We start from the raw sequence: 1,125,021 nt of genomic DNA, 5'->3' as shown, positions 1-1,125,021 counted from the left end.
CACACACTGGACCCCATCTTCTCCACTTGCCTACCACCAAACAACCGAGCTCCACTGGACCGACCACCGCTGCATCCATTTCACCTTCAAGAAACCAACCACCCACCACCGCACCCAACTGCTGCCCTGCCGCTGCTGGAGCAAAGTCACCGAAGACCAGCTGACCACCACCCTCACCCAGAACCCACCCACTGAACCAGACGCCGCCGCCCGCAACCTCAGACAGTGGATCAACGACTGCGCCAACACCCTCGCACTGCTCAATAAACCCTCCAACAGTCACACCAGCAGGAAAGCCACCTGGTTCACTGACAAGCTCCAGACCTCCAAACGCGCATGCCGGAACCTGGAGAAGAAATGGCTCCACGAACGCACACCGGACAGCCATGCAGCCATGCAGCCCACAAGGACGCCACCCGCAGACATCACCACCTCATCAGATTAGCCAAGAGATCTTCCTTCAAAGACCGCCTGGAGAACAACACACACGACAGCAAAGAGCTCTTCATATTCATGAAGGATCTCTCCAACCCCAGCGCCAACACCAATGACATCCCGCCCTCACAAGAACTGTGCGACTCACTGGCCACCTTCTTCCACCGCAAGATCGCTGACATCCACGACAGCTTCAACACCACGACCGCCCCGACTACGCAAGAATCCACCCCCCCTGCGAACACTACCCACACCATCCGCCTGACCTCCTGAGCCAACGTCAACGACAACGAGACACGCAAGGTCATGAACTCCATCCACTCAGGATCTCCGTTAGACCCATGCCCACACCACGTATTCAACAAAGCAGACGCAGCCATCGCACCCCAACTACGAAAGGTCATCAACACCTCCTTCGAAACAGTGAGATTCCTGGAAAGCTGGAAGCATGCCGAAATCAGCACCCTCCTCAAGAGTCCCAAGGCGGACCCCAAGGACCTCAAGAACTTCCGGCCCATCTCCCTACTCCCGTTCCTGGCGAAGGTCATCAAAAAATAGTCAACATGCAACTGGCCCGCCACCGCGAAGACAACAACATCTTAGACCCCTCCCAGTCCGGATTCAGATGAAACCACAGCACCGAGACAGCCCTCATCGCCGCCACAGATGACATCAGGTGCCAACTAGACAACGGCGAAACATCAGCCCTCATCCTCCTGGACCTGTCAGCCACCATCGACACGGCCTGCCACTGCACTCTAAAGCCACGCCTCCAAGATGCCGGGATCCAAGAGAAGGCCCTCGTCTGGACCACGTCTTCCTCTCCAGCAGAACCCAGAGCGTCCACCTCCTACCCTTCTGATCCGAAGCCACCGACATCATCTGCGGCGTCCCCCAGGGCTCATCCCCCAGCCAGACGCTGTTTAACGTCTACATGGCCCCCCTCGCACAAATGGCCCGCCAACACAACCTCAACATCATCTCCTACGCCAACGACACCCAGCTCATCCTCTCCCTCACCAAGGACCCCCACACCGCCAAAACCAACCTCCACGAGGGAATGAAGGCCGTTGCCGACTGGATGAGGAGCAGCTGAACTCAGACAAGACGGAGGTCCTCATCCTCGGACTCACCCCCTCAGCCTGGAACGACTCCTGGTGGCCGACCACGCTGGGAACAGCACCGACACCCACTGACCACGCACGCAACCTAGGATTCTTTCTCGACTCCTCCCTCTCCATGTCGAAGCAGGTCAGCGCCGTCTCCTCCTCCTGCTACAACACCCTCCGCATGAGCCTTCTGGGAAAACGCAGGGGACTCTGTGCTAATGAGCACTATGTGCGAGTATACTACCTCACCCAACCGTCCCCTCCGTGGCTCCGTGGATACTGTATCCACAGAGCACTGCTGACCCTACCACTCACACACTAGACATAGTGGTTACATCAACTGCTCCCACGTATCCGTTGGTTAGTCGCACGTCACGCTCCGTAGAGGGGTGCGAAGACCCCTATGATGAAGCATGACACCAAGGGCCCTTTTGGTGTGTGAGGGGTATTTAAAGAACACAATGTGCTTCCTACCACTGTAGGAAACACATCACCAGCAAAGACCACACATCTTGTTACACCTTGAATTCTTGTGGGTGGGTTCTACTTGTTTATGAATTATAGTCAGGGGAGAGTGAATCCATTCCCAGTGTCCCTCAGACACCTCTTCTCTCCACTTCCTTCTTTGATATTTACGATACTCCATATAACCAAGGATTTAGCTTTAGTAGCCAGTGGAGAAGGGATGGAGTATCTGCTTGCCAAGGTTGTGATTGTATTCAATGGCAAGGCAGCCATGATTGATCTTGGGATAAGGGGAAAGCAATGTGCTTGATATCCCTTGGGCAATAATATGATTGCCCCTGGCTTGGTGCAAGCACCAAAAGCCTTTATGACTTGGACAGCATCAGCTGTGTTGACCAGAGCACAGGCAGCATACCACTCTGAGAGTGGGGCAAAGATCATTCCTGATTTGCAGGAAGAAGGACAAGTTCGTTTTCAGGAATGGGCAGACTCTAGGATGGCAAGTGCCATGGAGGTCATTGCTTCTGCTCCAGAGGGAGGGATGGATGAGTCTCCTGAAGCAGACCACTTTGTAGAGTCTGGGTTGCTTCCAGAGGTGCAAGGTTTGCTAGCTGCTGGAAGGCCTACTCCAGAATACTTCTGTAAAGCACAAGAGGCTACGCTTCTAGGACTTTGGAAGGAAGCCTAGGAACAGGAACAGGTCCGCAAAGGAGTGGTTGCAAAACACTATGTTTCCTGGGAGAATAACCTATTTTATAGCGAGACAGTAAATCCTGAGCCTGGAATTACCAAGAGGCTAGTGATTGCATTAGTGAACAGGACCTTCCTGTTGCCCTTAGCAGGACACTTAAGGATTTGAAAAACCCAGGATAGGTTGGACTCTCTGTTCTATTGCCAAGGGATGTGTGAGACACAGAGAGGTTCTGTTGAACCTGCCCCACTTTCCAGATTAGTGGTAAGAAAGGAGGGAGGACTAAGGTACAGTTAGTGACTCTGCGAGTTGTAGGTGTTACATTTGAACTGGTGGGAATAGACATAATTGGTACATTTTTCCAACTCCTCCTTAATAGTACTCCTTAGATACAAGGGGCCAGAATGAAGGATACAAAATACCTAAATTGAGCCAGCATTCTATCTCCAGGATGCAGAAAAGCTGCTCAAGATACTGACCAGGATCTTGTGGCACCCTTCCACCCTGCCTGTTGTTCCAGTCACCCACTTTAGTTCCCAAATGGCTGTGAGGTGCAGCCTGTGGTAAACACTTTGGCATCTGACGTCTTCCAAAGGCAGCGTGGTGGTAGAGCCGGGACACAACTCTGGTTATAATCCTACAGCACTCAAACTGCTACACGCCACACCTTTCACTACTAACTATGTGTGTGTGTGTGACAAACAAGCTGTAGGCAAGGATATCATTATACTCTGGGGACTCAGAGTCGGAACTGCAGGCTGACTGAGCTTGGTGAAAGGGAGATCTCTGCCTGTGGTGACAGCTGAGAGTAAGTGGTGTAACGGGCCTACTGTGCCTGGCCCGCTGTGTGGTGCATCCTCTGTCCCCCTATAGAGACTCTTCATTTACCCTTGTACTCCTCTTTTTTCCCTTTTTTGACGTCATGTGGTGAAAGATAATGGCTCTTTTGGCTTAAGGAAAAGCTTTGCTCTCACATTGCTCTTGAGGCCCCTAGCTGCTCATGCCCCCCATACTGGTGCTTATGATTTATGGAGGGCTGGTTTGCATTTGGCAGGCAAGTGATCAATAGTGGGGATGTGCGCAACACTAACACCAGCCTTTAAGCTGCTTGGACTTGTGACTCCATTGCCTAGCATTTTGCTGTACCAAAGGAGGAGGGAGAGCTGCGAGGAGTCACTGACAGACCTGCAAGTAGCCCTCAGAAGGTTTACAAACATTTTCTTACCCTGTTGTCACATTTCCTCTGGATTCTCTACCAACTCAGAAGCAAGCACTGGCAAACTCAATAGATCTCTCCTTTGCGAGATGTTTTATTGTTTTTTCTTTGTAGTGTTTGTTGATAGTAAGTGTAGATTTGTTGAACCTAGCCTGTTTTGCAGGGTTATCCCCAACGTTTTTGCCTTCTTCCTCCTATTTTTCAGACCTTTTAATTGGCTCTAGGACTCTGGACACTTTACCACTGCTAATCAGTGATACAGTGCATGTACTCTCTCCTTTAAACATGATTGGTTTACATCTGTTTGGCACACCCAATTTACTTGTCAGTCCATTGTATAGTGGTATCCCATATACCAAGGACCTGTAAATTAAATGCTACTAGTGGGCTTGCAGCGCTGCTTGCACAACCCACAGATGTAGCCTTTCAAACCTGTCTCAGGGCTGCCACAGCAGGACTTGCGTGCACAGTTTACTGCCACATTGCATTTTCTAACTACTGCGCTGCCATGGAGAACTGGAAGGAGGAACCCCTTGACCCCCACTCAGGACCCAGGACTCTGTCCAGTTGACTCTAGGATCAGTGGGTCTCCTCAAGAGCCAGTGACGCTGGTCCCCTTACTCCCCCTAGTTCTAGACTTTTCTGTGCCCACCAACAAAGCCACAAAAGAGTACTGATGCAGGGAACCAGACGGACCAGCTTTTTGATAACTGCACCGCATTGGAAGTGAGGAGGGTTGTTGCATCTGCTCCTGGTGGATAGAGCTCACCACCAGAACTGAAATGAGCACAGGATTGTCCAAATTGGCCCAACAGGCCCAAGTTATGTCATTCTAACGTTTGGCAACCTTTGACCTAATTTCCTCCCTCAGAGCATGGGGCTTCCCTGCCATTTGACAATTTCCCCCGGGTGGACTGTAGACATGGGACGGCGCAAGAAAGCTGCATTTATAACGTTGGGGGAGAGGACATGTGTGGGGCCCCCGTGTTCCCATCTCAACACCATCCCCTGGGCGGACTTATGAAAAAAGGGGGCCGGGACCCCATCCCGGACCTCCAGCACTGCAAGGATGCGGGGAATTTACCTCAGAAAACAGAAAGGGCCCATTACCCAATCCCTCAGCCCCAGGATGCCAACAGGAGGCTGCCCCAACCGTACAGGTCTACCTGCAGGCAGACACAAATAAAGACTGCAGGTTCACATGGCAGCATGCGGTTGTACTGCCCACGTGGGGAGCTGGCAGAGGAAGCTGTGGGTGGACTCCCCATGCTCCCCTTCAACACAGGCAAGCTTGAAGTGCCCAAGTTGGATCAAGCACCCCCACCAAAAATAAGAAACCTGGCTCAGGGCCATATTCCAAGGAGAAAATCACAAATAAATCACTGTGACTCTTCCCGCCTCTGCAGGAGAGCCGATACTATAAATATTCACTTCACTAAGCAAACTTGCCCCATAATGCTTTGTGGGGCCCTTTGTTTGAGTTACCTTTATGCCCATATCTCAGCCTGTGGTGGCCCTAGGATGATGTGACCACCACCAAAAGATACTGCACAACGTGCGCTTGCTTTCAGGTCATCTTCGGTGCCCTCACCCTACGTTGGGGGTCTCAAAACCATCACCTTTCCCAGTGTTTAATGCATTTTCAAGGTCTCCCATGGTTGCAGCTTTTGCTCTACAGCTGGGAATTGATCATTCTTTATGGCCCTTGTGTATAATAATAGTTTAAAAGATCTAAAAGGCTTAAAAATGAAATGCTCTGGTTATGTGGTTAATTGCATGGTTACATTGCAATGCATTAATTTACTGTGATGCCCTCTAAGGGTTGTTCAGGTCATTACAGTTCAATGTATATGAAATGATGCACAAAAATCTACTTGATTTGTTTGGGTGACTTCTTTTAGGGGATCACCAGTGATTACACAATGTCATCTATGGTAAGTCTCTCCTTGATCAGATAAAAGACATCGAAGTGTTCACCAAGTTAGATTTGCGAGGGGCGTACCATCTTGTGCGAATCAAGGAGGGAGATGAGTGGAAAACTGCCTTTTTGTACCAAGTATGGGTTGTATGAATATATAGTGATGCCCTTTGGGCTGTGTAATGCCCCTTCAGCTTTTCAGTTTTTCATCAATGAGGTCCTAAAGGACATCCTGGATCTTTTGTCATTGCTTATATTGATGACCTCTTGATTTATTCTCCAACCATGCAAAAACACGAAATTCATGTTAGAAGAGTCCTAGAACGTTTGCGAGACAACCATTTGTACTGTAAGCTAGAGAAATGCCATTTCCATACTCATCAAGTAAGCTTCCTGGGATTCATAGTTTCATCACAGGGACTCAGTATGGATCCTCCTAAGGTATAAGCCATCAACCGGTGGCAAGCACCACAAACTATAAGAGATTCAATGTTTCCTTGGCTTCGCCAATTTCTACAGACAGTTCATTAGTAATTTTTCTGACTTAGCGTCCCCGATAACTAGGCTTTTGAAAAAAGGAATTAAATTTCAATGGACTCACGAGGCAGATGTAGCCTTTCACAAATGAAAAGAAGCTTTCATACAAGCACCCATACTAAGGAATCCAGATCCTTCACGTCCTTTTGTGGTTGAGGCTGACGCTTCCCAAGTGGCAGTTGGGGGGGGGGGGGGGTTCTCTCTCAGACAGATTCTAGCACAGGGTGTCTTTATCCAGTGGCTTATTATTCACGAAAGTTGACTCCAGATGAAATTAATAACTCTATAGGAGACAAGGGATTATTGGCCATAAAAAGAGTCTTTTAGGAATGGAGGCAGTATTTATTGGGGGCCAATCACAGGATAACAGTCTTAACAGATCACCGTAATTTACAATTCTTGAAATCCGCAAGGGCTCTATCCATGCGACAACTACGTTGGACTCAGTTTTTTAGTGATTATGATTTCATTACACAGTTCCAAGCAGGGAAAAAGAACGGGAAAGCAGATGCTTTATCCCGCTTAGGATACAAACCCATAGAACCACAAGGTGAGCCTCCCTCTATAATAGCTAGAGAACGAATAATTGGTGTTCTGTATTCGGAAGAGGACTTCTTAAAGACGATTAAGGAGGCACAAACATCTGCAGCTATGGAAGAAACAATAGGTACACAAGAAGCCTCTAAAAATCAAGACCTGTTCTATGTTCAAGGGGGTTTAGTACTCTTCACTCGAGATCTGAGGTTACAGGCCTTAGAGTGGTGTCACACTTATCCTCTTGCTGAACATCCAGCGTACAAGAAAACACTAGATTTACTACAGAGATACTTTTGGTGGCCTACTATGGGGAACAACACAAAACACTATATGCAGACATGCCATGTGTGTGCACAGGGGAAAGCCTCACGCCAGAGTCCTGCAGGGTTGGTACAGCCTTTACCTACACCACCAATCCTTGGCATACAACATCCTTAAATTTTATAGTAGACCTACCAAAGACTGCGAAAGGGAACAGTACCCTCCTTGTTGTAGTAGACAAGATGGCTCATTTCATCCCATTGAAGGCTCTCCCCACATCTCGAGAATTAGCCTCTGTATTTGTTCAGCAAGTGGTACACTTACACGGCCTCCCATCCGTACTGGTGTCAGACAGGGGGGCTCAGTTCATCTCTAGGTTCTGGAAGGGGATGGGAGCCTTATTGCAGATAGACGTACGACTGTCCTCGAGTCACCACCCTCAGACAGACGGCCAAACTGAGAGAGTGAACCAATGTTTTGAACAGTATATCAGGTGCCAGGTCTTACACTCTCTTGCAGAGTGGGATGAGATGGTATGGATTGCTGAGTTTACATATAACAACAGTTACCACTCTTCCACGGCTTATTCCCCTTTCTATTGCACTTACAGTTTTCACCCACAAACTATGTTGTCTACGCTTTCCTCCTCTTGCTCTACTCCTGCAGCTGCAGACTTTGTAAAAGAATTACAAAAGGTACATAAGAGAGCACAGGTGAACTTGGAAAGGGTCAAGGCTAGCTATAAGAGAGGGGCGGATATTCACAGACGCACAGAGCCTGGGTACAAACAGGAAGACAAGGTCTGGTTATCCTCTAAGAACCTGACATTGAGAGGGTCTTGCAAATTTAAACCTCGGTACATAGGCCCATATAAGATATGTAAAGTAGTGAAACCTATCACTATGAAGTTGGACCTTCCGGCATCACTGAAGATTCATCCGGTATTTCATGTTTCTCTTCTGAAACCAGTAGAACCGGGTATGCGTCTCCCTAACGTCCCAGCCCCTATAATGGTGGATAATGAACCAGAATATGAGGTTGAGGCAATCATTGACTCACGTAGAGTAAGATGCAAACTCCAGTATCTGGTACACTGGAAAGAGTACGGTGTTGCGGAATGTACTTGGAAGCCAGCCAGTCAGATACACACCCCTCGGTTATGAGTTTATTTCACAGACGACATCCTGAAAAACCCAAACCAGTAGGGGGGTCCGTGGGCCAGGTGTACTGTCACGATTACCGGGACCGGGATCGGTGAACTACAAAGATGGCCCCCAATCGGGGGCAGGCATGTGCAGGGACAAGTCAGGCAAGTTAAAGTCCAGCCTCCCTCAAGCAATAACGCTTCACGTTCTTGCATGGGGAATCGAGTTAGATCCGTCTTACCTGTCTTCTTCCGAGTCACCGCGCTACTCGTGTGGAGTTCGGCGTTGGCACGGCGCTTCTTCTGTCTGGGTCATCTCTCCTTCTTTTAGGGGATCACCAGTGATTACACAATGTCATCTATGGTAAGTTCCATCTGCAAGTATATATTTGTAAATTACTACATAGAATTGAGTATTGTATGTGTAATAAATGTACTTCTCTTTTCCCTAAAGAAAGAGTACTGACTGGATGTCACGATTGCCGGGACCGGGATCAACGAACTACAAAGATGGCTGCCACCCGGGGGCACGCATGCGCGGGGACAGGTCAGGCAAGTTAAAGTCCAGCCTCCCTCAAGCAATAAAGCTTTGCGTTCTTGCGTCTGGAATCGAGTTAGTTCCGTCTTACCTGTCTTCTTCCGGGTCACCGCGCTACTCGTGTGGAGTTTGATGTTGGCGCGGTGCTTCTTCTGTTTGGGTCATCTCTCCTTGGCATTTCTCGGGCTCCATTCCTGTTTACTGCAAAATATAGAGAGAAAGAGGAAAGACAAAGCAAAGCTGCATTATTGATGTCACGGTAACAGCGCTTTTGCGCTGACAAATTACTTAGCTCTTGTGTGTTCCTACCACTTACCTGATCCTGTGCTCTTGGCGCTGTGGGGATCTGTCCCTTCTTTGTAGAATCTATCAAAGGGGAAAAGAAAAAGATAGTTATTCACCTGAATACAAGGTTTATTTTTGTTATTTATTGAGCTGTTGAAGACGGTGACATTGGAGATTGTTTTCACGAGCTAGACCTGGTTTATGGGTAGGCACCTGCATTTATCATTACTTATTGATTTAACTCCTTTCTCAATTAGCCATTCACTTAAAATTTCCTCATTACTTTTCCAGCACCAGACACAAGCTCTATATTTTTCCATACTCCAACTACTCATTATATGGAAGAAGGGATATCATAAGGTAGGGAGTAGCAATATAACGGGAATAACAGAATACATGGTGAATCATTCCACAAGCTAACTTGTTCACTGTGATTCTCTCCTGCCCACAGCTTTTTACTTTATCCTGTCCTGTTGCCATTTGGGTTGCGACGTGGGATTTCTTCCCTTTTTTTCTTGTTTTGTTTCCCTTCTTCCCCGGGTTACCATACCATTGTCACTTTGACTGTGTCGGGTGCAATAGGTGATTTGGAGAAGTTGTGGATTTAAAAAAAATGTTTTTAAAGCTTTATTTATATAGTTCCAAACATTTCAAACAATTGCATTATAATCGGGAGCATGAATTCACCTTAATATCCATATCTGTCTGTGGCACAGTTTCCACTAGTTCTCTCATACACAACTCAACATCATGTCTGACAGAGTCCATTTTATTCCGTTCTAGGGGCTACCCACGCAGGCTTCCCCAGGCATCGTAATCCCTCACTAGTGCGACCCATTTTATGTAGTACCAGAGGTCTCATCCCCCTCCTGCACCGGCCCCCCCTCCCCTCTCCCCTCCGGACACCCTTCCCCCTCTCGTACCTCAGCGGTACCGCCCTGTGGGTATGCAAGTAGGTAGCTTTTCAGTGGCCCCCAAATGTCCCTGGGTTTAGAGGTGCCCGGCAACAGTTCAGCATATGTGCCAAGTTGTTCCTGACAATATGTTAGATCGTTCATCCAGACCTTAAATTTGGGCGCCCTCCCCTGCCCCATCGGCACGCCACTCGCCTCTTTGCCAGCAGAAGCGCTAATGCCACATACTTGCGATACGCGGCCTTTAATGGTTTAACATAGTCTAGTACGGCCAGCAGGGGCGTGGGTTCGACTTGCTCGTTTATCATCAGAGCTAAGGCCTCAAAAACCCTCCTCCAGTAAGCATAAACACTCGGGCACTCCCAGGCTAAGTGCAAGAAATCTGCATTTGGTGCTCTACATCTCTCACAGTTGTCCGTTGCCCTTAATTTGCACCTACACATCCTGGCCGGCGTGTAATAGAGCCTATGCAAAAATTTATAGTGCACAATACGGAGTCGGCTGCTGGCCGAGACTTGTTCTGTCTGTGACGAGCAGTACTCCCACTGTTCGTCTGTCAGCGCAGACCCCAATTCCGCATCCCATCCCAGCCGAGCCGGGTCGGGTGATGTCTGTCTCTGTGTGCGGATGGTATTATATATTGACGATACCAGACGTTTCGCTGTCGCACCTTTAAGAATCAATTGTAGTGGCGCAAGCTCAGGGGGTTCAGCCGGGAAGTCAGGAGTAATAGAGTGGATTCCCTGCCGAAGGCGGAGATATAAAAACACATCCAGAGGAGTACTCAGTGAATCCAGAAGTATATGCTCCAATGATCGAAATTGACCATTGTGATAAAGGTCTCCCCATGTTTTTATGTGCACGCGTTCCGCAAATCTGCGAAACACTGTTTCCTGCAGTAGGGGCATTTTGGGGTGGTAGACAAGTGGCAATAGTGAGGAGTAGAGCATGGGAGCATCCAGTAAGACACCGACGCGCTGCCATGCTGTCACAGTGCATGCAACTGTTGTCGCCGGCCGCTCCCTCGGGATGGGATGAGCCAACCAGTGCTACGCCGCAACCTGTGGCATATATCGCGGCTGGCGCACCCAGAAATATGCGTAGTGTGCCTTCACACTAAGGTAATATAATTCAAAGTCTGGTATACCAAAGCCTCCCTGCGCGTACGGCCTAACAAGGACGTCCCACCGTAGTCGTGAGTGTTTTCCCCCCCACACCAAGCGTATCAATTCTGACTTCAGCGTTTTAAAGAAGTAGTTTCCGGGATAAAATGGTATATTTAAGAAGAGATACAATAGCTGGGGTAAGATCACCATTTTAATCAGGGACGCACGCCCCGCCAGCGAGAGCGGGAGGGAAAGCCAGCAGGTCACATATTCCATAATACGCGTCAAGGCCGTTCCGTAGTTGAGGCGCATTAGCGCATCCCTATCTCTTGTGACCGTAATACCCAAATACCGCTCTTCATCCTCGCACCACTCCAGAGGGTAGTCCAACGGGAAGCGGGTCACGGCGGCCGTTAACGGGAAGACACAAGATTTACTCCAATTTATTTGGATTCCCGAGAGCCTCCCAAACACTATAAACTCACGTAGGATCGGGTTCAGATTGACCTGCGGCTCCCGAACATACACGGTGATGTCATCCGCGTACATGGATATTAAAATTTGCCTCATGTTGCATCGTAACGCCTTATCTTTGTGATGTTGACGCAGTTTAGCCGCTAAAGGCTCAACCGCCAGTGCGAAGAGTAAAGGGGATAGGGGGCAGCCCTGTCGGGTACCCCTCGTAACCGGAAAAGCGCGGGACACACGACCATTGACCAGCACCTTAGCCACAGGCAAGCGATACAGTAACTCGATCCATGAGAGGAAAAGAGGAGGAAAGCCCATGCGCAACATCACCCCAAACATATAGTCCCACTCAAGCAAATCAAAAGCTTTCGTGGCATCCAGGAATACTGCCGCCAGGGGCAATTCAGGAGCAACGTTATTCAACACTGAAAAAAGGGTGCGCAGGTTATGGGAGGTGGCTCGGCCGGGCACAAACCCGGACTGATCAGGCAGCACCAGAGCCTCCAGCAATAAGCTAAGCCGGTTGGCTATTAATTTAGCTAATATTTTAACGTCGCAGTTAAGAAGCGACAATGGACGGTATGAGTCGCACAGATGTGGCGCTTTCCCAGGCTTCAGCAATGAAATGATCAGGGCCTCCCGCATAGAAGGCGGGAGGTGCCCGACCTCCAGGGCATCTTCATAAACTTCACGTAATATGGGGGCCATCTGATCTATGTACATTTTATAGAATTCAACCGGTATGCCATCGGTGCCAGTGGCCTTCCCGGATTGTAGCTGCATTATGGCCTCCCGTACTTCATCCAGTTGAAATGGGGTGCAGAGGAACTCTTGCTGCCGGTCGCTCAGCCACCCAAGCGTCACATCGGCCAAATAACTATCTAAATCTAGTTCACCAACCCTCTGCGTGGTATACAGTTGGTCATAGTGTGTGGCAAAGACATTGAGGATACTTGTCGTGTCCCTGTACACTTCCTCCCCTGGGCCTGCGAGTTCCAGCACTAAGGAGGAGTATCGTGGTTTCCTAACCACGTCTGCCAATGCCTTGCCTGGGCGCTCTCCTTCCCCATACCACCCAGCTGCCCAGTATTTACCCCTAAAGCGCGTCTCACGCCGCGCTGCCTCCATGTATTCGGTGAGCCCCTCTCTGAACTTAAGCCGAGTAGGACCATCCGGAGGCTCGGCTAATTTAATCTCCAAGTCTTTCAATTCGCTATCCAGCCTCCTCAGTGTACCCACAATATCTTTTAACACACCCGCTCCCCTAGATATACAATACCCCCAAGCGTGACCTTGAAGGCTTCCCAAACGGTCTCAACGTGCTCAACTGACCCCTTATTCCGAGCAAAGAAGTCATCCACTTCCTCCCCCCAGCCCGGCCTGGAAAACCGGATCCAGCAAAATAGAAGCACGCAGCCTCCAGCTGGTGCGCGGGGGCCCATAATCTGCCGACGCCAGGGTAAGCTTAACTGGGGCGTGATCTGAATAAGTGTGGGCCAAGTGCTGCGCCTGCACTGTGGCTGGCCCCAGGCCGCGGGACACGAAGATATAATCCAATCGTGCCCAAGATGCCGCCTGTGCCATAAAATGCGTACCCTCCTATTTGTGTGGGTGTGGGTGCCGCCAAACATCCAATAACTGATAAGTATCGAGTATGTCCCGCAGGACCGCTCGGGCCCGAGTGTAATGATGCGAAGCAGGGTGGGACCTATCACGCTCCGGGTCACTTACCACGTTGAAATCTCCTCCCCAAACGATATGATTTGAGCCTACATCAAAAATCCTAGCCCACAATTCAGAGTAAAAATCTGGGGCATCCACATTAGGTCCATAACAGCAAGCCAGGGTGACCGAGTCGGAGCCTAGGCGACCCCACACTATACAATACCTCCCCTGCTCATCCCAGGAAGCACCCGCTAACTGAAAAGGTGTGCGTTTTGTTTATAAGTATAGCGGTGCCCCGAGCATAAGAGGAGTAAGAGGAGAAAATTCGGTACTCCGCCCATCTACTGGCAAAGGTATTGGGGCTCCGGGGACCAAAATGCGTCTCCTGTAACATAGCGATATGTACCTGATGTCGGTCAAGGTAGGCTAGTATTTGTCACTTTTTGCGTGCATCTCCCGGCCCCCTAACATTCCAACTAATAATGTTCAGTTTGTCTAATAGCCCGTCAGACATAGGTAGACATGTTCAACAATAATCATCAAGGCTTGTGCCTGTCGTGCATGGATCAGCAAATGAAAAGACATACAGTGCCATAATACAACCTGTGCCATGCTCTTCGTTCCGCCACCCATCATCATGCTCCACATATATGAACGCAATCTGTCCCATACTGAAAAAAACCAGCAATTCTGATAAGTACCCCCAGGAACTCCCTCCCCCTCCCACTGAAGCAGCCCCAATTTGCCAGAAGTAGATACCCACCCTCCACCCCCTCCCAAATAAAATACACAACAACAAAAAAAACAATCAACAACCCCAGAGAAGATACGCAATATAGCAGTGACCATCACACACGGCTTAGACCATGGAGAGTGCCACCGCAGGGGTATACCCATGGGGGATCGCCTAGGCGGCCACCCTATCGTTCCCCGCTCCGCCGGTCCACCGTGTATGGTGAGGCCCAAACTCCAGCGAAGCAGAGAGTGCCCAGTCGTTCAAATAGCATACTTAGAGTAAACTGGCAGGTAGACAGTAATCAAGCTAAGCAACAATTATCTAACCAACCTGACATATCTATTGACACCCTGCCCTCCAATGAGTCCAACTTGTGTATGTCCTGAAAACAGAAAACATGGCAATTGGTAAGAAAAAAAAAGGACAGTACTATAGTTACTGTGTGTCGGCATCCACCCCCAACGGTGAAGAGGGCCGCGATGCAGCTGCATCATCCACACTGCGGCCTGTCCGCTTCAAGTGCTTAAGATAGTCCTCCGCCTGCTGCGGTGTGGTAAAGAACCGCTGCCGGCCCTGATAAGTCACCCGAAGGCGCGCATGATACAGCAGCGCATAGTCGATCCGAGCCAGCCGCAGTTTAGTCTTGACCGCCGTGAACTTACGACGTTCCTCCTGAACCAGTGGAGTGAAATCCGGGTAGATCGTGAAATTGTTGCCGTCATAAGACAGTTGCTTTTTCCTCCTCGCCATCCGTAGAGCAACATCGCGGTCCCGATAGTTTTAGAGTCGTGCTATGATGGGGCGAAGCGTGCTCCCGGGAGGCGGATGCGGCCCCAATGCGCGATGCTCTCGCTCAACTATGAATTGACTGGAGAAAGCATCCTCCCCGATAGATGCCAACAACATCTTCTCTACGTAGTCCTCCATCCTTCCCGTATTGGTGGATTCTGGAATACCTACAACGCAGATATTGTTGCGCCGACTGCGCGCTTCCAAATCCTCATTCTTCGCAGCCACCATTTTAAGCATTTTTTCCATGCGAGTGACCTGCGTGGTGACACGTGCAGTGGCGTCCTCAGTTTCCGAGATGCGTCTCTCAGTCTCTTTAATACGATCTTCGTGGCCGTCTAACTTGTGTGCGATAGCATCAATATGCGAGGACATCCCGTCCACCTTGTTCGCTATAGTAGCGAACCCCTGCCGGACCTTCTGTAGTATACTCTGCACATCGGCAGTCAGCACAGGCACCTCACCCTGAGCCCCCTCTGCACCGTCCATCCCTAAATTATCCTGTGGGGCGCGGAGATTCTTCTTTGGTGTCGCGAAGGTCCGCTTAGGCTGCCGGGCATCCGACTTCCCCATGTCGCCGTCACGCCGGGGCGCTCACGCCCGGACTGCCCCTCCCTTTGTTGGAGCCCCACCAGGGAGCCAGGTCGCGGTTCGCGAACAGCACAGCTCGAGTCACTCAAATGGAGGGCCAATACGAAACCCTCACAGCCCACAGCGATCCAGCTCCAATCCCTCAAAGCCACTGAGGTCAACAAGTGCAGTGGCGTCGTGGGGGGGGGGTCAGCAGTGTCCCAGGAGCAAGAGACTCTCCACGGCTCCAACGACCCAGGGCACCCTCTCTTCACAGTGTAGGGAACCCGCAGGCAGGCACCACCTCCAGGGTCCACCCAAACGAGCAGAGCGGGGCGCCCCCAGATCTGCCACCAAGCCCCTCAGCCTCCGCAGCACTAATCAGAGCCAAATAGCAGTCCAGGCACCCCAGTCGTCCCCCGGGGCTACCACAGTCGCTCTGCACCAACACACGTCTCACCGTGCCACCCGGAGACCCCGCAGCCGTCGTCCCCGCCGCTACTGCGCCCCCAGGGCAGCGCCGCTCCACATATGCATCGCCGCCTTCACCTTCAGCAGTAAGGAGTAAATCGTCAACCGGGGAGCAGGCCTGGACCAACCCCCAGGGAAGCACACATCCAACTTCGGGGAGCGCCCACGTCCGCTGTGCACTCCGGAGTGCCCCCCCAGGTCCCAGAAGACTCGCGGCAATCACTGACCCAGCCGAGGCAGGCAGGCCGTCACTCCGATCCCCTCCGCTACCGCCGTACCTTTTCTGTAGCCGCCGCGATCCCACGACGAGGAATCCGTCAGGGAGCGACCAAGCAAGCACGTCTCCAGAGGGCAGGGACCGGGGGCCTCCGCTGCAATCCCACCTCACGCCGCACACTCTCGGGCCCAGGCACCTTGTGTGCAGCACCGGTCTTGCATGCTCCCGCAGGCCAAGGGAGGGCACCACACCGCTGCGGCCACCAGTCCGGTCCAAGCTTCACGTCGGCGCAGTTCGTGCAGCGCTGTCCCAATCAGGCTGTAACTTTCACCATTGCCGCCTCAGTTAACACGCTCCTCGTAGCCACCTCATTCAACCGTGTGCAACGTCTCCAAGTAGGATTAATAATCGGATAAATGTACTGGGCGGCAGGAGCCTCACAGCAGTGCGGCCATTCTGCTCCTGCGCCACCTAGCGCCCCCGAAGTTGTGGATCTTTCTTCATATCCATGACGTTCATGCGGAAACACAGGTGAGATTCTTACACTGAACAAACATTTATTGAGTGTTATTACTCTGTGCCAGTGATTGGTGATTACTAGCCCACAGCACCTCCCTTGAGTAGGCCTTTGACTGCTCTGCCTCTCTACCCTGTGAGAGAAAAGCACTACAATGGGATGTTTGATTCCCACTGAGGACAATTGCTGGCCACACAACTAATAACCCAATTTCCAACAAGATTGTATGTGTTTTTGAAATTAAAATATCCTTTATTGTTTTGCTGATTAATTGATGCATGTTGGATGTTATCTGTTTAGAAATAAAATGTGTATTTTAAGCGCTGTTGTAATCAGATGAACTTTAGTATTTAAAAAGTAGTATGCTATATATATTTTCGTATTGTGTCAAGAGGGGTTGGTGGTGCTGAATACCGTTGCTTATTAAGAGTAGTTTCCGTGGGGTGGTGTAGATTTATTTAGTGTTGAGTCGGGTAGTGGTGTAGATTGTAGGTGGGTGCATTTGGTTTGAGTGAGTCTCATTGGCCTGGGGTAGTTTCTAGTGATGTGCAGATTCATTTTAGAAGCAAGGGTTTTGTGAGTTGTTATGAGTGGTGTGGATTGGAGTGGTGTGTGGTAGTTGGTACAGGTGTGTGGTATATTGGTTTAGAGTTGATTGTAGTGGAGTGGTCTATTAGTGGAGTTGGGCGGAATATGGATTTTTGTAATGGAGTGATATAAGCTTATTATTGTGAATTTGATGGGTTTTTGTAGTTGCTAAGTAATGTGTGTAATATGTAGTTTGTTGGTAACTTGTTCATGCAATGAAAATAGATTATTTCTTTAACGAGCCACACAATAATGTTTTATTCTTTTTATTTTTATGGCCTATAAATATTTTAATATAAAATGTAGTTTGTAAAATCTTTTTAAAGCTAGAATACATTGAATTCACAAGAATTTATTTTTGACTTTGCTTGTTTTTATTTATTTTGTGCAATTTATTTCACAATATCTTTAATGCATTCTTTACAAATCCATTACAAAAAATTATTTTACATGCAATTGGTAGATGTGGCATTAATGAAACTGATAAGTCTATCCCTTTTGGAATAGTAAGGAACCAATCAGAAATCAATCAATTAATAGCTTATTACTTAGGTCCATTGATTGAAAGTTGTCATTGTTTCCCCTTGTGTTTTTATGCTTATTTCTTGGAATGTATTTTCTATATATCTATGGATAAAATGTGGGTACATATTATTTTTATATAAATACATAAGCATTGATTTAATGTGTTTTGGATTGATTCTGAACTTACTTGAAGTAGGCTGTGTTTTGTTGCCTTCAAAATATTTTCTTCATTGAATTATTGTACTGTCACATGTATTATTTTAATATATTTTCCAACTTGTGTAGGACACTGGCTTGCTTTTCTCCATAATGTAATTTTTACATAGTCTGTGGAGACTTTTATCTTTGTGGATTTTAGTTGTGTTTCCTGTCCTGCAAATAAGTAGTTTTTCATGAGTTTTTGTAGTAGTTTTTATCATTATATTATAAGTTGCAAGTGCTGAAGAAAAAAAAGTAGTAGATATTTTGTAGATTAAGAGAAAGTGGTGAAAATAGATGAGATGTGTTTGTATTTTTAAAAGTTACAATGTTTTTAAACATGTGTTATGGATGTTGTGGAGTGGTGTGGTCGTTATTTTGGAAGTATAAAATATAGTATGGTGTTTTGGGTTGAGATGGTGTATATTGGGTTATATTATAGTGGGTCTAAGTGTGCTATCTTTCACTAGGTTTGTGTTGTTTGGGATAGATTGTGATTGTTTTAGTTAGTAAATATTTGCGTGTGGTTGATTGTAGCTTATGTAAGAGCTTTTGGTAATGTGCTATATTTATGCTGTATATTTTGGTGGCTGCTATTTTATATCGTTAAATGTTATTTGTGTGAAATATGGTGGTGTAGATTTGAGTGTGGTAATTTGGGGTTGAGGTGAATTTGATGCCTTTTAGTAGGGTGGGGTGGATTCGAATGGCATAGTGTGGAGTGGGGTATAAAGGTTTAGAGTCAAGTGGGGTTTATTAGGGTAGCTTGGAGTCTGGTTGATTGGTTTAGAGTGGTGTAGGGTAGAGTGTGGTAGATTTTAGTGGGGAATATTAATGTAGACTGGACTGTTGGAGATTAGGATAGATTGTAGTGTGAGGTAGATTGAGTGGATTTGGGTGGGGGTAGTGTTGCAGTGTGGTTTGTTAGTAGGGGTAAGTAGGTTCCTACCACTAGTAATAAGCCACAATCACAATGTAAGGCCCATCCAAGGTCTAAATACATTATTCCCTTACTCAACCCTTGGTAGCTGATTGCGAGCAGGCAGGCTTAACTTAGCAGACAGGTGTGTAAAGCATTGTAAAACACCAATACAGTAAATAAGTAAGACATCTGCACACAATAAAAATTCAAAACATTTCGTAAAAATATTTCCTATTCCGGCATCACTGAAGATTCATCCGGTATTTCATGTTTCTCTTCTGAAACCAGTAGAACCAGGTATGCGTCTCCCTAACGTCCCAGCCCCTATAATGGTGGATAATGAACCAGAATATGAGGTTGAGGCAATCATTGACTCACATAGAGTAAGATGCAAACTCCAGTATCTGGTACACTGGAAAGAGTACGGTGTTGCGGAATGTACTTGGGAGCCAGCCAGTCAGATACACGCCCCTCGGTTATTGAGTTTATTTCACAGACGACATCCTGAAAAACCCAAAACAGTAGGGGGGTCCGTGGGCCAGGTGTACTGTCACGATTACCGGGACCGGGATCGGTGAACTACAAAGATGGCCCCCAATCGGGGGCAGGTATGCGCAGGGACAGGGCAGGCAAGTTAAAGTCCAGCCTCCCTCAAGCAATAACGCTTCACGTTCTTGCATGGGGAATCGAGTTAGTTCCGTCTTACCTGTCTTCTTCCGAGTCACCGCGCTACTCGTGTGGAGTTCAGCGTTGGCACGGCGCTTCTTCTGTCTGGGTCATCTCTCCTTCTTTTAGGGGATCACCAGTGATTACACAATGTCATCTATGGTAAGTTCCATCTGCAAGTATATATTTGTAAATTACTACATAGAATTGAGTATTGTATGTGTAATAAATGTACTTCTCCTTTCCCTAAAGAAAGAGTACTGACTGGATGTCACGATTGCCGGGACCGGGATCAACGAACTACAAAGATGGCTGCCACCCGGGGGCACGAATGCGCGGGGACAGGTCAGGCAAGTTAAAGTCCAGCCTCCCTCAAGCAATAAAGCTTTGCGTTCTTGCGTCGGGAATCGAGTTAGTTCCGTCTTACCTGTCTTCTTCCGGGTCACCGCGCTACTCGTGTGGAGTTTGATGTTGGCGCGGTGCTTCTTCTGTTTGGGTCATCTCTCCTTGGCATTTCTCGGGCTCCATTCCTGTTTACTGCAAAATATAGAGAGAAAGAGGAAAGACAAAGCAAAGCTGCATTATTGATGTCACGGTAACAGCGCTTTTGCGCTGACAAATTACTTAGCTCTTGTGTGTTCCTACCACTTACCTGATACTGTGCGCTTGGCGCTGTGGGGATCTGTCCCTTCTTTGTAGAATCTATCAAAGGGGAAAAGAAAATCTGCATTTATCATTACTTATTGATTTAACTCCTTTCTCAATTAGCCATTCACTTAACATTTCCTCATTACTTTTCCAGGACCAGACACAAGCTCTATATTTTTCCATACTCCAACTACTCATTATATGGAAGAAGGGATATCATAAGGTAGGGAGTAGCAATATAACGGGAATAACAGAATACATGGTGAATCATTCCACAAGCTAACTTGTTCACTGTGATTCTCTCCTGCCCACAGCTTTTTACTTTATCCTGTCTTGTTGCCATTTGGGTTGCGATGTGGGATTTCTTCCCTTTTTTTCTTGTTTTGTTTTCCTTCTTCCCCGGGTTACCATACCATTGTCACTTTGTGGATTTTTTTTTTTTTTAAAGCTTTATTTATATAGTTCCAAACATTTCAAACAATTGCATTATAATTAACCCTAGGCGTAGTTCGCGAAGTAGCACTTCGCGAAGCTACGCAAAGTGCAGTTCGCACTACGCGAGCTTCGCGTAGCACTTCGCGAACTGCGTAGTACCTTGTTCGCACTGTGCCAGATGTCGTTTTCAATGATTGCACAGTGCGGACAAGCAACCGGCACTGTGCAATCACTGAAAATGGCATCTTGCACAGTGCGAGCTGTAGTTTTCTGCTGCTCGAGTAGATTTTTACTCGAGCTGCAGCTTTCTCAACGCGAACTGGTAGTTTCTCAACGCGAGCGGTCGCGAGCATACGCGACCACTCGCAATGAGAAACCTGACCTCCTCGCATTGGGAATCTCGCCGGGAGGTTTATTTTCCATGCTCGCGATCGCCAACTTGATGTTGCTGATCGCGAACAAGGAAAAAGTCTCGCCGGGATGTCATTTTGCTTGCTCGCGGTCGCCAACTTGACGTTGAGGACCGCGAGCAAGCAAAAAATGACCGCAGCACTACGCAACACTACGCGTGTTCGCACTGTGCTACGTGCAATTCGCGTAGTGCGAAGTAGCACGAACTTCGCAAACTACACGAGCGTAGCGTAGTGCTTTGCCCAGGCTTAATTATAATCGGGAGCATGAATTCGCCTTAATATCCATATCTGTCCGTGGCACAGTTTCCACTAGTCCTCTCATACACAACTCAACATCATGTATGACAGAGTTTATTTAATTCCGTTCTAGGGGGCTACCCACGCAGGCTTCCCCAGGCATCGTAATCCCTCACTAGTGTGACCCATTTTATGTAGTACCAGAGGTCTCATCCCCCTCCTGCACTGGCCCCCCATCCCCTCTCATCCCCCTCCTGCACTGGCCCCCCCTCCCCTCTCCCCTCCGGACACCCTTCCCCCTCTCGTACCTCAGCGGTACCGCCCTGTGGGTATGCAAGTAGGTAGCTTTTCAGTGGCCCCCAAATGTCCCGGGGTTTAGAGGTGCCCGGCAACAGTTCCGCATATGTGCCAAGTTGTTCCTGGCAATATGTTAGATCGTTCATCCAAACCTTAAATTTGGGCGCCCTCCCCCTGCCCCATCGGCACGCCACTCGCCACTTTGCCAGCAGAAGCGCTAATGCCACATACTTGCGATACGCGGCCTTTAATCATTTAACATAGCCTAGTACGGCCAGCAGGGGCGTGGGTTCGACTTGCTCATTTATCATCAGAGCTAAGGCCTCAAAAACCCTCCTCCAGTAAGCATAAACACTCGGGCACTCCCAGGCTAAGTGCAAGAAATCTGCATTTGGTGCTCTACATCTCTCACAGTTGTCCGTTGCCCTTAATTTGTACCTACACATCCTGGCCGGCGTGTAATAGAGCCTATGCGAAAAGTTATAGTGCACAATACGGAGTCGGCTGCTGGCCGAGACTTGTTCTGTCTGTGACGAGCAGTACTCCCACTGTTCGTCTGTCAGCGCAGACCCCAATTCCGCACCCCATCCCAGCCGAGCCGGGGCGGGTGATGTCTGTCTCTGTGTGCGGATGGTATTATATATTGACGATACCAGACGTTTCGCTGTTGCACTTTTAAGACTCAATTGTAGTGGCGCAAGCTCAGGGGGTTCAGCCGGGAAGTCAGGAGTAATAGAGTGGATTCCCTGCCGAAGGCGGAGATATAAAAACACATCCAGAGGAGTACTCGGTGAATCCAGAAGTATATGCTCCAATGATCGAAATTGACCATTGTGATAAAGGTCTCCCCATGTTTTTATGTGCACGCGTTCCGCAAATCTGCGAAACACTGTTTCCTGCAGTAGGGGCATTTTGGGGTGGTAGACAAGTGGCAATAGTAAGGAGTAGAGCATGGGAGCATCCAGTAAGATACCGACGTGCTGCCATGCTGTCACAGTGCATGCAACTGTTGTCGCCAGCCGCTCCCTCGGTATGGGATGAGCCAACCAGTGCTACGCCGCAACCTGTGGCATATATCGCGGCTGGCGCACCCAGAAATATGCGTAGTGTGCCTTCGCACTAAGGTAATATAATTCAAAGTCGGGTATACCAAAGCCTCCCTGCGCGTACGGCCTAACAAGGACGTCCCACCGTAGTCGTGAGTGTTTTCCCCCCCACACCAAGCGTATCAATTCAGACTTCAGCATTTTAAAGAAGTAGTGTCGGGGATAAAATGGTATATTTAAGAAGAGATACAATAGCTGGGGTAAGATCACCATTTTAATCAGGGACACACGCCCCGCCAGCGAGAGCGGGAGGGAAAGCCAGCGGGTCACGTATTCCATAATACGCGTCAAGGCCGTTCCGTAGTTGAGGCGCATTAGCGCATCCCTATCTCTTGTGACCGTAATACCCAAATACCGCACTTCATCCTCGCACCACTCCAGAGGATAGTCCAACGGGAAGCGGGTCACGGCGGCCGTTAACGGAAAGACACAAGATTTACTCCAATTTATTTGGATTCCCGAGAGCCTCCCAAACACTATAAACTCGCGTAGGATCGGGTTCAGATTGACCTGCGGCTCCCGAACATACAAGGTGATGTCATCCGCGTACATGGATATTAAAATTTGCCTCAAGTTGCATCGTAACGCCTTATCTTTGTGATGTTGATGCAGTTTAGCCGCTAAAGGCTCAACCGCCAGTGCGGATAGGGGGCAGCCCTGTCGGGTACCCCTCGTAACCGGAAAAGCGCAGGACACACGACCATTGACCAGCACCTTAGCCACAGGCAAGCGATACAGTAACTCGATCCATGAGAGGAAAAGAGGAGGAAAGCCCATGCGCAACATCACCCCAAACATATAGTCCCACTCAAGCGAATCAAAAGCTTTCGTGGCATCCAGGAATACTGCCGCCAGGGGCAATTCAGGAGCAACATTATTCAACACTGAAAAAAGGGTGCGCAGGTTATGGGAGGTGGCTCGGCCGGGCACAAACCCGGACTGATCAGGCGGCACCAGAGCCTCCAGCAATAAGCTAAGCCGGTTGGCTATTAATTTAGCTAATATTTTAACGTCGCAGTTAAGAAGCGACAATGGACGGTATGAGTCGCACAGATGTGGCGCTTTCCCAGGCTTCAGCAATGAAATGATCAGGGCCTCCCGCATAGAAGGTGGGAGGTGCCCGACCTCCAGGGCATCTTCATAAACTTCGCGTAATATGGGGGCCATCTGATCTATGTACATTTTATAGAATTCAACCGGTATGCCATCGGTGCCAGTGGCCTTCCCGGATTGTAGCTGCATTATGGCCTCCCGTACCTCATCCAGTTGAAATGGGGTGCAGAGGAACTCTCGCTGCCGGTCGCTCAGCCACCCAAGTGTCACATCAGCCAAAAAACTATCTAAATCTAGTTCACCAACCCTCTGCGTGGTATACAGTTGGTCATAGTGTGTGGCAAAGGCATTGAGGATACTTGTCGTGTCCCTGTACACTTCCTCCCCTGGGCCTGCGAGTTCCAGCACTAAGGAGGAGTATTGTGGTTTCCTAACCACGTCTGCCAATGCCTTGCCCGGGCGCTCTCCTTCCCCATACCGCCTAGCTGCCCAGTATTTACCCCTAAAGTGCGTCTCACGCCGCACCGCCTCCATGTATTCGGTGAGCCCCTCTCTGAACTTAAGCCGAGTAGGACCATCCGGAGGCTCGTCTAATTTCATCTCCAAGTCTTTCAATTCGCTATCCAGCCTCCTCAGTGTACCCAAAATATATTTTAACACACCCGCTCCCCTAGATATACAATACCCCCAAGCGTGACCTTGAAGGCTTCCCAAACGGTCTCAACGTGCTCAACTGACCCCTTATTCCGAGCAAAGAAGTCATCCACTTCCTCCCCCCAGCCCGGCCTGGAAAACCGGATCCAGCAAAATAGAAGCACGCAGCCTCCAGCTGGTGCGCGGGGGCCCATAATCCGCCGACGCCAGGGTAAGCTTAACTGGTGCGTGATCTGAATAAGTGTGGGCCAAGTGCTGCGCCTGCACTGTGGCTGGCCCCAGGCCGCGGGACACGAAGATATAATCCAATCGTGCCCAAGATGCCGCCTGTGCCGTAAAATGCGTACCCTCCGATTTGTGTGGGTGTAGGTGCCGCCAAACATCCAATAACTGATAAGTATCGAGTATGTCCCGCAGGACCGCTCGGGCCCGAGTCTAATGATGCGAAGCAGGGTGGGACCTATCACGCTCCGGGTCACTTACCACGTTGAAATCTCCTCCCCAAACGATATGATTTGAGCCTACATCAAAAATCCTAGCCCACAATTCAGAGTAAAAATCTGGGGCATCCACATTAGGTCCATAACTGCAAGCCAGGGTGACAGAGTCGGAGCCTAGGCGACCCCACACTATACAATACCTCCCCTGCTCGTCACAGGAAGCACCCGCTAACTGAAAAGGTGTGCGTTTTTTTATAAGAATAGCAGTGCCCCAAGCATAAGAGGAGTAAGAGGAGAAAATTCGGTACTCCGCCCATCTACTGGCAAAGGTATTGGGGCTCCGGGGACCAAAATGCGTCTCCTGTAACATAGCGATATGTACCTGATGTCGGTCAAGGTAGGCTAGTATTTGTCGCTTTTTGCGTGCATCTCCCGGCCCCCTAACATTCCAACTAATAATGTTCAGTTTGTCTATTGTCCCGTCAGACATAGGTAGACATGTTCAACAATAATCATCAAGGCTTGTGCCTGTCGTGCATAGATCAGCAAATGAAAAGACATACAGTGCCATAGTACAACCTGTGCCATGCTCTTCGTTCCGCCACCCATTATCATGCGCCACATATATGAACGCAATCTGTCCCATACTGAAAAAAACCAGCAATTCTGATAAGTACCCCCAGGAACTCCCTCCCCCTCCCACTGAAGCAGCCCCAACTTACCAGAAGTAGATACCCACCCTCCACCCCCTCCCAAATAATATACACAACAACAACAAAAAACAATCAACAACCCCAGAAAAGATACGCAATATAGCAGTGACCATCACACACGGCTTAGACCATGCAGAGTGCCACCGCAGGGGTATACCCATGGGGGATCGCCTAGGCGGCCACCCTATCGCTCCCCGCTCCGCCGGTCCACCGTGTATGGTGAGGCCCAAACTCCAGCGAAGCAGAGAGTGCCCAGTCGTTCAAATAGCATACTTAGAGTAAACTGGCAGGTTGACAGTAATCAAGCTAAGCAACAATTATCTAACCAACCTGACATATCTATTGACACCCTGCCCTCCAATGAGTCCAACTCGTGTATATCCTGAAAACAGAAAACATGGCAATTGGTAAGAAAAAAAAAGGACAGTACTATAGTTACTGTGTGCCGGCATCCGCCCCCAACGGTGAAGAGGGCCGCGATGCAGCTGCATCGTCCACACTGCGGCCTGTCCGCTTCAAGTGCTTAAGATAGTCCTCCGCCTGCTGCGGTGTGGTAAAGACCCTCTGCTGGCCCTGATAAGTCACCCGAAGGCGCGCAGGATACAGCAGCGCATAGTCTATCTGAGCCAGCCACAGTTTAGTCTTGACCGCCGTGAACTTACGACGTTCCTCCTGAACCAGTGGAGTGAAATCCGGGTAGATCGTGAAATTGTTTCCGTCATAAGACAGTTGCTTTTTGCTCCTCGCCATCCGTAGAGCAACATCGCGGTCCCGATCGTTTTAGAGTCGTGCTATGATGGGGCGAAGCGTGCTCCCGGGAGGCGGACGCGGCCCCAATGCGCGATGCGCTCGCTCAACTATGAATTGACTGGAGAAAGCATCCTCCCCGATAGATGCCAACAACATCTTCTCTACGTAGTCCTCCATCCTCCCCGTATTGGTGGATTCTGGAATACCTACAACGCGGATATTGTTGCGCCGACTGCGAGCTTCCAAATCCTCATTCTTCGCAGCCACCATTTTAAGCAATTTTTCCATGCGAGTGACCTGCGTGGTGACACGTGCAGTGGCATCCTCAGTTTCCGAGATGCGTCTCTCAGTCTCTTTAATACGATCTTCGTGGCCGTCTAACTTGTGTGCGATAGCATCAATACGCGAGGACATCCCGTCTACCTTGTTCGCTATAGTAGCGAACCCCTGCCGGACCGCCTTTTCCGGTCTGTGAAGAACGACAATGGCACCAGCACTTTGAAAATTACGAGAATGTATTTTTGAGCATCGGAAGTGCCTTAACTGAGAAAGCTTACGGAAGATAAGAAGAAGTATATCTCTCATATTCTCTGTGGAACTATGTACTTTAACCATCTAGATGGTATCAAGATAGCCTCCTAGAAAGCGTGGCTTTTATCTACTGCATAGTATTTAAAGAAAAATAACAAAGGAAGAAGAACCAAACATCTAACAGATTAAAAGATACCAATATCTGTACAAACAAACCGATGATAGGCAACAGAACCTAAACCAATGAGCATTTGCTATCATGCTGCAAGTTGAAAAACGGATCAGCCCCTTTTGAACCAGAGAGTATTCTACGCTGCACAATACATAGAGAACCCCTCCTTATCGCCGCACAGACTATAAAGAAATTCTTAAAAATATATTGGTCCTGAAGAAGGAGACGTGAAATTCGCATATAGTCTCCGAAACGTGCGTAGACCGACCAGCGACCACATATCTGGGAGACCCATAGTAGATCTATGTGTTAATGCTTTGACCAAAATCCTTTGTGTTTCTCTCAAGAATCTTACCATTTCCTGAATTATAACTCAAATAGGATCTCACACCAGATGTGGTTTTTTATTTTACAAAAAGAAACCTTTTTGTGGTATGATTGATAGTATGCAAGGGTAGAGTGACAGGTGAGAATGACAGTGTGATGGTATGTTTTTCCTGGGGTTTCTCTCTTAATGTTTTTCTAATTGTCTTTCCAAATCCAATTATTTGAATCAAAAAATATTTTTGTCTTTATGTGCTTTTCTTATTTTTATAAATTGTTGTCACCCAATTTAATTGGAAAAATATTTGTATGGAAATATCTATTTTGTATATAAATTATGTGTTAAATGAAATTATATAAATGATTTGTCATAAAAATAAAAACTAATAAATAGAATCAAGAGTCAGTTGTCCTGGAAATGTATTGTGGCTCTGGGGATTACCAAATGTATGAATAACTTTCATTGACAATTAAAATAGGTTAGACAAGAGGTTGTTCTTTTTCACATGTGCTCTTTCCCCTCCTCTTGAACCTAAAAGAAACTAGGGGAACCCTTCTTTCCACATACGGACCTCCTGTAGTATACTCTGCACATCGGCAGTCAGCACAGGCGCCTCACCCTGAGCCCCCTCCGCACCGTCCATCCCTAAATTATCCTGTGGGGCGCGTAGATTCTTCTTGGGTGTCGCGAAGGTCAGCTTAGGCTGCCGGGCATCCGACTTCCCCATGTCGCCGTCACGCCGGGGCGCTCACGCCGGGACTGCCCCTCCCTTTGTTGGAGCCCCACCAGGGAGGCAGGTCGCGGTTCGCGAACAGCACAGCTCGAGTCACTCAAATGGAGGGCCAATACGAAACCCTCACAGCCCACAGTGATCCAGCTCTGATCCCTCAAGGCCACTGAGGTCAACAAGTGCAGTGGCGTCGTGGGGGGGGCAGCAGTGCCCCAGGAGCAAGAGACTCTCCGCGGCTCCAACGACCCAGGACACCCTCTCTTCACAGTGTAGGGAACCCGCAGGCAGGCACCACCTCCAGGGTCCACCCAAACGAGCGGAGCGGGGCGCCCCCAGATCTGCCACCAAGCCCCTCAGCCTCCGCAGCACTAATCAGAGCCAAATAGCAGTCCAGGCAGCCCAGTCGTCCCCCGGGGCTACCACAGTCGCTCTGCACCACCACACGTCTCACCGTGCCACCCGGAGACCCCGCAGCCGTCGTCCCCGCCGCTACTGCGCCCCCAGGGCAGCGCCGCTCCACATATGCATCGCCGCCTTCACCTTCGGCAGTAAGGAGTAAATCGTCAACCGGGGAGCAGGGCAGGACCAACCCCCCGGGGAGCACACATCCAACTTCGGGGAGCGCCCGCGTCCGCTGTGCACTCCCGAGTGCCCCCCCAGGTCCCAGAAGACTCGTGGCAATCACTGACCCAGCCGAGGCAGGCAGGCCGTCACTAAGATCCCCTCCGCTACCGCCGTACCTTTTCTGTAGCCGCCGCGATCCCACAACGAGGAATCTGTCAGGGAGCGACCCAGCAAGCATGTCTCCAGAGGGCAGGGACCGGGGGCCTCAGCTGCAATCCCGCCTCGCGCCGCACACTCTCAGGCCCAGGCACCTTGCACGCAGCACCGGTCTTGCATGCTCCCGCAGGCCAAGGGAGGGCACCACACCGCTGCGGCCACCAGTCCGGTCCAAGCTTCACGTCGGTGCAGTTCGTGCAGCGCTGTCCCAATCAGGCTGTAACTTTCACCATTGCCGCCTCAGTTAAAACGCTCCTCGTAGCCACCTCATTCAACCGTGTGCAACATCCCCAAGTAGGATTAATAATCGGATAAATGTACTGGGCGGCAGGAGCCTCACAGCAGAGCGGCCATTCTGCTCCTGCGCCACCTAGCGCCCCCGAAGTTGTGGATCTTTCTTCATATCCATGATGTTCCTGCGGAAAAACAGGTGAGATTCTTACACTGAACAAACATTTATTGAGTGTTATTACTCTGTGCCAGTGATTGGTGATTACTAGCTCACAGCACCTCCCTTGAGTAGGCCTTTGACTGCTCTGCCTCTCTACCCTGTGAGAGAAAAGCACTACAATGGGATGTTTGATTCCCACTGAGGACAATTGCTGGCCACACAACTAATAACCCAATTTCCAACAAGATTGTATGTGTTTTTGATATTAAAATATCCTTTATTGTTTTGCTGATTAATTGATGCATGTTGGATGTTATCTGTTTAGAAATAAAATGTGTATTTTAAGCGCTGTTGTAATCAGATTAACTTTAGTATTTAAAAAGAGTATGCTATATTGTGATGATGTCAGGGGGGACCACGGACCAAACCCTAGTTGGTCACCCCTTTCTTCTCTCTCCCCACAGCCTCACGGGGACTTGACTCCCACCCAGTATTGGAAAAGCGAGGCAGAGACACAAAAAGGCGACTGTTACTTTAATTGGGCGGAGTTCGACTATCCCGGACCCGGCCCCCTTCGTGACGTCGGCTATCCGGAACCAGAAGTATCGGGAAAGGAGAACAAGGTGTTGTGTTTTACACCCGGAGGAGAGAAGTGTGGAGTGCAGCGAGTCGAACAGGAGAGCGGAGGAAGCGGAGGAGAACAGGAGAGCGGAGGAAGCGGAGGAGAACAGGTGAGCAGAGGAAGCGGAGGAGAACAGGAGAGCGGAGGAGGCGGAGGAGAGCAGGCGAGCGGAGGAAGTGGAGGAAGAGACGAGAACATCGCGGACGTCCCGAGGGCAGTGCCAGGAGGCCAACGTACCGGCGAATCCCCATGCCACACTTCAAGGGAAGTGTGGCTTCAACAGGTACAGGGCCGCATCAGAGCGTGGGTGGGAGGAAAGGGTTTTAAACCTCCTTGATACACCCGGTCGACCTCCCATACGTCGACACCGGCAGTTGGTACTGGTCTCCCTACCCTTGAGCACTTTTTTCGTTCTTTCACTGTCTGGGTCGTATAAGGAGAGCACTGCGTGGTCCCCCACTCCCTTCCCTAGAAAACAAGCGTATCATCCCTGAACCTGATCCTCCCCTATATCTTCTCTTTTCTTCCCTGGGCAAACCACCACCCCGGAGAGGCCTTCAGGGAATCAACAACCTGGAGAAGACTCGGTCCACCAGGGAGAGAAGAAGCCGCGCCAGCCCGGAGCCACGCGTTTCAGACCTCCCCCTGCCTTACTACAGGAGTGCCCGACTACCCAAATGCTCTGTAAAATCAATAAAAACCTTCATAAGCACCTCTCTAGTCCCTGTGCCTCACTGCGACCCGCTACAAGTGGTGGAGAATGCGGGCAGCGAGGTAACCATCTGTACCCCGAAGATGGAAGAGATCCTACATCATCTGGTGAAAGGACAGGAACAGCTAGGCTGAGTGGTCGAACAGCAACTCAACGCCGCCAAGGCCGACCGCGAAACCTTCACCCACACAGTATCGGCACAGTTAGAGGGTCTACAGAAGCTTGTGACCGATACAACTGGAACTCCGGTGCCCCGGGAGCCACGGCCGTCCCCCACTCCCTCGGGGATATCCCTGCAGAAGTATGTGCCGGGAGAAGACCCGGGCGCTTTCTTATTAAACTTTGAGAGAGCCGCCCTAGCCTGTGGCTGGCCCCCGGACAAATGGCCCTTCTTCCTGGCCCCCCTCTTGACTGGCGAGGCCCAGGCCGCGTACCAAGTTGCAAATGCCTCTGGCGATACTCCGTACACCGTGATTAAAACTATTATATTGGACCATTTGGGGTTGGACTCGGAAGCCTATAGAGTACGGTTCCTTAAAGAAAGAGGGGCTAGCGGCGAAAATCCCCAAACCCTTTTCTTTAGATTAAAGGCCGCGGCGGACAAGTGGCTCACTCCTGCAAGCAGTACCAAAGAAGAAATCATGGACAAAATATATTTGGAGCAATATTTGGACGCTCTCCCCTATGGGACGCAACGATGGTTGCGTCAACATTCCCATCTGACCACCGCCCAAGCGGTCGACATGGCTGTAACCTTCTCCCGAGCACAACCCAGACCTTACGCAGGGGAAGCAGAGAAAGCAACGAAACCCATCAGTAGACCGGATCGGAAACCACGAGCCCCTTCGGAGATGGCATTGCCTCGTCCCACCCCCAAAATGGACGTTCCTTCCTTTAGGGGCCCGCAATGTTTTGAATGTGGGGCCTGGGGGCATATTGCTCGGTTATGCCCCCAGAAAAAGGGACCCAAAGAACCCATGGAGATGGGATACCTGCCGAAGACAGTTCTCTACTCGGCAGAACTGGGCGGAGCCTATCATGTAAGGGTAACAGTGAATGGGAGACCCGCCAAAGCCCTGTTAGACTCAGGGTGTAAGCAATCGGTGATACGAGGGGTCTTTGTATGCGCTGCGCAGGTGTTTCCCCAAAAGTGGGTGCATATTAAATGCGTTCATGGGGACGTGAAAGCATACCCCCTATCACAGGTACCCCTAGAAATAGAGGAGGGAAAGATCCAGGAGGTCCGGGTGGGGGTACTCGAAACGTTGCCAGAAGAGATCATCATAGGCACCGATAATCCACATTTTCATAGCCTCTTTACGGCGTCTCTGGAGGGGCCCCCTTTCCCCCCCCATAAGCCGTTCCTACCCTACTCTCCCCTGATCCATGGGTTACCGACAGGAGCTTCAGGTTAGCGCAAACTAGCGACCCCTCGTTGTTCAACGCATGGGAACGAGCACATGCGGAGCAAGACAGCTCCTCCCCGAGTTATCCCCGCTTCATGATACAAGATGGACTCCTTTACAGACAGGGAAAAGCGGAAGACCCCTTACAGCTATTGGTCCCCACTTCATTCAGGGAACAGATATTGTTTTATGCACATACACACTTATTAGCCAGCCACATGGGGAGTGAGAAAACCACCCACAACATCCTGAGGTATTTTTATTGGCCGGGGGTGTATCAGGAGATAAAAAAACACTGCCTCTCCTGTGAAGTGTGCCAACGGAAGAACACCCATTGTCCCCCTGCCGTACCACTACAACCCCTCCCCATCATCGGGACCCCTTTTGAGCGAGTCGGGATGGATCTCATCGGTCCCCTCCCAAAAAGTCGGAAAGGTAACCTTTACGCACTTGTGGTAGTGGACTATGCCACGCGATTTCCCGAAGCCTTTCCCCTCAAAAACCCAACCTCAAGGGCAATAGCCGAGAAAGTCATCGAACTGTTTACGAGAGTGGGATTCCTGAAGGAGGTCTTAACTGACCAAGGGACTCCCTTCATGTCCCGCTTAATGCAGGAGGTATGCAAGATACTAAACGTGCAACAAATAAAAACCTCGGTGTATCACCCTCAAACCGATGGGCTCGTGGAGCGCTATAATGGGACCCTAAAAACCACCATCAAGAAAATGCTGTCAGTAAGTGGACGGGACTGGGATCAACTGCTACCGCTGGCCTTGTACGTGATACGCGGACAAACACAAAGTAGCCTCGGCTGTTCTGCATTCGAGATGCTCTACGGACGCCAGCCCCGTTCTCTCTTAGAGATGACGAAGGAAGCCTGGGAGGGGGAAAGAAATGAGGAGAGAACAGTATTGGATTACAGCCTGTCTCTCAAAAACACCCTAGGAAAATTGAGAGACCTCGCCCACACCAATCTCGAGAAAAACCAAACCAAACAAAAAGCATACTATGATAAAGGAAAGAAATGGAGGAGGCTGGAGGTTGGTGACTGGGCTTTGGTAATGCTGCCCTCGCCTACGAAACGATTTCAGTCGGAATGGACGGGGCCCTATAAAGTCCTAGACACTATAGGGAAGACCAGTTACCTATTACAGATGTCCTCGAGGAAACAACAAACCTATCACATCAACCTTCTAAAAAAAATGGCTTGGGTCCCCACCGAAGGAAGTCTCTTTGGTCTTACCGAGTGGGACCTCCACCGCCTCCACCTTGGACCAACTGGTCATCAACGACGACCTAAAAGCCCACGAAAACGAGATGTTACGGGGCGTGCTGACCCCGTTCGCCCCTATCTTTTCTGACAGACCCGGACTGACCTCGCTTGCCGAACATCGTATAGAGACACGGCCTGGAACCACAGTGAAAGTACGCCCCTATAGAATACCCGCCGCCAAGAGACCTATCGTACAAAAAGAAGTGGAAGAAATGCTACGGTTGGGGGTTATCCGACCATCCCGAAGTGACTGGTCTTCCCCAATAGTCATGGTGCCCAAACCAGACGGCAGCACCCGTTTTTGTATGGACTTTCGCTCGCTCAACGCGGTAACCACGTTTGATGCATATCCGATACCCAGAGTGGATGAACTCATTGAAAAACTAGGGGAAGCCAAATACATTAGCACGTTGGACCTGACCAAGGGGTATTGGCAGGTCCCGCCACGAGAAGAAGATAACAAAAAGACTGCCTTCGCCACCCCGGATGGGCTCTATGAGTTCAACATCTTGCCTTTCGGATTACATGGAGCCCCAGCGACCTTCCAGAGCCTCATGAACGAGGTCCTGAAACATCATCAGAACTACAGTTCGGCTTACCTGGATGACATCATTATATTCAGCCCCTCCTGGGAGACGCACCTACAACACCTAGAAATCATCTGTGGAACCCTCCAGGCAGCCGGATTGCAAATCAATTCTAAGAAGTCCCGCATTGGCTTTCACAAAGTAAAGTACCTAGGATACGTCCTGGGACATGGGTTCATAGAGCCCCAAATAGAAAAAGTCCGAGCCATCTTGGAAACACCATTTCCAACCTCAAAAAAGGAGATGAGAGCCTTTCTGTGGCTCATCGGCTATTACCCCAGGTTTATTCCATCTTTTTCGGCGCTCGCAGCTCCCCTCACCAATACCTTGAAACAGGACTTTCGCCCTCACCTTTTCCATACCCCTAGCATGTGGGAAGCATTCACCGCCTTAAAACGGGTCATTACCACCGCCCCCGTATTGTCATCCCCCGACTTCGCTAAGCCATTTATAGTGCACACAGATGCCTCCGATTATGGGGTGGGAGCGGTACTCTCTCAGGTAGGGTCTGATGGGATGGAACACCCCATCCTGTACATTAGCCGTAAGTTGTTTCCCAGGGAGGGAAGGTACCCAACCATAGAGAAAGAATGTCTCGCAGTGAAATGGGCAATCGACAAGCTCAGGTATTATCTGGAGGGCCACCCATTCACGTTATATACCGATCACGCTCCGCTACAGTGGATGAGCAGAAACGCGTCTTTGAACCCCCGGGTAATGAGATGGTTCCTGTCCCTGCAACCCTTCTCATTTACGGTCCGACACCGAAAAGGGGCCAAAAACGCTAGTGCGGATTTCCTCTCCCGCTTTCCTCTCCCCGATCGGGAGATTCCTGGGGAGGACATATGTGACGATGTCAGGGGGGACCACGGACCAAACCCTAGTTGGTCACCCCTTTCTTCTCTCTCCCCACAGCCTCACGGGGACCTGACTCCCACCCAGTATTGGAAAAGCGAGGCAGAGACACAAAAAGGCGACTGTTACTTTAATTGGGCGGAGTTCGACTATCCCGGACCCGGCCCCCTTCGTGACGTCGGCTATCCGGAACCAGAAGTATCGGGAAAGGAGAACAAGGTGTTGTGTTTTACACCCGGAGGAGAGAAGTGTGGAGTGCAGCGAGTCGAACAGGAGAGCGGAGGAAGCGGAGGAGAACAGGAGAGCGGAGGAAGCGGAGGAGAACAGGAGAGCGGAGGAAGCGATGGAGAACAGGCGAGCAGAGGAAGCGGAGGAGAACAGGAGAGCGGAGGAGAGCAGGCGAGCGGAGGAAGTGGAGGAAGAGACGAGAACATCGCGGACGTCCCGAGGGCAGTGCCAGGAGGCCAACGTACCGGCGAATCCCCGTGTCACACTTCAAGGGAAGTGTGGCTTCAACAGGTACGGGGCCGCATCAGAGTGTGGGTGGGAGGAAAGGGTTTTAAACCTCCTTGATACACCCGGTCGACCTCCCATACATCGACACCGGCAGTTGGTACTGGTCTCCCTACCCTTGAGCACTTTTTTCGTTCTTTCACTGTCTGGGTCGTATAAGGAGAGCACTGCGTGGTCCCTCACTCCCTTCCCTAGAAAACGAGCGTATCATCCCTGAACCTGATCCTCCCCCATATCTTCTCTTTTCTTCCCTGGGCAAACCACCACCCCGGAGAGGCCTTCAGGGAATCGACAACCTGGAGAAGACTCGGTCCACCAGGGAGAGAAGAAGCAGCGCCAGCCCGGAGCCACACGTTTCAGACCTCCCCTTGCCTTACTACAGGAGTGCCCGACTACCCAAACGCTCTGTAAAATCAATAAAAACCTTCATAAGCACCTCTCTAGTCCCTGTGCCTCACTGCGACCCGCTACATATATATATTTTCGTGTTGTGTCAAGAGGGGTTGGTGGTGCTGAATACTGTTGCTTATTAAGAGTAGTTTCCGTGGGGTGGTGTAGATTTATTTAGTGTTGAGTCGGGTAGTGGTGTAGATTGTAGGTGGGTGTATTTGGTTTGAGTGAGTCTCATTGGCCTGGGGTAGTTTCTAGTGATGTGCAGATTCATTTTAGAAGCAAGGGTTTTGTGAGTTGTTATGAGTGGTGTGGATTGGAGTGGTGTGTGGTAGTTGGTACAGGTGTGTGGTATATTGGTTTGGGGTTGATTGTAGTGGAGTGGTCTATTAGTGGAGTTGGGCGGAATGTGGATTTTTGTAATGGAGTGATATAAGCTTATTATTGTGAATTTGATGGGTTTTTGTAGTTGCTAAGTAATGTGTGTAATATGTAGTTTGTTGGTAACTTGTTCATGCAATGAAAATAATTATTTCTTTTTACGAGCCACACAATAATGTTTTATTCTTTTTATTTTTATGGCCTATAAACATTTTAATATAAAATGTAGTTTGTAAAATCTTTTTAAAGCTAGAAGACATTGAATTCACAAGAATTTATTTTTGACTTTGCTTGTTTTTATTTATTTTGTGCAATTTATTTCACAATTTCTTTAATGCATCCTTTACAAATCCATTACAAAAAATTATTTTACATGCAATTGGTAGATGTGGCATTAATGAACCTGATAAGTCTATCCCTTTTGGAATAGTAAGGAACCAATCAGAAATCAATCAATTAATAGCTGATTACTGAGGTCCATTGATTGAAAGTTGTCATTGTTTCCACTTGTGTTTTTATGCTTATTTCTTGGAATGTATTTTCTATATGCCATATATTGGATCCTCATTGTTTTTGGTGGTGCTTCTGTTGTCTATGGATAAAATGTGGGTACATATTATTTTTATATAAATACATAAGCATTGATTTCATGTGTTTTGGATTGATTCTGAACTTACTTGAATTAGGCTGTGTTTTGTTGCCTTCAAAATATTTTCTTCATTGAATTATTGTACTGTCACATGTATTATTTTAATATATTTTCCAACTTGTGTAGGACACTGGCTTGCTTTTCTCCATAATGTAATTTTTACATAGTCTCGGGAGACTTTTATCTTTGTGGATTTTAGTTGTGTTTCCTGTCCTGCAAATAAGTAGTTTTTCATGAGTTTTTGTAGTACTTTTTATTATTATATTATAAGTTGCAAGTGCTGTAGAAAAAAAAGTAGTAGATATTTTGTAGATTAAGAGAAAGTGGTGAAAATAGATGAGATGTGTTTGTATTTTTAAAAGTTACAATGTTTTTAAACATGTGTTATGGATGTTGTGAAGTGGTGTGGTCGTTATTTTGGAAGTATAAAATATAGTATGGTGTTTTGGGTTGTGATGGTGTATATTGGGTTATATTATAGTGGGTCTAAGTGTGCTATCTTTCACTAGGTTTGTGTTGTTTGGGATAGATTGTGATTGTTTTAGTTAGTAAATATTTGAGTGTGCTTGATTGTAGCTTATGTAAGAGCTTTTGGTAATGTGCTATATTTATGCTGTATATTTTGGTGGCTGCTATTTTATATCGTTAAATGTTATTTGTGTGAAATATGGTGGTGTAGATTTGAGTGTGGTAATTTGGGGTTGAGGTGAATTTGATGCCTTTTAGTGGGGTGGGGTGGATTTGAATGGGATAGTGTGGAGTGGGGTATAAAGGTTTAGAGTCAAGTGGGGTTTATTAGGGTAGCTTGGAGTCGGGTTGATTGGTTTAGAGTGGTGTAGGGTAGAGTGTGGTTGATTTTAGTGGGGAATATTAATGTAGACTGGACTGTTGGAGATTGTGATAGATTGTAGTGTGAGGTAGATTGAGTGGATTTGGGTGGGGGTAGTGTTGCAGTGTGGTTTGTTAGTAGGGGTAAGTAGGTTCCTACCACTAGTAATAAGCCACAATCACAATGTAAGGCCCATCCAAGGTCTAAATACATTATTCCCTTACTCAACCCTTGGTAGCTGATTGCGAGCAGGCAGGCTTAACTTAGCAGACAGGTGTGTAAAGCATTGTAAAACACCAATACAGTAAATAAGTAAGACATCTGCACACAATAAAAATTCAAAACATTTCGTAAAAATATTTCCTATTCTTATGATTTAAATGACACTATTATGAAGAAAATCCAATGTAAGGAACTCAAGACATGAATTTTGAAAGAATAAACACTTTCTAGTGCCTAAAAGTGCCACTTTGGGGCATCTGGTCGCACTTGATTGGAACAAATTCAAAGTTTCAGGTTGACTGTGATGGAGAACGGGCCGAACTCACTTAATGGTAGGGCCCGGTCAATTTTCTTTTCTTCTGACGTAGTCACTTATTTAGAGCTTTTTCTGTTGTCGTCAAGCGAGTCACCTCGTCAGGCTGGCTTTGGGTTCAACTATGGCGGCTTGGCTCAGCGCAATGCCTCTGTCAACTTCTGGAAGTCTCATTGATGACAAAAAGCTCCGGAGACTCAGCGGGCAAACCTGAATCTCAGGGTGGGGTGAGGTTCAACGTTGCCGGCTTGATTCTTGTCGACAGGTCAGTCACCTCATGAAGCTTTTCGACTGAAATTCTCCACACTTCTGAATCTTCTTCCAGAATGCACTTTTAGGATTTCGAAGTGTCTACAACACCAATCCAAGGTTCCAGAAGCTCTGAGTTGCTTCTTGAGATGTTGGGACTATGTCTCCCACAATGCACTCTACTGAATCCTTTATAGTCCAGCTTAAGGTAGTCAGCTGGGTTCTTGTTGCCGGAGATGATGCAAGTGGAGCTCTTTTAACTTGTTGCTTTCAGAGAGCCCACTCCTTCTCTTTCCAAAGCAAGGCAAAGTACATAGGGCTGTGGTTCCCAATGTGTGCAGCAGGCGAAGTCATTTAGAGTGCAATCCTCTTAGTGCAGGCCAGGGTACCAGCATGGCAGACCTTCTTCTTGTAGGTTCAAACAGGGATCTGAGTTGCTGGGCAGCTGTCCCATAAGTATCCAGTGTTCCTCTGCAGCAAGCAGGGTGCACCCCTGATAAATGGGGTACAGAGTGGCACCCAGAAGCATGACAACTTTCTCCACAAGTGTGGCTTATTCTTATACCAAACAAGTGAGAGAGAAAAGGGAATAATCATAGAAATTGAGGGAAATACTCCTAGTCCCCTTGAGATACTTTAGAAAAACAAAAGGAGTACATCCAGGAGACTGGTCAGAGTCTCCAAAATACTGGGAAAAGCGCGCAAGGTACGAAAAATGTTATTTTCTTTAAAAGACCCCTCACTCACCAACCTGGTTGGTGACATGCTTCATCATCGGGGCCCCACCCGGATAGCCGAGTGCCATCCGGGTGTGCTTCGACACCTGATTACAGTGGAGCTGGTAGTTTTTTTGGTGCAAGTGAGTGAATTGTGGATTAAAAATGGGCCAGATATACTCACTAAAAAGTTTTATTCTGGAAAAACAAGGTGAACCTGCGTCGGAGGATTCTAACGAAACCGGACTACGTACAAAATCCACCTCCACCCCTCCACCACATATGATCCCAGTGGAGATCGCCACTTTTGAACAGGCTGTTTTCAATGACATCGAAAGCTTAGACCCTAAACAACCATTCCAAAATATGAGCACAGAAGAAATCTCTGCTTTGGAAAATCTGAGAACCTGTGACACAATTGTGATAAAACAAGCGGATAAAGGTGGGGGCATAGTGGTCCAGGACAAAGTTTCCTACCATGCCGAATGTCAGAGATTGCTTTCTGATAAGAAGAACTATCGATCCTTACAAACTGACCCTACTAATGATCTGAAACAAGAAATAAAATCACTAGTAGAAAACGCGGAAACTATGGGTCATATATCCAAACAGTAAGCTGCCTTTCTTAGCAACAGTGAGGGTAAGATCCCATACTTTTACATTCGACCCAAAATGCACAAGAATAAGATCCCTCCACCCGGTAGACCGATTGTGTCTGGCATAGGCTCCCTACTGGAACCATTGTCATGTTTTTGCGATTTCATTTTCAAAACTCTGGTACAAAATACCTCTACCTATCTACAGGATACAAAAAGTCTGCTGAAATTACTTGAAGACATCACAGTGGATGAAAACACCATCTTAGTGTCCTTCGACATTGAAAGCCTCTATACAAACATCCCACAGGATGACACCCTGGGAGTATTAAAGACAGCATTAGATGAAACCTACTGGACATTTAGTACACCAAAAGGTTTTATCTTGGATTGCGCAAGACTGGCTTTGAAGATAAATTATTTTGAATACGAGGGGACACTCTTTCTCCAAACAGGAGGCACTTCGATGGGGAGCACCTTCGCTCCTAGTGTGGCAGGGCTCTATGTCTTTGACTTCGAGAAACGATTCATACTGGATGCACTGAATCCGTATATTTCCAACATTGCTTTCTGGAGAAGATACATCGACAATGTCCTTGTCATTTGGCAGGGACCTCCTGAGACTCTAACCGAATTCTGCACATGGATTAGCACCTGTGACCAAAATTTGTGATTTACTCACACGATGGACCCCACCACCATAATATTCCTGGATTTGGTGATCACCAAAGAGAATGGCCGCCTGGAGACTAAAACTCATCATAAACCCAGTGCGAGAAACAATCTTCTTAGATTTGAGAGTTTTCATCCTAGACCCCTGAGGGAGAATCTCCCTTATGGTCAATAACTTAGACTGCGCCGTAACTGCAGCAAAATCACAGACTATCGTGACCAAGCAAGGGTTCTGACTAATAAACTTTCTAACAGAGGCTATCCGGAAAAAATACTCAATAAATGCCAAAAGAGAGCACGAAATCAATCCAGAGAAGCCCTCCTAGAAGATAGAACACAGAGGGATGATGAAATACCATTAACGTGTGTAACCACCTAGAACACAGCGTCCAATCTAATGACAAAATCTATCAATAAACATTGGTCTATCATCAATACAGGTAACCTACACTGGGAGAAACCCCTATTCTCCTTCAAAAAAGCAAGAAGTTTGAAAGATGCCTTGGTGAACACATGTCCAAACGCCAGCCCACAGATAGGGACACCAACTGTAACCAACGCTTGGGGCCTACCGAACATAGTAGGGCATTATCAATGTGCAACTGCAGTGTGTGCCACTTGGCCGTAAACACTAAAACGTTGTCATTGGAACCAGGCAAAACGTGGAGCCAGCGGACCAATACGAATTGCAATAGTACCAATGTGGTCTATCTGATAAAATGCCCTTGCAATTTGAAATACATAGGGATGACCTGCAGAAAGGTGAAGCAAAGAATCTGTTAACACCGCAGTACAATAAGGTGCAAAAGGATGACAACCAAATTAACTGAACATTTCCTTGAATATAACCATACAACCAACGATATAAAATGGACTCTTATTGAACAGATGAAAACAGGCACAAAGATTCAAGAACGTCTTTTTGAAAAGGAACAAAGATGGATTTACAGATTATCCACCCATAAAGATGGCCTGAACGATAATATCTCGTGGCATTCAGTTCTTTCTAAATAACTCTATCATGTATTTATCCATCATGAGACATTGTACTTTTTCAGAAAAATTGAGACTTTATTGCTAATTGGACCTCCACTCATTGGGCAGAACTATCTGAAGGGATATGAGGCGCGACTCCATGTCTGGTATTCAATCTTAAAACAGTAGTGCCAACTGGTTTATCATATAGTAACCACCTTTGTTTTCCACTATTTAACTAAGTGTTACATACTATGATGCCCAATCATAACTGTTTGATCTGGCTCTATGTGAACCACTGTATGGATGACCACAGCGCTCGATTTAGAGTGACTTGCACACTCCTGAGTATAGGCACATTATCACTTAGTTAAGAGTAGATTGTGCCCCATTGTGCGCTTTTTCCCTCTTGCGCTTTTCACGTCCTTCAATCACTACAATCAGCCCATTCCGTGAATAATCTAGTACTTACGTTTCACTGTCTTGGAATTGCGTGATTCGGCTAAACGCATGAGCGTCACTTCATTTCATTTCTTTAGGTAAGCCTTTACCTTCCGTCTTTGCTGCCTTTCTGTATAATAAAGCACAATTGATTTTCGATGACGCATCACGATGCCTACCACGCAGTCCAGTCCACGTACGTTTGTCACATGACACACGTGACCACGCCCCCTCCGCCCGTTTCCAGGAAATGCTTTGCATTTAACTTGCCGAGACGCTTGGACTCGGCTACCCTCGGGGAGCAGGTACGGGTCGCTTAGGGTAGGCGTACAAGCCGGTGTTCAGCTCCACGATGTAAGTACAGCGCTTTGTGGCTGCATGGATCTAATCGAGTATTTTCTACAATGCGCCCCTGTGGTTGTTTCACCGCCTTTGTCACTTGCCCATCTCCTTCAGATCGTGTCCCAGAGCAATTACCACGACCCCGACTCCCATGAGGCACGCTATTACGCGTCTTTTAGTAAGCACTTTCTACTCCTTCCATGTGTTTATTCGTACCACTTTCTTACGCTGAGACAATTAGCATGCATGCCAAACAACGCACGCCCTCACGATTATGTTTGAGAGCAGGAACACCCACTTTGAATGATTGATGAGAGTTGGATTAACTTATTGCATTTGCATTTCAATGGCATGTAAACGCCCATTGTACCTTACGATCAGTAACTGAATCGGTAACTGGATCACCCATGTACTTTTACCGCTGCAATTTAGGGGTAATCCTTTTGATGTGTATGTTCTCGACGCATACTACCGGGAGCTCAAGGAGCGTTTTCTACATCTAAACACTGTATTACACACGTAGCATTGTGTTTGCATGTAATTTTGTGTTTATCTTTTACAGATTTCTCCTGTCTTCAATTGGGATGACAGGACACCTGACCATGAGTAGATGGTTAGGTCTCAGTGATCAAGGGTAGGGTACACCTTAGCGTGTGTACACCGCTCGGGTCACATCATTCGGACCTGACGAAAACCTAGTAATATTATCACATAGGTTGAAACATGTAGACCTTTTTCTGCACTTATCAGCACTATACTTCACTTTTAGATACCACTGGTCAATCTAACCAACAAAGGTATCTTAGCAACGTTTTTAACATCGGCCAGTTGCTCCAGAATAAAACGTTTTAGTGAGTATATCCGGCCCATTTTTAATCCACAATTCACTCACTTGCACCAAAAAAACTACCAGCTCCACTGTAATCAGGTGTCGAAGCACACCCGGATGGCACTCGGCTATCCGGGTGGGACCCCGAAGATGAAGCATGTCACCAACCAGGTTGGTGAGTGAGGGGTCTTTTAAAGAAAAGAACATTTTTCGTACCTTGCGCGCTTTTCCCAGTATTTTGGAGACTCTGACCAGTCTCCTGGCTTATTCTTATCACATAAAGCACTATTCCTTTAAAATCCAAAATGGGAAAACTTTCTCCTGGATGTTCGGACCTGGCTAAGCCAACCTACTGGCGTGGCTGTTTCCCTAACACTCCTTTTTCAGCCCCTCTGCTAATTCAATTACTGGGGCTCCTGTCTGGCTGATCAGTTTGGCTACCCAGCCCTCTTCCTGCCCTTTTCTCAGCAGCTTGCTTATCTCCTCCCACCAGTTCTTCTTTGTCTCTATGGAGGCACTTCACACCTCTTCAGAGCAGTTTGGCTCAGCCTGCGAAAGGCTAGCGAATCATGAGAGTCTGCTTGAAGGCTGGATCTTAAGCAAACAAACAATTGATGGACAGAATGCTGAACAATGCAAACATTCACCCCCAGTCAAAAAGATCTGAATTTAATCTATTGTTATTTTGCTCAACATGCCACCCTGGTTTGGATTCAACCATATGCAAATCAGTCTGGACCCCGTTCCCCATGGAAACAATCTAGCCCGAAATGCCAAGCCAGGTCCTCCCTGGACCGGAAACAAGCATCCTGGAACCAGTTTCAGGGCATCACTTCTCATCAGCCAGGCTAGCTTGAATCCAATGGTACAGTGAGCAGGGGACCCACGTCTGGGCATACCCTTCCCACTTAGGGTGACAAAAGCAAAAGGAACAGTTGATGGATGGAATGCTGACAAGTGTAAACGTTCACCCCTAGTCACAAAGATCTGGGTTTAATCCATTGTTCTTTTGCTAACCACGCCATCCCAGTTTGGACCCAGCAATATGCAAATCAGTCTTGACCCTGTTCCTCATGGGAACATTCTAGCCCGAACTGCCAAGCCAGGTCCTTCCTGGACTGGAAACAAGCATCCTGGGACCAGTTTCAGGGCATCACTGCTCATCAGCCAGGTTAGCTTGAATCCAGTTGCTCAGTAAGCATAGGACCCATGTCTGGGCATACCCTTCCCACTTAGGGCGACAAAACAAAAAGGAAGAAGTGATGGACGGAATGCTAAAGAATGCAAACATTTACCCCACTCACAAAGATCTGGGATTAATTCATTGTTGTTTTGCTCTTTGTGCCACCCCAGTTTGGACCCAGCCATATGCAAATCAGACTTGACCCTGTTCCTCAAAGGAACAGTCCAGACCTAACTGCCAAGCCAGGTCTTCTCTGGACAGAAAACAAGCATCCTGGGACCGTTTTCAGGGAATCACCCCTCATAAGCCAGGCTAGCTTTAATCCAGTGGTGCAGTGAGCACAGGACTCATATCTGGTCATACCCTTCCCATTTACGGTAACAAAAGCAAAAGGATCAATTGATGGACGGAATGCTGAACAATGCAAACATTCACCCCCAATCACAAAGAACTGGGTTTAATCCATTGTTCATTTGTTCACCACGCCACCGCATTTTGGGCCCAGCCATATGTAAATCAGCAAAAAGGCTGGAAGTTAAACCTATCCATGCTCTTATTAAGGTTTACCAAGCAAAGTATGTATCCATCACCAGTTATGGAAGTGATATCTGGGGCTACAAGAATATCACAGATCTGCAAATAGCGGCAAGTAAATTCCTAAGACAGCTGTTAGGGGTCCCACAGTCAGTATCCTCATACATTGTGCATAAAGAACTAGGAATCGAGGTACATTTCTGACTTATTAGCCCTTGCTCCTTTGTTGAGATGGGTGAAGATTAGGACTTTCCCGGATTTAGATTTTAACCCAGTAGATGATAAAGGACTGTATGTCTCTGGATAGGGCCATTCATATTCCTTGACTCAAATATATTAAGGATGTAGCTGTCAAACTGGGATGTCCAGAGTGATTTGAAAATCCGTGATTTGAGGGAAAAGGACGTTCCTCCTAATTATGGGGACAGAGAGAGAGGTGAATGAATTAATCAAACCTTCTACGAGGGCCCACACACTTTTAAAAACTTCTCCTTCACTAGAGCACTAGTTAGACATGGTTACAATACCTCACCATCGCTTTCTGCTGATACGATTTAGATTAAACCTCTTACATTGACTATTGGAAGGGGTGGCATAAGTTGGACGAGCTGGGCCCCTATTCTTGTGATAATTATACACTTTATCATGTTCTTGGTTCATTATTATGCTCCGCGACACCACGATATAGTACGTTTGTTAGGAACACTTTTATGATGTAACACCAACTTTGGTGTATTTACAAGTGCTCTCAAGTCCTCGAGTATGTTTCAATGTCGCAGGCATCTGAGGAGGAGCCCTTACATTTAAGAAGAGGCATACTCAGTGAAATATTATGCTGCTGTTTTCTGTGTGTGATATGTAGCTGTATCAAAACGGAGTTTTTAGATGTTTGTATCTGTAGATTTATTTGTGTGAATATTTATCATGAAATCTTTTGAATGTGTATTTTTAAGAATGTATGTGTGCTCTTATAGTTTTAATTAACCAAATAAAGTATGTTTGATATGAAATGAAATGTGTAATATTGATTTTATATTTTGTATTTTTTAAATTTAATATTACAGGAAAAAGGATTAGTTTGAATTGGAATGGTTGAATTTGCATTTGTATGTTTTTATACCTTCCTGAAGTTTGTGTAGATTGGAGTGGGAATTATGAATGTCACCCGATTGTTGTCCAACACCTTCCCTAAAGTGGTTTATATTGGAGTAGGAATAGTAAATTTCACCCTTTTAGGTCCAGCACCTTCCTGAAGTTGGTTTAGGTTGGAGTGGGAATGGGAACTATCCCCCCTTTAGTATCCAACACCTTCTCTGAATGATTTAGATTTGAGTAGGAATAGTACATGTCACTATTTTATTGTTCAACACCTTCCCTAAATTGGTTTAGATTGGAGTGAGAATAAATAATGGCATCCCATTAGTCAGTGACAGCTGCTGTAACAGCAAAGTGGTGGAGCAACACGAACGCTGGGAGATGGGGGGGGGGCAGTGTGGGGAGGAAGGGGAAATAATAAAATTAAAACACTTATCCACCACTGCGGCCGCCACCTCTGACCAGACCTCTGAAATACGGTGAAGTGATTTGAAAGACCCTTTTTTTCAAGTCTGCATCTCATGGCTATTGAACATGAAGTAGCAGATCTATAAAAATGATCCATTATTTGGGTCATTCTTTGTGTCCACAGCTTAATCGTGGGATGATGCTACTTTTACCACACATTTTTACTTTGAATATTGTTACCAGAATACCTTTATTTGTGATGAATGTTACATCAGGAGTCTTTGCTTCCCAAGTTCTTACAAAGGGAGTTCCTACATCTCTTGCAGGTAAACAGGAGTTTTTCAGTAAGGAGTAAAGTTTAGGCAGTACTAAGGGGTTTTAATGGTTCAGGCATAGGTTTTGCTTATGGGTAGTAATGGGTTTTAGGGATCAGGGATGGGTAGTTTGTGAAGGAATGAGAATTGGTTTTACGTTTCAGGGATGGGTAGTATTTAGGTATAGTAAGGGGGTTAGGTTTCAGGAAAGCTAGTGCTTAGGGATTTAAGGGGTTTTTACAGTTAAAGGGAGGGTGGTGTTTAGGGGTAGTTTGCATTTTTTAGGGTTAGGGAAGGATAGTATTTAGGGTAGTAAGGTTTTGTTTGGATTCAATGATGGAAGAATTGTATAGGGCTCTTTATTTTCTTTATGGGTATTTATAAAGCATACTGAACACTGTAATTAAGTCTCACGTTTCAAAAGTTGTTTTGCCGCCAGGTCTTGTCCAAACCACCGCCGTGAGGGGAACAGCTCTTACCTGGTATCTTTTGCCGTGAAGGGAGCGGCCACCATTGCCATCCATATGCCGTGAGGGGAACGGCTGGAACTACATCCCCCTGCAGCCTCGCGCAACCCTGACGCTGCACTCGCGCCCGGTGGCGCCATAAGAGTCACGCCCACCTCCCGCAGCGCAGGACGTTTCAAAAGTTATTTTGCCACCCGGTCTTGTCCAAACCACCGCCGTGAGGGGAACGGCTATTACCTGGTATCTTTTGCCATGAGGGGAGCGGCCCCCATTGCCATCAACGCGGCGTGAGGGGAACGGCTGGAACTACATCCTCCAATAGCCTCGCACCACCCTGACGCTGCACTCGTGCCCAGAGCCACCATAAAAGTCACGCCCAGCTCCCGCAGTGCGGGACGTTTCAAAAGTTGTTCTGCCGCCAGGTCTTGTCCAAACCACCACCGTGAGGGGAACTGCTCTTACCTGGTATCTTTTGCAATGGGGGGAGCTGCCACCATTGCCATCAACTCGCCGTGAGGGGAATGGCTGGAACTACATCCCCCAGCATCCTCGCACCACCCTGACGCTGCACTCGCCCCGGAGGCACCATAAAAGTCACGCCCACCTGCCGCAGCGCAGGACATGCGCGGGCGTGCCCGGGCCAGGGGCGTGCACGTCCTTGCCCGTCATAGTCAGGAAGAGGCAGGGCAGGGCCACCCCGCTAACCCCCAGGTCCAAGGATTGTATCCGGCATCAGGAGCCAATTGAAAGGTACTGTGAGCCCCACTCTTGATTGTCCAACCATCCGTAGCTGCACTTTAACTTTGATTTAACCAACCTGCACACCTTGTGGTCGAGTTGTTTGGGAATATTTAAAAAAAACATTTGTTATTTAGCTTGGGCTGGACGTGCTATCCAGCTTCTTGCATTTTGGGAACCGAGGCTGTTTGTGCTGTGGGCTATTTCTTTGACTCTTTGCCAGCGGGACTTACCGGTGCACGGACAACAGCCCTTGCGAGACACTGGTGGGACTCGGTGTCCCAGGGTGCACAGCACTGCATCACACCAATCTCCATCAGCTGCCGTGGGGTGAGGCATGACCATCACGCTATAAAGCGCTGCCTCTAACCCCCGTGGGCAGGTCTGTCTGTGCCCGTAAGAGGCCGGGCAGGGCTAACTTCCTAAGAACTTGGTCACATGTTTTTTTTTTTTAGGGAACAGTATTGTATTGCCTGGCTAATATAATAGTGTGTATATATACGGTTAATATGAGTAAGCGTAAGCCTAGCATAGGTAAGGGTGTGGTAGGGACCTTAGATGCTTTCCTATTGAGGGCAGAATCAGCCCTCATTAACAAGATTAAGCTTACTGAGTGAATGCTATCCCTTGAGCCCCTACCTTTGCAGAGTAGACTTTCCTTAACTCCTGCAGTCCCTGAATCTTTTGTGGTGATAAACCTTGAGGTATTCATATCTAGGATTAGTCAGTCTCCACATGTTGGTTTGGATCCAGTGACAGATATTGTCTCCTTTTCATCTACTGACCTAGAATCTATCCCTGTTAGACCTAAAGTTATGACCAGAGGGCAGAAAGCTAAACTTCGGACGGATCGTATTAATGAACCCCTCCCTAAAAAAAGGAAGAGTCGAGGAATATTAAATCAAAGTAAACCTGCCCAGAGAATAATTGGGAAGAAAGTACTACCCGCTATTACTGCAAGTGAACCTAACGAGGGCTCCCCTAACCCCATGGTTCACATGGCATCAGGGCAGCTCGCCGATAGCACACAGGAGGGGAACTTCTGGGGCAGGCTTGAAACCATGATGTCAACCTTACTGGAACTTATCCTGCAAAAAATAAGTATTGTAGAAGCTAGATTATTAAAGATGGAGGAGCTGGTTAGCTGCAACCCCCCGGCTATATTGGCAGCTAGCTTGAAGTCTAGCGCAGAGCCATCAAATATCATGGGGACAGGTACGGGGGTGGGCTTATCTGACAGCTCTACTGCAAACAGACAGGCATCAGACAAGACTAGTTCCAATAACATTGCGCTTAGCAGTGTAGACATCCCAGTCTGTACTGGTCAGTCCCCCCAAAAAGCTGGTTCTTCTGTGCCTCCAAGGGTTGGGAGGTTGGAGAAAAGGGAGATACAGCCAATGAGTCTCCCAGTAATAGACCTGCCACCAGAATCTACTTCTTATGTAGTGGTCTTGGGGAGTGTTCCTTCTCTCCCCGAGGGGCTAGTGAGGACTTGGGGTAGCTGAAAAATAAATTAGCTCATTGGTTTGCACATAACTCCGTTTTGGGTGCCCGTGTGGCTAAAAACATTCTTATGGCCCGGAGGGTGAGCTGGATTGGGAGTTCGCGTAAAATGGGCACGGGTGACTGTGTCATTGTAAACTTTGATAACCCCCATACTGCGGGCAGGGTCTTATCTAGGGACACTTGTCATGCTCCTTTTAACTCTGGATCTGTCATCAGGGCCTTTCCATTGGGTTTCTTTTATAAACTTTTTTCTTCTAGGGAAGTGTATCAAAATGTCCCTATTGCTGGTCCTGGAGGTGGGTGGACAAATAGACCAGCACTAAGGCAACAGCCTATTCCCATGGTTTATTCATCATTTGCAACAGATGGTCAGTTTGGCGCCTGCCCTTCGCTGGAATTAAATAACAGATTTTCTGCTTTAACAAGGTTGGAGGAGTGTGATTGACTAAGGATCCCTACGCTCCCTGAGCTTGCTGCACATACCGAGCTCCCAATAGAGGTAGCTGAGAGGAGCTTCGGTGAAATATCCAATACTTTTATATCTTGGAACATTGCAGGGTTAGCAAATAAGCTCCGAGGCCCATAATGGGTGCAATTTGTGAAGCAATTCCCTGTAATTAGTTTCCAAGAAACATGGTCGGTGGATTGTGATCTATTTTTGGAAGGTTACAAGGCTTTCTTTGTCCCAGCTACTCCTTCGGCGAGTGGAAGACCCAAGGGAGGTCTAGTTGTATATATATTTTTGGCGGTCGATTGTCAGTTTCAGGTTGTGCTGACTACAAACCCAGGAATACTGGCACTGATAGCCAAAAAGGGAGACACTAGATGGGGACCTATTAATTTTTACAACTCTGTGACCTGCCTATATGGTGCCTGTAACATCACCGCCCTGGGCACATTTATTTGACAGTCTTTCGGGTCTATTCCACATAACTTTAGTTTTTGGTGATTTTAACATCCATCCATGTGGAAATCCAATGTTATCCTGTATATCTGAGTTGGCCTGTCACTGTATGAAGGGGTTTTATTTTGAACATCATGCCCAGGGGGAATCGCTGAATAATTTGTTAAATGAATTGGATATGATAGCCTTGATGTCCTTAACTGCCCCGCATACTATATTTCCTGTGCCAGCTTTTAAAGGGAGTGGTAGGGGGTCTTTCATAGATTTTATTTTAATTTCTTCTTCCCTACAAACCTTATTTTATGGTTTTAACATTGTTGAGAGCGAATATAGTGACCATAACCCACTTTGTGTGTATATGCAGGGCCCATTATCAGCACAAATTGGTGAGGTAACAAGCAGGGGGTATTCCGCCAGACCTGTTTAAGTCCGACCCTTCGTTCTGGGCTCCGGTACTGGAGGCTGTGTTTAACGCAGCTGCAAAGAACGGTCGTCCTCAGTCTTGGGCCTCTTCCACTATAGTTCCTGACTTTCTTTAAGAAGGGTGACAGGAATAGCACTCACTGTTACAGGCCAATCTCCCTCCTTGACTCAGTGGTTAAGGTTATAGGAAGTATTCTCTTGCAGAGACTCTCCACTTGGGCGGAGGAGCATAAGATCCTGTTGGACGTCCAGTTTGGATTTCAGTCGGGACGTTCAACCGTTGCTCAGTGTCTCAATTTATCCATGTTATTGAGCAAATATACGGTTGCCCGCCCGGCACTGTCTACCTTGCCTTCATGGACTTGTCCTCTGCATTTGACTGTGTCAAGAGGGTTAAATTGTGGCAGTCCATGAGGGCAATGGGGGTGGATAACAATATTGTTAATTTTTTTGAGGATTTTCACAAGTCAACCAAGGCTAATGTCAGGTTTTCACAGGACCTTCGGGTCACTAGGCACCTGGAGAGAAAGAGGGGAGTACGGTAAGGTTGCATCTTGGCCCCATTCTTGTTTAATTTAATCTCTATATTAACGATCTGGATATTGCATTAAGAGCCACCGGGGTAGACTACCCATGTGTAGGGTGGTGTGGCATGCCCGTCTTGCTTTATGCGGACAATGCGGTCCTTATATCTAGGACTGCACTAGGTTTGCAATCTCTATTAAAGGCATTTTCAAAATTTATGACGGATAGGGATTTGGCAATAAATAATTCTAAATCTTATATAATGCAAGTGGGGCAACAACCCAAAAAAGCTTTCAGTTTAGTGTTGGCCCTGCTAAAATCCCCCGCACTAATGTTTTTTCTTACTTAGGGGTTCTCTTTGATGATCATTTATAATGGGGCCCATTAATATTGAGGAAAAGGGGTATCTGGCCCGGGTGACTGCGGCAATTTTTAATTTTGCCTCAAAAATAGTGAAGAATCCAATTGGAGCCATGTTGAAAGTTTATCAAGCCAAAAGCATGGCTATAGCTAACTATGGAGTTGAAATTTGAGGACACGTTGCTGCGGATTCCCTCCAGGTGGCTCAGAATGACTTTTTGAAGCGCCTGTTGTGTGTTCCGGGTGGAATATCTAACCTAGCGGCCCATGAGGAATTGGGGGTCCCCTATCTAAGTGATGTCCTGGCTCTGGGCCCCCTTGTGTTTTGGTTGAAGTGCTGGCTGAACAAGGAGTTAACCCGTAACCATTTAATTTTAAGAGAGTGTATGTCCCTCGATAATGCATCCCGAATTCCTTTGCTTAATTACATTAAAAGTAGCATTGAAGGGGTAGGGCGCATTGATTTATTTTTTAAGCCCGAATCCATTGTTAAGAAGGATGTGGAATTAATTAGGGTAGCCTTCTTAACCTCAAGGAAATTGGAGCGGGAGGAGCAGGAGATGTTGAAACCAAGTGTTAGCACGTTTTTAATGTTCAAAACAACTCCGACAACGGAACCTTACCTAATGGGGTTTTTTATCGATACATGAGAGGTTTTTATTAAATAGGTTTCGGATGAACCTTTTTTACTTCCTGTTAGCTAGGCCTAATGGATGCTGTGGAGGTCAAGTGCTAGCTCCCTGTGGCTGCGACAGTCTCCACAGGATCTGCTGCATTTTATGTTTTTATGGAAGTTTTATGAAACCCCTCGAAGGTATTGCCTGGTTCCCATTTTAAAAAGAATGAATTTTAATCATGCCCGTCTTGCCCTTATGTATCTCCAACTGTTGAAAGAGGATTGTATTATTTTCATAGTGGGGTTTTTAAAATCTACTGTGAAATCCAGGGCCTGTATGGATGTTTAGATAATGGATAATCTATGTAGGATCTATTAGTTTTGAAGGCTTAGCTTGCGCCATAAAGTAAATATATTAGGAAGATATGTTCTCCTGGCACATTGCACTTTATGGTTACTGTTTAATTTGGGAGGCTGGGTATTGGGTTCTATTTATAAATTGCGTATGGGGTTTTACTTTTTAAATCATGTTTGATTGTATTACGGTTTTAGGTATATATAATTTTTGTATGTTTTATGGTTCTTCGACGTGAAACCGAATAAAGTTTATTTGTTTGATTGATTGATTGAGTCTCTTGAAGCTATCATTGCTTTTCTAAGTGGAAATTGGAAGACATCTCATTAGTTACTGTGTAGAGAGCCATGTTTTAAGGCTTCCTTTAGTTTTTTAGTTGTGTCTGAAGTCAGATTTACGGCGTGGTGGGAGGGGGCTGATTCCAAAGTGCAGCACATTGTGTTCCAAAGGCTAAGCCACCCCAGAATGTACATTTAAAACATGGGACAACAATATTTTTTAATTACTAGTTGGGATGATTGTAAACTGGATGGAAATGACGCTCACTAAATGCAGTCAGTATTTAGTAGCTCAAATTCTCACTGTAGGTGCCCAGGGAGGAGGTAATCATCCAACACCTCACCATTCAGATCAGCAGATCCAAGCAGACTTTAAATCAAAACCTGGCACACATTTGTAATAATTATAACATGTCAATAACGTAAGTTTCCAGGCAAATACATAAAGAAAAATGAATGATTTTCTTGTTGTGACTCCAGCCAACACGTGTTTCGTCGTTCGGGACAAGACACCCACGACTTCCTCAGGGCTTTAGGTCAATGAAACTGTCTTATGTGCCTTCTGACTGGTTATAATTCCGTCCCAGCCTGAATATGGCTGGGCAAGTTGCATGTATTCCACGGAAAACGGTTATTCTTGCATATATCGACGATGCACAATGTGGAGTAAATCTCGTGCAGGTAAGCGGCTGTGTATTCAATCAACCCGCGACGCGCTGTATTGCGCAGCGTCGGAATCTAAGTTCAATCCACCGGCACCTCAGTTTGGCCGCAATGTTCATTAAATACGCAGCCCCTTACCTGCACGAGATTTACTCCACATCATGCATCATCGATAAATGCTAGAATAACCGTTTTCTGTGGAATACATGCAACTTGCCCAGCCATATTCAGGCTGGGACCGAATTATAACCAGTCAGAAGGCATATAAAACCGTTTCATTGACCTAAAGCCCTGAGGAAGTTGCGGGTGTCTTGTCCCGAACGACGAAACACGTGTTGGCTGGAGTCACAACAAGAAAGTCATTAAATTATTCATTTTTCTTTAAGTATTTGCCTGGAAACTTACGTTATTGACATGTTATAATTATTACAGATGTGTGCCAGGGCTTGATTTAAAACAATATTTTATATATCACTGGATGAGATTTCTTATTGGTAAGCAATTATTGAATTTGCTTTTCAAAAATTTGGAGGTGATTCATGAAAACCCTTGAACATCATACAGTCATATTTGAAGAGGATACTCTTCTTCATGGGATGCCAATACAATTGTCACAAGTACCCGGACACCGAGTCATATTTCTTTTGGTTCAAGATGGCTTTCACCTTTGTATTTTGGATTTCTTTTGCAATCAGTTCACTTCTTTATAGGGAAGACCCAGGTGAGCAAGGTTTCTAGAATCCAGACAAGTTTTCACAAATGCATTTGCTATCATGTTTTTGTGGTTCATGCATGGCAAACCAAGTATTCAACGTAGACTGTTGATCAGCAATGAGCAAATAAAGTTGCAAATTTGTCCGCAAGGTCCAGATAGATGTCTATGTGGATGCCAAGGTTGTGTACCACAATAATGTGCGAGTAGCAAATTTGCAACTGATAGGGCCTAAGACAAAAACAACAATTGATGGACAGAATGTGGAACAATGTCATACATTCACCCCAGTACAGAGATCTGGGCCTAAATACATCGTTTTTTTGCTCACCATGCCTTTCCAGTTTGAACCCAGCCATATGCAAATCAGTCTTGACCCTGTGCCTCATGGGATCAGTCCAGCCCGAACTGCCAAGCCAGGTCCTCCCTGGACTGGAACCAAGCATCCTAGGACCGGTTTCGGGGTTTCCACCCTCTTCAGCCACGATAGCTTGATTCCAGTGGCATGGAGAGCACGGGACTCACGTCTGAGCATACCCGTCCCACTTGGGGTGACAAAGGCAAAAACAACAACTGATGAACAGAATGCAGAACAATATCATACATTCACCCCAGTACAGAGATCTGGGCCTAAATCCATCGTTTTTTTGCTCACCATGCCTTTCCAGTTTGAACCCAGCCATATGCAAATCAGTCTTGACCCTGTGCCTCATGGGAACAGTCCAGCCCAAACTGCCAAGCCAGGTCCTCCCTGGACTGGAACCAAGCATCCTAGGACCGGTTTCGGGGTTTCACCCCTCTTCAGCCAGGATAGCTTGATTACAGTGGCATGGAGAGCACGGGACTCACGTCTGAGCATACCCGTCCCACTTGGGATGACAAAGGCAAAAACAACCCAGATCAGTTGACTGGGGGTGAGTGCTTGCAATGTTCAACACTCCGTCCATCATTTCCTTTGGTTTTTGCTTTGTTCGCCATAAGTTGGCAGGGTATGCTCAGACGTGAGTCCCTTGCTCACTTTGCCACTGGATTCAAGCAAGCCTGGCTGAAGACGGCTGAAATGCCAGAAGCCGGTCCTAGGAAGCTTGTTTCCGGTCCAGGGAAGACATGGCTTGGCAGTTCGGGCTGGACTGTTCCCATGAGGCACAGGGTCAGACTGATTTGCATATGGCCATGTCTGAACTGGGGTGGCAGAGTGGGCTAAAGAACGGTGATGGATTGAACCCAGATCAGTTGACTGGGGGTGAGTGCTTGCAATGTTCAACACTCCGTCCATCATTTCCTTTGGTTTTTGCTTTGTACGTCATAAGTTGGCAGGGTATGCTCAGACGTGAGTCCCTTGCTCACTTTGCCACTGGATTCAAGCACGCCTGGCTGAAGACGGCCAAAATGCCAGAAACCGGTCCTAGGAAGCTTGTTTACGGTCCAGGGAAGACATGGCTTGGCAGTTCGGGCTGGACTGTTCCCATGAGGCACAGGGTCAGACTGATTTGCATATGGCCATGTCTGAACTGGGGTGGCAGAGTGGGCTAAAGAACGGTGATGGATTGAACCCAGATCAGTTGACTGGGGGTGAGTGCTTGCAATGTTCAACACTCTGTCCATCATTTCCTTTGGTTTTTGCTTTGTTTGCCATAAGTTGGCAGGGTATGCTCAGATGTGAGTCCCTTGCTCACTTTGCCACTGGATTCAAGCAAGCCTGGCTGAAGACTGCCGAAATGCCAGAAACCGGTCCTAGGAAGCTTGTTTCCGGTCCAGGGAAGACATGGCTTGGCAGTTCAGGCTGGACTGTTCCCATGAGGCACAGGGTCAGACTGATTTGCATATGGCCATGTCTGAACTGGGGTGGCAGAGTGGGCTAAAGAACGGTGATGGATTGAACCCAGATCAGTTGACTGGGGGTGAGTGCTTGCAATGTTCAACACTCCGTCCATCATTTCCTTTGGTTTTTGATAGGGCCTAAGAGTCATGTGTCTACAGTTGATATTGAAATGATACGTGTTTTTACGGTAGCCTTTAAAAAATGATGGTTCATCCAAGAATCAAGGGTTATTATTGTGGTAGAGATGCTGACTTTGGGATTCCAGAGGTTGTCTTCAGATTGATGGAAATGTGTGTGTCATCTGCATTAAAGTAAATTGTCCTGTTTAATTGCTTATGTAGGGTTGAAAAAGGTCTGATATTAAGCTGAAAAAGGAGGGGAGAGAGGACTTTCCCTTGTGGGAGAATTCACAAAAGGGGAGTGACTGCAGACTGAATGTGTCCGAGGAGAATTTGTTGCAATCTATTAGATATGAAAGACTCTAGCCAGTGAAAAGGTTTACTTTCAATTTTCAGTTGTTACAGGTGGTCAAGGAGGATGGGATGGTCTATGGTGTCAAAGGCGGCAAAATTCCTTTGTTAGTCCTGCTGTTTCCCCCAAACCTCCAGTCTACAGATGAATGGTGATCCTGAGAGTACACAAGATCGTAGAGGTTCACGGGGGGGGGGGGGAGAAGTCTGTGGAAGCATATTCCTCCAGTGGGGAAGGACACTCTTCTGACCCTAGAGGTAGAGGACCAAACCAGGCACACTCCCATGAAAGCCATATTTTTTTCTAAGTTCGGGCTGACCCCTAAAAAGGGTCTTCCGTCAGAGGTTCAGGGACAGCCACAAGCTCTCCAATCAGTCTTGGGTGGATTTCCTGGACTATTCTAACAAGGCACTGAAAGGCTGGGTGAGGGGCAGCAAATTAGTGATTTTTTTTTTTGTCAAACCATTTTTATTGCAGGACCAAATATATACCGTATCACACTCAGGACAATTGTCATCAATGCAGGTTTCCCGTCCCCCGCAACCATTTATCCGTGCAGTATACACAGCCGTTCTGCCCACATCCCGGAGGCCGGGCGGCACCACTTAACCATATGTTACATCGTTACAGCACGTACAAGTACGGTCGTCTAGTGGGGAGATCCGCTGCCCGCTTTTAATGTTAGCCCCCCTCTCCCCCAAATTCCCGTGAATCTCACAGTCTACTTCCATTAAGTTTGATCCTGTAATCCCTCCCTCTGCCTCCCCCCCCCAGCGCCCCCCCATAGCACCTAGCCAGGAAGAGTTAGTATGTGTGGTGGTTAGCAGGAAAGATCCATGAAGCACTAAGCATGTGTGACTGGCAGGGGAGCCGGTATCTCGACTACATCGGCTGCATCATCAGAGTCCCTGTATTCCTCCCCTCTGGTTAGGCTGTCTCGCAGGCACTGCACTAACATTTCCCATTCCATTGCCGCTGCCTGAGCCCGCTCATCCGGTTTGCGGTGAGCCAGCTGGTACTTAAGTGTGCTCTCGCTAGCCGCCCATTTTACGAATTCGTTCAGCCATCTCCGGTGTGTTGGACCTGCCTTCGACTTCCACCCCTTAGTCAACTCCCTCTTCGCCAGTATTAGGCCCATGTCTACAAATTTGCTGGATATTTTATTCTTGGGCATGTGCGGGAACCAGTGGAGTATACTAATGGCCACGTCGTACTGTAAGTCCCTGTCTGCTACTTCATTCAACGTGCTGCCAATCTCCCCCCAGTACTCCTGCAGGTGTGGGCAAGCCCTCAACATGTGGATCAGGTCTGCGCCTATCTTGTTACATCTAGGGCAAGCAGCCTCCTCAGCCCCAAAGTATTTCCTTATTTTGTCTGGGGTAAGGTATGCTCTGTGGAGCACATAGAAATGAATCAATTGAAATTGCGCATTTCTCGTGCTTTTTCTGGCTCTACGCACTAGTTGCGTCCACGTGGTGTCCGGGATTTCCACCTGCAGGTCCAGTTCCCACTTGTTTTTTAACGCAGCCAGGGGCTGAAGGGTTTCATTTAGCATACGTGAGTAGAGACACATCACTGCCTTGAAGGTGCCAGCTGACATCATGACATATTGGCACGCCAGCGTCGTCGCGGGCTCAACTAATCCCTCCCCCCAATGTGCCTGAATGGCTCTCACTACCGCCGTGTGCAATAGGTAATCCCCTCTTGTGAGGTCGTAGCGATCTTGCAAAGTCTGGAACGGGGACAGCACGCCGTCATCGTACAGGTTCCCCACCATCTGCAGTCCCGCCTCCTCCCACAGCTGCAGCCTCGAAAAATCACCCCCATGAGGGAGCGCTGTCACCATGCCCAGTGGGATTTCGGGCGCATATGGATGTCTGACTCCTGCTCGTCTCTGCGAACTGTTCCAGCACAGGCGGAACGCACGCTCCTCCTGGGTCAGATCCCCGAGTGCCAATCTCTGTTGGAGGGTGATGTAAGCCAACACATGACGGGGAGTGCCAATGTCTCTCTCCCGCTCCGGACCGAGGTATACCCTCGCTACCTCCTGCGTGAAGGACTGCAGTTGTGCTGCTAGGTAATAGAGCTCGAAATTCGGGACCGCCAGGCCCCCTTCGTCTTTTGGACGGGTCAGCGTCGGTAACGCTATTCTGCGTCTGCCTGAGCCCCACAGGAAGGATATTATCAGCGACTTGAGTTGCTTAAAAATCGTTCCAGGCACCCAAACTGGGAGTGTCCTTAAGTAATATAACAATCGGGGCAAGGCGATCATCTTTAGAAGAGATATGCGGCCCGTTACTGACAGTGGCAGGGTGGCCCAGAAAGACATACTGCCTCGTAAGGCACGGATGCAACGTCCTATGTTGCCCTCGAACAAGCTCGCGGCGTCATGGTACACATGCACCCCCAGGTAGTCCAGACAACTAGGCTCCCATCTAATCAATTGGCAGGTGGGGGGCTGCTCCTCCTCCCACCGTAGGGGGAACAGACAGGTCTTAGTCCAATTAACCCTGAGGCCCGAGACCCTGCCGAAGCGCTCCAGGAGTCTCTCCAGAAAGAGGAGGAGGTCGTCCGCATACAGCGAGATAAAGTGGCGGTGCCCTCTGAAAACCAGACCGCCATAGTGGTTGCCCATTCTAGCCATGGCTGCCAGAGGCTCCACCGCCAATGCAAATAGCAGGGGGGATAACGCGCATCCCTGCCTGGTGCCGCGGCACACCTCATACTGCTGTGACACCAGCGTGCCCACTTTCACTCGTGCACTCGCCGAGGAATACAGCACTTTTGTCCAGTGTATGTAGTTGTCACCCAGGCCGAATCGCCGCATCACTTTGTACAGATAGTCCCATTCCAGGCTGTCGAAATCCTTTTCAATGTCAACCGACAATACTAGGGGCACCCGCGCCTCGGGCGGGGTGTCATTCACTAGCCTGAGTAACCGCCGAATGTTGTGAGTGGTGTTACGGGTGGGTATAAACCCAGATTGATCCTTGTGGATCAGTTCTTGCATGTGGTGTAACAACCTGGTCGCCAGTATTGTGCTTAGAATCTTGTAATCTGTCGTTAGCATGGACAGAGGTCAGTAGGACGCCGGGTCAGTGCTTTCTCTACCTGGCTTCAGTAGGGGGATCATTATGGCCTCACGCATAGAACGCGGGAGCCGTCCCCTTTTCCTGGCTTCATTATAGACAATTTGGAGCCTGGGAGCCAGTTGCTCCAGGTATCGCCCATAAAACTCTATGGGCAGGCCATCCAAGCCCGGGGTTTTATTGCGAGCCATCTGTTTCACAGCTCCTTTAATTTCCGCTAATTCTATTTGGCCGCCTAGGGCGTCTGCGTGCTCCGGTTCCAGCCGTGGTAGTTGCAGCTCATCTAGGAATGCCTCTATTTCCTCCCCCTGTGCCAGTAACGCGCTTTTGTACAATTGCACATAGTAGGACCTAAAGCCGTTCAGAATGTCCGGTTGCGCGGTGCCTATGTGGCCCTCCCCTCCTCGTAAGGCTTAAATATGGTGACTGTTTCTAGTAGGGTTTGCTAACCAGGCCAACAGTGTCCCAGCCTTATCCCCCTCGGTACGCGATTTAGTCAGGTACGTTCTGTAGTCAAAGCTGCGAAGACGCTCCACCTCCACCGCTACTGCCTCCCGCACCTCGCAGACCCTGTCCTGAAGCTCGGGACGGTTGGGGCGCGCCAACTCGGCCTCTCTCAGCGATCGTTCGGCTCTGTCTAAGTCGTCCAGCAGGGTCCTCCGTATCCCCGCATATTTCCCTATGCAGTGGCCCCTCACTACAATATTAAAGGCATCCCATTCCGCAGCCCGAGAGGTCGCAGTGCCGTCATTCTCTGCGAAGTAGTGCCCAATCCTCTCGCTTAGCGCCTCCCGGAATGGTGGATCATCTAATGTGTCCGGCCTCAGTCGCCACGTCGGGAACCGTGACAGTTCATTCATCCAACCTAGCGTTAGTAGCAGGGGATTATGGTCAGAGATAGTACGCGCCAGATATTCCGTCTGGGCCGCCGCTGGAAGGACTAGCGGGGAGCACAGAAAGGTGTCCAGTCGGACATGGAGGTCGTGGAGGCTGGAGTAGAACGAGTAATCTCGTTCCGCTGGATGCTGGGCGTGCCAAGCGTCAGTCAATGCCCATTTGTCCTGCCAGTCCGATCTGGTTTTTGCTAGCCGGTGTACCGGGGACGCGGGCAACGGTGGATGTGATCTATCTAGTGTTACGTCTGCTATAGAATTAAAGTCTCCCCCTAATAGTACCGGGCCCGCGAGGTAGCCAGCCAACACACCAGAGAGCCGTGCAAGGTAGGTCGCCTGGTCTACATTAGGTGCATAAATGCTTCCTAGAGCTATATGCCTGCCCCTGAGCTTGCCCTCCACCGCTACGTACCGTCCCTCCGGGTCCACTATGTGTCTGGTCACCTGAAAAGGAGTGCCCACCCGTATCCAAATCAACACCCCTCTAGCAAAGGTGGAGTACGTGGTGTAAAATAGGTGGCCCCTCCATCTACGCTGCAGTGCTATGCCCTCCTTCTTTGTGAGGTGAGTCTCCTGCAGAAACGCGATCTGCACTCCTCTGCGGACCAGATAAGCATGCACCTTGTGTCGTCTTGCCATGGTGTGGAGCCCCCTCACATTCCAAGTCACACATTTTATCGACCCTGCATTAGCCATTTTCCCACATTGATCGGTACCTTGTGCAGATGATCCGTCCCCATGCGCATATGGTGACACTGTGCCCTCCCCCCCTTAACGCATCCCCCACCTCCCCACCCCTAACCTCGCCTTGAGCCCCCCCAACTACTCCAGGCCCCTCCCCCCCCAGAATAGGACCGAACTTCGCAAGAGCTGCTCCCATCCAAACTGAGCTCTCGCAACCGCGCTCTCGCAACCCTGCTATTCCGCAGTCTGCACTACGGAGGCCTTATGGGCCCTATGGGGCATTAACTAGTCGCTAAATCCCAGCCATCGTCCCATCCCCCCCGCCCCACAATACTCATGTAACTCACAAAAGTTCAGTCTTACTGTATCCTGCTCAGGTGTCTGTAGTGGCGAGCCCCGGCCGCCGTTGCACATCAGGAGTCCCTTGCTCAACGCTCAGCCCTCGACTATTTCCTCCGACGTCTGTGGCGTGATCACTGGGCCTTTCGTGCTGCCAAAGTCTGAGTGCCCCGTTTCCGAGTCCGTACCTTGGTCCTCCGAGCCAGAGGCCCGCCCCGACTGGGCCAGTGCCGCGCCCGATAAGTCTAACCCCGCTTGTAACGCAGCTTGTAACGCAGCTCTTCTGCCGTCCTCCGTCTGGGATTCAGTCGGCCTCCTGGTCCCCTGCTTGCGCCGTCGGAGCCTCTGTGATTTCCTCACCGGTTGCTGCCGTTGCTGGTCTGCGTCCCCTCTGGCTCTGGCCCCATCCGTGCCAGCTTTGTAAGTGTCCCACCAGGCCCATGCCTCCGCTGCCGTGAGGAAGAACATAGTTTTTTCACCCACCACCACTCTGAGTCTGGCTGGGAAAAGGAGCGAGTACTGTAGGCCCTCAGAGCGAAGTTCCTTTTTAATGGATAGGAAGGAGGCGCGCAGCTTCTGGGTCTCAAACGTGTAGTCCGGGAATAGCGTGACCTTGCTATTATTGTACTACATCGCTGGGCGGGCGGGCCCTGGAAAAGTCAACAGATCTACTTTCGGCGGCTAACACTACTGGCGCGCGCTCTCCACTGGATTTTTGGCAGCCTAGGGCAGCTCCGCTCTCTGCAGCATAAAGCTTTTGTTGCGCTTCTGAAACTAAACTGCACCTACTTCACGAAGGCTCGCCGTGAGGGGAACGGCTTTTGAGGGGAGAGTCGCTTTGTCCACCTGTAGCGAACTGGGACACCGCCGTGAGGTAAACGGCTTGGAGACCACAAGCCCCAGCATCCTCAGCTCCGGGCGCCTGCCGCTGACGTCATCAGGCAGCGCCCGGGCTGCTCATAAACCATCCAGGCTTCACGCAGCGCGGGACGCGCTTCTGAAACTAAACTGCACCTACTTCACGAAGGCTCGCCGTGAGGGGAACGGCTTTTGAGGGGAGAGTCGCTTTGTCCACCTGTAGCGAACTGGGACACCGCCGTGAGGTAAACGGCTTGGAGACCACAAGCCCCAGCATCCTCAGCTCCGGGCGCCTGCCGCTGACGTCATCAGGCAGCGCCCGGGCTGCTCATAAACCCTCCAGGCTTCACGCAGCGCGGGACGCGCTTCTGAAACTAAACTGCACCTACTTCACGAAGGCTCGCCGTGAGGGGAACGGCTTTTGAGGGGAGAGTCGCTTTGTCCACCTGTAGCGAACTGGGACACCGCCGTGAGGTAAACGGCTTGGAGACCACAAGCCCCAGCATCCTCAGCTCCGGGCCACATCTCTAACGCTGCTGCTGTGGCACTATACCCAAGGTAGAAGGGTGCACTTACATTGATTGGACTTGAAAGTGTTTGTTGCATTTCCTTGTTTTGCTTTATAGTCGAATATTTTATACTGCTAGTATCCTGCTCCGGTGGAGTAAAATATTATCTTCTAACTGACTTCATCTAGGCTATCGACTATATTGGCTCTAGTATTGTGTGTATAGTGTAAAATGGCAACCAAAGGGAAACGTACCGGTGGGTGTGGGTCTGTGACGGGTACTCTTGACCATTTTATTACTAGAGCTGTATCAGTTCTAGAGCACGAACTAACTATAACCGAGCGACGCCTGTCCGCAGAGCTAGCGCAAGCCAGACGCTCATCCTTGGGAATTTTGGCACTGGCCAAATCTCCTTCGAAGCTAGTGGGTCAGGATGGGGGTGATTTAGTATTACGGGAGAATCTTGGGGTTAGTACTTCTATATCGCAGTCCTGTAGTGTTGTGTGTGATGTTCCTGGTGACTCAGGTGACATAGCTATAACAACACGCAGCCCCCCCGTTTCTACTAAATCTGCTTTAACCTACCCGCAGACAAGGGCTAGTAAAACAATTGTAAATCCTCCCAACCCTAAGAGGAAACGAGTAGGGGCGTCCCAGGGAGGGAGAAAGGCCAAACACCCTAATGTTATGGAAAAATCTCCAATGGGGGCGACTCAGGACGAAGATCTTCTATCTCCTAGTGGGAATGTTACTAGGCATATAGACCAGCCCCAATCGAGTAATATGATTCCCCAGATAGAGAAAATGGTCCGTTCTCTGATACTACCTCTGCTGGAAAGGGTTAAGCTGGTTAGTGAGAAGGTTGATCGATTAGAACAAACTGTCTTAGACAATTTTTGTTCACTTAAAAATGTTATCAAACTAGCTACCAAGGAAAGGGATAATCTTCTAGGGGTGTCTTCTACCCTCCCTATTCTCCCGCTGGTATCTCCTGATAATGAAGTAATGTCCGGGGTTACACCTGAGGCTGCTCTCCCCAAGGCACAGGTTACTGACAATCCTATTAAACAATGTGTTGGCCATGTGGGAGATAACCCTTCGAGTGTGTCCAGTATCAATGCTGGAAAAAAGTCTGTGAACAAGGGAAGGACTTTGGAATCTGGGGCTAAAAACAGTACATTGTCTAGGGCTCACATTCATTTGCCCCCTGCCTGTACTCCTTATGTAGCTGTACTGACAGGAGTCCCGGAATTAAATGGAGGTGTTCTAGAATCGTATCAGCAATTAAAAAATAAAGTCACGTTCTGGCTAAATAGGAACAGACCGCTTCCAAATTATTTGGATGGAAAGATCCTCTTTGCTAGAAGGGTTAGTTGGGTAGGCCCAAGACCCAAAGACGTTCCTGGGGACTCCATTATTGTCAACTTTGGAGATAGTCGTACAGTGCATTATATTTGTGACTCTCGACTGGCATGCGACCAGTCAAAAATTGGGGTACATGACTTAGGGTATTTTTACAATTCTAATCCCAATATTCCTGTAGGATTTAGCCCAGCTCTGAAAAATTGGGAAGCAAATGACCTGTGCTCCTCAGTAGCCTTTGCCTGACCGGTATCTGGGCCGCAGTTACTTATTACATCCCTTAATCCAAGTATCCCAGCCGGAGGGCCTAAGCTTAATGAATCTGTATGTTACCCCCCTGTTAACGGGGCGGCTGAGATAGTAGATGTAGTTGTAATAACCCCTGAACTGTCTACGGAAACACAACGTGGACGTGAGCAGTCGTGTGCGGACCCTGCACACGTCCTAGGCCAAGGAAGGGAGGGGGGATCAATGGTTTCTTGGAATATTGCAGGCTTAAAGTCAAAAATGGACTCCCCGGAATGGTTAGCTTATATAGGCAACTTTGATGTCTGCCTCTTCCAGGAAACCTGGTCCTGTGAGCCCCAGTTCTTACAGGGATTTCTGAATTTTTATGTCCCCGCAACCCAGGGTCTAAGGGGGCGCCCAAAGGGAGGCCTGGTAATCTGGGTTCGACAGGATGTATTTCCTGAGGCTTGTGCAATATCTACTGGGTCTGAGGATATCCAACTAGTCAGGGTGTCACTTGGGATCCTGGGTGACCTGGATATCTACAACTTGTATCTGAGAGACCCCAATAGGACGGGCTCCCAGGTTTTGGCTCACTTAGTTTCCCTTATAGACCAGCACTCAGGTGGGAGGCGAATACTTGTTGCTGGGGATCTGAATATTACCTTCGAACCACTCTTAGACCCTGACTTTGGGTGGGGCGATGAAGCTGTGGAAGACCAATTGTGGGGGGTACCTGTGCTTGATCTCAGTCCAATTAAAAGGTGGACTGAGACTATTGTCCAGGCTAATGCTCTCTGCTATGAGTATGGTCTGAGGGCCTTGAATGGGAGGACGCCAGGTGATAAACAAGGGGCGAAGACATTTGACAATGGTCGGCATTCTAGCAGGATTGATTATGTTTTATGCAGCTTGAAATTATGGCAATCAGTTCTAGACATGGTTGTTGAGGCTAGAGTTGAGAGTGACCATAACCCCATCTGTGTAACTCACCGATGGTGGTCTAGTAATCGCCTAATAGTCGGTGAGATGGTTCCGTGCCTCTCTGAGGTAATTTTAACGAATAATATGCGTAGACTCAAGTGGGGGGAGCTCGAGCATAACATCCTGGCTATTGCCGATATAGATAAGAAATTAGCTGATTCTATTGTTGAGCTTGAGGGTATGCTAATCCATGTCCCCGGCAATATTGAAGTCACTGAATGCCATGACAAGTTGTTTGCTGAAATAGATTCCTATTTTACGAAGCCTTTGAGGAACAAGAATAAGGCTCCAACTAAGAAAAATAGATGGTATGACGGTGCTTGCAGAGAATCTAGGGCCAACCTGGTGAAAGCTCTGTCTAATGGAGGAAAGGATTGTGTCCGCTTCGCCAGACTAGCATATAAAAAAGCTGTAAGAATGGCCAAAAAGAACTGGGACGAGCAACGTTGGCTTGATTTAAAAAGTGCTTGTCGTACCAGAGATTCCCGGTTATTTTGGAACATTCTTAAGTGGGACAGAGGTGGGCGGCCTGATAGTCCTTCTAATTATGTCTCACAGGTAGAGTGGGTCCAATATTTCAAACCTCAATATGCTTGCAATATCTCGTTTAATTTTGCATGGGTGCCAAATTATGCTTTTTTCTCTCAGGGTCCCGTTTGCATCCAAGATGCTAAAAGGGCCCTATGCTCAGTCACCAGTGGACGTGCCCCTGGCCAGGACAGGGTTCCTTCGGATGTTTTTCTCCATAACAAAGATAACTGGAGCAAGTATATAACCCTATTGGCTAATGCTGTGGCTGCAGGCGCGCCAGTCCCAAAATCATGGAGGGGGGCAGTCATCATACCTGTATTTAAGAAGGGTGATAGGACGCTCCCGGGAAACTATAGGCCAATTAGCCTTATCGATTCCATCCAGAAGGTGGTAGGGAGGATGGTCTTGAATCAAATACAAGAATGGATCGATGATAACAACATTCTGTCACCCTTCCAAGCAGGTTTTCGGAAACTAACCAGCACGGTGGACCAAGTCTTTTACTTTGTCCAGCTCCTTTGGAAGGTGGTGACATTGGGGAAGGGCAGTCTTTACGTAGCTTTTGTTGACTTAAGAGCTGCCTTCGATCTTGTTCCCCGCCACCGGTTGTGGGCAGTCCTTGAGAGGCTAGGTCTCCCCAAAGAAACTTTGACAATGGTGATGCGTTTGCATGAGTCCAACTATGCTAGGATTCAGTGGGGTGGGGCGGGTGAGGACACATCTGAGTTCCCGGTTGAGCGTGGTGTGCGACAAGGTTGTACTATGGCACCCACGCTCTTCTCTCTTTATATCAATGGGATAGTTGATCTCATGCTCTCTGTTAATACCGACGCACCAAGGTTGGCTGGTGTTTCCATCCCCATATTATTGTTTGCAGATGATACGCTTATCGTATCCAGAACATCTAATGGTCTGCAAAAAGCCCTCCGCCTGTTTGATGAGTTTTGCCTTGACCATGGTCTGGAGGTTAATGTGGCAAAAACGAAATTTATGGCCTTTAACCCTCATAGCAGCTTCCAAGGGAAAAGAGTGTTCATGAATGGGCAACCTTTAGAATTGGTAACCAATTTTACGTATCTTGGATTGCAAATTTCAAGTAGTATTAACTGGCGCCGGCATCTTGAAATGGCCTCCCTGCGATTTAAACAGTTAACTGGTGCCCTGAGCAGGGAATTTAGCAGGTCATTCACAAAACCAATAAGCCCGGTATTGCAAGTTTATGAAGCGAAGGCCCTAAACTCTGTCCTTTATGGGGCGGAGCTCTGGGGTTTTGATCAGCTAGCGACTTTGACAAGTGTGGAGCATAAATTCCTTCGTAGTATAACTGGTCTTCCTCAGAGCACCCCTCTGATCCCACTTAGGTATGATCTGGGCAGGAGGTCCATTAAGGATATCGCAAGGCTCCGCCCGGTCTTATACTGGCGGAGGCTTTGGACTACTCCTGAACTTTCCCATTATGCCAATGGCCTCATGGACATTATAAAAACTGATGTCTTTCATAAAATCGAGTGGCTGAAGAACTTACATGCGTCTTTAAAAGACATGGGTATGGAAGGGATGTGGACTGACCCAGCGACTGCCCAGTTTCCATCAAAAAGTTCTCTCAAAATAGCATACTGGGAAAGAATTGATTCCCAGGTATTGAGTAGAGCTACAGGGATGTCCGGGATTTTTCTGGAGTTCAAAGACTCCCCCAGCCTTGAACAATATTGGGATTTGGTGACTAATGTGGGCGACAGGAAACTCTACTTTCAGTTTAGAGCTGGCTCCTTGCCTCTTAGATTTTTGACTGGAAGGTGGGCCAGGAACTCGGAATTGCAGTGCCCTGCATGCGGGGCTGCAATTGAAACAGCTCCCCACTTTCTGTTTGCCTGCCCGGCATTTACCATTCCAAGGCGCGTTTGGCTTTCCCCAATGTGTAAATCTCTCGGCACAAGGAGCTGCGCTGTAGCATTACGCATTTTGCGCACTAGCTCTTTAACAATAGTTTCTGTCGCATTGGCAAAATATTTGGGCTGGGCATGGGCATTGCGGAGAAAAACAATTAAGCGTACCCTTGATGGCCTTTAATGAACTTTGTGTTTGGGTTTTCCCTTTCATCACCTGTGCCAGGGACAATTTTAAAGTGTTTTTATTACTACATGTCAGTCCATCGAAGTGTTTAATGTTTTTTTAAAGGTATTTTAATGTATTTATTGAAATGTATGTTTTTATGTACTATGTTTGTGTCTTTTATGATTGTTTCTTAAATCGAATAAAGACTGATGAATTGCTATTATCCACCTGGAAGGGGCCCGTTTCTCTGGCCCTCTACAATAACCAGTCCCTACCTTTGTAGTGGAGGAGTTTGATGACCACAGGGCGAGGCGGTTGGCCTGGTCTAGGGGGTCTGGCAGGCACCCGGTGCGCTCGTTCCAGTGTGAAGAAGGGCGAGAGGCCTTCCGGGGCTACCGCAGTTCTCAGCCAGTCGTCCAAGTAGCCCACCATATCGGAGCCCTCTTTATTTTCCGGAAGGCCTACTAGGCGTACGTTATTGCGCCTACTATGGTTTTCAGTGTCCTCAGCCCTCCTTTCCAATACTTGTATGCGGTCTAGCGCCTCCGTCAGCCGACCCTCCACAGACTTTTGCGCTGGTACGAGGTCTTTCAGAGCGTTCTCTGTGGCCTTGACCCTATCCGTTAGCTTGCTATGGTCAGCCCGTAGGAGCCCCAGACCCGTTGCTACCTGCGCTATGTCTTGGTGCAGAGCGTCCTTCGTGGCCGCAGTGGTCTCCAGGATGCGATCTTGCATCTGTCGTAGCTCGGTCGGGTTCTGCATCGCCTCGTCAGGCGCCTCTGAGGTGGGGCCTCCGTCCCCTTTCCCCCCCTCTTGGCTTCCCCATTCTGAGGCGCTATGCTTGAACCCGGCGCTCCCAGGGTCCAGTGGTGGGCGGTACGCCCCTCCCGCTGTTAAGGTGAACCGCGTTGTATGCGCTTCCCAGTGGGGCCGGCCAGCCAGTGTCCGCATGACCACGTTTCCTCACCCTCCCTGCAACTCAGATCTCGGGGCCGCCACCCCGTCAGGTCCGCCACTCACTTGTCACTGCTCCGCAGTCAGCCACGGTGCCCCACTCCGAGCTGCACCCATCGATGGGGGCCAGTGCTGTCTTGAATCCCCGCTGCGGGCACCGAAGCAGCAGGCCCAGCACGAGGGCTGGAGGACGTCCTAACGGCGTGGTCACTGCACGTGGCGTGGAGGGCTGGCGTTTGTGGGACCCCCATAAGGAGTTCGGGGTTCAGCCTTTCCAATACAATGCCTCGGCTGGGAGGGCCGGTCCTCCGTCTGCGCACCCTCCTGCGCTATATCAGTGTCCAGCTCCCAGGTGACAGAGGCCACTTCACCAAACGCTCCGCCGGGCAGCAAGGGGGGAAGCCGGGGGCCCCCCGCAGGGCAATCCGCCGGGGAGCACAGATCCGTGGCGGGCACAGCCTGCCCCAAAGGCGATGCCAGCGCGGTCCTCCCAGGGGACACCGAGATTCAACGGCCGCTCAGGTCCCAAATGTCGGGGCGTCAGGTGCTCCCTGCCCGACGCTGGGCCACGGGCAGCAGGTCCGCCCCACCCCCACTCCACCGGGCAGGGCCAGGGGCGACAGGGGCCGCCCGCGCCGACGGCGGCAGGAGAGTTTTTGAGTCCTTGGCAGTCCCCGGGGGCGCCCGGCTGCCCCCGTCTCCACAGCCTGGGCGCCGGGCAATGTAGCGTCCCCCTCGGGGGAAAGGAAGAAAATGGCCGCTTCTCAGGCCCCTCCCGACTGGCTCAGAGCCTCCGCCGAGAACGCCTCAATTCAGCCGGGTGCCGAAATCCTGTATTCCGGGCTCCTGAGCCCGGGCGGGGAATAGGTGGGCCATGCTCCGGCTCCCAGAGCCAGCGGAGCCCCGCAGCCAGGGGCCACTGGTTCGTGCTGCGGCAGGGGAGGAGGGGAGGAGCCGCGGCCCAGATGGCCCGAGCGCCGGTCCAGTCCCGCTGTCGATAGACGTCTGGAACCCGTACACCAGCGGAGCCCCAACACTCCGGTTCGGAGTTACACTTCGCCCACAACACCACAAGGCGCCTGGTCGGACGGGAGGTCGCAGGCCTCATCACTTCAGCCCCAGGGCGGCCGCCATTTTGATCGCCAGGTCACCCGCTCTTCGGCGTCAATTTACTCCCACACCGGTGCGATCGCCGGGGCAAAACCCAGACCGGAGCAGAGCCCAAGGTGTCTCCTGGGATCCCCCGGATTTTTCACGGGGTTCCCAGGTGTTTGAAGGAGGTTTTATGCAGATAATCGGGCGGGGGATCAAGAGCCTCCCTAGGCTGCGACCATCCTCGCCGGCTGCTAGCCACGACCCCCAGCAAATTAGTGATTACAATGGACTGTACAACTTGATTCTCAAGGAATACATCCTCAATACTTGCTTTACAGAGCTACACCAGCATCTAGTGGACAGCAAACTGACAGGCCCCAGGAAGTTTGCTGAGGTGGCGGACCTCTAGTTTAGTACCAGAGTGACCAAAAAGTCATCTGGGGGGATTCCCAAAACCGCGGTCAGGGGTCACATCAGAAGAAAGAGGGGGGAGGAAAACTTAAAAGTAAGGAGCTCTCAAAATGCCCCCAAAATATTTCCCAAGGGAACAGTGGTAGCCAGTTCTAGTCCAAACCCAAGAAGAAAGATTCTTCGAGAAACAAACAGGGAGCTTTGTCTTCCAATTCACAGAGAGCCACAAGTATGAGAATTCCAAGGGCGACTCCAAATGTACCAAGAGGGCACAGCCCCCTCGGTGAGCAGACACCTAGGTTGCCGAGCGTAGCGCTAGGGGAGTAGGTGGTCCCAGTAGTTTTGGGGAGCAGTCAGAGATGACCCTAGTGCCCCTAGGGGGGTAAAGAGATGGTTCCAAAAGCCCATTTGCCTGCAATACTTGTAAGTACAGGCAGTGGGCTATCATTAATGGGCAATGGCTGGAGGCTCTGAGAGACACAGGAGCCAGCATGACTCCTATAAGGTGTCAGCTGGTGTTCTCAGAGCAGGTCCTCCCTAACATATTCCACCAAGTCATAGTCGCAGACAACTGTGAAAAGAAATGTTGATGGACAGAATGCAGAACAATGTCATACATTCACCCCAGTACAGAGATCTGGGCCTAAATCCATCGTTTTTTTGCTCACCATGCCATTCTAGTTTGGACCCAGCCATATGCAAATCAGTCTTGACCCTGTGCCCTATGGGAACAGTCCAGCCCAAACTGCCAGGCCAGGTCCTCCCTGGACTGGAAGCAAGCATCCTAGGACCGGTTTCGGGGTTTCACCCCTCTTCAGCCAGGATAGCTTGATTCCAGTGGCATGGAGAGCACGGGACTCACGTCAGAGCATACCCGTCCCACTCGGGGTGACAAATGCAAAAAGAACTGTTGATGGACAGAATGCAGAACAATGTCATACATTCACCCCAGTACAGAGATCTGGGCCTAAATCCATTGTTTTTTTGCTCACCATGCCATTCCAGTTTGGACCCATCCATATGCAAATCAGTCTTGACCCTGTGCCCTATGGGAACAGTCCAGCCCAAATTGCCAGACCAGGTCCTCCCTGGACTGGAAACAAGCATCCTAGGACCATGAGTCATCTACCAGGCATAGGTTCTCTAAATGTGGCTGTGAGCGCTACTATGCCTGTAGACTGTCTGTTAAGCAACGGTCTGGCTCATACTATCTGGAGTAAGGTGGAGCTTAGGTCACACTTGGAGATTTTACGTTTGCCTGAGTGGGTCCGTATGCCCACAGGTTCATGGCTGAATGGGAAGGGAGTCAAGGGAGCCTGAAACAATGGCCCTGACAGCTGCAAAGAAGAGTAGGAGCGAGGAGCCCAGGAAGCAAGCCTACCAGAACAGTGGAGGCTCGCACAGGCAAGGGCAGTGGGCGAGTCGGGGTGGAGGTTGGTGGAAGTTGACAGACGACGGGGTATGTAATATTAAATAAATAAAACCACTTACCTTGCGCTCACAGCAGTGCTGATTCCATTGCAGAAATGGGGCAACAGAGCTCTGAGCGTGTGAAACATAATTAATGCTAAAAACGAAAGTTTGGGTGAAAGGGTGCTAACGAGTAAAGTTACATTTCTAATATTCCAACTTTATGGCTGCTCAACTCAATCTTTAGTGACCCAGACTCTGTAGATCATAAATGAAAGCTAAGGTGTGAAGGGAAGAACACACAGAGAAACAGTGGGTGGGAGGGGAAAAGCAGTAACACTCGTCACCTGCTTGTGTTTACAAGATTTTCAGAGTATGACGCAGGCAATCTAAAAAATAGTGCGCAAAACAAACTGAAATGGAGAGAAGCAAAACAATCCCTGTAACAGAGCCAGTCGCTATGGGAGAGAATGACAGACCATAAGGTGGTACAAATGGACATGATTTGCCAATCAAAAGTAAGGAATTTAGAAAGGCACCCGGAACAACCAATGACAAGCGATGGGCCGACATGAAGCTTATGCACTGAATACACCATGCCTCACCATGCATCAACCTAAAAAGGGGATTGCGAGATTCAAGAAGGAGTACATACAGTATGTTGGGTCTTGGTTTTGTGCACAACTCAGTTACACTTAAGCAATCATGGTCAAAGTCGCCCTCTTCATCTCCCCCTGTGGTTGGTAACAAAGAAGCAGGGTTTAGGATGTTACATGTTCTGATAGAAACATTCTCTACAGCCAAAATGATGCCTTCATAGCGGCTTAAGTGGCCGTTTGTCAAATGCTGGCTGAGTGTGTCTGCAAGTCATTAGGATTTCAATTGAATGGGAGCTCATTACAATTAGTGGGTAGCTCATCACTATCCCTTCTCTTTGCTGAATGCTATGGCTTACGACTGCAATTGGTCTGATACAACTAGATAATGCTGTAGCTACTGGCGAAGAGTCACTGAAAAATATCAAACCAGATGCTGAGTTCCCCCAAACACCTGTGTTAACACGGATAAAGCACACCCACCTCTCTCATGGCAAAAGAGAAGACATTCTTTCGTATAGTCTGGCATTCCAAGAGTGTGTGAACTGCAAGGTACATTTATGAGCTCTTTGAAGGTTTCCGTGCTCTCATCATCCTTTGGTACCAGGGCACTGACATCAGTGAGTGTCAGCCTCAGTAAAGGCTTTGCCACAATGAAACGTTTGTGATCCATTGTCGGCAATAGCCAACCATCCCCGTTCTTACTTCTTTCTGTGTGGTCAATAACTTCATCTTATGGACTGTTTTAATGTGTTCATGGGACACTCGTCTAAATCCCTCCTTTAGCTGATGTCCCAGGTGCATGACTTCCTTTTGACAATACTGTTGTTTTTCGGTAGAAACCTTCTGCTTATTCTCAGCCAGATGGTTGAGCAGAGCAAAAGTGTCTTGTCGAGACTCTTCCTTGGTCATCAATGCAATCAGAAGATCATTTAATTACTGGCTCACGGTCAAGCAAAATAGCAACTGCAGACACTCTAGATTCTCTTGAAGTATCTGATTGAAATAGGAGGGATCTCTGGAGCACCCTTGAGAGGTGTGACACCACACAAGAGCCTTCTCTTGGAACCTAAATGCAAAGAAATACGAGCTCTCTTCGTGAAGGGGAACCAAGAAGAACACTTGACTAAGGTCAATGGCCATGAATCAATGAAACTTCTGGGGGAATTTGGATCAAAATTACGGCAGGATTCAGTACCACAGGATGGCATGGAATGACAATTTGATTAATATTTTGTAGATCTTGGATTAGCCTCCATTTTTTAGTTTGTTTTCTGCAAAGCCATAATTGGAGAATTACATTGACTCTCTAAGACTTCCTTCAAAATCCACTGCTCTATCGTGCTCTGAATGACAGGGTTGACTTCTGCAATTGGCTCTGGGGTCATTTTGTAAGGATGCATTTGAGGAAAAACTGAGTTTGGGCCAGAGGGTTATCTTTAGGAGTTTTGCACCTTTAATCAATCTCATTTCTCACCTTGTAAAGTCAAAAACATCTTTTCTGACTGTCTCTTTTAAGTCAATAGGTAGATCCTCCTTGGTAATGGATAAATATAACCTGAGGACAGGTTCTGGTGTTTGCAATTTAAACTCTCTATTATCTGCTTTGGTCTCAATTACAACTCCATCCTGCATACAGTAAATGACACAGTTGAGTTTGCAAAGGAGATCCCTTCCCAGCACGTTTACAGGGCTTGAGTCGCACACTACAAACTGGTGTTGTTCTTTGATGTCTCCTATTTTCATTGGAACAGGGATTTGATCTGATTAGTACGCTGTTGATTTGTAACACCTACAACCTGGACTTCCTTTTCCGAGAGGGGTAGGTCCAGGTCCTAGACTGTTTTAACAGTCCAGTGAGTGGCTGTGTGTCTATCAAGAAAGATACTGGATGACTGCTGACCTTTTCATCTACAGTCAGTAAACTCTGGTCCACTTCTAGGACTGCATCAGGCACACACTCCTCTTCACCCCTCAGGCATAGTCACTGGGGCTGGTCAAAGTCTGTGGAACTCTCCAACATCATTGGAACTGGGCAATTCTGAGACACAAAGGGTTTTGGGGAACTCTGTTACTCTGTAGAAAATAATTTCCTCTCCGCAACTGCATTGGGCCAGGGGAACTCTTTGACATGCCAGGTTTCAGAATCTTTGAAGCTGGCATAAGGGGTCTTTGGTATCTTTCCCAGTACCACAAAATTCATAGCGTGTACATCAATCACAGGTCGATAAGGATTGTAGCGACATTCCAGCTTCCAATGCTCATCTTTGTTACAAATGTGACAAGTTATAACCTTCCTAAGGGAACTTATGATAGTTCTTCGTTTGTTACCTCAACCTCTTTCTATTCCTCCATACGCCATGGAAACCCCCTGAATCTATATTCCAATTCTGGTGTCAATTTCAGGTTTTTGATGGCGTACCTTGAGTCCCTTCATACCTCTGTTCTGCACTAATTGGGTCTGTGCGATCATGAACCTTTCCTAAAGTCCTTTTCGCTTGGCTTCTAACAAGTCACTGCAATGTTTTGCACACTGCAGGATCTCGGCAAGGGATTTACTCTACCAGCAAATAACACCTTTGATGAGCTGGTTGCAGATTTTGGGTCATCGCCCTTGCATGAAAGAGGCGAGGAACCCTCCCATGTTATCTCCCAGTGGTTTATTTAGTCCACTATGCTCCATGTACACCTGCATCAACCTCAAAAGGTATGCATGCACAGACTTTTTAGGTTCTTGGCATGTTCAGAAAATCTTGGGCCAGGTTATTTCCTTGTGGGGAACCTTAATTTTTAAGTGTTTTATAACTTACTCATATTTAGTCTTTACAAAGGGTGAAGGTGCATTCATTCTGGCTACCCAAGGGAGCTCCTGTGTCTGCCACCACATGGCTTGCTTGCATTCCTCATACAAGTCAATTCAAAGCTGCCAATTGATCAACACATCTAAGTACTCCCACAAGGCTTTTGAAATGGTCACAGGTTGGTCCATCTATGTGTACAATTTATCAAGATTTTCCTTTAACTTAGGAACAGAATTCGTAAAATGGAAGTGATCTATCTGGGACCATGGGACATGTACAGAAGCTCCTACCTGTACTTCCCTCAGAGGGTATACCCTTACTGCTTCTACTGCAGCTCCCCCCACCTCCCCTGGCAGATTTCCTTCTTTTGTTTAACTTTAACCCTTTCTTTCTGGGACTACAGTTCTCTCAATTTCTCGGTCTCGCTCCAGCCCCTGATGTTATAGATCAACTCCCTCACATGTGTTTTCAACCCTTGCAACGTCAATAACTTCAACTCCTTCTCACCCATCTTCATCCTTATGTGCTTCTGCAGTTTCTTTCTTGTTTCAAATTAACTCCTCATACATCCATTCTCGCATTCGCCTATTGTGCTATCCTCGCAGCTGCCTTACTCATAATGAGCAATTTGATCTTGTTTTAATGTCCCAAGAAATCAATCCCTAAGTTTCCAATAACAAATTTCTTCAAGCTCAGCCTTTAGCTTAGCAACATTGAATCTCTGGGAATATGTCTTGTACTAGAAGGGTTAACTGGTAGGTTTTCTTTCAGACATTTTTCTTTCCAGTCACCTAAGGTTTTTCACTTTAGCATGCACACTCAATAGTGGCGGCAAGAACAGATATCTGCTTTTGGTTTATTGGTTTATTGTTCTAACTTACAAAAGAATTTCTCTTTGTTCCAGCTGGTGGGTATAAATATTTGAAAATACATGAGCAGAAGTCAATAACTCTGAAACAGTATGCCCCTGAAGAAGGGTTACACCCGAAATGCATTGGGTTTTTGTTATCATTTGTCACAAGTCTAATGTAGAGGTTTAACATATGATTTGTGCATTGCCTATGTTTATGTTTCGTTTGTATTAGAATCTTTGTAACAACTTTGAAGAGGGTTATTAAATTCATGAAAATAAGAAATTAATAAAATGAGTATGTCATTCATTATTTGAAAGATACAGTTTCATTGTCTATACTGTCCTATCATTGGAAGAAGCCCTAGGGGCTTTACAATAGTGCGCTGTTTGACAGGCACGGAGGTTTCCGCACCTTGCATTATATTGTAATACCTGAATACTGCCAGGACTTCCTAAACTACCACAGTGAGCGAGGAGTTACTGTAAGAAATTTTGGAGCTCGAAGTGACAATCAATTGAGATGTCACCTTCACTGATTCCAAAGAGCAGTTGACACGAATCCAAAGTGACCTTGCTTACTACAAGAATTACATGGTCAACCAGAAGATTAAAGTGTTAAAACGCAATTAAGACCGGTTCTCCCATGAGTGGGCATTTCCCTGCGTGGAAGATAATTATTTTCAACCGGGTAACAAAAAAGTACAACAATCAAATTACCAGAGAGGTGGACGTCAACAGGCCAGGAGAATCCCCCAGAACTGGACCTTTGACAAAACTAGCAGTGAAGAGGAAGAGGCAGGGGTACAGCCATTAAACCAGAGCAGAGTAAGGTTCGACCCCAAGAAAAGGTCAAACGAAGACCTGGGAGCCCTGCTTGAGGTCTTTATTAGCGCAGAACCAGTGTTACACGACAAGCCTCTTGTGTCCTTGCGGGGATTCAGGGAAAGAAGCGAATAGCAACCTGTACTTTTTAGAAGCTCCCTTAGTGCAAGCTATAACAACCTGTACTTTTTAGACGCTCCCTTAGTGCAAGTGGTGGAGGGAGTGTCCACTGAGTTTCTCCCTTAAATAGCTCTCCTCAGCAGCAAACCGGTGCTGGGCTTTCAGATTCGTAGAGTCCTCAGTCCACGCCCCTCCTCGCTGTGTTCCTGTTGTCCTAGGGAGCCCCTTTGCTGTTCTCCTGCAACCTTTCCTTTGTCCAGGCCCCTTTGCTGTTCTCCTGCAACCTTTCCTTTGTCCATGCCCCTCTCAGAACCTGATATGTGTATCTAATCCCTGATTCTCCCCGTCTCCAATTGGATGCAGTCGTGTGTGTTGTACTGAGCAACGCGACCGCGGTGAACTTGCAACATTGTTGCATTCCTCATTCCTTTACGCTCGGTTAGAGCGGTTGCATTCCCAGAGCCTTAGGCGTCAGCAGAGTCAGTCGGATACATTGTTTCCTGTATTCGAGCTCACCGCGCCTTGTAATCTGCTGAAGGGGATTGTATTTATTTTTACACGCGCTTGGTGCGCGTTTAGGAAATTCCTTTGAGGATCCTCAAGTAATTTCTTGGCACTTGTTTGGTGCTTGTACATAGGCCTGTTGGTCACATTTTGTTTCTTTCGATATTGACTCACAGGGTTTCTGAAGCCTAAAGAAATCCTCCTCTTCTTTGCATTTATACTCTTTTGTAGAGTCTTAGTTGAGCCTCCAAGTCTGAATTTACCCCGTGTGGTATTCCTCCTTTTTACATTCCAACAGTGGCCCGATCTCCTGTTCATTGCCTGGCGGATTTTCCTCCCCTGCCTTGCTGCTTCCTCCAAGTCCCAGCTGAGTCGCTGTTTGCAGCTTAACAAGATGTCCAGCGGGTAAGAGGGAAACTGGGTAGAGTTTAGTTCACCTTAACTTAGACAGTTTGATAGTTTTACAACCCTATGAGAGAGCAGAGAGTAATTACTCTTATTGTCTTTATTGTCTTTGCTGCAGGTTGTTTCTGCTGTGCTTATTAGGAAACGCCCGCTGGGGGATTCAAGTGAGCTCTTCCAAACCTTGTCCCCACATCTCTCAGGGTCAGTCTGCTGCTAGAGTGTAAACAGGTTCACGCTTCCGTGGACTGGCCTCAAGAGTGTGGGGGGTATTCTCGTCGTTCCTGTGGATTGGGACTACGACTTCACGCAGGTGGGTCTACTAGGCGACAACCAGAGAGGCAACAGGGGGGAGGACAGAGAGGAAGAGGCAGGGCATGCCAAAATCAAGAACAGACATGACAAGCTTACTCACCACGGATAACCTGGAGTCGGGGCAGAACTCCCCTGTGAATAGTAGTAAATTTGTCTGACCACCTACTTACATCCAGCGAGATACGAGTGCTGAATAAAGGTTTTGGGTGTGTATTTACTGACTACGAGTGTTTTTTAATATTGTAATACCTTCAATTACATTTTATTTATCCCTCAGTGCTAACTGTATTTTATTCATACCTTCACTCCTTCACTCCTCTGAGCCTTGCTCCGGTCCACCGCGACTTCGCAGTTTGTGTGGAGGGTGGGCTCTTTCCTCCTTTGCAGCGCTCACACCAATTGAGGCTCACTTCCAGTTGGGCTCCAGGAGGGCGGGACTAGCTTGCGACCTCCTCTATTTCAGATGAGGAGATCGCGACCGCGCAGTGGACACACGCAGTGGGCGTGCCTAAGGCAAGCCCGTCTGCGCCCGTCCTCGCCTGGACATCGCCAGACGCCAGGCATGCTGCCAGTTTCATCAAAATCAGGCTCACCTATGCCCCGGCCAGTCTCTTGGACATTTGAAAAGCTGTCCGCCCTTGCAACAATTCTCCAGGCCTCCTCCCAGAGTGACCATTCTGCTGCTTGCATTGTGGTTTCAATTCCTGGGCACCGATCCCCCCCATTGCCTTCTCCTACCTCACGCTCCAACAACGTTATTAATCTACTTAGCCTAAATTGTTGCTCATTAGTTAAACATCATTCTGACATCTATGACTTGCTATCCGAGGAATCCCCTGACGCCCTCTTTTTAACTGAGACCTGGCTATCCGCTGACTCAGAGTTAGTGCTAGAACTGGCCCTTCCCCAGGGCTTCAATATCGTGACCCTTAACAGAGAGTCTAGAGGGGGTGGCATTGCCCTGATTTTCAGATCTTGTTACACTGGCTCTTTTGTCAAAGAGACTCTAGCTGGCTGTGAGTGCGCTTGCTTCAGGCTCTTTCTGAGCGCCTGCTATACCATGTCTGGGTTACTTATATATCCTCCGCCCTGACCCTCTAAAGAGTTTAGGTCATCACTGGTGGAAAATGTCAATATCTTGGTCACAAGGACAGCTAATTCTAGTGTCATTGGGGATTTAAACCCGCACCTAGAAAATCCCTAGAATGTGGAACTGTGCAATTTACCTGGCGGATTTGGGTGCCTCAAAAAACAAACAGATAATCCGGGGTCTGATCTACCAGTTGCCTGCTAGAGGAGAAAGATAGCTAAACACCTCTGTCATCAAGAGTAAACCACAAGAAAATATGAACGATTATAGAGTTAAGAGACCCTTGCAAATGGTTGGATTCCCAGCACTTACCAATGTCATCATTATCATCATTTGGGTATCCATCCTGCCTTCCACTAGCCCTCTTATTCGGGTGCCTGTCAGCTGACGCAATTGGTTCAGGGACCCACTCACTCTGCAGGTCATCTGCTGGACCCTGTGTTCTCAAATCTTCCTTTGTTATCAGTCTTCACTCCCATTCCAGTCTGTTGGTCAGATCATTATTTGATCTCTATGTTTCTCTCTGGGGTCCTCCCCCCGCAGAAGCAATGTCAGAAGGTCATTTTTAAACGTCCGTGGCATAAACTTGATTTCGCCCAATTTCCCGACTTTCTCTCTAGAAATGCCTTCAGCATGCTAGACGATCCTGATGCTGCTGACAAAGATTTCTCAGATTGCATTTGCAGACCACTTGATGCACTCATTCCGGCGAAGTGGTCAGCTAGCTGTAACTCCAAATCCAACCCATGGTATAACGACGCTCTTGCCACTCTTTGTAAAACCTGCAAAAGGTTGGAACAGGTATGGAGACGGGATTATGACCCTTCACAGAAGAAATGTTATCAAACAGCAATGAAAAGCTATCACAGGGCCATTCACACAGCGTGTGCAGCCTATTTCACTGGGAAAATCAGGAGTAGTGGAAATCCTTCCAAAACAATTTTTCCCATACTGAAGAGTTTGAAACAACCTGGGGTCCCAGCAGTGCCTCCGATATCATCTAACAAGCATTATGAGGCCCTTGCCACCTTTTTTGAAAAGGTGGAAAACATTTACTCATCCTTTCCTCGCATTGTCACGAGTCCTGACCCTGCTTCGGGTCCACTCCCAGTTCACACTCTGGCTGCTCTCCCGCTGGTCTCCTTGGAGGAGCTTCGGTTGGTTTGAACCAAGATTAAATCCTGATCCCCCTTCGACCTCCTCAAACCTGACCAGTTTATAAGATCCTTACCTGTGCTCTTGTCACCCCTGAGCCAGGTGATCAACAAATCTCTATCCAGTGCAGCTGTTCCCTACACTTGGAAGCAAGCAAGGGTGGTTCTTCTGCTTAAGAAACCTATCGTGGATGCTACCAAACTGGAAAGCTATCGCCCGATCTCCCGTGGATCGCTAAGATCACTGAGACTCACGTTAACTCCATCCTTACCTGATTTCTGGAAGTGAACAACCGTCTGGACATTTCTCAGAATGGCTTCCACTCGGGCCACAGCACGGAGTCGGCTCTTCTGGCTGTCATCGAGCATCTCAGGCTCAGACTAGATGAGGGACGTACGTCTGCTTGATTCTTCTAGACCTCAGTGCCCCATTCAACACGGTCTCTCATCGGATCCTCTTACGTAGGCTGAAGGAGGCAGGTGTTACGAGCTTGGCCTTGGACTGGTTTGCTTCTGTTCTTTCTAATAGGGCCTTACAGGTCGTGGCTCCACCGTTTGCCTCCGTGTTTCATGCCAACAAACACGGGGACCCACAGGGCTCCGCGTTGAGCCCCACGCTTTTTAATCTCATCATGCAACCTTTGGCGGTCCTTGCGAGGAGCAGAGGGCTCAGCATTGTATCATATGCTGATGATACTCAGCTGGTGGTTGCTCTCTCGAACGACATTAGGGGAACATCATCCAAGTTTCAGGAGGATTTTGTGGCTGCCACCTAGTGGATGACTGATAATTGTCTCCAACTGAACTCCAGCAAGTCATAGGTCCTGCTGGTGGGGAACCATCAAGAGCTCTGGGGGGGATCGGTGGTGGCCAGACATTTTGGGTTGCGCACCTACCCCAAAGCAGGTGGCGAAAGATCTTGGGTTTCTGGGTCAATTCGAACCTCAGCTTTCAGATTCAAACCAAGAAAGTTGCAGGGACCTGCTTTGGCATACTTTGGGGGCTTAAACCGCTGCTTGGGTTTTTGATCCACCCGTTAGGCAAATGATCATTCAGGCCTTCATTTTATCAAGACTGGACTATGCCAATGCACTGTACATGGGGTAAATAAGCCCGAAACCGTATGAGGAGGGCGCTATCGGGTGGACTCTCTTTCTGTTTACTGGCTGCCAAGCTTTGTAATGCTCTGCCATTTCCCATTCGTTCCATGGAGAACTACTTGGCTTTCCGCAGGGCTGTTAAAACCCATCTTTTTCCCACAGCCTAGTGTCATCTTCTGATCAACAGCCTCTATGTTCTGTTTCAGCGCTGGGACGCCTCTTTGCTGATGCAGCTGTGCGCTATACAAAACATGCTAACATAACCTAACATAACATACCCACACCCCGACATGACACCTTTAAGTTCAGGATGGAGTTCCAGGAAGTAATGAGAAAAATCCAACTTAAACAATTCTTTGTGGATAAAAGCCATGAAGGAGCCTCCGTGTTTTCTACTGATTTACATCGTCCCTCTCAGTTCTGTCCACCTAGTACGGCAGTGGGACAGCGTGTGCTCCAAGATGTCACCAAACTAGAGCAATCTAGCAACCCACACACACATAGTGGTAGACTTGGCATCTTTTGGCGTGTTTCCCCTGAGTTTTTGCTTTCTGCCCTCTTGGTTTTGACTCTGTTTTTGCTGGTGTAAAATTTCTGCACGCTTTTCGCACTGCTGATCAGTGGTAAAGTGCTGGTGCTCCTGTGGTAAATTGTGTTATGACTAGATGTTTGATTTACTTGTCAGTCCCCAGTACAGGCCACTGTGGGTGCGGGGGCTTGTGAGTCAACCGCTACTCGTGGGCCTGCAGCACGGATTGTACCACCCACGTACATAGTCCGAAAAAGGTATAAGTGAATGAAGATTGGTATGCCTGAACTCAGCGTCTAAAGACACAGCCTTTAGCGAGGGTGCCCTTTTCATTCTGAGTTCATAAAAGCCACTTTTAGAAAGTGGGTATTATTTTGCTCAGTCATCCCGTGTGCCTCTGCTGGAATGTGGATTGCCTGTCTGGGTTTTGGACGACAGATGGTTAGGAAGCAGGGTAGCTCCCGATAATCTAGGTAGGTCAGGAAAGGGCTAAATCAACCTGGGCTGCGATGGGGGAAGAGGGAGCAGATTTCCTTGCACCTCAAAGGGCCTGGTCTGCCTCTGACAAAGCTGTCTCCATCTCCTGCCAGGAATTCACACCAGAGAAGGCCGAACTGGTACTGGCCGCGCACAGACACCCTCTGCCTGGAAGATCAAAGGATTTTTGTGTACAAATACCGGGGCCCAGACCACTGAACTTTAGAACTCATCTGGATCAAGAAGACTGCCAAGAAGCAGAGCCGGAGAAGCTGCAAGAAGGAACAACTGCTTTGCTGCATGCTTTGCTGGGCCGACCTGCAATGGCTGCTTCTGTCTTGGACAGTGAAAGGCCTGGACTGGACTTTCTGCAACCGCATTGGTGAGACACTCCAAGGGCTCAAAGTAGAGCTTGCCCCCTGTTCACGGAGTCTCAGGAACATCAAAGACTCCAGGTTCTTCGACCCGCAGCACTGGGGACTGTGTGTTTTGTACTGCAACCCAAAGAACACCACCTCGACGATGCCTACGCCAACCCTGCCGACCCCGTGTCCTGAAGGCACCACAGAGGGCACCGCTGCAACGCCACATCGGGACCCTGGTCTCACAGACGATGACGCTGTTACCATCACCGAGCCGCTGCTCGCACCGCGACCTGTGGGCACCGCACTCTGCACCACCTTGCTACATGACGACGCCGTGGCCTTCCTGAAGCCACTACTTCCCGCCAAGATCGACGCCACTGCTTGCACCATGGTTCGGGGGCACCGCTCATAAGTTACATGACGCACTACCCTCATTCCCATCGATGCCGGTGCCATCGACTCCCGCTCGTCAGCCGATGACAGCTCTTCAGCAACGACGACGACGCTGCTTGCACCGTGACCTGCTAGCACCGCGCTGCACACCGCCTCCATCTCGCACCGCGACCCTGGTCTCACCGACGACGCCATCAGACGCCGCCACCAAGCTGCTGCTCGCACTGCGACCTGGGGGCACCGCTGCCCTTCTTACCGCAGCACCCGATGCCTGTTGGCGCCAGCGCTCCTGATCGCATCAGAAAAGAGCTTGACCTGCAACACTTCAAGGGCCCCATCGCCCTGCATCTCTGAAAGGTACTGTTTGCGGGTCTTCCTCACACTGTAGCTGGCTGCCAACCCCGCGGCCAGCTAGAGCTGTTTTTGGATTTGTGTGCCCACGACGCCGTGGAAGCCCGGACAGAGCTATCCACACAAGGGACTCTTTTCAATCAACGCATTTTTGAATAGTGAACTTCTAAGTATAGTATTGTGGATTTTTATCGTTTTTGGTCTTGTTTTAATTATAGAAAAATATTAGATATTTTTCTAAACTGGTATGGTGTCCTTTTGTAGTGCGTACACTGTATTACTGTTGGTTATGTGCAAATGCTTCACACACTGCCTCTAAGATAAGCCTGGCTGCCCGTGCCAAGTTACCAAAGGGGTGAGCAGGGGTTATTTTGGACGTGTAACTCCCTTATCCTGACTAGAGTGGCGATTTTTGCCTGGCTTTGGTCCACGCCCCAGCCTACTAAAAATCTAATTTCTAACACTGGTTGTCAGCGGTGAGGATAGGACTTACGTTTGCACTTGACTTGCAGTGATTGGTGTGCACTACTACCATATCGCAGACCATTACGTAACACATACTAACCCGTTTTCTTTTTGGCCGATTTTTGTGATCTTGCCAGGTGAACTTTCTGCTTCATCATGCCGGAATCAATAGCATCATCCGTTGCATCCATGGACGTTGCCTTTGAGGAGGATAGGTTGAAGCTCTACACTGTTCAGGAATTGAGATCCGTTTGCAAAAACCTAAAAGTCCAAATCAGAGGCTTCACTAGAAAAGACGAGCTACAAAAGGCGCTGAGGGCCTGGGTAGCAGCCAGAGATGCAAGTGGCCAATCTGGTGACCTTAGTGGAGAGGAGAGGGAGCCCAGTCTTAGGATGGATGTGCTTTTGGGAGGGGGAGAACCCTTCCGACCAGGCAGCAGTGGCCTATCCCCAGAGGAGCTGGAGGACAGGCGGGAAGCAAGGAGAGCAGCCACAGAGCTAGAAAAGATTAGATTGGCCATGGAGGAGAAGAGAATGCTATTGGAAAATGAACAAGGTCTAACAGAGCTGGAGAGTAGGCCCGGCTCTGATGGTGGCAGCAACTCGTCAAGGCAGACAGACCGAATCGTACACATCCCTAGGAATGTGGGCAGAGAGTTCAAGAAGGGGGATGACATATAGAGGTGGTATCAAGGTTATGAGGCCACTGAATGGGGTCCCTGAGGAGAATTGGGGAGCAGGATTGTGGTCTCTGTTTCCAGAGGAAGCCAGGGATACTTTGACAGCTTTGGGCCTAACTTAACCTATGCTGATATGAAGGAAGCCCTTCTCACTAGGTATGGTCTCACTCCTGAAAAGTACAGGAATCAGTTTAGGTCCTGGAAGAAATCTGATGCCAACACATGGCTGGAATATGTGGATGGGTTTTGTCGGTCGTTGGATGGCTGGGTGAAGGGCAGTAATGCGACAGATTTTCGGGGGCTCTACAATTTGATTGCGTGGGAGCACCTGTCTAGTCTATGTTTTGCAGATCTGTGCCAGCACCTGGTCGATAGTAAGCTGACTGACCCCAGGAAGCTTGCTATGGAGGCAGACCGCTGGGTGAGTACCAGGGTCCACAAGAAAGCGTTTGGGGGAGAACCAGTCAAAGGTGGGCTGGGTTCTCAGCAGAAAAGTGGGGGGGACAAGAGTAAAACACAGGAGTTCTCGAGAGGCCCCCAAAATAATGCCCAAGGTAAAGGTTCCCATCCCCCCGGAGATAAGAAGCAAGTGGTCTTCACAGGAAAGCCTGCCGAGACCGGCCCCTGCAAGTGTTTTGCCTGTGACCAGGTGGGGCACATGAAGGGAGACCCCAGGTGCCCAAAGGGGACACGGCCACCCACCGGTGGACCGTCCAAAGTGTTGGCTAGCGTAGCACTTGGGGAGGATGAGGAGTCCCAACAGTAGGGTGGGGACCCCGCAGAAGACATGAAGGAGAAGACATGGTATCTCAACAAATTCAGCAACTGCAACACTACCAATGTGATCTATAGACTGACCTGTAAATGTGGGCTACATTACATTGGTCTAACCACACAAAAGATTAAAATATGGATCCAGGAACATCTCAGCACTATAAAAGCCAGAACACTAACCACACAATTGGTTCGTCATTTTCACGAACAGCAGCATAATTTCGGAGCATTAAAATAGAGAGTGAGTAGTAGGGGATGCATGCAGCATAGAAGGGATGCTAGCAAGAAATGAGGCCCGTTAGATTTTCTCTGAGAAGGCTGACCAATCAGGTCTCGATGATTGTATTGAGTGAAACACAATCAGTAAATGAGCCATTGATGAGGTTGGGTTAGTTACACTCTCCACATTGAGGTCTGTGAGTTGCACTGCCCTAATTATGGATATCAGTGATGGTGGTTATGATAATGTTAATACATTTGCTTTATGATCTTGCTTAAAAGTCTGGGCTGTGATAATGAGATCCGATCTCTCTTGATGGCGTTTTAATCACCTGATCACGTACTCCTATTAATAGATTTCACGAAAAGGTTATTGCGGGAGATCGGTTGTCTAGGGTATTGCATGGAGCTTATGCGTCATGGCCTCGTATTATGAGGATATAGATGGTATAATGCTCATCAAGAGGGGTCTTCCATCACAATTGTTATGTGATGGGTTCCATGTATTAGTGGCCCTATGGCATTTTGCCCTTATCTACGATTTATAAATGTGAATATGCATAATAAAACTGCCCAGCATACAAGAAATTGCATGCAAATAGGCCCGTCTGTGAAGGAACCTATATCCATTATGTTGCAGTTGCAATCCTACAACTGATAACGAATCACTTCTTACCAAAATTCGTGAATTCAGCGATAAATATTGAGGCATAAATGGTGAAAATATTTGAATAAATGTTAACGGAATGCTAGGGTACAATTGTGCATTTCCGGAAAGTTTTGGGGTATGCACCCTGCAATGTTATACATAGAAAAACATTAACAAACCATTCCAAGATGGCGCGCACGTCAGGTTTCGACGTGCCATCATCACATGTAAGGTCATGTGGGGAGGCACGGTCAGGCATTGTACTTGAAGCAGAGCACACAGAGAAATCAGATGAGTCTGTGATGAGACACAGCAGTATACACGTCTGAAACTCGGTATGGGTATGGGAGGCAGTATGTCGGGCAGTGAGAGAGCCTCAAGGGTTGATCCTGAGAGTGCGAGGCACATTGTTGAAGGTTGGAGGATGGGTTCAGCACCCGTTTAGCCTGAAAAGGATGGTCAACGGGGACATGGGCTCCCGTTTGAAAACAAAGGCTCGACAAAGTGCTATATGTACATTGATTTATGAGTTAGAACATTCTGTTGGCCTATGGGTAGGAACTTGATCACTGTGTTCCTGCTTATAAAGAATCTAATTTAATGGCAGCTTTTATTACCATAACCAGAGAAAGGGTAAAAACATATGTGCATATATTTGCAGGTATACGGACGGCAATGAACTGTGCCGCAGGGATCCTATGAGTCAAGGATTCCCTCTCAAAATGGAGGGGAGCCGGTATGAAGTTTGATGGCCTCCACCTGGTAAATATATTATGAATTATGTATCACATATATTACCGTCATGATGTTTGTCAATGGACGTGATGCTGGGTGTCCTGAATGGTTGGTATTTTTAAATATGTTCTTTATTCTTTGTTTACCAGTCACCCAGGATTAATAATTTGAGATCCAGTGAGGTGAAGTCTGGCCCGAGCCCTGAAGAAATTGCCATAAAGAAGAATGGCAATGAAACATGTTGGCCCATCTTAAAGTCGTCTGAAACATGCAGTCTGGTTTTAAATTTGAGTAGGTTCACACCATGGAATAAAATAGAAACGTGTGAATCTTAACTCTATTTTAATTGGAGAAAAGTGGTTACTCTTTCTCACAGTACAGGGTCCTTTTTCTTTAACACAAGATGTTTTTGTGCATACTTTATTCTACTCATTTTTTCACCTCTCATATTTTACACGGGACACTTTTTCTTTCTCTTCACGGATAAGAAAGTTACCGATGATGAGAAACTTGGGCAAACTGGTGAGTATCTATCAGCAGCTCCCATGGTGATGCTTACGTGAGGTACTTTCTTTCCTTCACGCGTTTTTTTCTTCTCAAACATCTTTCAAGGGATAGGGGATGGATGTAGCCATGTAGAATGGTCATTTTATGTTTGGAAAAGATAACCTTTTTGTATGTGGGACATTTTGGACCGGACATGACTGGAAATTACTAAAGCTAGTGGTTGGGGGGAGACATTAGAAGAATGCCCTTCGGGTTCCTAAGAAATCCTATATGTCCTCAACTGTCAGTTTTTTTGTTGGATTGAACCTTTGAGTGGAGGGCAACCTGACTGGTTTATTCCCTCTGATGCTCCTTGTTGTGGACGAGTACCCTAATACTGACAGGACTTTCTAAACTACCACAGTTCTCCATTTGTCTGCTTCTTCTGAATAGAAATCTCTACAACATCAAGAGAACTACATACTCTCACACAACTGCAGACTCTCGATCTGCCTGAGTCATCGTACTCAGTGCGCTCACACCTGTGCACCAATGTCAGAGTAGGCCTGTCTTCAGCCCAGATTGATACGCGGTCGGCTCAAGACTGTTTTTCTACTTCTCTGATGATCAGTCAGGTCCCGCTGTATTTCTCAAATGCAGAAGACTTCTCTTGATTTTCCCATGCCAGCCGACTCCTGCTGCCTTTCCTGAATGCACATGGGTTGTAAACCTATTTAGGGTGCATATAGTACACAGCAGGCCGTTCTCTGAATGGTAAACTGTCAAAGAGCAGAGTGCGTTTGTGTGTAAGGCAGCATTTTAGAGAGCAGAGTGCGCTTGTATTACCAACACATTTTTCAGCACCCATGAAATTGTTCAATCATTTGCTGTCCTTACAGCTCTATGCCTTGGGCTTGGGGCTAATTTATTCTTTTGGGAGGAATCCTTATGTGAAGGTACAGAAAGAAAATGGGCAAGTGAGGTACACATGTAGAGACATAGCATGATTAGAATCTTGATTGATATCAAGTGTGATGTTTTTGATGTGAGCAGTTATCAGTTTCAGTCAGCACTGCGCAACAATATAGCAACCCAGAAAACTAACCAACTACTATTGATACAACATTAAGGTGATAATGAGCATCATGTTGCTAGACTTAAAAAAGAACAATATTAGTGTAACATAGAGGATAAAAAGGCATTATGAAGCTGATTCACAAACATGTTAAGATGTATAATGCTTGTGTTGTACTAACCATTTGATTTATAGATCTCCTTCCCCGCTGTTCCTCTCCCATACCCTTCCCCTCATCAGGCCACTCCAATACTCAGCGCTAAAACAACATTCTGAGTTGGAGGTGCCTGGAGGTGGGCCTTGTGGATCTCAAAGAAGAGACCACTTTGACAGAATAGCAAGCCTTTGAATTATACTTCCTCCCAGTTTGCACAAGGTTTTTACAATGGCCACCTTGGATGATCTTATGAAGGTCATAACCCAAATGCAGAGGGCCTTAATTGAATCCAAGAACGCCACAGCAGCACTCGTGGATAAAGTGGCCCAGTTACAACATAAGGTGGGTGGCATTCCTAGTCAAAGGGACATCAGTCCGCCTCAACACTCTGGCCTGTCCATGCCTACTAATATTGTAGTAAACATACCCACACAAATACCCTTAGCAGCACCAGAGAGTTGTTTTGAGACCCCACTCACGTACAAATCTTCCTTACTAAGGAAAATTTACGGTTTACATGTAGGCCGGGCACCTTTCTTGACCCAAAATCCAGGATAGCATTTCTAATCTCATATTTGTCTGGTGATGTAGCTACCTGGGCAGTGCCTTTGGTCCGTTATGATAGCACACTATTGTACGATTGGCAATAGTTTGTGGCAGAATTTGACAGACGCTCTTTTACTCTTTTACTCTTTTACTCTGTCAGCTGACAGAGAATTGTTAATTAAAGTAAGGAAACACAGACCTGTCACATTTTAACCACCTAGTGGCAGAAACTTCTTGGCCTAAAGAAAAGAGGTTGGCTTGGTTTTATTAAGGGTTAAAGGATGATTTAATGAATGTTCTAGCACAAATAGATCCACAACCCACCTCTTTTCTCTGAACTGTTTAATTTAACTCTGGGGTTAGACCAAAGACTCTCCAAAAGGAAGGGGAATAGAAAGTGATTTGAGAGGTCAATTTGGCATCCAGAAACACTCAGAACCCAGACACAAACCTCTGACACAAACACCAAACCCATAGAAATTGAAACAATTAATCAACCCTTATCGAAGGATGAGAAAGAAACACGGTACCGGAAAGGACATTGTCTATGTTGTGGTCCCTGAGACTGTGTAGGAAGTAGAGGGCAGTGTACTGCCTGGAGGTCTACTAGCTATGCAAACAATAGAAATCCAAATGTCTTGTAAGGATCTGGCAAAGAGAAAACATGTAGAATACATTCAATTTGATTTCATTCAAGCTCCACTATATGGATTCACAAAAACTCAAGTTTCTTTCACCACATTGTCTGACTCACTAAGTGCATCTAGACTCTGGAGTCTCAGGGGGGAACCCTCAGTTGCAGGATGCAGCAGTGGAAAAAGACATTGAATTACCCTCTCAATACAGTCAATTCGCTGATTTGTTCAGCAAAAAGGAAGCCGAAACTCCACCACCACGCAGACCCTATGACTGCCAAATTGACTTGTTGTCTGGAACCAGCATAATCAGTTGTCAGAATTATGCACTGTCAATCAAAAAGAACCAAGCGCTTTGTTCATATATTGACCAACACATAGCCGGTGGCTTGATCGACCTTCTCGATCCCCGGGCTGCGTCCCCTCTCTACTTCATTCTAAAGGCCAAACAGGAGCTGAGCATCTGTATAGATTATAGAGCACTGAACAAGATCACTGTTAAGAACAGGTACTCCTTGCCCCTCATCCCGGTTTTGTTAGACCATGTGAAGTCAGCGGTAACCTACACAAAGCTCGAATTGCAAGGGGCCTTTCATTTAGTCGGCATGAGAGAGGGGGAGAAGTGGAAAATGGCCTTTAACCCCTTCAGTGCCACGCCATTTCCCCCTCCTGTGCCGGGCGTTGCACTAGTGGGTGGGGTTCATGATGAGATAGTCTCGTCATGGGCACAGCGCAACCGTGCTCCATGACGAGACTATCTCGTCATGGGCACTGAAGAGGTTAAGACACACTGTGGCCTCTTCTAAGATCTAATGGTGTCATTTGGGGTTTGCAACGCCGCAGCAGCATTTCAGTTCCTTTTCAACGTTGTTCTGCAAAACTACATGGACTTGTTCGTCATTGTTAATATCGATGACATCCTAATCTACTCAGACATCATAAATCTCCATGAGGAGCATATGTGTGAGGTGCATATCCTCTGAGAAGGACTGGTAAATTGGAGCTCCATAACGAATAACGAGCATGTGCCCAAGGACGGGGACAGTTTTACGTGCTCCTGTCACACCCAAGATAGCTATTCAACAAGGTTGCTGGGAGATGTAGTTCCAAGGGGGCTACTTCGGCCTGTAACAAACAAGAAGAATCAAATGGGCATCAAAATGACAGGGCCACACTATATACACAGCACAAAATGCACAAAGATCACAAAACCCTCAGAGCGTGCTATAATAGCAGCCTCATGGGATTTTCCAAAACGAGCACCCAAATTAGAGATTTGGCACCCTGCCTACCCCTCTGCCTAGGTTGTGTGAGGCAGGCCCTGAACCATGCACCACCCTGAGTCTGGCAACCAAGGAATGAACTGCCACTAAGCTTGATTAAAGCACTTGTATGATAGCAGTGTTATGTCCCTAGCTTGGTGTGATGGATAGCGCCTCACAGCACATCTCACCTTAGCAAACAAGTTCAATAACTCAGTAATTTTACTCGAGGTACCCCTGTCCACCATTATTCTGTACACATGACAACTCCCACATTTGTCAGGTTTAAAAATCCAAGAATATTATCAAGAATGCAATGACTGTCATTCCCACAAATCCAGGAGCAAAGGCCACATAATAATTATTTTCAAGATCCATCCACTGCATTTCACTGCAATATAGCTGTTACAATTCCCAATATACGCTGCATTGCAGCTCACTTCTCATTCGCCCATCGCATGCGCATAGGTCCCTATTGATACTCATATCGTTTCTCTCCAGCCACTTCGTTTTCCGGAACCAGCATCAGGTTGGGACTGGGCCAATTTGAATCTTGGATGAAAACTGGCTGGACCATGACGGTACAGTAACCAGTTCTATTAGATTGTTTTGTGCTGACCGGATACAATTGGAACCATCCTTTGCTACTGGATCTGTCAGCATGCAAACCAGGTCCTCATTACACTGCCAAGAGCACGCCAATTGCTCAGACCAAGAGCAGTGTAGTTCCTCTATGGGCTTTGGTGCTTCCTGACTGGATTCATCTCTATTTTTGGCCGGCTCAAAACTTTCAAGGGAATTGCAACAGTCTCAACAAGAATGACAGACATGGGTCATGATTTAAAGTAATTTATGTAAAGAATTGTTAAGAATGTTTCAAGAAATATATCATAAGCATAGTAAGCAATAAAGGTTATGGATCATAAGTACAAAAAAATCAGTAAAGTTCAATGCAAACTCTAGCATAGATTTGCCTCACAAAAGTGGTAGTTACAGAGGAAATGTACGTCCTGTATAGGACTTTAGCCAAAGGATTTTATACATTACTAAGCAAGTACAAGGTTCTCCGATTATATACCAATGAGGAATAAGCAAAAAGAAACAATTATACTACAGAATATATGTGAGAATTCTTTAATAATACTATTGCATTGAATTAAGTTGCTCTCACAGTTTATTCAAGCAATATATTCACTTGATTATATACACAATAGCTTAAAACAGTTGGGATGTTGTGGTAGCTAGTGTTAACTTCTTTATACATACCATTCTATGTATTCCTAATTCCATGTTATTAGTCAAGTTTCTTTCCCGCAGGTATTCCTCACCTTATTGTTGTTATTCTTTGTATTCATTGGTTGAGCTATGATTCAGTTGGGTACCAGTCTATCATGTATGTGGATGCTCCAGTAAAGAATGGATTTGAACACTTATGTTTAAGTGTTTCTCTACTTCATTTTGGCGACGATTGGTGAAGATCCCGGAAGGAGCATCCACACCTGTTTGCTACTGAAGTCCTGTCATCTTTTCGACGAACTGTACGTAGGAACAAGAAGTTGTTCCAGACTCTACTTTTAGGGAAGAGGTGCCAATTCATATATCTTTGGTGTTCACTATCGGCACAATTGCAGTTGCCTCTCTGCAATTTTGGATAATATAAAGGCAAGTGGCACTGCACGAGAGGGACGCTCGAGACTGTTATGTCAATTGGATTAAATTAAGGCAAGTGGCACAACGCAAGTTAAATGCTCAAGATTGCTTTTTTCAATCTCTAATCGGCTCACACAGGATTTACAACCAGTTTTTGTGCTGCTGTTCATTTGCTTACTTGGTTTAACTTTGGTTTCTGCAACACTTTTGAATTTGGATTTATGCCAAGGCAGTTCCTTTGAGCGAGAACTTTCTTTAGAATTCTGCTCTTGTTTTCTTGCTTTCCAGCTGTGCTCTGCTGTGAGCTTGTTGCTTTTGTCTCACAGTATTACGTATCATGCACATTCAATTGCATGTGCACAGGAACCTGAGCAGTCGATTGTCATCTTCAGTACGTGCGAACGACTACATGCAGTGGTGGCCATATTTTGGGAAATGTCTTGTGTTTTTACAGGCCTATTACGTCCTTTGTTTTTAACGCTCCTCGTATTGTACGAGTGGAGACTGTTTTCTTCACATTATACCAGCAATATTGTCCCCACATTTCTTGCCATTCAGTCAGGTTTGAGATTATATATATATATATATTTCTGTAATTTCTTTTACGCATTTTTAGCATTTTGCTGTATAATCAGTCTTCCATGGTCAATGATAATTGTGGAAATCCTCCACCTGTATTTTTCAAGCGTTCCAATCAGCCCAGCATAAAATGGGACAAATGGCTCAGACATTTTAATAATAACCTTTTGGCAATTGAATGTGGAATATTTCCACACCAAAGAAAAAAGCTTTACTATTAAATTTAATGGGCACTGATGCTGAAGATGGTTTCGAACACTTACCTGCAATGCCACCACCACATTGAGTTGAAGTGGGTGACTATGACTGTTATTCAGAAGCACTGGACAGATTAAGAAAAAGATTCAGTTAGGGACCACATATAGTTTTCTATATACGGCACCAATTACATGAGGAGTCTGTGGGTGCTTATGTTTTCTCTCTGAGGGTTCTTGCTGCAAACTGCGCGTTTGGCGTTGAAGTAGACACCCATATTAGAGATCAATGGATCATCCGATGCTCCAACAAAAGATTCAGGAACTGCATTACATCAACGCAATTCTACATTACAAGAGGCAATAGACATTGCTAAAAGTGTTGAACGTTCTAATAATTCTTTTAAAACCATTAATGTTGACAGTACTAAAGTTGGGGTAGTGGTGTTATCTATTAAAGATAATAGTAAATTGGGGTCTTCCAAAACAAAATCTTCAAAATCATTTACACCTTTTAGTAATGCTAGCACTACATTTTCTTGCAATCATTGCAGTTCAAAAATACATTCAGCTCAGGATAAGCAAATGCCCAGCCAAGTGTAAAGATTGTTTTAAATGTGGCAAAATTGGGCATTTTGGAAATTTCGATTTCAGCAAGGTTAAAAGAGTTTTGATGGTCCATGAATTTGGTATTGAGGAGGAGTGTGAGCAAGATGTTTTGTTGTGTATTAGAGAAGGTGTGACTGTGGGAAACCTGATCTGAAGAATGATATTTGTATGAACTCATCACAAGTGAGTGAGTCAGTTTCTAATAACTATGATGCTCAAGAAGCGCATTTGATTTCTGGTGTCTCTCATGGTGAAGTGGATGTGGAACCTTACGTACCTCCCATGTGTGAGATTATTATTGATTGCAGATCAGTACAAGTTACGGCAGATTCTGGTTCTCCATATGCAATTATTTCAGATTCTTTTTTCTACAAGAATTGGCAAGATAAAAGACTTGAAGCCACTGATGCTAGAGTGTTTGGAAGCAAAGGAATTATTTTGAAAGGATACTTTGTGTCCAAAATTATCTTCAAACATAAAACTATTTTTGGGAAGGTGTATATTGCTGTAGATGGTTTACAAGTGTTGGGATGGAGACATCAAAGGAAGTTTAATCTCACTCTTCATCCTAATGTGAAAATACAGGTGTGTTTTGCTGAACACTAAAGGGTTGTGCAAAGTGTGACGGCTAAAGATAAAAAATTAGAGAGTATTCTTGGAGAACATAAGAGTCTTTTCTGCAAAGAACTTAGTATGGTTAAAGGTTTTTCGCACCATATTCAATTAAAAAAGGATGCTGTACCTGTAAAACATAAATTGAGGCATGTTCCATTATCAGTTCGAGCGCATTAGTCTCAAATGTTTAAATAAATGTGCAGAGAAGGAATAATTGAACCAGTTAATTCATCAGAGTCGGATTCTCTGATTGTTTTAGTAAAAAAAAATTGAGAACTTAGGCTCTGTTTGGATTTGAGGCCTGTAAACATTCCAACATACTAAGTAGAGTGTTAGCCATTTTGTAAGAAAGTGACATGACTATTCGTCTTGATAAATGCAAATTCCTCACTCATAAAGTAGAGGACCTAGGTCCCATGATTTCCAAGTGTGGGATTTTCTGAAGAAAGATTTGTTAAATTCTATTTGGAATATACAAATTCCCAAAAGTATGTACCAACTCAAATCTTTTTTTAGGTTTGTGCGAGTACTACGCAATATTTGTACAAAGTTTTCTGATGTTGTCCTTCCATTAAGCTCTTTACTCAAACAAGGAATCAAGTTTGAGAGGTTAGAGGAACATTCCTTAATATTCAATGGTCAAAAGGAAGCGCTCATCAATTCTAAACGATTGTTTTCTTTTTCCCATGATGCTACCAATGTGGTTCCTGTGGATATCAGTGCTACTGGTCTTGGAGCGGTTCTGAGTCAAATTAAGGATGTCTTGAACGCACCATCACATTTGCTTCCAGACCACTTACTACAGTTTAGTCTAGGTATTCCACCATTGAGCATGAGGCATTGGGATGTACATGGCCAGTTGAACATTTCAAAATGTACTTATGGCGGAAACATTTTCATCTAAAAACTGACTATAACCCACTCATTTCTTTACTTTTGAAACATGACATGGGTAAAGCTTCCTCCAGGTTGGTTAGAATGTTATACAAATTCTATGAATATAATTTCACTGTGACATACATACCCAGAACACAGAATTTTCTGGCTGATTTTTTATCTAGTTTATCAGGAGATGTTTTGTCATCCCCTAGTTTACCAACACAAGAAGAATGTGTTATAGTATCTTTAGAAGATGCAGTACTTTCGGTGGGGGAAGCTCTACCTAAAGAAGAATAGTTGTTAGCCATGTCAAGGAATGGCACGTTTGAAACACTCAAGAACTATATTTTAGAAGGTTGGCCTATAAAAAACATTTGTCAAAAGAATTTCAAGTTTTATGGAAGGTTAAAGATGACTGATTGGTTGAATGTGATGTGATTTTAAAAGGAAGGCGTTTTGTTCCATCTCGAAACATCTGCAACAAGCTTGTTTCAATTGCTCATTTAGGTCATATGGGTCAATCTAGTACCATTAAAAAGGTCAGAGAGTTTTTTTGGTGGCCATACATGCACAATGGCATTGTTAGGTTTGTGGAAAATTGACCTTTATGCATTAAGTCTGACAAAGTTTTCAAGACTCAACAAGTTGATCATGTTCAAACCACTTTACCAAATAAACCTTGGACTAAATTGGCTATGGATATTTTAGGCCCTTTTGAAGGAATTGAATTTGGAAAAACTTATATTTTAGTTCTTATTGATTATTTTTCAAAATGGGTGGAGCTAAAGTGGATTTCTCAACCTAATACTGTAGCTGTTATTGATTTTTTGCAGGAGGATTTCAGAAAAGGGGGTTTTCCAGATTTTATTGTATCTGACAATGGTACTCAATTTACTTCTTCTGCCATGCGTGACTATTTTAAGTGTGTAGGAATTTGTCATCTTAAGACAGCTTTATATTCTCCAAACGTAAATGGTTTGGAGGAGAAATCTAACAGGACACTGGTAGAAGTTATCCACATCGAACACGGCCCTCTTCATGAATGCCATACAAGCGTCCCGTGAGGCCCTTGAAAACAAAATCGGGGAGGTGGGGACGGAGGTGACGCTCCTGCGGCAGGACTTCAGCAATTTAGCTGAACGCATCACGAATACAGAGACCAGGATCGGGGAGGCGGAGGACACTGTGCAGGCCCTGAAGAAAGACCTAGTGGATCTCAAAGCCTCTCATAAGCAACTCCTATGGAAGGTGGACGATGCCGAAAACAGGGCAAGACGTAACAACCTCCGTTTTGTAGGCTTTAGGGAAGGACTTGAGAAATCAAATATGGCGGAGTTTCTCCACTCATGGCTGTTACGCACATTCCCGACAGATAAATTCTCCACTTGCTTTGTAATTGAGAGGACACATAGAGCACTGATGGCGAGACCGCCGGTTGGGGCGCGACCGAGACCAGTCATTGCTCGCTTTCGGAACTTTTTGGACCGAGACATGATACTACAAGAAGCTCGGTAACTTGGGGTCATCCGACACGAGAACGCGCACATTATGTTTTTCCCGGATTACAGCCAGGAGGTACAAAAGCAACCGCGTTCCTTTGACTCAGTTAAAGCCAAGCTGAGAGCACTTCAAATACAATATATGCTGTTATTCCCTGCAAAGCTGAAAGTGATCTACAAGGAAAAGTCCTATTTTTTTCATTCCCCAAAGAGGCCTGGCAGTGGCTGGAGGAACGCCCACCTGTAGGCAGGTGGGCGACAGGGGACCGAGGGCCACCGGAGCGGGATCACCCTGGGGGAGACTCCCGAGGATCACCGAGGCTGCAGCGAGTGAGGCGACGGCGAGGCAGCCGGGACTTGGCGGCCGCCCCGTACGGGGCCTCTGGAACTTGGAGAAGGAGACGGAACAGTACAACCTCCCTCGACTCGGTCCGGCTGATGGGCTTGCGCTTTCGCTGCCTGACAGAGAAGGCACGTTCGGAGGGGGAAGATGAACCTGGTGATACCGCCTCGGAAGGGGAGGGCCTGGAAGGACGATCGATGCATCCCCTGGTGGCCGCCATAAAAGACATGGAGCAGGGACAAACGCAAGACACAGAGACCTTGAGGGGGGAACCGCAGGATTCCAACTCGTGATGAAGGGACACAAGGGGTCAGCCAGTCGTGGACACTGTAGCTGAGAACACGCAAGTTGTTGTCCGCCCCCCTCCCTTGCTTTTTCCCCCTTTTTATTACGGTTTATTTTAACAGTATTTGGACTGCTTTATATTGTGCTATTGTTTCTTCAGTTTTATGTTGTGGTTTATGCTTTGGTACAAAATTCCTGCAGAGGAGTGAAGCGGGCAAGTTCGTAGCGAGGTTAATAGAGGGTGGGCGACAGACCTCCTTTACCTGAACAGCTGTATCTCTGTTGTTAGGATGGCGATGGGTCTGGATGGGGGAGGGGGGTGGGGTGGGGGGTATTCTTGGGGTGCGCTAGTTGGGGGGTTGGGGAAGGGCGGAAGGGTTCAGAGGGTGGTTGGTTGGGGGCGGTTTGAGGTTCTGGTTCTTGTTTCTAAGCATGTCGCAGATGGAAAGGTCCACGACACCTACAGGCCCTACACAGGGGACCTGCCGGGACATGTCCTGACCCAGTTTGATGTCTTCTGGAAGGATGGGTGAACCCGGGAAAGGGGAACAAGATGATAGATCGATCAAAACCCTCACCTGGAATGTAAATGGACTGGGTACAAAGATAAAGAGGGAACTGGTCATGGCCTTAGTTAAACGGAGGGCCCCTGATATAGTACTGCTGCAGGAAACACATCTACAGGGGACACGATGCGGATTCTTGGCTAGAGGGACGTGCAAGGTACTGGCACATGCAGGGTACATGTCAGGCTCCAGCGGGGTGGCCATTCTAGTGAGGAAATCCCCCCCTTTCATAGTTACAGATACCTGGCTCGGACCCACAAGGTACATATGTCGGAGTGACTGGGACATGGAGATGCCAGAAGATGACGGTGGTGTCAGTGTATGCGCCCCCTAGGCTACAGGCAAGAACCCTTGCACGGGTGACTGATATCATTCTGAACACACTGGACTCACAGCACGTGGTGGGTGGAGATTTTAACGACGTGATGCACCCTACATTGGACAGGTCCGGGGAACAACTGGCCCCCTCGGTGCACTCCCCTCTAGCACGATTTACTGATACGGTAGGGCTGACGGACACCTGGAGATGGCTTCATCCAGAGACTAGGGTGTACTCTTATTTCTCAGGGGTGCACAAGGTGTACTCCAGATTGGATTATGTCTTCCTACCCCGCCATGTGCTGGATGTGATGAGCCGAGCAGAATTCCTAGCACGTGGCATCTCAGACCACTCGCCGCTGTTGGCGACGCTGGGACTGAGACTAGGGGCGAAGGCTGGGAGGTGGAGACTGGCTGCATAGGATCTACAGAATAAGGACCTCTTACGGGGATTCAGGGCGGACGTGAAAGTCTATCTGGCAGACAATTTGGGCTCCGTGGAGTCGGGAGTGACGATCTGGGAGGCAATGAAGGCGGTCCTCCGCGATAAAATACAAAATAGGATAGCTGAGGACAGGAGAAGGCAACAGGGGGGCATTAGGGACCTTGAAACGCGTATTCTGGAACTGGAACAGCAACATGTCATGGGCGATGGGTACCCGCGCCCCGACGGGTGCTAGACGCCCAGAAGCAGTATAAGGACATGACGAGTAACGAGGCCAGGGTGCAGGCACTGGCAACTCTGCATAGATTATACGATGTGGGGGATAAATCAGGGAAACTGTTGGCATGGCTGAGTCACAGAGAACAGGAGGTGAGGTGGGTTGATCAGGTGATGGGTGCAGACGGCCGGCCTAGTAGAACCGACGCTCAGATAGCGCAGACATTTGCAGATTATTATGAGGAATTTTATGGGGCTAGAGACCTAGGCACGACGGCCGAGATCAGTCAGTATTTAGAGAAGGTTGAGACCCCCCAGTCTAGATGTGGAGGAGCGAGAAAGCCTGGAGGCAGAGATTACTGCAGCAGAGGTACGGGAAGCGATTGCTAAGCTGCGCCCGGGGAAATCTCCTGGCCCTAACTGGTTCCCAGCGGAATTCTTTAAAAGAACGGCGGACCTCCTCACCATGCATATATTGGCGCTATTCAACGGGGTGCTGGAGGAAGGGATGCTCCTGCCAGATCTCCGCATGGCCACAATAGTACCTATCTATAAGCAGGGCAAACCGCCGGAGGTGTGGTCATCATACCGCCCTACATCGTTATTGGATGTAGAGGAGAAACTCTTAGCGACGATCCTGGCCCTCCGACTTCGAAAGGTGGTTTCAGGCCTGATTCATTTAGATCAAACAGCTTTTTTGCCAGATAGGGCGACTAGACACAACCTGCGGAGGACACACAACTGGTTGATGGAGGTATGTGTACGTGAGGAGCCCCATGTGTTTCTCTCCCTAGACGCTGAAAAAGCGTTTGATGCGTTGCATTGGCCCTTCTTAGATAGCGTGCTGATAAAGTTTGGATTTGGTCCGAAGTTTAGGAAGTGGATTACGCTTCTTTACGCGGACCCACGATCGACGGTTAAAGTTAATGTTATCCTTTCGGAGGACTTCCCCATAAGAAGAGGGACCTGTCAGGGATGTCCCCTGTCTCCGCTACTATTCGCCCTCACCATAGAAGTGCTGGCATGTGAAATACGGCAGGATAGTCAGATAGCTGGTTTTAAAATTCACCAAGGTGAGGGGTATGAAGAGAAGATCTCGCTGTACGCGGATGACATCCTGCTATATGTTACATCTCCAGAGGTCTCGATACCGCGCCTATTTTCTCTGCTGGACCACTATGGGTCACGCTCAGGCTATACTATAAATTGGCATAATTCGGTCTTGTACAATCCCGGGGAGGGAGACCTGGGGCTGGCTATACCCGAGGCATTACAGGTGACAACTGAAGGGTTTGTATATTTAGGAATTTACATAACAAGTAGTAGTTCTGTCTCATATACGAAAAACATCCAACGGGTTCTACTGAACTTTAAGGAGGATGCGTGCAGATGGAAGACCCTCCCACTCACAATGCTAGGGCGGGCGGCGATGTATAAAATGATCACTCTATCGCGGTTCCTCTATGCACTACAAAATTTGTATTCCCCCCTCCCGCGTCAGGTTTTTCAAGAAAAATGAGGCCCTTAGAGAGTTGCTTTGGTTGGGGAAACAGCCTAGGATAGCGCTGGAGACCCTACAGAGAAACCAGTATAATGGAGGGATTTCACTCCCCATCGTGGAGGCATACTACTGGGCGGAACATCTCGCACCAATAAATGATTGGTTACATGCCCCGGCGGATCACCCCACGTATAGATTGGAAAGGGTGAAATTAGACCGTCGTACATGCCTGCACTATATATATATGGAGGGAAGGGGAAGGCAGCACTATTATCGACAATAAGGGTGACCGTAGAGCTCTAGGACAGGGCGACAAGACGAATCGGATGGCGACACAAACCGTCGAGACAAACCCCAATCTGGAAATGTGCATGGTTGTGGGAATTAGATAAGCTGAAAGGCTTCCGGCGGTGGGACGATATTGGCATTTCCGTGTTGGGTGACCTCCAGCGCCGGGGAGCCTTGAAGTCCTTCCAGGAATTAAGGGCAGAGTACGGTCTGCACTTCTCTCAGTTTCTAAAGTATGCGCAAATACGCCATGCTTGGCATGCAGAAGAGGCGCTGTCGAACCCCTTGCCGGAATATGCTCCGCTGGAGGGCCGCCTACTACAGGACCAGGTTCAGGCCAAGCTAGTTTCCTTGACTTATAAAACCCTACTTATCAACATGCCGGAAGGACTGGTGAAACTGAAGAGTGTGTGGGAATCGAATCTAGGGGAGATGGACATGCTTGATTGGGAAACTGCCCTGATGCACCCTAGGGAAGTGACAATAAAATCTCGACTCCGACTCATCCAATTCAAGATCCTCCACAGAGTCTACTATGATCGACTCCGCCTACACCGGATGGGGCGGGCCACCGACCCTAGCTGTTTGCAGTATGGACATGCCGAGGGCAACTTTTACCGCACAATTTGGGTGTGTGGGGTCCTCCAAAGTTACTGGGCCAGGATAATGAGAGAACTCGGGGAAATACTTGAAATGTCCCTACACCTGGAGCCCAAATTAGTTTTACTGGGGACAACGAACAATATAGATCTGACTCAACCCCATTTCATCTTCCTGATATTAGCATTAGTGGTGGCCAAGAGGGATGTGGCATGGGAATGGAGAGCCCCGAACCCCCCGAAGCTTGACAAATGGAGGAGGGGAATGGACATATATATGGCGGCTGAAAGAGTTACTTACAAAGCGAGGGGCTGCCCGAATTTTTTTTCCAGAGTGTGGGGGAAATGGCGACGTTATTATGGCCTGGATGGGGGGCTCTGAGGGGGTAGAGAGGGTTATTCTGGCAGCCTTATTGTATATGGGAGGGACTTGGATGCAGCTAATTTCCTACATGCATGGTGGGTTCTTCTATATCAATGCATTGATATGTTTTGCACTATGCTGGGGGAGGTGGGCAGCGGGTGGTGGTAGGGTAGAAGGTGGTGGACGATTCGATGTGACATGCTTATTGTGTTTTATGTTGGAAATGCAAATAAAAAAGAATAAGAAACTAACATTAAATGAATAAAACTACCAGTACATGTTCAAAAAGGTTGTTGCAAATTTTCTGATATGAGGAAAATTGTCAAGTTGGGAAAAACTTCAGCTTTATTGGACAATGGTACATAGTGGTGTATTTCTAGATTAGCGAAAATCAATTCTCCTTTGCAAATATATGTCGATGTAACTGATGAACCTGACTTTGGAGGTGAGTCAGTTACAAGTAAGGTTTCAGATGACATTTTAGAAAAAACTACTAGTGAAATGCCTGACATTTTAAAGAAAAGGAAGAGAAAGAACCAGGGCCGGGTAGGCGAAGCCGGACCCGATAGAGGCCCGGGTAAAACACCATCCGGAGGCCCTCCCCTGCCCCCATTTGCATGCCTGCTAGGCCGGCGGGGGCCAGGATTGAGCCCCTCAGGCATGACAAGCCCCCCCCATCAGGGGGCAAGCTAGTTTGGGCGAGGGGGATATAAAAGGGGGCCAACAGCCCGAGTAAACACATGTATCCCCCTCGCAATAGGAAGGGGAAGAATCCCACCCACCCACACCTAAGAGACAGGCGTCGCTGCCGCAAGGGTAGAGCGGCAGCGGAACAAACTCAACAAAATTAGTCAAAAGAAAAAACTTACTAGAAGGTAGATGGAAGGCTCTCACAGTGTCCTTGGGATGCCTCATGGCAGGGGCACAGAGGGAGCCAAGGGGCGGCATGCCGCCATAAAAAGAGTAGAGGTGATGCTCCCGCAGGATCCTAGGGATGCCTCACGGGAGAGGTACAGAGGGAGAAGATGGCAAGGACTCGGCCTCAAGAAAAGTAGAGTAGATGCTCAAGTAAGGTTCTTGGGATGCCACACCGCAGGGACCACTGGGAGAAGGGCGGGCACGCAAAAGGGTTACAGGGCGAGCGGGACGGCACTTGCCGCCCGGGCAAGTCCAGATGGACACCCTCCAAATCGGTAGCAAGCTGACGTCTAGACCCGTGAATCGGAAGCCTAGAATAGGGGCCCCTCCCCTCCCAGGTGATTGAGGAGGCTGGGTCCGTAATGCAAGAAAAAGTATAAGGAGCAATAGAAGTAAAGAAATAACATGGACAATAAATAAATGTGTATATGACCATGAACAATCGAAATGTATAAAGTTATGTTTTGATGAATAAACTGCGACCTTTTCAGGCACCAAAGAAAGTTGTCAGTGGTGACTTAAGGTAAAAGCGCGCAGTTGGTGGAAACGGGCAAGGGGATCGGGGCAGTACGACTCGCCGCCTGGAGGGAGTTATACCAAGTTCACTTTTAAAAGCATAAAGGATCAAACAACGTTTACAACAGCCAGCAGTCCGCAGTGCTCCACCGCCACTGACCACATTACTGACTCTAGTGTCAACCATCTATTCAAGTGTACACTTTCCAGATAGAACCCACACCATTCTACAGAATATACTAACACTAGTGCATAGAATAATGTAGAGATACAAATATTAAATAAGGATGACACAAATAAACCATGCCCATATTGAAAATATGAAATAAGCAGGCATCTGTTTTTAATTGTGTATAAGATAACTCACTCTTTATACATACAATCCTATAGTGCTATTCAGATCGAACTCAGTAGAGTTTAAGGTCACGGTTGGCAATTTGAACAGTCTGCACTAGACAGTTTTGATTTTTCTGGAGAGAGTGAATATAGTGCATGTGTTTGTTAACTTATCTGAATGCGAATACCTTGTGTTGGAATTAAGGACTCTTAGACGCAGTCACTATCCGATCACCTCAAGCCAATGAAGAGAAACACTTGATAGTTTCACTATAGAGCAAGTTCAGACCGTATTTGTAAGGAGTATAAGTTCTTTCAAGGACGTCATATGTTCTGAACTAGACAAGTCACAAAGCTTGAAGACCAACACGGGTGCTGACGTCATAGAATCAACCATTCTGACAAGAGAAGTGGAAGCTGCGCACGGGCACCTTAATCCAAGCTTCACGATGGTCACACGGTGACTGCTCAGCATCCTTCCCCACTTCTCCCTTCTTAAACCACACGTACTAAACAATGGCTTGTCCGGTACCATCTGTTAAGCGCATGGGTGCAGGCCCTAAAGGGTTCAAACCAGATGACCCTAAGAAATTTAAAGCAACAATAAAAACGTCAGGTAAGAGGTTGGATATTTTTACTTTCCCGTGAGTCAGATGAGTATTGTTCTCCAAATACGGAGCCGCTATTTTTAGTGTTTCCACCACAATTGCACATTTCCATTGTCAAAAACACAGTGCAGAATTTGGCAAACGGGAGGGTGAGAGGTAGGTGAGGTACGGACAACTGAAACAATCTGTAATTGAATCAAGAAAATGTGTTCCATGCTGTATCCTTTGACCGGATAATAACCTAAAAAAACACATCTATTAAGGACCAAATATCAGCATCCGTTACATCGAGGTCTTTGGGCAAACACTCATATAACTTTTAGTATTCCTGTTTTTAGATAAGTGTTTATTATAAATGTAATGGCTTTATCAATTTAATGTCGAATTCTTGCGCTGTTGAGCTTAAAACAAGGCCAAATGTGGGGAGGCCACAGAGGGTAACACATCTCTTAAGTTTGAAATGTTTTTGTGGATGTATAGTTTGCATTTCAGTTTCTGATTTCAAAGAATCTTTCTTGTCTCATAAAGAAAATGTATGAGGATTTTTTTACAGGCGGTTGATGTAACATTGCACTGAGCTGGTTTCTGTTGTATATTGTATGTGTGAAAATGTGACACATAACTGTGGCAAAGTAGACCAGATATTCTTAGCTTTTCTTCTTAAAAGTATTTTCTTAAGCGTATATAAACGGTATAGATCTAGTCCTGGGTGAAACCGAGCATGGGTGACAATTATGCTACACAGGTGTTTATTTTAAGTGCACAAGAGAATAAGTGCACATGGGAAGTGACGGCTGCAGGCAATGATGCAAGTTTAAAAGTTGGCGCTCAGTAGCCGTCATGCTTAGGGGATTTATAATTTAATTAAGTCAGTGTGTCCTGTTTTGTTGACTGTTACGCCGAGTGGGAGGTTCGGAGATTTATAGGTCTTATAGCTGGCCAGAGCTTGGCTCTGAGGGTGTAGGCACAGCCCATGTAGGCACATTGTGGGAATTTTCAGAGCTCCACACAAAATGCTACTTTGCATCTGCAACTATCCCAATACACTAAACATTCACTGGCAGGTCCACTAGGTCTGGCTTTTAACTAAATGAATTTTCTTCATCATTGATTGGCCAGATTGTGAATGAGTAAATGTGGGAAGGCTTAAACATATGGGTGAATAAGTGGATGGATGATTGCATAGATTACTAATTTGAGAGTGAATGGGTGAGTGATTGAGGGAACTAACGTATCATTGAGAAAGTAGTTGCATGGATGCATGGGTGAATGAGTGAGCACTAGATATGTGCAGACAACACTGTAGGCAGAGACCTTGCAGAATTGATATTGTTATTAAGATGGTAAGAATTACTAATATCATGTCAGAGGAAGCATTGCATACAAGCTGGGCACCATTGTGCCTATAATATATATAGCATTACTACTACAATGCCAGTGAGTCAAGACATTTTGCAAGTAAATCTAGGATCCCCACCATTGCAGCAGGTCCAACATTATGCCAGAAGTGGGAACCATCTTTTTTGGATATCCAGAGTATGTACATAATTGAACTAGATTTGCAGGGAGCGCACTAATCCATGAGTAGAGGTTGTTGCTTGATTCAAACAGGAGTTCAGTAATCTCATTTGTTACAACAGTTATAGATCTGGGTTTTATCAAATGGGATTACTAAATAAATACAATGATGGCATTGTATTATTTATAAAATTAGATTACTGGAAAAAGGGCTCTGTATATAGAAATATATGTTCGCAGGAAACTTTCCATTACACTTCTAAAAGCCATGTTCTCTTTAGCAGGACCATTTTATAAAGGACAGCAGCTAACAACGTGTTACTCACTTGTGTATTTGAAACCTGGGCTTATTTTTCTCACTTGGACCGACCACTCCATTGTTCACTTCAACAACACTAGCTCACTGACCCCTGCTCCCCATTTGGCTAACAGCACCCCCCACCGCAGCTGAAGGAAAGTATCAAATGACATATGAAGTAACACCCTCAACACCACCTACCCCATCTCCTCCAACAACCTAGACTGAATGTCAGAAACTTTAACAACTGGATCACCAACTGCTCCGACAGCATCACTGCCATCGGCAACAACACCCACAGAAGGCCCACCAAACAGGCTAGCTGGCACACTGAAGACTGTAGTGAAGGATGATCATTGAATCCAGGTAGTTGATAAAGTATATTTATTTTAAGTAGATGTTACAGGAAAAGAGTACATTCATTAAGTAAAAGTAAAGGCAATAAAAACCCCACCAGGAGCAGGATGGTACCAGCTCAGCCCTAACTCTCAACTGAAATCCTAGAGCACTGCAGCATTCTATTACATCATCATGATGTCAACATTCTACAGGGCTAGGCAGGAGACTGTGGGGAAGGAAGTGTGAAGTGCAGTCACTACACATCTTCCCCTTATACAATAACAACAAAAATATAAGGCTTAAACAATGCAGTAAGAAGAAGACAAAGTAGAGAAGAATAAGAAAAACACTAAAAGAAAGAACAGCAAGAAAATCACATCAAGAATGAGAATAGGAGAAAGCAATAAAAGCATAAGTTGGAACAGGTATACAACACATGAACAAAAAACTAGAAAACATGAAAGAAACACTGCTAGGGTGCGCTGAGAAGGACAAGAACTAAGCCAGGAAGTAAGAAGAAAGATAAGCAAGGATGCAAGAAGGAAGGTAGGTCATCTTCTCCTTCAATGACAATATAGGAAACAAAGAGAGGAAAACACAACGAAGAATGCACAGAAGGACGTAAGGTAACACGTATAGAAAAACGTTCAAGATACAGCGAGGCACACCAGTTGGCCATACTGGAATGGATGCATGAATCAAAGAACGCTGAGCGATGAAAAGAAAACAGAACAAATAAAAGCAAGAAAATTACTCCAACAGGAGAACATGAGAGATCTCCAACACATGAATGAGAAGAAAGGTGAGGAAAAGAAAAACTACATCCAACAGGAGTAACAATAATGAATGAATTAAAGGAAAATCTTACTTGCCAGGAAAATGTCAGAATGAAAACTTTGCGCAAAATAGAACAGAACCTGGCATAACTTAAGAAGAACATTCAACAACAGGGGTTCCGTGCACCGAACCGCTGTGAGAAAACTCATGAGTATGACTTAAGAATGAATATGAAAATGCAGGAGTTGACATCCTAGAACAAGAAATTTTTCATAGAACTATGTGAAATAAAACATATTCTAAATTAAAACCTGTGATGAAATACACAGTGCAAGAACTTAAGTGAAAGTGCGAAAAAATTCTGCAAATGTATAAGCATTCAAACAAGCATATTAAATTAAATGCTTCATCAAAATTCGAAGAAAGTGTGATCAGCTGATCAAATCGGTGTGGAAAGTCATATCAGAACATAACAACAGCATACATAGAATATTCTCAAAAGAATACGTGCAGAAACATAACAATAGATAAATACATATTGCAGAAGCAAACTCCGGTGAGCGAAGTAAAAACAAAGAAATAAAATAAGAAAAGTAGTCACCGTTGTCATCGAGTAGAAATGTTGAAAGAAATAAAGTACTCATGCAATTTCGTGCCATTTTAATGAGGAAGGTCACATTCACTAAGTAGAATGAAAACGAAGAGTTGTTAAGGTGCTCCATTCATTATATTTTAACAATATTGATTGTCCAGACGCGATAGTGCTGCAAAACCACTAGGTGTCACCCTTGAATTAAATCTGCCCTTGAAGAAACAGTCCCGGTCAAATAAACTTCCACACACATGTGATAGATTCAGTAATCGGCAATAAGGCTGAAGATTGCACAGAAATGCCGGTCGCAAAGTTGAAAACTCTTCAGCAGTGAAAGCCATGGCGGAATGAAAATGTAGAAGACCTCAATAAGGTGCAAATCGCAACTTAGAAAACACATCATGTTGGCAGAATGAGGAATTAGAAACACTTGAGGTGAATGACGATGTTGGTAAAAACTTTATTGCGCTTGACTGTAAAAACACGTGGTTGGCAAGATACATAATGTGCGGGGAACTGCATACAGAGTAAATAGTATAGGCCAAACATAAAATGGCGGCACGTTTTAGACGTAGTTGCAGGGTGGCTCACGGTGCGCTTGTGCACGAAAACGTCCCCAAGGAAGCAGAAAAGCACAGGAACGTCACAAAAGGACTTGAGGAGCTGTGCATCAATCAGGTAAGGGTGCGCGCTCTATGGGGTGCTCGCGCCTGCAATTTTAAAAGGAGAACGGTGGTTGAACTGACAAAGTGAAGGTTGCTATTAAAATCGGTAAAAACATGAAGAACAATTACCGAAAAGCCTAATGCCACCGAAATCATAAAATTAAGAGTAGAAAAATGCACCAATATCCTTTTCCTCAGTAAAGTTGAAAAAGTTAACGCATTGAAAGCAGAAACAGCACGAAATGAAAGTCAGAAAAACGTTGCACCCATTGAAAATAAAATTAATTCAGTTTACAGTGCCCCTCGCTTACAAATTAATTCAGATTACAGTGCTACTCCATCTGCCAGATGACTAGACTAAACCTCACACTGCTCATTCCTCTATATGCAGAAAAGTAATTTCTCCAGTCTACCACAGGGTCGATAGCAAAGAACTTATTAGTGCACTGAGGAACTTGATGTATAGAATCACAGCTGAGAGGAACACAGAAATTGTAAACTCGCTACTGAAAGTGGAGAACTCCAAATACACGAGCAGGCAGGCAGCAACATCTTTTAAAACAGCAGGAGAGGCCAGCTTAAAGTCAGGAAATTGCAACAAAGACTGGAATCAAAAAGGTATCAATTACAGCAGGGACTGGCAATTTGAAGAAGAGGGCGACCGGTGGATTGGTCACTGGTGGGGCTAGCCAGTATGCTTGAGAAGGAATACAAAGTTCATAACCTTGAAGTTGCTTGGAATTTGAAAATCCTTGTAGGTTTCTTAGTTGCTGAAGGAAGGTTACTTAAAAAGTGAAAGTCCATAGAATTTGAATCCACGCAGGGTTTGAAGACGAAATCGTCGCCAAAATAAGTGTAGTGAAGGATGATCATTGAATCCAGGTAGTTGATAAAGTATATTTATTTTAAGTAGATGTTACAGGAAAAGAGTACATTCATTAAGTAAAAGTAAAGGAAATAAAAACCCCACCATGAGCAGGATGGTACCAGCTCAGCCCTAACTCTCAACTGAAATCCTAGAGCACTGCAGCATTCTATTACATCATCATGATGTCAACATTCTACAGGGCTAGGCAGGAGACTGTGGGGAAGGAAGTGTGAAGTGCAGTCACTACAAAGACCTCAGAACTAATTAAACAAAACAAAGGAGATGGCACAGAGCAAGGATACTACTGACAAGACCACCTTGAAAACAACCCTCAACTTCTACCACAGTCAGTTGAGTGGATCAAAGAAAAAGGCCTTAGCCTCACACTTCGAATCAAGCTCCAATAACAGCAAGGAATTCTTCAACATTGTTAAAAAATTCTCTTTTTACCCTCACAGGAATTCTGTGACAACCTTGCAAACTACTTCATGACAAGATCGCCAACATCTACTGAAATGTTATACCTCAGCCCAAGGCCACCAACCCCTTCAAGCAACACAACAGCCCTGCTATTACCACAGACATCCGACTAACTGAATGAAGCCAGGTTGCCCTACAGGACACCGTCTCCATCATGAAATCAGTCCACTCAGGGGCCCCAACCGACCCTATGCCCTCACTGCATCTTCAATCTAGGTAAAGCCAGAATCAGCTATGTACACACCACCTTTTTCAACATCTAAATTGCCACGAGCATCTTTCAAAGGACTGGAAACTTGTTAAATTCAACGCCCTACTAAAGAAACCATTGGCAAACCCCAGCTAACTCAACTACTGTTCAGTCTCCCTTCTCCTGCTCCAGGCCAAAGTATTAGGAAAAGCTATCAACAATCAACACTCATTACATCTGGAACGGAACCGCCTATTCGATTCCTCTTAATCCGAATTCCACAGCAACCACAACATGAGACAGGCCTTGTTACATCTACTGATAAAATCAAAGCCCTACTCGACAGGATAGACTGCAGCTCTGATCCTCCTAGACCTCCCAGCGGCCTTTGATATGGTCTACCACCACACACTCATCACAAGGCTGCACAACATAGGCATCCAAGGAGCCGCTCTCAGGTGAAGCACATTTTTCCTCACCAGAAGAACATAAAAAGTCTGCCTTCCACCTTTGCCTCCGAACCCAAGGAAACCATCTGTAGAGTGCCCCAAGAATCCTCGCTCCGACCCACCCTCTTCAACACTTATATGACACCTCTTGCCAGCATCACCAAAACCCATGAACTCAACATCACATCCAATGCGGGCAATGCACAACTCATCCTCTCCCTCTCCAAAGACACAACCAACACCATGACCAACTTCTACAACTGTATGACAGAGATCATCAACTGGATGAAGGACAACTGCCTGAAGCTGAACATGTATTAAGTAGAACAAATGGTTCTGTTGGGGATTCTCAATTGCTTAGAAAACTCAATGAGTAGAGACTTATTTATAACAAAATATATCAATAAATGAAGAGAACACACACCAGATTTAGAATTGTCAATGATGTATTCAAAATTAAACATCAAAGAATGTTTAGGGCTGTCACGCTTTACAAATTCAATTGTAGTGAAGAATAGGTTACTGTGGTGAAAATAGTGACATATAGTGATTGGATATATTGACAGTACACTATGTACAAGACAAATAGACATGTGACACTACGCTTGGAGAGAAAAGGGGATTTGGCATTGTCCATATCATTTATTCACATATGCTGCAGGATCCATTGATAAGTAGAAACTGTGATCATGAGCACTGTGCGGACATATGCAGAAAGTCGATGTTTCAACCCTGTATGTGGAGCAATTGTAAAAGCATCAAGGCGGGTCTTCCTCAGGACTGGAAAAGGGGGGTGTTGTTTGACAGCCTAGGGATTTAATTAAAGAGCTTGATCAGGTGTGTGTTACAAAAGCAGAATAGTGGTGTAACTATTTAGCTGTCAGGATGGAAGCTTACTAAAGGGCAGATGCTTCAGTGGATGAAATCTGCCGGTTTGTGTGGATTTTTCTTATTTAGTATAGAGCCCGGTCTCCACCAGTCGGTTGGAGCCTAAAGGAAAATGACATGCGCTTAATTCAGTAGCTGCACTGATGTATTATCACACTAAGAACAATGTCTGTAGGAATGTGACATACCTCAAATAATTCTTTACTTGAAAATCCACCATTTGGTTAGAATCAGGTGGATATAGCCATTCAAGTTATTTACTAAAAGAAAAATAATGATTCAATCAATTACTAGTCCAGCTCAGCATGCTGGCGCGCTGTCTATATGTTCTGTACTGACATCTCAGTGCTGCTTATTCAATTCAACAACGTGGGCCACGGTATAAGTCGTCCAAGCGCAGGAAGTGAATTGCACGCGTGGTGTAGCTCACCAGCAAGGCATGAAAAGCTAAATGTGTACATAAGCTGTAAAAACCCGGAGCGCGGGATGTGTATCCTTCGTGAAATAAATTACGAGTGGTGCAGCTCATGAGAATGGCAGATTCCATTCAATTATAAATGTGCATAAGACCCCTGTCTTAAAAAACTTTCGTATGTGATTGCTTAAAGCGTCTTATTTAAAAAGAAAGAAATACAGGTTGTGATGCGCTGTATTAACAATTTTTTTTTCCGTAACATGCAGATATGGTGCAGTCACTCAGTAGATCTTATCCTGAAAAGCGCTCAAAAAACCATAATGCATCCATTCAAAAACTATTGTTTCAAAATGTTTATCAATTCAAAAGCTAACAGCCCCTTGATGGCGTGTGGGCGCGCTGTCTGAGTATTCGGCAGAGTCTCACCGTGATAAGGCAAACAACTTGTCAGTCCTGTAACTGCTTCTTTCAAGGAGTGGGGACTGGATGAGATAGGAGCTTTATTGGTATGCTGTAACGTGAGCGTTACGTGCATGCTCAAACGTTTTGCTTATGGGAGTATGCTAAGCGTCATTGATGAAGTATGACGTGTGAGTGCTCACCGGCTGCTAAGTGAAGTGGTGCGGGAAACCCGATAGTTTCGGTTCTCGTTATACGTATGAGGGCGCCTATTAAAGCATTCTAGTGTATAGGGGATGACATTCAATAGAATGTAGGAAAGGAGAGTCAACCATATTTACATTATCATTTCCACATTTTCATTTTTAGGTACATAGGAAATCTTTTGACATCATTAGTAAACAATTGCACATTTACATTTTTAGGTACTCAGGAACCCGTTTAACATCACAAGTGAACATTTCAGCAGATGCAAATAGGTGATAAAAAATAACAATGAAATGTGAAATTGTATGGTCATCAGAGATTATGGCATGAAGGGAGCCTATATATATAAAGGTTACAGTTTAGGGCATTCCTTACTCATTGCATACATAAACAGTGATTGCTATGCAGTGGAGCAGAGTATATAAATGAAGATGAAGCATGTTAGGAGAAATACATGTTAATTAAAGCAGAGCCTGGAGTGTTGGGAGTTCTAAAGTCTGACCATTTGTCTGCATGTCTCCTCAAGCTTGTTTAGCCCTGTGTTCACTGAATCTAAAGTATGGATCCATCTGCATTCTTTATAGTTTAGCAGTGTGAGTATGCTGCCTCCTCCAGGGTGCAAAGTGGTTTTCTCTAGTACCCACCATGTTAGGTCATTAGAAGTGTGGTTGTGTGTGGTAAAATGCTCAACAAGGGGTGCTCACTGGACCTTGCAGCATATTCTACTGCGATGTTGTAAAATTCTTGTGTTGACCTTTTGAGTGGTTTGGCCCACATAAATTCTGTCACGCGGACATTTTATGGCATAGATGACTTTGTGACTATTGCTGTTGCTATATTGTCTCAAGTCATATGTTTTACCCATGTGTTGAAAAGAGGAGCCAATTATTGCATAGTCACAGGCTTTGCAGTTACTGCATTGGAAATGACCAATTAATGGTGGTAAATTTAGTTGTTGCCTGATGTCCAATGGTTTCTCAGTTTCCAGATAGGAGCTGACCACAAAGTCCTTGATATTTTTCGATCTTATGAAGACAAATAGGGATTTCTCCTGGATATCAATCTCAGTACTTATCATAGTCCAATATTTCAGTAATACTTTCTTGATCTCATGACTGCGTGTATTAAACGTGGTTATGCAAACCAACTTCTCCCTGTCTTCCACTGGTGGTTGTATCTCAAGGAAAGTCTCTCTGGGGCGGTTCCAGGCTCTTTTTCTAGAGCGATTTAATAGGCCTTTCGGATATCCACGGTCTCTCAGTTTTGTGATAAGGATGTTTGTCTCTTTGTAGAAATCACTCCTTTTGGAGCAATTCCGTCACAGTCTTACAAAGTGTCCATATGGCAAATTATCTCTGAGACTTCTTGGATGGTGCGAGTCGTATTTCAAGGTGGTGTTGCGCTCCGTAGGTTTCCTGTATAGAGTTGTGAAAATTCTTCCGTCCTCCTTTTGGAGTGTGATATCCAAGAAGCTGATGGCTTCATTGTTGTAGGACATGGTGAATTGTATGTCAGGTGTGCGCGCATTGAGCCATGTTTTGAATTCTGTTAGGCTGTGTTCAGTCCCTGTCCACACCATCAGGACATCGTTAAATGTAACGCTTACAGTCGGATATGTTGTCCAGAAAGGGATTGGTAGGATTGTACAGGTATGTGTCCTCATAGTCATCCATGTGTAGGTTCGCTAGACTGGTGGCGGACCCTGCCCCCATCGCCACGCCTTTACATTGGTAGTAGTAGGTTTCTTGAAATACAAAGTAGTTCCGTGTCATGGCTATTTTAAGTAACTCGACGAGGAACTCTGTTGGGATCCAGACAGGTGTGGGTCGTTTCTCCAGTGTCCTTCGTATTACATCAATGGCATGGCATGCTCTTGAGGGATGCTCGTGTAAAGTGAACACACATCCAGTGTTGCTAAAAATTGTGTTTGTTTATCAAAGGGTTGATTTTCCAAAAGTTGTATAGTGTGCATCGTATCTCTTAGGAAAGAACGTGTCTGTATCACAAATGGTTGTAGAAAACTGTCTAGGAATTGATTCAGAGGTTCCAAGATTGAGCCGCATCCTGATACAATCAGGAGGCCAGGTGGTTTTTGTAGGTCTTCATGGATTTTTGGTAAAGTATAGATGGTGGGTATTCTTGGATCAGTGTTGTTCAAAAAGTTGTATTCATGCTCCGACAGGAAGCCATCTTTGAGACCCTGATGTGTGAGTGTTCGGATAAGCTGAGTGATCTCCTTTGTTGGATTTTTTCTTATCTTTTGGTAGGTTTCCGTACAGTTCAACTGCCTGTTGATTTCTGCGATGTAGTCCTGAGTATTTTGAACGACTACTGCTCCGCCTTTATCGTCTGTTTTCACCACGATTGATGTGTTTTTGTTCAGCGAGTAGAGGGCTTGCTTCTCGTCCTTCATGATATTGTACTTGAAGAATTTTCTGGTATTAAGGAGATTCATCACCTCTTCCATCACAATTTTCTCATAGGTAATGATCTTTTCACTCATCAAGTAAGTTGCTGGAAGAAACGTTGAAGCTGGTCTAAATTCAGTGGCGGCTGAGTGTTTCCTCCAATGTTCATTCTTCTTGATGTGGTATTTTAAATGGATTTTCCGAAAAAACTGTTAAAGTTCCAGTATAATGTTGAAGCTATTGGGTGGAGACGTTGGAATAAATGATAAACCTTTTGATAACACCTCATGCTCACTTTGTGTGAATGTGTAGTTTGAAATATTGATGATGGGATCCTTAGATATTAAGGCCATCTGTGTGTTGTGGACTACCCTTGTGTCCTGTTCCGTATCTCTGAGTGAGTTGTTGATTCTTCTTCTGGGGCAGTGCTTCCATTTATGTCAGGTGGTTCTGTCACAAGTTTGTCCACCAGTGTAATGGATACCAACTCCGGGGAAATATCTCCAATTTCCTTGCGCTGTATTACCACTTGTAGATCTGTCTCCTTGTGCTGATCTCTCCATGATTGTCGTTTCTTTGGAACCTCACTCTCGTGTTGCCACGTGGTCTGCTCTGGCTGCGATTCCATCTCGCTGGTCTGTCCCAGTTTGTATCTCTGTTCATCCATATCTGCACCCCTAAAAAAGGAACAGCACTTTGAGGATCTTGGAAGCATTGTCCTTGTTGGTATGATTTGTTGGTGCTTGTTGTTGGTCTCTCAGTATCGCTATCTGAACCGTTTCCGAATGAGGAATTCGATAGGTTAAGAAACCTCCGGTATCCTTGCCGACCTCGACTGGGGTAAAAGCCTTGTGAACCCTGTTCGTAGTAGTCGTAGCTCAAGTATGGGTAAGTTGTTTTCTTATCATATGCTCTTATATCCTTGCTGAGCTTATCAAGCTTTTTGTTAAGAGTGATAGTGTTGAATTCTGCCAATGTTTTTTCAGCTTCTTCCAGAGCCTCCTTCGCGCTGCTGAAAGTTCTGTCATCCAAGATTTTTTTTTTTAGATCCGCAATTTCCTGTAACAGTTGTTTTGCGTATTCAAGGGCGGTCTCTACTCCCAGCACCATCCAATGCCGGGAGCAGTTATTAGCAACAAATTAAAAACCTTCTCAGAACTTCGGGATTTCTATGAAGATTGCAGGCTCATGCCTCACTTGCAGGCCTTTGGGGATGATGTTGGTTTGTAAATACTTAATTAGAAGATGAACATGCAAGCGGGTGCGAACCAACTTTTTCTCAAATCTCCCTAATTTAAAGAGTTTCTCATTTAACGTGGTGTCAATTGCAGCAGCCCCTAATCCCAGGGGATTCAGCTCACTTTGTTCTTGGATTAGTCTGGCTATATATTCCTCACTATATGAGCGTGTGTCCCTGTCTGACATAGTCCAGCAAGTTGACAGGGTGCAATAACTTGTGTATAAGCGCGAACCCTCGCAGGTAGCTACCTGCACTGGTACAGTAATACAAATAATGGGGTAAGCTGAACATGTACAAGACATAGGTGCTGAATTTCGGAAACAAAAACTCCCAATGAGACGCCTCCTGGTTGTCCTCAGAACTCAGACTTACTACTACCCCCGCTGTCCATGCTAGGAACCTAGGAGGCAAAATGGCTACCCCAAAGCTCAAGACGCACAGTCCCCCAGGCCCTCATCTCTAGCCAGCTGGATTATGGCAACGCTATCTTCACAGGGATCGCAGCTCACCTCCTCTGACGACTATAGGCCATACAGAATGCCACAGTGAGACTCATTCTGGATCTCCCTAGATGAACCCACTTCACCCCTTACCTCAGGGAATGCCAGCTCAAGCTCCTGACCCATGTATACAAGGCCCTACGCAACTGCTGACTCACCTACTTGACCAATTTACTGCACTTACATCAGCACATCAGACACCTCTGCTCCATGTCCCTTTCTCTAACCCTTATCCGAGCATTTGACGCAACAGATGTGGAGGTTGCTCCTTCTCCTGGCTATCAGCGAAGACATGGAACAAGCTACCCTTTCATCTATGGACCTCCCTCCTCTTCCAGAGTTCCGAATGTCCCTGATGACCTAACTATTCAGCTAATCAACTGGACCCTTCCAGTGCCTGGATACACTCACGGGTGACAAGAAGCTCTCTACAAATATACCGATTGACTGATTGTCTGAGAGGGCTGGCACCCACATCAATAAAACATTATACTGGATGGCCACTCACTTCTCTTTCCAAAAAAGGGCCATTCTGGTCTACTTCTAGGACTGCACCAGGCATGCAATTCTCCTACCCTCAGACACTGTCATTGTGCCAACCTTGGTCCCGTAGGAACTCTGAGAACACCTAAAAATGTGGGAAATATTCGTAAATCACTGAAGGTCTTTATTAAAATCTGAAACGGTGTTGGAAACCCTCTATATTATTCTATATTGGTTCTTGCATAACAGAAGCTAAAGGCATAATCCCATTAAACTGTTTGGGATTCTGCATGTTCTGCACACATGCTGGCAGGGCTGTGGCAGTTGACTGCATCATGCCATTTTGTGCCACCTGATTTATATTCTGCTGCATCTGAGAATTGGTTTGCTACTCATTTTGAAACCAATTTGTGATAAATCTGCAATCTCAAGTGCAGTGACCTGTTGTTCCACAGATGTGGCACAGGTCATTTCTCATATGTGCATTATTTACGTTCTGATTAGGCATGTTATTATCAAAACATCTATCTCTGCCACGAGGACCACCATTTCCACCTTGCAAAAATTGCACACCATTGCCTTGTGAATTACCATCTTGCATGCCAACACCGGCCTCATATCCAGAACCAGACACAAACTCAGATCCAGAATCAGGTCCAAAACAAGATCCAGTACCAGATGTCCGGAAATCAACTTGACCACGACCACCCTGCGGGAAAAACTGAGCTTGAGCCATCTTCAATTTATTCTTATTCTTCGTTGTATTCTTCTTATCCTGGTGGCCATTGCTACAATAGTTCGCATACGCCAGGATCTTATCTGAAGATTCGGCCTGCCAACGCATAACCCTTTGCTGAATATTTGAACCTATTTCCGGACGCAAGCCCAACACAAAAGCTCAACTCAACTCACCATGCAAAACAATTCACTTCAAAAAGCCCTATTTATAATCATGTAATGCACCTCCTGACAACCTCAATTGCAGTATCAGCTAGGTGATTCCAGGAAATTCTAACTTAGAAATATTTTAGGTTGCATATTTCATTAAAATTTGGATTTAAATTTGCCCGAGTTTGCCTATCATCCTCCGCTACCAAAGTCTATAGGCGCTTTGTACTAGTACATTTTCAAAGGGCCAATTTGATGGATTGGGCCATGTGATGAGTAAGTCCCAAAGGCTGAGGGCCCCAGACATATAGAATAATCTATACAACACAAGATTCAAAGTCTAAATCCTGAAGGTTTTTCAAAATTGCAAACAGAAATCAAAAGAGCAATTAGTTACTGAATTTATATTTGGAAATTTGCACTCATCCAATCACCCAGCCACTACCTAAGCAGTCATCCAATCACTCAGGTACTGCACTTGAATTCATCTAAACTCCCAGCCACTACTCAGGCACTCATCCAATTACCCAGGCGCTACCCATGGACTCATGCGTTCACTTAGTCACTACTAATGCAGTTATGAAATCACCTAGTCACTACACTTGTACTCTTTCATTCATCCAGGCACTCCACTTGCAGTTATCTATTTATCTGGGCACTACACTTGCAGTCATCCATTCACTCAGGCAGTACCCATAAAGTTATGCATTCACCCAAGCAGTACCTATGCAGTCATGCAATCACCAGGGCACCACACTTGCACTTATCCATTCGCCCAGGCACTACCTATATACACATGCAATCACCCAGTCACTACCTTTGAACTCTTGCATTCACTCAGGCACTACCCATGCCCTCATTCAATCACACAGGCAGTACTCATTCACTTATTTGTTCACTCAGGCACTACTTTTGCACTCATCCATTCACCCAGGCACTATCCTTGCACATACCCATTCACTCAGGCACTACTCATGCACTTATCCAATAACCCAGCCACTACCCATACAGTCATTCATTCACTGATGCACTACTCATGCATTGATCCATTCACTCAGGCACTACCCATGCACTTATCCAATGACCCAGGCACTAGTCATACACAAATTAATTTACTCAGGCACTACCCATACACTCATCCATTCACTCAGGCACTACTGATGCACTCATTGATTTACCCATTCAGTACCCATACAGTCATCCATTCACTCAGGCACTACTCATGCAGTGATCCATTCACTCAGGCACTACCCATGCACTCATCCAAATACCCAGACACAACCCATGCACTCATGCAATCACATAGGCACTACCCATGCACTCATGCCATTAACCAGGTACTACACATCCAATCAACCAGGTGCTACTCTTGCACTCATCCAGTCACCCAGGCACTACCCATGAACTCATACAATCAACCAGGCACTACCCATGCATTAATCCAATCACCCAAGCAGAACCCATACACTCATCCATTCACTCAGGAACTACCCATGCAGTCATGCAATCACTCAGGCCCTACTCTTGCACTTATCCATTCACTGAGTCGCTACCCTTGCACTCATCCGATCACCCAGGCACTACCCATGCACTCATCCAATCAACCAGGGACTATCCATGCACTCACCCAATTGCCCAGGCACTCTCCATGTATTCACCTAATCAACCAGGCACTATCCATGTACTCAATTAATCACCAGGACACTACCCATGCACTCATCCAATTACCCAGGCATTACCTTACACTCATCCAATCTTTCAGGCTTTACCTTTCCACTCTTTCATTCACCCAACAACTACTTTTGCACTCCTCCATTATCTCAGGGGCTACCCATGCACTCATCCATTCACCCAGACACTGCCCATGCACACACCAAATCAGCCAGGCACTACCCTTGCACACATCTAATCAGCCAGGCACTACCCATGCACTCATCCATTCACTCAGTCACTACGCATGCTCTCATCCATTTACTCATGCACTACCCTTGCACTCGTCCAAAGTCCCAGGCACTACACATACACCCATGCAATCACACAGGCACTACCCATGCACTCATCCAATCACCCAGGCACTACCCTTGCACTCATCCACTCAATGAGGTGGTACCATGCACTTATCCAATCGCCCAGGTGCTACACCTGCACTCATCCAGTCACCCAGACAGCACCCATGAGCTCATCCATTCACTCAGGCACTATCCATGCACTCATCCATTCACCTAGGCACTACCCTTCCACACATCCAATCACCCAGGCACTACCCATGCACTCATCCATTCACTCAGTCACAGCGCATGCACTCATCCATTTACACATTCACTACCCTTGCACTCATCCAAAGACCTAGGTACTACTCATGCACCCATGCAATCACCCAGGCACTACCCATGCACAACCCATGCACTCATCTAATCACCCAGGTACTACCCTTGCACTCATCAACTTAATGAGGTGGTACCCATGCACTCATCCAATCACCCAGGTGCTACTCTTGCGCTCATCCAGTCACCCAGACAGCAACCATGCACTCATCCATTCACTCAGGCACTATCCATGCACTCATCCATTCACCTAGGCACTACTCATGCACACACCCAATCACCAAGGCACTACCCGTGCACGCATCCATTCACTCAGGTATGTCACATGCGCTCATCCATTCACTCAGGCACTATCCACACACTCATCCATTCACCCAGACACCCCCCTTGCACTCATCCAATCACCCAGGCACTATCCATGCAGTCACCCAATCACCCACGCACTAACCATGCACTCATTCAATCACACATGCACTACCTTTGCACTCATCTATTCAATGAGGCGCAGCCTATGCACTCATCCAATCATCAAGGATCTACTCTTGCACTCATCCAGTCACACAGGTGCTACCTATGCAGTAATCCAATCATCCAAGCAGTACCCATACACTCATCCATTCACTCAGGCACTACCCATGTAGTCATGCACTCAACCAGGCACTACCCATGCACTCATCCATTCAATGAGGTGCTGTCCATGCACTCATCCAATCACCCAGGTGCTACTCTTGCACTCACCCAGTCTCCCAGGCACTGCCCATGCACTGCCCATGCACTCATCCAATCACCCAGGCACTATCCATGCACTCATCCATTCACCTAGGCACTACTCATGCACACACCCAATCACCAAGGCACTACCCGTGCATGCATCCATTGACTCAGGTATGTCACATGCGATCATCCATTCACTCAGCCACTATCCACACACTCATCCATTCACCCAGACACCCCCGTTGCACTCATCCAATCACCCAGGCACTATCCATGCAGTCACCCAATCACCCACGCACTAACCATGCACTCATTCAATCACACATGCTCTACCTTTGCACTCATCCATTCAATGAGGCGCAGCCTATGTACTCATCCAATCATCAAGGATCTACGCTTGCACTCATCCAGTCACACAGGTGCTACCCATGCAGTAATCCAATCATCCAAGCAGTACCCATACACTCATCCATTCACTCAGGCACTACCCATGTAGTCATGCAATCAACCAGGCACTACCCATGCACTCATCCATTCAATGAGGTGCTGCCCATGCACTCATCCAATCACCCAGGTGCTACTCTTGCACTCATCCAGTCTCCCAGGCACTGCCCATGCACTCATCCAATCACCCAGGCACTATCCATGCACTAATCCATCCAATCAGGCACTACCCATGAACTAATCCAATCACCCAGGCACTACCTGTGTGCTCATCCATTCAGTGTGGTGGTACCCATGCACTCATTCAGTCACCCAGGTGCTACTCTTGCACTCATCTAGTCACCCAGGCAGTATCCATGCACTCATCCAATCACTAAGGCACTATCCATGCACTCACCCAAACACAGAGGCACTACCCTTGCACTCATCTATTCACTGAGGCACTACCCATGCACACATCTATTCACCCAGGCACTAACCATACACACATCCATTCACTCAGGCACTACCCATGCACACATCCATTCACTCAGGCACTACCCATACACACATCCATTCACTCAGGCACTACCCTTGCACTCATCCATTCATTCTTTAATACGCCACTCATTCAGTCATTCACTATTGCAAGCATTATAGACATACTTATAGACTCATTCATTCTTCAGTTTTTTTTAAATACATGTTTTTTTTGGGGTGGCGGAGGTATTGGTGTTTTATTGGTGATTTTTACACACAGTTTTTGTTCATTTGTCAAGGAAAATAATTACAACTGGCAGTGTAAAAACGTCAAGAAGCTCTCAAAAACATGAGAATACTGCAAGGACCCTAAGACAAAGACAACATTTGTGAGTCTTGCAAGTGTTGCGGAAAGCTGTTATGCTCTGCTTACCAGCACTGACCACAATTCCACAGTCCATACAATAAGTGGCCATCCAGCTGCATTCAGGTGCAATATCTTGAGACTGTTGTTGAATTTGATGCACTTGCTAAAGATGTAGATGGATGTCAGGCCTTTTGTTGTCTATTCCCAGCTTTTAATTGTTTTTTGTGGAAAGTTTTCAGATGGTAGACCATTGAATCATTGAATACAAGAGTATTTTTTATTTGTACCTCTCAACAAAATCTTCTCACAAATTGTGCATTGCACAATTTTTGCCCCAGTTTTGGATTCTCCAGAAGGAATTGTGAAGAACTCCCATGCGATGCTGTTTTTTTCTGTGGAGGCCCCTCATCTTCAGAGACTTCAGAATGGTGTTCCTGGACTTTCTGGTTTTCCTGTTGTTGGTTCCCCCTTGTTGTTTTTCTGTTGTTTGAGTTGCCATTTCTTTAATAAAGTTGTTAAAATTTTACCAGAAAATTCCAGACACCCTCTGTCAGTGAAGTACTCTCAGAGAATGAACCAGAAAGGTGTATGGGTGTGTTCTTCTCAATGTTATTGTTGAAAAGTGTATCATCCAATCATATTTTCTTGTTTCCCAGTCACATGATCTTTGCGACAACCAGAAACTAAACAGAATAATTTTTTGTTTAAAAATACGTAGTCAAACATAAATGTTAATCAACTGATATTAAACCCCAAATGAGCATCATACAATGTAGTATGTATAAATATGTGTTATACACTTTATCAAAAACACATGTTCACCGCGGTTACTGATGTCATCGCAACTTCCGGTATTGCGGCGATCACACAAAGCACCAAATAAAAGGCTTTTAATTGAAAGAATTATTCTAAAAGTTAAGTTTAAAGAGTATATCAATAAACAACTTGCGTCAAATATTCATTAAAATATGTTTAAGTATATGTCCCGAGGTTTGAAAAAAAAACGGGCACTTCACGACTACTGACTATGCCGCGGACTACAGAGTCAATGTGAATTTATAAAACATCACATTGATGAAGTTTTTTCACAAAACCATTACACAAACTCAAATATAAATTCTACATTACTAAACAACTAGTGTATGCTATTAAGTAAAGTCTGTCTATATATATGTTTAAGACTTTCTCAAAAACATGCGGGTATGGCAACATCGTCGCAAATACAAAAAAATGTAAAGACAAAAAAACGTATTAATCCACTGAAGAAAATACAAGCTTATAAAAATACACCTTATAGATCCATTTTACATTGAAAATACATTTAAAAACCTTAGAAATTCAGTAAAAAAATTCATAGGTTGCATGGACGTTATAGCTGGCAAACAGAATTTGCAAAACTTAGAAATTCAGTGAAGAAAACAAAGGTTACAGGGACGTTATAATTAGGATTTAGTATTTAAAAAACCTTAGAAATTCACAGAAAAAACAAAGGTTACAGGGGCATTATAGTTTGTAAATATAATTTAAAAAACCTTTGAAATTCAGTGAAAAAACAAAGGTTACAGGGACGTTATAGTTAGGCTGGCATTTCACTTGTACAAAACCAGAGAAATTCAGCAGTTAGAGTTAGCTGACCTAACTATAACTTGTGCCCCCACAATGCACTGTTTATGACATCACATATTACATCACTCATGACATGGTCACTGACATTACTCATGATATCATTAATGACATCTCAAATGACATCACTGGTGACATAACTGATGGCATCACCATAGACTCTCTGATGCACCCACTCACACCCCATATAACCTTTTACATCACACTACTATTCTCAAAAACATTTACACACCCATACCATACTTACACACCCACTCTCTGATTCATAGGTCTACAAACTTAACACATGCACTCAGTCACCCATACTGCCACTCATACACCAACTCACTTACTAATACAGACACTGATATATCCACTCATACACCCATACAGCCACTCACACACTTTCTTTCACTCATAGAGCTACTCACACACCTACTCATCACCTAGAGAGTCACTCACACAGCCATTTCCTCACCTTTACAGTTATACACACTCACACACTTATTCATACAGATACTAACACATACTCACTCACCTATAAAGTCACTGACGCACACACACACACACTAATAATAATATTATTAATAATAATAATAACAATAATAATTAAAAACTTTATTTGGTTGTTTTTCTAAACCATCAAAATATACAAAAAAGATCCATCATTTCCTAATCTTGAGTATGTTACAAGAGAATAAAGTTCATAAATTGACATTATAAATAACATGAATTTAAAAAGAGGATAAGAACAATAAATCAATCAACTTCCAGTTAAAAGCTTGCACCATATAAAAAAATATAAAAATACAATCTAATATACAGGACAAAATTCATTAATTCCTGTGGCCATAACTTCCCAAGTCACGTTTAGTTCCATTATTACAACAATCCATTATTGCCGAAATTACAAACCTCTGGCGCTTAATCCAGAAGAAGAAACAAAAATGGCTTGCAGCAAAAACTATTGGGCCAGATGTGCATGTTTTCTAAATTCTGTAAGCAACCCGATATTGTCTGGCTCCAAAGTTTACGCAGATTGGTCGTATCCACCTCCTACAGTCTGTTGATATTTATTACAAAAAAAAGTATGTATTCTTCAGATTCTTGTACTCAGCCACATGCAGGGCATGGTTCTGATGTTAAACCAACAGCCTGTTTGTTAGGGATCTTTAGAAGTAGACTGCCCAGCTGGAATCTAACATATAAACTTTTGTCAAGTGGGGGAGAAATCAGATCCAAGTAGGGTTCCAATCTGGGGCAAGGGTTAACACTTAAAAATTGTGTTGTTAGATGGCCATTGGTTGCTCTCACTGCATAGCGCTCTGCCACAAATGCCCAATATTTTGCTTTTACTCTGGGTAGATCTGCTTTGCTTGCTTACTCTGGGTGGTTCCACAAGTTCATCATATCCAACGATTTGCAGCAATTTGCAATATGTTTGATCTACAGTAGTTTTTTGCACCACTAATCTTCAAGATCTCCCGCAGTGAGATACAGTAATCAGTTAGCTGAATTGTTGTCCACATACGCAGCCAATACATTAAAGGTTTAAGGGAAGCCATATCCCATATTATTTTCATCCCTAGATCAAAAAATAGTGGAATCATTGGGTTAATAGTAGGTACTGAAACAAGTGATCTGACAAAAATGTTTTCGCATATCTTCAGTTTGTTTGTGATAATATAACCCCATATCTCGGCTCCGTACAAAGTACCACTTTGGGATTTAGCATGTTAAACCTCTAGTGCTGGGGTCAATGATCGAGTTTGTGACAGTCTTTGGTACCTTAATATCGACTTTGACCTATGGCATAAGGTAAAATAGCTTTTGTCTAATTGATGTTCCCGACCAAACGAATCATTTAATCTTATCCCAAGAAAATAGTCAAAACTTTTCACCCTCTCTAGTGGTTCGGATGCAATCCTGACCAATTGTGTTTTCCCCTTTGCTTTCCCAGCAAACCATAACTTTTGTTTTTGCATCATTAAGTTACAGGCTTCTACACCTACAGAATTCTAAAACATTTTTGACTGAATTTTGTAAACCCATTGGAGTGGTAGAAATGAGTAAAGAATCATCTACAAAGAGCAGAATAGGAACTTTCTTGTCATTCATAATGGGACAATCATTCCTGCAATCCATAAGTCTACTGGCCACATCATTAAAAAACAGGTAGAATAGTGTGGGGACAAGTACGCACCCCTGGCGCACCCCCAGCTGTATAGGTATCCTATCTGATAGTTCGCCATTTTTACCCCATCGAACCAGAACGTAATTATCTTCATGCAATCTTGATATCATGCTTACCAGATCAATTGGGGCACCTAATTCAAGCGTAATTCTCCATAGCAATTCATTGGGCACCACATCGAACGCGGCCCTCAGATCAACAAATGCTACGTATAGTTTTTGTTTCTTTAGCAGCACATATTTCCACATGAGTAAGGTAAATCTGAAGGCCTGGTCGCATGTGTTTATCTTAGATCGAAAACCCGCTTGGTCGGGAGAAAACATTGCGCTGTCATCTATATAACTTTGGAGTTTGTCTAGGACTTGTCTCGCAAAAATCTTTTGCAAATTGTCAATCAGGCTGATTGGTCTGTAATTGGAGGGTATGGAAGCATCTCCCTTTTTTATATATTATGATTATCTCGGCTCCCCTCCAAGTTGTTGGAATATCTCTGCCAGCTGATATGTAATTTGACAAGAGATTTATATACAGGGCCCATATCATAGGTTCAGGTTTATGTAAATCACCTGGTATCTGATCAGGTCCAGGAGCCTTTCCTGCTTTAAGCCTTTTGATTGCTGGTATTGTATTATCAAGACTAAAAACCAATGCAGTACTAGTCAGATTCTTTAGAGAGGGGGTTTCGGGAGCATCAATGTTAGCACTTATGGTCACTATGCAGCTAATATCCTCATCCCTGGCATATAGTGTAGAACAGTGACCAACCCATGCCGCCAGCTGGATGTGATAGCTAAGGGTCGTAGCAGTTTCTGAACTTCCTTCTGCAATGATATGCCAAAACAAACTATTGTCATTACGTCTACATGCTACTAATACATTTTGCCACTTTTTATCAGCAAAATCACGCTTAGCATTGGCAAGTGTGGCCATGTATCTGCTACGTGCCAAGGCTATCCCAGGCTGACTACGCTCAAGGACGGCTAACTTTAGGGTCCTCTTTAATAATTTACACTCTTAGTTGAACCATTTGTTAATCGGTATACCATTATGCTTCTTGCCAGTCACATGTTTGGAAAAGACCACTTGCAAGGCCTCGTAAAATTCCCTGTGGATTGATAGTAATGATGTTGCCCCTAAAAAGTGTGCACTCTCCAAAGCAGACAAAAAGTGTACAAATAACTCATAAATCCTAGTGTACAAATCCCTGTCAGCAAAAACTTACTTTAGGCCAGGTTACTCCTCTACGATTATTAGCTACAAGAGGCTCTTGTCCCATTAAGGTACAGCTGGGTGATTTCCTGTCCAGAGCGGCACCCTCCATATTTAAAAGTAAGGGGTTATGGTTACTGTCAAACCTCTGGACAATCATCATGCCCTTACCTAGTGTCCAATTACCAAAGCTCAAGAAAAAATGTAGTCAATGACACCCTGGTGCTAGTGCCCAGTTTAAAGTAACCCCGGGCGTAGCACTACGCTTCGCCCACATAGTGTACGTAGCGCTGCCTGCTTCGCACTTTCCGAAGTAGGCGAAGCAGGGCAGCGCTACGCACACGCCGAGGGCGAAGCGTAGCTGCTTGCCACCCGGCACCCACCTCCCGCCTGCCCTCCTTTTAATAATATAAGCATTGAAAAATAAATTAAAGTAAGTCGACTTACCCGTAAGCGCGGCGTCTCCGGGGCTCACTCTTTCTGTTTCTAATTTCTTCTGGCAAATGCGCATGCGCGGACACCCGCGCATGTGCATTTCTCGCGAGAAATGCGCATGCGCGGGCGTTCGCGCATGCGCATTTGCCAGAAGAAATTAGAAACAGAAAGAGGGAGCCCCGGAGACGTCGCGCTTACGGGTAAGTCGACTTACTTTAATTTATTTTTCATTGCTTATATTATTTAAAAGAAGGGCGGGCGGGAGTTGGGTGGCACGTAGTGGGGCTACGCGAAGCGCGTAGTGTGCGTAGATTTGGGCACACTACGTGCTGCTTCACGTAGCCCCACTACGCCCACTACGCCCACCCTTAGTTTAAAGGTAGTTTGCCTATTTGCATCAGATGTGGTCCTCCCATTGCATGCCCTCAAGCTCCTTCCTATAACTAGTGATGAAATCTGGAGTGATACAGCCATTGACCAGTGATTACCAGTAGTCCGTACCAGATTTGGTATACCCCAAGCCTCAGCCTCTTTCTCTACTAGAGTATTTAATAGAATGGGTATGCTCAAAAGAGGCAATAAAATACCTGGCTGCTATAACATTAGAGTTACTTTGGTAAACTCCAACTTGCTCATCTAACAGCGATAGAACCGGAGACTCAAAACCATGGGGTGCAGACCTGGCATAGACATTAAGCATGTTCAGATTTAAGCCTGTAGGAAAAGAGAGCTGGATCCCCAATGTGTCAAGTGAGTTTGTTAATAGCTGTTTATACTTACACACTAAGATGTTCCTCACAAAACTTACCTGGCCCCCTCTGGCTCTGCAAGATTTTTAGGCGCAATAGCTTCCACTCTATACGCTGTGTAACCATTTATATGTCCCCTGTCCACAGCCCATGTCTCCTCGAAAATGCAGATGTCACCACTACCTATAAAAGCGTGCCAGTCTGGGTCTAAAAGTTTTAAATGGATCCCTGGCAGGTTCCAAGAGGTTAAAGACAATCCATTTTTACCCCATTGTTTGGTGTGATCGAACGTCTAAGGATTTCTGCCTCATGGGATGACATATTGTCAGTATAGGAATAGCCTTTTCGAACTACTGGTTCAGGGATTGCCATTTTGAGTGCGGCCTTGGGTGCATCAAAATCGCAGTTGAGCAGTGCATCAATGTTAGTTATAATTTGTCGAGTGGAAGAAAATGGCTCAGCAATGTGATTATTTCCCGGAGGCCTATTAGTGATACCATTGTTAATAGCTATGAAATTTTATGGTAGGTACAAAGAAACACCCATTTTTCTCTTTTGGGGATATGCCATGCGATTTGGGTAAATGTAATCCCTTAGGCCTCTATCATGAGCTGGGTCAAAATGGTTTGGCCCAGCCCCCCTACACATGTCGTGCTGCGATTTACACAATGTGGAGCAGGGGTGGAAATGAGGGGATTAGTGTGGTTCCTAAGTCAATCTACCTCTAGCATTGGTGATAGAGGCTCTTTCCTGTGCCTAGAATCAAGCAATCCATTAGTTCCTGGCCTACAATAGTTGAACCGTATACATGAGTTATTTATGGGATTTGTCCTAATGTCTAGGGCCACCAAATCATCCACCAGCCTTGCATCTTTTAGAATTAGTTCGATCATATCATACATTGCATTCTTAAGAGAGCTCCTGTGGGCACTGAGTATGTCTTAGCGAATAAACGAGGTGCAGCCTCTAACATACCCAATGAATGGCTTTGTTTATAAGATAATCTTCAGGTTCAAACTTAATATGGGGCTACAGCTGTGGTACCTTTATCATTGCAACTTTGTTTTTTAATGTATTAGACCCACCACCAAAACAAGAGGCGGGCCTTAAATTCCACCCTCTATCAATTGTATCACGCTGGGGGTTAGTGATTCCTGAGGGATTCAATGGCTGTATCTGATAACAATTAGTCCGATTACTTTTGCTCTATCGTGGTTGGTTCTAGGATTATGCCGAGAATAAGTCTGATGTCTGAAAGGCCCAGAGCCCCTACATACTATCGCATGCGGGCAGGAAGCATCAGATGAGGGTGTAGGCTGTTGTACTTTTGGCTGTGGGTTAGTCTGGATAGTAGGCATATCAGTATCTCTGACACATTTAAGCTTAGTTATTTTAAGAACTAATCTAGAAATAACTGTGTTAGAAGGTGGTTCTGACCATCTGAGCCGCCCGGATGTTTCGCTTTTTGAACACCTATTTGTTGAGTTTTTATTGTGGGTTTTTACTGTGGGAGAGCCTCATAAGTTGGGATTCACCCACAGTGAACTCATAATGAAAGGGACTGCATGTGTATTTTACCCGTGTCCCCCTGGTGCAAGTAGACCACTGTGCTGCAGCCAAAGTAAGGGGCACCGGGCTGGTTACATGCAAACATGTGTGTACATGCGTGTGCACAAGTGTAAGGGCTGCGCAGGGGAGATTCCTGGCGTGCGCAGCCCAGGAGCAGCTACAAATTGAATGGTGTGGCAGGACTTTTGCAGAACTGGGTGGTGATATGGAATAGGCTTTCTACAATGGGAAGAAACAATTGAGGGAAAGTCAGTGTGCTTTACTGTTTTATTCCATTATTCTCCTATGAGGAGGGGGAGCACATGGGCTAGTTTTGCTTTTCTAGAGCCTACAAACTCCAGACACGCACCAAAGTCCACTGTAACTTATGTGAGAAGATGTATTCTGCAGAGTTCAAATTCATATTTGTACTGCTTTTGGGTCATACAGAAATGTCATATTTCTCTGAGTCAGCTCATAACCAGGTCCTGGTTGGGGCTGACCCTGCCAGGCTGAATTAATGACCTTCCTCCCCAAGCTGTAGCAGCAGAGGCCCAGCCCTGCACAGCAAGCATGCCAAGGGCGAAGGCCTCCACTCCAAGAAGAGAAGATGGATGGAGCTACAGGTTCATTCATCAGCAGCTGTCACCTGGTGGCAGGCACAAAGCTGCTCTGGAGAGAAGGCAGCGATGGGGGAAGGGGCTCTCAGAGACCAGGTGGCATGAGACCCCTGGACGACGCCATTTTGAACAAACCCAGAGGCCTGGGCAGGAAGGAGGGAGCGGGGGCAGAGAAGTGATGTGTCGCTGTGTTATAGGGCAAACAGAGACTTCCTGCCAGCCCCCTTCCCAATTCTATAAAAGAGTTCTCACAGGAAGAGGAGCTCTCACTGGGGTGTGGTCTGCTGAGGATGACTGGTGCTGGAGCCTGGCACCATGGGCAGCTGGAATGAAGAACCTCCAGACTGGCCCAGGGCCCTGACTTGCACCACAATGGGAGACCAGGACCAGTGAGCAGAAGCCTGGGCCTCTGCGCAAGGAGAAGAGAGGCCCAGGAGAAGAGCAAGGTGAGAGGCTGGCGCAGGGAGCTAGGGAAAGCAGCTCCCTGCTGCATTCACTCTCCTGGAGATCAAGAGGGCAAAGGAAAGTACTCCCAGTGGCTGGAGAGCGCACCAGGGGAAAGAAGAGGCCAAGATCATGAAGATCGGTCCCCTGGGGGCTGAGATATGCCCCCCAGAAGGTAGGCGACCTTTGACCTCAGGGAAGACCGTTGACAAAGCGCCGGAGAGGAGGTGCGAGGGGCCCGGGTGGGACCGGGCCCCAAAAACAGCAGGAACAGCCGGGGGTGGGCTCCTTGAGCTGTATCACTCACTTGGGGGTCCGGGTGGGACCGGACCCTCCAACAAAGGAAAGACGTGGCCGAAGGCTCACAGTGCGGCTCTCCCTGTGCAGCGGGGGAGCCGCTGCTAGGATATTCACGGAGTCAAGGAGGGAAAACAGCTTTCTTCGGCTCGCGGTGGCCCCAGGAGGAGGAGGTTACCGCCAAATGTGTGACAGGGTGCAGGGGGAGCTGCAGGAGCAATGCAGGCTCCCACAGCACGACGGAAGAAAGTCCCTCCCTAAGTCTCATGGGGACTTAAAAGAAACAACCCCTCAAGGGCTCAGCCAGCAATTACTTTTCCCCTGGGCTGTACTTTCGTTCTATAGCTGGGGGGTGCCTTAAGGATTGCCTCAATGTGTGAAAGGGTGTGCTGGAGATGTCTGGAGAAGGGCATCCCCTGGAGGTGAAGAGGTGCAACTGCATGAGAAGGGCATTTGCCAAGGTTATTTCTTTTAGAGGGACTGTAAGTCACACGTGTAATGTGAAGTACCTGTGTAAGGTGGAGTCATAAGCCAAGTGGGGTTATGTTGCCAGACATTCCTGCTAGGTTGTCTGGCTGTAAATGCTTAATCCTGTGATTTTACCTGTGATGCCTTTTAGAGGCTGTGATTGCAATGCATTACAACTGTTATCAGCTATGAAAAATACCTCATTTAAAGAGATGCCCAAAAATGTATTCTTGCTACTGCGTTAGGGGAGGAACAACCCAGACTGTTAGCTACTAAGATATAGAGGTGCATAATGTATGGCCAGTATACAATGCTCAGTCCGGGTAATGTGTCCCCAGGGCAGGTGAACCTATTTGTAATGCTTGTTAAGATGATGGGGTGGGTCGCCAGTGGGATGGTGCCAGTTGGCAAGACCCTCGCTCTAGGTTGGGTCAACCCACTGCATTAGGGGGCAAGATGATATGCATACATGGGAGTGGTGGTACTAGACCCCACCCCCGCCCGGTGAAAGGGGTGGAGATGTTATGCAATGGCACAAAGTATTTCCAACAGCTTATGTATATTTGCAAATTGGTGCATAGTATTAAGTAGTGGGTGCATTTAATAAATGTACTCTTACTTTTATAAACCAAAGTACTGACTAGACAATCAACTATTGAGTGTTATTTCTGTGCACCTGTAATGACGATTACTAGCCTACACCACCTCCCTTGAGTAAGCCTTAGACTGCTCTGCAACGCTACCCTCTGAGAGTCAAGCACTACAATAGGGTGTTTGGTTCCCAGTGAAGGACAAATGTGACATGTTATTTGTGCAGGCCTCACAGATACTGCCTCGTTTTCCAACAAACAGTCTTCAATTCTCCCACTTCAGTTTTTAGTTAATTGATTAAGGAAATATAATCTACACTTCATTGAGTAATAGACTCTAGTGGAGTAGCATCTGAAGCAGAGTTAACGGGGAAAACAAGGGTGGTGGGTTTATCTGCCCAATCAGATAACTGTAAAAATCGATTGCTACAGGAAATAATAGCAACTGAAGTAGACGAGCAAGATGGAACAGGTGCAATCTGGCTGAGAAGCTCACTCTGTGTAGTAGGGGCTGTCGGGGGTTGTCTCACTACCTTTCTGAACATGCTGGGTATTTGGGGTTGTAAAATAATAATACATGAGGGAGAGGAATCCAGAAAGGGTGAGGTATCCTGCATCACAGATGCATCAAAGTGTAATAAATCTGCACATTCAACAAGAAGATTGTATATCCAGTCAATTACACAATACCTGCTGGCAGATTTGGCTATTCTTTTTGACTTTTTTGTTTTTAAAGCACCGTTAGACTACCTCAATTGCCTTCCTTTTTCCCATAATTTTAATATGAGAACATATTAATAGAATAAAACACTAATACCCAAGTTTTTTAATACCTTATTACTTAAGAAGAGGGGCTTTGTTAGCCAAAAGCAAAATTAAAAGCAATGGTGTCCCCTGATAAAAACCAATCAATTTAGGCTTAAAGTAAAGCAACTAGCAGCAAATAAGGTCAAAGTCAGACTCATACGTCGTGCCTCAAGTGTTAGATGTTAGGGAAATGGCCCTGCCCAGCCTCTGATGTGCGTTGACGGGTCTTCCCTTGGCCCGGGCTTTGCCCGGGTGCATCCCATGCCGCGGGGACGCAGTGATACAAATAAGCACCACCAGGTGCAAAAGTGAGGGTGCAGGGGTCCGGGGAGTCTGGGAGCTGAAGTCCTCACTCGGTCCGGTCTTCATATGTCAGTGTGGTGGCTTACGGTGGGCTGCATGAGGCCGCAGGGCTGCAGTGATGCAAATAAGCACATCCGGGCGTGAAAGTGCCGGTGCAGGGGACAGGGGAGTCTGGGAGTTGAAGTCCTACCCCAGCCTGGTCTCTGTATGGCAGTGCCATGGCTTGCGGTGGGCACACACTCACCCATACAACCACTAGCACAATCCCTCACTCACACATACAGTCAGTCATATACTCCAACAATCACCTATACTGCCTTTGACATATGCAGTTGCTCCCCCATATACCACTGACACATTTATTCACTCATTGACACACCCATACACACACTCAGTTACCTGTACAGCCCTTCACTTATACACTTATGAACCCATACAGCCACTGACCCTCACTTACCTTACTCATCCATGCAGGCAGTCATATACCCTCTCACCCAGCCACACTGATATTCATACATCCATACAGGTACTCAGACACCCAATTATTCACCCATACAGCCACTCACGTACGCACTCACCAACCTACAAAGCCACTTAGACACAATCTGACAGACTGATATAGACATTCTCTAAACCTAGTCACTCACCCATACATTTACCAAGACAAATAATCACTTGGTTATACAGTCACTCACCTACCCACTGAATCACCAATGCAGGCACTCATATAGTCACTTATTTATCAATACACCTTATTATATATCTTGTTATATATATTTAACACTCATAAACATTTTTAAAACACTCACAGTCCCTGGATGATGTCATCAGTGATGTCATCAGTGATGTCACTGTCCATGTCATGAGTGATGTAATATGTGAGATCAAAAGCTGTGCATTGTGGGGTGCGAGAAACTGCTGAATTTCTCTGGTTTTGTATGAGTGAAATGTCAGCCTAACTATAACATCCCTGTAACTTTTGATTTTTTTCACTGAATTTCGAAGGTTTTTTAAATTCTATTTCCTAAGTATAGTGCCCCTGTAACCTTTGGTTTTTCAGTGAATATCTCTATATATATCAACAAACACTTGTGGCTGCAGGCAGTATCAGCCTTGAACATATTTGTAACATTACGAGAACATCTCTGGCATGGCTTCGTACGAAGCACGAGATAGATACATATGTTATAAGCTTCACAATTAAATGAATCCCATGTCCATTATTTTATGAAAAGAAAGATGCTGTAGAGAGAAACACATGCACACAGGAACCTTTCCATTGCACTTTTAAAAGCTGCTTTTTCTTCAGCTGTCAATGTAAAACAAGAAAGGTCTAGTAGATTTATTCTTGTGGCCTAATTATGCTAACTTCAACACACACAAATAAACATTAAACTCTTAATAAATGAAACTGCTGTTAAACTGTAAAACTGTAAAACCAATTTAGCCACTGTATGTTGTCTTTGAATAGCTCCTCCCTCAAGAGAAGGTTTCAAGTAAGTATTGAGGTTGAGGTTGGGCAGGAAGAGGAACCCGGGGATCTCACTGTCAGTGATTTAAATTAATTTAGCAACTACTTGAATGGTTAGTGTCTTGATGTGTTATTGCAACCTGAATCCAGACAGTGGTGAATTAAGCCTTTTACTCTTCTTGGACTTCCTATATACTTGCTTGGTGACAGCCTTATGATGATTACCCCCTCAATCTGTCAACCTCAAAATGATAGAGGGTGCAGTGTGGCCGGGATACAAACCTGTGACCTTCAGATTACTGCACTTGTCAGTGGGCAGCATTTTAATTTTAAATGTTTTTATAGAGCAGGCCACCTGGGAACAGGCGCCAATGATAACTTTGGTGAATAGAAATTAAGGGTGAGAGTGTAGAGATAGAAGTGAGAAGAATAAATCAGACATATTCAGGTAAGTAAATTCTAAAAGCACGAGAGTTCAGGTATTTTCTGGCTTTTCTGAAGGCCTCCTCATCAGAATATAGTTCAATTTCCTTGGGAACGGAGATAATGATATAGGTGATAGACAAGAGAATGCTTGTTTAGATGTTTTGATACTTCTAACTTTAGTAATTTCTAGAATTAAATTATTTCTGATGTTTCTTCAACTGCCACTGAGTTGGAGTTTGTCACTCAGGTAGAATGGTAGTCCAATATGAATTGCTGAGAGTTATTTATACTATTTTAACCTCTTCTGTGCCCATGATGTGATGGTCTCATCATGGAGCACAGTCGCGCTGTGCCCATGACGAGACTATCTCGTCATGACACCCACCCACTAGGGAAACGCCAGGCACAGGAGGGGGAAAAGGCCTGGCACCCAAAGGGTTAAAAAGTGTTCTTGCTTCCAGGGGGGAGCCAGTAGGTATATCTTTAAGGATGGGAGTGATATCGACAGCAGATATTTTAGCTGTAGTAAACAGACATGCTATAACATAAAGACAGTATTTTAAGGTTAACACAGAAGAATTGGGAAGGCCTGCCAGTGTTGCTTTTCCACATCAGGATGGATTAGGACAAAGACTTTTGCTGCTGATCTGAAGTACGGGAGAGGGATGTATGGTTCCCATTTTCTGAGGCGAATTTAAATCTGCACTGATGTTCTAAATGAACTCTGCCGACAGTATAGACTGTTATTTTCCTAGCATCAAGTTTACACTATATGTTATTTTAATGCATTAAATACATTTGCATTTGGCATTGCAGAGGTATAAAGACTCCTGAATGGTTGTTATGGGGATAATGCTTAATGTCCCTCCGAGGCTCCCTCCCTGGAATGTGTCATTTACACTGTATTTCACTCTTCATTAATCAGTATTTATACCAATGCCTGAAATGTGTTGGAGGTTGTTTTACAAAGCTTCATTCTTTTTCTTTTAACCTCTTTTCAAAGTGTCGTATTGTAACTATTTGTGATGCATTGTAATTGATAAGATTTTGATTAATCATACAATACACTATTTAGTCATTAATTCATACCTGGGTTATAGCAGTTTCTGTGCTATATTAAACAAACTGAAATAAACTTATAAGGTTGAGATTGGAAACCTCCAAAATGAATTGTGTATCAACCACTTTCCTGATTATTCTGCCTAGGAATAGGAGCTTAAAATCTATTGTTCTGAAGGTTGTTAGGGCCAAGGCGGGGGCTCTGTCCAGTTTTAAAAATGACCGTACATGCCCTTTTCCAGTGTTGTGTTAACAATTTTAACCATGAGAGAGGAAATGCTGTGTACACAACCTTTTAGTAATTAGGAAGGGATATAATATTTTCAGTAACAGGAAGGGATGCTAGATGAAAATATTTTGAAGATGTCTTTAGATGAAGTTTTATAAAAGATGACCTTTCAGTGGGTACTCTTGATTATATATTATAGATTGGTGATCATTTAGAGCTTTCTGATGGTTCTGTGTAGTTCCATTGAAACAAAATTGTCAATCTCTGTGTAATTGCAAGTAGTTCCATTTAAAAATAATTGCCTATTTCCTTGACTAAGAAAGGGAGTTGCGACTTTTTATGTAAGAGTTCTGCTTTTTGGCAAAGATTTATGGTTTCTAAAAGGGTCCTAGGGCAGTTGGCAGCATCTTGTATCTTGTTTTGAAGTAATTTGTGTTGGTAGTGTTAACAAGAGGTTTGTAATTTCTTTCTTTGTTTTTATAAAGCCGTGGAGCGATTCTGTTATTTTTGTTTCTCTCCAAAAGCATTTCCGAATTTCAACTGATTATCTTACTTACGTACCATTCTCTAGAGTATGGGGTTCATAAGGCGTGCCTCTGATTAATTTTTATCTTATTGGAGACAGTTTGTCAATGACTCAATGAACAGATTAGTGCTTCATTCATTAGTGTTCAGAATAATATTAGCACATTGACTCTGAGTTTTTCTGAAAGTTGCTAAACGGAAATGTCTTAAATTGCCTTTTCTAGATTAAATGGCTTTTACTTGACCAATTTTCTGACCTTCTTTCGCTTCGAGATGAGGAAGTGATAGCAAAATGGTCTGACCAATCTTTTTCAAAAAGGTTGTAGGAGAATATGAAGTATAGAAGGAAAACTATACAGTCAAGAGTACTACATTTCTTATGTATGGTTAGTCAACTGCATTGTGTAAGTTACTGTCATGTAAACATTTCTCTTAGTGTATTTTGAGTATGTTAGGAGGGATCATAAAATCTCATGGGTAGAAGATGTTGGACCAATAGGTTTCTGTTAACTTAAGTGCTCTTTCAAAATTTTCAGACAATGAATTGATGTGGCCAGGGGATCGGTAGTGAATAAGAATTTTTTTTTGTTCTAGTTCAGTTTTTCTGCAGGTGAGAGATCTTAGAAAGAAGATAATGTGATGAAGTTGATCTTGAAAATTACTATGATGCTTCCACTGTTTTTGTTAAGCCTGTCCTTGTGATGGATGGAATAGCAATTTGGGCCTACATTGGCAAGTGGCATCTGTGAAGTGGATGTAGACCAGATCTCTTTGATGAAGTGCAGATCTAGATCGAGAGTTGTGAAGACTTCAGAGATTTCATAACTTTTGTCTGTCCTGATCTCACATTAAGGACACCACACCCAATGTTAGCACTAGACGAGTGGTTCATTACATTCCTGATTTGTGTTGATTTGCATTAGATTTTTACTGTGAATACCTTATAGTGGTTTCTTTTGTTGTATTATTGTGCTTCTTTGTGTGTTTAACAATCACAATGATGGATTCACATCTTTGCTCATCCACATGTAAGTGAGAATACAGTGTATCTGTGCACCCAGAAATAGGTGAGGATAGGTTTCAAGTAATTAATTACAGAGTGAGAGGATGAGAAGTAAAGTGTACTGAAGTGATGTGAAAAATATACACGTTCAGAATGTGGTGGACCTGTTCTCTGAGTTCTGAAATGGTGTAGCACTATATTAAGTGAGCAAAGAAAATACAATTTCAACAGGGATTAAGAGAGTAGTGCATAAGGAGCTTTTAAGACTGTCCAGCTATCCGCAGAACCTTCTGAGTCCATCAGACAAGGGTGCACTCTGATGAGACCTCAGTAAGAACCAAAAGGAATGGAATGGTGGTCAGTTACATATATAGCAGCAATTGGAAGAGAGAAAGGATAGGAAAAAGAAGGATCCATCCCAAATGGCCTCTGAAGTTAATCACTCATGATGTGCGGGGCTGTAATGTCTGTACTTAAGGTGAATCCTTTGTAGTGAGCCTTTCATGCATACTGTATTTGCAATGAGGTAAATGTATGAGTGGGACCAAAAATAGTCCACAGTAGTGAGACTTAGAATGGTGGGGTAGAACAGGGAATAAATGGGTTGAGTAAGCAATTGGGTGGGGCTGTAGAAAAGATTTACTGTTGAGTTTTCACTGCAGTGTTCTAGTAGAAAGAATACCTTGTCATTCCTGTATATAGTGGCCAGTAATATGGCAGTGGTTAAAGCTAGTTTGTGGCAGTGATTTTGAAGCAGCACTGGCAATGCATGAGTGAATGGAACAGGTAAGGATAGCATGGCAAAATGAGTTCTGAACATACACTGTAGAATGACAGCATGGTAAATTGACACTCTATATCATCTTGTTGGCTGAGGACATCAAGTACCACACATGTCTGCAAATAATATGATATTTTTATACCTATACATGGTGATTTCAAGGTGTTTGATTCTCTCATGGATCAATCGAACCCAACTCTTCTCTCATTTTCATACCTTCTCCTTTAAAGGAAACATTTCTGACTTCACCCAGTTGACGTACATTCCAAAATACCATCCAGCTGTCTCTCCCTGTTTCATTAGTTCCCATATAGTTATTGCTGGGTGGCTGATGTACCTTTTCATGCCATTCTCATACACTTTAATGACTTAATTTGTTGAATATGAACTAAATCCCTGAGCCTCAGTATTGCTCTTGCTTGAGAGTAGCTAATGTTGCAAAAGCAATTCGAATAATGCATACTAGAAGTAGGTTTGAGAATACTAACGATGTTCTATATCCATGCTATACTATCCTTCATAATGTCTCAAAGAGGAATTTCAGGATCATAGACTGCAGCTTGGATTGATCTTTGAAAACATTTTGGCAGGATGAAATTGTTAAATTCCCTTATAAACCACCCAATAGATCTTATGCTTGATTCAATCAGTGACCAGCTGCCAGTGAAGTGAGACCAGGGCTTTGTTGTGAATACCCGTGAATACATTTCATAATATGCTGCAGTTTGGCAAGCAATGCATTAGGCAGATGTGGATATAGAGCACTGGAAAGATATAGAATAATTTTCTATTAATTAATATTACATTGTAAGAGGATAATGAATCGGAGAATCTGAAGGCAAGATGGTGGCCACGAGGAGGCCAATAAGCTGAACGCTCCCAAAAACTCGCCCCCCTGAAGCCTGTATCTTGAAGCTGTGGCTAATTTCAACGGCTAAAAAGCTACGGGACTTACCAGCGGCTTTAGGAGGTTATGTCCCTTTTGTCTGCGATCGTGTGGAGTGGAACGCGACGATCCGCGGGTCTCTGTTGGCGGCTCTCTTCGCTACGGTGTGCGGACCGAGAAAGCACTGGTGTTGGGGGCGGAGCAAGGAAGCCTAAGGAGTTTGTGAGTTCAGGCATAATGCCCCCGAAGGCGGCCCGAGGAACAACACGCACTCCTGTTGTCACAACGTATCTGGGGAAGACCTCCCAGCCTTTTACAAGCATAAAGAATGGCAATGTAAGGGAGAAAGAAAATCCACAAGAAAAACGGGCAGACAATGGAGAAGGTGGTAGGCACAATATCCATGCCCTGTTTGTAGCGAGTAAGAGTAAAAAACAGCTTAATGGGGATATCAGCAAGGAGGGAGTAGAGGAGATGCGTAAAGACATGAGCACGATGCCAAATGTGCTGCTTGAGATGGATAGTAGCGATGCCCCTAATAATCAGCAAGCAGGCCTTTTTGTGAGCGATTTAACAAATGCCGGGTACTCCATACACATTAGATACTGTGCCCGGTGAAAGTCTGGTGAAGTCATCTGCTAGCGATATCCCTTTGCGAGGATTAGAAGGAATGGCTTTATTGAAGGCTGGGAATGAAAAAATGGTAGACGGCGACAGCAACCAGACCATAGATACAGCAACTGCACGGCTAGGTGGGGCAGATGGGGCAGATGGGGGCAGTACCCTGCGAAATCAAGCTAAAGAAATTGACTCTGCTGACTTTTTCTCCCTTTCCGATCCATCAGACTCGTCAGGCAATGAGGATGATTTGGAGTTTAAAATGGGACCCAGTAGCTATCCAAGCAGTATTAGAACTGTCCCTCGGACAGTCCAAAAAAATATAGGTCAACTAGATAAACTTAATGTGGATGAAGGAGATAAGGGGGACGGAGGGGACGGAGGGGGCAGTGCCTCCTTTTTGGCCTCTTTCTCACCTCGAACAGGAGGAAATGTGGATGATACATTGGAGGAACGGGCCGGGGCGTATATACCGGAACCTGAAGAGATGTCACTGAAGGTGATATATGAGACTATCATGGCCCACAGGGAGGAAACCCACCTGGAGAGTCAAAGGACTCAAGGGGCGTATCGCAAACTCCAAAATTCAATAAGGCGGATGGCAAAAACTTGCTCTGAGTTTGCAGAACGAGTCACAGAAGCTGAAACTCGGATCTCTAAAATCGAAGATGAACTAGTAGCTCAAAGAACTATGATGGAATCAACACAGACATCAAAGGATGACATATCATGGAAACTTACAGATTTGGAAAATCGCCTAAGGCGGAACAATCTAAGAATTTTGGGGGTGGCAGAAGGGGTTGAAGGTCAAGACATAAGAACATTTGTGGTAGATATGTTTTCAGAAGCTTTTCCGGAGTTGGCAAACTGGGATTGGAATCAAGAAATCCAAAGAGTGCACAGATTTCCATTTGCTCAGCGAGCGAGACCGGGTCAGGATCTGAGCAGACCCAGAGCCATATTGATATCTGTCAATAATTATCTTGCTCAGCAGGCTGTGTATGAGCGGGCACGTCCGGATAGAAAAAGAAAAGGGAAAGGATCTGAGTTTTTTGTGAGGCCGGACTTCTGCCACCAGACAGTTGAGAAATGTTGGCAGCTGAGGCAGTTAATTACTCCGTTTCAAAGCAAGGGAGCTCAAGCTTTCTTACTGAACCCAGCCACATTAAAGGTTATTTATAAGGAACAGACACGGTTTTTTATATCGGAAGTGAAAGCAAATGAACATCTGCAGTCCATTGTCTAGGGTCAGCAGGACAGTGATAGGTGATATTTAAAACTTCTCCCCCTTTTTTTCTTAAAAGGGGGAAGAGAAAGGGAAAAGAGAAGTAAGAAGGGGAATAAAGAGAAGGAAAGAAAAAAAGAAGAAAAGGGGAAGGGGAAAAAGGGGAAAGGTAAGAAAAGAAGAAAAAAAAGGAAAAAAAGGAATAAAGGAAGGAAAGTGGAGGAAGGGAAAAGGAAAAAAAAGGGGGGGAAGAAAGGAAGAGAAGAGGAAGAAGGGAGGAAAGTGGGAGAAAAGGAAAAGGGGGGAGAAGGGGGAAAAAGGAAAGAAAAAAAAAAGGGAGAAAGGGGAGGGGAAAAAAAAAGAGGATATATTGTTATATATGGATAATCTCTAATACTAAGATCTTTCTTTTTTGGTATTATTTGATTGTGTTTGACGTTTTTAGATCTGTATGTGATCTTGGGATATATGTTAGCAAGGTATATATAAACAGGTATATAAGGAGGTAATAGATCTAAAAGGTATAGGGTTCATGGGGTTATCTTTTTTTTTCCCCCGCAGACTCACAGTATGAAAATAATATTAGATAAGTAATTGCTGGTTGGTTAGATTTATGTGGGGGGTGGGCTTGGGAGAATTCAGCTGTCCATCAACGGGACCAGGGGTCCTAAAGCCTTGTTAAAGGGAGGGTGGGGGGGGCTGTAACCATCTTTTGGTTACTTGGGGGAGGGGAGGGCTTGGGAATGGGTAGTGGGTAAAACAGGAGATGCAACTCACAGTATTTTGAGGATGAGGATGAGGAGGAGTATTTGGATAAGGCGATTAAGAGATAAGGAGACAAGGTTATTAAAAGGAGAGGCATGGAAATTTTGTTTTGATGGGGATAAAAAGAAGCAGGGCAATCTACGGATATGTTCTTTAAATGTTCGTGGGTTGAATAACAATCTGAAACGGCAAAAAGTGGCAGCGGAAATACGAATGATGTAGCCGGATTTAGTTTGTATCCAAGAGACTCATATCTCATGGGATAGGCGGAAGGTTTTGGGAGAATTGGGGTTTGATGTACTTGCCTGTACACGACAGTCCGCCACGGCTCGAGGTGTAGCCATTTTAGCAAAAATGGAATTACAATGTACTGGTAGAACAAAGGTCGATAATCAAGGTCGCTGGGTAACCATGGAATGTAAGAGGGGGGGTCTAACTTTTACTGTTTGTTCAGTGTATGGGTCTAATTTGGACTAAGCTTTAGTATTAGAAGGACTTAACGTAGAGTTATGGCCTACCCCTCTGATACTATGTGGGGATTTTAATATTCATCTAAATCGCCATAATCTTCAGAAGGGTTGGGAAAGCTATACTGGCAGGAAACCAAAAGTTTTTAAGGCGCTACAACATCTGGTGGAGGATCATGGTTTGAAAGATGTATGGTCGGCATTACAGATAACAGATCCAGGCTTTACTTTCTTTTCTCATCCTCATAATAAAGCAGTTAGATTAGACTATTTTTTTATACCACTTATTAATGGGGGCAAGCATACAAGTTTACCCGACAGTTACTTCAGATCATGGTCCATTAGTGATAGACATTGCAATCTTCTGAAATGGTAATACCTCTCTCTTTTTTCGTTTGATCGTAAACTTATAAAAGATATTAATTATATAAGGCATATGAAAGAGTGGATTCGGCCATTTCTGGAAATTAATCACAATTCGACTTCACAACCATTTGTTTGGGATGCCCTAAAAGCAGGGTTTAGGGGCGAGACGTTGAGTTATGGGCTCCACAAGCAGAGACAACTTAGAGCTGAGGTACAAGATCTCTATGGGAATCTTAGGTTGGCAGAGATAGATCTGATACGAAAGATTGCAGCGGGGGGGATATTGTCCAGCCACAAGCAGAAGTCGCCCGATGTAAAGCAAGAATTAACCTTCACTGGAGTAGAGAAATAGCCTTAAAATATAATCAGTTTAAGGGAGAGAGATACGAATTCGGTGAAACCACTGGGCGGTGCTTGGCACAAAGGTTAAGGTCTAAAGAGGTGGCGCAGAGAATCTTAAGGATGAGGAACGTACAAGGCAATATAGTGGAAACCCCACAGGAAATACTTGAAACTTTTCATTTGTTTTACGAAGAGTTATATACAGAGGATAATCAAGGGGGTGAGACTATTGATGCATTCTTTAAAGATATAGATTGCGCCAAGCTTGGACAAACAGAGGTACAGAGTTTAGAGGAATCTATTACGATGGAAGAATTAGAAATGGCAATAAATAATCTTAATAATGGTAAAGCTGCGGGCCCAGACAAGTTACCCCTGGAAGTATATAAAGTACTTTTCCAGGAACTAAAAGTTGAATTATTGACCACCCTGCAACAGGCACAGATGGGGGCAGCTCCCGCGTCATGGGAGGAAGCAAATATCATTGTTTTCATAAAGAAAGATAAACCACCAGAGCTCCCAGGGTCATATCGTCCAATTTCTTTATTAAATGCTGACGGGAAGATATATACAAAAAATTTAGCTACCCGCCTGGCTAATGTTATCACCCCATTAGTATCGCTGAGACAGCATGGGTTTATACCTAGGAGGGGGACGGTAAACCACATTAATAGGGTAGTAGCTTTGTTAGACAAGGCTAAGGTACAGAACACCGCCTTAGGGTTAATTTTACTAGATGCTGAGAAAGCTTTCGACTGTGACTCGTGGAGCTTTCTCTGGGGGATTATGCAATATATGGGGTTTGGCCCTGGTTTTGTCCGGGCAATTCAAACTGTATATAAGAGCCCTAAAGCTCGAGTCTGCATTAGTGGGGTAGAATCGGCACCAGTGTATATAACAAGAGGCACGAGGCAGGGATGTCCGTGTTCTCCACTATTATTCGCTCTATATATGAACCCATTCTTAACTATGTTAGAACTTAATCCCAGAATTAATCTGGTTGAATGTGGTTCGGAACAACTCAGAGTATTAGCATACGCGGACGATGTGGCGGTGGTAACATCAGACCCGGCCTCGGCAATCTCAGAGATTGATTTATTGGCACATAAATTTGGAAAGATCTCTGGATACAAGCTTAATACATCGAAAACACAAATATTATGTACTAACCAGACCAGCTTTCAAGACCCAGAGTGATAGATGAAATTAGTTATTTTGGGATTAAAATCAGGGTGTGCCTGGACGAATTGGTAAAAGTCAATTGGAATACTATCTTATTGAATGTTAAGAAACAATTAGATAAAATGGAATGTTTATATCTTACAATGGTGGGAAGATGCAATGTTTTAAAGATGGTAATCTTACCTAAAGTTATATATTATTTTAGGTCTGTCCCATTGGAGCTATCTAAGGTGCAGTTACAGCGACTACAGTCTTGTTGTATGAGATTTCTATGGGCCCAAGGGAAACCGCGACGGGGATGCATTATATGTCTTTAACAAAAGAAAAGGATGGATGGGGGGTACCCGATTTCACAATGTATTATTATACATGTATTTTGCAAAATATTAGGAGAATGCTAACTGGCGAAGAATTAGCAACCCTGCAGAACACCCTTCCATATATCAGATGGTATTAGGGCAAGAAGTAAGAAATTGTTTGTTTAAAAAATTAGATTATAACTATTTTAAGAGGACGCGCTTTAAGGTAGCAATTGCTGCTTATAAGGTTTGAAGAGCAGTGCGGAAAAAGCTACAAATAGAGCGGATCAGTTTCTATACTCCAATAAATTCACCCATGTTACTCCCTACCGTCTTTATTGATAGAGCAGCTCAGATATGGCAGGATAAGGGAATTATATCTATAGGTAAATTACATAAAGATGGAGAGCTACTCTCCTTCAAGTTGTTGGCTGATGAATTTGAACTGCGTCGTACTGAATTTTTTAAATTTTTACAGATGAGGGACTTTCTGCAGAAAAAACAAAGGAAAATTGACCCATGTCTGTTGGTTGAGGCCATTAGACAAGGCAAACGCATAGGGGTAATCTATAGATGTCTGTTGGATATACAGAGAGATGATTTGGAAGCTCAAAACATAAAATGGAGGAATAGATTGGGAGAGCAGGAAATATGTATAGAACACTCATTTGCTATGGCAGGGAGAATTTTAATATCAGCCAATTTAAGAACACAACACCTTAAAACTATTTTTGACTTATATCATACTCCTGCTAAGATTCTGAAATGGGGGGGAAACAACGATGGGAAATGTTTTAGATGTGGGACGGATGGGGCTGATATTATCCACATTTTTTTTACATGTAGGAAACTGACCCAACTTCTGGACTATATGGAAGGTTTTTTATCAGTAATTACGGGAGTTAAAATTAAAATCTCATCATCTGTTATGTTAATGGGTATGGGGGGGAAGTAAGGGAAGGACAATCGGCTTTTGATTTTAGATACCTAATCTTCATAGCAGTGGCGGTAGCCCGGCTTTGTATAGCTTCCTTGTGGCTACAAAAAGAAGCCCCAACTTTTGAAATGTGGAGAGCCAAATACTTGGCTATCTTTAATTTGGAGTATAGTTTATATGTGTTGAAGGGGGTACAAAAGCAGAAACTTGGTTTGTCAATTTGGGGTCCAATAATTGAATACATGAAGGAATAATATGAATTTAATGTTGTTCTTCCCTTCCTGTGGGGGCCTCTTTTCTATTTTTTTTTTTTTTCTTTAATCCCCATGAACATGTGAGGAACCTTGTTATAATGAATTGTAAGTTATCTCTGTAGGAATACCTGGAGTTTTATTCTCTTACCTCATCGAAATGTATATTATATGTTTGTATATGAAATGTGAGATTGCATCAATAAAGAAATTCCCCCTAAAAAAAGTAAGAGGATAATGAATCGGTCTATTATTTGTTTTAAAATGTGCAGCTGGAAAAGAATCTTGAATCATATTTTTTATCCGAGGTACTCATCACATTAGAGTCAATAATCATTCAATAAACCTTTATTCAATTTTCAGAGAAAATTATAAAAGTACAGAATAAGAAGATATTCATTATATACAAGGAAGATTGAATTGATAAAACATACTTCAGTCCATAATTTTTTAAAACAGTCACGTTTTAAAAACAATTCTTAAAAAAATAGAAAATAACAAAGCATTCCTCACATAAATAAATAAATCAAGTAGATCATAAAACCACAGATAAAAAAGGGGGGATAAATAAACACATTTTGGGAGTATCCAAATGCTGGAAGTATACATAAGCGGGTCTGATCTGGTTAAAACCACATGCAAACAATATAGGACATACCAAAAGGAGGTACAGCTCCATGCCTAGGACAGATTTGGCCATGACATAACCACGAAACGACTGTTTAGTTAAACTGGAATTCTCCCTTTTCTGTAATGACTCTCTGGACAAAGGCCTGTTTAACCCAGATTAGGTCCTTAGTTGTGAGACCCACAGGATCATAAAAGAGGTTTGGGCGTCCCAACCCTGTGAAAGTTTTCTTTACGTACAAGTTCCATGGGATATAATCCATTTTGTCTAGTGACAAACAGTCCTGTAGGATTTGTCTATTTAAATGCAATAATTCTTTTGACCAGACAGAACACCACAAAAGAAGTAGCGTATGTAAATTAAATCAGAAATGAAGGTCATCCCCATTTTCTCATGGAACAGATTGTTTCCAAGTGTCAGGCAGGGGACCCCTGATGGCTGCATTGATCTGACGGGTGATAACTGGGGCCCACACTTCCGACAGAGTTTTCAAAATGTTTCCCATGGACCCATTGGCCCCTGGAGCCTTACCCAGAGGGAGTGTAACAATGGCATTTCTTCTCACCTCCTTCCACTCAACCGTAAACCCATTAATTGGGGTGATAGAGGTAGAAGAGGGCATGGCTTCCACCAGGTCAATTTATTCACCACTCGGACTACAGACGATTGCATACCAATGTGGATCAACCAAACGTTATGGGACTATATGGATGTCAAATAAGTGGTGTGAACACTTCTATCTTACTTTCAAGATGGCAGATGGGTAGGACCTTCTCTACAGAGATTCACGTGCAAGTGTTGTGTTGGCCCCATTATTTACCTGTAAAGTTCATGTAGTGCTGACCAGGATGAGGGACTGTAATTCTTGGCTAGGTTGAGGCTTTCTTGTTCTGTGCATCACAAGGCTTGTGAGCCCATGAGTGAAGCAAGAGTGGGCTTGACACTCCAGCCCAATCATGCAGCAGGCATTGAAGGAGCGACAACTTAGGCACAAACATCACTGCATCAGCAGGGCGGGCAGCTTCAGTAGGACTTTGTGTGCCCAGTTTTTCAAGTGTCTGTAGCTCATCTAGTTTGGTTTTTATCTTTGCACTCTGGTACTTGCAGTTCTATTTTTCTAATTAGAAATGAAAGAATATAGATACCAGAATGCACAATATAAAACTTTTTAAATAGACAATGAAAAATCTGAGCATTTTGTGCTGATGTGAGCACTACAGGTTGTTTGTCAGTTCCCATGCCACACAGGTATTTGCCTGATGCTAGTTAGTGCATCAGGTGTTCACCATCATGAAAGCAGCATTTTAATTCCGAAGTACAAGGAAGAAATTAGAAAAGCCCCTTAATCCCAACATAATGTACCATAAGAAATAACAGGTATGGTAGTCAAGGGCTGGTGAATATGTAAGTTCTGGTTAATACAATTCTTCTCTTTTAGTCCACAGGATGATCCACAGCCGCGGAGCTGTAGGCCTGTTATAAATAAAATACAAAACATTAGAAAGCCTTAAGTCTAGCTAGCATTTAATGCAAAATAGCAAGTAGCAACCCAAATGATCAATAAGACAATTGGCCTTTCAAATTACTATGGCTCTCTCTAGAAAACGATTGAGCTAAGAGCCAAGAATTATAAAACGACATAGCATATATACAATTTCTCTCAATGAAAGTCAATGTATTATGACCAAGTGACAAAAATTGTTCTCAGCAAAATTGTATTTAATATGCAGGTGAAAGGATCTTTCCCTCATGGAAGCGCAAGACGTCCTATCATTCATATCATTCATATGCAGTGAACTACTCCAATCTTCTCACAAAATCCTGCTTCCCTTGCCAGATTGGAAAACAAGCTTACACTAATTGTACAATGTACAAAATGGAGCATTTAGGCTTCTGGACTGCTAAGGCCATGCAACGTTTGTGATTAATACGGATGTATGACGTTACAACGCACACTTTTACAACGCATGCACTTACAACGCATTTTTTACAACGCATAATCCATTACAACGCATGACATTACAACGCATGACACTACAACGCATTTTTAAAAAATACCTTTACAACGCATTTCCATTACAACGCATACTACCTTTACAACGCATACCATTACAACGCATAATATTAAATTACATTTAAGGTAAGTATTAGATAGTATAGGGGTAAAAGTTACTTTTCTAACTCCAGGGGGTGCAACAGTAGGGTAAGTGTTGGATAGTATAGGGGTAAAAATTACTATTCTAACTCCAGGGGGTGCAACAGTGGGGTAAGTGTTGGATAGTATAGGGGTAAAAATTACTATTCTAACTCCAGGGGGTGCAACAGTAGGGTAAGTGTTGGATAGTATAGGGGTAAAAATTACTATTCTAACTCCAGGGGGTGCAACAGTAGGGTAAGTGTTGGATAGTATAGGGGTAAAAATTACTATTCTAACTCCAGGGGGTGCAACAGTAGGGTAAGTGTTGGATAGTATAGGGGTAAAAATTACTATTCTAACTCCAGGGGGTGCATCAGTAGGGTAAGTGTTGGATAGTATAGGGGTAAAAATTACTATTCTAACTCCAGGGGGTGCAACAGTAGGGTAAGTGTTGGATAGTGTAGTGTAATATTATGCGTTGTAATGGTATGCGTTGTAATGGTAGTATGCGTTGTAATGGAATGCGTTGTAAAGGTAGTTTTTAAAAATGCGTTATAGTGTCATGCGTTGTAATGTCATGCGTTGTAATGGATTATGCGTTGTAAAAAATGCGTTGTAAAGGTAGTGCGTTGTAAAAGTTGCGTTGTAAAGGTTGTTCTCCGATTAATACAGTGCTACATATATAGTTATTAGCATTTTCCCCATGGGTGTACACAAACATGATAAACACATTTAAAGTATTTTTTCACAAGGCACTCTGCTGAACTACTATCACACTTCATTGTTGTTTGTCTGACAAGGATACCACAACAGACAGTTGGAGTTGGATGTCCTACGCCCTGCACTGGGACTGCAGGTTGTTAGAAATTTGACCAGTTATTGACCACCGCTGGTCGTCAAGCAAGATGGCTCCACTTGCAGCACTTTACTTTACACATCTTTGTTATCAGGTGCGTTAGTGCAACTGGTTCAATTGATATGAAACATAACTTCAACTTCCAGAATACACTTTAATGATAACCCAGTGATTTGAAGGTAGTGTCCCTATTAGATCACCCTGGCTCCACTGGTTGTGATCATTACAGATAAGGTTGGGGCATAAAGATAATGGGTTTGATATGCAGTTGAGTGTCAAATATACTATGGATCCTTTATTGTTCCAAGGCCTTGTGGGCGTGTCTTACACTGACTGCATCTGTGGTGCACAACATTCACAGAGTTATTTGCATAGTACCAAATGGCCCTTGTCATCTAGAACAGCTACATCTCGCCTTGACTTTATAGCCAACAGGACACTGCCTGCTAAACAATTCACAGACCTATATTTGGGGACTCATAGCAGTTATTGCACAGCATAAAATGAAAACTATTTTGACAGAATTTACTTTCTCATAGTGCTTTAAAATGCTGAACCTTTGAGGAAACCCTAACTGAGGGTTCCTCGGATTCTTTGGTAAACTATATTTTAGATCTTACTGGCTCAATGTGTGTACAAATGCCTCATTTGGTACTCATTTTCTGCACTTGATTTGTGGAGATTCCCCACACCACACTAGTGAGTTGTTTTTAAGATCTATTCAGTTTTGATCAAGTTGCTCAAAGTTCTGCCATTTGTCACAACTTTTTTAATAAAGGTTTCTTCGTCGAGAAACACAATCTCACAATAAAAATTATGACACCAATTCAGTTTTAATCAATGGTACTTGCCCAGTATGTCCAAAAGTGCACTATTTGTCAAACAATTTCTGAATACTGTCCGTGGAAAAAACTATAAGGTTCCCTGTGAAGTCACTCTCAAAGGCAACCCAGCTAAAAGGGGATGGGCATGGTAGAACACAGTCTACCCCCAAACCTGCCATTTTTTGGAGAGTGGGACATCTGCCCCTCATTATCCTGAGGAGTATTGGTGTTGTCTTCTTGTGCCCCACCTCCTTGTCTTCTTGTATTTGTTAACACTGTCACAAGTCCTTGTAATGGAGCGTGAGTGTTTTTTTAGACCTCTACCTGACTGAAAACGCCTCCATATATAAGGTGGCACAGCAGGAGGTTATCTTTGGATGTCGTAATTGAACACAATTAAATCTTTCATGGCTTAACTAGGTGCAAATGCAGGAAAGATCTGCATTACAAGTTGGTAACTCTTAAATAATATACACCAGTAGCATTTAATTTGCTGTTTGAAACCAGCATAACATTGTTATTTCAAAGTTCCACACAACTGTTTAAAAATGTTCACACTTTCAGCCATTTCTAAGCTCAATTACACTTTTGATTATATGATCTATAAAAAGTAAAATAGACTTCAAAAAATGTCTTTTCAAATTTACGTGAAACTGCATTAGTTTGTTCTTTTTTAAAACGGTATATGCAGTATTATGCCCACTTCAGATCACAAACCTAATGCACTGAGTCACAAAACGTTGCCTATAGCTTCATGTTTTACCCATAGTACCAACTTACATGTAGACTATGTGCTTATCCATTTTTCAAACTATGCAAATGACTAAATGTGTACAAATGTTTGTATTATGTATACTCAATTATTCAGATTTTTTTTAAAAATGTAAATGTGCCTGCAGTGATATGCATCTCTGCATGAACATACTTTGTTTTTCCAGGTTCACAAACATTTCAAGTAATATACCTGCAAAGCTGGTCCAAGCTCAGGTTTTCAGGCACACAAATGGGGAGGGTGGGCGGAACTCATGGGGCTAATTTATCAAGAACTGCGCAAACAGAGGCTTGATATTATGCCCTAGAGAACTCCAATAGAAGCCCAGGTTTTAGTGTCAAGAACATCAAACATGGGCTTCTATTGGAATTCTCTAGGGCATATTATCAAGATAATGTTTGCACCGTTCTTGCTAATATGGCCCGTGGAGTTTTGACTCTGCTGAATTTTATGTCAAGACAGGAGGCTAGCATTATGCATAAACTTTTATTTCCCACTTCTGAGCAGCACCTTTAAAAGCTCATGGAATCTTTTAAAAACATCACAATCAAAAAGAACTTTCAAAACCATAAGTAACATGAGGCCACCATCTTCCTCCTCTTTTGTTTGCTGCTTCTGAGCAGATAAGTATTGTTATATTAGCTTTTTGATAATATATATTGAAATAGAATATTAGTATGTTCTTTTAGCTCCGTTTGATGAGGTTTTTGTTGGGAATACCCAATTTATGGGTAAACATTATACTGTATGTTTGTTAAATGTGTAATGAATTTGTAGGGAAATGTTGGTATAGGATCTAAATTAGATGGGAGTTGAGGTTTAAACGATATATTTTTTGGCAAAAGAAAAGCTTTAAAAAATATTTTACTTTGTGAGCGCGAGCGCATACGCATCCGATCAAGATCGTTTTGTAATAAAATGAATATGTTTGTTTTTAGTTGCTCAGGGATTAGTTGCTTTATATAATTGTTTCTCTAAGCACGTTTGTGAGTGAAAGCGCGAGCTCTCGCAAATGTATTTTTAAAACATAGAAAATCTTTGTTACGATGAGCTTGCGCGTACTAAGTAAATTATTATTTAAAAAAGATAGCTCGCGCTTACGTGTCTTCGTTAACGGTAACGCGAGTAGGCTCGAGCCAAGAGTTGTGGCTCGTATATCTGCAGAGTGACGTTTTGGTTGAGAAAGCGTGAATGCTCATTGGCTAACGGAAAGGTTTATTGTTAAAGGGAGTTGATCTTGTTTTTGACGCGAGCAGTTGTTTCTATGGGAATTAGCTCTGTGAGGCTGGTTTCCATGGAAACGTTTCTGTTTCGGCTTTGCAACCGAGGAGACAGTTGAGGAAGTGTTTTTGTCATTAGAGTGAGGACAAGATTTAAGAGGGAAATAGAGTTAGAAATATATTTAAAGAGAAATGGAAAAAACAAATGAAGAAACAGGAGAAGATGATAATGGAGATAATAAATAAAGAGATGAAAGAGTCTATTCAGGAGTCAGTAAAACCGGCGTTAGGTAAGAGGAAATTAAATGAAGAAGAAGAATACTTGTCTATTTCAGAAGAGGAAAATAAAAGGGGTCCAGGAGGAAAATGTTTAAAGAAAAAGAAACATTTAGATAATAAGAAGGATCAGAATGGAGTCTTAAGCGGCTCAAAAAAGATGGGTATCCGAAGCGGTATACAGGAGGGCCAGTTATTCACTGGAAGGAGAGGAAACGCATCGGGAGATGCTTTGAGTGAAGATAAATTTGATGAATACATTTTAGACCTGGAATATAAAGATGGTCTAGGAGAAGAAAATGAGGAAAAAGTTAAAGAGAAAGTAAAAGATACAGTGGTTGATCCCTTTGGTGAAGTGATGTTTAACCCGAGAGATATAAGACACCCTAGAGGGAAATATTGGTGGCCACTTGAACATGTGGCGGATTATATTAAGGCTAGGTTGTGCAAACCACTAGAGTTAGATGAGAGGAATGTAATGAGAGCAGAGTGCTCGAGACCTAATATAGAGGAAAAAATTACAATTACCCCTAATATTGATCCAGAATTAATAACATATCTTTTCAAGTTGGGAAAAGATCCCCGGAAGGGGTTAGACCGTTCTTTGAAGCAGTGTCGGGATAAGATTCTTGACATTCTAGGGCCTTTGGCAAAGATTTTCGATGCAGTGGAGGAAGCTTATTTGAAGAATTTAGATATGGATCTTTCATTAATGTGTGGATGGTGCCAGAGGGCAATATGCTTTTTAGGCAATGCGAATGCAGGCATTTTGGCAGAAAGAAGGAAAACAATCCTTATGAGGATAAATCCAAGATTAGGAAATCTGGCATTTAAAGAGTCTAGTGAAGAAGCAAGAGGACTTTGTTTGAAGATGGAATGGTGAAGTCGCTATCTAAATGTATTAATACTTTCACTAGTCTCGATAGAGCACAATTCAACATGCATAGAGTCTTCAGCAACAACAGTGGTTTATATGGTCGGGCCGGTAGAAGGGGGCAAGCTACCGGCCGAGGAAATAATAGAGCCCATTACCAAAACCAAGGAGGACATTTTGGAAGTGGACAGAGTAATTACAACTTATTTCCTCCAAGAGGAAGAAGCAGAACAAGTGGTTATATTGGAAGAGGACAAAGCCAGTCACGGAATCATAACCAGGGTGAGTACGAAGACTATCGCAAAAAATGTTGAAGGAAGATTAAAGTATTTCAAGGAGAAATGGAAGGAGGTAACAAAAGATGCTTGGTTTCTAGAAACTGTAGAAGGGTTTTGGGTAGAGCTAATAACAGTTCCTTTTCAGGAAAAAGAACCTATGGAATGAAAGTTTCAGGAGGAATTAATGATGAAAGTGGAAGACGAGGTACGTATGATGTTATAAAAGGATGTAATTATTCAAGTGGGGGAGCAAAGGAAAGGATATGTAAGTACTCTTTTTCTAGTGGAGAAAAAAGGGAAAGGTTGGAGACCTGTTATAAATGTAAGAAGTTTAAATCATTATGTGGTCTATCGTCATTTCAAAATGGAGGGAATTCATCTCTTGAGAGATTTTCTGCAGGAAGGAGACTGGTTGGTGAAGTTAGATCTGAAGGATGCTTACTTCACTATTCCAATTTCAGAAGAGAGTCAGAAATGTTTGCAGTTCAGGTGGAAGGGTCAGTCGTATCAGTTCAAGAGCCTTCCATTTGGACTTTCATCAGCCCCTTGGTGTTTCACCAAGTTGATGAGGTCAGTAGTGGTTTTTTTTAAAGAAAGAGGAATAAGAATGATAATTTATCTAGACGATATTTTGATAATGAATCAGGATTATGTTGTTGTAAAAGAACAATTAATGTTTGTAATGAGTATTTTGGAAGTTTTTTTTTTTTTTTATAAACTTAGAAACGTCTGTTTTAGATCCAGTAAAGAAGGTGGGGTTTCTAGGATTTTTGGTAGACACAGTTGCGTGTCAGTTGTGTCTTCCAGTGAAGAAGGTGAAGAAAATAAAACAGTTTCTTTGAGGAATCTGGCATGGGTAATTGGTCTGTTAAGTTCGTCAATTCAGGCAATTTTTCCAGGACCTCTACATTACAGGGCGTTACAGCATATGAAGAAAGCAGGGCTGTCAAGAGGTTTATGGTATGGAGACATGGTAGATGTTACTATGGAGGCAAGAGAAGAATTGATTTGGTGGAGAGGAAACATGGAAGCATGGAATGGAAGGGAAAATGTTGGCGTTTGCCCAGAACTTGTTTTGGAGACGGATGCGAGCAACTTAGGTTGGGACGCAGTTGGTCTTGGAAAAGAGACTGGTGGAGTCTGGTCTCTTTGAGAGAAGGAAAGTCATATCAATTGTTTAGAAATGAGAGCAGGATTGTTTGCCTTGAAGAGTTTTAAAGAAGGTTTGGTTGGAAGATCGGTTCCTCTAAGGATGGACAATGTGTCTGCTGGGGCTTATATAAACAAATTGGGTGGAACTCGGTCAAGAGGTTTGGCGGAATTAGCAAAGGAAATTTGGGAATTTTGTTTGGAACACAAAATTGGATTGAAAGCAGAATACCTTCCAGGTGCAAGGAATGTTATGGTATATTGGAATTCATGAAATAGGATAGATTACAGCGATTGGAAGCTGAGAGTAGAGGTTTTTGTTCAAGTGATGGAGGACATGGGTCCACTAGTGGTGGACTGTTTGCGTGGAGATTGACAAATCAACTGAAAAGGTAGGTGAGTTGGAGACCGGATCCAGGTGCAATTGCAGTGGATGCGTTTCAGCAAGATTGGAGAGGGTGGAAAGGTTATGCTTTTCCACCATTCTCAATGATTCAGAGTTCAGGTTCAGGTAAGGAAGCAGAGATGTCAACTAGTTTTAGTAACTCCATTTTGGAAAAGTCAAGCTTGGTTCCCTCCAGTGATCAAGCTTGCATTGGGCTTTCAGAGGTTTTCTGAAGAATGTGGAAGGGGAGGAACATCCTCTAGTGGAGTCGGGTTCACTCAACCTTCTAGTTTGGAAGATATCAGGGGTTCAAGAGCATTCACAGATCTTTCAGGAAAGGCTGGGGAGTTGTTGTTTGAATCCTGGGCTCCAGGTACAAGAAGGAGGTATAGAGGATCGTGGAAAGTGTGGATTCGTTGGTGCATGGAAAGAGGTTTGGATCCCTTGGAGGCAAATGACGTTCAGGTATCTAATTTTTTGGCTGGTCTTTTTGAAAAGGGTATGTCTTATAGGACTGTGAATTGTTATAGATCAGTGTTTTCAGCTGGACATTCTTTGAGTCATGGTCTGACTATTGGTAAGAGTCCTTTAGTTTGTAGGGTCATGAAAGGTATTCGGGTGAAAAGGGCATCTGAATCAAAGTATACGTCTTTATGGGATGTGGATTTGGTGCTTGAGTTATTTTTGGCCTGGCCTGGTAATAAGTATTTAGATTCTAGGCAGTTATCTTGGAAGTTAGCTACTTTGTTATGTCTGATTTCTTTTAGAAGGGTGTCAGATGTTAAGGCTTTGGAAATTTCACATAGATTTTTTCAACCAAATGGTGTAGTATTTGACATTTATAAAAGGACAAAGACTATGTCAAGTTCAGTGTTCTATCCTGTGTTTGATGAATGTCCAGGTTTGTGTGTGGTTAGATCTTTAAAATAGTATGAAAACAGAATGTTAGAGAGATGGGGAGATGGAATAGATCAGGTGTTGATTTCTTATGTGAAGCCGTATAGGGAGGTTTCAAATGCAACAATTGCTAGATGGGTCAAATGTTCCATGAAGGAAGCTGGTATAGATGTGTCTAAGTTTACTGCACATTCTGTATGTGGAGCAATGGCAAGTAAGGTAAGCATGTTAGGTGGAAGATTAGAACATATTATGAAGGCAGCTGATTGGTCTTCTGTATCTACGTTCAGAAGGTTCTATTTTAAATCAGTTGAACATGTTTCTAAATGTGTTTTAGAAAGCTTTGAACATGCATAATGCTAGCCCCCTGTCTTGACATAAAATTGCGATTCTAATAGGTTTACTGATTATAGAATCGGGATTTTATTAAAGACAAGGAGGCTAGCATTATCTCTCCCACCCTTCCCTTGGGTGTGTAATGATTTGTTTAAAAAAAATTGGAAATGTTATGTAATTTGTTTAAAGAATTTAAGTGTGATTAGAAGAATGTTTTATTCATTATATGTTTCTTATTGTAGAGAATACATTTTGGATAATACTCGTTTTGGATTGAAAAGAAGAGTTGTTTTGAAGAAGATTTGGAAGAGGCAAACGAAAAGAGGAGGAAGATGGTGGCCTCATGTTACTTATGGTTTTGAAAGTTTGTTTTGATTGTGAAGTTTTTAAAAGATTCCATGAGCTTTTAAAGGTGCTGCTCAGAAGTGGGAAATAAAAGTGTATGCATAATGCTAGCCTCCTTGTCTTTAATAAAATCCTGATTCTATAATCAGTAAGCCTATTAGAATCCCAATTTCACAGAGTTACATAAAAACTCAGCAAGATTCTCTGGAGTGCCCCCAATGACGCTAAATTGCAGAGTGAAGCGCGTCTTTGGAATGAGCAGAGCTGAAAAATCAGTACGAACTGCACCATGCTGTGTGCAAGGGCGAGTAGCCATTTGAGTTGATTTTGTTGCAGCTAGAGTGGGTTTTAGCCACCAGGAAGTCTCTCTTTAGGCCTCATGGTCTGAAAGCCTTTGAAAATGTCTAGGAGCTGTCTTTTTCAGTGTTTTCTGTCTGCTGATGGAGTGCTCAGGGCCTGCTCTTTTGCTCCAGGTCAAATACCTATCCTCGGTTGAGTACTTTGTTTCTTCTCAGTTCAGGGTCACCTCCAGCAGCACCCCTCAGCCCTTAAAGCAAAATACCCTAACTGCCTGCACTCTTCAGATCCTATGGCCTCCTTTGGCCACTTGCAGAGTACTCTTGTGTTTGTAGAAGTCAGAGGGCCACCTTCAGATGATTGTTACCCACCTACAGGTCCAGTCCATAGGAGTTCCCAGTGAACCCTTCCTTTCAAGGATCCCCCAGTAGTCCATTCCTCTACTCTCCCACAAGAGTCATGGGACCATCACCACTGACCATGAGGAGGTAGATACACAGAGTTCCACACAGCTCAAGTCTATAGTGTCCTAGAAACCCAGATAGTAGTCTGGTTTTCAGAGTCCTGTGAAATCCATCTTCTCCTCTCTCTTGCTCTACCAAGTGCAGAGGTTGTTAAATCAGAGTGAAACTTCCAGCAGGTAGGCACATCTTCCCAATCCCAGGGTGATAAATCCTCCTGCACCACAATTGTGGAAATTCCAACATGGTGACTTGAAGTGGTCTATTGAAAAGATTCTCTGGCAGCCAGAAACATGGCCCTAACTGCCACAGCTGTCTGGTCCCTTCTCTGTGAAATAAACAAGGGAAGTTTCTCTTGTGATTGACTCCAGAAGGCTGTCTCTTTCACTTTGTTCTCCCAAGGCTAAGCATTCCCAGCCAGTGTGAAGAGCACATGCAGATTTTGCCTTTACCCCACCTTCAAAGAAGAGGCCTCTCCACTGGTCAAGGGCACTCTAGGGTGGAGAATGCACAATCCTCCTGCTGGCAAACAGAGTCATTAACTTGGCCCAGCAGTGCGATCCAATGCCAGAATCGAACTGGGGAGCTAGCTTAGAAAAGTATGAAAAGAATGAAGTGCAAGAAGGAGTGAAGATATGACAAAATTAGCCTTGAAACTGCACTTGATTCTTGCTTAACATAACAAGCACTACAGCTGCACACTATGAATGCCCCTTCACATTGTAGGGCCTGCACAGGTCATCATCAATTTATCAAGGGTCCCTATTGTAACAGGCTACCTGTACACAGATACTGGGATGAGTGTGACAGTAGTCCTTAGCCAAATGTGTGGACATGCGTATGCACATCTGTTCACATACAGACAGCCCAGAACCTCCTAACTCAGATGCACAACAAGAGTTCTTGTTCTAAAAGGCAGGTGTCTCAGTGGTTCCAAGCCTATTTTGCTACACTAACATTCTACTGGGAGAAATTTCTACATTCACCTGTAAGACACCAGAAAACTTGTAAACTTTATCACCAGCAGAGACTCAATAATAGCCACAATGTAGCTGCGTACCACCACCTCTATATAGCTTTTGTAAAACTAAGTTTATATTTTAGTCATAGTAATAACCAAAAACATATTGTATCAAAAGTAAACCATTTAAAATCTAAATATATCATGAAATAGAGTTCAGCAGGAAGGCATGGCCCTAAAATCATTGGAGAATATATTTTTTATAGTATACTAAAATGGCATATTACACTTAGTTATAAAGTGCACTGACGTGTCGATTAAGGTTCTATAAAATAGCATAAAATTAGAAAAACTAGTATAGAACATTATTAATCCATTATCCATTCCCTCCTTCTTTAGTACAGAAACTTCTAATTCATTATACTGGGAGCTGACAGTCATGTACCAAATCTAAACAGAGACATCTTGTAAGTCACAGGCAACCTATCCATATACTAAAAGATCATTATTCTGGATGTAGCAGAAAATGAACTTGTAATAAACGCCAAAGAGACAGAGAGGAAATGAGTGTGTAATGAAGAAAGGAAAGAGGGTGAGACAGAAGATTGAGAGAGGAAATGGAATTGTAAGCAAGACAGAAAGAAAAGAAAGACCAGGAAGTGTGGTATGTGGAACAAAAGAGAGTATCTTTCCATTCGGAATTCAGATATGCTGAAAATATGACTTCTGCATCACAGGAGGTGGCGAGCTCTAGATATGTCGGGGTTTGAATGTCGGGGAAGAGGCAGAGGCCTTCATCTACCATGCAGTCTGCAGGCCATCTGCCAGTTTCTAAATGAAGAATACGGAAAATGAGTGGAACGCTTCGAGTAATCTCAGCTACTGGCAATTACAGGCCCCAAAGCCAGTCCAGTGCTTTTTTTTGCCCATCAATGCCACCTCAGGTAGGAAGCAGTTGTACATAGATCAGTCTAGCTGCTGCTCAAATAGAAACAGCCCAACCCAAACTGCCAGACCAGGTTCTCCCAAAAAAGCAACATAAGCAACTCCAGCATCTGAGAATAATTCAAGTATTCTTGCTATTATCTCGTCATTTTTGCAGTTAATGCCCATAGTTCAACGGGTATGCACAGATGTGGGTGCCGTGCTCACTATGCCATAGAACTCAATCTCATCATCATCATACAATCTTTATTCAATTGTAAATACAATCATAAAAGCACATATAACCATAAATACATTTATATATTGGCATAAAAAAGTATTTAAATTTTAAATACAGTAATATACAGATGAAAAATGCAGCTTTAAGACCCTAACCCCATTAATCAGGCATAAAACACCATGATCTTACAGCAGCATACAAAAAACCTGAAACCGCAGCAAGAACATATGCATTAGGAAGTAGCTGTAAATACATGAGTGTAAGACAGGCTTGGGCAAAATCCATAACTTTCAGAATTGGTAAAAGAAAACGCTTCCTAGGAATACTAAAATATTTACACAGCAAGACAAAATAAAGGTTATCCTTTGTAGACACATTATCGCAGCCACAGGGCCCAAATGGGCCTGGACTGACCCAACCAGTCGTAGATGCCAACAGGTGATGTAACAAGTTAAACCTAAAAAGAGACACCACAAACCTATCTCTATCATTGGATAACTGGGAGAGATAAGATTCTATGCCCTACACCGACTTTAATAATAAATGTTCTCAGACCATAGGTTTTTCCAATTCTCGCTGTTCATGTTGCATGGAGGCACGTGGAAAAAATAGATTCATCATCCATATTTTCTCCACGGGCACCAGCAAATGATGATTATAAAGCATGTCTGCCCTCCCTAGGCTAGTGTAAGTAGCTTTTACATACGCTAGTCAGGGAATTTCATGCATGTGGTCAAGAGATAAACAATCCAACAAAATCGACCTGGTAAGCAGTAAATTTTCGCCAGTCCATATCTAAACCCAACAAAGCAGTGGCCTAAGAGCTATAAGATTACGAATGTATCTGTGACCCAGCTCCTCGTGCACAGAGAACACCGGGGTGCTTTGCGGTACCCACAAGATCCACCTCAAAAATGTGCTTTCCGCTATTTGAATCCGGTCCACCTGCCTGTGGCCCCGAATTTCACTTCCATATAACAACTTGGAGATGCACTTGGACTGATAATGTTTAATTAAGGTAGACAGTGGCCACAAGCCAGCCTTTGGGCAAAGTCAGCTACCACACACGTGGTCTTTGTCAAATTACAGATCTTGCCCTCCACCAGAGGGTTCCAGCTCAACTTGGCATTGTAGGAAGGTGGAATATGACTATATGGTTGCCCCCACTTTTTGCCTGGTGTTTTGCTGGTTTATGACTTAGTTGGACTGGGATCCTGCTATTCAGGGTCCCAGTCTATCTGCTTTCTCTGTAAAATGGTTTCCATGTGCATTAGGTACATGTCCAATTGGATTCAGGAGTGCCTTATAAGCCCCTAGTATATGGTATACTATGTACCTAGGGCATAGGTTCCTCAGAGGCCTACCAGGGGCTGAAGCATGCATTATGCCATCCCTGGGAAGCACGCCAAAAAGGCACCACAGGTCTGCTACTGCAGCCTGGGTAAGGGTGTGCTTGCACCCCTTACTGTGGTATAGGCTACCTATATCACTACCAATGCACACACATATAAAACCTATAAGTAACTCCTATGGCAGGCCTTAACAATTCTGAAGGCAGAGTGCTTGGTTTTAATGTGAGAGGGTGCCCCTGCATGAGCAGAGCCCCTCTGCAGCATTCGGAGTATCTCCTCAGATGCTGTTTGTGGTGCAGCCTGACCATATACTCTTAAGTGCATTATAACCTCACGGTAAATGCTAACTTTGGGATGGCTGCACGGAAACATGTCGTGTTTGGTTTCAAACGCTTTGGAATACTACCCCCCCACCAGTTCTGGTGGCGGGGGTAGCATTCCACCCTTCTAGAGGGAGAGACATGTTCACACTGGTATAACCCGGTAGGACTTTCTTGAGCTCTGGCATCACAAAATGGATGCCTCTGCCACAGACACGGGTCTGGCCTCATGCTGCTGACCGAAACTCTGGGAGGGGAGGCCTGGACAATAGGTTTCCTGTCCCAGGGAGGTGTAACCACCTCCCCAGACAGGCAGATGTGTATTGGGGATGGGCGGGAGCACTCTCTGGTGCTTTGAAGTCCTGCACTGGGGGCACATTTGGTGTCCCTGTGCATAGTCCAGTTCAAACCGGCTGCAGGGGCTACCTGCCCCTGCTCTGGCGTGAAACTGGACAAAGGAAATGGGTATAAGTATGGGAACCCAGCCCTTGCGACTTTAGATTACCCTGGACGAAACTCTGCAATATATATCCTGGACCTTCGACATTCTACTTTGACTAGAAGACTGAAGAAATCTCCCTTGGGGTCAAGGAGTGACTCCCCTGCTTGGCAGGCACCAAAGAAGCAACTGACTGGTCTGCATCGCTAAAGCTCCCGCCGGACGCCGAAGTCTTTGCATCACCAGAGGTAGATTTCCAGACTTCCCTGAGGCTACCCTGAGTCCACAGTGAAGTTGAGGCCCGTGGCTATTGTGGGTGACGTGGAACAATGACCCCTGGACACCGTGAACTTTTGCAGCAACACTATCTTCTGGGACTTCCTCGAAGTTGTGCTTTGGGCTCCGAGTAGCCCCAGCCTTGAGCACCTCCTGCACCAAAGATTGCTGGCCTTCACTCCACGAGTGACCCATGGGCCAGTTTCAAGTGCGACCACTTGAGGCTCCTTCGCAATCGCTAGCCTGTTGGCTAGTAGGTATCCACGAAGGCAACTCCTCTTCTAATTTGGCTTTTCTGGTTGCTCCAAACGTGCCCCCACTTACCCTTGCTGGGTGAGTCCCTCGGACCTTGCTGGTCTGCACCACAGTCCTTTCTCTGATTTTCAGTGACTTGCCGTTGCAAAGGCTTGTTGGGTCCAATCTGGTCGACGACACCGCAGCACTCGACAAACTTTGTGGGACAGCTCGAATCCAGCTCCTGGTTGTCATCTGCACCTCCTGGACCTCGTGGCTGAAGAGTCAAGACACCCATCAACTCACCTAAAGCACCCGACATCTGTGGGCATTGGTCCATCCTGCCCACGGTCACTGGCTAGTGACCCAGACTCTGTCCCCTCTGCTTTCAGGTTCCTTCCATCCTAGATCCAGGCTTGGATCTCTTCGGACACTTCTCCTCTTCACAGCAGCAGCAGTTCTTCGCCAGCTTCCATTGCAATTGACGATGACACCTATGCACCCGGATTCCCTGAGTGAGGTCCCTAATCTTTAAAATTCCAACTGCGACATTGCCCATAGAAGCTAACGGGAACCCGCGGTTGTGTTCACACTGCATACAGTCCCCATGGGTCCCCTGTGTCACTACCTTGGGTGGTACCTTGGGGTCCCAGCGATTCTACAGGCTCCAGGTTTTGTGTCTATTTCAGTCGTGGTTCTTATACCACTTTTTTGGTATATGGTTTGGTACGCCCCTAGGGCCCAAACGTGTATTTGTGGTATTACCGTTGATTGCTAACTTGTAAATTAAGTACTTCAAACTCCAGTCTCATAAAGAGACTACAGGGGTGTGTTTTATCCTACATAAATATATTTTGAATATATACCTGGTGTGGTTGTCCTTTCATTTGATATTTCAAGAGATTATAGACTGGTAAAACAAGCTGCTTTACATTCCTTCAAGACTTAGCCTGAAGGCTGCTCTCCATAGCTACCACTAGGATAGCTTTCAATAAAGGTTGTCTTTAACCTCTCACCATAAGGGGTTGTTTGGACTGATACATGGTGCCCACTAGAACTAGTGGACAGCATATATCAGGCCACCTTCTCACAGGCATCAAATAATACCCCAGGTAAGGAAAAGCTCGGACCTTAGCTAGAATATGATTCTCAATCTATAGCTCACTGATGAGACGTAAGTAGGTCAAAACCGGCCTGCTTGTAATTCCCTCTGGATGATACCTGGCCTCGCAGGTTGGGCTGAACTGTTAGTATTGGAGCAGGACCAAGACTAATTTGCCTGGAATGCCACAGTGGGTGAATAAATATGGTGTGGAATGCAGTCCGAGCGATTGCCACTGGCTAAGATTAATTCTAATTGAAACACACCTTCAATCACCTTGTTTTGTGTTTTCTTTTGCACTTTCTAAATGAAGCCATAATATGAGTACAATGTAACATCTTCCTAACTATCGCAGGGCTTTACATCGAGGACACTGTTATAATTGACTGCAAAACCCTCTAGGGAAATATCACTTGTGCTCTGAGTTTAATTTTTACGGACCTGTGTTGTGCAGTAAATGAAAAGCCCGATGACAACAGAGTTGACGCCCTTTCACTTTTCCGTGACAGTTGTAATAAGACCGTTTGACTAATAATGTTGTTAACTATGTCTTACGTGTAAATAAAGAATACTTGGCTATGGGAAACTGCCATACTATATGCCCCACACTCGGATCTTAGCCATTTCAGAGTTTTTCAACATGTCTTGCCATTTTACTGTGACTTCTTTTATTGATAGACAATTATACTGTTGCATTTTTCTGAACCTTTGAGAAAATTATACCTTTATTTTGGCACATGGTATTAGTTTTGCACTTCATATAGGTTTTGCGTCACCAATATTTTCTTCTGAAAAAATGTTTGATTGATCTCACGACTGACTCGACCGACTTGATGGTCAATGAAATGACTTTCATGCCTTTCATATTTCCCAGACCGGTAAATGGTCATTGTAGTGCCAATGTCGAAAATAATTTGTGTATGTGCGGTCCCATCATCAGACTAGTGGTTGGTCCCCCAAGTCTCAGGCCTTCTAAGGCATGAAACGCAGGTTTCAGCAGTGGCCTGCTTTAAATCCCTGGTCTGTCCCCTGTCATACATCACACCTTCAACTAATCCTGGCTTTCTAAATACTTATTTATATATGTGTGTTGTTTCAAAAGCCTCATGCAGTCAGTAGCCGCCTCTCATCACTAACATACATGGGAAAAACAGAATAGCTGTAACGAGGAAAGAAATGTCACAATATTGTTCCTTATACACAAAAAGGCATGTTTGCATGCATAGATCTCCTCATCTCATTTGTGTATCGATCTCTACACGTAGATGTCAATCTTGTGGATGGAATTCACTTTTACCACCCCCCAGGTTTGAACGACTCTTTCACCGATCACCTCTTGGAAATCATCACAACTAAGATTTCCTCAAATGCTAAAGAGATTTTCTTTGGTGATTTCAACCTGCACTGGAACGATCCTAAGGATCCCCACGTCAACACCATCAAAGACCTCCTAACCGATCAAGCCCTGACTCAAGCCTGCTCTCTGCCAACTCACTCAAAAGGGGCCACACTGGACTGGATCATCTCTAAGGAATCTTCAGTCAAGCTTATCTCCATAGACCCATGTGACCGGTCTGACCACCATGCCATTGCCTTCCTTTTACCCGGGACCCACAAGACAAAGGCACCGCAACCGGTGATTCCCAAACGCTGGGTCAGAGACACCAAGAACCTGGACCACATGAAACTTGAGGCTCGCTGCAAATCTGACCTCCCCCCTTGCATATAATTACGGTCAGCGACCTCAATGATCATTACTCAGCGACTATATCGAACATTCTGGATGACCTTGCCCCACTAAAACTAAAAAGAGCACAAATCAAAGACAGAAACCCCTGGTTCACTGGATCCCTCAACATGGAGAGGAGATCCCTCTGGCAATCTGAAAGAATTTGGAGACAGCACCCCTCTGCTGCGCATCTAAAACTTATCCACCAGGCGAGAAACTCCTACAACAAGAACATCCTCAATTCAAAAAAAGTATACTTCAGATCGGAACTGGGGAATGCCAAGAATAGACCTCGCAAGCTCTTTGAACTGGTCAAACACCAATCAAATAAACTGGCTAAAACTCCAAAAGAGTCTCCTAAGTCTCTAATATCATCTGAGGAATTCTCCTCTTTCTTCGCTGACAGAATCACAGCCTTAGGAAATGAACTCAGTATCGCTACATATTATCAACCCCTTCCTGACCTGCCCCACCTTTCCGCGCTACCCCCACTGGCCTCACCTAAAAACCAAGCACGTTGGACCGACTTCAAATACTATGATGAAGACTCCGTCTCTAAAATCCTCTCTACCTTAAACCCGAATAACCACTTTAATGACCCGCTACCACCCAACTGCCTCGTTGCTGCCTCCCAATCCATTGTTCCTCGCTGGATTGCAATAATCAACGCCTCTCTCCAGCAGGGATCGATTCCGGACTCTCTGAAAGCCACCCAAGTCCTCCCTATTTTAAAAAACCATTGCTGGATCCAGCCTCCCCTGACAACTTCAGACCTATCTCCAATATCCCTCTGTTAGCCAAAGTGTTAGAGAAGTGTGTACAACAGCAACTAAGTCAACACATCAACAACTTCCACCTACTTGATGACTTCCAATCTGGATTCAGACTGGGACACAGCACTGAAACTACTATGCTCCACATCGTGGACGATGCCCTCCAAGCCCTAGACCAAGGCAAAACCTGCCTTCTAATCCCCCTAGATCTATCCTCGGCCTTCGACACGGTCAACCATGAAAAACTACTTGAACGCCTCAAACTCGGGATGGGTTTGGATGGCTCTGTTTTAGAATGGTTTAGGTCCTTCCTCCACAACCAGTTACAGAGATTCCTAATTAACGGCAACCTATCAGCTCCCACCCCGGTCACGGTTGGAGTACCTCAAGGTTCAACCCTGTCCCCCACCCTCTTTAAACTTTACTTAGAGCCGCTTACCGAAGTTCTTCGCACCGCTAACATCTCCTACCATATGTTCGTGGATGACACCCAAATATGCATTAAAATTTCATCGCTCGAGGAGAACCTTGCCCTGGATGAGGCCCTGAAACTGACCGTCCAATGGCTCACCTCTAACCAACTCAAACTCAACGCAAAGAAAACTGAATTTCTCCTAATCTCCCTTACAAAAGCCAACCCGGAGATTCAGATGTGGATCAAGGCCATCACAGCCTTAAACTGCCCGCTGACCATCGTGGACTCGGCCAAATCTCTGGGTATAATCCTCGACTGCAACCTGAACATGCGGGACCACATCAACTCGATGGCTAAATCAGCCAGGTTCCACCTAAGCTACCTAAGGAAGCTGAAACACTTCATCGATGCTCCCGACCTAAAAATGGCAGTCCAAGCACCAGTCATCTCTAGGCTGGAATATGGCTGTTCCACCCTCTCGGGATTACCCAAGATCTCCCTGGCACCTTTAAAAGCCTACCTCAACGCGGCCGCCAGACTACTTACTGGCTCTAGGAAATTCGACCACATCTCTCCACATCAGAAAGCTTTGAACTGGCTCCCTCTCGAGGCCAGAAAACAGCTGAATCTGGCATGCATTACACGCAAGGCTCTATACGCAAACTCCCCTGCTTATCTGGCACTGAAACTAGTGGTATCTGGAGGAAGCAGGAACTCCCGGTCCGCCAGAGACCTCTTGCTCCAACCTGCCCGTTTTCGGGGAAAAAAAACCTACAATCGGGCTTTCTCCGGGGCTGCACCAAGAATTTGGAACTCTTTCGAACCCGCCATCAGAAAATCCCTTCTCTGGCACGCTTCAAAAAGGAGACCAAAACTTTCCTCATGGGTAAATTCCTGGTCTAATATCTGCCTTCAACCTCCACAGTGTTCCTGACTAATCTAAGACTATCGCCTTTTCCTCAGATCATCTATTCACTCCACTAAGAAACTGTGGGGTTTTATACGGATTCTAACTGTAATTGTAGCCATTCACTTGTGTCCCTCTATTCCCCTATGGGTCCAGCACCCCTGCCCCTCTCCAATCGTTTTGTATACTTCTATACTTCTAAGCCTTTTGTTTGTTCACTTCTGGAAACCTTGTAAAGTGCTCTGATACCCTCACGGGTCAAGTTCGTGCTCTATAAAACACTAAAATAAATAAATACATTTCCATGTGAAGATATACATGTAGAAGTCTTGCAATTCTTCACTCACTCTAATGACTGGTGGCAACTCCTACTACTGCTGAATTTTACAGAAAGCTACTATTAGTAACTTTCTACCTGTTTGTGGAGATCTTTACTGCTTAAGCAGAGATAAGCCGTACTGAAAGGAGTAAGGACTTTTTCAGAACATAAATTTTAAATTAAAAAAAGATTATTTATTTTTTAATTGAAAATAGTAAAACTATTTTCCCAAAGTCTTGTTTACTTCGGACTACCACGGTAATGACAAACAACACATCTGTACTAAAACTTAACTTATTGTTTTTTAACATATTTATGTTTTATTTAATTATTTAGTGGTTAAATTAAATGTTAATTGTCATGCCCCATCCTTTATACTGCAATTTCATTTGAAAGTGTCAAAATCTTGGATGAGAGCACAGTATTATTTTATTGTTTTACAGTATATTTTATTAAATGTTATTAAGAATATTCAAAACTGTTTTATTAAAAAAAATAATACACTTAAAGAATTAAAATAATGTTTAACTTAAAATGTTATTTATTGCAATTTAAATTGCTATTTAATGTAATTTATTCTATTTTTTCGTATGTGTTATTTTCATTGGCTGTCTATATTGATTTATATGGGAGCGTTTCGTAGTACCATTGTGTGGTGCTTGATTTTTGTCAAGGCTTGTCTAGAGGATCTCTGAGCCTGTTTTGTCAGTAGGCCTACTGTAGTAGATCAAAATGTGTAGTTTGTGATGTGGAATTGTCTTACTTTATGTGAGTGTGTGTTTTGTATTAGCTTGTCCCTCCCTAAAGCCTCCTTCAAATTATCTTCTCCCTCGATTTAGCAGTAAGTATTCCTCATTTTCCCAAAACTCCCCTTCTCCCTTCCACACTTATTACTAAATCCTAGACCTATATGTGAAATCTCGACCAATGAGGCATAGATCTGCTTATAGAAAAGATAAGAGGGGTGTCAAATGAGAACTCCGGCTAGAGGTTTGTGAATTGCATTTTGAAGTGCATAAAGTACTACTCGAAGATAGTTTTGTGATTAGGCTCTGTGTTTTTAGTTGATGTTGATACTCTGCCAGTGAATGGATGGAATAGTTTTGAATGGGCCGAGTAGTCAAGATATGCAAGCATTAGCTATGGTGCTGTAGATCAGTGGGACAAGCCTTAGGCATTTGACCAGACTTAGTTGAGAGCACCAAGCTTTCAGGGACTTATAGTCTTGTTTTTTTCTTCATAGTAATTTTTTCAAACCTTCATGTATTTAGAATGAAGTTTGGCTAAAAAGGGCAGTTTGACTGAAGGTGTCACACACAAGTCGGTTACTTTCCATTAACAATCTTACGAAGTTGTGAATTTCTCTACTAATGGTAAAACTTATATTTTACTCTCATTACTACTGGTGGTTCTTACCTCAAACTAATTTAATTGTTGTTTGTGGCTATTAGAACATAGGGCCTGATTTAGAGTTTGCCAGAAATCCTGCCATTTGTCAGGGTAGCGGAGGTCATTACCTCCGCCATGCTGGCGGGACCACTGCAAGCCATCTACAGAGAAGGTGGCACCCAGTGGCCCCTAAGAAGGCACAGAGAATCTGCTACGACGCCATCATGTTTTATGTGGACATTCATCAGCAAACTTTTTTTACTTTAAAAGACAAGCTCCCAAAGTGGGAGTTTGTTTTTTAAAGTACGAACGATACGTACGATACTCAGAGAGTTTTCTGCCAGGTCTCGGGGGCATTTTATTTTTTGTTATGAACCGGACCTCCAGGCTTTCCCTGGTGACCTCCAGCCGATAAAACGTGCATCAGACCATCTGCTCTAAATATGGCGGAATGGTCTGATGTACTTACAACATCAGCCCCATCTTCTTCAGGCCAACTGTGTAGGATTTCCATTTGTAGAGCAAGAGAGGGCAAAGCAGAAGAAAACGTGATGGTAGATAAGACTGTAAATAGGGCGGGAGGGGCGACCGTCAGTTTGGTGGACAGGGAACTCTGAAAGGTGTGTAGCAGAGGACCCTGTCCGCCAAACTCCAAATCAGGCCCACAGTAACAGTATTTTCTACAATGTAATATATTTTGAGCTCATGGCAATTAGTGGAAACTTACCAGTAGTAGTCCTATAAGCTAACATCTATGCACAGCCAATTGGTGTACAGATATACGTCTGCTGCAAAATTAAACTTATATACTTGAATATCATTATGTTACCACTGGGGCTAATATTGTCTTTTCTCTGCTGCCAAATGCCAACAATGTTTGTTCACCTCTATGATTTGTACTGTATAGTTAATGGGTCAACAAGAATAGAGAGCTCTTGTTTGTCAACCAATCCAAAAATACTGAGACTACTGTTACCCTTCAACTTTAGAATTTCCTTATTTTCTCTTGCAGCCTTCAGCATCTAGACTTGCTATATATAGACTAATCCAGAAGATAATATTTTTATGCTTGTTTGCAGCTTATCCATGGGATCGATCAAATTTGAAGTCTATGGCCATTGACCTGAAGAAATTTGAGAAATTGGATGCTTATGCTGCAAAGGTAATGGGCTTGTGATGGGTAGAATTTGGTAATGCAGGAATCATAAGTGTGGCTTAAGTTCATGCACTCATAGCTATTTCTGCTCTTGTTTCTCCTCTGTGTATTGTGCCAGGCACTTACATTGCTGTACAGATATGTTTTAAGGTTTGGGGATTAGGAGTAGTTAAAGGATTTTAGCTATGAAAACTATGTGGCTGAAAGTAATAGAAAGCTAGTTTCATCAGAGTTAGTCATTTAGGGCCAAATAGTAGGTGCCTGGTTTTAGACAAAATAATTATCGCATCCAATAAAATCAGATATTGAGATGTTTTGAATTTATTGGATGTAATATTTTTCACCTGTTAAGAACATGTTCCTGTGCAGTGGTGCATGCCATGCGGTATTTGTTGAATAGCCTACCAAAATCTGTATGCCCAATGTTGTGTTTTTCTTCCTTTGAAATCTAGTTGATCTGATTTGCTAAAATGTAATGAAAATGCATATTTTTATTGCACCCAATGTGCAACGGGTGCAATAAAAACTGAAAAAAATGTATATTTCTATTATGTGAGGTGACAGGAGTTAATGGAAATTATCAGGGCACTCATAACAAGGACCTTAATGTGAATGAATTAGGAATGATTTAATATATAATTCATTAGCTAATTAAAACCATAAACAGCAAGCACAATATGTAAAAGGAAAACAAATATAGCATAGTTAATCAAGTCTTAAAAAAACTTTTTAAAAACCTCCATACTTGAGCCAATAATCCTTAAAACTATGGTAGCATGATTCAGTAAGGTTAAAATCCTATAACATTACCCCCAAAATAGTTAGTCCGGAGGACAGTTCTCCAATGATCCCAATGCATAGTAACAAAAGGTGTTAGGATTGAGAATAGCAAAACTAAATAAAACAGTCCTCTAGCAGCTTGACCCCCATGAATAAGAACATGTGTAAGGTATCTTTTTTTTTTGGGGGGGGGGGGGCAATAATTCAGCCGAAAAGCAATCTTCCAGCAGTCTGGCACCTAGGAATAAAAGATAAATAATTACCAAACGGGGTCAGGGTAGAGGCTTGCAAGACTCAAATTAAGAGCAGTCCACTAGCAGCTTTGTTCAAGAGGGGTCAGGATAGAGGACAGCATGACTCACATAAAGAGCAATCCTCTTGCAGCCTGACCCTTAAGGATAGAAAGCACAAGAGAGACATATACAATTTCATAGCCAATAGCCTCATAGATCACTCTATGGCCCCCATACTGGCGGTCTGCGTGGCGACAGCTGCAAGCTCTTTATTGAAAATGTCTCCGTATCCCCCAGGGCCAGGAGTTCTTTGCGCTGCAATGTTCTCCAATGGATCAGTATACCAGGACAAATGCAGACTACATGCAAGATGGTTTCCTCTGTAGACTTGGACAGTTGACATAATGTATTCACTGTATTGCCTTCTTCAGACACTTTGAGATAATAATAATCCACATTTGTAAAGCGCGAACAATCACCCGTAAGGGTCTCTAGGTGCTGGGGGCCGTCAGGAAGATTAAGCAAGCTATTGCCCAGAGTCACATGGTGCTGGGCTATGCTGCCGCCGGCGCCGGGGATCGATCCCCAGATTCCGGAGTCAGTCGCCCTGGCCGCTGTGCCACATCTCTTCACCGTGCTCCAACATACCTGTATAAGACTACAGCACCAACTACCCGTTTGCCCGCTTTGCCAGAGCCTTTTTGTCTTCCACTCAGCTTATTCTCTAGATATATGTTTGTTCGTTGAATTTTTAAACCACAGCTTGGCACATTGGAAGAGGCCAGAACTCCCCTAGGCCCAAGTTCTCAATTGATTCATCCACGTATCTCTTGTAGCATGCCTTTCCTTTCTGCTTGTGTATTTCCACCCATACGTAGTAATCAATGGTGTCATTTCTAGCTGTTGAAATCTTGTGACAGAATTTTAAAAAGGCCCCCATACTGGCCACAGTTTGTTTAGCGTAGGCAACCTTAAGCCTTATTTGTGCTGGTGAGGCAGATCTGGGCAAATGAAATACACATTTGTACATCCTTGTCAAGAGGGGCTCCAGAAGCATCAACTCAGAAACTGCAGATAGGATTTTTTTCTTTACCCCAGCTAAAATTGGCTCAAGGCAGTGCAATGCAGTCTTTTAGAGAGGGGTATGAATGCAAAGATTAGGGCTAAGGATTTCCTCCTTATTCTTTCCTTTTGTAGGACAAAGGACTCCCGTGCAATAGGGGTACAAACCCAAGTACTTGTAGGTGAATACTTGTTCTACAGGGCAACCGTTGAGTAACCACTTGCCCTGTTTCATGATGTGTCCCAGAGAAAAATCACCTTCATCTTATTAAGCTTTATTTCTAGGGCATTACAGACCGTGTACTCTGTAAGATTGCTAATCAGTCTTTGCAGGCTCACTTATACCTTGCCAAAATGTAGAACCCCCTTTGGCCAATTTAGTAATTCAGCTCTCATACACACAAGCCCAGGATCTACCAATATCACCAAAACACAAATAAAAATGAAAAATGTATGAATGTATACACAGTGCCAATCAATTTTCTCTATACAATTTAATATATGTTCAATAAAATCACAATACATAAAAATTCATTTTTAAAATAAACATATCCAACATTGGATTTGTTTTAAAAAAGAGCATACACAAATCTTTTTCTGTGTGCAAATTAAAAAAAAACACAGAAGGAAGACAAATATCACATCATTATTAAAAAAAAAAACATAGCGGGAGAATACATTAGACAATTCATCATTTCATTAGAAGGGCACCACTCTGTAACAAATCATTTGTTGAGACGGAATGTTTTTTGGTTTTCTTCTCGTATTCTAACAAATGTTCCAAAGATCTAGTATGTCAAATTATCAAGCATCGACACATTTCGGTGGGCTTTAGGGTTTCACAACCACCTTCTTCAGGAAAAAACGATATCTCCCAGCCACAAATTTGTATCTAAACAGTACACAAACACAAAATTAACCATAATACCCATTTCTAAGGGCACCCACTATTAACAATATTTATATTCTGGTGATATTAGAGAAGTCATATGTCAATACATCTCTTACTTCCATCCATCCACACATTAAAGTCAATTGTTATATCAAACAGTAAGAATCACCCTTTGTAGTTGGTATAAAAATACCTTAATTCCTCAAGAGAAGAGACTCCTAGGTAGACATGCCCTTCATTGAGCTCCACCATGACCTACAAACAAGGCCATATATTTTATTTAAATAAATTATGAATAGCCCATAATACGATATAGTCCAATCTGCCCCTAGATAGCAATGAGTCATAATGGTGATAACATTGGTTACTAGAGTTATTATCACAGGCAACGTCTGTCCGAAAAATATTAAAAGAAGGAAACACCTCCTATAAAAAGAGAGGGGTCAGAATTCCCATTAGATATCCATCTGATCTCCTAGTGTAATACATATAGAACTGGTATTCAACAAGAATTACCTGCGTATAAAATATTTGAAAGGTTCTGCATATGTGAACTGAAAAAGGGGAAACACTCCTCCACTTGTCTTGGGTGTGTATGGATACACCACCCAAGGATCAATGGGTCATTGTTGCCTGAAATGTAAGAGCAAGAAAATGTAGCATCAAATACAATAAATACAAGCACTAAATACAAATATCCTGTCCTACCTACTTTGCTAGAGAATCCTCATCTAATACAAATAGAATGCCAATGATGTACACATGTACCTATTTTGATTAGAACACGTATCCAGTTGATACTCATTGTGTATTGTCTTCTATATTGATATGTAAACAGACATGAGCTACCGCTATTGCTTTAATATCTAAAAATGATACTCTTATAGGCATCGGGATGGTAATGCACACCAAACTCCGCTTTGGTTAACTATGATTAACCTAGGAGATTAGAAGACATTTATTTTTGTGTGTTTGTTCATAAGATGAAATCGGCAAAAGTCCTTCACTATTGTATTTTAATTTCTCTTACATATATGCTGTAATGATAAGACAATGCAAGCTCCATATATGTGGGCCCTCCCAGCTACATAAATGCTCAGCGCTATCCTACGTCCAACGAATGTCGGATCTTACCTCAGTATTTGCAGCCTAATGATTGGGAAGAAAACCTCCTTGCATAGTGAAAAGCGCCTGGTTTCCGCATCTGCGCATAATAAATACTGTTTCTCAATACCATGTGACTACCGGCTACCAAAACAGAAGTGAAAACCATAGTCGCCATCTTGAATTAGTATAAATAATCTAGGTGTGGTGAATGTTTCTAAATACTCGACCCACCAGACGTAATTAGAATGTACTAGACCGCCCGAATAACGTAACTTTAGTATTGTTATAATAAAAATAATTTTTGAAAATATTATTCATATTCACCTCTTGGTCCCGAGCTATTGCCTATTAATTTATTAGACCTCTTGTGAGAGGGGGAAAGCATTCTATCTATGTGTCAAGGAACGCTCGAATTCACACCTTCATAATATCCAGCGTTGTTACCATGTAGAACCCAACTAACGGGACTCCAATTCCCCAAAAATTGGTAGACGCCATATTGAAATGGTATCATTAATCTAAGTCCAATCGGAACGCTTTCAATATAGTTTAAAGAGATCATTTGGATAGCACAGATTGAGTGGCTGCATGCATTCTGTAATGAAAATATCTCAACAGAATGAAGAATCAAAATGTGAACCAGCGGTCAAAAACCGTCTGGTTACTTGTATTCTGTGGCAGCCATTTACAAACAATATAGATCTCAATAACTAATATTGCCTTACTACTTAATAGAAGGCATACAGACAGTAGTATACAACCTATAGGTGTGAATATTTCTCTATCTTCAATAAACACAGACCAACCTGTGTTTCCCCTTTTTCGATTCACATATGCAGAACCTTTCAAATATTTTATATGCAGGTAATTATTGTTGAATACCAGTTCTATATGTACTACACTAGGAGACTAGATGGCTAACTAATGGGAATTCTGGCCCCCTCTCTTTTTATAGGAGGTGTTTCTTTCTTTTAATATTCTTCGGACAGAAGTTACCTGTGATAACAACTCAGGCAACAAATGTTATCACCATTATGACTCCTTACTATCTATGGGCAGATTGGACTATATCATATTATGGGCTATTCATAATTTATTTAAATAAAATATATGGCCTTGTTTGTAGGTCGTGGTGGAGCCCAATGAAGGGCATGTCTACATAGGAGTCTCTTCTCTTGAGGAATTAAGGTATTTTTATACATACCAACTACAAAGGGTAATTCTTACTCTTTGATATAACAATTGACTTTAATGTGTGGATGGATGGAAGTAAGAGTTGTATTGATGTAGGACTTCTCTAATATCACCAGAATATAAATATTTTTAATAGTGGGTGCCCTTAGAAATGGGTATTATGGTTAATTTTGTGTTGGTGTGTTGTTTAGATGCAAACTTGTGGCCGGGAGATATCGTTTTTTCCTGAAGAAGGTGGTTGTGAAACGCTAAAACCAACCGAAACGAGTGCGTGATAATTTGACACCCTAATTTTTCAGTAGTTGCTCTGTAAAGGATACCCATGCTGTTACTGGATCTGGATTTTTCCGGTAGGCAACTTCCAGGGCTTCTAGAGATGTTTTGACTATGTCTTGGATGTTATCTGGGCCCCATCTTAAACATTTCAGATTTTCTGTATTTGCCAACACCAACAGGTTCATTGCGTGCACTAGCCTGCCTGGTTCTGCCCTTAACCATATGTTTTGGGGCTGGTGTTCACTTGTGCTATGATTACTTATCTTAAAGCCCACAACATAGGTATACATGCTAGCACCCACCATTGTATAATCTAAATATGAAACCGTGTTGGCTGAGACCCTCATCCAGGCCACTGGAATGTCGCAATGGAGTCTTCAATTCACTGTTATTATCACGCATGTTGACAAATTCTTACCAGCCTCTGACTTAGCTTGTCTGTCCACACCTTGTCAGGGAGTCTTTGCTTTGGAACGGTTCAGCAAGAGGGCCCTCTCACATCGTCCGCGCCCACTTCTGATGGCTCGGAAGAGGTTAAAGCGTAAATCACCAGTATATAATATATGTTAGATGCTGTATTTGAACTTTTTAGCTCTTTTAATTAGTCTGACAACTTTTCCACAGTGGCTTCCCTGCCTCTTGGGTTGATGTAGATACTTATGATTATCAAAGGGGAGTTTACCTGCCAGGACCAGCCTTCCAGATGCAGGGTCAGTAGCTATGGTTTTTGCAGGTCCATTATTGTTACTTTCAGTGAGGACTCCGAGCTAATATATACTGATTGACCATCCCTGGCCCTACTGAATTTACTTGTTTTCTGGTAGGGCGTCCTGAATTCCCGGAAGCCAATGAAAGGGATGCTAGTCAGGGCTCATGTCTTTTGTAGGGCTATTATGTAATCCAATTTCCAGTATTGTGTCAGCTTCACATCCTCTAGCTTTGTTATGAGTCCCCTCACATTCCAAGAACATACTTATAGTTTATCATGCTCTGCCGTCATACTCGTGGGGTGCTCTGCTGGGCATCATTCTGAGTGTTGCGCCTTTGACAGGGCCAAAGGAAGCCAACTCCAGTTTGCCGGTTTTGTCCTAATTATCCTGCTTTACGCCAGTCCTTTATTCCTCCCTAGCTGGATCGGTATTAATTTTAATTGTTAGGCCCTGCTGTCCACATAAAGGAGCCCTGTCTAGTATGTCTCTAAGGATTGAGTTGGTCGGTCTCTTCTCCTTTAGCTGCTCATTTGACAGTACATTAGGGTAGGGTTGTTCCTACAATAATGTAATCTTGATGCCCCTGCTTCTCAGCTGCTTTGTGCTCGCTAGGATCTTTGTGTCCAGTCCTGGTGCATTGAACGTGACTAAAGTAGGCATCACTACTTGGTTTCCATGCAGTGGGAGTAATTTTATTGAACAAATATCAGTAGAATTCACATGGGACAGGCCTGGCAGCTCTTTGATCAGCCTTAATATGGTTAAGCAATTTAAAATGTCATTGTTTCCTGTTGGAGGTATTCAAGGACCCACAGGAGGCTTTGTTTGAGCTTGATCGAGGCCTGGATGAAATACCATTCCTAATAAATTATTTTATGCCCAATGGTCTTAATAAGTCACTCTGCCTTCTAAAAGGAACTCCTACATGAATGGTATAGGACTGCCCCATGGAATCCTAGCATTGACTTCTACCTTTCACCCAGATCATTGATGTTTACCATTAAGTGTAGGAGAGCCCAATTCATGCCACACTTCCAAGCTAACCATTATGGCGATGAGCTGAATTAAGTCTATCATGAGCACGCTGAACTAGATCTTTCCTAGCAAGTAACAAACAGGAGTCCATAAGCAATCTCTTAAGAATTTACTTTTCTAGTCCAGAAGAGGAAAACTTCTTTTAACAGTCAGACAAACAGTAGCATCTGGTTCTCCGGCCCCTAATTTTCTAAGGAACTAGTCCATCATATTGTGGAAATACCAGTGCTTAATTTGTGCCGGTGCTTTCCGGTGCTCAGCACCGGCACTTATTTTACCGGGCCGGGTCTATGCGATTTTTCTGAGTCCTGGCCCGGTAATTATCAAACATAAATTGCTGCTCTCCTTAAGTAGCTGCCTGGTATGTCCTCGGAAGTCCCACCCTGGTCCAGGCATATCGAAGGAGCGTCGGCATCACGTTAGTGATGTCCCGTCGCTCCTCATTTTCACAACACATTGATTTATTTCCGGCCATTGGAGAGTGGCTGAGGGCGGCAAGCCAGGCTGGAAGTGTGCAGGACTGCCAAGAAAAGTTTTACTTTATTACCAAGTCCAGCAGAAGTGAATATGTATGTGCGCCCACTATCAATACAGGTATCATTTTCATTTCTAGGTTTTACTTGCTTCAAAAAATGACAAGCGCCACTCCAAAAATAAATATCCGGCATTAAGCATGTTCTTTTACTCTCCTGTCTCCCGTGCTGACTAAGGGCCTGCGCTTCAGATTTATGGCCTTGTAAAATCCGGATGATGGTTGCCAGAGGCTGCTTTGCTTGAGTTTCGTTTTAGTTTGGATTTGCTAGCATTTAGCAGGATTCCATGAAAAGGAAATCCTTCATAGATTTAATTTGCCTTCCTGAAACAAAAAAAAACCGCGAAGCATGCAATTGTATCAGCACTGACCTAGAGCTGTCCGTAATGGTGCATTTGAAGTGCTAATGGCTCACCACTAACTATGGTGTGCACTTGCTGCTCTGCACTCATCAGTACAAGTCAGTTTTTGTTGGTCGGTGCCTAAAATGTGTTTTTGGGTGGCTTACAAACTTTGAAAGCTTATTTCTATGCCTTTAGGCTATGTTTATTCAAACAAAGATGATTGAATGCACACCATTCTATACCTTTATTTTACGTTGCTTGCTCTGCCCCTGTAACACGCATGTATGATATAAAAAAAAACTGGAATGTTTGTATAGTGTAATTATAGCTGCCTCGTTGATCGTTTGCACCCAGGAAAGTTTGAGCAGAATAAACAACATGATGTTGCATGTAAGGTGATTTGGTAATATCACTTACACAAGTGGTAGTTCACTTTAGAGTTACGGACTAACAGACTGTCATTGCAGATCATCATTGCCTGTATAAAAATGCTTTTTCATCAACAAATGATCAGTGCTATGTAGAACATGTAAATTGAAAAAAATGTTATGTTGTATAACAAAATATTTGGAAATTGTACCTATTGGAAAGTTGTTGGAAGGGTGGGCCATAGGATTTGATGGGGCTGGCATTTTACACTTGAATGAGTAGTTAGAAGCCAGGGGTTAATTAGTAGGTGTAGGTAGGTTCACAGAGGGGTAGGTTGTAGTGATTTATGGGACTTGCATTTTTCTTGAGAGCATGTGGACCTGAACGGGCAGGAAGAAGCATTTGGTTAATCAGCAGGGTAATAGTAGGGTGTGGTCATGCTGAGTGAGCTACAAAGGGGAGGATCACATGATAGATGCAAATTGAACACTTTCACGCAGAAGATGTGGAAAGCGGTTGACGTTAATGCACTGTGGAATGGAGAATGCAGGTACACAAGAAAGCTTAGTTCATTTTGGTTGTGGCTATGTCTGTTATTACTATAGAGTCAGTTTTTAATCAGTTGATCGTGAACACAATGGATATGATCTCACTGCCCAAGTACTCAGTCAGTGTGCATGCGAACATGGAAGTAGAAGATAGAAGGACGGCACTCTTTTGGAGGGTTTCTAAATATGTTTTTACGGGCACATTTTGGATGAGTATAAACACGTTCTTGAGGGGACAATGAAAGGGTGTCTTGGACAGCACAGCTGTGCATTGATGAGACAGGCCAAGAATGATACAGCCTTGTCACCCCTCAACTATACATATTTAATTATTACATATTTAATAAAGCTGTGGTGTACTCTTATCTTGCTCTTCCCCAGTATCTTCCTCCCCTTTACACCTTACCCCTTCCCTTCTCTCCATTCTTCTTTCACTTTCTGCCCTGAGTACACGTTTCCTCTTAATCACCACCTCCCCTCATTAACTGCTTTTCATTTTTCACCTTCTCATCTTTCTCTTCCACTTTTTCGCACATTCCCCGCTGTCTGCTCTTCTTCCCTTTTTCCTCTTTCCTTTTTTCATTCTCATCATGTTCCACTCCAGTCTTGCACTCCCTATCTCTGCTTTCCTGACTTCTCTTCACATTCTTTGTCTACCTTATCTATCTTTGCCTTCAGACCTCTCCTCCTTCCTCTTTCTCCCTTTTATGTTTTTCCTTCTTGCTCATTTCTTTACATCCACTCCAGGAATCTGTGTTTGTTCTCAGGGACATAAATTTAAACCTTGGTGCGGCAACTCAGTCTTTCATATATCTGAGGTCAATCAAATGTTTGCCAGTGAGCTGCATAACAAAATTTTAAATTCAGTGTTAAGGCCCCTTTTGAATATGTGCTTTGCAAACATACATGGTATGTTAAGGACACAAATGTATTTCAATATTTTGTTTTTGAATTTCTATGCAATATTACACTGTCATTATTCTCTCTCCTTGACCCAGTACCTTTCATACTCATTCCCCTGACCTCCTTTCTTTCCTTCGTCTCATCTTTTTCTTTTCCCTTTTTTCTTCCTCAGCACCTCCAGCCATTACCCCTATATCCTCTTGCTTCCTTACACCCTCATTCCGTTCTTGCTTCCTTACACCCTCTTCCATTCTTACATCCTTACACCCACATTCATTCCCCATACTTCCTCCCTGGATGCATTTAATCCTTCTTCCTCCATTCTTCCTTACACTTTTTCCTGCTCCTTCCTTCACCTCTTCTTTAATTTCTTCCTTTCTCAACCATTCCTTATGCTTACCTTGCGCCTTTCCTTTCTTCTTTCTTTTCATCCATCACACATAATTCACTTCCTTTCTCCCTCTATTCCTTCATTTCCTCCTTTCACATTCTTTTCTTATTCCCTCCTTCTTTCATCCATTGCTCATATATATCATCACTCCAGTACACCCCTTCCTGCCTGCATTTGTTGCTGCCTTCTTTAATGTATTCCTTCCTTCACCCTTCCTTTTTTTAAAACAGCACATTCTCTTTAATTTGAAAAGGTACATCTAAGTCCTCTCATGACCGTTCCTGAAGCTGCATTTTGAGATTTACACAGATTCTCTAATTTGAGTTCACTTTTAAGTTGTTGTCATAGACTTCCCATATGTTACATTATGTTAAGTTATATTTGAGTTGTAGAAAAACTAATCACCCAAGAGGGTATCCGGGCACTTGGGCAGGTGTGAGGTCCCCGAGGTGCTTATGTGAAGAGCCAGGTCTTCAGCTTCTTGCGGAACTCAAGATGTGAGGAGGTGGCTATGGTGTGTTGAGGCTTGTGGATGTGGGTGGAACCAATAAAGGAAGTGGGTGGAGCCTCTGATGGAAGTGGGTGGAGCCGGAAAAGTGGGTGTGGCCTCCTAAAAAATAGTTGAGCACCTACACTTAATATTTTACAAATTAAGCACTGCAGTCATCAAAATAGACCCACTCCAGCATCTTCCCACAAATGAAATCTGGGAAGACCACCTTTGCTTTTTCACAGAGAAAAGGTGCAAAGTTTCAGAACCGTATTATCCGCAAAGATATATAATTTCCAGTGAACTGCAAAAGAAATTTCCCTTTTAGAGATCTGAACTCTTGTATTGCTTTATTTGAGCCTTTAACAGAATCCCAGTTAATGAATATCATTGCAGACTATATTCTGCCTGGTTCAGCAAAGGATAGCTGCTCATTCAGGCTTACAAAACTACTCAGTAGATTTTAAGGATGATCTTATTACCATGTTTAATAGTTGTTTGAGCCAGGGCAATGGTAACATTGGCCATGTCATTGGCAAAAAGTGACCCTTTCCCAAAAAATCCCTATTTGAGCTGTGAAGATTTGAGCAATTTTCAACCAATTTCCCTCTTGCTGTTCCTATAAATGCTCCAAGAAATACTGGAGTGAGTACGTTTCAAAATATTGTGGAGGGCATTTAGTTCCTGGATTCTTTTTATCAGGCTTCCTGGTTTGGTATCAATTAGTTAGTGATGCTCTCTCTGTTACATGACATATGCAGGCCAGTGGTTGACAATGGTGTTGGAGTGCTGATCTTAATAGACTTATGGGCTGCTTTCAACATCATCAACCAGAACTTTTTGACCAAGAGTATTGTAGGGTTCACTGGCATGGTCAAATCCTTCGAAGCTGGAAGGAAACTTACAGTTATGAATCCACCCCTTTTTGAAGGAGTCATAGTACTGAGGTGGTATGTCCCACAAAGGTTGATTATGTGCCCATTCTTGTTCCATCTTTATTTATGGCTACACTACTTCATCAGGCAGCCCTGATTGTATTTGTATGCAGATTACAGTTAGCTCATATTTGGTTTATCCCAAAGTTCTTGTTCTAGGATCAAGATCTGAGCCTCTGGCCAATTGCTTGGCCGTCATCCGAAGACAGGGTAGATGCCCTCTAATTTTCAAAAATTAGGGGCATGTTTACAAGCCCCTATTGCCAGAGAAATGTCACATTTTTGTGACCTTTCTGTGGCGATAGGGGCTTCACCTTATTTGTAAGGTGGCGTTAAGCCACTTAACGTGGCTTAACGCTTCCTTGTAAATAAGGCACCCTTTCATGCTATACTTAGCGGGAAAGGGGTGAGCAAAGGGCATTGCGGTGGGCGTGCTGCCGCAACACCCACTGATTTTGACCTGCCCCCAGTTTACAAGGGTCTCGTAAATAGGAGGGAGAGCCAAAATTAAGACCAGGGAAAACCTGGTCTTAACATGAAGAAGCGAGGAGAAATGCTTTATTTCTCCTAATTTTTACTGTTTCTATGTGGGCTGCATTGTGCGGCATAAATAGAAACAGAAAAACGCCATGAATTATTGTTTATTTGCCTGAAGGTGTCCCTTCCTGCACATAAACAGTCATTGAAAAAATGATGATTTGCAACTTCTATCTGTGCTGCACAATGCAGCACACATAAAAGTTACAAATCGCCATTTGCGATTGTTTATGCGCCGGAAGGAACACCTACCTGCACATAAACAGTAATTCCCTCAATGCAGTTAGTACTTGGCATCCTAATTTAGCACCAGTGCTAGGGGAAATGCAGGGATGTGCTGTATCTTTGAAAATACAACGCATCCCTGCTTTTTCAGAATGCCGGAGCGTGCCATTAGCATATTGTGCTTAACGCCATGCTCCGCCATTCCCTTGTATATATGCACCTTAATCCTAAAAAAGGAGGTTTTGACTACCTCCTCATATGCCTCTTACTAGAGCAATATTGAAATGTGCTTCCCATCTGCCACATTTCAGGAGGTTTGCAACTTGGGAGTTTTCATGAATTTATTCTTGATATTAGACACGTAATGGCCAATGCGGATGATATCGGCTTTGTTTAATTGTGGATCCTTAAACGGATCCATCCATTTATTGAAATGCATTTCCCTGCATTCTTATATACTACTAATAAATGACTTATTCAGTCTAGGTGAGACTTTGTAAATTCGATCTACTTAGCATGCCCAAACAAAATGTTCCACTGTCTTCACATAATACAGAACACAGCTACCCAACTGATCACAGGTTTAGCTAGACATGATCACTAGTGCTGAGTAAAAATATATGTGAAATTCGCTGCTGGCAAAATCAACTTTCGAGTTGGCCTGCAGAAAATAGTCAGGTGATACCACCAGAATTCATGCCCTAAGTAGATTCCAGACTACCTCCTGCCGTTCCCGCAGTCACACCCACTGACATGCTTGAGAGCGTAATATTCTGAGCATTCACCCAGACTAATTTGAATTACTCACTGCTGCTGACAACATAGGCTTCTTTCACATACATGATATCGGATATTTGCAGCTCCATTAATAAAGCCCTGCATGTCATAAGATAACCGACTGTTAGCAGCAGTAGGAGAAATAATGGTAATCAAAGTTTTCAGTTGTGCTAGGTGGATGTGAATCCAGTTACAAGACAAATTTGCACCAAGGTTCACATTTAGCTAACATGAATGAAAAATATAAATGCCCAGCCCTATGGATCATTTCTCATTAGTGTTAAGATGTCTTAATTGGTTACCTATTCGGAATACAGTCTCCTTTAAAGCAATACCCATTCTGTATAAGACTGTGTACAAGAAGACTCCACAACTTTTAGCCTCTATGTTTTGTCTTGAAAATCCTAAATTCTTTGGCAATCGGTTCTGACTTGTAGTTCCTTCCTAAAGCTGGGTCATTGGTCCTAATGACATCAGTCTTTTTCCATTGCACATCCAAACTATAGAACTCTGCCTTACTATTTGGGTACAGAACATAATCCAGTAAATGTTTTGAAGTTAATTGAAGCTGGGCTTTTTCCACAAACTCCAAGAACTCCTGATTCTTGAGTGTTTGGAGAACTTCTTCTTTGACAGTTGGAATCTTCCAGCAGAGGAACATATGGTGGCTCTTCCTCTTCCTAGAGCACCAGACATTTTCTGAATAAGACTATCTAATTGTGTTTACTTGTGACTAACTGTAATAGTGTGTACCTTCATCCCCAGCCACCACATTTATATATTTGTCATAATCCAGTAAATATTTAGAAAATAACTGATGCTGGGCTTTTTCCTCAAGAAACCTCTTTTTTGGGGGTTTCTAACCCTTTGATACTATTTCAACAGCTAGTTAGTTTTGTTGTTTTTAAAATTTGTGCTATTTTCAGTGCCGAAAATCTCTGAAAACGTCCTCTATAAATTAAACCTAACATTAAAGACGATTTCCTATTGATGAGAACACTGAGTTGGAGGTTTCAGGAATACAACATGGGGGGTGTATATGTCTCTAGAAGGGAAATTCTGATCCCCCCGTAAGTGCAGCTGCACAAGTTTGGCTATGTCCACCAGAAAAAGAGGGGTTTTCATGGTATTACTCAATCCCTTCAGATAGAGTCCACCAGGTAGCTTTTTATTTCTTATCCTTATGTTTTTTAAACACATTAATACAAGAGCACGGCTGGTGAGCAGAATCGGCCTCTGTTTTTTATGTCCATCATCTAAATGGGACATTTGTACCCAGGAGACCAATCTAAGTCAAAATTACACTTTTGTTGCTGTTCCAAAGGAGTGTCTAGTTTTGGGTGCAAGTTTATGGTCAATGAAACCACTCCCAAGAAAGCGTCTTTTCACAGTCATGGTATACATCTTCAAATTAACTTCATCTCAGCATGTTCCATTCTAAGGTAAAGACATTATTACCTTCATATGCCATTTGGTAATAATTCACATTTATTGATATTGATATATGGGAATAGATGTAATAAAGGATTTTGCTATTACAAAGCCTACTATTGGCAAAGGCTCAGGATGTGTGATCTCAAAACTGTTTCTTTCGCTATGCAATAAACCAATTTTGTGAATTGGAAAAGCCTTACTAAATCAGAAAAAAATCTATACAAGATCAAACCTAGCCAAAAGCCTGAGAGCACAGGGCGAAGTGAAAGGTTTCGAATGGTAGAGAAATCTGAAGCGCCTCATTGTAAAGTTGCTGCTTTGTCCTCCTTTAAATGGGGAATGCATAGCACAAGTTTGGTGCACAATACTTCTGCTGGTTTTTGGTAGATGGCCCTCATCCACCAAACTGTAAATGCCCCCAAAAAGTATATTAGGTTGAGTTGAGTCCATAGTTGTAATGGTCGGGATTCATAAATTGGTTGTTCCAATGGTGACTCCCTGCTATAGAGCAGGGAAGGTTCAGAATATTGGAGTTTCACACTGCCGAGAACCTTTGCTCCTGAGACCTGACACATCACCAGAGATGCTAAGCAGGTTTGCCAAGAGAAGCAGGGTTTTTCAGAACTGCCTTATATGTTATTTATTTATTTCATTTATAGAGCGCGCTGTCACCTGGCAGGCATCCTGGCGCTAGCAACTCAGAGTAGAATATAGCGAGGAACAGAAATAAGTGCCCCAATGCTAGATCTTAGGAAACAGCCATGTTTTTAATCACCTTCTAAAAAGAAGAAGGTCACTAACTTGTCTGAGCTCCAATGGGAGAGAATTCCAGAGTTTAGCAGCTGCAACTCCAAAGAATCTGCTGCCTGATCTGATCTTCCTAAATCTAGGTGAGACCATATATTATCAATTTCAACCAAGCTTCCACAGATATTCAATGTTTGTCCCAGAGGATCGAGCAGTTGTGAAAATCTTGGATGTGATGAGTTTGGTCATGGGCTGAAAGAAAGGATTGAGAGATACCTGCCAATGTTGCTTAACCAAAGTCTAGGATAAGTATTGCAGAGGTTGCTGTTTTTAATTCAGCTGTGCTGGAGACAGAAGTTGTTTTATTTTTTTAACTTAAGTTAGAGTGGTATATTGATCAGCCCCTTGCTCATGACTGGATGACTTTATTGTCCATATCTGGGGCCATATCGTGAAGAGCTGTGCTTGTTCAGGGCAGAGTTAAGCACCTATTTTGTGTGTGTGAGGTGTCTAAGGTTTAAACATGTAAATAGGAATATCTCTGAGTAAAGTCATTGTTTTCATGTTTGCTAATATTTGGTTTTGGTTACCTTGGAACTTCTGTAGAAGAAATAACATGCTGGTTGTAGAGCTCTAGGAGCAATGCCCTGCAGATAATACCTTAATCATCTTCATTATAGCAAGTGTTAGTGGCTGGAGACCATTGTTTGCATCTTGGGAAGAGAGATGGAACAACGGTAGTCACTTGGGTTTAACTTAGATATCAGCATCTGATACCATTAATCCAAAAGAACAAGATATTTGCAGTGTTGTGGAGTGGTGTATAGAGCATTGTTAATTCTGTCTTTCTCATTAGATTATGGAAAGCTCACTAATTTGACTAGCAGGTGGAATAATTCAAGTATCATAGTGGGTCAGCTTTGCCCTCTTAACTACTTTGTAGTTTTACCTCAAGTGTAATTTCCAGCAGTGATTATTAAACAAGACCATAGTCTGTTTCCCAAGAGATACCAGAGCCATATACATTTCCATCATTATGTGTTTGTGAGTTCTATTCAGACTCATTTCTTTGCTCTCTTCAGTGGACCTTGGGATACTTAGCCATGGATTCTGGTGATGTTGTGGCATAAACCCTCAAGGAGCCCTTCTATATCTGCTTTCCATAGAGGCAGGGATTATACTGACCTAAAGCATTTCTGGGGTACGTTGCATAGATACTTCTTTTGATGGTGAGCAATGGCTTATAGTCGTGGTGGCAATGCGTGCCATCATCCACATATATAGCAGCAAATGGAAATATCTTTGTGAAACTAATCTAGCGAGCAGAACCATTACAAGAATACATACATTATATAAGCAGAGCAAAAAGGTTCACAAGGTTAAGGCAATTTTCACTTGCACCCACATTTCTGAATGGAGTATCTCTCACGAGCGGCTGTGCAGATAAGAGCAGTGGGGTAGGGTGAGGGGGAACTTGACAAGCGATGACGAGGAAGAATTAAATAAATGATACATTTTTCCTCATTGTCATCTGTTGAGTAACCTCCCCCCCCCCCCCCATCGTTCTTACCTGCAGGGGCCGCTCCTAGTATCACTTTCACTCCCGGCTACTATGGGTATTTAACTAAAAAACTGTATTGTGACATGTTCAAATTTCCCAATAATTGTCAAAAGAGTCCTTACTCTTTTGTTGTATTAGGTTTTGTAACTAACCGTGGCAAACCTGATAACCTATATCACTTTCAAATATAACACGTTTCGTTAATGCTTTCCTCTCTTTTTTGGCTTTTTTCATTTTCTTATCAAACCAAAGATTTGTATCAACCAGGTATTCCACATTAAAGTTCCCAAATGTGTTTTTTGAGAGGCCTGATGGACGCTAAGGATAAAATACATTGACATTTTTGAAAGCCAAAGGTAGTTGTCCTCTCTTCGACAAGATAAATTGTGTTTGATCATCACCTTCTAATGCCTGTTGTAATGTTTAGTCTAATAATTGCATTCTTTATGCAGTCTATAATTATTTCTTGTAAATTTTCTTACGTGCTTGTTACTCTTCATCAGCTGGTTGATCGGTTCAGCTTCTGGCACTGGTGATTCTTGCGCCTGGCTCAACACTGTCATCAATTCCTTCAGTACAAGAAATTACAAACTGAAAGTTGCTTATTCAACCCAATGTAAATAAGAAATGCATTTGTTGTTATGGGAGCTAGCTATCAAAAGCTCATTGGGATCCAAAGTTAGGTTACCACTTACAGAAACATTTTCATTCCCCTAGTTCTGGATACCTTGGATTCCAAGTGAAGGAAGGTTAGGAATATGTTCTCCTTCTGCAAAAGTCTATTCAAAGACACTGTTGTAATAGGTAAACAAATTAGTAATCTTCAAATTCTTTACCTTTTCATAAATTTGATGTTTTTGTATAAATGTTTCCAGATCTATAGTTTTGGAGATGTCATTTGGCATAGTGTTTTGATTTTATCGGCTTCAATACTGTAGATTCCTAGACCAGGAGCTTGATTTAGAGTTTTGTGGTAATGAATAGTCATCAGATTTGTAGAGGAAATGCTTAACCTGCCGAACAATCTATTAGCGTGTTTCCCTCCAACATCTTATACCTAAGGAGGAAAAAACTGAACAAGTAGATTTTCCTCTGGATTTATTATACCTTTGAGTGATCTGAAATACTCTAATACTACCCACCCCTAAATCAGCCCCTAATTTGAGTTATGAATGTTACATTCAATTCATTTCTCAGACAAACAAGTTAAGCCTTCTCTAGCCTTATCAGACTCATTTTCCTAATATTTTCCATGTAGTACATCCTGTACAACTCTGTTGTAGTTGGTACAGTGATCACTGTAAAAAGCTAATGTCAATATTCTGCCCCAAAACATCCAACTGCCTGTTCGTACAAGTGCAAATAGAGTACATTATTTTCAATCCGTAGTCAGTCAGTCAGAAAACTTTATTTCGGCTGTTAGCCATAAAAGTGCATAAAAAGACATGTTATAATATCAACAGTTATTAAAATTAGTAAAACATAAATCTAATAAAGCACATTCATCATTACATAGGATAAGAACGGTTAATAAGATAAGAATAATAACACCAAAGTTACCTTAGTGGGGTAACAATTTTCTTCTAATTAGCCACATTGAGAAGAGGAATTTGGCAATCACAGTAACATATATGGGAGAAGTATCATACTTTAGCAACCTATGGAGTTCTAGACAGTGTCTTGCCCCTATTTTCTTAGCTAGTTGGATTATCCATATTCTGCGAGGTGTTATATATGCCGAGCAAAAGAAGATAACATGTGCCTCAGTTTCTTCAGAAGCACCACAGCCAGGGCAGGGTTGCCAAACTGAGCCAGGCCACTTATTTGTTCTCGAAAAGAGCGGGAGGGAGCCATGCCTGAATTGTAGAAAGAGTTTCTTGGCCATAACTGGATGTATCAAATCTATTACAGGCTCAAATTTGTAATTAATTTTGACCTCAAGAAAAACAGAGGTCAAATTTGCTGTAGTAGCAGATTGAATGAGGTGGGTCAGGTTTCGTTCCTCCAGGGTTTTTGCCAAAGATCTCTTTGATAAAGAAAGGCATGCATGCTCAGGGGAAAGCCAAAGGTCTTCTCTCCCTATCTCCCTTAGAGATTTCTTTATATAAGCTAGCCAAGGGATGGCACCTGCCATTGGAATCAACAGAATAGACTTCAATTCCTCCTGGAAGTTTATCAATTCAGGAGTACTCCATAGGCGGCGCCAATACATTACTGGTCTAGAGGAGACCATATCCGTAATCGATTGGATGCCTAAGTCCATCCTAAGTGGCTGCATAGGAGTACTCATTGGGAGTGCAAATAAATTTCTAAAAAAATTGTTTTCTGACTTAACTAAGATCTGGGAGGGGGTGTGGCCCCATAATTCTGCACCATAAGCAGCAACACCCCTGGCCTGGGTTTTATAGATCTCAACAAGCGGGCTGATCAATTTTAGGTGACTATTTTTGAGCATCTTAGAGATGCCCCCGGTTAATTGAATGAGTTTTAAATTTACTTTAGAGATCTGGGGGCCCCAAGCCATTTTATTATTGAGGGTCAATCCCAGATAGTCAAACGTATTGACCCGTTCTAGCGGCTGACCATCCAGTTTAGGGGTAGGATGATTGGTGGTATCTGCATGGAACACCATATATTTAGTCTTGCTTACATTAATGACTAAATTCCTTTTCCTGCAAAAGGATGCAAAACCATCCAGGACTCTTCCCATCCCCATGGGAGTCCTGGAGAGAAGCAAAGTGTCATCTGCAAACATTAGTGCAGGAATTTTCCTACCTGCCAACTTAGGGGCATCTATATCTCTTAGGGCCAAAATATCCTCTACAAGCCCGTTTAAAAATAGGGCAAAAAGGGTTGGGGCTAGGACGCACCCCTGCCTTACTCCCTTTTCAACCCCAAATGGGTGCGTGAGTTCTCCCTTTAATCCAAACCTGACCCTAGCAAAGGTGTCTTTATGGAGTCGCTCTAATAGGTCGCATAAATAAAGAGGTACTCCCATCTCCTTTAACAGCTCCCAAAGCTGGTTTCGATCCACCATATCGAAGGCAGACTTTAAGTCAACGAATGTGAGATAAAGACTGCCCCCTTCTAGAATAATAGTTTTCCAGTGGATCATTTGCAACCTAAACACTTGGTCCACAGTTGACATCTTGGCTCTAAAGCCCACTTGTAGGGGAGTCAAAATGTTAGAATCCTCCATTCAAGTCTGGAGTCTCCCTAAGAGGATGCGAGCGAAAATCTTCTGGGCTACATCGATTAGGCTAATAGGCCTATAATTAGCCGGATCGAGTGGGGAGCCCTTTTTATGAATTGGTATTATCTCGGCTCCCGCCCATGTAGATGGTAACGGCATTCCGCCTAGGATTGCATTAAAAAGGCCATAGAGATATGGGACCCAGATATCAGGTTCGCTTTTGAAGAGGTCTCCTGGGATCTTATCTAAGCCGGGGGCTTTATTAGGGAGTACTTTACTAAGAGACACTCTAACCTCGCTGAGAGTGCACATCTGAGCCGGCCCGAGAATGGTGGGAAGACGGGCATGGGAGCAAGGGGGGGTTTTATTCACTACTGGTGCGTTAGAGGCATACAGATCTTTAAAATAACTGCACCAGATTTCTTCCCCGAGGTTAGGTTGGAGTGCTTGGTTAGGGGCTGATGATCCTGTCTTAACTAGATTCCAGAAGGATCTTAGGTCCCTATTCTTGAGTGCAAATGAGATCTCCTCCCATCTAGTAGTTTCCCATTCTTTTTTTGCTTCATGGGAGATTTTCTTAAAGGAAGCCCTTGCTTCCTTAATTTCTAACATATTGCCATTCTTGAGGGTTGTCAGGAGCAATTACTTTGCTTCCCTACATGGTTTATTAGACCAAGTAGACTTCCCCCTCGCGGGTGCTAACCTATTCCTAATAGCTCGGCTAAAATGGGTCCCAAGGATGGCGCAAAGTTCTGTATGAGTAGTTCCAAATAGCTCAGAATTTGCGTTGCCCTCTAGTATGGTAGATTCTCCCATTGTTTTCTCTAGGAGAGGATAAATCTCGGAGTACATTGCACTAAGATCCTTTTCGGATTGAGCAATCTTCTCCCATCTAATTCTCCGTGCTCCACCAGTAATAGTCAGAGGTACTACAGTAGGTGAATCATTGGCGGTAGTAAGAGAGGTAATAAAGCCCTCCATAGTTACAGCTATGGGGTTGTGGTCGCTTTCATGGCGTTTAATAACTTCAAAATTCAGGATCCTTGGCCACAATCCCATACTAATCATAATATAATCAATGATGGAGGATTGCCCATTTCTTTCGAAAGTTGAGTTACCTGGGCTATCAAGGGGGAACCTGCCATTGCATGCTCTCACCGAGAAGGTGAGTGTGATTTGTGTGAGTTGTAGGACCAATGGCGTCCAGGCCTTTGTGGGGTAGGTATTGGGTGGTGGTATATCCCATACTTGATCCTCCTCCTGGGATACAGGCGTGGATAGCCCGTTCAGTGGTTCGTGGTGGCAATTGAAGTCTCCACTGATTATAAGATGCTCAAGATTAGTAATTGTACTCAGAAAGGCCTCTAGGCTAGCCAGAGTGGGAGACAATTGGCCATAATTCACTTGACGGGAGTATATATTTATCAGGTTCAGCACCTGGCTATCCTGAGAGGACATGGCTAGGCACATAATATCCAGGGAGCCGGTACATATTTTTTTTTAAATCATATCCCAGATGAGTTCGAACCCAGATAAGCATCCCTCCCGACGGTCTGCCCTTTTTTGACCTTACCGCGGGTTCCCAAAAGGTAGCAAACCCTACACGGTGGTAAGGCCTCAATGCCCAAGTCTCCTGTAGTAGGCAGATATCATAGCCATCAATGAATTCGCCCCAGTCGGGAAGATCTAACAGGCGTGTCAGACCTGCCACATTCCAGGATAAAATTTTAACCCCACAGCCTGATTGGTAGTGAGGTTACCAGAGTGAATCATACAGGAGGTTGGAGTAATACCCAAGGGGATAGCTAAACTGTCCCTAATAATATCTCTTGGTCCCAAATCTGTGGGAGGAAGGGGGTAGGGCGTATTGATAAGATGGGTGGGGGAGCAGGGCACAGCTGGCTTAGGAGATATTAAATCCATTGGCCTCCCCGTTACTCGGTTATTTGGCCCTTTTACAAAGTGACCATCCTTGTACAGGGTCGGGGTCAAGTTGGAAGAAATGCCCCGGCCAACGACCTTTCCCAGAATGGGCCTAAGTTCCCCTAATCTTTGATAATCTAAAGTTAGCAAAGGGGGTCTTAGGGATTTTCCCCCCAAACTTAGGTCAAGACCAACATCCCGGGATTTCCTATTATCATAACCCAGTGGTGCCAAGAAATATGAGGAAATGACCAAACTCGGGGTTAACTCCATCGATAGTGGCACGGAAGGCCATTGGTCAAAGTTAGGCTTCAGTCAATCTATACAGTCCAAAGGACTAAACCTATTATAACAGGGTATATTGAACTGTATTGGATATGTGTCAGCCTCTTGATTTCCAATTTGGCCAAAGCCCAGTCTCTCTCTACCCAGTTGCGCATTAGCTATGTCCCTCTTATGGGTAAGTGATCCTAGGGGATAAAAGTGTGAAAGGGGAGAGGTATAAATTCCATTAGCAAAGTTAGCCCATCTTCCCTCAAACACATATTTTGGCACCCTTGGGTCTCTAAAGGTTACAACTATACAGTCTCCCCTTATAGTCTTCGGGCCCCGACCCACCCAGGAAACTCTTCGAACCATCAGAATTTCCCCATTCAAGTTGGATGGCAAGGGTCTATGTGTATTCATCCAATGTATTGCCTTAAACTTCAGTGATAGATAAGGTTCGGCTCTATCCTTCGGGAGTTCGGGTACACCTGTTAGGACAACAACATATGGAGTACAATCTGGCGGAAGATCGAGTCTCGGGAGAATCTTAATATTGGGGAGAGTGTTAGGTCTAAGATTAATCAGAGGAGGGGAGGGAGGCTGGGTTAAAGGATCTACAAGGCTGCCAGCTATGGTGGAAGCAATAGTCTGGTGTGAAAGAGCAGGAGGGAAAGGTCTGCCATTTTCGGTAGGAGCTAATTCCCCTATATTCTCAACTAGATTACAGCGAGAGGTGTTAGATGTTATCCCTTTGCTAGGAATGTTAGAGGGCAATGTAGTTGAATAGTGGCTAGATGTTTTCGCGGCAGGATATACTGCAAGTGCAGTGTTAGGTTGTGTCTTTTCAACTAGTGATGCTAATTTCGCTTCTAGGGCAGAAAGGCGCCTGACTAGAGGAGACAACCTTCCATCAATTACATCAGCCATTTTGTCCCAAAAGTCACTGGGAAGCGACACCCCCAAAGCTTCCTCACTTGTAGTTGTAGGGATAGTAAGTGTTTCGGGGTCCTGGGTCGATATATTTTGTGAATCTATGCTTAGCATAGGGGTATTGTGAGCAGGATTGGGAGGTAGTATTTTTTGGGTTTTTTTGGAGGGATGTGTCATTATAGCGCCCTCTCGTTTCTTACCCTTTGTAGCTGGGGGATTTATCACAATATTTTTCCTTCTCACAGATCTGTCGACCATGGACCTTGTTTTGGGACAGTTAACAGTAGGTGCGGGGGCATGATTATCACCCTGAGTAAGCCCAGAAAGAAACAAATTAGCTAAGGTAGAACCAACGGGGGGGGGTGAGTCCCTTATCAGTGCCTCATCTATATGACCACTTGTTGGGGGGGGCTCGGAGTTATCGGGAGAGGGAGCAAGCGCAATAGCTCCCAGTGAGGATCTTTTCCCTAGCAATGGATCGAGGGATAATCTACGTTCTGTGGCAGCGATCTCATAAGCCAGAACGTTACTCGCACGAGTTATAAAGTTATCCAATGTCCCCATAACATTGCACCCCTTAGTGCCCGTCCACAACAATCCAGTGGCCATTGTATTTGCCTTACAAAGATTATCAGCCAGGGGGGGGGCCAGCCCAGCCTCGTACAGTCTCGAACGGCCTCAAACGGCCCGCTCTTTGCCCGGTCTTCGCCCCGGGAAGCGACCCGTGCGCGTCCCGGTAGCGTGTGTGGGCGGATATGTACATAGCAACAGTTATGACAATGAGGAGGCGGGGCCGAGAAGAGCTACCAGGTGTGCTAGATGATTTCCGCCGACAGCACCCTGGTCCTCGCAGTCCCGGCGATCAAACCCCCACAGCGTCCAGCGCCACAACAACAGCAACCTTCCCACAGGACTGGCTCGGGCAAAGTAGAACTCCTGCTCCGGTAAGTGTTGAGTCGACGCCCACGAGCGGCGCCCGCGAAGCGGGGGCCGCGAGGCGTGTTGTAGTAGAGGGAGGCGGGGCCGAGAAGAGCCACCAGGTGTGCTAGATGATTTCCGCCGACAGCACCCTGGTCCTCGCAGTCCCGGCGATCAAACCCCCACAGCGTCCAGCGCCACAACAACAGCAACCTTCCCACAGGACTGGCTCGGGCAAAGTAGAACTCCTGCTCCGGTAAGTGTTGAGTCGACGCCCACGAGCGGCTCCCGCGAAGCGGGGGCCGCGAGGCGTGTTGTAGTAGAGTGAGGCGGGGCCGAGAAGAGCCACCAGGTGTGCTAGATGATTTCCGCCGACAGCACCCTGGTCCTCGCAGTCCCGGCGATCAAACCCCCACAGCGTCCAGCGCCACAAAACAACAGCAACCTTCCCACAGGACTGGCTCGGGCAAAGTAGAACTCCTGCTCCGGTAAGTGTTGAGTCGACGCCCACGAGCGGCTCCCGCGAAGCGGGGGCCGCGAGGCGTGTTGTAGTAGAGGGAGGCGGGGCCGAGAAGAGCCACCAGGTGTGCTAGATGATTTCCGCAGACAGCACCCTGGTCCTCGCAGTCCCGGCGATCAAACCCCCACAGCGTCCAGCGCCACAACAACAGCAACCTTCCCACAGGACTGGCTCGGGCAAAGTAGAACTCCTGCTCCGGTAAGTGTTGAGTCGACGCCCACGAGCGGCACCCCACGAGTAGTCACTTCATATGAAAATTCCCATCATAGGTGTTTTTTGGGGCGCACAAGTCTAAAATAATTGTAATATTTCGTAAAAGAGCACTGCAGAAGTACTTCTATACGTATTCCAAAATGCCTCTGTGAAAAGGCCCCCCAAGTGCATAAAGTTAAAAGAAATTTGAGAATCAGGACCAAGATACATCACATCGCAAAATTGCTATAAATACACCTAACAGAATGCAGCTGCCAGCAAAAGGTCATATCTCTGCATCAACTTTTTTAGGAAAAATTAAAAAACACCGCAATCTATTTAATTCAATTCAATTCTTAAAACCTTATTTGACGGCCAACGCAGGTGTGAAAGTACAAGCATACAATAAAATAACATTTTAAACCAAACAATCAGTACATATTCAATTCATCATAAATTCACATAACAAATAAAAATATTGAAGTGCATAAAAATATGGAAAATTGCGTGCGATGGACGTGTGAAACCAACACCACCTGTCACCGAAATGAAGACTCGCTATGTCAATTAAAATGCAATGCCCTTATTCCTCGACAGTGTTGTGTATTAAAACTGACTGTTATTGATCAGAAAAAACATATTCAGCCAGAATAATAAAAATCTTATTAAACATTTCTGGAAGGAGCATGATTAGTCAGAATGCATAGTGCCCAATGAGTAAACCGCAGCACGCAAAAATGAACTGACAATGAGCCTGCATTGTCTCTGATGTCTGACCTTCAATAAGAGGACCAGGTATTGCTTGGTAAATCTTATATAATAACCACAAAATAAAATAAAATGTAGTATAGATTGGCCAGAAGGATCATTACAATGGCACGGTTGAGAATCAATATTGTGCTGATAACCTAAAGGGAAGGACAGCACGTATTTACCAGTGTAACTCCTAAATTGGAATAATAATGCTCGATCCCATCTTCCTCAACCATTACACAGATAACTGGTAAGGGGTTTTCTGGACATAATCGCAAATAGCTTGCAATCGCAGGTTTAAGGGATTCTGTATCCAGCCTGTGCTAATAAGAGGACATGGACTTGCTTTTTTCCCGGTAAGGTGTGGAGTGCGGTATTAGAAAAGGCATGGTTTAAGCTGAATTCTTCAAATGCGTTCTTCACATAAGCCAGCCAGGGTATGGACAAACCTTTATTGCATGCTAGGCAGTTGCTAATGATATCCCTTGTGAGGGCAGTTTCCTCCATTTTCAACACATACAATCAAAGCAAGGGCGGGTACAAAATCTGTCAGTCAAATATCCTAAGCCCAGTTTGTTATGGCAGATGAAGTGCGAAGTTGGAGGAAGGCACACAATATCTGTCTACAAAAGTGTTTTTCCTCTATTTGGATAGCTGCACACTCAACTATGCTCTAGATTTCCACTCCATACGAAGCTACTGGGACACACTGAGAAGTATATATCTTAATCAATGGACCCAGAGGCCTGCCTCCCAGTGCCGAAGGGAGACTGAGTAGTGATCCAACGGCCCATGATAGCTTCTCCGTCTGCTGTGCTATATTTGGTGCCCAGGAACCTACTGCACTAAAGGTGACCCCTATGTATGAAAAAGTGTGAGTGTTGAAAAGGCGATTAGAATCCACTGAAATGCTTCAGAGACATGAGCACTTTGGACTGCATGCCATTATAAACGTGTTAGTAAAATTTTTTGAAATATTTAGACTACCTACCTATAAAGCAAAAAAGCAAACTAGGAGGCGTAGCGGTAGCACCGTGCAAGCAATTAGCACTGCATCATCCGCATATAACAATACTGGCAAAGGACTGCCTTTTATCATGGGCACATCATGGGTGCAAGCAGCCAATTCAGGTGTATGATTATTAATATACAGAATAAATACCAGGGGTGCAGGAACGCACCCCTGACGAACCCCCGCTTGACATCTATTTCATTGGACATTTCCCCTTTGTGGCCAAATCTGACCCTGGCTTTCATGGTAGCATGCAAAATAGCTAGCAAATGAACCAATGTTATATCCAGGCCCATACCCAGTAGGAGTTGCCAGAGCTTTGACCGATTGATGCAGTCAAAAGCCTTGGACAAGTCCAGGAAGGCAAGATAAATTGGAGTTTGTTTTTCCACTCTATATTTTCCCAGGATTAGCTTTAACTTTAAGCACTGTTCTATGGTGCCCAACCAGCTCCTAAAGCCACATCGAAAAGGGCTTCAGATTTTGTTAACTTTTGCCCATTCCAGCACGCTGTTATAAATAACCCTACCCAGGATCTTCGCAGGTATATCAATTAGCGAAACTGGCCGGTAACATCCTGGCAAAGACCAATCCTTCTTCTTGAATATTAGAACAATAGTTGAAGAAGCCCACGAGATTGGTATGTTACGATGGGTCAGACTGTTGAAAAGATTTCCCAGCATTGGGGCCCAGAGATCAGAATTGCATTTAATAAAATTGATTGGGACCCCCATCTGGACTGGAGGACTTGCCACTTGCGCTCTGCTGTATAGAATCGGTGACTTTCCTGTAAGGTTACCTGCAAAGCCAAGCCTGGGACCTTCTGGGTTAATGGGTCTGCGCCTGCTCCAGCATAAATCTTGGAAATGTGCACCATCCAGGTCGCATCATCACTGTGGCAGCTGGTTTGGGACACATTTCGATTGATAGACCTCATGCTTGCCACCTCACCCCAGAAAAACCTACTATTGTTAGTACTAGCTGTGTCGGCTAATGTATCCCACTGCTTGGTAATTACGTCCCTCCAACACCTAGCTGTTACTGATTTATAGCACTTCCGGAGGGTTGCTACTGCTATAGAGACCCTTGGGGTCGTATTATGGGGCTTACGCAATGATCAGTTCGCTGCTGAGCATTCATGATCAAACGCAGCTCAGCACGAACTGCTTTGCATGTCTTAAGGAGGAACTGCTTAATCCTATGACAAAAGGCCTCTAAAGAGGCAACAATCCCCCAGCTCTCTACATCATCAGCCAAGCAATTCAAAACATGCTCCATATTCCTAGCCACAACTCCTGCAAGTTCTAAGGATGGGTCTGAGAGCCTCCAGACCAACATAAGACCATCTGTAGGTGCCTTCACATTACAAACCCTAGTATTGACTCAAAATGTCTCACTAAATAGTGGGGTCAAAGCTGCTAGGGGGTTGTGATAGCTGAATTTAGAATTAATGATGGTATCGGAAGGCAGCCCTGATGAACCCCCCTTGATATCTATTTCATTTGACATTTCCCCTTTGTGGCCAAATCTGACCATGGCTTTCATGTTAGCATGCAAAATAGCTAGCAAATGAACCAGTGTTATATCCAGGCCCATACCTAGTAGGAGTTGCCAGAACTTTGACCGATTGATGTAGTCAAAAGCCTTGGACAAGTCCATGAAGGCAAGATAAAGTGGAGTTTGTTTTGCCACTCTATATTTCCCAGGATTAGCTTCAAGTTTAAGCACTGGTCTATGGTGCCCACCCAGCTCCTAAAGCCATATTGATAAGGGCTTCAGATTTTATAAATTTTTGCCCATTCCAGCACGCTGTTATATATAACCCTGCATAGGATCTTTGCAGGTATATCAGTTAGCGAAACTGACCGGTAACATCCTGGCAAAGACCAATCCTCCTTCTTGAATATTGGAACAATAGTTGAAGAAGCCCACGAGATTGGTATGTTACGATGGGTCAGACTGTTGAAAAGATTTCCCAGCATTGGGGCTCAGAGATCAGAATTGCATTTAATAAAATTGATTGGGACCCCCATCTGGACTGGAGGACTTGCCACTTGCGCTCTGCTGTATAGAATCGGTGACTTTCCTGTAAGGTTACCTGCAAAGCCAAGCCTGGGACATTCTGGGTTAATGGGTCTGCGCCTGCCCCAGCATAAATCTTGGAAATGTGCACCATCCAGTTTGCACCATCAATGTGGCAGCTGGTTTGGGACACATTTGGATTGATAGACCTCATGCTTGCCACCTCACCCCAGAAAAACCTACTATTGTTAGTACTAGCTGTGTCGGCTAATGTATCCCACTGCTTGGTAATTACGTCCCTCCAACACCTAGCTGTTACTGATTTATAGCACTTACAGAGGGTTTCCACTGCTATAGAGTCCCTTGGGGTCATATTATGGGGCTTACGCAATGATCAGTTTGCTGATGAGCATTCATGATCAAACGCAGCTCAGCACGTACTGCTTTGCACGTCTTGAGGAGGAACTGCTTAATCCCATGACAAAAGACCTCTAAAGAGGCAACAATCCCCCCACTCTCTACATCACCAGCCACGCAATTCAAAACATGCTCCATGTTCCTAGCCACAACTCCTCCAAGTGCTAAGGATGGGTCTGAGAGCCTCCAGACCAACATAAGACCATCCGTAGATGCCTTCACATTACAAACCCTAGTATCGACTCAAAATGTCTCACTAAATAGTGGGGTCAAAACAGCTGCTAGGGGGTTGTGATCGCTGAATTTAGAATTAATGATGGTACCGTGACTCAGTAAATCCATACAATTACATATATAAAGATATCTTCAATGACGGATGCACTGGACCCACCCCAAAACGTGGATAACCTCAGGTCACCCATGCAAGCCACACGCAGTAAATTATACAAATCAGCTGCTAACAAGAAAGCCCCCAACTCCTTCCCTCTCTGATCTGGCCCTCCACCAACTCGTGTCCCCTCTGCTTGGCCCAGGTTTCACAATTTTGCATTAAAATCTCCTGCCAGACACAAATGTAGTTGGTGGCCCTTACTGTAAGCGGACTCCACAATGGAGCTAATAAACTCAAATACAACAGTGAATCTCGGGTTAGGGGAGCTTACAAAATCATTATAAAAAATTATAAAATGTATAGTCACGGCCCCTTGAAGACAACTGCTTGAAAATCAGAGCTAGGGGAATTTCCAACCACTGCATGGCCACCCAGCGACAACCTAATTCACACGCTCAAATCTCTGGACAGGCAACCAGAATGGGATGGAGTGGCCAGTACGCTGAAACATAGGAACCCATCAAAGGCAATAGCATTGAGCTCCCATGTGTCCTCAAATAACAGAATGTCAAAGTTTTTCACAAATGCTTGCATGGTCGCGAGATTTATCTTGGTGCAGATGCCAGGGAGGTTCCAACTTTTTATGCTCCAGGAAGGACCATTTGTAGCGGAGACTGGAAAGCTTGCTATCATGCATGTGTGCCCACAGTGAGACATCCGGGTGGGTGAATCAGCAATCACACTATTTAAATTAGACAGGGCTGGTTCAGCCACCCATTCAGCTGAAAGACAAATCCTCACTCAAGACCTGGGCACACACAGTCAGTCAATTTTGTTGAGGCCTGAGAGGGGTGCATTCCTGTTGTTGGCTAACGTTCTCTGACTTGGCTGAGGTTCATGATTGATGGGAGATGCACGCTGTGAGTGGTTAAAAGGTTTGTAAAAATAACCCAGGGGTAAGGCAGAAATTCTAGTGGGGACTGATGGCCTCTCCTCACGGTACCTCAATATCCTTCTCACTATGGATGGGTGCAGAAAATTCACTACCAAACAGTCTCCCTGAATGGTCCAACCGACTCTGTCAGAATCTCATTCCTCTCTGCTGGTGTAAAAGTTTAATGAACGGCAAGCCAGTATGTAACTTTATTAAGAGCCTGTTCCCCAGACTTGGTGGACTTTAAAGGAGGGACACCTCCCAGTACCAGCACCTACTCACACACCTCAGGCGGGAGATTCATTGTCACAGTGCTTGGGATAGTGTCTATGCCAATATTTGCTTCAAGCACCTTATCTGTCCACCCCTATGCACCTACTGTTGTTAATAAAGAAGGGACCTGATTGCCCATGCCAGGGACCACTCCACCCTGTGCTGCCACAGCAATCCCCATGCCATCACCATTGTTCCTTCCTCCCTCTGTTGGTGTTCGGACTGCCCTCTGATTTTTCAAAGCACTATTCTTTTGAAAGAGATTTTACTTAGTGTCACCTATATTAAATAACAACTCTGCATCAATAGAGGATTTAGCAACCTTTTCTGAATAATAATACTAACGTGTTTTATGTAGAGCTTCCTCCTCTTCTCAGCTCTGTAAATTTCAAGTTTTACTATCAACCAACTTTATTAGAATGACCCTTTTTAAAAATACTTCAGCATGACCAGCACAAAAACCAGGTTACCTACACAGATCCTACACAACCTTTTTGCTTTGAAATAACTTGACACATTTGAAATGACATACTTCGTATATTAGATCCGCTAGCTGCTTTATTCTGAATTTAAGCAGATCCAATCTATTATCCCAATGGTAAAGAAGGAAGGAAAAGGGAAAATAAGTCCTGCTTAAATACAAACCCTACTATTGTAAGTTATCAAGGTAGTTAGTAGAACTGAGTACCCACAGTATCTCCCCTTCTTTTCATAATATACGCAAGTTACTGTTTACTCTAGCCATATATTTACACATTCTGTTCTAATAGGTACATTGTCATTATGCACATCACGATTTTTCACCGGCTCTAATATTCTGCCCTTCTATTTAATGACTTTAGGACTCAATTTGTTTTCTTTTGCTTCCAATTCTCACTCTTCCCCTCCCAAGCTCTCTATATGTACATATATATGCACATACACCATTGCATTTGAGAAGGTCCAGACCCTGAGACTGAAGGCATCAGAGATATTCTTGTGCTAAAGCTCAGTGTCTTTTATTAATTAAGGCTTTGTTTTGTGTTACACATTGCTTCCCTTCGGTCTTATCAGAACCTGATTGAAATTCCCCTGCAAACTTGCTTGGAACTTATGTATGACTTTTCTTCATCCAGTGATATCTATTGGTCTTTATTTTCGAGTAGAGTTAAGGCTTAATTTTCTTTAGTAAGTCTTGTTTCACTCTTCTTCAGAATTTATTGAAGGTACCTGTGTGATAAAATTGATTCTGGAACTCTCTGACCTCACCTGGGTGGTCTTTCAATCGTTCTGCTAACAAAATGTGATGAGGACCTGTCAAGACGCATACCTTTTGATGCTATGATGGAGTGATGCCGACTTATACTGGCCCGTGGAGCCAAATATATTCTTACTGTGAATCTTGATCAGAGTCACTTTCTTCATTCAATAGATGTTTAATTAAGAGATTTGGGATATACATCTATGACTAATGATTTTTATAATTGGAGGCCCCCAAAACAATTAAATATTTTCAAGTTTACTTATACAAATATTATTTAACCATATAGTGTTAAACACTTGGTGGTCCAACACTGTAACAAGCAATCTTTTCCCCAAGTTTATGCTTTATTTATTTAGCTTTTAATATGTGCAGCTGGTCATTTGCCCCATCCTATTTTTCTTCCTTCTTTGCTTGTCTCCATTTACCTCACTCTCCCTGAAGAAACACTGTTGAAGAAGCATGGGCTGTATATAATTCAATTTTTGAATACACAAAGGGCCTGACTATGGCTTTGGCGGTGCAGGATCAGGGTGGCATACCACTTCCCCACCCCTGCACCACCAAGGTCAACTGCTGCCAACCCACCAGATTAGGAGTTTTCTCCTGCTGGACTGTTTAGTCCATGCCATGCAGGAACTGGGCGTGCATGCACACAGGGGACATAATCAATCAATCAATCAATCAAAACATTTATAGAGCGTGCTACTCACCCGTGAGGGTCTCAAGGTGCTGAAGGGAGGGGGGATGCTACTACTGCTCGAATAGCCAGGTCTTGAGGTGTTTCCTGAAGGTGAGATGGTCCTGGGTCAGTCGTAGGTGTGCGGGGAGGGAGTTCCATGTTTGGGCTGACAGGTAAGAAAACGATCTTCCTCCGGTGGTGGTTCTGCGGATCCGTGGGACGGAGGCGAGGGCGAGGCTGGCGGAGCGGAGCTGGCGGGTGGGGGTGTAGAACGAGAGGCGGCTGTTGAGGTAATCAGGCCCATGTCGTGGAGTGCCTTGTGTGCGTGGGTAGGGAGCCTGAACGTGATCCTCTTGCTGACGGGGAGCCAGTGCAGGTTTCTCAGGTGGGCGGATATGTGGCTGTGGCGAGGGATGTCGAGGATGAGTCATGCGGAGGCGTTCTGTATGTGTTGGAGTCGTTTCTGAAGTTTGGCAGTGGTTCCTGCGTATAGGGCGTTTCCGTAGTCCAGTCGGCTGGTGACGAGGGCCTGGCTGACGGTCTTTCTGGTTTCGGTGGGGATCCACCTGAAGATTTTACGGAGCATGCGCAGGGTGTTGAAGCAGGAGGACGAGACGGCGTTGACTTGCTTGGTCATCATGAGGGAGGAGTCCAGGATGAAACCCAGGTTGAGTGCGTGGTCCGAGGGTGTCAGCGCGGAGCCCAGCACTGTGGGTCACCAGGAGTCGTCCCAGGCGGATGGGGAGTGTCCAAGGATGAGGACCTCCGTCTTGTCTGAGTTAAGTTTCAGGCGACTGAGCTTAATCCATTCTGCGACGTCTTTCATTCCTTGCTGGAGGTTGGTTTTGGCAGTGGCTGGGTCTTTGGTGAGGGAGAGTATCAGCATTTTACCCCTTGCGTGCACCCCCATGCAAGGGGTAAAATGGAAACCTGTATGGCTCCCTTTGTTTCATGACTGCCAGCAGTTTCATGAGGGAAGAAACTTCATGACACAGCTGGCGGTCCTGAAACTCGTAATATGCATGGCAGTGCCAAAACGGCACCGCAAGCCATATGCAAATCAGGCTTGACCCTGTGCCTAATGGGAACAGTCCAGCCCGAGCTGCCAAGCCAGGTCCTCCCTGGACTGGAAACAAGCAGTTCGGGCTGGACTGTTCCCATGAGGCACAGGGTCAAGACTGATTTGCATATGCCAGGTCTAAACTGGGGTGGCATGGTGAGCAAAAGAATGATGGATTTAACCCATATCTCTTGACTGGGGGTGAATGTTTTGATTTGTTCTGCATTCCGTCCATCAATTGTGTGTCTTTTGCTTTCTCGCCCTAAGTGCACCAGGTATGCTCAGACGTGAGTCCTGGGCTCACTGTGCCACTGGAATCAAGCTATCCTGGCTGAAGAGGGGTGAAACCCCGAAACCGGTCCTAGGATGCTTGTTACCGGTCCAGGGAGGACCTGGCTTGGCAGTTCGGGCTGGACTGTTCCCATGAGGCACAGGGTCAAGACTGATTTGCATATGGCCATGTCTAAACTGGGGTGGCATGGTGAGCAAAAGAATGATGGATTTAACCCAGATCTCTTGACTGGGGGTAAATGTTTTGATTTGTTCTGCATTCCGTCCATCAATTGTGTGTCTTTTGCTTTCTCGCCCTGTGCGCCAGGTATGCTCACACGTGAGTGCTGGGCTCACTGTGCCACTGGAATCAAGCTATCCTGGCTGAAGAGGGGTGAAACCCCAAAACCGTTCCTAGGATGCTTGTTTCCGGTCCAGGGAGGACCTAGCTTGGCAGTTCGGACTGGACTGTTCCCATGAGGCACAGGGTCAAGACTGATTTGCATATGGCCAGGTCTAAACTGGGGTGGCATGGTGAGCAAAATAATGATGAATTTAACCCAGATCTCTTGACTGGGGTTGAATGTTTTGATTTGTTCTGCATTCCGTCCATCAATTGTGTGTCTTTTGCTTTCTCGCCCTAAGTGTGCCAGGTATGCTCAGACGTGAGTCCTGGGCTCACTGTGCCACTGGAATCAAGCTATCCTGGCTGAAGAGGGGTGAAACCCCGAAACTGGTCCTAGGATGCTTGTTTCCGGTCCAGGGAGGACCTGGCTTGGCAATTTGGGCTGGACTGTTCGCATGAGGCACAGGGTCAAGACTGATTTGCATATGGCCAGGTCTAAACTGCGGTGGCATGGTGAGCAAAAGAATGATGGATTTAACACAGATCTCTTGACTGGGGGTGAATGTTTTGATTTGTTCTGCATTCCGTCCAGCAATTGTGTGTCTTTTGCCTTATTGAGAGTAAGCATTATTATGCAGTATTTCAAGATTTTTGGTTGCCATTGTAGACCCAGCCACTGGAGTATGTTCTCTTCACAGAGGGCCAGTGCTCCAAGTTAAAGCAGATGTAGTTTGAGCCAGGTTTATTTTTAAGCCTATGACTTTCCTGAAATTATCTAATAATTTAAGCAAATATAGGACAACCCTTTCAGGGTCGCCCAGAAAGACTACGGTATCATCAGCATCCAACAAGCCTATATGTTTGAAATATCCAGTTTCAATGACCTTATCCATTAAAATATTTCTCATAATGAGTCTCAGATGCTCCACTTTCAGGGCAAGCAAGAGTGGCAATAAAGGCCCCCTGTCTTGTTCTTTCGCCTAGGCCTCAACTCTTGGAGATCACAACTTTCTCTATGGTCTCTTGCCTTTAGGCAAAAACATAACAGTTTAATCCAGTTCATGACGTATGGGCCAGAGTTACATTTCTCTAGCACTAGGAATATATAATCCCAGTTCGCTGTATCAAAAGCTTTTTCTGTATCAAATGATGGCATTACATAGTCGGCCTTCTTATTGTCTACAGAGTATTTAACATATGCCATTTAGCAAAGGTTTGCAACCATATTCCTACATGGAATATAGCCCATTTGGCCATAATGTACAATCAGAGAAGCAGCCCTTGCCAGTCATGTCACTATTACTTTAGTAATCATTTTAGCATAAGTGTTTATCATAGAGAAAGACCTAAATTGTTTCAAATCTCCATGATCCTTTTCCATCTTCTGTATGCCCTCTCACATTGGGGCCACCACCTACATATCAGCAATAATGCTTTTATGTTCTTCCCTCTGTGGAAGAGCCCTCAGTTGCTCTCTGAACTCGGGCGACACTGTCTATAATTTTGCCCTTTTTAGGAATTTCACATTTCAAGTCAGGCCCAGAGTCTGCACCTGCAACATAGTTCATTAAGGTATCTATAAAAAACCCATTAATTGCTTCTTGTGTGATCTGAGGCTGTTCCCTTTCATCTACCATGTGTAAATATGTTCTCCCTTTGGGTTTCTCTCCTTAATAACCATTTTCCTAATTTGTCTTCTTCCCTGTGGAGTCTTTGTCAACATAAAGTGTATAATTATTTGTCTAATTGTGTGTAGAGATCCCCCACGTCAATTTTCAAATCGAATACTGCATCAATGCTGTATCTTTGAGGTATCATTCTCTAATGAAGCAATCCTAACTTCTGTGACTGTTATTTCTTTTCACTTACTCCATATACTTTACTTATCACTGTACCTCTTACTACAAATTCTAATGCCTCCCATTAAATCATTCTAGAAGAATCGAGCCCAGTTCATATCTAAGTATTTTATGAGTATTCTATATGTGCATCTCTAATCATTGTCCGCAATACCTCACCTTGAAGAGCCAAATTTTTAAGGCGCCAAGTTGGGATGTGTAGGTGGCACCTAGATTCAACATAAATCAATATGAGTGGAGAGTAGTCTGATAGTATCATACCCATTTAATCTATTCCAACACAAGACTCAAATAGTTCACGGTTGTGAAAAAGGTGGTTAAATCTGCTGTAAGATCGATGTGGGATGAATAAAGTCAGTATACCACGACACAGGGGTTCTTTCACGCTATACATTGATCAGATTTAACTGTTCTCTTGTGTCTATTAGATGTGTGGTAGTTCTGTAAATCAAACCCGTCATAAGGTGGTGCCTGTCTTTCACAACTGGTATTATATAGTTAGAGTCACTAGTTCAGCTCTTTGGTGTACCTATCCTTGGAGTAACAAGGTCCAGCAGCTTGGGTAAAAACAACATATCAATTGTCTTTGAAGTGTATAAATTCATAAAGCAGATTTTTGATCTACATACATACAAGTATATTCCTTCTGGCTCTTGCTGTACCAGCATAAATGCAAAAGGAACCATGCTGTCAATCCAGATAGCCCTCACGCTAACAAATTTCAAATAGGTTGAAGAATACAATTGCCCTCTTCACTTCTTAGCCATTTGTTCAGGCTGTTTTAATGAGGTGTTTTTCTTAAGAGAAAGCAATTTTAACATTTTCCATTCTTAAAATCAATAGGGCATTATGGCATTTAAAGTAATTATGGTGGCCACAGGGCCATATTTAATAAACCTGCATAGTGTGTATCTGAATTCGCCCTACAACACCAGTTGGAACAACACTGCATTTGGTACCCCAGTTCAAATCAATATTTTCTCTTATTTAGTCCACTCCCCTCACTTCGATTCAAACATCAAAATTCGGCAATACACACTCACCAACTGCAACCAACCCCTCTCCCAAGGGTACAGATCAGCACATCTAAGAAAAGACAGTCAAAAAACATACCACATCCACCCACGGTTGAACTTGATGGGATCCAGGTAGGTATATTGTACACTGCCATCCTGTCCTCCCCAAACTCACACATGGCCAATCAAAAATACTGGTAAGTAACAACAAATGAATGAAAAAATAACCTCCAAAAAGCACCTGAGCTTTGACCCTCTGACTTCCTGTCCCAGGTGGAGCAGGCATCCAATGGTCCAGTGCAGCACTGAGCAATCAGAATAGCCTCAAAAGAAAAGAGGCCTGGGTGGGGCCAAGGAGACTGTCTAACACATCAGCTACCTTGCAGTATCTAATTATTACACATTGCATAAACTCACACATTTCAAGCTCAGTAGACCCATCCCTTGAGAAATTTGCCCAAATGTAGTCCTTCATCTGAGCTCACCAAATGTCTGCAAAGTGTGGGGGGACAGTCAACCCTCCCGGATTCGCAGTATACATTGTTCCATTAGAGATGAGAGCATAGACATTGATGTCATCATCTGTCAGATTTGTCTTGCCAGTCTTTGTTCATTACTGCATCTGTAAGTCTTCCAGCCAATCGCAAAATGTCTCTGGAGAGCTGAAGGAGTGGAACTTGCCGTCTTTACCCATAATTTTTCATGAAAGAGCAACATGGATTTCAGGTTCTCTTTTTGCAATCTACATTTCACTGCGCTGTTGAACTTTTTTGTTGAACATTCTCTGCATAGTCAGGATAGATATGCATTGGCAAGCATATTGGCCCTAGAGCCAGCTCTGGTTCTTTGGAGGATCGCATTCCTGTTACAATAGTTCAGTAACATAGCTATTATAGCCTAAGGGGGTTGTTCTGACTTTGGAGGTGACGCTAATGATTTATGAACCCAAAGCAAAGAGAACAGCTTTGCAATTCCATTGAGCTTTAGAGTGTCCAAAATCCATTCTTCTAGAAACTGTTCCAATGATTTGCCCTCAAGTCTGCCTTGAAATAGCAGAAAGCTCAAGTTGTTCCTCCAGGATCCCCTCTCCGCATCGTCCATTTTTTCTTTTGAGTATTCCTACTGTTTCATTGGAGATAAATGATTATATTGTTTGTAACAGTCTTACGAGCTTCTTCTGTCACTTTAGTTCTATCCATGACTTCTCAAAGGTCAACTCTGAAAAGCATCATTTTGATTGAAACTGTGTAAGTTTTGCTTTCAATAGCAACTCTCAATAGCCTCTAATATTTCGCCCAGTGAGGTCAATTTTCCCAGGATCTCTGTCACTACTTCAATTCAATGGGAGGATGCAGCTCCTCTGGGACCTACAGGGCCTGCAGCAGTCATATACTGGGCACATTTATTAGCTTGTGTCAACTTGTTAACTTTGTCTTTAACCATGTTGGTGATCAAGCAGTTCCAAAAGTCCCTCCTCTGCTGCCCCTCCTCTACCTCAAATCAAAGCAGCACCACTCCACAGCATTATCTCCAGTAACCGCAACTGAAACACCACCCTTACCCTCCTGAAGGGCCAAAGGTCTCTTCTCTGGTTCAGCCACTAATCCCATGCAGAATCAGTTTTCAACTAGGGTGAATATAGAGACATAATTATGGATTTACTTCAGTTCCTCAGGGAAGGCACCACCACTCACCAATAGTAACGATTCTGCCCACCATGTTTGTCCACTGGAGACTCCTGACCTTGAGCAATCTGACTGTGGGGCACACTCAGATCTCTTCCAAGAGCACTTCAGCTCTGCACTCAGTAACTTATGGCCTTCAAGCCCCCAGTGCTGTGCAGCACCGGCCTCCATGGTTGTATTTCATCCTCTCAGCTGTCCATAGCAGCTGCCACATATTACCCGCGTACTCCCCTGTGCAGCTGAGGGCATCCGCAAGTGAGAATTTCAGCCCTGTCCCTTTTTCTTATTACCATAGCGGTAACTGCAGTAGCAAGCCAAAATGTTTATAGCAACCTTGGCCCAACCACTTCACTCCTGTCGCACCTGGAAACACAAGGTGTGCAGAGATGATTTTAAGGGGAGCAGCGCTTATTTACTGGGTGATTATGAGGTAGAAGTTGCAACCCTGAAGTGTCCTGATGAATTAAATTTAAGTGTTCATTTTGACCTTTTGAGATGCTAGTGAATTAAATGTTGTTATTCATTAATGAGAGCATCCTGACTCCTAACACACACACATTGACAAATTGACTCTATCTATAAATTTCATCTTTCACCTGAAAGAAAATAAAACATCTCACCCTGACCAACCAAGCATTAACAGAACCCACACATTAATAATTTCCCACCTGGATCATGGTAATGCCATTCTTGCTTGTGATTCACTCTCTTTCCTTGCCCCATCAAGGTAGTCCTCAATACCATAGCTGGATTGATCTTCTCAAAAAGGACATTTTATCACACTCCAGTGTTAAAGGAACTGCACTGACTAACATTCCATGCTAGTATACATTTCAAAATTAGTAGTGTCACTCACAAGGCTAGCAATCATACCGCCATACCTTATTGTACTTCTCTTCATGTCAGATGGAGAAAGGTCTCAGGGGCAAAATTTACTCATGCAAAGACCGACTTTGAACACAGACTTAGCACAAAAACAATAATTCTCTGGAGCTGCTTCCCGGCTTTTTAACTCACTTTCTTCCTCACTCAGAAGTCAACCCGATCTGCTAACTGTCAGGAATTTTTCTAAAATCCCACCTGTTCTGGCTTCATGTTATACTTTTTTGCCTAGTACTTACTCTTTTCCTACTTTTAACTAGTTATTCCTACTTCTTTATGCTTGTATTTTATAGTTATTCATCACACTTTGTACCTTTTTAAGTACGGCTGTGCTATCAAAAATTGTAAATAAAAAAATAAAAAAGCATGAACACGGAAGTTACTGCCTTAAACTAGCAGTGGAGCTTCCCAAAAACAGCATTACCCAGACTGTCTATCCCTTCCTTTAAGTTTGTCACTGAGATTTTAATTCGAGTTGGGTCCCAAAGTTCATTCTGTTAAGATACCATGAAAAGATGATCCAGAAGGGGCCCATCTTAGCACTTCCTCTATTGCTTTGCTGGTGCTCTACACCGGAAAGCATGGGCGTAGCTTCAAGGGCATGTTTGGGGTGTGACATCCACATATAAATGCATTCTTGGTTTGGTAGTTGGGTCTTTTTTACCTTAAATAGGGTCTGCAGTGTATGTGTCATTGTGACAGGACCTGTTTGCAGTGTCCCCCCACTTTATACCCCCATTTTGACTACTGAGTGCTGGTCTTCTGACTCTGTTTGTGCACTGGGCTTTGCTAACCAAACCTAGAACCTGTGCTCTGATTAAAAGTACATGGTAATTAGGTATAATTACAATTGGTACTGCTACATCGCTGTAGGTCCCAGTATATAATAAGGCAAGGGGGATTCAAACTACGCAGAAGTCCCTAGTATATAATAGGGCAGGGAGGTTTAGAGGCCCAGTAGATTTACTGTACTGGAGTGTGCACTGCTTGTTGCCTGCTGTCATTTTAACAGCAGCCCTGCTTTACAGACTGACTTTAATATTACATTGTGTGTAAATTCGACTTTGGAATTACAGGTACTTCCAAAGTAGTATTCTACCTTATTTTTACATATAAGGCACCCGTAAGGTCTCCAATAGGTGTCCTAGGCATATGATGCCATGTAAGTATAAGCAGGGACATTATAAATGATGTTTTCTAAGCCCTGGTGCAATTTAAATTTCCCTATTGTAGATAATTAGCTCCATAGGCTCACATTGGAATATTTTATTTAAGTATAACTGTAGGAAAGTAAGATCTGCTTCTTATGGTTATCCCCACTTTTTGCTTGATGTGATGCTGTTTTGACTAATCTGACCGGGATCCTGCTAATCAGGACCCCAGTCTATCTGCTTTCTCCCTAAACTGTTGTGTTCAGTACCTAGGTATACCCCAGATTGGATACTGGGATACCCTTGTCAGTCCCTGGTATATGATACACCTGTACCCAGAGGGCCTCCATGAGCTGAAGCATGTATTATGCCACCCAGGGGAGGCCATTTAAAATGGAACTACAGGCCTTCCATTGCAGCCTGTGTAAGTTGGTGCTTTCACCTCTTACTAAAGATATAGATTTACTATATCTAAGGGTAACTGCACTTGAAACCTATAAGTCACCCCTATAGCAGGCCTTTACAATCCTGAGGGCAGGGTTCTTGGTTCTAAGTGAGAGGGTTCCCCTGCATGAGCAGGACACCCCTGCAGCCTACGGAGTCCATTCTCCAGGGTTGTCAGTGAAGCAGCCATATACTATATAGAGGGGCACCACGTAATTTTGCGATCTCGAAACTGGCTGTAATGATTCCTATCATGTTTGGTATCAAACATGTTGGAATCATACCCCCACACCATAAACAGTGAGGGAGGTATGATTCCAAGTACTGGAAGAGCCCTCCGTTAGGCTCTCAGTTTTCCCAGTACCGGCCTTCTTGACTCGGACAGCACACAATGGTTGCGGCCAACCAGAGACTCATTTCTGCCCTCCTGCTGCTTAGCCAAACTTGAGCAGAGGAAGGTGGAACAATAGGCATTATGTCACAGGGAGGTGTGACCTCCTCCCAGACAGGGTTTAGTGTATTGGGACTGGGTTGGTGCGCTTGCCAGCAGCTGAAAGTCTGCATGAGGAGCACATTTGATGTCCCTGTGCATAGTCTAGTTCAAACCTGTCCTGGGAGCTTTTGGCTCCCGCTCTGGCACAAAACTGGACAAAGGACATGGGAGTAAAACTCCCCCCTGTCCAGACCCTCCCCTGGGTGGGTCCCCTGAATCGTCCCAACCCTTTCATTAGGGTACTTAAGGGCTTACCTGAGTGTAGGTCCTTAGATTCAGAACAGATACCAATGCACTTTTACCATCTGGGCACTCTGGCCTTCGTTTAGGCCTGACTTCGTCTCCCTTTCAATCTGCTGCCTCGTCTGTGCCTGGGTCTGTAGAGCATCCAAGACACCTGAAGATAATCTCCCTTGGAGTGAAGGAGTCACTCCCCTGCATTCTTTTAGATTTAAGTGCCGCTTTTGACAATATTTCCCATGATATTCTTCTATGCAGACTACACGATATTGGGGTCAGGGGTCGGCCTTGGCTTGGTTCCGGTCCTTCCTGGAAGGTAGAACTTTTCAAGTGGTGGTGCCACCTTACCATTCACAGATGCATGCTATCAAACATGGGGTCCCACAGGGCTCTATATTGAGCCCTGCGCTTTTTAACATCTATGTCCAACCCTTAGCTTTGTTGGCAAGAAGTAGAGGGTTGTCATTGGTTTCTTATGCCGATGACAGCCAGTTGGTTATCGTCTTCTCAAAAAAGTGTCAAGATAATCTTTTTAAATTTAGCTATTTCTGACTGTATGACAGCAAATTGCTTACAGCTTAATGCTGCCAAGTCAGAAATTCTCGTGATGGGGACAGACAGTGCTCTCTGGTCTGAATAGTGGTGGCCTGACAAACTAAAACCTGCACCTTTGCCAAAAAAGGCAGTAAAGAACTTAGGCTTTTGGATAGACAGTGAGCTTTCATTCAACACACAATCCAAGGCCTTAGCGGGATCTTGCTTTGGTCTCCCAAGGGGGTTGAAACCTTTACTTGGCTACTTTGCACCTAAGGTCCGCCAAAATATTCTTCAGGCTACAATCTTAGTGAGATTGGACTATGGTAACTCCCTCTACTTAGGCGCCAATAAATCGTGTATCTCTCGCCTCCAAAGAATCCAGAATGCTGTAGCTCGCGCCCTGCTAGCACTTCCTAAATCTTGTTCAGTTTCGAATTTTCTGCCTAAGCTCCATTGGTTGCCGGTAGCTAAAAGAATTACATTTAAGTCTTTTTGTGTAGCCCACAAAATTTTGACACAACAAGGCCCGCCGATTTTAGTGGATCTGCTAGTTCAATATGAACCAAATCATCCTCTGCCCTCTGCCAACTCCGGTTCGGTGTGTACCCCCCGATTTCAAAGAGCCAGAGTAGGTGGTCGCTCTTTCAAGGTGCAGGCGGCCCACCTTTGGAATTCCCTCCCGATCTCAATTAGAGGACTTCAGAACCATTTGATATTTCGAAAGGCTATAAAGACCTGTTTTTTACCAGCGTAGTGTGTTTCCAGTTGCTGGAGTCGTCCATTGGCACTTGTGCTTAGGTAGCGCTGGGACACTACGTCACTGGAGCAGCTATGCGCTGTACAAATTTCGGAAAATAAATAAATAAAATTCACAGGCACCGCAGAACTGCTGACCAGTCTGGTGATCCCGAGCTCCTAAGGACTCAGAAGGGTTTAACAACACAGGAGGTAAGTTTCTACTTCCCTCGAGGCCCGAGAGATCCTCTCATCCAGTTTGAGGCAAGTGCAAATGCTTTTTGGCAATTCTGCAGCAAGTGCATTGGGCTCCAAGTAGCCCCAACCTCTGGTAACTTCTCCTGCACAGATCTTCAACCACATCGCAGCATGTGCTCATTTGCCTGTTGTTATGTAAAGCTGCACAAGGTCTTCCTGCGACTCCAGTATCTTCAACTTGTGGGTCCTGTGGAGGGTCAACTACGTCTTCTTTGGGCTCCCTGATTGCTCTGGGCTTGCCCTGACTACCCTGCTTGTGATGAGTCTCCTGGACCTTGTTGGTCCTCTTCCTGCAACTTCTTCACTTCCTGCTTGGGCTGCTTTTACCAAGGCTTGTTGGTGCTCCCGCCAGACACCGACCCCTCAGCACTCGACATCCTTCGCGGGACAGCTTGTATCCGGCTCCTGGCCATCCTCAGCATTGCCTGGTCCCCACAGCTGCATAGTCAAGGTCTTTGACATCTATCTTGAAGCACCCGGCATCGGTGGGCATACGTCTACCGCGCCCCTGGTCACTCCCAAGTGGCCAAAACTCAGTCCCCTCTGCTTTCAGGTGCTCTTCATCCAGAATTCATGTTTGGATTCCCACAGACACTTTCTACTCTTCCAGCAGCTGCACTTTCCTTAAGTCTTCCATTGGGTTCGACAGCGGTTTATGACACCACTTCATCCCTATGCACCTGGCTTACCTGGTGTAGGTAATGTAGGGTATCCACGGGTGGCGTGGCTCTCCAACCTTCTGTCTTCCATGGGGGTTTCTTCAGGGTCCACTGGGAAGGGTCCTTAATCTTTAAAAATCCAACCGCGACTTACACAAGGGGTTGTATGGAGCCCGCGGTCGTGTTCTCGCACTGCAAGCATCCTCCGTGGGGTCCCTGTCTACTTACCTTGGGTGGTTCCTTGGGTACCCAGCAATTCTAACGCCTCTCGACATTGTCCTAACTCAAGTGGTGGTTCTTATAATACTTTCTTAGTATGTAGTTTGGATCCTCCCCCGGGGTCCACTGTGTATTAGTGCTATTTACTGTGATTTCTTTGCTATAATATTGTGTGCTTTGTGTATATTCCGTGTGGAACATACTGTAACATACTAGAGAGTATTATATAATGAAAACATATTTTGTTAAATACCTTGTGTGGTTCTCTTTCATTTAATTTATACTATAAGATTGCATTCTGGTAACAAAAGCGGCTTTACACTCCTTCAAGACTAAGCCTGAAGGCTGCTCTCCACAGCTACCACTTAGAGACCGGTCCTAGGATGCTTGATTCAGGTCCAGAGAAGACATGGCTTGGCAGTTCGGGCTGGACTGTTCCCCTGAGGCACAGGGTCAAGACTGATTTGCATATGGCCATGTCTGAACTGGGGTGGCGTGGTGAGCAAAATAACGATGGATTAAACCCAGATCTGTGACTGTAGGCGAATGTTTTGCCAATGTGCAACATTCCGTCCATCATCTTGTGTGTTTTGCTGTTCGCCCTATGTGGGAAGGGTATGCCCAGACGTGGGTCCCGTGCTCACTATGCCACTGGAGTCAAGCTATCCTGGCTGAAGAGGGGTGAAACCCCGAAACCGGTCCTAGGATGCTTGATTCCGGTCCAGGGAAGACATGCCTTGGCAGTTCGGGCTGGACTGTTCCCATGAGGCACAGGGTCAAGACTGGTTTTCATATGGCCATGTCTGAACTGGGGTGGCGTGGTGAGCAAAATAACGATGGATTAATCCCAGATCTGTGACTGGGGGTGAATGTTTTGCCAATGTGCAACATTCCGTCCATCATCTTGTGTGTTTTGCTGCACTCTCCTGATTGGCTACCCTCTGCCAGGCTCGGCCAAACTGTCTTAATGAGGTGTGAAGTGGCCTGCTAGAGACAAAGGATTTCCTGTGGGTAGAGACCTACAGCTGCAGAAGCAAATGGCAGGATGAAGGGGCGGTGGACAAACTGGTCTTCAAAGTTAGAATGACATTTTACGACAGCACAGGCTCACCCCCACATCCTGCAACCCCAGCCACACAGAGAAGTCCCTGTACTTAGACCAGGGAGAGGGTTGGAAGGGGAGTGTTAGGAAATCCTAGCCACGCCGGTAATTTGGCTTAGCTTGATCTAATCTCCAAGGAAATATCTTTCCTAATTTTCGATTTTGGAAGAATAGTGCTTTCTGGGGAAATAATATGCCACACTTTGGAGAAAGTGGTCATACACCTGGGTGGGACCCTGCATCCCAGTGGTCAGGGGTGCCCCGTTAGATGCCCAAGAAAACTGTATAAATATGGAAGAGTTGCCAATAAACCCAGGTCTACTGCCTGAAACTACAAGGAGACGAAGGACTGCCCTGCACTCTCCTGATTGGCTACCCTCTGCCAGGCTTCAGAGTGCATCCCAAATGTCTGCACTCTGAAGGACTGAACCTGCTGCACATTCTGGGACTAAAGCCCTAAGGATTTTGTCCTGCTCCAAGAAAGATTAAGAAGTGGACTCCCTGCAAGCTACAGGTTTACTGAGCCCATCTGCATTATCTTCACCAAGAATTTCTCATCCCAGAGTGTGTCCAGTGGACTATTAAGAATTCTGCCAGGTGCATTGTGGTAACTGTAGTCCCAACATCCCAGGGACAATCTCAGATATTCTATACCTGTGGATTGGTGTTGTGGACACTTTGAACCCTCAAGGAGACCTTCTGGAAGTAGATACAGAAGTTTGGTGAAGTTTGGGAACTTTTTGGTGAAAAGCTCCACATGGTGATAGACTTGTTGTCGAGAGTCAAGCCGGCAACCTTCAACCTGGCCTGGATTTCAGGTTTATCCCACAGAAAGATCAAGCTCCAGACTTCCAGGATTTCACGAGGGCCTCGCAGAAAATCAAGTTGACAACATTGACGTGAATCCAGCCTAAAGAGGAACCTCACTCCAGGTTGAGAGAAAAAGCTACAGAAAATGACTGAGTGCAAAGGTAAAACTCTGATTGAGGCCTCCCGCTTAGTGTATTGAACCAAGGCTCCATCGCAGTCAGCCACAAACTTAGATTTTGTCCCCGTCAAGTGTGACCAGATGGCCCAATTTGGTGCTATTGGTTTTTATGCACCAGAAAGTGTTTATTCTTTAAAAATTCATATCTCTAGTTCCCTGCATTGGATTTTTGTCATTTTGGTGTCTTTTTATTACATACAAAAATCTTTTTTCATGAATTGGTGTTGGATTTTAATTATGTGTTGTGAATTACTTATTCAATGCATTGGCGTTTTTAAATGCTTTACACACCTTTCTCCTAAACTAAGCCTGCCTACTTATTGCCAGCTACCAAGGGTTGAGCAAGGGATGAATTTATTGAAACCCTAACAGAACCTTTTATTGTGTTTGTGGCCTAATTACTAGTGGTAAGTCACTACTTATCACTACTAATAGACCACTTTCCAACAGTCGTTTTTTTCTTGTCAGTCTGATTCCTCTAATTTTTCACGTTGTCAATTTTGTGGATCAGGAACTTAAATATATTTAGGCCCAGATTTACAACGATTTTGCATCTGGATTGCATCACTATTTATATGCGGCTCCAATGCAAAATACTTTTTGATATTTACAAAGCCATTGATTTGCAGGGTTTTGTAAGAAAAAGTAACACAACGCAGCCTTCCATTAATTTGTGTCAGGTAGACGTCCTATGAGTGGTGAATAGGCATTCCTATGAATTTAGCCATGAATTTTGATGCAAACCCATATTTACAAAGAGTTGTAAAGATGGGTTTTCTGGAAATTGTTGCGCCTGTTTGAGGCTGGCATTCTACTTGTTATTTCCTCTGTGCATGTGTGCTGCATTCTACAGCACAAATAGAAAGAGATAGAAAGCCTCCAAAGATTGTTTTTGTGCAGGAAGGTACCCTTTCATACATAAACGTAATTTGATTATAACAAAGACACCCTTGCACTATGTCAAAAGGGTGCCTGTGTTGGCACTAGGCAGTCCAAAGTGCTTCAGACCATGAAAAGGGCAGAACTGCACTATTTCTTGGCAGCTATGGCGCAATGCTGCTCTCTTCAGGTCACGCAAGGTGTCAAAGCAGCTTTTCTTGATGCGTCGCTTTGCACCACTTCTTTGCAAATATGTCCAGTATTACCGGTGTACCAAAAAAGTAGTATATCTTCACCCACAGTCGTACTCCAGTTCAGTGATGCAATATTTATGCACACAGTATCGATATACAAAAATATTTGAATTATGGTATTATTAACAAAGCTAACACCTTCCTATACTTCAACAATAAAACGACTAATGTCAAGAACACACATTTTACTGTTAAAAATATCCTTTCTACGAATATCAAAAATATTGGAGCCAAAAATAAACATATAAATAGTAAAAAAAATTACCTTACACAATATTGACTACAATAATTTCACCAAAATAATGACATTATCATTAATAAACATAAAATAATTCACTTTCACATTAAACAAAAATTCAAATTGACATTAAACAACATATAAGCATGTTCTAATGATTAAAAAAATTATTTATTTGGGGGTAAGTATCGGCAGTAAACTTAGTTGGAAGCCTCAGATTCGATTATTGACCCTCAGGCATGCCCAATTGTCAGGTGCCCTGCTGAAGGAGCAGCGTCTTTCTTACACTAAACCTGTTGCTCCAGCCCTAAAAATATATAATTCTAAAATTAGCGCTTCGGTCTTGTATGGGGCTGAACTGTGGGGCTTCGACAATCTAGCCCCTTTAGTAACAGCCCAAAATAATTTTTTTAGAGCACTGACCGGCCTTCCCCAGTCAACTCCTCTATTGCCCTTATTTTTAGATTTTGGCTGTTATTCTAATGAAGATATGGCACAATTTAGACCGGTGGCGTACTGGAGAAGGCTCTGGGTTACCCCAGAGTTGTCCCGGTACATGCAAGCACTCCTGGAAGTCAGGGAGGCTGATAGCATGCATAAAATTCCATGGTTGAGACGGGTAAAAATCACTCTTTGTGGGATGGGAATGAGTAGATTGTGGGTAAATCCCGCTGAAAACCCCTTTCCTGCAAATAATGAATATAAGGCAGCATATTGGAATATGATTAAAATGAAGCGTTTCTCTGCCTTAATAAGACCATCATTATCCAGGGACTATTTTGAACACAAGCATGAAGTGGAGTATGAGAATTACTGGGACCTTATCACCTCCATTAAAGATAGGAAACTTTACCACCAAATTAGGGTGGGATCACTCCCCACTAATTTATTTGTCAGTAAATGGCACGCCCTGAACCACAGCAAATGTCTATTTTGTCCAACACAGAATGAATCGTTGGCACACATCTTATTTGCCTGTCCAGCCTATAAAACTCTAAGGCACAGATAGTTAAAACCTATCTGTTTAAACCTGGGGACTAGGTTAAGCAGCGAAGCACTAAGGATCCTAAAAATAGCTACTAATGAATCTATTGTGATTGCCGTTGCCAAGTTTTTAAGCTGGATGTGGGTTATACGTGGGTTATACGTGCAAAGGAGAGGAGGCATTGATAATTGTCTCCTTGTACGTTGTCGGGGCGAATAATATTATGTATTGTGCTGCATTGACTATAATGTAATTGTGATCATCATACTTACGATGGTGGGAGTCTTCTTAGAGATTTTTAGCAATTTTAATTATTTATCATATATTTATGTATCTCTTCATTGTGGATCTGTTATCTTTTTGTATACCATCCTTTTAATACACAAACTTGCTCATATCGATGTCTATGAAATTCATCATTATGTTTTAATGTCAAATAACTTGTTTATATTGGTGGTTATGACATTTTTATGGAACTGTCTTTTATGATTTTAATCGAAATAAAGACTTAATGAATGAATAATTAAAAAAATACATTACATCACCAAACTAATTATAAGTCACAGCAAATAAATATAAAACTCAACAATTATCAATAAGAGTTACAAATATTAAAATAAAATTCAAAAGTATTGAACTAAATCTTAAACTTTATAAATAAAACATAAATAAGCATTCAATGTAGAAAGACATAACTGGGGAAAACAATTCAAACCAAAACAGAACTAACTAATAAAATCAAACTATAATCAAAGTTAACCAATAAAGTCACACAAACAATTAAACCAACAGCATAAAAAGGCACATAAATGTTATCAACGTAATATTCCAAAAACGACAAAAGCTAAAAGTAGAACAAACTCTGCAGAAGTATACATATATATCAACAACTACCTTGTAAAGTAATTAAAACGTATCTTTAAACCACAATTTAATTTTAATTAAATGAAAATTGTAAAATAACAAATATTTAACAAAACACTACTCCTTCTACCTGATTACATATACTTACTTAAAGAATTTACAATAACATCAAGAAAGTGATAAACTACTGGAAAAGCAACACCGGTCACAAACCAGAAAGTAGTAAGTAAACATAAATTATTATAAAACAGAAACTCATCCTAAAACTGAAAAAAAACTAACAACCTCAACCTCTCCAAACTACCAACAAATAAACATTTAAAACAAAATTGATCCACTTTTTTTTCCACTAACAGAAAAGATAGCAAATGACCCACATTAAAAAAAAACAATGGAAAAGCTGCAAAGAGAGTGTAACACTCACGAAGACAACATATATATAAGTATAAATAGGAAAACTAGTTGCAAAATTTTACATGTAAATACAAAAAGTATAAACTTTTAAACATGTTAATTCTTTATACAATTACACTATTTTTATATATAATGACAGAAAGAGCAAGATATATCACATCACAGAAAGGAAAGCAATCATTAAGTCACATAGACTACACCTTAAACCAAGAAAGTAAATCGATGGAAGCTGTGAATTGGAAATTCACTAGGAACCTCATTACGTTGTCGGTCAGAGTTGCCTCCGACTGACATGGAAAGGCTGTCGGAAACCGACATCAGAATCCCGACGGTGGAAACGCTGCCTTTGAGGGACTATCAGCCCATTCCAACTGGCCAGCGTTCTCCTTGAGCCTGTTGGAACCGAGTCAGTTTCCCCAGCCAGTTTACACTCCCACCGCCGATACTGGAATTTGGCGGTCGGAGTCGTAGTGGGCTCGCTCGCCAGATTACGAGTGAAATCCATGGTGGGTGGGCGGTGTTGCGGTGGTGGTCTGTTAGGCTCTTAGGAGAGCTTTAACAGCAGACCACCTCCGTGACACCACCTTTAGCACATTCCTGCATGGTATGGCATGCACCATGTCATGCATACCATAATGTGCAGTAACGGGGGTGTAGTTCCAGGGGGGCACAACATGTACCCCTGCATACATTCTCAGACCCATAAATGGCAGGGGGCACTGTTCGGGCCCCCTTACTTTCATGTCTGCCACCCTTTTCATGGTTGGTTTACTGCCATGAAACGGGAGGCAGAAATGAAAGTCAGAATATGCTCGGCAGTGCCACAAGGGCATAGCTCACATATTCCTGGCCCTTTCCACTGCACCATCGCTGCTGGATTCAGGATCCCGGCGGTCACAGCGGTCATGTGGCAGTCCAGCTGCCACACTCATAATACTGCGGGCAGACCCACAGTGATGGCAGAGGTCGGACCACCACCATGAGTGTTGCATTCAGAATAAGCCCCTAAAAGTAACCTGTGCTCACCCTGTGGTAACTTGCCACAGAGCAGTCAGGCTAAACTAAAGAGACAATGTATAAAGTATTTGTGCCCACACACACATCAACACAGTGAAAATACTCCAAACTTACTCAACCTTAAATGTGTATTTTTAAAAATTGTATCTTTTATGACTCTCTTTGGTGAGCCGAATAAAGAAATTTTTGATTGATTGATTGATTTGATTTTGATTGATTGATTGATACTCCAAACTTACTCAACACCAGTGTAGAAATATATTCATCTGAGTAAAACAAGACCAAAATAATAAAAATCCAACATACACAAGTCAAGTTCTGAATTTTGTAAGATTAAATCAAAATGCAGTGCTTAGAAATCAATAGCTCCAACTGGGCCTATCTGATCACGCAAGACCGGGGTAAATCTAAAAGTTCAGTGTCGATGCATTGGTTTCTTAAGTTGCTGCAACAGACACTCACTTCCCGGGGCCCAGGACTGGATTTGGCATCACTTGGCAGACTTTAGAAACAGGAGGCAAGCCCAACAAGCCCTTGGAGAACCTTTAGAGATGCAGGATGTAGAGAGTCAAGTCCAGTCCTCTCACTCCTATATACATAGTGGTGACACTACTTCCAGGGGGCGCTCATGATACCGTGTCAAGGCTGCAGGATTGCATGAATGTAGTGGGGGTTTGGATGGCCAAAAACTGCTTGAAATTTAACTCAGGCAAAACGGAGGTGGTGCTGTTTGGTAACAACCCTACTTTCTGGACTCCTAAGTGCTGGCCGGAGGACATGGGCCCTCTACCCATGCCAATCAAGAAGGTGAAGAGCCTGGGAGTTCTGATTGACGATAAACGAAATTTCAGAGACCAGGTAAATCAGGTTGCATCTGCCACTTCGTTTATCCTCAAATCCTGCAAAATAATAATGCCTCTCTTCCCGATTGACGCACAACAAACTGTAGTGACAGCACTTATAATGTCCAGATTAGATTACTGCAATAGCCTATACCTATCCATCCATAAGGGGTCGATGAATAAACTAAAGATGTTGCAGAATGCTGTGGCCAGACTCATAACCGCCACACCAAAGTATGAGTCAATATCAGCCAAAATAAAAAAGCTTCACTGGTTAACAGTCAGAAAAAGAACTCAATTTAAGTCCCTTTGCTTGGTATTCAAAGCACTCCATGGAATCGGCCCAGAATTCCTCAACCACCATTTCCACTCGTATTTACCAGAGCAAACACTGAGGTCTTCCGACGCAAAACTCGTAAACGTCCGGCAGGTAAAAAAAGTCAATTGGGGCGGTAGAAGTTTTACCGTCAATGCGGCTAAATCTTGGAATGCTCTTCCTCTAGATCTTAGAAATATGACCAATATTCTACCATTTAGGAAAGCACTAAAAACATGGCTTTGTGCAAACTGATCCGGTGTATTATCTTCTCCCTCTTTCTTCACATAGCGCCAGGACACCTTCGGGAATCAGTTTGCGATCTATAAGCACTCATAACATTAACATTAACTCCTAGGCCAGACGCAGCAGGCAGCAAGCCAACACAGCAAAGCAAGCAACAAAATGGCAATCCCTTATTTCAGCACAACAGCTCTTCTTCCTGGTAGAATATCCTAAGTTCCAGAAGTGTTCTGAGTATGGGATGTCAGAGTTCTATTACTTATACCCATTATAGCCTTTGAAGTAGCGAGACTTCAAAGAAAGGTCTTTTATAGTGCACAAGACCCTGTCCTTCCTTGCCCTGGCTCCAGACACACTATGGGGGGGGAGGAATATCAACTCTCTGTGTTTGGAAAAGCACAGCCCTACTCAGGTGAAAGTGTCAGTTCCTCCCTCTCACTCTAGCCCAGGAAGACCCATCAGTCTGGTGATGGGCCATCAGGATATGCAGGGCACACCTCAGCTCCCTTTTTGTGTGAATGTCCATAGCGAATGCATAAAACCCAGTGGTCATCCAACCCAGACATATATTCTAGAGACAGGCATAGGCACAGAATGGTTACAGTAAGAAAATGCCAACTTTTTAAAAGTGGCATTTTCAGACTTGCAATTTAAAAACCAACTTCACTAAAAGAGGTGTTTTTAATTTGTGAGTCCAGAGACACCAAATATATTCTTCCTATCTTTCCCAATTGGAAGTTACACTAGTAAAGTGTTACAGGGCAGCTAGATTGCTAACCTATGTGCGAGACAGGCCTTGCTGTAGTGCAAAATACATTTAGCAGTTTTTACTACCAGGAAATTTAAAACTCCAAAGTACATGTCCTACCTTTCAAATACACTGCACCTGCCCATGGGGCTACCTAGGGCCTACCTTAGGGTAACTTACATGTAATAAAAGGGTAGGTTTGGGCCTGGCAAGGGGGTGAAGTTGCAGGTCAAAATGGCAGTTTAAAACTGCCTACACAGGCTCTGCAGTGGCGGGCCTGAGACATGTTTTAAAGGGCTATTCATGTGGGTGGCACAATCAGTGCTGCGGACCCACTAGTAGCACTTAATTTACAGGCCCTGGGCACATATAGTGCACTGCACTAGGACCTAATCACTATCAGTAAATCAAATATGCCAATTATGCCAATGATTGAGAAACCAAATCCTATTACATTTTAGACACAAAGTACATGAACTTTAGCACTGGTCAATAGTGAAATAGTGCGCAGAGTCCTAAAGCTAGCATAAACAAAGTCAAAAACAGAGGAGGAAGCAGACAATAAGTTTGGAGTTAGCCCACAGAAAGGGCTATTCCCAACACCTATACCCGCCTTAAAACTCTTATTTGCTCAAACTAAAAATGCAACCAGTGATACACCTCCTGCCTCTGAAAGATACCGAAATACCAGAACACTTAAAAAGCACACATAATGTGGAACCCTTCCTCTAACATGACAACCTAAACAATGATAAACAAATCCTAATAGTTTCTACAGAAGATATCTTACTAAAACTAAGCTATGATCAAACCTGGATGATGGATGGTACCTTCAAAATGTGCCCCAAACCATTTACTCAGATATACACCATACATGGTGAATATCACAACTCAAATATCCCTTTTATACATGCTTTACTAGCAAATAAACAAAGTAGCACTAACAACCACCTCATTAACCACATTAAACATCAAACAAATCCCAATCACGGGCTTAATATTCATCATCCCATTTTCCCACTCTGGGTCGATTGAGGGGGAACATGGTGGCAGTTAGGTAGTTCTAGTCGCGAGCTCTCCTAGGCGGGTAGCAACTGCCAGGTTTTTTCACATACCTGTGTCTTCCAAGTATGACGAACGCAGGCTGAGGTATTTGCGGTAATCGAGTGTGGAGGTCGGCGTGAGTATCCGGTGAGATGGGCGAGCGAGTTGGAGGTCATCCACGCGGGGACAAGCAGCTCCAGCGCGGCAGGTCTGAAAGTGAAAGTAGTCAGGAATGCGAACACTGGGAGGAGTGTGGGCAGAGGCTGCAGTGCAGCTCAGTTGGAGCCGACACGCTAAAGCAAGAATCGGCTTTCTGGGGTGCGGGTCCAGTTTGTGCCCGGTCGTGGTGGAGATTGGCCAGGAAAGACTGGGAAAACTCCAGAACAGCAGACTTTGTGAAGGCCGGCGGTCAGGAGATGACACAGAGAGAACCCTGATGACCCCGGTAAGGAGGAGGGAATGGGCTTTACCAAATGACAGTTGTTTTACCAGCAACAGTGTTTCTAGACAAAATCCAATCGCCCCAGCCAGATTTGAGAAAACAGAGAGGACGGGTCACAGTGAGGGTCATGTGAACAGATATATTATTTAAAAGTACAGGGGGATGGGGGAAGGGAGACTCGGCTTTGAGCACATTTATTTCCCCAAAGACCTCAGTGGTGTCACCATTATCATCTCAACAAACAGAACAGGGTAGCACTGCCCCCCAGACTGCACGTATTCATTGTGACATTAAAGCTAAAAAAAACACCTGTGGAGAAAGCGGGCAGAAGTCAAGTAACAAGCACTGGAGAAAAAAGATAGAAAGTATAAGAATAACGCCCTCGCTCCTATCTTACTTTAAAGTCCAGGCACAAACGACTTTACTTAACACTGAGAAAATGCCACATAGACAAGCTAACAAAAGTCAGGGAGAAATTTGCAACCTTAGAAGTTAACCAACAAAAAATTCAGAAGACTCGCGAGGCCATGAAGGAGAAAATAAACAGCTTGGTAGAAAGAGTTGGGGCTATCGAAGCTTCTTTGGAAGATCTCTCTAAAAAGGTAGATATCAATCAAGAAGAAATAAAGAAATTTAATAACAGTGAGAAGGGCCTTAGAGACAAATTAGAATCACTTGAAAACAACGCGAGAAGGAGTAATATCCGAATTCTAAATGTTCCTGAGGGCCTTGAAGGGGGGAATATAAAAGCTTTTGTGATCTATCTTCTGAAGGAATTTAATATGGATATTGATCAGCGCAACTTAGAAGAAGACATTCAGAGAGTCCATTGGGATCCTTTTGTGAGCTGCCCAGGGAGAAAAAAACGCAAGAAGGATTCTTGTGAATTTCAAATCATTCTCCTTGAAGGAAAGAATCCTCTCTGGGGCCCTAAAGGCAGGTTCATACAATAAAAGAATGGTCCTTTTGCATCAGGTCTGACATTTCACGTGCCACTTAGAATAAGCAGTGGGAACTGGGCAAATTTATTCAGGAGTTGAGAGAACTGGGCGCTCGGCAAATATTAAGATTTTCAGCTTCCCTAAGGGTCATGAGAAACAATAAGATGCATAATTTCAGGGACCCAGAGAAGTGAAGGACTTCATAGATCAGATTAAGGCACAATCAGTATAATTTTTTTTCAAAGCGGGTTGCCATGCTGTAGGAGAGCTCTTATGAGGTAATCAACAGTATACCTCTAGTTAGTAGGAAGGGTTCCCCGGGGAGTGTTGGGGGGGTCACATTTAAAAATGCAAGTTCACAAAAAAACAGAAAAATGGGCACATATAGGGTGAGGAAGCATGTGGGAGAAAATAATAAATATGTCCTCTTTTGTCTATTTTAGGAGAAAATTCCCTATGTAAAATTTTTCTTTTTAGGGAGTGGCTAAACTATTTAGGTCTTTCTCGGTTTCCCTATTTTTCTTTTTCTAGTCTTTTTATATACTATGGTTGGCCCGGATAAGCCGAGGCTTCTAAGGATATTATCCTGGAATGTTAATGGTCTCAGGGTACCCTCAAGAAGGAGAAAGATCTCGGAGTACCTTAAGCTTAGTGAATCCGATATTATTTTTATCCAGAATCTCATCTCCTCAAGGGAGAATGGCGGGAGATCTTAAAAAGTCAACAGTGAATCGAGCATTGTGTATGCACTTTCCAGACCGGCACAGTAAAAGGCGTTGCACTTCTTTTTAAAAAGTCTTTTCAAGCTTTATTAGGGGAGTGTGTAGTTGATCCCTTAGGTAGATGGGCAATTGGCAAAGCCAAATCTAAGGTGTCTGGTTAGCATTTGTCGGATATTACGGCCCCAATTTAGACAACCCTATGCCTCTACGTACCTTATTTCTACACCTACTGGACATAAACAAACCAAACATTTTGGGCGGTGACTTTAATGTTCTTTTGGATCCAGCGCAAGGGACAACATCTAAGAGGGCAGCTGCTGCCACTCCCAAAATGAGAGGGGTTTTGAAACAACTAATATGTGATACAGGTCACATTGATATTTTTTTTTTTTTTTTTTGTGTTGAAATTTTTTATTGGATTTATAATAAGAATACATCGAAGCATGAACATCAATAAATAAGAAGATGATAAATCCATAGTGAAATATACAGTGCAAAGAAGTATTGGTGAATAAATATGAAATAAATATGCATTTACATAAATAAATAATAGCTGGAACAACAATTAGATTAAAACATATATCGATAATACATCAGAGTATGACCATTAATAAATAAGAAGATGATAAATCCATAGTGAAATATACAGTGCAAAGAAGTACTGATGAATAAATATGATATAAATATGCATTTACATAAATAAATAAAGGCTGGAACAATAATTAAATTAGAACCTAGGTTAATATATAATAAAGAGTAGCCTATAGAGAAGAGAAAAAGGAAAAAACCTAGAAGATGAGTACACAAAATATGAATGAATGATGCAAGGAAAGAGTAATTGGATAGAAACAAAAGGACGCTCTAAAGGATGGAAGAGGCAAAGAAATAGAGAGAGATAAAAAGCAAAAGAGGGTAAAAGCTGATTAATGTGCTTGGGCAAGAGTGGAAGCAGGAGGGTCTTCAGCGTTTGATTTCAGAAATGGAGACCAAGTTTGAAGAAAAAGATCAGCTTGGTCCTGAAGATTATAAATTGTGCGTTCATGTGAGGCTGTCTGCATCATCGCTACCAACCAATCTTCCTGAGAGGGAGGTAAAGATGATTTCCAATGACGCAGTATACATATTTTAGCTGTAGCAAGTGAGGTATGAAAAAGGCGGAGTTGTGGTTTCGAGAGTTTTGGGGATTGACTTAAATCATGCAAGAGAATGTTAACTGGTGTAAGTGGTAATTTTAGAGGCATAGTGGACCTCAAGGAAACACCAATGTAAGTCCAATAGGCTTGTATACTAGGACATTCACAAATGATATGGGTGATATCACAACCAGGATTGGAACATCTCCAGCAATTAGTATGAGAGAGAAGGCCGGCTTTGTGTAATTTGACTGGAGACCAGTGCCAATTATGCAGTATTTTAAAGAGACAGAATTTGAGCCTTGATTCTCGGGTTCCTTTATGTAAATTTTCTAGGATAAGATCCCATTTGGTGTCTGAAAAGGAAACTGAGAGACGAGATTGCCATTTACATTGAAGATCATGCGAAAGAGATTTGGAGAAAAGATGAGACAACATTTTTTTGTATAAACCAGAAGTAACACCTTTAAATTTCCCCCAAGCATTTAAATATGATAATATAGGGGAATCTTGCAATAACCAAGGTGATGACCCCAGATGGGTCTTCAAACATTGCTGAAGCTGAAGGTATTTAGAAGAATAATGTTGGGGAAGGTCAAATTCCGCACTAAGCTGAGAGAACGATTTAAAGTCACCATCCTGAAGAAGTTGATCCGGACAAAGGATGCCTGCAGCCTGCCATTCAGGCCAGGATAACATACGACCATTGATACGGATACCCAAATTATTCCATAGGGGAGCCTTGATATGGATTCTTGGATTTGAACCTAATAACCTATGACTTTTCTGCCAGGATTTATGCATGGCAGACAGCATTGGATTTTTCGGATCAGAGCGACTAGTACCACTACCATACAAAAGAGTAAGATTCGTTTCTGAGGATAGAAGATGGCGTTCTATTTGAACCCATTGTGGTAAATCTTTGATACCGGGTAGAAAATATGAAAGTTGGGAAAGGTGCAAAGCTAGGGAATAGTGTTCAATAGATGGAAGGCCAAGTCCCCCGCATAACTGATGAGCTTTTAGCTTTGTTATAGCAAGACGAGGTTTAGCGGTGCCCCAAATAAAAGATTTAATCTGGGCATCTATTGATCGAAGCAAAGATAAGGGAATCTGTAGGGGAAGCATACCTAAAATGTAAATAAATCTCGGAAGGGTGACCATTTTAATAGCCTGGGTTCTACCCCAGAGAGAAAGACCCAAAGCCTTCCACTTATCAAAATCCCGTTGCATTTGGGAGATTAGAGGAGTTAAATTATCTGCAACCATGTCTTGTAACCCTTTATTAACTAGAACACCCAAGTATTTAAGGCGTGAAGACTGCCAGTGAAAAGGAAATCCATAAATAGCTGCTTTTGTAGTTCCATTAGAAATGGGTAATGCCTCGCTCTTGTCCCAATTAATCTTATAACCTGAAAAAGAGGAGAAATCATTTATAATTTGGAGAAGAGAAGGAAGCGACCGAGGAAGACGAGTAAGAGTGAGTAAAATGTCATCAGCATATAGGTATATTTTGGAATGTCCGATTGGGAGAGGGACACCTGAGACCTCCTCAGATTGGCGAATAGTAGCAGCCAAAGGCTCCATAGCCAGAAGAAAGAGAAGGGGGGATAATGGACAACCTTGGCGTGTCCCTCTCTTAATCATAAAAGTGTCAGATAAAAACCCACCACAATTCACCTGGGCAGAGGGGTTATTGTACAATAAGCGTACCTTATTTTGGAAAGCCATAAGTTTTAAGGAGAGGGTTGAGGGAGTAAGTTTACCTTCCATAATAAAAAACACAGACATAGTTCCAGGATCGATTATTTTTAGGTAGACTTAGCTGTTAGTAATAATACCAGGAAAGTTAGCCATATCCCCGAGCACCTATCGGACCATTCAGCGGTTTGCCACAAGATCCTTTTTAAGGATAATGTTGCATCACGCCGTTGGACTCTAAACCATAACTTGCTCTTAGATTCTTCTGTAGTGGAAGATCTAAAAAAAGCAACAACTGAGTTTTTTACCTTTAGTCTTGATTCAGCCCCTTTGAATAAGGTATGGGATGCATACAAAGCCTACCTTTGAGGTATTTTATCCAGTTTAGGCTCAGCCCAAAACAAAAAGGTCAGGGAGGAGATCAAAACCTTTGAAGCTTCCATTAAGACTATGCAGGTTGCTTTAGCGCATACCCCCAACCCTATAATAAAAAAGCAAATAGAAAGTGATCTGACAAAGGCAAAATCTAATTTAGCTGACTATTTGGAGGCTAGGGTACGGCGAAAATGGGAAGCCTGTAGATCGTCAAAATATGAATATGGGGAAGGGTGTGGGAAACTTTTGTCATGGAAGACAAAAGCAAATCAAGCCAGAATCCACATTAAAGATCTAAAATGTCAAGTCACATGCAATATAATCTCTGAGGATGGCGAGATTGAAGATGCATTTGTCCAGTTCTTCCAAGACTTGTATACAGAGGATACTGCCATTAATAAGGAACAGCTTGGGGCAGTCTTCCAGGATTATGATCTTCCATCGCTTAAGGGGGCTCTAAAAAATAAACTCAATGGCCCCATAACTATTGAGGAAATCCATACTGTAATAAGTAGTTTAAAAAACGGGAGGGCTGCAGGCTCAGACGCCCTCCCAAACGAAATTTACATTCTATTAAAAGAAGAACTAGCCCCAATTTTGCTTAAACATTTTAATTCAGCCTTTACCTTAAATCAAGAACTTCCATCTTCCTGGGATCTCACCACCATTACAATTATCCTTAAACCCAACAGAAATCCGAGGGTATGCGAGTCGTACAGACCCATCTCGCTTCTTAATAGCGATTATAAGATCTATACTCAGATTCTCACTAGGCGTTTAGATCAGATCGTAGGGTCTTTGATTCATACCAATCATAAAGGTTTCATAAAAGGGAGGCAGTTATAAGATCTGATGCATCATTTACTTGGCGCTATTGACCTGGCTGCAGAGTTTGGTATTCCCCTGATGGTTATGACATGCGATGCTGCAAAAGCCTTTGATAGGGTTAGCTAGCCCTTTCTTTATGAGGTAATTCAAAGATTTAATTTAGGAGAAACCTTTGTATCGGCTATCAAAGCTCTCTACCAAAATCCCTTAGCTAGAGTGTTGGTCAATGGAATCTGTCTGAACCATTAAAGATCGGTAGGGGAACCAGATAAGGATGCCTCTTCTCTCCCCTTCTTTTTACCTCTACATTGAACCGTTGGCCCTAAAATTATGAACATGTAGGGAAATTTCTCTTTCATGTGTAATGGCTGGGAGCAAAAGATTGGGCTCTATGCTGACGGTTTGATGATTTTTACAGGTCATCTACAGTCATCTTGGTCAGCAATTTGGGAAACGTTAGAGAGCTTTGGTAAATTATCTGGTTACGCAGTAAACTAACAGAAGACTGAAATTATGCAATGGAATACCAACTACACCTGTAACTTAACCAGACAAAGCATAAGGTATTTAGGAATTCAAGTTGTACAAGATTTGGAGAGAATAGCAAAAGTGAACTTTGATATGGTAACATCTAAAGTAAGGAACCAACTCCAGGTTTAGACTTTAAGAAAGAGTGGATTAAGAAGGAAGAAGGGGATTTCTCCAGCTTTATATGGGGAAATAAAAAGCCCAGAATTGCCTGGAAAAAACTCAGGGAAAAAAAGAAAAATGGAGGTATAGCTAGCTCAGACCTTCTCTTCTATCAAAGGACTTTTCAATTAAAAAATGTCAGGCAATTGTTAAGGGATACTCCTGATTTATCATCACTTTTCCGGACTCTTACATTCGGTCCACCAGATATGTCCAGTTTTTTCCTTTTTAAATTTGGGGATCCCAAATACTTCAAGAAAGTGAGACTCAAGATTCTTCAAGGGGCATGCAAGACCTGGTACCAAATAAGAACTCAGTTACAGATACCTTATTTCAGTCATCATGCACCCATTTGGAATTCCCCCGGCAGCCCAGCGTGCTCGCAAGACTCTCTTGCTATTCCACTAAAGGAAAGCGGAATGTTTAGCTGGGGTCAACTTTTAGAAGGCACAGAATTAATGTCTTGGCAAAGTATGCAGGAGATTTCTGAGAGCTCGGTTTCAAAATTCAAATACTATCAACTTTTGAGTTGGGCTAAAATGCCAAAAAAGGTGGAATGGCTAATCTGTTCTGGGAATCAAAGATTTACTTATGTCCCCCTCTGCAGAGAGAGGTATCAGAATGGTATTGGATGCTGCTACAGGCCACGGAAGATACACAAACCTTGTTGTCAGCGACCTGGAGGAGGGAACTGCCGGCGTACGACCTTGATTCATTATGGCAAGTTTCTTTATCTTTCCTCTGGTCCTTTGTCAAATCTGCACCATTAAGGAAAAATCACCTTTTTACCTTTCATAAAGCTTATTGGACACCCATGAGATTGGCTACAATGGGGGCACAAGCTGTGAAGAGCTGCCCAAAGTGCGGTGAGCCCAACTCAGACGAAGCACACATTCTGGTAGTGTCCCTCCATCCAAACTTTCTGGCAGAAGGTGGGTATGAAGATCTCGGGAATTTTGGGTCAAGAAATCAAGGTGAGCCTGGCACTGGTTATTTTTGGGGTAGTACCGGCGGAAGAGGGTAACAGGTTCTTTTCTAAAATATATAAGGCAATCACTTTTATTTTAGTTCTTTTGGCACGTAGAGAATTGTGTATTAAATGGATGACACCAAACGCCTCTTTGGAAGGAGAATGGGAAAGCTCAGTACAAAGAATAGCAAACCTAGACCGAATTACACTGAACACTAAGACAACAACATTTTGGAGTCTTTGGGATGATTGGTATAAAACAACATACTCTTGATTTGGGATAAATCCTCCTTTCTTTGCTTCCTTTTTTCTCTTTCTCACTTTTCAGGCAAAAATTGTTTGTCCCTTTTTTTTTTAACTACTGGTCCAAAGATTATCAATTGGAATTACAGGTTTTTGAGTTAAAGGGGTCTGCTATATTACGAGTAGTACCTGGACCGGTGGTCCAAACTATAAGTACCTGTATATTCGGAGTAAGAATCTGGTGATATGGTGACCGAAACCCGGGATGTTATCCATCCCCTCCTTTGTGCAGTGACCAGGATCGTTCCACGTCTAAGTCTAGGCCACTAGAACTCTTGTTTATCTCCACTCATAAATTGATAAATGAGGACTTAAAAAAAATAAAAAAATTCCCACAAAATTTAATCAGTCTTTGAACAAACCATGATTCAAATCATTTTAAAAGTTTACCCACACACAGCCAAACAAGGATGTTACTGCTATTTCAATTAAAGCATATGGAGACATCTCCAACAATCTGCACTAAATGTAGAATACATCAAAAACAGTCAAGTTGCCTTTGAAATAAAAATCATGATAACATTAGCTTATGTCCCTGTCACAGAGGTAGTTAACCACTACAATTTACTAATAGAAAGTCCTTTGTACCAACAAAATGAGCACAAACTAAATCCCCTAATGGATTATTTGGAGGACACTTGGATGGGCAGACTATATTGCTACAGACATATACGCTAACCCAAATTCCAAGTACCATGGTGGAATGGCTATGACATTACCTTGGCACAGGCAGTTAAAACAAACAACACAGTGAAAGGATGGCACAATGCCTTCCAATCCACACTAGGCATAACCCAACCTACACTCTATAGATTTTTAGAAGCCTTGCAAAAAGAGCGAAGCAACAAACAACTGCCAATGGAGCCATCTATCACCCACACTGTACCTAAACTTAAACAAACCAAAAGAATGTACGACATACTACACTTTAAAGTGAGCCTTTTCATAATCACCAAAGGAGTAGATTACTTAGAAATAATAGCCAAAAGCATATTATAAAATAAATTCTAACCGACAAAACTCCCCAAAAAGAATAGTATAAACTTAACCAGCATTACAAATTATTTTTTATATAAATAGTAAACATAATACTTTATTACATCAGTCAAAACATTCAACAAAACTCAGATTTTAAATAATACTGATAAAATAATATGTATATTATTTATATAAAAAAATATAAGCCTCACCAACAAGAAACCTCAGACAACAAATGCGATTCATTAAAAAAAATTGCAACATATAAAATATATAATACCAAATAATAATAACATAAAATTTACAAAAATTATCAAATATAACATTTCCCACTCAAAACAAATGCATTAAATATTACTGTTCTGTAGCTGCAGATCACCCTCCGTATCCAGGTAATCAAAAAGTATAATCCATCAAAACCGGAAGAATAATTTGCAAAAGGTCACCAAAAAAAGCTAAAATAAAACCATTACAATAGAGATCCTTGGAAGCAATCCAAAACCAGGAAACATAAGAAACTCAAAAAGTTGTTTACAAAACTAAATGTTCCTGGAAACCTGAGCAAAAGGAAATCAAATTAAAAAGTATTGATTTATTAGATACCTAAACAGATTTCCTTTTAAAAAAACAAGCATTTTCAATGCAATAGGTCTTGCATTTGCGAACGTTTAAGCTATTGGCATTGAAAATGACAATGCCTTTTATTTATGTGTTTTTAAAAGGAACACACGTATAAAAGGCATAGTTGTTTTTAATGCCGAGAGCTCAAACTCTCGCAAATCTGAGACCACTATAATGTCCCTTTGTTTAGACGCCGCTCGCATATTCAGGATACCGTGAGCAGCATCTAAACAATAAATATATATTAATATTTAAAACAAAGTGGGCAGGTGCTTCAATGTTATGGGTGGAATAGGGGAAGAGCATTAAGGAAAATAGTGCTCACCAAGTTATAAAGCAGATCATGTAACAACCGGAGTATAAGGGCCAGTCCTCATGGGAGGTTACAAGTGAAGACAAGGCGGTACTAAGGAGGGACTAACAAGCCTATGTACGAATCAGAATCCAAGATTTACAAAGGGCAATGACATAAGCTAATGACAAATATGGGTGGAGAGTGGGCGGGGCTTCAAGAGCATACTCCAATACAGCATCCCTTGCAGAGCTTGAAGCGCATGTGTGCTGCCCTTAGGTTTGACCTAAAAATGTTTTGTTCATATCATCAAATGGGGAAAGTTTTTGGGAAGCATTCAGTGTTTGAAAAAATATTACAACCTTATTTATTTGCAATTGGAAGCTAAGCTCCCAGCCAGGCACAAGTGCGAAATCAAAGGCTATTATTAAACATGTTTGAGACAAATGCATCGTAGCATGACATGCTTTGAAAAAGAGTCTTTGTCTGTAAATAGAAGCTCTGAATCCAAAAGTTATATTCAATAGCTATGCCAACTCCGAACTCGCGATCACAGTTTCTGTCGTCAAGATTGAAATTGCATAGGAAGCTAGAGTTTGCACAGAAAAATTGAAAAAAGAAAAAGAGTGTTTGAATCACGAATTACGAGTTACCTAGTTCAGTGCTTCTCACACCCTTTAGAACCACCACCCAATTTTTAAAAAGACAAACATTTCCAACTCACCTAGCTTTAATGGACATGAGGTAAGGTGATTTTTTTATGTAATTATTTTTGTATACATTTTTTTACATTTATTGTTGAATATCAATATCAACAAGCATTTGCAGTAAGTAATTGGTCTCGCCTTTGGGACCTTATATGTATTTAGCTATGCATCACATTAGCCTGGGTGCTGAAACATCTACTGTTCTTTAACATGGAGGGAAAGTAAGCACCAAGCTGCGTGATACGCTAGGTATGGGAATACATGGAGAGAAATATTGCCTTTCAGCAGGAAAATGTATAGTCCAAAGCACTTTTTTCAATAGAAAATCAGGGCCTTCAGTGATATTATCACTGAAAATACAAGATTTGAAAAAATATTATTGTCTACGGGTGCTCGTGGAAGATAATTTCTATAGACTGGAATCTAGAGAATGCTAAAGTGATTCCAGTATTTTATTGACCCCCTGCTGGTCATTTTCTATCAAGAAAATTAAATAGAGGCAGTTGCCAGAAATTTTTTAAAAAGGAAGTCCATCAGCAGAAAGCAATTCTAGTATTTTACTGACCTCTACTGGTCGCTTTCTATCAAGACAGTTAAATAGAGGCAGTTGAACAGAAAAACAGTCCCTAAGCAGAAGCAGACAAGTCATAGGGCTGATCTCCAGAGCCCACAAAGTACATACACATGTAAGTATATACTAAAGTATATATAAGAGGTCTCGAATGCTCGACCTAAAAATCTGAATACTTATACGTACTTGGACTTTGGTGACCCACTAGTGGGTCATGACCCAAAGTTTGGGAACACTGGCCTAGTGAGTGTTTGTGTTCTTTGTGTTTCAACAGGCCACCCTGAGCCCTCAAAGAGTAAATTTAAAAGACAGACTGGATACTGTGTGCAAAAACAAACCCAATAACACAGGCTTATTCTCCGGTTTAGAGCATAAAACTTGTTCTGGCATGCGGTGGAATAACTCCCAACTCCTTCTCCTGAGAAGAGGTGCCATCATTTCTGTTCATCTTGGGGTATTTCTGAGTGTATAATCTCTGCCGTGACTGGTAGGCTGTTTACCGTAATTCATAATCCCCCGCCTGTGAAATTCAATATTCTGCAGCACACTTTCTGCACAGTGACAAGGGATCAAACCAAATAAAGCAGGAATAAAAAAGACAAAGACCACGATTGCTGCAAAACGTAATTAAATGCACCTACTTCCCTGTATGCTTGCCTTTCGCGTAGTAATGCGCCTGAATTTCTAAGAATGTACTGATCCGCATCAGTTCTGCCCTGGTACTGATTTTCATATTCTTGCTGCCTGAGATGACTAGGACTTTGAGATCTGTGAGATCTGTGAAGTGGGCTACAGCCAGTGCTCAATACTGCATTGTTGATAACTTTGAAGGTCATGGAAGAGAACAAGAAGTCGTGGCATAATGACAGCGTCCGTGTCCTCCCTTCTCACACTTAGATTCAGAAACATATGCCCTTATCCTAATACATAAACTATATACTATATCTCCATAGCTTCACTACGTGCCCTCCCTGGTGAGTATATACGGACACAGACCAAGAGAGGCCCAGAAGGGACGTAAATGTCACTGTAGTTACACCAACGGTGACTTCATGCGGGCACAGCAACCCAACAAAATGTTTCCTTTACACACACGTGTAAAGCTTTGCTTTCCAGAGCCAACAAGTCCCTTGGCACTGAACTCATCAAGTCTCTGAGGTCACGCCATATACGCCCTCCCTTTCATCAAAGCTTCCAGCACCCTCCCGCAGCCAGAGGGGATCACACATTTCTCCCACACTGCTTCCAACAAACAATGCCAACATTTCTGTCACGTCCACCTCCGGAAGCTTTAAAAAGTAAAAGTGATCAAGACACAGCACAAAAATATTTTGTCAATGTCTTCTTAGATCCGTATCACCCGCAAACATAGTAACAACCTGTAGGGATTCGAATTTGATATATTTGATTAAAAAGGTAAACAAAAATATTAACAAAAAGAATACTATGTGAGAAAAAAAGCAACATAAAAAACACAAACAGGAAATTGATTATTATTATAGGTTGTCCATCTTTCAATAGTTTACTACTCTAACGGGTAATTGAGTTCTGCTAGCAAAACAAAAATTCACATGTTTTCAGAAGTAAGTGCATGAACTTTTACAGGAGTGTCCGTGACATATACTAGAACATGAATTGAATGAGAGGCAATATAATAGCACAGATGAGTCAAATACAACACAGAACAGATCACATAGAGATGTTTTATATCTTCCGTCTTTTATTGTTCTTGTTGTACTTCGTAAAAAACAGCCAGCCAACGCGTTTCGCCCAAACATGGGCTTCTTCAGGGCAAAAATATTATGAGTGTAGGATATTCCTTTTGATGAAATAATCAGCAAGCAAAAAAACATCAGATCCGTCAAGCTAACGTGTAATTTACTATTCACCAGTCTTGGTACGGGATGCGGCGTACGGGGACGGCTCCGGACACTCTACCTTGGATGTGGCTAATACCACCATTCAATCAGACCTCACATAGACAGAGATCGTTTACTCTTGGGTCTTTGAGTCTTATTGTCGTTACACGTTAGCTTGACGGATCTGATGTTCTTTTGCTTGCTGATTATTTCATCAAAAGGAATATCCTACACTCATAATAATTTTGCCCTGAAGAAGCCCATGTTTGGGCGAAACGCGTTGGCTGGCTGTTTTTTACAAAGTACAACAAGAACAATAAAAGACGGAAGATATAAAACATCTCTATGTGATCTGTTCTGTGTTGTATTTGACTCATCTGTGCTATTATATTGCCTCTCATTCAATTCATTTCCAAGTATTTATTTACGTTCTACAGGCAGCAGAACGTTTGAGGTGGGCAATATCACATACTGCTAGTGACTGACTCTGGTGGTGCAGTCTCCTGTGACCCGGCTGCTTTCTCTTTCTATGTACATATATACTAGAACATCTTTCGCTAGACAGCGCTGCTCGCCGAGACTGCTTAAAAAACACAAACATTTTCAATGCAATAGGTCTCACTTTTGTGAGTGTTTGAGCGATTGGCATTCTAAATGACAGTGCCTTTTATAAATGTGTTTTAAACCCAACACATATAAAACGCATTGTTATTTTTAATGGCAATAGCTCAAACACTCGCAAATGCGAGAGCACTTTAATGTTGGCCGCACCCATTTCTTTAGACACTGCTCACCGTATTCAGGTTACAGTGAGCAGTGTCCAAAGAAAAGGGCGTGACCAACATTAAAGTGAAAAGGCAAATAGGGGCACTTTCACACAAAACAAAAATATAATAATAAATGCGCGGCTGCTGAACTGAAAGCGGCCCGCGCTATTAATTAATAAAATGTATAAGCACGGCCGCTAATTTGAAAGCGACCGCCTGTAAAATAAATAATTAACTAAGCGCGGCCACTAAACTGAAAGTGGACCGCGCCCTAAGTGAAATAATTGAATAAGTGCGGCCGCCATAGTTAAAGGGGACCGCATAATAATTTAAAGAAATACAGTAGTAGGCATGCTGTGATGTCGTGGGTGCAATAGGGGATAGTGCTCACCAACTTATAAAGCAGAGCATGTAACAACACCAGTAAAAGGTCCAGTCCTTATGGGAAGTAACAAATGGAGACAAGTCGGTACTAAGGAGGGACTAATAAGCCTCATAATAAATAGGAAGCCAGCGCTTACGAAAGACAATGGCACAAGCCAGTTACAAATATGTGTTGAGAGTGGGCGAGGCTTCTAGTGCATACCCTAATACAGCATGCCTCGCAGAGAGAGCAGCGCATGTGCGCTACCACTAGGCTCAACCTAACAAAAAGGTAAATCCAAATGTCCATAGGACATATTTGTAAAATCATCAAAGGTAAACAGAATACTCACCCTCAAAAAAGATACAACCAAAAATCACATATACATCGCACCGAATCATCAAAAAGCAACTAACATAACACAGTTTAACTGAACACATCAACACATCAACACAGAACACATCAATATATTACAAAAACACTGTATGAAAATCTAGATCAGCACACTAATGAAAACCACTCCTACAACTATGGGGCTCATACGATGCCAGTCGGACAGGCATCCAACCAACATCGCAGTGGGACTGGAACCACCATATAGTAGTCTGCGGTTCCAGCCCCTGTATTAGAATGCGACCGCCAGCACAGCGCTCGGAAATATGCCTTTTTCAATTGCAGATTGTGCTATGGCCCAGAAAAGGCCCATTGGACAAGCTGGAATTGAAAAGGGCATATTTTTAAACATCCATGCACCATGTGCCAGATACCACGTGGTGCCTGTCACACGGTGCATGGATGTTTGGGGAGGCACCACATGGGTCCCCAGGCCCTATAGCGTAGGCCCAGGGGAGACAGGGGCCATGCAGTCGGACAGCCAGGTACAGGCCGAGAGAAAAAGACATCGTAATCCCTGCAGATGTGCTTGGGCAGGCACCGTCCCTATTGTATGGATTACGGTCCCACCGCCGTCCCGAGCCCATCGGAAAAGCAGCGGTTGGTCCCTCCGCCCAATGTCTCTAACCTGCCGGATAATGATCTGGCGGTCGAACCACTTCTGTTTATGTCAGTCGGCCTGCCACCACGGAACACCAACATCGGAAAAAGGCCCTAAATGTACTAAAAGCCCACAACTAACACTATACCCCCCTACATCCCCACCCTCAAAGCCACCCCAAAAAACCTTTATAAAGGACTTATCTGTTCAGATAAACAGCGGCACCTTTCTGCTACCTGGAATAAGCATGTTAAAAAATTATTAGGGGGACGATTACGATGTGGCTCGTAAGCGTCCGATTGACGGTTAGAGCCTTCCGAGCCGCATCATAATGGGCCGTCCGGATTCCTTTCCGACTGCCTCATTATGATGTAGGCGGTCGGAAAGTAAACCTGCCGGTCATTCCAGCTGGCTACCAACGGGCTCGGAGACCCTGTCCGCCAGTTGGAATCCGGCAAGTAATCTCAAGGACAGGTCTTTCTGGCTTTAAGATTACGATGGCGGTTTACATGCCAGTCTGTTTGACATGGAAACCATGTCAGAAAGCATCTTTGGGGGGCCCCTTGGGAGCAAGGCCCGGTTGGAGGCCTATGGTGCCCCCCTGTGGATCCCTGCACCTTGTGACAGGCTCCTTGAGGGGCCTACCACAGGGTGCAGGGATAAACAGCACCTCCCATTTTACTATGGGAGCATGCATTACGGACGGTTTACAGCGGGAATGCATGCTCCCATAGTAAACTGTAGGAATGCGACAGAATAGTGTTCGGTCGCATCCTAATGAGGCGGTCGGGACCGCCGTCCGGGTGTTGGTCGGTCCCATGACCGATGCGGTGTCGGGCAGAGGTGATTCCGCCCGAAGTCATCATGAGGGCCTTAATGTTAAAAAACAGTTAAACAATAAAAAAAATAACTGAAATGTACAACAGACAATACTTTTCAAATATGATTTATATTGTTTAGTTAATAATAAAAGTGCATTACAATTTGTTGTATTTATCAATATATAAATGATTTTAACAACTAAAAATAAATCAATCAATCAATCAATCATCTTTATTCGGATATAATATATATCCATAAAAGTACAACATCACTGCTAATATACATGTGGCATACAATCTTCTCTCAAATATAAAATAGTTAAAAATAAGATCAGTCGATGCAAATTGTAAGTGCAAATTAACAAATAAATTAACCAATAATTACGTACAGAAACTAACAGCATTACTGTGCAAAAACGCAAGATGTAAACATTAAACACTGTGCAAAATAGACAATTTGTAAACATCCAACTATGTGGAAAACAGGCTTGTCACATGTATTTCAATCTATAAAATAGCATAAGCCCAATATATAGCTATGATAATAAAGTGCAAATGAGCGATAGGTTGCCTTTTTTAGACCATACAAGTGCCGCCAGCATTGCTGTACAAGAATCGCAGAAATGTAAACATTGATCATAGTGCAAATAGACAATTTATGACATCCGACTTTGTACAAAATAGACACATCATAAATGGACGTAATCAGATAAAAGCATTGCAAATTAATAACGTGTTTCAAGAGGCGTTCATAGAGGCTCGTGATCTAACCGCTGCTCGTAAAAAAGAGCTTACATGGTGGATCATGTCCTCGCAACCCAGTTGCAATATTTCTTGATATGCCGAGATATGGTCGGTCATCTCGTTTGCCTTAAAGTACGGGATTAGGTATTGTTTTGTGTACCTTACATAAAATTTGCAAGAGAACAACAAGTGTGGCATTGTTTGTTTGCAACCATCGCCACATGGGCAGAATGTCTCCTCCAAATTTTTGTTAAAACCAATCGGAAAGCAGAGTAAGTATTTTACGCTATTGTCCCTAAGGCGGAAAAGCAAGCTCCTATTCCATCTCCCAATATTTTTCCTTAGATACTCCTGTGGCTTATAATAGTCATTACCTGATGTCCTCAGGATAGGAATATATCTAATGATTGATGGCTTACGAAGCTCGGTCTTTTCTCTGTCTTCACGATATAGATCATATAATGCACCCCTCGCTGCTTTTAAATTTATGTTTTCGGCAGCGGAGGAAAGAAAGAAAGTGTGTTCTAAATGAATGCTAGCTAAGCTTTTATGTACAGCGCTAAGCCAAGGTATATATTTACCCCTGTCGCATTTAAGGCAATCTGTAATGATTCCTTGGGTTAGAGTTGCAGCAGGGTTTCGCCATAACTTTAACCAAAATAAGGCAGGACGAGATTTGATAAAATCCTCCACATAGTGTAGGTTCAGTTCTTTATGGCATATAAAGGAGGGTGATGAAATTTGTGCCCCAAGTACCCTTCTGCAGAATCTGTTTTCCTCCGTTTGTATACCACTGCAGTCTACGTGCCCCCACACTTCGGCACCATAGGTTGCAGTGGGCAGACACTGGGTTCTATAGATCTGCAGTAATGGAATCACCACCTCTGCCCTCCTGGGCTGTCGCAGGCTAATTATAGAGTTAATTGCCATACCAAGTTTATTTCTGCCTCGGGCTACATGCGATCGCCATGAGCCCGTGTCAGAAAAGACTAGGCCCAGGTAGGGAAAAGTGCTAGTGCTTTTTAAAAGGTCGCCTCCAGTCCTTATGTTCTTTATGCAGTGCTTTTTAGGTCCACATGACATTATAAAAGATTTATTAAAATTGGTACAAAGTCCCAACTCTGCCATAAAAGAAACAAAGCCTGAAATTAAAATGCGTAGTGTTTTAGGTGTGCGGCCCATAAGGACCGCGTCGTCTGCATATAAAAGTGCGGGGTAGAGTTGACCGTTAATTTTCGGTACATCACTAGTCAATTCAATCAGGGAGTTATTCAGTTCATTAATATAAAGAATAAAAAGCAGGGGGGCCAGAACACACCCTTGTCTGACCCCCCTGCCAATTAAAATATCCCTGGAGACCTCTCCTTCATTATTGATCCTCACCCACGCTTTTAGGTCTCTGAGCAAATATGCCAAAAAGTGCACAAGTGCATCGTCCAACCCATAATTTAAAAGGATCTCCCATAAACGTGAGCGGTTAACAAAGTCGAAGGCCGAGGTTAAATCCATAAAACCCAAATATAAAGGTACTTTTTTAGCTACAGTATATTTCCCCAATATTAGGTTCAGATTTAGGCACTGTTCAACAGTTCCGACATGGCTCCTAAAACCCAATTGACAACAGTTTAAGATTTCTTCTGCCCAATTCCTGATTTTATTAAAAACAACCCTGCCCAAAATCTTCAAGGTATTGTTAATCAAAGATATTGGGCGATAACAACTAGGGTTAGATCTGTCCCCTTTCTTAAAAATGGGCACTATTATACTCGTGGACCAGGTTTTTGGAATTAGAGTATTAGCCAGGTTATTAAAAACATTACATAAAAGAGGGGACCAAAAGTCAGGTTTGGATTTGATAAGATCAATTGACAAGCCATCTGGGCCTGGAGCTTTGTTCCCTACGCTTTCGTGTATTGCATCTTCAACTTCAGATAATACTATAATCATGTTGGAGGGTGGGGGGAAACTATCGATGCTTGCTGTTTTAGCTGAGTATATTTTTGAAAAGTGCTCCTCCCATGTATTACTTGGTATGTTACAGTTTAGGGGAGTGATGTTCGATCCCATAGATAGCATCGCTTTCACCTCTCTCCAAAACCCCGTTACATCTTTGAGGGCAGCGGCGCAGGCAAGGGAGTCCCACCGTTCCTTTAACACCACCTCTGTGCGTAATTTAATTGCTTTCTTGTAGCGCTCTCTCAAGGATTTAACCTATACCATGTCCCTTGGTTCGGCATTTAGTGCATCACGTAGTGCCCTGTTAGCCCTGGAGCAAGTGCCGTCAAACCATCTGGGGTTCTTGCCCTGGGTCGTAACAGGTTTGGAGATTTCACGTTTAATTCCGGCACATAACCTGGTAAAGGCCTGGATTATATCAGTTCCAGGGCATGTGCTAGACAGGCACGTCTCTATAAGTGATCGATAGGATTTTATGGTACGAGCCAGTAAAACTTTATTATCTATACCTTTCCAAATCACTTTCAACTTGGCAGTGGATGGTATTAAATCTTTTGCCCCTATTTCTTTTCGTTTCCTAAATTTATTAAAAAATCTAATAGTGGTTAAAATTGGGTTATGGTCGCTGTAACTAGTACCTAAAACTTCGGCCTTTACTAAAAAATTCTCAAGGGAGGATGAAATGAAAATATAATCAATGGGGGATGAGCAGCCACGACCTCTATAGGTGGGCAGGAGACGGTTGTCCGGATCATGTTCAGCTTTTGCCATTACATTGACCAGATCGTGAGTAGATAGGTAATTGGACAGTTCTTCACCTCTTCTACAGGAGATCTTCCAGGCACATCTGATAGTGGGTATATCTGTACTATTATACAGGTGGGCATTAAAATCCCCCCCCAGACAAATACCGTCTGATCTACCATGTTTATCCTCATCTGCCAAATTATCAATGAATTCAAATAGCTTGGTAAAATTTTTATTAGGCAGTGATGTGAAATCATTATTATAAAAATGTATTAGGCATACCGTGATTCCCTGCGTGTAAATCAGGGCCTGGAAATTGTCATCATTGGTCTCTATAGGTTTTATGATATTGCCTTCAGTAATCTTTATCCAAATAGATAGGCCCGCACTTGGTCTGCCAAAGTCAGGAGTGGGAACAATTTTATTATAGCAGGCGAATCCCTCAAGTAATAAACCACTAGAACACCAGGTTTCTTGGAACATCAGGATGTCGAATCGACTAACCATATTAACCCATTCTTTTATGGTCGTTTTGGCTTTTAAGCCTGCAATATTCCAGCTAAGTATATTCAGGTTTTGTTCGAGGAGTCTTGATACAATGATCACAGGGGAAGTGGCCAATGATGATTCTACCTGACATAGTTCTTGGGAGTTTTCAATAGAGCTACATTCAACTATGTCTAAATGATCCTGCAAAGGACTCGATTGCTCTATTTCGACACTGACGGGTCTATATGTTGGTCAATCCTGGTTCTCTAGATCTGATAAGGCGCTAAACCTGTTGAGTGTCTGTGGTATCTGGGTGGCAGTGTTATATCCTCTCAATTGAGGTCTGTAAAAAAAAACCAATGGTACTAGGGTGATGTTTGTGGAACAGGTGAACGGATCAAATGGGGCATTCAGCAGCCGTTTCGCCAGTGAGGGAAACCTTAGGGTCACAACTATGCAATCTCCCATGATGTTTTTACTGGAGGGTCCCACCCAGGCCACCCTACGCACCATTAGGATATCATTAGCAATCTCCCACCCTGCCCCCTTATGCTTGCGCAACCAATCGATACATTTATTTTTGAGCTGGTCCCAAGACTCAATTTGGTCGTGTCTAAGGGAGGGTACACCGGCTAATATTATTACGTAAGGACAAGCTTATGGGGGCAACTGGAGGATAGCTTCCGCGCATTTATTAGCCTGTGAGATGGTGACGGGCCTACTAGTTGACTCAGAGGCTATTTTCACAAAGCCTGACATAGGTGCTGTGGTTGGTGCTACAGGGGGTGGTACCAAATCGCCAAGGGGGCTATTCACAGTATGCACTTTTTGTAGTGACGGTATACTAGCCACAATGCTAGGTGGGGGATTAGTTGATGATAAGTTTAAATTTGCCCCCGATGCATTTTTTACATACACTGGTTAAACCAGACAGTGCACTACTGCTGTTGCCCTTCCTGCAATTCCTTTATTAATAGCTTCCAGATCTTTTAATAGCCTGTCACCCCTCATTTGTTCTATAGTTATAGTCCCTTTTCTCTTTGTTTCCTCTTTTTTCACCAGGCTCTCCAGTCTGTCAAATCGTTTAAAAATGGCATTAAACTGTTTATCCATTAAACTCTTCAGTCGATTAAAGGTGAAGTCCACTATAGTATCGATTAGGTTTCCAATCGGCCTTCTTTGTATGTCATCACTCGGTGCAGTCTCAGTTTGGGTGTAGGCAGAAGTACAAGCAGCTTCCGCTATAGTAAGATCTAAGGTGCTGATTGTTGGTTGCACGGTGCAGCTAACAGACGCCCTACTGGATTCTGCTGCACCTCGTGACCACATACTCATCGGCGTCGGTTGGGATTTTTTGCAAGAGGGCTGTTTCCTCTTACATCTAAATGGTTTCCCGGGGCCCCTCTTCCTTTTCTCCCCCACAGTCTTTGCCAATGTAGCCGCTGGATTAATGTTATTTGCAGCATTAGGACTTTGCTGGGAGTCAAGGATGGCTATCACAGCATCGGTGGTTACGGGAGCCTCGGGTATATTTTCAGAGTATGGTAACTTGTTGATTATTACTGTTGGTGATAATATGAGAGGGGCCACAAACCCATTTTCCCATGGGCCCTCAGACGATGGTTGATGTGGAGGTATATGGAACATAGAGAGTCTCCTCTCGGTATTTTCAATCTCTTTGTTCACCCTATTAACAGCGTTCTCAAACATGTTCTCAAAAGAGGATGTAATCATATTGAGACTTCTAGGTGCCGAGGCAATAGTGGCGGTGGTAGTGGTGTGTGTCCACTTACCGTTACTCACTGATTAGGGGGGGCCCAGCCCAGCCTCGTCCTGCCCCAGACGGCCACAGACGGCCCGCCCTTTGCCCGGGCGTCGCGGGGACTGTCCGCAAATTTATGCGCCTCCGGGCGCGGTGATGACGGTGGCGGGCTTCTGCCGCTGAGGAGCCTGGGGGCTGTAGTCCCCCCTTCGCACTGCGGCCGCGATGGAGTGTGGCTGCTGCGGCGGCAGGAGAGAGGTGTATGTGCCCAGGTGCTGCTCTGGTACGAGGTGCAAGGTGAGGCAGGATATTGCAGGATACCACCAAAGACCAAAGACGCCCGCTCTGCTGGGACTGTCCGCAAATTTATGCGCCTCCGGGCATGGTGATGGCGGTGGCGGGCTTCCGCCGCTGAGGAGCCTGGGGGCTGTAGTCCCCCCTTCGCACTGCGGCCGCAATGGAGTGTGGCTGCTGCGGCGGCAGGAGGGAGGTGTATGTGCCCAGGTGCTGCTCTGGTACAAGGTGCAAGGTGAGGCAGGATATTGCAGGATACCACCAAAGACCAAAGACGCCCGCTCTGCCGGGACTATCTGCAAATTTATGCGCCTCCGGGCGCGGTGATGACGGTGGCGGGCTTCCGCCGCTGAGGAGCCTGGGGGCTGTAGTCCCCCCTTCGCACTGCGGCCGCGATGGAGTGTGGCTGCTGCGGCGGCAGGAGGGAGGTGTATGTGCCCAGGTGCTGCTCTGGTACAAGGTGCAAGGTGAGGCAGGATATTGCAGGATACCACCAAAGACCAAAGACGCCCGCTCTGCCGGGACTGTCCACAAATTTATGCGCCTCCGGGCGCGGTGATGACGGTGGCGGGCTTCCGCCGCTGAGGAGCCTGGGGGCTGTAGTCCCCCCTTCGCACTGCAGCCGGGATGGAGTGTGGCTGCTGCGGCGGTAGGAGGGAGGTGTATGTGCCCAGGTGCTGCTCTGGTACAAGGTGCAAGGTGAGGCAGGATATTGCAGGATACCACCAAAGACCAAAGACGAAATAAATATGTTAAAAGATGTAAAAATATTTATTGGGTAAAACTTGAAAAAAGAAAACGTTTATTACATAACTTTATTCTATGAAACTATGGAACTAATAATGTTATTTATAACAAATATACAACTAACTACTAACTACTATGTCAAATACCTTTCTTAATATCAGCAACACTAATTAGATTACATAAATTACTTCTATTATATAGAAATTTTAACAAACAAATGTAACACTAAAATGGTTAAATTAGGTATTCCCGCTCCAACGTAACCAATTTTTAAGGTTTCGGACACTACAGGGGTGACATTTACTATTCCCACTCCAATATAAACCATTTTGGGGGAAATGTTGGACACTAAAGTGGTGACATTTACTATACCATTTACTATACCAACTCCAATCTAAACCATTTTGGAGAAGGTATTTGACATCTAAAGGGGTGACATTTTCTAGTCCCACTCCAAACTAAATCAACTTGGAGAAGGTGTTGGACACTAAAGAGTTTATATATACACTCCATAGTCACACTTCCATATTTTTTCTGTAGAAAATAAAAAATATAATGAAGAAACAATAACCCAAACTAACAATCCATATATTTAAAATGAATCATTAACATAAAGAATTTTGTTAATAATTATTTAAAATGTTTCTATTTTTATTATTATTTATTAGTATGCCCAAATTTTGAAACACAACATAAAAAAACATAATCCACAGTTACAAATCTTTGAATATATGAAAAAACGTATACATATTGTTATAATTATATAATACATATAAAAGATATTACAGTAAAATGAATACATATTTGAATGTATAAATATTTGAATGTGTACGCCTAACAACAAATCTTATTCCAATAATATAAATAATGCAATTGTCATTAATATGTTTTTCATTCAAATGTAAATAAATAATCCTAATACATATGGATATACAAATAAATCTCATATGTAATGTATAAATTTAAAAAAGAATTTTAGAAACAACTTATTAACAATAACAGTATAATTTCCTTCATTAAAAATAAATAAAAATTAAAAGGCCCCAAAAAATACAATAACATTACATTTATTAAAATAAAAAGAGGTAATAAAAGTAAACATAGACATTTTTGAATTATACAATTTAAATTTAACACATTTTAATAGTTTCAGAAATGTCTATAATTAACATATGTATTTCAAATGCCATTTTTTATATTAATTGCATTTATGAATACTTTATCATCAATTAATATATGTCCTTTATAAAAATGAATACTTGCGAAATAATTTTCTTCATTTTATAATATAAATTTGCATAGCAAAAAAATAAACATCACAATTAAATTAAAATATTAACTTTTTAGAAATCTCCCCACCATTGGCCCCCCCAAAAAACAACATCTGGTTACTAAAAACAAATTTCATATACATTAATTTTATACATTTTACAACTGAAAATAGAAATGTCAAAAGTTCCAAAATCAATAAATTCTTACTAAACACAAAAAAAAAACTAAATACAAAATCATACACACTACACTAAAATATATATAAAATAAAACCCAAAATGATATTGTATACAAAGATATCTTCTAAAGCAATATTTTCAACAATAATAATAAAAACAACACTTAAAACGATATTCTTAACTTCCATAGTCCTCTCTACTATATTTTTGATATTCTGATATTCTTGACTCGATATTTGGTATTACAATATTTTTATTCAATATTTTGTCCAAGCACCCATACTCCTTGAATGGATGCAAATGTACTACTTTTAAAAAATCATAAACATGGGCAATAGTAAGTTTGGAAAGCTACCCTAGTCTCAGGTTTCCAAACATACTACTAGCAATCAAACACCCAAATGGTGATGGGACAATTGCTTGCAAATAGTCTAAACACTGCCAAACGCTTGCAGTAGCATTCCAAACCATTGTTTTTCACCCACTGTGCCACGCTATCCAGAGGGACTGGTTTGGGATTTAGCACAGGGAATACAGGCAGACAGGGTGCTGGAGGACTTTACTGCCTTTACTCCACCGCCAAATTTAGAGCTGTCTGCCACCCCTTTGGAGATCTTTGTACATTGGCAGGAACTGATGCTGTAGCACTTCCTGTCAGTGTAGGAAAGGTTTAATGGACAGCTCAGTCAAAGTTTTTTACTTTTCAAAAACAAACTCCCAAAGTGGGAGTTGGTTTTTGAAAAATAATGAACTCCACACCAGTTTTCTTCCATGTTTACTGGTCCTCCCCACCAGAATATACGTGGCTCTGACAACCAGTTAAAAAAAGCCACCTATCTCCACTGTAAATAGGGTCGAAGGTCGAATGGCTTACTTCCAATGACATCTACTCTGTCTGGCTGTTAAAGGATGTTTTACATTGATGGAGTAAATTTTACTCTGCCAGTGTAAACATGTGGTCTGCCGAGCTCAAAATCGGGCAGGCAGACCTTGAGATTGGCCAGGGTACTCTGTTGCAACAAAGTACCTGCCCACCAAACAATAAATGAGCCCCAGGGGCCCACCAAATTCAAATCAGTACTGACCCTCCTCCTCATGAAAACAGTCCATCCAAACCTTGGTCACCTCACTCATTTAACATGTGGCCCACTGCATACAATTTTGGACAAAGCTCCCAACAGATGACCACAGATTCAGCACCTCAATCCCTGTCGCATTAAATTTGTTGTCCTGTGCATCTACTTCCAGGACTTGCTGGCGTTCAGCACCACTGGAATCCAGAAGGGGCAAGATATTTTTGAGTGAAGGTGCACCAGAAATGTAGTCAGGATAACATGTTTAGTCCATTATCCTTCTTTATTTAAACTTGAATTAAAATCGCCCATCAGCCAATGCGTTTCATTCCTTTTGCATAAGGAACTTCATCAGGGCTTAAAATATAATGTAGAGTATTCACAAAGATCCTTATTGGTCGTGGTAGTGTAGCTGGGGTATTCACATCAGAGTATGGGTAAATCAAGTCAAGTCCCAGCTTGAAATCCAGGTAGTCCAGTATCCCTGGTTACGGCATGTTTGCCAGCAGCAACCTCTGATGGCCGATTTTAATTCAAGTTTAAATATAGAAGGCTGATGGACTAAACTTGTTATCCCGACTACATTTCTGGTGCGCCTTCTACTCAAAAGTATGTGGCCCACTAGTATTTTAGTCGCAAAATTTAAGATTCAGCCCACCCCTCCAGATCTCAGAAACAAAGCTATTCCCCTGCCAGAAAGACATAGCTCACAATATCTATCCCCTAGACAAATATTGCTTAGAATAATTGTTTCAAACACTGTTAATCCACATTATCAGAAATGTAAATTTCAACAAATGCTTGCTTTTGAGAGTCATTTCAAATTAAGCTTTCTTAAGTTTGATTCCAAAATATCTCATGAGACAGTGTTGCTATAGGATAACGAAAGCTGTGCTTCATTTATGTATGCTGCTTTGCCCTTAAATAAATAGTATATTCATCCATTTAATTCCCACCATCACCCCCATTAACTTTGCTCTGCTCACGTTATAAGCCATGTTTTACTTTTATAAAGCAAGTTGAAATCTGTAGATCATTAAGACGACATCTTTTCATAAAAATTGCCAGTATATAATAACTATGCTGGTTGATTTCTCAGACATTGTCGTATGGCCATATATATGTCATCAATCTAATTGAAAGCATGTGTAACAGGTTGAATTACTTGGCAAATAACATCCTGAAATATCTCAGCAGCTGAAGATACTCCAAAACTCAGTCTTTTGTATCTGAACAAACCAACATGAGTTGTAAAACTAGTAATGTCCCTACAGTTCTCTTCCAGCTCGAGTTGATGGTTTCCTTTGCGCAGGTTAAGACAGGAGAAGACTTTGCTTCGTTCAGCTGCATGATCATGTCCACTATGTGAAGACCAGGATGTCTTTCTCTGTTCATCAATTTGTTGGTCTGGCACATATCAACACAAATGTGCACCACCACTGTTCTTTTGTGGCACCTCCAATATTGGCGAAACCCACAGAGTATGACCGGTGGAGCATTCGATGATGTCTAGCTTCAACAGTGATTCTAGATCTTTCTTAACGGCTTCTTGTTAGTGGAAAGTGACTCTGGCGTGCTGTTGGGCATCAGGGTGAATGTCCTCATTAATATGAAGTTGCACTGTCATTGTCTTGAGTCTTCCTAGGCCATGAAACAATGACGAGTACTGACTCACAATTTCAGACTGAGCATGGAAGTTATAGTTGAGAGATATCAGTCCCATGTCAGCAGCAGTGTCAAAGCTAAGTTGGTATTCACTAAATGAAGTTCCCTGAAGGACATGAATTGGCATATGCACTGATGTTGTTTTATGTCTCATGGTTGCTGGAAATGCCCCTTGGCTATGTAACAGTTTAGAAGCAGCTCACATGTAAACCTTTGTGTTTGAAGGAGTAAGGAGTGGCACAGGAGATTGGCTGTTGAACTTTTCTACTGGTGTGATGTTAATCGTCGCACCACAGTCTATAACAAAGGTTTTGGGGCAACCATTCACATATAATGTATTTTGGGACAGTGTCCAATGAAGTTTGTCGCTCTCTTCAGTGATTCTTCTTTGACTTTTGAATTTCTTTGCAAGCAGCTAATCCTATATGTGCATGTCGTTCTTTAGTGGATATCATCAACGCCCATCCGTCTTTTTCACTAGTGAATGACAATGACGTGGAAGAGCCTTTATATGAGGAACTTGATGACAATCGAATTTGCTTGGTTTCTACTTCTCGTAACTGATGTTGCTTTCTGGCCTTTCGGGTGTGGCGAGAATGCTTCTGGAACTTTCTGATGCCAGTTTTCTCTTCTTGCTGTGATGCATTTGTTTTCTCTTTTGCTTTGCAGACCATTATGAAGTGGCTTTCTTTCCAACAGCCTTTGCATGTCTATCCTATGACTGGACATTTACCTTCATTAGAAAATGAAAACCCACATCTGAAGCATAACTTTTCCTTCTTCTGAGACGTCCACTTGTCTGCATCTGTTTTTTGTGTTTATGCTTGCTTTTCGAGATCAACAATGATTCGTTGTACGCTGTTCCTGCTTTCATATCAGCAGCTTGTCAATCTGCTCATTCTTCTGCCCTTGCAGCTATTAGCATTATTTCCAAGCTGAGTGTGGTTCAACATGCACCTTCTAAAAGAGTCTGAAAGACAACCATTGATGACTCTGAGGGACATGGCTTCTTCGTCATTAAGTCACAGAACTTACAGTGTTTGATAAGTGTGTCAAGTCTTTCAACAAATTCATCCATCGTTTCATCAGCTTTTTGTCATGCTTGATTGAAAACGTACCTTTCATAGTCAACATTCGGCATTGAATTTACCTTGGCTTCCAACACTTCTTTTACCTTTCTGTACAACGTTGCATTAGTTGCATTAGTTGGTGAGACTTTCTTTAGCACTTCTTTCACTCCATCACCGGCAAGGTTTTTCAAATACATAATGATCTTCTTTTCATCTTCTTTTTCTAGGGCATCTATGAAATCATCAAACCTTTCAATACACGCAGTCCACCTGGCACCAATGTTTTGTTTTTTCAGTGTGTCAAACAGAGGTGGTGGCTTCAGGAATTTGGCCACAGGGTATTTGGCACTCTTTTCTGCTGCCATTGAGAGTGTATGCAGTTCAGGCAGCGTTAGTTGAATAGGAAGCCCATTGTAACTGCTGCAAGCATTGGCCTCGCACCTAAGCCTGGGTCATCACGTCCTATTCGAGGTCATGTGGTGTTTAAATCGCCGGTGCCGGTAGGTGAGTTTCTGCCTTTTTACCTGATTCTGAGAATATTTTCAATTTCTTGGAATATATATACAATCCTATTGATTCCAATAAGTCTTTAAACATCAATATTTACAACAAAAAGTTGAACATAAACCATAAAACAGACACAGAGTCACTGGGTGAACCAGGACACCACATTGCCTCATCGGCTTATCTCCTCAAAAGCTTTCCCTGGCAACAATTGTCCCTTAGCCAGCCAGTCCCACTAGCCGTATCTCCGCCAACTACTCCCTTTCAGAACTAAAAATTAAAATCAACCTCTTCCCTTTATTCTTGCCTCTCCAGGCTCCCCTGAGGACCACTCTTAAAACATCCGAAAAGCAAAAGGCGTGTAGGGGAAGCATATCAGGCTACCTCAGGGGTCACGGATCTTCGTGGAACCGGATGATGGTAAAACATAAACCTTTGAACAGAACTGAGCAACAGAGCTATGAGTTCATGTTTGGAGATGTAGACGTTGAGCGTTTCTTATGAGGACAATGAAGAGGAACAATCTGTCAGTCTCACAATGAAAGCAGGGACATTCTCTTGGCTCCATATCTGCCAACAAAACATTAACCATGAGTGAATTTCCTCACTTTTTTCCATGAAAAGGCAGGGTAGTGGGGCTTACAATATGCTCAATGGTATTTTCACTCTCTTCCGAGCATGCAGTAATGGCCCAGTGCATATCTCTTTGTTGAGAAATAATGAATCCTTAAAGTTCACAATGAACTATATTCATATTATGCAGTAGAGTAGGGAACCTCCCACTTTTGCAGCTTAAGGAGGGGCTGTGCCAGGTTGATGAACTTGGCCCCACTAAAACATGAACTAGCTATTTATGGGCCTCTTCAGTCTGCAGAGAAAATGCTCATTAATAACACTTTGACAGAGGGCTGTGGGCCATGGCTGAAACATCATATTTGGACGAGTTGCACTCCTTGTTTTCGACAAATTTCTCCAATTTTATAGACTTTTACTTTTAACCGTTGCGTGCTCAGTGGGGTCGCGCCCAGCCCAAACAGCACGTGTGAAACCAAACAACAACATTTTTGGGACAACCTTCTGTCCCTAGCCACTGGCACAGCCAAAACTGCATTTGCAATAAATTATTCTTCTCGTATTCCTCTTATACAATATTCAAAACGTTCTTTTGTTCCATAGATAATCCATGTATTCCCTTTGGAATAATTTAGATCTTCATGCAAGAAAAGGCCATTTTCCATATTTCCAATGCTCATGCCGGGCCATCCGAACCTGGAATGAAGCTATATTTCTTTCATGCAAGACGGAACATCGAAGTTCACGCAGCAAGTTTATTTTTGGTGTCAGAAAAACATGAATATCACAGTACCTAAACATTGGATAAATCACATGTTCTAGAGACTGCCTGAGGTTTTTAATGCTTAGAGTTGCATTAAACATGCTTAATAATTTAGCATCTGTTTATGTTTAAATGCATCATGGGAATTGTAGTGTTCTCAGGGAAACCCGGGAGTTCTTTAAGTGACACAGGTGCTAATCGTGTGGAGACGAGGGGGAGGGCTTCTTGTGAGGAGGGGCCAAAGTGTGTTTAAAGATTCGAGGGTGGAAGGGAAAGGAGAAATCATACTTGAGATGGAGTAAGGAGGACGTTTGCTTCCTAGCAGGTAGGATCAGATGAGATATGCTGCTCAAAACAAAGAAATGCTGTTTTAGAAAAGGAAAGGATGTTTACATCGAAAGCTGGGTGCAAGGGGAAGCATAATGAGGGAAGGAGTAGAGAGATTCAGGAGGGGGAAGTTTAGATGATAGGAAAAAGAAAGTGAAGGAGCAAATGAGGAGCACAAGAAGTCGGGGTTAAAGCATGGCAATCTGCTATTGAACGACAGGCAGCTACTTATGTTAACTACTAAAGAGCGGGGTTTTAGCAAGGCAAAGTATGCATTTTAGTCGAATTAATTATTCAGACTAAGAAAAGAGCGCAACTTTAAGCATGAGATATTGTTGTATTTGTCAGTTTATATTTCGTTATGGCATATTTAAATGTGTGTAATTGTTACTTTCAGTTTTCCCTGACGAAGGGCCCTTGGGGCCCGAAATGCATTGGATTTTAATAAACTGCTATGGATGAATTTGCCTTAAGTCGTGTTCTTGAAGTGAGGTTCGGATGGCCCGGCATGAGCATCAGAAATATGGAAAATGGCCTTTTCTTGCATGAAGATCTAAATTATTCCAAAGGGAATACATGGATTATCTATGGAACAAAGTAACGTTTTGAATATTGGATAAGAGGAATACGAGAAGAACAATTTATTGCAAATGCAGTTTTGGCTGTGCCAGTGGCTAGGGGCAGAAGGTTGTCCCAAAAATGTTGTTGTTTGGTTTCACACGTGCTGTTTGGGCTGGGCGCGACGCCACTGAGCACGCAACGGTTAAAAGTAAAAGTCTATAAAATTGGAGAAATTTGTCGAAAACAAGGAGTGCAACTCATCCAAATATGATGTTTATACAAGAAATGCCCTTTCAAGTTAGCACCCATCAAGAGAAACATATAAAAGGATGAGTTTGGAATGAAGCTATATTTCTTTCATGCAAGACGGAACATCGAAGTTCACGCAGCAAGTTTATTTTTGGTGTCAGAAAAACGTGAATATCACAGCAACTAAACATTGGATAAATCACATGTTCTAGAGACTGCCTGAGGTTTTTAATGCTTAGAGTTGCATTAAACATGCTTAATACTTTAGCATCTGTTTATGTTTAAATGCATCATGGGAATTGTAGTGTTCTCAGGGAAACCCAGGAGTTCTTTAAGTGACACAGGTGCTAATCGTGTGGAGACGAGGGGGAGGGCTTCTTGTGAGGAGGGGCCAAAGTGTGTTTAAAGATTCGAGGGTGGAAGGGAAAGGAGAAATCATACTTGAGATGGAGTGAGCAGGACGTTTGCTTCCTAGCAGGTAGGATCAGATGAGATATGCTGCTCAAAACAAAGAAATGCTGTTTTAGAAAAGGAAAGGATGTTGACATCGAAAGCTGGGTGCAAGGGGAAGCATATTGAGGGAAGGAGTAGAGAGATTCAGGAGGGGGAAGTTTAGATGATAGGAAAAAGAAAGTGAAGGAGCAAATGAGGAGCACAAGAAGTCGGGGTTAAAGCATGGCAATCTGCTATTGAACGACAGGCAGCTACTTATGTTAACTACTAAAGAGCGGGGTTTTAGCAAGGCAAAGTATGCATTTTAGTCGAATTAATTATTCAGCCTAAGAAAAGAGCGCAACTTTAAGCATGAGATATTGTTGTATTTCTTAGTTTATATTTCGTGATGGCACATTTAAACGCGTGTAATTGTTACTTTCAGTTTTTCCTGATGAAGGGCCCTTGGGGCCCGAAATGCATTGGATTTTAATAAACTGCTATGGATGAATTTGCCTTAAATCGCGTTCTTGAAGTGAGGTTCAGATGGACCGGCATGAGCATTAGAAATATGGAAAATGGCCTTTTCTTGCATGAAGATCTAAATTATTCCACAGGGAATACATGGATTATCTATGGAACAAAATAACGTTTTGAATATTGGATAAGAGGAATACGAGAAGAACAATTTATTGCAAATGCAGTTTTGGCTGTGCCAGTGGCTAGGGGCAGAAGGTTGTCCCAAAAATGTTGTTCCATGGCTGAAACACACATTTTATGAAATTGAAAAAGAAAATTGATGAGCTTGGGCAAAATATCAAAAGTGAGCACAATAGAGAAAAGCAAGAAAGAAAAAATAAGCAAGAGGAATATAGCTGGATATGTAGAAAGAGTAAAGAACAGGAGAAGATGGGAAGGGTGATAGGAAAGAAGAAAGAAAAGGTTTATGGTAGGATGGATGAGTGAAAGGAAGGAATGTTGAAAGAAAGAGTTCATGTAAGTATGGAATGGTGAAATTAATAGATAAAAATGTGAAAGAATGAAGCAGAGGATGAAGGGATCAATAAGTGAAAGAGTTTATAGAAGAAAACATAGACAAATAGACAGTTGGGCGAAAGCATGAAGGAAGGAAGATTGATTGGATGTATGGACAGAAAAAGAACGGATGTAGGGATGGAAAAATGGATGGATGGAAAGGTGAAGTCATGGAGAGGAGGCCATACGAATGAAAATGAAAGTATGAATGTAAATATAGGTAGAAGGAGGATGAAAGGCTGAGGGCTGATTTTCTAAGGAAGATTAGAATTACTCATTTCACATGCTTGCGTAAGTAGAGGTATTGTTGAAGTGGGGGGTATTTTAATTTTCTGGCTACTTCCTTGATTTTATGTTTCCACTGCACTATGCAGATGTATTTTTTAACCAAACTGAGCATATTTACTAAAACATCCCTGTGAAACAGGGGGTCTGAAACTTAGTCTGGTGTACCTAGAACATAGACTAGTTCCCTGTGGCCCTTTAAAGCCTTGAGTGGGAGCCAATGGTGTATTTGTGGATTCATAGGGTGTATGTAGATAACAAGAAATCAGAATCTCTATGTATGGAAGGCAGGGTATGATTTATGCTGATAATGACTGAACCTTGTAGTAGGGGTATGGCACCTCTAGAATATCTGTTTTAGGGAATGGGGTCTAACCACCCACCCATCAATCCAGGGACTTGCTTTGTTCTTGGCTCACAATAATCAATACACTAGTGTCAATTTTGTGGTGCCACACTGTACTGGTTAGCTCATTAATATTTTTCACCAGTTGTTATCAATGTGATGACTCATCTTTGGTACTTGGCAGTGTGTAGCAAGGCACAAGGATCTAAGGACCTGATTTGGGCTTTGGCATGTAGATTAAGTTGCCATAGAAGTTGTCATTGTCATTTTGCAGTTTTCAGTGCCTCTTTCCTCCAGGTTTGATCTGACAGTGATGGATAGTGAAAACCTTGCGATTTTTCTGCCCATTCAAATTAGGCCAGGTAGGCAAATGGCAAAACCTATGATAGTCCTTACTCTGTTGGATTGTCGAGGTGTATGTCGGTGAAAGAAATGGAGTAGTTTCCACCATCGACATACTGAAGGTCCACCTGACTATATTCCTATAATAATCTTTTCTGTTCTCTGCTCATGTAAGCTGTAATAGCCTATTTTGCTGCACTTAGGACTACAGGCATCTACTTGCCTTTAGGTGATCGCTGTGGTATATCTGTTTATTAGAAAGGCAAAGGATGACGTAAACTGGAAGTCTGGCAATCTGAGTTTCGGGTATTGTGTCTGTGTCGTTTAGCACTGATTTCTAGTATCTTGTTAGTTTTAGTAATGCCAGACCAAGTGTAGCAGAGTACAGGGATTGCCACTCTTCCTCGAGCACTGTTCAGATTTATGGGAGGTTCCATGTTTTGGCTTTTTCTGGATAGATTCCAACATTGTTTGTTTGTCGGGGACTACCAGTCCCAGGAAGCATGCAGCAATCAGCAAGGGGTTGGGATAAGAAGCACTGTGATGCCTGGAGAGCTATGTAGCTCGTTGTGAGCACCAAAGACACGAGACGCCATTGTTTGTTTGTCAGGGACTGCCAGTCCCAGGAAGCCAACAGCAATCATCAAGGGGGTGGAAAGAGAAGCCCTGTGATGCCTGGAGCCACTATATAGTGCATTGTGAGCCCCCCATCTTGTGCCCATCATTGCCAAGAAGAGCCAGAGCATGGCCACACCCCTAGTTCGACTATCGGCCACCTATTTTGTTGCTCTCATTTTCTTGTCTTCCTCCAGGTATGCCTGGCCCTATTGTGTTGTTTGGATACTTCCCTCAGCCTACTAACTAAGATTATCAACAACCAGAGGGTGGGCAGCGAGGCTTTGAGGGGTGACCTACCCTTGTTGCGTGACCTTTATCCCACACCAGCTTAAATCATGAGTACCTGACCATAAGGAGCCTAAAACATCAATGGGCAAAAGGAAGGCTCTGGATAATGCTGCTGGTCCAGGGCCAGGTGGGAAATTAGCCAAGTGACACGCCACTGATAATTGTACCCTAGATGTTATCGACAATCTAATAGAGGAAGTAGAGGACATTTTAAACAAAGGGAAGAAACAGTCTGAGGCTAGAGGTTGGAAGTGAAACAAAAAGGGTACGTAGTTCCTATGTGGGCCAAAAATGCATAGAAGGTGCATGGGAGAGCTGGCTAAAGTCATAACTATTGACTGTCCTACTGTCATGTGTGAGGTTCTAAGCTAAAATTCGCTCACTTCTTCAAGGGGATTAAAAAGAAGGGTAACTCTAGCAAGGAAAGCCACAGCCCTGACTTTATTACGGACACTGAAATTCCCGCTACCATTATAAAAGATTTTTGCTTAACAACTCCCCCGCCGCTACCTCTAAATTTTCACTCTTACAGCTCAAATTTTAATGGCAAATCCATCAACAAGTATTTCATATCCACTTGACAACCTAGCAAAGGAAACTCATGGTCCAAATACCCCAAAGGAGTGGAGGCCCTAGATGAAGCAGGTACAATGATTATACTCCTAAGGAGCAAACTCGATGCAATGAAGCTGACAGTACAATCCCTAAATTTAAGGGTATTGCAGCTTTTACCATCTAATGTACACTTATCCAATAATCTGATGACACATCTGGCTGAGTGTACAGAAGTTCAACCCCATTGTCAGCCATGTTCAACCAAAGGTGACGATGCAGCACTAGGGGTTAAATCACTCCCAGGAGCTTCAATCCATCACTCTTTAAGGCCCTCGAGTAATCCAATTACATGGACAGAAATGACCAGAGATAAACTTGTGGAGTGCCAACATGGCAATGACTATCATGCAATCGAAGAATGCAAATCTTTCGAGACTCCAGAGTAATAATATATACATCACCTTTCTTCCCTCCTTCCAACTAATCTATATATCAGATTGCAGGCAGAAAATTGGCACTCTCCCATTTGATAAGATCTGATCTCCCAGCCTGCATGTTACTTCCTACAAGCAGGAACCTTATGATGCCATTAACATCAAAGCAGGCTGGAATTGGATTCAACACCTATAGGACAAAGGTTCTCAGATTATCGCCTGGGCAAAGGGAATCAATCGATTCATTAGTCAACCAGGCGACTCATTGGATTCACCACAAGTGCAAATTTGTCTCTTTAATCCACTAAGAAATAAACTTTGCTCAACGTCTGTCTAACAATTAGAGTTCCTATGATAACATCAAACTGTCCCTGAAAAGTCAGACCATTGTGGACGGCCTACTGGCACTGGAAGCTCGAACACTTCCCCCCACGATTCCAATATTCAATTTAAACCTGTCCAGACCTTGATATCATCTGCAGATCTAACTCCTCTGGCTCCAAACCACCTTTGAACCTCATAATACTGGCCCTGCCAAGCTTAAAGAAGGAGATCGAAAGCCTTGTGTCACAAATTTCCATAGAGACCGCCAATGCAGATGGCCTTTTGCTATCTCCGCTCGAGGCAATTGATTGACTGCACTGTCCCGCCTTGGTCACTACAGACACTACTGCACTGTCATTGATAGCCCTCATGGAACAAGTATCTGAGTACAAAACTGTAAGTCCACAGGTCCCTTACAGTTTATTCTCAAGGACCCCTGAGAAGAACTTATAGAGCATACCCTCTTGGAACATTGCTGGGCTAAAATCCAAACTTTTCGATTCACAATGGGGACCTTTTAGAAATGCATATGACATCTGTGTTTTCCTGGAATCTTGGTGTATTGAACAATTCTATTGTTCTGGATATTTGAATTACTTTTGTCCTGCTATTGCCCAGGGGAGAGGCCGCCCAGCAGGGAGTTTAGTCATTTGGGTAAAATCCATACTCAATTGTAGAATTAAGAGGCTTCCTGAGACATCACCCAATTTACTTTGTCTTTCTTTTACTGAAGATGACTACTGCATCTACCTTTGAAATGTTTACAATAGGCCCATTGTCAGGTTCTTACCGGATAGGATTCTGCAGGAGCGCCACCGAGTCCCCACGCTGCTGTTGAGAGGTGTAGAAGCTAATTCCCAACCGTCCCTTCTCACACCGTGTGGCTATCAAACCCTAGAACACACGGGTAAGGAGGGAAAGAGGGGAGACAAAACAAGGAAAGGAGGGTAGCATCCAGAGAACTGCCTTCTTTGTCGTCACTGTGGTTTTTAGAGAGCGGAAGTCTGAAAAAGGCACAAAGAACATATAATAATGAGAAGTGAGGTGAATGTCCCTAAAAGCCCCCTCCCACCTGTCCTGACTACCAATAGGAGGCTCGCCTACCTAGTGGACTGGTTGTGAAGGGGATCCTAAGAAGTTTACTGGAACTGCCCCTGGTGTTATGTAAGACACATCTTTGATTAGGATCTATGAAACCATAAAAGGAACAGGATAAGGATGAAATGCTCGTAATATGGGAACTAACACCCCCTCCCTCAATGCTCCCCCGGCACAGTACCTTGAGTTGTGAAGAAAGGAGCCTTGAATGTAGTCCCAACTGCCAACTGTAGTGAATATGGCCAGCTCTCCAAGTAGGGAACGCAGGAAAGCGGGTCTCTGGAGGATGGGGCAGATAAGGAACGAAACGGGAGAGGAAGCGTGGAAGGACAGGGGTGCAGGAGCAGTTAAACCCGGCCGGCCCACGAGACAAGGTCCGGTAAGGTGGGCGGAGTACACTACTGCCTGCTGAAGTATGCTCGACAGAGCAAAGGAACAAGGCGCCAAACGGCGCGAGACAAAAAGGAGCCCCCGAGCCGGAGGAACCAGGCTCGGGTGTCAGAGCTCTGACAAAGAGGGTTGCTGTAAAAATAGAGCAACTGTGGAATCCTCGGAAGAGGATGGGCGAAGGACACGGGAACAAAGCAACTACCGAGGTAGTCCAGGAAACTCAGAACGCTGGAGAACAAGTATCGCAACAGCCTGAGGAGCCCCACTGGAACGCGAAGCTCCGAGTAAACCGGAAGTCAGGCTTTTCAACTCGCCTGACCATGTTGCGCCTGCGCACTCAGGAGCGGCCATCTTGGACAGGGAACGGAGTCATCCGGGGGCTGGAATCGGCAGGCGTGACACCCATAGGCACCAATAAGGGATCACTGATCCTTGCGTCCTTAAAACACTCCTTATGTGCCTAACCTTCACATTCATTCCTGATATCAGGTGATTTCAATGTGACTTATGAACCCATTGATAACTCTGTAGTTGACCTAACCAAGGAGGAAGGTGCTAAATGGCATATTCCCAAACTTGATAATCCTCAAATTAAGAGATGCTCGGATTTAGCAAAAAAAACCTCTTGTGTATGACACTAAGGATGGACACTTTTGTCAAACGTAAAGATCCCTTTGGACTCTTTTTAAAGCATACAGCGATACCTTACTGACATCCGCTCACGGGCCTCTCACCAGCACCAAGCAGAAACCAAAAACATAATGTAAAAACTATCATATTTATTTTATTTGTTAGGATCCTTATAATTTCTACAGATATAAAAAAATATTTAAAAAACAAGTATTTCATCAATACACATATATTAAAATATTTCATTCACAAACCAAAGGGAGAATTTTATCATGCTATAAAATAATCAACAACCCGATGAATTTAGGAAGCACTCCAAGTACATAAAAATTAATGCTAATAGCCCTGGTTCGATGTTAAAAAGCGTTCCTTTTCTCCTATTCAGACCAGGTGTTGCTTGGGTGACACTGAGGATAGGCCTTAGAGCCTGCAATAGTAGATCACAGTTCGATCAGATCAGATCCGAGCTTGTACTGTTAAGTGATTAAACCAATCTAGCAGAATAGACAACATACTCTGACCCCTATAGACATGGCTGCATATAGGGGATATGGTAGTTATTGAGAGGAGGGACAGCGACCATAACGCTCTTAAACTAGAGCTGGAAATCTAGACTCTTGGGCAACAGTTCCCTCTCAAACATCAAAAAAACACTAAAATGGTAGTAAGTAGCAGGCCACCCAAACCTTATGAAGAACGAATACTTGAAGGTAGCTGGCACACTGAAAATAATTAATTACATAGCCCCCCTTTGCAAAGCTTGCAACTCCATCCTGACGTCCCATGAGGAAGTGTTTGCAAGTATGAGAGACCTGTTCTCAAGGGAACGTAAAATCACAAACAAAAACATTTTTTTTTATGCATCCATGGTACAAACTGCAGTGTAGATCAGCCTAACCCACCTTGTTGAAGTCTATTAAATTGAAAGAGCAGTAGCCCCTTGGCATGAAGCAAGAATAAGGAAATGGTGTCCCATGCCAAAACTAGTTGGGAGAATGAGTTGTGGTCTGATTTTGTTCACGCTACCAAATCAGCAGACTCCAAGACTTTTTGGGGCATTGCTGCACACGGCAGTCAACATGTAGCTTCACCAGTGACCTTCCATGTCCAACCCCATATGTGGATCGACAACTTTGAGGAGCTGTATTCAGGTGGCAGAGAGAGAGGTAACAGGCCTGTAAGTCAGGGCTTAAAGAATCACCCTAAGCAATTAGAACCTCTTGTGATCTCCATCTCAGACATCTACAAGGCCTTAAAGTCCATTGTTCCCAAGAAGGCTCCAGGCCCAGATTGTATCCCAACTGACATGTATACATCTGAGCCTGCCATCTGGGCCCCCTACCTTAATGCTCTATCGAGGGCAATTGTGAACGGAGGCCCCATACCAAAATCATGGCAGAGTGCCAAGATCGTCCCAATATTTAAGACGGGCCAGCGGGACGATCCTGGAAACTATAGACCTATAAGTCTATTAGATGGGTTACATAAGACATTTTGCCAGCAACTCCTAGGGAAATAAACAGACTGGGCCTTGACGAACCACATCTTCTCAGACCTTCAGGCTGGCTTCAGGCCAAAAACTAGCCCACTAGATCAAATATTGAGATTCAGCATAGTATGTTGGAAAACAGTGGTGCTTGGGAATGGTCACCTTAAGTTATCTTTCGTTTATTTAAAATCAGCATTTGACCTGGTTCCCCACTGTCAACTATGGGAGGTCCTAGACAGTATGGGGGTCCCGGAGCACATTCTAGACTTTCTTACTAGATTACATATGAATAATCACACACATGTCAGGTACGGAAACAGGATAGAGCAGACTGATTCTTTTAAAATTGAGAAAGGAGTCTGCCGAGGCTGCATTTTATCCCCAACCCTGTTTGCTTTGCTTCTTAAAAACTTGGTGCCTGATTTAGATCTCGGCGGACGGGTTACTCTGTCACAAAGGTGACGGATATCAAGTCCACCAAAATATAAATCCCATTATATTCTATAAGATTTATATTTCAGCGGACTGGGTATCCGTCATTGTTGTGACAGAGTAACCCATCCGCCGAGATCTAAACCAGGCCCTTAGTTACGTTTGTCGATTTCCCAAAAAGCGATACTATGAAAATAGGTGTGACTAAAATCCCTATTTTACTATTTGCAGATGATACCCTTCTCATATACAAAACCCCTGCAGTCCTACAGGCTATAATAAACCAATTTTTAATGTTTTGTGCAGATAGAGGACTTGAGCTTAATAGAAGTAAAACTGAATTTTTGGTGCTAAACCCATATAGGGCAGTAGGGCCAAGAATCCACTTCTTGATCATTTCCAAGGCTTTGTATTTTTAGGGGTGAATTGGACCCATAACTTTAGCTGGGGGACCCAGATTAGCAGGAGTGCACTAAAACTGCAACAGGAGACAGGAGCGGTCCTTAAGATGGCGAAGATAATTAAATCCAAAAATGTATTCCCAGCCATAGAAATCTATAAGGTCTAAGCAAAAAGCTCTCCCTTATTATGGTGCCGAACTCTGGGGTCATGTTGGCGTTAATAAGCTTACACTTGTGGATTCCATAGGCATTTAACTAACTTTCCACAAAGTATGCCATGCCTCCCTCTGCTTCAAGACATGGGATTATACCCCTAGTTTTTACTGTGCAGGGGAGACCATTGCTGGTCCACTGAGGAACTAGAGCCTTCCTTAAGGAAATCCTAAGCACTAGGGGCCGTCTGAGTATCCCATGGTTGGCTACATAAAGAAAATATTTTACACACATGGCCTCCACTCACTCGGGGAAGGCGATGAAATTCCTAAGCAACTGATCAAGGACAGGTGCAGGGAATATTTATGGGGTGGAGAGCTTGAGAATTGTAAGCAGGTTGTTTGGCCGACCAATTCTTAGATTACGGAATCATCCCTGTGCTCTGGCGCCCGGTGTGACAATCTTTTTTTCGCGACTCACCCCATGACCTCCTCCTCGGATTCCCTCACTGCCACCCTGCAAAAGCCCCACTCATCTCTCCATAGTCCCTCTCTCACATATATTTCATTTGTTTTGAAGCCCTGGTAAAGGCTGGCTTCACGAATTTACTCAGCTATGCACATAAAATACAGATCTCTTCTTTGCAGCATGCATAGTAACCCTGCACTACTTTATGGCGAGTCAAAAGTGCCACTAGATAAAGTTCCGATCTCTCTCTCTTTAGCAGGAACATTAATCGCAAGAGTTATCTTGACATTTTTATTTCTGCCTGAAAGTTGAAAACACAAGGAACTCTTTAGCAGGTGCTTATAAATCGCATTTGCTAAACACAGTGCCGTGCCCAGTGCAGCGGAAGATCCTTCTCCCACATCGCCGCCAAGACCTGGAACACCCTCCCACTGAGCCTACGACAGACCCAAGACCTGCTGACCTTCAGGAGGCTACTCAAGACCTGGCTGTTTAACCAGTAGCGGCCCCCCGCCCCCACCTCCCAGCGCCTTGAGACCCTCGTGGGTATGTAGTGCGCTCTGCAAATGATTGATTGATTGATTGATTGATTGATGGAGTCGCACTGCCCTAAAGTCGACCCTGATCCCAGCTTACGAGGCTTCCCTTGAAAGTGTTCAAGGCTATCTGCCGAGATAGTTGTTTCTAAAATGTTGCTACGGGTCCCGCCTTTTATGTACAGTAAGCAGATTGGTCCCTGAACCTGTGACCCATTTTCTGCTATTCTGCAGTGCATATAAGGCCCTCGCAAGAAGTGGAATATACCTGAGTGCCAACAGCTAGGAGTCAGGCAATACGAAGTAGCTCTAAGAATTCAGAAGGCTGACACAAGTGATGTGGTAGTAACTAGCATGGCAAAAAACTTGCATGCTGCTTGGCTTATACTTTAATGATATCTTGAGAGACTCCCTGATAACTCTGCCAGCAGGACTTGCTAGAAAGACAGTATCATACTTGGAAATCGTTCTACGTATTCATCCCCATTAGCCTACACACATATGTGCAGTGATACTTATGCATTATACAAGAATGCTTCCTTTATTATTATTTTTGTTATGCAATACTTGTTCTTTTCTTTCACTATACTATGATGCACTTTAACGTGTCCTTTGGGAGTTGATTCACAAGGATTTTATTATAGGATATCTTAGTTTATTCTGGGATTGCGTCCTACTACTTTTTAGATTGGAGTACTGTGTCTGCTAATTTGCACAGAAAGACATAGAACTAAGTATTGTCCTCACAACATATTTTATGATCCTTTTTGTCTTTTATTAATTGAATGTTGTTAGTGTTTTAAATTGTGTTTTTAACTTTTGCCTGTTTTATGGATCACAAATCCCAAATAAATGGATTTTGGTGATGAGTCAACATGTAGCAACTGTTAATTAGGTTTCTCTGCCTTGTGCACCTGAGTTTTATCGGACTCGGATCTAGACCCCTCTGCCATGTATCTTAACTGTATGGCATGGTAGTAAGAGAGAACATTTGGAATGCTCAACCCTCATTCATGTGGACTAAAATATAATAGCTTCCTTTTTGCCCTGGATTTCTCCACTGCACAAATGAAGTACTCAATGATGCTTTGTAGTTTTTTTAATGTATTTTAGGGGAGGGTTCTAATTTGAGGGATTGAATTATGATTAAGATTTTATGTAGTAATGTCATTTTAACTGCATCTATTTTCCTTGGCCTTGGCAAGCCAAGGTCCCCAAGACCAGTTTCTTACATTAATTAGTGTAGTAATCAGTGGCCTCTGTAGTTGACGTGATTTGGACCTCCGGTTATGTGATGGTGTGGGATGCCCAAAGTATGGGAAGCTTCTTTATTTGCAGAGCTAGGAAGAATGATGTATTCCAGATTTGAAATATTTGCAAATTTAGGATGACCCATGAATTTTCTCAAATTCTTTCAAAAATTAGAGCTGGATGCAAATGTATCGATTCACTGAGGAAGATTAAGACTCCATCTCTGTACATGTGTAGATAATGAGTACCTCCTCCGATTTTGCCATGATGCCCTGTACCTTATTGGATTGCTAGAGGTCCTGAGGAAGCCTCATTGACCCCTTATTTAATACGTTATTAATAAAACAGCTAAATATCAATTTTCAAAAGGTAGGGCCAAATCCAAAAGCAACCTATATTTGTTCTATTTATAACCAGTGTACCCTATTAACCTCTTTATCTGCCACTATTTCTAACAAGTGTGCATTTTTCTTTTATTGGTCGGACTTTATCCAAGATCTTTTGAATTGAGTAAAGGTTTATGTATCATATACTTACCTATATGACATTTGAGCCTGCTCTCTTCATTCATTGGTCTGTGATTGTGCCATTCACATTATTCTTCCACCCACCACATCATAAGGAGCACATTTATCTTCAGTTTCAAGAAAGAATGTTGATATGTGGTTAGGTCTTTCTTTTTTTAAGTGGTTGCACCTCCTGTGTGCATTCTGTCAAGTTGATTTTTGTTTATTTTGACAGTTGGATGGATGTGATGGAATAGCCGTACCACATATCTTTCAGTATCATCTGTTTTGGTGTTGAAGGGTACTCCCCGAATTCTAGAGTGGTTCTTTAAGTCTTCTATATGCTGTTGCAGGCTTGTGTTTTGGCCTTTGATTGTTTGTGGTTCTTGTCTTTTGGCCTCCATTTCCACTTCATGCATGTCTCCAATAACTTCCAGTGTGGCAACCCAATTTCCTAGTTCTGACAGATCCTGTTTGTCCACATGAAGATCTTTCACTTTGTCCTTTATAGCTGACACATCTTCTCATGAACTACTAATAAAATCATCTAAAATGCCCCATTGAAAGGGGCCTCTACCTCTGGGAATGCTATGGGCTGATCATTTGACATGCTTGCCGGAGAATGATCTGAATGGAGAGGTTATCCACATTGGCTGCCATTGATTTGGAAGGCTTGCTGTTTAGGGTAGTGTCCTTTTTATGTTTCCCTTTTGCCACTTGGAGCTATTTTATATGTGCTCAGTACCCCTGCTTTCAGAGTTATTTGGAAATGTGGCAAAGCAGCTATTGGGTTGTATGGTTGGGTGAGTTGTGGTGCTGTGATCATGCATTTTTAGTGGAATTCTGTGTGCTGCACATGTGACCTTTACGTATTTCTCGTGCTACATGTGGCATTGTGCTACATTGATAGACCAGAGAAGAAATGAGCTTTATATTCATTAGATCCGGGTGGGAAGTCCAATGTTTTGTTTCATATTTTGTGCAGGGTATGTGGGAGCCTCTTTCTGTCCTCAGGTTAAATTAACGATCCCATGTGGCCCCCTGAACATTTGATATATGGCTCTATAGTAGGTTTCTGTGTACTGTGTCCTACTCTTGTCCCAGAACAGCCAATTCTTTCTGTTTCTTCCTTCCTTTTTAGCTCTGTTCCGGGAGGGAGGTTCCTTTAATAACTGTCTTTAAATAAGCAATAGGAGTGCCCAGCATAATCTGTTGGATGGGCTGATGGGGATCACTACAATGTGCTGTGGCCTTGTGATTCCCAGAGTTGGGCATTTCTGCAGAGCGTCTGCAACCCCTTGCTCAGCACCTACGCAAGCAGCCTGCCTTCCTACCACTCTCAGTGGACCGGTTTACCTTTCCCCTTGGCTGTCACCCAGGATTCAGGACATGGGCTCCATTGAAGAATGGTAAATGCCTGAATCTAGCCCTAAGCCATCCTACTGCATATGACTAGGCCTAAACGGTTTCTCCTCTGCACAGTCACGGTGGTTGGGTGTATAGTGCATGCCTCAGTGACACCACAGACGACGTTTCCCAATAGAAGTCTCTCTACTGATGCTATATAACTTTATGGTTGCCTTCACCTCCTCAAAAGGCATTTGTTTTCAGTTGCTCATGTTTCTTCTGCCATCTTGTTGTATAACGAACTCGCTCAATTTTGAGCAGATTAGAGTATGACTTCATTGCCTCACCAGTTACATCCCCAGCTCTTTCCTATTGGTTGTCTGTTCTGGTCTGATATTGATCTGAATGAGTGGCAATTTAATCATGAGAAGGCTCTGAATATTGGTGAACCCGCCGAAGGAGAATGAGACACGTCCTACTCCTCTGCAATCTTGGCTCCACCTCTGGCTGGTCCACCGTAGAACTGTAATGATAAGACAATCAATTTCATGAAATATGTTTTTTGTAACTGAGATGTTAAACAAAACTTACTGCTATGTATTGTTAAATTATTGTTTAAAGCACTGATGGGGATTTTGGAATAAGGTCAATGAACATGGCTAAGTATCTGACTTGGACACAGGCTGACCCGTTATTGAGATATTTGTAGAACTAGAGATAGTAATCCTGGTTTCTGATGGTGTCAGAGATTTAGTGTAGAGGACAAATAAAATGTTCTTGGACACCAAGCTTTTTTAAAGGACAGGATGATGAGGGCAGTGATCTGGGGTAATGTAGAGATTTTCAGATGAGAAAATCAGGACCATTCTATTAGAACCTACACATAGTGGTTCAGGCGCCTGTCATGAAGATGGTTTCCATGGCCATTGAAAGCCAGTGCAGGGTTAATAACATTGGTAGTACTTTTTGTGGTAAAGTTGGACAATGCCTGCAATACATTAAGCAAAACTGTGTTTTAAGACAAATGTATAATTTTGACTGTGGGCTCAGCATGCAGTTTACAAGTGACCCTGTTGGAAAATGGTCCTTTCTGCAGGGTCACCCCCAAATATTTTGCCTTCGTTCTCCACTTTTTCTGATCTTGTATTTGTTAGCCATGGGACTATGAGCACTTTACCCCTGCTAACCGGTGCTAAAGTGCATGGGCTCTCTCCTGTAAACATGGTAATATTGGCGCATAACCAATTGGCATATTTAATTTACTTATAAGCCCCTAGTAAAGTGCACTACATGTGCCAATGGTCGAAAAATTACCTGTGGGCCTGCAGCACTGTTTTTCCCTCCCACTTAAGCAGTATTCTAACCATGTCTCAGGCCTGCCATAGCAGAACCTCTGTGTGCAGTTTACACGGCCATTACAACCTAGCAAACTGAACCTTTTTGCAGTCCCAAACCTTCCTTTTTAATCCATATAAGTCACCCCAACGTAGATCCTGGACAGCCCAGAGGGCATGGTGCAATGTATTTAATAAGCAGGACATGTACTTTTAAGTTGTACATGTCCTGGTGGTGAAAAACTCAAATTAGTTTTTTATTACTGCAAGTGTTATATTTCCCATAGGATAACATTGGGATTACCTTATTACAGTCTATAGGTGTAAGCACCAAATGGGAAGATATAGCTGATCCAAGTTTGGTGTCTCTGGAATCACAATTTAAAATCACAACTGATGCTGAAGTCGAATTTTAACTAACAATTCTGAAAATGCCACTTCTAGAAAGTTAGCATTTTCCTACTTTAGCCATTTGGTGCCTGCTGCCTGTCTCTGATTACATGTATGGGGTGGGTGACAGCTGGGCTTTGTGTATTCCACCTAGACAGCCACACATAATGGGAGATTAGCTGTGATTTGATAGGCCATCCTGGCTGGGTGAGAGTGAGGAGCTGGACCCAGCCTCACTTACACCTGAATAGGCTGTGTCCTGTTCCCACACAAAGGGCTGCATACCGCCCTGTAGTGAGTCTGGAGCCAGGGCCGGAAGGCCAGGACCCTCGCAAACTTCAAAGGCCTGTCTTTGAAGTCTCTTCCACTCCAAGGCACAACTGGGTATAAGTACTGGACCTCAGACACCAACACTTCAGTACACCTCCGGACCTGTGGATACTCGGCCAGGCAGAAGGATTGCTGTTGTGCTGATAGGACTGTCACTCTGCTGGACTGCCACTCTGAAGGTGGTGCTGCCTTGCTGTGCTGACCTGCTGCTCTTGTGCCTGGGAAAGGAAGACCTAGACCTGGAACCCATCCTGAACCCAGGACCCCAGAGGAACTCAAAGAGCTAGTCTGCTTGCCTCCTGATCTGAGCCCCAGGGATAAAACAAGCTCCCCACAAATAAAGGACCTGCCTTCAACAAGCTCCTGACCCCCAAGAGGCACCTCTCAGGTCTCCATGGAAGGGGTCTTTTTTTTCTTTAGTCAAGCTTTTGGGTTCTTCGCTAACAGGCCCGTTCGCACCGGAAAGACCCCTCTGTGAGAGAATCAGTGCGAGCCACGACAAGTTCATCTCTTCACAAAGCAAGTATCCTCTGCGGGTGTGCATCATCACTACGAGGCCACAGCCCATCCACCTGCAATGCCAGCCATGCTCTTAGCACCCTGCGAACCATCACCAGCAACACTCTCTTTGCTCCCGGCAAACTTCTATCCTTCAAGTTGATCTCTTGACACAAAACTTCAGAAGGTAAAACTTCAGCTGGACTAACCTGGGACTGTATCCTACTAGTGTGCCATCGCTGTTGGCCTGAATGTTTGGATTTGACCCAGTCCAGCGTGACCAGAAAACCCGATTGGTGCTTTATGCTTCTAAGCGCTATTTTACAGTTTATTCTTTAAAAATTCATAAGGCTGGGTCTACTTATTGGATTGTTGTCAATTGGTCTTATTTTATTTCTGAAATTATATTCTATTTTTCTAACACGGTGTGGAGTATTTCTATGTGGCGTTTTCTCTGTTTTACTGTTTGAAGTGTTGCACAAATACTTTACACATTGCCTCTAAAGTTAAGCCTCACTTCTCTGGGTGAGCACAGGTTAATGTGGGGTGTGCTTGTGCCTTACCCTGACTAGGATTGTGGTTACTGCTTGACCAGAGCTTATACCCTAGGAACCCAATTTCTAATACACCCCTATTGACCCTCTCTTTCCTCCCTGTACCCTTTCAGATGTAGGATACAGCAGGAGTATCTGATTCCATCATGCTGTTTTTTTTGGACATTAGTTATATTATTGTCATAGGTAGGTTCTTACATTATACTTATGTTACAGTATAATACCTCATAACTGTATATTATTCCTCTTATGAAATATATCAATAAGATAGTTCCAACAAAACAGCGAATAGTTAGTTTAATTTGTATTTGCTACTATTCTGATGAAATTGAGTTTGATGATTTATTGGGAAAAGTCATCTAAAGAGTCTATATATGGGCAGGGCCATTAGAAATATGGAATACTGTGGCCTTTTCCTCAATTATGTATTTGCTTGATTTGCCATGGAATCCATCATCTGCTGTATAATTTGCCTTTTTTTAACAACATAATTTACATTTGCTTCTTGCTCAAAATTATCAAAAGTTACTAAAATGCATCAACACCCGTTGAAGGCCTTTGCCACAGTTTGACTGGTCTCCTTTCAGTTGTTTATTGCTGTGCTTGAATGTTAAACTGGTACTAATGAGATGAAACCTTTGCCCAGATAGTTTTATCTTGTATAACAATGACAGCATACTGAAGTAATACTCAGCAGCGGATCCTCCGCTAAGTTTAGGAGCGCCGCTCCACTGTGGGAAAAGGAAAAAAAAGAAAAATACAATGATAATAACGCAATGTTATTATCATTTTATTTTTCTACTGAGGAAGGTTTACGGTGCGGGGCTGGGCTGTCGTCACAGCCAGCAGGGGAGGAGGGGTTGGGGCACTTATGTACGCATGACGGTTTGGCCGGCCGTCTTGGGCCGGCCAAACAGTCATGCGCACTTTGCATGTTCTCCACCGGCTGTATTGTACAACCTAGATGGAGAACATGCGCAGGCTCATAGTCCTTGTCTGGGCACAGAACACATCACTCAGACCAATCGTGACGCTGCTGTCATGGTGACAGCAGCATCGTAATTGACTTAGGGGAGCCTGTGTGTGCTTCATGCTTCCGGCAGGAACAGAAGAGGATGGAGACGAGGCAGCGGCCGGCAGCCAGGTAGGTCACTTTATTGATATTCTACCCTCCCGCCCCATTTTATTGATTTTCTACCCCCGCCCACTCCCTTGAAACTTTTCGCTAGCAGCCGCTACTTGTAATGCTATCACAAAAGGTGTCTCTTTGCCCCACATCATTTTCCTTTACTTGCTGTATAATTTAAGCAACTCTGCCACATAACACATAACTAGGTCTACCTAAGCCACCTAATTCAAGTGGTCATGCAAATGTGAGTGTTGAATTAAAACATTCTTTCAACTGCTAAGGAACATAACATTTCCTTCATTCATGAACTTGACAAAGCAAGACCTTCTCATCCTTAACTAAAGAAAATGGTACAGAGCGTACTGAGAGAGAGTGGCTGTGCTTCCAAAGATAGGCATAGATTGAGGTAACGTGACCTCCACAGACCCACGTTCTCCCATTTTTTCCTTTCCATTTTGTAGAAAGTGAGCGCCGCATAAGAGAGGGCCTTTAATGGGCAGGTCTTGTCTTGCATACATAAACAACTGAATTTGTTCTTTACAAATTAAGATCGTACGGCCCATGAAATTAACAGTTAACATTTGTATTGCCCTCCCACAGGTCGATGTCAAGGACACCGTGGAGGCCCTGGTAGAAGTTCTGCTGCAAGAAGCTGACAGCGAGCTAGAAAAAGTTCGTGCCATCTGGAAATGGATCTGCCATCACATAGGTAGGGAGCGGGGCCTCAGCTCCTGCATCACTGAAACATTCTCTATTGGTTAAATCTTAAATGTCTAGCTGATAGGCCTTTAAATGCACCCCACCCATCCAGGCTCCACGCCCTTATCTTGTTACTCCAATACGTGAAACGTTTAACCTTTTTTTTTAAATTCATTCTTTCGAGAGAAGAATTGGAGACTTATTTACAAGCCCCTTGCGCCACCGTTGCGTCACTTTTTAGGTCTCACCTGAGCCAGCGCATGCGCTGCTCTGACGAGACATTTAGTAGCTGCTTTTAAAAGTGCTACCTTGCAGGCCACCAGCTTACTATTACGCGCACAAGCGTACACGACGTGAATAGCTGCCATCAGTCTATCGACGGGCGCGTGACTCCCCTCCCCTACCCCCTCCCTTCTCCCACTCCCTCCTCGTCAGCTTCATGCTAATCGCGCCACCTGCGCTTTACTTTTAACATTAATAGTGAAGCGTGGGTGCCGCGATTATAGCAAAAGTAAAGAAATAGAAAAAACCTTCTATTTCTTTACTTTTGCTATAATCGCGGCACCCACGCTTTACTTTTAACATTAAAAGTGAAGCACTCTTGTTTTATTTGATACTTTCTCCTTGAATTTGGTAATCCATTTAACTTGGCACACTAGTCAACTGCCTAGTTAGCTAAATGGGCTATACGGCATTTGACATAGTACACACATGGCTCTACCAAATGCAGAAGTGATATGTGTGCAATTACGCTAGGTTTGATCCACGTGACTCATGCAATTTCCACAGAGAAATAGGGCAATACACTTTTGTACAATACCCTCTTTTTGTGAAAGGAAACCCCCTCTAGAAGCTTGAAAGTAGTTAAGGGGGAAAAGATCATGTCAGCACAATACTGCTGGTCACATACAACGTAGTCTTCTGTTTCACAGATATTTCAACAGAGGAAATGGGTGTATTAGAACTTGCCTAATTTACAGGTTTTTCTGAGTCAGCGACAGTGGTTTCTTTGACTGACTCTGAAGGAACAAGCTTTAACCAGCCCTTTATACCAGCTTCAGTAATACAGATTTCAAAGCCAACAAGCATTTGCAATGCAATAGGTCTCGCAGTTACAAGAGTTTCAGCTATTGGCATTGTAAATAACAATTCCTTTTATTTATATTTTCAAAACAAAAACAAAAATAAAAGGCAGTATTATTTGCAATGTCAGTAGCTTAAACTCGCGTAAATGCAGGACCTATTGCATTGCAAATGCTTGTTAATGTATTTGTCTGCTAGAACACCATCTTGTGACAACTTTATAGCACATCCTTGTACAACAGTTGCTATTAAGTGAAGTGCATTGGCGCAGTGGACATTAAGTACAGCTGACCAATCCCTCGTGGCACAGCACTCAGGATTCAGTCTTTGAGAGGATTGCTCGAAATTAAATGTCATACATACTTTGATCACGTCACTAATTGCCCAGTTACGTTTCCAGTGTTTGCTTTGCCTATTGATGGACTCCATTTGTATAGAGTCCTGTCATCCCAAGGGCTCTCACTAAGGTATCGATCAGTTGCCATTTACGTTGTGCGACCCTGTTACATCTTTCATCACACATTCATTTAATATTCCAGTAATGTTTCATTGAAGCACGCAAACTGGGAGTCTGCTTTAGCAACTGTAAGTGCGCTGTATGTTTTTTTTCATTAATAGTGGAATGTAATCGGAGCCGCTGTGGTTCCTGGAGGGACGAGATGGCTGCCGTGATCGCCGCGGACAGCGGAGCACCCGGCGAAAGAGAGACTAGGTGGCCCTTCAGAGGTGAGCGGCCGGTGTTCGGGCGGAGTGTTGGAGGGAGAGTTTAGATCTTCCCTTCCCTGCCTGGCAATTTACCTGCAGTGCGGCTCCTCGCTGTAAGCTGCCCTGAGCCAATACTAGACAATAGACGGGCGGCCGCGGGGCAGAGCTGCTGATTCTGCTGGGCGGTGCTCTATTATTCTCGACGGCCATATCGGGCCGCGGTGTGACTGAGGCCAAGCCCGAGCTGCATCAGACGCTTGGGGCTGGATCTGCTCCATGTGTGGCCAACTGCGGCTTGCTCTAGATAGGGCCTACACCTAGAAGTGGTCACAGACTGGTGCAGGCATACATATATTTACACAAAATTAAAAAAAAAAACAAGAAGTCAGTTTTAAAGAAGCGCGCGAAATCGGGTTAATTAATTCAAACAAGCAGGAAGGGGGTGGCAAATGGTGTGCACTTTCCCGACCGCTTTGATGTCCACAGTGGCCGCGCGGCTCACTGAGGACATCAGAGCGGCCGGGAAAGTGATCAGGCAGTGTTTTTCAGGCTGCTAAATGGTGCGCGCGCCCGGCACACATGCACTGTATTTGGAGGCCTGAAAAGCACTAGTTTGCACTTCCAGATCCCCCTTTTACAAAAGCTCTCGCGAGAGCAGCGCTAAAGCGCTGGCTCAGGCGAGACCTAAAAAGGCCTAACCTTGTGACTGTTTACATAGCTAGACTTCAGCGGAGAAAGTAAGTGTCAACAGGTTCCCCTTCCAGCAAACTCAAACCTCACGAGATTTCTTTTCTGATCTACTGAGTAAGTGGAAAGGGGGGCAATGTTGTCTTTTCAATTAAATAACCAATGAAAGTAAGGGATCTATGAAAGGCTAAAGTTTTTGAAAAAATGCAATCGAGACATTTTCCCCATAAAATCCACCTGTATGGAATGCCAGCACTTCTCACTAGTTTGTTTAATGGTGGGCACATTTTCTGCAATACATGCAGGAAGTCTGTCAGAAAATCCATGAAGGCTCATTTCACACAAATGCGACGAGAAATTAGCAGCTTTTCGCAGTCTCGCTACAGACACCATAGCAGTCTGTCGCTGGCAGCGTCTTACAGGGTTGCTTTGGATGGACTGCTTGCTCATGATTAGATAACTTTAATGGCCAATGGAAGCATCTGTGCGGGTGCATTTGGGCAGGCCAAACAAATTTTGAGTAAATTGGTTTCCCATATTTGGTTCGACTTGAAACCTGCTTTCCACTAGTTAGACAAGCATTGGCATAGCCAATAGGTCTCGCTCTTGGGACATTATAAGTATTTAGTTATGCAGCACAATATCCTTTGTGCAACAACAGCAACTGTTGCATGGCTAAGCACTTATAAGGTCCCAAAGGCGAGACCTATTGGCTATACCAATGCTTGTTATCACATAAAATGACTCACCGGTGGCGGCAGGGGCTTGTAAATAAGCCCCTTAATTTGCACGAAACAATTGGATCAGAGAGAGCCCTCTCAAAACGGCGCAGAGGTGAGGCGTTTCTTTCTATAAAAGTTAAACCAGGTATTTGAAAAGCAACCTACTACATGTGGTGTTTCTGGGCCCTTTTCAAAACGAATAATGTGCATATAAGTAGATATAGTTTGCTTTTCACGTAGTTATGCAAAGCTATTTTCCATTTGCGTGCCTCTATTAGCTTTTCATGAGTACGCCTTGCAGCCCTAGTCCATTTTTATGTGGATTTTCCACCATGGAAAATTTGTCTTTTTTTTCAGGCAGAGTAAGGTGAAACAATAAATTTGCAATTTATAGGTTTTTCCATTTTCTCTATGGGCAAAGTAACGTTTTCTCCATATAAACCTCTTCCACTGCTCTGCCATGAAAATTCTGGTGATGCTGACCCTTCCCCTTACCATGTTGCTAGCACATATAAGCTAACTTTTTTTGTAGACGTTTACAAGAGTTGCTGGTGGAAAATTATGTGAAGAACTTTTGTGATTCCATAAGATTTAGCGTGGCCAATATAATTTGCCAATCATTTTGCCTTATTTCCCTTCCCTATTCCTGCAACTTAACTCAAAGTGTAAATTCGTCTACATTATTGTTTTATTCTGACGAGAAACAGGCAGTATTTTTGCCTCCTCTGACCTTAGTTTACTGTACTCTGTCCAGTGGTAACCCCGTGGTCTACCTCTGATTCCAGTTATTTTTAATACATATGTTATGCCACTGACTCATTTCAGTAGCTCCTAGGACTTCACATTCCACACATATATTGTCAGTAGCAAAACGGTGTTGAGCCTACAAGGGTCTTCTAACAACAGGCAAACACTGCACGGCAGATGGCCAGAAGTGCTCTAAAAAAAAAAAGTAGCAATTAACAGGAGTACAGCCTGTTAACCCAGGTACGCCGGGCGTCGTATGCAACAAAGAACAATGTCTCAACTGGAGAATATTAGGAGAGGACAATTTAAAGGCAGTGAAATCAATCACATGTGGGGAGGGGAACAAAAGAGGGGAGACAGCGTGAACGGCGAGATAGGATAAGATTTAAAGTGGTCAAAAAACAATGCAAGTTTATATACAAAATGTCTGTACAAAATTATTCAGGTAATTGAATTGACCACAAGAGTGCCTGAATTCTAGGCTGTGTAGTCGACGGCGTTTCAACCTGGATGATTTCAGGTCATCATCAGGACAATAGGTCATTAAATTGAAGGTAGTGTTCTATGGAGAAGGGGGGGAGAGAAAGAGGGGTCAGAATCAGAGTGGTCCCGGGGGACAAGGACAACTAGAGTGAATAATTGATGAAAGGAGTAAAATGACCTAGTAGAAAGCAGTTGGTAGGGCGTCATGTGTGGTACTAGATCTTTAAATTGTAGAAGGCACTGTGTTAATCTGTGGGCGGAGAGGAATATCAGAGGAAATAGTACAAGAAATGTGGGAATGGGCAGTGGGTAAAAGAAGTGGTAGAATAATTACCCGGTACAAAGTCTGATGGAACGCGTTGGCGGAGGGCCAATAGCGTTTTAACGAATTGGGGGCGTTTGTCCAAAAAGGCCTGGGAGCTGGGCACGTGGGGAGGAGGAAGGGAGTAGTTGATTTTGCAAGACACGAGCAGTGACGATTAGTAAAGAGCAGCCCCTACGGGGGAAAGGACAATCAAAGCTGACGAGGGCAAAGGGTGGTGGGAACTTACTGCAAAAACACGTACCAGGAGAGGAGAATAAATTCCGGCAGCATGAGAGGAGCAAAACCATTGCATTTCATCGGACTTTGACAATTTATAAAATTAAGAGCCGTCTAAATTTTAATAACTGACTAACTGTGCCTATACATCATTTAGGAAATTATGTAGTTGACTCAAGAATGATTTTTTTAAATCGCTTTTATGGCTGTGTCAGTCATTTTAGCTGTAATTTATTTTCAGTCATGAATTAATTGTGATAGTTTAATTTGCATTGTGTTGACTTTACTGATTACCCACATCAAATACAAAAAATGTGTATACTGGGGAATTGTTAAATTTGAAGTGCTATTGACTAGGGTTTGTAATAGGTACTTTTAATATTTATTTCCCAGTAGATTTTTTGGTCAGAAAAATATTTTAATTTATAGACTTTTATGATCTATGCTTTTTAACTAGATCGAATAAAGTAGTTTTGATGATGATGAATATAACCAAATTGTTAGTTTTGTGTCGGCCAAATATTCTGTGGAATTCCTTTTTCTGGTCCCCTAACATAGATGGCTTCTCACGACCCACCAATACCTTTCAAAACCAGGGATCCCTGGTTGGTCAGGAATTCCCCATAGTCCTGCGTGAATGAAGGGCTGTGGTTTGCTTTGATTCTGTATATCTAATCTAATCAGGAAGTTACCTACCCTTATATTCATACCATGAGAAATACTAGTGGTAACTTCCATAACACACAATTGGTGACCTCACCCCCCACCTTCCCCTCCCACCCTCCAAAGATCTTAACCACAACCTTCAGGTGTATTTTTTTTAGGTTTTGTTTGGGAGTTGTGCAAACAATATTAGAATGAGCAATGTCAAGTCAAGTCAAAAATGTATTTATTGCACAGTTAGAATGAGCAATGACTCTTTCAATCTGTAACATAAATATTGTCAAGTGTAAACTCCACCATAGAAGCTCGCTGTTGCTCTTTTGGAGTTGAGAACTGCAGTATTTGTCAGAAAGAATGTATATGATTGTTATTTGTTCCATGGCGCTGTACCCTGCCCGCTGCGGCGTCTTGCTGCTGGTTCTGGGGTGGAACGATCTCCCACAGATACCTTCTACTGTGGTGGCAGGCCCCTGAGAGAGGAGGAGTGACACTCTACAAAAGCGCACTGCAAGTCCCAGAACGTGGGTTCCACGGCACAGTTTCCTGCCCGCTGCTGTATCTTGCTGCCGGTTCTGGGGTGGGGCTCATCCTGCAAATACCTTCTTCTCTGGACGTGGGCCCCTGGGCGAGGAGGAGTGATGTGCTACAAAAGTGCACTGTAAGTCCCCCAATGCAGGTTCCACAGTGCTGTTCCCTGCCCACTGCTAGGTCTTGCTGCCGATTCTGGGGTGAAACTGTCCCCCAGGTACCTTCTCCTGTGGAGGCGGGCCCCTGGGTGAGGAGTAGTGACGCACTACAAAAGCGCACTGCACGTCCCGTAAGACAGGACACACCTGAGCGCTTGCGCAGACCAACATGGGCCCCTCATCACTGTAAGGGACTGGGCTGGGCCACCTGCCGTGGTCCCATTGATTAACATATTTACAAGTACCATCTGGGACCAACTTTCTACCCTAAGGTTCTGTGGTGACAGATAACTTTTATCCTTGCTGCCTTATTTTTCTCTTGCTGTTGATCCGGCTTGTTTCACAGTTCCTCTACTTGTGTAATGGGGAAGAGGAAAGCAGCCCCTCGTGTATTACACCTGCTCATACATCTATAGACAGCTTCCTAATGAGGGCTGTGGATGGGATTTCAAAGGAGATTGATCTGGCCAAACATAAGCTCTCTGTGGAAGCCCGCCCCTCCATAAAGCAGAGTAGAAGGCGCAGTAAAAGGCAAAATAAGTTTATTTAAGACACAGAGCTACAGAGACTCCATCCAGTAGCCAGCTGAGGCTAACTGACACAACAACCAATTCCAACCCACTATCCTGGCAACCATCCCCACATACCAGAACATGGAGGTTGAGAACAACATGGAGGTTAAGGACATCACCCTCTCTCTGACCTCGGAGGGTTTGTGTAGCTCTCTCCCAGCTTTGGCCACCTTACCAGCTGAAGACCCTGATACTAAGCAAGCATGTGGAAGTCTTGAGGCCTGCGTTCATGCAGTCTCTCCATCCAGGTCCTGATGCCTCTGGGGAGGCAGAAAAGGTTGACACTGATAGGGGATGATTCTGACATACCTTCGCCCCCCCCCCTTTGCTCGTGCGGCCAAAATATATAAATGCCTGGGTAATCCTAGGCAGACCCACTCAAAAACAAAAAGCAGTCTGCCCCGATTATTAGTGTCCCAAACTTTGGTGTGTCTCATTGGGACCCTTGGGATTGTGCTTGCGGCGGAAGGTGACTTACTAGATATTGTTATGCTCATTAATTGAATGTCTCTCTGCTGTTGAGGCCCTGTTATCATTTGTAAGCAACACACCAAAGGAGCAGTCCAGCGCAGCCAAGGTTGAACAACTACACTCTGCCTCAATGGGCCATGCAAAAAAGACCAGTGCTCATGGGCAAGGTCATGATGAAGTTGTTACTGGGGCTGGACTCGTTCCACCTTTCAAGTTTCCCTCCCCTCCTCCTGACCCAACTTTAGCCATGAAAGGACCAGAAGCAAGGGATGGGGGCTCATTGACGAAAGTTGGACTGAAGCCTTGTCAGTCTATTCTTCCTGTGACTAACCAACTCCTGCCTCCTGCCCTATGTGGCTATCCTCGCTAACGTTCCTAGTCTTGTGATTGGGGTGCATGAGGACACTTTGGACATTAAAAATAAGACAATACATTAGATTTCCAAACGTGTTGGTTCTCCTCGTAACCTCTATGAGGAAATCATTTTGTGAGGAGGGTGGGGGGAGGTCGGGATTGGGACACTGCACCGCTGCTTCCAGGGGGACTGCATTATTAGTAGTAGTTATGGATATTTTCTTTCAGGCAAGTCTAGGTTTGTCGTACACCGGTCCAATAAAGATTCTTCCTTTGGTGTTTTACAACAGACACGCAGTGCCTTCACTCACAGTGGGGGGTGGTAAGCAATCTATCATTTTGTATCACCAGGGCTGTGTTCTTTGAGGGAATAAGTATGCCGCCCTATGCAAGCCAGAGGATATTTGATTTGTAAAACGCAATAGGCCTGCTTGTGTTTCCTGTAAGGCTACCATTGGGGGGGGGGGGTATGGATGCAGCCAGAGTAACGCATTATCCACCTTCTTTTAAACCAATTAACACCCCCCCCCCAAAGTGCCCCTGGCCTGCCCACCTACTTCTCATCTGGCTGTAGTTGACACGTTTTGCCAGCTGTTTTAAGTATCGAGTGTAACTGGGCCTTACCTCCTAGTCTAAATGCCTTGAACCTCAGTTTGAGTGAGCACGTGCTGTCTTCATGTGCCCTTGTAAGGAATGATGGTCTACCACTTAAATTCCTTAGTTGGAATATTACGGGTGTTCACTCTAAACTATGTAATGGTGAATGGGTTAACTTAATTAAGGGGGTTGACATTGTTTTCCTTCAGGAGACATGGTTACGTGAAGATATTGCCCTCAGTTTTTACACACTCTTTTACTGTCCCACAGCCTGGACAGTGCTATTCAGCCCATGCCTCGGCTATTACACCCACCTATATTTGGAGAGGGGGAGGCTTAGTAATAGATTATATGTTCCTCACTCTAAGTTTGCACCACCTGTTAGCTGTGGGGAGGGTGATTCCTACATTATACAGCCACCATAACCCCTTATCTTTCTCCATGGCAACAAGGTAACTAGTACAAAAGGTGGTAATCAGCCCCTGGCAATTAAAGATGAAGGACTGCGCTTAGTCTGGCGCTTTACTGACATGAGTAAAGTGATGACCCATCTGGTCAGGGAATGTACTGCTCTAATGTCAGGCCGCTCATCACAGGCTTTGGAGCCCTCTATTACCTTTACCAATTTTAGTGCCCTTACTACCCACATTCAAAGTTTTTTGTGTAAGCCTGTTTGCACCACTATGAGGAAGGAGAAGTCTTGGTTTAATAGGGCAAGTGGAGCTGCAAGGGATAAGTTGTATCTTGCACTGGACAGTAATCCAAGGAATCAGGGGTTCATTAGCGTCTGTAGGAAAGAATACAAGTAAGCCTTAAAAATAAGAAAGGCTGAGCTGGGGGTTGAAAAGTGGGAAAACCTAGTGCTTGCTTGTCAAGCTATGGATACCCAAGCATTTTGGAAATCAGCTGGGGATGCTTTCACCCTGAGGGGTTCCTCTGACATTGTAACTACCCACATCAGTCCCTACTTCTCTCTCCCTCAGAACATCACTGCGGTGTATCTCAAGGCTCATCTCTCAGCCCAACCCTCTTCAACGTATAAATGACACCCCTGGCCAACATTGTCAGGAGCCACGGACTCAAAATCACCTCCTATGCTAACAACACCCAACTCATCCTCACCCTGACAAACGAACATCAAAGACAGGTTCCAAAGATGCATGAAGGATGTGGCCATGTGCATGAACAACAATTGTTTAAAACTCAACACACACAAGACAGACGTTCTTATCCTAGGGAAAGGTAAGGAGATCCTATGGAATAACGAACGGTGGCCATTTCAGCATGGCCCTACCTCCAAACTCACCGTACACGCCAGCAACCTCCGCATCATCTCAACAGCCAACTATCCATGAAGAAGCGGGTCAGCTCCATCTCCTCCACATGCTTACTCACCATCCAAATGCTCAGGAAGGTCTACAGATGGCTCCCACCCAACACCAAGCAAACTGTCATGCAAGCTCTTCTCACTAGGAGACTCGATTAGGAATCACTGCCCAACTCTTGAGAAAACTCCAGACCATCCAGAACACAGCAGCCAGACTCATCCTCGACCTCCCCAAACAGACTCACATTACTCCCCACCTCAGGAAACTCCATTGGCCACCAGTTGCTAAAAGATGCCAGTTCAAGCTGCTCACCCATGCTTACAAGGCACTACACAATGAAAGACTAGCGTACCACAACAAATGAGTAAATTTCCACCAACCCACCAGAGAACTCCATTCCAGATCCCTCTCCCTGGCAGCTACCCAGTGTTTCCGCCCGGTGAACAGCAGAGGCTGCTCCTTCTCCCACTTGGCTGCTAAGACCTGAAACACCCATGCCTGCACCTCAGAGCAGCACAGTTCAGGAAGGACCTCAAGACCTGGATCTTCAACCAACAGGAACAGGCAGCGTAATCACGTAGCAGGACCCTACAGCGTCTCAAGACCCTCACAGTTGAAGCAGCTACACTATACAAATACTGATTGATTGATGAGTGATTGAATGATAGATTTATGTATTGAGCACTTTAGCAATACTTATTTATCTAACATCAGCAATGATGTTGATGGGCTGATCGATGTCATTGGCCAATTCCTTAACTGAGGAAGAGGTCCTTACCACCATCCAAAATAGCCCTGATAAAAAAGACCCTGGACCAGATGGGGTACCTGTGGACCTATTTAAGGTAAATCCAGGTTTTGGGCCCCTTTACTTGCTAATGTTTTTAACTCTGTGTGTAAGACTGGTATAACTGAGTCCTGGTGGAATCGGTCATTGTTCCATTTTCTTAGAAGGGTACCATCCATAACTCTGCATGCAATCGACCCATCTCCCTCCTCGACTTAGTCATGAAAATAATTAGGCACATTGTTCTAGATCACCTTTTGTACTGGATTTCATGTAATAACTTAATTTCCCCAGTATAGTTTGGTTTTCAGAAAAGGTTTAGGAACCATAGAGCAATACTTAAATCTACAGTTATTAGTAGCAAATTACAAAGTGGCCAAGAGTTCTTCCCTTCAGTTTGGCAATTATGGATTTATCCAGCTCCTTTGATTGTGTTAACTGATCAAAATTGTTGGGTATTTGAACATCCATGAGCTTGGAGGAAGACCTTGTTGCCTTTTTTGATGACATCTCCATTATGTCCTGCAATCTACTGTCAGATATGGCAATAATATTGCGTGCACTTCGACATTCCCTGTCAATCATCAGCTTTGAGCTGTTTGTTTATTGGTCATTTTTAAACTGTTGTTAGAGCCTGTGTGGCTTGAGTGGTTGTTTAATTTCTGCTTGTGTAGTTTTAACCTAGAATTTTTTTTTTTCTGGTTCTTTTGTTTTACTTGTCTACTTCTTGGAACCTCCTTGTTGTTCTAACCCACTCGCCCATGCCCTCCCCCTTCCCTGCCTGCCCATCCCACCTCCTAGGGCTACTTAATGGAGGCCACTGGGTGGCCAAGCGCTAGCGGACTGAAGGCATGCCAAAGAGCAGCCTGTCTATGCCTGTCCGCACTAGGACTGCGCCCAGCACCAGGAACCCTGGCCCTTCAGCCCACACCGACACTCCTCAGATGAAATCCAAAACCTCAAGCCCAAGACTCGAGATAACAACTTTGGCAGCACCTCGCCACACTTCATGGAAGAAACTTTCACCTGCCTCCACTGCCGCTTCTCCTGCGACATAACACCCACAACCCCCTGAAGGAAGTGACTCAATTAGGGCCACCCCGGTCACTTTCGACTTCCTGGAGCCTTCCACTAATGAAGAGTCGATGACGCAGTACAGAATACAAGCAAACTAGTTTATTCATATAATACGCTGTAGTGGAGTCCAATCGGACCAGCCTCCTATGATGGCTGATGAGGGACTGCCTCTAGTAAGCATAAAGTTACATTATGTATATTGCAGAGCCCACAAAGACCCGCCTACTATGGAAAAACACTGGTAGCTGTTGTAATACAATGGGGGTACAGAGCAGAAGTTTAAATTCCTCAGCCTGGTATGAGCTATCTACTGCTCAAGGTCGTCTAGCTTATCCTCTCCACTAGACAGGTGGGAGAAGACCTCTATGTAACAGAAAAGGCATGTGCTAATGAGCAAGTTTCAACATTAGAGAAACTAAACTTACCAAGGACTATTTCTCGTAAATGAGCAAGTAACAGTTTTGATTATAATACAAAATGACATCCTTGAGAACTAAAATAGTGGCACAGTTGTCAATCTAACAAATGCAACATCTGCATTTACTAATTGCGTATACATACAGTATGCACATAGAATGATTTAGCTATATAATGCTAACACAATGCTAAAAAAATAAAAAATAATAATGTTGAGTAAAATACGAGTCATATATGGCAATTTATGTTTCAATTCTAACAGACCATCCTTATAGCATTATATGCTAAATACGGACACCTTTATTCTTGCTATCAGGTAAGGGTCATTACAATTCTAATAGTGAAGAGAGAAATATAGCCATTCAAACAATAATATGTCAGGTACGAATATGTATGTATGCATAACCATCGTAAAGATGAAAATGACACTAATCATTAGCAGTGCAAGTAACATCAGGAGTAGGATGTGCGAGAGAAGTAGTTGAACCAAAAACCCCTTCATCCAACTGAATGAGGGTATCAAGCTTTTTTTGGAGCATTATAGTGGCATTTGTATAATGAACCAAAATCCTTATGGGAGTGAGATAAGTAGCACAGTATGAGCAGCATAAGGGAAGACACTGAATCAAGACACAGCAACAAATTAAAAGGACAATGAAATATATCACTTTTTCTAGAATCCAACCCCAACCACCAAATAAGGACCAGCTCCAATTACCACTCTCCATCCCTCTAACATTTTCCAAAATATCTAGAATATTCTTTTCCATATTCATGATACCGACCAAACGCTGCTCTCCTATTATTGCACATGCAACACCATTCTTAGCTAGAATAAAGTCAACCGCATATCTCGTTTGTTTGGAGTATATGCGCATACTTTCCAGTTGTGTGTCCCCTAAAGCTGCCACAGTAGATTTAAATAAAATTTGCAACTTACACCCAAAATACTCTCTAGCTCTTTTACCCCTGGCCATGGCAGTGGCACCGAATGTAATGATAGAGGAAAGGAAATATCCAAAAGTAATGCCATTACTTTAATTATTAACTTCCAAATCGGTAACGCCCTCACAAAATTCCTTGGTCAGTGTTCTTTTTACCCATCTTATATATGGTTTGCTATACCTGCAAGGTACCCCAAGAGGCAAAACCATTCCCAAGCCCACGTCATCTGTATCATTGTACATACTAGAATACGTACCGTTTGATAAAAAATAAAAACCTGGTTGTGCATAGAGCGGACCTTGATAATCTAACGGAGCATATCTAGTATTTCTTCGTAAAAGCATTTCATTTTTGTACACTACTTCTGCAGAACAATTTAGATACAAGTAAGCATCAGTACTATTTATTACAGGGCAACATGCAGGATAAATACCTGCCTCTTGAGTGACAGTCAAATAATGGTAGTGCCAACCTGTCAGGGTGATATTTCTTTTACCAAGGTACAAATCACCACAATACATTTCGGGCATGCACCCTGGGTACTCTGTCCCCCTCGGCTTTCTATAATATAAGCAAGGTCCAGGATATCCCAGGCCGAATTCACCTTTTGCCTCTACGAAATGGGGAGGGTGAACAAATGTATGATTCGCCAATGATAAGGGATAAGCAGTCCATAAACTTGTAACAGAATCAGTGGGATATCAAGCTGTATTATCTCCAAAGAATTTCCGGTGTGTGTCTAAGAAAACACTGATATGCATCGTTGTTTTACTATGATCTGAGGAAACTGTCTGATATAAAACACTGCTTAGTAGCATGTGGAGCAGAAGGTGAATGTCACAAGTAGGTGTAAAAATTCGATCATGGTTCCTCAAGGTGATGTTGTATAAAAAGAGAAAGTAATCTCTGACATGATTCCGGGAGTATGTCCCAATCAATGCAAGTGGTCAGCGTAAATGTGAAAGTTCTGTAGCACGGAGAGTACTCCGATGGGTATCTAATATCGAGTGCACTCTTTTTTTTTTGCGTGCACTCGATGTCAGATACCCACTTACCCAGTTACTCCTACTTGTGACATTCACCTTCTGCTCCACATGCTACTAAGCAGAATATATACTGTTGATGCCCTGAGGAAGTCTTTTGGGTTATCTGCCCTCTGACGAAACACGTGTTGGCTGCAAACATCTTTGAGCAATTTGCTACTACGATCTATTACCTAATATCTACGACAACGGAGTTAATAAAGAAGATAATCCACATATTTACGGATGGAACTTTTTCTGTTATATACTGTTAAATTTCAGATTGATCACTGTTACTTTCGCTTGCTTGGGAATAATCTATTATCTGTGTACCTTATCTCCGGTTACTTTTGTAACAGAGGTTTTTGGGATTCAAAGTGGCTGTCTCCCGTTTGTTCCCTTGAGCATCCTGTTGATTTATTTCTTTTACTCTAATCAATATTGATTATGTGCAATACATAACCTAGCCATGGTCTGAAGTTTTTTTTTATATAAAACACATGACGAGGCAACTCCAGAACACTCCAACGCACAGAACAGCCCCCCTCCCACCAGGAAAAACAGCAATATGACTACAGTCCAAAACATTTTTTTCCTGAGCAACCATTCAAAACTGATTTGCCCTGGTCGCAGGCAACAAAAAACTGTTCATCTTCTACACGGGGACGACCAAAAAGATACATTTTCGCTATAGAATTACAAATGAAAACACCAGAGAAAGAGAAGTCATATAATGGAACCAACGGTGGAAAGGACACAAAAAGAAAAAGATAGAAAAACTGTGAGAGGATCAGGGTCGGTTACAAGCCTCCCTGGCAGGCTTCTATTGTTCAATCCTCAGTGGTGCTATTGAGCACTTTCACGGTGGAGCCACACTGTTGCAGCCCATCAGCAAATGATCACTGTTCTCAGGATAGGGCGCTCTCCCTCCCTGGAAGATACCCTCAACTTATCCTGTCCTGCGTCTTAGACAGTGCACCAATCTTCTGATTCCTAATCTAGTGGAAAAAACAGAAACAAGGGACATTTTCACTAATCTTATCCACTAAGTCCTCTCTGCTACACTCACTTCTCTTTTGGTGCACCATCCCTCCGTCGAGGACCCAAATCATACCTTTCTACTGTAGGTACTGTCTCATCACGAAGAAGGATCTGAAATTTGGGGGGGTGGTGGAGACCGAGACTTAGGCTCCTGCAGATCAGATGAAGAAGAAGCCTGTGCAGCCCTAATTTCTGGGGGAACTGCCGCTGTCAAAACTTCCTCGCTCTCTTCCTCCATCTGCGCCCAAGTCAGCTGGGCATCAGAAAAGGGAACAAAACATGGAACCTTCTAAGTTTCGTGGTCCCTTATCCCCTCTTGCACCCAATGATCATAGGGGAGGGGAAGCGGCACTCGCCGGCAGTGGGACATGTGGATACAATGCTTCCTGACATCCACTCTCACTGCCATCCTTGTCATGATGAGGACCAGATAGGACCCTTTCCACCTAGGCTCCAAGCTTTCTTGTCTCTGGAAGTTTTTTACAAGAATATAGTCACCAGGCTGTATGGTATGCCCGGGCCCCTCTGGTGCTGGAGGCAAAGCCTAATTGATCTGTTGGTGAATAGAACGCAGACTTTTAGTGAGATCATGTAAATAATCAGCTAACAGAGGATAATCAATTTCAGAAAACTTTTTTGGTCTAGGGACACCCCACACATTTGCGGGATGGCCAAAGACCACTGCATATGGCGATAATCCAATTCTATAATGGGCTGTCATTCTGGTGGACAATAGAGAAAGGGGTAATGCTTTTGGCCATTGTAACCCAGTACTTTCCTTAATCTTAGCCAATTTGAGCTTGAGAGTATCATTGTACTTCTCAACTCAACCCGCTGACTGAGGATGATTTGCTGCATGGAATTTTTGCTTGATGTGCAGACCATCGCACACCAATTGAATTACTTTTGCGTTAAAGTGACTTACATTGTCACTCCAAATCAAACGGGCAAACCGTAGCATGGGAAGAACTCCTTAATAAGAGCCTTCACCGTCGCCATGGCTGTGTTTTCTTTCGTTGGGTAAGCCTCAATTCTTTTGCTAAATGCAAAAACAACCACTAGTACATATTTCAAATTATTAACTTGTTGCATTCGATGTAATCCATCTGGAGTACCTCGAAAGGGAGAGAAGGTGGTGCAAAATTACCAGAAGGTGTAGGGGTACCTATTCCAGGATTGTGCTTCATGCAAATCATGCAATGTTTTACTAGGTGCGCAGCAACCTTTGGGATATTATCATTTTGCCACACATGATCCAATTATCTACATATCCCCTCAGCGCTAATATGAGTTGGACCATGTGCCATAGTAACTATAGGAAATACATAGGCATCGGGTAACATCCATCTCTGCTTCTTGGACTTGTCAGTCCAACACCCTTCGTCATCTAGACGCCCTGTACTTTCCTGACACACCTCCAACTCCTCAATTGGTGCTTCACTCTGTATTTCCCGAACACTCTCTAGCGAATTTTCAAACATGGTAACATCTGGTACCAATATAGCAGGTCCTGCCTCAAACATCCTTGTCATTTTTGACCTAGCTATCTGGTCTGCAAAAGCGTCTCCCCTCCCCACATCATCAGTAACTGCATTATGAGCACTACACTTCAAGGTCAAGAATTCTCTCTCTGCCCAGAGGCATTCGAAATTATGGGCAACCCCAAAGGCATACTGGCTGTCAGTATAAATATTGACAGTAAGGCCTTCCTCAATTCATATCCTGGCAAAAGAGCTATCAGCTCCGCAGCTTGCGCAGATTAGTAAGGAATACGTGAGGTCTCAACTAGAGTGCGCAGCGTAGTAATAGCATACACCACTGTAGTGGTGCCGTCTGACAATTTGAAACAAGAGCCGTCGACATATAGTTCCCCTTGAGGGTCAGATAAGGGAACATCAGTCAAGTCTACCCGTCCCTTCGTCTCCTCCTCAGTCCGAAATAGACAATCCTGGACATGTTTGTCCTCTTCTTCCGAAGGGAGGGGTAGTAACGTGGCTAGATTCAGAATGACACATCGTTTATTAGTAATATGAGGTGCAAATAAAGTTAATTCATAACCGGTTAGACGAGCACTGGTGCGGTGCAGTGTCTTTGTTTTGTTTAAAAGTACATCTACAGCATGAGGTACCATTACTGTGAGGTCATGATTGAGGACGAGCCCTGCTGTATAGGGACTGCCGCAACCCTTAAACAACTCGTATGGGCTTTGGCGACAGGGTCAAGCGTAGCAGAAAAATAAGCACACAGCCTCTGCTTACCTCTAAGGGCTTGTTTTAACACCGAAAGCGCACACCCAGCCGTTTTGTGTACCTACAACACAAAAGGCTTCTTATAATCAGGCGTACCAAGCACAGGAGCAGAGCAAAGCGCAACTTTTAATTGTTCATAAACATGCTGACATTCATGCATCCACGGCAAGGGTTCATGCACATCTTTAGTTGTTAGGCAAAGGAGGGGCTGTATTAATAAAGAATAAGCGGGTATCCAATGTCGACAATACGAGGTGATGCCTATGAAAGCACACACATCCCTCTGAGTCACAGTGACAGGCATCTTAACAATGGCATCAACTTGTTCAGGTGTTAGAATCCTACCCTCCTTTGACAGCAGGTGACCTAAATAGGTATCCTGCTGTTGACAATATTGGAAATTGGAAAGGGACATTTTATGTTGTTAATTCGCCAAATGGTTAAGCAATCATATCGTGGCCTCTCGACAACCCTCTTCGGTAGCGGAGGCTATCAAAATATCTTCCACGTACTGCAATAATGCATTACCTGCGTGAAGGGAGAGAGAGTCCAATTGACTTTTCCAAGCTTGACTACTGGGACTTTCTGCATACCCCTGAGGAGCTCAACATAATTGGAAACTTCTACCAGCCAAAGCAAATCCAAACAGATACCTGCAGTCTGGATAAATAGGAATACTAAAGAAAGCATTTTTTAAATCAATCACAGAAAAGAATTTAGCAGTAGAAGGAATCATCGTCAAGAGGGCAGTAATATCTGGTACCCCAGAGAACTGAGGAATTACTATCTTATTAATTTCCCCGAGATCAATCACAAAACGATATACATCAGGATGTGCATCAGGAGAATCAAAAGGTGCTTTCTTAAAAATAGGGAGAATGGGGCTATTACATACATTCGCTACTGTCTCCTCAACCACTCCTGATTTGATCAGGTCCTGTATAATCTGCATCAAAGCCTGCTCCCCTGCTTCGGATATTTTATACTGGGGAATGCGAGGGATCACAGTGTTCTCTTTGATCTTTATAGAAACTGGTGGTATCTGCAACAACCCCACATCTGTATCCCCCATGGCACACAATGAGGATGGCACGTTCTTAAACTCAACAGGAAGCGGCACATCCTTTGCCAAACATTGTTTTATGCTAACCACATTAGGTCCAAGAGTCATGTAAACATCATCCGGGAACAATAAATGGTAGCATGTAACTTATTCAACAAATGCAATCCTAATAAATTTTCCTCACAATTTGCCATTAACAAAAATTGAGAGTCCACAGTAAAAGGACCAAGAGTCAAAGCAAGAGGTTTGGAAATGGGGCTCACAACCTGAAAAGCCTAACAAAACATTATTATGGCCAGGCAAGACTACCAACGAGAAACAGAGCTATTCATTGCCACTGTATCCTCTAAAAATGTCTGTGCCGAACCATGCAAATCTGCTGTGACATAAGGACCACGCCGATATACAGGAATTTGAACTAGTCCCTTTCACTGTCTCTGGCTGTCCTAGCCATAGGACATCCCTGCAGCTTCATCCATATCATAATCATCATGATAATACTGCCTGCCCCGGGGGTCATCAAAATAGTTCTGATCAGAATGACCCCCTGAGGATGCACCTGCATGAACCTCATCCCCATCTACCTCATAACAGCCCCTCCCTCTCAAACATCGCCCCCTAGGAACCACAGGTTTTAGTAATAAACCTGGGCACTCACTTCGCCAATGTCCATCCTTTTTACAATACGCACACTGATTCGGCCCTAGGGGCGTACCACCTCTACCAGCACCCCGTGACCTTTGAACTGGACCAATGCCACCTCCCCTTCCGGACCTTCTTGAAACCTGCTGCAATAACTGTCAGGGACTGTCCGGGACTGTGTGGGGAACACAGTCAGGGACTTGGGCAAGGACTGGGAACTGGGTAGAAAACGTACACAGAAAGAGGAGTACAGCACTGCCCAGGATCATACAAGAAGTCAGAGGAAAAAAAGGGATTCAAAGGGGAAGCCTGCATGAAGGAACAAGATGGCTAAGACTCAGAGAGGTAGGGCACTCACAAGGCAATTTAGCATTCAGACTAGCTACAGCCAGGACGGATGTGCAAGACATATATATAATACAACATTAACAATAAAGGGGAGTGTGGGGTAAAGCACTCAGGAGCTCCACACGGTAAGACTGAAGCTCAGTAGGTTTCTCACTCACAATTGCTGTTACAGATACTGACTGCACATACCCACATATAGGATATGCATGCAAAGGCAGGGTCTGTGAAGCTTATACCTATGGTGATGTTATAAATGCAACTCAAAGACAATACTCACAGTGAACAAGAAACACCACATAGGCAGTCAGCTGTGCCCACGGATCCTGGCGATCAAACAGGAACACGCAAGGCAGTAACAGCAAGGGGGTAGAACTAAACTCAAGCACAATAGACAAGGAGCTAGCAAGGAGGAGTGCTTAACAGGAAAGGGGGGAAATCACAGGGCACACTTGGCAGAAAGCAGGTAACAAACATACAAGGCAACAGAAGCAAGACAGCAGAATAGACAGACAGCAAACTAGGAACTGGAACCAAGGAAATGGAAAGTAAGGCAGGGACTGGAAAAGGATATACAGAAGGGGAGGCTACAAGGGTTTACTAGAATAGTGCAGGTTAAGGAATCAATAAAACAAAGTAGCATAGGAGGCAGTGCTGGGGCAGGAACAGGAATTGATCTAAGGCTCAGGAGTCAAGGTAGCACTGCAGGCAGTGCTGGTTCAGGAACAGGGAATCACTAAATCTTCAGGAGTCAAGGTAGCACAGTAGGCAGTGCTGGTTCAGGAACACAGAATTGCTAAAGCCAGGAGTCAAGGTAGCACTGCAGGCAGTGCTGGTTCAAGGAAACAGGAAAATAGCTACTGCTCAGAAAACAAGGTAGCACTGAAGGCAGTGCTAATTCAGGTACAAGGATTAGCTATAGCTCAGGAACTCAGGAAACAAGGTAGAACTGCAGGCAGTGCTAATTCAGGTACAAGGAATAGCTATAGCTCAGGAATCAAGGAATAGGAAAAGCTCAGGGAGCACTGGAAACAAGGATCGTCTCACCGGTACACAGCTACAATGACCAACCCAGGCCTGAAGGGAGCTGGGGCTTAAAAGAGCTCACAGTAATCACATGCATCATGTGTGAGCAGGCTAGCAGCAGCCAGCTACAGGTAAGCTGAATTCTTCCACCCATCCTTGGCCTGCAGGGGTGGAGACAAAGCAGTGAGCAGGGAATTCTGGGTAATGGAGTTTCAGACATGAGCAGGATGGCTTCCACATTACCCGGCATGGATTGGGAATGGATATCAATTACCAAATAGTGTCCAAATGGCTGGAGGTCAGTATGTACATGAATGGGAGAGTTGGGAAGCTTGTTATGACACTGGAGAGTTCCACAGTTTAGCCCCCTGGTGGTGGATATGAAAACGCAGGGAGAAAGTCGTGACAATAACACCCTCATTTTCAAATCCTTACTCTTCTTGTCCACCTTGTCCTTTTCCTAATATTCTTGATGCTCATCGTACTGAGCCATACTCAATATCACTGAAGGGGAGGAGGTAGTCCAAGTGCTCTCCAAAGCTTGCAAACAAGCTCAATCTCGGGAACCAAATTTGTGACAAACCCGTTAACAAACAAACGGTCACCACCTTCAACTGAAAAATCCTGCCCACTAAAATCCAAGAACACCCCTTCAAACCTAGTAATAAAAACAGATACACTCTCCTCTTTCTTCTGGCAACATGCTGTCAGCTTATCCCAATCTACTCGTCTGGGTGCGATAAGAGAATGCATATAATTGATGATATGACCCGGCAAAGCCAGAATCTCAGCTCTAGGTTTGTCACTGGGCTTGCGCTCCTTATCCCATTCCTTAATCTCATCCCAAGAGCCACCCAATTCCACCCTGTGATCCTGCGTATGCACCAGCCTCCATATTTTTCACCAGCACCTACAACCCAAAAAACATCTCTATATCTGCTAAAGTCATAACTGACGAGGAGGCGGCCTCTGTTAACTCTTTATAATATACTGTAGGATTTTTTCCCGGATCCGGTAACTGACTTTTAAAAACGAACACCTCACTTCTCTTCCACACACAGTTCCTGAAAAGCTAGCCTCTGTTGGTCCACCTCATCTCTTTGGTTGCGCTGCTCTAGGATCTCAGGATGAAAAATAGGGTGCACCTCCCTCAACGGAAATTGGGACACAATAGTCGGATACGATGATGTAATCTTTCTTGATACCCGAGTAGCGTTCCAACGTTACCAAGAACTTCTGCAGGGGCCATACCAGCTGAATATACACGATCTTGAATGTCATAAATAATTTGAAGAGGGGTACCACCAATACATTGTTCCCTCAAACTAATCAATGTAGCCAACATATGCTGAAGGGCATGCTGCTGCACAAATGGTTCAAAATCTTTCATCACACTCCATTTATCCTCCAGAGTATAAATCGGACTCTGAGCCCATTGAGCTGCCTGATTTGCCACCATCCTTTTCTCCTCCTCACCCACATCGGATCCAATCAAACTTGCTCCAGTTGCTCCCGTGCTGCCGCCCAATTCTGTACATCTGATCCACGTACCGGTGTCCCGACACTGGACAACGCTGGAGGTGAAATACTCGGAAAATACACAAGAGACAAAGACATAGGTGACAATGTTAAAAATAGCTGAGTTGTAGGTGTAAGTGAAGGCGAAGAAATATAAACACGAACAGCAGACGCTGTGGGGGTGTCTGCAGTCACCACACTAGCAGTTTATGAAACTAGAGAGGAGACAGGCAGGGCTCAAGCAGAAGCAGTCAAGTCCGTAGAAGGATACACACTATAAGACCTGGAGATATCAAGCACTATATCACAATACATGGGATTGGGAGAGGGGCAATATAAACATTTATTATACCCTCAAAAGTAGCTCGTATCATGAACTATCAATACCAACCCAAGTGCTCAAGTTTAACATTTAAAACAACCCGTCATGTGCAGAACAATCCAACCAAAGCATAAGTCAGAAAAAATGTGTGGAGAATGAGAAAGCATCTCACGTGCGCAACACCAGAGGAGCTGCTGGCTGGTACTCGCCAGTGTGCTCACGAGTTTCTCATCATCGATGACTTTCTCATGAAAAGAATGAAAAGGAATGTGTAAAAGAATTTATACACCAAGAGAGGTATATTAGGCAGCCCAAAAAAACCAAAAGAAAAACATTTTTGGAAAAAAGACCCGTGTGGTCTTACAGATAAGATTAGGTATGACCCACGTCTATATTCTGACCCGTTTTATTCCACTCTGTGAGTCACCCCAAGGTTAAAAACACGGTCATGTTCAAAAACCACATTTATGAATGGCCAACATGTTTCATTGCCTACTTAACTTGGCGGCAAATTCATCAGGGCGTCAAGGGACTGCAATCACCTCCCTGGAATAAATCTGTTGACAAACAGAAATCGCTGCGTGTATGCAGAGAACATAAAAAGCACATGTCAGATTGGCAATAACATGAAGGAACCACAATGTACCCCCCTACAGGCCGACATGACACACCCTTTCACAGGGAACATTACCTCGTGAAAGCCAAGGGCCCATATACCAGCTCTCACGGAGTCAGTGTATTGAATGAGCACTGTCTGTTGCTCTATTGGTCCTAATGCCCACACACATCCGTTTTTTTGTGGTGCTTAGACCGTCATCTGTCGAGACAAATCAAATGCTTTAGGCGAGGCCCCTATTTCAACGCTCATGCAGACTTGTTAGTGACACTGAGTTATGTCTATAATTAAAACCTCGTACTCTTTTCATCAAAAGATGATTGTCAAGTATCTAGTTCACCCCACCATCTTAGATCTCCTAATTAGCTCATGACTAATAGTATTTTATCAAAATGATGGTTCGCATACTCCTTGACAAAAACTTCCCAGTATGCCTCCGCTTGTATAAAGACACTTGCCAGGGATCACCGTTTAGTCGGGATACTCTATTTACCTAAGTTCACCCATGTTTTCCCAGTCAGCTAAATACACCACTGCTCTATCATTTTAGCCGCGCGTTCTAAACCCGCCTGCGATATTAGTGCTGGCCAACCCCAACTCACCGTACGGTAGAAGAGCTCACTCGGTAACTCATTCCCGGAACAATCCGGGGACTGAGCGGCCGATATTTAAACCGGCGGCTCAACTTTAGTACTTCCGGGTTCGGGCTGGTGACCCGGATCATTACGCAAAAGCGTACAACAAGGCGGCCATCTTGTAGTGGCCACAATTCACATTCGATGCATCAGCAGTGCATATTAGTATTTACCCTAGCAAAAGTATACCTACAAATATGAGGCGATCGGAGTAGAATCATTTTTAAGTTCTTTATTAATGAGACTTTTATCGAGGAGTTGGAGGTGAAGAATAGAACTTTTTTATTATTTATTTTGCCAAACAGTGCTCACTGGTGGAAGTCATAATCCCACAGACTATGTCAAGAATATATCAAGACACAGGGGGGACAGATGTTTGTACCAAGACCTGGCACACAGTACATGCCAGGAGTATGTCCACCAAGTTGCAGGACCTACAGCAGTGACCCCAGTTTTTATCGTCTGGAAATCTTGTTCCACTCTATTTGATCATTCAGGCCAACTTGGTCAGCCTTTTCGGAATAAATCCAGCGAGCTTCCTTCACTGCAAGCATATTCTCAATTTGGTTAACATGGCCCATCACTCTTTCTAACACCACCCATTTAACAGCCTTATAGTTGTGCTGGTGGTCTTTATAGTGTTGAACCAGTTTTGTGGTTAATTTGCCATTCTTGATGGTACTGAGGTGCTCTTGTATCCTCACCTTGATTTTTCTTGTGGTGAGGCCAATATAGTGAAGCCCACATGGGCAAGTAAGCCTGTAAATCGTGTTTGATGAATTGCAGTTACTGAACTTGTTTAAGTGCCAAGTCCGTCCATCCTGCAGCTGAACACTTGTTGTTTTTTCAGTTAGTTCACAAACAGAACAGCCTCCACACGGGTAGTGTCCCGGGGGAATGGATGTATTGGTCACTTGTAATTGGGGCCTAGTATGGACAAGCCTGTCTTTAAAGTTCTGCGCTCTTCTGAAGGCAAACCGAGGTGCTGGCATTTTACAGTCGCTGGTGGATAATAAGGACCAATGCTTTCTAATGGCCTGGCGAATTTTAGTCGCAAGAGGGTCAAAGGTAAGCACTATGGGTAGACAATCAGAGCTCTCCCTCGAATTCCTTTCCAAAAGTGCTTCACGTGGGGTGTTATGTGCCCTCTTGCGAGCTCTGTTGACAATTTTTCTGGGGTATGCCCTCTGTACCAGCTTCTCAGTGAGGGCTTCAGACTGTTTCAAAAAGTCAACAGTCGAGGAACAGTTTCTGCGATAACGCAGAAACTGTCCCACTGGCAAATTATCCCTCAGCGCTCTGGGATGGAAAGATTGGTAATGCAAGAGGGAATTTTTGTTGGTAGGTTTCTGATGAACAGTAGAGGTTAACCTATCGCCAATCACAGTGATGTCCAAGTCTAGGTATGTGACCTTCTCGGTGCTGATGTTCCATGTGAACTTCAAACATCTATCCCGATTGTTGAGCCATTCCAAAAACTCACCAAGATGGCTACGTGTACCAGTCCATATGCAAAGAACATCATCAATATACCGCTTCCAGAGGCTGATATGCCCCTGGAAGGGATTGGATGGATGATATAGATGATGTTCCTCGAACTGGCCCACGTAGATGCAGGCCAGACTCGGTGCGAAGGTAGCACCCATAGAAGTCCCAGATATTTGTAGGAACATATCATCCTTGTAGGCAAAGTAATTCCGAGTGAGTGCTACCTCAATGCATTGCATAACAAAGGTTTGGGGGGTATCATAAAACCACTCCTGGCTTTCAAGTGCACGTGCTGCTGCCACCAGCGTTGCGTCTTGAGGGATACTTGTATATAACGATTCAATATCGATAGTAACAAGTATCTGTTGCAATTCGTCAAACCTTAAATCTTTGATGGTATTCAAGATGTCAGTGGTATCCTGGACATATGACAGCTGTTTAACCACCGACTCCCTAAGGAAGAAGTCGGCAAATTGGGACAATGGTTCCAGTACAGAGGAAATCCCCGACACTATCGGGCGTCCTGGAGGGGGCCGTTGCGCCTTATGGATTTTCGGCAAGATGTAAAATGCCGGAATCCTGGGTTTGCTGTTAACTAGGAAGTCAGCTTCCTTGGTGGTAATCCACTTTCTTTCCCTCGCATGTCCCACCATCGTGGTGATGGTATTCAACAATTCAGAGGTAGGATCCCTGATCAACGGTTGATAGTTGTTTCTATCATCCAAAAGCCTTCGGACCTCTCTCTCATAGTCAGCAGTATTCATTAGGACGATTGCCCCACCCTTATCGGCCGATTTAATCGTGAGGGCTGAATTCTTTTGCAAAGATGTCAATGCATGCCAATCGTTCTTGGTCATGTTGCTGACTTCCTAGTTAACAGCAAACCCAGGATTCCGGCATTTTACATCTTGCCGAAAATCCATAAGGCGCAACGGCCCCCTCCAGGACGCCCGATAGTGTCGGGGATTTCCTCTGTACTGGAACCATTGTCCCAATTTGCCGACTTCTTCCTTAGGGAGTCGGTGGTTAAACAGCTGTCATATGTCCAGGATACCACTGACATCTTGAATACCATCAAAGATTTAAGGTTTGACGAATTGCAACAGATACTTGTTACTATCGATATTGAATCGTTATATACAAGTATCCCTCAAGACGCAACGCTGGTGGCAGCAGCACGTGCACTTGAAAGCCAGGAGTGGTTTTATGATACCCCCCAAACCTTTGTTATGCAATGCATTGAGGTAGCACTCACTCGGAATTACTTTGCCTACAAGGATGATATGTTCCTACAAATATCTGGGACTTCTATGGGTGCTACCTTCGCACCGAGTCTGGCCTGCATCTACGTGGGCCAGTTCGAGGAACATCATCTATATCATCCATCCAATCCCTTCCAGGGGCATATCAGCCTCTGGAAGCGGTATATTGATGATGTTCTTTGCATATGGACTGGTACACGTAGCCATCTTGGTGAGTTTTTGGAATGGCTCAACAATCGGGATAGATGTTTGAAGTTCACATGGAACATCAGCACCGAGAAGGTCACATACCTAGACTTGGACATCACTGTGATTGGCGATAGGTTAACCTCTACTGTTCATCAGAAACCTACCAACAAAAATTCCCTCTTGCATTACCAATCTTTCCATCCCAGAGCGCTGAGGGATAATTTGCCAGTGGGACAGTTTCTGCGTTATCGCAGAAACTGTTCCTCGACTGTTGACTTTTTGAAACAGTCTGAAGCCCTCACTGAGAAGCTGGTACAGAGGGCATACCCCAGAAAAATTGTCAACAGAGCTCGCAAGAGGGCACATAACACCCCACGTGAAGCACTTTTGGAAAGGAATTCGAGGGAGAGCTCTGATTGTCTACCCATAGTGCTTACCTTTGACCCTCTTGCGACTAAAATTCGCCAGGCCATTAGAAAGCATTGGTCCTTATTATCCACCAGCGACTGTAAAATGCCAGCACCTCGGTTTGCCTTCAGAAGAGCGCAGAACTTTAAAGACAGGCTTGTCCATACTAGGCCCCAATTACAAGTGACTAATACATCCATTCCCCCGGGACACTACCCGTGTGGAGGCTGTTCTGTTTGTGAACTAACTGAAAAAACAACTAGTGTTCAGCTGCAGGATGGACGGACTTGGCACTTAAACAAGTTCAGTAACTGCAATTCATCAAACACGATTTACAGGCTTACTTGCCCATGTGGGCTTCACTATATTGGCCTCACCACAAGAAAAATCAAGGTGAGGATACAAGAGCACCTCAGTACCATCAAGAACGGCAAATTAACCACAAAACTGGTTCAACACTATAAAGACCACCAGCACAACTATAAGGCTGTTAAATGGGTGGTGTTAGAAAGAGTGATGGGCCATGTTAATCAAATTGAGAATATGCTTGCAGTGAAGGAAGCTCGCTGGATTTATTCCGAAAAGGCTGACCAAGTTGGCCTGAATGATCAAATAGAGTGGAACAAGATTTCCAGACGATAAAAACTGGGGTCACTGCTGTAGGTCCTGCAACTTGGTGGACATACTCCTGGCATGTACTGTGTGCCAGGTCTTGGTACAAACATCTGTCCCCCCTGTGTCTTGATATATTCTTGACATAGTCTGTGGGATTATGACTTCCACCAGTGAGAATTGTTTGGCAAAATAAATAATAAAAAAGTTCTATTCTTCACCTCCAACTCCTCGATAAAAGTCTCATTAATAAAGAACTTAAAAATGATTCTACTCCGATCGCCTCATATTTGTAGGTATACTTTTGCTAGGGTAAATACTAATATGCACTGCTGATGCATCGAATGTGAATTGTGGCCACTACAAGATGGCCGCCTTGTTGTACGCTTTTGCGTAATGATCCGGGTCACCAGCCCGAACCCGGAAGTACTAAAGTTGAGCCGCCGGTTTAAATATCGGCCGCTCAGTCCCCGGATTGTTCCGGGAATGAGTTACCGAGTGAGCTCTTCTACCGTACGGTGAGTTGGGGTTGGCCAGCACTAATATCGCAGGCGGGTTTAGAACGCGCGGCTAAAATGATAGAGCAGTGGTGTATTTAGCTGACTGGGAAAACATGGGTGAACTTAGGTAAATAGAGTATCCCGACTAAACGGTGATCCCTGGCAAGTGTCTTTATACAAGCGGAGGCATACTGGGAAGTTTTTGTCAAGGAGTATGCGAACCATCATTTTGATAAAATACTATTAGTCATGAGCTAATTAGGAGATCTAAGATGGTGGGGTGAACTAGATACTTGACAATCATCTTTTGATGAAAAGAGTACGAGGTTTTAATTATAGACATAACTCAGTGTCACTAACAAGTCTGCATGAGCGTTGAAATAGGGGCCTCGCCTAAAGCATTTGATTTGTCTCGACAGATGACGGTCTAAGCACCACAAAAAAACGGATGTGTGTGGGCATTAGGACCAATAGAGCAACAGACAGTGCTCATTCAATACACTGACTCCGTGAGAGCTGGTATATGGGCCCTTGGCTTTCACGAGGTAATGTTCCCTGTGAAAGGGTGTGTCATGTCGGCCTGTAGGGGGGTACATTGTGGTTCCTTCATGTTATTGCCAATCTGACATGTGCTTTTTATGTTCTCTGCATACACGCAGCGATTTCTGTTTGTCAACAGATTTATTCCAGGGAGGTGATTGCAGTCCCTTGACGCCCTGATGAATTTGCCGCCAAGTTAAGTAGGCAATGAAACATGTTGGCTATTCATAAATGTGGTTTTTGAACATGACCGTGTTTTTAACCTTGGGGTGACTCACAGAGTGGAATAAAACGGGTCAGAATATAGACGTGGGTCATACCTAATCTTATCTGTAAGACCACACGGGTCTTTTTTCCAAAAAATTTTTTCTTTTGGTTTTTTTGGGCTGCCTAATATACCTCTCTTGGTGTATAAATTCTTTTACACATTCCTTTTCATTCTTTTCATGAGAAAGTCATCGATGATGAGAAACTCGTGAGCACACTGGCGAGTACCAGCCAGCAGCTCCTCTGGTGTTGCGCACGTGAGATGCTTTCTCATTCTCCACACATTTTTTCTGACTTATGCTTTGGTTGGATTGTTCTGCACATGACGGGTTGTTTTAAATGTTAAACTTGAGCACTTGGGTTGGTATTGATAGTTCATGATACGAGCTACTTTTGAGGGTATAATAAATGTTTATATTGCCCCTCTCCCAATCCCATGTATTGTGATATAGTGCTTGATATCTCCAGGTCTTATAGTGTGTATTATTGATTGAGTGGAGGGTGGCCTGGATGATTTTTCCCTCTTAAACTCCTCTTTTGAGTATAAGTCCGTAGAAGGACCAGAAGAAGGCAAGGACTCAACAGGGGACTGAGATGACGGAACAACAGGATATTTTTTCTAAGGGGCATAAGGAGGTGGGAGGCGACATTCCAGCAGATCCTCCACAAAAATATCCTCATCCTCTCGAACGACATAAGACTTATTACATTGTATTCAAAATTTCCTATCTGCACACTCAATACCTTTCCCTGTTTGTTCTTTATCATAAGCTACAGCTTTCTGCACCACTGTCTGCATTGCCTTCTTCCTAGACTCCTTCTTGGCCCGTATATACCTCTGCTTAGCTTCATTCTGCCATACTTGCAAAGTATCAAACATCGACTGTCTACTTCTTCTAGCAAATAATTTATCCTGTAAATAATTACATTTTTGTTCGTCAAAGGTACCATCCAGTGGCCACTGAAGCTCAGCATTGTCCTTTGTATACATATGCCATAACGTACGAAACATAATAGGGCCAATACCGTTCTTCACATACATCTCAAAACTTGGAGTGCCTTCTGGAGGCGCAGGCTGCCTTTCCGCCAACCGATGCTCAGCAGAACAACAGAGGCACTCCAAGCACCACACTTTACTCCAACAAGGCATCCTAGCATCAGACACATTCACGTATTCACTCAATCAACACACACACACATACAATAAAGAGACACACAAACAAAGAGCACTCAAAAACAGTCCTTAGAGCGCATCAAGACAAGTCAGTCTCCAGACTGCACCAAGACAAGATAGGCTCTAGCCCCAGGCCTTTTTGAAGAATAAGGCAAATTCAACAAGTGGCCTGGCAGAACGTCCAAAAACGCTCCGTATCGCAAGGGCCCACAGACCCACCAAGTAAATCAAGACGGCCCCACTTGTACCAAAACAAATCAATATAAACTCACCTGGTGCACACAGGTCAAACAAATTTATTCTCCACTTCAGACCAAATGGTCAGATCCAAGGGTTTTACCTTTTCAGGAACCCAGCCGAGATGACCACTAGATAAGGAGCCACCCGTTCAGACAGGCAGGGCAGCCGCGAGAACCAGGCTCTCTCATATTGGGATCCCCGATCCGCCCATCTGAGCGGACGCAACCCTGATCCCACAACCCAACTACAGGCGGGATGGAGTCCCTGTTCGGGTGCCAAGTGAAGGAAGTGACCCAATTAGCGCCATCCGGGTCACTTTCAACCTCCTCTAGCCTTCCACTAATGAAGAGTTGATGATGCAGTAGAGAATACAAGCTAACTAGTTTATTCACATAATACACTGCAGTGGAGTCCAATCTGACCAGCCTCCTATGATGGCTGATGAGGGACTGCATCTAGTAAACATAAAGTTGCATTATGTATGTTGGGGAGCCCACAAAGACCCGCCTACTAAGGAAAAACACTGGTAGCTGTCATAATATAATGGGGGTACAGAACAGAAGTTTCAATTCCTCAGCCTGGTACAAGCTATCTACTGCTCAAGGTCGTCTAGCTTATCCTCCCCACTAGACAGGTGGGAGAAGGTATCTATGTAACAGAAAAGGCATGTGTTAATGAGCAAGTTTCAACATTAGAGAAACAAAACTTACAAAGGACCATTTCTTGTAAATGTGCAATTAACAGTTTTGATTATAATACAAAATGGCAACCTCGAGAACTAAAATGATGGCCCAGTTGTCAATCTAACAAATGCAACTTCTGCATTTACTAATTCCGTATACATACAGTATGCACATAGAATGATTTAGCTATATAATGCTCACATAATGCTAAAAAAAAAAAATAATAATGTTGAGTAAAATACGAGTAATATGGCAATTTTATGTTTCAATTCTAGCACTCCAATCAGCAACACGCACTCCACCAAAGACCGCAGCTCCACTGCGCACTACTCAACGTCATATCTCTAAGCAAGTATGCCACAAAAATCTGAGGTCATCATAACCGCTCTCGCCCCGGGGTGATGTTCATTACCAAAACCTGGCTCACCCCAGCGTCCGCACCTGAGACCCCTGGATACAAGATGATCCACTGCACCACCCCAACAGACTCAATGGAGGCATTGTCATCATCTACAAGGACTCCCTCAACTACATCGCCCTGGATGACGACACAACTCCATTTATGGAACACCTAAACTTCCAGATCAAACCTTATGCCAAAACAACCATCATAGGTACACTCGCCTACAGACCACCAGGCCCCTGCCCCAAGCTTCTGAAACAACATAACAGACTTCATCACCCCCTGGCTGTACTCTCCACACACTACTTCTTCCTGGGAAACCTGAGCTTCCACCTCAAGGACCCCAATGACACAAACTCAAGCACACTTCGCGAAAACATGAGAATCATTGGCCTCCCCCAACAGGTCACCTGCCCAACACACAGCGCAGGACACACCTTGGACCCCATATTCTTTAACAACAACCACATTAAGTTCTCCCAAGCCACCAACCTGCCCTGGACACACCACAGCATTGTCACCAAAGAATCAAGACCAGCCCTGCAGACTTCCTCGAAACTGACGTATTGAACTTCTCCAACTGGATCTCCTCTGCAGATGACACCATTGCACCTGGAAGAAAACCACCAACAGAATACCTGCCACTGAAGCAAGCTAATACACCTGAGAACCTCTGAACCCTCAAGCACCACTGTAAGTAACTGGAGAGAAACTGCCGCTCCAACAAGACCCCTGCCAGCCTTCACTCCTTCAGATCCGCCCTCAAGAGTTTCCACCACCATCTGAAAGAAACCAAGAAAGAGGCCCTCAACACCGACCTCAAAATGAGGCCAATCCCACCAAGGAGCTTTTCAGCATTGTACGGGAATTCTCCTGTCCTTCTGCCACCGAGAACACGATCCATCCTTCCCAAGCCCTCTGTGACACTCTATCAGACTACTTTCACCACAAGATCTCTGAGATCTACAGCAACTTTGAACCCCAATCCACTGCCCTCAACAACCTCTGCATCCTAACCAACGCCTCCCACCCCCAACGAATCACCGGCTGGAAGCAGCTCTTGACCGAAGACACCACTGCCATCATGAACTCCATTCACTCTGGATCTTCCTCTGACCCCTGTCCCCACCACGTCTACATCCTAGGAAGAGAAGCAATCGGAGGTCCCCTCCTAGTAGTCCTTAACAGTCAACACCTCCATCATCACAACCACCATCCCTAATGCTTGGAAGCACACAGAGGTCAAAACTCTCCTGAAGAAGCCCTCAGCCAACCCTAACAAACTCAAGAACTACCAGCCCATCTCGCTCCTCCTCTTCCCCACCAAAGTCCTGGAGAAAGCCATCAACCACCAGCTCATGGACCCACTCGACCCCCCCAATCATGCTTCCGGCCAAATCACAGCACCAATACCGCCCTAATCGCAGCAACAGACAAAATCAAATGCCTCCTCAACCTAGGCGGATCAGCCGCCCTCATCCTCCTTGACCTCTTGACAGCCTTCAACACCATCACCCACCACACCCTCATCACCAGACTCCACCACATAGGCATCCAGGGCAAGGCCCTCGAATGAATCTCCTCCTTCTTCTCTGGCAGAACTCAGAGGGTCCACCTTCTATCCTTCTCTTCCGCACCCAAGAACATATACGGTGTCCTCAATAGCTCCTCCCTCAGTCCTAACCTCTTCAACACATACATGATACCTTTGGCACACATTGCCCGCACACACAGACTCAGCATCATCTCCTACGCCGACAACACCCAGCTTGTCCTATCACTCACTGAACACACAGACACCACAAGAATCAACTTTCAAACCACCATGACCGACGCCGCCACCTGGATGAAGACCCACTGCCTGAAGCTCAACTCTGACAAAACAGAGGTCATCACTTTCGGAAACAAACCCTCCCCCTCGAACGACACCTGGTGTCCCTCTGCACTCGGCCACACCCCGCCCCTAGTGACCAAGCCTGCAACCGCAGAATCATCCTAAAATTCCATCTCACCATGAATCAACAGCTCAACGTCATCCTGCATGCTTTCACACCCTCCGAATGCTCCACAAGATTTTCAGATGGATCCCAGTATCAACCAGGAAGATAGTCACCCAAGCCCTCATATCCAGCCGACTCGACTACGGCAATGCACTCTACGCTGGAACCATCAAACAGCTCCTGAGCCACCACCAAAGCATCCAGAACTCGGCAGCCACATTCATCCTCAACCTCCCCTGAAAATACAGCATTTCACTGCACCTCAGAGCTCTCTACTGGCTGTCAGTCCAGAAGAGATGTCTCTTCAAGCTCCTCATGTATGCCTAGAAAGTCCTCCACAGAACCGGACCCACCTGCATCAACAGCACCTGAATTTCCAATGACCGACCAGAGAGCTCCGCTCCTCCACCCTCAACTTGGCCCGCATCCGTTGCAGCTGATGCGGAGGTCGCTCCTTCTCCTCCCTCGGCACAAAGTCCTGGAACTACCCCTCCCTCCACCTCCGCAGCCCCCATCCCTGAAGGTCTTCAGAAAACAGCACCAGAAGACCTGGCTTTTTGACCATCACCCTGCCAAACCAGTCCCGCACTTCCACCAAGCACCTGGAGATACCCCAGGGGGACAAGCCGCGCTATACAAGACCCTTTGATTGAATGATTGATCATGGGGTTTGCCAGGGGTGTGTGCTCACCCAGATTTTTTCTGCTTTATCATAATAATACGTTTGTATCGGTTCTAGTAAATGTGGGGGCTGATGTACCAGTAGTGAGCAATAAGCCAATGCCGGCTCTCCTTTACTGGATGATCCCATTTTCTCTCTCTCTCTCTCTCTCTCTCTCTCTCTCTCTCTCTCTCTCTCTCTCTATCTCTTCTTCCTGTTCTTCTCAACACATACATGGGATCTATCTCTCTCTCTCTCCTCTCATTCTTTTCGTGACAAAGGGGTTGATGTAGTGACCTGGGGTCAGGGGCACTAGGACCCTACACTGGCAGAGACCAGACACCACTTCCGGTCAGGGAGTGGGGCGGGGACTAGACTGGACAAAGGCAGAGGGAACGGACGTGCATGTGGGCATGGAGATATCAATGTAAACATAATGCAAGTTAAAGAATCTTGCCCACTGTGCATCTTAACCTAATGCAGTTGCAAAACACATATCACACAATCCTTGTGCCCATTTGTTGAGTTCAACCACAATGATGATGAAATAAACATACAAAGAAATTATCAAAAAAGTTTTTCCCATGTATTTTCAATACATATAAGTAAATATTTCAATGCGTATTTCAAACAGAACTTAATAACAATCCAGATCCTGCGAACATATAAGATCGAAATCGCAAAATCATTCATTTTTAATTTGCCCGCCCAATGCATTTCGGGCCCATTTGGCCCTTCTTCAGGGAATGATTTCTGAAAACGATATAAAAAATGTTCATATTTTAATTCACATGGTAACACTTTTCTTATTTACACAAAAAAGAAAATTTTTGAAATTCTCACAATAATGACAAATTAATTTCAATCATTGTAGAGACAATAATACTACTGCCAAGGTATTAAAAAAACAGGATAGAACCCATACTCCCAAAGTGTTAAAGTGAAAGACAATAGACTTTAACAAACCCTATGTACAATAATTGAAAATAAACCACGTTTGTGATCCTGCTTGACCAACTGTAGAGATTCGTACCTGATAAATAATCAGTTCAAACAATTACCCTATATAAATGGGTTTGAAAACCAACAAGACTCGTTCAAACCTGACAGAAGTGAACCCTAAGAGACCGGGATTTTATATGCTACCCAAAATCCATAAAAATCTATTCAATTCACCATTTAGACCGATTGTAACAGGGTGCGGGACCATCTTTGAACCCATTGGTCAATATATTGATTACTTTTTACAGCCCTTCGTCCAGGACTGGCCATCATACATTAAAGACACCCCACACTTTCTACAGAAGTTAAGCTCAATCAAGATCAGCAACAATACTATCCTGTGTACCCTGGATGTTAAAGCATTATATACCTCTATTCCGCACCAAGGGTGAATGGAGGCGGAAGAATGGGCATTTTTGAAGCAATCAAGTTTAAGAGCAGATAACGTGTTTGTGTTAGAGATGCTACATTTTTGTCTTCACCACAGCTATTTTGAGTGGGATAATAATTTTTATTTACAACTCAAAGGTACTTCAATGGGTTTTGCCGGAGCTCCGGCATATGCAAATACGTATATGGCCAACTTCGAAGAACAGTACATCTACAACGACGTGGAATGGACAGAGAACCTTCTGCTTTATAGCAGATATATAGATGACATCTTCATACTATGGAATAACAGTTTGGAACTATTGGAAACTAAGATCACTCAGTTGAATTTGAAAGATGAGCACATTCAGTTTACTTAAACGATTAACAGACAATCTTTACCATTTTTGGATGTGCTTGTAACCAGACAAGAATGTACTATCAAGACGGAAGTGTACCATAAACCGACAGATAAAAATAATGCATTATTATTTACCAGTTTCCATTCTCCAAAATTGATTCATAATCTTCCGTATTCTCAGTTTCTAAGAGCAAAGAGGATTTGTTCTGATGACATGACTCTACAAAACAACATCACTATCTTAAAAGAAAGATACGAGACAAAAGGTTATCCAGAGGTTATTTTAAATAAAACTGTTCAAAATATGGATCTTAGAACACGTGAAAGTCTTTTGACTGTTCAACCTAGACCGAAAATTACCAGACAGGTTTTTGTATCAAAATACTCCACGAGTTCGAGACAAATCCAAAAGATTATTAACGTTCATTGGGAGATGTTGGAAAATGAGGGAGATTTTAAAGACCTCTTCAAAGAAAAACCTTTATTTGCCTACAAAAAATCAAGAAACCTTAAGGAAATGTTAACTCACAAACCATTGGACAATACAAAAGAATTCAAAGGACCCAACGATGTCAGAATTGTGTTCATTGCAATAATGTGATCTGTGGTAACGGGGTTCTTCACCCGTTAACAGGGGAAATGATTAAACTCAGACATAATGCAGACTGCAATTCTAAACATCTGATATATGCCATAAAGTGTCCATGCGGATTGCTTTATATAGGTAAAACTGAGCGGAAAATAAAAACCCGTATTTCTGAGCATAAAAGTACCATTCGCAATTGTAATACCAAGAGCAGCTTAGCGGCACACTGGATGAAGTGCAGGCATTCAATAGCACAAATCAAATTCCAAGTAATAGAGATGGTAGTCCCAACCCCTGGTAGAAATCTCACTAAAACATTGTTACAAAGGGAAATTTATTGGATAAGGAGGTTAGATACCCAGGACCCCAAAGGGATCAATTCTAAGATGGACTTAGGATGTTTTCTTAAATAAGATGTATTTTTTTAAACATGGCCCTACGGGCGTTGCTTCATTTTGTCTGTTCAATCAAATATGTAACACACATGAGACATATGAATTTGTACCATCTGAGTATACTGCCCTTTTTTAACTTATTGCTAATTTTATTTGTTCAACAACTTGGTCTTTCTTATCCCTTCATCACTCATTTTAATTATATTTATTTTCAGCACGTTTTTTAAGGATTTTGAGCACTAGGTGGGATTCCACTCAGAGGTTGTTTTTTTAGCAGGTGGTTGTGAGTTGTATTAATAATGAACAACGTGTAGATTCTGGAATATAGAGTTGAGTTTTTGGTCTTTTTTTCGCGGTGGTTTTATTCTGTTTCAATATGGCGCCCATTATAGTGTGGAAGCAGTTTATTTGTAGTCCGTTTTCGATCACTGTGGCAGTGCTTATGCGTCAGACGCGGAACACTCAGTAATTCATTGATAGCAATGGTATGATCCTACCGCCGTAGCATACCTACCGCCGTAGCACACCCAACACAAAAACGAGTTTTTAATAAAGCACTAGAAATTTAAAATTCACGGAGTGCCCCTCTCTCCCCTTAAAAAAGCATGGAGATATCAAGACAATAAAGAACAATCTTATCACCTACCAGTCTCGGTGTGGGTCATTTCAGAGAATACGACAACTGGCGACGAGCAGGCGGGAACCGGAGCCAGTACAAGAAACTACCTCACCCCCACGTCCATGCGGAGCCAGGAGCCCACCCTGGTCCGCCGATCGACGAGACGACGTTGGGAGCACATCTGACCACAGAAGAAGATGAAACCAGGAGCCTACTCTGGTCCGTCGGGCCCCAAAGAAGAGAAGACGCGAAATTGGGAGCCCACCCCGATTACAAAGTAAACTGAGCCAGGAGCCCACCCTGGTCCGTGTGCAGCATGTACGGCGACATCGGGAGCGCGCCCCGGCCGCATCAAGGAGAGTGAGGTGAGGGAAGTGCAAAAACCAGGCGCCCGATCGTGGAAAAGCCCCCCGTTGACTAAATGAGAGCCCGAGCGTCCCGCGTTGAGATTTGACCCGAAATCTCGCGAGAGCTCGGCGGCCATCTTGAAGTCAGGCGGGGCAGCCAATGAAGAGCTGAGGAAGGCCCGGCGGCCATTTTAAAGTCAGGCAATGCAATAGATAGCAAATCTCGCCCACAGAAGTACTGGCGGCCATCTTAGAGTTAGGCGGGACAGCGAATGAGAGGCTAGAGAGGGCTAGGCTGCCATTTTGAAGTCAGGCATTAACAAAAAGCCATAGGAAAAGGAGAAAATAAAGAACTAAAGGAAAATTGCAACACAAAAAGGAAAGAAAGAACACAGCATAACAAAAGAAATGGAAAGACAAAGGAAAGAAGGAAGATGGCCAACGAAAGTGACTAGACCAGCGTACAGGCAATATTGCGCAGACCACTACCATTCAGCCTATCGGAACCACAGACAGGCATCAGGTGGGAACGCTGGATTCGGCAATTCAAACGCTACATGGGCGCCACAGACAGCGCAGAGGCAAAACACGTTGACCTCTTTTAAAATTTCATAGGAGATGAAGTGGAGGACCTGCTCACAACATTCCCCAGCGACAAAATAGAGACGTACAAGGGACTGATACAGTGTCTCACAGAGAAGTTCGACCCACAAAGAAACATTGACTTCAAGAGGTACACATTTAACAACGCGTGTCAACAAGCAGAGGAATCCCTGGATGACTTCGCAACAAGACTGCAAAAGCTAGTAACATATTGCGAGTTTGACAAGTTCGATAATAAAAAAGCGATACGACTGCGCATCATCGAAGGTTGCCAGTCCGTGGAGTTCCGCGCACGTATTTTAAAGGAACCAACGACGCTGAAGAAGATACTGACAATGGCCCGAGCAGAAGCAAGAGCAACGACACATGCCATAGAGATGGAGCTCGGTAAAGATAGAAGTGCGGAACAAGCGAACCGCATAATGGGAGGAAACAAGAAAAAAGACAGCACACCGCCGCCGCCAACGAAAAACCAGGAACGAACGTGCTACCGGTGCGGCCTTGACTTCCCACATGTCGGTGCGTGCCCAGCAATGGGCCAGAAATGCAGGAAATGCAACAGGGACAATCACTTTGCGAGTGCTTGCATAAGTAGACAGTTTAGAAGTGAGTGGGGAAGACCAGCAAGACCACAAGCAGTAACAAGCAGGTATGCCAGGCACATGGAGATGGCAAATCGCAGCTCCTCAGATAAATCCGAAGGAACAGTCGCATCAGAAAAAGCGGAACTTCTGTATCTGATGTCAGATGCACCGACAGAAGAACGAAAGACAGAGCACATTAACACCGTGGAGAAGCATCAGATCAAAAAAACAGCAACAGTGGAGATTGAAGTCGAAGACCACAGCACACGTTTCATGCTTGATAGTGGGGCCACGTGCAACATCATGTGCACGTCGGAGTACGAGAAGAGGAAGATAAGACCGCCACTATCACTATCTACTGTCAATGTTTTCACCTGGGGCTCAAAGAAGCCGGTGGAAAACATGGGGAAGTTCATAGAAACACTGACGTACAAGGACCGGTCATGCAGAGAAGAGATACATGTGCTACGGGGAGACATCCCAGCACCATGCCTACTGAGCAATGTCACGGCACAGGTAATGGGCCTCCTGGCCATGACATACCACATGTCAGAGAAACAGAACATTCTGCAAGAACATCCAGCCATACTACAAGGCCAAGGAAAACTAAAAGTGAAACAAATAACATTGCACATCAACGAGGCAGTCAAACCTGTGGCACAGCATCATCGACGAGTGCCCATACATCTACAACCTCAGGTTGAAGAGGAAATACAGAGTCTACTGGCACAAGACATCATTGAGCCTGCGGAAGGACCGACTCCCTGGGTGTCTCCAATAGTGGTGGTTCCGAAAAAGAACACCTCAAAGATTCGCATATGCGTGGCCATGAGGATACCAAACACAGCCATTGAGAGAGAACGACACCCTGGGCCACACCTAAATCATATGATAAGCTGTCACACTGGTGCATGTCGATTCTCGAAGCTGAACCTGTGCAAAGGGTACCATCAACTGGAGTTCGACGAGCAATCGAGGTACATTACCACATTCTCCACGCACATGGGCCTGTTCCGCCACAAGCGTTTGAGTTTCGGCATATCATCTGCTGCGGAGATATTTCAGGAAATAATAAGACAAGTGATAAGGCCGGTGATAAACAGTTTAAACTACAGCGACGACATCCTGGTATTTGGTTGGTCCTATGAAGAGCATGACAGTGCCCTACGTTAAGTATGCCTTCAGCTGGAACAAGCAGGAATAACATTGAATGCTGACAAATGTGAACTGGGAAGAAGTGAACTGGTATTCTTTGGGCACATCTTCTCCAAGAAAGGAATGAGGCCGGACCCCCGCAAGGTAGAGACCTTGAAAAAGGTGAATCCTCCAATAGATGTTGCCGAAGTAAGGTTGTTTCTTGGTCTTGCCAGCTACTGTGCCCGCTACATAGAGCACACCACTGCAGGACCTGACAAAGCAAGGTCAGAAGTTCATCTGGTCACAAGAGTACAGCTGGGCATTTGAAGCCATCAGACAGGCCGTGATGGCCGTAGATCACCTTGCCTATTTCGATCCGTTGCTATGCACTGAGCTGACCGTAGAAGTCAGCCCGGTCGCACTAGGGGCACTCCTAGCACAACACCTGCCAGGTAGAGACTCACCAAGAAAAATTGTTGCGTACGCAAGCAAAAGTCTGTCTGACGTTGAAAGGGCATACTCCCAACCTGAAAAGGAGAGCTTAGCGGTGGTATGGGCGTGCGAGCACTATCACATGTTCATTAACGGCAAACCATTCACCATCGTAACTGACCATCAGGCCCTTGTGACAATATATGACAATCCAAATGCAAAGATGCCACCTCGCATTGAGCCCTGGGGCATAAGACTGATGGACTACGATTTCAAGATAGTGCAGAAGCCAGGCAAAGAACACAACCCGGCCAACTACAAGTCTCGGAACCCTTACCACTGGCACCAGAGAAGACCTTAATGGCAGAAGAATATCTCAACTTTGTACTAAGACAGAACACGCCGGCGCCAATAACACTGGCTGAACTAGAGCAGGAGAGAGCAAAGGATGACACGATGCAAGCGGCAAAAGTGACAACAAGGCAACAGAGGTGGAGAAACATCAACAACAACTGCGCAGTGGGAGACGGAGTCAACAAGGAGGAAATGATAGCATTCAAAAAGATACATGACAAACTATCAGAGACTGAAAATGGTATACTAATGCGAGGAACAAGGATAATAATACCAAGGGGGCTACATCGACGGACTGTTAGCTTAGCACATGAGTCACACAGAGGCATGGTCGCAACAAAGAAGATGCTATGGGAGAAGGTATGGTTTCCTGGCCTAGACAGAATGGTGGAAGACACCATCCTGAGCTGCCACATCTGTCAAACAACAGGCCATCCGGCAAAGCCAGAACCATTACATGTGTCAGAATTTCCAAAGGCAGTATGGACAACGTTAGCAGCAGACTTCTATGGGCCACTAGACACTGGCAACTATCTGCTCGTGATCATTGATGAATACTCGAGGTTTCCCATAGTACGCCACATCTCCTTGACATCAGCAACTGCGACACTACCAATATTAGATGACATATTTGCAGCCTGGGGATCACCAGAGACACAAAAGACAGACAATGGTCCTCCGTTTTCAGGGGAGGAGCTCAAAAAATTCATGACATACCTAGGCATTCATCACAGAAAGATAACACCTCTGTGGCCACAAGCGAATGGCATGGTGGAGAGATTCATGGGTAACATAAAGAAGGCGGTCCAAAGAGCAAAGCTGGCGCTGATTTCCATAGGACAGGCGCTCTGTCAAGTGCTACGGGACTATAGAAACACCCCCCACAGCTCCACAGGAAGATGTCCAGCTGAATGAGTGCTGGGAAGATCAAGCAGAACAAGGCTACCACAGCTAGAAGTGAAGAGGTCACCAGAACACAGCAGCATTGCTGTGAGGGACCAGGAGGCAAAGGAGAAGATGAAAGCATTTGCGGATGCCAGGCGACATGCCACTCCAGTGCACCTCAAGCAAGGGGACCAAGTGGTGGTGCGTCAGCAGCAATGGAGAAAGTCTGACAGTCCATTCTCAAAGGACCAACTGACATTAACAGAGGTCAAGGGGCCAATTATCACGGCGGAGTCGGGTCCCTACCGAATAATGAGAAACAGCTCTCACTTCAAAGGAGTGAAGACCATCGATGAAGGCAGAGAGGACACTGCGGCGGAGAACATCAGCGCACAGGAGAGAAACAGAGAAGGAAGATGCACAGACAAGAGTGAAGGACAAGAAGAGAAGTCACAGGAAGGAAAAGAAGGGACTTGTCCAAGAAGAGTGAGCAAAAGGACAAAAAGACTGATCGAAGAAATGTAGTGATGGGGATGAAGGCATGTCTCTTCATACTTCACATTTTCTCTCTCTCTCCCTTTCTCTCTGTATTTATCTCTTCTTCCTCTTCTTCTCGACACATACATGGGATCTATCTCTCTCTCTCTCCTTGCATTCTTTTCGTGACAAAGGGGTTGATATAGTGACCTGGGGACAGGGGCACTAGGACCCTGCACTCGGACCTAGGGGGGGGGGGACAGAGACCTGACACCACTTCCGGTCAGGGAGTGGGGCGGGGACTAGACTGGACGAAGGCAGAGGCAACGGACGTGCATGTGGGCACAGAGATATCAAGAAAATAAAGAACAAGCTTATCACCTGCCCAGTCTTGGTGTGGGTCATTTCAGAGAATGTGACACCGTGCTATTGCCAGGACTGCAAATGGCTTGAAACAGCTGATCATATCCTTTGTCAATTTTATGGAGGAGCTGGACCTACGGACTAACATTTGAAAGACACAATTAATGACATGTGCGCGTCAGAACACTAAAACGTGCCTCATTTGTATAGGTGGTAAACCCATTGCCAGAGCGAGCAAGTTCCCTAATCTGGGGGTCTAGTTTGATGAGGTTTGTTCCTGATCCCCTTGTGTTGCGAGTAGGGTAAATCAGTATTCTCGTGCGTTTGGGACCACCTTCTCCCTGGCCACCACCCTGGTGGAAAAGCCTATCATCCCTATTCTAGAAATCTATAGAAGTGTCTCCCTTCCCTGGTTTATGGGTCAGGGGTTTTGGGATATAGAGATACAGCAAGGGCACAAGCTGAAGAGAACAGAGTCTGTCAATGGTAGTTCGGTGATCCTCTGTCTACCTCCCACTTCATAGCTCATCAGGAGCTTGGCCTGGAATATGTTGAGGGCCAATTTAGTCTTGCCCCATTGGTATTATGGTGCTCCGTCTGGCTAAATGAAGAGGCTGACGGAAATCGTCTCATTATCTTTGATTGCCTCTCGTGTCACCACGTTGCTAGAATTCCCTGGATTAGGTACACGAAAGAGACCAACCTGGCCCTAGGTCGCGCTTATATTTTTGACAACCCTAGAAATATTACTAAGAGGGATAAAGGGTGGCTAAAGAATTTCTTTCTAGCCTATAGATAGTGTCAAGAGAGGGAGGAGTTAATGAAACCTTCCATTGAGATGCCGTAGCCCCCTACTTGGTGCTTGTCCAGAACTCCTGGAAAAGGGTGCTTTTAACATGATTCCAAATTGGATCAACTAGATGGCTGCTATATTTTCCTTAGGGACAATTTGCACCTGCAGATATTTTATTATGCCCTGTGGTGAAACCTCTCCCCAGTCGCTATTGCTCTTTGTATTTTTTTGAAAATGTGATGCCTCCTTCACTAAACAGGACTTCATTCCATTATTGAGAGACCAAAATATCAGGAGATGTAGAGTTGCATTTATTTTTCTCCAGCAACTTGAGTGCCACCTGGTGTGCAAAGTGGTTGGTTCCTTTTTAGAGAACGGTGTGCGGCTGCGAAAATCAATGTTGTTTTAATAACGCTTGGTACCGGGTATGATCTGTCTGAACTTGATGTCATTTTTAACACGTCATTGGTACTTACACATTTGGTTCTTTCTGAACTCATTGTTTCTTCTTTGAGACTGTTGGCATTTTTATACAGAAAAGTGATGCACTTTATGAAATATCTTTGTTTTTAGTTTTTTTAAGTTAGTTTTTACTATTTTTTTTATTTTTTTTGTGTCCTCATTCTACAAAATATGCTCTTAGTTCAGGAAAATAGAGCTTCTTAAACCGATATTTATAGCCCAAAGAGAAAGAACATCACCCCTGGTCTCTTCTCATTGAAGGGTGGATGGATTTATCCCCCGGGGGCTGTCTTCAAAGGGGCTTATCGGATATAACCAAGGCTCCTCCTCTTCCAGTGGCCGTTCACTCCTAGATTTAGCTAGCTTCCCATCATCTCGGCCCCATGAGCAAATTCGTAATCATTGGACTGATGAATGCATAAGTTATATTTCTTTACCTAAATAAGTCCATAAAAAAGGGTGAGTAACCAAACCTAAAATAAATGGTGAGGAGAAGCAAACATAGAAACAAAAAAATAGCTCTAATTATGTTAATCAGGAGATAATGAGGATAGACTAGTGCACATTAAGTTAAAACCGAGGGGTTATAGACACAGGCTGTAAACCAATTATCCCATAAGTCCCAGAATTTAGTTTTGTTAGCCCTTTTACTTGCTCGGTCTAGAGTAGAGATGTGCTGAACTGAGCTTATCCATTTAGATTTAGTGGGCAAAATAGGTAAGATCCACTTTAAGCAGATCTCCCTTCGTACCAGGAGAATCAAGACAAAAAGAAGTGCCTTCTGGTTTCTTGATAAAGCTGAATATTCTATCCTCCTTGGAATTACCCCGAAAATGACTATAGATGCTGTTAATCTGACCTCTTTTCCCATAATTTCAGAGCTGATCTTACTCACGTGGTCCCAAAAGAGCTCCAACGAAGGACATTGCCAGAACATATGTACCTCATTTACGTTGATTTCATCACACTTTGGGCATTTCTTTATTGCTCCATTCCCCAATTTAGAGAGTTTCAGTGGCATCCAGTATGCCTTATGGACAGTGAAGAGATGGTTTCTTTTTAGGGGGGCAGCTTTCACATATAACCAAAGAGTAGACATAGATACTTGCCCGAGAGTTTTGAGATCTTCACCCGGCATGTCCTTCTTCCAGCTCTCTGCAAAAGAATTCATTTTTTCCTCTCCAATCTCGATCATTAGCCAATACCATGCTGTTACTTCCTTTCGTGTTGGTCTTGTGCCTATTCCTTTGACCAAATCTCCATTCCCTGCATTTTCTTTACTTAGTGATTTGGCCCAACTTAGGATTTGCAGGTACTTGAATTTAGAGACCGAGTTATTGGTTAAAGTAGAGAAGTGCTGCCATGGGATTAACTCATTTTCCACTATTAGCTCGCCCCATCTTAGTATCCCGTCTCTACGTAGAGGAAGTGTCAGGGCATCTTGTAGACATGCCGGAGTGCCCGGGGAATCCCAAATCGGCATTTCTTCATTATAATAGGGAATGCTTAATAGTGCTCTCACTTGAACCTATACTCTAATAGCTGCTTTAAGAATCTTCAGTCTGACCTTTTTAAAGAATCTAGGATGGCCAAACTTTAAAAGAAAGGAGTAGGCTTGTGTATTATGAGCATGTGTTAGAGCTATAAAGAGAGGTGAGTAGGTCTGACTATCGTTTAAGAGTTGACGTGAATTCTTAAGGTGAAAGGCGCAGTAGTATAGGTATAGATCGGGAGTAGCTATACCACCATTAGATTTTTTCCTCCTCGGTTTTTTGGGGGAAATTCTGGGATATTTCCTACCCCATATAAAGGAAGAGAATAACCCTTATACTTTCCTGAACCAAATTTTGGAGAATTCTAAGGGAATAGTATCAAATAAGAAGGTACATTTAGGTAGAATTGACATTTTCAGCAGGTTAGATCTACCTGCAATAAAAAGAGGGAGAAGTTCCCATATCTGTAACTGCTTTCTTACACTTGCAACCGTTTTATCAAAATTTAACTGAGCTATCATATCTATGTTCTTTATAATTTGGACCCCAAGATATCTTATTTGATGTTTTACCAGATCACTTTTATAAGGGGAGTTCCATATCATTAGCTCAATTTTCTGCTGATATATAGAGTATCCGGATACTTTCCCAAAATTCTCCAGCTGATCCCAGATCTCAGGAAGTGCTTGTTCTAAATCTCCTGTCAGAACCATGAGGTCATAAGCATATAGACATATTTTCCTTTCCCAACCCATACAGCTAAAGGGGGGGATAGTATGACACGATCTTAGTTTGCATGCCAGGGGTTCAATATACATATTAAAAAGAAGGGGCGAAAGGGGGCAGCCCTGTCTGGTCCCCCGGGAAATTTTAAGTTGTTTTGTTAAGATCCCATTAACAAGGACCCTAGCAGAGGGGTTTTTGTAGAGTGCCTTTACTGCTGCTACAAATTTTTTTCCCAGATTGAAGTGTTGGATTGCTTCTATTAGAAAGGACCAACTGACCCTATCAAAGGCTTTAGCGGCGTCAAATGTTAGGACTGCCAATGGAATCTCATATAAATTTGCTAGGTCTATTGCTAGGTCTATTGCTCCAATAAGGTCATGGGTTAATTGTCTCCCCTTCAAAAAGCCCCTTTGGTCGGGATGTACTATAGAACAAGCGACTTTATCTAACCTCTTTGTAAGAATTTGAGTGTAAAGTTTATGGTCACTGTTTAAAAGGGAAATGGGTCTGTATGGTTCACAAAATTGTGGGTTCTTATTAGGTTTTAGAATGATTGTAATCGTGGCCTCATTCCAGGATGCCGGTAACTCCTGAGCCTGGGTAAACACACAGTTAAAAATTTGAAGTAGAAAAGGTGTTAATTCTTCTTTCAAGATAATGTAAACTTCATTTGGGATAGCATCCGGGCCTGCTGCTTTCCCTTTTTTTAAGTTTTTAATAACTTGCAACACTTCTTCTAACAAGATTTGATCATTTAGGTTATTGCTATCAACAGTCGAAAAAGTGGGGAGTTGAAGGTCTCGAAAGAAGGCTTCCAAGTTTTCTTCACTCAGAGTTAAATCTTCAGAGTATAAGTCTAGAAAGAAACGGGCGAAAGCCTCCTCAATCTCTGAATCCTCTTCAATAATTCTCCCAGTACTTGGACATTTGAGGCTCTTCACCATATTTCTAGCGTGGTCTGATTTCGTTTTCCATGCAAGGAATCTGCCACATCCCTCTCCGTACTCATGGTGGGCAAGTTTGCTTGCCTCCCATTTCTTTTTCTTTATTGCCTCTAGGTGATCTATTAGCTCATTCTTGGCTAGATATAGTTGTTGTATTCTATTTGGGTAATTTGGCGCTCGTTGTAATGCTGTTGATTTTTGAGAAATGTTGGCTTCCATTACCTTAATATCCTCCCTTGTTTTCTTATTGTGTATTATGGAGAGAGAGGTCACTAAGCCTCTTAAAAAGGCTTTATATGAATCCCAAACAATATGATGAGCTGCTGAGTTTACATTAAATATGAAGAACTCATTTGTAGCTGTTTTTAACCTATCAATAATTGAGGGTTCAAGGAGTATTGCACGATTCAAAGTCCACCTTCGTGGTAGGGAGCGCTTTGGTAAAGTGACTTCCAAGAGGACGGCCGAGTGATCGGACAAATGTTCTGGCAGGTGAGTGACTTTAAACGTATCTTTCCTGGTGGTATAATCCACCAGAAAAAAGTCAATCCTGGAGTGGTGGCCACATTTCTTGTTGTGGAAAGTACATTTTTCCCCTGCAGTCCTTGAGGTAGATCTCTTTTCACCCCATATATATATAGAAGTCTTCCCTCTGTCATAAGTTGTTGTAGAACTTTTCGGGTTTTTTGTGTGGCCCCCGCGGCTCTTTTAGACGTAGAATCCTGATTAGGATTTAAAACTACGTTAAAGTCTCCTCCCATTATAATTCGGTCATTTACATCTCCCAGGTGGAGGAACAGAGACTGAAGGTGAATCGGGTCATCGGTGTTGGGACCATAGTAACTAACAAACGTGAACCAAGTTGAGTTAATTTTTGCCCTAGCGGTTACCCATCTACCATGAGTATCTACCTTTATATTCCCGATGACTGCTCGGGTATTTTTCTTTAAAATAATAGCTACACCTTTTGTCGAAGTCATCTGTGTTGAAAAGAAACAGTGCTCTATCCATTTATGATTTTTAAGTATTCCGACCCACTCTTCCTTGTTAAGGTGTGATTCCTGAATAAATATAATATCGTAATTGGTAATACGCAAATATTCCAAAATTTTCTTTCTTCTGGCAAAAAACCTAAGCCCATTCACATTCCATGATAGAATTTTTAGATTTTGTATTCTATCCACAATTTATCATAAAATCTGTTAAAGATATCGTCCTACCTGTGATGTCATAATTTCTAGAGCAATATTTTGTGACTGAGGACAATTTTTTTAATGTTTCTCCCATATGCTCCCCCATCCTGTGATTAAAAACATTTCTTGAGTTTTTTTATTTGTGTGCTTTCTCTTGAATCCCCCCTCCCCTTCCCTCCCTGGGGAACCCTCCCTCAACTCTAGAGGCATATTAAGCCTCTTTCCAATGGGCTCTCACCCTCTCTTGACGGATAAGGATAGAGATTGTGACTCAATCATTGGTTAGATGAGCTTTTAATCTGTTTGATCCAAGTACTAACTTCCTCGGCGTCTCTAAAATTAAACATTTTGTTCTTCCACATCACCTTCGGGGAGGCGGGGAATTGGAGCTTTGCAGTGGCTTCCAAGGTCTTCAGTTCCTCTATCTGTTTTCCCAATTCCCACTGCCTCTCCTGTGTGGTGCGTGAAATATCCGATCTAATGCGGAAAGACCAGTCCCCCTTATTGTAAACCCCCCTTTTTAGCCCTTCTGAAAGAACAGTTTCTTTTATGGAGTATGTTTTGAAGTTTACTAGTATCTTTCTGGGGTTGTTCCTTCCGGGTCGTTTAGTAAATGGATCTCGGTGAATTCTTTGAATATCGTTTGCTAGAATCAACTTCCCGATCTCAGAATGGAAATCGTTTAGCAGATCAAATTTAAAAGTTTTTATGTCTCCTCCCTCAAGATCTTCTGGAATGTTTAGAATCCGAAGATTGTTTCTTCTAGCATTGTTTTCTAAACTCTCCAGTTTGTTCGAGAATGCTCTTTCTTTCAGTTTTAATCTCTTGATCTCTAGTGTATTTTTCTTAACCTGCTTTGAAAGGTCTTCCACTGTGGCTTCCACTGCTTCCACTTTACCCATTATTTCATTAATTTTTAGTTCCAGCGACTCGTAGGCCCCCTGGATCTTTTGCTGATTGCTTTCTGATGTTGTAATTTTTTCTCTCATCTCAGAGATCAAATTTAGGAGTAGATTGTCTGTGATGGAACTGGAGCCTGTCGCCTGTCCTCCTGATCCTCCTCCCTGCTCGGCTAACTGGGATTGTGGCTTGTCTGAAGAAATACTTATAGTGGGGATTAAATCTGAACTGCAAACTGGATTGGAGTTAGAGCTAGTGCTAGTAATTTCTAAATTTTGCTGTACTAGACCTTGTTCTGTGGTATTGGTTTGGGGTGCTACTAATACGTCCTCCATTTCTGTTAGACTAGAAAACCTATTTTCCAACAAAATCATGTCATTTTTCTGCTCCATAGCTCCTAAACCGGCATCTGCTTTCTCATAATCGTGATTATGAGGGGCCTGAGCAGTTAGAACTCGGGTCTGGGCTTGTACTTTAAAGTAAGTACGAAGAGATGGAGTAACCCGAGTGCTTACTTGGTTAATTAACTTGGGTTGGTTGTTTTTTATTTTTATAGGTTTTGTAGATTTTGTGTTTTTTTTCTCTATTACCTGAGGTCGGGTAATTGTTTTCTCCACTTGCACAGTATTTAGCGGCGCTTCAGTGCGGGACAAATCCTGCCCCCAGAACCTCTACGTTGCAGAGTATATCTATTGAAGGTATTACTATTACTTCTTTGAATTGAATTGCTCATCCCCCCTGTAACTTCTGCAGTCACAGAGCTCCCCGAGGAAATCTGGGAGCTCCAGGGTTACCGCTTCCAGTTTCATTTTCTACATTCTCTCCCTCTAGGAATTGTCCCCGTGCCCCCTTCTTCTTTTTTCTTACCGGGGTCATTAGCGGGGGGCTCTCCTTCTCCGCGGTGTCTTCCCTTCCTCTTTCCGGCGCATTTGCTTGTTCGCCAGCCGCCACTACAGCCAAGACCATGAAGGGACTTCCGCCTCCCAGGAAACCAATCCTGGCAGTCGCGCGTCGGTCCCTAGCAATACGCAATGCTGCTTCCGCCCAGATCCCACCTCGCGGTGGCAGATCGGCGTTTCCAGTTGCCGCGGCCACAGCGAAGACCTCGCAGCGGGAGCCGACCCCGGGCGTGAACAGAGGCTGTCGGAAAAAGCCAAGATGTATCAGGTAAGTAAGTCCGCAGGCTTGTTACAATTCATCCCGTGTTCTGCATTTTCAGGGCTGCATCCATCTACTCGCGATTTTCTTCCTTTCCGTCAAGAGGGGGAGAAACCGCGACCGCTCAGCACTGACTGACGGCCGCCATGTTCCCCATCGCCCAAGTGCTCCTAGTTTTTACTATTGTTATTGTATATCATTTTTATAATGTGCTCTTTAATGATCCCTTTACTTGTGATCGAATAAATAAAGAATTGAATTGATTATTACTTGTTGTGGAGATGATTAATATATTTTGCTGGCAGATGATGTTACTGATTGGTAATCATCTTTTTATCTCGCAGCTTATGCCACAGTGAGCTCCCACAGCAAAGAGGAAAATTTGAGCGAAGACGATGACATTTTGAAAACGAGGAGGGATGTTTGTGAAGGATATTCGACGCTGCTATGCCAAATGTGCAGGTGACTGGAATGGGGGTGGACAGAAACGGCACATAGGAAAAATTTAAATAACAGTGCTTGTTTAAGCTTTTTGGGTCTTGTAGTGAAGATGTTTAGTTCGAAATTCGTTCTTATTTTTTAGTTAAACTATTATTGATTGCTAACGCATTATTCGAAGTACACCTGCTAGGACGGTCATGTTGCTACACATCTAAAAAAAATATCAGTGCCATGGGATAAGTAGAACATAGACTTGGGCACTCTACTTTGGGGAGTTCCAGCCCCAGAAGGCATCAAATTCTGCAAGGAGCGGCCGAAGGTGGTGGGCCCCTCCCACCTGTGGCATACTATAAAGTGCTGTTCTTGTTTCAGCTGCGTGGGACAAGACCACGCTACTGTGGGGACTTCCAGCTCCAAAAGGCGTCACATCCAGCAAGCACGAGACAGAGGAGGTAGAACTGTTCCATCTGTGGTGTCAGTCGCAGCCAGCATGAATCACGGGTGGAGGGGTGGGGAGGGGGGGTCACGCGGGGGATGCGCAGGTTCGCGAGGAGGGAGGCGGGACAGCTTTAATGTAAATTTTAAAAAACTTACCTTCACGGGTCCCGCACCTCCTCAGCTCCTGGCCGGGTCCCGTTTTCCTGCTGCTCTCCTCAACAGGAAGCAGCCACAGGCAGCCTCCCTCCCCTAAGCCAATCACAACGCTGCAATGGCAGTATTGTAATTGGTGGGGACGGCCCCTAGCCAGGCTTCTATGGTGAGGCCTTTTTCTCCATGTAGGCTGCATGCAGCCTACATAGAAGAAAAGGCAGAGGGTGCATGATTGGTTTGGTCAGCCCCAGAGGGCTGACCAAATTGTCAGGGCCCACAGCATTGGGCAATCCACTACTCCCCGACCCGCCCACCCACCTGCTCCCAACCAGGCATATCCTTAAGCTTTCTCGTAGTGCGAGAAGCAGAAACATAAAAGGGTATTTAAAATACAATTTTATGTTTATGCTTCTCGTACTGCGAAAAAGCAGTGGGGTGACGCTCCTCCACCATAATGGAGGAGCCGCCCCTGTGTGGTGTGCTATTAAGTGCTGTTCTCATCCCTGCTGTGGAAACACACCTGTGCAAAACCCGGGCCAAGGGTGGGCCCACCTTTGCCTGTCATCAGCTGGAAGCAGCAGAGCTGGGCCACCCCGGCCTCATTTCTTGAGAAAAATATCATCTTTGATAATGAGACAAAGATTTCTGGCTTACAATTTCTAACTTGGCAGTCAAGCTTACTGTTGTAATTACCTTCCTTTTGTCTAGCCCATTTCTCCCTTTTCCTATCTTCCCTTGGAACGTTCTTTCCCCAACTGTCATATGAAGATTCTACAGCGGATTTTTCTCTGTGGGATAGCCACACCATCACCCTCAACTAGCACTCCAGTGGCAGCTGTACAATATATGTGTTTGAGGAGCAAGATTGCTCTTGTTCTACATATCACCTTTAAAGGTAACGACTTTTTAGATCGAAAATACACCATATAAAGCACCTTCACATGCAGATGAAGCTACATTGGAGCTCATTCTTGACAGAAGTGCCTGCCACTCAGGAGCGCAATGCTCATAGGGCTAAAAGGGCTTCAGCCTCCCCCGTTGTGTGTCCCAGCCCGGGCTGCTGCAGTTTGAGCTGAATTAGGCTCGGCTGGGCAGTGTCTGGAGTCTTATCTCCGGCATGCCCGAGTTTTTCATAGGTATTTAAAGACCATGTGCATATTACATACCTTTGCAAACTGGTTACCAATGTGTTGTTTTTTTCCTGGTTCCAGTACCCCCTGGACCCCCACTCTGCTTATTCATAACATTTGTATTTTACATTTACTGCCGTACTGTAAGAATATAAAGTAGGGTTGCCAAAACAAAAATGCCAGCCACGTGTTGTTTTAAGAGCCTGCAAAGGCCTAATCTTGACACTCAATAGGGTTATAAATAAAAAAGTTATGTATTAATTTGTAATGTGACTTTTCTGTCTTTGTTTCCTTTATCAGTCATGGATCATTCAGCCAGCACTAGAACACAATTAAAAGTTATTTCTATTTATATTTTCTGTTCGAAGTATGCACAGACGAAAATACGGCTTTAGGTGACTGTTTGTTTTTGTACCTTCTGGGACATCAAAAAAATGAGCTGGCAACACTAATCATAAAACTGGAAGTTTGTTGCAGGATTAGCACATTATTTATTTCCTCCACCCTCGATCCCTGATTAATGCCATAATAGCAATAGTTTAACTTATACCTGAAACCCTACGCCGTCGTCAATAACTTGCTGAGTTACTGTAAGTGTCTGGAAATGCACCCTGCATTCAGACAACTCACTTCTCATTCTTGCCCTTCACTTTCACGCTCACCCTGCACTCACAGCATCACAATGCACTCACACTGATCACCATGCACTCACACCATTCACCCACTCACCCTGCACTCACAATGCACTTGTGCTGTTCACCCTGTACCTCACCCTGCAGTAACATTAGCACACTACTCACCCTGCACTCTTGTGACACCACTCACCTGTCCCCCTCACTGCTCAATCTATAATCTCACTCAAACAAGCCCATCACTAACCATGTACTCATTCATCCCACCCTACACTTACATCCGCACCCAAATTCATATGGTCACCTTACTCACTCTGCAGTCACTCCTCTTACCCTACTCTCACACTGTTGCATCGCTCCCCGTGCACGCACATGGGCACTCCTGCCACCCACACAGCACAGAGGATTAATGTGCCTGCTACAAAGAACACATACCATGCAGATCACAGAACTGAGTGTGAGTAAACTATGAGTAGTGCTATAAAAAAGTGAAATGTTTGTCAGAAAGTTGCTATATAGAGATGAGGTGCATTGTTGGTGATTGGTAGTGATGGAATCATGGAGAAGGAAAAAATGGGGGAGGGGACTCAAAAAAGACTGTTGCACCGTGTGCGACTATTGCTAGGGCCAGCACTGGCTGGAAGGGTTAGCCCCCCCCACATCACCCCCCTCCAAAGTTTGGGTCTAGTTACGCCCCTGCTGTCACTTATCGTAAGGCTGATGAACTGGTACTTTCTGTGCCTGCCCTAGTTGTAAGCCGATCTCCCTCGCCTTCAAGAGAGTCCTGTTCCAGCTGTGGGATCCTTGATTTCAGCCAAGTTTGGTTTTCTGTTGAGCCCCTTCTGCCACCTGCCTGTCTTCAGAGAGAACCTGGACCTACGGCATTCTCTTTGCCTTCTTATGCTGCAACCTGCCACAGGGATAGCTAGGGCCGTGCAGCACTTTTCTTGCCTCTCTTAAGGCGCCGCCTGCCATCTGTGAGAGCTGGCTGCGTGGCATTCTCCTTGCCATTTTTGTTCCTGTCGCGCTGCTAGCGGTACGCCAGAGGCGGGAGTTAACACATGATCACGTATTACCAAGCTCCTCAGGAGAGTAACTAGAGGGGGCACAGGGGCATAGCGGCTCAGCCTGTATTCCTGCATTTCTGTCAATTTGCAATCTTCTGGGTATGCGGGAATAATTGGGCGCCTACCGCAGAGTTTCTCAAAGTGAATGCGTACTGTAATAATTTCAAGGAGTATCAGTGCTTCCCGCTGGGAGCTTTGTTTTCGAAATGCGCACTGTTCAAAGAGTGTCGGCACTTCCTGCTGGCAGCTTAGTTGTATAAGCACATTGTTCCCCTGAGAGGTCTTTGTGGGGAGAGCAGCCAGAATCTTCAGCCCTAAGCATGTAGAGATTTTCTAGTCTAATTCACCAACTCTGTCTTCCTCTCTAACTCTCATTGCCTACTTCCTGTTGATCACACAGGAGGTGTTCCTGTACTTATGACCACACCTCTATGAAGCTAGTATGAGAACAGTGACTGTAAGCACCTTTTCCTGCTGTGGAAATACACTTTTGTACACATTTTAAATATGTTCTCCAGGTAATTGTTCCATATCTCACTACTCATATGTTTATAAGAGATCATTGTCTGAATTCCTTTTCACTGTGTTTTTCCACTAGGTGGTACAAAGTATTATTCCATTTCACCATAATGGCTGCAGCAGGCATGTTGCAACCCCCACCCTTTCTGAATGATTCAGGAGAGTCTAATCCTCCATTGATGCAATGCAAAAGAATATTTGAGTCACATCTCATCACTATAGGTGGTGAAAAATGTACATCGGTTTGAAAGCAACATATATTTCTCCATAATTTAGATGTTGAGGGGCGAAAGACATATGATAATATTTCCGAGAATCTGGAGGAAGAGGAGGAAGATGATTTGGTGTGTTAGATGTATACCAAGATACATTCGACAAACTTGAACGTCATTCTGGGCAACAGATAAATGTGATGCTAGAAAGGCACACGTTCTTTGCAAGAACTCAAGGCAAGAGTGAAAAAGTTAATACATATATTGCCTCGCTGAAGGGGATTATCGAATATATGTGCTTTTGGCCCTTTAGCAAACTTTCTTATTAGGGACCAGTTGGTAAGATATACCAATAATCCAAAAATACAGTGAAATTTACTTGTTGTCAATCTGTATTTAAAACAAGCTTTAGATATTACTAACAGTGTAGAGCATACAGCGGATTACATCAAAGAAACAAAAGCATGCATTAACTCCAAAATCGATGGGGTTTGTAGAGATCTATGCTCTAAAGCTGCTCTTGCTGTAGAACTAGGAGCCAAGAAGGAAGTAAGTTAATTTTCCAATTCCATGGCAACACTGAGGGTGTTAACTTTACTTCTTGTGAAATTACACTGGACAGTAAACCTATCACAGTTTTTCAGATTCCTTTTTGCCCTATACATTAGTTAAAAAGACCTATTCCTTGCTCTGTTTCCGGTCAAGTAAAATCAACTTGAAGTACCAGACGTCAAATCAGAAGGATATAATGGGGATCTTATCCCGTTGGACAGTATGATCGTAATAAGGATCAGTTTAAAATGAAGGAAAGCAATGGGAAGGGTTTATATAACCAAGAAGGGGACGAATCTACTAGGATGACGCCAACAAAAAGTGTTTGTATTAAATTAGATCTCAATTGCTCCGACCAAGTCCTTCTGGTAGATCCCTCAATGTGTGGAAATGAAGTTTGTAATGACTTTTCAGATGCTTTCTCAGATGAACTAGGATTACTAAAAATGATCAGCACAGAATTAAATTGTAACATAAAGCTAAAGCACTTTCCCACAAGATGAGACCTATTCCCTACGGTATGAACGCTCTTTTAAACAAGCATTTGCAATGTAATAGGTTTCGCATTTGTGAGCGTTTGAGCTATTGGCAATGTAAATATCAATGCCTTTTATTTATGTATTTTAAAAACCTGCAAGTGGTGTGTAAACACGCACTTTGAACTTACAGTCTTTGCTTACGAGAAGCAATGCTGGCAGTAACTATGCCTCTTTTACTGCTAGCCTTCCTGTTTGTAAGCAAGGACTACAAGTACAAAGGGCGTGTTTATGCCATGTTACCCTTTTATCAGGCATGCCTACAGAATCGTGGACAGCATATATATGCTTGGTTTGCCTACAGAATTGTGGACAGTATATGTGTGCTTGATTTGCCTACAGAATCGTACACAGTATATGTGTGCTTGGGTTGCCTACAGAATTGTGTGCAATATATATATGCTAGGTTTCGTAACAAGGACACCTTTTGTGTCACATCCACAGATTCCAGACAATGCCGCTGTAATATGTTGGAAATCAACTCATGACACCATTGTTTATATGCCATATTGTATGTTTCTTCCTTAGTGGCTTTTCCTTCGATTTTATTCTTAATATTTTCTTTCTAATCAATTTATTTTATTTGATAAAGTGTGAACCTCCATTTTCAAAGCACCCAGCCTTATAACAGTGAATATTTTTACTACATTAGGAACATTTCATATATGAAGCTCTGTGCAAAGAAAAACATTGTATTTAGGGTTGCGAATGGATTCCAGAAAACAAGATGTGATTCAAAAAAAATATATATTTTTTTATTAACACTGCTCATGAGACCACACAGTACAAAATAATGCCAATATATCACATTGAGAAATATCACCGGAGTTAACAGAAAAACAAACTCTGGGAGACAACAAGGACAATCAGCAATACCCAACTCCCCTACCCCTCCATGACTGCCACAGATTCCCTATACTTCCGCCAGGGCCCCCACACTTTCTTCCACTTTTTAGTACACCCCGTGCTTTTGTATACAGTTTCTTTGGCCCGTTGGCACCAGTCAAGGTCCCTCTTCCATTCCTCCCATCGCGGGGGTGTCTGTACCCCCCACCCCCTTGCAATATTTAGTTTCACCACTCCCGCTGCCAGGGCCAACCATATTTCCACATACCTGGGCCAGTCAGAGTCCCCTTTAATCATCAATAGAAGCCACTTTGGCTCCATCGGAACCGTCGCTCCTACAACACTAGACATGATGTCGGTGACCTTCGTCCAGAAGGGGATGATATCCGGACACTCCATAGGATATGAAAGAAGGTGCCCTTTTGTTGACAGCTCCTTACGCATGTTGCCGATTGACTCCTGCCCCATGCATATAAGTGTGTGCGGGGGTAGTAGGTACGGTGGAGGATTTTTAGCTGCTCCAGTCGGAACCTTGCACGGATCACAATCTCACTAGGACTCTGCAACGCATCTTGCCAGTACAAGATGTGATTTTGACGGGATCTAAAATCACTTAATTGGCAGCGTGCACAGGAATATATTTTTATTTTGTTTTACATCGCTTATCTGTAGGTTGTATTATCTGTGTGTGCACATACATACAATGTAAGGCACTGTTACCCATCAGTTTAAAGCAAAACAAAAAATACAATTGTGGATTGTGCTTGTTTGAAGTGTGTTTAAGAAAGCCTCGGTTTACTGGCCAGCACAGTTAAATGCTGTAGCGCATTGAAGTTGGGAATGCTGTCATTCTTACACTTAAGCTCACTCTAATTGTTCTAAGATTATTATATGTGTATAATTACTTCATTTTTCTGATTCAATGTAATAATAAATTGACAATGCTTATCTTTTCTTTTGTACTATGTATTTTCCCTTGTGGAACCTATTGGGGAAAAATTCAATAAAAAAAGAGAGAAAGACTGTGTGGGATTACTGCACAGCACCTAATTGTGTCAAGGTGTTTCTTCCTTCTTGTCCCTGAAGGGCAGAAACCCTAGAACACAAATGACAGCATAATGGTTGATGGAAAAGAGAATGCTGCCATAGGACTTCACATTCCTATGGAAACAGATTCACATTCGTGCAACAAGAATGGTGAGCAGACACCATAATTGATTAAAAGTTCTGCTGAATCTGCTGTGCAGAGGTCCATCGGGAGGCCGCCGTCACATGGGCAAGAGACTACATCTGATCCTTAGTCCCAGCATGTGGCGTGGGGCAAACTAGGACAAGCATGTGGATCACTTTTTCCCTTGTAAGCACGCTAGAGAAGGTGAAGGTAGTTTGTAGTTTTTTTTCTGCTGGAACTGTTCAGCGTTACACAACTGGTACACCTAGGCCCTTGGGGTGTTATATAGTGTCACTATCTTGATCTTATTATTTAGTTACAGGAGTTTTCTTAGGAACTCTTGGTTTCTTAAGACGGTCAGTGTCTGAAAGAAAGAAAGAGCTGGATTCTTTACTTGGATCGCTATGCGTTACACAGAAGGTAAGGATGATCCCTGGGTGTGATATACTATGTTGTTTAGATGTTAGGGAAATATTCGGACCTTGGTGAATACGGTGTAGCTTGTGTCTGGCCCCAGAGTGCTGATAGCTGTCAAGTTGTTCCTTTTTCTCTGCACAAATTGTTGCTATTTTTTGTCCCCGAGCTGATACTGACAGTTTGTTGGGCTTACTTAGCTCCGTGTACTACACAAAGAATCCCCTCTCTTCCTGCTGTAGGCACTGGGAGGGTGCTACAAGTTTTTAGACAAAATAATAATTTTATTTATGTCAATCTTTTTTCTTCTAGTTTCTTTTAGGTTTTCCATTTATGCATTGTTGATGTTGAGGAGCAGCTAAACTTTTGCAATTGTGCTTCATGTTTGAATGTTATGTCATTTTAGTACGTATATGCGTTTATGAAACAATAACTATTTTTTCCCACTAATCAGAATTCTACATTTGCTATTTCGCTGCTAAAAATCAACTTGTATTTTTATGTACTCACCATTGCGCTTTGTTACAGATTGTTACTAATTCATTGCATTTGTCTTTGTCAATAATCAAGCGTTTTTGTGATGCATCATCTTTATAGAGCTCGTAACCAGTAGATTGTTGTTTGTATAGACCCATGTACACAGTTTCCCCACAATCAGAATAGAATTTTAAATATATAAAAAATCGAAACAGTCAAAAGTTATAAACTTCCTAACAAGTTTCCTAAATCATCATGGAGGCACCAGTAGATCACATGCAAGCTAGGATCCCCACAGAGGCTAGGAAACAAGAGAAATACTGCAGTGAGTGGCATGCCCATACAAAGGCACAAGCATATCCCTGGCCTGAGAGGGGAACATTTGATACCAACATCATTGAACAGACAAGGACACACATCCAGGCCAGACATATGGGCCAAGAGAGAGCTGGAAGAATGGCTCTGTTAAAACTATGAGCTAGATGCATGGTGAACCCTACTCACAACCTATATGGCCAAAGAGCTAGTGATGTCTGGGGAGAAAAATATAGCTCCTCGGGATCCAACAGCGAGGGCGAAAGCATAGAATGGGCCCTGCCAACACAGGGGAAAAACAGGGAGCGCACACCAGATGCTACTAAGGTACTTAAAGCCGGGCTCACCCCATTATCAGCCCTGGGCAGCCCTGAGGAAGGCCCAGTGGTCACGATGTTAATAGGCAAGGCACCATACCACTTTCTTGTGGATACAGGGGTGGCAAGACCATGCTTGTAGGAAGGAGCAGCCCCTAAATTAAAGACCACTGCCAAAATACAGGGAATCTAGGTTACCGTGGCCAAGGACCCCCTCAAAAAAAAACCTTGAGTTGGAAATAGGGGAGAATAGGATAAGAGATCAATTGTTGTACTATCCTTCCTCCCCAACCAATATACTAGGATTTTCCATGCACTTGTGGTGTTGAGATGACCCATAGAACTCCGTAGTCGATTTGTATATGGATGCGGGAGCACCCGTCATGCTCCACGTCTGAAGGTGAGATGGGCTGAGCAACTGATGGCAGTGCAGCAGCAATGCGGAAGCCCATAGTGGATATTGATGCGGCTTGCACCGAAGGAACGGCGGCCACAGCCGGGAGCTCAGAGCTGATTCACGGCGGCGGCTACTGAGCAGGCATGCTTTTCTGTTAATCATGCTCCAAGGAGAGCTTATCAGAGCATGTGGGGAGTTATTAGGTCTCACTATGCCACAGCTCAACGCAAACTCTGTGGTTCAGGGCATAACAGGTGGCTCCAATTTAGATGCTACCTTATTCACTACTGCTGTTGAGGTTGCAGCTGAAACATCATTTATAACTCTGCTCACAGACCTGCTTACTACGCAGTCTGCTCCATCTCTGTTAAATACAAAGAATAAGTCTGAATAAGAGGACTCCACACAAACTTTGCTGCATTAAATTCCGACAGAATTGAAAAACATGAAATTTTCCCAAGAAGAAGCTCAGAAAGGATGGAATCACAGTTGAGCTCAATTCAATCTCATGTCCAGCAGCTCACATCACGAGTTGCCGAGGCTGAACAATGCATATCTGATCTTGAAGACAGTTTTCCTTATCAATCTGATCAGGTCATCAAATTACAAACTGAACTGACTAATTTACAAAGTAAGGTTGATGAAGCGGAGAACTGAGCTCAAAGATGCAATCTACATACAACAGGGATTCCGGAGGGCCACGAGAATGGACAATCAGTTTATGAAGTAATTTTGAATCTTCTCGCCAAGCATGTCTGTCCAGAGGCTTCAGCTCAAAAGACAGATCTCACCATCTTACGGGTGCATCGCATGCCAGCTGTTCAATATCCTATAGCTGAATAGCCGAGGGCGATCATCGTGAGCTTTGGGGACTATTGAATAAAGGAGAAGATTTTAGCATGTGCTATCCATGATAAAGTGTACCAAATGGCCTATAACGTTTCCTTTAAAAAGGTTACTGATATGTCTGCCCTCTCAGCAAAATGTAGAAAGGAATTCAGAGGCATGCTCAATTGTTTTCAATGGAAAGGAGCTCCAGCTGGTATTATCCAGCAATCTAAATTAAAATTCCTTCACAAGCTGAAAGCTCACATCTTTCAGTCAGCTGCGGCAGCGCAAGAGTTCCTTCACTCCCTACAAAATTCAGAGGGGGAGCAGTAGGATATATGAGCTTGAAGTCGAAAAGGAAGCAGTTCGATTAGCTATGTGGCTTGAGCACAGGGATTGTCCATGGGAGGGGGGGAGGGGTCACAGAGGGGAGGTGGAGGGAAAGGGGGCAGGGTTCACAAGGGCAGGGGTGGAAAAGCAAAATGTAGCAGAAGTGTAGTAATGCAAGAGATCGAAATAGTTAACTTAATTTATTTTGGTATTTAAATGTCAGCTCGATTTATTAAAGGTAATTTCCTGTAACGTAAATGGCTTCAATAATAGACTGAAATGACGCTCAATGCTGGCTTGGTTTAAGACTTTACAAGCCAATGTAATCTTCCTCCAGTAGACTCATTGTAAGGAAGGGTCATTAAGGAACAAAACCCCCTCCTTTATCCAACATGAATATTATGCTTCCTCGAATGCAGCCATTAGGGGGGTAGCTATATTAGCATGTAAAAAAGTGCAGGGCGATATTATAATGGCCCGAATGGATAATAGTGCTAGGTGGCTCTGGATGCAGATGAGGCTCTCTAATTAACTCTTTAATTGAATGAGATTCTATGGCCCTAATGAAGATTCCCCCGAGACGTTACAATCCCTTTATGATTTTGCAATGGCCTAAACAGGGTTTGTGGTGCTCGGGGGGGGGGGGGGATTTTAATTTATTAATGGATCCAGCTAATGATTCCTCACAAGCTCAGAAAATGCAGACAAAACCTAAATCGATCAGGATCTGTCTGGATTTAATACAGGACTTTGGGCTAGTGGATTGTTGGAGATAAAAATTTCCTTGTGAGACGAAGTTCACAAGTTATTCAAGGAGATTTTACTCTTCATCTCAAATTGATTTTGTTCTCATCTCCCATGCTCTTTTAAATACTGAATCTGAGATTATTGAAAGCCCATTTTCTGGCCATGCACTAATCTCAGTACAATTTCAAATTCAATCTCAAGCACAAACCGAGTTCAAATGGGCATTAGATAAGGTTCTGTTAGTGAATAAGCAATGGGTGGCCCTTATGCACCTGGCATTGGAAGAGTACTTGAAATACAATGTGGATACAGCTTCATTATTTGCAGTATGGGGAGCACTTAAGGCATTTAATAGCATTTAAAGCTTCCTAGAGGTAAAAAGAGCATGAAGAAAAGTCTCAATTAGAAAAACAACTCTCTATAACTACGGCAAAATAAAGATTACAAGACTTTTTTTTTACCTCTAAGGAGATCTTAGTACATGATGCAGTACTGCAAAAAAAGATATGTAGAACACGATCACATTGGCAGATACCTTGCATGTTCAGCAACACGTAGGGCCAATATCAATAGTATTAAAAACACAAAAGACCCAGTTACTGGGAGATTTACATCTCACCACCAGGAAATTCCAGCTATTTTCCTAGAACCCTATAGACAGCTTTATTCTGACCCCCATAATACTTCAACAGGAGAAGCTGTTAGCTGGTTGAATGAGACTATCTGCCCTTTACTTTCTATGGAGCAAAGAGACTCTCTGCTCGTGGACATTACATTAAATTGGTTAATTGTGCAGTGATGTTATCACCATCGGCAAACGCAAGCGGGCTCGACGGGGCCCCAATTGAGGTTTATACGATTTTTCTACTTCAGTTTAGCCCTTTTTGAGATTATTATTTAATGGGATTCTTGAAGGTGATACGGTCCCTGCTATTTTCACTCAAGCTGCAGTAGTCAGCTTTGTCAAGAAAGGGAAACCAGAAGAGGAGGTAAATTCTTATACCCTGATAAGTTTACTCAACAACGATTATAATATCTTCTAAAAAATCCTCGCTAGTCAATTAGCACAGGTGACCCTTCTCTCATGCATCGGGACCAGAATGGTTTCGTCCCAGGTAGACTTCTAGCCACTAATACCCATTATTTACTTCAATCAATCGACTATTTTAATACTAATAAGATCAAAGCAGTAGTTTTAATGTTAGACTTTGAAAAAGTGTTTGACAGAGTTCAGTGGAATATATTGTTGGCTATTTTGAATAAATATGCGGTTCCAGCTGAATTCTGTCAACCAGTGAGAAATTTATACTGTGATACCAAGGTGTCCACCCAGGCCCTCGTCAGCAGCAGACTCGACTACTGTAACGCCCTCTACCAAGCTCATCAAACGACTGCAACGCATCCAAAACGCCTTGGCACGACTGATCCTTGACATACCACGACACGGCCACATCGCCCCCCACCTGAGAAACCTGTAGTGGCTCCCCGTCAACAAGAGGGTATCCTTCAAGCTCCTCATCCACGCACACAAGGCACTGCACAAGACCGGCCCAGCCTACCTCAACAGACGCTTCTCCTTCTACATCCCCTACCGCCAGCTCCGCTCTGCTGACCTCGCACTCACCACCGTCCCGCGCATCCGAAGAACAACCACCGGCAGGAGATCCTTCTCCCACCTCGCCGCCAATACATGGAACACCCTTCCACTGAGCCTACGACAGACCCAAGACCTGCTGACCTTCAGGAGGCTACTCAAGACCTGGCTGTTCGATCAGTAGCGCCCCCACCCCCTCCCAGCTCCTTGAGACCCCCGCGGGTAAGTAGTGCGCTTTACAAGTGACTGACTGACTGACTGTCCATAATTATAAATGGGAATAGGGCCGGCAACATCTCTATTTGTCGAGGGATGCATCAAGGCTGGCCCCTCTCTCCAACACCGCTAGCCTGTGTGATAAGGCAGGATCATGCCATCCGACCCTAGGTGCCTGGTTCTGAAAAATATAAGTTATTTACGGATGATATGGCTCTATACCTAACTGCCAACGAAGATAATATCTTGCAAACTCTTACTAAAATAAGTGAATTTATGGCCATTGGAGGATATAAAATAAATCACACAAAGTCAGAGGCCCTGCTCTTTAATTGACCTTCAGATATATACCTGTTTCAATGCAAGGACATCAGTACCCAATATCTCAACCCATAAAGTATTTAGGGATATTTGTCACCACTTGCCAGGAGGACTTATTTTCGCTCAATTTAATTCCTACACTTAATAAGATGCGTAATTTGCTTGTACAATGGAAGGACCTTCCCTTAACAATTATGGGACAAGTGGCACTTATTAAAATTAATATACTCCCTCTTTTTTATTTTCTAATTTGATGGTAAAGGTCCCTAAGTCCTTCTTTGATTAGATCAACTCTGAAATAAGACGCTTTATATGGCAGGGAAAAAAAACTAGACTGAAACTAGAAATATTACAACTAGATGAGCAAGATGAAGGCCTTGCGTTACCTAATTGTCGATTATACTACCAAGCCTCACTTATCAACTGGCTGAATTATAATGATTAACAAGAGATGCATTCCGCTAATTTTTCCTTGACTCTAATCCTCAAATAATCCGAGAATGCCCTTGTCCCTTTTTTGCGAATTCCCAAACTCACCAAAAAATCACAATATAAAATTCCCAAGATTATATCTTCTCAGTTCAAACGGTCTGGGGGGCCTTCGGAATCCCTAGGCTACACCCTCAACTGAAATTAGCAGAATGCATCCCTCTGGGACTCCGGATGCCTGCACAGACCTGTGGACATTGGGCTAAACTCGGGTATTCTGAGTTACAAGATTATTTTTAAAATGAAAGTTTGCTAACCTGGCACGAAATTAGAAAGCGGGACATTAGCATAAAGATGTCTCTTTTCTTTAGTTTCTTTCAGATAAAGACATTTTGTTCAGGTTTAATAAATTCAGATAGCTGCGAAGGCTCTTTTTTGAGTAAAGCTCATTTTATACTTAGAATTAGAGGAATTGGGAAGTGGTATAAATTGCTCAAGTCTAACCAGAACAAGCAAATGGTGTCAAACCACCTAGAAAGGATTTTGGAGTCCATTGACTGTCGCCTCAATTTTCAACAATGACAAGACTTTAATAAAATGTGTTGTAAGGCGGTAGGAGCGGCTAATTTAAGAAGGATGGCATTTTATAGTAAATGGATATTTATTATTCTCCGGTCAAACTACATAAAATTTATCCAGCAGTCGACCCTCGATGTTTTAGGTGTGAACATGCAAATCGTGATTAGCTACATGTGGTATTTATGTGCACCCATTTAATGAATTTTTGGAAAAGTGTTTTTTTAGAAATTGAAAGAAGACTCTCAGTTGATCTTCCTCCCGAGGCCTCAGCTGTCCTTTTAGGGTGAGTGGAGGTTCAAAATGAACATACTTGAGCTTGATTTCAATTTATTCTTATTGCCACTTTGGTTGCAAGATCATTAATTCTTGCTAACTGGAAATTAGTAACTATACCAACAACCTCCCAATGGTTAATTTAAATGCAAAGAATTTTCAGGAGGGAAACTATACACGCTAAAAGGGTGGGCTCAGTAGCCAAATTGAATAGAATATGGAAGATGTGGAAGTAATCATTTTAATGGAGGGGTCAGGACATTTGACAAGGTAGATTTATATAAAATCAATGTCAGTATTTGTACTGTTTATAATTAACTCTGTAAGGATTTATTATATTTATGTATCATTTAACTGTATGAATGTCGATCTCTATATGCACTTTATGTAAATACCTGAAAAGTAAATGGAAATGTATTTTATGCTACATTGAAAATTAAGAATTAAAAAAATAAAGAACTTCGTAGTCCATGCACAAATTTGCCACCAAGTCAATAGGAAACTCACGCAGGCAATCAGCTGTTTCAGTTTGTTACTCACCGCACAACATGTCCCAGCTGTGTACCTGACTCCCATCGTAGGTAGGACATTTTGCCTTGTCCTCTCCCCTAATGCTTCCAAATACATCCAAAGTCTGCTTATTGGATCATGCCCCTCCAAAGCAGCGGGAGTAGTATTTATTTATTTATTTATCGTATTTGTACAGCGCACTATCACCTTGCAGGCATCCTGGCGCTAAATATCAAAAAAACTATTAAGTGTGGGCAGAGACAACAGAGCAAACAACATTGATTTAGGTCCTAGGAAAAAGCCAGGTCTTTAAACTCCTCCTAAATGGAAGGAGGTCATTCACCATTCTTAACTCCAACGGAAGCGCGTTCCAGAGTCTGGCAGCTATCAGACTGAAGGCTATACCTCCAGATCTAGATTTCTTGAATCTCGGTACTGTAGCCAGTCTGGCAGATTCAGAACGCAAACATCTCCCTGGAATGTACCAAACAAATTTCCTCTGCAACGCGATAGGGCCGATCTTGTGCAAGGCCTTGAACACCAGGCAGAGAGATTTGAATTGGATTCTTTGTCTAATGGGGAGCCAGTGCAACTCCGACAAGGCCCGAGACGAAGATGCGTAACTCGGCCATCCAAACACCAGCTTAGCTGCTGTAGACTGGATGCGCTGCAATCTGTCGAATAGATAGTTCGAAGAGCCCAGTAGCAGCGCATTGCAGTAATCCAGTCTACTAAGTATGGTGCCCTGAACTACTAGAGCTCGCGCCTGACAAGGCATTAACGCCAGAATTTTTCGCAGCGTACGAATCATGGCGAAACAGCTTCCTACCAATTGGTTAACCTGAGCTTCCAACGTTAATTTGTTGTTAAATATAACGCCCAGGTTCCGCACCTTCTCCACTGGGCGTAGAGTCTTAGGTAGATCCAAAGGCCAGAAAGTCTCCGGCAACAACTGCGGGGCCTTTCCTGCAGAGAAATAAAGAACCTCAGTTTTACCAGCATTAAATTGAAGGGAGTTTAATCTCAACCAATGAGACATCGCCCTCAAACAATCATGAAATGCTTCTAATGATGTCGTGTCATCGCCCTTCAAGGAGAGAATTAGTTGCGTATCATCAGCATAATTTACAGTCATAATATTATATGCTTTAATGATAGCCATCAAAGGAAGCATATAAATATTAAAAAGGATCGGGCTAATTGCAGAGCCCTGGGGGACACCATACTCCATCTTAGAGAAGGAGGATTGATAAGGAGGCAGAGCCACTGCTTGACTCCTCCCAGCGAGAAAGGATTGAAGCCAGCTAAGGGCACACCCGGTTACCCCAATCTCTTCCAGCCTCCTCAACAAAATCGCATGGTTGACCGTATCGAACGCGGCAGACAGGTCAAGCAGTACAAGAGCCACTGACCTGCCCCTGTCTGCTTGCATACGGAGCTCGTCCAACACGGTCACCAATGCTGTCTCCGTGCCATGCGCAGGCCGAAACCCAAATTGTACCTCCTCCAAGATATTGTTCTTCTGAAGATGTTGTGAGAGGTGCTTGCCCACCACTCTTTCTACGATTTTAGCCGGAAACGGCAAAAGAGAGATGGGTCTGTAATTACTAGGGCTTGCTGGGTCCAATGTGGACTTCTTCAGCAGAGGCATCACAAGAGCCTGCTTCCACTGCGCAGGAACCACACCACTGGACAGAGACTGATTACAGATCAGCCTAAGTATGGGAGAAATCTCCCCTTCAAATTCCTTCCAGACTCTCGATGGCAAAGGGTCTAGAGGTGAGCCTGACATAACCCCTGAAGTAGCTTTACCAAACTCTTCTACTGAGAGGATCGGAAATTCGGATAAAAACTTCCCATAATATAAGCTCTCCGGGTGGGAAGGAAAAGTTACATCCCCTACCCATTGTCCACTTTCAACCCTGGAATGTACCGGACTTACTACCTCCAGACAGCAGGGAATTTCCCCCAAATTTGCAATAATCATGTTAATTTTGTCATAAAAATAGCTTGCCAGGCTATCACATAATTCTTGCGAAGGGGGAATCTGATTCTTGCCGCACTCGGGGTTAGTCAGGGAGTTGAGAATTTTAAAAATGCACCTTGGTCGATTCTGAGCCTTTAATATAGTGCTAGAATAGTAGTTAGCCTTGGTCACATTTATTTCTGTCTTATAGCACCCTATCAACGTTTTCCAACTACTTTTATCCTTGTCATTGTAGCTCCTTCTCCACTTTCTCTCTGCCTGCTTACACTCAAGTTTCAGTTTTTTAAGGTTATCGTTGAACCATGGTGCAGACGCTCTTCCTACCTTCTTATGCACTTTAAGAGGGGCCGTAGAGTCAAGAACAGAAAAAATCTGTCCACAAAAGGATGCATAATTCTCCTCCACTTGTCTGCTCTGCAAAAAGCAGTCTTTCAAATCAAAGACCGAACCTTGACCTTTATTTCTTAGAAGGGACTTCCAATCTCTACTCACATAGTTAGTAGCAGAGCTCACTGCTGAGGCATTGTCACGAGGCATAGTGACCAAAAATTTAACCAAAAAGTGATCTGTCCAAACCATTGGCAAAATACCCACAACACTAAGAACTTGGTCCCCAGAAAAAATAAGATCTAGTATATGACCGTCCTTATGAGTAGCCTCGGTCACCCGTTGGTGAAGGCCCAGACCGATACATGACTGGAGGACATTGTTGTAACCGGAGTCCAGGGACCCATTCAACCACAAATTAAAGTCACCTAGCAGCACTACCCTGGCGTGGGTAGCGGCCAAGTTGGTAATAGCCTCTAACAATGACTGCTGTTGCCTCAAGCAAAGTGCCCCTGGCGGTCTATAACAGACTACACCGGTTAAGATATAACCCTTTGCATCTTTAATAGCAATTCCAAATAGCTTGAATCCCTCAATTGTGTCAATCTCTAGAGCCACACAGTTCCAAGCATCTCTGTAAATTACCCCGACTCCTCCTCCTCTTCCCCTCAATCTTGGTTTGTGTAAGATTTTAAAACCAGGAGGACAGGCCCAACCTGGCTCCACCCCACAAGCAGGGATGGTCCAGGTTTCAGTCATGAATAAAACATCTAATTCATGGAGTTCCAGTAACAACTGGATTTCTGTGCAGTGTTTTGGAAGTGATCTCACATTAAGTAGCCCACAAACGAGGTTCTCTTGTCTTAAAAAGTCAGAAATTGGAAGAGCAGTGTGTTCCAACATAAAAGTGCCCAGCCCCTCTGTCGCCACTCCCAGCCTACGCAACTCCAAACTGGAGTAGCTTACACGGCTACTACCTCCACCCAAGTCCAGCTTACCCCCGGCTCGAGCAGCATCGCTGGTGCTGAGCGCGACCTTAGCGCGGACGGGCGCAGACGGGCTTGCCTTAGGCGCGCCTTCGGCGCGCCACCGGCGCGCCCGATGCGCGCGTCCGTGCCAGCGTTCCCTATATGCAGCTCGGGCCGTGAAAGCTAGAGCGCTAACTCACAAGATGGCGCTGCCCCTCACTCGGGAACCGAGCGCTAGGCTGGAGGAAAGGAACCCAGTAAAGGTTCAATGATTGCAGTTCTGCCCGTTTCCTTTTTAAAAAGCACACACGGTATACAATACACAATATGTAAAAAGATAAAAAGATTATTCCTCACAAGACGATAAAAAGTTTTTCCCCCAATTAAGGTCTTTCACAAAAGGTGCAAATACTATTTGAGCAATTTAAGCAATGTTAGCTGCTCCCCGCTGCCTCAACAACACAAGGAATAGCTTCGACATTAATTTGAATTCATGTCACTGGGTAGAAAGTCCCTGATTTTCGACAAGGACAGGAGACCCAAAGCATCCTGTATCCCAGGGAGAAGGGGGAAACGGGAAGGAAAGGGGTCCCATTGATGACCATTGCAGCCTTCTGCATAAGGTGCACGGATATGCTCACCACCACACCCAGCTTGTCGAATAAGATATTCAGGGCCTCACGAACATCGTCCAAGGAAGCAATGGGCCCAATCCCAGTCGTTGCCACATCTGAATCACAGGGTTCACAGAGCAGCTTCTCAACCCCCACCAGTATGCCACATTACAACCAGACCTACACGAGACCTAAGGAAGGCAACCCCGCAAAAGTAAAATGACGCACACACACACATACATATTTAACAGAAGCAGCCCACAGGAAACTACTCGCCCCGCTGCAGCAAGGAGAGGGGGGACCAAAGTACTGACAAAATAACGCTACCCAACTCAAACTGACTATTGCCTTAAACGTCACCATCTCTTTCCAGTACCCCATTAGAAAATTTTGCACACAGTGAAAGATATAGAGTTTATTCATAAAAAGAAAAACACAGGAGCTCTCCGAAAACTGTCTAACAATGTGTTTTTTCCAAGCTAACCTACAACACACAGCTCTTATCCCACAGGTCTGCAATAGAGCCACACATGCACCATCGTTACAGCAACCTGGCACCCCTTCAATTGATACTCTTGAAAGGATGCCAACAAGCCCAACTGCTCAAGCACACAGACTACAAATTGACTTTATGGACACTATTTTTGGAGAAAAAAAAGACAAAGAGAGTCTTTTCTTTTTTGCACTACACCAAGACAAGACACCCTGGTTGCCCATACGACATAAAACACTTCTGAAGACCACCTCAAAACCTAGGAATGTTTTCCAAGTTATGTATTTTTGTATACTTGTACACTCTCTATTGAACATGGGTGTTATCGCGCCCCTCTAGAGCCAGAAATGTGCCTAGTTTCATGGAACCTACTTCCTCATGCATGTGCAGAGACCTCTCCCACCTCACTTACACCTATGCTGAACCAAACATTAGCATTCCTAATGCACTAAACAGCGCACTCCTACACAACACCTGGTACCAATAAATGACCAGCGTGGGCACTCAAATCACAAGCAGGTTATGCTACATAGGTTCACTCATACCCCATGTCGTAGGCACAGACAGGCTTTACTTATCCCAAGAGATAGCCCCGGAGAAAGCAAAATGTCTCATCCACCTGTTCCTATGTAGGATTAGGGCCATGATTCAACTACATAGAGTAAAACCTCATTGAGAGGTAGTAAACATCACCCAGTTTTTACCGAAACTAGCAACATTCAAACGGACCTATGAACAGAGAAAGTGCTAAAGCAGGATAAATATAATGGAATATAAAGAGGCCGACTTTCTACTTGTCACCTCTGGCGGGAGAACTTGTATGGAGTGATTTATTCATTTAATCATATCAACAAATATGGTGTGGATCTGTTAACAATTTAGAGGCATTACTATACAAAAAGTCGAAGGAGAAACAATGACCGCATAATTGATTTCATTGTTCTGATTTTTAATTATTTAAAAAAAAAAAATCTTTTATCATTTTTACAAAAAAAATATTAGTGAGTTGCACAAGCCGTTAAGAAGGCTGCAATCAATTAATTCATCATACACATTTGTACAAAAGTAAAGGAAAACAATAAAAGATTTATAATTGAATAGGTGAACACGAATCACCGCAGTGACGGATAACCTGCCATTGTTGAGGCAATAATAATAGAGAAAAAAAGTCTTCAGGTAACAATGTCAAATCAAATTCCTGACTATCTAAAACAAGGTTTAAATTAATTCAAAGTCAAAGTCAAAATACTTTATTTTCGTGCCTATAGGACCATAAAAGTAAGAAAACAATAATATACAATACATGCATCAATAGGATTAAAATACATTCTCCATTGCTCACGTTGTCAAATTTATATACATATGATCCATTACAGTTCGTAATGGATCTAAGTAAGTACCACCTTTTATTCTTGCTAATCTAAAAGTTGCCCTGTTAACATGTTCGCTTATAAAGTGTCTGTGCAATGTTATAGCAGTAAAACACAAATTATTCTATGATAGTGCTAAATTCTTAAAATGTGCATGTGCTTTAGGTGCTAAGATAGTGCAAATTACTTCACTATTCCACAGGACTATCAGCACGAGTTGAATTATATCCAAACTGTTAAAAAAGCTACTGGAACTTAAATATTCTTTAGAATTCCATAAGATGCTTGTTATAAAAACTATCAAATCCTAAAATCGTCGAATTATTACTAAAAACTTGGAAACTAATACAGTACATGTAGATTTAAAAGACTTCAGTTTTTATACCGACACTTCAACTATTTCAATTTAAGCTTTCATTTGATCTTGACCATAATATACAGTCCACTATGAATTTTGACGTATGTGTTTCCGCCAAATTGTACAGCATTATATCTTAGTAGGTACTCTGAATTTGACAGCCAGTTTTATGAAATTATAAGTTTTGGCCTCCTCTTTTCTTATAAAATTAACAGTCAGTAGAAAACGGCTGAGGCTAAAAACTATTATGCGGGAGTTGTCAGTTTTTAGTATTCTCAGCATAACATTCATTCTTCTGACACTAAGGCACCTGGCTATCGGTTTTATCCATTTTGTTCTAGCTAGTTTATATGCTGGGCATCTTCATCGACCCCCATTTGACATAAGGCACAACGAGGGTCCCCCTCCTTGTTTTGTAGCCTTGACCACGTTGCAACAAAGCTGTTTAGTTGTAAAATTCCATATCTGAATTTCAAATATAAACACTTTGCCAGTAGCGGTTCTATCTCATCTAAAAACAGCTCAAAAGGAGGTGTCGTTTTAAACTCAAGGAATTGTGTAGTTAAGCTTTTATGTGAACCGCTTAGAGTTACCTTGTTGCTCACAAATTCCCAGAATAGCAATTTAATCTCGCTTTTTGACTTGGGCGTCAGCAGACTTGAATTCAACCAATATCTGCTTAGTCCCAGATCCAAAAGCCAGGTTCTAATGTGGATCAGCCAAGGGAACGTGGTTTGAGTGTTGAGTGCCAGGAGTTCGATCAATAATTAGTTCCCTCAAACAGTAGTTTTGTGGTCTAGGACCCAATTAGTTACATATATATCACTTTCTTATTAAAGTAATGATGCTGGTCCTGGATAGTAGGAGTCAACGCATTTCTGCCTTCCAATAATGGCTTTCTCCGGACATGGTGGGCCCAGAATTACCCTGGTCTTCACTGAGGTTTGGAGGAATCCAAAGGAAACTCCAAATTTACTTTCAACAGCCAAAATAGGCTGGTAGCTGGGAGGTCTTAACAAAGCCCAGGTGTAGCGTAATGAATACTTCCTCCCATTGGAGCACCACCAGTGTTAATGTCTTTAGATGCGTACTCTGCTGGGTGAAGGTAGACAGGACATGTGGATCCTCTAAAATACATTGTAGGTTGCTTCCGCAGACTGGGCGGGTCGTCCAATGCAGATTCCCTTACTGTACTCTATTCTATTCAAAGAGAGCTAGACTGGATCTGCATGAGGGGCACTATAGGGGAGGACACTCTTTGGACTGCGGGACTGCGTGGAAAAAGGGTTCTTGGAGGTGGCAATAACACCGCACCAATGCACAAATACGTCTGCTTCCGCCTCAGTTTGTGGTCCCAGGGTGGCCCTTAACACATTTGGGGCCAACTTTTTTTAATAACAAGTGGATTCCGGGCATGGAAATCCAGTGCAGGGCTGCTCACCTCAACCATGCTAGGGGAAAATGAGTCCCATGGGAGGGGGTCAAATGCCAGCATAGACACCCCTTCCCAGGAAATTTGGGATACCAAGATTAACAGGTACACATGGTTGGGGCAAAGGGGCAACCTCTAATTGTACAGAACCTTACACTGTATTATTTGTATTTCAAAGGAAAAAGAACCATATTGCTTGGTTCCAATGTGTACTGTGAGGTAATACTGCAATGGTGCACCTCCACATTGATGAATATGTATTGGCACTGTAGCGAGCTTGCCTACACCCAGCTAGTACCTGGATGACGGGGTCTCTGCACCATCATGACCCTACACCCCCCCACACTGGTCGTCCCTGATAAAGATCTGTCTGATTTGTCCCAACATCCGCTACAGAAGAAAACAACTCTGTTGCATCAGGCTGGAAAAAGAAAAACATGCATATTGTCTGAAATTCAAGTAAATGCAGAAGGGTTGATATCCTTCTTCATCTTGCAAACAAAGGCAAACCCCCGCAGGTTACAAATAACCAGGTGGGAAATGTTGAAGATGACCAGCCACACTGAGCTCAGCCTAAAAGCTATCAAGGAAGAACTGAGAGCCATCGCCTTATGGTGATGCAACATCGGTACATGTTGGACTTGATGACCGTGATGGAAGGTGGGGTGTGTACCAAGACTGGTGCTTCCTGGTACTATTATTCCTGGAAACAATCTTGAAAATGGAACTCTCACTCTTGCCATTTAAGCACTGCATCATCTACAGGCTGACATGAAGGAGAGAGGTGCCCCTGAGCAGGACTCGTTTCATATTATTTTTTCTTGGATCCCCCTAAGAGTGTCCAAAAAATTCAAGTCATTACTTCCAGTTTTCATTTTTGTACTACGGTTTTGTGGTTCCCCACAAATAGGGGATTCTTGCTGTAAAAACACAATCCTTAAATTAGGTAGTATGCAAATAGCTAGGCACAGAATAACAGACACTAGAGCAACACAAACCATTTTCAATAATTTGACAATCATGACATACAAGAAAAATTATGTAGTTGAAAATTCAACTAGGGGGTGAATGTTAATAACAGTGTGTTGGAAATACCCCACTCCCACACCGGAAAGGGTGGTGGTAACGGGGTCTCTCCAGACATACACAGTGGTAGCTTGGCTCGAGTGGTCAGGAATCAGGCACCGTGCTAAGCATACGTCATACCCATACAATAACCATGCGTGCATCCATTCCAAAAACGACTCTACACCGTAAAAATTATGAAAATATCTCTGTTTATCTTCTTTTTCTCTTAGTTGCTGATTAAATAAATAATAACACAATCACCATATACAAGGCTTTTTCTGTGGAAGGGTACGTCAATTAAATACTGTCTTAATGATTCAATAAAGAGGGGAGATCATAAATAATTAAGGCATAAATATAAGTGCATTACATACAGGCAATTAAATATTATGAGGCAATAAATACTGCAAGCCAATAAATATTGTGCGACAATAAATACTGTGGAACAATAAATACAGTGAAGCAATAAATAGGTTAAATACAATAAATACAGTGCTCTCAATAAATAATTAAAAGCTGACAGTGACACTCATAGAATCAGATCACATTTAGATTTCTATGGGCTGATTTGGCCCAGTCACAGCTTGTGGTTAGGTGGATGGCTTGAGGGTGTCTATTCCCTGGCTTGGACAAGGCTGAGGCCCAAACTGAGGTAGATAAAGGGGAGGAATTCTAGAGACCTGGCTCTCTCACTCTACACAACCCCTCTGAATTAGTCTCAGCTCACCCCTGGCACAATCAAGCTGGTTCCAGCACCTCTCTAGCCCCTAGGGTAGTCTCTCAGGATTCCACAGTGCCTTAGGCGCCCTCTATTCCACTTACTGCCCTTTTTCTGAAGCTCCGACGCCGCTGGAGTCGTGTCGACGCCGTGAGGCGGTTCCGGTTCGATGTCGGCGGCCTCGGCGCAATGTCAGTTCTTGACGACGCCGGTAGGCGGTTCCGGTTCGATGTCGGCGGCCTCGGCTCGATCTCGTCCTCCGGTTCGATGACGTCGGGCAGTCTTGGCTCGATGTCGACTTCAGGCGGCTCCGGTCCGATGGCGACCTCAGGTTCGATGACGTCGGCCGGCCTTGGCTCGATGTCGACTTCCGGCGGCTCCGGAGTGCGATCCCCACTCCCGAACTCCGGTGCTCCTCTCCTCAGGTTCCGGCGACTCCGGAGTGCGACCTCCACTCCCGACCTCCGGTGCTCCTCTCCTCAGGTTCCGGCGACTCCGGAGTGCGATCTCCACTCCCGACCTCCGGCACGCTTCACCTCGGTCTCCGGCGACTCCGGAGGGCGGACTTCACTCCCCCGTCGACGCCGCTCACTCGACCTCGGGTGACTTCCTCCTCAACCTTTGGTACTCTCTACGACCTCCGTCGGTGCCCTCTCTCGACCTCTGGCGGCTCCGGGTACGACGTCTGCTTTTCAAGTCAGCGCCGCTTCTCCACCTCGGGCTCCGGGTCTCTAGGCTTCTCGACGTCGGTCTCCAGGAAAACCAATAATCAGGTCAGGACTTTGCTGTTCTTTGCTTCTAAGGCCTGTTCCTGCTGTCCAGGTCCTTAAGATGGTTTTTCTTGCTTCTTCCCACACAGGGCTCCAGGCTGGGCTCAGTCAGTAGGGACTAGTATCAAGGGTGGGTTTATGGACCCCACTCCAGGCACAAGTTTCCACCCCTGCTGCCTCACTCCTTCCTCCTTCAGGTTTCTGCTGCTCTCTCTTCACCAGTCAGGTGCCAACTGCCAGCTCCAACTGCCAACTCTCTGTCTTAGCTTCCCAACATTCTAAACCGCCTCCAACTGTCACAGGGCTCCAGAATGTTGCAGAAGGTTCTAGTAGGTTCCAGTGGGTTCTGATGATGTCACAGGTGGCCACCATTTTGTGCTCCAGGCCCTCAGACAGAAGTTCCAGGGGTAGATAAAATGGCTCCCTGAATCTGCATCAATACTAAAAAGTCTGGTGGTTCCCAAAAAGGAAAAATACTAACAGGGCTTGAGGCAAAAGTGGGACAAAATAAATAATGGAGAGGAGGGACCACCCAAAGGGCTGACAGGTCTAACACGCGTCCCCCCCAGCTGAAAGTGGGGAGAGCTACCCAACCCCTTGGGAGTTCTCATCACTAAGGCGGAAATACCTTGAGAGACCGTCTGCATTGGCGTGGTCCACTCCAGGCCGATGTTCCACCTGAAAGTCCATTCCCTGTAGGGAAATAGACCACCTCAACAACTTGGGATTCTCCCCCTTCATCTGCATCAGCCAACGAAGGGGTCTGTGGTCGGTCTGAACCAGGAAGTGCGAGCCAAACAGGTATGGCCGCAACTTCTTCAGAGCCCATACCACTGCAAAGGCTTCACGCTCTATTGCACTCCACTTCTGTTCTCTGGGAAGTAGTCTCCGGGATAGGAAGACCACGGGTTGATCCAGACCCTCTTCATTGAGTTGCGATAACACTGCCCCAATGCCATGTTCTGATGCATCCGTCTGGACAATGAACTCCTTGGAAAAGTCTGGGGCCCTTAAGACCGGGGCCTCGCACATGGCTTTCTTCAGTCTCACAAAGGCCTGCTGACAAGCCTCCGTCCAGACTACCCGTCGAGGTTGTTTCTTGGACGTGAGCTCCGTGAGGGGGGCTACAATGGTACCGTACCCCTTCACGAAGCGGCGGTAATATCCCGTGAGGCCCAGAAAAGCTCGGACCTCAGTCTGTGTCTTGGGGGGTTCCCAGGCCATGATGGCCTCGATCTTCGCCTGGAGGGGTTGCACCGCTCCCCTACCCACCAAGTGTCCAAGGTACACTACCGACCCCTGCCCGATCTGGCACTTGCTGGCCTTGATCGTCAATCCAGCTTGTCTCAGGGCCTGGAGAACAGCTTGCAGGTGACGCAAGTGATCCTCCCAGCTGTTACTGAAGACGGCTATGTCATCCAGATAAGCAGCAGAGAAACTCTCCATTCCGGTGAGGATCTGGTTTACCAGGCGCTGAAACGTGGCAGGTGCGTTCTTGAGCCCAAAGGGCATCACACAGAACTGGTAGTGGCCATTGCGCGTGGAGAAGGCTGACCTTTCCCTTGCTCCATCAGTCAAAGAGATCTGCCAGTACCCAGAAGTAAGGTCAAAGGTACTTAGCTATTGGGCAGCTCCCAGTCGGTCAATCAATTCATCCGCCCTAGGGATCGGATGAGCATCAGTTTTGGTCACTGAATTCAGTCCCCGGTAGTCCACACAGAACCTCAGTTCCGGTTGGGCACCCGGTGGTGCAGCTTTTGGTACTAGTACCACCGGACTGGACCAGGGGCTGCTAGAAGGTTCGATCACTCCTAGCTCCAGCATCTTAGTGACTTCACTGTGAATGCTGGCCTTCACCTTGTCTGACATCCGGTAGATCTTGGACTTCACAGGTGGGCTGTCTCCTGTGTCCACGTCATGGACACACAGGTGAGTCCTACCCGGGACAAGGGAGAACAACGAAGAGTACTGTCCCAGGACCTGGCGGCAGTCCTCCTGCTGTTCAGGAGTTAGAGATGGGGAGAGAATCACTCCCTCCACCGACCCATCCTTCTCTTGAGACGCAAACAAATTGGGGAGAGGCTCGCTTTCCACGTCCTCTGCTCCGTCAGTCACCATCATCAAGATGACTTCGGGCCTCTCGTGGTGGGGGTTTGAGGCGGTGGGCGTGCAGCACCCGTAGGGGCTGACGAGGGGTTTTAAGATCCACCAAGTAGGTAGCCTTACCCTTCTTCTCCAACACCTCAAAGGGTCCTGACCAGCGATCCTGGAGGGCGCTAAGCTCTCCTGGTTCGATCACCCACACCTTCTGGCCAGGCTCCAACTCCACCGGGTGAGAATTGTGGTCATACCACGCCTTCATCACTGCTTGGCTGGCTTCCAAGTTGTCAGAAGCTTGCTTCCACAACTTAGCCATTTGGCTCCGGAAGGCCAGCATGTAGCTCACCACCTCCTGGGGAAGCTTTCTGGGAGTTCTTTCCCATCCGTCTCTCACCAGGTTGAGAGGTCCACGTACAGGGTGCTCATACAGAAGCTCGAAGGGGCTGAAGCCCACTCCCTTCTGTGGCACTTCCCTGTAAGAAAAGAGTAGACAGGGTAGGAGGACGTCCCATTTCCTCCGCAGGCTTTCAGGCAGACTTCTGATCATGCCTATCAATGTTTTGTTAAACCTCTCCACCAGACCATTGGTCTGGGGGTGGTAAGGAGTTGTGAACCGGTAGGTCACTCCACACTCCTTCCACATCGCCCGCATGTACGCTGACATGAAGTTGGTCCCCCTGTCGGACACAACTTCCTTGGGAAAACCCACTCGGGTAAAGATTCCCATCAGGGCCCTAGCCACAACAGGTGCTGTTATGGTCCTCAGAGGTATTGCCTCTGGGTATCGTGTGGCATGATCCACCGGAACCAGGATAAACCTGTGACCAGCTGTAGTAGGTGGATCTAACGGACCCACAATGTCGATGCCCACCCTTTCAAAGGGGGTGCTAACGACAGGAAGTGGTTCCAGGGGAGCTTTCAGCTTCACCCCTGTTTTCCCACTGGCTTGGCAAGACACACATGTCCGGCAGTAGGTATCGGACGACACTTTCATTTGAGGCCAATAAAAGTGTGGGACAAGACGGGCGAAGGTCTTGTCTTGCCCCAGGTGTCCTGCCAATGGGATCTCGTGAGCCAACTCCAGAAGGAAGGCTCGATAACGTTGAGGGACTACCAAGGCTCGTGACGATCCGTGTAGGGGTGCCTTGGGTTCACTGTAGAGGAGGCCATCCTCCCAGTAAACACTGTAGTTCCCTTCAACGTTCCCTGCTGCCTGGGCTTCGGCCTGTCACCTCAGCCCCTCAAGGGTAGGGCACTCCCTCTGGCCCTGGCAGAATTCCTCCCTGGACGGGCCTCCCTCCACGTGCCACTCGGCAGGGATGGGTAGGTCCCCCAGTTTGGTAACATCCCCCACCGCAGACTCCTGGTCCACCACCTCCGGTGGCCTATCCGTCCTACGGGGTGCGGACGCCGAGGCAGGCTCCTCCTGTCCTCGGTTCTTCCCTTGACTGGCAGCTGGCTGGGCCTTTGTTCCAGGCTCCAGCCGAAATGAACTCCCTCTCCGGGTAGTCGCGGACCTTGTGCTCACACAGGCCCAGTCAGGTGTACCCAGCATCTCAGTATGAGTCCGGTATTCCACCTCCTTCCAAGCATTGTGCTCCATGTCATTCCCCAGTAGACAATCGACTGGCACGGCAGGGCTTACGGCAACTCGAAGTGAACCTGCAACCCCCTCCCATTCAAAGGGAACCTCGGCCACCGGATAGTGGCCTGTTCTGCCGTCAGCCATCGCGGCTGGGTGGAGTACATCGGGAATTACCTGCTCTGGAGACACCAGTTGGCTACGTACCATAGTCATACTGGCTCCTGTGTCTCTCAGAGCCTCCCCTCTTTGGCCGTTGATGGTGACCCACTGCCCATACTTTACGGTATTTGCGGGCACCTGGATCTTAGGAACCATCTCCCGTTCTCCCAGGGACACTAAAGTGACACCCGCCCACTCCCTCTCCCTTGTAGTGTCCAACGCCACCGCACTCGTAGCAATGGACAACCCTTGGCTGCTGACTCTGGCCAGGATTAGGGTTTCTGGGTGGGTTAGCCCTAGGGGTGAATCCTGTTCCCTTCCCTTGGAAGTTATTTTGGGGGCCTTTGGAGAACTCCTTTTTCTTTTCCCCTCCCTCTTTCTTCTGGGGGGCGCCCTGTACGGCCTTTTGAGTATCCCCTCCAGTCCCCCTTGTGGACACCCGGGTACTAGCCCAAATGTCCGCCTCCTCAGCAAGCTTCCGGGGACTGGTCAGCTTGCTATCCACCAGGTGTTGATGCAGTTCAGGGAAACATTTCTCGAGCAGGTGTTCCTTCAGTACTAGATCAAACAACCCCTCGTTGTTCCTCACTTCACTGCCCTGAATCCAACCCTCTAGTGCCTTCTTTGCATAGTCCAGGAAGTCCACCCAATTCTGTGTGCCCAGTTTGTGACTACCCCTGAACTTCTGTCTGTACTTTTCGGGTGTTAGTCCAAACTTTCTTATGAGCGCCAGTTTCATGGTGGGGTAGTGGGTCTGCTCATCCTCCTCTAAGGCCAATAAAGCATCCCTACCAGCTGGAGGCATGTACTTGTACAATCCCGCTCCCCAGTACTTCTCTGGAACCCCATGGGCCCTTAACGAGACCTCATAGGCCGCTAGCCACTTGGCGATATCGTCACCCGCCCCATAGCTAGCTACTATGTCCTATGGCAGGTAGGGTTTGGGTTCCCTGGTGTACTCTCGTTCTTCGCTGCCACCGTTAGGTACAGGGTGTGCCCCGATTCTCAGGATCTGAAGATCTATCTCTTTCAGCCTTATCTCATGAGCCATCCTCTGTTCCTCCTTCTCTTTCTCCAGCCTTGCTAAGTCCCATGTGAGCTGTCTTTTCTCCCTCCGGTCTGTTAACTCCACTTCAGACAAGCCACCGCTAGAGGCACTGCTGCCCTTCCTGGAAAGTGTCCTGGGCCCCGCTAACAGGTTCCCCACCTCAGGTTGGTACAAACCAGCTCCCTCACTGTCGGGCTCTCTATCCCTGTCCTCCTCCTCAGCCTTGCTTTCCCGTCGTGCCTCCCCCCAAGCCCTTAAGCTGGTTTGGAGTGCACCCTTCTTTGCTCCTGGGGGACAATACACCCCCTCCCGCTGACAAAACTCCCTGAGTTGGGCCACAGTGTACGTTTCTAAATTCTCCAGTACAAACTCCATCTTGCCCACTCAGGTCAGAGGACAGTTATTTGCAGTAACTATGCAGGGGGGTACCTTATATAATACCTCCTCCCACCACCAGAGTAAATTTGGAAAAACAAAAGCTCACAATTAGGAAGGCCGCTTTGAGAAAACTCCCGGTGTAGGCCTATGGACTACCCACAGTTATTGTTGAGTATACGTAGGCACAGCTCAATCCCACCACTGAACACCAATTATGTTGGAAATACCCCACTCCCACACCGGAAAGGGTGGTGGTAACGGGGTCTCTCCAGACATACACAGTGGTAGCTTGGCTCGAGTGGTCAGGAATCAGGCACCGTGCTAAGCATACGTCATACCCATACAATAACCATGCGTGCATCCGTTCCAAAAACGACTCTACACCGTAAAAATTATGAAAATATCTCTGTTTATCTTCTTTTTCTCTTAGTTGCTGATTAAATAAATAATAACACAATCACCATATACAAGGCTTTTTCTGTGGAAGGGTACGTCAATTAAATACTGTCTTAATGATTCAATAAAGAGGGGAGATCATAAATAATTAAGGCATAAATATAAGTGCATTACATACAGGCAATTAAATATTATGAGGCAATAAATACTGCAAGCTAATAAATATTGTGCGACAATAAATACTGTGGAACAATAAATACAGTGAAGCAATAAATAGGTTAAATACAATAAATACAGTGCTCTCAATAAATAATTAAAAGCTGACAGTGACACTCATAGAATCAGATCACATTTAGATTTCTATGGGCTGATTTGGCCCAGTCACAGCTTGTGGTTAGGTGGATGGCTTGAGGGTGTCTATTCCCTGGCTTGGACAAGGCTGAGGCCCAAACTGAGGTAGATAAAGGGGAGGAATTCTAGAGACCTGGCTCTCTCACTCTACACAACCCCTCTGAATTAGTCTCAGCTCACCCCTGGCACAATCAAGCTGGTTCCAGCACCTCTCTAGCCCCAAGGGTAGTCTCTCAGGATTCCACAGGGCCTTAGGCGCCCTCTATTCCACTTACTGCCCTTTTTCTGAAGCTCCAACGCCGCTGGAGTCGTGTCGACGCCGTGAGGCGGTTCCGGTTCGATGTCGGCGGCCTCGGCGCAATGTCAGTTCTTGACGACGCCGGTAGGTGGTTCCGGTTCGATGTCGGCAGCCTCGGCTCGATCTCGTCCTCCGGTTCGATGACGTCGGGCAGTCTTGGCTCGATGTCGACTTCAGGCGGCTCCGGTCCGATGGCGACCTCAGGTTCGATGACGTCGGCCGGCCTTGGCTCGATGTCGACTTCCGGCGGCTCCGGAGTGCGATCCCCACTCCCGACCTCCGGTGCTCCTCTCCTCAGGTTCCGGCGACTCCGGAGTGCGACCTCCACTCCCGACCTCCGGTGCTCCTCTCCTCAGGTTCCGGCGACTCCGGAGTGCGATCTCCACTCCCGACCTCCGGCACCCTTCACCTCGGTCTCCGGCGACTCCGGAGAGCGGACTTCACTCCCCCGTCGACGCCGCTCACTCGACCTCGGGTGACTTCCTCCTCGACCTCTGGTACTCTCTACGACCTCCGTCGGCGCCCTCTCTCGACCTCTGGCGGCTCCGGGTACGACGTCTGCTTTTCCAGTCAGCGCCGCTTCTCCACCTCGGGCTCCGGGTCTCTAGGCTTCTCGACGTCGGTCTCCAGGAAAACCAATAATCAGGTCAGGACTTTGCTGTTCTTTGCTTCTAAGGCCTGTTCCTGCTGTCCAGGTCCTTAAGATGGTTTTTCTTGCTTCTTCCCACACAGGGCTCCAGGCTGGGCTCAGTCAGTAGGGACTAGTATCAAGGGTGGGTTTATGGACCCCACTCCAGGCACAAGTTTCCACCCCTGCTGCCTCACTCCTTCCTCCTTCAGGTTTCTGCTGCTCTCTCTTCACCAGTCAGGTGCCAACTGCCAGCTCCAACTGCCAACTCTCTGTCTTAGCTTCCCAACATTCTAAACCACCTCCAACTGTCACAGGGCTCCAGAATGTTGCAGAAGGTTCTAGTAGGTTCCAGTGGGTTCTGATGATGTCACAGGTGGCCACCATTTTGTGCTCCAGGCCCTCAGACAGAAGTTCCAGGGGTAGATAAAATGGCTCCCTGAATCTGCATCAATACTAAAAAGTCTGGTGGTTCCCAAAAAGGAAAAATACTAACAGGGCTTGAGGCAAAAGTGGGACAAAATAAATAATGGAGAGGAGGGACCACCCAAAGGGCTGACAGGTCTAACACAGTGAATGCAATGTCAATATACAACATGATATATGCATTCACAACAGTGGCAACACCAATAAATGTAATGTTGATGCACGCCATAAACTATGCATGCATAACAAATGACAATACCAGTAAAACAATGTCGATGTCCACTATGACAACTATACTCATAATAATAAGAATGTCGATAAGTATGATCTCAATGAACACCATGTTATACGTAAACGCATCAACCCAAGTCATAGATATGTGGTTATACAGGCCCTGCGACCCAAACCCAGGCCTACTGATAGATAGGTCACAGGTAGGGTTACACTTAGCCCAAAGACAAATGTGCAACCTGGGAAAGCCCTGATCAATCCCACAGATAAGCAGTTATACCACAAACAGGTCTGAGGAAATTGAACCCAATAAAATAACAAGTTTGGCCGAAGGTGCACTTTCCCAAAATACTACAAAGTTAGATACCAAATGTAGTTAGGAACACTCAGCCAATCAGGACACAGCTTGCACACCATATGTAGTGATCACGTGTTCCCCATGCTGGACATCTGGACACATACACACTGGCCCACACTAGCTCTCTCCAAGGTCCAGAGCCACCTGCTTGTTCCCCTATCAGATGGTTGTATTCATGATTCATGACTAGGCCTAGACTCACAAGCTTGTTAAGAATGTGAAATTATTGTATTGCACCTCACAAACTGTATATGTGATCAGCCAAAACTTCTGTACATTAAGACTGTCTTCAAACACGACTCTGTTGATGCTCTCCCGGCCGCTGTGTTTAATTAAACCAACTTGTTCCTGTTTTGCCAAACGACTCTTGCCTTCATTGTTTCAAGGTAAATTCATATCCAAGCAACAGAATGTTGTAGAGTTGGACTACAGTCAGACCTGGGAAATGAATAAAAATGTTTTACTTAATCTTGTTTACTTAAGGTCACAACATGGAGGCAGTATGAGTTCGAGAAAACAAGGAGGAAAATATCAGAAGGGCATTAAAAACATCTGGAAGAGCAAGTTCTGCTCCTTTTTGGCATAGAAAGTTTGTTATAAGTTAATTGTCCTGTGAACGTTTACCAACTGCATTGCTGCCTTCTAGGTACTTCTCCTAGGATACACCAGAGAGCTGGCTTTTCTTGCCTATAACCCCAAGGCTATTTTTGATTTTATTTTCAAAGACAACTGTATATTTCTATGCTGTCATAATGCTGTTGCATCTTTTTTATTGATATGGATTTCATTTTCTTTATCGTTCCACATTTTTTTCATATTCATCGGAATGTTAATTATATACTTTTGTCATTTATCTTATTCTCATCTTTCCCAGATTATTCTGCTAAATTGTTATTTCTCATTTGTCCTCTTCTTGCTCAGGTAGGTGTGTTGTGTTGCCTAATTACCTTCCTTTGGTCTTGTCCATTTCCCCTTTTCCTTTCCTCCCTCTCCAACTGTCATAATTCTACATCTGACTCCAGCTAACTGGAACCCTGTGATGGTGTAAGAGGCAAAATAAAGATCTTATCTTCAACTTATGACTTCGTCTTATGGCTTCCTTTCTTTGTAACACTTATCCGGGCTACAGGCACCTACTCATGTTCAGAAGTCCCTTTAATTCAGGTACTTTTGACTTGAACTGAAGAGAACAGGGAAATAGGGTGACCCTCTCCCCTATTTGTGTAATTGGCATTGAATAGTGCTTTTCTGTGCTAATCCTTTTAGCAAGAGCTGTATCAGTATAATGAGGAAACAAAAAGCAATTTGTACTATGAAGGAAATTGACACACTAATAAAGGAAGTAAAATGTATTCTTAATACAGAGAAGGCCCCTAGAATGTGACCACCAAGGAGGCAACCTAAGATGGCAAAAATATTTATAAATATCTGACAGGTATACCATCTAGTGCACCCAACTAAAAGATTACAGATACTCTAGAAGCATCACAAGAAGCTGGTCTGCTAGGTCGAGAAATCACTTATTCTTCATCATTGGCTAAAGACATCCTCCTTCAACTGATTGTTGTATATAAAAATAGATTTGTGCCATTAATCGTTGACAAAGTTGCACAGGGGGTTGATATGTGTGCACAAACAAGTGAGGATGGTATTATTTGAAAATAATAGCCTCAGCTGTAGAGACATTTAACTATGTTTGCTGCACTGGCAATAATATTAAAGGGGCATGCAAGGGAAATAGGTAAAATAATTAATGAATGGTCGAGCATACAAATGGGAGGGCTGTATATGTCAAAGAGAGATAGATGATCCAACCATGCCCCACATTAGGGAATGAGCGCCTTGCCAAATCTGTACCAGGGGACATGGCAACATCAATCAGCCAAGTGACTATACTTTACCTTAAGATATCAGCCTTTAAAGTACAGAGCCCAGTCCAGAGGAAGTGTGTTTGTGACCTATGTAGCTAAAGTTTACCCTCTGGCTAGAGAGGATGAGACTCTTTAAAAAATAAATCAATTTAACGGACAAGATGTGTACGGCACTGCTATTCGGTAATACCTTCTGATATCCTAGAGGCCACGAGCTATACTTCCCCTCTAATCACAGACCAGTATGACTACACCGAATTGACCCTAAAAAGTGGAAAGAATGACTGGGCAGAGTTTGCGGAGTTCTGCGATGCGGAACTCCGTTTAGTGCAAAAGAAACTCTGATATACTACGCAAAGCTCCGCAAGTGGTGGAGCGGGTTAAAAAAATGCAGTTTGCCATCATTTTCAGTGCCGGGTGTTTGTCCGCACTTTAAAATTATTGTGAACGGCACCATTGCCAGTGAAAGCAGACGCAAGCAGGCATCTCTTCCTTTCTGCCGAGTAGATTTTCTACCCCAGCAGCAGCTTTCTCAACGCGCGGTTTCTCAATGCGAGTGGTGGCAAGCATACGCGGCAACTCGTATTTAGAAATCCGATCGTCCGCGTTGAGAAATCTCCCCTGGCAGTTGATTTTCCTCGCTCGCGCTCACCAACTTGATGTTGATGAGTGCGAGCGAGGAAAAAAACTCTGCTACGTGGAGTATTTTGGAACTCCGCGAGCTCTGTGTAACGCGGAGTGCGGAAAACTCTGTAAACTCCGCGAGCAGAGCGGAGTTCACCGCCCAGACTTAGAGATAACCCAAATCACATAAGGGGCATCACAAGGTTTACATCTAATGAACCACTTATCTTGCACGAGCCAAAGTAATCCACTGACAGTAAACTCAGATGATAGGCATCATCACCAGTGTACTTAGCACTTGCACACAACACCCAGTGAGGAGCAATGATCGACACATTGAGTATGGGGTGATTTTACCCCAGGCGTTCTGTGTCTATGTCAAGAGAGTGGTGCACCATTCCGGCCTTTAGAAGTGGATATATACATTTCTGAATTAAAGCACTTATCAAGGGAGCGGGACGGCCGTATGGGGATGGTGCCTCAAGGTGGAAACTGCTTTAACATGTAAGGTTAAACAGATAAGTATTAATTCTAATGGTATACTAGACATTAGCTTAACGTTACCAGCAGGCTCTAAATTTAATATTCATAACCGCTACACTCATAGCACATGGTGTAATAGGCAATCAGACACCTTCAGTCATTTTGAGTCACTAAGGGACACTAATACTGATCAAGGTTTTACAATTTTTGCATGGAAATTTAATAATAACCCATGAACCGCTGGATAATGCTGCATTGTCAGTCACAGAGCTGGAAGATGGGATGCGGGATATCCCTAGATTAGAACTACGTCACATAAAAATGGTCTTCCGTAGCAAAGCAGCTGATAGCACTAATTATGAGATTCGCACTTGGGGCATTTAACTGTGACATCCGCTCAGAGAGCAATGTTCAGCACACTTTTATTAGGATCAACCAAACAAGCATAGTATATGATACTGTGATAGAGCTGCAATTGTGGAAACCTAAGTTAGACATGAAAGTAATAGATCTTTATGACAGAGATCACAATGCCCTACATCTAACCATGAAAGGCATTCTCACATGTGCTGAAGGCCCAATTAGTTTGTCATCAAGGAGGGAATTATCTTTGTCGAAAAATAGACTGACCATTAAAGAGACTTCCTACAGCAACAGCCTGAGATGCCAGCCTGCATATATCTAAAGAAGTTGCCAATGCAATGTAGCAATTGAGACTTCTATCCTCATGTCATTATAGTTTTAGTACAATTACTAATGTACATGCAAATCTTTTTGCACCTTTAAAAAAACTACTTTCAGAGTAAGAAGAAGCCAACCTCTAATAATAGTAAACATGTTTCATCCTTTATTAAGAAATGTAAAGAAGCCAAATCTTATCTTAACTATTAAGAACGCAGGATCCGTATTTAGTAAGAGATGCAAGAAATTCTTATAAAGTATCACAAGTAACTGCTAAAGCGAGAATGATATGAACATAATTATCAGGACTTACTCTTTCAGCAGAAAAGGCCAAAGATAATAAAACCTTTGGCGTATAGTACCCATGGAGGTTGCTGCATTGATTTCTTTATTCAGCCACAAGTCTGGATTTAACATTTCCCAAACCATACACACACATTGAGGATGACAGAAGTGGAACAGTGTCATTAGAGACAAAATCACCATCCATGATCACTGAACAACTGAAAATTGGACTTAATGACACCTTTTGGGCAATGAAAGGCATAATTCTGGGCAAGGTACCTGGTTCATACGAGATACCAGGGATATTTCATTAGCCGAACCACAAGTATGGGTACCTTATATCAACACTCTCAAATGCTTTCTTAGTAGGCTCTGAGCTATCCTATACTTGGAAAGGGAAAGAGATTATCCCAATCTATAACAAATCTAGAGGGATAACTCCTGCAACTCTAGGCCAATAATCCTGATAGACAGCCTGTAAAAAACGTTTTGACACCAAGTTCCTGACAAACTCCAAGATTGGAATGAGGAGCATGGCATCTTAGCGGACTTCCAGGCTGGCTTTAAAAGAAATGCAGGTTTTTAGATTTCCCACCATCTATTAGAGCTTTGTTTTTAAACAATGGATCCTCTGTTTCTTTTCTGTTCCGTATGTCCACATTTCACTTGGTACTCCGTCATAAATTACTCACTCGGCTGCACACTGAGAATTTTTCCCAAGTGAGACTGCGGACATCACTTTTTTGATGTTCATGTGGCGCAATGTGCCACTGGCATATTTATAAGGCCTCGTAAAGCCACGTTATGTGGCTTTTAGGGGCCTTATAAATATGTGCCCCTTTCGCGCAGAAAACTGGAGGAAAGGAACGTTCCATGGGTGTTTCTGGGAGCTTTCCCAGCAACATCCATTGCTTTCTGACACTGCTCCAGATTTACGAGATATCGTAAGTCTGAGGCAGCGCCAAAACCTTCGCCTCCTATACATGTCTAGCATGCAAAGAGTTGCATTAAACCGTGGCTCATTTGTACTTTTTCTGTAATGCTTATCACCACCATCACAGGAAATGTATAGTCCTGATTTGATATGGTGTCGGAAAAGATGTTTTTAATTAAGAAGAATAAACAAGTTAGAAAATCAAGATCCCTAGCGACTCTTTTGTGCCGCCGGAGTGTAATTTGTTTGCTGTAGCATATTTACCAAAGAAAATGGTCCTAGACTAATTTCCTTAAGAAGGTATTCATTAAGTCAAAATCTGTAAACATGGTACACATAGAACTCGAGTTACATCATAAGTGTACCCCAGTGGTTCACATAGAACTCAAGTTACATCATAAGTGTACCTCAGAGGTTTCTCAATTCAATAAGATATATCCTCAAGATGACACACAAGCACCATAAATAGCTTCAATAGTGACTGTTTAATCTTACAGTTATTATAACAGATCACGGTAGAGAACGTTTCAGGGGGGAGGGAACAACCTGTTTCAAGGCGAAGTCAGGATTACAGCCCTTCAGGTGGCGGTCCGCATAATTGCAGCGGTGAATTAGAATAGGTATTGAAAATTCAATGTGCAGAATTCAGGGCAGCAGTGTCGATTGAATCCTAACACTGGTAGAATGAGGCATCCCAGTAAGCCTTCATGGCGCTGTCTCGGTGATTAGCGCTGTACTCCTCAAGTCAGGTTGTTCCCTCCCCCTGGTCCCGTCCTGAGGAAGACCCGCCTGCAGAGGATACAAACCACCCGCTATGCGCCAGGGTCAAAACATCAACACATTCCCCTAGTGGGCCTGTACCTTACTTCACCCCATTCCGGCCCTTTACAGACAATTACACTCTGTACAACTTCAAGAACCAGAAAAGTACTTTCAAATCCATGAGAGACAGGCCCCACTGTAAAACTGGTGCTACTGTAAACCACAACCAGTTTACTAAGGACATTACTATGTGTAATTGATTGTTTTTACTGCTCTCTGATTTCCCCCATATATCTGTTCTATTCTCACGAGCAAAATCCTTTTTCTACACTGCCCCTTGAGCAACCCTCTTTTCTGTTTTGAAATGTTCTCTACAGTGATCTGTTATAATAACTGTGAGATTAAACAGTCACTATTGAAGCTATTTATGGTGCTTGTGTGTCATTTTGAGGATAAACCTTATTGAATTGAGAAACCACTGGGGTACACTTATGATGAAACTCGAGTTCTATGTGTACCATGTTTATAGATTTTGACTTAATGAACACCTTCTTAAGGAAATTTGTCTAGGACCATTGTTTTCTATACTGAGCATTACCCAGGTCCATGGACTAGTATGGCTCACCCCATTATTTTGAAATGGCAGCATATTTACAAGGCCACCCAAAGCCACTTTATGTGGCTTTCCATGGCCTTGTAAATATGTGCCCCTTTCACGCAGGACATTGTGTGACAGGGGCATTTCTTGGGTGTTGCTGTGGGTGTTCCCGCACAACACCCATGGAATCTGAGGCATTCTCAGATTTATGAGGAATTGCAAACCTGAGAATGCATCAGATTCTAACACCACCCCAGGGATGGTGTTAGGGAGGCGCAACGAGGAGAAATGAATTCTGCAGCATACATAGAAAGAGGAAAACACCTCTCGTGATTGTTTTTGTGCAGGATGGTGTCCCTTTCTACACAAAAACAATCACCCCTACAACGCAGCCACCCTTGCACCATGGCACCCTTTTCTTTTGATACAAAGCAGCATAGCATCATTCCTTGCGGCACTGCCCTGCACCAAAACCTCATAAATGAGGCCCTGAATGTTTATATATTGGAATTGTAAATGTCTAATCCTTTGAATTATTTATTGTTTATTGCTTTTTGTACAGTGATGAAGATTTGATCATATATGTTTTATTGTGAGTGTTTAAAAGGGGTAAAATTCCTGAATAAACTATTTGATGATGATGAAGATTATGAGTTATACATCAGAAGTTTCCACTTCAATCAAGCATATATCTCCAGTCATGATTTAAACTGAACCATAAAAATCATTTGAGCTCCAGTCAAAAAAGTTAGCAAGACCTCAAATTCTTATGAACACAATGGCATATACAAATATAATATCACACTGATTTTCTTCTTGAATGATCTGATTTGAATTATATATAGCTCCAGAAAATATCAAGTCAAATGCCCTACACTTACGTGAGCATGCATTCCCAAAAAATATCATTGTCATTAATAAAATTTCAGAGTTGTCGGTCTAGAATAACATACAATAGTAGCCATATGATTTATGCAGCAATGGATATACCCCGATTACATATATTTTTAAAACACAAATCGTTTGAGTTTTTGTCAATATTGTAAACTCTTTGGCCATCTCACAAAAAGTGCAAGTGCAATGCACATTTCAGTTTGGAACTAATTTTATCAATTGTGGATTTTTCTCTTTCATAATGCAAATATAAAAAAAGAGCGGTTGCAATTAGCATCTAACACTTTTAAACAAGCTTTTGGCAAGCTAGTAGGTCCAGTCTTGATAAACAGTGTTTCCTGTGCAAATGTTTTTTGTGTTTTTTACTAGGTTCACGGAACAAAAATAAAAAGTATAAACATTTTTTAAAAAGTTTGCCCCCCCAAAGACTGGAGATCCAGTCAGTTGTCCATTTTGATTACACCTTAACACGTTACTGAGGGCAGACCTAATTTCCCTGCCCCGCTGACATCTTGGCAAGAATTAAAATCAGTCCAATGTGTTTAGTTAAGCAGCACCCAATTGAGGCAATCTGCAGAAGAGGAACCTAGTTCACAGCCCAGAACCCTAACTGGCCACCATTCCACGTATCTGCAAGACTAGAACGGGAGGAAAGTCCTTTCTTACCTCGCAGCCAAAGCCTGGAACACCCTCCCCCTCCACCTTCGGCAATCTCCCGCATTGCCCCAGTTCAGGAAGGACCGCAAGACTTGGCTTTTGGGTGACCACCAGCACTCAATGGAGCGCCCCTCCAGCATCTTGAGACCCTCACGGGTGAGTAGCTGTGCTTCACCAATCCTGATTGAGGGCTCAGTCTACGAGGAGGTTGAAATTATCACTTTTCAAAGCCCAGAGGCTGACTTTTAATAGCATGACCCTTTCTAAAGTATTACAGTTGTACTATGCATACCACTCTTTTGCACATAAAGTTTTAACAATGGCACATTGTAAAGTAAATATGCAACTGGCAGACAACCCTATGTAACAAACAATCAGCATTATTCACAAAAGCATTTATGAGTACTGGGAGCAATTCTACAAGTTTACTCTTTTAGGTATTCTTGAATGTAACGGTGAAACGGCATAAATATCCAACCCTGTATTAATAAAAGTATAAAAAATTCACCATCCTTTCTGTTTGTATATACATATTTCCTGAGTATTCCCATTTTACTCCCATTTGAAGGGGCTGGTTCACAAAAGCATTTACCAGTATAGGAAGTAGTGCTACAAGACTCTTTCAGGGCATTGTGAATTGACGTTGTTGCTTCCATTCGTATCGCTTATCTCAAAAAACTGACTGCCGGAGTGTTTTTTAAACATACTTCTTCTTCCTTATATTTCCTTTGTCAGTAGATATATTTCAAACACGGATCTGCGTAAACAAACCTGCTGAATCTTCTTATTTTGTACATGCTAACCCATTTACGAAATTGTATGTGCCACTTCTTTGGGTCTTCTTAAAGTAAATCAATTAATAAAAGGTAATAACTTATATTCAATCAACACATAAGAATGGAAATTTGTGTGTGTGCCTGTTTTTGTGGTTAAAAGCATGACGTGGCCTTTTAGTTATGTGAGGTTGAAAAAACATGCCACATACTTTCAAATTGTACTAAAAATAAAAGGAGTGGCACTTCAGCAACAGCCCTGGCATTGAAGTACACATGTGCTAGCAAAATGCCTTCCCTCACAATGCAAAAGAGCATATGGATAAAGTGGGCTGACCCACTGTCCCATGCAGAATACAGAGGTGTGTAGCAGATAATATGAATGATATTTGGGTACACCTGTGGAAGAAAAGGACTAATCAATCCTAGTCTGTGGATTTATAAATACCTGTGGAGCAGCATAATTTAGGCTCCACCTTTTATATGTAACGATTATGCCAATATATACACATGGCTGACATATTCACGTGCGTGGCTTAGCCCGCAATGGAGTCAGACGTGCTCATGTAGAGCTCCGTCATAAGCTCCTTTATCTGGCTGCAAAAATCCGCACTAACGTGTTTTGAAAGGACCGGTGAGGAGACGGGTGGTGGCAATAGCGGAGAGTCAGAGCAGGCCTCTCTGCCTTTGAGGCCACCGAGCGGAGAACCACGACGCCGGATGCCGTGATCAACGTGAGGCCGGGGACTGACTCCACCCCTTAGGCCTGGACCGAAAAAGAGGCTCCACTCTGCTGCACGGACCGCTGCCCGCCGTGAGAGACCCAGGACCGGCCCGATGTCACGGTGAGGAGGCGGGAGGTGGAAAACACGATGATCCGGAGCGGGCCTCTCTGCCTGTTTGGCCACCGAGCGGAGACCCAAGGCGCTGGACGTTGAGACCTACACGAGGCCGGGGACTGACTCCACACCCTAGGCCCAGACCAGTGTGGAGGCTCCATTTTGCACGGCCGAACCATCCCGGCTATGGATGCGAGACAGCACACCTACGGACCTGTGAGACTGGCAATCGAGTGGCAAGGTTCTCTGCTCATAGGCGCACCTGATCAGCTGACATCTGAACCCGCGACTGGGGTCCACGCCATCGTGGACTCAGCGGCTCCCTCCGTTCCTGTTGTGATGTGGTCGCCGGACCTGTAGGGGCTGGAAGATGGACATTGTCCACCATTAATGGGTTTACCTGCCTAGGCCGCGGCGGGTCTACAGCTTGCTGCCTTTCTGCGCTTGCCGACCCTGTCTTCCGCAGTTGTGGCACTGAAGTGGGGGGTAGCAGGACCCGTCGGAGAACCTCCATGGTAAGGACAATGCAGCAGAGGAACGGGGAGCACCCATGAGACACAACTGCATTGCTTTGTTCCTCTTGGGCCTCGACCGGTGCAGATAGTAGAGGCAGGTCCCGAAATCCACCCCAGAGACCTTCAGGAAGTGTGGTGTCTGGCCCAGTGGGAATTTCCTGGTACCCCATGTCACAGGGAGGCCGAACGAAAATTGGCACTGGGGGTGCGGTGGCCCCCCACCCTCAGACCCGGGCGCAGACGGATAAGATGGCGGGTGTGGAGACAGCAGACACCATGGCGCACAAACTTGACGCGGAACTGGCGGCAGTTGAGAAACTCGGGGAGACAATGAACCAGGTCTGCACCTCCCTGGAAGGGAAAATTGATAAAGTGGCGCTTGACCTTACACTGCTTCATGTGGGCCATCAGAAGCTCGCGGACCTTACAACCGCTACCAAAGGGGAAATCACAGATGTCTCTCCGCGAGTGACCACGGCCGAGAAGAACATCCGTGACCTTTTAAACTGAGTGGAGTTTCTAGAAGACAGAGCTGAGGCTGCTGAAGGTAGAGCCCGACGCAATACCATACGCGTAGTAGGCCTACCAGAGGGAGTGGAATGGAGAGACGCTGTGGCCTATGCTGAAGACTGGCTCAGCTCGCTGCTGCCAGGGAAGGCCCTCTCTCCACATTTTGTTGTTGAACGTGCACACAGGGTTCCAGTCAAGCCCCCTCCACCGGGCTCTAACCCGAGACCGCTTTTAATCCGACTACTGAACTACAGGGACAGGGATGGCATTCTTCAAGGCACTTGGAAACTACAGGAGGTACAAGTAGACAACCCCAAAGTTATGTTCTTTCCGGACTATGCGTTTCAGGTCCAGAAACAACAGCATTCCTACCTAGCAGTGATGAGACGCCTGCGACAATGTGATCTTAAATACTCTCTGCTGTTCCCTGCGAAACTGAGGGTCATGGTGAGACTCATTTTTCCACTACTCCGGAAGATGTGGAGGAATGGCTCGACTCTTATGCTTCAGTAAAGGGTGTAGCCCCCACTGCCGGTCGGAGGGAACCGATCCCAGCGGCCTCCTTACGACGCCACCATAGAGGACGGAGAAAGCCACAATCCCTAGCCTCTCCAAACTCAGGCCCAGCACCGGAGTTGATATTGAGTGGTCAACTTGAAGCTGTACACGCTGTGGTGAACATTAGCGTTACACTGGAGGAAGAATCCAATTCGGACTCTGATCGACAGGAGCCGCCCAGGGACGATGAGCTCTCAGACAATTTTCCTGTCTCCCAGGGTTCTTGTGACCTACCCCATGTCACTCCGCAGACTTCGAACGACATTGCTTGAAGTCCTGAGTATCATCTGCCTTTCTCTCATGTTTTCCGCCAGCCTGGTGGTTAACAGTCTTCCCGGACACGCAAGTATATTGGACTCTGTATCATGTCTGTGAGTTGTAATCGCCGGCCTTAGTAGTTAGGATAACACCGCAGTATTCAAACATTTATGGTCTATGGAAGTCTGAGGTCTCATTATAGGACAGGTCCCAATATAATAATATGACCTATCCTTCTACCCCCTTCCTATATGGGAATATCATATATAGCAATTAGGCTGCGGCCATGATCCACCAGCGACTAGCCAGGAACGGGGGTAGCCACTAAAGATGATCCCCCTATTCTAGACGGATCATACATTGCTCTGCACAATAGTCTCCCCCAGACGTTAGTTGTGTGCTGTTGTTCTTTCAGGTTTGGGCAATTTCCTGTTGCATATTCGCTCTCATGGTATTTTTTATTGCAAATTGTTTTATTGTTTAGTATGCCATCGTTTTTATACAGAGGTATGACTGTCATGAAACTGGCACGCGCTAGGGGCACGCTCCAGAATGACCTTTATGCACTTCTTACCAACCCCTTTCATTCCTTGGTCAGGCAGGGCCCCCTGCACCCCTATCCTCCAAAACACATGGCACGTGAGAGGCATCCATAGCCCGTCACACCGTTATCTTATATACTACTATTTGAAACGCCACCACATACAAATAACACTCTTCCAAGAGACACACTTGCCTAGGGCAGAAGTTACACGCCTACACAGACACTGGAGGGTTACAATTATATGCAACAGGTTATTTGGCGTACGCACGCGGGGTTCTGGTGTGGGTGAGACCAGGGACTCCCTTTAGGATGGAGTACACCACAATAGACACGGAGGGCAGGTATGTCATGATTAAGGGCGTATTGGACAGTAGACCGATTGTATTTGCATCCCTTTATGCGCCCAATACTGAGCAGGCAGCCTTTTTGGAACAGATATCACAAAAATTGGCCACGTGGCATGATGTGCCCATGGTCTTGGGTGGTGACTACAATTGTGTACTGGATGTTTCACTAGACCGCTCCTTTCTTCCCTTGTCCGGCATGGCTACACACACTGCCGCGAAAGCGTTGGCACATTGGGCCGCTTAATAGCATTTTTCCGATGCTTGGCGCACAGGAACCCGCAGGATACAGTGTATTCCTATTACTCTGGGGCCCATGAGCTTCATGTATGCCTGGATCGTTTCATGGTGTCGAATGATCTCCTACCTTGTATCCTCGGGTCCTCCTATATGGGGCAAACAAATTCCGATCATACCCCGCACGTGATGGAGTTACAGTGGGAGGCCGAGACGCTGCCAATCCCAGTGTGGCGTCTCCACCCGGATGTTCTACTTGATGCGCCCTTCGGGGACTTATTAGCAACCACTCTAGCGCAATATTTTGAGGAGAATGCGGGCACAGCCACGTCGCCATTGGTGGAATGGGACGCTCTCAAGGTGGTCGTCAGAGGGCAATGTTTGGGGGCGCAGGTGGGTATGCGGGCACAGCTGGAGAAGGAACTCACCACTCTAGAAAGGAGGTTGGCAGCTAGTGAACAGGCAGCCACTGATGGGTCACATAGACAGCTAGACTAAAAAAGGGAGGAGCATGCACGGTTGTTGGAGTGGTTGAGGTGTCTAAATTATGCCGCTCATTCGGCATGGACACACCACATGGGGGACAAAGAAGGCAAATTACTCACAAGGCTCATCCGCCAAGATGAGTCATCAGCTCCTATTGCGTCAGTATGGATGAGAAACGGGGGAATAGCATACACGCAATGAGATATACATGGTGATTTTGTAACACATTATCGGGACCTGTATAAATCTCGCATACGGGTTACACCCCTAGAGTTACAGCTTTACCTTGAGGGGTTGAATTTGCCACAGCCTACGCGCACCCAAAGTGAGGAGCTAAATGTCCCTATTCTTTAGGAGTAAGTTAGGGATTGTATATTCTCATTGTCCAACGGGAAGTCACCAGGGCCAGATGGCCTGCCGACTGATAAGGGATATCCACATATCTTAGTGCTGCAGCTGTTAAAAGTGTTCAAAACCGCGCTTGATGATTCCACCCTTGCCGACACACAAAATGAGACCTTGCTGGTGTCCCTCTTTAAGCCTGACAAAAACCCTGAATCTCTGCGTTCGTATCACCCGCTGGCGCTTCTTAACCCGGATTAATAGATTTTTGCATCACTGCTTGCTAGGCGTCTTTCACCCTCAGTGAAAACGCTGGTGCACCCTGACCAAAATGGCTTTGTTCCTGCCCGGAGCACTTCCCTTAATATCCGCAGAAGTAGTATGCATTACATAGCTGGCCCCGATCAGGTTGCTTGGTTCTGGATCTGGAGAAGGCCTTTGATTTTCTGGAATGGCCCTATCTGGCGGCAGTTTTAAACAATTATGAACTGGGCGACCATTACCCGAACATGGTTCGATTATTATACCAGCAACCCACTGTTCGGGTTCGTAGGTTAATTTCAGACCCCATTACAGTGCGATGAGGGACGCGCTAGGGCTGCCACTTGTCCCCGTTGATGTTTTCTCTAGCTATGGAGCCATTGGCGATGTTGCTCTGGGGTGATGGGAAGACATGGGATATACAGCTAGGGGATGGGCTGCATGCTGTTTTCTTATACGCAGACGATCTGCTAATATATATTTGTGATATCACTGTGTCGGACTTTTTTTCCCACCGGACGTCCCCTATCCCCCTTTACCCCTTTATCCCAGAGGAGGTTGGGACGCTGACTCCATGAGATGCAAATATGTTCTTTATTGCTATTGTTCTGTTTTGGTTTAAACACAGAATCTTCAAGTAGGTGAAATATAAAAAAAAGGAAAAAAACGTTGGTGAAGTCACAGTCTCTTTTCAGTATTCGACTGTCTAGGCCTTCGCAGAGTTCCTCCTCCTTAAGACTGGTTCCCGCTTTGTTTCCTTTATGGCTGGTATCTCCGAAATGAATGGGCCGGGTAGGGGCAGTAAAAGAAAAAGAAAAGAAAAACAAGATCGCTTTGAGTCAGCTGTTTCACTACACTGGGAAAGCGGGGGGAAGAGTGCTCCACCACCGGTGCCCTACATGTGTGGTGCCTAGGTGAGGGGATATTTAGTGTGTTGTTCCCTGGGTGGCCTGTAGTCCTGCCCACCACCCTCTCAGTGAGAAGGGACGCGTGGTTGTCACTTGCCTGGTGCCACGACCCTCCGGGGCCGTGGTGTATGGAGAACCCGCCTCCGTGTCTCTTGCAGGAGAGCTGGTCCTGTGGGCGTCTTTCGTGACCTCTCTTCCGTCTCTTCCTGCTTGCTCTGGCCTTGGGTCGTCTTCTTCCTCCCTCTTTGTTTCCTCCGCCTTGCTGTCCTCGCGCCCGCTGTCCTCGTCTCCTTCTTCCTTCTTCTGCTCCCTCCGTGACTCGCTCGCTGCTTGTCTCGCCGACTCTGCTTTTAGTCCCTCCTCTAGGTTCCTGCTTCCGGCGTGGAGGGGAAAAACGACTAGACCAGCACCGCTGCTTCCTGCTGGCGGTGCGGTGGTGGCCATGTTGGATTCCCCGCACGACTCGGGTGACGCGACCGAGTCGGTGTCATTACCACACACTGCCATCCCGACATCCATTGGAGACACGTTCAAAGCCTTTGAAGAGATATCGGGCCTTCGGTTTAACTGTGCCAAATCAGGGGTTTATCCATTCAGTGCGGATATGGCGGAAGTGAATGTGCTCCTTAATGGCTCACTTCTCCCATGGTATCCTACTACCTTCCGCTGTATTGGTGTCTTCATATATTGGATGCCTGATGACTTGCTAGAGGGCAATTTGATAAGAGCAATCTCGGCTGTTCGGGCCCAAATGCAATTTTGGAAGTCACTCCCACTAAACGTCATGAGTCGCATTACCGTGTTGAATATGATTGTTCTTCCCAAATTATTGTACTATTTATCGAATCTCCCACTCTATGTCCCAACTATGATCTTCTGAGAGCTGGAACGCCTATTCCGAGACTTAATATGGAACAAAGGTAGGCCACGAGTGCATCAAGGGCACCGAAACCCGGCGTTTGAGACAACATATACTTTAAACAGAGCTAACCGCTCTGTTTAAAGTATATGTTAAAGTATATGTTGTCTCCAACTATTGATAAAAAATGCCGGAAGTCACCTTTTAATTAATTAAGAAAAGGTCGCCAATACCGTAAAGAAAAAGGAAAAACTATTGTAGTCAACTTAAAGTTTTCGTGCAAATGAAGGCAATACCCTTCATCTATTTAAATACTGAATCCTACAACAGCAGAGAGATTCTAGTGATATATTACGCTTTATCACGGGATAAAGGAAAGTAATATTATTCGGTTGCAAAAAGTTTCGAATATAAAAGGAAGAAAGAAAGGAAATAAAAGGAAGTTGTATATACTTATATTTTTAAATTTGATATAGTGAGCAGTCCATGTTTTTATGTTGTGGTCCTGAAGAAGGTGTTATTAAATACAGAGTACACCGAAACGCGTCGACAAGAGGACACAGCTAAACTGTTTTTAACCTATTATGTTTTATTATTGTCATGTTTTGAATTTTTGAATTGTTGAATTAATTGTATTATTCTCGACTGTTTTAATTGATTCACTGTACAAAGATATTATTGATATTACAAATAAAAGTCTGTCTTGTATAAAATCGGAAATTAGGATGTATTATGTGTAATGTTCCTTGAAGACAATAGTGATAACATTTTTATATAGGCATAATAAATCCAATTTATTAATAATTGTTTTGGACTTTGTGATGCCTGAAAAGGATATTTTGTTTTTTTGGTCTATTATCATTTTTCTTTGGTTCAGAGTATAATTTGCACAAACCCCTCAATTGGTGTTTTTTGATCAATACAAAAGGGAAATCTTTATTTGTGATATTGTATATACCCGGTCCCTTTTGGTGTAGTCTGGGTTACACTGTTGATTTCTACTCCATTGCATTGCTTCAAGTCAACCAAAAACAATCTACATGAAAAATGGAGAAAAATCTTTAGTGACTTCACAAAGAGATGGTGGTGTAAGTACCAGCGCGCTGTCAGATAGTAGTATGTTGGATGGTTGTGTACTAAAGCAAAGAGAGTAGGATACCTCTGTAGGAACTCTAGACATGCCCAAATACTGCCCTTGCCCTTGAAGCCCATGTCTCGGAGGAGCGGAGGGGTCGGATCCGAGGGGGTTTTTGGTCAAATTATTTCAAAAGGCCTTTCCTGATCTTTCTCACTGGGAGTGGGACTCCCAACTTCAAAGGGTTTATAGGCTACCATCAACTCAGAGGAATAAGGGAGGGCAACATCCTCGCCCATTTTTGATTTATCTGGGGAACTTCTTACTTAGACAGGCAGTGTCAACAAAAGCACGACCTAATGCCCCAGTCTCGGTAGATTCATTTACCTTTTTTGTCAGATCAGATCTAAGTAAGGCTACAATGGACAGACGCTGGAGACTGCGTCAATTTATTGACCCTATAAAAGCTCTTGGCGCTCAGGCCTTCTTACAAGAGCCCGCACGCTTGAAAGTTTTAGGGGCAGGCATACTTATATTTTTTGGGAAGAAAAGGAAACAAGCTTGGCAGTGGCTAAGTGGCGGGCAAAAGCTGCCAAACAGGGATAGACTGGGAGTCTGTACTATTGTGCCTTTTGGTCCTTGTTTCTCTTCTCCTTTTCTCTTTCTCATTTTTTGTTTTTTTGTTTTTTTCATTTCAAAAGAATTTTATTATTTTAAAGGAGCAAATAAGGACATAGGATACAAGCAAAAGTGATACAATTGATATCAGATAAAGACAAACAATATGTTAGATTGAAATTAAATAATAAGAAACACATCATTAACATTCATTAATCTGCAGATATCAGATAAATAAATTAATTAGGGAAGAAAAAATTGATTATCAAAAGTATCACCATCAGATAGCAAATTAGGGATGAGAGGAAAAAAGAAAGGAAGGAAGAAAAGACGGAAAAAGTAGGAAAGAGATGAAGAAAGACAGGGAGGAGTGAAGGAAGAGGAGAAGATTTCCAAAGGATTCACCCGACACACAAGACAACATTAACCAGACAAATCAAAAGGATATTGATCCACCAACCCCTCTGAGGCCAATTCCATGTACGTATCTAAGGCTTTCCAAACACCAGTAGATATAGAAGGAGAGAGATGAGCGTGATCAACTGACGTATGAGCACTTCGTAAAAAGGAAACCTAAGCCCACCAAGTATGGTAAGAAACTGAAAAGAAAGATTTCCACTCCATGAGAATTACTTTGACTGCAATAGTCAATAAAATATCCAATAATTGTAATTCCATGGAATCTAAAGGCAAAGAGACCGGGGCCGCCAACGGACCTAAAAGAATTAATGGAAAAGAGAGTTGAAACTTAATATTAAAGATAATCATGAGGTGTTTGTGAATTAAATCCCAAAAGGGTTGGAGAAGGGAACAATCAAAGAACATATGTTGAAAATCGCCTGGTAAAAGACCACAACTCCAACACAGATTGTCTTCTTTGAGATTTAGCGAATACAAACGAATGGGAGTCCAGTGAAGAAGATTAACAGAGAAAAACTTAGACTGCATTAATGAGGGGGCGATTTTGTTACGAAGAGAAAGCTTACCAATATCTTGCCATGTGTCTGAAGAGATATGATCGGTAACACTATGATCAAAATGATGTAGCCATTTTTGCTGTGCGACAGTTTGGGAAGGAAGAGTAGAGGACGACAAGAATTTGTAAATCCTAGACACTACATGACCAGTCCTGATCCATAATTGAAAAAGCGTAATCCTAGGGGACGAAGGATGAAGGTGCACTTTAGCAAGTGCTACCTTTATCTTAAGAAAGGTATAAAAGTCTAAGTTAGATAAAGAAAATTGTTGAGCTAGGGAGGAGAAAGGGAAAGGATCATTTTTGGAGTCATAGAGATGTTTAACAAGTGAGATACCTTTCCCAGCCCAATAAGACATCAACTCTGGATCAATATTAATTTTGATTTTAGAATTCCACCAAATAGACTACCATCTAGTTTTATGCAGTGGAATTGCCACTTTCTTATCAACCTTGCGAACCGCAGCAATAGTGTCTAAAATAATAGATCGAGAGAATGGAATAGAAAGGGTATTCGTGGTTAAAAAAGAGGCAGTCGGCAGAGGGGAGGCCAATTCTTGTTCTATTAGCAACCAAGATGGAACATGAATAGAGGGAGAAGAAAACCAGAGCGCACCCTGAGACGCCAGAAAAGCAGTTTGATATTTCCCCCAATCAGGAAGATTACAGCCTCCCATATCGTAAGATTTCCGTAAGAATTTATAAGCAATTCTAGCCCTTTTGTCATTCCATAAAAATTTGGAAGTAAGTAAATCAAAGTGAAAGAAGGAATCAGAGAGCTTTACCGGAAGCATAGAAGAAACAAAATTAATAATAGGTGTTATCATCATTTTAAGAGTCTGCAGTCGACCCCACCAGGAAATATGCTTCGGAGACCAAGGTGCCGATCAGGATCCTGGAAAAACCGGGTACAAACTGTCGGTCGGAGCGTTTTCTCCGTCCGACTTGTACCCGGTCGTAAAACTTCACAAACATGCAAGTATGATTCGCACGGAAACACCATTTCCGTACGAGTCGTACAAAACACCAACCGACGAAAATCTACATACAAATGTAATCCGGGAAAGCGCCGACGTGACGTCGGGACGCTTCCAGGCAGCGTTTCAAGAACCAGGAAGTACGATTCGAACCGACAGTAGTCCGGACGGCAATATTTTTACGGCACCCAAAAAGTGCCGGAAAAGCGAAGTACGCCGCGATGCGAGTGGAATTGGGGGCCCGGTATGCGCCGAACCCCCCCAGCCCCCGTGAGTACGCGCCGAACCCCCCCGTGTATGTACACCCCCCGTACGAGTCGAACCCCCCGTGTATGTATACCCCGTACGAGTCGAACCCCCCGTGTATGTACACCCCCGTACGAGTCGAACCCCCGTGTATGTACACCCCCGTACGAGTCGAACCCCCCGTCGGACCCCCGTGTATGTACACCCCCGTACGAGTCGAACTCCCCCGTCGGACCCCCGTGTATGTACACCCCCGTACGAGTCGAACCCCCCCGTCGGACCCCCGTGTATGTACACCCCCGTACGAGTCGAACCCCCCCGTCGGACCCCCGTGTATGTACACCCCCGTACGAGTCAAACCCCCCCGTGTTTGTACACCCCCGTACGAATCGAACCCCCCTTGTTTGTACAGCCCCATACGAGTCGAACCCCCATGTATGTACACCCGTGTACGTACGAGTCGTACCCCCACCCGTGTATGTACGGTGCGTACCCCCAGCGCTACATACACGGGGGGGTTCGGCGCATACTCACGGGGGCTGGGGGGGATGTTCGGCACGTATGCGGGCACATGTCTCCATGGTTGCTATGGGAGTTCGGTGCGGACGGTGTTTTTTCCATACGGTTGTGACATCGGACGCACGGGATGGATCGTACTTGCGCGGTCGGACTTCACTTTTCACATTTGTACGGTGAATCGTCCGGGGACGTGTCGGACACATTTTCCGACCCGAGGACGTGTGGGGAATTATTCCCAATGCGATTCGTATGGTCTTTTTCCCATGCGAATCGTACTTGCCAGTTTGTACGGCACTTGTGCGATTCGTACGGTAAAAAGACCGGATACGAGTCGTACGGGGAAATTTTTTCCAGGATCGTAATCGGCACCATAGTTTCTAAAAGACGTCGCACCTTAAGAATAGTTTGAGATTTATTATAAGTAACCGTAGCATAAAGGGTGGAACAAAAATAAATACCCAGATATTTTAGTTGTTTAGATTGCCACTTAAAACCCGCCGAACCCATATGAGAAGAGAAACAGTAAGCATTTAAGGGGAACATCTCTGTCTTATCTTTGTTCAGGGTATATCCGGAAACCTTTGAGAAAAGAGAAATCGTATCAGAGATAGCAGGGATGGCCAGTGCAATATCATCAGAGAAAATAAGAACATCATCCGCATAAGCAGCTGTTTTTATCTGATGAGACCCAAAAGAGAACCCCTTAATGTCTGGATGTAAGTCAATCATTCTGAGAAGAGGATCAATGGATAACAAAAATAAAAGAGGAGACAAGGGACATCCTTGCCTAGTACCCTGGCGAAGGATAAAAAAGGACGACGTAGCTCCATTTACTCTTATGTTAGCTCTAGGTCGGGAATAAAGAGACATAACCATACGGATAAAGGAATTACCAAGATTGTGTGCACATAAAACAGGTCGTAGAAAAGGCCAAGAGACCTTATCAAAGGCCTTTTCAGCATCAAGGGCCAAGGCCGCCGCCGGAAGATTGGATCGCTTGGCTGAACCGAGAATGTGACAAAAAGTATTATCACTTCCAAGACGACCCTTTACAAAACCTGTTTGGGAAGGATGAACCAATTGAGGAATAAAGGATTCTAAGCGTTTAGCTAAGATTTTAGCAAAAATCTTAGCTTCCATGTTAAGAAGAGAAATAGGACGAAAATGTTGGGGTTCCGAATGATCTTTTCCTTCTTTGGGGATTACTACAATAGTAGCATCAGCAGCAGAACCAGACACAGAACCATCTTTAATAAAAGCATCAAAGACGGATTGAAGTTTCGGCACAATCACAGATATAAAGGTTTTATAAAACAAAATAGGATATCCATCAGGACCTGGAGCTTTACCGGAGCGAGTAGCTTTAATTGCAGAAATAATTTCATCAGAGGTAATCGGGCCATTCAAAGAGTTATTATCTTCCTCCGATACAGTTTCCACAGGAACTGTCTTTAAGAACTCTTGGCATTGTTCAAAAGAAGATTGGTTAGAGGGGGTATATAAATTATTATAGAAATCTCGAAAGACCTCAAGAATTTCTTCAGTCTGAAATTTTTTCTTACCAAGATGGTCATTAATAGAAGAGATTTGGGAAGATTTATAAGAAGATTCCTGGAACTTTAATGTAGCCGCAAGAATCTTGCCAGCACGGTTTTTTAACAACAACTTCTTAGATTTCTGAGCCTGAAGACCTATATGAGATCTCTTAGTGACTATAGTATTGTATGTATATTTTAAATTCTTAATAGATTGTAGGCAAGATTTATCTTTAGATTGTCGAAAAAGAGATTCCTGACTTTTAATCTCAGCTGCTAAGTCCGTGAGTTCCTTTTTAATGGCAGCGTTTCTCCTTGACATACATTTGATGACCTGACCACGGAAAGTGCATTTAAAAGAGTCCCAGAGAACAACAGGGGAATCGACTGAACCAACATTCTCAAGGAAAAACGTCTCAATATCATTGGAAAACTCTCGAACCTGGGAATCATCATGTAAGATTTCTGTGTTTAGTCTCCAAGATCGAGATCTCGCTCTAGGGGCAAAAGACAAAAGTGTGAAAGTCACCGCGGCATGGTCTGAAATCAAAATAGGATGAATAAGCGGAGATGAGGAAGATTGAACAAGAGAGGAGTGAACCAAAAGATAATCAATGCGTGAAAAAGACGAATGGGGGGAAGAAAACAAGGAGAAATCACTGCCAGTGGGATTATGAAGATGCCAGACATCCTTAAGATGGATAAGAGAGCACATATTAATCATCTGTTTATGTGATTTAGGGGGACGAAAATTAAAGGCAGAATTCCTATCTAGGATGGGATCCATTGGTAAATTAAAGTCTCCACCTACAATAAGATTACCAGAATGAGGTGTGTCATTTAGCTTTTTGGTGATTACTTTCCAAAAAGACGGATCATCCTTGTTAGGGGCATAAATATTCATGACAAAGAGATCAACATTACCATCAGACAACTTAGATAATAACCAACGTCCCTCTGTATCCTGTTCAGAGGAAACAATAGACAAACCAGAATGTTTAGAAACTAAAGTAATCACCCCATTTCTTTTGCCACAAGCATCTGAACAAGCAACATCAGAAACCCATTCTTTCCTCAAAAATAGCGCCTCTCTGGCAGAGACCTTTGTCTCTTGAAAAAGGACTAGATCCGAAGAAAGAGATTTGCAGTAGTCTAATATCTTTGACCTTTTTACTGGGTGATTCAACCCTTTAACATTAAGGAAAAGTATATTCAATCCAGACATAGAGCCAATAATAGGGAAAAATGATACTCCATATATGACAGAGGATATACAACAACCATAGAAATTCGCCTCCAGACACTAGACAACAACACGAAACAGGGAGAATCCAAGGAGGAAATCCGAAGAGAAAAAGAGAAAGAAGAAGAAAAAGAAAGAAGGAAAGTAAAAAGAAGAAGAGAGAGAAGAACCAACAAGGAAGGTCTGAAAAAGACCAAATTCATGCTAGGGGGAACATGGGAAGATGAGCAAGGGGACCATCACGAGGAATAAATACAATCAGCATAAACAGCCCCAATACAGTACATAACTGAATATACTTAATTAAGAAGAAGAAATATCTGAAATATGAACTAGAATTAGGTAGAGTATTCCAAAAACAATTCATCATGTAAGTCTATAAAGGCGACATGTATATACTAAATTGATAAATAGGTAACATATAAAGTATATCATAAAAGAATGGAGAAAGCAGAAGAGAGAAAGATATCTAATGCTACAAATGAGGAAATGATGAAAAATAAGCTAATAACTATCTCTACTTTTAGGTAGAATGAAACCGAAGCAGACATCATGAAAAGCAGGAAAGGATAAAGAGAAAGAAATATATTTCCAAAGCAGACAATAAGGTACAGTATGAAGAAAATAAATGAGACATAATAGAGAAAGGCATGAAATAGCTGATCAGTATAACAATCAATGAAGCCCTATGGAAGATAAATAGAAGAAACAAGTATATATTTAAATATGTAAAATCTAAAGATAGGCATCTAGTTAACTGTCCACAAATATATAAAACTTGTTATACTTAATTTAATTTAAAGAGGCAAGAATATCTTAAATATATAACCATAGAAGTAAAAAACATGAGACTATAAAGTGCAATATAAATATAGTAATTTAGACCTAGTAGAGAGAGGCAGTTAATAATAATAAGTAAACAAACCAATCAATGATATAACAATGAAATAGATATAAAAATTAACTATACAGAAATTAAAATTAACTCTATATATAGCAATTAATAAGCATCTATGAAGCAATTTATGTAACCAATCTATACAACAATACAGTTAATAATCAATGGCGTATTCCATAGAGACAAAACAACAAGAGAAAAACATCACGCGAAAGGACCAAATAAAAATACGACAATGGAAGTAACATTAATTGGGGTCAGGGAGAAAAGAGGAACAAAAAAAAAAAAAAAAAAAGAGAGATAAGACCAAGTCTCACACAAAAATTCTAAGGAAATAAAAGAAGCCATAAAGTGAGATAAGAAAAGAACCGGAGCCTGACATGGACAAAAAGCATGCAAGGAGGAAAAAGATTGATAAGCACGAAAAAAGCGAGCAGGAGTGAGGCCAACCTATAAAGAAACAATACCACGAAAGAATAGAAGATACATAAAGTAGATATACCGGAGATAGTGGTCCACTACATCATAAAGATATGAAGGGAGAACATATAAGGAAAAGGAGAAAAAACACAACCCACCACATAGCTTACAAAGCCACGCACAAAAAAACAGCAAAAGCACACCAACAACAGTGGACAATAAGATCACCACGCATATCTAAAAAAGACAAACTTAATAGAACTGGAGAAGGGAAAACTCATTGCAGTTATATGTAACCACATCAGGTGCCAGAGGGACCAGGATCAAGCGAAGCTTCCATTTGAAGTTCCATCTGCAGCTCCATCTGATTGTCCAAAAACGAGGCCAAATCAGCAGGTTCATCGAAGATTCTGGAACGACCTTTGAAGGTAATGTGGAATTTTGAAGGGCCAGAAAAAGAGAAGGGGATATTCATCTCAGAGAGACGCTTCCGGAGATTAAGAAAACCTTTCCTCCTTATTACCGTGTCTCTGGCAAAGTCCTGAGAAATTGAAATGCGATGGCCGTTCCATGAGACAGCTTTAACCTTCCGCATATGAGCCAGAATTTGTTCCGTATGTTGATGGCGCAGTGGCTTAAAAATTATCGCTCTTGGTTGCGTGGGCGATTTAGAGCGAAAGGTGGGAACACGGTGTGCCCGTTCCAACTCAAAGTCTCTTTGGAAAGAAATTTGCAGCGTAGAAGGAATCCATTGATATAAGAAATCAATCATAGAAGGTGCATCTTTCTCAACTTCCTCCGGAAGACCAAAAATGCGCAGATTGGATCTGCGGTTACGATCTTCTTGGTCAGTGAGATCTCTCCGCAATGCCGCCATTGAGCACTCTAACTGGCAAAGAGACCTAGATTGTTTTTGCATAGAATCTTCTGCACCACTAATACGTGTTTCTGTGGCTGAAACACGAAGGGAAAGAGCCTTGAGATCATTCCTGATGGCTGACACCTCCACTTGCAGCAAATCTGTGTTAGTCTTGGTAGACAGCGCAATGTCATGAACATCATTAAGGCGTGTCAGAATAGTCTCAAGAGTGGAGTTGGTGTCTTTTGAGCAGTCTCAGGTGTAGGAGACACTTGTTTGGACCGCTTAAGAGAAGCTTTAGAGTCCTTTGCGGCTTTAGCATTTGGTGACAAGCCCATATTCGCAGCCATAGAGCACACAGCCACAGCGGAAGCAAAATACACCACTTCAGATAAATGAAGGGAAGGAAAAAGCCAGAGGATACTAGTATACTCAATATGCAAAAAAGAAATGAGCAAAAAGTGGAGAGCGCACTTTCAGCAACCAATACAGGATAATAATAATGGCGGGCTTACATAACAAAGGAGAGGAATCTCATCACAAAAATACCACGCCCTGCAGGTATCAAAGGACGCCTTTCGAAACCAAAAAAAAACCAAGAATCAGGGTATCATAGAGCATAGAAGCACCATACAAAGGCATTGGAGGCGCTCTGAAGAGAGGTATAGTAGAATAAAATCCAAAATACTCTCATAATAGGCAGCAATGTAACATGAGGAATGAAAGAAATCCAATATAGACTTTTATAAGTATGGAAATAGTCACCAGCACCTGTTTGTCATCATTCCTGGCAAGCTCGTAGAAATAACGCCGTCGTGTTGTGGAGAAAAAACATCTCCGTCAGTGAGGAAACAAAATGGCGGCCGCTCGTAAAAACACCGAGCGCCACCTTAAACGGCAGAAATGCAGTCACCGGCAGCTTCAGAGAGCAGGAAACTCGCTCATGCAGCACTCGGCATCGTCAGAAACATGAGGCCAACTTTTGACAGGTATGGGGCAATTCGAAGCGGTAGATAAACCTCCGACAGCCCTCGCTCGGCACAGAGCTCAAGCGCAACACGCCATCTCGCAGCGGCGCACAAGCCACGCCCCCTTTTGTTTTTTTTTTAAGTTAAATTAGAAGTGCAGAAATTGTAGAAATTGTGATTTGTGATGAGAAACGAAAGGGGGTCGGGTTGACCAACTATGCTGCGGCTCTGAAGTGCTGCCATTTCAGCGGCAGATGTTAATAGGGGGGAGGGTTCTTCTAAGAGACAGGGTGAGGTGTCACTCTCAGATTTGAATTATGTTTGGTGAGGGGGAGGGAGGGAGTATGGGGTTGAAGGGGGGGAGAAAATCATCATCATCAGGACATGGTGGATTTAAAGAATGGGGAAGATCTCTTTTAGCTTTCCGTGTTTTGACTAATAAACAAAATAAACATAATAATGGATTAAAAGTAGTGTATATTGTAACTCATCTAATTTTGATAATAATAGCAGGAGGAGGATTAATTCAAAAGACAGAAATTAATCATGAATTGGATCAAGTGTCTGGTTTGTAACGTTGCCGGTCTTAATAGCACAGTCAAACGAAGGTTAGTCCGAGAGGAGCTACGAATGTATCAGTCTCAATTGGTGGTTCTAACGGAAACACATTTGTCTTACAAAGACCGAAATTTATTGACGGATCTAGGGTTGGATATAATCATTTGTACTACTCAAACTGTATCCATGAAAGGGGTAGCTATTTTAAAAGATAAAAAGTTTAACTGCAAAGTTATGAAAAAGCAGGCTGATCAATGGGGTCGGTGGGCAATAGCTCAGCTGGTTATAGGGTGTAAAAAATATGTGATCTGTGCTATATATGGTCCTAATGTGGATGACCCTGCTATTTTTGAATTTCTCAATGTGGAATTGTTAAATTGGGAGGGGGAAAAATTGATCACGGGGGATTTTTAATTGTGTTATAGATTATCATATAGACTCTACGGGGAATAGGCGCAATTTAAGAATGTGTAAAACACGGAGAGCAATCTTACAAATGATGAGGCTTCAGTCTATTAAGGATGCTTGGAGACATATATATCCTTTAGTACCAGGTTATACTTATTATTCGGCCCCTCATAAATCATATTCCAGGATCGATATGGCCCTTGTGTCTGATAGTTTACTTACAACATCAAAAATGGAAATATGTCCCCGGGTGACATCGGACCACAATCCTATTATTTTTTCTTTCCGGGTTAAAACTGAAGAAAAGGAGCTTAGGCCATTCTCCTTTCCTAGGTACTTGCTGACAGATAATGAATACCTGTCGAGCACCACACAGCAATTGGAGGAATTTTTTAAAATAAATACTGGGTCTGCATCCCCAATAATTGTATGGGATACTATGAAAGCATTTGTCCGTGGCATCACACAAAAATATATTTTCTTACAGAATAGAAAACGAAAAAGTGAAATGGAGACTTTAGTACTTAACTTGCGTAATATTGAGAGACAACATGTGAAGGTAGTTAAGAATAAGGATCTAAAAGCCCAGGACAGTACGTTTTCTTCTTTAATCGATGCAAGAATTGCAGTAAAAAAAACTTTAAGAGAAAAAATGGCTGCAAATTACTGTAAACATCGATTAGAAAAATATGAATATGGGGAGCACATAGGACATGTACTGGCTTACCAGACTGCAGAGATAAAAGCTAAAACTAAGATTAATTCTATTATGGGCGTAAATGGGATATTATATACGGAACCCTCAGACATCCTAGAACAATTTCTGCAGTTTTATCAACAGCTATATTCTTTGACATGGCCCTCTAATCAAGATGAGGTATTACGGTATATTAATAATAGTGATCTTCAAGTTGCAGATAATGAGAAAATTGCCACTTTGGAAGAAACGGTTTTGTTAGAAGAGGTTGAATCGGCATTATCATTATTGCCAACTGGGAAAGCTACTGGCATCGACTCAATACCATTAGAGTTCTATAAATCTTTCAAAAAGATTCTACTTTTACCACTTACTAGGGTAATACAACATGTAGCTATTAGTGGAGAGGTGCCGGCATCATGGAATAGGACACAGATTGTGTTTTTTCTAAAAAAGGGCAAACCACCAACTGAATGTGGATCATACCGGCCAATTTCTCTTATTAATGCGGACGCAAAGATATTTTCTAAGATCTTGGCAATTCGTTTAGCTCCACTTATGCCGGATTTAGTTTCTGAAAGCCGACACGGATTTATATTAGGGAGGGATACTACTGCTCATGTGAACATGGCTATCAGCTCATTTGACTATGCAGAGCAAAAGAAAATAGATTTCGGAATGATCCTTTTAGACTCTGAAAAAGCTTTTGATCGTGTACGATGGAAATTCTTATGGGCTTTGTTATCGAAGATAGGCATAGGTACGCAGTTTCAGTCTTGCGTAAAAGCTCTATATTGTAACCCACAAGCTAATCTTTCTTATATGGGATCTAGATCAGCTTCATTTAGGATTTTATGTGGGACCAGACAGGGATGTCCTTTGTCTCCACTACTTTTTGCTTTATACATAGAGCCATTTCTACGCACTCTTCAATCTTGTGCACATATTAATCCGTTGGAATCCGGTACTTTTAAACTTAAACTCACGGCATACGCTGACGATATAGCGGTCTATGCTATTAATCCAAGCGTGGCCATGATTAGGATCAATGATGAAGCAGAGAAATATGGTAATGTCTCAGGGTATAAGCTGAATGTTAATAAAACTCAAGTGCTCACTACAATCTGGATTCAAAATGCTACGTTTGGGGCATATACAACCGTAACCTATCTGGGGGTAAAAATAGTAGCTAAAGTTAACCGGATTATAGATATTAATTATACACCACTTCTACAGGCGACTACTAAATTGCTTAAAATCTGGCATAGGCTTCCTTTGGGATTACTTGGCAGATGTAATTTAATCAAAATGAAAATACTTCCCAAATTTTTTATATTTGTTTCGGTCAATTCCTTTGAAAATCCCTAATATATTTTTTTTAAAACTTGAGGGCATTTGTAGTAGCTTTATATCGGGCTATAACAAACCTAGGAGAGCAATTGAGCTACTTAAATCTTCGTATGAACAAGGAGGACTAGGCTTCCCGGATTTCAAAATGTATTTTTGGGCCTCATTTACTGGCCGCTTTCGTTGTTTTTTGGGCCTGGACCAGACTGATCCATTATTTAAGCTTATTTTAGGTAATCAGAGGGACATGTTTTTGTATGGAATAAATGATCCAAATTACTTTAAGAGAGTCAAGTTTAAGACTCTGAGGGATATTGTGCATATTTGGAGAGACATGTCTTCTAAGTGCAAACTACCAAAAATACATAATAAATTTCCATTGTGGGGGAATCCATTGCTTCCTGAGATCTTTCAGGATCAGGTTGGCAAATCCTGGGCTAAGTATGGGATTTCATGTTTGGGCGAAATTTATAATGAGAAAGGAATCAAACCATTTGAAAATCTGCGTATAATTTATAAGTTACCAATAAACTTTTTTTTTAAATATTTGCAAATAAGAGATTATTTGACTACAAGTTTTACGGCAACTGAGTTTATTCAGTCAAATGTCTGGGACTGTATATATGGAGGAAAGACCAAATCTTTAATAGGTATGATGTATATACATCTATTTAGTTTTAAATTAGATGGTAGTGAAAAATTAGCCGAACGCTGGAGTCAAATTCTGGGTGTAGTGGTCTCTCCTAGCATGATTAAACAAGCATTAGGCAATGTAAAGGAGTCGGTGCACTCCGTTAATCTGCAACTTCAGCAACTACGTACTACTTGTATGTTATATTACACGCCGGCTAGAATAGCTAAATGGGCTCAAGGAAATATGGTGGGGGATAAAAAATACTGCCCTAAGTGCGGACTGTATGCTGCTAATTTACTACATATGTTTATTTCATGCCCATTACTGATGGTCTTTTGGCAGAAAATAGAACAGTTACTCCAGGTCAAACTTGGTTTAGATCAACCACTGACTGATCTTGAAATTATGCTGGGATATAAAGAGAATAATTCAGATACAGCACGTCTTTTTTCAATCTTGATGGCGGCTGCTAGATTGGCTATTGCCAGGACTTGGATTTCCCCTACATCTCCTCTGGTTGAGGATTGCTGGGTCATAATCAAAGAAACTTATGGCTTATAGGCCGCCCTGGCAAATGCAAGGGGAACTCGCTCTTTAGTTAAATTAGAAGCGCTTTGGCGACCTATGGCCTTTTGATTATATAACTCCATATTTTTTTGGGATTATGTAAACCTGAGTTTATAAGTTCCCTAGGGTCTTTTTGATTATATAACTTTATATTATTTTGTGATCATATCAATTTGTGTTTATATGGTCCCTCAGGGTTATTTGATTACTGTATGATTGTTACTTTCCTTCTCCATGTTATTTCTTTGGATTCTTTTTTTTATTCCTTCTTTCTTTTTCAATTTATTATACGGTTGATGTATACCTTTATATGCTTTTGCTTTATTGTATTTGTGTCAACTATGATGATGAAAATAAAAAATATTAAAAAAAAAACAAAACAAAAAAAAGCCCATGTCTCGTTTCAGAGGATCAGTGGAGTTCCAGAAGGTTCAGGAAAGAGTTGTAACAGTGGAGAAATATTACTAGGGTGGTGAGGCGCAATTGTATATGTCAAGCTTGGGGAATTTTGTTTAGATTGCGCTGTGCGATGATATTCTACTATTTTTGTGTTTTTTTAATGTATAGTTTTATTGACATTTCCAAATATAGATCAACAGTTTGGATCAAGTATAACTTCACATCGTTGTCTACAGATGAACCACATAAAACTGGTAAAACCACACCCTCCACACCCCACCATCCCTCTGGCTTAGAACATATTATATAGTGATAATAGTTGTACAGTTTTACATCCAAGGAACTCACCCCTGATCACCGATCAATTATGGAACTCACTTCTTATGTAATGACGGATACTCTAGTTGTTGTGCAGATGTGAATCTGCTTAATGCTGAGCAGTTGAGGTTGCTATTGGGCTGGTTGTGGCCCAAGATTCTGGGATAAGTGATAATATATTGTGTGGTACGTTGTCTGCTAGGTTTTGTGGTGTCACTCGTAAGGTTCCATTGGCTGCACAATTGAGATAAGGGCATATACCTTTGTATCAGAGTAAAATGTGGTTGGTGCTGTGGATCCTGTTGCGTAAAGGAGAAACGGCATTCATCAGGGTGATTCCCAGCTGGTTAAGGTTTTACTCAAGTGTGTGTCTGGGTAGGCCGGAAAGTGTCACTCCAGACTATATCTTGTGGGATTGAATGCTTTGAGTAGGTAGGCAAAAAGTTGTTTGTTGAAATCGCTGACTGTTTGTTAATTATGCTTGCTTAGTGTTAGGAAAAGGGTGCCCCAGTGCAAATTGTAAAGGAGAGTGAACCACTGTGAGGAGTGAGAAGTACGTCATAGGGTGCAGCGCTGGTATTGGGCAGTTGGCATGAGTTCCGCTCTCACTGTGAAAGGGCAGAATGAGAGGTGCTGTGTTGTGATTGGTTGTTAGTGCAAAACGAGAGTCGTGGTTAAAATAGATTATTTCCTGGTTTTGAGCTAAATTGCAATTTGTGATTCTTGACAGCAGTGGTCTCCGTGCCTGGAATGGATACCCTCATGGGTTATTAGCCGTGCTATACAGTTTTGTTTTGATATTGATGTTGAAAAAGGAAATGTTTTAGGACTATCCAAGATTTGATTGAATGAGATGTGAGAACACCTGCTTGAGAAGGAGATGATGTACTGTCAAAAGGCATGGCTGGTCATTATATGGCCATAAATGTGGGTCTCCACATGTGCATTTGGCTGAGTCAGTGGCATAAGTTCACTGAAAATGAAGGCGCTTTCAGGTTTCCTTGTTATGGCACACTTGAATTAAGAATTATTGAAAATCTGAGAAGGGTATTGTATGATATGAAACCTCCACCTAGACCTGCAATATTTGAGACACTTAACGCCTGGGAACATGAAGTTCATGTCAAAGGAAAAGAGAGGTATCAGGGTAAAATCAGGAAGGCAGTGCGTAGCTGTGCTGAAGCTAGGTGGAATGCAGAACAACAAAAATGGCGATGTGAAATTATTGAGGGAACTATATCCTGCATTGATGAGTCAGGAGTTTCTGAAAAAGAAAAAGGAGGGTAGATTAAAGAGTGCAGAGGGCTTAGCGAATATAGTGATAGTAATTCTTGTGATGACTTTCTGGATAGGTTACTGTCAACTCGCCCACCGCCTTATAACGTGACGCAATCTGAATGGATGAGTAGTGCTGTTACTGGTGGAGACTCTGAGAGAGAGACCACCCCAATGAATACAAATCAGAAAACAATGAGAGAAAATTTGGGGCTTCGTGCCCCTGTAACCCTTCGGTTTCTAATGCCTCACATGCAATAACATGCAGCAACTGTTCTGGTTACTATTGGTCTTGCAGTTTTCTTGTATAAACCTAAGGTGTCATGGAAAACGACACATGAGTTGATGGTTCCTACTGGAGTAAACACGTTAACTACTATTCCTTTTGCCCCTGGACGGTTGGAACATGAGGAACCCCTTTGGTCCTGAGTAAGTTCACTCCACTCTATATCACTCCTGTATCATCATCAATGAGTAAGACCGGACTCACCCCTGTAGAAGAACCCACTCAGAGGTCAAAAGAGTTCTCACATGTCTAGTTGGAATTTACCTCAGTGCATTTCAAGTAGGAGTCCCCAAGAAAGGATCAAATTGAATACTTCTGGAGGCCAAAGTGGTGGTAAATCACAGGAGTTGGATAATTTGATTAGGTTTTTCAATGAGTCTCCTTCAGAATGTGAGGGTTTGGAATTGATCAGGGAACTCTAGTCCCGGGGAGGTTGTGTATATGGTCAAATTAAAGTTAGAATTGGATCTAATGATATTAGGAAATATTGATCTTTTCCACTTAGGTACCTATCAAGACAATGAACTTATATAGATGAGAAAGGATGTTACTAGGAGTGCAGGACAAGCTTATGATAAGCTATCTGAGTTAGCTCAAACGTACGATGTAGATTTGAGTTGGACTAACTAAATCATTACAGAAAAGTTCATGCATTTACTTTGACGAAAATGATTTAACCAGTATGAGTACGTCAGGGATGAAGATGCAGATTAGGGAGTCAATTGGTAGCATCCAGAAAATGGAGTGAGTTGGAAAAGTGGGATGGCTGATGAGTCAAAAAGATTGACCAGAAGAAGTTGAAGGGGATATCCATCACAGAGAGCAAGAGAGAGCCACCTCCTTTTTTGATAGATGGAGAGGGAACTTCAAATTTCCTGCTGAAAGAGGTGCCTGGTGGAGGTTACATTCATATACAGTGGAGTAGAAGTGATGTTGCCTTGTTTACAAATGATTTCCCTAAATTGAGGGAGAAACCAGTGGAGTGGTATACCCAGGAAGATCAATTTGTGAAGATTTCTCTGGTATTGTGGATGGATTTAAATACCCTTTTCAACATTGTGGTACTGAATGACGTCTGGGCAGAGTGCAAAGTGGCTATACAGTGGGCAGAGAAGGAGCCTCAAACGAATCCAATATCTTATGCCCTGTCACCTTTGGTGATGAAAAAGTATCAAGAGGTGATTACCTTTTTGAAAGAGAAAGTGCTGACAAAAAACACTGATTGGGTAAAGATTGACAGACTTACACAGGAGCCTAAAGAGACTGTGGATGCTTTTTCTGAGAGATAGTTGCAAGCTACAGCATAGTGGGATGGAAAATCCTAAAGCCATAGACATGGGAAGTTTTGTGTCTCAGTTTGTGGCAGGATTGAGACCTGAGATTAGTCTGATGATTCAACAGCAGTTAATTCTTTAGTAAAACAAGTGAATGTATGAGCTCTTGAGATAGAATAGTATATTTTACCACACATGCCAAAACCATGTGTGACTTATCAACGCAGTCAATACCACGACTGTGTCATTCCCATGAGTTCGATTGCAACGCAAGTCATTACAACGACTTACTCTAGGGAAGCGCTGGACTTTGGAATAGTTTAAATTACTATTCCAACTCCAGTCAGTGTATCAGTAGGGAAGATGTTGGACTTAAAATCCAACACCAGTCCAACACCGTTTTCCCTAAAGCAAGTTGTTGTAATGACTTGCGTTGTAATGGAACTCATGGTAACATCGCAGTCATGGTACTGACTGCATTGTAATGCCTGCATTGTAATATATGTTTCCCCTTGAGGTATGCGCAATAGTGTAGTGATGAATTGGACATAAATCAAAAGCAGTTGAAGGAAATGTTCATGCTGGTCAAGATGAAGGCAGCCTAGAGGGGAAGACAGAATCAACTATATGCAGGGAATGGTGGTGTTATGTAAGCTGGTGTGCATCTACAGGGAGTTCCTGTGATGGAGGGTGGAAATTGTTACCTACAGGGTAGCTATTTGTGGTGTCCCATTTGAAGTCAAATCCAGGTCACTATTGTAACACATTGGGGCACTGAAAGCGGGAGAGCCACCTTAACCCCAACAGAAAAAATGAGTTAGAATCAGGTTAAAAATTCAGGATTGGTGCAGACCCAGGTTAGTAACAACGTGCAGCCATACAATGTGCCGAAGACAAGGATGCCAGGTCTTAATATACCACAAGCTCCAGTGATACAAGTTCCTCAAGCCCCAGTCCCTCAGCAAAACAGGAATGGTCCTAGATTTATTCCCAACCAGGTCTTGAAGTTTAATCAGATTTCCTTTCAGAACCAAAATCAATTTCAGCAATTCCATGTGTTTGATTCACTTGAGGACTACGGTTCTGATCTGTCGTAATGACTGTGCGTGAGAATGATTACTTACTTGGCACTGTGTTAGAGGTAGACCAGAGTGATCCATTTGTGGAAGGTGAAGTAAATGGCCACCCTGTGTAATTTCTGATTGAGGCTGGTGACACCCTTTTCACGGTTAGAACAGCGAAATTTTCAAACATACCCCTCTAGGCAAAAATAATCCAAAGTTGTAGGATTTGCAAAACAGCAAATGACAAACCCCGTCACACAAGAAGTGCCTGTTAAAATAGGGTCCTTTAAAGAAAGCCATCAGTTTGTGGTGTGTGACTCTAGTACGCGATTTGCTGTGCAAGCTAACTTGCACCATTTATTGGACACTGAAAGGAATAGAGAAGATGGGAAACCTTAAGAGCTATTTGCGTCACAAGGGTAGTGAAATGTTCCTAGCTCCAGGGGATGTCTTCTCCACAAGTTTCTGAACTAATCTCTCTCGCCAGAGCTTGCTGTCTTTCTAAACAGCTGAAAGTTGCTTTTTTACAGACAGTCAGTATGACTTTGGTGTGGTTTATGACTTTGTGCAGTTACGGTTGCAGAGGAGATTTATGACGTCATCAGGATCCCCATTTATAATGTGGACTATGTCATGAGATTGCTGGAGGTATTGAAGTTACCTGCCAAAATTGAATTGTAAAATGTTTAGCACATAGAAACGAAGATGATTATGTAACAGTCGGCAACTGACATGCTTGATTGCACAATACTGTGCTCTACGGTCTCGAATATTTTATGGAAAATATGTAAACGAATCTGAAGATAAGACCAGTTACAACTTTTGATAGTAGTAGATGATACTTGGGAAAAAGTGAAGAGACTACAGGAGGCAGTACCAGAGGCAGAATAGCAGGGTTGGATCAGAGCAGGTTGTGCTAAAACAGAGGATGACATTTGGATTTCAGCGGAAGGAAGACCTGTATTGCCAGATCGTTTTTTGTCCACAATGGCTAGACATTTTCACAGTCATTGAGATGCCTGTGTGCAATGATTTGAGATATGTCCTTGTAATTGTGTGTATTTTCTCACATTTGGTTTAGGCATACCCAACGAGGAGAAATGATAACCTCACAGTAGCTAAGCTGTTGCTGAGGTAACTGATCTCCAGGTTCGGTTTCCCGACTTCACTGGAGTCAGGCTGAGGAACTCATTTTAATAATTAAGAACTGAAAATGTTGTGTTCAGCATTGCAAGTAGAGCAAAGAATAGATTGCAGTTATCGGCTGGAGGCTTCAGGTACTGTGGAACAGGTGAAAGGCATATTAAAATCCAGGTTGGCCAAGGTGTGTGTGTCAACGTCTCTGAAATGGCCTGATGCTTTGCCTCTTGTGTTAATAAGTCTTCACAGCATTCCTGATCGGAGGACAAGACTGTTCCCATATGAAATCATCATGTGTTGAGCAGTGAGACTGCCTGCAGTGCCTGTAAATTCACTTGTGAATATTACATATGATATGATTCTTGATTAACGCAAGGGACTAACTGATGTTGTGCATTGTGTGCCCACCAGGGTGGAGCTGCTACTGCCCCACTGCATCAGCAACAGTGCCATGACCTCAGCCCTGGTGACTGAGTCTTAGTTAAGAAACACATTTGGAAGACGTATCTGGAACCTTGATGTAATGGTCCTTTCCAGGTGATCCTTGTGACAAATACAGCTGTTAAATGTGAAGGTCTCCCTAAGTGGATTCATGCTGCCCACACTCGTGGAGTGGAGTGTCTCCTTAATGATGTGACAGTACCTTTCCCAGAAGTGCTGACAGCAACTGAAGGGCAGCAAGAAGAGATTGAACGAGCTATAGAAAATGCAACAGCACTCCTTTGGCCTGAGGAGAGTCTTCATGTACTGGTGACTGAGGTCAAAACAGGCAGAGAGTCTTGGCCTGTGGTGCTGATTGAGATAGAATCAGACCCTGGCAAAGAGCCTAGGGGTGTCAAGCTGAGTGAAACCTGGAGGCAGCTGTTCAAGAAGGCACGAGGTAGTGAGACTAAGTATGCCTGCAGAGCGTGTACTCTTTACTTTCCCAGAGGATACTGAAGATTCTGGCCTGAGTGGTAGTGAAGATGAACAATCTGCGCTCAAGGGATCAAAAAGAACCAGAGTACCTTGTCAGAGGTACTCAATCCCTGAATGGACATAGTTTGTAGCAAATAATAGCAATTACGAATCTTGGGATTTTGAGGATAGTACTGAGATACCAGTCGAGCCTCCGTGATTCTGAGTTTTTCACTGAATGTTGTTTTGAACTTGCCTCTCTCATGAAATGAACTGACGTGAACTGCAACTGGCATAGTCTCTGAATTGAGCTTTAATCTATATTTTCATTTGAGACAATTAAATGAACTTTTTTTTAAAGATCAAGGAGATTCCCTAGGCCCGAGGCTGCAGAAGAAGCGTAAGGATGCCATTTAGAAGAAGACGGAATAGGGTTAGGGAAGACTCACGAAGATTTTTAAAATCATTTTATCATACAATCCACAAACTTGGTTTAAACATTTGCACAAGTAGAAATGCTCAGAGGAAATCATTTTGCTGCTATTTTCTACTCAATGATCTGATCCTTGGTTGGTGAACTTGGTTTTGCCATTTGCACAAGTAGAAACGTATGGAGGAAATCCTTTGCTTCTATTTTCCACTCAATGGCCTGATTCTAGTGAGTTTTTGGAAACTAGCTATCATAGTTGACATAGATTTATATTAACTGATATATCAGTATCTATTGTTATAGGACTAATTGTTTTGTTTGTAGGATTATATATACCTATCCATCCCAAATAAGTTTAACTTACATCTAATACTTCTAGAACTCCTATCCCCACTAACAGTAATTTGCATACATTTAACTTTCATGAATTACATATACATATAGACTCATCGAGGGGAGATTTCTCCTCAAACGCTGACGCTGCTTTCTGAATATATTGATACCATGGACACTAAGGACTGCTATGTGTGTACACAGTTACCTTCTTCAGCTGCAGAAAGGATTACCTATTCTTACATATGTTATTACTTGTAGCCTTTTATTGAATCTTTTGTATGGACAAAGTCATTTTTAGTATAATTTCTCAAATTATGATTTAGTTCTTTCTGAATTGCCACCCTAATGCTAAATAGATGGATACAGCTGATTGTTTCTTTAAGCCCATCTCAACATTAGCCACTTCTTCTGCTTATAGGCCTATTTTGAAATGTTCTTTAACTGATGTTGAAAAGAAATGTCTATATTTGGTGGAGGACAAGAGAAGGGTGATGGATGCACAATGGAGAAGAGCAAAGGATCAAAAGTATAAGAATACGTGGACTAAAGAAGAATTATAATATCAAGAGTTATGCCTCAACTAACTTACATTGGAAACACAAGAGAAAATTATGTGTGCAGTGAAGTAAATTTGTAGTTCACACTAAATTGATCACATATTTGGATATGGGAGGTCAGGATCCTGTTATTCCTGGAGTCTATTACGTTTGTGGGGTGATATGGCACATGCTATTTAGCTATAGTCGTCCCGAAGCTCTTTCAAGTAGAACATCTGGCTGAACTAGTGTGGGGATCATGAGTTAGAACCAAACGGAGCAGCAGTGTTTCTGTGCAGTGGAGATATATTTGGTGCAATAAGTTCTTCTGTAGGAGTGGTTTTGAATGATCTCAAAATCTATCAACTATAGTTGATAAGTTACTTATCAGTACAGAACTTTCATTACTGGCCACAGACACTGAAAGGATAGCTATAAGGTCTATGGTGATACAGTACCACCTTGCATTGGACATCCTTCTCACAAAGGAGGGCAAAGTCTGTAATCTATGTCATTTGAGATGTCATCAGTGATGTCATCAGTGATGTCACTGACCATGTCATGAGTGATGTAATATGTGACATCATCAGCAGTGCATTGCAGGCGCATGAGTTATAGTTAGCTCAACTAACTATAACAGGCGAATTTCTCTGGTTTTATATGACTCAAATCTTCAACTAAATATAACATCCTGAAACCTATGTTTTTTTAGTGAATTTCTAAGGTTTTTAAAATGCTAATTCCTAACTATAACGTCTGTAAAACCTATGTTTTTTTCAGTTCATTTCGAAGGTTTTTTAAATGTTAATTTCATATTTTAATGTTTATAAAACCTATATTTTTTCTATGATATTTTTAAATATTTTGGAACTCTATTATACTTAATCTTTTATTTCTTCCCCCCAAAATATGTATATATATTTTTTTGGGGGGGAGAAAACTGCACTCCCATACCGGTAGCATACAAAGCTCCATCACCACACAAATCCTATCCGCCATATTGCTAAACTCGTAAAGGATGCGCATTTCGTATCCGACGAGTTCATGGCACCGCGTCCCGCATAACATCATATACACATGAAGTCACCCCAGGTACTACTTTGGTATCTGACGGTTACACAGTACCAAGCCACGCGTTACGTCATGTACGTATGGGGTCGTGCCTGCTGCGCGTTGCGTATTCGACGAGTACATGCTGCCAGGCCCTGTATTACATCACAGACAGATAGTATTGCGCCGGGTATGCCATGCCCTTTTTTTTGTCTCAAAAGTATATCTAAATAACTTTAAACAGTATATGAGAGCACGCGAAAATCTAAATTATTTTAAACATTTATATATTTCTAACTTTAATAAACTTATATTATGATAAATATATTTTGTCAAAATCACGTTGGGTGCGGCCTCCTTGCACGCTCGGTGCGCGATTGCCATGTGACCTTAAAAAAGAGCATTTGATTGGTTCATAACATTTCCCATTGTAATAGTTGTACGACCCCATCCACTTTACTCATTCTCTCTACAACGTTTGATGAGTGACACCTCTTCTGCTTAGAAAGCTTTTTTGAAAACTGTTTTCCTGTATACACATATCTTATACTACACACAACACGCAACGATCATCTTAATCAATATTCATGCTCTGTACATTAGCCTTCCACGTGTGATTGCCATGCATCTCAAACGTTCCATCAAAAAACAAATATGTGTTACACGATGCCCCTGGTGTGTTTGTCTGCACATTGTTGTGCTGCCTTTTGGCCTGGGTATTGCTGGCTCTAAGGAGCATCATCAGCCACGGGCAGACTGCACATCCTAGATCACATGCCATCTCATTAACGATAGTTTCCGCCCTCCCGACACATGCTACACTAATCTAAATTGCACACTCTGTGAGGTCAAAGCTACAAAAGAAACACACATAAGTACACTTCCTGGCCAGGCAGGAACTGAACAACGACCAAGTCCCCAGAATAATTATTCACACCCCTACGCTGGCCTGTCGTACGCAAGCCCAGCCCACTTTGCGTACGTATAAATAGGATAACCACGACGCCACACGTCCCTCTTCTTCCACACTACCTCAAATGATTTGCCGCATCCACCTCGCATATCACAATGCGCAATAAAAAAAGAAATGGATCCATGAGGTGTACTCCATCCTGCCAATCAACACAGGCTCTAAATTGTGAGCCCTACTGTCTGTTGTCTACGAAAGGGATCCATGAGGTATACACTCTCCTGCAATCAACACTCCATCTGAATTGTGAGCACTGCTGCCCGTAGTGTTTGCTCATACAACAATGACAGCAGGTAAGCAGAGCTGCCTGGGTGCACAGGGCCTCCAATTGAACGTGCTGGGTGGGGTGGGGTGCTTTAGCCTAGCTGCGCAGGTCCGAACAAACGATATTGCCATGTGTTATGATGTGATCTTTGACCTCATTCAGTCACATCTCTGTCTCATTTTAAAGACCTGCTGGACTGTACTGTAGGCCTGAGCCAGCGGGCAGTGCTGCCCTACAGACACCTCTTCAGCGCGGTGCTGCGGGAGGGATGGGATGCATCAGCCAGTCTGCTCACGTGCGAATAAGCGAAATTGCCATGTGTTATGATGTGATCTTTGACCTCATTCAGTTACATCTCTGTCTCATTTTAAAGACCTGCTATACCATAAGGTAGGCCTGAACCTACGTGCAACGCTGCCCTAGAGACACCTGTTGAGGGCGGTTCTGCCAGAGGGTTGGGGTGCGTCACCCTGAGTGCGCACATGCGAAAAAGCGATGTTGCTGTGCGGAATGATTTGCTCTCTGACCTCATTCAATCACATCGGTCGAATTTTAAGGACCTGCTGGACCGTACTGCAGGCCTGAGCCAGCGGGCAGTGCTGCCCTACAGACACATGGCATTGGCATTAAGGACTCTGTAGTGAGCTTCTTACTAAGTGTACATGCACACAGGCTCCCGCCACTGCATTACACGTGCACATTATGCTTCTAGCATGCGCTCTGTTCCTTTGTATGTGAACGTTGGCATAACATATTATTATTTAACCTTGTGTATTCTCGTGCACTCCAACTCCTCTTTGAACCACGATTACCACTAACAGTTGGTAGATCGTACTTCAAAAACGAAGGATGCACTCAACTCCTATTTTCTATCAAGCTTGAAATAAACCTTCATTTACCTCCAGACGTTTCCACCATTGAATTATTTGTCCCTTTTCAGACATTCCATTGATTGCCACAAGAAGGGCGGAGTGGGAGCTGACCCCCCAATGATGCCCTGGCATTTTGACACCTTCTATCGTGGTATGAAGGCACCGTCCCCGACCGGAGACCTGGTCTATCGTACAAACATACCCCGGACTAGGAGCTTGCACCAACATGTTGTGGGACACACCAGTAGTTGCAGGTGAGCAGTGAAGCCTCGGTGTGCAAGCCCTACAATTGAGCACAGTGCGGAGGAAGGGGTTGGGGTACGGCACCCTGGGTGCACAGGTGCATGAAAGCGATTTTCCCGTTGCTAATAATGTAGGACAATATTACCAAACAACGGCGATAACATTATCACCACTTTAGCGACAGGAAATTGCAGCTAAAGCAACGAAAAGTAGTTGATAATGTGCCCTTGTAAATTCCCATAGAAGCCCAGCTTCACACCAGAACCTGGGCTTCTAAGGGAATTCACAAGGGCATATTATCAACCCCTTATCGCTGATATAGTGGCAGTTTCCTGCCGCTAAAGCAGCGATAATGTTATTGCACTTCCTTCATCATATGGCTCATAATCTCTGGCCTCATGTATTTAATTTTAAGGACTTCCTGAACCACACTCTTTCTCGCAGACCCCAGCGTCCTAGACAAATGGGTGATGGAGGGTAAACACTAAGGGCTGGGTGTAATAGGCTGACGCTCTGTCTCCTCCTCCCTCTCTTCTTTTGACTCTCCCTCACCTTCTCCCTTCCACCCACTCCCCCTCCCTTCCATTCTCACTATGGTCCTTCCATTCAGACTACCTTCCCTTACCTCTTCCACATACCACACATACTTACGTTTCATTTTTGTCTTGCAGGTTTCCTACGCTGCTTTCACTGGAGTCCAACCCACGTTTTTTTTATTATGCTGTTCTAATAAAGTTAAATATCTATTTATTTCTGTTTTAATAAAGGTTACTTATTTTTTCAAATAAAAAACTGAGTGTATAAGTCTTCTTTTTCTGACGACACTTGTCTATTGTTTATTGTGAAAATCATCTGTTTATAGGAGATTCTAGCCTCTTCGATGCCGATGACGGAACGGTTCCATCATGCACGCCGGTTGGGCTGTGCTTATGACGGAACCGTTCCGTCATGGCCCCGCCCGCGCTCAGATCTTTCAGCACTGCGCGGGAATCCGCGCAGCGCTGAAGAGGTTAAGGACAACAATATTTACTATTAGAGTGCACCTACCAAACATAATCTAACTGACTATTACACAAATGAATCCTGGGTAATTGTACAACTGCAAGAGTTCTATGAGTGTATCACTTTATAACACTATAAGTAATGCCCGTGTGATTACAGAACAAATAATATATTAACACAATGGGGTGACCCTGTGTCCCTAGGAACCTGGATATTTAACGTATAAAGAACAATGGTTCCCTTGGGTATAAACAATGCGTATTGTTTTTACCCAAGGGAACCATTGTTCTTTATATGTACAGAACAAATAAGGCACTGCCTAGGACCACCGAGGCTTCAGGGACTGCCGAGGCCCACCCTGCATATTTAAATAATGACCCGGAGTGTGGCGATCCCCGGACTTCAGTTGGCCTCGAACCCCCCGAACAATTAGTAAACAATACCCGGGAAGGTGGCACTCCCCTAGGCTGCAAAACGTCTCTGTGCCCTTCCGTGCCGAATTTACATGTGACATTAAGATCCCCAGTCCTACAGAGACCCTGCAATAAAATAATTGGATTGGCCACGGAACATTACCCACCCACCAGGGCCCTCATTTAAAAGAACGGGTAAGACCCCGCTTTTTTTTGTTGTTCTTCTTTTCTCTCCATTTTTACCATCCGCATCCCCTCTATTACAGCGATACAAGATTTTCCTCCTCTCGCTTCAAGTAGTCAAACAAGTATTTGCTTTCACAGGGTGGAAGCCATGCACCACCCTCTAATAGCAAACACAAATGTCCAGCGAATGCACACCCGGGACATTGTATGAGCTGCGCCTGAGAGGTCGCCCTCCCTCCTACCATGATGCATTTGTTAGTATAAACGTATACTAACACTACCTACACACGTGTAGTACAGCGACCAGAATGTAGTGAAGAAGCAGAGGAAGCGCAAAATCTTAAAAATATAAATCCTACTAGAAGTCGGATGACATAGTTCAATGAGCTGACGACCCTGGCATGAGTAGAAACAGCTACACGAACAAAACGGGTCTTCAGCACAACGCAAGTAATTTTGAAATATTGCTGAGTGGTGCCTTCTTTTTGCCTTCTCCCACTCGTCGCCAAATTTATGTAGTGAAGAGGCAGACAGCAGTGAATCCGACACCTGAAACAACCACCAACAGGAGCAGACAGCAAAGCAACCGTCGAATCCAGCACCGCGTACAAAGTCCGCAAGGCTCCCCTCATGACAGCCCTACATTCTAACATTACATACTGAGGGCCATATTATCAAGGAACGGCGTTAAAATTATCACCGCTTTGGCGGCAGAAAACTGCTGCTAAAACCACGATAATAGGCTTGATAATATGCCCTAGAGATTTCCAATAGAAGCCCTTGTTCTCGTGTTAACATAAGCTTCTATTGGAATTCTCTACGGCAGTGTTTCCCAAACTGTGGTCCGCGGACCCCCAGGGGTCCCTGACACATTCCTAGGGGGTCCTCAGGCAGCAGTTTTAAAAGCACTGCAAAGTTCCCTGTATAATTAGCAGTTTTCGAGCAACAATAAAAGTGTCAAGATAACGCTAGTGATTAATGTACCTGCTGGAGAGAGATGAGAGTTTTGTCCAGTGGCAGCTTTGACTTATCTAATGTAGCACAAGAGGTTAATATGCCTACAGCAAAGAATGTGTACCATGCATTTTAAAAAACAGTATTTTATGTGTATAGGTCAGTGGGTTACTGCTTTTGTCACATAGATTCTTTTGTTACTGCGCAGTTCATACGTGACAACCGTAATCTAGCACAGTGATTTATAAACTATCATCAAAGAGATGCTTGCAAACTGCATGGTACAAGTTAGTAACTTATGTTTTTCCCAGTCTTTCATTAGCTGCTAAAAAGGTTTATTTGGGTGGAAATACATTTTTATTGTTAAAGTCAATGCTAACCATTGTGTTGTGTTCTGAATCCTGGGATTCTGCTTCTCCAGACCAAGCACTCTTCAAAAATGCCAAACAGTATGAATGACATGTGAATCCTACACCTCGTAGTCCCCTTTGCCTTATGTAACATTTTCTATACACGATTTACACGTATGATTCATTGTCTCTCTATGTGTGTGATGTAAGGTGCTCTGACATCCTACAATGGTATGAGAGATGCTATAAAACAAATGAAATTCATGTGACAGAGGGGCTATGGAGAGCTGAGAGGCACTGTTGGAGGGTGATAATAAGGTAATCATTGAAGAACCCCTACAAAGATTGTTGTATCCTGGTGCATAGTAAGGTCATCATTTACTATTCTTTAAAATCTAATACAATTCAGTATATAATGATAAATGTGTTGTAGAATGCACCATTGTTTCCTAAATTTTCTTGGGGGGAGAACTTCCCAAAGCCCCCTTTGTAGTGATCAGACTCACTCACTGCACTTGGTGTGCACCGTATGGAGACTGGTCTGAAAACATTTACCACGGCTGCTTTGGGTTTCCAGTCTGGCCTTGGCAGGAGCAGGAGCCTAGTACTGCAAAATAAAACCAACCATTTAAAAGTTAGTCATGGAGATGCAGCACCAACCTTCCCATTAAAAGTTTTCATTTTTTGAAAATTCTTTCAATGTAAAATGCTAAAATCCTTAGTAATTTGAGTATTTGTTTTGTGTTCACATGTGTGTTTTATTTTTTTTTATTACTGTTTTAATATTCGAAACATTTAAATCATACAAATTGCTTGGGGGTCCCCGGCTCCCAGTAGTGACTCAATGGGGGTCCTCAGGAGTCAAAAGTTTGGGAACCACTGCTCTACGGCATATTATCAAGCCCTTTATCGCCGTTTTAGCTGCAGTTTCCTGCCGCTAAAGCGGCGATCATTTTAACGCCGTTCCTTGATAATATGCCCCTTAGATTTTAGTAGAATTACATACTAACATTCTACTATGACTTACAATGGAATACTACACAGAGCACATGACTTTACAGCAATGAGCTCATAGCTTCATCCACGAGTCTTGACACCGGTAGGGGTAAGACTTTCGCTTCGCACGCCCTATATTGTATAAGCGTAAACTAACACTTCTTCCACAAGTATGCTACAGCGCCCAGAGCACATCACTTAACAGCAATGAGCTCACAATTTAGGCTCCCGGTTTAATTCCTGAGTCTTCACACCAGTAGGCATGAGTAGTTCGCTTACCACTCCCTATATACTATAAACGCATATTAACACTACTTACACACTTATACTACAGCGGCTAGTATCCTACACCGCTCAGAGCCCACCACTTTGCAGCAATCAGATCAGTTTCATCCCCAAGTCTTCACACCGGTAGGCGTAAATACTTTGCTTCCCGCTTCCGGTATACTATCAACACACAGTAGCGGTCAGTAGTTAGCTTCCCACTCTTTGTATGGTATAAACGCCTACTAACACTACTTACACACATATGCTACAAACACCAGACCACATCACTTTACAGCAATGACCTCACGGTTTAGACTCTCGGTTTCATACCCGAGTGTAGCACCATAACGATAACATATCACCACCGTGCCACTCTGAGCAACACCGCACTTTCAGACCAATAACAGTGATAACTACCTACTGATGACCACCAGTAGGTAATCAAGAACAACTTACAATAGTTCCATGATTCTTTTAGCTTTCAAAAATTCTCTCTATCACTGTCTTTCTACTTTTCCATATACATCGTTTTTTAAATATTCAAGTACACATCGAAGTCAGAAATGCAACGTATTCTATCAACACACTTGCTAGAACATTCTGCAACACTTGGAGGTTAAAAGTTCATCATTTTTTTTAAACCTAACGATATTTTTTTGCAACATTTTCACGAACATTTAACGGCACATACAGGTTAAAAGTTCACGATTGTTTTAAGTTCGAACAGTGCCTTCCAAATGCAAGTAGCAGGTGTGGTTGAGTTGAGCAAATTTTATCCTATAATATGTACTATAATATGTACGTGCAAACTGCTTTTTCTTAACCAGTCACAAACATACTTTTCCACAAAACGAATGTGCACCCTACTTTTAAAAAAACAATGCTTTTCATCTCCCAATCAGGTACCATTTTGTATGCGGAAAGAAACTAGTTACCCATCTTTAAACACATCTCTTATTCTACGAAGGAACTACATGAGCTACAAACATCTTTCCATACCTTCCAGCCATACCTTCAAAATGCTAGTGTGGATCGTAGGACAAAGCTATGTTTTCTGGTAATAGAGGTATGCAGAACAGAGGGGTATTGACTTAGACCTAGGTTTACAAAATGTGGACATTAAATGGTTAGGACAGAGAGGATTGAAGTGGCACCAATTATTGCATTTGGTTAAAACCTGTTTGCATCTCCAACACCCTGACCTCATGATTGTGCACTGTGGTGGAAACGACCTAGGCGCATTGACTGGGGTAGATTTGGAAATGCTTATGAAGGACACATTTGTACAATTGATGTTACTTTTGCCTCAAACTGTCTTTGTATATTCCAATATATGCCAAAGACAGAAGTGGAAATGGTCCAAACAATTTTGTCCTCAGTTTGAAAAATCTCGGAAAAAAGTCAACAAAGCTGTCTCTGCATACCTCAGAGACCACAAAATGGGGTTCATATACAACAACAACATACGTTTTGATGTGGCGGATATATACAGAAGTGATGGAGTACACTTCACAGATCAGGGAAATCGAGTTTTCCTGAATAACTTGAAGCTGTGCATCCGCACTTATATGTAGCTCCAACTAATGAACACAAGGGCTCTTTTTAGAGCCACCCTATAACTTACAACGTAGGCCCCCTATTTTAGGGCCATATAACGACAACTCCCGCACCCTCGCCAAAATGTATCCTCCACACAGCTGTGGCGCAACGGCCAGACCATCTCACTTTGCAGCACAGACCTCTTGCTTTGATCCCCAGCTCTACTCACCCATAGGGGTGAGTAGTTTGCGCTCTACAAATAGCATATTGATTTACCTTCGCACTCCCTATACAACACCACCTAAGCACCATACACAAGCTACAATGTTCTAAACAAAAGTTCATCCAGGTCCCTCTAACTACATGCTGACTCTACTTGCACAGATGTGGCACAGCGGCCAGAGCACATGACTTCACAGCATATGACACACAGTTTGGGCTCAAGCTTTAATCCCCGACTCCGGCAGCAGCTCAGCTTAGCAACATGAGACTCTAGACAATACCTCACATATATTCCGTACCCCAGGACTTTCATACCAGCACGGGTCAGTAGTTTGTCCTATTAGTTATAAACACATCTGGACACTACTTCCACAACTGTAGTGCAGCGGCCATGGCACATGACTTCCCAGCATAAGCACACAATTTGGGCTCATGTTTTAATCCCCGAGTCCTGCACCAGCTCACCTTACCCGCATCAGACTCTACCCAATAACTCACTTAATTTCCGTAGCCTACCACTTACACACCGGTAGAGGTAAATACTTTGCTTTGCACCCCCCTCTATAGCACACCCTAAACACCCCACAGAGGTTACAGTGCTCCTACCCTTCTATTTCCCACTTTTCCCCCCTTTTTCCCCCCTTTTTTCACCTTACTCGCTTCAACGGAATCACAAAATGGCGGCCAACACTTCCAAGTTGCAACCGCTCGCACCGCTCGCAGCCAATCAGCAACAAGCTCTGGCTCGTAACGCCTCAGCCAATCAGATGGCAGAATTCCCATATATCGATATCTATAAATTTCGATATTTCTCCAAAACTACTGAACGAATTGCTTTCTAGACCAAGACCATTCTCCCTTCCAAATTTGGGGTAATTCCGTTCAGCCGTTCGACCTGTAGCCTCGTCTAAAGTTTCCTATGGAAATTAACATGGAGAAAACACGTTTTGGGACCCCCCTTTTTTCTCGGCCCCCCCTTGATGAATCACCCCCAAACTTTCAACATAGGAGCTGATCGCAACAAAGAATTAGTTTCACGAAGATTGATCAATCGGCGCCAAAGTTATTGCGAATAGAATGTTGCCATTTTTCTATAGTAACTAGGTCCTAACTATAACTACCTACTGGCGACCGCCAGTAGGTTATATATATATATATATATATATATATTCACTGAAAAAACCATAGGTTTCAGAGACTTTATAGTTCGAAATTGTCATGCCCTGCGGTCCGCCCCAAGACGTTTTTAGCATTTAAGTCACGTAGGTTTCCTCAAACGCTGCTTAGCGTTCTTGCTCCAAGCCCCTTCCGTCCTTGTTCCCTTTGCCTGACTTCCGTTCCTGAAGTTCCGGTTTCCGCTGACGTTTGTTTCATAGTTGTCGGAGCTGTAAGCTGCGGTGTTCCCTGTTTGGTGTGCCTTCGCCTCGGTTTCATACGTTTGGGAAAGTCGCTATCTTTTTGCCTTGTATTCCTTGTTCCAGTGCATGCATTTCCCCTGAACCCGTTCTCCCCCGATGTGATTGACCCGGTGGTGTGACCTGACCCGGTGCTCCACCTGGAGACCAGTCGATTCCCCGTAGTGTGGTCTAACGCTGAAGCCCCCTTTGGTTGTACCTTAATCGATTGCTCAGTTTGGCCACCATACTCGCTCCTGGTTCTTAGCCGGGTACTTCGACCTATCTCTACACATTAACGGGTGAAGCTCTATCATCTTCACTACTAATACCCCGTTCTTTCACTATTGATTGCGGTACTAGCGTGGACCACTGTGCAGTTTTCATGTGACGGCGCTTTATCATCAGAATCACGGTAATAGCGCTTCGCGCTGACTTATATATATATATATAATATTGTTTACATGTTATTTTGGATATAATTACTGTGGTTGGATTCTTTGGCAGAAGATTCCCCTAACCTATAAAAGAACAAGCACACTCCTTCCGTTTTATGAAAGAATTGGAGAGTTACAATCCTGACCTACATCTAGTCCTCCTGAAGAACTGTGGGGGTGAGCCAAGTATACTTGTAGTGTATGTTTAGATAAAAAGGTGAGATACTTGCATAACCTTTGTTCCTTTATCGAAGGGGAGTATAGGGAGGGATACAAATCCTACCAACAGTGACCAATAGCCGTGCTGGGTATTCCACCCTCCTATCCTACTAGCTGGGACCCTTAGCCGTGGTAGGTGCCATAAAGGGGTGTTGTTCCTACACTGGGGCTGTATGATAAGGATAGAGTATAATACAGTCTTTTGTTTTGCAGCTGGGTATTCGCGGCATTATTCCTGACGTGGTCCATCATCACAACCTGCTTTTCTCCCCGCCTGCCCTTGTTGTGTTTCCCTGTTTTCCCCTGATGGGTCATCCGCTACTCTAGAGTCTGATAGAGTCGGAAGGCCATAGGGGAAGATTGAGGACTCTTCTCCAGGTTCCTGACGCTCCTGCGGAACGTGACTGGCAATCATAACCGAAATTAGCATTTAAAAAACCTTAGAAATTCACAGGAAAAACCATAGGTTATAGTTAGCTGGGCATTTCACTCATACAAAACCATAGAAATTCCTCCGTTATAGTTAGTTCTGCTAACTATAACTCGCGCGCCCGCAATGCACTGCTGATGATGTCACATATTACTTCATTCATGACATGGTCAGTGACATCACTGATGACATCTCAAATGACATCACTGATGACATCATCCAGTGAATGTGGTTTAGTTTGAAATTTAAATATGGATTATATATATACCAATCTGTATTGAAGATTGAGTGGATATATAACTGTCTGGATGGAGGATTTAGTAGCTGTCTGACTGTCTGTTTAAGTGAGTAATTAAAAGTGCCTCACTTAATACATGGATTAGTAACTAAACTATGTGAATGTGTGCATCACTGTCTTTGTTGTTGTATAACGTGCTGCATCAGTTGGTGACTAACTACATGAGTGTGTATATTAGTTATTGATTAGTTGGGTGAGTATTTGTATGGGACACTGAGTTTGTGTGTGGTTGGATGGGGTGTGTGTAACTCTATGCATAGATGTGTGAATGGCTGATTGACTAGGTGTATAGGTTTTAAAGTACATGTGAAAACAGTTGTTTTGGTGACTGAGTGTATTTATTTGTGTGTTGGTGAGCGAATATATGTTTTAGTTGTACATCTTCAACAAAGTAAAAAATAAAAGGCATTGTATGTGAGAGTTGGTGTATATAAATAAGTATATATAAGAGTAAGTGATTGTGAGAGTAACTGTATGAATGAGTGTATAATTGTAATGGTGATTTTTTAACATATTTACTATGAGTTACTATGTGTTTGAATAAATGAGGTGTTGTGTGTATAATTGTGTAAGTGAGTAAATGTAAGTGTGATTAATTTTTATCATGAGTGAGTAGGATGACTGCATAACTGACTAAGATGGCTGCTGATGTGTCAATGTCTATATATGTGTATAAGTGCATTTGATAGTGTTCTATTAATTAGTAAAAAGTTTGAACGGGGTATTCAAAAATTAGGAAGAAATGGCGCTCTGCAGGTAAACGTAGGTAATGTGAACTTCAATGTCTGTTATGGTGCAAAACAGGGAGGGGAGACCCCTGAAACCCTTCAAATTGTGTAGGAAAAAAACCTACAACCAAGCAATAAGAGCAATCCTGTGCACACATACAATTGATTAAATCAAAATTGACATGAGTAAGTACAACTTGACAAAAGAAACATCCGCATATATGCTAGTGATTCTGTTTAATAGGCGTAGCCAGCCGACACGTGTTTCGTCATGGGACGAGTAGACCACGACTCTTCAGGGCTGGAAAGAATACAAAAACATTACATGCTAAGACATATGCCATAAGGCAAACGTTTGCAAAATGTGACATAGTCCAAACGTAGAATACCACGCCAATGTGGAGATAAAACAAGAGAAGAACACCACTACTTCAAGAAGGTACTGAAGTGCTGATAAAACAAAGGTATAGAGTAAGCCTGCACCACCAATCGGTGAAAAGACACAAAGAAAGGGAAGAAAGGAAAAAAGAACAAAATTATCCCCAATGCACCAAAATCGAATGGAAGGTACAAAGGCTAGAATCTCTGTGAGTGCAGAATCAACAAAAAACATCCATACCTGAAGCTAATGCCAAAAGGACAGTAGATACTGAAACAAAGAACAATACGAAAAAATAATAAAACGACTGTGTGTTCAAACAAGCGAAAACAGTAATCCCAAAAGAAAGTCTAAAACACAGTAAACGAGAAAATCTTACCCCTCAACCGGTGATAATTCCAACCCGGCTGGGTAACGCAAAAGTGAAAACGGTGGGTCAGTAAAGCTGGGCAAATCGGTATAATCTCTGTACAGATGAAAATAGCACCCCCGATATGAGTGGCCAAAAAATCATATGTGATACGTAGGTAAGACTAATAGTACATGAATAATTCGTACCTCCAAAAATTCAGCCAAAAAAGTCTTAAATAGCTTCCAGCCGCCAGTCACGTATAAATCAGTGGCAAAGACAACGTATTCTTAAATAATGGTTCCAGCCCGTGAGTGTCGGGCAAAAGTTTCAGCTAGAAAAAGTCTATGCGAAAAAGTGTCTGAAATAAATACAAATGCAGGAGCCAAAGTCAGGTAACGATAATGCCTCCCACAATGCTTGTTCAAAGAAAGACAAAGGTACCATGTCAGTATCAATGTCGGTATCAGAGGAAACAATCAAAATTAGAAATTTATTCGGTACTTACATGTTGAAAGGTGTATCAAAACATCCTGGCGGCATCCATTCCGTGTGCGAGTGAATCCGAGACCCGTAACCCGGAAGTGCTTAAATATCAGGACAAAGCCCAAACACTAGAACGTTATCATATGTATATTAAGTAACACCGGAAGAGGACGGACCATAGTATGCTGTAACCGATCGTGACCGAAGTGCCGGAAATAAAGAATATTGAATCTACTCCTAATGTACGTGCATCAAGGTGACTCCCACAAAAGATACACATCCAAGGCACCACGCACAATGTGTCGCAAGCTGCTATTTAACCGCCGTATGTCAAAAAGTGAAAAGAAAAAAATCACAATATAAAACAGCCGCAATACACAAGTGGTGCAAAGTAATCCCATAAAAGAGACAAGGCTCCCTAACCTTAATATTAGTCGCTAATGATTAACAAGGGAAAGGAAAAACACGAAGCATACGGTGTTTGACAATATATTAAGCTCATCCAAAAAGTGTCAATCACAGCTACTCTTAGACAGTACCTCAGACTCGATAGGGTACCTAGAGGTTTAAGATCACAGATATTCCCCACCTACGATGAGCTAGACGAGGACCTGTTGGCTAAATGGGAAGAGGCGCTTAACCATAAATCCAAAACTCTAATGCAAATCCTTATAGAAAGTGCTGAGAGGAAAGTCAGTAAACTACAAACTGATATAGCTACTTTAGAAGATGAAATTAAAAATCTTAACCGTAAGGAAGCTACTGAGAAAAACTATGCAACCCTGAAGGATATACTAGCAATACACCAGAATGAGATCAAAGATAGGAAAGCGAGACAGCTCAAACGGGACGAATTGGATTACAAAATGGGCAGAATTTTTACTTATGCTCGCAAATATGACACACTGTTTCCTACCAGCACTTTGCCAGAGAAAACAGTCAGAACTGACATCATCTCTCCAGCTTCTAGCTCCACTTCTTTAAGTATCCCAGTATCTAGTGATAGTGAGCATGACACTGATCCTAACACCAAGAGGCATGAATCATCTTTTTTAAGGGAAGTAAGGACCATTCGGAGAGGAAACAGAGCCTCAAACACACGCACCACACAGGTCACAAAACACTTAGAGGGAGGAGAGGCGGAAAAGGGAGAATACAGGAGAAAACTACGTTCGGGCAACGAGCGGAACCCACTATAGATTCTATCTCTGATGTTCAGGTTGTCAACTTATCATCCATGACACTCACTGCGGACATGAACTCATTGCTTAGCAAGGGCCTTAATTTCAATCCCACGGTCTCTGCTGATTTTTGTAGACTCAAAATAGATTTGTTTAAATTTGTTAGAGCTTTGAAATTGAAATTTTTTTTTTCAGATAATCCTAAAGCTAATAAAAGAGCCACTAGAAAATATTGTGAAGATGTTTTTGGTGTTCCCACTATTTGTGATATACAGGCTACTAAATTGCTCCTGTCTCTTACAGACATAGAAGAGTCTCCTTACACCATGGTCCAACTGCTTGATGAGCTCAATATAGATATTTCCAGTACTCCTGGTAGTGGTCTAAAACATAAGTCCAAATGGGTACCCACACTTTCAGGGGGGAATGTGATTGATATCTTTTACAAAAGGGTGTTAGAGGATCTAAACTTGCATGAATCAAAAAGGAATAAGAACAAGGGTGTTTTCAATGATAACCTAACATCAGGTGAACGTCAGTCACTAAAAGAACTTGTGGACAACGAAGACATCCTTATCAGGGAGGCGGATAAGGGTGGGAATGTTGTTATCATGAACCGGGTCGACTATAAAAATGAGATCCTATCACAGCTTAGTGATCACTTATGTTATCATACTGTCACTCATAATCCTATGGGACCTTTGACTACATTGATTAACAAACACCTCTCAGAGTGGCATGCTGCAGGCCTTCTAGATGCAGATGAGGTGGCCTATCTGAAGGTCTTTAGACCCACTTTTCCTGTATTATACACATTGCCAAAAATACACAAACATCTTCCATTTCCTCCTGGAAGACCTATTGTCTCTGGCATAGGAGGACCTACAGAGAGACTATCGGAGTATGTCGACTTATTTTTGGGCCCGTTGGTACGGAATCTTGCATCTTACATACAAGATACTAAACACATTTTAAGCATTTTGTCTGATTTTCAGTGGCAACCTGGCATGATTTTGGCCACCTTGGACGTAGTGTCATTGTACACCAGTATTGATCCTGAAATAGGTCTCAGAGCAGTCACTAAAACTCTTGAAAATAGGCCAGCAACACTCTGGCTACACAACAACATGCTGATTACCATGATGCTTATAAGGTAACAGTGGTTCTGTCGGGTGAAAGTATTGCTTTTCGCATTAGGCCTAGTCACACATTGTTTAAACAATATAAAACAAATATCATTATACTGAAAACAACACACAGGACAGTTCAAATTCAAAGTAAATTCTTTATATATGAATTGCGTCATTCATATATACATACATTAATATTACCCGAAAGGCCGTCAGGCAATAATGTGGTGACACGAGTGACAAAGTGAATACTAAGTGCTCGGTGACAGTGTGTGTGAAGGTGTGATATGTACAGTAGTTTAAAATCAAAGTTATTCGAAAGTGGCCAGGGAAATGCAAAAGTTCAAGCTGCGCAATGGAAGAGTTCTTTCTTTGGCGCAGATTCTATGCAAAGGTCCACGGAATAGTCGACGTTTCGACCCTAGTACTGCACTCTTGAAAGGTCAGTGCGGGTCTTCATCAGGACTTGAAAATAAGCGAGACGGCCTATGAGTAAAAAGGGGGGACTTAATTAGGTGTGTGTTAACACTGGAAATATGAAGCATGGATTAAGGGTGGTAGATGACTCACCTTGAAAAGAGAAATGGATTCTCAGAATGGACTAAATCTAAGGAGTGGGTGAGTATCCGGCATATGTCTCAGGATTCACTCCAGTGGTATATCGTGTGGATGGGACGATCAATGTGTCTGGTGGCGGTATCTAGAAGATAATGAATAACCAGGGTTTCAACGGGAAAACTATTACAAATTATCCGTGTAGTTGGATAAACTAGCGCATAGATGACGCTCACCTATTGGCTTACGAAGCGCTGTCTAAGTTCAAGCCCTTCTGTCTCCTTAATGTGGGTTAAATAGCTTCATCAGACGAAGTTTGTTTCTGAAAGGAAGCAAGGTTCGAGGTTATGCTAGAATACCTTGGGTCCAAAGGGACAAGGTCTGTGAATGAACGAGATTGGATGGGGATTCACAATTACCTTATTTGGAAAAACGAACCGCTGGCCTCTGGGTCCTGGCTCGTATGATTGAATCGGTATCTGGAAGATAATGAAAACCCGGGGTTTCAACGGGAAAACTAATTTCAATTATCCATCAGGCTGGATAAACTAGCGCAAGTATGACGCTCACCTGTTGGCTTGCGAAGCGCTGTCTAAATTCTGTCTCCTTAGTGTAATCTTGTTTTCTTCAGACGAAATTTATCTGAAAGGAAGCAAGGTTCAGGTTTAGGCTTGATTGCCTTAAATCTGAAAGAACAAGCTCTATGAATGGACGCGATCGTATGGGGATCCCAATTACCTTATTCGGAAGTACGAACCGCCGGCCTCTGGGTCCTGGCTCGTATGATTTAATCAGCAAGGAGGTCTAACGTGCGTCTGCCTAAATGCTCAGTGTGGCGTGCGCGTGGACGCCGAGCGCTGTCGGTTGCTCGGCAACAGATTGTGCTAACGTCAAAAGACGTGAGTTGTCATGGAGACCAAATGCAAATACGTCATCCGGGGGATCCCATGTGTCGAAGAGTGAATCCTGAGTCATGCGCGGCGCGAACGCCCGCAAACGTCACTACGTATGCTACGTTGCCACCTGTGGCAAGGAGTGTCATACGTTATCATCGTAACAATGTTAAAACGGAGTGTTTTGGATTCACATACGTCAATGAATGCAACGCTGATGGTGCGTAGCACAAGCGTATGGAAACTTCAATTGTTGGGTGGCCAAATGAAACAGTGCAGTCACACCATTAGTCGTGCATCGTCTGGGCACAATCGTTATGATAAATGAACATTAGATGGGCCAGCATGGGTTGAATGCACAGTGAAATTACACTTAAAGGAAAGAGAAGGTAGTTTGATGATATTATGCTACATAGTGTGATTCATAGCATGCACATTACATGGGTAAGTTCAGGAACCGGAACACAGTACAACAGTAAGTATACAGACGGAAAGTTACACAAGGTGATTGCACAGCATCATGAAAGAATCAGGCAATGATAGTTATCAGAGTAGACCCATTTGTTTTGCGATCTCCTCCATCTCATTCAACCCATTCTGGACCGAGTTAAGTAAATGGATCCATCTACACTCCTTGTAATTCAATGATCTCGCAATTGACCCACCCCTGGTGCTAGGGATAATCTTTTCAAGTACCCACCATTTGATGTTATTGGGAGAATGATTGTGTGAGGTAAAATGTTCTACCATGGGGGCCATGTGCTGGAGAATTCGTACTTTCACTTTCTGAGTTGTTTGTCCCACATATGTAAGTCCGCAAGGGCATTGAATGGCATAAATAACATTCATGCTGTTACAGTTTGTGAACTGGGAAAGCTTGTATGTTCTACCAGTGTTTGTGAATGTAGATCCTTCTTGGCAAACGTCACAAGCCTTGCAATGCCCACACTTGTGATGTCCAGATACTGGTGTTAAACCCAAGAGGTCCCTGAGGTCAGGTTGTTTCGGTGTGTCCAAGTAGGCATTTACCACTGAATCCTTAATGTTTTTTCCTCTCTTGAAGGCGAATGTGGGGTCTTGTGATATTTGTAGTTCACTTGCGACCAGGTTCCAATACTTCTTTACAACCTTCTTTATCTCATTGCTTTTGGAATTAAATGTAGTCACACAGACTATTTTGTCTGTCTCTGGTTGTTTACGGTTAGTCTCCAGCAATTGTTCACGAGGGCAGTACCATGCCCGTTTCTTTGCCCGTTTGAGAAGGCCTCTTGGATAACCTCTCTCTCTGAGTCTTGACACGAGTATTTCAGATTCCCTAAAGTAGTCTGCCCTTCTTGTGCAGTTCCTCCTCAGTCTGAGGAATTGGCCATAAGGGAGGTTGTCTCGCAGGCTGCGTGGGTGATGGGACTGGTATTTAAGTAAAGAATTTCTTTCCATCGGTTTTCGGTACAAGTCACAATATAGCAGATTATCTTGTGAACGGAATGTTAAGTCCAGAAAGTCAATTGCTTCGTTGTTGCTTGCCATTGTGAACTGGATATCCGGAGATCTCATATTCAACCAGGTCAAGAAGTTATTCAGCTCGATGTTATCCCCATTCCAAATCATTATCACATCATCTATGTAACGCTTCCATACTACGATGGCATTCAGGTATGGGTTGTCCAGGCTATATAGATGTTCCTCTTCGTAGTGATCCATGTATACATTCGCTAGACTTGGGGCATATGTAGCCCCCATGGCTACGCCCTTGCATTGGTAATAAAATTGTTTTTTGAAGATGAAGTAGTTCTTCCTCATGGCAATATCCAGTAAGGAGATCAAGAAATCGGTGGGGATCCAGTGCGGTCTTGATCTGGAATCTAATGTGTTTCTGATGATTTCCAACGCAGTGTCTTGTGGAATTGAAGTATATAAGGAGGACACGTCAAGTGTGACCAAGAGCTGCGTATGGGGATCAAATGACTGACCTTCCAGCATTTGGATGGCATGTGTCGTGTCCCTTATGAAAGATTTTGTTTCTGATACGAAGGGTTGTAAAAAATGGTCTATAAATTGATTGAGTGGCTCAAGGATTGAGCCGCATCCAGAGACAATAGGCCTTCCAGGTGGCTTCTCCAATCGTTTGTGTATTTTAGGTAAGGTGTATATGGTCGGTGTTCGAGGGTCTTTGTTGTTGAGGAAATCGTATTCATGCTGGCTTAGGAATCCATGTGCAAGACCTCCTTTTGTCACCTTCTCTATCATGGATTTTAAAAGAGGCATAGGGTCACGTGGGGTAGGTTGGTAACTATCCTCCATTCCTAGTTGTCGTTCAAGCTCCTCTACGTAATCGTCTGTGTTCTGTAGTACCACTGCACCGCCCTTATCAGCCGACTTGATAATGATGTTTTTATTGTCGCTCAGGGAACGTAAGGCATTCTTTTCTTCTTTGCTGATATTGTGTTTTATGTACTTCCTGGCTGACACAATTTGCATGGTTTCCTCGAGTACAATCTTCTCATATGCAAGTATTTTATCACTCACCATATGTGCCCCTGGGGTGAAAGTTGAGATGGGTCTAAATCCTGTGGCAGTCGGTACCGGGTTGTAGGTATTTTTGCTAAAATAGTACTTCAACCTGATTTTACGAAAGAAGCGTTGTAGCTCAATTTTGATCTGGAAAGAGTCTGGGATGGTTGTGGGGACAAAAGAAAGACCTTTGGCTAGTATATCTTTTTCAGCCTGAGACATGGTATGGTTTGATAGGTTGATGATTGGGTCAGATAGGTTAGTGCTATTCTGATTCATTGAGATCATGGTGTTGGCTTCAATCGAGTGTGGTATAGGTTGTGAAATAGTCACAGATGGAATCACGGGTGTGTGAAACTCTACCATCTGTAAGTTTGCCTCCGTGTAGATATTTCCCCGTGTGTTTCCGGTTGGTAGAACCGGACTCGTGATGTACCTTGCTGGGTGTTCCTCCCCCTGTTCCATCCTCTCGGTCTCTCCCAGTTCTGAGCCCTCCCTCCGCCCCTGTTGTTTTGGCGGTAGCCCTCTCCTAAAAAACGTGGACCCTGGTTGGTTTGTGGGTTTGAGGAAGGTTCCTCAAACCCACAAACCAACCAGGGTCCACGTTTTTTAGGAGAGGGCTACCGCCAAAACAACAGGGGCGGAGGGAGGGCTCAGAACTGGGAGAGACCGAGAGGATGGAACAGGGGGAGGAACACCCAGCAAGGTACATCACGAGTCCGGTTCTACCAACCGGAAACACACGGGGAAATATCTACACGGAGGCAAACTTACAGATGGTAGAGTTTCACACACCCGTGATTCCATCTGTGACTATTTCACAACCTATACCACACTCGATTGAAGCCAACACCATGATCTCAATGAATCAGAATAGCACTAACCTATCTGACCCAATCATCAACCTATCAAACCATACCATGTCTCAGGCTGAAAAAGATATACTAGCCAAAGGTCTTTCTTTTGTCCCCACAACCATCCCAGACTCTTTCCAGATCAAAATTGAGCTACAACGCTTCTTTCGTAAAATCAGGTTGAAGTACTATTTTAGCAAAAATACCTACAACCCGGTACCGACTGCCACAGGATTTAGACCCATCTCAACTTTCACCCCAGGGGCACATATGGTGAGTGATAAAATACTTGCATATGAGAAGATTGTACTCGAGGAAACCATGCAAATTGTGTCAGCCAGGAAGTACATAAAACACAATATCAGCAAAGAAGAAAAGAATGCCTTACGTTCCCTGAGCGACAATAAAAACATCATTATCAAGTCGGCTGATAAGGGCGGTGCAGTGGTACTACAGAACACAGACGATTACGTAGAGGAGCTTGAACGACAACTAGGAATGGAGGATAGTTACCAACCTACCCCACGTGACCCTATGCCTCTTTTAAAATCCATGATAGAGAAGGTGACAAAAGGAGGTCTTGCACATGGATTCCTAAGCCAGCATGAATACGATTTCCTCAACAACAAAGACCCTCGAACACCGACCATATACACCTTACCTAAAATACACAAACGATTGGAGAAGCCACCTGGAAGGCCTATTGTCTCTGGATGCGGCTCAATCCTTGAGCCACTCAATCAATTTATAGACCATTTTTTACAACCCTTCGTATCAGAAACAAAATCTTTCATAAGGGACACGACACATGCCATCCAAATGCTGGAAGGTCAGTCATTTGATCCCCATACGCAGCTCTTGGTCACACTTGACGTGTCCTCCTTATATACTTCAATTCCACAAGACACTGCGTTGGAAATCATCAGAAACACATTAGATTCCAGATCAAGACCGCACTGGATCCCCACCGATTTCTTGATCTCCTTACTGGATATTGCCATGAGGAAGAACTACTTCATCTTCAAAAAACAATTTTATTACCAATGCAAGGGCGTAGCCATGGGGGCTACATATGCCCCAAGTCTAGCGAATGTATACATGGATCACTACGAAGAGGAACATCTATATAGCCTGGACAACCCATACCTGAATGCCATCGTAGTATGGAAGCGTTACATAGATGATGTGATAATGATTTGGAATGGGGATAACATCGAGCTGAATAACTTCTTGACCTGGTTGAATATGAGATCTCCGGATATCCAGTTCACAATGGCAAGCAACAACGAAGCAATTGACTTTCTGGACTTAACATTCCGTTCACAAGATAATCTGCTATATTGTGACTTGTACCGAAAACCGATGGAAAGAAATTCTTTACTCAAATACCAGTCCCATCACCCACGCAGCCTGCGAGACAACCTCCCTTATGGCCAATTCCTCAGACTGAGGAGGAACTGCACAAGAAGGGCAGACTACTTTAGGGAATCTGAAATACTCGTGTCAAGACTCAGAGAGAGAGGTTATCCAAGAGGCCTTCTCAAACGGGCAAAGAAACGGGCATGGTACTGCCCTCGTGAACAATTGCTGGAGACTAACCGTAAACAACCAGAGACAGACAAAATAGTCTGTGTGACTACATTTAATTCCAAAAGCAATGAGATAAAGAAGGTTGTAAAGAAGTATTGGAACCTGGTCGCAAGTGAACTACAAATATCACAAGACCCCACATTCGCCTTCAAGAGAGGAAAAAACATTAAGGATTCAGTGGTAAATGCCTACTTGGACACACCGAAACAACCTGACCTCAGGGACCTCTTGGGTTTAACACCAGTATCTGGACATCACAAGTGTGGGCATTGCAAGGCTTGTGACGTTTGCCAAGAAGGATCTACATTCACAAACACTGGTAGAACATACAAGCTTTCCCAGTTCACAAACTGTAACAGCATGAATGTTATTTATGCCATTCAATGCCCTTGCGGACTTACATATGTGGGACAAACAACTCAGAAAGTGAAAGTACGAATTCTCCAGCACATGAGCAGACTGAGATGTAAGGTGCAGGGGGCCCCCATGGTAGAACATTTTACCTCACACAATCATTCTCCCAATAACATCAAATGGTGGGTACTTGAAAAGATTATCCCTAGCACCAGGGGTGGGTCAATTGCGAGATCATTGAATTACAAGGAGTGTAGATGGATCCATTTACTTAACTCGGTCCAGAATGGGTTGAATGAGATGGAGGAGATCGCAAAACAAATGGGTCTACTCTGATAACTATCATTGCCTGATTCTTTCATGATGCTGTGCAATCACCTTGTGTAACTTTCCGTCTGTATACTTACTGTTGTACTGTGTTCCGGTTCCTGAACTTACCCATGTAATGTGCATGCTATGAATCACACTATGTAGCATAATATCATCAAACTACCTTCTCTTTCCTTTAAGTGTAATTTCACTGTGCATTCAACCCATGCTGGCCCATCTAATGTTCATTTATCATAACGATTGTGCCCAGACGATGCACGACTAATGGTGTGACTGCACTGTTTCATTTGGCCACCCAACAATTGAAGTTTCCATACGCTTGTGCTACGCACCATCAGCGTTGCATTCATTGACGTATGTGAATCCAAAACACTCCGTTTTAACATTGTTACGATGATAACGTATGACACTCCTTGCCACAGGTGGCAACGTAGCATACGTAGTGACGTTTGCGGGCGTTCGCGCCGCGCATGACTCAGGATTCACTCTTCGACACATGGGATCCCCCGGATGACGTATTTGCATTTGGTCTCCATGACAACTCACGTATTTTGACGTTAGCACAATCTGTTGCCGAGCAACCGACAGCGCTCGGCGTCCACGCGCACGCCACACTGAGCATTTAGGCAGACGCACGTCAGACCTCCTTGCTGATTAAATCATACGAGCCAGGACCCAGAGGCCGGCGGTTCGTTCTTCCGAATAAGGTAATTGGGATCCCCATACGATCGCGTCCATTCATAGAGCTTGTTCTTTCAGATTTAAGGCAATCAAGCCTAAACCTGAACCTTGCTTCCTTTCAGATAAATTTCGTCTGAAGAAAACAAGATTACACTAAGGAGACAGAATTTAGACAGCGCTTCGCAAGCCAACAGGTGAGCGTCATACTTGCGCTAGTTTATCCAGCCTGATGGATAATTGAAATTAGTTTTCCCGTTGAAACCCCGGGTTTTCATTATCTTCCAGATACCGATTCAATCATACGAGCCAGGACCCAGAGGCCAGCGGGTCGTTTTTCCAAATAAGGTAATTGTGAATCCCCATCCAATCTCGTTCATTCACAGACCTTGTCCCTTTGGACCCAAGGTATTCTAGCATAACCTCGAACCTTGCTTCCTTTCAGAAACAAACTTCGTCTGATGAAGCTATTTAACCCACATTAAGGAGACAGAAGGGCTTGAACTTAGACAGCGCTTCGTAAGCCAATAGGTGAGCGTCATCTATGCGCTAGTTTATCCAACTACACGGATAATTTGTAATAGTTTTCCCGTTGAAACCCTGGTTATTCATTATCTTCTAGATACCGCCACCAGACACATTGATCGTCCCATCCACACGATATACCACTGGAGTGAATCCTGAGACATATGCCGGATACTCACCCACTCCTTAGATTTAGTCCATTCTGAGAATCCATTTCTCTTTTCAAGGTGAGTCATCTACCACCCTTAATCCATGCTTCATATTTCCAGTGTTAACACACACCTAATTAAGTCCCCCCTTTTTACTCATAGGCCGTCTCGCTTATTTTCAAGTCCTGATGAAGACCCGCACTGACCTTTCAAGAGTGCAGTACTAGGGTCGACACGTCGACTATTCCGTGGACCTTTGCATAGAATCTGCGCCAAAGAAAGAACTCTTCCATTGCGCAGCTTGAACTTTTGCATTTCCCTGGCCACTTTCGAATAACTTTGATTTTAAACTACTGTACATATCACACCTTCACACACACTGTCACCGAGCACTTAGTATTCACTTTGTCACTCGTGTCACCACATTATTGCCTGACGGCCTTTCGGGTAATATTAATGTATGTATATATGAATGACGCAATTCATATATAAAGAATTTACTTTGAATTTGAACTGTCCTGTGTGTTGTTTTCAGTATAATGATATTTGTTTTATATTGTTTAAACAATGTGTGACTAGGCCTAATGCGAAAAGCAATACTTTCACCCGACAGAACCACTGTTACCTTATAAACTTACTGCCCAGGTTCTGAGGGATACTGGGTTACCCCATTATTTGCTTAGAGATTACCATGATGCAGCTCATACTTCATAACAATTTCTTTCTATTTGAGAACACATGGTATAAACAGGTGAAAGGAGTAGCAATGGGCTCACGTTTTTCACCATCGTTTGTGAATCTATTTATGGGCTGTTTGGAAAAGGAATGGATTTGGGGCCCTAATGGAACAGAATGGAGCAATTCCATCATCTTTTGGGGCCGCTATATAGATGATTGTCTCTTAGTGTGGTCCGGTAGTGAGAATGAGCTGTTGAGGTTCTGCACCTATCTCAACACCAACAGTTTTGGAATACAATTCACCATGGATTATAGCACTACTAGTGTAACATTCCTTGATGTAGAACTTTTCGTAAAGGATGACAAATTAAACAGTCGGTTATTCCGCAAGGGCACCTCATGCAATTCTTTATTACATGCACACAGTAACCACCCATTTCACCAGGTGAACGCAATTCCCTATGGAGAATTTTTAAGAGCCAGACGCAACTGTAGTGATGATTTGGAATTTGCAGATTGCATTAAAGATATGAAACAGAGATTTCAGAAACGGGGCTATTCTCCTTTAATTCTTAAAAAATCGGAAAACAGAATAGCCAGGGTGAAACGCACTAATACCCTACTACCTAAAACCATCAATAAGGCGACTACAGAGCACAACATACGTATTATAACGGAGTACAATGCATTAAGTCACATCATGAGGAAAAGCCTAAAGTAGCTATATCAGTTTGTAGTTTACTGACTTTCCTCTCAGCACTTTCTATAAGGATTTGCATTAGAGTTTTGGATTTATGGTTAAGCGCCTCTTCCCATTTAGCCAACAGGTCCTCGTCTAGCTCATCGTAGGTGGGGAATATCTGTGATCTTAAACCTCTAGGTACCCTATCGAGTCTGAGGTACTGTCTAAGAGTAGCTGTGATTGACACTTTTTGGATGAGCTTAATATATTGTCAAACACCGTATGCTTCGTGTTTTTCCTTTCCCTTGTTAATCATTAGCGACTAATATTAAGGTTAGGGAGCCTTGTCTCTTTTATGGGATTACTTTGCACCACTTGTGTTTTGCGGCTGTTTTATATTGTGATTTTTTTCTTTTCACTTTTTGACATACGGCGGTTAAATAGCAGCTTGCGACACATTGTGCGTGGTGCCTTGGATGTGTATCTTTTGTGGGAGTCACCTTGATGCACGTACATTAGGAGTAGATTCAATATTCTTTATTTCCGGCACTTCGGTCACGATCGGTTACAGCATACTACGGTCCGTCCTCTTCTGGTGTTACTTAATATACGTATGATAACGTTCTAGTGTTTGGGCTTTGTCCTGATATTTAAGCACTTCCGGGTTACGGGTCTCGGATTCACTCGCACACGGAATGGATGCCGCCAGGATGTTTTGATACACCTTTCAACATGTAAGTACCGAATAAATTTCTAATTTTGATTGTTTCCTCTGATACCGACATTGATACTGACATGGTACCTTTGTCTTTCTTTGAACAAGCATTGTGGGAGGCATTATCGTTACCTGACTTTGGCTCCTGCATTTGTTTTTATTTCAGACACTTTTTCGCATAGACTTTTTCTAGCTGAAACTTTTGCCCGACACTCACGGGCTGGAACCATTATTTAAGAATACGTTGTCTTTGCCACTGATTTATACGTGACTGGCGGCTGGAAGCTATTTAAGACTTTTTTGGCTGAATTTTTGGAGGTACGAATTATTCATGTACTATTAGTCTTACCTACGTATCACATATGATTTTTTGGCCACTCATATCGGGGGTGCTATTTTCATCTGTACAGAGATTATACCGATTTGCCCAGCTTTACTGACCCACCGTTTTCACTTTTGCGTTACCCAGCCGGGTTGGAATTATCACCGGTTGAGGGGTAAGATTTTCTCGTTTACTGTGTTTTAGACTTTCTTTTGGGATTACTGTTTTCGCTTGTTTGAACACACAGTCGTTTTATTATTTTTTCGTATTGTTCTTTGTTTCAGTATCTACTGTCCTTTTGGCATTAGCTTCAGGTATGGATGTTTTTTGTTGATTCTGCACTCACAGAGATTCTAGCCTTTGTACCTTCCATTCGATTTTGGTGCATTGGGGATAATTTTGTTCTTTTTTCCTTTCTTCCCTTTCTTTGTGTCTTTTCACCGATTGGTGGTGCAGGCTTACTCTATACCTTTGTTTTATCAGCACTTCAGTACCTTCTTGAAGTAGTGGTGTTCTTCTCTTGTTTTATCTCCACATTGGCGTGGTATTCTACGTTTGGACTATGTCACATTTTGCAAACGTTTGCCTTATGGCATATGTCTTAGCATGTAATGTTTTTGTATTCTTTCCAGCCCTGAAGAGTCGTGGTCTACTCGTCCCATGACGAAACACGTGTCGGCTGGCTACGCCTATTAAACAGAATCACTAGCATATATGCGGATGTTTCTTTTGTCAAGTTGTACTTACTCATGTCAATTTTGATTTAATCAATTGTATGTGTGCACAGGATTGCTCTTATTCTATTAATTAGTGACTGCATGTATAAGTGATTCTGTTGTTGAATGGGTAGTTGTGTGTGTAGACTTAGGAATCAGTGAGTGGGTACGTAGTAACTGGTATTGGTGTGCCAATGGTTTCAAATATGGTACTCTGTATTTTACAGTGAGTGATGAAAGGTTATACTAGTGTATAATGAGGTATATCAGATTGTCACGTGGATTATGTCATCAGTGATGTCATTAGTAATGTAATTTGAGATGTCATCAGTGATATCACTGACCATGTCATGAATGATGTAATATGTGACATCATCAGAAGTGCATTGCGGGCGCATGAGTTATAGTTAGCAGAACTAACTATAACGGAGCAATATCTATGGTTTTGTATGAGTGAAATGTCCAGCTAACTATAACACCCCTGAAACCTATGTTTTTTTTCTGTGAATTTCTAAGGTTTTTTAAATGCTAATTTCTAACTATAACGTCTCTGAAACCTATGGGTTTTTCAGTGAATTTCAAAGGTTTTTTAAATGCAAATTTTTAAGTGTAATAGTAGTTATACCAATTTATTTGTACTGACTTTCTACAGATTTTTAACTGTTTATTTATAAAGATTTTATTCATTTAATAACATTATATATTTTTCTGAAATTTGCACACAAAAGAAAACTGAAATATTGTTTAATTTTTTTGTTTTATTTTGTTATTTTAATATATTTATATTATTTTCTTTTTGAATGTTTTTTCCAAATTTTTTTCGGAGTTGCGCACCCAAAGCGTACACATCATGGTGGGTGCGCGGATTCTAGCCGCCATTTTAGAAACGTCGTGAAGGATCCGCGTACGGTGTGCAATGGCTGCGTGTTTTTCAGTTACATCATATACATTTAAGATTACGTGATGTGCGCGATTGGTATGTGACCAGTCCGCGATTCCTGCTCCCACGCATTCGCGACACATGTGCATCACGGTACGTGACGCTTATGCGGTGGCGGGTCCCGCGTGACGTCATATACCTGCTGGGGCGCACTGGGTGCGTGTCTCTCGCGAAATTTTTTTATGTTCTAAAATGATATGTATGTGTGTTTAATATACATATTAGGGCAAGAGACTATTTATGATAATCATAAAAATAATATATTTGTACTTATAATAAACTTATATTATTTTAAAATATATTTTCGCGAAGTCGCGTCGGGTGCGTGCTTCATGAGCGCAGAGAGCGCGGATCCCATGTGACCTAAAAAAAAGATTTCATTGATTCATAACATTTCCCACTGTAACTATTGAAGGACCTCACCCATTTTAATCATTCCTGTTGGAGCATCTTTAGAGAGACATCTTGTTTCCTACAAGAACCCTTTTTGCTTGTTTTCTTTGGTGTTTTTCAAAAAATATCAAACAAAATGGCATCTGGACAGTAGCAGGAGGAAGTATCTTCTGAAGAAAAATTCTTGCAGGAGGCACCACGTCCACAGAGGCCGGAATCTGTTATGTGGAAATTCTTCACTTTTCCACCTGGAGAGAAGAAAGTAAATGCGAGAAAGGTGACGTGCAAAATTTGTGACCGAGTCCTGTCAGGAGGCAGTGGAAAAAATTCTCTTGTGGTACTGCTTTTATGTACAAGCATCTCCAGACCACACATCCTCTCAATCTTGCTCGGGAGGAAATGAGGCGAGCTGCTTTGAACCCCTCACCTGTTGTGGAAAGTACATCTGGAGCGTCCTCAGGAACACCTGCAATGGACATTAGGCCCGAATTCGCCTTTCTCGAGCAACACTGCGTGAAGTGTAAGAAACTTATATGCTTCGGTGAGCAGTCGGTGGATGCAGTTTGTGCTGCACAACGCAACCATCGTTGTTAATTTTTTTGTTTTTGGAATGATAAGTAATTCCAAATGTCTCCTGTTTTATTCGTTCTTTTTTTGTTCATCTTTTGAAAAAAACAAAAAAAATAAAAAATTGTTAAAAAAATTAAAAAAAAATACAAAAGAAAAAAGAAGAAAAGGTTCTTATCAGAACTGCCTTATCTGGTTAAAGAAAGAGCTATAATTGCAAGGTAATGTGTGAAAGTTTGGTTGAATATATGTATACAGCATGATTGACTGAAAGAATGCATTAGTAGTGTATGATGAATTTATAGGTTCAGATTTATGCGGAAGTACTGCAGCGTGACACTGCAAGCTCTTTAGCTGCACTGCACTGTGGCACTTCCGAAGCAGAGGGATGTGACAAATGTACATGAATATGTTGCAACTCTGTGCTTCCCTCTGCACTGCTGCACAAACTGCAGCCATGTGGTGACACAGGCACCCTTGCACCATGGTGCAAGGATGTCTGTGTCGTGTGGAGATTGTTTTTGTGCAGGTAGGGACACCTTTCTGCACAAAAACAATCAGTAAAGGCATTTTCCTCTTTCAATGTATGCTGTGGAATGCAACATGCATTAAAAGAGGAAAAAATGAGGAGAAATGAAAACAATTCTCCTCGTTGCGCCTTGATACACCAACTCTAGGATGGCACAGCATTCACACACATCTCCAGATTTACGTTTTCTCATAAATCTGGAGATATGTCTTCTTCTATGGGTGTTGCATGGGAACAGCCACAGCAACACCTATGGGACGCCCCTTCAACGCAAAGTTCTGTGTATTTGGGGGGATCGTATTTACAAGGAGAGGGAAACCACGCAGGGTGGCTTTTCCTCTCCTTGTAAATATGAAGGAGTGCCTGGCGCCATCACTACATTACAAAAAGTGACGTACTGGTGGCGCAGGGTGCTTGTAAATCTGCCCCATAAGTGCTTAGGTATTGACAGACTGATACAATAAGAACATAGAGCTGGATGGGTGATTGAAGAATTGCATGAGACTGGCAGGAGGTATCCTACGATGCATGGGTACTACGTCAGTATTTAATGGAGTGGACCAATAGTATGTATCTGCTTAGAGATTTGTAGGGATTATGCACAGAATATTTTATGTGTACTTGTGTTGGTGCCTAGGTCATTTTATAAGAATGTTAAATCAATGAGGACATTGTTCCCTGTTGGCGGTGAAACAAAAATAACGATCACCTGCTCAACATAAGTAGAGATAGAAGAAAGGGTGTAGAGGGGGGGAGGAGAGGGGGGTAGAGGGGAGATGAAAAGAGGCAGAGAGAAATTTCCCCAGTCTCAAGGATCCAATCCCGAAGGGGAGGACTCTATGTAGCCTCTGGTTAGCCCTCACACACCCCGAGGGATGTCTTGCTTCATCATTGGGCTTGTTGTTGCTCCTCGTCGGGCCGGCGCTGCAATGCCCGACGGTCCCCCGAAGGGTCTCTTTATCGGAGGTCTTTTAAAGAGAAAAGCCGTAATGTGAATGCGGGTATGTGGGCCAAAAAACAGTAAGGAGGATCCGAGAGGTAAGTGATTGCGTGCGTGCGAGGTGTGTGAAATAAAAATGCCTAGGGGTGTCCAAAAAGTGAATTTTAATATAATGGAGCCTCTGGCAAAGTAAAAAGACCAAAAGGTCGCAGGGTCACTAATAAGCGCAAGGTGCTAATGTGACTTTAATAAAAGGTCGACATGTTTCACGCCTAAAATGCCCGAACGGGTCAGCGGCGTTTCTTCAGGACCAAAGAAAAGTGAAAGGTTGTGCACGGTGAAGACGGGGGTGCCAGAGATTGGAGGGGTAACCCACGTCTTAAAGGAGGTTAAAAGTGGTATGGGGCTGCGGGGTACAGTGACCTAGTCAGCAAGGAAAAAAAGAGAGCGTACCAAGCTAGTGTAACCCTCGTGTATCTGAACGGGGCTTCCTAGGTTTTGCCGAGGCTGCCAGCGCCCTATTTGGGTTGCGTCGGGGGCCGGCTCAGTTGTGAGCCGGCCCCCGACGCAACCCAAATAGGGCGCTGGCAGCCTCGGCAAAACCTAGGAAGCCCCGTTCAGATACACGAGGGTTACACTAGCTTGGTACGCTCTCTTTTTTTCCTTGCTGACTAGGTCACTGTACCCCGCAGCCCCGTACCACTTTTAACCTCCTTTAAGACGTGGGTTACCCCTCCAATCTCTGGCACCCCCGTCTTCACCGTGCACAACCTTTCACTTTTCTTTGGTCCTGAAGAAACGCCGCTGACCCGTTCGGGCATTTTAGGCGTGAAACATGTCGACCTTTTATTAAAGTCACATTAGCACCTTGCGCTTATTAGTGACCCTGCGACCTTTTGGTCTTTTTACTTTGCCAGAGGCTCCATTATATTAAAATTCACTTTTTGGACACCCCTAGGCATTTTTATTTCACACACCTCGCACGCACGCAATCACTTACCTCTCGGATCCTCCTTACTGTTTTTTGGCCCACATACCCGCATTCACCTTACGGCTTTTCTCTTTAAAAGACCTCCGATAAAGAGACCCTTCGGGGGACCGTCGGGCATTGCAGCGCCGGCCCGACGAGGAGCAACAACAAGCCCAATGATGAAGCAAGACATCCCTCGGGGTGTGTGAGGGCTAACCAGAGGCTACATAGAGTCCTCCCCTTCGGGATTGGATCCTTGAGACTGGGGAAATTTCTCTCTGCCTCCTTTCATCTCCCCTCTACCCCCCTCTCCTCTCCCCCTCTACACTCTTTCTTCTATCTCTACTTATGTTGAGCAGGTGATCGTTATTTTTGTTTCACCGCCAACAGGGAACAATGTCCTCATTGATTTAACTGTCATGAGTGGAGCACGGACATTGGACCATAACCAGCTCCTGGTCCCCCTCTTCTTTTTTTGACTTAGCATTTTATAAGAATACCACTAGTAACTGGAATGATGACAGTGCTACAAACAGAGTGAACACTTAATTTATAAGTGCTTACCTATTGGTGGAGTGATAGGATGAGTAGATAGTGGTAGATAAGTGATTAAAGAAGTGCATGGGACAGAATGGACAATTCCAACACTACATGAGTACTAACTGGGTATTTAGAAGAGCGTATCAATAGTATGTAGCTGGTTAAAGGTCTGAATGCATAGTGTACAAAATATTGTACGTGCCTGCACTTGTATTAGTGGCCATTCTTTAAGTATATGACTAATAACTGGAGTAATTTCAGTGCTGCAAAGAGAGTGCATGCTCAATTTATAAGTGCTTATGTATTGGTGAAGTGATAGGATACGTAGATAGTGCTGGATGGATGAATGGAGAACTGCATGGGACAGACAGAAGGATTCCTAGACTGTATAGGTGCTAACCGAGTATTTAAAAGACTGTATCAATGCTATGTAGCGGATTTGTCATGAGTGATGTAACTGACCATGTCATGAATGATGTAATGTCTGAGGTCATTAGCAGTACATTGCGGGGGCGTAAGTTATAGTTAGCTCAGGTAACTATAACTGCTGAATTTCACTGGTTGTGTATGAGTGAAATCTGAGTCTAACTCTACCGTCCCTGTAATCTTTGTTTTATTCAGCAAATTTCTAGTTTTTTTTTAACATTAAGTAAGATGCATATCACAATGGATGGTGGGGGGGTGGAAGCAGGACCTGGCATTGTGCTGCCCCCACCCAAGCTTGCTGCTCCTGCCTTCCCTCCTCCTAGCCATCCATTGTCCAAGTCCATGTCCCTGCTCCCTTATTACAGCCCTGTGTGGCCGTTGTTCTGCCACTGGCCTTCCCGCCTTCTCTGAACAGTTAGCTTGCTGCCCCATCCACCTCTTCCATATCCTCTGTTGTCTGAATCTATGGACTAGCCTCTTCCCTCCTGCCAAGCATGGTGTGATGTGCTGCCACTGCCCTCCATTTAGCATGATGTACCAGTCCACTCCTCCTGCCCTCCATTGCCCAATTCTATGCCCCATCATTGACCTCCTGCTTAGCCTCTGTGCTTAGCTTGCTGCCCCTATTCTCCTTCTCCCTGCCCTCCGATGTCTTTGTGCATGCCCCTGCTCCATCCTTTTTGCCCACCATGTTCCATGGACCTGCCACTCCTATCTACTCTGAGTGTTCTGTTGAGCTGCCACTCCCCTCCCACCTGCCTAGCATTGTCAGGTGACTGTAACCTGTCCCTGCCACCTCCACCCTGCCTGTCCACATTCCATGCCCCTATCCCCTTCCTCCTGTCCTCCATGGTCCATTTTACTGCCACACCCTTCTGCCCTCCCTGGTCTGTTGTTCTGCAACTGCTTCTCCTGCCTGTCCCGCGTGGTCTGTTGTGAGGCCCCTTCCCATGAACTCTCTTGTCTGTGCCCAGGTCCTGACCCTCCCTTCTATCCTCCATGGTCCTTTGTGCATGCCCCTGCACCCTCCGAATTGCCCATCATAGCCATTGTGCTGCCACTAACCCTCCCGCTTGCCATCCATGGTCTTCTGTGCTGCCACGGCCCATCCCACCTTCCCTGTTTGGTCAGCTATTTGCCCCTAACCCCCTCCCACCTTCCCTCCATGGTCTGGTTGGATGCCATCATAGTCTCACTGTTGCTCTCCGTGGTGTGTCTTGCTTCTAGTGCACATCCTGCCTGACCTCCATGGCCATCTTGCTGCTCCTGCCCTGCCCCCTTGCCCCCAGCCCTCTGTTTCCATGTGCAGACCCCTATTCCCTCCCTCCTGGCTTGTCTGTTCCATTGTAATGCCCCTGATCCGTCCCTCCTGCCCTTTATGGTCTGTTATGCTGCAGCTTTCTCTCCTGTCTGTCCATTATGGTCAGCTAGCTACCATTGCCTCTTTCCCCTCTGTTCTCTGTTGCCCATGTGCATGGTTCTGTCCCCTCCCTATTGCTTTCTATGGATTGTTGTGCTGCACTCCCGTCCCTCATGCCCTGTGTGGTGTATTGTTCTGCTGCAAACCCTGAGGCCTGCACCTCTCCATGTCCCTCCTGTCCTCTGTTATCCGAGTCCATGTCCCTACCCCAATTCCTCCTGCCTTCCATGATCCAATGTACCATACTTGTGAACATTTTGAACTTGGTAAGAGGGAGATTTTGAAAAAAAACTGGGGTATTGATTTTCCCCTTTGAGTTACATTGAAAAAGAGGAGATTGTAGACAGGCGACAGATCAACTAAAGCCCATTTGAGCTTAAAAACATTGGACGTTTCCTGGCTGAATCGGGTCTGTTGGCATGAATGTTTGTACTACCACTGCCTCTTCCTTCTGCCCACAATGGTCTATTATATTGCCACAGCCTCTCTTGCCAGTCCTGTATTGTGGGTTTGTTGCCCCTGCCCCCCTTTCACTGCCCTCCATAGTCTGTTGTGCTGCCACTGCCCTTCCTGCCTGCCCAGTGTGGTCAAATTGTTGCCTCTGCATCCTCCTACCTGCCTTCCATTTTCAGAGTCCGTGCCCCTGGCCTCTGCCTCTCAACAGTATCTTAATGAACAACTAGATTGCTAACATTCTATATTTATTACAAAAGTGTGGAACGCCTGACGTCATCTTGATGATCAAAACTGTAATACCTAGAGCATTTCCCTTAGAAATTACATATATGAGAAGGTCTTATTTGCATCAAATTTATGGTTAGTGCTCTAAAAAACTAAAATGAGGACATATTTTCTGAGTTTTCAAATAGCGACAAAGCACTTTTAAATTATTTGTTTTCTTTATGTTTTTTTATCCAGTTGACCACTTGATTAAATGTTTCCCTTAGGGGAGAGGATGTGGTGTTACTTCCAGAGCTGTAGATTTTGCAACTGGGTAACCAGGTTGGAGTTTCTGCTTCAGATCGACATTCTGTGATTCTGGTCAAATCACTTAATCTCCCCATGTCTGCAACCAAAATGAATTTGTTCTTGTGTGATGTAACCAATGCTCATGTAAAGCACTCCAATACCTGACAAGTCTGCACTATATAAAACTGCAAAAACACAAAAAATAAAAAGTGTTTTGCACACTTCTGTCATTGGGCTACATCCGGGTGATATTTGTGCTGCATTTGGGCTCTTTTGTCTCTGGTGGCCATCTTGGGAGATTTATTTGTTATGAAGTTTCCTAATTTCCTCATTTACTGCAGTCTCCTCAGTAGGAAATGCTTTCAGTTTTTTACTTTGATTCCATCAAGAAGGTATTCAGATATGTGACACATTTGCCATAAATTCTGAATGTTAGCACTCTAGTTGCTCATTAGATCACTGTAGTAAAGCTACTGCTGACCACGGAAGTCTGCTGCTGGTATTAAAAGTGCATGTTTCAGTCTGCATGTCAGAATTTTTTAATGAAATAGAAGAGGATTTGAGAAGTCACTCAAAATGTGCCCTAATTTTTCTTTCTTCAGCACTAATCATAATTTCTATGGCAAAATGAACCCCCTTATTTTGTTCCTTTTTAAATTAAATGTTTTAAGAGTTACCACTTTATTCCAATCAAGATGGCTTCAGGTGTTCAATACGTTTGTCATAAGTAGGACTGTTAGCGCTCTAGTTGTTCTTTAGAACACTCTGGGAAGCTGCAGTAGAACACAAAGGAATCAACTGGCAGTCTCTGCCCTTGTTGGATGTACATGTTTTACTGAGAATGTCAGACTTCATTCTCACATGACTGAGAAAGATAATGTGCATTTACAGAAAATATGCTCTCAGTTTAGCTTATAGATCCCCTTCCAAACCTCTGTGGGAAAAGCATGAGAAAATAGTTTTCTCTCAAACATGATTCATGATATCCCAGCAGAAGGCTTTTTCACATGGTAAAATCACCTTAGAACACACCACAATTCCTAAAATGAGTATGGTACCATCAACAAATGATTTGTAATGCAACTAAAGTCTTAAAACTTTCTATTAACTGCAATGCTTTTTAATGAGGTGCTATCGTGTATATTGGTCCCTAGATGGCTGCCAACACTTCTTGGATGAAGTGCTGACAGCCAATCAGATCTCACGATGAGATGTGGGGTTAGGCTCCGCCCAGATATATATATTTATTTTTCCATTAATATTTTAAAAACTACTGAACGGATTTACACCATTTAACTAAAAGGCACGACTCTGAACCAAGGGGTACCTTTTTGCCAAATTTAGTGTAATTCCGTTCTGCAGTTCGGGCTGTAGCTGCGACTAAAGGGTCCTATGGAAAATTGCATGGGGAAAACACGTTTTAGGACCCCCCTTTTTTCTCAGCCCCCGCTTGCCGAATCACCTCGAAACTTTCAAGATAGGAGCAGACCGGAGCGCCCCATGAGTTCTGAAAATTTTGCGACGATTCGTCAATCGGCGCCAACGTTATTGCGAATAAAATGTTGCGATTTTCCTATGGTAACTAGGTCCTAACTATAACTACCTACTGGTGACTGCCAGTAGGTAATACATATATATATATATACATAGATATATCTATATATATCTATATATATATCTATATATATATATATATATATATATATATATATATATATATATATATATATATATATAATACACATACACACACATATATACACACACACACACACACATATATATATACATACATATATATACACACACACACACACATACATATATATATTTTTTGCCACGTTGTTTGTCAATTCCCCGCTCTCAACACAGCGGGTGCAGCAGCCGCGAGGACGAACTTGCGTAATATGAAAGAAACACAGTTCAAGATTGCTGCACACTCAGGCCATGGTTAAAGGTATTTAATTTGAAATTTTACACAAAGGGCAGGAGGAGGAAGGGGCAGGTTTCAGGGCAGGGGGCAGTTATTAGGGCTCAGGGAAAGTGGGGTCGGGATAGTTTATTCAGTTGGGGCAGTGTTTTAGGCCTTAGGGCAGTGGAAGGGGTAGTTTAAAGGACAGCGCAGTAGTAAGTTTTAGGGCTCAGGGTGGGGGACTGGGGTCGGGGCAGTTTTTGGTAGGGTTCTGGGTTTTAGGCATCAGGGTGGGGGAGAAGAAGGGGTAGTTTAAAGGACGGGGCAGGGTAGGTTTCAGGCCTCATTGCATATTGGGTGCATTAGAAGGATAGGAATACAAGGCTTAGGGTGGGGAGGGTGGATGGGGAAGTGGTAATCTTTACCATGCACATCCCTTTACCAATCATGCCTTTACCACAAAATTGTGTGGTAAAAGCATGCATGGTAAAGTAATGCGTGGTTTAGAATCACTCCTGGTTAGGATGCCACTGTAGAGACACGCGTGGTTCAGTCATGCATGCCTCTGTAATACAACTGTATTTGAGTGGCAAGGGAATTTTCAGAGCTTAGGGTGAGCAGGGCTATTTGGGTGGCAAAGGAATTTTAGTTTTGGGTTTAGGGTGTATAGGGTTTAGGGATAGAGGTAAAAAAAAAATTATATATATACACACATTACCTACTGGCGGTCGCCAGTAGGTAGTTATAGTTAGGACCACGTTTCCATAGGAAATCCGCAACATTCTATTTTGAATAACTTTGGCGCCGGTCGACGAAACCTTGCGAATTGTTCAAAATAAGTGGGGCGCTCCGCTCCGCTCCTACCCTGAAAGTCTCGGGGGGATTCGTCAAGCGGGGGCTGAGATAAAAGGGGGGTCCCAAAACGCGTTTTTCCCATGCATTTTTCCATAGGACCTTTAGACACAGCTACAGCCCGAACGGCTGAACAGAATTACTAGAAATTTGGCAGAGAGGTAGTCCTCAGGTCAAGGAAGTGCCTTTTGTAGGTTTGGTGTAAATCTGTTCAGTAGATTATGAGAAAATAGCCTTTAAATCAATATATATATCTGTAAGCGCGCTCCGTGCGCGCTGGGTGCGCGCACCTCGCCGTGCGCGAGCGCAATTCTGATTGGTTGTTAGATCTTAGTAAACATTCGAATCGGTGGAAATCAGGAAGCGGCGGCCGCCATTTTGTCTATCGCATAAAGAGGGGGTGATAAACAAAGGGGGAGAACTTGAAAAGGGGGCAGAGTGGGTAGAAATTGACTCAGTAGGCATTGTAAGGGGGTCAAAGTAGGACATTGTAGGGCAAAAAAAAAAGATTTATATTTTGTTAAAAAATATCGACGAGTGCGCGCACCCAGCGCGCACCCGGAAAAAAACTTTATTAAACAAATTAAAAAAAAATCGCATTTAAGTGTTTAGATATAAGGTGGCTCTAAAAAGAGCCCTTGTGTTTATTGTTTGTTTTTTGGTACCTACAAGTAAGTACCGATGCAGAGTCTAAGGTTCAAGAGGAAGACTCTGTTGCCTCCATCAGTGAAGTGCACACCATCTCCTCTATAAATGTCTTGCATGTCGTAACGCAAGTTGTTGTGGTAAATGGAACCCATACCATAGTCTCTGAGGAAAGCAGAAATAGATTTGTTGACGTGCTTCCTTGCTTTGTCAATCTGCGGACAAAATTGGTTGGACCAGTTCCACTTTTGTCTTTGGCATATATTAGAATATACAAAGGCAGTTTGTGGAAAAAGCGACATCAATTGCACAAAGGTGTCCTTAATAAGCATTTCCAGACCTACCCCAGTTAAAGTGCCTAGATCATTACCACCACAGTGCACAATAATAAGGTTAGGCTGTGGGAGATGTAGAAAGGTTTTCACCAAAGGCATTAATTGGTGCCACTTTAACCCTCTCTGACCAATCCATTTGATGTCTACATTTAGCAAAGCAAGGTCTCTCACCATACCTCTTTTCTCTGCAAATTTTTCACTCCAGAAGACATAGCTGTGTCCTACAATCCACACTGTGAACATCTTCAAAGGAGATCTGGATGCACTCAGGAGGTGTAATTCAGTAGAATGGGAAAAAGAAATGAAAGACAGTTTGGAAATGGAGGCATACATATTTTTTTATAAAAAAAAAGAACTGATTGGCTGTTTCATACCATTCTACACTAAAAACTAGGCTGTATGTGTAAATTTATAGAAGCATGTTTTGTATTGGTACAGAAAAATGTGTTACCAAAGAACAGTACTATGGATTTGCTGTAAGGTTTGAAAAGTCAAGCACTCTTGCTCTGTGGAATTGAAACATTGTTTGGCGAACTTCTGACCTAACTCCACACAGCAGTGTTCCATGAGCTGTTGCTATGGTAGCAGGCAGAAGTCAAGTTGGGGGAAGGGTACTAGGCAGAAGTCAAGTTGGGGGAAGGGTACTTTTGGAAAAGGGTTGGTTTTCAACCAATAGAAATGTGTGATTACATTTGAAAAAAAGGGGGAAGCACTGAGATTTGAAACTTACATGTATATGTGTGGAAAAATAGAGGGAAACTTTGCCATTATCTGGTTCTGCTGAGAGGAGAGAGGTGTAGAGAACAGAGATCCTGGCTCTGATAATCTGCTGTTTGAGTGCCACATTTCTATCACAACTAACTAATTTTAAAGGTGAGGTTAGAGTTTGAGAGGAGATGTATATGGTAAATTAAGAAATGAATAATAGAAATGTAATTCTTTTTGTTGAAGTTGTGTTTATTATTTTCTGTTTTGGGAGAAATTTAAATGTGAGGAACATGTAAAATAATATGGACTATGTTTTCACGATAAATTAAGGTGTATTGGTATAAAAAAAGAATAGTTTAAGGGTTTGAGGTTGGACTCAGTAATGCAAATACATTCAGCATCACTAAGGCTGGTTGCCCTTGGTGGAATGTAGGCAGTCACCCAGGTTACACATGTTGGGAAATATAGGCAGAGATTTATTGTGTACAACTCTGGTAATTTTATATTTGCATTAGTAGGAAAAAGGGGGAGCGATTTTTTGGTGCAGAAGCAGACTCTTAGCACACACCCAGCTCCTTTCCATGTATAATCATGCACAGTATTTACAAGCGAGTGGGGTTTGAGGTTTCAGTCTGTAATGCAAATACATTCAGCATCACTAAGGCTGGTTGCCCTTGCTGGAGTGTAGGCAGTCACCCAGGATACACATGGTGGTGGTCTGAAAAAGCAGTCTGGACATGGGCTTTTTAAAAAATCTGAAAAGTGGATTCATAATGTGTCAGTCTGTAAAAGTGATTATTACTTGTCAAAAAAAAAGAGCAGTAAGTGTGCTTTCAAATTGGCAAAGAAATTTCGTTTTGTGACTAATGTGAAAACATGACTCTGTGTGCAAATAGGAATTACAGGCAGAGATTTATTGCGTTTTGCTCTGGTGATTTCACAGTTGCATTAGTAGGAAAAAGGGGGAGCGATTTTTTGGTGCAGAAGCAGACTCTTAGCACACACCCAGCTCCATTCCATGTATAATCATGCACAGTATTCACAAGCGAGTGGGGTTTGAGGTTTCAGTCTGTAATGCAAATACATTCAGCATCACTAAGGCTGGTTGCCCTTGCTGGAGTGTAGGCAGTCACCCAGGATACACATGGTGGTGGTCTGAAAAAGCAGTCTGGACATGGGCTTTTTAAAAAATCTGAAAAGTGGATTCAATGTGTCAGTCTGTAAAAGAGATTATTACTTGTCAAAAAAAAAGAGCAGTAAGTGTGCTTTCAAATTGGCAAAGAAATTTCGTTTTGTGACTAATGTGAAAACATGACTCTGTGTGCAAATAGGAATTACAGGCAGAGATTTATTGCGTTTTGCTCTGGTGATTTCACAGTTGCATTAGTAGGAAAAAGGGGGAGCGATTTTTTGGTGCAGAAGCAGACTCTTAGCACACACCCAGCTCCTTTCCATGTATAATCATGCACAGTATTCACAAGCGAGTGGGGTTTGAGGTTTCAGTCTATAATGCAAATACATTCAGCATCACTAAGGCTGGTTGCCCTTGCTGGAGTGTAGGCAGTCACCCAGGATACACATGGTGGTGGTCTGAAAAAGCAGTCTGGACATGGGCTTTTTAAAAAATCTGAAAAGTGGATTCATAATGTGTCAGTCTGTAAAAGTGATTATTACTTGTCAAAAAAAAAGAGCAGTAAGTGTGCTTTCAAATTGGCAAAGAAATTTCGTTTTGTGACTAATGTGAAAACATGACTCTGTGTGCAAATAGGAATTACAGGCAGAGATTTATTGCGTTTTGCTCTGGTGATTTCACAGTTGCATTAGTAGGAAAAAGGGGGAGCGTTTTTTTGGTGCAGAAGCAGACTCTTAGCACACACCCAGCTCCTTTCCATGTATAATCATGCACAGTATTCACAAGCGAGTGGGATTTGAGGTTTCAGTCTGTAATGCAAATACATTCAGCATCACTAAGGCTGGTTGCCCTTGCTGGAGTGTAGGCAGTCACCCAGGATACACATGGTGGTGGTCTGAAAAAGCAGTCTGGACATGGGCTTTTTAAAAAATCTGAAAAGTGGATTCATAATGTGTCAGTCTGTAAAAGAGATTATTACTTGTCAAAAAAAAAGAGCAGTAAGTGTGCTTTCAAATTGGCAAAGAAATTTCGTTTTGTGACTAATGTGAAAACATGACTCTGTGTGCAAATAGGAATTACAGGCAGAGATTTATTGCGTTTTGCTCTGGTGATTTCACAGTTGCATTAGTAGGAAAAAGGGGGAGCGATTTTTTGGTGCAGAAGCAGACTCTTAGCACACACCCAGCTCCTTTCCATGTATAATCATGCACAGTATTCACAAGCGAGTGGGGTTTGAGGTTTCAGTCTATAATGCAAATACATTCAGCATCACTAAGGCTGGTTGCCCTTGCTGGAGTGTAGGCAGTCACCCAGGATACACATGGTGGTGGTCTGAAAAAGCAGTCTGGACATGGGCTTTTTAAAAAATCTGAAAAGTGGATTCATAATGTGTCAGTCTGTAAAAGTGATTATTACTTGTCAAAAAAAAAGAGCAGTAAGTGTGCTTTCAAATTGGCAAAGAAATTTCGTTTTGTGACTAATGTGAAAACATGACTTTGTGTGCAAATAGGAATTACAGGCAGAGATTTATTGCGTTTTGCTCTGGTGATTTCACAGTTGCATTAGTAGGAAAAAGGAGGAGCGTTTTTTTGGTGCAGAAGCAGACTCTTAGCACACACCCAGCTCCTTTCCATGTATAATCATGCACAGTATTCACAAGCGAGTGGGGTTTGAGGTTTCAGTCTGTAATGCAAATACATTCAGCATCACTAAGGCTGGTTGCCCTTGCTGGAGTGTAGGCAGTCACCCAGGATACACATGGTGGTGGTCTGAAAAAGCAGTCTGGACATGGGCTTTTTAAAAAATCTGAAAAGTGGATTCATAATGTGTCAGTCTGTAAAAGTGATTATTACTTGTCAAAAAAAAAGAGCAGTAAGTGTGCTTTCAAATTGGCAAAGAAATTTCGTTTTGTGACTAATGTGAAAACATGACTCTGTGTGCAAATAGGAATTACAGGCAGAGATTTATTGCGTTTTGCTCTGGTGATTTCACAGTTGCATTAGTAGGAAAAAGGGGGAGCGTTTTTTTGGTGCAGAAGCAGACTCTTAGCACACACCCAGCTCCAGCACTGTATTATAAAATGTTTTAAAAAATATTAATACTTTTTTCTTTTTTTTCAGATTGATATAGAAAATTTACGAAAACTAGAACCATTTTTAAAGCAATTTTTAAAAAAAATAAATGAATAAATATTTTTTTGAGTGGGTATGGTAAGTCACCAATATCATGGTTCCTTTTTTTCTACTTCTCTACAATCACATTTTCAGTTTTTAATTGTAGTCTCTCAAAAAAAAAAAAAATTAAAAAAAACCTTGGGTGCGCGCAGGGTGCGCGCACCTCAAAAAAATTTCAAAAAAAATATCTAAAAAAAAAATTTGTTTGGTTTAGTTTATAAGTGGCTCTTAAAAGAGCCCTTGAGTTAATGGAGGGAAACAGGAAGAGAAAAACGCAAAAAAAGAAAAAACATCTATGGCCTAGTGCACGGATGCGCATCAAATTTTCTCTGAAGGAGATCAAGACTGGTCTCCCCCACAGAAATAAGAGAACCGCAATCAGTGCACCGTGTAGACAACCTCGCCAAACAAGGTGGGCCAACAAGAGGTATAGAAACAGGTGAAGGCACCATCGCAGCTGAAGTGCTCCCCTGAGCTGCCGAAGATGTGCTCGGCTGAGCTGCTGCTGATGTCGTCGGCTGAGCAGGTGGAGGGTTTTCTCCAGAAGCTCGACGAAAAGTTACTGGATGCATTTTGTAAACATGTCTCAACATAGTGTGAATGCTAAAAGAATATTTCTTGTTAGGATTCCCACGAGATAAGACTTTTTTACAAAGTAGACATGTAACTTTCGGTGCATTTACCTTTTTCTGACCTTCTGGAAAAGAGAAAAACTGCCATATAAAGCTGTCTTTCTGCTTCCTGTTCCTCTGCCTCTCAAGAGTGTCCTGGTCACTGTCTGAAGTAGGTTGCTGTTCAGCCATTGTCTCTCAACACCAGAATAGCTCCTTCTCCAAAGGAATCAGAACTAATAATGAGGGGAGTAGGTGTGGTTTGGGAAGAATCTGGAACAGAAAGTACTTCAAACCAATCAAAAGTGATGATTTTTGATCACATGACTTGCCATGAGGGGATTGGGTGTGGTATTGAAACAATTAGAAACTGAAAGTAATGATAACCAATAAGAAATATTGTTTTATTATGTATAAACCCGAGGTGCGCGCACTGCGCAAGCTCCGAGCGCGCACCCCGTGATGACGTATGCACGAACGCGTAAGCGCGCAGGTGCATACGTCATATGCGCGTACCTAGCGCGCATACGTTGAACACGCGTATACGCGACCGTTATTGCGCATAATTTTAGCGTATGCGGAAGTAAACCGCGTCGAGCGCGTAGGACGCATGCACGCATGCGTACGTACGTACGCATACGTACTGGGTGCGCGCTCCCAGCGCGCACCATGAAGTATATTTGCGTACGTAAATAACGTACGCCGGAATTCATAAAAAACTTACGAAATAGTACTAGGAGCGCGCTCAGAGCGCGCACCCCAAGAATTTATATAAAAAAAAAAAAAAGTGGACATAAAATAATTTAAAAAATTAAAAAAAAAAAAAAGAAATTATCCTAATTGAATTTTTTTTAAAAATAATTTAAAAAAAAGATACAGATAATATATAAATGAATATATAGTAATTTTATTTTAATAAAAAAAAATATCTTTAATAAAAAATACATAACTTAGCATATAAAAAACCGTACAAATTCACTGAAAAAACCAAAGGTTTCAAAAACGTTATAGTTAGGAATTAGCATTTAAAAAACCTTGCAAATTCACTGAAAAAACCATAGGTTTCACACACGTTATAGTTAGGAATTAGCATTTAAAAAACCTTGCAAATTCAATGAAAAAACCAAAGGTTTCACACATGTTATAGTTAGCTGGACATTTCACTCGTAAAAAACCAATGAAATTCCCCCGTTATAGTTAGTTCAGCTAACTATAACTCGCGCGCCCGCAATGCACTGCTGATGACGTCACATATTACATCACTCATGACATGGTCAGTGACATCACTCATGACATCACTGATGACATCTCAAATGACATCACTGATGACATCACTGATGACATCATCCTTGTGATAGAGTGGCAGACCACCTCTTCCCCTAATATAACCTTTGATACACACATTCAAAAATAGAAATTAACATTTTAAAAACAATGGACATACCAATACCAGTTACAACAACCTATACAGTAATTCTAAGATCCACATACACATCCACTCATTCACCAACAGTCCTATACAGTCACTCATACATGTACTCACTCATCATATGTACTCATACACCTATACATCCTGTTACACAATGCCACTCATCCATAGAGGTACTCACACACATAGTCACTCATGCTAATAAAGAATCAAACATCCATTTACTTGCATATACAGTTATACACACACCACCACACTAACTTCTACGGAAACTTACACATACTTAGTCTTTTAAACAATCACTTATAGAAACACATACTTATTCATACAGGAACTCTTTCAATCTCTCACTCTCACATATACTCGCTTATATACACCAATAGTCACATATACTAGTTTAAAGCATATGTAGTTACTCATAAAGACACTATTGAGACAGTCATTCACCCACTAACACACCCATACACTCACTCATCCACCCATAGAGTCCTGCACACATGCTGTCTTCAACACATACAAAGAGTGAGTCACTCATTCATGCACCTATGCACTACGTAATACCCCCACCGAACCATGCAGACACTCAGACTGATACTCAGAAAACCAACTAATAACCAATATAGACACCCATGTAGCTACTCACCAACCCATGCAGCCACTTATACACAAAGTGAGAGACTGATACAGATATTTACATATTTAAACATTACTCACTAAGCCATGTATTCACTATGATACACTTAATCAGTCAGTTACACAATCAATTTTTCAAAAACAAATCATCCATTTAGACACTTATATACCCATTTATTCTTCCATCGACCTTGAGGTATACATATATAAAACATATTTTATTTTCAGAAACACACACATTCACTGGATGATGACATCAGTGATGTCATCAGTGATGTCATTTGAGATGTCATCAGTGATGTCATGAGTGATGTCACTGACCATGTCATGAGTGATGTAATATGTGACGTCATCAGCAGTGCATTGCGGGCGCGCGAGTTATAGTTAGCTGAACTAACTATAACGGGGGAATTTCATTGGTTTTTTACGAGTGAAATGTCCAGCTAACTATAACATGTGTGAAACCTTTGGTTTTTTCATTGAATTTGCAAGGTTTTTTAAATGCTAATTCCTAACTATAACGTGTGTGAAACCTATGGTTTTTTCAGTGAATATATATATATATGAATGCTCCCTTGCCTTGTCCCAAAGATTGAGCTGCACTCCAACACAAGACCAAAGGTGGCAAGCCTTTATTTCAGAGTACAAGCGGCATGCTGAAAACGATTACAATGTAGCAGCCATAGACGCGACCAGCCGGGGTGGTGCTGCTCGACGGCTGCTACATTGTAATCGTTTTCAGCATGCCGCTTGTACTCTGAAATAAAGGCTTTCAGAGTGGCGGCGGTCCAGCCGTCGAGCAGCACCACCCCGGGATGAGAGGGGGCCACTCGGCAGGATAATGCCAGCCGACTTTGTGGAAGCACTGACCAGGGATTAAAGCGGACCTGAAAAGCGATGGCCCATCTGTGGGCTTGAAAAGGGCAGAATATTTGTGCACCATTCATGGTTTTATTCACCGGAACTACAAGTCCCAGGACGCTTGGGACAGTTGACCCGCCCATCTGGGGGCGTAAAACAGCCTTCTGGGACTGGAACCGGAGCACTTCCTAAGCGCGATTGCCTCTGAGGAAGAGGGACACACACCCTCGAAACACGTCAGGTTGGTCGCGTCTATGGCTGCTACATTGTAATCGTTTTCAGCATGCCGCTTGTACTCTGAAATAAAGGCTTGCCACCTTTGGTCTTGTGTTGGAGTGCAGCTCAATCTTTGGGACAAGGCAAGGGAGCATACATATATATATTTTTATTTTTTATTTTTTTACTCCAATGTGGTTTAATGCCGGATCGCACAACAGCGGGTGCGAGCGTTGGGCCAAACCCAGGCCAAGTTTAATTTTCTGACAAAAGACGCCGCACTCTGGAACCAGTAGTTTTCGAAATTTATTTAAACAGAGCCCAGTCTGTCGTACCGACGCGTTTCGGCCATGACGGCCTTTCTCACGGTAGGTGACACTACTGTCAGCTGATATTTTATGTCATATCCTGTCCATAGATTGCTCCCATTGAATTCTGGGAGTTGTAGTTCAAATTACATCAGGGGTCTCCTTATGACAGAAACGATAATTGTACACATTGTAAATGCAATTACCATTGTTACCAATGCATTCGTGATTTAGTGTTAAGGCTAATCAGTCCTTATTATGAGTAAGGTAATCATAAAAGAAAAAATAAGAGGAAAAAGTGTTAATTAATAGTAATTCAACCGAACACGACATTGCAATTTGACAGTCTAAAGTTGGTCTGATCAATTGTGTAGTACCCCTGTTGACTGCCAACTGATGTTAGTGTTTAAGATTATTTAGATGCATGTGTGCCTACTCAGTGTGGAGACATTGTGATCGTCTAGTACGATTGATTGTGCATCTATTGTCATGATGGAGCTGTAAAGTTAATTAGCCACATTGTTACAGGCATTGATTAGAGTCCATATTTATAGATGAACATAGAATTCTTCATCAACGTTCATCCCCTTCGGATTTTTAGTACGTAGTCTGATGATGTATTTAGACTCTAGCTGTCGGAGTTTCTTCTTGTGATCTCCCAAGCATTCACTTTCTTCCACTGAGTCAATAGCAAAGAAGTTCATGTTGTGCCAGTCCCCATTTTGACATGAGAGAAGATGTTTGGTGGTTGCATATGTTGAGTCTCGGTTTTTCACAGCTCTGATATGCTCGAGAATCCTCTTTTTAAGCATGCAAATCGTACTGCCAATGTATCTCATCCCACAGTTACATTGAATACAGTATACTACGTATTTGGTAGTACATGTAATTTTCTGTGTAATTTCAATTTTTCTCCCGTCCGGATCTCTGAGGTTTTTCTTGTTCATTCCAATTTTACAGGCTTTGCAGTTGTTGCATTTATTGAACCCAATTTGTTGTTGTTCAAGCCAATTCTTAGTTATGTTTTTGGATTGAAAATGACTTTGGACTATTGCATCCTTGATTGATGGTGCTTTGCGAAAGGTAATTAGGGGTCTAGTCCCAATGATTTTGGCCAAGTCACGATCCTGTTGGAGTAGTGGCCAGTATTTCTGGACACTTTGTCTGATTTTGTGTGCTTCTTTGCTATACGTCAGAATCAGTCGAGGATTCGATTGTGTCTCATTAAGATTGTTTCGCGGTTTATTGACCAAAATTTCAGTGCGTGGTAATTCATTAATCTTTCTTTTGCTTTTGTTGAGGTCACGTTCTTTGTATCCTCTATTGCTGAGTCTTTGTGCACTTTTTTCAATTTCATTTATTGCATCTTCATTTTTGGAGCAATTCCTTTTCATCCTGACGAATTCGCCAAAAGGGATGCTTCTTATAAGTGCTTTCGGGTGAAAACTTTCAACGTGGAGGATGCTGTTAGTAGCAGTTTTCTTTCTGTATAGGGTGGTATGCAGTTGGCCTTCGTCTATGTAGACTGTGATGTCCAAGAAATGTATTTTATGACGGTTGCTGTTACATGTGAAGGATAGCCCAATATCATTGTTGTTCAGGACTTCAAAATATTCCATAAATTCCTCCCTGCTACCATTCCAGATTAGGAATAGGTCGTCGATATATCGTGACCATAGGATAATTTTTTTCAGAGCTTGTTCGTTGTTGGGACCCCAGGCTATTTCCTTCTCCCACCACCCCATCGTTAGATTGGCATAGTTGGGGGAGAAGGTAACGCCCATGGTGCAGCCACAGAGTTGGTGATATATTTCATGGTTAAAGAGAAAAATATTATTGTTAAGGCACATCTGTATCATGGTTAGTAGCATTGCAGAGTGTTCAAGTTCACCTATATTTCTTTGCTTCAGGAAATATGCGCATGCGTTGAGTCCCACTCTATGTTGGATAGAAGTGTACAGGGAGACGACATCAATTGTGACCATTAAATATGCTGGATCCCAAGTGGTATTAGAAAGGATTCGAAGGAAATCTCCTGTATCTTGAATGTAAGAGTTTAGGTCTCGGACCATGGGGGCCAAGTAGTGATCAACATATTCCTATGGTAACTAGGTCCTAACTATAACTACCTACTGGTGACTGCCAGTAGGTAATACATATATATATATACATATATCTATATATATCTATATATATATATATTACCTACTGGCGGTCGCCAGTAGGTAGTTATAGTTAGGACCACGTTTCCATAGGAAAACCTCAACATTCTATTTTAAATAACTTTGGCGCCGGTCGATGAATCCTCGCGAATTTCTCAAAATAGGTGGGGCGCTACGCTCCACTCCTACCCTGAAAGTCTCGGGGGGATCCGTCAAGCGGGGGCTGAGATAAAAGGGGGGTCCCAAAACGCGTTTTTCCCATGCATTTTTCCATAGGACCTTTAGAACGAGCTACAGCCCGAACGGCTGAACAGAATTACTCGAAATTTGGCAGAGAGGTAGTCCCTAGGTCAAGGAAGTGCCTTTTGTAGGTTTGGTGTAAATCTGTTCAGTAGATTCTGAGAAAATAGCCTTTAAATCAATATATATATCTGAGCCCGCTTACGGTACGCTTACCGTACGCTTACGGTAAGCGTACGGTGGCGTGCGCGAGCGCGATTCTGATTGGCTCTTAGATCTTAGTAAACATTCGAATCGGCCGAAACCAGGAAGCGGCGGCCGCCATTTTGTGTATTTCACTCTGAAAAAAAAGAGTGAAAACAAGAAAAGGGGGCAATGAGGAGAGTTACAGACCCCCTTACATTTGTGAGGGGGTCAAAGAAGGACTGTAAAGTACAAAGAAAACATTTATTGATTTTAAAAAAAATCACGGGGTACGTGTACGGTAAGCTTACGGTAAGCGTACGGTAGAAAAAAAAAAAAAAAAAAATGAAAATCAGATTTAAGTGTTTAGATATTAGGGGGCTCTAAAAAGAGCCGTTGTGTTTATGAAATGATTTTTTAGTGGTACCTACAAGTAAGTACCGATGCAGAGTCTAAGGTTCAAGAGGAAGACTCTGTTCCCTTCATCATTGAAGTGCACACCATCTCCTCTATAAATGTCTTGCATGTCATAACGTAAATGGCACCCATACCATAGTCACGGAGGAAAGCAGAAACAGATTTGTTGACGTGCTTTCTTGCTTTGTCATCGCACCGCGTGCCGCACGGAACAAACTGCGTTAAGTGGGCGCGCACGCCACGAATGGCGTAAAGTAACTTAGCATTTAAAAAACCGTACAAATTCACTGAAAAAACCATAGGTTTCACACACGTTATAGTTAGGAATTAGCATTTAAAAAACCTTGCAAATTCACTGAAAAAACCATAGGTTTCACACATGTTATAGTTAGCGGAAATTTTACTGATAAAAAACCAATGAAATTCCCCCGTTATAGTTAGTGCAGGCAACTATAACTCACGCGACCGCAATCTTCTGCTGATGACATATGTGTCTTTATGAAAAAAAAATATTTGTAATATATGTATAGCTAAAAATGTATGGAAGAAGACATGGGCAAATAAGTGTCTAAATACAGTATTAGCATCAGCAGAGGATTGCGGTCGCGTGAGTTATAGTTGCCTGCACTAACTATAACGGGGGAATATATATATAGATATATATATAGATATATATATATATATATATGTATATTCACTTAAAAAAAACATAGGTTTCAGGCACGTTATAGTTAGGAATTAGCATTTAAAAAACCTTAGAAATTCACAGAAAAAACCATAGGTTTCAGGGGTGTTATAGTTAGCGCGACATTTCACTCGCACAAAACCAATGAAATTCCACCGTTATAGTTAGTTCAGCTAACTATAACTCGCGCGCCCGCAATGCACTGCTGATGATGTCACATATTACATCACTCATGACAGGGTCAGTAACATCACTCATGACATCACTGATGACATCTCAAATGACATCACTGATGACATCACTGATGAAAATTAAATATTTTTATATATGTATATCTCAAGGTCGATGGAAGAATAAATGGATAAATAAGTGTCTAAATGGATTTTTTTTTGTAAAATTGTTTGTATAACTGACTTATTAAGTGTTTCTTAGTGAATACATGGGTTCGCGAGTAATGTTTACATATGTAAATATCTGTATCAGTCTCTCACTTTGTGTATAAGTGGCTGCATGGGTAGGTGAGTAGCTACATGAGTGTCTATATGGGTTATTAGTTGGTTTTTTGAGTATCAGTATGAGTGTCTGAGTGTCTGTATGGTTCGGTGGGGCATATACCTTAGCGCATAGATGCATGAATGAGTGACTCACTGTTTGTATGTGTTGAAGACAGCATGTGTGCAGGACTGTATGGGTGGATGAGTGTGTGTATGGGTGTGTTAGTGAGTGAATGACTGTCTCAATAGTGTCTTTATGAGTAACTACACGTTTTAAACTAGTATATGTGAGTATTGGTGTATAAAAGTGAGTATATGTGAGAGTGAGAGATTGAAAGAGTTCCTGTATGTAGGAAGGTGGATATCTGACTATGGTTACCCCCAACTTTTTGCCTAGTGTCTAGCTGGTTTTTCGACTTAGTTGGCCTGAGATCCTGCCATTCAGGATCTCAGCCTGTCTGCTCTCTCTTTAAAATGGACTCCATGTACCCTAGGTACATACACAATTGGTAAGGATCACTTTATTGGACCCTGTACAGTGTACCCTAGGTACCCAGGGCATAGGTGTACCCTAGGCATCCCAGGGGCTGCAGCATGTATTATGCCACCCCTGGTCTGGCCTTCCAATTTGACACAACTGGCTGATCACTCAGCTGGGGTAAGTTGGTGTATCCACCTCTTACTTAGGTGTAGTATGCCTATACCTAACCTTAAATGGGACACATGTTAACCTATAAGTCACTCCTATGGCAGGCCTTAACAATCCTGAAGGCAGAGTGCTTGGTTTCATGTGAGATGGTGCTCTGGCATGAGCTGAGCCTGTCTGCAGTAGTCGGAACAACTTCCTTCTACCGTTTCCAGATATCGCCATACCATATACTCTTAAGTGCATTATGAACCTCGCGGATAAATGCTATCTTTGGTTTGGCTTTATCAAAACATGTCGAGTAAGGTGTCATACAAATTGGAATACTAACCCGTCGCCAATTCTGGCGACGGGGTTAGCATTCCACCCTCCTAGAGGGACACGACATGTACAGAACCTGAAACCCGGGTAAAATCAGACATAGCCTCAGCTCCACAAAATGGACGCTGCCACCACAGACACAAGTCTGCCCTCCTGCTGCTGGGAGTCCTTCCAGCTTGGGAGACGTGGACAAAGGGTTTCCTGCCAGGGGAGGTGCGAGCACCACCCCAGACAGGATTTTGTGTATTGGTCAGGTAGGGCTTGAAAAGAAACAGACATGCCTGAGGCTCACAAGGAGCCTCGGTGCATATGCCAGTTCAAACCGGTCCTGGGGCACACCAGCCCCAGACCTGGGGCGAGCTGGACAAAGGATTGGGGGTGTAACCACCCCCCTTCCTGGTCCCACCCTTAGGGAGGGACCTAGCAGGTAGTCCGGCCCCTAGAATCCGCTTAAAGGTAGGAGCTGTGTCCTAAGACTTCAGACATCCTGGAATCAACTTGAAACTAAGAAGAAGATGGGAACTTCGACGTTCTGCTGCACAGAAGACTGAAGGAAATCTCCCCTATGGTCAGGGAGTGACCATCTTGCTAACGCAAGCACCATCCAGCGAATCGACGTCTGCTTTGCCGCCGCCTCCCGCCGGAGCCCGAGCCCAGAGACCAACAAGAACTGGACCTCTAGACCTCTCACCACCCGATCCACAGTCCCTGCAAAGAAGGAACCCGTGGAGGCACCGACACACGTGGAGCCAGCCATCTTGGAAGACACTCGACAAGCTGCAAGCGTGACAACAGAGGCTCCCTCCGAGTTGTGCTTTGGGTCCTGAGAAGCCCAACATCCGAGCAGCATCTGCACCAAAGGTGAGCCCTCCAGCATCTCCACGATCTGCGTGGGGCCCCTCAGCACTTTGCAACTCGACGCGCCTAACCGGTTAGTGGTCCATTGACTAGTAGCCATCTTGGCGACCATCTTGAAAAACTTCGATGCTGGTCTGGTTGCTCCAGACTGGCCCCTGCTTCCCTCCAAAGGAGCAGCCCCTCTGACCTTGCTGGTCAGAGCTAACAGCTTTCTTCGATTCCTGCAACTCCTGCTTTTGCCAAGGCTTGTTTGCTTCTTCTGAGTCGCCGACACCGCCGACAGCGAGAGCCTGCGTGGGACAGCTTGTGAACCGACTCCTGGACGTCGTCGACCTTCAGGGACCACGTGGCTGCAGGGACAAGCTACACCTCTTCACCTGTTTGCACCCGACATCGCCTGGTACCTACCTGGTGCCACGCCGGTCACTGGCTAGTGACTGTGAACACTGTCCCCTCTGCTTACAGGTCCTCTACACTTCCGATCCATCCTTGGATCCACCGCATCTCTTCTGGACCGACCGCCTGCAGCATCTTTGTCATCAGGCTCCATTGAACAGATAGACGAAACCCGACGCACTTCGAGCCCTATGCACCCGCTTCCTGTGGGTGAGGTAAAGCTGGCACTCCGGTGCACAAGTGTAGAGTAACATCTCTAATGTCTAGGTTTGAAGTCTTGAATTCGTAGTCCAACCAGAAGACCCTTCTAGCAGTAACTTTTGAACAATTACGCACCCATTGAAAACCTATGGGCGCCTGCGTGTAACTTTCCTCACTGCACACGCGACCCGTGGACCTACTGGTCACTAACTAAAGTTAGCTCCTTGTAGGCCCAGCGATTCTAGAGGCCCTAGGCCTTCTCCCTTTCCTGTTCGTGGTACTTATACCACTATTTTAGTATATGGTTTGAGCGGCCACCAGGGCCTATCCATATAAAGTGCAACTTTCGTATATTGTGATACTTTCTTGTTTAACGATTTGTGCTCCTGTGCTCATAAAGAGTCTAGGGGATACTTTGAGTAATAAATACATATATATTTTGAATATCTGTGTGGTGTCCTTTCATTGGTACAAAGGGGGGTTACATATGGTAAAACAGCTTGCTTTACATGCCTAAACGAGTTTAGCCTCAAAGACTGCTTAGCCTATGCTACCACTAGGGCAGCTGGTCCGAAAAGGTTGACTTACAACCACACCATAAGGGTTGCTTGGCATGGTACAAGGTGGTCACTTTAACTAGTGAACATCATATACCACGCCAACTTCTCACACTGTATAAATGATGATGTGTTTCTATAAGTGATTGTTTAAGAGAGTAAGTATGTGTACGTTTCTGTAGAAGTAAGTGTAGTGGTGTGTGTATAACTGTATATGCAAGTAAATGGATGTTTGATTCTTTATTAGCATGAGTGACTATGTGTGTGAGTAACTCTATGAATGAGTGGCGGTGTGTAACAGGATGTATAGGTGTATGAGTACATATGAAGATTGAGTACATGTATGAGTGACTATATAGGACTGTTGGTGAATGAGTGGATGTGTATGTAGATCTTGGAATTACTGAATAGGTTGTTGTAACTGGTATTGGTATGTCCATTTTTTTGAAAATGTTAGTTTATATTTTTGAATGTGTGTATCAAAGTTTATATTAGGGTGAGAGGAGGTATGCCACCCTATCACAAGGATGATGTCATCAGTGATGTCATTTGAGATGTCATCAGTGATGTCATGAGTGATGTCACTGACCATGTCATGAGTGATGTAATATGTGATGTCATCAGCAGTGCATTGCGGGCGCGCGAGTTATAGTTAGCTAAACTAACTATAACGGTGGATTTTCAATGGTTTTGTGCGAGCAAAATGTCCAGCTAACTATAACACCCCTGAAATCTATGTTTTTTCTGTGAATTTATAAGGTTTTTTAAATGCTAATTCCTAACTATAACGTGCCTGAAACCTATGGTTTTTTTAAAGTGAATATATATATATATATTACCTACTGGCGGTCGCCAGTAGGTAGTTATAGTTAGGACCCTGTTTCCATAGGAAATCCGCAACATTCTATTTGGAATAACTTTGGCGCCGGTCGACGAATCCTCGCAAAATTTTCAAAATAGGTGGGGCGCTACGCTCCGCTCCTACCCTGAAAGTCTCGGGGGGATTCGTCAAGCAGGGGCCGAGAAAAAAGGGGGGTCCCAAAACGCGTTTTCCCCATGCATTTTTCCATAGGACCTTTAGACACAGCTACAGCCCGAACGGCTGAACAGAATTACTTGAAATTTGGCAGAGAGGTAGCCATAAGGTCAAGGAAGTGCCTTTTGCAGGTCTGGTGTAAATCTGTTCAGTATTTCCTGAGAAAATAGCATTTAAAAGCATATATATATGTGGGCGGAGCCTAACCACACATCTCATCCTGAGATCTGATTGGCTGTCAGCACTTCATCCAAGAAGTGTTGGCAGCCATCTTGGGACCAATATACATGATAGCACCTCATTAAAAAGCATTGCAGTTAATAGAAGGTTTTAGGACTTTAGTTACATTATAAATCATTTGTTGATGGTACCATACTCATTTTAGGAATTGTGGTATGTTCTAAGGTGATTTCACCATGTGAAAAAGCCTTCTGCTGGGATATCATGATTGAGAGAAAAATATTTTCTCATGCTTTTACCACAGAGGTTTGGAAGGTGATCTATAGGCTAAACTGAGAGCTTATTTTCTGTAAATTCACATTATCTTTCTCAGTCATGTGAGAATGAAGTCTGACATTCTCAGTAAAACATGTACATCCAACAAGGGCAGAGACTGTCAGTTGATTCCTTTGTGTTCTACTGCAGCTTCCCAGAGTGTTCCAAAGAACTACTAGAGCGCTAACAGTCCTACTTATGATAAACGTATGGCACACCTGAAGCCATCTTGCTTGGATTAAAGTGGTAACTCTTAAAACATTTAATTTAAAAAGGAACAAAATGAGGGGGTTCATTTTTCCATAAAAAGTATGATTAGTGCTGCAGAAAGAAAAATTAGGGCACATTTTGAGTGACTTCTCAAATCCTCTTCTATTTCATTAAAAAATTCTGACATGCAGACTGAAACATGCACTTTCAATACCAGCAGCAGTTTTCCCTGGTGAGCAGTAGCTTTACTACAGTGATCTAATGAGCAAAAAGAGTGCTAACATTCTGAATTTATGGCAAATGTGTGACACATCTGAATGCCTTCTTGATGGAATCAAAGTAAAAAACTGAAAGTATTTCCTACTGAGGAGACTGCAGTAAATAAGGAAATTAGGAAACTTCATAACAAATAAGTCTCCCAAGATGGCCACCAGAGACAAAAGAGCCCAAATGTAGCCCAAATATCACCCAGATGTAGCCCAAGTATAGCCCAATGACAGAATGTCCCAGAATGTTCTTAAAAACAACTAGAGCGCTTACTGTCTTCATTATGACAAAAGTATGGCACACCTGAAGCCATCTTGATTGGAATAAACTGGTAACACTTAAAACATTTAATTTAAAAAGGAACACAATGAGGAGGTTCATTTTGCCATACAAATTATGATTAATGCTGAAGAAAGAAAATGAGGGCACATTTTGAGTGACTTCTCAAATCCTCTTCTATTTCATTAAAACATTCTGACATGCAGACTGAAACATGCACTTTTAATACCAGGAGCAGACTTCCATGGTGCAGTAGTTTTACTACAGTGATCTAATGAGCAACTAGAGTGCTAACATTCAGAATTTATGGCAAATGTGTGACATATCTGAATACCTTCATGATGGAATCAAAGTAAAAAACTGAAAGCATTTCCTACTGAGGAGACTGCAGTACATGAGGAAATTAGGAAACTTCATAACAAATAAATCTCCCAAGATGGCCACCGGAGACAAAAGAGCCCAAATGTAGCCCAAAATCACCCAGATGTAGCCCAAATATAGCCCAATGACAGAAGTGTGCAAAACACTTATTATTTTGTGTTTTTGCAGTGTTATATAGTGCAGACTTGTCAGGTATTGGAGTGCTTTACATGAGCATTGGTTACATCACACAAGAACAAATTCATTTTGGTTGTAGACATGGGGAGACTAAGTGATTTGACCAGAATCACAGAATGTCGAGCTGAAGCAGAAACTTCAACCTGGTTCCCCAGTTGCAAAGTCTGCAGTTCTGGAAGTAACACCACATCCTATCCCCTAAGTGCAACATTTAATCAAGTGGTCAACTGGATAAAAAAACATAAAGATAACAAATAATTTAAAAGTGCTTTGTCGCTATTTGAAAACTCAGAAAATATGTCCTTATTTTAGTCTTTTAGAGCACTAACCATAATTTTGATGCCAATAAGACCCTCTCATATATGTAATTTCTAAAGGAAATGCTCTAGGTATTACAGTTTTGATTACATCAAGATGATGTCAGGCGTTCCACACTTTTGTAATAAATATAGAATGTTAGCAATCTAGTTGTTCATTAGGATACTGTTGAGAGGCAGAGGCCAGGGGCACGGACTCTGAAAATTGAAGGCAGGTAGGAGGGTGCAAAGGCAACAATTTAACCACACTGAGCAGGCAGGAAGGGCCGTGGAAGCACAACAGACTATGGAGGGCAGTGGAAAGGGGGGCAGGGGCAACAAACCAACAATACAGGACTTGCAAGAGAGGCTGTTGGAGGGAAGATCTGTTACGGGTCAAGGAAGCTAGGGGCGGTCCCCAGATCCCCGGGAGCCACCACAGAACTGAGCAGGAGAGTGAGTCAGTGACAAAAGGGGCACCTTAATTTGAGCCGGGGTGCCTAGGAACGCTTGCTCCAAAAATGAAGAAAACAGACATATGAGACATGTAATTGGAGGCAGAATACAATGGCAGTTTAATGAGAAGATGCAACTTCAAAGAAACCGCAGAATAGAGACATAAAGTACAAAATACAGAATCCAGATAATCATACAGCTGTCATAATATTCTCTGTATCTCAATTAATGTACTGACAGAGAGAGAGAGAAAACACATCTATAAATGCATCATGAGAAACAAGTTACACCAAGGAAAATGTTACCTAGGAACACTCACGTTTACTCTTAGAGCAAGCATTCCTGCAATTACAATACAAAATCTTTTAAATGCAAAAGTAAAGAGAACAATGGTTAAACATAACATGACATTTCATATAGGTAAAATAGAATAAGATACTTCAAGCAAAGCAGAGCAAGACATTTTAAGCAAAGGAAGACAAGAGCTCCCAGCTCTTGGGGAAAACCTGCACTGCCTGTTAACCTACATACAGACGGCGAGGTAGTCCGTCGATATCTGTGGGTGCTCCCTTTTTATATCATTTTGTGGGCTCCTTTGCACGCTACATCTACCTACGTATGCTACCCAAAAGCTTCGTCTGAAGATTTTACCAGACATTTCGTCATTTACCCACTTAATGCTGACAATGAACTGGGTGAAAAGGTCAGTCTCTCAGGCCAATCGCTTATCGTAAGTTCCATAGAGCAAGCAGAAAATAATGGGTATTGTACGGGAATTCAATATATTCATGTATAAAATCTCCTCAGTTCTCCTAACTTGACGCTCTGCGGTTGCCACTTCCTTAAAAGCGGGAAACCTGCCCAGGAAGCAAGTACCAGTCCAGGATGCAGCCTACTGTATGTCGACAGCTTCAGGGGGATGTTGAACTTTGATACCGAGCACGGAGCACTCGGGTAGGGTGGGGGCTACTAGTTTGGATCAGAAGGCCTCGCAGACCTGCCTTCAGACTGCTATACACTAAAATTGCAGAGCTATGGTCAATTTAACAAAGAGGCCTACATATTGAACAGAAGGGCCTACACAGGGGTTTTATGCTGGCTGAGTGGTAAGGATGTCTCAGGATAATTATATAGCAACACAGGACCCGCTGGTCAATTTAATACGGCCTACAAATGCAGCTGGCAGGGCAAGGACAAGGGTCTCATACTTCAGGTGTGGACAGAATGGGCCAGGGGCCCCCTGTGATACAAAATCTACCCTCCTTCAAGGCTGTGGCAATGTAATAGACCATTGTGGGCAGAAGGAAGAGGCAATGGTAGTACAACCATACATGCCAACAGACCCGATTCAGCCAGGAAACGTCCAATGTTTTTAAGCTCAAATGGGCTTTATTTGATCTGTCTCCTGTCTACAATATCCTCTTTTTCAATGTAACTCAAAGGGGAAAATCAATACCCCAGTTTTTTTTCAAAATCTCCCTCTTACCAAGTTCAAAATGTTCGCAAGTATGGTACATTGGATCATGGAAGGAAATGGGATAGGGACATGGACTTGGATAACAGAGGACAGGAGGGACATGGAGAGGTGCACCAAACTGACCCTGCAGGGCAGGCATCAGGGTTTGCAGCAGCACAATACACCACACAGGGCATGCAGGACGGGAGTGCAGCACAACAATCCATAGAAAGCAAGAGGGAGGGGACAGGACCATGCACATGGACAACAGAGAACAGAGGGGCAAGAGGCAATGGTAGCTAGCTGACCATAATGGACAGACAGGAGAGAAAGCTGCAGCATAACAGACCATAAAGGGCAGGAGGGACGGATCAGGGGCATTACAATGGAACAGACAAGCCAGGAGGGAGGGAGTAGGGCTGGGGGCAAGGGGGCAGGGCAGGAGCAGCAAGATAGCCATGGAGGTCAGGCAGGATGGGCACTAGAAGCAAGACACACCATGAAGAGCAACAGTGAGACTGTGATGGCATACACACAGACCATGGAGGGAAGGTGGGAGGGGGTCAGGGGCAGCTAACTGACCACACAGGGAAGGTGGGAGGGGCCATGGCAGCACAGAAGACCATGCATGGCAAGTGGGAGGGTTAGTGGCAGCACAATGGCTATGATGGGCAAGAAGGAGGGTGGAGGGGCATGCACAAAGGACGATGGAGGATAGAAGGGAGGGTCAGGACCTGTGCACAGACAAGAAAGTTCAGGGGAAGGGACCTCACAACAGACCACACGGGGCAGGCAGGAGGAGCAGTTGCAGCACAACAGACCAGGGAGGACAGAAGGGTGTGGCAGTACAATGGACCATGTAGGACAGGAGGAAGAGGATAGGGGCATGGCATGTGGACAGGCAGGGTGGAGGTGGCAGGGACAGGTTACAGTCATCTGACAATGCTAGGCAGGTGGGAGGGGAGTGGCAGCTCAACAGAACACTCAGAGTAGATAGGAGTGGCAGGTCCATGGGACATGGTGGGCAAAAAGGATGGAGCAGGGGCATGCACAAAGACATCGGAGGGCAGGGGGAAGGAGAATAGGGGCAGCAAGCTAAGCACAGAGTTTAAGCAGGAGGTCAATGATGGGGCATAGAATTGGGCAATGGAGGGCAGGAGGAGTGGACTGGTACATCATACTAAATTGAGGGCAGTGGCAGCACATCAGACCATGCATGGCAGGAGGGAGGAGGCTAGTCCATGGATTCACACAACAGAGGATAGGGAGGAAGGGGATGGGGCAGCAAGCTAACTGTTCAGAGAAGGCGGGTATTAGGAACTTTATTGTTTTTAAAACATTGTGTCTGTGCGAACTACTTAAAATATGAACAAGTATGCAGCATAATCTCACTTTTATTCAGGAAGAAGAGGACGTTTGTGACTGTGACTCCGGGCTCACTTGGCAGAAACACCCCCTGACCCTCCACCCCCTATCGCAAAATGTAATGCCCGTGAAAAGGGTAGGTGAACACAGTGTTATATAGAACATAGTCCTGAGAGCACGATTGAAAATGAAAACTAGATATAGTGTATGGTATAAACTATGCACCAAAAAGTGTGATATAAGATGAACCGGGCGTGAAATATAATATGCAATACATTGTGCGCAATGACAGATTCATTGGAGAGCGCGAGATAGCACAGGCACTAGCGCGTGCTATGCGATATGCGCCTTGGAGTGTAATATGCACAGGGCAGTGTTGTGTAACCTAACTAGTCTCTAAAGTTGTAATATAAAATATGTGCTGGGGAGTGTAACGTTGCATATGCACTGTGACAAAGATATGGATCCCAGATTGTAATATGTATGGCATAGCACTGTGCGTTATAACGTAGGCATCGAGAAAGGCACGTTAGATGGGGCAATATAACCCGTGCGAAGACAAGTGTGGCATGACATATTCACGGGGTGATGTTACAGTGCACATGGGCTAGAGAGTGTCATAGCATATGCACTAGCTAGTGGAATACAACACAGAGGTGTGTGGCACTCGGCAGGCAATGGTGGGTGTAACACAGCATTGGGCTCTGTCAGGAGCACGCTGTGACTCTCAAGTGATGTTCGTCCCCTTTCCAGAGAGTAAAATAAAAAGTATTACACATCCGGCAGTGGATGTGTGTTTTATTAACCGTGAGGGGGGTTTCTTGCATAGTTTTGGTCGAATTTTTGTCGAATCCCCTTTGAATGGCTTGGTGTGCATGTGTATTAAATGTGCCCGTCAATAGCTACCCATGTTTGTATAAATAAACGACAAGGGTGTCTACCAGGATTAGGCACGGTAGGGCATCAGACATGTCAGAGCTTCACTAGTGGTGTAAATACATTCCACGTAGATTCATTGCATGCATAGTCGCCTTTTAATGAATATCACGCAAATCGTCATGGTGATAGGTACGTACGGTTTGTCCAGCATGTCCTAGGTGTGTCTATAAATATATATTTTTTTAAAATAATAAAAAACAGTGGCCGGCCCTGGGGATTGGGGTCAAAAAAATATAATTAGGAGACTGGCCCTGGGGGATGGGGTCATCAGGGCCAATAAATTAGAATAAGAAGGGGAACCAAACAGCCCCCCTTCTTAAAAAACTAAAATAAATAAAAGACTGGCATCGTGCCGGAGGCCATGCCCCCTCCGTGCAGCACTCTGCAAACGCGCCCCCAACAGGCATCTCCAGTATGCGCCAGGGAGCTGCGCTGCAGCCAGGTGTTCTGAGGCCAAGCCCCTTTTTACACCTCTCTGCAACGCAGCTCTGTGGCGCTTACTGGAGGTACCTAGTGGTCTAGTTTGACCCTAGGGACCCTTAGGATTCAAGGGGACCTAATCTCTCAACTTAGAACAGCCACAGGGCGCGTTTACACAGTGGTGAAGGGAGGGGACGGGGCCTGAGGTGACGTGTGCAAACACGCACTATGGCACGTTTTAAATTGGGGATATAATTTCCCTTCAATACTGAGGGCCCCTGGGGGCTAACTAGCCCACCAAGTGCTTCCAGTAAGCGCCACTGAGCTGCATTGCAGAGAGGTGGTCCAGGCCGTGCCACTTTTTACACCTCTCTGCAACGCAGCTCTGTGGCACTTACTGGAGGTACCTAGTGGGCTAGTTGGACCCTAGGGACCCTCAGGATTCAAATGAACTTAATCTCCCAACTAAAAATGGACACAGGGCGTGTTTACACAGTGGTGAATGGAGGGGACGGGGCCTGAGTTAACGTGTGCAAAAACGCCCTGTGGCCTGTTTTAAGAGGTAGTTTTAATCCCCATGCCCTATTATATACTAGGGGCTTACAGAGGAGGTCATGCTAATCACAGGGGGACCCCAACGCATAATGTTCCCTAGTGTATGTAGGTGTTTTCACTGTATTCTAAGTGTCTTTTAACATAGCACTGGCTCTAGGACTGGTTAGTCAGACTCAGTTACCACCAGTATCCGTCTGAAAAAGTTGAGGGTACAGGATGATTTTGCAACAAGGCTTCTTTCTGCTCTTCTTTTTGTTCTTTCTGCACGTTATCCTTCTTCCTGCACTTATCTTCGTATTTGAGGACTTCTGTTGCTTCTTTCTGCACTTCTTTTGTTTCTTTCTGTGCATTTTTTCTTCTTTCTTCACATGTCCTATCTCTGTAGGCATAGTTAGAAATTAGCATTTAAAAAACCTTTGAAATTCACAGAAAAAACCATAGGTTTCAGGCACGTTATAGTTAGGAATTAGCATTTAAAAAACCTCAGAAATTCACTGAAAAAACCATAGGTTTCAGGGGTGTTATAGTTAGCTGGACTTTTCACTTGTACAAAACCATTGAAATTCCCCCGTTATAGTTAGTTCAGCTAACTATAACTCGCGCGCCCGCAATGCACTGCTGATGACGTCACATATTACATCACTCATGACATGGTCAGTGACATCACTCATGACATCACTGATGACATCTCAAATGACATCACTGATGACATCACTGATGACATCATCCTTGTGATAGAGTGGCAGACCTCCTCTCACCCTAATATAACCTTTGATACACACATTCAAAAATAGAGACTAAAATTTTCAAAACAATGGACATACCAATACCAGTTACAACAACCTCTTCAGTAATTCTAAGATCCACATACACATCCACTCATTCACCAACAGTCCTATACAGTCACTCATACATGTACTCACTCATCATATGTACTCATACACCTATACATCCTGTTACACAATGCCACTCATCCATAGAGTTACTCACACACATAGTCACTCATGCTAATAAAGAATCAAACATACATTTACTTGCATATACAGTTATACACACACCACCATACTTACTTCTACGGAAACTTACACATACTTAGTCTTTTAAACAATCACTTATAGAAACACATACTTATTCATACAGGAACTCTTTCAATCTCTCACTCTCACATATACTCACATATATACACCAATAGTCACATATACTAGTTTAAAACATATGTAGTTACTCATAAAGACACTATTGAGACAGTCATTCACTCACTAACACACCCATACACACACTCATCCACCCATACAGTCCTGCACACATGCTGTGTTCAACCCATACAAACAGTGAGTCACTCATTCATGCACCTATGCACTACGTAATACCCCCCACCGAACCATGCAGACACTCAGACTGATACTCAAAAAACCAACTAATAACCTATATAGACACCCATGTAGCTACTCACCAACCCATGCAGCCACTTATACACAAAGTGAGAGACTGATACAGATATTTACATATTTAAACATTACTCACTAAGCCATGTATTCACTATGATACACTTAATCAGTCAGTTACACAATCAATTTTTCAAAAACAAATCATCCATTTAGACACTTATATACCCATTTATTCTTCCATCGACCTTGAGATATACATATATAAAACATATTTAATTTTCAGAAAAACACACATTCACTGGATGATGTCATCAGTGATGTCATCAGTGATGTCATTTGAGATGTCATCAGTGATGTCATGAGTGATGTCACTGACCATGTCATGAGTGATGTAATATGTGACGTCATCAGCAGTGCATTGCGGGCGCGCGAGTTATAGTTAGCTGAACTAACTATAACGGGGGAATTTCAATGGTTTTGTACAAGTGAAAAGTCCAGCTAACTATAACACCCCTGAAACCTATGGTTTTTTCAGTGAATTTCTGAGGTTTTTTAAATGCTAATTCCTAACTATAACGTGCCTGAAACCTATGGTTTTTTCTGTGAATATATATATAAATACACATACACACACATATATATACACACACACACACACACATATATATATACATACATATTTATACACACACACACACACATACATATATATATTTTTTGCCACGTTGTTTGTCAATTCCCCGCTCTCAACACAGCGGGTGCAGCAGCCGCGAGGACGAACTTGCGTAATATGAAAGAAACACAGTTCAAGATTGCTGCACACTCAGGCCATGATTAAAGGTATTTAATTTGAAATTTTACACAAAGGGCAGGAGGAGGAAGGGGCAGGTTTCAGGGCAGGGGGCAGTTATTAGGGCTCAGGGAAAGTGGGGTCGGGATAGTTTATTCAGTTGGGGCAGTGTTTTAGGCCTTAGGGCAGTGGAAGGGGTAGTTTAAAGGACAGCGCAGTAGTAAGTTTTAGGGCTCAGGGTGGGGGACTGGGGTCGGGGCAGTTTTTGGTAGGGTTCTGGGTTTTAGGCATCAGGGTGGGGGAGAAGAAGGGGTAGTTTAAAGGACGGGGCAGGGTAGGTTTCAGGCCTCATTGCATATTGGGTGCATTAGAAGGATAGGAATACAAGGCTTAGGGTGGGGAGGGTGGATGGGGAAGTGGTAATCTTTACCATGCACATCCCTTTACCAATCATGCCTTTACCACAAAATTGTGTGGTAAAAGCATGCATGGTAAAGTAATGCGTGGTTTAGAATCACTCCTGGTTAGGATGCCACTGTAGAGACACGCGTGGTTCAGTCATGCATGCCTCTGTAATACAACTGTATTTGAGTGGCAAGGGAATTTTCAGAGCTTAGGGTGAGCAGGGCTATTTGGGTGGCAAAGGAATTTTTGTTTTGGGTTTAGGGTGTATAGGGTTTAGGGATAGAGGTAAAAAAAAAATTATATATATACACACATATATATATATGAATGCTCCCTTGCCTTGTCCCAAAGATTGAGCTGCACTCCAACACAAGATCAAAGGTGGCAAACCTTTATTTCAGTGTACAAGCGGCATGCTGAAAACGATTACAATGTAGCAGCCATAGACGCGACCAGCCTGACGCGTTTCGAGGGTGTGTGTCCCTCTTCCTCAGAGGCAATCGCGCTTAGGAAGTGCTCCGGTTCCAGTCCCAGAAGGCTGTTTTACGCCCCCAGATGGGCGGGTCAACTGTCCCAAGCATCCTGGGACTTGTAGTTCCGGTGAATAAAACCATGAATGGTACACAAATATTCTGCCCTTTTCAAGCCCACAGATGGGCCATCGCTTTTCAGGTCCGCTTTAATCCCTGGTCAGTGCTTCCACAAAGTCGGCTGGCATTATCCTGCCGAGTGGCCCCCTTTCATCCCAGGGTCGAAACGCGTCGGTACGACAGACTGTTTAAATAAATTTCGAAAACTACTGGTTCCAGAGTGCGGCGTCTTTTGTCAGAAAATTGAACTTGGAACTTGAATAAATATATATATATATATATATATTCACTGAAAAAATCATAGGTTTCAGGGGCGTTATAGTTAACTGGACTTTTCACTCGTACAAAACCATTTAAATTCCCCCGTTATAGTTAGTTCAGCTAACTATAACTTGAGCGCCCGCAATGCACTGCTGATGACGTCACATATTACATCACTCATGACATGGTCAGTGGCATCACTGATGACATCACTGATGACATCTCAAATGACATCACTGATGACATCACTGATGACATCATCCAGTGAATGTGTGCTTTTCTGAAAATTAAATATGTTTTATATATGTATATCTCAAGGTCGATGGAAGAATAAATGGGTGTATAAGTGTCTAAATGGATGATTTGTTTTTGAAAAATTGATTGTATAACTAACTGATTAAGTGTATATTAGTGAATACATGGCTTAGTGAGTAATGTTTAAATATCTGTATCAGTCTCTCACTTTGTGTATAAGTGGCTGCATGGGTTGGTGAGTAGCTACATGAGTGTCTATATAGGTTATTAGTTGTTTTTTTGAGTATCAATATGAGTGTCTGAGTGTCTGTATGGTTCGGTGGGGGGTATTACATAGTGCATAGGTGCATGAATGAGTGACTCACTGTTTGTATGTGTGGAAGACAGCATGTGTGCAGGACTGTATGGGTGGATGAGTATGTGCATGGGTGTGTTAGTGAGTGAATGACTGTCTCAATAGTGTCTTTATGAGTAAGTACATATGTTTTAAACTAGTATATGTGACTATTGCTGTATATAAGTGAGTATATGTGAGAGTGAGAGATTGGAAGAGTTCCTTTATGAATAAGTATGTGTTTCTATAAGTGATTGTTTAAAAGACTAAGTATGTGTAAGTTTCTGTAGAAGTAAGTGTGGTGGTGTGTGTATAACTGTATATGCAAGTAAATGGATGTTTGATTCTTTATTAGCATGAGTGACTGTATGTGAGCAACTCTATGGATGAGTGGCATTGTGTAACAGGATGTATAGGTGTATGAGTACATATGATGAGTGAGTACATGTATGAGTGACTGTATAGGACTGTTGGTGAATGAGTGGATATGTATGTGGATCTTAGAATTACTGAATAGGTTGTGGAAACTGGTATTGGTATGTCCATTGTTTTGAAAATTTTAGTTTCTTGTTTTGAATGTGTGTATCAAAGGTTATATTAGGGGGAGAGGAGGTCTGCCACTCTATCACAAGGATGATGTCATCAGTGATGTCATTTGAGATGTCATCAGTGATGTCATGAGTGATGTCACTGACCATGTCATGAGTGATGTAATATGTGACGTCATCAGCAGTGCATTGCGGGCGCGCGAGTTATAGTTAGCTGAACTAACTATAACTGGAAATTTCAATGGTTTTGTACGAGTGAAAAGTCCAGCTAACTATAACACCCCTGAAACCTATGGTTTTTTCAGTGAATTTCTAAGGTTTTTTAAATGCTAATTCCGAACTATAACGTGCCTGAAACCTATGGTTTTTTTCAGGGAATTTCAAAGGTTTTTTAAATGCTAATTTCTAACTATGCCCACAGAGATAGGACATGTGAAGAAAGAAGAAAAAACGCACAGAAAGAAAAAAAAGAAATGCAGAAAGAAGCAAAAGAAGTCCGCAAAGACGAAGAAAAGTGCAGGAAGAAGGATAACGTGCAGAAAGAACAAACAGAAGAGCAGAAAGAAGCCTTGTTGCAAAATCATCCTGTACCCTCAACTTTTTCAGACGGATACTGGTGGTAACTGAGTCTGACTAACCAGCCGTAAAGCCAGTGCTATGTTAAAAGACACTCAGAATACAGTGAAAACACCTACATACACTAGGGAACACTATGTGTGGGGGTCCCCCTGTGATAAGCATGACCTCCTCTGTTAGCCCCTAGTATATAATAGGGCAGGGGGATTAAAACTACCTCTTAAAACGCGCCACAGGGCGTGTTTGCACACATCACCTCAGGCCCTGTCCCCTCCCTTCCCCACTGTGTAAACACGCCCTGTGGCCGTTTTAAGTTGGAAGATTAAGTCCCCTTGATTCCTGAGGGTCCCTAGGGTCCAACTAGACCACTAGGTACCTCCAGTAAGCTCCACAGAGCTGCGTTGCAGAGAGATGTAAAAAGGGGCACGGCCTAGACCACCTCTCTGCAACGCAGCTCAGTGGCAATTACTGGAAGCACCTGGTGGACTAGTTAGCCCCCAGGGGGCCTCAGGTTTGAAGGGGAATTATTTCCCCAACTTAAAACGCGCCATAGTGCGTGTTTGCACACGTCACCTCAGGCCCCGTCCCCTCAATTCCCCACTGTGTAAACACGCCCTGTGGCCATTTTCAGTTGGGAGATTAAGTCCCCTTGAATCCTGAGGGTCCCTAGGGGCAAAATCACCCACTGGGTACGTCCAGTAAGCGCCATTGCAGAGAGGTGTGAAATGGAGCATGGCCTGCACCACCTCTCTGCAACGCAGAGCAGTGGCGCTTACTGGAAGCACCTGGTGGGCTAGTTGGCCCCCAAGGTCCCTCAGGATTGAAAGGGAATTATTTCCCCAACTTAAAATGCGCCACAGGGCGTGTTTGCACACGTCACCTCAGGCCCCGTCCCCTCCCTTCACCACTGTGTAAATGCGCCCTGTGGCCGTTCTAAGTTGAGAGATTAAGTTCCCTTAAATCCTAAGGGTCCCTAGGGTCAAACTAGCCCACTAGGTACCTTCAGTAAGCGCCACAGAGCTGCATTGCAGGGAGGTGTAAAAAGGAGCGTGGCCTCAGAACACCTGTCTGCAACGCAGCTCCCTGGCGCATACTGGAGATACCTGTTGGGCTAGTTGGCCCTCAGGGACCCTTAGTATTGAAGGGGAATTAATTCCCCAACTTACAACTGGCCAGGTGGTGCGTTTACAGAGTGCTGCAAGGAGGGGGCATGGCCTCCAGCGCGAAGCTGGTCTTTTATTTATTTTATTTTTTTAAGAAGGAGGCCTGTGTGGCCCACCTTCTTTTTCTAATTCATTGGCCCTGGGGACCCCATCCCCCAGGGCCTGCCCCCTAATTTTTTGTATTTTTTTTTAAAGAATTTGGAAGGGGGCCGCGTGGCCCCCCTCCCAAGGCCTTAATCGGCCCCGGGGACCCCAACCCCCGGGGCATGGCCTTTTTTTTTTATTATTCTTTAGGAGGGGGGCTGCGTTGCCCCCCTCCTCAGGACACTTATGGCCCCGGGGACCCCATCCCCCAGGGCCAGCCTTTGTTTTTTATTATTTTAAAAATATATATATTTATAGAAACACCTAGGACATGCTGGACAATTCGTATGTACCTATCACCATGACGATTTGCGTGATATTCATTAAAAGGCGACTATGCATACAATGAATCCACGTGGAATGTATTTACACCGCCAGTGAAGCTCTGACGTGTCTGATGCCCTACCGTGCCTAATCCCGACGCCCCCGTCGGTGGGTACTCTCCAAGTAGACACCCTTGTCGTTTATTTATACAAACATGGGTAGCTATTGACGGGCACATTTAATACACATGCACACCAAGCCATACAAAGGGGATTCGACAAAAATTCGACCAAAACTATGCAAGAAACCCCCCTCACGGCTAATAAAACACACATCCACCACCGGATGTGTAATACTTTTTATTTTACTCTATGGAAAAGAGACAAACCTAACTTGAGAGTCACAGCACGCTTCTGGCTGAACCCAATGCTGTGTTACACCCACCAGTGCCCGCCGAGTGCCACACTCCTCTGTGTTGTATTCCACCAGCTAGTGCGTATGCTATGACAATCTCTAGCCCATGTGCACTGTAACACCACCCCGTGAATATGTCATGCCACACTTGCCTTTGCACGGGTTATATTGCCCCATCTAACGTGCCTTCCTCGATGCCTGTGTTATAACGCATGGCGCTATGCCATACATATTACAATCTGGGATCCATATCTTTGTCACAGTGCATATGCAACGTTACACTCCCCGGCACATATTTTATAATACAACTTTAGATACTAGTTAGGTTACGCAACAATGCTCTGTGCATATTACACTCCAAGGCGCATATCGCATAGCATGCGCTATTGCCTGTGCTATCTTGCGCTCTCCAATGAATCTATCATTGCGCACAATGTATTGCATATTATATTTCACGCCCCGGTCATCTTGTATCAAACTTTTTGGTGCATAGTTTATACCATACACTATATCTAGTTTTAATTTTCAATAGTGCTCTCTGGACTATGTTCTATATACCACTGTGTTCACCTACCCTTTTCAGGGGTATTACATTTTGCGATGGGGGGTGGAGGGTCAGGGGGTGTTTCTGCCATGTGAGCCCGAAGTCACAGTCACAAACGTCCTCTTCTTCCTGAATAAAAGTGAGATTATGCTGCATACTTGTTCATATTTTAAGTAGTTCGCACAGATACACATTTGAAAAACAATAAAGTTCCTAATACCCACCTTCTCTGAACAGTTAGCTTGCTGCCCCATCCACCTCCTCCATATCCTCTGTTGTATGAATCCATGGACTAGCCTCCTCCCTCCCGCATGGTCTGATGTGCTGCCACTGCCCTCCATTTAGCATGATGTACCAGTCCACTCCTCCTGCCCTCCATTGTCCAATTCTATGCCCCATCATTGACCTCCTGCTTAGCCTCTGTGCTTAGCTTGCTGCCCCTATTCTCCTTCCCCCTGCCCTCCGATGCCTTTGTGCATGCCTCTGCTCCATCCTTTTTACCCACCATGTTCCATGGACGTGCCACTCCTATCTACGCTGCGTGTTCTGTTGAGCTGCCACTCCCCTCCCACCTGCCTGGCATTGTCAGATGACTGTAACCTGTCCCTGCCACCTCCACCCTGCCTGTCCACATGCCATGCCCCTATCCCCTTCCTCCTGTCCTCCATGGTCCATTTTACTGCCACACTCTTCTGCCCTCCCTGGCATGTTGTGCTGCAACTGCTCCTCCTGCCTGCCCCGCGCGGTCTGTTATAAGGCCCCTTCCCCTGAACTCTCCTGTCTGTGCCCAGGTCCTCGCCCTCCCTTCTATCCTCCATGGTCCTTTGTGCATGCCCCTGCACCCTCCTTCTTGCCCATCATAGCCATTGTGCTGCCACTAACCCTCCCGCTTGCCATGCATGGTCTTCTGTGCTGCCACGGCCCCTCCCACCTTCCCTGTGTTGTCAGCTAGTTGCCCCTGACCCCCTCCCACTTTCCCTCCATGGTCTGTGTGTGTGCCATCATAGTTTCACTGTTGCTCTCCATGGTGTGTCTTGTTTCTAGTGCCCATCCTGCCTGACCTCCATGGTCATCTTGCTGCTCCTGCCCTGCCCCCTTGCCCCCAGCCCTCTGTTTCCATGTGCAGACCCCTATTCCCTCCCTCCTGGCTTGTCTGTTCCATTGTAATGCCCCTGATCCGTACCTCCTGCCCTTTATGGTCTATAATGCTGCAGCTTTCTCTCCTGTCTGTCCATTATGGTCAGCTAGCTACCATTGCCCCTTTCCCCTCTGTTCTCTGTTGTCCATGTGCATGGTCCTGTCCCCTCCCTATTGCTTTCTATGGATTGTTATGCTGCACTCCTGTCCTGCAAGCCCTGTGTAGTGTATTGTGCTGCTGCAAACCCTGATGCCTGCCCTGTAGGGTCAGTTTGGTGCACCTCTCCATGTCCCTCCTGTCCTCTGTTATCCAAGTCCATGTCCCTTCCCCAATTCCTCCTGCCTACCATGATTCAATGTACCATACTTGCGAACATGTTGAACTTGGTAAGAGGGAGATTTTGAAAAAAAACTGGGGTATTGATTTTTCCCTTTGAGTTACATTGAAAAAGATGAGATTGTAGACAGGAGACAGACCAAATAAAGCCCATTTGAGCTTAAAAACATTGGACGTTTCCTGGCTAAATCAGGTCTGTTGGCATGTATGGTTGTACTACCACTGCCTCTTGCTTCTGCCCACAATGGTCTATTATATTGCCACAGCCCATCTTGCCAGTCCTGTATTGTTGGTTTGTTGCCCCTGCCCCCCTTTCCACTGCCCTCCATAGTCTGTTGTGCTGACACTGCCCTTCCTGCCTGCCCAGTGTGGTCAAATTGTTGCCTCTGCACCCTCCTACCTGCCATCAATTTTCAGAGTCCTTGCCCCTGGCCTCTGCCTCTCAACTGTATCCTAATGAACAACTAGATTGCTAACATTCTATATTTATTACAAAAGTGTGGAACGCCTGACGTCATCATGATGTAATCAAAACTGTAATACCTTAGAGCATTTCCTTTAGAAATTAAATATATATGAGAGAGTCTTATTTGCATCAAAATTATGGTTAGTGCTCTAAAAAACCTCAAATGAGGACATATTTTGTGAGTTTTCAAATAGCAACAAAGCACTTTTAAATTATTTATTATATTTATGTTTTTTTATCCAGTTGACCACTTGATTAAATGTTGCACTTAAGGGAGAGGATGTGGTGTTACTTCCAGAGCTGCAGCCTTTGCAACTGGGGAACCAGGTTGGAGTTTCTGCTTCAGCTCAACATTCTGTGATTCTGGTCAAATCACTTAATCTCCCCATGTCTACAACCAAAATGAATTTGATCTTGTGTGATGTAACCAATGCTCATGTAAAGCACTCCAATACCTGATAAGTCTGCACTATATAAAACTGCAAAAACACACAAAATAAGTGTTTTACACACTTCTGTCATTGGGCTACATGTGGGCTACATTTAGGTGATATTGCTCATTAGATCACTGTAGTAAAGCTACTGCTCACCAGGGAAGTCTGCTGCTGGTATTCAAAGTGCATGTTTCACTCTGCATGTCAGAATTGTTTTATGAAATGGAAGAGGATTTGAGAAGTCAAAATGTGTCCTAATTTTTCTTTCTGCAGCACTAATCATAATTTCTATGGCAAAATGAACCCCCTCATTTTGTTCCTTTGCAAATTAAATGTTTTAAGTGTTACCACTTTATTCCAATCAAGATGGCTTCAGGTGTGCCATACTTTTGTCATAAGTAAGACTGCTAGCGCTCTAGTTGTTCGTTAGAACACTCTGGGACATAATGTCATTGGGCTATACTTGGACTACATCTGGGTGATATTTGGGCTACATTTGGGTTCTTTTGTCTCTGGTGGCCATTTTGGGAGACTTATTTGTCAAGAAGTTTCCTAATTTCCTCATTTACTACAGTCTCCTTAGTAGGAAATACTTTCAGTTTTTTACTTTGATTCCATCAAGAAGGCATTCAGATGTGTCACACATTCACCAGAAATTCAGAATGTTAGCACTCTAGTTGCTCATTAGATCACTGTAGTAAAGCTACTGCTCACCAGGGAAGTCTGCTGCTGGTATTCAAAGTGCATGTTTCACTCTGCCGGTCAGAATTGTTTTATGAAATAGAAGAGGATTTGAGAAGTCAAAATGTGTCCTAATTTTTCTTTCTGCAGCACTAATCATACTTTTTATGGCAAAATGAACCCCTCATTTTGTTTCTTTTTAAATTAAATGTTTTAAGAGTTACCACTTTATTCCAATCAAGATGGCTTCAGGTGTGCACTACGTTTGTCATAAGTAGGACTGTTAGCGCTCTAGTTGTTCTTTAGAACATTCTGGGAAGCTGCAGTAGAACACAAAGGAATCAACGGACAGTCTCTGCCCTTGTGGGATGTACATGTTTTACTGAGAATGTCAGTCTTCATTGTCACATGACTGAGAAAGATAATGTGCATTTACAGAAAATATGCTCTCAGTTTAGCTTATAGATCACCTTCCAAACCTCTGTGGGAAAAGCATGAGAAAATAGTTTTCTCTCAAACATGATTCAAGATGTCACAGCAGAAGGCTTTTTCACATGGTAAAATCACCTTAGAACACACCACAATTCCTAAAATGAGTATGTTACCATCAACAAATGATTTATAATGTAACTAAAGTCTTAAAACCTTCTATTAACTGCAATGCTTTCTAATGAGGTGCTATCATGTATATTCGTCCCAAGATGGCTGCCAACACTTCTTGGATGAAGTACTGACAGCCAATCAGATCTCACGATGAGATGTGTGGTTAGGCTCCGCCAGGATATATATATGATTTTGATTTTCTCAGGAACTACTGAACAGATTTACACCATTTAAGCAAAAGGCATGACTCTAAACCAAGGTCTACCTTTCTGCCAAATTTGGTGTAATTCCGTTCAGCAGTTCGGGCTGTAGCTGCGGCTAAAGGTCCTATGGGAAATTGCATGGGGAAAACATGTTTTGGGACCCCCCTTTTTTCTCAGCCCCCGCAACACAAATCATCCCGAGACTTTCAGGATAGGAGCGGACTGGAGCTGGCCAAAAGTTTTGAAAATTTCGTGAAGATTCGCCAACGGACGCCAAAGTTATTCCAAATAGAATGTCGCGCATTTCCTATGGAAAATAGGTCCTAACTATAACTACCTACTGGCAACCGCCAGTAGGTAATATATATATTATCTACTGGCGGTCGCCAGTAGATAGTTATAGTTAGGACCGTGTTTCCATAGGAAATCTGAAAATTCTATTTTGAATAACTTTGGCGCCGGTTGACGAATCCTCACGAAATTTTCAAAACTAATGGGGCGCTCCGCTCAGCTCCTACCCTGAAAGTCTCGGGGTGATTCGTCAAGCGGCGGCTGAGAAAAAAGGGGGGTCCCAAAACGCGTTTTCCCCATGCATTTTCCCATAGGACCTTTAGTCGAAGGTACAGCCCGAACGGCTGAACAGAATTACTTGAAATTTGGCAGAGGTAGTCCTCAGGTCAGGCATGTGCCTTTTGCATATATGGTGTCAATCTGTTCAGTAGTTCTTGATAAAATTGCATTTAAAAGTACATAAATATCTATAAGCGCGCACCGTGCGCGCACCGTGCGCGCACCCTAACGTGCGCGGGCGCAATTCTGATTGGTGGTTACATGTCAGTCAACATTCGAATCGGTCGAAATCAGGCAGTGTCAGCCGCCATTTGGTGTGGTTGGTGTGTGACAGTGAAAAAGAAAGGTGGAGAACGTGAAAAGGGGGCAGGGTAGAGAGTTCCTGACCCCCTAGCCTTTGTCAGAGGGTCCCTGAAGGACCCCGAAGGGTGAAAAAAACATTTTATTTTTTTTTCAAAAATTCGCGGGATGCGCGCACTGTGCGCGCACAGTGAAAAACCTTAAAAAAAACATATTTTAAACAAGCCATTCCATATTACAGGATACAGTCAATCTATAACTATATACATAGGTAGTTTATTGTAAAATAAATATATAAAAAATATAATAATACATACATAACTTAGCATTTAAAAAACCTTACAAATTCACTTAAAAAACCATAGGTTTCACACACGTTATAGTTAGGAATTAGCATTTAAAATCCTTCCAAATTCACTTAAAAAACCATAGGTTTCACACATGTTATAGTTAGCTGGACATTTCACTCGTAAAAAAACAATGAAATTCCCCCGTTATAGTTAGTTCAGATAACTATAACTCACGCGACCGCCACTCTATCACAAGGATGATGTCATCAGTGATGTCATGAGTGATGCCACTGACCATGTCATGAGTGATGTAATATGTGACGTCATGAGCAGTGGATTGCGGGCGCGCGAGTTATAGTTATCTGAACTACCTATAACGGGGGAATTTCATTGGTTTTTTACGAGTGAAATGCCCAGCTAACTATAACATGTGTGAAACCTATGGTTTTTTAAGTGAATTTGCAAGGTTTTTTAAATGCTAATTCCTAACTATAACGTGTGTGAAACCTATGGTTTTTTAAGTGAATATATATATATATATATTCAGCTCCACACGGCCGATCGGTAATCGTACCGGAACACAGACGACAGCACTCACGGGGGAGAGTTCCAAGAGATAATTTATTTGGGAACTCTGGGCGCTCAAAACAGACGCGTTTCGGCAACTCGCCTTTCTCGATGTTAAGCTCGGAACGCCAACATCGCCATTGTTTAAATTCATGGTTCGCGCTTGCATTGACAATCAACATAGTAGAAAGACTAACAGGACCCTGAGATCAGGGTGTTAACGTTCTGCCATCTTAGGACGTTCCAAATGGTAACATGAAGCATCAACATTAATGCAATTCAAAAATGGCGTAAACAATAATAATAATTGCATTAATGTTTATTGAGCATTATTTTGAACGAGGACTACACTGAATAAACCACTAGCACTTTATAATAATTATTGTAAAGAAGACAGTTTAATACAAAGGGTGTATACCATAAAAAAGTAATCTCATATTTATATTTTCCTTTTCTCTTTCCGGCTTTGTTCATAATAAGGTCTGAACAGTGGATTGACAGGAAATAGCCACTACGTTGTACCTGATTGAAAAAATGACTGATGAGTATCTGATGATAATGATGGGGCACTTGCCCGGGAATTTCTTATCAATTTTTGAAAAAAAACACTTCTCTTTTGGAAAATATGAGCATGAATCATATTACATTGTATTGCTTTATAAACATTTTTAAGCACTTATGTTTGAGATAAACTCGCTCCCGGCCTCTGAGAATAACTGTTTTTTGATATGATTGTAATATTTAATGAATTATGGGTTTTAAAATCCTTGAATGAAAAAGAAGTTTAGGATTTTAATGTATCAAGAGAGGAGGGAGCTTGGCACTATGCTATAAACAAAAATACTATGTTAAATGTATCAGCATTACAGAAAACAAACAATAGTCTGTTTTCAGTGGTTACTAATGAAGTGGTCGTGTGACTCTGGGACTTGTATTTAAATGAAACTGATTTGTGATGTTAAATTGTGTGAGCAAGGCAGTTGTGCCGAAACACGTAGCAAGAAGACGAATAAAACCCTAGCCGGATGGCTAAAAGCATCTCCTGTGTCGCTGTCCGATTTTATGGAAGTCGGGTTTGGTTGTGATATATATATATAGATATATATATATATATATATATATATTACCTACTGGCGGTCGCCAGTAGGTAGTTATAGTTAGGACCTAGTTACTATAGGAAAATGGCAGCATTCTATTCGCAATAACTTTGGCTCCGATTGATGAATCTTTGTGAAATGTTCAAAACAAATTCTTTTTTGAGATCAGCTCCTATGTTGAAAGTTTGGGAGTCATTCGTCAAGGGGGGGGCCGAGAAAAAAGGGGGTCCCAAAACATGTTTTCTTAATGTTAATTTCCATAGGAAACTTTAGACAAGGCTACAGGTCGAACGGGTGAACGGAATTTCCCCAAATTTGGCTTGGAGAAGGATCCTGGTCTAGAAAGCACGCTTTTGTGTATTTAGTGTAAATTCCTTCAGTAGTTTTGGAAAAATATCTAAATTTACAGATATCGATATTTAGGAATTCTGCCATTTGATTGGCTAAGGCGTTACGAGCACGAGCTTGTTGCTGATTGGCTGCGAGCGGTTGCAACTAGGAAGTATTGACCGCCAATTTGTGATTCCGTTGAAGCGAGTAAGGTGAAAAAAGGGGGGAAAAAGTGGGAAATAGAAGGGTAGGAGTACTGGAACCTCTGTGGGGTGTTTAGGGTGTGCTATAGAGGGGGTGCAAAGCGAAGTATTTCCCCCTACCGGTGTGTAAGTGGTGGGCTATGGAAATTAAGTGAGGTATTGGGTAGAGTCTGATGCAGGTAAGGGGAGCTGGTGTGGGACTCGGGGATTAAAGCGTGAGCCCAAATTGTGTGTCTTATGCTGTGAAGTCATGTGCCGTGGCCACTGCACTACAGTTGTAGAAGTAGTGTCCGATGTGTTTATAACTACTAGGATGAACTACTGACCCGTACTGGTATGAAAGTCCTGAGGTACGGAATATATGTGAGGTTTTGTCTAGAGTCTCATGTTGCTAAGCTGAGCTGCTGCCGGAGTCGGGGATTAAAGCGTGAGCCCAAACTGTGTGTCGTATGCTGTGAAGTCATGTGCTCTGGCCGCTGTGCCACATCTGTGCAAGTAGTGTCAGCATGTAGTTATAGGTACTTGGATGAACTTTTGTTTAGATCATTGTAGCTTTTGTATGGTGCTTAGCTTGTGTTGTATAGGGAGTGTGAAGGTAAATCAATATGATTTTTGTAGAGCGCAAACTACTCACCCCCATGCGTGAGTAGAGCTGGGGATCAAAGCGAGAGTTCTGTGCTGCAAAGTGAGATGGTCTGGCCGCTGCGCCACAGCTGTGTGGAGAATACATTTTGGCGAGGGTGCAGGAGTTGGCGTTATATGGCCCTAAAATAGGGGGCCTAAGTTGTAAGTTATAGGTTGGCTCTAAAAAGAGCCCTTGTGTTCATTAGTTGGAGCTACATATAAGTGCGGATGCACAGCTTCAAGTTATTCAGGAAAAATCGAATTCCCTGATCTGTGAAGTGTACTCCATCACTTCTGTATATATCCAGCATATCAAAACGTATGTTGTTGTTGTATATGAACCCCCTTTTGTGGTCTCTGAGGTATGCAGAGACAGCTTTGTTGACTTTTTTCCGAGATTTTTCAATCTGAGGGCAAAATTGTTTGGACCATTTCCACTTCTGTCTTTGGCATATATTGGAATATACAAAGACAGTTTGAGGCAAAAGTAACATCAATTGTCCAAAGGTGTCCTTCATAAGCATTTCCAAATCTACCCCAGTCAATGTGCCTAGGTCGTTTCCACCACAGTGTACAATCATGGGGTCAGGGTGTTTGAGATGCAAACAGGTTTTAACCAAAGGCAATTGGTGCCACTTCAATCCTCTCTGTCCAAACCATTTAATGTCCACATTTTGTAAACCTAGGTCTAAGTCAATACGCCTCTGTTCTGCATTCCTCTTGCACCAGAAAACATAGCTATGTCCTACGATCCACACTAGCATTTTGAAGGTATGGCTGGAAGGTATGGAAAGATGTCTGTAGCTCATGCAGTTCCTTCGTAGAATAAGAGATATGTTTAAAGATGGGGAACTAGTTTCTTTTCGCATACAAAACTGTACCTGATTGGGAGATGAAAAGCATTGTTTTTTAAAAGTAGGGTGCACATTCGTTTTGTGGAAAAGTATGTTTGTGATTGGTTAAGAAAAAGCAGTTTGCGCGTACATATTATAGTACATATTATAGGATAAAATTTACTCAACTACATTTGCTACTTGCATTTGGAAGGCACTGTTCGAACTTAAAACAATCATGAACTTTTAACCTGCACGTGCCGTTAAATGTTAGAGAAAATGTTGCAAAAAAAATCGTTAGGTTTAAAAAAATTGATGAACTTTTAACATCCACGTGTTGTAGAATGTTCTAGAAAGTGTGTCGATAGAATACGTTACATTTCTGCCTTTGATGTGTACTTGAATATTAAAAAAACTATTTATATGGAAAAGTAGAAAGACAGTAATAGAGAGAATTTTTGAAAGCTAAAAGAATCAAGGAACTATTTGTAATTTGTTCTTGATTACCTACTGGCGGTCGCCAGTAGGTAGTTATCACTGTTAACGGTCTGAAAATGCGGTGTTGCTCAGAGTGGCATGGTGGTGATATGATATGGTGTTACACTCGGGTATGAAACCGAGAGTCTAAACCGTGAGGTCATTGCTGTAAAGTGATGTGGTCTGCTGTTTGCTGCATACGTGTGCAAGTAGTGTTAGTAGGCATTTATACCATACAGGGAGTGGGATGCAAACTACTGACCGCTACTGTGTGTTGATAGTATACCGGAAGCAGGAAGGGAAGTTGTTACGCCTACCGGTTTGAAGACTTGGGGATGAAACCGATCTGATTGCTGTAAAGTGATGGGCTCTGGGCAGTGTAGGATACTAGCCGCTGTAGTATAAGTGTGAAGTAGTGTTAGTATGCGTTTATAGTATATAGGGAGTGGGAAGCGAACTACTCATCCCTACTGGTGTGAAGACTCAGGAATTAAACCGTGAGCCTAAATTGTGAGCTCATTGCTGTAAAGTGATGTGCTCTGGGCGCTGTAGCATACTTGTGGAAGAAGTGTTAGTTTACGATTATACAATATAGGGAGTGGGAAGCAAAAGTCTTACCCCTACCGGTGTCAAGACTCGTGGATGAAACTATGAGCTCATTGCTGTAAAGTCATGTGCTCTGTGTAGTATTCCATTGTAAATCATAGTAGAATGTTAGTATGTAATTCTACTAGAATCTAAGGGGCATATCATCAAGGAACGGCGTTAAAATTATCACCGCTTTAGCGGCAGGAAACTGCCGCTAAAACGGCTATTATGGGCGTAGAGTATTCCAATAGAAGCCTGTGTTAACACGAGAACATGGGCTTCTATTGGAAATCTCTACGGCATATTATCAAGCCCATTTTCGCCATTTTAGCGGCAGTTTCCTGCACAGTGTACACGGTGCTGGATTAGACGGTTGCTTTGCTGTCTGCTCCTGTTGGTGGTTGTTTCAGGTGTCTTGTTTTCTGTAATAAATCTACTTATTGGATTCACTGCTGCCTGCCTCTTCTCTACATAAATTTGGCGACGAGTGGGAGAAGGCAAAAAGAGGGCACCACTCAGCAATATTTCAAAATTGCTTGCGTTGTGCTGAAGACCCGTTTTGTTTGTATAGCTGTTTCTACTCATGCCAGGGTCGTCGGCTCATTGAACTATCTCATCCGACTTCTAGTAGGATTTATATTTTTAGATTCTTCACTACATTCTGGTCGCTGTTCTACACGTGTGTAAGTAGTGTTAGTATGCGTTTATACCAACAAATGCATCATGGCAGTAGGGAGGGCGACCTCTCAGGCACAGCTCATACAATGTCCCAGGGTGTACATTCGCTGGACATTTGTGTTTGCTATTAGAGGGTGGTGCATGGCTTCCACCCTGTGAAAGCAAATACTTGTTTGACTACTTGAAGCGAGAGGAGGAAAATCTTGTATCGCTGTAATAGAGGGGATGCGAATGGTAAAAATGGAGAGAAAAGAACAACAAGGTGGGCCCTGGTGGGTGGGTAATGTTCCGTGGCCAATCCAATTATTATATTGCGGGGTCTCTGTAGGACTGGGGATCTTAATGTCACATGTAAATTCGGCACGGAAGGGCACAGAGACGTTTTGCAGCCTAGGGGAGCGCCACCTTCCCGGGTATTGTTTGCTAATTGTTTGGGCGGTTCGAGGCCAACTGAAGTTCGGGGATCGCCACACTCCGGGTCTTTATTTAAATATGCAGGGTGGGCCTCTGCAGTTAGTTTGTACAGTTCTCATGCGAAAAGTTCCGAAGTAACAACATGTAGACCTCTTGATACAGATCGCCATTGTATTTTCAGTCATTCACACTAGCTGAGTCCTGGCAATCCTCCACATACCTATCCTTGACAAGGAACACGTAGTCTTGTTTAGAGGTCACCTGGAGATCTTCAGAGCCATCCGAGTCTGTGCAGTAGACATCGCGCTCACACGACGGTGGCCACTTCCGAACTCCATTTTGAATATCACGGCCTAGTAGGCCTGAATGCCAACTTAAGCAAAACAAACATAAAATAATTAATATACGGAAATGAAGATTCTAATTTTTAAACCCCCACTAATCCCAATATATATTAAGTATTTTCCTAGCTTATAGTAACATTTAAAGCAATAATACTCACCATTCCACAATACCAGGAGCACAATCCATTACAAAAGCAACATAAATCATGCAATTTCTATTACAACACATCCTACGGTTAATATACGTACCACAGTTAATCATTATCTGATGATAATGATGGGGCACTTGCCCGGGAATTTCTTATCAATTTTTGAAAAAAAACACTTCTCTTTTGGAAAATATGAGCATGAATCATATTACATTGTATTGCTTTATAAACATTTTTAAGCACTTATGTTTGAGATAAACTCGCTCCCGGCCTCTGAGAATAACTGTTTTTTGATATGATTGTAATATTTAATGAATTATGGGTTTTAAAATCCTTGAATGAAAAAGAAGTTTAGGATTTTAATGTATCAAGAGAGGAGGGAGCTTGGCACTATGCTATAAACAAAAATACTATGTTAAATGTATCAGCATTACAGAAAACAAACAATAGTCTGTTTTCAGTGGTTACTAATGAAGTGGTCGTGTGACTCTGGGACTTGTATTTAAATGAAACTGATTTGTGATGTTAAATTGTGTGAGCAAGGCAGTTGTGCCGAAACACGTAGCAAGAAGACGAATAAAACCCTAGCCGGATGGCTAAAAGCATCTCCTGTGTCGCTGTCCGATTTTATGGAAGTCGGGTTTGGTTGTGATATATATATATAGATATATATATATATATATATATATATTACCTACTGGCGGTCGCCAGTAGGTAGTTATAGTTAGGACCTAGTTACTATAGGAAAATGGCAGCATTCTATTCGCAATAACTTTGGCTCCGATTGATGAATCTTTGTGAAATGTTCAAAACAAATTCTTTTTTGAGATCAGCTCCTATGTTGAAAGTTTGGGAGTCATTCGTCAAGGGGGGGGCCGAGAAAAAAGGGGGTCCCAAAACATGTTTTCTTAATGTTAATTTCCATAGGAAACTTTAGACAAGGCTACAGGTCGAACGGGTGAACGGAATTTCCCCAAATTTGGCTTGGAGAAGGATCCTGGTCTAGAAAGCACGCTTTTGTGTATTTAGTGTAAATTCCTTCAGTAGTTTTGGAAAAATATCTAAATTTACAGATATCGATATTTAGGAATTCTGCCATTTGATTGGCTAAGGCGTTACGAGCACGAGCTTGTTGCTGATTGGCTGCGAGCGGTTGCAACTAGGAAGTATTGACCGCCAATTTGTGATTCCGTTGAAGCGAGTAAGGTGAAAAAAGGGGGGAAAAAGTGGGAAATAGAAGGGTAGGAGTACTGGAACCTCTGTGGGGTGTTTAGGGTGTGCTATAGAGGGGGTGCAAAGCGAAGTATTTCCCCCTACCGGTGTGTAAGTGGTGGGCTATGGAAATTAAGTGAGGTATTGGGTAGAGTCTGATGCAGGTAAGGGGAGCTGGTGTGGGACTCGGGGATTAAAGCGTGAGCCCAAATTGTGTGTCTTATGCTGTGAAGTCATGTGCCGTGGCCACTGCACTACAGTTGTAGAAGTAGTGTCCGATGTGTTTATAACTACTAGGATGAACTACTGACCCGTACTGGTATGAAAGTCCTGAGGTACGGAATATATGTGAGGTTTTGTCTAGAGTCTCATGTTGCTAAGCTGAGCTGCTGCCGGAGTCGGGGATTAAAGCGTGAGCCCAAACTGTGTGTCGTATGCTGTGAAGTCATGTGCTCTGGCCGCTGTGCCACATCTGTGCAAGTAGTGTCAGCATGTAGTTATAGGTACTTGGATGAACTTTTGTTTAGATCATTGTAGCTTTTGTATGGTGCTTAGCTTGTGTTGTATAGGGAGTGTGAAGGTAAATCAATATGATTTTTGTAGAGCGCAAACTACTCACCCCCATGCGTGAGTAGAGCTGGGGATCAAAGCGAGAGTTCTGTGCTGCAAAGTGAGATGGTCTGGCCGCTGCGCCACAGCTGTGTGGAGAATACATTTTGGCGAGGGTGCAGGAGTTGGCGTTATATGGCCCTAAAATAGGGGGCCTAAGTTGTAAGTTATAGGTTGGCTCTAAAAAGAGCCCTTGTGTTCATTAGTTGGAGCTACATATAAGTGCGGATGCACAGCTTCAAGTTATTCAGGAAAAATCGAATTCCCTGATCTGTGAAGTGTACTCCATCACTTCTGTATATATCCAGCATATCAAAACGTATGTTGTTGTTGTATATGAACCCCCTTTTGTGGTCTCTGAGGTATGCAGAGACAGCTTTGTTGACTTTTTTCCGAGATTTTTCAATCTGAGGGCAAAATTGTTTGGACCATTTCCACTTCTGTCTTTGGCATATATTGGAATATACAAAGACAGTTTGAGGCAAAAGTAACATCAATTGTCCAAAGGTGTCCTTCATAAGCATTTCCAAATCTACCCCAGTCAATGTGCCTAGGTCGTTTCCACCACAGTGTACAATCATGGGGTCAGGGTGTTTGAGATGCAAACAGGTTTTAACCAAAGGCAATTGGTGCCACTTCAATCCTCTCTGTCCAAACCATTTAATGTCCACATTTTGTAAACCTAGGTCTAAGTCAATACGCCTCTGTTCTGCATTCCTCTTGCACCAGAAAACATAGCTATGTCCTACGATCCACACTAGCATTTTGAAGGTATGGCTGGAAGGTATGGAAAGATGTCTGTAGCTCATGCAGTTCCTTCGTAGAATAAGAGATATGTTTAAAGATGGGGAACTAGTTTCTTTTCGCATACAAAACTGTACCTGATTGGGAGATGAAAAGCATTGTTTTTTAAAAGTAGGGTGCACATTCGTTTTGTGGAAAAGTATGTTTGTGATTGGTTAAGAAAAAGCAGTTTGCGCGTACATATTATAGTACATATTATAGGATAAAATTTACTCAACTACATTTGCTACTTGCATTTGGAAGGCACTGTTCGAACTTAAAACAATCATGAACTTTTAACCTGCACGTGCCGTTAAATGTTAGAGAAAATGTTGCAAAAAAAATCGTTAGGTTTAAAAAAATTGATGAACTTTTAACATCCACGTGTTGTAGAATGTTCTAGAAAGTGTGTCGATAGAATACGTTACATTTCTGCCTTTGATGTGTACTTGAATATTAAAAAAACTATTTATATGGAAAAGTAGAAAGACAGTAATAGAGAGAATTTTTGAAAGCTAAAAGAATCAAGGAACTATTTGTAATTTGTTCTTGATTACCTACTGGCGGTCGCCAGTAGGTAGTTATCACTGTTAACGGTCTGAAAATGCGGTGTTGCTCAGAGTGGCATGGTGGTGATATGATATGGTGTTACACTCGGGTATGAAACCGAGAGTCTAAACCGTGAGGTCATTGCTGTAAAGTGATGTGGTCTGCTGTTTGCTGCATACGTGTGCAAGTAGTGTTAGTAGGCATTTATACCATACAGGGAGTGGGATGCAAACTACTGACCGCTACTGTGTGTTGATAGTATACCGGAAGCAGGAAGGGAAGTTGTTACGCCTACCGGTTTGAAGACTTGGGGATGAAACCGATCTGATTGCTGTAAAGTGATGGGCTCTGGGCAGTGTAGGATACTAGCCGCTGTAGTATAAGTGTGAAGTAGTGTTAGTATGCGTTTATAGTATATAGGGAGTGGGAAGCGAACTACTCATCCCTACTGGTGTGAAGACTCAGGAATTAAACCGTGAGCCTAAATTGTGAGCTCATTGCTGTAAAGTGATGTGCTCTGGGCGCTGTAGCATACTTGTGGAAGAAGTGTTAGTTTACGATTATACAATATAGGGAGTGGGAAGCAAAAGTCTTACCCCTACCGGTGTCAAGACTCGTGGATGAAACTATGAGCTCATTGCTGTAAAGTCATGTGCTCTGTGTAGTATTCCATTGTAAATCATAGTAGAATGTTAGTATGTAATTCTACTAGAATCTAAGGGGCATATCATCAAGGAACGGCGTTAAAATTATCACCGCTTTAGCGGCAGGAAACTGCCGCTAAAACGGCTATTATGGGCGTAGAGTATTCCAATAGAAGCCTGTGTTAACACGAGAACATGGGCTTCTATTGGAAATCTCTACGGCATATTATCAAGCCCATTTTCGCCATTTTAGCGGCAGTTTCCTGCACAGTGTACACGGTGCTGGATTAGACGGTTGCTTTGCTGTCTGCTCCTGTTGGTGGTTGTTTCAGGTGTCTTGTTTTCTGTAATAAATCTACTTATTGGATTCACTGCTGCCTGCCTCTTCTCTACATAAATTTGGCGACGAGTGGGAGAAGGCAAAAAGAGGGCACCACTCAGCAATATTTCAAAATTGCTTGCGTTGTGCTGAAGACCCGTTTTGTTTGTATAGCTGTTTCTACTCATGCCAGGGTCGTCGGCTCATTGAACTATCTCATCCGACTTCTAGTAGGATTTATATTTTTAGATTCTTCACTACATTCTGGTCGCTGTTCTACACGTGTGTAAGTAGTGTTAGTATGCGTTTATACCAACAAATGCATCATGGCAGTAGGGAGGGCGACCTCTCAGGCACAGCTCATACAATGTCCCAGGGTGTACATTCGCTGGACATTTGTGTTTGCTATTAGAGGGTGGTGCATGGCTTCCACCCTGTGAAAGCAAATACTTGTTTGACTACTTGAAGCGAGAGGAGGAAAATCTTGTATCGCTGTAATAGAGGGGATGCGAATGGTAAAAATGGAGAGAAAAGAACAACAAGGTGGGCCCTGGTGGGTGGGTAATGTTCCGTGGCCAATCCAATTATTATATTGCGGGGTCTCTGTAGGACTGGGGATCTTAATGTCACATGTAAATTCGGCACGGAAGGGCACAGAGACGTTTTGCAGCCTAGGGGAGCGCCACCTTCCCGGGTATTGTTTGCTAATTGTTTGGGCGGTTCGAGGCCAACTGAAGTTCGGGGATCGCCACACTCCGGGTCTTTATTTAAATATGCAGGGTGGGCCTCTGCAGTTAGTTTGTACAGTTCTCATGCGAAAAGTTCCGAAGTAACAACATGTAGACCTCTTGATACAGATCGCCATTGTATTTTCAGTCATTCACACTAGCTGAGTCCTGGCAATCCTCCACATACCTATCCTTGACAAGGAACACGTAGTCTTGTTTAGAGGTCACCTGGAGATCTTCAGAGCCATCCGAGTCTGTGCAGTAGACATCGCGCTCACACGACGGTGGCCACTTCCGAACTCCATTTTGAATATCACGGCCTAGTAGGCCTGAATGCCAACTTAAGCAAAACAAACATAAAATAATTAATATACGGAAATGAAGATTCTAATTTTTAAACCCCCACTAATCCCAATATATATTAAGTATTTTCCTAGCTTATAGTAACATTTAAAGCAATAATACTCACCATTCCACAATACCAGGAGCACAATCCATTACAAAAGCAACATAAATCATGCAATTTCTATTACAACACATCCTACGGTTAATATACGTACCACAGTTAATCATTAGAATTATTAGCCATGCAATTAGCATTTTAGTCCCATGTGTAATTTGTGTTTATTAAGGTGTATATATTGATTAATAATAACACTCCAAACAGTTAATACAGGTTAATATTTAGAATAGTTATGTAATTAGTATTTTGTCATGCAAATAGAGAAGGTATACAAAATGTAGCTTTACCTGCTCCACCATTATAAAGTGATACACTCATAGAACTCTTGCAGTTGTACAATTACCCAGGCTTCATTTGTGTAATAGTCAGTTAGATTATGTTTGGTAGGTGCACTCTAATATTAAATAATGTTGTCCTTAAAATCTCCTATAAACAGATGATTTTCACAATAAACAATACACAAGTGTCATCAGAAAAAGAAGACCTATACACTCAGTTATTTATTTGAAAAAATAAGTAACCTTTATTAAAACAGAAATAAATAGAAATGTAACTTTAATAGATCAGTATAATAAAAAAAAGTGCGTTGGACTCCAGTGGAAGCAGCGTAGGAAATCTGCAAGACAAAAATGAAACATAAGTATGTGTGCTATGTGGAAGAGGTAAAGAAAGGTAGTCCGAATGAAAGGACCATAGTGAGAATGGAAGGGAGGGGGAGTGGGTGGAAGGGAGAAGGGGTGAAAGAAGAGAGGGAGGAGGAGACAGAGCGTCGGCCTATTGCACCCAGCCCTTAGTGTTTACCCTCCGTCAGCCGTTTGTCTAGGACGCTGGGGTCTGAGAGAAAGAGTGTGGTTCAGCAAGTCCTTAAAATTAAATTTATGAGACCAGAGATTATGGGCCATATTATGAAGGAAGGGCGATAACATTATCGCCGCTTTAGCGGCAGGAAACTGCCGCTAAAGCGGCGATAAGGGGTTGATAATATGCCCTTGTGAATTTCCTTAGAAGCCCAGGTTCTGGTGTGAACCCGGGCTTCTATGGGAATTTACAAGGGCATATTATCAACCCCTTATTGTCGCTTTAGCTGCAGTTTCCTGTCGCTACAGTGGTGATAATGTTATCGCCGTTGTTTGATAAAATAGTCCTACATTATTAGCTACGGGAAAATCGCTTGCATGTACCTGTGCACCCAAGGTGCTGCACCCCAACCCCTTCCCCTGCACTGTGCTCAATTGTAGGTCTTGCACACCGAGGCTTCACTGCTCACCTGCCACTACTGGTGTGTCTCATGACGTGTTGGTGCAAGCTCCTAGTCCGGGGTATGTTTGTACGATAGACCAGGTCTCCGGTTGGGGACAGTGTCTTGATAGTACGATGGAAGGTGTCAGAATGCCAGGGCATCATTGCGGGGTCACCTCCCACTCCACCCTTCTTGTGGCAATCAATGGAATGTCTGAAAAGAGAGAAATAATTTAATGGTGGAAACATCTGGAGGTAAATGAAGGTTTATTTCAAGCTTGATAGAAAATAGGAGGTGAGTGTATCCTTCGTTTTTGAAGTACGATCTTCGAACTGTTAGTGGTAATCATGGTTCAAAGAGGAGTTGGAGTGCACAAGAATACACAAGGTTAAATAATATGTTATGCCAATGTTCACATACAAAGGAACAGAGCGCATGCTAGAAGTATAATGTGCGCGTGTAATGCAGTGGCGGGATCCTGTATGCATGTACACTTATTAAGGTGCTCACTCCAGTGTACTAAAAGCTAACACCATGTGTCTGTAGGGCAGCGCTGCCCGCTAGCTCAGGCCTACAGTACAGTCCAACAGGTCCTTCAAATTAGACCGATGTGACTGAATGAGGTCAGAGAGCACATCATTACGCACGGCAACATCGCTTTTTCGCATGTGCGCACTCAGGGTGATGCACCCCACCTCTCCCGCAGAACCGCCCTCAACAGGTGTCTGTAGGGCAGCGCTGCCCGCTGGCTCAGCCTACAGTACAGTCCAGCAGGTCTTTAAAATAAGAAAGAGATGTGACTGGATGAAGTCAAAGATCACATCATAACACATGGCAATATCCTTTGTTCGGACCTGCGCAGCTAGGCTGAAGCACCCCACCCCTCTCGCCGCAGCGCGCTCAATTGGAGGCCATGTGCACCCAGGTGGCTCTGCTTACCTGCTGTCATTGTTGTGTGAGCAAACACTACGGGCAGCAGTGCTCAAAATTCAGATGGAGTGTTGTTTGCAGGAGAGTGTACACCTCATGGATCCCTTTCGTAGACGACGGGCAGTAGGGCTCACAATTTAGAGCCCGTGTTGATTGGCAGGATGGAGTACACCTCATGGATCCATTTCTTTTTTTTATTGCGCATTGTGATATGCGAGGTGGATGCAGCAAATCATTTGAGGTAGTGTGGAAGAAGAGGGATGTGTGGCGTCGTGGTTATCCCATTTATAAGTATGCAAAGTGGGCTGGGTTTGCGTACGCCAGGCCAGCGTAGGCGTGTGAATAATTATTCCGGGGACTTGGGCGTTGTTCAGTTCCTGCCTGGCCAGGAAGTGTACTTATCTGTGTTTCTTTTGTAGTTTTGACCTCGCAGAGTGTGCAATTTAGGTTGGTGTAGCATGTGTCGGGAGGGCGGAAACTATCGTTAATGAGATGGCATGTGATCTAGGATGTGCAGTCTGCCCGTGGCTGATGATGCTCCTTAGAGCCAGCAATAACCAGGCCGAAAGCAGCACAATAATGTGCAGGCACACACACCAGGGGCATCGTGTAACACATATTTGTTTTTTGATGGAACGTTTGAGATGCATGGCAATCACATGTGGAAGACTAATGCACAGAGCATGAATATTGATCAAGATGATCGTTGCATGTTGTGTGTAGTATAAGATATGTGTATACAGGAAAACACTTTTCAAAAAAGCTTTCTAAGCAGAAGCGGTGTCTCTGTAGAGAGAATGAGTAAAATGGATGGGGTCGTACAACTGTTACAATGGGAAATGTTATGAACCAATCAAATGCTTTTTTTTAAGGTCACATGGCAATCGCGCACCCAAGGAGGCCGCACCTGATGCGATTTTGCCAAAATATATTCATCATAATACAAGTTTATTACAGTTAGAAATATATAAATGTTTAAAATAATTTAGATTTTCGCGTGCTCTCATATACTGTTTAAAGTTATTTAGATATACTTTTGAGACAAAAAAAAAGGGAATGGCTTACCCGGCGTGATACTATACTTCTGTGATGTAACAAAGGGCCTGGCAGCGTGTACTCATTGAATACGCAACGCGCAGCAGGCGTGACCCCATATGTACATGACGTAATGCATGGCTTGGTACTGCGTACTCGTCGGATACCAAAGTAGTACCTGGGGTGACTACATGCGTATATGATGTTACGCGGAACGCGGTGCCAGAAACTCGTCGGATACGAAATGTGCACCCTTTACGAGTTTAGCAATATGGCGGATAGGATTCATGTGGTGATGGAGCTTGGTACGCTACCGGTATGGGAGTGCAGTTTTCTCCCCCCCCAAAAAATATATACATATTTTTTGGGGAAGATATAAAACATTACATGATTTTTAAAGTGAAAAACAAAAAGTATAATAGAGTTCCAAAATATTTAAAAATATAATAGAAAAAATATAGGTTTTTATAAACATTAAAATATGAAATTAACATTTAAAAAACCTTCGAAATTCACTGAAAAAACCATAGGTTTTACAGACGTTATAGTAAGGAATTAGCATTTAAAAAACCTTAGAAATTCACTAAAAAAAACACAGGTTTCAGGGACGTTATAGTTAGTTGAACATTTGACACATAGAAAACCAAAGAAATTCACCTGTTATAGTTAGTTGAGCTAACTATAACTCGCGTGCCCGCAATGCACTGCTGATGATGTCACATATTACATCACTTATGACATGGTCAGTGACATCACTGATGACATCACTGATGACATCTCAAATGACATCGCTGATTACATCATCCTTGTGATAGAGTGGCAGACCTCCTCTCCCCCTAATATAACCTTTGATACACACATTCAAAAATAGAAACTAAAATTTTCAAAACAATGGACATACCAATATCAGTTACAACAACCTATTCAGTAATTCTAAGATCCACATATACATCCACTCATTCACCAACAGTCCTATACAGTCACTCATACATGTACTCACTCATCATATGTATTCATACACCTATACATCCTGTTACACAACGCCACTCATCCATAGAGTTACTCACACACATAGTCACTCATGCTAATAAAGAATCAAACATCTATTTACTTGCATATACAGTTATACACACACCACCACACTTACTTCTACAGAAACTTACACATACTTAGTATTTTAAACAATCACTTATAGAAACACATACTTATTCATACAGGAACTCTTTCAATCTCTCACTCTCACATATACTCACTTATATACACTAATAGTCACATATACTAGTTTAAAACATATGTAGTTACTCATAAAGACACTATTGAGACAGTCATTCACTCACTAACACACCCATGCACACACTCATCCACCCATACAGTCCTGCACACATGCTGTCTTCAACACATACAAACAGTGAGTCACTCATTCATGCATCTATGCACTACATAATTCCCCCACCGAACCATACAGACACTCAGACACTCATACTGATACTCAAAAAAACAAGTAATAACCTATATAGACACTCATGTAGCTACTCACCAACCCATGCAGCCATTTATACACAAAGTGAGAGACTGATACAGATATTTACATATTTAAACATTACTCACTAAGCCATGTATTCACTAAGATACACTTAATCAGTCAGTTATACAATCAATTTTTCAAAAACAAATCATCCATTTAGACACTTACATACCCATTTATTCTTCCATCGACCTTGAGATATACATATATAAAACATATGTAATTTTCAGAAAAACACACATTCACTGGATGATGTCATCAGTGATGTCATCAGTGATGTCATTTGAGATGTCATCAGTGATGTCATGAGTGATGTCACTGACCATGCCATGACTGATGTAATATGTGACGTCATCAGCAGTGCATTGCGGGCGCGCGAGTTATAGTTAGCTGAACTAACTATAACGGGGGAATTTCAATGGTTTTGTACGAGTGAAAAGTCCAGCTAACTATAACGCCCCTGAAACTTATGTTTTTTTCAGTGAATTTCTAAGGTTTTTTAAATGCTAATTCCTAACTATAACGTGCCTGAAACCTATGGTTTTTTCAGTGAATATATATATATATATTCACTGAAAAAACCATAGGTTTCAGGGGTGTTATAGTTAGCTGGACTGTTCACTTGTACAAAACCATTGAAATTCCCCCGTTATAGTTAGTTCAGCTAACTATAACTCGCGCGCCCGCAATGCACTGCTGATGACGTCACATATTACATCACTCATGACATGGTCAGTGACATCACTCATGACATCACTGATGACACCTCAAATGACATCACTGATGACATCACTGATGACATCATCCAGTGAATGTGTGTTTTTCTGAAAATTAAATATGTTTTATATATGTATATCTCAAGGTCGATGGAAGAATAAATGGGTATATAAGTGTCTAAATGGATGATTTGTTTTTGAAAAATTGATTGTGTAACTGACTGATTAAGTGTATCATAGTGAATACATGGCTTAGTGAGTAATGTTTAAATATGTAAATATCTGTATCAGTCTCTCACTTTGTGTATAAGTGGCTGCATGGGTTGGTGAGTAGCTACATGGGTGTCTATATAGGTTATTAGTTGGTTTTTTGAGTATCAGTCTGAGTGTCTGCATGGTTCGGTGGGGGGTATTACGTAGTGCATAGGTGCATGAATGAGTGACTCACTGTTTGTATGTGTTGAACACAGCATGTGTGCAGGACTGTATGGGTGGATGAGTGTGTGTATGGGTGTGTTAGTGAGTGAATGACTGTCTCAATAGTGTCTTTATGAGTAACTACATATGTTTTAAACTAGTATATGTGACTATTGGTGTATATATGTTAGTATATGTGAGAGTGAGAGATTGAAAGAGTTCCTGTATGAATAAGTATGTGTTTCTATAAGTGATTGTTTAAAAGACTAAGTATGTGTAAGTTTCCGTAGAAGTAAGTATGGTGGTGTGTGTATAACTGTATATGCAAGTAAATGTATGTTTGATTCTTTATTAGCATGAGTGACTATGTGTGTGAGTAACTCTATGGATGAGTGGCATTGTGTAACAGGATGTATAGGTGTATGAGTACATATGATGAGTGAGTACATGTATGAGTGACTGTATAGGACTGTTGGTGAATGAGTGGATGTGTATGTGGATCTTAGAATTACTGAAGAGGTTGTTGTAACTGGTATTGGTATGTCCATTGTTTTGAAAATTTTAGTCTCTATTTTTGAATGTGTGTATCAAAGGTTATATTAGGGTGAGAGGAGGTCTGCCACTCTATCACAAGGATGATGTCATCAGTGATGTCATCAGTGATGTCATTTGAGATGTCATCAGTGATGTCATGAGTGATGTCACTGACCATGTCATGAGTGATGTAATATGTGACGTCATCAGCAGTGCATTGCGGGCGCGCGAGTTATAGTTAGCTGAACTAACTATAACGGGGGAATTTCAATGGTTTTGTACAAGTGAACAGTCCAGCTAACTATAACACCCCTGAAACCTATGGTTTTTTCAGTAAATTTCTGAGGTTTTTTAAATGCTAATTCCTAACTATAACGTGCCTGAAACCTATGGTTTTTTCTGTGAATTTCAAAGGTTTTTTAAATGCTAATTTCTAACTATGCCTACAGAGATAGGACATGTGAAGAAAGAAGAAAAAATGCACAGAAAGAAACAAAAGAAGTGCAGAAAGAAGCAACAGAAGTCCTCAAATCCGAAGATAAGTGCAGGAAGAAGGATAACGTGCAGAAAGAACAAAAAGAAGAGCAGAAAGAAGCCTTGTTGCAAAATCATCCTGTACCCTCAACTTTTTCAGACGGATACTGGTGGTAACTGAGTCTGACTAACCAGTCCTAGAGCCAGTGCTATGTTAAAAGACACTTAGAATACAGTGAAAACACCTACATACACTAGGGAACATTTTGCGTTGGGGTCCCCCTGTGATTAGCATGACCTCCTCTGTAAGCCCCTAGTGTATAATAGGGCATGGGGATTAAAACTACCTCTTAAAACAGGCCACAGGGCGTTTTTGCACACGTTAACTCAGGCCCCGTCCCCTCCCTTCACCACTGTGTAAACACGCCCTGTGTCCATTTTTAGTTGGGAGATTAAGTTCATTTGAATCCTGAGGGTCCCTAGGGTCCAACTAGCCCACTAGGTACCTCCAGTAAGTGCCACAGAGCTGCGTTGCAGAGAGGTGTAAAAAGTGGCACGGCCTGGACCACCTCTCTGCAATGCAGCTCAGTGGCGCTTACTGGAAGCACTTGGTGGGCTAGTTAGCCCCCAGGGGCCCTCAGTATTGAAGGGAAATTATATCCCCAATTTAAAACGTGCCATAGTGCGTGTTTGCACACGTCACCTCAGGCCCCGTCCCCTCCCTTCACCACTGTGTAAACGCGCCCTGTGGCTGTTCTAAGTTGAGAGATTAAGTCCCCCTGAATCCTAAGGGTCCCTAGGGTCAAACTAGACCACTAGGTACCTCCAGTAAGCGCCACAGAGCTGCGTTGCAGAGAGGTGTAAAAAGGGGCTTGGCCTCAGAACACCTGGCTGCAGCGCAGCTCCCTGGCGCATACTGGAGATGCCTGTTGGGGGCGCGTTTGCAGAGTGCTGCACGGAGGGGGCATGGCCTCCGGCACGATGCCAGTCTTTTATTTATTTTAGTTTTTTAAGAAGGGGGGCTGTTTGGTTCCCCTTCTTATTCTAATTTATTGGCCCTGATGACCCCATCCCCCAGGGCCAGTCTCCTAATTATATTTTTTTGACCCCAATCCCCAGGGCCGGACACTGTTTTTTATTATTTTTAAAAAATATATATTTATAGACACACCTAGGACATGCTGGACAAACCGTACGTACCTATCACCATGACGATTTGCGTGATATTCATTAAAAGGCGACTATGCATGCAATGAATCCACGTGGAATGTATTTACACCACTAGTGAAGCTCTGACATGTCTGATGCCCTACCGTGCCTAATCCTGGTAGACACCCTTGTCGTTTATTTATACAAACATGGGTAGCTATTGACGGGCACATTTAATACACATGCACACCAAGCCATTCAAAGGGGATTCGACAAAAATTCGACCAAAACTATGCAAGAAACCCCCCTCACGGTTAATAAAACACACATCCACTGCCGGATGTGTAATACTTTTTATTTTACTCTCTGGAAAGGGGACGAACATCACTTGAGAGTCACAGCGTGCTCCTGACAGAGCCCAATGCTGTGTTACACCCACCATTGCCTGCCGAGTGCCACACACCTCTGTGTTGTATTCCACTAGCTAGTGCATATGCTATGACACTCTCTAGCCCATGTGCACTGTAACACCACCCCGTGAATATGTCATGCCACACTTGTCTTCGCACGGGTTATATTGCCCCATCTAACGTGCCTTTCTAGATGCCTATGTTATAACGCACAGTGCTATGCCATACATATTACAATCTGGGATCCATATCTTTGTCACAGTGCATATGCAACGTTACACTCCCCAGCACATATTTTATATTACAACTTTAGAGACTAGTTAGGTTACACAACACTGCCCTGTGCATATTACACTCCAAGGCGCATATCGCATAGCACGCGCTAGTGCCTGTGCTATCTCGCGCTCGCCAATGAATCTGTCATTGCGCACAATGTATTGCATATTATATTTCACGCCCGGTTCATCTTATATCACACTTTTTGGTGCATAGTTTATACCATACACTATATCTAGTTTTCATTTTCAATCGTGCTCTCAGGACTATGTTCTATATAACACTGTGTTCACCTACCCTTTTCACGGGCATTACATTTTGCGATAGGGGGTGGAGGGTCAGGGGGTGTTTCTGCCAAGTGAGCCCGGAGTCACAGTCACAAACGTCCTCTTCTTCCTGAATAAAAGTGAGATTATGCTGCATACTTGTTCATATTTTAAGTAGTTCGCACTGACACAATGTTTTAAAAACAATAAAGTTCCTAATACCCGCCTTCTCTGAACAGTTAGCTTGCTGCCCCATCCCCTTCCTCCCTATCCTCTGTTGTGTGAATCCATGGACTAGCCTCCTCCCTCCTGCCATGCATGGTCTGATGTGCTGCCACTGCCCTCAATTTAGTATGATGTACCAGTCCACTCCTCCTGCCCTCCATTGCCCAATTCTATGCCCCATCATTGACCTCCTGCTTAAACTCTGTGCTTAGCTTGCTGCCCCTATTCTCCTTCCCCCTGCCCTCCGATGTCTTTGTGCATGCCCCTGCTACATCCTTTTTGCCCACCATGTCCCATGGACCTGCCACTCCTATCTACTCTGAGTGTTCTGTTGAGCTGCCACTCCCCTCCCACCTGCCTAGCATTGTCAGATGACTGTAACCTGTCCCTGCCACCTCCACCCTGCCTGTCCACATGCCATGCCCCTACCCTCTTCCTCCTGTCCTACATGGTCCATTGTACTGCCACACCCTTCTGCCCTCCCTGGTCTGTTGTGCTGCAACTGCTCCTCCTGCCTGCCCCGTGTGGTCTGTTGTGAGGTCCCTTCCCCTGAACTTTCTTGTCTGTGCACAGGTCCTGACCCTTCCTTCTATCCTCCATCGTCCTTTGTGCATGCCCCTCCACCCTCCTTCTTGCCCATCATAGCCATTGTGCTGCCACTAACCCTCCCACTTGCCATGCATGGTCTTCTGTGCTGCCATGGCCCCTCCCACCTTCCCTGTGTGGTCAGTTAGCTGCCCCTGACCCCCTCCCACCTTCCCTCCATGGTCTGTGTGTATGCCATCACAGTCTCACTGTTGCTCTTCATGGTGTGTCTTGCTTCTAGTGCCCATCCTGCCTGACCTCCATGGCTATCTTGCTGCTCCTGCCCTGCCCCCTTGCCCCCAGCCCTACTCCCTCCCTCCTGGCTTGTCTGTTCCATTGTAATGCCCCTGATCCGTCCCTCCTGCCCTTTATGGTCTGTTATGCTGCAGCTTTCTCTCCTGTCTGTCCATTATGGTCAGCTAGCTACCATTGCCTCTTGCCCCTCTGTTCTCTGTTGTCCATGTGCATGGTCCTGTCCCCTCCCTCTTGCTTTCTATGGATTGTTGTGCTGCACTCCCGTCCTGCATGCCCTGTGTGGTGTATTGTGCTGCTGCAAACCCTGATGCCTGCCCTGCAGGGTCAGTTTGGTGCACCTCTCCATGTCCCTCCTGTCCTCTGTTATCCAAGTCCATGTCCCTATCCCATTTCCTTCCATGATCCAATGTACCATACATTTTGAACTTGGTAAGAGGGAGATTTTGAAAAAAAACTGGGGTATTGATTTTCCCCTTTGAGTTACATTGAAAAAGAGGATATTGTAGACAGGAGACAGATCAAATAAAGCCCATTTGAGCTTAAAAACATTGGACGTTTCCTGGCTGAATCGGGTCTGTTGGCATGTATGGTTGTACTACCATTGCCTCTTCCTTCTGCCCACAATGGTCTATTACATTGCCACAGCCTTGAAGGAGGGTAGATTTTGTATCACAGGGGGCCCCTGGCCCGTTCTGTCCACACCTGAAGTATGAGACCCTTGTCCTTGCCCTGCCAGCTGCATTTGTAGGCCGTATTAAATTGACCAGCGGGTCCTGTGTTGCTATATAATTATCCTGAGACATCCTTACCACTCAGCCAGCATAAAACCCCTGTGTAGGCCCTTCTGTTCAATATGTAGGCCTCTTTGTTAAATTGACCATAGCTCTGCAATTTTAGTGCATAGCAGTCTGAAGGCAGGTCTGCGAGGCCTTCTGATCCAAACTAGTAGCCCCCACCCTACCCGAGTGCTCCGTGCTCGGTATCAAAGTTCAACATCCCCCTGAAGCTGTCGACATACAGTAGGCTGCATCCTGGACTGGTACTTGCTTCCTGGGCAGGTTTCCCTCTTTTAAGGAAGTGGCAACCGCAGAGCGTCAAGTTAGGAGAACTGAGGAGATTTTATACATGAATATATTGAATTCCCGTACAATACCCATTATTTTCTGCTTGCTCTATGGAACTTACGATAAGCGATTGGCCTGAGAGACTGACCTTTTCACCCAGTCCATTGTCAGCATTAAGTGGGTAAATGACGAATTGTCTGGTAAAATCTGCAGACGAAGCTTTTGGGTAGCATACGTAGGTAGATGTAGCGTGCAAAGGAGCCCACAAAATGATATAAAAAGGGAGCACCCACAGATATCGACGGACTACCTCGCCGTATGTATGTAGGTTAACAGGCAGTGCAGGTTTTCCCCAAGAGCTGGGAGCTCTTGTCTTCCTTTGCTTAAAATGTCTTGCTCTGCTTTGCTTGAAGTATCTTATTCTATTTTACCTATATGAAATGTCATGTTATGTTTAACCATTGTTCTCTTTACTTTTGCATTTAAAAGATTTTGTATTGTAATTGCAGGAATGCTTGCTCTAAGAGTAAACGTGAGTGTTCCTAGGTAACATTTTCCTTGGTGTAACATGTTTCTCATGATGCATTTATAGATGTGTTTTCTCTCTCCCTCTGTCAGTACATTAATTGAGATACAGAGAATATTATGACAGCTGTATGATTATCTGGATTCTGTATTTTGTACTTTATGTCTCTATTCTGCGGTTTCTTTGAAGTTGCATCTTCTCATTAAACTGCCATTGTATTCTGCCTCCAATTCCATGTCTCATATGTCTGTTTTCTTCATTTTTGGAGCAAGCGTTCCTAGGCACCCCGGCTCAAATTAAGGTGCCCCTTTTGTCCCTGACTCACTCTCCTGCTCAGTTCTGTGGTGGCTCCCGGGGATCTGGGGACCGCCCCTAGCTTCCTTGACCCGTAATAGATCTTCCCTCCAACAGCCTCTCTTGCAAGTCCTGTATTGTTGGTTTGTTGCCCCTGCCCCCCTTTCCACTGCCCTCCATAGTCTGTTGTGCTTCCACGGCCCTTCCTGCCTGCTCAGTGTGGTTAAATTGTTGCCTTTGCACCCTCCTACCTGCCTTCAATTTTCAGAGTCCGTGCCCCTGGCCTCTGCCTCTCAACAGTATCCTAATGAACAACTAGATTGCTAACATTCTATATTTATTACAAAAGTGTGGAACGCCTGACATCATCTTGATGTAATCAAAACTGTAATACCTAGAGCATTTCCTTTAGAAATTACATATATGAGAGGGTCTTATTGGCATCAAAATTATGGTTAGTGCTCTAAAAGACTAAAATAAGGACATATTTTCTGAGTTTTCAAATAGCGACAAAGCACTTTTAAATTATTTGTTATCTTTATGTTTTTTTATCCAGTTGACCACTTGATTAAATGTTGCACTTAGGGGAGAGGATGTGGTGTTACTTCCAGAACTGCAGACTTTGCAACTGGGGAACCAGGTTGAAGTTTCTGCTTCAGCTCAACATTCTGTGATTCTGGTCAAATCATTTAGTCTCCCCATGTCTACAACCAAAATGAATTTGTTCTTGTGTGGTGTAACCAATGCTCATGTAAAGCACTCCAATACCTGACAAGTCTGCACTATATAACACTGCAAAAACACAAAATAATAAGTGTTTTGCACACTTCTGTCATTGGGCTATATTTGGGCTACATCTGGGTGATTTTGGGCTACATTTGGGCTCTTTTGTCTCCGGTGGCCATCTTGGGAGATTTATTTGTTATGAAGTTTCCTAATTTCCTCATGTACTGCAGTCTCCTCAGTAGGAAATGCTTTCAGTTTTTTACTTTGATTCCATCATGAAGGTATTCAGATATGTCACACATTTGCCATAAATTCTGAATGTTAGCACTCTAGTTGCTCATTAGATCACTGCAGTAAAACTACTGCACCATGGAAGTCTGCTCCTGGTATTAAAAGTGCATGTTTCAGTCTGCATGTCAGAATTTTTTAATGAAATAGAAGAGGATTTGAGAAGTCACTCAAAATGTGCCCTCATTTTCTTTCTTCAGCATTAATCATAATTTCTATGGCAAAATGAACCTCCTCATTGTGTTCCTTTTTAAATTAAATGTTTTAAGTTTCACCAGTTTATTCCAATCAAGATGGCTTCAGGTGTGCCATACTTTTGTCATAATGAAGACAGTAAGCGCTCTAGTTGTTTTTAAGAACATTCTGGGACATTCTGTCATTGGGCTATACTTGGGCTACATCTGGGTGATATTTGGGCTACATTTGGGCTCTTTTGTCTCTGGTGGCCATCTTGGGAGACTTATTTGTTATGAAGTTTCCTAATTTCCTCATTTACTGCAGTCTCCTCAGTAGGAAATACTTTCAGTTTTTTACTTTGATTCCATCAAGAAGGCATTCAGATGTGTCACACATTTGCCATAAATTCAGAATGTTAGCACTCTTTTTGCTCATTAGATCACTGTAGTAAAGCTACTGCTCACCAGGGAAAACTGCTGCTGGTATTGAAAGTGCATGTTTCAGTCTGCATGTCAGAATTTTTTAATGAAATAGAAGAGGATTTGAGAAGTCACTCAAAATGTGCCCTAATTTTTCTTTCTGCAGCACTAATCATACTTTTTATGGAAAAATGAACCCCCTCATTTTGTTCCTTTTTAAATTAAATGTTTTAAGAGTTACCACTTTAATCCAAGCAAGATGGCTTCAGGTGTGCCATACGTTTATCATAAGTAGGACTGTTAGCGCTCTAGTAGTTCTTTGGAACACTCTGGGAAGCTGCAGTAGAACACAAAGGAATCAACTGACAGTCTCTGCCCTTGTTGGATGTACATGTTTTACTGAGAATGTCAGACTTCATTCTCACATGACTGAGAAAGATAATGTGAATTTACAGAAAATAAGCTCTCAGTTTAGCCTATAGATCACCTTCCAAACCTCTGTGGTAAAAGCATGAGAAAATATTTTTCTCTCAATCATGATATCCCAGCAGAAGGCTTTTTCACATGGTGAAATCACCTTAGAACATACCACAATTCCTAAAATGAGTATGGTACCATCAACAAATGATTTATAATGTAACTAAAGTCTTAAAACCTTCTATTAACTGCAATGCTTTTTAATGAGGTGCTATCATGTATATTGGTCCCAAGATGGCTGCCACCACTTCTTGGATGAAGTGCTGACAGCCAATCAGATCTCAGGATGAGATGTGTGGTTAGGCTCCGCCCACATATATATATGCTTTTAAATGCTATTTTCTCAGGAAATACTGAACAGATTTACACCAGACCTGCAAAAGGCACTTCCTTGACCTTATGGCTACCTCTCTGCCAAATTTCAAGTAATTCTGTTCAGCCGTTCGGGCTGTAGCTGTGTCTAAAGGTCCTATGGAAAAATGCATGGGGAAAACGCGTTTTGGGACCCCCCTTTTTTCTCGGCCCCTGCTTGACGAATCCCCCCGAGACTTTCAGGGTAGGAGCGGAGCGTAGCGCCCCACCTATTTTGAAAATTTCGCGAGGATTCGTCGACCGGCGCCAAAGTTATTCCAAATAGAATGTTGCGGATTTCCTATGGAAACAGGGTCCTAACTATAACTACCTACTGGCGACCGCCAGTAGGTAATATATACATATATATATCCCAAATGTCATTTAATGGCAGCAAAGATGATAACGTAATGTCAGGGGAATTTAAAACTGCTAAACATATTCAAATAAGCATGGAAAATGTAACACCCAACGCGTTTCAGTCCACCTTGAGATTGGAGATTGATCACAGGATAAGTATATAGAGTTGAGTATATACAGTACGTCATCACTGTTTATTCTCCTCATGACTAATCGGCATTTCCTCTTGATTTCCCAGAGCCTGCTGGGGAGTGATGTTTCTTCATTTGCGGCAGAGTTTTTCTTTGAAAAGTGTTCGTTGTCCTTTGAGCAAGTTTCACTCAAAAAAGTACTGAGATTATAAAGTGCTTGTGCTAGTGCATTAAAACAGTACATTGCCTATTTCTAAAGAGGCTCAAATTAATTATTTCAGCGTTATAACGTGATTCAAGTCTTTCTTCACTCTTTTTTCAAAGATCGGCCTGAAACGCCATGTGTGCCTTGATTTTTCCATTATTAAGGCAACTCATCAAGTACAGGTAATGATCCTATCAGATATAATTCAACTGGTCATTTATTTATGGGAATTGTTTCTTCTAAGGTTTACATTATGCAAGTTCATTGTTCATTGTGTTTCTTTAATATCATGCAGTGATGCTTCCATTCCTTTTCGCCCTCCAGTTGACTGATACATCCTGCATTTCTTTAATTTCATGTTTCCACATCTTTTGCTCTTTTATATTATATTGTTTCTCTCATGATGTTCCCGGTAGATGCCTTATTTCTATCTGATGTAGTGTTGCTTTTCGCTTGTTTCCCATCTTTAGTATTTTTTTACCTTTTGTTCATGATTTAATTTTTTGTGATCTTTCCCTGATTCTAGAATTTTTGTGGCCCATTTAGTGGGCTGATGTCCTACCTCGAGTAACATTGGTTGTAAATCATCTGCTATTGTATTAATGTTATTCTCTTCCATTTCAGGCCATATATATGAATCATTGTCACTTTCCTTTTTTTCCGTTGATTGTGTTATGCATGCTTTGTTACTTCTTTACTGGTTGGTTGTTTGTTGTTACTCAGTTTATCCCAGATTGAGAAAAAGTTCCTCAATCTGGTTTTTATCCTTTCAGTGTCAGGGTACGTAGAGCAACTACATGCCTTGATACTCACTGTGAAGGAGTTTCTCCTTGTTTCGGCCTCTGTTTGACAATTTGATTTGATCTGTTCTGTTGCACAGTACTGTAGATCTTCCCATTTACTGTTCTATTTTTGTCCCATATGTTTTGAGATGGCAATGCTCCTGTCTTAATTTATGGTGGCACAAGTATGTTCAAGGATTTTTTTCTTTACTTCACAGGTGGTGCTTCCCATGTATTTGGGCTTCCATGGGCATTCAATTACGCTAACTACATATTTACATGTAATTTACATGTAATGTGCTCTTGTATCTGCCGTATTTGACCGGTGGCTAGACTAAATTCCCTCATGTTGGGTGCTATTTTGCATGCTTTGGAGTGACTGCATTTCCAAAAACCTGGCGAATTTATCATCTCTTGTTGTTTGCTCTGAAATGACTATGCACTAATTTATCTTTCAAGTTTTGTACTCTTCAGTATGTAATATTGGGGTGATCGCCTACTATATCTGCTACTGTTGTATCCAGACTAAGTAGTGACCAATGTTTTCGCAATATATGATTCAGTTTACTTGTTTCTGCTGAATATTTTGCTATTAATCTTTATTTTGGGTTGTTTCTTTTGGTCTTTTTTTTTGCCTGCAACATTTGTGATCTGTTCTGTCAAGTCAAGAAACCTTTATTCGACTAGGCAAATCATAAAAGCATTACAATTATTAAAAAAAGAACAATGATTACAAAAGTTTAAGATCTGAATTAAACAATTGTGCAAATAAGCAATCAAGACCATCATTATATTACACATAAGATAATAACAAGCATTGGCATAGCCAATAGGTCTCGCCTTTGGGACCTTATAAGTGTTTAGCCATGCAACAGTTGCATAACTAAATACTTATAAGGTCCCAAAAGCGAGACCTATTGGCTATGCCAAGCGGCCGTGCGGCCGCGAAAGTGATCGCGATCAAACATCAAAGCGGCAGTGCAGCCGCGAAAGGGAAAGTAACCTCGGTCAAGCGCGGTGCGCGTGCCCGCGCCCGCGCATATGCACTGTAGTTCTAGGCTGGCCTGGTAGCACTTTTTGGAGCCCTCACAAAATGTCTCGCCAGACCAGCGCATGCGCTGGGTCAGGCGAGACCTAAAAACAAGATTAAAAAAGACACATTGTTAAAATAAGACACATAAAACAATCATTAGCCCATCGGCAGGGGTAGAAGAGCCCCTGCCGTGAACTCATTCCTACACACTATTGGGACATGTCGTCTTGCGCTTTATCCTTCATTGATTTCATTACATTATCTGTAAACGTTCTTGTCTTGAAGACCTCATCGGTCTTATGACTATGTTTCTCAAACTCACTGTTGGATGAGCAGTTTCTTTTTATTCTTAGGAATTCACTAAATGGGGTGCCCTTGATGGAGCAGGTTGTACAACATTTTGTATACCTCCCCCTATTTTGTATGAAAATACGAATTAAATAATCTCTTAACTATAATATTATTAAATGAGTTTGCATGTTTATTAATCAACATTTATTAATATAAATTACATGTGGGATTTGCAATTGCATAGCTTATATAACTTTTATGACTAAAATATGTGCGCATATTAACGGTAGTAAATGTGGTAATTAGAAAATTGCATGATATATGTTGCTTTTTGTAATGTTGCCCAGAAGGAGGATTGAAATGGTGAATATAAATGTTTTAAATGTTGCTATACGCTAGATAAATACAAGCACACAAAGGGATTAGTAAGGGGTACACATTAGATTTGGTATTTCTTTATATTAATTATTCTTTTGTGTTTGTTTCGCTTAAATTAGCATTTGGGCCTAAATCAAAGATGGCTGCCGAGACTCCACGACGAAGTGGCCATTTTCTCATGTGGCGCAGAGTAAACAGCGCCTGCGCGAGAGCTTCCATGATCCTCGCAGTGACCTCTGAACACAGTACCCCAACAAGGATGACACATTGGACGTCTTCCAAAAAAGGGGAGCAATAACTTTTACAGAGAACCGGAACAACTTGATACAATTTTTACCAGTGACTTCACCCCTTGAACTGTACTGAAATCCTGGGAACACAACGGACGATCCTAACCAACCAATCATGACCACCCTAAACTTTAAAATTGTAATTTCTAGGTTCAAGTTTTTTTTATAAAAGCTTAGCAGAATAGGGACTTGTCACTTGCCGCTTTCGCTTGCAGCCTCCTACCCTTACTTTGATGACCTAGATGCTGCCCGACTCTTTGACGACTGCGAACTTTGACCGACGCTTGCACGTCTTTGGTCCTTTGCCGATCTTTGGGACTGTAACGTGCTAGGCAGAGAACTCTGAGCTTTGGCTTATTACGGACTATCCATACAGAGCTAATGAATTAGAAGACCCCAGAGTAGTAAGATTAGGTAAATATGAAGTTCTGTGATTTTCTGAAAATTTGATATAAACTTTACGAAACAAATGCATACTAAAGCTTTATGAAATTTAGATAAATAATTATTGATTAACAAGAAACAATGGGTTTGTGGTTTTTCAGCTAAGGAGGAAAGGATTCTGAATCTTAAAATGTGTTTTAGCTGGTTCTAAAATCACCATCAATCAATCCAACTAATTTGGTCCATTGACTGAAGTGGGAGGAGTGCCTTGATGTTTGGGATTGAGGCTCTATAGGCGAAAGGGCGTTAATGTATATTTGTAAATGACTTTTCCTTCCTTATAGATTATAAGGTATTTCTCCACATGTCCAGTGCTTGAATTACTCATCCCTCCTGTGTGTGCAGACTCAGTGAGAGAGACGTGTGAGTGTTGGTGTTATGGGCCCCACCAATGACTGCCTACATGAATGAGCTAGTGTGACGTCGGGTCTGCGACGCAGGGAGGGTTCGGGAAAGGTTTTTCTGTGTTTCCCGGTCTTGCGCTGGATCAGTTTTTCTGGTAGCAGAGTTATGGTTTTTATTGTTTAGGGTTTGGTGATTATTGCTTTTAAATAGTTTATTGATTATTGATTGTGGATAAGTATTGGTTTATGTATTAACACTCTATGTTGAGTCGCGTTGAGTTTTATGTTGTTTTGACGGCTTCTGGGATGTAGAAAGTCGGAAGTTTGTAACGGTTCCGTAGTAGAGCAGAGGTAAGCGCTGCTCTCTGGAAAGACGGAATTGTTGTTGCCCTGTAGGTCTACGGGGAAAACGTGTGAAGATTGGAGTTGCACGAAGCATTGTCTGGGTTCGATTTGTTAACATCGTCGTGTGTTGCCATTAGAGACATTTCCTGTATGAGAGAAGTGTATGGTAGCGAAGGTCACTTGTGAAATTTTGGTCTTAGGTACCAGGAGTCCAGAAGGCCCTCTTCCGGTCCCGCTAAAAACAGTGAAAAGTCTCGGCGTGATAATCGATGCAGAACTTTCACTAAAAGCCCAAGTGGGGGCTGTTATTTCCTCCTCTATGTACCAGCTCAGGAAGATCCGTAAGATCAGCCACCTACTCTCATCCCCTGCATTAATCCAGGTCGTCATTTCCCTGGTTCTGTCCCGCCTGGATTTTTCAAACTCCATCTATCATGGTCTTCCTCAGTGTCTTCTGCATCGCCTTCAGGTTGTTCAGAACCAGGCGGCCCGTCTTATCTATAAAATCCCCAGGTGGCAGTCGGCAAAACCACTATTACAGCGACTTCACTGGCTGCCAATCGGACAAAGGGCAGCTTTTAAGATGGCGTGCATCATCTACAAAGCACTTCATTGCAATAGTCCTGCCTTCTTGCAATCTTTAGTCACGGCATACCAGCCATCACGTAATCTACGCTCTGCCTACCTCCACTTACTGACTGTTCCCAGAGTCAAAACTAAAAAGTTCGGCGGACGCTGTTTTGCCCTTCTGGCCCCTTCCCTCTGGAATTCATTATCTCTCCCCATCAAGTCTAGTTCCTCCCTCTTCGACTTCAGGAAACTGTTAAAGACTTCCCTCTTCTCCCCTCCTTGCTAGCCTGCTTATTGCTGTCTGTCATTCTGCTGCTGTTCTCACTCTTCTGCCATAAGCGCCAGGAAACCATTGGTGTCAGTGCGCTATACAAGCTTCATTTAACATAACATAACATGACTCTGATTACGCTTATCACTGGAAAGGAAATAGGTGTTCCCTAAGCTTGCTAGAAGGATAAAGTAGAGGGAAGTGCTACTTTATTAACGAGTGTCATAATTCTGTAGTAGGACAGACTGTTCGCTGTTCTCGGAAAAAGACAGAATTCTGTGTGAATGAACTACATTTTCCGTATGAAAGTGCATGAATGAAAAACCATTCGGGTTAATTGTGAAATTCTGGTTTTATTTCTCAGGAGCATTGGGTCTCCAACTAGGTGTCTTAATTCTGGAGAAATGGTTAGCTAATGCTTGTTAGAAGGGTAAGGTACAGGGATGTGCTACTTTATCAACAGAAGTAATGATTCCGTAGTAGGGCACAGGTAAGCGCTGCTCTCGGGAAAGCCGGAATTCTCGTAAGAAAGGTCATTAACTATACTTGGTTAGAAAAACAGATAATGGTGGCGTATTTAATGTCGTAACTAACAATTTTGTAAGTCAGAAGAACGTAAGAAAAGTTTGCCGATATATTCTGTAAAGGAGGGGTCAACAGAAGCAGGAGTAGAGAGAAAAGCTGACGTCAGAAAGACCGCGCTGGGATTGGCCAAAGTAGACGTTCCTGATTGGTGCGTAAGCGTGAGTCGTGCTGAGATTGGAGAATTACAGGGTGACGTAGGCGCTCTGGATTGGTGCGTTAGTGTAAGTCGCACTGGGATTGGAGAATTGCAGAAGTGACATAGACGCTCCTGATTGGTGTGTTAGTGTGAGTCGCGCTACGATTGGTTAAAACAACAGAATAGTCGTAGAGAAGTCTAGCGATACACGAAAGACAAAATGATGTATTACGATCAACCAGAAAATGAGAAAAAGATAAAGCGTTTATTTAAAAAGGACATACCGATTAAGACTAGAGAGGGACAATTACTTCCTCCACCCAAATCGCCCCCATACTTTATGATTGCGAAATATGGATATCATACTTGTATCTAGTTGGACAATTGGGTGAAGTACACGAAAGATGATGGAGTTTTGGCATTTCCAGAACATGGTTAATTTAATTTAGCGTTTTTTAGAAATTTGAGAGAAAGAATGATGAATCTAGATCCAAGGCCTAGACCGACTCAATTTGAAGCATTGATAGAATGGGAAGATGAGATGCATGACAGAGTAAGACAGTAAGAAGTGGCGGAAGATATAAGTACATGTTTGGTAGATCATATGGACAGGAAAATCATGATGATAGAATGAGGAGATGGCGAAGTGCAAATATGGCTGATGGTCTGTTTCCGGTAAGACATGCTGAGGAAGTTGGCAGTAGAAAATGTGTGGAAAAGAGAAATAATGTTGAGTCAAAGGGATATGGTGTGCATGAATCAGAGGATGATGTTCTTGATGACATGTTTTATAAAAATCCATCCCCTTATCAGTCAGATTCTACTATGTTGATACCAAGTGCCCCAGTGAAAGAGACTTCACATAATATAAAGTTTGAGACAGTATTACCAGAAATGGGAAGGAACAATCCTTTTAAAGAAGTGCAGCAAACCCAATATGGTAATGAAAATTCCAGAGAATTAGCAAAAACTACTTTAGAATTAACTGAGAAGATTAGGGAATTTACTAAAAATTTGGAAGCCGTCACTGTTCCAGTAACTATAGGACCCGTAATGGCTATTTTTGATAAACAAAAGCATAGTGAGCATTGTTTGACGATTCCTTATAACTGTAATAAACACACAGAAGGCCTAGAAAAGAATATAGATCAGAATCCATGGAGACCAATGACAAGTATATTAGAACAGAGTACTCCTAAAAATTTGACAGTAAATCAAAGTTTAGCAGACAGGATGATAATGACGACAGAGTCAGTTCCAGGAACACCAGAGAGATTAACACAACATTCTGGGAAAGATAGTGTAGGGATTACTTCAGATGAATTGAGTGAATGGCTAAGGAGTTTGCAGCAAAAAGATAAAGAATCCCAATCTATAGATGTAGCTAAGCTAAGAATGACATTAGAAGAGTTAATAGTAGGAACTATCCCAACTGAAAAACTTAAGAATTATCAGGATGAAGAATTACTATTTCTATGCAAGAGCTGAACATGGAGAGCAAAAAATCTACATGAAAGACTAGAAGAAGTGGCAAATGAGATGGGTATAGACTTTGAAAAGGTAAAGGCTTTACAGAAACCATATAAAGTAGATTTTTCTGAAAAGGATATTGAAAATATTGTAATTGTAATTGTAATTGTAATGAGATTTCTAGAGCGCATGGCTGCCCTTGAGCGTCCCAGCGCTAAAAGATGCACCAGAGAGGTCAGCCGATTGCGGAGCAGATGGTTATGGGAACATATGAATACCACGGGAAGAATGACCCAGATCAAGGACATAATCATTTTGTTAAGAAAATGGGGAGATGTAGATAAATGGAAGAGTAGGTGGTTCAGGAAACGAGATGATGCCTCGGACAAAACTTTTGCAGCTTTCCCCGTAAGAGAAAAGGAAAAGGTAGTAACAGAATGTCCCATGAGAGAAATTCCAGGAGGAGGATATTTACATGTTCCCTGGACTAGACAAGATATTTTGTCATTTACCAATGATTTCCCTCGACTACGCGAAAAGCCAGTCGAGTGGTATAGGCAAGTGGATAGATTCGTTAAATTATCAAAAGTCTTATGGATTGATTTAAACAGTCTTTTTGACATAATAGTACCAGCAGACCTATGGACAGAGTGCAAGCTTATGATTAATTGGCCTACACAGGAATATCCTAGAGACCCAAAAACAGGAGCCCCTGATCCTGAGGTTATGAAAAAATATGAAGTAATTGTGTTCCTGAAAAACAAGGTACCTCTCAAGGAAACTGATTGGGTAAAAATTGACAGGACTCATCAGGAAGCTAAGGAATCTGTACATGCCTACTATGAAAGGTTGATTCTTGCCTTTAAACAATTCAGTGGTGATGAAAACGTGAGTGAAAAGGATTTAAGTCACTTTGTATACAGATTTGTATATGGGCTAAGACCAGAAATGATTGAAATGATTAAACAGCATACAGTAGATTGGCAAAACAAGAAAATAGATGAAGTATTGAGACATGAAAAGTATTTTAGTGATGAGATCAAAGCTAAACAACGTAAGTTGAAAGAAAAAGCAATGTGGCCACAAGTCAAAGTAGCAGAAAGACAGGAAGCTCAATTGATTGAACAAGCTAGTGGAACAGGTATGAAACCAAAATTTAATAATGGAAAGGGAAAAGGACAATTTAACATAGAAGAAGCTAAAAAGAAATGTCCTTGTCATAATTGCGGAAGAATAGGACATTGGAAATCCGAGTGTAAGTTTCCCCCAAATACTAATAATGATAATGCATCATTGAATCCGCAGGTGCAGAAAGAGGTGAGTTGTCAACCGCTGTGACAGCAGCAGGTTGTTACCCAACAGAATCAGGCGCCAAAACCGCCTTTTCCACAGAGCGTAAATACACAGAAATACAGTAATGAGACAGGATTCTACAAATAAATAAGCTGCCGCGCGCTAGCGATGTTTCGCAGTATTGGCTAAAATGTGATGAGAGTGAATCAGAAGAAGGCTATTGACGGTGCCGAAGGGAGGAAGAAGAGTGCGTACTTGGCTCAACTCTAGAAGTACACCAGATAGGCCCTTTTGTAGATGGAAAGGTAAATGATGAAAATATTACTTTCCTAGTTGATACTGGTGCTACTCGATCAACTGTTAGGACAGCTGATGTTAAAAATCTTCCTCTCTCGGATGAAACAATCCAAGTGGTTGGAGTATCCAACAGACAAATTAAGATTTATCTCACAGAACCAGTAAAAGTCAGAATAGGGAAATTTCCCGAAATGCACCGCTTTGTTGTGTGCGATTCAAGTCCTGTACATTTGTTAGGGAGAGACTTACTGTGCAAGATGAATTGCACTATATTTTGTACCCCTGATGGCATAGCATCTGAGACGCCTGATGAAGATGTACTATATAAAATGACAATAGCTAATATGGAACCTGAGATTACTGAAGCCTTTGCAGTATTCAACCCTGACAAACTACCACAACAATTGAAAAACTCAGTAAAAGCAGAAGTCTGGGATTTCACAGGAGAGGATGTAGGATTAATGAGAAATGTGGATCCTGTAAAAATAACACTAAAGGGAGGAATACGCTATCCAAATGTTCCCCAATATAAATTAACACCTGAGATAATTGAAGGAGTTACTCCTATAATTGAAAAAATGGTTAAACAAGGTATCTTGAGAGAAATAATGAGTAGTCCATGTAATTCACCAGTTATGGGACTGAAAAAGCCTAATGGAAAGTTCAGAATAGTCCAAGATTTGAGAAAAGTAAACAAAATTGTTGTGTCATGTTGTCCTATTGTACCAAATCCATCTGTGATTTTGTATCAGATTCCACATGATGCAGAATGGTATACAGTGATTGATTTGTGTCACACTTTCTTTTCCATCCCATTACATCATGATAGCCAACAAATTTTTGCGTTCCGTTTTGGTGAACGTATTTTGGCTTGGTGCCGAATCCAACAGGGGTATACAGAAAGCCCCTCGATATTTAATCAGATTTTGAAAAAATCCTTAGAAGATTTGCAGATGCCCGAGAATTCAGTGCTAGTTCAATATATAGCCACCCGCATTCCCGCATTTCTGCCACCTCACTCGCATCGTAACTTGGACAATCACCGCGTTTTAGCGGGTCCCTGCCGACTGTCTCGGGTTGGTGGCCATCTTGGGAGGGGGGACATTGCGTGAGGCGCAGGTAGCGCTCTAGTGATCCGAATAGCCCGCGCTCGGCGAGCATTAAGCCAACCATGCTGACGCGCAGCGTCATCACGCAGCGTCATCACCGGAATATCGCCGGAGTTTCGCCAGAGTCAAGCCCGTCTGTGCCCGTCCGGGCCCAGACGGGCCTAGGGCCTGTCATCATGCCCGACTCGGTGGCGCCTTCTTTGACCAGGCTTTGTTATGGGAGGGAAGTACTATTGTCGATGCGTCCACCACACCCTATTAGGTGTGGCTTTTCACAGATGGGAACTATTCCGTTTTTACCATGTAGAGCCTGCCCCTCCGGCCATAATTCAGTGGCTGTCAAATCTATTCTCTCTATGGCTTTGCTAAATTGCCGGTCTCTGCCGAGCCACGCCATTGAAATTAACTCACTGATCTTAGACCACGAGCTGGATGTGTTGTTTCTTACAGAGACCTGGCTCTCCCCCAGCTCAGGTCCAGACATGGTCAGAGCACTCCCCCCGGGCTTTCACATAGTTCATCTTGATAGACCTAAGGGGAGGGGCGGAGGAATTGCGGTTCTCTATAGAGACACTCTTGCCTGTAAGATTCAGAATGGAGGGGTGACTGACTGTGAGAGCTTACAGTTCTCCCTTCGGTTGTCACCTACAGTGTCTCTGGTAGGTTTGCTGATTTACCGTCCTCCTGGACCTCTGGGTAGCTTCTCTAATTCTCTCCTTGAAACTACTGCACTTCTTGCCTCTTCAACTGCCAACTTTGTTGTCCTCGGGGACTTCAATATACATCTTGAGGACCCCACTAATGCTGCGGGAGTGGATCTGCTCGATGATTTTAAATCTTTTGGAATTAACTTGGCCAACTCGGGCATGACTCATGAGAAGGGCCACTTGCTTGATCCCATACTTTCCAACCTGGACCACCTTACGTCATCTCCGGCTCTTGCCTTGCCCTGGACAGACCACTTTCTGGTGTCCGCGTCATGGCAATTCATTAGCCCAACTGCAGTGGTCTCACGGGTGCACACTCTGGAGAGAGCCTGGTCGAGGCTCCCAGTTGACACCTGGGGGGCACACTTGGAGGCCACGCAGCCCCCTCTGGGAGTTAATCCAATAGCTGCCGATGCTACTTTTCACACCTGGCTCGTGGAATCTTTGGATACTCTCTTACCTAAAAAGAAACAACTTACGAAGGGGAAGCGAATGGGCTCTGCACCCTGGTACTCGCCAGAACTCAGAATCTTGAGGAAGGGATGCAAGAGGCTAGAGCGGTCCTGGAGGAGAGACTGGAGTGAAGCAAGTCGTACAGAATATCGTGTGGCCCTGAGCAGGTATAAAGCCGCTATCCGGGTGGCAAAATCAAGATTCTTTGAAGAGCGCATAGGCTCGGCGGCTAACTCGTCTAAAGAGTCATTCAGGGTGATTAAGGAGTTACTGAATGCCCCCGATCCTCAGGTTATGCACGAGGACCCCCGTAAAAAATGCACAGAACTGGCCTTGTTTTTTAAAAGCAAAATTGACAGTATACTGGCCTCTCTTCCCCGGCTCGATGAGGGCACACCCTCGGGGGATAATTCTAATTCTACCTCCCAACTTAGGTTGCAATCGGCGGAGCTGGCCTCCCTGGGTCCGGTCACTAAGGAGGAAGTCTTGATGGCTTTGGGGTCTATGAAGAGCGGCTCCCCGAAAGATCCAGTACCTATTAAATATCTTAAACTGGTGTCATCTGTAATTGGTGGCCCTGTGACGGACCTGATAAACCTGTCTCTCGCCCAGGGGGTAGTTCCCCCGAGTTGGAAAGGGGCGGTGGTCAAGGCCCTTTTGAAAAAACCTAACCTTGATCCCGCCGACCTCGCCAACTTTCGGCCTATCTCCCTGCTGCCGGGTATCAGTAAGGTGGCTGAGAAGCTGGTGAACAGCCGCCTCTCGAACTTTTTGGAAACGAATTCCCTTTTGGGCGACTCCCAAACGGGTTTTCGCCCCGGTCAGGGGACTGACACCGCCCTGCTGGCCGTTGTGGAGAATGCGAGGAGTATGCTGGATTCGGGAGGCGCAGTGGCAGTGATCCTCCTGGATCTCAGCGCTGCTTTTGACACCGTGGACCATCAGGTGCTTCTCCAACGGCTCTCGGGGGTGGGGATTACGGGTTTGGCCCTCAAGTGGTTCGCCTCCTTTTTGGAAGGTCGCTCATTTGAGGTCTGGGAAGGCCAGGAAAAATCATCTCCATCACCTCTCCAGTGTGGTGTGCCACAGGGCTCTTCATTGAGCCCTACCTTATTTAACGTTTATATGGCCCCCCTGGAGAGTGTGGTACTGCCGCTGGGTATTAAAATCATCAGCTACGCTGATGATACTCAGCTGGTGGTTGGCCTTTCCCAGTCGGCGCACCATCCCGACCGGCTGCACACGTGCCTTCGCAAGATCTACACGTGGATGTGCAGCTCAGCCCTAAAGTTAAATGGTTCCAAGACGGAACTGATGCTGCTGGGGAACTCTTCTCCATCTTTGTCCCCCAGCAGCTGGCCTGACTGTCTTGGACCGGTACCCCCCCCCAAGCAGGAGATCAAGAGCCTGGGGGTATGGCTGGAGCAGGACCTATCGTTTAAAACCCATGCCAAAAAAACTGCTGGCGTGTGCTTCGGCCTGCTCCGCTCAGCCCAGAAGATTCTGCCTTTGCTCCCAGTAGCTACTCGTACGCTTCTTATCCAGGGACTTATCATCTCGCGACTGGATTTCAGTAATGCGCTTTTCCTGGGTGCTCCCGAGGCTACTCTGAACAAACTGCAGCAAGTGCAGAATGCGGCTGCCAGGCTCCTGACGGGTCTCCCTAGACGGCAATATGCCCGCCCGGCGTTGAGGGCATTGCACTGGCTCCCGGTGAGGGACAGGGTGAAATTTAAGTCACTCTGTATCGCCCACAAAGTTTTGCATGGGGTAGGTCCACCTATTTTGGAGGAATTGGTCCAGCCCTACAAGGCCTCTCGTTCTCTCCGCTCTGATCATCAACATCTCCTTCAGGTTGGCAGGGTGAAAAAGGCAAGAACCGGTGGCAGAAGATTCTCAATAAATGTGGCCTCTCTGTGGAACTCATTACCCCTACAGCTGCGCTCGGAAGCCAGTCTCCTCCGGTTCCGTAAACTCCTAAAAACTTTTTTGTTTGCTGTGTAACCCCCTCATCCTTGCAGTAGCGGTATTAGCCGGCAAGCGCTGGGATGCCTACTGGTAACCAGGCGCTATACAAAACTCAGAATAATAATAATAATAATAGACGACTTGCTAGTAGCATCAAAAACTCGAGAAGCTTGTGTAATGGACACAGTGCATTGTTGAACCATTTGGCAGATGGAGGACTTAAGGTATCCTCATCAAAACCACAATTTTGTCAGAAAGAAGTACAATATTTAGGACATAAAATTGAAAAAGACTAAGGAAAATAACTACAGACCGAATCAAAATAATAAAAGGAATGAGAGCCCCAATGACGCAAAGAGAAGTGAGAATGTTTCTTGGAATGGTTGTATATTGTCGACAGTGGATAAGTAACTTTTCCCTGATAGCAAAACCTTTGGTACGCCTGACAAGAAGTGATGTAAAAGACCCCATTGATTTGAATAAAGAAGAGTTAGCAGCTTTTAAGCAATTGAGAGACAGTTTGTGTGAAGCACCAGCATTGGGTATGCCTGATTATGAAAAAGAATTTGAGTTGTATTGCAGTGAAAGGAATGGATGTGCACTTTCAGTACTAATACAGAAACATAGAAAATTGAGAAGACCAATTGCATATTTTTCAGCTATGCTAGACCCTGTAGTGTTGCCAGGTTGTTTAAAAGCAGTAGCTGCTACTTGTAAGAGTCTGGAACAGAGTGAAGGAATTGTGATGGGATATCCTATGCGAGTGTTTGTACATCATGATGTGGCAATCCTATTAACAAGGAGCCGCACTCAGTTCATGACACATAGTCGGCTGACTAGATATGAGAAAGTCATTTTAGGTGCCACAAATGTGAGCCTGATGAGATGCTTGAATGTAAATCCTTCAACGTTATTGCCAGACGCAGAAAATGTGGAAGTCAGAGATGAAGTAGATCATGATTGTTTGGATTTGCTTGACTTCTGTACCAAACCATGTCCTGATATAAAAGATGTACCATTAACAGAAAGAGACTTTGTGATGTTTGTGGACGGGTCATGCTTGAGAACAGAAGAAGGAATGCTAAGTGACGCATTTGCAGTATGCACAGTTGCAGCAGTGATGGAAGCATCTTATCTGAAGGGAGTAAAATCAGCCCAAGTTGCTGAACTTGTAGCCTTAACTAGAGCATGCAAGATAGGAAAGAATGTGAGAGTGACTGTGATAACAGATAGTCAGTATCGCTTTGGTGTTGTACATGATTTTGGTCAGATATGGCTGCAGAGAGGATTTCTGATTTCGAGTGGAACCCCTATAAAGAATGCTGAAGTGGTTGTGAAATTGCTAGAGGCGATACAGCTGCCTAAGCAATTGGCTGTTGTGAAGTGTGCTGCACATTCAAATACAGGAGACTATGTCGCGGTTGGTAACAAATATGCCAACGATGTGGCTCAATATTGTGCCCGTAACCAGAATTCGATTAATCGGGCTAAAGAAAGGGAGATGAATTCTTGCCCCCTACTGTTTACTAACATTGTGAGTACTTGGGAAGAAGTGAGACAGTTGCAGGAAGAAGCAGGAGATGAGGAAATGAGGCAGTGGATAAAAGCAGGATGTGCACCCAGAGAAACCGATCATGTGTGGGTTTATCGAGATGGAAGACCAGTCATGCCTGACAGAATGGTGTCTGCCATGGCACGGATGTATCATGGACAAGCACACATAGGGAGAGATGCCATGATTAGGCTGTTTAAGTAAACGGGGTACAATGCAAAATTCAGACTTGTAGCCGAGAGCCTTTGTCAAAGATGCCTAATATGTCAGCAGTTCAATCCTGGAAGAACGACAGTGGTGAGTCTAGGAACAATAGGTCGAGAAGGAGGGCCTTTTACCAGAATGCAGATTGATTTCATTGAGATGCCTCCTTGAAACAGTGTCGAATGTATGGGGTCCAGGAAGGAGACCAGACGAGTTTGTTGAGCAATAAGGGCTTTATTTGTAGGGTTTACAAGAATATAGGTCTCCCTGAGTCCTTCGTCGACGTTCGTTCACGGGGCGATGGCGTCCGAGGGAAGGTCTTCCTGACTTGACTGCAGTAGGAGGTCCCTCGAATCTCTCTCAGGGTCGGCCACGTCACATAGGGGAAAAGGGAGAAAAGTGGTATGAGGCAGAGTGTTCTCGGTCTTTTGTTACCAGGGGAAGGGAGTGCAGGGAGTTTTCACACACAGCACCCACAACGTGAGGAAGGGGTAGGTCCCACCACCAGAGAGGGAGCGATTTAGAAGGAATCTCCCAGACTCAGGCACCCCGACTAGGAAGGATTTTCCCCTAGAGTGGCTGTCCTCCCCTGATGTACCCTAGACCCGTCCCCGTGTCTCAGCCCATGCAAACGGGAACGCACCTGTTGGAGCCACAACCCTCCGTGGCCGCGGCGGGGCGATGCGTCCTCCTCGCAGCTCTCAGGAACGTCTCTCTCGCGTCGGGTCACAGCGCTTCACTCCTCTCCCAGCTCCGACTCTCCTACTTCCTTGTTCCCGGTGTCTCCCTCCTCTGCGACCTCTTCCGGGTTATAAGGCCTCCACTCCTCACTGGCACATCCGAAGTGGGCCGTCCTTTCGCCCTCCTCGTCTTCCTTAAAGGGCCAGTGTAGAGACAGACTGCTCGCCGTCTGCGGTGATTGTTTTCTGTATACATCCGAGGGCTGAGAAATGGGAAAAGTAGCGGGGCACGGAGGTGAGTCTCGCTCACAAGGGCTGCATGAGGGCAGGGACACCCGATAAACAGGTTGAGGTATGTTCTAGTGATGGTCTGCTTGTTTTCTAGATGGGTAGAAGCATATCCCACAATTTATCCCTAGATTTAGTTTCCCAGTCACAATTGAATCAAATAGAGGAAAGCATTTCCATAATGAGATCATGAAATTGATTTGTGAGGCATTGAATGTACAAAAAAAACTACATTGTGCATATCGCCCAGAGGCTTCTGGTGTGGTGGAACAAATGAATGGCACTATTAAAAACAGATTGGGAAAAATGTGTTTAGCCACAGGTTTGAAATGGCCTGATGTCTTGCCTCTGGTACTCATGACTATTAGATCTATTCCATATAGAACCACAGGTCTGAGTGCCCATGAAGTTGTCATGGGAAGAGCAATGCGACATGTTTTCATTCCAGTCAACAAGCTGTTGCCTATAACTGATGACTTGGTGTTGGATTACTGTAAGGGACTGGCTGACGCAGTTCATTCTGTGTTTCATCAGTTTGGATCGGATGCCACCACCCTTGAAAAGAACCAAGCTCATGATCTTAGCCCAGAAGACTGGGTGAGAATCAAAGTACACAGAAGAAGGAACTGTCTGGTCCCACGTTGAGGAAAACCACGACAAGTGATTTTGACCACAACCAGAGCTGTAAAGTGTGCTGGAATAAAGAACTGGATCCATGCTAGTCATACACTGTGAGTTCCAAATCCAGTAGACAACTAAGAAGGAGAATATTTTGAGGAATCAGAGTCAAGCTCTGAATCTGATACTGAAGACAACAGAAAAAGAGAGAACCCAGAAAGGGGGGAATCAGAACCAGATGTGATTGTAGCTCCAGAAAATATTCCCTTGAGAAGAAAATTACAGATTTCAGATACTAGCTCAGACTCGGAAACAGAACAGAGACAAGCACGTACTGGGCTAGAGAGAAACAGTGAAGAGATAATAAAGGAGATTCTTGATAAAGAAATTCCTGATGGAAAGTTTAAAGAAATTCCACCCGAAATAAAAGAACTAGATGGACAGGTGCCATATACAGAAAGGGAGGGAAAGATTCTTGTGGAAGATCCCTGAGGAGTTGTAGGGAATTCAAACACCCAGTTAGAGGAAGGGATAGTTAATCAGCAGGACGATTGTGTGCAAGAACCACGAGGAGGGACAGAAGTAGAGAACAATAAAGTGGTGGAAAGGGAAACAGCTGAAAGCAAAAAGCAAGTTGAAACAGAAACAGAAGATAGTGATGAAGAGATACCAGAAGGTCGAGTCTTGAGAAAGAGAGCATGGAGAGCTAAAAAGAATAATAAAGGAAATAATTTGAAAAGATCAGCCAAAGAGGAAATCTGGCCAAACAAGATAAAGAGATTGAGATATCGACTAACATGAGTGAATTCATCAAGAGCACAACAAGTGAATGAAGTATCCAGTCAAGAAAAACCGAAAATTGAGGAAATAACTACAGCGGAGGAAATGAAGAGAATAAGAAAACCTAACCAGAAGTATAAGTCGCCAGAATTATCATATGTGGCTTTGCCTGAAATTAAAGAAGAGGCAGATAGCCAAGAAACCCAGAGGTGACTGTACAAGAAGTGGTTGAGGAAGATGAAGAATCGGAAATCCTGAGAGTTATCTTGTCCGATATTTGAGAAGAGACGGATGTTCAGGAAGTTCTGTATCAAGATTATGAGAGGAAAGTGAAAGACGATCAGATGCCAAACTGAAGAGACCAAAAGAAATATCAATGGAAAGACAATAAAATTCTGGAGTAGACATAACTGATAGAACCAAGTAGGCGCTTAGAGCCTTGGGTTAGACAAAACTAGTTGTGAAGTAGAAGAGGCTAAGTCAAAAGACACTGTTAATTTTTCAAAATGGCAAACACAGAGAATAGAAAAACTAAATGTAGTTTTCTTAGAAGGTGGCTAAAGACGTGTTGTTGTTGTACAGGATTACTAATACTTCTATGGAGTATTTTAGCTTTGATGATTTCATTTAAAGTTACCTTAGATACAATAGAAGGACATAGTGAGAATAAAACTAATGTAGAAAAGTTTCAGAAAGTATTTCTGACTAAAGTAGATAGAAATTACTTACACCAAGATAGGTCAATAAATGATTTTTCTAACAATGTTTTTCAAAATATTGTACGAATATGTAAAGACAATGGATGTGAGGGATTGCTAAGTTTGTATGCAGTTACCTGCATTTGTATCTGAGGGAGTGACATACCATCACCTTCCAGTAACGTATGGAATAACATGTAGTGTAATAGCAAGTTTGTTTTATAAAATAGGCAAATTAGAATATTATTTTTCTGATGTAGATAATATATTTTCACAAGTACCTGTAATTAAAATATTGAACAAAGTAAAACCTGCAAAGGTATTAGGTGAATTTTTCTTAGAAACTAAAGAATTAACATTAGAATCTATATTTAGAAATAATCTAACTTGTAGTCTAAAGAAAGAAGAGAAAGTGTTTTTGGATATGGTTGAAGAAAGGAGATTGAAAATGCAAAGGAAAGTACCTGAGGGAAGTGAAGAAAAGACAGTCTGGGATGTTGAAAAGGAAAAGAATTTAAGAGGAGAAGCTAGTCCAACAGTGGCTTTAGATTGGCATTAGAAAGGAAAGTTTTGTATTAGAAGGAATCAAACTGCCTCTGATAATTACTTTGTAGGTAACAGTGATTGCCATGATACTTACCGAATCATGGGTGGATGGGGATTTAAAGGTGGAAATGATCCAGTCTTTCCTGGATTGTATTTTAACTGCGGGAACAAGGCATATTATCGTTTGCCAGATCATTAGTATGGCACATGTTATGTAGGTCTGGTTTTTCCAAAGATATTCCACATGGGAAGAGGAGAAGATGGTGTACATAAGTTAAGTAGTCTACTAACTCGTAGGAAAAGAGAGTCTTGGTCAGAAATTGTAGGAGACATTTTTGGAATATACATAAAATTAGGAAATTATCAACAGTAGTGGATCGCTTGTCAACAAGCACCGCTGGAGGATTCTTATTGGTAAATTCTGAAATGGTTGCCATGCGTGCCATGGTGATGCAAAATCGACTTGCCCTTGATATAATATTGGCAAAAGAAGGTGGAGTCTGTGGAATGCTGAAAGTTCAACAATGTTGTACTTACATACCAGACGAAAGTAAAGATCTGAAAGTCTATATCAAAAATATAACTGAATTGCATGAGGAAATTGTACCACTGGAGGTTGAAAGTGTTTGGGAAAAGATTAGAAAGAAACTTACTTCTATTAAAGATTTCTTATTTAACTTAGGTAGCACATTTATAGGTAGAATCTTATTTCCATTAACATGTGTGGGTTTTCTAGTATTAATACTAAGATCAGGATGTTTATGTTATAAAAGAAAGAAATTACAGAAAAATGTAAAAAGAGAAAATTTGAAAAGAAGACAGAATAAGAAACAAGAGAGGGAATATGAAGAGGTAGAATTAGAAGAGATGAAAGATAACATGTATAAAACAGCTAGAAGAGAAGAAATTGGGGGAACAGAGATGTGAACTAATCTAAAGAATTCATTTCGCTTTCTATGATAAATTGATATTATGGTGTGGTGATAAAATCACCAAAGGGGGGTTTGATGGAGCAGGTTGTACAACATTTTGTATACCTCCCCCATTTTGCATGAAAATACTAATTAAATAATCTATTAACGATAATATTATTAAATGACTTTGCATGTTTATTAATCAACACTTATTAATATAAATACATGTGGGATTTGCAATTGCATGGCTAATATAACTTTTATGACTAAAACATGTACGCATATCAACGGTAGTAAATGTGGTAATTAGAAAATTGCATGATATATGTTGCTTTTTGTAATGTCTTGTAATGTTGCCCAGAAGGAGGATCGAAATGGTGAATATAAATGTTTTAAATATTGCTATACGCTAGATAAATACAAGCACATAAAGGGATTAGTAAGGGGTAAACATTAGAATTGTTATTTCTTTATATTAATTATTCTTTTGTGTTTGTTTCGCTTAAATTAGCATTTGGGCCTAAATCAAAGATGGCTGCCGAGACTCCACGACGAAGTGGCCATTTTCTCATGTGGCGTGGAGTAAACAGTGCCTGCGCGAGAGCTCCCATGATCCTCGCAGTGACCTCTAAGCACAGTACCCCAACAAGGATGACACATTGGACGTCTTCCAAAAAAGGGGAACAATAACTTTTACAGAGAACCGGAACGACTTGATACAATTTTTACCAGTGACTTCAGCCCTTGAACTGTACTGAAATCCTAGGAACACATCGGACGATCCTAACCAACCAATCATGACCACCCTAAACTTTAAAATTGTAACTTCTATGTTCAAGTTCTTTTTATAAAAGCTTAGCAGAATAGGGACTTGTCACTTGCCGCTTGTTGCTTGCCGCCTCCTACCCTTACTTTGATGACCTAGATGCTGCCCGACTTTTGACGACTGCGAACTTTGACCGACGCTTGCACGTCTTTGGTCCTTTGCCAATCTTTGGGACTGTAACGTGCTAGGTAGAGAACTCTGAGCTTTGGCTTATAACGGACGATCTATACAGAGCCAATGAATTAGAAGACCCCAGAGTAGTAAGATTAGGTAAATATGAAGTTCTGTGATTTTCTGAAAATTTGATATAAACTTTACGAAACAAATGCATACTAAAGCTTTATGAAATTTAGATAAATGATTATTGATCAACAAGAAACAATGAGTTTGTGGTTTTTCAGCTAAGGAGGAAAGGATTCTGAATCTTAAAATGTGTTTTAGCTGGTTCTAAAATCACCATCAATCAATCCAACTAATTTGGTCCATTGACTGAAGTGGGAGGACTGCCTTGATGTTTGGGATTGAGGATCTATAGGCGAAAGGGCGTTAATGTATATTTGTAAATGACTTTTCCTTCCCTATAGGTTATAAGGTATTTCCCCACATGTCCAGCGCTTGAATTACTCAACCCTCCTGTGGGTGCAGACTCAGTGAGAGAGACGTGTGAGTGTTGGTGTTATGGGCCCCACCAATGACTGCTTGCATGAATGAGCTAGTGTGACGTCGGGTCTGCGATGCAGGGAAGGTATCGATAAAGGTTATTCCCCGTATCCCGGTCTTGCGCTGGATCACCCTATTTCAAGCTTTTTTGATGAAGACTTTCAGCATGTAATACTGGATTTGTGGCTGTTTGTTTACTGTTCAGTGTTGTGTGAATCGTGTTATCTTTCACATAGATTTCAGTTTCCAGGAAGTTTACCCTTTTTCGCCTGATCTCATAGGTAAACTGAAGTTCTGCTCTGTTGTTATTATATTTGTGATGATATTTCACAAATTACTCCTCTGTGCCATCCCATATGAGGAACAAGTTGCCAATAAAATGTAACCACATGTTTGTTTTCTCTAGGAATTCATCATTTTCTGGTACCCATGCAATTTTCTGCTCCCACCAACCCATTGTTAGGTTAACTTAATTTTGTGAAAACAAAAAACCCATAGCAGCCCCCTTCATTTCTTTAAATAGCTCTGTGTTAAAAATGAAAACATTGTTGTATAGGCACATTGCCATAATTTCCATGAGCATTTTATTGTGCTGAGAGAAGTGGATGCTTTTATCTTTAAAAAATGTTCACATGCATGGAGACTGATCTGATGTTCAATACTTGTATAAAGCAAGATGGCAGCCATGGTAATTAGCTGCATGTGGGTTGCCTTAGTGCTCCATCCAACCATTGCAGGCGATCACCTGTGTCTCTGACATATGAATTCATATATTTATCCAAAAGTGCCAGGAAGTGATCAATATCGTTTGCCACAGCTTCCAATGTAGAACCATTAGGTGAGATGATCGGCCTCCCTGGAGGGTTCTGCTTATTTTTATGCACGTTTGAGAGAAAATATATGGTAGGTGTTATGGGACGATCAGTTGTTAAATATTTTTGTTCTTCCTCATTAATTAGTCCTAATTTATGCAATCATTGAGTTTCGTGGTAAGTGTTTCTCTGATTTCCTTTGTGGGATTAGGGGCTAGACGTACGTAGGATGTTTGATCAATCAGCTGTCGTTTAGCTACGTTGATGTAATCTGATTTATTCAGGATGATGATGTTTTTTCCTTTATCTGCTCGTTTTATTTCTATTGTCCCATCCACTTGTAGTTGTTTTAAGGTTTCTAATTTCCTGCTGTGTTAAGTTGTTTCTCAATTGTGTAATTTCCATTTGGTATAGGTCTTGAGTTGCAGCCTCGTGAAAGATGTCTGTTTTATTTCCTGGCGGTAGATTTGGAGAAATAAATGATTTGGGTTTTATCCCACTCAGGCCAGCCCCCATTGGGAAGATTTCTTCAATAATGTTGTTCTGTTCTTGTATCATATTATCTTCCTCTAAGGTCATGAGGTTAAGGAGTGTGATTTGATCTGCAAGTGGTAAGTTGTAAATTGGCTTGAGGTTTGGATTCTTTCTCTGTTCATGAGTTTTCTCACAAAAGATTTTTCCCTTTTTTTTATGTGTATATTTTTAGAGATCAATTCTGGTTTGTGCATCATCAATATGTACTGCAGGGCACCAATTAGAATGTTTCTTTGGTAATGATATCTCTTTATTGGTTTTGGTGCTGGTCGAAGGATTGCTTATTTTCAATTCCTGAGTATCGTCTTTGATTAATTCTTGCTTTGTTTTGCCCTCCATCTTGTCTGCACTCCTGAGTTTTATTGATCCCTTTCCCCTCTCATTGTTTTCCTCTTCTGGTATTTCCTCCTCCACGTCCCCTTCCTCTTTCTATTGTTGAGAATCTTACTTGATCCCGCTGTTGTTGTAACACTAGGCACATTTTGGTTAAAAGTAGTCTTCTTATTTGTTGCGGATGACACCATGCTTCCTGCTCCTTCTCTGTAATCAGTATCTGTTATTGTCTCACAGTTAGATGGTTCTATGGTTGGTAGGTCTATTTGATCTATTTTCTGCAATGTGTTAAACCTCCTAGCAAATGAATTTGGGTGGCAAGGGTATTTTTAGGGTTTAGGGAAGGTAAGGGTATTTGGGTGGCAAAGGTATTTTTAGAGTTTAGGGTGGGTAGGGGTATTTGGGTGGCAAGGGCATTTTAGGGTTTAGGATGCGTAAGGGATTTTGGACGGCAACTATATTTTTAGGGTAGAGGGCAGGTGAGGGTATTTAGGTGGCAAGGGTATTTTTAGAGTGCGTATGGTTTAGGGTTTGGTTATATATATATTCACTGAAAAAACCATAGGTTTCAGGCACGTTATAGTTAGGAATTAGCATTTAAAAAACCTTAGAAATTCACTGAAAAAACCATAGGTTTCAGGGGCGTTATAGTTAGCTGGACTTTTCACTCGTACAAAACCATTGAAATTCCCCCGTTATAGTTAGTTCAGCTAACTATAACTCGCGCGCCCGCAATGCACTGCTGATGATGTCACATATTACATCACTCATGACATGGTCAGTGACATCACTCATGACATCACTGATGACATCATCCATGTGATAGAGTGGCAGACCTCCTCTCCCCCTAATATAACCTTTGATACACACATTCAAAAATAGAAACTAACATTTTCAAAACAATGGACATACCAATATCAGTTACATCAACCTATTAAGTAATTCTAAGATCCACGTACACATCCACTCATTCACCAACAGTCCTATACAGTCACTCATACATGTACTCACTCATCATATGTATTCATACACCTATACATCCTGTTACACAATGCCACTCATCCATAGAGTTACTCACACACATAGTCACTCATGCTAATAAAGAATCAAACATACATTTACTTGCATATACAGTTATACACACACCACCACACTTACTTCTACAGAAACTTACACATACTTAGTCTTTTAAACAATCACTTATAGAAACACATACTTATTCATACAGGAACTCTTCCAATCTCTCACTCTCACATATACTCACTTATATACACCAATAGTCACATATACTAGTTAAAAACATATGTAGTTACTCATAAAGACACTGTAGAGACAGGCATTCACTCACTAACACACCCATACACACACTCATCCACCCATACAGTCCTGCACTCATGCTGTCTTCAACACATACAAACAGTGAGTCACTCATTCATGCACCTATGCACTACGTAATACCCCCACCGAACCATGCAGACACTCAGACTGATACTCAAAAAACCAACTACTAACCTATATAGACACCCTTGTAGCTACTCACCAACCCATGCAGCCACTTATACACAAAGTGAGAGACTGATACAGATATTTACATATTTAAACATTACTCACTAAGCCATGTATTCACTATGATACACTTAGTCAGTTACACAATCAATTTTTCAAAAACAAATCATCCATTTAGACACGTATATACCCATTTATTCTTCCATCATTGTTTAGATATACATATATAAAACATATTTAATTTTCAGAAAAACAGACATTCACTGGATGATGTCATCTATGATGTCATCAGTGATGTCATTTGAGATGTCATCAGTGATGTCATGAGTGATGTCACTGACCATGTCATGAGTGACGTCATCAGCAGTACATTGCGGGCGCGCGAGTTATAGTTAGCTGAACTAACTATAACGGGGGAATTTCAATGGTTGTGTACAAGTGAAAAGTCCAGCTAACTATAACACCCCTGAAACCTATGGTTTTTTCAGTGAATTTCTGAGGTTTTTTAAATGCTAATTCCTAACTATAACGTGCCTGAAACCTATGGTTTTTTCTGTGAATATATATATAGATATATATACACATATATACAAATATATACATATATGTAATATAAGGAGTGAGGATGTGGCTGAACGGGCTGGGGTGGTTGAACGAGCTAGGGCGGCCGCTTTCAAATCTTCTCTGCAATGATGCTAAGCATCCTGTGTTCTGGGCAAATCAATTAATCTCCCCATGCCTAACAAAAAATGAATGTGTCCTTGTGTAATGTAACTGGTGCTCATGTAAAGTGCTCTGATACCTTCAGGCCAAGTTCGTGCTGTATAAAACTCCGAAAAAAAGCAAAATCACAAAATACATATATATATATATATACACATACATATATGTATGTGTGTGTGTAAATAAATATATAGTAGGTAGTTATAGTTAAGACCTTGTTTCTATTCAAAAAGCTTTTTTTTCTTTTTCCAATATCTTTAACGCCATTTGACGAATCTTCGCAAAATATTCAACTAACTAATGAGAAGCTCAAGTAAGCCCCTGTCTTGAAAGTATCGGGGTGATTCGTCAAGTGGGGGCTGAAAAAAAAGGGGGTTCCAAAATGTGTTTTCTCCATGTAAATTTCCATTGGAAACTTCAGGCCCCCGGGTGGGCCGGATCCCAGGGCAATGTTCAAAATGCATGTGGGGGCCGCGTGGGTCCTCGCAGCCCTGGGGACTGCCACCTCCCCCGAGCTTTTTAATTATAAAAAAGTGTAGGGGGGCTCCTGCCCCACATGCTGCCCCAGGGACCACCACCTCCGGGGGGAATCCTAAATTATGGGTGGGTTGCCTTGTGGGCCCCCTAAGCCCCGGAGACCACCAACTCCCCTGGGCTTTAATGTTTAAATGTGGGGGGTCTTGCACTCCTCGTATCCCTGGGAGTCTCTACCTCCCCGGGGCAACAATAATTAAAATGAAGTGTGGGAGAGCTCCTGCCCCTGCACACTGCACCGAGGACCACCACCTCCCCAGGGCATACCTTAATTAAGGGTGGGGGTCCATTGGGGACCCCCAGGGACCACCACCTCCCCGGGGCTTTAAACTTGTTGGGAGGAGAACCGCCACCCCCAGGGACGGCTACAGCAATGTCCCAGGACATTGCAGTTTGCAATGGCAGGGTGGGAGTATTGCTCCTGCCCTACCATAGCAAACTTCTGCTTCACTTCATGGAAACGGGTGCCGGAAAACTGCTCTCGCTTCCATGAAGCGAAGCAGAATTGCTTTTGGGCAAAGGGAGCTGCATGTTAGCAGCTCCCTTAGAAGACTGCCAGCTCCTGCAGGAGGCGGGGAGTCAGCTGGGACCGCAGGTGCATTGGGGCTCCCCCTGCATTCCTTGAACAGAGGCCATGTCCAGGGGCCAAAAATGGCCCAAGAGGGGGGCACTCGACCCCCCTCATATTTTTGATTATTATTATTATTTTTTTTAAACATAAGGCTGTGCCTTTGGGGATGGAGTCCACGGGCCAAAAATGGCCTTGGAGGGAGGGACAATCGGTCCCTCTGGTTTTTTTTAAAAAATAGAAAAAGGCTAAGCCCCAGGGGATGGGGTCCCCAGGGCCGATATTGGGTAATGGATCTGGTAGGCATTATTATTTTTTTCTCTCGTCTTAGGAGTCACGACCCCATCACGGCTCTAGGCGCAGCCCCAAGTGCAACGTCATGGTAGATTTGTGGATCTACCTTAAATAAATAATTTAATAGTATATAATTTAGAAGGTAGTGTTAAATTTCTGAAGGTTTTCATAGAGTTACTGAGATTGAAGTTAATAACATTAAATTTGATAGAGTTAGTAATAATTTGTTTTGTTGTTAGACATTGAATTCATGCTTTTGTTTTGCGGATTCGCGACAGGTTCGTGAATCCACAAGAAAATAAATAAGATTATGTATGTTTTAAAAAAAATAAGATTGACTGTTGGGTTATATGGTGGCTCTAAAAAGAGCCCTTGCTTTCATTATGACTTTGTTGGAGCTACATGTAAGTGCGGATGCACAGCTTAAGGTTGTTGAGAAACACTCTGTTCCCTTTATCTGCAAAGTGAACTCCATCACTTCTGTAGATGTCATCCATATGAAAACACAGATTGATGTTATAGATGGAGCCCCTCCTATGGTCTCTGAGGTAAGCAGAAACAGCTTTATTGACATTTTTCCTAGCTTTCTCAAATTGTGGACAGAATTGATTTGACCAATTCCATTTCTGTCTTTGGCATCTATTAGAATATACAAAGACAGTTTGAGGCAAAAGCAACATCAATTTTGCAAAGGTATCCTTCATTAGCTTTTGCAGACTTACCCCAGTCAATGTGTCTAGGTCATTGCCACTACAGTGCACAATCATGTGGTCAGGGGGGATGGAGATGCAAGGTTTATCCAAAGGCATCAATTAGTGCCACTTAATCCTCTCTGTGCAATCCATTTAATATCCACATTTTTAAAACCTAGGTCTTTGTCAATACCTCTGCAATCAGCATACCTTTTGCACCAGAAAACATAGCTGTGCCCTACAATCCATACTGTAAGCATCTTGAATGGATGTCTGAAAGGAATGAAAAGATGTTGGTAGCTGAGGTAGTCAGTTGGTAGAAGGAGAGGTATCTAAAGTGGTGAAGATGCTGTTTTTGAAAAAGCCAATAAAAGATTGGCTTTTCATTAACATTGTGCACCCAAAAATAGGATGCATGTTATTTTTCTGAAGAAGCATGTTTCTTATTGGTTTTTAAAAAATGCTTGAAAGGTACAGTAGATAGGATAAGGTAATATTTTGCAAAAGTCAATCACACCTGCTATTTGCATTTGTAAGCTACTATGCTGAACTTGAAAATGTGGTGAACTTGTGACCTGCCTGTACAGTTGAATGTTGTAGAAAGTGTTCCTATGGAAACTGGGATTATGCAGAATGGGGTAAGGGTTGAAAGTTAGCTGTGGATTTAAAATGTGAAATGGTAACTTATATGTAGGTGATATGTTACAAAATTTAGCCTTTCTAAGTCAGTAGTATGTGTAGACGTGGTCTGTTGTTTAAAAAAAATTGTATTATTAGAAATAGGTTTTTGAACATTTACAGAACCAGTTTGGGCACCTTTAGAAGACCATTGGAAAGGGTTAATATGTCTAACCAATAGAAATGTGTTTCACAATTTGAAATGATGTAGAAAGCAATTTGTTTTGTTATTTACATTTATCTGTGTGCAGAAAGAGAGGAAAAGTTTGCCATTACCCGTTTTACCTTGTTGAGAGTGGTGCATTACATTTAATGTGTATTGTACTTTGTTTTATTGTGCTGAAATGATGATTGAAATAGTGTGTGAATAGTAATATGTGTACATTGGTAGATGGATTAGTGATTATGTTAGTTTTTATGAATCTGTGGAAAAGTACAATTGAAGTATGCCGCATAATTTTAGGTGTCTCTTTCAAAGAGGAACTGCATTCTGTGAAGTTTTAAGGTCTGCATGGTCTTGTGACTGAGGTATGTGTGACTTGCACATGTATTCTCATACGTGTTATGCATCTGAAGATGCTAGATGTATAAAACACAGGTATATGTCAATTTGTATGTTTCTTTTATATAAGATGCCACTAGGAAAAGGTGCAGACACATGCATGCATTCTATCAGGAATATGGTGAGACTTACAAGAGACACATGCAAAGGGTTACTGCTTTATATTTGGCTGGGACCAACACCCTAAATAGTTGCAGAATGATGAACATGCAGCTCAAAAGTGTGGTTTAAGACATGTTGGTAGAGGGATTACTGATTAGGCTACTGTGTATGAGTGTCTGGAAAGATACACTAGGATTACGCCACATAATTTTAGGTGTCAGCTTGAAATTGGAACTGCATACTGTGAGGCTTTAAGGTCCGCATGGTCTTGTGACTGAGGCAGTCTGTACTACCACATGTATTCTTATACGTGTTATGCATCTGTAGATGCTAGACGTATAAAACACAGGTATACATCTATTTGTATGTTTCTTTCATATATGATGCCACTAGGAAATGTTGCAGACACATGCATGTATGCTTTCTGGAATATGATGAGTCTTACAAGAGACACATGCAAAGTGTTGCTGCTTTATATTTGGCTTGGTGCAACACTCGACTAGTTGCAGAATAGTGAAGCTGCAGCACAAAAGTGAGGTTTAACCCCTTCAGCGCTGCGCGGATTCCCCCGCGGTGCTGAAGGGTTCGAGCGCGGGCGGGGCCATGACGGAACGGTTCCGTCATGAGCACAGCTCAACCGATGCTCATGACGGAACCGTTCCGTCATGAGCATGGAAGGGGTTAAGACATGTTCGCAGAGGGATTAGTGATTAGACTACTTTGAATGAGTCTGTAGAAAGGTGCACTTGAAGTATGCATCATAAATGTAGGTGTCTTCTTGAAATGGGAACTGCAGTCTGTCAAGTTTGAAGGACTTCATGGTCTTGTGACTGATGTATGTTTCTACTTGCTCATGTATTCTCACATGTGTTATGCATCTGAAGATGGGTAGACGTATAAAACACCGGTGTACACCTATTTGTATGTTTCTTTTATATATAATATGACTAGCAAAAGGTACGGACACATGCTTTCATGTTTTCAGGAATATGGTGAGAGTTACAATAGTCACATGCAAAGGGTTTCTCCATTATATTTGGGTAGGCCCAACACTCTCAGTTGTTGCTGAATAGTGAAGCTACAGCACAAAAGTTAGCTTTAAAAGATGTTGGCAGAGGAATTAGTGATTAGGCTACCTTGTATCAGTCTGTTGAAAGGTAAACTTAGAGTCGCACCCACTGTTCCCATTAAGCTCTGTGCATGCGCGCCCGCGCACCTCTGTTTCCATGAGTGCGCAGTGCCGTGTGTGGAGCGTGCACAATAAAGTGAGTGGCGCGAAAAAGGAGTATTTCCTGGGTGGAATAAGCTAATTTGAAAAGTAGACGAGGGAGCGGCAGGTAAGTCTTGTGGCTGCCTGTGGGATTATGGAGGGCACTTGCTTTATCCTTTTGTACCTAGATGTCGCTGCAGGGCATATTGTGTGCTTTTGTTTACGTATTCATGTTAATTGCAGCGCCGGTCACGAGCTGCGATTGACATAAATACTTTAAACAAAAGCTCACAATCTGCCCACAGCAGCGCTATAGTAACAAAAGAAATTCAGCAAGTCTACAAACACAGCATGTAAAGCACACGCCCTGTTTATGGACTTGCTGAATTTCTCTTCTCAACAGAGCTGGGCTGCTGGGTGATTGTGTGACTTTGTTAAAGTTTTCTTGGTAATTGCAGCTCCTTTCGGGCGCTGCGATTAACCTGAAAACTTTAGCTAAGTCACACAATCACTCCGCTGCCCAGCTCTATTAAAAAAAGATATGCAGCAACTCTACAAACACGGAGTGTGAAGCACACCCCTGTTTGTAGACTTGCTGAATTTCTCTTTTTAATAGAGCACAGCTTGGGGGTGATTGTGTGACTTATTCAACTTTTCTGTGCTTGGCATAGTGTGCCACTCGGCTTGTATTTTCCTGTTTCTGTCATTGCATCCAGATTTCTGATACCATTTTTTCTGAAGAAAATATTGTCTAAGGTGTTCATTCTCATTCTCTCTCTCTCCCTCTCTAAGTACGGCCTATGCCTTTCCCTGGCTGGCAATTATAAACTCTAATGTGTCACTGCTGACTCATGCCTGTTTACCTGCTCTGAGGCCCTCCAGTAAGGAACTCCTGCTGAAGGCAATTTAAACTATGGATCTTGAACTCAGATACCCTGCGACTGAGAGTGAAACACTCTTCATAAGGGCAGCTCTGAGTTGTACTCGTCTGGTGCTTTGAGATTATGCACACAGGGTTTAATCATATCTGAATATTAAGCGCCCTTTATTCCTTACACTCACATTTCAATCCACTCGGGGTACAACTGCTTAAATCCCCAAACGAAGGTGTATGTCCAGTCTGACACAATATTATGTTGCGCCTAACCCAGCATCATTTGTGGGATGAAAAAACTGTAGGTCTCATAAACGGGCGTGGCCAATGTAATTAAGGGTGTGGCTTAAAAACATCTAAGCTAAAAAAATCTGTGTTTAGCATAGTGTGCCGCCCGATTTGTATTTTGCTGTTTCTGTCATTGCATCCAGATATGATACAACAAGTAACATCATACCTACAATAAGTCGGACTATTGGCCTTGGCTTTGTCAGTGGTTGTTGGTCGCATAAGATAAATAAGCAGCAACTATGGCTTGTATATAATATTGAAAAAGATTCCACTTAAAGCCCCGGTGACACCACGACAATGTTGCTGCTCCTGAGTTTCAAAAAGAGAAGGAACATCCAGAGAGAAAATTACTCTCTTTAAAGGATTTCCCTTCACCTACAACGCTCACCTGGCATGACGTCATTGCATAACTTTTCCACTAGTGAGAAGAGAGCAGTGTGAGCACGCACACATCGATGTGCCTGCTGTCACTGCAGTCTGGAAAAAAAGAGGACCGCCTGTGCCAGGGCACAAAACAGAGTCCGATAGAGACCCGTTTTGAGACCCCCTTTAAAAAAGTGCCGGTGCTCAGCAACGGTGAGACCCGGCCCACTTAAAGCCCCAAACATAGTGTCCATCATAAGTCACCCACTGTCAGCTAGGAACATCACACAATCAGAATGTGAGGAAGGGCACTTTAGGTGCTGATTAACAAAGAGTCTAAATCTGCCAGTTAGCACATGAGACCCAGCACCAAAGATTTGGAGACTACCAGGTGGAAATGTCACGACAATGGAGCTTTCTCGGTGGAAGCCAAAAGCTGCGGGAAGCGTTGGGTCTTCCATGCAGTGGGGTCACTCTGGATAGAATCCATGCCAGTGCAAGACTAGTCCATTCAGAGCACCTGCAGCCCGAGCTCGGGCCTGCAGGAAGTGGTTTGGAGAGTGTTAGTGAAGAGGATACTCCCGAGAGATGGATCGGTCATTTACACACTTGCAGCTGCCATCTGCTCAGACCTGCATATTGGCAAGATTCAAAATCTTGGCAAGGCCTAACCAGCCTTCCAGTTTTTTCCAGTTCAAAAACCTTTATTTCGGTCTTTAAGACCAGAAAAGTTTGTGTACAATATAATCCAAAACGTGACAATGTATGATTAAGACACATCGAACGGAGATATAAGAATCAAAGTGCAACATCTTCTGGTGCGGGAGAAGATTTGGCTGCACTGGCCAGTGGGCAAGCCAATTGGTTCAGAAACGTGCAAGTGCAATAATGACGAAAAATAAAAAGCACAGGCATAAATACAATAGCAAACAAGTCAATTGCAAGGACCAACCAATGCGCAGCAAATTTTATAAAATCGGTACAATTAAAAATATGCCTAGAGAGGGTTATACATAAAATATCTCAATTAGAAATAATCATCTCATGGTTAAAAATCTAAAACAATTAAAAGAATAAAAAAAGTTTTTCCTCTCTCCTTATTATGCTCAATAGAATAGTCCATACACTAGCAGCTGGGGTGATTAATATTATCTTTTTTTCTTTTTCTAAGAAAGCCCAACGCCTGCACCACATTGCGTTTAAAAAACGGGAAACAGCAAAGACAATGGGCTTAGAGGTATCGTACTTCAAAACTCTACATGCCTCCTGGCAATGCACAAACCCCATGTTCCTACACAGCTGAATAAGCCAACACTGTCTTGCCGATTTATAACCTGGGCAGAAAAGTAAAGCATGCAGCTCTGACTCCTCCTGATGGTTACAAGCTGGGCACCCACGAGTCACGGCGGCCCGATACAGACCATTTGGAAGTAAAGGCCCGTAAAGGAAGGGTACTAAATCTAAACTGGAGGTATAATTTTCTTGCTGAGAACTGTAGAATATCATCCAGAAAGGATTCTAATTTATACTCATCTTTCACAGTAAGAAATTCTACTGTCAGAACGCCTAGGTTCAAATTCCCATAGATGACTTCCAATTTGTGAGTTCGATAAGTTCTCACCAGTTCAGCACGTGAGACTGTAGAACAAGTTTCTTCAGGGTTACTCCAGAGGGTTGGTTTGCCTATCCTTGTGCACTTTTCCCTTATATGTGCAAACCAAGCAATTTTTTTTTCTGCCCCTGGAAGGCCTAGTAGCTCTTTAGTTTCTGCCTGATAATCTGCCAGTCACCCACATCCTGCGCCAGAAAGTTAGAGGTCTTAAGGTAACATCATCTTCAATCGGCCTTATACCTAAATCTAGCCGCAAGGGGGTTAACAGGGTGCTGGGGAGGAGACCCAGAATTTGTCTTAAAAAACTGTTCTCAACTTTACTCAAAAGGCTACAAGAACAATGTCCCCAGAGTTCAGCCCCATACAACGTGGCTCCCCTTGCTTGTGCCTTATATATTTCAATAATAGGCCCAGTTGGTTTGTAGGTGGATTCCCTCAATAATTTAGCAATCCAACCGGTAGTCTGTGCCAGCTTAAGCTTAGATTTGGCTATTTATGGCCCCCAGTCTATATTTTCAGTAAGGGTGACACCCAAATAGTCAAATACAGGAGCCCTTTCCAGTGCTATACCATCTAAGTGGGGATTTGGACTTGTTTTCTTGGCTGGGTTAACAACCATAAACTTGGTTTTTGTGGTATTAATCTCCAGCCCCCTGTTATTGCAAAAGATGACAAAACTGTCCAATATCCTCTGGATTCACATCGGCGACTTGGACATCAAAAGGGTGTCGTCAGCAAACATCAATGCTGGAACCTTTGAGTTTGCTAACTTGGGGGCATCGTTGCCCTTAACCTCAGTAAGTTGGGCAATAAGTGCATTGACAAAGAGGCAAAACAGGGTTGGTGCAAGCACACAGCCCTGCCTCACTCCTCTGCCAACTGGGAGTCTTGGAGTTAATTCTCCCCCTTTTCCACATTTTACTCGGGCATAATTGGCTTCATGCAGCTTAATAAGCATGCTTAGAAGGTAAAAGGGAATCCCCAGATCTCTTAATACCCCCCATAGTTTGTCTCTGGGCACCAAATCAAAAGCCGTTTTCAGGTCTACGAAAATTAAATAGAGGCTGCCACCCTCCATTGTCACCGTTTTCCAAAGTATGAGTTGGAGTCTATATATTTGGTCAACGGTGGAAGTGTTCTTCCTGAATCCGGCTTGATAGGGGCTTATAATATCATTATCATAATCTTCCATCCATCCCTGGATTCGGTGTAGAAGCCTTCCACCCTTCTTAGTTCGTTCAAGTGAGCGCGGTTACATAGAGCAAGTGTTTAGAAATGACAAGATGATGAAAAGTCTCCTTTAGAACCCCAACGTCGATATGCTGAGATGCTACTTCTAAAGCCTTGCCATATCACACTCGCTGTCTTCTCTGACATATCGTTTGTCCTTTTTTCTTCCACTCCTCAGCTGCTCTTGCCGTTTCCTTCTCATCTTTTTCCTCTCCCTCATATCTGTCCCACTCCACGTTTACCCACTTCCCCTTCTCCGATGCCATTCTTGTCTCCATTTCCCTCTCGCTGCCTGTTCTTTGCTTTCTCTCTTACTGGTTTTCCATTCTCCGTTCTCCCTCCCAGTTCTCCAGACCCTCTGGCTGCTTTTTTCTTTCCATCCCTCTCTTACCAATTTCTCCATTACCCCCTTCTCCATTTCTCAACTTTGCGCCACTACTTTTTTTCTCCTTTGTTCCTCTCTCCCCCTTTCTCTGCCACTAAATCCTATTTCTCACTAGTATCCTCTCATTTTCCTTCTGGCTGCTATGTTACAATTTTGAAAACACATCTTACTATCCCTAAATATTAGATGGAAGCACATTTAGAACTTGGACCAGTGTGCCTCTGCAGTGTCAGTGACCTGGCCAAAAAGGACATGAAAAAGCTGAAATTGGATTATAAATCCAAAGCTGTTCTGATCAGGGGCCCCAGAAATAAGTTTGGCCCAGGGCCCTCAAAATCCTTACAATATCCCTGTGCCTTTGTTAAAGTTTTCATGTTAATCGCAGCACCCATCATGAGCTGCAATTAACACGAAAACCTTAACAAATGCACATAATCACCCCGCAGCACTGCCCTATTAAGAAAAGAAATGCAGCAACATAGCTGCCAAGGTTTCAAATTGCAATGTGGGACGTTTTCATAACTTCACTGTAATTATTAGTGCCATTTGAACAGGGCACGCTTTAGTGCTGGTGGATGCTGGTGTGACGATGTTTGTTGGCGCCCCAATGACCACCTCCGCCATTGATACTCTCATTACCAACCTTTAACAGTGCCCCTCAAGTCTTCATAACCCCTCTCTCTTTCATATTTATTTTGTTAGTAGTGCCACTCATACCAGTGAAAGGTGTTAAGCACTTTACATTGCATACACATTACAAATAGACACTGAATCATAGTGTGTAAATCAATATATAGGAAATATTACATCAGACAGAGGAATACAATTTCTCTTCTTAACAGAGCTGGGCTGCAGGGTGATTGGTTTTTCAAGCAAATGTTTGGAGTGATATCTGGCGCTGCACACAAGCGCGGTCTGGTTCCTGGCGCATATAGCCATGGCTGCAGCACAAAGAGACCCTACACTGCCGCACACAGAGGAAAAGAATTAGAGGGAACATTGGTTGCAACATAGATTTAGGTGTCTCCTTGAAATGAGAAGTGCTGTCTGTTAAGTTTAGGTGACTTTATGGTCTTGTGACTAAGGTATGTCTCTACTTGTAGATGTATTCTAACATGTGTTATGCCTATGAACATGCTAGATGTATAAAACAAAGGTATACATGTGTTTGTATGTTTCTTTTATATATAATGCCACTAGCAAAAGGTACAGACACTTGCATGTATGCTTTGAGAAACATAGTGAGACTTATAAGAGTAACATGGGAAGGGTTGCTGTTATAAATTTGGCTAGGCCAAGATTCTGAGCAGTTGTTGAAAACTGAAGCTGCATGAGAAAAGTGAGGTATAAGACATGTTGGCAAAAGGATTAGTGATTAGGTTATTTGCTATGAGTCTGTGGAAAGGTACACTAAATGTAGGTGTCTCCTTGAAATGGGAAGTGCAGTCTCTCAAGTTTAAGGGATTTCATGGTCTTGTGAATGACGTTTGTGTCTGCTTCTATATCTATTGTCTGATGTGTTATGCATGAGTTCTGGTCTGTAGTTCAGGCGCAGAGCCTGTGATGTCTTCTGAATGAAGGTATGTTGGAGCCTCCCACATAGCTTGTTCAGTACCCAGATGCCATGTTTTACGAGCAGAAAGAAATACATACTCTTTTTTTTTTTACACAAATTTAGACAGCATGTGTTCTAATGTACATGTATTGAACTATATCACAGTTATAAGTCTCACCATATTACTCAAAGAATACATACATCAGTCTGTGTGTTTTGGATACCTTTGTTTCACAGTATGTGGTCTCTAAAAGAGTCATGGCACATGAGTATTAAATAGGCTATTTGAGAGACTCCATAATACCTATATACAGAAGACATTATAGGCTGTGCGACTGAATGATAGAGCAGAACTGAGATTTGTTCACTGATAGCCAAACCAACCAGGTTTTCAAGCTACCATTTTTAGATGAATAACACATGAGACTATAGATTTAGAAGTAGATACATACTTCACTCACAAGAGCACGTAGAGTTAAATATTTGACATACTACATTTCTCGTTTTAAGCAGACACGTAAACTTATACGACCTACTTCAAGTGTACACTCCTGAGACGCTTAGTTACACCAGGGAGTCTCTGCTATCTATTGGCCAGCAAATAAATCCCTGTGACCCACGTCCAAGATTAGTGACGGAGGTGCCCTTCTACTGCTATAGGTGTGGATATAATTCTTACTCGTCACTGCCCCCATCATCTTCAGATGCTACTGAGATCCCCCTGAAAATTTTATATCTGAATGTGCGTTCTCTAGTTAAGCACTACAGGGAGATCTATGATCTCATTGAGAACGAATCCCCTGATGTGTTTTTTGTTACCGAAACTTGGCTTAATGAGGACACAGTAGCCGAACTCGGCCTCGCACTCCCCATGGGATTCAGTATTCGAACTATCAATAGAGAGACCAGAGGAGGGGTACTGGCGGTGATTTTTAAATCCCACCTTCACTGTAGTTTTGCCAAGGAAGATGTTGTAGGGTGTGAGTGCGCCCGTTTTACCATCCTATTTAATGCACATTTTTCCTTCTCTGGCCTCTTAGATTATCGCCCCCCTGGTCCCTCATCAGAATTTAAAGTAGCAATTATGGAGGCGGTTCACTCATTAGCTCTGAGAACAGCTAATTTTAGTCTAATTGGCGATTTAAATATTCATTTTGATCACCCTTCGGATCCAGAAATCAGTACTCTGATTGCAGATTTTGATGCCTGTCAATTAAGACAGCTGGTAGTGGGACCCACACACATAGCTGGACATTTATTAGATCCAGTTTTTTCTAACATCCCCTATCTTCGGGTCAAATCCCCCAGCCCGGTGTGCTGGTCTGATCATTATCTCATATCCATTACCCTTCCCCTGGTGGGGGCAACGTCCAGAGCTGCTTCTAGGGCTACCTTCAAACGTTGGAAATACTCAGCAATAGCACTCCCTGTTACAGTTGTACAATAACAAAAATGCTTGCGTTATCAGAAAAATGTCCATTAATGATGTATTCTCATCTTCTTTTTATTCTTTTATACGAAATTTCCCAGCAGCAAATTATTGGAATTATGCCAACACGTGTTTCGTCTGTACCACAATACGTATACAGACTTTATCAAGGCTGTAAAAGATGAGAGTATATATAATACATGAGATTACACAAACAAGCTATCATAATTTAATATTAATACAGATGAATGTTGACTTAGTGTTAAAGTAGACATAGAGTATTGAAGTGAAAAGAGAAAAGGAGGGAAAAGCACTGAAGCCAAGAACAAGAAAAACCAAATAGCACTGAGAAACATGATCAGATACGAGGTGAAATCATCAGATATCAATGGACAAACGTAGACTGTCCACATTTGCACGAGAATAATAAAGAAAGAGACAAAGACGACCCTCAAACGTTTAATATTTCAGATATTATTACCGCCCACAACCAAAATATGCACCAAAAGTAACCGGAAAGTAAAACGAGTGTAGAGTTGAGAAAATCTAATATAATGTGAGTAGTGGCAGAACAAAAGAAATAAGACAATAAAGTAAACCCACCGATTGCACAGATCACAGTTCATCACAGTGATCCTAAGGTAGTCAAAATTCCAGATTACGAGAGAATCTGGAGAAAAAAACGAAAAAATGTACAAAGAAAATGGGTGAGTAGTAAACACAGGCCGATGCCACTCGTCTAACTTAGATAGTAGGCTAAAATATACAATTGAAAAAGTATAGCAATGGCTAATATTGAGTGATGCAACATTAGTGTCACATCGGCAGTTGTCGAAATGTTCTGCTCACGTGTTACTACAGATGCCATAAAAGATAAAGTAAACAGCAGGAGTAATCTGAAAGTTGTCAACATGTGGAACGATACGTTGAATAAATCACCTGAGTTGGACACAGTATGAGAGTTAAACACAATGCATCAAGGAAGTACTATGCACAAGTGTGTACCCCAACTAAGTAAATAAAACAGTCTAATGAGGGCATAAAAGGTGGCCAAGATAATTGTTAACTGTCGATAAAGGGGGTCTTACAAACTGTCAAAGTGACAAAAGTGCAGGCTCGTAACACTCACCTAAGCCACAATAGCTCAGTTGAACCTCATGACAATTGTAAAACCCAAGTGGTGATCGGTAATTTCTTAAAGGTTTCAGCAATCACAATAGAGCAAGACCTGTATGGTGTTATAACGCTCGAGTAAACGTCCAATATAACAATGAAATAAGACAAATATATGCACACATGAATATAAAACACTCACCCAAAAAGAGTCAGATATCGAGTATGAGTCGGGTTTGTACAAAAAATGTGTATATAAGTCACGTAGTGGAATCCGTATTAGTTACCGGAGATAGGGCAGCCCCACCTTGGTAAGCCGGCTCCCTGTAAATGCAAATATAAATATAAGGGACCCGTATTAGTAAATATAATGAACTGGACTGCAACTATGGTGAAAGTAAAAAAGCAAGAAACGGTGTCTGTATAGTGACATCGAAAGAGCATACCTGTTCACAGTTTAGCCACCACGCGAACCATGCGTCCACTAGAGATGTGATGTAGTGAATCGTCGACCCGAGCCTCTCTCTATTAGAGTGAGTGGGTAAGCGAGTCACGTGATCATGTAGGATCACGTGTTCAATCCCCCAATGAATACATTGGATGTATGGGATTGCTGAGAACATGTGGGCGCCATCTTATAATGCATGTTAAAGTACCTGATACTATTGATGAAGTTGAGTAATTCAAAGCCACAGCCATCCCTGAAAGAAGAAATAATAAAAGAATGCACTAGTTGATAGAGTAAGTGCAAACCATGATAAATTGCACAGCCTATAAAAATGAACGTGTATATAACCCTGATGGTAAATAAATATACAAAATAGCTGTCCCATTGTAATGAGACGACCAAGTCCGTCCACAGTGTTTGTACATGCCAAAAGTCCTAGGTAGTTGTATTCAATAATAAAGCTAGCTAAGTATACGCGACCCGAAGAGAACCGGTATTAGGGAGGTGCGCACAATCATGTAATCAAATAGCCAGAAGAAGTGTAAAAGTACATCAGTTAAATAGGTGATTATAGCCACACAGGAACTGCCCTGTTGTAGTGAAAACGATACGGAAGTACACAACAATAATGGGCTCAGACAGTGAAAATATACACACCAGAGAAGAGGAAAAGGATAGTAGCTAGGCAGTGAATTGAATAAAAAACATAGTAGTTAGTCAGTAGGTCAAATTTGAATATAAGTACATCATGTGAAGTTGTGAACATAAAATTATTAGAACTACACAATGAAAGTAGTATAGTGTCCCACAGCTACAAACATTATTACAAATGTGTTGTCACTGTCACTGCTTTCGTTGGCTGTCCACATTTCTACAATCACAATACCCCCAAGAGTTTGTACATAGACAATATGTTATTGCCAGAGACACACAATTGTTATCAGCAAGTGACCTAAATATTCACAGAGGACTGTATCATAGCAGTGTCAGCATTACAGAAAATGACAAAATATAAGATGACAGAAAAATCATGTTTACAGTAGTTAGAGAGTGATGGTTAGTCTCTTAAAAAAAAAAGGTCAATCTCTATCGACATTGAGTCCCATGTCGACTGATCTAAGTTTGATTAACCATTGAGCCTCAAGTTTTCTTAGTCTAGAGACCCTGTCGCCACCACGAGTATCTTCAAATGCTGTTGCAATACCATGAAATTTCAATTTCAGTTTTTCGACAGATGAATGTGTGGTATTATAGTGAACTGCCAGAGGGTAGTCGCGGTTGTTATTGCGAATAGCCCTGATGTGTTCTTGAATGCGTTCTTTGAGGGGTCTGACAGTACTACCCACATACACAAGGTCACACTGACAGATTATACAATAAACTACAAATTTTGTATTGCAGTTAATGAAATTCATAATATTGTATGATTGTTTGGTGTTATATCGAACTTCTTAATTTTATCACACGCAAATTGGCAAACATTGCACATTGAGCATTTGTAGAACCCATTGGGTCTTACTGGTAACCAGTTGTGTTGTGTCGGCGTTGCTGAGTCTAGAGTGGCTGAGCTCAAAATGTTCCTCAGAGTTTTGCCTCTTTTGTAAGTAACAAACGGTTTCTGTTTGACAAATGGAGCTAGATCACAGTCCAATTGTAGTAAGTGCCAATGTTTGCGAAGGAGTTTGTATACGTCATTACTATAAGAATGATATTGAGTAATAAAAGCCACTTGTGTTAGTTTTCTGGCTCGCTTATTATTATGTTTTGGTTTTAGAAGTTCTGTCCTCAGGGTTCGGTTAATCCTCGTTTGGATAGACAATATGTCAGGGCTTCCATACCTTTGTCTGGTGGGATGCTGGTATAAAGGGAGCTAACATCTAAAGTCACTAAGGTAAATTCCTGTTGCCAGATGAAATGTTCCAATTTGTTTAGTAAGTCCTTAGTGTCTTCTATGTAGGATGGTAAATTATGCACTATTGGTTTTAAGTAGATATCTATGTATTTCGAAATCCGCTCAGTACTACCTCCAATACCTGAAATAATAGGTCTACCTGGAGGTGTTCTTAAATCTTTATGTATTTTGGGTAGTGTGTATATGTAAGCAGATCTCGGTGTGGAATTAAACAAATATTTAAATTCCAAATCCGTAAGAAGACCAAAATCAAGCCAGTATCTAAGGGTGTTTTCAATGAGTGTAGTGGCTTGTTTTGTTGGGTCATGTGTAATTTTAGTTTAACACTTTTGGTCTGACAGTTGATTTTCAATCTCATTGTTGTAGTATGTTGTATCTAGTACAACAATGTTGCCACCCTTGTCTGCATCCTTAATAGTAATTTAAGGTTCATTGGCTAATGAGACTAGAGCTTTTCTCTCATTAGATGTCAAATTATGTTTCATGTTGGTGTGTCCCCCCAATTGTTTATCCTCCATTGAATACAGTTCAGATGTCATAATTCTAAAAAAGCAATCAATCATATTGTCTGGAGTTAATGTCGGTGTAAATAGGGACTTATGTTTTAAGCCACTGTCAACATTCATGTCAACATTGAGGCCAAGGTGCTCCCTTTGCTAAAAAAACCATCACTGGACCCTACCAAGCCTGAGAACTTCAGACCTATTTCTCTTTTGCCCTGGGTTGCTAAAAGTGTGGAGACCCACGTCAACAAAGTCCTCTCGGACTTCTTAAATAAAAATAAGATCCTAGACCTTTTTCAGAATGGTTTCCGCTCTGGCCACAGCACCGAAACAGCACTCCTAGCAGTTAGTGAGCATCTGTGGTCCATTCTGGATGAAGGTCAAATGGCGGCGCTCATATTGCTTGATCTGAGCACCGCGTTTGACATGGTCTCCCATCAGATCCTGCGCCGTCTAGAAGAAGCTGGGGTAAAAGACCTAGCACTGGAATGGTTTCTATCTTTCTTGTCAGATAGATCATTTCAGGTCTATGCCCCCCCTTTTGCTTCTTCCATCCAGCTCATTGTGCAGGGTGTTCCTCAGGGCTCGGCTTTAAGTCCAGCTCTGTTCAACCTCTATGTTCAACCCCTGGCAGTAGTCGCGCGTGACCATGGTCTTACCATGGTCTCCTATGCAGATGATACCCAGATGGTGGTGGCTCTTTCGGATGATCATGCCAAAGATGCCACCCAGTTTCGGAAAGGCCTTGAGGCGGTTGCAAGCTGGATGACAAAGAATCGTCTCCAGCTTAACGCCAGTAAACCAGAGGTGCTGCTGGTGGGGAACGACAAGGGGCTTTGGAACTCACAGTGGTGGCCTCCTTCTTTGGGCCTCGCCCCGACGCCTAAGCAGGTGGTAAAGAACCTTGGATTTTTGTTTGACTCTACTTTGAGTTTTCAAGATCACACCAAGAAAATCGCCGGCACCTGCTTTGGTCTTTTACGGGGTCTAAGGCCTATCCTAGGGTTTTTCAACTCGACTACACGTCAATTAATAGTCCAGGCAACCATCTTATCTAAACTCGACTATGCTAACTCCCTGCTGTTAGGCGCCAACAAAGCAGAATTGAACCGCCTTCAGCGTGTCCAGAATACAGCCGCGCGAGTCTTACTTGGACTTCCAAGAACATATTCCGGGTCGGGTGCCCTACATTGCCTCCACTGGCTCCCTATCTCAAAAAGGGTAGAATTTAAGACCTTATGCCTAGCCTTCAAAATTGTAAAACTGTTTTACTCCCGAGATTGTATCTGGCCTGCTTGTCCCATATGTCCCTGTCCGCTTACTGCGCTCGTCCGAGCAGATTCTGGTTAATGTCCCTCGTGTTAAACGAACCAGAGTACGCGGCAGATCTTTCCGGCTTCTAGCTGCTAAGCTGTGGAACTCCCTCCCCCTGAAGATCCGTAGCTTAGACTGTCTGCTATCTTTTCGAAAGGCTATTAAAACCTATCTTTTTCCCATGGCCTAACCTGACTCTACTTGGAAACTGCTGTTAGCGCCGGGACGCCCCTTCGCTGGGGCAGCTGCGCGCTTTACAAATGGTATAACATAACATAACATACCTTTCCACAAACTCAGAGCAAGTTGCCTCATTTCTAATACTTTTGTCAACATGTCTTGAACCTCACTTTTCTGTTGAAGCTTTAGTTTTTACCAACTGCTGAGACTCTTGGGACTAGGTTTGCTATTGTGTAAAGTACAATATTCTAAATATTTACGTATTATGGAGACATTTGGAATGTAATTGAAAGTATTTGTTTATTTATTGTTATGACTATTAATATATAATTATTTCAAAAGTATAAAATTATTTATTAAACTATTGAAACTTATCTTTGTTTTTCCGATATTTACATTTATTGGTAAAAAAACATTGAGAATGGCAAACAAAGATTAAAAGAGAAGACAAGGACAAAAACAGTATTATTTAAAGGAAAGTTAAAAGAAGACATTAGATGAAGTGCAAAATGTTACACTGAAGAAAAAGAGTTCTGGGAAGAAAAGTAAAGGGTTTGTTAAAAGACTTCTACAGAAAATTAAGCTATTTGAAAATCGTGAAAAGAAAAAGAAAAGTTCAACAATGAATCAGAAGGAAAGGAAAAAAGGAGATAATAAAAGAAAATAATGTTATGGTAAAACAATGCATGAACATAAAGACATAAGGAAGAGAATGTATAGAAGTAGAATACTAAAACATTTATGGAAAGATTGTAAAAATAAAAGATCAGCAGCTTATAAGAAAACACAACAGATTGAAAGTGTAGTAGATAAAGCTTTTAAAATTATTTATTTTAATATTTAAGAGAATGAAAACATTGAATAAAGCAATGTTGTTTATGAAGGAGAAAAGCAAAAGAAAAAGACTGGTAGATAGAAGTAACTTTTGGAAAACGTTTACTGGTGAATGGAAGCACACTTCTAGTACTGAGCCTTTCTTTAGTGAAGAAAGCTATTTTCAACAGAAAACATTAGTTCTTGCAGTTGATAATAGTGGTCGATGCTATGCGATGAAAGATGTTTTTCCCATTGCAAAAGAAAAGATGGTTCCTAGGAATGTGGAAGAAGTACTAGCTGAAGAAGTTCAAAGGAGGTGTACACAAGCTCCGGTATATAAGTGGGATTGTAGTAGTATTTATACTATGCGACAGGAATCTATTGACAGATTACGATTTTTTTTACGTGAATATGCCCAAAAAAAGTCTTAAACAGAAGATAAAGATGTTACAAGGACTAGATCCTTGTAAAGTAAGAAAATACACTAACTTGCAGGGTCATTCTCTGGCTTTTCTTTCAAGAAAAGTATATCAAAGTACTTTTCATCATTTGAGAATGTTAGCAGTACACCACTCAGAAATGCAGAAGTTAGTAAGGAGACTCTACTATGTAAAAAGTCCTGCATTATGTTTAAGTGAACTGAACACAGCTCTTTTGCACGGTTCAGTATCAGATGTACATAAACTTTGTGATGATATACATTTCGTTTTTTTGGTTCACAACAGGAGTGTAGGGAAAGTGAGAGCTTGATAAGTGTAGGTGTTGAAGAATAGGCTGATGATATTAGTATTGATGAGTTTGCAGAAGAAATTACAAAGTTTAAGACCGTTTTATCTGAAAAACCAAACTATGGGGCTCATAAGGATGGCGGGCATAGACACCACCGCGGTGCTGGTGGAAAATGTCCTCTTCTGCACACCAGCAGCGGTCCTCACGCCCGCGATATTACAATGGGCAAATGCAGCCCATTTCCAGTCCGCCGCGGTGCGACATGAACCGCCATAAAAATGTGCATGCCACCGCCGCGGTGGGAGCCAATAGAGACCCACCATCGTGCGGAATGATGTCCCGACCGCCGTACAAATCACGATGCCCCAATTAACAGCCCGTCACACCGCTGTGGAGAAACCACCCAACCAGAGATGGCGGAAGCACAACAGCGGAGCGCGGAACAAGACTCCCGGTCCCCTCCACCCGGTCCCGACCACACTGGATCCAGATCTATACGTCTTTCCGGTGCTGTACCTGATCCACTACCAGCAAGTAATGGACCGTCACGGACAACTCCGCAGGTACGCAATCACACAACTCCGCACACAACCACAACACACAACTCCTGGGCTGATATATGGTTCGTGTCCACACCAGACACTCTGGTGGGGACAGGAACACATCCCCAAGTGTACCCACACATGTCCTACCTGTCACAAAATCACCCCTCCGCATCCAGGTCACCCATCAACCGCGAAATCACAGCAATCTCCCGATCACGTCTCCAAAGCGGTGAAGATGTGGGAAAACATGCGCGCAATGCAGTAGGCAGAGCCAGCGCCAAGCATGGGCAGTCCACAAAGATTATAGGGCCACACCTCCACCCTTCACACACTAGGCCCCCCACACCCATTAGGGGACATGCTGTGTGCCCCTCCTGTGTCCCCCTGCACGATTAACCAGCCAGGAGAACCCAGACAATGCACTACACACACCAAACAACCAGGGAGCCTGTCTCAGCAGGTGGGGCTGAAGAGGAACACCCAGCACAGAAGCACAGGGCCAGGGAAACCCTCCTCCCCACGCCCACCCTCCACTCATGTCAAGCAAACTGAGTCCAATCACAAAATGAATACTCACACTGAATATGAAAAATCACTTAACTGTACACACTGCCTGTCAAGTCACCCAGACACACCCCACACTGACACACAGCCACATACACATACCAGATGTCAGCAGCAATGGAAGACAAAAGTGAGGTGGACAATGATGGAAAGCCAAGGAGCTAGCCACAAAGCATTTGTACATCACATGCAAGAGACTGAACATATCACAACACCCTTAGGCCATCAAATCAGACATGGATGGCACAGTGAGTGAAATTAAACCACAGTGACCTCTGTGCAACAACTCAGGGAGACAGCAAGGCAAGCCATGCATACGCACAGGGATGAAAAGAAATGTCTGAGGTCAAACAGTGATCAGCCACACATCTGTCACAACGTACTTGACGTGAATGTCATCAGCACAACACACAGGGCCCATTGTCACACTCCATGACTGTCAAACACAAGTTGAATCCTTCACACATACCCCACCCCTCCTCCACCCACCTCATACCTGCACCACTCAACAACAGTGTAAAACACACAGAATGATGCAAATAATGTCCTGTGACTACACTGACAAACAATCACACTCCCTGGGGTGCATCCACAAACATCACACACACTCAGGGATGCCTGACCCAATGCTGGCACAAAAACAATAGCCAAACACAAACCTCACAAACAACATACACAGAAGTCAAACAAGGCCAGATGTGCAGACAAACAGTTGGAAGGCAATGGGAGCCCAGACAGAACAGGAGTACACAACATTATCACTCAAAACCAATGCACAGACACCATACCCCAACACAGACAAGAAGTGCATCACCTCAAAACAAAATTGGACACAAACTGGGATCAATGGGCCGATACAAAAACTCAGACAGACATACCACACCACCCATCAAGTCAACATGGTGTTATAGTGCACCACATGCACAATCCCGACAAGTGACAGGTCAAATATAGGAGGACAAACCACCAAGGTGCACTCAAAACAAGCTCAGGAACAAGAATACTCCTAAGTGCATGTGACAGACACACAAGTAATGCACACTACACTTGCAACACACATCTGAATGTATCACAATTCACAAACAACTCACATACAATGACATGCAAATAGAACATCACACACAGAGCATCTATCAGCTGAAAGAGCCAACATAGGCCAAACACTGCACACATCCACATCAAACACACAACAGATGCATATGCCAATCCATCACATTGCAAACACAGCAGTACATCAGGGGATGCACACCAGGCAAGTACAAGGCAACATACAATCACAACACTGCATGCACAACAAGCAGTGTGTGTACACCAACCAAACCAGTAGCACACATGTCTGAGTGCCACAACATGAACCCCCACAACACAAATCATCACAGCACACAGACAACATCACACTCAGGAAGGGTAGCAGTACCTCAGCAAACACACATACAGCTAACCCAACACTCACAGATGCACAACTCAGGGACACCCAGGTTCAAACAACATGACCAGAGGACTGTGCAGCACAAACAGTTGCACTGTATAGGAGCAACCCTGACTGCAAACCAGTACAAGGAAATCACACATAACTAATTGGGAAACTGTCGTTATTGGCACATTGGTCCTGTGCACAGATCAGCACCACAAAGCATAGTGTAACAAACGAAGAGGTCGGGAGGCACACACACTGGCAACCCAAGGAGATAACAGACATGAGAGTGAAGTGGTGTGTACGTCAGCAGTTCACCATACACAAATAGATGGAGTAGTCACTCACAATGGGTAGGCATCAGAAGCACAGATAGGGGATGGTATAACTCCACATCCTGTATTACAAAAAGGGGGACAAAAGGGGGGCTGGTTTATGAGGTCCAGTGTACAGGCCCCAAAGGACTGTAAACAAAACAGGGTACAAAGTTCCTCTGGTACATAGAAGAGAACAAGGGGGAGCAGAAAGTGAGTGTGGGAAGGTTAATCCTCCACTCACTCCCGGGAGTGGCCGGGGGAAGACCAGGGGAATTCCCTTGGTGTAACTAGAGCTCTCACACATCCAGCAAGCTAGGTGTCATGCTTCATCATATGAGCTCTGGCCCTCGTCAAGTCGGTGCTGCAATACTCGACGGGCTCCCGAACCGGGGCTCTTTATCGAGGATCTTTTGTTCCTGCTGGTTGGTGCATGGGGGTGAGGGGCCTAGTGTGTGTAGATGTGAATAAGAGTGGGTTAAAACGGATCAGTTAGTCCTAGTCGGTATTTATTCAGAAGGTAAACTACCCGATTAAAAAATGGTGTAGAGTGGCTGTGTACTAGAGGTAAGGTATTTAGTCATGTAGCTCTACTCTAAAGATCAACATGTTTCATGCCTTGTGTGTCAGGAGGATCTGGGCACTTCTTCTGGATCAGAAAAACTATCTACACTACGTGGTAGGGTGTATTCTACATACCACGTCCTCAGGTCCGTGACCTGTGGAGAAAGTTTGGAATTAATTAAATAAAATCAAACAAATTATTGGTGTCTCTTATTATTATTAACAATTAATATAGTATAGTGGTGTGATGAAATTACTACCAAATTCAACACCGTGCCCACAAGTAGATCAACTCTAAACTATATCGTGGGGTACCTACATTGAACGAGTGTGATCAGAAAGGGTTAAGTGAGTTAAAAACTGACTAGCAGATAGTAATCTATTAGTCATGGCAAGGATGCACAGAAACCAGACACACCTAGTAAGTTACTAGAAATTGCTAGCAACAGTCCTGGCGATAACTAAAAGGACACCGGTTGGGTCCTGTAAGACATAAGAGTTATCGTAGTGAGTAGGAGAATCAAGTAGGTAGGGTAGGTCAGGTAGGCGGGGGGCCAACCAAAACCTGTACTGATACTAAAATTGAATCAATAATAAAGAGCGGTTCTCGTGGGTGCTATGCGGTAACTCGTCAATTTCAAGTCAAGACCCACTCGAGAACGAGCACCGACCGTGATCTGGGCGGTGGAAGACAAATCGCCGTGACACGGGAACAACGGTCAGGTCGGGGAGGAGGGTACGGGGGATTACACAAGAAGGAGAAACTCACCAAGGCTGCCCAAGTATTGCTCTCCGGCATGACATCAGTCGTCAAGGTCCATAAAAATGGAGACGTACTCACCAAAAATGGAGACGTAGAGTCACGCTAGGCTGGAACACATACCCAAACCGCCAGGACCATGCGACTGGTCAAAACCTGTATAATTGAACATAGAAGCAATATACGGTGCCAACGAGTCACAACTAGACTGTACAGACACTTTACTGAGGCTCAACATTCCCCTGACACAATACACTGGATTGTACTGGAATCTCATTTACAGATTTCCAAACCATCCCTGTTCAGGATTGAACAGAGATGGGTACATAGATTATCGAGCCACACTGAGGGTCTCAATAACAATATCCCATGGAGTTCACTCCCTTAAGCACTCCAACACTGGATACAGCCCTTTATCTGGCTATTGTTGGCCTGACTCAACTACTTGTAGTGAACATCAGCTTGCCCTCCTGTGTTCCATCTCCTCAGGTACCACTTCATAGGCTCGCAACCAACTTCTTGCCTTGGTTGTTCTGGTATCTAGAATTACACCTTGAACATCATTCTCGATAACACTACGGCTGTATATTATCCAGAGAATGTCATTTTATTTATACCTATCCGTTTCTCATCCAATTTTAGTCTGCACCACCAGGCTTTAATAGAAACACCTATATCTCTTGTGTGCATTGTCCACCTGGCACGATATTCGCGTATTTGTTAGACAGTGCCTTTGTGTAAATTACCGCCACTTTTATCTTGCCAGTAACCTCCCTATACTCTTTACCCACATGGCCACCTGATGTTATGTGTCAGATGTGAATTCCTTCACTCTGCACCAACATGGCCGCCAAACTTTTGGACTACATCACGTGATATGACGTGACATACGCGAGCGCCGCCTCGACGCTGTACGCACGTCTCACGCCCGCGACGTAGCGGCTTTGCTGACGAACTGCAGAGTATATCTTCCCGCTATTATCTCCCCCAGCTACCACCCCGGCTCCTGGCGGTTTGGGTAGGTGTTCCAGCCTAGCGTGACTCTACGCGGGTGAGTACATCTCCATTTTTATGGACCTTGATGACTGATGTCATTCCAGAGAGCAATACTTGGGCAGCCTTGGTGAGTTTCTCCTTCTTGAGTCATCCCCCGTACCCTCCTCCCCGACCTGACCATTGTTCCCGTGTCACGGCGATTTGTCTTCCACCGCCCAGATCACGGTCGGTGCTCGTTCTCGAGTGGGTCTTGACTTGCACTTGATGAGTTACCACCTAGCACCCACGAGTACCGCTCTTTATTATTCATTCAATTTTAGTATCAGTACAGGTTTTGGTTGGCCCCCCGCCTACCTGACCTACCCTACCTACTTGATTCTCCTACTCACTACGATAACTCTTATGTCTTACAGGACCCAACCGGTGTCCTTTTAGTTATCGCCAGGACTGTTGCTAGCAATTTCTAGTAACTTACTAGGTGAGTCTGGTTTCTGTGCATCCTTGCCATGAGTAATAGATTACTATCTGCTAGTCAGTTTTTAACTCACTTAACCCTTTCTGATCACACTCGTTCCATGTAGGTACCCCACGATATAGTTTAGAGTTGATCTACTTGTGGGCATGGTGTTGAATTTGATAGTAATTTCATCACACCACTATACTATATAAATTGTTAATAATAAGAAGAGACACCCATAATTTGTTTGATTTTATTTAATTAATTCCAAACTTTCTTCACAGGTCACGGACCTGAGGACGTGGTATGTAGAATGCACCCTACCACGTAGTGTAGATAGTTTTTCTGATCCTGAAGAAGTGCCCAGATCCTCCTGACACACAAGGCATGAAACACGTTGATCTTTAGAGTAGAGCTACATGACTAGATACCTTACCTCTAGTACACAGCCACTCTACACCATTTTTTAATCGGGTAGTTTACCTTCTGAATAAATACCGACTAGGACTAACTGACCCGTTTTAACCCACTCTTATTCACATCTACACACACTAGGCCCCTCACCCCCATTCACCAACCGGCAGGAACAAAAGATCCCCGATAAAGAGCCCCGGTTCGGGAGCCCGTCGAGTATTGCAGCGCCGACTTGACGAGGGGCAGAGCTCATATGATGAAGCATGACACCTAGCTTGCTGGGTGTGTGAGAGCTCTAGTTCCACCAAGGGAATTCCCCTGGCCTTCCCCCGGCCACTCCCGGGAGTGAGTGGAGGATTAACCTTCCCACACTCACTTTCTGCTCCCCCTTGTTCTCTTCTATGTACCAGAGGAACTTTGTACCCTGTTTTGTTTATAACTCCACGTCCCACATGCCATACTGTGACAGCAGTGCATGAGAAAATACCCCCACAATGTCAGTGTGGCTGAGCAGGTCTGCACAGTGAGCACAAACAGTATCAAGACACATGGCTGATCAACAAAAAAACAACACAGACTTGCCAGTCACACACGCTGCATACTCATACTCTGCAACTAGGTTGGTGGGTGTGGGCTTCATAAAGGAACTAAATAGTTTCCCCCTTCCCCATACAGTCCCGAGTCCTGTATCAGTCACAAATAGGCTAGTCCTTTTTGATTACATACAATCACGATAATAAACAGCAAGCCCAGTGGCCAGTGCAAAGTAGGAACATGAGAACCTGCACAGGGAATGGGCAAACCTAGTAATAAACAGCAAGGCCAGTGGCCAGTCCATATTTCAAAGTAGGCACATGTGCAGGAGAACCTGCACAGGGAATGGGCAAACACGGTAATAAACAGCAAGGCAAGTGGCCAGTACAAAGTGCAAAGTCGGTACATGAGAACCTGCACAGGGAATGGGCAAACACAGTAATAAACAGCAAGGCCAGTGCCCAGTACAAAGTGCAAAGTAGGCACATGTGTGCATGAGAACCTGCACAGTGAATGGGCAAACACAGTAATAAACAGCAAGGCCAGTGGCCAGTACAACGTGCAAAGTAGGTACATGAGAACCTGCACAGGGAATGGGCAAACACTGTAATAAACAGCAAGGCCAGTGGCCAGTCCATATTTCAAAGTAGGCACATGTGTTCATGAGAACCTACACAGGGAATGGGCAAACACTGTAATAAACAGCAAGGCCAGTGGCCAGTACAAAGTGCAAAGTAGGTACATGAGAACCTGCACAGTGAATGGGCAAACACAGTAATAAACAGCAAGGCCAGTGGCCATCCATACTTTAGAGTAGGCACATGTGTGCATGAGACCCTGCACAGGGATTGGGTGAGACTGTACACTGCCATGGTCAGCAACACAGCTGGGGGTAACAATGAGCAGTCCAGGCACTGCTGTGGGAGAGACAGGTGTGTGAGGGGGACTTTCCCTTCAAACCTGTCTGTCAGTCGGACTGGGAGGTGGCTGAGTGTCGGGGCCAGTTGGAGGACTGGACCTGGGAGAGAGAGGACCAGCTGAGGTAGAGGCATCATTGGCTTTGTGAGCCGGAGGGCTGCTTAGACTGGGTGGTGTGGTGGCACGTGGAGGCGGAGACATGCTGCTGTGAGACACAGTGTGGGTGGGAGAATGTGGATGGGTGCCTTTCCACTTCTTGGGGACTCTATATGGAATTTTGGTTTTGGTCAGAGTGGGAGGTGGGGCGGCCACAACAGGCACACTCTCCACCAAAGCTACATCAGGTGCAGCCATGGGCCCTCCCTCTGGGGACCTGCTGGATCCAGCTGTACTCTTGGCCTGGCCTTACCTTTTCCCCTCCATCTCCTGTTGACTAGGTGAACCCCCTATAGTGCCCTCCTTTCACTGCTTCACAGGGGTGTGGATGGGCGTTGAGGTTGTGTGTGAATCTGCTTTAGAGGGATTTTTCTGCAGACTCTTAGCAGGCACCAGCTTCACAGCAGGCACGGCAACTGTCTGCTTTTCTTTGGGAGCCATTTTTGGGAAGGGAGTGTCCTTGGATGGGGGATGCATTTGAGGCATGTGAGCCTGAGGCCTGCTTCTTGGAGTGATGCTCCTGAGTGTCACCTGAAGTTTGCACTCTGGGGTGACTTTAGTTTGTTTTGGGGATGGTGTCTGCACTCTGGCCCGCTTGGGGTGCTGCTGTTGTGTGCTGTGTGTGCTGTATCTTGAGCCAGAGGTCTTTGGTGTGTGGTTACTCTCGACAGAAGTAGCCACTGGCAGGAGGGTGGCCAAAACGACTGGAGCTGGACTCTGAGCCTGTGACAGCTGAATGGCTGCCATCACTTTGGAGAACAAAGACTGGACAGTCCTGTGTAGCCCACCCACGTCTGAATGAATCCCCTCCATGAAGGCAACCATCTGTGCCAACTTCTTGTCATGGTCTAGAAAGGCATTGAGGAGAGTTGTCTGACCCACACACAGCTGGCGCAAAATGTCCATAGCCTCAACACTGAGTGCAGCAGGGACAGCGGTGCCTGGGGGGAAGGACACTCTTCCCTTCTTACTGATGCAAGCACGTGCAGCATTTGTGGAAGTAGCTGGGAGGGTGAGCACTGGACGCAGTGTGGTTCAAGAAGAGGCAGAGTTCCCGCTCCCTGTGCCTGCCAACATAGAGGAGTCACCGCTGGCGTCAGATGACGTTGAGGTTGGTGTCTCTGGCTGAGATTCCTAAAGCACACTCCTGTCCCCCTCTGAGGCGCATGTCACATCAGTGTCAGTGTGCTCTTGTGTAGCAGTCGTGCCTAATGCCTCACCACTGGTGTCTCCCCTGTCCTTCTGTGCCCACGGTAGATTCTGCAAGAGACAGAGGTTCAGTAGAGTGCCATTCACACAAACATCATATGCAAGCAAAGCACAAAGCAAGATGATGATACCCATATGCTGCACACCACCCTGTGCAGTCACATTGTGCAACCTTAATTCCAAAGTTAGAAATTGCATGGTATAATGCTAACTTGGCATCATTGACCCCTGTGATGCCCACATAGCCAAATAACTTGCCCGTGCCACAGGTTAACCAAACATACAGATAACTCTGAGCATTCCTAGGGCCCTGTGGGTAGAAAATATGTACCTCCCAACATTTTGTCACAGTCACATATGGAATCACCATAAGGGGCCAACACAGTTACAGACTTCAAAATGTCAGTTCACAAAGGCCATGAGCTCATGCCAACCACCATGTTGTACTTTGGGGCACAACCACAGTTGCACATTGGTGTCAGATGTGTAGTCCTCACAATTTTGAGGTCAGGCACAGCACAAATTGATGAAAGCACACTCAGATGAGGCCCACTGCCGTTCACTGCCATGGGATGTCCCTGACTCCCCCAATGCATCTGATTCTATAAGGCCGCAACTCAGAATGCAACGTCAAGGCCCATTCCATCAATTACGTGAGAAAGTACATGTAGCGATAATGCATAACAGCTGCACCGAACACAGAGGCCACTTACAAGCCATTGCATCACACTAGCAACATTACACAGCCCAGCACTGGCCAAGGGTTGGAATAGATGCAGTCACTCACAACAGAAGTCACCCTTCCCAGAATACTCACCCCCAGCTTGCTGCTGATGGTCCTTCCAATGTGCATCCAGCTCTGGCTGTGTCACTGCCAAGATGCATGCCATTAGTGGTGTCATGCTCCGGCGGGCCAACCTGCCAGTCCGAGGGAGCAGCCCCAGCGTCATCCCTGCCATGTTTTTGCTCAGCCGGTAGATGTCATCCCACCTCTTGTGACAGTGTGTGTCATCGGTTGGAGACACCCAGAGCCCGCACCTTGCGTGCAATGGCCCTCCATACGGCCTTACACTGGTGGACTTTGAGCTGCAGGCATTGGAGACAAAAGGAGGAAATTTCAGTGACACTAGGTTATGTACCACTATCGCTCAGTACAGGAGCATGCACAAACTCAGCACAACTTCACAGACATGTTTAGCAGAGACCATACAGCATGACACGCAGTACATAAGCATGGAATAATTATACCAAAATGCATGCAGGTATGAGGATGGACACAATACCTGTCCATCTCATACATATGAAGAATACCAGCACAGAAATCAATGAAAAGGAGGCCCACATCTGCTATCCAGTTTGTGAGTGAGCAAGACATACATTAGATTGTAAGTAATGTGGCAGGGCAGACTCACTGTGTCCAACACCTCACACCCCTCAATGTCCTTGACCTGTGAATGGCTCACTGTGTCATGGGGGTCACATTTAGGGACATGATCTCACAATCTCACACCCATTGAACAAGGTCTGTTTTCTGCAATACACAGGCCTGAGATAGCCCTTTGAAGGATAGGGTAGCAGAAAACCCATATGTCTCACTTGGTCCATTCAGTGGTGGGTCCTTGTGAAATTGAACAGAGACTGTGCAAGCCAGGTGCGTCACACTGACGTTTAACATGGGGCATCATAAATGTCACATGCAAGGACAATCTGAGAGGGCAAACAGTGGCTACACATGCGAGTCAGTACACATGATGATGAAAATGGAAGGGGGACGTTTCAACAGTACAACAATCTGCTGTGTCATAGGTGAATTTCCACCAAGAGTATCACCCTCTGGCATTTTACTGTTGTGCATAATGCTGACCTACACATGGTTGCAATATTAAGTCAGACACACTTCCATCAGTACCCTCTGGACGGAAACCCTTGGTAATGTCACAGATGAGCCTCTGAAGAAACTCATGGACCCACACATCCATTAGCACAGGCAATTTCTGTCCTGACTCCAGCTTAACAAACTTTCTGTGTCACTGTATGGCTGCAAAAACATTGCATGTCCCTCCCATCCTGATGTGCAGCCAGGGAAATGTGTAAAATAGGCTACACACCCCTTTCCCCTGGACTCAGCATGCTAGGCAGTGTATGACACAAAGCCACACTCTCAGGCACATACTGCAGCAGATCAACTTCATGTGTGCACTCCATACACTCTCACTTCCACTCTGAAACACTTACCATGACATCTGGAGCAACACATAGCCTCCCATACTGTGTGAGCACCTCGTCCACCAGGACCTCCAGCTCGTCTGTGGTGAAGGGACGGGCTCTGATGTTCTCAGTCCTTGCCATCACTGGGTCCAGGAGACAGGAGCAGCAGCAGTTGGTGGTGAGGAGTTTCAGGCAGCAGTGTCTGGAGACAGGAGACAGTAGCAGCAGCAGTTGGTGGTGAGGAGTGTCAGGCAGCAGTGTCTGGGTCCAGGAGACAGGAGCAGCAGCAGTTGGTGGTGAGGAGTGTCAGGCAGCAGTGTCTGGGTCCAGGAGACAAGAGCAGCAGCAGTTGGTGGTGAGGAGTGTCAGGCAGCAGTGTCTGGGTCCAGGAGACAAGAGCAGCAGCAGTTGGTGATGAGGAGTGTCAGGCAGCAGTGTCTGGAAGCAGTGGAAATGTGAGGCTCTCTTCCACACATATATAGCCCCCTGGGGTAGTTTCAGTGGTTCTAAGCTGCTGCAATTGGTGTTCCAGGTCCGCTTTTTTCAAATGCATCCAATGACCGGCCCGCGGTGGCAGAGAATGCCTACCACCATTTTCAAAAATGCATTAGGCTACCACGATTGTGGTTCCCAGTGGCTATAAGGGGTTTGGCATTGGAGGTGACACACCGCTGCGACCATGTGGTCGCTACCGCAATACGGCTGCTATCAATTGGTGCCAATGACCGTGATTTGGGTGCCAGAGCATGCCAACTACCATTTTACTATATGTATATCACTACCGCGATTGGGGCTTTGGCATTGGCCGTGACACACCGCTGGGGCCATGTGGTCGCTACCACGATATGGCTGCTATCCATTGGTGCCAATGGCCGTGATATGGGTGGCGGAGCATGCCAACTGCAATTTTACAATATGTATATCACTACCGCGATTGGGGCTTTGGTGTTGGCGGTGACACACTGCTGGGGCCATGTGGTCGCTACTGTGATATGGCTGCTATCCATTGGTACCAATAATTGTGATTTGGGTGGCGGAGCACGTTGACAGCACCTATGGACACATCATGCTGTGTCAATGGCAATGGCCAGTTCTCAACAGTACACACTAGACACCTGATTCATGGCACAAGATAATGCACTCAATGCCATTGTAACATTTAGCCCTCTGCTGACTACACATGCCATTTTGGTGTATATGATTGACAACATTGGCATGTACTCCCACACATGTCACTTGTGATATTGCTGGGCATGTACACAGATCCGTATTGTGATGGACTCTCCAATGGGTACACATGTCAATGTGTGATATGGCTGAGCAACTTACAGTGATGAATGTCTGACTACACAATGTGAATATTTCACTGTATACTTTGTTTGGCTCATGCACATAGTTGATCTTAATGCACAGACTGTGCTCATTGTGTTATTGATGTGTGCCCTGTTCGACTTACGGAACAAGGTGTGGGAGGTACAGCAGCTAGGTAGGAGCCATTTGTGTTGCTGTTTCACACATATGCTGCATGAACTACTGTCAGTGCTGGTTATGGAAGATGTGGACAAATACCTTTGGGCATTCACATAGTCAGATTTTGTTTTGGAGGTACTCACTGTGTGAACAGTGGATAAGTGTGCGACTAGTGTAGCTGAAGGTGTCCCTACATGTACGTTGTGCTGTAAGCTGAACTGTGATGACAGTCATTGTTGGTGTTGTGTCAGTCAAAACTTAAGATGCTGGACACATCTCATGGTGGATTGCATTGACATGTGTCCCCTTTCATCTCACCTAGGAGGAGACCAAATGTGCATCATCCCTTCACAGTGCTGGTGGACATGGAGGATGAGGAGGTCATACAGAAATTCTGTCTGGATCGACCCACCCTACAAGACCTATGTGCTCTGTTGGAGCCCCACCTGCGGCCTTGCCGAACATATCCGAATGCTTTCACACCAACGTCTAAGGTGATGGCAGCCCTGCATTTTTTTGCTACTGGATCATTCTAGTACACGGTGTCCAACGCAGGTGGGATGTCACAACCTATGTTCGGCATGTTGCTACTTGATGTCCTGTCTGCTATGATGACCTACAAGGACAGATACATCCATTTACCCAGGAGGCATGAATTGGCGGCTGTGAAGGTTGATTTTTATGCCTTTGGCCGCATCCCTAATGTTGTTGGTGTAATTGACTGCACACATGTTGGCCTGGTTCCACCACAGGCACGTGAGCACATCTACAGGAATAGGAAACATTTCCATTTCATCAATGTGCAAGTGGTGTGCCAATCGAATATGACAATCTCACATGTCTGTGCCAAATTTCCCAGCTCTGCCCATGACTCGTACATCCTGCGTAACAGCATTGTGCCACAGATGATGGCAAATCTGCTTCCGGAGCGTGCATGGATTGTGGATGAGTACGCAGAGCCAAGTAGCGTGCTGTATGTGTGACATGCTGTCCTCTGCCACAGTTATATTACAAAATTGGTCTCTGTATCTCACACCCAGGTGACTGCATATCCCAACCGGCCTTGGTTGCTGAGCCCACTGCGGATTCCCAGGACCCCAAGTGAAGTCCGCTACAATGATGCCCATGGGAGGACACGTCATGTGGTGGAGCGTACTTTTGGTCTCCTGAAGTCACGATTTCACTGCCTGGACAAGACCGGAGGTGCACTGATGTACTCGCTCAAAAAGGTGTGTCAGATTGTAGTTGCATGCTGCATGCTCCACAACCTGATCTTGCGCAAGGAGATCCCCCTGCTCCTGGACGCTGATGAGCAGCCGAGGCCCCTGCCTGCAAACCTACCCATGTCCAGTGACGAGGATAGTGGAGAGGAGGAAGGTGTCAACCTGCGTCAACAGCTCATCAACCGCTACTTCCCTTGAAGGTGAGTGAAAACGTACAACGGGGCCATTGTCTGCTGATGTCATTGTTGGCGAAAAGGCCAAGGTGAGCTTTGTGACTGCAGTCTGTTGTTGACTCTGTGCTGGCTGCTAATGTTTCTGGGACAGGGTAGTTTTGCACAGATACAGGATGTCTATGTCAGCACTGTTGCTCATTGTAATGTGTGCAGATTGGAGTACCTTGATGACAAGTGTTGTGTAATGGCTGTGATGCCATCGCCTGACAAGTGAATATTTTTCTCCTGTGTTTTCCTAGGTTCCTTCAGCCTCTCATTGCCTACAAACAATCCGGGGTCCTGGTACATTGTAATCATAATCAACATTGTATTTTCTGTGATAAACGTGGAGCTAACATGAATACATAGATGTGTAAGGAGTGTTTATTTACAATTGGTACATGTGACAGGGAAGTGAATATTTACAAAAGAGGTGAATGGTGAATCAATGAGTTGTCAGTGATGGAAGATGAGACAATCGAGTAGTCACCACATTGATGTGGTGACCCAGTCCAACAGACGAATGCCATTAACATGGCAGTGTGGGGAAGGACAGTCAACAAAGTCAATGCAATAGTGAAGAGTGGTGCCATCATGGCTGGCTCCTTGACTGGCGTTTTGCAGATGCTTTGCCACAGGATCCTCCCTGGGGTTTCTTTGGATGGCCCCTTGATCATTTGGCAGGGGGGGCCTCTGCTGCGGGCCCAGTGGGGTCTGAGGACTCCCCTCTCTCTGTGGCCGCAGGGGAGGATGGGGAACTGTCATCTAGCAGGCCACTGGAGGGAGGTGGAGGTGTTGTTTGGGCCGCAGGCCTGTCTCTCAGAACCACCACTAGCTGGCCCAAGAGGTCCACAATTTGGCCCTTGCGGATGTCTATGGACCTCAGCAGCAGGCGGAGCTCATGGGAATCTTCCTGAGCCTGGCCCGTTTGTCCCTGGGCTCGTTCATAGGCCCCAAGGACTCTGGCGATGTTGGCCATGGCTTAGGTCCCAGTGTCCGGTTGTGTTTGACTCCCACTTGCCCTCCCTCGTGCACTGCTGTCACGGACCTGTTGCCTCACCACTGTATACACCCGCCTACTCTCACTGCCCTCCTCAGTTGGTGGTCATCCTCTGGGGCAGGGAGAGTGTTGCAGGCAGCACTGGTGGTTGTGGTGGCGGTGGTGGAGGCCGCACAGGTTGTTACAGCAGGGGTCAGCATAGTTGTTGTTGCTGATGTGGTGGTGGGGGGACAGTGGGGTCCTAGAACCTGTTGTGCCTCGGCATGCCTGATGGGTCAGTTTCTTGCTCTGCATCCTCGGAATTCAGGGAGTTATCATCAGAGAGTCCATGTTCCGGAGCTGGAGACTGGCTCTGCTGGTTGGTGTCATCATCCTCTGCACTCAGTTCTTGGTCACCTGTGGGACAGAGGGGAAATGGTCATTGACGTGCACTCCTCATGCTTGGTGTTAGATGTATCTTATTTACAGGTTATGCACCACACAGTTTACTAGTTCTCACATTGTATGTCTGCACAGTACTGGGCATCATGACATGATGGGGAGGAACATTCATTACTTGTCCATGGTGTGACATGTCAATGGATACCATGCGCCACGTGCAGATTTTGTGATTACGAGGACATGTTGTTATCTACCAACTAGCGGCACAACAACTTGATGTGAAGCATCTTTGCTGATTACTTGGCCTGGCAGACGTTACATCTGAGCATGAACTAGCCATTGTTATCTCATGCATACCTTTGTCATGTCATGTGCATTGCTTTATTTGTTCTACAGACCATGCTTGCTTTGTTTTCATATTGTCCTTCAAGCTCTGCCCCCATGGAACTTACAGATAGCATTCAGTGCTGTGCATGATTGGGCCCTGAATTTATTCTGCATGTGATTTTTTGAGTCACACTTTGGTTGCTGTGACAGTTACATATGCTTAGCTGTCTGCACACTGTAAGTGGCTATTGGATCTGTGTCAATTTTGGTGGGATGTGAGGGCTGGTGTTGTCATATGGCTCCATGCTTTTTGAGAGAAATGGTGGGGTGCATGCACTGTCAACTTGCCTGTTCTGTTGTCATATTTAGGTGGAATTTCTGACACATCTCTCTGGGTGTGTGTTTGAGTGCTCCATCCTGCTCAAGGGTGGGACGGCGGCCTGGTGGGAGTTGTAGTGCAGGCCTCCCAACCCCATACGGCCCACTCTGGGAAGATGGCTACCTACCTGTAAGTTTATTTGTCGTAATACAATGGCTTCCACATGCTTCTGGCTGGGTAGAGTGCTCCATCCTGCTCAGGGGTGGGACAGGGGACCAGGGGACCAGGTAAGAGTTGTAGTGCAGGCCTCCCAACCCCAAATAGCCCTCCCTGGGAAGATGGCTACCTACCTGTAAGTTTGTTTGTTGTAATACAATGGCTTCCACATGCTTCTGGCTGGGGGGGAGTGCTCCATCCTGCTCAGGGGTGGGACAGAGGGCCTGGTGGGAGTTGTAGTGCAGGCCTCCCACCCACCAACGGCCCTCCCTGGGAAGATGGCTACCTACCTGTAAGTTTGTTTGTTGTAATACAATGGCTGCCACATGTGTCTGGCTGGGAAGGGGGTGCTCAATACTGCTCAGAGGTGGGACAGGGGGCTTGGTGGGAGTTGTAGTGCAGGTCTCCCACCCCCAAACAGCCCTCCCAGGGAAGATGGCTACCTACCTGTAAGTTTGTTTGTTGTAATGCAATGGCTGCTGCATGCTTCTGGCTGGGGGGGGAGTGCTTGATACTGCTCAGGGGTGGGACAGGAGGCCTGGTGGGAGTTGTAGTGCTGGCCTCCCACCCCCAAACAGCCCTCCCTGGGAAGATGGCTACCTACCTGTAAGTTTGTTTACTATAATACAATGACTGCCACATGCTTCTGGCTGGAGGAGTGCTCCATCCTGCTCAGTGGTGGGACAGGGGGCCTGGTGGGAGTTGTAGTGCAGGCCTCCCACCCCCAAACAGCCCTCCCTGGGAAGATGGCTCCTTACCTGTACGTTTGGTTGGTGAGATACAGTGGCTGCCACATGCTTCTGGCTGGATGGAGGAGGGCTCCATCATGCTGAGATGTGGAACAAGGGGGCCTGGTGGGAGTTACATGCAACCCCGGGAATGTTGCTGGCCACCTTTGGGGTGATTCAGATGGGGTGAATGTTACCTCTGTGAGACCTGTGTTGGGCATTTTGGTGTAGATGAATGAGATTGGGCCTAGGAGGTGTAGCTTTGTAGTTGTGCAAGACAGTACATAGCAGTGTAATGGTATACATTTGTTTGTACTTACCAGCCTGCACTCCCCCGGCTATTCCTGTGGGACTCTCTGGATGCAGTATGGCAAGCACCTTCTCCTAAACACACAAGATGATGGATGGAATGTTGCACATTGGCAAAACATTCACCCCCAGTCACAGATCTGGGTTTAATCCATCGTTATTTTGCTCACCACGCCACCCCAGTTCAGACATGGCCATATGCAAATCAGTCATGACCTTGTGCCTCCTGGGAACAGTCCAGCCCGAACTGCCAAGCCATGTCTTCCCTGGACCGGAATCAAGCATCCTAGGACCGGTTTCGGGGTTTCACCCCTCTTCAGCCAGGATAGCTTGACTCCAGTGGCGTAATGAGCACGGGACCCACATCTGGGCATACCCTTCCCACACAGGGCGAACAGCAAGACACACAAGATGATGGACGGAATGTTGCACATTGGCAAAACATTCACCCCAGTCACAGATCTAGGTTTAATCCAACGTTATTTTGCTCATCACACCACCCCAGTTCATACATGGCAATATGCAAATCAGTCATGACCCTGTGCCTCCGGGGAACAGTCCAGCCTGTACTGCCAAGCCATGTCTTCCCTGGACCGGACTCAAGCATCCTAGGACCGGTTTCGGGGTTTCACCCCTCTTCAGCCAGGATAGCTTGACTCCAGTGGCGTAGTGAGCACGGGACCCACGTCTGGGCATACCCTTCCCACATAGGGCGAACAGCAAAACACACAAGATGATGGACGGAATGTTGCACATTGGCAAAACATTCACCCCCAGTCACAGATCTGGGTTTAATCCATCGTTATTTTGCTCACCAGGCCACCCCAGTTCAGACATGGCCATATGCAAATCAGTCATGACCCTGTGCCTCCTGGGAACAGTCCAGCCCGAACTGCCAAGCCATGTCCACCTTCTCCTCCCATGTAGTGAATGTTCCTGGTGGAATGGGAGGGCCACCGCCAGTCATCTGAGTCAGCTGACGGTTTTTGTTGTTCTTCTCTTTCACCATCCTCTTGAGGTCATGCCACCGCTTCAGGATTTGCTGCTCTGAGCGTGGAGTGGTCCCTACTGCATTGACCTTGTCGACTATCATTCTCCACATTTGTGTTCTGGTGGCTACTGGTGTCTGTTGGACCAGGGTACCAAACAATTGTGGTTCTACTATGATTATCTCATCTACCATGACTGATAACTCACTCTCATGGTGCCATGGTGTGTGATGTGCAATTGGGTTGAGGTGCAGTTGTGAGGGTGGCGGGGGTGATGTAGGTGGTGTGTGTGTGTGTTGTTGTGCTGGTGAGATGTGTGGTGTTTTGCCTATCCAATGTGCTGCAGGGTTTAGTTCCTTCAGGGCTGGAGTAGTGCAAAGGATTCTGGTCAGGGAAGAGGATGGTTTTATACTCAGCTATGTGGGTGTGTCAAAATGGTGTGTTGTGTGTGTTGTCCTGGGATTTGTATTTTTTAAGTTGCAATGGGGGTGTGTCATTGGGGTGTGTTAGGTGTTTTTGGGAGCAGAGCTAGTTTGATGTGTGCACTTGGTGGCCTTGTGTGTTTTTTTTGTCGACTGCCATATTTGTCACAGAACGTCCGCGGCAGTGGCTATGCAACAGCCCTTCCGCCGGCTCTCCCATTCATCACTGTTTGCGATCGTGGCGGTCGGAAAAAGCAGATCTTCCTGCTGTCACCTTAATGGAATCCTAATTTTACGTGCGGCCACTCCGCTGGCCTCGCAGCGGTTTTGTGTGTTTCCGCTGCGAATCTGACCGCCACAGATGGATTTTCACCAGCTCCGCCCGCTACCGGTGGGCTTTCATGGCATCCTTCCGCCGCAGTCGGATATTTTGGGCGGTTGATCCTAATCAGACCGCCGCTTTTGCCGCGGTACCAGCGGACAGTTGATTTCCGCTACCATGGGGGTCGGGGTGGGTTTACGACCACCATCCTAATAGACCCCTATGTTTGTATTTGTTGTCAATGTACTCACTATATAAATCAAAGTAGGAATGTTGATTTATATTTAAAAAGTGAAAAGGAAAACAATGATAAGTGGCAGCAATTTGGTGCTTATTTGTTGGTAGAAGGTCAGTTTGAGTTGCCTATTGATCAACTTATTTGTAAATATTGTTACAACAAATTAGAAGAGAGCAAAATGCCAGCTAGAGCAGTACATAACAAGTTAGAGTTGGTAGCTATTCCTCAGGAACTGGAAGATTTGAATGTATGTGAGTCCATTCTTATTCAATCTGTGCACCCGTTTCAGGCTATAGTTCGTATGAAACCTAAAACAGGTAATCTGCCACTAACAGATTTACAAAGAGGTCTGAAAGGAAGAGTTGTGTACGTATCTTTAGATTTTAAGATTGGTGTAGACAGGTAGTAGTTATTCTAGTTAATGGTGTACCAACAAAGACTCGAAAAATAGAGTTTGTAGATGTCAATAAACTGCAAATGGCTACATTATATCTGGTACAGAATGATATTTATTATAAGTATGTAAATGTTGATGAACAGGTAATATGCTTAGAAGATGAAACTGAAATTTTAAGTGGACAAATAGAAAAAGTGTACAATTCCAAGAGTGAAGAGATTTATGAACATTACACTATACATCCTCTACATTCAAAAGACGTGATAGGAAACAGTACTTAATTATTTTAAATGAAGAAAGAAAAGGGAACTCACATGAGTGTATGGTGAAAAGTTTAGAATCTCGTTGTTTTCCACAGCTATTCCCCACTGGAGAAGGTGGACGATTTGATGATCGAGCTGTACGGATTCCAGCTTCAGAGTACCGCTCAACAAGATTGTATTCTGAAGATCCAAGATTTCAACAGTGCATTCCAGATATATTCCATCGTCTGTGAAATTGATTTGTCTGCTCTTTTATATGCAGTCAACCACATATTAAAACAGGAGTTCATCTTCTACATGTTTCTGCAAAGGAATTCATGGGCAAAGTTCACCAAAGAGATGAACATCTAGAATGTCAGTTAATTAATTTGATGGCATTTCAATGTGGTACCAATGAGTATTGGTATCATAGTCACGGAGAACTTAAATGTATGTTAAGAAACCTAGGTACTCCTACATGGTTTGTAATACTTAGCTGTGCTGAATATGCGTGGGGCAATTTACTTGAATTCGTATGAAAAGCTAATTCAAATGTTAAAAACATTGAATTGAAGAGAGCTGGAGAACTCTGTTCCTTGGATCCTGTAAATGTCTGCAGGTATTTTGACCATAGGTTTCAAGCTATAATGTCATTGATCTGCAATAAAAATATTCCACCTCTTGAACAGGTAACAGATTTCTTTTGGAGAAAGGAGAGGTGCTCCTCGTATACAAATGTAATTATAAATCAGGAATGCTCCAAAATTTTGAACTGATACTGATGAAAGTGTTTTGTCTTTCATCGAACAGTATGCTACCTTGACCATTCCAAGAGAAGGAGGAGATAAAATCTTGAGACAACAAGTTTTACGGTTTCAAAGCCATCGATGTGGAAAATACTGTAGACGAAAATACAACTCTAAGGGGAAATTTTATACCAAAATGTTCTTTTGGATTCCCACATCCAATAATTTCTAAAGGAAGATTAAATAGTTTTATGTCAGCAGTAAGGCATACAATAACTCAGAAATCTCTGAAGAATACATACAACTTAAAAAGAGCGAAGATTCAAAATATATTAATGACTACAATCCAGTGATTTTGAAATTCTGGAATGGAAACATGGATATTCAATATGTTGCAGAGAATACAATTGCTGTTGCTCGATATGTTACATCATTTATAACCAAATCTGAAAAGACAGAGATGAACAAAATGTGGGAAGAAATTTCACAAGAAAAGAGTCTTAGAAAGAAATTGTACAGCTTCAGCTTGAAAATGCTTTCTCATCAAGGGATTGGATCCTATGAATGTTCAGATCGCTTGAGTTCTGCGAGATTATATTAAAAGTGAAGAGGAATCATTTGGGTAAGTCCAGGTCTTGCCATCCACACGAAATAGAGTATTTAAAACATTACAAAAAAATCGAATACTTAGCACTGAATGAACCAGAATTTCGAACTCGAGGAGACTGCAGAGCCCAGCGAGACCACACGCAGGGGGAGAGCTGACCGGGCACCCTTGCTGGGTGTCTCTTTCGCCGGCAGCCCACTCGTGGAGACTACAATCCCCATCAGCCACTGCTCCTCCCGACGCCACTTCCGCCGACAGCGCGCCCGGAGGCGCTTGATAACCGACAGCTCCCTCGGTGGAGCGGGGGGCAGAATTTCGAACTCGAGGAGACTGCAGAGCCCAGCGAGACCACACGCAGGGGGAGAGCTGACCGGGCACCCTTGCTAGGTGTCTCTTTCGCCGGCAGCCCACTCGTGGAGACTACAATCCCCATCAGCCACTGCTCCTCCCGACAGCTCCCTCGGTGGAGCGGGGGGCAGAATTTCGAACTCGAGGAGACTGCAGAGCCCAGCGAGACCACACGCAGGGGGAGAGCTGACCGGGCACCCTTGCTAGGTGTCTCTTTCGCCGGCAGCCCACTCGTGGAGACTACAATCCCCATCAGCCACTGCTCCTCCCGACGCCACTTCCGCCGACAGCGCGCCCGGAGGCGCTTGATAACCGACAGCCCCCTCTGCGTCGCGGGACGCGCGCGGGCGACGCCGGGCTGAGCCCGGGCAGAGGGCGGGCCGTCTGTGGCCGTCCGGGGCAGGAGGAGGCAGGGCAGGGCCACGGACTTTGATGATACGTCTGTCGTGGACATGCAAGTAGGTTAATAAAGCATTGTTGTGCATGTGTGTAAGCTCAGTAGGACCTATCGCCCCTTTTACAGTGTACGGAACCCTGGGAAAACAGGGAAAACAACTGTTTCAATCTTTGTTGTAGTAAATCATTGTCGAGCACTTTATGTCTAAGTCCAGGCCAGTGAAACCTGTTGCCACCAACGAAACTAGGACCATGGACAGCTATCTTGTCAGAGTGGTAAACAAGATCAATCAAGACAGGAGACTTTCTTTTGGCAGATCAAGCCCGGAGTCATCACCACTAAGGTCAACTATGTCGTCTTCCCTAACGTTATCCCCAGACAGTGGAAGTGTCAATATTGATAATGCAGACGTAAATACCGATGCAACTACTTTAGTCAATATAGTCGAAGGGGTAACCGATAACGTTCCTAGTTCTAGCCAGAGCACGGTATCACCTATCAAGGTTATACAAACTCCATCTCCCGCTCGGAGAACAGTGCGTGCTTGTAGGAAGATCCCGGTTAAGAGGGTAGTGACCCGTAAACCCAAAAAGCAAGGTTCAGTACCATTGACCGGGGGGGTTAACTCTGTGCCCTCAAACAAAGTTTTAGAGACTATAAACAACGCTGAGGGTAGCCCCTTGTATCCACCACACATTGAACTCCTGGCTACTATATTAGAGTCTAAATTAGAGGCTTTGATTAGTCCACTGCTGGCAAAATTAGACTCAGTTGCACAAGAGGTTACTAGACTTAAGGGTCTCCTAGACTCTAACTTGATTGGGACCTCCCCACTGACTTCCATCCAACCTGACTCTTCGGGCCCTACAGGACATAGTCTATCAGAACCCGCCTTAGTTACTTCTGATAATACCAGGGAAGATGGCTCTGGGGGTAAATACCAGGCACTTCAGACTGCAAACGCTTTGTCTACTACCCCATTACCACAGCCATTAATGCGTTCTAAAGTTGCACTACCTCCATCCTTACGACAAACACAGATAGTACAAAATAGTCGTCAGAACGCCCCGAAGAATGTAGCTAGGGGTGACGCCTTGGGGCACAGTAAACCCATGTGGAGAAACGTTGTCAACCTTCCACCACAGTGTGTTCCTTACACCGTGGTACTAACTAATGTTCCTGAGGTTGACTCCTGCATGTCTAACCCCAGGTTGGAAACCCATGACGCTTTAAAAAATAAAACACTTGCCTGGTTGAACAAGAATTGTGGCTTTCCGGTGGCCTTCTCACACGACATTTTATCCACTCGTAGAGTTGGTTGGATTGGTCACGGTAAGAAAGACATCAGGGGGGACTGCATTATTGTTAATTTTAAATATCCGCAACATGCTGCCACTGTTCTCCTTAGAGCTGCCTCTTTACCCCTCCAGGATAACGCTGTTTGTGCCAGACCACTTGGTTATTTCTATAGTCATCTGGCCAGTACTCTTTTACCACCATCTCATCAGTTAGAGTATCGTGGTAGCGCTCCTACTGGGGGAATGGCTGGTCGTCATCCCACTAGGCCTTTGAATGCTCCTGTGTTCCAAAATGGAGGGGAACCTTTTGGTCAGCAGCCAGTGAACAGGCAGATGTATAACATCCTTCCCCTTCATAATCGTTTTTCTGTTTTGTCCTCATTGGAGGAAAACGATTGACTTCCCGACATCACGAGGAACCCCACTCAGCCACCTGCTATATCTCCATCTCTCAAAATTGCCACTTGGAATATTGCTGGCATAAAGAGCAAAATTGGAAACCCGGATTGGCAACTGACACTTAAAGCCTTTGACATCATCGCTTTACAAGAGACCTGGGACCGGACAAATAGTTTCTCTATGGATGGCTACAGCCACTTCTGCATCCCAGCCATCAGCAGTGTGGCAGGACGACCTAAGGGAGGCCTGTTAAGTTTATTCAAACTGGACATAAAGGGCAAACTTACTCAATGCTCATCTGGTTCCGATTACTGTTTGATTGTTGAACTTGCCTTGCAAGATAGGGCTAAGATACTTTTTGTTAATTTTTACAACTCCAACGCTAATGATTGTACCAGTCACAATTTAGAGTCACTGGACAAATTTTTGTCAGTCTATAACACTAATGTACATACTTTTGAATTAATATTACTAGGGGATTTTAATATACACCCATGTTCCCTACCATGTCCTAGCCAGGACGTCGAAGTTCCCCCCCTCTCTTCCATTGTGCACTTAGAACATACTAGGCGTGGAGAACTTCTTGAATCTTTCTTAGCAAGTTGGAACCTATACGAATCAGCTTGCGGGGATGGGAAAGATAGATCCCCTACGTTTAAAGGAAATGACATGGGCACTATTATCGATTATATTTTTTTGACTCCTTTTTTGTTAAACTATGTTATTAAATATTATACAGAGGTATCAGTTTTTAGCGACCACAATCCTGTTCTATTAGAACTAATATCTGCAGATGTAATTTCTTTGAAATCTCTCAAACACAAAGGGGGAGCTAATCTCATGCCTAAAGACCAAAATCGCAGGTTAAAATGGACAAAAATAGTTCCTGAAACCCTCCTACAGGAGGTTCTGTCTAGGACTGAGGATGATGTTGCAATATGTCTATCTAACAGAACCCAGAGCAACGAGGTTATAACGGCTTTTGATCATATTTGTACAGAAATTGCCCGTAGCCTCGAGTATAAATCGAGCTTAAAGCAGTTAGATGGCAAAAGATGGTTTGATAAGAACTGCTCAAAGGCTCACTGTGATCTACTAAAAGCCCTGAAAGCCACTCCTAAAATCCGTGTGGATATAACAAGTGCAAGGTCCGCGTATAAACGTACAATTCTTGCAAGAAAGAAGGTTCTGAAAGATACAGCTCTAGAGCAACTTTTAGATCCTGTCACATTAAAAAACAGTGGCCTATTTTGGAAAATAATAAACCAACCACTCTTTTCAGAGGACTCAAACACACCTTTAGAGGCAAACATCCCGGATGAGGGTTGGATTAAACACTTCAGTGAGATATACTCTGAATCCAATAGCACTGTTATCACTGCCGCCCCTATTGAAGAGGTAGTTGGCGAATTACGCTCCGCTAAGACTACTGTAGTCTTTGTAGCAGCTGAAGTGGAACGGGCAATAGAACTGACCCCGAAAAACAAAGCTCCAGGCCCTGACGGGGTTCCTGGGGACGTTTTCAAACATGCTCCTAAGTTTTGGTCCAAAATTCTATGTAATGTTTTTAACGTTCTCTCAACTGACAAAATCCCGGATTCATGGAAAAAATCCATTATCATACCGGTTTTCAAAAAGGGCAATAGGTTAGATCCATCCTGTTATAGACCGATCTCCTTAATCGATTCATCGGTGAAAATACTGGGTAGGGTTATCCTATCTAGATTGAATGATTGGCTACTTGAGAAAGGGGTACTATCCAATGTGCAGTACGGTTTCAGGCCAAAAAGAAGTACCATTGATCAGGGCCTTAATTTGCATCTAATGGTCGAAAAATATACGAGAGCCAGGGAGGGGTCTATGTACCTGGGGTTCATGGACCTCTCGTCAGCTTTCGACCTTGTAAATCGCTCCAAGCTGTGGAATATCTTGCTTGACAGAGGATTGGATAGGGCCCTTGTCTGTCTTTTAGCTGACCTTCATTCTGACCTAACAGCCGCGATCAGAGTCACCTCGGAAGGTCGCTGCACTAGTCACTTCAAGTCCGAAAGAGGGGTAAGGCAGGGGTGCATTTTGGCTCCCCTCCTTTTCACCGTCTATATAAACGCACTCGAATCCTCCTTAAAAATGGCTACCTTGGACGTTCCGCGTGTAGGCGAACTTGGAATTCCAGTTCTCCTATACGCGGACGACGCTGTTTTGCTCTCTCGTACTGGTGTGGGCCTCCAACGTCTATTGGACGCATTTGAAGACTTCATGGGTTCCTTGGATTTAATGATTAACGTCAAAAAGTCCCAAATTATGATAGTGGGTAAGGCTAAAAACATTAAGTCAATAAAAACATTTACATGCGGGAATCAAGAGCTCTGTAGAGTAGCCACTTTCCCCTACCTAGGGATCACCTTTGACGAGAGAGGATCCTGGGGTCCCCAGATAAAAAATAGAAATCTTGCTCTTGCTAGATCTTCCTCAGCCCTTCAGAGTTTTATAAAAAAACTGGGGGCGAGGCCAATAGTCACTTTGCTACAACTTTATAAAGCCAAAAGTTTGGCTGTTGCCACATATGGCAGCGCCATTTGGGGCTATTGTTCTACGGACAGCATCCAGATTACCGAAAATAAATTTCTCAGGTCAGTTCTTTCCGTACCCCAGTCAACTCCTACATACATTGTTCATTCTGAACTAGGTTTGGGGTACATTTCAGACCTGATAAAAATAGCCCCTGTCTTGGCCTGGCTCAGGATCTGGCTGAACCACGAAATACCCCTCAATCACACCATTTTAAAAGATTGCTTGCAGTTAGATGGGGTAAGCAAGATTCCATGGCTAGCCTACATCAAAGATAGCCTTGCCAAGCTAGGGAGACCGGATCTTTTTTCAGCCCCTTTTAGTATAACTACGAAAGATATAGCTCAAATTAAAGGTATGATGAGAGATATGTTATGCCTAGATAGGGAACAAGTGGAGCTTGAGAAACCAATGGTAAGGTCTAGCCTTATTTTGTGTACCCACGTGGGCCCAGAACCATATTTGACCATTGTCAACCTGCCCTATCTCCGCTTCCTCTTAACTCGATTTCGGTTGAATTTGATCCACTTATCTCTGGGTTACTTTCCAAGTTGGTGCTCGCCAGATAATGCTCCGCCATGCAAGTGTGATAATTTTTCGACCCAGAACACTCTGCATTTTCTGATGTTTTGTGACCACTTTACGGTCCTAAGAAGGAAATTCTTGAGACCGATTCTTAAAGAGGTGGGGTTTATACAGGTCAAGCCAGCACTATTGTTCCTCCAGCTATTACAAACCCCTAGGATAATATTCCATGTTGCCAACTTTCTTGTGGGGGCTATTAGGACTAAGAAAAGGATGGTGTCCGATAACCGGGTGACTACGGTTTAATAGAAAGATGAATTGTATATTCCGTATTGGTTATTCTTTGAATTCTCCTTACATTGATGAGTCCTTTGCATTCGACGTGAACAGTTTGTTTTATCTTTACTGACCTCTTTTAAATGTATTTTTAGGTATGGATTTTAATAGAAAGTATATATTTTTGTATTCAAATGTAATTAGTATTAGTATGTATATATATTATGTTTTATTATGTATTTATTGCACTTGATGATCGTGTGTAAATTCTGTTCCTATGTCTTTTTATGATATTGATTTATCGAAATAAAGTAATATGACTGACTAGTACTGATATTGTTAAAACTGATTTGTTGGACACATACTATCCCAAAAGGAGTCCACATATCAAAAATATGTGTCTGTATGAAATACTTCAATATTACAGCTTTAAAAGAAAAGTTACAGAAAATATAAAAGGGAAAAAATATGCAGTAATTGGATGTGACGGACATTTGGTAAAACATGCCAAAGGAAATCTTATTAACTACAGAAAACTGGATTGCGAAAGTCCAGATAAGAGGGAATTTTTCTATTTAGCACTTCTGCAACTGTTCAAGCCTTAGTGTAGTAAAACGGAATTACTTGGAGATTTCGACTGGTGTGAGGATTCTTTTAATGCAAGTAAAGATAGTATTCAGTGCACAATGTGTCCTCTATATCTGCAAATTTTAAATGATGAGATTAAACAAGAAAGTACTATTGTGGCAGAAATAGCTAGAGAACGTTCTCAAGATAGTCAAAGTCCTGGTCCACAAAGTCAAGATCCACTGGGAAAACCAATTATCAAAAATGAAGCAGCAATAGCCATGAATGAGGTAGAAACTTGGAAAAGTTAGAAGAACAAATAAATATTGAACAAAAAGAAATATATCTACAAGTAAAACAACAGATACAACATGGATTTTTACATGAAAAAAAGAGAATGCCAATGTTCATCATTTAAACCTATTCTAATGTACATGAGCGTTCAAGCTGGAACAGGAAAACGTTTCTTAATGAAAATGTTGACGAGTTATCTACACAAAACTACAGATTCACATTTATCTTGTGTTGTAACAGTGCCAACTAGCAGCACACAACATTAAAGGAATTACTTTACATTGATTACTTATGCTACCGGTTTAACTGGATAATTTAATTGGAATATCTGAAGCTATCTGGAGAAGCTTGTTATGAAGTGTCAAGTGTACTGAAGAAATTGACATTTTTAATAATTGATGAGGTGAGCATGGTCTCTAACCTAATGCTTGTCTTTGTACACTTGAGGATGCAACAGATTTTAAAAACAGATTGCGATGTTCTGTTTGGAGGAAAATATTTAATTGGGTTCGGAGATCTACTACAACATAAGCCTGTAAAAGGAAAACCTGTTTTTAAAACACATGTCTTTGAAGACACTAGGAAAGCTTTGGGAATTATTGGAATTGTGAACATTTTGTTACATCTTGAATATAAAGAACTTGTTAAAAATATAAGACAAGCAAGTGATGAAGATTATGGAAACATTATTAAAGACATAAGAATTGGTGTTTTGACGAAACATGGAAAACAAGCTTTAGAAAGTCAGCTACTAAGGAACTTATTTACAACTGGAAACACAGCGTCTGAAGTAATGTACAATAAGCTTGGAGAAACGAAGTCTATAGTTTGCCTTATGCCACACTGCAAGAGTGTTTTACATTTAATCAAGAACTTTTGAAACTTGAAGAACAACAAATAGTGGAAATTGAAGGTATTGACAAAATTGAACACCAGGGAGTGACTATTTTTCTTACAGAGAAACTATAGGCTAAATTGCATTCTTTGGAGAAGTCTGTATCTAAAACTGCAGGCTTAGAAAAGACTTTACATGTATGTATAAACTGCTGGGTAATTTTACGACATCATTTGAATGTAGAAGAAGGTCTAGTAAATGGGAAAAGTTATTGATTTTATAAAATTTCAGAACAGAGATGGAATGAATTTTTGGTTATAAAATTTGATCAGATTAAAGAGGAAAGACATTTTGGGCATTGTGTTGTATGTTTTTTGCTTGTAAAAATGTGTATGTTTGCAGAAAACCATTTCCTCTGTCTTTAGCATCTGCAGTAACTATTCATAAATCTCAAGGTTTAAGTTTAGACAGTGCTTTTGTAAATATTGGAAGTACAATGTTCAAAGAGGAAATGGCATACATTGCATTGTCTTGAGTAAGAACATTGTCTGGTTTGTATTTGATAGATTTCGATGAGAAAAAGGTTATTGCTTATGTAAATTGCGTGAGAGAGTACGGACGTTTGAGAAGACTTTATACACCTGATTTAGGTGAATATCCTATATATGAGAAACGTGTAGTGTGTCCAAAACAGAAGTATTTCAAAGATGGGATTGAGGTTCAAAAAAAGAAAACAAATGAAGAGAAACTGGAAGGCGTAAAGAAAAAGAAAATGGAAACTGTTGATGACATTGAAGGATACCAGTTGGAAAATAGTTCAGGTATCAACTGTTATGCAAATGTGATTCTGAATGTTGTGTTTTATCTACAAGTTCTTCATCATGAAATCATGGGAAATTGTGAAAAAAGATTCTGTTCTTTACTACATCATGTACTTCATCAGTTAGTAACTGACAGACATAGAATTCATACTGCTTCTGGTATTTGGCATAATTTGGTATTTGTACTGGTTCCTTGACATTTACTCCTAATATACAACAAGATGCACAAGAATTTCTAATCCTTATGCTTGGAGTATTAGAACATAAAGGAATACAGATTTAATTTTTTTTTGGACTAAGTTATCGATGGGAACATAAATGTGAAGAGTGTTCATTTACTCCTGCCACTGAAATACAAACAGAACGATTCATAAACTAGATGATACCAGACTGCAAATCAGTACTTTTTAACAAATTGATAAAAACAGCTAATCTGGACTTGAGATGTTCACATTGTAGATCAGAGATGTTGTCTACATTACATATAGAAAGATTTGGAAAATATCTCATTTTAATGCTACAACATTGTAGAGCAAATGGAAGAAAATTGGAAACGAAAATGTAATTTTTTATTAGAACTCTAATATCTATTTCAGGAAGAACTTTTACAGCAGTGGCTATTATTTTCCATGATGGACCTACTACAACATCTGGACACTATACTGTATATTTTAAGTGTAATAAAGGATGGACATATTTCAATGATGCCCACTTGGGATTCAAACCTAGATTGCCTTATGAATTACCAAATCCATATTTGTTATTTTTGAAGCCAAAGTTTTGAGTACATCATTTGGCCTATTGGGAAGATGTGAACAGAAAGTAGACAGGACTGGAAAGTATCAGTATTTATAATTAGTGTTTGGAATATATTTGCACTAATTAATATTGCATTTGGAAAATTGTGTTTAAAAGGAAATACTTTATATATTTGTTGTCTATATTGAACCAGATGTATAAGAGTCCACATTTAGGGAAATGTATTTGAAATAAATAATGAAGTTAATGTAGATGAAGGAAGTAATTAAGAAAGTGTAGCTAGGAAAACACATAGCTACACATATTGATGATGATGCTGTACGCTGATTTTTTCTACAATAAATTTGACTGTTTTTTTCCCAACTGTTCAATGATGATACTACATTAAAATCCCTGTGTATGGTGAAATTAAGTGGAATCTGACAATAACAAAAAGGGAATCCCAAAATGTTATGTAATTCTAAATTTATGTTGAGTCCTGAAAAATATAATATGATAATTTCTGTAAAATATTATCATTAAATAACAGTTTTTCTTTTTCTTTTTTATAGTAGGTACTGTTGAAGTTTCAAAAGAGTTTTAATACTGTTTAGGAGAATACTATTCTAAAATAGTTCTATTGAGTAATATATCAAATTACTTAAAAGGTAATAATAAATAATATATTATGCATGATAAAGTGGAAAAATGTTTAAAGTTTAATTATTTGTTCGTTGTTGAACTTTTACACTATTTGCAAACTATCATCATGTTGATGTAATCAGCCAAATAGTCATCCTTTCACGCAAACACTACCTGTGCTATAATCTATTGTCTCTAGCACAACTCTTGCATTAATAGGATGACCTAGGCATTATCCTTGCATTCTTTCTAGCCATTCACTAATTCAATCACCCAGGCAGTATATCTGCACTTATAGAATCACTCATGCACTGCCCATGTACTCATGCAATCACTCAGGAACTATTCTTGCACTCAAGCCTTCACTAAGGCACTCCCATGCACTTATGCAATCAAGGAGGCACTACTTATACACACATCTAATCGCTCAGGTATTAACCATACACTCATGCAATCACCCAGGCACTACTCTTCCACTCAAACATTCACTCAGACACTACTCATGCACTTATGTATTCAGTCAGGCACTACCTATGCACTCATGCAATCACCCAGGCATTACCCTTACATTCATACATTTACTCATTACTGCTCATACACTCATCCAATCACTCCGGCACTACCCCTGCACTCATGGAATCATACAGAAAACTACTCATGCACTCATCCATTCTCTCAGGCAGCACCCATGCACTCATCCAATCAGGCAGGCACTTGAGTTGGATTATTCCATTCACTCAGACACTATCCATGCACTCATCTATTCACTCAAGCACTACCCATGCACTCATGCAATGACCCAAGCATTAGCATTGCACTCATACTTCTACTCAAGTATTTCCCATGCACTCATACAATCACCCAGGCACTACCACTGCACTCATGAAATCACCCAGGCACTACCCATGCACTCATGCAATCACTCAAGCACTAATCTTGCTCTCAACCATTGACTCGGGAACTATACATGCACTCATCCATTCTCTCAGGCACTACCCCTGCACTCATCCAGTGACCTAAGCATTACCCTTGTACTCATCCTTTCACTCAGGCAGTACCCATGGACTCATCCAATTACTCAGGCATTACTCATGCACTCATTCAATCACCCAGGCACTACCCTTGCACTCATCCATTCACTCAGCCACTACCGATGCACTCATGCATTCTCCCAGGCAGTGCCTTCACACTCATGCAATCACCCAGGCAGTATTTTTGCACTCCTGCAATTACCCAGGTACTACCCATGCACTCATGCAATCACTCAGGCACTACTCTTGCACTCAATTATTCACTCAGGCACTACCCATACACTCATCCATTCTCCAAGGCACTACCCATGCACTCATCCAATGACCCAAGCATTACCATTGCACTCATCCTTTCACGCAGTCACTACTCATGCACTGATCCAATCACCCAGACAGTACTGCTTCACTCATGCAATCACTCAGGCACTACTCTTGAACTCAACCATTTACTCACACACTAGCCATTCACTCATCCATTCTCTCAGGTACTACCCATGCACTCATCCAATGACCCAGACATTACTGTTGCCCTAATTCATACAACACATACAATTTTGTCTATCTTTAACAAAATAGGCGGTTCTAAAACAAACCATTTTTTCTTTTTGAACTTTTTTGTGTTTTTCTAACTCTTGTATTTCTTTGTGTTTTCAATAAAAATAAGATTAAAAAAAAAAAGCAACAAACTGTAGTAAAGTTCTGAAAACATTTTGCAATTAAAACGTCATTGCAAAAACAGCACAAAAATTAACTGCAGCAATAGATTGTTCTCCAGCACAAAGTAGTTTTTTGCACTTTCTGCAGTGCTGCTCTAAACATGCAAACTCAGGTATGAGCAATGATGTTTGTGGTGATGTAGTAGATCCCGCAGATGTACTTGTTCCTGGGACTTCATCATCCTGTGCTCTAGTCGGTGCTGTTCTCAAGTGAGACGGTTAGGATGCCTTGTTTGTAGATTCTTCATCATTGATGAAGTTCCACAGGAGTATTTCTTCTCAGAGCCCCAAGATAAAACTTTTTCGCACACAGGGCAAGTCACCTTCCTGGCATTCACTTTCTTCTTCCCAGGTGGAATGGAGAAAAAAGCCCACCCATCACTTTCCTTTCTCTTTTTTATTGGTTCTTCCAGTTCCACTTCATCTTCAAATACATCTTGTGGTGGATTTGCAGATGCTATTTTGTAGTGCTGAATAAAAACACCCAAAAAATAAATGAAAAGGGAGAGAAAACACAAGAGGTGATTTTTCTAAACATGCTTCTGGAAGAATGAAAAAATTGGGTGGAGTCCTCCAAGTAGTAGAATATAAAGCTTCTTAACTAATGAAATCCTTTCTTTTGCAGTCACATGGGAGTCGCGTACCGGGCGCATATTCACTGTGCACCGGACGCGATTCCAACAAATATGTTTAAACAATATGATATATTTATTCCAGTTAAAAATATAGTAAATTTACAAATTTGAAAGTAAATCTTTTGGTATAATATATATTATAAAGTTATATATACATATATGTGATCAAGATCGCGGAGGCGATCGAAACGCGTCTGAGGCGGACACTTGTCTGACTTAATGGAATAAATCAGCAATGAAACTTTAAACTGCTTGGCATATTTTCATTGGACAAACAGCAACGTGTGTGGTTCGAGGTCCGTACCTGTTTCTAGACTCCCCAGCTCGATTGGGAGTTCAGGACTTGTCTTCACATATATATATATATATATATATATATATATATATATATATATATATATATATATATATATATATATGTTTTTTAGAACTAAAAAATGTGCGCTGGATTCGCGAACCTATTGCGTACCTAGAAATATGTGCAAGAGGGTACGCGGGACCATTGAGGCTTCCTTAACTTCATTATAGGAACTCAAACATTCAAAATATTTATATTAATGTCACTTTTATAACTCTTTCAATAAAACACATATACGATTGATTTAAAAAAAATATATAGTATATAACATGTATTAAAAAAATGTAAATGCAAAACTTGGAAACCATGTACCCATCGTACATCCTTCGGAAAGAAACAAATATGGTGGCACAGTCCTTGGATTCACGCACCTAGCGTGACTGGTACACGATCGGTGAACGATTCTCACAGTTTAAAAAAAAATATATATAAATTTGCAAATATATATTTAAAAAGGGTTAACAAATTACTTTACCTTTATGAATGCAACAATATTTTGAAGAAGCCTTCTTAACATGTACTGTAACTTGTACACACTGCAATTCCTCAGAAATGGTTGAACATGTAGCAGCATTTCTGTTCCACTCTAAAAATGTCATCAGTGATGTCACTGACCATGTCATGAGTGATGTAATATGTGATGTCATCAGCAGTGCATTGCAGGGGTGTGAGTTATTGAGAGTGCAGCTAACTATTACAGCTGAATTTCTCTGGTTTTGTAGGACTGAAATGCCAGCCTAACTATAACGTCCGTGAAACCTGTGGGTTTTTTCAGTGAATTTATGAGGTTTTTTAATGCTCATTCCTAATGTAAAGATTAAGTGATTTGCACTGGGATTTCACCTGTCATTGCCATGAATACAAAAAAGTATGCTTTCATGTAAAAGTTGTGCTTTTCATGTAAAGCACTTAAATGCCCTTGGGTTAAGATTGTGGTACAGAAAACTGCAAGCACAATACCAATTACTCTCGGTACACATGAGTCAAATTAGCAGAAGGGTGTTAGGTGCTTTGACAGTCAATGGCAAATGTATTCCAGCGCTGGGCTGCTTATGCAACCTTACATTCTTGCTGACAGCCCACAGTTTTAACATCGGGAACTCTAGCTGTCAGGTCACATCTCCTCATTCCTGTTCAGTTAGAATGTAAGGCTTCTGCAGCAACCCAGTGCTGGAATACCTTAGCCATTGACTGTCAAAGCGCCTCCCAGACATGCTCCATCTTAAAGCTGGTATTCAGCAGCACCTGTGCTGCACAACCCATACCTCAGAGCCTGAGCCCAGCTGCCAATAGGAGTACAGGAACTCTGCTAGCACAAGAAAAGTTCTGGTACTCAAGGGGAGAATACTGAGAAGTACTGACTCTTAGTACCGGTGAATACAGCCCATTTAAAGCACTGCCAGCAGTGCCAAATAAGTTTCCATCCTAATATGCAAAAGGTCTGTTGCAGATTAACATTACAATGTGTCCTCAGCACCTCCATCTAATCTGCAGAAAAGTTTCTGGGCTGGCCAATATAATAATTGCATTGAAGGGTGAAAAGGTTTCTTCCCTAGGTAGTGTGAATCTAGGTTGACTCACTGCTGGTTATCAAGCAAGGTAAGTGCCTCCACCAGAGCCTCTCTTGACCTACAGCAAGTTCCAGACCAATGGACAATGCTTGATCTGTGACAGTGGTTGCAGGTGTTGAACATCACACATTTCAGGAAATGGGCACTTATTTTTCACCATTTGACTTTGACCCAGAGCTAGAGAGAGAAAGGCGGGAACATGCATAGTAAGAGAAAGACAGGAAACAGTGTCAAAGGGAGAGAGCAGGGATGGAATAAATGGGCAAGAGTGAGATAAAGAGACAAGAAGTGTAGGGTTATGAGACTTGAGATCCTACCAAGAATAGGCAGCCTTGGTATTTTGGTAACCCCAACATATGGAGGTTGGATACAAAGCGAAGCGTTTGACCCCCCTACACGTTCTTTCTAATACATTAATTAAGTATGGAATACAGCATTCACATATGGACTGAGGGATAACCAACCCAGACTTGTAACCTTTGCCCAACAGCCTCTTAAAATGTATAGTGTAATGAGGCATCCGTAAAGCAACAACGGAGAACAACTAGCTAAATCGCTTCAAATTGTTACTATTAACCACAGAAGAAACCGCTCCCATTGTTCAGACTTGCCTAGGGTTATTGAAGGGTGCGTTACTTTGTCCTGATCAGACTTAAATACTTTGGGGGAGATTTAACATGTTTTCACATAGCACACAGCAGCAGCCGCAAATGCTGTGCTTGGCTATGTGAAGAGGAGAGAGGAGGAGAGTGCCCAACTTATTAAAATAAAGCACTCTCCTGCCCTCCCCCTTGCGCAAGTGCTGAAATCAGCTGCTGTGCGCCACAGAGACAGCTTTATGCCAGGGTGCAAGGGTGTCTCTGTGAGTCTAACATAGGTTTTGCACTGAAAGGGAATCCTTCCAGTACAATATACTATGCTTAGACTAATTTGAAACCTTTTCCCACTTTGTATGTGTGTTGTACAGTGCAGCACACAAGCAAAGTCAGAAAAGGAAGGAGAAATCAAAGCATTTCTCCTTCCTTGCGCCTACTTTGGAAGCTATGTGCTGCTTTGCATTATTTTCCCAATATTTCCAGTGCTACACAAGTTTTGTTAGCACTAGAAAGTAAATTGGGAAAAAAGGATTTTGTGCCAATTTGCGTCACTTTTGTGATGCAAAAATGGCATACAATCTTAGTAAATCTCCCTCCTTGAGTTTTATTTCTTTTATTTATCAAGACCATCAGATATTTCCTTTAAAAAAAAGAGTTTTGTTTATATTTATGTTTAGTGAATTTTCTTTGTAGTCTTTGTATATGGAATGTTTATTACCCCTCGTAGTACATTCCAAAACTGAATGCACCTGATGTACAACCAATATGAATTACAGAATTGCCAAGGTACTGTATGCTAAAGCTGGGTAATCATGTTTGTAATATAGCCGGTATGTTTCTAATGTAGCCAGTAAAATGACTCACTCCCTTAAGCATCCATTGCCGACATGTGTGGTGCAGCACAGTAAATACCTCTGAGTAAATAAATTAATAAAATAACTTTATCCATTGCAGTATTGCTGGAGTGCAGTGTGTACAGCTTTCCGGATATGCCAAAGGTCATAATTACAAAATGGGAGACATATTTTCTGGGGATGGTAATCACGCCTGGAATGCTGTTTACCTGGACGAAAGATGGCACCTGCTAGATAGCACCTGGGGAGCAGGAACTGTCACCGACGACTGCACCCACTTTAAGTTTGAGTAAGTTACTGTCTATCTTCAGTATGCATTGCGTGTTTACAAATTATTGGGTATAAGAGCCACACCTTTGTATGTTGTGTTCATGTCTATGGCTCATGGTGCTGTAAATTAAACATCAGCAGGATATCTATGAAAAAAGTTGTGAACAAATGAAAGGGATACATTTGTCAGTATGAAACAAGATATAAGGGATAAAGTACCCCCTGCCATAAATGATAAGGATATTTAAAGTCACTGAGGAGTTCCATAACCTTATAAAGTTACGAGGCTGAAGGCCAAGTTCTTTTATAAGGTTATGAACTCCGATGTGACTTGCAATAAATATCCTTATCATGTACTTTAGGATGGTGCATTTTCCCATATAATACATTGTCACATCCTCACTTTTCCCACAAACAACTTAAAACATTGGTGCACAGTTGTTTCATATGAGTGAGCATGCTCGCACATATGAAGGATAAAAATAAAGGGGCCGATTCACAGAACATAATCCGAGACAAAATCCTAAACGTACTGCTTCTGGTATTCAAAGAAATCACATATGACTCCTAACTACGTCCGCAGTCGGGCTGGGCAACTGGGAGAAACTCAACAGTGTAGGGATGTAATTTCATTGAGAACATTTCTTTGCCATAAATGTATAAGGTCCCTCTAGATAACCTAGCACTGACATGAAGCTCAGGCTTGCACTCATGCTCATGTACTGTAGCTAGCTTCACCTCTAACATGTCTTGTGTTTTCCTCAGTCAACAATCTCTATTTAGAACGCCTTCCAAATATATATATATATATATATATTCACTGAAAAAACCATGGGTTTCACACACGTTATAGTTAGGAATTAGCATTTAAAAAACCTTAGAAATTCAATGAAATAACCAAAGGTTTCACACATGTTATAGTTAGCTGGACATTTCACTCGGAAAAAACCAATGAAATTCCCCCGTTATAGTTAGTTCAGCTAACTATAACTCGCGCGCCCGCAATGCACTACTGATGACGTCACATATTACATCACTCATGACATGGTCAGTGACATCACTCATGACATCACTGATGACATCTCAAATGACATCACTGATGACATCATCCAGTGAATGTGTGTTTTTCTGAAAATTAAATATGTTTTATATATGTATATCTCAAGGTCGATGGAAGAATAAATGAGTATATAAGTGTCTAAATTGATGATTTGTTTCTGAAAAATTGATTGTATAACTGACTGATTAAGTGTATCTTTTTGAATACATGGCTTAGTGAGTAATGTTTAAATGTGTAAATACCTGTATCAGTCTCTCACTTTGTATATAAGTGGCTGCATGGGTTGGTGAGTAGCTACATGAGTGTCTATATAGGTTAATAGTTGTTTTTTTTGAGTATCAGTATGAGTGTCTGAGTGTCTTCATGGTGCGGTGGGGGGTATTACGTAGTGCATAGATGCATGAATGAGTGACTCACTGTTTGTATGTGTTGAAGACCGCATGTGTGCAGGACTGTATGGGTGGATGAGTGTGTGCATGGGTGTGTTAGTGAGTGAATGACTGTCTCAATAGTGTCTTCATAAGTAACTACATATGTTTTAAACTAGTATATGTGAGTATTGGTGTTTATAAGTGAGTATATGTGAGAGTGAGAGATTGGTAGACTTCCTGTATGAATAAGTATGTGTTTCTATAAGTGATTGTTTAAAAGACTAAGTATGTGTAAGTTTCTGTAAAAGTAAGTGTGGTGGTGTGTGTATAACTGTATATGCAAGTAAATGGATGTTTGATTCTTTATTAGCATGAGTGACTATGTGTGAGTAACTCTATGGATGAGTGGCATTGTGTTACAGGATGTTTAGGTGTATGAGTACATATGATGTGTGAGTACATGTATGAGTGACTGTATAGGATTGTTGGTGGATGAGTGGATGTGTATGTGGATCTTAGAATTACTGAATAGGTTGTTGTAACTGTTATTGGTATGTCCATTTTTTTGAAAATTTTAGTCTCTATTTTTGAATGTTTGTATCAAAGGTTATATTAGGGTGAGAGGAGGTCTACCACTCTGTCACGAGGATAATGTCATCAGTGATGTCATTTGAGATGTCATCAGTGATGTCATGAGTGATGTCACTGACCATGTCATGAGTGATGTAATATGTGACGTCATCAGTAGTGCATTGCGGGCGCGCGAGTTATAGTTAGCTGAACTAACTATAACGGGGGAATTTCATTGGTTTTTTCCGAGTGAAATGTCCAGCTAACTATAACATGTGTGAAACCTTTGGTTATTTCATTAAATTTCTAAGGTTTTTTAAATGCTAATTCCTAACTATAACGTGTGTGAAACCCATGGTTTTTTCAGTGAATTTCAAAGGTTTTTTAAATGCTAATTCCTAACTATAACGTGTGTGAAACCCATGGTTTTTTCAGTGAATTTGCAAGGTTTTTTAAATGCTAATTTTTTTTTTTTTCTTCTTTTTTTTTTTACATATTTTTATTTTAATTTTCTATCCTTTTTTAAAGACTATGGTTAAATTTTTAAAATTCTACAATATGTTTTTATTTTACATTTTTTATAAAATAAACAGGTAAAATTTATTAGCAATACATTTTTTCCTTTTTTTAAATTTTTTTTAGTGCGCGTACGGTAAGCTTACGGTTAGCGTACGGTTTACGCAATGTCCGTAATTTATCTACGCTGTTTGCGTATAGTTACGCAATTTGCGTAGCCGCGCGTACTCCGCGTGGGGCGCGTACGCGTGTACGCTACACGCGCACGTTACGCGGAAGTGTCGGGGAGTGACTGTTATGCGCATGCGCGCGAGCGCGTGTCTTTTTTACGCGCATGCGTACTTTTGCCGTAAGCGTTCCGTAAGCGCACCGTAAGCGTACGGTTGGTCATGTGATCATGAAACACAACTTTTGATTGGTTGAAACTACTTTCAGTTCTAGAACTCTCCTACACCACACCCATTCCCCTCATTTCTGCTTGTGATCCCTTAGGAGAAGGAGCTGGGTTGTCTTTGTGATACGATGGCAGAACAGCAGAGCTCTTCTGAGAGTGAGGCTAGCAGCACTACCTTGAGGCAGAGAGCGAGGAAACAAAAGACCTCTTACGTATGGGAGTATTTTACTTTTCCAGAAGGCCAGCAAAAGGTAAATGCACCCTTAGTGACTTGCAAGCTGTGTAAGCGTGTACTTTCAAGAGGGAATCCTGACAGGAAGTATTCCTTTGGGAATCACACCATGATGAGACACCTTAAGGATGTACACAGAAGGACACATGCTCGACTTACTGAAGGTAACCCTTCAGTAAATCAACCAAGCACATCCACAGCAGCTCAGCCTGGACCATTATCTGCAGGGCCGAGTCCTTCTTCTGCAGGTCAGGTGAGCCCTTCATCTGTGGGGGGAGCATCTCCTTTTTCTGGTCCTCTGGAAATTAACCCTCGGTTTACGAGGGTTGAAGTACGGTGCGCCACTTGTCACGATCTAATTACTTATAGGGAGACCAGTATTTCCCTAGTGAACTGTAAAATAGATCAGCACACTTGTCGTACCGTCTAATATTCCCAATCTTTCTTTCCTCTGTCCCTGCATGAACACAACGGCTCTTTTAAGAGCCAACCTTACCTTTCATCTATTTTTTATATATTTTTTTAAAAACTTTTTTTTTTTTTTTTTTTACCGTACGCGTACGGTACGCGTAATTTTTTTTTTTTTTTTTAAAAACACTAAAAATCAATTATCATTTTACAAGGTCCTTGAGAGACTACAATTAAAAACTGAAAATGTGATTGTAGAGAAGTGGAAAAAAGGGACCATGACATTATTGACTTACCATACCCACTCAAAAAAAGATTTATTCATTTAATTTTTTTTTTAATTGCTTTAAAAATGGTTCTAGTTTTCGAAAATTTTCTATCTCAATCTGAAAAAAAAGAAAAAAGTATTAATATTTAATAAAACATTTTATAATACAGTACACATATTTACATATTTTTCAAAAAATATTTTTGCCTTTTTTTTGCTGTTTTCAGAAAATATTGCATTTCACTATAAATTGTGAAAGCAATTGCATTCATCATTTAACAGCAGGCAAAAAAAAAATTAACAATCTCAAAGATTGTTTTAAAAAAGCCCACAATTTCTTTTTGCATAAACATAACTTTATAGAAATGCATAATATTCTTAAAAAATATCATCTAATATCAATACTTATTTCTTTAAAATACCGTCTGATATTTTAGTTTCAGAAGTATAATCACAATAATATATCTCAAATAACTCCACAATACATCTGGTTCCATTTCCTTTAGGCCAAATAGTAATTTTAAAATTCTTTTTTTGTTTAATTTCCAATGGTAATCCAATAAAAATCTAAAGTTTAAATTGTACAGATGTCACCGATTCTCTGTAACATTTTGGTTTCCGAAAGATTAATTAATAATTAAATAAGTCCACAATAGAATTGTTTACTTTTCCGCATGGCCAAATAGTAATTTTAAAAATCTTTTTTGAAAAAATTTCCAATGGCAATCCAATAACATTCCAAAATTTAAATTGTGCAGATGTTACCGATTTTTTCAAAATTTTTGGTTTTCCAAAGTTTCCTTAAAAAATGGAAAAATTCCACATTACAATTGGTTACCTTTCCATTAGGGCAAATGATAATTTGTTAAATCTTTTTATTTGTAAATTCCAAATGGTAATCCAATAAAATGGTAAAATTGTTTTGTCCAGATGTTGCCAAATCTCTCTAAAATTTAGGTTTCAGGAAGATTAGATAGGAATTTGCTAAATCAAAAGGCAAACGTTGCTTAAAAATCAATTGGGAATCATTACACAGTGTCCAGCCTTTTTCACATTTAAGATAAACTGTGTAATGACCAGAAGTTACAGTAGGTCCATCATGGAAAATTATTGCCACTGTTACAAAAGTTTTTCCTGAAATTGATAATTGCTGTCCTGTAAACTTCTTTATTAAAGTATCCAATTTTGAACCATCAGCTCTACATCGTTGCATCATTAAAATTACATACTGTCTGTATTCCTTTAAAATTAATGTTGAAAACATGTCAGATTTACACTCACCGCATTGCATGCTATGATTAGCATCTTTAACTAATTTAGCAAAAGTGACTGTTTTACTCTCTGGCAATGTTAAATAAATAAACCTTTCAGAATCAACATTAGAGCCACATATATTATAACAGTTTTCACAACTATGTTCCCATTTATAAGAGAGACCAAATAAATTTTCAATGGGAACCCCTTCTTCTTCCAGTACCTGAAGAAAATAAATCAAGAATTCCTGTGCGTCTTGCTGTACATTTTGAGAAAACTGTGTTCGTCCTGAACATACATCTAAAACTTTTCTAATTTCAGTAGCACTTTCTATTTGAGTTTTATCATTACTCAGCTTTTCAAAAAGGAGACTCAGCACAGAACAGAATCTTTTTTCCTGATTTACTATTATCTGCTCTTGCAAACTTTCCAGATAAAATGCAACATTCAGCACTACATTAGCGTAGCAGTTGACACCAGAGCTATTTTCAAAATAACATCCTACAACCTGTTCTTCATTTTCCTTATTCTTTTTGCTTGCAATTACATCACTCCTCTTTTTTTTCCTCCTCTCTACATCTTCATTACAGATATTCTCATTTCTCCTTTTACGAGAAACTACACGTTTCTCCAACACAGGATACTGACCTAAATGAGAAGCATAGCTTCTTCTTAATCTATTATACTCCTTTACACAATTTGTATCAGCACTAACTTTTGAATCATCAAAGTCTATCATGAATAAACCTGATAATGTTTTCACTCATGACAAAGCAACATATGCCATACCTTCTTTGAACACAGTTGAACCAATGTTCACAAATGCACAATCTACAGTCAATCCTTGAGACTTGTGAATAGTTACAGCATATGCTAGCGAAAACGGAAACTGCTTCCTACGTACATATAAGTCTTTCACAAGCATGAAACAAACTGAACAACGACAAATGTCTTTAACTTCTTCTATCTGATCAAATTTTATTTTTAAACATTCAATTCCATCTTTTTTCTGATAATTAATAAAACCCACAACTCTTCCCATAGCTCCATTAACTAAACCTTTTTCAACATCCAAATTTCTCCTTAAAAATACTCTACAGTTCATGCAAACATATAGATTTTTTTCTAATCCAGCTGTTTTGGAAATGTTCTTCTCTAGTGAATCCAATTTATTTTTCAGTGTGCCTGTTAATGTGACAGTAATTCTTCCATCCTCAATTTTGTCCACTGCTTCCAATTTCCTGATATCTTCCTTTTCCAATTTCAAAAGCTCCTCATTGAATATTGAGCATTCACGTAGAGTTGGCATTAAGCAGATGACACTTTTGTTTTCTGCAATGTTCTTGTATATCTTCTCTGCAACTATTTCTTCCTTTGGAAATAAATCATGTAGCAGCCGACTCTGTAATGCTTTTTTGCCAGCTTCTGTGAGTAGTCCAATCCTGATATCTTTCAGAATACTTCCATATTCTTCATCGTTTGCTTGCCTCATATTAGTTGTAAGTTCCTTGTACTCAAAGAAGGACCAAATATTTGTATTACCGATGCTTCCCAATGACTTCTTCGTGTCTTCATGTGTCACAGTATTAAACACTGGTTGTCCTTTAACTGGAGTAAGTTGCAAAAGATCTCCAAAAACTATGACGTGTTTTCCTCCAAATAACACGTCATAGTCTGTCTTCAGAATTTGCTGCATTCTTAAATGCACAAAGGCAAGCATTAAGTTTGATACCATGCTCACCTCATCAATAATGAGAACTTGCATCTTCTTCAATACTCTTGAAACTTCCAAGCATGCTTCTCCAGTTAGCTTGTTGTATTGTATTTTGTTCTCATGCTCCACTGGTAACATTAGCAAACGATGTAAAGTGATTCCTTTTATGTTATATGCTGCTAACCCAGTTGGAGCAGTAACCACACAAGACAAAGTAGAATCCGTTTTTTGCTGTAGGTAGCTTCTGATGACTTTTATTAGGAAACTTTTTCCAGTTCCAGCTTGTCCGCTTACATACATCCTGATTGGATGAAATGATGTGCATGAGCACTCTTTTTTTTCATGTAGAAATCCGTGATCAATTTTTTTTCTGATCTCTTCATAAATTTGTTGCTGCTCTTCGTTCAGTTGTCTTTCCAAATTTTGTAAGTCTATAAATTCTCCTTGAGCTTGATTCATAGCCGTTTCCACTTCATGCATGGCTATTGATGCTTCATTTTCAACGATTGGTTGTCCTAGGGGATCTTGACTGAGTGTTCCTGAACTTTGGCTGTCCTGAGAACTGTCTCTAGCTATTTCTGCTGCAATTGTAGTTTCCTGTTCAATTTCTTCATTTAACATTTGCAGATAAGTTGTGAATGTATTGCATTGTATGCTGTCTTTGCAAGCATTAAAAGAATCTTCATAGCTTTGAAATTCTCCCAGTAGTTCATCCTCTGTACGCCATGGTTTAAACAGCTGTAAAAGAGCCAAGTAGTAAAATTCCTTTTTGTCAGTAGTGTCGCAACTCAGCTTCCGGTGATTTATCAAACTTCCTTTTGTTTGCTTCACCAAACATCCTTCCTCACCAATGACTTTATATTTTCCATTGTTGATGTCTTCTGCGGCTTTCCGTGAATAAATGTAGTTCTGCAGCACTTCATAGAGACACATGTTCTCCAGATGATGACTTCTCTTGGGATAATATGTGTCCAACATGTTTGATTTCAAAATATCTGTACTTTCTGGGTCATTCTTGGCCAAATATTCAATTTCTCCAACAGATTTCAGTATCCGATTTCTCATTGCTGCAAGGCCTAAACTTGCCCAAATTACTCTTCTTGATTTCGAGTAGAGACTTGCAGAAGATAACCTATCTGAACATTCGTAGGATCCAATTTCTCGATGCGATAACATCTTCAAACTGAAACTGTACAGCTTCTTACTGACAGTTTTCTCGTGAGAAATCTCTTCCCACATTTCCTTCAATTCTGTTTTTTCTGATTTCGTAATGTAAGACGTTACATATCGAGCAACAGCAATGGAATTGTCAGCTACATACTGTATATCCATGTTAGCGTTCCACATGGATAAAATCACTGGGTTGTAGTCATTTATATTTTTTGATTCTTCTTTTCTTTTAAGGTTGTAGGTATTCTTAGGTGATTTTCTTGTGATAGTATGTCTCACAGATGACATAAAACTGTTAACTCTTCCATTTGAAAGAACAGGTCTAGGAAATCCAAATCGACATTTAGTGTAGTATTTATCTTTGCTCTTGTATTTCCGTCGACAGTATTTTCCACACCGATGACTTTGGAAACGTAAAACTTGCTCCTTTAACTTTTTCTCTTCTGTGCTTTTTGGTATAGCACATGTTGCATATTCTTCAATGTAAGATAACACTGCTTCATCAGTATCTGTTCCAAACTTTGGGGCATCCTTGATCCACAACAGCATATGAATATGAGGAGCACCTCTTGCCTGGTACTCTTTTCTCCAAAAGAAATCCACTACTTCTCCTAGAGGTGGATTTTTTTTATTGCAGATGAAGGACATCATAGCCTCAAATCTATGATTGAAATATCTGCAAACATTAACCGGATCCAATGAGCACAGTTCTCCTGCTGTCTTGTATTCGATGTTTTTAATGTTTGAATTTGCCTCTCGTAGAAAATCCAGTAAATCATCCCAAGCGTACTCCGCACAGCTTAGGGTAAGGAACCATGTTGGTGTTCCTAAATTCCGTAACATGCATTTTAATTCACCATGGCGTCGGTACCAATATTCATTTGTCCCACGCTGACAAGCCATCAGATTGATCAGTTGTGTTTCCAAATGATCATCTCGGTGCTGCACTTTCTCCATAAAATCCTTAGCAGACACATTTTGTAAATGTACTCCACTTTTTAAAATGTGATTTACTGCATAAGACAGTGCAGACAAGTCGCTTTCAAATAAAAGATGGAACAAATAAGGAATACTTTGTCGAAATCTGGGATCTTCAGCATATAGTCTTGTAGTCCGATACTCAGAAGCTGGAATCTGTTCCGGACGTTCATCGTATCGTCCTCCTTTTCCTTTAGGAAACAGCTGGGGAAACATCGAGCTTCCAAGCTCTCCTCCCATACACTCACGGGAGTTCCTTTTGCTTTCTTCATCTGAAATAGATCAATATTGTCTCCCATAACTTCTTTTGAATGAAGAGGATGTATGCTAAAATGTTCATAAATTTCTTCTTCCTTTGACTTGTCCACTTTTTCAATTTGTCCAGTTGGTGTTTCTGTGTCTTCTTGTAAATCTTCTTCTTCTTCTTCTTCTATATAAATTGATTCATACCATTTGTTATTCCTTTTCAAATACACATTTGCTCTTTGTACTTTCCGTACATCTACCAGCTCCTGCCAAATCTTCTTATTCTTTGTAGGTACACCATTAACCAGAATAATTAATGGTTCAGTTTCCAAAGTATCCGCATCAATAGTTTCCATATTTTTTTTCAAATTCAAGGGCAAATACACCACTCTACCTTTTAAACCTCTCAGTAAATCTGAAGGAGGTAATTTACCAGTTTTGGGCTCCATACGTACTATGGTCTGGAACGGATGAACACATTGAATGAGTATAGACTCATATGTATTTAATTCAGAAAGTTCAGCAGGAATAGCATCCAATTCTAAATTATTATGTACAGCTCTGGTCGGCATTCTATTTTCCTCTAACTTGTTGTAGCAGTATTTACAAATACGCTGATCTTCACCCAATTCAAAACAATTTTCAAGAAATATATATGTGGCAAAATCCATCCACTTATAATTATCTTCATTTTCACTCTTTCTGTAGAGATCAACATTCCTAGTTTGTTTTCTATAATGAGTTCTGCGGCAACAAATACAAGTAACATTTGGTCTTTCATTAGAGACTATTGCAAATTTTGTTATGTGATCATTAAATGTCTTACTTACACAAGGTTCTACATTCTCTTCCACTTCTGCCTCATTTACTGTGTCCTTCTCTGCACTGTTTTGTTCAGGACCAAAGTAACAAAACTGAATTTCATCAACAACCTTCTCTACATCTGATACCGTTCCTCGGAACAGAGCCCTATTCAATTCATTTAACTGTATTGCTGGACTTTTGGCAAAATACAACCGTCTCACAAACTTTCTCATTTCAGTATGATGAACAGCCAGCATCCTAAAATGATGGAAAACACTATTGCACACTTTTCTAGATAGACAAGCAAGAGAATGACCCTGCAAACCAGTATTCTCTCTCACTTTGCATGGATCCAGACTTTGAAGCACCTTAATCTTTTGTTTTACACTTTTTTTACTATATTCTCTTAGAAACTCTCGAAATCTGTCAATAGATTCCTGACGCACAGTGCAAATACTACTACAATTCCAAGTGTACACTGGGGCTTTAGGACGTCTCCCCATAGCCTCATCCGCCATCACTTGTACCTCATCTCTTGGAACCATTATCTCCTTCTCCATTATGCAACCATTTTTTACTTCGTATGAACGACCTCTGGTGTCAACTGCATGCAGCAAACTATTACTTTGAAAATAGCTTTCTTCATTAAAAAAAGGTTCACTACTTGAACTATGCATCCACTTTCCTAAAAACACTTTACAAAAGTTTGTTCTGTTCACTACTCTTTTGCTTTTGCTTTGTGATTTCAGTACATTAACCATTTTATCTAATGTACGCATCCTATTCAAAATTAATATGAATAGTTTCCTTTTTAATTCTAATGCTTTTGCTGCAATGGCTTCAATTTCTTTTTTTCTCTTGTAATATTTAGCCTTTTGCTTATATTTCTTTATATCCTTTATCAAATTGGACATAACTCTTCTCTGAAACATTTTTCTACGTATCTCTTTAAATGCTGTTTTTCTGTTTATGTTAAACTTTTCAATTGCAGAAGGTATATTTGCATTAACTAAATCCTCAATTTTTTGCTGTTCTGTAGGTTTTGTTACATTTTTCCGAGAACAGACATTTTGTACATTTTTGTTTGTTTTGAATATTTTGTTTAGGAATTGTTTTTTTTGCTTACCAGAAGATTTTTTCTTTTTCCCAACATCAGCATCTTCTACTAACTTTGGTCCTCCAGTTGTCTTCAAATATAGTTTTTTTTTTAGCGTTTTTTGAACTCGAGATTTTGTAGGCATCTTAAATTTTGTTCACTGTTCTTCAGCAATACCTGAAAAAAACTAAAAAAAAAATCCTTTATTGTATTTAAATATATTACTACATTTCTTTTCACAATAGTCACAAAACGAAATTTCTTTGCCATTTTGAATGCACACAAACTGCTCTTTTTTTAAATTTATTTAAATGCACATGTCCAAGCTGTTTTTTTTTTTCAGACCACCACCGTGTGTATTCTCTGTGACTGCCTACACTCCAGCAGGGGCAACCAGCCTTAGTGATGCTGAATGTATTTGCATTACAGACTTAAACCTGAAAACCCCACTCGCTTCTAATTACTGTGCATGACTATACATGGCAAGCACATGGGTGTGTGCTAAGCCTCTGCTTCTTCCCCCAAAAATTCGCTCCTCTTTTCCATCTACTGCAACTGTGAAATCACCAGAGCAAGACGCAATAAATTTCTGCCTATAATTCTTCTATGCACACAGAGTCATGTTTTCACATTAGTGCCAAAACGAAATTTCTTTGCCAATTTGAAAGCACACTTACTGCTCTTTTTTTTTCGGGCCAAGTGAAAATCTCTTTTTACACTTTGAAATCACTTTTACAGACTGACACATTCTGAAACCTTTTTTTTAAATTTATTTAAATGCACATGTCCAAGCTGTTTTTTTTTTTCAGACCACCACCGTGTGTATTCTCTGTGACTGCCTACACTCCAGCAGGGGCAACCAGCCTTAGTGATGCTGAATGTATTTGCATTACAGACTTAAACCTGAAAACCCCACTCGCTTCTAATTACTGTGCATGACTATACATGGCAAGCACATGGGTGTGTGCTAAGCCTCTGCTTCTTCCCCCAAAAATTCGCTCCTCTTTTCCATCTACTGCAACTGTGAAATCACCAGAGCAAGACGCAATAAATTTCTGCCTATAATTCTTCTATGCACACAGAGTCATGTTTTCACATTAGTCCCAAAACGAAATTTCTTTGCCAATTTGAAAGCACACTTACTGCTCTTTTTTTTTTGGGCCAAGTGAAAATCTCTTTTTACACTTTGAACTCACTTTTACAGACTGACACATTCTGAAACCTTTTTTTTAAATTTATTTAAATGCACATGTCCAAGCGTTTTTTTTTTTTCAGACCACCACCGTGTGTATTCTCTGTGACTGCCTACACTCCAGCAGGGGCAACCAGCCTTAGTGATGCTGAATGTATTTGCATTACAGACTTAAACCTGAAAACCCCACTCGCTTCTAATTACTGTGCATGACTATACATGGCAAGCACATGGGTGTGTGCTAAGCCTCTGCTTCTTCCCCCAAAAATTCGCTCCTCTTTTCCATCTACTGCAACTGTGAAATCACCAGAGCAAGACGCAATAAATTTCTGCCTATAATTCTTCTATGCACACAGAGTCATGTTTTCACATTAGTCCCAAAACGAAATTTCTTTGCCAATTTGAAAGCACACTTACTGCTCTTTTTTTTTTGGGCCAAGTGAAAATCTCTTTTTACACTTTGAACTCACTTTTACAGACTGACACATTCTGAAACCTTTTTTTTAAATTTATTTAAATGCACATGTCCAAGCTGTTTTTTTTTTCAGACCACCACCGTGTGTATTCTCTGTGACTGCCTACACTCCAGCAGGGGCAACCAGCCTTAGTGATGCTGAATGTATTTGCATTACAGACTTAAACCTGAAAACCCCACTCGCTTCTAATTACTGTGCATGACTATACATGGCAAGCACATGGGTGTGTGCTAAGCCTCTGCTTCTTCCCCCAAAAATTCGCTCCTCTTTTCCATCTACTGCAACTGTGAAATCACCAGAGCAAGACGCAATAAATTTCTGCCTATAATTCTTCTATGCACACAGAGTCATGTTTTCACATTAGTCCCAAAACGAAATTTCTTTGCCAATTTGAAAGCACACTTACTGCTCTTTTTTTTTTGGGCCAAGTGAAAATCTCTTTTTACACTTTGAACTCACTTTTACAGACTGACACATTCTGAAACCTTTTTTTTAAATTTATTTAAATGCACATGTCCAAGCTGTTTTTTTTTCAGACCACCACCGTGTGTATTCTCTGTGACTGCCTACACTCCAGCAGGGGCAACCAGCGTTAGTGATGCTGAATGTATTTGCATTACAGACTTAAACCTGAAAACCCCACTCGCTTCTAATTACTGTGCATGACTATACATGGCAAGCACATGGGTGTGTGCTAAGCCTCTGCTTCTTCCCCCAAAAATTCGCTCCTCTTTTCCATCTACTGCAACTGTGAAATCACCAGAGCAAGACGCAATAAATTTCTACCTATAATTCTTCTATGCACACAGAGTCATGTTTTCACATTAGTGCCAAAACGAAATTTCTTTGCCAATTTGAAAGCACACTTACTGCTCTTTTTTTTTTGGGCCAAGTGAAAATCTCTTTTTACACTTTGAAATCACTTTTACAGACTGACACATTCTGAAACCTTTTTTTTAAATTTATTTAAATGCACATGTCCAAGCTGTTTTTTTTTCAGACCACCACCGTGTGTATTCTCTGTGACTGCCTACACTCCAGCAGGGGCAACCAGCCTTAGTGATGCTGAATGTATTTGCATTACAGACTTAAACCTGAAAACCCCACTCGCTTCTAATTACTGTGCATGACTATACATGGCAAGCACATGGGTGTGTGCTAAGCCTCTGCTTCTTCCCCCAAAAATTCGCTCCTCTTTTCCATCTACTGCAACTGTGAAATCACCAGAGCAAGACGCAATAAATTTCTGCCTATAATTCTTCTATGCACACAGAGTCATGTTTTCACATTAGTGCCAAAACGAAATTTCTTTGCCAATTTGAAAGCACACTTACTGCTCTTTTTTTTTTTGGGCCAAGTGAAAATCTCTTTTTACACTTTGAAATCACTTTTACAGACTGACACATTCTGAAACCTTTTTTTTAAATTTATTTAAATGCACATGTCCAAGCTGTTTTTTTTTCAGACCACCACCGTGTGTATTCTCTGTGACTGCCTACACTCCAGCAGGGGCAACCAGCCTTAGTGATGCTGAATGTATTTGCATTACAGACTTAAACCTGAAAACCTCACTCGCTTCTAATTACTGTGCATGACTATACATGGCAAGCACATGGGTGTGTGCTAAGCCTCTGCTTCTTCCCCCAAAAATTCGCTCCTCTTTTCCATCTACTGCAACTGTGAAATCACCAGAGCAAGACGCAATAAATTTCTGCCTATAATTCTTCTATGCACACAGAGTCATGTTTTCACATTAGTCCCAAAACGAAATTTCTTTGCCAATTTGAAAGCACACTTACTGCTCTTTTTTTTTTGGGCCAAGTGAAAATCTCTTTTTACACTTTGAAATCACTTTTACAGACTGACACATTCTGAAACCTTTTTTTTAAATTTATTTAAATGCACATGTCCAAGCTGTTTTTTTTTCAGACCACCACCGTGTTTATTCTCTGTGACTGCCTACACTCCAGCAGGGGCAACCAGCCTTAGTGATGCTGAATGTATTTGCATTACAGACTTAAACCTGAAAACCCCACTCGCTTCTAATTACTGTGCATGACTATACATGGCAAGCACATGGGTGTGTGCTAAGCCTCTGCTTCTTCCCCCAAAAATTCGCTCCTCTTTTCCATCTACTGCAACTGTGAAATCACCAGAGCAAGACGCAATAAATTTCTGCCTATAATTCTTCTATGCACACAGAGTCATGTTTTCACATTAGTCCCAAAACGAAATTTCTTTGCCAATTTGAAAGCACACTTACTGCTCTTTTTTTTTTGGGCCAAGTGAAAATCTCTTTTACAGACTGACACATTATGAATCCACCATGTGTAACTACAACAAAAACAATTCCCATTTCTATTATTCATTTCTTAAGTTACCACATACATCCCCTCTCAAACTGTAAACTCACCTTTAAAATTAGTTAGTTGTGAAAGAAATGTGACACTCAAACAGCAAATTATCAGAGCCAGGATCTCTGTTGTGTTCACCTCTCTCCTCTCAGCAGAACCAGATAATGGCAAACTTTCCCTCTATTTTTCCACACATATACATGTAAGTTTCAAATCTCAGTGCTTCCCCCTTTTTTTCAAATGTAATGACACATTTCTATTGGTTGAAAACCAACCCTTTTCCAAAAGTACCCTGCCCCCAACTTGACTTCTGCCTAGTACCCTTCCCCCAACTTGACTTCTGCCTGCTACCATAGCAACAGCTCATGGAACACTGCTGTGTGCAGTTAGGTCAGAAGTTCGACACACAATGTTTCAATTCCACAGAGCAAGAGTGCTTGACTTTTCAATCCTAACAGCAAATCCATAGTACTGTTCTTTGGTTACACATTTTTTTGTACCAATACAAAACATGCTTCTATTAATTTTCACATACAGCCTAGTTTTTTTTCTAGAATGGTATGAAACAGCCAATCAGTTCTTTTTGTTTTGTAAAAAATATGTATGCCTCCATTTCCAAACTGTCTTTCTTTTCATATTGCCATTCTACTGAAAGACACCTCCTGAGTGCATCCAGTTCTCCTTTGAAGATGTTCACAGTGTGGATTGTAGGGCACAGCTATGTCTTCTGGAGTGAAAAGTTTGCAGAGAAAACAGATATGGTGAGAGACCTTGCTTTGCCAAATGTAGACATTAAATGGATTGGTCAGAGAGGGTTAAAGTGGCACCAATTGATGCCATTGGTGAAATCCTTCATGCAAATCCAACACCCTGACCTCATAATAGTGCACTGTGGTGGCAATGACCTAGGCACTTTGACTGGGGTAGGTCTGGAAATGCTTATGAAGGACACCTTTGCACAACTGTTTACACTTTTCCCTAAAACTGCCTTTGTGTTTTCCAACATATGCCAAAGGCAAAAATGGAACTGGTCCAATCATTTCTGTCCACAGATTGACAAAGCAAGAAAGCACGTCAACAAATCTGTTTCTGCTTTCCTCCGTGACTATGGTATGGGTGCCATTTACCACAACAACTTGCGTTACGACATGCAAGACATTTATAGAGGAGATGGTGTGCACTTCAATGATGAAGGGAACAGAGTCTTCCTCTTGAACCTTAGACTCTGCATCGGTACTTACTTGTAGGTACCACTAAAAAAATGACTCCATAAACACAACAGCTCTTTTAAGAGCTCCCTAATTTCTAAACTCTTAAATCTGATTTTCATTTATTTATTATTTTTTTTTTACCGTACGCTTACGGTCAGCTTACCGTACGCGTACCCCGTGATTTTTTTTAAAATCAATAAATGTTTTTTTTGTACTTTTCTGTCCTTCTTTGACCCCCTTACAATTGTTAGGGGGTCTGTAACTCTCCTCATTGCCCCCTTTCCTTGTTTTCACTCTTTTTTTTCAGAGTGAAATACACAAAATGGCGGCCGCCGCTTCCTGGTTTCGGCCGATCCGAATGTTTACTAAGATCTAAGAGCCAATCAGAATCGCGCTCGCGCACGCCACCGTACGCTTACCGTAAGCGTACGGTAAGCGTACCGTAAGCTGGCTCAGATATATATATTGATTTAAAGGCTATTTTCTCAGAATCTACTGAACAGATTTACACCAAACCTACAAAAGGCACTTCCTTGACCTAGGGACTACCTCTCTGCCAAATTTTGAGTAATTCTGTTCAGCCGTTCGGGCTGTAGCTCGTTCTAAAGGTCCTATGGAAAAATGCATGGGAAAAACGCGTTTTGGGACCCCCCTTTTATCTCAGCCCCCACTTGACGAATCCCCCCGAGACTTTCAGGGTAGGAGCGGAGCGTAGCGCCCCACCTATTTTGAGAAATTCGCGAGGATTCGTCGACCGGCGCCAAAGTTATTCAAAATAGAATGTTGAGGTTTTCCTATGGAAACGTGGTCCTAACTATAACTACCTACTGGCGACCGCCAGTAGGTAATATATATATATATATATATATATATATATATATATATATATATATATATATATCACTTAGTTCCGACAAGAATCCAAATCATAGGAGTCAAATTTTGCGGACACGGACCCAGTTTCGTGCTGAAGTTATTTTATTCTTCCGATGTCGATACGTGTTTCAGCTCTCGCGAGCCTTGTTCACTCAACATGGGTTTACATTTTCAAAGTGCTTTTAAAGTGACAGTGCACCGGAAATCAACACCACGTGGTCAACAGTACCATAGATATAGACGAGTTACTACTAAAGATAAGTAGCAGTCATATGCTTAGTAATACTCAGATTTTGTATGTATCATGAGGTGAAGCCTCCAAATTGTAGTTTTTTGCATGAAATTGTTTACCATTTTACAGGGATAAGAGTCAAATACCGTCTATTTCAAAGCAGTTTATCAGGGGCTCACTTTCAATAGCTCACAGTAAAAGGCTGTTGCATTGCAAGTTAAATACATAATATAAAACAGATACCATGAACATCACTCGTATAATTTAAAAGTACTGTAAAAAAACGTGGTCTGTTACATGGAAATTTCATGATAACAAAAGTGCCATATATATATAGATAGCAGCCCATAGACTGGAACTGAAACTTTCACGATAATGATACCACAGAGGGTATAGTAGTTGTTAACTCTGTAATGTATCGTGGCGTTCTAAGTGTATATAGTCAAAATTTGAATAGCTAAATTGAAATGTGTATGGATACATTTTAATGGGATTTGCTTGTTCCGTACACTCCAGAGATATACAAATAAAATACTGATAACACCCAAGGTGGGCAGAGGGTATGGGAAAGCCCATTATCAACAGTTATCAAACAAAATTTACTGAACCTCTGGGGTTGCTCATTTGACTCAGGGTATTTAGGGCTCACTTGTAAAAGCAAACAAGTCCCTGTGTAATGTGAAATGTCAGATATTTCTGTGCAAGAAGCGGGTTTTGATATGTGCAATAAGGCATGGTGCAAAATAGTGTGCAAAATATGCCTGTTATAAATACATACATAAATATTTTTATAAATATTTTGGACAAGGAAAAAAGAGTTTATGGTTCCACCATGAGATAAATAGCTATAAATATAAATAGAATTGCAAACCTAAAAACATGATAGTTCTATGTATGCATAAAGATATAAATAAGTTACTCTCTAAAACCATCAATAATAAATAGGACTTTGTGGTATTAAAAACCATAGGTCAAAATGAATCCATGAAATGCATCAACAGGTGAATACCACATACATAATTCCAACTCTTTTGACTTTGCCCAACTGTAGCTGCAAAAATAAAACCCATTGTCTTCATCATATTGCATCATTATAAGCATTTATATAAATTTTCCGTTACATTAAGACCATTAGGATGTTTGGTGTCTAGTTGCAGGATATATCTAGTTTCAAGTTTCCTGAGTTTATAATCTCTGTCCCCACCCCTTCTGCTGGGAGGTACTGCGTCAATCACAAAGTAGCTTAGATCTTTATTGTTGGAATGATGAATCTTTTTAAAATGTCTAGCTACTGGGTATGTATTGTCTTGATTTGCGATAGCTCGAAGATGTTGGAGAATACGTTTGTGTACCAGGAGTTTTGTACTCCCAATGTATTTTAAACCGCAAGGGCACATGAGCACATAAACTGCGTATTCAGTTTTACATGTTAACAATTTTGTAATGTTGTATTTTGTATGGCAGAATGGGCTGGAGTATGTTTCCATATTGACACCATGAATACATGCTTTGCACGTCTTGTAGCGGAAAAAACCCTTATGTGTCTGCAACCAAGAGGTGTTCTCAATAATCTCCTAGTTGGTAGTAACAAGAAAATCCCTCATGGAGGGAGCTTTGCTGTGGGAGATGGACACCCTCTGCGGGAGCAAGGGTCCTAACCCCGGGTCATTTAGCACTAATGGCCAACTCGATTGTATAATTTTATGGATCGCTTTATGCTGTTTACTGTATCCCATGATAAGGCGAAACTCATTGATAGTATTACATTTTTCTTCTAGCCCTGCTCCATTAGGGATATTCATTAGTTGTTTGTCTCTAAGGAGCTCCTACCTTTCGAGCATCCTTAGTTTTGGAGATAGCCTGATTGATGATTTTTGGTGAATATCCTCTTTCTAAAAACCTATTTCTACTGAGTTCTTGTGCTGTTTTAAAATCGGCCTCAGTACTACAAACCCTTTTTAACCATAGCATTTCGCCGTATGGGATGCTATTCACTAGATGTTTAGGGTGAGAGCTTGTTGCATGCAGGGTTGAGTTACCAGCCGTTTCTTTTCGGTAGAGGCGGGTTTCAAGCCTATTGTTCTGCACAAATATATATATATATATATATATATTCACTGAAAAAACTTTGGGTTTCACACACGTTATAGTTAGGAATTAGCATTTAAAAAACCTTAGAAATTCAATGAAAAAACCAAAGGTTTCACACATGTTATAGTTAGCTGGACATTTCACTCGTAAAAAACCAATGAAATTCCCCCGTTATAGTTAGTTCAGCTAACTATAACTCGCGCGCCCGCGATGCACTACTGATGACGTCACATATTACATCACTCATGACATGGTCACTGACATCACTCATGACATCACTGATGACATCTCAAATGACATCACTGATGACATCACTGATGACATCATCCAGTGAATGTGTGTTTTTCTGAAAATTAAATATGTTTTATATATGTATATCTCAAGGTCAATGGAAGAATAAATGGGTATATAAGTGTCTAAATGGATGCTTTGTTTTTGAAAAATTTATTGTGTAACTGACTGATTAAGTGTATCATAGTGAATACATGGCTTACTGAGTAATGTTTAAATATGAAAATATCTGTATCAGTCTCTCACTTTGTGTATAAGTGGCTGCATGGGTTGGTGATTAGCTTCATGGGTGTCTATATAGGTTATTAGTTGTTTTTTTGAGTATCAGTCTGAGTGTCTGCATGGTTTGGTGGGGGGTATTACGTAGTGCATAGGTGCATGAATGAGTGATTCACTCTTTGTATGTGTTGAAGACAGCATGTGTGCAGGACTGTATGGGTGGATGAGTGTGTCTATGGGTGTGTTAGTGAGTGAATGACTGTCTCAATAGTGTCTTTATGAGTAACTACATATCTATTAAACTAATATATGTGACTATTGGTGTATATAAGTGAGTATATGTGAGAGTGAGAGATTGAAAGAGTTCCTGTATGAATAAGTATGTGTTTCTATAAGTGACTGTTTATAAGACTAAGTATGTGTAAGTTTCCGTAGAAGTAAGTGTGGTGGTGTGTGTATAACTGTATATGCAAATAAATGTATGTTTGTTTCTTTATTAGCATGAGTGAGTATGTGTGAGTAACTCTATGGATGAGTGGCATTGTGTAACAGGATGTATAGGTGTATGAGTACATATGATGAGTGAGTACATGTATGAGTGACTGTATATGACTGTTGGTGAATGAGTGGATGTGTATGTGGTTCTTAGAATTACTGAAGAGGTTGTTGTAACTGGTATTGGTATGTCCATTGTTTTGAAAATTTTAGTCTCTATTTTTGAATGTGTGTATCAAAGGTTATATTAGGGGAAGAGGAGGTCTGCCACTCTATCACAAGGATGATGTCATCAGTGATGTCATCAGTGATGTCATTTGAGATGTCATCAGTGATGTCATGAGTGATGTCAGTGACCATGTCATGAGTGATGTAATATGTGACGTCATCAGTAGTGCATTGCGGGCGCGCGAGTTATAGTTAGCTGAACTAACTATAACGGGGGAATTTCATTGGTTTTTTACGAGTGAAATGTCCAGCTAACTATAACATGTGTGAAACCTTTGGTTTTTTCATTGAATTTCTAAGGTTTTTTAAATGCTAATTCCTAACTATAACGTGTGTGAAACCCATGGTTTTTTCAGTGAATTTGCAAGGTTTTTTAAATGCTAATTCTTATATTTACCTTTTCTTTTTTTTTTTTTTTTTCAATTTTTTTTACATATTTTTATTTTAATTTTCTATCCTTTTTTAAAGACTATGGTTACATTTTAAAAATTCTACAATATATTTTTTATTTTTACCATTTTTTTTAAACTAAACAGGTAAGATTTATTAATATAACATATTGTTTTTTTTTTCCCCCTTTTTTTTAGTATTTTTTTAACGTGCGCGTATGGTAAGCGCACGTCTTGCTTTTATAACGTTAGATTTCTACGCTGTTTGCGTTCATTTACGCAATTTGCGTAGACGTACGTCACGCGTGTGCAGCGCGTAACGCGTACGCTGCACGCGCATGTTACGCGGAAGTGAAGGGGCGTGCCTGTTTTGCGCATGCTCGCGTGCGCGTGTCTTTTTTACGCGCATGCGTACTTTTGCCGTAAGCGCTCCGTAAGCGCACCGTAAGCGTAACGTACGCGCACGGTAGGTCATGTGATCAAGAAACAAAACTTTTGATTGGTTTAAAGTACTTTCAGTTCTAGAACTCTCCTACACCACACCCATTCCCCTCATTTCTGCTTGTGATCCCTTAGGAGAAGGAGCTGAGTTGTCTTTGTGATACGATGGCAGAACAGCAGACCTCTTCTGAGAGTGAGGCTAGCAGCACTACCTTGAGGCAGAGAAGGAGGAAACAAAAGAGCTCTTTCATATGGGAGTATTTTTCTTTTCCAGAGGGCAAGAAAAAGGTAAATGCACCCTTAGTGACTTGTAAGCTTTGTGACCGTGTACTTTCAAGAGGGAATCCCAACAAGAAGTATTCCTTCGGGAATCACACCATGTTGAGACACATTCATGATGTACACGGTAGGACATATGCTCGACATACTGAAGGTAACCCTTCAGTAAGTCAACCAAGCACATCCACAGCAGCTCAGCCTGGTCCATCATCTGCAGGGCCAAGTCCATCTTCGGCAGGTCAGCTGAGCCCTTCATCTGTGGGGGGAGCATCTCCTTTTTCTGGTCCTCTGGAAACCAACCATCGGTTTGCGAGGGTTTTAATTCGGTGCGCCACTTGTCATGATCTAATTTGTCATAGGGAGACCAGTGTTGCCCTAGTGAACAATTTAATAGATCAGCACATTTGTCGTACCGACTAATATTCCCATTCTTTCTTTCCTCTGTCCCTGCATGAACACAACAGCTCTTTTAAGAGCCAACCTTACCTTTCAACTTTTTTTTATATATTTTTTTAAACTTTTTTTTATTTTTATTTTTTACCGTACGCGTAATTTTTTTTTTTTTTTTAAAAAACACTAAAAATCAATTATCACATTACAAGGTCCTTGAGAGACTACAATGAAAAACTGAAAATGTGATTGTGGAGAAGTGGAAAAAAGGGACCATGAAATTTTTGACTTACCATACCCACTCAAAAAATTATTTATTAATTAAAATTTAATTTTAATTGCTTTAAAAATGGTTCAAGTTTTCGAAAATTTTCTATCTCAATCTGAAAAAAAAGAAAAAAGTATTAATATTTAATAAAACATTTTATAATACAGTACACATATTTACATATTTTCCCAAAAAAATGTTTGCCTTTTTTTTGCTGTTTTCAGAATATATTGCATTTCACTATAAATTGTGAAAGCAATTGCATTCATCATTTAACAGCGGGCAAAAAAAAAATAACAATCTCAAAGATTGTTTTAAAAAAGCCCAGAATCTCTTTTTACTTAAACATAACATTATAGAAATGCATAATATTCTAAAAAAATATCATCTAATATCAATACTTATTTCTTTAAAATACCGTCTGACATTTTTGTTTCAGAAGTATAATCACAAAAATATATCTCAAATAACTCCACAATACCTCTGGTTCCATTTCCTTTAGGCCAAATAGTAATTTTAAAATTCTTTTTTGATTAAATTTCCAATGTTAATCCAATAAAATTCTAAAGTTTAAATTGTACAGATCTCACCGATTCTCTGTAACATTTTGGTTTCCGAAAGATTAATTAATAATTAAATAAGTCCACAATACAATTGTTTACCTTTCCTCATGGCCAAATAGTAATTTTAAAAATCTTTTTTGAATAAATTTCCAATGGCAATCCAATAACATTCCAAAATTTAAATTGTACAGATGTTACCGATTTTGTCTAAATTTTTGGTTTTCCAAAGTTTCATTAAAAATTTAAAAAGTCCACATTACAATTGGTTACCTTTCCATTAGGCCAAATGATAATTTGTAAAATCATTTTTTTTGAAAATTCCAATGGTAATCCAATAAAATGGTAAAATTGTTTTGTACAGATCTTGCCAAGTCTCTCTAAAATTTAGGTTTCAGAAAATTAGATAGGAATTTGCTAAATCAAAAGGCAAACGTTGCTTGAAAATCAATTGAGAATCATTACACAGTGTCCAGCCTTTTTCACATTTAAGATAAACTGTGTAATGTCCAGAAGTAACAGTAGGTCCTTCATGGAAAATTATTGCAACTGTTACAAAAGTTTTTCCTGAAATTGATAATTGCTGTCCTGTAAACTTCTTTATTAAAGTATCCAATTTTGAACCATCAGCTTTACATCGTTGCATCATTAAAATTACATATTTTCTGTATTCCTTTAAAATTACTGTTGAAAACATTTCAGATTGACACTCACTGCATTCCATGCTATGATTAGCATCTTTAACTAATTTAGCAAAAGTGACTGTTTTACTTTCTGGCAATGTTAAATAAATAAACCTTTCAGAATCAACATTAGAGCCACATGTATTGTAACAGTTTTCACAACTATGTTCCCATTTATAAGAGACACCAAACATATTTTCAATGGGAACCCCTTCTTCTTCCAGTACCTGAAGAAAAAGCATCAAGAATTCCTGTGCGTCTTGCTGTACATTTTGAGAAAACTGTGTTCGTCCTGAACATACATCTAAAAGTTTTCTAATTTCAGTAGCACTTTCTATTTGAGTTTTATCATTACTCAGCTTTTGAAAAAGGAGACTCAACTCAGAACAGAATCTTTTTCTCTGATTTACTATTATCTGCTCTTGCACACTTTCCAGATAAAATGCAACATTCAGCACTACATTAGCGTAGCAGTTGACACCAGAGCTATTTTCAAAATGACATCCTACAACCTCTTCTTCATTTTCCTTTTTCTTTTTGCTTGCAATTACATCACTCCTCTTTTTTTTCCTCCTCTCTACATCTTCATTACAGATATTCTCATTTCTCCTTTTACGAGAAACTACACGTTTCTCCAACACAGGATACTGACCTAAATGAGGAGCATAGGTTCTTCTTAATCTATTATACTCCTTTACACAATTTGTAACAGCACTAACTTTTGAGTCATCAAAGTCTATCATGAATAAACCAGATAATGTTTTCACTCGTGACAAAGCTACATAAGCCATACCTTCTTTGAACACAGTTGAACCAATGTTCCCAAAAGCACAATCTACAGTCAATCCTTGAGACTTGTGAATAGTTACAGCATATGCTAGAGAAACCGGAAACTGCTTCCTACGTACATATAAGTCTTTTACAAGCATGAAACGAACTGAACAACGACAAATGTCTTTAACTTCTTCTATCTGATCAAATTTTATTTTTAAACATTCAATTCCATCTTTTTTCTGATAATTAATAAAACCCACACCTCTTCCCATAGCTCCATTAACTAAACCTTTTTCAACATCAAATTTCTCCTTAAAAATACTCTACAGTTCATGCAAACATATAGATTTTTTTTCTAATCCAGCTGTTTTGGAAATGTTCTTCTCTAGTGAATCCAATTTATTTTTCAGTGTGCCTGTTAATGTGATAGTAATTCTTCCATCCTCAATTTTGTCCACTGCTTCCAATTTCCTGATATCTTCCTTTTCCAATTTTAAAAGCTCCTCATTGAATATTGAGCATTCACGTAGAGTTGGCATTAAGCAGATGACACTTTTCTTTTCTGCAATGTTCTTGTATATCTTCTCTGCAACTATTTCTTCCTTTGGAAATAAATTATGTAGCAGCCGACTCTGTAATGCTTTTTTGCCAACTTCTGTGAGTAGTCCAATTCTGATATCTTTCAGAATACTTCCATATTCTTCATCATTTGCTTGCCTCATATTAGTAGTAAGTTCCTTGTACTCAAAGAAGGACCAAATATTTGCATTACCGATGCTTCCCAATGACTTCTTTGTGTCTTCATGTGTCATAGTATTAAACACTGGTTGTCCTTTAACTGGAGTAAGTTGTAGAAGATCCCCAAAAACTATGACATGTTTTCCACCATATAACACGTCATAGTCTGTCCTTAGAATTTGCTGCATTCTTAAATGCACAAAGGCAAGCATTAAGTTTGATACCATGCTCACCTCATCAATAATGAGAACTTGCATCTTCTTCAATACTCTTGAAACTTCCAAGCATGCTTCTCCAGTTAGCTTGTTGTATTGTATTTTGTTCTCATGCTCCACTGGTAACATTAGCAAACGATGTAAGGTGGTTCCTTTTATGTTATATGCTGCTAACCCAGTTGGAGCAGTAACCACACAAGACAAAGTAGAATCCGTTTTTTGATGTAGGTAGCTTCTGATGACTTTTATTAAGAAACTTTTTCCAGTTCCAGCTTGTCCGCTTACATACATCCTGATTGGATGAAATGATGTGCATGAGCACTCTTTTTTTTCATGTAGAAATCCGTGATCAATTTTGCTTCTGATCTCTTCATAAATTTGTTGCTGCTCTTCATTCAGTTGTCTTTCCAAATTTTGTAAGTCTATAAATTCTTCTTGAGCTTGATTCATAGCCGTTTCCACTTCATTCATGGCTATTGATGCTTCATTTTCAACGATTGGTTATCCTAGGGGATCTTGACTGAGTGTTCCTGAACTTTGGCTGTCTTGAGAACTGTCTCTAGCTACTTCAGCTGCAATTGTAGTTTCCTGTTCAATTTCTTCATTTAACATTTGCAGATAAGTTGAGAATGTACTGCATTGTATGCTGTCTTTGCAAGCATTAAAAGAATCTTCATAGCTTTGAAATTCTCCCAGTAGTTCATCCTCTGTACGCCATGGTTTAAACAGCTGTAAAAGAGCCAAGTAGTAAAATTCCTTTTTGTCAGTAGTGTCGCAACTCAGCTTCCTGTGATTTATCAAACTTCCTTTTGTTTGCTTCACCAAACATCCTTCCTCACCAATGACTTTATATTTTCCATTGTTGATGTCTTCTGCGGCTTTCCGTGAATAAATGTAGTTCTGCAGCACTTCATAGAGACACATGTTCTCCAGATGATGACTTCTTTTTGGATAATATGTGTCCAACATGTTTGATTTCAAAATATCTGTACTTTCTGGGTCATTCTCGGCCAAATATTCAATTTCTCCAACAGATTTCAGTACCCGATTTCTCATTGCTGCAAGGCCTGAACTTGCCCAAATTATTCTTCTTGATTTCGAGTAGAGACTTGCAGAAGATAACCTATCTGAACATTCGTAGGATCCAATTTCTCGATGCGATAACATCTTTAAACTGAAACTGTACAGCTTCTTACTGACAGTCTTCTCGTGAGAAATCTCTTCCCACATTTCTTTCAATTCAGTTTTTTCAGATTTAGTAATGTAAGACGTTACATATCGAGCAACAGCAATGGAATTGTCAGCTACATACTGTATATCCATGTTAGCATTCCACATGGATAAAATGACTGGGTTGTAGTCATTTATATTTTTTGATTCTTCTTTTCTTTTTAGGTTGTAGGTATTCTTAAGTGATTTTCTTGTGATAGTATGTCTCACAGATGACATAAAACTGTTTACTCTTCCATTTGAAAGAACAGGTCTAGGAAATCCAAATCGACATTTAGTGTAGTATTTATCTTTGCTCTTGTATTTCCGTCGACAGTATTTTCCACACCGATGACTTTGGAAACGTAAAACTTGCTCCTTTAACTTTTTCTCTTCTGTGCTTTTTGGTATAGCACATGTTGCATATTCTTCAATGTAAGATAACACTGCTTCATCAGTATCTGTTCCAAACTTTGGGGCATCCTTGATCCACAACAGCATATGAATATGAGGAGCACCTCTTGCCTGGTACTCTTTTCTCCAAAAGAAATCCACTACTTCTCCAAGGGGTGGATTTTTTTTATTGCAGATGAAGGACATCATAGCCTCAAATCTATGATTGAAATATCTGCAAACATTAACCGGATCCAATGAGCACAGTTCTCCTGCTGTCTTGTATTCAATGTTTTTAATGTTTGAATTTGCCTCTCGTAGACAATCCAGTAAATCATCCCAAGCGTACTCAGCACAGCTTAGGGTAAGGAACCATGTTGGTGTTCCTAAATTCCGTAACATGCAATTTAATTCACCATGGCGTCGGTACCAATATTCATTTGTCCCACGCTGACAAGCCATCAGATTGATCAGTTGTGTTTCCAAATGATCATCTCGGTGCTGCACTTTCTCCATAAAATCCTTAGCAGACACATTTTGTAAATGTACTCCACTTTTTAAAATGTGATTTACTGCATAAGATAGTGCAGACAAGTCGCTTTCAAATAAAAGATGGAACAAATAAGGAATACTTTGTCGAAATCTGGGATCTTCTGCATATAGTAGTCCGATACTCAGAAGCTGGAATCTGTTCTGGACGTTCATCGTATCGTCCTCCTTTTCCTTTAGGAAACAGCTGGGGAAAACATCGAGCTTCCAAGCTCTCCTCCCATACACTCACGGGAGTTCCTTTTGCTTTCTTCATCTGAAACAGATCAATATTGTCTCCCATAGCTTCTTTTGAATGTAGAGGATGTATGCTAAAATGTTCATAAATTTCTTCTTCCTTTGACTTGTCCACTTTTTCAATTTGTCCAGTTGGTGTTTCTGTGTCTTCTTGTAAATCTTCTTCTTCTTCTTCTATATAAATTGATTCATACCATTTGTTATTCCTTTTCAAATACAAATTTGCTCTTTGTACTTTCCGTACATCTACCAGCTCCTGCCAAATCTTCTTATTCTTTGTAGGTACACCATTAACCAGAATAACTAATGGTTCAGTTTCCAAAGTATCTGCATCAATAGTTTCCATATTTTTTTTCAAATCCAAGGGCAAATACACCACTCTACCTTTTAAACCTCTCAGTAAATCTGAAGGAGGTAATTTACCAGTTTTGGGCTCCATACGTACTATGGTCTGGAACGGATGAACACATTGAATAAGTATAGACTCATATGTATTTAATTCAGAAAGTTCGGCAGGAATAACATCCAATTCTAAATTATTATGTACAGCTCTGGTTGGCATTCTATTTTCCTCTAACTTGTTGTAACAGTATTTACAAATACGCTGATCTTCACCCAATTCAAAGCAATTTTCAAGAAATATATATGTGGCAAAATCCTTCCACTTATAATTATCTTCATTTTCACTCTTTCTGTAGAGATCAACATTCCTAGTTTGTGTTCTATAATGAGTTCTGCGGCAACAAATACAAGTTATATTTGGTCTTTCATTAGAGATTATTGCAAATTTTGTTATGTGATCATTAAATGTTTTACTTACAGAGGGTTCTACATTCTCTTCCACTTCTTCCTCATTTACTGTGTCCTTTTCTGCACTGTCTTGTTCAGGACCAAAGTAACAAAACTGAATTTCATCAACAACCTTCTCTACATCTGATACCGATCCACGGAACAGATCCCTATTCAATTCATCTAACTTTATTGCTGGACTTTTAGCAAAATACAACCGTCTCACAAACTTTCTCATTTCAGTATGATGAACAGCCAGCATCCTAAAATGATGGAAAACACTATTACACACTTTTCTAGATAGACAAGCCAGAGAATGACCCTGCAAACCAGTATTCTCTCTCACTCTGCATGGATCTAGACTTTGAAGCACCTTAATCTTCTGTTTTACACTTTTTTTACTATATTCTCTTAGAAACTCACGAAATTTATCAATAGATTCCTGACGCACAGTGCAAATACTACTACAATTCCAAGTGTACACTGGGGCTTTAGGACGTCTCCCCATAGCCTCATCCGCCATCACTTGTACCTCATCTCTTGGAACCATTTTCTCCTTCTCCATTATACAACCATTTTTCACTTCGTAAGCACGACCTCTGGTGTCAACTGCATGCAGCAAACTATTACTTTGAAAATAACTCTCTTCATTAAAAAAATGTTCACTACTTGAACTATGCATCCATTCTCCTAAAAACACTTTACAAAAGTTGGTTCTTTTCACTACTCTTTTCCTTTTGCTTTGTGATTTCAGTACATTGACCATTTTATCTAATGTACGCATCCTATTCAAAATTAAAATGAATAGTTTCCTTTTTAATTCTAATGCCTTTGCTGCAATGGCTTCAATTTCTTTTTTTCTCTTGTAATATTTTGCCTTTTTCTTATATTTCTTTACATCCTTTATCAAATTGGACAGAACTCTTCTCTGAAACATTTTTCTACGTATCTCTTTAAACGCTGTTTTTCTGTTTAAGTTAATCTTTGTTATTGCAGAAGGTATATTTGCATTAACTAAATTCTCAATTTTTTCCTGTCCTTTTCTATTGAAAAGATTCTTTCCAGTACAGACATTTTGTACATTTTTCCTTTTTTTGAAGATGTTCTTTAAAAAATCTTTTGTCTGCTTACCAGAAGACTTTCTCTTTTTCCCAACATGAGCATCTCCAGCTAACTTAGGTCCTCCAGTTGTCTTCAAATATAGATTTTTTTTGTGGTTTTTCCTTTGTCTGGATTTTGTAGGCATCTTAAATTTTGTTCACTGCTCTTCAGCAATACCTGAAAAAAACTAAAAAAAAATTCCTTTATTTTATTTAAATATATTACTACATTTTTTATGATCTTTTCAAATCTTAAAATACTATGTACCCCTTTCCTACAAGTGAAAATCACAATAACACCATCACAAATTAAATATCTAAAAACAATTCCTGTGTGCACACAGAGTCATGGTTTGAAATTAGGCAGAAAACGAAATTTCTTTGTCATTTTGAAAGCACACTTACTACTCTTTTTTTTGGCAAGTAATAAGTACTTTTACAGTCTGACACATTTTGAATCCACTTTTCAGATTCTGATAAAAGCACATGTCCAAACTGCTTTTTGAGACCAGCACCATGTGTAACCTGGGTGACTGACTACACTCCAGCAAGGGCAACCAGCCTTAGTGATGCTGAATGTATTTGCATTACTGACTGCAACCTCAAACCCAACTCGGTTGTGAATACTGTGCATGATTCCACAGGATAAGCAGCTGGGTGTGTGCTAAGAGTCTGCTTCTGCATAAAAAAATAGCTCCCCCTTTCCATCTAATGCAAATGTAAAATCACCAGAGCAATACCAAACAGATTTCTGATACCAGCAACATGTGTAACCTGGGTGACTGACTACACTCCAGCAAGGGCAACCAGCCTTACTGATGCTCAATGTATTTGCATTACTGACTGCAATCTCAAACCCCACTCGGTTGTGAATACTGTGCATGATTCCACAGGATAAGCAGCTGGCTGTGTGCTAAGAGTCTGCTTCTGCACAAAAAAATAGCTCCCCCTTTACATCTAATGCAACTGTAAAATTACCAGAGTAATACGCAATAAATCTCTGCCTGTAATTCCTCTTTGCACACAGAGTCATGTTTTCATATTAGTCTGAAAACAAAATTTCTTTGCCAATTTGAAAGCACACTTACTACTCTTTTTTTTGGCAAATGATAAGTACTTTTACAGTCTGACACATTATGAATCCACTTTTTAGATTCTTAAAAAAGCACATGTCCAAACAACATTTTCAGACCAGCAACATGTGTAACCTGGGTGACTGAGTACACTCCAGCAAGGGCAACCAGCCTTAGTGAAGCTGAATGTATTTGCATTACTGACTGCAACCTCAAACCCCACTCGGTTGTGAATACTGTGCATGATTCCATAGGATAAGCAGCTGGTTGTGTGCTAAGAGTCTGCTTCTGCATAAAAAAATAACACCCCCTTTCCATCTAATGCAAATGTAAAATCACCAGAGCAATACCAAACAGCTTTCTGAGACCAGCAACATGTGTAACCTGGGTGACTGACTACACTCCAGCAAGGGCAACCAGCATTAGTGATGCTGAATGTATTTGCATTACTAAGTGCAACCTCAAACCCCACTCGGTTGTGAATACTGTGCATGATTCCACAGGATAAGCAGCTGGGTGTGTGCTAAAAGTCTGCTTCTGCATAAAAAAATAGCTCCCCCTTAACATCTAATGCAACTGTAAAATTACCAGAGCATAACGCAATAAATCTCTGTCTGTAATTCCTCTTTGCACACAGAGTCATGTTTTCATATTAGTCTGAAAACGTAATTTCTTTGCCAATTTGAAACCACACTTACTACTCTTTTTTTTGGCAAGTGATAAATACTTTTACAGTCTGACACATTTTAAATCCACTTTTCAGATTCTTAAAAAAGCACATGTCCAAACTGCTTTTTCAGACCAGCAACATGTGTAACCTGGGTGACTGACTACACTCCAGCAAGGGCAACCAGCCTTAGTGATGCTGAATGTATTTGCATTACTAACTGCAACCTCAAACCCCACTCGGTTGTGAATACTGTGCATGATTCCACAGGATAAGCAGATGGGTGTGTGCTAAGAGTCTGCTTCTGCATAAAAAAAATGCTCCCGCTTTACATCTAATGCAAATGTAAAATCACCAGAGCATAACGCAATAAATCTCTGCCTGTAATTCCTATTTGCACACAGAGTCATGTTTTCATATTAGTCTGAAAACGTAATTTCTTTGCCAATTTGAAACCACACTTACTACTCTTTTTTTTGGCAAGTGATAAATACTTTTACAGTCTGACACATTTTAAAACCACTTTTCAGATTCTTAAAAAAGCACATGTCCAAACTGCTTTTTCAGACCAGCAACATGTGTAACCTGGGTGACTGACTACACTCCAGCAAGGGCAACCAGCCTTAGTGATGCTGAATGTATTTGCATTACTAAGTGCAACCTCAAACCCCACTCGGTTGTGAATACTGTGCATGATTCCACAGGATAAGCAGCTGGGTGTGTGCTAAGAGTCTGCTTCTGCATAAAAAAAATGCTCCCCCTTTACATCTAATGCAAATGTAAAATCACCAGAGCAATACGCAATAAATCTCTGCCTGTAATTCCTATTTGCACACAGAGTCATGTTTTCATATTAGTCACAAAACGAAATTTCTTTGCCAATTTGAAAGCACACTTACTACTCTTTTTTTTGGCAAGTGATAAGTACTTTTACAGTCTGACACATTATGAATCCACTTTTCAGATTATTAAAAAAGCACATGTCCAAACAACATTTTCAGACCAGCAACATGTGTAACCTGGGTGACTGACTACCAGCAAGGGCAACCAGCCTTAGTGATGCTGAATGTATTTGCATTACTGACTGAAACCTCAAACCCCACTCGGTTGTGAATACTATGCATGATTCCACATGATATGCAGCTGGCTGTGTGCTAAGAGTCTGCTTCTGCAGAAAAAAATACCTCCCCCTTTCCATCTAATGCAAATGTAAAATCACCAGAGCAATACGCAATAAATCTCTGCCTGTAATTCCTATTTGCACACAGAGTCATGTTTTCATATTAGTCACAAAACGGAATTTCTTTGCCAATTTGAAAGCACACTTACTACTCTTTTTTTTGGCAAGTGATAAGTACTTTTACAGTCTGACACATTATGAATCCACTTTTCAGATTATTAAAAAAGCACATGTCCAAACAACATTTTCAGACCAGCAACATGTGTAACCTGGGTGACTGACTACACTCCAGCAAGGGCAACCAGCCTTAGTGATGCTGAATGTATTTGCATTACTGACTGAAACCTCAAACCCCACTCGGTTGTGAATACTATGCATGATTCCACATGATATGCAGCTGGCTGTGTGCTAAGAGTCTGCTTCTGCAGAAAAAAATACCTCCCCCTTTCCATCTAATGCAAATGTAAAATCACCAGAGCAATACCAAACAGCTTTCTGAGACCAACAACATGTGTAGCCTGGGTGACTGACTACACTCCAGCAAGGGCAACCAGCCTTACTGATGCTGAATGTATTTGCATTACTGAGTGCAACCTCAAACCCTTAAAGTATTCCTTATTTATACCAGTACACCTTAATTTATCGTGAAAACATAGTCCATATTATTTTACATGTTCCTCACATTTAAATTTCTCCCAAAACAGAAAATGTTAAACACAACTTCAACAAAAGGAATTCCAATTCTATTATTCATTTCTTAATTTACCATATACATCCACTCTCAAACTCTAAACTCACCTTTAAAATTAGTTAGTTGTGAAAGAAATGTGGCACTCAAACAGCAGATTATCAGAGCCAGGATCTCTGTTCTGTACACCTCTCTCCTCTCAGCAGAACCAGATAATGGCAAACTTTCCCTCTCTTTTTCCACACATATACATGTAAGTTTCAAATCTCAGTGCTTCCCCCTTTTTTTCAAATGTAATCACACATTTCTATTGGTTGAAAACCAACCCTTTTCCAAAAGTACCCTTCCCCCAACTTGACTTCTGCCTAGTACCCTTCCCCCAACTTGACTTCTGCCTGCTACCATAGCAACAGCTCTTGAAACACTGCTGTGCAGAGTTAGGTCAGAAGTTCACCAAACAATGTTTCATTTCCAAAGAGCAGGAGTGCTTGACTTTTCAAACCTAACAGCAAATCCATAGTACTGTTCTTTGGTAACACATTTTTCTGTACCAATACAAAACATGCTTCTATAAATTTACACATACAGCCTAGTTTTTATTGTAGAATGGTATGAAACAGCCAATCATTTAAAAAAAAAAAAATATGTATGCCTCCATTTCCAAACTGTCTTTCATTTCTTTTTACCATTCTACTGAATTACACCTCCTGAGTGCCTCCAGTTCTCCTTTGAAGATGTTCACAGTGTGGATTGTAGGGCACAGCTATGTCTTCTGGAGTGACAAGTATGCAGAGAAAACAGGTATGGTGAGAGACCTTGCTTTGCCAAATGTAGACATTAAATGGATTGGTCAGAGAGGGTTAAAGTGGCACCAATTGATGCCATTGGTGAAATCCTTCATGCAAATCCAACACCCTGACCTCATAATAGTGCACTGTGGTGGCAATGACCTAGGCACTTTGACTGGGGTAGGTCTGGAAATGCTTATGAAGGAGACCTTTGCACAACTGTTTTCACTTTTCCCTAAAACTGCCTTTGTGTTTTCTAACATATGCCAAAGGCAAAAATGGAACTGGTCCAATCATTTCTGTCCACAGATTGACAAAGCAAGAAAGCACGTCAACAAATCTGTTTCTGCTTTCCTCCGAGACTATGGTATGGGTTCCATTTACCACAACAACTTGCGTTACGACATGCAAGACATTTATAGAGGAGATGGTGTGCACTTCAATGATGAAGGGAACAGAGTCTTCCTCTTGAACCTTAGACTCTGCATCGGTACTTACTTGTAGGTACCACTAAAAAATCACTTCATAAACACAACGGCTCTTTTTAGAGCCCCCTAATATCTAAACACTTAAATCTGCATTTCATTTCATTTTTTATTTTTTTTTCTACCGTACGCGTACGGTTAGCTTACCGTACGCGTACCCCGCGATTTTTTTAAAAATTAATAAATGTTTTTTTTGTACTTTTCTGTCCTTCTTTGACCCCCTTTCAAATGTTAGGGGGTCTGTAACTCTCTTCCTTGCCCCCTTTTCAAGTTATCTCCCTTTTTTTTCTGACTGAAACACACGAAATGGCGGCCGCCGCTTCCTGGTTTCGACCGATTCGAATGTTTACTAAGATCTATCAGCCAATCAGAATCGTGCTCGCGCACGTCACCGTACGCGTACGGTAAGCGCACCGTAAGCGCACCGTAAGCTGGCTCAGATATATATATTGATTTAAAGGCTATTTTCTCAGAATCTACTGAACAGATTTACACCAAACCTACAAAAGGCACTTCCTTGACCTGAGGACTACCTCTCTGCCAAATTTCATTTAACTCTGTTCAGCCGTTCGGGCTGTAGCTGTGTCTAAAGGTCCTATGGAAAAATGCATGGGAAAAACGCGTTTTTGGACCCCCTTTTATCTCAGCCCCCGCTTGACGAATCCCCCCGAGACTTTCAGGGTAGGAGCGGAGCGCAGCGCTCCACCTATTTTGAAAATTTGGCGAGGATTCGTCGACCGGCGCCAAAGTTATTCAAAATAGAATGTTGCGGATTTCCTATGGTAAGAGGGTCCTAACTATAACTACCTACTGGCAACCGCCAGTAGGTAATATATATATATATATATATATTATCTACTGGCGGTCGCCAGTAGATAGTTATAGTTAGGACCGAGTTCCCATAGGAAATCTGAAAATTCTATTTTGAATAACTTTGGCGCTGGTTGACTTATCTCCGTGAAATTGTCAAAACTAATGGGGCGCTTCGCTCAACTCCTACCCTGAAAGTCTAGGGGTGATTCGTCAAGCGGGGGCTGAGAAAAAAGGGGGGGTCCTAAAACGTATTTTCCCCATGCATTTTCCCATAGGACCTTTAGTCGAAGGTACAGCCCGACCGGCTGAACAGAATTACTTGAAATTTGGCAAAGAGGTAGTCCTCAGGTCAGGCATGTGCCTTTTGCTAAAATGGTGTAAATCCGTTCAGTAGTTCCTGAGAAAATCAAAAGTAAAATCACATATATATCTGGGAGGAGCCTAACCACACATCTCATTGTGAGATCTGATTGGCTGTCAGCACTTCATCCAAGAAGTGTTGGCAGCCATCTTGGGACCAATATACATGATAGCACCTCATTACAAAGCATTGCAGTTAATAGAAGGTTTTAAGACTTTAGTTACATTATAAATCATTTGTTGATGGTACCATACTCATTTTAGGAATTGTGGTGTGTTCTAAGGTGATTTTACCATGTGAAAAAGCCTTCTGCTGTGATATCATGAATCATGTTTGAGAGAAAACTATTTTCTCATGCTTTTCCCACAGAGGTTTGGAAGGTGATCTATAAGCTAACTGAGAGCATATTTTCTATAAATTCACATTATCTTTCTCAGTCATGTGAGAATAAAGTCTGACTAAAGTGGTAATTCTTAAAACATTTAATTTAATAAGGAACAAAATGAGGGGGTTCATTTTGCCATAGAAAGTATGATTAGTGCTGCAGAAAGAAAAATTAGGGCACATTTTGAGTGACTTCTCAAATCCTCTTCTATTTCATTAAAAATTTCTGACATGCAGACTGAAACATGCACTTTGAATACCAGCAGCAGACTTCCCTGGTGAGCAGTAGCTTTACTACAGTGATCTAATGAGCAACTAGAGTGCTAACATTCAGAATTTATGGCAAATGTGTGACACATCTGAATGCCTTCTTGATGGAACCAAGTAAAAAACTGAAAGTATTTCCTACTGAGGAGACTGCAGTAAATGAGGAAATTAGGAAACTTCATAACAAATAAATCTCCCAAGATGGCCACCAGAGACAAAAGAGCCCAAATGTAGGCCAAATATCACCCAGATGTAGCCCAAGTATAGCCTAAGGACAGAATGTCCCAGAGTGTTCTTAAGAACAACTAGAGCGCTTACTGTCTTACTTATGACAAAAGTATGGCACACCTGAAGCCATCTTGATTGGAATAAAGTGGTAACACTTAAAACATTTAATTTACAAAGGAACAAAATGAGGGGGTTCATTTTGCCATAGAAATTATGATTAGTTCTACAGAAAGAAAATTAGGGCGCATTTTGACTTCTCAAATCCTATTCTATTTCATAAACAAATTCTGACATGCAGACTGAAACATGCACTTTGAATACCAGCAGCAGACTTCCCTGGTGAGCAGTAGTTTTACTACAGTGATCTAATGAGCAACTAGAGTGTTAACATTCAGAATTTATGGCAAATGTGTGACACATCTGAATGCCTTCTTGATGGAACCAAAATAAAAAACTGAAAGTATTCCCACTGAGGAGACTGCAGTTAATGAGGAAATTAGGAAACTTCATAACAAATAAATCTCCCAAGATGGCCACCAGAGACAAAAGAGCCCAGATGTAGGCCAAATATCACCCAGATGTAGCCCAAGTATAGCCTAAGGACAGAATGTCCCAGAGTGTTCTTAAGAACAACTAGAGTGCTTACTGTCTTACTTATGACAAAAGTATGGCACACCTGAAGCCATCTTGATTGGAATAAACTGGTAACAATTAAAACATTTAATTTAAAAAGGAACACAATGAGGGGGTTCATTTTGCCATAGAAATTATGATTAGCGCTGAAGAAAGAAAAATTAGGGCACATTTTGAGTGACTTCTCAAATCCTCTTCTATTTCATTAAACAATTCTGATATGCAGACTGAAACATGCACTTTTAATACCAGCAGCAGACTTCCGTGGTGAGCAGTAGCTTTACTACAGTGATCTAATGAGCAACTAGAGTGCTAACATTCAGAATTTATGGCAAATGTGTGACATATCTGAATACCTTCTTGATGGAATCAAAGTAAAAAACTGAAAGCATTTCCTACTGAGGAGACTGCAGTAAATGAGGAAATTAGGAAACTGCATAACAAATAAATCTCCCAAGATGGCCACCAGACACAAAAGAGCCTAAATGCAGCTCAAATATCACCCAGATGTAGCCCACGTGTAGCCCAATGACAGAAGTGTGCAAAACACTTATTTTTTGTGTATTTGCAGTTTTATATAGTGCAGACTTGTCAGGTATTGGAATGCTTTACATGAGCATTGGTTACATCAAACAAGATCAAATTCATTTTGGTTGTAGACATGGGGAGATTAAGTGATTTGACCACAATCACAGAATGTTGAGCTGAAGCAGAAACTCCAACCTGGTTCCCCAGTTGCAAAGTCTGCAGCTCTGGAAGTAACACCACATCCTCTCGCCAAGGTGCAACATTTAATCAAGTGGTCAACTGGATAAAAAAACATAAAGATTACAAATAACTTAAAAGTTCTTTGTCGCTATTTGAAAACTCAGAAAATATGTCCTCATTTTAATTTTTTAGAGCACTAACCATAATTTTGATGCAAATAAGACCCTCTCATATATGTAATTTCTAAAGGAAATACTCTAGGTATTACAGTTTTGATTACATTAAGATGACGTCAGGCGTTCCACACTTTTGTAATACATATAGAATGTTAGCAATCTAGTTGTTCATTGGGATACTTTTGAGAGGCAGAGGCCAGGGGCACGGACTCTGAAAATTGAAGGCAGGTAGGAGAGTGCAGAGGCAACAATTTGACCACACTGGGCAGGCAGGAAGGGCAGTGGCAGCACAAAAGACTATGGAGGGCAGTGGAAAGGGGGGCAGGGGCAACAAACCAACAATGCAGGACTGGCAAGAGAGGCTGTGGCAATATAATAGACCATTGTGGGCAGAAGGAAAAGGCAGTGGTAGTACAACCATACATGCCAACAGACCCGTTTCAGCCAGGAAACGTCCAATGTTTTTAAGCTGAAATGGGCTTTATTTGATCTGTCTCCTGTCTACAATCTCCTCTTTTTCAATGTAACTCAAAGGGGAAAATCAATACCCCAGTTTTTTTTCAAAATCTCCCTCTTACCAAGTTCAAAATGTTCGCAAGTATGGTACATTGAATCATGGTAGGCAGGAGGAATTGGGGTAGGGACATGGACTCGGATAACAGAGGACAGGAGGGACATGGAGAGGTGCATCAAACTGACCCTACAGGGCAGGCAGCAGGGTTTGCAGCCGCACAATACACCACACAGGGCATGCGGCACGGAAGTGCAGCACAACAATCCATAGAAAGCAATAGGGAGGGGACAGGACCATGCACATTGACAACAGAGAACAGAGAGGAAGGAGGCAATGGTAGCTAGCTGACCATAATGGACAGACAGGAAAGAAAGCTGCAGCATAACAGGCCATAAAGGGCAGGAGGGACGGATCAGTGGCATTAAAATGGAACAGACAAGCCAGGAGGGAGGGAATAGGGGTCTGCACATGGAAACAGAGGGCTGGGGGGCAAGGGGGCAGGGCAAGAGCAGCAAGATGACCATGGAGGTCAGGCAGGATGGTCACTAGAAACAAGACACACCATGGAGAGCAACAGTGAGACTATGATGGCATACACATAGACCATGGAGGGAAGGTGGGAGGGGGTCAGGGCAGCTAGCTGACCACACAGGAAAGGTGGGAGGGGCCGTGGCAGCACAGAAGACCATGCATGGCAAGCAGGAGGGTTAGTGGTAGCACAATGGCTATGATGGGCAAGAAGGAGGGTGCAGGGGCATGCACAAAGGACCATGGAGGATAGAAGGGAGGATCAGGACCTGGGCACAGAAAAGAGAGTTCAGGGGAAGGGGCCTCACAACAGACCGTGTGGGGCAGGCAGGAGGAGCAGTTGCAGCACAACAGACCAGGGAGGGCAGAAGGGTGTGGCAGTAAAATGGACCATGGAGGACAGGAGGAAGGGGATAGGGGCATAGCATGTGGACAGGCAGGGTGGAGGTGGCAGGGACAGGTTACAGTCACCTGACAATGCTAGGCAGGTGGGAGGGGAGTGGCAGCTCAACAGAACACTCAGAGTAGATAGGAGTGGCAGGTCCATGGAACATGGTGGGCAAATAGGATGGAGCAGGGGCATGCACAAAGACATCGGAGGGCAGGGGGAACGAGAATAGGGGCAGCAAGCTAAGCACAGAGGCTAAGCAGGAGGTCAATGATGGGCCATAGAATTGGGCAATGGAGGGCAGGAGGAGTGGACTGGTACATCATGCTAAATGGAGGGCAGTGGCAGCACATCAGACCATGCATGGCAGGATGGAGGAGGCTAGTCCATGGATTCAGACAACAGAGGATAGGGAGGAGCTGGATGGGGCAGCAAGCTAACTGTTCAGAGAAGGTGGGTATTAGGAACTTTATTGTTTTTGAAATGTGTGTCTGTGCGAACTACTTAAAATATGAACAAGTATGCAGCATAATCTCACTTTTATTCAGGAAGAAGAGAACGTTTGTGACTGTGACTCCGGGCTCACTTGGCAGAAACACCCCCTGACCCTCCACCCCCATCGCAAAATGTAATGCCCGTGAAAAGGGTAGGTGGACGCAGTGTTATATAGAACATAGTCCTGAGAACACGATTGAAAATGAAAACTAGATGTAGTATATGGTATAAACTATGCACCAAAAAGTGTGATATAAGATGAACCGGGGCATGAAATATAATATGCAATACATTGTGCGCAATGACAGATTCATTGGAGAGCGCAAGATAGCACAGGCACTAGCGCGTGCTATGCGATATGCGCCTTGGAGTGTAATATGCACAGGGCAGTGTTGTGTAACATAACTAGTCTCTAAAGTTGTAATATAAAATATGTGCTGGGAGTGTAACGTTGCATATGCACTGTGACAAAGATATGGATCCCAGATTGTAATATGTATGGCATAGCGCTGTGCGTTATAACATACGCATCGAGGAAGGCATGTTAGATGGGGCAATATAACCCGTGCGAAGGCAAGTGTGGCATGACATATTCACGGGGTGGTGTTACAGTGCACATGGGCTAGAGAGTGTCATAGCATGCGCACTAGCTGGTGGAATACAACACAGAGGTGTGAGGCAATCGGCGGGCACTGGTGGGTGTAACACAGCATTGGGCTCAGCCAGGAGCACGCTGTGACTCTCAAGTGAGGTTCGTCTCCTTTCCAGAGAGTAAAATAAATAGTATTACACATTCGGCGGTGGATGTGTTTTTTATTAACCGTGAGGGGGGTTTCTTGCATAGTTTGGTCGAATTTTTGTCAAATCCCCTTTGAATGGCTTGGTGTGCGTGTATATTAAATGTGCCCGTCAATAGCTACCCATGTTTGTATAAATAAACAACAAGGGTGTCTACTTGGAGAGTACCCACCGACTGTGGCACCGGGATTAGGCACGGTAGGGCGTCAGACACGTCACAGCTTCACTAGCGGTGTAAATACATTCCATGTGGATTCATTCTATGCATAGTCACCTTTTAATGAATATCACGCAAATCGTCATGGTGATAGGTACATACGGTTTGTACAGCATGTCCTAGGTGTTTCTATAAATATATATATTTTTAAAATATTAAAAAACAAAGGCCGTCCCCGGGGGATGGGGTCCCCGGAGCCATAAGTGGCCTGAGGAGGGGGGCAACGCAGCCCCCTCCTAAAGAATTTAAATTAAAAAAAGGCCATGACCCGGGGGTTGGGGTCCCCGGGGCCGATTAAGGCCTTGGGAGGGCCAAATTAATTTTTTTCAACAAAAGAAATTAGGGTGCAGGCCCTGGGGGATGGGGTCCCCAGGGCCAGTAAATGAGAAAAAGAAGGGGGGCCACACAGCCCTCCTTCTTAAAAAAATTTTAAAAATGAAAGACCGGCATCGCGCTGGAGGCCACGCCCCCTCTTTGCAGCACTCTGCAAACGCGCCCCCTGGCCAGTTGTAAGTTGGGGAATTATTTCCCCTTTAATACTGAGGGTCCCTGAGGGCCAACTAGCCCAACAGGTATCTCCAGTGTGCGCCAGGGAGCTGCGTTGCATACAGGTGTTCTGAGGCCACACCAATTTTTACACCTCTATGCAACGCAGCTCTGTGGCGCTTACTGGAGGTACCTAGTGGGCTAGTTTGACCCTAGGGACCCTTAGCATTCAAGGGGAGTTAATCTCTCAACTTAGAACGGCCACAGGGCGCGTTTACACAGTGGTGAAGGGAGGGGACGAGGCCTGAGGTGACGTGTGCAAAGACGCCCTGTAACGCTTTTTAAGTTGGGGAAATAATTCCCTTTCAATCCTGAGGGACCCTGGGGGCCAACTAGCCCACCAGGTGCTTCCACTAAGTGCCACTGCTCTGCGTTGCAGAGAGGTGGTGCAGGCCGTGCCCCTTTTTACACCTCTCTGCAATGGCGCTTACTGGACGTACCTAGTAGGCTATTTTGCCCCTAGGGATCCTCAGGATTCAAGGGGACTTAATCTCCCAACTTAAAAAACGGCCACAGGGCATGTTTACACAGTGGGGAAGGAAGGGGACGGGGCCTGAGGTGACGTGTGCAAACACGCCCTATGGTGCGTTTTAAGTTGGGGAAATAATTCCCCTTCAATCCTGAGGGCCCCTGGGGGCTAACTAGCCTACCAGGTGCTTCCAGTAAGCGCCACTGAGCTGCGTTGCAGAGAGGTGGTCCAGGCCGTGCCACTTTTTACACCTCTCTGCAACGCAGCTCTGTGGCGCATACTGGAGGTACCTAGTGGGCTATTTGGACCCTAGGGACCCTCAGGATTCAAATTAACTTAATCTCCCAACTAAAAATGGCCACAGGGCGTGTTTACACAGTGGTGAAGGGAGGGGACGGGGCCTGAGTTAACGTGTGCAAACAAGCCCTGTGGCACGTTTTAAGTTGGGGTAATAATTCCCCTTCAATCCTGAGGGACCCTGGGGGCCAACTAGCCCACCAGGTACTTCCAGTAAGCACCACTCCGCTGCGTTGCAGAGAGGTGGTCTAGGCCGTGCCCCTTTTTACATCTCTCTGCAACGCAGCTCTGTGGCGCTTACTGGAGGTACCTAGTGGTCTAGTTGGACCCTAGGGACCCTCAGGATTCAAGGGGACTTAATCTCCCAACTTAAAACGGCCACAAGGCGTGTTTACACAGTGGGGAAGTGAGGGGACGGGGCCAGAGGTGACGTGTGCAAACACGCCCTGTGGCGCGTTTTAAGAGGTAGTTTTAATCCCCTGCCCTATTATATACTAGGGGCTTACAGAGGAGGTCATGCTGATCACAGGGGGACCCCAACTCATAGTGTTCCCTAGTGTATGTAGGTGTTTTCACTGTACTCTGAGTGTCTTTTAACATAGCACTGGCTCTAGGACTGGTTAGTCAGACTCAGTTACCACCAGTATTCGTCTGAAAAAGTTGAGGGTACAGGATTATTTTGCAACAAGGCTTCTTTCTGCTCTTCTGTTTGTTCTTTCTGCACGTTATCCTTCTTCCTGCACTTTTCTTCGTCTTTGAGGACTTCTGTTGCTTCTTTCTGCATTTCTTTTTTTTCTGTGCGATTTTTCTTCTTTCTTCACATGTCCTATCTCTGTAGGCATAGTTAGAAATTAACATTTAAGTGTTTAGATATAAGGTGGCTCTAAAAAGAGCCCTTGTGTTTATTGAGTGTTTTTTGGTACCTACAAGTAAGTACCGATGCAGAGTCTAAAGTTCAAGAGGAAGACTCTGTTCCCTTCATCATTGAAATGTACACCGTCTCCTCTATAAATGCCTTGCATGTTGTAACGCAAGTTGTTGTGGTATATAGAACCCATACCATAGTCTCTGAGGAAAGCAGAAATAGATTTGTTGACGTGCTTCCTTGCTTTGTCAATCTGCGGACAAAATTGGTTGGACCAGTTCCACTTTTGCCTTTGGCATATGTTAGAATATACAAAGGCAGTTTGTGGAAAAAGCGCCATCAATTGCACAAAGGTGTCCTTCATAAGCATTTCCAGACCTACCCCAGTTAAAGTGCCTAGGTCATTACCACTACAGTGCACAATAATAAGGTTAGGCTGTGGGAGATGTAGAAAGGTTTTCACCAAAGGTATTAATTGGTGCCACTTTAACCCTCTCTGACCAATCCATTTAATGTCTACATTTGGCAAAGCAAGGTCTCTCACCATACCTCTTTTTTCTGCAAATTTTTCACTCCAGAAGACATAGCTTTGACCTACAATCCACACTGTGAACATCTTCCAAGGAGATCTGGATGCACTCAGGAGGTGTCTTTCAGCAGAAAGGCAATATGAAATGAAAGACAGTTGAAAAATGGGGGCACACATAGTTTTTTTAGAAAAAGAACTCATTGGCTGTTTCAAACCATTCTACACTAAAAACTAGGCTGTATGTTTAAATTTTAAAAAGCATGTTTTGTATTGGTACAGAAAAATGTGTTACCAAAGAACATTACTATGGATTGGCTGTTAGGTTTGAAAAGTCAAGCACTCTTGCTCTTTGGATATGAAACATTGTCTGCTGAACTTCTGACCTCTCTCTTCACAGCAGTGTTCCATGACCTGTTGCTATGGTAGCAGGCAGAAGTCAAGTTGGGGGAAGGGTACATTTGGAAAGGGGTTGAAGTTTTCAACCAATAGAAATGTGTGATTTCATTTGAAAAAAAGTGGGAAGCACTGAGATTTGAAATTAACATGTATATGTGTGAAAAAAGAGAGGGAAACATTGCCATTTACTGGTTCTGCAGAGAGGAGAGAGGTGTAGAGCTCTGATATTCTGACTCTGATAGTCTGCTGTTTGAGTGGCACATTTCTTAAACAACTAACTAATTTTAAAGGTGAGTTATGAGTTTGAGAGGGAAAGTATGTGGTGATTTTTGAGATAAATATTAGAATTGTGAATCTTCTTCAAAAGTTATGTTTTACATTTTGAGGTTTGGGAGATATTTAACTGTCTTGAACTTGTAAGATATTAAGGACTATGTTTTCACCATAAGTTAATGTGTACTGGTAACAATGAGGAATACTGTTTTGTGCCTACCATCAAACCATGAGTCTGTGTGCAGAGAAGAATTGTTGACAGAGATTTAATTTGTGTTGCTGTTGAAAAGTAAGACTTGCAGTTGAAAGAAAAGGACAGCTTGTTTTTAATTGTGATGGTTAGGATTTAGCAGAAATCACTTTGAAAGAAAAGAGAGGAAAATGGCAGCACATTTGAAATTAGCATTAGTTCTGTAAGAATTGGTGACCCAGGAAAGGGGCAGCCTGTGTTTTGTGCCTACCAACACAGCATGAGTCTGTGTGCATATAGGAATTGTTGTCTGAGATTTAATTTGTGAAGTTGTTGTTCTGTAAGGATTGCAGACCCAGGAAAGGGGCAGCCTGTGTTTTGTGCCTACCAACACAGCATGAGTCTGTGTGAATATAGGAATTGTGGCCCGAGATGTATTTTGTGTTGCAGTTGTTTTGTAAAACATGCACTTGCAGGAAAGGGACAGCTTGTTTTCTTCAAATGTGGTGGTTAGCACTCAGCAGAAATCACTTAATCGCAAATTGGAGGCAAAAGCTAAAAAATTTGAAACCAACAGGGTAGATTTCCCTTTCAAAATAGCAAAGGCACATGTAGATGCCATATGTTCAAAATTTAAAATAACCCTTAGCACACATGCACTGTTACATACATCCCTGCAGTCTTCATGCAGTTCTGGAAGTCTCTTTGCTCATCTGTCTTGCACCAGACAATACACAGTCTTCAGAAACACACTCTTGGCACACACGCAGCAGCTTCTCCAACACTCTCATGTGTAGTACTCAGCTCTGTGTGCTGTTTCAGATAGCACTGTGTAATGCAAACACATTCAACGTCACCAAGGCCTCATTTAAATTGATCTAGTTTAATCACTCACCCTGTAACACATGGTCATGGTCTTAAGGAGCTGTTAGGACATGTGCTGTTTTCTGCTTCTGTAAATGATAAGGGAAATGTGTCAGGCTGTAACAGTAATTTGGTACTATTCAGGAACACTGTTTTGTTCCAAAAAACATAGCATGAGTCTGTGTGTATACAGGAATTGTGGGCAGAGATTTAATTTATGAAGTTGTTGTTCTGAAAGAAATCCAGTCCTAGGAAAGGGGCAGCCTGTGTTATGTGCTTAAAATGATGATATGACTCTGTGTGCACACAGGAATTGTGGGCAGAGATTTAATTTATGAAGTTGTTGTTCAGTAAGAATTGCAGTCCCAGGAAAGGGGCAGCCTGTGTTATGTGCCTAAAATGATGGCATGAGTCTGTGTGCGCACAGGAATTGTGGGCAGAGATTTAATTTGTGAAGATGTTGTTCAGTAAGAAATGCAGTCCCAGGAAAGGGGCAGCCTGTGTTATGTGCTTAAAATGATGGCATGAGTCTGTGTGCGCACAGGAATTGTGGGCAGAGATTTAATTTGTGAAGTTGTTGTTCAGTAAGAATTGCAGTCCCAGGAAAGGGGCAGCCTGTTGTGTTTACACAAATTATCCCTTAGCACACATACACTGTTACATACATCCCTGCAGTCTTCATGCAGTTCTGGAAATCTCCTTGCTCATCTCTCTTGCAGCTGACAATACATAGTCTGCAGAAACACACTCTTGGCACACACGCAGCAGCTTCTCCAACACTCCCATGCGTACTACTCAGGTCTGTGTGTAATGCAAACACATTCAACGTCACCAAGGCCTAATTTTCTTTGCTCTACTCTAAACACTCACCCAGGTTGCAGATGCTTATGGTATGAAGTAGCTGTTAGGAAATGTGCTCTTTTCTGCCTCTGTGATCTACAAGGAAAATGTGTAAGGCTGTAACAGCAATTATCACTTGATCTACCAGAGTAGTAAATGTGCTTTGAATTTGCAAATCAAATTCTGTTTTCTGCTTAGAAGCACACCATGAGGCTGTGTGTGCACAGGAATGGTGGCCACAGATATAATTTGTGTTGCAGTTGTTCTGTAAAACATGCACTTGCAGGAAAGGGGCAGCTTTTTTTTCAACTGTGGTGGTTAGCACTGTGCACAAATTAGTAAATCACAAATGAGAGGCAAATGGAAAAACATTTGAAATTAATGAAAAGTAAAAAAAAATATTTTAATGAATTATAATTACAAAAAGGATTTTTTTTTAAGTTCCTTGCAGGTATTGCTGAGCAACAGTAAAAAGAAAATGCCTTTAAGGACAAGAAAGAGGAAAGAAAAGCAACAACAAGTATATCTGGACAAAACTGGGAAAAAATAAATAGGTGGAGAAGCTGGTGATGGCAAAAAGAAAAAGTCTACTGGTAAGCAGAGCAGAGATTTCTTAAAAAAGATTTTCAAAAAAATGTTAAAAATAACTGTAAAACAAACAGTGTTTTATGTACAAAGCAACAACACAGTCAACAGCAAAAAAAAAGCTAATGTACAATCAGTATGTCAAACTGATTTAACACGAAAATTAGATTTTAAAAACATTAGTCGAAAAATGTTTCAGAGAAGAGTGATGTTAAATTTGCTAAAAGATGTGAAAAAATATAAGAAAAAAACAAAATTTATAAAGAAAAAAAATGTATAGAAAATATTGTAAGTAAGGCTTTGGAAATAAAAAGAAAACTTTTTATTCTAATTTTGAATAGGATGCGTAGATTAGATAAATTAGTGAATGCAATGAAGTCACAAAGCAAAAGGAAAAGAGAAGTGAAAAAAAGTAACTTTTGTAAAGTGTTCTTGGGAGAATGGAAACACAGTTCAAGTACTGAACCATTTTTTAATGAAGAGAGTTATCTTCAAAGTAATAGTTTGTTGCATGCAGTTGACACCAATGGTAGAGCATATGAAGTTAAGGATGGTTGTGTGATGGAAAAAGAGAAAATGGTCCCAAGAAATGAGGAAGAAGTAATGGCTGCTGAGGCTATGGGGAGACGTCCAAAAGCCCCAGTGTACACTTGGAACTGTAGTAGTATTTGTACTGTGCGTCAGGAATCTATTGATAAATTACGTGACTTTCTAAGAGAATATAGTAAAAAGAGTGTAAAACAGAAGATGAAGGTGCTTCAAACACTAGATCCATGCAGAGTGAGAGAAAATACTGGTTTGCAGGGACATTCTCTGGCTTGTCTATCTAGAAAAGTGTGTAAAAGTGTTTTTCATCATTTTAGGATGCTGGCTGTTCATCATACTGAAATGAGAAAGTTTGTGAGAACATTGTATTTTGCTAAAAGTCCAGCAGTAAAGTTGAATGAGTTGAATAATGCTCTGTTCCGTGGATCTGTATCAGATGTAGTGAAGGTTACTGATGAGATTCAGTTTTGTTACTTTGGTCCAGAAAAAGAAAGTGCAGAAAAGGACACAGTAAATGAGGAAAATGAGGAACAGAATGTAGAACTCATTATTACTAAAAATTTTGAGGATGAAATGACAAAATTTACTATCACCTCTAATGGAAGACCAAATATTACTTGTATTTGTTGCCGCAGAAGTCATTATAAAATTCAAACAAGGAATGTTGATCTGTATAAAAAAAGTGAAAATGAAGATAATTATAAGTGGAAGGATTTTGCAACATATATATTTCTTGAAAATTGTTTTGAATTGGGTGAAGATCAGCGTATTTGTAAATACTGTTATAACAAGTTAAAAGAAAATAGAATGCCGACCAGAGCTGTACATAATAATTTAGAATTGGATGCTATTCCTGCTGAACTTTCTGAATTAAATACATATGAGTCTATACTCATTCAATGTGTTCATCCGTTCCAGACCATAGTACGTATGGAGCCCAAAACTGGTAAATTACCTCCTTCTGATTTACTGAGAGGTTTAAAAGGAAGAGTGGTGTATTTGCCCTTGGATTTGAAACAAAATATGGAAACTATTGATGCAGATACTTTGGAAACTGAACCATTAGTAATTCTGGTTAATGGTGTACCTACAAAGAATAAGAAGATTTGGCAGGAGCTGGTAGATGTACGGAAAGTACAAAGAGCAAATTTATATTTGAAAAGGAATAATAAATGGTATGAATCAATTTATATAGATGAAGAAGAAGAAGATGTACAAAAAGACACAGAAACACCAACTGGTCAAATTGAAAAAGTGGACAAGTAAAAGGAAGAAGAAATTTATGAACATTTTAGCATACATCCTCTTCATTCAAAAGAAGTTATGGGAGACACTATTGATCTGTTTCAGATGAAGAAAGCAAAAGGAACTCCCGTGAGTGTATGGGAGAAGAGCTTGGAAGCTCGATGTTTTCCTCAGCTGTTTCCTACAGGAGAAGGTGGACGATACGATGAACGCCCAGAACAGATTCCAGCTTCGGAGTATCGGACTACAAGACTATATGCTGAAGATTCAAGATTTCGTCAAAGTATTCCTTATTTGTTTCATCTTTTATTTGAAAGCGACTTGTCTGCATTATCTTATGCAGTAAATCACATTTTAAAAAGTGGAGTACATCTACATAATGTGTCTGCTAAAGATTTTATGGAGAAAGTGCAGCACCGAGATGATCATTTGGAAACACAACTGATCAATCTGATGGCTTGTCAGCCTGGGACAAATGAATATTGGTACCGACGCCATGGTGAATTAAAATGCATTGTACGGAATTTAGGAACTCCTACATGGTTTCTAACCCTAAGCTGTGCCGAGTACGCTTGGGATGATTTACTGGATTTTCTACGAGAGGCAAATTCAAACATTAAAAACATTGAATACAAGACAGCTGGAGAACTGTGCTCATTGGATCCAGTTAATGTTTGCAGATATTTCAATCATAGATTTGAGGCTATGATGTCCTTCATCTGCAATAAAAAAAATCCACCTCTTGGAGAAGTAATGGATTTCTTTTGGAGAAAAGAGTACCTGGCAAGAGGTGCTCCTCATATTCATATGCTGTTGTGGATCAAGGATGCCCCAAAGTTTGGAACAGATGCTGATGAAGCAGTGTTATCTTTCATTGAAGAATATGCAACATGTGCTATACCTAAAAGCACAGAAGAGAAAAAGTTAAAAGAACAAGTTTTACGTTTCCAAAGTCATCGGTGTGGAAAATACTGTCGACGGAAGTACAAGACCAAAGATAAATTCTACACAAAGTGTCGATTTGGATTTCCTAGACCTGTTCTTTCAAAAGGAAGAGTCAACAGTTTTATGTCAGCTGTGCGACATACTATAACCAGAAAATCTCCCAAAAATACATACAAACTAAGAAGAAAAGAAGAGTCAAAATTTATAAATGACTTCAACCCAGTCATTTTATCCATGTGGAATGCTAACATGGATATTCAGTATGTGGCAGACAATTCTATTGCTGTTGCTCGGTATGTCACATCTTACATCACTAAATCTGAGAAAACAGAATTGAAGGAAATGTGGGAAGAGATTTCTCACGAGAAGACTGTCAGTACGAAGCTGTACAGTTTCAGTTTAAAGATGTTATCGCATCGAGAAATTGGATCCTACGAATGCTCAGATAGGTTATCATCTGCAAGTCTTTACTCAAAATCCAGAAGAATAATTTGGGTAAGCTTAGGCCTTGCAGGAATGAGAAATCGGGTACTGAAATCTGTTGGAGAAATTGAATATTTGGCCGAGAATGACCCAGAAAGTACAGATATTTTGAAAACAATCATGTTGGACACATATTACCCAAAAAGAAGTCATCATCTTGAGAACATGTGTCTCTATGAAGTGCTGCAGAACTACATTTATTCACGGAAAGCCACAAAAGACATCAACAATGGAAAATATAAAGTCATTGGTGAGGAAGGATTTTTGGTGAAGCAAACAAAAGGAAGTTTGATAACTCACAGGAAGCTGAGTTGCGACTAAGGGTGGGTGTAGTTCGCGAAGTAGCACTTCGCGAAGCTACGCAAAGTGAAGTTCGCACTACGCGAGCTACGCGTAGCACTTCGCGAACTGCGTAGTAACATGTTCGCACTGTGCGAGATGTTGTTTTCAATGATTGCACAGTGCGGACAAGCAACCGGCACTGTGCAATCATTGAAAATGGCATCTTGCACAGTGCGAGCTGTAGTTTTTTGCTGCTCGAGTAGATTTTTACTCGAGCGGCAGCTTTCTCAACGCGAACTGGTAGTTTCTCATCGCGAGCGGTCGCGAGCATACGCGACCCCTCGCAATGAGAAACCTGACCTCCTCGCGTTGGGAATCTCGCCGGGAGGTTTATTTTCCATGCTCGCGATCGCGAACAAGGAAAAAGTCTCACCGGGATGTCATTTTGCTTGCTCGCGGTCGCCAACTTGACGTTGAGGACCACGAGCAAGCAAAAAATGACCGCAGCACTACGCAACACTACGCTACGCGTGTTCGCACTGTGCTACGTGCAGTTCGCGTAGTGCGAAGTAGCGCGAACTTCGCAAACTACGCGAGCGTAGCGTAGTGCTTCGCCCAGGCCTAGTTGCGACACTACTGACAAAAAGGAATTTTACTACTTGTCTCTTTTACAGCTGTTTAAACCATGGCGTTCAGAGGACGAACTACTGGGAGAATTTCAAAGCTATGAAGATTCTTTTAATGCTAGCAAAGACAGCATAGAATGCAGTACTTTCACAACTTATGTCCAAATGTTAAATATAGAAAATGAACAGGAAGCAAAAATTGCAGCTGAAGTAGCTAGAGACAGTTCTCAAGACAGCCAAAGTTCAGGAACACTTAGTCAAGATCCCCTAGGACAACCAATCATAGAAAATGAAGCTGCAGTAGCCATGACTGAAGTAGAAATGGCTATGAATCAAGCACAGGAAGATTCAATCGACTTACTAAATCTGGAACAACAACTGAATGAAGAACAAAAAGAAATTTATGAAGAAGTCACCAAAAAAATTGATCAGGGATTACTACATGAAAAGAAAGAGTGCTCATGCACATCATTTGAACCAATCAGGATGTATGTGAGTGGACAAGCTGGAACTGGTAAAAGTTTCTTAATAAAAGTCATCAGAAGCTACCTACAGCAAAAAACAGCTTCAAATTTGTCTTGTGTGGTAACTGCTCCAACTGGGTTAGCAGCCTATAACATAAAAGGAATTACCTTACATCGCTTGCTAATGTTACCAGTGGAGCATGAGAACAAAATAGAATACCACAAGCTAACTGGAGAAGCATGCTTCGAAGTTTCAAGAGTGTTGAAGAAGATGCAAGTTCTCATTATTGATGAGGTGAGCATGGTTTCAAATGTAATGCTTGCCTTTGTGCATTTAAGAATGCAACAAATTCTTAAGAGAGACTATGACGTGTTATTTGGAGGTAAACACGTCATAGTTTTTGGAGATCTTTTACAGCTCACTCCAGTTAAAGGACAACCAGTGTTTAATATTGTGACACATGAAGACATGAAGAAGTCATTAGGAAGCATTGGTAATGCGAATATTTGGTCGTTCTTTGAGTACAAAGAACTCACTACCAATATGAGACAAGCAAACGACGAAGATTATGCAAGTATTCTGAAAGATATCAGAATTGGACTACTCACAGAAGTTGGCAAAAAAGCATTACAGAGTCGGTTGCTACATAATTTATTTCCAAATGAAGAAATAGTTGCAGAGAAAATATACCAGAACATTGCAGAAAAAAATACTGTAATCTGCTTAATGCCAACACTACGTGAGTGCTCAATATTCAATGAGGAACTTTTGAAATTGGAAAAGGAAGAGATTAAGAAAATGGAAGCAGAGGACAAAATTCAGCATGAAAGAATTACTTTTACATTAACAGGCAAACTGAAAAATAAATTGGATTCACTAGAGAAGAACATTTCCAAAACAGCTGGATTAGAAAAAAATCTATATGTTTGCATGAATTGTCGAGTGATTTTAAGGAGAAATTTGGATGTAGAAAAAGGTTTAGTGAATGGAGCTATGGGAAGAGTTGTGGGTTTTATTAATTATCAGAAAAAAGAAGGAATTGAATGTTTAAAAATAAAATTTGATCAGATAGAAGAAGTTAAAGACATTTGTCGTTGTTCAGTTCGTTTCATGCTTGTGAAAGACTTATATGTACGTAGGAAGCAATTTCCGTTTTCTCTAGCATATGCTGTAACTATTCACAAGTCTCAAGGATTGACTGTAGATAGTGCTTTTGTAAACATTGGTTCTACTGTGTTCAAAGAAGGTATGGCATATGTTGCTTTGTCACGAGTGAAAACATTATCTGGTTTATTTATGATAGACTTTGATGACTCAAAAGTTAGTGCTGATACAAACTGTGTAAAGGAGTATAATAGATTAAGAAGAACCTATGCTCCTCATTTAGGTCAGTATCCTGTGATTGAAAAACATGTTGCTTCTCAGAAAAGGAGATTTGAAAATATCTGTAATGTGGATGAACAGAACAAAAAAAAAAGGACAGTGATGTGATAGCAAGGAAAAAGAAAAAGGACAGTGTTGAAGAGGTTGTTGGTTGCCATTTTAAAAATAGCTCTGGTGTCAACTGCTATGCAAATGTAGTGCTGAATGTTGTATTTTATCTTGAAAAGTTGCTAGAACAGATAATAGTAAATCATGGAAAAAGATTGTGTTCTCTGCTGAGTCTCCTTTTTGAGAAGCTGAGTACTGATAAAACTGAAATAGAAAGTGCTACTGATGTTAGAAATCTTTTAGTTGTATGTTGTGGTTCTACACAGTTTAAAGAAAATGTCCAGCAAGATGCACAGGAATTCTTAATATATATTTTGAATGTACTTGAAGATGAAGGAGTAGAAGTAGAAAACTTATTTGGTGTCTCTTACAAATGGGAACATTGCTGTGAAAACTGTATGAACACATGTAGTAGTCATGTTGATTCAGAAAGGTTCATATTTTTACCATTACCAGAGAGTAAATCAGTGACTTTTAGTAAATTAGTTAAAGATGCCAATCACAACATGGAATGTTCTGAATGCAAATCTGACATGTTTTCCACGTTATTTTTACAGAAATATGGCCAGTATGTAATTTTAATGATGCAACATTGTAGAGCTGATGGTTCAAAATTGGAAACTTTAATAAAGAAGTTTACAGGACAACAATTATCAATTTCTGGAAAAACTTTTGTTACAGTTGCAATAATTTTTCATGAAGGACCTACTGTAACTTCTGGACATTACACAGTTTATCTTAAATGTGAAAAAGGCTGGACACTGTGTAATGATTCCCAATTGATTTTCAAGCAACGTTTGCCTTATGATTTACCCAATTCTTATTTAATTTTTCTGAAACCTAAATTTTGAAAACTAAAAACTGCATCTGAACAAAGCATTTTTTGTAATTTTAAAGGATTATAATTGAAGATATCACTTAAAAAGGATTTTGAAATTACTATTTGGCCTAAAGGAAAAGTAATAAAAACAATTGTGGACTCCTTTGACAGAAATTATTTTGGCATGTGTGCTTTTGCGACAAGGTTTAAAGACGGTTTGTCTAGAAAATTTGTATTCATCTAGAAAAGTACTTGTAATATATATGTAATATTTCTAACAAGGTATATTTTAGTGAGGAAAGTTTTTGGGCTTTTTTTAAACAATCTTTCAGATTGTTTTTTTTTTGCCCGCTGTTAAATGATGAATACAATTGTTTTCACTATTTTAAGTGAAAAATAAAAAATTCTGAAAACAGCAAAAAAAGGGCAAAAAATTGCTTTGTAAAATATGTAAAAACATGTAATGCTTTTTGTAATGTATGATTGAATATTAATACTTTTTTTCTTTTTTTGCAGAACTGGAAAGAAAAAAAAAAAATTCTGTTCCCTTGCAAAATACTTTTAAAAAAAATGTTCATATTTTTTTTTTTTTTTTTAAATAAGTGACACATATTTGTATTTCTCAATCCTCCCTTTTCGTGCTTCCATTTCTTCACCTCTTTTTGTACAAAATTTTTTTTAAAAAAACCTTGGGTGCGCGCAAAACACTAAATGGGCATATAAATGGGTATATAAGTGTCTAAATGGATGATTTGTTATTGATAAATTGATTGTGTAACTGACTGATTAAGTGTATCATAGTGAATACATCGCTTAGTGAGTAATGTTGAAATATGTAAATATCTGTATCAGTCTCTCACTCTGTGTATAAGTGGCTGCATGGGTTGGTGAGTAGCTACATGAGTGTCTATATAGGTTATTAGTTGGTTTTTGGAGTATCAGTATAAGTGTCTGATGTCTGTATGGTTCGTTGGGGGTATTACATAGTGCATAGGTGCATGAATGAGTGACTCACCGTTTTTATGTGTAGAAGACAGCATGTGTGCAGGACTATATGGGCGGATGAGTGTGTGCATGGGTGTGTTAGTGAGTGAGGTTTTTTAAAACATTTTTTTTTTTTTTTGTGTAAATTTAATGTACAAAAAGAGGTGAAGAAATGGAAGCATGAAAAGGGAGGATTGAGTAATACTAATATTTTTCACTTATTTTTTTAAAAAAATAAATTTTTTCGAAAAATTTTTTTTAAAGTATTTTGCAAGGGAACAGATTTTTTTTTTTTTTTCTTTCCAGTTCTGCAAAAAAAGAAAAAAAGTATTAATATTCAATCATACATTACAAAAAGCATTACATGTTTTTACATATTTTACAAAGCAATTTTTTGCCCTTTTTTTGCTGTTTTCAGAATTTTTTATTTTTCACTTAAAATAGTGAAAACAATTGTATTCATCATTTAACAGCGGGCAAAAAAAAAACAATCTGAAAGATTGTTTAAAAAAAGCCCTAAAACTTTCCTCACTAAAATATACCTTGTTAGAAATATTACATATATATTACAAGTACTTTTCTAGATGAATAAAAATTTTCTAGACAAACCGTCTTTAAACCTTGTCGCAAAAGCACACATGCCAAAATAATTTCTGTCAAAGGAGTCCACAATTGTTTTTATTACTTTTCCTTTAGGCCAAATAGTAATCTCAAAATCCTTTTTAAGTGATATCTTCAATTATAATCCTTTAAAATTACAAAAAATGCTTTCTTCAGATGCAGTTTTTAGTTTTCAAAATTTAGGTTTCAGAAAAATTAAATAAGAATTGGGTAAATCATAAGGCAAACGTTGCTTGAAAATCAATTGGGAATCATTACACAGTGTCCAGCCTTTTTCACATTTAAGATAAACTGTGTAATGTCCAGAAGTTACAGTAGGTCCTTCATGAAAAATTATTGCAACTGTAACAAACGTTTTTCCAGAAATTGATAATTGTTGTCCTGTAAACTTCTTTATTAAAGTATCCAATTTTGAACCATCAGCTCTACAACGTTGCATCATCAAAATTACATACTGACCATATTTCTGTAAAAATAACGTGGAAAACATGTCAGATTTGCATTCAGAACATTCCATGTTGTGATTGGCATCTTTAACTAATTTACTAAAAGTCACTGATTCACTCTCTGGTAATGGTAAAAATATGAACCTTTCTGAATCAACATGACTACTACATGTGTTCATACAATTTTCAAAGCAATGTTCCCATTTGTAAGAGACACCAAATAACTTTTCTACTTCTACTCCTTCATCTTCAAGTACACTCAAAATATATATTAAGAATTCCTTTGCATCTTGCTGGACATTTTCTTTAAACTGTGTAGAACCACAACATACATCTAAAAGATTTCTAACATCAGTAGCACTTTCAATTTCAGTTTTATCAGTACTCAGCTTCTCAAAAAGGAGACTCAGCAGAGAACACAATCTTTTTCCATGATTTACTATTATCTGTTCTAGCAACTTTTCAAGATAAAATACAACATTCAGCACTACATTTGCATAGCAGTTGACACCAGAGCTATTTTCAAAATGGCAATCAACAACCTCTTCAACACTGTCCTTTTTCTTTTTCCTTGCTATCACATCACTGTCCTTTTTTTTTTGTTCTGTTCATCCACATTACAGATATTTTCAAATCTCCTTTTCCGAGAAGCAACATGTTTTTCAATCACAGGATACTGACCTAAATGAGGAGCATAGGTTCTTCTTAATCTATTATACTCCTTTACACAGTTTGTATCAGCACTAACTTTTGAGTCATCAAAGTCTATCATAAATAAACCAGATAATGTTTTCACTCGTGACAAAGCAACATATGCCATACCTTCTTTGAACACAGTAGAACCAATTTTTACAAAAGCACTATCTACAGTCAATCCTTGAGACTTGTGAATAGTTACAGCATATGCTAGAGAAAACGGAAACTGCTTCCTACGTACATATAAGTCTTTCACAAGCATGAAACGAACTGAACAACGACAAATGTCTTTAACTTCTTCTATCTGATCAAATTTTATTTTTAAACATTCAATTCCTTCTTTTTTCTGATAATGAATAAAACCTACAACTCTTCCCATAGCTCCATTCACTAAACCTTTTTCTACATCCAAATTTCTCCTTAAAATGACTCGACAATTCATGCAAACATATAGATTTTTTTCTAATCCAGCTGTTTTGGAAATGTTCTTCTCTAGTGAATCCAATTTATTTTTCAGTTTGCCTGTTAATGTAAAAGTAATTCTTTCATGCTGAATTTTGTCCTCTGCTTCCATTTTCTTAATCTCTTCCTTTTCCAATTTCAAAAGTTCCTCATTGAATATTGAGCACTCACGTAGTGTTGGCATTAAGCAGATTACAGTATTTTTTCTGCAATGTTCTGGTATATTTTCTCTGCAACTATTTCTTCATTTGGAAATAAATTATGTAGCAACCGACTCTGTAATGCTTTTTTGCCAACTTCTGTGAGTAGTCCAATTCTGATATCTTTCAGAATACTTGCATAATCTTCGTCGTTTGCTTGTCTCATATTGGTAGTGAGTTCTTTGTACTCAAAGAACGACCGAATATTCGCATTACCAATGCTTCCTAATGACTTCTTCGTGTCTTCATGTGTCACAGTATTAAACACTGGTTGTCCTTTAACTGGAGTGAGCTGCAGAAGATCCCCAAAAACCATGGCGTGTTTTCCTCCAAATAACACGTCATAGTCTCTCTTAAGAATTTGTTGCATTCTTAAATGCACAAAGGCAAGCATAAAATTTGAAACCATGCTCACCTCATCAATAATGAGAACTTGCATCTTCTTCAACACTCTTGAAACTTCGAGGCATGCTTCTCCAGTTAGCTTGTGGTATTCTATTTTGTTCTCATGCTCCACTGGTAACATTAGCAAGCGATGGAAGGTAATTCCTTTTATGTTATAGGCTGCTAACCCAGTTGGAGCAGTTACCACACAAGACAAATTTGAAGCTGTTTTTTGCTGTAGATAGCTTCTGATGACTTTTATTAAGAAACTTTTACCAGTTCCAGCTTGTCCACTCACATACATCCTGATTGGTTCAAATGATGTGCATGAGCACTCTTTCTTTTCATGTAGTAATCCATGATCAATTTTTTTGATGACTTCTTCATAAATTTCTTTTTGTTCTTCATTCAGTTGTTGTTCCAGATTTAGTAAGTCGATTGAATCTTCCTGTGCTTGATTCATAGCCGTTTCTACTTCAGTCATGGCTACTGCAGCTTCATTTTCTATGATTGGTTGTCCTAGGGGATCTTGACTAAGTGTTCCTGAACTTTGGCTGTCTTGAGAACTGTCTCTAGCTACTTCAGCTGCAATTTTTGCTTCCTGTTCATTTTCTTCATTTAACATTTGGACATAAGTTATGAAAGTATTGCATTCTATGCTGTCTTCTTTGCAAGCATTAAAGGAATCTTCATAGCTCTGAAAATCTCCAAGTAGTTCGTCCTCTGAACGCCATGGTTTAAACAGCTGTAAAAGAGCCAAGTAGTAAAATTCCTTTTTGTCAGTAGTTTCGCAACTGAGCTTCCTGTCATTTATCAAACTTCCTTTTCTTTGCTTCACCAAACATCCTTCCTCACCAATGACTTTGTATTTTCCATTGTGGCTTTCCGTGAATAAATGTAGTTCTGCAGCACTTCATAGAGACACATGTTCTCAAGATGATGACTTCTCTTTGGGCAATATGTGTCCAACATGTTTGATTTCAAAATATCTGTACTTTCTGGGTCATTCTCGGCCAAATATTCAATTTCTCCAACAGATTTCAGTACCCGATTTCTCATTCCTGCAAGGCCTAAGCTTACCCAAATTATTCTTCTGGATTTCGAGTAAAGACTTGCAGATGATAACCTATCTGAGCATTCGTAGGATCCAATTTCTCGATGCGATAACATCTTTAAACTGAAACTGTACAGCTTCTTACTGACAGTCTTCTCGTGAGAAATCTCTTCCCACATTTCCTTCAATTCTGTTTTCTCAGATTTAGTGATGTAAGATGTCACATACCGAGCAACAGCAATCGAATTGTCTGCCACATACTGAATATCCATGTTAGCATTCCACATGGATAAAATGACTGGGTTGAAGTCATTTATAAATTTTGACTCTTCATTTCTTTTTAGATTGTAGGTATTTTTGGGAGATTTTCTGGTTATAGTATGTCGCACAGCTGACATAAAACTGTTGACTCTTCCTTTTGAAAGAACAGGTCTAGGAAATCCAAATCGACACTTTGTGTAGAATTTATCTTTCGTCTTGTACTTCCGTCGACAGTATTTTCCACACCGATGACTTTGGAAACGTAAAACTTGCTCTTTTAACTTTTTCTCTTCTGTGCTTTTAGGTATAGCACATGTTGCATATTCTTCAATGAAAGATAACACTGCTTCATCAGTATCTGTTCCAAACTTTGGGGCATCCTTGATCCACAACAGCATATGAATATGAGGAGCACCTCTTGCCTGGTACTCTTTTCTCCAAAAGAAATCCACTACTTCTCCAAGAGGTGGATTTTTTTTATTACAGATGAAGGACATCATAGCCTCAAATCTATGATTGAAATATCTGCAAACATTAACTGGATCCAATGAGCACAGTTCTCCAGCTGTCTTGTATTCAATGTTTTTAATGTTTGAATTTGCCTCTCTTAGAAAATCCAGTAAATCATCCCAAGCGTACTCGGCACAGCTTAGGGTTAGAAACCATGTAGGAGTTCCTAAATTCCGTAACATGCATTTTAATTCACCATGGCGTCGGTACCAATATTCATTTGTCCCACGCTGACAAGCCATCAGATTGATCAGTTGTGTTTCCAAATGACCATCTCGGTGCTGCACTTTCTCCATAAAATCCTTAGCAGACACATTTTGTAAATGTACTCCACTTTTTAAAATGTGATTTACTGCATAAGATAATGCAGACAAGTCGCTTTCAAATAAAAGATGGAACAAATAAGGAATACTTTGACGAAATCTTGGATCTTCTGCATATAGTCTTGTAGTCCGATACTCAGAAGCTGGAATCTGTTCTGGACGTTCATCGTATCGTCCTCCTTTTCCTGTAGGAAACAGCTGGGGAAAACATAGAGCTTCCAAGCTCTCCTCCCATACACTCACGGGAGTTCCTTTTGCTTTCTTCATCTGAAACAGATCAATAGTGTCTCCCATAACTTCTTTTGAATGAAGAGGATGTATGCTAAAATGTTCATAAATGTCTTCTTCCTTTGACTTGTCCACTTTTTCAATTTGACCAGTTGGTCTTTCTGTGTCTTCTTGTAAATCTTCTTCTTCTTCTTCTATATAAATTGATTCATACTATTTATTATTTTTTTTCAAATACAAATTTGCTCTTTGTACTTTTCGTACATCCACCAGCTCCTGCCAAATCTTCTTATTCTTTGTAGGTACACCATTAACCAGAATTACTAATGGTTCAGTTTCCAAAGTATCTGCATCAATGGTTTCCATTTTTTTTCAAATCCAAGGGCAAATACACCACTCTTCCTTTTAAACCTCTCAGTAAATCAGAAGGAGGTAATTTACCAGTTTTGGGCTCCATACGTACTATGGTCTGGAACGGATGAACACATTGAATGAGTATAGACTCATATGTATTTAATTCAGAAAGTTCGGCAGGAATAGCATCCAATTCTAAATTATTATGTACAGCTCTGGTCGGCATTCTATTTTCTTCTAACTTATTATAACAGTATTTACAAATACGCTGATCTTCACCCAATTCAAAACAATTTTCAAGAAATATATATGTAGCAAAATCCTTCCACTTATAATTATCTTCATTTTCACTTTTTTTATACAGATCAACATTCCTTGTTTGAATTTTATAATGACTTCTGCGGCAACAAATACAAGTAATATTTGGTCTTTCATTAGAGGTGATAGTAAATTTTGTCATTTCATCCTCAAAATTTTAAGTAATAATGAGTTCTACATTCTGTTCCTCATTTGCCTCATTTACTGTGTCCTTTTCTGCACTTTCTTCTTCTGGACCAAAGTAACAAAACTGAATCTCATCAGTAACCTTCACTACATCTGATACAGATCCACGGAACAGAGCATTATTCAACTCATTCAACTTTACTGCTGGACTTTTAGCAAAATACAATGTTCTCACAAACTTTCTCATTTCAGTATGATGAACAGCCAGCATCCTAAAATGATGAAAAACACTTTTACACACTTTTCTAGATAGACAAGCCAGAGAATGTCCCTGCAAACCAGTATTTTCTCTCACTCTGCATGGATCTAGTGTTTGAAGCACCTTCATCTTCTGTTTTACACTCTTTTTACTATATTCTCTTAGAAAGTCACGTAATTTATCAATAGATTCCTGACGCACAGTACAAATACTACTACAGTTCCAAGTGTACACTGGGGCTTTTGGACGTCTTCCCATAGCCTCAGCAGCCATTACTTCTTCCTCATTTCTTGGGACCATTTTCTCTTTTTCCATCACACAACCATCCTTAACTTCATATGCTCTACCATTGGTGTCAACTGCATGCAACAAACTATTACTTTGAAGATAACTCTCTTCATTAAAAAATGGTTCAGTACTTGAACTGTGTTTCCATTCTCCCAAGAACACTTTACAAAAGTTACTTTTTTTCACTTCTCTTTTCCTTTTGCTTTGTGACTTCATTGCATTGACTAATTTATCTAATCTACGCATCCTATTCAAAATTAGAATAAAAAGTTTTCTTTTTATTTCCAAAGCCTTACTTACAATATTTTCTATAAAAAAAATTTTCTTAATAAATTTTGTTTTCTTCTTATATTTTTTTTTTTTTATTTTTTTTATTTTATTTATAAGTTTATGAAGTTATACACAGGGCACAACACATTTGAAATGAAATAATATACAAAGCAATACACAGGAGAAAAAAATATTATTGCAATACACAATATCTTTATAAAATACTCTCACTACTTGAAAACTTCAGTAGGGAGTCAGGTAGGATCCTCTTTCCATTTCTTTAATGGGTCCCAAATTTTTCTTCCTAATATTCTCCCTTTTTTCCCTTTTCTAGCATATATAGCATTCTCTAGATTATATATTGCCAATAATCGAGCAAACCATTGATGATACGATGGGGATATAGGATCTAGCCAGGCTGAAGTTATGCATAGTCTTAATACTGCCATTGCAACAAATAAGAAGTATCCCCCCTTCATGTGTATATCATTATGATTAACCCCAAGGAGAATTATCGACGGAGATAAAGTTATTTCTACAGCTAATACTCTAAATAGAAATTCCTCGATATTCTTTTGGATGGACTGCAAATGGGTACATGTTGCAAGCATGTGAGTCAAATCAGCCTCTAAGCTTCCACATCTCGGGCATCTAATTCCCGAGATTCCTCCCCACTGAGCAATTCTCGCTGGAGTGTGATAAAGATGATAAATAGTTTTATAATGTTGCGCCTGTAGGGGTGCCGAACATAAAATATTCTGACCCAACTCTAAAGACACATGAAAACACTCTTCTATTATATCCAGCTTCCTCCCCCATTTCTGCGCCATTCTATCTTTATCGTCTTGTTTGGCCTTTATCAATTCTGAGTAAAACCTCCGAAACGTGCAGTCTGACCCTGCTTGTGCTAAATCCATAATTGGAATCCTAGAAAACCCAGCTGGGCCTCCCCGCTTTGTTTCAACATAACTTCTTATTTGCAGAAACTTAAAAAAATGTCTCGTCTCAATTCCATAGTTTGACTGTATCTCCGAAAATTGGAGGACCCCTTGTGCGGTCCTGATGTCTCCCAGCATCCTTATCCCCTTTCTTCCCCATTCTCCAAAAACCCAACCTGAAAAAATATCTACTGGGAAAGTAGGGTTCATACTCATTCTAGTATATGCATTATATTTGCCTAAGCCAAAACTTTTTGAGAATGCTTTCCAAATATTATAAGCTGCTAGAATCGTCTTAAATCGTGTCCTTTTAAAGTAACAAAAATCGGTTTGCTTTAAAAATATATTCTCAGCTTCAACCCCCAAACATAAGCCATAAATTGCCAATGTACCCGCCTTATCTTGTCCTTCGACCTCTGCCCCTCCTATCAGACCCAGCATGTTTTGTAGGGCCGCTGCCCAATAATATAGTTTTAAATCCGGAAGAGACCAACCTCCCCTATCACGAGGCAGTGCCATAAATCTAAGTGCTCTCCTTGTTTTTCCCTTTGCCCAGATAAATCTATTGATCATATGTTCACATTCCTTAAACCATTTTGTTTCGAATAATAATGGTATTGCCCTAAAAAGATATAGAAACTTCGGTAAAATCAACATCTTTATAATATTAGTGCGCCCCACAAGGGAAAGATGAAGATTCTCAAACCTATCTAGATCCCTTTTTGCCTTAAGAGAAACTGGAGTTGTATTTTTCTCTACCAATGTATCTAAATTAGAAGAAATAGTTACCCCCAAATACACCGCATCCTGCACCACCCGATGATCAGGGCAGTCTACGTACTTGTTCTTAATTATCTGAGTCTTATTGGCATTCATTTTGTAACCCGATATTTGTCCAAATCTGGTAGCCTCAGTTTCAACCTGCGCTATAGCTTCTATGGGATTGGATGTGATCACTGCCACGTCATCTGCATATGCAAGGACCTTACTATATCCCATGGGCGTGCATACTGGGCGAATCATATCACAGCTCTCTAGTCTTCGGACCAGGGGGTCAATATACATCGCAAATAAAAGCGGAGAGCAAGGGCAGCCCTGCCTGGTGCCTCTCTTAATTTGAAAAGACTTAGTTAAACCTGAATTAATCCGGATCACAGCCCTTGGGGCTCTGTATAGTACTTGAATTGCCTTTATATAACCATCTTTGAGCCCTACTCTTCTCAGGGTATACCACAAATAATTCCAGGAGACCCGATCAAATGCTTTTTCTGCATCTAATAACATTACGGCCATCGGGTCTCCTGAAACCTCCGTGGCATCAAAAAATGTAATAACCTTACGAGTGTGGTGAGTCGTACCCCTCCCTGGGATAAATCCATGTTGATTAGTGCTCACAAGCGAATCAATTATTTGTGCAAACCTTGTAGCTAATATTTTAGAGAAAATTTTTGCGTCAGTATTCATGAGCGTGATTGGCCTATATGATGATGGCATGGTGGGTGGTTTTCCTTTCTTCAAAATTACCACTATTTCAGCACCACCCCATGACTCTGGTACAGAGACCCCAGATTGTGCTTTCTGTATCATTATAAAAAAGTCTTGTGAAAGAGCATCCCAAAATATCTTGTAAAATTCGATTGGAATTTGATCAGGACCTGATGCTTTACCCGAAGGGAGATTCGCTATAGCGTTCTTTATCTCTTGTAGATTCAATGGATCTTCCAACCCCTCTACTACTTCCTCTTCTATTCGCACCACTGGGATATCTTCCATATATTTCCCCATCTGATCCAGGTCATACCCATTTTGCTCGTCATAGAGGGAAGCATAGAATTGTCTAAATACCTCTCTTATTCCATCTTGACTCGTGCACAAATTACCTTCTGAATCTATAATTTCTTTAACCTCCCCTGAAGCGATCCTTTGTCTTGTGCGAATAGCTAATGTCCTCCCAACTGCTTCGCTAAATTCGTGGGCCCTTTCTCTATTAGTAAGATATATCTTAGCAGCCGTATTTGCAATAACCTCTTCAGCATCCATCTTTGCCTTTGTTAGTTTTAAAAGGGCCTGGTCTAGGGGAGCCCCTGCTAAAACGCAGTGTTGCAATTCTTCCTCCGCCTCCAAGACTGCCCCAGTTAACTCTCCCATTCTAGATTGTTCCTGCTTGCGTTTAAAAGTATTAAAACTAAGAGTTTCCCCGCGTACCCCTGCCTTAAAGGCATCCCAGACTATCCCTATCTCTGCGCTGTCTCTATTATTTTCAAAAAACTCTTTTATCCAAAGAGTCATATGCTGGATATATTTCTGGTCTTGGAGAAGCCCACGCTCAAATGTCCATGTTCTGACTTTCCTAGATCGAGTAGGGATATTTAAACTCATAATCAAAGGGTTATGATCACTAAATATGCGGGGGAGTCTTTCTATCTTTGTGTAGGGCAGCATTGTGTTAGAAGCAAAAAAGTAGTCTAATCTTACACAGATCTGGTGAGGGGCAGAATAATACGTGAATCCGCTATCTCCTTTTTTTAACTTCCCCCAAATATCGAACAGCATATTATTCCTTACAAGCTCTCCTAACGCTCGATATACTCTTTTCTTTCTTCCCTGATACCTCCCGTATGAGCCTGTCTCTACGCCTAAGCCATCTGCACCATTTATGTTAAAGTCTCCTCCTAGTATAATCTGAGGTGACCAAGAGGATAATTCTGCATCTAGGAATTTAAAGCTCTCTGGGTCATCCTCCGTTGACCCATAGATGACCCCGAGGGTGTACCACTCTCCCTCAATAAAACATTCCACTAGTGCCCACCTGCCCCATTGATCTTCCAATTTTCTTCTAATATTCAAGTTTCTATACTTTGATAGTATTGCGACCCCCCTATGTTTAGAACCTTGCTTTGAGTATGCTAATACTTGAAAACCCAACTGGTCCAGAAGATAAACCTGTGAAACCATAATATGCGTTTCTTGGATAAATATAAAATCGGCATTCATTTGCTTTAGTGACATGGCAATTTTTTGTCTTTTTTGGCGATCGTTCAAACCACTAACATTCCACGTCGCTATTCTAATCACCATTGTATCTCAAGTGAAAACAATATTCTTGAAAGAAAAAATAGTAAGAAAAACAGAAATCATGGAAACTTTGCTTCTGAAGTATCACTACCATGCTACCAATAATATTTTCAGATTTTCGTGCAACCTGCTCTCCCTGTTTATTTAAAATACATAACAATACTAATACTAATACTAATCCTCCTATTAATTGCTTATCTTCAATTATGCGATTCTTAGTTTGTTGTGCCCTGTCCCCCCTCCCCCCAGCTCGCCCCCCACCCCCCCCCCACCCAGTGTCCCCCCTGCACCCCCACCCCCCCTTACTGGCAAATAGGTCAAACTTGACCTATGTATGGCTACCTTAACCCTGAGATGACCATCTCCTCCCCCCCACCAACTACTACATTATCCTTTTCTACTTTTATCCCATACACTACCGATTCATTCATTCCCTCAGTACTCCCCTCTTGTACTTATACTCGCCACCGAAAATTATATTATGAGAATTCCTGTTATTCATCATATTCCTCTTACTGATCAAGTTATATCTGAAATAGTTAATTAACTCTTCTGACCCCTTTTATCCTTCAATTCCACCAGGTATTCCTGAGCAAGTATTTCAGAAGAGAACACCCTATGCTGCCCATTAGCTATCACTTTTAAGCGAGACGGGAACATCAAGTACACTTCGCAGCCAGCATTTTGAAAAGGAGTTATTAATTGTCTCATCCGCCATCTTCTTTCCACGGTAGTGTGGCAGAAGTCTGGCCGAGCGAAGAAGTGTATATCTTTATAAGACCTCTTTGTCGCTGGCTTTGCCTTACTCATAATCTCTTCTTTCGCCAAAAAGTTTCCAACGTAGACAAGGATCGCCCTTGGGTTACCCTCTGTATCTCCTCTTCTCTGGTTTAATGGGAACCGGTGGGCCCGCTGAATTTCATTATCCCAGTTCCATTTAGTGATTTCGGGAAAGGCCCCTTTAAACAGGTCCACCACAAAGGCCCGGACATCCTGGCCCTCTTTACCTTCTTCCACACCAAGAAGCCTTATATTATTCCGCCTTTGTCTATTCTCAAACTCCTCAAGCTTCCAGAGGACGTCAGTCGCTGTCTTCTCTTGTAGACATTTATCTTCCTGAAGCTTGGCGACTACATCCTCTAGCTTCCCAGTCCTTTCCTCTACCTCTGTAACTCTTCCAGCCATATCTGCATATAGTTTATTTACTTTGCGCAGGGATCCTTCTATTTTTTTATTGGCCTGTCTAGCTCTCCGGCCTTCTGCCCTTGCTTCACTCTGCATTTGTTTTAATGTTCCAAGTAGTAAATCAAAGTTAGAGTTAGAGCTCTGAGCTGTGGCATGCTCCGGGTAACCATGCTGAGTAGATTGCTGGGGTTGCTGGGGTTGAGGGTGTACAGTTCCCTCTTGATAAATCTGCGATGTAGCTGAATAATCCCAATCTAGCTTCTTAGCCACCTCCTGCTGCGTAGGGCTCTCTAGATTCTGTGGTAGGGCATGTCCTTTTCCATATGACCTCGTTCTGACGCTCTTCGACCTACGGCCTCTGAGGTCTCTACTCCCGATTGTTCTTTTTGATTCTACTTCTGAGGTCTCGATTTCAACCTCAGATTTTCTGGGCTGGTGTCCTGAAGATAATGAGAATGAGGAGGACCCTGAGGCTGAGGCAGAATCCAAATCTGAGTCCAAATCTGAATCAGATCTATTGCTTAACCCCGAGGCTGAGTCCGTAGCGAAGTCCAAATGGGAAGAACCTTTGTCCTTACCCTTACCCTTATTTTTACCCGCCTGGTCCTCCTCGTCATCGTCCACTGAATAAAAACAATCATCAGTTGGCGAGCCTGGGATAGCTACCCCCTGCCCTGTTTTTAGGGGCTGTAATATTGGTTTGCCGCTAGTAATAGCTTGAACAGTTTCAGTTTCAGTCTGAAATTCAACCGAGCATTGGCTATCACCTGGATCTCCCATAGCAGTGGGCTGTATGTCTAATTTGGTCCCAAATTGGAGGTCAGGCTCAGATTCTGCAACCTCAGAGAGTGGGCCAGTATCATTCTTTTCACTTTCCACAATTACCACCTGTATAGTCTTATTCTGACCCAACTGTATAGTCTTATCCTGGCCCCCCCCCTCTGGCTGTGTCTGTACCTGTACCTGAGTTTCCCTGGGAGCGCCGAGGAGGTCAGTGTCAACGTCGTCCTTCTCATGCTGCAGTGAATCTGATACAGCTATGTTCTCAGGGAACACGCCCCCGGCTGTAATTCGAACTGGGTTCTCGCTCCGGATTCCCAATGCGCAGTCAGGCTCAGTCTCAGTCAGCTCACCGCTCACCCTCTCACTCCGCATGCGTGAGGCTGCGCTACTACCAACGTCCTTTCCAGCAACATTGTCGGAGGATGGGGGAGCCTTTTCTTGATCCTGGAGCAGCCCTCGGTCAGCTACTGTAGTCTTCGCTGTGGCAGAAAGAACTTCTCTCAAGGTAGGCTGGCGAAGAACTGCGTCTCTCCCGTCTCTCCCGTCTCTCCCTTCGAGCCCAGATGAACCTATTGTCATGTCAGCTGTATGGTTCTTAGTGTTCTTAGTGTTCTTCTTAGCCGGCAAAGCCTTCGGTTTCTTAACTTCTTTCTCTTTTCTCGGAACACTCCTAGAGACCCTGTCATGTCTCTCTGCCCGAGCGGTTTTCCCGCTATCCTTCTGTGCCTGCATCTTCAAACGAGTCTTTGTTCTTAAATTATCTGCAGGGGCACCGGGATCGCTATGTCCCGGACTATCATTCAAATAATCTTTCTCTTGTGCCCCGGGGTCCCTTGGCCCTTTTGTAGCTTGCAAATTTTTGGGGGTCATTTTCTTATTTCTCGCTAGTCCGCACCGAGCGCTGGAGGTCCAGACAATAGCTAAGGTTATACTCAGCCGGTTCGCAGCACGGTGCTTGGGAGAAAGCACCGTCGAGTTCGTTAGGCTCAAGGCTTTCAACTGTGTCTGTAGACGCCGTCCCATGCCTCATACCTCATACCTCATGTCTCAAAGCTGGAAAAATCACTCGACCAAGTGCAGATCATAATCACTATATGCGCCCAAAAAAGGAAGGGGTAGTTGCCTGGAAACTGGAACCTCCTAGCATAGTTATGGGATAATACTACACTCTGGGTAGAGGATGGAAGAAACGGCTCTCCCCTACGGACTCCCGGCAGCCATCTTGCCGTACACTCTTCTTATATTTTTTCACATCCTTTAGCAAATGTAACATCACTCTTCTATGAAACATTTTTCGACGAATATTTTTAAAATCTAATTTTCGTGTTAAATCACTTTGACATACTTCTGATTGTACATTAGCTTTTTTTTTTGCTGTTGACTGTGTTGTTGCTTTGTACATAAAACTCTCTTTGTTTTACAGTTATTTTTGCCATTTTTTTGTTTTTTGAAAATCTTTTTTAAGAAATCTCTGCTCTGCTTACCAGTAGACTTTTTCTTTTTGCCATCACCAGCTTCTCCTGCTATTTTTTTTTTCCCAGTTTTGTCCAGATATACTTGTTGTTGCTTTTCTTTCCTCTTTCTTGTCCTTAAAGGCATTTTTTTTTCACTGTTGCTCAGCAATACCTGCAAGGAACTAAAAAAAAATCCTTTTTGTAATTATAATTCATTAAAATATTTTTTTTTACTTTTCATTTATTTCAAATGTTTTTCCATTTGTCTCTCATTTGTGATTTACTAATTTGTGCACAGTGCTAACCACCACAGTTGAAAAAAAACAAGCTGCCCCTTTCCTGCAAGTGCATTTTTTAACAGAAGAACTGCAACACAAATTATATCTGTGGCCACAATTCCTGTGCGCACACAGCCTCATGGGTGCTTGTAAACAGAAAACAGATTTTGATTTCCAAATTCAAAGCACATTTACTACTCTGGTAGATGAAGTGATAATTGCTGTTACAGCCTTACACATGTTCCTTGTAGATCACAGAGGCAGAAAAGTGCACATTTCCTAACAGCTACTTCATACCATAAGTATCTGCAACCTGGGTGAGTGTTTAGAGTAGAGCAAAGAAAATGAGGCCTTGGTAACGTTGAATGTGTTTGCATTACACACAGTCCTGAGTAGTACGCATGGGAGTGTTGGAGAAGCTGCTGCGTGTGTCCCAAGAGTGTGTTTCTGCAGAGTATGTATTGTCAGCTGCAAGAGACATGAGCAAGGAGATTTCATGAACTGCATGAAGACTGCAGGGATGTACGTAACAGTGCATGTGTGCTAAGGGATAATTTGTGTAAACACAACAGGCTGCCCCTTTCCTGAGACTGCAATTCTTACTGAACAACAACTTCACAAACTAAATCTCTGCCCACAATTCCTGTGCGCACACAGACTCATGCTATGTTTTTTGGAACAAAACAGTGTCCCTGAATAGTACCAAATTACTGTTACAGCCTGACACATTTCCCTTATCATTTACAGAAGCAAAAAACAGCACATGTCCTAACAGCTCCTTAAGACCATGACCATGTGTTACAGGGTGAGTGATTAGACTAGATCAATTTAAATGAGGCCTTGGTGACGTTGAATGTATTTGCATTACACATTGCTATCTGAAACAGCACACAGAGCTGAGTACTACACATGAGAGTGTTGGAGAAGCTGCTGCGTGTGTGCCAAGAGTGTGTTTCTGAAGACTGTGTATTGTCTGGTGCAAGACAGATGAGCAAAGAGACTTCCAGAACTGCATGAAGACTGCAGGGATGTACGTAACAGTGCATGTGTGCTAAGGGATAATTTGTGTAAACACAACAGGCTGCCCCTTTCCTGGGACTGCAATTCTTACTGAACAACAACTTCACAAACTAAATCTCTGCCCACAATTCCTGTGCGCACACAGACTCATGCTATGTTTTTTGGAACAAAACAGTGTCCCTGAATAGTACCAAATTACTGTTACAGCCTGACACATTTCCCTTATCATTTGCAGAAGCAAAAAAGAGCACATGTCCTAACAGCTCCTTAAGACCATGACCATGTGTTACAGGGTGAGTGATTAGACTAGATCAATTTAAATGAGGCCTTGGTGACATTGAATGTGTTTGCATTACACATTGCTATCTGAAACAGCACACAGAGCTGAGTACTACACATGAGAGTGTTGGAGAAGCTGCTGCGTGTGTGCCAAGAGTGTGTTTCTGAAGACTGTGTATTGTCTGGTGCAAGACAGATGAGCAAAGAGACTTCCAGAACTGCATGAAGACTGCAGGGATGTATGTAACAGTGCATGTTTGCTAAGGGATAATTTGTGTAAACACAACAGGCTGCCCCTTTCCTGGGACTGCATTTCTTACTGAACAACATCTTCACAAATTAAATCTCTGCCCACAATTCCTGTGCGCACACAGACTCATGCCATCATTTTACACACATAACACAGGCTGCCCCTTTCCTGGGACTGCATTTCTTACTGAACAACATCTTCGCAAATTAAATCTCTGCCCACAATTCCTGTGTGCACACAGACTCATGCCATCATTTTACGCACATAACACAGGCTGCCCCTTTCCTGGGACTGCATTACAAACTGAACAACATCTTCACAAATTAAAACTCTGCCCACAATTCCTGTGCGCACACAGACTCATGCTATGTTTTTTGGAACAAAAAAGTGTCCCTGAATAGTACCAAATTACTGTTACTGCCTGACACATTTCCCATATCATTTACAGAAGCAGAAAACAGCACATGTCCTAACAGCTCCTTAACACCATGACCATGTGTTACAGGGTGAGTGATTAGACTAGATCAATTTAAATGAGGCCTTGGTGACGTTCAATGTGTTTACATTACACATTGCTATCTGAAACAGCACACAGAGCTGAGTACTACACATGAGAGTGTTGGAGAAGCTGCTGCGTGTGTGCCAAGAGTGTGTTTCTGAAGACTGTTTATTGTCTGGTGCAAGACAGATGAGCAAAGAGACTTCCAGAACTGCATGAAGACTGCAGGGATGTATTTAACAGTGCATGTGTGCTAAGGGATAATTTGTGTAAACACAACAGGCTGCCCCTTTCCTGGGACTGCATTTCTTACTGAACGACATCTTCACAAATTAAATCTCAGACAACAATTCCTGTGCGCACACAGACTCATGCTATGTTTTTTGGAACAAAACAGTGTCCCTGAATAGTACCAAATTACTGTTACAGCCTGACACATTTCCCTTATCATTTACAGAAGCAAAAAAGAGCACATGTCCTAACAGCTCCTTAAGACCATGGCCATATGTTACAGGGTGAGTGATTAGACTAGATCAATTTAAATGAGGCCTTGGTGACGTTGAATGTGTTTGCATTACACATTGCTATCTGTAACAGCACACAGAGCTGAGTACTACACATGAGAGTGTTGGAGAAGCTGCTGCATGTGTGCCAAGAGTGTGTTTCTGGAGACTGTGTATTGTCTGGTGCAAGACAGATGAGCAAAGAGACTTCCAGAACTGCATGAAGACTGCAGGGATGTATGTAACAGTGCATGTGTGCTAAGGGATAATTTGTGTAAACACAACAGGCTGCCCCTTTCCTGGGACTGCAATTCTTACTGAACAACATCTTCACAAATTAAGTCTCTGCCCTCAATTCCTGTGCACACACAGACTCATGCCATCATTTTACGCACATAACACAGGCTGCCCCTTTCCTGGGACTGCATTTCTTACTGAACAACAACTTCATAAATTAAATCTCTGCCCACATTTCCTGTGTGCACACAGAGTCATGCCATCATTTTAGGCACATAACACAGGCTGCCCCTTTCCTGGGACTGCATTTCTTACTGAACAACATCTTCACAAATTAAATCTCTGCCCACAATTCCAGTGTGCACACAGACTCATGCCATCATTTTAAGCACATAACACAAGCTGCCCCTTTCCTAGGACTGCATTTCTTACTGAACAACAACTTCACAAATTAAATCTCAGACAACAATTCCTATATACACACAGACTCATGCTGTGTTGATAGGCACAAAACACAGGCTGCCCCTTTCCTGGGTTATCAATTCTTACAGAACTAATGCTTTTTTCAAATGTGCTGCCATTTTCCTCTCTTTTCTTTCAAAGTGATTTCTGCTAAATGCTAACCATCACAATTAAAAAGAAGCTGTCCTTTTCTTTCAACTGCAAGTCTTACTTTTCAACAGCAACACAAATTAAATCTCTGTCAACAATTCTTCTCTGCACACAGACTCATGGTTTGATGGTAGGCACAAAACAGTATTCCTCATTGTTACCAGTACACATTAACTTAAGGTGAAAACATACTCCATAATATTTTACATATTCAAAACAGTTAAATATCTCCCAAAACAGAAAATGTAAATCACAACTTTAAACAAATATTCACAATTCTTTTTTATATATCTAAATTAACCACAAACACCCCCTCTCAAACTCATAACTCACCTTTAAAATTAGTTAGTTGTGAAAGAAATGTGGCAGTCACACAGCAGTTTATCAGACCAGAATCTCTGAGCTGAACACCTCTCTCCTCTCAGCAGAACCAGTTAATGGCACAGTTTCCCTCTCTTTTTTCCCACATATACATGTTAATTTCAAATCTCAGTGCTTCCCACATTTTTTCAAATGAAATCACACATTTCTATTGGATGAAAACTTCAACCCCTTTCCAAATGTACCCTTCCCCCAACTTGACTTCTGCCTGCTACCATAGCAACAGGTCATGGAACACTGCTGTGAAGAGAGAGGTCAGAAGTTCAGCAGACAATGTTTCATATCCAAAGAGCAAGAGTGCTTGACTTTTCAAACCTAACAGCCAATCCATAGTAATGTTCTTTGGTAACACATTTTTCTGTACCAATACAAAACATGCTTTTTAAAATGTAAACATACAGCCTAGTTTTTAGTGTAGAATGGTTTGAAACAGCCAATGAGTTCTTTTTATAAAAAAAAGTATGTGTGCCCCCATTTTTCAACTGTCTTTCATTTCATATTGCCATTCTACTGAAAGACACCTCCTGAGTGCATCCAGATCTCCTTTGAAGATGTTCACAGTGTGGATTGTAGGTCACAGCTATGTCTTCTGGAGTGAAAAATTTGCAGAAAAAAGAGGTATGGTGAGAGACCTTGCTTTGCCAAATGTAGATATTAAATGGATTGGTCAGAGAGGGTTAAAGTGGCACCAATTAATGCCTTTGGTGAAAACCTTTGTACATCTCCCACAGCCTAACCTTATTATTGTGCACTGTGGTGGTAATGACCTAGGCACTTTAACTGGGGTAGGTCTGGAAATGCTTATGAAGGACACCTTTGTGCAATTGATGTCGCTTTTTCCACAAACTGCCTTTGTATATTCTAACATATGCCAAAGGCAAAAGTGGAACTGGTCCAACCAATTTTGTCCGCAGATTGACAAAGCAAGGAAGCACGTCAACAAATCTGTTTCTGCTTTCCTCAGAGACTATGGTATGGGATCTATATACCACAACAACTTGTGTTACAACATGCAAGACATTTATAGAGGAGATGGTGTACACTTCACTGATGAAGGGAACAGAGTCTTCCTCTTGAACTTTAGACTCTGCATCGGTACTTACTTGTAGGTACCAAAAAACAAACAATAAACACAAGGGCTCTTTTTAGAGCCACCTTATATCTAAACACTTAAATGCGATTTTTTATTATTACTTTGTTTTTAAAAAAATTTCGGGTGCGCGCTGGGTGCGCGCACTCAGCGATATTTTTTTTCAAAATATAAATCTTTTTTTTTGCCCTACAAGGTCCTACTGTGACCCCCCTACAATGCCTAGTGGGTCAATATCTCCCCACTCTGCCCCCTTTTCACGTTCTCCCCCTTTGTTTATCACCCCCTCTTTATGCGAGAGACAAAATGGCAGCCGCCGATTCCTGATTTTCACCGATTCGAATGTTTACTGACATCTAACAACCAATCAGAAGTGCGCTCGCGCATGCCAGGGTGCGCGCACAGTACTTGCTCAGTGCGCGCACGGTGCGCGCGTACAGATATATATATTGATTTAAATGCTATTTTCTCAGGAAAGACTGAACAGATTTACACCAAACCTGCAAAAGGCACTTCATGGACCTTATGGCTACCTCTCTGCCAAATTTCACATAATTCTGTTCAGCCGTTCAGGCTGTAGCTGCGACTAAAGTCCCTATGGAAAAATGCGTTTTGGGACCCCCCTTTTTTCTCAGCCCCCGCTTGACGAATCACCCCGAAACTTTCAGGGTAGGAGCTGAGCGGAGCGCCCCATTAGTTTTGAAAAATTTGCGAGGATTCGTCAACCGGCGCCAAAGTTATTCAAAATAGAATTTTGAGATTTCCTATGGAAACACGGTCCTAACTATAACTACCTACTGGCGACCGCCAGTAGGTAATATATATATATATATATTCACAGAAAAAAACATAGGTTTCAGGGGTGGCAGACAGCAAGGCAACCGTCTTCTCCAGCACCATGTACAAACTCCCCAAGGTTCCCCTCATGACAGCCCTACATTCTAACATTACATACTTACATTCTAGTAGCATTACATACTAACATTCTACTATGACTTACATTGGAGACTACACAGAGCACATGACTTAACAGCAATAAGCTCATGGTTTCATCCACGACTCTTGAGACCGGTAGTGGTGAGTAGTTCGCTTCCCACTCCCTGTATTGTATAAAAACAAACTAACACTACTTCCACAGGTATGCTACAGCACCCAGAGCACATCACTTTACCGCAATGAGCTCACGGTTTAATCCCTGCGTCTTCAGACCAGTACAGATGAGTAGTTCGCTTCCCACTCCCTGTATAGTATAAACGCATACTAACACTACTTACACAGTTATACTACAGCGGCCAGTATGCTACCGCGCCCAGAGCCCATCACTTTACAGCAATCAGCTCGGTTTGATCCCCGAGTCTTTACACCGGTAGGCGTGAATAATTCGCTTCCCAATTCCGGTATAGTATAAACGCACGGTAGGGGTCAGTAGTTCGCTTCCCACTCCCTGTCTGGTATAAACGCCTACTAACACTACTTGCACAGGTATGCTACAAAGACCAGAGCACATCACTTTACAGCAATGAGCTCACGGTTTAGGCTCTCGGTTTCATACGCGAGTGTAGCAGCATCTCATCTCAGCACCATGTCACTGTGAGCAACACCGCAATTTCAGACCAGTAGGAGTGAGTACTAAGCTTCGCACTCCCCCACAGAGGTACAGTGCTCCTATCCTCCTGTTTTCTACTCTTTTCACCCTTTTTTCCCCTTACTCGTTTCAACGGAATCACAAAATGGCTGCCAACACTTCCTAGTTGCAACAGCTCGCAGCCAATAAGCAGCAAGCTTGTGCTCGTAACGCCTCAGCCAATCAGATGACAGAATTCCCAAATATCTATATCTGTAAATTTTGATACTTCTCTAAAACTACTGAACGTATTTACACCAAATAAACAAAAACATGCTTTCTAGACCAAGACCCTTCTCCCTGCCAAATTTGGGGTAATTCCGTTCACCCGTTCCACCTGTAGCCTTGTCTAAAGTTTCCTATGGAAATTGCATGGAGAAAACACGTTTTGGGACCCCCCTTTTCTCTCGGCCTCCCCTTGACGAATAACCCCCAAACCTTCAACATAGGAGTTGATATGAACAAAGAATTAGTTTGGAAAATTTCATGAAGATTCAGCAAACGACGTCAAAGTTATAAGCAAAACAAAAAATGCTCTTCCTATGGAAACTTGGTCCTAACTATAACTACCTACTGGCGACCGCCAGTAGGATATATATATATATATATATATATATATATATATATATATATATATATATTCACTGAAAAAACCATGGGTTTCACACACGTTATAGTTAGAAATTAGCATTTAAAAAACCTTGCAAATTCACTGAAAAAACCATAGGTTTCACACACGTTATAGTTAGGGATTAGCATTTAAAAAACCTTGCAAATTCACTGAAAAAACCATAGGTTTCACACATGTTATAGTTAGGAATTAGCATTTAAAAAACCTTGCAAATTCAGTGAAAAAACCATAGGTTTCACACACGTTATAGTTAGCTGGACATTTCACTCGTAAAAAACCAATGAAATTTCCCCGTTATAGTTAGTTAAGCTAACTATAACTCGCGCGCCCGCAATGCACTGCTGATGACGTCACATATTACATCACTCATGACATGGTCAGTGACATCACTCATGACATCACTGATGACATCTCAAATGACATCACTGATGACATCACTGCTGACATCATCCAGTGAATGTGTGTTTTTCTGAAAATTACATATGTTTTATATATGTATATCTCAAGGTCGATGGAAGAATAAATGAGTATATAAGTGTCTAAATGGATGATTTGTTTTTGAAAAATTGAATGTATTACTGACTGATTAAGTGTATCTTATTGAATACATGGCTAAGTGAGTAATGTTTAAATGTGTAAATACCTGTATCAGTCTCTCACTTTGTGTATAAGTGGCTGCATTGGTTGGTGACTAGCTACATGAGTGTCTATATAGGTTATTAGTTGGTTTTTTGAGTATCAGTGTCTATATGGTTCGGTGGGGGGTATTACGTAGTGCATAGGTGCATGAATGAGTGACTCACTGTTTGTATGTGTTGAAGACAGCATATGTGCAGGACTGTATGGGTGGAAGAGTGTGTGTATGGGTGTGTTAGTGAGTGAATGGCTGTCTCAATAGTGTCTTTATGAGTAACTACATATGTTTTAAACTAGTATATGTGACTATTGGTGTATATAAGTGAGTATATGTGAGAGTGAGAGATTGAAAGAGTTCCTGTATGAATAAGTATGTGTTTCTATAAGTGATTGTTTAAAAAACTAAGTATGTGTAAGTTTCTGTAGAAGTAAGTGTGGTGGTGTGTGTATAACTGTATATGCAAGTAAATGTATGTTTCGTTCTTTATTTTCATGAGTGACTATGTGTGTCAGTAACTCTGTATATGAGTGGCATTGTGTAACAGGATGTATTGGTGTATGAGTACATATGATGTGTGAGTACACGAATGAGTGACTGTACAGGACTGTTGGTGAATGAGTGGATGTTTATGTGGTTCTTAGAATTATTGAAGAGGTTGTTGTAATTGGTATTGGTATGTCCATTTTTTTGAAAATTTCAGTCTCTATTTTTGAATGTGTGTATCAAAGGTTATATTAGGGTGAGAGGAGATCTGCCACTCCATCACATGGATGATGTCATCAGTGATGTCATCAGTGATGTCATTTGAGATGTCATCAGTGATGTCATGAGTGATGTCACTGACCATGTCATGAGTGATGTAATATGTGACGTCATCAGCAGTGCATTGCGGGCGCGCGAGTTATAGTTAGCTTAACTAACTATAACGGGGAAATTTCATTGGTTTTTTACGAGTGAATTGTCCAGCTAACTATAACGTGTGTGAAACCTATGGTTTTTTCACTGAATTTGCAAGGTTTTTTAAATGCTAATTCCTAACTATAACATGTGTGAAACCTATGGTTTTTTCAGTGAATTTGCAAGGTTTTTTAAATGCTAATCCCTAACTATAACGTGTGTGAAACCTATGGTTTTTTCAGTGAATTTGCAAGGTTTTTTAAATGCTAATTTCTAACTATAACGTGTGTGAAACCCATGTTTTTTTCAGTGAATTTGTATGGTTTTTTAAATGCTAATTCTTACCTATAACATATGTGATTCCCATATTTTTTTTTATTGATTTTGTATGATTTTTTTATTATAAATTCTTATCTTAAATGTGTTTTTTTTTTTAAAAAAACAAGTTTTTTTTTAACTTTTTATTCTCTTAAAACACTATGTTTTTTTAAAAAAAAATATGCAATATATCAAGTTTTCTCTTTTTTTTTTTACCAAACAGGTAAGATATATTAGTATAACATAGAAAATATATATATGTATTTTTTTTTAGTGCGCGTACGGTAAGCGTACGGTAAGCGTACGGTTTACGCAATGTCCGTAATTTATCTACTCTGTTTGCGTATAGTTACGCAATTTGCGTAGCCGCGCGTACTGTGCGTGGGGCGCGTAGGCGTGTACGCTACACGCGCACGTTACGTGGAAGTGTTGTGGAGTGACTGTTTTACGCATGCGCGCGAGCGCGTGTCTTTTTTACGCGCATGCACACTTTTACCGTAAGCGCACCGTAAGCGCACCGTAAGCGTAACGTAAGCGTAACGTACGCGCACGGTGGGTCATGTGATCATGAAACACAACTTTTGATTGGTTGAAACTACTTTCAGTTCTAGAACTCTCCTACACCACACCCATTCCCCTCATTTCTGCTTGTGATCCCTTAGGAGAAGGAGCTGACTTGTCTTTGTGATACGATGGCAGACCAGCACTCTTCTGCTGAGAGTGAGGCTAGCAGCACCACCATCAGGCAGAGAAAGAGGAAACAGAAGAGCTCTTTCATATGGGAGTATTTCAGTTTTCCAGAGGGTGAGAAAAAAGTCAATGCTGCCTTGGTGACTTGCAAGCTGTGCCAGCGTGTACTTTCGCGAGGTAATCCCAACAAGAAGTATTCCTTTGGGAATCACACTATGTTGAGACACCTTGAGGATGTGCATCCTAGGACACATGCACGACATACTAGGGGCAACCCTTCAGTAAGTCGAGCAAGCACATCCACAGCAGCTCAGCCGAGTCCTTCTTCGGAAGCTCAGCTGAGCCCTTCATCTGTGGGGGCACAATCACCTTTTTCTGAACCTCTGGAAATGAACCCTCGGTTTGGTAGGGTTACTATGCGGTGTTCATTTTGCCATGATCTAATTGTTCATAGGGAGACCAGTGTTTCCCTCATTAACAACAAAATAGATCAGCACAAATGTCCAACCAGCTAATGTTCCCATACTTCCTTTCCTCTGTCCCTGCATGAACACAACGGCTCTTTTAAGAGCCAACCTTACCTCTCAACTTTTTTTTATTTTTTCTTTAAAACTTGTTTTTTTTTTTTTTACCGTACGCGTACGGTAAGCGTATTTTTTTTTTTTTTTTTTTTAAAACACTAAGGTGCCGATCACAATCCGGTAAAAACCGGGTACGAACCGTCGGACGGAGCATATTCTCCGTCCGACGCGTACCCGGTCGTCAAAATATACAAACATGGAATTACGATTCGCACGGGTACACCATTACCGTACGAATCGTAAAAAAGACCGACCGAACAAAAAACACCTACCAATGCGATCCGGGAAAGCGCCGACCTGACGTCGGGACGCACGCAGCCAGCCATTCACGACCCAGGAATCACGATTCGCACCGACGTCACCCCGCACGGTGAATATTTTGCGGCAGCCAAAAACTGCCGGGAAATCAGGACGACGCGAACAAGGACCACCAGTACGCGACGGACAGACGGCGACGCGAACAAGGAGGACCAGTACGTGACGGACACACAGGACGACGGCACCAAGGAGGACCCGTACGCGACAGGACGACGCGATCAAGGAGGACCCATACGCGACAGGACGACGCGAGCAAGGAGTACCAGTACGCGACGGACAGACATGGACCCGAACCTACGAGTCATCCCTGCCCTCATAGCAGTACACCTCCTCTACAGGTTACGACGCAGACGCCGCAGAAGGTCAGAATAACTAAGGGAGGGGGGAAAGTGGGGTGGGGTGGGGGTGGCACGACCAGGGCAGGCCACAAAACAACCACATGAGTGACACACTACACATGGCCTGGACATACCTGACTCCCATGCCCTGGTCACCACGAGGGGGTGGGGGCGTGTCCTGATAATCCAGCGACCGCCACAACGGAAGTCCGTCACCACGCGAACCGGCAACACAACCAGACAGGTACGTCCCGTACCCACGCCTGAAGAGCGTGGGTACGAGTCGGACCACGCCCACACACGTCACCCCAACAATGGCGGGACGGATCGCACCCACGTGGCAAAGGCCTGGGTACGGGCCGCACAAACATCACATAGCGTGGGGACGGATATGTACGGATCCTACCCCCACCCCGTATGCAAGGAGCGTACCCCCCAGCCCAACAGTGTAAGTACGACCCGTACCCCCACCCGCGGACGCACGGAGCGTACCCCCAGCCCAACAGTGTAAGTACGACCCGTAACCCCACCCGCGAATGCAAGGAGCGTACCCCCCTGCCCAACAGTGTAAGTACGACCCGTACCCCCACCCGCGTATGCATGGAGCGTACCCCCCATGCCAACAGTGTAAGTACGACTCGAACCCCCACCCACGAATGCAAGGAGCGTACCCCCCTGCCCAACAGTGTAAGTACGACCCGTACCCACACCCGCGGACGTACGGAGCGTACCCCCAGCCCAACAGTGTAAGTACGACCCGTACCCCCACCCGCGGACGTACGGAGCGTACCCCCAGCCCAACAGTGTAAGTACGACCCGTACCCCCACCCGCGGACGTACGGAGCGTACCCCCAGCCCAACAGTGTAAGTACGACCCGTACCCCCACCCGCGGACGCACGGAGCGTACCCCCAGCCCAACAGTGTAAGTACGACCCGTACCCCCACCCGCGAATGCAAGGAGCGTACCCCCCTGCCCAACAGTGTAAGTACGACCCGTAACCCCACCCGCGTATGCATGGAGCGTACCCCCCTGCCCAACAGTGTAAGTACGACCCGTAACCCCACCCGCGGACGTACGGAGCGTACCCCCAGCCCAACAGTGTAAGTACGACCCGTACCCCCACCCGCGGACGCACGGAGCGTACCCCCAGCCCAACAGTGTAAGTACGACCCGTACCCCCACCCGTGAATGCAAGGAGCGTACCCCCCTGCCCAACAGTGTAAGTACGACCCGTAACCCCACCCGCGTATGCATGGAGCGTACCCCCCTGCCCAACAGTGTAAGTACGACCCGTAACCCCACCCGCGGACGTACGGAGCGTACCCCCAGCCCAACAGTGTAAGTACGACCCGTACCCCCACCCGCGGACGTACGGAGCGTACCCCCAGCCCAACAGTGTAAGTACGACCCGTACCCCCACCCGCGGACGTACGGAGCGTACCCCCAGCCCAACAGTGTAAGTACGACCCGTACCCCCACCCGCGGACGTACGGAGCGTACCCCCAGCCCAACAGTGTAAGTACGACCCGTACCCCCACCCGCGGACGCACGGAGCGTACCCCCAGCCCAACAGTGTAAGTACGACCCGTACCCCCACCCGCGAATGCAAGGAGCGTACCCCCCTGCCCAACAGTGTAAGTACGACCCGTAACCCCACCCGCGTATGCATGGAGCGTACCCCCCTGCCCAACAGTGTAAGTACGACCCGTAACCCCACCCGCGGACGTACGGAGCGTACCCCCAGCCCAACAGTGTAAGTACGACCCGTACCCCCACCCGCGGACGCACGGAGCGTACCCCCAGCCCAACAGTGTAAGTACGACCCGTACCCCCACCCGCGAATGCAAGGAGCGTACCCCCCTGCCCAACAGTGTAAGTACGACCCGTAACCCCACCCGCGTATGCATGGAGCGTACCCCCCATGCCAACAGTGTAAGTACGACTCGAACCCCCACCCACGAATGCAAGGAGCGTACCCCCCTGCCCAACAGTGTAAGTACGACCCGTACCCACACCCGCGGACGTACGGAGCGTACCCCCACCACACCAGTGTCAGTAGACACGTACCCTCACCTCTAATGCAGTGTGCGTAACCCCACCGTGTATGTGCCAAGCGCACATATCCAGAAATCGGAGGTGTGTGTGCAGAGTCCACCCAGCAGTGCCCTGAGACAGGAGTGGTGGGTGTGGAGTCCTCCCAGCAGTGCCCTGAGACAGGAGGGGTGGGTGCCCATCACTCCCAGCAGTGCCCAGAGACAGGAGGGGTGTGTGCAGAGTCCTCCCAGCAGTGCCCAGACACAGGAGGGGTGGGTGTGGAGTCCTCCCAGCAGTGCCCTGACACAGGAGGGGTGGGTGCAGAGTCCTCCCAGCAGTGTCCAGACCCAGGAGGGGTGTGTGCAGAGTCCTCCCAGCAGTGTCCAGACCCAGGAGGGGTGGGTGCAGAGTCCTCCCAGCAGTGTCCACACCCAGGAGGGGTGTAACACATGTGTGTGATGCCACAATTACCCACATCCATACTGCCTACAAGGGAACATGTCCCCATGAACTCATGTCAACTGACTCCACACACAAGTACAGTGATCACCAAGGATGCCACGATTGTTGCAGGTGGAGACATGGCCATGCATGCATGGCCAAAGTAGAAGGGCTCCGTCACACACACAGCTCATGTACACACAGCTCTGCGCTAAACATTGGGAACACCCTGCAGGGAAGAAACTGGGTACACAGAGGAAGGAATACACCCTGGGACAATTGAACCATGCAGTAACTGCTGACATGACCTAAGGAAGTTAGCCAACACCTTGTGATGGCACACAGATCCTAGGGTGGCCCCAAAGAGCAGAACACTACTACAAATCCCACACACCCAAAGCCTTAAACACCACCCAAAACAATGTAGCAGCCCCACCAACACCAATACCACCATAGCAGGAGTGTGATAATGAAAAAAAAAATAAGCTTTAATCAGCATGAGCACAATGTCCGTGGATCAACGGCAGTTCAAAGTCAACAAAGGCCATAGGGCAGTCAATTATTCCCAGCTGCATGGGGGACACAGTGGGATGTGTGTCCCCTACCTTGCCTGCACAGTCAAATGCCATCGTCTTCCATACTGGTGAGGGCATCAGGGGGGGGGGAAGCAACAGGCACCGCAGGGACATCAGGGCAAAGGGGCGGCGTTGTGGGTGCAGGGATGGAGGACTCAACCACAGGGGGTGTGTCATGGCCAAAGGCGGAGGCCAGGATGGCACTACACACCTTAGCAAGGTCCTCCAGGGAGTCCCCTGCACCCGAAGTGACCTCAGGCCCCAAGGAGGGGGGGGGTTCAGAGGGATGGGTTGCAGCGCCACCGGGGGAGGGTGGAGACAGGGGGGGAGACTCAACCACCCTGACCGAGGACTTCCTTGACCGCTTGCGTGGTGGCGTAACTGTGGGGCTCAGGGACAGAGCGGCCATGAAGGAGTCCTTGGGGGAGATGTGGCCAGGAGAGCTGAGGGGAGGGGATTTGGAGGGAGTGGATTGTGTGGAATGCGGACTCCCACTCTGGCTGCGTGTCACACGTTTGCCCCCCGACCCAGTGGGTGTGCCTATCTCACCCTGTGTGTGCGTGTCAGGAGGAGTGCGGTGGACCTTCCCTGCTGGTGTGGTGCCTGTGTCTGTTGTGGTGGGTGCATGCCGACGTCTGGGTGTACGTGGGACAGGCATGGAAGTGGGAAGTGTGGATGGGGCAGGGGTAGGTGGGGGGAGGTCGCGCTGCAGGAGACCCACTGCTGCAGTCAGTGTGGAGTCTAGGGACCTCAGCAAGTTGCGTTGGTCAGCCTGCAAAGAATGAATGCCCTCCAAGAATGCCTCGATGTTGGTGAGGGTTTTCCCGTGGGAATGGAGGACATTCAGGATCGCAGCCTGACCAACCTGCATTTGCCGCTGGATGTCCATAGACTCAGCATTGGCGGCAGCAGTGGAGACAGGGGCAGGGGGTGCGGTGCCTGGCAGGAAGGAGACATGCGGTGACCGGGCACGCTGGGAAGGGACACGAGCAAGTGGGAGGCGGTTGGTGGGAACTGAGGGGGCGGTGGCAGGTGTTGTTCCACTGTCAGCTGCTGGTGCAGCCTCCGCCAACCCTGAGACATCCTCCTCGGACCTGTCAGCTTCGTAGTCTGATGTGCCAGTCGACAGGTCCTCGGCCACACTATCCTCCGCCTCTGTCCCACTCGATGTGCCAGCCCCGATGTCACGGCTGCCACTGGTGCTCGGTCCCTCCGCCTGGTCCGTGTCCATGTCTCCCTCTGTGTCCCCCGACGATGCTGTGGGCAGGGTGGAGAGACAGAAATTAATCAGACACCTGTACACATCTGTCACATGAGTCCAATCTACATAGTCAACATTGCATAGCCTGAAGAGGCAGATCCCTAACATCTGCAAAACAAGGTACCGATGTAGGGCATGAAACACAGTTGGTTGAGCCACCATGCCACTGAAATACCATGGAGAGCATGAGACAATAGCTGATGACAGGAAACGGAGTCTGACATAGCACCCAGGCCCTGGGGACAATCCTGCACTGCCTCTGCACCACACAGCGTTTGTGAAAATACCTATGACCAGGGACAATATCCATGAACTTGAGACACATGCTGCATAGGTAATGCTGCAAACATGCCCAACATAACTCGGTCACTGCACCTTGCGTGTGTGTCCAGTAACATCACACACTGTCCAGACCCAGCAATTAGGAATCAGGATTTGACACATAGGCATTGCCCGCCCCAAGCAACCCCCACACGATGCTAATTGCTGAGACACAGGTGGCACCAACATCTCATAGTCTGGGTGATAAACACAGTGGCAGGCAATAGGCAAGATTGGACGCAAAACAGCAAAGGTGCGCCTGTACAAATAATGAGGTACCAGTGCCCATCCTCAGATGAGTATAACAAGACACACAGGCACTGGCAACTGTGAGTATGAAGAGGGACAATCAGGTCAGGCTGCACAGTGGACACCTGTACATAATAGCACGTCTATATACATGGTGACAGGGGACAATGGCACAGAGCACAACCTACGCTGTAGACAGTGAGAGTGTCCACGTTGATGATGACACAAACAACACTGAGGATAAGGTGCCCCAGGGGACAGTATTGGGCACGCAACTACATGCTACTGAATGGCTGAATGGGAATGACTGCTACACACGTCACCATCCCTGCACTATGCGTAGCGCACACTCATGCACATCATGTCACAGGCCACTACATAGGACATGCGCGCTGTAAGGCATGACACATGAGAGACCAACTCCCATGTCTGGAGCCAGCATCAGTGCCAACTGACATGGAACCCACATGCAGTGAACTTGACAGTTCACAGGCAAGGTCCCACAACCTGTTACCCACCACCACCACCCATGATGCTACAGTCATTGTTCTCGTGGACAAAGCGCCAGCCTACATTACCTTGTGAAGGAGTGACTACACACAGACCAGGGAACACATTGCAAGGAGGGGAAGGGTGGCAGGGGCGCAGCGCTACACTTGGGCAAACTGGATGGGCACAGCACCTTTAAACCCTGCCAGTGAATTAATGCCACTGTGCCCTTACAAATGCCGGTGACACACAACAAACGCACATGTACCTACCCCCTTCCGCCTGCTGCATCGCCTGTAAGCGCCTCTCCAGGTCTGGAAAGACCACCGGCAGCACACGCCTGTGGAGGTGGGTCAGACGGCGGCGGCCGCGGTTCTTGTGGCTCTCAGGTGAGTCCCCCAGCAGGAGCCGTGCAATCCTCCGCGTCCAGCACCGGATATCCTGCCAGCGTTTCCTCACCTGGGACAGGCTCCGCCTCCGACCATCCACACGCCTCACGGCACTGACGGCGGTCAGCCAGATCTGCTCCTTGGCAGAGGCGCCTACCTGTGAGGAAGTACAAGTGACACCACATCAATACACCAGCCACATGTCACAGAGAGACATATGTGAACATAATAGCTGGTTACTACATGGCATGTAATGCAGCCAACGCATTGCACCTCTGTCATAGGGACATCATCCTCTGGTGAGGGAAAAGGCAGTACGTGCCATAGTGGGTACTCAGGTGGAATGATGGCAATGTCACAATCAATGATCAAGGCTCACACTGTGCATCACACCCACCCCTCCTGTCTCAGGGCACTGCTGGGAGGACTCCACACCCACCCCTCCTGTCTCAGGGCACTGCTGGGAGGACTCCACACCCACCCCTCCTGTCTCAGGGCACTGCTGGGAGGACTCCACACCCACCCCTCCTGTCTCAGGGCACTGCTGGGAGGACTCCACACCCACCCCTCCTGTCTCAGGGCACTGCTGGGAGGACTCCACACCCACCCCTCCTGTCTCAGGGCACTGCTGGGAGGACTCTGCACCCACCCCTCCTGTCTCAGGGCACTGCTGGGAGACATCAGGCACCCCCCCCCTGGTACCCCCCCGACAGTACATGGCATGTGTGTCACACCGGGACACAATGCCTGAAGACACAGTCACAACATAGGGACAGTCTGTGGCAGTGGCCTATGCACTCACCTGATACCCTGGTCGCCCATACAGCATGGGGTACTGTGGGAGGATCACATCCAGCAGAGCCATGTTCTCCTCCAGGGTGAATGGCTGTGTCCTCTCCACAGCCCTTGACATGGTTCCAGGGAATCAGTAGCAGCAGCTTGGTCGACAAATGCAAAGATGTGCAGGCAAGTAATCCCTCATGGGACCTGGCTGCCTTATATGTGGCCTTCTGCCCAGTCTCATGCACAGGAGTACAGAGTGATTGGTCACTCACATTTGCATCCTATGTTTCCACCAATCCCTTCAAACCTAGCAGTCTGTGGGTTCTCTATCGGTTTCATTCTCCTGCATGATGTCAGCCCCACAAACACATTGCAACAAAGTAGAAGAATTCCAACTGACTTCTGCTGTGCACCTTCCAGAACAAAATCGAAATTTGAACCTGGTCGCCATGACAACCAGCATGCATGTAGGCCTTAATACTTGTCCCCTATGTAATTTGGAGCATCACACACAGGTACGGTGCGTTTCGGGGCCCTAGGGCACCCCAAATGCATGGCAACGGCCCGTACATGCATGCCTACGTTCAAAATCACTATGGGTCTGCACGCGTATGCGTACACGTAGTGGTACGGACCGTACACACGCATGTACGCTCACTATCACTATGGGTCTGCACGCGTATGCGTACACGTAGTGGTACGGACCGTACACTCGCATGTACGCTCACTATCACTACGGGTACACAGACCCATAGTGATAGTGAGCGTACAGGCATTTGTACGGTCCGTACCACTACGTGTACGCATACGCGTGCAGACCCATAGTGATAGTGAGCGTACAGGCATTTGTACGGTCCGTACCACTACGTGTACGCATACGCGTGCAGACCCATAGTGATAGTGAGCGTACAGGCATTTGTACGGTCCGTACCACTACGTGTACGCATACGCGTGCAGACCCATAGTGATAGTGAGCGTACAGGCATTTGTACGGTCCGTACCACAACGAGTACGCATACGCGTGCAGACCCATAGTGAGAGGGCCGTACACTCGCATGTACGCTCACTATCACTATGGGTCTGCACGCGTATGCGTACTCGTTGTGGTACGGACCGTACAAATGCCTGTACGCTCACTATCACTATGGGTCTGCACGCGTATGCGTCCACGTAGTGGTACGGACCGTACAAATGCCTGTACGCTCACTATCACTATGGGTCTGCACGCGTATGCGTACACGTAGTGGTACGGACCGTACAAATGCCTGTACGCTCACTATCACTATGGGTCTGTGTACCCGTAGTGATAGTGAGCGTACATGCGAGTGTACGGTCCGTACCACTACGTGTACGCATACGCGTGCAGAACCATAGTGATAGTGAGCGTACAGGCATTTGTACGGTCCGTACCACAACGAGTACGCATACGCGTGCAGAACCATAGTGATAGTGAGCGTACAGGCATTTGTACGGTCCGTACCACAACGAGTACGCATACGCGTGCAGAACCATAGTGATAGTGAGCGTACAGGCATTTGTACGGTCCGTACCACAACGAGTACGCATACGCGTGCAGACCCATAGTGAGAGGGCCGTACACTCGCATGTACGCTCACTATCACTATGGGTCTGCACGCGTATGCGTACTCGTTGTGGTACGGACCGTACAAATGCCTGTACGCTCACTATCACTATGGGTCTGTGTACCCGTAGTGATAGTGAGCGTACATGCGAGTGTACGGTCCGTACCACTACGTGTACGCATACGCGTGCAGAACCATAGTGATAGTGAGCGTACAGGCATTTGTACGGTCCGTACCACAACGAGTACGCATACGCGTGCAGAACCATAGTGATAGTGAGCGTACAGGCATTTGTACGGTCCGTACCACAACGAGTACGCATACGCGTGCAGAACCATAGTGATAGTGAGCGTACAGGCATTTGTACGGTCCGTACCACAACGAGTACGCATACGCGTGCAGACCCATAGTGAGAGGGCCGTACACTCGCATGTACGCTCACTATCACTATGGGTCTGCACGCGTATGCGTACTCGTTGTGGTACGGACCGTACAAATGCCTGTACGCTCGCCATCACGATGGGTACACATACGGCAGCACTCCCACAGTGATTGGGGAACATACACAGGCCCTCTTAGCAGCAGTACGCCGGTTTGTACACATCACTGTGGTGATAGTCGACACACAGGTAGGAATAGGGCGGACATACTTGTCCATGGATGGACATACTTGTCCAGGAATGGACATCAAGGCATCGTCTGTGCATTACTACATGTGTGGGGCACAGGTGTGACAGGCTGTGATGTGGAACATGCCTCCTGAGTGGAGGAGGCACCAGATGTATGATGAGATGTGTACAGGTGTACTGTGTGAGGGTGCAATGTGTGCCAGGCATGCCCTTGACTCCTTTGACATGTGTGCATGTCGTACTGCGCACTTGGGGTGAGCGTCACTGGCATGGCGCGGACACCAACACACGGAAGTGTCCCATGATGCCCGGTACAGGGGTCATGACACCTGACTTGTCACTACCCACAGTGCACAATGTGACTATGTCATTTATGTGTCCGGGATTTACATCAGGTTGATGTTGTAGCACCCTCAAAAGCTGCAGCCGTTGCAGCAACCAACATGTGTCTGTGTGTAGATTATCATTGCACACTGTTCCGCACACCATGCCACATGTGGTATCTGATGTGAGGTGCACATGTATGCATGGGACACGGAGTAGCGTGACAAGGCCATGTCAGCATCCTCACAAGGAATGTGTGGTGAGTCATGACATGTGCACCTTCATGGCAAGGTGTGTGGGCAGGCCTAGTGTAATGTCATGTGACCTGTGGCTCCGGTGTTCCGCTACCAGTCTCTACAATCGGCATCCTACTTCTGCTGATGTGTGGGTGTATGTCACTTCTGTCTTGCGTCGGGCTGTTCACTTGCACTGGGACACAGCTATTCCCATGGCGTGGCATGGGGAGGTTCTCAATCACCGTGTGTGGCTGGGTCTTGGAAGGAGTGTCACCTTGCATCCATACGTGTCCTGGGCATGTAGCACATGCCTGACTCCCTATGTGGCATGTGTGTATTGGCAGATTTACATGTGCTCAGTAGACATGCGTTGTTCTCGTAGTGCACTCACTCTTCCTTGTCACTTCCAAATTACTGCAGAGCGCCTCCTGTTGCCCGAAGAATTCCAGACTTGGCCACCATGCAGGAGAATGACAGGATCCGGCTCTACCGCTTCACCCAACCGTTGATTCTGGAGCTGACGGCGAGACTGGCACCACACCTGCAACCGCAGCACAGGTATCCTACGGCACTGACACCCCAGCTGAAGGTAATGGCTGCCCTACATTTCCTTGCCACGGGTACCTTCCAATATACCATAGCTCATGTTGGTGGCATGTCCCAGAGCATGTTCAGCGGTGTGCTGCATGATTTCTTGGAGGCCATGTTGATTCACCTGGATGACTTCATCAAGTTCCCAACCCCTGAACAGATGACTGAGGTCAAACGTGGTTTCTATGCCCTGGGAGGGATGCCCCATGTCATTGGGTCCATAGATGGGACACATGTAGGTTTGGTACCACCACACGCACGGGAGGTGGCGTACCGCAATCGGAAGCACTACCACTCCATCAATGCCCTTGTGGTGTGTCTGTCCAACATGGTGATTTCACATGTCTGTGCTCGTTTTCCAGGATCAGCACACGATGCCTACATCATGAGGCGTAGCGGGATGCCTGATATGATGATGCAGCTGCGCAACGAACGTGCATGTGTTGTTGGTGGGTACAGTCTGTCTGTCCTGTATTCTGTTTGGCCGAGCAGCACTACCGCTTCGCCTGTTCTAACGATATCCATGTGCTTTCCATTTAGGGGACGCTGGCTATCCCAACATGCCTTGGCTGCTGACACCTCTCCGCAACCCCATCACGCCGGCCCAGCTCCGCTACAACACCGCCCATGGCCGGACAAGGCGAGTGATAGAGAGGACGTTTGGCATGCTGAAGAGCCGATTCCGGTGCCTCCACAAGACCGGCGGCGCACTCCCATATGCCCCGGCGAAGGTCTGCAAGATCTTCATGGTCTGCTGCATGCTGCACAACATGGCAGTTGAAAGAGCTGTGCCCCTCATCCTGGATCAAGATGACGAGGACCATCCACCCGTGGAGGACGAAGGGCTTGGCAATGGGGCTAGTGATGTGGAGGATGTGGAGCCGCAAGAGGACATCCGGACTCGGCTCATACGCGACTTCTTTGCTTAGTGGTGAGTACCAGGGTCTGAGTGTGCACGCATTGGTCCCCGTGTGGCATGCGTTGTGATGTGTGTCTCCACCTGCATGTATGGCACGTGGGTCAGAGGTGTGTGTGGGTGTGTCACTGGAGTGATGGTGGCAGTGATGGTAGTATTTCCCCAGACACAATTGTGACCTAGCATGTTGTCATACATACATGTGTCGAGTACATGCACATGCAAGTGGCTGTGCTTCTTGTGGCTGACTTCTTGTGTGTCTCTCTTCCCCAGGTACCTGCGCATGCCGTTTGCTGGTTGCATTGTTGTGGCACTGCTATTCCTCATGGACATGGCATCGTGGGCTGACTCAGCGTTACAGGCACGGACACGTTTGGAAGTCTCCATGGGGTAAGGGATGCATCTGGGGTGTATTGGGTGTGGCAGTTGTTCACGATGTGTGCACACTGCCCCGGTCGGGGTTTGGGTCCTCTGCAGACATGTGGCATCCCCATGGGACACGACATGCAGCTGGGTACACCTGAATAGATGGGCTGCCTGGTTGTCAGTCATCAGTGATGGGATGGTGGATTGTGATGAAGGCATCAATGTGTGTGACACTGCCCTCGGACACATACGGTTAACATTGTCTTGACATGGCGTGGGACTTCCACATCAGCGGATGTATGGTGTATGGCAGGCTCTCCGTGAGCAGCTGTGGGTATTTAGCTATTATCCGACACTTGTGTGCCAGTTCCATGGCTATCACGCATTTGTGCTGCAGAAGGGGGGTGCCAGTGTTGGAGCCACATGTTACTCCACATGATGTGTTCATGTGTACTTCAAGTTGCCTCTGCAATCCCAAACACATGACTATTAAAGGTGTCCCTATGCCTCCAAGGTGCCTCTTCTCAGTCAATGCTGGTGTGTTGGCACGGTGCATCCTGCATGTCTGGCATGGTATTCCCTGATTGTGGCTATGTGTCAATGTGTCGAGTGGCAAGATGCAAGCTGTGTGTGTGTGCTGAGACTGTGTAATGGGCATGATGTCCATGACTGTGTGGGTATTGTGACATGTGCCATCCCCATGCATCCAACGTTGTCCATGACCCCATTCTCTGCATCCACCGGACTCAAGCTTGCAGGACATGGTTCTGCCACCTGTCTACACGTACCTGGGTGCCCCCCAGGACACGGGCCAGGATCCCTGACCTCTGCGCATGACTGTTGCTGTACTCAATGTGTCTGTCAGCACGGTTGTTCGGCCACCCCCTCAGCTGGTTCTGACCATCACGGGTGTGTATGGTGCTCCATGTCTGTCTTGCCTAGAAAACTGTGACCCATGTGTCCTGTGCCAGACTCAGGCCCCAGGGTGTGGATGGTTGAAGTGAACAGATGACTCAGGCATGTTTAGACTGTACAAGACACATGTTAGGTAATAATGCTACCAGCAGGCATCTACTCTTAATAGTGTGATTTATTATTGGGGGGGGGGGGCCAAGTGAGGGCCTTTCCGGGATTAGGGAATCCAAAGTTCAGTAGGGGAGTTGGTGTCCTTGCCATTGGAAATCCTCAGAGTCCATGCCACAGTCTTTGTCAACATTGGTCAGCCAGTGACCAGCAGGGCCATGTGGCAGAGAATGTCTCTTGATGCTGTGATGCTGTTGCTCCAGTGGGCCAGGTGCCAGGCCAGGTGTCCTGGGAGATGGTGATGTAGCAGCCACCCTCACGGTCCTTTCCGTGGACGACCCGGCTTCCTGCGGGGAACCTCAGCAGCAGGCCGTGACGACGTCTGGGATGCTCCGTCGGATGTTTCCTCCTCCTCCTCATGATCCCTCCCTGTGGGTGGTGATGTTCTCCGCCTTCTGGCACAGGGAGGGTCGGCCATGGTGTCGGCCATCCGACGGAGTTCAGCGTGAATCCCCTGGGACGCCGTCACTTGCTCAGCCTGTCTGTCCTCCATCCTCCGTTGGTGTAGCTGTAGACAGGCTATTAGCTCCGCATGTTGCTGGGCCTGCTGGACCTTGATCCCCTCGAGGACGGACACAACCTGGGCCATGCCCGTGGTGTCCTGCCGGTATGAGTCCAGGATGTTACGGACATGGGAAAATACCGGATCCCCAGCCAACTGGTCAGGCTCGCGCCTCCGCCGCTCTCCACTCCCACCACCCCTGCCCACTTGCGCCTGGCCTGCACTTGTGGGCACATGGGGTCTCCGGGACCCCTGAGGGGTGGCATTGGCGTTGTCGCCTGCCTCCTCCTGGGTGCCTGGGACACCGTGTCCCTCCTGGCGAGCCTGGCTGCATTGTGGTGTTGGGGCAGGGATCCTGGGTGTCTCCTGGGATGTGGCAGGAGTGGGGGTGGTGGTTGGCACGGTTGTACCTGACGCAGGTGCTGCAGGTGGTTGGACACCAGAGGGGCCAGGTCGGTCGGGGTCGTCCGCAGAGTGGTGAGAGTGGTCGCTGCCGGTGGGACCGGTCTCCTGCAGATCCGGGTCCTGTGAGTGTTCCCCCCCAGTGTTGGGGGGTGCAGCACGACGTTGACCTGTGTGTGAGAGAGACAATGTTACTTTTGATCCATGCAACATCCATGTTTCATCCGTTACAAAGTTGGCACATTTCCTCTTGGAATTAGGATCTGTCTTGCATTCCACTCACAGTGCACTTGTGCATGTGTGTGTCCCTTGGGCACCAATTTGGCCCCTTTAACTATGTGTGGCACAGTCTTACTTGCTGCGTCAAGTGTGACTGCAGTCAGCAGTGGAGTGTGCATGTGTGCCGAGCTATGCGTTTGCGCCTTCCTTGTAGCACTGTACATGTGCACATGGAGTGGATCCACACACTCATATGATGCAGGTGGCTGTCCTTGTGCTCGTGTACAGGTTGTAACATGGCCCTGCGTTTTGCCATGATGAAGAGGGGGGGTTCTGGCACTGGGCACCCTTGTCTACATGCACGCAGTCCACCTGCTGACGTGCAGACATTCCCACACACCAAAGGACTGATTTGCTCTCCCTGTGTCTCCCTCCTTCTCTGTCCCCCTCTCCCTCCCTCTCTGTCCCCCTCTCCCTCCCTCTGTGTGTCAGCCTCCTCCCTCTGTCCATCTTCCTGTGTCCCCCTCCCTCTCTGTCCCCCTCTCCCTCCCTCTCTGTCCCCCTCTCCCTCCCTCTGTGTGTCAGCCTCCTCCCTCTGTCCATCTTCCTGTGTCTCCCTCCCTCTCAGTCCCCCTCTCCCTCCCTCTGTGTCCCCCTCTCCCTCCCTCCGTGTGTCACCCTCTGTCACCTTGGCCCAGCTTCCTGGGCACACACTGTTAGCAGATCTTTGAGTGGCCCTTGGCCTGTTGATGTGAGTTTGTTTCTGATCTCCAGGCACCCATTTTGTCTGCTGTGTGTCTGTGCGCTGCTGCTGTGGTGGTGTGTGCTGCCACTCTTTCACACTGTTGGCTGTTCATTAGCTGCTGGCATGTGCAAAACAGTGCCTTCACCCCCATGTGTTGATGCAAGGCATCCGCCATTTGCTGGCAAGTCATTCCTGTGTTGGGACACAGTGTTTGTCTGGCTGTGACCTAGGCCATATGGGCAGAGGGCATTGTTGTCTGCTTTGGAGTCGCACTATGTGATTCTTGGTGCCCACACTCCCGCCATCCGGGTTACCGTGTCATGTGTTGTTGTCTTCTGTGGCCTGTGACTTGACATTGTCCAGCTGGGTGCATGGGGCATGGTGGCAGCAGTGGCATGTGCCTGCTCATGGAGTGTGGTTGAGTAATGCGATGGCTTGTGGTGTTTGCGTGCCTGTTATTAATTTTGGTTGTGGTTGCAGTTCCCCCCATGTGAGGTGCGTTGTTTGTGTACTCACCCGGGTCTCGGAGTCCTTCTACTCCTTCAACTGCCTCCACCGGCAGTATGGCCATCACCCTCTCCTCCCAGGGATGGTACTGTACGGGTCTGCGGGAGGGCCCTCCTCCGGTGGCGTTGGCCTGGTCGTGTTCCTCCTGTCTCTTGGCTCTGACCCTCCTCCGCAGATCGTACCACCTGTTCTGGCAATCCTGCTTGGTCCTCCTGGTGTCCGCAACAGCATTCACAGCATCGACGATGGTCTGCCACATGGCTGTTTTGGCTGCCTGGCTGGTGCTTCTGACCAATGTTCCAAAGATCTGTGGCTCGACTCTGAGGATTTGATCAACAAGGACCTCCAACTCTCGGTGACTGAACTTTGGATTCTTGGTAGTGGGCATGGTGAGGGGTGTGGGTGGGGATGGTGTGGGTGTGGGGGGTGTGTGGATGTTGGGGGGGGGGTGTGGATGGTTGTGTGTGTGTGTGAATGTGATGAGAGGGTGTTTGTGAGGGTGGTCGTGTGAAGGTGTGCAAGTGTAAGATGTGGTGTCGCTTGTAGTCTGGTTCTGTGGTGTCTGGCAGCAGTGGGTCTGTTGCAAAGGCTCATGGTTTGTGTGTGTGGGCCCTTTTTATTGGTCCATGGGTGGGTGTGGCAGTGTTTGAATTTTGGGTGGGTGTGTTATAAGGAGTGGTGGTGTATTGGGCCTCTGTTTGTTTTTGACAGTTGCAGGTCAGTGATTGTGTTATTTTAGTGGTTGTTGGCCATGTTTAGTGGCTGTGTGTCTTTCGAATGGTGTATTGTTCAGTTGTTTTGTTTTGTCCTTGTTGTGTACGTGCGTTTTGAGCGTGTGTACGGTGTGTACATGGGCCATTTGGTTGTACGATTTGGTCCTTGTGTGTGGCTTTGTACGACTCGTACATGCGGTTGTGATGTTGGGGCATGGGGTGCGCTCCGTACTTAGGAGGTTGTGTTGGGGGTGCGCCAGGAACGTACTGGGGTGGGGGTACGACTGGAACGTACTGGGGTGTACATAGACGGTGGTACGACACGTACAGGGGTGGGGGGGTGTACATAGACGGTGGTACGACACGTACTGGGGTGGGGGTACGACTGGAACGTACTGGGGTGTACATGGACGGTGGTACGACACGTACAGGGGTGGGGGGGTGTACATTGACGGTGGTACGACACGTACAGGGGTGGGGGGGTGTACATAGACGGTGGTACGACACGTACAGGGGTGGGGGGGTTTACATTGACGGTGGTACGACACGTACAGGGGTGGGGGGGTTTACATTGACGGTGGTACGACACGTACTGGGGTGGGGGGGTGTACATTGACGGTGGTACGACACGTACAGGGGTGGGGGGGTGTACATTGACGGTGGTACGACACGTACTGGGGTGGGGGTACGACTGGAACGTACTGGGGTGTACATGGACGGTGGTACGACACGTACAGGGGTGGGGGGTGTACATAGACGGTGGTACGACACGTACAGGGGTGGGGGGGTTTACATTGACGGTGGTACGACACGTACTGGGGTGGGGGTACGACTGGAACGTACTGGGGTGTACATGGACGGTGGTACGACACGTACAGGGGTGGGGGGTGTACATAGACGGTGGTACGACACGTACAGGGGTGGGGGGGTTTACATTGACGGTGGTACGACACGTACTGGGGTGGGGGTACGACTGGAACGTACTGGGGTGTAGGTAGACGGGGCTGTGACACGTACTGGGGTGGGGGTGTGGCTCGAACGTACTGGGGTGTAGGTACACGGGGGTACGACACGTACTGGGGTGGGGGTGCGACTGGAACGTACTGGGGTGTACATGGACGGTGGTACGACACGTACAGGGGTGGGGGGGTTTACATTGACGGTGGTACGACACGTACTGGGGTGGGGGGGTGTACATTGACGGTGGTACGACACGTACAGGGGTGGGGGGGTGTACATTGACGGTGGTACGACACGTACTGGGGTGGGGGTACGACTGGAACGTACTGGGGTGTACATGGACGGTGGTACGACACGTACAGGGGTGGGGGGTGTACATAGACGGTGGTACGACACGTACAGGGGTGGGGGGGTGTACATTGACGGTGGTACGACACGTACTGGGGTGGGGGTACGACTGGAACGTACTGGGGTGTAGGTAGACGGGGCTGTGACACGTACTGGGGTGGGGGTGTGGCTCGAACGTACTGGGGTGTAGGTACACGGGGGTACGACACGTACTGGGGTGGGGGTGCGACTGGAACGTACTGGGGTGTACATAGACGGTGGTACGACACGTACAGGGGTGGGGGGGTTTACATTGACGGTGGTACGACACGTACTGGGGTGGGGGTACGACTGGAACGTACTGGGGTGTAGGTAGACGGGGCTATGACACGTACTGGGGTGGGGGTGTGGCTCGAACGTACTGGGGTGTAGGTACACGGGGGGTACGACACGTACTGGGGTGGGGGTACGACTGGAACGTACTGGGGTGTAGGTAGACGGGGCTGTGACACGTACTGGGGTGGGGGTGTGGCTCGAACGTACTGGGGTGTAGGTACACGGGGGTACGACACGTACTGGGGTGGGGGTGCGACTGGAACGTACTGGGGTGTACATGGACGGTGGTACGACACGTACAGGGGTGGGGGGGTTTACATTGACGGTGGTACGACACGTACTGGGGTGGGGGGGTGTACATTGACGGTGGTACGACACGTACAGGGGTGGGGGGGTGTACATTGACGGTGGTACGACACGTACTGGGGTGGGGGTACGACTGGAACGTACTGGGGTGTACATGGACGGTGGTACGACACGTACAGGGGTGGGGGGTGTACATAGACGGTGGTACGACACGTACAGGGGTGGGGGGGTTTACATTGACGGTGGTACGACACGTACTGGGGTGGGGGGGTGTACATTGACGGTGGTACGACACGTACTGGGGTGGGGGTACGACTGGAACGTACTGGGGTGTACATAGACGGGTGGGGGTATACATATACTGGGGGTACGTGTCGGACGTACGGGGGCTGGGGGCAGTGTTGGGCGCGTATGCGGGCACATGTCTCCATGGTTGCTATTGGTGTTCGGTGCGGACGGTGTTTTTTCCATACGGTTGTAGGCTCGGACGCACGGGATGGATCGTGATTCCTCGGTCGGACTTGGATTTTTACGTTTGTAAGGTAAATCGTCCGAGGACGTGTCGGACACATTTTCCGACCCGAGGACGTGTGGGGAATGATTCCCGGTGCGGGTCGTATGGACTTTTTACCATGCGAATCGTGATTGCCAGTTCGTACGGCACTTGGACGATTCGTACGGTAAAAAGACCCGATACGAGTCGCACGGGGGAATTTTTTACCGGATCGTGATCGGCACCTAAAAATCAATTACCACATCTCAAGATCCTTGAGGAATTAATAACTAAATACTAAAAATCTTTTTGAGATAAAGTGGAAGAAAGAGACCTTCTAATTTCTCAGTTACCTGTCCCACCCAACAATATAATTTTTAATTAAAATGTAATTGAAATTACTTGAAAAAATGGTTGGTTTTTTTTTAAATTTTTCTTTCACAATCTGAAAAAAAAGAAAAAAGTATTAATATTTAATAAATCAATATATTACACAGTACACGTATTTACATATTTTTCCCAAAACATTTTTTGCCTTTTTTTTGCTGTTTTCAGAATATATTGCATTTCACTATAAATTGTGAAAGCAATTGCATTCATCATTTAACAGCGGGCAAAAAAAAAATAACAATCTCAAAGATTGTATAAAAAAAAAAATATTGTTAAAATATTAACTAATATCAATACTTATTTCTTTAAAAAACCGTCTGACATTTTTGTTTCAGAAGTATAATCACAAAAATATATCTCAAATAACTCCACAATACATCTGGTTCCATTTCCTTTAGGCCTAATAGTAATTTTAAAATTCTTTTTTGATTAAATTTCCAATGGTAATCCAATAAAATTCTAAAGTTTAAATTGTACAGATCTCACCGATTCTCTGTAACATTTTGGTTTCCGAAAGATTAAATAATAATTAAATAAGTCCACAATACAATTGTTTACTTTTCCTCATGGCCAAATAGTAATTTTAAAAATCTTTTTTGAATAAATTTCCAATGGCAATCCAATAACATTCCAAAATTTAAATTGTGCAGATGTTACCGATTTTGTCTAAATTTTTGGTTTTCCAAAGTTTCATTAAAAATTTAAAAAGTCCACATTACAATTGGTTACCTTTCCATTAGGCCAAATGATAATTTGAAAAATCATTTTTTAAGAAAATTCCAATGGTAATCCAATAAAATGGTAAAATTGTTTTCTACACATCTTGCCAAGTCTCTCTAAAATTTAGGTTTCAGGAAGATTAGATAGGAATTTGCTAAATCAAAAGGCAAACGTTGCTTGAAAATCAATTGGGAATCATTACACAGTGTCCAGCCTTTTTCACATTTAAGATAAACTGTGTAATGTCCAGAAGTAACAGTAGGTCCTTCATGGAAAATTATTGCAACTGTTACAAAAGTTTTTCCTGAAATTGATAATTGCTGTCCTGTAAACTTCTTTATTAAAGTATCCAATTTTGAACCATCAGCTTTACATCGTTGCATCATTAAAATTACATATTGTCCGTATTCCTTTAAAATTAACGTTGAAAACATTTCAGATTGACACTCACTGCATTCCATGTTATGATTAGCATCTTTAACTAATTTAGCAAAAGTGACTGTTTTACTTTCTGGCAATGTTAAATAAATAAACCTTTCAGAATCAACATTAGAGCCACATGTATTGTAACAGTTTTCACAACTATGTTCCCATTTATAAGAGAGACCAAACAAATTTTCAATGGGAACCCCTTCTTCTTCCAGTACCTGAAGAAAAAACATCAAGAATTCCTGTGCGTCTTGCTGTACATTTTGAGAAAACTGTGTTCGTCCTGAACATACATCTAAAAGTTTTCTAATTTCAGTAGCACTTTCTATTTGAGTTTCATCATTACTCAGCTTTTGAAAAAGGAGACTCAAGTCATAACAGAATCTTTTTCTCTGATTTACTATTATCTGCTCTTGCACACTTTCCAGATAAAATGCAACATTCAGCACTACATTAGCGTAGCAGTTGACACCAGAGCTATTTTCAAAATGACATCCTACAACCTCTTCTTCATTTTCCTTTTTCTTTTTGCTTGCAATTACATCACTCCGCTTTTTTTTCCTCCTCTCTACATCTTCATTACAGATATTCTCATTTCTCCTTTTACGAGAAACTACACGTTTCTCCAACACAGGATACTGACCTAAATGAGGGGCATAGGTTCTTCTTAATCTATTATACTCCTTTACACAATTTGTATCAGCACTAACTTTTGAGTCATCAAAGTCTATCATGATTAAACCAGATAATGTTTTCACTCGTGACAAAGCTACATAAGCCATACCTTCTTTGAACACAGTTGAACCAATGTTCACAAAAGCACAATCTACAGTCAATCCTTGACACTTGTGAATAGTTACAGCATATGCTAGCGAAAACGGAAACTACTTCCTACGTACATTTAAGTCTTTCACAAGCATGAAACGAACTGAACAACGACAAATGTCTTTAACTTCTTCTATCTGATCAAATTTTATTTTTAAACATTCAATTCCATCTTTTTTCTGATAATTAATAAAACCCACAACTCTTCCCATAGCTCCATTAACTAAACCTTTTTCAACATCCAAATTTCTCCTTAAAAATACTCTACAGTTCATGCAAACATATAGATTTTTTTCTAATCCAGCTGTTTTGGAAATGTTCTTCTCTAGTGAATCCAATTTATTTTTCAGTGTGCCTGTTAATGTGATAGTAATTCTTTCATCCTCAATTTTGTCCACTGCTTCCAATTTCCTCATATCTTCCTTTTCCAATTTTAAAAGCTCCTCATTGAATATTGAGCATTCACGTAGAGTTGGCATTAAGCAGATGACACTTTTCTTTTCTGCAATGTTCTTGTATATCTTCTCTGCAACTATTTCTTCCTTTGGAAATAAATTATGTAGCAGCCGACTCTGTAATGCTTTTTTGCCAACTTCTGTGAGTAGTCCAATTCTGATATCTTTCAGAATACTTCCATATTCTTCATCGTTTGCTTGCCTCATATTAGTAGTAAGTTCCTTGTACTCAAAAAAGGACCAAATATTTGCATTACCGATGCTTCCCAATGACTTCTTTGTGTCTTCATGTGTCACAGTATTAAACACTGGTTGTCCTTTAACTGGAGTAAGTTGTAGAAGATCCCCAAAAACTATGACATGTTTTCCACCAAATAACACGTCATAGTCTGTCCTTAGAATTTGCTGCATTCTTAAATGCACAAAGGCAAGCATTAAGTTTGATACCATGCTCACCTCATCAATAATGAGAACTTGCATCTTCTTCAATACTCTTGAAACTTCCAAGCATGCTTCTCCAGTTAGCTTGTTGTATTGTATTTTGTTCTCATGCTCCACTGGTAACATTAGCAAACGATGTAAGGTGATTCCTTTTATGTTATAGGCTGCTAACCCAGTTGGAGCAGTAACCACACAAGACAAAGTAGAATCCGTTTTTCGCTGTAGGTAGCTTCTGATGACTTTTATTAGGAAACTTTTTCCAGTTCCAGCTTGTCCACTTACATACATCCTGATTGGATGAAATGATGTGCATGAGCACTCTTTTTTTTCATGTAGAAATCCGTGATCAATTTTGCTTCTGATCTCTTCATAAATTTGTTGCTGCTCTTCATTCAGTTGTCTTTCCAAATTTTGTAAGTCTATAAATTCTTCTTGAGCTTGATTCATAGCCGTTTCCACTTCATTCATGGCTATTGATGCTTCATTTTCAACGATTGGTTGTCCTAGGGGATCTTGACTGAGTGTTCCTGAACTTTGGCTGTCTTGAGAACTGTCTCTAGCTACTTCAGCTGCAATTGTAGTTTCCTGTTCAATTTCTTCATTTAACATTTGCAGATAAGTTGAGAATGTACTGCATTGTATGCTGTCTTTGCAAGCATTAAAAGAATCTTCATAGCTTTGAAATTCTCCCAGTAGTTCATCCTCTGTACGCCATGGTTTAAACAGCTGTAAAAGAGCCAAGTAGTAAAATTCCTTTTTGTCAGTAGTGTCGCAACTCAGCTTCCTGTGATTTATCAAACTTCCTTTTGTTTGCTTCACCAAACATCCTTCCTCACCAATGACTTTATATTTTCCATTGTTGATGTCTTCTGCGGCTTTCCGTGAATAAATGTAGTTATGCAGCACTTCATAGAGATACATGTTCTCCAGATGATGACTTCTTTTTGGATAATATGTGTCCAACATGTTTGATTTCAAAATATCTGTACTTTCTGGGTCATTCTCGGCCAAATATTCAATTTCTCCAACAGATTTCAGTACCCGATTTCTCATTGCTGCAAGGCCTAAACTTTCCCAAATTATTCTTCTTGATTTCGAGTAGAGACTTGCAGAAGATAACCTATCTGAACATTCGTAGGATCCAATTTCTCGATGCGATAACATCTTTAAACTGAAACTGTACAGCTTCTTACTGACAGTCTTCTCGTGAGAAATCTCTTCCCACATTTCTTTCAATTCAGTTTTTTCAGATTTAGTAATGTAAGACGTTACATATCGAGCAACAGCAATGGAATTGTCAGCTACATACTGTATATCCATGTTAGCATTCCACATGGATAAAATGACTGGGTTGTAGTCATTTATATTTTTTGATTCTTCTTTTCTTTTTAGGTTGTAGGTATTCTTAGGTGATTTTCTTGTGATAGTATGTCTCACAGATGACATAAAACTGTTTACTCTTCCATTTGAAAGAACAGGTCTAGGAAATCCAAATCGACATTTAGTGTAGTATTTTTCTTTGCTCTTGTATTTCCGTCGACAGTATTTTCCACACCGATGACTTTGGAAACGTAAAACTTGCTCCTTTAACTTTTTCTCTTCTGTGCTTTTTGGTATAGCACATGTTGCATATTCTTCAATGTAAGATAACACTGCCTTATCAGTATCTGTTCCAAACTTTGGGGCATCCTTGATCCACAACAGCATATGAATATGAGGAGCACCTCTTGCCTGGTACTCTTTTCTCCAAAAGAAATCCACTACTTCTCCTAGAGGTGGATTTTTTTTATTGCAGATGAAGGACATCATAGCCTCAAATCTATGATTGAAATATCTGCAAACATTAACCGGATCCAATGAGCACAGTTCTCCTGCTGTCTTGTATTCGATGTTTTTAATGTTTGAATTTGCCTCTCGTAGAAAATCCAGTAAATCATCCCAAGCGTACTCAGCACAGCTTAGGGTAAGGAACCCTGTTGGTGTTCCTAAATTCCGTAACATGCATTTTAATTCACCATGGCGTCGGTACCAATATTCATTTGTCCCACGCTGACAAGCCATCAGATTGATAAGTTGTGTTTCCAAATGATCATCTCGGTGCTGCACTTTCTCCATAAAATCCTTAGCAGACACATTTTGTAAATGTACTCCACTTTTTAAAATGTGATTTACTCCATAAGATAGTGCAGACAAGTCGCTTTCAAATAAAAGATGGAACAAATAAGGAATACTTTGTCGAAATCTGGGAACTTCTGCATATAGTCTTGTAGTCCGATAGTCAGAAGCTGGAATCTGTTCTGGACGTTCATCGTATCATCCTCCTTTTCCTTTAGGAAACAGCTGGGGAAAACATTGAGCTTCCAAGCTCTCCTCCCATACACTCACGGGAGTTCCTTTTGCTTTCTTCATCTGAAACAGATCAATATTGTCTCCCATAACTTCTTTTGAATGAAGAGGATGTATGCTAAAATGTTCATAAATTTCTTCTTCCTTTGACTTGTCCACTTTTTCAATTTGTCCAGTTGATGTTTCTGTGTCTTCTTGTAAATCTTCTTCTTCTTCTTCTATATAAATTGATTCATACCATTTGTTATTCCTTTTCAAATACAAATTTGCTCTTTGTACTTTCCGTACATCTACCAGCTCCTGCCAAATCTTCTTATTCTTTGTAGGTACACCATTAACCAGAATAACTAATGGTTCAGTTTCCAAAGTATCCGCATCAATAGTTTCCATATTTTTTTTCAAATCCAAGGGCAAATACACCACTCTACCTTTTAAACCTCTCAGTAAATCTGAAGGAGGTAATTTACTAGTTTTGGGCTCCATACGTACTATGGTCTGGAACGGATGAACACATTGTATAAGTATAGACTCATATGTATTTAATTCAGAAAGTTCAGCAGGAATAGCATCCAATTCTAAAGTATTATGTACAGCTCTGGTCGGCATTCTATTTTCCTCTAACTTGTTGTAACAGTATTTACAAATGCGCTGATCTTCACCCAATTCAAAACAATTTTCTAGAAATATATATGTGGCAAAATCTTTCCACTTATAATTATCTTCATTTTCACTCTTTCTGTAGAGATCAACATTCCTAGTTTGTTTTCTATAATGAGTTCTGCGGCAACAAATACAAGTAATATTTGGTCTTTCATTAGAGATTTTTTCAAATTTTGTTATGTGATCATTAAATGTCTTACTTACAGAGGGTTCTACATTCTCTTCCACTTCTTCCTCATTTACTGTGTCCTTTTCTGCACTGTTTTGTTCAGGACCAAAGTAACAAAACTGAATTTCATCAACAACCTTCTCTACATCTGATACCGATCCACGGAACAGAGCCCTATTCAATTCATCTAACTGTATTGCTGGACTTTTAGCAAAATACAACCGTCTCACAAACTTTCTCATTTCAGTATGATGAACAGCCAGCATCCTAAAATGATGGAAAACACTATTACACACTTTTCTAGATAGACAAGCCAGAGAATGACCCTGCAAACCAGTATTCTCTCTCACTCTGCATGGATCTAGACTTTGAAGCACCTTAATCTTCTGTTTTACACTTTTTTTTACTATATTCTCTTAGAAACTCACGAAATTTATCAATAGATTCCTGACGCACAGTGCAAATACTACTACAATTCCAAGTGTACACTGGGGCTTTTGGACGTCTCCCCATAGCCTCATCCGCCATCACTTGTACCTCATCTCTTGGAACCATTATCTCCTTCTCCATTATGCAACCATTTTTCACTTCATAAGCACGACCTCTGGTGTCAACTGCATGCAGCAAACTATTACTTTGAAAATAACTCTCTTCATTAAAAAAAGGTTCACTACTTGAACTATGCATCCATTTTCCTAAAAACACTTTACAAAAGTTTGTTCTGTTCACTACTCTTTTCATTTTGCTTTGTGATTTCAGTACATTAACCATTTTATCTAATGTACGCATCCTATTCAAAATTAAAATGAATAGTTTCCTTTTTAATTCTAATGCCTTTGCTGCAATGGCTTCAATTTCTTTTTTTCTCTTGTAATATTTTGCCTTTTGCTTATATTTCTTGACATCCTTTATCAAATTGGACATAACTCTTCTCTGAAACATTTTTCTACGTATCTCTTTAAACGCTGTTTTTCTGTTTAAGGTAATCTTTATTGTTGCAGAAGGTATATTTGCATTAACTAAATTCTCAATTTGTTCCTGTTTTTTTCTATTGAAAACATTCTTTCCAGTACAGACATTTTGTACATTTTTCCTTTTTTTGAAGATGTTCTTTAAAAAAATCTTTTGTCTGCTTACCAGAAGATTTGTTCTTTTTCCCAACATGAGCATCTCCAACTAACTTAGGTCCTCCAGTTGTCTTCAAATATAGGTTTTTTTTGTGGTCTTTCTTTAGTCTGGATTTTGTAGGCATCTTAAATTTTGTTCACTGCTCTTCAGCAATACCTGAAAAAAACTAAAAAAAAATTCCTTTATTTTATTTAAATATATTACTACATTTTTTATGATCTTTTCAAATCTTAAAATACTATGTACCCCTTTCCTACAAGTGAAAATCACAATAACACCATCACAAATTAAATATCTAAAAACAATTCCTGTGTGCACACAGAGTCATGGTTTGAAATTAGATGCGGAAGGGTAAATATGCCAACAAGGGGTTTTGTTTTAAAGTGATCTATTATTCGTAAATTTCAATGATCTGAATCGATAAACATGTTAAGATGAAATAACATCACTGTGAAATCAATCAACTGATATGAACATCTAAAATATATATAATGACAACAACACACACGGGGGTTCTTTTTGTGATTTAAGCACAATGATTTTTATATTTTCATCCAAAGTAAAAAGAGTACAAAAGAGACATAAATTGGAGCCATATATCATGAAAACAGGGGACGGAATTAAGTCCTCATTTCATCTAACAAACACATCTATTCCTGATTCGTTTGAACAGAGATCAAACTCTTTTTGAGCATATAATCTACTGTACATAACATTTAAACTGGAATTAGATGGTAAAGTCGACGTTTCGGTCTTGGGTGGTGTCAATCCGTCAGACCATCTTCAGGACAATAATTGCATAAAACAGACTCCTAAACAGACACAATGCAAATAGTTACAAATATGTAAACATTTTTTGCGCTAACAAATTAATGTACAAAATCTAAAACATGAACTCCAACCCGTGTGCGAGAAATGAAATTGTCAATTTTATTATCTAAAGAATCTAAGCTATGTCCATCTTCTAATGTTGAACAAGCTTTTGCCAGTAGTTTATTTCAAAGAATTACTTTCTATAAACACAAATAAATTTAGTAAGGGACCATGCTTACTTCGAGGTCTCAATAGTGTTCTCACGTAACTTTGATTAAAATCATGGAGATATTTACACTGCAAACGAAAAAACAACGAAAATTTAGCATCTAATTAATTAAAAAGTAGTGGTATTGTATCAAGGAGATAACAAATCATATCCTACCATGAAGTACTTGGCACCTGCAGTTGCCTATTCGTATTTATACGGGAGTCAATCCTGCCGTGATTTTATAGCTGTGTGATAACAAAGCCGAAAGGTATTATGCACATATTTGCCTGTATGTGTAATATATCATCTTAGCATAGCCATAATAGTGCTAGCTCTCATCGTAGAAACCTAATTTTATGCTACGCTATAGGTGATATCTGCAGTCATTTAAAAGTAGATTTCCTAAAAAATGCATGAGTTTTAATCGTCACACATGCAGCGCAGAGAAGTAGATGCTGCAATTTAAGAATAGGTGCATTACTGGTCTGCATCCCAATAGAGCATTGGAAAAAATGTCTAAAAGTAATAGACAAACAGGGAGAAAGTTTTAACGCCTTGATGATTGTGTCTAGATTTAAACAAACATGATGTAACTTGTTGCGTAGATAGTACTAGAAGGTCATAAAAATACAATGATTTAAGCGTGTAATGCTGACGAAGCGCGTCGCTAGCTAACCTAGATAGTGCATGGATTATGGACGACTTACATATCTGACGTTAGTCTTCAGAACGCAGATGGGGGTCCGCCTGAATCGAAACAGCCTAATTTGGCACTGAGGTATCATGTGCTTTTAAAGGCTAGCTGTGGCTGTAATTCAACACAGCTGAGAGCTTAAGAAATAGACAAGGTAGCAGTGTTGAAACCATGGCGGCCATCTTGAAGGAACCTGTGTACACCCGATACCTCTATTGTTGTTATGAAGTGCCGTTTGTTAAAACAATTCCGGTTATCCAAAGTTACTGATTAATCATTGTGAATTTATTACAGGATAAGGTTATCAAAAGCTGACCAATGTTGTGATTCGGTACAGCTAAAAACAGTAAGAATATTAGGATTGAATTGCCGCAGCCATTTTGAAGTGTCTGAAAAACACGTGAAAACCGTATTATTACTGCATCATTTTTCCAATGCGTACCAGCCATTGAGAAAATTTCCAGAATTGTGACTAAATAAAGATGGTAGTGAGCCACTGTGAAAAAGAGGGGCGTTGATATTATTTTATTTTGAATTGCTGTATAGCTAAATGGTGACTATCCACTTGATACATACTTACAAAGCCAGAAATTCAAAATAAAGTACTGAATGTGTATAAAGTACTAAATATATATTGACATTTCCAAAAGAAATTTATCAAAATGCATATTGTTCAAATCAACCGCATATTTCCATCAATGAGTAATGCACAAGGTTTCTTAAACATGGCATAGGATATTCTGCCTATATACATTCTATTAACATAGGTATCTTTAACTAACATGTGGTTGTCTAGATTACTGATCTAATGTACATTCAACATTGATGTTAACATTCTCTAGAAATTGTTATCGAACAAACATCAAGTTAATAGTGGTTATGTATCGCCATCATATAGAGATTAAATCATAGGCAGTGTATATCCGAAGGAAAAGCCACATTGATAGTTTCTTCTTCAGACATATGAGCAACCAGACATAACTGACTTAATACACATTATAGTAGCACGAGTCTATAGAATGGGGAACTGAAGAGATGTGTTTAAAACTTGATTAGACCGTGCGAACCTAGATCAGAGGTCTTATGGTTAGGAAAACATAGATAGACAACTACTCTCAAGTAAAGTATCAACAACGCAGTTTGAGTTTTATCCAGATATCAACGGCTAATACAAGCCAAAGAATGCCACTCAGTGGCTGAGTTCAGACCTTGTCTGATGTTGTCAGTGCGACAAATCCAGCGGTTTTCCCTCAATGTCAGTATGTGCTCAACATTGGTCTGTCGTATCGTGGGCTTTACCACTTCGATGACCCACCAGAGCATTTCTTTCTCAGTATGTTTCATTTTAATGTAGTGCTCCACAAACCCGGAACCAGTACTACGAATGGTAAAACCTAATGAGACTATTCCCATTTTCAACTTATCTAAACACAACCTTTCTGAAGCCGAGATAACGGTGCTCTCTGCAGGGCTGTCTTTTGTGCCGACCAATAGAAACGATTTGTTCCAAACGAAATTGGAATTGTACAAGTTCTTCCGTTCGGTCAGACTAAAAAACTTTTTTGCAAATAAAATCACTGCATATGAGTCTGATACTACAGGTTTACATCAGCCGTCGACCTTTTTTCCGGCGAATACAATGATAGCAAAAGAAGTTATCACTTTTGAAAATGCTATCCTCACAGAGATAGACAACCTGTTCCAGAAATCGATACACATAAGATTCAATCTCACTCATGATGAACAACAGGCCCTAAGGAATCTTCAATCTCTATCAGAGACGATCATTAAACCAGCCGATAAAGGCGGTGGAATCGTTCTTTGGGATTTGACATCTTACAATGCTGAAATGACTAGACAGCTCTCTGTACTGACACACTACAAGAAGCTAAATCAGAATCCTACTTCACGTATTGAGAAATCCATTAGTGAGCTCAGCAAGCAGGGCTTTGATGGCGGCTGGCTTAGCGCTAAAGAAGCATCTTTCCTAATCAACAAATCACCCACGGTACCGGTGATATATATCCTACCCAAGGTACATAAGAATGCTGAGACACCCCCTGGGAGACCGATAGTCTCCGGGTGCAATTCCATTTTGAAACCTTTGGCTCAATATGCAGATTTTTTCATTCGACCTTTTGCCACAGAAACATCTACCTATATTAGAGACACCACAGCGGTCATCAATGTGGTTGACAACTATACATTCGATCCACTCACACAACTTCTAGTCTCTATGGACATAGAAAGTCTATACACCAACATCCCACAAATAGAAGTTATGGAGATCATTGAGCTTTTACTCGAAGGTAGACCCAGACCACATGTGGTACCAACAGATTTTATTGTGGAATGCATTAGGATATCTTTATGCGAGAACTTTTTTCTGTTTGAAAAGACTTTCTTTCAACAACTTAAGGGAGTCGCAATGGGTGCTGTTTACGCACCGGATATAGCCAACATCTATGTATCCGACTTCGAGAAAAAACATGTCCACAATTCTACCAATCCGTATACAACGAACATCTCTTGTTGGTTACGGTATATAGATGACGTGTTTTTTATTTGGAAAGGCACCGTAGAACTACTTCTTGAGTTTCATACCTGGATTAACTCTCAAAACCCTAATTTGAAATTCACCATCGATTACAATAATCAACAGATGAATTTTCTCGATATCTCGATCAGAGTAGACACAGATAACACACTCTATACCACTCTTTTCACGAAACCAACAGCCCGTAACACTCTTTTAAAATATGAAAGCCATCACCCTCAGTCACTAAAGGATGGCCTACCTTTTGGTCAATTTCTCCGTCTTCGGAGAAATTGTTCAAGGAGAGATGATTATTTTCTGGAGGCTAAAAAGCTCAAAGAGAAATTACACCAACGTGGTTATCCGAATAAACTACTGAAAAAATCACTAAAGAGGGCATGGTACAATGACCGAAACGCTTTACTTGAAGTGAAAGCCAAGAACAACGAACCTGAACTTGTCTGTGTCACTACATTTGGCACGGCCACCTATAGGATTAAGAAAATTGTAAAAAAACATTGGTCACTTCTGTCTGCACTACCTGAGTTCACTAAGGAACCATTGTTTGCATTCAAGAGAGGTACTAACCTCAAAGATCGACTTGTACATGCTTACAATATAGCAGACCACAATGTAGTCAATGATATGCGTCAACTGGCACCAGTAATTGGTCATTATAAATGCGGCAAGTGTGCAGCATGTCCTACTACAAGGACCACTAAATCTTTTGAATTCCTTGGTGAGAATCACATGGCTAAAACCTTCTCAAATTGCAATACCAGTAACGTGGTCTATTGTATACAATGTCCATGCAACTTAAAGTATATAGGTAAGACCACGCAAATGGTAAAAAAACGGATCCTACAACACCAATCTAGAATCAGATGCAAAGTGGAGACCGCACCACTAGTGGAGCACTACATTAAAATGAAACATACTGAGAAAGAAATGCTCTGGTGGGTCATCGAAGTGGTAAAGCCCACGATACGACAGACCAATGTTGAGCACATACTGACATTGAGGGAAAACCGCTGGATTTGTCGCACTGACAACATCAGACAAGGTCTGAACTCAGCCACTGAGTGGCATTCTTTGGCTTGTATTAGCCGTTGATATCTGGATACAACTCAAACTGCGTTGTTGATACTTTACTTGAGAGTAGTTGTCTATCTATGTTTTCCTAACCATAAGACCTCTGATCTAGGTTCGCACGGTCTAATCAAGTTTTAAACACATCTCTTCAGTTCCCCATTCTATAGACTCGTGCTACTATAATGTGTATTAAGTCAGTTATGTCTGGTTGCTCATATGTCTGAAGAAGAAACTATCAATGTGGCTTTTCCTTCGGATATACACTGCCTATGATTTAATCTCTATATGATGGCGATACATAACCACTATTAACTTGATGTTTGTTCGATAACAATTTCTAGAGAATGTTAACATCAATGTTGAATGTACATTAGATCAGTAATCTAGACAACCACATGTTAGTTAAAGATACCTATGTTAATAGAATGTATATAGGCAGAATATCCTATGCCATGTTTAAGAAACCTTGTGCATTACTCATTGATGGAAATATGCGGTTGATTTGAACAATATGCATTTTGATAAATTTCTTTTGGAAATGTCAATATATATTTAGTACTTTATACACATTCAGTACTTTATTTTGAATTTCTGGCTTTGTAAGTATGTATCAAGTGGATAGTCACCATTTAGCTATACAGCAATTCAAAATAAAATAATATCAACGCCCCCTCTTTTTCACAGTGGCTCACTACCATCTTTATTTAGTCACAATTCTGGAAATTTTCTCAATGGCTGGTACGCATTGGAAAAATGATGCAGTAATAATACGGTTTTCACGTGTTTTTCAGACACTTCAAAATGGCTGCGGCAATTCAATCCTAATATTCTTACTGTTTTTAGCTGTACCGAATCACAACATTGGTCAGCTTTTGATAACCTTATCCTGTAATAAATTCACAATGATTAATCAGTAACTTTGGATAACCGGAATTGTTTTAACAAACGGCACTTCATAACAACAATAGAGGTATCGGGTGTACACAGGTTCCTTCAAGATGGCCGCCATGGTTTCAACACTGCTACCTTGTCTATTTCTTAAGCTCTCAGCTGTGTTGAATTACAGCCACAGCTAGCCTTTAAAAGCACATGATACCTCAGTGCCAAATTAGGCTGTTTCGATTCAGGCGGACCCCCATCTGCGTTCTGAAGACTAACGTCAGATATGTAAGTCGTCCATAATCCATGCACTATCTAGGTTAGCTAGCGACGCGCTTCGTCAGCATTACACGCTTAAATCATTGTATTTTTATGACCTTCTAGTACTATCTACGCAACAAGTTACATCATGTTTGTTTAAATCTAGACACAATCATCAAGGCGTTAAAACTTTCTCCCTGTTTGTCTATTACTTTTAGACATTTTTTCCAATGTTCTATTGGGATGCAGACCAGTAATGCACCTATTCTTAAATTGCAGCATCTACTTCTCTGCGCTGCATGTGTGACGATTAAAACTCATGCATTTTTTAGGAAATCTACTTTTAAATGACTGCAGATATCACCTATAGCGTAGCATAAAATTAGGTTTCTACGATGAGAGCTAGCACTATTATGGCTATGCTAAGATGATATATTACACATACAGGCAAATATGTGCATAATACCTTTCGGCTTTGTTATCACACAGCTATAAAATCACGGCAGGATTGACTCCCGTATAAATACGAATAGGCAACTGCAGGTGCCAAGTACTTCATGGTAGGATATGATTTGTTATCTCCTTGATACAATACCACTACTTTTTAATTAATTAGATGCTAAATTTTCGTTGTTTTTTCGTTTGCAGTGTAAATATCTCCATGATTTTAATCAAAGTTACGTGAGAACACTATTGAGACCTCGAAGTAAGCATGGTCCCTTACTAAATTTATTTGTGTTTATAGAAAGTAATTCTTTGAAATAAACTACTGGCAAAAGCTTGTTCAACATTAGAAGATGGACATAGCTTAGACTCTTTAGATAATAAAATTGACAATTTCATTTCTCGCACACGGGTTGGAGTTCATGTTTTAGATTTTGTACATTAATTTGTTAGCGCAAAAAATGTTTACATATTTGTAACTATTTGCATTGTGTCTGTTTAGGAGTCTGTTTTATGCAATTATTGTCCTGAAGATGGTCTGACGGATTGACACCACCCAAGACCGAAACGTCGACTTTACCATCTAATTCCAGTTTAAATGTTATGTACAGTAGATTATATGCTCAAAAAGAGTTTGATCTCTGTTCAAACGAATCAGGAATAGATGTGTTTGTTAGATGAAATGAGGACTTAATTCAGTCCCCTGTTTTCATGATATATTGCTCCAATTTATGTCTCTTTTGTACTCTTTTTACTTTGGATGAAAATATAAAAATCATTGTGCTTAAATCACAAAAAGAACCCCCGTGTGTGTTGTTGTCATTATATATATTTTAGATGTTCATATCAGTTGATTGATTTCACAGTGATGTTATTTCATCTTAACATGTTTATCGATTCAGATCATTGAAATTTACGAATAATAGATCACTTTAAAACAAAACCCCTTGTTGGCATATTTACCCTTCCGCATCTATTTGCCCAAGCCCTCAAGGGTATATTGGGTTTGACCCTTATTCAATCTCATGGTTTGAAATTAGGCAGAAAACGAAATTTCTTTGCCAATTGCAAAACATACTTTCTACTACTTTTTTGGCAAGTGATAAGTACTTTTACAGTCTGACACATTTTGAATCCACTTTTCAGATTCTGAAAACAGCACATGTTCAAACAGCTTTTTCAGACCAGCAACATGTGTAACCTGGGTGACTGACTACACTCCAGCAAGGGCAACCAGCCTTAGTGATGCTGAATGTATTTGCATTACTGATTAAAACCTCAAACCCCACTCGGTTGTGAATACTGTGCTTGATTCCACAGGATAAGCAGCTGGGTGTGTGCAAAGAGTCTGCTTCTGCATAAAAAAATAGCTCCCCCTTTCCATCTATTGCAAATGTAAAATCACCAGAGCATTACCAAACACCTTTCTGAGACCAGCAACATGTGTAACCTGGGTGACTGACTACACTCCAGCAAGGGCAACCAGCCTTACTGATGCTGAATGTATTTGCATTACTGACTGAAACCTCAAACCCCACTCGGTTGTCATTACTATGCATGATTCCACAGGATAAGCAGCTGGCTGTGTGCTAAGAGTCTGCTTCTGCACAAAAAAATGGCTCCCCCTTTACATCTAATGCAAATGTAAATTCACCAAAGCAATGCGCAATAAATCTCTGCCTGTAATTCCTATTTGCACACAGAGTCATGTTTTCATATTAGTCACAAAACGAAATTTCTTTGCCAATTTGAAAGCACACTTACTACTCTTTTTTTTGGCAAGTGATAAACACTTTTACAGACTGACACATTATGAATCCACTTTTCAGATTCTGATAAAAGCACATGTCCAAACTGCTTTTTCAGACCAGCACCATGTGTATCCTGGGTGACTGACTACACTCCAGCAAGGGCAACCAGCCTTAGTGATGCTGAATGTATTTGCATTACTGACTGAAACCTCAAACCCCACTCGGTTGTGAATACTGTGCATGATTCCACAGGATAAGCAGCTGGGTGTGTGCTAAGAGTCTGCTTCTGCACAAAAAAATGGCTCCTCCTTTCCATCTAATGCAAATGTAAAATCACCAGAGCAATACGCAATAAATCTCTGCCTGTAATTACTATTTACACACAGAGTCATGTTTTCACATTAGTCACAAAACGAAATTTCTTTGCCAATTTGAAAGCACACTTACTACTCTTTTTTTTGGCAAGTGATAAACACTTTTACAGACTGACACATTATGAATCCACTTTTCAGATTCTGATAAAAGCACATGTCCAAACTGCTTTTTAAGACCAGCACCATGTGTAATCTGGGTGACTGACTACACTCCAGCAAGGGCAACCAGCCTTAGTGATGCTGAATGTATTTGCATTACTGACTGAAACCTCAAACCCCACTCGGTTGTGAATACTATCCATGATTCCACAGGATAACCAGCTGCCTGTGTACTAAGAGTCTGCTTCGGCACAAAAAAATACCTCCCCCTTTCCATCTAATACAAATGTAAAATCACCAGAGCAATACGCAATAAATCTCTGCCTGTAATTCCTATTTGCACACAGAGTCATGTTTTCACAATAGTCACAAAACGAAATTTCTTTGCCAATTTGAAAGCACACTTACTACTCTTTTTTTTGGCAAGTGATAAGTGCTTTTACAGACTGACACATTATGAATCCACTTTTCAGATTCTGATAAAAGCACATGTCCAAACTGCTTTTTAAGACCAGCACCATGTGTAACCTGGGTGACTCACTACACTCCAGCAAGGGCAACCAGCCTTAGTGATGCTGAATATATTTGCATTACTGACTGAATCCTCAAACCCCACTCGGTTGTGAATACTATGCATGATTCCACAGGATAAGCAGCTGGCTGTGTGCTAAGAGTCTGCTTCTGCATACAAAAAAATGGCTCCCCCTTTACATCTAATGCAAATGTAAAATCACCAGAGCAATACGCAATAAATCTCTGCCTGTAATTCCTATTTGCACACAGAGTCATGTTTTCATATTAGTCACAAAACGAAATTTCTTTGCCAATTTGAAAGCACACTTACTACTCTTTTTTTTGGCAAGTGATAAACACTTTTACAGACTGACACATTTTGAATCCACTTTTCAGATTCTGAAAATAGCACATGTCCAAACTGCTTTTTAAGACCAGCACCATGTGTAACCTGGGTGACTGACTACACTCCAGCAAGGGCAACCAGCCTTAGTGATGCTGAATGTATTTGCATTACTGACTGAAACCTCAAACCCCACTCGGTTGTGAATACTATCCATGATTCCACAGGATAAGCAGCTGGCTGTGTGCTAAGAGTCTGCATCTGCATACAAAAAAATGGCTCCCCCTTTACATCTAATGCAAATGTAAAATCACCAGAGCAATACGCAATAAATCTCTGCCTGTAATTCCTATTTGCACACAGAGTCATGTTTTCATATTAGTCACAAAACTAAATTTCTTTGCCAATTTGAAAGCACACTTACTACTCTTTTTTTTGGCAAGTGATAAACACTTTTACAGACTGACACATTTTGAATCCACTTTTCAGATTCTGAAAACAGCACATGTCCAAACTGCTTTTTGAAACCAGCACCATGTGTAACCTGGGTGACTGACTACACTCCAGCAAGGGCAACCAGCCTTAGTGATGCTGAATGTATTTGCATTACTAACTGAAACCTCAAACCCCACTCGGTTGTGAATACTATCCATGATTCCACAGGATAACCAGCTGCCTGTGTACTAAGAGTCTGCTTCTGCATAAAAAAAACCTCCCTCTTTCCATCTAATGCAAATGTAAAATCACCAGAGCAATACCAAACAGCTTTCTGAGACCAGCAACATGTGTAACCTGGGTGACTCACTACACTCCAGCAAGGGCAACCAGCCTCACTGATGCTGAATGTGCCGCTCGCTGGACTAACCTGGTGGACCTTGAAGCCGCTGTCTCCCCCACGCTCGGGGCTGCTGAAATAGACGGATTTTGAACTTTGGGAGGCTGTAGAACTACACCGCTGCTCCGGGACTGCGAGGACCAGGGTGCTCGCTGTTGCCTTGAGCCGGCACACCTGTGTCCTCTTCCCGGCCCCTCCCCACTCAGTACATAACATCTCGCGGCCCCCGCTTCGCGGGAGCCGCTCGCTGGACTAACCTGGTGGACCTTGAAGCCGCTGTCTCCCCCACGCTCGGGGCTGCTGAAATAGACGGATTTTGAACTTTGGGAGGCTGTAGAACTACACCGCTGCTCCGGGACTGCGAGGACCAGGGTGCTCGCTGTTGCCTTGAGCTGGCACACCTGTGTCCTCTTCCCGGCCCCTCCCCACTCAGTACATAACATCTCGCGGCCCCCGCTTCGCGGGAGCCGTTCGCTGGACTAACCTGGTGGACCTTGAAGCCGCTGTCTCCCCCACGCTCGGGGCTGCTGAAATAGACGGATTTTGAACTTTGGGAGGCTGTAGAACTACACCGCTGCTCCGGGACTGCGAGGACCAGGGTGCTCGCTGTTGCCTTGAGCCGGCACACCTGTGTCCTCTTCCCGGCCCCTCCCCACTCAGTACATAACATCTCGCGGCCCCCGCTTCGCGGGAGCCGCTCGCTGGACTAACCTGGTGGACCTTGAAGCCGCTGTCTCCCCCACGCTCGGGGCTGCTGAAATAGACGGATTTTGAACTTTGGGAGGCTGTAGAACTACACCGCTGCTCCGGGACTGCGAGGACCAGGGTGCTCGCTGTTGCCTTGAGCCGGCACACCTGTGTCCTCTTCCCGGCCCCTCCCCACTCAGTACATAACATCTCGCGGGCCCCGCTTCGCGGGAGCCGCTCGCTGGACTGACCTGGTGGACCTTGAAGCCGCTGTCTCCCCCACGCTTGGGGCTGCTGAAATAGACGGATTTATTACTTTGGGAGGCTGTAGAATTACACCGCTGCTCCGGGACTGCGAGGACCAGGGTGCTCGCTGTTGCCTTGAGCCGGCACACCTGTGTCCTCTTCCTGGCCCCTCCCCATTCTCTCCACCAACCGTGCTGCTTAAGTGCCCCGCCCTTACGCGCCAGCGGAACGCGCCCGGAGCGAAGACCGGGCAAAGAGCGGGCCGTTTGAGGCCGTTAGAGGACGGGAGAGGTCGGGCCTGGGCCATCCCCCCTGGACCCCCCAGCCCATTGTCGGACTCAGAGGATCGCTACCGGCACTTCCCTGCAAAGATGTCGTCAATCGAAACAAGAAGTAAAAGTGCTATGGCTGTTGCACCTACATCTAAGGGTACACTGGATAAATACTTTGTGAAAGCCGGGTCACTGCTAATTGAGGACATCACGCTCCTGGAAAGACGAATATCCCAAGAGCTGGACTGGGTGCGGAGATCGTCTATGGGCCCCTTGGCCCAGGCTAAATCTCCTGTGGTAAGCTCGGAACTTATTCTGTTGGACACAGGGGTGGATGGTATGAACAATCTTTCTGGGTCCCTGGATATTTTAAATTGTACTTCTCAGTCAAGCAGAACGGACCCTAGTGATTGTGCTGATTTCAGCATGCTAACTCTCCCGCCTGCTCAACCCCACCCCACCCCATATCTATTAATTTAAATCCCACGCCAGACATTGATAATACCAACTCCAGAGTCGCTAATGCGAATAAGCGAAAGGGGTTTAGGGAAGGAGCCATCCCCAAAAAGAGCGGAGGTCCCAAGACCAAGGGTGTGCGCAAACCAACTACTACAAAATCTTGCACAAACCCGATAACAAGAAGCTCTGGTCTGAATGCTAGGGAAAAATTCCCAATGGATAACGCTGGGGCCATCTGCTCCAATCCACCAAGGGAGACAAGCAACCAACCTGAGTTAAATTTAATTGAGCCAATTGAGGAGGATATCACCCTTGCTGATATAGGTACCCTTATAAGAAACCTCCTTAGTCCACTGGAGGAAAGGCTAATAAAAATGGAAGCTAGGTTAGTGGTCATTGAAAAATCTACAGTCCAACTAGCTGACAATTTGAAAATAGCCAGTAAGGGTGGAACAAAGGGTACCGATAGGGTTACAAAATTAGGTCCCTCCCAGCCTATCAATCGGGCTAAAAGTGCCACACACACAACACAGCAGGCATTATCCACCTTGCCCACAAATACCAATACTAAATCGAGGGCAGATGCCCCAAAAAATCACGCGGACCAGCTCAATCATTTATCACCCCCTTCAATTAGGGCAGACCAAATTGGGCAAAGTAACGTCGTCCCTATTGACTCGCTGATTAATATGGAGCCAATGGCAGAGGGAGCGAGTATGAGGCCAAATCCCGGACCAATAAACCTCCTTCCAGAAGCAGCCCCATATACTGTTGTTCTGGTAGGGGTACCGGAACTGAATGCTTCCTCCAAAGAATCTACTGCGTCCCTTAAAAACAAGGTGATTAATTGGCTATGCACCTATAGACCACTTCCCGAAGGTATATCAAGCCCCGTTCTTATGGTACGAAGGGTTCCATGGCTGGGCAGTCTAACAAAATCTATTAACGGCGACTGCGTTATAGTTAACTTTAAAGATCAAAGGACAGTCCGTTATATTTGTGGATGGGCTGCCAATGAAGAGGGGACCACCATTCAATCCCTACCGCTCTCTTTTTTCTACCCCCCCCTAACACACGACAGGGAAGGTGAGACTTGGGGGACTCAGTCACAAAGATCGGTTGGGTAGGGAGTACAAGATAAAAGGGGAGTTTTCCATCACCCTAGTAGACAACTTCAAGGGTATCCCAAAACCAACACAGTGTACTCACACCCAGAGAGATTGGGCGGGGGTCCACCTAGAGGTTGGAGAGTATCACCCAACCTCCGAAGAGAGGAGCTAGCCCATCATACCTCCAACATGGCTGAAGAGGGTTGGGAAATCTACCACGGGAAAGGAGGCAACAGGGGTGTAGGCGAGTACAATCATCCTTCTTGGAGACCCCACCAGCAATTCTATCTTCCAACCTGGAATAGCTACAGCATTCTAGACATGGTTGATTGACTGCCCACAGACTCCAGTGGGAAGTCTAATTCTGTAGCACACGAGACTGAGGATGAAACAAATCAAGAAACAGAATACCCCATTGATCTGGAACACTATGTCTCCACGAGCAATTCCATCAGTAATATATCTCAGAATGCAAAGGAGGAAACAAGTATCCCCCTGTCACACATAGAGATTATGACTAATGACAAAGGGAACATTTGCACCCTTAACACCACCTGGAGTGATAGGCCACTGCCACTAAAAATATTATCGTGGAATGTGGCGGGTTTGGGAAATAAGTCCGACTGTAATGAATGGACTGAATACATTGATTCCAAAGACCTTTGTATGTTCCAGGAAACCTGGGAGAGAGAGGAGCATGCGAGACAGGGTTTCGCAGTATTCTCTATTCCCGCTAAATGGGGGGGAAGGGGGCGCCCATCAGGTGGTCTTGAAACATGGGTCGCTGCCCATTTGGGATGCAAAGCTACGCGCTTTCCAGTGGACTCAGAAGATATACTAGTGGTTTTATTGGAATGGTCCCACTGCTGTAGACTAGCGGTGGTGAAGGTCTATTCGAGACCGGTTCCCACCTCGCAGGAATCCCCTACCATTGATAAACTTACAGATCTTTTAGCTGAACTGCCCAGGGGGTACCCATTTGTAGTGGGTGGGGATCTGAATTCACATTATGAACCCCTACCAGGTCTTTTAGATGGGGCAAGTCTAGAGGAAGAGGCAAGATGGCAAGTACCACCGATAGAATCCATTTCGCCAAAAGCCTGGAGCCCGCTGGCAGTACAGATTACTGCCCTAACCTTGAGACATGGAATTAGGGCTTGTAATGGGCGAGCCAAGTCTGATATCCCGAGTAAACCTACATTTAATCGGAAAGGTAGGGAATCAAGACTTGATTACATCTTAGTGCAACTATCTTCATGGTCGCATGTTATTGATTTCAAGGTCACCGACAGAGAAGACAGCGACCATAACGCCCTAGAATTGGACTTTCTCCTCCCCGGTCGGGGCTGTGGGGAAGTCGAACCTTATAAGACACACCCTGACCTGGTTTTAGAAAACAATAGGAGAAGAATTAAGTGGGAAAATATAGTAACAGGCGCAGATAAACTCCCCCGGCTCTATAATAGCTTTATTCCCATTTTGGAAAAAATGGCGCTTTTGAGTATTGAACCTAGTACAGGGGCCAATATTAAACAAACTTGGCTGCTCCATGAAGAACTTGTAAAGACCCTATCTTTGGATCTATTTAATTATGGTCCAAGGAGGGGAAGAGGAAGGAACCAGTGCACCTGGTACAATGCGGCGTGCCGCAGGGCAAGGAGAGATCTCTTGTCGAGCATCAAGAACCGCAATAGTAGGTCGGAGATCCAAACCAAGAGACGTGAATACAAGAAACTAATTACCAACGCTAAGATTGACTGGGATCAGAACAAATGGGAACAACTTGCGAGTGCTCTAGCCTCCATGGACTCGCGGAAGTTCTGGAGAATTGTCAACTCAGGCTCCGAGGAACTTGTTTCGGCAATAGAGCCAAATATTTCTTCTAAGACCTGGCAGGAGCACTTCCAGTCTCTGTATTCAGAGGTGCCAGGCCACGGCAGTTGCATTACTATCCCGTCGGTCCATATTAGCAAGGAAGGGGATCCATTCACCATAAGGGAAGTCCGGCTTGCTATAACAGGCTTGTCAGCGGGAAAGGCACCCGGTTTGGATGGTCTCCCAGGTGATCTCTTCAAACAGGAGCCAGATATATGGGCCCCCTATTTTTTGGCGCTATTTAATGCGATTCTCAAGGGCATGAATGTGCCTCGTACTTGGCTGGGCGCAGAGGTGGTTCCAATCTTTAAGAAAGGCTCACCTCTGCTCCCATCCAACTACAGACCCATCAGCTTGATAGATGTGTCGCAAAAACTCTTCGGGAGGCTTATTCTAGACCGTCTCCAGAATTGGATAGAGGAGACCGCTACTATGAGCCCTTACCAGGCTGGGTTTAGAAAGGGGGTATCCACTACCGATCAAATTTTTCGCCTTAGTCTTATTTATTGGAGGACGGCGCTTTTGGAAGGGGGCAGCCTGTACACGGTATTCGTGGATTTACGGGCTGCCTTCGACCTGGTGCCTAGATCTAAACTTTGGAAGGTCCTGGGCGATATGGGAGTCCCGCCAGACATCCTGGCTATACTGATTAAATTACACCAGGACAATTTTGCGCAGGTCAGGTGTGGGCGGATGGGGGCCCTAACAGAAAGATTCCCCGTTGACAGGGGGGTGAGGCAGGGATGTGTACTAGCACCTACCCTGTTCTGCCTCTTTGTCAACGGGGTAATCGCCCATTTGTCCGGGCTAAAAGACATTGACGCTCCCAAATTGAACGGCAGCAGGGTGCCTGCTGTAATGTTTGCAGACGACACCCTGCTGCTCTCAAAATCCCCCATGGGAATTCAAAGGATAGTGGATGGGTTCCTGAAATTTTGTACTGAGAGGGGCTTAGAAATCAACGCCTCCAAGACAAAGTTCATGATTTTGAACCCAACACCTTCAACACGTCCAAACCCACTCCTGGGCAAGGTGCGATTGGAGAGGGTTTCTACATTTGAATATTTGGGGGTTACCCTGAATGAGAAAATGACATGGGGGACTCATTTGACTAGGGCAAATTTGAAATTATCACAGAAGACGGGGGGAATTCTAAGAATGGCGAGTAAATCTATATATCGCCCACTGGGCCCTATGATACAGATCTATAAATCTCAAGCCCGGGGCTCAGTTGTATATGGGGCGGAGCTTTGGGGCCATGTATCTGCAGATAATTTAACAACAACTGAGAACAGGTTTCTCAGGCAACTAGTGGCCCTTCCTTCGAGCACCCCACTGCTTCCCCTGAGATTGGATTTAGGTCTAAGGCCAATTGCCGAGGAGTTAGGGCTGAAGCCCCTGGCCTTTTGGCGAAGAATATGGAGTAGCCAGGATCTTGAAGATTATAGAAGAGAGCTCCAAGAGTTTATGGCTTTACCAAATATTTCTAATATTCCTTGGTTAAAATATATAAGGAGTATATGTGAAAGCCTAGGTCTCTCCGAACTATGGACCGACCCTGCTAACTCATGCAAGAGGACCTCGCGAAAGGCACTCTCACAATTCTATTACCAGTCGAAGCTGACAAATGGTATAGTTAATACACGGATGGGATCATTGACCCACATATTTATACAACTGAAAGATTCCTACCAAATGGAAAGTGTATTGGATGGAATGGGTCCTGTGCTGGCAAGAAAATTATACCAACAATGGAGATACGGATCTCTCCCTCTGAGGGCCTTCACGAGCTTTTGGTCCAGGCCCTCGGGGGTAGAGCAGTGTCCTGCCTGCACACACCCTTGTGAGAATGACCTACATGTGGTTCTCTTTTGCAAAGCTTACCAAAGAGTGAGGAGATACTGGCTTTTACCTATTCTTAGAAACATGGGCTTTAGGAAATATTTGCCGGCGTTTAGAATCCTCAAAACTGATCTGTCACCCCCGATCGTTTTTGCACTATCAAAGTATCTAATGGCCATGTGGTATGTTCGATCTCGCATTCTGAAAGCGGGGGCCTCTGTTTAAAGTATCAAGACATTGGTGTATTTTTTATGATTCTTTTAATGTTTTTTTCAAATGTTTTGAATCATGAAATTTTTGAAGGTTATTGAGTGATTGAATTTGCTTAAAACATTGTTAACTTTCAGAGTTTTCTTTTTAACAAATACAAATGTAATGTATTTTTATCTTTGATGGTCTAAATGACCGAGAATAAAGATTTTTGAATTGAATTTGCATTACTGAGTGCAACCTCAAACCCTTAAAGTATTCCTTATTTTTACCAGTACACCTTAAATTTTCGTGAAAACATAGTCCATATTATTTTACATGTTCCTCACATTTAAATTTCTCCCAAAACAGAAAATAATAAACACAACTTCAACAAAAGGAATTCCAATTCTATTATTCATTTATTAATTTACCATATACATCCCCTCTCAAACTCTAAACTCACCTTTAAAATTAGTTAATTGTAAAAGAAATGTGGCACTCAAACAGCAGATTATCAGAGCCAGGATCTCTGTTCTGTTCACCTCTCTCCTCTCAGCAGAACCAGATAATGGCAAACTTTCCCTCTCTTTTTCCACACATATACATGTTAATTTCAAATCTCAGTGCTTCCCCCTTTTTTTCAAATGTAATCACACATTTCTATTGGTTGAAAACCAACCCTTTTTCAAAAGTACCCTTCCCCCAACTTGACTTCTGCCTAGTACCCTTCCCCCAACTTGACTTCTGCCTGCTACCATAGCAACAGCTCATGGAACACTGCTGTGTGGAGTTAGGTCAGAAGTTCAGCAGACAATGTTTCATTTTCAAAGTGCAAGAGTGCTTGACTTTTCAAACCTAACAGCAAATCCATAGTACTGTTCTTTGGTAACACATTTTTCTGTACCAATACAAAACATGCTTCTATAAATTTACACATACAGCCTAGTTTTTATTCTAGAATGGTATGAAACAGCCAATCAGTTCTTTTTTTTATAAAAAAAATATGTATGCCTCCATTTCCAAACTGTCTTTCATTTCTTTTTACCATTCTACTGAATTACACCTCCTGAGTGCATCCAGCTCTCCTTTGAAGATGTTCACAGTGTGGATTGTAGGGCACAGCTATGTCTTCTGGAGTGAAAAGTATGCAGAGAAAACAGATATGGTGAGAGACCTTGCTTTGCCAAATGTAGACATTAAATGGATTGGTCAGAGAGGGTTAAAGTGGCACCAATTGATGCCATTGGTGAAATCCTTCATGCAAATCCAACACCCTGACCTCATAATAGTGCACTGTGGTGGCAATGACCTAGGCACTTTGACTGGGGTAGGTCTGGAAATGCTTATGAAGGAGACCTTTGCACAACTGTTTTCACTTTTCCCTAAAACTGCCTTTGTGTTTTCTAACATATGCCAAAGGCAAAAATGGAACTGGTCCAATCATTTTTGTCCACAGATTGACAAAGCAAGAAAGCACGTCAACAAATCTGTTTCTGCTTTCCTCCTTGACTATGGTATGGGTTCCATTTACCACAACAACTTGCGTTACGACATGCAAGACATTTATAGAGGAGATGGTGTACACTTCACTGATGAAGGGAACAGAGTCTTCCTCTTGAACCTTAGACTCTGCATCGGTACTTACTTGTAGGTACCAATAAAAAATCACTTCATAAACACAACGGCTCTTTTTAGAGCCCCCTAATATCTAAACACTTAAATCTGCATTTCATTTCATTTTTTTTTTTTTTTTACCGTACGCGTACGGTGAGCTTACCGTACGCGTACCCCGCGATTTTTTTAAAAATCAATAAATGTTTTCTTTGTACTTTTCTGTCCTTCTTTGACCCCCTTACAAATGTTAGGGGGTCTGTAACTCTCTTCCTTGCCCCCTTTTCAAGTTATTACCCTTTTTTTTCTGAGTGAAATACACAAAATGGCGGCTGCCGCTTCCTGGTTTCGACCAATTCGAATGTTTACTAAGATCTAAGAGCCAATCAGAATCGCGCTCGCGCTCGCGCACGTCACCGTACGCGTACGGTAAGCGCACCGTAAGCGCACCGTAAGCTGGCTCAGATATATATATTGATTTAAAGGCTATTTTCTCAGAATCTACCAAACAGATTTACACCAAACCTACAAAAGGCACTTCCTTGACCTGAGGACTACCTCTCTGCCAAATTTCACGTAATTCTGTTCAGCCGTTCGGGCTGTAGCTGTGTCTAAAGGTCCTATGGAAAAATGCATGGGAAAAACGTGTTTTGGGACCCCCCTTTTATCTCAGCCCCCGCTTGACGAATCCCCCCGAGACTTTCAGGGTAGGAGCGGAGCGGAGCGCCCCACCTATTTTGAAAATTTCGCGAGGATTCGTCGACCGGCGCCAAAGTTATTCAAAATAGAATGTTGCGGATTTCCTATGGAAACAGGGTCCTAACTATAACTACCTACTGGCGACCGCCAGTAGGTAATATATATATATATATATATATATATATTACCTACTGGCGGTCGCCAGTAGGTAGTTATTGTTAGGACCCCTTTTCCATAGGAAATCCGCAACATTCTATTTTGAATAACTTTGGCGCCGGTCGACGAATCCTCGCGAATTTCTCAAAATAGGTGGGGCGCTACGCTCTGCTCCTACCCTGAAAGTCTCGGGGGGATTCGTCAAGCGGGGGCTGAGATAAAAGGGGGGTCCCAAAACGCGTTTTTCCCATGCATTTTTCCATAGGACCTTTAGACAGGGCTACAGCCCGAACGGCTGAACAGAATTACTAGAAATTTGGCAGAGAGGTAGTCCCTAGGTCAAGGAAGTGCCTTTTGTAGGTTTGGTGTAAATCTGTTCAGTAGATTCTGAGAAAATAGCCTTTAAATCAATATATATATCTGAGCCAGCTTACGGTACGCTTACCGTAAGCTTACCGTACGCGTACGGTGGCGTGCGCGAGCGCGATTCTGATTGGCTCTTAGATCTTAGTAAACATTCGAATCGGCCGAAACCAGGAAGCGGCGGCCGCCATTTTGTGTGTTTCACTCAGAAAAAAAAGAGTGAAAACAAGAAAAGGGGGCAAGGAGGAGAGTTACAGACCCCCTTACATTTGTGAGGGGGTCAAAGAAGGACAGAAAAGTACAAAGAAAACATTTATTGATTTTTAAAAAAATCACGGGGTACGCGTACGGTAAGCGTACGAAAGAAAAAAAAAATTAAAAAAGAAATGAAATGCAGATTTAAGAGTTTAGATATTAGGGGGCTCTAAAAAGAGCCGTTGTGTTTATGAAGTGATTTTTTAAGTGGTACCTACAAGTAAGTACCGATGCAGAGTCTAAGGTTCAAGAGGAAGACTCTGTTCCCTTCATCATTGAAGTGCACACCATCTCCTCTATAAATGTCTTGCATGTCATAACGCAAGTTGTTGTGGTAAATGGCACCCATACCATAGTCACGGAGGAAAGCAGAAACAGATTTGTTAACGTGCTTCCTTGCTTTGTCAATTTGCGGACAGAAATGATTGGACCAGTTCCATTTTTGCCTTTGGCATATGTTGGAAAACACAAAGGCAGTTTTAGGGAAAAGAGAAAACAGTTGTGCAAAGGTGTCCTTCATAAGCATTTCCAGACCTACCCCAGTCAAAGTGCCTAGGTCATTGCCACCACAGTGCACTATTATGAGGTCAGGGTGTTGGTTTTGCATGAAGGATTTCACCAATGGCATCAATTGGTGCCACTTTAACCCTCTCTGACCAATCCATTTAATGTCTACATTTGGCAAAGCAAGGTCTCTCACCATACCTGTTTTCTATGCAAACTTTTCACTCCAGAAGACATAGCTGTGCCCTACAATCCACACTGTGAACATCTTCAAAGGAGAACTGGATACACTCAGGAGGTGTAATTCAGAAGAATGGGAAAAAGAAATGAAAAACAGTTTGGAAATGGAGGCATACATATTTTTTTTTTTTTAAAAAGAACTGATTGGCTGTTTCATACCATTCTACACTAAAAACTAGGCTGTATGTGTAAATTTATAGAAGCATGTTTTGTATTGGTACAGAAAAATGTGTTACCAAAGAACAGTACTATGGATTTGCTGTAAGGTTTGAAAAGTCAAGCACTCTTGCTCTGTGGAATTGAAACATTGTTTGGCGAACTTCTGACCTAACTCCACACAGCAGTGTTCCATGAGGTGTTGCTATGGTAGCAGGCAGAAGTCAAGTTGGGGGAAGGGTACTTTAAGAAAAGGGTTGGTTTTCAACCAATAGAAATGTGTGATTACATTTGAAAAAAAGGGGGAAGCACTGAGATTTGAAACTTACATGTATATGTGTGGAAAAATAGAGGGAAACTTTGCCATTTTCTGGTTCTGCTGAGAGGAGAGAGGTGTAGAGAACAGAGATCCTGGCTCTGATAATCTGCTGTTTGAGTGCCACATTTCTTTCACAACTAACTAATTTTAAAGGTGAGTTATGAGTTTGAGAGGGGATGTATATGGTAAATTAAGAAATGAATAATAGAATTGGAATTCCTTTTGTAGAAGTTGTGTTTATTATTTTCTGTTTTGGGAGAAATTTAAATGTGAGGAACATGTAAAATAATATGGACTCTTTTTTCATGATAAATTAAGGTGTACTGGTAAAAATAAGGAATACTTTAAGGGTTTGAGGTTGCAGTCAGTAATGCAAATACATTCAGCATCACTAAGGCTGGTTGCCCTTGCTGGAGTGTAGGCAGTCACCGAGGATACACATGGTGGTGGTCTGAAAAAGCAGTTTGGACATGGGCTTTTTAAAAAAATCTAAAAAGTGGATTCATAATGTGTCAGTCTGTAAAAGTGATTTTCACTTGCCAAAAAAAAAGAGCAGTAAGTGTGCATTTAAATTGGCAAAGAAATTTCGTTTTGTGACTAATGTGAAAACATGACTCTGTGTGCAAATAGGAATTACAGGCAGAGATTTATTGCGTTTTGCTCTGGTGATTTCCCAGTTGCATTAGTAGGAAAAAGGGGGAGCGATTTTTTGGGGGAAGAAGCAGACTCTTAGCACACACCCAGCTCCTTTCCATGTATAATCATGCACAGTATTTAGAAGCGAGTGGGGTTTTGAGGTTTCAGTCTGTAATGCAAATACATTCAGCATCACTAAGGCTGGTTGCCCTTGCTGGAGTGTAGGCAGTCACCGAGGATACACATGGTGGTGGTCTGAAAAAGCAGTCTGGACATGTGCAATTAAAAAAATCTAAAAAGTGGATTCATAATGTGTCAGTCTGTAAAAGTGATTTTCACTTGCCAAAAAAAAAGAGCAGTAAGTGTGCATTTAAATTGGCAAAGAAATTTCGTTTTGGGACTAATGTGAAAACATGACTCTGTGTGCAAATAGGAATTACAGGCAGAGATTTATTGCGTTTTGCTCTGGTGATTTCACAGTTGCATTAGTAGGAAAAAGGGGGAGCGATTTTTTGGGGGAAGAAGCAGACTCTTAGCACACACCCAGCTCCTTTCCATGTATAATCATGCACAGTATTTACAAGCGAGTGGGGTTTTGAGGTTTCAGTCTGTAATGCAAATACATTCAGCATCACTAAGGCTGGTTGCCCTTGCTGGAGTGTAGGCAGTCACCGAGGATACACATGGTGGTGGTCTGAAAAAGCAGTCTGGACATGGGCTTTTTTAAAAAAATCTGAAAAGTGGTTTCATAATGTGTCAGTCTGTAAAAGTGATTTTCACTTGCCAAAAAAAAAGAGCAGTAAGTGTGCATTCAAATTGGCAAAGAAATTTTGTTTTGGGACTAATGTGAAAACATGACTCTGTGTGGAAATAGGAATTACAGGCAGAGATTTATTGCGTTTTGCTCTGGTGATTTCACAGTTGCATTAATAGGAAAAAGGGGGAGCGATTTTTTGGGGGAAGAAGCAGACTCTTAGCACACACCCAGCTCCTTTCCATGTATAATCATGCACAGTATTTACAAGCGAGTGGGGTTTTGAGGTTTCAGTCTGTAATGCAAATACATTCAGCATCACTAAGGCTGGTTGCCCTTGCTGGAGTGTAGGCAGTCACCGAGGATACACATGGTGGTGGTCTGAAAAAGCAGTCTGGACATGGGCTTTTTAAAAAAACTGAAAAGTGGTTTCATAATGTGTCAGTTTGTAAAAGTGATTTTCACTTGCCCAAAAAAAAGAGCAGTAAGTGTGCTTTCAAATTGGCAAAGAAATTTCGTTTTGGGACTAATGTGAAAACATGACTCTGTGTGGAAATAGGAATTACAGGCAGAGATTTATTGCGGTTTGCTCTGGTGATTTCACAGTTGCATTAGTAGGAAAAAGGGGGAGCGATTTTTTGGGGGAAGAACCAGACTCTTAGCACACACCCAGCTCCTTTCCATGTATAATCATGCACAGTATTTACAAGCGAGTGGGGTTTTGAGGTTTCAGTCTGTAATGCAAATACATTCAGCATCACTAAGGCTGGTTGCCCTTGCTGGAGTGTAGGCAGTCACTGAGGATACACATGGTGGTGGTCTGAAAAAGCAGTCTGGACATGGGCTTTTTAAAAAAACTGAAAAGTGGTTTCATAATGTCTCAGTCTGTAAAAGTGATTTTAACTTGCCAAAAAAAAAGAGCAGTAAGTGTGCATTTAAATTGGCAAAGAAATTTCGTTTTGTGACTAATGTGAAAACATGACTCTGTGTGCAAATAGGAATTACAGGCAGAGATTTATTGCATTTTGCTCTGGTGATTTTACATTTGCATTAGATGTAAAGGGGGAGCTATTTTTTTGTGCAGAAGCAGACTCTTAGCACACAGCCAGCTGCTTATCCTGTGGAATCATGCACAGTATTCACAACCGAGTGGGGTTTGAGGTTGCAGTCAGTAATGCAAATACATTCAGCATCACTAAGGCTGGTTGCCTTTGCTGGAGTGTAGTCAGTCACCCAGGTTACACATGTTGCTGGTCTCAAAAAGCAGTTTGGACATGTGCAATTAAAAAACATCTAACAGTCACTACCCGACACTTCCGCGTAACTATACGCAAACAGCGTAGATAAATTACGGACATTGCGTAAACCGTACGCTTACCGTAAGCTTACGGTACGCGTACTAAAAAAAAAGGAAAAAATGTACTGCAAAAAATTATAACATGTTTATTTTATGAAATATATTTAAAAAAACATAATAAAGAATTTTAAAAATTTAACCATAGTCTTTATAAAAGGTTAGAACATTAAATTAAAAATATGTTTAAAAAAATAGAAGAAAAAAAAAATTAGCATTTAAAAAACCTTGCAAATTCACTGAAAAAACCATGGGTTTCACACACGTTATAGTTAGGAATTAGCATTTAAAAAACCTTGCTAATTCAATGAAAAAAACATAGGTTTCACACACGTTATAGTTAGGAATTAGCATTTAAAAAACCTTAGAAATTCAATGAAAAAACCAAAGGTTTCACACACGTTATAGTTAGCTGGACATTTTACTCGTAAAAAACCATTGAAATTCCCCCGTTATAGTTAGTTAAGCTAACTATAACTCGCGAGCCCGCAATGCACTGCTGATGACGTCACCTATTACATCACTCATGACATGGTCAGTGACATCACTCATGACATCACTCATGACATCTCAAATGACATCACTGATGACATCATCCTTGTGATAGAGTGGCAGACCTCCTCTCACCCTAATATAACCTTTGATACACACATTCATAAATAGAGACTAAACTTTTCAAAACAATGGACATACCAATATCAGTTACAACAACCTCTTCAGTAATTCTAAGATCCACATACACATCCACTCATTCACCAACAGTCCTATACAGTCACTCATACATGTACTCATTCATCATATGTACTCATACACCTATACATCCTGTTACACAATGCCACTCATCCATAGAGTTACTCACACACATAGTCACTCATGCTAATAAAGAATCAAACATCCGTTTACTTGCATATAGTTATACACACACCACCACACTTACTTCTACAAAAACTTACACATACTTAGTCTTTTAAACAATCACTTATAGAAACACATACTTATTCATACAGGAACTCTTTCAATCTCTCACTCTCACATATACTCACTTATATACACCAATAGTCACATATACTAGTTAAAAACATATGTAGTTACTCATAAAGACACTGTAGAGACAGTCATTCACTCACTAACACACCCATACACACACTCATCCACCCATGCAGTCCTGCACACATACTATCTTCAACACATACAAACAGTGAGTCACTCATTCATGCACCTATGCACTACGTAATACCCCCCACCGAACCATGCAGACACTCAGACTGATAATCAAAAAACCAACTAATAACCTATATAGACACTCATGTAGGTACTCACCAACCCATATAGCCACTTATACACAAAGTGAAAGACTGATACAGATATATACATATTTAAACATTACTCACTAAGCCATGTATTCACTATGACACACCTAATCAGTCAGTTACACAATCAATTTTTCAAAAACAAATCATCCATTTAGACACTTATATACTCATTTATTCTTCCATCGACCTTGAGATATACATATATAAAACATATTTAATTTTCAGAAAAACACACATTCACGGGATGATGTCATCAGTGATGTCATCAGTGATGTCATTTGAGATGTCATCAGTGATGTCATGAGTGATGTCACTGACCATGTCATGAGTGATGTAATATGTGACGTCATCAGCAGTGCATTGCGGGCGCGCGAGTTATAGTTAGCTTAACTAACTATAACGGGGGAATTTCAATGGTTTTTTACGAGTAAAATGTCCAGCTAACTATAACGTGTGTGAAACCTTTGGTTTTTTCATTGAATATATATATATATATATATATATATTCACTGAAAAAACCATAGGTTTCAGGGGTGTTATAGTTAGCTGCCCATTTCACTCGTACAAAACCATAGAAATTCCTCCGTTATAGTTAGTTCTGCTAACTATAACTCACGTGCCCGCAATGCACTGCTGATGATGTCACATATTGCATCATTCATGACATGGTCAGTGACATCACTGATGACATCACTGATGACATCTCAAATGACATCACTGATGACATCACTGATGACATCATCCACTGAATGTGGTTTAATTTGAAATTTAAATATGTATTATATATATACCAATCTGTATTGAAGATTGAGTGGATATATAACTGTCTGGATGGAGGATTTAGTAGCTGTCTGACTGTCTTTTTAAGTGAGTAATTAAAAGTGTCTCACTTAATACATGGATTAGTAACTAAACTATGTGAATGTGTGCAGCACTGTCTCTGTTGTTGTATAACATGCTGCCTCAGTTGGTCACTAACTACATGAGTGTGTATATTAGTTATTGATTAGTTGGGTGAGTATTTGTATGGGACACTGAGTTTGTGTGTGGTTGGATGGGATGTGTGTAACTCTATGCATAGATGTGTGAATGGTTGATTGACTAGGTGTATAGGTTTAAGAGTGCATGTGGAAACAGTTGTTTGGGTGACTGAGTGTATTTATTTGTGTGTTGGTGAGCGAATATATGTTTTAGTAGTACATCTTCAACAAAGTAAAAAAATAAAAGGCATTGTATGTGAGAGTTGGTGTATATAAAAAAGTTTGTGTAAGAGTCAGTGATTGTGAGAGTGAATATATGAATGAGTGTATAATTGTAATGGTGCTTTTTTAACATATTAACGATGAGTTACTATGTGTTTGAATAAATGAGGTGTCGTTGGATAATTGTGTAAGTGAGTAAATTTAAGTGCGATACATTTTTTTCATGAGTGAGTAGGATGACTGCATAACCGACTAAGATGACTGCTGATGTGTCAATGCCTATATATGTGTATAAGTGCATTTGATAGTGTTCTATTAATTAATGACTGCATGTATAGATGATTCTGTTGTTGAATGGGTAGTTGTGTGTGTAGACTTAGGAATCAGTGAGTGGGTATGTAGTAACTGGTATTGGTTTGTCAATGGTTTCAAATATGGTACTCTGTATTTTACAGTGAGTGATGAAAGGTTATACTAGTGTATGATGTGGTGTATCGGATTGTCAAGTGGATGATGTCATCAGTGATGTCATTTGAGATGTCATCAGTGATGTCACTGACCATGTCATGAATGATGCAATATGTGACATCATCAGCAGTGCATTGCGGCGCGTGAGTTATAGTTAGCAGAACTAACTATAACGGAGGAATTTCTATGGTTTTGTACGAGTGAAATGGGCAGCTAACTATAACACCCCTGAAACCTATGGTTTTTTCTGTGAATTTCTAAGGTTTTTTAAATGCTTATTTCTAACTATAACGTCTCTGAAACGGGGAACAACCTTTACAACGCAACTTTTACAACGCACTACCATTACAACGCATTTTTTACAACGCATAATCCATTACAACGCATGATATTACAACGCATGACACTACAACGCATTTTTAAAAACTACCATTACAACGCATTCCATTACAACGCATACTACCATTACAACGCATACCATTACAACGCATAATATTACACTATACTATCCAACACTTACCCTACTGATGCACCCCCTGGAGTTAGAATAGTAATTTTTACCCCTATACTATCCAACACTTACCCTACTGATGCACCCCCTGGAGTTAGAATAGTAATTTTTACCCCTATACTATCCAACACTTACCCTACTGATGCACCCCCTGGAGTTAGAATAGTAATTTTTACCCCTATACTATCCAACACTTACCCTACTGATGCACCCCCTGGAGTTAGAATAGTAATTTTTACCCCTATACTATCCAACACTTACCCTACTGATGCACCCCCTGGAGTTAGAATAGTAATTTTTACCCCTATACTATCCAACACTTACCCTACTGATGCACCCCCTGGAGTTAGAATAGTAATTTTTACCCCTATACTATCCAACACTTTCCCTACTGATGCACCCCCTGGAGTTAGAATAGTAATTTTTACCCCTATACTATCCAACACTTACCCTACTGATGCACCCCCTGGAGTTAGAATAGTAATTTTTACCCCTATACTATCCAACACTTTCCCTACTGTTGCACCCCCTGGAGTTAGAATAGTAATTTTTACCCCTACACTATCCAACACTTACCCTACTGTTGCACCCCCTGGAGTTAGAATAGTAATTTTTACCCCTACACTATCCAACACTTACCCTACTGTTGCACCCCCTGGAGTTAGAATAGTAATTTTTACCCCTACACTATCCAACACTTACCCTACTGTTGCACCCCCTGGAGTTAGAATAGTAATTTTTACCCCTATACTATCTAATACTTACCTTAAATGTAATTTAATATTATGCGTTGTAATGGTATGCGTTGTAAAGGTAGTATGCGTTGTAATGGTAGTGCGTTGTAAAGGTATTTTTTTTAAATGCGTTGTAGTGTCATGCGTTGTAATGTCATGCGTTGTAATGGATTATGCGTTGTAAAAAATGCGTTGTAAGTGCATGCGTTGTAATAGTGTGCGTTGTAACGTCATACATCCCTCTGAAACCTATGTTTTTTTTCAGTGAATTTCAAAGGTTTTTTAAATGCTAACTTTTAAGTGTGATAGTAGTTATATCTATTTTTTGTACTGATTTTCTACAGTATTTTATTCATTAAATAACATTATATATTTTTCTGAAAATTGCAAAAAAACATTTTTTAATTAAAACTGAAATATTGATTAATTTTCTTTTTTTCATTTTTTATTTTAATATATTGATATCATTTTCTTTAAAAAAAAAATCAATTTTTTTTCGCAGTCGCGCACTCAAAGTGTACACATCACGGTGGGTGCGCGCATTCTAGCTGCCATTTTAGAAAAGTCATGAAGGATCCGTGTATGGTGTGCGACGGCTGCGTGTTTTTCAGTTACATCATATACATTTAATATCACGTGATATGTGCGGTTGGTATGCGACCAGTCTGCGACTCCTGCTCCTGCGCATTCGCGACACATGTGCATTACGGTACGAGATGTTTGCACGCTTGCAGGTCCCGCGTGACATCATATACGTGCTGGGGTGCGCTGGGTGCGCGACTCCCGCAAAAACAATTTATGTTCCAAAATGATATGTATGTGTCTTTAATATACATATTAAGGCAAGAGATTATGTAAGATATTCATCAAAATAATATATTTGTACTTATAAGATATATTTTCGCGAAGTCGGGTGCGAGCGTCGTGAGTGCAGAAAAACCAGGTCAGCAGAGCTGCTGTAGAGCCTAAGAACTAGGTCAGCAGAGCTGCTCTAGAGTCAGAGAACCAGGTCAGCAGAGCTGCTGTAGAGCCAGAGAAACCAGGTCAGCAGAGCTGCTTTAGAGGGAGAGAACCAGGTCAGCAGAGCTGCTTTAGAGCCAGAGAACCAGGCCAGCAGAGCTGCTTTATAGCCAGAGAACCAGGTTAGCAGAGCTGCTTTAGAGCCAGAGAACCAGGTCAGCAGAGCTACTCTAGAGCCAGAAAACCACATCAGCAGAGCTGCTTTAGAGCCATAGAACCAGGTCAGCAGAGCTGCGTTAGAGCCAGAGAACCAGGTCAGTAGAGCTGGTCTAGAGCCAGAGAACCAGGTCAGCAGAGCTGCTGCAGAGCCAGAGAAACCAGGTCAGTAGAGCTGCTTTAGAGGGAGAGAACCAGGTCAGCAGAGCTTCTATAGAGCCAGTGAACCATGTCAGCAGAACTGCTTCAGAGCCATAGAACTGGGTCAGCGGAGATGCTTTAGAGCCAGAGAACCAGGTCAGCAGAGCTGTTGTAGAGCCAGAGAACTAGATCAGCAGAGCTGCTCTGTAGCATAAGAACTAGGTCAGTACAGCTGCTCTAGAGCCAGAGAACCAGGTCAGCAGACCTGCTGTAGAGCCAGAGAAACCAGGTCAGCAGAGCTGCTTTAGAGAGAGAGAACCAGGTCAGCAGAGCTGCTTTAGAGCCAGAGAACCAGGTCAGCAGAGCTGCTCTAGCTGACACTGACTGACTGACACTGACTGACTGACACTGACTGATTGACACTGACTGACACTGATTGACACTGACTGACACTGACTGACTGACACTGATTGACTGACACTGACTGACTGACACTGATTGACTGACACTGACTGACACTGATTGACTGACACTGACAGACTGACTGACACTGACTGACATTGACTGACATTGACTGACACTGACTGACTACTCTCTACTACTCTACTACTGACTCTCTACTACTCTACTACTCTCTCTCTACTACTCATTCTCTACTACTCACTCTCTACTACTCTCTACTACTCACTCTCTACTACTCTACTACTCTCTACTACTCACTCTCTACTACTCACTCTCAACTAATCACTCTCTACTACTCTACTACTCACTCTCTACTACTCACTCTCTACTACTCACGCTCTACTACTCTCTACTACTCACTCTCTACTACTCTCTACTATTCACTCTCTACTATTCACTCTCTACTACTCACTCTACTACTTTCTACTACTCTCTACCACTCACTCTCTACTACTCTACTACTCACTCTCTACTACTATCTACTACTCACTCACTACTACTCTCTACTACTCACTCTCTACTACACTCTCTACTACTCTCTCTCTACTACTCACTCTCTACTATTCACTCTCTACTACTCACTCTCTACTACTCTCTACTACTCACTCTACTACTCTCTGCTGCTCTCTGGCACTCACTCTCTACTACTCTACTACTCTCTCTCTACTACTCACTCTCTACTACTCTCTCTCTACTACTCTCTACTACTCTCTACTACTCACTCTCTACTACTCACTCTACTACTCTCTACTACTCACTCTCTACTACTCTCTCTCTACTACTCACTCTCTACTATTCACTCTCTACTACTCACTCTCTACTACTCGCTCTCTACTACTCACTCTCCACTACTCACTCTCTACTACTCGCTCTCTACTACTCTCTACTACTCACTCTCTGCTACTCACTCTCTACTACTCGCTCTCTACTACTCTCTACTACTCACTCTCTGCTCCTCACTCTCTACTACTCACTCTCTACTACTCTACTACTCTCTACTACTCGCTCTACTACTCACTCTCTACTATTCTCTACTACTCACTCTACTACACTCTCCTACTCTCTACCACTCACTCTCTACTACTCTACTACTCACTCTCTACTACTCTCTCTCTACTACTCACTCTGTACTACTCACTCTCTACTACTCACTCTCTACTACTCTCTACTGCTCACTCTCCACTACTGATTCTCTACTACTCGCTCTCAACTACTCTCTACTACTCACTCTACTACTCACTCTCTACTACTCTACCTACTTCTCACTCTCTACTACTCTCTCTACTACTCACTCTCTACTACTCACTCTCTACTACACACTCTCTACTACTTGCTCTCTGCTACTCGCTCTCTACTACTCTCTAGTACTCACTCTAATACTCACTCTCTACTACTCTCTACTACTCACTCTCTACTGCTCCACTACTCTCTACTACTCACTCTCTACTACTCACTCTCTACTACTCACTCTCTACTACTCTCTCTACCACGCTCTACTACTCACTCTCTACTACTCTCTACTACTCACTCTCTACTACTCTCTCTCTACTACTCTCTACTACTCACTCTCTACTACTCACTCTCTACTACTCACTCTCTACTACTCTCTACTACTTTCTACTACTCACTCTACTACTCACTCTCTACTACTCTCAACTACTCACTCTCTAATACTCACTCTCTACTACTCACTCTCTACTACTCACTCTACTACTCTCTACTACTCACTCTCTGATACTTTCTCTACTACACTCTACTACTCACTCTCTACTCTCTATTGCTCGCTCTCTACTCTCTGCCTCTCTACCTCTCTCTCTACTACTCTCTACCTCTCTACCTCTACCTCTCTACCTCTACACCTCTACCTATACACCTCTACCTCTCTACCTCTCTGTACATGCACACATATGCACATATACATATGCATATATATGCATATGCATTTATATATATATGTATGTGTGTATATATATACATATATAAACATATAAATATAATCTGCATATCTATATAAATATAAATTCATGCAAACATATACATATACATATATGCATACATATGCATGGTATGTATATGAAAGTTTGAAAAACTCTAATACAAGCAAAGCTAAAAAGCCACCTAATTACAAACAGAATTGCTTTAACTTAAACGAGGGCGAGACCTATTGCATTTTCAATGCTTGTTTACTTTGATACTTTGATTCCATCAAGAAGGCATTCAGATGTGTCACACATTTTCCATACATTCTGGATGGTAGCACTGTAGTTGCTTATTAGATCACTGTAGTAAAGCTACTGCTCACCAGGGAAGTCTGCTGCTGGTATTGAAAGTGCATGTTTCAGTCTGCATGGCAGAATTTTTTAATGAAATAGAAGAGGATTTGAGAAGTCACTCAAAATGTGCCCTAATTTTTCTTTTTTCCTCACTAATCATAATTTCTATGGCAAAATGAACCTCCTCATTGTGTTCCTTTTAAATTAAACTACTCACTCTCTACTACTCACTCGCTACTACTTTCTACTACTCACTCTCTACTACTCACTTTCTACTACTCTCTAGTACTCTACTACTCTCTACTACTACTCTCTACTACTCACTCTCTACTACACACTCTCTACTACTCTCTACTACTCTCTACCACTCACTCTCTACTACTCTACTACTCACTCTCTACTACTCTCTACTACTCTCTCTCTACTACTCCCTCTCTACTACTCACTCTACTACTCTATACTACTCACTCTCTACTACTCACTCTCTACTACTCTACTACTCTCTACTACTCTCTACTACTCACACTCTACTACTCACTCTCAACTACTCACTCTACTACTCTCTCTACTACTCACTCTCTACTACTCTCCACTACTCACTCTACTACTCTCTACCACTCACTCTCTACTACTCTCTCTCTCTCCTACTCACTCTCTACTACTCACTCTACTACTCTCTACTACTCTCTCTGCTACTCACTCTCTACTACTCTCTACTACTCACTCTCTACTACTCACTCTCTACTACTCTACTACTCTCTACTACTCTCTCTACTACTCACTCTCTACTACTCACTCTCTACTACTCTCTCTCTACTACACACTCTCTACTACTTGCTCTCTACTACTCACTCTACTACTCACTCTACTACTCACTCTCTACTACTCCCTACTACTCACTCTAATACTCACTCTCTACTACTCACTCTCTACTACTCCACTACTCTCTACTAATCACTCTCTACTACTCACTCTGTACTACTCTCTACTACTCACTCTCTACTACTCTCTACTACTCACTCTCTACTACTCTCTCTCTACTACTCTCTCTCTACTACTCTCTACTACTCACTCTCTACTACTCCACTACTCTCTACTAATCACTCTCTACTACTCACTCTGTACTACTCTCTACTACTCACTCTCTACTACTCTCTACTACTCACTCTCTACTACTCACTCTCTACTACTCTCTCTCTACTACTCTCTACTACTCTATACTACTCACTCTCTACTACTCTCTATTACTCACTCTCTACTACTCTCCCTACTACTCTCTACTACTCACTCTACTACTCATTCTCTACTACACATTCTCTACTACTCTCTCTCTGCTACTTATTCTCCACTACTCACTCTCTACTACTCACTCTCTAATACTCACTCTCTACTACTCTCTACTACTCACTCTCTACTACTCTCTACTACTCCCTCTACTACTCACTCTCTACTACTCTATACTACTCTCTACTTCTCACTCTCTACTACTCTCTACTACTCACTCTCTACTACTCACTCTACTACTCTCTCCTACTCACTCTCTGCTACTCTCTCTACTACTCTCTACTACTCTCTCTCTACTCTCTATTACTCATCCTCTACTCTCTACCTCTCTACCTTTCTCTACCTCTCTCTCTACTACTCTCTACCTCTCTACCTCTACCTCTCTACCTCTACGTCTCTACCTCTACACCTCTACCTCTCTACCTCTCTCTACCTCTCTCTACACACACACATATGCACATATATGCATATGCATTTATATATATGTATGTGTAAATATATATATATACATACATATATAAATATATATATAATCTGCATATCTATATAAATACAAATATAAATGCATGCATACATATATGCATGTTATGTACATGAAATTTTGAAAAACACTAATAAAAGCAAAGCTAAAAAGCCACATAATTTCAAACAGATTTGCCTTAACTTAAACGAGGGCGAGACCTATTGCATTTTCAATGCTTGTTTACTTTGGTTCCATCAAGAAGGCATTCAGATGTGACACATTTGCCATAAATTCTGAATGGTAGCACTCTAGTTCCTCATTAGATCACTGTAGCAAAGCTACTGCTCACCAGGGAAGTCTGCTGCTGGTATTCAAAGTGCATGTTTCAGTCTGCATGTCAGAACTTTTTAATGAAATAGAAGAGGATTTGAGAAGTCAAAATGTGCCCTAAGTTTTCTTTCTGCAGCACTAATCATAATTTCTATGGCAAAATGAACCCCCTCATTTTGTTCCTTTGCAAATTAAATGTTTTAAATGTTACCACTTTATTCCAATCAAGATGGCTTCAGGTGTGCCATACCTTTGTCATAAGTAAGACTGTTAGCGCTCTAGTTGTTCTTTAAAACACTCTGGGATTTCTGTCATTGGGCTATACTTGGGCTACATCTCGGTGATATTTGTGCTACATTTGGGCTCTTTTGTCTCTGGTGGCCATCTTGGGAGACTTGTTATGAAGTTTCCTAATTTCCTCATTTACTGCAGTCTCCTCAGTAAGCATACTGTCAGTTTTTTACTTTGATTCAATGAAGAAGGCATTCAGATGTGTCACACATGTGCCATGAATTCAGAATGTTAGCACTCTAGTTGCTCATTAGATCACTGTAGTAAAGCTACTGCTCACCAGGGAAGTCTGCTGCTGGTATTGAAAGTGCATGTTTCAGTCTGCATGTCAGAATTCTCTAATGAAATAGAAGAGGATTTGAGAAGTCACTCAAAATGTGCCCTAATTTTTCTTTCTGCAGCACTAATCATACATTCTATGGCAAAATGAACCCTCTCATTTTGTTCCTTTTTAAATTAAATGTTTTAAATGTTACCACTTTTTTGCAATCAAGATGGCTTCAGGTGTGCCATACCTTGTCATAAGTAAGACTGTTAGCGCTCTAGCTGTTCTTTGGAACACTATGGGAAGCTGCAGTAGAACACAAAGGAATCAACTGACAGTCTCTGCCCTTGTTGGATGTACATGTTTTACTGAGAATGTCAGACTTCATTCTCACATGACTGAGAAAGATAATGTGAATTTACAGAAAATATGCTCTCAGTTTAGCTTATAGATCACCTTCCAAACCTCTGTGGGAAAAGCATGTGAAAATAGTTTTCTCTCAAAGATGATTCATGATATCCCAGCAGAAGGCTTTTTCACATGGTAAAATCACCTTAGAACATACCACAATTCCTAAAATGAGTATGGTACCATCAACCAATGATTTATAATGTAACTAATGTCTTAAAACCTTCTATTAAGTGCAATGCTTTTTAATGAGGTGCTATCATGTATATTGGTCCCAAGAGGGCTGCCAACACTTCTTGGATGAAGTGCTGACAGCCAATCAGATCTCACAATGAGATGTGTGGTTAGGCTCCGCCCAGATATGTATATGATTTTACTTTTGATTTTCTCAGGAACTACTGAACGGATTTACACCATATATGCAAAAGGCACATGCCTGACCTGAGGACTACCTCTTTGCCAAATTTCAAGTAATTCTGTTCAGCCGTTCGGGCTGTACCTTCGACTAAAAGTCCTATGGGAAAATGCATGGGGAAAACGCGTTTTGGGCCCCCCCTTTTTTCTCAGCCCCCGCTTGATAAATCACCCCGAGACTTTCAGGGTATGAGCTGAGCGGAGCGCCCCCTTAGTTTTGAAAATTTCACGAACATAAGTCAACCGGCGCCAAAGTTATTCAAAATAGAATTTTCAGATTTCCTATGGGAACTCGGTCCTAACTATAACTATCTACTGGCGACCACCAGTAGAGAATATATATATTCTCTACTGGTGGTCGCCAGTAGATAGAAAGAACCATAGGTTTCAGGGGCGTTATTGTTAGCTGGACTTTTCACTTCGACAAAACCATTGAAATTCCCCCGTTATAGTTAGTTCAGCTAACTATAACTCACGCGCCCTCAATGCACTGCTGATGACGTCACATATTACATCACTCATGACATGGTCAGTGACATCACTAATGACATCACTGATGACATCTCAAATGACATCACTGATGACATCACTGATGACATCATCCTTGTAATAGAGTGGCAGGCAGGGGGAGTTTCAATGGTTTTGTACGAGTGAAAAGTCCAGCTAACTATAACGCCCCTGAAACCTATGTTTTTTTCAGTGAATATATAAATATATATATATATATATATATTACCTACTGGCGGTCCTCAGTAGGTAGTTATAGTTAGGACCCTGTTTCCGTAGGAAATCCGCAACATTCTATTTGGAATAACTTTGGTGCCGGTCGATGAATCCTCGCGAAATTTTCAAAATAGGTGGGGCGCTACGCTCCGCTCCTACCCTGAAAGTCTCGGGGGATTCGTCAAGCGGGGGCTGAGAAAAAAGGGGGGTCCCAAAACGCGTTTTTCCCATGCATTTTTCCATAGGACCTTTAGACACAGCTACAGCCCGAACGGCTGAACAGAGTTACTTGAAATTTGGCAGAGAGGTAGTCCTCAGGTCAAGGAAGTGCCTTTTGTAGGTCTGGTGTAAATCTGTTCAGTAGTTCCTGAGAAAATAGCATTTAAATCAATATATATATCTGTGGCAGCTTACGGTGCGCTTACCGTGCGCTTACGGTGACGTGCGCGAGTGTGATTCTGATTGGCTGTTAGATCTTAGTAAACATTCGAATCGGTCGAAACCAGGAAGCGGCGGCCGCCATTTTGTGTGTTTCACACAGAAAAAAAAAGGGTAATAACTTGAAAAGGGGGCAAGGAAGAGAGTTACAGACCCCCTAACATTTGAAAGGGGGTCAAAGAAGGACAGAAAAGTACAAAAAAAACATTTATCAATTTAAAAAAAAAATCGTGGGGTACGCGTACGGTAAGCTTACGGTAAGCTTACCGTACGCGTACGGTAGAAAAAAAAAATAAAAAAAGAAGAAATTCAGATTTAAGTGTTTAGATATTAGGGGGCTCTAAAAAGAGCCGTTGTGTTTATGAAGTGATTTGATTTTTTAGTGGTACCTACAAGTAAGTACCGATGCAGAGTCTAAGGTTCAAGAGGAAGACTCTGTTCCCTTCATCAGTGAAGTGTACACCATCTCCTCTATAAATGTCTTGCATGTCGTAACGCAAGTTGTTGTGGTAAATGGAACCCATACCATAGTCTCGGAGGAAAGCAGAAACAGATTTGTTGACGTGCTTTCTTGCTTTGTCAATCTGCGGACAAAAATGATTGGACCAGTTCCATTTTTGCCTTTGGCATATGTTAGAATACGCAAAGGCAGTTTTAGGGAAAAGTGAAAACAGTTGTGCAAAGGTCTCCTTCATAAGCATTTCCAGACCTACCCCAGTCAAAGTGCCTAGGTCATTGCCACCACAGTGCACTATTATGAGGTCAGGGTGTTGGATTTGCATGAAGGATTTCACCAATGGCATCAATTGGTGCCACTTTAACCCTCTCTGACCAATCCATTTAATGTCTACATTTGGCAAAGCAAGGTCTCTCACCATACCTCTTTTTTCTGCTTACTTTTCACTCCAGAAGACATAGCTGTGCCCTACAATCCACACTGTGAACATCTTCAAAGGAGATCTGGATGCACTCAGGAGGGGTCTTTCAGTAGAATGGGAAAAAGAAATGAAAGACAGTTTGGAAATGGAGGCATACATATTTTTTTAAAATAAAAAGAACTGATTGGCTGTTTCATACCATTCTACACTAAAAACTAGGCTGTATGTGTAAATTTATAGAAGCATGTTTTGTATTGGTACAGAAAAATGTGTTACCAAAGAACAGTACTATGGATTTGCTGTTAGGTTTGAAAAGTCAAGCACTCCTGCTCTTTGGAAATGAAACATTGTGTGGTGAACTTCTGACCTAACTCTACTCAGCAGTGTTTCAAGAGCTGTTGCTATGGTAGCAGGCAGAAGTCAAGTTGGGGGAAGGGTACTAGGCTGAAGTCAAGTTGGGGGAAGGGTACTTTTGGAAAAGGGTTGGTTTTCAACCAATAGAAATGTGTGATTACATTTGAAAAAAAGGGGGAAGCACTGAGATTTGAAATTAACATGTACATGTGTGGAAAAAGAGAGGGAAACATTGCCATTATCTGGTTCTGCTGAGAGGAGAGAGGTGTACAGAACAGAGATCCTGGCTCTGATAATCTGCTGTTTGAGTTCCACATTTCTTTCACAACTAACTAATTTTAAAGGTGAGTTATGAGTTTGAGAGGGGATGTATATGGTAAATTAAGAAATGAATAATAGAATTGGAATTCCTTTTGTTGAAGTTGTGTTTATCGTTTTGTGTTTTGGGAGAAATTTAAATGTGAGGAACATGTAAAATAATATGGACTATGTTTTCACCATAAAATAAGGTGTATTGTTATAAATGAGGAATACTTTTAGGGTTTGAGGTTCCAGTCAGTAATGCAAATACATTCAGCATCACTAAGGCTGGTTGCCTTTGCTGGAGTGTAGTCAGTCACCTAGGTTACACATGTTTCTGGTCTCAAAAAGCTGTTTGGACATGTAATTTTTTCAGAATCTGAAAAGAGGATTCAAAATGTGTCAGACTGTAAAAGTACTTATCACTTGCAAAAAAAAAGAGTAGTAAGTGTGCTTTCAAATTGGCAAAGAAATTTCGTTTTCTGACTAATATGAAACCATGACTCTGTGTGCAAAGAGGAATTATAGACAGAGATTTATTGCGTATTACTCTGGTAATTTTACAGTTGCATTAGTAGGAAAGGGGGAGCTATTTTTCTGCAGAAGCAGACTCTTAGCACACACCCAGCTGCTTATCCTGTGGAATCATGCATAGTATTCACAACCGAGTGGGGTTTGAGGTTGCAGTCAGTAATGCAAATACATTCAGCATCACTAAGGCTGGTTGCCCTTGCTGGAGTGTAGTCAGTCACCCAGGTTACACATGTTCCTGGTCTGAAAAAGCTGTTTGGACATGTGCTTTTTTAAGAATCTGAAAAGTGGATTAGAAATGTGTCAGACTGTAAAAGTACTTATCACTTGCAAAAAAAAAGAGTAGTAAGTGTGCTTTCAAATTGGCAAAGAAATTTCGTTTTCTGACTAATATGAAACCATGACTCTGTGTGCAAAGAGGAATTATAGACAGAGATTTATTGCGTATTACTCTGGTAATTTTACAGTTGCATTAGTAGGAAAGGGGGAGCTATTTTTCTGCAGAAGCAGACTCTTAGCACACACCCAGCTGCTTATCCTGTGGAATCATGCATAGTATTCACAACCGAGTGGGGTTTGAGGTTGCAGTCAGTAATGCAAATACATTCAGCATCACTAAGGCTGGTTGCCCTTGCTGGAGTGTAGTCAGTCACCCAGGTTACACATGTTCCTGGTCTGAAAAAGCTGTTTGGACATGTGCTTTTTTATGAATCTGAAAAGTGGATTAAAAATGTGTCAGACTGTAAAAGTACTTATCACTTGCAAAAAAAAAGAGTAGTAAGTGTGCTTTCAAATTGGCAAAGAAATTTCGTTTTCTGACTAATATGAAACCATGACTCTGTGTGCAAAGAGGAATTACACAAAGAGATTTATTGCGTATTACTCTGGTAATTTTACATTTGCATTAGATGGAAAGGGGGAGCTATTTTTTCTGCAGAAGAAGACTCTTAGCACACACCCAGCTGCTTATCCTGTGGAATCATGCATAGTATTCACAACCGAGTGAGGTTTGAGGTTGCAGTCAGTAATGCAAATACATTCAGCATCACTAAGGCTGGTTGCCCTTGCTGGAGTGTAGTCAGTCACCCAGGTTACACGTGTTTCTGGTCTGAAAAAGCTGTTTGGACATGTGCTTTTTTAAGAATCTGAAAAGTGGATTCAAAATGTGTCAGACTGTAAAAGTACTTATCACTTGCCAAAAAAGCAGTAGGAAGTGTGCTTTCCAATTGGCAAAGAAATTTCGTTTTCTGCCTAATTTCAAACCATGACTCTGTGTGCACACAGGAATTGTTTTTAGATATTTAATTTGTGAAGGTGTTATTGTGATTTTCACTTGTAGGAAAGGGGTACATAGTATTTTAAGATTTGAAAAGATCATAAAAAATGTAGAAATATATTTAAATAAAATAAAGGAATTTTTTTTTAGTTTTTTTCAGGTATTGCTGAAGAGCAGTGAACAAAATTTAAGATGCCTACAAAATCCAGACTAAGGAAAAACCACAAAAAAAACTATATTTGAAGACAACTGGAGGACCTAAGTTAGTTGGAGATGCTCATGTTGGGAAAAAGAGAAAGTCTTCTGGTAAGCAGACAAAAGAATTTTTAAAGAACATCTTCAAAAAAAGGAAAAATGTACAAAATGTCTGTACTGGAAAGAATGTTTTAAATAGAAAACAACAGGAAAAAATTGAGCATTTAGTTAATGCAAATATACCTTCAGAAACAATAAAGATTAACTTAAAAAGAAAAACAGCGTTTAAAGAGATACGTAGAAAAATGTTTCAGAGAAGAGCTATGTCCAATTTGATAAAGGATGTGAAGAAATATAAGCAAAAGGCTAAATTTTATAAGAGAAAAAAAGAAATTGAAGCCATTGCAGCAAAGGCATTAGAATTAAAAAGGAAACTATTCATTTTAATTTTGAACAGGATGCGTACATTAGATAAAATGGTTAATGTACTGAAATCACAAAGCAAAAGGAAAAGAGTAGTGAAAAGAACAAACTTTTGTAAAGTGTTTTTAGGACAATGGATGCATAGTTCAAGTAGTGAACCTTTTTTTAATGAAGAGAGTTATTTTCAAAGTAATAGTTTGCTGCATGCAGTTGACACCAGAGGTCGTGCTTATGAAGTGAAAAATGGTTGTATAATGGAGAAGGAGAAAATGGTTCCAAGAGATGAGGTACAAGTGATGGCGGATAAAGCTATGGGGAGACGTCCTAAAGCCCCAGTGTACACTTGGAATTGTAGTAGTATTTGCACTGTGCGTCAGGAATCTATTGATAAATTTCGTGAGTTTCTAAGAGAATATAGTAAAAAAAGTGTTAAACAGAAGATTAAGGTGCTTCAAAGTCTAGATCCATGCAGAGTGAGAGAGAATACTGGTTTGCAGGGACATTCTCTGGCTTGTCTATCTAGAAAAGTGTGTAAAAGTGTTTTTCATCATTTTAGGATGCTGGCTGTTCATCATACTGAAATGAGAAAGTTTGTGAGACGGTTGTATTTTGCTAAAAGTCCAGCAATAAAGTTAGATGAATTGAATAGGGCTCTGTTCCGTGGATCGGTATCAGATGTAGAGAAGGTTACTGATGAAATTCAGTTTTGTTACTTTGGTCCTGAACAAGACAGTGCAGAAAACGACACAGTAAATGAGGAAGAAGTGGAAGAGAATGTAGAACCCTCTGTAAGTAAGACATTTAATGATCACATAACAAAATTTGCAATAATCTCTAATGAAAGACCAAATATTACTTGTATTTGTTGCCGCAGAACTCATTATAGAAAACAAACCAGGAATGTTGATCTCTACAGAAAAAGTGAAAATGAAGATAATTATAAGTGGAAGGATTTTGCCACATATATATTTCTTGAAAATTGTTTTGAATTGGGTGAAGATCAGCGTATTTGTAAATACTGTTACAACAAGTTAGAGGAAAATAGAATGCCTACCAGAGCTGTACATAATAATTTAGAATTGGATGTTATTCCTGCCGAACTTTCTGAATTAAATACATATGAGTCTATACTTATTCAATGTGTTCATCTGTTCCAGACCATAGTACGTATGGAGCCCAAAACTGGTAAATTACCTTCTTCAGATTTACTGAGAGGTTTAAAAGGTAGAGTGGTGTATTTGCCCTTGGATTTGAAAAAAAATATGGAAACTATTGATGCAGATACTTTTGAAACTGAACCATTAGTTATTCTGGTAAATGGTGTACCTACAAAGAATAAGAAGATTTGGTAGGAGCTGGTAGATGTACGGAAAGTACAAAGAGCAAATTTGTATTTGAAAAGGAATAACAAATGGTATGAATCAATTTATATAGGAGAAGAAGAAGAAGATTAACAAGAAGACACAGAAACACCAACTGGACAAATTGAAAAAGTGGACAAGTCAAAGGAAGAAGAAATTTATGAACATTTTAGCATACATCCTCTTCATTCAAAAGCAGTTATGGGAGACAATATTGATCTGTTTCAGATGAAGAAGTTAAAAGGAACTCCTGTGAGTGTATGGGAGGAGAGCTTGGAAGCTCGATGTTTTCCCCAGCTGTTTCCTACAGGAAAAGGAGGACTATACGATGAACGTCCAGAACAGATTCCAGCTTCTGAGTATCGAACTACAAGACTATATGCAGAAGATCCCAGATTTCGACAAAGTATTCCTTATTTGTTCCATCTTTTATTTGAAAGCGACTTGTCTGCATTATCATATGCAGTAAATCACATTTTAAAAAGTGGAGTACATTTACAAAATGTGTCTGCTAAGGATTTTATGGAGAAAGTGCAGCACCGAGATGATCATTTGGAAACACAACTGATCAATCTGATGGCTTGTCAGCGTGGGACAAATGAATATTGGTACCGACGTCATGGTGAATTAAAATACATGTTACGGAATTTAGGAACACCAACATGGTTCCTTACTCTAAGTTGTGCTGAGTACGCTTGGGATGATTTACTGGATTTTCTACGAGAGGCAAATTCAAACATTAAAAACATCGAATACAAGACAGCAGGAGAACTGTGCTCATTGGATCCGGTTAATGTTTGCAGATATTTCAATCATAGATTTGAGGCTATGATGTCCTTCATCTGCAATAAAAAAAATCCACCTCTTGGAGAAGTAGAGGATTTCTTTTGGAGAAAAGAGTACCATCAAGAGGTGCTCCTCATATTCATATGCTGTTGTGGATCAAGGATGCCCCAAAGTTTGGAACAGATACTGATGAAGCAGTGTTATCTTTCATTGAAGAATATGCAACATGTGCTATACCAAAAAGCATAGAAGAGAAAAAGTTAAAGGAGCAAGTTTTACGTTTCCAAAGTCATTGGTGTGGAAAATACTGTCGACGGAAATACAAGAGCAAAGATAAATACTACACTAAATGTCGATTTGGATTTCCTAGACCTGTTCTTTCAAATGGAAGAGTAAACAGTTTTATGTCATCTGTGAGACATACTATTACAAGAAAATCACCTAAGAATACCTACAACCTTAAAAGAAAAGAAGAATCAAAAAATATAAATGACTACAACCCAGTCATTTTATCCATGTGGAATGCTAACATGGATATACAGTATGTAGCTGACAATTCCATTGCTGTTGCTCGATATGTAACGTCTTACATTACTAAATCAGAAAAAACTGAATTGAAAGAAATGTGGGAAGAGATTTCTCACGAGAAGACTGTCAGTAAGAAGCTGTACAGTTTCAGTTTAAAGATGTTATCGCATCGAGAAATTGGATCCTACGAATTTTCAGATAGGTTATCTTCTGCAAGTCTTTACTCGAAATCAAGAAGAATAATTTGGGCAAGTTTAGGCCTTGCAGCAATGAGAAATCGGGTACTGAAATCTGTTGGAGAAATTGAATATTTGGCCGAGAATGACCCAGAAAGTACAGATATTTTGAAATCAAACATGTTGGACACATATTATCCCAAGAGAAGTCATCATCTAGAGAACATGTGTCTCTATGAAATGCTGCAGAACTACATTTATTCACGGAAAGCCACAGAAGACATCAACAATGGAAAATATAAAGTCATTGGTGAGGAAGGATGTTTGGTGAAGCAAACAAAAGGAAGTTTGATAAATCACAGGAAGCTCAGTTGCGACACTACTGACAAAAAGGAATTTTACTACTTGGCTCTTTTACAGCGGTTTAAACCATGGCGTACAGAGGATGAACTACTGGGAGAATTTCAAAGCTATGAAGATTCATTTAATGCTTGCAAAGACACCATACAATGCAGTACATTCACAAATTATGTGCAAATGTTAAATGAAGAAATTGAACAGGAAACTACAATTGCAGCTGAAGTAGCTAGAGACAGTTCTCAAGACAGCCAAAGTTCAGGAACACTCAGTCAAGATCCCCTAGGACAACCAATCGTTGAAAATGAAGCTGCAATAGCCATGAATGAAGTGGAAACGGCTATGAATCAAGCTCAAGAAGAATTTATAGACTTACCAAATTTGAAAAGACAACTGAATGAAGAGCAGCAACAAATTTATGAAGAGATCAGAAACAAAATTGATCATCGGATTACTACATGAAAAAAAAGAGTGCTCATGCACATCATTTCATCCAATCAGGATGTATGTAAGCGGACAAGCTGGAACTGGAAAAAGTTTCTTAATAAAAGTCATCAGAAGCTACCTACAGCAAAAAACGGATTCAACTTTGTCTTGTGTGGTTACTGCTCCAACTGGGTTAGCAGCATATAATATAAAAGGAATCACCTTACATTGTTTGCTAATGTTACCAGTGGAGCATGAGAACAAAATACAATACCACAAGCTAACTGGAGAAGCATGCTTGGAAGTTTCAAGAGTATTGAAGAAGATGCAAGTTCTCATTATTGATGAGGTGAGCATGGTATCAAACTTAATGCTTGCCTTTGTGCATTTAAGAATGCAGCAAATTCTAAGGACAGACTATGACGTGTTATTTGGTGGAAAACATGTCATAGTTTTTGGGGATCTTCTACAGCTTACTCCAGTTAAAGGACAACCAGTGTTTAATACTGTGACACATGAAGACACAAAGAAGTCATTGGGAAGCATTGGTAATGCAAATATTTGGTCCTTCTTTGAGTACAAGGAACTTACTACTAATATGAGGCAAGCAAACGATGAAGAATATGGAAGTATTCTGAAAGATATCAGAATTGGACTACTCACTGAAGCTGGCACAAAAGCATTACAGAGTCGGTTGCTACATAATTTATTTCCAAAGGAAGAAATAGTTGCAGAGAAGATATACAAGAACATTGCAGAAAAGAAAAGTGTCATCTGCTTAATGCCAACTCTACGTGAATGCTCAATATTCAATGAGGAGCTTTTGAAATTGGAAAAGGAAGATATCAGGAAATTGGAAGCAGTGGACAAAATTCAGGATGGAAGAATCACTATCACATTAACAGGCAAACTGAAAAATAAATTGGATTCACTAGAGAAGAACATTTCCAAAACTGCTGGATTAGAAAAAAATCTATATGTTTGCATGAACTGTAGAGTATTTTTAAGGAGAAATTTGGCTGTTGAAAAAGGTTTAGTTAATGGAGCTATGGGAAGAGTTGTGGGTTTTATTAATTATCAGAAAAAAGATGGAATTGAATGTTTAAAAATAAAATTTGATCAGATAGAAGAAGTTATAGACATTTGTCATTGTACAGTTCGTTTCATGCTTGTGAAAGACTTATATGTACAAAGGAAACAGTTTCCGTTTTCTCTAGCATATGCTGTAACTATTCACAAGTCTCAAGGATTGACTGTAGATTGTGCATTTGTAAACATTGGTTCAACTGTGTTCAAAGAAGGTATGGCTTATGTAGCTTTGTCACGAGTGAAAACATTATCTGGTTTATTCATGATAGACTTTGATGATTCAAAAGTTAGTGCAGATACAAACTGTGTAAAGGAGTATAATAGATTAAGAAGAACCTATGCTCCTTATTTAGGTCAGTATCCTGTGTTAGAGAAACGTGTAGTTTCTCGTAAAAGGAGAATTGAGAATATCTGTAATGAGGATGTAGAGAGGAGGAAAAAAAAGAGGAGTGATGTAATTGCAAGCAAAAAGAAAAAGGAAAATGAAGAAGAGGTTGTAGGATGTCATTTTGAAAATAGCTCTGGTGTCAACTGCTACGCTAATGTAGTGCTGAATGTTGCTTTTTATCTGGAAAGTTTGCAAGAGCAGATAATAGTAAATCAGAGAAAAAGATTCTGTTCTGAGTTGAGTCTCCTTTTTCAAAAGCTGAGTAATGATAAAACTCAAATAGAAAGTGCTACTGAAATTAGAAAACTTTTAGATGTATGTTCAGGACGAACACAGTTTTCTCAAAATGTACAGCAAGACGCACAGGAATTCTTGATGTATTTTCTTCAGGTACTGGAAGAAGGGGTGCCAATTGAAAATATGTTTGGTGTCTCTTATAAATGGGAACATAGTTGTGAAAACTGTTTCAATACATGTGGCTCTAATGTTGATTCTGAAAGGTTTATTTATTTAACATTGCCAGACAGTAAAACAGTCACTTTTGCTAAATTAGTTAAAGATGCTAATCATAGCATGGAATGCGGTGAGTGTAAATCTGACATGTTTTCAACGTTAATTTTAAAGGAATACGGACAGTATGTAATTTTAATGATGCAACGATGTAAAGCTGATGGTTCAAAATTGGATACTTTAATAAAGAAGTTTATAGGACAGCAATTATCAATTTCAGGAAAAACTTTTGTAACAGTTGCAATAATTTTCCATGAAGGACCTACTGTTACTTCTGGACATTACACAGTTTATCTTAAATGTGAAAAAGGCTGGACACTGTGTAATGATTCACAATTGATTTTCAAGCAACGTTTGCCTTTTGATTTAGCAAATTCCTATCTAATCTTCCTGAAACCTAAATTTTAGAGAGACTTGGCAAGATCTGTACAAAACAATTTTACCATTTTATTGGATTAGCATTGAAATTTTCAAAAAAAATGTTTTTTCAAATTACCATTTGGCCTAATGGAAAGGTAACCAATTGTAATGTGGACTTATTTAATTCCTAATGAATCTTTCGGAAACTAAAAATTTAGAGAAAATCGGTAACATCTGTACAGTTTAAATTTTGGAATTTTATTGGATTACCATTGGAAATTTATTCAAAAAAGATTTTTTAAATTACTATTTGGCCATAAGGCAAAGTAACCAATTGTATTGTGGACTTATTTAATTATTAATTAATCTTTCGGAAACCAAAATGTTAGAGAGAATCGGTAACATCTGTACAATTAAAATTTTCGAATTTTATTAGATTACCATTGGAAATTTAATCAAAAAAGAATTTTAAAATTACTATTTGGCCTAAAGGAAATGTAACCAGATGTATTGTGGAGTTATTTGAGATATATTATTTTTGAGATTATGCTTCTGTAACAAAATTGTCAGACGGTATTTTAAGGAAATAGTTATTGTTATTAGATGATATTTTTTTAGAATATTATGCTTTTCTATAATGTTATGTTTAAGTAAAAAGAGATTCTGGGCTTTTTTAAAACAATCTTTGAGATTGGTATTTTTTTTTTGCCCGCTGTTAAGTGATGAATGCAATTGCTTTCACGATTTATAGTGAAATGCAATATATTCTGAAAACAGCAAAAAAAAGGCAAAAAATTTTTGGGGGAAAATATGTAAATACGTGTACTGTGTTATATAATGATTTATTAAATATTAATACTTTTTCTTTTTTTTCAGATTGTGAAAGAAAATTTTCGAAAAAAACCTACCATTTTTTCAAGTAATTTCAATTAAATTTTGATTAAAAATTAAATTGTTGGGTGGGTCAGGTAAGTCAGAAATTAGATGGTCCCTTTCTTCCACTTCTCCTCAAACAGATTTTTAGTATTTAGTTATTAATTCCTCTAGGATCTTGAGATGTGGTAATTGATTTTTTGTGTTTTTAAAAAAAAAAAAAAAAAATTACGCTTACGGTAAAAAAAAAAAAAAAAAAGGTTTAAATAAAAAATAAAAAAAAGTTGAGAGGTAAGGTTGGCTCTTAAAAGAGCTGTTGTGTTCATGCAGGGACAGAGGAAAGGAAGAATGGGAACATTAGCTGGTAGGACATATGTGCTGGTCTATTTTGTTGTTAAGGAGGGGAAGACTGGTCTCCCTATGAACAATTAGACCATGGCAAAATGAACACCGCATAGTAACCCTCGCAAACCGATGGTTCGTTTCCACAGGATCAGAAAAAGGTGAATCTGCCCCCACAGATGAAGGGCTCTACTGAGCTTTCGAAGAAGGACTCGGCTGAGCTGCTGTGGATGTGCTTGCTCGACTTACTGAAGGGTTGCCTCTAGTATGTCGTGCATGTGTCCTAGGATGTACAGCCTCAAGGTGTCTCAACATAGTGTGATTCCCGAAGGAATACTTCTTGTTGGGATTTCCTCTCGAAAGTACATGCTGGCACAGCTTGCAAGTCACCAATGCAGCATTGACTTTTTTCTCACCCTCAGGAAAACTGAAATACTCCCATATGAAAGAGCTCTTCTGTTTCCTCTTTCTCTGCCTGATGGTGGTGCTGCTAGCCTCACTCTCAGCAGAAGAGTGCTGTTCTGCCATCGTATCACAAAGACAAGACAGCTCCTTCTCCTAAGGGATCACAAGCAGAAATGAGGGGAATGGGTGTGGTGTAGGAGAGTTCTAGAACTGAAACTACTTTGAACCAATCAAAAGTTTTGTTTTATGATCACATGACCCACCGTGCACGTACGTTACGCTTACATTACGCTTACGGAGCGCTTACGGTGCGCTTACGGTAAAAGTACGCATGCGCGTAAAAAAGACACGCGCTCGCGCGCATGCGCATAACAGTCACTCCCCAACACTTCCGCGTAACGTGCGCGTGTAGCGTACACGCTTACACGCACCATACGCAGTACGCACGGCTACGTAAATTGCGTAACCATACGCAAAATGAGTAGTATTATTACGAACATTACGCAAACCGTACGCTTACCGTAAGCTTACCGTACGCGCAATTAAAAAAAAAAAAAAAAAAAAAAAAGGGAAAAAAAGAATTTCTATGTTATACTAATATATCTTACCTGTTTGGTTAACAAAAAAAGAGAAAAATTAATATATTGCAGAATTTAAAAAAAAAAAAAAAATAGTGTAAGAGAATATAAAGTTAAAAAAAAAAAAAAAACTTGCATTTAAAAAAAAAAAAAATATTATATAATAATTTATAATAAAAAAATCATACAAAATCAATGAAAAATCCATGGGAATCACACATGTTTTAGGTAAGAATTAGCATTTAAAAAACCATACAAATTCACTGAAAAAACCATGGGTTTCACACACGTTATAGTTAGGAATTAGCATTTAAAAAACCTTGCAAATTCAGTGAAAAAACCATAGGTTTCACACACGTTATAGTTAGGATTTAGCATTTAAAAAACCTTGCAAATTCAGTGAAAAAACCATAGGTTTCACACACGTTATAGTTAGCGGACATTTCACTCCTAAAAAACCATTGAAATTCCCCCGTTATAGTTAGTTCAGCTAACTATAACTCGCGCACCCGCAATCCACTGCTGATGACGTAACATATTACATCACTCATGACATGGTCAGTGACATCACTCATGACATCACTGATGACATCTCAAATGACATCACTGATGACATCATCCTTGTGACAGAGTGGTAGACCTCCTCTCACCCTAATATAACCTTTGATACACAAATTCAAAAATAGAGACTACAATTTTCAAAATAATGGACATACCAATACCAGTTACAATAACCTATTCAGTAATTCTTAGATCCACATACACATCCACTCATTCACCAACAGTCCTATACAGTCACTCATACATGTACTCACTCATCATATGTACTCATACACCTATACATCCTGTTACACAATGCCACTCATCCATAGAGTTACTCACACACATAGTCACTCATGCTAATAAAGAATCAAACATACATTTACTTGCATATACAGTTATACACACACCACCACACTTACTTCTACGGAAACTTACACATACTTAGTCTTTTAAACAATCACTTATAGAAACACATACTTATTCATACAGGAACTCTTTCAATCTCTCACTCTCACATATACTCACTTATATACACCAATACTCACATATATTAGTTTTAAACATATGTAGTTACTCATAAAGACACTATTGAGACAGTCATTCACTCACTAACACACTCATACACACACTCATCCACCCATACAGTCCTGCACACATGCTGTCTTCAACACATACAGTGAGTCACTCATTCATGCACCTATGCACTACGTAATACCCCCCACCGAACCATACAGACACTCAGACACTCATACTGATACTCAAAAAACCATCTAATAACCTATATAGACACTCATGTAGCTACTCACCAACCCATGCAGCCACTTATACACAAAGTGAGAGACTGATACAGATATTTACATATTTAAACATTACTCACTAAGCCATGTATTCACTAAGATACACTTAATCAGTCAGTTACACAATCAATTTTTCAAAAACAAATCATCCTTTTACACACTTATATACCCATTTATTCTTCCATCGACCTTGAGATATACATATATAAAACATATTTAATTTTCAGAAAAACACACATTCACTGGATGATGTCATCAGTGATGTCATTTGAGATGTCATCAGTGATGTCATGAGTGATGTCACTGACCATGTCATGAGTGATGTAATATGTTACGTCATCAGCAGTGGATTGCGGGTGCGCGAGTTATAGTTAGCTTAACTAACTATAACGGGGGAATTTCAATGGTTTTTTATGAGTGAAATGTCCGCTAACTATAACGTGTGTGAAACCTATGGTTTTTTCACTGAATTTGCAAGGTTTTTTAAATGCTAAATCCTAACTATGACGTGTGTGAAACCTATGGTTTTTTCACTGAATATATATATATATATATATATATATATATATATATATATATTATCTACTGGCGGTCGCCAGTAGATAGTTATAGTTAGGACCGTGTTTCCATAGGAAATCCGCAACATTCTATTTGGAATAACTGTGGCGCCGGTTGACGAATCCTAGTGAAATTTTCAAAATAGGTGGGGCGCTCCACTCCGCTCCTACCCTGAAAGTCTCGGGGGGATTCGTCAAGCGGGGGCTGAGAAAAAAGGGGGGTCCCAAAACACGTTTTCCCCATGCAATTTTCCATAGGGACCTTTAGTCCAAGGTACAGCCCGAACGGCTGAACAGAATTACTTGAAATTTGGCAAAGAGGTAGTCCTCAGGTCAGGCATGTGCCTTTTGCATATATGGTGTCAATCTGTTCAGTAGTTCCTGAGAAAATCAAAAGTAAAATCACATACATATCTGGGCGGAGCCTAACCACACATCTCATCGTGAGATCTGATTGACTGTCAGTACTTCATCCAAGAAGTGTTGGCAGCCATCTTGGGACCAATATACATGATAGCACCTCATTAAAAAGCATTGCAGTTAATAGAAGGTTTTAAGACTTGAGTTACATTGTAAATCATTTGTTGATGGTACCATACTCATTTTAGGAATTGTGGTGTGTTCTAAGGTGATTTTACCATGTGAAAAAGCCTTCTGCTGTGATATCACGAACCATGTTTGAGAGAAAACTATTTTCTCATACTTTTCCCACAGAGGTTTGGAAGGTGATCTATAAGCTAAACTGAGAGCATATTTTCTGTAAATTCACATTATCTTTCTCAGTCATGTAAGAATGAAGTCTGACATTCTCAGTAAAACATGTACATCCAACAAGGGCAGAGACTGTCAGTTGATTCCTTTGTGTTCTACTGCAGCTTCCCAGAGTGCTCTAAAGAACAACTAGAGCGCTAACAGTCTTACTTATGACAAAAGTATGGCACACCTGAAGCCATCTTGATTGGAATAAAGTGGTAACACTTAAAACATTTAATTTACAAAGGAACAAAATGAGGGGGTTCATTTTACCATATAAATTATGATTAGTGCTGCAGAAAAAAAAACTAGGGCACATTTTGACTTCTGAAATCCTCTTTTATTTCATAAAAACATTCTGACATGCAGACTGAAACATGCACTTTGAATACCAGCAGCAGACTTGCCTGGTGAGCAGTAGCTTTACTACAGTGATCTAATGAGCAACTAGAGTGCTAACATTCAGAATTTATGGAAAATGTGTGACACATCTGAATGCCTTCTTAATGGAATCAAAGTAAAAAACTGAAAGCATTTCCTACTGAGGAGACTGCAGTAAATGAGGAAATTAGGAAACTTCATAACAAATAAATCTCCTAAAATGGCCACCAGAGTAAAAAGAGCCCAAATGTAGCCCAAATATCACCCAGATGTAGCCCAAATGTAGCCCAATGACAGAAGTGTGCAAAACACTTATTTTTTGTGTATTTGCAGTTTTATATAGTGCAGACTTGTCAGGTATTGGAGTGCTTTACATGAACATTGGTTACATCACACAAGATCAAATTCATTTTGGTTGTAGACATGGGGAGATTAAGTGATTTGACCAGAATCACAGAATGTTGAGCTGAAGCAGAAACTCCAACCTGGTTCCCCAGTTGCAAAGTCTGCAGCTCTGGAAGTAACACCACACCCTCTCCCCTTGGATGCAACATTTAATCAAGTGGTCAAGTGGATAAAAAAACTAAGATTACACAAATAATTTAAAAGTTCTTTGTCGCTATTTGAAAACTCAGAAAATATGTCCTCATTTTAGTTTTTTAGAGCACTAACCATAATTTTGATGCAAATAAGACCCTCTCATATATGTAATTTCTAAAGGAAATGCTCTAGGCATTACAGTTTTGATTACATCAAGATGACGTCAGGCATTCCACACTTTTGTAATAAATATAGAATGTTAGCAATCTAGTTGTTCATTGGGATACTGTTGAGAGGCAGAGGCCAGTGGCACGGACTCTGAAAATTGATGGCAGGTAGGAGAGTGCAGAGGCAACAATTTGACCACACTGGGCAGGCAGGAAGGGCAGTGGCAGCACAACAGACTATGGAGGGCAGTGGAAAGGGGGGCAGGGGCAACAAACCAACAATACAGGACTGGCAAGAGAGGCTGTGGCAATATAATAGACCGTTGTGGGCAGAAGGAAGAGGCAGTGGTCATACAACCATACATGCCAACAGACCCGTTTCAGCCAGGAAACGTCCAATGTTTTTAAGCTCAAATGGGCTTTACTTGATCTGTTTCCTGTCTACAATCTTCTCTTTTTCAATGTAACTCAAAGGGGAAAATCAATACCCCAGTTTTATTTCAAAATCTCCCTCTTACCAAGTTCAAAATGTTCGCAAGTATGGTACATTGGATCATGGTAGGCAGGAGGAATTGGGGTAGGGACATGGACTCGGATAACAGAGGACAGGAGGGACATTGAGAGGTGCACCAAACTGACCCTACAGGGCAGGCATCAGGGTTTGCAGCAGCACAATACACCACACAGGGCATGCGGGACGGGAGTGCAGCACAACAATCCATAGAAAGCAATATGGAGGGGACAGGACCATGCACATGGACAACAGACAACAGAGGGGAAAGAGGCAATGGTAGCTAGCTGACCATAATGGACAGACAGGAAAGAAAGCTGCAGCATAACAGACCATAAAGGGCAGGAGGGACGGATCAGGGGCATTACAATGGAACCGACAAGCCAGGAGGGAGGGAATAGGGGTCTGCACATGGAAACAGAGGGCTGGGGGCAAGGGGGCAGGGCAGGAGCAGCAAGATGACCATGGAGGTCAGGCAGGATGGGCACTAGAAACAAGACACACCATGGAGAGCAACAGTGAGACTATGATGGCATACACACAGACCATGGAGGGAAGGTGGGAGGGGGTCAGGAGCAGCTAGCTGACCACACAGGGAAGGTGGGAGGGGCCATGGCAGCACAGAAGACCATGCATGGCAAGCGGGAGGGTTAGTGGCAGCACAATGGCTATGATGGGCAAGAAGGAGGGTGCAGGGGCATGCACAAAGGACTATGGAGGATAGAAGGGAGGGTCTGGACCTGGGCACAGACAAGAGAGTTCAGGGGAAGGGGCCTCACAACAGACCGCGCGGGGCAGGCAGGAGGAGCAGTTGCAGCACAACAGACCAGGGAGGGCAGAAGGGTGTGGCAGTAAAATGGACCATGGAGGACAGGAGGAAGGGGATAGGGGCATGGCATGTGGACAGGCAGGGTGGAGGTGGCAGGGACAGGTTACAGTCATCTGACAATGCTAGGCAGGTGGTAGGGGAGTGGCAGCTCAACAGAACATTCAGAGTAGATAGGAGTGGCAGGTCCATGGAACATGGTGGTCAGAAAGGATGGAGCAGGGGCATGCACAAAGACATCGGAGGGCAGGGGGAAGGAGAATAGGGGCAGCAAGCAAAGCACAGAGGCTAAGCAGGAGGTCAATGATGGGCCATAGAATTGGGCAATGGAGGGCAGGAGGAGTGGACTGGTACATCATGATAAATGCAGGGCAGTGGCAGCACATCAGACCATGCATGGCAGGAGGGAGGAGGCTAGTCCATGGATTCAGACAACAGAGGATAGGGAGGAGGTGTATGGGGCAGCAAGCTAACTGTTCATAGAAGGTGGGTATTAGGAACTTTATTGTTTTTAAAATGTGTGTCTGTGCGAACTACTTAAAATATGAACAAGTATGCAGCATAATCTCACTTTTATTCAGGAAGAAGAGGACGTTTGGGACTGTGACTCCGGGCTCACTTGGCAGAAACATCCCCTGACCCTCCACCCCCCATTGCAAAATGTAATGCCCGTGAAAAGGGTAGGTGGATGCAGTGTTATATAGAACATAGTCCTGAGAGCACGATTGAAAATGAAAACTAGATATAGTATATGGTATAAACTATGCACCAAAAAGTGTGATATAAGATGAACCGGGGCGTGAAATATAATCTGCAATACATTGTGCGCAATGACAGATTCATTGGAGAGCGCGAGATAGCACAGGCACTAGCTCCTGCTATGTGATATGCGCCTTGGAGTGTAATATGCACAGGGCAGTGTTGTGTAACCTAAGTAGTCTCTAAAGTTGTAATATAAAATATGTGCTGGGTAGTGTAACATTGCATATGTACTGTGACAAAGATATGGCTCCCAGATTGTAATATGTATGGCATAGCGCTGTGCTTTATAACATAGGCATCGAGGAAGACATGTTAGATGGGGCAATATAACCCGTGCGAAGGCAAGTGTGGCATGACATATTCATGGGGTGGTGTTACAGTGCACATGGGCTAGAGAGTGTCATAGCATACGCACTAGCTGGTGGAATACAACACAGAGGTGTGTGGCACTCGGCGGGCACTGGTGGGTGTAACGCAGCATTGGGCTCAGCCAGGAGCACGCTGTGACTTTCAAGTGAGGTTTGTCTCCTTTCCAGAGAGAAAAATAAAAAGTATTACACATCTGGCGGTGGATGTGTGTTTTATTAACCGTGAGGGGGTTTCTTGCATAGTTTGGTCGAATTTTTGTCGAATCCCCTTTGAATGGCTTGGTGTGCATGTGTATTAAATGTGCCCGTCAATAGCTACCCATGTTTAGGGTGTCTACTTGGAGAGTACCCACCAGCGGGGGCGCCGGGATTAGGCACTGTAGGGTGTCAGACATGTCAGAGCTTCACTAGCGGTGTGAATACATTCTACATGGATTCATTGTATGCATAGTCTCCTTTTAATGAATATCACGCAAATCGTCATGGTGATAGGTACATACGGTTTGTCCAGCATCTCCTAGGTGTTTCTGTAAATATATTTATTTAAAAAAAATAAAAAACAAAGGCCGGCTCCAGGGGATGGGGTCCTCGGGGCCATAAGTGGCCTGAGGAGGGGGGCAACACAGCCCCCCTCCTAAAGAATACAAAAATAAATAGAAGGCCATGACCTGGGCGTTGGGGTCCCCGGGGCCCATTAAGGCCTTGGGAGGGCCAAATTAATTTTTTTGAACAAAAAAAATTAGGGTGCAGGCCCCTGGGAGTCGGGGTTCCCAGGGCTAATAAATTAGAAAAAGAAAGGGGGCCACACAGCCCTCCTTCTTAAAAATAAATAAATAAAAGACCGGCATCGCGCCGGAGGCCACGCCCCCTCCTTGCAGCACTCTGCAAATGCGCCCCCTGGCCAGTTGTAAGTTGAGGAATTAATTCCCCTTCAATACTGAGGGTCCCTGAGGGCCAACTAGCCCAACAGGTATCTCCAGTATGCGCCAGGGAGCTGCGTTGCAGACAGGTGTTCTGAGGCCACGCCCCTTTTTACAACTCCATGCAACGCAGCTCTGTGGCGATTACTGGAGGTACCTAGTGGGCTAGTTTGACCCTAGGGACCGTTAGGATTCAAGGGGACTTAATCTCTCAACTCAGAACGCCCACAGGCCCTGTGGCGCGTTTTTAAGTTGGGGAAATAATTCCCTTTCAATCCTGAGGGACCCTGGGGTCCAACTAGCCCACCAGGTGCTTCCAGTAAGCACCACTGCTCTGCGTTGCAGAGAGGTGGTGCAGGCCGTGCCACTTTTTACACCTCTCTGCAACGCAGCTCTGTGGCGCTTACTGGAGGTACCTAGTGGTCTAGTTGGACCCTAGGGGCCCTCAGGATTCAAGGGGACTTAATCTCCCAACTTAAAACGGCTACAGGGCGTGTTTACACAGTGGGGAAGGGTGGAGACGGGGCATGAGGTGACGTGTTCAAACACGCCCTATGGTGCGTTTTAAGAGGTAGTTTTAATCCCCTGCCCTATTATATACTAGGGGCTTACAGAGGAGGTCATGCTAATCACAGGGGGACCCCAACACATAGTGTGCCCTAGTGTATGTAGGTGTTTTCACTGTATTCTGAGTGTCTTTTAACATAGCACTGGCTCTAGGACTGGTTAGTCAGATTCAGTTACAACCAGTATCCGTCTGAAAAAGTTGAGGGTACAGGATGATTTTGCAACAAGGCTTGTTTCTGCTCTTCTGTTTGTTCTTTCTGCACGTTATACTTCTTCCTGCACTTTTCTTCGTCTTTGAGGACTTCTGTTGCTTCTTTCTGCATTTCTTTTTTTTCTTTCTGTGCGTTTTTCCTTCATTCTTCACATGTCCTATCTCTGTAGGCATAGCTAGAAATTAGCATTTAAAAAACCTTTGAAATTCACTGAAAAAAAACATAGGTTTCAGGCACGTTATAGCTAGGAATTAGCATTTAAAATATAAAACATATGTAATTTTCAGAAAAGCACACATTCACTGGATGATGTCATCAGTGATGTCATCAGTGATGTCATTTGAGATGTCATCAGTGATGTCATGAGTGATGTCACTGACCATGTCATGAGTGATGTAATATGTGACGTCATCAGCAGTGCATTGCGGGCGCGCGATTTATAGTTAGCTGAACTAACTCTAACGGGGGAATTTCTATGGTTTTGTACGAGTGAAGAGTCCAGCTAACTATAACGCCCCTGAAACCTATGGTTTTTTCAGTGAATATATATATATATATATATATATAAAGTATCACCGTCCCATCTGTTCTCGGAGTCCCGGAAAAAACAGGTACAGACCACAGCGTGTTGAAGATTTCAGTGCAGTTTATTGCTCAAGTTGTCAGCAGTTTTGGCATAGTAGCAGCATTACGCGTTTCGACAGTAAACAACTGTCTTGATCACATGACATGCTTGCGGCCAATCAGAGCTTTTATATCGGTGACCAAACAGTGAAAATAGACATTAGTTGCCGCCAATTTTTGAAATCTCAAATGTAACCATAGTACAAAATATTATTAAGCATATTATTGGAGATTTTACAAATACGTATTTGTATACGGACAAATGTGCAAGGATCGCAGTTTACAATAAAAGAATAAATATGTAAACATAGTGAAAATGCAAGTGCTAAAAATTTAGTTTATAAAAGATTAAATTCAAACACCGATAGCAATGATTAAAATACATGTTGAGAAAATATCCATATTAAAATCATATGAAAATTAAACAATGTAGAGAAGCTAAATGCCTATACTGTGCATGGATGTATTATATAGGAAACTCATACAATGGCAAAACTGGAAATGAAGTAAACAAATGAATGAGACTGAACGTTGCTCATATTCTATCAACCTCCTGTGAGGTTGTGATATATACTTCACATCCAACTGTATATCTCGTATAAAGTGCTAGTGCTAGAGAGATATATTTTTTTGAAATTGATAGTATAGTATGCCTATAGAGAGTTTACAAGTAATAAATACGCACAGATGAAAGCAGATGCTGAATAAGTATTTAAGCCAAATATTTATGCCTGTATCGGCGATCATGTCATTAATAGATTGTTTAAAATCTTAAGTAAAACCGGGGCCCCAGTAAAACTTTTGATAAAAAACACATCTAAAAATTCGATAAAAGCCTGATAATATAGCACAATATAAAGGTTTAAAACATGGATGGCAGATATACATAAGGGTAGTAAGACAGTATTTAAGTCCCAGATAAAAAATACAGGAATAAGCTACAGGAAATGGTGCAATTCTTCACTGTTATTCAGACCATTAGGCATTTTGGAATCTAGAGTCAAGATGTAATATGACTCTAGTTGCCGCAGTTTTTTCTCCCTATTGCCCCCTCTGATGGATTTGGGTATCATATCTATGACGAAGTAGCTAAGGTCATTGAGATTATTATTATGCACATGTTTGAAATGACGTGCTACCGGGTAACTGGGGTCTGAATTAACTATTGCTCGCAAATGCTGAAGGATCCGATTGAAAACTTGAAGTTTAGTACTTCCTACATATCTGAGTTTACAAGTACATTGTAAGACATAAACTGCAAACTCAGTACGGCATGTGAGCATTTTTGAAATTGTGATAGGATTAGATGTCACCATTCCTGTAACTTCCTGAGTATTGATGCCGAATTTGCAGGCTCTACACGAGCTGCATTTAAAGAAGCCTTTTTTGGTAGTAGTTAGCCAATTGCTAGTGGCTTTGGTAACTTCTGGACTTGATCTTACTAATGCATCTCTCATGGAGGGTGCTCGCCTGAAAGTAATATTAGGCAATTCGGGCACTAATTGGGACATAGTGAGATCTGTTTTAACAATAGGCCAATTTTTGTAAATAATCCTTTTGATTTGTTTATTTTGTTGGCTGTAGGGTGTAATAAGTCTAATGGCATTTTCAGATTCTGTCTTTTTAGTAGTGGAAACTGCTTCATTTTCTTCTACATTGGCACTGCATGTGTTTGCTTTGTTCATAGCTATGAGGAGTTCCTTTTTGTTATACCCTCGATGGATGAATCTATTGAATGCCTCACTTTGGCATATCTTGAGGTCCTCATCAGTATTACATATTCGTTTGATCCTCAAGAATTCTCCATAAGGGATGCTTTTAATCAGATGATAGGGGTGAAAGCTCATAGCATGTAATATGGCATTTCCCGCATATACATATTGTCAAACAAATGCCCGCAAGCTAAGGATGCACTCAACACCAACCTTAAAACCACATGGTTTATTACATCAAGGCAGAACACAACGTCCGTTCTTACATCGTGCAATTATTGAGCCTGACGCGTTTCAAAGCAAAGCTTCTTCTTCAGAGGCGGCTTCACATGTAAGTATCCAACGAGGTGCTCTGATTTTCCCCTTTCACTGCATGCTTTCATTACCTTGCTTAGTGCGTCACGTTTTGCGTAGTTACTCCATGGCATGCTGGGACCTGTAGTCCCTCATCAAAGCACAAATTCTCCTCTCAGTGAGTTCGTTTTCTAATTTAAATGAAGAAGCAAAATTTCCCTTTAGTAGGGCGCTCAGAGTGGCGCTGGTCCCCATTTGCCAAAGTTGGTGTGCCGCTTTGCCAGTGACGAATAGTTCCCACTTGCAGCCTTTCCTTTTTTTTGTGAAATGGTGCAATCCTCCACGGCCGGGCTGCCGTGTGAAAATGTTGTCAAACAAATGCCCGCAAGCTAAGGATGCACTCAACACCAACCTTAAAACCATATGGTTTATTACATCAAGGCAGAACACAACGTCCGGGAAATTTTGCTTCTTCATGTAAATTAGAAAACAAACTCACTGAGAGGAGAATTTGTGCTTTGATGAGGGACTACAGGTCCCAGCATGCCATGGAGTAACTACGCAAAACGTGAGGCACTAAGCAAGGTAATGAAAGCATGCAGTGAAAAGGGAAAATCAGAGCACCTCGTTGGATACTTACATGTGAAGCCGCCTCTGAAGAAGAAGCTTTGCTTTGAAACGCGTCAGGCTCAATAATTGCACGATGTAAGAACGGACGTTGTGTTCTGTCTTGATGTAATAAACCATATGGTTTTAAGGTTGGTGTTGACTGCATCCTTAGCTTGCGGGCATTTGTTTGACAATATATATATATATATATCCTACTGGCGGTCGCCAGTAGGTAGCTATAGTTAGGACCAAGTTTCCATAGGAAGAGCATTTTTTGTTTTGCTTATAACTTTGACGTTGTTTGCTGAATCTTCATGAAATTTTCCTAACTAATTCTTTGTTCATATCAACTCCTATGTTGAAGGTTTGGGGGTCATTCGTCAAGGGGAGGCCGAGAGAAAAGGGGGGTCCCAAAACGTGTTTTCTCCATGCAATTTCCGTAGGAAACTTTAGACAAGGCTACAGGTGGAACGGGTGAACAAAATTACCTCAAATTTGGCAGGGAGAAGGGTCTTGGTCTAGAAAGCACATTTTTGTTTATTTGGTGTAAATACGTTCAGTAGTTTTGGAGAAGTATCAAAATTTACAGATATAGATATTTGGGAATTCTGTCATCTGATTGGCTGAGGCGATACGAGCTTGCTGCTTATTGGCTGCGAGCTGTTGCAACTAGGAAGTGTTGGTAGCCATTTTGTGATTCCGTTGAAACGAGTAAGGGGAAAAAAGGGTGAAAAGAGTAGAAAACAGGAGGATAGGAGCACTGTACCTCTGTGGGGGAGTGCGAAGCGTAGTACTCACTCCTACTGGTCTGAAATTGCGGTGTTGGTCAGAGTGACATGGTGCTGAGATGAGATGCTGCTACACTCGGTATGAAACCGAGAGCCTAAACCGTGAGCTCATTGCAGTAAAGTGATGTGCTCTGGTCTTTGTAGCATACCTGTGCAAGCAGTGTTAGTAGGCGTTTATACCAGACAGGGAGTGGGAAGCGAACTAGTGACCCCTACCGTGCGTTTATACTATACCGGAATTGGGCAGCGAAGTATTCACGCCTACCGGTGTAAAGACTCGGGGATCAAACCGAGCTGATTGCTGTAAAGTGATGGGCTCTGGGCACGGTAGCATACTGGCCGCTGTAGTATAACTGTGTAAGTAGTGTTAGTATGCGTTTATAGTATACAGGGAGTGGGAAGCGAAGTATTCACGCCTACCGGTGTGAAGACTCGGGGATCAAACCAAGCTGATTGATGTAAAGTGATGGGCTCTGGACGCTGTAGCATACTGGCCGCTGTAGTATAACTGTGTAAGTGGTGTTAGTATGCGTTTATACTAAACAGGGAGTGGGAAGCGAACTACTCATCCGTACTGGTCTGAAGACTCGGGGATTAAACCGTGAGCCTAAACCGTGAGCTCATTGCTGTAAAGTGATGTGCTCTGGGCGCTGTAGCATACCTGTGGAAGTAGTGTTAGTTTGTTTTTATACAATACAGGGAGTGTGAAGCGAACTACTCACCACTACCGGTCTCAAGAGTCGTGGATGAAACCATGAGCTTATTGCTGTTAAGTCATGTGCTCTGTGTAGTTTCCAATTTAAGTCATAGTAGAATGTTAGTATGTAATGCTACTAGAATGTAAGTATGTAATGTTAGAATGTAGGGCTGTCATGAAGGGAATCTTGGGGAGTTTGTACACGGTGCTGGAGAAGACGGTTGCCTTGCTGTCTGCTCCTGTTGGTGGCTGTTTAAGCTGTCTTCTTTACCTGTAATAAATCTACTTATCGGATCCACTGCTGTCTGCCTCTTCACTACATAAATGTGGTGAGGAGTGGGAGAAGGTAAAAAGAAGGCAGCACTCACCAATATTTTGAGCTTCCTTGCGTTCTGCTGAAGACCAGTTTTCTTCGTGAAGCTGTTTCTACTCATCCCAGGGCCGTTGGCTCATCAAACTATGTGATCCGACCTCTGGTAGGATTTAGATTTTGGGTTTCCTCTGCCTCTTCACTACACTCACTGTCCTACACGTGTGCAAGTAGTGTTAGTATGCGTTTATACTAATTCTGTAGTTATGCAGTAACCAATGCATCATGGCCCTATGGAGTGCCACCTCCCATGCGCAGCACTCACCAATATTTTGAGCTTCCTTGCGTTCTGCTGAAGACCAGTTTTCTTCGTGAAGCTGTTTCTACTCATCCCAGGGCCGTTGGCTCATCAAACTATGTGATCCGACCTCTGGTAGGATTTAGATTTTGGGTTTCCTCTGCCTCTTCACTACACTCACTGTCCTACACGTGTGCAAGTAGTGTTAGTATGCGTTTATACTAATTCTGTAGTTATGCAGTAACCAATGCATCATGGCCCTATGGAGTGCCACCTCCCATGCGCAGCTCATACAATGTCCCAGGGTGTGCATCCGCGGGACATTTATGTTTGTTATTAGATGGCGGGAGCATGGCTTCCACCCTGTGATAGCAAATCCTTGTTTGCCTCATTGAAGCGAGAGGAGGAAAACCTCGTATCACTTCAATAAAGCGGATCAGGATTGTAAAAATGGAGAAAAAAAAATGAAGCGGGGTCTCACCCGTTCATTTAAATGAGCCCCCTGGTGGGTAATGTTCCGGGACCAATCCTATTATTACATTGCGGGGTCTCTGCAGAACTGGGGACCTTAATCTCACATGTAAATTAGGTGCGGGAGGGCACAGAGATGTTTCGCAGCCTAGGGGATCGCCACCTCCCGGGTATTGTTTACTAATTGTTCGTGGGGCTTCAAGGCCAACTCAAGTCCGGGGATCGCCAACCTCCGGGGCTTAACTTAAATATGCAGGGTGGGCCTCGCCAGTCCCTGAAGCCTTGGTGGCCCTAGGCAGTGTCTTATTGGTTCTGTAATCACACGGGCAGTACTCATGGTGTTATAAAGTGATACTCATAGAACCCTTGCAGTTGTAGAATTACCCCAGCACCGACATAGTTCTACCGCCGCAGGGGTGAAAGCGGGACCGGGAGTGTAGCGAGTGAGAGAACTACACTCCCCAGGGTCCTTAGTGGCAAATCGCGCCGTCGCGCACCCGTTGCCATCATCAGAGCGCCAGGAGGCGCGCTCAAAAGTCACCAGGGGCTCCCGCAGCACGGTATGCACTTTTGAACCTGCTCACAGCTCACAGCTCTCTCCTCAGTTGGGAACCAGGCCAGCACCGACATTGTTCTACTGCCGCACGGGTGAAAGGGGACTGGGAGTGTAGCGAGTGTGAGGTTCTGTAGCGATCCGAACCCGTGAATTCGGTATCGTAGTACTGACACGATTTTGGTACCAATGAACCGCAAATGATCCATTACATGCATAATAGTGTTTTCGCTACGCAACTAGCATGAATTCACTGAGAAATAGGGCATTCTGTTGTAAAGTCATGGCATCCATTTTAGTTACGGCATCCATTTTGTTTCTTGCCCTCACATAGTCAATGAACGGGCGATGACCCCGGCAGAGTCACCTTGTTAAGGACACGTGAGCCCGAGCCCCGAGAAAGGCTGACGCTACATGACTAGGCAGAATCAAGCTGCCTCCCCTGCCTGAGGCCAGTCCTGCTATACTGGTTCTCGTGTCCGTTGTCCTGACTGAAAGGCCGAAGACGGTAGCCATGCCCGTTTATGATCCATAAACACCTCTTATCCTACTTTTCAATCCTTTGCACCTGGCTCTGCTCCTCTCCTTCTGGGCTTTTACAATGGGGAGGTTACGATTTTTATGATGGGGAGGTTCGGACAAAGAATGGAAAACTGTCAAGGGAATCTGATCGAATACCGAAATCCTACGATTAATTATTGTTTGATGTCTATTTACTGTTTGTTTGGGATACCGGGTTGGGCATGAGAAATATTCGTGTAATGTAGCCTAAAGACATTTTGCGTGTATTTAAAGAACAACCCACTTAATGCAATTTGAACATTCTCGTAGATTCTGCCTCTGTGTGGTTCCTATGACTTCTGTGTCCCTGCAGTAAATAAACCTTGGTCTTTGACGCCACCATCGAGAAGCCCGTGTCTCTGTTTATTTGTGCACCGAGACAGGAGGAACTCAGGGGTCTTTGGGTGTTGTTTCCCTGACACCTCTGGACTCTTAAAAGTCCAGAACCTCAAATTGGCGCCCAACGTGGGGCGACGTCATCCGGTACCGGTCCAAAGCCTGAAAAGTTCGAGAAGTTTTGTGTGAAGATTCCGGAGGGAGGTACCCCGCTTCATCGATCCCTGCATGTCGTAAAAGTGGCCCGACGATCTCTTCCACGAGGGTTCCCGTTCCCAGACGGCTACAGAGGACCGCTGCCCTGACTGTCGCCCTGTCTTGGACCCGAGGTGCAGACCTTAGTACGGCGAGACGTAGACGGGTTCTCCTTGGTGACGTCTTCCACATTTCAGTTAAGTATTAAGTGGGTTACGCTCAGTTTGGTTGTTCCTTGTTGCTCTGGTTTATTCGTAGATTATCACTGGTTGCTCTTGTTTAGATAATCTTTGTTTTGGTATTAGTTCATTTTGGTAGGCCTAAGTTCTTTGCGCATTTTGGTTGGAATTTGTCTTTGTTTGTCATGACTACCAGTAGTAATTGTTTCCTGTCCTGGTTACGTTGCAACGAGGATTCCCGGTTGGAGGATTCGTGTTCGGTTCCTCCGATTGGAACTCCTACATATGAGCTCTATTATAAACATGCTGTTGGTCCTATTACGTATAATGAAGTATGGGTCCGTTATACCAGAAAAGATGGTGTCCTTAGTTGGCCACCGCATGGTAGCTTTGAAACCGAAATTCTAGACCATCTAGAAAAGAAGTTGTTTAAGAGAAAAGCCCGGCCGGCAATGTTTGATTCTTTTCGCGTATGGCGTAAAGAAGCCAAACAGAGAGAAATTAGGAAGACGAAGAAAGAACAGAAAGAGAAAGGGTTGACTTTAATGGAGTCTGCTAGGCAGCTGCATGTCAATGAGACTGAGAAAGCAATGGAGATGGCGAATAGAAAATATAATTTGGCAATTGATAAATGTTACCCTGTATTGCCATCTTGTCCTACTAAGCCGATGGAGGATCATGAGAAGGATCCTCTGTTGTCTTACCTGTTGAATTCACCTCCACCGTATGCACAGGGTATTACAGTACCACAGTTACTACCTGTTGTACAGCCAGCTGCTGGTCGGCCTGGAATAGTTGCTCCACTTACTTTGATTCCAGCTCCTGTCCTTCCCGTGGTTAATGTTCCTTCGGCACCCCCTCTTCCTGGGTCGCCTGCTCCGCCTTTGCCTGTCGTTACGCAAACTGCTTTACCTACTACTCCCACCCTTACTATTTCATCTGCTCCAGCTGCCCTATCCCCGAATCCTGTGAACATTCTGACTCCGCTTTCCGTTCGTCGGAAAATAACCGACTTTGTAACTAATATCTTAACTCCTCTCTACAGGTCTTTAATTGGGACCCCCGTTTCTGACTCTATACAGAGACGTAGCCAGCTTCCTGGTCCTCAGGAACGAGACATGTTAGATTCGACAGCTCTTAGGTAGATGTCGAAAGCTATGAAGTATGATGCACAAAGAGTGTTAGATACTTTTATGCAATGGAATGAACCTACTCAACGTTATGTTTTTGACGTGATGTGTTCTCTTGTGCGTGAAGAATGGGAAGATGATGACTTAGATTCCGTCCCCTCTGATTTGATAAATATTCAACAGAAGTTTGCCGCAGGAATGGTGATAGGTTCAGAAGTAAGGGGAGCGATAGAACTGATTTTAGCTCATAGGGATGATTCCCCTCTTCGAGCGACAAGAGACCCTGGTGGTTCACCGATTACTACTAGGAAAAAACGAGGTCAATATCCGATGAGGGAAGTTCCGCCGATATGGCGTGATGCAGTTCAAGCTGATGGGGCTAATAATATTGTAGCTGCCCCGGCACATTTCCAGAGAGTGTGGATACACATCCCTTGGAAACGGGCCGAAGTGTTAGCAGTAAAACAAGCGTTACCAGACCCACGTAAAAATCCTGCTGGTTATTACAAAGAGTTAACGCATACAGTTCAAGCGTGCATCATGAATTTGGCAGACATTGAAATGTTATTTGGTAATGTAGTGCCACAGCCTATATGGGCCAAGATTCGGCAAGAGAACCACCCAGTCACCTTAGGAGGTGATTGGCCAGTTATTGTAGCAGCAGATGCGCAACAAGTTGGCGGTGCTAAACCTGAACCTCTGATTGCTGCCTTGCCTGGCAGAATAATTAATCTGATGAAAACGCTGATGCCAGCGTTACGAGTCAATTGGGATAAACTATCGGCATGCAAACAAAAGAAGGACGAAAGCGTCTCTGACTTTTTCACTAGATTTGAAGAGACCTTCGTAGACCACAGTGGGCAAGATATGAGTACTGAAGGAGGCCAGAGATTGTTTGTCGACAAGTTCGTGTTTAATTTACTACCTGAACTTAGTAACAAGTTAAAGGATTCTGAAAGTGCATGGGCGGTGTCGACAACAGCACAGATACTTGCAACTGCTCAGTATTACGAGAATAGAGAGAAAGAAGAGAAGGAAAAGTCAGATAAGAAAACAAAAGATTTAAAGACTAAAGTTCTTTTGCAACAGGCGTATCCGCCTCGTTCGAATCAGTCAGATTCACAGCAGCGACCCCAGTTTCAGCAACAGCCACAATTCCAGCAAGGGACGTCCCAAAGATTTAATTATGGTTTTTCCCGACAACAGTTAGCATGGAATCAGTGTGCCTATTGTAAAAAGGAGGGCCATTATAAGAATGAGTGTCCGGTACTGCACGCACAGACTAGTGGTGTCCCAGCTCAGAGAGGTACTGTTGGATCTATGCAAACTCCTAGAGGCAGAGGACGTGGTACTATGACACCACAGGCCGATCGCCAATCGAATTATTTCGATCAGCGAAATGCACAATCTGTGCAAGCAGGTAGATCTCCACAGTATCATGTTGAAGATTATTATGATCATAATGAGGAGATTCAGAGAAGCGAGTACTAGGACAGCCACAGGCAAAGAGAGGGAGTAGTATCAGTTCCAGTTGATCAGAGTGGACCTTATGTCGCAGTAGTTACCTCAGGCGTGGTCGAACCGTTTCTGTTGGATACTGGTGCGGCAAAAAGTTCAATTATGCATGCGAAACTCCCTGGCGCACCTTTGTCTGGCTTAACGAACACTTCAGTAGGTTTCTCAGGCGCCCCTGTTCACAACCCTGTTTCTAGTCCTTTACCAATATCTGTTGGGCCATGCGAACTAGAAGCACTCCTTATTCTAACAACCGGTTGTAATGAGAATCTGCTTGGTTTAGATCTGTTGAAACGCCTGCATGAGACACTGTACTGTTCTCTTTCGGGAGTACAGCTCACATTAGGCAAAAGAGTCATCTCTCCAATGTATATGTCGATGGATAAGCTCCCACCGGAGCTGCGTTCTCTCCCTGATACTCTTTGGGCAACTGGTCCTAACGATGTAGGCCTCTTGGAAATTCCCCCTTATGTGGTAAGTCTGAAAGCGAATGTTAAATTCCCACGAATCCCACAGTATCGGATTTCGAATGAAGGTGAACGTGCACTCTTACTGATTGTGAAAGACTTAATACAGAAAGATGTGATTGAAGAAACTAGAGGAAATGTCTGCAATAGTCCTGTTCTGCCGATTTTGAAACGTACTGACCCTTCCAAACCTCCAATCTACAGATTTGTGATTGACCTCAGAGAGGTTAACAAAATAGTGATTCCACAGTTTCCTGTGGTCCCAGATATCACTGCATTATTGACGTTGATTCCTGTCTCAGCCTCATGGTTTACAGTTATCGACTTGAAAAATGCCTTTTTCAGCATTCCCATAGCCGAGGAAAGTAGAGACATTTTTGGTTTCTCCTTAGGAGGTCGCAGTTTCAGATTCAAGCGCGCTCCACAAGGTTATTGTGAGAGCCCTTCAATTTACAGTCAAGCATTGAAGAGTCAATTAGATGCTCTTGTACTTCCTCCTGGTGTTGCTCTGATCCAATACGTAGACGATCTTTTACTGGCTGCTGATGACAAGGAAACTTGCAAAGCAGCTACAATTTCTCTATTACGTCATTTGTCAGACTTACATCACAAGGTGTCACCTTCTAAACTGCAATATTGTTGCCAAGAAGTGACCTACTTAGGTCATCTTTTGTCAAAGGAGGGAAGAAGGTTGACCCCAGAGAGAATCAAAGCAATCTCGCAGATGACTGTACCAAGCACACAAAGAGAAGTGCGTGCGTTTTTGGGTATTACGTCATACTGCAGGCAATGGATCCCAAATTTTTCTCTCATGACAAAACCATTGGTAGCCCTGACTGGAAAAGGTGTTCCGAGCCCTTTGCCATGGTCTGATGAATGTCAACAGAGCTTCTCCGACTTACGTGATGCGCTGTGTTCAGCTCCTGTGTTGGGTACTCCTGACTACAGTAAGCCGTTTACACTATATGTCCATGAAAGAGAAGGTTGTGCGTTGAGTGTTTTAACGCAGCAATTTGGTGACAAACAGCGGCCTTGTGCATACTTCTCATCCACATTAGATACGGTAGCCAGAGCATTGCCAAGTTGTTTGAGAGCTACAGCAGCAGCTGCAGTGTCTATTCGACAGTCTGCTGGACTTGTCATGAACAACATGTTAGTAGTCATGGTTCCACATGCTGTCGATACACTCATGAATCGAACGAAAACTCAGCACCTCACCAGTGCTAGACTATCAGGCTATGAGCTGACGCTTTTGGCAAGTCACATTCAGATCAAGCGATGCAACATATTGAATCCAGCAACGCTGTTGCCGACTACTCAGGAGTCGAGTGATTCAGAGCCCCATGACTGTTGTTTCAGAACTGAGGAAGAGACAAAAGGTAGGATTGATTTGAAAGATACTCCGTTACTAGATCCAGACGGCACCTTATATGTCGATGGGTCATGTTTTAAGTTACAGAATGGTGATGTGACGGCCGCGTATGCAGTTACGACTTTGAGTACGATTGTTGAGACTGCAAGAGTAAGTCAGAATTCTGCCCAAGCTGCAGAATTAATTGCACTAACAAGAGCGTGTGTTTTAGCTGAGGGAAAGAGAGTGATTGTGTTTACTGACAGCCAATACGCCTTCGGCGTATCACATAACTTTGGACGTCTTTGGAGAGAAAGAGGTTTTCTCACGTCCCATGGGACTAAGATCCAACATGGACAGTTAGTCAGTGATCTATTGGAATCTCTGACCCTACCGAATGAAGTTGCGATTGTGAAATGCAGTGCACATCGGAAGATTACGGATGATGTTGGCCGTGGAAATGCGTTTGCTGATGAGGTCGCCAAAGAGACGGCCAAGAACATGACGAGCCGAATGTATGTTGCAACGTCTGCAAGATGGATTGCTGAATCAGGGATGTGTGAGAATATGATTGAAAGTGTGAAGGCAATCCAGAATGAAGCAACTGAAAATGAGAAGAATGAATGGAAGGAGAAAACGGGTAAAATGGATTCAAGTGGATGTTGGGTTGATTTGTCTGAACAGCAACGTTGGATGTTACCTGATGCGTATGTACTTGCGGTAGTCACGATGGCGCATGGAGCGGCGCACATCAGTTCGAAAGGGATCTGTAAAATGTTAGCTCCAGTATGGAAGAACGATGGAATTACTAAGTGTGCGGAAAGAGTGGTGAAAAACTGCATGATATGCCTGATGCATAATCCTGGCAAGGGAACCCCAACCCCAACTGGTCATTTTGCTCCCCCTTCTTGTCCCTTTGAAGTGATTCAGTTGGATTATATCCACATGGATAGGTGTAACAATCTTAAATACGTCCTAGTGGTAGTCTGTGCCTTTTCAAGATGGATTGAGGCATATCCGTTGAAGGATAACACTGCTATGTCCACTGCCAAAATCCTCCTCAAAGAGTACTTCCCCAGGTATGGTATGCCACGGATTGTTTGGTCGGACAATGGAAGTGAGTTTGTAGGGAAAGTTATGAAGAGTGTGTGTGCGGGTCTGGGTATTAACCAAAAATTCCACAGTGCGAATCACCCACAGTCAGCGGGTTTGGTTGAAGGGTGCAATGGCACCCTGAAGCTGAAACTTGCTAAAATTCAAGCTTCCACTGGTCTCTCTTGGCCAGACGGACTGCCTTTAGCTCTACTGTCCACCAGAGCGACTGTACACTCTCGAGTAGGGCTTAGCCCATATGAAATTGTGTTCGGTCGTCCTGCTAATGTTTGGGGAGTCCCTAGGCCTAAGGAATTCAAACAGATTGAATACCCAATGTTGATTGATTATCTTTATGATCTGACTGCTAAATTAAGCCTTATTCATCAACAGGTATTCGAATCCTTGCCTAAACTGCCGAAGAGTCCAGGCCACACGTTGAAACCAGGCGACCAAGTCGTAGTTCGGAACTTGAAACGAACTCGGAACCTCCAGCCAAGATTCGTGGGTCCGTTCCAGGTACTCCTCACAACAAGAACTGCTGTACGCCTAGCTGGAAGGAAAAATTGGGTGCACGCTAGCCATACGAAGCGTGTCCCTCTCCCACTCCCCTATGACAATTGGGTTAGACAGGGATTTGGTGTATCCGAGACAGAACCTGTTCCTAGGCACATCCCTTTCAGTGATGCAGAGTACATAACGGACCACCCACGAACTGAAACACAGAACTTTGACACCTCAGCAGGAACCGCTCCTTTGAATCCTGGACCGAGTATTGTACAAAGTGAACATTTGCCACCTGTGGAGTCGAACATTTCCGCACCTGTAGATCAGCTATTTCAAGATCAGACAAGACCCGGAAAGTACAGATATAATCTACGTTCTCATGTTATAAACTAATGACATTGCATAATTACCTTTCTGTTTGAAAACTGTTTTGATCTTACTGCATTCCATTCAGTCAGGAAGTTTGCTCTAAATTTTTATCTTTTAGTTTTTATTGTTTCTCTCACCTTGCCGTCTGGGTTACCGTAGGGTCGTAACGTGTGCCTTGTTTTAATTTGCAGGGAATCAGACACAAGGTCGGTTTCTTCTGTCTATCTTGGGAACTCCCAGGGTAAACAGAGGCAAGTTTTTAACAGGTACAAACCATCCGTTGCGAACGGTTGTAGAAGATGGAGCTTCCTGAACTGCGACGGGTTAATGTCATAAATGTGCACAAGACAAAGCTATATGACATATTATATAGCAAATGTTTTCTAATGCAATGTACTCTGACACTTCTAATTGTTTTGATAACTTTGGTAGGCGGAATTATTTTTGGTATTCAGTTGATCTTTACACCTGTTACATCTACAGTATCTCCCCATGTTCCTGTTTCTCCGACTGTTGTTTCTCTTCATTCTTTCCATCCTTTTCCTGCCCACGAGCAAGCTCGACGCTCTGAGTTTATAAATAACACTTTCATTCAGCTCTTGCACAAACATCAACTAGTGGTTAACACAACAAACTGCTGGGTGTGTGGCTTGATACCACATACCATGGACAAGGGCATCCCTTATCTGGTTCTGCCCTTTAGTTATAATGGATCATTCTGGGCATTTCAGACCATGTTCGCTTATGCCCTAGAGACCTATCCTCCACGACCTCCGCGTTCCACTCGGTATAACTCTGCTAATAGAGCCTTGGTAAAAGGAATCACTGACATGGTTAGAGATGTCAATAATACTCCGTTCATTCCCAAGGATGAATTGCGAGTTTACATGGGTTGGAATGTTACGGAATATGGCATTACTCTGGGTGAGAACAAACGTAAAAGCTCGACTCCGATCTGGGTCGTACCCCACCAAGGTCAGGTCTGTTTGCAAGGAAATGGGAGGAATCCGAAAGCACGACTAGGGAAGAGTGACTGTATCGAAACATATGTTTTCCCGTCACAGTCTTCCCCTGCATTCTTAGCTGCTAAGGGTACCTATTTTGTTTGCCAAGACAGAGCATACACATGGCTGCCTGCTGACTTCTCAGGCTCATGTTATATCGCCCAACTGCTACCTCCGACATACACTGCTGCACCGGACTATCACAAAACTAGAGTTGTGAGAGGTGTTTTCAGTAAAGAAGATACTGCTGGCCAAGAAGCAGGAGACTTCTTCAAAGGTTTCCTTCCGTTCTGGGGGCCTATGGCCAACAGTAGAAACTTACGTCAACTAACACGGGTAGTTGAATCCACTATCACCGAAACTGCGGGTGCCCTTAGTAACCTGACAGCTGAGCTTCAAGCGGATCGCCTCATGACGTTACAGAACCGTATGGTTCTTGATGTGTTACTTGCAGATCGAGGTGGAGTGTGTAAGATGATCCAATCGAGTTGCTGTGTTTTTATCCCAGATAATGCGCCAACGGTGTACAAGGCCATCTCTAAGTTACATAAGATCTCTGACTCTATTCATGTAGAGGAAGGTGACTGGTCATTAATGGGATGGTTCTGGAGCCTGTTGTCTGCGTGGGGATGGAAGGTTCTGATAGTCACTGGTGTTGCGTTAGTATTTTTATTTTCGTGCTGTCTCATTGTTCAGTGTGGTCCTGCCTTATGTAACCTCTGCATTTCAACATGCGTAAGAAGACCACCTGTTTTTAGAGATACGCCACGGGATAGAATAATGCTTCAACAACATATTAGTGACCTAATGAACATAGAAATGGATTCTGACATAGAGTGAGTTATTGCCTATGTAAGGGCAAAAGGACGGTCTGAGGTTCTGTAGCGATCCGAACCCGTGAATTCGGTATCGTAGTACTGACACGATTTTGGTACCAATGAACCGCAAATGATCCATTACATGCATAACAGTGTTTTCGCTACGCAACTAGCATGAATTCACTGAGAAATAGGGCATTCTGTTGTAAAGTCATGGCATCCATTTTAGTTACGGCATCCATTTTGTTTCTTGCCCTCACATAGTCAATGAACGGGCGATGACCCCGGCAGAGTCACCTTGTTAAGGACACGTAAGCCCGAGCCCCGAGAAAGGCTGACGCTACATGACTAGGCAGAATCAAGCTGCCTCCCCTGCCTGAGGCCAGTCCTGCTATACTGGTTCTCATGTCCGTTGTCCTGACTGAAAGGCCGAAGACGGTAGCCATGCCCGTTTATGATCCATAAACACCTCTTATCCTACTTTTCAATCCTTTGCACCTGGCTCTGCTCCTCTCCTTCTGGGCTTTTACAATGGGGAGGTTACGATTTTTATGATGGGGAGGTTCGGACAAAGAATGGAAAACTGTCAAGGGAATCTGATCGAATACCGAAATCCTACGATTAATTATTGTTTGATGTCTATTTACTGTTTGTTTGGGATACCGGGTTGGGCATGAGAAATATTCGTGTAATGTAGCCTAAAGACATTTTGCGTGTATTTAAAGAACAACCCACTTAATGCAATTTGAACATTCTCGTAGATTCTGCCTCTGTGTGGTTCCTATGACTTCTGTGTCCCTGCAGTAAATAAACCTTGGTCTTTGACGCCACCATCGAGAAGCCCGTGTCTCTGTTTATTTGTGCACCGAGACAGGAGGAACTCAGGGGTCTTTGGGTGTTGTTTCCCTGACACCTCTGGACTCTTAAAAGTCCAGAACCTCAAGTGAGAAAACTACACTCCCCAGGGTCCTTAGCAGCAAATCACGCCGTCGCGCACCCGTTGCCATCATCGGAGCGCCGGGAGGGGCGCTCAAAAGTCCCCAGGAGCTCCTGCAGTGCAGGACGCATGTGGGCATGCCCGGGCCGTGCCCGGGCAAAGCCCGGGCCAAGGGCGCGCCCTTCTGCGCCCGTCCGAGCAAGGAGGAGGCAGGGCTGGGCTGCCCCCCTTTGCCGCGCAAGACATTTTGAGCGTCGGACAAACTGTAAGGATATTTCATATTATATTTTTCCTGGTAGACTTGCTTTTATAAGTTGGTGCTATATATTAAAAGTACTGGTCATGAACACTAAACGTAAGGTTACAGGACAGAGGACTGGGGGAGTAGCGGGAACTCTGGACGCGTTCCTATCTAGGGCGTAGTCAGTATTAACACACAAAATACACCTCACTGAAAAAAGGCTCTCTTTGGGCTCGTATGCAGGACAAAAAAGATCATCTTTGGGAGCTATAACCTTGGCCAAATCTACCCTGGGTGCCTCGCAAATTATGGATCACTTAAGTGTGGATACTATGGTTACAAGCCCGGCGGGGGACTTAGTGGATGGAGTGGTCTGCAAACCAGGGCTATCAGAGGTGGACTATTCATTCACTTTAGAATTTATTCTAAACTCAAGCCAGAGTATATCGAAAGAATTGCTGGTTATTCCACCTGAGAAAACAGTTTTGCCTGTACCCCCTGTCACATCCTCACCACATACCTAAATTACGCCCTGTGTGGTCGAAGGAGACTCTGCTACTGGATCCAAAAGGGCTATTAGGGAGGTGGGAAAGTGTGGTATGCACTACCAGATCCAGGTTGGGAGGGAATGGTGAGGGAGGAAATGGTGAGCCGCCAGCAAAACGCACAAGGGGAAGTGTGGCATTGAGGAATAAGGCCAAAACTAAACCTAAACCTCAAGTTCTAGGGACACGTGAGATTCATTCACCGAAACCTAATGGTAATTTGCCTTTTTCTACAAACACTGACCCCCATAAAATGGCGGATCTTGGTAGCGATTCTGATTCTTGGAAACATTTGGAGTCTTTAATATCTGCTCTCTTAGCGCTTTTTTTAACCAAACTAGGGGAGATAGAAGAAAAGTTGTTACATATTTTAAAATCTGGTAACATCCTAGTTATTCAAGAGGCATATGGGTGTAAATGTGTGGTTTGAGGGGGAGTTAAAGCTCCTGTGGACCCGGTAATCCCAGAACCCACTGGCCCTGTGGGGGGTAATAATAGGGAATTGGTCCACAGACCAGGAATTGAGCTCACTGGTAATGCGAGTCTTGCTACGCCTCGTCCATTATGTGTATCATCTGCCCCTGGGGGGAACACCGCACATCTTGGCAAGGGAGTCCCGGGGTTAGGTAGTATGGTTAATTCTCTTTGTCCAGCTGACCAGATCCCGCACCAGCCACTGGGTCCTTCGAGACCTTTACCTATTGACCAGCCAGAGGCTATTGCGAGAGCTGGTAATCATCACGGAGATGGCCCCTCTGTGCTGAATGCAGTGAATTTTAAGTATTCCGTAGATGCTCTAGATCTGCCCCCGGCCGCGTGTCCTTATGTCATGGTTCTGGCAGGTGTTCCTCCGCTTAGAGTAGACCAAACTGAATCTTGGATTCAACTGCGGAATAAAACCGTAGATTGGTTATCCAAACACAAGAGCTTTAGGGTGTCCATGAGCAATAATATTATCATGGTGCGCAGAGTTGGGTGGGTGGGACGATCTTCAAAGAACATTGAGGGGAACTGCGTGGTCATTAACTTTCGAAACCCTGCGGTTGTTCAGACGTTGTTAAGGGCACAGGAATCATGCCCTATGTTTGCCACTTCCATCTGGGACTTGCCACTGGGACACTTCTATAAGCCTTCTGTGAGAATTTTGATGTTGACTGTTCCCCCATTCCCCTGTTTAACAGGTTTTAGGCACTTTCTGGTTTAGATGCTCAAGACTGACTGCCGGTTAATAACGCAGTACCTGTTGTTTCAGATAATTTGGCGGAAATATCGAATGATGTAACATATGTTTCCTTGATTAGCTATATCGAATTCAATTGTGCCCTGTCCTGTTAACCACCAGATTTAATCGACTGGTACAGTAAAACCTAGTTCTACTTCTACAATAACTGATGGGGGCATAATAAAAGTTTTAACATGGAATATTGCTGGTTTAAGGGCAAAAAAGGTTGCTGCCAGCTGGGAACTTTTCCTTGCCACACACCATATTATAGCCCTTCAGGAAACGTGGGAGGCTAATGAAACATACTACTTGGATGGGTTTTTATCTTTCTGTAAATTTGCTATATCATCTATTATGGGCTGAGCAAGGGGGGGCCTATTAATGATGATTAACCTTAAGCTGTCTTATAAAGTAAAGTTGATAGAATCAAGTTCTCCCCATATTTTAGCAGTAGAACTGACAGGGAAGAATTTGTCAACTTTTCTAGTGGTTAACTTTTATAATTCTTTCACCATAAACGATGAGCATAAGCATCTTAGAGCCCTTAACGTTTTTTGGGGTAATTATAGAGACAGCACCGAAACACAGTATGACACTTTAGTCCAGGGAGATTTTATTAATAATTTTTGTCCTACTAATTGCCTAGCAAGTCCGGAGGAGGATTATGGCCCTCAGGGGCTAACCCATTTTGAGCATACCTCTTCCGGTACCTTTTTAGAAAGTTTTTTATCAACTCACAACTTGATCTGCCCTGTGCAGTTGGCCAGATTAGACCCTGTACCTACATATGTTGGTCATGGCCGTCACAGCATGATTGATTATATTTTGGTCCCTTCCTCACTGATGTCGACATTAGGCACATTAAGTGCAACAAAAAATTGTTTCAGTGATCATAATCCACTGATATTGGACCTCAATATATATGCTGTAAATAGAGATAGGACCATGACCCAACTTACTAACGCAAATACTGTGCTCATAGATCAAGCATGTAGAGTGAGGTGGGAGAGGTTTACCCCTGATAGTTTTATTGATAGTCTAATGACCAACTGTGCACAGGAGTTTGGGGTTTGTTTAGACCAGGACTTCCAACCACTCTCTATCCTTGATGCCTTTGACCGAATTACAAAGCAAATCGCTCTGAACTTAACTGTTTCTTGCAGAAGGAGGCCCCCAAAATTTAAAAAATGTTTTGACAAAAGTTGTAAGAATACCCATAAGGAACTTATGTGGGAACTTAACCAAAAACCCAGGGAGGTCTCACGGGTTAAGAATGCAAGAAGGGCATACATGGGCTAAGGTTTTAACCTATGTTTTTAATGCAGCTTGCCTGACTGGTTTTCCCCTGTCTTGGGCCAAGGCGGTTATTATACCAATTTTTAAGAAAGGAGCGAGGGATGATCTGGCTTGTTATAGGCCTATTTCACTCCTTGATTCCGCGGCCAAAATTATGGGGAAAGTTGTCTTGGCCCATTTGACAGACTGGCTTAATCAAGCAAATATTATTTCCGATCTCCAATATGGTTTTAGACAAGGGAAAGGCACGTTGGACCAATGCCTTAATCTCCATTTGGTGATAGGGAAGTATACAGTTGTAAAACGTGGGGATCTCCATCTGGCCTTTATGGATTTAACCTCAGCTTTTGATCTTGTTAATAGATCAAAACTCTGGGTGATCCTTCAGGATATAGGGCTAGATGCTGACTTAATTTCTTTTTTGGCAGCCATCCATGAAAATACAATAGCGGCTGGGCGCTTTAATGAAGATGGTAGCCTGACTGACTCATGGGCAGTAAAAAGAGGGGTCCGGCAGGGGTGTATTTTGGCCCCTTTACTCTCTATATTAATAAGTTAGGGGATTCCTTAATTTCCTGTTGTAAAGACATCCCCAGAGCAGGCTCCAAAATGCTTCCCGCATTTCTGTATGCTGATGATGCGGTGTTGGTGGCCAGGACCTCAAGGGGGCTGCAAAACCTTTTTAATTGGTTTATAAATTTTATGGAGTCATTGGACTTAATCACCAATTTAAAAAAATCACATGCTATGTCCATAGGGTCAAAGAGGGCAAGGAAGGTCAAATTCTATTGCAAGGGTCTAGAGCTAGTAAAAGTCCCCGTGTTTCCATACTTAGGGGTACATTTTGACGACCAGCGCTCATGGTGCTCGCAGCATGCGCATACGAAGAATGCATTAGCTACAGCATCGGGGGCCACTCTAGACTTTGCAAAAAGAATAGGTTCAAAACTAATCCCCGCACTTATAAAGATTTATAATGCTAAGTGTCTCCCTATGGCGACTTATGGGAGTGACATCTGGGGTTATACAGATGTCAGAGAAATTCAGGGGGTTGAAAAAATTTTCTTCTTTAGATTGCTTTCGGTCCCTGCTTCTATGCCAGTTTTTAACATACACGAGGAATTAGGAGCAGGTTTTATTTCTGACCATATTGCGTTTGCCCCGTTATTGCGTTGGCTGAGAATTTGGGCACAAGCTACCCCAAATCTTAATCAATTGGTCATTGGAGATTGTTTCACCCTGGAAAAGGTGTTAGACATTCCGTGGCTTAGATACATAAAGGACCAGATGGAAATTCTGGGCCGCCCGACTTATTTTTGAATCCCCCAGCATTGGGTAAATCGGCAATTAGAGACCTTAAGCAGGAGTATTTAGATAGACGAAGAGTATTATGGGAGGCAAATGAATTGAAAAAACCCATGGTGAGAAGCTTTGCTATACTGAGCCTGGGTCGGCAGACACAACCATATTTATCCCATATAAACAAACCATACCATTGTTTTGTTTTGATAAGATTTAGGTTGAACATGGTTCCCTGGCTCATTTGAATGAGTGTATTTCGTCCTGTGGATAATGAACTTTGAGTGGAGCAGGACTCTATGAAGATTAATAATAATCGTTTTATCGTTTTTATTGATTGTAGATTTGTTCTGTCTTGTTTGTTATTTGTACTTTGATGGCTATAATCAGCCGAATAAAGTACATTTTGCCCTGACCTGACCTGAAAGGAAGAAAGTGAGAATGGGAGAGTGAGCGAGTGGGTGGAAGGGAGAAGGGGAGGGAGAGTCAAAAGAACAGAGGGAGGATGAGACAGAACGTCGGCCTACTGCACCCAGCCCTCACTGTTCACCTCCCGTCACCCGTGTGTCTGGGACGCTGGGGTCCACGAGAAAGAGTGCGGTCCAGCAAGTCCTTAAAATGAAACAGAGATATGAATGAGGTCAGATATTACATTATTATCTACGGTAACGTCGCTTGCCTGCACCTGTGCACCCAGGCTGTTGCACCCCACACTGTGCTCAATTGCAGCCCATACGCACCGAGGCTTCATGGCTCACCTGCCACCACAGGTGTGTCCAACGACGTGCCGGTGCAAGCTCCGACTCCGGGGTGCCTCTCCTAGGGTGGCACAGCAGGTCTTCGGTCTGGGATGGTGTCTTGATACCACGATGGAAGGTGGCAGAATGCCCACGGCATCCTCATGGGCTGAGCACCTGCTCCGCGCATTTTGGTGCATTTAACTCAGTGTCTGAAAAGGGAGAAATAATATAATGCTGGAAACATCTTGAGGTAAATGAAGGTTTATTTCGAGCTTAATAGAGAACACCAGATGAGTGCATCCTTCCTTCTTGAAGTACGATTAACCAACTGTTAGTGGTAATCGTGGTTCAAAGAGGAGTTGGAGTGTAGGAGAATACACAAGGTTAAATAATAATGTTATGCCAGCGTTCACATACAAAGGAACAGAGCGCATGCTAGAAGCATAATGTGCGTGTGTAATGCAGTGGCGCAAGCCTGTGTGCATGTACACTTAGTAATCAGCTCACTACAGTGCCCCAAAACCAACACCACGTGTCTGTAGGGCAGCGCTGCCCGCTGGCTCAGGCCTACAGTACGGTCCAGCAGGTCCTTAAAATGAGACAGAGATGTGACTGAATGAGGTCAGAGATCACATCATTACGCACAGCAACAGCGCTTGTTTGCACCTGCGCACCCAGGCTGATGCACCCCACCCCTCCTGCCGCACCGCGCTCAATTGCAGCACGTGTGCACCCAGGCCGCACTGCTCACCTGCTGTCACTCACTACAGTGCCTCAAAAGCCAACACCACGTGTCTATGAGGCAGCGCTGCCTGCTGGCTCAGGCCTACAGTACGGTCCTGCGGGTCCTTAAAATGAGACAGATATGTGACTGAATGAGGTCAGAGATCACATCATTACGCACAGCAACATCGCTTGTTCGCACCTGTGCACCCAGGCTGATGCACCCCATCCCTCCAGCCGCACCGCACTCAATTGCAGCCCCTGTGCACCCAGGCCCCGCTGCTCACCTGCTGTTATTGTTGTGTGTCCAAACACGACGGCCAGCAGGGTTCACAATCGAGTTTTGATTGCGAGGATGGTGTACACCTCATGGATTCCTTTTTTTTATTGCGCATTATGATATGCGAGGTGGATGCGGCCATATCACCTGAGGCAGTGTGGAAGAACTGGGACATGTGGCGTCGTCATTATCCTATTTAAAAGTACGCAAAGTGGGCTGGGCTTGCGTACGCCAGGCCAGCATAGGTTTGTGAATAATTATTCCGGGGACCTGGGCGTTGTTCAGTTCCTGCCTGGCCAGGAAGTGTACTTATGTGTGTGTCCCTGTTGCAGTTTTGACGTCGCACAATCCGCAATTTACATTAATGTAGGATGTACCGGGAGGGCGGCAACTATCGCTAATGAGATGGTGTCTGAAAACATTGAATGGCCAACATCACGTCGTTGTCAAGCTTGTGGATATGGGCAGACACGCATGTCAATGGTGTACGGTATTCTTGAAAGTGTTGCTATCGCGAAGAGCACACATGTGAATGTGCTCGGATGGAGTGAGGATCAGCAGTGAGACTATGTCATACACAGTGATAATGCTCATTACAGTCAAGCAATGCATGTCAAACGTGAATCTGAAAGTCTCACATATGACACACTACTATACTGGTAAAGCCTGACAACAGAGCATACTGCAACACAAATATACACATTACTCTTTACTGTATGTCACAAGTGATCTAGGATGTGCACTCTGCCCGTGGCTGTTGATACCCCTTTGAGCCACCAATACCCAGGCCAAAGTGTGTGTGTGTGTGCGCACACACACACACACACCAGGGGCATCGTGTAACACACATTTGTTTTTTGATGTAACGTTTCAGATGAATGGCCATCACACGTGGAAGGCTACTGTACAGACCATGAATATTGATCAAGATGATCGTTGCATGTTGTGTGTAGTATAAGATATGTGTACACAGCAAAAAACTTTTCAAAAAAGCTCTCTAAGCATAAGAGGTGTCTCTCATCAAACGCTGTAGAGAGAATGACTAAAATAGGTGGGGTCCTCCAACTGTTACAATAGGAAATGTTATGAACCAATCAAATGCTTTTTTTAAGGTCACATGGCAATCGCGAACTGAACGCGCAAGGAGGCCGCACCTGACGTGATTTTGAGAAAATATATTTACCATAATATAAGTTTATTACAGTTAGAAATATATAAATGTTTAAAATATTTTAGATTATCGCTTGCTCTCATATACACTTTAAACTTATTTAAATATAGTTTTGAGACATAAAAAAAATGAGGGAATGGCATACCCGGTGCGACACCATACGTCTATGACGTAACACAGGGCCTGACTGTTGGCAGCGTCCACTCTTCGCATACGCAACGTGCAGTTGGCACGACCCCATCTCGTACATGACATAACACGTGACTTGGTACTGCGTACACATTGCATACCAAAGTAGCAGCTGGCGCGACCTCATATGTATATGATGTTACACGGGACGCGGTGCCACGAACCCGTTGAATACGAAATGCCCATCATTTATGAGTTTAGAAATATGGCAGATAGGATTCGCGTGCTGATGGAGCTTTGTACACTACCGGAACGGGACTCCAGTTTTCAACAATATATAATATATAAAACATTACATCATTTTTAAAGTTTAAAAAAAAAAGGATAATAGAGTTCCAAAATAGTACAAAAATAATTAGAAAAAATATAGGTTTTATAAATATTAAAATATGAAATTAACATTTAAAAAACATTCGAAATCAGTGAAAAAAACCATAGGTTTTACAGATGTTATAGTTAGGAATTAGCATTTAAAAAACCTTTGAAATTCACTAGAAAACCATAGGTTTCAGGGACGCTATAGTTAGTTGGACATTTGACTCATATAAAACCATAGAAATGTGCCCGTTATAGTTAGTTGAGCTAACTATAACTTGCACGCCCGCAATGCACTGTTGATGACGTCACATATTACATGACTCATGACATGGTGAGTGACATCCCTGATGACATCACTGATGACATCTCAAATGACATCACTGATGACATCATCCACGTGATAATCTGATGCACATTCTGATGCCCTAATATAAACTTTGATACACCCACTCTAAAATACAGACTACTATTTTTGAAACCATACACACAATAATGCCAGATACTACATACCACCGACTATTTCCTAGGTCTACACACACATCCATTCACTTATACATGCAGTTACTCATCAATACAGTTCTATAATATGCAATCATACACCTATACATACAGTCACACTCCGCCACTCATCCATAGAGTTACTCACACACCTAGTCAGTCATGCAAAGAATCAATCACATACCCATTTACTCATGTATACAGTTATACACATCAACTCCGTTATTTATACACACACCACATCACTTATTTATGCAGATACACATACTTACTGTCTTATACAATCACTGATACAAGCAGACACTCATTTATACATTCACTCTTCAAATAACTTACTCTCACGTATAGTCATTTATATACTCCAACACTCACATATACTGCCTTAAAACATATGTAGTTAGTCACGCATATACCACTGAGACATTCATTCACTCACCAACATACCCATACACACACAAACTCCCCCATACAGCCCTTCCCAGATACACTTTTGAATCCATACAACCAGTCAATCACCCACTCAGACATCTATGCACAGTCACACAACCCCCACCCACCCTCACAGACACTCAGGCACCCATACTCAGATAACAAATCAATAACCCATAGAGACACTCATGTAGCTACTCACCAACCCATGCAGTTGCTTACACACCAATTGAGAGACTAATACAGACTTTCACACAGTTTAGTCACTAACCCATGCATTCAGTAAGACACGTTCAATCACTCACTTCTACAGTCAGTCACGCACCAACTAAATAATCCCTTCAGGCACTTGTAAATCCAATCATTCTTCAATACACCTTGGCATAGATACATATGATTTTTTTTTAAACTTTACAGAAACACACATTCACTGCATGATGTAATCAGTGATGCCATTTGAGATGTCATCAGTGACTTCACTGACCATGTCATGAGTGATGTAATATGTGACGTCATCAGCAGTGCATTGCGGGCGCGCGAGTTATAGTTAGCTCAACTAACTATAACGGGGGAATTTCTATGGTTTTATCTGAGTCAAATGTCCAAATAACTATAACGTCACTGAAACCTATGGTTTTTTTGTGAATTTCAAAGGTTTTTTAAATGCTAATTCCTAACAATAACATCTGTAAAACCTATGTTTTTTTTCAGTGAACATATATATATATATGTATATGTAAATATATATGTGTATGTATATGTGTGTGTGTGTATATATATATCTGTTAGTATTACTCTAAGACTTCCAACATCAACTTCGTTTAGCGCTACAAGCTGAACACGTCACGTCCAAGTCAGTTTTCTGAAACAGGTTTATTATAACCTTAGGTTCATTACACCAAGTGCAGCAGCAGTGTGAAGTGGTGGTAAAAATAATGAATTACCCATTCACATATTCAGTGTTACCTTACGAAATCTGACTAATATTTGGGATGGTTGACTAGCCACCACAAGAAATAATCAAATAATCACTCACCTGGTATGGGTGCACCCTTAAAGTCACTAAATTAACTTCAGCTCAAATGGACAGTCACATTTGAGTCTGTGCGACACTATGGCAGCCCACAACATATACCTGGTTAATTAATTTATCATTGCTGTGGCAGAGCTATCACCACATAAATTAGTGAATGTATGATGGATGTTTCACTAGTATGATGTCATATTAAGAAAACTGCACTTAGCTGGCATTCCTTATGGCAATGAACCAGATGATTCATTAAATATCTTTGTAAGAAGAAAACTGTTCACAACACCAATATGACTTTCTCTTGATCGTTTGCAGCTATGATGAGTTGTATTTCTTTACTCATCCAGCCATTTTTGCTGAGGATCATTTCCCCAACGATCAGGATTGGCAGCTACTGAGCACACCACTAACCATAATGCAATTTGAGAACAAGATACGCCATGAAAAGGGCTTTTACAATTTGGGGCTTCTGTCTTCATTTCCGGACACACCAATCATCAAAACAGGTACGGCCTAGTAATAAGTGCTGTTGCAGGGACTGCAACATGATCATGTGCCCGCCCATGAGTTTGAGTTCCAGGTCTCCCAGTTGCCTGTGGTTATCAAAAGGAATGTTACGCATCGCTTACATAGAAAGCCTCTCTTGCTTACTCCAGATTCTAAATCTGGTAATTCATTGCTATGAGGTAGCAACAGTTAATACGTCATAAAGACCTTCCAGGCCAGGTTGACAGGACTCTCTGAGAGTCAGACAGTGCAGCACTGCTTACCTGATTTGACTGAAATAGATAGCACAGCTGCAGAAGAGGGAAAGCAGGCATGGAAGGTGGTGAGGTTGGTTAAAGGTAGCAGGTAAGGTTTTTTTTCACATTTGGGTCTGGGAAAAGAGGCCATGTTATGTATAGCTTCCCCATTACATATTTGCCCATGCTTAGCAGTTGAAAGCAGGGCACTCAGGGAGCCCCACGGACCCATGCCCCACTCACATCTACAACTTGGGAACATCACCAATCGGCACCACCCTGACCCATAATATCAACACCTCCATACACGCCCACCACCTTCCCAGATCAATGGAAACTTGCAGAAATCCACGCCCTCGTCAAGTAGCCCACAGCCAACCCGAATCAACTGAGCAACATCCAATCCCATTTCCCTGATCTCCTATCCAGCCAAAGTGATTGAGAAGGCCATCAACCAGCACCTCAGACCCTATCTTGAATTTCACCATCTTCTAGAGAACACTCAATCAGAATTCAGAAAGCACTCATTTAGGTAACCAATGACATTCGAATCATCCTGGAACGAGGAGAAACATAGGCCCTCCTCCTTGTCTGCAGCCTTTGACGCTGTATCCCACAACACCCTCATCAGAAGACTCCATAAAATAGGCATCCAATGATCTGGTCTTAAATGGATCTATTCCTTCGCACTGGAAGAACCCAACGTGCCAGGTTGCCATCTTTCACACCAGAGACCAAGAAACTGATATGAGGAGTCCCACAGGGATCGTCCATTGGCCCCCTCTTTTCAACATATATATGACACCACTCGCCAACATCATACAATTACAAGTCATCACCATCATCTCTCTATGCCGAGGACACACAGATTCTCTCCCTGACACACAAGTTAACCACCACCTGAAACAACCTGACAAACTGCATGAATATGGTAGCAGACTGGATGTGAACCAACTGCCTGAAGCTCAACTCCATCAAGATAAAAGTAATGATCCTCAGCAACAAAATGTTCCAATGGGACTCCCCCTGCTGGACATTGGAACTAGGACCAACAACCACACCCCCAGACCATGCAAGAAATCTAGGGATCATCCTAGAAGAAAATTTCAATATGACAGTGCAAGACAATGCAGTGTGCACCTCCTGATTCCACATCCTATGCATTTTGTGAAAGGGTGCTGAGACAGAATATCGAGTACAAAATATTGAGTTGCACAAATATCAAGTCATTAACATCGTGGGTCAGAAATATCGACAGCAAGAATATCGTGGTAAAGAATAACGACTTAAGGTAAGTCATATCGATTTAAAAAATATTGAAGTGTTTAATTTTGTTTGCAAAAATATAGTTCTTAACCCCTTCGGTGCGTCGGACGTCCGACGCACCAGTGCTCATGTGCGTCGGAAGGTCCCCGGCCGTCCTTGTACATGGCACAGGAAATTCCCTTTACCTTACCCGCCAACAGCCTCGGGAGCTGGGAAGAGCTTCCCCAGCTCCTGAGGCTTCATGCTTTGTGTCCCTAAAATGATGATCAGCACACATGTCGCGATGACGTCATTTCAGTGAAAGGAAAACTGAAATCAGCCAAGAGGCTCATTTCAGCTTTGCTTTCTACATGCTCAGGGGGCTATCTCAGTGCCCTGAGCACATAGAAAGTCAGGAGAGGTGTTGTTGGAAGGGGAGAATCTAGTGAATCTCTGCTTGAGGATTGCCCCAGCAGGGTGATCCCCAAGCAGGGATCCATCCACTAGGTACCAGGGAGGGGGGAGCGGCCCCTTGGGCAAAGGCCTTTGCTTCCCCCATATTAATTTTGGCAAAGTATATTCTTTCTGTACCCCTGGTGGGCAGAAAGCCCAATAGATAACAGGGAATGTTTTTCCTAATTTGAACTAAGGGTGGGGGCTGCCCAATATGGGCATGCCAATGCCCATAACCCCCTGCCACAAAAGTACAGTTTTTTTGCCCCCCGGAGGGCCAGAAAGCCCACTAGAAACCAGATTTTGTTTTCAAATGCAAATTAGGAGTGGGGGCTGCCCAATATGGGCATGCCAATGCCCCCACCCTGCCATAAAGTACAGTCTTTTTGCCCCCCTGGGGAGTAGATGGGACAGTAGCCCCCAATCTCCCCCGGGGGGCAGAAAGTCCACTAGACACCAGGGTTTTTTTTCCCAATGAATTTAGTGGGGGGGGGGTTGCCCAAGATGGGCATGCCAATGCCCAAACACCTCCCCCACACAACATTCCATTATTTCTGCCCCCCAGGTGCAGATGGGGCAGAAACACCCAATCTGCCGCCCCAGGGGCAGAAAGCACCCTAGACACCGGGGATTCTTTTTTATAGGCCTGGGGTGGGGGCTGCCCAGAATGGGCATGCAAATGCCCCCACCCTACCCCCTAAAGAAAACAGAAGACTTTCTGCCCCCCAGGAAGCAGATGGGGCAATAGCCCATGATCTGCCCCCATGGGGGCAGAAAGCCCACTAAGTGCCAGGGATTTTTTTTATATAGATAGGGGTGGGGGCTGCCCAGAATGCCCCACCCCAAAAAAATACTACAGTCTTTCTTTCCCCCAGGAGGCAGATGGGGCAATAACACCTTATCTGCCCCCCAAGGGGGCAGAAAGCCCACTAGCCAGCAGGGATTTTTTTTCCAAAGTTCGGGGTGAGGGCTGTCAAGAATGGGCATGCCAATGCCCCCATCCCCCCAAAAAGATGCCACAGTATCCCCAGAGTGTCTAGTTTTCAGAAATCTGTGGGTTTTGTGGGTTTCCCTAGATGGCCACTAGCCCAGGGCCAAAAACCCAGGTGACCCTCCTTGCAAAACCAGGTTGTTTCATGATAGGTAATTTTGAAGTCTCTACAATACATTACGGGCCCTTGCCTGTTGCGGGTACTTAACCCACCCACACGAGTAAGGTACAATGTTTATCGAGAGACTTGGGGGAACGCTGAGTGGTAGGAAATTTGTGTCAACCCTGTGATCCGACAACTTTCCCATACACAAATGTGAGAATAATTTGATTTTTTCATCACAATTTGAGGTTTGCAGGGGATTCTGGGTAGGGAAATGTTGGGGGATGCACACAAACCATACTTCCCTGGACTCCCCCGGGTCTCTAGTTTTCAGAAATGTGTGGGTTTGGTAGGTTTCCGTAGATGGCCGCCAAGCCTGGGACCAAAAACTCATGTGACCCCACTTGCAAAAGCAGATTGTTTTGTGATAGGTAATTTGGATGTCTCCACAATACGTTTTGGGCCCTTGCCTGCGCGGGTACTTGAGCCACCCACAAGAGTGTGGTACCATTTCTATTGGGAGAGCCATTGGGGAACACTGGGTGGTAAGAAATTTATGTTAGGCCGGTGATCCTACAACTGTCCCACACAGAAATTTGAGAACAGTTTGATTTTTTCATCAAAATATGAGGTTTGCAGTTGATTCTGGGTAGGGAAACCCTATTGGATCCATGCAAGTCATACCTCTCTGGACTCCCCCGGGACTATAGTTTTCAGAAATGTGTGGGTTTGGTAGGTTTCCCAAGATGGCCGCCGAGCCCGGGGACAAAAACACAGGTGACCCCCCCCCCTTGCAAAACCAAGTTTTCTTGTGATAGGTAATTTTGATGTCTCCTCAGTACGTTTCGGGCCCTTGCCTGTCGCTGGTACTTGACCCACCCTCGCGATTGAGGTACCATTTTATCGGAAGACCTGGGGGAACGCTGGGTGGTAGGGAATTTGTGGATCCATGCAGATTCCAGAACTTTCCACCACAGAAATGTGGGAAAAATGTGTTTTTTTACACAGTTTGAGGTTTGCAAGGGATTCTGTGTAACAGAACCTTGTGAGAGCCAGACAAGTCACCCCATCCTGTGTCCCCCTGGGTGTCTAGTTTTCAAAAATGTATAGGTGTGCTAGGCTTCCCAAGGTGCCGGCAGAGCTAGGGCTCAAAATCTACAGCTAGACACTGCAAAAAAAGGGTCAGTTTTCACTGTGAAAATGTGGTGTGTCCACGTTGCGTTTTGGGACATTTCCTGTTGGGAGCACTAGGCCTACCTACACAAGTGAGGTACCATTTTTTGTGGAAGACTTTAGGGACTGCGGGGTGGGTGGAATTTTGTGGATCCATGCAGATTTCAGAACTTTCCACCACAGAAATGTCAGGAAAATGTTTTTTTTTTTTTAAGTTTGAGGTTTGCAAGGAATTCTGGGTAAAAAATGTATGTTTGCTAGGTTTCCCTAGGTGCCGGCAGAGCTAGGGTTCAAAGTCTACAGCTAGGCACTTTGCAAGAAAAGGGTCCGTTTTCACTGTGAAAAGTTGATGTGTCCACATTGCGTTTTGGGCTGTTTCCTGTTGCGGGCCCTAGGCCTACCCACAAAAGTGAGGTACAATTTTTCTCTGAAGACTTTGGGGAAGGTGGGGTGTGTGGAATTTGTGGATCCACGCTGATTCCAGAACGTTCCACCACAGAAATGGGAGGAAAATTTTTTTTTTTCTAAAAAGTTTGAGGTGTACAAGGGATTCTGGGTTATAGAACCTGGTGAAAGCCAGACAATTCACCCCATCCTGTATTCCCATGAGTGCCAAGTTTTTAAAAATGTATAGGTTTTCTAGGTTTCCGTAGGTGCTGGCAGAGCTAGGGTTCAAAATCTACAGCTAGGCACTATGCACAAAAAGGGTCAGTTTTCACTGTGAAAATTTGGAGTGTCCACGTTGCGTTTTCGGCTCTTTCCTGTCACGGGCACTAGACCTACCCACACAAGTGAGGTATCATTTTTCTTGAAAGACTGTGGGGAATGTGGGGTGGGTGGAATTTGGTGGATCCATGCAGATTCCAGAACTTTCCACCACAGAATTATGAGGAAAATGTGTTTTTTTTACAAAGTTTGAGGTTTGCAAGGCATTCTTGGTAACAGAACCTGGTGAGAGCCAGATAAATCACCCCATACTTGATTCCCCTAGGTGTCTAGCTTTCAAAAATGTATAGGTCTGCTAGGTTTCCTAGGGGCCGGCAGAGCTAGGGTTCAAAATCTACAGCTATGCTCTTTGCAAATAAAGGGTCAGTTTTCATTGTAAAAAGGAAGTGTGTCCACGTTGCGTTTTGAGCTGGTTCCTGTTGTGGGCATTAGTCTTACCCACACAGGTGACATACCATTTTTATCAGGAGACTTAGGGTAACACAGAATTGTAGAGCAATTGTTATTACCTATTGACTTTCGACAAATTTCTGCCTTCCAAATGAAAGACAATGTGGTTTTATTCAATGCAATTTTGGAGGGGCTACCTTTGCCTAGTACCTGGCTTGGGGCGGAGATTATCCCAATATATAAGAAGGGTTCCCCGCTCCAACCCTCATATTATAGGCCGATTATCCTTATTGATGTTACACAAAAAATCTATGCCAGGGTATTGTTACAACGCTTGGAGAGCTGGTCTAGTGATAACAATATCTTGACGCCACTTCAGGCGGGATTTAGGGCGAAAATCTCAACAATTGATCAATTATTCCGGTTACAAGTGATATATTGGAAGCATGTGACCTTGGAAGGGGGTAGTCTTTATCTTACTTTTGTAGATTTAAAATCTGCTTTCGACATGGTGGATAGAAAACAATTATGGTCCATTTTATTATCAATGGGGGTTCCACCCTATTTATGCCACCAGTTTAAAATTTTACATGCTGGCACTTTTGCAAGAGTACGCTTCGGTAAACAAGGCCAGTTAACTGGAGCCTTCCCGATTGAGAAAGGTGTTAGGCAGGGCTGTGTCCTTGCTCCAACTCTATTTTCCCTCTTTCTCAACGGGCTTATCGAAGACCTCATGGCCAGAAAAGATATAGACTCCCCCAAAATAGGCGCCCGTAAATTTCCCGCCTTAATGTTTGCGGATGACACGCTTCTGCTTTCAAAATCTCCAATGGGGATGCAGCGCGTGTTAGACCAATTCTCCAATTTTTGTTCAAAAAGAAACCTGGTGATCAACATAAATAAGACTAAGTACATGGCTTTTAATGCAAAAACTGTTAACTGCCCCCATCCAACGATGGGTGGCAGACCTCTTGAAAGGGTTTCAACATTTGAATATCTGGGTGTGACTTTAAATGACAAAATGGGTTGGGGTCCTCAAGTGGCCAAGTCCAATCTAAGACTAACGCAAGCAGCAGGGGGTATTCTTAAATTACAGAAGAGTTGTACCCTTAAAATAGTTAGTGCCCCGCTTGAAATTTTTAAAGTGAAAGCCAGGGCCTCCTCTCTCTACGGGGCAGAACTTTGGGGTCATACATCAACAAGTAACCTATCTATAACTGAAAATAACTTTCTTAGACAACTATTGGACCTCCCAAAAAGCACTCCTCTACTCCCATTAAGACTTGATCTTAATGTCTGTCCAATTGCAGACGCTATTGCCATCCGACCGTTACTTTATTGGAAGCGTCTCTGGAGTACACCGGAGTTGGTGAGCTACAAGGAGGAACTCAAAATTGTCATGGCTTCTATTGGTTCCGGAAGGATTCCCTGGCTAGCCTTTGTAAAACAGTCACTTATATCGAATGGCTTTGAGGAACTCTGGTCTAATCCTGAAGTTTCCTGCACAGCTATTCCAAAGAAGATTGTGACTAGTGCGGTCAGGGAAAATAACCTAAGTAATCTTTTTCGCTCAGTAAAATCCTCAAGCTTAACCGATATTTTTCTGGATGTAAAATCCGTCTATAGCTTTGAGTCTGCGATTGATTTAATTCAACCAACACTAGCTAAGAAACTTTATCTACAGTTCAGATACGGCACATTGCCATTTTTTTACATCTCTGATAGGTGGAAGGGGGGAGCTGTACACCCCTGCCCTGGCTGCACTACTGAGGATGAAACCCCGGTTCACGTCATCCTATTTTGTCCAGCTTATGCCTATATTAGGAAGCCATGGATAATACAGTTGTGCAAGAACCTGGGCATAAAACATTATTTGGCCTTTTTTAGGATATTAAAAACAGACACCAACCCATTAATTGTCTGCACAGTAGCCAAATTCTTATACTCAATGTGGATTGCTCGAAGGAATCTGATCAATAATGCTATTTTAACTTAAGACTAGCCAAAGTGAATTTAAGAGAGCAAGAAATATTTTATTCTTTTTAGGATAGTATTGCTATGACAACTTTTAAATCCATGGAATTATTTATATTTTTAAAGGATCAAATGTTTTAAAAATCATGTAATGTTGTGTAACTGCATCCATGAAACGGACTGTCTGTTTTGTCGTTATGTTTAATTTCTGTTATGTGCTTTTATGGTAAATTCAACCGCAATAAAGCTATTTGAATTGAATTGTAAAAAAGAAGTCACTTTGAAAAACGTCCTATAATTCACATGCTAGTATGGGTACTCACAATTTCCGAAATGTGTAAATATCTAGTGTTTCTAAACTCTATATTTTGTTCCCATTTCATAAATACATAGGTGTCTTTCATCCCTATTTTTCACTGTATATATTTTCCCAAATTAATTGCCACATACCCGGGTCATAATAAAAAACCATTGCAAGACGCTGCTCAGTTATTGGCTCTGAGTTCGTCGGGTTCATGGTGAACCTACAAGTCTTATATATACCCACAACCAGAAAGGTCCAGCCGATGTAATGGTATATTGCTTTCAAACATCTGTCATAATTAGAAGAAGTTAGAGGTGAAAACGTTGGCACAAATGGCTGTTTTTTCAACTCATCTGCAATTTTTCCTATTTTCAACAGTTATTTTCTATAAAGAAACTTTGAAGGACCTACACAAATGACCCCTTGCTGAATTTAGAATTTTGTTTACTTTTCTAAAATGTATAGCTTTCCAGGATCCATTATTGCTTTCATACCCATTTCTACCATTAACTGGGAGAAGGTTGAAAGCACAAAAATAGCAAAAAATAAGCTATGTACCAGTAAAATGGCAAAACTGTGTAGAAACTTTTGGTTTTCTGATAAATGTCTGTCATTGCCTGAAAGCTGGGAAAATGGTGATTTCAGCCCCACAAACCCTTTCTTGATACCATTTCCAGACGCTTGTATTTGCAGCACTTTTTCCCAAACAAAACTAAATTTAACTGTATTTTGGCTAATTCCTGGGTCCCCTCCAGGGGAATCAAAAACCCTGGGTATCTTTAGAATCCCCGTGATATTGGAAGAAAAGGACGCAAATTTTGCATTGTTACCTTACGTGGTCAAAAAGGTACAGGGGCCTAAGTGTGAACTACCACAAAAAGGCTTAGCACAGGTGGGGGGGGGGGGGGGGGGGGAGGTACAGCCTAGCAGCAAAGGGGTTAAAAATATTATTTTTTATTATTATGTATTTAAGTATATTTTTTATATGTATGTGATGTCTTTTTTTTGTATAAGATTTGTTTGTATTTTTAATATATATGTTAAATTTTAGTAGTTATAAAAAAAAAAATTATTTGAATTTTTGTGCTTTTAGTCCCGTAGCGGGTTGTGGGTTTATAGGGGAATAGGGTGGGAAGTAATTTAATTATATTAAATGTATTAATTGTTTCTTATTTGAATATTGCGATTTTAGTTCCGTAGCGGGTTGTGGGTTTATAGGGGAATAGGATGGGAAGTAATTTATTTATATTAAGGTGCCGATTCTGATCCGGTAAAACCCGGGTACAAATGGTCGTACGGAGCGTTTTTTCCGTCCAACTCGTACCCGGGAAAAACACCTTACAAACTCGCAAGTACGATTCGCACAGAAATACCATTTCCGTACAAGTCGTAAAAACACACCGACCGGCAAAAAAATACATACAAATCTGATTCTGGACGGCGCATACGCGACGTCCGGACGGAGTCAGGCAGCGTTTTACGGACCAGCAAGTACGATTCGTGCCGACGTCACTCCGCACGTAGCATTTTTTACGGGAGCCAAAAACTGCCGGGAAATTGAGGACGACGCGAACAAGGAGCACCGGTACGCGAAGGACAGCGATGGACCCCAACCTACGCGTCATCCCGGCCCTCATAGCCTACGACCTTGTGTTCAGAAACCGCCGCAGATGCCGCAGAAGGTCAGAACAACCCCCAGGGGCTAAAGGGGGGGGTGAAAGGGGCAGGAAACATAACCCACACCCCACAAAATACTAATACATCCTGCACATTAATTACCTCCATGGTCTGGTCACTTCGGGGGGCGTGTCCACCAAACTCATGCCCCTCAGAGCGTGGGTACGGTCAGTACCACCATTGTGGTGGTGATGTAGGGGTACGTGTGTACGGCCCGTACCCACGCCCCCATAGTGTGGGTACGGACCGTACACGCGTACCCCTACATCACCACTACAATGGTGGTACGGACCGTACCCACGCCCCCCAGAGCGAGGGTACGGCCCGTACCACAATTGTGGTGGTGACGTAGGGGTATGCGTGGTACGGGCCGTACCCACGCTCTGGGGAGCGTGGGTACAGGCCGTACCACCATTGTGGCGGTGACGTAGAGGTACGCATTTTACGGCCCGTACCCATGCTCTGGGGGCGTGGGTACGGGCCGGACCACCATTGTGGTGGTGATGTAGGGGTATGCGTGTACGGACCGTACCCACGCTCTGGGGGCGTGAGTACGGGCCGTACACGCGTACCCCTACATCACCACTACAATGGTGGTACGGGCCGTACCCACGCTTTGGGGGCGTGGGTACGGTCCATACACACGTACCCCTACATCACCACTACAATGGTGGTACGGACCCATGCCCCCAGGGCAGAGGACTCCCAGCAGTGCCAAGACATATGAGGGGTGGGTGCCTATCACTCCCAGCAGTGCCCAGACATATGAGGGGTGGGTGCAGAGGACTCGCAACAGTGCCCAGACATATGAGGGGTGGGTGCCTATCACTCCAAGCAGTGCCTAGAGATATGAGGGGTGGGTGCAGAGGACTCCCAGCAGTGCCCAGACATATGAGGGGTGGGTGCCTATCACTCCCAGCAGTGCCCAGACATATGAAGGGTGGGTGCCTATCACTCCCAGCAGTGGACAGACATATGAGGAGTGGGTGCAGAGGACTCCCAGCAGTGCCCAGACATATGAGGGGTGGGTGCCTATCACTCCCAGCAGTGCCCAGACATATGAGGGGTGGGTGCAGAGGACTCCCAGCAGTGCCCAGACATATGAGGGGTGGGTGCCTATCACTCCCAGCAGTGCCCAGACATATGAGGGGTGGGTCCCTATCACTCCCAGCAGTGGACAGACATATGAGGGGTAGGTGCAGAGGACTCCCAGCAGTGCCCAGACATATGAGGGGTGGGTGCCTAGCACTCCCAGCAGTGCCCAGACATATGAGGGGTTGGTGCCTATCACTCCCAGCAGTGCCCAGACAGATGAGGGGTGGGTGCAGAAGACTCCCAGCAGTGCCCAGACATATGAGGGATGGGTGCCTATCACTCCCAGCAGTGCCCAGACATATGCAGGGTGGGTGCAGAGGACTCCCAGCAGTGCCCAGACTTATGAGGGGTGGGTGCCTATCACTCCCAGCAGTGCCCAGACATATGAGGGGTGGGTGCAGAGGACTCCCAGCAGTGCCCAGATATATGAGGGGTGGGTGCCTATCACTCCCAGCAGTGCCCAGACATATGAGGGGTGGGTGCAGAGGACTCCCAGCAGTGCCCAGACATATGAGGGCTGGGTGCCTATCACTCCCAGCAGTGCCCAGACATATGAGGGGTGGGTGCCTATCACTCCCAGCAGTGGACAGACATATGAGGGGTGGGTGCAGAGGACTCCCAGCAGTGCCCAGACATATGAGGGGTGGGTGCCTATCACTCCCAGCAGTGCCCAGACATATGAGGGGTGGGTGCAGAGGCCTCCCAGCAGTGCCCAGACATATGAGGGGTGGGTGCCTATCACTGCCAGCAGAGGACAGACATATGAGGGGTGGGTGCAGAGGACTCCCAGCAGTGGACAGACATATGAGGGGTAGGTGCAGAGGACTCCCAGCAGTGCCCAGACATATGAGGGGTGGGTGCCTATCACTCCCAGCAGTGCCCAGACATATGAGGGGTGGGTGCCTATTACTCCCAGCAGTGCCCAGACATATGAGGGGTGCGTGCCTATCACTCCCAGCAGTGCCCAGACATATGAGGGGTGGGTGCAGAGTACTCCCAGCAGTGCCCAGACATATGAGGGATGGGTGCCTATCACTCCCAGCAGTGCCCAGACATATGAGGGGTGGGTGCAGAGGACTCCCAGCAGTGCCCAGACATATGAGGGGTGGGTGCCTATCACTCCCAGTAGTGCCCAGACATATGAGGGGTGGGTGCAGAGGACTCCCAGCAGTGCCCAGACATATGAGGGATGGGTGCCTATCACTCCCAGCAGTGCCCAGACATATGAGGGGTGGGTGCAGAGGACTCCCAGCAGTGCCCAGACATATGAGGGGTGGGTGCCTATCACTCCCAGTAGTGCCCAGACATATGAGGGGTGGGTGCCTATCACTCCCAGCAGTGCCCAGACATATGAGGGGTGGGTGCCTATCACTCCCAGCAGTGCCCAGACATATGAGGGGTGGGTGCAGAGGACTCCCAGCAGTGCACAGACATATGAGGGGTGGGTGCCTATCACTCCCAGCAGTGCCCAGACATATGATGGGTGGGTGCCTATCACTCCCAGCAGTGGACAGACATATGAGGGGTGGGTGCAGAGGACTCCCAGCAGTGCCCAGACATATGAGGGGTGGGTGCCTATCACTCCCAGCAGTGCCCAGACATATGAGGGGTGGGTGCAGAGGACTCCCAGCAGTGGACATAGACAAGGGGGGTGTACATCATTATCAGATGACCACAGCTCCATGGGTGAATGTACGTATTCCTAACTTAGGACAATGATGATAGTGCCATAACAACACATCACTGACAGCAGTGTCCCACTCCCAGGAGGAAGGATGTCTTTCCCCCTCTGCATGATACACCACATGTGGGTGTGAGGACAAATAACACATGCATACCCACCCCTGGCAGATGCAGCACAATCACACACTGAGATCATGCCACAAGACTGTATAGTCATGTCACTGCCTAAGAAACTAAGAGAGCAAAAGAGAACACACACTGTCACGCACATCCCAGGACTGATTTGAATGTTCAGGTGCTGGGCTAGCCACCAAGATGTTGTCTGTCATGGAAGGAATAGGGTGGAGTTCCCACAGATACAATGCCCACAATTGTCAGTCAGGTGTTCAAATACCCAGCAGAACAAGTACCATATGTGTACTAGGCTGGGATTACACACATGCATTGTGCGGAAAAGGGACCATTTATCCATGAAGGCATGGCAAAATAATCTATACACAAGTACAGTGATTACCAAGGATGGCACAGATGATGCAGCCTGACACATTGCTGAGCAGGCATGGCCAGAGTTGAAGGGATCCATCACCAACAAAGGACATGTAGACACAGGGCAACACAACAATTGTGCAACTCTCTGCAGGGGAGATGTCAGGTGCCACAGAGGAAGGAACACCCCTTGGGACAATGTCTCCAAACACAAAGAGCAGACATGACAAAGAATCTTTGCAGAGATCTTGTGATGGCACGCAGATACCAGGTTCCACCCCATGAGCAGCAGACTACAACATTTCCCTGAAACATAACACATGCCCACAACCCCAACTCCTGTAGCATCAGCATCAACATCAATACCTGAAATGCAAGACTTTTCAAACGAAAAAGAAAATGCTTTATTCAGCATGAAAATAATAATGTGTAAACTAGACTATTCACAAAGGCCAATGGCCAGTCCATATCATCAGTCCTTGGAGGGGGACACATGGCCATGCGTCTCCCCTAGCTTGCCTGCACATCACAAGACTGTGTCGTCGACTGGGGGGGGCATCATGTGGGGAAGGACCAGGCACCGCAGGGACAGGAGGGGGAAGGGTAGGTGTGGTGGGTGCAGGGACGGACAACTCCACCACAGGGGGTGGGGCAGCGCCAAAGGTGGTGGCGAGCTCGGCGCTGCACACTTCTGCCAGTTCTTCAAGCGTCTCCCCTGCACCCGGAGAAACAACAGGCCCCGGGGGGGGGGGTCGGAGGGATGGGTTGCAGCACTACTGGGAGAGGTGGTGGACAGGCTGGGGGACTTAACTCCCCTACCCGTGGAGTGCCTTGACCGTTTGCGTCCAGGTGAACTAGTGGGGCTGAGGCCCAGCCCAGCAAAGTAAGCCTCCTTCTCCGAATCTGGGGCAGGGGAGCCAAGGAGAGTGACATCGGAGGGACTGGGGAGTGAGTCATGTGGACGAGGACTGTGGCTGCATGCCTGCCTGTGTGCCCCAGACACAGTGGGTGTGCCTGCTACCCCCTGAGTGTGCGTGTCAGGAGGTGTGTGCTTGCCCTTACGTGGTGGTGTGCTGCTTCTGTCTGGTGGGGTGCGTGTGTGTGGATGTCTTGGTGTGTTTGGGACAGGCTTGGGTGTTGGACTTGTGGATGGGGCAGGGGTAGGGGGGGAGGCAGCGCTGCAGGTGACTCGCTACTGCCATCAGTGACGAGTCCAGGGACCTCAGCAACATCCGTTGGTCAGACATCACTGATGACATGCCCTCCATGTACAACAACATCTGGGTCAGCAATCTGGTATGGCCATGGAGGACAGTCAGGATCGATGTCTGCCCAACTTGCAACTGCCGCTGAATGTCCACAGACTTGGCAGTGAGGGCAGCAGGGGGGACAGGGTCAGGGGTACGGTGCCTGGCACGAATGAGACACGGTGTGGCCTAGCACGGACAGAAGGGACCCGAGCAAGTGGGAGGGCGGTGATGAGAATGGAGGGGGCAGCAAGAGATTTACTCCTGCTTGTAGCTGTGGGAGCAGCCTCCACCCCCTCTGGGAGCTCAGCCTCGGACCCGTCTGCCTCGTAGTCTGTGTTCGTACTGGGCAGGTCCTCCGCCTCACTCCCCTCGCCCTCCGTGCCACTAGATACCACCGACTCCACAGCATTGGTGGCACCACTGCTCGATCCCTCCTCCACGTCCGTGCTGGTGTCTCCCTCGGTGTCCTCCGATGATGCTGTGGGCAAGGTGAAGAGACAGGAAAAAATCAGTCACCCACCTGTATACATCTGACACATGAGTCCAAACAAAATAGGCAACAGTGCATATCAGGAAAGGCATCATGAGTAACATCTAGGATACTCCCCACATATGTAAGCCCTGCACTCCCCAGTTGGTTGATGCACCATGCCACTTGCAAACAATGAAAATTAGGACACAACAGCTAAAAACTTAAAATCCCAAGATCATGAGAAGCTAGTTTCTGGGATCAGCTGAGCACAGCAAGACTATGAAGGCATGCCACCTCTTGTTCACGGGAAACAAACAGTATTGTCACACCCAAGGCCAAATACCACATGCCAATGCAGAAGGTGTCCCCACACTCAGAGACCTGTGAGTACTTTTGACACCCCAAAGAAATGCATTGTGACTCCTGGAGAATCACAACCCTTTACAAAATGGACATGTCTAGCATGTGTGAATGTGGCACTCTGTGAACACAACACACATGTGTCTGTATAGCAGAAGTCACACAAGGAGGTGCACAACAAACTACATGTACACAGTCATTGTCTGAGCTGCCAGACTCATTCAAATCAGCCACTGTTAGGCAGAAATGGCATAACAGTAAGTACATATACATGGCACCAGGGTGGTCTGGATGACTCGACACTTGTAAGTTGGTATCAGCAACAACCAAGGACTAACCCAAATGCAAGCACACTGTGGGAACATGTATATGTATGAACTCCAAACAAGTGTTGTTCAAACTGTGCCTTACTTTAAAATGTGCCAGCGTATCCCTGGAAAGTGTAAAGGTGGTGTCTTGTGCACTTCCTTGGGAGACATCTGTCATGCAGGCACATCATTGTCCTTCACAACCAAACAACAAGGTCAAGCATATGAAACATTGAGACATGTTGACAGGTGTAGTGAGTGCCAATGGACATTTTCTCAGAGTAACAACTTGAATAATGTCATTTGTCACATGGCTATCTGTCACCTGATCACACAGTTGCCTACACATATCACCTACTGACTGTCATCTGGAGTGGCACACATGTCCACACCCAGGACAATGCATGAGCTAATGTGCCTGCAATTGTTTAGCAAAAAAGCCTAGCTGTACTGTGGGTTCCCCCTCATGGCAAGGCAGAATGTACCCACAGATGTCAGCACACAAAGTCACAACTGTGTAGCATCTGAACCACACACAGGTGCCATAAATGTCCAAGCAGGATACATGATTGTCAAGAACTGACACAGGCAATGAAGCACCAACAGCAAGCACTGGCCAACATCACGGGGGCACTGCACGATGACTTTCTGTACTGTGAATCATCACACACAAGTCAGAACTGGCAATGAAACATCAGGGTTGAACATGTACGCCCCTCCCGCACACACCCACCCGTACCTGAGTCAATGTGACTGATACCAATCAAGAAGTGAAAGCTCTTATTCAGGGTTACAATAACTGTGCTTGAAAACTAGCTTAATTAACACGACATCACTTTGTAGGGCTGGCAAAACATATTGGTCACAAACAAACATCAACAGATTGTTGTGAATAGCCACACAGGCACTGCCCAGTGTGAGTATGCACAAGCAAACTGCTGTATCCCTGTCCAGTGGGCAAATGTATCACACATGGGAAAACTACTATCTAGGCCAGGGAACAATGCCACAGAGGCAGAGCCATGATGAACCCACAGTGAATGTGCACAGTGTTGGATGACACACATGAGTAGGAGGGCAGGCTGTGTCAGAGGACTGTAGTGTGCACACTGCTCCATGGTCCTGGAATGAGCTGACTGTTACAGGAGCAACCGTCCCGGCACTATGCATATATCCCACTCATGCATATCATGTCTGAGGCCACAACATTGGTAATGCATGCAGCAAGTCTGTTTATTTGAAACCCCACACTCCTATGTTGGGACTCAGCATCAGTGGCAACAAATATGCACCCCCAAATGACTGTACAGGACAGGGCACAGGCAGACCACTCCCACACATGATGCTGAAAGCAGTGTGCACCTTGATAAACTGGCAGCCTATATGACCATGTGCAATAGTGATAACACACAGACCAGGTAACACATGTCAAGGAGGGGAAGGGAGGAAGAACAGCACTGGTTGACTGTGGGGGAACAGGATATGCACTGCACATATATACCCTGGCAGTGTCTCCAGGCGACTGAGCAGCAACAAAAGCTGACGACACACAACAAACACACATGTACCTACCCCCTTCCTGCTGCTGTAACTCCTGTTTCCGCCTATCCAGGTCAGGGAAGACCACCGCCAGGACACACCGCATCTGGTGGGTCAGGCGCCGGCGCCCGCCATGCTTGCGAGGAGCCTCCTCCTTCAGCATGACCCGGGCGATCCTCCGGGTCCAGCACCGGATGTCCCGCCATCTCTCCCTCACTTGTGGCAGGCGCCGACTGCGACCCTCCGCCGATTGCACGGCCTTGACGGCATTCTTCCAGATCTTCCCCTTGTGGTAGAGGGATACCTGTGTGGATGACAAAATGGGACAACATCACTACACCTGCACCATGTCACAGAGACACACATTTGAACATCTTAGATTTGTAGAACAGGGCATAGTATGCCGGCAAGTAATAGCACCTTAGTCATCGGGACTTTTTCCACTAGGGACGCACCAATGCACTACATGGCATAGTAAGTACACAGGTGGCATGAGGGGTGCGAACCAATCCCTGATCATGGCACACACTGTGCATCCCAAGCAACACAAGGCTGATGGACAGCACCGCAAAGCAGTCACATGCCCCAGGCCACTGACGAAACCTCAGCAGAGTACACAGACACACACAGGCACACATCAATCACCTGCCATTGGCAACAGCGGATGCAAACCTCACTCTGCACATGTGCCACTTGCCGGGGGGGGGGTCACAGGTGTGGGGCTAGCTCAGCAAGTCAGACACACAGCACAACTTACTTCACACATCAGATGGATTGAGCAGTTGCCTCCTCCATGCAGCTGTGGTGCAACACTCCACATAGACACTCATCCACATGACAAGAAACATTCACACACATCAATGTCCAGGGGGCGTACACATCATTTGGACACTCTCACCACTCTCACCACAACTCCACTCAACTCTCTCACACATCTGTGGGTGCAGTCACCTGTCACACTGGGGTGACCACTGAATCACCGCAGGACAATAGAACAAAATGCCCAAGAGGATTTGACTGGCGGAATGTGCCATGCACTATGCAGTGAATGTCACAGTAAGCACAATGCAAGTGAGGAGTGCACACATGAACTACATCAAGCCCTGCATGAGAGACATAAGCCATCCCCTCCCCACTGGGACCCACTCCACCCAACATTGCATGTCTGTCACACCTGGCCACAATGCCAGAAATGACAGACACAATAAAGGTGCACAGGCAAAGGTACTGTAGTCAGCACTCATCTGCTCCCCTGGTCGACCATAAAGCATGGGGTACTGTGGGAGGATCACATCCAGCAGGGCCTCGTTCTCCTCCTGGGTGAAAGTCTGGGCCCTCTCCACAGTCCTTGACATGGTGCCAGAGCAGCAGTGGTATTGACTGACATGTTGTGCAGGCAATTGCCCTCTCATGGGTTCTGCCTGCCTTATATCTGCCTTGCTGGCCTATTTCATTTACTGGAGTTCAGAGTGATTGGTCAGACTCATTTGCATCCTACGTTTCCTCCAATCCCTTTAAACATACACCAGTGACAGCCTTTGCATCTTTCGATTTTGCAGCATCATGTCAAGTCAACAACCACTTTGCAACAATGTTAAATGTGGCCAACTGATTTTTCCAGATCACATGATGTAAAATTTTGAACTTGAAACTCGGTATCCATGACAACCAGCATGCATTTAGGCCCTAATACTTGTCCCTCATGTGTCCCCATTGTAATTCTTAGTTGGGGGTACCGTAGGGCCTAGTGATACGGCACGTACTCACGCGTGTACGGCCCGTACACGCGTGTGTACGTGCCGATCACTATAGTTGGGGGTACCGTAGGGCCTAGTGATACGGCACGTACTCACGCGTGTACGGCCCGTACACGCGTGAGTACGTGCCGATCACTATAGTTGGGGGTATCGTAGGGCCTAGTTATACGGCACGTATTCACGCGTGTACGGGCTGTACACGCGTGAGTACGTGTCGATCACTATAGTTGGGGGTACCGTAGGGCCTAGTGATACGGCACGTACTCACGCGTGTACGGCCCGTACACGCGTGAGTACGTGCCGATCACTATAGTTGGGGGTACCGTAGGGCTTAGTGATATGGCACGTACTCACGTGTGTACGGGCCGTACACGCATGACTACGGGCCCTACACACACCCTCAGTGCGTGTGTATTGCGTTTCACTGCTTACACTGGTGATAGGAGGCGCACATGAAAGGAATTGAGGTGTCAGACTCGCACAAGGCTGTACATCAAGTCATTGTCAGTGCAGTCCTTCATGTGCATGGCCTAGGTGTGTCAGGCCGTGATGTGGCACATGTCTCCTCACGTTGTGGCACAATAGATGTGTGATGAGGTGTTTACACATGCATGTGTGATGGGGCACTACTTGGCACACTTCCCCTTCACACTTTGCACATGTGTGCATGTGCGGCACACATGTCAAGCACTGCATCACTGGTATGGCACAGTCAGCAACACCCGCAACTGTCCCCTGATGCCAGGTACATGGATAATTACACCTCACATGTGACTCCCAGTGTGCCATGATGTGACTATGTCATGTGTGTGTCATGTCTTCCCATGAGCATTCCGTTAGTGTTCCGTCAACTCCATCTGCTGTTGCAGCATCCAACATGTGTCTGTGTGCATATGTGCATGACACACATATACGCACACCATGCCACATGTGGACTCACACGTTACATGTGTCATGATGGTTCGAAGATGACTTCCTGACATGAGGCAATATCTGCGTTGTCTCAATGTCTGTGACATCAGTTTTTGACATGGACCCCTTAATGGAAATGTGTGTCACCTGTCCATTTCCAGATAACATGTGACCTGTGCGTCTAGACTCCCGCCAGCTGTCTGTATGAGATGACATCCTTCAAATGCTCATATGTGGATGTCTGTCACTCATGTAATGTGTCTGGCTTGTCACTTACACTGGCCAACAGCTATTTCATGGCATGTCACGTCAACATTGCCATGCAACTATTGTGGCTGGCTCTTCGTAGGAGTGTCACCTGGCTGGCCCACGTGTCCTGGATGTATTGCACAGCACAGACTCTGTATTAAGCAGATGTGTATTAGCTGTTGAACATGTGCGCACCTCAGTGACATTGTTGTGGTAATGTACTCACTCTTTGTTATTCCTTCCAAATCTCTGCAGGGCACCGCCTCTCCCCAGACGAATGCCAGACCTGGATGCCATGTGTGAACATGACTGCATACGCAGATACCGCTTCTCGCAAGAGTTGATAGAGGACTTGACCCGCCGGCTTGCACCACACCTCCAACCACAACACAGGTATCCTACAGCTCTGACCCCCAAGGTGAAGGTGATGGCAGCCCTACATTTTTTTGCCACCGGCACATTTCAATTGACCATAGCTGATGTCGGTGGAATGTCCCAGACAATGTTCAGCCGTGTCCTGCATGATGTTATAGAAGCCATGTTGGTGCACCTGGATGAATTCATCCATTTTCCCACTCGTGAGCAGTTGACAGGTGTCAAGGGTGAGTTCTATGCCCTGGGAGGGATGCCTCATGTAATTGGGGCCATTGATGGGACACATGTGGCTTTGGTACCACCACAGGCACAGGAGGTATCCTATAGAAACAGAAAACATTACCACTCCATTAATGCCCTTGTGGTGTGTCTTGCTAACATGCTGATTTCCCATGTCTGTTCCCGTTTTCCAGGGTCCGCACACGATGCATACATCATGAGGCATAGCAGGGTGCCAGAAATGATGCTGCAGCTGCACACGGAACGAGCATGTCTTGTTGGTGGGTATACTCTGTTAGTCCTGTGTTCAGCGCTATCTTTGTATCTTACGGCATCTCCTGACCCACTTCTTCACATGATGTTTCCATGTAGGGGACTCTGGCTATCCCAACATGCCATGGCTGATGACGCCTCTCCGCAACCCCAGAACAGCCGCAGAACACCGGTACAACGACACCCATGGGCAGATGAGGCGCGTGATTGAGAGGACGTTTGGACTCCTGAAGAGCAGATTCCGGTTGTCCACAAGACCGGCGGCACACTCCCATATGCCCCAGTGAAGGTCTGCAAAATCTTCATTGTGTGCTGCATGCTGCACAACATGGCAGTGGAGAAGGCCGTGCCACTCATCCTTGATCCGGATGAGCAGGATCATCCACCCGTGGAGGATGAAGGGCTCGGGCACGGGGCAAGTGAGGATGAGGATGAGGACATCTGGAGTCAGCTTATCCGCAACTTCTTCTCATGATGGTGAGTCCCTGTGTCTGAGTGTGGATGCTTGGAGCCTTGTGTGGCATGTGTTGCAATGTGTGTGTCGAGCTGACTGTGTGCTAAGTGACTTGGAGGTGTGTTCTGATGTGTCATTCAAGTGATGATGTCATTCCACACATATTAGCTGGGACACTAAATTTGTTAAGGGCATGGTGACAACATCATTCCTGTAGAGTACATGTACATGTCTGCGGATTACTAGCTCTTCGCTGAATTGTTGTGTGTCTGTCCTCCCCAGGTTCTTGCGGCTGTCGTCTGCTCATGTCATCATTGCCCTCCTGCTATTCCTCATGAGTATTGCAACGTGTGCTGGATCAGAGTTACATGCACAGACATGGTGAAAAGTCATTTGGGGTAAGGAGTGTAGCAAGGCATTTTGTGGGTGGTACGTGTTTGTGATATGTGGGGACTGCTCCTGTGCATGTTGTGTTACCATGCATACATGTCGACTCACCATGGGCCACATGACGTGTTGCATGGCTCCCATGAATTGATGGTCACCCTTCCTGACAGTCATCTGTAATGGTGTGTGGATTCTGATGAAGGCATCAATGTGTGTATAACGTCCCTCAGGAACATACGGGATGCTAATGGTGGACATAGTGTGGGACATCCCCACATGAGGCTCAATGGGGAATTGTAGACTCTCCGTGTGCAGCAAGGGGTGTTAGGCTCAACCCCTTCACTTGTGTGCCAGCTCAGTAGGATTTACACATCTGTGTATTGAAGGGGGTGTCCAGTGTAGCTCACACATGGTCAGCCAAATGACCTGTGAGTCAGTTCCAATTGATGCATTTCCCTTAGTGTGAGGCTGAGTAATAAAGGTGTTCGTCTCACTCCAAGGTGCCTCATCTCTGTCAATGCAGGTCTCTTGCCACTTTGCATGCGGCATATCTGGCATAGTTGTGGAAGATTATGCATAGGAGTCTATATGTAGTTTAGCAACATGCATGCAGTTGCTCATGGGTTAGGCTCCCTATTGGGGATGAAGTACATGGTCGTGTATGTTTTTTGGCATGTTGGTCCACACAATGGGCCATCAACAGCTGCTGAGGGTGTGTCTCCTGTGCGCAGGTCGGCCTTCAGTTTCCTGATCCGGTGTCATGCTTCTTTGGTGATTGTGCATGCATTGTCTCTGGGTGTGCCATGTGACACTGGACACTCCTTACTTTACACACGCGCCTGTTGCAGTTGTCCTTCTGACATTCTAGTCTATGTGTGCAAATTCTGTCATTTTGCAAGGAGATGCCACCTGCTGCTGTGGCCCCTGCAGCAAGGGCTAACAGAGTATCCAGATTTGGCAACACACACGCCTCCAGGATGCTCCTCACTTCCTCCCTCCACCCATTCATTTTGCTGTCCTCAGCTTGTCTATGCCACTGTTGCCGCAACGTGGTGCCAAAGGCTGGACCATCAGCACATGCAAGGTGCACATTGCACCACCATCCTGTCCTTGCATAACCCACATCACACTACAGTCTGATGTATCAGCCACACTCCGAACTATGTCCATCCGCACAGCTAACACCTGCTGTCTGACATACCCTGGGCACACACACAACATCTTTGCATGCTGAGTGTGCAACTCCAACTGCCTACACCGCGCTGCCCCGCCTTCCAGGCCCTGTCACACCAACCAGGTCACGTCCCTAATACTCCCCACTCTGTAACCCAGCAAGGGCATGGGAGTGGGACTCAAGGCTTCAGCATGTAGTATGGTGTCATCGTCTGGGACATGGCACAAGTATCATCTCTCAGCATGTCAATCTACAGAGTGTCCAGGACCCCACTCTCCACCATCACATGCGCACAGCACTTCATCATCAGCTCGTATGCCATTGACAGCCAGGTGCTCCTCACCCTCAACAAAGACACAGACATTGGGAGTTCCATCATTCAAGTATGCATGAGATCTATTGATGAATGGCTGCACACGAGCCACCTGAGGCTGGACTTGTACAGGACTGAGGTGAACATCTGAGGATTGTCCCCTTTCAGCTGGGTCAAGTGCATGTGTCCCACCCGCAAGAGCCCTGCACAAGCACCCAGTGGCCACACACATAAGATGGTGTGCATCATGTTTGGCTCGCTCACATATGCCATGCTAGTCCACAGCATCTGTACCTCATGCTGCAACACCCTCTGCATTATGCACATGATCCACAGATGGATCCACTCCAAGAAAAGACAGACCATCCCCCAGGTCCATGACAACATCCGTGTCAAATACTGCCCTGCCCTCTACGGAGCAAGTACATCCAGACTCCCAGGAAACTGGTCCACTTCCAGGGGGCATCTGCACACCTCAGATTCAACCCCCTGCGCCCCAGCCACCTCACCGTCCACCATGGATAGCTGCAATGGATCACTGTCTGCTGCAGGGTGACCTCCACACTCCCCACCCACACTCCCCACCCACACTCAGGAGGCAGTCCACAACACCGACCCCAACCAACCTTGTACGTCTGTCATCCTAGATCCCGTTGGGCCATCTCCGTGCATCCAACCTTGCCCTGGCCACCGTTCTTCACATCTACCGTACTCCAGCATACAGGACATTGTTCTCCCACCTGGCCACACATACCTGGACTCCCTCCCCGGGAACCTCCACATGAGCCATGACCTCTACGCCTTGATGATGATCTCCCAAATAGGTCTCTCTGCACAGTTTAGCAAGCCCCCCCTCAGCAGCCAGAGGCCATCACAGGTGAGTGTTGTGCTCCATGCCTACATTGAATGATACCTCGTGACCCATGTGTGTCCTGTACCAGACTCTGATCCCAGGGTATGGATGGCTGGAGTTGGTTCAACACTCAATCAATCAATCAAGGACATTTATAGAGCGCACTACCTACCCATAGGGTCTCAAGGCGCTGAGGGGAGGGGGGTGCTGTTACTGCTCGAACAGCCAGGTCTTCAGCTTCTTCCTGAAGGAGAGGTGGTCTTGGGTCAGGCGCAGGTCGGTCGGGAGGGAGTTCCAGGTCTTGGCGGCCAGGTAGGAGAAGGACCTTCCTCCTGTTGTCGCTCTTCGGATGCGGGGGACAGCGGCGAGGGCGTGGTTGGCTGAGCGGAGGTGGCGTTTGGGAGCGTAGAAGTTGATTCGGTTGTTGAGGTAGCTCGGGCCTTGGTCGTGTAGGGCTTTGTGTGCGTGGGTGAGGAGGCGGAAGGTGATTCTTTTGTTGACGGGGAGCCAATGCAGGTCTCTGAGATGTCCGGAGATGTGGCTGGTTCGCGGGATGTCGAGGATGAGTCTGGCTGAGGCGTTCTGGATCCGCTGGAGTCTCTTCTGGAGCTTGGCGGTGGTGCCGGCGTAGAGGGCGTTGCCGTAGTCCAGTCGACTGGTGACGAGGGCCTGGGTGACGGTCTTCCTGGTCTCGGTGGGGATCCACCAGAAGATCTTCCGTAGCATGCATAGGATGTTGAAGCACGCCGAGGAGACGGTGTTGACTTGCCTGGTCATGGAGAGAGAGGAGTCCAGGATGAAGCCCAGGTTGCGTGCGTGGTCTGTCGGTTTGGGTGCGGTGCCCAGGGCGGGGGGCCACCAGGAGTCGTCCCAGGCGGAGGGTGAAGAGCCTAGGATGAGGACCTCCGTCTTGTCTGAGTTCAGTTTCAGGCGGCTGGTCGTCATCCACTCGGCTACCTCTTTCATCCCTTCGTGCAGATTGGCTCTGGCGGCGGCGGGGTCGTTGGTCAGGGAGAGGATCAGCTGGGTGTCGTCGGCGTAGGAGATTATGTTGAGGTTGTGTTAGCGTGCGATGGCCGCGAGGGGGCTCATGTAGATGTTGAAGAGGGTGGGGCTCAGCGAGGATCCTTGAGGGACGCCGCAGATGACTTCGGTGGCCTCTGACTTGTACGGTGGTAGGCGGACTCTCTGTGTTCTTCCGTCGAGGAAGGAGATGATCCATTCCAGAGCCTTCTCCTGGATTCCGACGTTGCTGAGGCGCTGTACTAGGGTGCGGTGGCAGACAGTGTCAAATGCCGCGGAGAGGTCTAGGAGGATGAGGGCCGCTGTTTCTCCGTTGTCCATCAGGGCTCGGATGTCATCGGTGGCGGCGATGAGGGCGGTCTCGGTGCTGTGGTTGGCTCGGAAGCCAGACTGTGAGGGGTCGAGGGATCCATTCATCTCAAGGAAGGCGGTTAGGCAGGCATAGTTTGACATTTCCACACACATATGTCGTTGAATAATGCAAAATGACAGGAAAGTCTCATGTCCAAAGTGAAATATTTATTTGTGGTGGGGTAAGTGGTTTGGTAGATGCAATTAGGTGCTGTACCGGGGAAATAGAATCCAAAGTTCACAGGGGGAGATGGTATCCTTGGCATTGGAAGTCATCAGAGTCCAGACCACGGTGTTGGTCATCATTGGTCAGACTGTGACCAGCAAGTCCATGTGGCAGAGAATGTCATTGGATGAGGTGCTGCTGTTGTGCCAGAGGGCCAGGTGCCAGGCCAGGTGACCTGGGAGATGGGGATGGTCCGCTGATTCTCACGGTCTTTTCCGTGGACGACCCACCTTCCTCCAGGGACCCTCAGATGCAGGCCTTGACGATGCTGGGGATGCTCCATCAGATGAATCCACCTCCTCCTCCCTCCCTGTGTCTGGTGCTGGTCTAGGCCTGGTGGCACAGGGAGGGTTTGCCAGGCTTTGGGCGATCTGACGGAGTGATTGGCTCACGTCCCTGTGCACCGCCAGGAGCTCAGCCAGTCTTGCCTCCATCCGTCCTTAGTGTTGTTGATGACTGGCATGATGCTCGACCTGCAGGTTCTTAATGTCATCGAGGGTCCCCTGCATCTTGGAGAGTCTTGACACGACCTGGTTGATGCCTCTGGTGTCACGCCGGTATGATTCCAGGATGTTGCGTATGTATGACATACCAGTGTCCTGAGCTGGCTGGTCAGGTTCGCGCCTCCGCCTGCCTCCACTCCCACCACCCCTGCCCACTTGAGCCTGGCCTGCCCTTGTGGGCACATCGGGTCTACGGGACCCCTGAGGGATGGCATTTGCAGGGTTGCTTGCCTCCTCCTGGGTGCCCGGAGAACCTTGTCCCTCCTGGTCAGACTGGCTCTGTTGTTCAGTGTGAGCAGGGCTCCTGGGTGTGTCCTGGGATGTGGCAGGAATGGGGGGGGTGGTTGGCACAGATGTACCTGACGCAGGTGCTGCAGGGGCTTGGGCACCAGAGGGTCCAGGTTGGTCGGGGTCATCCACGGAGTGGTGAGAGTCGTCGCTGCCGGTGGGATCATCTTCACGCGGTGCCTGGGACTGTGATTCTTCCCCCCCAGTGTTGGGGGAAGATCGACGACGTTGCCCTGTGTGTGAGAGAGAGACAATGTTAATGGTATTTCATGCGACATCTATGTTTCATACATATTCAAGTTGACACATTTCCTCCAGGTAGTTGGATGTGCCTAGCATTCCTCTCAATGTCCACTTGGGGATGGGTATGTTGCGGGGGACAGATTGGGATGTTCTCCTGAGTGTTTGACCTGTAGATTGTTTGCTCTGATGCTTATTTGGCTCTGGATTGGTCTTGTTGTGTCACATGTCCATTGTGGGAGTGTGTAAATCCGTTGCCTGCCCCGGGTGTGTGTGCTTGTGTTGGGGGGGGGTTGTGACCGGGCCTGCTGTTGTGTGTAGTGTGAGCTGTCATTGGGTCTCCCAGGTGATGTGTCTGTCCCCTCATGGTGCATGCTGGCATGACAGTGAGTATGAGTTCCTGTGCTAGATACCTGTGCTTGTGGAGTTGGTGTTTGAGTGTACAGTGGTCCCAGGAGGGCCTTGTGCTGCATACAGCAGGGCCAAGTGTCAGCTACCTTGTCAGTACTTTGCCAGTCCCTGTGCATTGTGCATGGTTATGTACCTATGCCATATGGGCTGAGGGCATTGGTGTCTGCGTCTCATTATCACAATGTGTTGTGTGGGGCCCACACTCCCAGCCTCCCGGACATCCAGTCTTGTGTTTGTGGTTGTTGTAGGCTTGGACATGGCCTTGCCTTGATTTGTGAAGGGTGCATGGAGACGTTAGTGGCATCAGCGTGGTTTTTGAGTGTGGTGGTTTGCGGTGAGTGCTTGAGAGAAGTTGCGTGCATTTGGTGTATATGTGGTGTGGACCCCATTGCCCCCATGTTACGTAAGTTGTTTGTGTACTCACCAGGCTCTGCGACTCCTTCGACTCCGTGTACTCCCACCGGCGGTAGCAGGGCCATCACCTTCTCCTCCCAGGGATGGTAGTGTACGGGTCTGCGGGGCGGCCCACCTCCAGTGATGTTAGTCTGGGCACATTCTTCATTCATTTTCCTCTTGACCGCCCTGCGCAGATCGTACCACCTGGCTTGGCATTCATGCCTGGTCCTTCGGATGGGCGCAACAGCATTCACCTTATCGACAATCCTCTGCCACATGGCAGATTTTTCATCTATGCTGGTCTGTCTGACCAATGTTCCAAACAGCTGTGGCTCGACTCTGATGACTTCGTTGACAAGGAGGTCCAGCTCCGCCGTTGTGAACTTTGGATTCTTGTCTGTGGGCATGGTGTGGGGTGCGGGTGTGGGTGTGGATGGTTGTGGGTGTGTAGGTGTGAATGTGATGGTGTGTGTGAATGTGAAGAGGGGGATGTTTGTGGAGGAGGTTGTGTGAAGGTGTGTGAGTGAAGGTGTAGTGGAGGTATGAGTGATGTGGAGTTGTTTCTCTGTGGAGTTGTTTCTCAGTGGGGTCTGGCAGCAGTGGGTCTGTTGCAAAGGCTCATGGGTTGTGTGTGTGGGCCCTTTTTATTCGTCCATATTTGGGTGAGGCTGTGTTTGAATTTTGGTGGGCGTGTCATAAGAGGTGGTTGTGATTTGGGGCCTCTGTTTGCCTGTTTGGATGTGCCAGGTCAGTCATTGAGATGTATTTTGTCATATAGACGTGTTTTGTGGTGTTGTGCTAGTCGAATTGACCCTCCTTGTGCTGTTTTACAGTGTCCTGGTTCTGTAAGAGTATTTTTCGCGTAGGTACGATCCGTACATACGTGATGCTGGGTGAGGGTGCTGGGGAACGGTGTTGGAGTGCGGCGCGTACATGCGGTGGGGGTTCGGTGCATACACGTGCGGCCCTGGGGTACGGCAAATACATGCGGAGGTATGGCGCATACATGGGGAAGGCGCGTACATGGGGGGGCGCGTACATGGGGGGAGGGTGCGTACATGCGGTGGGGGTACGGTGCATACAGGTGCGGCCCTGGGGTACGGCACGTACATGCGGAGGTACGGCACGTACATGGGGGAGTAAGGCGCATACATGCGGTGGGGGTATGGTGCGTACACGTGCGGCCCTGGGGTACGGCATGTACATGCAGAGGTACGGCGCGTACAATGGGGTGTAAGGCGCATACATGCGGTGGGGGTACGGTGCATACAGGTGCGGCCCTGGGGTACGGCACGTACATGCAGAGGTACGGCACATACAGAGGGGGTAAGGTGCGTACATGCGGTGGGGGTACGGTGCGTACACGTGCGGCCCTGGGGTACGACGCGTACATGCGGAGGTACGGCATGTACATGCGGGGGTGATGTGCCTACGGGGGGTACGGCACGTACATGGGGGTATGGCGCATACAGGTGCGGGGCTGGGGTACAGTGCGGACAGGGGGGGTAAGGCGCGTACACGGGGGGTACGGCATGTACATGGGGGGTACGGCACGTACAGTTGCGGGGCTGGCGTACAGTGCGGACAGGGTGGTGGACGGTGCTAACATATTTGGGGTTGGGGAGCTATGCGGCTCGTACACAGGCATGAGTTTACCCGTGTACATGTGTGCTACTGCGTTGGCTCCGTACGGGCCTTTTTACGTGCGATTGTGTAATCGGATGGACGGTCGGGGTCGTACTTGCGCGCTCGGACTTGTGTTTTATGATTTGCACGTAAAAATGTCCGGCTCACTCTCGTACACTTTTCCCGACGCTATTCGTAGTTATTTTTCACAGACGAATCGTACTTGGCCGTTTGTACGGTGCTTCTACGACTCGTACGTAAAAAAATACGGATACGGGTCGTACGCAAATTAGTTTTAACGGATCGGAATCGGCACCATAATGTATTCTTTTTTTTAATTGAATTTAGCATTTTTAGTTCCGTGGCGGGTTGTGGATTTATAGGGGAATAGGGTGGGAATTAGCCTAATATTATTTAATTTATTGATTAATTTTTATTTATTAATCTTTTCTTAATTGAGATTTTTTTTCACAACCAGATTTTATTGTTTTTTCAAGACATAGTCGATACACATACACACTGTTCATTGTTCACTTCGTATCCAGCACATGTTGCACGTATTGGACATATCATTGCTCTCTGGCATGCTTAACTTAACATTCCCTTGTAACAAAACGTCCCCCCTCCCCCCTTCAGTTGCACTTGAGTGGACATTTGCAATCCCTGTGTAGCACTGGGTTCTCGTCAGGTCGCAGTGTGTGTTTCAGTGTTGGCCAGACTCAAACTAAGTGATCTCCTCACCCGCTCCCTTGTTATAGTGCAGCTGGCTGCAGATTGCTTGCCCCACTACCATTTTCCTGCCTGCTGGCTATCAGCCATCTCACCAGAATTTCCCACACTCTGGCCCTGTCTATTTTGCCTCTCCCCCTGCTGGCTACCCTGAGGAGTAACCTGCCTGCCGCTCCTGCCCATTTCTCGAGCTCTTTTATCCAGGACACAATCCCGGGCCCTCCTGGCGCCTTCCAGTTTCTGGCTATCTCTCTCTTGGCCAGCATATAGGCCAGGTCCTGGAACTTCCCATTCATCTTATTCCTGGCTGTATGGGGGAACCACCCTAGCAGGAAGTGCTCTTGAGTGCGCAGGAGCTCTTTATCGATGAGATCGCCCACTACTTGCCCTATCTCCTCCTAAAAGGGTTGTAGCGTGGGGCAGCTCCAGAATATGTGGATTATTTGTGCCTCCCTCTCTCCACATCTTGGACACACTGCTGTGTCTGTGCCAAAGTACCTCCTGATTTGTGGCGGGGTGAGGTACGCAATACGTAGAAGTTAATTAGTTTAAATTACACATTACACATTTCTGGATGCTTTCGGGGTTCGCTCTAGGATCCCATCCCACTCCACCTCCGGTATCTGCTTACCCAAGTCTTCCTTCTATTGTAATCGCAAGGGCTCTAGCGGCAGTTGCATGTCTTGCCTCATTGACTTGTAGAGGCAAGACAATGTCTTGATCCTCCCAGCTGATAGCGCAACATATCTGCACCCTGCCAGTGCCCGTGGCTCCATACCTACCACTCCCCAATGGTGTCCAATCTTTCTAGTGAGGGCCCCATATTTCGAATGGTAGTAGTGTGGAGTCTAGGTACAGGTCCCCCATCACTGTTAGTTCTGCCTCTACCCAGTCCTCTAACCCTGCCCAGTGCTTTCCCTGTGGCAGACAGCGCAGCAGTGTGATGGGTACATCTGGGTAATAAGGAGTCTTGGCGCCTACTCGTCTCAAGCATCTAGCCCAGCAGCGCACCACCACCCCGGTCTCCATTGTGTCTTCGGAAGAGTTCAGTCGCACTTGTAGCAGGATGTTCATGATGGTTGTGGTATCTGGCGCGGGAGGGTACTGTTCTCTTTCTGGGTCGCGATAAGTAGCCAACCACTGAATCAGCTAATACAGCTGGGCGGCTATGTAATAGCCCTCAATGCCAGGGACCGCTAAGCCCACCTCTGCTGTGGAGCACCGCAAGTAGGTCAAGGCTACTCTCCTACATCCCGCCCCCCAGAGGAATGACATGATCATTGAGTCAAGATCTTTGAATGTGTCTCATGGGATCCACACCAGGAGGGCCCAAAAGTAGTATAGTAGGTGCAGGAGTGCGATCATCTTCAAGATGGCTATCCGCCCAGCCACAGACAGCGGCAACATACCCCAGAAGTCCATTGCAGTCTTCACGGATCTATTCGCTCTACCAACATGCCTTCTAGTAGATCTGCCGAGCCATGGTATATTTTGACTCCAAGGTACTGCAGGGAACTAGGCTCCTATTTCAGGTGCTCTAGTTCGGGCGGCAGGGGTTGTTGGACGTCAGAGGGTATAAATTGGATTTTTGCCAGTTAACTTTGAGGCCGGACACGGCACGAAATTGGGCCAGCATGCTCCTCGCTCCTCTCAGTTTGTCCGTCGTATCGCTGGGGAATAATAAGAGGTCGTCCGCATACAAAACTAGAAAATGCTGCATTGCACCTGCCCTCAGGCCATTAATGTCCTGTCCACTCCTGGCTCTGCATGCCAGTGGCTCCATGACTAGTGCAAACAGGAGTGGGGAGAGGGGGCATCCCTGCCTTGTGCCTCTCTCCACTCCCTGTCTGGGTGAGTTGGTCCTCCTGGTGCACACCCGGGCCGTGGGGGACGTGTACAATAGTCGTACCCGCGCTATAAAACTTCCCCCCAGGCCCATCCTAGCCAGGTTTAATTGAGATGTTATAGTGTTAAATGTGTAAAGTAAATTATTATTAATTAATTACTAATTGGTTGTTAATTAATTTTAATTAATTAATTGGTTATTAATTATAGTAATTGTGTAATTTATTTTAGGTATGTGTGGTGGTGTTTATAGGTGTAAATGGTGGGAAGAAATGTATTTTTAATTTATGAATTAATAATTTGTTGTCATTTTAATTAATTCATTTTTAATTATTTGGGTAACTGTATAATTAATTATATTTGTGTGTGGCACTTTTGTTTAGGTGTAATGAGTAGGAAGGGTGGGCAGTAAATTATTTTTAATTGATGAATTAATGGTTGTTAATTAACTTTAATTAATTAGTTGGTAATTAATTATGGTAATTGTGTAATTAATTTTATGTGTATGTTGTGGTGTTTATAGGAGTGAAGGTTGGGAAGTAATTTGTGTTTAATTAATTAATATACAGTTGTTAATTAATGTTAAATATTTGATATTTATTTTGGGTAAATGTTTATTTTTGTGTATTGTTTTTACTTTTAAAGGGGTGAAGGGTGGGTATTAAATACAAATTTTGTTATTTAATTATTAGTTGCTAATAGTAATAATTTTTCTTTAAAGAATGATATATAATTGTGTTTTAATATGTTATTATCTTTGCACCTATGTTATTGCTGTACAAACTGGTATATATGGTTCATTAATGGAAAGCCTTTATTAGGGTGAGCGCTTTAAGTAAATGTTAGAAGTTCTGACTGCACTACCGACATTGGTTCCAGTATAAAAATGTGTACACATGTTTTCAATGTTTAGCATTATGAGGCTATATATAATGCACCCAGAATGCTCACTGATTTGATGCAAATATTTGCAGAAGCTTGAAAGCAAGATTGATGATTCTTTGCTTTCAAAATAAAATGTTCATAAGAAAAATGAAAGCAGGAAAAAAAACATTCTGCTAAACTGCTGTAAAATTTCAGGTACCATTTCTTTGCAGCATCATTTAGTAATGGGTTGATGCATGCTAGTATTTCCCCAAAATATAATGGAAAATCAGTGTAACCAGTTACAAAAAGATCACAGGAAACAAAAATAAACAAGCACTGGTAAAGCCAGTGGGTCTGAAATTGGTGGTCAGCTTTTTAGTTTTGTAAATGTATAAATTTTTTTGGCATGTTTTTGTAAAACCTTATGGTGTGGAAACTGCTGTGCCCTCACTATTATTACAAACCTTGGCAACTGTAAAAATCGTTTTTGGTCTCAAAAAGCACACACTGCCACAGTAGTTACTGGCACTGAACAAAACTATTTTATATGCCGATTTGCTCCTTGTGAAAGAGCAGAATGCTGTAACTCACAGTGAAGCCAGCCGATACAAAGAGACAATTTTAATAAACACAAAATGTCATGGTAAACGCTGGACCAAATTAGGGGCCCAATTATTAAAGAAAGTCTCAAAAGTGCACCCATGGTATATGTACTTGCATTAAGTACAGCTATATGGTGTTCGTGAATTCCCTACTACTAACAGGATCTCCTGTAGCTTCCCTCATTTGATAGAGTTCTAAGGCATCACCGTCTAAATCTTTAGAATGCTGTGAGTGTATACTATAGTGGTCATATATTTCTTCTGAATACTCTGTACTTATTCTTTTAATTGGCCTGTGCTACTTTCATCTGTAACTAGTAGGTCATTGATGTCGATAAAGTAATTCAGTTTCAAGTTCTGGTAGGGTTTTATTTTTTTAACAAGTATGAAATAGCCTTTTGTATTTTGGAAATGCTTCAGTTCTTGCCATTTAAAAATAAATATTTTGTTAGCACTCCATTAACTAATACAACTAAAGGTTTTTCTAATTTGTGCTCTACGCCCATAATTTAAATATTTTTTTTTCTAAAATCTAATGTTATAAAAACAACCTTTCCTTTTAGTGCAGGGACTAATGCTTGAGCTTGATAGTTTTCCGATTTCGGTTGCCTTCTAATTCTAGTTTGAAAAGAATGTAAAGTTTGGCTTAAAATACTTTCATATAAATTCAAATGTTGTAATTCTGCAGGAATGGGGTAATTTTCCCAATGATTCCAAATCTCACATGAAGGTGTAAAGTTGTGATCAAGTTTCCCAAGGCCATAAAAATTTTGAATTTGATGTAATGTAATGTAATGTAATGTAATGTAATTAAAAATGTTGAAGTGTTTTGTTATTGGTGTGGTGTTATAGGGTATGAAATAAAATAAATACTTTTATGTTTTAAATAATTATTTTGTTAATATTTGCTACTTTTAAATAATTATTGTGTATAAATGTATTTATTAATGTATTTTATATATTATTTATAGGTTTTTTGTTATATGTAAATAATATTTTACCATGTGTTCTTTTTATATGATTAATATATTTAATTTTATATTTTTTAAATATTGTTTATTTATTTTTATGATTTTTTATTTTTGCAATATTTTGGGGGGGTTTTCAACTGTTTAAGTGTTATTAGTAATTTTTGTTTCTCTGCTAGCAACCACTTTCCCTAATGTTGCACTCACTGGAGTGGGAATAGTATGTTTTACCTCTCCGCTATCCAGCACTTTCCCTACTGTTGCATTCACTGGAGTGGAAATAGTAATTTTTACCCCTCCGCTATCCAGCAATTTACCCACTGTTGCACTCACTGGATTGGGAATAGTAATTTTTACCCCTTCTCTAGCCAACACTTTCCCTACTGCTGCACTCACTGGAGGGGGAATAACTATTTTTACCCCTCCGCTATCCAACACTTAACCTACTGTTGCATTCAGTGGAGTGGGAATAGTAATTTTTACCCCTCCGCTATCCAACACTTTCTCTATTGTTGCATTCCTTGGAGTGGGAATAGTAAGTTTTACCCCTGTGCTATCCAATACTTTCCCTACTATTGCATTCACTGGAAAGAGAATAGTAATTTTTGCCCCTCCGCTATACAACACTTTCCCTACTATTGCACTCTTTGGAGTGAGAATAATAATTTTTGCCCCTCTGCTATCCAACACTTTCCCTACTGTTGCATTAACTGGAGTGGGAATAGTAATTTTTACCCCTACGCTATCCAACATTTTCTCTACTGTTGTACTCATTGGAGTTGGAATAGTAAATTTAATGCCTCTACTATCCAACACTTACCCTACTTTTGCACTCACTGAAGTGGGAATAGTCATTTTTACCCCTCCGCTATCCAACACTTCCCCTACTGTTGCACTCTTTGGAGTGGGAATAGTAATTTTTACCCCTCCGCTATCCAACAATTTCCCTACTGTTGCTATCACTGGAGTGGGAATAGTAATATTTACAGCTCCGCTATCCAACACTTTTATTTTATTTTTTTATATAATTTTAAAGTTTAAAAATGAAATAAAGATAATAATTAATACATTATTTGCAAGTAAATATATGTATATGTATAAATTATTATGTTTTTGTTTACATTTTTTTAAAATACGTTTATTTGTTATATTAAGTTAAAATGTATATGTAATTTATTTTGTTAAAAATAATATTAATATTTAATATATTTAATGTATATTATTTCATTTTATATATATTTTTAAATCGATATTTTTTACATCTAGATTTTTTACCTCAATATTTTTGTACTTACCTGTTAAGGTATTGGAGTTGATATTTTTGCAATCCATCTATTTTTTTCGCTACTTAGAACATCGATGTTTGTTGCATCAATGTTCCATCAGTGAACCTTGTGAAAGATGTTCAAACGGTTGTCTCAGAACACCAGATGGACCGTCACGCAAGCACACATCATCAGCAGGCTGGACCACAGCAACACTGTCTATGCCGGATTCTCCAAGCAACTCCTACACAGACTCCAGACCATCCAGATTACCGCCACATGACACATACGTGACCTCCCACACCGCACCTACATCACATCGCATGTCAGGAAGCTTCACTGGCTCCCCATACACAAGCGCAAGAAATTAAAACTTCTCATGCATACATACAAAGCCCTACACAACACAAGCCCTGAAAACCTGAATTGCTGCATACTTTTTCAGCAATCCACCAGATACCTAAGCTCTGCCTCACTCTCACTTGCATCCACTCCCACCATCTTCAAAAGCAAAACTGGAGGTCCTCATTCTTCTACATCGCACCCAAGACCTGGAACAACCTCCCTCAACACATCAGAGCCTCCTCGTCACTTCTTGAGTTCCTCAAGAAGCTAAACACTTGGACATTTGCTTGAACATCTTGGGTACCACACACCTGCCGAAGCTCCTGCTTTCCCTCTTGCGTGATTACTGCGCTGTTCAAATCAACATAACATAACTTAACATATAAGTAACATAAAAGTAACGTAACAGTAGCCAGCTGCCTCATGGTATGAACACAAGTGGATGGGAAATGCCCCCAAATCTTCCCTTGTTACTCAGCGTGGTTGAATGCCCAAACAGTAAATGAAGAAATTGACATTCTGAAAAGGAAAAACCCTTACAGCAGAGCTGCCTCTCACCCACCTGAGATGGGTTCTAACCATTCATGTTGTGGCCTGTGCAGGCCTTGCTCAGAGCAGGTAAATGTTTGCACAGATGGCATGTGGTTAGAGAGTCATTTTATGAACTAACTCCCTGAACCCCCCATGAGGTATTTCTTCAGGCCCATACATCACGGACTAAACCATTCTTACAAGTCCTGCACAGGGGTAGCATTGACAGGGTGCCCAGCCCAACCACTATGTGGAATTCTGCAGAGTTGCCTAAAATTTCAGTGGAATTCTGCTCCACCCTATGCCTTCAGACCTCTGCTTACCTCTACCGTCACCCATGGCAGTGATCCTGGTGTTTCCTCCTCTGCACTCCTTCCTAACTCCTGGCTGTGCCTCCTCGGTGCAGGATTTTTTTCTCCTCCTCCAGTCCTGGGTTGTGAAACCCCTTTGCTGCAGGACTCGCGAGGACTGAGCATGCGTGTACATGGAGAGTGGAGACCAGAACCCGGTCTCCACTCTCCATGCATGCGTATGAGAAGTCATATGAGTCCTGCAGCAAAGAGCTTTCAAAGCCCAGGACTGGAGGAGAAGAAGAATCCTTAATCAAGGAGGCAGACTGGACATGGAGAATGCCATGCCGGGATCCAGATAAGGAGGAGTCAAGCAGGGGCTGGGCTTGGTTTCTTGGTTAGGGGTGGGTGGCAGAGGAAATCTCCACCACGTGGCGGAATCGGAGTTCTTTTGCAACACTTCGTGCTCCTACCGGAGTGCGGAGTTGGCAGGACTCCACAAACTCCGCTGTCGGAGCAGTTTTCACCACCCAACTCAATTGATTGTTGGAAAAAAGAGCACTTGTCTTTGTGCAGCGTCACCCTGTGTTCTTTGAGGCATTTGAGAGGGGCCTTGAGGTGGTTGTGATGTTCTGCTGCTGTAGACGAGTGGATCAGTATGTCATCACTGACATTCAAGAGGCCTGGCAGGCCGGACACATTTTCACGAATTGCATTCAGAAATACTTCAGTGGTCAATGAGATGCCGAAGTTCAGGTGCTTATATCGGCGCAGCCCCAGGTGAGTATTGAATGTAGTGATATACCGGCTTTCTTCTGTCAGTAGCAGCTGGTGGTACCCGGCGTTAAGGTGCAGCTTTGAAAACCAGCGGACACTTCGACATTTGCTATTATCTCGTCCATGGTGGGGGTGATATGCAGCTCCTGTTTGATGGTGCGGTTAGGGAGTCGCATGTCGATACATATGCAGATTTTCCCCAGTTGTTTGGGTTTTTCTGCAATCACAATTGGGGAGACCCAGAAAGGGGGGCCTGAGACTTTCTCTATCATGACTTGGTCTTCCAGCCTCTCAAGTTCTTTCTCGACCAATGGGCGTAGGTGAAACGGTACCTCACGATGCCGAAGTGCCACCGGTGCCATGGAGGGGTCGATGTGTTGCTGCACCGGGGGGTACTTAATACTGCTGAGCCCTCTGAACAGTTCAGGAACCTGGTCTAATAGATCATCGATTTGGGGTGATTTCACTCTCTTGGTGAAGGACACAAGGCCGAGATACTCTGCGTGGTAGGCTGCCGATCAGCGTAGCTGCTTCTTGGTCGATGATGTGAAATGTTGTTGTGACTTCCTGATCTTTGGACTGGACTCGTACAAACATCTGTCCACTGAGAGGTAGAGGTGCCTGACTCCTATATACAAATATCTTAATGTAGGGCAGCACAAGTTGAGGCTTGGGCCTGAGACAGTTGTATTGTTGCTCCCGCATTACATTGACTGATGCCCCGGTGTCAATGATGGCCTTTACTTGGTGGTGATCTGTTAACTCTGGGGCCCTTGTTTCTGAGTTTCTTTCTGCAGACTGCCGCAAAGTGATGCTGGAATCCACATTTTAAACAGGTGCAGCCCTGTGCCGGGCAGTCGCTGGCCGGATGTTCGTCACGACCCTTGACCCTGATCCAGGCAGGTCGCTCCCCATGCTGCACAGCTCCACCTGTCTGTGCCCGTGTCCCTGCTCCCTGATCTCGCTGCTGCTGCAAGTTCGAGGCCCTCCTCCACGTGCAGGCTCCTGCCTGTGCCTCATCCCTGGTGACCCAGTGGTGAGCCGTAAGTATCTGTCTGCTCGCTCTGTTCCTTTATTTTTCCTGTTTTATTTGTCTGCTGTTGTATTCCATTTTGTCGTACTCTGTTTTCTGCTATTGTAATTCCTTTTTTGTATTCTGTTTTCTACTGTTGTATTTCTTTATTTGTAGTCTGTTCTTTTGCCGAAGGCGCGCCAATGGCAAGCCCGTCTGCACCCGTCCACGCCTGGACCACCCCAGCGCCAGACCCTCTGGCCCCCACGAACGCCACGATGCCCGCCGCCTCTACAACGCCAGCACCCTCCACGAACTCAATGCCAGCTGACTGTTCACCTGCTTCCTGGCCACCCTGAAGCACACCCACGGACCCTTCTCATGCCGGAGCTGCAGCTTCACCAGCCTCCAAGTCACCACCTCGCCCACTGGGGTAGGACGCAACCACCTCAGATGCATACTACTCAACACCCGCTCCACCCTCAAGCAAGCCATCGAACACTGGGACCTACTCGAATCATTCTCCTCGGACGTCGCCTTCCTGACGGAGACCTGGATGAACCCCTTCTTGGCACCTGACATCGCCATAGCCATCCTGGATGGCTACAAGATCACCCGCAGGGACTGCATGAACGGAGCAGGAGGAGGAATCACCATCGTCCACAGGAACACCCTCAGAATCTCGACCAGCACCGATGACACCCTCACTTCCAGATCCACACCGATCACACTGATCCCAACACCACCCTCAGAGGAACCCTCATCTACAGACCCCCACAGTTCAGCAACTCCATCACCGACTTCGTCAGCACGCACGCCCTTGCATCCATGGACTACATCGTCCTCGGAGACCTGAACTTCCACCTAGAGAACACCAACGACAGCAACTCCACCACCCTGCTCAACAACGTCGCCAACCTCGGACTCAAACAGCTCGTCACGACTCCCACCCACTCCGCCAGACACACGCTCGACCCCATCTTCTCCGCCAGCAACCACGTCACCTTCAGCCACACCACCGAACTCCACTGGACTGACCACCGCTGCATCTACTTCACTTTCGAGAAACCCACCACACACCACCACCCACAACGGACCCCTGCTGCAGCTGGAACAAGGTCACCGAAGATCAGCTAATCGCCACCCTCGCCCAAAACCCACCAACCGACACCACCGACACAACACTGCCGCCCGCAACCTCAGGCAATGGATTGACGACTGCGCCAACACTCTCGCCCCGATCAAGAAACCCTCAAACAGACTCACTGACATAAAAGCCATCTGGTTCACTGCTGACCTCCAGGCATTCAACTAGACCTGCAGAAGACTCGAGAAGAAGTGGCATCACGAACAGACACCGGACAGCAATGCAGCCCACAAGAACGCCATCCGCAAACACCACCAACTCATCTGAACCACCAAAAGGACCTCCTTCAAGGAATGCATCAACAACAATGCACACAACAGCAAAGATCTCTTCAACATCGTGCAGGAACTATCCAACCCCAGCTCCAGCTCCAGCTCCAACTCCAATGACATCCTGCCGTTGCAAGAACTCTGCGACTCCCTAGCCACTTTCTTTCACCGCAAGATCGCAGACATCCATGACAGCTTCAACAATCAGGCCCCCCGACAGCCACCGACACCTCAGACTCACCGCCCCCCAACCACACCAAACTCCTGCTCTCCTTTACCCATGTCATCGATGACGACACCATCAAAATCATGAACACCATCCACTCCGGCTCACCATCCGACCCCTGCCCGCACCACATCTTCAACAAAGCAAGCTCCACCATCGCACCCCATCTCTGGAAGATTGTCAACAGCTCCTTCGAGACCGCCACCTTCCCGGAGAGCTGGAAGCACGCCAAGATCAATGCCTTACTCAAGAAACCCAAGGTGGACCCTTAGGACCCCAAGAACTTCCGGCCCATCTCCCTACTCCCATTCCCTGTGATAGTCAGCAAGAAGATTGTCATCAGGCAACTTACCCGCTTCCTCAACGAGAACAACACCCTGGCCCCGTCCCAATCAGGATTCCGCAGCAACCACAGTACCGAAACTGCCCTCATCGCCGCCACCGACGACATCAGGACTCTGCTGGACAACGGAGAAACCGCGGCCCTCATCCTCCTAGACCTTTCAGCAGCCTTCGACACCATCTGCCACCACACCCTACACACAATCCTCCACAACGCAGGGATCCGTGACAAAGCCCTGGACTGTTCCACCTCCTTCCTCACCGGCAGAACCCAGAGTGTCCGCCTCCCTCCATTCTGATCTGAAGCCACCAAGATCCTCTGTGGCGTACCCCAAGGATCATCCCTCAACCTGACACTTTTCAACATCTACATTGCACTGCTCGCCAACATAGCCCGATCGCACGACCTCAACATCATCTCATACGCCAACAACACCTAGCTGATCCTCTTCCTCATCAAGGCCCCTACCACCGCCAAAACCAACCTCCATGATGGAATGATGGCAGTCGCCGAATGGATGAAGATCAGCTGCCTGAAACTGAACTCAGACAAGATGGAGGTCCCCATCCTCAGCTCCAACCCCTCCGCCTCGGACGACTCCTGTTGGCTGGCCACATTGGGAGCTGCACCGACACCCAGCGACCACGCACGCAACCTGGGGTTCATCCTAGACTCATCGCTATCAATGACCCAGCAAGTCAACGCCGTCTCCTCCTCCTGCTTCAACACCCTCCACATGATCTACAGATAGATCCCCATCGGAACCAGAAGGACGGTCACCAAAACCCTCGTCAGCAGCAAACTGGACTACGGCAACACCCTCTACTCAGGAACCACGGCCAAACTCCAGAAATGACTGCAACGCATACAGAACGCCTCTGCACGCCTCATCCTCGACATATCCCACCACAGCCACATCACAGCCCACCTGAGAGACCTGCACTGGCTCCCCGTCAACAAGAGGATCACCTTCAAGCTCCTCACCCACGCTCACAAGGCACTCCACAACACCGGACCAGCATACCTCAATGAACGACTTACCTTCTACACCCCGAACCACCAGCTTCGCTCCGCTGACCTCACCCTCGCCACCGTTCCACGCATCCGCAGAACGACCGCCGGGGGCAAATCATTCTCCCACCTCACTGCCAAGACATGGAACACCCTCCCCATCCACCTGCGGCAGACCCAGGACTTGCTGACCTTCAGGAGACTTCTTAAGACCTGGCTGTTCGAGCAGGAGCAGCACCCCTCCCAGAGCCTTGAGACCCTCACGGGTGAGTAGTGCACTTTACAAATGTTTGAGTGATTGATTGACAGTATCCGCACCTCCTCTTTTCCAACGGGGGCCTTCTTCGTTTGGTCGTGTCACCTCTGCCCTTGGTCCGAATTGCATCATCTCATTCGGTCTTGATGTTTGCTGGCTTTTCCAGAGTTTGCATGATGGCCAGGTCCCTTTCATTGGCCCTGGTTGCCGACAGGTCATGCAACCGTGCCAGGATCAATATGTTGTCGCGGCTGATGTTCTGTTGATGTAAGATTTGGCCCCATAGGGTTTTATTTTGGCATCTCTGTATCAGCTGTGCCTGGATCCCTGTGAGCTGGTCGTCCTCTGTGCAGGTGCTTGCTAGCTTGCGTAACCTCGCATAGAAGTTGCCGATGGACTCTCTCTCTCGTTGGCGGGATTGGCGTAGCTTGAATCATTTGAAATCCAGGTTGTAGCCAAGGGTTAAAGTGGGCATTAAGTGCTTTTGTAGCTGCATCGTAGTCGGTGGCTGGTCCAGTGTCTAGCAGTTGCTTGAACAGTTTGTAAATCTTTTCTCCCGCTTGATGGAGGAGTAATGACCACTTGACAGCACCATCCGCCTCCCTCGTCGCGACAAAAGAGTTTTCCACTTGCCCAATCCATATTTTCAATCGTGGGTTGGTGGGTCCTCCAGTTTGCTGAATAGTGGTAGTATGCCCATGAGGGCATGTTGTGTGGGGGTAAGCTGTTGAGGCTGGACTTCATATGCCATGTTCTCCAGTTCTCAGGGTCTTGTGAGTGGCTTGCAGGCCCTGGTTCTGTGTTTCGGGGTCTAGTTTGGTAGGTCTCTATCTCTTTTGTATTATTGTTTTCCCACTTGCAGGTGCCACTGCTTGATTGAGATGGTGAGGCAGTGAGCAGGCATGGATCTGGCGTGTAAAGGCATTTGGTGCCGGCTGGATCACAGCCGCCCTTCCTCCGGTCGAAGAGCAGTCCAACAGTGCATGTGTCCCTACACGATGGGTGGGGCAAAGGCCAGTCCCCTACTCCCCTCGATACTTCTGCCTCTCGTCCCTCCGCCCTTCGCCGCATGTCGTCACGAGGGCCTAGCTGCCTCACTAGATCTCCGCTTGACTAGAAGGGAGGGAACACCAGCTGCAAGCGCAGCTCTACTGGCCTCGTGGCAGCCTGGAAGTCTGCAAGGTAGCCACCGCACCGCGCACGGCTGTGACGGAGATTGCTAGATCTGTTGCACGTGGCTGCTAGATGCCTTCACCGCAGCTAGTCAGTGGTTGAAGGTGTGCAGGAGCTTGGCCCACCCTCGCCACCAGTGTGATGTGGGCATATCACTATCACTCAGTGCCCTATGTGTCGTAGACCCCACTCCCAGATCCCACAATAATGTACTCCACACTACAGCATACTCGTTTCGAAGTGAGACCCCTTGCAGTCTACTACCCTTTATTTAAAAACTCTGACCATGCCTGGCCAGAGGATGTGCTGTATATACATGTGGGTGGTCTACAGTAAACAGGACTGCTAACCTGCTCCAGGTAGGACCACCGATTGACAATAGAGCTGCCTGGCTGCAGGTGGAGGGAGGGAAGCAACAGTTGCAAAGGAAGATTCACACAATCCTCTCATGCTGAATCAACAAATGAAGAAATTAAGTGGTGCACAAAGAATGTGGCACAAATACCATACACCATCATAAACTGATTAAAGAAATGATGTGTCCTCTGACTGTTTAGGCATAAACACCAAAGAAATATATTAGTGAGTAGGAAATATGATGCAGGGTGCAAGGAACAGAAGCCCCGCATGATTATCACTCACTGGTGAATATGTGGTGTTGCAGGCACACTGTTCTTTCATCAGGCACTGGTGAAAATGTGACAATGCTGGGTGCAGACACAAGGCCTCTCACAATTATTGAGCAACTCATAAGAAGCATGGATGCAGCTGCAGGCAAATTGGACTCTAATAATATTTTGGCATAGTGCTTGGTGGAGGACACTGCAAACATGAAATGGGTTAGGCAGTGTTTTGCAGCTCCGGGTAGTTGCCAGACTTGTCATTGCTGCCCTTCTAACAATTGTTCACTCATGCTGAACTTGATCTCTGGCTGAAAAGGCCACTTTTATCTACACTGGGCAGTTTACCTTCCAGGACCTTCAGCAGCAGCAGAGTTTCTTGCCAGAAGCAGAAGGAAGAAAGTCACTAATGCCTAATATCCTTGCCTTCCTCTACACTTCTGTGCCGAAATCCTTAGTGAAAAGATGAACACTGAATATACCGTAGGAGCATCTTGCAGTCGTGGGGACATTTAGCTCAGTCCTGTTGTCTAAGCAAAAGGTCCTTACCCTGGGTCAGCAGACCCCTGGGGGTTCACAATGCCCACACAGTGTGTCTTTCTTTGGAAAATTAAATAAATAGATGAATAAAGCACATCTACATAGAAAGTAAAATTGAAATTTTTTAAATGCTTGATAAATGTGGAAGAGTTTTAAACTAGAGGTAACACATCAAGTTTGTATCCTTATCTTGATATGTGAGAGCAGGCAACTACTGTAGAGTAATTGGAATCTAATATGGATGGCTGATGGCCTCGATTGAAGCACAGGTATATACTGTCATACACAGAATGTGTATTAAGAGCAAAAAAGACAACGTGTTGTGCTAGAGTCTTGCACATCTTTTACATTTTGAAAAGCTCAACTCTCCCCAATTAAAATTGAACATTTTTGCATATTTTGTGTTTGAGAAGGAAATAAAATGTTTCATAATTTGTGTATATGTTTGAGGTATAGGTGCATCTGTATTTTTTTGTATTGTTTTGAGGGTCAAATTGTAGAAAAATGTTTAGGCAAGGGTTTCTGGCTTACAGAAGTGATTCACTTGGAGGTCCGCAGAAATCAGAAGGTTAAGAAATGCTTGTCTTATCAAATGTAGAGTGTGCCGCTTAAGGAAAGATCAAACCACGATGAAGTGCATTTTTCATTTGGTTGACCTCAGCTCTAAAGAAATGATTTGGAGAGGAAACTTGCACCTTCGCTTTTGTAGATTCGGTGTTAGGTAGGATAGATTTTTTTTGTTGTATGATTAAATAAAATCATTACAATTTTGACATAAAGAAAATTGATAAGAAGAAGAATGAAATGCTACATGATCACAGTTAAAAATATGCCTAAATAGTGAGTTATTAGAAAGCTCATGGTTTTGCATGTCCAGTGCTACTGCAGGTCATTATTTCTCCATTGTAGGTTCACAGAGTGCCTACTCATACTTCTCAGTGGATAGGTTGTTTCTCCTGAGGGTTGACTAAGAACTTGAAGCAGTAGCTCCATTTTGCCCTTGTCCCTGGTTATTCCAGTCAACATGCCAAAATATTTCCGTAATTCGTATTGAGGATGCAAAGTTGCCAATTGTAGTGAGCCACTGTGTTCTTCATTGACGTTCAGGATCTGTCTGTTAGACTATCCCCTTCAAGAGCGTTAGGCTAGTGGCTCTTGGCAGATAATGGAAATGTACAAGATATTGGGCATATATTTTGCAGGCTCAAATATAGGATCAGAGTTGGGGAGTTGTCTGAGTTTCACTGTTGTGTCATAATTAAGAGATGACATGGGCTGTCTTTCCATCTGGATCATCCGGGGCTGCTCTGTTCAGCTTGTCCATTGCTAAGTTTATATATTTAAAAAATCATGTGGCTTTCACAAGATTCTCCTTTTTGGTAAGACTGTTCTGCTTTAATGCAGACTCAGATGTTTACGGTTCTGAAAGTCAAGCAGAACCAGAATTTACGCAGTGTTTATAGCTTGTTACAAACACATAGGATGTGAATTAGAGGTTCTGATGATGTTCTCCAAAGCCTCCACAGTGGGTTTGGGCCTCTTCTTATCCCCCCATACCAGTATGCCTTTAATGGAATTAGACCAGATTGTAACCGTATCATCTGTCTGTTTTGCAGGAGTGCAAAAGGTAGCTTGAGGTATGTAATAGGCACATTTGGTGGATCATATATATTACTGCCAGATTGGCATGGACTTTTTAATAAGCTCCTCCATGTCTAGACTGCTGACTGCAGTTTATCTTGTTTTATTAGGAGCTTAGCTATGTGCTTGATTGGAAGAACTGCTTCATATATCTCATTTGCTTCCAATTCAAGCAGAGACAATTCGAAATATGATTCCCATGAGGAAGTCCCCTTGGTAATTGACAACCATAAATAATGTTTAGGGTATCTGTAGGTGCTTCCTTCAATTTCACACAGTAGGCTAAATATCTTGTGCTAAGCATTAGGTGTGGTCTCATTAGGTTGAACTCTATGTGTAGCTGCACGTTAGCAGTGGAGTCTGGGAGGTGAAAAATGGGTTTAGGTACTGCACTGTGCATTAGCAAGTCGTTTGCTGAGCTTGTTTATGTATGTTACCATTCCATATAAACATTTTGGCATTTATTTGCATCCTACGATCTTAGATTTCATGGACACCTGGAAAGCAGAGAGATGAGTGTTCACATTTTTTTGCCCAGTGCTTATTGTTCAGATCTTTGCTGTTTTTGGTGTCCACTAGTAAAGAATATTGCATCTCGCAACTTGATTAAGGTATATTTACATAACTGTCATAAGTATTATGTAGAGACTCCTGTATGGGGTTATATTACTGATAAGGTATGTAAAATGTTGTTTCTTGGTCCACCTTGCCCTTCAGAACTATCTCCCTGCAGTAGGCGGCGTGCTCATTTTGGGGCGGCATGAGCATATCTAGAAACTGAACACAAACTTTATAAGGAGTCAACAGGTCAGCCAATGGAGGAAAGGCTAGCAATTCAAGCAATGGAGCAGAGCTATCCTTAGAACCAATACATGAAAATAGAGTGATACGTTTTAAATATCAGTTAAACCCGATATGACAATCAAAAAAGTTTCAGTGGATTTGACAATATTTATAGGCTACTGACAGATCTTTAAAAGAAGGAATAAGTGATTTGACACCTAAAAAGCAGTTTTTAAAGATTCCATTACAAAGCACTTTAGAACCAATTTTCGCAAAGTTATTTCAAGAAGAGAACCTTTTTTGCAAATTCTTCAAAAATTCATTCGTGAAATGACAATGAGTTCATAAATATTTTAAATTCCGTCTTCAGAAACAACACGCTTCTGTCTGACTATAGACCAAAGACACATTTTCAGTCTCCTCATCAGTACATTGCAACATAAACTTGTTTGAGGACACACACATGTACAGTTCTCAGAATAGTGATTCTAGTTGGTTAACATACCTGATTTTGGGATGTGTAACTGGCAATCTTCCATTCCCCCTGAGACTGAATATACGAGTGCTAATCAGCTGGAAATATCACCACCTGTTAACTACCCTGACAGGAATCTGTGCTATTCTAAATGAAAATAAAATCTTCTTAGTGCTGTTCTCACATGAGTTGACTGAGCTACATCAGAGCAGGATGCAACTAGGCATAATGTAGTTACCTTGATACAACTTTGCACTGAATGGTGTTCTAGCAAGTAAAAGATACACATATTCTTTCAAGTTTCAGAATTCATAGAATGTATGGCTGATGGGCAATGTCCTGCAATGAAAGAGTGTTTCTTAATAGCATATGTTATAATAATAACAACAACCATGCTTTCAATTATGAAGCCCCCAGCACAAAGTTTGAAATTCACTCAAATATAATTATTTTTTTAAATTCTGCAATGAGAGTGTGCATTATAAGATTCAATATTTGTTTTACATTTTTCCAAAACTCCTTTGAGAAGAATTACCAAAGTCTCTATAATGGTTGTTCATAAATGTCTAATGTATCGCAATTTTTACTACAAATATGACCCAGCACTCAAGATTATCTTTTAATTGTATTGGCAATGTGTGAATAAATAATACAGTAACTCTCAAATTAATTCAAACAAAAACACATAATGCAAAGATTTGGCGAAATGTCGTAATGTTTTTCTTAAAAAAATATTTTCTTTATTCATAATCTTCTTTAAAAAAATTATTTTCTCTGCAGCCACGGCAAACACCTTTCGTCCCATTAGCAAGTTCTTCAGGGCTACAAGACTGATTCAATATATACAGAATTAAAAAACCATCGTAAGTTTCAAATACATCAAAACAACACAAACTTTCTTACATACATTTCCTTATTTTCAAAGAATACTGCAAATAACAGCTCAATTAATAATAGAATTAGGGCCAATAGGATTTAGATTTTTGTGGATGGGATATCCATCACCGTTGCGATGGGGTAGCCCATTCGCCAAGATCTTAATCAGGCCCACATTTCTTTATGCATTCTGTGGTATTTGATGATGCGTACAATCTCACATTTTCAATTGGCATATCATCAAAATTGCACTACTACACCCAATCATATACCCATTATTTAATTAACATACAATGGACTCCAGTAAATGAGGATGTTTCTTATTTCCGTGTGTTAAACTAGGACATTACTTTTTTTCTTCTTGGGCTACGGAGGGTCAAATGAGGCCCTACATTTGATTTTAAATAGGCTCAACATTGGATGTGGTAAGGACATATAGATGTACCTGATTCTTTGATATTTATATACGTGATATTTTGCAAGGTTGTCTTTCTTACTTGAACCTTGAAAGAAGTGATACAGACTGATTCCTTCTACATGAGTCTTTTCACATTCTAGGTCTATTCCCTTTTATCCTATGTGCAATCTTTTTTTTAAAAATATTTTTATTTCGGAGAGTTCAACAATAGCATTATCTTCAAAGTTGACATTAAAGATAATAGATGTTAAATATGCATGAGGTACACTTAATACAATTGAACATGGAAGGAGATTAAAAATCACTTTTTGAAAGGGTAATAAGAATTCCATATTCTTACTAAGATTTATTATTCCACATTCCACTATAGCCTTCCAGCTTTCTAAGAATAACACATTTATATTTGATTCAAACTCCTTTTCCCCAATGATCATCAGAGAAATTCCCATATCAATTTATACTTAGGATAATAACCTGACCTTAAAGCATATCTTTTTTCCAAATCTTCATCTCTACACATTTTACTCCACCACTGCTAAAAAGTTGGGATAATTTCACTCCTCCAATTCTGTAATATCAAGGATCTGGCTACTAAAGGCAGTAATAAATAATCGTTTCTCCTGTAAGGTGCTAATTCTAGTATTAGGAGAATATCCTATATTAGCAGTGTGGATATCTATAACCTCCCCTGGCTCTAGATTGTGAGTACAATATTTCTCAATATCACCCCAAAATTGTTTTATTTTCGGGAAATCCCAAACAATATGGATCCAATTACTCCCACTGAACATCGAAAGCAGATATCTGGTATTTGGGGGCATATTTCATGCAGGAGCGCTGGAGTTCTGTAAAGTAGCCATTTAGCATTAAATTACAATCACCTAAAATGACCCTCTTTCAAAAGAGTGACATTGAACTTATTGATCTCATTCCAAACGCCCATCAAGAGATAGAAATTCTCTTTCGCCTGCCATTTATCCCCAGCCTTCTCAAACATTTTATTAATAATATTACTTTTAAGAATAGAGATCCAACCACTAATTGATCTATACATAGTGGATTCAATCAATTCCACGGTAAGATCCAACCTTGTCACAAGCAAGGTAGGATCGACATCTTTTAGGAAATGTCTGATCTGAAAATAGGACCATTGCAATGTGTCTCTAAAATACCTGATACTATGTTCAAGTACACTCCAGTTTTTCCTGCCATCTATATTAATAAAGTCAAAAATTGTGGAATATCCATTCTTTCCCATTTCTGTCAAATATTTTTCTCTTTCAAGAGTCTGTTCCCTACAAAAATATCCACCTAGCATGTGGAACTATTAACCAAAGGCATATTATAATGCTTGTACATATGCGTCTTTTGTTTCAATAACCATTGTAATACCTTATATTTAACTTTCTTGTTTTTTTCACTAGTATTACGAAATCTAAGATGTTATAGTCTTAGAAAAACTGTGTCATAAAAAAAGTGTCTAAACAAGGTGATCCGGAGGATCTACTAAATCAATGTGTTATGTGCAAAGTTTGCATAGTAATATTTATTCCCTTAAAGTGGAAAGCGCCATTCCTCCTTCCATAATTGGTCTATATAAAATGTCTAGTGCCAGCCTAGGTGTTTTATGTGGCCTGATATAGGTTGAAAACAGGCCTTCTAAATCTTTGAAAAATGTTATCTGCAAAGCACAAGGAATTGCAAAAAACAAAAAATAGCTAAAAGGCAAAATAGACATGCAAATTAAACAACAAGCCCCATTAACAAAAGTGGCAATTAAAGCCCATTTGGCAAATAATAACTTTATTATATAAATTAATTTGGCGTAGTTTAATATATGTAAATCATTCACATTCTTAGTAACATATATTCCTAAATAACATGTTGGCCTTGTGTTGATTAAAAAAATGAAATTCAGGGAATAAAGTGTCTAGTACACAGTTACAGAATAACATTTCAGTTTTTAGCTTGTTTATTTTATTGCCGCCTATTTCTTGACATTCTTGGAAGATCCCAAAGATTTTCGCCTGAATATCTGTCTCAGGTTTGAGAAACAGGGCAATATCATCAGAGTATAATTTTATAATAGACATCCTGTTTATTGGTGCCATTGCAGTTATACTGGTTCTAATGGCTATTGCCAGCGGCTCTATGAACAGGGCAAAGAGTGTTAGCAACAGGGGACAACCCTGTCCCGTGGCCCTGTATACCCTGCATGTGCTGATATTTCTAGAATGAATGATTACTTGTGCAGTGGCTCCCTTATATAAACAAGTTTTAAATATATATTGTTTTTCTGAAACCCAAATCCGCCAAGAATCATAAAAAGGCTTTCCCAGGATACTAAATCGTTTTTGGCATCTAAAAACAGGCAGGTGTTTTGTTTTGTATCATAAAATCTAAGGCTTCCATTACAAAATTTGTATTAGACAAAAGCTGCCTCCTGCCACAAACCCACATTGATCAGGCTGAATAAGCGATCCAATAAACCTACTCATTTGATTTTCTAAATCTTTATTTTTTTGTTTTTCTTTAAAAGAACTAACTACGACAGCTGTACAAAAAAATGGCAGGAGCTCACCTCCTTTCAGTAGATGATTTGCACGGTTTAAAATGTTCATATTTAAAATTGATGCACATCTTTCATATATTTCTGATGGAATGCCGTCTTCCCCTCCCGGTTTACCATTAGATAAGGATTTAACCACCCTGTCTATTTCTTCAAGGGAGAGTTTAGGTACCAACTTCTGTGCTTGATCCTATTTCAACTGTAGAATGGGAACCTTGTCTAAAAACTGCTTAAGTCAAGTGATATCTACCAGTTGCTGTGAATGATATATTGTCTCATAGTGTTGTAAAAAAGCGCGATAAATATCTGATGGATCTGTTAGAAGGTCCTTAGTTTCTGTATCTACTAAGGATGTGATCTTATTACTAGTTTGTCGGTCTCTAGACTGCCAAGCCAGTATTCTACCTGCATATTCGCTTTCTTCGTATATCTTTTGAAGATACACAGTATTTGCAATGTACCCTTGTGTTTAGGTATATTCTTGCATGCATATTTTTGCCTGATTGAATGATTCTTTATTTGCAGCATTTTTAATTTGCATAAGTGCAATGCTTGCCTGGTATAGTTCGGCCTCCAGCTCTATCCTTTGTAAAGATGTCACTTTTCATTGCTGCATCCCTTTAGTCATAATATATCCATGGATTGTTGCCTTAAAAGCCTCCCAAGCTTTCTCTATTTGAGCAGTGTTACTATTGACTCTAAATTAGTTTAAAATCTCACTGTGTACCTCTGCGCACCATACCTTATTCTATAAATTGACTTTATTATTAAATAAATGTACCCAGGGGTCTCTGTATCTTAATTCCTGTCACTTACATTTTAACCATTTTATCCATGACATGGTCTGAAAAAGCATTCTGTATATGCTCATATTTAACTAACTTTAGGCTACGCATCGAGAGAAAATGATCTAATCTTGAAGAAGAATTATATTTAGCAGAGAAGCATGAAAATTCAAGTTTTTTAGGATATTGATTTTCCCAAAGATCGACTACTGAGGTTCAGGAAATCCCTTAAAACCTGGCTGTTCACCCAGCCTATGTATAACTGCTCCGGTACGGCACCTCCTAGTATTAGCGCCAAGAAACCAACTGGTGTACCAGCGCTTTACAAAGCCATTTTAACATAACATAATATAGATCTACTTCCCTCTTGCAACTGGCTAATGCTTTGGCCATTTGTGCTTCATTTTGCTTTCATGTGGCAGAGGGTGCATCTCTCTCCGGGTCTTGCAGAAAATTAAAATCTACACCCAAGATCACCTGATCTGGAATATTAATTAAGGGCTGTTTAAATTCTGTGAAAGGGGGCAGATTATCTAATATTGGTGCATATATCGTAGCTATAGTAAGCCTTGTTTTATTCAATAAACCAGATTGTAACCGTATCATCTGTCTGTTTTGCAGGAGTGCAAAAGGTAGCTTGAGGTATGTAATAGGCACATTTGGTGGATCATATATATTACTGCCAGATTGGCATGGACTTTTTAATAAGCTCCTCCATGTCTAGACTGCTGACTGCAGTTTATCTTGTTTTATTAGGAGCTTAGCTATGTGCTTGATTGGAAGAACTGCTTCATATATCTCATTTGCTTCCAATTCAAGCAGAGACAATTCGAAATATGATTCCCATGAGGAAGTCCCCTTGGTAATTGAAAACCATAAATAATGTTTAGGGTATCTGTAGGTGCTTCCTTCAATTTCACACAGTAGGCTAAATATCTTGTGCTAAGCATTAGGTGTTGTCTCATTAGGTTGAACTCTATGTGTAGCTGCACTTTAGCAGTGGAGTCTGGGAGGTGAAAAATGAGTTTAGGTACTGCACTGTGCATTAGCAAGTCGTTTGCTGAGCTTGTTTATGTATGTTACCATTCCATATAAACATTTTGGCATTTATTTGCATGCTACGATCTTAGATTTCATGGACACCTGGAAAGCAGAGAGATGAGTGTTCAAATGTTTTTGCCCAGTGCTTATTGTTCAGATCTTTGCTGTTTTTGGTGTCCACTAGTAAAGAATATTGCATCTCGCAACTTGATTAAGGTATATTTACATAACTGTCATAAGTATTATGTAGAGACTCCTGTATGGGGTTATACTGATATGGTATGTAAAATGTTGTTTCTTGGTCCACCTTGCCCTTCAGAACTATCTCCCTGCAGTAGGCGGCGTGCTCATTTTGGGGCGGCATGAGCGTATCTAGAAACTGAACACAAACTTTATAAGGAGTCAACAGGTCAGCCAATGGAGGAAAGGCTAGCAATTCAAGCAATGGAGCAGAGCTATCCTTAGAACCAATACATGAAAATAGAGTGATACGTTGAGCATTTTAAATATCAGTTAAACCCGATATGACAATCAAACAAGTTTCAGTGGATTTGACAATATTTATAGGCTACTGACAGATCTTCAAAAGAAGGAATAAGTGATTTGACACCTAAAAAGCAGTTTCTAAAGATTCCTTCACAAAGCACTTTAGAACCAATTTTCGCAAAGTTATTTCAAGAAGAGAACCTTTTTTTCAAATTCTTCAAAAATTAATTCGTGAAATGACAATGAGTTCATAAATATTTTAAATTCCGTCTTCAGAAACAACACGCTTCTGTCTGACTATAGACCAAAGACACATTTTCAGTCTCCTCATCAGTACATTGCAACATAAACTTGTTTGAGGACACACACATGTACAGTTCTCAGAATAGTGATTCTAGTTGGTTAACATACCTGATTTTGGGATGTGTAACTGGCAATCTTCCATTCCCCCTGAGACTGAATATACGAGTGCTAATCAGCTGGAAATATCACCACCTGTTAACTACCCTGACAGGAATCTGTGCTATTCTAAATGAAAATAAAATCTTCTTAGTGCTGTTCTCACATGAGTTGACTGAGCTACATCAGAGCATGATGCAACTAGGCATGATGTAGTTACCTTGATACAACTTTGCACTGAATGGTGTTCTAGCAAGTAAAGGATACACATATTCTTTCAAGTTTCAGAATTCATAGAATGTATGGCTGATGGGCAATGTCCTGCAATGAAAGAGTGTTTCGTAATAGCATATGTTATAATAATAACAACAACCATGCTTTCAATTCTGAAGCCCTCAGCACAAAGTTTGAAATTCACTCAAATATAATTGTTATTTTTTTAAATCCTGCAATGAGAGTGTGCATCATAAGATTCAATATTTGTTTTACATTTTTCCAAAACTCCTTTGAGAAGAATTACCAAAGTCTCTATAATGGTTGTTCATAAATGTCTAATGTATCGCAATTTTTACTACAAATATGACCCAGCACTCAAGATTATCTTTTAATTGTATTGGCAATGTGTGAATAAATCATACAGTAACTCTCAAATTAATTCAAACAAAAACACATAATGCAAAGATTTAGCGAAATGTCGTAATGTTTTTCTTAAAAAAATATTTTCTTTATTCATAATCTTCTTTAAAAAAATTATTTTCTCTGCAGCCACGGCAAACACCTTTCGTCCCATTAGCAAGTTCTTCAGGGCTACAAGACTCATTCAATATATACAGAATTAAAAAACTATCGTAAGTTTCAAATACATCAAAACAACACAAATTTTCTTACATACATTTTCTTATTTTCAAAGAATACTGCAAATAACAGCTCAATTAATAATAGAATTAGGGCCAATAGGATTTATATTTTTGTGGATGGGATATCCATCACTGTTGCAATGGGGTAGACCATTCGCCAAGATCTTAATCAGGCCCACATTTCTTTATGCAGCCTGTGGTATTTGATGATGCGTACAATTTCACATTTTCAATTGGCATATCATCAAAATTGCACTACTACACCCAATCATATACCCATTATTTAATTAACATACAATGGACTCCAGTAAATGAGGATGTTTCTTATTTCCGTGTGTTAAACTAGGACATTACTTTTTTTCTTCTTGGGCTACGGAGGGTCAAATGAGGCCCTACATTTGATTTTATATAGGCTCAACATTGGATGTGGTAAGGACATATAGATGTACCTGATTCTTTGATATTTATATACATGATATTTTGCAAGGTTGTCTTTCTTACTTGAACCTTGAAAGAAGTGATACAGACTGATTCCTTCTACATGAGTCTTTTCACATTCTAGGTCTATTCCCTTTTATCCTATGTGCAATCTTTTTTTTTTAAATATTTTTATTTCGGAGAGTTCAACAATCGCATTATCTTCAAAGTTGACATTATAGATAATAGATTTTAAATATGCATGAGGTACACTTAATACAATTGAAAATGGAAGGAGATTAAAAATCACTTTTTGAAAGGGTAATAAGAATTCCATATTCTTACCAAGATTTATTATTCCACATTCCACTATAGCCTTCCAGCTTTCTAAGAATAACACATTTATATTTGATTCAAACTCCTTTTCCCCAATGATCATCAGAGAAATTACCATATCAATTTATACTTGGGATAATAACCTGACCCTAAAGCATATCTTTTTTCCAAATCTTCATCTCTACACATTTTACTCCACCACTGCTAAAAAGTTGGGATAATTTCACTCCTCCAATTATGTAAAATCAAGGATCTGGCTACTAAAGGCAGTAATAAATAATCTTTTCTCCTGTAAGGGGCTAATTATCGGACAATATTTCTCAATATCGTCCCAAAATTGTTTTATTTTCGGGAAATCCCAAACAATATGGATCCAATTACTCCCACCTCTCACTGAACATCGAAAGCAGATATCTGGTATTTGGGGGCATATTTCATGCAGGAGCGCTGGAGTTCTGTAAAGTAGCCATTTAGCATTAAATTACAATCATCTAAAATGACCCTCTTTCAAAAAGTGACATTGAACTTAACGATCTCATTCCAAACTCCCATCAAGAGATAGACATTCTCATTAGCCTGCCATTGATCCCCAGTCTTCTCAAACATTTTATTAATAATATTACTTTTAAGAATAGAGATCCAACCACTAATTGATCTATACACAGTGGACTCAATCAATTCCACAGTAAGATCCAACCTTGTCACGAGCAAAGTAGGCTCTACATCTTTTAGGAAATGTCTGATCTGAAAATAGGACCATTGCAATGTGTCTCTAAAATACCTGATACTATGTTCAAGTTCACTCCAGTTTTTCTGCCATCTATATTAATAAAGTCAAAAATTGTGGAATATCCATTCTTTCCCATTTCTGTATAATATTTTTCTCTTTCAAGAGTCTGTTCCCTGAGAAAATATCCACCAAGCATGTGGAACTATTAACCAAAGGTATATTATAATGCTTGTGCATTTGCGTCATTTGTTTCAATAACCATTGGAATACCTTATATTTAACTTTCTTGTTTTTTTCACTAGTATTAAGAAATCTAAAATGATATATTCTTAGAAAAACTGTGTCATGAAAAAAAGTGTCTAAACTAGGTGATCCAGAGGATCTACTAAATCACTAAGTGTTATGTGCAAAGTTCGCATAGTAATATTCCCTTAAAGTGGAAAGTGCCATTCCTCCTACCATAATTGGTCTATATAAAATGTCTAGTGCCAGCCTAGGTGTTTTATGTGGCCTGATATAGGTTGAAAACAGGCCTTCTAAATCTTTGAAAAATTTAATCTGCACAGGAAAAGGAATTGCAGAAAACAAAAAATAGCTTAAAGGCAAAATAGACATGCAAATTAAACAACAAGCCCCATTAACAAAAGTGGCAATTAAAGCCCATTTGGCAAATAATAACTTGATTATATAAATTAATTTGGCGTAGTTTAATAAATGTAAATCATTCACATTCTTAGTAACATATATTCCTAAATAACATTTTGGCCTTGTGTTGATTAAAAAATGAAATTCAGGGAACAAAGTGTCTAGTACACAGTTACAGAATAACATTTCAGTTTTTAGCTTGTTTATTTTATTGCTGCCTATTGCTTGACATTCTTGGAAGATCCCAAAGATTTTCTCCAGAATATCTGTCTCAGGTTTGAGAAACAGGGCAATATCATCAGCATATAATGTTATAATAGACATCCTGTGTATTGGTGCCATTGCAGTTATGGCTATTGCAAGCGGCTCTATGAACAGGGCAAAGAGTTTTAGCGACAGGGGACAACCCTGTCCCGTGGCCCTGTTTACCCTGCATGTGCTGATATTCCTAGAATTAATGATTACTTGTGCAGTGGCTCCCTTATATAAACAAGTTTTAAATATATATTGGTTTTCTGAAACCCAAATCCGCCAAGAATCATAAAAAGGCTTTCCCAGGATACTAAATCGTTTTTGGCATCTAAAAACAGGCAGGTGTTTTGTTTTGTATCATAAAATCTAAGGCTTCCATTACAAAATTTGTATTAGACAAAAGCTGCCTCCTGCCACAAACCCACATTGATCAGGCTGAATAAGCGATCCAATAAACCTACTCATTTGATTTTCTAAATCTTTATTTTTTTGTTTTTCTTTAAAAGAACTAACTACAACAGCTGTACGAAAAAATGGCAGGAGCTCACCTCCTTCCAGTAAATGATTTGCACGTCTTAAAATGTTCATATTTAAAATTGATGCACATCTTTCATATATTTCTGATGGAATGCCGTCTTCCCCTCCCGGTTTACCATTAGATAAGGATTTAACCACCCTGTCTATTTCTTCAAGAGAGAGTTTAGGTACCAACTTCTGTGCTTGATCCTATTTCAACTGTAGAATGGGAACCTTGTCTAAAAACTGCTTAAGTCAAGTGATAGCTACCAGTTGCTGTGCATGATATATTGTCTCATAGTGTTGTAAACAAGCACGATGAATATCTGATGGATCTGTTAGAAGGTCCTTAGTTTCTGTATCTACTAAGGATGTGATCTTATTACTAGTTTGTCGGTCTCTAGACTGCCAAGCCAGTATTCTACCTGCATATTCGCTTTCTTCGTATATCTTTTGAAGATACACAGTATTTGCAATGTACCCTTGTGTTTAGTTATATTCTTGCATGCATATTTTTGCCTGATTGAATGATTCTTTATTTGCAGCATTTTTAATTTGCATAAGTGCAATGCTTGCCTGGTATAGTTCGGCCTCCAGCTCTATCCTTTGTAAAGATGTCACTTTTCATTGCTGCATCCCTTTAGTCATAATATATCCATGGATTGTTGCCTTAAAAGCCTCCCAAGCTTTCTCTATTTGAGCAGTGTTACTATTGACTCATAAATTAGTTTAAAATCTCACTGTGTACCTCTGCGCACCATACCTTATTCTCTAAGTTGACTTTATTATTAAATAAATGTACCCAGGGGTCTCTGTATCTTAATTCCTGTCACTTACATTTTAACCATTTTATCCATGACATGGTCTGAAAAAGCATTCTGTATATGCTCATATTTAACTAACTTTAGGCTACGCATCGAGAGAAAATGATCTAATCTTGAAGAAGAATTATATTTAGCAGAGAAGCATGAAAATTCAAGTTTTTTAGGATATTGATTTTCCCAAAGATCGACTACTGAGGTTCAGGAAATCCCTTAAAACCTGGCTGTTCACCCAGCCTATGTATAACTGCTCCGGTCCGGCATCTCCTAGTATTAGCGCCAAGAAACCAACTGGTGTACCAGCGCTTTACAAAACCATTTTAACATAACATAATATAGATCTACTTCCCTCTTGCAACTGGCTAATGCTTTGGCCATTTGTGCTTCATTTTGCTTTCATGTGGCAGAGGGTGCATCTCTCTCCGGGTCTTGCAGGAAATTAAAATCTACTCCCAAGATCACCTGATCTGGAATATTAATTAAGGCCTGTTTAAATTCTGTGAAAGGGGGCAGATTATCTAATATTGGTGCATATATCGTAGATATAGTAAGCCTTGTTTTTTTCAATATGCCATTGATAAGCACCCACCTTCCTTCTTAATCGGTCTGTGTAAAGTCTAGCTAGAGCGGTAGGTGCCTACCAACATATATAGCCATTCTCCTGTGAGTAGCGCTAGAATTTGAAGAGCCCTGAAAACCCATTGACTGTCAAAAAAGTTACTCATGCCAATTTATTTGTTCATAAAATGTGTTCCCTGTAAAAACGCAATATCCGGGTGGGGCCCTCTCAGCCATACATCTATGGCCTGAGCCTTTTGTTTATTATTAAGACTGTTGGCGTTTAATGATATTGCCTTCAGAACTTCTTTATGTATCTTGATTCCTAAAGGTACTGATCATTTTACCCTGAGCTTTTACCCTTACTATTGACCAGTATTACCAGTAAGAGCAAAGAAGGTATCTTGTCCACTAAACAGTCAATGTTCTCACAGGAAAAGTGCATCGTACGTTGCCAAAAAGAAAAGTGACATGTATATTCAGATCATCTTTCACATATATACAGTTGCTTCCTATTTTTATTGCATAAAAAATGCATGAAGGAAAGTAATAATGACACATATGCCTAGTTCCCTTTTACAGGAGAGATTACATTGTGCATTATAAAAATAAAGTGTTGTATGCATTAAGCTGCCTTTCCACCTAATTACGCCTGAATAAGGTGCATCGTGCATCATAAAGTGCATTTGTATAATGAAAAAGCATCATATGTCTTAAACTGCCTTTCCTCTTTAGTTCTGTCATTCTGTCTCTCTTTAATTTCTCCTTTTGCCATGGTTACAATAGTTCCCATCACAGAAATTCCGGCTTTGCTTAACACCAACAAATTTTCAAAAATTGAAGAGCATGATAGTGAACTCTCCCTTTTTACCTTTCACCCCCCACGCCCCTGAATTGCCTGTGACCCGCCCAGGAGAAGGAGTGCCCACACTTCCCTCCCCATCCCCACCTTGACCTGGATGCCATTGTGTTGCACCCATTCTGCACTTAGCCTACCACCCTCCTGGATTCTAATTCCAGAGGTGCTCCCGCATCCCAACAGATAGCCTACATATGGTGTGATGTTGCATCTTCTTTAAGATCTAAACAGCTATTAGCTTTAAGATTCTAATTAGATATTTTCATGAGAATTGTCTGAGCATCCCCAATATCAGTACACAGAAACAACTGTCCTTTGAAGAGTGGAGGGACTACCTGTTCAGGGAGTCTACACACTATCACAGTCCTTACCAATCACTGAAACGTAGAATTCCTAAAGTCTGCCCGAGCATTATCCACACATCAGCTATGCTGGACGCAGTTTTTCAATGATATGATTTAATGATCCAATTTCAACCAGGCCACTGACATGCTAAGGTGGACGCACTGTCACATTTTGGTCATAACTACACAGAACTGGATAGTGAGTCCCCATATATCATTCCTTTGGAACGCTTTCAAGGACCAGTATTTTCTGGCAAGGATATTTTGATCAATATAGCATTAGAGCAAAAATCAGATGAGGGCATCGCTGTAGCCCAAGTTTATCAAGAGCAAAAGCTTAACGACATACACTCCAACCATCCTATTACAAACACAAGCCTTAGAATGGTGACACACAATTACAATGTCAGGACAAGCCGGGGAAAAGAAAACTCTAAAATTGACCAAATTATGTTTTTGGAGGACAACCAAATCTGCAGACACAAAGAGATTTGTAAAGAATTGCGCCACCTGCGCCCAAAGTAAACGTTCACACTTAGCCTCAATGACCCTTGCCGACACCAGCAACACCCTGGCACAAGGTCTCTTTGGCCTTTGTGGTGGAATTGCCAAAAAACGGTAATAAGTTACATAATTGTGTTCATCACAGTAGACCATCAGATTAAAATTGTTCGTTTCACCCCTTTAAAAGCACTGCCTACATCTAAAGGACTAGATGTGGCCTTCCTCAAGCAGTGGTGCATTTACATGGACTTCCGTCAGTTCTCCTTTCTGATAGGGGTTTCCAGTTTATTTCAAAATTTTGGAGAGCTCTATGTGATCTTCTGGAAATGGACATCTGTTTATCCTCCAGTCATTATCCTCAACTTATGGACAGACTGAGAGGGTAAACCAATGCATGGGGCCATTCCTAAGCTGTCAGTTGTTACATAAAGATTTGGACTAAGCTGATTATTTATGGGTAGCAGAATTCACTTACAATAATTCAACTGGATATTCTCCTTTTTATTGTAAATTTAGCTACCATCCAAAATGTTAGCAATTGACCTAAACTCAATCTCTGTTATATGTGAAATGCAAAACTTTGTAAAACAAATGAAAGACCTACACTAAAGTGCACAAGAAAACCTGGAAAGAGCAAAAGCACAATACAAAACCCAAGACAACCAACATTATGGATAAGTCCTATTTTCCAAGATAGCCAAGCAGTGTGGCTTTCTACAAAGAACATTTGTTTGAAAGGACCCAGAAAATTTCAACCCTGGTACATTAGGCCCTACAAAATCATAAAAAGGCTTAATGATGTGGTCATGATGATGTATTTGCCTAATCATTACTAGTCCACCTAGTATTCAATGTGTCATTGCTGAAACCGGTAGCCCAAGGAACAAAACTTCCAAGAAAGCCGACCCAACTTTTAGTGAATAATGAAGCAGAATTTGTCGTCGAAGCCATACTAGGCTCAAAAAGGGTGATGAATAAACTATTTTATTTAGGAGACCGGAAAGGGTATGGACCTGAGGATCGCACATGGGAATCAGCTGGCCATGGGCATGCCTCACACCTGCTATGGCTATGAAGTTCCATCGAAAACATTCAAACAAACCCAAACCCTTGGGAGGGACATTGGGAGGGATGTACTGTTGGGCTTGTCTAGCCCTTGTTACTAAATCAGGCATTGCAAGAGCCGATTGTTAACTCATCCTCTTCTGAGGTTGAGTGCATACTTGTCCCCAATTAGGATGAGAACAGTCACATTGTGCATGAAACCACTGATGCGAATTATGTGCAAACTTTCTGAAATTCAACATGGTGCCACGAAGACCAATGTGCATAACCTGCTCATTACAAGATTGCCACCGATGTCAGAATGGAACATGTGCCCACATATGTGCATCCATTAACCGAAGGCTGAAATTACACAAGCACAGAGGCCTCCCAGGACTCGGCTGCCATGTTGGGTGTGGCTGGCTGTGGCCGGCTATTTAAAACACACTCACTGAGCAAGGAGAGTTTGTCCTTCCTGCCATCGACCTGCAATAAGCTTCCGCGTCTCTGACTTACCTCTTCTGCAGTGTGGCTCTTCCTTTGGCCATCTGCTTACTTGTCTTGAAGTCTTTTGCACTCCAGATGACACCAGAACTCAAGTGTCTATCTGAAGAAGAAAAGAGACAAAAGATATATACAACATTAAGTCGATGTCATGGCGCATGCGCTTGCAATGCAAAGTGCTTATATTGATTGAGCATGTGCATTGAGCGTATTGAATGCTGGAATCCAAGCGCAACTCCAGCAAAGAATTGAAAATCTGTGTACAATGGAAAAAAGACGTTTTTGCATAATCTGGCAAAGACAAACAGCTAACAAGTGACAGGCTATACACTAAAGTATGGACTATTGCCTAATGGTTACATGTTTACATGTTGCATAAAACGTTGTTTTACTGTTTAATTTGTTATGCCATCTCAGTTACAATGATTGTATGCTATCAGCTGACATGATGCTTAGCTACTAACGGCGCGGGGTCAAGCCATAAATATACAACTGATTGTGTTGCTATGCAGAGTTAGTCAATCATTTGAGATCCCAAGGCTATTGCCATGGTAAGCTTCATATTGTTGCTCATTGTTCATAGCTACACTGCAACAGTCAGCATAACTGTGGTATATACAATGTTTCTCAATATTTGCTTTAAGATGTGATACAAGTTGCATGTGTTAGTGAGGCACCCATTGAGCACAGCTCTTATATGTGTTCCTGAAAGTATTACCGATTCCAGAGATTAACAGTTACCATTTCCCAACAACTCACTTGTGAGACAACAGGTAGTGCAGGCGGGAAAGAGGGAACGATCAGATACACCAGCTCTCTAAGAGAAGAGGAAGGTTGGAGGGTTGAGGAACACTTTTGACTTTTATAGACTCACTTGTTGTTGTCTTCCTGCCTACAGGAACAGGAAGCAGAGCAATTTACAACAGATGGTTTGCAGGGAGAGGCCGCAGATGGTGCAGATAACCAGAGCAGTGTCTCCTATCCCTCACTCCCTTTTTCCCTATTCGGCTCAAGCTGTCTAGGCTTTTGAATATTGCCAGGTGACTTGAATCCGGTGGTGGAGTTGGGGCTCAGCATCGCGTACTGTAGCTCAGTCCTACGGGAACTCCAGGTGAGTGATTGACACAGGGGCTGAGCTCTGATTTAAATTCATGAAACCTCTGCCTGAACTTAACAGGTTAGTGGCTTTCATTACTGATGGTAGACTACTGTCCACCCCGGTTAATAATTCACTTTTTTACACATACCAGAAAATTATCCTACAATTTACGATAGTATAAATATAGTACTGAAAACAGTCTATCAACATCTTCCTTTAAACGGAACATCTTTGCCCTCAGTAACTGTTTTTATTTCCTCCCTAGTTGGAGGTGGTTGTCCAGGTCATGCTCAGTGCTGAAACCAGCTTCCAGCAGAAATTCCTCTATAGAGCTTCAACACCTATGATGATAGCAACAAAAAGGAAACTCAGGGCTTCAAGAGCAATCAAGTTACTATAAAGAAAAGGAGGACAATGGACCAAGCCCAAAACCAACCAGAGCCCACTAACATATCATCGAAGGGAGTTTACCTGATCAAACTAGTTTCACAGAAGTGGTCTGACTAAACAGAAAGTACTGCCCTGCCTTGAAAGACACAGTATGTGTCCAGTATTTGTAAATATCCAGTATTTGTAAAGCACAAGCAATTACCCAAAGGTGTCAAGATGCTGGGAGGAAGGATGTCAGGAAGATTAAGTGAGTTATTGCCCAGAGTCACATGGTGCTGGGCTGATCCGCCGCCGGGGATTGAACCGTGAACCCCTGGGTTCTGGAGTCAGTCGGCCCTACCCGCTGCGCCACACCTCTTCCACCTATTCCAGTTAGGGAGGCACAGTCCCATTTTTACAAACAGCTTCTCTGTCTCCTACTAATAGGAAAGGACAGGTTACCAGAGGGTGCCTCGGTGGCAATTTACATTCTTAGCCCCCAAAGGACCAATAGACCTCTGTCAATGTATAGGATCTTGACAGTTTATAGCTAGGCAGCACTCCTGGGCCAATGAAATCATACAGACAGTGGCAGTAACTGGGTTGGAAAGCCCTATCTTTCTAAATGATGACTAATAGAATAGCCCATTACAATCTGGTGTTCTTGTTTCCTATTGGGGCAAACAGTGCAGAAATCCCATCTGCACCACAAGCCAAACACATTTTGCAGTGGCTAAAAGGCTAAAAGGTGACATGGAAGTGCAAAGCAATAATCTTATATAGGAGAACATGGCCTACTATTCAACTAATATAATGGTCATTTTTCCTTGCCCCTTTACAATACATTTAACTGTAACAAGGCATTATCATCTCTTATTGATGATGCTAAAAAAATATAGATTATGTTGCCAGCTTTCAGATTATGCAACAACTAGAGATACTTAATATAAGTATTCAGTTTTCATCACAACCGAGTCAACTGCCTTCCACTAGAAGTCTAGGAAGTGAATCGTCAGTCAGGCTCTATATTTGGGAGGTGGAGCATGGGCCTGTGGAAGGTGGGGCAGTGATTAAAGGTAGAACACAGGTCAAAGACTAGGTAGCGCAGATATGAACAACTTGCCTAACACTTTTTGTGTATTGTAAGGTTCCCACTTGTATCTGTTCACACTTGACTTTGCTTGCCTCATGATTGTTTTATCTCTCAGTTCCCTCTTATTTGTTTAGCTGTTTGTTCGTTTTTTTCCCTTTCCCTTTTTTTACTGCAGTGTTCTGTTCTGCTTGTCCCAAGGTTGAGGGTGGTATCCTGGTTACCTTTGGGCTCATTATCACCTATCTTTTGAAGCTGCTGTTAAGACACAAATCAAATGGTCAAATACGTGTTGATATGGGAAAGCTGTTGTGTTCTAATGTAATTGTGTGGTGTGGTATTTTTTTCAGTATAACCTGTAGGTTACCTGGAAGAAATTGGATTATTGTTTGAAGGGGATGTAAACCCTTTTCAAGCAACAACCACAATCCTTGTCAGGGTAAACACCAAAATTCCCTCAATTAACCTGTGCTTAACCTTCTGGAAGCTTGGGACAAAAAAAGCAATCAAGCTGAATTTAGAGCATTTTGTGAAGTATTTATTCAGCATGAAAACATTAATAAAGTGAACAAACAACACAAGAAACGTCCCACACCAATTTAGAAAAATTGAGTAGACTTTAATAAATAAAATGACACCAAAACAAATTAAATCCAATCAGTAGAATTGGAATTATGATTTTTTAAAGATGTTAGTGAAAAATAGCCCCAAAAAGATAAATGCACCAACCGTGGGTATCTAGTTGTCCTTGACTCGGTCAAATTCAAAAGTTATGGTCGGCCCCGATGGAGCATTGTTTGGATATGGAAGATGGATTGGATTGGGTCTCAGCTTACCTTCGTACTTAGAATTCATTTTGAAGAAAAAGTTCTTGAGAAGGTAAAACTCAGCGAGGAAAGGCAGCCAGTGATGCCCGAGAAGGAGGTATCGTCGTCGGGGAGCCACTGGACGAAGTTGCAGTGCAATTTTCTGCATTCGTACTTTAGTCCTTTTTGGAAAGATCCAGGTCTGGCTGGGCACCACGTAAGGGGTCAGGACACACTCCAGGTGAAGGGTGCAAGGTCACGGAAGCTTCTTATGTCCCTGTTCATCACACAAGAGGCCAGCCAACTAGCTATTGGAGTCACTCTGGTAGTCCAGGGATCCAACAGCATGGAAGGCCTCAAGCAGCAGGGCAGTCCTCTGAAGGAAAAGGCAATCTTCAAGCAGAAGGGCAGTCCTCTGGTTGCAGCAGTGCAGTCCTCTAAGGTACAAAGCAACCCTCAATCAGCAGGGTAGTCCTCTGAAGTACAAGGCAGTTTTTCTAGGCTGTCCTCCTCTGGTCCAGGAGTGTACTGAATAGTTGGTAAATGGGTCCAATAATTATACCCGGTGGCAGCCTTTGAAGTTGGGGAAACTTCTAGGCTATGTTTAAATCTGGTTCTAGAAATGTCCTTTCTTTCCCTTCTCAGGCTCTAAGTGGTCTGGGGTTACAATAGGCTAATGTCCAGCTCCTTGGCGAGTTTGCTTGAGACAGACCTTTGAAATGTAAGTGGGGCAGGAAACAGCTCCGCCTCACCCATCTTGCCAGGAGGGCCCATGCTGCCAATACGTGGCCCCACTTTGTATAGTGTGTGGAAGAATACATAAATGCCAACTAGTCACAGTCATTTAACCGAGGACACAAGCTGCAGGCACCAAATGGTTATATAACAAGAAAATGGCAACTTTCTAAAAGCAGCATTTTCAAAGTTGTGACTTAATATCCAACTTTAACATTAAAGAGGATTTTAAATTACAAACGGTTTGAGACCAAACATGACATGTCTACCTGTTCCCAATCAGCAGTTAGCACTTATTCAATGTAATAAAATAACCCAATGTTATCTCATGGGAGAAGTAGTCCTCAAAGTATTAAAAAATGAATTTGGAAGTTTTTCACTACCAGGACCTGAAAAATCTAAAGACACATGCCCAACCTTTTAAATGCAGTGCAACCTCACCCAGGGGCTGTTTTGGGTATACCATACTTATATGTATTAAAAAGGGGGGTTAAGGTATGGTAAACGGTTTATTTGTCGGGGTCAAATTAGAAGTTTGAAACTGCAGTGAGACTGCGATGGCAAACCTTAGATGTCTTTTGAAGGGCTTCTTAAGTGGGTGACACTCTAAGTGAAGCAGACCCACTAGCAGCATTTAATTTACAAGCTTACTGGGTACACATAGTGCCACTCTGCTAGGTACTTATAAGTAAAGTAGATGTGCCAATTGGTGTAAGCCAATTTTACAATGTTTAAAGGAGAGGGCACAAATCTCCTTAGCACTAGTTAACAGTGGTAACATGCACAGACTCTTAATGCAAACAGAATCCAGAAAACAGAAGGGAAGAAGACAACAAGTTTGGGAGAAGGCCAAACCAAAGGCTGCCAGGTCTGATATTACCCAATCCCCCTCTGGGATTACCACTCCTAGATGAACCTTCAGACATCTGTGTCTGTCAAGTATAGGCTCCAGCTCCTGTTGAGTCCAGCATGGTTCAATCAATCAATCAATTATTTGTAGAGCGCACTAATCACCCGTGAGGGTCTCAAGGCGCTGAGCAGGGGTTGGGGTGCAGCTACTGTTTGAACAGCTAGGTCTTGAGAAGTCTCCTGAAGGTCAGCAGGTCCTGGGTCTGTCGCAGCTGTGTGGGAAGGGTGTTCCATGTCTTGGCTGCGAGGTAGGAGAAGGATCTGCCGCCGGTGGAGGTCCTGTGGATGCGTGAGACGGTGGCGAGGTCGGTAGAGCGAAGCTGGCGGTTCGGGGTGTAGAAGGTGAGTCGTTCATAGAGGTATGCTGGTCCGGTGTTGTGGAGTGCCTTGTGAGCATGGGTGAGGAGCTAGAAGGTGATCCTCTTGCTGACTAGGTGCCAGTGCAGGTCTTTCAGGTAGGCAGTGATGTGGGTGTGGCGGGGTATGTCGAGGATGAGGCGTGCGGAGGCATTCTGTATGCGCTGGAACCTCTTCTGGAGTTTGATCGTGGTCCCTGCTTAGAGGGCGTTGCCGCAGTCCAGTCTGCTGCTGAGGGGTGCCTGTGTGACTGTCCTTCTGGTTCCAGTGGGGATCCATCTGTAGATCTTGCGGAGCATGAGGAGGGTGTTGAAGCAGGAGGAGGAGACGGCATTGACTCGCTGGATCATTGAGAGCGATGAGTCCAGGATGAACCCCAGGTTGCATGCATGGTCGGTGGGTGTGGGTGCGGCTCCCAGGGTGGCTGGCCACCAAGACTCATCCCAAACGGAGGGAGTGGATCCGAGGATGAGGACCTCTGTCTTGTCAGAGTAAACTTTCAGACGGCTGGTCTGCATCCAGCTGGCGACGGCCTTCATTTCTTCATGGAGGTTGATTTTGGCGGTGGCGGGGTTTTTGGTGAGTGAGAGGATCAGTTGAGTGTCATTGGCATAGGAGACGATGTTGAGGTTGTGCATGCGGATGATGTTGGCAAGCGGTACCATGTAAACATTGAAGAGGGTAGGGCTGAGGGATGATCCTTGGGGCTCACCGCAGATGATCTTGGTGGCTTCGGAACGGAAAGGGGGGAGGCGGACCCTCTGGGTTCTGTTTGTGAGGAAGCAGGTGATCCAGTCCAGGGCTTTGTCATGTATTCCTGCATCATGTAGGCGTGTGCGTAGGATGTGGTGGCAGATGGTGTCGAAGGCGGCCGAGATGTCCAGGAGGATGAGGGCCGCGGTTTCGCCATTGTCTAGTAGGGTCCTGATGTCATCTGTGGAAGCGATGAGGGCAGTTTTGGTGCTGTGATTGCTGTGGAATCCAGATTGGGATGGGTCCAGGATATTGTTCTCCCCGAGGAAGTGGGTCAGTTGCCTGTTGACGATCTTTTCGATGACTTTCACCGGCAACGGAAGAAGGGAGATGGGCCGGAAGTTCTTGAGGTCCTTTGTGTTCGCTGTGGGTTTCTTCAGTAGGGCGTTGATCTCACCGTGCTTCCAGCTTTCCGGGAAGGTGGTGGTCTCGAAGGAGCTGCTGATAATCTTCCGAAGTTGGGGTGCGATGATGCGGTTTGCTTTGTTGAAGATGTGGTGAGGGCAGGGGTCGGATGGTGAGCTGGAGTGGATGGTGTTCATGGTCTTGATGGTGTCATTGACGTGGGTCCAGGAGAGCAGGTGGTTGGTGAGGCTGGGGGGCGGTGAGTCTCCAGTGTTGGTGGCTGCAGGGAGGGTCTGGGTGTTGAAGCTGTCTTGGATGTCTGTGATCTTGTGATGAAATAAAGTGGCTAGGGAGTCGCATAGGTCTTGCGACAGCGGGATATCATTGGCGCTGGGGTTGGAGAGCTCCTTCACGATGTTGAAGAGCTCTTTGCTGTTGTGTGCATTGTTGTCGATGCATTCCATGAAGGAGGTCCTTTTGGTGGCTCGGATGAGTTGGTGGTGCTTGCGGATGGCGTTCTTTAGGGCTGTGTGGTTGTCCGGTGTCTTTTCGTGGCGCCACTTTTTCTCGAGTCTTCGACAAGTCTGCTTGGATTCCTGGAGGTCGGTGGTGAACCAGCTGGCCTTTCCTTCCCACCCCCTTACTTCCTACCAGTGTTTATTCTTAATAGAGGTTTGCCATTTCCTTTTTCAATATATATTAGTGGAGACATTTTGATTGGTATTGAAGATCTGCTGTGTCAAACCCCAATTCCTTACACTTAATTAAAATATCAGGACACACACTTTAGGGTCTGAAAAATTAGGGCTAGAATTTATTTGTTTTTAGAATCATGAGGAACAGAATAGGCTTGGGCAATCATAGAACACACACCTTTTTCCGATCATTTACTAGCAGCAGTCACTTTTACTACTTAAATGTTATCAAGATATTAAATGATTCATAACCTGGATGAGAGAATACGGGAAGAGCATTTGACATGGTATGTTGCAGATATTGAAGACCATTTCAGATTAAGCCTCATTACGATGGCAGTCGGACAAGTGTCTGACTGCCATCACCGTGGGCAGGTGTCCATCCAAAAATGAGTCGGCAGTCCCGCCTTCCCGATTAGGATTAAACCGAATGCACGGTGGTCGAAATGTGCCTTTTTGTACAGCGATTACGCTGCGGCCCTAAGAAAGGGCTTCAGCACAAGCTGCCGTACAAACAGGCACTTTTCAAATAGGCCAGTTGGCAGTGGCCCACTGGGGACGGGCCCTGCTTGGGGCCCCTATAGTCCGTTTCCGTCTGGCTTTTCATGGCGGGGGGACCGCTAGGAAAAAGCAGTCAGAAAGAAACATTCTATTCCCTACTATGGTTCCTGCGCAGCCACCGCCTTCATTGTGGGGATTAGTGCCCAACCGCCACCCTGATGGGCTCCTAGAGCCTGTTGAAGGCCGCGGTCTTCCTCCCGGTATAATCGCTGTGACCGCCGGTATTGTAATCTGGCAGTTGGACCAATGCCCTGGATGTCAGACGGACCGGCACCGATGACCTGTAGGTGGTGGTCTCCGTAACATCAAAATGAGGCCCTAAATGTGAGGATCAATAATAAATCCATGAATAATTCACTTTTGGATCATGACTCTGCTTGACCAAAGCCTTTAAAGAGAGTACAAAGAGGGCAGAAGCCAAGGTTTGTATTTATTAAAAAACAGCAATCATTATAAGACCAAGATATGAATGATCAAAATGCATATGTCAAATGTTTTTGAGATTTGTATCATTCATAATTCAGTGAAAAATAATAAATTTTGTATGCCCTCATAAAGGCAATGACAAGAGTGGTTAGAAAGTCCAGCACTATCCGAAAAAGGTGGGGGCAAGAACAGATTATTGGTTTAAGACTGATTTGATGGAAGCAATGAATGGTAATGTCCCAGGAGATCATGGCATTATTGGTGAAAAACTTTAAAAACAAATCGGATCCCTTGATTAAATACAAAATTACATGATCTTCTAGCAGTTGACGATGTATTGTTAACCTTTTTAAAACACCAAGAGGTCATAGAACTGCAGATACTGATGTTTATCCATGGGTATGACATAGTAAAATTCAGATCATAAGATCTTGAGGAAGGATTTCTCCAATTGGAAATCCTAGGTATTTGCCCACATTTACAAAGCCATCACAACCGGCACCTAGCTTACCCTGCGGTTAAACCTTCCATCTCATGTGGTTCTCCACACACCCGCAGCCATGACACCACCAGTCTGCAGACAAGAAGTGTAATAAAGGAAATCCAAGACAATAGGCCTTTCCCGTCTATGCACCCAAGGTCTGGAACAACTTCCTTATCTCCGTCAGGATGCCCAATACTTCTTGAATTTAGCAAGGAGTTAAAGGCTCATCTCTCTGAGGAGCGCTACTTCAAAATGCATTAACTGTTCACAGCTCAGCTTTCTTTCCTACTACTCCCCAACTTTGAGCTTGCCTTTGACCATGTACATCTCTCTGATGCCTTTTGGCTAAGTTCACACTATAGAAATACCATATGCATACATAGTAGTTTTTCAAGACGAAGGTTGATTTATTGTGGGATGTGTGAACTCAGATTTTAATTCCATGCTAATTGAAGATATCTACATACATCAACATAATACATGTCAAGACAATTTAGCTCAACAGAACTTAAAAGAATTGTTTTCATTTATGGAAGTTATGCACTTTATTAATTTCTGTAGGTATTTGCTTATTTGTGGCATTTTGTATAATGCCATCAATTCACATTTTGTCCAATGAAGAGTGCCATCCATATAATAATTATAAATGATTGTTCGGGATATATTTGACTTCAATTGCTAACAGTGTTTGTGTTTATCATTGCCCTTAGCATGCACCTTTTTCCAATCGTTCTGCAGTCATATCAATATAAACGGTGTCGGTTTTCTAAATAAAGATTGGTAGTCGTAAAGTTTGAGTGTTTTCCTGAAGAAACAGTTTGGTTTCTCATCCAAGGTTCCCAGAAATTGGGTCAGTAAATTTGGGCTCTGTACTCTGCGTATATCTATATGAGTTTTAGCCTTTTAAATTTTAATTGACACGTGATAATTAAATTGACGGCCACCAATTAATGGTTAAATTATAACAGGGGTAAATTGTCTACAAACCTACGTTTGTCAACAACTTTACATATTTCACACCAGCCAGAAATTCACAAGGGGTTTCTTGACAGGTGTTAAACCCATTTACGAGTGTGAGGATTTCCGCCACAAGTGCTGAGTTCTCTACAGCCATACATGCTCAAATGGTCAGAAGTAGGCATTCCATGGCATGGTGTGCCCTTGAAGTTTGGGAATGCTCACAGATATACATTTGCGAGCATTTCCAAACTCCAATCCGGCCCCATCCCTCTCAGGAAATGGTCAGAGATTTACTCTGGCACAAGGCTGGAGTAACTCTTCTTCCAGGTTGGGAACATAGAACTCACAGATTTTGTGAGTGTATGGGAGAAGGGCGTTCTCTGGAAAGAAAAATGTTTTTTACCTGGAGAAAAATAAATGTGCATTTGCACATGGGATCCTATTCTGCTGGTGCTGAATTCTCCACTGTGGAGAATTGCACAGCTGCATAGGAACCTGCTCGAAATGTCACTAAACCTTCCTTGCAGAACATCTGGTGATTTGTTGTTGGATCTGGCATCCTTGGTATGATTTCCCCTAACATTTTGCCTTCAGACCTGTTTTTGCTGAATTCGTTTTCGCTGACCTTCAGACTCTGCGCACTTTACCACTGCTAACTAGTGCTAACGTGCTTGTGCTCATTCCCTAATACAGAGTAACATTGACCAATACCCAAATAGCTTCCTTAATTTACATGTAAGTCCCTGGTAAAGTGGCTCCACTTGTGCCCAGGGCCTGTAAATTAAAATGAAACTAATGTGCCTGCAGCACTCATTGTGTCACCCACTTAAGTAGCGCTCTAAACATGTCTCAGGCCTGCCACTGCACAGCCTGTGTGTGCTGTTTTAAACTGCCATTTCGACTTAACAGTGTAAACCCTTTTGCCGGGCCCAAACCTTCCTTATTAATACATATTGTAGGACAGTAGGATCTTCTTCATATGGTTACCCCCACTTTTTTCGACTTAGATTGACGAGGATCCTGCTATCCAGGACCCCAGTCTAGCTGCTTTCTCCTCTAAATTGATTACAGGTACTTTAGGTACACTCCAGATTGGATTCTGGGGTACCCTTATAAGTCCCCAGTATATGGTATACTATGTACCCAGGGCATAGGTACCCCAGAGGCCTCTCAGGGGCTGCAGCATGCATTGTGCCACCCCTGGGAGACCATTCAAACTGACACCACAGATCTGCTACTGCAGCCTGTGTAAGTTGGTGCATGCACCCCTTACTTAGATATAGGTTCACTATATCTATTCTAAATCATTGCACATATAAACCTATCAGTCACCCCTATGGCAGGCCTTATCAATCATGAAGGCAGGGTGCTGGGTTTTATGTGAGAGGGTGCACCTGCATGAGCAGAGCCCCTCTGCAGCCTTCGGAACCTGTTTTCCAGGGTTGTTTGTGATGCAGCCAACCATATATATTTAAGTGCATTATAACCTCACGGTAAATGCTAACTTTAAAATGACTGCTTAGAAACATGTTGTGTTTGGTGTCAAACACCTTGGAATCATACCTCCACACCAGTAACTGGTGTGAGAGGTATGATTCCTCCCTTCTAGAACCACAACTGTGGGTCACCGGGCTACCCAGTACCACCTTTCTCGACCTGGGCATCACAAAATGGATGCTGACAGCCACAGACACGAGTCTGCCCTCCTGCTGCTGAGCCAAGCTCGAGCAGGGGAAGGCCTAACAATAGGTTTCCTGTCACAGGGAGGTGTGACCACCTCCCAGACAGGATTTAGTGTATTGGGGATGGATGGGTGCACTCTGAGAGTGCCAGAAAGTCTGCCCTGGGGGCACATTTGGTGTTCCTGTGCATAGTCTAGCTCAAACCGGTCGCAGGAGCCATTTGCTCCTGCTCTGGTGCAAAACTTGGACATAGGACATGGGTGTAGCCATCCAACTGTCCTGAGCCTCCCCTAGGTGGGGGTCCCCAGAGTTTGTTACACCCCTTCCTTGGGTATAAAGTAGGAACCCTGATTACAGGACTTTAGATTTTACCTGGACTAAACTCTGCTACAGAAAGCAAGTACTTCGATGATCTACACTATGCTGGATGACTGAAGAATCTCCCTTGGAGTAAAGGAGTTACTCCCCTGCAAGGAAGGCACCTTTAACACATCTGTCCGGTTTGCATCTGTACGAGCTCCTGAGGACTCGAAGATTTCTGCAACACAGGAGATGGGTTCCAGAGTTCTCTGAGGTTGATCTGCTCTCTCAGCAGTTCTGACTGAGACCAGAATCCCTCATGGGGACCGTGCAACCCAAACCCCTGTGCACCGTGTACATTGTGGAGAAGTGTGGCTCAATGGTTAGAGCGGCAGACCCTGATGCAGAGGTCTGGCCCGGGACCAGGGTTCAATTCCGGTCTTGGCGGGTCTTGGGCTCATAATTCCTCGGACCTGATTTCTCGCCTTGGTGCCTATTCTAATCATGGGTCCCACGCTGCAACTCCCTGGCAATAGCTTGCTTAATCGCCGCAACAGTGCTGGGATGCCTGGCTTCACCCTGGGGATGCCCAGGAGTGGACATTTCACCGGGAAAAGCCAGGAAGGGTTCCCTAGCGGTATGAGTACAGCGCCGGGAAGCCCTGGAATGGGGTAGCTGTGTGCTATATAAGTACAAACACATTTACATTTACATATGCTTTTCGGCGATCCCTGAGGCTGTGCTTTGGGCTACTTGTAGTCCTGACCCCGAGCAGTATTTCCACTGAAGATGTCCGGCCTACACTCCACGAGTGTTCCGTGGGATGGTATTTTGTGATTCAGCTCAAGGTCCCATTGCGATCCCTGGTCTGTTGGTCTGTGGGTCCCTGTGAAGGTAACTTTGACTTTCTGTGGGCTTTCCTGGTTGCTCCAGACGTGCCCTGACTCTCCATAGCTTGGAGAGTCCCCAGGACCTTGTTGGTCCTCACCGAAGCTGATTTCCTCTGACCGCATGGGTTGCAGTTGCCAAGGCTTGTTGGTGTTCGACCCAGACACTGACCCCCCAGCACTCGACATCCTTTGTGGGACAGCTCACCTCCAGACTTTGGTCATCACAGACGTCTCCTGGTCTCCGTGGCTGCAGAGTCAAGCATCGCGTCATCTCACCTGACGCACCCGACATTGGTGGGCATTCGTCTATCATGCACCTGGTCACCCTGAAGTGACCCAGACTCTGTCCCCTCTGCTTTCAGGCTCTTCTCACTTCCGATTCAGGCTTGGATTCCAATGGGCACTTTTCATCTTCCCGGCAGCAGCACTTTTCCGCATCACGCCATTGAAAACGACGAAGGTTTCTGACATCACTTGACCCCTATGCACCCGGCTCCTCTGGGATAGGAAACACAGGTATCTCAGTACTCTCAAGGGTGGTGGCCTTAGAACCTTCTATGTTTGAAAGGGTTTGCTTAAAGTCCTCTCTGAAGTGTCCTTCATCTTCAAAATTCCAACCGCGACTTTCCCATAGGATTGTACGGAGGTTGTGCTTGAGTTCACACACTGCACCCATCCTCCGTGGGTCCCCTGTGTCACTACTTTGGGTGGTTCCTTGGGGTCCCAGCGATTCTACGTGCTCTAGGCACTGTGTCTAGTGAAGTCGTGGTTGTTATACCACTTTCTTACTCTATGGTCCGGTCTCCCCCTGGAGCCTGCTGTGTATTGTGCTATTTACTGTTGTTCTTATATTGTGTGCTTTGTGCTCTAATCTCATAAAGAGGTAAGTAGTGAGTGTTTAGTAATAATGACATATATTTTACATATCTCTTGTGTGGTTTTCCTTTCATTTGGTCATTCAGGAGGTTCTGATCTGGTAAAACAAGCTGCTTTACATTCCTTCGAGACTTAGCCTGAAGGTTGCTCTCCATAGCTACCACTAGGATAGCTTTCAATAAAGGTTGTCTTTAACCTGATCATAAATAAGGGTCGTTTGGACTGGTGCAAGGTGCCCACTTTAATTAGAGGACAGCATATACCAGTCCAACTTCTCACACATATGACGCCCCCAAGCAGGCCCTGGACAACTCAGAGGACTGGGTGCACTGTATTTAACAAAAAGATGTGCTTTTAAGTTACACATGTCCTGGTAATGGAAAACTTTTAAATTTGTCTTTCGCTATTGCAAGACCTACCTCTCCCATAGGATAGCATTGTAATGATCTTATTACATTTTATAAGTGTCATTTTCAAATGGGGACAGGTGAACCCTTAATATTAATAATTTCTGGAATCTCCATTCAATATCTTAACTAATGGTGAAGTCGGATTTTAACGTGCAATTCTGACAATGCGACTGCTAGAAAATTGGCTTTTTCTTGACTTACGCATTTGGTCCCTACAGATACACACAATGGGGAGCTTAGGTGTGACTGGATGGGCCATCACTGGCAGGGTGGGGGGAGGAGCTGGGCCCAACCCCACTTACACTTGACTGGGCTTTGACATGTCTCCCCATAAAAGGGTTGCATGCCCCCTGTAGGGCCAGAAAAGCAGGGCACCTATGCACTTCAAAGGCATGTCTGTAAAAGCGTCTACCCACTTCAAAGGCACAACTGGGTATAAATATTGGACCTGAGACACCACCACTTCGGTACACTTCTGGACCTATAGACAATCTGCAAGGGAGAAAGACAGCTGTGTCTTTCTCCCTGGACCTGCATCTCTTGAACCCAGAGTGACTCCAAGGATAGTTGACTGGCCTCCTGCTCTGAAGCCTCAGTGACATAACATGCTTCCAACACCTTGCTTCTGTACCTGGACCATGCCACCTGTGAGTCTTCCCTGTCAAGGGGTGACACCCCAGTCCTGGAACCTTGAAAGAGCGCTTAAGGTGCTCTACCAGCCTCTGTGGATCCAGCTGAACCGATGCATAGCTTGGGCTTCGAGGCGCAAGCCCAAGCAGAACCAACGCATTGCTTCAACTGTGTGGATTGGGCCCATCACAAAAACCTGCATCGCATTGAAGCTCTTTGGAACAGCTGCATTGCCGTGACTGTGCAAATCATTCTTGGTGCAGGCCCTCACATCCCTGGTCGATGGCAGCCTTGATGACAATGTTGGACTCTGAATCTCAGCCTTACACCTCTTCTGAACCGATGCATCACACCAGCTGCACGCTACATCCTCTATGTTGGGCTTCTCCTCAGAAGCCCTGTCAACAGGATCTTTGATGATGACGCAGGCTATCGCATTGCATTGCAGCCTCACAGCATCTCAGAACAACTTATCACCCTTCGGGTGTGTGGCACATCTGCAACTTCGACCCTCACAACGCTCCGCAAAACCGGATTTAAGGTTCAGTGGGCCTAGCTGGGTCCCTGTAGCCGGCCCACGCTCCATCGCGGTCGGCTTGAACTTGTGACTTTGCCCTGGTCCAGTAGGACCAGATATCCACAGTTGGCGCTTTGTGCTTTTTAGTGCTATTTTAACTAAAATCTTTAAAATTGAGTATCTTTGATACTACTAATTGGATTTATGTCTTTTTGGTATTGTTTATTTATTAAAGAGAGTTCCATTTGTCTAATTTAGTGTGACATCCTTTTTGTGTGGTGTTTTCACTTTATTACTGTTTGAAGTGCTGCACATAAACTTTACACATTACTAATAAGTTAGGCGCTACTGCTCTGTGCCAATCTATCAGACGGTTGAGCACCAGTTAATCTGGGGTTGGCTTGTGCTTTACCCTGACAAGGATTGTGGATGCTGCTTGACTGGGTCTCACGCCCTAGTCAACAACAAAAAACAATTTCTCACACCTGTGCCTTTTATTAGGCCTTGGCTTAATTGACCGAAAAACTCCGCTATGCTATGTGGAGATCCGCAAGCGGCAGAGTGCTGCTGATTTTTAGCTCCTGGTGTTTGCCTCATGCTGGAAAATCAGCACAAACTGTACCATGCGCTGCTACTTTCTGTCATTAAATTATATTTTCTACTCCGGCGGCAGCTTCCTCAAAGCGAATGGATGGTTTCTCAATGTGAACAATCGCCACCATCCTCGACCGCCCGTACTGAAAAATCTCTGTGGGAGGTGGTCTAGCACTGGATTTTTCATGCGTGACAACTTAATGTTGGCAAGTGAGGAAAAACTTTGCTATATTTCACGGAGAAGAGTTTTTCGGAACTCTACTTGCTCCACACAGTATGGTAAACTCAGCAAACTCCACGAACAGAGCAGAGTTCATCGTCCAGGCCTACCTTGCATAATTTTCATGATGTATTCCTGGGAATGTAAACAGGGAAAAGTATGTTCTGGTGGAGGTGGAGATCTCTGCCTGTGCTTTTCCTACTTTACTGTGAAACAGACATATTGTGTGGTGCCCACATCTACATACATTGCAGTCCATTAATGCGCTAGGTTTTATCCATTGCATACAACCCTTTCAATATGATACAGTTTGTACAAGGGGCCAGAGATTTTTTTTAACATCTTTATTTAGCATTTTCTTGAAAAAGAAACAAGGCACATTTTGCATTGTTTTCAGTAATATTGGAGAAGAGCAGAAAGCAGGACAACCACGCATCCCTCCCTGGAAGTATACAAAATAATCAAACAGGGGAAATCACATAATGTACTGGAAACATGGATTACCTCTACATTCCTCGCCGCTGTGAGCCATATAGGTAATTGAAGGTGAGGAAAGAAACCTATAATTTATAATGTTTGTATGGAAAAAGGAGAGAACTTTCTTATAATAAGTCTCAAAAGAAGGTGAAAGCATTTGTGGTCGTCTTCCAATTCGGGGGGGATAGTACCCATATATCGGAGGCCCTCAGTGTTTTATACATGGTAAGGTGTATTGCTTCTATCTTGTCTGCAAATGTGTGTTGTGAACGGATGCCATATGGCATTGAATTTTGCCACCCTGTCTCGTATTGTGGCAGTAAGCTTCTCTATGGCATATAGGTTCCATATCTTTCCCCACCACAGATTTAACACGGGGGCCCGGGCCTGCTTCCACATCTGCGCTATGCAGAGCTGTTCTCCCAGTAACAGGTTGAAAAGGAATCCCCCCTGACAGGTTGACGAGGGGACGGTTCTATGTGTTCCTGGGTCACCCAGAAGCATTGTCTTTTGGTCCCAGGGGAAAACAACATTGGTGATAGTGTGAATCGTGAGCAGGGCCTCATGCCAAAATGCCTAAATTCTCAGGCACATTCACCATTGTGCAAAAAAGATCCCGTTTCCCCACACTCCTTCCAGCATGGATCTGGACTTCTGAACATTTTGTGTAGGCGCACAAGCGTCAAATACCACAGGGCCAGAGATTTTAAGGCATGATTTATATGGCTTTCCTTCTTTGCATCGAGGACTCACCCAGCTGATTGGTTATCTATTGGTTGTAGCCTGCCTGGAGCTTCTTGGGTAGTGTTAACTACATTGCTGATTTGATTTGTGGTTGATTTGATTTACTAGCTTGTTAATTTGGAGGAATGTATGAAAGCTCAGAAAATTACAATGAAATCATGAAATTTTGCTCCCGAATTCCTCCCAATTGAACTCTGAAATTCCTCACCATTGAGGTTTAGGCCTTAGGGTGTTGCAAGGTAGGCCATATGATCCAGCGGTACATATTGTTTAGCCTCTCATTGATCGTACATTAATTTCTACCTTTTAACCCATGCTGAGACGGAAAACTGTTGTTTCCACAAACATTTAAAACAATAGGTGTTACAAGTCTAATGAGTATGTATATGTTCAAAAGTAGCGGTGAAAAGGAAGAGCTCTGAGGACCCTATTTAGATTGTTGATTCTGTTTTTCAAGGCGTGATTGGATCTGATCCAGGGCAATGCTAGTAAAATCAGTCAACTTTTTGATTCTTTCAGTAATATAAGGTTGCCTACTACACTGTGTACTGTTTAATGATCTTTGTCTAAAATGATCATTAATTCATCTTTGGCATCAGCTACTTTAGTTTCCATTACATTCTAGGTATGAATGTCTACTGACAGTGTGTTTTGTTTCATGTGTTCTTGACATTTCTTTGGAAGTTTATTTTCAAGGATTTTTCCCTGTTAATGGTAGTTGAATTGCCCTTCAGGATCTGTCATTGGTCTCTATAAAAATGGGGTCATTACTGATTACTTCAGTCTTTTGGGCTGTATTTGTCTTGGTTATTGATGCATATATGAAATCTGTACTATCTAAAGAGAGCATTTGATAGTAGCTATTAATATACAAGGCAGGGCAGGGAATAACTGAGGTTTATTGTCTGTCAACCAGATTTTTACCTCATGTATTTGCTAGAGTTTTAGAAAGCACAGGATAACATTAGTTAAATTAGATGGTAAGAGGATGTAGCATCTTGTGACCCATATGTAGAATAGGTGTTCTACATGTGGATCCTGAGAGCCGACATATGGAGGCTGTGGCTTAAATAGCATTTCTTGCTTCAGGATCAGTTTCCGGTGAGGTTCAGTGAATCTTAGTAAATCAGTGAATAACAATCATCCCTGAAGAGTTAATGCCAAAATTATGGGGAAAGAAGAAATTAGAACCACAAAATATAATAGCATGTGGATAAGGGTGAACTCCATTGAGCTAACAGGTTTTTTAATGTGATTTCCAGTTTAAAGAAAAGGTGAGATAAGGGAAGAAATATGGGGCAAGAAATGGGCTTACTATGTTTGGTTAAATTCATCAAGCAGAAAATTAAATGATTATTACTCCTGGTGAGGAGATTCAAGTATCAATGTTCAATGTGTTCTTTATTCAATGTTACAAGTAAAATAATAAAAGACATAAAACATAAAAGTTTACACACAGATTGTCATTGTCAAAGTCATTGAAGTATCATCTGTGAGAGGGATGAGGAAATTTGATAACCATGTACAAACTACTATTTGAGAACAGAAGGTACATAAAATCGAATTGAGGGAGGGAGTGGTATCTGTCAAGCACAGAATGTGTTATGGGTGCTGTAGAGTGTGAAGCAGTGAGCAGGGCCATAAAGAAAATTACCCTTGATGGACTTATTGAGCCAAGAATGCCTACTTTATATTTATCACTTATGTCAGAATTTGTAAAGGTGACAGTAGGAATACGCCACTGTGTGGATCTGCGTAGCTTGAACAAAGCTATTTAGGTTTCCTTGTTATAGATGCATGTGTTAGGATATTTCTTCAAATATGATTTAAGCTTGGCGTACCATCAGGTATTGCTTGATGAGAGTTCAAGGTACTTAACAACTTTTATTGCACCTGATGGCACATTTCAATTTAGGAGGATGTCTTTTGATCTAGCCTCTGTGGCAAGTGTGTGAAGAATACTAATGTGATCGCTTGGGCACGCTCTGCCTAGCCACCTCCTGTTTCCTTCCCTTATCTCCGGCTCTGCTCCTTTTATTCCCCCCCTTCTTCCTCTCCTCTCCCCTTTGTAGGGCCTCCCCCTTGTTTCCTCTCCCCTTGCCCCTCCTCCTCGCGCACCCTTCGCTGAAACCTCAGGCTTGATACGCACTGGATGCAGAGACATCAGCGTGGTGTATTGCCTCTAAGGCAGCGGTTAAGTTGCTTGTTTAAGTTTGGGAGCGGTTTGGGGTGGGATGTTCTGGGTGGGGGTGGTAAGAGGTACTGTAACTGATCGCACATTTTGAGGTCCATATTCGATTTATGAATATATAGGTTGTACACTTATGATGCAAATATTGTTGTACTACATGTAGAATGTCTCCAATCCACGTAGGTCTTCCCTAAGTATGCAGACAAGATTTATGCCGACTAGTTATTTCGAAATGTACTCCACTGCTTATTATCAATGGTGTGCACCTGTATGTTACTTGCAGTACTCAATAAAAATATATATATTTTTTTAAAAAGTGATCGCTTGGCCCAGAGAAAGAACTTGAGCTAAAGTGATTTTGGAAAGTTGCAAATGAGTTGTTGGTGGACGATTTGTTGGTCAAAGTGAAAAAAACTAGTGTGCAATTGATTTTATATTGAATGGTGTTGGAGGAAGGACATAAGGGGTAGCTGGGTGTGACAGTGATGGAAAGGGTATTGATAGTAGGGGTGGGCGGAATTTGCGTAATTGCGTTACGCAAATCTCCGCGAAACGGTAAAAAATCTCCGCGAACACGCAGAAATTCCGCGAACACGCGGAATTGCTTGTTCGCGATACTTTGTTACTGTTCGCGATCGCTGTTTGCGTGCTCGGGGTGAAATATCTCGCGAACACGCATATTGAGAACGCGAACAAGCAAAAAATTTCGCGAATTCGCGGAACGCAGATTTTTGGCCAATTTCGCGTTCTCCGCGGAACGCGAAATTACCCAAATTCCGTAAATTCCGCGAACGGAACGGAATTTACCGCCCAGGCCTAATTGATAGAGACTTGGTGACTGAAGGTGGATTGGGAAGTGGAAGATTACATGGATAGGTGTAATATTTGTGCTATGAGTGACATTTATCAATTAACTATCCTCTGCTTCAACCGGTCCTTTGGTGGGTGTCAAAAGTGCCTGAGAGATGACTAGATTTGACTTTTTGAGATGTTTCAATATTTTACCTTAAAAAGATATTTATGTAGAATGGTAGAAGGCAATTACCTGACTAGATGGATACAAGCACAGTTTATTAAGAAACCTAAAATGTGTGTAGTATTGGATTTCTTTGACAAGTTATTACAAGGGTGTCTTTCACCAAGAAAGTATTTGATGGAAAATGGAGTGCAATTTTCTTCAAATGAGCTTGTAACTTATCTAAAAGAGAGAGGCATGCAACACGTGAGAGGAGATCTCTATCACACCAAACCAACTGTTTAGTTTAAAGAATTATTAGGATGATTGTAGAGTGCACATAATAGGGAGGAAGGAGTGGGCAGAATGTGGCTAATGCTGCCCAAGTCATGACTGGGTTATTTGGAACTGTTCCACATAGCCCCACAGACATTTCCCCATTTGAAGCAAGGTGATACCTGATTTATACTTAGCATGGGGTGAAGGAGCAGTGTTTTGAGACAGGCGGTGGAAGTGTGTGAGATATATGTGTTTAGAAAAGGAGGAATTTTGAGAAGAAACAAGACAAATGGTGTACCCTGTGCTAGTAGTAAGGAAAGGGAAGTGCATGTGGGTGACTGAGTACATATGATGACCCCTTCCAGGTGCACAATGGGTTTTGCAATTATTGAGAGCCAGCTCAAGTTTTTAAGGTGCAAGGAAACTCTGCAAATAATGGAATGTGGTTTGGCTAAGGGATTGAATGAGACCAAACAAGCACGAAGGAGTGTAATGTGTCAAGTACAGGAGAAACAAATAGACATGGCAGTAAATGTCATTCTTTAAAGACAGACATATATAAGGCAGATACAGAACCTGTAAGAAGTCAATTTATTAGAAGCAGTGGGAGTCTGAGAAATGTAACTGCCCGGTTTAGAAAACATATTTGGTTTTATTTTGGGTTACATTTCAGGAGTTTCCAATGTTGTGTATACATATATTTTGCTTTTATAAATAGGACCATAATTATGTGGTGTATAAGTGAGTTAGTTCTATGAATACGAGTAAAAGAAATATGGTTTTCATTTGTTATCTTTATTTATTCAACATGTTATATTCATACAGCTCTTATGAAAAAGAATATCATGCTTGTGCAGCATATGCCATTTTTTTTAAACAGAATGGTATTGAAATATGAAAACTTAACACAGCAGCACTGTTGGTTGCATATCATATATCAATGCACTTATGTAATATACAGGCCAATCAAATAAGACAGTAACTGTCGAGAGCGACAAAAACCAGCAATATAAAATATAAATAAAATAGTATCAAGCCAAGATCTGTGCATGTAAGCAAAAAGCCATATCATCATTGAAAAGGTGTACACCATGAAGGATAAAATATGCACATAGAGAAAAACTCATCAACCGGAATCAAACAAACAACCAGTTACAACCTCCACCCCGCGACATTCCCCCCCCCCCCCCCCACCTAAACAAATTAAGAAATCAGGGAACAGTGACAGAATCAGGCAGCCCCTTGAAACATACTATGACCGGGGCCCAATATTGAAGTACAGTAATGGCATAGGGGAGCCGCAAGCACATCTAGGAGCTCAAACATCAGGCCTTACGCAAACTAGCAGGGAGAGCACAGCCAAGGAGGCATCTAGTCAGAGGTGTCATCCACTCTTTCAGTCTTGTCTCCTTGTAAATCTTCCAGAATTACATCTTAAGCCTTCGCATATTCTCAGGGACAACTGCCCTGGTGTGTTTCACAAAGCAAGGCGATACCCTCCCATGTTGCCCATCGTACTACATTTGCCTGCCAACTTTCAATCCGAGGACCCTCAGCTTGCTTCCATTTCATAGTGTTATAACTCTTACCCAGCACCAAGGTCAGTTGGTAGCATGTGCCACATATGTTGCATGGGTGTTCTAGAGTCCCTCAGTAAAGAGATTCCATTGGTGACACTTATTCGGAAATTTAATGAGTAGTTGCCTTGTTTAGTATCCTTTTGAAATAACTACTTTAAAGGTTTATTGTGTATTACCTTTAAATGATTTTCCCTGCATATGGTAGTTGTGTAGTGCTTCAGAATCTTGAATTGGTTAATTAAAAATGGGGCCAGCACTGATTGCTTCAATCCTTTGAGTTGTACTCTATTTAGTTATTGATGCCATAGTGATGTGTACTATTTAAAGTGATTGTTTGCAAGCACCTATTAACATACAAGGCAGGGCAGAAAGGTTTTTAAATTGTCAACCAGTTTTTAGGTCCAGCGTGAGCCAGCGCACAAGCGCTGCTCTGCAAAGAGCTATGGTAGTTGAGTACGGAGAGAAGCTTCTCCCACTCCCCACCCTTAATTTTCATTGGCTTGTGTCTTTGTCCTTTGTAAATGCTGCCTTCAGATTAGTTTATAGGCTTGTTAGTCCCTCCTTATTACAGTCATGTTGTCATTTGTATCCTCCCGTGGCTACTTGCCCCTTTACTTGCTTGTTACCCGGTACGTGAACTTCTTCTTTATTGAGGCTGGACAATGGCGGCTGCATGTTTTTAAACACACGCCAGGGTTTTGCATGCTGCGGGCAAGGTGTGTTGCAGGACAGCCTTGGTGGTGCGCCCCAGGACAGCGGAGGAGCACTGGCACCTGTTCCTGCCTAAGATGGAGGAGGCGTGCAGCAGGCAGCACCAGCGCTTCCCCGCCACCCGCAGCGGCATGGAGGAGTGAGCGGGCAGGACCCGGACGGGTCACTCTGCAGGAGCAGAATCCCCACGGGATTGAAGTGTCCGACTGTTATGTTGGCTTAACCTACTGCATGTTCCCTCCTTGTTTTTCTAATGTGATCATTATAGTCAGTGCAGGCTTTGTAGGCCATACTTTGGGGGATATAGTATGGTGCTTTATTGCACACGCATGATCCTGTACACCGAAACTTTACTTTCTTGCTCGCTGTTGAGTGATTGAATTGCTGCCCCCGTACACATGGGCAACCCCTTGAAGTGATAGGCAGGGATCCTTCTCAGATTCCCGCCGGGCAGCACCCTGTCCAAAAACAGTGTCCCTGATATGGATCCTCAGGCTTTGTGTAACTATCACCGGGTTTTCTGTGGATCACTGGCTCCACCAAGATGTCCAACCTTCCAGTCCTGCAATACTGACACATCTACCACTGCGTGCTGTCAGCGCCACCTTCTAAAGACAAGCCTGCTTCTTCGTCAAAGTCCTCTTGCAAGAGTTTCGGCTCACCACAATCTGCGTCGGCTTACCTGCTCCCTCACAGTTCAGATAAGGTGTACATTTACCTTTTTGACAGCTTATAAATTCTCTTTATTAGGGCAGGTATGTAGTTTAATTCACCAACTTACAATAAATCAGTACATCAACCTTGCAAATACATTTAACATTCCTGGCATCCCCTTCCCTTTAAACGTCCCCAAAATGTAAACACTCTCCAAAGAACTCATTCCTACCCGAAAGATCTTTTTTTCCTCTTCCATTTAACAGTCCTTCCTCTTGCATTAACCAAACTCTCACTCATGCTCTACCAAACATCTCCAAGCCAATTCCTCTTCGCCTGCTCAACAGTCAAAAACTTCTCTGTTCCAGTCCCTTGTGCCGCCAACCCAATGGGTGGATACGCCCACACCTGACTCACAGGTCCAGTGCCAGAATTATATGTGTATGGGAGCATAGCCCCCAGAAATGACAACAACATGAAAGCAAACTGTTTCCATTGGCTGGAGGTGGGGAAATTCCTCCCCGAACTTTTTTCAAAGTCTTTATAGATATTTGTGAGCTGCTAAATGTTTATTACGTCAACAATTTTTTTTAACCTATTACTACTTTTTCACCCGATAGAACCTAACAATCAGATCATTTCTAAGCGGATTGGGACTGGAACATTAGATAAAATTGCATAGAATTTTAGAGAGGTGAACTTAACTTCTGGGAAGTTTGTCGCACGTGTATTGTAACTCACCACACATCAGTAACATAAGTGAATACTCAGATGTTTTTAAATAGGATCTTTCACGTGGGGGACTAGAAATTAAAACAAATGACTCTGGGGATTCACAATCACGAGAAGATTGGGGTCGGGGGATACTAGGTTGGACATAGAAGGAAGTTACTTGGAGAACGGCCAAGATTTCCTAGTATACAGGTGGTAATATGTTTTGAAGCTGAAATGTGCTTCAGAAACTGGTTCATTTCACTACAATGTTAATTCTTACCAGGGCTTCCATATCCTTAAATAGGCATAACCAACACTTTGCAGAGAGTTAATCATACACATTTCATGGGCAGTATCAACATGAGACAGAAGGGACTGTAAGCACTTCATGGACAAAACCAATTCATGGAAGCTGGGTTCTCAAGCTCGCATTGAGAGTTACTCACAAATGCTCTGGATTTGCTGCTGTGCATTTATTTGGGGAGTGCCAGGACTTCTCTGGGTATTTCTATTCATTTTGTTAAAAAACGAAATCATCTGATCTACAATCCTTTACTTTTCATAGATTACCAGTGCTTCTATATTTCTCCCGGATGGTACAAGTACCTTTAAGCAGGACTTTTGTGCTTTTATGCCCCAAAATGCCAGGTTATTGGAAGCGACATTAAGCACCAGTTGACTCCCCTAATGACACCACTGGGTTGACATATTGTCCCACTAGTCAATAACAGTCTTCTATTTGTTGCTGCTTGACTTTAGGACGGGAAAAGAAAAAGAAAACACAGGAAGTTAAGGAAACACGGATTAGGTTTTTCCCTGTATGGTGCCTGTTTGATTCCTGAGCACAGGACAGCTTAATCCTATGTCCTACCCTTAGCTCATCAATATAAATGCTCATGTGGCCAGTGCACTTCTATGCGCTCATGGTTGCTATAATTGTCAAGAAATGTTAATTAGGTCAGTAGATATACCAACATTTCTCAGCAGGGCTGCACTGGTCATACCATAATTTTGATCTATGCTGTGTGAGGGAGAGCGGCATGCTAGCCTCATGTAATGATTGTCACATTTAGTCATTTGCTACTTCTTGGTTAAACACATTTAATTAAATCATCTTAGAGTGTCACTTCTCTCATTCTAAGCATGGTCCTCTATAAATCCAGGGATTTTGAGTTCCATTGGCTAAAATATGAAATGGCTAAAGTTGACACCCAAGTCATGTGGTGTTTGGGTAGTTCTGGATGGATACATTGACACTGAGAAATGTGTTATTTTCTAAAGTGCTTTATAAAGAGAGAATGAGTGAGGGGATCCCATTTTTAAGTCGAGCATGTGGGGCTCTTGTACATACTTTTGTATATACTTATATGTGTATGTACTTTGTGGGCTCTGGAGATCAGCCCTAGGACTTGTCCGCTTCTGCTTAGGGACTTTTTTATTACCTGTTCAGCTGCCTCTATTTAACTGTCTTGATAGAAAACGACCAGTAGAGGTCAGTAAAATACCAGAATTGCTTTCTGCTGAGGGACCTTCTTTTTTTAATTTTAACGGAAACTGCCTCTATTTAACCATCTTGATAGAAAACGACCAGCAGAGGTCAGTAAAATACCAGAATCACTTTAGCATTCTCTAGGTTCGAGTCCATAGAAATTGTCTTCCACAAGCACCCATAGACAATTATATTTTTTTCAAATCTTGTCTTTTCAGTGACATGACCACCGAAGGCCCTGGTTTTATATTAAAAACAGAGCTTTGGACTATACCATTACCCGCTGAAATGCAATATTTCTCTCCATGTGTTCCCATACCTGGCGTTTCACACAGTTTGGTGCTTACTTTCCCTCCATGTTAAAGAACAGTAGATGTTTCCAATGGGAAATCAGACCTTAACCAAAGTAACCACACTATATTTGGTAATTGGCTCTTGTGTTTGTTATTTTTACCGCAGTGCTTTATGGGTATGTACGTTACTCTTTTGTTGTCATTTTAAGTGGAAAACAGACCTCCAACTAGAGTAATATAACTTTAGTGGTCTATCAGTTCTTGTGCGTGTTAAATTGACTTCTGTGCATTATGGGCACGTGTGTTACTCCTATGTTATAATTCCCTTTGTGGTTTTTGAACGCTATTTTCAGGAGATTTCTGTGGCCTTTGTGTCTGCTATCATCTACAGTGCTATTCTTGCCGTAGCTGTCTCTTTTTGTTCCATATTCAGGTTGTAGGGGATAGGAATAGGAATGATCAGGAAGACAAGTCAATAATTTGGGATTTCTTCTCTCTATTATTGTGTCCTTATGTTCTGTGTTGCTGACTGCTTAGGGAGGTTGTTATGATTTGAGGAATTCGTGCTGGGCATTGTTTTGCCATTTGATTCTGTGTGTCCCATTAGCATGGTCTCTATGTCAGATTTTGCTGAGATGGCCATCCTTATATACCTGAAATCTAAATGTAGTATTCAAAATCCTCCCTGGTTGGGCTTTGATCACTCATCAATTGATCTGCACCTCTTCTTGCTTTGGGAGATTTTGATGTTTCCTGTATTCACCTATTTTGTTTATTTTGTCTTCTTTCAGTTAATGTATTTGTAGGAAAGTGCCATTTTAGTTTGGCCACCACCATACTTTTTCCCCTATCCTCATTGTTATGACTCTGGAGGTGCACTGGAGCCTGCCATCCAGGCCTTAATGTCAGTGCTCTCTCCCTAAAATATGAACCATATGAATTGGTAACCCCAATTGGCAAGGACTTTAACCCCCTTATAAGATCCTGATAAGTGGTACATTGGTCCCCAGGGCATGGGAGTTAAAGGGGCCAAGGGGGCCCGCAGCACTGATTGTGCCACACTGAGTAATCCAAGTAAAGAGATGACAGCAGGCCTGCCATTGCAGACTGAAGGAGCAGTGCAAATTGCTCCAACTCGGCTTTGCCCTCACCATGAGTGGCAAGGTCACAGCACTATTTTTAATATATGTCAATCACCCCTAAGGTAGGCCTCCTTAGCCCAGGAGACAGGGTGCATCATAATAAAGGTGTGGACATGCAAGTGTAAGCTTTTATGTCCCTATAATAGTCTCTTTCCATTACGGGCTACAATAAGTGGTCAGGGCATAACATGGGCTGACACCTGGGCACCTAAGGTTGCCAGCTCCATTATGGTCCAACTGGAAAGTGTCAGGTTTGGTATCAAACAATTTACCTCATCAAATTCGACTTTTTTTCTAAGTCAGATTTAATGTAGCATGCACCCAGGTGGCTACCTTAGAGGTTGCCCACCTGGATGCCCAGCCTTTCCTGTGCCCTGGCTGAGAGCCTGACAGTGCTGCAGTCACGACAGGAGTCCGACCCCCTGCCAGGAGGTGTGAACACTCCCAGGAGTTAGAATAAAAGGCCTGCCTGGGAAGGAGGTGTTACCTCCCTCCCTGACAGAACACATCAATGTGGTGAGCTTCAAAGCTTCCACCACCTCTGATATGTAACCAGGCTACCTCCCAAAGGAGGAAACAGTCAACCCCGTGCCCCAGGCCCACTTGTACCAAGGCAGGCTGGAAAATTAGGTAGTCAGGAGGCATACTCCCCAGCAGGTTAGCCACACCCTAGGGTGGGCTACCGAGTCTGTACAGTCATTGGTTATAGCATTTTAAAAAGTGGCAGAATAGAGGGTTCTGGGTAGAATAAATGGCCCATACCCCTGGATGTGTTCTCCTCAGGGGCTGATTAGCTGCCAGGGCTAGTAGCCCATTGGCTACTAGCACCCACACTCCTAACAACCCTAAATCTAGGATTTAAACGGCACCCCTGGCACCAGAACTTCAGATGTGCTTGAACTACAACCAAGGACAATGAAGAGACCCGAGTCTGCAACTTACGGACCTGCACAAAGCAAAGGCGCCTGTGGCAACCACCCTGCAACTGCATGAATGCAAATTGTGCCAGACCAGAGAGCAGTTCCAAAAGAAAGAAGAAACACTCTGCAAGCCCCAGACAACTCCAGAACTCCCTTGGACTAGAAGTACTTGTCCCCTGCCGCCCTCAGGTCAAGCATGCTCCCGGAATCAAAAGAATCACTGGCCATCGGGCCCACTGAGCCATTGCTCAAAAGTAAATGGTCTAGTGCGGCATGGGAAAACATAGTCCTGACCTCCAGAAAGTTTCAGTCAGCTGCTGTTCTCCCCTGGACTACAGGACATTGAAGTAGCTTTAAGCTGTGTTTTCTACTGCCTAGGCCTGTTGGTGGACAGTCAAACTAACACTACCTTTGTTTGATGCTGCACCTAGAGAGAATCCTGCAGCATCTTCAACCAGCCCTCTCAGTGGCCCTCTTTTTGAGTTTTGGAAACCCTTTCCTCACCCTCACTGTCCAGCAGCTAAACCAGCACCTGCAGCTCCCCGTTCAGCACCAGGGACAGCCAGGACAACTCTGCACATGGGCCGTACAAGCCACGTAAAATTCAATTGACCGTCGGAGCCTGATCCTGGGACCCGCATCACCTTACACCCAGTGGGTTCCAATGGACTCAACCTGCAAGTGATCAAGTGTCACTAGTGTGTTTTCCCAATGATCACAAAGTTATCATTTTGCAAGAGTTAAATGCACTGGTTTATTTTTCCTTTGGAAATTCGTAGCTCCGGTTATACTTATTCGAATGTCTTTCTTTTGGATCTAAAAGTTATATAAAAATATGGTCTATGTTCATAAGTTCCTTATGGATTTCTTTTGAGTCATGTCAATTGCTTATCGTCCTTGTTGGTACTCTGAAATGCTTAACACATGTTCCTCTAGTAAAACCTGACTGCTCTGTACCACACTACCAGGAGTGAGCTAGGGATTTATTAGTGTGAATCCAAAGGACCTATTTGGGGTAACATGAAGGTATTACATAGTAAAGCCTACCTAGCTTAGATGCATAATACCCAACTTTTCAACAATGGTGTTCTAGCAGTGGGAGTCTCTTGTGTTTTGCTGTACTATTTGTTCATATATTATTTTTGTGCGAGAAATTGACTATTGACAGACGCAAATTATTTTTTCTGATTTTTTTAAACGGTTTTTAATTTGAATAAGGTCCTGTGTTGACTGTAATTCCAAATTAATTAAAAAGTTAGAAAGTAAGGAAAAAGATTTAAACGTTTTTGTAAAGTTTCATAAAGGTCCCAACTTTCAATTAAAAGGTTATTGCACAATGAGGCTGACAAGAATCTCAAGCTGTTCATCCTTCCAGCTATGAAGATGAGTGATCTGAGAGCTTTGTCGAAATTTAGGGGCATTGGCTTTAGAGAAAAAGCTGACAGGGAGGACCTCGAGAAGGCTCTCAGGTCCTCTTAGAAAGAGAAGTTCGAGTGGGAGGGCCATTCCTCAGAAGAAGAACCCGAAGAGGGTGAAGATGATGTTTAAACCCAAATAGAAGATGATAGGAAATAAGGCGAAGACCACAATTCTCCACCCTTTCCCAGATGCCCTTCACCAGCAGAATGTGACAGAAGTCACTCTAGCAGACTCTCTACTGGCAAGATGGTAGTAAGCCTTGAGGAAGAGCTTGAGCCCCTCTCACTAGAGAATAATGAGATTGAACTTGTGTAAAGGAGACTAGCCCTTGAAGAAAAAAGGGTCAAAATGGGCTTAAAGCTTAAGATAATTGTAGCAGCAATGTTAATAGGGAAAAAGAGGAAACCTTTGAGCCTAAGCTCCCCAAAGGGATTGTCTTAAACTTTAGTGATGGTGATGGCATCGACAAATGGTTTGCAGCATTTGAGAGGGCTTGCAAAATGAGGAGAATAGGTCATCAGCACAGGGGCTCTCTATTGTGGGAGTGTTTCTTGGTGAAGGGCAGAGATCGACTTCTGACCAGTAATGTGGATGTGGGTGAGTCCTATCAGCATATGAAGGAAACTTTGAAAGAAGGATTTTGACTCACCACAGAAGAGTGCAGAGTGAAGTTTAGGGACACCCATAAAGCTCAAAACCAGACATGGGTACATTTCGTAGACTCCTCAATCGAACCACTAGAAGGTTGCATAAAAGGCAATGAGGTGGACACTTATGATGGGCTAGCTAGTTTCATTATGAAAGAGCATATTCTAACTAATTGTACCACAGAGAAATTTCATCAGAATTTGATTGATTCAAAGTTGTTTTCTCCCAGAGAGCTTGGGAAGCTAGCTGACAAGTGGATCAGAACCAGGGTGTCAAAGAGGGCCCATGGTGGGATTGACTGCAAATAGGGTGCTCAGACTTTCCAGCGGGGAAAGAGGTGAGCAACAACAAAGATAAAAAGAGAACGTTCTCCAAGGGCCCCCAAAGTTCTTCTCAAGAGCATGGTCCCAAGTCCCTTCCCAGCACAAGGTATGGATTACCGGGGTAAAAACTGGGAACCTACAAAGGAACCCGAGGTATGCAATGAATGTCAGCAGTCTGGGCAAAAAAGAGGGGGATTTAGCATGCCTCAAAAGTCCCCCACTGGGGGACTGTCCAGGGGAGTGGCTATCATAGGAGTGGGGATGGAGGTGTGCTCTGGAGAGGCCAGAGTTTACAAAGAGGCTACTTTAGCCTCTATGAGTGGGTGGAAATTGAACAAGGAGGAGTCCAAACAAAGGCCTAAAATCAATGGGGCTGAGGTAGTGGCTCTGATGGATACAGGTGCCAGTGTCACTATGGAGGAAGCTGGACTCCTTTCCCAAACCAAATGTTACCTGGTGTTAGATACCAGATAACTAATGCTGACAACGAGATTAAGCTCCATCCAATGACCTAGGTAAGCTTAGAGTGGGGAAGGGTTACTGGCCCAAAGAAGGTGATTGTGTGCCCCTCCATTCCAGTGGAGTGTCTGTTGGGAAAGGATCTGGAAACTTCTGCTCGGGCAGAAGTGGAGAAGAAGGCTCATGGAGAAATGCTGAGTATCCCTGAGTGGGGTGTGTGTGGCAACATGAGCACAGAGAGCACAACAGGGCAGTCATGGGAATTTGAAGCCAGGAAGGACAAGATGTCTCTCTAGTCATCTTCAAAAAGGTCACAGGACCAGTGAAAGAGGTCTCCTGAGGGAGATGCCCTGGTGCTTGAGGAGGGAACTGCATCTGAAGGAAGGAGCCTGGCCTGACCTGGGAGAACTCCTAAGTGCAGGGAGACTATCCAGTGAGGACCTATTACAAGGGCAAAAGTCATGCCTTACTCTTGAAGGCCTTAAAAGGCAAGCTACAAGAACAGGGAGATGTCAGTTGTACCCGTAGGGTCTCCTGGAAAGATGGGCTCCTATACACTGAGACCAGGGACCCCAAACCAGGGGCAAACAGAAGAGTGGTGGTTCCCCAAGTGTACAGAGAGTTCATTCTGATCTTAGCCCATGACATCCCCCAGGTGGACATCTGTGACAAACCAAAACCTAGAATAGGTTGGTTGCCCTTTTTTTGTGGCACCAGATTTCTATAAAGGTGAAGGAGTTTTGGTGCCCCTGTGTCACCTGTCAAGCCAGTGACAAGACAGGTCGGCAACCAAAGGCTGTCTTAATTCCCATTCCAGTGTTTGGGACTCCCTTTGGAAGGGTAGGTATTCACATTGGTGGTCTACTTGACCCTCAAACTGGGTCTCAGAACAGAGTTATTCTAGTGGTAATGGATAATGCCACTAGGTACCCAGAAGCAACCCCCTTAGGGCTGCTACTGTTCTCGTAGTAGCAAAGACCCTCCTTGGCATTTTTACCAAGGTGGGGTCTCCTAAGGAAGTGGTTTCTGATAGAGAAACCAATTTCATGTCTCCATAGTTTAAGGCTATGTGGGATGAATGTGACGTGAGCTACATGTTCAAAACCCCCTATCACCCTCACACAAAGGGTTTGATTGAAGGATTCAACATAACCATGAATGGCATGATAATTGGCGTCCCTAAAAAACTCAGAAGGAGATGGAATGTCCTGTTACCTTGCCTTATGTTTGCCTACAGAGAGGTGCCAAAAAAGTGAATTGGATTCAGCCCTTTTGAACTTTTGTTTGGCCATACTGTAAGGGGTCCTCTGAGTCTAGTGAGGGAAGGATGGGAGAAACCTCTCAAAGAGCCCAAGCAAGATATAGTGGTTGATGTACTGTGCCTGGTTTCATGTGTGGCCGAGTACATGAAGACGGCAAATAAGCATCTAGATGCCAGCCAGTAGCATATCAAGCACTGGTATGACAAGACATCAGAACTGGTAGAGTACCTACAAGGTCTGCTGGTGTGAATATTGGAGAAGAAAGGAAAAGTGACCTGCTTGTTAGACTTAGGCACCCCTAGGAGTCCTCATAAAGTTCTTCATGTTAATCGGCTAAAACCCCACCAGGATGGAGCTGACATGACCATGCTCATGGTCACTGATAGAGGTCAAGAGAAGGAAAGTGAACCCTTCTCAGACCTGCTGTCAAATAACCCACAATATTAGTCAGTTGAGGGTGTTGTCTTGTCTGACACTCTCACTACACAACTTATATCTGACTGTAGGCAAGTTCTAGGTGAGTTTGCTGAGCTCTTCTCTTTCGCCCCTGGTTAGACAAGATGGTGTACCCATGATGTGGACTCTGGTGACAGCCTCCCTTTCAAGAACAAGATATACAAATGACTAGACCAAGTCTTGCATTAAGACTGAGGTCATCAAAATGTTAGTGCTGGGTGTGATTGAATCATCTGACAGTCCTCGGGCTAGCCGGGTGGTACTGAACCCCAAGCCTCATTCAGAAAGTGGGATATCTGAAATTATGTTCTGTGTGGATTACAGGGGTTTCAATGCAGTCACTACAACTGATGCACACCCCATCCCAAGAGCAGATGAACTAAGTGACAAGCTGTGTGCAGCAGTATTCGTAAGTAGTTTTGACTTAACATCAGGATACTGGCAGATTGGACTCATTCTGGAAGCAAAGGAGAGAACTGTATTTTCGACCCCAGAGGGACACTTCCAATTTAGAGTGATAACTTTTGGTGTGAAAAATGCACCTGTTACCTTCCAAAGGGTGATGAATCGAGTTCTCTCAAGCCTGGACAACTTTAGTGCAGCACATATAGCTGTCTTTGGTTTCACCTGGGAGGACCACCGGGTCCACCTGAAGGAAGTGTTCCTGGCCCTGCATCGGGCAGACCTAACTATCAAGGCCAGTAAGTGCCTGATAGGGTGGAGCTCTGTTGTGTACTTGGGCCACGTGGTAGGTGGAGGCCAAGTTCAATGTCCCCAACCCAAATCCAGACTATTTTGGAGTCGGAGGCTCCCAAAACCCAGGCTCAAGTGAGGGCCTTCCTTGGCTTGGCTGGGTACTACATGCGGTGTGTGAAGGGTTATGGGACTATTGGGGCCCCACTCACTGACTGTACCTGCCTAAGAAGGTCATCTTGACCACAGGATGCTAAAAGGCAGTTGACACCCTGAAGGAGGCTATGTGCTCAGCACCCGCTCTAAAGGCACCTGTCTATGGAAAGAAGTTCATTTTCCAAAGCATGCTTCTGAACATGGGATTGGGGCAGTGTTGCCATTAATGATGAGGGCCAGGATTAACCAGTGCCTAGATTAGCAGATAACTCCTACCTAGAGAGTAGTGTTGGAGTGCCTTTGAGAGGTAAGCCTTTGCTGTGGTTTGGTCCCTGAAGAAGCTGAGACCCTACTTGTTTAGAACTCACTTCAAGGCTGAAACCAAGCACAGGCCACTCATTTGGCCGATGTAGATGAGAGGGAAGACCCCAAACTGTTGAGGTGGTCCATTTCCCTACAGGGAATAGACTTTACAGTAGAACATAAATCAGGTACTCTCCATGACAATGCAGCAGATGGCCTTTCCAGGCTTTTCCACTTAGACAATGAGAACTACCAGGGGGTAGGTTAGTTGCTCATCACCTTTCATCTGGGGAGGGGGGGTCATGTGGGAAAGTGCCCTTTTTATATGACCCCCCCACATTGGGTGCTCCAATGCCTATATTTATGACTCTGAACGTGCACTGGAGCCTGCTGTCCAGGCCTCAGTGCCAGTGCTCTCTCCCTAAGAGTGTTATGTGTAAATTGGCTGCCCAATCAACAATGACTTTACCCCCCCTTATAAGTCCTTAGAATATGATACAAGTGGTACCTAGGGCATGGGTGGTAAAGGGTTTCCCAGGGCTTGCAGCACTGTTTGTGCCATCCTGAGTGACCCAAGTAAACTACTGACCGCATGCCTGCCATTGCAGACTGCAGGAACAGTGCAAACTGTTCCAATTGATCCTTGCCCTCTCCATGTGTGCAAAGTCAAGGCACTGATTTTAATATATGTCAGTCACCCCTAAGGAAGGCCTCCTAAAGCCCAGGAGGCAGAGACCATTATATTAAAGGTGTAGACATGTAAGTGCAAGCTTTTATGCCCCTATAGTAAGCTCTTTCCATTAAGGGCTACTATAAGTTGTCAGGGCATAATATGGGCTGACACCCTGGCACCTAAGGTTGCCAGCTTCATTGTGGTCCCAATGGAAAGTGTCATGTTTGGTATCAAACTATTTGTCTCATCAAATCCAATTTTTTTCCAAAGTCAGATTTAATGTGGCAGGCACCTAGGTGGCATGTGAATGCAAGCTTATATGTCCCTATTGTGGCTTTTACCATTAAAGGACACTATAAGTGATAGACGGCCCATAGTATAACATGGAATGGCACCCGTGCAAACCTGAGGTTGGCAGCTCCATTCTGGTACTGCCTAAATATGTTGTGCTTGACTTGCCTTCTCAACCCTGACATGAATCTTGTGTTAAGGGTGAAGTGGCATCCACCCAGTTGGCTACCTTAGAGGTTGCCCCCCTGGTTTCTCCAGCTTCTCTGTGCTCTGGCTGCAACCTGCGCTTGCTTCCACCAAGATAAGATTCTGACCTCCTGTCAGGCAGTATGATCACTCCCAGGAGTCAGGAATAAAGGCTTGGGCAGGAAGGAGGTAACACATCTTCCCTCCCTGGAAGCTAGTGAAGTGGTACATTAAGGCGGTAAGCTTCAAAGGCTACACTGCCTATGATATGCATCAGAGCTGACTCCCAGAGTAGGAGAAAACAGCCCTCCCCCTGGCACATCTGCACCCAGGCAGGTGGGAAATTAGGTATGAAGGAGGTATACACCCCCAGAAGGCTAACCACACCTCTAGGGTGTGCTGCTTCATCTGTACAGCTAAGTAGAAGAAATAGTTGGTTTTGGGTACAAAAGGTGTCCTATAACCCCGGATGTGGTCAACTCAGGGGAAGATTTGCCACTGGGGCAAGCAGCCCATTGGCAGCTTTCACCCACAGCCCTAACACCCTTAAATCTAGTATTTAAGGGCTACCCCTGAGACCAGAACATCAATTCGGAACAACCTGCATCAAAGAGGACAAAGAAGAGACTTGTGCCTGTAACAACAGGACTTGCACAAACCAAAAGAGGGATACTTTGCACCTGTGACAACACTCCTGGAACTGACTGATGAAAACTCATCCTAGGCTAACTCTCGATTCCCCCAGACAGAGAGCCTGTAAACTGAAGGTAAAACAGTGCTCCAGATCCAAAGAATCGCTGGCCATTGAGTCCTTAAAGAGATCACCCAAATGTAGATGGTCAAGTACATTGTGGGAAGTTTAGTCATGCCTTCCATGAAGTTACAGATTACCTTGTTCTCCCAGACCACCGGATATCGAAGTACCCTTTTCCAAAGTTTACCTCCTACCAAGGATTGTTGGTTGCCAGTCTGGCAACCGACGGCTGCACTCATTGCTGCACCTAGAGGGAACTCCTTCCAACCTTTAGCCGATGTTGAAAACCACTCTGGTTTTTTTTTGCACCTTGTTACCTGCAGCACTATGTGAGCTGTAAAAGGCATGTCTCCCGTGGCTCCCATCCAGCAACATGCGCAGCCAGGACAAATCTGCACTCGGGTTCCACAGGCCAGGTAAAATTTTACTGACTGTTGTGGCTTGGTCCTCGGACCCGCATCACCTTTGACCTCCTTGGATTCCACGCAACTCGACCTGCAAGTGACCGATTGTCATTGACCGCAATGCAAACATTCTGAAGTATTGAATTGATGTGATTTGTGTTTTCTTTCAAAATCCATAACTCCAGTTATATTTATCTGATCACACTCATTTTGGTGTCTGAATTTAGATAAAAATACACTTTATTTTTTTAATTGGTGTCAGGTTTCTACTGAGTTGTGTCAATTACTTATTATCCATGTTGGTACTCTAAAATGCTTAACATGTACCTCTAATAAAGCCAGACTGCTCTTTGCCACACTACCAGGACAGAGGTAAGGATTTATTATTGTGAATCCAAGTAACATCTCTGAGGCCTATGAAAGTATTGCATGCTGAATGAAACCTTACCAGCATCACCACATAATAGTGCACCTTCCTACAAGATGAAATTGAGAGATTCTGGAGTGCAGTCTCAAGCCTCATTGTTATTTATTCATTTACGGCCTGATTACAAGTTTGGCAGTCCGACCACCCAAACGCCACGTCCTCTATGACACTGATGCGCCGGTGATGTACCACTCGCCATATTGCGAGATGTGCTGTCTGAAATGCTAGCCACAGCGCTCTCCCTACTTGGACCACTGCGGTCTGCAATGTTGGCTTTGCATCCACCGACGCCATCAGGTTCCGTGTTGTGTAGTTTCCACTAATCAGTAGGAGCTGCACGTTTGTGGACATCATAAACTTAGGATGGTGCCTGACTGATTCTCTGCACCCCCACAGGATATGTCATCCATTGGACCAGCAAGCTCACAATGCCAGTGGTGAGGACCTAGAACCTTTTGATCAGACACTTGTGATCTCTTTCACTCAGAGAAATATACAAAGAATACAAAAATGAGTGTTTTCATTGTTTATTGAAACAAAGTGATTCATGAACAAAAAGTTCCATTTGCTGAGATAACGTATGTCTGCAAGCATATGTAACAATTTAGCGCATTCCTACTATGCAAACCCTAACCTATGTGTCTAGGGTGTAAGTGTTTGTTCTGCTAAGAAACCCCCTATTGGTGCGTAAGAATGTAGGACCCTGTCTTGGTCATGAACTGGACAAGCTGCTGGGCAAAAGCTTCAGCATGCAGGAACCTCTCGAAGTCAGCCGAAGTCTCTCCTCCAATTATGCTTGGAAGCAAAAGATTATATATTGAAAAGGACATCCTTGCCTTGGGACAAGATTGTGATCAGGCTGCCATTGTTTGTATTCCATAGATAGCTGTGTCGCCATATGGACATAAATAATAAATCTCATTTGCACAATGCATGTGAGGGCCATGTGCAGAATGCCAAGGCAATGTGATAGTATTCTCACAAAGTTTATTCATGTTAGCAAGGTCGGTGTTTCCAAAACACTAACCCCAGTGTCACAAATGCAAATGTGTGTCAAAAGTTGATGTCGCAAAGTGAAAGCATCTTTAGGAAAGAGCCGTGTACATGTAAAAATGGCAACAGTTCCTATTAGGCCTAACTGGGACACATTACACCCACATACATAAGCCGGCTAAGAAGCTATCAACAGCAAACAATTGCCATCACAAAAAATTTAACAGCATATGTAAAGGAAAATGCAAAAAAAATTGAAGCTAAAAGGGATGATAAAATCAGTTAAAAATTAGGCACTCAAACTATTTGGAGGCCCAAAGCAAAAGAAACCCAAAACGTACCTAATAAGTATAAAAGCAATAAAAGGAAGGCAGTTTAAAAGAAATTTGAATGTTAAAATCAGGCTGAATAAAAGTTCCCACCACACGGAAGAGCCAGATGTTTACATGTTCCTAGTGGTAGATGAGACATTGCTGTTCCCAGCATCTACAGACGATGATCCCAGAGGCAATCCTTGGAGCAAATTGATAGAACAAGTATGTTCTCATCCATTCCCCACAGCAGCCGCTGCAGGAGCGTAGACAGCCATTTGGTCTTCCGTTGAGGCAGAGCCGAGATCCAAACCACCAGGGGTTGAGGCAACCCATGGAGGCTCATAGAACTTGGCTGGGAGCAATGGAATCCTCAAGGGACAACTATGCAAATGAGCCTACAGCGGGTCCACTAGTACATGTATGTCCAAAGGTTCAACCAGTTGTGACCCTAATCCCAAGTCCAGGGCACACTTGCAAGTGTACAGAAGACAGCGGAACACAGGCTGTACGCAATGAAGCCATACAGGCTGAAATGGTAGGAGCCAAAGCTCATCCAGTCCCCAAAGCAAAGTTGCACTAATGTAAAGCACCATGCATTCGTAGCACAACAGGACATCAGGCAGTTCCAGCTACATTTTTTCTCGAACTGGGACATCCATTGCAGAGAAAAAATATTCAAAGCAATATCCTTTCACTTAGGAGCAGGACCAGTGGAAGACCGCCAAAGGACGGAGTCGATAAAGGATGGAATAACTCCAAACACCCTCATTTAGGTGCTGAACATCCCAGAGCCAATGCTCCTGTAAAATCCTACTATTCCAGTCACACTAGACCTGTTAAAAATAATGATGGCCGAGCTCCCTAAAATGTCGTAGGAAGTAGGTGCGTGAAGCGCCTATATTTCCGAAGAGGACCACACCACCTTAAGATCAAATGTCCCCTCGGCCGAAGTTAAGGCCACATTTCTTTTAAAAAATAAGGCTTTCCGTGAGCTCAGGGTGTCAAAACGCACATTGGTAAGATTAATTGAGCTCACAGAGTATCCTCCCTAACTACATGGGCAGGCGGAAACAGAACTTGTGTACAACAAGTCACCATGGAAAAGCCTTTCACCACATAGGCAACCCCTGGTTTCATCCCACAACAACCTTGACTCTTCAACATCAGGCAACTCCCATTTAAGCACAATCTGAAAATTGGACGTATCATGGTCACTGGAGACCCTTTCAAGTAGCAAGTAGCAAGGCATGTTCGCCACAGGCGCATTACATGCTTTGTGCAACAAAACGTCTTTGCATACTAGGGACCCACTTAAAGTATACTCTTAGTCTGAGTCGCTGCGAAGAGCTTCAGTATCCTTATTCTGACACCGGAATGTGAAATGCAGCTCCCACTGGTTGTGTTTGTACCCTACACCCAATGTTTCATATCTGCCCACTTGATGGTGTTGTAGACAGTAATGAAAGTGGAAAGTTGAGATTGGTTGTGTAATGTACCCATGAATTATCCAATCCAAGGATGCTGTCTCAGCAACAGTAAAAGGTACTTTCTCTAGTCTTTCAATACCTAAATATTGTGTATTTCGCATCTTTCCGTGCCATAGCTATGTGTTATTCTGAAAGGTGGTATGATACAAACAGATTTGTGATCTTAATGTATCACCATAGAACGTGGCCAGAGCATAGTGTCTGTAGTGTCCAGTTCAACAATAGGATTGACTTAAGTTGGGACTGTGTGTGTTGTAACATGGACATGTATTGCTGTATGACATCTATTGTGGATGATACAATGTTACCCAAAGAATATATTCTGGATGATAAGGTAGTTATACAGTTGTCCACTACTGTACGAGCCTGTTCTAAGTTGGCCATATCAATTTTGCGCAGTCTTTCAGCAGCCTCCTGTTGAGATATTTTTCATATCTTGTTATAGACGGTATAAAGAAAGAGTTGTTGACATGGTTTTCGAGGACCCAATAAGAAGTCATGTAGTTCCAGGTCATCAGATAAAAGTTATAAGTGCTGCTTTACCTGTGGCAGTGTCTAGGTTTTTAGCCAATCGAGGCACAATTTCCCAACACTGTAAGTTGTTAGCACCCTGTCACAATATGACTATCCGGGACCGGGAGGAGGAGGATTCCGCTGACCATTTTCCCCCTTATGTCTCTCCTATCCTTTATTTAGAGTCACCATGGGAACTGTCCTTGAATAACACTCCTGGTCCCTTTAATTGCCCTCAGTTCCAGTAGATCGACCAGATCCCTGTGACCTCGTCACTTGGTCCTATGAGGTATCAGGAGGTCGAGGAGGAGGGCCATATAACTCGAGGCATGGAGAGTGAGAGGTGTCGCCCAAGAACACGGAAGAGAAGATGAGCCGGAAAACCAACCCGCGAACCAAGGATCTGCCGGGCTACCAGACAACGCAAAAGTTTTTCCTGGAGGCGTGATGCAGTGACTTTTCCTGAGAGGCTGCCAGGACCTTCCTGGCCGGGAGACGGACCCTCTCCTGTACCGCGACCAAGCCAGCTGCGCTTCTGGAGGAGCGTGGCTACCCAAGACTCGTTCCCGACTGGATCCCTAACGCTGAGGTTAAGATGGAAGGGGAATCAAACCACACCGTACCGGACTACACAGACTGTAACTCAATAAAGAATCTATTAGCCTATTAGCTGTAAATCCCTTGCTAGCACCTAATAATCAAGCCTGACATTTGTTTGTGTCTAATGGCCAAACTAGCCATCCCATCCAATTGGGATGTTATGAGGTATGATTACGCAGCATACTGTCAATAGTAGTCTCATCATATGATGTTAACTGCTGCCGGTTCTCAAATCGTGTAAGAGTGGGAACCTGTGGTGTGTTCAAATCTTTCATCCAAGGCACATTGTGTGCTGCACAGTTTTGTTAAGGAAAATCATTTGTTGTGGTTTTGAACAGGCCCTAAATATATAGCCTCAGTTCCCTGAACCTGCCAGTCTTTACTCCCCCAGATAGATTTTACATCTAATGTATCCCTCTGAAAGTCAAACCTTGTACAGAGAGCTGGGAAGAATGGAAGCAGAGTCAATCAGCTTGGTGTCAATAACATATTTTTCTTCGCAGGTGACATGTAAGCCTATAATGAAAGGAGGTTGAGTCTGATGTATTATAACCAGAAAAATATTCAAATTTCTGTGCCAATGCTTTCGAACTACCTCTTAGTGGTATAGGGCAATGCTCCAATTGTGTAAAGTTAAAAACTTCATGAGGAATACTAACTTTATGAAGAAAATGATGAGTGTAATGTTGAAAACAAAACATCTCATTAACATGTGCTGTACCATCATATTATTCATCAGAAGAAAACACAGTTAAATGTTCCAGATCTTCTAACATTTCATATATTGTATCAATATCCCAATCATCAGAAATAGTACTGAGGGTGATAATGTCCCTTAAAGAATTTGTAAACAAATGTGGAATTTGTAAAATGTCAATGTGACCATACACATCAAATGATACCTTATTCCATACAATCCCATTCAGAACTGGAACTGCGGAAATGTTCACAAAGGACACGTCTCTTTGTTTACTCTGTGATGATGCTTGTGCTTCCAGAACCAAGTTAAACATGTGTATTGCAGAGCTTTCTGGGAAAAAAATGTCTGTTGAGGCGCAGAAAGAACACAGTCACAAAACCCATCTAAAGCACTAGGAAAAGTAATGTAATTGTAATCCAAAGGTATAACCATAGAGAAACAAAGTATTTTCTTTTCAGCCAAAGACAGAAGACATGCACTTTCAGTTCAAAGGCAGTGGTGGTGGGGACAGAGGTGGCTCCAATGCATCAGAGAAGTCATCAAAGTCAATGTAGTATCCAGAAGCTATCCTGTCTATCTATAGCAGCTAAGCAGGTTGTGTTGAACTTGATGAAGACTCGATCTGTGGTACATTGACGTAAACCTTGTTCTTTTCAGATTTTCAAATTTAAATCTGTGTGTCTGTACTTGTTGACTGCACAGTTGTTGTTTTTAAAACTGGTAGAAGACATACTTATTTGTTGTTTACTATTGTCTCTTGTTGAAGAGAGCAGGCTTTATTTGTAATTAAAGCTTACATCTTAACCTCCTGAAGAGGAGCTGGCCTAACGGTTAGGGCGCTCGACCTCGGACCTGGGGGAACTGGGTTCGAGTCTCAGTAACTACGCTAAAACATCCTGTGATTCTAGGCAAATCACTTAATCTACCCGTGCCTAACAAAAAAACAAAAAAATGTATGTGTGTCCTCATGTAACGTAACTAGTGCTATGTAAAAGCGCTCTGATACCTGATTGGATTCGGGTCAAGTTCGCGCTATATAAAACTCTGCAAAAAAAAAAGAAAAATTGGTAGCAAGAAGAGACTTATAGGTACCCAGGAGCCCATGTGGCTTACTGTTGAGAATCAGCCACAAAGTGTGGTTTGATCAGATCAATGGACAAAAACCTATTTGTCTTGAAGTCCCACAAGGGACAGGAGAAGTACAGTTTGTGTACCTTAAACAGCCAGGACAGGCACAGGCGCTCTGTAAGATGGCCCAAATGTTCTTGTCCACAATATCTTTTCTCGGACTAAATCCCCTACTTTTGGGATCCACCAGATCTTGACGGAACTAGCTTCACTTCTACAGTGGCTGTGGGTTTTACTTGGACATTGCTTTGTTTGTCCAGGAAGTAATTCAATTCCTGTAAAACAGCCAAATGTTCATTGATGTCAAATGGTGATTCCGCCGCCACTTTGCTGCCATTGCAGAGGTCTGGGACCCACATCTAAACCTCAAACAGGATCTCATAAGGAATCTGACCACCCAAGGATTTTCTTGGCATATTGTTCAAAGCCCTCTGAACCCAACTGCAACCAGAGCCTAGGACCCTTGCTGTTAAAGACTGCTTTAAGTCCCGTATTTTTCTTCTCCACTACCGTGTTTCCCTCAGGATGGAATGGAGATGAGAAAATCAGATTCGTACCCAAATTTCCCATGGCCTCTTTGTGAGCCTGAGAGCTAAACGCCAGACCATGGTCAGAATGTAGTATGCCAACTGCGTATGTCCCGAAAAAGACTCGCAAATCCTTTATAACAGTTCTGGAGCCAATCGATCCCTGTGGCCGGACCCAAAGGAATCAAGAGCAGGACTCCACTGCCACCAAGATATACTTGTAAGCCCCATCTGATGATAGAAAGCTACAGTGGTCCAGGTAAACACAAGCAAATGGCTTGTTAGAAATCAGAAGAGGAGTCTGGGGTGGACACGTCATGGTGGAACCCTTCATCTGCTGACAGATGTCTCATTTTAGGACAAAGCCCTTGGTCTGTTTGTATAGACCTGGCCACCAGTAGCGTTGCTGCCATAATAAAATTACATCAGCCACCCTTGCGTGTGCAGAAGCCAGACCCTCATGTGCAGCTAGAATTAATCCCAGTCTGCGATCACTGCTTGGTATTACGCTGTCCCTCACTCCTGGAATCTGAGCATACAGTGTATTCTGTGCATCTAAATTGTAGGAGTTTTTGAGTGGAAAGCCTATTGGCAGGTGTGTGTCATTGCGAGCAACATTTACGACCACCATGATGTCCCTGTCTATCCTCATACTCAAACGTGGTTGCAGTAATTGTGGCTGTGCGGACTGTCGCCTTGCGGCTTTATCATCCAGTGAATTCCCTGCAACATAAACTCCAACACGTTGATGATTCAATCTATGAATGACATGAACCTGTTGCAAGCATTCTTTCAGCTTCACCACTTGCTCCCAAAGCAACTTGTGCTTCATTGTGCAGCCTTGTGAATCTCTGAATCTATTCTGGCTCGAATAATGAAGGTACTCGTTATATGACTGCACACAATAATACGAATCACACACTAAGGGTTGGGAATCCAGCATCCATATTTTGTAGTGCCAGTACTAGAGCCTTCAGTTCTGCCAGCTGTGCCGTGCAATTGCCTAGTGACTGCATGTAGGTTTTCTCAGGATGGAAAGTCCCAACATGCATATGCCCTCTTACCACTGCGCATGCAGCTGAGTATTGGTGTTTAGTCTCTACAGCAGGCTGAGCAGAACCATCAGTGTAAATGATGTGGCCATTGCGATCCAGAGGCATTATTTCACTAGGCAAAAGATATTCTTGCTCGTATTGTACAAATGGTTGTGTTTGTAATGTAGGGTCAAATCTGCAATTTACTAAGCCTGGGCGTTGAACTATGCTCCGTTCACGGAGCTTGCGAAGTTTAGGCAACTTCGCGATTCGCGTAGAGCGCGAAGTTGCAGATTGCTACGCAATCTAGCGCGTAGCGTAGTGGTTTTGCTTCCTCGCGTGCTCAATATTCATTATCGCGCGTCACATTTTCCCTATAGTTTATACAGGTAGAAAAGAGCACATGTCATAACAGCTTTTTGAGATCATGAGCATGTGGAACCTGGGTGAGTGATTAGACTAGAGCAAAGGAAATGAGCCTTGGTGACGTTGAGTGTGTTAGTGTTACACACTGCTATCTAAAATACCACACAGTGCTGAATACTTAGCATGAGAGTGCATGAGAAGCAACTGCCTGTGTACTAAGAGCGCGCTTCTGGAGACTGTGTATTTTCAGGTGCAAGAGAGATCTGCGTGGACGCTTGCAGAACTGCATGAAGACTGCACAGATGTATGTAACAGTACATGTGGGGTAAGGGATATTTGCAGTTTGGAACATGTAGGATCTACCTCACCCATGGCAGGTGTGGAAGGAAAATCTACCCTGCTGTTTTCAAATGTGTTAGCATTTGCCTCTCATTTGTGAGATAGTGATTTCTGCTGAATGCAAACCATCACAGTTAAAGAAAACAAGCTGCCCCTTTCCTACGAATGCATGTCTTACAGAACCAGAGCAACACAAATTAAATCTCTTTCTACAAATTCCTGTGTGCACACAGACTCATGGTGTGATTCTAGGCAGAAAACGATTTTTCATTGGCAATTTCAAAGCACATTTTCAGCTGTGGTTTTGCATGTGATAATTACTGTAAGAGTCTGACACATTTTCCTTATAGTTTAGAGAGGCAGAAAAGAGCAAATGTCGTAACAGCTACTTGAGAGCATGAGCATGTGGAACCTGGATGAGTGATTAGACTAGAGCAATGGAAATGAGCCTTGATGACGTTGAATGTGTTAGCGTTACACACTACTATCTGAAATACCACACAGTGCTGAATACTTAGCATGGGAGTGCAAGAGAAGCAACTGCCTGTGTTCTAAGAGCATGCTTCTAGAGACTGTGTATTGTCAGGTGAAAGAGAGATCTGCATGGACACTTGCAGAACTGCATGAAGACTGCACAGATGTATGTAAGAGTACATGTGGGGTAAGGATTAATTGCAGTTTGGAACATGTAGGATCTACCTCACCCATGGCAGGTGTGGAAGGAAAATCTACCCTGTTTTTTTCAAATGTGTTAGGATTTGCCTCTCATTTGTGAGCTAGTGACTTCTGCTGAATGCAAACCATCACAGTTCAAGAAAACAAGCTGCCCCTTTCCTACGAATGCATGTCTTACAGTACAAGAGCAACACAAATTAAATCTCTGACAACAAATTCCTGTGTGCACACAGACTCATGGTGTGATTCTAGGCACAAAACGTTTTTTCATTGCCAATTTCAAAGCACATTTTCAGCTGTGGTTTTGCAAGAGATAATTACTGTAAGAGACTGACACTATTTCCTTATAGTTTATACAGGTAGAAAAGAGTACATGTCATGACAGCTACTTGAGAGCATGAACATGTGGAACCTGTGTGAGTGATTAGACTAGAGCATAGGAAATGAGCCTTGGTGACGTTGAATGTGGTAGCATTACACACTACTATCTAAAATACCACACAGTGCTGAATACTTAGCATTGAAGTGCCAGAGAAGCAACTGCCTGTGTACTAAGAGCGTGCTTTTGGACACTGTATTTTAAGGTGCAACAGAGATGTGCATGGACGCTTGCAGAACTGCATGAAGACTGCACAGATGTATGTAACAGTACATGTGGGGTAAGGGTTAATTGCATGTAGGATCTACCTCACCCATGGCAGGTGTGGAAGAAAAATCTACCCTGTTGTTTTCAAATGTGTTAGCAATTGCCCCTCATTTGTGAGATAGTGATTTCTGCTGAATGCAAACCATCACAGTTAAAGAAAACAAGCTGCCCCTTTCCTACGAGAGCAAGTCTTACAGAACCAGAGCAACACGAATTAAATCTCTGACAACAAATTCCTGTGTGCACACAGACTCATGGCAGAAAACAGAATTCCTGGGTGATACGAGTACACCTTAACTTATGGTGAAGACATACTCCAAAATATCTGACAAGTTCAAGGCAGTTAAAATTCTTCCAAAACATAATATGTAAAACACAACTTTTTTTTTCAAAATGCACCACATACATCCTTTCTCAAATTCATAACTCACCTTCTAAATGTGTTAGCGTTACACACTGCTATCTAAAATACCACACAGTGCAAACCATCACAGTTCAACAAAACAAGCTGCCCCTTTCCTACAAATCCAAGTCTCACAGAACCAAACCACGACATATTAAATCTCTGACAACAAATTCCTCTGTGCACACAGACTCATGGTGTGATTCTAGGCATAAAACAATATTCCTGGTTGATACCAGTACACCTTGACTTATTTTGAAGACATACTCCATATTATCTGACAAGTTCATGACAGTTACATTTCTTCCAAAAAATTAAAAGGTAAAATACAACTTTAAAACAAGAAACACATTTACATTTTTTTATATCAAAATGCACCACATACATCCCCTCTCAAATTCATAACTCACGTTTAAAAGTAGTTAGTTGAGAAAGAAATGTGGCACTCACACAGCAGATTATCACAGCCGGATGTATGACGTTACAACGCATGCTATTACAACGCATACCATTACAACGCATTTTTTACAACGCAAGTACTACTACAACGCATTACTTTACAACGAATACTTTTACAACGCAAAACATTAAAATACTGAAAAGTGCTGTTACAACGAAATCTATTACAACGCATACCATTACAACGCAAATTTTTTTTATTTTTATTTAAAAGTACAATAATACAATAGGGGTTTTAGGGTGGGGAAGTGTATTAAAATGTGGAGAAAAACTGAGCGTAAATCTACTAAAATGCATAACCAAATTAATACTCGAGTATTAAAATTAATACTCGAGTATTAAAATTAATACTCAGAATCCCCCAAAAAATTCCGTTTTCACACATTTCAAAGTTTTACAAAAAGAACGAAAGATTTAACAACAGTACAGACACATTTTTATCATGATTACATCGGAAAGTAAGAAAACAGAGTAAAACAGAAGACACATACACATAGGCGCCATTTTAACCATCTCACTTGTAAAACTTGTCCTACAACACTTTCTATGAAAACAATACCAAAAGACATGTTCCAAAATGGATGCCAAAACGGAGCAAATGAATGAAAACAATACATTTTTAAATGCATTTTTAAATTATCATTTTCCACAGTAAAATAAAGTATAAAAAAAACACAACGAACGCAGGTTTTAAAAAAATTAATAGTGACACAGAGTAAAACTTATAAATACCAGGAAGACACCATTTTGCAATCAGTTGATTATCAACTACCAGAGAGACCAGACGTCAAAACCTGACCCTCTGTCACCTCCACTGCGACCTCCTCAGAGAGAACACTGAATTCGTTCTGAAAAGCATTATTAGTTAGCAACTACTAGTAAGTCAGTAAAAAAATTTTATACCTTGGATTAGCGTAAAATATGTTTGCTTTCCATACAAAATCTATTTTAAAATTTTTAATATTAACTTTTAAAATGTACTGTTTCTAATTTGTTATCACTAAAAATATATACCAACTTAAAACAACTACTTTCTTTTCCAAAAACAGAAACTTGCAATATATTGAGAATCAAGAATTGGTGTACCTAATTTTGCAACACCTCCACGTAATCGACTCACCTTTACTATTGTGAAGGTAAATGTAATTTAATTTTAATTATTTTACTTTAAAAATATATTTTTAGCATTAGCTAAAGTGTTGTATGGCAAAGGTGATTTTTTTTTCCTCATTCTCACTACATCATAAACGAAATTATACCATGGTGCAGGGGTAACAATTACTAATAAGACTTCAGTTAGGTACTACATCTGAAAAAGCGTTTCATGTTACTGGGGTAACTATTAGTATTCTAAGTCCCAGAATGTTCAGCAGTAAACTAATTGAGTGATAGTGTAGGTGTATCCATTATTACTCTTATTTTAAAATGCATTCAATGTGTATTATGTTTTGCTTAACCAATTGTTACTCATACTCATTTGTCAAATATCATATTTTTCATAAATTGGTTATTTTTTTTTAACCAACGTTGGCTAAGTAACATTAATTTATAAAACTTTTTTATATTTCCAGAGTAAATCGGTTACAAAAAAATAACTTTATCCTGCAGCAAGCATTACCTTAAAGGCACGAGAACAAACAACAACTGAAAAATGTATTTTACATTTTCAGTGTTATAATTTCCACAATTTAATAGTCATTCCTTTTGCTATTGTTACTCCAGTAAAGTGCAGAAATAGGATAACTGATGGATATTGTAGGGGTACAATTAAGTATTCTAACCCCAGGAAGGTGCAGCAGTAGGGAAAGTGTTGGATGGTGTAGGGGTACATTTCTCTTTTTTAACTCCAGGAAGGTGCAGTAGTTAGGAAAGTGTTATGTAGTATTAGTTATATTCTATGTCATAATTTTTAAAAGTTAATCAGAATTTACATTTTAAAACAACGTTAAGTTATTTTATTTCCTCTTTTTTTTCCAAAGACAATTGTTTGTTTCGTTGCTGAAAGATTCTTTCCATCACATACGTTACAACTCCAGCCAACAGGCCAATTCAACTTTAGAAGTCTCACCAACAAAAGCAATTTCAAAAAAACAAGGTATTGTTATACAGCATTGTTTTTAAACCTTCAATATGTTAGACTAACCATTTAATTGTTAATGTAAATAAAATCCCAAAACAATTATAAAAAGAGTTGCAGTTTGATGAATTTTTTTTCATAACTCCAGGTTGGTGCAGCAGTAGGGAAAGTGTTGGATGGTGTAGGGGTGCAATTTACTATTCCAACTCCAGGAAAGTGCAGCAGTAGGGAAAGTGTTGGATGGTGTAGGGGTGCAATTTACTATTCCAACTCCAGGAAGGTGCAGCAGTAGGGAAAGTGTTGGATGGTGTAGGGGTGCAATTTACTATTCCAACTCCAGGAAGGTGCAGCAGTAGGGAAAGTGTTGGATGGTGTAGGGGTGCTATTTACTATTCCAACTCCAGGAAGGTGCAGCAGTAGGGAAACTGTTGGATGGTGTAGGGGTGCAATTTACTATTCCAACTCTAGGAAGGTGCAACAGTAGGGAAAGTGTTGGATGGTGTAGGGGTGCAATTTTCTATTCCAACTGCAGGAAGGTGCAACAGTAGGGAAAGTGTTATGTACTATAAGTTAAAATGAATATCATTTTTGCAAAAAGTTATTGTAAATTCGCATTTCTCTACAACGTTCAGTTTTCTCATTTTTTCCTTTTATCACTTTTGCAGACAATTGTTTTTGTTTTACGATTTCAATCAACACATAATTGTCTACTCCAGCCTACAGGCCATTCCAACTTCAGAAGACTCACCAAGAAAACCAATTTCAAAAAAACAAGGTATTTTTAAACAACATTATAAGGTGCAGCAGTATGGAAAGTTTTGGATGGTGTAGGGGTGCAATTTTCTATTCCAACTGCAGGAAGGTGCAACAGTAGGGAAAGTGTTGGATGGTGTAGGGGTGCAATTTACTATTCCAACTCCAGGAAGGTGCAGCAGTAGGGAAAGTGTTGGATGGTGTAGGAGTGCAATTTACTATTCCAACTCCAGGAAGGTGCAGCAGTAGGGAAAGTGTTGGATGGTGTAGGGGTGCAATTTACTATTCCAACTCCAGGAAGGTGCAGCAGTAGGGAAAGTGTTGGATGGTGTAGGGGTGCAATTTACTATTCCAACTCCAGGAAGGTGCAGCAGTAGGGAAAGTGTTGGATGGTGTAGAGGTGCAATTTACTATTCCAACTCCAGGAAGGTGCAGCAGTAGGGAAAGTGTTGGATGGTGTAGGGGTGCAATTTACTATTCCAACTCCAGGAAGGTGCAGCAGTAGGGAAAGTGTTGGATGGTGTAGGGGTGCTATTTACTATTCCAACTCCAGAAAGGTGCAGCAGTAGGGAAAGTGTTGGATGGTGTAGGGGTGTAATTTACTATTCCAACTCCAGAAAGGTGCAGCAGTAGGGAAAGTGTTGGATGGTGTAGGGGTGCAATTTACTATTCCAACTCCAGGAAGGTGCAGCAGTAGGGAAAGTGTTGGATGGTGTAGGGGTGCAATTTACTATTCCAACTCCAGGAAGGTGCAGCAGTAGGGAAAGTGTTGGATGGTGTAGAGGTGCAATTTACTATTCCAACTCCAGGAAGGTGCAGCAGTAGGGAAAGTGTTGGATGGTGTAGGGGTGCAATTTACTATTCCAACTCCAGGAAGGTGCAGCAGTAGGGAAAGTGTTGGATGGTGTTGGGGTGCAATTTACTATTCCAACTCCAGGAAGGTGCAGCAGTAGGGAAAGTGTTGGATGGTGTAGGGGTGTAATTTACTATTCCAACTCCAGAAAGGTGCAGCAGTAGGGAAAGTGTTGGATGGTGTAGGGGTGCAATTTACTATTCCAACTCCAGGAAGGTGCAGCAGTAGGGAAAGTGTTGGATGGTGTAGGGGTGCAATTTACTATTCCAACTCCAGGAAGGTGCAGCAGTAGGGAAAGTGTTGGATGGTGTAGGGGTGTAATTTACTATTCCAACTCCAGAAAGGTGCAGCAGTAGGGAAAGTGTTGGATGGTGTAGGGGTGCAATTTACTATTCCAACTCCAGGAAGGTGCAGCAGTAGGGAAAGTGTTGGATGGTGTAGGGGTGCAATTTACTATTCCAACTCCAGGAAGGTGCAGCAGTAGGGAAAGTGTTGGATGGTGTAGAGGTGCAATTTACTATTCCAACTCCAGAAAGGTGCAGCAGTAGGGAAAGTGTTGGATGGTGTAGGGGTGCAAAATACTATTCCAAATCCAGGAAGGTGCAGCAGTAGGGAAAGTGTTGGATGGTGTAGGGGTGCAATTTACTATTCCAACTCCAGGAAGGTGCAGCAGTAGGGAAAGTGTTGGATGGTGTAGGGGTGTAATTTACTATTCCAACTCCAGAAAGGTGCAGCAGTAGGGAAAGGGTTGGATGGTGTAGGGGTGCAATTTACTATTCCAACTCCAGGAAGGTGCAGCAGTAGGGAAAGTGTTGGATGGTGTAGGGGTGCAATTTACCATTCCAACTCCAGGAAGGTGCAGCAGTAGGGAAAGTGTTGGATGGTGTAGGGGGGAAATTTACTATTCCAACTCCAGGAAGGTGCAGCAGTAGGGAAAGTGTTGGATGGTGTAGGGGTGCAATTTACTATTCCAACTCCAGGAAGGTGCAGCAGTAGGGAAAGTGTTGGATGGTGTAGGGGTGCAATTTACTATTCCAACTCCAGGAAGGTGCAGCAGTAGGGAAAGTGTTGGATGGTGTTGGGGTGCAATTTACTATTCCAACTCCAGGAAGGTGCAGCAGTAGGGAAAGTGTTGGATGGTGTAGGGGTGCTATTTACTATTCCTACTCCAGGAAGGTGCAGCAGTAGGGAAAGTGTTGGATGGTGTAGGGGTGCAATTTACTATTCCAACTCCAGGAAGGTGCAGCAGTAGGGAAAGTGTTGGATGGTGTTGGGGTGCAATTTACTATTCCAACTCCAGGAAGGTGCAGCAGTAGGGAAAGTGTTGGATGGTGTAGGGGTGCTATTTACTATTCCTACTCCAGGAAGGTGCAGCAGTAGGGAAAGTGTTGGATGGTGTAGGGGTGCAATTTACTATTCCAACTCCAGGAAGGTGCAGCAGTAGGGAGAGTTTTGGATGGTGTAACTGTTATATTTTAGGTATTTCATTTAATTTTTCAGGCTAATTTGTTTTTCTTCTCTTCTCTTTTCAGATAATGTCTAGTCTGGAAGCTGCAAAGTATATTAAATCCAGGAAGGGCAAAAATGTATTAAACCATGGAGGATACATATATAGTAAGGAAAGAATAAGTTTAACTAGAAATCATTGGAGGTGTGTGCAATACTACACTACCCATTGCAGTGGCAGAGCGGTTACTGTTGATAATTTAGTTGTGAAAACCACAGAACATAACCACTCTGCCTCTGCAATGGAGGTAGAAATTAGAGAAACAGTGAACGAAATGAAAGCTATTGCAAGCACCTCCAATGATTCTACAGGATCCATTTTAAGAGAGGTTGCACAGCATGTCCCCAGTCATGTTGCTAGTAACATGCCTATAATTCCTAATTTGAGAAGAATTATTCAAAGACAAAAGCAGGCAAGTAACATTCAATTATCTACACCACATTCTTTCTCTGACATTAGAATTCCACATGATCTTTCTATTTCTTTTTCTGATGAACCTTTCCTTCTGCATGACAACGAAAACCCTCAGAAACGAATTCTCATTTTTAGTACCCCACGTAACCTTGCTAAGTTAGAAAGTAGTGAAATTTGGATGATGGATGGGACGTTTAAAAGTACACCCCATCCTTTCACTCAAATTTACACTATACATGCCAAAATTAACAATAGTGTAATTCCCTTAGTATATAGTTTGCTACCTGATAAGACTTCTGCAACATACACTGAACTTTTATCAGTGATTAAAAGTAAAACATCTCAAAGTCCTCGGAAAATAATTATTGATTTTGAATTGAGCATGATCAATGTGATCACTAAAACGTACACGGATACCCAAATTCAGGGATGTTTTTTTCATTTTTCCCAGGCATTTTGGCGTAAATTACAAAAAACATCCCTAGTTGCAGAATATTCTCGTGATAGCAAACTACAATTTGAACTAAAAAAATTAACTGCACTTTGTTTTGTTGCTCCCGATAGTGTGGACGAGTACTACACTGCAATTATAGAATCTGTTTATTATACGAGTAACGAAGAAAAATTGGCACCCATTCTAAATTATTTCGAGGACACATGGATTGGACACCTAAGCAGATCGGGTCGCAGGAGGAAGCCACGATTCCATGTGGAGTGGTGGAACTGCTACACGAGTTGTTTAGAGGGAGAAGCAAAAACAAACAATGCCATTGAGGGATGGCATAACTCCTTCAACCACACAATTGGCAAACCTCATCCAAACTTCTACTCTTTTTTGGAAACTTTGAAGAAGGAGCAAAGTTTTCAAGAAATGAGAATAGCCCAAACACTCGCAGGTAGTCTAAACCCACGAGTAACAGTCAAAACAAGGGAAATGTCTGAGAGACTATTGGCTATTGTACAACAATTTTCGTTGTGTGTGGCTATAGACTACCTGGAAAATCTTTCTAACATTCTTTCTTTCTAAAATTAGTTTTTTACTTACTTTCTTGCTTTGCTTCAAATTTAAATATTTTTCAAATTACAATTGGCATACAATGTTTTTTCGTAAAAAATTTTCAAACAAACAAGTCGGGTCCTTTTTTTTTTTTCAAATCTTCATTTCTAGCAAAACTACCAATGTCAACAAATTTACTGTCCCATAGTATTGGACCAATTTTTCAACATCCGAACGCCATTAATATAATTACAGAAAACTTCGTTTTTTATTTCCGACCTAAAAAATCACCAGAACTCAAACCAATCTAAATTGTACATGTCAAGCCATAATCCAAAATGCACATTGCTGCATAAACACCAATTTTTATTCAATCATTAATTCCCAAAATTTACGAGTACGCTATTTTTTTTCACTTAGAAATGAAGATCAAAATCACTTTTTTTAGTTCCGAAGTAAAGAAATAAACTTTGTGAACAGTAACTTTAAATTTTTTAACAGTTACATACATTTTTTAAATAAACAAATAACTTTTCGAGACCCGACATAGGCATACATTAATGACATTATTGTGGACATGTTTAAAAACATTTAAAACATCAATTAGTTTTCCCGCAACCTCTCCTTATTCTTTCCTCACTATATATGTATCACTATTAAAGGTTTAATCTATAATTTAAAGTGAAAATATTTCCTACCTGGACGCAGATCAGCTTCCTGCTGCTTCCTCCTCCGATGCTCTTCAAAATGGCGCATTACGTCGACGCTCACGTCATTACGTCATCGCGTGCATCAATATTTATAACGGACTACTTTATTTAACTAATCTGTAAATAAATGTTTAAAAATGTAATTAAAATATTTATTTGTTTTCTAAAAAATGTTACTTGCTTTGCAAAATTAATTAAAAATATGGTTTATTTTTTAAGGATTTTTCAATAAATAAATATTTTGAAAACATTATTTGTTTACTGTTATTATTTTTAAAATTGTAATTTATTCTTTAAAAATGTAACTTTTTTAATGTAAATTTACTAAATGTGTTCCTTACCTCGACTCTATTGTCTTTTTCCTTCAAAACTTGCTCTTTCTTCTCTTTCTGATCCTTCTTTTCTTGTTCCGCGGGTTGTATATTCTGAAGCTGCCAAAATAAATGAAGGACAAATAAGCTCATAGACTTCAATGCAAAAGCGTGGGAATTTTTTTTTAAAGTAAGTTCTTTTTTTCCTACTCTTTTTTCTTTAGGTATTATTATTTCTGAAATGCATTTCTTATTACTCTTTTAATATTAAAAATATTTTTCTTTTTTTTTCTTTTTTTTTAACATTTCTCTAATTTTTTATTATAATACTCCAAAAGTACTCTTCCTTTTTTTGACAAACATTAAACTTTATATAAGAAACTTATAAATACTCTAGTATTAATCTTTCTTAATACTAATTTTTTCTTTAATTTACTGTTATTAATTTTAAATAATTGGTCTAGTATTAATATTTAATAATAATCCTTATTTAACTTTTATTTACATATTTAATTTAAATTAAAATTACTCAATTATTAATTTCTCAAAATACAATTCTTTTAATATCTTTAAATTTAAATTAAAATATACTCTTTATATTTTGAAAAATACTCAAGTATTAATTTAATTTAAAAAATACTCTTTTATATTTGAAAAATACTCAAGTATTAATATTTTGTTAAACTACTCACACTTATATTTTTTAATTTAAATTTAAATATACTCTTTGGATTTTGAAAAATACTCAAGTATTAATTTAACTTAAAAAATACTCTTTTATATTAGAAAAATACTCAAGTATTAATATTTTGTTAAACTACTCACTTTTTTAAATTTATATTTAAAAAAAAAACATTAAATTATACGATATATATTTATTTAAGTTAAAATCCCAAAATTAAAAAATGCGTTATAATAGTATATGCGTTGTAACAGTACTTACCATATAACATCATACGTTGTAAATGCATGCGTTGTAAATGCATGCGTTGTAAAGGCATTTTCAAAGAATGCGTTGTAATGGTATATGTGTTGTAAAAGTACTTACCATATAATAGCATGCGTTGTAAAAGCATGCGTTGTAAAAGCTTTTGCGTTGTAAAAAATGCGTTGTAATAGCATAGCGTTGTAAAAGTTGCGTTGTAAAGGTAGTTCCCCATCACAGCCAGAATCTCTGAACTGTACACCTCTCAGCAGAACCAGTAAATGGCAATGTTTCCCTCTCTTTTTTCACACACATACATGTTAATTTCAAATCACAGTGCTTCCCACATTTTTTCAAATGGAAACACACATTTCTATTGGTTGCAAATTTCAACCCTTTCCAAATGATCCCTACCCCCAACATGACTTCTGCCTGCTACCATAGCAACAGGTCATGGAACACTGGTCGGAGCAGAGATGTCAGAAGTTCAGCACACAATGTTTCTAATCCAAAGAGCAAGAGTGCTTGACTTTTCAAACCTAACAGCAAATCTAAAGTAATGTTCTGTGGGTACACATTTTTCTGAACCAATACAAAACTGGCTTTTAAAAATTTAAACTTACAGCCTAGTTTTTTGTGTAGAATGATCTGAAACAGCCAATGAGCTCTTTTTATTTAAAAAAAAAAACCCTCGAGACTGAAATGCAGAAGGCAAGTCCAGTGCACTTTTTATTTTCCACACGTTCGCATGAGATGAATTGTACTGCTTTTTTAAACTTTCAGTTAGCAGTTGAAAGAAACTTTTCTTTGACTTCGAATCTGTGTGCATTAAAACACAGACACTTGAATGGTCAGACCTTCGCCAATAGGATGGTCTGACGAGATATATAAGCACATGATCCTTGTACTAGTTTTATGCAACTGCCCTCCTGTGATCAAGGCTGAAAGGGAAGCTGAAACGCGTAAGGAGTTAAGGGCGAGTGCGCGGAATGGACTGCCAGCCTGCCTCGAAGTTGAAATAAATGTTTTTTTATCCATCCTACCTGGAGTCGTCACATTTCTGTTTAGAAATCGATTGTGGATATTTTGACAGGATTCTCCATTCCTGTCTGACGAAGCCGCCCTGTTGTGGTCGGAGGCTGCATTAATGGAGAAGCTTTGTGTGGATATATATATATATACATATATATATATATATATATATATATATATATATTACCTACTGGCGGTCGCCAGTAGGTAGTTATAGTTAGGACCACGTTTCCATAGGAAAACCTCAACATTCTATTTTGAATAACTTTGGCGCCGGACGACGAATCCTCGCGAATTTCTCAAAATAGGTGGGGCGCTACGCTCCGCTCCTACCCTGAAAGTCTCGGGGGGATTCGTCAAGCGGGGGCTGAGATAAAAGGGGGGTCCCAAAACGCGTTTTTCCCATGCATTTTTCCATAGGACCTTTAGAACGAGCTACAGCCCGAACGGCTGAACAGAATTACTCAAAATTTGGCAGAGAGGTAGTCCCTAGGTCAAGGAAGTGCCTTTTGTAGGTTTGGTGTAAATCTGTTCAGTAGATTCTGAGAAAATAGCCTTTAAATCAATATATATATCTGAGCCCGCTTACGGTACGCTTACCGTACGCTTACGGTAAGCGTACGGTGGCGTGCACGAGCGCGATTCTGATTGGCTCTTAGATCTTAGTAAACATTCGAATCGGCCGAAACCAGGAAGCGGCGGCCGCCATTTTGTGTATTTCACTCTGAAAAAAAAGAGTGAAAACAAGGAAAAGGGGCAATGAGGAGAGTTACAGACCCCCTAACATTTGTAAGGGGGTCAAAGAAGGACAGAAAAGTACAAAAAAAACATTTATTGATTTTAAAAAAAATCACGGGGTACGCGTACGGTAAGCTTACGGTAAGCGTACTGTAAAAAAATAAATAAATAAATAAATGAAAAGCAGATTTAAGAGTTTAGATATTAGGGAGCTCTAAAAAGAGCTGTTGTGTTTATGAAGTCATTTTTTTAGTGGTACCTACAAGTAAGTACCGATGCAGAGTCTAAGGTTCAAGAGGAAGACTCTGTTCCCTTCATCATTGAAGTGCACACCATCTCCTCTATAAATGTCTTGCATGTCATAACGCAAGTTGTTGTGGTAAATGGCACCCATACCATAGTCACGGAGGAAAGCAGAAACAGATTTGTTGACGTGCTTTCTTGCTTTGTCAATCTGTGGACAGAAATGATTGGACCAGTTCCATTTTTGCCTTTGGCATATGTTGGAAAACACAAAGGCAGTTTTAGGGAAAAGTGTAAACAGTTGTGCAAAGGTGTCCTTCATAAGCATTTCCAGACCTACCCCAGTCAAAGTGCCTAGGTCATTGCCACCACAGTGCACTATTATGAGGTCAGGGTGTTGGATTTGAATGAAGGATTTCAGCAATGGCATCAATTGGTGCCACTTTAACCCTCTCTGACCAATCCATTTAATGTCTACATTTGGCAAAGCAAGGTCTCTCACCATACCTGTTTTCTCTGCAAACTCTTCACTCCAGAAGACATAGCTGTGCCCTACAATCCACACTGTGAACATCTTCAAAGGAGAACTGGATGCACTCAGGAGGTGTCTTTCAGTAGAATGGCAATATGAAAAGAAAGACAGTTTGGAAATGGAGGCATACATATTTTTTTCAAAACAAAAAGAACTGATTGGCTGTTTCATACCATTCTAGAATAAAAACTAGGCTGTATGTGTAAACTAATAGAAGCATGTTTTGTATTGGTAAAAAAAAATGTGTAACCAAAGAACAGTACTATGGATTTGCTGTTAGGTTTGAAAAGTCAAGCACTCTTGCTCTGTGGAATTGAAACATTGTTTGGCGAACTTCTGACCTAACTCAACACAGCAGTGTTCCATGAGCTGTTGCTATGGTAGCAGGCAGAAGTCAAGTTGGGGGAAGGGTACTAGGCAGAAGTCAAGTTGGGGGAAGGGTACTTTTGGAAAAGGGTTGGTTTTCAACCAATAGAAATGTGTGATTACATTTGAAAAAAAGGGGGAAGCACTGAGATTTGAAACTTACAAGTATATGTGTGGAAAAATAGAGGGAAAGTTTGCCATTATCTGGTTCTGCTGAGAGGAGAGAGGTGAACACAACAGAGATCCTGGCTCTGATAATCTGCTGTTTGAGTGCCACATTTCTTTCACAACTAACTAATTTTAAAGGTGAGTTTACAGTTTGAGAGGGGATGTATGTGGTAACTTAAGAAATGAATAATAGAAATGGAAATTGTTTTTGTTGTAGTTGCGTTTATCATTTTCTGTTTTGGGAGAAATTTAAATGTGAGGAACATGTAAAATAATATGGAGTATGTTTTCACAATAAATTAAGGTGTACTGGAAAAAAAAAGAATAGTTTAAGGGTTTGAGGTTGGACTCAGTAATGCAAATACATTCAGCATCACTAAGGCTGGTTGCCCTTGCTGGAGTGTAGGCAGTCACCGAGAATACACATGGTGGTGGTCTGAAAAAACAGTTTGGACATGTGCATTTAAATAAATCAAAAAAAGTGGTTTCATAATGTGTCAGTCTGTAAAAGTGATTTTCACTTGCCCCGAGAAAAAAAGAGCAGTAAGTGTGCTTTCAAATTGGCAAAGAAATTTCGTTTTGGGACTAATGTGAAAACATGACTCTGTGTGCAAATAGGAATTATAGGCAGAGATTTATTGCGTATTGCTCTGGTGATTTCACAGTTGCATTAGATGGAAAGGGGGAGCCATTTTTTGGTGCAGAAGCAGACTCTTAGCACACATCCAGCTGCTTACCCTGTGGAATCATGCACAGTATTCACAAGCGAGTGGGGTTTTCAGGTTTCAGTCTGTAATGCAAATACATTCAGCATTACTAAGGCATATGTAAATATGTGTACTGTATTATAAAATGTTTTAAAAATATTAATACTTTTTTCTTTTTTTTCAGATTGATATAGAAAAATTTCAAAAACTAGAACCATTTTTAAAGCTATTTTTTTAAAAAACAAATGAATAAATATTTTTTTGAGTGGGTATGGTAAGTCAATAATAATAATTGTAGTCTCTCAAGGACCTTGTAATGTGATAATTGATTTTTAGTGTTTTTAAAAAAAAAAAAAAAAAAAGTACGCGCACCGTACGCGTACGGTAAAAAAAAAAAAAAAAAAGTTTTTAAAAACATATGTAAAAAAAAGATGAAAGATAAGGTTGGCTCTTAAAAGAACCGTTGTGTTCATGCAGGGACAGAGGAAAGGAAGCATGGGAAAATTATTCAAAGCGACAAATGTGCTGATCTATTTTGTTGTTCACTAGGGAAACACTGGTCTCCTTATGGCAAATTAGATCTTTACAAAATGTGCAATGAATATCAACCTTCCGAAATCGAGGGTTCATTTCCAGAGGGCCAGCAAAAGGAGATTCTCCCCCCACAGATGAAGGGCTCACCAGACCTGCAGAAGAAGGAGTCAGCCCTGCAGATGATGGTCCAGGCTGAGCTACTGTGGATGTACTGGCTCGTCTTTCTGAAGAGTTACCTCCAAAAAGATGACCATGTGTCCTTCTGTGTACATCCTGGAGGTGTCTCTTCATGGTGTGATTCCCAAAGGAATACTTCCTGTCAGGATTACCTCTAGAAAGTACACGCTGACACAGCCTGCAAGTAACTAAGGGTGCATTCACCTTTTGCTGGCCTTCAGGAAAAGTAAAATAATCCCAAACATAAGAAGGCTTTTGTTTCCTCGCTCTCTGCCTCAAGACAGTGCTGCTGGTGCTAGCCTCACTCTCAGAAGGGCTCTGCTGTTCTGCCATCGTATCCCAAAGACAAACCAGCTCCTTCTCCTAAGGGATCACAAGCAGAAATGAGGGGAATGGGTGTGGTGTAGGAGAGTTCTAGAACTGAAAGTAGTTTCAACCAATCAAAAGTTGTGTTTCATGATCACATGACCAACCGTACGCTTACGGTACGCTTACGGTACGCTTACGGCAAAAGTGCGCATGCGCGTAAAAAAGACACGCGCTTGCGCGCATGCGCATAACAGTCACTCCCCGACACTTCCGCGTAACGTCCGCGCGTGGCGTAAGCGCGCACGCGTCCCACGCGCAGTACGCGCGGCTACGCAAAGTGCGTAACTATACGCAAGCAGCGTAGAAAGATTACGGACGTTGCGTGAACCGTACGCTTACCGTGAGCTTAAGGTACGCGTACTAAAAAAAATTTAAAAAAAAAAACAAAAACTGGAAATAAATTTTACATGTTTATTTTAAAAAATATAAAAAAAAAACATATTAAAGAATTTTAAAAATTTAAGCATAGTCTTTATAAAAGGTAAGAAAATTAAATTAAAAATATGTTAGAAAAAATTGAAGAATAAAAAAAAAATTAGCATTTAAAAAACCTTGCAAATTCACTGAAAAAACCATGGGTTTCACACACGTTATAGTTAGGAATTAGCATTTAAAAAACCGTACAAATTCACTGAAAAAACCATGGGTTTCACACACGTTATAGTTAGGAATTAGCATTTAAAAAACCTTAGAAATTCAGTGAAAAAACCATAGGTTTCACACATGTTATAGTTAGCTGGACATTTTACTCGTAAAAAACCAATGAAATTGCCCCGTTATAGTTAGTTCAGCTAACTATAACTCGCGCGCCCGCAATGCACTGCTGATGACGTCACATATTACATCACTCATGACATGGTCAGTGACATCACTCATGACATCACTCATGACATCTCAAATGACATCACTGATGACCTCACTGATGACATCATCCTTGTGATAGAGTGGCAGACCTCCTCTCACCCTAATATAACCTTTGATACACACATTCAAAAATAGAGACTAAAATTTTCAAAACAATGGACATACCAATACCAGTTACAACAACCTATTCAGTAATTCTAAGATCTACATAAACATCCACTCATTCACCAACAGTCCAATACAGTCACTCATACATGTACTCACTCAACACATGTACTCATACACCTATACATCCTGTTACACAATGCCACTCATCCACAGAGTTACTCACACACATAGTCACTCATGCTAATAAAGAATCAAACATACATTTACTAGCATATACAGTTATACACACACCACCACACTTACTTCTACAGAAACTTACACATACTTAGTCTTTTAAACAATCACTTATAGAAACACATACTTATTCATACAGGAACTCTTTCAATCTCTCACATATACTCACATATATACACCAATAGTCACATATACTAGTTTTAAACATATGTAGTTACTCATAAAGACACTATTGAGACAGTCATTCACTCACTAACACACCCATACACACACTCATCCACCCATACAGTCCTGCACACATGCTGTGTTCAACACACACAAAGAGTGAATCATTCATTCATGCACCTATGCACTACATAATACCCCCCACCGAACCATACAGACACTCAGACTGATACTCAAAAAACAACTAATAACCTATATAGACACCCATGTAGCTACTCACCAACCCATGCAACCACTTATACACAAAGTGAGAGACTGATACAGATATTTTCATATTTAAACATTACACAGTAAGCCATGTATTCACTATGATACACTTAATCAGTCAGTTACACAATAAATTTTTCAAAAACAAAGCATCCATTTAGACACTTATATACCCATTTATTCTTCCATTGACCTTGAGATATACATATATAAAACATATTTAATTTTCAGAAAAACACACATTCACTGGATGATGTCATCAGTGAGGTCATCAGTGATGTCATTTGAGATGTCATGAGTGATGTCATGAGTGATGTCACTGACCATGTCATGAGTGATGTAATATGTGACGTCATCAGCAGTGCATTGCGGGCGCGCGAGTTATAGTTAGCTGAACTAACTATAACGGGGCAATTTCATTGGTTTTTTACGAGTAAAATGTCCAGCTAACTATAACATGTGTGAAACCTATGGTTTTTTCACTGAATATATATATATATATATATATGACGTGCTTGTAAACTACTGCGAGTCAACTGTATTCTGATAATACTACCTATAATCCCCTATGCTTTGCTGCTGTGGCGCAGTTTCTTTTACATTTTCTTCATAGTAAGACTCTCCAGTGACACTTTCCACGTATACTGTCTATTGATGATAGTACATCCAGGCATACATCCATTAAAGTAAACGTTTATCCTTCTTTCTTATATATCTCATACTTACTTGGTTACACCATCAACCACCCATGCTTCCGCTCCTTCCTTGCTTGCCTTGGCTTTGAGTTTGAATCAAACACCGCTGATTCTTGCTATCTAGCACTATCCACCCATACTGTGTCGCCCACCCAGGCAGGCATTCTCTTTCACCTTCCACCCATCCTTCAATAACTCATGCATCTGATCTGATTACTATCAGCCACCTATGCATGCTTCCAACAACATATCCTTCTCTGCCAGTCAGGCATATTATTTATCTCGCCCGTCCTTCCACCCTTCTTTCCCTCTTTGTTCAACACATCCATCAATGTCATCTGATCTGATTTTGTCTTCTCCATAAAACCTTCACAGCTGATTTTGGAGTCAAATAGAAGAGGCCATTGGTTACTCAACTCACGCTGCTAATGCTAAGTAAAGGATGTCTTCTTCAACCGTTGTATAATGTTCACTACAACTTAATAAGTCGCACAGTACAGTGAAATAGTGAACACACTTCCATCTAGTAGTAATGTCAAGAAGTAATGAATATAACTTCTGCTGGCTCCCCCCCTGTCTCTCCTGCAGGTGCCGCCAGTTCTCCTGCCCCCTCCGGAATGGCCGCATCGCCGCTGGCCCCGCCGGCACTGGTGAATGGTAGTGTGCCTAGAAAAAAACATCACAAATTTTTAGATGCCTTGAAACCTCCCCCTATTTTATTAGTGTTCACTTGGAACATTGAAAAAAAAGTTAATACAACATACATCAGCACTAGACAGTAAGTACAGTCAGTAGACAGACACTAGTAGTGATATGGTTCCTAGGGTCATCTAGTCTTACTCTACTCTTTTGAAAGTTAGCCTGAGCCATGTGTAACCCTTTTAGATTCATCATGTCGACTACTACACTTTGGCGCATATTTAATTATACCTGCCAGCTTATTGACATGTGCAGTAGACGCCTTTGAGGCCACTTAACTGTTGCGTACAAGTGAAGAGGTCAAAAAACAACCCACTTATTGAGTTTGGTTAGTCCGTATTGCTTAGCCCTCACATACATGTTACACTTTTTGCCATGACTGCAAAATGCTTGCATTCACCAGTATACAATCTAACGGCTAACGCGCAGCATTTTTCTCATATAATAGGCGGAAGATTCCCTTCTACAAACCAGAGATTTACAGAGCTTATGATGCATGATGTAACCAGTATTTTTACGTTCTACGGTGAGGGGTCTTCCAGAATTCAAAAGATCTTGTCTCTTGTTCTTGTTGTCATGCACTTGTAAATGTTTACTGTTTTAATCTTAGGCTTTTTGCTGGCTTATTGACGATGGCTGTAGTAAATAAAATTTCATATTAACGATGTACAGAGTTTATTACTTGTTTCAAATAAACCCTTTGAACTTACACATAGACTCTGTGGTATTTGGTGTGGAGGGGTGGACTTAGACAAGTGAGTGAGCAAAATTGTGTTATTATGTTCTGGGTTGTCTGTCTCAGTCATCATCAACATTGTTTATCTTCTTCGTGGGGGGAGTCAGGAGTGGGACCCTACTGTGAGACACTATAGCTAGTCGCTCAGGGGATCATGGGTTCTTCAGACTGAGGTGTGATCAGTAAGGTCCAACCTCCCATCACCAACATCCTATTTTGTTGTGCATAGTTCTGTATGTGGCTCTGCAGAATCCTTACAACAATAGTAGTATCATGTACTATCCGATCCAAAATACTAGTCAAATATCTGGTTGGCCATTTTGTTTACGGTAATTGTCAAAGCCTCAACATTGAGAAGACTAGAAGAGGATAACCCAAAGGACAGGACACAGTGGCTAGAGCTATTGGTCAATCAGAGTTTTATTATTCCAAAGAAAACCTTTAATAAAGAGTGGGCAACTGTGCAAGCTTCGCTACAGACAGAGTAATAGTAATAGTAGTAGTAGTAGTAGTAGTACAGAGAGTCATAGCAAAGGGAGTTAGAAGGAACTTAGTTAGAGGCAGGGATAAACAGAATTTGCAAACAGACAGTCAAGGTCAAAGAATCTTTTGTAAAAAGTAGAATTAGAAAGTGGAACCATAAATTATAGTTTGGAAAAAAAAGTTAGGGAAATATAAATGTCAATATAACCACTGGAGGACTTACTGGGGCCAGCAGCAGGAGCCTCGGTAGAGGAGCGGTCCTGTGGTTCCCCCGCCGACTCCGATCCCATCTTCTTGCCCCTGGGTGGTGCTGATGATCATGTCAAATATAATAAAGAAAGAGACAAACATTAAGGAGTGCTGTGAAACAAATAATAATAAATCATTCGGAAAAATAAGTCAAACAACATTTTAGGAATCAACAATTGCAATAAAATTGACCTATCTAATCAGATGGATCGACTACTGGCTTCTTCCTGCATTCACGGATCGTCTGCTTATTTATGAACACTCCAGTGTTCCATAATCATTCTGATTACAAATACTAACGAAGCCTAGTAAGTACCACCTGACCTACACCACCTATTCCAGACGGGCCAATTGTTCACTAAGTCTGCATTTCAATTTTTTGCAGCCATCAAATGCATAGATGAGATGGAGGACACATGCATACATTTGTGCATACATACATACAAGAAATTGTGGGTTGGTTGCATGATTCTGATCTAGTTCTGCTACTGACTGACCATGCTAAGCCTACCACTCACTAAACAAAGTACAAAAGGTTCTACGGAGGACTGGGGTAAGCAGCACTCAGTGACAGAGGAGGCATCACGCAGACCGCATAAAACAATTATTAAATAATACTAACAAACTAAACCTTGTATCCAATTTCCATCCACCACTATTTCACAGTAGGACAATAGAAGGACTAGAGTCTCTCTAGCAAATCGCATTACCTAACTTCAGTTCTCTAAAATAAACTCTTACATAATCAGCACAAGCTAGCACAAACTAAGTTACAAACAAGTAAGAGTACCACCGAGCACCTGGGTCCTTAAATCAAAGAATATTTTGCTTTTTGGAACGTAATTTACCAGCAACGCGTAGCACGCAACAGTAATCTTGTTGTTCGTCAAATTTAATTTATACACAATAAGTTACTCACCAAGCCCGACGACCTCAACACCTAGCAGGTCCATCAGGTCCTGCTCCTGGTCCAGGATGTCGGACCACCGGTGGGCCAGCTGTTTATGGGTGTGCAGGACCCCAGAGTACCGGAACACTGCCCAGCGCTCCTTCGCTCACCGACGGTGCCGATCCTGGGTAGCGTACCCGGAGAAGGGCCTGCCGCCTGCTGCCAAGGTCAAGGGGAGGTGGCGCTGAATGAAAAACACAAGGGCGGCCACCTCCTCCTCCCCAAACAGTTGCCGGGCCTGCACCCCTGCAGGACGCATTCTGCCACAAGGCAGGCGGCCCTTGTTTGCTCCTGCAGGTCCCTTGCCCTTGGCACTAGCTGTGCCCTTGGCCGTGGTTCTGGGGTGGGTGAGAGGCGGAAAAGAAAAGTTAGAAGGAGAAAAAAAGTTAGGAGGAAGAAGAAAGAAAGAACTTTATAAAAGTATAAAAAAACACAGTAAAAGTAGAAATAAAATGCAAAATATAAACTTAGGCAAAGAGAGAGATAGATGATAACTAAAAAAAGTCAGAAAAAATTCTTTAAATACAAAGGATTACAAAGATAAAGGGAGGATAGAAAAGTAGGCCCAGAACCATAGCATAGAGTGAAAAACAAGATGGCCGCGCCCATTCGCGACCGCGTGGGTAAATTTGCGCGATATTTCTCGCAAACAAGCACTATTCATCGCGAACAAGTAAAATGCGCTCCCGAACACGAAAATCCACATCGCGAACACGCTATCCGCAACCCGGAACAGGAAATAAGGCATCACGAGCGGGCGGGACAATTGAAAAACAAGATGGCCACGCCCATTGGTGACCGCATGGGTAAGATCGCGAGATATTATCCCCCGAGCATGCAAACAGCTCCCCGAACATGCTCACCGCACTCCCAAACAAGAAAAAGCCATCGCGAACGGGCGCCCCAAGCAACTACGTAAGCTCGCAAAGCTACGCATAGCTCGCGTAGTGCAAGTACATCTTCGCGTAGCTTCGCGAAGCGCTTCTACGCGAACTACGCCCAGGGTTACAATTTACATCTGTTGCATTTAGGAAGTTTGGCCATTGTATCCATCTTAGAGGTAGAGCTTTAGCGTTTGGAACGCTGGCCCTGGTAACCGCATATAAGGTCGGTACCGGGGTCATGCCAATAATTTGTTTCCCGTGAGCCAGGTCTCGGTCTCTCAGTCACTCCAGCAGTTTATACCACTGTAAGTATCTTTTCAGTAGGTGCAGAACTGTCATGGTTCATCACCTCAGTGCTTTACACTATGTGCATAGATTACTTAGCATGCATTACACATAACTGATATGTTAAAGATTGTATGATTATTTCTTCAAACAAATTATGCTTTGAAAATGATTTCCTGTATGTAACAGGTTAAGTCCATCTTGCACATGCAATTAGTTTTGTAGCATAGTGTAATATTTTTGTCTTATTAATCTCTTCGTTTTTATGTGTATATTCTGGAAAGTACCAGAAGAGTATTCTGGAAAGTTCTGGAAAGTTCCAGAAGAGTATTCTGGAAAGTTCCAGTGGAGTCCTGAAGAATACCCACCCTGTTGGGTGTGGTCTTAGCCTTTAAAAGAAGACTGCAGTTGTGAAAATTTGCTTGTTATCGAGGAACTTCCCCGAGGCTAATGCATTTATTTGGGACAGCAGCTGTTTTCCCAACGCGCAGGCTCTTTCCTTCGTGCTGGCTTTCTGAAGTGAAGAGTTAATTGCGGTGTCTCTGACAACTGCAGGTTTGATTTATCTAAGCTCCAGGAATCAGGTAGGATATTTGCCTTCAATTTATTTTTCCAGCGTTTGCATATTTAAGGAAAAGACATGGCTCACTCGTAAATGATGAGCAGCAAGTTGTGGTTCATGGAAGATTGTGAAAGTAATTAAGCAGTTTGTTTTCCAGATATTTTCTCCCCAATAGTGCAACAGTGCTTAATTAAGGTTAAAGACATATCCAGAGAAACCATGTTTTAAGCACATTATGAAGGTGATTATTTTCACAGTCTTTGAAGGTTTAACAGAGGATTATCTGTTTCTAAAGACCCAGCGAATAAGTATTTTTGCAAGTTGATGAAGAGAGATAAAATCTCCAAAGACATTTATCTAAATTAACAAACTTTTTATTTAATAAAAGACAGTTTACGGACTTTAAGATTTTAACCCTCAAAACCGAAAGCTACAGTGGATTAATAGCTAGATTGAGAGTATTCAAAGATAACATTTTATTTACAGGTCTCCCTCCCCGCAGTACCCTTCCTAATTACCCTTCCCCCCATTTGGCCACTCCGATCTTCTGTTTCAATATATATATATATATACATATGACAATCCATGATACTGCACTAAGATCTTTTGAAGCTGCAAGAATGGAACTGAGCAAAAATTCAAAATAACTTTTAAGCGTAAAAATCCCAATACCGTGAGCAAAACCTGTAGAGATTGAAACACGTTGGTGGTGGTTTAGTGGTTACAATTGCACAATTGCAATAAAAGAATATAACCCATACTCTCTGGTGTGCGGTGTCTTCCTTGTGAATAATTTTATGCGAGGAATGGTTCGTCCTCGACACCGGCACCCACTGTGGAATAGTGCGCTTTCCTTGGGACCAATTTGTGGCATATATATATATTCGGTGCTGCCAGAAGGTGGGCATATTGGGAGAACTGTTCCTGAGGAATCAGACCTTGACAAGAATGCATTTCAGCAATAGTATATAAATGTGATTTATATGCTTTTGGTACCATGCCATCTTAAATTAAAGTGATGTATGTGCACCCTGGTGTACCCACCATTACATGGATCATCAGATTTGTTGTGTTTACACTTGTATGCAGATGATTGGAAGCTATCATGTCAGCTTTAACAAAACATAAGGTTTCAGTGTGTACCTGGGTCCAACGTTTGATTGAAAAGTCTGGACGTATTAAATCGTAGAATAGTTTTATCCATTCTGCGTAATCAGGAATATATTATCTCCCAAAATTTAGAAATCCTAATATGGATTGTAGACTTTTTAGGGTAGTTGAAGTTTGAAGTAACACACATTTTTTAAAAAAAAATGCGTTACCAGGCATTTGCACTCACTTGAAAACTCATATCCCAAAAATAGGAAACTGAGGTGGGCGATCTTCGATTTTTTTAATTGAATCTTCAGCCCATGTGAGTAAACCTCAAGATTATGCAGTCCACTCTGTTCAAGTTTTCCATCAGGTCATCGTCCAACAGGTATATGTCATTGACATAGGACAAAGCCTGATCACCAAAGTTCTCAAGCAGGTCTGTAACTCAGGGCTATTCTTTTGTCCTTGTGGTAAATAGCTAAATTTTGGCAGACAAATTGATCTGAGATATCTAGTGTTGTTTAGTATTTCTTCCACACAGTGGTATTCATTAGTGTGCCTCTGTGTGCTTTTTATACCTCAAATGTGGGAGTAGCTGAGTTTAAGTGTCTGTAATCTAATATTAGACAGTATAATTGATCTGGTTTTATTACCAGAAAAAAAGAATTATTCTTTGAAGGGATGCAATCTTCTATTACACCTTGGTATTTGTGATAAGATCTGATGGTGACTGAGAACAGAAGTACACACAACCAGAGTATAAGGAATATCAAACTTAACAATAAATGAGAATACAAAATTTCTGATGCTCTATGAGAAGGGAGAGCCACCAATTCTTCACCCGCTGGAATATTCAAGATTGAAAACAATCTCCAAGCACTCTGTAAATCACAAATGAGAACGTGGTATCAATAGTTATGTTCTTTATCAGGGCTTGACTGATTGTAATGTTTCATACACAGTCTCCTAGTCTCCTAGTATCAAGTAATCTATTAGATCTTCAACATGACCACTAAATACGTATGTGGTCCGTATGCTTCAAATTAAAACGTGTGTGAATTTAGCACAGATAAATTATAGATGTGCCGTTATGTCTTAGGGAGGGTGCTCCCACCACCTTCTTGCTTCAACTATGCATTCAGGGTTTTTAATTGGATATTGTCTTTGAGGTTCTGAGGTTGTCTTCAATGGTATGTCATGATAAGGTGAACCATCATCCCACCCCACATGGTTGCGGTATAGTGCAAGATCTAGCCCCAAAGACACCTCTGGTGACAGCGTATCTACAGTTATCTGACATTATCTGCCATGTTCAGTAAAAAATGAATTACAGAGTTTGACTAACACAGTGGGAATTAGATCCTTCCAAGCTTGAATTACCCACAGCCAATGCATAGGGTATATCGAGTCAGCTGAGAAGGATATTCCCTACCAACACGACGTCTCTGGTTAAAAGGTGTTTAGGGATCTCTGAGAAAGCACGATTGAACAACTCAGTTGCCCCATACAAAATAAGATACCAACCAACGTTGGCGGTGCCATGTTGTATGGTTTCCACTAACCAGTAGGAACTGCGTGTTTGTGGACGTCATAAACTTAGGATGGTGCCAGACTAATTTCATGCACCCACACAGAATATGTTGCCCTTTAAACCAGCTAGCTCACAGGGCCACCATAAGCCCACCTAACCTAAACAGGGAGTGAACAGTTCTGGCAACTACTGAACATGACAACCCTGTTCCCTCAGAAACGGTGGTGACCGACCTAGACCCTTTCACTCATACACTTGTGCTCTCTTTTACTCAAAGAAATACACAAAGAATATACAAAGGGAAGTTTTCAATGTTCATTGAATCGAAGTGATTCTTGTATAGAAAATATGTGCTGCAATGATCAATAAACAGAAGCATATGAAAGTTATAATAACTGTAAGGACAGTGAACAGAATGAAAAGTTCTACCAACCAGTTAGTAGCTGAGTATCATCTGCATAGGAACAGATATCGAAGCCCCATTTACTGCTAATCACAGCTAAGGAGGAGACATAAACATTGAAAAGGGTGGGGCTCAAGGAGGCCCCCTGCAGGACTCCATATTTGATAGTTTTTTATCTGGAAGAAAATGGGCTCATATGGATTTTTTGTGTTCTGTTTAGTAGGAAAGAGGTGAACCACTAAAGAGCTTTCGACTGTATTCCTTTTTCATGTAAGATATGTAGCAGTTGGTCGTGGGATACAGTATCAAAAGCCGTGCTTAGGTCCAAAAGGATTAGTGCAGCAGCTTTATCTTGGTCCACCAAGGATCTAATGTTGTCTGATAGGGCGAATAGGGAGGCTTCAGTATTGTTAGCAGCTCTAAAACTGGTCTGAGAGGGATCTAAAAGTTTTATTTTCTAAAAAATCGACCAGTTTATTAACCAGTTTCTCCAGTACTTTAGATAGATGTGGTAGTTGAGATCTTGGCCGGTAGTTTGCTGGATCATAGATTTCCAAGTCAGCTTTCTTTAACTGTGGAATTACAACGGTTTCCTTCGAAAAAGCTGGGAAAGAAGCTGAATCCAGAGATTTATTGAAGATACGTGTAACATGCAGGCTTAAGACCGATACAAGTCGTGAGAAGATAAAGTGAGGGCAGGGGTCCAGCGGGTACCCTGCTTTAATGTCATTCATAGCTTTAGCAACCTGTTCTTCCGAGAAAGGGGCCAGATAATGTTTCCCAGTCTGTATTATTAGTAGTGGGCTGGCTATTAAAGGAGGAGTAGATTTAGGAGACTTTATCACTGAAGAAGCTGTTGATTAACTCACAATTGTCAGTTGTAGGAGTCATAGTATGGGATATACTAGTTGGTTTGCAGATTTCTCTCACTATTTTGTATAGTTCTTTAGATGAATTGCAGTTATCCTCTATTCGTTTCGCATAGTAGTGATTTTTTGCACTTGTTTGGGCATTGTGGTAGCTTTTCAGTTCCCATTTACAGATCTGTCTATCATTTCTATCTTTTGGATAGTCTCAACTTATGTTCCAGAGATTTCCATCTCCTTTTTAATAGTTTCAGTTCTGATGAATACCATTTCTCTGATTGTGTTTTCCTGCTAGATTTGCTTTCTAGTTTATGAGCGCAGTGATCCAGTGCGTTGGTAATTTCATTATGCAGGCGTTTCTCCTCTGCCTGGGCAGAGGGTTTTCTAGCAATGCTTGGGTTGCATGGGGAAAAGTCTGCAGCGAACAAATCGGGGGTGATAAGATTCCATGCTCTTTTTACCGTTGCTGGTATTGTGGTAATGTGGGTAGGCTTAATTGGAAGGTTAAAAGAAAAGGAAATTAGGGAGTGGTCAGTCCAAAGACAGAGGTGTAACTTCGGAAACTTTAATAGTCTCTGAGTTGGAGAACAAAAGGTCTAATGTATGCCCGGCCATGTGTGTTGGCCCTTTGATCCATTGTTTTAGCTGCAGTATCTGCATATCATTTTCCAAGTGTTTGGCCCCAGGGTCCATAGAATTTTCAAAATGAACATTAAAGTCACCAATAGCTAGGAAGTGTCTATGTTTTAGGCAGGGGGGTAATAGTTGGGACAGCAGTTTGGTGCTGAAATCTGGCTTGTAACCGGGGGGATTGTAGATTACTGCTCCACCAAGTAGTTGGTGTTCCCCACTGAACACTGAAAAAGCAAGGATCTCATGTTTGCCAAATTGGGCCACTGACTCGGGAACGCATGTAAAGCTGTCTTTGAATGAGATGGCTATGCCCCCTCCTTCCGTCATTTTCTAACCCATTTTAATAGTTTATATCCAGCTGACAGGACGGTGGCAATATCGGGGGAGTTATTATCATCTAGCCAAGTTTCAGTAATGAATGCTAGGTCAAGTTTTGTGTCTGCTAAGATGTCCCAGATTTCAAGAAAATGTTTAGGCATTGACCTAGAGTTGAAATAAATTCAAGTCATTTGGAGGCTATCCAATCTGATAGCTTTCCTAGTGTATTGGTCGAGTATAGCTCGACAGCCCAAGTTTACAGTGGAGGCATGAAAAAGGACCCTCCGTATCCCCAAGAGATGTTTTCACACAAGGGTTTTTGTAATCTTGCTGTGGTTTTGCCAATTTCAGAAGTATTTCTTTAGAGGATTTGTGATAATTACTACTGTTTTGTAGTACAGGGGCAGGGTCCCTGGTCCCGGTCGGGTGTCGGCGGGCGCAGACGGGCTTGCCTTTGGTGCGCCTACTGTGCGCGTCCGGCCCCGTTTATGTAGTCTCCTATGTTTGAACAACTAGACTGTTGCCCCACCTCCAGCGCTACTTCTGGTAACTTCCGGTTTGCGCTGATGCTTGACTGCGGTTACACGCCCTCCCACTTAGATCAAATGTGGGTGAGTTTCAAACCACAGCAAATGATGTATTCAATCACCTTATACAACTACAAATTTCAAATATCAGGTATAAGTAGTACCTTTGTCATATAATCATCTAATATACTACTCACCCATACTGACAGAGGAACTCAGGAACTGAGGATTGTCGTATATAACCCCAATGACCCAAGGAAAATATAAATGTAAACTGAACGAACATCCTATGTTTGCTTAACACTATTGTTTGTTAAAGTTTCCCAAAAAGTACTCACATAAAGATATTCAGCAACTAATCACAATCTTCATCAAACAAATATCATGTTGTCCAACATATACTGTGGACCACGTGACAAGCATTCGTAATGTTGCTCCTGAAATCAACAAATCAATTCCACCAATATATGAATTCCACTTAAATCCTAAATTCTACATATTTACCCCTTCCTACTCCTACAGTGAACATCCATTCTCAATCAGTCTCCACTAGTCATTAGCACACATTAACCCCTATCACATAATGAGATCAACATAAAAACCTCTATCACACTCCCATAATTCACTCATTTTTAAACTCTCATATAATCCCATAAATACCGCAAACTTTAAACCAAACCTTCACCAATCACAAGCCCACATACCACCAATACACCAATTAATTAACACTAGTCCAAAACCGTAGAACAAATCCAAACCTATCATCATCATTCATTCACAAGACATTCAAACTACTCCATTAAATAATTCCAATCAATCATACCATATGAGCCCCTCCAGACATCCTTGTTGCCTGATGCGACTTCATTAATTCATCTGTTCCACATCAATAGCTCACAGTCATCCTAAAGAAAGTATCATTGGCTTATTGGAAAAAATCAGTCCATAACTGATACCCCCACTCCCCAAAACAACATCATCTATTCTTTTCACATCATGCTCGTAGTTACATACCTTTACATGTAACACATTCACTTAAATCATATCAAATCAGATTTTCAATCCTTTCGACTTCATTAATTAAAACAATAAACTATCAATCTCACTTTCATTAATACACTAACACAATCAAACATGCACAATAGCTGTCAGTACACTCTCACAAACATTCACCTTTAACATACAATATTGTAACGCTTCGTGTAACTTCCACAAAAACATCAAAAGTGGCAGCCAAAAACACAGTGAAATTGAAAAGTGCTCTCACCAATCACACCCTCTCATATCCCTTCTACACCAATCACACAACACTTTCCAAACATTTTAGGAAAAGTACAAACCTATTGCTATCATTCATTATGTAAATAGTTCAGAATACTACATTGGATAATTTCTATCCGATCACAAAATACAAACACCTCCCATCACCTGATCACCTGACACCGATCTCCATTAAAAACTGCCTACTGCATAATTCGAGGCAGCGTACTTGATTCATCCAAAGACATTCAAAGAGAGAGTAACCACCTCATTGCAGAGAAACTGTCCAATCATACCTAACTCACACCTTAATCCACCTAACATCAATCTCTACTCCTCGCGCATCACATTGAGGTTTGTGTGACTATTGTAGTCAGGGTCTGTATTCTTAATTCATCTTGCCTGCACCAATCATTGACCAGTCTGGTTTAAATCTACCTATCACATATATCAATCCAAATCCTTTTCAAATGACGACTAGGCCTGGGCGAAGCACTACGCTACGCTCGCGTAGTTTGCGAAGTTCGCGCTACTTCGCACTACGCGAACTGCACGTAGCACAGTGCGAACACGCGTAGCGTAGTGTTGCGTAGTGCTGCGGTCATTTTTTGCTTGCTCGCGGTCCTCAACGTCAAGTTGGCGACCGCGAGCAAGCAAAATGACATCCAGGCGAGACTTTTTCCTTGTTCGCGATCAGCAACTTCAAGTTGGCGATCGCGAGCATGGAAAATAAACCTCCCGGCGAGATTCCCAACGCGAGGAGGTCAGGTTTCTCATTGCGAGTGGTCGCGTATGCTCGCGACCGCTCGCGATGAGAAACTACCAGTTCGCGTTGAGAAAGCTGAAGCTCGAGTAAAAATCTACTCGAGCAGCAGAAAACTACAGCTCGCACTGTGCAAGATGCCATTTTCAATGATTGCACAGTGCCGGTTGCTTGTCCGCACTGTGCAATCATTGAAAATGACATCTGGCACAGTGCGAACAAGGTACTACGCAGTTCGCGAAGTGCTACGCGTAGCTCGCGTAGTGCGAACTTCACTTTGCGTAGCTTCGCGAAGTGCTACTTCGCGAACTACGCCCAGGGTTAATGACGACAACCCCTTCAACTACATCACATCCCATTGAACCCCATTTTTCATTCTGCACCATCGTAAAATATCTAATAACATATAGAACCTCCACCAATATCAACCTTACCCCAAACTCATAACAATTAACACCAGATTCCTTCATTTCAGCTGCCTGTAGCAATCATATACGGACTTCATTCAAAACAGCCAATCCCCAATGTCCTTTCAAAATCTTTATGTAAAATGATCAGTCAACAATGTTGATCATCATTATCTAGACCTGTAAAATTTCCATCCTGAAATGCTCTGTCAAATTCTAGTCCCTATAATCAATTGTTGATCTCAAACAGGAGCAATTCAATACCATTTTCCAATATTATAAACAAACATATCCCATACCTCATTATCTATCTAAAATATCTCCATAAAAAAGTCCATCCATAACCACCCTTCACAGTTTGATATCTATATTTATCTTAAAAAATATTAACATTCAAATGCTCCATTCATTCACACTAACTCAACAAATATCAAAACAATCATACTCAGTCGCATTCTTCAACAGGTCTCAAGAAATAATGTCATTCATTCTCAATATTTTGCCCTTTCTCCAAAGTTCACAATCTACTAATCTACCTCGCCTTCGATTGCATATCATCACTTCATGAATCATTCTCTATCCTCGGTAACCCATGAAACGTAAAGTTCATTTTGTCAGGGTGGGTTTCTTTAATATGCTGGGCCAGAGGAAAATGCATATCCTGATTCTTGATAGTCCGCAAGCAGCGGAGTGCATTAGATAAATGCCGTTTGCTGTGATTTTCGGCTCCAGGTGCTTGTCTGCACTGTGGAATCATCGCAAATGACACCATGCACAGCGCAAGCGGGCATTGCTTCCTTTCTGTCACTCGAGTAGATTTCCACTCGAGCGGCAGTTTTCTCAACGCGAACGGACGGTTTCTCAACGCAAATGGTCGCGAGCATATGCGACCACTCTCAAAGAGAAATATAACCACCCGCGTTGAAAAATCTCGCCAGGAGGTTGATTTCCACGCTTGTACTCGCCATCTTGATGTTGACCATCGCGAACGAGGAAAAATCTCGCCAGGAGGTGGATTTTTCTTGTTTGCGCTCGCCAACTTGACATTGACGAATGCGAGCGAGGAAAAAAACTTAGCTCTGCAGAACAGAGTTTTTGGGAACTCCGCGAGCTCCGCATAATACAGATTGCGGAAAACTTCGCAAACTCCGCAAGCAGAGCGGAGTTCACTGCCCTGACTTACAAATAATTGCATATATCACATAGGCACTATTGCAAGTAAAAAATTAGTTTTGTTGTATCTAAAATTATTTAACTTGTTTAGGCCATACTGGCAAATTACACAGTCGCTACAGCTGTGGAATCCCTTAGGTGGACCATGTAACCAATTATAATGAAATACGCCTGACTGGGGCAGTTTTTTGGGGACCAGTACCAATTGTGTAGTACGTTGAAATAAAGAAATTTGAGGCAAGAGTCTCAAAGTATCTGGTCATGGGATTAGGGTAAGTCTTCACACACCGTTTCAGGTGTCATGCTTCATCATCTGGGCTGCTCCTCGTTGGGCCAGCGGTGCAATACCCAACGGGCTCCCTGTAGTAGGGGCACTTTACCGGAGATCTTTTATACAACAGACGTATGGTGAAGCGCGGGTGTGGGGCCAGAAATGTGTATATGTAGGAAGGTGCTTAAAATAGGGTTCGGAGTACCAAGAAAGCCAAACTTTATTCGGGGGGTCTCCTATCCTAAGTAAAAACAAGCAACAAGGTTAAGTTCTCTTTAAGTGCCTTGGGGTGGTGGCTGCTAAAAGCAGGAGGCTATTACGATCAGTGCTCTTCCTGTGCATGATAGTCATCAGATGCCCTCCTTCAATTTTTATTGTAAGGTCCAGGAAAGTGATCTGTTTTTTGTTATGTACCTTATTAGCCTGAAGGATGCCACTATTTTGTCTCCCCATACAGGTAGATCCAGGTCCAAACAGGTACACTATAAGTAGACATTTATTGTGATGAAAATTCCATGTCACAATTTTTAAGTGTAGATAGTTTCACTTTTCTGGTCCTGAAGAATCGCAAGTAGAATACACTTAGAGCGAGATACATGTTGACCTGCACTTTTTAATAGGGACACTCTAACCTGAGACATTACGCTTGGGTGAGAGCCTTGTTGTCGAGCGAGAAAGAGGATATCATCAGCGCATAGAAAGACCTTTACCTCAAAGGGGCCTGCATTTATCCTCTTCACCTCGTCAGACTGGCGCAAGGCAGCTGAGAGAGGTTCCATCACAAGGAGGAACAGCAGAGGGGAGAGGGGACAGCCCTGATGGGTGCCTTGGTGGATTGGAAAGTGCAGGGACAAAAAGCCCCATCACATTAGATCATTGTGGATGGGGCATTGTAGGAAAGTAGAGTCTGCTTCTTATGGTTACCCCCACATTTTGCTAAATGTAATACTGTTTTTGACTAGTCTGACTGGGGTCCTGCCAATCAGGACCCCAGTCTATATGCTTTCTCCTTAAACTTTATATAATTTGTTATGCTATGTACATAGGTACACCGCAGATTGGAAACTGGAATACCCTTGTCAGTCCCTAGTATATGGCCCCATGTACCCAGGGCATAGGTAGCCTAGAGGTCTGCATTGGCTGCAGCATGTATTGTGCCACCCATGATGTAAAAGGACCTCTAAGGGGCTTGACTACCTCAGGTTAGTTCTCAACAGACTCCTTACGGCCACACAAACAGAATCAACTGCAGAATCTGCACACAAAGTCACAAAAGGGCTTATCCAGAACAACATGGCTTGCCGTATAGCAAGAGGTCTCTGGGGGCAGAATCAAGGGGGAGTGGCCCGGCCCTCACTCTTCCTGGCAAGGACAGGCCCAGCCTTAGTCTGGGCTTTGCCTGGGTGTGGCCCACATCCATCCATGCAGTGGGACACGAACTGCGCTATAAGGCACTTGCAGAGATGCTAGGTGTTAAACATTGCAGGTCCGCCTCCTAGGGCCCTGTTGTAGTCTGGGAAATGGAGGAGTTGGTCTTACGGCTTGGGTGGTTGACCTCAAATCTGGGGAACTGGGTTCGAGTCTCGGCAATGGCGCTGAACATCCTGTGATTCTGGGCAAATCACGTAATCTCCCCGTGCCTAACAAAAGTTAATGTGACCTCATGTAACGCAACTGGTGCTATGTAAAGTGCTCTGATAGCTGATACCTTCGGGTGCTGGAGCAGAGTTTTCAAATTCTACAGGTACACTATAAGTAGACATTTATTGTGATGAAAATTATGATGAAGTATGTTGCGAACAAAAGTTACTAACAAAAATTAGATATCCGTTGTGCCGCTGAGCAGAGCGGGCAGGAAAGGAAGTTTCTGCGCTGTTATTGGACAAAAGATTGCATAGTTGCGGAAGAGACTAGAGAATATTGGTAAACGTTAAAATGTATTACCAACCGGAGGAAAAGAAGAAAAAATCCTTGTTCGGTAAAATTAAAAGGTGGTTTGACAAGGATAAAAACATAATAACCAGAGAGGGTGAATTGCTACCTCCGACGAAAACTCCTGCATCCTTCATGGTTGCGAAGTATGGGTATCATACCTGTATTTGGTTAGATAACTGGGCTAAGTATACTAAGGACGATGGTGTCTTAGCATTCTCGGAACATGGTTCATTTAATATGGCAGTGTTGAGAAATTTACGGGAGAAGATGATGTGTCTAGAGCCTAGACCAAGGCCGACACAGTTCGAGGCGTTGGTGGAATGGGAAGATGAGGTGCATGAGCGAGAAAATCAGAGGAGTGGAGGCAACTATAGGTACATGTTTGGGAGGAAATATGATCGTGAAACTCATCATGATCGAATGAGGAGATGGCGAGATGCTAGTATGTAAGAAGGATTATATCCTATGAGGACAGTTGACGAAAAGGAAGAGAGGAAGGGTACAGAAAGGGTGCCTGATGCAGAAGTGAGGAGGTATGGAGCTGATGATTATGAGGATGAGGTCTTGGATGACATGATTTAAAAGAGACCACCTCCGTATAGACCAGAACCAGAAGAGAGTACGCCAGCTGCTACTCCTGTAAGAGATACTTTGCGGATCATTAAAACTGAGGTTGTGACACCTGATTTGAAAAGTGGTAGCTCTTTCACGGAAAGGGGGAGAGAGAGAGAGCGAGAGAGAGAAAATCGAGTCAGTGACGAGAAAACGAGAGAGTTAGCCAGAACCACATCTGAGTTGACTGAGAAAATACGAGAACTGGCGAAAAATCTTGAAGCAGTTACGGTACCTGTAACGATTGGTCCGGTTGTGCCGATTTTTGATAAACAAAGAATGGGTGAAAAAAGCTTGACAGTTCCTTATGTTGGAAATGGTTTGGTTGGTGCTTGCTCTTTGGAGGAATCAGGAACGAGAACAGGAGGGAATAATTTGAGACAGTCAAGACCTGATGCCTGTTGTGGAGGATTAGATGTGCAGCCTAATTCAGGATTGAATACTGGTTGTTTGGGAGGAACGATTTTGGAACCACAAAGGATGACAGAACAAGTGGGTGCAGTGAAGAAGTCTACTGAAATAACAGCTGAGGATTTGAATGATTGGTTGAAGGTTCTTCAAAAGAAGGATAAAGATTCACAGGCAATTGATGTAGCCAGGTTGCGCATGGAATTAGAGGAGCTTATTGCAGGGACAATTCCTACAGATATACTTAAAAACCATCATGATGGAGAGCTATTATTTATGTGTAAAAGCATCACCTGGAGGGCTAAGAATACACATGACAGGTTAAGGGCAATAGCGAGTGAACAAGGGGTTGACATGGATAAAGTGAAGGTTTTGCAGAGGTCTTACAGGATGGATTTTACAGACAAAGATATTGAAAATCTGAATGGTGCTGGTAGAACAGGGCAAATTAAGGAAATTATTGCATTGTTGCGAAAATGGGGTGATGTAGAAAAATGGAAGGATAGATGGTACAAGAAAAGGGAAGATTCAGTGGATAGGACTTATTCAGCATTTCCCATGAGAGAAAAAGAAAAGACAGTGGATGCTTATCCTATGAGAGAGATTCCTGGAGGTGGATATGTACATGTCCCATGGACTAGGGCAGGATATTCTCTCATTTACGAATGATTTCTCTCGACTGAGAGAAAAGCCCGTCGAGTGGTATAGGCAGGTAGACAGGTTTGTGAAATTGTCAAAAGTGCTGTGGATTGACCTGAATAGTCTGTTTGATATAATTGTTCCAGCAGACTTGTGGGCTGAGTGTAAAATAGTTGTAGATTGGCCTGCTAAGGAGTATCCAAGAGATCCGAAAACAGGAGCACCAGATCCAGAGGTTATGAAAAAATATGATCAGGTAATTGTGATCCTGAAAAATAAAGTACCCCTGAAAGAGACAGACTGGGTTAAGATAGATCGAACACATCAGGAAGCAAAAGAATCCATTCATGCTTTTTACGAAAGGCTGATACTGGCTTTCAAACAGTTTAGTGGAGATGAACACCTGGGTGATAAAGATTTGAGTCATTTTGTATACAGATTTGTATATGGCTTGAGACCTGAAATTAGTGAAAGAATACGTGAGCATACAGTTGACTGGCAGAGTAAAAAGATTGATGAAATCTTGAGACATGCAAAATACTTCAGTGATGAGATTGAAGCAAAACAGAGAAAGCTGAAAGAAAAAGCAATGTGGGCACAGGTGAAAGTTGCGGAGAGACAAGAAGCACAGTTGGTGGAACAGGCAAATAATCCAGGAATTAGACCCAGATATGCGGGAAAAGGAAAGGGGAATTTAGAAGAGGCCAAAAAGAAATTCCCTTGTCACAACTGTGGACAATTGGGGCATTGGAGATCCGAGTGTACCAATCCACCATTAGTGAGTAATGAAAATAAACCCTTAAATCAACAGGTACAGAACGAGGGGTGTAATCAACAGCAGCAACAACAGAAGGTTGTCAGACAGCAGAGTCAAGAGCCAAAACCGCCCTTGCCGCAGAATAGAGGGTCCCAAAAGTACAATCAGGACTCAGGATTCTACAATGATGAGCAGGTAAACAAACCGAGGCGTTCTAACATGGTACAGCAGTACTGGTTAAAGAATGAGGGGAGTGAGTCTGAAGGGGACTATTGACGGTGCCAAAGAGAGGAGGAAGAGTGCATACTTGGTGCAACTCTAGAAATAGACCAGGCAGGACCATTTGTAGATGGGAAAATAAATGGGGAGAGTGTTACTTTTTTGGTAGACACAGGAGCGACGAGATCAACTGTCAGGTCAGCAGATATTAGAAATCTTCCTCTCTCGGACGAAGCAATCCAAGTAGTTGGTGTAGCCAATACACAGATTAAGACTCGTCTTACTGAACCAGTAAGGGTAGGAATAGGGAAATTTTCAGACATGCACAGATTTGTTGTCTGTGACACCAGTCCAGTGAACCTGCTAGGTAGGGACCTATTGTGCAAAATGAATTGTACGATTTTCTGTACTCCGGATGGAATAGCATTTGAGACACCAGATGAGGATGTTTTGTATCGGATGACTCTAGACAATAGAGAGAGTGAGATTGTTGGTACATATGCAGTGTTTAATCCAGATGACTTGCCTCAGGAGTTGAGACACACAGTGAAAACAGCAGTTTGGGATTTTACTGGAGAAGATGTGGGATTGATGAATAATGTAGATCCAGTGAAGATTTCAGTGAAAGAGGGGATTGTTTATCCTAATATTCCTCAGTACAGATTGACACCAGAGATAATTGAGGGAATTACCCCTATAATTGACAAGATGATTCAACAGGGTGTTTTGAGAGAAATACTGAGTAGCCTGTGTAATTCACCGATAATGGGGCTGAAGAAACCTAATGGAAAGTTCAGGATTGTACAGGATTTGAGAAAGGTTAACAAGATTGTGGTGGCATGTTGTCCCATTGTGCCAAATCCTTCAGTGATTTTGTATCAGATTCCTCATGATGCTGAGTGGTACACGGTGATTGATTTGTGTCATGCTTTCTTTTCAATTCCATTGCATCATGACAGCCAGCCGATTTTTGCATTCCGGTTTGGCCAGCGTATTTTAGCATGGTGTCGTATCCCACAGGGGTATACAGAGAGTCCTTCGATATTCAATCAGCTATTGAAAAAGTCTTGGAGAGTCTGATCATGCCTGAAAGTTCAGTACTAGTGCAGTATATCGATGACCTACTTGTGGCATCGAAGACACGTGAGGCTTGTGAAGTAGATACCATAGCTTTACTGAATCATCTGGCAGATGGAGGGTTAAAGGTATCTCCAGCCAAATTGCAATTTTGCAAGAAAGAGGTGCATTACCTTGGACACAATATTGAAAAGGGTCTGAGAAAGGTGACCGATGACAGGATCAAAATTATCAGAGGAATGAGAGCCCCAATGACCCAGAGAGAAGTGAGGATGTTTCTGGGGATGGTGGGTTATTGTCGTCAGTGGATAAGTAATTTCTCCCTGATAGCAAAGCCACTGATTAAGTTGACCAAAAGTGAGGTGAGAGACCCATTGGAACTCGATGGAGAATAAATGGCAGCATTTGAAGAGTTGAAGAGCAGAATGTGTGAAGCCTCTGCTTTGGGAATGCCAGACTATGAGAAAGAGTTTGAGTTGTACTGCAGTGAGAGAAATGGTTGTGCACTTTCAGTGTTGATTCAGAAACATGGACAACTGAGAAGGCCAATTGCGTACTTCTCATCGACACTTGACCCCGTAGCTGTGGGTTTGCCAGGTTGTCTGAAAGCAGTAGCTGCTACATGCAGAAGTTTGGAACAGAGTGAGGGTATAATAATGGGATATCCTGTAAGGGTATTCGTACCTCATGATGTGGCAATTCTTTTGACAAGAAGCAGGACTCAGTACATGTCACATAGTCGGCTGACTAAATATGAAAAAATCATTCTGGGAGCTTCAAATGTGACTCTTGAGAGATGTGTGAATGTGAATCCAGCAACGTTGTTACCAGATGCTGAAAATGTGAATGTGGGAGATGATGTTGATCATGATTGTTTGGATGTGCTTGATTATTGCACAAAACCAAAGACCAGACATAAGAGATTTGCCATTACCTGAGAGTGATCATGTGTTGTTTGTGGATGGATCATGTTTGAGGACTGATGATGGTGTGCTAAGTGCAGCATATGCAGTGTGCAAGGTTTCAGAAGTTATGGAAGCTTCACCTTTGAAAGGAGTGAGATCTGCTCAAGTGGCTGAATTGGTGGCATTGACGAAAGCTTGCAAAATTGGGAAGAATCTGAGAATGACTGTGATGACTGATAGTCATTACGGATTTGGAGTCGTTCATGACTTTGGCCAGCTTTGGCTACAGAGAGGTTTCTTGACGTCGAGTGGAACTCCAATAAAGAATGCTGAAGTGATTGGAAAATTGCTTGAGGCGATACAGCTGCCTAAAGAACTAGCAGTTGTGAAATGTGCTGCTCATGGACAAGGAGATGATTTTGTTACACTTGGTAATAGATTTGCCAATGATATAGCACAGTATTGTGCGAGAACAAATCAATCGATCAATAGGGCACGAGAAAAGGAAATGTCTTTTTGTTCTGTGATGTTTACTAATGTCCTAGAAACGTGGGATGAAGTGAAACAATTGCAGGATGAGGCAGGAGATGAGGAAATGAGAGATTGGATTAAGGCAGGTTGTGCCCCAAGAGAGACAGATCATGTTTGGATCTATAGAGATGGTAGACCAGTTATGCCAAACTCCATGCTGTCGACAATGGCAAGAATGTATCATGGCCAGGGACATCTGGGGAGGGACGCAATGATCAGGTCTTTTAAACAAACCTGGTAAAATGCAAAGTTCAGGTTGATTGCAGAGAGCATCTGTCAAAGATGTTTGATTTGTCAACAATTCAATACTGGGAAAAAGACAGTGGTGAGTCTAGGAACAATAGGCAGAGAAGGAGGTCCTTTTACCAGAATGCAAATAGATTTCATTGAGATGCCACAAGTGAACAAATTGAGGTATGTTTTAGTGGTAGTCTGTTTGTTCTCAAGATGGGTGGAGGCCTATCCGACTAGGAGAAATGATGGAATAACAGTTGCAAAGTTACTGTTAAGAGAGTTGATTCCTAGGTACGGGTTCCCAGTGACAATTGAGTCTGATAGAGGTGGACACTTCTATAATGAGCTCATGGGTTTGATTTGTGAAGCATTGAGCATACAGCAGAAGCTACATTGTGCATACAGACCAGAGGCTTCTGGCGTCGTTGAACAGATGAACGGCACAATAAAAAACCGAATTGGTAAGATGTGTTTAGCCACTGGAATGAAATGGCCTGATGTCTTGCCTCTAGTGCTGATGACTATTAGGTCTACTCCAGATAGAACCACAGGTTTGAGTCCGCACGAAATCTTAATGGGACGTGCGATGAGACATGCATTTGTGCCTGTCAACAAGTTGATGACAATAACTGATGACATGATTTTGGATTACTGTAAAGGCCTGGCTGATGCAGTTCATTCTGTGTTTCACCAGGTTGGAGGAGACGCTACCACACTTGAGAAGAAGCAAGCCCATGATCTGAGTCCAGGGGACTGGGTGAGGATTAAGGTGCACAGAAGAAGAAATTGCTTGGTTCCAAGGTGGGGAAGGCCAAGACAAGTTATTCTGACTACATCAACTGCAGTAAAGTGTGCCGGTGTGAAAAACTGGGTGCATGCTAGTCATACTCTGAGAGTTCCAAATCCAAAAGAAGGGACTGGTAAGGAGTATTTTGAAGAGTCAGATTCGAGTGATGATGCAGAAACTGAAACAGTGAGAAAAGGGAAAAATCCTGAAAGAGCTGAAGGAGAAAGAGAGTCAGGTGATTCTTTCTTTCCAAGAGAGGCTTCAAGAGAAACATTGAGAGTTTCAGAGGAAAGATCAGATTCTGTAAGAGTGCCTGAAGTTCCAACAAGTAGTGGAGAAAGCAGAAGAGAAAAGAGCAATTCCACAGAGGCTACACCTGAATCAGATGAAGAGGTTGAAATTCCATTTGAGATTACACCTGAAGAAGCAGGGTCAGAAGAAGATAGAGAGGGACAGATTGTGGAAGACCCCCGAGGAGGTGTAGGGAACATTCCTGATAAGCTAGGTGAAGGGACAAGTAGACAGCAAGAAGATTGCGTGTCGGAGACCCGAGGAGGGACAGAAATAGGGAAGTCTCAATCAGTGGTGGAAAAGACTGTGAAGCGAAAGAAAATTGTTGAAGAACAAGAGGCAAATGAAACAGAATCGGATGAGAGTGAGAATGAGAAATCAGAGGGTCGAGTTCTGAGAAAGAGAACTTGGATTGGAGAAAGGAATAATAAAGAAGTGAGACCGAAAAGAGTTGTAAGAGGAGATCTGTGGCCTAACAACAAGATAAAGAGACTAAGGTACAGACTGACACGAGTAAATTAATCAAAAGCTGAACAGGTGAACGAGGTGTCGAGTCAGAATCAAGCAAAAGGTGAAAAACAAAACGTCACAAAAGAACCAGAGGAAATCAAGAGAATCAGAAAACCTAACCAGAAGTATAGGTCACCGGAATGGACGTACGTGGCACTGTCTGAAGGTGAAGGGGCAGAAAGTCAAGAAAATCCAGAGGGGACCATACGTAAAGTGGTTGAGGAGAAAACTGTTGGAATTCTGAAAGTTATCTTGACTGACATTGGAGAAGAGTCAGATGCACAGGATGTTGTTGATGATCTAATTCAATTAGAAGTTGCTGAAGAAGAAGTGAAAAGTGATGAAAATCCAAATTGAGTGAACTAAAGAAGTCCCTTGGAAAAGTGAAAGAAGAAAAACTGAAATTGGCAGTTTGAAATAATCTAGTGTTCTAAAATTCAGTAGTGGAGTAGAAGAGGCTAAGTCGAAAGACACTGCCAAAGTAGTAAAATGGCTAACACAGAGAATAATCAAAGTAGATGTGCCTTCTTGAAAAGATGGTGTAGAATGTGCTGCTGCTGTACTGGATTATTAATGCTATTATGGGGTGTATTAGCTTTACTAGTTACTTTCAGAGTTACAATAGGTACTTTTGGAATACAGACTGAAAATGTGACTAATATAGAGAAGAGTTCACAGAAAGTAGTTCCAACTAGAATTAGTAACATTTACATACATAAAGATAGGTCAATTAATGATTTTTCTAGCTATTTTTTTTCAAAGTTATTGTACGAATACGTAAAGACAATGGAAGTTAGGGATTGCTACGTTTGTATGCAGTTACCTGCATCCGTATCTGAAGGTGTTACTTATCACCATTTACCAGCTACGTATGGAATTTCATGTAGTGTGTTGAGTAGTGTTTTTTATTTGTTAGGGAAAATAGATTACGAAATGTCTAACAAAAATAACATTTTTGGGCAATTGCCTATGAACAAAAAGCTGAATCCAGCTAAAGAAGCTAACATTTTTGGTGAGATTTTTATTGAGAAACAAGAATTAACATTAGATTACATTTTTAAGAACAATTTAACTTGCAGTTTGAAAGAGGAGGAGAAGGCTTTCTTAAACATGGTAGAGGAAAGGAGAATGAGCATGCATGAAAAGGCAGGGAAATATAAAGTGAGTGAGACAATTTGGGACATTGAGATGGGAAAGGAATTGAGGAATGGGGCTAGTCCAACTTTAGCTTTAGATGCACCACAGAAGGGTAAGCTATGCATTACTAGAAGAAAATCCCAATATGATACATATTTTGTTGGGACTAGTGAGTGTTATGATACATACTTCATTGCAACAGGATGGGGTTTTAAAGGTGGAGAAGATCCAGTTTTCCCAGGAGTGTATTATGTTTGTGGGAACAAGGCTTATTACAAGTTGCCTGACCATTGGTATGGCACGTGTTATGTGGGCCTGGTTTTTCCAAAGATTTTTCATATAGATAGAATAGAAGATGTAGAACATATTAGTTTACTAACACGTTTTAAGAGAGAAACTTGGTCAGAAATAGTTGGTGATATCTTTGGAGCTTTAATTCTAGCAGTGGGAATTTCTTTAAATGCGTATGGGATTCGGAAACTGTCAACAGTGGTGGATCGCTTATCGACAAGTACCGCTGGAGGGTTTCTTTTGGTAAATACGGAGATGATTGCCGTACGTGCCGTGTCTATGCAAAATCGACTTGCCCTTGATATTTTATTGGCTAAGGAGGGTGGAGTCTGCGGAATGCTGAAAGTTCAACATTGTTGCACTTACATTCCTGACGAAAGCAAAGACCTGAAGGTCTATATCAAAAATATTACTGATTTGCATGAAGAATTAGTACCACTGGAAGCTGAAAGTATCTGGACTAAAATAGCTAACAAGATAGTTGCTGTTAAGAGTTTTATTGCTAAAATAGGTAGTACAACTATTGGTAAAATATTATTTCCATTGACTTGTGTAATTGTTGCTTTATTGTTACTAAGATTGGGGTGTTTGTGTTGTAAAAACAGGGGAGGGAAAAAGAGAATAATTAGAGAAAATGCTGAAAGGAAACGAAAAAGGTCAAGGAGAGACCCACAAGAAATAGAATTAGAAGAGATGAGGGAGAGTGTTTACTTGGAGACAAAGAGGGATGATGTGAGGGAGTCTGGTGTTTAATGTTGTGTTATAAAAGACATTTTCAATTTCTCCTGAAATTGGGACTTAAAATTGTTTTTTGGGTTGGTTTTTTTTGTGGTTTTTGTGGTGATAAGATATCACCAAAGGGGGGATTGCTGGAGCAGAGTTTTCTGTTGAAAATTTATCGAGTTTTAAGCTCCAGTTTTGTCTATATGTTATGACTAAATTTATTAATTTATAACTACTAATTATTAGGTTTGTTCTGACTAATCAACATTACTAATGAGAGAAAATACACGTGGGATGCATATATGTTGCTTCATAATAATGTGCGGGTTTTAATTAAATAAATGTCGCAAAGTGCTATTTGCTTAAAGTACAAACGTTTTTAAAAATAACGTGGACTAATGCTTTATTGCGTTGCAAAAGGCTAGATAATTACATACACATAAGGGTGTTAGTGGGAATTAACACTGTTTAATCATTATGCTGTGGTAACGGTGTTTTGTGTTTCTTTTAATTAAGATGGTCTGTTTTGGCCTAAAACAAGATGGCTGCCATTTACAGCCTGCACTCGAGTGATTGAATTTTGACGAGAGGCCTAGCTGAACATGGTCGAGAGTCACCTGACCACAGCTTTTGCCTGGTTAGAAAATCTTCCATGAGGACAGCAGCTCTGGGAACGATTCCAGCTGGCCTTGGACAAGGATAAAGCACAATGAACACTGTCCAGTCTGCGGTGGCTTTGCTAAGATATCAAGGAAGAACATTTATGAAAGTAACATTTGCAAACTCGAGTTTCCTTCTTCCGTCTTTTTATTTTTGTGATTTTTCCTGAGCGGAGGTTTTCTAAATGTAACCGAGAGACTTCCTTTCCTGCCCGCTCTGCTCAGCGGCACAACGGATATCTAATTTTTGTTAGTAACTTTTGTTCGCAACATACTCTATAAATATGTTAGACTAGAGAGGGTCCATGTTGTCATTCGGTTCGTTCATTCTTTCCTGATGGTCATCGCGTTTGGACGTTACCCATGCTGAGGACGGCAGCTCGAGAGACTTTACTGAGAGACCTGTCCTGTCCCTTTTAGCTAGAATAGGTAACTATGAGAATGATAATTTCGCTAATGATTGACTTTCTATTTGAATTAATTTAGATAAACAAGCATTGTTCGAATTTCAGTGTTGGGTGTTTATTCTTTGTCAATTATTGAGTTCCAAATGTATTTCCTATGTTTTAAATCATGACTCAGGACAATGGTCATTAAGGTCGCATTGACCTCATTGTAGATGCAGATTGGTTTAGGTTTTCTCTCCTATATTCAGTGTGGATAGAGTAATAGCGTGAATTCAGTGTGATGGGCCCTAGCGTATGATGTATGTATGTGCGCGTGACTGTAGATTTACTCTGTCCGTGGAAGCAGGGAGATTTTATATGCGCCGATCTGCAGCACGGGTCAAGTTCGCGCTATATAAAACTCTGTTAAAAAAAAAAAAATTGCTGCTGGAACCCCTGTGCAGCAGGACACGAACCGCACTATATAGCATTTTCTGGAATGCCAGGTGTTTCATGTTGCAGTGACCACCTCCTGGGGCCCAGTTTGTAGTCTGGGAAATGGAGCTTCCCCCTTAATGTTACTGTGTGATCCAGACCATCCGCAGATCCCCCACAGTGCATCCACGACGTCACGTGCCACCAGCAATGCAGTGATTGGCTGGCCACAACCTGACCGGGGATTGCTGCTGCCATTATAAGTATTGAGCAACAGTCCCTGGGTCTTAAGATTTATTAAAGGGGTCAGAGTAGAGGTGCCCTAACCCCATGTGTGTGTTAAAGTAGTGTCAGAGGGACTTATGTTCGGTACGAAATTGAGTTAAAATGATTCTTCTTTCCACTTTGGGAATTTGCGGATTAGCCGCTGCGCTCAGCTCAACCCCCATGTAAATCAGCCACTGATTTTCAAATCTTGCAATACTTTGGGAAAGAAAACTTTCAGACCCACTCATATGCCCAAAAAGACACTCTTGCACTCATTTACAGACCCACACAGACACACACAAACACACTTACAGACCTATGCAGGTACTCACAGAACCACTCAGAGTACCACAAAGATAATTTCACACCCACTCACAGAGCCACTCACACACCCACTCACAGACCCTTGCAGGACTTACACGCCAATTCAGAGAGCTATGCAGGTACTCTGAGAACCACAATAAGGCATTTTCACACCCACTCACAGACCCATACACTCAGTCACTCATAGACCCACATAGACTCTCACACACCCACTCACACGCATACACACACCCACGCACATATGAACATACACACACACACACTCACAGACCCAATCACACATCCACACAGACACTCACACACCCTCTCACGGACCCACACAGACACTCACACCAACTGACATAAACATACAACTACTCACACACCCACACAGGTACTCACACAACCATTGACACACTGAGAGAAGCACTCACATACCTACTCACACACCCACAGGGCTACTTACACACCCACACAGTTACTCACATACCTACTGCCACACCCATACAACTATTTAGTGACTTGTATACCCATATTACCACTCACGCAGCCATTGACACACCTGCTCACACACCAACTCACATACCTATCTAGTATGTAGCACATCTACACACACACACAAACACAGTCAAACTGATGGAGCAAGGACTCATATAAAAGAGACTTGCTCGGAAGCAGTCCTTTTATATAACTCATAACATTATATTAATTGACGTTTTGTGTAAACTAATATACACCACATTCATATTTTAGCTAGAATGACGCTTGCTTATGTGTTTACTTACAAGTAACCCGAGTGAAACTTAATATGGCTGCTAACGCAGGAAATTGTATTGCGCATGCGTCAACTGCATCTATGCAGTATGACAAGACTTTGCTTGGAGGGAATTTCCTGCACCTGCACAAACGCTTTTAAAATGGCCGCTTTTAAACTCACATGCTAGGCATCTGCTTTGCCGAAACTAAAACATGCTATTTACTAGATGATAATTTGGGGAGAGCTATTATAAGTAAATGGGGTTAGAGTAGAGATAGGTGGTATACAGTGAAATCATTTTTATTTTGAATGTAATATGTTCTCTTTTGACCTCTCTACTAGTTCGTATTTGGGCCTCCGAGCGATGCTAAAGTTTGTACAGCACGTGACTCCTCACGCAGGTGCAGCAATAACAAGCCGAGAAGCCGTCATGTAGGACTTGAAACCCGTCCAAGGCCATCATTGCTACATGGCCTGGGGACCTGATGGACATCCTGAAAGCTGAATGGAAACGAACATCAAATGTATACATTTGTCTGATAAAGATGTGAATATGGGTGGGAAATAAAGCTTGGAAATAAGAATTAAGGGGTGGGAACCTTAAACAAAGAACCAAAGAAAATGTATTAAATCTTAGCATGGTGTGATGATCATCACCCCTTGCCTGTCCAATCAGAATTAGGAGTTTCATAAGGTTGAAACATTAATGGATGGTACATGAGCATAGCAAAGTATAATTGAGCTAGTTTAGTTAGTTAGTTATCGCAGCAAGACCAGAATGCTGAGAGACCGCGATGCTGTCCGAGAGCTGAACAAATGCTGAAGGAGAATCGAGTTGCAGAACTTAGAGCCTAAACCTACTTAATTAGAAGAAGATCGCGGAAGAATCGAGGAGGGAAATAAAGCAAAGGATTAGAAGAAGATCACGGAAGAATCGAGGAGGAAGATAGTGTTGGAGAGGGGTGCTACGCAGGCGTCGGATCTAGAAGAGGTCATCTATCCTGCCCTGAATCCTGTCCTGTAACTTGTCCTGAAGCCTTTGTTACCTGTTCTTTTCCAGGGGACCCTTCCAGCTCCTTGGCCAAGGGGTTGGTTTCCTCACCTTCCAAGGTAAATATATCTCTGTGTAGTATGTCATTGTACTGCTCTCGCTATCCTCTCCTTTCTGAAGTACTGTCATTGTGAAACGTCAATCTAATAGGTGACTGAATAAAGAAATAATCGACTTTCCCTCCTTGGAGAAACGGAGTTCGTACTGTATTCTTGTTTTTGGCTCACATGAATTAACTAGATAAACATTTAAAACTGCTCCCTAGTCTGTGGTTATTTCAAAATAATAAGAAATATAAATTCTATGTCATTTCACCATCAACTAGTTCCAACTAATAGGTCCATTGACCAGAGGAAAGAACTATTTGATCAGTGAAAGATTAGTTAAAATCTGACAGGTAACTAATCTCATAAAAAAAGCATTAATAAAAATTGACCCACAGCGGTATTTACTAGCCTATGTAAATGTGTGCTGATGGGCCCAGGTAAGTTTATGGTGTTTGAATACCTGAGGTTGGTAACCCGATGGATCAGTTTTCTGGTAGCAGAGCTATGGTTATTATTGACTAGTTTGGTGATTATCGATCATTGATTTATGTTTTAACAAACCCGTTTGTGTTAAGTTTTATGTTGTCTGGAAATTCCCGGGAAGTGAATAGCAGGTGTTGAATGGAAGCCACACTACAGTGAGGTTACTCATCTGTTGTTATAGCGCTGAGAAGCTACAGAGGGCTGGCAGTGCTAAATTAGGGACTATTTTCATATAAAAGTGAGAGTGGTTGATAGCAAAAGAGTTCACTGGTGAAACTTTGGTCTTATATCACCTCGAAAGGGTAACACCGAAGGAGTAACAGGTTCACCAGAGCTTGAGTGAAGGGTAAGCGGAAGGCTTTACTCGCAGTGTGTGAAGAGTAAGCGGAAGGTTTTACTCGTAGCAAAAGAAATCAGCTGTCCTTTGGTTTTAGAGGAACAGGCAGAGTAGCAAATGCTTTTATATTGTTATTAATGAAAATGTTCTGAAAATTGTAAGAAAATAAGTTTTTTGTGTTACCTTGAGAAGGAGGGGCCAGTAGCCGGAGTTGCACTGACGTCACAGAGGGCCGCGCTGGGATTGGTTGAAACAGCGGATGTGTGACTGACACAAATTTGTAAAGGAGTGGTCAGTAGTAAGGAGTGATACTGATGTCACAAAAAGGCCGCGCTAGTATTGGCTAAACGAATAGCGTGAGCCCGAGCTGGATTGGTCAAACTCCGAATGTGAGCAAGAATCTAAATTGGTTGTAAAAAGAGAAGCTATAATAGTATTGGATAGAGGGAATTGTATGTGGAAGTACGATCCGACATTAATAGGGAATCGCCCAGACAGGAGATATTTAGGATTTGCTCGAGACGGATACATAAAAAGATCGTCACCCAAAATGTATCGAGAAAAGAGAAAGATGTCGTTTATGCAGAAAATTAAAAATTACTTCAAGAAAGATAAACCCATTAAGACTAGAGAGGCAATTCTTATTCCACCACCGAAGACACCTGCCTCATTTATGATGATGGAGAGAGGCTACCATACCTGTGTATGGTGAGAAAATTAGATAGAATAAACCAAAAGCGATGGAGTGTTAGCTTTCCCAGAAAATGGTACATTTAATGGGAGAATTCCTCATAATTTGAGAATGCGGATGAATGAATTAGAGCCCCGGCCTAGATTAACCCAGTATGAGGCATTAGAAGAATGGGAAACTGAGTCATGTGTGCGTGACAGATCCAGAAGTAGCAGAAGTTATAGAGGATTTTTCCCTAGGCAGATGCGCAAATCACAAGAGAGTCAGATGAACAATGGAGACAAGCAATGGTTACAGAAGGACTGTATCCTGTATTGATGGCTGAGGAACAGTCAGGAGGAAAGTGTACAGGGAAAACTAAACATTTGACAATGACAGGTTGTGGGGAATCAGAAGATGAGTTTATGTGGAATATTTTAATGAAAATCCCTCCACCATACCAAGAGGGACCCAATAGAACTATTCCAAGTGCCCCTGCCTTGGGAACACCTTTGGTTCCACAGGTTATACAATGACCCAATGAATGGAAGGGTACTTCGGGAAAAGGAAAGAGAAGCAATAAATAAAAATAGAGAAGAACTAATACAGAAAATAACCCAATTGAACACACATCCTGAAGCATTGACTATACCAGTGACTATAGGTCCTGTTGTTCCATTGTATGGGGAAAAAGCAAACTGTCCCAAACCACCAGTCATGACAACTCCTACAATTGAACCTAGAAAAGAAAATATTATAATTGATGATCAAGCCAGTGAGTGTGATTTGGTAATTTCACTAATGGATTTGCCGATAAGAGGACAAATAAATGAAACCCCAAGAAGAGCTACACCTAGCTGTTCAAAAGAGATACGTTTAGAAACATCTACAGGAACTAAAAGTGCCGCAATTGTGTCCCCGGAAGAATTAGAGAGATGGGCACAGGGAATGTATAAACCAAAACAACCAATGGAGATTTTAGATATTTACAAACTGAAAGTAGAATTGGAAGAAATGATAGCTGGAAAAGTGGGATTAGATAGAGTAAATGTTTACAGTGAGGAAGAATTACTGTTTATTTGTAGAAGCATCCCTAGAAATACGAAGATATTTTATGAAAAATTGATAGATCTTGCCTCTGAAATGGGGATTGAAATAGGGAGATCAAAAGTACTACCGAAGCCATATAGAGCAGAATTTACTGATAAAGACTTGGAAAACATGAATGTGTCTGGAAGAAAATTACAGATAATGGAATTAATGGCCATTTTACAAAAATGGGGAGACTTAGACAAATGGAAAGCTAGGTGGATGAGGAAAAAGGAAGAAGCAAAGGCAAATCGAACAACATCTGAATTCTTATTGAAAGAATCTGGAAAGGCAGAAAGATTGGGTCCAATAAGAGAAGTTCCAGGAGGAGGGTATGTACATGTTCCATGGACTCTACAAGATATTTTGTAATCTACTAATGATTTCCCAAAGTTAAGAGAAAAACCTGTTGAATGGTACCGGCAGGTTGAAAGGTTTGTGAAGGTTTCTTAGGTTTTGTTGAAGGATTTGGATGGTCTTTTTGACATAGTGGTGCCCGTTGATTTATGGACAGAATGTAAAATCACAGTTGGTTGGCCTAGTGAAGAGTACCCGAGAGATGAGAAAACAGGAACTCCTTCAGAGGAGGTAACGAAGAAATATCACTAGGTGATCACTTTTTTGAAAGGGAAAATCCCACCAAAAGAAACAGATTGGTAAAAATAGATAGGACAACACAAGAAATAAATCAGAGTGTACATGCTTATTATGAGCGTCTGTTGCAAGTGTTCAAGCCGTATAGCGGATTTAAGAATATCGGAAACAAGGGCATGGGATATTTTGTATATCGTTTTGTGTCTGGTTTAAGACCAGAAATCTCCCAGACGATTCAGCAGCACATGTTGTGCTGGCAGGCAAAACCTATTGATGAAATTTTAAAAATATGCCAAGTATTGCAGAGATGACATTGATAATAGACATAAAAATGTGGAAGAAAAGGTGATGTGGGCACAAGTGAAATTGGCAGAGCCTAAAGAGCTAAAATTAAATAGTCAGAAAGATGAGCAAGTGAAAGGACAGGGTCAGAATGATAACAATGGGGGAAAACCTAGAGGACAAATGAGTAGAGAGGAAGCAAAGAAGAATTTTCCTTGTCATGGGTGCAGAAAATTGGGGCATTGGAAGAACGAGTGTAAAAATATTCAGAATAATAATGGCCCAAATCAAAATTTTAATCCGCAGATGGAGAATGAGGTGATAATGAGTCAACCGCAGCAGGTTGTAAATCCACAGAGTCAGTTGCCACCTGCCCTAAGCCAAATTTTGTGAACAGAGCAAAGCACAGTGCAGACACCGGATTTCCAGAAGAAAGTGGTAAGAAACATTTTGTGACTTCACAATTTCTTTTACAGAACAGTCACCTTCATGGACATGATCAATGACGGTGCCTGAGGGGGGAGGAGGAGGAGTGCGTACTTGGCACATCCTTACCCGTAGATCAGTCAGGTCCATATATTGGTGGGAAGGTAGAAAGAAAATAAATTACCTTTTTGTTGGACACTGGTGCTACCCGTTCTACTGTGAGAACAGCAGACATCCCAAACCTACCCCTCTCGGGAGAAGACATCCAAGTAGTAGGCGTTTCAAATAAGCAGATTAGAATGCCAATCATAAAACCCATGGAGGTGCGCATTGGCAACTTCAGAGAAATGCACAAGTTTGTAGTTAAAAGAAATCGAAATGAAATTTAGAGAACAGCAAAGTGCCTTTATCGTTATATTAAATAGGTTGTAGTATAAAAATGTATATTTCTATAAAAAACTGTAATAGTATATAAGAGGAAAGAAAATGTGCAGGTTGTAGACACTATACTAGAAGGCAAACTAAAGGGAGTTTAGATGAGAACATTATCTATAAATAGAGTGAGCAGGAAAGGAGAAAGGGGAATTTGTTTACTGAAAATATAGTAATTCTATTAAGCCAGTATGAATGAATGTGTTTGAAATTAGATATGGGTGTTGCTTATAGTATGCATTTTAATAGTATGTAATTTCCACCCTTTCACACAGTTAGGGACTTACACACCAGTTACACTTCCACAATAGCACTTATGTACTCACCTCTCATATAGCCAGACAGTGACTGCCACACTCAGTCATACACCCATAAAAGTATTCACACACCCATTTCCTCACCTATACATATACTTTCCTAATTATAAACACATTCACAAACCTGTACAGTCACTCATGTACCCAGCACTCAGACAGTCAGTTACACATGCACTTACACACCTATACACCCAGTTAAACACTCAGTCACCCACCCATATAGCTACTCTCATACCTATTTACAAAACCATACAGCTACTCACACCCAGTGAGAGAATGACAGATGGACTTACACATACTTTTGTGTTGTTCCCACTAATCCATAGGACCTGCACGTTTGTAGACCACATAAACTTTGGGTGAGGTGCCAAGACTGGTTCCAAGCACCCAGGCTGTATATGTTGCCCTAGACAACAGCTAGCTCACAGTGCCACCATAAGCCCCCCTAACCTAAACAGGGAGTGAGTGGTTTCTGCCAACCACTGAACAACACAACCCTGACCCCTCAGGGTTCGTGGTAACAGATCAGAGCCCTTACTCTCAATTACTTGTGCACTCTTGCTCTTCAAGAAATATACAAAGAATACACAGTGGGACGTTTTCAATATATTTATTGAACAAGCTTTATTCTTGTATAGAATATATGTGCTGTAATAATCAGCAGACAGAAGCAGATGAAAGTCATTACAAGCACCAAAAGAGAAAATAGTAGATATAGTTCTACCATGGTGCTAAAACACTATATATATGCAGACATATAATAGGTAGAAATCAGATGTACTCCTACTATGCAATCCCTATGCTGTGTATCGCTAGACTGGATGTAGGTGTAGAGTCAAGAATCTCCCCACGGGATGATCCAAACCCATTGCCTGGGGTGAAAGTATGTAGGACTCCGTCCTGGTCATGAATTGGACACCCCTCACAGAGATGTCAGACAGCTGCTTGGCAAATCCTCAGCATGCAGAACCTTTCTATGTCAGCAGAAGTGTCTCCTCTACTTATCCCCACAAATCTTTCTTGATTTATAATAAAAAGCATCCTTGTGATGTACACACAGATTAGCATTGTTATGCATATGTTGATAGCTCTGTCTACCTGTGGATGAAGATAGAACTACATTTGTACATTGTGCATAAAGGCCTTATACTCAGTGTTCGAGGCATCATGATTATGTTGAACAAAAGCTAGATGTATAAGCAAAGCAGTTTCAGAGAAACGTATCCAACATTGTCAGGCATGCAAATATGTGCAAAACGTCCCAGTAATAATGTTATTGTGTAGAAAAGAGGACTATGTTCGAAAATGTGCAGCACTGTTACATGGGCCTAACTCAAGGACACATAACACCCACTCCTCATACTAAGGGTCGACCAAAAAAGCGATCTAAAAAGGCAGCAGTGCCATATAAAAAATTAAACTAAAAAAGTCTAAAACAACTTTTAAAATCATCTAAAAGCAAGCTTCCATTTAAAATACTCAGAAGAGCCATTAATAGCCATATAGTGTTTGAAACCCCAAGCACTCTTAAAGCCACAATACCTTGAATAAAAGCAGAAAAATTGTGTTTTCAATACATTTTGTTAAAAAATGGGCCAAATAGTTCCCACCAAGTGGACAAGCCAATTGTTTACATGTTACGAGGGGTAGTTGCAATGAGGTGTGGCTTTGCCAGCAATGGAGTCGGACGTGCTGTGGTAGAGCTCCGTCCTTGGCTCCTATCTCTAGCTGTATTACTCTGTGTACACCTAGGATGTGGGGACCGCTGCCTGCTGGGACTGCTCCGGAGGCGACCCTGATACCCTGGTGTAGCAGTGGAGGAACTAGCTCCGCGGACTCTGGGTGGGTACATCGCTGCCCACGGCCTTGCCGAAAGAGGCTCCACAGCGCTGGGCATGGGAAGGTACGTGACGCCAGGGATCGATCCCGCCCCCCAGGCCCCAAATAATGCAGAGGCCCTGTCTCACCTCGAGAACGGCCAGTTGCCGCAGACAGCCCAATTTTGGCCTGGTCAGACTCGAGGAGTGGCGAAGTGAAAGCGCCGCTCAACTCTGCGGAGATCCTTGCTGCTTGCGGAGCCGTCGGATGAGAGATTGGGGCGCAGGCTGTGGCGCTGCATGCGAGGCCGGGGATTGGCTCCACCCTTCAGGCCCAGCCGGGAATAAAGACGTCAACTCGCCACAGAGACTGCTGCCTGATGCAGGGATTTTAAGATCGCCAGCGAGACTCCGGTGCGGCAATGGGCGGAGAGGAAGATCGTATTTAAGACCTGGCTCATCTCCTTTCATGGCTGGCGCACGGTGAGGAATGTAGAGCAGGGCACCGAGACCTGCATGAAGCCGAAGATTGCCCCACTCCTACAATCAGGTCACTGCGCTGATATCGCCCACTAAGGCTGCACTGCCCAATCTCCACCCAGGGGGCATTAGCCTCAGAGGCCCATGGAGAAGTAGCCTATGACCCACACGCGGTAATACACAGGCCCATGTTGCTGCGGTTCACATGCTCCCTCGGCTGCTGGCGGCACTGTAGTAATTGGGCCTATTGGGGAGACTGAGACGCTACCTGCTGAGAGGGGGAGAGTGTGCTGTTCACCCAACTTGGCCCACAGTAAAGAACTGCTGGCGATATCCTGTCATTACACATCCTGATCTGTTGCAGTCTGGCACATCACAAACTTCTCTCTTCAAGGTCTCCTGCCCGGGACGCTGCGACTCTGTGGCTGGCCACACTTTGGCGTATGTCACACATATTACGCTCTACTTCCCACGACTGATGTACCGAGTTAGGTGATAGCAGGACCCACCTGGCTGATCCCATGCCAGGGAGACAGCGGTGTAGCTGCGGACAGTGCCGGCGAGACGCATCTGCCCTGTCTAGTCCCTATTAGGTCTTAAATGAGCGGAAAGTGGATGCGGACCCCGAGGATACTCCAACGACACCTGAGAAGTACTGCGTTCAGCTTAGCCTTTACTACCTGCTACCCCATGTCACGGGGGCCGTACAAAGATTGGCACTGGGGATGCAACAGCCCCTCACCCACCGACTCGGGCACAGGCAGATAAGATGGCGGGGATGGAGACGGCGATTCCATGGTGCATAAGCTTGACGCGGTGTTGGCGGCAGTTGAGACGCTTGGAGAGACGATGAAGCAAATTCGCACCTCCCTGGAAGGTAAAATAGATAAGGGGGCACTTGATGTTACACTGCTGTATGCAGACCATCGGAAGCTCACAGACCGTACTGCAGCCATTGAAGGGGACATTGCTGAGGTCTAGCCACGGGTAACCACGGCTAAAAAGAACATTTGTGACTTATTGAACAGAGTGGAATTCCTGGAAGACAGGGCTGAGGATGCTGAAGGCAGGGCCCACCGCAATAACTTACACGCCGTGGGCTTTCCGGAGGGAGTGGAGGGAAGAAATGCTGTGGCTCACGCAGAAGATTGGATTCGATCACTGCTGCCAGAAGAAGCCCTATCACCACACTTTTTTGTTGAGAGAACTCACAGGGTACCTGTCAAACCCCCACACCCGGGCTCGAACCCGCGGCCACTTCTAATCCGATTACTGAATTACAGAGATAGAGACGCCATTCTCCAAGAAACTCGTAAACTGCAGGACATACAAGTAGACAACCATAAAGTCATGATTTTCCCGGACTACCCCTTCAAAGTCCAGAAGCAATGACATTCTTATCTTGCTGTGAAAAGGCATCTGCGACAGTGTGATCTCAAGTACTCTTTGCTGTTACCTGCAAAACTGAGGGTCATTGAAAATGGCAAGACCCACTTTTTCATTAGCCCGGAGAGTGCAGAGGTGTGGCTGGAAGCTCATGGTTCATCACAAACTGGGCGGAAAGAGTTGATGCCGGAGAAAATCGCAGTCTCCAACCTCGCAGACATTTGGCCCACCACCCGAGCTGATACTAAGCAGTCAATTTGAAGCAGTGCAAGCTGTGGCGGACATCAGTCGATCACCGGAAGAAGAAACCAACTCGGACTCTGATCTACAAGGGCCACCCAGTGATGATGAGCTATCAGACAACTTTCCTGTTTCCCAGAACTCCTGTGTGTTGCCGCATGTCACCCCACAGACTTATGATAACATTGCCTGAGTATGTTTATATTAATAGTTTGTCACTCCTCTCCTTCAATGCCAGGCGATACATGGTTCCATCGGACACGCTAGAATAAGAGACTTTCTATGCTGTTTATGAGTTGTGATATTTGTATTTGGTAGCCGAGATGGTGTAGCTTTTGCATGGCAGGTACCAGAACTGTCGACATGCTCCCCTTATTGACCCTTTATTATATGGGAATCTCACATATGTCAGGCAGCGGCCCCTGTTTTTACAAGTGTCTAGCAAGAGACGGGTTCAGCCGCTAGTGACGGTCCCCTTCTTTTCTTTAGCTAGTTCCTGTATTGCTGTGCACAATAGTCCCCCCCAGGGGTTAGTTGTGTGCTATTGTATTACAAGTTTGGGCGATTGCTTGTTGCAGAATTGCTCTCATTTTTTTTTGCTGAGAATTGTTTTTATATTTACTATGCCATCAATTTTCAACAAGGGTATGATTGTTGTGTAGTTGCTTCACGCAGGGTAATGCGCTTTAACATAAATCTTATAGGCCTACTGCCGGCTTCTCCCACCCTCTGTGCCAGATGGGACCATTTGCACCCCGGACATTCATTGGTTATGGCGTCCATCAAGACAGGAACCTGGAATGTGCGATGAATCCATAGTACGGCACACCGAAATTTCATATACTCCTATTTAAAATGTCATCACATACAAATAGCACTCCTTCAGGAGATACATCTGCCTCAAATAGAAGTCACACGCCTTTATAGACGTTGGAGGGGGCAATTGTATGCGACGGACTACTCTGCATATGCACGTGGTGTGGGTAAGGCCGGGTACTCCATTTCGGGTGCTGGACACAATAGTGTATGGTAGGGCAGATATGTTATAGTTAGGGGTGTATTAGACGGTAAACTGGTAGTATTAGCATCACTTTATGCACCCAACACTGAGCAGGCAGCCTTTTTAGATCAGATATCACAAACACTATCAGCATGGCACGATACACCTATGATCTTGGGCGGTGATTATAACTGTGTATTGGATGTCTTCCTACACCGATCTTTTCCTCCCTTGCCTGGCACAGTCACGCACGTAGCTGCAAAAGCATTGGCACACTGGGCTGAGCAATGGCGCTTCGCTGATGTGTGGTGATCCAGGAACGTGCTGGATAGGGTATACTCCTACTATTCCGGTGCCCACAGACTCCATGTGCGCTTGGACAGCTTCATGGTGTCAAACGATCTCCTACCATGTATTCCTGAGTCCTCCTATATGGGACGTACATACTCTGATCATAATCTGCATGTGATGGAGCTACGATGGGAGTCCGAACTGCCGCCGATCCCAATGTGGTGCCTCCAGCCGGATGTTCTCCTCGACGCGCCTTTCCGAGATTTATTGGCCACCACAGTGGCCCAATATTTTGAAGAAAATGCGGGCACAGCCACGTCACCATTGGTGGAATGGGACGCTCTTAATGTGGTCGTTAGAGGGCATTGTTTAGTGACACAGGTGGGTATGCGCGGACAGTTAGAAAAGGAGCTTACCATTTTGGAACAGAGGTTGGCCACTAGTGAGCAAGCAGCCATAGATGGAGCCCAGGGGCGGCTGGATCAACACAGAGAGGAACATGCGGGACTGCTAGAGCGGTTGAGATGCCTAAATTATGCCGCTCACTAACGCATCATATGGGTGATAAAGCAGGCAAGTTGCTTACATGGCACATAGGCCAAAATGAGTCATCAGCGCCAATAATATCGGTGAGGAAGGCGAATGGGGGCATTGCATACATGCAGCACGATGTCCACGGTGCGTTTGTAAAGCATTATCAAGATCTGTATAAGTCACGCGTGCGAGCTACGCCCTAGAGCTACTGATCTATCTAGAGGGCCTAGATTTGCCGAAACCTATACGCATCCAGAGTGAAGAGCTAAATTCCCCTCTTCAATCAGAGGAAGTTCGGGACAGTATTTTCTCGCTGTCTAATGGGAAGTCACCGGGACCTGATGGTCTACCAACCGACTGAGTTTTACAAGGCATACACTCACATTTTAGTGCTGCAGTTATGAAAAGTGTACAAAACTACGCTAGATGAATCTACCCTTGCCACCACATAGAACGAGGCCCTGCTCATCTCCCTCCTTAAACCTGATAAAAATCCAGATTTCCTGGGCTCCTATCACCCGCTGGCACTCCTTAACACTGTCTATAAAATATTTGCATCACCATTGGCTAAGTGTCTTTCACCCTTAGTGAAAACGCTGGTACACCCTGAACAGAATGCTTTTGTTCTTGTCCGGTGCCCCTCTCTTAATATCCGTCGGCTCTTCAGAGTACAGGAATATGCAACACATAGTTGGCCCCGATCGGGTTGCTTGGTTCTGGACTTGGAGAAAGCCTTCGATTCTTTGGAATGGCCTTATTTAGCAGCAGTTTTGGGCAAATATGAACTGGGAGAGCATTGTTTAAATATGATTCATCTGTTATATGAACGCCCCACTGTTCGAGTCCGCACCGGTGGGTTAATCTCGGACCCCATTAGAGTGAGGCGAGGAACACGTCAGGGTTGCCCCTTGTCCCCGTTGCTGTTTTCTCTTGCTATGATGCCTCTGGCGATGTTGCTCCGGAGAGATGGAGAGGTGTGGGGTATACGGCTGGGAGATGGGCTACATGCAGTTTCCTTATATGCGGATGATCTGCTATTATACCTCAAGGATGTTACTGCGATCCCGTCATCCATTGTGGACATACTTAGGGCCTTCGAGGAGAAATCTGGACTCCAGGTCAATTGGGCTAAATCAGGAAGCTATCCATTCAGTGCCGTTACAACAGAGGAAGCTGTAGTTTTAAATGGCTCGCCCCTCACATGCTACCCCATCACCTTCAGATATCTCGGCATTTTTATATATCGGATGCCTGACGGCTTATTGGAGGACAATCTGGTGAGAGCAGTTTCGGCTCTACAAGCCCAAATGCAATTTTGGAAAACACCCCCGCTGAACGTCATGAGCCACGTCACCCTGCTGTAAATGATTGTACTTCCCAAGCTGCTATATTATTTCTCAAATCTCCCACTTTATATCCCACCTAATATTTTCTGAGAGTTGGAACGGTTATTTCCGGACTTAATATGGAATAAGGGGAGGCCACGAGTCACTTTGTGAAAGATGTATGCTCCTTCTGATAAGGGTGGGCTGGCTGTCCCCGATATGGAACTGTATTATTTAGCTGCCCAACTCCAATGGGCGACAAAATGGCTAGACAGTAGGTGTCTAGAAGACGACTATGTGCCAGCCTTGGACCCACTCTCAAATTTGTCATCTGTTCCACCCCGTTGCTAAACCCCCACGACCACCACAATTACATTTGGTACTGGCGTTTCAATGTTACAAGAGGAGCTTATATCTCACTCGCGTGACCCTTCCATATGCCCCGATTTCGCCATTGATGGGAACACCAAGAGGTAGACTGGGTACTTCGGACACAGCCCTGACAACCAGGTATGCTGCGGGGTTAGACACTTTTGGCGATCTATATAGGGACGGCATACTATTGCCATTCGAGACACTGGTCGAGGATGCTGAGCTACCGTCAGGCCAATTCCTCCTACATACCTCCCTAATGAAGGCTTTGTCCACCACCTGGGGGGACCTAACAGCCGAGCCACTGACGCATCTACTATTGCAATACCTGCATGTAATGGGGGCGGGCTCACACGTAGTGCATTGGCTGGTGGAGGCGCTTCTTGCACACACATTGAAGCCGATGCAGAGACTCCGAGTCAGCTGGTAAACAAATAGAGGCCAGCCTTGGACCGATAGGGAGTGGGATGCTATCCTGGCGGGCTCCAGATACATACCGAGGACCTCTAGTTTCAAACTTATACAAACATTCATTATACAGAGGGCGTATCACTCGCCTGACAAAATAAACAGATATTTTCATATCGCCACCTCTGCATGCCCGTGCTGCCAGCAGTTGGACGCAGACCTACTTCATATGCTATGGGACTGTGTATCCCTTCAGCATTATTGGCGGGAGGTGGTCACGACCCTTGCCTTATGCACAAACACACCCCTGCCGCTGTCATGGGAAGTTTGCCTTCTAGGATTTTATCCCAGATCCAAAAAAAAAAGGTTACCTTGAGATTTCATGATTTAGGTTTCATTACTGCGAAACGGCTAATAACTAAGAATGGAAACAGGCGGATCCGCCAGAGGTAGTTAGCTGGAAACCCTCACTCACAATATGGGCGCAGACGGAGAGCACGGCGCTGCACAGGGAGGAGACGGCAGGGCTCTGCAAATATCCTATTGCGCAAGGCTGGGACACACTATTTGTCGCCCTTCAGCACGGTGACGCACTGGAGGATGTTGATACTCACTCTGCTGATCTGCAATAGGCACATTAGCGCCTTGCCGCTCGGCTGAGAGGAGCAGGTGCACTTTGGAGCGCATAAAATTGGAAACTCATATGTCCCCTGGTCTGTAATGGGCGGTTATCTGTACTATGTCTGTTTTCAGATATAGGGGTGCCCTCTGCTGCTTTGTAATAGTAGTTAGATATGCGCACTGATTCATCCCCTGACTAAACGAGACACTAAGCGGCAACGAATTGTGCATGCACCTTCATATTCAGTCATGTAGAATTGACCCTATTCATATTTCATAGATGGCAGTTCTTTTAGTATAAGTTTCAGTTTTGTTTGCACGTTCTAAAAATATGTCTTATTGGTATTCTTCAGTGACTTTCTCTTTTATTTTTTCATTATGTGACCCTTTTGTAAAATGATGTTTATGTCCGAATGACAGTTTTTATATGCTGGGACCACATATATATTGGATATTGTTATGTTGGCTTCGGTCGAATGTGTCCCTGCCATGATGTAAATGGATATGACTACGCTTTATAAATCATGATGTAGCAATACATGTGAGCAATGGCACACAGAAACCTTAAAACACATATTCACATATGGCACATGTATTTGTAACCAAGAATAGTACACCAGTAATATTATCACACTGTTGAAATATGTACTGCTATTTGTCATTTGTGTTCCATAATACTGCTGTGGACATTTGGATATTTTGTATTCAATCGTGATGCCAATTATGTTAAAATCAAAAATGCCAATATATTTAAACAAGCAAAAAAAATGAGGGGTAGTTGCAACATTGCTGTTTCCAGCAACTACAGACGACGTTCCCAGTGGCGCACCCTGAAGCAGGTTTATGAAGCAAAGGTGTTTCCATCCAGTCCCCACAGCAGCCACCGAGGGAGGGACTACATCCTGTATGCGTTCCACAGAAACCGGTATCCAGTTCACTAGGAGACAAAGCATCCCATGGTGTCTCTAAAAATGCTTTTAGCAGCTATGTAATACTCTGGGGATAACTATACCCATGGGCCTTCAAAGAGTCCTTCAACACTTTCAATGTCCAATGACACCAATGTCGATCTAAGGCATAAATCTAATACACATTCATGGCTGCAAAGCAGGCAGCAGAATACAGGTTGTACACAGTGAGGCCAAACAGGCCTGAACGACAAGAACTAATGCTCATTAAGTTCTTGAAGCAGAGGTGTGCTAAGCAGTGTATCATGTGCTCATGGCATAGCAGCACAGCCAGTGCTGTCTCCCTTCCTGTTTGAACTGGTACATCCATTGCAGCGAGGAAAATTAAAACCAGACTTCCCACCACAAGTAGCAGGGCAAGCGGAATACCTCCAAAAAAGCTTCCAAGTAGAGAGTGTATGAAAGATGGTATAACTCCAAAACCTGTCTGAAAGGTGCTAACCAATCCAGCAATGGCGGCTCCTCCGCAAAGGTGGAGGAGTGTTGCCCACTGCTTTTTAGCAGTTAAATACAGGAAAAATAGAATGATAATAACGTGACAATATTATAATTTTACCTGCTCCTTCTGCGGCAGTTTTGCAGGTCAGGGTGGGCATGTTTTGATGACAGGAGCAGGGGGAGGGCTGAGCACACTTTGTAAGTGTGAATGAACGTTTGGCCGGCCATCTCAGTCAGGCCGGCCAAACATTCATGCGCATTTTGCATGTACTCCATCCAAGCTGTATTGCAGCCTGGGTGGAGAACATGCCCAGGCTCCCACTGCCTGCCTGAGCTCTGAACCACGGTGATCATACCAATCACAATGCTGCACTGCAGCATTGTGATTGGATATGGGAAGCCTGGGATGGCTTCCTGTTCCAGGTCGGAGTGAGGGACTATGGAGGAGAGACGTGGCAAGGAAATGGCAGAATAATACGTTTTTTCTATCTTTTTTTTTTCACACCCGCTTCCCTCTGTCCCCTCCTCCCACCCCACCACCCCACCACCCCTGATCCGTGCCGACCACTGCTGCAATCTAGAGCCAACACATTTTAAAAAGTGCACGACATGTTAAAGATACAGTGGACCAGCTCCCAAAAATACAGTGGGAAGTTAATATGAAGTAACATCTGTATCTCAGACGAGGCCCTCGCAATCTGGAGATCAAACATCTCTCTGGTAGATGGTAAGGCCACATTCTTTCAAAAAAAGCATGGCTTTCAGTTTGCTAAACAAATCAAAGCATATGTCGGAAACATTTAACGAAGGCCACAGTGTTGCCTCCCTAACTTTGTGGGCTGGTGGAAACAATAGTTTTGTGCAACAAGTAACTATGGAATTAAGCGTTAAAAGATTAGCAATGCTGGCACAATTCCACAGCAGCCTTGATCATTCAGCATCAAATAGCTCCCATTAGAGAGCAGCCTGAACACCAGATGAATCAAGGCAGACGGAGAACCCTTCAGATAGCAGGACAAATTTTCAACTGATGCATTACAATCCCCTTGTAGCGAAATGTTCTTACAAATCAAGGACCTGCTTAAAGCATTCGCACCGTCAAAACTGCTGAGAAAAACCTCTGTGTCCCCATTCCTGCATCTAAACTTGAATGGTAACTCCCAGTATCCATGCACAGTTCCTTCTCCCAATGCCGCATACCTGCCTACCTGGTGATGTTGTAAACAGTATTGGAACTGGAAAGTTGTGATTGGTAGGGTAATGTACCCAATGAATTATCCAATCTGTGGCCCGCGTTTCGGCAACTGTGAAAGGTAATTGTTCTAATTTTTCAATGTGCAACATGGTATACTTCGCATCTCTTTGCGCCATTAAAATCTGTCTTTCAGAGAGACCATATGAAGGAAACAGATTAGATGCCCTAATGTACCGTCATGGCACGTAGCCTGAACGCAAGGTTTGAAGTGTCCAGCTTGACAAAGCAGTTGACCGATGTTATGACTGTCCGTGTTGTAAAATAGAAATGTCTTTTTGTATTACGTCAATTGCAGACGATACTATGTTGCCCAGTGAATATATGCTAGAGGATAATGTGGTCATGCAATTGTCAACCACTGCCAAAGCCTTTTCTGCATTAATCCTATCAATCTCACGCAGTCTTTCAACATCATCCTGTGCCAGACCATTCATAGCTCATTGTATATTGCATATACAAATCGCTTTTGACGTAGATTCTGAGAACCTAGTAAGAAATCTCTGAGAGCCATGTCATCAGAAAGTAGGAACAAGTGTTGCTTCACCTGAGAGAGTGTTAAGGTTTTTATCCAATCAAAGTACAACTTCCCAACACTGTATGATGTCACCACCCCAAGTGTTACGATTGTACAATCAGGCGTATTGGACTTAAACCCTTTGGCATTACCCAGGAATCTGAACTTGCACCCATTAGTGTCTAAAGGCCAAACCAACTATCCCTTCCAGTTGGGATCTGAAAAATTGTAAGAACCATTGCTCATTATGGCATCTAGTGTATCCTCACTATATTTGGGTACATTTTGCCAGTTCTCAAAACGTGTGAATGTGGGAATACATGGTTTGTTCAAATCCTTTATCTTGGCTATTCCAAGACAGGAAGTTTGTTGCACTGTTTTGTTCAGGAAAATTATATGATATGGTATTAGGCATGCTCTAAAAAAAGCATTGGTTCCCTGAACCTGACAATCTTTTGTTCCCCAAACAAGCTTTGAGTCTATTGTGTCCTTCCAAAAATTGAAATCCTGCACAGATAGCTGGGAAAGAAAAGAAGCAGAATACACCAACTTGGTGTTTGTTAGCATATTTTTCTTAGCTGGGTAGGTGCAAGCCTGTAGAAGTACAAAGCTGGGTCTGAAGTGTCAAAACCAGAAAAATAGGCAAACGTCTGTGCAAATGTTTTTGAACTACTTTTTGGTGGAATTGGGCAGTGTTCCTTTTGGGTGTAATTATGAAACAGCATGTGGGATACTTGATTTATGTAGAAAATGGTGACCAGAGTGTTGGTAACAGAACATATCACCGTAATTAGATGTACCATAAAACTATTAATAAGTTGACTCCTCTAGATCTTCTAGCTCATTATGTACTGTATCAATGTCCCAATCATCAGAGAAAGTACTAGAGGTGATGATATCTTTTAAAGAAATCATAAACAAATATGAGATTTGTAAAAGTGCAGTAGGACCATATACATCATACCATACCCTGTCCCATACTATTCCTTCAGGAACTGGAACTTGTGTAATGTTCACCAGGGACAGGCCCCTTTGTTCATTGTGTGATGATGCATGTGGTTTCAATACCAAGTTCACAATTCGTACTGCAGAGCGTTCTAGGAAATAATGTCTGTTAAGAAACAGGAAAAAGACAGTCACCACACCAATCCAGAGGACCAGGAAAAGTAGCCCAATTGTAATCCAAAGGTGCAACCAAGGAGTAACAAAGTATGTATTTTTTAGCCAAAGATAGAGAGAATGCACTTGTAGCTAGAAAGGGAGAGGAGACAGCAATGGTGGCTCAGATTCAGTTGAATCTGATGAGAAATCGTTGTAGTGCATGAAGTAGCCAGATGCCGTTCAATCTATTTTTGGCAGCTCAGCAGGTTTTGTAGAACCAAGAGATGACTTAATCTTTTGTATATTGACCAAGAGTTGGTTTGCTTCGAGTTGTCGAATTGAAATCTGTATTTCTGTACTAGTCAATTGTACAGTTGCTTCTGTTTCAACAGGGAGAAGTAATATTTCATTGTTGATTTAGTGTCTCTTGCTGAAGAGGGGTATCTTCTTTAGTGTCAAAGCATCCATCTGAACTTCCTGTATGGTAGCAAGAGGAATGCGGTGGCTGCACAGGATGCCACGTGGCCTTTTGTTGGGAATCAGCCACATAATGTGGTGTTATCAGATCAATGGAGACAAACCTTTTGTGTCGTTGACTGACAAGGGGCGGAAGTAGTACAATTCTGGTACCTTTGACAGCCAGGACAGATACAGGCCCAAAGTCTTTCTTGACAAGAATGTTTTCCCTGATCAGATCCCCTATCTTCAAGACCCATCCAGGTCTTGCCGGCACAACCTTCACTTCACCAGTGGTGGTGCAGTTTTTTTAGACGTTGCTTTGTCTGTCCTGGAATTAATTTAGTTCCTGTAAAATAGTCAAAAGTTCATTGACGTCAAACTGTGTGCCTGCCATCACTGTGCCGACATTAAGGAGGTCTGGGACCCACATTCTTACCCCAAATAGGACTTCATATGGATTACAACCACCTAGGGATGTTCTTGGAAAGTTGTTTAGTGCCCCCTCAAGCTCAAATAGGTGATGGACCCAACCCCGACCTTAGCCTGGTGCCCTTGCTGTTAAAGACTACATTAAGACACAGTTTTTCTTCTCAACTATCAAGTTTCCCTCAGGATGATATGGGGAGGGGTACCGCAAGGTCACACCAAACTTCCCATGGCTTCTTTGTAAGCCCGAGAGCTAAACGCCAGACCCTGGTTGTAATGTAGTGTTCCTATTGCGTATGTCCTGATGAAGACACAAAAGTCTTTGATAACAGTTTCGGCATCAGCCGACCGCTGTGGCCATACCCACAGGAATCTGGAGCATGAATCCACTGCCACCAAGATGTACTTGTAAGCCCCATCAGATTGTAAGAGGCCACAGTGAGCCAAATAGACACAGACCAAATTCTTGTTAGAAATCAACAGAGGTGCCTGTGGTGGACGTACTACAATGAAACCCTTCATCTTCTGGCAGATGTCACATTTGAGGACAAAGTCCTTGGCCTGTTAGTAATATCTGGCCACCAGTAGTGCTGCTTCAGTAATGAGACTGTATCAGTAATCCCTGTATGTGCTGAACCCAGGCCCTCATATGTAGTTGTTATTAAACCCAATCTGTGATCAGTGTTTGGTATAACTCTATCCCCCACTCCTGTGATCTGAGCATACAGTATGCTTTGTGCATCTAATTTGTAGGAGTACTTGATTGGAAAGCAGGTGTGTGCTGTTGTGCGCAGCATTGACAGACACCTTAATGCATTTGTTTATTCTCATACTCGAATGAGTGATTGCAGCAACAGCAGTAGTATGAACTGTTGTCTTACGAGCTTCATCAGCCATGGAATTCCCTGCAACATTAACACATTGATGACTCAATGTGTGTATTACAGAAGCCAGTGGAACACAATCTTTCAGCTTTCCCACCTGTTACCAAAGCATCTTGAGCTTGATTGTGCAACCCTTGGAATCTCTAAGTCCGTTCTGACCCCAGTAATGAAGGTATTCATTATATCACTCGGCACAGTAGTACAAATCACACAGTATAAGTGAGGGGGAATTCTTGATCCATGTTCTGCAGTGCCAGTACAAGGGTTTTGAGTTCGGCCAGCCGTGCTGTACTGTCTCCTAGGGACAGCATGTGTGTTTTTTCAGGATGGAACTTGCCATCATACATGCACCCCTTTAGGATTGCACATTCTGCAGAACATTGGTACTTAGTCCCTATGGCAGGCTGGGCAGACCCATCAGTGTAGGTTAGGTAATCATATCGATCTAGAGGCCTTATTTCATGCAGAGCATATTGTTGTTCGTACTACAAAACTGCATGTGTTTGTAAGGTAGAACCAAATCTATAGTCTACATCTGTTGCAGTGAGAACGTTAGAGCATTGCATCCACCCTGGATGTAAAGCTTTGGCATTTGGGATGCTTGCTTTTGTGACGGCATCTAAGGTTGGCACCAGGGTTACGACAACTATGTGTTTACCCTGAGCTAGTGCTCTCTCTCTCACTACAGTAGTCTACACTGCTGAGAGAATTTTCTCAGTCGGTCAAAATGCATTTCTGTGTTCATGTAAAAATTTGATTTGTATGAAATGGGTACTGTATCACCTTTTATGTATGTGATGTATGTATACCTGGTTGGTCCAGCAACTATGCAGATCACCAGGCTGGTTGTGTTTACACATGTATTTAAATGTTTGGAAGCTATCAAGTACAGAATGTGAAATGTTTGGATGTCCAATGTGTTATTGAGAAGTCAGGTCAAGTTACATCTTAGAATGGTTTTACCCATTCTACATAATCCAAAATATATGTTCTGCTAAAATTTAAAAATCCTAAAATGGATTATAGTCTTTTTAGAGTTGTTGGAGGGTGGAGCAATGCACATTTTTCTAAAAAAATGTGTTGCCAGGCTTTTGTCTTCACTTCACAACTTGTATCCTAAAAATAGGACATTGAGATGTTTTTTGTTTTTTTCTGACGTTAAATGTGTAGCCCTGCTGAGCAAATTCCCGAATTATGTGATCTACTCTGCCCAAGTGTTTCATTATTCATCATCCAGCAGATAGATATCATCCACATAGGACTCAAAATGTTGAAGTAACTCTGTCACTCTTGCTGAAAACAGCCATGGGCTATTCTTATACCCTTGAGGCAAACCACACAATTGCCTCTGTGAGCCTGACACTGAAAATGTTGTCAAATATCTGCTTCCAGGTGCTATATTCTGGCTCAGTGCAGGGACAGGACCTCTGATAAATGTGTGACTACAAGGCCTCCCTCTCATGCCCCAGTGGTAGTAGGTGACCCTTTTAGACTGGGTAATTCCCTCAAAAGTTACAGCAAGTATTCACCTGTCCTTAATATTCTCCTGCATGTAAATTGCAAGCACACATCATTCACGTCTTCGGGGGAAGTGACTTCTTCGCTACCCACCCTGACGAAAGCCCAGGACCCCAAACAGGCTGTTAGGAAAGGGCTGAAACCTGTTGATGTTCTAGGGTCATAGGACCATTACATCCTGCAGTCCTAAATACTATTTTTAACCTTCCCTACCACCCCGCTGATAAAGAATACTTTTGGAGTGGGTGAGGAACTTTATCTTTAAAGTTATGCCCCCATACACCCTATCTTCATAAGTGCTCCCTGAAATATGGTTGATCCCACCCCGACCTTTAGGACTTGGGGTGAACCCAATGATGAAGCATGTCACTTCTCGAGTGAGTGAGAGTTATTAAAAGAAAAAGGGTCCTTTTCCCTTCCTACCCACAGCAGTGGGTGTGGTACCTTTTGGCGTACCAGCGACTCCCCCAATCTCTTCTTCTATTATCCATTACTTCTATGTCAAAGAGTCCGGTGCTTGCTTAAAGTTATCCTTTCAGATTTACTCTTAAGTTGTGGATTACCAGGTCTGGCTCCTAAAATATCTCTGCCTAGGGTAGCATATGTTTCTTCGATAATCTTTGGTAATTCCCATTCCTGTTGTGCAGGAGGGAAATCCCTCAAGGGTTGGCATACAGCTAACACAGCTGCCTCCCCTTTTATGTTACTTAACAGAATGGTGGATACTGTGGCAAAATTGTCCATCAGTTTCATCTCTAAGTCAAGGGCAGGTGCTACCCTGTACTCATTCATTGGCTGCTTAAATACATTCGGTAAGATAGCCAGTTAAGGGGTGCCATTAGTTCTGGTATAAAAGGCAGCGAACACTGTACCCCAAGTGGCGCAGTCTTCACCATCCCCATCGATAAGCAAATAGTTGTATTCTGTGTTTTACCTGCAGGCCTGTCGGGAGAAATACTGCTTAAAGCTGACTTGTTTTTCATTCTATCTAGTAAGGAATTTGCTCTCGACTGGTGGGAATCGTACCCATAATGGCTGTAGTGTTTGTGGGCTGATACCTGTGATAGCCAATTGTGGTTAAACAGCCTGAGCAGCCTGCACAGGGTTAACTGTGAGTGTTCGCATTATAAACTATGTGAGATTTCTTCTATATTTTAACTAAATCTCTATATAGTGTATGCATTTCTGCTGCAGTTAAATTGTCAGTGTCAGGATGTGATATGTATGCAGCTAAGATCAGCCATGTCTCTCCTTTTTGTTTTAGTCCTCATTTATCAAATTATGCTCTGAATTCTGGGAAACCAAACCTGGCCAGACCAAAGAGATGCAATAAGGCACCTGATCTCTCCACGAGGGAGGGAGGATAGAAATATCCTGAGTCCAGAACAAATACCTCTTGGCTGGTCAGTAAAGCTGACTCCTCTGAAACAGGTGCTAAAATGTTGACCCCAGCACTAAAGCAACCTTTATAGCATACAGTTAATCATTGGACCATACGGTTTCAAAAAAACTTGAATATACATCATACGAAAACTGAGGCAGGGAAATAAGCAGAAATAAGGGAAAGAGAAAACAAGGTAGAAAAAAAGGGAGCGAAAGATACAGAGGAGGAAGGAAAAGAATTCCGTGCTCAATGTAGTAGTCTGGAGGCACAAAACTTAAACCAATCGTCCCAAGGTTCTCAAAATGTTGTTCACTTGAAAAGTTTATTAGCCCAGTCAAGATATGAAGTTTTTTGTATAGAGAAATTCCATTCAGTCTCAGTTGGGGGGCAAGGAAGAATTCACTTGACACACAGCTCCCTGTGTGCAAGGAGGATCAGAACAAAAATGAAGGCTTTAGGGGGCTTAAGAAGACCCTGAATATCCACCCCTCCCGAGACCACTCCAAAAATCACAAGAGCTAAGCTCACCTTGATCTCCCGGCCCAAGATACCTAAAATAATCTTACCCACTTGCTGCCAGAAAAGCTGGATTGAGGGACACTGCTGAAACCTGTGGGCCTCATTCACGTTGTTCTCTCCACATTTTAGACACTTCTTCATTACTCGACTCCCCAGCTTCAATATTTTCTGTGGCGTCCAGAAGGCCTTGTGGACAGTAAAAAGATGTTTTTTCCTTAATGAAGCAGGTTTCACATATGACCAAGACATAGATACTTGCCCCAAAGTTTTGAGTTCTTGGTCTGGCAGTACCCTCCTCCAGATCTCTGTAAATGGGTTTTGCATCTCTTCTCCAGTTTGGATTAGCATCCAATACCATTCTGCAACTTCTTTCCGTAAAGTGGGGCGTGAACAAATCCTCGATTCCAAATCCATGTTCCCTTTGCCCTCCTTCCCCAACGTTTTAACCCAGCTTACAAGTTGATAATATTTAAATTAAGGAGACCGAGTTTTCAGAGATCTCTGAAAGACGTTGCTATGAGATTAGTTTAGTGTCCACTATAAGTTGCCCCCACCTAAGAACACCGCAGCCCCGCAGTGGGAGTGCGAGTGCATCTAGTAAACAATCCAAGTTCCTGGAGAGTCCCAGATAGGCGCTATGTCGCTGTAGTAAGGTGTTTGTAGGGCCAATCTCACTTGATTCCAGATCTTAGTGGCCTCTAAAAGGACTTTTAAACCTCACCTTCTTAAAGAATTTAGGATGGCCAAACTTTAGAAGGAAGAAATCTACTTGGCATGGAGAACTTGCCGTGAGAGGCCTGAAGAGCAGGACAAGCAGGAGTTTCCCATCAACAGCTGTCGAAAGTTCTTCAGATGGAAAGCGCTTTAGTATTGGTAAAGATCTGGACTGGCGATACCTCATGTTCTTTCTTTCTTCTGAACTTCTTCTAGGAGATTCTAGGTCTTTTGTTTCCCCAAATAAAACTGGAGAACTCCCCTGCACTTTCTTAAACCAGGTCTTCTTAAATTCTAACGGGATAGTATTAAACAAGAAGGTAAACTTTGGGAGGAATTACATTTTTAGGAGATTTGATCTCCCCAAGAAGGAGAGAGGGAGTGCCCCCCATGCTCATAGCTGTGATTTAACTCCCCAACTACTTTATCAAAATTCACCTGAGCTAGCTTCTCCAAATTGTGTACTATTTGAACTCCCAGATATCTCCTGTTTCATTAGGTCGCTCCTATAGGTGGTGTTCCATTGCATTAGCTCAGTTTTTTGCTGGTTAATGTAGTATCCAGATACCCTCCCAAACCCTTCCAACTGCTCCCATATCGCAGGAAGTGAGTGCTGCAGATCCCCTGTCAAGATCATAAGATTGTCTGCATATAGCCCAATTTTTTTCGCCCAACCATCACAAACGAAAGGATAGATATTCCAACATGCCCTTAATTTGCATGCCAGTGGTTCGATGTAAATGTTAAAAAGGAGGGGTCAGAGAGGGCATCCCTGTCTAGTCCCCCTACCAATCTTTATTGACCTGGTGAGAGTCCCATTGACCAAGACCCTAGCCGTGAGTTTTTTATATAGGGCTCTAACTGCTGCTAAGAAGACCTCCCCTAAGTTAAAACGTTGGATCATTTTGTACAGAAAAGGCCAACCAACCCTATCAAAGGCTTTCGCAGTGTCAAAGGTCATTACTGCCAAAGGCATCCCATATTCTCTTGCCATATCAATCGCCCCAATCAGATCGTGTGTTAACTGATGGAGTTGCCTCCCCTTCATGAAAACGTTTTGGTCGGTATGGATTAGTGATTCTGCCACCTTATTAGGACGTTTAGTTAGAATCTGGGAGTATATTTTATTATCACTGTTGAGAGGAGAAATATGCCTCTAGGACTCACAGGACCTCGGGTTCTTATTTTGTTTCAGGAGTATGGTTAAGGTGACAGCGTTCCAGGATGATGGAAAGTCCTGACCAGATATAAAGGCAGAGTTAAACAGTTGGAGCAATATTGTGGCGAGTTCTTCTTTTATTATAGCTTACATTTCATTAGGGATGGAATCAGGTCCTGCAGCTTTCCCTTTTTCTAGGGTACTGGTGGTTTGAAGAATTTCCTCAAGACCAATGGGGCTGTTTAAGTTGTCTTTTTCAGGGCTCTGAAGCAGAGGAAGTTCTAGGTCTTGAAGAAATTCCTCCATGAGTTCTTCACTTACTATTCAATCCTCTGTATAAAGATCCTGAAAAAACTGGGCAAAAGCATTTTCAATCTCAACATCCTCGGAAATAATATTACCTGAGTTTAGGCATCTGAGATCTTTTATCAGGTTCCTTGTCTGGGTGGCTTTAGTTTTCCATGCGAGCAATTTGCCGCACCCCTCCCCGAATTCATGATGGGATAACCTGCTGGCTTCCCATTTACTCCTGACTACTTGCTTCGAGATAGTCGGCAAGCTCAGTTTTTGCTAAGTGTAGTTTTTGCTCAATTTATATTGCTTTTGCGCTATTAGGTGTTTGTTCTAGCGCTAACTGATTTATATGTACTGCAGCTTCAAGTGTTCTGATTTCTTCTCTGACTTTCCTGTTTTGTGCAGTAGACAGGGCAATTAAAATACCTCTTAAAAAGGCTTTGTACAGATCCCAATGTGTGGGGGGACTGAATCTATATTTAATAAGAAAAACTCTTAGGTGGTGACTTTCAGCTTATCAATTGCTATGGTTCAAGAAGTAAAGAGCGATTTAGGGTCCACCTTCGGGAGAGGGGCCTATTCACAAAAGAAATCTCCAAAGTGATAGCAGTGTGGTGAGATAGATGTTCCGGGGCATGGTTAACACTTGTCGTGTTCTTGCTAATGAAGGAGTCCATCAAGAAAAACATCAATACTAGATCGATGGCCACATTTTTTGTTATGGAAAGTGAGATTCCCCCCTGATATCCCTGCCTTGCTTCCAATCACTCTCCAGATGTCTATGAGGACCATATCTGTCATCAATTGTTTCAAGGTGACTCTCATGTTATGAGTTGCGACCATTGCTCTCCTAGAGGTTGAATCTTGTGTTGGATCCAAAACTACATTAAAGTCTCCACCCAGTATAAGAGGATCTTTACTATCAACCAGCTGAAGATGTAAAGTGAGTAGTGGGATTGGATCCTCCAAGTTAGGGCCATAGTAACCCACAAAGGTCAACCAAGAGCCATTGATTTTGGCCCTGGCTAATGCCCATCTACCAAGAGGATTTTTTTTAAAAAGAGCAACTACTTTCGCTGAACACAACTGTGTGGTACAGACGCAGCGATCCACCCATTTCTGTTTTTTCAGTATCTCCGCCCACTCTTCTTTAAGCAGCTGGGACTCCTGTAGCAGGAAGATCTCACTATTAGAAAGTCTCAAGTACTCTAGGATTTTCCTTCTTCTAGAGGGAGCCCTAAGGCCATTTACATTCCATGACAGGATTTTCAGCTTCTTAGGCCTATCTAGATCTGTCATGGGAAATGTAGATAAATGTGTGGTGACTTAAGACGCCTGAGATTACTACGAGTATTTAAAAACCTAGAGGGTTGATACAAATCCCTTAAGTACACTTGAGTCTTATTTATACATGAGGACATTTTTTTTCTTTTTTCCCACATGCTCCCCCGCCCAGTGCAGATCTAAAGTGTACTTATTTTTGGTATTTTCTTTTTGCTTGTGACCCACCCAACCCCTCCTCAGGGGACTCCCCCAAAGGACTGAGGTATACTGATAGTTATCTCCACTTCAAGCTCTCTCACTACGTCACGGCTAGGTTAGATCTTTTCTTTTGGATGTGCTTTAATCTGTTTGATCAGGTAACTAACTTCTCAGGGATCCCTAAAGTTGTACATTTTATTATTCCACATCACCTTTAGGGAGGGGGAGAACAGGAGGTGGCCCTGGCACCCAGCCCCCTCAGTTTGTATATAAACTTCCCTAGATCCCACTGCCTATCTTGAGTGGTGCGTGAAATGTCTGATCTGATGTGAAAGGACTACTCTCCTTTCTTATATGATCCTGCTTTAAGTGCCCCGGCAAGGATTTTCTCTGATTGAATATGACTTGAAGTTTACTAAGATCCTTCTTGGGTTTTTCTTCCCTGATCTCTTAGAGAACGGGTCTTGATGTACTCTCTGGATATCATCTTCCAAAATATGCTTATCTGTATCCATATTAAAGTCTCTGAGAAGGTTGATGGTGAAGCCCTTTATGTCTCCTCCCCCAAGGTCTTCCGGGACATTCAGAATCCTAATGTTGTTTCTCATGGCACTGTTTTCCAGGGTTTCTAGTTTATCTCGAAGTTTTCTATCACTATTCCTCAACTTCGTGATCTCGCTCATGTTAGTGTCAACCTAATTTGAGAGGTCATGAAAGGATAACTTAATTGCTCCAATTCTTTCCATATGGTTGTTAATCTTACCTTCTAGCACCTCACATGCTCCCTGGATCTTTTGTTGATTAAGCTCAGAGACTGCGAACTCTTCTCTTATCTCCATTAACAAGGTAGCTAAAAGTCTCTCTGTGGGAGATTGCTTCCCCGGGCCGGCCACTGCGGCTGTTACAGTGGACCCTTCTCTTTGTTCGAGAGTCTGATTTGGGGGGCTCTCTGACCTGCGTTTGCGCTGAGCTAGTGCGCCGTCTTCGTCTGTTGCTGCCAGAGGGGTGAGCCTATTTTCAAGGCATAAAATGTTGTTCCCAGCCGCACCAGACACAGGGCTATCCATAGCTCTTACAGACCCACTCAACTCAGGGCTATGCATGGAAGTAGGGCAAGCAGCCATGGGGGTGGAGATAGGCTGAGCTGACTGAGCTTGGACCTTGAAGTAAGAACGGAGTGAGGGTGTGATTCAGATACTTTCAGGTTTACTTCTAGGCTGCCTTCTACCTATAAGCAGAGGTATTTTATATGCAGGTGGTTTTTGGGTTAGTGAGGACGGGGGGGTGGAGGCGGGTACGAGACAGCCGGGTGTCTAGGTTTTTCTGGGAAGCTAACGGAGGGTCTTCTTTTAGGGGAGCTCCAGAGGGAGGCTGACTTTTTCCCAAATGTCCCTGCTTCTTAGAGTATACCTGTTTAACCCCCCAGTGGGAGCCTCACTTAAATCTTTTTTCCTTATAAACAATGGTTCCTCTGAATTAGAGACTCCCCAAGGCTGCCTGGTCCCAGATCCCCCAATTCCCCTACTTCCACCTTCTTACCGGAGTCATTGGAGACTCCACTTTTGCCCCACTCGCCGCTCTAACATTGCTGCAGAAAAGAAGTCTGGGCAGCTGCTCCTGGGCCGGAATGCAGGGAGCTGTTCCGCGGCTCCCCTGCTCCAGAAGCCGATTCTCGCTGTGGCGCACCGGCCTGTGCCGCAGCCTCCACCCACACACTGCCTTGCATCGGTCCCGCAGTTGCGGAGACGGAGAGAAACGAGAAAATACAAGAAGTAGGAACTTCGCATTATGGAAGCATTACACTGACCGCCAGGACCCTTCACATCTGCACGAGTGAGTAAACATTTGTTTTTGCCGGGAGTAGGAGAGAGCCCATGGCCAGCTCTAACTAGAGGCCACCATGTTCCCCCTCCGATCCTGCATTAAAGTTTATTGTTAATCATGTCTCTCCTTTTTGCTGAGTGGACCGAGTCTCACGTTTTCTGCTCTAGGTAAGAGAGAGGAATTTCTGTGTCTTCATATCATGTTTACCTCTGGTGCTTCATTCTAAAAGTTGGTATGGAACATTTATATACGAGCATTTGCAGCTGGGAATTTAACCCAGGAATAGAATACCTCTGTCTTGAATGCATTGTGTACCTCAACTACGAAGGTAACGTCTCCACCGTAGCCGGTAGTCCAAAGTTTAATAATTGTGAGAGTAACTGCATGTCTGCAGTTCTCTGCTATGTTTAATTTCCTTTCTACTTCCTAATCAGCCATTGTTCTAAAATGCTGGTAAGAAAGAGGAAACTAGTAAATGAATTATGGAGATAGGGTTAACACAATATAGGACATTTTATCCTACAAGCTTGAATAACCTACAGCCAATACATGGAGTATACCTATTCAGTGAAGGCGGACTTCCCTACCATCCTGGACGTCTCTGGTTGGACGTGAGAAAGAGTCTCTGAGAAGGCACGATTGAACTACTCAGGTTATCCATAAAATAGGAACCCAACCAACGTTGGTGGCGTCATGTAGTTCCCACTAATCTGCAGGACCTGCAAGCTTGTAGACAGCGCACACTTTGGGTTAGGTGCCTAGACTGATTACAAACACACCCACAGTATATGTTGGCCTAGACACCTGCTAGCTCACAGTGCCACCATAAGGCCCCCTAACCTAAACAGGGAGCGAATGCTTTCTGGCAACCACTGAACATGACAACTCTGACCCCTCAGGGATCATAGAAACAGATCAGAACCCTTCCGCTCAGTCACTCGTGAACTCTTGCTCTCAGAGAAATATACAGAGAATACACCGTTGGGCGTTTTCAATATATTTATTGAACAAACGTTATTCTTGTATAGAATACATGTGCTGCAATAATCAGTAGACAAAAGCAGATGAAAGGGATCACAAGCACCAATAGAGTAAATAGTAGATACAGTTCTACCATGTTGCTAAAACAGTGCATATATGCAGGATAATATAAGATATTAATTAGGCGTACTCCTACTATGCTATCCCTACGATGTGTATGTTTAAACTGTATGTAGGTGAGGAGCCAAGAATCCCCCCACCGGATGATCCAAGTCCATTACTCGGGAGGAAAGAATGTAGGACCCCACCCTGGTCACAAATTGGACATCCCTCATGGAGATGTCAAACAGCTGCTTGGCTAAGCCTCAGCATGCAGGAACTTTCAATGTCAGCGGAAGTGTCTTCTCTGTAACACCAGTAAATGCTTAGTTATTTATAATAAAAATATCCTTGAGATGTACGCGCAGATTAGCGCTGTTATGAATATGTAGACAGCCCTGCCACCCCATGGATGAAGATAGAACGACATTTGTGCATCGTGCATAAAGGCCTTGCACTCAGTGTTCGAGGTGTCATGATAATGTTACACGAAAGCTAGATGTATAAGCATAGCAATTTCAGAGAAACTAATCCAACATTTTCACCCATGCGAATATGTGCAAAAGGTCACTGCAATAATGTTATTGTGTTGAAAATAGGATAATGTAAGAAAAGGTGAAGCTTTGTTACATGGGCCTAACTCCGGGACATAACAATACATTCACACACCCACACAGCACTTATGTATCCGCCACAAATAGAGCCACTTGCACTCACAGTTATGAAGCCAAACACAGCCGATTAGTAATCCATACAGCTACTTATCTATTTGAACACCCATAAATTAACTTAAACACCCAGTTACTTACTGAGACACCCAGTTTACCTTAGGAATCTCAACAGTTGACCACTACCAGATGGTGGTAAAGTGTATGGGCATCTCCACTTAACATGATTTGATTGACCACCACAATTAGGATATTTAATTTATCTGTAGTCTCTAGTAGCGTGCACTACCAGTGCCCAGGGTCTGCAAATTAAATAGCAGTAGTGGGCATGCAGCACAAATTATGCCATGCATACAAGTAGCCCTTTCAAACTTTCTGAGGCATACCACTGCTGAGACTGGGTGTGCAGTTTTACTGCCATGTCAATTTGGCATATAAAACCCCTTACCAAGCCTAAACTGTCCTTTTATTACAAATAGGTCACCCCAAGGTAGGTTTTAAGTAACCAAAAGAGCAGGGTGCAACCTACTTAAAAAGTGATGCATGTACATTGAAGTTTCAGTCGCTTACAGATGCACTTACAGGCTAGTCACCCACCTATACAGCTACTCACATACCTAGTAAGTGAATCATACAGTCACTTACACACTGACTTAAACACTGATGCACCAACTGACAAACTCACTTACACACCCATACACTCACTTGTACATTTATTTCCAGTTTAGTATTTTAGATGAGATTAGAACATATTTGCTGGTATTTTCTTTAACACTTTATATGTTTATTTCCTTTCAAGAATATTAAAGTACTTTTGTGTACTATTTTTTTTTACTTATGCTGGGTGTGTGACATATACACATAGATAAACTCATAAACACTTAGAGAACTGACCATAAACATAAAACACATAGTTAGCTCTTTCTTTGTCCAGATGAAATGAGTGTAAAAAGTACTGTTGTTTTTTAGGAAAGGTTTGCTAACAGTTTTATACTTTTTTCTTTTTTCTCAAAGGCGACTGGAAAGAAGGAACTGGCTTCAGATACAGAAAAACATGAAGGTTCAATGGGGAGTAAAACCAATAATTAACAATGATGATTCTTTGCTATATCAAGGTATGTAGCCATGAACTACATGTTTGCAGCCATGGGCATCTGCCATTTACCACAGTGAGTGAGCATCTCAGATAAATTGTTACAGACAGCTGGAACAGTTCTGAGAGCCAGTTAAAATAATGCTACTACAAATAATGTTTGTTTTCCTGCTCCACCTGCCTTCTTCAACGCCATGCAATGGTAAATGCATTTATGGAAAGTTTTGATCTGCTTTCACAAATAACTTGTCTCTAGGGAATGTTTCTTCACAGTGTGTCTTGATAATTGCTTGCTGCAGACATTATAATGGATAAACTTAACACTCACCTTTTTCTCACATGAAGGAATACTAAATTGTTTCCAAACATTACTCCTTTTTTGCAGGTGGCATCTCTTCTTCCCCATCCAGTACAGGGTCAGGTTGGGCTAAACACATACCTGCATCTATCTCAAGTACTTGTGCACAAACGTATATTGATATATAGTTAAATAAGGTATGTTACATTTATTTGTTTATTGTTTGGTTTAAATTTTATAATGTTACCTTCTCAAACAACTTACTGCAGTAAGATGGTACTCTTATGTCCTGAACATTCGAAGGTTCCCCAAGACTAATACAGATGGTGAGTGAGGTTCTCCTCCACTAGTCTTCTCATGCACCAAGCAGTTTTATGTCCTTTTGTGGTTGTTTTAACATGTTTCTACATGGAACCTGTCCCATGAGAATACATTTTACCAGTGTCTCTTGATACTTGCTTGACACTGATGGTACACAGCACACAGTTGGGAAATACACAACTCTACCTTTAAGGTCTCCAGGTGTCTTAAATTCAATGCTTTTAAAGGTAGAGTATGCTTCTCTTAAAAACGTATGGAAGTGATCCCATGGACACTATGCAGAACTTAGGGTTGAAAACAAGTTAGTGATCCTAAATTTCACAACATACAGTTCTGCTCACTATGAGAACGAGGCATGCTATGAAATGTATCATTGGGGTGATAGTGTAGGCAATCAGAAGTTAAGGTTTGGGTGTGTTCCTATTTTGTAAATAGTTAAATAAGTTATGATGTGCATATTTTTTAATTGTTTGATTTAAAGTGTATTTTAATGTGTAACTAAAATGTCATTATAAAGATATAAAAATGTATATTACTAATTTAACTTCTGGGTCACAAACACACCCATATAGGTAGGTATACAACAACTCACACACCTATCAAGTCCTTCACACAGGACACACCCACACATACACTCACGCACCCACTCAAAATCCAGTACAGTCAGTCACACACCCATTTACACATGCAAACACCTATTACAAACACATAGTGTGCAGTTTTGGAGAAAACAAATTCTACAATCTTCATGATTGTTTTTCCCAACTATTCAGTGATGATTCTTTCAACAGCACATCATTTCTGGTGCATAGGTATAGGACCTCAGACCAGAAAAAAGTGAAACTGCACCCACAGAAGACATTTTTACAGTGAAAAGCATGTGGCATTTCACACCGTGCAACCCTGTCACTCAAATCTTCGCAGGCAGCTGGTATTGTAATGGCCGCAGCTGATGATGGTTCATCCAAGGGTGCTGTAGAGTTGGACTGCCCTGTTGCACTTGCTTTCTCCTGCATCATCCAGTTGTATACCCTTTCATTAATTGTTTTTCAGTGCTTCCAAATGGAACTTGTCCCATGTGAATACTTCTCTGCAGTGCTTGCTGCAAATATTTCAAGGCACATATTTAGCTGTAACCTTCTTTTCCCCTGAAGTTATTGAAAAATGCTTCCAGACATCTCTTTGTTTGTCCTTGCTTGTCTAAGCAGATACCTGCATCCAACTGGAGTACTTGTGCACAAAAGTCTATTTGTAAATAATTAAATAAGTTACGTCATAATTATTTGTTAATTGTTTGGTTTTAATTGTGTTGCAATGTGTTAATAAAGTGTATTTGCAAGCTTATTAAAATGTATGTTATTAATTTAACTTATGGGTCACAAACACACCCATACAGGTACTCACACATGAACTCACACATGTATAGTCTTTCACACTGATACTGACACATCTACACATACACTCACACACTCACTCAAAATGCCAAATAGTCAGTCACGCATCCAGTGACACATGTAAACACCTACTTACATAGACTCATACACCAATGCAGACATTCACACACCCACTCACACACTCATACAGCCACTCACACATGAAGCCACACACTGATTTAGCCACTCATACACCCAGCGGTACACTGATACACACACTCACTCACACATACACACTGTACAGCTTTTCACATGCTCACCCATACACTGATAAAGCCACACAGAGACGGACACATCCATGCACAGACCAATACAATCACTGACACGCCGAGACACTCACTGATACAGCCACTGACAGAACCAGGTTCACTCTGATAAAACTTTTGACACACCCAGGGACACATTGATGCAGCCGCTGACATACCCATACACATACTGATACAGCCACTGACACACCCAGCCACACACTAATACAGATGCTAACACACCCAGGCACACATTGTCACAGACACAATACAGCCAGGTACGCACCAATACAGCCACTAACACACCCAGGCGCACACCAAAACAGCCCCTGACACACCTAGACAAACACTCATACAGCCAATAACACACCCACTCACAATTTGATAGAGGCACTTACACACCCAGGCAAACACCGATTCAGGCACTGACACATCAAGCCACACAATGATACAGCCGCTGGCACACCCAGCCTCACATCAATAGTCACTGACACATTGAAAACACAGAGCTAGCTCTTTGTTTGTCCAGATGGTTGTTCTAAAATGCTTTTTTTTTATAGAAGAGTTATTTTAAGATGTTTATTTTTTTCTTGCTTTTTAACAAAAAGTAAACAGGGTAGTAAAATGGCAAGGATAGGAAAATGCAATGAAACAACTCACTTCAGTCTTAAAAAAACACACGGTGGTAACTGGAAGCAAAAAAATAAACTACTTCTTAACTGTATCCAAGAATGCACACACAGAAGACATTTTTACAGTGACAAGCATGTGGCATTTTTCTGAGTGAGTAAGCATCTCATTCAATTCTTCGTAGGCAGCTGGTATTGTAATGACTGCAGCAGATGGTGTTTCTCCTAAGGGTGCTGTAGAGGTGGACTGTCCTGGTACACCTGCTTTCTCCCGCATCCTCTGGTTGTAGACCCTTTCATGAATTGTTTTCAAGGGCTTCCACATAGACCTTGTCCCATGTGAATGCTTCTTGGCAGTGCCCCTGGATAACTGCATCCTGCAAACACTGCACTGCACATATTTAGCTCTAACCTTCTTTTCCTTGAAGGTATTGTAAAATACTTCCAGACATCATTTTGTTTCTCAAAAGTGGTTTATCTTCCTCCTCATCCTCAAAATATTCTGGATGTTCATCCTGGGCAGAAGATGAAGCTTCAGCCATTCTATAGAACGCAGAACACTACTGGTTGTCAATCCTCTTTCTACAGAGTTTTTAACTGGAGAAATAAAGTTTTTGGATGCACATGTACATAGATGGGGTCTTAATGTACCCAATCAAAAGGCAAGGTTTGTGTGTGTCATTGGGCGAATTTGCATTCATAGGTTCACGGGTTTGTGAAACTCATAAAATGTGTACATTTCTTGAAAAAAAGATATAGGGGTCCATACATATATTTGTAAATATGTTTACACTGATGCCATTAATGAAAATAGAGGGAGGTACATATGTGAAAACTTCTTTAACATTTTAAGTGAATCCGTGGATTCGACTTCGTGAATTCATTCAGAAGACACGATCAAAATTAAAAATCATAGAGTACTTGTGGTCTCATCTATGTTTTCAGACCTGCGGAAGTACCGTAGAACCACAAATGTATTAAAAAAATATATAAAACTTACTTGTATAATTATATCTACAAAAATATTATATATTTTACATTAAGTATGTATGCCATTTTACCTTTTAAAACATATATCAAGTATAAAAAGGAATGTCAGCAGTTACAAAACAAAATTAAAATTCTAGATAAATTATAGTATATTTAATATTAAAAACAAACCATAGAAATTAACTCAAAAGGATTAACAATATAGCGACATAACACTTTAGAAATAATATTTGAAAACCTTTGAAATTCACTGAAAAAAACAAAGGTTACAGGGACATTACAGTTAAGAATTCAAATATAAAAAACCTTTGAAATTCTTGTGGAAAAAAAAGGTTGAAGGGATGTTATATTTAGACTCAGATTTTACACATACAAAACCATAGAAATTCAGCAAGTACAGTTAACTGCGCTAACTATAGTTCATGCCGCCGCATTGCACTGCTTATGATCTCACATATTACATCACTTTTGACATGGCCAGTGAAATCACTGATGACATCACTGATAACTATTTCAAAGGACATCACTGATTATATCATCCAGTATGTGTGTTTTGTAAACGTTTCGGGGACTTAAAGATATATACTAAGCTACTGCATAAGGTAAATTACTATTCTTTCTGTACTACTAATGAGTGAAATTATATCTAACATGTGTCATATGAGTGGCTGTGTGACTGTACTTGTGTGTGAGAGGCTGTCGGATTGGCTGTATGGGTGTGTGAGGGTTTGTATGAGTGAATAAGTGGGTGTGGGATAGTGGTATTGGTAAGTGACTGGCTGTGAGAGTGGCTGTATTGGTGAGTGAGTGGGTATGTGAATGGCTGTATGGGTGAGTAAGTGGCAGTATGAGTAGCTCTACGGATGAATGATTGGGTGTGTAAGTAGGTGTATTGGTGAGTTTGTGGCTGTACTGCTAAGTGAGTGAGTGTGTTAGTGGCTGTATGGGTGAGTGAGTGGCTGTGTGAGTAGCTCTATGGGTGAGTGACTGGATGTGTAAGTGGGTGTATGGGTGAGTGAGTGGCTGTTTGAGGAGTGTATGGGTAAGTGAGTAGGTGTGTGAGTGGCTGTATTGCACAGTCAATATCTGTGTGAGTGGCTGTGTAGGTGAGTGAGTGGTTGTATGGATATGTGAATGCATATGTAAGTAGCTGTGTAAGTGAGTGAATGCCTATACAGTTGAGTGAGGGGCTGTATAAGTAGCTGTATGGGTGAGTGAGTGGCTGTATGGGTGAGTGAGCGGGTGTGTGAGTGGCACTATAAATGACTTAGTGAGTGTGTAAGTGGTTGTATGGGCCTGTGAATGGGTATGTGAGTGGTTGTGTCGGTATATGATTGGATATATGAGATTGTATGGGGTGTGAGTGGTTCTGTAGATGATATGATCAGTGATGTCATTAGTGATGTCATCAGTGATGTCACTGACCATGTCATGAGTGATGTAATTTGTGAGTCGATAAGCAGTGCATTGCAGGAGTGTAAGTTATATTTAGCTCAAGCAACTACAACTGCTGTATTTCTATGGTTTTGTATGTGTGAAATCTCAGCCTAACTATAAGCCCCTGTAACCTCTTTTTTCTGTGAAAAAATAAATATATAGATATAAATGTATGTATATGTGTATATATATGTACACACACACATATATACAATGAAACCATTTTTAAACACACATGCTTGCACTGATTTTCACTATTGTAAAATATCACATTAGCACTGCGCACTTTATATTTAAAAAAAAGGAAAAAGAAAAAATGTGTGAATTACGTATACCAGCATGCTATGTGCTTCACTCACAGGAAATGCTTGCAAAAGTAGAAATAAATTATGCCGGTTTAGTACTGCAAAACAACCCGTGATCAAGGTTCGAGTGGCGAACCGAAACACGTAGGGCATGGCAACTTCCTTTATATTTAAATAAATTCATGAATCAGCTCCTTTCAAGAACTTTCCTTGCAAAAACAATCCATAACTGGAACATCATCAACACTAATAAATTCCTCCTGCACGGAATCTTCATCCTTTTCTAAATGCTGCTCCTAAACAGATACATTCAATCTTAATTCTGGTAATGATATGTTGATTGATGGATAGAGTGTTTTTGAATATTTTAATTATGATATAAGTTTTGTGTTAAGCTTCTAATTTATAGAAGCGGTGTGTTTGAGTTGTTTATTTGAAGTATTTTAAGTTTTATTAGCTGTGAAGATATCTTCGATTTAAAAATTTAGGAATGTGGTTTGAAATAAGAAAATACTATAGTAGTGAGTTCGGTAAATTGTATAGGTAAGCACAGTGCTTCTTACCGTGTTTATTATGCAGTTTTCAGAGCTTGCCTGCGGTTTGGCGTTTATAGGGGCACGCGGCATGTAGGCTTGAAGGGGGCGCGTGGAGACTGTGTTTGCATTTGAGACACGCACGTTTCCTCGCGTGTTGCTGGTTGTTTTCAAAGCTGGGCATTCAGAGTCGTGTGAGCGACTGTGAGGTCACAGGTAGTATTAATTCGTAAATGGCCGCCAAAATCTCGTGTGAGATCGGCGACCATCTTGTATTGGGTAAAATTACATAGAAGTTAAAGATGTTTGCGCGTTTGCGCTTAGTTGAATAACAAAAAAAAAGAAATTGACATCGTGAGTCGGAGGAGCATTTGATTTCAGCTTTTTTGTCAGAGCTTGGTATTGGTTTTTCGAGTTTAGGGTATTTTATTATTAAGGGAGTTGATATGGGTTCAGAAGAAACTAGTGTTACATAACAAGTGGTTGAGGGAAGAATTAGTGAGGAGAACTTAAGGAAATTAATTCAATTTGAGGTGAAGAGTTCTATGAGAGAGGTTATTGAGATTGTTATGGACAAGAAAAGGAAAGATAGTAAGTCTGAAGAGGACTTTTGGTCTATTTCTGATGAAGAAGAAGATATAAGAAAGAAAAGAGGTTCTAAAAGAGCAAGGAAAACAAAGCACTTGAATAAGAAAGGTAAAGATGGATTTAACTCCATGAAAAAGAGTGGTACCCCTTGCGGTGTGCCGGGGAAAGGTGTCCATAGCAGCACAAAGGATGTCTCTGAAGAGGAGTATGACATGGATGTGGATGAGAGGAATGAAGAAGGAGGAGATAAGTTATTTGACAATTTTGTTTTTGATGTGGATCAAGATGATGATCTTCATGAGGATCTAAAGAACGATCAGCCTTCTTCCTCAAAGATTACTTTGAAAGATCCTCTAGGAGGGGAAATGTTTAGTCCTTATGAATTAAGGCATCCAAGAAGTGCGGATTGGTGGCCGCGAGATCATGTTGCAAAATATATTAAACATTGGCTAAGGAAGCCTCAAGAAAAGGAGATGAGGAGTGTTTTGAGACCTGAATGCTCACGGCCTCAAATAGACAACAAAGTATGCCAAACTCCTAATCTGGATCCAGAATTAATTTTGTATCTTTTTAAATTAGGAAAGGACCCTTGGAAAGGTTTGGAACTATCTTTGAAAATTTGTCATGATCGTTTATTGGACGTAAAATGAGGTTTGGAATGGGAGAGCAATTTTTGGTTGCCTTCCGGATGTTATTCTAGAGACGGATGCGAGCCTGCTAGGTTGGGGGGCTCATCTGGGTCGACTAGAAACAGGTGGAGCTTGGTCAAGGGAAGAGAAAGTTATGCACATAAATTGTTTGGAATTGACAACGACTTTGTAGGAGTTGAAGAGTTTCAAGGAAAGATTGCAGGGTCAGACAGTGCTTTTGAAGATGGACAACATCTCAGCTGTAACGTATATAAATCGTATGGGAGATTGCAGATCGAGAGATCTTTTGAATGTGGCAAAGGGGCTGTGGTTGTTTTGTCTAAAGAACAAGATAGCATTGAGAGCTGAGTGGTTCTAGGTATAAAGAATGTGCTTGCAGATTGGAATTCCAGACATGTGAGGGATTTCAGCGATTGGATGTTGGGAAAGGAATATTTAAGGAAAATTCAGATGGTTTTGGGTCCATTGGAGGGGGATCTGTTTGCATCGAGATTGACTCGCCAATTGGAGAAGTTTTTCAGCTGGATGCCGGATCCAGAGGCACTGGCTATAGATGAGTTTCAACAGTCATGGATGAACATGAGAGGTTATGCGTTTCCTCCATTTGCTTTGATACAGACGGTAATGTTGAAGGTGAAGAGAGAAGGGTGTCAGATAGTTCTGGTCACTCCCTTTTGGGTTTCTTAGGCTTGATTTCCGGCGGTTCTGGAATTGGCATGCAATGTTCCATTTTTAATGAAAGCAGAAGAGGATTTGCTGGTAAACAAACTGGGAGAAGTTCATCCTTTGGTTTTGAGTGGGGTGCTGGACCTTCTTGTTTGGAAAGTATCAGGGGATCTAGTTGTGTCGAGAGACTCGAGAAGTCTTGGACTCCTGGAACTAGGGGAAGGTACAAAGGAGTGTGGAGAATTTGGATGCGTTGAGGCTTGGAACGGAGTTTGGATCCCGTGGAGGCTCCTGTAGTCGAATTTGTAAATGTTTTGGTGGAATAGTTTAACAAGGGTTTAAGTTATCGTACCATTAATTACTATAGATCTGCAGTTTCTGCAGGTCATGCTATGGTAGGTGGAAAATCTGTTGGAAATAATGTTTTGGTTTGTAGAGTGTTGAAGAGTATGAGGTTGAAGAGGCCTCCTAAGGCTCGTTATGATGTTATGTGGGATGTAAATTTGATTTTGAAATTGGTTTGTGACTGGCCTTCTAATAGATACTTGAATAATAAGATTATTTCTATTAAGCTAGTGACTCTGTTATGTTTGATTTCATGTAAATAGGTATCTGATGTGAAATGTTTAGAGATTAATAACAGACATTTTATTCCAGATGGTGTGTATTTTGAGATTCATAAGAGGACTAAGACCATGTTGTCTTCTGTGTTTTACCCTAAGTATGAAGAATGCTGAAAGTTAGGAGTGGTGGACTGTTTGAAAGAGTATGAGTGTAGAGTAGCCAAAAACAGGAGGGATGGTGAACATCAATTGTTAATCTCTTTTGTTAAACCATTTAGAGTGGTAAGTACGGCTACAATATCTAGGTGGGTGAGATGTGTGATGAGTCAGGCTGGTGTGGATATGGAAACATTCAAAGCACATTCTATTAGAGGTGCTACGGCAAGTAAGTCTTGTCTTTATGGTGGAAGTTTGGAGAATATTTTGAAAGCTGCAGATAGGTCAAATGTGGATACATTTGCAAGACATTACTTTAGGCTGGTAGAGCATATGTCTGATGTGGTGTTAAAAGGCTTTCAACATACATAATGGTAGCCTCCGGTCTTGTAATGAAATGACGATTCTCAGATTAACATGAATAGAGAATCAGGATTTCATTAAAGACATGGAGGCTAACATTATCCCTCCCAACTCTCCCTTTTTTTGGGATTGGTGTTTTTATTAGTCTAAATCAAAAGTGTTTAATAAGGTTTAGAGTGATAAAAATGTCTTTTAATGTGTAAGTTAAGAATATGTTGTTTTTAATTATATTTCAGGTTAAGAGATGTATTTTGTTTATAGATTTTAAGTGTATTTGTTTATTTTCAGAATAACGCTTGTTTGGACGTATATTTCACGCGGATTGAGAATCAAGAGGATAAGGAAGAATCTTCGTGCAGGATTGCAATTGAAAGAGGATGAAGATTCAGTGCAGGAGGAATTTATTAGTGTTAATGTTGTTCCAGTTCTGGATTGTTTTTGTAAGTAAAGTTCTTTAAAGGAGCTGCTCAGGAGTGGCAAATAAAAGAATATGCAGAATGTTAGCCTCTGTGTCTTTAATGAAATCCTGATTCTCTATTCATGTTAATCTATGAATCGTCATTCTCTGTCTACCGCGGAGAAACTTGGTGAAAATTCACATGTCCCTCAGAAATTCTGAAGATACAGTCATAACCGTGAGTTAATTTGGTGTTGTTACAGATAACTATAACTCGCGCCCGCAATCCAGTGCTCATGACGTCACATATTTCATCACATGGTCAGTGGCATCACTCATGACATCACTGATGACATCATCCTTGTGATAGAGTGGCGGTCGCGCGAGTTATAGTTATCTGAACTAACTATAACGGTGGAATTTCATTGTTTTTTTACGAGTGAAATGTCCACCTAACTATAACATTTGTGAAACCTATGGTTTTTTAAGTGAATTTGCAAGGTTTTTTAAATGCTAATTCCTAACTATAACGTGTGTGAAACCTATGTTTTTTTAAGTGAATTTGTACGGTTTTTTAAATGCCTATTGGTTTTTTTTTTGTTTGTTTTGTTTTTTTTAATGTTTTTCACCGTACGTGCACCCCGCGATTTAAAAAAAAAATGATTTTTCACCCTTCGGGATCCTTTAGGGACCCCCTGACAAAGGCTAGGGGGTCAGGAACTCTCTACCCTGCCCCCTTTTCACGTTCGCCACCTCTCTTTTTCACTCTCGCACCCACAACAAACAAAATGGCGTCCGACACTTCCTGATTTCGACCGATTCGAACGTTGACTGACATGTAACCACCAATCAGAATTACGCTCGCGCACGTTAGGGTGCGCGCACGGTGCGCGCACGTTGCGCGGCTATCGATATGTTTGTGCTTTTAAATGCAATTTTCTCAGGAACTACTGAACAGATTGACTCCATATATGCAAAAGGCACTTCCCTGACCTGAGGACTACCTCTCTGCCAAATTTCAAGTAATTCTGTTCAGCCGTTCGGGCTGTACCTTCGACTAAAGGTCCTATTGGAAAATGCATGGGGAAAACACGTTTTGGGACCCCCCGTTTTTCTCGGCCCCCGCTTCACGAATCACCTCGAGACTTTCAGGGTAGGAGCTGAATGGAGCGCCCCATTAGTTTTGAAATTTTCGCGAGGATTCGTCAACCGGCGCCAAAGTTATTCAAAATAGAATTTTCAGATTTCCTATGGAAACACGGTCCTAACCATAAATATCTACTGGCGACCGCCAGTAGATAATATATATACATATATACATATATATATATATACACACACACACACACACACACACACATATACATATCCACACATAAATATTCATGCATACATTCAAAATGTGTCACGCCCACTTTTGAGAATGCCCTTGGCCTTTACTCACTGCCAGTATATCAGCAATCGCAGATACAAAAATAAACTTTAAAAATGCCCCAGCAACAAAATGCTCTTATGAGTTGCAGAAATAAACACAATAATCAACCATTTCACATATACACAAACTCACAAGTAAAGGTGGGCAAGCACATGGATAAGAAGGTGGCCAAGATCAAAGGAAAAACCATCAACTACGATATACAGAGAAACCATCCTATTCTGGCTTCGTCCTCCCTTCCAATTTTGCTCACTATGTTCCATCAACCAGCTTTTTTATTGCTTTTGTGTTTGCAAAGTTATGTAGTCTCCTGAACCAGTCTCACTCTTTCAAGGTCACTTACATGCTCTTGCAGAACACATTCATTTTGACCACCTTACTGTAATACCAATATTGTCTTTACAATAACAGTTGTCTCTTCCAAAGACTTTGAATTGAGCTCTTATTAACTAAAACAACAATAGATCAGAACCGCACCACCTTTCTTGACAGATCTGCAAGAAATCTTAAATGTCCATATCATTCCAGTCGAACCAATTAGTGCGAGAGACGTCAATTGTCCAAAAAGATGATTTATAATATAATATTAATATATTTCCACCACATCTTGGAGAATCGAGTTACGTCGCGGTGCGCTACGGCTACAGGACCGTTTGTCTGGGTGGAGAATACCCACCAACACATGCACTAAGGACTGTTTTGGTACACGCTGCATGTCTTTGTTGTTGCTGGCCATCACCTTTGTTTTTGGGACTGGAAAGAAGCCAACCTTGACATTATTATGGATCAATCTGATTATGCTGATACATGAAATAGCTAGAAACATCGGTTATATGAGATTATCAGTTACTTTACATCGGACGATCGTTTTCATTTTGCATTTACGCTACAAGGAAATTACAATTGCCCTGAAGAAGTCCTAGTAGATTAGGACGAAATGCGTTGGCTGATGGCTTTTGATTGAAAATAAAAGCAATTATAAATCATCTGTTGGGACAATTGACGTCTCACGCACTAACTGGTTCGACTGGAATGATATGGACATTTAAGATTTCTTGCATGTATGTCAAGAAATGTGGCGCGGTTCTGATCTATTGTTGTTTTGACTGTTTCCTGTTTTAAGATAGCGCCCTTGGGCAGGGCGTGCTTTCGGGACCTGCACAAAGATTCATAGATTTGTTGTAAATATATTGGTATTATTTTCTAAACTGGTGCTGCACCAGTGTTCTATACCCAACTGTCTGTTTTTGTGTGAAGCTCTTATTAACTACTCAGGCTTCTGATGTATTGTCCTTATGGCTAATTCTAGTCCTCTGCTACTTCCAATTATTTAACTGACAATCAACTTCTCAGTGTCTTCTCTTCCTAACATGCCCAATAGAAGGTCTGTTCTTCTCCTATGCTGAAACTGATAATAGTGGAATGGTCTCCTTCTTTGTCTGCAGCTTTCCCTCGTTTCACATTGATTAAAATGTCATTCAAACAGCACCCCCCTCATTGAACTCTCCGAAATTATCTTTTGTCTGCATTGTATGGTTTAAATGTAGCAGTGTCCTCCAAATTGTATCAACAAGTGGTTTGCTGTGCTAAATTCACTATCTTCCAACTTCATAAACATGCAGATCTGAAAAGAAAATCAAAAAAATGTTACCCCAGTTTGGCATTTTCCAAAGAGGAAAACCATTTGTCATATTTGTGTGCTTTTCACCTGCTTTCAGTTTGTGGTGGAAACCTGCATGAAACCCATGGGTGATCCAGGATGCTATATATTTCTGAAAAGGAGACAAAATTCCAAATTCATCACTGGGTCATATATGTAGATCCATCAAAGTTTTCCTAAAGAAACTTAGGGGTCTATTAGGATGGGGGTCGGAAAATCTCCCCAACCTCCATGGTAGCGGGAAAAGACCACTGGCAAGGACCGCGGCATAACCGCCGGTCCAATTAGGATGCTCCGCAGCCGAAATCCGACCGCAGTGGTCGGATTCTGGCGATTAACACTGCGGCGTTCTCTGCTGCCAGCAGCACCGCCGCGATGTCAAAAAGAGCATGTCCTGCATATCCCTGCACTGCACAGTGCCTGCCATCTGGTACAGGGGGTACCCCCCAGTGCACCCACATCCTCCCAACACATTGGGGGCCCGCAATGGGCCCCCAGAAAATGTCTCTGCATTCCTTTTTATGGTGGTTCTACCGCAGCGGAAAGGCTGGCTACCGCCGGCATCATAATCGTGCCGGAGGTGCTTGGCCCTGATCCACAACAATTGTAGTGGTCCAGCTATCAATATTTCTTTATTTCAACACTTAAGGGTCTATTAGGATGCCGGGGTGTGATTTTCCGCCCGCCACTTTTCTGCTGGTTGCAGTCCGCCCGCTTGCCTGGCGGGCGGAAAATCACACCCCGGCATCCTAATAGACCCTTAAGTGTTGAAATAAAGAAATATTGAAAATGAGTAGGAAAAAAAGGCCACACGTGACATTTTCATCTGTAACTTTTTGTCACAATTGCCGATTAAAAAAAGAAATATATAAATATATCGGCTAGACCTGCCTGCTTGCAGGGATATATAGGGTTTGCAGGTTCTCTAAGAACAAAAGGTACCAAGAGCCAACAACTGCACTGCATGGCACAATGCTTTATGCTTGTGTACCGAGTATACACCAAGTCATATGGTGAAATATGTGGAGTGAAAAGTGGGTTTCAAGGACACCTATGTATTTCTGAAATGGGCACAAGGTATGAAATTTATGAGCTGGGGTTATTTGCATATCTCTGAATTCGTGGGTTTGCGTACTAGCATAAGATTTAGAGGGTATTTTTCAAAATATCTTCTTTCTTACACACTGGCTTACATTTGGAAGGCACAAATGCAACAAAATCCAATTGGTAATAATAATGTTCTAGTATTCTATGCTCCCACGTGTCTTCCAATGAACATGGTTCCCAACTTGTGTGAATAGACCTAGCAACAGGAACATGGCAGGAAGGTTTGATCAATTTCTGTCGCAGGCACTAGGCCCAAATACACGAATGCTGCAGCGTTTTTATTTGCACAAGTGTAGCAATGCTGGGTGGTAGGAATTTTCATGGATTACTGCAGTTCTGGACATTTCCATTACAGAAATATAAGGAAAACGCAGGATTTTGGGCAAAGTTTGAGGTTTGCAGGGCATTGTGGATAAGATGACCTTGTGGGATCCATGCTTCTCTAGTATTCAAAAATGTCTGTGGTTGGTAGGTTTCCATGGGTGGTAGTTGGGCAGGCCCCCAAATCTCACAGCTCCCCCTATTACCGATCTCTCCACAGAGCACTATCGGGCCTTTTGCGTCATGACCCACTCATACAAATGAGGTACCATTTTTATTGGGAGACTTGGTGGAATCCTGCATGGTCGGTCGTTTGTGGCTCCCTGCAGATTAAAGATGTTTTCCTCACAGAAATGTGAGGAAAGTGTGTGTTTTTAGTCAAAGTTTGAGGTGTACAGGGTATTGTGAGTAAGAAAATGGTTTGGGATCTCTGAAAAGCACACTACCCTGAACTCCCCCCGATATCGACTTTTCAGAATTAGCTCAGTCTGGTAGGTTTTTCAAGGTGATCGATTACCCAGGCCCAAAAATTGCAGCTATTCACCATTATGGGAGTAAGTCACACTCTCCTGGCGCATACGTAAAAACAACACACAAAAGAATCAAATGTCATCTTGCTTGCCATTGGGATGGAAGGGTTTAGTCTGCAGGGGAGCAGAAAGACTGTTGAGGCTTTAGGGGTGAGGGTGGAGCCTGATGTTAGAACAGAGAAGACCCACCATATTATTTTATTAAAATATATAAATATTCCTGCCATACTGTGGGCTTTCTGTCCAGCAGTTGCAAATTGGGAGTACACCTCCTGTCTGCCCCGGGGGTGGGGGGGACTTGCTTGTCTCTTTTGGGTTGGGGCCAATGCCAGAGTGCAACAGCTGTAGCACTTTCTTTTGCCCAAAGACAAAATCTCTGCTGTCAGGTGGATTTTCTATCCCCCACTCTCGGAGGCAAGTTTGGGGAAACCCCCCAACTTGGACAAGCCTCCTACCTGCCTCCAGGGGGGCAGAAAGACACTAATGACCCTACTGGGGTGTAGAGATATTGCTCGATGCCAGGGAAGGCCACTACATTCTTTTATTTATTTTGGCACCATTTTGAAATCTCTGGCATCTAGTGGACTTTCGGCCCCCCCAGGCAACAGATTTGGGGTAATTGTACACATCCGCCTCCAGGGGGGAAAAAGACTGATACCCCATCTGTTTGGGGAGTGAGACATGGCCATGCTCCTATTGTGTCACCCCCACCCCTATATTTAAAACTAAAATCTTTCCCTGGTGTCGAGTGGGTTTTCTGCCCCTAGGGGCAGATTGGGGGTAATTACCCCCATAAGCCCCCGAGGTAAAAAGAATAGGGCAATTAAATCTGATAGGGGTGCACAAGCCTCTGCCTAAGGGGCCGCTTCCCCCATCCATGGTGGCTAATGGGTGGATCCCTCCCTCTCCTGTGGCGATCCCCAAGCAGGGACTAAAGATTACAGAACAAAGGCCATCTTGGGTATGGATGATCGCAAAGGTGCAAAGGTCGCATTGGAACGGGGAGATTCTCCCCTTTCCAACAATAACTCTCTCAAAGGAATCAGAGCTCGGGGTCCTCCGGGCACCTACGCAGTGAAAATCAAACACGCCCATTGGCTTGTTTTACTTTAATTTCCTGTAATTACCCCAGCCCGTCCTACGTGCTGATCGTCACTGCAGGAAACAAAACAATTTGTTTGCTTAGGAAGCTCTACCTGAACAGCCTGATGTTGAAAAATAATAAAGGACTCCCTCTAGTGCAGAGCACCAAAGGGGCCTGTAAGTGACTCCTCAGTATATGCCAATGTTCGACACCTGCACTGAGGAGGTAGTGCAGTCCTCTGCAATTGGCGCAGTTAAAAGTTTAAAGAAATTAACATATTGAAGTTGATTCACAAAGTCATTTTGATGCCCCTAACGCACCTAAAGCAGTTCTCCTGCGTTAATTTTGACATACTCTTACATGTCTTTCAGAATTGGCCTCAAAACATCTAAATGAGTGAAATGGGAATATTCTGCGATTTAGTAAAAATAGAAAGGGCTGTACACTCTTTGCACTTTTACCACTAGGGAGTTTGACATTCATGGGTCGATTGAAAAAAATGGCATGTAAGGGTACATAAAAGAGTATTCTTGCAGAACTACTTCCCATACTCATAAAGGCTTTTGTGAATTATCCCACTTGTATTTTATTCAAACCAATTCTATCTTGCAGAGGTTTTAACAGTTTGTCTCAATTATGTGTTTCAGTTTATCTATTGCTTGTTTTTATCTGGAAATACCCCCCAAAAAACTAAAATATGAATACATTTTCTGCTACTGGTAAATATTACAGCTTGAGGCACAAATGAGTACTAATGCGGCTATCAAAATAAACAAATGTTTGTGGTTATGGCATTTTTATGATTAGTCAGTATTGGAGAGATACATCGGTGTGCATTTGGTGAAAGAATTCTTTCTTCTTCTGTTGCAGTGAAAGGAAAGTCAGTAATATATGTGGAAGCCCGTCACCGGACTCTCTTCATGTTTGATTTTGATGGAGCTGACAATGCTGGTCTGATGACACTGTGCAGGTTCAGGATGAAGCTTGAGATCTATCCACCAGAACCTGGAAGTCATCAGCTACATATTTATGCAAAACCCTTCAGCTCATCACAGCACAGCTATACCAGGGTCTTGAGGTACAGAGTGGACTGTAACTCTGTGGACAGCACAATGAAGATCCCCATTGAGATGAATAATCCAGTGGGTCCAAGCTGGATGACAGAACAGAAAGGGTTCCTGCAGCCTTCTCACCCTGATGCGATCATCCATACCCAAGATGGTCTTAGTTCTGTAAGCTTTGGGATTAAGGAAGACATGGACATATTGGCTACTTTGCATTCTGATGACATGGGAATGACTGAAAGTATGATGAGGAGGCACATATTCAAGGCACAACAGCAAAGCCGGGTTGTGCTGAAGATCCAGATCCCTAAGACGGGAACCTTCCTCCTGAAGATCTTCTCCCGGAGGAAGGGTGCTCCCGACAGCACATATATCTATGCACTTTGCTACATTCTCTCCTGTACCAATGCCGCAGTGAAGTGGCCTGTGTTCCCTGAAGTTTACAATGCCTGGTTGGATAGCTATGAACTGGTAGAGCCAACAGCTGGGGTTCTGCCTGCTAATCTAAATGTACAATTCAAACTGAAGGTTCCCGGGGTGAATTCTGTGTTCGTCAATGACAAAAAGAAAGGAGCTCTGACTCTGAGCACCGAAGGCTACTGGGAGGGATCCTTCAACACTGCTGGGTCTAAAGAAGTTGATGTCTTGATTCAGGAGACCCCCAGTACAAAGCGCTATATTGTCATCTTAAGTTATCAGGTGGAAACCAAGTAACATCCACTCCAGCTTGGTACTCACTACCAACATCAGCATGTTCAAGCTCTTCCTTTTGTTCAGGAACGATGCTTAGTACACTAAGCAAATGAATATTTGTTGACAATGCAACACCGTGCTTTTTTTATATATCTTATTTTGTACTGCACAACTATTACAAAAATTAGTTTAAAATATTTTGTGTTGCCAAATAACACAAGGAACACGTATAAGTAATACAAATTTAATGTAATTCCCTATACTTTTTCTACCTTTCCATCCATAGTACAATATCTTTCATGGCACTGATATTGATCATGAGTCATCGTCATTGTCGGACATAATCAGAAACAGTTGTACTTTGTCGACAAGTCGATGTCACCTTCACACATTAGGTGATTATCCTTGGCAGCAGGGTGAATACCGCAATGTATTTGTTAACATTGTGTATTGGAATGTAGATGCAATATCAGGAAGGTGCTCAAAATTTCTAATAAGTATGTAAAAGGCTGTTCACGTAAATGTGGCAATACTGTTTAGAGAAAATGTGTGGTGTTACAGACTCCATGAGGCATATAGACATCGATAGCTGGTATTCAGAAAATTTCCCCCTGAAGGATACCATTCTTGTATTTGAAGAGCAAAGTGAATTACAGTTTCCTTTTAGTCTCAGTTTATAGACAAGATTACAGTCTGAAGTTGATAGCCTGCAAAGAGGTGATTAAGAATCAATGCCAGGTCTGAGTCTGGATTCTTACAGATGTACAGACTCTGGGGTGTCTTGGGGGAAGACTGAAGCTGAATATCTTCTATTTATTATTTTAATTTATTTTTGCACTTTTTTATGACCCGAAGGCGCCAGAGTGCTTTACAACAGTAGCTGGATACATGGGTTACAGCGAATTCCAGTTACAGTCATTAAACTCAGACATTTACATTGGAAGATTTGTGCAGGAGTTACCACATGAGACAGTTACAGCAGTTGGTCAAAGGCCGGTAAAGAGTTAAAGCATCAATTTAGATGGTGGGGTCACAATATGAAGGTAGATCGGATCCTGTTGGAGAGAGTACTTAAGTATGATCAAGGGTGGTTAACCAAGGTGTCTGTCAAATAGGCGAAGCTTGGAGTCTTTTTTGAAGGTGACAAGGCAGGTGGTCAGGAGGAGGGAGGGAGGCAGAGAGTACTAGATTATTATGGCACTACTAGAGAAGGACTGGCTCATGTATCGTTCGTGACTGAAGGTGGGGGGTTGCAGAAGCAGGGACTGTGGGTAATGTTTTGAATTGGGCCTGCATTTCAATGGGAATCCATTAGAGGGTTAGCAGGTGAGGGAAATGTGGTAAAATGTCTTGAGACCTAAAATGAAGCATGCTGCTACATGTAGTGTTGCTCTCAGTGGGCCTAGGTGAACTTTGGGAATGCCTGAGAGAAAGGTAATTCCGTAATCTAGTCTTGAGAGAACTAGAGACTGCACCACTGTTTTGAGGTCTTGTTCCAGGATTAATTTTCTGATGCTCCAAAGCTGCTTAAGTTGGTGTTGTGTGCTTTTGGCCAAGGCTGCAATGTGGCTGTCAAAATTGAGATTATTCCCAAGGGTGACACCAAGTGATCTGGCATTCTGGACAATGGCAGGGCAGCCATCCAGTGCAGGAAAGTTAGTCATCCATTCCTGTGCTGGAGGTTTTGCTTTCAGAGGCAAAATCAAAAGAAATTCTGTTTGTGTTAGTTGGGTTAAGTTTTAAATGGTTGTTAGACATCCAGTTTAGAATCTTTAAGAATTTGGTTGAAAGCAGGGAAACGCCTTCTGAGGATGAGATTTTCATGTATATTTGGGTGTCTTCATGGTTGAGTTGGAAGAGAATCCCAGAGTTTCTGTGAATCACACATAGTGGTTCTATGTAGAGGTGAAAGGGGGTTGGGGAGAGGATCAATCGAGCCTTAAGGGACCCCTTGATGCACACTAACTGATCTCAAGAACGAGTTACCCATTTTCACAATTTAGGAATGATTGGTTAGCTATGAGGAGAACAAGTTGAGGACTGTGCCTCCTCATCCTATGGATTGTTCTATAGTACGAAGGAGGTCCAGATGGTTGACAGTGTCAAATGCAGCAGATAAATACTGAAGGACCAGAAGGCAGGAGTTACCAGAGTCGAGGATTCTAAGGAGTCCTTAACTATTTGAAGGATCACAGTTTCTGTACTGTGGCCTTGGCAGAAACCTGATTGGAGAGTGTCTAGGAGGTTGTTAGCTCAAAAGTGTGAAGCGAGTTGGGACACTATGCAGCTTTGAATAATTTTGCCTAAAAATTGGAGTGTGGAGACTGGGATATAGTTGTTTATGATCTCTGAATCAAGCAGTTGTTTTTTCAAGAGAGGAGAGACTTGACCCACTTTTAGTAATTGTGGAAATAAGTCCTGTTTGAGGAGGAGTTGACCGAGTTGGTCCAAATGGAAAGTAGGTGTGTGGCAAGAGATTTGCTAATAGAACCTGGAATGTCATCCTGAAGGTGGTTTGAGGGTTTTATTTTCGAAATTATTCACTGTAGGTCCCGTTCGGAAATTGGGGAGAAAGATGACCATGAATGGTGCACCTTGCATGGTGAATCTCAACTGTTACTAGTGAGTCGCTGGAGGGTAGCAAGATATGGATGTCTCTAACTTTGTTTTGTGAAATATCTTTTTATTAAGATTTATATCACAGTAAATTGCAATACAGTATAAGACCATAACCTAGCACCCAGTTGCTATATTCATGCTCAGCATTCCTCCATCTCTTATGGTCTAGAGGTACTTTGAATACTCTCTTGTATCTTCAAGTATAAGAGCCTAACGGAACTTACTTTTACCCCCTAACAACTCCCCACGCCCCCTCACATGAAAAGAAATACTAAACTAAAATGAACATAACAAGGAACTCAGTTGAGCTCAGAGGAGCACGCCTTGAATGGGGACATCTTCTCCAAACAGAAACGTGATTTGCAGTACTTGGACAGAAGCAACACTTGCAATCTCTAGGAGTAGCTATTGGTTAAAAGTAACGCACTCCTAGGTAAAATGAAGTTGGTTGGTCTGGTGATCCGGTAGGTGGTGCAATCAGGTAAGTCCTCCTGAGTATGAGGATGGTTATACGACGCAAATGCACTTTCTAAGATTAAGAGAGTGTCTCCCTCATGCACTCGAAGAATGAGTTCAGTAGTTAATCTTGTAGTAATAAGTTATTCAAAGTCAATTTGATATTACAATCTTTATGATTTTATTTGATTGTAAGGTGAATCATCTCATAGTAATATAATGGTACGTGCTTCAAATTCATATTCATTCAAAGTAACAAGTTGCCCAATGCATTTCGGGCGTAAAAGCCCTTCTTCAGGGGACAATATGCTGTAAAAGCAAGGAAACAGGGTGTCAGCACAAGAAAAATACTGTAGTGCGTATATAACAATGTAATAACTGTACACAGAATGTGTTGGTACTATTCGTGCATTAGTAAGGATAAACAGATGTGGATACTGTGTTTCTCAGAAATGAACCAATTTCCCATAATTTCCAACGGGGGTGTCAATAGGAAGATAAACGTGTGACCGTGATTCAAAATGTGGGTGCTGTGTAACGGACGGTTAGCGTGAGTAATCCTGTGGAGATAACAAAAGTAGTGCTCTGATGATGAAGTGCCGATAAACCGCGTGTTAAGTGAACTCCTGTAGCTGTGATTGATTAAAGTGACATGCAGCCGTGCAAATATGTCGGCATCAAAATAAGCGTTTCCTTAAGAATAAGGATACAGTAATAGACTGTGCGACCAAAGTTCTAGTGTGTGATCGAGTTAGCACGCCGCGTACTTGCCAAAGTTCGCCAAGATAATGCGCGTTCGTATAACCAAATCGCCCATGGTGAAAGTCTGTGGAAAAACAGGAGCACACAGTGAAACCTGCAATTTCAGTAAAGCTTTGTGCTCGAATAAGCGGTCAATGCGTGCATTGAAGAGACTTACTTAAGCATTTATGATGGGTCGAAAGTACTCTGTCGGGTGTAGCCGGGGTGATAACCGGAGTGATACAAGTGAATTAGTTTTGGCGGAACTTAATTAAAAGACCTGGTTAACCGGGAAGAGGCCGCTAGTTTCTAGCGCGCTCGCACGGAACTGCACAGAAGAAAGACTGGTAGTTCGGTACTGGTGTATTGATGTCTGAAGTGCCCAAAAGTATAAAAAATTGATAAAAAGAGGTTGCTCAAGGGAAAAGAAAAGTGATAAAAAATACGAAAAAATAGCCAAGTGCGAGTAAAGTCTCAGTGGGGGAAACCATCAGATGATGTGTACAGAGATAAATGGACAGTAAAGAGAAGAAAGACTGGTAGTACAAAAACATGCAACTCTAGTGTAATTACAAAGTGTAGGAAGCATGGGAAATGTGTGCTAAAGAAGAGAACGAAAATATGGGAGATGCGATTACTGAGTAGAACCAGAAAAGTGAGATTACGGGGTGTAGGAAGAGTGTGCATGGGATTGGTAAATAAATGGGCATACAACAAGGGATACCGGGGACATGTTTTACAAGAAGCAACTTAAATCGCAGCGTTCATTGAGTCCATTCGGGCTGATGGAGTCCATTTTATTGATCCAATAAACTTCTCTTTGCAACATAATTTGTGTGTTATTTTGGCCTTTAAGGATGGGTACTTGTTCCAAGATCAGGAAACGTAGTTGGCTGATGTTATGCAAATGCGTCTAGCACCTTGTGGCTGACAGGAGCCATGAATGTGCTCTTGTTATGCAGTCCCATAAGGGTGTTTTCTTGTGGTGTCTGAGTAGGTTCTATGATGTTATTGAAAAAATGTTTCAATCTAAGCACTCGCATAAATTTGAAGAAGCTTATCTCTATATCCAGAGAATTGGAGTGATAGGTGGGAACAAATGATGATCCCTTTTGTAGGGTTTTCATTTGAAACTCTGTGAGTTTGTGTTTGGATATGTTGATTACGAGACTTTCTGGCTGCGTGTTCCATTCGCCACAGGATTTGTTACTGCTGGTCTTCCTCCTGCTTGTGGCCTTTGGCCTACATCTAGAAAAGGCTGTTCACCTTACAATCAAATAAAAACATAAAGATTGTAATATCAAATTGACTTTGAAGAACTTATTACTACAAGATTAACTACTGAACTCATTCTTCGAGTGCATGAGGGAAACATTCTCTTAATCTCTAGAAGTAGGCCACCGGAGACTTGTTCCCTAATAAGCAAACACCCAGATCACCTCACCGACCCCTACCTGTCCACACTCCTTCCTGTGTCATGTCCCCTCCGCCCGGCACTAGTTAAAGAGAGAAACAAGCTCCTGTATCGCAGGGTAGTCGTATGAGGTCCAGGGGGGCGTACATCCCTTGGGGACTGGTTTCTGATTCGAGGATAGCTATTCAGAACTAGAAAAGATGTAATGCCCGTACTCTGGAAACGCAGGCTATATGAGGGAGCCCTCTGGAAAGGTTGCTGATTTGGGGACTACAACCCCTCCAGCATAGATCGGACATATCGGGGAAGCATTTCTTCAATTTGGTAAGGTAGAAGTACCAATCAGATAGTATTTTGTAAAGGGCTTCCCGCAGGTCTAGGGAGCGATTATGTAGGGGTATGTCTTTCCAGAGTGCTCTCCAGTGCTCCACTGAAATGTCGTGTCCCAGAGTGTGTTCCCAAAAGGTAATGTGGCGTGGTAACTGAGAGGGTAGTGTGCGAAGCAGTAGGAAGTATAAAATGGAAATGGTGCCCGTAGTGGCCCTTGCGCTCTTCACAAACCACTCCAATTGAGTGAGGTCCGTAGTCACCACTTCCTGTGTATGTGGGTGTAGCGCCCAGTGACACAGTTGTCAATATCTAGAATGCTCAGCTTGAGAAAGGTGGAAGTCTCACTTGCAGTGCTCAAAGGTGAGTATGTCTGAGTTGTGAAAGAGGTGCAATAGTGTGAGGCAGGCCCCCTCCCTCCATGCATCAAATGGGCCTGGTTGAATAGCCCCAGGGAATGCTGGGTTATGGTGAATTGGGATAAAAGGAGAGGGGAACGTTGTCCATACTGCCCTTTTACTACCTTGTCCCATGCTCTCAGGGTCGTTCCCATGGGCGTGCTAAGATAGGCATTACGCGGGCAATCGCTCTTTCCATATGGAGCCAGTGCTTATCTGACCCTCTCTGGGACCATCTGGTGATGACTCTTAGACTTTATGGAATAGAGTAAAGCATGAAAGGGCTACACCCCCTTCAGTTTTGGGGCATCTAAGCAGCTTAAAGAGGCAACGAGCCACCTGTTTTGCCAGATGAATTTGGTTAACAGTGTTCTGAGCGTATTCAGGTAGTCGCTCTGGAGATCAATAGGCAAGCTTTGGAATAGATGGAGAAACTTGGGGAGCACCACCATCTTAATTACGTTTATTCTCCTTAGCCACGATAAGGAGGTAGGCCCCATCTTTTAAGATCATCATTTAATCGACGTAGGAGTGGTGGGTAATTGGTCTGAAACAGATTTGATATCTTGGGAGTTAGTTTGATGCCCAGATAGATGAGTTCTTTCTTTGCCCATTGAAAGGGAGTCACTACCACCAGCCTTCCCATTTCCGCATCAGGTAGCATTAAGTGTTGCAGGAATGATTTAGACTGAATTATGCGTAGGCCCGCAACTGCTTCATAGAGTGAAAGTACGCTCTGAAGGGCGGGCAAAGAGTGCTGCAGGTCCATTAGAGTTAATAAGTGTAATCGGCAAATAATGAAATCTTGTGATCCACCAATCCAATTCTGATCCCCCATATCGTCTGGTTCTCCCTTATTTTCGCTGTGAGGGGCTCGATGCTGAGCGCGAAGAGGAAGGGGGGAGAGCTGGCATCCCTGTCTCATCCCGGTCCCCAGCCGAAAGGGGTCTGAGCCAACCCCATTGACAAGAACTCTTGAGCAGAGCATTGCATAGTTAGCCCAGACCAATGAGCAATGAAGGCCTCGCAAAAGGCAAATCGTTTCAGGGTACAAAATAATAAGGACGAGTCCACCCGGTCGAACGCCTTCTTGGTGTCCAGTCTGAGCATAACTGCTGGGATAGTTTTTCTTGGTGGCCTTTCCTATTAGATGCATCACCCTCTCAACATTATTGTGGGTCTGCCTGCCTTTGATGAAGTCCAATTGATCCGAGTGAATTAATTGAAGCATCTGGTCCTCCTGCCGCGAAGCTAAAATCTTTGAGTACAGCTTCACATTGAGCTTAAGGAGCGCTTTGGGGCGGTAGGAGCCGCATAATCTTGGGACTTTCACAACTTTGGGAATTATGGTATTTACGGCCTCACTCATTGAAGGTGTTACTGTGCCAGTATCAGCTTTATATACTTTTATAAAACATTTAGCACAGAACTGGTCTCTCATCTGATCTCTCTCTTTAAGAGGGAGGTCAGATGAGAGATCAGTTCTGTGCTAAATGTTTTATAGAAGTGTGCTGTCAGCCCGTCTGGGCTGTAGGATTTGTAGAGTTTCAACAAGCCTATAGCTTGTCGGTCCTCGTCCTCACTAATAGGAGTCCCCAACGGCTCATTTTGTGCCTGTGGGACTTGTGGAAGCTTTACCGTAGTCAAATAGTCCAGTTGGGATTGTGAGTCAGCACGGCCAGCAGTGTATAACGATTTATAGAACTGACCAAATATGTGTGCCTTTCCCAGATCTTCTGTTTCTTTGTCCCCTGTGGGGCGACAGATGTCCCCAATGTACTATTTTTCCCTTACATATCCTAAGTTTTCAAACAAAGTGTGCCCCTACCTTGTTGCCATGTGCTTAGGATGGTTGCCTGAGTCAGAGAAGTGTCAGTTCTGCTCTATTTGCGTAGATTGCATTGAATTTCCCTTTCGCAACTGTCACTTTGTGCTGGATGGTTAGTGTAGGGGTCTGTTTATGGAATTGTTCAAGTGTGTGTAATTCTGATTCTAGAGTCAGGCGTTCCTTGGTCCTCTGTTTATTGAGCTCCAAAAGTAACGCCACACACTGTCCTTTCAAAATTGCCTTAAACGCATCCCAATTCTTAGAGGGGGTCATTTCATGGGGGATTATTCAGCTGGAACAACTCTCTAATGGCCTTGCGCATGTCGTCCCATGACAGTCGTGGGGGAAGAGCCAGCGAGTGTGTTTAGGTGTGGGGTTAGTCCATTCAAGAGAGACAGGCACTAGGGCATGATCAGAGATAATAATGGACGAATCTCCGCTTCCTGAATGCTTCGGGCGAGGGTCTGACTGAGAAATATATAGTCTAGCCTGAAGTAAGTACGGTGGATATGGGAAAAGAATGTGTTATCTATGTCGTCAGGGTGAGAATCCCTCCAGGCACAAGTTTGAGACTTTTGGGGAAGCTTCTAGTGTGAGACCTGAGAGGGTGGGTACTGTCCGTGCCGAAATTACATGTGAGGTTAAAACCCCAATAAGTATGAGCTCTCCCTCTACGAATCCCCCTAGAAGCGTTGAGTGCTGATAAAAATGCTACCTGATTGGTGATGGGTGCGTAAATCACTGCAACGGTGCACAAATTCCCTCGAAGGCGCCCCTTCACTAGCACCACCCTCCCCTCTTTGTCAGTTTTTTAGCCTTCAGGTTGGAATTTTAATGCAGAGTGAAAGAGGAGTACCACACCATTGTTTTTCGTGGAGCCAGAGGATTGGTAGATCAAGAGGTAGCTCTTATGTTTCAGCCTGTGGTTCCCCGATGTTTTAAGATGTGTTTCCTGTAGAGCCGCAATATTGTTGCACCTATCTAAGAGGTATTTCCAGATCTTGTGGCGCTTAGCCGGGGCATTAAGCCCCCGAACATTCCATGTAGGTGCTTTGACCACCATTGTAATGATTGGGGCAATCTTATCCGTCTTCACGTTATCTCCCCCTCAGGCAAATCAAATCTAGCCCTCCATGCTTCCAGCCTCACACACTTCCTTCCCTCCCCAAACGATCCCCCTCCTGAGCTGTATCATTGTCTGCATTTTGCATCAAGAGTCCCAAGTCCAGGAATGTCATCTGAGTACCTGTCAACAAAAAGTAAAACAACCCCATAACAAAACCTTAAGGGGCACTGAGTCCCTGAATTGTTCCACTGATGTAATCTGTGAAAGCCATGGGAGGTGATTCGGTCCATTATCGCTATCATGGCTGTGGAATTGCTACTATATGCAGGGTTCCATCAGTTCAGTAGAGATGGTCAACGTAGCTGTTTCCTATGGGAAAATTGATCGGGATGATTAAGCCCTGGATGGTGTTGGCGCTCGCACTTATTGGTATATATCTTTTTGCTTGGTTATGTTATTTGGTGCTCAGGGAGAGGCTAATCATCCAACACCCCACAATTCAGATCCACGGATCTGTACAATACTATCTATCAAGCCCTAGCACACAAATCGAATCAACAGTATCATAAATATATCACTTATGGTAAGAGAACAAGCATAGCAGATAAGAATAGTTTAATGTTTTCTTGTAGAAAATCCAGCCAATGCATGTTTCGTCGATCGGGACAAGAGACCTGCGACTTCCTCATTCACGTTATCTCCCCCTCAGGTAAACCTAGCCCTCCATGCTTCCAGCCTTGCGCACTTCCTTCCCTCCCCAAACGTTCCCCCTCCTGAGCTGTATCATTGCTTGCATTTTGCGTCAAGAGTCCCAAGTCCAGGAATGTCATCTGAGTACCTGTCAACAAAAAGTAAAACAACCCCATAACAAAACCTTAAGGGACAATGAGTCCCTGAACTGTTCCACTGATGTAATCTGTGAAAGCCATTGGAGGAGATTCGGTCCATTATCGCTATCGTGGCTGTGGAATTGCTACTATATGCAGGTTTCCATCAGTTCAGTAGAGATGGTCAACGTAGCTGTTTCCCATAACCTCATTGTGGCCCCCAAGCTTGAAAAGAGCATAAATTGGTCTAGGAGATCACAGATTGTGAAAGTTATTAGTGCTATACCACGTAGAGGCAGCTGATGCTCGTCTCTCATCACCCGGTAGATAAGACCATTTGCGTACTGCGGGCAATCCCCAGTTGGTGAATGTGTGGTGATCTCGGATGTGCAGGCATTCAGCGTTTTCTCTGATGTTTGAGGGGTCGATGGGAGAGCCAGGGGCCCCCTCCTTGGGTCCCCGCAGACACCCCTGATGTCCCGGTATCTTGGTCCACTGGTCTATTCTCTGACACTGGTAGATCCGAGAGGGTCATAGCTTTCTCTACTTCTGTGATGTGATACGCTCTGTTGCAAAGTTCAAAGGCTAGCCCGAAGGGTTAGGTCCATCAATATTTAATATTGCCCCACCAAAGTTTGTCTGTCACCAGTCAGAACTGTTGACGTCCGCCTAAAGTCGCAGGAGCAATGTCTTGGTACACTGTACAAGCGGCTCCCTGGAACATCACACTGTCAGTTTTCCTGGCAGCCTGTAGAATAGCCTTGTTCATTTTAAAGTAGTGTAGTTTGGCCTGGACGTCTCTTGGGCGCCTCTTGTCTCCCAATGGCGGTTTGCCCACTCTGTGTAATCATTTTATTTCTACCCTTACTGTGGTCATGCCCAGTATCTCAATGACGAACACCATCACAAACGCTTCCAGGTCTGGTACCTACACCCCCTCCTCCAGGTTGCCGATCCTTATGTTGTCTCTTCTAGATCTGTTCTCCTTGTCTTCGCGTTTGAGCAGGGCTGCCTGGAGTTGTCCCTGTAAAGAGTGTGTGGTGGGCTTCATTAGATGCGTGCGTTTTTCCAGCTCTGAGGCTTTGGTTTCCAGCTCTACCACCCTGCCCCCCACTGAATCTATATCTTACCCTAGTGCAACCAATTTTTCATTCAGGTCAGCCTTTAGTGTTTCAAGAGAGGTGGGCATGCCTGTTTTAAGCTCCTCCCGGAGTTCTTTTTAAAGTCACGCAAGGAAGTGAGAAGATCTCCTTTTTGAGAGCCACTGTATCTTCCAGCCCCGATGTCTGTCGGTTATTACTGGAGTCTGATGGAGCAAAGTAGCTGAACACTCTGTTGTTCTGCTGTTTTTTTAGCTGCATACAGGAAATCTAAGCTTAGCCAAGTGGGGTCGTGGAATACTGACCAGTGGTCCCCTTACCAGCCTTCTCCTAGCTAGACCGGTCCTACCCAGGAGCAAGTCTCGGGGGGTGAGCCCCTATTAGATTCCACTTGGGGTAGTGTCTCTCATGGTACTGCTGTGGATGAGCCCCATCAGTTACAGCCTCTGCTGGCCCCCAGCACAACTATTACATCTACCCCGATGTCATTTATCTTCCGGGCCTCCACGTGAAACCTTTGTCCTCCCCCCCAGGAAGGGGAGATGAGGTCCCTCCCATAATGGGAGACTCACCTACTCGCTACTTGCTGATCTCAGTGTAAGCTCTCTATGCGAGCTCTGGCTATGGCCCCGGTGTGGCTGTCATTAGCCTCATGTCATTCTCACTGGGTCACGTGTTAGGGTCAGGCATTGTGCCCATAAATATAACTAGAGACCTCAATGTTCTGGAGGGGCAAATCGCCTTCCAACTCTTTCCACTCCTGGGGGGCTCCTTCTCCCACAGAGCCCTACGCTGGCATCATTAGCTTCTGCTGGTTATCACACTCACCACCTGATGAAGGACCTCTATCCAACATCCTGAGGTCCGGAAAGTCTCCACCGCCAAACTATCCTTCTGCGTGCAAATGATGCATTCACCGGGCTGGCCTCGATCATCTTTTAACGGCTTCTCCTGGCTCCCCACAGGCCACCACAATTATTCAGGCTTCCTCCGGTAAGCAAATACTCTTGGGCTGATGGTATAATGTACGGTGATCATGGCTGTATCCCTGCAATTCTATATCGGTGATAGCGGAGCTGTCGTGGTTCATTTCCACACAGCCTTCTTGGCTGGCCACGCCCCTGTCTCCAACTTTTTAAACAAAGAAATATACAAAGTTGTTGCAGCAGATCACTGATGCCTTATGAGCTGAAGTGGTGGAGGAGTTTTTATTTGCAATAACCACCAACAGGCACTTGGTCTGCTCTTTGTAGAATTCAGAAGGGCTCTGAAATGGGAGGATTTGGCCTTGAGGATGTGTTCTTTGTTGTTATGTTATGTTATGTTATTGAAACTTATTGAGCGCGACAATTACCCGGAGGTGCCCTGGCGCTATCTAGTGTAAGGTGTTTGTATTGTTTTCTCACTTTGTGAAGCTAAGTCAAACTCAGGTTAGAGGGCACTAGTCTCCATTTTTTCTCACATTTTCTAATAAGCTATCTTCATAAAATTCTTTTGCGAACCAAGGACTAGAGGGTTTTGGTCTGGATGATTTGCATTTCAGGGGTGCACATTTGTCGATAAGGGAGTCCATGCAGGACTTGTACTTGTCAGTGGTCATGTTAATATCAAGATGAGGCATAATCGAAATTAGGTAAGGAAGGGCCATGATGGCCATGGCTTCTGTGTCAAGGTTTGAATGTGTCTCTGAACCATATTCTCTCTTTCTTGGGTTGCCCGGATGTTTTGATATAAGAGATGGATAGGGAAAACGTGATCTGTATGTGGTCAGACCAATCAACTAGAATAGAGTCATATCATTGTAGGTTGGGGGAATTGGAGATTATCAGGTCCAGAATGTCGCCTTTGTGCTGCGTAGGTTTATGGAAGTGTTATTGGAGATCATTGTCTATGAGAAAGGAGGTAAAAGTGTCCACATAGCTTTTACCCTTGCCTCCACAGTGGATGTTGAAGTCACCTAGGAAGATAGTGTTACCTGAGCTGATAAATTGAGAGGTGAAGGGATCCATGCTTTTCTCAATGCAGGTTTTGACCCAGTGGATGGTAAATCACATTCAATCTGAAGCTGGAGGTAGTGGATGTGGACACATCTTGTGATGTGTATTCGAATTCCTGAAAATTAATCATTGGGAGGATCCTTCATCTCAGGGAGATTCTGTGAATGAGTGCGAGACCTCCACCTTGTCTATCTTCCTAATCACGAGGTAAAATTAAGTAATTGGGAGGAAATAGAAGGTCTAGAGCGTGGTTAGATGAGTCATTAAGCCACGTTTCCATTAAGATCAGCATGTCGAGATTACCATATCTCTAGACAGTGTTTGTCTGCAGATCAACAATTGTATAGCATGCAGATAAGGTAGAAGTTGTTGTCTTACTGACTTGGCTGTTCAGGAAAGGAAAGTAGGACTTGTATCAAGTTAAGAGGGGATGATCATACACCAGGATGGTGTGTGTGAGTTTGACTGTGGTCTGAAATGATTGTAGAAATTAGGCAACTCACTGCTGGAAGGAAAGAGGAGGGGGTGGAGGAATTTGAAGCTGCTAAACTCTCTAGGAGATAGAATAGGTCGGAATTGTCTGAGGGAGATTGTGTTTGTTTGGGTCTGTGTAGATGGCTGCCTCTCAGTATGATGGTAGGATGGGGAAGGGTATGCGAGGTTGATGAGGAGAGCATCAACGAGAGGACAGAGAGTTGCTTAGATGGAACTGAGCCAATGTGAGGATGTCCATTCTTCGAGAGAGGTGAGAGAACGAGGAAAGGAGCTTGTTGAACGGAGGCTGGTTATGTTCATCATTTATAGTTGCGATGAGCCGTGGGTTGTTGGTATCAGGTGTTGGGATATGTTAGGATTTAGGAGATAAAAGTGGGAAGGAAGGGGAAAGCTTATGGGATGACTTAGGGGTGGAAAAAAGGGTGGAGAAGGCAGCAGGAGGGAGAGATAACTGTTTTGGGAAGTTGGAGTGGAATGGTGCTAGGATGGTCTGTGGGGAAATTCAAGGTCTGGTGTTGGCGGTCAGCTATGGGTTGTTGGGGGCATATCATATTGCAGCAGAGTCCGGGGTAAAAGGAGTTGTCTGGGTGGACCAAAAGGAGAGAAGAATGGATGAGGGGTGTTAGGGAGAACAGAGAAGTGGAGCTACGAGAATCACCGGAGGGCTTGAGGGTGATTGTGCCCAGGATTGTGTCTTTGGCTTGGAACATGGTTTTCCCGTTGTTGTAGATGGAGAAAGAAAGGTTGCCAGAGTGGCCAAAATGGGAAAATCATTTGAGTTTGCGTCCGAAGGGGATGTTAGAGAGAGAGGTGAATGAGAGAAAATTGTTAAAGGACCTGATCCATAGGTCAGTGTTGTGTGTGAAGAGGAGGAGGTTGACTGCACCTTTGTGTTGGCAATAGTATTGGTCTGTGAAGAGGGTTTCCGGGAAGCTTCTCAAGGTTCTGTGTTCCAGGTTTTTCATTACATATTTGTTAAGACTTGGGGGATATTTAATCTTGAAAGCGTTAGTGCCAGATTTGGATCGGTGCAATGGAGGGAGCTAGGGGCAACGGGTGTCACCATCATGTTTAAGGGTGATACCGAATTGGAGGTTATAGGTATGACCTATACACCCATTGCTACGGTAAAGATGGGTGCTACGCGATTGTTTGCCATCTTACAAAGTGCACTGCATTCTTAGGGTAGGAGAAGACTGCATTTAATTGTCTTTGGTAGAGCGATAGATGAGGCTGGGATTTGGATTCCAATGTCATCGATATGTTGAGCTGGTGGAATTGGACAGTTTTCTAAATTGGTTGGGCTTGTTTTGTTAGGTCGGTGACCCGCAGCAAATAAGATGGCAATGTCCAAGAGACTTGTGACCTCATTAATCAGCATTTAGCCCAAGCAAAAATGGCAGGGTTCTGGTAGCCTGCAGTCAGTATTACCTCCTAGCACACCAAGATATCTGCTATTGAAGTTCCACTTCTCATGAAGCTTGTCCAATAACAGAAGACTGATAATAGGCAGAAGGTTTAAAAATTATCTTGCATCCAAATTAGCTTTTTCTTAACTGAAGTTAGAGCGCATTTAGTTTTAAGATCCATGGATAAAATCTACTATAGCCTTAGAGCACGATGTAGTGGGCTCTACGGCCATTAAAAGCCCACTCCAGCCTTTAACAAAGGAGTGGGCCTTTAATGGCCGGTAGAGCCCGCTATGGAGAGCTAATAGAACATTTTGCCCATAGAAGGCAGAATGTTCTAATTTTTAAAAACAAAGGCCGCTCGGAGCCAGAGGAGGCTTAAACCCACTAGGGCTCCGAGAGGCCTTTGTTCACATCAACAGCTGTGAAATGAAAAAAATAGGAATGTTGTTCTAAGAGGGCTTCTACCAACCAGTAGAAGTCCGTAGCACTCCATTTTCTTTAATGGAGCTCTAAACATTCCAATGTTCTAATAAGTGGCATTGGTCAGAGGTAGCCATGAAGTGGAGATAGCCTGCAGAGTACATGTCATCAAGGAGATTGTAAGAATTAGTTTCTGTGGGTTGTAGGCTTCACTGAGGAATGCATACTACACAGCGCAAACAATAATAGAGGAGCAAATTTACACCCGATATCATTGGACTGTGAAACAGGAGTAATGGCTTAAGGAGACAGATGAAACATTTTAGAAAAACCCTTGTGATTGACAACACCTTTTTTTTTCTCTCAGTCCTTCAGGAGACTAGAGACTTGTTAGAGGTCGGATGGCAGATTTTAAAACAGCAGTTATAATTACAACTAATTGAGCGACAGAGAAATAATAACATAGTATGTGTTCACCACACAGAAAAAGAACTATAGTGGTCAGAATAATTATTTCCAGTGCTATATTTTATTTTTTCTTTGAGTGGACATGACAATGTCAAGCCTGCCAGTAATGTGCCACCTTTTACCAATAAAGGTTTACAGCCGATCCTAAGTCTACTGACAGCAAGTACACCTTATGTAATTCTCCAGCTAGTGAGAAGTGAGCTACTACTCCCTTAAACAACCTTAGAAAGTAATTGGCAGTGGTGATAGAAATTTAAAAATCAGGATAAAAGGCTTTTTTTTAACATACATACCTTTTCTTAAAGGCTGCCGTTTGTTCTTCTCTGTCTGTATCCAATTACTCCACCATGACTGTGGTCCATCACCTTCCGTCATGTGTGTAATGTGAGCATATGTTTTTCAGGTGTGATAGATTAGGCATGCAAGATGGGAGGGGGTCTGTTTTGGATGCTGTGTATAGTCAGCACAAACTAGTGGCCTTCCTGCAGGTTTACCTCATTCCCTGTGTGCATGAAGGATGCCCTGTCCTTTCTTCAGCCCCTCCTCAGGTAGAGCTTCGGGTGGAGTGGGGAGAATCGTTATTTCTCCCTTGTAGAAAAGATGTGCCCTTCTCACGCCCCTGCCCCGTTTGCCCTTGAACCCAATGTTATCTGGTTGGAGTCAATATAATTCATTTAGTTGTCAAGATCATCTACACTTTGGAGAGGTCACGTACTGCCTGTACCTTCAACGTAAGGTAAATAAAAGTCACATCAAGTCAGCAGCCTGCATTTTGTATGTTCAAATAGGAGTCTCTGCACATCAACACAGAGAAGACCTCTGAAAGGCTAGCTGAGGCCCTACTCGAGCACAAGGAAAGAAAGCCTTGTTCTCTGGAGCATCTGCCTTGATGACCTGCACAAGGCCCACCTGATTGCATAATATTCATTGACACTGGGCTGATTAACTGAGTCACACAGGGGTCAAGAAAGCCCTGCAGCCGAGTTGCTAAGACTCGCCAAATCATCAGCAGAGATTTAAAAAAACAGTCACTATGGTGAGGGATCACCATCACTGACTGCCTGACAACTTAGAGGATTTACAGCTGATCCATCCTCTTCAGTCCAGATCTTGATCTTGTATCTCAAAGACTGCAGAGAGTCACTCTGGATTCTGAAAAGGTGGTGATTGTTCTCTATGCTTCAAACTGTAGTTGCATTGGTAATGGTTCTTACGGGTGTGAACAGTCGATGCTCCAAGTTCACTAGCAATTTTACCTCAGCACTTTTAAGTTTTTTGATTTCTCATTTTATAGCTTATATATATCGGTGTTTTTGCTAGTAACAACGTATCATCGGCGAACATAAGAATTGGAATTCTTACACCCACCAATTTTGGAGCATCCGTTGGAGTATCTTCCAAGAATGTTACTACCCCATTGATAAAGATGGAAAACAAGGTTGGGGCCATCACACAGCCTTGTCTTACCCCTCTTTCCACTCCAAATGGGGGGGGTAACCTGTCCCTGGCTTCCCCACGTAATTTTTGCATATGTGTCCTGATGGAGTGTAGCAATGAGAGATAATAATGTAAGGGGCATCCTCAAGTTTTGTAAAACTCTCCATAATCTTTTACGGGAGACAAGGTCAAAAGCTGACTTAAAATCTACAAAGGCAGCGTACAAGCTGCCTTTTTCCAAAACCACCGTCTTCCAATAGAGTAATGTAAAATGAAAGGTTTGATCGATTGTGCTAGTACATGCCCGGAATCCAGCCTGAAAGGGAGATAAAATATCTTGTGCACTAATCCATTCCTGGATTTTAACACCAAACATCCCATAATCTTCTGTGATGAATCAATTAGACTTATGGGTCTATAATTCCCAGGTAATGACTTGTCACCCTTTTTATAAATTGGAATTATTTCAGCTCCCTTCCATGACTCTGGTATCGGCAAACCTTTAGCAATTTCATTCATTAAAATCAGGAAGTAACGGTTCCATATCACTTTGTTGGAGAGGAATATATCAGCTGGAATCCCATCAGGACCTGACGCTTTACCACCCAGCAAAGTACCTAAAGCAATATTAACATCATCTTCGTTAAAAGCCGGTTCGTCATAATAAGTATAAAGAAGCTCGGGTATCTCCCTGTCATCTAAGCCACCAGCATATTGGGATTGGAAGTACGTTACCCAATGATCTTGGCTTACATGGTTTGCCAACTCTGATGGACATCTCTCTCTACCCCATTTTACCACATCCCAAAATACTTTTTGATTTTTATTTTCACAGGCCCTTTTTAAGTCCAGCCACGTATTATCATCCCAACATTTTTTTGCCAGGTCCAGGGCTTTCTTGTATTTCAACCTGGCTTGCCGGATCTTAGGGATATCACCTTCCCTGATGGCGAGCCCCAGTGAACTACAAGCCTCCTTACAATCCCTATTGAACCATTTGCTTCCCTTCTTTTGTTGGGTACCCTTGTTTTTAGTTGTTTTAAAGAAATAGGAGCGAAGATGAATGAAAAACTCAGCATGAAATCCATCCAGTAAGCATTTCTGGGGGTGTCAAATTAGCTGAAAGTTCTTCCAAGTCTAATACCGCCTTGCCTACATCTAGAGAAATCCTAGCTAAAACTTCCGGTTTTGCTACTAAGTTTTCCCATTTTAAACGTCTCATATCATTTGTGGGAACTAGGTCTAAGGTTGTCAACTCCCTAGGGAGCTGAGGAACGCCTTTTTCAACCATTACCTCAAAAACTACGGATAATGGGTTGTGATCACTCTCAACCCGTTCAACTACCTTCATATCCTTTTAAGGCGTGCCAGAACTGACAATTAATTAATATATAATCAATACGACTTTGACTAGAACCATTATTAAAAGTACATACGCCAGCTCCATCTGACTGAGTTCTACCATTTAATGCCCTTAATCCTCTCTCCATACAGAGAGAGTTCATTTGCACCACTACATCCGTCCATCTCTTTACCGGATTTAAATCTAGTTCTGGGATTCTCCAGAGATCATCTTCAGAATCATAAAAATTGAAATTGCCATTTAGAAGTGGCTCGAAGGTCATATTAAAATCGCCTGCTAATATTACATCAGTGCCCGTGGAATGTTGGCCGAGGAGTGTATCTAGGGCTACTAACACCTCAGATTTCCTTCCCTTTGTCCCCCTTGCATAAACATTATAAACATCAAGTTTTTCAGCCATTCCCCACAACAACCTAATCACTAGTATGTCCTTATTATTAAACTCAAGGACCTGGACCTTAAAACCAATCTCTTGGCGCACCCAAATTACCGAACCACCTGAAGGTCTGCCCTTCCCACCATTAATTGCGGGGACATAATAATTAAGAAAACCTACGCAATGAATTGAATCCAACGCCCAGGTTTCCTGAAATAGGCAAACATCGTGTTGATCAATAAATGAATGCCACTCTGGCGATATAATCTTGGAACTTAGACCAGCTATGTTCCATGACACCACAGATAGTTTAGACATTAGAGTTTTAGATGGAAATAAAGATCTCCCCTCAATCGGTGGGATACCATAGGAGTTTGAGAACTCAATAGCTCTCTTTGATGTCAATATAGGAACAGCAGGGGAGACAATACTAGGTGAAATAGCATGATGATTAATTGCCTCTATAACTCCTCCAAGAGCTGGTACATCAATGTTGGAAGAAAGGGAAGTCAGTGTGCATTCTTCCTCATTTGAAGAATGAATACAGACAGGGGGGACCCTGGTAGGATGTTTCGCCGACTGCAACACATTTGTTAGTCGGTCATTAGAGTCCAAGTTTGAGGGTCCATCTGATGTACGGTCAGCAAGCCCGCCGGGGCACTCCTGGCCGGATACAAATGGAAAACGTCTGAATTGTATTGAAGAGTGGTCTGGGGAAGATGTACGAAACTCTAGGGCCAACAAGTTCTCAACCAGGGCATGATCTCTTAATGTTAGCTCTATGGAATCCCAAGGATTTGTCCTGGAAGAAAGTCTACGAGCTCTCGTAATATCTTCCCTAATAATAGAGCGACAGCCCCTGACATGGCGAATCCAGTGGATTGCTTTATTTGTGAGGGAATCTGTGTTTTCTCTATTAATCCCGATGTTATATTTAGGGACGTTAATCATATAAATTTTTGGTCCCCGGTCCAAATCAGTGCCCGGTGATGTAAAGCCTTGTTGTCTATATTTATTTTGATTGGTCCCTACACCTAGGTTAACAGGACATCTAGTTTTCAACTGTGAAAGCTGTGATTTTAAAACAGTAGCATAAGAAGGACCGCCCAATTCTAAAATTGATCTATTCTCTTCTCCCACAGTCTGCGAGTGTGCGGTAATGGGCTTACTCCGTGCACCCTTAGATGTTGTATCTGGACGAGTTTCCTGTTTAGATGTTGGCTTTGGTTGCTCAAACTGCATAACACTGCATTCAGGACTTTCTACGGGATGAGGGATCCTATGCGTCAAGAGGTCAACCTTCACAGTCAATTCTACTAGCTGTGTACGTATTAATTCTACCTCTGATTTTAATTCACTAAAGAGGAAGAGCAGACCCCGAGAGACATTAATGTTATCTAGAAGAGGTGCAGGTGGAGAAATACATGGTAGCAACACAGAGTTATTCAAATGAACATCCCCCGTTTCTTGATCATGCAAATCTAAAAGGGGAGCAAACCTATTTGTACAAACAACCGGAATTTCCCCTTTATCAGCCTTACTCCCACCAGGGGCTTGACTCTTGGCTACAAAGCTCTCATTTTGTTGCTCTACGGTGTCTCCCTTGTTAGATTTATGAAACATTGCCGGGATTATTATCTGCTGACATATGGTAGATTTAGGGAAATATAACTTATCTATATTTGGTTCAGCGCTTGCAGCTTGAGTACATGTGTCACTACAATCCTCACAATCATTGATCAACAGATCAATTCTATCCAAGGTACAATTATTAGCGGTTACCTTCTGCTTGAAACATTTCTTGACCCTTTTCCCCTTGGATTCTCTAGCGCTGTCCCCCCCCCGCTCCACTATTCCCATCCATTGTTTTCCTTTTCCCCATTTTCAACCCAGTGGGATAAGTTATATTTAAAGTCCCGTACTAATATTAGGCTCTACCCCTATATCAAATAGAATAAGGTTTTCTCAGTTGGATTTCGCGTAGCAACAGAGGAATGGCAAGACGATACTCTGTCCCTCAGTACTGTTCTCCAATGAGTACAAAAATTAGAATAATGGGTCAAATTGTCAGAAACTGTTTCACATGTGCAATTTGGGCAAGTATGCAACTCACCCAGCTGAAGGGACCTTGGTGCCAATCGTAGAACAAAAATCCAAGAGCCCTGGCCCAGCCCGGCCTCTTTTGGGCGATGACGGGCAAGGACGGGCCCGCCCTTGGCCCGGGCTTAGCCAGGGCGCATCCCGCGCGCATGCCGCGCAGCGGTGATTTTCGGTGCTTTTGTAGTGTGAGGTCAGCAGGAGCACCTCCCTCCAGGGAGCAAGGAGATCTGGGACAGGTAGTCCCCCTGTGGCAGCAACAGCGGTCAGCGCATCCCGCGCAGCGGTGATTTTTGGCGCTTTTGTAGCGCGAGGTCAGCAGGAGCACCTCCCTCCAGGAAGCAAGGAGTTCTGAGACAGGTAGTCCCCCTGTGGCAGCAACAGCGGTCAGCGCGTCCCGCGCAGCGGTGATTTTCGGCGCTTTTGTAGCACGAGGTCAGCAGGAGCACCTCACTCCAGGGAGCAAGGAGTTCTGGGACAGGTAGTCCCCCTGTGGCAGCAACAGCGGTATGCTGGTCTTTGGTCATGGACGGCATGGAACAGCATCTTGAAATGGCAGTTTTTCTGGATGGGGAGCCAGTGGAGGTTCCTGAGGTGGGGGTGGATGTGGGTCCGTTTGGGGAGCTTGAGGATGAGTCTGACAGCAGAGTTCTGTATCGTTGGAACAAGCAGAAGGTGTGGAAGCAGGTCAAGGAGACTGCATTGATCTTGCATTTAATGGTGAGTTTGTCTAGGATGATGCCAAGGTAGTGGGCACAGTCTGCCTGTGTATGTGTGGGACCAAGTTCGAGAGGCCACTAAGTGTCATTTCACAGGGAGGATTTGTTCCCAAAAATCAGCACTTCCATCATGTTCATGTTGAGCTTCAGGCAGTTGGACTTCATACAGTCGGAGACACTCGTCATACAGTTTTGGAAGTTTATCCTAGTGGTGGAGAGGTCTTCTGAGAGCGAGAGGATGAGCTGGGTTTCCTCTGCGTAGGATATGATGTTGAGGCCGTTGGTTCTGATAATGTTGGCCAGGGGCATCATGTAGGTGTTAAACAGGGTAGGGCTAAGGGATGAACCCTGAGTGATGACACAGATTATGCTCTTGGGTTCTGAGATAAAGGATGGTAAGCAAATTATCTGGATTCATCCCGTGAGGAAGGATGAGATCCATCTGAGGGCATCTCTCTTGACTCCAATGTGGTGGAGTCTTTTGATGAGGGTGTGGTGGGATATGATATCAAACGCTGCTTAGAGGTCCAGGATGATCAGGGCTGCTGGTTCTCCCCAGTCAAGGAGGGTTCTGATGTTGTTGATGGCAGCGATCAAGGTGGTTTTGGTTTGGAAACCAGATTGGGAGGTGTCCAGCAGGTTATGCCACTTGTTTCTGTTCGGGGGCGTGGTACTTGGTGTCCGGATGTATTTGGTTGATATCTCTAAGATGCAATGAAAGTTCTTGTTTATGTCTGGATATAGTTGTTTCGATAAGCTTATTGTGCATTAGTTTGCTGTGTTTAAGGGATCAACAGATGTTTCAAAGTAGCATCATAAACATCACTCACTGAAACATGACAAGGCAGTTTTTCCGGCCTTTGAGAAGGCAAGGTGTCTTTTTTACTTTCATTATGAGGAGGGGGTATTTCGAAGATTGCTGGTGTTGACTTAAAGAAACAAACTCAAAGTTGTTACTTGTTAAAGCTTGGCATCTCAATTTGTGGGACTGTTAAAGTGTAGACTGCATCGAGCGTGTTGAATGTTCACCTTTTGTTGGAGTGAGACTAGGAATAATTAATTTAAAATAGTAATTTAGTTAGTCGCTAGCATTTGAGGACATACATATCAGGCCTGACTCGCAAAGAGAAAACCTACATATGCATAGTATGTCTACTAAGGTGCTCATGTTTATTTATACATGAAATTAATTAGAATTAAAAGCAGAATTTTAGACCTGGAAGGAAACATGCACCTCCCTGTCCCAATGAAACAATGTAAATGAGCGGGAGTGGAGCAATACGCCAGCAATCACAACAGTAATATTCATACAAGTAGCATTATTGTTGCATTTCTTTGAATCCTTGCCTAAGAACATACACTAAGTTTATATCCAGATGGACGAATATAGGAAACTGATATGCATATCCACAACCACACCAGACACCGCTCACCATTTGAAATACAAAATACCTCCCATACCAATTGCTCTGCCCATTCCTCTTGTGACATGTCAATTTGGATCCAGAGCCTTGCAAGACACAGCAAGATGCACACCACCCCTCTCAAGACAAAGAGGAAGTTCACTGAGGAGGAAACAGACATTGGGATGAACTATGTAGCAGACCATTACAGAGAGCTACATGGTGGCATGGTGTTATTGATAAGGTAAATGCTTTGGGGATGGAGGTGTGCACTCTGGATGTTAATGTAATGTAGCATGTCAATAAATGTACATACTACAATGCCATATTGTCTTGCAGGAAAGCTTTATGTTGCACTTGGTGAGTAAAAATAGAGACGGATTGCACAGGAAATATGAAGTGATCAATAGAACATGCCTGGCAACGGTATCATTTTGCTGAACCAAACACTACAGTAACCAGGATAAGATAATTACGGAACACAGAACAAAAAATCCAAATAATATTAATTATGATATCCTGAAATAAAAACAATTCTGCTCCGGGCCAGACTGGTCGTAGCAGGCACCGGGTAATCTCCCCGGTGGGCCACATGGGTGGTGGCCGGTTTTGGGCCCCTGAGGGCCGTTTTTGTAAAATCATCCCTGTAACAAAATAGGCCCAAAACCAGCCCTGGCAAAGAGCTCGGCGGCACCCCAAAGCCGGCCGAGCACTTTGCCAGGGTCGGTTTTGGTTCCCAGTCCGGCCCTGCTTGTACCACAGGCACCCTTGCACCAATGCTCAAGAGGGCCTGCATTGGCGCTAAGCAGCCTCAAGGCTGCCAGAGCACGGAGGGAGCAGAAGTGCACCATATTTTGGTAGATATAGCGCATTTTTGCTCTCTCTGTTTCATGCAACACAGCACAGCAACTTTGCCTTGTGGCCTGCGTTGCATGGAATGTTCGTTGATATATTCTCCTCAGTCCCTTGGGAAAAGGGCACAACTTTGTAAACCAGATCGATGTTCACTCCATGCTCCTACTTTCCGCGTGGCGCTCTAATATTGGATCAAGAAAAATAGCAGAATTGTTCTGCCTTATTTGACCGATAGCAGAATTCGGGGTGATGAGCGATCACCGAGCCTGCAGTGTTTGTTACACCCCATGTCTGAAGGCTTCTGCTTGCTTCAGACGTGAAGGTCATATCCCCAGATATTCATGGATTTTGGACAACTACGACACCATCTTAATTGAGGTCCCCAGTCAGCCCACTAGCTGAGGTACCAATATTACCCCATGCCCTCTGGTGGCAGGCATGGGGGGAATAGTGCCTCTCTCTTGACTTGCATTGCTGTGCGCGGAGGGGGTGGTCACTCATTTCTTAAAATTGAAATCTGTCTGCCACGCTCTACAAGTTTACCCCAGCTGATCCGCCTTTCACCTGCCCTTCCTTTCTGGGTGTGAATCCTTGGGTAGGCAGAAGGTTGCATGCACTGGCAATGTCTATCCCTGTGCCTATGGAGAAGAAAGGAAAATGTAAGTGGCCCCATCACAGGCTGAGCAGTTCACCCCACGCGCTCCCTCAAAATGGCGCAGATTTGGCTGTACAACTGAATCAAGACAGCAGTGTTTACATGGTCAGTGAGTAAGGGATAGAGGAATTGACTTTCAGTCACTGATTCGTCACAATGTCTTAACTCTCGCTGACATTAATCCAGTCTTAATTGACTCCTTTCACCCTTTAATGCTTGAGATTTTGCATCTTACTATAGTCTTTCGATGTACGCGATTTATATAATTGTTCATTTCTCCTTTTATTTCTGAGTTCGAAATTCCCTACTTAACTGCACTGAGGAATCCGATGCACTCTCCCTGCGACATCATGTTTACTTTGCTAACTTATCGACTTCATTGTTGGGTCCTTCATAGCTCTGGTTCCTTATCTTTCGACTTACTGATGATTATTTGGATTCATTGTACAATCTCTGCAACATAAAAGGTGCCAATTTATCCAGATAATAAGGTGCGCATTTTTTTTATCTGCCTGGGACTGATATAAGCATGAGCAAGATTGCCTACGTTGGCCTACGAATGGGGTAATTTAGACTGAATGGGAATATGGGGTGACCAAACACCCGAAAGCAAATTACTCTTGTATCAGCTACATGGAAAACCATTTGGATCATTTGGATCAAAATTTTGTGACTTAAAGCTGTTGTTGGCTGGTAAAGATTACTAGAATTATAGTGACATTTTATTATAGTTCTTTATTGTAATGCTCGATAATGGGACAGATGCTGCATTGAAATCCAAGACACATGTGGTCCCTGCTGTATTGAATGAATTTGTCTAAAAGAACCATCTGATGTTTTATGGAAAGTTATTGTCATATTGTCTACCGTGCACATTTATTATTAGATTTGTTTCAGAAGGCTTCCACGATTATGATGATCAAAGGAACATGTAAAGTTCGAGATGATGGGGCGCCTGAATCTCTTTCCCTCCCTAGTTTTTTGTTTTCTCCCAGCAATCGGAGGGGCTTATTTATGAGCCCCTTGCGCTAGTTGTACGCCGCCATTGCGTCACTTTTATTGACGCAGCGGTGGCGTAAATAATGCGCCATGTTGCGCCATATTTACGAAGTGACGCATTTAGGCAGATGTGTCACTTCATGAGCCCCTGTGCTACATTATACCTGACGCAGGTATAATGTATGCAGGGTGGGCATTCCCCCGCAAGAAAGAGTCGTAGGAGTGGCGCAGTGAAATCTATGAGATTACGCTGCGCCACTTCTAGGACTCCAATGCGTCACAACCTTACGCCTGCCTCATGGCAGGCGTAAGAGTGACGCAGGCCCTTCCCCATGTGAAAGGAATATTGCTGGAGTTGCGTCGGGCTTCCGACACAACTCCAGCAATGCGCCACTTTTTGCGCTGACAGATACGTCAGTTATACTGACGTATCCTCCCCAGTGGAGGTGTAAGGGAGACACAACGAGGAGAAATATCTTTATTTTTCCTCGTTTTTCCTCTTTCTATGTGTGCTGCATTCTGCAGCACACATAGAAAGAGGAAAAAGCCTCTTGTGATTGTTATTGTGAGGAAGGTTTCACTTCCTGCACAAAAATAATCATTCCCGCAACGCAGGCACCCTTGCACTATGGTGCAAAGGTGCCTGCGTTGGCTCCCGGCAGCCCATAAAGCGCTGGCGCAGGGGAAAAGGACAGGAATGCGCTGTATCTAGTAGATACAGCACATTCCTGCCCTTTTCATTTGCCATAGGGCAGCGCAGTAGCAAGGCCTGCCGTGTTGCCCTGTGGCAAAAAAAACATAAATGAGGCCCATTGTATTTCCTCTCACCTACTTGGGCTTGCTATGTACTGTCATTCCGGCTGATGGTAGTCCTTTAGTACCTCCCATTTCTTGGCTAATAATGAATTTCACAAGATCTCCTGTTATTCAAATGACCAATATAAGTTATTTTCTTGTATTCACTTGACACCGAAAATTATCTCTATCTTTCTCTGTTCCTTTGCCCATGTGTCACATTAATCAAAACTTCTCTCAAGCAACCCACACCATATTAAAGTGCTCCCTCCCATTGAACTGGCCTCTCTCTGCATTTTATGGGTTAGATATAGAGATAACCTTTAGGTGGGCAAACCTGTGAAAAACAGTGCAATGTAGATTACTGTATGACCATATAGGAGTAACGCTAAATTCCTCCTCTCAGTAATTTTTTTTTACTAAATACAGTCATTATTCCTCTGGTTCTAATGCATTTAGTTATTACTTTCAGCATTAGGAAAAAAATAAGTAACTGAACCAATACATCCTAACATGAAGACCATGATCACCATGGCAGGAAGTCAAACGTATTATTTGATACTAGCAAACCATTCCTTGTGAAGGTGTAAGGCCAATAACTTTAAGTTCAGGAAATATAAAAGCTATCTCAAGAAATTAGCATATTGGTTCTTTAAAATGTTACACAGTTTTATAAGTTTATTTTTTATGATGCACAATTAATTTTATTACTGTGTTATGTTATTTAATACATTAAATAAACACCTACAATTACAATATTTTTTATTAGTGATACATTTTACAGCTGGAGACACTAAAGGAGCATATTTACAAGCCCCTATATCCACAGGAAAGTCACTTTTTTCGACGTTACTGTGGCGATATTCGCCTTATTTACAGGGCGGTGTTAAGCCACTTAATGTGGCTTAATATCGCCTTCTGAAAAAGGCCCCCTTTCACATTGTACTGAGCATGAAATAGGTGGGCAATGGGTATTGCGGTGTGCGTCCCACTGCAACACCCATTGATTTTGACTCTGACCCATTTTTGCAAGGGTGGCGTAAATATGGGGCAGCGCCAAAATTAAGACCAACATAAAACCTGGTCTTAACATGGGGCAACGAGGAATAAATATGGGGCAGCGCCAAAATTAAGACCATCAAAACACCTGGTCTTGACATGGGGAAACAAGGAGAAATGCTTTATTTCTTCTCGTTTTTCTGTTTGTATGTGTGCTAAAATGTGCAGCACACATTAAAACAGCAAAACGCCATGCATGATTGTTCATAACAATCATTTTAAAAGTTGCTACTTTCAAGTGTGCACAAGGCAGCACACATAGAAGTTACAAATCGCTATTTAAGATTGTTTATGTGCAGGAAGGAACACCTTTCTGTACATGAACAGTCATTCCCACAATGCAGGCACCCTTACACAATCGGACAAGAGTGCATGTGTTGGCGCTAGGCAGCTGTAATTAGCACCAGCGCAGAGGAAAACAGAGGGGTGCTTTGTATTTTTGCAAATAAGGTGCAGCCCTGCATCTCAAAAGTGGCAAAGCTAGGTGTTAAGCCAATAAGTCTAACGCCACGCTCAGTCACTTTTCTTGTAAATATGCCCTTAAAGATTACTCCGCGATCTCTAAAATAAATAAATGTTTTCTGGATTTAATATTTTCATGATCTCTTAGAATGGAACAGTTCAGAGGGTATAATTGACGAACCTTTTGAGATAAATTGGTGTGAATTTGCTGAAAGATTTATTTCTTCTTCTGTTGCAGAGAAGGGCAAGTCAGTAATAAATGTAGAAGCCCGTTACCCGACTCTCTTCATGTTTGATTTTAATGGGGCTGAGACTGCCGGTCTGATGACACTGCGGGGATACAGGATGACGCTTGAGGTCTATCCACCAGCAGAGGGAAGTCATGTGCTACAGATCTATGCTAAATCCTTCGACTCATCTAAGAGCAGCTATACCAGGATTCTGATACACACAGTGGACTGCAAATCTGTGGACAGCACTGTGAAGATCCCCAAAGAACTGAATAATCCGGTGGGACCAAACTGGCTGACAGAACAGCAAGGGTTTCTGCAGCCTTCTCACACTGATGCCATCATTCATACCCGAGATGGTCGTTGTTCTGTAAGTTTCAGAATTAAGGAAGACATGGATATACTAGCTACTCTACATTCTGATGATATTGAAATGACTGAAAATATGAAAAGAAGGCACATATTCAAATCACAATTAGAAAAACAGGTTGTGCTAAAGATTCAGATCCCTCAGGCTGGAACTTTTGTCCTGAAAATGTATTCTCGGAACAAGGGTGATCAGGACTCCAGATATAAGTATACGCTTTGCTACCTCCTCTCCTGTACTAATGCGGCGGTGAAGTGGCCTGTGTTCCCTAAGGTTTACAGCAACTGGTTGGATAGCTATGAACTGGTAGAGCCAACAGCTGGGGTCCTGCCTGCTAATCAAACTGTCAACTTCAAGTTGAAGGTTCCCGGGGTGAATTTGGTGTTGATTAATGGTAAAAAGGTGGGTTCTCTAACTCTGAGTGCTGAAGGCTACTGGGAGGGGCCCTTCCACACTGCTGAGTCCACAGACGTTAATGTCCTGATTCAAGAGACCCCCGGCCAAAAACGCCATGCTATCATTTTGAGTTATCAGGTGGAGACCAAGTAGCACTCACTCTAGGTCTAGCTTGGTGCTCACGACTAACTGAAGAGTGCCCTTCTTTGTATTGAAGGTTGAGTGTCAAGGACACTAAGCAAATGAATAGTGGTTGAAAACACAATATTCTGTTTTTCATTTCCATTTTTTACTGCACAATATCACAAACATGTGCTTAGTTGATATTGAACTTCCAATTCACACCAGGATCATGCACAAGTAATAACTATTTAACTTCATTCCTGACATATTTCCTACCCTCCCATCCATTGTATATCATTTTGAATGTAATACAAATTGATCATAACTTATCATCAGAAATTGTTGAGCATGCTTGCAAGCATTTGTACTCAGTCTACAAGTCAATGTTCATCTTCAAACTCTAGGTGAATATTTTTGAAAATAGAGCAAATACCACAAAGTAAAGCTAATTTTGTGTAGAGGAACCCAGAAGCCATATCAGGAAGATGCTCAAAAGCCTTTCACCACGATGTGTTAGTACTGTTGAGAGGAAAGGCATAACACAGTCTAGAAGTAGATGCATATGAAACCTGGTATTTGGTAAATGAATAAACATACATTCCCTATGCTAAATATGATGCTGGAAATTAAGGAGAATAATCAGTTTCAAATTCTCTTTATGAACTGTTTATAGGGAAGATTACAGGCTGATGCTGACAGTTTACCAAGAGTTGATTACAGAATCAATCTTTTAGCAATCCATCCTGGATTCTCACAGATCCACAGACTCTTGGATGAGTGAAAAGATTAGATGACGCTGAATTCATTTCATGTAGCTTGCCTGGCAATGGAAGACTGATATTAGTTTAAACAATTCTTTTGTTTCTAAATTAACTTATTTTCAGTGCATATGATCCTCACCAGACTTCAATATCCAGAGTGAAAACCCTCTGAGATACAGAGACACTAGCCAGAGGTAGTCACAAATGGGACATAGTGTCAGAGACCAGTGACCTTGTACTCGAGATACAATGAGTGCGAAATCTTCCATCTCTGACTGCATCTACTGATGACCACATACACCAGAATATGAGAGCCAGTGGCAGACACAGGGAAAGGAGATTGGATGAAAAAGGAAACAGAGACACCTGACTCCATTACTCTCAATCATCACTTTTGCTGGGTACTGAGCTCTGCAAGGTGTAGTGGGTTGTGTAAAGGCAATAGGAGATATCTTTGTAACTGGCCATAATAGTTTTGCACTTAATTGTAACAGTGAATAGAAATTACTTAGTTATATTTCTGTGTACCCAACTCTTTGTTCTTTGATGTGGAACTTGTTATTCCCTAAGCTACACAAACAATGAGTATTTTAAATATGTTTTTAATGAAAGTTCTTTCTATGAATAGGAATACTACCTCAAGATAATACTATTATAAAATGTATTTGCAACCATTTTTTACTGAGATTCCTAACTTGGAAATTCACATAAATATTTTTGGAACTCTGAGTAACTTACGCATAATCATAAATGCATAACATGTGCAAAATAGTTCTGACTAAAGAATCCTTCCTGTTCCATCACAAGATAACTTTAGCTGGTAAGCGATATTTCAATCCTTAAAAAAGTGCAAGTGAAGTACTCAAACAGTTTAAAATTTGTTTTCATAACATGACCCAACTTTTATAATACTTCTGTGTATTCCCCATGTCCTTCAATGACTCCAACAGAAAGCAAAGGTTCTGCACAAATGAAATAAGTAATCTGCGTAGGAAGATCTTGCTGCAGCAACATACTATGGCGATTGACCAAGAAAAACACCAGAGACCCTGAGAAAATGTATACTCTGAAATGAAAGAGAGCCACAGAGTCTCCTAACTACATACAGTTGTGACTTAGGGTGTACATAAAACACAAAAGGTCATGGGAAGAATGCTTTCAATAAATCAAACCACTAGTAATTGCTTAGGGTCGCATCTCAGTCCATCGTTATCTTTCACACCATGACAACTCAGTTTGCACTCAGCCCTATGCAAGTCAGACTTGACCCTGCTCGAAACCCATCCCAAACTGCCAGGCCAAGTCCTCCTTGAAATTGAACACAAGTAGCCCAAGATTGATTTGCTACCCGAGTGATTGCCTGTGGTTAGACTTATTGCAAGTGTACCTCCAACCATATTTTGTGTGTTTTATTTACAATTCACTGACAAAATATAAAAGTAAAAAATATCGATGAAAAAATATAGAATGCAAAAATATCGACTCCCTATACTTAAACAGGTAAGTACAAAAATATTGAAAAAAAAATATGGATGTCAACAATATAGTTGTACAAAAAAATCGAATTTTATATATATATATATATATATGAAATAAAATAATAAATATTAAATATGTTAAATAATAAAATGTACATAAAAAAGTATATTTAATATAAATTAAAAAAGTTTACTTAATCAAAAAAGTTAGACACACATTCATAATAATTCATATTATATTTACTTTAAAACAATTAATAGACTATTACATTTCATTTATTTTATAATTTTGAAATTATATAAAAGAGTGCAAAAATAAATTGTTTTACTCTTTATTCCACAGGATAGCATTTAGCACAACTTCGGAGACACAGCGCAAGTTCGATTCAATATGCCATTCAGAGTCCCAACGCGTTTCGGGCGTCCTCGCCCTTAATCACAGGAAATGGCTCCAGAGGAAAAGCAGCAGCATATTGAAACGAACTTGCGCTGTGTTTCCGATGTTGTGCTAAATGCTATCCTGTGGAATAAAGAGTAAAACACATGCCGTGTGAGGTACCTTCAATGTTGGGAAACTTTCGATTGGTACGTGTAGCGGCCATCCCAGGTCGCGAAGGTACCCCCCTGCAGACGAGCGGGTCCGGTAGCGTTACTTACACATTGCCACTGGAACGGTGTGTGAATTCAACAGGAATCCAAAAAGCATGTTAGCAACTTTGTGAATACGCAGTGATTGTAATAAGATGAAGGAAATAAAACAGCGGCACCAACTCTTTGGGGAACAAAAGCACAATATGAACTCGAATCATCAGAATGCACTGCTTCAATACGCCATGTGGGCGGGATTATCTACAACATTTAAAGCACAAACTCCTATGCTGCTGCTTTTCCTCTGGAGCCATTTCCTGTGATTAAGGGCGAGGACGCCCGAAACGCGTTGGGACTCTGAATGGCATATTGAATCGAACTTGCGCTGTGTTTCCGAAGTTGTGCTAAATGCTATCCTGTGGAATAAAGAGTGAAACACATGCCGTGTGAGGTACCTTCAATGTTGGGAAACTTTCGATTGGTATATATATATATATATATATTCACTGAAAAAACCATAGGTTTCAGGGGTGTTATAGTTACCATTGAAATTCCCCCGTTATAGTTAAATTCCCCCGTTATAGTTAGTTCAGCTAACTATAACTCGCGCGCCCGCAATGCACTGCTGATGATGTCACATATTACATCACTCATGACATGGTCAGTGACATCACTCATGACATCACTGATGACATCTCAAATGACATCACTGATGACATCATCCAGTGAATGTGTGTTTTTCTGAAAATTAAATATGTTTTTATATATGTATATCTCAAGGTCGATGGAAGAATAAATGGGTATATAAGTGTCTAAATGGATGATTTGTTTTTGAAAAATTGATTGTGTAACTGACTGATTAAGTGTATCATACTGAATACATGGCTTAGTGAGTAATGTTTAAATATGTAAATATCTGTATCAGTCTCTCACTTTGTGTATAAGTGGCTGCATGGGTTGGTGAGTGGCTACATGGGTGTCTATATAGGTTATTAGTTGGTTTTTTGAGTATCAGTCTGAGTGTCTGCATGGTTCGGTGGGGGTATTACGTAGTGCATAGGTGCATTAATGAGTGACTCACTGTTTGTATGTGTTGAAGACAGCATGTGTGCAGGACTGTATGGGTGGATGAGTGTGTGTATGGGTGTGTTAGTGAGTGAATGACTGTCTCAATAGTGTCTTTATGAGTAACTACATATGTTTTGAACTAGTATATGTGACTATTGGTGTATATAAGTGAGTATATGTGAGAGTGAGAGATTGAAAGAGTTCCTATATGAATAAGTATGTGTTTCTATAAGTGATTGTTTAAAAGACTAAGTATGTGTACGTTTCCATAGAAGTAAGTGTGGTGGTGTGTGTATAACTGTATATGCAAGTAAATGTATGTTTGATTCTTTATTAGCATGAGTGACTATGTGTGTGAGTAACTCTATGGATGAGTGGCATTGTGTAACAGGATGTATAGGTGTATGAGTACATATGATGAGTGAGTACATGTATGAGTGACTGTATAGGACTGTTGGTGAATGAGTGGATGTGTATGTGGATCTTAGAATTACTGAAGAGGTTGTTGTAACTGGTATTGGTATGTCCATTGTTTTGAAAATTTTAGTCTCTATTTTTGAATGTGTGTATCAAAGGTTATATTAGGGTGAGAGGAGGTCTGCCACTCTATCACAAGGATGATGTCATCAGTGATGTCATCAGTGATGTCATTTGAGATGTCATCAGTGATGTCATGAGTGATGTCACTGACCATGTCATGAGTGATGTAATATGTGACGTCATCAGCAGTGCATTGTGGGCGCGCGAGTTATAGTTAGCTGAACTAACTATAACGGGGGAATTTCAATGGTTTTGTACAAGTGAAAAGTCCAGCTAACTATAACACCCCTGAAACCTATGGTTTTTTCAGTGAATTTCTGAGGTTTTTTTAAATGCTAATTCCTAACTATAACGTGCCTGAAATATATGGTTTTTTCTGTGAATTTCAAAGGTTTTTTAAATGCTAATTTCTAACTATGCCTACAGAGATAGGACATGTGAAGAAAGAAGAAAAAATGCACAGAAAGAAAAAAAAGAAGTGCAGAAAGAAGCAACAGAAGTCCTCAAAGACGAAGAAAAGTGCAGGAAGAAGGATAACGTGCAGAAAGAACAAAAAGAAGAGCAGAAAGAAGCCTTGTTGCAAAATCATCCTGTACCCCCAACTTTTTCAGACAGATACTGGTGGTAACTGAGTCTGACTAACCAGTCCTAGAGCCAGTGCTATGTTAAAAGACACTTAGAATACAGTGAAAACACCTACATACACTAGGGAACATTATGCGTTGGGGTCCCCCTGTGATTAGAATGACCTCCTCTGTAAGCCCCTAGTATATAATAGGGCAGGGGGATTAAAACTACCTCTTAAAACAGGCCACAGGGCGTTTTTGCACACGTTAACTCAGGCCCCGTCCCCTCCCTTCACCACTGTGTAAACACGCCCTGTGTCCGTTTTTAGTTGGGAGATTAAGTTCATTTGAATCCTGAGGGTCCCTAGGGTCCAACTAGCCCACTAGGTACCTCCAGTAAGTGCCACAGAGCTGTGTTGCAGAGAGGTGTAAAAAGTGGCACGGCCTGGACCACCTCTCTGCAATGCAGCTCAGTGGCGCTTACTGGAAGCACTTGGTGGGCTAGTTAGCCCCCAGGGGCCCTCAGTATTGAAGGGAAATGATATCCCCAATTTAAAACGTGCCATAGTGCGTGTTTGCACACGTCACCTCAGGACCCGTCCCCTCCCTTCACCACTGGTAAACGCGCCCTGTGGCTGTTCTAAGTTGAGAGATTAAGTCCCCTTGAATCCTAAGGGTCCCTAGGGTCAAACTAGACCACTAGGTACCTCCAGTAAGCGCCACAGAGCTGCGTTGCAGATAGGTGTAAAAAGGGGCCTGGCCTCAGAACACCTGTCTGCAGCGCAGCTCCCTGGCGCATACTGGAGATGCCTGTTGGGCTAGTTGGCCCTCAGGGACCCTCAGTATTGAAGAGGAATTAATTCCCCAACTTACAACTTGCCAGGGGGCGCGTTTGCAGAGTGCTGCAAGGAGGGGGCGTGGCCTCCGGCACGATGCCAGTCTTTTATTTATTTTAATTTTTTAAGAAGGGGGGCTGTGTGGTTCCCCTTCTTATTCTAATTTATTGGCCCTGATGACCCCATCCCCCAGGACCTGTCTCCTAATTATATTTTTTTGACCCCAATCCCCAGGGCCGGCCACTGTTTTTTATTATTTTTAAAAAATATATATTTATAGACACACCTAGGACATGCTGGACAAACCGTACGTACCTATCACCATGACGATTTGCGTGATATTCATTAAAAGGCGACTATGCATACAATGAATCCACGTGGAATGTATTTACACCACTAGTGAAGCTCTGACATGTCTGATGCCCTACCGTGCCTAATCCCGGTAGACACCCTTGTCGTTTATTTATACAAACATGGGTAGCTATTGACGGGCAAATTTAATACACATGCACACCAAGCCATTCAAAGGGGATTTGACAAAAATTCAACCAAAACTAAGCAAGAAACCCCCCTCACGGTTAATAAAACACTCATCCACTGCCGGATGTGTAATACTTTTTATTTTACTCTCTGGAAAGGGGACAAACATCACTTGAGAGTCACAGCGTGCTCCTGGTAGAGCCCAATGCTGTGTTACACCCACCATTGCCTGCTGAGTGCCACACACCTCTATGTTGTATTCCACTAGCTAGTGCATATGCTATGACACTCTCTAGCCCATGTGCACTGTAACACCACCCCGTGAATATGTCATGCAAAACTTGTCTTCGCACGGGTTATATTGCCCCATCTAACGTGCCTTCCTCGATGCCTCTGTTATAACGCACAGTGCTATGCCATACATATTACAATCTGGGATCCATATCTTTGTCACAGTGCATATGCAACGTTACACTCCCCAGCACATATTTTATATTAAAACTTTAGAGACTAGTTAGGTTACACAACACTGCCCTGTGCATATTACACTCCAAGGTGCATATCGCATAGCACGCGCTAGTGCCTGTGCTATCTCATGCTCTCCAATGAATCTGTCATTGCGCACAATGTATTGCATATTATATTTCACGCCCGGTTCATCATATATCACACTTTTTGGTGCATAGTTTATACCTACACTATATCTAGTTTTCATTTTCAATCGTGCTCTCAGGACTATGTTCTATATAACACTGTGTTCACCTACCCTTTTCACGGGCATTACATTTTGCGATAGTGGGTGGAGGGTCAGGGGGTGTTTCTGCCAAGTGAGCCCGGATTCACAGTCACAAACGTCCTCTTCTTCCTGAATAAAAGTCAGATTATGCTGCATACTTGTTCATATTTTAAGTAGTTCGCACAGACACACGTTTTAAAAACAATAAAGTTCCTAATACCCACCTTCTCTGAACAGTTAGCTTGCTGCCCCATCCCCCTCCTCCCTATCCTCTGTTGTGTGAATCCATGGACTAGCCTCCTCCCTCCTGCCATGCATGGTCTGATGTGCTGCCACTGCCCTCAATTTAGTAGGACGTAGCAGTCCACTCCTCCTGCCCTTCATTGCCCAATTCTATGCCCCATCATTGACCTCCTGCTTAAACTCTGTGCTTAGCTTGCTGCCCCTATTCTCCTTCCCCCTGCCCTCCGATGTCTTTGTGCATGCCCCTGCTCCATCCTTTTTGCCCACCATGTTCCATGGACCTGCCACTCCTATCCACTCTGAGTGTTCTGTTGAGCTGCCACTCCCCTCCCACCTGCCTAGCATTGTCAGATGACTGTAACCTGTCCCTGGCACCTCCACCCTACCTGTCCACATGCCATGCCCCTATCCTCTTCTTCCTGTCCTACATGGTCCATTGCACTGCCACACCCTTCTGCCCTCCCTGGTCTGTTGTGCTGCAACTGCTCCTCCTGCCTGCCCCGTGCGGTCTGTTGTGAGGCCCCTTCCCCTGAACTTTCTTGTCTGTGCACAGGTCCTGACCCTCCCTTCTATTCTCCATGGTCCTTTGTGCATGCCCCTGCACCCTCCTTCTTGCCCATCATAGCCATTGTGCTGCCACTAACCCTCCCACTTGCCATGCATTGTCTTCTGTGCTGCCATGGCCCCTCCCACCTTCCCTGTGTGGTCAGTTAGCTGCCCCTGACCCCCTCCCACCTTCCCTCCATGGTCTGTGTGTATGCCATCACAGTCTCACTGTTGCTCTTCATGGTGTGTCTTGCTTCTAGTGCCCATCCTGCCTGACCTCCATGGCTATCTTGCTGCTCCTGCCCTGCCCCCTTGCCCCCAGCCCTCTGTTTACATGTGCAGACCCCTACTCCCTCCCTCCTGGCTTGTCTGTTCCATTGTAATGCCCCTGATCCGTCCCTCCTGCCCTTTATGGTCTGTTATGCTGCAGCTTTCTCTCCTGTCTGTCCATTATGGTCAGCTAGCTACCATTGCCTCTTGCCCCTCTGTTCTCTGTTGTCCATGTGCATGGTCCTGTCCCCTCCCTCTTGCTTTCTATGGATTGTTGTGCTGCACTCCCGTCCCGCATGTCCTGTGTGGTGTATTGTGCTGCTGCAAACCCTGATGCCTGCCCTGCAGAGTCAGTTTGGTGCACCTCTCCATGTCCCTCCTGTCCTCTGTTATCCAAGTCCATGTCCCTACCCCATTTCCTTCCATGATCCAATGTACCATACTTGCGAACATTTTGAACTTGGGAAGAGGGAGATTTTGAAAAAAAAACTGGGGTATTGATTTTCCCCTTTGAGTTACATTGAAAAAGAGGAGATTGTAGAAAGCAGACAGATCAAATAAAGCCCATTTGAGCTTAAAAACATTGGACGTTTCCTGGCTGAATTGGGTCTGTTGGCATGTATGGTTGTACTACCATTGCCTCTTCCTTCTGCCCACAATGGTCTATTACATTGCCACAGCCTCTCTTGCAAGTCCTGTATTGTTGGTTTGTTGCCCCTGCCCCCCTTTCCACTGCCCTCCATAGTCTGTTGTGCTGCCACGGCCCTTCCTGCCTGCTCAGTGTGGTTAAATTGTTGCCTTTGCACCCTCCTACCTGCCTTCAATTTTCAGAGTCCGTGCCCCTGGCCTCTGCCTCTCAAAAGTATCCTAATGAACAACTAGATTGCTAACATTCTATATTTATTACAAAAGTGTGGAATGCCTGACGTCATCTTGATGTAATCAAAACTGTAATACCTAGAGCATTTCCTTTAGAAATTACATATATGAGAGGGTCTTATTGGCATCAAAATTATGGTTAGTGCTCTAAAAGACTAAAATAAGGACATATTTTCTGAGTTTTCAAATAGCGACAAAGCACTTTTAAATTATTTGTTATCTTTATGTTTTTTTATCCAGTTGACCACTTGGTTAAATGTTGCACTTAGGGGAGAGGATGTGGTGTTACTTCCAGAACTGCAGACTTTGCAACTGGGGAACCAGGTTGGAGTTTCTGCTTCAGCTCGACATTCTGTGATTCTGGTCAAATCACTTAGTCTCCCCATGTCTACAACCAAAATGAATTTGTTCTTGTGTGATGTAACCAATGCTCATGTAAAGCACTCCAATACCTGACAAGTCTGCACTATATAACACTGCAAAAACACAAAATAATAAGTGTTTTGCACACTTCTGTCATTGGGCTATATTTGGGCTACATCTGGGTGATTTTGGGCTACATTTGGGCTCTTTTGTCTCCGGTGGCCATCTTGGGAGATTTATTTGTTATGAAGTTTCCTAATTTCCTCATGTACTGCAGTCTCCTCAGTAGGAAATGCTTTCAGTTTTTTACTTTGATTCCATCATGAAGGTATTCAGATATGTCACACATTTGCCATAAATTCTGAATGTTAGCACTCCAGTTGCTCATTAGATCACTGTAGTAAAACTACTGTTCACCATGGAAGTCTGCTCCTGGTATTAAAAGTGCATGTTTCAGTCTGCATGTCAGAATTTTTTAATGAAATAGAAGAGGATTTGAGAAGTCACTCAAAATGTGCCCTCATTTTCTTTCTTCAGCATTAATCATAATTTCTATGGCAAAATGAACCCCCTCATTGTGTTCCTTTTTAAATTAAATGTTTTAAGTGTTACCAGTTTATTCCAATCAAGATGGCTTCAGGTGTGCCATACTTTTGTCATAATGAAGACAGTAAGCGCTCTAGTTGTTTTTAAGAACACTCTGGGACATTCTGTCATTGGGCTATACTTGGGCTACATCTGGGTGATATTTGGGCTACATTTGGGCTCTTTTGTCTCTGGTGGCCATCTTGGGAGACTTATTTGTTATGAAGTTTCCTAATTTCCTCATTTACTGCAGTCTCCTCAGTAGGAAATACTTTCAGTTTTTTTACTTTGATTCCATCAAGGAGGCATTCAGATGTGTCACACATTTGCCATAAATTCAGAATGTTAGCACTCTTTTTGCTCATTAGATCACTGTAGTAAAGCTACTGCTCACCAGGGAAAACTGCTGCTGGTATTGAAAGTGCATGTTTCAGTCTGCATGTCAGAATTTTTTCATGAAATAGAAGAGGATTTGAGAAGTCACTCAAAATGTGCCCTAATTTTTCTTTCTGCAGCACTAATCATACGTTTTATGGAAAAATGAACCCCCTCATTTTGTTCCTTTTTAAATAAATGTTTTAAGAGTTACCACTTTAATCCAAGCAAGATGGCTTCAGGTGTGCCATACGTTTATCATAAGTAGGACTGTTAGCGCTCTAGTTGTTCTTTGGAACACTCTGGGAAGCTGCAGTAGAACACAAAGGAATCAACGGACAGTCTCTGCCCTTGTTGGATGTACATGTTTTCCTGAGAATGTCAGACTTCATTCTCACATGACTGAGAAAGATGATGTGAATTTACAGGAAATAAGCTCTCGGTTTAGCTTATAGATCACCTTCCAAACCTCTGTGGGAAAAGCATGAGAAAATATTTTTCTCTCAATCATGATATCCCAGCAGAAGGCTTTTTCACATGGTGAAATCACCTTAGAACATACCACAATTCCTAAAATGAGTATGGTACCATCAACAAATGATTTATAATGTAACTAAAGTCTTAAAACCTTCTATTAACTGCAATGCTTTTTAATGAGGTGCTATCATGTATATTGGTCCCAAGATGGCTGCCAACACTTCTTGGATGAAGTGCTGACAGCCAATCAGCTCTCAGGATGAGATGTGTGGTTAAGCTCCGCCCATATATATATATGATTTTACTTTTGATTTTCTCAGGAACTACTGAACAGATTGACACCAGACCTGCAAAAGGCACATCCCTGAGCTGAGGACTACCTCTCTGCCAAATTTCAAGTAATTCTGTTCAGCCGTTCGGGCTGTACCTTGGACTAAAGGTCCCTATGGAAAATTGCATGGGGAAAATGTGTTTTGGGACCCCCCTTTTTTGTCAGCCCCCGCTTGACGAATCCCCCCGAGACTTTCAGGGTAGGAGCGGAGCGGAGTGCCCCACCTATTTTGAAAATTTCGCGAGGATTCGTCAACCGGCGCCAAAGTTATTCCAAACAGAATGTTGCGGATTTCCTATGGAAACACGGTCCTAACTATAACTATCTACTGGCGACCGCCAGTAGATAATATATATATATATATATATATTCACTAAAAAAAACATAGGTTTTAGGGGCGTTATAGTTAGCTGGACATTTCCCTCATACAAAACCCTAGAAATTCCCCCGTTATAGTTAGTTCAGCTAACTATAACTCGCGCCCCCGCAATGCACTGCTGATGACGTCACATATTACATCACTCATGACATGGTCAGTGACATCACTGATGAAATCACTGATGACATCTCAAATGACATCACTGATGACATCATCCATGTGATAAATTATTGCATCTTCTCACACCCTAATATAACTTTTGATACACAGACTCAAAATTTCAGACGGCCATTTTGAAAACCATAGATACTCCAATACCAATAACTACATACCCACTCATTGACTCTTAGGTCTACATACATCTCCACTCACTCACCTGTACAGTCACTCATACTTACAGTCACTCGTACAGGACTATCATATGCATTTATACGCCTATATAGACACTCACACACCGCCAATCATCCATTGAGGTACTGACACACCTAGTCAGTCATGCAAATAATTAAACACAGTCCAATTTACTCACCTATACAGTTAAACACACACAGGTTCACTTACTCATAAAAATACTAACAAATTCTGATGCTCTTATACAATTACTGATACAAGCATACACTCATCCATACAGCCACTCCCGCAATCACACACTCTCACATATAGATATTTATATACTCTTACACACATATACACTGTGTTTCACATATGTAGTTACTGACACATGTACAACTGAGATATACATTCAATCACTAACACACCCATACATACACTCACCCAACCATACAGTCCTTCACAGTTGCACTCTTAAAACCATGTACCATGAGAAACACCCACTCACACATCTATGCACAGAGTCACACACACCCTACCCACACAAACACTCAGGCACCCATACAGATACTCAGACAACCAATCAATAACCCATATAGACACTCATATAGCTATTCACAAAACCATGCAGCCACTTATACACCAACACACAGACACATACAGACTAAGCCTGGGCGAAGCACTACGCTACGCTCGCGTAGTTTGCGAAGTTTGTGCTACTTCGCACTACGCGAACTGCACGTAGCACAGTGCGAACACGCATAGCGTAGTGTTGCGTAGTGCTGCGGTCATTTTTTGCTTGCTCGCGGTCCTCAACGTCAAGTTGGCGACCGCGAGCAAGCAAAATGACATCCCGGCGAGACTTTTTCCTTGTTCGCGATCAGCAACATCAAGTTGGCGATCGCGAGCATGGAAAAGAAACCTCCCGGCGAGATTCCCAATGCGAGGAGGTCAGGTTTCTCATTGCGAGGGGTCGCGTTTGCTCGCGACCGCTCGCAATAAGAAACTACCAGTTCGCGTTGAGAAAGCTGCCGCTCGAGTAAAAATCTACTCGAGCAGCAGAAAACTACAGCTCGCACTGTGCAAGATGCCATTTTCAATGATTGCACAGTGCCGGTTGCTTGTCCGCACTGTGCAATCATTGAAAACAACATCTTGCACAGTGCGAACATGTTACTACGCAGTTCGCGAAGTGCTACGCGTAGCTCGCGTAGTGCGAACTTCACTTTGCGTAGCTTCGCGAAGTGCTACTTCGCGATCTACGCCCACCCTTAATACAGACATTCACACAGTTTAGTCACTAGTCTGCAGTAAGATACATTTAATGACTCACTTATAGAGTCAGTTACGCACCTAGAAAATCATCCATTCACACACTTGTACACCCACTCATTCTTCAACAGGCCTTTCCCTATATATATTAAACATATTAAAACTTTACAGAAACACAGACTCACTGGATGACGTCATCAGTGATGTCATCAGTGATGTCATTTGAGATGTCATCACTGATGTCACTGACCATGTCATGAGTGATTTAATATGTGACGTCATCAGCAGTGCACTGCGGGGGCGCAAGTTATAGTTAGCTGAACTAACTATAACGGGAGAATTTCTAGGGTTTTGTACGAGGGAAATGTCCAGCTAACTATAACGCCCCTGAAACCTATGGTTTTTTCAGTGAATTTCTAAGGTTTTTTAAATGCCAATTCCTAACTATAACGCCCCTGAACCCTATGGTTTTTTCAGTGAATTTCAAAGGTTTTGTAAATGACAATTTTTAATGTATTCATTCTTATATTGATTTTTTTCATACTGATTTACTACATTTTTAAAACTATTTAATTTTAGATATATTTTTTTTATTACATTATAATTACATTATACATTACAATACAAAATATACTTTCTCAGAATGAATTACTTTAGTTTAAATACTTGGCAAATAGGCAACAGACTTTTCAGTACAGTAGTTACGGTTGTTGCAATTGGCAACACAATTTCAAACACAAAGCAACATTGAGCTCAATGTGAATTTCTAATTAAATGCAATTAGTTACTTTATGGATTACTTTTCTAACCACAGGACTGGATCCTAGATTCAGTCCTTGGACATCTCCAGTAAACAGTTGAGTAAAAGCGTTTTGGTTCCAGTAGTAATTTTTAAGGAATATTATTGTATTTTAAAAGTTGACACATAGAAACTTTTTCCCATAGAATCACCAATGTTATCCTATGGCAGAAAATTCACTTATTATTATTATTATTATTATTATTGGATTTGTTAGGCGCACAGCTACCCTATTCAGGGTTTCCCGGCGCAATGAGTCCCAAATTAGACTAAGTAACTTAAGCCACTTGCTGGAAGAAGAGCCAGGTCTTAATGTCTCGGCGGAATTTCAAGTAGGAAGGTTCCTGTTTCACATGATTAGGAAAAGAATTCCAAAGTTTAGGTCCGAGGTATGAGAAGGAGCATCCGTCCATTCTAGTCAATTTAAATCTGGGAAGTGTCAAATTGCCCAGAGTAGAAGAGCGCAGAGCGCGATGCGGCGTATAAGGGTGAATGAGTTCGCGTAGATACACTGGAGCTGCTCCTTGCTTTATTTTAAAAATATGACAAAGAGCTTTGAATTTGATACGATTCCTAATACAGAGCCAATGAAGATTATAGAGAAAAGGAGTGACCGAAGTTTTCCATGCAATATGGCAGAGAAGGCGTGCTGCAGAATTTTGAACCATTTGCATCCTTTTCAAGAGTTCCTTATTACAACCTAAATACAGTATGTTCCCGTAGCCCAAACGGGAAATAACAAGAGATTGGACTACGGTTCTTTGTGTAGAAGGAGGAAGCATCCAAATTATCTTACGCAACCATCTCAGTATGGAAAAACAGATGCCAACAGTACTCACTGCTTGTTGCCGCATGGAGAGTTGGCTATCAATGATGAACCCTAGATTGCGAGCTTGAGCTACCGGCTGAGGAAATAAGCCCATTTCTTGAGGCCAATGACAATGGTTCCAGAGATGTTTATCTTTGCCCAGAATAAGGACCTCCATCTTATCCCCGTTTAATTTTAGGCAATTGGTGTTCATCCATTCCAAGACTTGAAGCAGACCACTCTTTAAGGAAGATGTTGAGATGTCCTTAGAAGAAGATAGTGAAAAAATAATTTGCGTGTCATCAGCATAGGAGTATAGGGTGAGCCCTGCGTTCTCCACGATAGTAGCAAGAGGACGCACATAGATATTAAAAAGTAATGGACTCAAGGTAGAACCCTGTGGAATTCCATATGCGGATGCCCGAGAAGTGGATGCGGCGCCAAAAGAGAAGATCTGAAATGAACGGTCACTAAGGAAGGAGGTCAGCCATAGCAGAGCTGGACCTTCCACACCTGCTAACTGAAGTGATTTCAACAGAATAGAGTGAGACACAGTATCAAAAGCTGCGCTCAAATCTAATAAGATGAGCGCCATGGTCTCACCCTGATCTAAACAGTAACGTAGTTTTTTCAAGCAGGTAAGTAGTGTTCTCATTACTTTTTCTTACTCAGTGGTGGATCCTGGATCCAGCACTGGCCAACCTCCTGTAAATAGTTGAAAGAATGTGTTTAAGTCATACAGACGATTTTATAGGAATATTTTTAGTTTGTGAAAATAGACACTTAGAAACTTTTCTGGTGAAAACGACACAATGGATTCCTATGGAAGGAAATACAAGTTACTGGTAAGTACGCTTAGAATTACTTTTCAGAGTCAGTGCTGGGCTGAAAGATGCAGCCCTGGGTTCTCTCCTGATAACAGGTGAGTAACTCGGAATTCGTAGTTCGGCTGATTTTACAGGAAGATTTGTACAATGGTGAAGGAAGGGGGCGGGGCCTGAGGTGACATGTGCAAACACGCAATGTGGCGCGTTTGAAGTTGGGGAATTAATTCCTCTTCAATCCTGAGGTCCCCTGGGGGCCAACTAGCCCACCAGGTACCTCCAGTATGCGCCAGGGAGCTGCATTGCAGAGAGGTGTTCAGAGGCCACGCCCCTTTTTACAACACTCTGCAACGCAGCTCCGTGGCGCTTACTGGAGGTACCTGGTGGGCTAGCTGATCCCCAGGGACCCTCAGGATTGAAGAGGAATTAATTCCCCAACTTAAAACGTGCCACAGGGCGTGTTTGCACACACATTCCCTCAGGCCCCGCCCCCTACCTTCACCACTGTGCAAATGCGCCCAGTGGGGCGTTTTAAGTTGGGGGATTAAGTCTCCTTGAATCCTGAGCTTCCCTGGCGGCCAACTAGCCCACCAGGTACCTCCAGTATGCACCAGGGAGCTGCGTTGCAGAGAGGTGTTAAGAGGCCGCACCCCTTTTTACAACACTCTGCAACGCAGCTATGTGGCGCTTAGTGGAGGTACCTGGTGGGCTAGTTGTCCCCTAGGGGACCTCTGGATTGAAGAGGAATGAATTCCCCAACTAAAAACGCGCCACAGGGCGTGTTTGCACAGTATCACCTCAGGCCCCGCCCCCTACCTTCACCACTGTGCAAACGCACCCTGTGGCGCGTTTTAAGTTGGGAGATTAACTCCCCTTGAATCCTGAGGTCCCCTGGGGTTCAACTAACCCACCAGGTACCTCTATTAAGCGCCACAGAGCTGCGTTGCAGAGAGGTGTAAAAAGGGGCGTGGCCTCAGAACACCTCTCTGCAACGCAGCCCCCTGGTGCATACTGGAGGTTCCTGGTGGGCTAGTTGGCCCCCAGGGACCCCCAGTATTGAAGGGGAATTTGTTCCCCCTCTGCAAATGCGCCAGGGGGCGCGTTTGCAGAGTGATGAAAGGAGGGGGCGGGCATCCTCCCCGATCCCGTTTTTTAAAAATAAAATTATTTTTAAGAAGGGGGGCTGTGTTATACTGTGGAGGGGGGCCCTCCTGAGGCCTTAATCTGCCCCGGGGACCCCATCCTCCGGGGCATGGTCCTTTTAATAAAAAAAAAAAGAAACATATTTTTAGGGTGGGGGGCTGCGTAGCCCCCCTCCTGTGTCCACATAAGGCCCCGGGGACCCCATCCCCGGGGCCGTTTTTGATTTATTTATTTTTTTTAAATGTAGGAAGGGGCCACGTGGCCCCCCCTCTTGGGCCACTTATGGCCCCAGGGACCCCATCACTAACATGCTGCTCCCCATGTGGAAAAGCAATCAGCTTTGCTATTTGTAAGAGAGAGCAGGTTTCCTGCTCTCTCTTCCAAATAGCAAAGCAGTTTGCAATGACAGGGTGAGAGCCGCGAGGCTCCCGCCCTGTCATTGCAAACGGCAGTGTCCCGGGGGTAGGCGCCCCGGGACACTGCAGGAGCTGGCCCTGGGGGGTGGCGGTCCCCAGGGCCATTGAGGGCGTCAGGAGGGGGGCCGCACAGCCCCCCTCCCACCTCTTTCAAAGCCCCGGGGATGGCGGTCCCTGGGACTTGGCCCACCCGGGGGCTAAATCAAAACGAAGCGCAGGAGCCCGCGCCTCGTTTTTTTTTTCGTTAGCGGGATGCGCATCCCGCGATTTTTAGAAAAAAAAATTTGGGGGTCCTTGTGGGACCCCCTGAGCAGGCCTAGGGGGTCAGGGTGTTTCTACCCTGCCCCCTTGTCGCATTTTGCGCCTTTTTTTCAGTTTTCATGTGCCTCGGTTCTACCGAGGCACAAGATGGCTGCCAACACTTCCTGATTCAGAGTGTTGGCAGCCAATTAGCATTCAGCTCGTGCTCGGGAGGGTTCGGGGAGGGTGCGGGGAGGGTGCGCGGATCCTCCCCGGCCATAGATATCACTAACTTTTTTACCCTAATTTTCTCAGGAACTACTGAACGGATTTACACCATTTAAGCAAAAGGCACGAGTCTGAACTGAGGACTATCTCTTTGCCAAATTTGGTGTAATTCCGTTCAGCAGTTCGGGCTGTAGCTGCGACAACAGATCCTATGGGAAATTGCATGGGGAAAACGTGTTTTGGGACCCCCCTTTTTTCTCGGCCCCCGCTTGACGAATCACCACGAAACTTTCAGGGTAGGAGCGGAGCGGAGCTGGCCAAGTTTGGAAAATTTTGCGAATATTCGTCAATCGCCGCCAGACTTATTGGGAATAGAATGTTGCAGATTTCCTATGGAAAATAGGTCCTAACTATAACTATCTACTGGCAACCGCCAGTAGATAATATATATATATATATATATATATATATATATGAATGAAGAAACCACTGTCCTGAAGCAATATTCTTATGCAGAATCAGGTACAGACCACAGCGTATCGTTGGATTATTTGTGCTTTATTGCAATATCCCACAGCATGACGCATTTCGACTAGGTCACCCCAGTCTATATATACGTACCAACAGCATAAAATCTAATAAAAACCATTCTATTATAAATTAAAACATTAAACTATTAAAAAATGTTCAAACTTAGATTTCCCACTCCAGTGAGTGCAACAGCAGCGAAAGTGTTGGCTAGCAGAGGAGAACAAATTACTATTCCCACTCCAGTAAGTGTAACAGTCGGGAAAGTGTTGGACAGCAGAGGGGTAAAAATTACTATTCCCACTCCAGTGAGTGCAACAGTAGGGAAAGTAGTGGATAGCGGAGGGGTGAAAATTACTATTCCCACTCCAGTGAGTGCAACAGTAGGAAAAGTGTGGGATAGTTGAGGGGTAAAAATTACTATTCCCACACCAGTCCGTGCAACAGTAGTGAAGTTGTTGGATAGCAGAGGTATAAAAATTACTATTCCCACTCCCATTACTGTAAATGTAGGGAAAGTGTTGGATAGCGGAGGGGTAAAAATTACAATTCCCACTCCAGTGAGTGCAACAGTAGGGAAAGTGGTGGATAGCGGAGGGGTAAAAATTACTATTCCCACTCCAGTGAGTGCAACAGTTGGGAAAGTGTTGGATAGCGAAGGGGTAAAAATTACTATTCCCGCTTCAGTGAGTGCAACAGTAGTGAAAGTGTTGGATAGTGGAGAGGTAACAATTACTATTCCCACTCCAGTGAGTGTAACAGTAGGGAAGATGTTGGATTGCAGAGGAGTAACAATTATTATTCTCACTCCAGTCAGTTCAAAATCAAAAACAAACAAAATTTTAACAACAAAAATATTTAAAAAACAAAACAAATTAAAAAAATATGTAAATATGTTAAAAATAAAAATACAAATATATTTAATCTTTTTTTTAAAACATGCTGTGTTAAATACATATGACAAATACCTACAAATATTATATTAAATAATTTCCAATCAAATAAAAATTTTAATTAGAAATTATCTAGAAACAAAAGCATTAATTATTAAATTAATTTACTTTTTTTGTTTCCTATCCTTTAACACCACACAATTCACAACCCACATCTCAATTTAAAAATAATGTACTTCCTTAATTAACATAATAAAACTCATAAAAATTATTTAACTTCCGACACCTTACACCTAAAATCCCCATAACCCATAGCTAAAATTAAACTGTAAAAAAACGAATTACTCAATTAAAACCTATTTTCGGTTAAAAACTAGTAGTATTCAACAACTAATTATAAATTCAGTAAAATTAATTTACTCCCCTCACTGTACCCCTACAACAATAAAACCCACACACTAAAAATATAAACAAATTCCCTAATTCAATATATAAAAAAATTAATATTAATGATCTACAGGGGTGTAAGCAAAAATATGCAATGAAGGCTGTTATCTTTAGCAATGAACAACATCGGAGTTTTGACTGTTTTTGATGGGTCTTCTGACATTATTTGGTCAAACCTGGCAAATCCTATTGCGCAGCGCTTTTAACCTAGAAAGGTTTTACAGAATGTGTGGATTATACAAACTATGCTGTAAGACTAGCTGGCAACATTTGGCACAGGGCCCTGTACTTTCAGACACTACTCTGTAAAATAATAATCCATGAAGTGTACATACTGAATGGGGAAATTCTTTGTTACGTTGTCCAGAAAGCACATTATCTGCATGCTGTACATGCACATACTAGCCGTTAAGAGACACACTGTATAATGTTGACGGGACTTTCAAGGCAAATAGCATCAACTCCACACAATGCAAAAGCTGGGGATGTAGGATTACTACTATGACTTGTAGTGCATCCAAAGTTGTACTCACAAAGGTTTTGAAACAACTCCAAGAGGAATGCATAGAAATCTTCTGTCACATATCTTGGCATACTGGTGATTAGGAATTTGGAGATCATTTCCACGATTACGATTGAGAGAATAAAATGTAAAGTGTTTTTTCTTCGCAATTAGAGATAAAGACTTGATACAGACTCCCTGTAGGAATGAAAAAATGAGTGACTATACTATTGCGGATTTTCACTTCTGTCGAAATGGGTAAGCTTAGCATTTCCTTCCCCAAAACTTCTTCTAAGCACTTAAAACTAACGTGAAAATAGACAGCACTAGAGTAAAGGGTAAGGGTCAGAAAGCATCTGAAAAACTACGTACATTTATAAGGTAATTGCCAGCATAGTACATAACGCAATGCATGTTCTACACTTGTACATCATGTGACTATCCACTAGTCTGTCCTCTCACAGCACTCACCCTTGCTTACATACCACTGGTGTCATAACACTCAAGTTTGTATTCAACAAATGCATGTCTTCATCAGCTTCACAATGTGTAATGTACAATATATTGATATCCAGGGTGACAATGATCAAAGTCCCCAGAATTCTAATACATAAAAGCCTCAAATGACCCAAAATGACATAACATAACGGACCATTGATGGCTGTTGATTATGAGTGGCCAGCAACTGTCTAAATGTCACTGCTTTCACGTCATTGTATGTGTTGCGGAACCTGGCAGTCTCACACCAATTCAATGTCAATGTAACCTTATTTTGGAGGCACAAGGCATCCAGGAAAGCATCACAACATGTACAAAATAAAACATTATTACATGAACATATTGAAATAATTGATCCAAAATACAGTAAAATTGAATAAATAGCTACAAAAATCCATTAAAACAACATAGACCTTCGTGCACAAAGAGCTGTTTTTAAAAAGGCCGCGATATAGATAACTGCATGTTTACTTGATAATAAAAGCAAGAATCTAAAAGCGAGTCTACGTTGATGAAAATCTGGGAAGGTGCTTCTTTAAAAACGCAATTAAAACTGATGGGTATACATAGCATAAAACTTTTTTAAAAACATAACATGAAGCACACATTAAGTGGACACGCCATCACAGGGGCATACTTTAGTTTCCAAATTAGAAGTACTGCTCAATGGGAAGCGCAACAAATATTTCATGGTATGAGATCTGAGGCGGAAGAGTAGTGAGCGCTCTTAGTGACCACGTGCCCAGTGACTAAAGTAAGTTGGGCAATCGACACATATTTAACTTACCTGTCAGGGTCCTTATCCGCTGGGATTCGGCCTGCTGCACACATAAATCCACTTGTTTTCTTATTTGTATTTGTGCAGGATTGTGGGCCTGAGAATATAGGGCCAGATGTACAAAGGTTTTTTTCAGGCGCAAATGGGTTTTAGACCCGTTTGCGCCTGCAAAAAAACAGTGGCTCATGTACTGATCCTATTTTGCGACTCGCAAAATAGGATTGATTAGCGACTCGCAATTAGGAAGGGGCATTCCAAGGGCGACCCTTCCTAATAGCGACTCCTTAAACTGTACAAGAATGTTTTGTGACCTCAATTACGGACGCAAAACACTCGCAGTTTACCACCCTTCTGAGAAGGGTGGTAAAGCACTCGCAAATGGGAAGGGATCACCAGGGGACCCCTTCCCATTTGTGAATGCATGCACAAATATTTTTTAAGGGCAGTGGTCCCAGGGCCCACTGCCTGGCCTTAAAAAATTAAACTGAAAAGTTTAATTTTCATTTTTTAAATGCATTTATTTTTTTAAAAACTGCTTTATTTAAAAGCACTCTCAGACATAGAGGTCTGCTGACCCCAGCAGGCCACCATCCCTGGGAATGCCAGCCAGTCCCAATGGGATTGCAAATTGCAACAGCCTCATTAATATGCGTGAGGCATGCAATTTGCGACCCCACTGGGAATCACAAACAGTGTCTAAGATACTGTTGTGCATCCCAATTAGCGAGTCGCAAATTGCAAGTCACAAATGCGAAGCAATTTGTGATCCGCTAATTGGCTGGTCGTACATCTGACCTATAGAGTGTAACCCAATTTTTATGCACTCATCTCCATCCATACATATGCAATTCAGGGAATAGATAAGCCCCTATCTAATGATAAGCAATCACTAATGATATATGGAAACTCGCCTCTGAGTTTCGCCAGATTGATAACCACAATAGGAACGGCTTAACCTTCATCAGATTGGTAATATAACGGAGCCCCAGTTCTTTGTGGCAAATAAAATGTGACACTGAAATGGGCACAGACAAAAGTTTACTGAAAAACCTGTTCTAAGCACATTGGATTGCTTAACAATTAGCGATCCCCCAGACCACTGCCCCAAACATAGTGATTTGCAACAATTGAGATTCATATACTCGTAATAATGGACCTATAGAGCCTCCCCCGCCCCTGAAGGTTGGGGAAGGCTACTTAACGATCCGTTTGCTGCTGAGAATTTGGTAGAGCGATACACTATGTTTGGGGACCTAGACCCATGACTGGAAAAAATAATACCAGATAGGGAAAATTATTAGTGATGCTTAAGCTGTGGGTACCCACTGTCATGTTTGACAGAGATTGGCTCCTAGGGCCGCAGGACATGAAGTGTGAATTAATAAAATAAGTCTGGATGTCCAAGGAAGCCATGTCTCACACCAGAGTGCAACTGTGCCTTGATAATTCAGCTATAACTAGCAAATGGCCACATTGTGGTATTTGTCAGGGTCCTATATCAATAATTTGTCTCAATCTGTGCGTATGTGTGTTAAAAACTGCAGTAACTCAACGTCCCCAACTCACAACACTACAACCCGCCCAGCATGTAGTTTCAGAGAAAACTCTGAAAGCTGGACTGCAGCTGATTGTCACCCATCAGTCAGGCCTCCAGATCAATATGTGACAAAGAAACCTTTAAGTTTGCAAAACATTTATGCAGATGCAAAATGATGATCAGGATTTGAGAGTCAATCACATGTATCAAACACATTTCCTCAATGAAATAGGTGAATCATAATTTTCACTCTTTTCCATGTGACAGCTCCTCTATCCAAATCCATATGCCACTAGAAAGCAACTGACATCTTAAGACCCAACCAGACAGAGGGCAGCCATGTTTTTTGCATGTAAAATATGTTACTATGTGATGTCTCAGGGTCAACTGTAAACTCAACATATAATAAGTCAGGCTAAATGTTCAAAATGTCCATGCCAATTTGTCCATTGTACTACCAAAGTGAGAGTGTGACATGTATGTCAGTATGAGTTATTCCTCTTACCCACCCTAAAAAAGAGTAATCCTCACATTCACAGCTTCTCAGAACAATGAGCGGTGGTCAATATTTAATTGAATTCTTCTGGCAGTCATACATCATACTAATCCACATCATTGTAGAGAATGAGGAAATGTTGGCTGGCCCTAAGAAGAATGATCTAACTAAGACCATGTCAACTTTCAGTCACCAGACTCTTTAGTTGGACAACTTTTTGGATGGAAAGTCCCAAGCTTCAAGGAAAAAAGTCACAGATGCTTGTTTCATATACAGAGAACTCACCTGACCCCACCATCCACCCTGCAGGTACTCCATATGATCTCCCTCTACCACACATTCACACATTTTCAATGCCAGTGTTCTCTCTTTCATCACAGAGAGAGAGATTCCAGATGTACAATGTGTTTCTCCCATAAGACAGTCTCCACATTGACCCTTTCGATATCTCAGTTACGTCTGGCAAGTTGACTAAGATAGGTAACCATGCATATGTAAGGGGTTGTCTTGGGCAAGGTCTGCTCCCTGGGAGGAGCACTTCTTTGACCAGCAGAACTCTGTGAAGCATTGAGCTGACAACACAAATTGATCCCTGTGTTCCACTAACACCCAACAGTGCAACATGGCCAACTAAATGCAGGACTACACAATTGTGATGTAGAGCACAACCAGCTCCTGAAAAATCAGAGCTAACTCATCTAAGACATCTAGTACTTCCACTGCAAACATCTTTGAACTGTGAGGGAGGAGAAAGTCTTGTGGCATGATCTGTGCTGCAATTCACTCAGATACTGACTGGCATCCGTGTTAATCCAAAAGGACCAAATAATCCTCCTTTTTTATCAGGAGGTAAACAAGGAGCTGCATGGCCCCCCAGCCTTATATATCCACCAACACCCAGTTGTAACCCACTCTACACCCCAAATGAGGCCATGTATTACATGGCCATTATTGTAAATGCTTTACACACTGCCCTCTTCTCTTCTGGAACCTTACATGCCATTCACCACTCACAATAACTACTCACTCTAATACCACACCACTTCATAAGTGAGCACCTATCACAAATATGTTATGTTACTTAACTGCACTCTCTGTCACAAATAAATGTGATTGCATGTATGTTTATGGTGTTCAGTGCCTCTTGTTAACTTGTATCTAACATGGGAATGTGTGTAGTTAGAAACAGAATATGTGCAAGAAATGTGGACATGTCAAAACAACAAAAGCAACATGAGTGTCAGAGCAACATTAAATTCCATATTTCCCTCCAGGACTGACACAAGCATGATATATAAAGTCTCAACATAAAATAATCTAATTCGTGATAAGAAGGTGTTGCAACTGGATTCGGGATGTTGGGATGTGGCTTGAAGGTGGACCATGGTAAGTACAAAAATAATGATTCTTGGAAAAACAAAAATGCTGCCTGAGGTCATGTAGGGATCAGCGACTTGAAAATGGGCAATGAACATTTCCAATCAAATCATGGATTGGAAGTCCAAAATTTTAACTGTAAAAAAAAAAGTGCCAAGGTAATCCAGAAGGCCACATAAATTCAAAGGTTCAAATAAAAAATATCACACAGACATAGAGTTATCCTGGTTTGGGGGAACACGGTCTTACCTTAAGTTTAAAAATTAAATTTGTTGGTCCAAGAAGGTGTATTTGCGATGTAAGAACTGTTAGAAATAGAAATGGTGGGTTGGTGGCAAGTAGAAAGCACTGTGGTCTTTTCACTCACTTCACTGCATTGCTGGACTTTACAGAAGCTGGACTTCCATTTTTTTGAGACATGGAGGACTAGTTTTTATTTTGCTAGTAAGCATGAATTTTGCTGTCGTAGCTTGTTTTGGTGGATAACAAGAGATTGTCTTCTGAAGAAACGTGCGTCCCGTCCGACGTTTTGGAGGAGATTATTAATTTGGAAGCTAAATAGATGAAACACTTCAATTTATTCTTAATCTATGCTCAATCTTTGCATATGTTTCTAAGGAAACAATATATTTAAGCAAAATGTGGCTTTTTTATTGCTCACTTTGAAGGAAGAATAACTAAAGAGGTTGAATATTGCAGTTTGCCTTGTAACTTGGGTTATTTCTTTCTACGAACGTCCAATTTTGGCACCTTCCTGCTCACTGCTCACTTAAGTTATCTTTTTCAATTGAACAAATTAAATACTATGTTACTGATATTTGTGTGCATTGAATGGAACATCACTCGAACGCTTTTTTGGTAGTCTTTTTGTGTTTATATCCTTGTTGTATTGCTATATTAATGCCTTTTGTTAAACATAGAAACTTCTCTTTTAAATACAATGAATTGTCCCTTTGATGCAAAAGGTATTTTTAGGTTGCCTATCAATATAGTATATTTCATATTTTCAGCTTCTAAATCTGAAAGCAGTTCATTCACAATGGGTGAAGGTGAGATAATAAAGAAATAATTTGAGTGTGTTTGGTGTGGTGTGCTACAGAGAATGCAGGGAATGAATACTGCATTTCTGAAATCTTTTGCCCTCAACTGTTAGAGCAAACTTAGTTATCAATGGATAACATTCCAAGAGCTCACAGAGTGGGTAAGAGTGATAACTTGAACAGAAATAAATTCAAACTCAGATGTATTACTATTTGTTTTCTGGAGTAGGCATATCTTCTAAAAAATGTTGTTCAACCTGAAAAAATTAAGATGACTTTGAAGTGGAACAGAAATAATGTTTTCGGCCCAGATTTATTAATGCTTTGCACTGGGTTTTCATTACTTTCGCAATGCAACCCAATGAAAAATGTGTTTTTCTGGGATTTACTATCCAGTTCAAATCAAGGTTTGAGTTGGATAGTTTCACAAAGTAATGCAAATTTGCATTATATGCTGCTTTGCTTTAGTGCTCGTCAAGGTGGCGATCCAGTGGTGGTACATGGGCATTCCGATGCATCAAGTTGTGAGTGTTGACACAAATCTTTAGCTACAAGCATTCATAGACAGGGATTTGTGCCAAAATATACAACTCCTGAAGGCAGGAGTAAAAAGCAGAAGTGTTGTGATTATTCCACTTCTCTACTTTGTATGTGTGTTTCATTGTACAGCACATATTCAAAGCAGGAAAAGTGTTAAAGGATAGTGTATGTACAGGAAGGGTCCCCTTCCAGTGTTAAAACTATTCCTTACAGAGTACTTTTACCCTCACACTATGCTGCTAGGGTGTGTTTGTTGCATATGGCAGCCTAAAGTACAGCAGCGCAGTCGGTGAAAAAAACAACGCCATATCTTCTCTCTCCCTTTCAAGATTTGCAACACATTGCAGCAACGTTCATTGATGCGGTGCGTTGCATGATTTTTTTGTAAATGTGGGCTCTAATCTCTCATGATTTTGTGAGGGTCACAGCTACATTTGACCTGCTTAATGCTAGGTATAGTCAAGTTCACCCTGGGCTTTTTAAGTTACACATAAGCATAGTACAGTTACTTATGCTGACCCTGTCAATCTAAAGGAGTCCATTTTTAGTTACAGAAGAAGAAAAGAATACCTCGACACAAGGACTAGCATAGATTTTGTTGTACATTTAGTCATGTTTATGTTATGGTTATTATAATTATTTTGATATTCCACTTGTGTTTTTGTAGTTCAATTTTATGTTCGGTATGTTGCATAATCTATTTTTTTTTGCTTCTTCTCAATAGATTGGAATTACCTTGTGGTGCAATGTGTTGCCTAATGATATGTAGCCCTTTGTCAGCCTTTGTCTTTTTGAGCAGAGCTCGGGCTATTTATGTCTTCATTAGGCCTTCACCATAGTTTGATAATTGTGTTATTATTGTACCTTTGCTATCCTTATATTCAGATATTTTATTTCCTTTAGTCTTCTGTGTTCTTCTGTCTTTGTTTCCTGTTCTTTCATTGTTTCTTTTCATGATCTTTTTCTTTATTTGATTTGTTTTCATTGAATAGTGATTGTACATATTTGTATATTTATTTTAGGAGATGGTTCGTATAACCTCATGGAATATCAACGATCAACATAATCTGGTTAAACATCATAATGTTTTATATCAGATGTCTATCTTTCACAGATTACTGCAAGAACAGATCTAGAGTCCCTAAAATTGCAAATTGCATTGGTAGATAATGTTGTTTATTCTATAGTCTTAGGTATAAATAATGGGATTGCAATACTTTTTCATTGATCGCTTTAGACTGTTTTGAATTCTCAAGAGAAGGATTGAGAAGGAAAATGGACATTCTCCCATGTAAAAGTTAATGCCATTTTAATATCTATGTAAACCGTTTACACTCTATGTGATCACATAAAAATGTGATCAAATGAAAATTTGAATATCCACACTATGACAATTTAAAACAATATTAGTTTCTTAATTAGTCGAGAAATTGGTAGCTCCAATTAAAGAGCCTGACATTAATCACATTACATAAACTTGTTACAAAGTTAAAAACATTATAACAGCATTTCTTAAAAAGTTTTTAATAAAAATATTCCACATAAAAACATTTTCATAACTTAATGTGCAGTCAGAAATACTCCACTAAGTATACTAAGTATTCAATTTAAAGAAAGAAACATACTATAAAGTAAACACAAACTGGGAGAATACAATAGACAAACACAATGTATTTTTGTCACTAATCTGTTTGGTTCCTTTTTTACAATACAGGGTACCTTTAAGGAATCAATATCCACTGTACCCTTCCCCGCTCACCAGATTTAGTATATCTAAGTCCATCGATGTGTTTTGGTGGACTTCATTGATACCAACCACCTTCTTCAGGACAAGGAAAGATTTTTTATCCCACAATTTTAATAAACAATTTTACCTATTATAAAATATTAAAAAACAGGGCTAAACCTACAATTCGTCACCTTGTTTGCGATAAACACAAAAGAAAGAACAATGAAGGGCCCTACATTTTGTTATATATTTTTTACAAATGGAGCATACACTTTCTATATCCAGGATCTATGTATAGCAGAGACATTACAAACCCACCATCATATTCATCATTAATGGGTGACCCTTAAATACAAATTATAAATCATTCATTATCAATGTTTCTTTCTTCCTATACCACAAGTTTCCATGAGAGCCATATTTCCAATCTCCAACTCATCAATATAAATTACAAGTTATTTAATATCAGTGTGTCTTTCTTCCTGTACCAAAACCTCAATGAGGGCCATATTAACAGTCTCCAACTCACCATTCACATCCTCACATTCCCTTTTTCCTTTTTTAGGTCTTTTTAAGTCTATGTTCCTTCTGTAAAAAAGTACATAACAGAACAAAGTTTTCGGACCCCTCAATGTTCTTTCTTTTATGTTTATCTCAAAAAGATGAGGAATTATAGTTATATCCGTGTTTTGTTTTATGTTTTCTAATAGGTATAAATGCTTCTTAAAATTGTGGGAGATGCACTTAGATATATTAAATCTGATAAGCAGTAAAGGATACAGTGGATATTGATTTCTTAAATATACCCTCTATTGTAAAAATGGAACCAAACATATTAGTGACAAATAGACAAATGTGTTTGTTTATTGTATTCTCCCTGTTTGTGTTTACTTTAATCATGTTTTTAACATTGTAACAAGTTAATGTAATGTGATTAATGTCAGGCTCTTTGATTGAATCTACTAATCTCTCGACCAATAAAGAAATCAATATTATTTTAAAATATCATAGTGGGGTTACTCAAATTTCCATGTGATCGCATATGAAGTGTGAGTGGAGATGTAACAAGAGTGTGAAAGGTGTGGATGGTTTTGTATGTGTACCCAAAAGGACATTTCTTTTTGACTTTATAGTCTGATACGGTGCTCTGTCCCTGTGGGAAAAGTGAGGCCCCTCTCTATCGATTTTGATTCTATTATCTATTCCTAATATTTAGGGTCCTTATGTTCATTTTTCATTTTGGCCTTCTATTAATGAAAAGTTATTACTTATCCTTTTAGCTAGGAATTTATTACTAATAAAATGCATACGTTGTTTCATAGTATTATAACACAAGAATTTACATATGCATATGCACCTAGCTCAAACATCAAGCTAGCCCCCATAAGAGTCTAAAAAGTGTATATAGCTAGCAGTGGAAGGAAAACGTACACATTTATAGAGTATACTGAAGGAAGAGAAATTTCTTCTGGGCTTCTGCAGGATGGAATAAAATACTGGTTAACATAGTTACACTAAAGCGTGTGACACAGTCAAAACTAATAATTATAAGAGTGTGTCAGTTATCAAGGGGAGGGAGGGCCTACCTTCGGAGGACCCACATAGCGCCCAGAATTTTTGCCACAGAAATGGCAATGACTGGACGACAGTCTAAGCTGAGAATATGAAGGGCCACCAAATGACTATGAACAACTAGCTGCCTACATATAGGGGCCAGCCAAGTAAGATGTGGGGAGGAATATCCTGGACAAACAATCAGAACATGTGGAATACTGTCTTCTGGAGAATTACAAACCAGACACATGGTAATCCCTCCACCAGCCCAGTCAGAGGTAATCACTCTAAGGGGAAAAGTTCCTACACAAAACTGAAAATACAGCTTCCTATCCATTACAACCGACATCAAGTGCTAGAATGGCTTGAGCCCACAAATGAGCTTAAAATCAATAAAGCTGCTAGTAGGTTTGAAGCACATGGCTCAACTGAATTCCTCGGCCACTAATGTTGAGCAATATTTCCTTTTTCAGGAGCACCTTAGGTGGAAAATTGGCACAGTCCAGTTTGTCCCACAAATTGTGGATCTCTAGTAAATACAGGACCTGCTTGATTTTTGAAAGACAGGGAACTTTATGGAACTGGTCTGTTTTCATAACATCCTTGAGACTTTCAACATAATGTGCGAGTTCAGGTGTTGTCCATAAACGTCTTCAATACTATAATGGACGCAGTCGGATTTTACCCGACACCCCTGTCATGCCCAAGTCCAAGAAGAGAGGATATCATGGAATACTAAAATGAAGGGAGACAAGATTTCAAAGGAATTTGTTTTCATTTCTAATCACTTCATCATGTTTGGAAAAGCCCCAGAGTTCGGTTTGTCTAACATATTGGCTCCCATATTTTATGCCCCTAGATGAACATGTTTGTGCTACTTCTAATCCCCAAGGTACCTTTGTATAATACATAATATGCCTTATTCCTAAATCTGGGAATGATAGGTCCATTTGTAAGAATTATTGGCCAATATACTTAAATAATATTGAGTTAAAAAATATCTGCTATAGTTATAGCTATTTGGTTACACATCCGATTCCTAATTGGATTAAAACAGAGCAAGTTGGGTTTGCTGAGGGTACACTGGCATCCTACAATGTTGGAGAATTTTTTAATTGTAACAGCAGTGCAACTTTGATGACATCTCCCTTTGCAGCTTTATCATTAAATGCTTAGTTAGACTTTGATCAGCTTATTTTGTATTTTAATGTTAAATGCTTTAAGATGGTATAGCTTGTATTTTCTAAGTATTGGTTCCTTGTTATATGTTTCCTATCAGTTCTATTTTGTGAACAACATCAATTCACCATTTTGGCCATTAAAGGAGGAACCAAACAGGGATGCCATCATTCTCCACTTCTTCATATTTTATCTTTTGAAACCTTCGAAGTCAATATCTAACAAAACACTAATATGGAAGGATTCCATTCTGAATAATAGAAATAAAGTATTCTGCTTATGCTGATGATGGTTTGCCAAATAGAAATATGAATAACCATGAATGTTACCTACGTGCCTTCTTTCCTGAAGTTTGAAAATTCTACTCTGCCTTCGGACATAAGCTTATTCTGAGCAAATCAGAGGTTCTTCCCTAACTACATTTGGCTTTAAAGAAAAGTATATATGCTATGATTTAAATTGATGTATTGAAAAAAGAACAGATTTGAGTATTCTGTTCTCTAAATTTGTTACAAATAGTTTAAAATATAATCTATAATATATTGTGCAAAAAAGTTAATCATTAGTAAAAACATGGTCTCCACTTTATTTAGCTTGGGAGAGTAGATGGAATCCTATTAAAATTATAATTTCACCAATAATTTTATATTCAGTTTCAATGTTACTTGTTCATATACTAAAATCCTCTTTTAGAAAAATCGGACACTTTTTTGTCTACATTTGTATGGCAGAATAAAAAACTAAACCTAATTCTTTATATTATCATGATACTTCTTCCTACAGACAATTTTACTTTTTGTTTAAAGCAATCACATTTTTATGAATCTCCTTTTTGGGTTGACTTAGATAAGTCATGTATCACTCCCTTTGCTTTCTAAGAGTCCGATGGGGCAAAATTGGTGAACTAACAGATAGGATACCTCGCTCCCACATTATTCTCCCTGTTCATCAATGATGTGGCCTGTAGACTATTGAACTGCAGAAATGATTCTCCCGTTATGAGTGGCATGAAAGTTCTGATCCTGCTCTTTGCGGATTACTCTTTACTCATCTCTACAACAACAATGGGTTTACAAATCCTAGTCGATAAATTTGTTAAATTTTGCAGGGAAAGGAGCCTGGAACTTAATGTCGCTAAAACAAAAATCAGGAGAGCAAAGGGGAAAACAAGAGTGGTCAGGATTGCATCCAAGCCTCTCGACAGGGTGAAAAGTTTTGACTATCTTGGGATAAGACTAAATGACTTACTTGGCTGGGAACACCAATTAGACAAAAACATTCTTACCCAATGCCATAGGACAAAGTCCATATTAAGGTATCAAAGACAGCCTCGCACTCGATCATTGACCCCAGCATTAGAGTTTTACCGCGCAAAAGCCCAAAGTGGCGCTTTGTATGGAGTCATGATATGGGGCTATATCAATACAAACAAACTGATGATATGCAAAAACATCTTTGTCGGATCACTTGTTTCAGTACCTACCACTACCCCACTGATCCCATTATTTTTCAATCTAGCGATGAAAAGAATAGAGGATATGGCTTAGTTGAGACCTTTAATGTATTGGCTGTGCCCCAGCACATCCCAGCTAACTGATTATTGTAAATCACTGCGGGAGATTTTGAAGATCAGTGACACCAAATAATGACTGTGGTTCAAACATATTGCAAATTGGTGTAAATCAGTGGATATGTTAGGAATGTGGGACCACCCAGAGAAGGTCAAGCATAGGGGACCTACCTAAATTGAAGCAAAGTTTGGGGCATTTGTGGGAGAGCGCTGTGCAGCTAGACCAGCAAATGGCCATTTAACAACACAATTTTTAAGTGTTAAGCTTTGCCCCAGATTTGAACCCTATTTGGACCTGATTTTGCCCCCACTTGCTAAAAGCATATATATTAGATTTAGATTTGGCAATCTACTTCTAAAGTTCTCTAACAAGCAGGCTGATGGTTTAACATCAAAATTATGTCCTGAATGCGCCAGAGTACAAGAATCCGAAAAATATAGTCTCTTCCTCTGTAGCAAATATCAATAGATCCGTAGATGGTGGATATGACCAATCTCCTTAAACCTTGGAGCCAAGCAATACAGGGTTGCTTACAGAATCCTGGAAACAGCATCTCTGGCCCTATAGTTTTTGCTGTAAGCCATTTCTTCTTCTTCTTCTGGATTAATCGCCAGAAGCTCCTAACCTAGTTTGCAATGACTTGTTATTATAATGGAATTAACCTGCCAGTAAAAGCAATGGGCATAGGAATTGATGAATTGTGTCCTGTACATAAGATTGTATTTTTATATACTTTTAAGCGGCTAAAGTTTTTAATTGGAAGTTTGATTAATTGGAAGTACGTTTTTTATTGTTTCTATTTCTCGTTTTAAATGATTGTTTATTTAGATATGTCAATCTATGAACTTTATTCTCTTGTGAAGCCTGGGAAATTATGGATCTTTTTTTGTACACTTTGATGGTTTATAAAACAACTGAATAAACTTATTATGAAGTCATTTATCACTCCCTTTGCTTTCTAAGACTTTATTTCTGTTTGGCAAAAACCTCTCTCTGTCTCTTTTTTAAAATGTGTGTAAACTATATCAAAGATTTGTTCATAGTAAAAATATGATTGATAATATTGCTTCTTCACCTGTATGGCATAATAAATCTATTAAGATTAATAGTGAGACTGTTTTTTGAGGAAATATTCTAAAAACAAGTATTTTTGACTACATCAATTATTTGATAATGATGAGTGGCATAGCTTTTTCCAGTTGCAAGACCAATACAATATCCCAAAGTCATGTTTAAATCAGTATAATATTTTAAATGAAGTTATTTCTATTACTTTCTTAGATGCACCTAAGACAATACAAACTACTGACTCTCAAAATACCATTGATAAGCATAATTAAAAAAAATTCCATCAATTTTCGGCTACCTGTTCTTCATTGAATACTCTTAATCTTGATTATATATAGAGTAAAATTGAGCTGAATTGGAGCCAGATATTATAAAATCATCTACACCACTAATTTGGAGTAAAACATTGTCAAAGAATATTTCTAACTCATGTGCTGCCAATGTTACTCAAATCTTATATTTTCTTTACAACAGGAGATTATTTGCCTCAGTTTCCATAAATAACCTTTAATTCTGGAAACTTAGCTTTTTGCTGGATTTGTTCTGATTCACTTGAAAAACGTACACATATGTACTTTGAATGTAATACTGTTAAGTCCTTTTGAAACGTTATTTGAGAAAATATCAATTCCATGTTTCAAACCAGTGCTTCTCTTTTACTGCCAAATATGTTTTAAAGAATTTAGCTGAATATTTTAAATGTCTTTCCTTGGAAGTTAACTCGTATGTTTGAAATATGTTTCATTTATAAATCAATGCTGTTAATTGCTGTTTCCCTCAAATGTCTACCTGCAAACAAATAGTAAACTGTGGTTGCTTTTGACTATATGGCAAACCTTACATATCAACAAATGTATAGTTAGGCACAATGAAGTTGCTTAATCTTCTTGATTACATTATCAATTTCTAGATTTTATCAATAATTTAGGTACTGCACAGTTTTGCCATTACATTTCTATTAAGTTTGTATCCTATTTTGTTACATTTTCCTCAACTTTTCTATATGAATCTTTTTTGACACCCTTTCCTTCTTTTTCTCTATTTCACTTTTTGAGTGTCCCTTAAAGTTAGCTCCGAATTCTTATATTAATGGTTGCCTTTCTTTTCATAGTCCATTATTATATGTTGATGTATTTTTACAATGTACTGAAAGGTCATTATAATCAGATTTTCTATGTTATTTAGAAAGCCACTATTGCTATTTTTGGTTTTATTGTACTTACTTAAAATAAGCATTCTTAAACGGAAATAAAAGAAATTGAAAGGACATTTATTTTGTGATGAAAGTGCTGCTTAAAATTATTTTGCTACTTTTATGTAATTTTACAGGATTGGCTCTGGATGAAGGAAAGGAGATAGTTCCAGAAATGCACTTAATGAAAAGATATTATAAGAAACGTGATGTGAAGTGATGGTTTCTTAGATGCTGAATAAAAAAGCTGTCAAGAAGAAATGGTTAATGGGTCAGATTATTTTCTATTATTTATAGTGCTTTCCTTAATTATAATTAATTCTCCAAATGATTCAAAAGTCATTTTGAATATCCACAGTGGTGAAGGGGTCATGAAAATTAATAATAAATATGAAATATTCTTTGGCGAGAGGCTCCTGGAAATCTTGCTCCATGTCTGATGGGATGACGATTAGCCACACAGTCTTCTCATAGACATGTCTACAGATGGGGCAAGTCTAGACATCTCCGGCGGTGTTCATGGGCAGACATTGGACCAAGTGTTATAGGCTGGGATGGACCACTTAAAAAAGTATCCAGGAGGGATGGGTTGCCCTGGAGATTTACATAGCGGCAGGTCAGGTTAAGAAGTAGGTAATTTCGCAAGGGTAGGCAGTCTGTGCATTGTGCAGGTCTTTGAGCCAGTTCCAAATAGTCACTATCAGTCACAGATATTTCCCATGGAAGCTGGGACATGTGAGAAAAGTTTTGCCTTCATTGTAGCCACTGTTGTCACTGAGTCTCACTTTCCACATTCCATCCCTCCAGGTTCACTCGTTGCCCTCGGCCCTGGAAGGCAGCTTAGGTATTAACTGGCACAAGGCCGGCAGCACACAGACGGCCCTGTGCCTGCCCTTGCGGCTAGTAGTAGGCATAAGCCGTCACCATTTTTGCCTGAGGGTTTGGGGCTCTACAGTCACCTACAACCTCCGAAAACTCTGTATTTTACTTTGCATCCAGCGAATGCAGTAGGGATAGGGATAACCTGAGTATGGTTTGTGGTCAGAGCTTGGCTGTCTGTCATCTGGCTTTTGTGCTAGCTGCACTCTAATGCCTCTCACCGCAGCCTGATCGGTGATGGGCTAACATGAAAGTGGATTATAGTCATTGCTTTCATAACATTTACAGAGCTGTCACTAAGCCTTAGTGACAGTACTTAAAACTATATGAAATAATTTTGTTAAAGAGCTGTTCTTAAAGGAAATCCGTGACTCGTAACTCATCCGTTTTTCTCCAAGCTCCACAGCAGGGAAGAAATTTGTGTCCAAAAGACAACTGAGAAGCTTTAAAAATGCAAAGATTACAGGGGCACAGGAAGGAAGTGTGAAATCAGGGATGTGGATAGGAGGTCATAATGAACGGGAGGGATCTAAAACAAATATTCAGTTGAATATCTTTTTCTGTGCTGAAGAGCATAATGTACTGAGGGCATGAGGGAGTATAAAACATCCAAGCAGTTGTGGCAATTTTAAATATGACCATGTTTGTAGGTTCGGCCTGGGTTATCTCCTCCATTAGGGGTGAGGAGCATCGCCCCACTGCTTTCTCGCAGTGCGAGAAGCAGAAACATAAAATGCTATTTTAAATACCATTTTATGTTTCTGCTTCTTGCGCTGCGAGAAAGCAGAATGGTATGCCTGGTTGGAGGTGGGTGGGTCAGGGAGGAGTGGCTTGCCGAATGCTGTGGGTCCTGACTGTTTGGTCGGATCTCTGGGGCCGACCAAACCAGTCATGCGCACTCTGCATTTTGTATGTAGGCGCATGCCATTGCAGCGTTGTTATTGGCTTAGGGGAGGGGAGGGAGGATGCCTGCTTTCTGTTCCTGCCAGAGGCAGGACAGCAGGAATGCAGCAGGAAAACGCGGGCCCGGGACCCTGCCAGGAGAGTAGGCAGCGCAGCACCCGGTAAGGTACGTTTTTCTGTTTTTTTAACCCGCCCACGCTAACCCCCCTGCAATACACCCATCCCCACCCCCACAAGACATGCGAGCCGCGACTGGGTTCGGCAGCCTAATATCAGAATATAAACACCAAACCCAGCAATGAAGCTTTTAATTCACAGAGTGTGCTGGGTGAAATGCTGGAAGCTATGTTATGTTATGTGTGGCAGTGATTTTTCCCTAATACCTATATGTTACAAACAAGCCAGATCTGACTGTCTGCTAACATGAAAGTACAAATACTTTCAAGTGGTAGAAAACTAATGTTCTGAAAAGTAATGCTGACAGGGTGTGCATGATCTCCATTTTCTGAGCCCTAATATAACATTAGCTGTTCTAACAAAAAAGCATTTTCCACTCTCTGAAAACCGCAGAGGCATGTGCATTGAATAGAGCTACAATGTCAGTCAGCCCTATAGAACTCAAACTTGGAAGACAATAGAAATTGCTTCATTTGCCTGCCTTCTATATGCTTCAGCAAAAGAGGCATTGCTAGTGTTTTAGAGCATTATGGCGAAATTGCTATTATGCAGATGTAATCGTGCGTAATTTCATGTTATGCTCGATATGCAAAATTCCTAAATTTACACTATCATGTCATGTCACATTTGTGCAAGTACACAGGAACGAGAACAACCTGAAAGAAAATGGCTACTATTTGTGGTTCTTGGCGTTTTGCTCTATAGTTTAGCATTAAAGAAGGTTGTCTGGGGGGGCTTGACTAGGCGCCCGAGGAATATGGCGGTGCATCGGTGACTCTCGTCCGGTCGCCGTGGACTGTGGACAACGAGCTTCGCTTTCACCTCATCTAGCGTGCCGGAATGGGCTCTGGAGGCAGGGGTGAGCTGCGCGCTGCCTTGGAAGAGAGCTAATGCCCTCATAACAGTGTGTTATAAGCGCTGCAACATTGAGTTTCTCTCACCTCAGGGGCGGCCGCCATTTTGAATCATGGCCACCCACTTCCATCTCATTTAAGCTGGGGAATTTTCTGAAAAAGTCTCCTTTACAACACTGTATGCTGAGACTTGCAAGATATGCTATCCACAGCATTTTTGGCCTCATGAACCCTCAGAACCCCATGGCATGATTTGGGTTAATCCAGGCTGAATGTTTTTATTTCCCTTTTTCCTAATAACTTACTTATTTTCACTGCCTCACCTAGTGCCTTTGTGGAATTTGTCCCAGCATTTAAATTTCTCTCTACCTGGGGAGACGGAAGATTGCTGTTCATATTTCAAGCTTGTAAAGTGCGGGTAAGGTTTTCGTAGCTTACTCTGAAGATGAATGGCTTTAAATTGGTAAAAGCACCTCATTGCATTCCTTTAGAGGTACCGTGGATCATTTATCGACTGGTTAAACTGTCATCCTAAGGGGAGATTGAGGAAAGCGTATTCGTGTATTGAGCCTGCGGAACAAAACAAACTTTCCACGGTCTTTTTGAAACCCGCAGCCATGGAAGCTTCCTCTACAGCCTCTTCTCCTAAGAATGGTACTATGTCTGATAGAAACTCTGGCTCAATGACCTTGGGGAAAGTCTCAACAAAAGGTCTCAAGAAAGACCCGCCTTCCCCTGTAAAATCTCCTCCTCCCACCTCCATGGACCTGCTGCTAGAAAGAATTAGAGCTTTAAGTCCTTTTATGGAGGAAACAAATAATACAATGCAATACCTTACTGACAGATGGTCTCAAATGGATGAGCGCTTGGTGGCAGTGGAACGCAACATCTCTCTTTTCAGTGACACTGAAATTAAAGTTACGTCTCTTCAGACTTAAGTTTCGTCTCTACAAAAGCATGTTGAAGAGTTGGAAAATCGAAACAGAATAAACATCCTTCACATTTTAGGTCTGCAGGAAAATGTGGAGGGTTCGGATCCTTCTTCAAGAAATTTCTTACAGAACTGTTAAAACTTCCTGAAGACACCTCTTTAAACATACATCGTGCTCACCGACTGGGTCGCCTGCCTGCTGTGGTCTCTTCTTCAAGACGTCCAAGTGGAGGAATCTAATATTTTTTATATACAGACCTTCTCAAAGTTCTTTCAACGGCAAAATCACTCAATCGGAATTCATGGTCTGGTCATGCTTTGTTCTTCTCCCAGGATTATGCCAAGAGCACAGCTGACAGATGCAAGGAATTTCTCAGCATGAGATCAGGTCTTCGTTCATTGGGAGCACATTATGGCCTTTTTCATCCTTACCTTTTTAAAGTTACGTACATAAACAACACAATTTCCTTCGAGGATCCCAGCAAGTTGAGAAGCTTTATAAACTCTTGCAAGACAGAGAAAATGGATATTTCGAGACCTTTTTCTTCCGTTTCAATTTAATATTTCAGGGTTTTGCTGATGTTCAGACTTGTTCGTTCCATGATTGCCATGGAGTTGTTGGCGTTGTTTACACTCTCTTTTAAAGCCTTGTTTTGATGTTTGCTTGATATTCATAGTTAACATGTTCTCTCTATTTCCCTCAGATACCATATTATCTGTGCCAGTTATTGTTCTACATCTCGTTGATTACGATGGTTCGTGTGACCCGTCGATGGAGTTTGGATGTGTCATCCTTCCGTGTTGTTTCTTCCCCCCAACCTTCTTTTGGAATTTTGTACGATTGAATTTTGTTTTGTTTATTTTCATTTTTGAGTCTTTTTTTGTTTCCTATCCCTTTTCTTACAAATCCTTTCTTTTCCTATCCTCTCACTGGATTCCTAATCAGTGTTTCCTTTGGTCATCCTACTTACTTTACTTTGTTAATACTGCTCATCAAGAAACTTGTATGATACTTACCTTCTTAATCGGACTTACATGGTATGATATGTGCTACATCTTTCTAGCGTTTATTGGAATTTCTTCTCTTTTTGCACTGATGTTCTTATGTCATAAAAAAATAATTTCATGGAATGTATGAGGCTTAAACTCTCCTATCAAGCGACAGCGTGTTCTAACACACTTATCGAAGCTCAGTGCTGACATAGCTAAACTACAAGAAACTCATCTCACTGAGAAAGAGTCTTTGAAATTGAAAAGAGACTGGGTGGGCTCTGTTTTCTTTTCCCCGGGTTATGGTTAGACAAATGGAGTTGCTACACTTTGTCGGATGACTTTAAAGCTTAAACTACTTTCCGAAGAACATGATGACGCAGGTTGATGGTTGTTTACTGATTTGATTATTGGGAAAAGTCCTATTTCACTTTTTAATATTTATGCTCCAACTTCAGGTGTCTCTTTATTTTGGTCTAACCTCACAAAAAATCTTTTACACCACCCTCACGACAACTTCATCTTGGCAGGGGATTGTAACCAAATTATGGACCCCTTTATTGACCGTGGTTCCTTAACTTCCTTTGCACAAAACAAAGCTCACAAACTTTTTGTACAAACTATTAAACAACATAAATTATTAGATTCAAGAAGACTTTGCAATCCTGTCACAAGAGAATATACCTATTATTCACCAATGTACCAGACTCAGTCACATATCGATTACTTTTTTATTTCCCATAATATCTCACAGTCCTTACAGTCCACTGAAATAGGTTCTGTTATAATCTCAGATCATGCACCAATTTTTATTTCATTAGATATTCTCAACAAACCCAATCTGCCTAATTGCTGGCATTTTAACAATTCCCTACCTCTTGATCCCTGCTCTACCTCCTCCTTTACTTCCTTTGTGAATGAATACTTTAATTTAAACAAATCTAATGATTTACCTTTTCACACCATCTGGGATGCCTTTAAACAACAGCAAGGGATTTTATCCTTACCTAAGTCTCCAAAAAGAGACATATTGCTCGTAAAAAATAAGCTGACCTTTTGCAAAAATAAAGAATTTAGAAGACTCCTATTTTACTACCAAGTCCAAAGATTGTCTAAACAAACTTATTGACACCAAACTTAGATTCAATAAAGAATCTACAGATAATGCTTCATTATATCTTTTAAAATCCAGCACAACATTTTATGGGGGACAGAATAAATCAGGCAGACTCCTAGCTAAATACCTTAAAATGAAACACAATAGACTTAACATCGAATCAATCCTAGACTCCCAACAAACTCTTAAATTTAAAGACACTGAGATCTTAGAGGAATTTCATCACTTTTACAATTCTTTATATACACCAGATACCTCTCCCTCAGATTCTCAAATCAAAGATTATCTCTCCACTATAACCAAAACATTTGATGCACAATTAAACATCGATCCCTTAGAGTTGGACATCTCACAGGTTGAATTACACAAAGCACTACTTACACTCAAAAAGGATAAAGCTCCAGGCCTGATGGATTCACTGTAGAATTTTACATACATTGCTGTCATATACTTTTACCAAAAGTGTTAACTCTCATATCTTCTTCTCTACACAAGGGAGAAGCATCTGGTTCTTTCCTTGAAGCCCTGATATGCCTTATCCCCAAGGATAACAAAGATTTGCAGTATGGTAAGAATTATAGACCCATTTCCTTGGTGAACATAGACTATAAAACTTTTTCCAAAGCCTTGGCTATGAGATTGGACTCTTACCTCACAGATCTTCTAGGTAGGGAACAATCAGGTTTTATTAAAGGACGTTATATTACAGTTAATACCCGATTAGTCTTTGATATTTTATCTGAATCTTCCCATTCCACCTAATCTCTTGTGGCAATAGCCTTGGACGCTGAGAAAGCGTTCAATAGAGTCAGGTGGCCATTTTTTATTTCAATCTCTCAAATGATTTGGATTTGGTCCTAAGATTATTTCTTTCATCTCTCTCCTCTATTCTAATCCCAAAGCAGCAGTCTATGTTAATAATATCTCTTCCCCTTATTTCACTTTAGGCAGAGGAGTGAGGCAAGGATGGCCCTTGTCTCCCTTTCTCTTTAATTTAGCTTTAGAACCCTTTCTTTCTAGAATACATCAAAACCATGAGATACAAGGTTTCAAATCTAACTCATTACAAGTGAAACTTGCAGCATATGCTGATATCCTACTTTTTACCTCAGAACCCCAGTCTTCCATTCCTGCCTTCATACAATAAGTTACCTCATATTCTTTTATCTCTGGTTATAAACTAAACAATGATAAATGCGAAATCTTAAATAAAGTTCTTGATTTTACAAAAAACGCTTTGAATAAAAAAAGAAAGGTTCCCCCAACCCCCCTTTTTCCTTTATTCAAGATCTATTATTATTTTTCTTCACATTCCCAATGAAGAATTATGGCATTTGGGTTTGTCTATACTCACGGGGTGCAGCGCTGTGTTGTGGTGACACCCTTTTGTATTCTGTTCGATTGGTTCGTGTGGATGGCTGAACTGCTTCACGCTCTAGTCTTTTAGCGACTGTCTCAGCCCCCGTTTCCCTGATTGGTTAGGAAGATGTACCATGACGTAACACGCATTGAGAGGCTTCCGCCTTTGGAAAACGAGCAATACCCGCTCTGTTTGTTTCACTGATTGGATGTCGGGGGTATTTAAACTCTCACCTTGACCAGTTGCGATACCTGCGGGATCCAAATTGGAGGGAACGCTAGGTGTTCCGGTGGGTGCGGCGCTTTGATGAAGTAGGTGGTCTCTTGCAACTGCACAATTTACCCTAAAAACCTTCTCATGTTACCGGATGGTAACGTTTTGATCATTGTCTCTTGCAGTGTGTGACTACAAGCGCGCATCCCCCTCCCTGGGTCCATGGTGTGAGGCTGACTTTAGCCATTAGTAAGTCTTTTGTGTGAATGAGTGCTGATATAAGACATGATTATGACTAAGCCTTAGAAGAACTTGTTTGTCCTCTGTTGATTCCCACTGGTGCCCTGAGAGGTTCGGCAATATTGGAGTTCTTTGTTTATGAGAAACCGGCCTTTTAGGCCAACAAATATATTTCTGAATAAGAGAGAGTGCAATAGTTGCGAATTCCGTTCAGAAATGGAACGAATGTAACGCACACTGCTAAAGACTGATAGCTTTCTGCACACAACAGTAGTTCCTGATTATTTCTCAATGAAATTCCGTGTGCACCAATTAAGGTTTTACTAGATGAAAGGGGTTTCCTTGCAAATGAAAACATGTAAATCCTCCCTAAATCCACGAAGCAATGTTCTTTTTACGTTGTATGCTGTCTCTGTTTATTTTCACAGACACCTCCTTCTCTTCAGAAATGCTGAAGATCCTCCGGTAACAAGAACCGTGAGTTTTTAGGTAACAACGCTGCCAACGGTTGGGTGCACCTCAGCGTGTGCATACCACCGGGGTAGCACGGTCCTGACGAATGCCTGTTGAAACAACTATCTATAGCAGAAACATGTTGACCAGATTTTATTCCTCTCACTACTAGGGTTAACTAACCAAAAATTTGGTATTTAGTTATTATACCCTTTTTAACTAATGCCAGGTTTGCCACAATAAAGGTTTTTGGTTGTAACCTGACATTTTTTACACTCACTTTGCACATCACCTGCACTATCACACTTGACACATCAATCACCCGCTCCGCTGTAATCAGGCGTTGTAGCACACCGGGGAGGTGCTAGACCTCCCTGGTGGGAGTCCAATGATGAAGCATGTCACCAACTAGGTTGGTGAGTGAGGACTCTTTTAACAAATTTTGATTGCTTTGTGGTAATATAGGTTCTTTCCCCTTTTTCTTTCAGTAATAATTGTCCCATACTCTTTTGTTGTTTATTATTAGTATCTCAGGGGGACGAAGAGTGTGTTTCTTGACCCTCTCTCTCTTGTTGTTTGATTCTAATTCTTTATATACACCAGATACCTCTCCCTCAGATTCTCAAATCAAAGATTATCTCTCCACTATAACCAAAACATTTGATGCACAATTAAACATCGATCCCTTAGAGTTGGACATCTCACAGGTTGAATTACACAAAGCACTACTTACACTCAAAAAGGATAAAGCTCCAGGCCTGATGGATTCACTGTAGAATTTTACATACATTGCTGTCATATACTTTTACCAAAAGTGTTAACTCTCATATCTTCTTCTCTACACAAGGGAGAAGCATCTGGTTCTTTCCTTGAAGCCCTGATATGCCTTATCCCCAAGGATAACAAAGATTTGCAGTATGGTAAGAATTATAGACCCATTTCCTTGGTGAACATAGACTATAAAACTTTTTCCAAAGCCTTGGCTATGAGATTGGACTCTTACCTCACAGATCTTCTAGGTAGGGAACAATCAGGTTTTATTAAAGGACGTTATATTACAGTTAATACCCGATTAGTCTTTGATATTTTATCTGAATCTTCCCATTCCACCTAATCTCTTGTGGCAATAGCCTTGGACGCTGAGAAAGCGTTCAATAGAGTCAGGTGGCCATTTTTTATTTCAATCTCTCAAATGATTTGGATTTGGTCCTAAGATTATTTCTTTCATCTCTCTCCTCTATTCTAATCCCAAAGCAGCAGTCTATGTTAATAATATCTCTTCCCCTTATTTCACTTTAGGCAGAGGAGTGAGGCAAGGGTGGCCCTTGTCTCCCTTTCTCTTTAATTTAGCTTTAGAACCCTTTCTTTCTAGAATACATCAAAACCATGAGATACAAGGTTTCAAATCTAACTCATTACAAGTGAAACTTGCAGCATATGCTGATATCCTACTTTTTACCTCAGAACCCCAGTCTTCCATTCCTGCCTTCATACAATAAGTTACCTCATATTCTTTTATCTCTGGTTATAAACTAAACAATGATAAATGCGAAATCCTACCCTTAACTAAATTTACTTTTAAGTAAGATTTTGCCAGTTTTTATTCTGGGCAGTGGTATTGGAAATAGATAATAGGCGCTTATGGTTGATTCACCTTGTATTTGTGGGAATTATATTATTCGCGGTGCTAAAGGGTTGGGGAGAACCACCAGCCTCCCTAAGTTATTGTGGCAATAGCAACAAACAATCATCAAAAAGTACACCCAAGCACACGAAGAGTTTCAATTTGCAGAGTTAGTAAGTCACTTTACATGAAACATAATAAATCAATCTTTGCTTCTTTCTTGTGATTTTCTTCTTTTTAATACTCCTGATTTAACAGTAGTTCCCAAGCCAACACGTGTTTCGTCGCCTTTATTATGCACATTTGTTGTATAATAATAACAAGTGTTTGCGAAAATGACAATATCAATTTATTAATGTCAGATTCATATCAATCTCTACCTAGCCTTGAACAAGTCGCATGTACGATCTTACGAAGGCGACGAAACACGTGTTGGCTTGGGAACTACTGTTAAATCAGGAGTATTAAGATTTTGCCAGCCCTAATTTGACTTGGAAGCCCAAACTTAGAGAATTGCCTTTCAAAGCTGATTGATTTGATGAGCAGGTGGCACCCTCTTTATTTGTCTTGGTGGGGACGCCTCAATATTATTAAAATGATGCTATCTCCTATTATTCTTTACACTATTTCTAACATCCCACTGGCTATATCATCTAAATCTTTCAAGAAAATTAATTCCATACTCTCTTCTTTTCTCTGGAACAACAAGAAAGCCTGTATATCTTTATCAAAACTTATACGTCCCAAAGGTGAGGGAGGAGTTAACTTTCCTGATGTTTCTAAGTACCATAAGGCATTTTTCCTACGTCAACTTTCCAATTGGCTCTCAGATCCCCCGGGTACTTCACCTTTTGGGTGTCACTTGAACAGCCTTATTTATCCCCATTTTCCTTCCAAAAGTATTTATCTTTCACTCGCAAACCTCAAAATATATCTACTCCCATTCTTAAACATTCATGCTACTTGTTAAACTTGATGCTGTCATTTATCCCTAACAGTTTAGTTTAAAAAAAAAATTCTCTTTGAGCTAGAATGGAGGATTATGTCACATAAACAAATCTTATATCATTCACCCACTTGCACACTTTCAAGCAAAATTGTGAACGCCCCACGTGTAATGTAGGAAAATTATAAGTAGAGAAAGTCTTTCTTTAGTAAAAAACATTGGTTGAAATTTATTGACAAGTTAAAAAAAGCTCATTATCAAATTACAACAGAATATTACCGCACAGATACTCTTAACACTTTATTTTATTTGTAGCATTGTTAAAGGCATTTCCGTTTTCTTCATCTGCATGCCTGCGTGCTGTGTGTGAAGCAGTCGCTGCCCGGTGTCCGGTCGGAACACCCCCGGGAGGGGGCCCCCGTGTAATGTGATGCAGCTTGGTAATTCACTCGGAGTATATTGTCCTCTCTTGTTTGTGAAGCCTCCGCCCACCGGCCCACCGTACATTTAGCCGATCACGTGACGCTGCACGTGTGATGAGGCCTTAATTGAACATGATAAATACAGACTTTGCTGTTTTGGAGCCCTGAAATATCGCCAGCGCTACAGGAGTAGCAAAACCATCCTTACCCAGCGCTGCTGGATCAGCTAGGACGCCGGCAATCATCGCGTGGCCCCAGAGGAGGGTGAGGCGCTGGCCCCGGGACTGCGAGGACCAGCATACAACAGCTCCAGCTGGTCCTCTTCCCGCGAGAGCCGCGCCCCCTCACAGTGCCAAGCCCACAGCCAAGCCCTTTAACATCTCGCGGCATCCGCTTCGCGGGTGCCACTCGTAACAGACTTTGCTGTTTTGGAGCCCTGAAATATCGCCAGCGCTACAGGAGTAGCAAAACCATCCTTACCCAGCGCTGCTGGATCAGCTAGGACGCCGGCAATCATCGCGTGGCCGCAGAGGAGGGTGAGGCGCTGGCCCCGGGACTGCGAGGACCAGCATACAACAGCTCCAGCTGGTCCTCTTCCCGCGAGAGCCGCGCCCCCTCACAGTGCCAAGCCCACAGCCAAGCCCTTTAACATCTCGCGGCACCCGCTTCGCGGGTGCCACTCATAACAGACTTTGCTGTTTTGGAGCCCTGAAATATCGCCAGCGCTACAGGAGTAGCAAAACCATCCTTACCCAGCGCTGCTGGATCAGCTAGGACGCCGGCAATCATCGCGTGGCCGCAGAGGAGGGTGAGGCGCTGGCCCCGGGACTGCGAGGACCAGCATACAACAGCTCCAGCTGGTCCTCTTCCCGCGAGAGCCGCGCCCCCTCACAGTGCCAAGCCCCCACAATCCATCACATCTTAAAAGCGAACCCCGGACCGCGCATCGCGGGACGCGCGCGGGTCGCACTCCGGGGCGAAGACCGGGCAAAGAGCGTGCCGTTTGAGGCCGTTCGAGAACGTGAGAGTCCGGTCCGGCCCACCCCCCTAAGCTCTATATTTGGGACATCCAAATACAGGTATCTATCACTTCTCTGACTTTTCCTACAAGCCAACAGTCGCTATACAAAGTTCTCCCTACAAACACTCATCGGAAAATGAATACGAGATCTAGCAAGCAAAAAAAATCTAAAAAAAATGGGATAGGAGAAAAACTGCTAGGCCCAATGGATGATTTTCTCGCCAAAGCAAATACATTCATTGACCAAAGTATAACTCTAATTGAGGGGAGGGTTTCAACCGAACTTGCAATCGCACGTCATCCTCAATGGGACTATTAGCAACCGCAAGAACTCCAGACATACAGCCACCGCCAACCCAAACCTCTGTGGCTGCAAACAGACTTAGCCTCCCAAACAATGTAGACCTTTCAGCCTCCCAATTCTCTGTAACTTTCACAGAAAGTGACCTAGAAAAAACCCCAGACATCTTCCCTGATCCAACCCCTGAAGAAGTAAGGCAAATGAGAGGGAGGCGGGAGGGAGCCATAAAGAAAAGGAACGCTAGGAATAACCTAAACCACACTGAAAACACCAAAGCAACTGAGCACACAGTTTTGGTTGGTGATACAAACCCAGCAGTACTACTCCATCACTCTGTCCCCCCAAATAACAACGCAGTAGTAATACATCAGCCACCACATGACCTTCAAGATACCTCTATTCCAGATCCCCCAAGCCCACAACAACTAGGCAAAGAAAGAGAAGCAGCGAGATTAATCAAGGAGATAGCTTCCCTCCTAAATTCCTATATTCGCCCTTTAGAAACTAGACTTAGTAACATCGAGATTCAATTAACAAAAATTTCCGGTTCTTTTAAACCTATACCCCCACAAGCCCTTTCAAAACCAGCCTTAAATCTCACGAATACTCTTCCTATACCTAAGCAATTTGTAACCTTACCTCTTTCGCAGACCAAAAAACAACCCACAGTAAAACTCCCTACAGTACCAAACCCTTCCACTGTACAAAAACTGATCCCCAAGCCCCTGACCATTCCCCCACAAACTAATTCCCAACCTACATCAATAGTAAATACCCCAATCATAAACACACCTGCCTCTAAAACCCATGTCACAACAAACACAAATCCACCAAAAACAAAAGGAGCCCCGAAAGGGACTACTGATCAAAGACCTACTTTAAACATTCCACCTGAGGCATGTCCATATGTGGTAGTCATGACGGGGGTCCCTGAACTTGCAGGTGAGGGGACGGAACCCAACTGGTCACTGAAGAACAAAGTCCAGTACATCTGGATACACTAGTAAGTCATTTGTTAGAGTGCCAATACATCCTTTGTGCGAGCCGTCCTATTTGGGCAAGAGAGTAATTTTCTGATCCGCCCGGAGTTCTGGGTAGGGGTGGGCGGAATTCGCGGAATTAACTTCCGCAAATTATCGCGAGAATGTAGAAAATCTCCGCAAACACGCCGGAAATATCGCGAAGACGCGGAAGTTTTTTGCCGCCTGTTCGCGGTATTTTTTGCGTGTTCGCGGGTCGCCAACTTACCCATGCGGTCGCTCACGGGCGCGGCCATCTTGTTTTCACTTGTCCCGCCCTCTGGCGTTGTTTACTTCCTGTTCCGGGTCGCGCAATGCATGTTCGCGGTCGATATTTCCTGTTCGCGATCGCTTTTACTTGATCGCGTTGCTTTTTGCTTGCTCAGGGAGAAAATATCGCGTGAACTTGCGCACGTGGTCGCAATGGGCGCGGCCATCTTGTTTTCCACTCTATTGCATGGTTCTGGGGCCTGATTTTCAATCCTCCCTAAATCTTTTCAATCCTTTGTTTATAGCCACTTTTTTTGGATCTTTATTACTTATTATTTCTCTAACTATTTTCCTGCCTCTATATTTTTGGTTTTTGTGTACTTTTTTTTTGTTTTTTAGCTACTTTTTCTCTTTGTATTGCCCGCTATTTATTTCCTTTACTCCTTTATTTATTTTACCTTTTCTTTCCCGCCCCGTCCCCAGAACCATGTCCAAGGGCAGGGCTGTTCGCCGGCGCAGCCAGAGCCGCGACCGCCTTCCTTGCGGAAGGCGGCGCCCACAAGAGGTGCATGCACGGGCCTTATTTGGGGAGGCGGAGTTGGCTGCACTAATTTTCTTTGTGCAGCGCCACCTCCCCTCAACCCTGGCAGCAGGTGGCAGGCCTGGGTCCGGGTACGGCCTCCGGGAGCGTCGGCAGCGGTGGGGGAAGGTGCGCCGGGCAGTATCGCGCATCTCTGGGGTCCGGCGCACCCAGGCACAGCTGACGCACCGGTGGTCCGACATCCTGGACCGTGAGCAGGACCTGCTGGACCTGCTAGGAGTGGAGGTCCCGGGGCTTGGTGAGTACCTATTTAATTATTACAACTTTGTGTCTGTTCTTCTGCTCTATGTTATATATTGCGAATATCTTTTTTTCCTTCCAACCAGCTAGAATGTTGCTGCTTGCAATACATTCCAGGTTAATACCGTTTAAAAGTCTTCTGTGATTATGACACAGGTGCTCTTCTGCGCTACTACTAATCTTACTTGTTTGCAGCTTTGCGTTTGCGCTTGCTTAGCGTGATTCTTTACGAGTTTATTTTAGAGAAATTAAGTTACGTAATGCTACAGTGACTCACGTCCACTCCTTACTTTGTCCTGTCACTAATAGATAGGGGCGGATTGATACATAGGTTTAGGTACTTTGTAGGAGCTTCTAATTGGTTAGTGGTATGCGTGATGCCCCCCTCACTCAGTTACGTGACGTGCTGCTAGTACGCCAGTCTTTAGAACCTTTCTAGTTTGTTCAATGAGTGGAGGTAGGCTTTGCAGTTACTTAGCAGTAGCAGATCAGCATCAATCAAACCAAAATTTGGTGTATACAAAAAATGTAGTCATGTTCATGTGTCCTCCATGATTGGATCATACACATTGTCGAGGAATACAGTGGAAATGCATACTTAATGTACAATTGGCATGCCTGGAATAGGTGGGCTAGGTTGGGTGGTACGTTGTACTAATACTTAGGCTTACTTGTAACTTAGTTTTCTGGAATCAGAATGGAAGAATGGATTACTGTTGATAAATAGTAACTTAAGTAGTCGAACTGCGAATCCCCCGATATTACATGTTGACCAGATGAGATCGGTCAATGTAGTTATTGCAATTGTTTACATAAGTGTTTTTTGACCGTTGTTGAAAAATATTGTATTTGCTTAAGTTGACACCATCCATCAATGTTTGTCTCTTTCTTATATCTTTCCTGTTCATCAGCACCCAGGGGCAGACGGGCAGGGACTGGGCAGTCGGCGGGACAGGAACACCACCAGGAGGACACCGCTGAGGGCTCCTCTGCTGGCCCCAGTAAGTCTTCTTGTTTTTAATAATATTTCTTATTCCATAACTTTTACTGCCCCATTTCTCCCGAACTATAGTGTGTTTCCAAATGCTATTTTTTTACCACCAATTATCCTTCGATCTGTACGGTTTCAAAAAGCTTATCCCTGCCTCCGCTATGATGACTGAGTACTACTACATACTATCAGTCTGTCTGTCTGTACTGTAGTAGCTAGTCTTGCCCAGTTGGCCAGTGCCACTCTTTGTGAAAGGTTGTAATATAAAACTCATATTCACCAGTAGCTCGTACAATCCGTTGGGTCGTTGTCTTGTACTACTTTTTACTCTTGTTGATGTTTAGGCTTTGAAAATTCACAGCAACAACAGCCCTACCAGATTTCTTAATATTTTGATATGATACCCTATAGGACATACCACTGTTGTAGGGATCTTGCACATACATTTGCACCAGAAAATAGGATGTTGGTGATGGTAGGTTGGACCTTCCTTGCACACCTCAATCAGAAATTCCGCACCCACCACAATTCCACTGCTTGACTATAGTACTGTCTTGTCATACCTATTAGGTCTCGGAACCCTCCCCCCAAGATAACCAACAAGTAGACAACCCAGAACATTAACACACCCAACCTCTGTCGTGGAAGCAATTCACATGCACACCCTTACTTTAATTTGCTCACTCGTGTAAGTTAGTCCACTCCACACCAAATACCACAAAGTCTATGTAAGTTTAAAATTTTTATTTCAATTTGAGAAGGTCTGTACACTGTTTTCTTAGCAGCACCAACCGGCAAATCAATAACATTAAAACAATATACATTGTTACACGTATACAGTTGTGAATTAAATCATGATAACTGAAGTGGTGGAAGGCAGCACCACCATCCCATAGCAATTTAGTTTATATACATTTATAAATGAAGATGTGAGTGAAGGGACCCCTCACCTCAGAAGAACCTAGTACTGGTAGTTGGTGCATCGTTCAGAAGCTCTGGTTCGTAGAAGCGAATCTTGCGTCTGTAATGCGAAAAAAGAAATGGTGTGCGTTAGTATATTGCAACTTGCAAGCATTTCTCAGCCGTGCCAAAAAGTGTAGCATCTATGGATAAGCAATATGGACTAACAGTAACAGTAGTACACCAGTTCTTCCTAAAAAAGTGGCTTGTTAATGTTTGTTGACCGCCTGTACGCAGCGCGTAGACTAGACAGTAGCAGTGTGAGGCAGGTCATGTGGGCTCAAAGGTGTCTTAAGAAGCTGCAAGGTAAAGGTAACGTCACATGTGCATGGCTAGGGCTAATCAAGCAAATGCTACAATGATCATATAACTTAGTGTCTACTCTACTACTACCTGATTTGTACTAGTGATTTATGTTAGTATTAACTCATTTTTCAACCTTGCTACTGATCAATAGGGGGGAGGTGTATATGTTGCCTAATAAATGTGTAATGTTTTCTAGGCGCACTACCGACCACCATTGCTGGGGCCAGCGAAGGCGACGCCGAGGGCGAGGATGCGGCAGTTGCAGATAGCAACGGAGGGGGAGTGGCAGCACCAGTGGCAGGCGGTGGTAAGTTAGATTCATAATCTTTAACTATTGTTGAACTTGACAGCACACTCACTGCAAAGGTGTACTGTATGTATATGTATACTGTACAGTTGTGAATTAGGGCCCCATTAGGATGGTGGGCGTTTGCTCCCGCCGGGCTGGCTGGAATTCACTGCCGTCACAGCAGGGGCAAACCTCCCGCCATCCCTGTAGAAAATATTCAGACATGTCCAGGCGGAAAAGGGTTCAATATGGCGGTGGTGTCTCTCTCACCACACCGGCAGCCATATAATCTGCATTTTGGAATGCCTTTGCGTGGCGGCATTGCCGTCCGCCACGGAAAGGCATGCACACATTGCAGAATATGCTTGGGGGCCCCCATGGAGGGTACCTACCGATGCTATGGTACCCCCCCGACTTTCAAAGCAAAACGTGACAGGCTCCGTGCGAGGCCCGTCATGTTGTGCTTGGAAAAGCAGCACAACATTTTAGCATTGCTTTCAGCAAAGCCAACCAGAATTTAAATTTAAAATAACAGGGTGCGCCCGCCACTGTGCCGGGCGCATCATCCTAATTAATTGTCCCCACGGGACCCCCACCCTTTTTAGCAGTCGGATGGCGGGCGGACAAAGTCCGCCCGCTATCCGATGTCGTAAGTAAGTATGAGTTCTTGGGGACGTTTCAAGAGTGAACTAGAAGACTAGAATTCCCTTTAATTGGTATAGGACTAGGAGCCGGAGTATTGAGTAACCAATGTCCTCATCTATCTGATTTCAACTCCGCTTTGAAAGTTTTATGGAGAAGAGCACCTGGTGCACTGTTCAACTAAAAAGTGTAAGACAGGTGGAAGGAAGAAGGACGGGCGACATTTAAAATGTTATGTACTACTGTGCTTTATTTGATAGTGCTACTCTACCATGCCACTAGGTGTATAAATAATTACCTTGTCCTACTGTTTTATTAAGACTATATTTTACAATTGTCTTGTTTTTTTCTTTTTGATACACAGCAACTCCGAAAGTCAACCGTAAGGAGTTGGCCGCCAAGGCACGGCGCCGGAAGCTGGAAGCAATCCAGCAGGAATACCGGCGGCTGGTGGTCCTAGCAGAGGAGGAGGAGGAGGCTGCTGCAGCTACTGAAGGCTCCTCCATTGCCCCGGGCCCCAGCCACCGCCCTCCAGCGGTACGGCGCCACCGCCGGGCGGCTGCCCGCCGCCACCATGTCATCTCCGGTGCCCCCCCCCACTGTGGCTGCAACTGCCGCGGCCTTAGACGCCGCGTCGCCCATTTAGAGGACCAGATTCGTGTCCTCCTCCAGTCCCGCCCCACCAGTTAGTCCCTGTCACTGCCCCTTTTTTAATTCCTGTTCGTTCTTCACTCGTTTGGGCGTTCTCTACTTCTATGGACAGTCGTTGGGGTTAGGGAGGTGGGTGGGTTAGCTTTTGTGGGTTTAGTTTATTTGTTAGGGTCAATTAAATATATTTTTCTATGTTACATGCAATGTTGTTAATGTTTTGTAGGTGGGGTAACTGTTTTACATCACACTGTTTCTTTGCTGGTGCATGGCCGCCCATAGCGTGTGTTTGATTTCAATAATTTGCTGACTGTATAAGACACAAACAGATAGATGCGACACACCTCACTCATTGACTGGTCCTACTATGCATTCTTTGGAGTTGTGTTTGAAACTGACATCATTGACAACATGTCCATTATTGATTCTGCCTCCCCCAAACTTCTCTCTTACCGGTGCTTGATGTTTATGTCCAACTGTGGCACAGCACTGGCTGCATGGTGAAGATGGTTTCCTTTTTCATACATGCCATGATTGGGGTGGTGGTGGTAGTATAGTAGTAGTAGTATACACTGGCAGGGTGGCAGCATTTCCAAAAAAAGAAAAGGAGATAGTCAATCGCCTTTGAGAGACTGTTAGAGGAGTAGTTGAATGAAGTACATCACAGAATTTACCGAGCAACAATTATATGCTCAGATATTTGACAAAAAAACTGAATGCTGGTTATATTATGAGGATAGCCTACTAGACAGAGTTACAAACTATAGTTTTGTCGACTTGGCTATGCCTACAGTCTAACAGTTAGTGCTGTATATGAGGAATGACAACAAACAAATCCAATCAATGCCGGCAATTCATGCTGAGGTATATGTTCCTTTGTTAAATAAAATAACCTGTGAAATATCCTACTCATGGGTGGGCAAGCAGAAGAAGATCATCGCTCTGCATTGAAATTGAAGTAGTGTTGCTTTCACCACATCCGCCCCAGCAAGTGTGTGATTAAGTATTGGTGTACATTTAATTTAGTTACACCTCGACAATAAGTCACACAGCCCGGGGGAAGAGGGTTAGGGTCCGTTGATTGGATGGGAAGGGGGATTTTGGGAAAGGTTTGACATAGAAAAACAGTATGCATACATAGACAAACAAACGACAATCATTGAAGACTACCATACCATATCCATTCCATATGTTAAGGTATAAAAAGGAAATGCATGCATGATGAGACCCGGATTACATACACTTCTATTTCTTGTTCTGTTCCGGCCTTCATACTTTAACAGATAGCAAATAGAAATTTTAAATATTGGTAGTGAAGAATCGTAAACACAGAGCAAACGTAATGATGATTGATAATAACAACTCCAAGAACACACTGTTGTAAAGAATGTATACAAGATATTAATCAAATTATTTAAAAGAAGTGAAAAGTGGATACTGTTACTGTCTTATCCTGGTCAAAAATGTGGACTGGTTTTTTGCATCTCGGCATTCCTCTTGCTCCTCTCGTCCATCAATCTTGGGTGTGTCGCCTCACCACTCGCCACTGCCCGGCTGGAATAAAAAGGTGATTGATTGGTAAGGTAATTAATATGCATTGTAATGTTTTACAAAGTTTTGGACAAGGCCCGGCCTGTAATTTTAGATTGAAAACCAAAGGGGATATTCAGAAAGAAAGTGAAAACAAATGCACAAGTGATGGTGTAGTGCAACAAGAACACTTTCCGAGGTGGCATGTATGCATATGCATCATCTCTACTGTAGTCTGTTTCCAGCATAGACCTTCAACAGTAACAGGAGAGATCAGGCCCACAGTGCTTACCATTAGCACATCCTACGTTAACACTTTAGAGTCCTTTTTTTTTCTCTCAAAGAGTTGGACAAACGCAAAGCACATTATCCATTCCAGACATAGCATTTTACAGTTAAAGTTAGTAAAATCAATGCACTGCAGTCATCCCACCGCTACACTCTATTCAACTTCTACACAGACATTTGGGTGTGCTGTGGTTGTTGTTCACGTGTTTACCTTTAGGCTTTTCCGTTTTATGCCACTCATGAAACATCCTCCTGACTTCATCATCAGCTCTGATACTTCTACTGACTGAAGATCGGCCTGCAGTACAAGTGTAATTTTTATAACACAACAAGAGTAGAAATATAAATATTACTGACTTGAGTCATTCTTTATTGTGTACAGAAAGATAGATTACCACTAGTACACTTTGACATCACTTTGTGCACAACAAACAACGGAAACACAAAGACCAATAGCTCAGAGTCAGGTGTCCAATGCATGCCATTAATTATCATCATTTATTACCTGTTCCTTCTCATCTTAAGTTAACGGGCCGTCTCTTTCGCCATCATCATGACGGACGGTGCTGTTAAGTCACAGTCATTTGCATTGCGCAGATTGAGTGAGTCCCCTTCCTGTATTGAATTAAAAGCAATGTATCACCAAGATGCAGGAGAAGTACACATTTCTTGTTTGCCAGAAGGGGAAAATTTGTAATTACTAGTGTGTTCTGTAGAAAGTTGATTAGTGGCAGTGCACAATTACATCAATTCATGCGCAACACACCACAAAATCTACATCATTCAGTCTGCTATTCTGCGGCCAATGCATGGCATCAATCATTACCTGTTGCATCTCATCTCGTTAACGCTGCAGGCCGTCTCTTTCGCCATCATCATGATGGACGGTGCTGTTAAGTCACAGTCATTTGCATTGCGCAGATTGAGTGAGTCCCCTTCCTGTATTGAATTAAAAGCAATGTATCACCAAGATGCAGGAGAAGTACACATTTCTTGTTTGCCAGAAGGGGAAAATTAGTGTGTTCTGTAGAATGTTGATTAGTGGCAGTGCACAATTACATCAATTCATTCATGCGCAACACACACAACAAAATCTACATCATTCAGTCTGCTATTCTGCGGCCAATGCATGGCATCAATCATTACCTGTTGCATCTCATCTCGTTAACGCTGCAGGCCGTCTCTTTCGCCATCATCATGATGGACGGTGCTGTTAAGTCACAGTCATTTGCATTGCGCAGATTGAGTGAGTCCCCTTCCTGTATTGAATTAAAAGCAATGTATCACCAAGATGCAGGAGAAGTACACATTTCTTGTTTGCCAGAAGGGGAAAATTAGTGTGTTCTGTAGAATGTTGATTAGTGGCAGTGCACAATTACATCAATTCATTCATGCGCAACACACACAACAAAATCTACATCATTCAGTCTGCTATTCTGCGGCCAATGCATGGCATCAATCATTACCTGTTGCATCTCATCTCGTTAACGCTGCAGGCCGTCTCTTTCGCCATCATCATGATGGACGGTGCTGTTAAGTCACAGTCATTTGCATTGCGCAGATTGAGTGAGTCCCCTTCCTGTATTGAATTAAAAGCAATGTATCACCAAGATGCAGGAGAGAAGTACACATTTCTTGTTTGCCAGAAGGGGAAAATTAGTAATTACTAGTGTGTTCTGTAGAAAGTTGATTAGTGGCAGTGCACAATTACATCAATTCATGCGCAACACACACCACAAAATCTACATCATTCAGTCTGCTATTCTGCGGCCAATGCATGGCATCAATCATTACCTGTTGCATCTCATCTCGTTAACGCTGCAGGCCGTCTCTTTCGCCATCATCATGATGGACGGTGCTGTTAAGTCACAGTCATTTGCATTGCGCAGATTGAGTGAGTCCCCTTCCTGTATTGAATTAAAAGCAATGTATCACCAAGATGCAGGAGAAGTACACATTTCTTGTTTGCCAGAAGGGGAAAATTAGTGTGTTCTGTAGAATGTTGATTAGTGGCAGTGCACAATTACATCAATTCATTCATGCGCAACACACACAACAAAATCTACATCATTCAGTCTGCTATTCTGCGGCCAATGCATGGCATCAATCATTACCTGTTGCATCTCTTCTCGTTAACGCTGCAGGCCGTCTCTTTCGCCATCATCATGATGGACGGTGCTGTTAAGTCACAGTCATTTGCATTGCGCAGATTGAGTGAGTCCCCTTCCTGTATTGAATTAAAAGCAATGTATCACCAAGATGCAGGAGAGAAGTACACATTTCTTGTTTGCCAGAAGGGGAAAATTAGTAATTACTAGTGTGTTCTGTAGAAAGTTGATTAGTGGCAGTGCACAATTACATCAATTCATGCGCAACACACACCACAAAATCTACATCATTCAGTCTGCTATTCTGCGGCCAATGCATGGCATCAATCATTACCTGTTGCATCTCATCTCGTTAACGCTGCAGGCCGTCTCTTTCGCCATCATCATGATGGACGGTGCTGTTAAGTCACAGTCATTTGCATTGCGCAGATTGAGTGAGTCCCCTTCCTGTATTGAATTAAAAGCAATGTATCACCAAGATGCAGGAGAAGTACACATTTCTTGTTTGCCAGAAGGGGAAAATTAGTGTGTTCTGTAGAATGTTGATTAGTGGCAGTGCACAATTACATCAATTCATTCATGCGCAACACACACAACAAAATCTACATCATTCAGTCTGCTATTCTGCGGCCAATGCATGGCATCAATCATTACCTGTTGCATCTTATTTTCAGTTAATGGCCAGTCTCTCTCGGCTCTGTAGGAGGATAGCTATAGAAGTCATCAGATTCATGGTCCACTTGTTTTGGAAGGACGAGGAAAGTTTGAATTTGTTGTTACCATCATCCAATCATCATTCATGAGGGAAATGGAATTGACCAGGAGATGCAGTATGATCGAGCGGAGGAGCTGGATTCTGAGAACTGTAGTGTCAAATGGCAGACACCTGAAACTTGTATCTTAAATTAGAAGATTAGAAGACGGTGATAATGCATTGGTTGCGATTCACAAGTTTATAACCGGAACAACAGACACAAACAAAGGGGGAAAAAAGGGAGGAAGACAGTAAGTGCGAGCCTAATTGTCAGGGAAGTATAGCTCGTCCTCAAACTCTGGGAGATCTTCCAGTAGTAGGTAATCATCTGACACAATACTTCCGTCACCTGAGCCGCTGTCCTCATCTTCCTCTGTTGATTCATGCATTGTGTAATTCGGTGGTATGAAGTGCTGATTCATTTTGATCATTGTTAACCTCTCCACGTTTTTGGGAGATAGACTGGTCCTTCTCAAGGTTACAATGGAACCAGCAGCACTGAAAACACGTTCGGAAGAGACACTTGCGACAGGGCAAGCCAGATAGCTTATCGCCAGCCTGCTGAGCTGTGGCCAATCAGACCTTTTCCTATACCAATACTGCACTGGGTTTTGATCAACGTACACCTCTGTTGGGTCGTCCAGATAGGCCTGGACCATCCGCTCAATGTTCAGGGTTGCTGCTGGTAAGCTTTTGTGCTGTTTTTTCTGTGCATCAGCACTGTGCTTAAGGCCCATCTTTACATACCAATCTGATAATGATTGTACTCGGCCGGAATGATCCAGTTATTGTTTTTGTAGTCGATGGTGATGGTGAGTGTTGCGATTGTGAGCCAACCGCACTGCCCTCAGCCGACGAAGTTGCACTTGATTCTGCATGGCCTGCTTCAGTATCAGTACTTGTTGTGGGTTGATGTGGCGGGCTTTTAATTAGCAGCCCTTCGTTTTCAAACTTGATGGCTGCTTCAGCTATACAACTTTTGTAGCGGGCAACATCAGTGTCGGAAAAAGAACGGAATAGTCCTAATTTTGCACGTGGATCCAGAATTGTGGCACAAATGTAATGTTCTTGTGACAAAATTTTATTTTGTATCCTTACATTTTCTGATAAGCGCCTGGATAAGCTCTCCACCAAGTCATGGGCTTGCCTTCTGTCCTCTACACCTTTGTAGGATTCAGACACATTATTCAGCTCATGCTCTAGCATTTGCAACAATGGGATAGCTTGGCCCATTTTACAGTCCTCCTTGCTAACTTCACGTGTGAAGACCTCAAAAGGAGACAGCATCTCAGTCAGGCATTGAATTAGGGTCCATTGCTCCCTCTGAAGGGTCATGCCTTTAAAACTAGCATCACTGCTTCTGTACCAGACATAATCATTGAGTGACCTGTGCTGTTCGTACAGACGATCAAGCATGTAATACGTTGAGTTCCAACGTGTTGCCACCTCCTGGATGAGTGCCTTGACTGGCACCCTACGCTCACGTTGGAGGATCCTCAGCTGCTTCCGAGCTTTAAAAGAATGGCTGAAATGAGTGCATATTCTTCGGCAGATGGACAGTAAATTGCTTACTATGGGTTCTTTTTTCAGAAAGTCTTGCACTATAATGTTTATGCAGTGTGCCAAACACGGAACCCTGAAATAGGAACCAAGTTGCATGGCCTTAAGTACATTACTGCCATTGTCTGTGGCAACAAAACTAATACCAAGCCCTCTGGGCTGCAGCCATTCCAAAACCTTGGTGCGAAACTCTTCTAAAATGTTTTCAGCCGTATGAGATTTCTCCATGGCGAACATGGCTACAGTTGCATGTTTCCGAGTACCTTCAAAAATCGCAGCTGTGTCAACAACACCTCGTGCAGATAGTTGATCTTTAACCCCCACAAAAGAGATCCAGTGTGCAGTGATACACATGTAATCTGTGGCTTGGCAACTGGTCCACATGTCTGTTGTCAGGTGGATATTGTGCACAGCACTCTTCTGCAAAGCTTGTCCAACCAATTCCAGCACATCATGATGTAGTGCCGGAACAGCAATTCTTGCGAAATAGGACCGGCTTGGAACTTTCCATTTCGGGCAGATGGCAGACACAAATTCAAGGAAACCCACCCCTTCCACAAATGAAAAAGGAAGAAGGTCCAGCGCTAACATTTTAGCCAGCTTCGCATTGTACAATCGTGCCGTTGGGTGGTTGCGTTGGAACTGCCCCTCCAACCTAAACATGCTGTCAATGGTAGGCTGGCTTACTTTCCTTAGTGGTGCCATTAACCCACTAAGGCTCAACGACACAGATTGTCTCATTGAGGTACTCGCCGGTCGCCTTGGTGTCTCACCCACACTCTGAGTATGGCTCTTACTGCGGTGCCACTCTGATGTTACTGAGGAGGATGTGGGCGTTACCACTGCAGTGACTGCACTACTGGAGACAGGGCTAGAAATGCCTCCCTGTTCTTCACCTGCCACCACAATAATATCGCTCCCTGATTCCTGACCAACTTCAAAGGGTTTAGTTTTCCTACTTTCTTTTAACTTAAGTAGGTGATCCTCCCACACAATAGTGTGGTGTATTCTGAGATGACTTGCTTGTCCTCCGGTACCATAGTTTGTACCAAGCTTACCACGCCGAACACCTTGCCGACAAATTGCGCATATAGCAACGTTCTCCTCCTTGGCGCTAACAGAAAAGAAGTCCCAAACTGGGGAGGAGAACTTTCTGACACTGCTGGATGTGCCACTTTCAACACCAGATGAACTTGAGGGGGTGCTTGAAAATATGTGACCCTGTCCACCTACACTGTGACTTTTACTACCACTTCCTACTGAGGGGGTTGAGCTGGATGTAGGTCCCTGCCGGGCCTTGGAAAATATGGCAGCTGGAGGTAGTGGTGGTGTAACCTGTGTTGGTGAGATCCGTGCTACATCCCGCTCAGTAGCAGCCTTTCTGGATAGGGTTAGAATGTCGGTCTCCAATCCCTTTGGGGCGGGAGTAATGTGCGTGATGACTGGCTCGTCTTCATCAACATCATCACCCCCCTCTTCTACATCTACCTCCATAACTCTAAGTTTTTCTGGGACCTTCCTTTTCAGAAGCAATGTCTTGTGGTGTACTTCACTCTCAGACCGAGCTGGTGGGACCCAAGTGTCATCACGATCATCAGAAGCGGGGCTTGAAGAAGAAGATGATGGACTAAGCCTCCTTTTCCTTGCTGGTGGTCTGGAAGACAATAGATGTTCTGAAACAGTGGTTTGACTTCGCTCCGCTTTGTCTGCAGGAAGCTCGATTTCCTGAAATGCCCCTACGTCAGGAGCAACAACTACTATGGTGGGCTGTTGCGGCGGCTGCTGCTGTTCTGGTTGCGGCGGCTGCTGCTGTTCTGGTTGCGGCGGCTGCTGCTGCTGTTCTGGTTGCGGCGGCTGCTGCTGCTGTTGTTGTTGCGGCGGCTGCTGCTGCTGTTCTTGTTGCGGCGGCTGCTGCTGCTGTTCTTGTTGCGGCGGCTGCTGCTGCTGTTCTTGTTGCGGCGGCTGCACACTGATCTGCTGAGTTTGCGCCTGTGTTGAACTTGATTGTGTACTACTTTGCGGTAATGACATTTCTTCAACATCGCTGCCCGTTAGTAGACTGGCTACCTCTGCGACAGTAAAGCCCTTGGGCCTAGGTTGGTGGGGTTGCTGGACCGCTGTGCTGCTCCCAGCTTGGTTCCCGGACAACGCTTTGGTGCCAAAAAAAACCTTGGCCGGCACACCACCAGTCGTGGTTAATGGCACTTCCTTTTTCTGTTCCTTCTTCTCACCAGCAACTTTCTTGGTACTGGACCTGGTACCTTTCTTTGGGGCCATCTTATTCCGACGTCAGGCAGGAGGCAGATGCACAACAAGTTCTGGTCACACGTGGGCGTGATGTGCAGCAGGACTTCTGTCTGGCTGGCAGTACAACGGGTAGCCAGGTGATGCCGATGACACCTCCTACTCTGTCTTTTGTGCACCTAAAAGCAAAGAAGACAGGAGAAGAACATCAGTGAAATGTTGCATTTGTTTTTGTGGTTCAGTTACTTAGTACTGTACTAGTGCAAACAAAAGATAGTCTAGCCATTTATTACGTTTTTTTAACTAGAGCTATGTTATACTACTAGTACTGTGTACAGCCACACTACACTCTCAGGAAGGTGATGTCTAAAAATTCAACAGATCACATAGAAAACACTTGATCAATAAAGATGTGGCTACCTGCTCTGGTAGCAGTGAATGAAAGCAGGCCTGTTGGCAGACAAGGCCAGGCAAGCTTGCAGGCCTAGGCCTCAAAATGGCCACCAGCCACATGTCCAGGCCCAACAACATCAGCAAGGCCACCCCAAAAAACACACTTCCCCAACTCAATCCAATGCCATCCATGCCCAAAATGATGTCTAAATTCAACAGAGCACACAGAAAACAGTAGATTACTAAAGCTGTGGCTACCTGCTCTGGTAGCAGTGGATGAAAGCAGGCCTGTTGGCAGACAAGGCCAGGCAAGCTTGCAGGCCTAGGCCTCAAAATGGCCACCAGCCACATGTCCAGGCCCATCAACATCAGCAAGGCCACCCCAAAAAACACACTTCCCCAACTCAATCCAATGCCATCCATGCCCGAAATGATGTCTAAATTCAACAGAGCACACAGAAAACAGTAGATTACTAAAGCTGTGGCTACCTGCTCTGGTAGCAGTGGATGAAAGCAGGCCTGTTGGCAGACAAGGCCAGGCAAGCTTGCAGGCCTAGGCCTCAAAATGGCCACCAGCCACATGGCGAGGCCCAACAACATCAGCAAGGCCACCCCAAAAAACACACTTCCCCAACTCAATCCAATGCAATCCATGCCCTAAATGATGTCTAAATTCAACAGAGCAAACAGAAAACAGTAGATTACTAAAGCTGTGGCTACCTGCTCTGGTAGCAGTGGATGAAAGCAGGCCTGTTGGCAGACAAGGCCAGGCAAGCTTGCAGGCCTAGGCCTCAAAATGGCCACCAGCCACATGGCCAGGCCCAACAACATCAGCAAGGCCACCCCAAAAAACACACTTCCCCAACTCAATCCAATGCCATCCATGCCCTAAATGATGTCTAAATTCAACAGAGCACACAGAAAACAGTAGATTACTAAAGCTGTGGCTACCTGCTCTGGTAGCAGTGGATGAAAGCAGGCCTGTTGGCAGACAAGGCCAGGCAAGCTTGCAGGCCTAGGCCTCAAAATGGCCACCAGCCACATGTCCAGGCCCAACAACATCAGCAAGGCCACCCCAAAAAACACACTTCCCCAACTCAATCCAATGCCATCCATGCCCGAAATGATGTCTAAATTCAACAGAGCACACAGAAAACAGTAGATTACTAAAGCTGTGGCTACCTGCTCTGGTAGCAGTGGATGAAAGCAGGCCTGTTGGCAGACAAGGCCAGGCAAGCTTGCAGGCCTAGGCCTCAAAATGGCCACCAGCCACATGGCGAGGCCCAACAACATCAGCAAGGCCACCCCAAAAAACACACTTCCCCAACTCAATCCAATGCCATCCATGCCCTAAATGATGTCTAAATTCAACAGAGCAAACAGAAAACAGTAGATTACTAAAGCTGTGGCTACCTGCTCTGGTAGCAGTGGATGAAAGCAGGCCTGTTGGCAGACAAGGCCAGGCAAGCTTGCAGGCCTAGGCCTCAAAATGGCCACCAGCCACATGTCCAGGCCCAACAACATCAGCAAGGCCACCCCAAAAAACACACTTCCCCAACTCAATCCAATGCCATCCATGCCCGAAATGATGTCGAAATTCAACAGAGCACACAGAAAACAGTAGATTACTAAAGCTGTGGCTACCTGCTCTGGTAGCAGTGGATGAAAGCAGGCCTGTTGGCAGACAAGGCCAGGCAAGCTTGCAGGCCTAGGCCTCAAAATGGCCACCAGCCACATGGCGAGGCCCAACAACATCAGCAAGGCCACCCCAAAAAACACACTTCCCCAACTCAATTCAATGCCATCCATGCCCTAAATGATGTCTAAATTCAACAGAGCAAACAGAAAACAGTAGATTACTAAAGCTGTGGCTACCTGCTCTGGTAGCAGTGGATGAAAGCAGGCCTGTTGGCAGACAAGGCCAGGCAAGCTTGCAGGCCTAGGCCTCAAAATGGCCACCAGCCACATGGCCAGGCCCAACAACATCAGCAAGGCCACCCCAAAAAACACACTTCCCCAACTCAATCCAATGCCATCCATGCCCTAAATGATGTCTAAATTCAACAGAGCACACAGAAAACAGTAGATTACTAAAGCTGTGGCTACCTGCTCTGGTAGCAGTGGATGAAAGCAGGCCTGTTGGCAGACAAGGCCAGGCAAGCTTGCAGGCCTAGGCCTCAAAATGGCCACCAGCCACATGTCCAGGCCCAACAACATCAGCAAGGCCACACCAAAAAACACACTTCCCCAACTCAATCCAATGCCATCCATGCCCTAAATGATGTCTAAATTCAACAGAGCACACAGAAAACAGTAGATTACTAAAGCTGTGGCTACCTGCTCTGGTAGCAGTGGATGAAAGCAGGCCTGTTGGCAGACAAGGCCAGGCAAGCTTGCAGGCCTAGGCCTCAAAATGGCCACCAGCCACATCTCCAGGCCCAACAACATCAGCAAGGCCACCCCAAAAAACACACTTCCCCAACTCAATCCAATGCCATCCATGCCCGAAATGATGTCTAAATTCAACAGAGCACACAGAAAACAGTAGATTACTAAAGCTGTGGCTACCTGCTCTGGTAGCAGCGGATGAAAGCAGGCCTGTTGGCAGACAAGGCCAGGCAAGCTTGCAGGCCTAGGCCTCAAAATGGCCACCAGCCACATGGCGAGGCCCAACAACATCAGCAATGCCACCCCAAAAAACACACTTCCCCAACTCAATCCAATGCCATCCATGCCCTAAATGATGTCTAAATTCAACAGAGCAAACAGAAAACAGTAGATTACTAAAGCTGTGGCTACCTGCTCTGGTAGCAGTGGATGAAAGCAGGCCTGTTGGCAGACAAGGCCAGGCAAGCTTGCAGGCCTAGGCCTCAAAATGGCCACCAGCCACATGGCCAGGCCCAACAACATCAGCAAGGCCACCCCAAAAAACACACTTCCCCAACTCAATCCAATGCCATCCATGCCCTAAATGTGATTGAAAATGAAATATATTCAAAAAGCAAAAGGAACAGTTGCTTCATCATGCACACACACACCCATGAGGCCATGCCCATGGCTAGCTCGGGCCTACTACTACAACCCACAAAATTAAAAAAAATTAAAAAAAAAAAAAGGAATGATGATAATTAATTATCAAAAATAAATTGTAGTTACACAACAACTGCAATGCCCACAATCAAACACAACAACCACTTACTTGTAAAATATCCTATTCCAAAAATCCTGAAATCCAATTGCAATGATGCAGCAGACAAAAAGAGTGATCTTTCCAGCTCCAAATCCAAAGGCAGAATGAGCAGGAGATGGACAAAGCACTGGGAGGAGCCTGCTGGACAGGAACAGGAAGTTGGAGAATCTGTGTCACTTCCTCCCTCTCTCCACCTTGTAAAAAAAAAATGACTCCTTGCACAAAAAAGGAAAGCCAAATGTGAATGTAAGGAGTTCTTTTCATCCAAAATCAGTATTTGCAGATGGTTTCATGCTGCTAGAGCCGATATTCCTCTCCAAATTGTAAATTTTACGTTGTTGAGTTCTCCAGCTTCACATTACTTCCGCCGGCGTGTCGAAAACGATATAATCGCGTTCTCTTCTTTGTCCCTGTCGCGTTGGATATGACGTGTTCGCGGTCTCTTTCTCCTGTTCGCGTTCGATTTCATGTGCCCGCGTCCTCATTCTCTGGCTCGCAATGTAGAATGACATGTTCGAGGTCTCAATCTTCTCATACTCGCGCGGTGCATGATCGCGAGAAGAAAGACGTGATCGCGCGACAAATGACGTGATCGCGTGAAAAATGACTTGAATGCGGCCGCGAACTCTCGCGAGACAGCGCAAAATGGCTACCAAAATCCAACATCTCGTGGAGAACAAGACCGGGTCAAGAAAACTTGTCGGAGAACGCAGGGATTCAGGTAAGGCGATCGCGCGCGCGCGAGAATGTATTGTTTTACAGCGCGAGCAAGAAAAAAATTATCGCTAAGCTGCGGAATGCGGAAATTTTGACATTTTCGCGCTTTTCGCGGAACGCGAAAATGCCAAAATATCGCAATTTCCGCGAACGGAACGGAATTTTGGCCCAGGCCTAGTTCTGGGTACGGCTAAAAATAAAATGAACGTAAAATTCAAATAAATTGTGCGCGACAAATTATTTAACAAACGCACTATTCCTAGTTCAGACCCTGTCTGTTTTTGGGTGAATTTAAATCACGGCACTCCCTCACTAAATGGCAAAGAAATGACCCTTCATTATTATGGATTTTGTAATGTCGATAATAACCCGAACTGAAACTATTCTAAGGGTTAAAGACAATATTAGGCTAGTTTTCTATGCTCCATACATGCAGTAAGACGCCACCAGTCTGAGCGCTTATCTGCCGTATGATAATATCGATGATAAGGTCTATATATAGAGAGAGAGGAGGCGAGAAGCGACTTTTGATTATCGCGCACATTATCCTTCTGCTGACAGATCCAAAATATTCTAACCCCGGTAGACACTCGGTCGGTCTAACGGGCCGAGCCTGTGTGTTATCTAATAGACTCATAGTGGCCAACGATATCACCTAAGAGTACAGGCCAGAAAATAGCCTCCGTAGTTCCTTACCTTCGTTGGTCGATGTACGCGTTTAAACAAACGTCGCAGGGCTCACATCGCCTATCACAGGACCTGCTTCTACCCGCCTCGTTTTACTACTGCTGTCCGATCACATGATGTCGGAGATAGACAATGAAAGCGAGAAGGGACTCGAACATGAGGTTCAAAGGGGATCAATATCCCAGTGTTAGAACAAGCTCCATCTTGGAGTGGTAAAAAACCTCGGCATCGCCTTGTATATTTATGCCATGTCTAGGTTTTCATGTCCTATAACGTTATTCGTACATCCTATAACGTTATTCATACATCAGCTGTATCCGAATGAATATTCGTAAAATGTATGAATTAGACAGATTACAAGGTGCTATGTTCGTAAAATATATGAATTAAACAGATTACACAATGCTGTGTATATCGTTACATTCAGGGTAAACTAGTTTGCTGACACCACATAAACATACATCCATGAGAGTGGTGTATGTGATATTCTTGACGATCCATGTTGGAAATAGAGGATTCACAGTTCGCGAGAAAGAGGTAATGATTTATATGTTCCTACCTAGATCAATCATAGTGGGGTACACATCTGGATTGTTCAATGTTACAGGAACAGCAGCATCTGAGTCCATTATTAAGGAGTGAAGGTAATAAAGGAACACATGGAAATGCAGGAATGAATGAAGAACTAGGTTCCCTGTTGTTTTATCTCAGGGAAAGAGTGTAAAAATGGTCATGTGGAGAAATACTGAGACAGCAGACAAATTATAAAGTCATAGTTGAACCACAATTGATTCAACGGAATATGGCATAAATATGAATGTCCTATATGCTCAGTTTCATCCAATCTTCCTTGGTGTTGAGCCCTTTATTGATGGTATTAAGGATGGAAATATACCACTGTTCTCTATTTTTTCTTTTCATTTCCAAGTTACCGCCTCTAAGGTTTCCAGAGATTTTTTCTATCACAAACCACTTGAACTCGGTATGTTTGTGCTTCAATGAGTCATAGTGTTCAACAAGGGGAGCATTTTGTTTATTGGTCTTTAGTGCTGATCGATGTTCCAGTAGTCGTAGTCTAAGTTCTCTTCCGGTTTCGCCTACATATGCTAAACCACAAGGACACAGTAAAAGGTAAACCACATTGCAGCTTCTGCAGTTGCTCATGTCTTTGGATAGCATTGTGAAACCGTTATAAGTGACAGATTTAGTGGTTTGGCAATGTTCACAAATGCTACATGTGCCGCAAGGGTAACTTCCGATGACTTTCTGCATCGTAAGTGTGGATTGTACTTGGGGCTTATTTGTCCTGTATGTGGTAACCAAATTTTTACGAATGTTGTCGTTGCGTTTAAATGCAAAGAGGGGTTTGGGGAGCGCAATTTCCATACCTTCATTTAAGATATGCCAATTCGAGTTGACAACATTCTTAAGTTTGTTGCTGATATTGGAGAATTGTGTAACAAACACCAAACGTTTGTCAGGATCATTCGGTTTCTGTTTTAGATGGTTCTGTTCTAACATACTCTCTCGATTGAAAAATCTCGCTCGCTTAAAAGATTGTTTAATCAACTTTTTTGAGTATCCACGATCCATTAGTTTACTTTTCAGAGATTCAGAGTGTTTATAAAAATCATCAAGGGATGTGCAATTTCTCCGTAAACGGAGAAATTGGCCAAAAGGTATGTTGTCTCTCTGAGCCTTGGGATGATAACTCTTGTAATGCAACAATGTGTTTTTATCCGTCGGCTTTGTGAATAATTCAACATTGAGAGTACCTTCGTTATTTTTTATTGTGATATCCAAGAAGTTGACAGAAATATTGTCATATTGGGCCGTGAATTTAAGGTTGACGTCGCCCAGGTTGAGCCATTCAAGGAATTCTAGGAGGACAGCCTCATCTCCTTCCCAAATGAAGAAGATGTCATCTATGAAGCGGCGCCACATCAAGATGTTTTTATAGAATGGCGCCGCCTCGTTGTAGACATGTCTATCCTCAAAACTGCCTACATAAAGGCAGGCCAGGCTCGGCGCACAGGTAGCCCCCATGCTGGTACCTTTACGCTGCAGATAGAGGTCTTCCTTGAAAAGAAACATGTTATTCTTAAGGACCAGGGTGATACATTCAATTATAAAATCTTTGTTAGCACCCCTAGTAGCTTCCGGTGTCAGCAGTTGACTGACAACCCTGATGGTATCGTCCTGGGGGATATTAGTATATAGGGCTTCGATGTCGAGGGTCACCAGCCTTTGTTTATCGACATGGAAGCTGGTGCCCTCAAGCATCGAGATTATGTGTGCTGAGTCCCTGACGTAGGATTTTTGTTTGGTTACCAGGGGCTTTAGAAATGAGTCAGCATTTTGGCTAAAAGGTTCTAGAAGAGAACCAATGCCACTCACAATCGGTCGCATTGGGGGGTTAGTTTGACTTTTATGAATCTTTGGGAGTCCATAAATTGCGGGAGTTAAGAAATTCTCATTCTTAAGGAAGTTCAATTCAGCATCACATATCAGGTTATTTGATTCAGCTTCCTGCAAAATGTCCCTAACACGTTTGTCTAAATCCACCAGTTTGGAATGGGGAACTTTAGTGTAATGGTCCTTGACTCCTAATAATGTTAAAAAATGTTGGTCATAGTCTCTTGTATTAAAGACCACCACTCCCCCGCCCTTATCAGCTGGTTTGATTGTCAAATTTAAATCCTCCTTTAGACCTTTAAGGGCTGTTCTCAGAGTTTTAGCCATATTGTTATTATCAGGGTAGGCATTTTTGAGTATACCCTTAATTTTAGCATCAATGGTATGTTCAAATATTTCCACGCTTTTATCCACTGAATGTATCGGTGGTGTGAACGTGGACCTACCTTTTAGGCCTGAGATGTTTGCTGGCGTGACATATTCCCTATTTTCAAAAAATCTGGTGAGTCTGATTTTTCTAAAAAATGCTCTGAGGTCTTTTTCTAGAGTGAATTTGTTAACATTAGACGTAGGCGCAAAAGTAAAGCCTCTGCTCAGGACTTCTATCTCCTCGTTGGTTAGGGCCCTATCTGACAAATTAATAATAGGAATTTTGTTGTTAACTTCATTATTTAGCGCCAATAACGCTGGTTGCGGGTTTTGAGATATTCCTGGGGGGGATTCCGTTAGTATTGACCCCTCCCCTGTCCCGAGTTGTTCCTTGATCCCCTCCTCGGGCGATGCTCTTAAAAATCACTATAATTGCTATGTGAAACATGATTATTGGCTTGTTCGGCATTAGAAGAAGATTCGTCTTCACTACTTGACCCAGAGGTATCCGAGAAAGTGACCACCTTTCTGCCACCTCTCGAGTATATCGGTCTTGTTTCATATGGTCTATATCCTCTTTGCTCCCTAGTTTGTGAGTAATAATCCTTGGTGGTGTAAGGATAGACCAAATCCAGACTAAACTTGTTAAAATCTTTTTTCAATTTAATAGTCTTTTTGTTGATTAGATAGTCCTTATACCCATTTACCTCTAAGTTAAGTTCGTCTAGTCTTTTTTTAGCATCTTCCAATGCCGTATTTTAAACAGAAGTTTTTGTAATTCATCTATTTCTTTTTTCTCGATAATAATCATTTCCTGGGCAGTCTCGATAATAAGAATGATCCAGTCGCGGCTGCATCTGTTGGCAATGTGTGTCCAGACCTCCAAGAATCTTTTATTATCTACAAATAGACCTGGCTCATTCCTCACCTGTAATCCAATCGGAATTACCCCTGATTTTAGATATTCAATTAAGAATTCGGCATGTAGTTCAGTTCTTATTAATTTCTTTTAAAGGTTGAGGGTTTTGCCCCATTTATCATTTTTTCCTGTTACCACAGTGAGTTTATTCCCTGTTTTCAATGCAGTTCCAATAATCTTATTATATTGGTCTTCTGAGAATCGAAAAGTTTTAAATGGATCCATATTGCACTATATTATCTAAGTGCTATGCTGTTAACAAACAGTCCGTAAGAGAGGAACTCTCCAACCAGTCGGTTGTACTGTATACCTTGCAAAACAAGGAGAGGGGCTCAGTAAAGTCCAAAGAGATAGAGCACCAATAACTGTTTAGTTAAAAAAAAAAAATTCTCTTTGAGCTAGAATGGAGGATTATGTCACATAAACAAATCTTATATCATTCACCCACTTGCACACTTTCAAGCAAAATTGTGAACGCCCCACGTGTAATGTTGGAAAATTATCAGTAGAGAAAGTCTTTCTTTAGTAAAAAACATTGGTTGAAATTTATTGACAAGTTAAAAAAAGCTCATTATCAAATTACATCAAATAAAATAGTCACAGACAAGTGACTGGAGATCAAGCCTCAACAATGACAATGAAGTAAAAATATATGTACGTTATATCTAAAGGCACACACAGTTATGAAGTATAACGTTTGGTACAAATTAAAAAGACAGTGAGACATATAAACAATTGTATAGTAGGAGGAACAATGACAGACACCAAAATTATGTCTTGGATGTGTGAATTTGTGATTACAGTAAACAGAAAAAGTCTGGTGACGATGCACCCTAGTTACTTGGAGTTCTGTTCCGCAACAAATTCCACCCAACAACCTATGCGTCGATGCGTTTCGGTGGTGTACAGTGATAAAAACCACCTTCCTCAGGACTGACAAATTTAAATCCTCCACGGCATAACTTTAACAATAATCCCTAAACATAAAACATAATATGAACATTAGAAAAGGGAAAAGTGCAAGAAATAGCATACATATACATTTTTTTGATTACTCAATAGAGAATACTTTATTTCATTAAATAGCGAACAGTACCCTAGGGAAAATCTAAATCCAACCTAGTTATATACAATGTGACCTAAAAGTTTCCAACATCCCACTGGGAGCACCACACTTTACGCAAAAAGGGAAAACCTCATTCCTCACTCACACCATTATCTAATTTAGCAAAATTTATAATGAAAACAATTTTGCGGGGATGTAACCAATATAGAAATATATAACTCCTTTATTTCTAATTCAGGTCCCCATTTTGTTATTATTACGTGGGTTTTCCATCATTCATCATAGTCTAATTGTATAGAGGGTGGTAAAAAATACCTACATTTCTGTCCCAATAAAAATCGCTGACGAGTGGCTTTAAGGATAAGAAGAAGCCTACTAGCGACGTATTACTTTATCTAAAAAGAATGGAAAATGAATATATCACATAGTGCTTTAAGTGGAAACTGGGTTAGACTCATTATTAATCCTACTTCCACTCAGTATTAACAGAAATAATTATAACCATAGTGTTTTTTAGCTATGTTGACTCACCTTGGGCCAATAAGATAGGGCCTCACTTCATACACGAGGTCATGTTCATTGCTTTGGTATTTCAAGGCGTTTGTTTAGAAAGGAGAAATCCCCAATATATTTAATTGCGCTTCAGGGATGGTACGATCTATAGGGATGGACAATAATGAAAATCAAATGAGAACTGTTTGCCTTATAAATATCAATAGAAAGTTAGGTTCATACTTAGTCTGTTGACTGAGACACTTACCCTTTGTGTGGATACACTAGTAAGTCATTTGTTAGAGTGCCAATACATCCTTTGTGCGAGCCGTCCTATTTGGGCAAGAGAGTAATTTTCTGATCCGCCCGGAGTTCTGGGTACGGCTAAAAATAAAATGAATGTAAAATTCAAATAAATTGTGCGCAATGAATTATTTAACAAAGCACTATTCCTAGTTCAGACCCTGTCTGTTTTTGGGTGAATTTAAATCACGGCACTCCCTCACTAAATGGCAAAGAAATGACCCTTCATTATTATGGATTTTGTAATGTCGATAATAACCCGAACTGAAACTATTCTAAGGGTTAAAGACAGTATTAGGCTAGTTTTCTATGCTCCATACATGCAGTAAGACGCCACCAGTCTGAGCGCTTATCTGCCATATGATAATATCGATGATAAGGTCTATATATAGAGAGAGAGGAGGCGAGAAGCGACTTTTGATTATCGCGCACATTATCCTTCTGCTGACAGATCCAAAATATTCTAACCCCGGTAGACACTAGGTCGGTCTAACGGGCCGAGCCTGTGTGATATCTAATAGACTCATAGTGGCCAACGATATCACCTAAGAGTACAGGCCAGAAAATAGCCTCCGTAGTTCCTTACCTTCGTTGGTCGATGTACGCGTTTAAACAAACGTCGCAGGGTTCACATCGCCTATCACAGGACCTGCTTCTACCCGCCTCGTTTTACTACTGCTGTCCGATCACATGATGTCGGAGATAGACAATGAAAGCGAGAAGGGACTCGAACATGTGGTTCAAAGGGGATCAATATCCCAGTGTTAAAACAAGCTCCATCTTGGAGTGGTAAAAAACTTCGGCATCGCCTTGTATATTTATGCCATGTCTAGGTTTTCATGTCCTATAACGTTATTCGTACATCCTATAACGTTATTCATACATCAGCTGTATCCGAATGAATATTCGTAAAATGTATGAATTAGACAGATTACAAGGTGCTATGTTCGTAAAATATATGAATTAAACAGATTACACAATGCTGTGTATATCGTTACATTCAGGGTAAACTAGTTTGCTGACACCACATAAACATACATCCATGAGAGTGGTGTATGCGATATTCTTGACGATCCATGTTGGAAATAGAGGATTCACAGTTCGCGAGAAAGAGGTAATGATTTATATGTTCCTACCTAGATCAATCATAGTGGGGTACACATCCGGATTGTTCAATGTTACAGGAACAGTAGCATCTGAGTCCATTATTAAGGAGTGAAGGTAATAAAGGAACACATGGAAATGCAGGAATGAATGAAGAACTAGGTTCCCTGTTGTTTTATCTCAGGGAAAGAGTGTAAAAATGGTCATGTGGAGAAATACTGAGACAGCAGACAAATTATAAAGTCATAGTTGAACCACAATTGATTCAACGGAATATGGCATAAATATGAATGTCCTATATGCTCAGTTTCATCCAATCTTCCTTGGTGTTGAGCCCTTTATTGATGGTATTAAGGATGGAAATATACCACTGTTCTCTATTTTTTCTTTTCATTTCCAAGTTACCGCCTCTAAGGTTTCCAGAGATTTTTTCTATCACAAACCACTTGAACTCGGTATGTTTGTGCTTCAATTAGTCATAGTGTTCAACAAGGGGAGCATTTTGTTTATTGGTCTTTAGTGCTGATCGATGTTCCAGTAGTCGTAGTCTAAGTTCTCTTTCGGTTTCGCCTACATATGCTAAACCACAAGGACACAGTAAAAGGTAAACCACATTGCAGCTTCTGCAGTTGCTCATGTCTTTGGATAGCATTGTGAAACCGTTATAAGTGACAGATTTAGTGGTTTGGCAATGTTCACAAATGCTACATGTGCCGCAAGGGTAACTTCCGATGACTTTCTGCATCGTAAGTGTGGATTGTACTTGGGGCTTATTTGTCCTGTATGTGGTAACCAAATTTTTACGAATGTTGTCGTTGCGTTTAAATGCAAAGAGGGGTTTGGGGAGCGCAATTTCCATACCTTCATTTAAGATATGCCAATTCGAGTTGACAACATTCTTAAGTTTGTTGCTGATATTGTAGAATTGTGTAACAAACACCAAACATTTGTCAGGATCATTCGGTTTCTGTTTTAGATGGTTCTGTTCTAGCATACTCTCTCGATTGAAAAATCTCGCTCGCTTAAAAGATTGGTTAATCAACTTTTTTGAGTATCCACGATCCATTAGTTTACTTTTCAGAGATTCAGAGTGTTTATAAAAATCATCAAGGGATGTGCAATTTCTCCGTAAACGGAGAAATTGGCCAAAAGGTATGTTGTCTCTCTGAGCCTTGGGATGATAACTCTTGTAATGCAACAATGTGTTTTTATCCGTCGGCTTTGTGAATAATTCAACATTGAGAGTACCTTCGTTATTTTTTATTGTGATATCCAAGAAGTTGACAGAAATATTGTCATATTGGGCCGTGAATTTAAGGTTGACGTCGCCCAGGTTGAGCCATTCAAGGAATTCTAGGAGGACAGCCTCATCTCCTTCCCAAATGAAGAAGATGTCATCTATGAAGCGGCGCCACATCAAGATGTTTTTATAGAATGGCGCCGCCTCATTGTAGACATGTCTATCCTCAAAACTGCCTACATAAAGGCAGGCCAGGCTCGGCGCACAGGTAGCCCCCATGCTGGTACCTTTACGCTGGAGATGGAGGTCTTCCTTGAAAAGAAACATGTTATTCTTAAGGACCAGGGTGATACATTCAATTATAAAATCTTTGTTAGCACCCCTAGTAGCTTCCGGTGTCAGCAGTTGACTGACAACCCTGATGGTATCATCCTGGGGGATATTAGTATATAGGGCTTCGATGTCGAGGGTCACCAGCCATTGTTTATCGACATGGAAGCTGGTGCCCTCAAGCATCGAGATTATGTGTGCTGAGTTCCTGACGTAGGATTTTTGTTTGGTTACCAGGGGCTTTAGAAATGAGTCAGCATATTGGCTAAAAGGTTCTAGAAGAGAACCAATGCCACTCACAATCGGTCGCATTGGGGGGTTAGTTTGACTTTTATGAATCTTTGGGAGTCCATAAATTGCGGGAGTTAAGGCATTCTCATTCTTAAGGAAGTTCAATTCAGCATCACATATCAGGTTATTTGATTCAGCTTCCTGCAAAATGTCCCTAACACGTTTGTTTAAATCCACCAGTTTGGAATGGGGAACTTTAGTGTAATGGTCCTTGACTCCTAATAATGTTAAAATGTTTTGGTCATAGTCTCTTGTATTAAAGACCACCACTCCCCCGCCCTTATCAGCTGGTTTGATTGTCAAATTTAAATCCTCCTTTAGACCTTTAAGGGCTGTTCTCAGAGTTTTAGCCATATTGTTATTATCAGGGTAGGCATTTTTGAGTATACCCTTAATTTTTGCATCAATGGTATGTTCAAATATTTCCACGCTTTTATCCACTGAATGTATCGGTGGTGTGAACGTGGACCTACCTTTTAGGCCTGAGATGTTTGCTGGCGTGACATATTCCCTATTTTCAAAAAATCTGGTGAGTCTGATTTTTCTAAAAAATGCTCTGAGGTCTTTTTCTAGAGTGAATTTGTTAACATTAGACGTAGGCGCAAAAGTAAAGCCTCTGCTCAGGACTTCTATCTCCTCGTTGGTTAGGGCCCTATCTGACAAATTAATATTAGGAATTTTGTTGTTAACTTCATTATTTAGCGCCAATAACGCTGGTTGCGGGTTTTGAGATATTCCTGGGGGGGATTCCGTTGGTATTGACCCCTCCCCTGTCCAGAGTTGTTCCTTGATCCCCTCCTCGGGCGATGCTCTTAAAAATCACTATAATTGCTATGTGAAACATGATTATTGGCTTGTTCGGCATTAGAAGAAGATTCCTCTTCACTACTTGACCCAGAGGTATCCGAGAAAGTGACCACCTTTCTGCCACCTCTCGAGTATATCGGTCTTGTTTCATATGGTCTATATCCTCTTTGCTCCCTAGTTTGTGAGTAATAATCCTTGGTGGTGTAAGAATAGACCAAATCCAGACTAAACTTGTTAACATCTTTTTTCAATTTAATAGTCTTTTTGTTGATTAGATAGTCCTTATACCCATTTACCTCTAAGTTAAGTTCGTCTAGTCTTTTTTTAACATCTTCCAATGCCGTATTTTCAAACAGAAGTTTTTCTAATTCATCTGTTTCTTTTTTCTCGATAATAATCATTTCCTGGGCAGTCTCGATAATAAGAATGATCCAGTCGCGGCTGCATCTGTTGGCAATGTGTGTCCAGACCTCCAAGAATCTTTTATTATCTACAAATAGACCTGGCTCATTCCTCACCTGTAATCCAATCGGAATTGCCCCTGATTTTAGATATTCAATTAAGAATTCGGCATGTAGTTCAGTTCTTATTAATTTCTTTTTAAGGTTGAGGGTTTTGCCCCATTTATCATTATTTCCTGTTACCACAGTGAGTTTATTCCCTGTTTTCAATGCAGTTCCAATAATCTTATTATATTGGTCTTCTGAGAATCCAAAAGTTTTAAATGGATCCATATTGCACTATATTATCTAAGTGCTATGCTGTTAACAAACAGTCCGTAAGAGAGGAACTCTCCAACCAGTCGGTTGTACTGTATACCTTGCAAAACAAGGAGAGGGGCTCAGTAAAGTCCAAAGAGATAGAGCACCAATAACTGTTTAGTTAAAAAAAAAATTCTCTTTGAGATAGAATGGAGGATTATGTCACATAATAAATCTTATATCATTCACCCACTTGCACACTTTCAAGCAAAATTGTGAACGCCCCACGTGTAATGTTGGAAAATTATCAGTAGAGAAAGTCTTTCTTTAGTAAAAAACATTGGTTGAAATTTATTGAAAAGTTAAAAAAAGCTCATTATCAAATTACATCAAATAAAATAGTCACAGACAAGTGACTAGAGATCAAGCCTCAACAATGACAATGAAGTAAAAATATATGTACGTTATATCTAAAGGCACACACAGTTATGAAGTATAACTTTTGGTACAAATTAAAAAGACAGTGAGACATATAAACAATTGTATAGTAGGAGGAACAATGACAGACACCAAAATTATGTCTTGGATGTGTGAATTTGTGATTACAGTAAACAGAAAAATTCTGGTGACGATGCACCCTAGTTACTTGGAGTTCTGTTCCGCAACAAATTCCACCCAACAACCTATGCGTCAACGCGTTTCGGTGGTGTACAGTGATAAAAACCACCTTCCTCAGGACTGACAAATTTAAATCCTCCACTGCATAACTTTAACAATAATCCCTAAACATAAAACATAATATGAACATTAGAAAAGGGAAAAGTGCAAGAAATAGCATACAGATACATTTTTTTGATTACACAATAGAGAATACTTTATTTCATTAAATAGCGAACAGTACCCTAGGGAAAATCTAAATCCAACCTAGTTATATACAATGTGACCTAAAAGTTTCCAACATCCCACTGGGAGCACCACACTTTACGCAAAAAGGGAAAACCTCATTCCTCACTCACACCATTATCTAATTTAGCAAAATTTATAATGAAAACAATTTTGCGGGGATGTAACCAATATAGAAATATATAACTCCTTTATTTCTAATTCAGGTCCCCATTTTGTTATTATTACGTGGGTTTTCCATCATTTATCATAGTCTAATTGTATAGAGGGTGGTAAAAAATACCTACATTTCTGTCCCAATAAAAATCGCTGACGAGTGGCTTTAAGGATAAGAAGAAGCCTACTAGCGACGTATTACTTTATCTAAAAAGAATGTAAAATGAATATATCACATAGTGCTTTATGTGGAAACTGGGTTAGACTCATTATTAATCCTACTTCCACTCAGTATTAACAGAAATAATTATAACCATAGTGTTTTTTAGCTATGTTGTCTCACCTTGGGCCAATAAGATAGGGCCTCACTTCATACACGAGGTCATGTTCATTGCTTTGGTATTTCAAGGCGTTTGTTTAGAAAGGAGAAAATCCCCAATATATTTAATTGCGCTTCAGGGATGGTACGATCTATAGGGATGGACAATAATGAAAATCCAATGAGACCCGTTTGCCTTATAAATATCAATAGAAAGTTAGGTTCATACTTAGTCTATTGACTGAGACACTTACCCTTTGTGTGGATACACTAGTAAGTCATTTGTTAGAGTGCCAATACATCCTTTGTGCGAGCCGTCCTATTTGGGCAAGAGAGTAATTTTCTGATCCGCCCGGAGTTCTGGGTACGGCTAAAAATAAAATGAATGTAAAATTCAAATAAATTGTGTGCAACAAATTATTTAACAAACGCACTATTCCTAGTTCAGACCCTGTCTGTTTTTGGGTGAATTTAAATCACGGCACTCCCTCACTAAATGGCAAAGAAATGACCCTTCATTATTATGGATTTTGTAATGTCGATAATAACCCGAACTGAAACTATTCTAAGGGTTAAAGACAGTATTAGGCTAGTTTTCTATGCTCCATACATGCAGTAAGACGCCACCAGTCTGAGCGCTTATCTGCCGTATGATAATATCGATGATAAGGTCTATATATAGAGAGAGAGGAGGCGAGAAGCGACTTTTGATTATCGCGCACATTATCCTTCTGCTGACAGATCCAAAATATTCTAACCCCGGTAGACACTCGGTCGGTCTAACGGGCCGAGCCTGTGTGTTATCTAATAGACTCATAGTGGCCAACGATATCACCTAAGAGTACAGGCCAGAAAATAGCCTCCGTAGTTCATTACCTTCGTTGGTCGATGTACGCGTTTAAACAAACGTCGCAGGGTTCACACCGCCTATCACAGGACCTGCTTCTACCCGCCTCGTTTTACTACTGCTGTCCGATCACATGATGTCGGAGATAGACAATGAAAGCGAGAAGGGACTCGAACATGAGGTTCAAAGGGGATCAATATCCCAGTGTTAGAACAAGCTCCATCTTGGAGTGGTAAAAAACCTCGGCATCGCCTTGGATATTTATGCCATGTCTAGGTTTTCATGTCCTATAACGTTATTCGTACATCCTATAACGTTATTCATACATCCGCTGTATCCGAATGAATATTCGTAAAATGTATGAATTAGACAGATTACAAGGTGCTATGTTCTTAAAATATATGAATTAAACAGATTACACAGTGCTGTGTATATCGTTACATTCAGGGTAAACTAGTTTGCTGACACCACATAAACATACATCCATGAGAGTGGTGTATGCGATATTCTTGACGATCCATGTTGGAAATTAAGGATTCACAGTAGGCCTGGGCCAAAATTCCGTTCCGTTCGCGGAAATTGCGATATTTTGGCATTTTCGCGTTCCGCGGAAAGCGCGAAAATGTCAAAATTTCCGCATTCCGCAGCTTAGCGATAATTTTTTTCTTGCTCGCGCTGTAAAACAATACATTCTCGCGCGCGCTCGATCGCCTTACCTGAATCCCTGCGTTCTCCGACAAGTTTTCTTGACCCGGTCGCGTTCTCCACGAGATGTTGGATTTTGGTAGCCATTTTGCGCTGTCTCGCGAGAGTTCGCGGCCGCATTCAAGTCATTTTTCACGCGATCACGTCATTTGTCGCGCGATCACGTCTTTCTTCTCGCGATCATGCACCGCGCAAGTATGAGAAGATTGAGATCTCGAACATGTCATTCTACATCGCGAGCCAGAGAATGAGGACGCGGGCACATGAAATCGAACGCGAACAGGAGAAAGAGACCGCGAACACGTCATATCCAACGCGACAGGGACAAAGAAGAGAACGCGATCATATCGTTTTCGACACGCCGGCGGAAGTAATGTGAAGCTCGAGAACTCAACAACGTAAAATTTACAATTTGGAGAGGAATATCGGCTCTAGCAGCATGAAACCATCTGCAAATACTGATTTTGGATGAAAAGAACTCCTTACATTCACATTTGGCTTTCCTTTTTTGTGCAAGGAGTCATTTTTTTACAAGGTGGAGAGAGGGAGGAAGTGACACAGATTTTCCAACTTCCTGTTCCTGTCCAGCAGGCTCCTCCCAGTGCTTTGTCCATCTCCTGCTCATTCTGCCTTTGGATTTGGAGCTGGAAAGATCACTCTTTTTGTCTGCTGCATCATTGCAATTGGATTTCAGGATTTTTGGAATAGGATATTTTACAAGTAAGTGGTTGTTGTGTTTGATTGTGGGCATTGCAGTTGTTGTGTAACTACAATTTATTTTTGATAATTAATTATCATCATTCCTTTTTTTTTAAAATTTTTTTTTTAATTTTGTGGGTTGTAGTAGTAGGCCCGAGCTAGCCATGGGCATGGCCTCATGGGTGTGTGTGTGCATGATGAAGCAACTGTTCCTTTTGTTTTTTGAATATATTTCATTTTCAATCACATTTAGGGCATGGATGGCATCGGATTGAGTTGGGGAAGTGTGTTTTTTGGGGTGGCCTTGCTGATGTTGTTGGGCCTGGCCATGTGGCTGGTGGCCATTTTGAGGCCTAGGCCTGCAAGCTTGCCTGGCCTTGTCTGCCAACAGGCCTGCTTTCATCCACTGCTACCAGAGTAGGTAGCCACAGCTTTAGTAATCTACTGTTTTCTGTGTGCTCTGTTGCATTTAGACATCATTTAGGGCATGGATGGCATTGGATTGAGTTGGGGAAGTGTGTTTTTTGGGGTGGCCTTGCTGATGTTGTTGGGCCTGGCCATGTGGCTGGTGGCCATTTTGAGGCCTAGGCCTGCAAGCTTGCCTGGCCTTGTCTGCCAACAGGCCTGCTTTCATCCACTGCTACCAGAGCAGGTAGCCACAGCTTTAGTAATATACTGTTTTCTGTGTGCTCTGTTGAATTTAGACATCATTTTGGGCATGGATGGCATTGGATTGAGTTGGGGAAGTGTGTTTTTTTGGGGTGGCCTTGCTGATGTTGTTGGGCCTGGCCATGTGGCTGGTGGCCATTTTGAGGCCTAGGCCTGCAACCTTGCCTGGCCTTGTCTGCCAACCGGCCTGCTTTCATCCACTGCTACCAGAGCAGGTAGCCACAGCTTTAGTAATCTACTGTTTTCTGTGTGCTCTGTTGAATTTAGACATCATTTAGGGCATGGATGGCATTGGATTGAGTTGGGGAAGTGTGTTTTTTGGGGTGGCCTTGCTGATGTTGTTGGGCCTGGCCATGTGGCTGGTGGCCATTTTGAGGCCTAGGCCTGCAAGCTTGCCTGGCCTTGTCTGCCAACAGGCCTGCTTTCATCCACTGCTACCAGAGCAGGTAGCCACAGCTTTAGTAATCTACTGTTTTCTGTTTGCTCTGTTGAATTTAGACATCATTTTGGGCATGGATGGCATTGGATTGAGTTGGGGAAGTGTGTTTTTTGGGGTGGCCTTGCTGATGTTGTTGGGCCTGGCCATGTGGCTGGTGGCCATTTTGAGGCCTAGGCCTGCAAGCTTGCCTGGCCTTGTCTGCCAACAGGCCTGCTTTCATCCACTGCTACCAGAGTAGGTAGCCACAGCTTTAGTAATCTACTGTTTTCTGTGTGCTCTGTTGAATTTAGACATCATTTAGGGCATGGATGGCATTGGATTGAGTTGGGGAAGTGTGTTTTTTGGGGTGGCCTTGCTGATGTTGTTGGGCCTGGCCATGTGGCTGGTGGCCATTTTGAGGCCTAGGCCTGCAAGCTTGCCTGGCCTTGTCTGCCAACAGGCCTGCTTTCATCCACTGCTACCAGAGCAGGTAGCCACAGCTTTAGTAATCTACTGTTTTCTGTGTGCTCTGTTGAATTTAGACATCATTTTGGGCATGGATGGCATTGGATTGAGTTGGGGAAGTGTGTTTTTTGGGGTGGCCTTGCTGATGTTGTTGGGCCTGGCCATGTGGCTGGTGGCCATTTTGAGGCCTAGGCCTGCAAGCTTGCCTGGCCTTGTCTGCCAACAGGCCTGCTTTCATCCACTGCTACCAGAGCAGGTAGCCACAGCATTAGTAATATACTGTTTTCTGTGTGCTCTGTTGAATTTAGACATCATTTTGGGCATGGATGGCATTGGATTGAGTTGGGGAAGTGTGTTTTTTTGGGGTGGCCTTGCTGATGTTGTTGGGCCTGGCCATGTGGCTGGTGGCCATTTTGAGGCCTAGGCCTGCAAGCTTGCCTGGCCTTGTCTGCCAACCGGCCTGCTTTCATCCACTGCTACCAGAGCAGGTAGCCACAGCTTTAGTAATCTACTGTTTTCTGTGTGCTCTGTTGAATTTAGACATCATTTAGGGCATGGATGGCATTGGATTGAGTTGGGGAAGTGTGTTTTTTGGGGTGGCCTTGCTGATGTTGTTGGGCCTGGCCATGTGGCTGGTGGCCATTTTGAGGCCTAGGCCTGCAAGCTTGCCTGGCCTTGTCTGCCAACAGGCCTGCTTTCATCCACTGCTACCAGAGCAGGTAGCCACAGCTTTAGTAATCTACTGTTTTCTGTTTGCTCTGTTGAATTTAGACATCATTTTGGGCATGGATGGCATTGGATTGAGTTGGGGAAGTGTGTTTTTTGGGGTGGCCTTGCTGATGTTGTTGGGCCTGGCCATGTGGCTGGTGGCCATTTTGAGGCCTAGGCCTGCAAGCTTGCCTGGCCTTGTCTGCCAACAGGCCTGCTTTCATCCACTGCTACCAGAGTAGGTAGCCACAGCTTTAGTAATCTACTGTTTTCTGTGTGCTCTGTTGAATTTAGACATCATTTAGGGCATGGATGGCATTGGATTGAGTTGGGGAAGTGTGTTTTTTGGGGTGGCCTTGCTGATGTTGTTGGGCCTGGCCATGTGGCTGGTGGCCATTTTGAGGCCTAGGCCTGCAAGCTTGCCTGGCCTTGTCTGCCAACAGGCCTGCTTTCATCCACTGCTACCAGAGTAGGTAGCCACAACTTTAGTAATCTACTGTTTTCTGTGTGCTCTGTTGAATTTAGACATCATTTAGGGCATGGATGGCATTGGATTGAGTTGGGGAAGTGTGTTTTTTGGGGTGGCCTTGCTGATGTTGTTGGGCCTGGCCATGTGGCTGGTGGCCATTTTGAGGCCTAGGCCTGCAAGCTTGCCTGGCCTTGTCTGCCAACAGGCCTGCTTTCATCCACTGCTACCAGAGCAGGTAGCCACAGCTTTAGTAATCTACTGTTTTCTGTGTGCTCTGTTGAATTTAGACATCATTTTGGGCATGGATGGCATTGGATTGAGTTGGGGAAGTGTGTTTTTTGGGGTGGCCTTGCTGATGTTGTTGGGCCTGGCCATGTGGCTGGTGGCCATTTTGAGGCCTAGGCCTGCAAGCTTGCCTGGCCTTGTCTGCCAACAGGCCTGCTTTCATCCACTGCTACCAGAGCAGGTAGCCACAGCTTTAGTAATCTACTGTTTTCTGTGTGCTCTGTTGAATTTAGACATCATTTAGGGCATGGATGGCATTGGATTAAGTTGGGGAAGTGTGTTTTTTGGGGTGGCCTTGCTGATGTTGTTGGGCCTGGCCATGTGGCTGGTGGCCATTTTGAGGCCTAGGCCTGCAAGCTTGCCTGGCCTTGTCTGCCAACAGGCCTGCTTTCATCCACTGCTACCAGAGCAGGTAGCCACAGCTTTAGTAATCTACTGTTTTCTGTTTGCTCTGTTGAATTTAGACATCATTTTGGGCATGGATGGCATTGGATTGAGTTGGGGAAGTGTGTTTTTTGGGGTGGCCTTGCTGATGTTGTTGGGCCTGGCCATGTGGCTGGTGGCCATTTTGAGGCCTAGGCCTGCAAGCTTGCCTGGCCTTGTCTGCCAACAGGCCTGCTTTCATCCACTGCTACCAGAGCAGGTAGCCACAGCTTTAGTAATCTACTGTTTTCTGTTTGCTCTGTTGAATTTAGACATCATTTTGGGCATGGATCGCATTGGATTGAGTTGGGGAAGTGTGTTTTTTGGGGTGGCCTTGCTGATGTTGTTGGGCCTGGCCATGTGGCTGGTGGCCATTTTGAGGCCTAGGCCTGCAAGCTTGCCTGGCCTTGTCTGCCAACAGGCCTGCTTTCATCCACTGCTACCAGAGCAGGTAGCCACAGCTTTAGTAATCTACTGTTTTCTGCGTGCTCTGTTGAATTTAGACATCATTTTGGGCATGGATGGCATTGGATTGAGTTGGGGAAGTGTGTTTTTTGGGGTGGCCTTGCTGATGTTGTTGGGCCTGGCCATGTGGCTGGTGGCCATTTTGAGGCCTAGGCCTGCAAGCTTGCCTGGCCTTGTCTGCCAACAGGCCTGCTTTCATCCACTGCTACCAGAGCAGGTAGCCACAGCTTTAGTAATCTACTGTTTTCTGTTTGCTCTGTTGAATTTAGACATCATTTTGGGCATGGATGGCATTGGATTGAGTTGGGGAAGTGTGTTTTTTGGGGTGGCCTTGCTGATGTTGTTGGGCCTGGCCATGTGGCTGGTGGCCATTTTGAGGCCTAGGCCTGCAAGCTTGCCTGGCCTTGTCTGCCAACAGGCCTGCTTTCATCCACTGCTACCAGAGCAGGTAGCCACAGCTTTAGTAATCTACTGTTTTCTGTGTGCTCTGTTGAATTTAGACATCATTTTGGGCATGGATGGCATTGGATTGAGTTGGGGAAGTGTGTTTTTTGGGGTGGCCTTGCTGATGTTGTTGGGCCTGGCCATGTGGCTGGTGGCCATTTTGAGGCCTAGGCCTGCAAGCTTGCCTGGCCTTGTCTGCCAACAGGCCTGCTTTCATCCACTGCTACCAGAGCAGGTAGCCACAGCTTTAGTAATCTACTGTTTTCTGTTTGCTCTGTTGAATTTAGACATCATTTTGGGCATGGATGGCATTGGATTGAGTTGGGGAAGTGTGTTTTTTGGGGTGGCCTTGCTGATGTTGTTGGGCCTGGCCATGTGGCTGGTGGCCATTTTGAGGCCTAGGCCTGCAAGCTTGCCTGGCCTTGTCTGCCAACAGGCCTGCTTTTTCATCCACTAGGATCAGAGCAGGTAGCCACAGCTTTATTGATCAAGTGTTTTCTATGTGATCTGTTGAATTTTTAGACATCACCTTCCTGAGAGTGTAGTGTGTGGCTGTACACAGTACTAGTAGTATAACATAGCTCTAGTTAAAAAAAATTCATAAATGGCTAGACTATCTTTTGTTTGCACTAGTACAGTACTAAGTAACTGAACCACAAAAACAAATGCAACATTTCACTGATGTTCTTCTCCTGTCTTCTTTGCTTTTAGGTGCACAAAAGACAGAGTAGGAGGTGTCATCGGCATCACCTGGCTACCCGTTGTACTGCCAGCCAGACAGAAGTCCTGCTGCGCATCACGCCCACGTGTGACCAGAACTTGTTGTGCATCTGCCTCCTGCCTGACGTCGGAATAAGATGGCCCCAAAGAAAGGTACCAGGTCCAGTACCAAGAAAGTTGCTGGTGAGAAGAAGGAACAGAAAAAGGAAGTGCCATTAACCACGACTGTGCCGTCCAAGGTTTTTTTTGGCACCAAAGCGTTGTCCGGGAACCAAGCTGGGAGCAGCACAGCGGTCCAGCAACCCCACCAACCTAGGCCCAAGGGCTTTACTGTCGCAGAGGTAGCCAGTCTACTAACGGGCAGCGATGTTGAAGAAATGTCATTACCGCAAAGTAGTACACAATCAAGTTCAACGCAGGCGCAAACTCAGCAGGTCAGTGTGCAGCCGCAACAAGAACAGCAGCAGCAGCCGCCGCAACAAGAACAGCAGCAGCAGCCGCCGCAACAAGAACAGCAGCAGCAGCCGCCGCAACAAGAACAGCAGCAGCAGCCGCCGCAACAAGAACAGCAGCAGCAGCCGCCGCAACAAGAACAGCAGCAGCAGCAGCCGCAACCAGAACAGCAGCAGCCGCCGCAACCAGAACAGCAGCAGCCGCCGCAAAGAGAACAGCAGCAGCCGCCGCAACCAGAACAGCAGCAGCCGCCGCAACCAGAACAGCAGCAGCCGCCGCAACAGGCCACCATAGTAGTTGTTGCTCCTGACGTAGGGGCATTTCAGGAAATCGAGCTTCCTGCAGACAAAGCGGAGCGAAGTCAAACCACTGTTTCAGAACATCTATTGTCTTCCAGACCACCAGCAAGGAAAAGGAGGCTTAGTCCATAATCTTCTTCTTCAAGCCCCGCTTCTGATGATCGTGATGACACTTGGGTCCCACCAGCTCGGTCTGAGAGTGAAGTACGCCACAAGACATTGCTTCTGAAAAGGAAGGTCCCAGAAAAACTTAGAGTTATGGAGGTAGATGTAGAAGAGGGGGGTGATGATGTTGATGAAGACGAGCCAGTCATCACGCACATTACTCCCGCCCCAAAGGGATTGGAGACCGACATTCTAACCCTATCCAGAAAGGCTGCTACTGAGCGGGATGTAGCACGGATCTCACCAACACAGGTTACACCACCACTACCTCCAGCTGCCATATTTTCCAAGGCCCGGCAGGGACCTACATCCAGCTCAACCACCTCAGTAGGAAGTGGTAGTAAAAGTCACAGTGTAGGTGGACAGGGTCACATATTTTCAAGCACCCCCTCAAGTTCATCTGGTGTTGAAAGTGGCACATCCAGCAGTGCCAGAAAGTTCTCCTCCCCAGTTTGGGACTTCTTTTCTGTTAGCGCCAAGGAGGAGAACGTTGCTATATGCGCAATTTGTCGGCAAGGTGTTCGGCGTGGTAAGCTTGGTACAAACTATGGTACCGGAGGACAAGCAAGTCATCTCAGAATACACCACACTATTGTGTGGGAGGATCACCTACTTAAGTTAAAAGAAAGTCGGAAAACTAAACCCTTTGAAGTTGGTCAGGAATCAGGGAGCGATATTATTGTGGTGGCAGGTGAAGAACAGGGAGGCATTTCTAGCCCTGTCTCCAGTAGTGCAGTCACTGCAGTGGTAACGCCCACATCCTCCTCAGTAACATCAGAGTGGCACCGCAGTAAGAGCCATACTCAGAGTGTGGGTGAGACACCAAGGCGACCGGCGAGTACCTCAATGAGACAATCTGTGTCGTTGAGCCTTAGTGGGTTAATGGCACCACTAAGGAAAGTAAGCCAGCCTACCATTGACAGCATGTTTAGGTTGGAGGGGCAGTTCCAACGCAACCACCCAACGGCACGATTGTACAATGCGAAGCTGGCTAAAATGTTAGCGCTGGACCTTCTTCCTTTTTCATTTGTGGAAGGGGTGGGTTTCCTTGAATTTGTGTCTGCCATCTGCCCGAAATGGAAAGTTCCAAGCCGGTCCTATTTCGCAAGAATTGCTGTTCCGGCACTACATCATGATGTGCTGGAATTGGTTGGACAAGCTTTGCAGAAGAGTGCTGTGCACAATATCCACCTGACAACAGACATGTGGACCAGTTGCCAAGCCACAGATTACATGTGTATCACTGCACACTGGATCTCTTTTGTGGGGGTTAAAGATCAACTATCTGCACGAGGTGTTGTTGACACAGCTGCGATTTTTGAAGGTACTCGGAAACATGCAACTGTAGCCATGTTCACCATGGAGAAATCTCATACGGCTGAAAACATTTTAGAAGAGTTTCGCACCAAGGTTTTGGAATGGCTGCAGCCCAGAGGGCTTGGTATTGGTTTTGTTGCCACAGACAATGGCAGTAATGTACTTAAGGCCATGGAACTTGGTTCCTATTTCAGGGTTCCGTGTTTGGCACACTGCATAAACATTATAGTGCAAGACTTTCTGAAAAAAGAACCCATAGTAAGCAATTTACTGTCCATCTGCCGAAGAATATGCACTCATTTCAGCCATTCTTTTAAAGCTCGGAAGCAGCTGAGGATCCTCCAACGTGAGCGTAGGATGCCAGTCAAGGCACTCATCCAGGAGGTGGCAATACGTTGGAACTCAACGTATTACATGCTTGATCGTCTGTACGAACAGCACAGGTCACTCAATGATTATGTCTGGTACAGAAGCAGTGATGCTAGTGTTAAAGGCATGACCCTTCAGAGGGAGCAATGGACCCTAATTCAATGCCTGACTGAGATGCTGTCTCCTTTTGAGGTCTTCACACGTGAAGTCAGCAAGGAGGACTGTACAATGGGCCAAGCTATCCCATTGTTGCAAATGCTAGAGCATGAGCTGAATAATGTGTCTGAATCCTACAAAGGTGTAGAGGACAGAAGGCAAGCCCATGACTTGGTGGAGAGCTTATCCAGGCGCTTATCAGAAAATGTAAGGATACAAAATAAAATTTTGTCACAAGAACATTACATTTGTGCCACAATTCTGGATCCACGTGCAAAATTAGGACTATTCCTTTCTTTTTCCGACACTGATGTTGCCCGCTACAAAAGTTGTATAGCTGAAGCAGCCATCAAGTTTGAAAACGAAGGGCTGCTAATTAAAAGCCCGCCACATCAACCCACAACAAGTACTGATACTGAAGCAGGCCATGCAGAATCAAGTGCAACTTCGTCGGCTGAGGGCAGTGCGGTTGGCTCACAATCGCAACACTCACCATCACCATCGACTACAAAAACAATAACTGGATCATTCGGCCGAGTACAATCATTATCAGTTTGGTATGTAAAGATGGGCCTTAAGCACAGTGCTGATGCACAGAAAAAACAGCACAAAAGCTTACCAGCAGCAACCCTGAACATTGAGCGGATGGTCCAGGCCTATCTGGACGACCCAACAGAGGTGTACGTTGATCAAAACCCAGTGCAGTATTGGTATAGGAAAAGGTCTGAATGGCCACAGCTCAGCAGGCTGGCGATAAGCTATCTGGCTTGCCCTGTCGCAAGTGTCTCTTCCGAACGTGTTTTCAGTGCTGCTGGTTCCATTGTAACCTTGAGAAGGACCAGTCTATCTCCCAAAAACGTGGAGAGGTTAACAATGATCAAAATGAATCAGCACTTCATACCACCGAATTACACAATGCATGAATCAACAGAGGAAGATGAGGACAGCGGCTCAGGTGACGGAAGTATTGTGTCAGATGATTACCTACTACTGGAAGATCCCCCAGAGTTTGAGGACGAGCTATACTTCCCTGACAATTAGGCTCGCACTTACTGTCTTCCTCCCTTTTTTCCCCCTTTGTTTGTGTCTGTTGTTCCGGTTATAAACTTGTGAATCGCAACCAATGCATTATCACCGTCTTCTAATCTTCTAATTTAAGATACAAGTTTCAGGTGTCTGCCATTTGACACTACAGTCCTCAGAATCCAGCTCCTCCGCTCGATCAAACTGCATCTCCTGGTCAATTCCATTTCCCTCATGAATGATGATTGGATGATGGTAACAACAAATTCAAACTTTCCTCGTCCTTCCAAAACAAGTGGACCATGAATCTGATGACTTCTATAGCTATCCTCCTTCAGAGCCGAGAGAGACTGGCCATTAACTGAAAATAAGATGCAACAGGTAATGATTGATGCCATGCATTGGCCGCAGAATAGCAGACTGAATGATGTAGATTTTGTTGTGTGTGTTGCGCATGAATGAATTGATGTAATTGTGCACTGCCACTAATCAACATTCTACAGAACACACTAATTTTCCCCTTCTGGCAAACAAGAAATGTGTACTTCTCCTGCATCTTGGTGATACATTGCTTTTAATTCAATACAGGAAGGGGACTCACTCAATCTGCGCAATGCAAATGACTGTGACTTAACAGCACCGTCCATCATGATGATGGCGAAAGAGACGGCCTGCAGCGTTAACGAGATGAGATGCAACAGTAAATGATTGATGCCATGCATTGGCCGCAGAATAGCAGACTGAATGATGTAGATTTTGTGGTGTGTGTTGCGCATGAATTGATGTAATTGTGCACTGCCACTAATCAACTTTCTACAGAACACACTAGTAATTACTAATTTTCCCCTTCTGGCAAACAAGAAATGTGTACTTCTCCTGCATCTTGGTGATACATTGCTTTTAATTCAATACAGGAAGGGGACTCACTCAATCTGCGCAATGCAAATGACTGTGACTTAACAGCACCGTCCATCATGATGATGGCGAAAGAGATTGCCTGCAGCGTTAACAAGATGAGATGCAACAGGTAATGATTGATGCCATGCATTGGCCGCAGAATAGCAGACTGAATGATGTAGATTTTGTGGTGTGTGTTGCGCATGAATTGATGTAATTGTGCACTGCCACTAATCAACTTTCTACAGAACACACTAGTAATTACTAATTTTCCCCTTCTGGCAAACAAGAAATGTGTACTTCTCCTGCATCTTGGTGATACATTGCTTTTAATTCAATACAGGAAGGGGACTCACTCAATCTGCGCAATGCAAATGACTGTGACTTAACAGCACCGTCCATCATGATGATGGCGAAAGAGACGGCCTGCAGCGTTAACGAGATGAGATGCAACAGGTAATGATTGATGCCATGCATTGGCCGCAGAATAGCAGACTGAATGATGTAGATTTTGTGGTGTGTGTTGCGCATGAATTGATGTAATTGTGCACTGCCACTAATCAACTTTCTACAGAACACACTAGTAATTACTAATTTTCCCCTTCTGGCAAACAAGAAATGTGTACTTCTCCTGCATCTTGGTGATACATTGCTTTTAATTCAATACAGGAAGGGGACTCACTCAATCTGCGCAATGCAAATGACTGTGACTTAACAGCACCGTCCGTCATGATGATGGCGAAAGAGACGGCCTGCAGCGTTAACGAGATGAGATGCAACAGGTAATGATTGATGCCATGCATTGGCCGCAGAATAGCAGACTGAATGATGTAGATTTTGTGGTGTGTGTTGCGCATGAATTGATGTAATTGTGCACTGCCACTAATCAACTTTCTACAGAACACACTAGTAATTACTAATTTTCCCCTTCTGGCAAACAAGAAATGTGTACTTCTCCTGCATCTTGGTGATACATTGCTTTTAATTCAATACAGGAAGGGGACTCACTCAATCTGCGCAATGCAAATGACTGTGACTTAACAGCACCGTCCGTCATGATGATGGCGAAAGAGACGGCCCGTTAACTTAAGATGAGAAGGAACAGGTAATAAATGATGATAATTAATGGCATGCATTGGACACCTGACTCTGAGCTATTGGTCTTTGTGTTTGCGTTGTTTGTTGTGCACAAAGTGATGTCAAAGTGTACTAGTGGTAATCTATCTTTCTGTACACAATAAAGAATGACTCAAGTCAGTAATATTTATATTTCTACTCTTGTTGTGTTATAAAAATTACACTTGTACTGCAGGCCGATCTTCAGTCAGTAGAAGTATCAGAGCTGATGATGAAGTCAGGAGGATGTTTCATGAGTGGCATAAAACGGAAAAGCCTAAAGGTAAACACGTGAACAACAACCACAGCACACCCAAATGTCTGTGTAGAAGTTGAATAGAGTGTAGCGGTGGGATGACTGCAGTGCATTGATTTTACTAACTTTAACTGTAAAATGCTATGTCTGGAATGGATAATGTGCTTTGCGTTTGTCCAACTCTTTGAGAGAAAAAAAAAGGACTCTAAAGTGTTAACGTAGGATGTGCTAATGGTAAGCACTGTGGGCCTGATCTCTCCTGTTACTGTTGAAGGTCTATGCTGGAAACAGACTACAGTAGAGATGATGCATATGCATACATGCCACCTCGGAAAGTGTTCTTGTTGCACTACACCATCACTTGTGCATTTGTTTTCACTTTCTTTCTGAATATCCCCTTTGGTTTTCAATCTAAAATTACAGGCCGGGCCTTGTCCAAAACTTTGTAAAACATTACAATGCATATTAATTACCTTACCAATCAATCACCTTTTTATTCCAGCCGGGCAGTGGCGAGTGGTGAGGCGACACACCCAAGATTGATGGACGAGAGGAGCAAGAGGAATGCCGAGATGCAAAAAACCAGTCCACATTTTTGACCAGGATAAGACAGTAACAGTATCCACTTTTCACTTCTTTTAAATAATTTGATTAATATCTTGTATACATTCTTTACAACAGTGTGTTCTTGGAGTTGTTATTATCAATCATCATTACGTTTGCTCTGTGTTTACGATTATTCACTACCAATATTTAAAATTTCTATTTGCTATCTGTTAAAGTATTAAGGCCGGAACAGAACAAGAAATAGAAGTGTATGTAATCCGGGTCTCATCATGCATGCATTTCCTTTTTATACCTTAACATATGGAATGGATATGGTATGGTAGTCTTCAATGATTGTCGTTTGTTTGTCTATGTATGCATACTGTTTTTCTATGTCAAACCTTTCCCAAAATCCCCCTTCCCATCCAATCAACGGACCCTAACCCTCTTCCCCCGGGCTGTGTGACTTATTGTCGAGGTGTAACTAAATTAAATGTACACCAATACTTAATCACACACTTGCTGGGGCGGATGTGGTGAAAGCAACACTACTTCAATTTCAATGCAGAGCGATGATCTTCTTCTGCTTGCCCACCCATGAGTAGGATATTTCAGAGGTTATTTTATTTAACAAAGGAACATATACCTCAGCATGAATTGCCGGCATTGATTGGATTTGTTTGTTGTCATTCCTCATATACAGCACTAACTGTTAGACTGTAGGCATAGCCAAGTCGACAAAACTATAGTTTGTAACTCTGTCTAGTAGGCTATCCTCATAATATAACCAGCATTCAGTTTTTTTGTCAAATATTTGAGCATATAATTGTTGCTCGGTAAATTCTGTGATGTACTTCATTCAACTACTCCTCTAACAGTCTCTCAAAGGCGATTGACTATCTCTTTTTCTTTTTTTGGAAATGCTGCCACCCTGCCAGTGTATACTACTACTACTATACTACCACCACCACCCCAATCATGGCATGTATGAAAAAGGAAACCATCTTCACCATGCAGCCAGTGCTGTGCCACAGTTGGACATAAACATCAAGCACCGGTAAGAGAGAAGTTTGGGGGAGGCAGAATCAATAATGGACATGTTGTCAATGATTTCAGTTTCAAACACCACTCCAAAGAATGCATAGTAGGACCAGTCAATGAGTGAGGTGTGTCGCATCTATCTGTTTGTGTCTTATACAGTCAGCAAATTATTGAAATCAAACACACGCTATGGGCGGCCATGCACCAGCAAAGAAACAGTGTGATGTAAAACAGTTACCCCACCTACAAAACATTAACAACATTGCATGTAACATAGAAAAATATATTTAATTGACCCTAACAAATAAACTAAACCCACAAAAGCTGACCCACCCACCTCCCTAACCCCAACGACTGTCCATAGAAGTAGAGAACGCCCAAACAAGTGAAGAACGAACAGGAATTAAAAAAGGGGCAGTGACAGGGACTAACTGGTGGGGCGGGACTGGAGGAGGACACGCATCTGGTCCTCTAAATGGGCGACGCGGCGTCTAAGGTCGCGGCAGTTGCAGCCACAGTGGGGGGGGCACCGGAGATGACACGGTTGCGGTGGGCAGCCGTCCGGCGGTGGCGCCGTACCGCTGGAGGGCGGTGGCTGGGGCCCGGGGCACTGGAGGAGCCTTCAATAGCTGCAGCAGCCTCCTCCTCCTCCTCGGCTAGGACCACCAGCCGCCGGTATTCCTGCTGGATTGCCTCCAGCTTCCGGCGCCGTGCCTTGGCGGCCAACTCCTTACGGTTGAGTTTCGGAGTTGCTGTGTATCAAAAAGAAAAAAACAAGACAATTGTAAAATATAGTCTTAATAAAACAGTAGGACAAGGTAATTATTTATACACATAGTGGCATGGTAGAGTAGCACTATAAAATAAAGCACAGTAGTACATAACATTTTAAATGTCGCCCGTCCTTCTTCCTTCCACCTGTCTTACACTTTTTAGTTGAACAGTGCACCAGGTGCTCTTCTCCATAAAACTTTCAAAGCGGAGTTGAAATCAGATAGATGAGGACATTGGTTACTCAATACTCCGGCTCCTAGTCCTATACCAATTAAAGGGAATTCTAGTCTTCTAGTTCACTCTTCAAACGTCCCCAAGAACTCATACTTACTTACGACATCGGATAGCGGGCGGACTTTGTCCGCCCGCCATCCGACTGCTAAAAAGGGTGGGGGTCCCGTGGGGACAATTAATTAGGATGATGCGCCCGGCACAGTGGCGGGCGCACCCTGTTTTTTTAAATTTAAATTCTGGTTGGCTTTGCTGAAAGCAATGCTAAAATGTTGTGCTGCTTTTCCAAGCACAACATGACGGGCCCCGCACGGAGCCTGTCACGTTTTGCTTTGAAAGTCGGGGGGGTACCATAGCATCGGTAGGTACCCTCCATGGGGGCCCCCAAGCATACTCTGCAATGTGTGCATGCCTTTCCGTGGCGGACGGCAATGCCGCCACGCAAAGGCATTCCAAAATGCAGATTATATGGCTGCCGGTGTGGTGAGAGAGACACCACCGCCATATTGAACCCTTTTCCGCCTGGACATGTCTGAATATTTTTTACAGGGATGGCGGGAGGTTTGCCCCTGCTGTGACGGCAGTGAATTCCAGCCAGCCCGGCGGGGGCAATACGCCCACCATCCTAATGGGGCCCTAATTCACAACTGTACAGTATACATATACATACAGTAAACCTTTGCAGTGAGTGTGCTGTCAAGTTCAACAATAGTTAAAGATTATGAATCTAACTTACCACCGCCACCACCGCCTGCCACTGGTGCTGCCACTCCCCCTCCGTTGCTATCTGCAACTGCCGCATCCTCGCCCTCGGCGTCGCCTTCGCTGGCCCCAGCAATGGTGGTCGGTAGTGCGCCTAGAAAACATTACACATTTATTAGGCGACATATACACCTCCCCCCTATTGATCAGTAGCAAGGTTGAAAAATGAGTTAATACTAACATACATCACTAGTACAAATCAGGTAGTAGTAGAGTAGACACTAAGTTATATGATCATTGTAGCATTTGCTTGATTAGCCCTAGCCATGCACATGTGACGTTACCTTTACCTTGCAGCTTCTTAAGACACCTTTGAGCCCACATGACCTGCCTCACACTGCTACTGTCTAGTCTACGCGCTGCGTACAAGCGGTCAACAAACATTAACAAGCCACTTTTTTAGGAAGAACTGGTGTACTACTGTTACTGTTAGTCCATATTACTTATCCATAGATGCTACACTTTTTGGCACGGCTGAGAAATGCTTGCAAGTTGCAATATACTAACGCACACCATTTCTTTTTTCGCATTACAGACGCAAGATTCCCTTCTACGAACCAGAGCTTCTGAACGATGCACCAACTACCAGTACTAGGTTCTTCTGAGGTGAGGGGTCCCTTCACTCACATCTTCATTTATAAATGTATATAAACTAAATTGCTATGGGATGGTGGTGCTGCCTTCCACCACTTCAGTTATCATGATTTAATTCCCAACTGTATAAGTGTAACAATGTATATTGTTTTAATGTTATTGATTTGCCGGTTGGTGCTGCTAAGAAAACAGTGTACAGACCTTCTCAAATTGAAATAAAAATTTTAAACTTACATAGACTTTGTGGTATTTGGTGTGGAGTGGACTAACTTACACGAGTGAGCAAATTAAAGTAAGGGTGTGCATGTGAATTGCTTCCACGACAGAGGTTGGGTGTGTTATGTTCTGGGTTGTCTACTTGTTGGTTATCTTGGGGGGAGGGTTCCGAGACCTAATAGGTATGACAAGACAGTACTATAGTCAAGCAGTGCAATTGTGGTGGGTGTGGAATTTCTGATTGAGGTGTGCAAGGAAGGTCCAACCTACCATCACCAACATCCTATTTTCTGGTGCAAATGTATGTGCAAGATCCCTACAACAGTGGTATGTCCTATAGGGTATCATATCAAAATATTAAGAAATCTGGTAGGGCTGTTGTTGCTGTGAATTTTCAAAGCCTAAACATCAATAAGAGTAAAAAGTAGTACAAGACAACGACCCAACGGATTGTACGAGCTACTGGTGAATATGAGTTTTATATTACAACCTTTCACAAAGAGTGGCACTGGCCAACTGGGCAAGACTAGCTACTACAGTACAGACAGACAGACTGATAGTATGTAGTAGTACTCAGTCATCATAGCGGAGGCAGGGATAAGCTTTTTGAAACCGTACAGATCGAAGGATAATTGGTGGTAAAAAAATAGCATTTGGAAACACACTATAGTTCGGGAGAAATGGGGCAGTAAAAGTTATGGAATAAGAAATATTATTAAAAACAAGAAGACTTACTGGGGCCAGCAGAGGAGCCCTCAGCGGTGTCCTCCTGGTGGTGTTCCTGTCCCGCCGACTGCCCAGTCCCTGCCCGTCTGCCCCTGGGTGCTGATGAACAGGAAAGATATAAGAAAGAGACAAACATTGATGGATGGTGTCAAACAAATACAATATTTTTCAACAACGGTCAAAAAACACTTATGTAAACAATTGCAATAACTACATTGACCGATCTCATCTGGTCAACATGTAATATCGGGGGATTCGCAGTTCGACTACTTAAGTTACTATTTATCAACAGTAATCCATTCTTCCATTCTGATTCCAGAAAACTAAGTTACAAGTAAGCCTAAGTATTAGTACAACGTACCACCCAACCTAGCCCACCTATTCCAGGCATGCCAATTGTACATTAAGTATGCATTTCCACTGTATTCCTCAACAATGTGTATGATCCAATCATGGAGGACACATGAACATGACTACATTTTTTGTATACACCAAATTTTGGTTTGATTGATGCTGATCTGCTACTGCTAAGTAACTGCAAAGCCTACCTCCACTCATTGAACAAACTAGAAAGGTTCTAAAGACTGCCGTACTAGCAGCACGTCACGTAACTGAGTGAGGGGGGCATCACGCATACCACTAACCAATTAGAAGCTCATACAAAGTACCTAAACCTATGTATCAATCCGCCCCTATCTATTAGTGACAGGACAAAGTAAGGAGTGGACGTGAGTCACTGTAGCATTACGTAACTTAATTTCTCTAAAATAAACTCGTAAAGAATCACGCTAAGCAAGCGCAAACGCAAAGCTGCAAACAAGTAAGATTAGTAGTAGCGCAGAAGAGCACCTGTGTCATAATCACAGAAGACTTTTAAACGTTATTAACCTGGAATGTATTGCAAGCAGCAACATTCTAGCTGGTTGGAAGGAAAAAAAGATATTCGCAATATATAACATAGAGCAGAAGAGCAGACACAAAGTTGTAATAATTAAATAGGTACTCACCAAGCCCCGGGACCTCCACTCCTAGCAGGTCCAGCAGGTCCTGCTCACGGTCCAGGATGTTGGACCACCGGTGCGTCAGCTGTGCCTGGGTGCGCCGGACCCCAGAGATGCGCGACACTGCCCGGCGCACCTTCCCCCACCGCTGCCGACGCTCCCGGAGGCCGTACCCGGACCCAGGCCTACCACCTGCTGCCAGGGTTGAGGGGAGGTGGCGCTGCACAAAGAAAATTAGTGCAGCCAACTCCGCCTCCCCAAATAAGGCCCGTGCATGCACCCCTTGTGGGCGCCGCCTTCCGCAAGGAAGGCGGTCGCGGCTCTGGCTGCGCCGGCGAACAGCCCTGCCCTTGGACATGGTTCTGGGGACGGGGCGGGAAAGAAAAGGTAAAATAAATAAAGGAGTAAAGGAAATAAATAGCGGGCAATACAAAGAGAAAAAGTAGCTAAAAAACAAAAAAAAAGTACACAAAAACCAAAAATATAGAGGCAGGAAAATAGTTAGAGAAATAATAAGTAATAAAGATCCAAAAAAAGTGGCTATAAACAAAGGATTGAAAAGATTTAGGGAGGATTGAAAATCAGGCCCCAGAACCATGCAATAGAGTGGAAAACAAGATGGCCGCGCCCATTGCGACCACGTGCGCAAGTTCGCGCGATATTTTCTCCCTGAGCATGCAAAAAGCAACGCGATCAAGTAAAAGCGATCGCGAACAGGAAATATCGACCGCGAACATGCATTGCGCGACCCGGAACAGGAAGTAAACAACGCCAGAGGGCGGGACAAGTGAAAACAAGATGGCCGCGCCCGTGAGCAACCGCATGGGTAAGTTGGCGACCCGCGAACACGCAAAAAATACCGCGAACAGGCGGCAAAAAAACTTCCGCGTCTTCGCGATATTTCCGGCGTGTTTGCGGAGATTTTCTACATTCTCGCGATAATTTGCGGAAGTTAATTCCGCAAATTCCGCCCACCCCTAATTCACAGTTCGCGAGAAAGAGGTAATGATTTATATGTTCCTACCTAGATCAATCATAGTGGGGTACACATCCGGATTGTTCAATGTTACAGGAACAGTAGCATCTGAGTCCATTATTAAGGAGTGAAGGTAATAAAGGAACACATGGAAATGCAGGAATGAATGAAGAACTAGGTTCCCTGTTGTTTTATCTCAGGGAAAGAGTGTAAAAATGGTCATGTGGAGAAATACTGAGACAGCAGACAAATTATAAAGTCATAGTTGAACCACAATTGATTCAACGGAATATGGCATAAATATGAATGTCCTATATGCTCAGTTTCATCTAATCTTCCTTGGTGTTGAGCCCTTTATTGATGGTATTAAGGATCGAAATATACCACTGTTCTCTATTTTTTCTTTTCATTTCCAAGTTACCGCCTCTAAGGTTTCCAGAGATTTTTTCTATCACAAACCACTTGAACTCGGTATGTTTGTGCTTCAATGAGTCATAGTGTTCAACAAGGGGAGCATTTTGTTTATTGGTCTTTAGTGCTGATCGATGTTCCAGTAGTCGTAGTCTAAGTTCTCTTCCGGTTTCGCCTACATATGCTAAACCACAAGGACACAGTAAAAGATAAACCACATTGCAGCTTCTGCAGTTGCTCATGTCTTTGGATAGCATTGTGAAACCGTTATAAGTGACAGATTTAGTGGTTTGGCAATGTTCACAAATGCTACATGTGCCGCAAGGGTAACTTCCGATGACTTTCTGCATCGTAAGTGTGGATTGTACTTGGGGCTTATTTGTCCTGTATGTGGTAACCAAATTTTTACGAATGTTGTCGTTGCGTTTAAATGCAAAGAGGGGTTTGGGGAGCGAAATTTCCATACCTTCATTTAAGATATGCCAATTCGAGTTGACAACATTCTTTAAGTTTGATGCTGATATTGGAGAATTGTGTAACAAACACCAAACGTTTGTCAGGATCATTCGGTTTCTGTTTTAGATGGTTCTCGCCTCCTCTCTCTCTATATATAGACCTTATCATCGATATTATCATACGGCAGATAAGCGCTCAGACTGGTGGCGTCTTACGGCATGTATGGAGCATAGAAAACTAGCCTAATTATGTCTTTAACCCTTAGAATAGTTTCAGTTCGGGTTATTATCGACATTACAAAATCCATAATAATGAAGGGTCATTTCTTTGCCTTTAGTGAGGGAGTGCCGTGATTTAAATTCACCCAAAAACAGACAGGGTCTGAACTAGGAATAGTGCGTTTGTTAAATAATTCGTTGCGCACAATTTATTTGAATTTTACATTCATTTTATTTTTAGCCGTACCCAGAACTCCGGGCGGATCAGAAAATTACTCTCTTGCCCAAATAGGACGGCTCGCACAAAGGATGTATTGGCACTCTAACAAATGACTTACTAGTGTATCCACACAAAGGGTAAGTGTCTCAGTCAACAGACTAAGTATGAACCTAACTTTCTATTGATATTTATAAGGCAAACGGGTCTCATTGGATTTTCATTATTGTCCATCCCTATAGATCGTACCTTCCCTGAAGCGCAATTAAATATATTGGGGATTTTCTCCTTTCTAAACAAACGCCTTGAAATACCAAAGCAATGAACATGACCTCGTGTATGAAGTGAGGCCCTATCTTATTGGCCCAAGGTGAGACAACATAGCTAAAAAACACTATGGTTATAATTATTTCTGTTAATACTGAGTGGAAGTAGGATTAATAATTAGGGGTGGGCGGAATTTGCAGAATTAACCTTCGCAAATTATCGCGAGAATGTTTAAAATTATCGCAAACAAGCAGAAATATCGCGAAGATGCGGAAGTTTTTTTCCGGCATGTTCGCGAGATTTTCTGCATGGTTGCGGGTCGCCAACTTACCCATGTGGTTGCTTGCGGGCGCGGCCATCTTGTTTTGAGTTGTTCTCGCGGTGCATGATCGCGAGAAGAAAGACGTGATCGCGCGACGCATGACGTCACTGCGGGCGCGAACTGTCGCGAGACAGCGCAAATGGCTAAAAACAATACAACATCTCATGGAGAACGCGACCGGATCAAGAAAACTTGTCGGCGAACGCAGGGATTCAGGTAAGGCGATCGCGCGCGCGCGAGAATGTATCATTTTACAGCGCGAGCAAGAAACAAATTATCGCCAAGCTGCGGAAACCGGAATTTTTGACATTTTCGCGCTCTCCGCGGAACGCAAAAATGTCAAATTATCGCAATTTCCGCGAACGGAACGAAATTTTTGCCCAGGCCTATTAATAATGAGTCTAACCCAGTTTCCACATAAAGCACTATGTGATATATTCATTTTCCATTCTTTTTAGATAAAGTAATACGTCGCTAGTAGGCTTCTTCTTATCCTTAAAGCCACTCGTCAGCGATTTTTATTGGGACAGAAATGTAGGTATTTTTTAACACCCTCTATACAATTAGACTATGATAAATGATGGAAAACCCACGTAATAATAACAAAATGGGGACCTGAATTAGAAATAAAGGAGTTATATATTTCTATATTGGTTACATCCCCGCAAAATTTTTTCATTATAAATTTTGCTAAATTAGATAATGGTGTGAGTGAGGAATGAGGTTTTCCCTTTTTGCGTAAAGTGTGGTGCTCCCAGTGGGATGTTGGAAACTTTTAGGTCACATTGTATATTACTATGTTGGATTTAGATTTTCCCTAGGGTACTGTTCGCTATTTAATAAAATAAAGTATTCTCTATTGTGTAATCAAAAAAATGTATATGTATGCTATTTCTTGCACTTTTCCCTTTTCTAATGTTCATATTATGTTTTATGTTTAGGGATTATTGTTAAAGTTATGCCGTGGAGGATTTAAACTTGTCAGTCGTGAGGAAGGTGGTTTTTATCACTGTACACCACCGAAACGCGTCGACGCATAGGTTGTTGGGTGGAATTTGTTGCGGAACAGAACTCCAAGTAACTAGGGTGCATCGTCACCAGACTTTTTCTGTTTACTGTAATCACAAATTCACACATCCAAGACATAATTTTGGTGTCTGTCCTTGTTCCTCCTACTATACAATTGTTTATATGTCTCACTGTCTTTTTAATTTGTACCAAAAGTTATACTTCATAACTGTGTGTGACTTTAGATATAACGTACATATATTTTTACTTCATTGTCATTGTTGAGGCTTGATCTCTAGTCACTTGTCTGTGACTATTTTATTTGATGTAATTTGATAATGAGCTTTTTTTAACTTGTCAATAAATTTCAACCAATGTTTTTTACTAAAGAAAGACTTTCTCTACTGATAATTCTCCAACATTACACGTGGGGCGTTCACAATTTTGCTTGAAAGTGTGCAAGTGGGTAAATGATATATGATTTGTTTATGTGACATAATCCTCCATTCTAGCTCAAAGAGATTTTTTTTTTTAACTAAACAGTTATTGGTGCTCTATCTCTTTGGACTTAACTGAGCCCCTCTCCTTGTTTTGCAAGGTATACAGTACAACCGACTGGTTGGGGAGTTCCTCTCTTACGGACTGTTTGTTAACAGCATAGCACTTAGATAATATAGTGCAATATGGATCCATTTAAAACTTTTGGATTCTCAGAAGACCAATATAATAAGATTATTGGAACTGCATTGAAAACAGGGAATAAACTCACTGTGGTAACAGGAAATAATGATAAATGGGGCAAAACCCTCAACCTTAAAAAGAAATTAATAAGAACTGAACTACATGCCGAATTCTTAATTGAATATCTAAAATCAGGGGTAATTCCGATTGGATTACAGGTGAGGAATGAGCCAGGTCTATTTGTAGATAATAAAAGATTCTTGGAGGTCTGGACACACATTGCCAACAGATGCAGCCGCGACTGGATCATTCTTATTATCGAGACTGCCCAGGAAATGATTATTATCGAGAAAAAAGAAATAGATGAATTAGAAAAACTTCTGTTTGAAAATACGGCATTGGAAGATGCTAAAAAAAGACTAGACGAACTTAACTTAGAGGTAAATGGGTATAAGGACTATCTAATCAACAAAAAGACTATTAAATTGAAAAAAGATGTTAACAAGTTTAGTCTGGATTTGGTCTATCCTTACACCACCCGGGATTATTACTCACGAACTAGGGAGCAAAGAGGATAGAGACCATATGAAACAAGACCGATATACTCGAGAGGTGGCAGAAAGGTGGTCACTTTCTCGGATACCTCTGGGTCAAGTAGTGAAGAGGAATCTTCTTCTAATGTCGAACAAGCCAATAATCATGTTTCACATAGCAATTATAGTGATTTTTTAGAGCATCGCCCGAGGAGGGGATCAAGGAACAACTCGGGACAGGGGAGGGGTCAATACCAACGGAATCCCCCTCAGGAATATCTCAAAACCCCCAACCAGCGTTATTGGCGCTAAATAATGAAGTTAACAACAAAATTCCTATTATTAATTTGTCAGATAGGGCCCTAACCAACGAGGAGATAGAAGTCCTGAGCAGAGGCTTTACTTTTGCGCCTACGTCTAATGTTAACAAATTCACTCTAGAAAAAGACCTCAGAGCATTTTTTAGAAAAATCAGACTCACCAGATTTTTTGAAAATAGGGAATATGTCATGCCAGCAAACATCTCAGGCCTGAAAGGTAGGTCCACGTTCACACCACCGATACATTCAGTGGATAAAAGCATGGAAATATTTGAACATACCATTGATGCAAAAATTAAGGGTATCCTCAAAAATGCCTACCATGATAATAACAATATGGCTAAAACTCTGAGAACAGCCCTTAAAGGTCTAAAGGAGGATTTAAATTTGACTATCAAACCAGCTGATAAGGGCGGGGGAGTGGTGGTCTTTAATATAGGAGACTATGACCAAAAAATGTTAACATTATTAGGAGTCAAGGACCATTACACTAAAGTTCCCCATTCCAAACTGGTGGATTTAAACAAACGTGTTAGGGACATTTTGCAGGAAGCTGAATCAAATAACCTGATATGTGATGCTGAATTGAACTTCCTTAAGAATGAGAATGCCTTAACTCCCGCAATTTATGGACTCCCAAAGATTCATGAAAGTCAAACTAACCCCCAAATGCGACCGATTGTGAGTGGCATTGGTTCTCTTCTAGAACCTTTTAGCCAATATGCTGACTCATTTCTAAAGCCCCTGGTAACCAAACAAAAATCCTACGTCAGGGACTCAGCACACATAATCTCGATGCTTGAGGGCACCAGCTTCCATGTCGATAAACAATGGCTGGTGACCCTCGATATCGAAGCCCTATATACTAATATCCCCCAGGATGATACCATCAGGGTTGTCAGTCAACTGCTGACACCGGAAGCTACTAGGGGTGCTAACAAAGATTTTATAATTGAATGTATCACCCTGGTCCTTAAGAATAACATGTTTCTTTTCAAGGAAGACCTCTATCTCCAGCGTAAAGGTACCAGCATGGGGGCTACCTGTGCGCCGAGCCTGGCCTGCCTTTATGTAGGCAGTTTTGAGGATAGACATGTCTACAATGAGGCGGCGCCATTCTATAAAAACATCTTGATGTGGCGCCGCTTCATAGATGACATCTTCTTCATTTGGGAAGGAGATGAGGCTGTCCTCCTAGAATTCCTTGAATGGCTCAACCTGGGCGACGTCAACCTTAAATTCACGGCCCAATATGACAATATTTCTGTCAACTTCTTGGATATAACAATAAAAAATAACGAAGGTACTCTCAATGTTGAATTATTCACAAAGCCGACGGATAAAAACACATTGTTGCATTACAAGAGTTATCATCCTAAGGCTCAGAGAGACAACATACCTTTTGGCCAATTTCTCCGTTTACGGAGAAATTGCACATCCCTTGATGATTTTTATAAACACTCTGAATCTCTGAAAAGTAAACTAATGGATCGTGGATACCCAAAAAATTTGATTAAACAATCTTTTAAGCGAGCGAGATTTTTCAATCGAGAGAGTATGTTAGAACAGAACCATCTAAAACAGAAACCGAATGATCCTGACAAACGTTTGGTGTTTGTTACACAATTCTCCAATATCAGCAACAAACTTAAGAATGTTGTCAACTCGAATTGGCATATCTTAAATGAAGGTATGGAAATTGCGCTCCCCAAACCCCTCTTTGCATTTAAACGCAACAACAACATTCGTAAAAATGTGGTTACCACATACAGGAAAAATAAGCCCCAAGTACAATCCACACTTACGATGCAGAAAGTCATCGGAAGTTACCCTTGCGGCACATGTAGCATTTGTGAACATTGCCAAACCACTAAATCTGTCACTTATAACGGTTTCACAATGCTATCCAAAGACATGAGCAACTGCAGAAGCTGCAATGTGGTTTACCTTTCACTGTGTCCTTGTGGTTTAGCATATGTAGGCGAAACCGGAAGAGAACTTAGACTACGACTACTGGAACATTGATCAGCACTAAAGACCAATAAACAAAATGCTCCCCTTGTTGAACACTATGACTCATTGAAGCACAAACATACCGAGATCAAGTGGCTTGTGATAGAAAAAATCTCTGGAAACCTTAGAGGCGGTAACTTGGAAATGAAAAGAAAAAATAGAGAACAGTGGTATATTTCCATCCTTAATACCATCAATAAAGGGCTCAACACCAAGGAAGATTGGATGAAACTGAGCATATAGGACATTCATATTTATGCCATATTCCGTTGAATCAATTGTGGTTCAACTATGACTTTATAATTTGTCTGCTGTCTCAGTATTTCTCCACATGACCATTTTTACACTCTTTCCCTGAGATAAAACAACAGGGAACCTAGTTCTTCATTCATTCCTGCATTTCCATGTGTTCCTTTATTACCTTCACTCCTTAATAATGGACTCAGATGCTACTGTTCCTGTAACATTGAACAATCCTGATGTGTAACCCACTATGATTGATCTAGGTAGGAACATATAAATCATTACCTCTTTCTCGCAAACTGTGAATCCTCTATTTCCAACATGGATCGTCAAGAATATCGCATACACCACTCTCATGGATGTATGTTTATGTGGTGTCAGCAAACTAGTTTACCCTGAATGTAACGATATACGCAGCACTGTGTAATCTGTTTAATTCATATATTTTACGAACATAGCACCTTGTAATCTGTCTAATTCATACATTTTACGAATATTCATTCGGATACAGCGGATGTATGAATAACGTTATAGGATGTACGAATAACGTTATAGGACATGAAAACCTAGACATGGCATAAATATACAAGGCGATGCCGAGGTTTTTTACCACTTCAAGATGGAGCTTGTTCTAACACTGGGATATTGATCCCCTTTGAACCTCATGTTCGAGTCCCTTCTCGCTTTCATTGTCTATCTCCGACATCATGTGATCGGACAGCAGTAGTAAAACGAGGCGGTAGAAGCAGGTCCTGTGATAGGCGGTGTGAACCCTGCGACGTTTGTTTAAACGCGTACATCGACCAACGAAGGTAAGGAACTACGGAGGCTATTTTCTGGCCTGTACTCTTAGGTGATATCGTTGGCCACTATGAGTCTATTAGATAACACACATGCTCGGCCCGTTAGACCGACCGAGTGTCTACCGGGGTTAGAATATTTTGGATCTGTCAGCAGAAGGATAATGTGCGCGACAATCAGAAGTCGCTTCTCGCCTCCTCTCTCTCTATATATAGACCTTATCATCGATATTATCATACGGCAGATAAGCGCTCAGACTGGTGGCGTCTTACTGCATGTATGGAGCATAGAAAACTAGCCTAATACTGTCTTTAACCCTTAGAATAGTTTCAGTTCGGGTTATTATCGACATTACAAAATCCATAATAATGAAGGGTCATTTCTTTGCCATTTAGTGAGGGAGTGCCGTGATTTAAATTCACCCAATAACAGACAGGGTCTGAACTAGGAATAGTGCGTTTGTTAAATAATTTGTTGCGCACAATTTATTTGAATTTTACATTCATTTTATTTTTAGCCGTACCTAGAACTCCGGGCGGATCAGAAAATTACTCTCTTGCCCAAATAGGACGGCTCGCACAAAGGATGTATTGGCACTCTAACAAATGACTTACTAGTGTATCAACACAAAGGGTAAGTGTCTCAGTCAACAAACTAAGTATGAACCTAACTTTCTATTGATATTTATAAGGCAAACGGGTCTCATTGGATTTTCATTATTGTCCATCCCTATAGATCGTACCATCCCTGAAGCGCAATTAAATATATTGGGGATTTTCTCCTTTCTAAACAAACGCCTTGAAATACCAAAGCAATGAACATGACCTCGTGTATGAAGTGAGGCCCTATCTTATTGGCCCAAGGTGAGACAACATAGCTAAAAAACACTATGGTTATAATTATTTCTGTTAATACTGAGTGGAAGTAGGATTAATAATGAGTCTAACCCAGTTTCCACATAAAGCACTATGTGATATATTAATTTTCCATTCTTTTTAGATAAAGTAATACGTCGCTAGTAGGCTTCTTCTTATCCTTAAAGCCACTCGTCAGCGATTTTTATTGGGACAGAAATGTAGGTATTTTTAACACCCTCTATACAATTAGACTATGATAAATGATGGAAAACCCACGTAATAATAACAAAATGGGGACCTGAATTAGAAATAAAGGAGTTATATATTTCTATATTGGTTACATCCCCGCAAAATTGTTTTCATTATAAATTTTGCTAAATTAGATAATGGTGTGAGTGAGAAATGAGGTTTTCCCTTTTTGAGTAAAGTGTGGTGCTCCCAGTGGGTTGTTGGAAACTTTTAGGTCATATTGTATATAACTAGGTTGGATTTAGATTTTCCCTAGGGTACTGTTCGCTATTTAATGAAATAAAGTATTCTCTATTGTGTAATCAAAAAAATGTATATGTATGCTATTTCTTGCACTTTTCCCTTTTCTAATGTTCATATTATGTTTTATGTTTAGGGATTATTGTTAAAGTTATGCCGTGGAGGATTTAAATTTGTCAGTCCTGAGGAAGGTGGTTTTTATCACTGTACACCACCGAAACGCGTCGACGCATAGGTTGTTGGGTGGAATTTGTTGCGGAACAGAACTCCAAGTAACTAGGGTGCATCGTCACCAGACTTTTTCTGTTTACTGTAATCACAAATTCACACATCCAAGACATAATTTTGGTGTCTGTCATTGTTCCTCCTACTATACAATTGTTTATATGTCTCACTGTCTTTTTAATTTGTACCAAAAGTTATACTTCATAACTGCGTGTGCCTTTAGATATAACGTACATATATTTTTACTTCATTGTCATTGTTGAGGCTTGATCTCTAGTCACTTGTCTGTGACTATTTTATTTGATGTAATTTGATAATGAGCTTTTTTTAACTTGTCAATAAATTTCAACCAATGTTTTTTACTAAAGAAAGACTTTCTCTACTGATAATTTTCCAACATTACACATGGGGCGTTCACAATTTTGCTTGAAAGTGTGCAAGTGGGTGAATGATATAAGATTTGTTTATGTGACATAATCCTCCATTCTAGCTCAAAGAGAATTTTTTTTTTTAACTAAACAGTTATTGGTGCTCTATCTCTTTGGACTTTACTGAGCCCCTCTCCTTGTTTTGCAAGATTTATCCCTAACAGTCACAAAATGTTCTTTAATTCCTCTATATGTCACAATAAATCTATATTGATTAAAGGTAAACCTTTTTGCTGGAAAACTTGGAGACAAAAATTCTTAATATGGGTAAATCAATAATTTGAGGCTGACAAAGTGATATCTTTTCCCCAGGCCAGTCGCTTATTCGACTTTCCTCTCTCATTCCGAAATAAATTTCTAATATTATATGAGGCTCTATGCTCCGCCTTCAATTTGTTTCCCTTATCTCCCTCGAGTACTTTCCACAGTACCATTCATTTCCACAATCTTCTCTTCACAAATGCTAGAGCCTCCCCCATTTACTCTTCTTTACATAAATCCAATAATATTAGAGACAAAACTAATTTAGAATTAGCTTGGGAGTGCTGGTCTTGTTCCCTAGAACAAGCCGATTTAAAGCATATTCTCTTTACCTGTCCTTTTGTTCATGATTTTTGGGAAATAGTCTGAAACCAAATAACAAAGATTTTTTACTATATAGCTCCTTTTACGCTTGTTAATGTTTTTTTAGGATCCATATCAAACGATTAGGATAATTGTTTCCTAAACACACAAATGTTGGACTTACTCTTAGCAGTTGCTTTTCAGCAATCACAAAAAATTGGAAAGACTTATGCAAACTGTCCTTCCAGGCTTGGTGTTATTCAGTCTGTCATAATCACAGATTGGATACAGCTTTTGTATACCCCCCCTCCTTCTCTGGCTATAAAACGTCTATTATTATGGTCCCCAGTTACTCAATTCATTTATTGGAATACAAAACGTTATAACCTTGAATACAAGACGTTTTGAAGCCTCCTTAACATTCCATAGTATATGACTGTTAATATTATGTTTTGCCTAGCAAAAGTATTTGGTTAAAAATGTAGCACTGCTTACCAAATTCTACCTACTTCGAAGTAATTTCTGTTTCTTTGTTCTTTAATGCTTTACTTGCTTGATTTGTGTGACCTCTAATATATTATGTATCTTTTACTCTAATAAAATCTCCTTTAAAACTTAAAAAAAGAACGTTGTCTGCAAAACGGACGCAACTACGTGCATTGCGCCGAAGTAAGGCACCAAATGCTGATTGTGCTTTTCATGTAATTATGCTTAATCTTACATAATTTTCCCAGAAATTCACCTAATTGCATGACAGCAAATTCCGTACATTTTGCACACTCCTAACAATGATAGGAGAAGCAGTTCAGAGATTCCCATTCCCCTATCCCTAGAGACATAATTAGAAGTGAAAGTGTAAATGGCTGTGTGAATTTTGGAGGAGCCAAAACTGATTGGTAAGGGGACATGCCGAACTGCCGAATCCGACTACAAACCTGATGGCTTGCAGGGATACTTACATGGCTCGGTATAAAAATCATTTGGTTGTTCTGATAACCATTCCATGAACATAACAATCAGGAGGCTGAAAACACATATGGTACTAGTGAGAGTTTGGACTATTTGAATAGGGAATGTAGAAATAAATGATGAAATACGCTTGAGATTTTCCAAACATTTATTCTGTTTTATATTAACAATGCTGAGATTACCAGAATAATTACCATAGTTTGGACATACAAGATTTATTGACAAAACTTACATAATAAATAGCTCTATGTTGTGAATTGCAAACAACTGTGTTAGAAAGCAGCAGAAGAGTTTTTACCACACCTGTGAAGTATGTTGGTCGACCACTGTGTGAGAGTCATCAGCAGTGTTTCAGATCATACATGTCTTCTGAGATTTTGAGAGCATGCTTTGGAAGGATGAACAAGGGGTGTATGCAAAATGAGATTGAAGTGGTACAGAAGAAGTAACTGAAGAGGAGGCTTCTGATCAATACCCAAGATTAATATCGTGAGCGATAAACAATTGAACATTCCGAAAGAATTTGATGAAAGGATTTAAAAAAATGTTTCTTCAAAATTAGATAGCTCATATAATTTTGCCACTGGCATCGACAAATGATCAAAACCCTGTGTTTTGAATTGCATTATATCATATATCAATACCATAAATACCACTTTTATCATATATCAATCATATATCATACCTCTGGTGTGAGCGTAAAACTATGAATTACTGGCCCAGTGTTTGAAAAGCTTCAATGATGAGCATAGTTGGCAGTCTGTATTTTTAACATGTGACCTGTATAGGACATATTGGATTGGTACTTTTATCTTGTTGCTGTTGATCTGCCCCTGCACACAGACAAGTTAGTCATGCAGAGCAGTGTAATTTAGATGTGCTCATACTTGGTATGTACCAACTGTAGTTGACCTCTATGCAGCCGCGGCCCATGCAGGTAATAGCGGAGGCATGGGGGCACCGGGTGGGGGGGATTTCGATGGACGATGCAGAGGGAAAAGTAATTAATTAATTTTCCCTCTGCATCGTCCCTTGACATCCCCCCCCATCCGGCCTCACCGCTGTTACCTGCATGGGCTGCGGCTGCCTCTATGTAGGTACATAGTTTGTTGCTGGTACAGGCAAAGTAATTAGGCCTTAGATCAGTGTTATGATGAGATTGTTAGAAAGAGGGCTTGAGTTCACTATTTAAACCTATTTGTGATTCCAAGAGATTAGGGAGGTTACTGTTTATTGCTGTGAATGTGTTTTTTCAAAGTTTGGCCAATTGACCTGCAGAGAAGGTGCCACTAATGAAGGGCATTCTGGACTTTCAAAGAGTCAAAGAGAAGACAAATATGCCCTGAGGGTCCATCTAGATTGTGGCCTTTCTTGGTTGGTCATGCATGCATTTTTGCACTCATGCATCTATTCATCCCCCATTCACAGCTTTTGCAATCACCTACTCACCCACCGACAATGCCACATTCACAAATGCACCAACCAATGAAGAGGCACTCTAAGTTATAAGTAGAATCTATTGTTCTTTTGTTTGCTAGTCTGTGAGATTTGTTAGAAGACTTCCTGTTTTGTTATAATGCTAGTCTGTGAGTGATGTTGGCAGTGTGAGACCTCTAGGCTTTGAGGACTCTTCGAGTGCTGTCAATAGTGTGAAATTGCTTGTGTGAGGAGCGTGAGAGTGCTGTCAGTGGTGTAAGACTACTAGTCAATATGGGGGTGTGAGAGTACTTCCAGTAGTGTATGACTGCTAATTAGTGAAGAATGTAAGGGTGCTGTTTGTACTGTGACTACTATCCCGTGAGAGATATGAGATTGCTGTAGGTGGTGCCTTACTGCTAGTTTGTTAGGGGTGTAAGTCTGGTCAGTCCAGTGAGATTACTACTCTGGGGTGTAATGAAGCTTCTAAACTGCGATATGGCATAACTGTGAGGAGTGTGAAAGTGTTGCCTGTAGTGTGGGACTGCTACTTTATGAAGGGTGTGAGGGTGCCATTGTTAGAGTAAGTATTAGTATTGTGAGTCCACTATTTTGAGGGTTGTGAAAGTGCTTTCTGTAGTGTCACTGTTAGTCTGTGAAGGATGTGAGTGATGTTAGTGTGTAATGTGTTCTAATGCTCTCAATTGTGTGAGACTGCTAGACTGTGTGGGAAGTGAGGATGCTGTTTCTACTATGAGACCTGTTAGGGTGTGAGGGGCGTGAGAATGCCCGTGGTTGTGTCAGACTGCTAATCTGTGAATAATGCGATAGTGCACTATATATACAGTGTGACTGCTAGAATATGAGGGGTGTGAGAATGCTATTGATAGTGTGTGACAGCTACTCTGAGGGGTGTGAGATTGCTGTTGCAGTGCAACACCTAATTTCAGTGTGGGATGTGAGAATGTTTTCAGTAATGAGTGACAGCTAGTATGTGAGGAGTGTGACAGTGCTGTCAGGAATGTGGGAATGATGCTCTGTCACAGGTGCGGCACCGCCATACGGGTGTGAGACTGGGAGTATGTGGGGGGTGAGAGTGCTGCCTATATTATGAGACAGTTAGTTTACAGAGTGGTCAATGTTTTGTGAGACTGCTGTACTGCGACAAAAGTAATAACGTGGTCCTCATGTGATGGCTACCCTGTAATTGTGAGAATGCTGTCTGTAGTGTGAGACTGTCAATAAAATACTTCTTACTTTATTCAGCTCAGTACAGCACCATAAAGTGCATTAAACTAGAAAATACAATATAAAACAGCATTTGATAATATCAATTAGATAAAATATGATGCATGCACTTTAGTTACAAACATTAAAAATATATGCCATTGATCATCTGATAGAGGCTATGATCCTATTTATCAATTAAAATACAATATAAGAAGATAAAATAGCTAATACCTTTGGTGAATATTTATAACTTGAGGATTAAGTTAGATCACCAGATTAATGAATGGCATACATATGTCAAGTTCATAAAAACCTCAAAAGGGTCTACCAAGTTCAATAACTCTTACAGCTCATTCACTATTGTATTGTGTAGTTCCTATAAACCAATATAGGACCTGCGCGATTAGACAACTTAAACTGTGGGAGAGGCGTCAAGACTGATTCCAGACACCCCCACCGGATATGTTTGCCTGTATACCAGCTACCTCACAGTGCCACTGTTAGCTCCTCTTATCAAGGAGCGAATAGTTTTTGGCAACTATTGAACATGACAACCCTGACCCCTCAGGGATCATGGAAACAGTACAGTACTTTTCGCTCATTCACTCGTGCTCACTTTGTCTCAGAGAGATACACAGAAAAAATGGTGGGGACGTTTTCTATAAGTATTTATTGAACCAGTGGCATTCTAGTGTAAAATATGTGTGCTGCAAAAACCATAAGAAAGAAACAGATATAAATGATTATAGGCACCAACAGAGTAAATGGACGGTAGATGTCTACCATAGTTCTAAAAAAATGAATATTTGCAGGCATATGAATTCATGACAGTTATAATGCATACTCATACGATGCTAACCCTAACTAGATGTACCTAGCATGTATGTAGGTGTATAGCCAAGAATCCCATTAGGATAAAACTAACCCCGTTACCTGGTGTGAGAGAATGGAGGACCCCGCCTTGATCTCGAGATGGACACCCAACGATGGATGTCAGACCACTACGTACCGAAGTGTCTGCATGCAGGAACCGCAGCGCCTTGTGTCAGTGTGTCAGCATGAAAGTCGTTCTCCTCTGCCTGCCCAAGCAAAGATATGGTGCTTATATGCCCAAAAGGTACCCTCGGGCGTTCTACCTTGCTGTGTCATGCCGGCCGAGGATGACGGAAGGGATGACCCTTATTAATAGTTATTATGCAGAAGATGCAGTAGATGGTAGTCCTGCTGTGTTTCTGAGAATCCTCATGCAAAATAAAAGAGGCTAGTTTTCAGAGAAAACCACACAACATTTATGCAGCACCTAACTAGGTGAAAGGTCAGCACAAACCTGTTATGTAGTACAATGGCACGGTAAATATAGGTGAAAGGTTAGGTGACTACCCAAGCCTATATGGGGGTACCTTACAAATCATAACAATTGCACATTAAATAAATTCTTGGTGGTCTATAGATGTTTTTATCATGACCTAAGTGTGTAGTCAAAACTTGCACATTTAGGGAACTGAAAATGTATTCTCAAGGGTCCATACCAAAAACAAGTTTGAATGCCCTTGCTAAGAGGTCAGCAACTAACAATCTAGGTGTTTTAGACCCATCCTAACTCAGCATGATCCTTATCCTCTGCGTTTCAAACACCTGCTCTAAAATAATATCAGTTAAAAGTTCAGTCATCTTCATTTTTGCACTAGTCCAACTGCAACCATACCTACTAAAGCAAAAGTTAATGTGCGTTGATGTATCACATATTAATAATCTTAGGGCTTGCAAATATTGTCTAAAGCCAAATTTGAGATGTAGTGGGCGTATCAATTTTCTTCCACACTGAACAAAAGAACAGGATGCGCGCCGCATTCTCTATAGTAGAAGCCAGCCACAAAATACAATTACAGTCATCATGTTTGTTAGCACTGTTTTTCGATTTCGATATAAAAGGCCAACAGGCACATGCATCAAGGTAATATTTTGCGAGTCCTCAATTGCGATTATTAAGGAATCGCAATTAAGAACTCGTAAAAGCCTATGCATGTAGGAATCGCTATAAAAATAGCGATTCCTACACATTGCTTATTTGCGAGTCACAAATTGCGAATTGCAAATAAGGAATGGCTTCCCATTCATTCCAATGGGCCTACAGGCCCATAGGAATGAATGGAAAATTGCATGCACAATTTGCGAGTACCAAGTGGTACTCGCAAATTGCTCATGCAATTTCAAGGGTGCAAGGGTGTCAAAAGGACACCCTGTTGCACCCTTGAAATTGATCCGTGCACAAATGTTGCACACACACATGTCCCAAGGACATGTGTGTGTGAAACCTACAACTTTGAAAAATGCACTTTAGTGCATTTTTCAAAGTTTTTTCAAATTACCATGAAGTTCAACTTCATGGTAATTTGCGCACCCTGGTAGCGAAATCACTACTTCAGAGTGGTTCTTGCATTGCATTTAAGGAATCGCAAATTACGATTCCTTAAATGCAATTACAATTTGAGAACTCGCAATTAATTGTGAATTCTCAAATTGCGAGGGTCTTGACCCTTGATGCATCGCTAAAGCTAATGGCCGATTTTTGCGAATCGCACCGTTTGCGATCGCAAAAAGCTTTGATACATGTGCCATCTAGTTTCTAGAGTTTTAAAATTGAAATACATATAAAGTGTCTTGGGTAAGTGTGGCTACATAGCATCCAAAAACCCTTCAAATAAAGGTATGGGTTTGACATCCACAAATTGTGCCGTCAACCTCCCTATATCAGGGCACCTATGCAGATTAGATATAATTTATTTCCAATAACTTGTCTTCAGTCTCTACTTAGATGTCACAATTAGGGAGGATGGATCAGTCCAAATGTTTCAACAACTAAGATGTCGAATCAAGCTTTTACATGCCGCAGCTAATGGAAAAGGGTAGAGTTATGAATCTTCATTAGCTCCTTGAGACCCTCCCTATAAGGTGCTAACTTCTGTACCATCCAGATCCTCACCCAATAGATTAGAGTTCTTAGTGCAGCCAGATCCCCTATCCTTTTCAAACCTATGTCACGAATTGAAGGGATAAGCGGTGTACTTTTTGGCAGGTGTAATAATAACCTTATGAAAGAGTTCTAACCTGATGTCAATGGGTTTACATTATCTATGCCCCAGATATTTGTTCCATATAAAGCAGCAGTGAGAGCTTTGGCTTTATAAACGTCTAAGGCAGGGGAGATGGTTCTAGAGATAGTGGACTGATGCATCTTATATATTACTGAGGCTCTTTGTTGGAGAATGACTCTGCATTTCTGAATATGTAGATTCCATGTCATCTCATTGTCTAGCGTAATACCCAAGTACTCGAATTTGTATGCACATTCCAATCTTTTCTGTCTCAGACATATATTCTCTTTGAAGGACTTATGTAGACTTACCTCCATATATTTAGTTTGGCTACAATAATCGCAAGCCCCTTCACGTCAGAATATGTTTTGAAATTATCTAATAAAAAATGCAGCCCATGGGTCTGCTATGTTTCATATAGATGCCCTCATAGAGGCATGGTTTGAGATGCCCTAATATATGCATAATCTATCACCAATATTAGTTCCATATTCTCCACAATAACGGGCGCTGAGGACTGAACCTTATCTAGATTGTGGTTTAGATACAGAAGGAGGGTTTTTCCCGAACAATGGCCTCCAATACCATCTTCGATGTGCTCATCCAGTATGATTAAATATTCATAAGAGTTCTAGGAAACCAGGCAGGGACTAGACTCCACCTGCATAAATATCTATTTAAATGGTTCATCCCATACGTCATCTTCATACCCATCAATGGCTAACACAAGACACAAGGGACAAAGGGACTCTATACTTTTCTGTATAAATACAGCACCTCTTGCTATCAGTAGTAGTTAAAGGGAACCGAGACTTCCAGGCCGACACACTGACCAGAGACGAGGTCCCACACTCTCATTATTCAGGTAAAGCAGTTTGACTAAATCCTAGCGGGATTCTTGGCTTCTTTCGCACCCACTCACATGCTAGGTACACTTAGGTACATCTAGACAGGCATCGTTGGAGTATGCGCTTTATTTTATAAATGCATTTTATATTCATGTATATGTTCATGACTATTGCAAAATGGTAGAACTGTACCATTCCTTTTTTCACTGTACTGCTGATCATATATCTCTGCTACTGTTTAACAGTTGTCGCAGCACATATATTTTACACTAGAAGAACAACTGTGCAATAAATTCTTATTGTAAACACGCTCGACTGTTTCTTCTGTGTAACTATCTGAGACCAAATGAGCAAGCAAGAGTGACTTGGCGAAAAGTAGTACATTGTTTCCACGAGTCTGGGGAATCAGGGTTGTTGTGTTCTGAGTTTGCCAAAAACGAATCTCTCTGATAAATAGGAGATTCTAGTGACACTGTGAGCTAGCTAATGCAAACAAGGCTAACATACGCGGTGGGGGTGCTCAGAATCAGTCTCCCACCAGGCCCACAGTGTTTGTTATCCAAAAGCGCAGGCCCCGCAGTGGTACTAGAGGAACTACACTACAGGTGTTCGTGACAGCAAAAAGGATATAGTCTGCAAATAGCATAGCCAGGGCAGATACTTCTTTCCGTGTTGGGGAGTCATTAGTACACTCTGACAAGGCCTTTATTACACCATTCACATACAGTTAACAGAGTGTGGGTGCGAGTACACAGCCTTGTCTAACTCTCCTATGTATCGGGATGTGATCAGTAAGATCACCATGGGTTCCCCAGTGCATCTACGTGTAGTTCTTATGTAATCTTAATATTTATAAGAGGATAGCATGTGAGACACCTGCCAACCTGAGGGAGCCCCATAACAAATGCCTTGGAACTAAATCAAATGCAGCCCTCAGATCGACAAACGTTACATATAGATGGTCTTCTCTTTTTATGTTTTTCCAAATGATGATGTTGAGCTTAAACACCTCGTCTACTGTAATGACCTTTACTATAAAGCCTGCCTGATACGCGGAGAGAAAATTAGTGTCCTCCGCCCACTCTTTCCATTTATTCAAGATCTGTTTTGCATAAACCTTTTGCAGACTATCTAGCAAACTAATTGACCTATAGTTGCTAGGTTCGTTCTTGCCTCTCTTTTTGAAGATCAGGAAAATGTCCACCCCTTCCATGTGTTAGGAATCAGCACTAGAGCTAATGAACTAGACAACAAGCTAACATAAGGGACCCATATTGAAAGATCACACCAGAAGAGATCCACCAGAAGTTTATCCAGGCCAGGCGTCTTGCCTACTTTAATAGTCCCGATAACAGTTTTAGCCTCTTCTACATAGAAATGGATTTGATTTTCTGCATTAGATTTTCAGCCACTGCTGATAAATTTATGGTGAGCTGAAGGCATATACTGGTCAGTCTCCTAGGTGCGTGAATAAAGATTTGAGAAGTGTTCACCCCACTCTACAGGATAAATGAAATGGTTAGTCTGGGTATAACAAAGTTTAATTTTGTGTGCTATAATCTTACAGAAAGTCATGGAGTCTCCTGTCCTAAATGCCTGAATCAGGTCAGTCCAGTTTGCATCATACCAGTTCCTCTTCGTTGTTGCAAGCGATCTCTTTTAGTGAGTCCATGGCCTCTTGAACAGCAGATGGCAATTTAGATTCTGACCCCTTAGCAATTCTTTTTTAGGATAAGTGAAACTCACCTGAGTACCAAGGATTTCTCTGTTTGGCATTTGCTTCACAGTCAGGGCTTCTTTCAGGAGCCTTGGTAAAGTATTGCTTTAGATTCACAGATAGGGTGCAGTGGATGTTTACAATCAGAATGTTCCATAGTGGGAGGTCAGCATATGGAGCCAAAGCTTTGAAATATGCATCATATATGTTAGTGAGAATGGACATATTTCTTAATATTTCTGGCCATTTAGTAATCCTGTGTTTATTCTATGGTGAGAGGACCAGAGGTACAAAAAGACTTCTTAATCAGGGAGCTTGTCATTGTAAGATGTAATAGGAAGTGATCGCTATCTGTCTTGGTATCTATCTCAAAGTGCAGCATTTTGTCCCATAAAGAAACATCGATAAACATATAATCAATTTTAGACTTGCATCTCTCTTAGTAAAAGAACATATGACCAATATGTCAGATTTTGACCTACCATTACAAGCCCACAATTTATTTGCTATTGCCATTAGGGCCATCTGCAAAGCAGCAACAGTGCAGGATGCAATACCCCACATCTCCTTCTCCTCCTCTGTTACCAAACCAAAACCATACAATAACTCAAACAATATGTTAAAATCCTCACCTATAATTAGTGGCCCTTTGGTCTATTGGTTGTTTAGATGGTTTTCCAGTGAAAAATGTTTGGTGATTCCGTGTTTCTCTGTCTCAATGTATTACGATCCCCCTAGAGGTAGTTATTTCGCGGTCTAAGACGTCTGGTGAGTCTAAATATAAGGTATCCATATGGCTATCTAAGGATATTTTGACCCAAATAACAAGCCCCCCTGAAGGTCTACCCACAGGAGGTGGAATAATGCTAACAAAATTTGTTTAGTACCCTAATCTATGAGGTGGTATGTTAGCCAGGTTTCCTGGAGCATGCATACATGGAACTGGTCCAAATATTCCATCCATACAGGATCACAAAGGTTTAACATAAGGCCGGCAACATTCCACATAAGTAGATGAAATGAACTGTTGCCAATTTTATCTGCTTGTTAAAAGGCGGTAAAGTATTATTGGAGTCGGAATATTCAGTAGAAATGCCTTCACAGGCATCATTAAGTTCAACACTAAGGGCCAGATGTAGGTAAAATCAAATTTGTGAATCCTTAATAGCGAATTTTACCAATTCGCTATTAAGGACTTGCAAAATTGAATGTAGCCAAGCCCATAGGAATGAATGGGAAGATAGTCACTATTAGCGATTTGGTATTAAAGAATGGCAAATAGCGGGCGCTATTTCAAGGGTGCCAGGGTGTCAAAAGGACACCCTATTGCACCCCTGAAATGTGCATGTGTGCACATGTGGTGCACATACATGCCCTAAGGGCATGAATGTGTGCCACAAGGCACTTTTAAAAAAGGAAAAAAGTGCTTTTTTGAAGGAAATCGCTAATTACCACCAACTTGAAGTTGGTGGTAATTATCGATTCCTTAAGGCTAAAGTGCACTTACTTTTTTGCTACTTACATTGCATTTAAGCAATCGCAATTCCCTATTCCTTAAATGCAAGAGCAAAATAAGGAATCGCAATTTTGCGATTCCATATTTTGCTAGTAGGTTTAAACTCACCAACATTGCTTGCAGCCAAATAGCGATCGGTAACCCTGGAATTCTGCTAATTTCAGCGTTACCGATCGCTATTTGGCCACCTACATCTGGCTAAAGTAAATAAGAAATTAGAGAACAGGGAACCACTATAGGAACCACTATTGGAGATGATATAGGATCTGCATTGTACCAATGTGGGATGATGTAAACTCTCTGAGGACACTTGCAATGTCAGATATGGACCTTAATTCGGGGGAACTACTTGACTACTAACATCTTCTGAAAATCTGCAGGTCGCTAATAGTCTCTGCTCCCAGGGGGTTCTTAGTTTTAGTTTACTGTTGATAATGAATTAGCTGGAGCCCTCCAGTTTAAATGTAAGGCACTTGTTCATGCAGTCAGCTTAAGCTGAATTGATGATCCATTTGGTGGAGCTGACCTTAGATTCAAGGAAATCATACCAGCTGCTAGCTTTTGATCTTCAACAAATAATTTACTAAAATGATATTCTTCAGTGGCCCTAGATATCCGTTGGGCATTCACAACGTCTGATCAAACTAGCGAAAGGCACTGAAGTCGGTGCCTAATCTAGTGAATAACATTATTTACCAGGGATTCCCCGTCATCCCTCATGCTTCTTGTTAATTTAGGGATATTTGTCATATAGACTGTTCATCTTGTAAGGCTGTGGATTCTCTAATTGGATCATTCACTAAAATGATGATGTAGTCTAGTGTGCCAGTTTATTGATAGCAGCGACTCATGGGTCCCGCTGTCACGCTGTCGGGGACGAGGATGTTATGGTAAATGGGGGCAAAGTTCATTGGCTTAATACCACCCATAGAGCCAACTGTGCTTCTTGGTGGGCAAACAGATATTTTCTAGTAGTTGGATTATTCAAGTTACATAAGGAAGGTTAGACCACCCTAGAGGTCCCCAAAGAGCTAACTTCCCTCAAACTCTACTCATTGTCTATAGATTTATTAAATGGTATTGTGTGTATTTCCCCAATGTCACCTTTTTCACCCCTCTTTGGCCTCCTAAATTGCTGCACTAGAGATTTTACCAACCCTTTCACTTCTACAAGCTCGTGTGTAGGGGAATCGATCTTCAAGCATAATTCCTGGGATAATTCTCTCTTGCTTTTACTATTTGGAATTTCAATTTCTTCCATTGGTTTTCTACGGATAGGGAATGTCAAATGGGAGAACCTATTTAAACATGGAATAGAATGTCCCACTTCGGCCAGAACTGTGGAGGTTGAAGCAACCAATGTTGTTGTCTTTACAATTGACACTGCTACTACTTGCATACTTAGACCAACTGTGTGCTCTAATGCCGTGTTCGGGAGTACACCTTCTCCATGTCTTTAGACATGAGAAATTGCCTTTCTGTAATGGATTCTTGGTTTTTCTTACCATGAAGTTTCTTCTAGAACTGTGTTATTTTGGAAAAATCTTGATATTTTTCTCATCACCTAACATTGACTCAATTTCCTCTATTAAGTTATCAATCTCAGATATAGTGCAATTGCGTTCTGCATGCCTTGCGGTTTTTGGAGTTTTGTCCAGCACCTAATATTGCCTAGGTCACCCTCTGCTTCACCATACTTGCGATTGGACTGGAATGATTTTTAGATCTTCTGCCCTTAAATTTATCAATATGCAATGAACAAGATAAAATCGGAAAAAAAAAATGTTTTTTTGTCCTCATTCGCCACTAATCCCACTTCAAATCACACCCTAGATGTCTGTACTCACACTCAGCAGGCTGAGGAACATAGGCTGTGGAAATGGAGACCCGCCTACTAATACCAGAGCAACTTGGGGATCAATGAAGAAACCTTTGAGATACCTCTTCTGCCAAGCTCTAGGAGCTAGATGACTTTCATCGAAGAACTGTCATAGAATCTGGCAGTGCCCGACTTAGCCCGAAGAGTATTAACGGCATAATCATAGGACTCAGGAGAGAAAAAAATAAACCCAGATCACCCTGTCGACTCAGAACCCCATCTAAGTTGCAGAAGGTTCCAAAATGCTCTGGTCTTGTCACTGCCTGATCTGGCAAGATCCAATTTGGAGACTGCCAAGACTGAAGACTGCCAGTCAAGAAAGGTGGGAGGGGTTGATTCTGTCCATCTTATACAGATTTGCATCCTAGCTAGGAGGATAGCATAGAAAAGCAGAGCTTCAGCAGGGCCAGTAACTTTTTCTGCAGAGCCGAATATAATTAGGGGTAAATCTATGTTAATAGGGCAACCCAAGGTGCTTGTCAAAAAGTTACCAACACTTCCCCAGAAGACAGCCAGAGATGGACATTATTATTATCCAAATATGCAATAGCAATAGGGAACTCTAGGTTAATTCCATGGGAGTTTGAAAAACAAATACCAGGTTAAACATAATGGAAAAACAGTCTGTGATGAAGAACAACACCCCTATGGTGACTGTATGGCAAATTGGTCAATAACCTTCTCAACGTTCCTATCTAAGGATGTAGGATAGAGTGTAGCTCAGACTGGTGGCACATCTTTTCCATTACAAATCTAACTAGATGAATAAAAATAGCGTAGTGAAGGGTAAATTTTAAAAAGTTGTGATGGAGCTACTTTTACCTAGCAAATTGTTAATTACTGAAGGGCGTGCAGTCTGGGAAATGGTTGAAAGGAACAAAATCAAGGGGAGTGGCCAAGCTCAGCTTCTTCCGGGCTATGACAGGTGTGGGCGGCCTGGGTTCTCCCCGCATGCTTCCCATGGAACGGGTAGATTAAAAGCACTTTTTATTGCTGAATGATGCTGGGGCCTCCACCTTCCACCCCCTCCTTGTCCACTGGAATTTCTGGGACTCATACATAGTAGCAGAAAGTGTTTGGACGTCCAGGACAGGAGTAGATTAAAAACACTATATAGTGCTGCATGATGCCGGGGCCTCCTCCTTCCAACCCTTCCTTGTCCATGGGGGTTTCTGGGACCCGTAGTATCCTTGTAGCAGAGAGTGTTTTGGTGTTCCTCACAGCGCGTAGAGTAAAATCGCTTTATAGTGCTGCATCACGCGGGCCACATCATTTCACCCCCTCATTCTCCACCGGGATTTCGAGGACTCACAGTCCTCTTGTTGCAGAAGGTATTCGGGCATCCCATGCAGCGGGTAGATTGAACGTGCTTTATGGTGCTGCACGATGCAGGGGCCTCCTCCTTCTGCCCTCTCCTTGTCCACCTGATTTCCGGGACGCATAGTCTCCTTGTAGCAGAGAGTGCTTGGGTGTTGAGACTGTCAATATGTAAGGGTTGTAGGTGTAGTCAGTAATATGAAATGTAAGAGTGCTTCAGATTAGGTGTGCCTACCAGTTTGGAACGCATGTGAGAAAGCTGCTGCTAGTATGAGACTGCTACTCTTCTTACTGCAAAGCTGCTCGCTGGTCTGTAAGATACTTGACTGATGTAGGTCAGTTACTTTTAGAGATGTGATAGTACTTGATATGTGTGCTCTCTAGAATGCTACAGGTTGTAGTTTCAAATGCAGCACTGGATCACTCCCATAAGCATAGATACAGCTGTTGGTAAAAACTTCTGTATGTTGCAATGAAAATGAGAGGTATTCATGATTGAAAGGAGGTGAGTTTAACTAAAAATCTGAACACTAGGGAAAACCAAAGCAGAGGGGCCTGTAGGAATAGATTGTTAGAGCAGTTCTCATCATGTTCCTCGGGCAACACATGTGCTCCACTTTCATGCCCTTGGACATCCCCTTCTGACAATCTACAAAGAGAAATGTAGAGGGCAGAATTTATAATTGAAGCTAAATAGGTAACACCAATTTGCCATTCTACTCCAGTACCGTATAAAGGAATCCTTCTTTTGAGTGATTTTGGTGTTATGATTGTTCTGGGACTAAGGCTCAAACTTCATTAAAAAGAAGGATTCGTTTGATGTATGATATTTTTTCACTGCAAACAGCACATCTTTCTCGCCCTGTCTATTCCTGCAGCTTCTCTGTGTGTAGCTTACCTCTACAGCTGCTCCTGGGATAGTTCTTCTGTGTCCAATAGTAATGGCAAGTAAGAAATCAAAAACAATTTCAACCAACTTAAAAAAGAAGCCCAACGAAGCCAAGCATGGAAAGGGGTATTGCTCCTTAAAGCTCGGCTACCAGTGGCACAAATACACCCCTTTCAAGGAGTCAAAAGCCCTCCACTAGCAGGCAGACTCAGAAGGAATGCACCCTGACCATGCAGGTTCCCCGTCAGGGGTGCTAGATGCACTGAACCACTGCACTGAGAGAGTTGACACCACATAAGGCAGATGCAACCTGCATGGTCACCATCTTGTTTCCGCAACACAGCAGCGGAGCTGAGCCCACTGATCTGGGACACCTGAGTCATCAACAGAGACCTAGAGAGGGGCCAGGAACAATGATCTCACCATATGAGTGTCCAGCCTTCATGGAGGTACCATCAACCAAAGCACAGCCCCACCCCCAGTAAGTGGGCCTCAGCTGCTATCACTGGACCCATCAGATCACTGGAGGCCAATAACACAAACGAGAGACACTCAGGCCCCTGCCTGGGAACAGTGCGAAGGTTGGTTGCGGGTAGTGCAGCTTCTACACAGACATGAGCCCCAAGGGGGAGGAAAATTGATGACCTTGGGCAGACACTGCTCGTGACCTGGTGGCTCCCTGACGAATCTCTGTGGGGGCCTTTAAATACAGCAGGGCCTGACCACCAATCTGCTTATATCCATCATTGCCCTTATAAACAGCAGAAACAGTGCCCCAGTAAAACTAACAAGGGCCTGAAGAGGGGCAGCGTGAAGAGGGCTCATCTGGGGAGAAGAGAGCACTGAGTTCTAGTAAGGATCTCAACCACGACCTGGTTTCCATCAGGCAACTCGCTGGAATCAACCTGACCTGCCGCATGCCCCTTACATGTGGTGATATATAGTTGAACCTTGGACCCCCTCAATCGACGGGATCAGAGACCCACCTCCCTGCCAACGACTGACATAATCCCCTCACACAAACATTGAGAAACACCACATGCACTGGGAGGAGGGACTTCAAAGGGACATGCAGGGTCCACCCTTTAAGTTCAAATGAGGGGCAGTGCTGAGACTCAATCAGTCCTACAGCTAACACCTGGAAACACTGTAAGACACACAGGGCCCAGTGCCTGAACCGTGACCCCCTCATCTCCAGCCCGGCCATTAAGTGGGGAGGGAACCTCAGGACCAGCAATAGGCACTGAAGGACACTGTTCTCCTGTTCCTGAGAGGGCAACCCTGGAGACTTAAGAGTTGTGTCTATATGTGTTCACCCCCAACGATGCTTGGTAACCACAAGCCCATACATAGAGGGACGGCCTAAGGACAACTTATAGGGCACCACAGCTCCCTTACAGACTCTCAAGTATAGCCAGGGGCCCAACAGCACAGTTGCACTCTCCATGAGGTAGATCACAAGAGCAATCCTGACCTCCAAGCTAATCCATGCCTCTTGGGTCTTTGCTAGATTGTGTCAATGCTGAGGCCATGGCCCTCACAGCGGGGCCTATAAGTCAGCCCAAAGCTTACCACCCACACCCAGCTCCCCAGTACACTTTTTGACCACTGGCCCAGCCACATCCTGTCTCCTTGACCAAAGGCAAGCAACTCAGAGAATTCTCAGTGGCATACATGTGGTAATATATGGGAGAGGGAACACTGAGGTGGGCAGGTTCTTCCACATCAACATCTGCAAAAGCGGCCGCCCACACAAGTCACACATTAATACATGGACCACTTTCTCTCTGAAATTCATTCAGACATTGACCTCCTCAGGACAAATGTCAAATCATGCATACAGGAACTTTGGAGGGAGGTTCGATGGAGGATCTGGAACGGACGATGGACCCAAGAATGGAGGACCAGGAAATATCATCAAAGAAACAACACATGAACTTCCAGCTAAAGCGAGAAGACTTTGAAAATTGCAGCAGACAAAACAACATACATAGTTGAGGCATCTTGACAGGCGCTTAGGGCTCCGATCCAGCAATTGACCAAAGACCTCCTCCAGACCATCAGAGGCAATCCTGATCTACTGGCTCCTCACCTGGACAGAGCTCAGAGAGTCTTCAGCACCATCGCCAAATCAGATGAAGCTCCAGAGAACCTCACCCATGTCCATTTCTTTGATAATAAAGAAGGCATTATGTGAGCGGCACCAGAAAAAGCGGACCAGATATTCTGGGGGCACACAATACACTTTTTCCAGAACCTTGTGGCATCCACGCTCCTCTGCTGCAGGGAAATCCACCAAGTGACCAATGTCCTCAATAAGCGCCACATAAAGTATTGTTGGGGGCACCCGTTCAGCCTTAAATTCAAATGGTCAGACAAGAAAAGACTCCATATGCTTGATGAGGTGAGAATCGTACTGGGTATTCCACAAGACACAGAACTGAAGTCCAGAGGTGACAACCAAAATCAACCGTGGCTAAGCCTATGCCCAGAATGGTAGGGCAGCCGTAGCTATAGGAGAGGGAGAGGACTCAAGGTAAAATCACCAGCGGAAGCCAGGGAAGATGTCTTTGCACACCTCCAGAAAATGAAACAGGAAAAAAATTAAACATCTCCCAACACTTCTCTTAATTCCGAACAAGAGGACTACATATGCTTTAGTTTATCACACACATCTATGTACACTAATATGGCTATAAGAGTAACTTGCGGTAGAAATAGTTATGCCCACCAGGCGCTGAACACCCTGGCTGTACACCGCACCGCTAGCCAAAACAGACTTACAATGGACTGCCCGTTCTTCGCGGCGTACCCCCCCCATGATTTCCAACCATACCATGAGGGTCGGACCTTGAGTGGGGATTGTCCAACTCGCCCACCTCACCGAACATGGGACTGGCTTAGTTCGCCCTGTTTTGTTGTTATCTCCCAACCCCTCTTTTCTTCCTCACTGCCCCTCCTCAGCAACAGGTCTCCTACACAAGAGAAACCCTAACATCCACCTAAATTAAGCAACATCCCACAATATACTACAGTATGTGCCACAGAGCACTCCCAGACCAAAGCATGTTTTCCCAATGAACCCATACACCACTACATTACTATTCCTTAATGTAAGGGGCCTCAACTCACCTAACAAAAGACTCCAGACTTGGTGCTATCTTCTCCACCATGACACTGACATTCTATTTCTACACCATCATAGAGTAGACCAG

At 43.0% G+C, this 1,125,021-nt stretch overlaps 1 protein-coding gene, 1 long non-coding RNA gene and 1 pseudogene across 2 annotated transcripts; 2 read left to right on the top strand and 1 right to left on the bottom strand.

Annotated features, from left to right (window-relative positions):
• The first annotated feature begins 169,963 nt into the window (after positions 1-169,963).
• Positions 169,964-970,078, top strand: LOC146785336 (kyphoscoliosis peptidase-like). The gene is made up of 7 exons (XM_085633022.1): positions 169,964-170,021; positions 170,600-170,682; positions 274,403-274,511; positions 324,800-324,917; positions 578,567-578,755; positions 769,015-769,205; positions 969,139-970,078. The coding sequence occupies exons 1-7, from the start codon at positions 169,964-169,966 to the stop codon at positions 970,044-970,046; spliced, it is 1,656 nt and encodes a 551-aa protein (XP_085489148.1). The 3' UTR covers positions 970,047-970,078.
• Positions 970,079-975,899: 5,821 nt separating this feature from the next.
• Positions 975,900-998,959, top strand: LOC146785335 (kyphoscoliosis peptidase pseudogene; annotated as a pseudogene).
• Positions 998,960-1,092,270: 93,311 nt separating this feature from the next.
• LOC146785334 (uncharacterized) lies at positions 1,092,271-1,094,972 on the bottom strand. Its single transcript, XR_014970702.1, has 3 exons — positions 1,094,910-1,094,972; positions 1,093,348-1,093,458; positions 1,092,271-1,092,349 (listed from the first exon to the last, which is right to left on the bottom strand). It is a non-coding gene; the product is annotated as an uncharacterized LOC146785334 (long non-coding RNA).
• Between the last annotated feature and the right edge of the window lie 30,049 nt (positions 1,094,973-1,125,021).

The sequence above is a fragment of the Triturus cristatus genome, chromosome 11 (assembly GCF_964204655.1).
Source record: "Triturus cristatus chromosome 11, aTriCri1.1, whole genome shotgun sequence".
Lineage (NCBI taxonomy): Eukaryota > Metazoa > Chordata > Amphibia > Caudata > Salamandridae > Triturus > Triturus cristatus.
This window is presented reverse-complemented; position numbering and strand designations above follow the sequence as displayed.

Excerpts from the sequence above, each read along its gene's own strand:
- LOC146785336 (XM_085633022.1), top strand. The coding sequence starts at position 169,964 with ATGGCGGAATGGTCTGATGTACTTACAACATCAGCCCCATCTTCTTCA. Across the intron at positions 170,683-274,402 it reads TGGATGCTTATGCTGCAAAG|GTCGATGTCAAGGACACCGT; the intron begins GTAATGGGCTTG and ends GCCCTCCCACAG. Across the intron at positions 274,512-324,799 it reads ATGGATCTGCCATCACATAG|CTTATGCCACAGTGAGCTCC; the intron begins GTAGGGAGCGGG and ends TTTATCTCGCAG.